At 38.4% G+C, this 1,106,807-nt stretch overlaps 5 protein-coding genes and 4 pseudogenes across 22 annotated transcripts; 5 read left to right on the top strand and 4 right to left on the bottom strand.

Annotated features, from left to right (window-relative positions):
• Positions 1-23,199: 23,199 nt before the first annotated feature.
• Positions 23,200-25,094, bottom strand: LOC140527923 (ATP-dependent RNA helicase DDX18 pseudogene; annotated as a pseudogene).
• Positions 25,095-158,524: 133,430 nt separating this feature from the next.
• On the top strand, positions 158,525-159,282 carry LOC140527917 (ubiquitin-conjugating enzyme E2 C). Its single transcript, XM_072645226.1, has one exon. It carries the CDS (start codon positions 158,638-158,640, stop codon positions 159,058-159,060), a length of 423 nt encoding a protein of 140 aa, XP_072501327.1. The 5' UTR covers positions 158,525-158,637; the 3' UTR covers positions 159,061-159,282.
• A 120,405-nt stretch (positions 159,283-279,687) lies between these two features.
• On the top strand, positions 279,688-521,256 carry KIF13B (kinesin family member 13B). The gene is made up of 40 exons (XM_072634812.1): positions 279,688-279,942; positions 298,068-298,161; positions 346,857-346,869; positions 351,075-351,135; positions 361,966-362,058; positions 368,143-368,323; positions 381,027-381,114; positions 387,982-388,116; positions 390,484-390,596; positions 392,607-392,718; positions 397,095-397,307; positions 402,570-402,680; positions 407,981-408,115; positions 422,209-422,339; positions 428,025-428,111; positions 431,104-431,297; positions 434,004-434,217; positions 437,057-437,219; positions 439,241-439,387; positions 440,656-440,805; positions 441,973-442,101; positions 448,117-448,287; positions 449,540-449,697; positions 451,929-452,061; positions 454,945-455,091; positions 456,364-456,393; positions 459,619-459,718; positions 460,241-460,367; positions 461,111-461,166; positions 463,009-463,133; positions 465,406-465,582; positions 467,761-467,853; positions 471,852-472,004; positions 472,764-472,841; positions 473,744-473,797; positions 493,236-493,347; positions 495,251-495,384; positions 514,706-514,768; positions 517,628-518,636; positions 520,846-521,256. The coding sequence occupies exons 1-40, from the start codon at positions 279,888-279,890 to the stop codon at positions 521,133-521,135; spliced, it is 5,829 nt and encodes a 1,942-aa protein (XP_072490913.1). The 5' UTR covers positions 279,688-279,887; the 3' UTR covers positions 521,136-521,256.
• On the top strand, positions 311,656-312,501 carry LOC140520693 (TIP41-like protein; annotated as a pseudogene).
• A 33,732-nt stretch (positions 521,257-554,988) lies between the features above and the next one.
• Positions 554,989-797,487, bottom strand: HMBOX1 (homeobox containing 1). Of its 14 annotated transcripts, none has more exons than XM_072634822.1 (11): positions 797,171-797,487; positions 735,317-735,408; positions 711,597-711,680; positions 679,442-679,918; positions 672,910-672,995; positions 647,813-647,923; positions 618,460-618,613; positions 560,101-560,183; positions 558,467-558,562; positions 557,472-557,566; positions 554,989-555,363 (listed from the first exon to the last, which is right to left on the bottom strand). In XM_072634822.1, the coding sequence occupies exons 3-11, from the start codon at positions 711,617-711,619 to the stop codon at positions 555,226-555,228; spliced, it is 1,263 nt and encodes a 420-aa protein (XP_072490923.1). In that variant the 5' UTR covers positions 711,620-711,680; positions 735,317-735,408; positions 797,171-797,487; the 3' UTR covers positions 554,989-555,225. The 14 variants fall into 14 exon arrangements, with proteins under 14 accessions (XP_072490923.1, XP_072490927.1, XP_072490931.1 ...); XM_072634826.1 differs by having other exon boundaries at positions 557,472-557,563; XM_072634830.1 differs by lacking the exon at positions 735,317-735,408 and having other exon boundaries at positions 557,472-557,563; positions 711,576-711,680; positions 797,171-797,468.
• Positions 635,009-636,474, top strand: LOC140520689 (chromobox protein homolog 3 pseudogene; annotated as a pseudogene).
• A 188-nt stretch (positions 797,488-797,675) lies between the features above and the next one.
• Positions 797,676-936,365, top strand: INTS9 (integrator complex subunit 9). Of its 5 annotated transcripts, XM_072634816.1 has the most exons (19): positions 797,930-797,995; positions 810,123-810,222; positions 828,939-829,066; positions 841,825-841,885; positions 853,740-853,802; positions 857,958-858,097; positions 859,994-860,080; positions 871,664-871,784; positions 872,543-872,677; positions 880,068-880,179; positions 885,325-885,505; positions 890,875-890,935; positions 907,571-907,742; positions 915,954-916,078; positions 919,900-919,953; positions 920,197-920,364; positions 932,178-932,276; positions 933,609-933,746; positions 935,498-936,365. In XM_072634816.1, the coding sequence occupies exons 3-19, from the start codon at positions 829,002-829,004 to the stop codon at positions 935,672-935,674; spliced, it is 1,959 nt and encodes a 652-aa protein (XP_072490917.1). In that variant the 5' UTR covers positions 797,930-797,995; positions 810,123-810,222; positions 828,939-829,001; the 3' UTR covers positions 935,675-936,365. The 5 variants fall into 5 exon arrangements, with proteins under 5 accessions (XP_072490916.1, XP_072490914.1, XP_072490915.1 ...); XM_072634813.1 differs by lacking the exon at positions 810,123-810,222 and having other exon boundaries at positions 797,694-797,995; XM_072634814.1 differs by lacking the exon at positions 810,123-810,222 and having other exon boundaries at positions 797,814-797,995; positions 919,900-919,950.
• A 23,468-nt stretch (positions 936,366-959,833) lies between these two features.
• Positions 959,834-1,008,957, bottom strand: EXTL3 (exostosin like glycosyltransferase 3). Its single transcript, XM_072634811.1, has 6 exons — positions 1,008,859-1,008,957; positions 998,050-1,000,668; positions 975,242-975,369; positions 972,403-972,547; positions 966,936-967,064; positions 959,834-960,774 (listed from the first exon to the last, which is right to left on the bottom strand). Exons 2-6 carry the CDS (start codon positions 1,000,195-1,000,197, stop codon positions 960,565-960,567), a joined length of 2,760 nt encoding a protein of 919 aa, XP_072490912.1. The 5' UTR covers positions 1,000,198-1,000,668; positions 1,008,859-1,008,957; the 3' UTR covers positions 959,834-960,564.
• Positions 1,008,958-1,079,003: 70,046 nt separating this feature from the next.
• Positions 1,079,004-1,079,405, bottom strand: LOC140527908 (small ribosomal subunit protein eS24-like; annotated as a pseudogene).
• Between the last annotated feature and the right edge of the window lie 27,402 nt (positions 1,079,406-1,106,807).

The raw sequence follows: 1,106,807 nt of genomic DNA, 5'->3' as shown, positions 1-1,106,807 counted from the left end.
CAAGGAAAACAAAAAGATAAACATAAATGAGAAATCAATAAGTTCGAAACAAGATTAAGCTGTTTATGTTCCTATATGGGAAGATGATCCATGTAATTCCTCAGAATAGTATCCTAATCAGAAGTCTGACAGAAATTTAATTAGACAAAAAGCCTATGTATGATTCTGTTATGTTTGGATGATCTCAAAAAAATAATGAAAGGGTAAGGAACAAGAATGCACTGGAAGTGGGGGAAATTATCTCACATAAATGTGGTGTGTAAAGAAGAGGTTTATATAATAGAGGAGAGTGACACTTAAACTTCTCTTTCATTAAAACTGGCTAGAGGAGGGAAGAATAAAAATACAATCAGTTTGGTACTAAAATTCATTTTATTTGACAGAAGTTGGAGGGAAAGGAATTAAGGAAAAGGTGGGGGAAGTTAAAGGAAGGGTTTTAAATTAAGAAAGGCACCTGTCAAAAGCAAAACAGATTCTTCAGGTACAGGAGGGAAAGAAGGAAAAGGAAATAGAATAGAGGGAAATGCATGGCAGTAATAAGTATGAGTATAAACAGGATAAATTCACCCATAAAATGGAAGATAGAATAGATTAGAAATAAGAATCCAATGATACATTGTTTAAAAGAAACATATTTATGTGATTTACATATCTATGTGGATGTTGTTTCCTCCAGAAGAATGAAAGTCTATCAATCAATGTGTGTATATATGTACGTATGGGTGCATGTAAGTATGTACATGTGTTTGTATGTACATAGATATACATACATGGGGGTGGGGTGGATAGGTATATTTGTATATGTATCTGTGTATGCATAATTTATTTATGTGAATATTGTTTTCCTCAGAAGAATATAAATTCTTTGAAGGAAGGACCTGATTCATTTATGTATTTGTGTGCCAAGCACTGAGCGTAGCACTTGTTATGCGCTTTTAATAAGGGCTTCTTAAATAAATAAACTTAAAGAGTAAAAAAAAAGAAAAGAAAAGAAAAGAAACATATTTGAAACAGAAGGATACACGTAGATTTTTTAAAAAGGCTAGAGCAAAATCTATTAAGGTTTTTCTGAAGTAAAAGGACAAGGGTAGCGTAGCACCAATGCAATACTCACAGCACCCACTGTGGCCACGAATATCCCAAATATCCCGGTGCAATTCTGAATCAGGAAATGCCACAGACTTTCCACATGGAAGGAAGAACCAAAACATGTATTCAGACACCAGAAAGCCAAATCCATCATAGTAACAAAAATCTATACACAATAAAAATGCAGAGAACAGACCAGCTCCATTAAACAAATCACAAGCAGGCCTTCTTAAACAAAATCACAAACAAGCACTTTCACTCACACTAGTCAGCAACCTGCTTGCCTGTCCTTCCTAGCTCTGACTAGACTCTGACCAATTTCCTCTCAGCTCTGCTCTAGCTCCGCCTCTTCCTGTTCCACCCTTCCAGTTCCACCTGTTCAGCAAGCTCCTCCCACTACAGGATCCATGTGACTCAGATTTCTGTGTGACCTAGGCAGGTCACATGGGCCTATTAATGAATGGGTAAGATCTCCCTATTTAAATTACCATTACAGGTAGCAGTCATGATCTCAAACAAAGCAAAAGCAAAACTAGATATAATTAAGAAATAAACAGAAAAGTTACATTTTGCTCAAAGGTACCATAGACAATAAAGTAATGTCCATACTGAACAAAGAAACACAAAAGGGCATGGTGTCCAAGTTCTTAAAAGAAAAGCTGTTGTTTGTCCTCCATTCTCAGAGAGGACCATGACATCAGGGAGGTGATATCATGGCTTGCAAGTGAATTGGATTTAAGTGAGGGAATGCTGTCCAAAGTCACCAGCCTCATTCTCTCCTCCAGGGTCATCTGAGTCCAGTGGCATGATACAGATCAGAATGACTCTAAATGGCTCTAGAGTGGGAGACCTTGGCCTAAATCATTGCTGTAGTATGCTGACTCTAAGATCATCTCCTCTCCTTTATCAAGAAAAAAGAAAGAAAACAAGCATTTATTAAGTATCTATTCTGACCCAGGCCCTATGTTAAGTGTTTTACAAATATTATCTTATTTGATCCTCACAACAACTCTGGGAGGCAGGTGCTATTATTAACCCCATTTTATAGTTAAGAAAACTGTAGACAGAGGTCAAATGACTTGCCCAAGTTCACATAGCTAATAAGTGTCTGAGGCCAAATTTGAACTCAGATCTTTCTGATCAGGCCCAGCACTATCCATTGAGCCACCTAGTTGCCTGAGATGGAGTCAGAACTTAATTCACCATCTTCCTGTTCTCTCCAGCACCTATCTTTTTACAAGGAGAGTTTAATGGTCCAGGGACTTCTAATAGTTTCAGAGAACTACTGTAATAGGATATAATTTCTCAAACTTCCTAAACTCTCATTTTTTTCAACTTCCTTAAGTCCCATAACCTACTCTTTCACCTCAGTCACAGATCTCGATGGTCACACAGTTTCATGCCATTACCCACAAGTGTTCCATTACTTTAGTTAGAAATTGGCATTCTCTGACATCTTACCATTACCTCCCATCATTCCATCTCACCATGTACTTTACTCCTTCTATACCTCATCAAGACCATCATTCCTTCTAGCTCTCAATATTCTTTTAGGCCATTACTCTTGCTCTAACTTCACTTTCTTCCCCTTCAATCTCTATCCAGTATCTGTCATGTCTAACTCTTCATGACTCTATTTTGGGGTTTTCTTGGCAAAGTTACTGGAGTGGTTTGCCATTTCCTTCTCCAGTTCATTTTACCCTTGAGGAAACTGAGGGAAACAGGGCTAAGTGACTTGCCCAGGGTCCCATAGCTACGAAGTATCTGAGGCCAGATTTAAACTCAGGAAGATAAGTCTTCTTACTCCAGGTCTAGTGCTCTACCCAATGAGCTACCTCACTGCCCAAATAATCCTTGACTTATAATTAAGGCAGAAAGTACACTGGTGGGAACACAAAAGCTATAATACTAGAAAGACAACCTCCCAACTTGTCAGGCATACTGCTAACTTTGGGGCCTTAATTCATCCCCCAAAAGTTTTGACATGTATGTATGGATATGGATAGATGGATATAGATATCTACAGATAATAGATATGCACAAATTGTCTCCCCTATTCAAATGTAATTTTATTAATCAAGGACTTTCATTTTTTCTTTGTGTCCCCAGCACTGAGCATTGTTCCTGATCCATAATAAATACTTGCTTACTGGATGATTGAATGATGTAATGATATACCTATTTCAAACTTTGACCCATTTGCATTTTGTAAAAATAGACACTTATAATCTGCAAATTTGACCACTTAAGACTTTAAAGGAGAGTATGTTTACAACTTTTTGTCTGTTATGTGCCCCTTATATCTTATGATTTCACCAAGGGGATTGGGGGGGGGGGGGATTCAGTAGGGATCCCCTGGTTAGTGCCCCACATATAACAAACATTCCTTTCACAAGGAAAAGGTCTTTCATTCTGCATTTAGAAATAATGCCAAAGAGGGCTAAAAAACTACACTTAAGTATAAAAAAACTCACATCAAGTTGATATGACTGATATCAGATTTTTTCTGGTTTCTATAGCTTATAGCAGGAGGATATAAGCCCCTAAAAGAAGAGTCATGAGGGCAGGGAAAGGGAGAGGACAAGCATGACTAAAGAAAGATGAACATGGGAATAGCAAAGACAAACTTTTCAGACTCCGCAATTTTGTCCACAGATGGCTCTGTACACAAATAGAAGCTCTACACAAGGGGATTTCTGTCATGCACAGCTGGCCAAGCATATAACCTAGCAACATTCATCATGTAAGAGTTATGGATGTTAACATCTGGTATATACCTTAGAGGTCATCTAGCCCCACCCCATTGTTTTACATGTGAGGAAACTGACACCCAGAGCAGTGACTTTGCATATCAAAAGTTATATTACTGCAAATGGCAGAGCAAAGATCAAACTCAAGGTCTTTTTCCACAACACCAGATTGGCATATTTCAAATAGACATGAGTTGCAAAACACTATGAATGAAAACAAAGAGGCAGCACCGTGTATGATAGGAAGAACGCTGGATTTGGAGTTGGAGGCCCTGAGCTTAAGTCCTTGCACTCCCCTTTACTAACTAGGTGGCCTTGAACAAGTCACTTCTGCACCTCAGTTTCTCCATCTATAAGTTGGGGCTAATATTTGTACTCCTTGTTTCACAGGGATGTTATGAAGATCAAATGAGATAAAGTAAGTTCTATATAAATGCACATTATTATAGCCTCCCTGGTCTAGGAGTAGTTCCTTATAAAGAATGGAAGAAATTGTGCTATCTTACCCATTTTTTTATTTTCCCTCTGCCCCTGCACTTGTCTTCTTGGCTTTCAGAGACCCAGAAAATACTTGAGAGATATCATTCATAATTATGTTCAGTGACTTCACAAGGGCAAGGAGCATTTCCTTTTGTCTTGGGTTCCCTAGCACCTAGCACAGTGGTTTGCATATCCTAAATGCTTAATAAATACTTCTTGAATAAAAATAATTTACATTTCTAAAGTTTTGTAAAGCATTTTCTTCCCAACAACCCTGTGAAGTAGGAATAGGAGAAAATTGTACTGATAAGTTTAGGGCTAGAAGAGACCCTAGAACTACTACCAATCACCCAGTCCAATCCTCAAAGTCCAGAGAAATAGTGCAGAGCTAACAAAGTTTAAGAGCCAAGATTCAGATCCAGGTGTTTTTCTTAGAGGCAGTGTTGCATAATGGATAGGGTTCTAGTCCAGGGAAAGAAAGATCTATATCATACATTTACTAGCTGTGTGACCATGAGCGAGTCATCTAATAAGTTTCAGTTTTCTTACTTGGTAAAAAGAGGTAATGATACTCATAGTACTTACAGAGTTGTTGGGAGAATTAAATAAGATTATATATAAATATATACATATGTGTGTGTTTGTGTGTGTATGTATGTACGTATGTATATTTTTGGAGGGAGGGGGAGAGAGAGAATTTCTCTTTTGTATAGGAGCGATTACTTTATGTGGGCACTAGAGACAGGCAAATATAATTTCTGCCTAAACTAACAGGTAGAGATTTAGTTCATGCAGCTCCAGCTTCTTGGTCACCTACAGAGATTCTCATACATGTGCAATAGGACCCCATTTGGATCTCTGTGTCTTCTAGCCTAAGTATTTATTCCTCTGAGAGAATGGAAACAAGACTGCCTGGATTCCTGCTAGCTCCCATGCCTATTTTGGTGCCTTAGATATTACCTGAGGTTTTAGCTTGCCTTACTTAGACTTGGGTTGGAAATTAGACATTATAATAATTTAGTTCATAACATATCAAAATGGCTCAGCCCCCATCCCACTAAGATTCTTATCTCTTCTTCCAAACTTTGCACGACCCAAAAGATTACATGTTCACACTCAGAGATAGTATATATAAAGTGCTTTGCAAACTTTAAAGCACTCTATAAATGCTATGTAGCTTTTTTTATTGCTATTATCATAGACTAGAGTACATTTACTGAATGGACTTGAATGTAAAAGATACAAACACTAGTATTATTGAGTGTCTGACTATGACTACTCAGAGGAAGTTATGAAATTCTCTCTCCTAAGCAGGTCCTAGCATATCTCCTAGCAAGGTCCAAAATCCCAAGATCAAACTAGTTTGAGCTGTTCCCACTAAGATCTCAGTGTCTCTCACACCAGCGGAAAAGATGCAGCCACAGGCCATTTGAAAAAGAGCCCTAATAGGCAATGCCTCAGTTAAAAAATCATCAATGAAGAAAGGGAACAATTTCTCCATGTGGTAAATAGTGAATCCTATCTAGACTCTTGTGGAGACAACTTTTCCATCCTGGCTGATCACCAGGGGATGGCTAGAGTTCAATGGAGAATACAAGAAGGATTTTCTTAATAACCACAACATCACCCAGGCTTGAGCCTCCACCATATAGGCAACATTTTTTCAGTTGTTTCTAGTCTTGTCCTACTCTTCATGACCCCAGTTGGGGATTTTCTTGGCAAAGATACCGAAGTGGTTTTCCATTTCCTTCTCCAGCTCATTTTATAGATGAGGAAACTGAGGCAAATAGGGCTGTGTCTTACCCAGGGTCACATAGCTAGTAAGTGTCTGAGGTTGGATCTGAACTCAGGAAGAAGAGCCTTCCTGCCTCTAGGCCCAGCACTCTATTCACTGTGCCACCTCACTACCCACCCTGTAGGTACACCGTGCTTCAATCTCACTGGCCATGCTGCTTCTCAGGTGTGCTTCCTATATATATATGTTCCTCAGGGACTCTTCTGGCATGACTTCCCATAAAGCAGTCAACTGCCTTGGTTTTAAATGGCACACCACAGCATGGCATTACATGACCTCTTTGGCAGTTCTATTTATGGTAATCCCTGGAGGCTTCTTCTGCATCCTCAGGATGGGAATAATGAAGAAGAATCTAAAGGAAAGAGAATCCAGAGCAAACCGGCTATCTCAAATATGGATACCATATTTGTAAACCAAAGAGTTCTATATAAATATCAATTATTTTTTTATTAATACTTGTAGTTCCTCCCTCCTGAAAACCACAGAATTGGAGTATGTGCCATTCTGGTCACTGTTGGTGCTCCAGCTTCCGGGTGTCATTCTTCCCTGCGGTCAGACTACGTGTTATATAACATGACTACAGTTATAGCAGGCTGCTGGATGTTACAGTGTATGGGTGTTTGACTAGGAGTCAGAAAGATCTGGCTCTAAATCCTACCTCAAACACTTCCTCAGCTTGTGTGACATCAGCAAGTCACTTAACCACTCTTCGCCTCAGTTTCCTCATCTATGAAATGAGAATAATAATTACATATCTACCTCACAGTGTCGTACAAAGTACTTTGCAATCCTTAAGGCACTATATAAATGCTAGCTATTACTTTGAATAATAATTATTACTCTAGGCAAGCATTTTCCAAACACTTTTATACTAGGCCACATCTCTGAAGTACTTAGCTGTCTGTGACACAGCAAATGAAAATGGAGGATGGAAAATTAGGAGATAAAACTGAGTGGGGTTTTGCACATTTTTCTCCCCATCTTAATTGTACTTTGCATGGATGCCTCATGTGCCCCTAATGATAGCCTGCTCCCTTCACACACAAAAGTCAAACCAAATATAACAGAAAGGACCCCTGTACTGCATCTGTCTCCTAGAATGAGAGTCAGAAACAACTCCTGGCCCCTGCATCACAGGATTGTGCAAAGGATAAATGAAGATAATTCATCCATAATTCTTTAAGCAATTTGGAAGAAATGTGTCTTCTTGTTTTTTTTTCCAAAAAAATATTGTAATTACCATGTTATAGCAATTCACACATTGATTTAGAATTCAACTGAAGGTTGCAAGGAAAAATCTTGAATGATTACCAGGATTCTTTTCCCCACTTATAAAAACACAGTGGCTCAAAGTAAGGTTTTTGTGTGCATATTATGTACTTTACAAGCACACATCTATAATAAAGCTTACTCTACTTCCTTCTTCCCTGTTTATTATACAGAGGAAAATAAGCCTTATATTTTCCTGAACTGTTAATTTGGCACCTTATTGCAAGTGTAAAACTTGCATTAAAAGATCGTGTGAGTACAAGTCAATCAGCCATTTAAAGAACAAATCTCCTTTTACCATACCATTACCCTGGAATGTCAGGGTACAAAATATAAGAGGTATGCCTAGAAAGCAATTGATGTTTTTTAAAAAACAGCCCAAAATTTATACATCCAAATGAGTGTTTCTCTTGAAGGTAGTTAGCTTCTAAGGCTATACATTTTGTTAACACAGTAGGGAAGGCAATGGAATGGAACTATGGAGGTAGAAAGTAAAAGGGTACAGCTGTTTGTTCTATGAGATTGCCCTGGTGGTGTTTCCACTCATGATGAGAGGCATGCAGCCAATATATTTAAGCAAGAAAGGCAATGTAACCATCACTAGTATTGGTCTTTAAATGAGCTCTTTATTCTATCAGAGTGAAAGAATGTAGGGGGAGGGAAAGGAAGTTACATAAAATCTTTACAGCAGGAAAGTAGTATAGTTACACAGGTACAGAGTCACTGTGATGTTTTCCCCCACATGTGAGTTTTGTAAAACCAGAGAGTACAATGACTCCTTTCATTTTACTATCTTCCATGCATATTACAATCCAGGCTCACTGGTCTCTTTGCTATTCCTCATATTCCATCTCCCAATTCCTTTTCTCTGCCCTGACTATTTGCCATGACTGGAGTTGTGCCCTTGCTCCCTTCTCTGGCTTCCTTCATTCAAGACTCAGAACAGATCCACCTTCACAAAAGGACTTTCCTGGTCCTCCCCATTGCTCTTGCCTTCCCCCAGGATGATCTTCCATCTACTCTATAGGAGTAGCTAATCTCCTATGTACATAGTTATTTACATGTTATGGCTCCCATGTGATCTTCTTGAAGGTAGGAACAGTATTTTTACCTTTCTTTGTGTAGAAAATTCTGAAATTACTACCTCCAGTGAGTCAAGCTATAACTCCCCTTCAGTGTTCTAGAGGTATCCCTGAAAGGGATAAATAAATGCTTGTTGATTGACCTCATCCATGTCACACCCACTAACCATGGGTCTCCCTGAGCCTTCCGCCCTGAGTCCTCTTCTCCTTTATACTATTTTGCATGGTGATTGCATCCATTTCCATGGTTTCAATTCTCATTTTTATGCAGATGTCTCTCAGATATGCTTGTCCAGCCCTAACCTTTAGAACCTCCAGTCTCGTGTCTCCAACTGCCTATTAGACATATCAAACTGGATGTCTGGTAGGCGTCTTAAACTCACCATATCCAAGACTGATCTCATTATCTTTCCCCCACAAATTCTCCCCTCTTCCTAACTTCAATATTACTGCCAAGGCTGCTACTATCCTCCCAGTCACTCAAGCTTGCAACCGAGGTATCATTTTCTCTCTTCTTTCTCTCTCAACTTATCCCACCCCCATATCCAAATAATTGTCAAGTCCTATTAATTCTCTGTTCATAACACATTTCATATATGCTACCTTTGCTCCTCAGATGCTGCCAGTATCCTGGTACAGGTCTTATTACCTCATGCCTGGACTGTTGCAATGGTCTTTTGTTGGATCTCCCTACCTCAAGTCTCTCCCCACTTCAAGTCATCCTCCACTCAGCTGTCAAATTGATCTTCCTAAAGCTCAGATCTACTCCTGTCACCCTTCTATTCCATAGTCTCCAGTGGGTTCCCTCTTGCCTCCAAGATCAAATATAAAATTCTAAGTTTCGTTTTTAAAGTCCTTCATAATCTGGCCCCTCCCTACTTTTTCAGTCTTCTTATACTTTATTTTTCTTCTCAGATTCCACAATCAAGCAACATTGACCTCCTTGCTGTTCTTTGCATAGAACACTCCATTCCCTAACTTGGGACAATTCCACTGACTATCCCCCATGCCTTAAATGTTCTGCCTCCTCTTCTCATCCTCCTAGCCTCCCTGGTGTCTTTTGAGTCTCAGGTAAAGTCTCACCTCCTATAGGAAGGCTTTCTCATTCCTTCCTAATCTTAATGCCTTCCCTCTGAGACTGTCCCCAATTATCATATATAACTTCTTTCTTTGTTTATAGTGTTTACTTGTTATCTTTCCCTTTAGACAGCATTTGCTTGAGAGCAGGGACTGGTCTTTGCCTTTTTTTTTTTTTTTTTTTTGCAGCGCTAATACTTAGCACAGTGCTTTGCCCATAGTAGGCATTTAAAAATTCTAGTTGATAACTTTTTCACGGTGATGGCTATGGAAACTTGTGTTTGTCCATCATTCTCAAAGAGGACCATGACATCAAGATGATGACATGACTTGCAGTTGACTTTGATTTGAGTGAGGGAGGGCTGTGCAAGGTCACCAACCTCACTTTCTTCTCCCCTATGGAAACTAGCTAGAAGCAAGATGGGTGGTCTTAGAGTAATGGTCAATCCCAAGGCTTTTGGTTTCAGGGTTCTGATCTAATTCTATATGTCCAAATGATCATCTAGTATTTGCTTGAAAGTGAGTAAGAACTATTGCTTTTTAAGAGAAATGATACCTGTAGCACTAGAGCAGGGGATGGGGCACAGCGGCAGAATACGTAGAACTTGTTAAACGATTGTCTAGGAAAAATAAGAAATAAGAAAAATCAAAGATAGCACCAGGGTTTCAAACATGGGAGAAAGAGTGAATGGTGGTGCCAAAAGCAGAAACAGTGGAATTAGAAGGAGGTAAGATTTAGGAGGAAGGGGTTTTAGACATTTGAGTCTTAGGAATGCAAGTGGAGATGTCCTGTAGGCAGTAGGTCATGGTCCTTTGGACCTGGAGTTCACAGAATAGGTCTTAGCTAAAGGTACAGAACAGGTACAGATTTAAGGCCATCTTCATAGAAGGGATAATTGAAGCTGTTGGAGTGGATGATATTGCCAAGGTGGAGAATATAGACTAAGAAGAGGAGAATGCAAAAGACAGAACCTTACCCACCACTTAATTTATATCAGAAAAATGCAGTGGAATTAAGTAATTACTTTCTTAAAACTAGAATTTTCTAAAAAGCATTTCAAGTGTTCAATTACTAGTACTACATAACAATCTAATTATGTAATTAGTAAGAAATTATAGCTGTGACATTTGAGATTCAGAACAAGATAAAAAAAACTTTTGCTGCTTTTTAAAATAATTCAAGAAGTTTTATTCATGTGCTTTTTGCATAATGGCATGGCCCCATAAGAACTTCTGACATCTTGCAATCTGCCAAAAAATTCTTGGAATACCATTTTTTTTTGTTAGGGATGAAGTTAGTTCAATTCCATTTAATTGAATGGGCATTTACTGATTACCTGTTATGTGCTGCACCTTATTGTTAGATGCTGAGGCTAAAAAAAAAGAAAAATATTAATAACCTGACCTCAGGTCTCTGACCTCGAGGAACTTATAAGAGGAAGATAAGTCATGTTTGCAAAAAAAAACAAACAAACCAAACTTTGAGAGTATAAAGTATAGCATAATGTAATATGGCATAGTCCAGCAGAATAGCATTGCAGAATATAGTATAGTATGGCATGATATAAAAGTATTGTGAGAAGTACAAAAACTGGAAGAGCTTAGAGAGATCAGGGAACACTTCATAGAGAAGCCTTTGAAACATAGGATAGTATTACAAAAGGTGGTGATAAAGGGGAAGAACATCGTAGGTGTAATGAAAAAAATTGCAGTTAGAAGTAGAAGATATGTGCATTCAAATCCAGCTCCTGGTATTTAATTAACTTTATAACCCTAGGACAATCACTTAATCAAACTAAGCTTGTTTTCTCCTCTATAAAATGGGAATAATACTGTTGTTGATGTTCAGTTGTGTCTAACTCTTCATGACCCCATTTGGGATTTTCTTGGCAAGGACACGGAGTGGTTTGCCACTTCCTTCTCCAGCTCATTTGACAGATGAGGAAGCTGAGACAAACAGGGTTAAATGACTTGCCCAAGATCACCCAGCTAGTAAGTATCTGAGGCCAGATCTGAATTCACAAAAATGAGTCTAACTGACTCTAGGTCTGGATTTTTATCCAGCTGGGTTGTTGTAAGGATCAAATGAAATACAATACTTTGAAAACTCCAGTGTGTTACATAAACATAAGCTATTATTTTTACTGATTTTATGGAATGAATAAAGGCAAGAAAATTGAGCACATTTTGAAGATAAGAATTAGGATAAGAAATTCCATGAAAGGGAGTTATGGGAGATAAGACTGGATAAGTTGGAATCAGATAGCTTCGAATGTCTAGCTTAAGAGTTTGGACTTTGCTGTGAAAGAAATATTTTGTGTCACTTTATATAATTTTTCAACAATAAATATGAAAATTAAATGTACCTTAGTAATGAATGCAAGTGACTCCATCTGCAGCCTTTCAGTCTTATTTGTAACTGCTTCTGCTTCCCCGGAGTTATTAGCAAATACCATGGTGCTTGAGGCTGTATTTCAGGTTTTCTGGTCTTGACCAATACTACCCACCTTGTTCATGAGGGCATAGAAGTTGCAGTAATTAAGTCCTCCAAAAATCCTTTCTGGAAGGGAAGGGTATGATAGTCACCAAACCTAATGCCAATCTAATCTAAACAATTTGATCTTCAACAATGGAGAGTTATCATTTACTGACTTGTGTATGTGTTATATCTCCCCACTAGGATATAATCTCCTTGAGGGAAGGAATTATTTACCTTTTTTGTCTTTATATTCCCCAGCACATGGCATATAATCTTGCACATAGAAGGTATTTAGCAAATATTTCTTGAATTTAAGAATAGAGAATGGAAATCTCCCTCTAGGCTGGTGTAACTGTATTGGGGAGGTTATCCTTGATAAGCATAGATCTGAAGTTAACAAAGCCTAATTGTATCTATTCCTTTTAAGTCTCAATCATTCTTCTCTTTTCAGGCTATTCTTCAGAATAAGTTAAATATCTAGCTCCCCAAAATGTACCAGAAATAATGGACCCCTTTTTCCCTTTAAATCAACACATCAGCTTCCAATACCATGTTAGTCTTAGAAAGCAGTAATACATTCAAATAAGCACTATGTGTTTTGGTGAATAATTTATGTATTCCACTGCTATTAGCTACATAATTCTCTTTCTGCCACTTGCTGTGACAGAAGAACCATCCTTAATATAGTCCCACACTAATTGATGAGGTTGAGGGACAACTTCCACAGAGTCAATAAAATGAAAGGAAAGGAGTAAGAGGAAAAAATAAATTGTTCTGTGTAGAGCAATTTTAGAACCACCTTGGAATTCGAGGGGAAAGGTGAAATAAGCAACAAAATGATATATTAAAAAATTAAGTGGTTGTGACTGTGTTTGACATGAGTATTTGATCAATTCTGTTGCCCCTTATAAGATTAAAGATTATATGAGATAAGGAAAAACAAGTTTTATACAATCACTGATGGTAGGTAGGAAAAGGATACCAAGCAGGTGAAGAAGAAAGCCTGCTGAAAGTCTGTGTTCTGTACAAGGTTTTGGGAAGACATATAAGTGCCTTGCAAATTCTAACTCATTAAGAACTTACTAAACCTAAAAATTCCTTTTGTTTGAAATGTAATGTAGTATAATAAAGAAAGTGTTGAATTTGAAACCAGAATGACCTAGTCCATTAGGGAAACTGAGGCCCAGAGAGGTTAAGAAATTTGCCACAATTTATTCAGTGACACATCTAGCATTCTTTTCACTGCACCTTGTGTGCCTCCAATATCCATAACCAGTCATTTCCTGTTTGTTAATATATGTATATAATCAGTTTAATTATGTGATATTATTTTCTTTACCCCATTTCCAAAACCTCCCAACTATCTTCTTGAAAAAGGTATTCCTATAAACAAAATAGGCACAAGGTGTATAGACGCAAGGGTTCTGTGTAACGTAGAAGTAGCTAGATGACTTGGTGTATAGAGCACTGGGCCTAGAGTTAGGAAGACCTGAGTTCAAATTTGGCCTCAGACATTTACTAGCTATGTGACCCCTGGGAAAGTCATTTAACCTCTATCCACCTCAGATTCTTTATCTGTAAAATGATAATAAAAATAGTGCCTACTTCTTTGGGTTGTTGTGAGAATCAAATAAAAATAATATTTGTAAAGCACTGGTACATGGTAGGTACTTAATAAATTGCTTTTTTCTTCAACAAATCTTTGGCATTTTAATTTTTTTATCCTGAGACATATTTTTATCATCGTCCACTACAAATACTTTTATTAACATTACCAAGTATTGAAATACATATATCTATACACTCACACACACACACACACACACACACACGGATTTAATCTGAAGTGTTTCTTCACAGAGGTTCTTTACCTACTCTTCTGTACATTAGCACAGAAGCTGCAGTTATCTTTATGATGGTTTTTGCTTATTTATTCTCATCATGAATATTGAAAAGAGAAATTATGTTTCTTGTTGTCTTTACATCTATAACAAAATCCCCTGACCACCTCCTTTCTTTGTCTCTCCTTGGAGAAACTGCCAGTCTGTAACTTCTTTCTGTTATATAGTTTCCTTAATATCAAGAATGTCAAGGTTAATATGATTTATTTCCCCTAGTAGCATGTCTACTTGTTGGTCACCAGGCAAGGCTCTCACATATAGAGTACCAATAGTCAAGGTAAAATTTATAGTCACCAGACCCGTGTTTGACTCCATGTTCTGTCACTCAATAGTTAAGTGAATTGCGTGGCACATAGTAGGCACTTCATCAACGCCTGTTGATTGACTGACTCTCCTTTATCTGCAAAAGAGAGAAACTGGTACTGGTCTTATGTACTTCATAGGGTTTTTGTGGAAATTAAATATATGTAAAATACCGTATAAATATAAACTATTGCAATTGGGTTGATAAGACATATTCACACCGAAATATAATAGAAAGAAATATATTAAACTGCATGAAATTTACAAAGTATCATGTATGAGACTTCAGTGTTAGGGATGGGTCATTTAAAACAACAGGGATCACAGAATCACAAAATTTGATAGTTGGAAGGGACCTCAGCAGCCATCTAGTCTAATCCATACATAAAATGAATTCCTACTGTAAAATGCCCACCAAGGTATCATCCAGCCACCGCCTGAAGATCTCCAAGGATGGAGAAATGACCCTGTCTCAAGGCAGTCCATTCCACTTTTGGACACTTTTAATTGTTAGGAATTTTTTTTCCTGACATTGAGCCTAAATTTGCTGCTTTGCAATTTCTGCCCTTTGCTCTGGGGCCAGACAGAACAAATCAAATCTCTGTTTCACATGACAGCCCTTCAAATATTTGAAGACAGCTTTTATAATCTCCTTAAGACTTCCCTTCTCTGATCCATGCGTGCCCCAGTCTTTTCAGCCAATCTTCATATGACATGAACTCAAAGTCCCACCATCCTGGTTGCCTTCCTCTGAACACTCTTCATTTTACCAGTGTTCTTAAACTGTGATACCCAGAACTGGACAAAGTACTTCAGATGAGGTTTGATAACGACAGAATACGGTGGCACTCTCACCTCCTTTTACCTGTAAGTTATACCTTTCTTAACACAGTCCAAGATCATATTCACTTTATTTTGGCTGCTGTATCATACTGCTAAGTCATATTATGCTTACAATCCATTAAAACTCCCAGGTCTTTTTCAGAACCACTGCTTTCTGTGCTTCCTTGTAATTGTCCTTGTGAAAATTATTTTTTGCATTTAAGAATAAGACTTTACATCTAATCCTATTGAATTTAATCTTATTAGTTTCAGCTTAATGTTCTCATATATATTTTGGGATCCTGACTCTATCATCCACTGTGTCAACTCTCCATCCCAACTCTGTGTCATCTGTAAGTTTATGAATATTCTATCTATGCCTTTAACCAAGTCACAGATAAAAATGTTAAAAAGCCCAGGACTAAGGAAAAATTCTTGGCGTAATCAAAGAATTCTTGCCATGTTGATATCAAATCATTAGTAACTAATCTGAATCTAGCCATCCACACTTACTCCTTCAATTGTGTTATTTCCTGATCCACACTTCTCCATCTTCTCCACAAGCACTATATGTAATCAGTCAATAAGCACTGATTAAGCATCATTCTGAGCAGGTGCTAGGGGATACAAAGAAAGGCAAAAACCTGGTTCTTGTCCTCTAGGAGCTCACATTTTAATGGAGGAGTCAACAGGCATGTAATTATGCACATCCAAGATATGTGCAGTTTAAATTAGAGGCAATCGTGGAGCAAAGGCACTAGCATTTAGGAGGACGAGGAAATATCTCTTACAAGAGGTAGGAATTAAGCTGAGAAGGAAGCCAGGGATGCCAGGAGGATGACATGAGAAAAAAAAGCATTCTAGGCATGGGGGACAGACAGCAAAAAGGCACTAAGTTAGGAAACGTGGGGTCCCATGCAAGGAACAATGAAAAGAGCAGCATCCAATGGATTGTAGAGTACAGGAGGAAAGTATAAGAAGACTGAGAGGAAGGAAAGAAACCAGTTCAAGATGTCCAAATAGGCAACTGAAGATATGACTAAAGGTGAAGAGAGAAGTTAGAGATGGATAAACAGATATAAGACTCATCTGCATAGAAATGACCATTTATTTCAAGACAGTCGATGATATCACCAAGCAAAACAGTAGAAATAGAAGAAAAGAAGATCCACAACAGAGCTTTGGAGGATCCTCACAGTTGGTGGGCATAACCTGAATGAAGATCCAACAAAGGAAACTTAGAGGTAATAGTCCAATAGTTAGGAGACATTTAAGAGAACATCAGTAACTTTGAATAAAACTAGGTTAAATGATGACATTGGAAGCCATTAAAGAGAGTTAAGAAGATGATTAGAAGAAAGGAAGTAGAAGTACCAATTGTAGAAGGCTTTCTTGAGATATTTAGGCACAAAAGGGAAGAGAAATATAGTTTTATATCAGTGGGGATGGACAGATCAAGTGGGGATTTTTAAAAATAAATTAATTTCTTTATTTTTAGTTTTAAATTTTAAATTTAAATTTAAGTTTTAAGTTTTAAATTTAAGTTATAAATTTTCTCCACCTCCCTCTCCTGCCCCTTCCCCATGCAATCTGATTAGACTTTTCATATACCTTCTTATTAAACATATTTTCACATCAGTCATGTTGTATAGAAGAATTAGAATGAATGGGAGGAATCATGAGAAAGAAAAAACAAAACAAAAAAGAGAGCAAATCTACATTCAGACTCCATAGTTCTTGCTCTGGATATGGATTGCATTTTCCATCATGAGTCTTTTGGAGTTGTTGTAGGTCCTTGCATTGCTGAAAAGAGCTAAGTTTATCAAAGTCAGCCATCAAACAATGTGGCTGTTTCTATGTACAATGTTCTTCTGGTTCTGCTCACTTCATTCTCATCAGTTCATATAAGTCTTTCCAGGTTTTTCTGAATTCCACCTGCTCATAATTTCTTATAGCACAATAGTATTCCATTACATTCATATACCACAACTTATTCAGTCATTCCCCAATTGATGGGCATTCCCTCAGTTTCCAGTTCTTGGCCACCAGAAAAAGAGCTACTATAAATATTTTTATACATGTGAGTTCTTTTCACATTTTATGATCTCTTTGGGATACAGCCCTAGAAATGGTATTGTTGGGTCAGAGGGTCAAGTGAGGATTTTTTCAGGATGGGGGAGAAATGGACACATTTGTAAACAACACAGAAGTATCCAGTGGATGGGGAGAGATTGAGGATTAGTGAGAGCATGGGGGCATGTAGAGAGAGAGGAGGCAATCTGCTGGAGAAGATAGAATAGAATGGGATCATGGGGGCATGTAGAAGGCTACCTTTTCATTTAAGACAGGTGAAAGAAAATGTGGGTAGTGATATAAGATGAGAAAGAGGGGAGATGAGGAAAATCTTATACGAGTCCCATTTTTTTCAGTGAAGTATGAAGAAAGGTGTTCAGATAAGAGGATGGGGCTGAAATGTATGAGGAGGGCTGAATAGGTCTGGAAAAGTCACTGTGGTGAATTGGACAGTGAGTTAATGAGAAAGGCACAAAAGGATGGCTTTGCTACAGTGAGGGCCCAGTTGAGATTATGTAACATAAATTTGTAGTGGACCCAGTCAACACAATTACATTATTTTCTCTAGTTCAATTCAGCAGCATGTGAAAAAGAATGAAGGCAGCACATAATGGTAATAATCCAGAGTCAGAGTTTGGCAAGGCATGATCAGCAAGATAAGGAGATAAGAGATGCAAGTGTAGAGGATAGTGTAGAGTTGAAATGGTTCACCAGAGGCTCAAGATAGAGAAGGGAGGAGTGTGTAGCCAGTGCAGGGGTAATGACCAGAAAGCAAGGAGTATTCCAACTGCACTACAACCAGTGAGTTGAGAACTACAAGTGAAAATTCAACTAGTACTAGAAAAGGTAATTAGGACTGCTGTGTATTTGGAAAGAAGTCAGATCTCAGTGGTTCCAGAGGATGAAGGGAGTGAGAAAGATAAAATAAATTTGTCAACTAAGGGATAGGGATTCTATAGAGGACATTTGAAAGAGTAGGTAGATCTAGAGCGACACGTTCAGGGTCATGTTATGTTATGTTCGTCCTTCATTTTCAAAGAAGATCATGACATCAGAGAAATGATGACATGACTTTCACTTGAGGGTTTTGAGTGAAGGAGGACTGTGCAAATTCACCAGACTTACTTTCTCCTCCTGAGCCATCTGAATCCAGTGACCAGATATTCCCCATTTTTCCAATGTTGATACTAAAATGCAGCACAAAAACTGAATACAACACTCTGGATGTGATCTGACTAAGCAAAGTACCTTGATCATGGACACTATGCTTTTCATAATGCAGCCTGAATTTTCATTTGCTTTTTTCAGATGCTGCATTGTACTGTTGGCTACTGTTGTACTTGCAATCCACTTAAATCCCCCACACAGATGCTTCTACGTTTCCACTGCTTGATACTTATTAAGTGCTTATGGTGTACAAAGCACTACATTAAGGACAATGAAAAATGAAACATTCCCTGGACATAAGAAGCTTACATTCTACTGGGGAGATATAACGTTTGACTAGACAAGAAAATGTATTTATGTATTGCCTGTGTTGCTGTGAGAGATGAGAGACTTAATCAGATACTATCCCACAGTCTACTAATTGGCGATGCTTTTGAATTTGAACTTCTGGGAGTGTTTTGAGGGATCTCTAAGAGAAAGGAGCTGGAAGGAGTTAGTTCATTAGTTGGAGAGTTAGAGTTCTTGAGTGAGTTCATTTTCCACTTTGGAATCCTGAGGTCGGTCTAGGTTGAGCAGTACCATTGCGAGTCTCTGGGTAATTGCTCCCCTCTTCTCTCTCCCCTCCCTTTGCAGACTGTGGCTCCCACTGTGGCTATTGATAATGCTGTTGCTATGCTAGGCAGATGGAAGTGACACCTGAGAGACTTCCAAGAGCCATGCTTGGTGAGCTAATCCAAGTGCACCTTGGAGACAGCATCTTTCCTCCCCCTTCCCATACTCTGTTCCAGGGAAGAAAGCAACTCCCATCACTGCCCAGCTCTTCTGGGTTTTGCCTCTTTACCCCTTCCCATGAGGATGAAGGCACTAAAAGCAAGAGAAGCAGATTCACTTGAGAAAGGAGATAAAAACAGAAGATGAACCCTCAGGGAGCTTGTATGCTAATGGTGAGGAGTACAACACATAAAGAGGAATTAGACATTGAGAGTTGGAAGATAAACTGCTTGCAGCAGTATGATTTGGTGCTGGTGGTTGACAAGTAAAGCAGAGAGTGAAGCTTTTTCTAGGTTTGAGTGGGATGGTAGTAAGGGAGTAGGCTGTAGAGATGGAGGATAGGATTTGCTGAGGGTTCAGAATCACTGAGATTGAGAGAATGTGATAGGTCAGGACTATAGTAACCACTGAGGAATAAGTTCAGGCAAACTCTGGTGATTGAAGAGAAATCCATTGAATAAGGCAGATGATTAGATTTTCCATGGCCCTTCCTGGATATCCAACCTTTTGGCTGGTGGTGATAGGGTCAGGAGGCCTGCATCCCAATATATAAGAATAGGTGAAGAAACAAACTGGGGAGGTCTGATTGAAGGCAGGAGCTGACAAATCAAGGTGGGTCTAATCCAGGAATAGCACTGGAGAAAGGCCTGAGACAAAGACAAAGGACAGACAAGAAACCTGGTTTTGTAGCTAATTCAGAGCACCCTTGGAAGATTTAGGAATGATGATAAGGAAGTTAAGCAAGCTGGATCCAGGATGAAGACAGCTTGACGGACTGATTGGGTTAAGTGAAGACGTTTTGGTTTTTGTTTCTTTGGGAAATTTGGAGAGATTTGGACGTGTTTAAAGGTAGTAGGGACAGAACTGTAGGCAAAGGGAAACTGAAAATTAAGAGATTTTGGAGGGGATAACTGAGAATGCTATCTGATAGAGAAGATAGGAGGTGATGGGATCATATTGACCTTAGCAATGAGAAACTGGAAGCCAAAAGAAAGTAGGAAAGAATGGGAGATGATATCAAGGGCTTTTAAGATAAAGAGAATGAGAGAAAAGGGAGCTCTGATAAAATGACTTTAATTTTCTCAGTAAATTAAAAGGCTAGGTCCTCAGTTGAGAAGAAGCAGGGAGGGGAGGTGTAGAAGACTTGAAGATGGAAGAATTCTTTCCATAGCTGAAGACATAGTTCCTCTGGGGCCAGGTGATTTGAATTCCCCAGGGACAACAAGTTGCTCTCTTATAAGCTTCTCAGTTATCTTCCATAACAACTCTCTCTTAGTCATTTCTGTTTTGTCCTTGCAAGTATAAAGGTCATTTTACTTGGCATCTAAAAGAGCAGCAGCACAAGAATTGAATAGTTCTGTCTATTGACAGTTATCATCATTCCATCCACCCCAAGCAAATATCCAACCCTTTCTTTGGAGCTCCTTTTTCTTGCAATAGAGCTTTTAAAAAAAACACCCTTTTTATTGTGAGCTTTCCTTGGGAGCCTCAGTTTGTTTTGAGCTTTAGCATTTTTGACACCATTTTTACTGAGCCTAGCCACGTTCTTAAATTCATCCTCTGTTACTTGGCCTTGCTTTCCCTGTCTTTCTTTTATAAAGCTGAATAGGTTAGTGCATTCCCTGCTCATCCACATTGGTCTTTTCAGACAAATCTCTTTTTTCCTTCTCATTGGAATTGCTTCCCTTTGTGGATCAGAGTACAATACAGTAATACTAGACCATGTTTCTTTATGCCTGATAGTTACAGACTCAAAATGAAGCATAAAAGGAACTGAGTCAATTCAACACAAAAGCTTCCTCTTTGGGGCCATAGATGGAGGGAAAGAAGAAAGTAAGGGAGACCTACTGTGGAAGTGGAAATAGCACTCTCTCTAGGTCCTAGAGTTATAGTCACCTAGACCTTTGATTCACTCTATTCATTTGACCTCAGGTAGCTTATGACACAATCCAATACATATGACTTTTTCAAATATATTCATAACAGAAGAAACCAAAACAGGCAAACAAGAAAGCCATCCAGGTAACCAAACTCCCTAGATCTACACTATTTTGCCATCTTAAGTTTTAACTTCACTCTCATACTCTCTTTCTTGTCACCTCTATAGTCTCAATATAAGGGCCAATTTTGGAATTACAGCCTGAATGACCCAGGGCAGCTAGGTGGCACAGTGGGCAGAGTGCTGGGCCTGGAGTCAGGAAGGCTCGTCTTCCTAAGTTCAACCCCAACCTCAAATTCTTACTAGCTGTGTGATCCTGGGCAAGTCACTTAACACTGTTTGCCTCAGTTTCCTCATCTGTAAAAATGAGTTGGAGAAGGAAATGGCAAACTACTCCAGTGTCTCTGCCAAGAAAACCCCAAATAGGGTCACAAAGAGTCTAATATGATTGAAACAACTGAACAACAACAATGAAATATACAGCATCCATGTCTGCAGTGGTCATGATGGGGTACAAGCCCAAGCCAAGGACTTTTCCCCTTGGATTGGGAGGGCTTTTGTCATATTTGTCTGAAGGAACCTGAAAAATCTGGTCTTGGTGGGGGAGGGCTCCTTGGATTCCCCTTCCATTTCTCCTAGCCTGGATGCTCCCTATCACCACTTAGCATTCTCTTCCTTTGACCCTAGCATCCTTTTGATATTCCCCACTACTTAGCATTCTCTTGACATCCAAGTTGCCCAGTCTGGATTGTGGATTGTAGATTGTCTGGTCTACTGGCCAGTCCCATCAGGATCCTCCCTGGGTTTGATCTATCAAGACCATCCCTGGGACCTCAGACTACTTGGTGACACCTGGATGCTTTCCTGAGTCTTTTTTTGTATTTAAGTTCCATCTTGCCTCCATGAAGGTGCTCAGATTCAATCCAGCTCAGACTCTGTCTAGCTGAGAATCTATCTGGTCCACTTGTGAATACAAGCATTACAAATGCTTAGGATCCTTACGCGACAACCCAATATGGCAAATTGTTAATAAAATTTGTCTTTTATTGACTTTAAGAAGGTTTGAGTCTAATTCATTTTTGCAGGATCCGGTGTGTCAGTATTTTGGGGTCCCCTGCACACTCCTCAACCTCAACAGTTACCCAATAAATTTATGCTATTACTTATTCTTCATATCACAGTTTTATCATTTCTAATCTCTCTTTTCTAGGAAGCTTCCCTTCTCTCTCTTCTAATTCCTACTTCAAATCAATTTCCTTAGTGCAAATAATCCCTAGGTTACTATACCAATGTGTGGCCTATAGTAGATATATCAAGAACATCATTTTTAAAGGCATTTTAGAGGCCAAGATAAGATTTGTCTATTGTAGCATTTCCTCTCAAAATACAATATGTCTTCACTTAGATATTGAACATCTCATAAAAACTCCATTTACTTTTAGTCTAATACCCTGTTTGCCTATTTTACTCTTTGTTTATTTGGGGCTTCAAAATTAGATTGCTTCCTTTTATTTCTTCAGGTTATTTTATGCTCTTTTCTTCTTACTCTAATTTTGAGTTTGGGCTTCAGTCCCTGCTCATTTCCTTTAGAAAGAATAGTGGTCTGGAATTTTGCATTTAAGTAGAACTGGCTTTTTCCAAAATGCTTTTCTTTTTTTTTTTTTGGCAAATCTATCAACACAATGCCCAGTACCCAAAAATACCCACAAGGTATACATGGAAGTCTCTTACAAAATGCTTGTACCAAACTGGAAGTCCTGAAAAATCAAAGGAGAGATTTACAAAACTGAAAGTAAGAAAACCATTGAACTAATAAATAGAACCAGGACCTGGTTTTATGAAAAAATAATAAAATAGATAAGCCATTGGTTAATTTGAACTGATAAAAAAAACCCCAAGTTTCCAGTATTAAAAATGAAAAGGATGAATTCTTCACCAATGAAGAGAAAAGTAAAGCAATAATTAGGAGTATTTTACCTAATTATATGCCAGTAAATCTGTCAATCTAAACAAAATGGGTGAATATTTTCTTCATGTCACTGTTTTTTACTAAGAAAAAATGGTTGAAATCACTGCACTTAAGTGTGGTAAATCAGATCATAATGCAAATCCTGAAGATGGTCAATATTCCATAGCTAGTGCAATGAAGACAAAGTCTTTATCTGAGAACAAAATTACTGAAGACTAAAAAAAGTTACTGCCTCAGTGAGAGAACTTCTTGCCATCAGATTTCCTCTTGTTAATGTGCTTGAAGATTTTGGACTTGTGAACATCCTTGGGCTTCTAGTAGCCCAAACTACCATCATCACCTCTTTTTTGCATCCTCTTCCCCTAGCTACTGTTCAGATTTAGATCAACAAATGGAAGTACTTTGAAATGGAATGATAAAGTAACTTGAGATAAATTTAAACTGTTTACATTGTAGATTTGCTTCAGAGAACAGGAATCATATGCTCAAATGTAGGATTTATGTGCCTCCTGTGCCAGTTTAGGAAGGAAGTAGTTCTTCTCAATTAGTTTTTCCAACTGAGACTGAATGTCAGAAATTTTTGACCAGGAAAATTCAAATTCATTTAATAATACCATGGCTTACTTCAGGTAATGAAGAAAACCCAACTCTTCTGATCATAAAATAAGTAGAGCATTCCATTTATGTCTCTGACTGTTCTACTTACATAATGAATATGTTCCTTTGGATCATCTGGAGGGTCGTACCGGACAATCCAATCCACTTTGGGTATGTCTAACTTTCTGGCAGTCACATCTGTACACAGCAAAATTCCAGAATCTGCATCTCAGAACTGAAAGAATATAGTTGTCTGCTCATTTTGCTTCTGTTTGCCATGAGTCACCATGAGAGGTAAATCAATGTAGTTCAGAAACTCACAATGATATTTCACTGATGTACATGAAGAAAAAAATACTATCAGCTTCTTCCAATTCTTCTCGAGGAAAATAAATTCTATATAAATTTTTTTTCAGATGGACAAGCAACATATCCTTGTTCAAGACCATCTGCAGTATCTTTATCATCATCAACACTAACATACAACAATTCCTTTTTAAGGGAAATTTTTGCCAGATCTTCCACCTTACAAATTTGTGTTGCAGAAAAGAGCACTGTTATCTGTGTTTTAGCATATGTTTAATGATCTGCTTCATTTGTTCCTCAAACCCAACCTCAAGAATTCACTCAGCCTCATCCAAAACAAGACACTGCCAGTTTTTAAACATAATCTTGGGGAGTTCTGTATATGGTCCAGAAGTTGGCCAGGTGTTGCCCCAATAAGGTTGATCCCATTTGCAAGTTTCTGTGCCTCTGCAGATCTCTTGCTGCCTCCCATGATCAAATCATAGGTATGCACAGGTGAGACATTGGTTCCTTACACACACCAAAGGTCTGCATAGCCAGCTCCCGAGTAGGTAAGAGGATAAGGACCCCATTCCATTCCTAGGCGTGAACTTCAACTTAACAATGAGTTCTAGCAGGGTGAGGAATGCTAGGGTTTTGCCATTGCCTGTTTTTGTAGCTGTTAGAATATCCCTGCCTTCTAGAAGTGGTCTAATATTTGTCTGCTGAATCTCAGTCATTTTAGTAAAACCCATTTCTGCTACTGCCTTCAGAGTTTTCATTGACAATATTACTAAATGAAGTGAATGAAGTGTCTTCAAAGGACTCTTGTTAGTCCATGAGAGAGGATGGGCATTTAGTATTCCCATTCTGATCCCCCACAGTGTTTTATTTTAGGATTTTTCTCACCTTCATCTTCAGTTCCCTATTGGTCTTCAGTTTTTGCTTTTTTGTTTTCAGGTCCTACATCAGCTGTTATTTTCCTCTTTTTTTTAAATTCAGAATTGTGGGAGCTGTTGATTCTTCAGTTGATTCTTCACTGGCTGACTGTTAATACTGTAGATTTCTTGGGAGATTTGTCCACTTTTATTTCTTCTCCTGTTTCTTCTGATATACACTCATCTTGAGTTCCTGGTATATTGGCCCTCAAGGCCTCTTTCTGCCTCAGAAGCTGGTTCCTCTAATGTAACTTCTCACTGAGCTTCTCAATCTTCTTCAGCAGCAACTTCATTGGAAGGTGGAACATTTTGGCATCTGCCCTCATTCTTCTCCTCGGTTGCCACTTCCACAGACTCTTCTTTGTTGGCCCACACATGGGAGCACAATGGAAACTGCAAGTTGTGCATCAGACCATTTTGCATACAGTTCAAAGGCTGAATATTCTTTTAAAAAATATAAATTGCCCAGATTAATAGAAAATAATAGATAATAACCCCATTTTAGAAAAAGAGATTGAACAAAGTATCAGTGGACTTCCTGAGAAAAAAATCCCCTGGATCAGATGGATTCACAAGTGAATTCTACTAAACATCTAAAAAACAATTCATTCCTTCTATATAAATTCTTTGGAAAAATAGATGAGGGAGTCCTATCCAATTCCTTTTACAATACAAATATGGCACTTATTCCTAAACCAGGAAGAGCAAAAACAGGGAAAGAAAACTTTAGACCAATTTCCCTAATGAATATTGATGCAAAAACTTTAAAAAAATGTCAGAAAGGAGATTATAACAACATATCACAAAGATCATATACTATGACTAAGTAGGATTTATACTGTAGGACTCCTTCAATATTAGGAAAACTATCAGCATAATTGCTAATAACATAATAGCAAAACCAACAGAAATCACATGATTATCCCAATAGATGCAGAAAAAAGTTTTTGATGAAATACAATACCTATTCTTATTTTAAAAACACTAGAGAGCATAGGAATAAATGGAGCAGTCCTTAATTATAATTATAAATAAGTCCTTAATCATAAGTAGTTTCTAAAACCATCAGCAAGAATTATTTATAATGGGGATAAGCTAGAAGCATTCCCAGTAAGATCAGGGATGAAGTAAGTTTATCCATTATCACCACTATTATACAATATTGTACTAGAAATGTTAGCTATAGTAATAAGAGAAGAAAAAGACATTGAAGGAATTAGAATAGGCAATGTGCAGATGATATGATGGTATACTTAGAGAATCCTGGAGAATCAACTAAAAAGCTAGTTGTAATAATTAACAACTTTCGCAAAGTCCCAGGATATAAAATAAACTCACATAGATAATCTGTATTTTTATATACTACCAACAAAGTCCAACAGCAAGAGATAGAGAAATTCTGTTTAAAATAACTGTAGGCAATATAAAATATTTGGGAGTGTCTCTGCTAAGACAAACCCCAAAACTATATGGACACAGTTACAAAATACTTTTCACACAAATAAAGACAGATCTAAACAATTGGAGAAATACTAATTGCTCTTTGATATGTCAAGCCTATATAATAAAAATGACAGTTCTACCTAAATTTATTTACTTATTCAATGTTATACCACTCAAACTACCAAAAAATCATTTTATAGAACTAGAAAAAATAATAACAAAATTCATGAATACAAAGAAAGGCGAAGAATATCAAGGAAATTAATGAAAAAATGTGAGAGAATGTGACCTAGCCCTACCAGATCTCAAACTGTATTATAAAGCAATAATCACTGAAATAATCTGGTACTGGCTAAGAAATAGAGTGGTGGATCACTGGAATAGATTAAGTACATAACACACAGTAATGAATGACCATAGTAATCTAGTGTTTGATAAACCCAAAGAACCAAGCTTTTGGGACAAGAACTCACTATTTGACAAAAACTGCTGGGAAAATTGGAAAACAATGCGGTAGAAACCAGGTACATCTCACACTATATACTAAGATAAGGTCAAAATGAATACATGATTTAGACATAAAGGGTGATACCATGAACAAATTAGGGGAGCATGGAATAGTTTACCTATGATAAGGGAAGAATTAAGGACAAAAAATAGAAAGCATGTTAAGGTTATAAAACAGATAGCTTTGATTTATTAAATTAAGTTTAAAAAATTGTTTGCACAAACAAAACCAATGCAATCACTATAGGAAGGAAAGCAGAAATCTAGGGGAAAAAATTTTACAGTAAATGTCTCTGATAAAGACCCAAAAAGTCTCTGATAAAGACTCAAATATATAGAGAACTGAGTCAAATTTATTAGAATACAAGTCATTCTCCAGTTGATCAATAGTCAAAGGATATGAACATGCAGAGAAATCAAAGCTATCAATAGTCATACAAAGTGCTTGTAAAGTTCCGCAAGGCTTAGGAATATTGTTTTGGGAATTATACTATTCTTGTCTGTCATTAGTTCTCTGTTGTAGTTATTGGTGGAAACACTGAACTCTTTATCTTTACCTTCCTCGATCATAGTATGTTAGAGCTGAAAGGAATTTTAGAAATTATTTCTAATCCAACTGATTCATTTTATAGATGTGGAAACTGAGGCCTGGAGAGACTGTGTGATTTGTCCAAGGCCATAGCAATAGGCTTTTAAGGTGTCCAGAGGGATTAATTAATCCAAGCCCCTAACTTCAAACATAAGAGACCCAGAGAGGCAAGGTGACTTGTACAATGTCTACAAACCAGCTAATGGCACAGCACAGACTGGAAGCCAGGCCTCTTGATTCTCAGTCTGATCTTCTTTCCAATTTATGACATTTCTGTCTAATCAGATACAAACATTGTATTTTAATAGACAGTGATCAAGCCAGGATTTGCCACCATCATGAAAGGGATGTTTCCTGGCATCAAGCCTAGAGGCAGCTTTCGGGTCCCTAAGTTGTCCTGCAGGGCAGTTAACAGGCACTTTGAAAGGAAGAAAATATGCCTATGAGGGAAAAGTACATAGTCCAAGCTGTGAATGTTTTACTGAGGAACAAGTCAGCAGTGGGGTAAACAAATTTAGAAGGCTAAACAAGAATCATGAAATTGAGGGCAGAGCTATAGTTCAAAGCCTAGGACTGGTCAGCACAGGTGTTGGCAGACAGTAGTATATTTTACTCGCTATTTCTTCCTGATACACTTTCCTCTTATGGATATAATATAATAGCCATACCCCCTCCTCACTCATCTGTATCCATACTGCAGCAATCCATAAAATTTACCTACTGGGGTAACAACATGAGACAACGGCAGTGGATTCTTTCTAGGTTAGTATAACTCTTAGAATATTAATCTAAATTTATTTATGATCATACATGTATGCACAAATATATGCATCTATGTACATATGTATATGTGTGTATGTAGGCATGTATGTATACATACACACACATACATACATACACACACACACACACACACACACACATATATATATATATAGTGGGCCCTGGCCCCACCCTCTGGGGGTCAGGTCTTCTACATATTACTACCCTACACCAAGGGTTCTCCAGTACCCTGAGATGGTTAAGGGAGCCTCTTTTCTTCTATTACACAAAGCCCCCACCATTTCATTCCCTCACCTTTTTAGGGGCCAGTGGCTGGTACTCCATTGCCATTTAATCACTTAACATAGATTAGCTTTAACAAAGAAATATTTACTTCAAAGGCATAGTGAGAAGAAACATACAAGTGTTTCCCCCAAAGTCTCTTGGCCTAATCCCTCTACACTATCTTCATCTGAAGGGAAAGGGAAGGGAATTGGGCTCACACCTTAACTCAGTTCCTACACATCATCAGTCTCAAGTTCAAGTCCAAAGTCCTGCTGAGCTAGCAGCATGGACTCTGACTTCTCAGGGGTTTGCTTCCGAGCTGGCAGAACATCAAGTCTGGAAGTCTGGGCTCCCAGATCCCTGAAACTTGAACTAAGGACCCAGCTCCCTGCTCCTAGAACTATAAAGGACAAACAGAACAAGAGCAAAACCTGAAGCCCATTTCAGGCCAATGCAGAATGCCTTGGAATGTTCCAATTCTCCTGTTTCCAAGAAAGAGTTTCCTTAGTATCTTTTATTTAGACTATTCCATCTTAGTTGAGCTGAGTATGTGCCAAACCCTCATCACACACACTTATACATATACATAGACACAGATACACATATGTGTACATTTACACATAAACATATACATTCATATATGTATATATATTTTATTGTTGTTGAATCATTCAGTTGTGCCCAACTTTTCATGACCCTATGAAGCATAGCCCACCAGTGCTGTCTGTGGAGTTTTCTTGGCAAAGATACTAGAGTGGTTTGCCATTTCCTTCTCCAATGGATTAAAGCAAACAGAGGTTAAGTGACTTGCCCAGGGTCACACAGCTAGTGTCTGATGCCAAATTTGAACTTAGTTCTTCCTGACTCCAGGTCTAGCACTCTAACTATTGAGTCACCTAGCACTATGTACACACACATGTGTGTATATACACACATGTGTGCACACACATGTTTATATAACACACATGTACGTGTATGTACATGCATATATAAAACACATGGTCACAATATAGAAAGGTAAACTACGCTGCCTAAAATTATTCCATGAGTTAGGTTAAACATAAAAATTGCCAATCAGGAAACTTGTGTTTTGAAAATGGTTGAAGATGTAACATTTACCATGAGTAATTACTGCAAGAGAAATATTGTTCTAAAAGGCTATAGTATCTATAAATTGCTGCTGGGTTATCTAGAATTCCTAATAAAGATTCCAGGAGAACCAATAACTCTTCTACTTACTATCTATATGGCTTTAGTCAAGTTATAAACTCTCTATCCTTATTTCTAAAATAAAGGGCTTGGATTAGATGAACCTTAAGATCCATTCCAGCTCTAAATCTATAATCTTATAATCCTATACTAATTATGAAGAAGCATTCATTCAACACACTGCCTTTTCTAATCAAAAGAAGTTCTTTACTAAAACACTGACTAATAACATAATTGATAGATATGATATAAATGAGCTAGAACCAAGATGATGGTGTGATAAGCAGTATGGAGAGCTTCCCTCCACAAAACTCCTCTAAACAGATCTAGAAAATGCACCAGACCTGAATCCTGATAGGGAAATCCAGAAAAAAAAGTCACAGTGAGTCATTTGTTCAGCCCAGCTTGACAGAGGGAGACACACAGGGAGGTCTGCAGATACTGGGGAGGGTGAATAGCCAGGAGCCCACCTTGAGCAGAGCACTCTAGTGCTCTAGGAGAGACTGTACAGCAGGGTAAGAGATGGTCTACTCACACACAGGGGCTCCACCAGACCCATGACAGAGCACTGTGACAGGGACAGGGGCCAACTGACAACTTTTTCACCCACTCACCAGTTCTGAGTCACAGCTCCAGATTGAACTGGGAAGGGGACCTGAGCATGGGGGTGACTTCCTGGGTTGGAGGCCCTGTGCAGTGTACTGAGAAAATCCAGAAGCCAGGAGCAGCATTAACATAGCTCTGCCCCCATGAGCTGGTTTTATTAATCTTTACCTAGCAGAACACAGTGAGACATAGTGAAAAGAGCCCCAGAGCTGGAGTCAGGGACCTGGGTTCAAATCTCACCTCTGCTACTAGTTTTGTGACCTTGAACAAGTCACTGAACCTCTGTGAACCTCAGTTTACTCCTGTCAGATGGAAAGAATAACAACTATGGCACCTGCCTCACAAGGTTATTGTGAGTCTCAAATGACATAATGTATGGAAAGTGACACACAAATTTTATTATTACAGTTTAAAATTGATTGTTGTTATTATTGAACTGAAACTTTTATAGCAGTTACAGATTGACTTCATTTCCAGTTTTATACAGAACTTAAATTCATCTAACCTTGTTCATATGACAGTGTAACACAATTTCCTCTTATGAAAATGGGCAGAATGATCACTGTAGCACCCACTTCACAAGGCTGAATGTGAAGAGAAGCATGAGCCTTAGGGCTCACAACAGAAACAAACTGTCAGATCAGATTCTCTCGTATTGCTTCATGTTGACCCAGACACAACCAGCAAGCTTTGATCCTAAGGCAGTCAACCATTCTCCTATCCCACTGCCCTCTCATCCTAGCAGATTATCTCTTTAGAATTTCTAAGTACTAAGTACCCTAACCCTAACACTAGCCCTAAAATGCGCTCAAACATTGAATTTTTTTTTAAAAAAAAAACAACTCCATTTCCCCTAATTCTCAAAATAGATTGCAGACTTGAAATGAGTAAGCTGATCATTGAGTTCATTACTGAATATAAGACATCACTTCTCCTCCCAGAGGAGACTGAAAATCAGTCTGGACACAGGTGCAGCATGAGCTAGAAGGTACACAGTCAGACGAAAAAGGGAGGCCCCATTACACTACTCATCTTTTCTCAGAAGTTTAGAAATTAGGCAGAAAATGGTACAACTGGAGACGAAAGTCCCACTCCCCACCGACTTTCCTCTTCCTCTTCTCTCAAGGCACAGGTGCTGTGGGAGGTGGAAGGTCTGGAGTCAGACAGAAGTCCTCCACATCAGAGAAATCAAGCTGGCAGCAAGAGATAGAAGTTGCCTTATGTTGGCACAAATAGAAGTCACTCCGTTGGGTTCTAGCAACCTTCCCTCAGGAACATCTACCACAGGGGACTAGGGCTTTTGTTCAGAAGGCATTCTCATTCCTCTTCTCTGAGGCCAGAGATCAAGCAAACAGAGTAGATTAGCATCTGTGTTCTCATGAATGTGGGTGCTCCCTCAAAAAGTCTGAACTCATCCCCATTTTTCTCTCTGTGCAAGTCTTCTCTGTGTCTTCCTGTAAAGGATATGCAAGGTGGCTTCTAGGCCTTTTAATTTTCCATCAGTACCAGCACCACTCTAGGACCAAGCAGCTGTTATTTTTCACTCTGGATACATTAGCTAAAATAAACAAAGCATGTGATAAGCAGATAAGACTTTTCCCCATCCCATTTCCAGAGAATATAAGGAATGAGAAAAAAAAGAGAGGGTAAGAACAAGGAGAAAGAAGAGGGAGAAGAAGAAGAGGAAGAAGATAGAGCTTACTCCACACACAGCAGCCTACAGATAGATTCTGGAGATAGTTTTGCTTCAAGGCATGAAGGATTGGGACCCAAGCCATCACCCAAGCAGCTCCAGTGAAGTCCCAGTTCATTTCAATAGAGTGACTTCTCTGAAGCAGAAACTATAACCAAATAACACAGGGACAATTTAAACAAGTCTAAAGACTAATTGCTTTAATAAGTTTTAAAGGTTGTACATCTCAAGAGCCAGCTGCAAACCTGCAGCCAGCAGCAGACATCCATGGCTGGCTCACAGCATAAGCTGCTCCCAGTTCATAACATTTCACTATCAACATGAGCAGAGAGGAAATACTAAAATACTTCTATTCTATCTTTTTTTGGAAAAACATGTCAGATGTTTATGAGTTTTTGTTTTTAGCAAAGTGGGCTAAATGGAATTGGGTTGTGGAAATACTGCATTGGTCCTCTGAACTTCTCTTGAGATGAGGTTCATGGAAAATTACAGCTAGTAAGGGTTTTGCAAATGATCTAGCTCAACTCCTTAATTAAAGAGACTCAGGGAAGTAAATTGGGTTGGATAGAAAAAGGACATAAAGAGAAACAGTAAATTGAAGTTGTTTTCATTTCCAAAACCACTGTTTGGTTTTATCTAACTGCTCAGTTTTTCCTGATAATTTCAAAGGATTTTGTGGCTTTGATGGTGACCTATGAAGGTTCCGAATTACTGGGATGTGTAGATATGAGAGCAGATGGTTGTCTAGGGGTGATGAGGAAGTGCTGGATCAATTTGGTTAGTCTCTCAATCCACTTGAGGAGATTAGACTCGGGCCTTTGTCAGAAGAGTACTTCCCATGGAGATACTATCTATAAACATACTCTAACACCTCACTGAGAAGACACTGAGGACCCCTCTAACTTATTCTCAGTAACTGAGGCTGTCTTAGACTCACAAGAAATGGAAATAAAAGGTGACAAGGGAAGAGGGGGACGTGCTCTTGTCAGAAGAGAACCCTTTTCCTGATGGTCAATAAATGCAGGTTGTGAAAGCTCAGCTTTCACCTTTCTTGACTTTGCTTTTCTTCTTTGGACTTTCAGAACAGTGCTACAAGGGTTAAAGATGAGGAGAGGGAGATTTCTCTTAGTGGAAAATAGTGACTGGCAGAAGAAATACATGGGGATATGCTTGGGCTTTTCTGGGTGGCCTGAGTGGAGAGTTCATGGACTTCAATTTCCTAGCTGCCTGTTGCCTTCTGCCCTTCTATTTCCTTTCCAGAGATTAGAGTTTCCAAGAATGAATGTTACTGTGCCCTGTGGGCACTGCCTCATGGTTTTCCCTGAATTTGAGAGATCCAAGTTCAAGAGCTCTTAAGTGATCAATTTTCTTAGGAAGGAAATGACAACCATCAGAATTTTAAACTGCATTAATTTCCAAATTTATGTAGCAATGCCCACTTTGTGCATTAAAAAATTGTCCTGTTCCTCATACCTTCTATTAAACAATGTTGGTGGGTTTTTTCATTAAATAATGTAGCTCATTTTATTCAAATGAAATTAAAAATTGATTGTAATTTTATTACATAAATATTAAATATGCAACAAAATATGTAATAGATTTTTTAATAAAAATAATTTAGTATTTTGACATTTATAAAATAGCCACAGCATTATCAGTGTGATGGATAACACTGGTTTTCAGCACAAAGTTTTCCAAAACATAGTGTCATTAATATTGTTACTATTCTTTTCCAAAAATTGATATTATTATTTTTTCTACCAGCTACAGCATTTTGCACAAATAAGTTATTTTGAACAATAGTAATGTTTACACCAATTTGATAAGCTATAGAACACTTTCTTTCATCACCTATATTCAAAGTATGATATTTTCAGGTTCAAATATTTACTTCAAAGTACTATCATAAGACAAATCTGTTAACCCTTATTGTTCATATGGAGCACAAAAAAATGTTTTTACTCCTTCATGCAAATTAGTTTCTTATTCATATTTAGCAATATCTAGGTCTTCAAAATAAAATAAAAATTGTTTTTGTATACTTGCCAAGTGATTAGTAAATAAGTCTTTACTTTCTTCTATTTCCTGTAAGACAGATATTTTGAACTTAGGAAACATATAAAAATAATATTTCATAAGTATATCATCCATAGCTATTTTGTATAAATGTAATCACTTCATTTTTCTGGATCAGAATATGAATTTGTGAACCTGGCCATAGTTAAAATATTTAGTTTTTTTCCCAAAATATCCAGCAAATACACATTTCAACGGGAAATTTTTGTTTAAAATGCTTTTGCTTTATCTATTATTATCACTGAGGAAGCCATCAGCCTCATCTTTTAGCTTCAATGTCATTAGAAATACTTAGGCACAAGGAAACAAGAATGTCTTTCAATAATATAGAAATTCTCTTTCCTCTGTGTCCATATCGTCACCCAGTTTTACAAGAGTCTTCCTTTTATGGATGGTTTTTTGAAGTTAATTAGTCATTGTAATTACTTGAAAATTTTACACAGAAAGAAATCATATTTCTTGATAAAACTGATAAAACTGTATAACATGTAATATGTCCAAATTCCATGAAGGCACACATTTTTTACTAGTGCTTATTGACCTGTATTTTGTCCTAACATCAGTTGAGTTTTATCTCTATGGAGTCCAGTACAATCCTCCCACATTGTATCATTTTCATTTAAATGCCACCAATTACGTTGAAAGTTTCTTTTGACATGGCATTGCCATGAATAGATTTGCAAAGAAACAAATTTCTAACATTAGTTTCAACAGCATATCATAGGGTACATATGTAATTAAATGATCATCTCTTGTTTCATCTATTTGCAATGAAAAAAATAGAAATTTTAATCTCTCAATTAGCTGATCATAAAGGTCTTCAGATAAATGAGTAATTCTCCTTCCCATGGTATTATCTATAAGTGGAAATAAAATATGCATAGGATTTGCATAGGATTCACCAAGGACCATTTCAATCACATCAATTGTTTCAGGTAACACTAACATTTTTCTTCTTCTTACCCTAAGCAATTCTATGCCATTATCATTTGGAATGTATCCAACCTATATGTAATCAGTTCATAAAAAATTCCAGTTAAACAAACCAATATGGAAAATGTTGGGAAAGTTTAGAATGCATGACTGTATCTAAGCCAGCATTCCATCTGTAGGCTAACTAGATATTCCTCAGGCTACTATAAAGAGTTATTCTTTATACAGATAATCATATCATGACACACATCTGTGTGTCATTATTATGTTTATGGAGTTCTTCTTATATTTTAATTGGATTCATCAATATAGATCAATCAACTCCCTTCTTCCATGTGGATCATAACCCATATATGCTTTTCTAATTCTATGGGTTTCTTGGCCATGTTTTCCCTCCAAACCCTCCCCCCAGATGATCTAGAAGTTTCCTCTAGGTCTCAGGATCCCTTTATACTTTAAAAGTCATTGAAGACTCCTTCATTCTCTTAAATATTATTGAGAAGGAAGGAAGCGAAGGTAATAAACATTTATTAAGTGCCTAATGTGTGACAGGAGTTATGCTAAGTACTTTTCAGATATTCTGTCATTTGATTGAGAACCCCAAAGAGTTTTGGTTTACATTGTTTATATAGACTATATCTATTGATATTTACCACATTAAAAATTAAAACAGATAAATTGTTAAAATATATGTGAATTCATTAAAAATTAACAATAATAAACCCATTGCATCTTAACATGTAATGGGTTACATATAAAACATTTTAATGAAAATAACAGTATTTTCAAAAAAGATAAATATTTAGTGAGAAGAGTGGCATTCTTTTACATATTTTTGCAAATCTCTTTAATATCTAGTTTAATAGAAAAACAACTAAATTCTCACATTTGTTTCTATACTCTATGTTGAGATATAATGTTTTGGTTACAGTATATAAAGAAAATCTGGCCTCACAGATATGTAGTTAGAAAGAGGAGGTATATTTTAAAATACAAGTAACTTCTTAGTGTTATCATGAAAACAGTTTTGACCTCACAGACCTCATGAAAAGGTCTTGAGGAACCCCAGGAAACCACAGACTACACTTTGAAGAACCACTGCTCTAAGTTAATATTTCATAGATACTAGGGCAACTTTCTAACAATTCATCTTTCTATGTCTGTTGTCTTTCTATGTCATTAGAAGACCTTTTTCTGGACTTTATTCCACATTTTGCACACAAATCATCATTGATAATATACTAGAGCCCATTTAAACTCCCCATGAATTTCTTTTGCCCTTTGGGTTCACCCATGACTTAGAATCCTTGGAAATTGTAGTGTCAATGATTTGCAACCTTAAAACAACACTGGAAAACTATTAAGTTTTTTTTTTAAATGGGTATTTATGTGAAAGAACAGTTTGAGATTCTTGAAAATACTGCATAGTTTGCCAAGTGCAAGTCAGCCCACTCCATTCTTCCTATTCAATCCTGGGTCAAACTTGTTGTCCATTTCCAGCATCTGTCCAAGAAATATGTACTTGGGAACTAACAATATATTACCCATCAACCTTCATGTTTACCTAGATTTTAGTAAAACCTTTGACAAAGTTCTTCAGGGTATTTTTGTGAAGATGATGGAGAGATGTGAGTGTAATGTTAATAGGATATAAGATCTTCCCCACGCATTAAGAGGCCTCACATGGAGCCCATTGGGGCAGGGACTTGCCTAAGGAGGATCTTGCTTAGGAGGAGGCTTGCTTGTAGGAAGGCTTCCACCATTTCAGTACTAAGTTGTTTAGGCACTGAGTCATGAGGGTTGTGATGCCTTCTGGCTCTAAGCAGTGTAACTCTGAGTTGGTATTTTGCTTTGGGGGCTCACCTAGGAGTACCTTGTGATTCCCTGGTCGAGACTAAGTAGCTGCATGTTCAGACCCACTGACTGCTCAGATGTAAAGGCTCTCTTGATCCAGTGGTATCTGTAAAGTGTATAGCAATATTGCTTTGATTCAGGCAATCAGAGCCTTGTCTGTTGGTCTTTATTAATTAATTTCTCTGCTTGTACTTTCTCTGCTTGTATTTGTTTTCTCTGATGTTCAGGTGCTAATTTTTCCCCCTGCACTAGTGAATGTAATTAAGGAAGATTGTTGAGCCTTTAAAAGTTGCTTTCCTTTAAGAAAAGTAGATCCAAGAACCTGTGCTAGCAGGTCATCCTGGGTATGGTAGGGTGTTTGCTGTTACAGTGAACTATGAGACAGTATGACTAGGTATGTTTGGAATGAAATGAATGGCTGAAATAGAAGAACAGTCATTAATAGTTGGATGTCAACTTGGAAGGCAGGCTCTAGTAAAATGCTCCATGATCTTTCTCAAGCTCTGTGCTGTTTAATATGTTTTCAAATGATTTAGATGAAGGCATAGATGATAGCATGCTTATTAAATTTGCAGGTGACACAAAGCTCAGAGCAAGAGTTAAGAACTGGAATTCAAAAAGATCCTTGAACCAAAGTTAATAAGATAGCATTTTAAAGAGATAAATTTAAAGTCTTATTTTTAGACTCAGAACAATAAACTTCACAAGTATAAAGTAGGAGAAAGGGTCTAAATAGTAAATCATCTGAAAAAATGAGGGAAGAGGTTTAGTAAAATACAAGCAATATGAATCAACAGTGTGATGTGACAATCAAAAAGACATGATATCCTCAATTGATAAATGGTCAAAGGATATGAACAGACAGTTTTCAGAGGAAGAAATTAAAGCTTTCTATAGCCATATGAAAAAATACTCTAAATCACTACTGATTAGAGAAATGAAAATCAAAACAACTCTTAGGTACCATATCACACCTATCAGAATATGACAAAACAGGAAAAATATGAATGCTGGAGAAGATGTGGGAAAATTGGGACATTAATACATTAAAGGTGGAGTTGTGAGCTGATTCAACCATTCTGGAGAGCAATTTGAAACTATACCCAAAGGGCTATAAAAAATATGTACACCCTTTGACCCAGCAATACCACTTCTAGGGCTGTATCCCAAAGAGATCATAAAAATGGGAAAAGAATACACATGTACAAAAATATTTATAGCCCCTTTTTTTGTGGTGGCCAAGAACTGGAAATTGAGGTGATGGCCATCAAATGAGGAATGACTGAACAAGTTGTGGCATATGAATATAATGGGATACTATTGTCCTATAAGAAATTATGAGCAGGTGGAATTCAGAAAAACCTGGAAAGACTTATATGATGCTGAATCAAGTGAGCAGAACCAGGAGAACAATGTACACAGAAACAATCACATTTTGTGATGGCTGACTTTGATAGACTTAGCTGTTTTTAGCAATGCAAGGACCTAAAACAATTTCAAAGGACTCATAATGGAAAATGCTATCCACATCCAGAGAAAGAACTGTGGAGTCTGAATGCAGATTGAAGCATACTATTTGCTCTCTTTTTTCTCTTGTTTTGTTTTTTCTTTCTCATGGTTCCTCCCATTTGTTCTAATTCTTCTATACAACATGACTAATATGAAAATGTGTTTAATAAGAATGTATATTGGAGCCTATATTGGATTGCATTCTGTCTTGAGGAGGGGAGAGGGGAGAAAATTTAAAGCTTATAGAAATAAATGTTGAAAACTAAAAATAAATAATTTATATATTAAAAAAGACATGATCTCAGGAGGAATTCAGAGAGATATAGTGCCTAAGATTTGGAACGATACTCCTATTGTCCTCTGCTATGGTCAGACCATAGAATTGTATAATTAGGTTAAGTCTGGGCATGGCTCTTGGAGGAGGGCATTGGCCAACTGAAGAAATATCCTAAGAGAGCAGTTGGGATGGTGATATGCTCAAGATTGTGTCATACAAGAATCAGTTGAAAGGAGAAGGGATGTTTAGCTTGAAGAAGAATATTACACTTTGCATAGTGCTAAGTTTTACAAAATACTTTGCATATTCATTCAAGCCTCATAATAACCTGGCAAGGTAGGTACCACAGGCATTATTTATTTCCATTTTGAAGATAAGCTAACTCAGGTTCAAATTAGAGAAATAAGATTTGGCAAGGAATTGGATATGTGGCAGGAGTAAGCAAAAAGAATCAAGGATGACAACAAAGTTGGGAACCTAGGTGACTGGCAAGATGGAAGTACCCCTAACAAAACAGAAAAGTTCAAAAAAGGAGAGGGTTTTGGAGGGGTGGTGGAAGAGAATGATTTGTTTTTGACATGTTGATGCCATGTTTTGTTTTGAGACAAAGTTTAAAATGTCCAACAAGCACTTGGTGATGGGGACTGCTGCTCAAAAGAATGAGAAGGGCTGGATATATAAATATGGAAATCATCTGTTTAGAAGCGATCGTTGAATCCAGAAGTGATGAGATAAATTATAAATAGAAAGAGGAAAGAGAGGCCGGGACAGAGTCTTGGGAGGTACTCATAGTTAGTGGACATGATGTGGATGAGGATCCAAGAAAGAATGGTCAGACAGGCAGGAGTGAAACCAGGTGGGCCCTAACAGCTTACAGTAAGGGATCTTCCATATGGTCTCTAACTCAGAGATTCCAGTTCTAGTTTAATCAATAAACATGAATTATGTGCCTACTACGTGCCAGACACTATGCTAAGGACTAGGGATACAAAGAAAGGCAAAAGCCTGTCCTTGCATAGGGATACAATCTAATTCAGGAGTGCTTCACAGTAACAATACTAATATTACTTTATTAGTGTCCAATAAATGCTTAATTTGTCTTTCATGAAAAGTCTTTTTGATATTAAAAAAATTGTTTGACTGACATCATTATTCTAGGAGAAATTCTATACTATCACATTCCACATTGAGGAGGTAATGTAATAATGAATAGACATCACCTAGAAACCAGGAAGACCTGAGTTCAAATGTCTCCTTGACACATCCTAGATGTATGACCCTAGGAAAGTCACTTAACCTCCCAGTTCTCTAGTCAATACTCCGAGACAATAAGTTGCATTGGCAGAAGGACTTTTTTTCACCTTAGAGTTCCCTAGAAATCATAGGTTCAATCACTACCCCTATCATTTCATATTTACTGAAAGTCAGACATTCAAAACTGGCATTTATTTCATTAGTCAAAGATTATTTTCCCAAATTAAATCTATATTTTTTACCTTGTAGAATGCAAATATATATATATATATATATATATATATATATATATATATATATATATATATATATATATATATATATATATGTTATAGGAGCTTGATACATGAATTAGCAGCTGAGGGCATATCCACCTTGAACAGAGGATACTCCAAAATTGCTACACCAAATTTAAGGTACTCTGTGGACCCTTACTCACTGAAAACTCTAGTTCATGAGTCCCGATTGATGTGTTTACCTCTACTAGTCAGTCAGAAGACACAATTAGTTCTAGTAAAAACATTTAATAAAATTATATAAATAAAATAGAAATATAACATCTCCCCCACAAATGTCTCACAAATATTCATACCATCAACAGAAAAAAAAGTTGAAATGAATTGGGAACATAAATATCTAGGGCATGTATTTTTGGAGGGAACATAGAAAGAACAGAAGTATCCAATGTCAGTAAATGGAATACCATATACTCAGAATACATGTATGGCCAGGGCACCCAAGTGAAGGAGTAATTCATATCTTGGCTGCTGCAGAGCCACCAAGTTTTGTGGGGATTTCATCATGATACTGCTCTGGCTGTGTTTGCCCCCTGCTGCTCCCATGTCATACAGTCCCTCTGAGGGGTATTGACTCAGCCAGTCTTTGCTCCCTGCTGGTGTTGTATGCCTGCTCTGCTCATCCTATTGGTAAGTGCCAAGTATAGTTTTACTGATCCAGAGTTTGCAGACTCTCTCTCTGCACCCAGTATCTAGATTCACTCTATAGTGTTATCTCTTCCTCTGCCATTGATTTTTTTTGTTTAATGCTGAGATGCAGGAGTTTTTTCTGTAATCATCTAGTCATTGTATTGAGTCAGTCCAATGAGATTTTGTCTAGATGAGTAAAATGATACCATTTTACCTGGAAAGATTTATATGAACTGATGCTGAGTGAAGTAAGCAGAACCACAAGAACACTGTACACAGTAACAACTGCAGTCTGCAATGACTGATTTTGATAGACTTAGCCCTTCCCAGCAATGCAAGGACCTAAAACAATTCCAAAAGACTCGTGATGGAAAATACCATCCACATCCAGACAAAGAAGTATGGAGTCTGAATGCAGAGCAAAGCAGACTATTTTCTTTTTCGTTTTGCTTTGTCTTGTCTTTCTTATGGTTCTTCCCATTCGTTATAATTCTTCTATACAACATGACTAATGTGAAAATGTGTTTAATAGGAGTGTATGTGTAAAGCTTATATCAGATTGCAGGCCATCTTGAAGAAGGAGGGGAAAATGTGGGGGGAAATTTAAAACTTATGGAAGTAAATATTGAAAACTAAAAATAAATAAATTAACTTTAAAAAGGTAACATTTTTAGAACCTTGTCATTAGAGGTTTTGTCTGTCCCTGCATGATTAAGATGAGTTTGAAAGCCATGCTCATCAAAATATTCAAAAAGAAATATATAATGCTGTCATAGACCCAAGATGTATCAAATTCTGTTTTCCTCCACATGCTTACTCCCTCTAGAAGTGAACACAGGTTTGGTTCACAGAACCATGAGATTTAGGCATGAGCCCAAAGCAGTCTAAAGCAAGTGGTCCTATTCATTGGCCTTTGGTTCACTGATCCTTCATCAGCCCAACAAAAGTCTGCAAATTCCTCAAGCAGTAGTCATTGTGTATATTGTTTGCCTGGATCTGCTTACTTCACCTAGCACCAGTTCTTATAAGTCTTTAAATGGTTTTCTGTAGTCATTATTTCTTAAAATATATTAATATTCCATCACATTCATATGCTACCCTTTACTCAACTATTTCCTGGCCATTGGGCATTTATCCTTTGTCTTTGTTTCTCCCACAATGCCAAGTACAATTCCCAGCACATATTGAGTCTTCAATAAATACTAGTTGAGGGAATAAATGAACGAATGACAAACCACCTTGCTCCTGTTTATACAGATTCTTTTAAAGATCATACTTACCTATGAAGTATTTTGCTTCTCCCTCCCCTCACCTCCTTCTATTCTTCTCCTTGCACCTTCTATCTGACCTGGACATTGCTTTCTGATAGTTGGTATGGGGTAGGACCTCAGAAGCTTAAATTTCATACAAAAGCCTGGGGACTACCTAACATGAAACCAGCCAACATCATAGGCCACCTGAACTAGGAGACTGACTCATTAAGGAGACACTTCTGGATACTTCAAATCGTACGTAGTGAAGCTAGAACTATATGAGGAGTCTTTCAACATATATATGACACACGAATTCTAGCAAGGAGTATAACAAAGAGACACACATAAGAATCAAAAACTCCAGTTGGATGAAGGGAGGGAGTGGATAGGCTTTACCAGAATCATGCTGATGTTCAGTTATTTTTGTCACATCCAACTCTTCATGACCCCATTTTGGATTTTCTTGGCAAAGATACTGGGATGGTTTGCCATTTCCTTTTCCGGCTCATTTGACAGTTGAGAGAACTGAAGCAAATAGGGTTAAGTGACTTGTCCAAAGTCATGCAGCTAGTACCATGGATTTGAACTCAGGTCTTCCTGACTCCAGATAAAGCAATCTATCCACTGTACCACCTAGCTGGGTCACCACAATCATGGTAAACATTTATTTGCAGCATCAACACTCAGAACCCCTGTACTGAGAAACTTTCTCAGCAGCTTGGGGAAGCAAGTAGTGTAATCAATGATATATATGGTGCTTTTGGGGTCTTTCTAATTAGCTGTGGGAGCTTCCCAGAATAGGGAGGCAGTGTTCATGGCTAATTATATGCAGTTGCCAGGACTATTACATTGCTTTACACCTCTTACCTGGACAGCAGCACCTAGGTCTGATGGATTCAGACCATGAACAGCACTCTCCATAAGAACTGATGTCACTCAGAAAAATCTGATGACTAGTGAACAAACAGTTGGAGATGCTTACCTTATTAGGATTCTTGTTGATTTCTCATCAGGTCCAGCTCAGATCCTCTAGATCGTTACCAATTCGTTACTGTGTTTGGCCTCCCAGGGTTAGACCTAGTTAACATTTGGATATAATAATTTAGAGAATTTTGAGATAAACCCAATTGTAAAGGTCCAGATGGCACCTTCATCTCTGAATTGTCATAGTCTGAGCAGCCTCATCTGAAGGGAGTGAGGGGGGTGGTATTTTAGTTTATACTGTTCTCTTTAATGTTCACAGAGTTGACATAACCAGTATAACTACTCCATTGAATTGTAGCATATGATTTAGAGGATGAAGCTCCTATAAATTTCTGATCAGGACCAGCTGAATTTCTCCAAATTGGTACTAGTTCAGTGGAATATTTTACTTGAAGAAGTTGCACTAAAAGGTCTTTGAGGTTGGCAGGTATGCTTATATCTATTCAATTCACCAAGTTTTTATTTAACAGTCAACTAGCATTTATCAAGCAACTACTATGTGCCTGGCATTGTGCCAAGTACAAGCGATACACAGAAAGGCAAAAAAACCAGCCCCTGCTCTGAAGAAAACAAGTCTAATGTACTGTCATGTGCTTGGCACTGCTCTAAGCACCAGAGATTCAAAGAAAAGAATGAAATAGTCCCTGACTTCAAAAAGCTTACATTCTATTATCGGGATGGTGAACAACATGTACAAAGAAAATTAAATTAAAAATACATATGAAGTTATTTCTGCAGAGAGGGCACAAGCATACTATAATCACTACTCACTATATCTTTTTAGTAAACATTCCTTGGTAGTAGCTAATTGATGTTAATTTGTTAGACTATTTTGATGCAGTTAATTTTGGGAGACAGGGGATTTGAGCTAATAGCTTAGAACACTCACTCTATTGTCCCTCAAGAATATCCTTCAAATCCTGAGGGGAAAAGGAAGTCAAGTTCCAGGGAGCTGATATGTGTGTTTGTGTGTGTGTGTGTGTGTGTGTGTGTGTATGTGTTAGGAGAGTGAACACAGAGCCTTACCACTAACTGGAATAAAAGGGCAGAAGAAAGGAATTCAGTGCTTATTGATTTATGTCCATGCAGACGCCCCCTTATCCATTTCCTATCTCTGGTTTTCTCCTATCTCCCTTAGACTGTCAGTTCTTTACATGATCAACTAGGACATTTATTTGAAATGTTAATGCTTGTTGGTATATACAGGGAAACAAAAACTAGAATGAAGATTTATGGCAGAGCAGATTCCTAGTCTTTCCCTTGTACCAAACCTGAAACTTGAAAGAAGAGGAAACACTGGTGATCTAAAATGTAGGTACTACTTTTCAACTGTTTTACCTTCGTTTGCTATCTTTCTTTACTGTCATTTCTCAGTACATAAAAGCACAGTGACATAAAAATACATTGACAACTTCTCACATAGAGCCTCTCCATTATCATTCCTCAGTTAAGGTCTTTTTGCTCTTAGTCAACAGTAGCCAGGGACTAGGACCCAGATGTTTGCGTAATTCTCCATCATCCCACCATAACTCCTGTTTTATGCAAGTAAATATAAGTAAAAATTTCTTAACTGCGAGGTTGATTAAACATTGCAACAGGCTCCATCCCTAAAGATCTCAAAAAATATGATAGACAACCATCTGTCATACAAAGTGATTACCTAGGGGCAGGGAGCTAGTCCAGATGACCTTTTAATATTCCTTCCACTTCTACAAGTATTTCCCACTTGCTCCTTTTTACCCAATTGATACTTTTATGTAAAATGTAATGCAAAAAAACCCAAATAAGTTATGTTGCAGATTAATAGTTATATTCCCCATTTGTGTACGTGTACATACATGTGGTGAATATAGTATAGGTGCAACCTGAAATAACTAAGAGTCCAAGGCGAGTAATCAGGAGACCTGGGTTCTGGTCCTGACTCATAGTCACTGTGTGATCTTCAGCAATTCACTTCATTTCCACAGGCCTGAGCTTCTTCATGTAGTAATTGGAAGAATTATATAATCTCTTCCACTTCTAACAATTGAGTTCTGTATTTGAAGTCATACAAACCTAAGTTCAAATTTAATCTTATATGTTTATTAGTTGGATGACTCAGAGCAAGAACAGGGGGAATCCAGCCAATAGGCTAAAGATCTTACTCATTTTTCTCAATATATTGAGAGTATGAATGCAATACTCTGCTCCCCTGTCTTCCCTCACCTTTGCCATGTGACCAACCCATTGTCTCTTACTATCATGCAATTTCTTAATGACATCGTTTTTAGTTCTTCTTTGAAGTTGCTTGTTGGTTATGTATTGCAGATTGCTATTACCCACCATGTCCTTTTCCACTAACCACTGTACAATGTTCATTTTTAACTTTTTAGAAGCTATTGTATTCCATGATTTGTTGTGCAGAAACTTCAGAATGTTGGTATTTAAAATGGGGATCTTGGCTTTCTTGGGAAGCTGAATGTCATTAAAGAAACTTTGCAATTTCCCAAAGAAATCCAGTCCACTTTCTTCCTTCCATTCAGTTCTGTGCCCAATTCATTGTCTGTCTCTACAGAATGTCACAGATACAAATCTTAATAGCTAAGCTCTAGAAGTTATTAATCTAGATGCATGTTATAATATGGGCAGGAGACAGTTTTCATCCACTTAGTCTTTCCTGTGTCTATAATCAGATGGTCAAACTTCTTTAGACAATTACAGATCTCTTCCAGGATGCAGGGTTCTAGAGCATGATATAATCAGTCTGCTATCATCTGTAAACAGAAGTATATAGAGGACCTCACCATCCACAGGGAATTAGGTTAGACATTGTGCTGAATCTCCATCACTGTAGTGAATTCTTTTCAGGAATGTACATCTAATCCAATAAGCATTTATTAACCATTAATGCTAAGTACTGGGGATAAAATTTTAAAAAATAGACTTTGCCCTCAAGGAGCTTATATTCTAATGGGGAATAAGGGAGACCACACACAAAAAGAGACAGGAAATGGTGGGGGGCAGGGGAAGAACCCAGCACAGGGTCATTTTTTTCCACATGGAGTTGAAATCAGGCAGAGCAGCAGATGCAGAATGGAGAGAGCCCAAAAATCCTGTTTCTGCCCTGTATAAAGAAAACCATTGGAAAAAACTTGATACTCCCTCTAGTAAGAGGGGGAAGAGATTGAGGGAGACGGTGTCAGTCAAGGCTGACATTAGCAGCATGGTGGTGAGTTTAGAGGTGATGAGCTTCATCTCAGAGGGGCATCTTATTCTATGAAGTTGAAACCAAGCAGAGCAGCAGAAGCAGAGTGGATCTTCCTGTTTTATGGTTATATGTTTTTATAATTTCAACCAGACAATCATCAAGCAGAGCAGTTTTCTGCCATGAAACAGGGTATTCCCACCCCCACCCCAAAAAAAGAAAATCTCAAATAGCACTAAGACTTTTGGGACACCCTGTATACTTCAAAGACTCTTAAATGATTTTAATGTAGAGAGAGAAGATTCTTTGTTGAAAAGGAGCCTATAAACGTGGTGTTTTGCTCTCCTGAACCAAATGTCTTTTCTCATAAATATCTATTATTGTGATGATTATGCTCTGAGTATTTTCCCAAATTATTTTCCACACTTACCTAGGCTATCATGACATTTCTTCCAATGGCATAGAGGGGGCATAGTAACATAAAGCAGTTCAGAATTGGTCATATTTTCCATTCCTATTAAAATTCATTCCTGCCCTAAGTTGATTTTTTTTTTAAGTCCTTAGCCTGTCATGCTGGGTGCTTCCAATGGTCCTCCTAAGGCTGAGTACTGAAACTTGGCAGTTAAGGTGACAGGTTGAAGTTTGAGTTAGTCCGTCAAAATGAGACTGCAAATAGTTGCTTTTTAAGCCGTTCTAAACAACTTAAATAATGAATCTGGAAGCAGCAGGATCTTTAGAAGTGTTGCACCTAGAAACCTGGACCCAACCAAGCAGTGATCATCATCATCATTATTAAAAATCACATTTCTGTGGTGATCCAAAGTTTGGAAAATGTGTGATTGTATTTGAGCCTCACAACAGCTCTTTGAGGTAGGCACTCCAGGCATTATTAGCCCCATTTCACTAATGAGAAAATTGAGACTCACTGAGATGAAGTACCTTGCTCATGGTCATATAGTTATGTAGGCGGAGGAGGTAGGATTTGAGCCCAGGTTTTCCTGAATTCAAGTCTAACACTCTATGAGTTATGTCTCCTTATCAGTAATATAAAATCTTATAAAATAAACATGTGATGTAAAATCCATGAATACGAAAATATAATTAAAATAGAATATATTTGGAATATAAAGAATATATTTTATACATGGGGTGGAGACTAGTCATAGAGAATTCCCAGGTGAGAGAAATCTGTCTACTAATATAGACCAGAATCTACTCTGCTATGTAGACAGTTGCCTCGCTCAGAGAACTATTTAAAAATAAACATCAACAGGGCAAGAAACTACATTCTTTTTTTTAATTTATGGAATAAAACAAGCATTTCTATAATGTTTTATAATGAAAAAGATAGTTGTACATGAAACTGCAAATCTACTATGCATAACTTGTTATTCCTTTGAAATATACAAAAAAGTTTTCATGCAAATTTCTTTTTTTCCCTTCCCTCCCCCCCTGCTCTAGAGGGGAGCCAACATTAGACATATATATTATATATATACATGCATATATATAATATACACACATATATATTACAGACATTTACATAAACACACATATGTATATTACAGACATAGGTGTGTATATATACATATATAAACACACACATAGGTATATGCATATAGGTATATATAGATATATTTATGTAAAATTATTCTATATGTACTTTTATTTATCAGTTCTTTCTCTGAATGCAGAGAGTATCTTTCTTCATATATACTTTATAGTTAATTTAGATATTTATAATAGTCAAAATAGCTTATTCATTCAAAGTTGTTCTTAAAACAATATTGCTACTACTGTATACAATAAGAACCTAAACTCTAGGACCAAATATGAAAGTCAGATTTTTTAGTATATGTCAGAGATGGGATTTGAAACCAAGTCTTCCTGGCTCCAAATTCGGGTCTCTATACACTAAGCTATACTGATTCTATTTTTATACATAAAATATAAACATATAGAACATTATCACTACAATGTGCTTTTATATGAATTATCTTATTTGATCTTCATAACAACACTACAAAGAATGTGTGAGAGGTGTTATTACCACCATCTTAAAAACAAAGAAACTAAGGCTCTAGTTAAGTAACTTGTCCAAGGTTCTGACAGAATCCATCTATTCTGAGTTGATGTACAATGCTCTTTACACTACACTATCCTGCCTTAATAAAGATATTCTCCCTTGGTTTCCCTAAAGAGACATTCATTTGAGATCTGTCATACCCTGCTCAATACAGAGAAAGTTTTACAGTCAGCTTTCCTCAACCAACTTCTCAAGAGAACAATGTTGCCCCAAATATGAACAAAAATAAAAATATGCCCCAGTATCCTAGATTACCCACTCAAATGCCCCCCTTCCTCTTCTTCTATAATTCCTTTCTTCCCAATCTACTGTAAAACTGCTATCATTTATAAGTTTCTTCTTTCCTTCATAGAAAGAAGTGTCACTCATTAGCAGAATGGTTTTGAAGGGATGGGGAACCTGCGAACTTGAGTCCACATGTGGTTTTCTAAATCCTCAAGTGCAGCCTTTTGATTGAGTCTAAGTTTTATAGAATAAATCCTTTTATTAAGGAGATTTGTTCTGTGAAGTGTGGATTCAAAGGGCTGCACGTGAAGACCTAGAGGCCACAGGTTCCCCCACCCCTGGTTTAGATGTAGAGTTACTATGCAAAGATGCAAAAGACTTGAGTTATAGTTTTAGCTCTGCTGCTACTGACAAGCTTTTTTGACTTAGAAAGTCTGTTTATCCCTCCATGTATTTGACTCCTCATCTATAATGGGAAATGACAGAAATTGATCCCACCTCATAGACTTGATAGTATTTTGTAACTTGGAATCGTGAAATGAATATGTACTGTTATTATGGTTAGTGCTGTTTTTCTGGATTCATCTTTCCTAGTTTAAAATTACCAAAAATCCTGCCCCTTCAGTACAGTGTTTCCTATATTTAAGCTGTTTGGAGTGACTTAGAATCCATTTTTGTTCTTTTTTTACTTATTCTCATGCAATGATTGCCTTCCTCTTTGCTAATGAGATGAATTTTTATCCATTTGTAATCCATTAATAACTTCACCTTTCCTCTACTTGTAAACAATCTATTATATTAAATTGTCTTTGTCTAGCCTTGCATCGAACCCATGATAAATTAGGGCTTACAGTTCTTGATTTTTGCTGATGTGTAAACAATTACATGCCTGTCCACTCCACTATTCCTTTTTTTTTTTTTTTTTGCAATAGCTGGGAGTGTGAAAAGCAGTTTTTTGCCACCTTTCCTGTCTCCATCACAGAGGCTGTCAGTTTCACACCATCAGGCACATCAGTCTTTAAGTTTGGAATTGGCAGCATGGGGTGCGGAGAGAGGGAGTGGTTTGAATGTATACCTAATATACACATTTACATTTTCTGGCTTATAATATTCTGTAAATGTCAGAACTTTAATTGTTATCCTTCTTATCGAAATTCACAAAGGTTGCATGGAAAAATACCAACTTCTTTTCTATACAAGGATTTGAAAACAGAGAGAACACAAGGCAGTAAAAATAATTCTCACAAAATATAGAACTTAATCCAGCAACATGGAAATTTAACTTATTTATCTTGTAATGAGCTAGTTTTTATGTTCTCTTGAAAGAGTTCTCTAGGAGCAGAGACCTGCATGGCCTCCTAACAGTGGTGGTCACAGGATCAGGGTCTTCCTGAGAAAGAGAGAATTTCTCCAAAGCCTTGGGTTAAAAATATTTTAATATCCTTTGTTCACTCTTTACTTCCTCAGAGAAAGTAACACTTCCCTACCACTTGCCCATTGAACTAAACTATCCTTCTTATACAGTCAAGTATGATTCACAGTTACATTCAGCTTCCAAATATTTCTTGCTTCATAAACATCTTCTTACTGACTTTTTCCTAAGTTGATTCTTTAATATTTCTTCAATAGACTTGTCATTTTACCAATGTAGACACACTCTTCAATAATACATATCACAATCCATCTAGGTAATGATAAATCTAACCTGAGACTTCAGGTTCAGGATTAGAATGAAATGAGACGCTCATAAAACATTTAAAAGTTAACAAAAGGAAGCTTACTTAGCCACAGCATGGAAACAATATTCATCAAAAATAGAACATTGACATATTTGGGTGTACATTCCTTGCCTCTGTGTTAACCATGCCCATACCAGTCAGAAGCATGTATCAAGTCTGAATGGTGAGCCCCTCACTCTTTGTGAGCTGGCTTTTGTACTTAGGTCACCAGAAAGTAATATCACTAGTTAAAATCTTAGTCTCCTAGGCCAACTAAGTTTGAAGATGGTTTAATTATCTTTATTTTTGGCAAGGCAATCAGGATTAAGTGACTTGCCTAGGATCACACAGCTAAGTGTCAAGTGTCTAAGACCGGATTTGAATTCAGGTCCTCTTGACTCCAGGGCCAGTGCTCTATCCAATACACCACTTAGCTGCCCCTGGTTTAATTATCTTTTAAGGATAAATGAGTCTAGCCCAGGGGTGGGGACCCTGGGGCTTCAAGGTCACATGTGACTCTCTAGGTCCTTAAGTTCAGCCCTTTGACTGAATCCAAACTTCACAGAACAAATCCTTTTATTAAGGACACTCTCACCTATCTGGGATACGTGTTGTTTCTCCAACATACCACCCTTTGGTGGCAAGGTCCCAAATGTCTTATAGAAGGCATTCCACCCCTTAAATAGCCTTCAGGTTGTTATTAAATAACTCTAAAGTAAGAGTTATAAGAAACTTGGCAGAGGCAGCTCTGGAGAAAGAAAATAAAAAGTAACAGAAATAAAGTAAAAAAAAAAAATCTTGATAAGCAATATAACCAACCCCCTCAAGGAGTAACCAAATATGGAGAAGAACAAAGACAAGAAAGCTCAGGTTTTGCCTGGAAGGACTGAGCTGTAAATCTAAACAAAGAATGCCAGTCTTTGCAGTACAGTTAGTCTCTCAATTTAAAGAGGTTATGATAAACAAGAACAATTATGATTATGATCACAAAACAGATCATGATGCTTCAGTGACAGTCATCATACTCTTCATGAGTCAGGACCAACTGTAGCAAACTCATGAAGTCATTGCCCTCTTGTATGCAGCCAATATCAAGACTCACCCTCTACCACCACTCACTCAGCACTCACCAGTCCACACACCAGGACTCCAAAAATATCAAATATTTGTCCCTTTAGAGACCCCCTCTTCCACAGAGCTTAGATAGTTCCACCTCTCCATGTTGCAAAAAAGCAAGACATCTCCCAACAACTTTATCCATTGATTCTATGAACCTTTCCTAAGAAAGAATTGTCTGATGACCACTGGATACTATACTGCCAGTAATATAAGGGGGACTTATTAATTCCAGATTACAGTGAGCAAAGAGTTACACTGGGATTGCCTGAGGGAAAATCCCCTCATTCCTCTTATGCTGGTTTTCATGTTTAGGCCACAAGAAAGCTAAAGTCGTAGTTTGATCTTTAACCCCTCAAGAACAATTGAGTATTGAGGAAAGCTTCAGTATCTCTTAAGGAAAAAATGAAACTAGAATTAATGAAGTAAATATTGCTCTTATGACACTGTCCATGCTTGCCTATCCTATGAGACTCTTGTACTTATCTTCCTATAAATCATTCTCAGAGGGTCCACTTTGGGGGTTCCCTAAGATGTTTTGGTATTTTGTGGATGCCATTAGAGTAAAGGAATTCTCAGTTATCACTCAATCTTAGAGTGTGACTAGTATTCATTTTTTTAACTTTTTAATTTATATTATTTCTATTATTTTCATCACATTTTATAATTGTTTGATTTTATTGTACTTTTTAATTTTAAATATACTTTTATTTATTTTAGCTCCCTACTTCCCCTCTCCCTACTATTTACATTACCCATTTTCCAACTTTTTATTTCAATTGCCTGTTTATTCTTCTGAAGGAACTATCCATTAGTGACTGGTATGTACCTCTTCTTGGTTTTTTTCCTTTTCCTTTTGCACTCTACTTACCCTCCCCATGCTAGTCACATCAACTTCTTTGTTTCAATTGCCTATTCTTCTCAAAAAACTACCACTCAGTCATTTTTAGGTCCTGGTTCACAATTTTCCTGGAAGAAATTTTATCTACCTGTCTCACAGTGTTTTCTGGTATAGAGAGAGGAGAGGGGGTTAATTTTTTTTTAAAAGGTTAAGGTTTTCTCACAGAGACATTGTTTTGGGCATCTGCTAACAATGTATGGGCTAGTAACTTGGGATTACCACTGGAAGCTCATTAATATTTTGAAGACCAATTACAGGCAAAAATCTGGGAAGGAATCTTACTGATATGTCTTACTTTGACAGTGTCAGTAAGCATAGAAAAACTGAATCATGGGGCCATAGGGTTAGGGGATATATTTCATCCAATGGGACTCAGACTTTATTTGCTTTCAGTACAACATTCTTTGCCGTAAGGAATTTTGGCACTCTCAACGTTGAAACTGACAACAAAGAAAAGTTCCCAGAAAGTCGAGCTTCCAGACCCATTCATTGGGCCTTGGGAATCCGTCCTCTTCCCCCTTTCCCTTGTCTTCCTCCTTTCTTTACTCCCCCAGGAGCAGCAATGGCTCTGTACCTCCATAAATAAAACTGGTATCATGATGTTTCCAACACCAAGCCAGAATGGACAATCAGCAAACTGCTGTTGAGGAGAAAGGCTTGGGAATGTGAAAGTCTCAGGCTTCCTAGAGTTCTGAGCTACATCTGGCCTGCCTACAGCAGGGCATATTGTAGTGATCCCTAAAGTAGTTTATCCCCATGAGAATATTTGATCTAAAACTTTTATGGATAGTATGAATTGGAGAATACCTTCTATACCAGTTCCTTCTCCTTAGAGAGCACCAGAGTCAGTGTAGGGTAGGGTGGACAGGGGAAGCTTTCATAGAACACTTTAAAGTTTGTAAAATGCTTTATAGATATTATCTCATTTGATCCTCACAACAAGCCTGATAGAGAGATAGGTGCTATTACTATTCCCATCTTATAGATGAGAAAACTGAGGCACACTGAAGTTAAATGACTTACCCACAGTCACACAGCTAGTAATTATCTGAGGCTACATTTGAACTTAGGTCTTCCCACTTCCAGGTCTAGCACACCATCTACCATGCCACTTCCCTACCTCTAATGACTCTGAAAACTCATTTCTTAGGGCTTCTGGAAAGACATCTGGCTGTATCAACAAAAGAGCACTGAACAAATCATTTTTGTCTGAATCAGCATGATAATTCACATAGAGAACCCACTGGATTTTTTTTCCACTGAGTCATTCAGTTGTTTGATTGAATTGACACATTTTAGCATCATATAGACAGAAGCAGATGCTTATTCCCTTTTGAGCTCTAATGGTTTGAATAGTAAAAAAAAAAAAAAAAGGTTTAAGTTTGTTTTTTTTTTTTTACAGGACCAGCTTCTCTGTCCCAATGAACGTATGAAATAATGTCTGAATTAAATCTTTATTCTAGTAAATTTTGTATATTCTTTGGGGTCTCTGAAAAACATTTGGCCTTGAAAGACAATTAGACTTCTTAAATCATACTGAAAATTCACAACAAAGTCAGAAAAGGAGTACAAAGAATCCAGGCATTTGAACCCACTCTTGATTCCTATGGTAAGGTAGATTTTTTTCTTTCCATTTCCTCATTTTCATTTTGTTTCCCCAGTGCCTTGCACAAAGCAAACATACAATAAAAGTTCATTGAATTGGATTGAATTCAATATAAACGGGAAAGTTCCCACAATTCAGCTTCAGATTTCAAATTATATCTGAATGCAATTACAAACATTTCTTTCTTACTAAATATCTCTTTCCATACAGCCACCCCTTGCTGGTGCTTTTTAGTAACTGTTTAGCCCACATTCTGTAGAGCACAGGCAGAGGACAAAATAAGATCAGGGGGCATTTTTTTCATTGACCCATGCTGAGGCTATTATAGGATCATTGAGTCTGGAGAACTTCATCTGCAATTGGGACTTCTCAGGAGACTGATGAAGAAAAGTCTGAAATGCTACCACCATTCTTTAATCAACTGACTAAACTGAAATGCTACCACCATTCTTTAATCAACTGACTGTCAACCACGTGCAGAGAATTGCCCTAACTAGGTATTGTGAATAATAGTATATAGAATTTATAGAGCACTTTCAGGTTTGCAAAGCCCTTTACTTATGTTTTCTCATTTCATGCTCATGATGACCCGTTGAAGAAGATGCTATTACTATCCTCATATTACAGATGAGGAAACTGAGTCAGAGAGGTTACGTCTTTTTTTTTTAAAGATAGAGTGTTTCTATGTCACCTGGACTGAAAGCACAGTGGCTATTTACAGGCCCAGTTCCACTAAGTAATCTGCTCTATTTCTAAGCTGGATTGGTGACCCTCTCCTTTGGCAGCCTGATGGATCCTAACTCCCAGGAGCTCACCATTTTGGTACCAGACTTTGCAGGCATCTGATCGGCTTTACTCTAGCTCAGAACTACTAAGACCACATGATACACTAACCCCAATCATTGCTGGAATTATAGATGTACCACCATACCCTGAATTCAGACTTTCCCAGCTATTAAATGGCTGAGAAGACAGTTAGGTGGCATAGTGGATAGAATTCCTGGCCTGGAGATAGGAAGACTCATCTTCCTGAGTTCAAATCTGGTTTCAGACACTTACTAGCTATGTGATCCTGGGCACGTCCCTTGACCCTATTGGCCTCATCTGTAAAATGAGCTGCAGAAGGAAATGGTAAACGCCTACAATATGTTTGCCAAAAGAACCCTAAATGGGGTCATGAAGAGTCAGACACTAATCAACAACAAAAGGCTGAGAAACTATTTGAAGTCAGGTCTTCCTAACTTTAGGTTCAGGATTCATTCTCTACTCCATCTAGCTACTGTGAGGAAAAAAATAGGACTCACAATTACTTTGCAACATCTTGATGAACTAATCCCCTAACCACCTGATGACTTAATATAAGAAAGTCCTCCCTCCTATTGAAGGGGAAACTAAATATAACAAACCATGCAAGGATATAGTAAAGCAGATAGTCTCACTTGTAACCACTACTTGTTGTCCTTGAATGAGAGATCCTGAAGTTTTGCCTAAAAGGACTTCTTTCACATTTGTAAAAGTATTTTTTCACCTCCTTTTGTTCCCTGCCCTTGAATAAGAAATGTCTTCTTATTTTCAGTCTTGCCAGTTGCATTCTATATAACTTCCTGTAAGATAGATAAATACAGCACACAGGAGGCCTGCTAGCCTAGGTTCATTCTTGATCTGGTCAGATAAGGGGTCACACTAAGAAGGGGTTAATAATCTTACTTTATTCTACTCTAGTTTTCTCAGAGGATTGCTGATGATGGGAGGACAAACTCCTACAGCATTCCCTAATCACCCTTCTGACAGGGACTGGTGAGAAGAGGAGGCAACTCCCCCTATGTCTGGATGGGGTCAATTGAGACAGGCACAGCTTGTGCTTCCCCTAAATCCCCTCAAGTCTCAGTGGAGACCAGTGGAGGCCAGTTGAGGCAAACATGGATTCCCTCCATGCCTTGATGGGGGGCCTGATCAAGGCACACACAGCATTCCAGCTTGTGCACTCAACCCTAAGGTTCCCTCCAAGGTTCCCCCACCCCAGCCTCAATGGGGGCCAGTTGAGGCACACACAGCATTTGTGCATTCAACCCTAAGGTTCCCCATTGACTGACCCACTGACCACCAGCTTTATAGGGCAGCAGAGAAAGAAGGCATATGGTGAGCAATAGCCTCCCAAGTTTACATCACTTCATCCCTATATCTCACTGAACAGCCACAGTGGATGCTTATATTATTTATCATTATATAATTCTGCTCAGGCATGGTGGAGATGGTTTGAAACATAACTGTGGGAATTCATATGTAATACCTGGGAACAAGAGATTGTTATGGTTATGGATCCTGGGAAACTGAACTCTAAGAAATAACAAAAATTCACTTTATACCCACTAAAATCTACCTTACTTACACTAAAATTCACCTTACATACACTCCCCTTTTTCTTTTGACTCCTTCCCCTCTTTCTCTACTTTTCCATCTCCTGAAGCACTTTACTTACCTATTCTAAGTTGCTGAAGAATGCTGCTGATCAGTTATGTCCTTTAAACAGGCCTGAAAGGTTATAAAACAAAAATGCATAACCCAGGAAGATAATGTGATACTGCAAGAGCGGCATTTCTAAGCACGCTAATAAATTTCTTTGCTTTAAGTTTGGTCTCCTACTTTTGACTCACACTTATCAGACACACACACACACACACACACACACACACACACACACTGATGGCTACACATCTCTGAAGAGGTCCCACTTCTTTTGGTCAAGAGAGTTCCCCAACACTGCCTTTTACACTATAAAAAATATAGGATTTATAATGTAGATCCTAATTAGGAACCTGAAACTTGCTCTTATTATAGTCTTAAATTAAAAGAGCAAGGACCAAGTTTTTCTCTATCTGCCTGCATAATAAAGCTTCTTTTGGGGGGGATGTTTTGTTTCATTTTGAAAATCTTAAATGGAAGAGCTCACTTTTAGCAAGCGTCTGTTTAGTATATTTTATTTGTTGTATTGGGAGGCACTGTTGTATAGTGGATAGAAAGCTACTCCTGGAGTTAGAAAGACCTGTGTTCAAATTCTTCCCCTGACCCATACCAGTAAGGTGAATATGGATAAGTAACTCAGCCTCTCAGTATCCCAGGCAACTCTGTCAATACTAAATTACTAAGGAGTTGTCGATCTGAATTGATGGAGGGAGGTTCTACACTAGCAGCTTCCCACACAGATAATAAAATCACAGATCCAAACACCATCCCACTTTCTTAAAAATTTGTTGAATTAATCATTTCTAATTCTAGGACATGAGAGGCAATAAAAAAAACAAAGGCCTATTGAAGGTCATACAGAAAATCTAGATGAGAGATGAGATTGGAGCTACCTTCTTAATATGTTTCTTTTGGTAAGAAATATGTCAAAGCTAGAAAATAGGGTTGAGTATTAGGAAGAAAAATCTTATCTGCTGCAGAATGTTTTCAAAAACACCTGGAAAGACTTACATGAACGGACGCAAAATTAAGTGAGCAGAACCAGGAAAACAATGTACATGGTAACACCAATATTTTGCAATGATCAACTGTGAATGACTTAGCTATTCTCAGAAATGCAATGCTCCAAGACAGTACTGAAGGATTCATGAAAAATGCTGTCCACCTCCAGAGAAAGAACTGATGGAGTCTAAATACAGATTAAAGTGTACTATTTCTCACTTTAATTTTTTTCATGGCTTTTTAAATGTGTTTTCTTTCACAACATGACTAATATAGAAATATGTTTTGCAGGTTGCACATATATATAAGCTATATCAAACTGCTTGACTTTTCAATGAGGCAGGGGAGGGACAAAATTTGGAACTCAAAATTTTAAAACATGAATGTAAAAAAGTGTTTTTATATGTAATTAGAAAAATACAATATTTTTTAAAAATCAATTCTGCCCAATCATTTTGAACTTCCTCGTGGAGCATGAAGCTTCCTATCACAGGAAACATTCAGTCAAAGACTAGACCTGTCAAGGATGAAAAGGGAGAAGGCAGTACTGCATTTAGAGGAGGCTAAACTAAGTGACCTGTAATGCCTCCAACTACTCAAAGATTCTATAAGCCTTTCCTAAGTCTCCTTCTAGACTCCTAACAACCCTAGAATTCTCATCCTTACAGGAAGGAGGTAACATGAGTATCAGTGAATTGATACCCACAGCTTTACAAATTGATGTGGTACTAACATTTAGGCTGAAAGAGATATTACACTTGAGAAAATGTATGAGAGTTCAATTTACTGTGATAGAGGGTCCTGAGGAACTCCTTGATATATTCTGAGAGCTTTTTGCTTGTGTGTGATTTAGACACTAATGCTGATGTGGATAATATGGGGGCACTTCAATAAACAGGTGAGACCACTTGGCTCCTCGTAAGGGATGGTGGTGAAATGTGTATTTACCCATAAGAAGAAGCTGCTCCTGAGGCTTATAGGTAGATCTTAGAGGGCTGGGGTGAGTCTGAAATTGGAGATGGAGAGGAATTTAAACTAGCCACTAGGGCCAGGACAAAAGCCAACGATTCATGGCTCACTAATCACTGAAAAGGCTGAGTATGCAGTCAAAGCATCACTTCTTAACATGACGGAGGCTTTCTTCCCATTTTACAGGATCAAAGCATCTCAGGTACATAATTGATGGCTGCTACTGCTGCTGCTGCTGCTAATGCCAATAATAATAGTAGCAACGTAATTTATACAGCGCTTGAAAGTTGTAAGTACAAATACTATCTCATTTTATCTCACAACAACCTTGAGAGATAGATGCTATTATTATGCCTATTTTACAGACAAAGAAATTGAGGCCAACAGAAGTTAAGTGACTTGCCCATAATTCCACAGCTAGTAAATATCTAAGGCTGGATTTGAACTCAGATCTTTCTGACTTCAACTCTTTCCACTCTGCTACCTACCTTCCTTAGATGTACTTCTATGGAGCATGATGAGAGAGGTGCCTGGATCTCCCTATCTAAAGGTCTTTAGAAGAAACTAGAAATCCAAATTAGACACAGAACCTTAACTAGGATGGGTGACTAGGGCTATGTCCAGGCCATCCAACATGGAAGGGAGGGGTGCTTTCTTCCACAGTTATTTTTCCATGTTTTGCAGTCCTCTCCCAGACCCATGCCATGGTTTTCAGGATTCATGCCTCAATTGCCTTTATTCCCTTACCTGACTGATATGCCACTCCTAATAATTTCCACTATCATTACATCCCTCGGGAGCCAGTGTTTGCTACATCCCAGGAATGGTCTTACATTCCAGAATTGAGAGAAGTGATTCATTGAGCCTTCCCCCATTACTATGCCCCTGTACATCATCTCCTCTTTTTGCTCCTCCACAAGGTTAGTAAGTAAAGGAGCATGAATCAGATTATTAAGGATTCAGGCTGACCCTTCTCTGGTATGACTGTACCCAAAGAGGAATGACTGATCTATGGGTTTGAACCATAATGAAGGCAAATGCCAATTCCTTAGACCAGTAGAAGTAGGATCCTAAAAGCCTTCCTGGACCTTCCAGGTGACCTCTTCTTTGGTCTGGACCCACCCTCTTCTCTCTCCTGGCAAACACCTTCCCCAAAACAATCTTGGAGCATCCAGGGATCTCTATGTCTTTCTCCAAAGGGAGATATCCCAGAGTCTCTCACCTCCATTAGGTCTTATGTCCCAAAGAGGTCTCTCATGTAGGTGGACTCCCCTGACCTTCACACACGTATCCTGGCCTCTAGAAACCAGAATCAGTAGTTAAGGTTCTGGTTGTCAATGTATGGCATGTCTCCACATAAAATCATGTGGTGCCATAGACAGAATGAATACAATAATTTGTGTTAACTCTTTGCCTTGCTTGGTACTCTGTTACTTATTATACCACACAATTATCATTTGAGTCCCACACCTTCGACCCCTTCCGCATCTGGATGTGATTCCTGCGTTGAATGCCCTTCCCTATTTAGACAGTGTCTAGCTTCTAAATCATTCCACTGTATCCTTCTTATCTTTGCACTTCAATTTAACACAGAAATTTCTTGGCTGCAAAAGAAATGATTATTAATAACCAACAATTTGAGGAAATTCACAGTCCCTCCTCCCCACTTTTTTTCTAAAGTTATGGTTGATTTTAAACGTTTAGTTTCTTAAAGAACATTGCTAATAATAAGATTGGACTAGGATCCCACTCTGGTCAGGCAGCCATTGTGTTCTGCTCAGGCTTGGGTGGGGCATATGTTCTTTGACTAGATGGACCAAGGCTGGGGGTGGTCTAGGAATAAAGATTAATCTCTCTGCCCAAGGGTGACATGATGTCACTCTCAGATCCTCATTTTACTATAGCTCACCTCCTGTTGTGTTAACCAATCAGAGTGATTGTCACCCATCAGAAACACCTACTTTTTGAAGGGTATATGAACTGTGAGCCCACCACCATTAAGGGTCTTTGGTCTAAGAGAAAAGGTCAAATGACTATCCTTAAATTAGTAATGTGCTGGCCTTATTAATAAAATGATTAAATTACACAGAAACTATGTCTCTCAAACTTTTATAATTGCTACAGCTGTGATGTTCCCTCCCTCCTCCCCAATCCAAAGAGGGTCAGTCATCACTATGGACCCCACTCTGTCATAGTCCTTCACAGCCCTACCTAGGGTTAGGAATAGAGGTCATAGCACACATGAATCACATTGGGCGTTGGAGCACTTTGCCCTTCATGTAGATTCCAGGGCCCACGCTGGAAATCCTGTGAACTCATATTATCCTCCCCATCTCTCTCAGCTTCAGTTAGTGACTTTTCTAGGTGTCCCAAAACTATTTCTTGTAGAAATAGTAGAGCAAAATTCCTATATGTGGCACCACAGGGATTCTTTCACCACCATCCCCAAATTTGAATCTATTTTGAGTTTAAACCATTTGACTTTGAACTTCAAAGAGAAGTTTCCATTTTTGCAGGATAGTGAGGTCTTAGTAGGTGACATAAGTTACATTCCTGATTATCTCACTAGCCAGCCTGACCTCATTCCCATGAGGACCAAAGTCCAAGGGACACACAATAGGAAGGAAAAGTGATAAAGGACAACTTAGAACTTATCCACACTGTTTAAACATGCCAATAAGAGCTAAGATTTGCCAAACATAAACAGTCAATAGATCCCTATCAGACAATGAAAATTGATTATTTATAAAAGTTAACCACATGAATTATTGTGCCTTTCTAAACAGTACCTCAAATCCCCCAAATCTACCCTTCCAAACTTTTTTTATTACTGCACCATATCCAATCTGGTGCTGTCTTGTTGTTTCTACCTTCACAACATCTCTCCCATACTTTCCTTTCTCTCCACTTATTTCTCTTTATACAAGCTCTTACCACCTCACACCTGGATTATTTCCATAGCCACTGTGGGGTTTCTTTGCCTCATTTCTCTCCCTATTTCAGTTCATCTTCCATTCAGGCACCAAAATTATGTTCTTATAGCACAAGTTTAAGAATGCCACAGACCCTACCTTATTGAATAAATTCCAATGTCTCCCTATTACCTCCAGAATAAAATGTTAAAATCCTTTGTTTGGCATTGAAAACCCTTTTTAACCTGGCTTCTTTCTACTCTTTCAGTATTCTTACATCATACTCTCCTCCACACAATCTAGGTCAGTAACAACTGGTCTTCTTCCTGTTCCTCGAATATCTGACTTCATGACCCCACTTGAAGTTTTCTTGGCAAAGATGTTGTAATGTTTTGCCTTTTTTCCTTCACCAGCTCATTCTACAGATGAGGAAACTGAGGCAAATAAGATTAAGCGACTTGCCAGGATTACACAGCCAATAAATGTCTGAACTCAGGAATTTGAACTCAGGAAGGAGTTCAGAGCCCAGAGCTCTATACAGTGTACCCACCCAGCTGCTCCACTATTTACCTAGTTGCTTCCAAAGTAAGTCAACACCTTCAAGTATCAAGTCAACACCTTCAAATCTCTAAACCCTGATGAACTATATCCCAGGATATGAAAAGAACTAGAAAGCCAAATCCACAACTATTTGTTAAGTGCTTACTATGTGCCACATACTCTTTTTGAGAGCTAGGTATGCAAAGAAAGGCAAAAACAGTCCCTGCCCTAAAGAAGCTCATGTTCTAATGAAGGAAACAGCAGACAAACAAACAAACTATATATGTACAAGATATATTCAGTGCTAAATGAAGGCAATTTCCTAGAGAAGGCATCAGCATTGAGGGAGATTGGAAAAGGCTTCTTGCCAAAGGTTGGATTTGAGCTGACGCTCAAAGGAAGCCAAGAGGGAGAGATGAAGAGGGAGAGCATTCTAGGCATGGGGGACAGCCAGTGCAAAGATGGAATGTCCTATGTGAGAACAACAAAAAGATGAGTGTTTCTGGGTTATAGAATACTCAGAAAGGAGTAAAGTAGAAGACTGGAAATGTAGAAAGGAGCCAGGTCATGAAGGGGTAAAATATGAAGTAGGACAGTTACAGCCACCGTGTACAATGACTGACTTTAATAAGACTTGGCTCTTCTCAGCAATGCATGATTCTGAGACAACTCCAAAAGACTCCTGACGGAAAAATGCTATCCACATCCAGAAAAAGAACTATGGAGTCTGAATACAGATTGAAGCATACTATGCGCTCTCTCTCTTTTTTGTTTTGTTTTGTTTCTTCTTTCTCATGCTTCATTTCATTGGTTATAATTCTTTTTTACAACATGACTAATGCGAAAATATGTTTAATATGAACATATATGTAAAGCCTATATCAAATTGTATGCTGTCTTGGGGAAGGGAGAGGACAGAGTGGGAGAAAATTCAAGACTCAAATATTTGTGGAACTAAATGTTGTAAATTAAAAATAATTAAATACCCTAAAAAAAATTTTAAATTAAAAAATATAAAGTAGCTGTGTTTTATATAAGCTTAAATATTTGAAGATAATAAAGAACCACTGGAGTTATTGATTGGGGGTTGACATGGTCAGACTGAAGTTTAGGAAGAACACTTTGACATTTGAGTAGGTATTATTGTTAAGACATGCTTGTTTGGGTCATCTTTGAAAATGCCTGAAGAACATAAGTGCTACAAGCCTAGAGATAGGCTAATGTTTTCCCAATTATTCAAAAAAGAAAAAGTGTATAGTCTCCAAACTATAAGGCCAACAAAACTGACTTCAATGATGTCACTAAAGCAGTGATGTCAAATTCAAATAAAAATGAGGGGCACTAAACTTCTCCCCTTGCAGGTCACATGTTGATTTAGAAAACCACATGTTATTAATATTGTCTGTGTTCTATTATATTTTTTTATTTTGTTACATATTTCCCAATTATATTTTAATCTGGTTCAGTGGCACTTGGAGGGCAAGTATCATGTTTGACTCTTTTGATCTAAACTGTATTATTAAAGGGAACTTTGGAAAGGGTTGTGGCGACCACTAAGAACCAGTCTGATTTCATTAAGAACAGGCTATTCCAGTCTAATCTCTCACTTCCCTTTTTGATGGGATTCCTAGCTTGGTAAATCAGACAATATAGAAATAGAATATGTCCATTTCAACAAGGCTTTTGACAAAGTCTTCCTTGCTAAGTCGGTGGACGGGTTGGAGAGATGTACAGTTAAGTGAATTCAAACTTGGTTGAATGACTGAACCCAAAGAGTAGTGATTAATGGATCAATGGCAACTGGAAAGGAGGTTTCTAATGGAGTGCCCCAAGTCAGCATTAACAGTAAGTATCAAAGTAAAAATTTCTTTTTATTGACTTAGCTCGTTGTTTTAGCCTGATGAGATTTAATAGCAATAAATATAAAGTCCTACATTTGTGGTTTAAAAAAAATCAACTGCCCAAGTATAGGAGGGGGGGAGGGCAGTTCTCATTGAAAGAATCTGAGGCTTTTAGTTGATTGCAAGTTTACTATGAGTCAACTGTAACAACAACAAAACTAATGTGACCTTTGCTTGCATGATTCGAAGCATAGTGTTCAGAATGAGGGAAGTGATCACCCAATTGTATTCCACCTCAGTCAGACCACATCAGAAGTATTGGGTGTAGCTCTGGTACCATATTTTAGGAGGGACATTTACAGGCCCTTTATTTATTCTTCATATGACATCTAGCCACCCACCACCAGCATCCTACCATCTGCCCTGGCCCTGTCCCTTTCCACCCACCTTCTCCACACCCTAAACCTCCAGAGATCATTCATCTCTAGCCCTTACCCCTGGATGCAGTTTTGTAAATGGCTGAGTTGTCCTGATTGGCAGATAAATGACTTTAAATTCACCTAACCCATTGTATTGAGCTAGTCCCAATCCATACTTTACATCTCATATAATCATCCATCCTGGGTGTCTTCTTATATACCCAACTGTAGCTGGTAAAGTAGGACCTCCACCACCAACTTGCACCCTTTCTGCTCCCATTTCCCTCAATTAATACTACTGTTGCTTCTGGGGGGGGGGAGGGGAGTTGTGATAATTGAATTGCTGTATGATTCCACTCACCATCCTTGTAACTACCCAGACCAAGACTCCCTTCCTTGGTTACCTACCTTATATTTCACCTCCACTATTAGAAAATAATCTCCTGGAGGGCAGAGACCATCTGCAGTGCCTAGCATGATGGTACAAACTTGGCACTTAATGTTTTTCTCCCCCATTCATTCATTTGTGCTGAAATATCTGAAGGAACCAAAAACTAGGCCATATGAGGAATAAATGAAAAGAACTGGGGATGTTTAGCCTGGAGGCTGTGCAGGACTCTCAAGGAATGGAGGAAATTGATTTGTTCTACCTGGCCCCAGAGGGAAGAACTATTCAACTGAAACAGAATTCTCTGTGATTTACATTAGGAGACAGATTTCGATACAAGGTAAAACAAAAACAAAAAACAACTTTTTGACAATGGGAGCTGATCAAATGTGAAATGAGCTGCCTCAGGAGGAAATAGTATAGACTCCCTATCATTGGAGGTTTATAAAGAGGGGACAGATGGACACTTGTCTGGAAAACCTGGAGAGCAGAAGAGAGTTTATGGAGTTGATCATTGGATCCATTGTTTGCTGATGAGATCACCAAACAAGATACTACAGTGGGAGAAAAGAAGTGGTCGAACCCTTATGGGGCACCCACTAACTAAAGGAAGATCCAGAAGAAGAGATGGACCCTGAAGAAATACTCACTGAATTGAATTTTCCCACTTGAATAGGTTGACACAGGCTTCTTGAGGGGCTGTGACTTATTTTTGTTTTTGTAGTCACAGCACCAAGCACATTATCTTCCACAATTAATATTTCTTGAATTGTTATTAAATATATCATCGTCAATTGGGGAAATTGAAGGTAAAGTCAAATACCAAATTAATGAAAAATCAAACATTTTTAACCTCTAGAACTAGATTGCCTTAGTTAGGTAAAAATGCTTTCTCCTAAGAAAAAGTTAAGCTCAGTATCTTCCTCTCTTCCCCGATGCCTGGCCTCATACTGGTTGGCCAGCATTCATACTGAGGCTCCTTCTCACTTTGTAAGCTCCTAATTCTGCAGCTTCCTTAAATCCCATGAGCTACCACTTCACTCCACCTCAGTCACACATCACGATGTTCACACAGTGGGTCTCACTATTCCCCACCATTACTCACCATTATCTACTTCCTTACTTAGAAACTGACATTCTGCTAACGGACCACACTTTCCTGTAATTACATGTCTCCATAGGCCTCCTAAACCTGTACCTTGCCCTCGTGGGGGCCTGAAATCCCTAACCCCTTAGTACTTTTTCAGGCCTTCACCTCTTACTTCACTTTCACACTTTTCAGGATTAAGTGACTTGTTCAGGGTCACACAGTTAATAAGAGTCAAGCATCTGTGGCCAGACTTGACATCAGGTCCTCCTGACTCCAGGGCCAGTACTCTATCTACTGTGCCACCTACCTGCCCCACCTCTTGCCAGACTTTACTCCTAGTTTACTCCCATCATCTAAGTTCTCTGCCCCTATTCACAGACTGCTAAGTGCAACCTAATGGCAAGTTATCTCTTAATGTTCGAGCCTTTATCCTTTTTTTCCAGGTTTGCTATGGAACCATACACTGGGCCATCCCAGTCATCTTGACTTGTGTCTTGTCACTGGACTCTGATGACTCAGGAAGAGAGAGGGAGGCCGATGACTTTGCACAGCTCTGCCTCACTCTAATCCAGTTCATTCACAAGTCAAGACTTCACCTCAGGATGTCGCTGGTCCTCTTTGAGGACAAAGGACGAACAACAAACAACAAGGACAAATCCAGTTGAGGAGATTCTTTCTATGTAGTTTAGAGATTTTGAATATTTGATAAGGCAACATCTCTTCAAAAAGCTTTTCTTAAGTTTTTATGCATCAACATTAAGTCCAGGTGATTGCTGTAGTCATCTTTTCAAGTATTGTACTACAAGGAAGTAGACAGCATGCCATCTGATGGCAGTTGCATTATTTTTAGGCCAAGAAGGGAAATATCTGCATTAATTACCTTACAGACTCAGACCTGTGAAGTGAGGACACCTGCCTACCATTTGGAAGAATAAGGTGAGATTACATCCTACACCACCAGTAGGGAAACTGTGGCCCTCTAGGTCCTCAACTGTAGCCCTTTCACTGAATCCTACTGTCACAGAAAAAATCCCCTTAATAAAAGGATTTGTTCTGTGAAGTTTGGACTCAGTCCGAAGGCTGCACCCAAGAACCTCGAAGGCCATATATGACCTTAAGGTCATAGGTTCCCCAGCCCTGTCCTTTGCAGTCATAGAGTTCGGGAATCCTAGAGTTAGAAGGTAGCTCAAAGGTAATCTGATAGAACTCCCTAAAGCGGGGTCTGTTAACTTGTTTCTGTAATATTTTGATTGTTGCATTTAGTGTGTTTTATTTTATTCATTTAAAAACATTATTTATAAAAAAGTTCTGTAGGTTTCACCAGCCTGTCAAAGGGTCTGGTCTCACAAATACACACACACACACACACACACACACACACACACACAATTAAAAATTCTTGACCTGAAGGAAGACTATTCAATCAATCAACCACTAAACATTTATTGAAGACTTCTGTGCCAGGCTCTATGATGGGGGTGCTAGTGAAGGTTGGAACATAAATAAAGGCAAAAACCTGGTTCAGGCCCTCAAGGAGTTGGAATGATTCATTCTTGGAAGTGTTCGGGAAGCAGAAACAATCTCCATATCGTAAGAGATCATGTAAAATGATCCACCCCAATATTTCAATTTCCTTTAAATACAGTAGGCCTCTTCCCCTGAAGTAATCTCAGCCTAATTCAGGTACTATGTACTATATGATTAATGTGCAAAACCCCAGAAATTCTCCAGGCTAAAGTTTTTCAGTTGGCCAGTAAGAAAAGTTGCCCCTTCCCTTTCATGGCTACCATGGAGATGAATAAGGTAAAATGGATTACCTTATCTTTAGGTATTTATCCCTAGACATTGGAGGATATTATTATTATTTATTACAGTCTGTGCTCTTTTTCCAATTTGCTTGAAAAATTCATAATAATTTCATATTTGGATAATAGCAGTTTGCAAAGTTAAAAATGAAAAGAGTGAGAGTCTCTCAGCCCTAGGCATTGTAAGAATCTACAAACATATCCTTTTCATGTAATACAAAATAATACATAATAACTGTAATAAGAGAAGTACAGACACAATGCTATGAGCCAAGGTTGCTGCTCAGACTTTGTCTGACTCTTCATGACCCCATTTCGGGTTTTCTTGCAAAGATACTAGAGTAGTTTGCCATTTCCTTCTGCAGTTCATTTTACAGATGAGGAAATTGAGGCAAATAGAGTTAAGTGACTTGCCAGGGTCATACGGTGAGTAAATGTCTGAGAAGACATTTGAATTCCCAAAGACGAATCCTTGGCTCCAGACCCAGCATTCTATCCACTGTGCACGTTAGTGTAAACTTGGGGGATCAAAGAAAGTTTCCTGAAAAGCTGGTATGGTACACCTGAAAATGGGGTTGGATTTGGAATCAGGATTTGCATCCTGCCTTTAACACTATTCGTGAGAGCATGGACAAGCCATATTTGATCTCTCTGAGCCTTGGTTCCCTCAGTTGAAAACTGGAGATAAAAACTTAATACGTGGCCCAGGACCCTAGACCCTGAGGATCAGTTGATTTAATCTCAGGCCTAGTCCTTTTAAAAAATGTAACTCTTTGACTCGGTTTTCCTCAGTTCATAGTTGACTCTGGGAAATCTCTGAATGCACCTTGAGTTTTGCTCATGTCTAGGTTCCTACTGGGGTACTGGAACCAGCTCTAACTAGATCATGAGAACCAATAGGTAAATTTTGAGTGTGAGCATTTATTCCTCAGAAATTGGAACATAATACAAATAATTCATTATTTTGTTGATCATATAGACTTAAAAGAGTGATGGAGAAAATATTAATAATTCATATTAAACTTAAAAGTGTTTTGGGTGTACATTTTTGTTCAAAGACCCCGTTCTTAGATATTTACCAACATACTACCTGAAGGTTTCCCCAGCTTAGATATAAACTCAGGTATAAGATAGCCTTTCCTTCAAACCACAGAAAATGAAGGAAACACATAAAGAATTGCAATAGCAACTAATCAATCAATACATTTGTCTGTCTCTGGGTAACTCCACCTATTCTGGGGACGCTACATATACATATCATCATAGAGTTAAAGCCAGAAGGAAACTTGAAGGTCATCTCCTCTGACCTTCGCATTTTACATGTGAAAACTGAACCTCAAAAAATGTCAAGTGACTCACCTATGGTCACACAAATATTAAATAACAGGTAAGTAGCATTTGTTAAATGTCTACTTACTATTGATGGCCAGGTGGTACAGTGGATAGAGTGCCAGACCACAAGTCCAGAAGACATCTTCCTGAGTTCAAATCTGGTCTCAGGCACTTACTAGCTGTGTGACCCTGAGTAAATCATTTAACCCTATTTGCCTCAGTTTCCTCATCTGTAAAATGAGCTGGAGAAGGAAATGGCAAACCACTCCAGTATCTTTTTCAAGAAAACTCAAATACAGTCATGGAGAGTCAGACATAACTGAAAGAAAAAACAACAAATCTGTAAGACAATCAGTTTTTTATTGGTTCATATTGTTTTCCCAGGAAAATTTCAATATTGCATTCTATGCATCACATAATGGAGTCAGTGGTCATCCTGCACCTGTGGACCATATTGGTCTTTGGACCTTTAAAGTGAGGAAAAAACCAAAGTCTTTTTTCATTATAGGACTGTCTCCCTAATCAAGGAGGCAGAGCATTCATTTATATCAAAGATGTTGGACACATTAATGCAGGCCTCCCTCCCTTCCTGAGAGCCCTACCTAGAGAATTCTTAGTCTGCCAGAAGGCCCATAACAGTGGCTTTTCTAAGATCCTTCTCATTCCCTTACTTCATGCTCTCTTCAGTGAAATGCCTCAGCTTTCTCCCTAGTCCTTGGTATTTCTCAATACAATTTAAGCCACTTCCTCTTCTGCCCATGGGAGGAAAAATAATTTTCAGAAATGAAGGAAATTAGTGGCCAAATAGTCTGGGAATTCCTAGTGGGAAGTCTGTGGGTGCTATAATCAATGCAGACTCCTCCAAGAAGTTAGCAGAGGCTCATTTAGGCTCAACATCAAGGCAGGATCTCTGCCTAAGTCACCCCACCCCCAGTGAAAGTGCATGCATTAAGGAAGTCATTGACCCATGGGAAGTGATCCATCACTGGTGACATTGAAAGTGGACCCGGGAAATGCCAGTTTAGGGGATGGGGAGGGGGGAGAGGGAGAGTGAAAAATGGAGCAATAAAAAGCTTCCTGACCCAGAAGACACCATTCAGAGCATTGTGTCTCAGATGTCACATTTTAGTGAAGCTATGAACCAGCTGGACTTTTCCGGAGAAGGACAACCAGAATGAGAATAAGACCATAGAGCTAAAGCTGTAATGGTCCTTATAGATCATTTAGTCCAACCCTTTCATTTTACAGATGAAGAAACAGAGGCCCAGAGAGGTAAAGTAATTTTCTCAAGATTAAACAGCTTGTCAGTGGCAGAGTCAAGTTGAAGTGTTAATTTTCTTCTTCTCTCTAGTGGTCAAGATTTTAAACTATATATATATACATACATATATATGTATGTATGTATGTATATGTATATATATGTGTGTATATATGTGTATGTATGTGTGTGTGTATATGTGTGTGTGTGTATACATACATACATACATATATATATATAAACAACCTGCCCACCCCAAAAGAGCAGGGACCAGTGGATTCATCATCATCATCTTCATCATCTTCTATGTATAAATTACATTATAGTTTGCTAAATATTTCACATCTGTTTTCTCCTTTGATCCTCACACTGATCTTGCATTCAGCAAGGTTTGTTAATCCGACTTATTTATAACTAAGGAACCTGAGGCTCAGAAAGGTTAATGACGAAGCAGGGCTGGAAGAGTGGAGACTGGAGTCTATATTACCTGATTCTATAAAGCCCAGGGGCTCTTCCCTCCATGTTATCTTTTAGAAACATTTAAGAACTCCACATGTTAAATCCAATTTTGCCACTGAATTTGCTTTGCGGCCCTTAACTTTTCAGGTCATGTATCTACAATAACAACACATCCCATAGGTTCAGAGCAATTAGATTTGCAGAGAGAAAAGATTTGGTTCAAATCCCACCTTTGCCAGTTAGTAAGTGGATAAGTTTGGCAAATGACTTCCCTTCTTAGGACCTGTTTACTCATCTTTAAAATGAGGGAGTAAAACTAGATGATCTTAAAGATTCCTCACAGTCCTGAATCCTATGCCCTGATGATCCCATGACTTAATTTGATTGAATATTTGGTGAATTCCCTGAATTTGTTGTATATTTTGATTTCATAAAAACATCTTTATTCTCTCCTACCTGGCCAATACCAGCAGCAAGACTGATAAGGAAGGAATGCCAGGTATTCTCAAGGTCCTTGAGTCTTAGAGGGGAAAAAAGGAATAAATATGGTCTAAAATGTCATCATTTTCTCATATAGGGAAAAGAAACGGATTTGTATTTAGAGAATCTAGATTCAAGCCCAATTCTACTGTTTGCTACCTTGGTTGTTCAGTCATTTTTAAGTCATGCCTGATTGTTCGTGACCCCATTTTGGGATTTTCTTGGCAAAGATACTAGAGTAGTTTATCATTTCCTTCTCCAGCTCATTTTGCATATGAGGAAACTAAAGCAAACAGGGTTAAGTGACTTGCCCAGGGTCACACAGCAAGTAATATCTGAGACCAGATTTGAGTTTAGGAAAATGAGTCTTCCTGACTCCAGATCTGGTACTCTATCCATTTATGCCACCTAGCTTGACATTGTTAAGAATTACTACATATATACATATACATGTATATACATATATATACATATATATATATGGTGCTGCACGCCAGTAAGTCCTGCTGCTGGGAAAGCCGAGGCTGGTGGAGGGAGCCCAGGAGTTCTGAGCTGTAGCAGGGCTCGATATCCACACTGTCTGGCACCAATATGGGAAGGGTCTGGAAGTACCAAGCTATCTCTGCCAACTCCCAAAGAAGAGTTCATTCTAATAAGGTTTTGATCAGTGACATTAACATTAGAATTAGTGTTTACTTTGAGGAATAGTACCCATTTAGATATTTTTTTTAAATGATGTAATTACGTATAAAAATGTTGCCTTCATTATAGTCATCATGTAAGACAAACATACTTATTTCAGTTACGCTACCATTGTCCAAAATATTTTTTGGCTTACATTTAGTGGAGCTAAATAGATGATGCAGTGGACCTACAGACAGGAAGACCTAGGTTCAAATTCAGCCTCAGATCTACCCAAGAAGACACTATTTTAAGTACTGAGTCCAGTCTTGAGTGCCACATTTTAGTAAAGATAGTTCACACTAACTGTGTAACCCTAGGCAAATCACTTAACCTCTGTCTGCATCAGTTTCCTCCCGTGTGAAATGGCAATAATAAAAGCCTCCCCTTCTCAGGGTTGTTTATGGGGATAAAATGGGATAATGTTTGTAAAGTGTTTTATAAACCACAAAGTTCAACGTAAATAATAACTATTATTATTATCTCAGAGGATCCTTAGAAATAGTAGTATGAGATTTTAAATGGATTCAAAGTCATTATATTCAGAACAAGAATTAGAAATTATATTAGAGATACAGAAGATCTCTATCCACTTGGGGTGGGGCATGATGCGGTGGAGACTGAAGTCACATATTTGCTTATCACACACTGTGCCAAAACAAAAGATTGTTTCTTTAGGCCTGGCCAACTGTTTGCAAATGCCACCGCTGGTCAGAGGGAAGACTCAGAAGGAGGATGTGTATCAGTCAGAATTATTGGAAAGCCCTGAGGACAATGAGTCAGTAGCAACTACCTCTTATTGAAGGTTTCCTTCTCTTAAGAGAAATTAACTGAAAGTGAGGTGAAATTTCAAGGTTATATTGATTTGCTTTTCTCTTATTAGTGATTTGGAGCATTCTTTCATGTGACTGTGAATAGTCTGAAATCTTTGTCTGGGACCTATGTGTTCAAATCTTTTGACCACTTATCTACTTGAGAATGGCTTTTAGTTATGTATGTACTTATGTGACTATATACCTGTGATATATAAACATGAAAAAGACTGATGTGTAGACAATGAACAGATATATATGTGATACACATATTAACTGTCTACACAACAGTCTTTTTTTAGACAACTCCCCTTTCTTCATCTTTATCAGAATTCTTTCTCCCTGTGTCTTCAGAATGTCATTGCTGAGTACTTCTTTTGTGTCTTGGGCAGCTGCTTGGGAGCATCAAGGGGTTAAGTGACTTAGCCTGTGTTAGTCAATATGTGTTAGATGAAGGACTTGCGTCCAGGTCTTCCTGACTTTGGCTTCAGCTCCTTACATCTTACACTACACTGCCTATTATTCATGGAAATGTTCATATAAAAACATCAATAATTATGGATCCATATCCTTCCCATACCCCCATGTCTGTAAATCTTTATAAGAATCATCTAAACACATACTGAAGGTATTTAGTGTAAGCATCAGAAAAGAAAAAGCAGGCTTTTGCAACTGATTTTCTGCAAAATACATCTTTCGTCACACAATTGATTGAAAAGCATAGAGAATACAAGATGGCACTGTGATGTTTGTTTTTTTACTATAAGAAAGCATTTGGGGGCGGAGCCAAGATGGCGGAGTAGAAAGACGCACATACACATAGCTCCGAACCCACAACCCATAGAATGGCTACAGGGAAGTAACTCACGGCGAATTCCGCACCCAGAGGCCACGGAACATAGGAGCGAGGGAGATTTCTGTTCCAGAGAGACCTGCAAACCTCTCGCGGGGGGGTCCTTCGCGCTGCGGACTGGGCGCCGGGACTGGGAGCTGAGTGCAGCCCTGCCGCGGCCGCGCCACCGAGAGGAAAAGATCCGAGCAGGCTTCACAGACAGGATCTCCAGCGGCCACGCGGGTCCCTCCACCCACAGAGGGATCTGCAAACCTCTCGCAAAAGGTCCGTCGCGCTGCAGACACAAAGCCCAGCCCAGATCTGCTGCGGCCACGGCTGCGGCACCGAGAGAAACAGATCCGAGCAGGCTTCAGGGACGGGATCTCCAGTGGCTGCACAAGTCCCTCCACCCACAGGTGACAGGGGTGGGTGAGAGAGTCTCTTTGGCGGGTCGAGAGGGGAGCGGGGTGCCCCCATAATTCAGGCCCCCCCCGGGAGGTAGAAGCTGAGAGGCGGCTGCAGACAGGGGCTCCCCAAGCGGGCGGGAGCCTGAATCCATTGCGGAAGGTCTGTGCATAAACCCCCTGAGGGAACTGAGCCTGAGAGGTGGCCCTGCCCCGACCTCAGCACCAGAACATAATCTCATACTGAATAGCAGCCCTGCCCCCGCCAAAAGCCCTGAGGCTGGAAGCAGCATTTGAATCTCAGACCACAAACATGGGCTGGGAGGATCAGGAGGTGAGGTGGGTGTGAGGAGAATATTCAGAGGTCAAGTCACTGGCTGGGAAAATGCCCAGAAAAGGGAAAAGAAGTAAGACAATAGAAGGCTACTTTCTTGGAGAACAGGCATTTCCTCCCTTCCTTTCTGATGAGGAAGAACAATGCTTACCATCAGGCAAAGACACAGAAATCAAGGCTTCTGTGCCCCAGCCCACCCAATGGGCTCAGGCCATGGAAGAGCTCAAAAAGAATTTTGAAAATCAAGTTAGAGAGGTGGAGGAAAAACTGGGAAGAGAAATGAGAGAGATGAAAGAAAAACATGAAAAGCAGATCAGCTCCCTGCTAAAGGAGACCCAAAAAAATGTTGAAGAAATTAACACCTTGAAAACTAGCCTAACTCAATTGGCAAAAGAGGTTCAAAAAGCCAATGAGGAGAAGAATGCTTTCAAAAGCAGAATTAGCCAAATGGAAAAGGAGATTCAAAAGCTCACTGAAGAAAATAGTTCTTTCAAAATTAGAATGGCACAGATGGAGGCTAATGACTTTTCTCAAAACCAAGAAATCACAGAACAAAGACAGAAGAATGGAAAAATGGAAGATAATGTGAAATATCTCATTGGAAAAACAATTGACCTGGAAAATAGATCCAGGAGAGACAATCTAAAAATTGTGGGACTACCTGAAAGCCATGATCAAAAGAAGAGCCTAGACATCATCTTTCATGAAATTATCAAGGAAAACTGCCCTGAGATTCTAGAACCAGAGGGCAAAATAAATATTCAAGGAATCCACAGAACACCGCATGAAAGAGATCCAAAAAGAGAAACTGCTAGGAACATTGTGGCCAAATTCCAGAGTTCCCAGGTCAAGGAGAAAATACTGCAGGCAGCTAGAAAGAAACAATTCAAGTATTGTGGAAATACAATCAGAATAACACAAGATCTAGCAGCCTCTACATTAAGGGATCGAAGGGCATGGAACAGTATATTCCAGAAGTCAAAGGAACTAGGACTAAAACCAAGAATCACCTACCCAGCAAAACTGACTATAATACTTCAGGGGAAAAAATGGTCTTTCAATGAAATAGAGGATTTTCAAGTATTCTTGATGAAAAGACCAGAGCTGAAAAGAAAATTTGACTTTCAAACACAAGAATGAAGAGAACCATGAAAAGGTGAACAGCAAAGTGAAGTCATAAGGGACTTACTAAAGTTGAACTATTTACATTCCTACATGGAAAGACAATATTTGTAACTCTTGAAACATTTCAGTATCTGGGTACTGGGTGGGATTACACATGCACACACGCTCACATACATAGAGACAGAGTGCACAGAGTGAATTGAATAGGATGGGATCATATCTTTAAAACAAAATTAAATCAAGCAGTGAGAGAGAAATATATTGGGAAGAGAAAGGGAGAAATTGAATGGGGCAAATTATCTCTCATAAAAGAGTCAATCAAAAGACTCATTAGTGGAGGGATAAAGAGGGGAGGTGAGAGAAAAACATGAAGTCTACTCTCACCACATTCCACTAAAGAAAAGAATAAAGTGCACACTCATTTTGGTAGGAAAACCTATCTCACAATACAGGAAAGTGGGGGATAAGGGGACAAGCAGGGTGGGGGGGATGATAGAAGGGAGGGCATGAGGAGGAGAGTGCAATTCGAGGTCGACACTCATGGGGAGGGATAGGATCAAAAGAGAATAGAAGTAATGGGGGACAGGATAGGATGGAGGGAAATATAGTTAGTCCTATACAACACAACTATTATGGAAGTCATTTGCAAAACTACACAGATATGGCCTATATTGAATTGCTTGCCTTCCAAAGGGAAGGGGTGGGGAGGGAGGGAGGAAGAGAAGTTGGAACTCAAAGTGTTAGGATCAACTGTCGAGTAATGTTCTTGCCACTAGGAAATAAGAAAAACAGGTAAAGGGGTATAGAAAGCTATCTGCCCCTACAGGACAAAAGAGAAGATGGAGACAAGGGCAGAGAGGGATGATAGAAGAGAGAGCAGATTGGTCATAGGGGCAATTAGAATGCTTGGTGTTTGGGGGGGGAGGGGATAAAAGGGGAGAAAATTTGTAACCCAAAATTTTGTGAAAATGAATGTTAAAAGTTAAATAAATAAATTTAATAATTAAAAAAAAAAAAAAAGAAAGCATTTAACTCAACAGGACAAATTACAGTTTTAAAGGCATTCTCATTCATAACTTAAGATTATAAGATTCCATGATAGGGGCATCCACAGTGATAACTTCATGTGATGACCTCTGATCTTCAGGGAATGTTTGCCCAAAGTGTTTACCCCTGTCATGTAAACTAGCTTATGCATAATCCAAATGGCCCTGGAATTTTCCATAAGTGATGAGATTCTCTCACATGTACTTCTTTGTGGGTAAAATTTTGCTAACTGTCCCACGCCTTGGAGTATCACAATTGTCCCAGAATCTTTTCCATAACATCCATGACTGTTCCAAATAATTTAGACTAACAATACACATAGGAAGAGTTAAATGAATGAAGATTGCCTATTGTCCAAACTATCTCATACAGTTAGAGGGATATCTTCATTATGTATCATCTGGGGCAAAAACTGCAAATAGATAATGAGCTGGGCCCAGAATTGATTAGAAAGGTGAGAGTGTTCTGGATTGCATTTGGAAAATTATATAGGACTTATGGGGCTGCTAAGTGGTATCATGGATAGAGTAGATTCGTCTTCCTGAGTTCAAAACTGGTCTCAAATGCTGTAAGGGCAAGCAAAGTAGGATCTTTTGCTGTTTTAGTTTTAGTATAGTCAAGTGCCTCTGATTGAATAATGTGATTAAAGAAGATCTTCCCCACCCATTAATGGGCCTGGGAAGATTTATAGGAAGCCCCACACCTTTTGTTAATGAGGCCCTGGTTCTCAAGGGTTGTGATGCCCTCTGACTCAAAAAAATGTATAAATACTCTAAGGGTGAGATTTTACTTTGGGGTTTAGTTTTTGGAAGAAGCTTTGTGTGCCAGATGAGACTCTGGGAAGCCACTAAGCAGCCCCTTGGCTTTGAAAACCCAGATGTTGGTGCTTCTCTGGTAACCATGCATGTATGTAATGATCAGACAGTTAAATGTCTGTTGATCTAGGTTGCATGTTGCTTATGTCAGACAATTGATTGTTGATTTTGATTTCTCTGTATTTTTTCTGAAGTTCAGGGTGCTGACTTTTCCCCCTGAACTAAGCGAATGATATATGTGCTTGATTAAAGTGATTGCTGATCCTTCAAGTTGCCTTCCTTTTAGAAAAGCAGATCAAAGAACCTGTGATAGCAGGCCCTCCTGTGTATGTCAGGGTGCTTGCTTTTATAGAAGCTTACTAGCTGTGTGACCCTGAACAAGTCACCCAACCCTGTTTGCCTCTGTTTCCTCATGTGTAAAATGATCTGGAGAAGGAAATGGCAAACCATTCCAATATCTTTGCTAAGAAAATCCCAAATGGGGTGGTAAAGATTTGGACATGACTGAACAACAAAAAAGCACTTCTAAGAATCTTAAACTGATCCTTGATACACATGCATTGAAACCCCCAACCTCTTTTTAATATCAACACCAGTATTCATCTGGAAATGCCACATGGATGTGAATTATAGAGCACCACAATTTCAATACAATTAAAATTTGGTTGACCCAAAGTGCAATAGAGAAGCATGTGGTGGGCATAACCAAACTGTAGCACATTGCCAATGATGATTAATAGGCAAGATGATAACTTTGCCAATTCCTTTATTTGCCTCTCTGAGGAGAATCTGTGAATAATCCTTCCATGTATCAGAATCCTGTTTATGTGCTTCTGGCTTCATCAATTCACCTCACAGAGGTGATTTATCTCACAGAACTAGCTATAGATCCTAAGAAGCAGAGATGAGGAGGAAGAACCTTCTAGGCATGAAGAACAAACTAGGAAAGGGTACAGAGGTGAGAGATGGAATTTTATGTAGAGGAGACAGCAAATAGACCCATTTGATTCAACATAGAAAATGTGAGAATACTCTGTTATCCTTCTGGAAAGATAATTCGGATCCACATTATGAAATTCTAACTATCAGAAAGAGGAGTTTACATTTTATCCTAGAGGCAATAGGAAGCCACTGAAATTTCTTAAACAGTGAAGTGACATGTTCAGTCCTGTGCTTTAGGAACACTGAAGGGACAGTTGTGTGGAGGATGAACTATAGAAAGGAAAGAATAGAGTAGGGTTTAACCTGGAAATCCGTGGATAGGTTTCCATGAACTTGGATGGGAAAAAAAATACATCTTTATTTTACTAAATTCTAGCTGAAATTTAGCATTTCCTTCAATTATGAATTAAAAAAAAATTCTAAGGAGTCCATATTCTTCACCAGACTGCCAAGGGGTTCTATGAGACACACCCAAAAAAGATCAAGAATTGTAGATTGAAGGCAGGGAGATCAATTAGGAATCTATTTCAATAGTCTAAATGAGAGTTTATACAAAACTGGTGGCTGTTCTTTATACGTTTTGTATGTACTATGCTTATCTGCATACCTACTGTGGCAGAATGCAGTGTCCTTGAAGGCAAGAAGTCCTTTTCCCTTTAGCCAACAAATCAAGTCAACAAACATTTATTAAGTGCTTATTTATGCCAAGAACTAGCATTTGACACATGGTAGGGACTCAACAAATGCTTACTGAATTCAATGGAACTGAATCTATCAAATGAAGAAATTGACCCTGGCAGGTGTAATGTTAAGGAGAGTTAAAAGATCTTCCCCACCAACTGATGGGCCTGCTATTAAGGGAAGCTTGATTAGGAGAGGGACACCTCTTTTCTTAATTTTCTAATGAGGCACTTGTTCTCAAGGGTTGGGATATCCTTTGGCTCTGAAAAGTGTATAAATGCTCTGAAGTGGGGTTTTACTTTGGAGCTTACTCAATGGAAATGTTTTCTTTGGCCAGACCAGATTCTGGGCAGCTGCTAAGGAGCTCCCCCCACCTTTGAAAACCCGGGGGTTGGTGCTTCTCTCTCTCTGGTAATTATGTATGTATGGTCAGATAGTTATTGGTTGATCACTGTTTCTCAGTATTTTCTCTAAATTTCAGGGTACTGGCTTTTTCCCCTGAACTAAGTGAAAGATATATGTACTTGATTAAAGTGATTGTTGACCCCTCAAAAGTAGCTTTCCTTTTAGAAAAGCAGATCTAAGAACCTGTACAGCAGGCCCTCCTGTGTATGCCAGGGTCCTTGTTGATGCAATGCGGGGAAGGGGTTGGAGGGAGAGGTCATTTTCAGCTGTGAACCTGTAATCTCTTTGAGAATCAGTTTTCTCTTCTGTGAAACAGAAATAAGAATACATTTACTACGTACTTCATGTGGTTTGTGGGAAAAGTACTTTTTAACCTTTAAAGTACCACGTAAAGTGACCTATAATTCCTCCACAAAGGGAAGTTCATCATTATTATTATTTAATCACCAAAAATTTATTTATCACCTGCTACATGCCAGGCTCTCTCCTAGGTGCTGGGAGTACAAAAATAAAAAGCCAAATAGTATAGATGTAAAAACAGAGACTAAGGGAAAACCTCCCTCCAAAGTTACGCAGAAAGTCAAAAGGAAAAGCTTCAGGCTCAGATCTCTTGCCTTCCCCTTAGCTAGTTGCTAGTTCCATTCAAACACCCAATAAAGGTTCTGATTAGTATTTCACCCACTTTGTTCCTGAGGTCAGAAATACCCAATGACTTGATCAGTAGACTCATCCCTTTCACCCTAATGTATATAGTGCCAGATAGAATGGTGCTACCCCTGAGAAGGAGAGGGAACCAGAACAGAAGCCCAAAGGGATAAAACTACCATGGGGGAACCAGCACTATGTTAGGACTCCATTTTTCCGCCTTCTTGGACTTGGTCGTTCTACTCAGTTGCCAGCAGCAGACTTGACGCTGACAAGTGATCTTGTGAACTGGAGCAGAGCATGGAAAAAGAGGGGGCAGAGGAGGGGGCAAATCCACTAGGGAACAAGCAAGCAACAGAGGAAGGCAAAGGGGAAGGAGATATAGGGGGAAGGGAAAATGACCCAAAGAAAGGAAAAGAGAAGAAAAATCTGACGAGAAGAAAAATCTAACAGGGCTAGGGGAAAAAAACCCACTGGGCAGAGAAATGGAAGACTTGATGAAGAGTCAAGTAGAAAAAGAGAAACAAACTTATGAAGCAGAAGGGAAATAAAATGTAGAGAATGCTAAAGAGACAGGTTCTTGTTAATGATGAAATTAAAGAGCATTGTTGATTTATTAATAATTTATAATAAAATTTTTGTCTAATAAATAATACCATTAAGAGGTGTTTTATGGATATCAAAATAGATAGTATATTGTAAATAATGTTCTCTGTTCTCATTTTATTCTGCAGACTATTAGACATGGCTGGGAATAGAGCTTCCCTCTACTCATCACTTTCCTCCACACAGAATTCTTTTATTTCAACCAGAACTATATCTTCTACCCACTGCCCTGTTGCCAAAAGATGACAATAGTAAATACATTTAGCTTTCCAAGATGAGCATTCTCAGAAGTGGAGAGGTTAAGAAAGAGAACTACTATTCTGCAGTTCCCAGCAGCATCCTAGGCACCCTCAATCCCTGGGAAGCACCTTTGCTTGGAGGTGAGAGGTGAGCCTCTCCTTCTCTACATAAATAAGTCTTTCTTCACCCTTACACACAATCCTTTACTTGCACGTGGACAACACAACTCTACAAAACAATGGTAAACGTAAGGATGAGGGGTGGGATGAAGAGGGCCAAGATTCAGTTTTCTGTTTTTCCTATCCCCAGATACCATCCTCCCTACCCCCTCTGAAGCACTCCATCCCCTCATCCTGCCCCTATGAATCAATGCTGCTTTTTCTGGGTACACAAGACATTTTCTTCAAAATGAGGAATTGACCAATATTCTACCCATTTCAGTTCTTAAATCTGATAGCACATATCTCTCCAAAGTAGTGATTTTATAGTAAATCAGAATCAGGACTAGAAAAGGAAAAAGAAAGAAAGTAAATAAGATTAATTGAGGATGTTCTTTATAATCAGCCTAGGTCTCAGGAGGATTGGACGTAGGGGGATGTCACAAATTCTCAGATCTGGTCAGATCAACTCACTGGTAAAGAAGCAAGCTTTCCCCCCTTTTTTTTTTTTTGTTTAATGAAAAAGCTCCTATCTCTGACATGTATCAGGGATGTTCGCCAGTTTTCCTCACTTTCCATGAGTTCTAAGGTAGTGATTGATAAAGAAACAAGGCAATTTCTGGGACACCCTAATCCCAGATTTACACTTGGGGCTGTTTTATCATTAAAATTACTTAAAAGAGTAAAGAAAGGAGAGAAAGAGGAAGATAACATGCCCATAGCTGACTTAGTTGGGCCTTTTTTCATCAGGGTCACTCTCATGGTATTGGCTGAACTCTAAGAAACTTTCCCAGAGCTCAGGATTGTTCTACACAAATAGCCATGAGCTCATAAGGGCTACATGACAAACTAAAGAGCAAATGCATCAAAGTTTGTTTATTGCTTACATTTCCAACAATTCTTAAGTTTTCTAAGTTTTTAAAAAATTTATTTTATTTCCAATTAACAAGTAGTTATTTTCACTCCCCTCCCACTTTCCTTTCCCCTACTGAAAAAAAGAAAAGAAAAATAAAATTCTTAGAAGTAAGGGATACAACAGCAGTAGGAGAGGAAAAAGAAAGAAAGCAAATAAGATTAATTGAGGATGTTCTTTATAATCAGCCTAGGTCTCAGGAAGACAGAAGATCAGGGGATGTCACAAATCCCTAAGTCTGTGTCAAAGCAATTCACTGGGATTGGGAAGGAAGTTCCAAAAGATGACTATACATATATACATATATATATATTTATGCACACACAGACATACATATATACACATACATGTATATATACGTGTGTATATATGTATATGTGTATATGTGTATGTATATATATATAATACCAAAAGTATATTAGGTATGGCAAAGAGTAGAGTTGCCCTCTACTCATTCTAGCAAATAAATTCCCATATCAGTGAAAATCTGAAATGTATGTCTGCATCTTAAGTCCATCACCTCTCTGTTAAGAGGTGGTTAGCATGGTCCTTGGGAATTGTGGTAGGTTATTGCATTGCATTGACCAGAGTTCTTCAGTCTTTCAACATTTTTTCTATTTGTAATGTTATTATTGTATAAAGCATTCTAGTTTTGCTCACTTCAGTATGCATCAGTTTGTACAAAGCTTCCCAAGTTTCTCTGAAGTCATCCCTTTTGTCATTTCTTAGGGCATAGTATTCCATTACATCGTTTAGCCATTTCCCTTAGTTTCCAATTCTTTCTACTACAAAAAGGACTTCTATAAATATATTTTCGTACGTGTGGGTCCTTTTCCTCTCCCTGAGCTTTTTTCCAAACGATAAGGCACACTGTAAACACAATAAATAGGTTAATATTAACCTATAATAATATAGGCTATGAAACCTCCAAGGGTTCATTAAAACAGAGATCAATAGAACAGCACTGTAGCTAGCCTGATGTCCACTACTGCTGTCTCAAGTAGTGAGGGAAATCTAAAAATGTTGCTCTTCGACTACAGTAATAAACATCCTTCGTGTCCTGGAAGTATATACTCTGCCTAGTCTCCTCACACTGGAGTTACACTCTGGCCCTGCAGCTCCTTCCTCTGATTGGTTAGTTCCTCCCAGAACCTGCGTTTTAAAGAAAGTGCCACATCACCCTTCGTTACTCTCCAGGCTCGGTTCCTCTGACTCTCCCACTTTAGCCCTCCCCTGAGGTACCTTTTTCCTCTCCTTCTTGCCATTTTCCCTTCTCTTTTAAGTGTGATCTTCTCCTGTTAGGATATAAGCAAATTGAGGGCAAAGATTGTCTTTCTGCTTGTGTTTTTATTTCCAGAACTTTGACCAATACACAAAGTAAGTGCTTAATAAATGCTTGTAGACTTGACTAGATTTAGTTTGGGATTCAAAACTTGATATACTGAAGTGACATATGAGCTGGATGATCAGACAATTTCCAGAGACTAAGATAGGTCCTATCCAAAATAGGATAACCCTTTTCTATGTAAGCCTGGATCTTCAAAATATGTTCATTCTAAGGTGTTACACCCCTCTACTACCACCACTTGAAAGCAAAGGATCACAGATGGTTGTTAGCATTGTTAAAAGCATTTAAATGGAAGTCACATCTTCACCTGAAAGGTATGTAAGATTCTACCATGTCAGTTCCATCAGTAAGCAAGCATTTATCAAACACTATGTGCCAGATCTGTGATAAGTGAGGCTATACAAAGAAAAAACACAAATACGAAGAAAAACTCCCCTTCCCTAAAGGGGATCATGTTCTAATGGGGGAAACAACTTGCAAATAATTATGTAATACAAGATATATACATATATATAATAAATGGAATATGTATGGTATTTATTATTTGGAATTTTAAAAGCATTTTAATTGGTTGAACAAAACACAGCTTTAGGGAGTTCTAGTTAAGATGGTAACATGGAAAGTTCATAGACCCAGATGTCCCACATAAAACTCAAAAAATACCTGAAATGTGACCCCAAAAAGACTAATGACAAATAAAACCAAAAGGAAACAAAAGTTAAATTCCACATTTAGGCCATAACTGCACAAGAAGATAACCCCTTAAAGCAAACAAAGAATGACAGTGACCCCAGGGAAGCCAAAGTTTGCATATAAGCAAAAACTGGTAACATCAGGTCAAAGATCAATACCAAGGAAACATGATCCCTAGTCAATTCAAGCTCTATTCATTGGGAATCTAAAGCCAGATCTTGACCCTGGCTTGTCAGAACAGAAGCAAGGGACAGAACTATCCCACAGAGATCACTGTAGAGGGAGACAGGGCCCCACTGTATGCTCAATAGAGTATGGGGAGACATGATAAGAGACAGTCAATTCATCATCTGGGTACCAGCATGAGGCCTCCTCCATGCAGAAGGCCCAAGAGAGCATACTCTCTAGCAGTTCACTGGGGTCCATCAAGCTGAAAGCAGGAGATGGAATCAGCTCCCAGCTGGGGACCATGCAAAGAGAAAAATTACACACTGGAGAAAGGCTGAACCTGCAGTGGACCACCAACAGAGAGGAGACAGGGTCTAATCAAGATCAAGACAGGGAGCAGGGTCTAATGGTGGTCACTCCATTTGGATTGTCAATGGCAGTCACATCCAATCTGTAAAGTGATCAAGAACTAATAAGGCCTTCCTAAACCATCCAAGAGGACAGAAGGGGACTGGCCCTAAACCAGATATATTTGGAGATGTCTGAGAAAAAGTGAGGCTAATGCTGAAGGAGAACAATCTTCATGTCCAGATTCTACTTCTGACTTCTGTGAGACAGATTTGTAGAAGGAGCAAAAGAGACAAAGGTGATTTTGTATGTTTTTGTATATCCTTCCTACTGAGGAAGGTGAGAGATTAAATTTGGGAAAAGAAAAATATGAAAAGTCGAAGAAAACTTGAATACAAACTAAAGAAGCTGAGATAAAGGAGAAAATCTCAATCTGAAGGAAGGAAAAGAATGAAGGTATACAGGTCAGAAGAGAGAACTCAAAAAAATTAAAAAGAAAGAAAGGAAAGGAAAAGGGAAAAGAAAAAGGAAAGGAAAAGGAAAGAGAAGGGAAAGGAAAGGAAGGGAAGGGAAAAGAGAAAGAAAAAAGAAAGAAGGAAGGAAAGAAGGAGGGAGGGAGGGAAGGAGAGGAAAAGAAGATATTTGTCAAGGGAAGGTAAATAAAACAAGCTGATAAATAAAACAACATGGTAAATTGTTAATCATAGTACTGGTGAAATATGAAGTTTGTGAGAAAAGGAAGAGGAAGCAGGCTATGGCTATAACACTGTTATGATAAAGAGAACTTGACCTTGCTATCAAGTTAAATAAAGATAAAAGGTATTAATGAGTGTTTAGGAGGTTCAGTATAAATAGCCACACATAGCTCAAAAAACAAGATTAAGAATTTCAGTCAGGATGAAAAGCAAGGGGAAATATTGCATGACTTAGATTAAGTTTGACATTTGTATTTCTAATGTAGCTCAGATCTATCTTCCAAATGCAGGTTTGCATTTCTCCTAGAAGGACTTGATAAACAACTTTCTACATTTCAGATGACCAGGGACAATTAAATGTTCATTTAAAAAATGGAAATGGAATTTCAATGGGGAAAGAAAAGATTTGAGATAGTCAAGGGGATTCTTGATCTTAGTCTGTAAGTGGAAAAAATGAAGAATATCTCCAGAGGCTGATGGAAGGTAAAGGTCAACTCTGTACTTAGAGTTAAAAAACAAATTTGGCCTCTTTTAAAAGAGGAAGAACTGATGAGGAATGAATTAAGTAGAACCAGAAGAACAACTGATAACATAACATCAATATTATAAAATCAACAAATTTGAAAGACTTAAGAACTCTCATCAACTAAATAATCAACCATGATTCCAAAGGACTGATAAAGAAGAATGATACCTACCTCATTACAGACAGATGAAAGATTAATAGGTAGAATAAGAAACACATTTTTGATGTAACCAGTATGAGAATATTTTTCTTGACTATGCTTATGTAATACGGAAGTTCTATATTTCTTTTTTCTTTCCTTCCTTTCTTTCTCTTCAATGAATAGCAGGAAGGGAAAAAAAATGAATGCTTGATAATTGAAAAAAGAACTAATAGCAGGGAGCTGTATGCTCTGATGAGCCGCTTGTCTTCCAGAAAATGAAAAGTAGATCCACAGGTCTTGTCAGGTGAAAGACCAACCAGTAAGGGTCAAAGAAAGAAGAGAAGAAAAATGGTGATTGGTGATTCCCTTCCAAGGGGAACTGAAGCAGCTATTTGTTCACCTGATAATATTAGAGGGATCTTTTGTCTTTCTGGTGAACATATCCAAGATGTAACAGACAATCTCCCAAGACCTGTGAAGATAGATGACTACTACCCGCTTCTAGTGATTCACATGGACACAAATGATATTGGCAGGAGCCAAGAAAATCTTGCCAAAGATTACAAAGTCTTACAAAGATACTAAAAACCAGAGGGTTGTGTTTTCCTTACTGCTGCCCCCTGAAGGCAAAGGATGCCGAAAATGTATTTGGAAAGTAAATAGCTATCCAAGAGGGTGGTGTCTGAGAATGAGATCTGGATTTCTGAACTGCATCTTAAAACAAAGGGATGACAGACCCCACACCATTAATGAATGATCCCTAACAAAATCTGCTTAAGAATTGTGTACCCATCCCCAATTGATAAATGGTCAAAGGATATGAACAGGCAATTTTCAGAGGAAGAAATTAAAGCTATCTATAATCATATGAAAAAATGCTCTAAATCACTATTGGTTAGAGAGATGCAAATCAAAACAACTCTGAGGTACCACATCACACCTATAAGATTGGCAAACATGACAGAACAAGAAAATGATAAATGCTGGAGAGGATGTGGGAGAGTTGGAACACTAATTCATTGTTGGTGGAGCTGTGAGCGCATCCAACCATTCTGGAGAGCAATTTGGAACTATGCCCAAAGGGCTACAAAAATGTGCATACCCTTTGACCCAGCAATATCGCTACTAGGACTATATCCCCAAGAGATCATAAAAATGGGAAAGGGTCCCACATGTACAAAAATATTTATAGCAGCACTCTATGTAGTTGCCAAAAACTGGAAGTCAAGGGGATGTCCATCAATTGGGGAATGGCTGAATAAATTATGGTATATGAATGTAACGGAGTACTATTGTGCCATAAGAAATGATGAACAAGAAGACTTCAGAGAGGCCTGGAAGGACTTATATGACCTGATGCTGAGTGAAAGGAGCAGAACCAGGAGAACTTTATGCACAGCAACAACCACAGTGTGTGAGAGTTTTTCTGGTAGACTTAGATTTTTGTAATAACACAAGAACTTCTGAAAAAAAAAAAAATCCCAATGGTGGACCTCAAGGCAAAATGCCTTCCACACTCAGAGAGAGAAATATGGAAGTCACTTACATAACGTAGCAGATCATGTTTGTGTAGGTGTATCTGTTTGTGTATCATGTTCTGATTTGTTATACGGATTCTTTCATTTATCTTAGTCTGACTACATAGCATGACTATAGTGAAAATATACTCAATAGGAAAGTATATGTAGAATCTATACAGAATTGTATGCAGTCGTGGGGAGGGAGGGAGGTAGTGGGGGATGGGTGGGGAGGGATAAAATCGCAATTGTATGGCAGTGATTGTTAAACATTAAAAAAATAAAAAAATTAATAAAAAAAAAAAAGAATTGTGTACCCAATGTTTTATAAATCTAATCAAAAAACCTTTAAGATAAAAAGGACGAGGGAGAAAAAAATGACATATGTATATCCACCATGTTGTATACCATGAGGGAAGAATACAGCATTTAAACCCAGAAGTTCACAGGCAAAAAAATCCAAGAAAGGGTTCAGTAGTAAAACTCATAGCCTCAAATGTCTGTTTTCAGATGCCCAGTGTTTAGGTAACAAGTAAGAGAGTTTGGAAGTTGTAATACAAGAAAGACATAGATATCAAAGAGACTCAATGGGAAGAATTTCATGGCTGGAAATGCTTGTAATATAGTCAAAAGAAACAGGATGGGTAAAAAGAGGGGTGGAATAAAATTGTATATTAAGAAGGCATACCCTTCTTAGCCTATATAGCATGGTGGTACATTCCTGTAATACCAATTAGCAGGTATACTAAGACTGGTGAGTCTCTTGAGCTCAGGAGTACTGAGCTTCCATGGGCTATGTCAATCAGGCATCCACACTAAGGTTAAGATCAATATGGTGAACCCCTTGGAGGGGGAGGCCACCAGGTTATTTAAAGTGGGGCAAATGAGCCCAGGATGGAAATAGAGCAGATCCCCTGCCAAACACTGGTTGAATTGGGCCAGTGAGTACTCCCTACATTTCCATCTTGTGTGATATTATGAAGCACAGTAATTTTTTAAAGTTAATTTATTTATTTTAGTTTTCAACATTCACTTCCCTAAGTTTTAAATTTTCTCCCCCCTCCTTCCCCTCACCCTTCCCCAAGAAGGCATGCAATATGATACAGGTTCTACATGTACATTTCTATTAAACATATTTTCACATTGGTCATGTTGTACAGAAGAATTAGAATGAGTGGGAGGAACCATGAGAAAAAAACCAAAACTAAACAAAAAGGAAAGAAAATAGTCTACTTCACTCTGTATTCAAACTCCATAGTTCTTTTTCTGGATATGGATGGAATTTTCCATCATGAGTTTGGAATTGTTTTAGGTCCGTGCATTGCTGAAAAGGGCTAAGTCTATCAAAGTCAGTCATCACACACTATGGCTGTTACTACATACAATGTTCTCCTGGTTCTGCTCACTTCACTCAGCATCAGTTCATGTAAGTCTTTCCAGGTCATACTGAAGTCTGCCTGTTGATCATTTCTTATAGCACAATAATATTCCATTACATTCAACTTGTTCAGTCATTCCCCAATTAATGGGCATCCCCTCAATTTCCAGTTCTTGGTCACCACAAAAAGAGCTGCTATAAATATTTCTGTACATGTATTTTGTACATTTTTCCCATTTTTTTATCTCTTTGAGATACAGCCCTCAAAGCGGTGTTGCTGGGTCAAAGGGTATGAACATTTTTATAATCCTTTGGGCATAGTTCCAAATTGCTCTCCAGATTGGTTGGATCAGTTCACAACTCCACCAACAATGAAGTAGTGTTACAGTTTTCCCACATCTTCTCCAATATTTATCATTTTCCCATTTTATCATGTTAGCCAATCTGATGGGTATGATGTGGTACCTCAGAGTTGTTTTGATTTGCATCTCTCTAATCAATGGTGATTTAGAGCATTTTATATGACTATATATAGCTTTAATTTCTTTCTCTGAAAACTGCCTGTTCATATCCTCTGACCATTTATCAATTGGGGAAAACCCAGTAAATTTTTTTAAGTATACTTTTATGGGAAAATCCAGGAACCAAAAGAGTGTCACATGGTAAAAATCATTTGGGTGAAAAATTGATGGGGTGAAAAATTGATGGAATGAAAAACAGAAGTGATTTTTATCATCAAATTATACTACAAACCACCTAGAGAGACAGAGGAAATAGATGAGTTTAAGAAACAGGTTACTACCTTAGTGGAGAGACATAATTTTATAATTATCTATGTAAATGAAGTATGTAATTGGAGTTTCTCTCTCTCCTCTCTTCTTTCTCTTATTATCTCTCTCTCTCTCTCTATCTCTCTCTCTCTCTCTCGCTCTCGCTCTCGCTCTCGCTCTCGCTCTCTCTGAAAATCAGAACAACTAATCACAATTCCATCCTTCAAAAGGTGAAACAAACAAAAAAAGCCAATTCTGGTATTTAATTTGATTCTCATTAACTAAGAAGTGATTGGTAGAACTGAAACAATAGAAACCCTAATGAGATAAGACTATCTACTCCTAGAGGTTGTGATAGAAAAACCAAGGAAATTTTGGCATAGTATGACATACACCCTAGATTTGGGCAAAGCATGCTTCAAAGCATTCAATAGAATCAATCAATCTGCCAATAAGCATCTAGACTAAATAAAGCTCCATGGACTAAAGTTCTATGGGGGAAACTGGCCCAATATAGATGAGCAACTTGAAAGAAGGCTCAAGAGGGAAGAATTTTGATGAGGAGGAAAAGTGAGCATCATCTGAAGAGACAGATGCCTTCTCACCTCCACTTCTTGGTTTCCCTGGCTTCCTTTAAGACCCAGTTCAAATTTGACCTTTTGATGTTGTTTCCCAAGCCCCCCAGCTACTAACACCTTCTCCTTTCATATGACCTTCAGCTACTTTGAATACACCTCGTAGGTACCCAGTAATTTTCCTGTTGCCTGATGACTTTAGAATGTACATTCCTGGTTTTGTTTTCCTTCTATTATCCCCTCCACTTCACACTGTAGAAGAGTGATCACCTAATAATTGCTTGTTGATTGACTTAATAGTGTCTTTACATTGGGAATCCATGAACCAACCTCAATTTTTTAAGGATATGTATAAAACAACTGGAAGATGTGATGATGTTTGAAAAATAAAGGAGAGTTCCACAAAACAAGAGGAGGGTGGATATCTTAATCCTCACAAAAGGAAAGAAAATGATCTAAAATCATAGGCCAATGAGCTTGACTTTGATTCCTAGGAAAATTCTAGGACAAATCATGAAAGAGATAGCTAGTAAATATCTAGAAAAGAAAACCATTACAAAGAGCTAAGATAGCTCCACCATGAACAGATCATATCAAAGTAACCTTATTTCCTTTTTTGACAGTTATTAAACCAGAATGTCAAAGACATGCTGTAGATAATATGCAGCAGAGTTTCTGGGGGTTACTTTCCCCACACCTCCATTTACACAGGTAGGCTGAGTCTCCAGGAAGTGACTAACTTCTCCTTAGGGATTTAGGGATAACTCTGAAAGACTGAAAGTGTTTTTCTAAAGCTGTTGCTAATGAGAAGCTAGTAGTGGGCTTCCCCATTGCTGATTAATATTAATTAGCTAATTAATATTAATATTATTAATATCCATCATCCAAACATAATTAGCTTTTAGAAGTTGACATTTACTAAGGTGGTATAATAAAGACAGTTGATACAAAACATCCTCCCAAACTAAGGGCATGCTCTTCCATAAATATGTACAAGGATCAGGAGAAAGTTAGCTAAAGCTTAGAAATTACATGTGGTAAACCAACAGCTCATAGTTACTAGAAGACTCCTTTGTGGGATCCTTGTGTACTTCCCCTTAAGCATGGTGCTGCATTCTGCTGGGATCAGTGCAGACTCTTGAAGCTGTTTTTCTTAGCACATCTAGTTGGCTCCCAGTACAGATACCTCTATCAAATACCACTGTTCTGGGGACACTTCTAGGATACCTATGGGAAATCTAAAATCTTCTGACCTTTTGAAGTTCACAATGTCATCCTCTTATCAAAAGAGGGGGGAAGAGATAGCTTTTCTCCTTCCACCCGAAGTGATTCCTTCTCAGGAGCTTCCCTGAAACTGTTCTTTTTAGGCTGACCTTGGTTCTGCACTATCCTGCCGTTTTTATCTAAGGTCTACAAGATATGATCAGCTCTTCAACCAATTCAATAGACTTCCTTTCTAGCATCATTTTATTTCATGCAATGACTGGAAGCATTTTCTCCTAAGAACTTTTAAAATCTAACTTAATGCCTTTGATACCATAAGATATCAAGATATAGAGCCATCTTGTTATTTCATGTAAGATGAGGTAGCCTTGATTAATGCAATCAACCTCTACTCTTAACATAGTTTACTCAGATTTTAATAATGCATTTGATAAAGTAGCTCATACTAAGGACATTGATGACCTGGAGAATGTCCAGAGGAGGTTGGTCAGAATTGCAAAGAGCCTTGAGTTTATGGCATATAAGAAGTGATTGAGGGGCCACTAGGTAGCACAGTGAGTACAGCATGGGCCCTGGAGTCAGGAGGACCTGAGTTCAAATCAGACACTTGACACACTTTGCAGCTGTGTAACCTTGGGCAAGTCACCTAACCTCAATTGCCTTCCCTTCCCCCCTCCAAAAAAAAAAATCTTTAAAAAATTGATTGTAGAAATTGAAGATATTTTGCCTGAAAAAGAGAAGATTCAAGGAAGATTGTAGTTGTCTTCAAGTATTTGAATATAGTATTGGTAGAGTATCTGGTATAGAAGAGGAATTTGATTTGTTTTTTTCAGTCCTGTAGAGTTACCAAGAGCAATGGGTAGAAATTGCAAAGAAGCAACATTAGGCTTGGTGGGAAGTTTTCAAAACAGTTAAAAAAAATAACTATTCTGAAGAGGAATGGACTGCCTTCATGGCTTCTAACCTCATAAGAAGCCTTCAAACAGAGAAAGAATGAGTCTTTTTCAATATGGATGTGAATTATACAAGATGAGCACTGAAGTCCCTTCTAGTACAAAAATTCTAGGATTCTGTTGAGTTCCCCAATAGAATGTAGGCACTGTGAGGGCAGGGAATTTTTTATTTTATTTTTGTGTGGCAAAAATTGACAAGAGGTTGTCAGATCCACTGAGTCCAGAGTTTCATGGATGAAATTATTAATGTAATATGCAAGTGCCAGATAAGATTTAATGCTCTCTTCAGACCTTTCATATGAAAAAATCAGGAAGTACAATTAGGTTCAGCAAAAGTAATGATCCTGTCTTATTGACTTCTCTCTCCCCACTCAATGACCTGAGCAAACAGGAGAAAATAAGAGTTAAAAGCTGAAGATCTAACCCTGTTTGAGAGATTGAAGACATTCAGATTGTAGGATCATTTCTAGCAGAGTGTAGCTTGGGGATGAAAGGAAATAGAGGACATTCCCTCAAACTTCCATCCAGATCCCTTCAACAATGTTGTCTTGTAGCAGAATCATCTAGCTGAATCTAGCTGTGGGGTCAAGTAATCAGGGAGAGGAGAGAAAGCCCAGAATGTGGGGTTCAGACTGTGCTGCTCAAGAGAAGCAAAGTTCAGAGCTAAGAATCAGCAGAATCAGGAAAGTTCTTGTTAATTCTAGGCTATGGATCCCATTTCTTTCTTTTCTTTTAATTATGAGCTTGATTAACATTAACAAATATAATCATTTTCATATATAAAGAAAAGAGAAAAAGAGAATCACATATGAAAGCATGCATCTCTAATGATGTACTGCATGGTGGGATAGGATATAAATATATACTGAATTTAACATAGTAATTCCAATACCATCCTGCTTGTTTGTACCTCTTTCTGAATTTCCTCTTTTCTCTTCTCTTTATTTTATTGGTGTTTCATTTTTTTCTCCCTTTTTCTTTTTTATTTTACATTTCTTTATTTCCACTCATAACTCTATCCCTTCCCTACACGCGCACACACACACACGCATGCACGCATGGGCACACATACACACAGACACTCAAACAAAGAAAATAAATACTCTGTCTTATAACAAATAAGTATAGTCAAGCTCCAGCTCATCTGTTAAAAGTTAGGAGAAATGATTCATCAGTTTTGAGGAAGTATGGTTGACTGTAACACTAATGAGAATTTTTTTAAGTCTTTCAAAATTATATTTCTTTACAATGTTGTTGTTACTGTATAAGTTGTTCTGATTCTGCTCACTTCATTCTTCATTAGTTCATTCAAATATTCCCAGGTTTCTCTAAAATACCCCCTTCCATCAATAATATTCTATTACGTTTATGTATAGTACCATATTTTGTTTAGTCACTCCCCAAAGGATGGGCATCCCCTTAGTTTTCAGTTCTTTATTATCACACATGCACACACAAAGAGCTGCTATAAACATTTTTGTAAATATGATACTAAACAGTAGTGATACTACTGTGGTAGTGATTGGTAGAGGTACCATTGGATCAAAAGATGTGCAAAGGTTGGTGACTTTGGGAGTATATTTCCAAATTGCTTTAAATAGCTGGAAAAATTCATAGCTCCACCAACAGTACATTAGTGCCCCTCTGCTCTCACAGTCCCTCCAGCAATTGTCATTTTCCTTTGTTTTCACTTTTGACACTCTGATAGGTGTGATATGGAAATTCATTTGCTTTAATTTTCATTTCTATTGGTGGTATGGAGAAATTTTTCACATAATTGTTAATAGCTTGAATTTCTTCCTTTGAAAGCTGCCTATTGATACTTTTTCACCATTTCTCTGCTGGGGAATGACTCTTGTTCTCATAAATTTGAATCAGTTTCTTTTATATTTTTGGATTTGAGCCTAGTATTAGAGAAATTTTGTGCTTTGTTTTTATTCATCTGTTTCCCCATTCCTAAATGGAGTGGAAAGTTTAAAAAAACCGAAATGTGCCTTATTGTGGAATAATCAAATTAATCCTGTTTAATGATGAAAACTGTCACTTTTAAACCACAGAAATAAAACTAAATTTGAGGTGTAGAATATTAATAAAAATAAACTGAACAACCAAGACCAAATAATAACTCAACATATAAAAAACCACAAGCATTGAGATATTAAAACATCTTAAAGACTGGAATCTTAGTGAGATCTTATCTTAATTACATCAGATCTTCTATAACAGCTTTTGCTTAGATATAAAATAGGGGTTAGGGGAAGAGAGAAAGGCAATCCTTGGGTTCCAGACAGCTTCAACTGCTTTCAGAAAGCAAGTGATATTATGAGGAGCTTGAAAGAACAAAGGAAGATTGAAAGTGAGCTGGACATAGATGCTCCTGAGATAGTGGAGTCTCCTCCCCTCCAGTTCTCTCAGAGGTGGGATGGGAAGGGTGGCCCTATTAATGCCATTTAAAGAGGTCTATTGAAGATAAAGCAATAAAAAAAAATTTTTTTCTTCCTTTCACCTCTGGACTTCCTGGAATTCTGAAATTTCTCAACTGTCTCAATCAGAATCTTCACATATAGAAATTTTTGTTAACAGTGTCAAGACCCAAGATTGACTGGGGATGGGGACAGGAGAGAGATGTAAGAATTCAAAAGAATTCCACTCAGCCCTCAATGTTCCCCCAAGTGAAAGGTCACCTTACTTTTTAAAGATCTTTAAGGGAAAAAAAACAGGGCTTTCAGTGATGCTAGGGTTCATCAACCAATGCTGAGAGCAGAAAAAGAGGAAATGACATGATCCCTAGCCAGCAGTGGGTATTGGAATTGAAAGATTCTGTCTCTCCTTTTCCCATGATAAGTGGCTCTTCAAGAACTAGAATACAGCCTTTTATTCACTATTATCTCCTTGGAGGAAATCTCAAGCAAAGATAGTTGACAGCCTTGAATAATTTGATTAATCACTCCTAGTTACTTAAGAAAACAAATAAGAGGGGTGGCAATTGGAGTCATTGTGACTCCTAAATAAGGGGTAAGTGTTTAAACTTAAGAACTCTGATCATAAGACCAAGGATGCTTCCCACCTCCTGGAAGAGTGGTGATGGACTCAAGATAAAGAATGAAGCCTACATTTTTGGACATGGCCAATACTTACCATTCACTTATTTCAGTCATGCCTGACTCTTCATGATCCCATTTAGGTTTTTCTTGGCAGAAATACTAGGGTGATTTGCCATGTCCTTCTCCAACTCATTTAATAGATGAGGAGACTGAGGCAAATAGGATTAAGTGACTTGCCCAGGGTCACAGAGTTAGTGTCTGAGGTCAGATTTAAACTAAAAAGATGAGTCTTCCTGATTCTAGGCCCAGTACTTTACCCAGTTTATCAATTAGCTTTCCCTAAGGACCCGTGCAAGTATTTGTTTTGCTTGATTATGCGTATTTGTTACAGGGATTTTTGTTTCTCTTTTCCATTAAGGAGGAAGGTAGAATGGGGGCGGGGGAGGGAGGGTGCTTGTAAATTGAAAATAAAATAAAATGAAAGCTGCATTTTAAAAAAAAGAAGTGGAGAGTGATTCACTTAGCACATGATGCAATGCTCTCCCTGAGTTGTTAAAAGGGAAAGGATGTCAGGATTTATAATAATCACGTATAAATTTGGTGTTCATGACAAGGTCTCTTCAGATTCTAAAAAATGATGAAGACTGCTCCTGGGCAAGTTTACAGCGCCAGAAGCCATTGGGCAGGTCTTAACCTGGGGTCTGTGAACTTTGATAGGAAAAAAATTGCATTTATATGAATTTATATAAACTCTAATGGATTTTTAGCATTTCATTCAATTGTCTAAAAATACACATTCTAAGCAGGGGTGCAAAGGCTTTGCCAGACTGCCAAAGGGTCCATCATACAAAAAAGGTAAAGACTCTCTGCAAAAGCAATAAGATCCAAAGGAAGAACTCATGAGGTTTTTCCTATTAATAGTGAAGATTATACCCAATGATAGAAAAATGTTAGGTTTTTTCCTTAAGAGATGGTTAGGGTTGGGGGAGGGGAGTTGGGAGAAGAGAAGACCCTTGACTAGCCAAATGAAAAGCATGGCTGAGTGAGAAGAGTAATTAAGTAAAACTTAATAAATCCTTGTTGATTGTTCAAGAACATGTGACAGTGAAACAGAACACACCCTATCTTCCCTTCGGTCACTGCATGTGCAGGTTCAGTTTATTTTCAATGTATGTGAAGCCAGTAATACGGAGGGTGGCTGTTAGGAGCAAGGAGGAGCTGGTCAAGTAAAACAGAAGATGAGAGAACAGAGGACCTGTGTCCTTGGGTATTTGTATATAGCACTGACATCTTGTTGAGGGATGTGTGGATTTGTGTGTTTTATCCTCTGGACCCCCACCTGCTAGACAAACCCTACCTTCTTCCTGAGTTGTGTTTATTTCAGTAATCCTTAGTCACATAACCTCGCTGACTTTCAGAAGAAACAAGCAAACATGCTGTATTCGATTCTTTTGCTCAGTGTAGAGTCAATAAGCAAATAAAACAAATGCATAATAAAAAGACTTCTACCTACCAGCTGCAAGCTTGTGGCTCTCCAGGTACAAGTTACAGACTTAAAAACTACTTCAAACCCAAATGTTCTAGAAAATGCAGGGTTCACTCCTCCTTTGAGTGGACTAAGGAGTACAGTTCAAAGTCAGGCCTCCACCAGGGCAAGTCATCAAGGCACAAACTTTTGACCTGATATTCATGGAATGGGGAATGTCCTTTGGATCTAGGTGAACTTGAGAGAAGTCAGAAGATTTCTTTATTTTACGCTATCATTTTTCTGAGCATGACCTCCGACCTCCTCTAGTTGCACCAAGATCATCATTCATGGAAGAGGGTAGAAATGCCCAGTGATTATCCTGCCTCCTTCACCTTAAATGTGGTACCTCTTTTTTGAAGCTACATCTATTGTCACTTGCTGTAAACATTCTCCACCCCAAACCCTATGCTCTAAATAAGCAGGTTGGGAAGGGACAAATGGAGTGAAAGGGATACTACCATAAAATGATTGGGACTCAAAGAGAATGAATCTTTTAATCAACTAGACTATGTCTACAAAAGCTCTGTGATAATATTCCTGTGACCTATTTTTTACTGATCTATGAATCCCTACCCCTTTCTGGTTTCAGTTTCCTCATCTGCAAAGCTATGGAAGCACAGCATTAAGTTGTACCATCTATACAATCTCTTCTTAATAAAGGCAACAAAGTGACGAAGTGGATAGAACTGTAGGACTCGAAGTCAAGGAGACCTGAGTTCACATACTGCAACAGACACTCATTAGTTGTGTGACCCTGAGTGGGGTAAGTCACTTATCTCTCCCTCAGTTTTGCCTCAGTTTCATCATCTGTAAAAGGGGGGTAATAATAGCATCTACTTACCAGGGTTGTTGTGAGAATCAAGTGGAATAACATCTGGAAAGTGCTTTTCAAACCTTAAAACATTCTACAAGTGTTAGCTATTATTCTCTATAGCTGTACTTCTACGGTTCCACATCTTATCATCCTATGACCAAAAGGTCCCTAAAGTCCATTCCAGTTCTATACTGGATTCTTTATCTGGTTTATGATCCTTTTTCTTTATCTCTCCATGTTATACAAGGTCATCAGTATCCCCTTGTACAGTAGCTGACCCCCACCTTTGTGCCAGATGAGAGAGATCAGGTCACAGAATAAAGGTATGACTATAGAGATTCATGAATTTCTCACATTGTATGAATAGCTATGACCCATTCCCCTTTTTTATGCCATGTGGGAGACTGAAGTAGAGAGAACAAGTCAAGGAATAAGGAGCATGGCTATAGGGACATATGAACTTCTCACATTGTCTGAATAACAGAAAATAATCCCTGTCCCTTCTCTACCTCTTAACACTGTGAAGATCAATGAGATGATGCCTGAAAAGTGATTTGTACTCCTTAGAGCAAGATGCTAAATAAATCCAGGATAGGCAGTGACCATTATCTTTGCAACTTCAATTTCTAACCCTGCTTCAAGGATCAGATCTAGCTTAAAAAACAAAAACAGTTCTATTCTCAAAGAACCATATCCTCTTCTTTTTCATCTGTGGGTTTTTGAATGGCGACAAGGGGCCCAGATACCATGGCAACATGAGCTGTGGAAAAACCTCAAACAAAAAGTGGAATGGAGAAGAACATATGGAGACAATGACCTCAGAATGCTTTGTGAGAGACACCTTGAAGGAGGCAAGGGGACAACAGTCCTTCCACTGCATTCCCCACGATGCTGGCTATAGCTAGCAGGACCTTGATTCTTAATACAGCATTTCTGACTTCATTCTCCAAACACTTTTGATCGCTATGGGAGATGTAGGACTGGAGCTAGCTTTATATCACTATACAATTTTTAAATAAGATTCTCCTTCCCCTTCAGAGTCTCCTCTGTCATTTTTGCTGGTATACAAATAAGCCTAATATTCAGGAGTTCACATCCAGGAATTATGGGCAACACAAGGATGAGACTCCCAAGGACCCAAAGCTACCTGGAATAAACGTATAGCCTCCTTGTAAATGGACATGTTTGTACAGAGGTGAGATGATCATACATTAGGGATTTTGTGGGAAAGATCACCGTACTGGGTAGGAAGTTGCATGACATGATCTGTAAGGTCACTTACAGCTGTGAGTTTCCATTATACTGTCCAGTGCAAAAACAAATTTGAAACATTTCATGACCATCCATCGTTCCAGAGGACTGATAATGAAGAATGCTATGGACCTCCAGGCTGAGAATGAGACATATGCTCTTGGACATGGCTAACGTGGGAATTTAATTTGACAATGAATATTTGCTACAAGGATTTTTTAGTGAAAGGGATGTGGGAAGATGAGAGAGTGAGAAAATAAATGCTCTTTAAAATTTTTTAACTTAATTTTTAAAAAGATTTAAGAACTCTGATTGATGCGATGTCCAAACAAGATGCTAATGGTGTAATGACGAAGCTGCTCATTTACAGTCAATAAACTCAGGGCACAGAGTGAGGCATATTTCTTTGGATATGGCCAATGTGTGAATTTGTTTTGCTTGACTATGAATATTTGTTATGTGGACTTGGTCTTTTTTTTTCCTAGTGTGGTAGTAAGAAATCAATCTTGTTAATTTAAAAAAATGAAAGATTTAAGAACTCTGATCAATGCAAGGCCCAACCATAATTCCAGTGCCTTGAAGATGAAGGGTTTTCTTTTTCTTTCCAATGAAAGATGAATCAAAGAAAGGGAATTAGAGTTAAAGAAGTACAAAAAAAAAAGAAACTAAAGAAAAGGGGGTCATTGAAGCATTTTAACGCACAGACAAATACAGAAGGAAACCCAGAAAGAATTAGAAACAAGCAGAACAGCTTTGAAAGCTACATCTTGAATTTAGTATACATTTTGAAAGAAAAGCAAGCTGTATACCACAGAAATTCAGAGTTTTATATATACACCTCTTCTAAAAATTATACTATGCATATGGAAATGGTCATTTTATTTAGTGATTGTTAAGTTGAAAATTTTAAAAAATAAATAAATTTTTAAAAATGAAAGTGAAGTAGAGTGCCTGCTAACCACATTCTAGCTTAGGAAAATTTTAGGAGTCATATTTGTGCATAATCTTATAAATCTTTACTCTTAGTGCCCAACCTCAAACTTCCAGGTAAGTTCTATTGTGAAATTTGTCAGAGTTGCCAGTTCTGAGTAGCATAGGAATGGTAGGGGCATGGATGGGAGGGAGCTGATCCTGCCAGGAAAGCAGTTCTAGTACCCCTGGGCCCAGCTAGAATATAAATTATTGAGGGACATTTAGTCTGGCATGTCAAAGGGATGGTGAGTGGAGAGCTAGAGCAATTGATTGACAGGTCCTTTCCAGGAATGGCAGGCTTGCTTTGATTACTGCTCCCAGAGCCTGAGTGGGGAGGGGGTGGATAGGGAGGAAAGGGAAAGACAGAGAAAGGTACAGGAGTACAATCATGAAGATGCTTGAAGAGCAACAGCATGGTGGGTCTAGATAAGACTAGTTATGAAGAATTCTCCTCAGTTAGAACTCAGGGCACCCAGACTGGATCTGAAGAGTTGAATCTAAGATAGGTGGCATGGCCATGGAGATGGCCCAGAAAACAGGAGCATGGTGAGTCTGGGTCAATCATAGGACTCAAGTGATTTTTCCAACTTCTAAATACTTACAATATTCATAATGTTATAATAATATATATTTGTAATATTCCTAGTTCTTAGTTTATAATATTCATAGTTTTATAGTATTTATTGTTTATAATCTAATTCAGTAAACACTTACTAAGCACCAAACTATGTGAAAGTACCCAACTATTGAGGTAGGTATATTGGGAATACAAAGGAAAAAATGAAAACATACCCTCCTTAAAGGACTTTATGTGCTACATAGCACTTTCTTCTCCTGTGCCATCTGGATCCAGTGGCCTGATATCCATCAGGATGGCTGGAAATGGACCAGAATGCAATGGGAGCACAGCAACAACATTTCCTCTGCAGCTTATATGTAGTCTTAAGAGTTGCACAGGACAGGTAAATGACGTGCCCAGAATCACATACTTAACATATATCAGAAACAGCATTTGAACCCAGGTCTTTCTGGCTCCAAGGTTGACTCTCTATTCATTATACAACCCTGTCTCTCTGGGGAATACTATGAATGAATAAAAAAGTATTTATGAAAAATCATTTGTTAAGCCCATAATATGTGCCAAGTACTGTGCTAAGTCCTGCAGAAACAAACAACACACCAAAGACGGTTTCCACCCTCAAGAAGCCTATACTCTAATAAAAATTTTCTGGTAGACTTAGTCCTTCATAGCAGTGCAAGGACTTTTGATGCAAAATGCCTTCTACATGCAGAGAAAGAACCATGGAACTGGATCGCAGAATGAAGCAGATCATTTTCTTTTGTATTGTGTTTTGTTTTATTGTTTCTCCCATTCATTTTAATTCTTCTATGCAACATGACTAAGGTGAAAATGTATTTAATAGGAATGTATTGTAGAACCTATATAAGATTGTACACTGTCTCAGGGAGGGAGTGGGGAAGGAGGGGGAAAGAGGAAGGAGGCGAAAAAATCTAGGATATATGAAAGTGATTGTAGAACACTGAAAACAAATGAAATAATTTTTTAAAAAAAGACCAAAACGTAAAAGAGATTCATCAACAGGGTGGAACATTTTGATTTAGAAAGTTATAAAGAAGGTCAGTAGATTAGTACACCCTTTCTAGGAGCAACAACAGAGTTTATTTGATTATTGTTTCAGAACTGGAATGAGGGAATCGTTCTGAGCATAAAAGGATGAAGACCTCTAGGGCTTGTTTTCCAGACCAAGTGAGAAGGAGTTCCACAAGGTAAGTGAATTGTGGTTGGAGCCCAGGCTGAGATGTAGTGGGTGACTGAGGAAATACCAGTCAGGATGTCAGGGCCCCAGGTATGAAGGAGTTAAGTCCTCCAGGACTTGGCTTCCAGTAGAGGAACTTGTATTTTGTCCTAGAGGTAATAGGGAGCTACAGAAGCTTCTTAAACATGGGGGTGACATGACCAGACCTATATTTTGAAAATATCAATTGGTCATCTCTGTGGAAGGATGGATTATTGAAAAAGGGAGGGGGGCGGAGCCAAGATGGCGGAGTAGAAAGACGCACATACACATAGCTCTGAACCCACAACCCATAGAACATTTGTATAAAGTAACTCCTGGCAAATTCTGGAGCAGTGAGGCCACAGAATAGTGGAGCGAAGGAGATTTCTGTTCCAGAGGGACCTGCAAACCTCTCGCAAAAGGTCCATCGCGCTGCAGACGCTGAGCCCAGCCCAGACCTGCTGCGGCCACGGCAGCGACACCGAGAGGAACAGATCCGAGTAGGCTTCAGGGACGGGATCTCCAGAGGCCGCACAAGTCCCTCCACGCACAGGTGACGGGAGTCGGTGAGAGAGTCTCTTTGGTCGAGAGGGGAGTGGGGTGCCCCCATGATTCGGGCCCCCCCCCGGGAGGTAGAAGCTGAGAGGCAGCTGCAGACCAGGGCTCCCCAAGCGGGCAGGAGCCTGAATCCATTGTGGAAGGTCTGTGCATAAACCCCCTGAGGGAACTGAGCCTGAGAGGCGGCCCTGCCCTGACCTGACCACCTGAACTTAATCTCACACTGAATAGCAGCCCTGCCCCCGCCAAAAGCCATAAGGTTGGAAGCAGCATTTGAATCTCAGTCCCCAAATGCTGGCTGGGAGGATCAGGAGGCGAGGTGGGTGTGAGGAGAATATTCAGAGGTCAAGTCACTGGCTGGGAAAATGCCCAGAAAAGGGAAAAGAAATAAGACTATTGAAGGCTACTTTCTTGGAGAACAGGCATTTCCTCTCTTCCTTTCTGATGAGGAAGAACAATGCTTACCATCAGGCAAAGACACAGAAATCAAGGCTTCTGTGTCCCAGCCCACCCAATGGGCTCAGGCCATGGAAGAGCTCAAAAAGAATTTTGAAAATCAAGTTAGAGAGGTGGAGGAAAAACTGGGAAGAGAAATGAGAGAGACGAAAGAAAAGCATGAAAAGCAGATCAGCGCCCTGCTAAAGGAGACCCAAAAAAATGTTGAAGAAATTAACACCTTGAAAACTAGCCTAACTCAATTGGCAAAAGAGGCTCAAAAAGCCAATGAGGAGAAGAATGCTTTCAAAAGCAGAATTAGCCAAATGGAAAAGGAGATTCAAAAGCTCACTGAAGAAAACAGTTCTTTCAAAATTAGAATGGCATAGATGGAGGCTAAGGACTTTGTGAGAAAGCATGATATCACAGAACAAAGAGAAAAGAATGGAAAAATGGAAGATAATGTGAAATATCTCATTGGAAAAACAACTGACCTGGAAAATAGAATCAGGAGAAACAATTTAAAAATTTTGGGACTACCTGAAAGCCATGATCAAAAGAAGAGCCTAGACATCATCTTTCATGAAATTATCAAGGAAAACTGCCCTGAGATTCTAGAACCACAGGGCAAAATAACTCCACCTGAAAGAGATCCAAAAAGAGAAACTCCTAGGAACATTGTGGCCAAATTCCAGAGTTCCCAGGTCAAGGAGAAAATATTGCAAGCAGCTAGAAAGAAACAATTCAAGTATCGTCGAAATACAATCAGGATAACACAAGATCTAGCAGCCTCTACATTAAGGGATCGAAGGGCATGGAATAGGATATTCCAGAAGTCAAAGGAACTAGGACTAAAACCAAGAATCACCTACCCAGCAAAACTGAGTATAATACTTCAGGGGAAAAATTGGTCTTTCAATTAAATAGAGGATTTTCAAACATTCTTGATGAAAAGACCAGAGCTGAAAAGAAAATTTGACTTTCAAACACAAGAATGAAGAGAACCATGAAAAGGTGAACAGCAAAGAGAAGTCATAAGGGACTTACTAAAGTTGAACTATTTACATTCCTACATGGAAAGACAATATTTGTAACTCTTGAAACATTTCAGTATCTGGGTACTGGGTGGGATTACACACACACACATGCACACACGCACACATACATAGAGACAGAGTGCACAGAGTGAATTGAAGAGGATGGGATCATATCTAAAAAAAAAATGAAATCAAGCAGTGAGAGAGAAATATATTGGGAGGAGAAAGGGAGAAATTGAATGGGGCAAATTATCTCTCATAAAAGAGGCAAGCAAAAGACTCATTAGTGGAGGGATAAAGAGGGGAGGTGAGAGAAAAACATGAAGTCTACTCTCATCACATTCCACTAAAGGAAAGAATAAAATGCACACTCATTCTGGTAGGAAAACCTATCTCACAATACAGGAAAGTGGGGGACAAGGGGACAAGCAGGGTGGGGGGGATGATAGAAGGGAGGGCATGGGGAGGAGAATGCAATTCGAGGTCGATACTCATGGGGAGGGATAGGATCAAAAGAGAATAGAAGTAATGGGGGACAGGATAGGATGGAGGGAAATATAGTTAGTCTTATACAACACAACTATTATGGAAGTCATTTGCAAAACTACACAGATTTGGCCTATATTGAATTGCTTGCTTTCCAAAGGGAAGGGGTGGAGAGGGAGGGAGGTAAAGAAGTTGGAACTCAAAGTGTTAGGATCAACTGTAATGTTCTTACCACTAGGAAATAAGAAATACAGGTAAAGGGGTATAGAAAGCTATCTGGCCCTTCAGGACAAAAGAGAAGACGGAGACAAGGGCAGAGAGGGAGGATAGAAGAGAGAGCAGATTGGTCACAGGGGCAATTAGAATGCTTGGGGTTTGGGGTGGGGAGGGGATAAAAGGGGAGAAAATTTGTAACCCAAAATTTTGTGAAAATGAATGTTAAAAGTTAAATAAATAAATTTAATTATTAAAAAAATAAAATAAAAAAATAAAAAAAAAGAAAAAGGGAGAAATGAGAATTGTTAGGAAGCTATTGTGATATTACTGGCAAGAAGTGTGGAGGTCTTGAACTAAAATGGTGGCCATATGAATAGAGAAAAGGAAGACAGATGCTACAGAGGCAGAATCAACAAGACTTGATAAATGGTTAAATGTATAGCATAATTTACCTGGTCATTAACTATGCACAGCCTTGTGTGATATCCCTCTGGGATTCTGTGGTCTTGTGATCTTCTCTTTCATCCTAAATTGCTATTTAAAATTGAGATGTCCAGAGAGTGATGAAACATGTATACTACCTACATTTACTGTAACAGCCTTTAAACTGAATGTGACTTTAGAGGTTATTTCAACTCTTTCATTTTGTAAATGAGGAAACTGAGGCTGACCCCTCCCCACCCCCACCCCGGCCAAAACTGGAAGATTTGGTCAAGATCATATATGTAGCAAATGTTGGAGCTCAGATTCAAATATAGTTACATCTTCTATATCCAAGAAAAAGATTAGATGCTCCCAAAATCTTTTCACTTAAACAGCAAGCAAAAGGGCCTTGTAGATGCCAAATCATTCTTAGGTGGGGATGGGGAAGGGAGGGGAAGAGGAGGAGAACCATTTATTAAGCACCTACTATGTGCCAGGCACTGTGCTAAATACTTTACAAATATTGCTTCATGTGATTCCCCCCAACAACCTGGGAGATAGGTGCTGTTACTATTCTCATTTAACAGTTGAGGAAACTGAGGAAGACAAAGGTTAAGTGATTTGCCTAGGGTCACACAGCTAGTGAGTGTCTGAGGCTAGATCAGAACTTGAGCCTTCCTGACTCTAGACTCAGTGCCCCAGCCACTGGACCAGAGGTGTCAAACACATGGCCCACAATAGTCCTGAATTCAGCCCCAACCAGATTAAAAGGTAATTGGGAAATATTTAACAAACTAAATAAAAATACAATAAAAACAGATATCATATTTTAAAACTAAGTCAACATGCAGCCTACAGGAATCCTTATGCATTAACTAGTGACTCCAATTTCTATTTGAATATGGCACCACTGCATTGTGGTACCTCCGAGAATCATGAAGACGATGATGATGATGACAGCTAACATTTATATAGTACTTGCAATGTGCCAGGCACTATGTTAAGGACTTTACAATTATCTCATTTGATCCTCCAACAACTCTAGGGGAATAGATGTTGCTATTATCCCCATTTTATAGGTAAAGAAACTGAGGCAGAGATTAAGTGACTTGACCAAGTTCATATAGCTAGTAAGTATCTGAGACCACATTTGAACTCAGATCTACCTAATTTCAAGCCTGGCACTCTGTCCACACTTTGCCACCTCACTGCAATTAGTAAAAGCAAAGCAGTTACTCTAAAAGTCACATTCATCAAAACAAGACTAAAAAAGATGCGGGCCTTGGTGGTAAAATATTATACATATTTTCAGATGAAATTGATATATTGGTTAAATTGCTTTATTTTTCTTTTAAAATTTTTTCAACAAGGGGGCTCAATGGGGTATGGTGGGATAGACATTCTGAAATGAATGTGACATAAAAATCAAAGGCAGGAATTTTTTCTAAAGATGGGAAATAATCTAGGAGAATTGGGAGAATAAGCAGCACAAACAGCTCTAGAATGATTAGAAGGAAGCGGATCTTTTCTAAGGAAACCCTATGTATAGGTGGGCAGCCAGAATAATAACTGAGCTGAGACTCTGAAGAGCTGAATTCTAATCCCAGCTCCATCATCTCTATGGCCTTGGGCAAATGACTCTCTGGGCTTCATTTCTTCATCTGTCAAATGATGGAATTGGACAGATGACCTCTAACGTCCCCTCCAGCTCTATTATGCAATAACTATGAATTTATGGGATTAGAGACTTCATAGGGTTGGAAGTCTTCTGGTTGCCTAGGGGACCTGTTGCTGGCTATTGCCAATAGTACTATGACTGCTTAATAAACCATGAATGATTGCCTAAGCCACCTTGATGTGTTTCTAATACAAGAACTCCTACCCCCATATACAACCACCAATAATTAGAAATAATTAAGAAATAATTAGAAAGATAGCTCATATTTATATTTGTACTATGTATTTGCCAAAATTTGATGTTTATATACTTTAAGTGTTATTTGTAGGTTGCTTTTCATATATTATCTCATGGAGTCTTACAACAGCCTTGCAAATTAAGTGAGACAGGTATGATCATCCCCATTTTAGAGATCATTAAACTGAGTTATCAGAGGGTTTATTTGAATAGTGCTCTAGCCTGGAGTCAGGAAGAACTGAGTTCATATCCAGGCTTAGACACTTACTAGTTGCGTGACCCTGAGTAGGTCACCTAACCAACCTCTATCTGTCTCAATTTCCTTAAATGTAAATTGGGGATAATAATAGTTGCCTACCTCTCAGTGTTATAGTAAGGATCAAATGAGATAATAATTGTAAAACACTTAGCATGGTACCTCACACATAGTAGGTGCTTAATAAATGCTTGTCTCCTTTCTTTATGTAGAGTCATCTGCATACAATTCTTCACAGCCCACAATGGGCAGGAATTGGACATTAGTTTCTTGAATCCGCCACTAATGAGCTGAGTGACCTTGAGCAAATGAAATCATGCTTCCCTTCCACAAAAGATTTTACATATGCCATCTAATTGGATTCTCCTGGCTGTCCTATGAGATAGGACAGCCCTTCGTTTTTGTTCTTCAGTGTCCCTTCGTTTTTGTTCTTCAGTGATATGAGTCATGTCTGACTCTTCATGACCCCATTTGGGGTTTTCCTAGCAAAGATACTAGAGTGATTTGCCATTTCCTTCACCAGCTTATTTTATGGATGAGGAAACCAAGGCAAACAAACTTAAGGTGACTTGCCCAGGGTCACACAGCTAGTAAGTGTCTGAGTCCAGATTTGAACTCAGGTCTTCCTGACTCCAGGCCTGTTGCTCTATCTACTGTGCCACCTAAGTGCCCTCATTATTGTCCCTACTTTATAGATAATAAAACTGAATCTCAAAAGAGTTGTCACATTTAAAATCATCTAGCTTAAGAGTGGTTCATTGAAGAAGCAAACCCAAGTCTTTTGACTAAGTCCAAAGCTCTTGCCCCAGTAGTACTTTGCTACCCCAACCAGAGCTGAAAATTTCTTCCTGAAATGGTTTTATGTGTTAGTTTGCACATATCGAGGGACCATTAGTGTTAGATCCTGTCCATTGTAGACTGTGTGGAATTGTGTCTGGGGTGGTCCTATATAGAAGTGGGGCAGGAGATTACCTAAATGGTATAATTTGTGGTACTTGACAAGGATCTGCCTTCCCCAAAACAATTTTCTCATCTGACCTACTAGGGCTCTGAAATTCACACCATGGGAGTTATTCCTTTTGCGTCTCTGGGAGGTCCACACAAAAATGTACAGCTATTACCTGGGGGGGAATTGTGGGGTGGGGGTGGAAATAGCCTTCACCCATGAACACATTACCTAGCAGTCATTTGCAAGACAGAACTGGGCAAAGTGGGAATGAGGAAGGGGGAAGGGTAGAGAACAGGAAGGGGAAAAGCAGGAGAAGAGAAAGAAACCATAGAAGATGAGCAAAGATTAAATCAGTTGGGAGTAAAAAAACAAAAAACCCCCAAAACTTCAGAGGAAATAAAGAAAAAGGGTCAGATAATGAACCCCTGGTAGATACTGTGGGAAAGGTATCCAGGACTTTTTGGGGAAGGAAGAACACCTTTAAAAAAGAAAATCTCTAAACAATGGCAAAACCAGAAATTGAAGTCCACGACGCTGTACTTATTTTGAAGTACCCTCCAGTTCTGTCTTTGCTTCTTGTGTTTGTATCTTCAGTGCTTAGCACCAAGTGCTTCATAAATGATTTTTCGTTCATTATGTCTGTGACTAAATCACGTACGGAGAATTCACCTTATGTAAACAGCTGCATACTGTGGCAGCTACCATGCCCAGTTCTGCCTATGCAGCTCACCCAAGGCGCTGTCTTAGGTGCTGAAGTAGCACAGCCTAGTGGCCCAAGCCCATGGCTAACAGCAAGAAAACTAGAATGATATTCACAGCTCTATCACTAATTTGATTTAAAGGTGAATCCTCATCTTTGGACTTCAGTATCCTTTACTGTGAAATAGGGACAATGTGTCCTAGATATTTCTCTCTACGACACTACCACCACCACCACACTTCTAAAAACCTTGTTCTTTTAAGGCTGGTAATAATGAGTTCAGGAACAACAAAGGGGCCTTGAAATTTCAAATTGTGTGAGTGATGGTCTCAGGTGGAAGCCTAGGGAAAAAAAACTAAGAAGTTGCTAAAGTTTTGTCACCAACTCCTTTCTTTTTCTTCTTTTTCTTCCCTTTCTGGCATTCTCTTCCATTAAAAAATAGTAACTAACATTTCTGTAGCACTTTAAGATTGCAAAGCTCCTTACATGTGTTATTTTATCTTCACAACAACCCTGTGAGTTAGGCACTAGTATTATCCCAATTTTGTAGATGAGACTACAAATTTTGTAGATGAGGCTCTGAAAAGTTAAATTACATTAAATAAATGTCTGGCAGGATTTGAACTCAGATCTTTCTCACTGCAAGGGTGAGGCTCTATCCATTATACCAACTACCATGACCCATATAAAAAACTGCTCTAAAGATTTTATATTAAAACTTTTCATTCTTTTGTGAATTTAAGCCCTAGGGAAATGTGTTTGTATAATAAAATGTTCATCTAATTGTGGAATGCAAAGCCATTTAATCCACGAGATTTTAGACTTCAGAGAGTCAGGAAGAATATTAGAGATCACAAGTTCCAACTCCTTCATTTGACAGATGTGGAAACTGAGGCCATGAAGGGGTGAAGTGACTTTTCGATGTCAAATAGCTCAGAAGTACCAAAGCCAGGATTAGGTCCCAGAATTCCTGATTCCAGTTAAATGTTCTTTCCATTATCTCAAAGTAGAAGTTTAGATATACATTTATTTATTTCAAAGAAGTGAATTGTATTTCAAAAAGAGAAATAACTTTGAAAGCTGTTTCTTTTTTTCATAATGGGGAGAGGGAGATTCCTAATACCTATGTGTGTATGCACACATATATGCATATACATATATATATATAATTTGATAATGCCTAGAAGAGTAACTTGTTCATATAGGAATAATCAAAAAGCACTCTGATTCTAAACAGATCTTATAGAGGAAAATGAGCAAATCTGTCCCTAGTGGAAGGTTCTTTCCAACCAGCCCCTATATTGTTGGGGAAAAGGAGACATACGTGGAAATACAATGAAATCGGGGCTAGAAAAAATTTCTGGTGTGTTAGAAATCCAGTGTTTGGCACATAGAGTTGAAGAGGCATGGAGAATAGATCACAAAAAAATGAAGGGAAACAAAGAGAAGCAGGGACTTACAGATTTTTTTTAAAGGATAATGATCAAGGTATTGTTTTCTACATCTTTGCCCTATTTATAAAGGACCCAGTAATCTTGGGAGATTATGGGATACTTCTTACTGGGTAAAATATTATCTCTTCCCTTAAATTGGTTTCTCACCCATCCCTTCCCCCTGGCCTACATAAGATATGCCTATATTCTACTCTCATCTGATCTGATCTCTCCTGGAGATAAATTTACTCCAACCCAGGCTTGTAGATAGCCATGGTATAGCAGAAAGCTCCTTAGTTAGGAGTTTTGGATTTTGGTCCTGGCTTTATCATTAAAGGCTGCATGATTCTGAGCAAGTGACTTCACATTTATGGACCTCAGTTTCCTACTCTGTAAAGTTAGATGGTTGGGCTGGGTGATCACTAAGGTCCCTGCCAGTTCTGCCATTCTAGAGCTACACACAGTAAAGAATTGGGATGGATGATGATAACCACGAGGGTAATGTACACAGCACATCAAAAACAAACAAAATACTGGGCTGAATAGAAAGAACCAGGTTGTGAGTAAGGCAGAGACACTCCTCAGATCCTCTGAAGGCAGTAAACATAGGGTAGCGGCAGCATAATACAGTGAAAAGAGCACTGATTTTGGAATCAGGAGGACACGGATAAATTCTGTCTCCACTGCTTCCTATCTGCAAGCCATGAACAACTCACCTACCCCCTCCTGGTCTTTTTGCTCATTTATGTAGTTGGATTAAGTGGTTTCTCAGGTCCATTCCTGCTCTGAAACCTCTTGCCCAATGGCCAAAGATTCCCTAAGTGAACCTGAGGAAGATTCCTAAATTCTCTGCGCCACTATTCCTCTCTCAATGACATGAATATCTATATCTCAAAGTGCTATGTAAATGTGAGCTGCCATTATTGTTAATTCTACTGTAAGAACAAATGATACCATTCATGTGATAACACTTGAAGATTTTCTGTACATGGATCCTACCTGTAAAATCAAAGTACTGGTTTTATTATGGCCATGATGTCCTTAAAAATGTCCTTAAACTCCATGAGGGCAGAGGCTGGTCTAGGATCATGATCCTATAGTTAAAACTGAGACTTCAGAGGTTATCCAACCCCCTCATTTTGCAAACAGGGAAGCTGAGGCACAAAGAAGCTATGTGACTTTCCTAAGACCACACTAGTCATAAATGGCAGGGTTATATTTCTGTCTTTCTACTCCCAACAGTATGATATAATGCATAGAAAGCTGGCCTCTCCTCAAGCCAGGAAGGCCTGGGTTCCCGGACTGTCTCTGACATGTATTGGCTATATGACCTCAAACAAATCACTTAATCTCTCAGTGTCCTCAGCAACTCTCTAAGACTATAAATCGCAGAGAAAGCACTGACCTACATTGTTTGAAAGAGTTTCTACACAGAGAAATTCCCCATATCAGTGAAATCACAGGTCTTGTCCCTATCTCTATTTCCATCACCATGCTTTACAGTGTCTGCTTAGTAAATGTTAAATCAAGTCAGATAGCATTAATTAAGCACTTACTGTGTACCAGACATTCTGCTATGTGATGATGATGCAAAAAGCAAGACCAAACAAAAATCAGTCCCTGTTCTCAAGGAACACTTATAGGGAAAAAAACAACACGAAAACAAGTGTGTTTCTTGATATGAACTAAACTGAATTGAGTTGAACTAAACTGAAATAAAGATACCATAGCAAGCACCAACCTTTAAAGTGTATGGAGGGAGGAAGAGAAAGGCAGGCATCAGTGCAAAGACTGGATCTGGAATCATGCTAAACACTGGAGCAACTGTTGTTACCACGTCTTATGGTTCTGCCCTATTTTGCCCAATTGCTCATTCTAACTAATGGAGCACAACTGACCCTGTGATTCTGACACTTCACCTTATTATTGAATATGGAATTACATCTTTCTAGATCCCTTAAACTATCAGAGAGAGAAAAAAAAATTCTCCTTCAAGAAAAAACTCAAAGCATTGCTCCATAAGCGTCTTCAAGACTGAATTGTTGTCATCATTAACAATGCAGATTCGGTCTCACTACTATAGGTCACCCAGTAAGCTCTGCTTCTCTTCCCCAGCTGATATGCCTGACTGCCACACAATCAGGCCCCCCATCTATTGACCAAGCCCCATATTTGTCTTTAAATTCATCTTTTGTCAGATTTTTTCCCTTTTTTTCAAGCAGAACTCCCTCCCATGACATAAATTGTCCTATGTATAGCTATGGATCTCAGAAAGCTGGTAACCCTTCCCACTCCAATCCCCAGCACACAAATCCCCACCATTCCTGAGAGGGATAATCTGCTGGCCTCAGCACTTTTGTGTTAATGCAGCAGCAATGTGGTAGGAGCAGCAAGCGCTGCAGTGGCCACACAGTGGCTGCAGTAGGAGCAGCTGGGGAGGGGAGGGGAGCAATCAGATTGTGCCATTTCTAACTCATTTGTGAGGCATAATTGCACCAGGTCACAAGGAAGAAGGATGGATCCCTAGTCCAGAACAAGCTGGGGTGTGTCTCACTCCAAAAGTGGTGAGTACTTCAGCAGGGTACTAGGGTGCCAGGTTTGGATAACAGCAAAATCCTGATTCTAAGTGTGTATTTGTGTGTGTGTGTGTGTGTGTGTGTGTATGTGTGAGTGAATAGGAGAGAAGCAGTTGTACCTCCAGAGCTGTAGGTAGAATAAATAGATGCAAGGTGTCTCTTCACAAAGTTATTTACTTCCCTACAGCTGCAGCAGAACTATCTATAAGCCACATCTTGATGCTTCCTGTAAACATAAGAATTCATTTCTGACCAGCTGCAGTCTGGAGAACAGCATGCGAATACCTTTACTCATTTTCTCTCAACAGCTCTAGCCCTGATAGCCACCTTTTCACCCAGATTGTTCTTTGGGTTACTGGAAGCCATTGTGTACCAAGAAATTATCGTAGCAGGGTCATAGGGTAGTTAGTAGATGGGGAGGGAGGGGGTCAAGACCAGTTTTTGGTGAGAGAAGGTAATGAATACTTGGAGTACTTTCATGATAAAAAATTTCTAGGGTTTTTTTTTCTGTTGTTGTCTCTAGAAGGAGCTATTCATTTTCTGTGATCTTTGAATTCATCCTTTCTAAAATGAGCTATAGTGGAAAGGGCATTAGACTGGAAATTGGGGTGTCCTGGTTTTTAATCTCAACTCTGTCAACTTACTTGACCCTGTGACTTTTGGTAAGTTATTTAATCTCTATGAGCATCAGTAACTTTATCTGTAAAGAGAAGGGTTTGGACTAGGTAATCTCTAAGGTCCTTTCCAGCTCTGGATCTTATGACCTCAGACCTCAATATTTCATTTAAAAACTAAATAGAAATTCATTTATATTGGCCTCTATTTAGAATTGTCCATTATTATGCTCAGTTCATATGAACTGAAAGTCAACTGTCTCTCATCTGTAAAATTTGCATTGACCCCACAGACATTTATCACTATCAATCTCATCACCTCTAAGAGTTTTGACCACAGCCTCCGGTGTAGCCCATATTAACATGCTTTAAGGCTGTGTCTACACATTCTCCAACCGAACTGCCAAACCACTACTTTTAGCAAACTAATCAGCTACTGCCCACTTACATGATTACCACAATAACAATGACCAGTACTCTGCTGATGATACTACCAGAAATATTGGACTATGGTTACTGAGGCTGCTAAAATTACACTTGGAATATCTCAGCAATGCTTCTAATATTCATACACTTGAGTCCTTAAGTGACTGCTTATAATAGATACCAGCAGCACTCTATCACCTATACAGATTCCTATAAGAGGCATTTGATGTGGGAGACAGTGAAGAGGCATAGAAAGAACACTGGACTAGGAATTAATAGTGCTAGGGCCTGGGATGAGCCAAATTACTTCATCTCTCTGGGCCTCAGTTTCTTTATCCAAAATATACGGTGTCTCATAATCATAGTGTTGTTTTAAGATATTAAAGCTTAAATAAATACTACCACTACGATTAATAATAATAATAGCATTTACATAGTGCTTCAAGATTTTCAAAGCACTGTTCATATTATGTCTCATTTAATAGTACAAGAAGGTTCCACTCTAGATAAATGCTGAAGCTCTGTGAAAACCAAACAAAAGGGAGGAAAAGACAATTAGGAAGCTCAGTGAGCCTACCTGAATTTCTTTTAGGTCTCTCCAACATGGGCCATGTTTCAGTGTCTTGACTACATGAGACAGTCTCATGATTGATTTTTATTTTTTTAAATGAACTCTTCACTACAGAGCTTCAGCCTCCAGTTCTCTCTCCTATTTTTACACGGGCTCTCCCACCTGCACTGAAACCAGGAACTCTCTTGGGTTTCTCTTTTTCCATGCATTTCCAATATCACAACTATTAAACACTTGACCATTTACTTAGCTACAGTAGCTCCACACTGTGGACAAGAGTATTCTTTCATTCTTTTTTCACCTCATTTGTCTTCAGAACAGTGAAAACAAAGACAAGTTTCAGCGAAGAGGTTAGCTCCTCAGCTGAGTTTTTCTTCATGAAACCAGCTCTGACAATGGTATGCTAGAGGTCATTCCTATCTGTTGGGGAGAGCCAACTATTAAATTTCCAGTGCAAGCACTTAAAACTCAGACATCAGCAAATTCTACAAATCAGGGCTTGCTTTATTTTGTTGATTCTTTAGACTTGAGAAAGCAAAAAAGAAATGTTAATAATGTAGATTCAAGTATAAGTATATCAAGCACACATCTCCCCCCGCCCCCAAGAAGCCAGTTGTTAAACATTTACCACCAGGCTTCTAACAACTTAGCCAGAGCAGAACAGGATAAGGCAATATAATCAAAGCTCACAAGCTTTCACTTTCAAGATCCCTTTCTTTGCACTCTTTTCCCTTTTTAACTCCTAGCATTTTCCCACATCCCCTGCTGGAGCAGCCAAATCTATATGTTCAGTGCTCTAGGTGGCCTTTCCCTTGAACCTAGCTAACCAAAATTCACCATTCTCTCAGGGCCTTGCTGGCAGAAAGATCTGATATTCATGTCAATGTCCTATAAAAGCTGAAGTCTGACAATAACTGATTTCCCTTAAGAGTTGTAGTATTTGTCCTTCGTTCTCAAAGAGGACCATGACATCAAGATGATGACATGACTTGCAGCTGACTTGGATTTGAGTGAGGGAGGGCTGTGCAAGGTCACCAACCTCACTTTTTCTCCTGAGTCATCTGGGTCCAGAGGCCTGATATTCATCAGGATGACTGGAGGTGGCCCAGAATGCAATGTGAGACCCAAGTATTTACATTTTAAAAGGGGCTGAACTACAAGAGACATAATGATTTGGTATTTTTATTTTCATCATCATCATTATCATGATATCACCTTCCATTCCATACAAAACTTTCACATTATCTAATTTTTATATTATTATTATTAATAATAATGGAGCAGCTATGTGGCACAGTGGTTAAAGAACAGGGCCTGGAGTCAGGAAGACCTGAGCTCAAATTCAGCCTCTGACACTTACTTGCTTTGTCTTAGACACTTACTAGTGACCCTGGGCAAGTTACTTACCTTTGTTTGCCTCAGTTTCCTCATCTGTTAAATGAGCTGGAGAAGGGAATGGCAAACCACTCCAGTGCCTTTGCCAAGAAAACTCCAAATGCAGTCATGAAGAGTATGACCCCTTACAATTTATGAAGCACTTTTACATACATTTTCTCATCTGATTCTCACAACATCCCTGTGAGATTCTTGTGAGGAATCATTAATCAATCAACAAGCATTTATTATCATCCTCATTTTTTAAGTGAGGAAATTTCAGTTAAGGACATTGTGATAAAATCAGAAGTACATCGTATGGAGTTTAAGTCCGAATTCCGCCATTTACTATGGAACATTGGGCAAATTACTTAACTTCTCTGGCCCTTTTTTCAGATATGTTAAATGGGCATGCTGAGTTCAATTCAGCAAAGATATATTAATGACCTACTTTGTGCCAGGCACTGTGCTGGGGATGCAAAGATAAAAATGAAACAGTCCCTGCCCTCTAGGAGCTTACTCACTTCTACTTTGGACATGTGACCTTCTCTGGGACTCAGTTTCCTCACCTACAAAACAAGGGCACTGGAGTAGATGGTTCTGAAAGGGTCTTTCCAACTTTAGATCTATGTATGATCCTATGACCTAAGCCATCAAGTGTTTCTGAAGTTCCCTAGACAAGGTCCTTAAGTGCTTTGTCATTGACAAGCATTGCTGTAGATGTCAGCTGTATGTAAATCCTCTGAATTTCATTTTACCCTTGTTTCAAATAGGGACAATAAGACCTCTAGTACCTATTGCTGCAGGGTGATTATGAGACTCAAATATGATTAATGTGTGTAAATGTTTTGCAGATTTTGATGCACTATGTCAGTATCTGTTATTATTATGGCATCATCGTCATTTCAGCTTCCATTCAACTAAAAGACTTCCTAATCTAAAATCCTATAGACATAAGTCCATGTGTAGGTGACTAGTTTTTATAAAAATTGGGGTTACCCTTGCTTTTCTGCCACTCCGAAATGTTTCCACAAAATGGCACCTCTGAGAAAGGAGCCAAACAGGAAATGAATCAACAGTGTAAACTCATTCTCCTATCTGGCTCTAGCCCTTTCTCCACCCTGAGTGGAAGGTCCCGAAAACCTCAGGATTATCAAACTTCCAACAGAAGCCACTCCTGATGGAGATCCATTTGGGACAAGGCAGAGCCCAGAGGAGCCTTTTAGACACAGTGAAAGAGGTTCTAGGTTCTTGCCCCAGTTAGAGAAAGGGAGGGTAGGAACAGGGAAAATGGATGGAATTTCAAAGTTCTACTTGGGGTCTTTCCTCATGATTCTGAAGAGGTTTAGGTCACACTGGACTAGCTTTCATAACAAAAATTAAAACTTGGGACTAACACTTCAAGAGGACCAGGGAAAGCCTTTTTTGCTCAAAGAATTCCCTTCTCAAATGATCCCTGAAAATCTTTTCCCAAGGGACAGAATCCTTAGTTCTACAATTAGCAATAAAGCCAAAAGTATGTATCCTCCTGCAAGGTGAAACACGGCCCCAAATTCATACCTAAGTGTGAATAATTGATATCAGATGGTTTTCTGACAGTAGGTTTTTGAGAAGCAGGAGAAAAGAACATGGAGACATTCAGCCACTAAAGGGGGCAGGTGGTAAATAACATGCATTGATAGAAGGCTGGTAACCTTGAAATCTTTCTACCTCAAAATTTTGCCTTAATAAAGGATTAAACACTATTACATGGGAGCTGGTATAGTTTATATAAATAAAAAGTTGAAACATTCAGCCTACCGTCCTTATGTCCTGGGAAATGTTTCCTTTCTACTCAGAATGTTGTCCCAAAATTGATCAGATCCCAGGGAAACAGAAATAGGTAGTCATTCAACTGAAAGGAGAGAAGAAAAGGGGGGAAACTATGGTTTGCTAGAAAGAAAACTTGGGTCATGATTTATGAAAAACAAAAGACAAGACCTTTTCTATGTAACTTTGAGTTACTAATCCCAAAATACCTTCGGCAAGTGACTTCATTTCCCTCCACCTCAGTTTCCTCCTTTGTAATGGGAGGTTTCTACTAAATGGGAATTTTTAATCTCTCTGTGTTGTTGAACCTATTAGAACTCTGATGAAGACTAAAGACCACTTTTCAGAATAATGTTGTAAATGCATAAAATAAAAATAAATGGAATTATAAAGGAAAACCATTATGTTGAAAACATTTTCTTGATTTTTTTTGAAGTTCATGGACCCCAGAATCAGAACTCCAGGACTAGATTCCCCTAAGGCCCCTTGCAGCTCCAGTAGTCTGTGCCTTTGATCACCTAAAGCAAGGAAGCAAGAGTCCAGCATGTCCAAGCGTGTCTCTGTCATGTAGCAGGGATTTGATCCATTGTCATTGTTATCAGTAGGGGTTTTGTGGTCGCTGCTGATTAAGGAATGCTTACTACTATACCCACTAAGTGTGCTAGATACTCTCCAGGCCTAATGCAAAGGATAGCATCTTTCCCTGCTTCCTTGGCTCAACAGTTTAAATATTCAAGATTGGCAAATTCAAATACACAGTGTCAAAACTAGGGGTGGGCAGAGTAAGCAATGGCCTAGGGCATAGGTAGAAGAGCACAGCAACAAAGACTTTTAATACTACTTCTTATAAAACCACGTTTTCATTGCCAGAAAATTCCATTGCACATAAGTCTTTGTTTGGTGATAAGTCCACAGGTTATTGTGTGTGTAATATGGTGAGGTAGATGGGAGGGGTAGAGCGCAGAAAGCTCACAAAAGCTATTTCTGGAAGAAAAAAAAAACAGAGGGAAGGCAACATTTTGCTTCACCTGCTCCTTCTTCCCTCACCCATTTCATTTTAATCTATCTCAGTTTTAGAGAGCTCACAGACCAACTAGAAGTGACCTTAAAGATCAAATGGTTCAGCTCTATTATCTTATAGATGAGTTAACTAAGTCTTAGAAAGATGAAGTAACTGGCTTCAAGGTCATGTAGATGAAACCAAGGTCTTCTGACTCTGAGGTCAATGATCTCTACCCACTGGGCATTTCCTGTGAAGGCAGATATAAAGGGGTGTGGCTCTTGCTAGAAAGGTCCCATCTAAGTTACCTACATCTTGATGTGCTCCATAACTTTTTCTGGGATTTCTTAATATAAAAAAAATTCCAACATAATCCCCTTGGAGGTGGTTCTTACTAAACCCATTCACTGTACTGTTGGGTAGTTTGAATTAAATCTTCCTCTTGTGGGTTTTCTATCCAATGAAGCAGATCATGGACCTGCTCACTTTATGTAACTCTTTCCATGTCCTCCTGTAAATGCTGTATGAGGAATCCACCCAACATTTCTTCCTCTAGACCTCTTGACTTTACAAGAATTCCAATGCAGCATATATGACCCAAAACTTCTGTCACATAATTAGCCCTTCATGGGGCTGGAAGCAACACCGCTTAAGCGGAGAGTAGCAGAGTTCAACTTTCCCTCCCCATCTCTAAGTTTACCTACACTAAAACAAGAGAATAGAGGAAAGAAATAAGCATTTATTAAGTATCTACTCTGTGCCAGGCACTATGCAAAATGCTTTACAAATATTACTGCATTTTGATCATCATAACAACCCTGAAAGAAAGATGCTATTAGTATTCCCATTTTACAATTGAGTAAACTGAGGCAGTCAGAGACTACATGATTTGCCCTGTGTCATACAGCTAGTAAATGTCTAAACTCAGGTCTTCCTGACTCCAGACCCAATCCTCTAAATTATTTTCGGTTGCCAGCCACACCACCCATCTCTGCCCCCTCCCCGTAAAGTTACAAGTACTGTTAAGCTCCTATTTAAATGCATAGTGTAATTATCGTTATAGATCACCTACATCAATGCATTCAGTCTTTCTAGGTCAGAGGGAGATGTCAGAGTGATGCAAACTAACATTTTTATTATTTAAGATACTGTATACTAAGTTTATGTTGATTACTCTGAGTATCATCTCTGAAAGATAACTAGCATTAAAGTGTTGATAATGTCCCACTTTGGCAATCATATTTGCATAGTGTACAACAGAGTTTAGCAGAAAAATTATCTTAAGTGGTGTTTTTCATCAGCTCTGCCAGTCTCACTGTTTGCTTCCACATGGTACATGAAGCCTTGGGTGACAAATGCTTAGGAAAGTTTTTCATCCAGGCTTTACATTATAACATAATTGTCTTATTCTTTATGGAAAATCTGCTAAGAAGTCTCATTTGTTTTATATGTAAAGGTTATATAAATGTGTATAAACTCCATTCTTTAAATTAAAGATGGACGGGAAAAAAACACCCATTTCTGTTGCTAGCAAGTTCACAAGGGTATAGAGGCTTTTTGTTCTGCAATACTTAAATATCACAGGAGATATACATAAAGAAAATTTGCTCAACACGATGGGAACAATGATTACATTTTATGAACAACAGTAATGTTAACAATGGGAAATAAATAATCCAGAAGTCATTCATTCATTTTTTAAGTAGACATATGCCATACTTCCCCTTCCTCCTTTCCTTTGAGTTACCCACTAACTCCTCCTTCCTCCTTCCCCACCAAAGTGCTCTTTTGTCTTTGGTTCATAGATTTCGAACTGCAAGAGATTCAAAGCCCTCATTTCACACTAGGTGATTTGTCCAAAGCTACACAGACAGTAGTAAATGGCATCCATTCAACCCAGGACCTCTGAATCTGAAGCTTGTCTATATTGACTCTATACTATACCCTTCTGCCCTTCTACCTCCTTTGCAAAACTACTCCCAGCTTTCCTTTTCTACCTCTTCTTCCTACCAAACTACTCCTCCCCCTTCTCCTTTTTATTTTTCTCTCTTTATAGATTTATTTTTGCCCCAAATGGCCACGTTTCTCATCTCCAGTTTGGCACCTAAGAATAATCCAAATTCACTTAAACCATCTTCAGAACCAAATCCATAATGTGCCAGGATATGAGACAAATGTGGTTATTCCCAAGTATTTCTGGTTGTCCTCTCTTTGGTGAGTGGTAGGATTTTGATTCACTCTAATTTTGTCTTTGGTTTGTATATTTAAAGAACAGATCAATTGGTACCTCATTATCTGTCAGGATTTTTTTCTTTTAAGAATAATGAGTCCGTAATGACTAATACATGTTCTGCTACCTTTCCGTGGAGTACGGACAAGAGCACCCCAGCTCTAATAGTTTTTGTTGGCTTACTAACATTTTAGCATCTCATTCATTCTCTGAGCAAGGAAAAACATCATGTTCATGTCAGTGTCAGTTCAAGAAAAACTAGCAATCATCTTTATATTTAAAGGCGTGTTCAAATGAGTAGGTCTACATTAAACCTATAAAGGAAAAAATAGAGTTTGTCTACACCTTCCCCATCTCCACTCTCTCATCCAGGCTCCATCACCAACACCCCAAAAAAGTCATAAATCTTGGATATAAACATATGCTAAAAATTGTCTTCAGTTTTGGTGAGATATAGTCATTCTCTCTGGGATAGATAATTCATGAGAAAATCGCCTCCTGCTGAGTGCATAGCAATAGAACCAAAATATTTACTTATAGCAATAGCAGTTGGTAATAGTATATTCTCCAGAATAAGGAGAGGAGAAAAGAAGTTAAAAAAAAAAAAAAAAGACTGAAGGAGCTGTCCATGCAAATGAATCATTAGACTTGGTCCTGCAATCTAGGTCAGGATTTAGGGCTAAGTAGCAGAGCTTTTAAATCTGCTTATGTGAACAAATACTAGCAGACATCTATATTGTGCTGGATGGTACAAAGGGGAATAGGAAAATGCTTTTACCTGACACTGGGATCTTTTTCTGACCCAGAGCATAATCAGAATAAGAAAGGTTATATTTTCAGATGAATGCCATTTAAACACAGGAGCTAGAGTGCATGTAAGCACACACAAAATAAAATGCCTTCCTTCAAGTTTTCAGTCCTCCAGGCTCTATATGGATTTAGCCAGGTAAATTTTTAAATGATGAGAATATTTCCAAGATTCAGAAGCATTCACATTTTTTGTTGTTGTTGTTTTACTTCTTTTGCAGTAAGATTATGAAACCTTAACACCATACAGGAACCTTGGACACCATTTAGTCCTACCCATTTATTTTACAGATGAGAAAACTGAGACCCACAAGGGCAACATGATCTGCCCCAAGTCACAAAGCAAGTTCATGGTAGGGACAAAGAAGGAACAAAAGTAAGAAGACAAGCCAGCTGTCCTGATTGGTAGTCTGATGGTCTTTCCTTTACACAATTCTGCTTCCTACTCTTAATAAAATAAAAATGATTTTGTTACAAAGCCCTAGACACTTGTATCTTGACCCAATAACTATTATATCTATTTAAAAAAAAACAAACAACAACCTAGAGAACTGTGAGCTGGATGAGGAGCAAAGTGGAGAAAATGTTTCCTTCTCCCTTTAAAATAATCTGAGTTGCTTCTATGTGTCATGCAGAAGTTCCCTGCTTCCCTCCCCCAAAACCTCTCCACTTTTAGCTTGTTCACTTACTAAACAAGGTGCTCACAACACTATGATTTTTGTCTCATTCCCCTCATTCTCCAAGTCTCATTAAAAATCATTTCATCTATTAAAAAATGTTCTCTGGGAATGAGAAAACTAGCTAGAGTTCAAGGAAATTGGAAGAATTTTAGAACAAAATTTATAGATATGTGAAACGAATGAATTAGGGACCTTCTGTTTATTAAATAGTCTCACCCCAAATTGCAGGTAACTTGAAAGTTCAGCTAGAAAATCATCATGGTAGACAATGAGATACAGTATTTTGAAAAGAATCCTAGACAGCAAGTTTATAGGCAGTTCTCAAACCTTTGGTGGGCATCAGTTTCCTCAACTGTAAAAGGAAAGAGTTGGGATAAATAACCTTGGAGGTCTCTTCCTTGAAGGTTCTATGACCTATGTCATTCAAGTTCTAGAATTTAAAACATAAGAAGGAAACAGCAGAAAATTGGACTCTAACATTGTAATGAAGATAAGTACAAGATGGATGGATGGAAAGATAGACAGAGAGGAAGAGAGAGAGAGAGAGAGAGAGAGAGAGAGAGAGAGAGAGAGAGAGAGAGAGAGAGAGAGAGAATAGATAGATGATGGATGGATGGAGAGGTATAGCAAAGGTCGAAGCATCTCTACCCATTTCCAAAGATGGGTAAAAAACACTTTTGGCTCTATTAAGTTCATTTGAAATTTAAAAATTAAGTTGAAAAACGGATAAAGCATTTTGTCTAAGCAACTTTTAAAGATGTTATAGTTTAACTCCAATCATTAGGCCAGAAGCTTAGAGTTTATATCTCCCAACAGCTTTTATTATCTAGTTTTATCTATGAAAGTTTTTTCTGTGTAGCATTGGTTGTATCTGTTAAAAATTGAAAAGCTTCTATTTTCAAAAATGTGGGTGTATATATACACATATATATACACATATATGAGATACATCATACATCTGAGATAAACACTATACAGGGAGTCTACATAACAAATGGAAGACCGTATATATATATATATATATATATATATATATATATATATATATATATATATATATATATATATATCCATATATTGAACCTTTCCATTTCTTTGGCTCTAAATATAACCTCATACTCTCCGAAATTTCACTGGAAACAAGAGACATGTGTGTTTGTGTGTGTGTGTGTTGCCTCACTGAGCTTTATAGAAAACAAGATGAGCAAACTTGAACTTAATTTCCTCGGCCACTGCAACTGGAAGGCTATAGAATATTCTATTTGCAGACATCTTTTTAAACTAGGTTATGTTACAATAGCAACCTCACTCAGGCAGGCTTAGCGTTATTCTGATGCCTGCCACAGAGCAAGTGAATCACTCATTCTGAACACAAACACTAGTGAGGAATGCGTTAGAGGATACGCCATCATATTAAAAATTAAATCTGGCTGCAGTTTATAATGGGCTTTCTTTTTTCAAGCAGTGTTTCATCTTTGGGCTAAGGCCATCAAACTGTGAAGCCATACTTTTATAGTTAAGGCTGGGGCATTGACTGAGGTCAGAACCCCAGCTTCCCTGAACACAGAACCACAAATTTCACTGACACATGGTGTTCTTGGCAGATAATATATGTTCCTTACCCCCCTCCACACCCCCCTATCCACTTCCCTGATCTCCTTTGCCTTCAGTCTGTTTAGCTAATGCCTGAGGTAAGCTGATGAGTGGTTATATCTGTAGTTCTCCTTAAGCAAGAAAGCAGACAGTAATGGAAGCAGTACCAATGACTTTAAAACCCCACCTAGTTTGTTGTTAGGGTTTTTTTATGTTTTGTGCTTTTAAAAAAATAGCATTCTAAGATAGGAGATATTTAACTCATTCATACCCCAGGCTAAGTTAATACTTAGGTTATGTTTGAGCTCTCTAGGGAACCCCCCTGGTTGATGCCATCCGAGGGGCAATGGTGTCTTTTCAAGTGGAGTCAGCACAGCTGCTGAGCCATATGGGCCTGGAGCATCCCAGGCAATTGGATTTGGGGCAGTTTCACGATGTCATTTCTTAATGTGTTAATATTTCTGGTGGCATCTGATCAAGGGCAGAGATCATCACTTAAGTGCAGGGTTTTAGGTTTTAAAGAAACCATCAAGAATGACCCAGCATATTATCAGAATGATCATAAATATCTAGGAAAATGTGTGAGTTAGGTGAAGTAGGATAGAATTCCTGCTCCCTCTAGCTAGAGAAGGCCCCAGGGGTACATTTTAACTATTAATTCAGCATCAGCTGCTTTTTTAACCCAGGAATCACCATTTGAAACATTCCAGCCAGACCTGCAGAGCTGCATTGCACTTAAACAACAGATCTTTCCCCTCTCCTTCTTCCCCACCACCAACAGGGGATAGCAAAGACCCTACAACACTCTAAGAGATGAAAGGAAACAGTTGTCATCTGAACAAAGGCAGGCTGTTATGAATTGTTTGATTTTTTTAAAAATGGAGAAGAGTAATATCCTTATAACTTTTGCCATGTCATTCAAGAATCTTATGGTCTATAGATAACAACTGCAAAGGTTCAGGACCTGCAATTTAAGTTGTGAAGCAAACTACCATAGTCTCTTCCCTCTGGACCACTTTTTTGAGCTTGAGTGGGGGAAAAAAACAATAGGAAGAATCAGAAATAATAACTTTCTCTAGTGAAGTACCTGAGATGATGGTTTCTCTGCAGATACAACTGCAGTCTGAATCTTATATTAAGCATTAATTAAACTAACATAGTTTTTTTGTTTGTTTTTTATGCTGCTGCTGCTTTTCAAATTACTAAGTTGTCTTTCTTTTTCACATTTAGACCAAAACTTTCCCCTTACAAACACATTGACATCCTTTGGGAACCTGATCATTTTCTTCCATCAAAGCATCCTCCCTCCCTCCTCAAAATAAAAGAGGGTGGAATGGGGGCAGGGTTAGGGGCTTACTTCTTTTCTGGATATTCTGACTTCTAGGAAGTATATTTCTATTAACCTACCAAAAAAAATGAAATGGATATTTAGAAGGTAGAAAAGCGCCTGCGGTCAACTGTGTCCCTGGAAATAGTACCAATTCCTATAGCTCCGTCTCTGAGCATTCACCCTTATGCATCTGCAGAAATTCCACTGGATTAGTTTTATTTAACCAATTGTGTTGGGTTTTATTTGGGGCTAGCTGTTTTTGGTTAGAGGAAGGAGAGGATAATGTTGTAACTTATGTTCCACAACAGCAATATTTTCAGGTAGATTTTTGAAGTCCTCATCAAAGCAAATGGTGTGAGTTGAAATGTGAAGAGCAAGGAGACAGAAGGGATCAGGGTTTATGAAAAAGGACTTCATAGAACCCAGGCAGGAAGTATGGACACATAAAAACTTCCCTCGCTGGAAAGATGGAAAGATTTTCTTACTCATTCGGAGCCAGGTTGTCTTTTTGTTTGTTTTTTAATTTTTTCTTTACAATGCAGCTTACTCTTGAGTCCTTGTGGTATACAGTTACCACCACGCACAGCGGAAGAATGAAGGGGCATCACCTAAAAGCTTCTAAATTTAAACGGGCAGGATTTACGTGCACGCGCAGTCTGCCTGTCTCCTATGTGCCTCCGGACTTGCGGTGCGGGGCTCGCGCATGTGTGCTTGCACGCGTGTCCGTCTCTCCTTCACATTCACCTTGAATCTTGTAGGGTGGGCAGGCAAACCTCTCGGTCTGTGTATCTATGATCTATCTACCCACCTGTCTGCCCGTTTGGCTCTCTATCCAGCTATCCTTCCCCCGAAGACTGTCAAGAGGAAAAGCTGCAAAATCTCCCTAACCTAACCCTGCAGTAGCCCAAGCAGCTAGCTCATCCTCTCTCTGCAGTGATGTCAGCTGCAAAAGCCAGCCGGTCCCCGCCCCCAAAGCTGAGCATCTCTAGCTGGCAAAATCCCCACAAACCTATCCCAACCTCCGCAGGCTTTGCACGGAAGGGAAGGACTCCGAAGTCCGGATCCCCCATTCGCTACTCCCCTCCTCCCCCCCCTCCAAATACCACCACCTCGCTTTGCAAAGTCGGATAGCTATATAATAAATAAGGAAGTAAATAAATGAATGGATGCCTGGCGAGGAGCGACTCCAACCGGAGGTGGGGGTGGGGGTGGGGGTGGGGAGAGGGAGGTGGGAGGGTGGAGGCGGGGGCTAGCGAGATTGCCTGGGTTTTAGCTTCAGCTGCACCACATGCCGCTGGGAGAAATTTGCAAGGAGTGGATGGAGTCTGTGCAGTGCCCAGGATCTGGGGGAGGGCTGGGGAGGAGGGAGCGCTCATGGGCGCGTCTAAGGGGTTGAAGACTCAAACAGCAGCAGATCCCAAATTGATTTGTGAGGAGGAAACGCCCTGGGGATGGAAACTGATAGACCGAAGTTAGGGAGGGAGAGGAGGACAGGGGAGGGGGAAAGGATGCAGGTCGAACCTCCTCCAGCTTTTCCTTTCCCGCTTTTCCATGATCCTCCTCTTCCCACTTCCCCAAAAATCCTCATTTCCTATGACAGCAGCTATCCTGAGCTGAGCAAAAAGAGGAAGGGAGGTAACCGGGGGCAAGGAATATGACGTGCCAGTGTTTAAAGATGGGGGGAGTGGGGAAGCAGAGAGGGTTCAGACTTGGCCTCGAGCATTCTAATCCTCTTGTTTTCGGGAAACAGTAAGCAGATGTGACTTCTTTGAGATTAATAATCCTTTAAAGATATAACAATAATAATAATAAAGTTCATCCTCACCAAAAGAGGAGAGGGAGCGAGATTCGGGCTTGTTAATGATAAATTGGAAAGCCGCCAGCGTCTGCTCTCTCTCTCTCTCTCTCTCTCTCTCTCTCTCTCTCTCTCTCTCTCTCTCTCTCTCTCTCTCTCTCTCTCTCTTCCCCTCCCTCCCTCCTTTCCTGTTTTCAGCTCTTTCTCTATCCTTTACAAAATTCATTTCATATAAGTTAATTGGCACTACAGGCTTTCCAATGCAAAAGACGTCTTGCTCTCTGCACGTTATCATGATTAATATTATACGGATGCCTTTTGATCCGCTAGCCTTGCCCACCAGAAGCAGCAGCAGTCCTCCTGCTGCACGCATGCTCTGGTTCACCAAAGGGAGATCCTGAATTTTTTATCATTATGATGATGATGATGATGATGATGTTCCTTATCATGGTTATTATTTTCTCCTGCAAGGTGGAGAGACCACCATCGCCTGCCTCCTGGCCGCTTGCTTTCCTCTGGACTCTCTGGGAAAGGATTCGACCTTGGCCACCAGTCTGCTCTTTGATTGGTGTTTATCTGTATTATTCAGCTAACAGCCTTTGGTTACCTTTTCTCCTCCTCCTCTTCCTCCTCCTCCTCCTCCTCCTCCTCCTCCTCTTCCTCCCCTTCTTCCTCCTCCTTCTTTTCTCTTTCTCGTTCTCTCTGTCTCTCTCCCCTCTCTCCCTCTTTTCCTTCCTCCCTTTCTCCCTTCTCTCTTCAACCTCTGTCTCTGCCTATCTGTGGTTTTGTCTCTGTCTCTTTACATTTTCGGTTTTTATTCCCGGTAGATGCTGCCTGGCTTTCATGGGCATGGGTTGGGATGCTGCTGTCAGTGACCAACCCCCTTAAAAAAAAAAAACCGTTGGATTGACACCCAGTCCCAGCACCTTCGACTCGCCTTCTCTGCGGCCGCTGCTGCATCATCCGGTTGGAGGGATGGGACCTGAGAAAGAGAGAAGGGTTTCGGAGGAGCATTCTCTAAATTTCGTACAGCTTTTCTCTGCGACAGAAGGGCGCCAGCCAGGGCGTTTGAGCTGCGGAGAGGGGATTTAGGGTTTGACATCTTTTTTGTCCTTATAAGGTATTTTATTATTACTACTACTACTATTATTTGACTCTTTCTGCTTTCTCTGCCCTCTTATCCCTCCTCTTTTGGAAGGTTGAAGGTGGGGATGATAAAGATGCATTGAATATCTTCTCTAAAAATCTGTGGAAGGAGCAACTTCGCTTTCTAGCTTACTCCTGTTCTCTCCATCCCACCTTCTCATTACGGTCTTCTAGCACAGGATTGGAGTATTATGGGGTTATATTGGGGGTATGGTGGAAGCCCAGTGATCCGTTTAGAAAAAGGCAAGATTGAAGAGAGATATGGCTTGTGCGGTGTTCGGGGATAATGAAATAGGGTGGGGTGAGGGACAAATGTGGTATTTCAAGAATGAGAATCTTAAAATGTACTGGTGATGGATAAGCTGCATTTGGTGGGGAAAGGATGAATGAGGGGAAAGGTATATTTTGATTCCTCTTTACAGATTGAGTATTGATAAGGCTATGTTCATCAATATTCCGTAGAAGTCTTGGAAGGGAAAGTGTGTGTGTGTGTGTGTGTGTGTGTGTGTGTGTGTGTGTATACGTATAAAGGTGAATGGCCTCTGGTTTGTAAACAGGAAGATGAGGAAAGAGGGACTTTAAATGATCTCTTTGATTGCTTGTCATTTATGGTCTGTATAAATTAGGGATCTTTCTCCCCTGTTTCAACACCCTGTACCCCAGATGTATCTTCATTTTACTCGGGTGACCTTTTAAATCAAAGCCCACCGTTTACCTGGTAAGGTACATTGGCTGAATGTGGGGAGGGAGAATATTTGTAGGGGTGTCTCTAAGACAGATTCTTTCCCTCCCTCCCCCTTCTCTCTTTCTCTTTCTCTCTCCCTCTCTTCCTCCCCCCTTTCCCCTTCCTCCCCCCTCCCTTTTTCCCTCCCTCCCTCCCTCCCTCCCTCTCTGCTGCATTTTGCATGAGCTATCTAGGTCATTAGCATTTTAGCGTATGCAAGACTTGACAAAGCTGATGAGAAGCCAGATGGGCCCCGCTCTTATGGGGTTTTTTCTCTTTTTCTTTTCTTCCCCCCCCCCCAACCCCCATCCCCCCATCACCACTTGGGACCTGAGCGAAAGGACTTGACTGCAGCAGGCGAGCCCGGGACGGTTTATTGCTGCGATCCAGGGCCTTTTATTGCAGCAGATCATTTTTGCGGAAAACTGGAAGAGGCTGTGTGTATGCAGTGACTCTGAGACCAGAGGTAGAGGAGGCAGCCGCCCTGTCAGCAGCGGCAAGCCCCTTTCCTCCCTCCTTGTCTTTCTTTCCCCATCCTTCTCCCTCCACCCCACCCCCACCCCACCCCTCCCTTTTCTTCCTGGGCAGAGATGGGGAAAAGAGAGCTGGAGAGGGTAGGTGTTGACTTTGCTTCTCTAGGACGAGGTGGGTTTCGTTGATGTTTTCCCCCCTATTGTCTGGAGCTAAGGGAGGGAGAGGTGCGAGGAGAGAAAGAAGTAAAAGAAGGAGTAATTAAAATAGGGAAGGAATGCTCTCTCCCCACTTCCACCTCCACCCCCACCCCACCCCCTTCGCTTTGCAGGAAGAGCCTGGATGAAAAAAGGATCGGGGTAGAACAAAGAGCCATTGGAAGACATCGCTGTTATCTCATTGTCTGGGGGGGGGGGGGGGGGAGGAGAAAGCTGAGGTAGGGAGGATGCTTCTGTCCTTTTCTCTTGACACCCCCCTTCAAGTCCTTCACCCCATCATCAGCACACACATACACACCCCTCTTTTTCTTTATTTTCCTCTCTCTCTCTCTCTCTCTCTCTCTCTCTCTCTCTCTCTCTCTCTCTCTCTCTCTCTCTCTCTCTCTCTCTCTCCTGTCTTTCTCCCACCCTCCCTCCCTCCCTCAGGAGAAAGGCCTCTCTCTCCGTGTTCACAGCGGACCTTGATTTAAATGTCCATACAATTAAGGCACGCGGTGAATGCCAAGAATGGGGCTGAGCAGCGTCGTCGACTACTCGGAGGCGATCCGAGGTTCCGCATAGCGCAGCACTGCAGAAGCAACTGGGGCAGCGGCAGCATCTCCGAGACAGGGAGGGGACGTGCACCGACTGCGGGCAGGGCTAGCCCCGCGCCGGGGCCTGCCGGGTGAGGAGGGGTGTGTGTGCCTGTGTGCGCGCGCGCGCGGTGGTGTGTGTGTGTGTGTGTGTGTGTGTGTGTGTGTGTGTGTGTGTGTGTGTGTGGTCTTTGCAACATGGATGTGTATGTTTGGAGACTTCCTCATGTATGTTCACGTTGACCTGTGTGTGTGCTTTTGCGTGTACTGCAGATGCCAATATGTACACTTTTCTTCGCTGCATGTGCGTGTGTCTGTCTGTCTGTCGACCCATCAGTTTGCCCTGTCTGCGTTTTTGTTTTAGACGTTGGGTCTGGTTGTGTCCTTGAAAAAACAAATTCCCAATCCCTAGAGGACAGGTGGGGTGCTGTGAGTGTTCTGGGGACATCTGTTTAGAAGACAGGATCACCGTACTGCAGGAATGGATGTAGATGGACAGCAGCGACAGAAGAAAATCGGGGGCTAGGAAGAAGTGAAGGAAAGAGGTTTTCCAAGGTCCTTTAGTGACCGCCAGAGAGAGGAGAGAGCCTGACACCTCCCATACCCCTAGCCCAAAGCCAAAAGGGGCTTCCCAACTTAATTGTTGCTTGTGATTACTATTGTTTCAGAGGACCTCTCAGAAATCTGTTGAGATGGAGGAGGCGGCATGAGTGCAAAATGCAGTAAACTAGGGGGGTCTGAGGAAGATAGGAAGGTGCCTCTTTAAACTTGAACAGAAAAAATGTGACGTATAGGGCAGATGTCTGGGGTTTGATTAGAGAATATTATAAAAGAAGCAGAGAGAGACCTGAAAGGATTAAACCTGCCCTCCAACTGCAGGATCTGGCTCTCTAATCGTGCCTTGCGTCCCCCACCCCCCAGACCCCCAGACCTAGAGCAGCAGCTGCGCCCTGCATTTTCCACTCCTGCTTCACAGCATCCTACTCCAATCTTCAGAAGGGATCTAGAGAACATTACCCCCTCCCCCTCCAGCACCGCATTACGCTAGCACAGTCCTGAGCTGCAGGGCATAGTAAGGACCAGAAGGTGGGTGTCAAGACCTGAACTCATTTTTTTTTTTCTCCGAAGAGATTGGGGGGTGGGGGAGGGAAAGAGTGTAGGGAAGGGAGGAGAGGAGAGAAGGGGAAGAGAAGATAAGGAGGTGGGGAAAAGGAAAGGAAGAACTTGGGAATCTTGGCGCATCAGGGAGCATCAGAACCTATGGATCAGGACTTGAAGCAGGGATCTTTGGGGTTCTTTACCCCTTGCCCACCAGTGATGCCTATCTTTTCAGCAGTCAAAAGCAGAAAGAATGTCCATCAATAGGCAGTGTAAGATTCTGTAGTCTGATGAAAGGAACTCAGAATTTTCCTATTGATCTGCTTGTTTTCTTCTGTATTCTTGGGAAGAGAAGAATAACATCTTCCCAATAATGGCATTGTGAGGATCAAGGGAAAATAATATACAATGCTTCACAAATCTATATAAATGCTAGCTATTATTACTAATACCGTATATTCCAACTAATGTAGCCAAGAACCTTAGAAGGTTACTCATCCTTTTCTGTTTTCAAATATTGTGCTATTTCTAGCAAGTCAATTTTGCTAGAATTGTAATAAAAGTTATCCTGTAACAACACCCCTCTCTTCCCCAGTTTCAGTTCAATTTAATGAGCAGATATTAGGCACCAGCTAAGTTCCTACCCTGTGTTTGAGTACTCCCAGATCATAGATACTGACCATAGCCCAATGTCATTCTCCCAGAAGCCTCTCTGGGTCTGCAGAGATGTGACACAAGCCACCTGCCTTTGCTAAGATATAACTGCAGTGCAAATGAAGCAAGAAAAAAATCATAAGAATTCCATACACCTTATTCTGCAGAAAGTATTTAAGAGGAAGCTAAAGAAGATCTGTCTGCTCTCCGCCATATTTGGAACAAGGGAGGATGTCAACTGCGCAGCTCCTTTGAAATAATCCATCTTTGAACCACATATTTCTACGAGGCTTATTAAGACAAAGAGTAGAAAAACATCATCTTTGGCATTGGAGAAGTTATCAATAGGTCAGATAAAAGACATGATTTGAGCCAATGGCTATCAGGGTCACACCACCCCAGAATTTTCTATATAAGTGAGCCTCTTCCTCATAATTATATGCTTCTGATTATGATTCACCCTCCCACAGAGCCTCCAAGTGGAATAGCAGAATTAATGAATCCCCTGACCCCTATCACACACACATACACACACACACACACACACACACACACACACACACACACACACACACACTTCCTCCTAAGGTCTGGCATCATGGTGCTACAGGGCCTAAGTGCGGTCAGAGAATGTCCTATGCTTATTCATGTGTACGTGAATAAATGTGTGTTTGTGTGCCTGAGTTCATGCTTTCAGTTGTGGCTCAAAAGAGTGTGCACTCATGTGTTGCTTTAATAGCAAAAAAGAAAATGAGGAGAGAGAGGAGGTTAATGGACCACTATTCCTCTTTCACCATTACCAGGTCCTTTTTCAGTTCTTACCAAATAAAGGATCATTACAAAGGTAAATACCTCCATCTGCATGTTCAGGGCATCTGCATGTACACAGAATACCTGAAGATTTTCTGCTTCTTCCTTATCTACAAATACTATTTCCTCTTTTCTCCACTCCACCCCCCCCCCCCCACTTAAATCCCTCAGACTGCATCTTATAACAAAAATGAAGGTCATGTTGGAGGTATACATTATTTTTAGGATGTTATATAACCTCCTCAAAGCATCCATCCATTCACATGTCCCACTATTATCATGGTCATATCATTTTCATAAGCTCCTATTGGGCATGCCGCATTCAATTTCAGCAAGCATTTATTAAGCTCCTACTCTGCGCTTAGTACTTTGAAAGAAAACATTCAGAATGACAGCGTTAGACACAAAGACCTCTAAGGCACCTTTCAATTCTAAATCTTCGACATTGCAAAATTAATCCTAGTAGTCTATTTATTCTCTATTTTTTTCCCTTTTTCTCATTAAAGGCAGGCCAGGTTCCTGTATAAAGGAAAAGGAAATTGATCTTTAACAGAAGCAGAGGAAACAGCCCTGAGGTAACTATTACCTGAACTGATGATGAAGGTCTAGAAGGGAGGGGCTATTGCTGAAATAAGAAGGTCCCTAACAAAGGAATCTTCCCCGTAACAATCACTCTGTGATTTACACTTGCAGGCCTATATATACATGTATCAAAAAACTTTCACACATGTAAGGACGGCTATCCATTACTATAGTCACACACCCAAAGAAAAATCTATTTGTACCTCTCTCCAAAGAAAAATTATCCTATTCCCTCTAGGACATTTATATATGCCCCTTCTCTCTTGAGCCACCAGAATTGTCTTTCTGAAGATGCCTGGCCTTTAGCCCAATTCAAAGGCTCTCTTTTCTTTGCCTATATTTTGTAAGGTTTTGACATGCAGGAACTTTCTGGAAATTATGTAATAGCAAGTTGAGTGTGGCTTGGTAGACTAATGACAAACTATGTTGATGGTGATAAGAAAAGTGATTATACTTAATAAAGATTTTTTCTCCTCTCAAGTACATTGAAGTTTCTTTAGCATGAAATTAATTTATTTGTTCATTATCATTATTACTACTATTTAAAATTGCATTTCAAAAAGTAAATATAGAAGAAAGGAAGGAAGTTTAAACAGAGGTTGTTGTTTTTTAACACCTCAAGATCTGCTTTTGGCAATAGTGGGATATGAATTTGGATAAAATACACAAACCTGGTTGGCAGAGAAAACTCCGGAACAAGTTTGGCTTCTCTTCCCCCACCTCCCCCAAGTCCTGTCTAGGAGTGTAGTGGTAAGAGACGCACAATAAACCAACCTTTTTTTTGTCCATCCCTTCCAATTTTTTAAAAAGCTGTGATGTCACCAAGAAATCAGGAACAGGGGCCAGGCACACTAGAGACACATACATCTCTTACATTTTATATCAGAGGGATTATAAGCTTTGGCTTTTTTTCCCTCTCCTCAAACAAAGAGATGGAATATTTTTATTTTAAATTAAAATGGGGTAACTGTTTACCTGAGTTCACCTGGCTCAATTACGTATATGCATATATATTTGGAGACAAACGTGATAGACTTGTCTTGTTGGGTATTCAGATTATATATAATACGTATCTGTGAATATATGTAATTCATAAATGTATTTTTATTAGTATGAAAGTCAAACAAGAGAGAGAAAGAATACATTGGAGGAAAGCTTCTTATGCCAGGACTGTTTTCTTTTTGTTGGTGATGCTGTGACACATTTAGTGAAGGCGAGAGGCCCCAGGCTGAATATTGTCCCCGCAAAGCCGGTAGTTCTCCGCCTATGACTTTCCCCTAGTCTAGCCTACAAACAGTCCAGGCCTCGGGCTCCATGACTTGCTCGATTGGCCTAGTCCTGAAGCTGGAGCCAGCACAGGTTCAGAGTTGAGACAGCCTGTGAGGCCTCTTGGGCTTTCTCTCTTGCCCGCTGAAGTGAGCCCTACTCTCAATGACTCCTCGAGGTGTGTGGTTTCCAAAATGAAATGCCAGGGGAGTCTTGTTTATTGTTTAATTTTGTTTCGTTTTTTCAAAGCGTTCCTGATTCTTTTTGAATAGAGGTCATTTAGTGGAGAGCAGGTGCGGGACGTGACCTTCTTGCGGTTCATTTTTCAACTTCATCCATCTATTTGTTCGTTCTGTAAACGTTAATTAAGTGCTTTCCGTGTGCAGGGCACGATGCTTGTGGTTTGAGAAGATGGCCTATAGGATCTTTCTTTTCCTTAATCCGAACGAACTGTGGCTGGATAGGAGGAATGGACGGGGGTTAGAGGGGAACTTTGATGCCTTCTCTGATCCTTGGTCTCCTCAGACCGAAGCGGCTGCAATCTCCCAGTCTTGGGTTCGCCCTGAATGGGCAACATGAAGGCCCAAGAATTCTTGGTCTTTTTTTTCTTTTAAAATACTTTTCCCGATCATGTTCGGAAACTCAAGCTCAACCACAAAAGGGAGTTAACTACGTGCCCTTAAAAAAGGTGGGGGAAAAGGGAAGGTAAATGGCTGAAAGGCGAGGTCGGCGGTAGCCAGTGACTGACGAACGGGGTAATAGTTGTGCTTTTTTCGATGCACCTGCTTCGCCCCATTTTCGCCGAGGCGCCAGATGGACACTTGACAGCCAGCGCGGAAAATAAGTCCGGGGGGCGGGCGAGCGTGGGGGAAGGGGGAGAGCAGGAGGGAGGCATCGGTTTGACTTTCCAGATTGGGACATAGAGAAGGAACGAGGCTGGCAGTATAAAAATAGCCCTTTCACCCGCCACGGCCACAAAGTGATCCTCACAGCCATCCCTTCTCTGCCGGGACCCCAGGACCTTCCTGGATGGCTACCGTCCTGCAGCTTCTCCAGTTTGTTCCTTAAAGCCTCGGCCTTTGTCCTGGATCTTTCCTGGGATGCCTCGTTGTTCCCACGTCTCATTAGACTCCCTGCCCTTTTGAGACTCTGAGCCCTTCCTTCTTTATGCCCCATCCCGCACCGAGTTTCCAGAATAAAATAATGCAGAAGAGGATAGAGAAATAAGAAAGTGTCAGAGGAAATCGACTAGAATCATACTTGGCTCTGATGTCCCTTCACCTTCCTATCTGAGTGACCAGGGCATCAAAGTGACCTTCTCCTCCCACCCCCACCCCCGGCTTTCTTTTTTTTACCTCAATCCATCATCCGTGCTTATGCGTGACACCCGCCCACCCCCAACCCCCAATCCCTGGGGATCAGTGACTGTTCCAAAGCCTGGGGTCAACTCTTTCCCAATCCCAGGCAATCTTCAACCCACACTCGGCGCCACCGCCCCGCAATCCTCAACCACCTGCCTTCCTCTCCGCCCCCTCACCAAAAAGAAAAAAATTAAAAACTGAAAAACCCCTAACAACATGTTTCTTCATCAGATGTTTCTTGATCACAGCTTATAACAGATGGTTTTAGAGAGGAAAAGGAAGCTTGTAAATCAGCTTGACTGAGACTGCAGGGCGAAGAATCAATCGGCTCCTTTCGCTTTCTTCCTAAGGATGTTTTACAGTGGAGCCTTTAAGTATTACTCTTCTTCCTTTCTGGCAGTTAAATTTAAGGTTAAATTTGTCCACATCCAGGTTTCTTCCCCTACACTGACTCCATTGCCGGTTCAAAAGACTCTACCACAATGTTACAGCTGGAACGAACCTGACGGGTTATCTAGTTCAGCCCCTTCTAACGCGATGGAGCAGTTAAGTTTAGTGCTATTTTTACTCAAGGTCTACTCTAGGCTACTGCTCAGTGCTCCTCACTTGATCCAATGTTCTCTCCTCTATACTGCCTGGAGTCCGTATCTTCCCTCTCCTCTGCTGCACAAGAGACCGGGATGCGACGTTTGGGATAAACAGGTTATTTCTCTGAAATAACTTTCAGTTCCCAGGACTCCAGGTAAATTGCCAAAGGGAACAAGAACTTTCAGTACTTTTGGAGGGCTCTCCTCAGGGTCCTGTACAGGAAGACTTAAAAGCTTTTGTGACAAATCGACTTTTTTTTTGCCCCCACACCTGGTTCCCACCCAGATTGCCCTTCTCCCCCACCCACACTTGCACAGATTTATGAGGCAATATTTATTCCCATTTAATTGAGACACTGGTTTCATTTCAGATTGCTTCAGCTTAAGCCCCAATGGGGTTTTCTGCAGTCTTTTCCCCCAGTGTCACTGCAGAAACTAATTGCTGTTAATATCCAATTTTGGCTTTATTATTCCTGGGCCAATTATGTATCCCATAGCCCAGGCCCCTGCTGCTCACTGCCTCTGCACTAGAATCAACTAAGAGAACACAATCTTTAAAAAAAAAAATTTTTTCTTGTTCCCCTATTCTGACATTTTTTCCCTCCTAAAATGATTTACTTTATAGTGTCTTATTTTCTCCCATTCAGTCCAGTCAGACTAAGGATGCTTCTGCAGCTGCTTTTTTAAATCATTTTTGAGAAGTTTTATTTTTTTTTGAAGCAAACTATTTCCATTTTAAAAATAAAATTATTCCATCCTCTACTTCTTTACAACCTCTCCCCACACATATACATATATACACATGACCCTTCACACCATCCCCCAGCTCCTACACACTCTTTTCTGACATTAGTGTGTAATTCACCCTACAGGAAAAACTTTACGGTCGAAACAAATCACTTTGATAGGAATCCTATTTTACCAATCAATGAAATCAGTGCTTCCTCTCTCTCCTCTTTCTCTGCCTCCTCAATAAGAGGACCACAATCTATCTTAAATGTACTAAATATAGAAAACCAAGGACTACAAACTGTTTTGTTGAGTTCATGTATTTTTAAAAGGAAACTCTGAAAAGCAAGTGAGAAAAGGCACTGTTTGTACAGTTCATGAAGAAAATCCACAATTCCTCCCCCCAGAACTGTTAGAAGCTATGCCAGCCTGGTTTTCACAACTTGATCCTGGCCTCACTGGTTACCTGTACAGGATTGTCCCAACTGGGGATGAAATTCATTTAAGAAAAGCAGAAATTTTTTACCATCATTGAATATGTTTGTATCATGAACGTTGATAAACATAAACCAGCAAGAACAAATTATTGGAACTCAATAAACTTTAAATGGAAAATAACAATAGTATCCTTTTGAGTGTGTCTGTTTTAAATTTTTGGACAATATCTAATATTAGAATCCATATTGTTCTGTTTGTGTAACATTCATCATCAGCCTCCAATAAATCAGACCCTAGGTGAGAGGTGGGGAACCTGAGGCCTCAAGGTCACATGTGACCCTCTAGGTCCTCAAGTCTGGTCCTTTGACTGAATCCAAACTTCATGGATCAAAACCTCTTAATAAAAGGGTGTAGGTCCAGACATCTTAGGGAGAAAAAGAAAATCCAAAGAAAAGGTCTCCTATTGTTGCCTAACTGGTTTATTTTGCCCTAACTGGTTATTATGCTGAACAACATAGGTTTTCATTAAAACCTAAGGGCCTTCTAAAAATGGTTTTGATAGGAGGAAAATGAAAGGTGGGTACTAAATGGATCTGACAAATTGCCAAGAGAGTGGAAGCAGCCTCTATGCTCTTCCTAAAAAAAAAGTCAATCAATCAATAAGCATTAATTGAGGGCTTATTAGGTACCAAGGACTATTCTATGTATGGGGGAGATACAAAGACAAAAGTTCAACAGTTCCTTATCTTACGGTGCTTACATTCTAATGGGGAAGATAGCTCCTACCTATATCAGTTTATGAAGAATATATACAAAATGAATATAAGAAAGCTTGGGAAGAGAGTAGGGAGAGAGGGGTAGAGGGAAAAAGTGCACCCGAAAAGGTTTCACAAAGAAGGTGGGACTTCAGTTGAGTCTTAATGGAATGTTTTCCAGGCATAGGGCACAGGTATGAGAAATACACATGGGCACATACAAAGTTATAGATAGGGGAGATGGAGCATTTTGTATGAGCAGGCCACAATGTGTGTTCATCCTTCGTTGCCAAAGAAGACCATGCCATCAGAAAAATGATAACGTGACTTGCACTTGACTTTGTTTTGAGTGAGGGAGGGCTGTGCAGGTCACCAGCCTCACTTCTCCTCCAGAGCCATCTGAATCCAGTGACCAGACAGTCATCAGGATGACTGGAGATGACCCAGGATGAGGCAACTGGGGTTAAGTGACTTGCCCAAGGTCACACAGCTAGTGAGTGTCAAGTATCTGAGGTGAGATTTGAACTCAGGTCCTCCTGACTCCGGCACTGGTGCTCTATTCACTGTACCACCTAGCTGCCCAAGGCCAAAATAGCTATAATGCAGAATGTAAAGAGGGGAGTAAAGTATAAGAAGATTAGAAAGGCAAGAAATTCTGTTTTAGACATGCTGGATTTAAGATGCCTCCTAGACATCCAGTTTGAAGTATTAAATATGTTGTTGATGATGTGGGATTGTAGTTCATGAGAGGCTAGGTCTGGATATTGAAATCTGGGAGTCATAAGTGGAAAGATAATAGTTTAATCCAAGGAAGCCAATGAGGTTACCAAAAGAGAGAAAGTAAGAGAGAAAAGAGAAGAGGGCCCAGGATACAACCTTGGGTATAATATGGATGATGAACCATCAAAGCAAACTGAGAAAAAGTCAGACAGGTAATAGGAAAATCAAGAGAGATCATGTCTCAAAAACCCAGGAATAGGTTAGTATCCAGGAAGAGAAGGTGGTCAACAGTGAGTGTCAAATGCAGCAGAGAGATCAGAGTACAAGGAATGAGAAAATGCCACTAGTATGATGGTTAAGAGATCACTGGTAAGAAAAATTACAAATCTACCCAATGATTTCTTGGCCAAAGGTTAGGTTAATTGAAGATATTCATAAGGCAGAAAGAAACCTTGAGAAGTCAGTCCATCCCCCTCCCTCCAAACATGACCCTTCCCAGGCAGGTGAATATTCTATTTTGAAAGATCTCAAGAGGCAAAACTTATGCAATTAGAGCTAGTCCTAGACAAAATTTCAAATTGAGGGAAGCAGTCTTGGTGGCCTCCACAGTCCATATCTTGTACCCCCTCCACCTTGTGTAATACCTCTGCCTTTGTCCAGAAGTTCAGTGTGTCTTTCTGACTACCCAAAGCACTACCCACTGAACCACCCAAACCAAGCTGTTCTCCATAAGCATAGTTCAAAATTGTTTTTCCCTCTTTCTTGCTTCAAAATTCCCATTCCCTCAAGATATGGAATGTATTAGGAAGAAGAGAGGCTGTCTCATTTCATCTTTGTATACACAATGGCTAGCACAGTACTTTGGCACAGTTAGGTGGCAAAGTGGATAGAATAAAGGGCCTGGAGTCAAAATTCATCTGAGTTCAAATCTGGCCTCAGACACTTATTTACTAGCTGTGTGACTCTGGGAAAGTCATTTCACTCTGTTTGCCTCTGTTTTCTCATCTGTAAAATGAGCTGGAGAAGGAAATAGCAAACCACTCCAGTATCCTTATTAAGGAAACAACAAATGGAATTTCAGGAGAGTTGGACGCAACTGAAACAACAACAACTTTGCTCAGTTGAATTAATTTATATTGAAGCAGGAATGGCTGAGTCTCAGCCTCCCTTTCCAACCCCCACTCCCACTTAATCCTCTTAATTCACATTTTTAGAGAGGATGCTTATTAACCCAACTGAATCTCCATCTGTCAAAATTTCAGATGATGAGAGGAAGTGAGGAATGGTAGACAGCGTAGAGGCGATATTTGGAGATGAAGAGACCTTTCTAGAGTCCTCTTAAAATGTTGTCAGTCTACTCCACTAGGTGTAAGCTCAACCCTATCCACAGGATCTTTTAGCATTTGATTCCAGGCCCATCAATGGCTGTTATCCTAAATGCATACAGAGGTAATGAAAAAGAATCACTTGCAGAATTAAAAATTAATCTCTCTTAACCTATCTACTGCCTGCCTCCATAAAACCCCAACGACACAATAATGTTACATTTAGGGAAAGTGGGAACATCCGAGGCCATTAACAGAATTACTTTGTAACTCTCTGTTGGTTTCTGCGTAAATCTACATGAAGCCTACCATGCTTTTTGTAGTAAATCAGAGGAAATGCTCTTCCACGTTATTTTGCATAAATCCTGAAAGTGATTTATATGTTTTTTGTGTTGTGTACAGAAAGATCTTACTGAGAACATGCTAATGAAATTCATCCACAGGCCTTAACGATCCCAATTCATACCCTAGGATGGGATCTGACAACAGATCTAGCGCTAAACAAAACTACAGAGAAGAGAGGGTCTGAGTAAAGAACCTTGTTTCATCTCTTTTATTGACTCCTCACTTCCTTTTAATCTTTATCTCTGTGCCTTCTCTATGCCCAAGCTGTTCAGATAATCTGACTGAGCTCATCCTCCCAAACATCCTCCTCCAACAAAAATTCTTTGTTCTGTGGATCATTGTCTTAGCACACTTATGTTTCAAACAATAGCAAAACGGTGAGCATGTCCCTATGGGTGGGTCAAGAAAGATGTCTTCCCACATCTCTCCTTTTGCTGTTAAGCAAAGAGGTACTCAAACTCTGAAGCCCTAGTCAAAGGTCAATTATTATGGGTGACTAGCAGCTGTTGGTCAGTTGATAAGATCAAGACCCAATTTGCTTCCTTCTGATCACCAGTGAACCCGCATATAGATAAACAAAGACAAGCAAAGGAGTTCAGTGATCCTGGAGGCACAAAAAGTCACTTTCATTTGTGTCATCTTCCTCCATCAATAAGCTCCTTATGGATAGGCACCATGTCTTATCAGTTCTATATCCTCACCCCCACAGACGATGTCCAGCACGTAGTAGTCACTCAATAAGTATTCCTTGATCTGTTCCATCCTCCTTGGACACCAACCCCAAGAGGCTGGCCTAAGAAGAACCATCCAGACTTACAACAGAGAAGGAAAGAGGGCTAGACACCAGATGCTATAGGATAGAGTCCTTGAAAAATAACTCCAAATGTGAGCTCTCCTACTGCTTTCTCTCTCAGAGACATGGCTCTGCAGGGTCAGGTTTTAGAATAAAATATAAAAAAATTTTGGCCCCTCTTCTTATAGTCGCTGTGGCAGCAACTGCCCTCCCAAATGGGAGGAGTCACTGTTAGAAAGTCTAGCTAAATAAAGGGAGGGGGTGGGGAACCCTTGGATGGAGCGTTCTGACATTCCCCTGCTGGTCCCGGGCACATGGACCGCCCCTTCTGCTGTGTGCAGTTCTGTTACCGTGGTGATGGATCCTGCTAGCTGTCTCCTAAGCCATTTCCAGGGGTGGTACAACATCACTTTCCTACGACCTCCAAGTTCACTCCTAGGCTCCTGCATTCTCTTCGATCTGCTTTCTCCACTTTCCAGGTCACTCACCTATGAGTGAAATAGATGAATGAAGGGGCGCTAAGAGCACTATTAAGCCTTCCCCTCTGTCTCACACTTCGAAAGGAGTATTCCCAGCATCCCTCACTCTACAGATAATGGATGCTCCCTTTTCTCTGAACCCTGAATCTGTGGTTTGTCTGATCTTCTGTTGAAAACATCACCACATATGAAGACAGTAGGCTCAAATACTTATGAAACTTCTGTGTGGTTTCTCCAGTATATAATTTCATAATCATTGCTAAAAACTATTTTGTGGTTTCTTCTACCTGCCCCACCCTCCTATGATTCTAGGATTGCTGCATAACTTTTATCTTATTTTATTTTTGTAACATGGTACATTTTGGCCCCATTCCCTTGGGCCCAGCCCTTTTAAAGGTCACTCTGAGGGGTTTGTGGGTTATTTCTTTTATCTGATATTAGTTGCAGTACCCTAAACAATGGGGGTAGGAGGAGTCCAGAGAAACAGGATGGAGGTGATTAGGCTCGCAATTTTGCTCATTGCCAACATGCCACCAAGTTTATGTCCAAAGCTGCATCCCTATCTCTCAAGGCAATGGTGCTGGGCTGGCTGCAACACCCATCCTTTATTCCTGGATTCCTGGATACTAGTGGCTTGGGCTTCCAGCCCAGATCATTGACCCATCTGCCTATATCTACAACAAAAAAGAATGAAACAAAAGGCCACATACCCTAGCCTGTTTCTTGGAGTCCTATGACCTTGGTGGGTGGAGGAGGCCCTAAGGCCCTTTCCTCTTACTATATTGGTCTCTCCTGCCAGAATTGAAAGATTCCCTCACTCCCCAAAATGAGCAGAGACAGCTGGAGCTGGTCCAGATCCTTCTGAAGACATCAACAGTTTCACCTACAGAGTCAATGAAAAACGGCTGCTCCCAACTAGAAATGATTACAGATATCCACATGTGCTCTAATTCTCAAAATCTTCTCTAAGCAGTTTCCTAGCATCTTTACATGGAGGACACTCCCTTAGCAAACACCAATGAGATCTGGTTTTGCACAGGCACCAGAATCCCATTACGTTTTTATTTTTTTAAACAAGGTACTTCAGATACCTGTGGTTTGGTAGGAGTTTTTCCTAGAAATGATCGCTTGATATTCCTCTGCAATCAAAATGACAGAGCTAATAGGTTCACACAAGGGAACAGTGTTCACTCCTCAGCACCAATTAGGTTTTCTACAGGAAAGACAAAACTGGGTGTAGGCTGTGTCAATTTATGTTACTATAAAGTACAACTTTCTAGGGCCTGCCCTACATTTACCCATTCAGGGATCATTTACTTAAGGTCTATTATGTGGCAAGAACTGTTCTAGGTACTCTAGGAAATATGAAGACATCCTCCCTGTTCTCAAAGAGTTTATAGTCTACAGAGGAGGTAAGAGATGCATGCAAATAACTGTAATCCAAAGTCGAATATTATAGGCATTGTGAGAGAATTATAAAAGGATTTGGCAAAAGGAGAGGTCACTCTCAGCTGAGGTCAGGGGTGAGGAGAATCCAGGAAGTCTTCGTAGAAAGAGTGACACTATTGTTCTCCCTATTAGACTTTAAGTTCCTTGAAGGCAGGGCCTGTCTTTTGCCTCATTTTGTACCCCCAGTTAGTGCCTGGAACATCGCTCCTGCTGTTAATCAGTCATTTCAGTAGGGTCCGACTCTTTGTGACCCCATTTGGGATTTTCTTGGCAAAGATACTAAAGTGGTTTGCCATTTCCTTCTCCAAATGCTTAATAAAGGTTTATTGATTGATTGACTGATTAATCCGGGCTTGAAGACCTGATAGGATTCTGACAGTTGAAGACTGGAAAAGGGCTGGGGGAGAGGGTTCTTCCAGGTGGAGGAATAGCATAAGCAAAAGTGCAGAGATGAGAAAGCACAGAACATATTGAAGGAAGGAAAAATAGTCAAATTTGACTGGCACCTCAGTTATTTGTAGAAGGTCAGTAGAAAATAGGGGAGGTAGGATTGGGGGCTGGATCATATATCTAGAACTAGAAGGGATCTCAGAAGCCATCCAATTTAAACACCCTTATTTTACAAATGAGGAAACTGAGGCCTATAGAAGTTAAGGGACTTTCCCAAGGTCTTCCACATAGTAAGCATCAGAGGGTTTAAAGCCTCTGATTCCAGAGGCTTTCTAATGTACCATAAATGGGACCAAGCCAGGCACCAAGTATCTTTCCTGTCATCTTTCTGCTGGGCCTGAAATTTTGAATGACTCCTTTAGGTTAATAATAATTCACATTTACATATCACTTTAAGGTTGACAAAGAACTTCACTCACAGTCTCCATAGGAAATGTGTCTATTGGGTCACTTTCCAGTCAGTCTTGGTGCTTGACTTGTGGATGCAATATGAGATGCAGAAGTGGTATATAATTCAAAGGAAAGAAAGGAGAAAGAAATAGGGGCCCTGGCCACAGCCTAACCATACCATTCCCTCTATATTCAACAATCAGAACCCTACTGGATCTTCAAAGCCCAGTTCAAATGTCACTTCCTCTATGTAGATATAGTACTGGGCTTGAAGTCAGGAAGACTGAGTTCAAATCTAATCTCAGATACTTACTAGCTGTATGATCCTGGGTAAGTCACTGTTTGCCTGTAATGGTAAGGGGATTTGAAGATCTTCCCTATCCTTTAACAGGTCCATGTGACCTGCTTTGAGCTTTGCCCCAGACCTCAGCCTGAGTCACATGGAGTTGATGGTGGTAGAAGCTTGTCAAATAGGTGCAGCAGGAAGAGAAAGTGAGGCAGAGTTGGGAGAGAGCAGGCAAAGTAGAGCAGTGCAGCTAGTGTGAGTGAGAAAGGGAGTGATTTTGCCTAAGGGAGGCAAAATTTTGTTTGTTGGAAGATCTGACAGAAGGAAAGCTTAGGGAGAGCAGTTGGGATTTGGCTTTCTGGTGCTTGAACAAATGTCTTGGTTTCATCTTTAAGGAAGAGAGTTTATATTTTATGAATTTACCCTGGAAATACACATGCACATCCATAGAGGCTCCTGTGGGTATAGCATTGGTGTTATATTGTCTCACTTTCCTCATCTGTAAAATGGAGATAATAATGGCACCCACCTCCCAGGGTTGTTGGGAGGATCACATATGCCTGGCATATATAAATGTTAGTTATTATTATTGCTGTAAAATCACTTCACCTTTACCTCAATTTCCTCATCTGTAAAATGGGAATAATAAAAGTACCTACTTTACAGAGTTGTTGTGAGGATCAGATTAGACAATTGTAAAGCACTTAGCGCAGTACCTGGTGTGAGAAAAGAATTTCATTGTTCTGCTTCCACAACAAATAGTAAAGAAACCACCTCCCTCCCCATGTGGGAGCTGACCCAGCACTATCTCCTCAATGACCAACCACCCAAGGAGGGAGTTGGGACTACATACTTTAGCTATGGACTCTGAACTGCAGTAAGGGGCTTGAGAATTGAGGGGTTAACAAAAGGACATTTAAAGCAAGAGCCACCAGGATCAAGATGTGCTTGCTTAAGGAGCCTTATTAATATTAACTGACACACCCCACATAAAATTATCCCTTCATTTTCTGGATACGTGTCCCATGATCTGGGAGGGAAAATATGCATGTCATAGAAGTGTCAGAAAGGTTGTAAGTACTATATGAATGCTCTTTGTGAACAGCACCCACATCCTAGGACATGTAAAATAAGTCACTTTCCTCTACCCACTCTGATTTTTAGTTTTTTTTAGTGAGAATGGTGTGTTTCTCACACCTGGCACGTAGTGAGCCCCATCTAAATGTTAGTTGTTGTCATCGTGAATTCTCTCCACCCCCAGACTCTCCCCTTCATCAAATTCCCTTCACTGCCTTCTTCTCTATTATTTATTAAGCATTAGATTTATGACAGTCAGACAATGCCCCAAGTGTTAGCCCCTGGGGCACTTGAACTGTTCCCTTTTTCAGCACTGGGGCTACAGGAATAGGTAAGTAAATTAAACCAATGTGCAGTGAAATTTCCTGAGTCCAGGAGGCATGAGCTCATGGAGTCAGGCATGCCTCTTTGTGGTCCACTCATGCATTTTCAACCAAGTTACCAGAAGCCTCTGTCAAAGTCACCAGAAGCCACTGTGAAAATGTACATATCTTACTTGGAAAGAGTAGTATTCCACCCTTTAGTCAAAAGTCATAAATGGTAGCATTTTCATTGCTAAAATGCATCTAAAAAATAATTTATTCTTACCTCTCACATTAACGATAACAAAACAGCCCTTGGAAGGTTAAATGACTTGCCAGAATCAAATAGGTAATTAGACAATGGCCTGGGACAAAAATCCAGGCTTCCTTACTCCTAGTCTAGTGCTCATTCTATTTATATCATACAGACTCCTTGGAGAGTCTGACTGAACAAAGCAAGGTTCTGAGAGGAAACAAAAGATGATCATTTTTTACTACAGCAAAGGGTAGTATCAAGGTTCAGAACACAGGCTCTGTTAGAAAGATCAAGTCTAGAAAGGCACGGCAAATATTGAGTTCCTTGAGAGAAGGGACTGCTTTTGTAGGGTTGTTTGTTTATCCCCAGTGCCTTAGGAGAGTGCTTGGCATATAGAAGGCCAAAGGGAATAAGCATTTATTAAGCACCTACTATGTTCCAGGCAATAGGTCTTTATTGCCTGCTCTGTCTTCTCATCTTGTGTTCTCCACCCCATATGAGAACCTTCCTTGGTCTCATTCTCTTTGCCACAAGATGCCCAGGTCCCTCAAATTGTTCTCTGGCCTTTCAGGTCAAGTTAAGTCAACAAGCATTTATTAAGCTACAGACAGTAAGTTGGCCCAATGGATAAAGTGTTGGCTCTGGAGTCAGGAGGTCTTGAGTTCAAATCTGGCTTCAAACACTTATTAGTTGTGTGACATTGGGTAAGTGACTTAACCCTACTTATCTCAGTTTCCTCATCCGTAAAATGATCTGGAGAAGGAACTCGCAAACTATTTCAGTATCTTTGCCAAGAATTCTCAAACGGGGTCACGGAGAGTCTGACAGGACTGAAACAAATAAATAAACAACAAAATGTTCTAGGAAATATGCTATGTACTTTACAAATATTATCTTATTTGACACTCACAATAACCCTGGGTGGTAGGTGCTCAGGTTTACGGCCAACGACTGAAAAGATAACAAGGGCAGATTTTATGTGAAATCTACCAAACAGCGCTTTCTTGTCTTTGTTTTGACACTGGCTGCATCACCATTTGCTAAAGGCATAGCTGTCCTAAAGGCATTAAGTGGTCATCTGTAGTGCTAATGTCCAGGCTCACATCATAAACAATATCTACATGGCTCATTTCTCCGCGAGAGCGGAGAAGAACAATAATGGCATTTTTATAGCACTTTAAGATCTGCAAAGCACTTACATCTGATCCTCACAACGCCTCTGTGAGACAGATGCCATAGTTATCACCATTTTACAGATGAGGAAAGCGAAACTGAGAGAGGTTAAATGACTTGCCTAGGGTCACACAGCTAAGTAAAAGTCTGAAACTGGATTTGACTTCTGCCTCCAAGTCCAGCACTTTATTCACTGAACCTCCTAGCTTTTCCTTGGACCTCCAGAATTGAAGTTGTCAACTTCAAGAAGAATTTTGGTGATGTATTATTGTTATAATATTGTTCCTATTGTGGCTATACCCAATTGTACATGGTGTGATGCTGGACTTTTTCATATTTACAAGTAATCTCCTTCTACGAAATTATAACCCCTGGGAGTAGAATGGAGAGCAGGTGTGAGTATCTTCATTTAACCAAGGAAGGACTGAAGCACAGAGGGGAGACACAAAATGAGTCACAAAATCCACCCTCAGAGACTGGCCTTAGGCCAAAAGCTATATTATATCCAATTTGGCTCTTGATAGCAAAAGATTATGATTTAGAGTTATGGTTACTGTTCCAATACAAGTGCCAAGAAACTTCCAACTAGACCCCAAGCTCACATTTATTTTACATTCCTGACACCTGACAAAAATCCATTTGTGCCTATTAACCCATCAATCAACAAATATTTGCTAAGTGCCTGCTATAGGAGTCAGGAACTACACAGTCACTGGAGATACAAAAACAAAAATGAAACAGTCCCTGCCTTCCAGGAGCTTACAGCCTGTCAGAGGAGCCAATATATTTGCAGATTATTGAGATGGACAGAAAGAGAGAGAGATGGATGTGTGAAAAGATGGATGGATAGATGGATAGATAGCTACATAGATAGAGATAGATCAATAGATAGATGGAGAGATGGATGGAAGATTGCTGTGAGAATCAAATAGAGACATCAACAGAGACAGAGAGAGAGATGGATGTGTAGATAGACGATGGATAGATAGATAGAGGTAGATCAATAGATAGACATGGATGAAGAGATAGATATATATAGATACATAGATACATAGATCTAATTAAGGATAGAGATAAATAGATGAATAGATAGAGCTAGATGGACAGAGAGATAAATGGATGGATGGATGGATGGATGATAAAGATAGATGAATGGAGAGCTAGAGAAATGGATAGAGATAGACAGATAGATAGATAGATGGATGGATCAAATAAATATCTACAAAGTAAAGAGAAGGTAATTTCATGGAAGAGCACTAGTAGTTGGGGGATAAAGATCACATGGGAATAGAAAGGATCACACAAGGGGATTATGTGAGTATTGGAGTTTAAGCTGAACTTTAAAGGAAGCAAGGGATTCTGAGGTGAGTGGGTACTGCATTCCAGCTGTGAGAGATAACCTGCAATGGCCCACAGATAAGAGATTTATTGCTGTGTCTAAGGAACAGAAAGAGGGCCAATTTATGTAAATTGTAAAGTGAATAAAGGGGAACGCTTTCTTTTCATTAATTCTAACAGTATCTTAGCTTCTCTTCCATAATCTATCTTGACTATAGGGGCAGCTAGGTGGCACAATGGATAGAATGCTGGTCCTGGAATCAGGAGGATCCAAGTTCAAATTCAGCCTCAGACACTTCCTAACTCTGTGATCCCAGGCAAGTCACTCAACCTCTGTTTGCCTCAGTTTCCTTGTGCATAAAATGAGGATAATGATAGTATTCTACTTCCCAGGATTGCTGTGAGAATCAAATGAGAAATAGTCATAAAACTGTTAGCACAATGCCTGGCACATAGTAAGTACTGTATGATGTTAGCTCTTAATGCTGCGTCCAGCCACATCAATGACAGATGGCTTATTAGCCTAGAAAGGTCTTTGATGCCAGAATATGAAAGATTTTAAATGGTGAACAGGGAAGCTTATATTTGATCCCAAAAGCAATAGGGACCCACCCAGTGGAGTTTATTGGGCTGGAGTAGTGACATGGTCAGATTTGTGCTTTAGCTATCACTTTAGCAGCTATGAAGAAGAAAGACAAAGGAAAGAACTAAGGCAGACAAATGAGAAAGCTATTGCACAAGAGAGAGACCCAGTTCAGGCCATAAGAGTGGAAAAAAAGGACTGGATGCATGAGACATTGTGAAATTGAAACTGACAACTGCGTGAATGTGTAGGATAACATAAGATGAGATGGAGAGGATGAATTTGATATCGTAGTGATGTCAGTGATAGGAAGAATGCTCCTCTTGAAGTAAGTATGATATAACCCAGGGGTGGGGAATCTATGCCCTCTAGGTCCTCAAGTGCGGCCCTTTAACTGAATCCAAACTTCACAGAACAAATTCCCTTAATTAAAGGATTTATTCTGTAAAACTTGGACTCAGTCAAAAGGCTACACCCAAGGAATTCTGGATTATCAACTTATTGTCAGGCTTCAGTAAACTGAGCTCTATTCATGTCCAGATTATTCCAGATCTCTGTTTCCTCTATAGCTGATATTCCCTAGAAAATGGTTTCAAAATCCAACACAGACTATGACATGAATTGTGACTCTGTGAATCAGAGTATCATGAAAATAAGAAGAGTAATATCAAGATTTCACAGATGTCCAGAAAAATGTCATAAATTGCAATCATTCATTTCTTCTACACAAATGAATAAATGAATGAAAAGTGTTTTATTAAAGGCTTGGTATGTGTTGAGAACAATGCTAAGCTCCAAGGATACAAATATAAAATGAAAGATGGTGTCTATCCTCAAAGAGCTTATATTCAAATAGGTTAAAACAACATATATAGGGGAGTGATAGTTAAGAGAAGAAACTCCAGTCTAGGGAGATGGTAAATTGACGTATAGTCAACTGACATGCCTTTCCAAGATTTTATTACAATGCCTAGAACAAACATGAAAAGTCGGTTGGGAGGAAAGAGAGTGGCTGCTGGTGCAGGTACATGGCAGGATTATCTAGGAAGTGGATGAATGAATGGAATGGGAAAATCAGCTTGTGTCAGGCATAAGCTAATAGATATACTGGGCTAAGTGAGCTAATTGGAACTCCAATCAGTTACCCATGAATTGGGCTGGGTCCTAAGGTAGAACTTCCAAATATGAGTGGATTAGCTTCCTCTGGATCTGGGCACATGGATTCTAGAGGTTCAGGTCCAGTGAGAAGGGCATTTGCTTTATTTGGCCTCATGTTTCAGGTTAAAACAAAGATTTGGGTTTGGGGATTTAGGCTAAGGAACTGATCCTCAGGAAACTAATGCCAACATGAGATTTATCTTGCAGTGCAGCAAGCAGAAAAATAAAACAAAACAAAAAACCCTATACCACATAAATAGGCAATACAGATAGAAGTTCAAGCTCAAAGATGCAAAGAAACTCACCCAGCTCCAGGGGGTGGGTGTCATGTGTAGTGACAAACATCTCCAGGCAAACACATGCTCCGAGTAAGGGTGTGAACAAGAAAGTTTTGAACCCTAAAAATGGCTTGACTAAGAACAGATCATTGATGCCAGATCTGGGAGGGGCCATTCCTAATCAGAGCCAAATGTGATGGGGAAACTGGAGGGGTGGGGAGCAGTGTATAATATGACACATATAATATGACACTTATCAATACCAGGCTCAGTTAGAGGGAGTTTCTTTAGACCAGAAATTGAGCAAAGATTTGAGTTGACTATATGAAGCAATAAGGAAGGAGTGGCTCATAAACAGTTGCTTTCAGCAAGCTGGGCCCTCTCCAGGCATCCTGATTTATATCTGGCCACTGGACCCAGATGGCTCTGGAGGAGAAAGTGAGGCTGGTGACCTTGCACAGCCCTCCCTCACTCAAATCCAACTGAATGCAAATCATGTCTCATGACTTGATCTCAAAAACCAAGCTGTAAATCCAATTCGCTCTGAATCTCATTGATTGGACAATAGGTTCCTGCCGAACCACCACTTAATGGTTACTTTTGGGGCCCTCCTAGCTCAAAGTGAATGTAAATAGTAAATGTATCTCTTTTGGTCTGGAGGGTCTTTTCCTCCTAGTTTTTGGGTTTTTGTTTTTTTTTTTTAATTAATTCCTTGGTTCACTGCTTCAACAGGGCTATTCACTGAATGAGCATTCCTTCACTCAAACTGAGAAAGACCTTAGCGGCATCCTGGGCCATCTCCAGTTGTGCTGATCTATATCTGGCCACCAGACCCAGATGGCTCTGGAGGAGAAAGTGAGGCTGGTGACCTTGCACAGCCCTCCCTCACTCAAATCCAATTGAATGCAAGTCATGTCATCATCTCCTTCATGTCATGGTCCTTTTGGAGAACAAGGGACAAACCACAAGCTTTCAACAAGGAGTCTTATCCTAATCAGAAGCTGTGATCATTAACAGCTTCACAGGGTTAGAATGAGTCAGGATAGTGGAAAAGTAGAAATTGTCTGTCATGTCCTATATATTAGGATCACTTAGCCTAAGTGATTTTACCACTATGACATCAAATGACATATTTCAAAAATCATGATTATCACCATGCCAGAGCAAGTAAAGACCTGGATGGACGGTTAGATGCTTTAATAGAATGGGAAGGTGAAACAGAAAAGGAGCTGTCCTCATTGTTTCTTTGTTAGTCACAGCTAGGCACCTCCTGCAGTCCTGGTAATGACAGGCAAACTAAATCCCCTCTCAAGGATCCTCTTGCAGTTGTAATTGAAAGCTGATTTTCTAGCATCTCTATTGGGGAAAATCCAGACCTCTGCTAGAGCAAATCTTTCTTTGTCTCGGCCCCTTATCTACTACCTCTGTAGAAGGTAGTTCTACAGTCTGCCAGAAAGCACAATTCTTCCAGACTTGGGACATTTTCTCAGTCAGTCTATCAGCCAGTCAGTAATCATTTATTAATTATTTACTATGTTCCAGGCACTATCCTAAGTGCTGGTTATACAAGGGAAAGCAAAAGCAATCCCTGGCCTTAAGGACTTCACATTCGAATGGATAAGACAGCATGTACACAACTAGGTATATACAACATATATAAGTAATTAATGGGACATAGTGTTAGAGGGGAAGGCTGTAGCAGCTTGGAGGCCTGGAAAAGCTCTTTTGCATCCAGGACAAAGGCATAGAGACAAGGGAAGAGTAAGAAACAGCAATTAACACAGAGTGTAGAGAGTATGCATAGTGTAAGAAGATCATAAAGGCAGGAAGGGACCTGGTTATGGAGAGCTTTAGATGCCTAATAGAACTTTAGATTTTATCCTAGACATAATAGGGAACTACTAGAGTTTACTGACTGGGGAATGACATGGGCAGACCTATGCTTTAGGAAAATCATTTTGGAGGCTAAATGGAGGAGATCTGAGGCAAAGAGATCAACTAGAAGGCAACTGACATGGTCCAGGCTAGAGGTGATGAGGACCTCACCTACGTTGGTAGAGAGAAGAGGATGAATAGGAGAGATGCTGTAAAAGTAGAAATGACAAACTTTGGCAACAGATGTGGAGTGAGAGTGAGGGGTTGAGAATGATGCAAGGTTATAAACCTGGTAGACTGGGAGGATTCCCAGTGGTGCCCTCAATAGGGATAGGAATGTTCAGAAGGGGGAGAGTTTGGTAATGAGCTTTGCCTTGGACATGTTGAGGTTGAAATGCTTAAGGGATAACAGGTTGAAGATGTCCATTAGCCAGTTAGTAGTCAAGAACTGGAGCTCAAGAGAAAGAATAAGAATGAATACAGAGGTCTAAATATAATCTGCATAGAGAGCTGACAAGATCACCAAGTCAGATAGTATAGAAAGAAAAAAGAAAAGGGCCCAGGATAGAACCTTGAGATATGTCCATGGTTAGTGGAACTGACATGATAAAAATCCAACAAAAGAGACAAAGAAGGAGCTGTCAGAAAGGTAGGAGGATATCCAAGAGAGAGTGGTGCCACACACAAAAAGAACAAACCTCATCAGGGGTAGAGCCAAGATAGTGGAGTAAAAGCAGGGATTTCCCTGACCTCTCCCCCAAAGCCCTCCAAATATTTATAAAAAATGACTCTGAACAAATTCTAGAGCTACAGAATCCATAAAATGACAGAGTGAAACAAGTCCCCAGCCCAAGAACAACCTGGAAAGTCAGCCAGAAATGTCTTTCATACTGGGCAGGGAGTGGAGCACAGTCTGGCATGAGCAACACCAGCACAGATGGCCAGAGCAGGCCTCAGGGGAATGAATCATTGCCAGCTGAGGCCAGACTTCTAAACCCACAAACACCAAAAAAGTCAGTAGAAAAACTCTGTGGGACCTGGGTGAAGAAGGAGTGCCTGTTCTGGCCAGGTCTGGCCCCAGTCCCAGGGCAGAGGCAGTGGTGGCAGTGGTGGTAGCAGCAGAAGCAGCAGCAGAGGCTGTTTCTGGAAGTCTGGGCCTATAGACTGTAGGGAATTGAGCAGCTGATACAAAATACCTGAAGCCTGGGACAGTGCACCCACCCCCACTCCCACTGGAAGCAGAGTTCTACCTTGACTAAGAGTTAGAAAATCAAGTATTTGACTGGGAAGATAAGTAAACATTGTAAAAGAATTCAGACTATAGAATCTTATTTTGGTGACAAAGAAGAACTAAACATACAACTAGGAGAAGACAAGAAAGTCAAAGTTCCTACACCAAAAGCCTCAAGAAAAATATGAATTGGTTGCAGCCTATGGAAGAACTCAAAAAGGATTTTGAAAATCAAGTAAGAGAAATAGACAAAAAACTGGGAAGAGAAATGAGAGTGATGCAAGAAAGTCATGAAAATCGAGTCAACAGCTTGCTGAAGGAGACCCAAAAATACTGAAAAAAATAGACTAACCCAAATGGCAAAAGAAGTCCAAAAACCCAATGAAGAAAAGAATGCGTTAAAAAACCAAATTAGTCAAATGGAAAAGGAGGTCCAAAAGCTCACTGAGGAAAATAATTCCTTCAAAATTAGAATGGAGCAAATGGAAGCTAATGACTTTATGAGAAATCAAGAAATCATAAAACAAAATGAAAAGAATGAAAAAATAGAAGACAATGTGAAATATCTCATTGGAAAGACCACTGACCTAGAAAATAGATCCAAGAGAGAGAATTAAAAATTATTGGACTACTTGAAAGCCATGATCAAAAAAAGAGTCTAGACATCATCTTTTAAGATATTATCAAGGAAAACTTCCTTGATATTCTAGAACCAGAGAGTAAAAACAGACACTGAAAGAATTCACCAATCATCTCTTGGAAGAGATACTAAAAGGAAAACTCCTAGGAATATTGCAGTCAAATTCCAGAGTTCCTAGGTCAAGGAGAAAATATGGCAAGCAGCCAGAAAGGAACAATTCTAGTATTGTGGAAATACAATCAGGTTAACATAAAATCTAGCAGCTTCTACATTAAGAGAACAAACGGTTTAGAATATGATATTCTAGAGGTCAGAGGAGCTAGGATTAAAACCAAGAATCACCCACCCAGCAAAACTGAGTATAATCCTTCAAGGAGAAAAAAAATGGATACCCAATGAATTAGAGGACTTTCAAGGATTCTTGCTGAAAAGACCAGAGCTGAATAGAAAATTTGACTTTCAAATACCAGAATTAAGAGAAGCATGAAAAGGTAAACAGGAAAGAGAAATCAAAAGAGAGTTATTAAAGTTTAACTGTTTACATTTCTACATGGAAAGATGATATTTGTAACTCATGAGACCTTTCTCAGTATTAGGGTAGTTGGAGGAAATAGATAAATAGACAGACAGACAGACAGATAGACAGACAGACAGACAGATAGATAGATAGATAGATAGATAGATAGATAGATAGATAGATAGATAGATGGCACAGTGTGAGTTGAATATGAAGAAGTGACATCTAAAAACAAAATTAAGGGGTGAGAGAGGAGTATACTGGGAGAAGGAGAAAGGGAGAGATAGAATGGGGTTAATTAGCTCACATAAAAGAGGTAAGAAAAAGGTTTCACAATGGAGGGGAAAAGGAGGGATGTGAGAAGGAATGAGTGAACCTTACTCTCATCGGATTTGGCTTAAGGATGGAATAACATACACATTGAACTGGATATCTTACCCTACGGAAAAATGAGGGGGAAGGGGATAAGAGGGGGAGGATTCATTGAGATAGTTGAAAGCAAACACTTTAGAAAAGGGACAGGGTCAAAGGATAAAATAGAATAATTGGGAGACAGGATAGGATGGAGGGAAATATAGTCTTTCACAACATGACTATTATAGAAGTGTTTTGCATAACTACACATGCATAACCTATATTGAATTTCTTGCTTTCTCAGTGAGAGTGGGTGGGGAGAGGATTTGGAACTCAAAGTTTTAAGGACAAATGTTAAAAACTGTTTTAACATGCAACTGAGAAATAAGATAGACAGGCAACGGAGTATCTATCTTACCTTTAAAGAAAATAAAGGGGAAGGGGATAAGAGTGGGGGAATGATAAAAGGGAGGACAGACTATGGGAAGGGATAATCAGAATGCATGCTATTTCAGGGTGGGGGAGGGGAGAGATGGGGAGAAAATTTGGAATTCAAAATCTTATGGAAATGAATGTTGAAAACTAAAATTAATTAATTCATTAATTTTAAAAAAGAAAAAACCTCAGGGGCTGGAGCCAAGATGGCAGAGTAGAAAAGCACACATACAGAGGCTCTCCCCACACAGCCCATAAAATACCTGTAGAGAGGAACTCTCAACAAATTTTGGAGCAGCAGAAGTGGAGAACAACAGAGTGGAGAAGATTTCCAGCCCAGCATGACCTGAAAGGCCCACAGGAAAGATCAGTTGCACCAGACACGGAGCTGAGCCCAGCCTAGCCTTGGCCATGCTGTGCAGCTTGAGGAGACTCTGGGAGGAGGACACCTCGGGGGCAGAATCTCTAGTCACAGCAGCGGGTCCTCAGATCCCTCAACCCACAGGTGCCAAAGGTCAGTGACAGGGTTTTTTCAGCTGGCCAGGAAGGGAGAAAGGCCTTCCCATAGCTCCCGCATCAGGCAGGGGCCCATAGAGGCCACACTGGGCAGGCTGCAGCAGTTCTCACACGGCAACCCCTACAGCAACTGGCATACATTGTTGGACTGTAAAACCCCTGGAGGCACTGAGGAGTTGAGTCTTACCTCAGCCCTGTGAAGATGCTCTGAGGGAGCTGGTCTTTGTCTCACACTGAATGGTGGCCCTGCCCATCCAGCTTATCTGAAAATCAGCCCCCAACACTGACTTGATTCTGGACACAAAAGTCTCTCCCTGCTTCCAGATCAGTGTACATGCTGGATTGTGCCACCCTGGAGGAACTGAGATCTTACAGGGCCCCAGAGTATACCCTACTCTTGACAAAGAACCCAAAGGTCAAGTGACTGGTTGGAAAATGCCCAAAGAAGGAAAAAAATAAGATGATAGAAGGTTACTTTCTTGGTGAACAGATATGTTCCCCCTTCCTTTCGGATGAGGAAGAATAATGCTTACCATCAAGGAAATACATAAAAATCAAAGCTTCTGTATCCCAAACATCCAAAATAAATATTCAATGGTCTCAGGCCATGGAAGAGCTCAAAAAGGATTTTGAAAATCAATTTAGAGAGGTGGAAGAAAAATTGGGAAGAGAAATGAGAGAGATGCAAGAAAATCATGAAAAACAGGTCAACACATTGCTGAAGGAGACCCAAAAAAATGCTGAAGAAAATAACACTTTGAAAAATAGGCTAACTCAATTGGCAAAAGAGGTTCAAAAAGCCAATGAGGAGAAGAATGCTTTCAAAAGCAGAATTACTCAAATGGAAAAAGAGGTTCAAAAGCTCACTGAAGAAAATAGTTCTTTAAAAATTAGAATGGAACAGATGGAAGCTAATAACTTTATAAGAAACCAAGAAATCTCAAAAGAATGAAAAAATGGAAGATAATGTGAAATATCTCATTGGAAAAACAACTGAGCTGGAAAATAGATCCAGGAGAGACAATTTAAAAATTATGGGACTACCTGAAAGCCATGATCAAAAAAAGAGCCTAGACATCATCTTTCACGAAATTATCAAGGAAAACTGCCCTGATATTCTAGAACCAGAGGGCAAAATAAATAGTGAAAGAATCCACCGATCACCTCCTGAAAGAGATCCAAAAAGAGAAACTCCTAGGAATATTGTGGCCAAGTTCCAGAGTTCCCTGGTCAAGGAGAAAATATTGCAAGCAGCTAGAAAGAAACAATTCAAGTACTGTGGAAATACAATCAGGATAACACAAGATCTAGCAGCTTCTACATTAAAGGATGGTAGGGCATGGAATATGATATTTCAGAAGTCAAAAGAACTAGGACTAAAACCAAGAATCACCTACCCAGCAAAACTGAGTATAATACTTCAGGGGAAAAAATGGTCTTTCAATGAAATTGGGGACTTTCAAGCATTCTTGATGAAAAGAACAGAGCTGAAAAGAAAATTTGACTTTCAAACACAAGAATCAAGAGAAGCATGAAAAGGTAAACAGGAAAGAGAAATCATAAGGGACTTACTAAAGTTGAACTATTTACATTCTTACGTGGAAAGACAATATTTGTAACTCTTGAAAACTTTTTTCAGTATCTGGATAGTTGGTGGGATTACACACACACACACACACACACACACTCACACACATACACTCACATACAGAGAGAGAGAGAGAGCACAGGGTGAATAGAATAGGATGGGATCATATGTTGAAAAATGAAATTAAGTGGTGAGAGAGAAATATATTGGGAGGAGAAAGGGAGAAATGGAAGGGGGCAAATTATCTCTCATAAAAGAGGCAAGTAAATGACTTTTCAGAGGAGGGACAAAGTGGGGAGGTGAGAGAAAAAAACATGAAGCTTACTCTCATCACATTCCACTAAAGGAAGGAATAAAATGCACACTCGTTTTGGTATGAAAACCTGTCTAACAATACAGGAAAGTGGGGGAGAAGGGGATAAGCAGGGTGGGGGGGATGATGGAAGGGAGGGCAATGGGAGGAGGGAGCAATTAGAAGTCAACACTTTTGAGGAGAGACAGGATCAAAAGAGAAAATAGAATAAATGGGAGGCAGGACAGGATGGAGGGAAATATAGTTAGTCTTATACAACATGACTATTATGGAAGTCATTTGCAAAACTACACAGATATGGCCTGTATTGAATTGCTTGCCTTCCCAAAGGGAATGGGTGGGGAGGGAGGGATTAAGAGAAGCTGGAACTCAAAGTTTTAGGAACAACTGCTGAGTATTGTTCTTGCAACTAGGAAATAAGAAATACAAGTAATGGGGTGTAGAAAGTTATCTTGCCCTACAGGACAAAAGAGAAGATGGGGCTAAGGGAAGGGAGGGATGTTAGAAGAGAGGGCAGATTGGTGATGGGGCAATTAGAATGCTCGGAGTTTTGGGGTGGGGGAGGGGAGAGATGGGGAGAAAATTTGGAACCCAAAAATTTTGTGGAAATGAATGTTGAAAACTTAAATAAATTAATTTTAAAAAAACCAAACCTCATCTCTATATACCAACTTCCCTGGACTCCCTGAATCAGCTTGAATCCAGCTTTCTGTATGAGTCCTTTCCAAGTATTCCCCACTTCATCCCCACTACTGGTACATTCCCTCTGAGATTTCCTCCCATTTACACTGAATCTATCTTATTTGCATGTTGTCTCCTTCATTAGAATGTGAGCTCCTGGGGCCTGGAGCCCCGCAGTTGCCACCCGGGAGTTTTCTCTTTCTTTCTCTCTGGTAGCCCACGGCCTCGCAGAATCGTGACCCAGCCGCCGCCAGCACCACCGCCGCCTGTAAGGGAGCCGAGCCTGGGACGAGCGCAGCCCGCGGGTCCGTAGGCAAGAGGTTACAGCAGGAATTGATGACCCTAATGATGTCTGGAGACAAAGGAACTTCTGCCTTCCCAGAGTCAGACAATCTCTTCAAGTGGGTTGGGACCATCCATGGGGCAGCTGGGACAGTGCATGAAGACCTAAGGTACAAGCTCTCCCTGGAATTCCCCAGCGGCTACCCATACAATGCTCCCACGGTGAAATTTGTCACACCTTGTTACCATCCCAATGTGGACACCCAAGGCAATATCTGTTTGGACATCCTCAAGGACAAGTGGTCAGCTCTGTACGATGTCAGGACCATCCTGCTATCTATCCAGAGCCTGCTGGGAGAACCCAACATTGACAGCCCACTGAACACACATGCTGCTGAACTTTGGACAAACCCCACAGCCTTTAAAAAGTACCTGCTGGAAACCTACATGAAGCAGGTGACTAGTCAAGAGCCCTGACCCTGGCTGCCCAGCCCACCTTTCCTCATCTTGTGTGTATGTGTATGTGTGTGTGTGTGCGTCTATCTTTTTCCCTTCCTCATAACCTGTCTTCTTCCTCTTCTCTCTTCTGTACAGGACTCTATTATAAACTGTTTTCCTTTTTCTTTTTTTCCTTAAGCTCTAGTCCAGCCCTCAACATTAATGTATAAATAAAAGTTTTGGTTGTTTTTTTAAAAAAAGAAAAAAGAATGTGAGCTCCTAGGAGGGCAAACACTGTTTTGCCTTTCTTTATATCACTAGTTTTTAGCAAGATGTTTTAGCAAATAATAAGTTCTTAATAAATACATACTGATTAACTAATTGATACATATGTAACATTATTAATTCCAGTAGTTCTTTCTGCTCATACTAGATGCCTTCAATGCAACACTTACTCTCCAAAGAAACAAAATCAGGGGGCGGAGCCAAGATGGCAAAGTAGAAAGACGCACATACACATAGCTCCGAACCCACAAACCACAGAATGGCAGAGGGGACTAACCCAGGGCGAATTCTGCACCCAGAGACCACGGAATATTGGAGCGAGGGAGATTTCTGTTCCGGAGAGACCTGCAAACCTCTTGCGGGGGGTCCTTCGCGCCGTGGACTGGACGCCGGGGCGGGAAGCAGAGAGCAGCCCTACCGCGGCAGCCACACTGTGAGAAAAAGATCCGAGAGGGCTACGGGGACGGGATCTCCAGTGGCCACGCGGGTCCCCCCACCCACAGAGGGACCTGCAAACCTCTTGCAAAAGGCCCGTCGCGCTGCAGACGCGGTGCCCAGCCCGGATCTGCGGCGGCGGCGGTGGTCGCGGCTCTGCGAGGCACAGATCTGAGAGGGCTCTGGAGGCGGGAGCTTCAGCGGCAGCACGGGCCCCGCCACCAACAGGTGACTGACGGGGGTGGGTGAGAGAGTCTCTTTGGAGGGTTGACAGGGGAGTGGGGTGCCCCCATGGCTCGGGGCCCCCTGGGAGGTGGGGGCTGAGAGGCGGCTGCGGATGGGGGCTCCCCAAGTGGGCGGGAGCCTGGATCCATTGTGGAAGGTCTGTGCATAAACCCCCTGAGGGAATTGAGCCAGAGAGGTGGCCCTGCCCCTGACCTGACCACCTGAACTTAATTTAACACTGAATAACAGCCCTGCCCCCACCAAAAATCCTAAGGCGGGAAGCAGCATTTGAGTCTCAGTCCCCAAACGCTGGCTGGGAGGACCAGGAGGCGAGGTGGGTGTGAGGAGAACATTCAGAGGTCAGGCCACTGGTTGGAAAAAATGCCAAGAAAAGAGAAAAGAAATAAAACTATTGAAAGGTACTTTATCGGAGAAAAGACACTTCCTCCCTTCCTTTCTGATGGGGAGGAACAATGCTTGCCATCAGGCAAAGACACAGAAATCGAGGATTCTGTGTCCCAGCCCACCCAATGGGCTCGGGCCATGGAAGAGCTCAAGAGGAATTTTGAAAATCAAGTTAGAGAGGTGGAGGAAAGACTGGGAAGGGAAATGAGAGGGATGAGGGAGAAGCATGAAAAGCAGATCAGCTCTCTGCTAAAGGAGAACCAAAAAAATCTTGAAGAAATTGGCACCTTGAGAACTAGCCTAACTCAGCTGGCAAGGGAGGTGCAAGGGGCCAACAAGGAGAAGAATGCTTTCAAAAGCAGAATTAACCAAATGGAAAAGGAGATTCAAAAGCTCACTGAAGAAAATAGATCTTTCAAAACTGGAATGATACGGATGGATGCTAAGGACTTTTCGAGAAAGACAGATATCTCAGAACATACCGCGCAGATTCGAAAAATGGAAGATAATGTGAAATATCTTATTGGAAAAACAACTGACCTGGAAAATAGAATCAGGAGAGACAATGTAAAAATTCTGGGACTACCTGAAAACCATGATCAAAAGAAGAGCCTAGACATCATCTTCCATGAAATTATCAAGGAAAACTGCCCTGAGATTCTAGAACCAGAAGGCAAAATAAATATTCAAGGAATCCGCAGAACACTGCATGAAAGAGATCCAAAAAGAGAAACTCCTAGGAGCATTGTGGCCAAATTCCAGAATGCCCAGGTGAAAGAGAAAATATTGCAAGCAGCTAGAAAGAAACAATTCAAGTATTGTGGAAATACAATCAGGATAGCACAAGATCTGGCACCCTCTACATTGAGGGATAGAAGGGAATGGAATAGGATATTCCAGAAGTCAAAGGAACTAGGACTGAAGCCAAGAATCACCTATCCAGCAAAACTGACTATAATACTTCAGGAGAAAAAATGGCTTTCAATGAAATAGAAGACTTCCAAATTTTCCTGATGAAAAGACCAGAGCTGGAAAGAAAATTTGACTTTCTAACACAAGAATGAAGAGAACCATGAAAAGGCAAACAGCAAAGAGAAATCATAAGGGACTTACTAAAGTTGAACTGTTTACATTCCTACATGGAAAGACAATATTTATAACTCTTGAAACATTTCAGTATCTGGGCACTGGGTAGGAGTACACACACACACACATGCACACACGCACACATACATAGAGACAGAGTGCACAGAGTGAATTGAAGAGGATGGGATCATATATTAAAAAAAAAATGAAATCAAGCAGTGAGAGAGAAATATTGGGAGGAGAAAGGGAGAAGTTCTATGGGGCAAATTATCTCTCATAAAAGAGGCAAGCAAAAGACTTATTAGTGGTGGGATAAAGAGGGGAGGCAAGAGAAAAACATGAGGTCTGTCCACATGGAATTGAGCTTCCACCCCCAACAGTCTACTCTCATCACATTCCACTAAAGGAAAGAATATAATGCACACTCATTTTGATAGGAAAACCTATCTCATAATACAGGAGAGTGGGGGACAGGGGCACAAGCAGGGTGGGGGGGAGGATAGAGGGGAGGGCATGGGGAGGAGAATGCAATACGAGGTCGACACTCATGGGGAGGGAAAGGACCATAAGAAAATAGAAGTAATGGGGGACAGGACAGGATGGAGGGAAATATAGTTAGTCCTATACAACACAACTAGTATGGAAAACATTTGCAAAACTAAACAGATATGGCCTATATTGAAATGCCTGTCTTCCAAGGGGAAGGGGTGGAGAGGGAGGGAGCTAAAGAAGTTGGAACTCAAAGTGTTAGGACCAAATGTAATGTTCTTACCACTGGGTAACAAGAAATACAGGTTAAGGGGTCAAGAAAGCTATCCGGCCCTACAGGACAAAAGAGAAGACGGAGACAAGGGCAGGGAGGGAGGATAGAGGAGAGAGCAGATAGGTCACAGGGGCAATTAGAAAGCTTGGGTCTGGGGAGGGGGAGGGGAAAAAAGGGGAGAAAATTTGTAACCCAAAATTGTGTGAAAATAAATGTTAAAAGTTAAATAAAAAAAAAATTTTTAAAAATTAAAAAAAAAGAAACAAAATCAAAATGACCCAAAATAATAATAGAGATTCATGGTGGTTTTAAGTAGGTTAAAGCATATTACCAATAATGGCTTTTATGCAATAAGTAGCATAAAAGAATCCAATATTTCAGTGGATCTATGATCTCATCAACATGGGTTTTTCTTTTAAAGAATACAGATGGTAACCAATCTACCCCAGCTCATTTTGGGTGACTTTTGTTCACTGTAGGTGCAGACAAAATGCCCAGGATCAACCATGAATCCTTTTCACATCCAAAAGATACCATTAAAACACATAGGTTGTCTAGTTTTCTTCTTACTCCTATCACATGGTTAGGTCATTTTTTCTATCGTACATTTCTCTGATGACACCATTTATGCCACTTCTCTCCACAAGGAGGGTCTTTGCATGGGCCAGCCATTCCAATGACCCTCCCTTCACCTTTTCTGGCCCGCAGCACATCCACACCACTTGCCTGGGGATGATGACAATTGGTCTGAATCGATTCCTTAATGATTAATATACCCCATTACACCCTCCCTGTTCCAGTAAATCTGAACTCTGGTTGTCTCTGCACAAATCCATTCCCTGCCCCCCATTGCCTAATTCTTTGTCCCATTCTCTTTAACCAGATTCCTCCGCTGTTCCAGTCAAGATCTACACACCCCATCCACTGCTCTCTTTGAAATGCCTGCTCCATAAGTAACACACTTGCTTTCATCTTAAACCTTTTTTTCTCCTTCCATTTCTTTTTGCGTTCACTGAGATGCGACTGCCTCCTGTTGATACAGCTTCCCCAGCATTGGTCTCTCTTTCTCTCTCTCTCTTTCTCTCTCTCTCTCTCTCTCTCTCTCTCTTTCACACACACACACACACACACACACACACACACACACACCCTCTCCCAAAATCAGAGAAGAATCCTTATTCCCCATTGCCATTTCCAGACTCTCCCTCTCCAGTCATCATCTGGTAATCTCTCCTTCTTTGAGGTTCATTAAAGTTATATTTAGAAATCAATCAAGATTTGGTAGCTGTTATCAACCAACCTCCAGGATACTCTACCTTAGTGAGTTTGGTGTCTAGCTCACAGTCTTTCTTTCCTCCCCCAATTTCTGCTTTCACAGAAGAGGACCTCAACATGAATATTAACACTGCCCTAAGTAAGCCCCTTAACTCCCCAAGTTCTTCAACTAACTCATGACTTCCAGTCTCTCCATCCTTCAGTTTTTTCTCAGGCCATCACCCCATATAGTGGCTACATCTTTCCCTTTCCTCATCTTGACCCCTTGGTGAATCAGTTCAATTCTATACTAGCCTCTTCTCTTGAGTGCTTTGCCTTCTTATCCTATCATGATCTTTTCCTGCCAAGTCTCAACCTTGGATTACTCCTACCAATAGGCATTTGTGCCTATTCAGAGAAAATCATGAAACCTTACTGACTGGAACCCTCAAGGAATTGATCTGGGTTCTCATCTTTTCTCCCTCTATTCTATTTTGTTTGTAATTTCATTAGGTCAAATATCTCTATGCAAAAGATTTTAAGATCTATTTATCCCAATCTCTTTCTTGACATTCAGATATGATCTCTAGTCACCTATTGGACATCTCTAACTTGACATTCCACAAACTTCTTAAACTCAGCATGCCCAAAACTAACCTCACTTTCTTTCCCCAAAACCCTCCTTTCTTCTTAACTTTCCTATTACCACTGAGGGTACTACCATCCTCCTAATCCTTTCCTTTCCCCTGTCCTGTCCTGTCCTCTCTCAAAACCTTAAACCTACTGCACTTTGAAACTGGGACTCCAATGGGCCCCTGCTTAAGGGCTCCTCTGGACCCTCCTAGCTTTAGAATGATTATCAATAGTAATTCTTTCTGTTTCCCACCCAGTCTGATGTCTTTCCTTTTTCTTGACTTCATTAAGTCTGGCATCTTCTTAAACAAGCCTATTCAATGAATGTCCATTGCCTCACCCTAAGTAAGTACCTGCAAAGACCTTGGTCTAAAGGGCCCAAGGTCTCCCAGTGCATCCTGGGCCATCTCCAGTCATCCTGATGAATATCTGGTCACTGGATCCAGATGGCTCTGGAAGAGAAGTGAGGCAGGTGACCTGCACAGCCCTCCCTCACTCAAAACAAAGTCAAGTGCAAGTCACATCATCATTTCTCTGATGGCATGGTCTTCTTCGGCAACGAAGGACAAACACAATCTTCCCGATCATGCAGGTTTATAACCTAGGTGTCATCTTCAACTTCTCCCTCTCCTTCACTCTCCATATGCAATCTATTGCCAAATATTGATCCTCAGGATCAAATATAAAATCATCTTTTTGCCTTTTAAAGCCATTCATAACCCAGTTCTTCCTACCTTTCCAGTCTTCTCTCTCTTATTCCTCTCAATGTACCCAACAATATAGTGATGTTGGTCTTCATGCTGTTTCTCATGTAGGATATTTCTTTCAACTCCTATTTCATGCATTTTCTTTAAAATACATATATGCATATATAGGATAGATATAGATAGATATCTTATTTGTTTTAACCATCAAAGATCTGCCTTCTCAACCTTCCAACCCACTTTGCCTCCCAATTGAGAACACAAGAAAAAGAAAACCCATTATAAATATGCAAAACTTTTATTAGTTTATAAATTTCCACATTGTTCCATTCTGTAGTCTGAGTTTTTCCACCTCTCTATGAGAAGATGGGTAGCATATTTCATAATAGCTCTCTGGAGTCCAGGTTGTTCATTATGCTGATAAGAGTCTATCACAATAGCATTCTATCACATGTATATGCAATAACTTCTTCATCCATGTTCCAGTATATGGGTACTCCTCAGATTCCTATTCTTTGCTACCTCAAAAAGAGTTATAAATAAATATTTTTGTATATCCTTAGAATTTGTTTTGCTTAGGACTAAACCTTTAATCTACCTTTCTAATAATTCCCCTTCCTTCTTTTTTCCCTTTTCCCCCTATTTCCCCACTGAGCAAAGTATTTCTATATCCAGTTGTATATATGTATATTCTTTCCTTCTTTTAATCAGTTCAGATGAGAGGAAGGTTTAAGTTTCAGCCACTTTGCCCACCTTTTACTAGTATACCCTAATTATATAATCATGTAAGATAGTTTTCCCTTACTCTCTTTTCCCTTCCCCCTAGTATATTCCTCTTCCCCTCCCTTTCCACTCTCAAGATTATCAAGATATAACAGAGCCACTCTGAGGTCTTTTCTAATTAGACTTCCTTTGTGACCCCTGAGGATGATAGGGTTCAGAGTTGACACTTGAATCATCTCCCCATATTTGGATGTTTTTTAATATATATCCTGGTTTAGTCCCTTATAATTGTTCATTCATCTTTACATTTTTATGTTTCTCTTCACTCTTATGTTTGAACTTCAAAGTTATTCTACAGCTCTGGTTTCTTCATCAGGAATGCTTGGAAGTCCTCTATTTGATTAAAAATTCACTTTTTTCCCCCTTTATATTCAGTTTTACTAGGTAAGTTATCCTTAGCTGTAAGCCCATATTCTTTCCCTTCTGAAATATCATATTCTAAGTTTTCTGCTCATTTATAGAGGTTTGTAGTCCCTACTATCAATCCTTAGTACTTGAATTCTTTCTTTCTTGTCATTAGCAGTATTTTCTTTGACCTAGAAACCCTGGATTTTGACTATGATATTCCTCGGAGCTTTCATTTGGGGATTTCTTTCAGAAGATAATCAGTGGGTTCTTTCCATTTTAACTTTTTTCTCTGATTTTAAGAAATCTGGGCAGTTTTTTTTAAAGATTCCTTGAAATAGGATATCTAGGCTCATCGTGTTCAGATAGTCCAGGGATTCTTAAATTTTTTCTCCTCGATCTGCTTTCCAAATCAATTGTTTTTGTTATGAGATATTTTACATTTTCTTCTATCTTTTTCAACTTTTTTTTTACTTAGTCTTAATATTTCTTATTGTCTCATGAAGTCATTGACCTATCTGGTCCATTTTAATTTTCAGGGAGTTTGTTACCTGAGCAATATTTTTACCTCTTATGCCAAGTTGTTAATTGCCTTTGCAATTCTTTTTTTCATAGCTCTCATTTTTTATTTTTTTCTTTAGCACTTTCATCCCACTTATAAAAAAAAATTTAACTCTCTTTTAAACTCTTGTTTCATTTATTCCAGGAATACTAATTGAATTTGTGTCCATGCTGTGTTTTTCTCTGAGGCAGTGATTAAAGATGTTTTGTAGTCATTCTCTTCTTCATTTGTGTCTTAGGCGCAAGTAGCTTATTATGGTGTAATTCTTTTTTTTTTTTGCCCATGCTAGCCTAGTCTGGAAGACTGGACTTGATGTTAGGGCTGGGTTCTGCCACAATTCTGGAGGGAAGGTCTGGGCTAGTCATGTTATTACTTTCTTGGGGTATTAAGTGTTGTGCTATTCCAGTATCTTAGGTATGGGCTGGGTACCTGAAGGCTTTCAGGGCTTCCAAAGTGGTCTGATCCAGGGCAAAGTCTGATGCTGCCCCACCCCCCAACTCCCAAGATCTCTGCAAGTTCTTGACCTGGGGTTGGGTCTGTGTTAAGAGTAAACTGCTGCAGGACTCTGTCCCATCAGCTAGCTGGAAAGTTCTGTTCATTCAGAGAGAAACAATTGCAAGCTCCCTTCTGGTCTGGGATTTCTGCCTTGGTTATTCCTTTACAAGTCGGACTCAATGCTGAAAATGAGGTCTATTCTGAGTTTAGTGTCTGATTCGCACTGCCACCCCTGCTGCTGCCACTGCTGCTGCCTTCTGAACTGCTTCCTTTCTAGATATATTGATCATAGTCCCTCTATCCAGGAAGGGGAATGCCACCACCTCTTTCTCACTTTGTCCTGGATCTGGGACCCAGAACTGGATGGTGAGCAACAAAGCTGACAGTTCACACCTATCCCTGTTGCAGTACCCAATATGGGCCTCAGGGTGTCCTGTTTAGGTCTAGGACCTCCTTTTGCAAAGGTGCACAGCTTCTTCTTGGGCATTGGAGTGTTCCACATGCAGTAGTCTTCCAGCTTAACCCTGTCTGCAGTGTCCACAGATCTCTTTGTCTCCCTCTGCTAACCTAGGCTAAACAAAGAACTCACTGTCACTTTTTCTGGATTTCTTTATCAAGACTCAGTCTGGTGAATTTTCTGGACCAGCTTGGAGGAGTTGTGGACAGGAGTTCAACTGCTATACCATATTGACTCCATCTCTCTCTACCCCCACGAATTTTCACTGACTGTTCTTGGTGCCATACCTGGAATTCTCTCTCCTCGTCTCAGCCTTCTGGCTTCCCTAGATTCTTTCAAGTCTTAGCTAAAATCGTGCCTTCTACAAGTAGCCTTTCTTGATCCTTAATGTTAGTGTTGTCCCTCAGATTTTGTCTCCAATTGATCCTGTACATATTTCTTGTTTGGATATAAGCATTTGCTCTTAACACTTATAACTACAGTAAGACTTTTAAGACAGCTTTATTTACAAGATACATGGTTGTATACACTTGTGGATGAGCTAAGTAGACTTTCCTTCCAAATATGTATTATAATTCTTTATTTGTTTTTTCTTGTTTCTATAGTTATGCCAAATTTTTTTAGGTGAATATGGATTTCATATTGGAGGCTCTGCAGTGTTCCTGGCTTTGATATAATCAGCACAATGTCATCTGGAGCCCCTCATCATCTACAAGGGAGTCCCCTATTGACTTTGACCCTGTGCTAGACACTATCCATGACCAAGGGGAACACTTTTAGCAAGAATGCATCTCTCTGTTCTAAGTCTTGCTGCAAAGAAGGGTGTTTTTTTAAAAAGCTGGGGGGTGGGAAAACAGTATCTTTATGGTATCACTTTCAAGGAATTCTGTGTAATTTTGAAATAGGTTTTTTAATTCAACAAACATTAAGTCCAATAGGTCTTGCATTTTCTCTTTCAGTCATCTGTGAGATAGTAGAGATGTGATCTACTCTTGAATATCATTTGTGAAAACTTACCTCTTCCTTTCTAATATCCCCATCATGGAGTACCTCAAAGTGTACATAGATTATTTAAAAGTTTTTTTTTATTAAGAATTTCATCATCAGTGAAACTGAACATTTCCGTGTTCAAGAAAAACAAAAAAGGATTGTATGTGAAACCATACATTTCTGTGACTTTTAAAGTATATTAAATTTAATACAGTAGCATTTATCTAGGTCCTTTTCTGAACTTCACTTTGCTTTATTCTCTATATTTTAATGATTTATTGCTGCTCTTTTTTTGCATTTCTTTATTGCTGCTCTTTTTTTGCATTTCTATCACTACCTACTAACTCATCCTGCCCCCCAAAAAATAGAAACTTCAAAATGTAACAAATTAATCTGTTCAGATGTTTCAGTCTTGTCTTACTCTTCATAACCCCATTTGGGGTTTTCATGGCAATGATACTAGAATGTTTTGCCATTTTCTTCTCTAGCTCATTTGGCAAATGAGGAAACTGAGGTAAACAAGGTCAAGTAACTTGCCCAGAGTCACACAGCTAGTAAGTGTCTGAGGTCAGATTTGAACTCATGAAGATGAGTCTTCCTCACCCCAAGCCTGGTATTCCGTCCACTGTGCTACCTAATCTCCTTAACAAATAAGGACATTGAATAAATTGGAATATTGACTATGTCCAAAAATGCATGTTTTGCTCTAATCCATGATCTGTCTTCCTGGAAGGTGAATGGCATTCTCCATCATCAGTTCTCTGAAGTCAAGACTGGTCCCTGCGTTGGTTAGAGTTCTTCAGTCTTTCAAAGTTGTTTCCCCTCTATTATTATGGTTGTCATGTAAACTATTCTCCTAGATTTGTTCATCTCCCTTCACCTAGTTTTGTTCATTTCTCCTCTGCTTGAAGAGATTCAGGTATCAGCGTGGTGTGTATGGGGAATACCAGAAAATGCTAGAGTCAAGGACTGACTAGATCCAGGCAAGATTAAATCAAAGCTGACATATCTGAGCCCAGGGCCAAGCCCTCTATAAGGGATAGGATCCAAGGTTCTGATGGGGAAAAGGTGGAGATGATGGGCTGAATAAAGACCACAAGATGTATGTGGATACTCCAGATCCCACTCATCCCTTAGGGATGGCTCTGGGGGGCCAGGTAATCAGAGGACAAAATAAAGACCATAGAGTAAGAGGGAAACCAAAAACATCTATCAGATGGTTATTCCATTTTAGAAAAGGAAGACTAGGAGAAGACATGCTTTCATCTGAATAAATTGAAAGGTAGAGCTTTAAAAAGTCAATAAACCACAGAAAGTCAGGGAATTATTCTAAAATACTTTATTAAAAGCTCAAAATCACAGATCAGAGCAATAGAGCTAGAATGGACATTGGAGATTATGCTCCCACCCTCTCATTTTATGGACAAGAAAACTGAGCTCCAGGGAAATTAAATAATTTACCCAAGTTTGGTGGTAAGCAATCAGAGCTGGGAATTGAACCTAGGCTTTATCCAGCATTTTTACCTCCTTTTTTGTTTACCATCTATCTAAGAAAAAGAATGATACAGGGGAAGGCACTGGCTTTGAAATCAGAGGACTCAAGTTCAAATTCTGTCTCTGTCCCTTACTACCTGGGTGACCTTGAACAACTCACTTAACTTCCCTGGCTCTCAGTTTCTTCACCTATTTGAGCGTCCTTCAAGATCCCTTCCAGTCTAATTCTATTCCTCTCTGATCCTCTTCTTTGTCTGACCTTCTCTCACAAGGTTAAGCAGTACTAAGGGCCTCCCTAATTATTTTCTTCATTATTCCATCTGGTCAAGGTCTTTTGACCCAAGGTGAAGTTCTGAATTTAACAGCCTTGTCCACCAGAGTTTCTTTCTCCCCCTAGTTCCTTAGGGACACAAGGATGTGGCTCAGCTCTTTCTCACTCTGGATCAAACCTTCATTGAACATTTAAGAGGTAGGTATTAAGCAACTCCGACACGTCAGGCACTGAGCCAATTAAAGGGGATACAAAGATAAAAAACAAAACAGGACTTGCCCTCCAGATGTTTAGATTCTATTGGAGAGAAATATGCACAGAAAGCTAACTACAAATACATACACAAAAGAGATATCAAATAATTTCCCTTACTGTGGGAACTAGCAGATGGAAAGATGACAATAGACTTCCTGTTAGAGGTGGCTGTGGGCTTTGAAGGATTTCTATGAAGTAAAAAGAGTACGTTCCAGATATAGGGGACACCCTATTCATAGGCACAGAACCAGGAAAATAAAATGCCCTAGAACAGCAAGGAACAAAATGTAAGTAGGCCAGTTGGGCTGGAACATAGATGATATGAAGGGAAGTAACATATAAGCCAGGAAAGCCAGAGCCAGATTGTGGGTTTTTTTTTTTTATTGATATCTTTTGTTTTCACATTGCCTAAATTTCTCCACCATCCTTCTCTCACTCCATTCCTAGAAAGTCAACACGTATAACAAAGACTTCTTTTTAAGAAAAAAGAAAATCAGCAAAATGAAGCAGTACATGAAAATAATCTGACAACATATGCAATGTCCCACCCCTACGGAGCCTCCCATCTCTGCTAAGGAGTAGGGAGAGGTGTCTTGTGAAGGCCTTTAAATGCCAAAGGAATTTGCATTTTGTTCTGACCTAGAGCTAAAGGCTACATGGAGAGTTTGAATTGGAGCTCACGTTATGCTGGTAGATTCATGGAAGGAGACAGACACCCCTCCAAACTGGGGAGGACATTGCTCAGATTATCCACTGAGGAAGGACTAGCATTGCCTGCAGCGGTGCCTACAGGCTGCATATGACCAGCAATGCTCCCTAGTGCAGCCCGAACCAAAGGAAATATTTAACAAAATAAATGATAACGCAATAAAGCATTGCTAACATTACGTTTTAAAAACTAAGTCGATAGGCGGCCTCTAAGGATTCTAGATTAGTGACTCCCATTTTTCTCTGAGTTTGCCACCTGTAGCCTGCGCCCACAGGCTTAGTGCCTCAGACCCCCACAAAAGAAACCAGATGACCTAGGAAAGCTGTTGGCTGTGGAATGAAGGTCTCTGGCTGACCGCTAGTGGCTGTTTCCTCACTCTCAGCCTCTTCACAGCACCTCCCCCCCGCTTTCTCATTCTGAGCCCAGGATCAGGCACACTGGTCTGGGCTTTGTACTGAAAGCATATAGGTATACCCGTACTGATGACTGTAGAAAGCCAGCTTAGGTCAGGGAGCTCTCAGCTGCCTGAACTCAGGACTGAGGCTGCCATCATCAAACCAGCTGAAGTCCTTTGGGTACCATACTCACCCTCTCTTCTGGCATTATAATTCAGCTAAATAAGAAGGTGGTTCAGACCCATTAGGTTGTATGAGGGAAGGGTTTATAAAAACACTTTCCAGTTTTTTCACTTCTCGTAAATCCTTCTTTCTTTATGGCTGATATCCTCCACCAAGTCTTATTAAAGCCAGTGCTTTTATTACCTCTGGACCTTTTTCATGTGTTAGTAAGCCCTCTGGCAAAACCTAAGAACCTCTTCTCAGAATAATGTTTTTAAATGAATAAAATAAAAATCATAGGATTACAAAGAAAGCAGTTATACTTAAGCAATTATCAAAATGTTTTTTAACTATTTCAAAGACTTCAGGTTGAAAGGCAATGTTTTAAGGAAATGAGTAACAGGATAAGCCCAGCAGGAAGGGATAGAAAGAGAAATTCCATTTAAAATCAAAGTAGAATATATAAAATACTTAGGAGTCTACCTACCAAGACACGCATAAGAGCTCTAGGAGTACAACTACAAAACACTCTTTATGGAAATACTGATCTAAATAATGAGAGAAATGTTCATTGCTCATGGGTAGCCTGGGCTAATAATAATAGCTGTGTTACCTAAGTCAACTTACATATTCAGTGCCCTGCTAATCAAACTACTCCAGGATTGTTTTATAGAGCTAGAAAAATATGACAACAAAATTCATCCTGCAGAACAAAAGGTCAATAATCTCAGTGGAAATAATGAAAAAATGTAGCAATAAAGGGGAGCTACTACTACCAAAAAATACTACATAACAGTAATCCTCAAAACTATTTGGTATGAATAGGTTGATCAATGGGCAAATTAGGAATGCAATATACATAAGCAAATACTGAATAGCCTAGTAGTTGATAAACCCAAGTACCCTAGCTACTGGAGTAAGAACTCATTATTTGACAAAAACTTCTAGAAAATTGGAATGTAATCTGGCAGAAATTAAGTATAATCCAAAAATCTCACCTCTGTGCCAAAATCAGTTCCAAATGGGTACATGATTTAGACATAAAAGATGAGAACATAAACAAATTGAAAAACAAAGAAGAAATTACCCTTCAGATCTCTGGAAAGGGAAAGAGTCAATAGTCAAGGAAGGAATAGAGGTCATAGGAGATAAAAATGGACAACTTTGATTACATAAAATTAAAAAGTTTTTGCACAAGCAAAAGTAATGCAGCTAAAATTAAAAGGAAAACAACTGAATGAGAGGAAAAATATTTGCCTTAAATTTCTCTAATAAAGATACAATTTCTAAGACATTTAAGAGACTGATTCAAACTTATAAGATAAGAACCATTCCTCAATTGATACATGATCAAAGGATAAAAATAGGCAATTCTCAAATTCATGTCAACAACAGCTGTGATAGGATCAATATCTACCAGGGTTCTCCCATCTCCTTACAACATGAGGTAAGATAATTTTCCTCAAATAATGACAAAGGTGCTCCCTGAATATGATTTTCCTCACCCTTCCCTTAATGTAGTTTCCTGGTAGCCTCTGGTCATACTGACTTGGCTTCCTGATCACCTAAGTGTTGGGGGTGTAAGTTCAGTTTCATGTGGACAGTCTCGGGCAGATAAAGGTGAGGACTTCTAAAACTTCAGAGTTCTCATGAGGCCCCCCAGGGAACAGCCAGGAACTGAGGCATGAGACCCAGGCTATCTCATGCATTTCCGCCTCTTCCCCATGGGAAACTTGCTGGGGAGAGCATCCCACCCTTGAGATTAACCCATGGTCTGAGCACACCTGTTGTTGACTAGCTAAAGGCTGAGAGCAGGCACGGTATTCAGGCGCAAACTATGCGGTGGGAGAGCTTAAGTAGGGTCAGGAAAGCCTGAAGGGCTCTTCACGCTGAGGGGCCCTTAGAGGGCAGAAGGTCCCTCCCCTCTCCCACTCCCATTCTCTTGCTGTACAATCTTTGCCTCCTTGGGAGGAGGAGGATTCCTCTCTCCTGAGGAAGAATTCACCCTGCACATGTAACCAAGACCCTGAATAAAGCCTAACCCTTGTTCGACTCTGGAAAGTCTCTTCTCTCAACACGTTTATCTGGTTTGGCCGCTGAAGACCTGCGACAGGTAAGGTAAGACTCGGGTAGCCCATCGGCCTCAAGGTCGAACACCTAAGGGCATAAAAGACCCACCCACGTGGAGTCCAGGACCTTCAAACTTGCTGAATTTCCCCAAGCCCTAAAATCACCACACCTTACCCTGATGCCAGATATATTTACATAAAGACCAGTAATGGTAATATATAGAGATATTGATATAGATACACATGCATGACACATCTTTATGCTAATTTTCATTATTAACATTTTTGTTCATCACTTTCTTAAGTCAAGAGAATCAACAAAACAACAAATCTGTAGCATTTTCTGATTTCTAAGGTATACATTCTAATATTGAAATTTTTACAATCAGCCCTCCCCCCCATAGAACTGAATCCAGGACACCTCTGTGTGAACCTAATCTAAGGGCTACCATGTTCTTTTTAAATATCTTTTCTAAACTCTGGCAAAATAAATCATCTTTTTAACTATTCAATGACCCACGAATGCCTTTCATCCTAACCTCAAATGTGATCTAACAGGGTACTCACTTGCACAACAATCACATGAAAAATTTTAAATAAATGCTCCAAATATTTAACAATTCAAGAAATTAAAATTAAAGCAGTTCTGAGATTCCATGTCATTCTCATCAAATGAACAAAGTAAGAAAAAGAAAAGGACAAATTTTGGAGGGATTACAGAAAACCGGGCACAAGAATACATTGTTGGTAGGGCTCCAGACATTCTTGAGAGCAATTTGGAATTATATCCAGAAAATTACACTACTTTTCATTTCTTTTGACTCAGTAATACCATTACTAGGTCAATACCTCCAAGAGATCTAAGAAGGAAGAAAAGGACCTATATGTTCAAAAATATTTCTAGTATTTCATTTTCAGTGGCAAAGAACCAGAAACTAAGGAGATACTCATCAATTGGGTAACAGTTGAAAAAATTATGGTATATGAATGTAATAGAATATTTTTGTGCTATTGGAAATTTTGAAAGATACGGTTTTATAGAAAGCTGGAAAGATTTGTATTCAGAATGAAGTGAATTAGACCAAGAGAATAATCTGTACAATAATGACAATATTGTAACTGAAGAATTTTGAAAGATTTAAGAACTCTGATAGAAAGTAATGATCAACCATGATCCCAAAGGACTGATGATGAAGAATGCCACCAATTTCCTGACAGAGAGGTGATAGACTCAAGATGTAGAATAAGACACCATTTTTTGCACGTAGACAATGGGAATTTATTTTGTTTGACTGGGCATATTTGTTTAAAGAGTTCTGGGTTTTCTCTTTTTTTTTCCAGAGGGGGGAGAGGAAGTGGGAGGGAGTAAAATAACTGCTCAATAACTTAAAAAAATTATTTTTAATGAATAAATAAAATGAGGGTGGAAAAATAATAACATCATAAAGGCAAACAACTTTGAAAAATTAAAGAACTCTGCTCAATGCAATGAACAGTCATGATCCAGAGGACCAACAATGAAGAATGCTACCTTCTGACAGCTGGGGACTGAACTCAGGGTACAGAATTAAAAATATATTTCCCGGATGTGGCCAATGTGGGAATTCCTTTTCTTTAACCATGCATAGTTGTTATCAGGATTTTCTTTTCCTTTTGGGATGGGGAGGGGTAAAGGAGAAGGGTGGAAGGGAAAGAAAGTAGATTTTTGTTCATTGAAAAAAATGAATTTAATTTTAAAAAATTAATGATATTTTAGTGGGCTGAACCCTGCTGAAAAATTTTCCTTGAGAAATGCAGCAGGGGTGTATTTAATGAGGTACATATTCTGTCAGGGAAATTTCTGGCTTAGTAACAAACACATAAAACAAAATTGATTCTATAAATTGAGACTATCATTCTTAACTATAATCCTAAAGATACAAACAGTCCTGAAAATAAAATGGGATTACATTATTCTCCTGGATCCAAGTGGGTCATCTTGACCTATATTGATTTTTGAAGTCTTAGAAGAAAAAAGAGAGAGGCAGAGGATTTGAGACAGAGACAGAGAAAAAGAGAAGACATATCTGAGTTTGGGGTTTTCCTCTGGTCTCCAGCAAACAACTGCTATTAGTCACTGACCAGCCATCCAGGAATGAAGAAAGGAGAGAAGAGAGCAAAGAGAAGTGCTTGAGATCAGTAATACTTCAAAGATTTTCCAATATGGAAGAAGTATCACAAGCAATCAATCAACAAACATTTATTAGGCATCTACTAGGTACCAGGCACTGTGCTAAGTGCTGGGGATATTGAAAAGCAAGAAGTGTTCCCCAATTGATAAATGGTCAAAGGATATGAACAGGCAATTTTCAGAGGAAGAAATTAAAGCTATCTATAATCATATGAAAAAATGCTCTAAATCACTATTGGTTAGAGAGATGCAAATCAAAACAACTCTGAGGTACCACATCACACCTATAAGATTGGCAAACATGACAGAACAAGAAAATGATAAATGCTGGAGAGGATGTGGGAGAGTTGGAACACTAATTCATTGTTGGTGGAGCTGTGAGCGCATCCAACCATTCTGGAGAGCAATTTGGAACTATGCCCAAAGGGCTACAAAAATGTGCATACCCTTTGACCCAGCAATATCGCTACTAGGACTATATCCCCAAGAGATCATAAAAATGGGAAAGGGTCCCACATGTACAAAAATATTTATAGCAGCACTCTATGTAGTTGCCAAAAACTGGAAGTCAAGGGGATGTCCATCAATTGGGGAATGGCTGAATAAATTATGGTATATGAATGTAATGGAGTACTATTGTGCCATAAGAAATGATGAACAAGAAGACTTCAGAGAGGCCTGGAAGGACTTATATGACCTGATGCTGAGTGAAAGGAGCAGAACCAGGAGAACTTTATGCACAGCAACAACCACAGTGTGTGAGAGTTTTTTCTGGTAGACTTAGATTTTTGTAATAACACAAGAACTTCTTACCAAAAAAAAAAAAAAAAATCCCAATGGAGGATCTCAAGGCAAAATGCCTGCCACACTCAGAGAGAGAAATATGGAAGTCACTCACATATTGTAGCAGATCATGTTTGTGTATGTGTATGTGTTTGTGTATCATGTTCTGATTTGTTATAAAATTTCTTTCATTTATCTTAGTCTGACTACATAGCATGACTATAGTGAAAATATACTCAATAGGAAAGTATATGTAGAATCTATACAGAATTGTATGCAGTCGTGGGGAGGGAGGGGGGGAGTGGAGGGTAGGTGGGGGGGATAAAATCACAATTGTATGGCAGTGATTGTTAAACATTACAAAATAAAAAAAAAAAAAAAGAAAAGCAAGAAGTAAAAGACAATGCCTGCCTTTAAAGAGCTTACAATCTGATAGGAGAGATGACATGAAAACAAATATGTACAAAACAAGATATATACAGGATAAACAGGAAATTATTAAGAGAGGAGAGGCACTGGAATTAAGCAGAGTTAAGGAAGGCTTCCTGTAGAAGGTGGGGTTTTATTTGGGACTTAAACTCAAGGAGTTCAGAAGTCAGAGTGGAAGAAGGTGAGTGTTTCATGGGAGAATGCCTAGAGCTGAGAGATGGAGTCTTATTCAGAGCACAGAAAGCAGACCAATGTCATTCGACCAAAAAGATCATGTTGGAGAGTAAGATGTAAGAGGACTGGAAAGATAAGAGGTATGTTATGAGGGCTTTGAATACTTAAGACAGCATTTTGTATTTACTCCTAGAGGTAATAAAAAGCCACCAGAGTTTATTGAGTAAGGGGGTGATATCATGGGACTTGTACTTTCAGAAAATCATTCTACTAGCTGAATGGAGGATGGATTGGAGTGGGGAGAGACTCGAGGCAGGCCAACCCACCAGCAACCTATTGGAATAATCATGAGACTGAAAATGAGTAAATATTGCCTCAGTTTTCAAAAAAAAAAAAAGTGAGAGTGGAGGAAGAAAACAGTCTATTATTATCTTATCGACTTAATTTCAGTTCTTGAAGAAGAAAAAAATAATTATACAACAGATCAGTAAAGAGGTGGTTGGTGAACATCTAGAAAGGAAAGTGGTGATTACAAAAAGCACACATAGTTTCATTAAAGAAGTTCATGCTCTTTGGGGAAGGTACCATCATGGTAGCAGTCCTGACCTCTCCAATCCTGGCCCTCAAGGAGCCTACAATCTGATAGGGGAGACAACACGCTTGTTGATATTTGCTCTCACCAAATAAGTCAATCAGGAAGCTGCTCTGCTGCCATGGCATTCAAAGACACCAGCAAGATAACTGAGGAGCCCAAATCTCTCTCACTAGCCATTATGTGAAATCACTGAGATGGTGTGTGCTGACCTAATTAGAGGAGCCAAAGAAAAGAATTTGAAAGTGAAGGGATCTGTTCAAATGCCCCCTAAGACACTTGAAGTCACAACTAGAAAAACTTCTTACCTTGAAGGTTCAAAGACTTGGGATCAATTCCACATGAGAATCCACAAATGCCTCATTGATTTGCACAGTCCTTCTGAAATTGTTAAACAAATCACTTCTGTCAGCATTGAACCACGTATAGAAGTTGAAGTTACCATCGCAGATGCCTAATCAATCATATCTTTTACTAAATGGTGTGCGACTATTAAAAAAAGAAGAGAAAGTTCATGCCAGAATAACTATTTCATTTTTAATGGAGTTGCTAAACTACTCAATGAGGGAAATGCTGTATATATTAAGATTTACCTGAACTTTAATAAAGCTTTGATAAATTATTTCATACTATTCTTATGGAAGAGATGAAGGCATATAGCAAAGACAATAATACAAAGATCTGCTTAGGTATTCAGGCTCAAAGTTAATGGTTTAGAATCAACATGACAGGTGGCCTTATTCCTTACCAAGGCTAACCCCTCTACCTGCACAAGTGATCTCATTCCATCCCATTTTTTCCAACAGATTGCCCCTTTTATCATCCCTACTCTGTTATTTATCTTCAATCTCTTCTCTCTACCTCCTTCCCTACTACCTACAGACATGCCCAGGTCTCCTTCATCTTCAAAAACTCTTGCTTGATCCTTCCATCCCCATTATCATCTGATATCTCTTCTGTGTTTGTAACAGCAAGCTCCCTGGTACACCTAGGATGACCTGCTAGCACAGATTCTTGCAACTGCTTTTCTTAAAGGAAAGCAATTTTTAAGGGTTCAATAATCTTCTTTAGTTACATTCACTAGTTCAGAGGAAAAGTCAGCACCCTGAACTTCAGAGAAAATACAAAAAGAGAAAATACAAACAGAGAAATTAGCATAAAGACAGGGCTCTGACTGCCTGAATCAAAGCAGTATTGCTACACACTTTACATACTCCAGTGGATTGAGAGAGCCTTTACAACTGAGCAGTTGGGGGTGAGGTGCGGGGGTGATCTGAACATACGGCTACTCAGAGTCTCTCAACCAGATAATCACGAGGTTCTTCTTATAAGCAAACCCCCAGATCAAAATACCAACTCAGAGTATATATAAACTTCTCAGGGCCAGAAGGCATCACAACCCTTCTGACTCAGTGCCTAATCTGTTTAGCACCAAAAGGCGTGGAAGTCTTCCTACAAGCAAGCCTCCTCCTAAGCAAGCTCTTCCTTAGGCAAGTCCCTCTCCCAATGGGCTCCATATGAGGCCTACTAATGGGCGGGGAAGATCTTATTATCCCATTAACATTATAGCCTTTTGTGGCTAAACAAGTCAAAAAAGCTGTCTATGATAGGTACCCCCACTTTCTCTCCATTCACTCTCTTCTTAACCCTTTATAATCTGGTTTCCAATTTTATTATTCTACTAAAATGGCTCTATCTAAAGTTACTGGTGACCTCTTAAAAGCCAAATCCAATGGCCTCTTCTCAATCCTTAAATCAAGTTAACCTCTCTATAACCTTTGATGCTGTTGAACATTCTCTTCTAGATGCTTTCTTCTCCTGGTTTTCTTCCTATCTGTCCAACTGCTCCTTGGTCTCCTTTGCTGATTCCTCATCCAGATCATGCCCTCTAACCAAAAGTGTCCCACAGGATTCTCTCCTGAGCCCTCTTCACAAAACAAATTCCCTTAATAAAAGAATTTGTTCTATAAAACTTGGATTCAGTCAAAAAGCCACATCCAAGGACCCAGAAGGTCACTTGTGTCCTCCAGGCCACAGATTCTCCACCCCTAGAGGTGGTCATTCAGGTTCCTTCCAATTCACCAATTCTGTAATTCTATGATTCTGTGATTTCTAATCCAGTGCTCTCAAAATTATATGATGTCTGTCTACTTAGGGATTCTAGAAATACTTGTTCTAGGGGGCAGTGAAGCACTTACACAGAGGTCAAAAGAATTAATATAAGGCCATTCTCAAAGGTCTCTCTGAAGAACTTTGGAATCTGTTGTAAGACATGGTGGACACTAACACAAGACCATCCAGAATGGCATGCCCACATCAAAGAATGCACTGTCCTTATGAGCAAGGCAGAATTGCAGAAGCTCAAAAGAAATTTAAGATGTACAGATTTAGAGATATCTCCATTCCAAATGCTCATATGGACTATTTGTGTCCATAGCCACATAGGTTGCAAACATGGATGACTGGAAGGATAATGGTGCCTCAACAGAAATAGGGAAGTTAGGCAGATAAGTGGATTTAGGTCCCATATCCCAATGGTCACCTTTCTATATCTCACAGGACCTGTGGGCATTCCTACTAACAATACAAATAGAAACCCATCTACATCCTCTTATCCTGTGAGACTCTCCCATGTCCTCCTCTAAGTCTTTCACAGCTGTTCCTGTGAATATGCTGGGACCCTTCTTCTAGTTCTCTTTGCACTGAATGGATATATGCTTGTGAGCTTAGAATTTCTTCTTTCTATGGTTATATTTCATATCACAGGTCTGAATGCAACTTTGTCAGTACTAGGGCTAATGGATAGCAAGACAGACCAGAAAGGTGATTGTTAGGAGCTAGACTATTAGACTGACCTATCAGGGTGGATCAAAGAGTAGAGAAAATGGGGGCATCTAGGTGGTAAAGTAGATAGAGCCTCTTTGCCTGGAGTCAGGAGGATCTGAGTTCAAATCTGGCCTCAGACACTTCCTAGCTGTGTGACCCTGGGCAAGTTACCTAACCCTGAATTACCTCCCCCCCAAAAAAGAAAAAAAGAGTAGAGAAAGTTGCTAACAAGTGAGCAGTGGGAGAAATCTAGACAGGTGGGTGAAGAATCAGGAGTACTTAGCAGAAAGAGATGGAGGTCTCAGTTTTCAGCATCAAGAAGGTCGAGCACCCCGGCATCAGGGGATGTCCTGGCAGTGAACCACCTTGGCTCAGATGGGTAAACTCTTACCTAATTGTGCCTAGAAAAAGCTTTACTCTCTGCTTCACTTGTCAGCCACCAGCACCAAATCATACTGCTGCAAGCAGTTTATCTTCCAACTCTCAATGTCTAATTCCTCTTTATGTGTTGTAGTCCCCCCCCCCATTAGACTATAAGCTCCCTGAGGGTTCATCTTCTGTTTTTATCTCCTTTCTCAAGTGAATCTGCTTCTCTTGCTTTTAGTGCCTTCATCCTCATGGGAAGGGGTAAAGAGGCAAAACCCAGAAGAGTTGGGCAGTGATGGGAGTTGCTTTCTTCCCTGGAACAGAGTATGGGAAGGGGGAGGAAAGATGCTGTCTCCAAGGTGCACTTGGATTAGCTCACCAAGCATGGCTCTTGGAAGTCTCTCAGGTCTCACTTCCATCTGCCTAGCATAGCAACAGCATTATCAATAGCCACAGTGGGAGCCACAGTCTGCAAAGGGAGGGGAGAGAGAAGAGGGGAGCAATTACCCAGAGACTCGCAATGGTACTGCTCAACCTAGACCGACCTCAGGATTCCAAAGTGGAAAATGAACTCACTCAAGAACTCTAACTCTCCAACTAATGAACTAACTCCTTCCAGCTCCTTTCTCTTAGAGATCCCTCAAAACACTCCCAGAAGTTCAAATTCAAAAGCATCGCCAATTAGTAGACTGTGGGATAGTATCTGATTAAGTCTCTCACCTCTCACAGCAACACAGGCAATACATAAATACATTTTCTTGTCTAGTCAAACGTTATATCTCCCCAGTAGAATGTAAGCTTCTTATGTCCAGGGAATGTTTCATTTTTCATTGTACTTAATGTAGTGCTTTGTACACCATAAGCACTTAATAAGTATCAAGCAGTGGAAACGTAGAAGCATCTGTGTGGGGGATTTAAGTGGATTGCAAGTACAACAGTAGCCAACAGTACAATGCAGCATCTGAAAAAAGCAAATGAAAATTCAGGCTGCATTATGAAAAGCATAGTGTCCATGATCAAGGTACTTTGCTTAGTCAGATCACATCCAGAGTGTTGTATTCAGTTTTTGTGCTGCACTTTAGTAAGAACATTGGAAAAATGGGGAATGTCTAGTCACTGGACCCAGATGGTTCAGGAAGAGCAACTGAGGCTGCTGTTCTTGCACAGCCCTTCCTCACTCAAAACAGTCAAGTGCAAGTCATGTCATCATTCTCTGATGTCCTGGTCTTCTTTGAGCACGAAGGACGAACATAACCTGTGAGTAGATAGAGCTGCCTGAATGTGGACCCAGCTAGCTGGGTAACTCAGTTCATCTTCTCCCTTCTGTCTTCCTCTGCCTTACCTATCCTCTCCAAAGGAAGGTAAATTTGGATGGCCAGAGGCTGCCCAGTTAATTTGGGGAATACTGGCTATCTTTCTTTCTTTCTGTCCTCCTTCCTTCTTTCCATCTTTCTTTCCTTCCTTCCTTCCTTCTTTCCCTCCTTTCTTTCTTTCCTTTCTTTCTTTCCTTCTTTCTTTCTTCCTTTCTTCCTTTCTTTCTCTCTGTCTTTCTTTCTGTCTGTCTTTCTTTCCTAAAGTCTTAAACCCAGTGCACTCTCGAGCCCATATATTAGACAACAATATGTCCCTGCCCAAGTTCCACTTAATGGTTGTTTTCTGGACCCTCCTGGTTTAGAGTAATTATTAATAGTAACTGTTTCTCTTCCTGCTTCCCTCCAGCTTGATTTAGTTATGTTTTCTTTTTCTCATTAAAGGGGCCATTTTTTGACTACTTCTTAAAGCGGCCTATTCATTGAACAAGAGTTACCTCACTCTAAATGAGTACCTGAAAAAGCCTTAGCCTAAAAAGACCAAGGTCTCCCATTGCGTTCTGGACCATCTCCAGTCATCCTGATGAATATCTGGTCACTGGATCTAGATGGTTCAGGAGGAAAAAGTGAGGCTGGTGACCTTGCACAGCTCTCACTCACTCAAAGTCAAGTGCAAGTCGTGTCATCATTTCTCTTATGTCATGGTCTTCTTTGAAAATGAAGAACAAACATAGCCTGGGAAAATGGAGAGCATCCAGAAGAGGGTGATCATGATAGTGACAAATTCTAAAATTGTGCCGTGAAAGAATCAATTGAAGAAACTGGGGAAGATTAGTCTAAAGCAGAGAAGACTTGGTGTAGGGCTGGGGTAGAGGGAAGCAGAGATAAGTTTTTAAGCATTTGAAAGGTTGACATATACAAGAGAAATTAGACTTGCTCTACTTAGTCCTAGACAGAAGAGTTAGGAGTAATATCACAATTGTATACCATAACTTGTTCAACCATTCCCAATTGATGGGCATCCATTCAATTTCCAAACCTTAACCATGTCAGGTATATTTTAAAGAGGCTTCTTGTTCAGGTATGGATTGGTCTATATGCCCGCTGAATTCCTTTCCAGTTCTGAGATTCTATGATTCTATGTGAAATGTTTTTTGAACCGAATTGTTATGGAATGGAAGAAGTTATCTGAAGTTTGTTTAGAATGAGTGAGGTGAAAAGAGGCTGAAAGTTTGCTTTTTACTTAAAAACTAGAAAAAATAGAGAGTATTCAGAAAAAGGTGACCAGGATGGTAAAGGAGCCTGAAAGCAAACTAAAACAGAAGAAAGAAAGAAAGAAAGAAAGAAAGAAAGAAAGAAAGAAAGAAAGAAAGAAAGAAAGAAAGAAAGAAAGAAAGAAAGAAAGAAGGAAGGAAGGAAGGAAGGAAGGAAGGAAGGAAGGAAGGGAGGGAGGGAGGGAGGGAGGGAGGGAGGGAGGGAGGGAGGGAGGGAGGGAGGGAGGGAGGGAGGAAGGAAGGAAGGAAGAAAGGAAGGAAGGAAGGAAATAAACCAGTGAAGAAACTGGTGATCTTTAGCCTGATGAAGTCTTAAAGAAACAGCTAAAAGCAATTTTTGCTTGCCTTTAGGTTCTCTTAGGAAGCTGCTTGTTATTAATTAAAGGAAACTGAGAAAAGGAACATTATTTCTCAAGAAAAGGTGAGAAGATCACACCTATCAGAGTGACTAACATGACAAAACAGGAAGATGATAAATGTTGGAGAAGATGTGGGAGAGTTGGAACATTAATTCATTGTTGGTGGACCTGTGAGCTGATCCAACCATTCTGGAGAGCAATTTGGAACTATGCCCAAAGGGCCACAAAAATGTGTATATCCTTTGACCAGCAATATCACTTCTAGGACTGTCCCAAAGAAATCATAAAAATGGGAAAGGGTCCCACATGTACAAAAATATTTGTAGCAGCTCTCTTTGTGGTGGCCAAAAACTGGAAATCAATGGCTGAACAAGATGTGGCATATGAATGTAATGGAATACTATTGTGCTATAAGAAATGATGAACGGGAAGACTTCAGAGAGGCCTGGAAAGACTTATATGAACTGATGCTGAGTGAAAGGAGCAGAACCAGGAGAACTTTGTACACAGCAACAACCACAATGTGCCAGGAATTTTCTGGTTAGACTTAGTCCTTCATAGCAATACAAGGACCTAAAAATTCCCAGTGGAATCGAGGCAAAACACTTTCCACATCCAGAGAAAGAACTATGGAATTGGATTGCAAAATGAAGCAGACCAGTTTTTTTGTACTATGTCTTGTTTTGTTTGTTTTATGGTTTCTCCCATTCATTTAAAAAAGAAAATTAAAAAAAAAAAGAAAAGGTGGGAAGTCCAATAGAATAAAATCTCACTTAAAAGACTGGAGTATCTGATCCCACCACCCAGGATGGTGATTGATCATGGCCATTAGCCACAATAGCTGATAGAACTCTGAGGATCTCGTTTCCAACAAATATGGAGGCCAAGGGGAATTTTTCAATGACCCAGTGCCAAGAGACAGATAGATAGATAGATAGATAGATAGATAGATAGATAGATAGATAGATAGATAGATAGATATAGATATAGATATATACAAAGCAGAAGCTGGTTTTCTTACTAGAGAAGGTAAAAGAGTTGGAGAACTGTCTCTCATCTCTCTACCTTATCAAAGACAATGAAATGATCCTAGAAAGAATAGGAAGAGATACATAAAAGGGAAAACTGAGAAAAAAGAAGAATTTTAAGAGACAGAAACACTAGACTATATTTGGAGGTTAGAGGACAGAATTGGACAGAGGACAAACATAGTCAACAAGCATTTTTAAGTGCCTACTACACACCAGGAACATTGAGAAAGAAAGAAAAAACAACAACTGAACATTTTATAGAAAGTAATAGGAAGGTATGGGGTTATTCCTGCAGGATAAGAAGCTGGGCCCTCAAAGGAAATAGCAACTTTTGTTACTCCAGTGAAAAATGGTATGGATTCACATGTACCACTGAGAAAAGTCACCAAATCATCACTTCTCCGAGGAAAAGAAGAGAAATAGTGGATGGTCGCTCTGTGGTACCAATGCAACCAGGAGAAGATCTGACATCTTCCTAAGATGTGTTTCTGGAACATGACAGAGAGACTCATGGCATTTGTTTTATCTAGTGACTTTTACAAACTCTTCATAATTCACATGGAATAAATGATATTGCAACAAGGCACCTAGATATCATTGCTGTGGATTATGATAACCTGGTCAACATTCAGGCTGTAGGTAATATTTTTATCATCCATTGCCAATTGGAGGTAGAGGCTTCTTTCAAGAAAGGCAGATTCAGGAAGTGAACAGGCAATTAATGCAGTGGCATCTAAGAATGGAATTTAGATTTCGGAGATTAAAAATATAGGAATGGTGGGATCAAGGCCAGAGCAGAATGCATCTGATGAAACATGGTAAATATACAATTGCCTAGAGTTTTAAGAATCTGATCAATTAGTGAGACATTTAAATTAAAAATGGGCAAAGACATAGAAAATTGCATATATCTGCCAAATCAGATTCCATGAAGAATAAGAAGTGTTAAATAAAATAATAACAATAATAACAGTAGTAGATAAGATCATTAACTCATAGATGACAATATCCAAGCAGAAAGTCAACAACATAGCTCATAACTTCAGTTATTTAAACACAAATTCTCAAAGCAAGCCCAGTTTGGTGTCCACAGCTATGATTCTAGCTACTAGGGAGGCTGAAGCTGGCAAATCTCTTAAGCTCAGGAATGCTAAGCTACAGTGGCTATGCCAATCAGGTCTGAACTAAGGTTGGCTTTAATATGATGAGAACCCAGGAGCAGGGATCCACTAGGTTGCTGAAGCAAACTAAGTTGTTCGCAAACCTGCCCAGGTCAAAAACAGATCAGGTCCAAATACCCGTGCTAAAACTGGTAGTGGGGTCAGCCCCATGAGAAATTTTGGAACTTCTAGCCTGAAAAAAAATGGGGAGACCCATTTTTTTAATATACAAAACAAAGCAAATTCAAACACTTATCATTGAGACTTAATGAGATGAGACTTAAGAGGCTATAATATAGCTATAGAAAAAGGGTATGTTTGCTGAATAAATCTTATAGAACATGTAAAAATGGGACAGAGTAGGACTGTATAGAAATAGAAAAATAAGAATCAAGAAGCAATTATTAAGAACTTATTATATGCCAGGCACTATGCAAAGGGCTGGGGATACAAAGATCAACATAAAATAATCCTTGATTTCAAGGAGCTTACATCCTATCTATTGGAGGAGATAAGGTATATGTGCATGTGTACGTGTGTGTGTGTGTGTGTGCATATATATATATACACACAGATATACATACACATATATACATATATACACACATACACACATATACATATATATATACTTTCCAGTGTTTCTGTCTCTTAAAATTATTCCTTTCTCTCAAATTTCCCTTTGAAACATTTCTTCTGTTCTTTCTTAGGAGTACTTCATTCTTCTCTTTGATAACCTGAAGAGATAAGAATCATTTTTCCAAGTCTTTTATCTTTTTCTATATAGAAACCAACATGTACTTTGTACAAGTGATATAGACATACACACAGACAGAGTAGAGAGAGAGAGACAGAAACAGATACATAGATAGATTGACAGGCACAAATAGATACATAGAGGCATAGACACTAGACAGGCAGACATATAGATAGATAGATGATAGGCACATACAAATAAATAGAGATAACTACCTATACATATATATGTATGTGTGTATATATATATATGATATAAATGTATATATGTGTATTTTATATATATATGTATATACATATATACATATACACAGAAGAGTGTTGAATGAAATCATTCAAAAGGAACAGTATGTACAAAAAGGTAGGACAGAGCAGCCCTATATATGTTATACACAGATATATATAAATACACATGTGCACACACGTACACATTCACACACGGACCAGACTGTGACTGCATTTTTATTCCTTATTCTGATGCAGGTTGGTATCTCATCTGCAACTTATCATTTAATAGAGTTACCTATATCACCATGCCTTAATTTCTAGCTCTAAGGCTGGACTTCCATGCACAATCCCATTCTGTCTCTCAAGGAGATATATACATGTAAGAAGATACAGGAAGCAAAGGGAGGAAACACATTTGGGTGAGGATCATTGGAGAGAGAAACAGAAGTGAGAACAGAAGGAGGAAATAAATGAGGAATTCAGGAAATGGATCACAAACCTGGCACAGAAGCACAATATAGTTGTGATGCAAAACTTCAACCATCTAGACATCTGCTGCACCCGCCCTACCAAAAGCTAAGTAGCTGACAATTCCTAGTTTTTCTCAATAATAACTTCATTCTCTAAAAAGTGAGGGAAGCAGCAGAGTAAACTGCTGTTCTGGGCCTGATTATGACCAATATGAAGGAAGTTGTGAAATAGAAATGGGGACAACTTTGGTTTGAAGTGACCACTTACAGGTGAAGATAGAGGAGAGAAATATATAAATTTTAGAGCTTTAAAGTTTGCAAAGAGATTTACATATGTTATTTCATTTGATTCTTACAATAACTCTGGAAAGCAGTAATCATTATTATCCCCATTTTACAGATGAGGAAACTGAAGTACAGAATTTATTTTTTCTAATTGGCTTGCCCAGGGTCACATTAAAGTATCTGAGGCAAGATTCATGCTCAAGTGTTCCTAACTCTAAGTTCAGCACTCAATGTACCACCTAGCTGCCGAGAAACGCTACTACCATTATATCTCTAAAAGGAAACTATTTTTAGTGATGACATTTACTGCCTATCAGTGATTAGTTTGAAGATATTAAGTCCCAAAGAGATAGTTCAGAGGGCATATTTTGAAGAATTCAGAGAAAGGACAGATAGGAGCCTACGATCTAACATTCTACGGGGAAAGTCAACACAAGAAAATTGGGAAGTTCTCCAGAATAAAATTCTAATTGCAAAAACGCAAACATTTCAGATAAGGAATAGTTGTCTAAAGAGACCTATATGGATACAGCAAAAATTTATGGACCCAGATTTTTAAAAAGACATGGAAAAAAGATGGAAACAATGGCAGGTAATTGATAATGAATTCCAAAGAGTGGCAGGGTCCCATAAGAGCACTCTCAAGGGCCTAAGGCTCAGAATGAGCTGAGATTGGCAATGAATAGAAAAGCCCACAAAAATATCTTCCTTTTTAAAGCTATGTTGGATGCAAGAGGAGCATAAATCTTGCAAGAATAATCTTGCAAAATCTCATCAAGAATAGGTAATACACCCAACTAAATTTATTTCATTTTATGATAGGATTTTTAGACTAGTAGACATGTAGACATGGTATGCTTAAATTTAAGCCAAGGATTTGACAGTCTCTCATGCTATCCTCACTGGGCATGTGAACTAGATGAAAACAGATAAATTAGATGGTATCCAGTTAGGTGGATTCAGAAATCACTGAATGGTCTGGACCCAAAGAGTAGTCAACAGTAGGTAGATATAAACTTGAGAGGTAGTCTCTAGTGGGGAGTCCTAGGAATCTGTCTTGAGTCTTTGGTCAACATGTTTATCAGGAACTTGGATGAAGGGATGTAAGGGTGAAAACAATACAAAGCTTGGAAATATCACCAACCTATTGAGTGATAGAGCCAGGTTCCAAAAACTAGTTATCTTGAGAATCAAATGAGAGAATGAATATAAAGTGTTTTGTTATTGCTTAATCATTCTAATTATATCTGATTCTTTGTGACCCCATTTTGGATTTTCTTGTCAAAGACGCTGGAGTGGTTTGCCATTTCTCATTTTGCAGATGAGATAATTGAGGCAAAGTGAGTTAAGGAATTTGCCCAGGGTCACACAACTAGAAACTGTCTGAGGCCAGATTTGAATTCAGGAAGATGAGTCTTTCTGACTTCAGACCTGGTATTCTATCCACTGCACCACCAACTGCCCAATTCAGTCACATACAAATTATTATATCTGGAAGCCAGTAATTGAAAGCATGGAAGAGTAATAATAGGATAATGAGAGCAAAGAGGGAGAAGGATAATATAGTGGGAAGAGGTGGATTCGGAGTCAGAGGAGCTGGGTTCAAATCATGACTCTACTACGTATCATCTATGTGACTTTGGTCAAGTCAGTCCACTTGTCTAAACCTCAATTTCTTCATCTATAGAAGAAACCATTTGGGCTGAGATTCCTTCTGGCTGTAAATCTGTGGTCCTGTCTTCTGCTCCCGGCATTTGCTGAAGCCTCTATCCTGTCGGGGGAACCCTGTCTATAAATATTCATGCTGTTATCGAAAACTTCATCAAAATGTTCGTGATGATGCTGCTGTTATTAAAGCACAAGGGAGGGGAGAGGGGAGACAAGAGAGGATACAAAGATGAATAAGACACAGACAGTCCCTGTCTTCCAAGGACTTACAGTCCCCATGTACACAGATGACAACAAGAGCTGACGTTGCCAGAGTGCTTTTATACATCTATTATCTCATTTGAGTCTCATGACAATTCTATGAGGCAGGGACTGCAGTTATCATTTTCCCCATTTTACAGATAAGAAAACTGAATCCTTGAAAGGTGAGGTGATTTACGCATGATCTCACAGCAAGTGTCAGATGTGGAAATTGAACTCAGGTCTCCCTGACTCCAAAACCAGCATTCTCTCCACTATGCAGCCCTGCGCTGATTGTACAAGACCCAAGAGAGTAAATGATATAAGAAATTAAAAAAACAACAACAAAAAAAAACAGTGAAGTTTAGAGATTTTTCCTGGACCTGCAAGTCTAGCAAAATAAAGGCATATCCTCATCTAAGTAAGAAGAAGAAGAGCTAGCATGTACATAGTGCTTGAAGGTTTGCAAAACATTTCATGAATATTATCTCATTTTACCCTCACAACTAGGTACTATCATTATCCCCATTTTACAGTTGAGGAAGCTAAGGCAGCCAAAGGTTAAGTGATTTTTCCCAGGGTCACACAGATAGTAAATTTCTGAGGCTGGATTTGAATTCAAGTCTTCCTAATTCTGGGTCAAGGTCTCTATCCAATGTGTCATCTAGATGCCCTTGACTTGGATTCAATGTTTCTCCAGTTGAAGGGGGTCCAATAGGATTTAGACCATGTTTTCTGTAGGAATAACTCTTAATCTGCCTGCTTCTGAGAAGGTTACTCCATTAATTTCTCTTAATAAAGAGTTTAATGCAGAGGCTAGACCTAGAGCTATAGTAGAAATGATACCTACTCAGGTATGGGGTGAACTAGAGGGATTCTGAGGTCCTCTTCAGCTCTGAGATTCTGAGTATAATTCTGTGACTCATTGGACATCTGCTGATTCTTCTATGCATCCATATGGCGAGGGGGCTAAGGAAACTTTAAATATCACAGCCAACACTATTGCACTATCTATGCATCTTATTTTTGTATATGAAACAGTGAATCTCCATTTTAAACTATTTGCTTTTTAAAAAATGTATAATAATTCTGTGAGTTACTTTCAAAGCTGTCCTGTTTATCTGTGCTTACTTCTGAACTCCTATTTCTTTCCATGTATTAGAAAAACAACAGTCGCTTGTAATAAAGAAATATAATCAAGCAAAACAAATCTATGCAGTGGTCATGTCTGAAAATGTATGTCTTTTTCTGCACCTCGAAACCTTCAGGTTTTATGAGGTGAGTAGCATGTTTTATCATAGGTCCTCTGGAAATATGGTTGGTTGTTGCATTGACTGGAGTTCTTCGGGCTTTCAAAGTAGTTTTTCTTTACGATGTTGTTCTTGTATAAAGTATTTTTCCTGGTTCTGCTCATTTCACTCTATATCTATTAATAAAAGTTTTCTCAAGTTTCTCTAAAACAATTCCTTTCATAATTTTTATGGCACAATCGTAGTCCTTCCATTATGTTTGCATACCATGGTTTATTCATTCTACAAGTGATGGACATACAACCATAGAATCTAGTTCTTTGCTTTCCTTTTCCTCCTTTACCCCCATGCCCCCTGCCCCCATTTCATGATCAGGATATTTGTTTTACTTCTGATTATTCTATTAATACTATTTTTCCTTCTTAAACCCTTCCCCTGACCCATCACCACTCATTTCCTTGTTGAATTTGCTGTATTTTCGCACCAAACTATTTGTGTGTATTTAACCCTCCTTTGCCTCAAATTATTTACTTCTTCATTGACTGAGCATTACACAAAAGGGGAGGAAATGAAAACTGAAAAATAAGGGTCTTTCCCCGTTCCCATAGTCCCATGAAAGGACATGCGTTTGGGGCTTCTGGTGAGATATGAGGTCATGAGTAATCAGGGATGCCAAGGTAATGGTTGCAATCAAAAACTTTGGATTTGGTCTGGGAAAGTGTGCAACTGGGGAAGGGATTAGATGGTGAAGGGAGAAGTAACTAAAGGAGGAGAGGATGAGAAAGGAAGGAATGAGCAAAGGAACAAAGGGAAGAAAGAAGGAAGGAGGGAGGCAGAGAAGGAAGGGCAAGGAAATGGCATTTATTAGGTTTTTACTATATGTTAGGTATTATGTAAGTAGTGGAGATGCAAATACAACCAAAAAGAAAATTCCCACACCTCAAGGCACTTACATTCTCAGGGAAAATGGCATGCAAAAATGAGCTGAAAAGTGGGAGAGGGGAGATTGTAAAGTCCAGAAAGTCAGAGACAGGGCTAAGAAAAGAATGAAGTTAGGTCATCCTGGACTCCTTCCACCTGGAGTCTCCAGGTGGATCTCACCAATGGGGGAAGGGTGTTGGGCCTTGCAGATGACAGTTTTCATTTATGATTTCTTGAAATATAGTGTCCATAATTTTGTTTTAACATGGTTTTCAGGAAGTTCAATAACTCTTACATAATCTCTGCCTGACATGTTGTTCAGGTCAGTTTTTGATAGCAAGTATCTTTCGTTTTCTTTTTTTTTAAATCTTTTGATTTTGTTTTAACCATTCTTACTGTCTCTTGGAGTGATTGATTTCTATTTAGTCCATTCTAATTTTCAGGGAGCTTTACCACTTTCTCTTCAAAACTATTTTTTCTTCCAGACCTCTTGTTTCATTTATCTCTTACTGTAGTCCTTGCAGAAAATTCATTTTTTGCTTTCCGTTTTTATGGAGTTACTCTAGATTTCTAGACTCAGTGAATACCAGAAATGTTTTTGTGCTAATGAATGGGAGCAGGTGAGGAAGGTGATCTGATTGATCTTCCCCAATGAAAAATTAACCCTCAGTCATGGAAGTATTTTGAGTCCCAATCCCAGCTCAGCTATTCTCTTGTTGCATAGCGAATAGTCTTAAGCAATTCCCTGTTTAATTCTATACATTATTATGCATTATCTATACATTAACTTCCCTTCTGGAAAAAGAATCCATGTGATATAATGAAGGGGCCCTGGACTTACATTCAGGTGTTGTGAGTTTGATTTCCAGCTCTGAACATGATCTATCCCACAGGGCTTTTGTGAGGAAAGTGTTTTGTATTCTTAAAAGTGCTATATAAATGTGAGTTATGATTATTCAAATGCTTTAGAGGAAGATATTCTCAAACTTTTCTGGTCCCTAGACCACTTCAGTGCATCCAAAGGCCCTACTCCTTTCTACTTGCTACTAAAGCAAAAAAATTTACCAGTTGTTTTTTAAAAGGAAGTTACACTAAGTTGCTAATCTATATTCAGCTTGGTCTCCCAAATCTGGAAATCTAGAATTACCATAGTCAATTTATTCAGGAGTAATCAGACCCTGGGGAAAACTAGGTTTGTACTACCCAAAGTCACACAAAAGGAATTTATAACAAATAAGAAAATCTAAGAACTTGCCTTGAGAGATATAGACAGTCTTAAAAGCCTCTAAATAAATGTGTGGCCTTGAACATCTCACTTACAGAAATCATATGATTTAGATTTGAAATGACCTAAGGGACATCAAGTCTAAGGCCCAGAAAAATGAAGAACCAAAATGAAGGTCAAAGAGGTAGCAAGCGACAGATACAGGATTCAAATCCAGTTCATTAGGCTCCAAATACCTTGCTGTGTTCTCCACAGTATCCTACCTGCTTTACCTCTCTGTATCTCAGTTTCCCCATCTGTCAAAATGAAGGAATTGCACTAAAGAGCCTGTGGAGTTCTTATCAGTTCTGAAATTACATGATTTCTAAGTGGCCTAATATTCATGCTGTCCAGTCAGCTCATCTTCTTCTCAAAAGAGAAACTTACTTGGAAAACCAAAATAGTAACAAAAAGATGTTTAACCAGACCAAGGAAAATGCTTATGCTGAGCCTCCTCGAACCAACCAGGTGCTTCTGTTGGCTCATTTGGGATCCTTCTCCCTAAACAGGGCAAGAAACACACCACCCAGCTTCTTCTCCAAGCCTGCCTTTCAGTTTTCATTTATATCAAAGTTTATAGTGAAAGATCTCTAGTTATTTTAGGGAGAATGTTTCCAGGAGGCACTAATTGGCCTTTTAATGCTTTGTAGCTTCTGATGGTCTGCCATCACAAGACCACAGGATCATTCTTGTTTTTGTTCATATTTAGTTGTGTCTGACTCTCCGTGACCCCATTTGGGGCTTTCTTGGCAAAGATACTGGAGTGGTTTGCCATTTCCTTCTCTGACTCATTTTACAGATGAGGAAACTGAGGCAGACAGGGTTAAGTGACTTGCCCAGGTTCACATAGGTAGTAAACTGCTCTACCTAACTGCCCTCTTAGGATCCTAGATCTAGTCAGTATGGAAGAAGGGGTAAGGAAGCAGCATTTATTAAGCTTTAAGTGCTAGGAATAAAAATGCAAGCAAAAAGAAAGATAATCCCTGTCCTCAAGGAGCTTCCATTCTCACTGGGGAAAATGACACACAAAAGGCAGCTAAAGAGGGAGAGGGTTGATTTGAAGTCCAGAAAGTCAGGAACAGGGCTAAGAAAAGAATGGACTCAGACCAGCCTGGGGCCTTTTACAAAATGGAGACTCCAGGTGGAACTCACCAATAGGGGAAGGGGGCTGGGTTTTGCAGAAGGCAGTTTTTATTTATGATTTACAGAAGCAAAATACTGTTAACAGAACAGTCACAAGCAAAACAAATTTCCTGATCACAAAGGTGGGACATAGGAGTTGTTGGCGTTGTTGGCTTTTTAGAAGAGAATCAGTGATGTCATGGTGTTGGGGTCAGGGTACAATGTGTTCACCTGTGGCTGATCAGTCCAATTTGAAATCAGAAGGCTCTACCTAGATCAGGCACAAGTAGGCCTATAGATCACTTGGGATGATGTCTCTGGATTTGCACCACTCACATTTGCTTTATGCTACTTCAATTCTGCTTTGCTCGTGGAATACAATGCCTTTTTTGACGTAGGCGTGCCATGCTGGGTGGTCCTGCACCAGCATCTCTCATGTCTCACCATATGTACTAAAGTTCTTCAGAAAGACCTTGAGAGTTTCCTTGTATCACTTCTTCTGACCTCTGTGTGAGTTCTCCAAAAAAACCCCAATCTATTAGGTAAACTTGCATTTGGCATTCAGGCTAGGCATCAGTCCATTGGAGTTTCATTCTCTGCAGTAGAGTTCAAATGCTTGGCAGGTCAGTTTGAGAGAGGACCTCAATATTCAGTACCTTATCTCGGCAGGTAATCGTCAGAATCTTCCTAAGACAATTCAAGTAGAAGCAGTTCAATTTTCTGTCATGGCATGAATAGATTATCCAGGTTTCACAGACATACAACGATGAAGACAGCACAACAACTCTGTAGACCTTCAGTTTGGTGGGTAACCTAATAGCTCTTTTCTCCCACACTTTCTTTCAGAGTCTCCCAAAGACTTGGCTAGCTCTGGTAGTGTGTGCATCAACTTCATTACCTAGTGGGAACATCCCTGGAAAATATTCTGCCAAGGTTAGTGAACTTATCCACAGCATCCAATTTACTGTGACAGTAGTTCCAAGTATGGATGATGTGGTGCTGCTGGCTAATGGAAGATCTTTGTTTTCTTGGTGGACTGTAAAGACAAAGTTAACACAAGAGTTAACACAGAAAAGTGATCATTAATCTGTTACTTCTCAGCCTTAGAGGCTGCATTGAGTGCACAAACACTTCCAAACAAAAATTTGAGCACCGACTCTCCCTCTACTTATAGAGGGAGAGTTGTAGCCTTTTGGCTACAACTTGTAGCTTGTAGCTTGGCTTGTAGCCTTTTCAAGTTAAATAGTTTACCATCCAAGTAGCAGCTGACCTTAAGGCTGTTTCCATCCCTGTTGAAGGAGTCTGACAACATCTCTGAAAACATCATGCTAAAAAGCATGGGAGCAAATACACAGCTCTGCTTCACTCCCTCGGTGATGGGTAAAGTGGGGATTAAAAGGGAGGAAAAGCCATATTTCTAAACTTTTTGGATACAAGTACTGACAATCCCTGTCCTCAAGGAGTTTATAATCTAATTAAAGAGAGGCTTGGGGAGCAGTTTTTCTGCTTTCCAACCCCAAGGGGAGAGGCACCAGAGAGTAATGAGGAGGTGTTGAGTAACAAAACTTATCCTGGAGTAAGTTCCTAGAATCAAAACCAAGCTGAGTAGATCTAGAGCTAGAAGGGACTTCTGAGATTGTCTAGTACAATCTTCTCAGTCTACACATAAATAATATGAGTCTCAGAAAGGCTGAGGGACTTACCTAAGATCACATAGGGAATAAACATCAGGAAACCAAGGAGCAGTCCATCCCCAAGAGTGATTTCTGACTTGTCTTAAATTTCATTACAGTGACAGCCTGCTTACTCGGAAGTCAGACTGAAAGTAACCTCGACCCCCTGGACGCAGTCTGAAGTAACCAAAATGGATCCCCAAATTATGGATCAAAGGCTTTGTACTAAAATCACAATTTACTTATTCCAGTTCACTCTCAGGGTTTAACAACTTTGCTTATCTGGTTTCCCAGCCCACTGCAGGTTGGAAGCAGCAACCCAGAACAGGACTTGGCAAGGGAAGGAGGTTATTAGAGGCAGGTACAGTGATAACAACCAGAAGAGACAGCTGGACAGTCATAGTGTAACATCTGGGGCTCCAGAACACACCCATAGAGAAAAATTATCTACACACCCTTAGAGAAAAATTATCTATATATAGACCTTGGGCAAGAAAATTGTTGATCAACAGAGATTCACTGGGTGAATATACACCCAGTTCTGAGTCAGGTACCAAACAATAGATATAAAAAATAAACTATCTTGGAAGGAAAGACAAAGACACGAAGCAGTCACCTCCCTTGTTCCCCAGTGACCTTCCCAGGCAAGACTTCCCAAAATACACTCCCAGTTCAGTTGCACCCTTCCCCAGGCTCTGTAGACCTACTTAGGTGAACTCCAGCCCCAGACACTAGCTGTGTGACACTGGCTAAGTCAATTTACCTCTGTTTGCTTCAGTTTTCTCATCTGTGAAATATAGCCTTACCTCCAGAGGTGTAGTGAGGAGCAAGTGAAATAATAGTTATAAAGTGCCTTGCATCAAATCTGGAGTTAGTGTAGATTTGATGTTAGAGGATCTATATTCAAGGGCTATCTTAACATTAACCAAACTTGTATTTCTGTAACACTTAGGGTGGCTGGATGGTGTAGTGGATAGACTGTTTGACCTGGAGTAAGGAATACTTGAGTTCGAATCCAGCCTCAGACACTTACTAGCTATTTGACCCTGGGCAAGTCACTTAACCTGTTTGCTTCAGTTATTCATCTCTAAAATGAGCTGGAGAAGGAAATAACGAACCACTCTAGTAATTTTGCTAAGAAAATCCTAAATGGGGTCATAAAGAGTTGTACACAACTAAAGCAATGTAACACATTAAAAAAGATTTAAATCCATTCCCTGAAACTCACAACCCATTTATTCTTATTTTACACACAATTCTAACAAGTCAGATTACCTAGTTTACCACAGTATATGACATGCAGCACACATAAGGAAGGGTGTTAACAGGAGATAGGTACTGTTAGCAATAAGAAATGATAGGCAACAACCTGACAGCAAAGAAAGAAACAGGAAAAACTACTGAAAAATCTTAAAGTCTGCACTAGTCTGGGACCCTTTAGCAAAATGCAAGCCCTTTAAAAAAGAACTTTTCAAAATGGGCAAATGGTTAGGATCAATCAGAATAATGAGATTTTCACAATCTTTAGTTGCAAGGCAACTCAGTATTTAGCTTGCCAGAGATTTAAAATCAACTTGTTTCAGCACAACAAATGGCTTCACATATAGTATACCTCCTATATGTTATTTTTTTAAGCCCCCAGAAGCTTCCTGAATGCCTCCAGGCTTGCAGAACAGGGGGAGGGAGGAAAGGAAACACATCAATAGGACCCGCATTCATCATGGGAAACTAATTTTAAATATAAGATCATACTTTAAAATCAAGCAGATCCAGATGGGTGGCTTTCCCTAAGCCAAATCTATACCCAGAACACACAGATTTCTAGAGGAAACTTCAGCCAAGGCCCCAGATACAAAAACAACACAGAGAACAAAAAGTTCTAACCACAATCAAGTCTGTTACTTGGGATTTTGTACCAATGGAATCATTGTAAACTTAATCCAATAATGAGCCAGAATAAGGCAATTTCTCACCTCTAGTCCCTCATCAAGGATAAAGACACTCTTTCAGGACACACAGATTCACCCAACAAATCATTCTATGCAAGGAATGATATGACACCTGAAATTCTAGAAAAAACTACAATTCCACATTTTTGTTCAACCGTAAGTGCTATTTAGCAACTTGCCAAGTTATTCGCAGAAGTTGAAAATGAGGTTGGTTACTCCTAGATACTTTCAGAATTGACTCACCCCTGCTGAAAAGAGATATTCATTTCTGGCTTTCTCAGAAAAAATTCATGTGCCACAAGCTTTGTCCTTCTCCAGGTCAGACAACGTGCTGATGAAGGCACCCTAACAGTAAAGTTCTCATGGGACAGAAATGGCAAATCTAATAATGTTCCTTTTCTTAGTCTTATGTCTTTTATATTTTTAGGTAACCATAAGGGGTGGAGCTAAGAGGTTTACCTTTGACTATGCAAGATGAGAAAAAGATTTAAGACTTTATTTAGGCTAAACATCAAAAGAAATCAGGAAACCTAGATTCCAGGGGGCCATCATGAGATAATGGATAATTCATAACTTATCTGGACCTCAGATTTCATATCTATAAAATGAGATTGAAATTTCTAAGATCCTTTACAGCTCTGAAACATTCTTTATAAGCCAAATATTGTGTCATCCTAATGCACCTTACAAGTAATCATAGCCTTAATTATTTCTGTTCTGGCAGTTCTCATATTGAAAAAAGACTCGATGAATTCCTTGTTCCAGTCCTTACCATATACCTCTTGTAGCAGACATATACTGAGCATCATAGAATTTTAGATCTTGAAGAAATCATGTAGTTTAGTCTCTGAGTTTCATACACAAAAAAAACTGAGAAGCATCATAACATGTAGTGGTAAATGTATAGTATGCTGTAGACCAATGGAACCCATTTAGTGGTCTACAAACTCCTTGGGTGTTCATGACAACAGTCCAAGGGGGTCACATTAAAAATTCTTTAATAATACCTTAAATAGAAAATAATTGTAAAAAAAAAATTATTTGGGTAGTACATTATATTACCCTGAGGTTCACATCAGTTTTTGTTGTTGTTCAAAGGGGTTCTTAGAACAACAACTTTTTTAAAAAGTACAAAGGAAAGAGTTCCCAGGTCAAGGAAAAAATATTGCAAGCAGCTAGAAAGAAACAATTCAAGTATTGTGGAAATACAATCAGGATAACACAAGATCTAGCAGCGTCTACATTAAGGGATTGAAGGGCGTGGAATAGGATATTCCAGAAGTCAAAGGAACTAGGACTAAAGTACAAAGGAAAGACGAAATTTGTAGAACACTGGAACCCACTGCTCTGGATCAATGACTCCCAAGTTTTTCTTATCGAAAGCTTGGGATGAAAAAAGAATGACCCTGTAAACTTACAGACAGTTTTGAGCGGTTAGTTATTATTGTTTAATATAATTTATATGACACACTGGTTTTTTTGAAGGGAAGGGAATGGCATTTATTTTAATAAGCATTTATTAAGTACCTTATAGCTATGCTAAGTATTTTTAAAGTATTTACTGTTGGCTGGAGGGATGGCAGTGTTATAAATCTGAGGATCCTGGAACTGGAGAGATGCAAGTTCAAGTCCCTAGAACAATAAAGATCATAGTGATGGCTTGAGACCTCTGAGGGAGTGGAATGACAAGAAACAGGCTCCAAGATTCTTTAAACCTTTAGTCTAATGATCCAGGCGTGGAGGTCCTTGGGTACAGCCTTGATACTAAGTTCAAACTTCACAGAACAAATCTTTTTACTCTGGGATTTGTTCTGTGAAGTTAGAATTCAGTGAAAGGGCCATACTTGAGGACTTAGAGGGCCACATGTGGCCTTGAGGCTGCAGGTTCCCCACCCCTGCACTCTAATCTCATTTTATGTATAAGAAATCTGAAGTCTAGTTAGGTTATGAACTATCCAATATCTCAAAATGACCCACTCCCTGGAGCTGGGACTAGAACCCAGGCTTCCTGATTTTTTTTTAATGTTTATCCTCAGTAAGGTCTTGGATCTCTTTCTCCCCTTGCATTGTCAAAGGTAGAACTCCTAGCTCCATTCTTATGATTACATAAAAAGATTTTTTTAAAAACATGAAAGCAAGAAAAGGAAAGTTATTAGACTTGGCATCCTATCCAATGAGAGCTCTGCTATTGAGGAGCCTTCATCAGTGCATTATCTGACTGAAGAAGAACAAAGCTTGTAAATTTCTTCTGAGAAAAACAGAAGTGAATATCTCTTTAGGATGATGCCTCCATAAGACATTAGGCTGGGTAGGGTGAACTCTTGGAAACTTAGGCAAGAGTAGAGCCACTTCAAGCCACTGATCAAGTTACTTCTTATCCCTATGATTTCTCATGCCTTAATCTTCTATATGCATTAAAGCTTTAATCTTCCTGTGTCAATAAACTTTCATGAGCTCACTTTGTCTCACTGAGAAAAGAACAGGCGAAGGTCAGGAAAGCAGATGGTGTTAGATTATGCCCTCAAAGTTCTGAGATTACAAGAGTGCTGAACAAGGAAAGTGAAAATGATTCCTAAAGCCCTAAGGACAGGGAGGGTTCTTGTCCATGGATAAATTTCAAAGGGTTTGTGAACTTGGATGGGACAAAATATTACATGCTTATTTTCATTAACCTCTAACTAAAATTTAACATTTCTTTCAATTATTTAAAAACATTATTGTGAGGAAAGGTCCTTAAGCTTCCACTATATTTCTACTATACTCATACCTCAGTATACTTCCATAAGCTTCACTATACTTTCAAAGGCGCTATAACACACACCAAAAAAAAAAGGTTAAGAATCTCTACTGTATCCCAGGTCCAGGAGAAAATATTGCAAGCAGCTAGAAAGAAACAATTCGAGTATTGTGGAAATACAATCAAGATAACACAGGATCTGGCAGCTTCCACATTAAGAGATTGAAGGGCTTGGAATAGGATATTCCAGAAGTCAAAGGAACTGGGATTAAAACCAAGAATCACCTACCCAGCAAAAGTGAGTGCAATACTTCAAGAGAATAAATGGTCACTCAGTGATATAGAGGACTTTCAAGCATTCATGATGAAAAGACCAGAACTGAATAGAAAATTTGACTTTCAAACATAAGAATTAAGACAAGCGTGAAAAGCTAAACAGGAAAGAGAAATCATAAAGGGCTTTCTAAAGCTGAACTGTTTACATTCCTACGTGGAAAGATAATATTTGTAACTCTTGAGACTTTTCTCAGTATGGTAGGTAGAGGGATTATACACACATATACATACATACACACACACACACACACATATATAGACAGAGAGTATGGGTTGAGTTGAATCAGAAGAGATGATATCCATAAAAAAATTAAATTAAATTAAGGGGTGAGAGGAAAATATTGGGAGGAGAAAGGGAGAAATGGAATGGGGCAGGCTATCACTCATAAAAGAGATAAGAAAAATCTTGTTCAATGGAGGAGAAAAGGGAGGAGATAAGAAGGGAAAAGTGAAGCTTACTCTCTTCACATATGGCTTAAGGAGGGAATAACATGCTCACTAAATTTGGTGTGAAAATCTATCTTACATTATAGGAAAGTAGGGGAGAAGGGGGAAAGTGGGGTGAGGGGGATGATACAAAGGAGGGCAAATGGGAGAAGGGAGTAACTAGAAGTAAATACTTTTGGGAAGGGACAGGGTCAAATGAGAGAATAGGAAAAAAAGGGGGAGACAGGGTAGAGTGGAGGGCAATATAGTTAGTCTTGCACAACATGACTATTATGGAAGTCTTTTGCCAAATGACACATATATAGCCTGTGTTGAATTGCTTGCCTTCTCAGTGGGGATGGGTAGGGAGGGACAGAAAGAGAGAAGTTGGAATTCAAAGTATTAGAAACAAATGTTGAGGATTATTATTGCATATAACTGGGAAATAAGAAATACAGGTAATGGGGTATAGAAATTTATCTTGCCCTACAAGAAAAGAGACAAGATGGGGATAAGGGAAAGGTGGGGTGTGATAGAAGGGAGGGTACATTGAGGGAAGGAGTAATCAGATGCAAAGTATTATGGGGGGGGAGGGGAGAGATGGGGAGAAAAACTGGAACTCATCTCCAGAGAAAGAACTGACAGAGTCTGAATGCAGATCATAGCATACTATTTTTCACTTACTTTAGTTTTTTCATGGTTTTTTCCCCCTTTGGGTCTGTGTCTTCTTTCACAACATGACTAATATGGAAATATATTTCGCATGATTGAATACATATAACCTGCATCAAATTGCTTACCATCTCAGGGAGAGGACAGGTAAAAGAGAGAGGGAGAAATTTGGAGCTCAAAATGTCTAAAAAGTGAGTGTTAAAAATTGTTTTTACATGTAATTGGGAAAAATAATAACTAATAGCTAGCATTTATATAGCGCTTTATAAATATCTCACTTCCTACTCACAACAACCCTAGGAAGTAGGTGATATTATTATCCCCATTTTATGGATGAGAAAACTGAGGCACAAGGAAGCTAAGTGACTTGCCCAACTCCATATAACCAGTAAGCATCTAAGCCCAGATTTAAACTTGGAGCTTCCTCATTCCAAGTGCAGCCCTCTATGTATTGCAAGATCTAGTTGCCTAAGAAACACTAAACTAAAATAGGTAATATTATTAGTGATGAAATTTACCATGTAGCAGTGACTTGTTTGAAGATATTAGACCCAAAGGAGGAAACTGTCTTGTAGTAGAAAAAACTATAGATTCAGCATCAGAAGACCTGGATTCATGACCCCAATTCATCATTTAATAGCTGTGGGACCTTGGGACGATCACTCTGAGCATTAGTTTCCCCTCTGTAAAATGGGTCTCAATAATGCTGCCTTCCAGGGCTGTTGCTATGCAAGTAATTTGTGAACTTTAAATATAAAAATGAGTTATTATAATACTTTATTATATTATTTATTATAATACATATTACATTATAAAGATTCCCCCAATTAAACTGGGAGTGATGCTCATTTCATCAAACAAAATATTTATTTTTCTAACTTCAATGGCTTGTTAAATACAGAATGTCCCAAAAGACAGTGTAGCTACTAAATCTTAGAACTGAATTAATACTTTTGGGACAAGCTGTATAAATTATAAGGGCTGTTTTTTAAAATTTCATTTGCATTTGCATATATATAGAAGAGTTGGAAGGCACTACATCTAACAAACATCTAACATCACAAAAAGTGAAACTGACTACATATTAGCAGACAGGAAATGGTAGGTTACCGATGTGGGAGTCATTTCGAAGCCTGCTGTCTGTCTATGTACAGTCAGATCATAAATGGGTTAGAACAAAGGATCAAGATGGGAAGATGATAATGAGGATAATTACAGAATCTCCAATTGAACCTGTTTAAAGAAGTTGTTGACTCTGAAAAATGAGAGCTGGATAAAACTAAAGTCATCTTCACTAAGATTTGGACCCTAGCAAGTATGTTCCCAATAAGTAGTTAGCTCTTCTGCCACCTCACAAATGAAAAACATTAGCAGTCTCTTGGGGCATTAGGAACCATAGGCACTCTCTTATCCCACTTGCACCTTCAAATCTGCGATGCCACTGCAACTTCTCAAGTACTAGAATAGCATGCAAGTCTCTTCATGACCTCAACCTAGAATCACAGAATCAGTCACAGAACTTCAGAATTGGAATTCACCTCAGAGGCTGTCTAGATCAACTATGTCCTGGTCAAGAACATCCCACAACAGTCACTAATATTCTAACTCTTATAGTTGTTGAGTCATTTCAGTCACATTCCACTCTTCATGACTCTATTGGTGTTTTCTTAGCAGAGATACCGGAGGGTTTGCCATTTCCTTCTCCAGCTCATTTTATAGATGAGGAAACTGAGGCAAATGGGGCTAAGTAACTTGCCCAGGGTCACACAGCTAGTAAGTGCCTGAGTCTCAATTGGAACTTGGGTCTTCCTTGACTCCAGACCTGGGATTCTATCTACTTGTACCACGTAGCTGCCTCAACATTTATAGTGCTAATATTTAATACTTATAAACTGTCTAGATTTTTAGAAGTTGGTCAGTTAACATTTATTGAGCACCTACTATGCACCAGGCACTGTGCTAAGGACTGGGGATACAGAGAAAGGTAAAGCACGGTCCCTACCCTCAAAGAACTCTTAATCCACTGGGGGAGATTACATGCAAACAAACAAACAAATAAATAAATTAAGGCTAAATTAGGAAGTGCTAAGATTAAGAAGGACTAGGAAAACCTTCTTATAGAAAATGGAATTTTAGCTGAGACCTGAACAAAGTTAGAGAAGCCAAGAGATGGAGATGAGGAGGAAGAGTGTTTCAGCCAAAGAGGCCAGCAAGTGAAAATGCCCCCAAATGAAGACATGGTGTGTCATGTGCAAGGAGGCCAGTATCACTGTCATTCAGGTACTTCTGTAATGCCTAATGGTATTTGAAAGGCAACTTTGGGATCCTAAAAGTGTTTCCAATGGAGCTCAAGCTCTAGGAAGTTGTATCTTATTTACAAGTTTTCTAGTATGGTCACCAATGAATCACAGTCTGCTGCCCAAGGTCTAGGCTAGGTAAAAATGATGAGACTCCTTAGTCTTATCAATCTGGATGAATGACTGGATGGTAAATATTTTGGCCATGGAACACAAAAGAATACACAAATTTTGTGTAAAATTCAATATTTCAATCTTCTGACATCCTTGATGTTCTTTCACTGCTACTTACTCCATTTCCTACTAAACCTATGAAAGTATAAAGCTAGTCTACGTAAGATTTGAACAGTGCTCGGAGCAATCTGACTCTATTTTCTCATACTTAAACTACTGAAACCTCTACATTTATATGGCTGGGATTTGTTGTCTGGTTTTTAACAGTCACATCATAGAATGTCAGAGTTGGGAGGGACATCAGAGGACTTCAAATCCAGCTTGTACTCTCCATAAAGTCACCAGGAAGTGATTATCCAGACTTCCAGTGAAGGGTACAGTGCTACCTCCTGAGACAATTCATTACCTCTTTGGACAACTCTAATTGTGAGGAAAATTCTCCTCACACTGAACCTTATCTGCTTCCTTAAAATTTCTACCCACTGCCTCTAACTCTTCCTTCTAAAGTCAATGAGAATAAAGCTGATCTTTGTTTCACTTAACAGCCTTTTAAATATCTGAAGATAGAATTCTCTCTCATGGAAACAACCATTGATTATCTATGTCACTGATTCTTTCTGTAGGTCTTTAAGCCACCTACAATTTTGATTCTTTTGAGATCAGGATATCCCATGAGTTATAGTCATATTATGTTACTGAGACCTTATTGGTGTTAAAAGGTTGTCTTTGTGGCAAGCAACAGCCATAACTGAGTAAAATAAATTCTAAGCAAGTAATTTTTTCAAAAAAATGAAATTTGTTCTGAAAGGACAATATTGGTTAATAAAGTACAAGAATACTAGCTATTAAGCCCAGGCAGAAAATAAATATGTAGCATAGTCAGGGTTGTTTTAGTAAATGCTTAACAATAGACTATTCAGAGGTAAAAAATACCCACAACACACTTGTAAGTTTAATCTGCATTATTAACCCATTTTTCATCACTTTAGTAAGTCTAGTCAACTGACAAAACAATAAGTCAAGCCCTCATTTTTAGCATTTGCTGATTTCCCAGGTGTTAATTCTCACACCAAAGATTTATTCATTGTCTCTTGAGCTGGGCAGAGCAGGCTCTGGCACAACCCTGACATGGCCACCTCTGACATGGCGCATGGTGATTAATTGTCATGGTAGAAGACATTCATGCCTCTTTTGTCCTCACAGCTTCAGGGGAAAAGGCTTGATCCTAGAGCTGGCAGTCTCCCTCACCAAAGAATCCTAACATCCCAACCTCAACTCATCTTGAAGAGAGGTAAGAGAGGACATTTTTTTCTAACTTTCTGTAGCCCTGATTTGGGTCGTAACCAGAAATCGAGGCCTGATGGTCTAATTTTTTAAAAGACTAGAGATAAATAAATCATCGAGACCATAGATGGCAGGTACCTGAGAGTTTCAAAGGAATTTAAAGGTAGAAATCACAAAACTACAGGACAAAGTTAACAGTGCTTAATGACTGGAATGTTGCCAACATGATTCCACTCAATAAGAAAAGCTCCAGTACAGACCCTGGGAATTATAGATTAATGAGTATTTAATTAATCGAACAATCAACAATTATTTAATGAATGGCTACTATGTTCAATACACTGTGGGCAAGCATACCCTTCAGGGGAAAAGAAAGGATTTTTCTGTAAAAGGAATACATGCCTGATTAACCTACCAGAGTTTTTGAAGTATGTGGGCAATAAGGGGATCAGTAGTTATTAGGGAGATTTTTAGAAAGTTTTTGGTGAGTTTTTCATCTCAGCCTTTTTAAAAAAAAAAAAACTGAGTCAGGATGGGATTTGGTGGAAATGTATCATGGATAAGGAAATGGTTTAAAGACAAGAAACAATAAGGATAAGCAGTCACTTTTTTGAATAGAGTGGTAACAACCTAGAGCCAGATCCCTAAGGCTAGCTCCTGGGACTAGTCCCATTTCCCATAAATAGATAGAGAGTACATAGTGACCTCTCTAAGTCTGAAGATGACACTACACCAGCAAAAAGTCATGCCTAAAGGGAAAAGCTTCAGAAAGATCATTTAAGAACTTTGTGAATGAGCAGAAAGGGGCACATGAGTTTCAAAATGGGCAAAGATAAGGGATTACAAGGGAGAGGGGAGCCAAAGGAGGAGGAAGAGGATGGTGATGATGATGATGATGATAGCATCCACCATTCCACCTTGCTGAAGTCACTGCCCTCTGCTTCCAGGCAGCACCATAATCCTTCTTACTGTTGCTATCTTAGTTACATTCTGCTGCTTCCAGCTTTTCAGCTCACCTTCCACAGATATTCTACTACTCCATTTCCATCCTTCTCCATTCAAGAAACATGATGGGTCCTTTTCCCTGCTGTTCTGCCCACTGGCAGATGCTCCCTGCTAGATAATACCAGATTCAACCAGCTGAATCATGGGGGGAATTACCCACAAGCCCAGTGGACAGTATTTCAGTTCTTTGATTCCTTCAAAGAAGGATGAAGATGGCTGCAAGCCATGTATTTCTGTTCTTCTGTGGCTAAATCCCACAGCCCCACAGTAACAGTACAAAGGGGATGGAGACAAACAAAGGGGATGAGAGTGAAAAACAGTCTTCTTTTCCCTCTGAGCCATAGAATCTTCATTTGTGACTTTTCTATGAGTTTGATCTGCTCCCTCCCCCAGAGCCCAGGTAATGTGCTTTCCCCTGAAAGGGGTGGAGATCAGCATGGCACTTTGGAGCTCCCTTCCCATCTGCCTTTCCACTTCTCATTTTCCTCCAGGTGGTTGCCCTTTAGCCATGCAAATTATCCAGAATGACTTCTCTGAGCTATTCAGAAGCTCTCCAGATGCCCAGGAAGGAGAAAAGAGGACAGAGAAAAGCTGGCATGTGCTCTTGGCCCTTGCATCTGTGACTCACTCACACCGGGAGGGGCAATCTTGACACATTGGCAAAGATTCATGACCCAGCTACATTTAGTAAATCATAAAACTCTCTACAGATATAAGGTATTATGCTCCAGTTTGCTGCTTCGATTGGAGGATGAGTCAATTCTCATCTGAACCCTCTATTTCTAGCTAGCTAGAGGGACCTCAGACTATGCATCATCCCATCCAACCACCTGGATGCCCTGATTGAGTATATTGCCATCTGCCCTGTTGCTGTGCACTAACTCTTCTCCCCATTCCCCTTACCCACTTGACCAGTTTTCATCCTTGTTAAGGAAATAATGAAATAATCAAATCAACTCCTGAAAAGTACATGACAATCTACTGTCCTATGGTTCCACAAACAAATGAAAACTTCTCTTTCTGGTCATTAGCCCCAATAAGTATGATATTCCCCTAGTGGAAACTAACCTCCTGAGGACAGGGATGGGCTCATTTTAAAATTTGTGTGCTCAGTGTCTGGTATGTTGTAGGTTCTTAATAAATGCTTGTTGATTGATTGACTGATTAGCACCTAGGTAGTAGTGCACAGAGCACTCACAGGATATAGTTAGGCAGATCTGAGCTCAAGTCTGACCTTGGAGACTTACTAGTTGCATGATCCTATACAAATCACTTATCCTCTATCTGCTTCATTTCCTTCAGTTGTCAAATGGGCATGATAATAGCCCCTACCTCACAGGGGTTATTATGAAGATCAAATGAAATAACATTTGTAAGATGCTTAACAGTACGTAGCCCATAGTAGATGAATAATAAATAATAAATGTTTGTTCTCCTTGATTGAAATATGCAGGATTTCATTGGTATAGCTACTCTCTCTGGGCAGCTGGTGGCACAGTGGATAGAACCCTGGGTCGAGACTCAGGAAGCTGTTATTGAGTTGTTTTCATGGTCAACTGTTCCTGACCTCATTTTCAAATCCAACTTCAGACACTTACTAACTGTGTGACCCTGGGCAAGTCACTTACTCCTGTTTGCTTCAGGTTCCTCATCTATAAAATGAACCAGAGAAGGAATAGAAAACTACTCCAGTATGTCTGCCAAGAACACCCCAAGTGAGGTCACAAAGAGTCAGACATAAGTGAATAAAAACAACCACAAAAACTCTCTCTAGTGATATAGTTAACAATTCCTCCACTCTTTTGTAAAATGTTTAATGAGTTGCTTGATTAAAATTCTATTGATCAGTCAACAAGCATCTATTAAGTGCCTACTATATGCCCACACACTAGGTGCTGTGGATACAGATATAATACTTTAAATAATCCTGGTTTGCGAAGAATATACAAAATTCATCTTCTGGTGTTACTCCTCTAAACCTAGTTAGACTGACCCTAAGGAGACAGATGTATAGTTCATCCCTAGGTCTATACTTAGGGCTTCTCCAACTTGATAGGCCTTGACAGACATTCCTGGCAGAACTTCCAATAATTCATGGTCAACTACATACCACAATGATGTAACAAAATAGGACTATAGCACCCATAAAAAAATTTTTAATTAAATAAGATTTTTAAACATAAATTTTAAATGTTTTAATAACAGTGGGCCAATGAGTCATCTCTCCTAAGTAATACGTTCATTTCTTTCTTTCTTTTAAAGCCTTAGTCTCCACATCTCACACAGGACAGAAGTGCAGAGGCAGTACACTCATGTTCTGATTCAGTTCTACTCAGATGGGCAAAAGATCTTTGACCTGCTCCTTTTCTTACCAGGACCAGTGCAACCCTCCTCCCCTTAGGCAATCTGGTTTTCAACCCCTCCTGGGGGCTCAGTATACTAATGCCGAACTTAATGAAGACACCAGAGAGGTTAGCAAACTGCCTCTCAAAATTCAGCACTTGGACAGCACAAGAGATTCACCAACTTCAGCCTCTATGGCATTAGAGATTACAAGCCCAACCTCAACTGTGTGTTTCAATGGACATCTGGAGAAAATTGCTTCAACACAAAAGGAATGACTCTTTTAAGGAGGAAATTTCAGGTTAGCAGGGGAGACATCTTCTTCCAAGGTCTAGCTTGTCAACACTCTCCTCAAATCATACCATTTATTTCACAAACCTGTAGAGTCAGGGATTTCTTCCTCTCCTAGTTAACAGTGGGCACAATCAGCCCTTCCAGAAAACAGTATGGATGCATTAATGAATCAATAATTACTTAGCACTACAAGTGGAAAAAGTAGAGATATTCTTTCTAATTTTAGAAACAGTTCTATATCTTATTCTACATGCTCAGTGCACTAAGCTGTTAGAATAATGGAAATTTTTATTCAAACACTTCATTATAGACATACATACATAAGTAATCTCATTAATATGGTAGTTTCCTATCATGGTACAAATTGATAAACCATTCACACCTCATTCTGTAAGACTCTTGTCCATAACTTCCCATAAATACTCCACAATGTATCTATTCAACTCTCTGGAGACCTTTCTCTACATCTTTTAAGATTAGAGGTACTGGGGTGAGGGGAGAGAGAATTTGGAACTCAAAAAATTTTAAAAACGAATGTGGAAAATTGTTTTTACCTGTCATTGGAGAAAACAAACTATTATTTAAAAATATTATAAGGTACTAACACAGCATGAAAGTTATCTATCTGTTGTCCAGGATCAGCTTACTCTACTGCCTATCATACATCACTTTGATAACATCATTTTCTTGTACACAATTTGTTACTGGTAATATGTGGTATCCCATATATGCCAATCATATATTTCTCCATGTGGTAAGATTACCATTTCCTGTGTATCATGTAGATCCCATTGCCCTGCTTGTTCCAGAATGATCTGTATCTACCCCATGTACAGTAATATGGCTTCTTGTTCAGGAATAGTCTATGATGGTAAATATATCATTTTAAAAAAGTTTTGCAAGTCAGATGTCCAGAGATCCTAGGCTGTGACTTCTGTATACAGAGATCATTTATTCTAGGTATAAAAGGGTAAAGCCATCTTAGCTGAGAAGATCACTCCAAAATACAGGCCCATATCTGAGCTGCCTGGTGTACCTTTGGAAAGGGACTGAGAACTGTATAACTACCAAGAGAGCTTACGTAGACTGTTCATAAGTTATACCTCTATTTCGTTACATGAACAGCCTGTTTCCTTTTCTGATCATATATCTTTTAATGATATTCTTTACAAATTATGGGATAAAATATGATATTCTTTACAAATACAATTTACATCAGTTGGGGAATTGCTGAATAAGTTGGGTATATGGATGTAGTGGAATACTACTGTGCTGTAAGAAATGGTGAGCAGGCAGATTTCAGAAAAACCTGAAAACACTTACATGAACTGATGCTGAATGAAATCAGCAGAACCAGGAGAACATGGCACACAGTAACAGCAACATTGTACAATGATCAACTATGGTTAACTTAACTCTCCTCAGCAATACAATGATTCAAGATAGATCCAAAAAATTCATGATGGAAAATGCTATCCACATTCAGACAAATAACTGATGGAGTTTGAATGCAGATCAGAGCAAACCGTTTTCTCTTTCTTTGATTTTTTTTCCATCTTTATTCCTTTTGTTCTGTTTCTTCTTTCACAACATGACTAATGTGGAAATGTGTTTTACATAATTGCACATGCATAACCTATATCAGATTGCTTGCTATCTTGGGAAGGGGGAAGGGAGGGAGAGAGGGAGAAAAAATTGAAACTCAAAATCTTATAAAAATGAAGTTTGAAAATTGTCATTACGTATAATTGGAAAAAATAAAATGCAAGTGTTTTATTAAACACTTGCTATGTACCAGGTGTGAGAAATACAAGCACAAAGAACAAAGCAAATCCTCCTCTCAAGGAGTTTATATTCTAATAGGGAAACAAATACATATAAGAGTATGTAGATGATAAATATAATTATATACAAGCTACTTTTGTCAGGAAAAGTGCTACCAGTTACAGAGATAAGACTTCATGTAAAAGCTGATACTTAAGCTGTGTTTTGAAGGAACAGAGGAATTCCTTGAGATAGAGATGAAAAGGTAGAGTATTCCAGGCATTGGGGACAGCCAATGCAGAGGTACAGAGATGAGAGATGGAGTATTCAGTCTGAGGAATAGAGAGAAGACCAGTTTAACTGAATTGAATAGTACAGGAGAAAGAATAATATTCTATGAAACTGGAAAAACAGGCAGGGACCAGGTAAAGAAGGGCTATAAAATCTAAAAAGAAGGGCTTAGACTTTATCCTAGAGGAAACCACTCTAATTTATTGAAGGGGGGAGACATATGATTAGGGTGGAAGATGGGGAGAAAACTGAGGCAGGGAGGCTACCAAGGAGACTATTGCAAGATGAATATTTTATTTTATTTTATTTTGCAAGATGAATATTTAATGGGGGGCGGGGTCAGAGGTTGTTTTCTCATTTCACACTGTCTTCTTTCTGACAGAGGTCCCAAAGACACAGGCATCGACTCCTCCTGGAGCTCAAGTAATGTATAACTGAGTACATGACCTAATTTGACGAGAAATAGTAGGCAGGATTTCTGGGATTTGGATCTTTGATCTTGCTTCCTGTGTCTCTCTTGCCAAAGGATGCTGAGGGAGCAGGACTCTGGTGCTTCTGCTCCTAGTACCCTCTCATTTGTCTTTTGATTTTTAATTACAGTGGGAACATCTAGGTACTGCTCCTTCCCTTTCTTCTTTTCCTTCTTGGCTTTGCTCCCACTTACCTTTTGCCACCCCCACCCCCCCATCTTTTCTTTCCAACTCAGGGTGAGAAAAAACAAAGCTACTTGGTCATGCTCTCCATTTCTCCTTTTGTTCTTCCTTTGTCTTTCTCTCTGCTAGGTCTGGAGAAATCTATGCATGAAATAGGATGAATTGTTGTTATTTCTACAATAACAGCAACACTATAAGAACAAACATCTTTGAAAGATTAAAGACCTATGATCAATACAATGACCATTCATGATTTTATAGGGCTAATGATGAAACGTACTAACCATTCCAGAAGAAATGGATTTCGATTGCAGAATGACACATATATGTGACATATATGTTACATTTTGCAACCTAAATCCATTTATATGATAAATTTATATATCATATAAATATATTTTGTATATAATATAATACGTTTATGCATAATATATTTTATATATTAATATGTAATACATATAACAAATGTATATATTATTAATCATATTTCTGTATATAGACATTGAGGAAATTTGTTTTGCTTGACTATGCATATTTGTTATAAAGAATTTGTTTTTCTTTTATATTTTGTTTTTAATGGAATAGAGGATAGGAGGGAGAAAAATAAAAAGGTGGGGGCAGTGGAGTACTGGAGTAACATCAAATTAGCTCTTGAAAGCCAATTGTTAAATTTTCAGTGTAAGCATGTATACCTTGAAAATCACCTTCAGTCATGACTGGACTTGTTGTTTGGTTGATTGTCTAGACTTTAGAATATTAGGGAAGAAAATGTTAGTGACACAGACTAAATTTATTTATTTTTATTTTTTTATATATATTTTTAAATTTATTTATTTAACTTTTAACATTCATTTTCACAAAATTTTGGGTTCCAAATTTTCTCCCCTTTTGTCCCCTCCCCCCACCCCAAAACACCGAGCATTCTAATTGCCCCTATCACCAATCTGCCCTCTCTTCTATTATCCCTCCCTTCTCTTGTCCCCAACTTCTCTTTTGTCCTGTAGGGCCAGATAACTTTCTATACCCCTTTGCCTATATCTCTTATTTCCTAGTAGCAAGAACAGTACTCAACAGTTGTTCCTAAAACTTTGAGTTCCAACTTCTCTTCATCCCTCCCTCCCCACCCATTCCCTTTGGGAAGGGAAGCAATTCAATATAGGCCTTATCTGTGTAATTTTGCAAATGACTTCCATGATAGTCGTGTTGTGTAAGACTAACTATATCTCCCTCCATCCTACCCTGCCCCACATTGCTTCTATTCTCTCTTTTGATCCTGTCCCTCCCCAAGAGTGTTGACTTCAAATTGTTCCCTCCTCCCATTGCCCTCCCTTCCATCATCCCCCCCACCCTGTTTATCCCCTTCTCCCCCACTTTCCTATATTGTAAGATAGGTTTTCATACCAAAATGAGTGTGCATTTTATTCCTTCCTTTAGTGGAATGTGATGAGAGTAAACTTCATGTTTTTCTCTTACCTCCCCTCTTTTTCCATCCACTAAAAAGTCTTTTCCTTGCCTCTTTTATGAGAGATAATTTGCCCCATTCCATTTCTCCCTTTCTCCTCCCAATATATCTCTCTCACTGCTTAATTTCATTTTTTTAAGATATGATCCCATCCTATTCAATTCACTCTGCGCTCTGTGTGTGTGTGTGTGTGTGTGTGTGTGTGTGTGTGTGTGTAATCCCACCCACTACCCAGATACTGACAAGTTTCAAGAGTTACAAATATTGTCTTTCCATGTAGGAATATAAACAGTTCAACTTTAGTAAGTCCCATATGACTTCTCTTTGCTGTTTACCTTTTCATGCTTTTCTTGATTCTTGTGTTTGAAAGTCAAATTTTCTTTTCAGCTCTGGTCTTTTCATCAAGAATGCTTGAAAGTCCTCTATTTCATTGAAAGACTATTTTTTCCCCTGAAGTATTATACTCAGTTTTGCTGGGTAGGTGATTCTTGGTTTTAGTCCTAGTTCCTTTGACTTCTGAAATATCATATTCCATGCCCTACCATCCTTTAATGTAGAAGCTGCTAGATCTTGTGTTATCCTGATTGTATTTCCACAGTACTTGAATTGTTTCTTTCTAGCTGCTTGCAATATTTTCTCCTTGACCAGGGAACTCTGGAACTTGGCCACAATATTCCTAGGAGTTTCTCTTTTTGGATCTCTTTCAGGAGGTGATCGGTGGATTCTTTCACTATTTATTTTGCCCTCTGGTTCTAGAATATCAGGGCAGTTTTCCTTGATAATTTCGTGAAAGATGATGTCTAGGCTCTTTTTTTGATCATGGCTTTCAGGTAGTCCCATAATTTTTAAATTGTCTCTCCTGGATCTATTTTCCAGGTCAGTTGTTTTTCCAATGAGATATTTCACATTATCTTCCATTTTTTCATTCTTTTGGTTTTGTTTTGTGATTTCTTGGTTTCTCATAAAGTCCTTAGCCTCCATCTGTGCCATTCTAATTTTGAAAGAACTGTTTTCTTCAGTGAGCTTTTGAACCTCCTTCTCCATTTGACTAATTCTGCTTTTTAAAGCATTCTTCTCCTCATTGGCTTTTTGAACCTCTTTTGCCAATTGAGTTAGCCTATTTTTCAAGGTGTTATTTTCTTCAGCATGTTTTTGGGTCTCCTTTAGCAAGGTGTTGACCTGCTTTTCATGCCTTTTTTGCATCTCTCTCATTTCTCTTCCCAGTTTTTCCTCTACCTCTCTAAATTGATTTTTGAAATCCTTTTTGAGCTCTTCCATGGCCTGAGCCCATTGAATATTTATTTTGCCTGTTTGGGATACAGAAGCTTTGATTTCTATGTCTTTCCCTGATGGTAAGCATTGTTCTTCCTCATCAGAAAGGAAGGGAGGATACATATGTTCACCCAGAAAGTAGCCTTCTATGGTCTTATTTTTTTTTCCCTTTTCTGGGCATTTTCCCAGTAGCTTACTTGACTTCTGAGTGTCCTCTCCACACCCACCACACCTCCAGATCTTCCCAGCCAGCACTTGGGGTCTGAGATTCAAAAGCTGCTTCCCAGCCTCAGGGCTTTAGGTGGGGGCAGGGCTGCTATTCAGTGTGAGATTAAGTTTAGGGGGCAGGGCCAGCACACGAGGCTCAGTTCCCTCAGGGCATTTATGCAGAGACCTTCAACAATGGATCCAAGCTCCTGCCTGCTCTGGGAGCCCCCTTCTGCTGCCGCCTCCACTGCTGCCTCCCAAGGGGACCTGAGTTATGGGGGCACCCCACTCCCCTCTCCGTGAACTGAAAAGCCCCTCTCACTGACCCCTGGCACCTGTGGGTGGAGGGACCTGCTTGGCCGCTGGTGATTCTGTCCCTGAAGCCTGCTCGGATCTGCTCCTCTTGGTGCCGTGCAGCCAAGACAGGGCTGGGCTCCACTCATGGTCCGGTGTGCGAGGGACCTTTCGAATCAGTTTTTCAGGTCTCTCTGGAACAGAAATCTCCTCTGCTCTGTTTTTGTATGGCTTCTGCTGCTCCCAAATTTGTTGGGAGTTCTATTTTACAGGTATTTTATGGGCTGTGGGTTCAGAGCTAGCATATGTATATCTTTCTACTCCGCCATCTTGGCTCCTCCCCAATGCAGACTAAATTTAAAAGTGTATCGTAACTATGCCCAAAGGGCTATAAAATTGTACATACCCTTGTACATACCAAGCAATATCACTTTTAGAGATCATAAAAATGAGAAAAGGACCCACATGTACAAAAATATTGATAGCAACTCTTTTTGTGGTGGCCAAGAATTGGAAATTGAGGGGATGAGCATCAGTTGGAATGGCTGAACAAGTTGTGTATATGAATGTAATAGAATATCATTGTTCCATAAGAAATGATGAGCATGTGGACTTCAGAAAAACCTGAAAAAACTTACATGAACTGATACTGAGTAAAGCAAGCAGAACCAGGAGAACATTGTACACAGTAACAGCAACATTGTATGATGATCAACTTTGATAGACTTAACTCTTCTCAGCAACACAAGGATCTAAGACAATTCCAAAAAACTCATGATGGAAAATGCTATCCACATCCAGAGAAAGAACTATGGAGTCTGAATGCAGATCGAAGCATACTATTTTCTCTCTTTATTTTTTTTTTGTTCCTTCTTTCTCATGGTTTTCCACTTTGGTTCTAATTCTTCTTTACAAAATGACTAATGTGGAAATATGTTTAATATGATTAAACACGTATAATCTATATCAGATTGCACACCATCTTGGGGAGGAGGAAGCGAAGGGAAGGGGAGAAAATTTAGAACTCAAAATCTTATAGAAGTGAAAGTTGAAAGCTAAAAACAAATAAAATTTTTAAAAGATTATTTAGACCAAGAGAAGACGGAGACAAGGGCAGAGAGGGATGATAGAAGAGAGAGCAGATTGGTTACAGGGGCAATTAGAATGCTTGGTGTTTGGGGGGGGGGAGGAGATAAAAGGGGAGAAAATTTGTAACCCAAAATTTTGTGAAAATGAATGTTAAAAGTTAAATAAATAAATTTAATTATTAAAAAATAAAAATAAAAAATAAATAAATAAATAAATAAAATAAAATAAAAATAAAAAAAAGATTATTTAGACCACAAACACAAAAAAAAGTCTATCATAGATGTGTCTCCTCCCTTCCCCAATGTCAGTTATTAAACAATATTAAATAACAAGCACACCCCTGGTGGGGTACTACAGATGTGGACCATTGTATGTACTTTAAAGGTAACAGAGGTTGCTCTTTTATTATTTACTTAATTGTTTTACTTTTTACAAGAGACCTCTCACATAAAGAGGGTAATCCATAAATGATTTTAGTATAACAACAAAATTCAGGACAAAGAGAGAGAGAGAGAGAGAGATTCACACACTTATGTTCATGCTGAGACTAAGGCAGATATTAGCAATTATCTGTTGGTAATCTTCCTTATGGAGATAATTATGAGTTTTAAAGGTTTAGTATTATGGTTAAGACTTATATTTTTAATTCTATAGGAGTTATTATTGAAAGATCTGTATGTTGTTGGACTAATGAGTCTCCTGATGGTCCATAGGCTTTGTAGGTCAACTTTTACTAGATGTGTATGTGTGTGTGTGTGTGTGTGTGTGTGTGTGTGTGTGTGTGTGTGTGTGTGTGTTCATTACTGAGTTAAGAATGTCCCTGTGGTCTCCTCTCTGATGAGCCTTATTAAAGACCTTATAGGCAGCTAAGTGGCATGATTATATGACTAAACCAAACATCTGGGCCTGGGGGGAAGAAGGAAATCTCAATTTCTTCTGTCTCATTATCTAAAAATACTCGGGATCAGAGATCTCTGGGGCATAAAGGGATCTCAGAGGCCAGCTAATCCAACTCCTTCATTTTATAGATGTTGAAGCTGAAGGCCCAAGAAGGGCCACCTGGGTGGTACACTGGATAGGGTGAATACCCGTGAGTTCAAAACCAGCCTCATACTTATCAGCTATGTGACACTGGGCCATTCACTTAACTCTCAGGTTCCTCAACTGTATTTTATAGTAAATGCTACCTATACAAGGTTGTTGTAAAAATCAAAGGATATGATATCCACAGTTCCTGGAATACCATAGTCAGTCAATAAATACTTATAAATGCTTGCTGCCCTTGACCAACCCCCTATACCTCAAATTCTTCATCTGTAAAATGGGGATAATAATAGCACTTACCTCCCAGGGTGGTTGTAAGAATAAAACATGATAATTTTTGGTTGTGGGGTTTTTTGTTTGTTTTGAAGACAATTGTAGTTAAGTGATTTGCCCAGGGTTACACAGTTAGTAAGTGTCTAAGGCCAGATCTGGATTCAGATCCTCCTTGCTCTAGGATCAGTGCTCTATCCACTGAACCACCTAGATGACCCAAAACACAATAATATTTGCAAGGCATTTTGCAAACCTAAAGTGCTATATAAATGTTCCTTATCATTATTATTATTAAACATCATTTGAAGATAAGGAAACTGAGGCACAGATATATTAAGTTGTCCATATAAGGCGATAAGATGGCTGTATGTGTGTGTGTGTGTGTGTGTGTGTGTGTGTGTATTGGAGTTATTATGAGTATCAAAGGAGATAACATATGTAAAATCTAGCCTCAGATACTTACTAGTTATGTGACCCTGGTCCTCTGCCCATCTCAGTTTCCTCAGCTGAATGGGCATAATAAAAGCATCTACCTTCCATGGCTGTTGTAAAGATCAAATGAGAAAATGTAACTTGTTTTCTTCCTTGCAAACCTTAAAGGTCACACAGGGAATAAGCAATAGTGGAAGGATTTGAACCCACATATCCTCTAACTCCAGGGCCAGTACTCTTTTCCCTGTACCACACACATTATCTTCTTTCTTTATCTTTTCCTTTAAAAAGAAATGCCCTTAAAAAAGAATACTGTCTGTGAGCTTTTGAGATCCTATTTGATATAGGTTTTCCAACCAGAGCTCATAGCAATGAGAATTAATCACGCAGTGTAAATGGAAAGCCAGCTTTTGCATTTCAAATGAGGAGAAATTTCAATCAAAATCCACATTTAAATAATGTGAAATGTTAAGGGTTTCTAACCTGGGGAATCATGACTGAGGCGGCTAATGTGTTCTGGGGCAAAACCTATCCAGTGAGAGCCAATGCCAACTGTCGGGAGATGCAATTTCCTAACGTGATTTCTCAGAGAGGGTTTAATGAGGGAAAAATTCCTAATGAAGACCCTTTTGGACTTCCCTATTTGTTTTGTTGTTGGATCTGGCCCTGCTCTGATTTTAAGAGTCAAGGAGAACCAGCTTCCCATTCTAGGGCCTATATGAGATGAGACCATGATTTAAAATGCATCCTCAGACCAAGGGACCAGTGAAATGAAACCCGGTATCTCCCAACCCTTGGGAAGAATTCCTTTTACATGCAGCCCTATATACTGCCTCTCTTATTCTGCTGGCCTCTGCTTTATGGCAGGATTTCTCGAATTACCTACAAATGTCAAGTGGAAAAATTGGTTAGAGCTTGTCAATAAATGTTCTTTCCTTTTTTTTCTTTCTTTGAGATATTTTAGGAAGTGAAGAATGTCACTGTATACTTTTTGCTTTCTCCTCCCCCACATACATTCATTTTTTTTCTAATTCTCCTCCATCTTTAAGGAGTTCAAAACTCCTTATACTTCCTAAGCAATGGTTTTTAGTACAGTTTCTCCTTACCTTCTTCCTTGTCTTTTGTCCTTTCCCTTTGACATCATTTCCCACCTGGACTTCATTATTGTCTCCAGAAACTCATCTTTCTGCAAGATCAAATGGACTATGAAATTCACACCTCCTCATTATCCCCTGTTTTTTGGGTCCTCCTACCCCTCTGATTGGAGAGAGTTGAGGGCGGGGTGTGGAAATATGACGCCTAATCCTAGGTTCTCTATTTAAGGAAGGGACCCAGGGCAGACACCTTATTTCCCAGCTAACCTCAAGACTTTATCATATCTCTGTGTTGAGTACCCTCCCTCCCTTCCCCTTTCCTCCTTTTCATCTTTTTTTAATGTTTTCTTCTCCTATTAGATTGTAAGTTCCTTGAAGACAAGAACTGTCTTTTTGCCTCTGTTATCCCTCAGTACTTAACATAGTGCATGGCACATGGTAGGTACTTAATAAATGTTTATTGACTTATTATTGACTGACTGGCCTGGAGACTTAGGGAAAAAAAGTCTTTCTGATACTTTCATTTGTTTCTTTTTAAATATCACTACTTCCCAATAACTTCTCTTCCCCAGAACCCAAACAAACCAACACATTACCCACATCAGACAAGACATTCCTCATTCTGTACTTGGTCAGACAACACATTCCTCATTCTGAACCTGAAAAGTAGGTGCATCTCAGCGTTGGTCCTCTAAAAATAAGATTAGTCATTGCATTGTTCTGATTCTGATTGATCGATAGATTCTAAAGTCTCTTAGAGCTATTTTCAGTGATGTGATCATTGTGTATCTTGTTCTCTTGGTCCTGCTTATTTTACTCTGCAGCCATTTAAAAAAGCCTTCTCAAATTGCTCTCAGTTCCTATCTTTTGTTTCTTACCTCACTTTAATATATCATTGCATTACTATACTTCTTAGACATCTCCATCTGTGTCTCAAGTGGTATTTGAGCTGCCATGCCAACTCATTCCCCACTGGAAAATTAGACTCCACTTCCTGGAATTTTCTTGGGCTTTGTTACAAGAACTTTGGTCTGATGTCATTCAGTATCAGGCCTCTAGCCTTTCTCCTTTATGTGTTATCTTCCTTTGAAATATAAATTTCTTAAAACAAAGGAATAACACATTTATTTGTATCCCTAGAGAATAGAATAGTACCTCCTACATAGTAAACACTTAATTTTTTTATCTACCTATCTATAGCACAATTTAGTCAGCCATTCCCCAAATAAATGCTGAGTATGTGTTTTTTTCTACCATAAAAAATTCTGTTATGACTATATCAATATGTCTTTGACCTCTTTGGAGTATATTTTAGCTTCTTTACTAAGTCTTCACTTAAGCTTACAAGTTCTCATTAGACTTAAGGAGATATAAAAGCTAGTACAATCTCTAGTTTAGAATAAAAAATCATTTATCAGATCTTAGAGAGAAAGATTCCAGAAGATTATAAGCAGCATCACTAGTTTGAAGAAGGGCCATCAAGAAAACCAGATAAGTAAAGTCATCCTGAGAGTTTTTAAGGATAAAAACTGAAAGACAATAAAAAGAAGAAAGAGGGGAAAGATCTGCAAATAGTTCCATAATGAATACTTTTCACTGTCAAGAAAAGTGGAGATGCTAAATTTGAATACTGATATTATAGTCCTGGATGAGCTTATAGAGGAAATTAAAATGGCACTAAAGAGGAAAAAATCTGTAAGTGCCCACGGATCTAAAATCATATTAAAGAGAAGATGCCAAAGTTCCTAGTACTGAAAGCGAGAAGGAAACTTACAGATAAAACTTTAGATACCTCAGTAACCATTGAGTTCAATGTATGACATTACCTGCTTAGAAATGACATATCTTCTCTTGTAACTAAAATTAAGTTACTTAATTCAATTTTTTCATAATGCACCATCACTTTATTTTTAAAATGTACATAGAGCTGTGTAATGTTAATGGGATGTAAGATCTTCCCTGCCCATTAATAGGTCTCACGTGGAACCCATTAAGTGAAGCTTACTTAGGGGAAACTTGCTTGTAGGAAAGCTTTCACACCTTTTTCTAATTTTAATTAGGCACTGAGTCAGGAGAGCTGTGATGCCTTCTGGCTCTGAGAAGTGTATATGTACTCTGAGGTGAGGTTTTGTTTTGGGGGCTTGATTATGAAAAGGATCTTGTGATTCCCTGGTTGAGATTCTGAGTAGCCAAATGTTCAGATGCCCTGATTGCTTAGATGTAAAGGCTCTCTCAATCTAGTGGGGTATGTAAAGTGTATAGCAATACTGCTTTGATTCAGGCAGTCAGAGCCCTGTCTGTTGGTCTTTATGCTAATTTCTCTGCTTATACTTTCTCAGAAGTTCAGAGTGCTAACTTTTTACCCTGAACTAGTGAATGTAATTAGAAAAGATTATTGACCCCTTAAATAGCTATCTCTCCTTGTAAAGCAGATCTAAGAACCTATGCTAGCAGCCATCATGGATATGCTAGTGTGCTTGCCTTTACAAGGGGGTGACATTGAAGACATTGAGAGAATTGATTCACAAGGTATTTGAAGGAAGGAAAGATAAAAGTGTGGAAACAGCTTCAGAACTTAAATAATACAAACAATACAAATAGCAGAGAAAACATCAACTACCAACCTACATATACCTTCTTTCCCAAATTTATATATAAAGATATGTATGCATGTATATATAATGTTTATTAGAACAACATGCATATTGAGTTAGATCCAAAATTAAACAGAAGTTGTAATAGGAAAGAAATTTCCTATGGGAAATTGCAAAGCTCCTTTAATAACCCCAAATTTCTCCAAGAAATAAAAGCCTGTTTGTTAATATCAATATTCTACCAGTGTTATGTGACTTCAAGACATGGAACACTAGCAAAAGAATTAAAGATGAGTATCGCTCAGAGAACAATAGAGAAAGATATTGTCAGTGTATAAAAGCTGCAATACACACACAAAAGAATAAGAAATTATAAAGAAAAACAAGAATAAAGGATGTCATCAAAGAAACATATCAAAACAAAAGAAAAATTTTTTTTAAAAAAGGAAAACCAGTTGGTCACATGGATGAATGAAGGATGACCAACAGACAGCCCTGGTGCACTTGCAAGGTCAAAAGAAAGTGAAGATTTTCCCTAACAAATTTGGGAAGGTGGACAAGCATGGATCAAGCAGCATTTACTCAGCACCTTCTATAAGCCAGGGCCCTGTGCTAAATGTTAGGAATACAAGGACAAAGAATAAAACAATTCTTCTTAACAAGAAGTTTACATTCTAATAAATGGGTTTCAGTCTCTATCATTAGAATGAACAGCCATAATGATGAGATCATAAATCCACTTGTATCACAGGATTTAACAGCTAGTGTTAATATAGCACATTTATATAATTTGTATAATAAACATTTGTATAATGTTTGCAAAGTATTTCATTTGATCCTCATAGCAACTCTGGGGGTTAGGTGCTATTATTATTCCCATTTTTATAAGTACCTGAAGACTTTTTTGAGCTCAGGACTTCCTGACTCTAGTTCCAGCACTCTATCCATCATTCCATCACTAAAATTAAAGGGTCCTTAGAAATCATCTGGACCAACCTGCATATTTTTAAAATGAGGAAACTGAGGTCCGCACAATTAAGGTGACTTGCTGAAAGAATGACTTTCAAGCTTGTTAGTTTGGTTCTCACAAGACGTCCCTATTGAGACCTTTTCATCCTTCATCCTGAGGGTATAACAATACAAAGAAAGCATTATCTAAGGAAGTATGCATCAAAAGAAGGACTAAAGTGATAACTTTAAACTGATCTATTTCCATCTGATTAGTCTATTGTTGGAAAAAGGGAGGCATGGTATAGCAACATGCATTATTCACTGACTTAGATAATTTCTGGAAAGAGAATATAGTGTGTTAGGGATGAGTCTAAGGTCAATACCCTGTTCCTTTCAGCTTGATGTTGAGACAAAATGAGGCATTTGTAAGTCATTGAACAGTTAATAATGCTTCCTGATGATTTTTGATAGATACAACTTATCATTTTAAGAAAGGCTTTATTAGAACATTATGAAATGCAAAATGAATAATTTTGATTACATTAAATTAAAAACATTTTGCACAAACAAAGAAAATGCAACCAAGATTAGGAGGGAAGCAGAAAACTAGGAAAGAATGTTTACAACTAGTGTCTGTGATAAAGGTCTCATTTTTAAAATATAGAGAGAACTGAGTCAAATTTACAAGAATACAAGTCATTCCCCAATTGATAAATGGTCAAAGGATATGAACAAGCATTTTTCAGAGGAAGAAATTAAATCTGTCTATAGTCATATGAAAAAATGCTCTAAATCACTATTGATTAGAGAGATGCAATTCAAAACAACTCTGAGGTACCACATCACATCTATCAGATTGGCTAACATGACAAAACAGGAAAATGATAAATGTTGGAGAAGATGTGGGAAATTTGAAATTCTAATTCATTGCTGGTGGACCTGTGAGCTGATCCAACCATTTTGGAGAGCAATTTGGAACTATGCCTAAAGGAGCTACAAAAATGTGCATATCCTTTGACCCAGCAATATCACCTCTAGGGCTATAACCCAAAGAGATCATAAGAATGGGAAAAAGACCCAGAAGTACAAAACTATTTATAGCAGCTCTTTTTTATGGTAGCCAAGAACTGGAAATAGAGGGAATGCCCATCAATTGGGGAATGGCTGAACAAGTTGTGGTATATGAATGTAATGGAATACTATTGTGCTATAAGAAATGATGAGCAGGTGGACTTTGGGAAAACCTGGAAAGACTTACATGAACTGATGCTTAGTGAAGTAAGCAGAACCAGGAGAACTTTATACAAAGTAACAGCCACAGCATACAAAGATTGATTTTGATAGACTTAGCCTTTCTCAGCAATGCAAGGACCTAAAACATTTCTAAAAGGACTCATGATGCAAAACGCCATCCACATCCAGAGAAAAAACTATGGAGTCAGAACACAGAATCAAACAGACTATTTTCTTTTTTGTTATGTTTCATTATGCTTTGTTTTGTTTTTCTCATGGTTTCTCCTATTCATTATAATTCTTAGCAACATGACTAATATGTAAATGTATATAACAGGATATGTAGAGACCACATATGTGTATGTATAGAGACCATATAAGATTGCATGCCATCTTGGGGAAGGAGGGGAGAAAATTTAAAACTCATAGAAGTGAATGTTGAAAAATTAAAACTAATAAATTAATTTATTTAGGGGGAAAAAAGAAAGGCCCTATGTATTCCTATGTATTCTAGCGTTTTAGTGAGAATAGGTGTTGTATTTTGTCAAAAGTTTTTTCTGCATTTATTGAGATAATCATATGATTTCTGTTAGTTTTGTTGTTGATAAAGTCAATTATTCTCATAGTTTTCCTAATATTGAACCAGTTCTGCATTCCTCAGTATAAATCCCATCTAATCATAGTGCATGATCTTTTTAACAAATTGCTAGAATCTTTAAGCTTTTGCATTGCTATTCATTTAGGAAATTGGTCTATAGTTTTCTTTCTCTGTTCTTGCTCTCCTTGGTTTAGGTATCAAAACAATATTTGTGTCATAAAAAGAATTTGGTAGAACTTCTTTACCTATTTTTTTCACATAGTTTATATGCATTGAGATTAATTGTTCCTTAAATGTTTGGTAGAAGTCACTTGTAAATCCGTCTGATTCTGGGTTTTTTTCTTTAGAGAGCTCATTTATGGCTTATTTAATTTCTTTTTTTTCTAAGATAGGACTACTTAAGTATTCTCTTTCCTCTTCTATTAATCTTGGAAATTTATATTTTTGTAAATATTCATCCATTTCACTCAGATGTTAGTTTTATTAGTATATAACTGGGCAAAATAATTCCTAACAATTGCTTTAATTTCCTCTTCACTGGTGGTAAATTTACCTTTTTCTTTCTTGGTGCTGATAATTTAGTTTTCTTCTTTCTTCTTTTTTCATTAAATTAACTAATGGTTTACCTATTTTATTGGGGGTTTTTCCCATAAACCTAGCATCTAGTTTTATTTATTAGTTCAGTTGTTTGTTTTAATTTTCAATTTTATTAATTTCTCCTTTGATTTTCAGGATTTCCATTTTGGTGTTTAATTGGAGATTTGTAATTTGTTCTTCTAGTTTTGTTTTTTTTTTTTTGTATGCCAATTCATGGATCTGTTCTTTCTCTCTTTTATTGGTACGCATGCTTGGAGATATAAATTTTCACCTAAGCACTTCTTTGGTTGCATCTGACTAATTTTGGTATGTGCTCTCATTGTTGTAATTCTCTTTAACGAAATTATTGTTTCTTCTTGTTCTTTAACTCACTCATTCTTTAGGACTAGATTATTTAATTTACAAGGAGTTTTTAATCTATGTTTTCACAGCGCTTTATTGGATGTAATTTTATTTCATTATGATCTGAAGAGGGTACAGTTAATTTGTCTGCTTTTTTACATCTGTTTGAAATGTTTTTCTACTCCAATACATCGTCAATTTTTGTGAAGGTGTCATGCATAGCTTAGGAAAGGTATACTCCTTTCTATTTCCATTCAGCTTTCTCCAGAAATCTATCATATTTAACTTTTCTAAGATTCTATTCATCTCCTTCCTTACCTTCTTTCTTATTTATTTTATGGTTAGATTTAGAAAGTTGAAGTCTCCTACTAGTATGGTTTTATCGTCTGTTTCCTCCTATAATCATTTAATTTTGCTTTTAAGAATTTGGATACTATGCCATTTGTTACATTTGTTTAGAATTGATATTACTTCATTGTTTATGGCACCTTTTAGCAAGATGTAGTTTCCCCTGCAAGTTTTTAAATGGAATTTCTCTTTCCCTCTCTTCCTGCTGGGTTTTATGGGTAATATATAAAAATGCTAATGATTTGAATGGCTTTGTTCCATATCCTGCAACTTTACTAAAGTTGTTAATTACTGAGCAAATGTTTTTCAAAAGTGGTGCCGTGAATGACCTCTTTGAGGAACTTGCAGATCCAGAAAACTGAAAGTTACATAATCTGTTCATCTTTTGGTGCCTGCCAAAGACTCCATTCATCCTCACTTTTATGGACAGAAACCTCTAGAAACATAGGCCCTTTAGGGTTCATAAGGGCCAGAGAGAAGAAACTGCTAGATAGCTTCAGGTCTTCCAGAGCTACAGTCTATATTTAGGGCCCCTCTTCAGAGAGGCAGACTTATGGGTGACTCAAAAGTGAGTAACATTGGGACACCTACATGGAGAATTTGGGTTCTCTAAAACCTGAAGTCTCCAACAAGTCTCTAGGTTTTCTTCTGAGATCACCATGAAATGAATGTTGATAGTTTAGTCTAACTGTACTCCACTAGAAAAACAGCACGCCTCTCCCACATTCTCCCTCTTGTGCCTGGAACCTTCTGGGTTTCCTCCATCCATTGTATTCCCCAAAATTTTACTGAATAGGCAGATTTTGGATTTTCTTAGAACTGATTTCATACTCTTTGTCACTCATATGGACTACCATCTGTTCTAAGGCCTCTGTTTCATCACTACCCTCTGATCTCATCTGGCCTAGTCAGCATTTTGTCATCAGTGTGTTAGGAAGCCCTCTTTTAGATTTTTACCCTCTTTCTTCCAAGTAAGTCCATATTCACCATAGTTACATAGTGACAGTATCACCTTCCCCATGCTATTAGAAATCAAGATACTTCCTAACAATACCAGTCCCTTGATCCACCAAGGTTTATATGACAAAGAGTTCAGGCAGCCCTGGGGGAAGACAATGGAAGTCCCCATACTGGACTCTTTCTCAGGTAAAAGCATACTGCTTCTGAGAAAAGCATTAGTGATGGTAGTAACCCCATACCACTCACCCTGGGCCTGGGCTACCTGGCCTACAACATTGTTGGGGTCAAGGTCAGTTGTAGTAATGGATATGATAACTTTGTTTAGCTACTTGTAGTCCAATATAAACTGTGAGGGACCATCTGCCTTCCTTAAGCATGACACAGACTTGCTGTAAAGGAATCTGGTATGCCTAAATATTTCAAGTTTCATCGTCATCTCTACCGAAGAATATCTTTCACCTCCTTGGGGAATCAATATTGTTTGGTGTCATTTACATGGAATAGTTAGGTAACTCTAAGAGTTTCCATTTTTCCAGATTAACATGCATGGAGGTTGCTAGAAAGGATGGCATAAATAATGACTTTCAGGAACCCAAGATACCTGTTCCTGCTATGGTGTGTTCTCTCATAGCCTCCTAGGACTTATTCAAATGGGGCAGAGTCTTTAGAAGATGCCATATGCCTGAGTTGGGCTGAAGGAGTCCTACTATTTTGAATTTCCCTGTACAGATTTAATAGCATCCCCATAGACTGGCCATCAATTTTTTTTTCTTATCAAATCTGTTTCAAGAGATGCACCAAAAGTTCTCTTTGTCCTCAGCCCACCCATCTGGACAACAGTCTCTGCAACTCCTTTCCTCATTCCCAGAGCACCCATTCACACTGACAGCAGTATTTGCCCAAAGCACAATTATCTCTATGAGGGAGAAGGGGGAAAGAATCCATATCTAATGCAAGGCTCCATCCAGAAGTCAGGATCTAGTTGCCCAAGAGGCAAAGTTGGCATAGTATGTGGCAGTTGCAGGGACTGGGAGAGAAAGGATAATGGTAAGGGAAGAAATGAATCCAATCTATCAAATTCATTTCTTTTAGGAATTTCATCCTCTCCTTTGCAGATCCTCATCAGGGAACAGGCTACAACAGGAATTCATCTTTATGGGACTGATAAAATAACTTCCCATCTCAACCATCTAAAAGGGACAAAGGGAGGTCCCTATCTGAAGACTCTAAAAATTAAAACTGACTCTGTAACAATTAAATCTCAGAACTCAGAAGTGTTCAGCATATCAACATAGGCTCCATTAGACACAGGATGCATTTTCTCTGGCTGTCCCCCATACCTGAAATGTTCTCTTTCCTCGACTCTGCCTACTGACTTTTCTGACTTCTTTAAGTTCCAACTAACATCCTTCCTTCTACAGGAAGTTTTTTCCAACCCCTCTTAATTCTAATGTCTTCCCTCAGTTAATTATTTCCCATTTTCCTATATATCCCTTGTCTGTACGTTCTTCCTTACGTATTGTTTATCCCAGTACACTGTGAGCTCCTTGAGGACAGAGACTCTCTTTTGCCTCTTTTTGTATCTCCAATACTTAGCACAGTGCCTGACACAAAACAGATGCTCAACAAATGCTTATTGATTGATTGAACTAGAACCAGAATCTCTGGTTGAGAGACTATGTGAAAGATCTCCGGCTGTAATTTGTCAGTTCCCATCTGCATCAGGAGAGATTCTTTCACTCATGCTTCACCAGCTCCATCTTTGCATTCTTTGCACAATACCTAAAACTATTAGAACCCAAAAGAACAGGAGATTACTGCAAAACATAGTAACCTTGAGGTTTAATGTGCATGCATGGCACAAGGAGCTACTTCCCACATGCCGTGGTAGGTCTCTATGACTAGAAGGATTTGAGGAGCAGGATGAAGGATTGTAGATGGGAAGAGAGGAAGGAGTGATGTATACCTCTTTCATAGAGAAGGAGAGTATGAGATACCTTATTTGGCATATGGTAATTGACTTATAAGCATAATCCAATGAGTCCTTGCTTCTGTGACAAAGCTGAATCATTTGGAGCCCTCCATTACCCTGAGTGGTTCAACTTTTTTCCAAGTTCTTCCAAATTTCTCCCTCCCAAAATTCAATCTTCAGTCTCCTTCACAATCCCAGAGTCCTCCAAATTACCGGAACAATTTCCTTCTTTTTCAGGCGAAGTGCTTTTCTTTCTCATTCTTTCCTTATACACAACTTCCTTCAGAGGACAGAACTAAAAATACAAGAATTTACAAAGGATGAGAAAGCCTCAATCTAAAGGGATATTTTGAACATATTTAGTACTGACTTCCCTGTATGCATCTTGTTTCCATAAGGTTGAATTTAAGCTTCTCTAGGGCAGGAATTTACTCAAGGCCATGCACATAGTACTTAATGAAAACAATTGTTGTTTATCCTTCATTCTTGAAGAGGGAAGGGATGCCATGATATGCAAGTGATTTGAATTTAAGTCTGGGAGGCCTACACAAAGTCACTAGCCTCACTTTCCCCTCTAGTGTTATCTGGGTCAAATGTCAAGATATAGATCAGGACAACTAGAGATGGCCCTCCGTAAATATAGTGATTATCAAATAAATAAATAAGGAGATGTGCTTTTTTAAAAAAAAGATAAAAGGGCCCCAGGAGGAGGAAAATCAAAAGGTAGTTGGTAAGACAAGGTAAGAGGTTAGCAGAGAAGGGAAAGAAGAATATGACTATCAAAGTTGTTAAAGAAGGGATAATGAAGTCATCAAGGTGTTGAGGAGATGTTAATGAGCTGGGTGATAACTCTCAGACTGAAGTCTGAAAAACAGATTTAAGAAGTACTGAGCTTCCACTGAATCTGTGATTTTTTTCCTGCCACTGCCAAATGATCAAGACTAAGTCAATTTACCTTGAAGGGCCCACATTTCCTTATCTGTAAAATGAGAAGGTTATACTTGATGGCCTGAAAAGCCCCTCCAAAAGCTCAAAAACTATGATTCTAGGAAGACAATTAGATCCCTGGCCCTCAAGATCCCAAATCATCATGACAATTTCCCTACCTTTTGCCTAGCTTAATGATAGAAGCTCACGTTCACATCGGCTTTAAAGTATACAAAAGCACTTTCCTTACAATCCTAGAAGATATGCATTACAAGCATTCTTGTCATCATTTTACTTTGGATTTTGAGGCTCAGAAAGGTTAAGGGATTGTTAAGTATCATATGACAAAAGAAATGGTTTCAGAGAAGGAAGAAAACAAGCATTTATTAAGCTCTTACTATGTACCAAGAACTATGCTGAGTGCTCCACAAATACTATCTAGTTTAATCCTTCCAACAGCTCTAGAAAGTAGATGCTTTTATTATTCCCATTTTACAATTGGAGAAACTGAGGCACAGGGAAGTTAAATGACTTGCCCAAGGTCACACAGCTAGTAAACATCTGAAGCCAGATTTGTACTCAGTTCTTGACTCTGGTAAGTCCAGTGCTCTATCTACTATGAGAAATCTACCCATAGAAATATACAAAGACTCGTACGAACTGATGCAAAGTGAAGGGAGCAAAACCAGGAGAAGAAATTTATACAATAATAACAATATTATAAAGAAAACAACTTTAAAAGACTTAAGAACTATTATCCACATTGACCTGGACTCTTTACTCTCACCGCCCCTCATCCAATCAGTTTCTAAGCACTACGGATTCTACCTCTGCTCCATCTTTCCCATACACCTCTTTCTCTCTGACACTGCAACCACCCTGGTACAGGTCTTCATCATCTCACACAGGGATGGTTGCATTAGCCTGATGAGTCTTCCTGCCTCAAATTTCTCCCCATTGTAATCCAATTTCCACTCGTTCTAAAATCAGATCTGACCATGACCCCCCTTATTGAATAAATGGCAGTGGTTCCCTCTTAACTCTTAGATTAACTATAAAATCCTCTGGTTTTTAGAGTTCTTCATCACCCAGCCCATTCCTACCTTTCCAGTCCTACACCTTACTTTCCTCCATGGCCTCTGAGATCCAATGACGCTGGCCTTCTTGGCAGTTCCTCACATAAATAATCCATTTCCTGACTTTGGGCATATTCCCTGGGCATTCCCCATGCCTGGAATTCTCTCTCATCTCTACCTTCTGGCTTTCCTGCTTCCTTCAAGTCTCCACTGAAGTCCCATCTTCCTGATCCTCCTTAATCTTAGTGCCTTCCCTTTGAGACTCTAATATATATATATATATATAAATGATATAAAATATATATTTATGTAATAACTCTAATTTATCTTGTTTAGTTACATTTACATGGTTGCTTACACATTGTCTTCTCAGTGTTTTTGTTGAAAGCAAGGATTATATTGTGCCTTTCTTTGCATCCAAAGTGCTTAGCACAAAACTTGGTACATAGTAGGTACTTAATAAATGCTGGTTGACTTGATTTGATCAAGCACAAATCCAGAGGACAGACCTGCATACCTCTTGAACAAGAGGTGATGAACCCAGCATCCATTAATTTTGTTGTTGTTCAGTCATTTCAGTTGTGTCCAACTCTTTGTGACTCCTTTGGCAAGGATACTGGAATAGTTTGTCGTTTCCTTCTCCAGTTCATTTTACAGATGAAGAAACTGAGGCAAACAGGGTTAAGTGACTTGCCCAGGGTCACACAGCTAGTAAGTGTCTGAGGTCAGATTTGAATTCAGGTCTTCCTAACTCCAGGTCTAGCACTCTATTCACTGAGTCACCTAGCTGCCATCCATATATATATATATACACACATACATGGGTATATGCACATGTATACATATGTGCACATGTATGTACCTATACATATACTTGAGGGAGTGCCCTGACTAATGCAGGAATTTCTTTTACATGATGACATATATTTTTTTAAATTAGGATTTTGATTTTCATTTTTTCTAATGTAGGGAAAGAAAATACATTTTTCTTAATTTAAATTTTGATATTAACATTTTAATGATGTAAGTATCAGATGCAAGATTCACTCCCAAGTCTCTCCTGATTGCAGTTCTAGAATTATTTTCACTAAACTGCATGACTTCTGTGGGGTTTACATTCACTAGGGAATCTGGAAAAGACTTGGGAGACCAGAATACCAATTAGGTGTTTGATGAGTCCAGCACTAATAAACCCTGGCTATTTGAATGAAATCCGTGAATTCCCTCCCTCCCGCTTTCCCAACTCTGTTCTTTTCCGTAACTAGCCTGTAAGGTGATCTGGCATAATGAAAAGTTTTAAGCAAGTGCTTAGGGAGTTTGAGCTGTTCTAACCCCTTCCACCCTCAGAGGAACAGTCCAGTTCCCCTGGCCATGGCCACTTCTGTTTGGGTTATTCATTTTCTCCTCGGTGACAGAGACTGAGTCACTACTTCAACCCACAGAGGTTATGAGAAAGTGTTATGGTTACTGTAATGAGCAGAAACTTTGCATCTGAGAATGTGCTTTCTAGAAATGTATAACAATAAAGGTTTTTATGAAAAAAAAACAAAGAATTTCATGGTTGGGGAGCACCATGGTGGCCACCCAATCCACTCCATGCCCACAAAAGTAATAGAGAAGTGGTTACATAGCCTTTGCTTAGAGACCTCCAAAAGGCAGAAACTCAAGATGTCCTGACATAGTGGCCAAGGCAAAGGGGAACTGTGCTTCTCCTCGGAGGGTGGAATGAATTAGAACATAAGTTCCCTCAGTCTTCTCAACTGTAGAATGGGGATAATAATACCTGTAATACCTATCTCCTATGGTTTTTGGGTAAAGTGATTTATATACTTTAAGACTAAATAAATATGAAATATTTATTTATGAAATAAATGTGAGCAGGTGCAACTAAGCAGAGCAAAAAGACAGATGTAAAGGATTAAGATTACTGCCTCAACCAAGAAGAGAATGGACAAGACTGAACTTTAGGGAAATACTGAGGTGTTTCATTTCTTCTTTTTCTGTTCAGCTCTAGTTGGCATTTAATAAATGTCATTGTTACTTCTGTCTGCAGGATGCAACATCTGTACTTCAACATGCCAGTTATAAGTCTAAATAGTAAAGGCAAAAGAAACATCAATTGTTCTTTTGTTAATTGCAATTTAGCTCCTCCCTCTTCCAGATGACCTTTTGGAGCTTTTGAAGAACTGGACAGGTGGTGCCCACAGCCCAGTTGTCCTAAGATCCCTGGCACTGACAAGTTTGCCCATCACCAAGTACTGAGAACCAGATCTGAAGCCTAGTATTACATGTCTGTGAGATTGGCAAAAATTCTGGCTAAAGTCCTGTTGTCTTCTGCCTAGTCAGAAACACACCTGGAGGGTTCTGTTTAGTTCTGGGAGGCTCGTTTTAAGAAGATCATTGATTAGCTGGAGAGCATACAGAGGAAGACAACAGGGTTGCTATGAGAGGGTTGGTTAAAGGAACTGGTTATGTTTAAATAGTCTTGAAGAAAGGTTTGAGAGGACATGATTTTTCAAGGATTTTTGTCTTACTCCAGTCTTATGGGACAGAGGTTCAGAACCTAAAAATAGGGACACTTGGGGCTTTGAGAAGTCTTTGCACAGAGCAAGAGGGCACCCCTTGCATGATGGATGCAATAACAACCTTTCTTAGTTGCGTAATATCCTTTTTTTGTCTACAAGTTTGGTTCTGAGTTGCAATTATAAATGAGTGCACGAGAGGGCACCACTTCCCTGCATTTCACTTGGGAGATCACAGTTTCAGTTAAAAGTCAAACTAAGCTTGGAGTAGTCTAAGCATATTTTCTCTATGTCATACCTTTATTATGAAGATCTCTAACGTGTCATAGTCATGGGATTAAAAACTAGAAGATAACTTGGGCACTCTCTAATCCAACCCCCTCATTTTACAGATAAGGGAGCAGAGCCCCAGAGGAATTAAATGATTCACCAAAGGTCAAAGGTATTAGTAGAGATCGCATTCAAACCCAGGTCCTCCGATTTCACACTCAGTGCCCAATCTAGCCTGCAAACACAAGACTTGTTTTGGAAGTGAAGCAACTAATGAGACTTCCTTAGAATGCCAGTGAAGAGTGAGCTCACAGATTCCAATGACATCAGAGGCTCATAGATTTAGAGCTACAAGATTTCAACCCTCTCCTTTTACAGATAAGGAAACTGAGGCCCAGGGAGGTTAAGTGACTTGCCCAAGGTCACACAAGTAAGAAACGTCAAAGGTAGTATTTTCAAGGCTCTCGTGGATATCAGATCATTAACTAGAACACTATGGAATATCATATATGTATATGTTTGCATGCATGTATATGCAGACATATATAAAACCTACAGTTGTATTTATACATTAAGCCGGAGATGTCTAGGTTGCACAGTGGATAGAGTTAGGAAGACATGAGTTCAAATGTGGCTTCAGACACTTACTAGCTGGGTGACCCCTGGGCAAGTCACTTAACCTCTGTCTGTCTCAATTTCCTTATCTCATAGCTCTTACCTCTCAGGGTTGTGAGGATCAAATGAAATAATGTTTGCAAAGTGTTTTATGAACCTTAAAGTGCCGTATAAACGCTAACAGTTATTCCCGTTTTACAGATTCAGAAGCTGAGGCTCAAGGAGGGTAAGTAAGTTACCCAAGGATATGTATATAGTATGTCAAACTTTGAACAGAGGCTTTCTTGACTCCAAGGCCAGCCCCCTGCCCACTGTATCAAGGTTTGTTTGTTTTTTCCTACATAGAGCAGGAACTATACAACTCCCTCCCAGACAAGTATAGTGGAGAACCTCAGTTTGTCATGGGTCTAAGATTGGTCCTGCACATATGAACAATAGCAAATGTTTCAGATCTCTTGGCTTTAGACTTGCAATCTATACTTATTTAAACTTAAGACTCTGGAAGTCATACAAATCTAGAGACAGAAAATGGAGCTGTATATAACTTAAAAGCAGCCCAATATAAAATTTATAGTTCTCTTATAGTTTCACCAAAAAAAAAAAAGTTATCAACCTCACAGGATTGTGATGTGGATCCAATAGGATTGTCTATGCAAAAGCTCTTTGAAAAACTATAAAGTGCTCTACAAATGGGCATTGTTATTGTATTAATACATGGTTCTTCACTTTATGAAAGGATTCACCATAGGATTTCTTTGGCTAACAAGCTCCCCTAGAGGATTTAAAATACGAGTCAATTTTCCAGAATGCAACTGGCACTCAGCTTCTCAGAAACACATCTATTATGTGCTGCAAGCTACATTGGCATTGAAAATTGCTTGCAGTAAGGGACTACGGTCAGCAGGTGTCTCTGTTGTCCTTGAGGTTCATGCTCAGTCTAGTTCATTTACTGGCCTCATCTGAGATTCATTTTGTTTTCATTTGAGGAGAGGTAAGGAAACTGCTCACCAAGATCTGATGTATCCAAATGAAATTAAATGAGAAAAACTTGCTGGGCTTATAGGAAAATTCTGAGGCCCAAACTCTTCTCCGTAAATGTTAAGCTCTCTAAGAACTCAAAGAATGTTCTCACCGCCAAAGGCTTGACGTTTTCAAATATCTCAGTGACTGAAATGAATATGGTTTTATCAGTGAAAAGGACACTAAAGCTCCAGTACCATTTGCTTTATTGCATCACTCTAAGGATCATGGGAGCTTTCCATCTGTCTGGCAGTTGAAATTTTCTATATGTTCTTCTACAGACTATCATATTTTCCCATTTGTAACCCCAGTGCTTAGGAAAATGTTTTGCACATAGTATACACCTAATATTTTTCATTCATTCATTTCTGTTGTTATCACAGATTGTGGGAGAGACTGAGTTCGCAGTACATAAGTAAACAGACTTGGAGTCCAGAAAATCTGAATTTCCATCCTGTTTCAGATACTTAATCACTGTTGGGATTGGAAGCTCAATTCCATGTGGACAGTCTCGGGCGGGTAAAGGTGGGAGCTTCTAAATCTTAGAGCTCTCATGAGACCCCCCCAGGAAACGGCAGGGAATCAAGGTGAACCGAGCTATCTCGAGTAATTCCGCCTCTTCCCGTGAGAAACGTGATGGGAGAGAGCTCTCCCCGCCCTCGAGATTGTCCCGGATCTGGGCACACCTAGTTATCTAACAGCACGGTATTCAGATGCAAACTATGCGGCTGAAGGTTAAGTAGGATTGAGGAAGCCTGAAAGCGCTCTTAGCACGTGAGGAGCCAAGAGGACAGTAGGCTCTGCTTCTCTTCTTTCCTCTCTCCCCTCCCCCTCTCTCCCCGCTTGTACTTCTACTTCCAATCCCTTAAGATCCTAGCCTCCTTAGGAAATCTCCCCCTCTTCCTCCTAAGGAAGACCCCCCTGCACTTGTAACCGAGACCCTGAAATAAAGCTCAACCCTTGTTCGACTCTGGAACGTCCTTTCTCTCATATGAGCATCTGGTTTTGGCCAACCGAAGACCTCGGAGGTGAGGTAAGAAGACTCGGGTAGCCCACACAGGCCTCTAGGCTTGGCAAATAACTGTATCATCAGGTAAATCAATTAACCTCTCTCATGCTCAGTCTCCCATTTGTAAAGTAGGGAAAATAAATAGTACTACCTCACAGGGTTATTGTAAGGATCAAAAGAAATAACATGTAAAGTGTTTTGTAAAGCTTGAAGCACTGTATGTACATTAGCTGTCATCACCACCATTAGGTACAGAAAAAGGTAAGTAGGAGTCAACAGGTAGAGTGAAAAGGAAGAGCTAAATAAAGGTTCGTAAAAGGAAAGCCTGTCCATTAGGCTCTCCAGGATTTCCCAGCAGTTCTCCTTTGGTAACAGAAACCAATAGTCAAGCCCAGTTATGTATGTATCTGATGATTTAACTCAACCATGCTAAATAGGATCTGATCTTACAATTCCCCTCACTGCTCATTCTGGTCTGGTATTCTGGCACCCTGTGGGTGGGGTACCAGGAAATAGGCCACAAACTTTCTATCACAAGGTCATCAGGTAAAAATACCTCTATTGATGGATTCGGTGAATTAAACTAGGTGAAAAAGAAAAACGACACAAAGTCCTTAATCAAGTGAAAATCATTAGTTGAAATGAGACAGTAGTCAGCCATGCCCTAGGGCTTTAAATAAAAATAGCAAGCCAAGTGGAAATTGGGTGTCCAGTGATACAGGCCAGCCTCATCATGGGACCAGTTCCAGGGAAGCTCCTGGAAGGATTCGCTAGGGGAAAGGAGGAACTCTATCTCCTCCCTCCTTCCAGACCAGAGAGGATGACCTGGTGAACTTTTAAAAATCAGAAGGTTTTGGACTTACCAGGAAAATGGTATTGTCTGCATTGGGAGGTTAGGATAAACAAGGCACATTGAAGAAAATTAGTTTCAGACTACAACAGAAACCCAGCAGAAAACTGTACCATGCCGAAGCAGAATTTCATGAGGACTACATGGATTTCTAATAACCAGCAGCTGAGGCTTAACCCTGTGTCACATAAGATCTCCGCACTTGAGCTAACTTTCCCCTCTGTATCCAGGGCCATGTCCAGTTCTCCTGATCTATATCTTGCCACTGGACCCAAATTTGCACATCCTTCCTTCACTTAAATCCAATTCACTTGTGTACCATGGCATCACCTCCCTGATGTCATCATGGTCTTCTTCAAGAACAAAGCACAAACAGCAACTTTTCCCTGGACTCTGTTCGTACTTTTGGGGGAGTCCCTACTAAACAGTGAGGGGATATTTTGTAGCAAGTGTTCTTATCATGCCATTTAGTAAAGTCCCATCTCTAGAACGTATTTAAATTTGGCTGCTAATTTATCAACTAATAATCACTGGGAAACATTTCATTGGGGGTTGTAAGCTCTAATTCTGGAAAACCACTCCCAACCTCTCAAAGTTATCCCTAGGAACCTGGTGAGACAAGTAGCCAAGCATCCTTTGAAGACCTGACCTGCCAAAGAAAATGGGGTTTGGGAAGTAGCTACAGAGTCTGCATTACAGTTTATTGAATTGTTCATGTTTCCTGATGATGGTTAAGGTCACACACAAAAAAACTGAAGTCCCATCCATTTGCAAGGACTCTAACATCTTGTGAAGTATTTTGAGTTTCCACATTTAGGAATTCAAGAAGTAAATAGATGTATAAATAGATTGTTTCCACAATCCAGTCACATGCAAGTAATTTTTAAAAATCTTTTTATAGGGAAAAAAATAAATTCCCCAAAAGATTACAGCTATATGAGGTGATAAAACAATCAATTGTGTGGGAAGGAAATTTTTAAGCCAGAAACCATTAAATCTTCCTAATTGAATAATTGAGATAAATGCCACTGGCATTATTTGTTAGTAAGTTACAAGCCAAATGGATGGATGAAAACAATAGATTAGGAAAAACATTTTCTTTTTTTTGGAAAATAATTTTACTTTCTTTACCTTTATCATTACAATTTATGTGAAAATCCAATTAATCTTTGATTAACAGAACTTTAGAACTTATTGCCAATACATGCTTAAAGCCTGAATTTCCATGATAGATAAATTTTGAAAGCCCATCATATACATATGTATGTAGGTTTTTTTTTTTTAACTTATTTATTTAAGTTTTCAACATTCATTTCCACAAAATTTTGGGTTCCAAATTTTCTCCCCATTTCTCCCCTCCCCCACCCCAAAATGCCAAGTATTCTAATTACCCCATTACCAATCTGTCCTCCCTTCTAACATCTCTCCCTTCCCTTATCCCCATCTTCTCTTTTGTCCTGAAGGGCAAGATAAATTTCTATACCCCATTACCTGTATTTCTTATTTCCTAGTTGCAAGAACAATACTCAACAGTTGTTCCTAAAACTTTGAGTTCCAACTTCTCTTCATCCCTCCCTCCCCACCCATTCCCTTTGGGAAGGCAAGCAATTCAATATAGGCCATATCTGTGTAGTTTTGTAAATGACTTCCATAATAGTCGTGTCGTGTCATATAAGACTAACTATATTTCCCCTCCATCCTATCCTGCCCCGCCCCGTTTCTTCTATTCTCTCTTTTGATCCTATCCCTCCCCAAAAGTGTTGACTTCTAATTGCTCCCTCCTCCCACTGCCCTCCCTTCCATTATCCCCCCCACCCTGCTTATCCCCTTCTCCCCCACTATCCTGTATTGTAAGGTAGGTTTTCATACCAAAATGAGTGTGCATTTTATTCCTTCCTTTAGTCTAATGTGATGACAGTAAGCTTCATGTTTTTTCTCTCACCTCCCTACTTTTTCCCTCTACTGAAGTCTTATACTTGCCTCTTTTATGAGAGATAATTTGCCCCATTCCATTTCTCCCTTTCTCCTCCCAATATATTTCTCTCTCACCCCTTAATTTCATTATTTTAAGATATGATCCCATCCTATTCAATTCACCCTGTGCTCTCTGTCTCTCTCTGTGTGTGTGTGTGTGTGTGTGTGTGTGTGTGTGTGTGTGTGTGTGTGTGTAATCCCATCAACTACCCAGATACTGAAAAAAGTTTAAAGAGTTACAAATATTGTTTTTCCCTGTAGGAATGTAAACAGTTCAACTTTAGTAAGCCCCTTATGATTTCTCTTTGCTGTTTACCTTTTCATGCTTCTCTTGATTCTTGTGTTTGAAAGTCAAATTTTCTTTTCAGCTCTGGTCTTTTCATTAAGAATGCTTGAAAGCATTTCTCTATTTCATTAAAAGACCATTTTTTCCCTTGAAGTATTATACTCAGTTTTGCTGGGTAGGTGATTCTTGGTTTTAGTCCTAGTTCCTTTAACCTCTGGTATATCATATTCCATGCCCTTCTATCCCTTAATGTAGAAGATGCTAGATCTTGTGTTATCCTGATTGTATTTCCACAATACTTGAATTGTTTCTTTCCAGCTGCTTGCAATATTTTCTCCTTGACCAGGGAACTCTGGAATTTGGCCACAAAACTCCTAGGAGTTTCTCTTTTTGGATCTCTTTCAGGAGGTGATCTGTGGATTCTTTCAACATTTATTTTGCCCCCTCGTTCTAGAATATCAGGGCAGTTTTCCTTGATAATTTCATGAAAGATGATGTCTAGGCTCTTTTTTTGATCATAGCTTTCAGGTAGTCCCATAATTTTTAAATTGTCCCTCCTGGATCTATTTTCCAGGTCAGTTGTTTTTCCAATGAGATATTTCACATTATCTTCCATTTTTTCATTTTTTTGGTTTTGTTTTGTGATTTCTTGGTTTCTCATAAAGTCATTTGCTCCATTCTAATTTTGAAGGAATTATTTTCTTCAGTGAGCTTTTGGACCTCCTTTTCCATTTGACCAATTCTTTTTAAGGCATTCTTCTCCTCATTGCCTTTTTGGATGTCTTTTGCCATTTGGGTTAATCTATTTTTAAGGTGACATTTTCTTCAGTATTTTTTTTAGGTCTCCTTTAGCAAGCTGTTGAATCAATTTTCACGGTTTTCTTGTATCGCTCTCATTTCTCTTCCCAATTTTTCCTCTACTTCCTTTACTTGATTTTCAAAATCCTTTTTGAGTTCTTCCATGGCCTGCAACCAATTCATATTTTTATTGGAGGCTTTTGATATAGGAACTTTGACTTTGTTGTCTTCTTCTGGTTGTATATTTTGATCTTCTCTGTCACCAAAGTAAGATTCTATAGTATGAGTTCTTTTATGATATTTACTCATCTTCCCAGCCAAATACTTGACTTTCTAACTCTTTGTCAAGGTAAGCTCTGCTTCCAGTAGGGGTGGAGGTGGGGGTGGATGTACTATTCCAGGCTTCATAGATTTTTGTATTAGTTGCTCAATCCCCCATAGTCTGTGGGCCAAGATCTCTGTAAGCAGCCTCTGCCACTGCTGCTGCAGCAAGCCACCACCACCGTCACCTCTACAGCCCTGAGGCTGGGGCCAGACCTGGCCAGACCAAGCCTTCCTCTTTCACCCAAGTCCCACAGAGTTTTCTCACCCATATATTTGGTGTTTGTGGGTTGAGAAGTTTGGAAACCACCACAGCTGCCCATGATTCAGTCCCCCAAAGCCTGCTCTGGCCTGTCTGTGCTAGTGCTAACCACACTGGACTGAGCTCTGTTCCCTGCCCAGTGTGATATGCCCTTCCTGTTGACTTTCCAGGTTGTCTTGGGCTGAATATTTGTTTCACTCTGTCGTTTTGTGGGTTCTGTAACTCTAGAATTTATTTACAGTCATTTTTTACAGATATTTGGAGGGCTTTGTGGGAGGGCTCAGGGAAGTCCCTACTTTTACCCTGACATCTTGGTTCCACCCACTGTTCTTATCATTCTTATCTGAACACAACTGCAAGCGTTCTGCAACTGGAAGTCTTAGAGAGTTGCCTGCAAAAACCTGTCCAGAGTCACATATCTGGTAGGACTCAGAGCAGAGGTAAGACCTGACCCCAAGTCCTCCTGACTCTCATTTTTTAAGTTATAATTTTTTGTGTTACTGTCCTTTTCTCATTGTGAAATCACTTTTTCATAATGGATGTTGCAATATTTATTGAAGAAATTTTCCTTTTTAAAAAATTCAACTTTATTTTCAGATTTAAATCTTTCCTTCTCCCTTTCCCTCTCTCCAACTATTGAGCAAGCAAGAAAAACAAAACCCATTTCAAATATGCATTGTCATACAAAACAAATTCCCACCTTAGCCATATCCAAAAAAGAAAGAAAAGAAATTATGCTTCAATTTGCATTCCAACTCAATCAACTCTCTACATGGATGTATGTTTTGTCATGAGTCCTTTAGAATTGTAATTAATTGGTCATTGTGTTGGTCAATAATAAGTGTTTCACAGTTGAGTATCTTCACAATATTGCAGTTATTATGCATTATATACATTGTTCTCCTGGTTTTTCTCACTTCCCTTTGCATCTGTTTATACAAGTCTTCCCAGGTTGTTCTGAAACCATTCCCTTCATCATTTCTTATAGCATAATAATTTTTCATCATATTCACCACAACTTTTTCAGCTATTCCCCAATTCATGGAAATCCCCTCATTTTGATTTTTCATCACTAAGGTTATTTTCATCTCTAAGGTTGTTCTCTATCCAGTCTATGTATCTTGTATGCCTTCCTCCACTAGTGTGTGAATTCCTTGATAGCAGGAACTATTTTTGTGTTTTTGCCTTTCTTTGTATCCCCAAGTGCTTAGCACAGTGCCTGGCACATAAATATTAAGTGTCTACTATTCTCATTATGTGGTGAAAATATTTAAGATTCAGTTTTACTATTTGTTGTTTAGTCATTTTTAATCATAACCAACTCTTCCCCATTTGAGGATTTTCTTTGGCAAAGAGTGGTTTGCCATTTCATTCTTGTGTTCATTTTACAGATGAAGAAACTGAAGCAAACAGGGTTAAGTGACTTGCCCAGGGTCACACAGCTAGTAAGTGTCTGTTGCTGGATTTGAAGTCTTGGACTTACTCTAGGCCCAGCACTCTATCCGCTGACCAGCCTGAATTAAGTTCTTTAAGTATGGACTGATCTGATCTCCTTGCTGTCCAAGGGACTCTCAGAAGACTTGTCAAGTATCACAATTCAAAAGCATTGATTCTGCAGCACTCAGTTGTCCAGCTCTCACAGCCATTCATTGCTACTGGGAAAACCTTAGTTTTGACTATATGGACCTTTGTTGGCAAGGTAATGTCTCTTCTTTTTAGTCTGCTACTCAAAGTTGCCATAGCTTTCCTTCCAAGGAACAAGTGTCTTTTAATTTCATGGCTGCAGTCACTGTCTGCAATGATCTTTGAGCCCAAGAATAATAAACTCTGATGCTACTTCCATGCCTTTTCCCTCTGTTATTCCCTCCCAGTTGCCAAGATCTTAGGGTTGGTTTGTTGGATTGTTTTTATGTTAAACTTCAAGCCAGTTTTTATACTCTCCTCTTTCACCTTTATCAAGAGGCTTCTTAATTCTTCTTCGCTTTCTGCCATCAGAGTGGTATTGTCTGCATATCTGAGATTGTTGATAATTCTCCCAGCAACCTTAATCCCAGCTTTTGATTCATCCAGCCTGGCATTTTGCATGCTGTACTCTACATGCAGGTCAAATAAATAAGGTGACAATATACAGCTTTGTTGTACTACTTTTCCAATCCTAAACCAATCAGTTGTTCCATGTTTAGTTCTAACTGTTGCTTCTTGACCCACATACAGGTTCCTCAGGATGTAGTACTCCTATCTCTTTGAAGACTTAGCATGAACAAACAGACAAACAAAAACCTCTGTTGACCAACGTAAATTCCAAGCTATGTTTTTATTCAGGGGTCACTTATCTGAATAAAAAGAAGAGAACGCATCACTTTTTTTAAGAGATAGAGTACAGTATTCAGTCTAGTCATGGAGATGATAGACTAGGGAAGGAGCTGCTGTAGGTAGAAGGGTTGGTATTGGACTATTAAAAGTCTGGCAAAAAATCCAAAAAGAATTCCCAAACCAGACATCCTTAGTTAAAAAGAAAAACATAAACTGATAATAATCCCAGTCTGAGATCACATAAGGGGAGGCACTTTTTTTCTTCCTTTTCCCTGGGGAGAGCTATTGGATGTGCCCCAGGTTTGAAAAGGAAACAATGTCATTGGTGTTTGTCCTTTGTTCTCAAAGAGGACCATGACATCAGGAAGGTGATGACACCATGACAGATAAATGAATTGGATTTAAGTGAGGCAGGGCTGTGCAAAGTCACCAGCCTCACTTTCTCCTCCAGAGTCATCTGGGTCCAGTGGCCAGATACAGGTCAGGATGAGTGGGGATAGCCCAGGATGCAGTGGGGAACCTTGGCCTTTTTAAGCTAAGGTCTTCATGAGTTCTTGCTTTGACTGAGGCCATGTTCTTTCAGTGATTAAAGCTGGTTAAGAAATGAGCCAAGGAAAAGGTTCATGACAGAAAATGCGATCCACGTTCAGAGAAAGAATAAAGCAGTCTGAATGCAGATGGAAGCATACTATCTGCTCTCTCTCCTTTCTGTTGTGTTTTGTTTTGTTTCTTCTTTCTCGTGATTCATTCCATTCATTATAATTCTTCTTTATAACATGACTAATGTGATATGTTTCATATTATATGCACATATAGTAGTACATATACCTATAGTGTATGTAGAGCCTGTATCAGATTGCATGCCATCCGGGGGAGGGGGCAGGGGAGGAAGAGGGGGGAAATTTAAAACTCAAAAGCTTGTGGAACTGAATGTTCTAAATTTAAAATTAATTAATTAATTAATATTTTAAAAAGAAATGAACCAAGGAACGGCTCCTTTTATCTAATAAAAAAAAAAAATCAATCTGGGAGGGGAAGATCTTCAGGGTTTCTGGACAAAACAGAAACAATTACTGTTTACATTCACTCTGAGCCAGGAGGACCAAACAAGAACCACTAATTGGTGCTTGGTCTGGAACCTATTGTTGGCCAGTCAATGAGAGCCAGAGTGAACTGGGTTCAAGGCCTGGTCTTTAAGAAAGAAATCTGGCCAGTAAGCCCCAAGATAGCCTTGTGATGGAAGGGGAACTCCATTGCTCCAAAAATAGAAAACCCTGCCCTCGAAGGAAAGTGAGCTGTCTGGGAGCTTCCACCTACAATAAAGGAGTGGGGAATAGATTAGCTGCCTAGGCAGTTTCAGCTCACTACTCCAGCTTAAAAGATAGATCACCCTTTTCTGGTCATCAGTGCTGGCTGTTCGGTTATGCTAGCAGACTCATCGAAGCAACGGACAGATGATCTCGTCTGTATGTTTCTATTTCATAAAAAGAGTCTTAAAGACAGCTGGGCTTAGAATCAGAAGACCTGAGTTCAAATCCCCACCTTTGACACTAGCTGACTCTGAGCAAGTCATTTATCCTCTACCTGCCTCAGATAAGTCTCTAAGATTTATCTACTAAACACAGTAGGGCTGTGATTTCTACTGGTAGAAAGAATTACCATAACAGGAATCTCCACACTGATGAAATCAGAGAACCTTTATGTATTCATACAGACATAAAATTTCAAAATCAAATAAACAAATAGTAATGCTAATGCACGGCACCCTTGGTAGGTGTTCCAATTGGAAAACGATATACCAATTATGAAAATTAGAAGATACAAAATACAAATATATGCACAACTCCTCAGTACAACATAGTCCATCACTAATTATCATAATGCCACTTGTCCCAGACCAGTCTTTACTCCTTAACAAAGGACATTTTTGCACACTGGAGAGCTGTCATCTTTCAATTCCCATATCCCACTGTCTCCCCTGAGGTGTGGCAGCTGTCCTCACCTGTGCCATGTCTTTCTCTGACTGGTGCCTGAGTCAAAGTGGGCAGGAACAAGGAAAATCCAAGTCAGACTCAGATCCATAGGGTGTCATCTTTCATTCAACATCTCCACATTGTTTGTCTGGGCCCTGGTGTTTCCTTCCCTGGATCTTGAGATGAGTGGCACACACACCTTGCAGAGCTGGATCAGAAGTGATTTCTAGTTTCATTGTCCCTCCCTACTTTTATTCTGGTACTCAGCCTCACCTGCTTCTACATGTCAACAAGAAATAATAAGATCTTAATTGTTTTCAGAAGTGCCTCCCAGAGACTTCTACAGGCAACGTGAAATCAATTGAATTGAAAGTTACATTTTTTACAATAAATATTTTCAAATACATATGCAAACAAGGATGAATAATTCCGATTTAGGAAAGAGAAGGCATTTTGCTTGAGGAAACACCTATTGAATAAAAGGAACTGAGGATATTGGGTCAGAAACACAACAGCCCCTCCCTGAATTGTCTTACATTCCATTGGTTGTAAACAGTATATACACAGAAAAGCAAATACAAAGTAATTTCAAGAGGCAGAGATCCTAACATCCTGGGGGAGGGGGGAGGGAGAAGAGATGTAAAATGGTCTTGAAGAAGTGAAGGCCCCTGCATTGTGTTGTGAAGGAATATAGGAACCCCAGGAGGGACAAGTGAGGAAAAAGAATAAAGGACATGTCAAGAAAGATGCTGTCTGCATCCAGAGAAAGCACTAATAAAAAGAAATATGTATAGAGTAATTTTACATGTATATCTATTTGTGTCTAATGGTAGTCATGAGGGGGAAAGAACAGAAAGAAATTTACATGGTAACTTTAGTATATATTTTTAAAAACAGCAAGTTATACATAATACATTTGCAGTTTCATGTGTATGGAAATGCTTGTTTTATTCCATAAATTAAAAATAAAATAAATTTTTTTCCTTCCCTGTTCTACACTAATACAGATGGTTTAAAAAAAATTCCAGTCCAGTAGGACTTATTCTTATTAAATGTCATCTTATTTGTTCTAGTACTTATTCTAGTTTGCTGGGATTTTGTGGGATCTGGACTACCTTCCAAACTATTAGCTCTCCTGCTTCCCAGCTCTGTGTCCTTTAAGAACTTGACAGTCAGGTCATCTGTACTTTCCTCTAGGTCACTGATAACATTTTCACAAGAAAGAATTTCATGTGCCATATAACCAAGAAACTAGTCTCATATGTTTACTATAATCTCAAGAATCTAAAAAAAAGACTATAAGACTTAGAAATTTAAGTTGATAGAGGAGTATGTTTCCTAAACTTCTCAGGTTAGTATTCAAAGACTTCCAATTCCCCTTTATTCAAACCTAACTTCTACCATTTCAGCTTCTTTATAACTTTGAAAAGCCATTTCTGCTAAAGTAATATCCTTGCTATCCTCCAAATAGCATTTTCTCTTTTTTTTTTTTGAGTTAAGCTTTTTATGTAATGTTACAAAAAATATTTAGCCAAACAGACCAAAGCCCATGTCATCGGACTCCTCAGATTCTTCCTTTTTTGCTTCCTCTTTCTTCTTCTCCCCAGCTGGGGCAGCTGTGCTAGCAGGAGGAACCCCTCCAGCAGGGGCAGCACCACCAGAGGCTGGGGCAGGTCCACCAACTCCCATGTTGCTGAGGAGACTTGCAGTGTTCACATTGCATAGGGCCTTTGCAAATAATCCAGGCCCAAATGGTTCAACATTTACAACTGCTGCATGTATGCAATAAAATACATTTTAAAAAATAAGACTATTCCAGATACTCAGGACATGGAAGCAGAGCTATAACTCTAGTGGGGTGACTAGGTCTTTGACCTAGGGCACTGACATCTAGAGAGGCTGGCTTCTTCTAAGAGATTTTTCAATCCATTACGACTTCCTTCAACTTTATGGTACTCCTCTGCTCTGCTTAAGGCATGATGAGTTCTCTTCCTAATCTCAAGCTACCCCCATGATCCCATCTCCATAGAGTTTTTCTCCCCAAGTCTATGTTCCTCTACTGCCACAGCTCTTTGCCTCCTTCCAGAGTTTGGAGATAATCCGACACACCCTAGAAAAGAGGGAGTTATTAGATTTTCTGAAGAATGGGCCATCCTTATCTTTCAGGATACCTGCATCCAACTCCCAACCCACCCCAAATATACACATTGAATTTGCCCTTCTACTTATGGCCTAAAATGGAGGACAATGCACAGAGATAAGAAATGGAAAGGAATACACAGTGGGAGATGAAGAGGACTTTTGAGCTATGGAAGAGAGGAAAGAAGGCAGCTCCTGATGAATGATTTGTATTTTCTTCGTAAAATAGGAGGCAAGGTCCTTTGCTTAGAGGGAGGAGGTGGTATAGGAGAATTCAGAAAAAAATTTGGAATAGTCACTGTGAAGAGTGTAATATAAAGTCAATCAGGAAAAAAAAAAGACAGTTATTCATCAGGGAAGACCCAGTAAAGATTAGATAACACTAATTTGTTAAGCAGCAGCACAATTGCATGATTTTTCTCCAGCACCATTCAACAGCACATGAGTGGAAATAACCCAGGGATGGGGTTTAGCAAAGTAGAGGATAGTGTACAGCTTAACCTTAAACTGATGGTTAAGACTGAGAAGTGAGGAAAGTAAAGTCAGACTAATGATGATGGACCGAAAAATATCCTCCCTATAAGAACCTTGGACTCCATCCCTGGAACCACCCTGGGCTTAGATTGGTAAACTTCTGCCTTATCTTGTCCCTCACTTCCCGCCATTTCCACACCATGCCTTGAGGGCACCTTTCGGGCTATCTTCTCCTTACAAACAACTTTGGACTTGGGCCTCATCCCCTCTGGCAACCATCCCCTTTTCTAGCTCTCCTTTATGTTTTTCCCACCCCAACCCCATAAGAATGGAAGCTCCTTGAAGTCAGGGATCACCTTGCTTGCTATTTGCACAGTGTTTGGCATACTGTGAGTGCTTAACAAACGCTCTGATTTCTATTACCTGTCTGTATCTACCTATCAATCTATCTGCCTGTCTGTCTCTGTCTCCCTGTCTCTCAGTCCGTCTCTCTTTTTTTCTCTCTCTCTCCTTCCCTCCCTCTTTCTCTCTGTCTCTTTCTCCATCTTGTCTCTCTCTCTGTCTTCTCTCTTTTTCTCTCTCTGTTTCTGTCTCTCTCGGTGTCTCTGTCTCTGTCTCTCTTTCTGTCTCTGTTTCTCTATCTCTTGTATCTCTGTCTCTTTCTGTCTATCTCTCTCTCTGTCTCTGTATGTCTCTCTCTCTCTGCCTCTCTCTGTCTCTGTCTCTCACGCACGCACTCTCTCTTTCGATCTCTCTCTGTCTGTTTCTCTCTCTATATATATATCTCTCTGTCTCTTTCTCTCTGACTCTGTCTTTCTGTCTCTCTCGGTGTCTCTGTCTCTCTGTTTCTCTGTCTCTTTCTGTCTCTGTTTCTCTCTCTCTTTCTTGTGTCTCTGTCTCTCTGCCTCTCTCTGTCTCTGTTTCTCTATATCTCTCTCTCTCTGTCTCTCTCTCTGTCTCTGTCTCTCTCTCTGTTTCTCTCTGTCTCTCTCTCTGTCTCTCTCTCTCTGTTTCTCTCTGTCTCTCTCTCTGTCTCTGTCTCTCTCTCTGTTTCTCTCTGTCTCTCTCTGTCTCTCTCTCTCTGTCTCTCTCTCTGTCTCTCTGTCTCTGTCTCTCTCTGTTTCTCTCTGTCTCTCTCTCTCTGTCTCTCTCTGACTCTGTCTTTCTGTCTCTCTCTCTGTCTCTCTCTCTCTGTCTCTCTGTCTCTCTCTCTGTCTCTCTCTCTCTCTGTTTCTCTCTGTCTCTCTGTCTCTCTCTGTCTCTCTCTCTCTCTGTCTCTCTCTCTGTCTCTCTGTCTCTCTCTGTCTCTCTCTGTTTCTCTCTGTCTCTCTCTCTGTCTCTCTCTCTGTCTCTCTCTGTCTCTCTGTCTCTCTGTCTTTCTCTGTCTCTGTCTCTCTCTCTGTCTCTGTCTCTCTCTCTCTCTCTCTCTCTCTCTCTCTCTCTCTCTCTCTCTCTCTCTCCCCCTCCCTCCCGCCCTCCCTGATTATTATAGAACCTGGAGCACACCCTTGGGCTGTGGGGAGTGGCCAACAGGAGTGGTTATCCGGACTCTCTCCACGATCCCCCCCCCCCCCAGTAGATAATGTATGTAAAGTACTTTACAAACCTGAAAGCACCAAATAAATGTCTATTATTGCTATTGTTGTCATTGTTATCCCTCAGGCAATAGACTCCAGCACAGATAACGTGTACTGAGACTGGGAAAGTCTGAGCACTGAGCCTGTGAATATTTTATGGGAAGCCTTTTGTGCCAGCTAATAGCCAGAGCTGTACAAGCTGCCTTGAATAAAACCAGAAGAATACACTATGTGACCTCTGGGCTTAAATGATTCACGGAAAGGAACTAGAGTTATCAAAGATTCATTATTGATTTTTTTCCTTTGGAGACACACTGACAAATAGACACAATAAATGGGGTTCTATGTGGGATTATAGCTATTCAAGAAGGAATACAATCATGGAAACACAAAACTTAAGAGCTGAAAGAAGCTTTAGTAAAGCTAGATCAACTTTCCCCCTCATTTCATATCTACTCAAATGCCATAGATCTATGTTTTGGAACTTTAATGTTGCAGTGTTTCATCAGTGACCTGGCTGAAGGAACAGATGACATATCTATCAATTTTGTAAGCTGACATGAACCTGGGAGCAATGATCAACATACCGGGGACAAAACTGGGAGTTTGATAGGCTAAAAAATTGACAAATGTAATAATGATAAATGTAAAAGAAAAGTCAATTGTACAAATACAGGATTGGGGAAGTATGCCCAATACAAAGTAGGCACCTCATGAATGCATGTTGATTAATTTTTCACTCAATTCTTATGAAAAACATCTGGGAGTTTTAGTGGATTGAAAACTCAATATAAATAAACAGTGGTGCTTCCTTTGGTAGCATATGTACTAAAATTCACAATGTGACATCTTAGCAGGAGTGTGCTCGTGCTCTCTTCAGCTCCCTAATGAGAGCTGATAGTTAAATTTACATTTCAAAAATCAAGGCTCGATTTACTGTTTCATTGATTGTTTAGACTTAAGAAAGTGATGGAGAAAATGTTAATAATGTAGGTTAAGCTTAATAGTATGTTGTGGATACATTTTCTTTTCCCAGAGAGCTAATTGTTAAACATTTGCCAGAACTCCCTTTTCATGACAGCCAAGAAAGTTAATGGCACCTTAGTCATATTAATGATATTATGAATGAGGCATATGATACTAGCTTTGTACTCTGACCTGGTCAGACTGCATCAGCTCCAAGTTACTTAGGGTAACTTCAAGTATTTGACATCTCTAGTATGAAAAAGGATTTAGACCTGTTTTGTTTGGTCCTAAAAGGCAGACACTGGAACAATGGAGGAAGCTGCACAAGGCAGTTTTCATTCCATCAAGGAAAAAAAACTTCCTAATGATTGGCAACGTCCAAAGTTTGAATGGGTTCTTTCGAAGGTAATGGGGTTCCCCATCATTGAAGGTGTTCGAGCAAAGGTAGGATAGCTGTTTGGTTTAGAGATGTTTAAAGGTTGAATTGAGCTGGATAATCTCTAAGATTCTCTCCAGCTCTGAGGTTCTATGATTCTATAAGACTCAGAGAAAGCAAATGACCTGCCTGACCTGTGACAGAATTGGAATAAGAACCCAAGTCCCCTGACTCTCTGTTCCCAGTTCTTTCTACAACTCTACACTTTGAGCAAACAAATGTAAAAGGTGGATTTTTTCATTACCCTAGCTCAGTGTTGTCCCAAGACATGATCATAGATGATTAGTTAATATACACAAGATGTGTGCAGCCAGTAGTCCTTTATAAACCTAAAGACCTGTCTCTCTGAAGTTGAAGAGAAAGGAGAAATTAGCTATACTCATAGGGGCTTTAAATAACAAAGCCCTGCTACAGACAGGGGAGAAGCCTGAAAGCTCCTGGCATTCAAAGAGAAAGTTGAACAAGAACCTAATTTTTCACCTCTCCCTCCAAAATCCATGATATCTATCTAGAAATGGAGCTAGCTGTTCATCCAGGAGATATTCCAGTCTCTACTGGATATTCAAGTTGAGAGAGTTTGAAGGGCATTTGAGATAGCAGAGACATACTACAGATAGACACATAAATGAAGAAGTAGTTGCCTAAGGCTGAATGCAGCTTCAAGAAACATGACCTCTGGCAACAATGAGGAGAGCCATCCTCGGATTCATGAAAGAGCTAGCCCTGGACATTGAGAAATGAAACACAGAGAGAACTGCTCAAGAAAAGGAAAGACTTAAAGGCTTGGTTGTATTGGAGTTGTCAGATGCCTTGGTGTAATGAGTGTTAAAGATCTTCCCTTCCCATTAATAGGCCTCAGGTGGGGCCTATTAATTAATTAATCAATTAATTATCAATAAGCTTTAATAATTAATAAATTATAAATTATAAAAATTATAATATAATAATATATAAGATTAATAATAAATATAATAATAAAATATAATAAATTATAAATTATAAAAATAAATAATAAAAATAAAAAATTAATAATAAATATTAATATTCCTAAGCTTGATTAGGAAAGGCTTGTTTTGTAGGAAGGTCCACACCTTTTGTTAATTTCTAATGAGGCACTGGGTCAGGAGGGTTGTGATGCCCTCCAGAGCCCCTCTAGCTCTGAAAAGTGTATATATACTCTGAGGTGAGGTTTTGCTTTGGGGTTTACTCTTTGGAAAAAGGTTCGTGTGCCAGAGCAGACTCTGGGTAGCCATTAAGGAGCCTCCCTTCTTTGAAAATCCAGATTGAGCCATCTTTTGTCTCTATTCTCACCCAGCCCTTTGTCATTGAATGGGCTTGGCCTCAGAGAAACAGAGACTTGGGAAAGACTTTAATTTAGAGAAGCCAAGGTCACCTACTGCATCCTGGACCATCACCAGTTGTCTTGACCTTTGTCTTGCCCCTGAACTTCAATGACTGGAGGAGAGAGTGAGGCTGATGACTTTGCACAGCTCTGCCTCACTTGAAGTCAAATCCAATTCAAGTCCAAGTCAAGACATCACATTCAAGATGTCACTGGTCTCCTAGAACAAAGGACAAACAACACCACCAAGTTTCACCCGTTAGAAGAGAAGGTGAAGAGGCTTAAGGAATTCTTTCCACAGTTCAGGTTTTCAGAGACAGGGAAGTGTTCCTTAACCAGCCAGAAGAAAGCCTTCAATGTGAAAACCAAAAAGAAGAGTATCTGCGGAGTCAAGGAATGTACCATGTTGGTGTAAAGGATACAGGACCACTGAGCAATGGAGCTAAGAAAAAAATTCAAAGCCCTTTCTGAAAAAGAGGGAACATGGCTTTGGGAAGAAAACTCCTTGTCCATCAAGGATAATGATTCCCAGGCTTTTTTTAGGTGGGAAATTATCTAGGAAGGGTCAGAAGAGGAAAAGAAGCAGCAGCACATTAGAGGATGGAAAGAGCACTGACTTTGAATTTGGAGTCAGAACAGAGTTAAAATCTTGCCTCTGGCACTTACTACCTGGGTAACTTTGAGGTAAGTAATTTAGCTTTTCTGGCTGTCAGTTTCCTCAGATTAACATAAGAGAACTGGACTAAATGATCTCTAAGGTTACTAGCTTGAAATCTATGATCCAGTGATACCTGCTTAGATGAGTTAAGGTAACTCTTTGTAAGTCTGCTAACATGAAAGAAGTCTGTAGTCTTCCTAGAGCATATATCTGAAACATAACAGAACCTTCCAAGATTTCTTAGAACAGATGACTGCTTCCTACTTTAAGATGATTCACTTGAGTACAAATGACAGTGCCATAAGGAACCTAGAAAGCATTGGTAAAGGGTGTGAAATCTTCCCAATGGAAAGGAAGAGGGGAGAGGTGAGATGGCATGAGTGAACCTTACTCTCCTTGGATTTGGCTTAAGGAGGGAATAACATACACACTCAATTGGGTCTTTTAACCTACAGGAAAGTAAAGGGATAAGAGGGGGCAAATGATAGAAGGGAGGGTAAATTGGGGCAGGGTTAGTCAGAAGTAAACACTTTCAAAAAGGGACAGGGTCAAAGGAGAAAACAGAATAAGTAGGGGTGGGATAGGATGGAGGGAAATATAGATAGTCTTTCACAACATGACTATTATGGAAGTGTTTTGTATAACTACGTATATAAACTATGTTGAATTGCTTGCCTTCTCAATGAGGGTGGATGGGGAGGGAAGAAGGGGAGAATTTGGAACTCGACGTTTTAAAAACAAGTATGAAAAATTGTTTTTACATGCAACTGGGAAATAAGAAACAAGCAATGTAGTATAGAAATTTATCTTGTCCTACAAGAAAGTAAGGGGAAAAGGGATAAGGAATGTGTGTATGATGGAAGAGAGGGCAGACAGGGGGAAAGAAGTAATCAGAAGGCATGCCATCTGGGGTAGGGGTAGGAGAGAGATGGGGAGAAAATATGGAACTCAAAACCTTGTGGAAATGAATGTTGAAAACAAAAAATGAATAAATAATAAAAAACAAAGAAATCCATCAGATGAAAATTAAAAAAAAAGTGTGAAATCTTGAGTAACAAACTGAAGAACACGGACCTCGTTACTGTTGCCCAACTAAGGTGAGGAATACAAATAGAAAACCTGATCTGGGAGGTGAGCAACTGGTTAAGGAGGTGGCATCTGAAAATGGAATTTGAAATTCTTAACCACAGTTTAAAATATAGGACTGATAAGCTCCAGGATAGGAATGAAGTACACCCAGGGTTGAGCTGGAGCACATCCAGTCTGGGCAAAGTACAGAGATCTAATCTCAAATAGAAAAAGTTTAGGTTGGGTTATTTTGTGTTTGGTTTTTTGGTGTTTTGCAAACTTAACCAAAAGAACTTGCAGCTGAAAAAGATAAAGGTGAGAAAGAACTACCTTTGTGTAGCCACCAAACTAGATATCAGAGAGAAGATATGTTATGGAAAGTACAATAGCCATTGAGAAACCTAGGAGTTCACAAGAGACAAAATCCAAGAAAGAAGTCAATAGTAAAATCTGTGGCCTCTTTCTGTTTACGTTGTTGTAATCACTGTGTATATTGTTTTGCTGATTCTGTTCTGTATCAGTTCATGTTTGTCTTCACATGTTTCTCAGAATTCTTCATATTTATAATTAGAGTGCAGTTATGTTACATTATATTCTTTTATCCACATCTGTTTAGCCATTTCCCAACTGAAGGATACCAAATTTGTTTATAATTCTTTGCAACCACAAAAATATTTTGCTATAATGTTTCATCATATATGGAATTTTTATCTCCATTTTTGAAAAACAAAACTGAAATGCTTAGAACAAGATAAAAGGTGAGAAGTATTTGCATAGCACCTACAATGTACTTAGTGCTTTTCACAAATATTGTCTCATTTGGCCCTCAAAATTACCCTGTGAAGTAGGTGCTAGTGCCTGACACATAGTAAATTTTCATAAATGTTTGTTCTTGTTGTTGTTACTGAATGTTCCATAATTATAATAACCAACCCTGGGCCTGAAGAAACAATGGGAAAATGCATATTCTTCCTCTTGTTAAAGAAATGGAGAGCTCTGAATGTGGTTTTGATTAAATGGTTTGGTTTTGTTTTTTTAAATTTTGTCATAAGGAAAGGCTCTGCACATAAAGGATAGGGGAAGTGCATGTCTGAAAATGAATATGATATCAAAGCAAAATATAGCAATAAATTAAATAATAGATAAAATCCACTTTGAAACACTCAGAAATTCAGAAACATCTGTATACAAATACACAAAATTTGGGCAACCAGCAAGAGGAGTTAGAGGTTGTAATGAAAAGAAACAAATTTTAATTCACACTTGGTGGAATAAAATTTCATGACCAAAATACAGTTCTGGATGGATATACCTTTTTTAAATATGCAAAGGGGCAATAGAATCATACTTCATGTTGAGGAGATACCCATGTGAAGAAATGCAGGAACCAGCAACAGGGAGCAGATGGTGAATATTTGGGAAAAGATCAACCTGGAAGGACAAATAAGTCTCTCTGACTATGTGATCCTGATCAAATCACTTAACAATACAGAGCCCCCAGACAAGGCTTTAAGACCATATGATGCAAAGAGTTATTGATATACGTTGGTAGAGGGAGTTTCCCCACTAGGTTATTTCCTATACTAACAAGCCCCCATATCAATTAAATCAAGGAAAAAAGGTAAGTTAATAAACACTTCTAGAGCACCTAATATGTGCCGGGAATCATGCTTAATACTTTACAAATATCTCATTTGATCCTCATAACAACCTTGGGAGGCAGGCACTGTTATCCCTATTTTGCAGTTCAGGAAGCTGAGGCAGACAAAGGTTAAGTGACTTGTTTAGGGTCACAACTACTAAGTATCTGAGGTCAAATTTGAATTCAAGTCATCTTGAATTCAAACAAAACATTTTTTAAATGTTTAAGCAAAACTAGATCCAGAGTCTTTTACCTCTTTGACCAAAGGAGGGAGATGCATTTTCCCATCATTTCTTCAGAGACAAGGTTAGTCATTATAATTATAGAACATTCAACAATAACAACCATTTATGAAAACTTCCTATGTACCAAGTACTGGCACCTACCTCACAGGGTTATTTGGAGGACTCAATAAGATAGTATTTGTAAAAAGCACTAAGTAAGAGTGCCTGGTACATAGCAGGTACTATATAAATGTTTATTACCTTCTGCTCCCTATTGTGCTAAGCACTTCAGCTTTGTTGCATTTTCCAAAGAAAAAGACAAGGATTCCACATATAACAAGGCCCAGGGCTCTATGCTCTGTGCCCCTTAGCTGCCTGATAGATGTCCAAAGGCAGTGACATTGCTTAGGGATCTGTGATTGCTCCGTGCTACTTAACATTTTATGGAAGACTTGAATAAAGGCCTAGGAGGAACATATCAAATTAGCAGAGGACACAAAGCTAGGAAGGATCCCTAATATTGTGGGTAATAGATGCAGGATCCAAAAAACCACTGGGCTAGGTCAAAATTTAATAGGAATCCATGTAAAGTGTAGAACATGTTGGCTCAGGAAATGAACTTCTAAAATCCAAGATGTGGGTAGGCACTAGCTAGACAGCAATTTGTCTACAAAAGCGTAATTTGAGCAGCATGTAAGCTCAATGTGAGTCATCATGGTGGTGTGCCAGCCAAAAATGTGAATGCAATCTCTAGCTGCCTTTATTGCCATATAGCTTCCAGGAAAATGTACATAATAGTCCTTTTGTCTTCTATCCTGGTGAGACCAAATGTGGATTTTATGTTTAGTTCTGGGTACCACATTTAGAGATGGACATTAATAAGATTAAAAAATCTAGAAGAGGGCAATCAAACTAGTGAAGGGGCTCAAGTACATAGCATATGAGAATCAATTGAATAACTATGTTTAGCCTAATACAGAGAAGACTTGGAGGGTATGGAACAGCTATTTTTGTCTACTTATATGAAAGAAAAATTAATTAGACTTGCTCTGTTAAAATCCATAGGTTAGTACTAAGAGCAATGGATGGAAACTGACAAAAAGGCAAATTTAGGATTGATCTCAGGAAAAACTTTCTGAAATCAAAGCTAACCAAAAAATGGGGAGAAATCTTGGGAAAGTGGTGACTTTCCTTTCACTGGAGGTCTTCAAGTCAAGGACTGATAAATGATCATTTAATACTGGGGAGGTGGTAATTGAGATTCTTTTTCAAATATGGGTTGGATTACATGACCACTGAGGTTTCCTCTAACTCTGAAATTCTATGTCAAATCTTTTCCTAGCCCCAGAAGGAAGAGCCATCTCATAGCAGTCAGTGATTCCCAGGTTAGAGTTATGAACGTAGATGGATAGGTACTTTCCTAACATGGCCAAAGGGGATGCTGACTTCCTGGAGGTTCTATAAAGGATGTGACAGAGCCTTCGGTGACTTATCAAACCTACCAACTGATACTCACACATGATGATTCCATGAGGATGAGTGAAAATAAAGGAACCATGAAAAGTATCTCTAGGGACAATGAAATTTTACACAAAAGACCAAAGGACTTGGGAGCACGATTGATCCCCAGTTCTTCTTTAATCTGAAGCTGGAAATACTGAAAGAAAGGCATGCATCAGAAGCAAGCACCTAGCTACACAGATAATATTGAAAAATCTGAGTTACGGCTCTGAGACATGGTTCAAAATGATGAGGTGATGGACTTTTGACTATAGATAGATACAGCACATTGGATGAGGACAAGGAAGAGTGTTTGCCTAGGGATTTGATGATCTGATCAAAAAAGTTTTAAACTGAAATTAGAAAGAGAGAGGAAAAAATATTCAGATATAATTGCTAAACGAGCATATTGTAAAGCCATGTCATAGAGACATACGTAGTGCCTGAGGACACCCTCACATGTAGGCCCAATCATTTTGGGGTTCATCAACACTTAATAGCCATAGCTAATAGACCCCTATAAATGTGGTTTTTTTCATAATAATAGCTAACCTTTATATAGTGTTTATTATGTGCCAGGCATGTGCTAAGTACTTCACAATTATCATTTTGTTTGATCCTCACAACAGCCTTGGGAGGCAGGTGCTGTATTATCCCCATTTTACAGATGAGGAAATTGAGGTAAACAGGGATTAAACAAATTTGCCCAGGGTCCCAAGCTAGTAATGTCTGATGCTGGATTTGGACTCCAGTCTGGGCCCAGAGCTCTATGCAGTGCACCACCTAGCTGCTCATAGGTACTCAACTTAATTAGACCAACTAAAGTGTGGATTTTTCCAAAGCAAATTTATTCAATAAAACAGTATGACAAAATAAATGATAAGGATTCCCTCCATAAACAACACTCTTCTGCAAATTACTGTGTCACCAACTGGAAAAGGGATACACATGCGTAGGAAACATGCCTGGGGTGGTAGTGTACAGTACTGTACTTCATTAACCTAGGTTCAAGTAGGCCCTGTGAAATAAACAGAATTTCAAAGAGGAATACTCCAGCCTGTGAAGTAGACAGGATTATAAGTGATATGAGAGTTAAAGAATGCTGCTAGATATTTCTCCCTGACACACAGGTACTTAGAACATATAGGTTTCTTTGTTTCATGTATAACGGAAGGCTTTGCCCTACTATTTGCCAGGAGAGTATAAAAAGACAGCCTCCCTCCACCTTTCTCAGATGTGGCAGATTCTCCACTTCACAAAGGCAGCATTTACCGCCATCAGAGCAACATTTCTGGGGAGAAAAAGATAAGGAAAAGGTTTGACGTTCAGCAGAACCAAGAATGAGAATAAGAACCATGGATATGTATCTTTACCCTCTATTTGTCAACTCTTTTTTTTTTAAACAAAATAAATCAACCTATTTCTTATAAATAGGTTTTGCTTGTTTTGAGTCAGTCGTTAATATCACGCTGACGTCCAAGGTTAGGATAGCTGCCTATGACATAAGCCGTGAAATAGGGCCATCCGTACCTGCAAGTGAATGATACAGCAACAGTGAGCGTCACTGCCCTTGCTTTCTGTTCTCTCTGATGAATCTCAACCCTGACCTCCTCTTACTCTCTACCCATTATTGGCTGTGATGAGATCTCTCTTCTTTGCTGAGCTGCTTCTCTCCGCTATAAGGTGGCTGGGAATCTAAGGATTTATTAGCTTGATAGCCCCAGAACTATCTTTAATTCTTTTGTGATGGAGACTCCAGACAGTTAGCTATAGATGCCTCCTTGGGAATTTTAAAGTCTGCATTTTGAACTCCTTTTTTCCAATTGCCACTCCATATCTCTCAGCCTAAAACTCATATCTGAGTTATGATTTGAAATTCCTTTGAAATTTAAATTGGAAATTCTTTGGCCATTAGCTAGGATCTTAAAATTAGTCTTGGAATTCTATTTAGCAAAAATAAAATGGAGTTTGGGATAAGGAAGGGATAGTTGAGTTAAGGAAATTCTTTTCAATACCCATATGCCGCCCCCCCCTACTTTTCCTTGCAACTTAACTCCGGAACTAGTAGAATTGGAGGCTTTTTGCTTTACTTCCCTATAAAAACCAAAATCATTATGTTCTCTAAGCACGGAAGGTAGACTGTATCAAGGAATTCATAGGAAAAAGAAATTTAAAAAGATTTCATGAATAATACTAATAAACTTAGATGCATATAGAGTATGAATGAAAATAAGTGAATTTGAGAATTTAGTGGAAGGAGATAACTTATGCATAGGTATTACTTAGACCTAAACTCACAATTGTAATAAAGGAAAGGAGTTCATGTGTGTGTATTTATGTATACACACACATATATAATATACATATATATTATGTCTGTAATATGCATATATGTAAATGTATGTGTGCATGTATACATATGCATACACACAATACATATATGCACATATTTTAAATCTGACAAAGAGTGATAGAATAGTGTAGTATGTCAGTTGTGTAATCTCAAGAACCCAAAGAGAGAAACACAAAGGAGAACAAATACAAACACATTTGGTTGAAAATAAAAGGAAAAACTGAAATGTTGGCACTATAGATATATGCTAGCCAGGAGGAAAAAATGGATGATATAGATCACTAACAGGCAAGAGGCAAGATATAATAAAGATAACAGACTTTAACTACTGGGGCATCAACTAGATAGAGGTCTTGTTCTATTAAAAGCTAGGTATGTGAGAAATTCTTGAAATAGCTTGCTGACAATTTTGTTGCTCCAAAGAACTAGTGAATTAAGTGGAAATGAGGGCAACACTGAGAAAAATTGACATCATCTTAGCATTCGTGATAGTCAAGGAGGATAATACTGGCTCTAGTGAGATTTTCATCCTAGACTTTAGGAAAGCAGACTTCAAAATGTTTAGAGAAAAGATAAATAATCAAATGACCTGGGAATCTAAAATGAACACAGCTCAGGAGAAATGAGAGATTCTCAAAGATGAAATTCTCAAGACAATACATTTGTGAAAGATCCCAAAACGAGGAAGAAAAGAGGGAGGTTTCTCAAAGTAGTCTGATGTCTTCCATCAGCCCTGAAGGACTTCTCCTTACACAGGGAGTTTAACACTTCCTAGTTCTGCCTCTGGCTGATTTCTTCAGGTGAGAAATAGGTCCAAGAGTTTCTGTTATAACACACCTTGTGCCTTCCTTCTCCTGTAGGATGCTGTGCATACCTTGTGGGAAGGAGGCAAGGAAGTGGACTGGGGATCTTCCATCTGCCTCAGAGGACTTCCCCCTGCCAGAAAGCAATGATTTCCACCTATGCTAGTCCTGAGCAACTTCCCTCCTACTACCAGCCCAATTTCCAAATTGGGATGTACAGAACCTCCAGGGCTTCCATCTGCTAGCTCTTACTGAAACCTGGGTCCCCAGAGACCAAGCAGCTCCCCTGGCCATCCTTCCACTACTGACTGCATCTTCACTCATACTGCTTTTCTCACTAGTTGAGTAAGTGTAGCTGCAATACTGATTGATCCCCATTGCTACTTCCAGTTCTGCCCTTACCTCCATCATTCAGTCACTTCTCTTCCTTTACAATTCATGCTATTCATATCTACTACCCAATAAAAATTCTGTTAGCTGTTGTCTGACTTTTCACCTCTCCTTTTGCCTCTCCTTACAAAATCCCTACTCTTCATCCACACTGATACCTCTAATCCCTTGACCCCTCAATTCTTCCCAGGTCATCGCCTCTGCAGTTGCCATTGTCTCATATTTTCCTCATGTTGACCCCTTGGTGAACCTATTCAACTCTACAATTTTCTGCTCCCTTGAATCCCTAGCTCCTTTATATTACTGATTATGCTCTGCCAGGTCTCAGCCTTGGATTACTTCCTCCATTCACCACCATGTGCTGCTGAAAGAGGGTAGAGAAAACCATGCAACCATTCTGATTGAGTCCATCACAGACTTATGTTATATAACTTCTACTGGTTCTTCACTGTTCCTAATTTTCCATAGCAACTCTTTCAAATGTTTTCATGCCTTCTTCAAACCTCCCATGGTTCTCCCTCCCCAATCTTAGAACCTTCCATATTTTACAGAAAAAGAAATAAGATTACTTGCCATGAACTCCTTCTTCTCTCCTTTTCCTCATCCCCTATCATTCAGCTGCCTTCTGCCACCATCTTGTTTTTCAGTCCTGTTTCTCATAATAAAGTAGCCTTACCTCTACCAGGGGTAACTCTTCTACTGGTTCAAGTGATCCCATTCTATCCTGCCACCTCCAAAAGATTACCCTCTCTATCATCCTCACTCTTTCACTTATTTTTAATCTCTCCCTCCTCTTTCCCTACTGCCTACAAACCTACTTAGGTCTCCCTTATCCTGAAAGAGCTGTCCCTTGATCTTTCCATCCTTGCTATTATCCTAAACTTCTTCTGCCCTTTGTAGCTAAACTCCTCAAAAGGACTTTTTATCCTCTCACTCTTCTTAACCCTTCACCATCTGGCTTCCAACCTTATCATTTTGCTGAAACTGCTCTCTCCAGGGTTACTAATGATCTCTTAGTTGCCAAATCCAGTGGCCTTTCTCAGCCTTCATTCTCCTTGACCTCTCTGCAGCTTTTGACACTTGATCACTCTCTCCTCTTTCTTCTCTAGATAACTTTCTTCTCTCTAGTTTTTGGGACACTAGTCTCTTGTTTCTCCTCCTTCCTTCTGATGACTCCAGGTTATTTTTGCTATGAAGTACCTTACCTTTTCTTCTATTTTTTCCAATCTTTTGATTTTGTTTTACTATTTCTTCTTATCTCAGGTTGACTTCTGCTCAGTCAATTCTAAATTTCAGGGAATTTTTATTGCTTGGGTAAGGTTTTCTATCTCTTTTGCCACACCATCAATTCCCTTTCCAATCCTTTCTTCTATACCTCTCATTTATTTTCTAACTTTTTTCTTCTAGCACTGTCATTTCACTGATAAAAACATTTTAAACACTTTTTAAAACAAATCTTGCTTCATCTCTTTCAAGAATTCTAGCTGAATTTGTTCCTAGTCTGTATTTTTCTTAGAGGCTTTGCTTTTAGATGTTTCTGAGTCATTCTCTTTTTCTGGGTTTGTGTCTTGAGTGTTCCTGTAACCATAAAAGCTTTCTATGGTGGGATTCTTTTTTTGTTTGCTCACTCTTCTAACCTATTTCCTGACTTTGGACTTTATGTTAGGGTCAGACTCTGGACACTTTAAGAGTAAAGATCTGAACTGGTCCTGTTGCTGCTTTCTTGATCTATGGAGTGCTGTAGTATTCTTGGATCTCAGGAACAGATCAGGCGGAGGATCTGCAAGGCGTCAGTGCTCCCAAAACTCTTCAGGTTCCTGACCTGGATTTGAGTCTGAGCAACAATAAACTGCTGCTGGACTTAACCCCTATCAGGCAGCTGGGAAAGTCTTCTGGTTGAAAGTGACAGAGCTGAAGTTTCCCTTTGGTCTGAGATTCCTGCCCTGGTTATTCATCTTCAGGCTTCAAATTGGGCTAGAAGTTTGTACTGAGACCCTGCTCTGCTTCTGGAGTTCTGAGCCACACTGGTGCTTCTGGTTTCTGAACTCACTCCTCAGCACACTGCCTGGGGCCTTTTGCCACTACGTACCTAGAGTCTACCTCCATCCACCCTGGATCTGTGACCCAGAACTGAGCAGTGAGGTTGCACTGGTATGTGTCTGGGAGTACCTTAGTATGGATCTGAGCTCTTGCCTTAGATACCAACCCTTTCCTGCATGGTGGAGTTCTCCATAGGAGCATTTCTGGACGGACCAGTATTTACAGACCTCTCAGGATGTTCTGAGCCATCCTGGGCTGGAAAAATGACTGAGTATAACCTTTTATTGGATTTTCCCATTAGGATTCAGTCTGTGTATTTTTCTAGGTAGGTTTGCAATATTTTTGATGGGGGAATTCTCTATACTATTTCTCACTGCTCCATCATCTTAACTCCACCTCATGAGCTCCAAAGCTTATTTGTAAAAGTTACATTCTGCACATGGGTACAACACTTGATTGTTAACTGGAAACGGAAGAAATTTGCTGAAACATAAAGGCCAGAGATGAATGCTAGATTGATCAAGATGACTAACCAAGCACACATAAATCTTTTGTTCAATTCACGATTGGAGGCAGGGGGTGGGGCTGGCTAATGTTTGTTTTAAAAATCTAATGATTCAGTTCAAATTGAATCATGCACCATATTTTGTTAGCTTAGTATTCCATTTGATGATGGTGAAATCAATCAGAAAATGTAGCACAAGAGACTGAAAGTTAAAAGTCAGGGGCAGAGAAGATTACTTTTAAACATAGTTTTCATGAAAACTGTTTCACCCTCCCACCCCCCACCCCCACTATCATCCCTTCTCTCTCACTTTTGACCCAAAAACAAAATGTGAAATTTCTGTTTCCTCTCTGAGGGTAATTTCAGACCAGGAAATCAGCTGACAATTTCTTGGTCTTCTTTTCAATGATAGTAACATGAGACTGATTATTGTCTTTCATGATAATAAAGCCTGAGCTCAAGAATATTTTTATTTTTTTTTACCACATGTGTTTATTACAAGAGAAGGAAGTATGAATTATTTACATCCAACTTTTTAATGGCAGCAAGTTAGCACAGTGGGTAGAGTGCCAGGCCTGGAGTCAGGAAGATCTGAGTTCAAATTTGGCCTCAGAGACTTCCTAGCTGTATGACCTTGAGCAAGTCACTTCACCTCTGTTGACCTCATTTTCCTAATCTGTAAAATGGGAATTATAATAGCACTACCTCCTAAGATTGTGAGGTTCAAATGAGACAATAACTCTGAGGTGCTTAGCACAATGCCCAGCCCGTAGTAAGTGCTATATAAATGTTAGCTGTCATTATTATTATTATTACCCTTAGCTGTGTGACTCTGGGCTCGGTACCTGCCTCATATTCCTCAACTATAAAATGAAGATAATAATGGCACCAGCCTCCCAGGGTTATTGTGAGACTCAGATATGCTATTCGTAAATGTCTACATTTCTTGTTCAGTTCTGCAGTTGCATCCAACTCTTGGTGACTTTGGTTGGGGTTTTCTTGGCAGAGATACTGGAGTAATTTGCCATTACCTTTTCCAGCTCCTTTTACAGATGAGGAAACTGAGGCAAACAGGGTTAAGTGACTTGCCCAGGGTCACACAACTAATAAATTTCTGAGTCTTCCTGACTTCAGGCCCACTGCATCACCTAGGTGCCAAAAGTTTTATGTTAATAAATACTTGTTCCCTTCAATCCCTCCCCTCCAGGTGAATTAGGAGTTTACAAGCAGAGATATGTAAAGAAAAAGCTTCAAGTAGAACATTTACTGATATTCTTACAAATTACTTAGCTTCAGTTAAATGGAATGAGGATATTGATAATAAAAGCTTAACACCCCAGACTCAAAGTCAGAAGAAGCCTTTGAGATCTTCTAGTCCAAACCCTCCATTTTACAGACAAGAAAACTGAGACTTAGAGAGAGAGGAAGTGGTTTACCCAAGGTCACACTCCATGGTAGGAGGAATACTTACCAAAGGAGTTGTAATTGTTGTTGGTTTCTTCTAGGGTGGTACCATAAATTTAGATTCCGGAGACCATCAAATACGGTCCCCTTATCTCATAGATAAGGACAATGAGTCACAGAGAAAGAAATAATTTACCCAGGGCCACTCAGTGAAGAGTCTTCCTTCACTTATGTCTAAGTAAACCTCCTTTTGTTAACTGTTCGATGGCTATGACTATCTCTTGGCATTCTAATCTGAAACCTGAGCTACCAGTCTGATCTGGTCAGCCTTGGTCTATTATATCTGATACAGTCAGCGTGAGATTGGATGGGAATGACTTCACTGAAGAGAGAGATGGTGAATGTAGAGGAAAATAAAAGTCCCTGATGACCTCCATGCTTCTTGTGCTACTTCTGATGTTAGTGACTGATTATCATAGCCTCTGACTGTGAGTAGTCCCCATCACCCTACCAAAATTAGAGAGTAAACTGTCTGGAGCATCCAGCAAATCAAGACAGAAGTAAATATGCTGTGATGCTTCAAGAACTATCCCCTGGAGATGATAACTACTGGAAACCACTGTTTACTGAATTTGTATAATTTTTGGTTTTGTGGGTGATAGCCATCCCCAGAGCCACTGGCACTACTGCCCTTCCCCCTCTCAACCAAAGATGGTAATTTCATGATTATTGTAAAACTGAGCTAAAGGAAAAGCTGGGGAATTTTTAGTTGGCATTTAGGAGAATCATGATAATTGAAACTATGATAATATTTGTAAAGGGCTTAACACAGTGCCTGGAACATATTAGGTACTCAATACCTCTCCCCTCCCTTCCCTCTTTGCCGCAGGGCACTGGGGCAGCATGTAAAAGGACAGTGTTTTCTCCAGAAACCCAGAGATCCTTTCAGAATTAGAGTATGAACAAATGTACCCCAATCATTTTCCCCCATATTTATTTTTTTTAGCTTTCTCAGCTGTTTTAACTTTTTTTAATTAATTCATTTGTAATTTACAACATTCAGTTCCACAAGCTTTTGAGTTTTAAATTTTCTCACTCTCCCCACCCCATTTCCTAAGATAGCATGCAATCTGATATAAGCTCTGCATATATGTTTATATTAAACATATTTTCATATTAGTCATGTTGTAAAGAATTAGAATCAATGAAATGAACCATGAGAAAGAAGAAATAAAACAAAACAAAAGAGAGAACAAATAGCATGCTCTAATCTGCATTCAGACTCCACAGTTCTTTCTCTGAATGTGGATAGCATTTTCCATCATGAGCCTTTTGGAACCTTGAAATGCACCCCAGTTATGAGGGATGGGGTGGATTGCATCAGGTTAAAAGGTTTACAAAGAAAGACAGCTTCTGATCTCATTCTAGGATTGTGAACTGTAACTTTCTCACTCTGGGGTTTCCAGTGAAGGTTCTCTGCAGAACCAAGGTTCCAGGCTTTCCGTTTCAAGTCATGGCATCATCTTCCTGACATCACAGTTCTCTTCAAGAACGAAGGACAAACCACAAGGCCCCAGGTACTCTCCCATGTGCTAGTAGAGATAGTGACTGCTGATACATGGCAGAGAGAGCACATACACTGACTGCTTCTTGTTTTGTGTCTCTTTCCCTGAGCTGTAAGTTTTTGTGAGTTTAAAGAGTCAGAGATGACTAAATCTCCCGGTCAAGGTTGACTGCGGCAGAAATTTCTGGTATCCAAGAGGATGATCACTGACAAGAAGAGGAACCCAAGCTCTGATTGATTGGTCAGAACTCCTTGGAGTTGCCTCATCATACTGTGGGGCCATTCCTGACCTCACCAGTATGGTGAGTTGATTATGAAAAGTGATGCTCTGGCTTTTGGCACTAGTATCTGCTAAGAGAACCCTGGTGCTGAGGGGACAGCACCTAATCCACAGGGTCATTAAGATAAGAAGGCAGATCTCTGGCCCCAGCAGTGGCAATAGAGCCATATGCAGGGAGGTAAGGGGGAAGTAGCAATGCCTATGGCAGGACTCAGGCCCTTTCATGGGGCACAGTACTAAGGTCTCAGCACCGGCAGACCTCAGAGCAGTGCTCTTACCTCATCACAGGGATATGATGGTAGCATTCATAGCAGACTCACATTCTCTCATAGGGAACAACGTGAAGGCCCTAGTACAAGGGGCCATCCTCAGGCCCCAGCAGGGGGAGAGGATGTGCAGGCCCTCATAACTTCACTCAGGCTCCTGCAAAAGGGGTTAGTACTTAGGATCCACCACAGGAGTGCAGAATCAGTCTCCAGTCACAGTAGTGCCTGTAGAAAAATTCTTGCTCCAGTACAGGGAGGCAGTAGTGACCATAGAAATGCTCAGGCCTTGGCATGAAGAAGGCAACACTAACCCCTAAAATAGGAGGGAAGGCAGGCTCCAGCAGTGACAAGTGCCTTTGGCAGAAGGCCCTGGCACAGGGAAACTTAGTGTCTGGCACATAGTGAAGGCTTAGCAAATGCTTGTTGGCTCTACCTAGCCCCTCACAAAAAAGGGGAGTAGCTGACACTCAAAGCTTCTGAAGGGGAAAGGATTTAAAATCCCCCCCCTTCCATGGGGCTTCCAGGGAGGGGGAGATACTGGCTAGTGGGCTCCAAAGTCATACAATAGGTATCTCTACTTCCTCTCCTCTCACTCTCTTCTTAACCCTTTAGAATCTAGCTGCTATTATCTTTCCACCAAAACTGCTCTTTCCAAAGGTACTAATGGTTCCCTAGTTGCCAAATCCAATGGTCTTTTTTTAATCCTCTTCCCCCTTGACCTCTCTGAAAATTTTGACACTGTCCATCACCCACTTCTCCTTGACAATCTCTTCTTTCTAGGTTTTTGGGACATTGCTTTCTCCTGGTTTTCCTCCTACCTATCTCACCTCTCCTTTTCTATCTGCCTTTCAGTACCATCCTCCAGATCATGACCTTTAACCACAAGTGTTCCTTAGGTTATATCCTGGGTTCTTCTCTATTCTCCCTCTGTACTATTTCACTTGGTGATCTTATGAGTTTTCATGGATTTAATTTCCATCTTTGTGCTGATGATTCTCAAATATACTTTTCCTGCGTTAACCTCTCACTGGCCTTCATTCTCACATCTCCAAATGCCTTTCAGATATCTCGAACTGGATGTCCAGTAGACATCTTGAACTCAATATTCCAAAATAGAGCTTGCTATATTTCCCTTAAACCTTCTCCTGCTCCTATCTTCCCTATTACTGTAAGTATCTCATTCCCTATTTATACCATCCTCCCAGTTCCTCTTTGGTCATTGAGAGAGGCCATTGACCCAATTTTTTGGTTACTGTTAACCTAACTAATAATAACTTGATCATGTTCAGAACTAAATCTCTCAGTTTATTTTAGTTTTCAAATATAACAATTGGTGACCCCAGATGGGATTAAGGAATGGAGGCTGGTCCCTAAGAGGAAGCCTTGAGTGCTCCAGGAAAATTTTTCCCTGAAGGATTTCTCTTTGTAGGACAGCACCAGAGACCTGACTTCCCCTCTCAGTCTCAACCCTTCTGAGCCAAGGTGGAGTCTACTCACTTGAATACGTAGAGTCTACTATAGGGTTTAGGCCTAATTTCAATATTGTTGTGTCTCAGGAAATAGGGAGGCTAGAGGAGAGAGAGAGAGACGGGGAAAGGATGGTTGGTGAAGCAGTCAGAACACACACATTTACCAATTAAATTCACCATCTTATGCGGGCACAGTTCATGATGCCCCAAAACAATTAGAATAGTAACATCAAAGATCACCATAGCAGATATAATAATGATGAAAAAGTTTGAAATATTGTGAGAATTACCAAAATGTGACACAGAAACACAATGTGAGCACATGCTGTTGGGAAAATGGTACCAATAGGCTTGCTTGATGCAGCATCCCCACAAATCTTCAATTTGTAAAAAAAAAAAAAAAAAAATGCAGTATCTTCAAAGTGCAACGATGCAAAGTACACTAAAATAAGGTATGCCTGTACCAAACAAGTTATATACAGGATTAATAGGAAATAATTACAAGAGAGAAACCACTAGGAGTTAGAGGGGTTAGGTAAGGCTTGGCACAAAAGGAAGGATTTATTTAGGATTTAAAGGAAGCCAGGGATGTCAATAATCAGAGTGGAGGAGTAAGAGCATTCTAGGCTTGAAGGACAGCAGGAGTGAATACAAGAGAAAGAATATCTTATTTGTGGAACAGCCACGAGGCCAGAGTCACTATCAAAGAGTACGTGTCAGGGAGCAAGGTGTAAGAAAACTGGAAAAGTAGGAGGGGACTAGGTTATGAAGGGCTTCAAATGCCAAATAGATCATTTTGTATTGACCCCTGGAGGGAATAGAGAGCCACTGGAGTTTACTGGTAGGAGGGAGGCGTGGTCAGACCCCTGCTTTCAGAAAATCACCTTAGTGGCTGAATGGATGATGGATTGGATTGGGGAGAGACTTTAGGCAGGAGCAACCACCAGCAGGCTAGTACAATAAACCAGGTGTGAAGAGATGAGGGACTCTACTAGGGTGGTAGTAGTGTCAGAGGAGAGAAAGGAATATATTCAAGAAATGCTGCAAATGAGAAATTGATAGCCCTTAGCAACAGATTGGATATGGGGTGTGAGAGATAGTGAGGAATCCAGAATGACTTCTAGGTTGGTAGCCTGGGAGCCTGAAGGGATATTGGAGTTGCTCTCTGCAGTAATAGGGAAAGTAGACAGACAGAAGGATTTAGGGGGAAAAGATAATGAATACTGTTTAATTTTAAGTTTTGAGTTTATTGATGTTTAAAACTGAGTTTAAGATGTCTACTGGACATCCAATTGAGATGTTTGGAAGGCAGCTGAAGCTGTGAGATTGGAGATCTGCAGAAAGCCTGGGACAGGAAAGGTCCATTTGAGAGTCATCAGCATAGAGATGGTAATTAAATCTATGAAAGCTTTTGAGATCACAAAGTGAAGTAGTAGAGAGGGAAAAGAGGGCCTCAAAAAGACCCTCAGGGTCATCTACAGTTAAAGGGCATGATCTGAAGAAGGTTCTGTTGGGGATGGAAGCTCAATTCCATGTGGACAGTCTCGGGTGGGTAAAGGTGGGAACTTCTAAATCTTAGAGTTCTCATGAGGCCCCCCAGAAAACAGCAGGGAATCGAGGAGTGAGACCGAGCAATCTCGTGTATTTCCGCCTCTTCCCGTGAGAAACGTGATGGGAGAGAGCTCTCCCCGCCCTCGAGATTGGCCCGGGTCTGGGCACACCTATTGTTATCTAACAGGCACGGTATTCAGGTGCAAACTACATGGCCGGAGAGCTTAAGTAGGGTCAGGAAAGCCCAAAGGCGCTCTTAGCGCGGAGGGGCCCTGACAGGACAGAAGGCTCCGTTTTTCCTCTCTTCGCTCTCCCCTCCTCCTCTCTCCCCACTTACACTTCTACTTCCAATCTCTTACCGTAAGATCTTTGCCTCCTTGGGAGATTTCTCTCTCCCTCCTAAGGAAGAGCTTCCCCTGCACATGTAACCGAGACCCTGAATAAAGCCTAATCCTTGTTCGACTCCGGAAAGTCTCTTCTCTCATACGTTTATCCGGTTTGGCCAACCGAAGACCTGCGATAGAGGTAAGGTAAGACTCGGGTAGCCCTCAGGCCTCTAGGCCTGGCAAGGTTCCAACAAGGGAGACAGAGAAGGAGCAGTCAGATAGGCAAGAGGAGAACCAGGAGAGAATAATGAAAACCTAGAGAGAAGATAATATCAAGGAGGAGAGAATGATCAATGTGTCAAAGTCTACAGAGAGGTCAAGAAGGATGAAGGCTGAGAAAAAGCCATTAGATTTGGCAACTAGGAGATCATTAGTAACTTTGGAGAGGGTAGTTTCAGTGGAATGATACAGTCATAAGCCAGAATGTAAGGGTGAGGAAGAGAGTGAGAAGAGAGAAAGTGGAGGCAACTATTGTAGACGACCTTTCAAAGGAGTTTGGCTACAAAGGGCAGAAGAGATATAGTTCAATATTCAGTGGGGAGTGGAAGACTCAAGTGAGACTTTTTCAGAATGGGGAGAAATGGGTATGTCTGTAGGGAGAAGAGAATGAATCAGTAGAGAGGAGAGGAATAAAAATAAATAAAAGCATGGTGATGAAAGAGGGGGTAATCTGTTGGAGGAGACAGGGTGGAATGGGATCCTCTAAATACGTAGAAGGGTTAGCCTTGGTAAGAAGTAAGTCTGTTTCATCATGTGAAATAGGGGTTAAGGAGAAAAAATGGTAGTGATAGAAGATGAGGAAGAGGAGAGAAGAGGGAACTATAGTGAGTGGCTTCAATTTTTTTTTTGTAAAATATGAGGCAGGTTCTCAGCCAAGGGAGTTGCAGAAGGCTTGAGGAAGGATTTAAAGGGAAGTAAAGTAGGACTGCCTAGCAGCAGTGAGTGTCTAGGGCCCATAATGAATGAATACATTACATTATTTGAGGTTGTGGAATATAAATTTGTAGTGAACTCAGTCAGAAAAGTTGCGTGATTTTCTCTATCTTTGTCTGGGAGCATGCATGTAGGAGGAAAGACAACAAATGGGTGGAGTGATCCATCTTCCATTCAGCCACCAAAGTGATTTTCCTAAAGGCAGGTCTGACTTTGCCCACCCCTCCCTCCCCTCAATGAGCTCCCTGTTGCCTTCAGGATCAAATACAAAATGTTCTGTTTGGCACTGAAAGCCCCTCATAACCTTGTCCCCTCCTACCTTTCCATTCTTCTTATACCTTATTCCTGCCTTGTCCTCTTTGATTCAGTGATACTGGCCTCCTGGCTGTTCTATTAACAAGACATTTCATCTCTCTGCTCCAGGAACTTTTAAATTGGTGCTGGGGCGGGGGGGGGGGGGGGGGGAGAAGAAAAGTTTCCCAATGAAATACATAAATCTATGTCACTAAAATCTTTCTCTCTTTTGGCTTCTGTCATGGAAGAGAAGAAAGACCAGTTCTTAGAGAGAGATGCCAAAGTGGTAATCATATCTTTCTCTCCCCACCTGCACCATCTCTCTCACCTAGCTGGAAGAGGGAGGAACCGAGATACAAGTCACAGCTTGCAGCTGTGAGAAGAGCTAAAGATATCACAGTGCCAATAACACCTCAGAGTTGATCTGTAGACTAAGTACAGGAGTTTGAAGTGACTCAAATGGATAGGAGAAGAGAGTCCAGAGCATATATTAGGGAGACAATAACAGTGCTAAGAATTAATGAAAAAAGTACCTCATTGTCCCAAGGTATTTATTTCCTTTAAAAGAATACCTTTACTACCATTCTTAGATTATTTAAGACCTTTCTGAGGATCTAGAGAGGGAAACCACTTTGAAGATCATGTAGTCTAATCCTCTAATTTTGGAATTTGGAATACTTCTGATGTAAAGGAAATAATGATGAATGCCAGTTTATTATGTGCTTAATACGAACTGATCATTGTGTTAAATGCAGGTGATACAAAGCCAAAAGGAAGACATTCTTTACCTTTAAGAGCTTCTATTCTATTAGGGGGACCAAGAAAATGGTGGCCAAGGAAGGGTGTTTTGGTTTGCGAAGTCACAGGTTCTGTGGGTGGAGGCATAGGGGAGTCAATTGGCAAGCCTTTTCCAGAAGCACTGCTGGTGGTGATTTGGGTACCATACCTGGAGCAAAACGTAGAAAAAGGAAGTAGGGAAAGATGATAGCAACAAGACAAAACAGAGAGGGAGGACGGGGTGAGATAAGAAATGTGGTTGGGGTCAGCTAGTTTTAGTGGGCCAGGTGATTTTGTGCTAATTGACTCAACAATCAGGACAACATGGCCCCAGTTTAGTGGTTCCAAGGCAAATGGATTGAGTTTCCAGAGCATAGTTAGGAGAAGTGGAGGTCAGGTGAGTACAATGGCAAGGTAGAGGGCAAGTAGAAAACCAAGACTGATGGATCAGGTGGGAAGCCAAAGAAAGAGTTCTAGATTTTCAATTTGAGGACCCTCATTCAAATCCAAGTTTCACTCACTTGCTGTCTGTATGCCCTTGGATGAAGGCTCAGTTACCTCTTTGAGCCTGACTCTGCATCTGTAGAAGGATGGATTTGGACTATATGATCTCTAACTCCCTTCTAGCTCTAAAGCTTTGATTTTATTAACTGGGATCCTGAGAGTGACTTGCCCAAGATGGCAAGACAACTCAATTCAAATTTTTTAAAATACTTCCTGTGTGCAAGATACTGGGGATGCATGAAAGTAGTTAGGTGGCACAGAATGTAGAGTGCTAGACTTGGGTTTCAAGATTATCTGAATATCAGTCCTGCCTCAGATTCTTACTAGATACATGACCTTTGGCAAATCATTTAACCTTTTTGAACTCAGTTTCCTCATTTGTCAAAAAGATATAATAATAGTACCTGCCTTACCCAGTTGTTGTGAGGGTAGAATAAGGTAAGATATGCAAAATACTTTAGAAATCATAATAAATGAGAACTAGTTATTATGGAGGAGGCTGAGATTTGAATTATATAGTTGGTGATTACGGGATCATAGATTTAGAACTGCATGAAGTCATTTGGTAAAAGTCACAAGAGAAGTTGCAGAGTCAGGTTTATACCCACGTCTTCTCATGCCAGATGTCATGTTCTTTCCACTCTACTATGCTGATACTCACAGGTATAGACAGATGTGTGCTCTCTGGCAGGAAAGTGAACACATCATGGGTGACTGGGACAATTCTCTTAATTTTGATATCTTGTGGTCTAGAAGGTTTAGGATTCCCAAGTGCAACAACAATCTGTTGTGTGTGGCTCCTGCTGAACACTGCTGAGTCAAACCACCTGTGTGCTCCACGCCCCTAACCCAGCCAACTTTCAGGCCTAGATCCTCTGAGACTGCTACTTTGAAGACAGTCTGCCTGGTTTCTTCCTTCTGTGGGTTGTTTTGCATTAGTTTGCCCAGATGTGGGTTTCATGACAGAGAGAAAATAAATACAGGAATTTCAACAAACTCTAAGACCTTTTTTTCACGCTTCACTCTTCCCTTTTGCTGGGAAATAGTACTACTGAGGGAGGCAGTGTGGTGGAAACAGGAATGGATTTGGAGTCAGAGGAAATGGACTGGAATTCTGGTTGTGCTACCTATATTGAACCTCCTTGGCTCTTTTTTTCAGGGTGTGGGAGTAAATGATCTCTGAACTCGCTTCTAGGTTGGAGATTTAGAACAGGAGGGAACCTTAAAGATCACTGAGTCTAAGATTAACCCATTCATTTTAGAGATCAGGAAGCTGAGGTTCACACAATAAGAATCACCCAGGATTTGAACCTATGTACTCTGATGACAGATGGCACACTCTTTCTGTTATATCATGTTGCCTTTCCAATAACAATAATTGGTTTATGATTAAAAGTGAAAGCTTAGTTAAAATAAAAGTTTATGTTCTATACAGTTTGTCTTTGCAGAATTTGAGACTTTTTTTAGGTTTGGGAAATATAATTTTGGGACGTGAAGTTGGCCCTTATCACCTAAGGGTGATATCTGAATGATTGCCATTCACAGTGAGTTACTGCAGCTTTTGAATACTGATTGACAACCGAGAATGCCCAGAAGCTAATTTAGAAATTGGGGAAATACCAGGGAAATTATTTATCATCTTTTAATGAATCATTTCATTAGAGGCAGTGGCTAGGTGGAGTAGTGGATAGTGTTCTGGAGCTAGAATCAGAAAGATCTGAGTTCAAATGTCACATTTACTAGCAATGTGATTCTGGGTAAGTCACGACCTCTGCCTCAATTTTCTCAACTGTAACATGAGCAAAATAATATTACCTACCTCGTAGGGTTATTACAAAGACCAAATAAGACAATATTTGTAAAGTGCTTAGGATGGGGGCTGGTCTACATGAGGCACTTCATAAATGCTGATTCTTTTCTTCCCTTTTCTGTTTTTCTGAAGTCTAGAATTCAGCTAAAGAGGTCAGGATAGAGAGAATGGGTAGAAGGAAAATCTATTATTTTATTATTCTATAACATATAATAAGGGAGAAAAAGAAAGGAAGAAATTGAATCCCAGATGACCAAATCCAAGGGAATGCATGTTACTCTAAGTGCTTTTTATCTGTGCAGTCTTTCAAAGGGAGGAGCCCAAAATTTTTTGCCATAATGAATTTTATTGACGTTGCAGCTTAAATTGGGAACTTTTCCCTTCTGGGAATCAGTTCAAAGAAACATTTAAAAAATCAGGCAGTAGGTCCTGAAACTAACCTGCTCCTCTTGACACATTATCTCTCATTACCTAATTTTAAATTTTGAAATAATTAAATCTATGATCCCATCAATGATGCACCTAAGGAGAAGCAACCAACACTACCAAAGGAGCTTTTTTTTCCAAAAATTGCATCTCCCTAGTAATTTGCCCAGGCTTACTTGGAATTTAGGTTTGCATGAGTAAATGCCTTTGAACCCTCCTCAAAGACTTGGGCACTAGTGATGGAGCCATTTAGATTATTCTGGAATTTCACTTTAGTCACCATGGAAGGAAAGGGTGAAGCTGATGACCTTTACCCCTTTTTCCTTCAGCTACACCTATAAGTCCCTGCCCCTTCACTAACAGAAAGAGGGTCAAATCTCAAAGGTAATTATAAAGAGTTGGCAGTTTGACAGACAAAATTGTGATTTGGTTCATTAATTGATTTTAATAGAAGCAGTTGTAGAAGTTTAATATAGACTTCACTCTTTGGAGATAATGCCAAACAGACATGCAGATAAGAAATATGTAGAGGACAGAAAAGAAATGCCAGAAAAACAAATCAAATAAAAAATCAATCAAACTGAAATCAACATATACAAATGGTTTGAATTCTCCCACTAAAAGAAAAAGAATTACAGAACAAAACAAGAAATGACACCCATCAATAAGCTGCTTATAGGAAACATAATTCATAGAAAGAGATGTTAGAGATAGAGGTAGATCAAAAAGACTTCCTTTTTAAGAGGAACATACAACTAAAAGTTTAAAAAAAATTAAGAGTGGCAGTAATGGTGTCAGAAAAAATTGAATTCAATTGAGAAAATGTCAAGAGAGAAAGATAAAGGCATTATGTGCTAAAAGGACTAACTAATAAATAATTTATTCTTAATTCATACACACCAATCAATTTGATAGTTATATTTATAGAAGAAAGGTAAATAGCATTGCAAGAAGAAATAGACAAAGATGTAAGAATAGTAAGGGATGTCAGTGTTTCATTATCAGGAACCACAAATCTAGTAAATAAATGAACAATAAAGAAAGATTAGGTCTTGATTGCTTTTTTAAATAAGCCAGAAATAACAACAATTTGGAAATAATTAAGTAGGAGAAGCAGGGAATATACTTTTTTTTTCAAGTTCATATGGGACTCAGAAAAATTGATCGTATACTTGGTCAGAGAAAAACCTTTGGCAAACTAAAAAAAGGCAAAAATTGTACATGTATTTTTAGTTTATAATGCAATGAAATTAAAAATAAATAACAATAATATGAGTAAAAGATAAGTTACATGGAAAAAAAACCTGACAAACTATCAAATAATTAGGATAGAGGATAAATAAGAAAAATAACAAATATTTAAAAGATGATGAAGATACAAATGCTATGTACTAAAATCTATGGGATGCAGCCAAGCAATTTGAGAGGCAAATGTATAGTGTTGAATTCCTACATTATTAATGAAAGGAAGAAAGTACATTAATTAAGCCTGTACTTAAAGACACCACAAAAGGAACAATGTAATAGACCAAATGAAAGTTTTTAAAAATAGGGACAAAATTAAACACAGAAATAAATTTATGAGGAAATGGAAGAACAATTGAATTAATAATCTACATCCTAGACCATGTCATAATAAATTCCAGCTCAATAATAGACTTAAACATTTTAAAAATGCTTTTACAAAGGTAGAAGCCAAAAGAATAGTATATGTCATTTGTGGAGGAGAAATACATTTTAAATCTACTAAACAGACGGTATTGTTAGGAACCACCTAGGTATGTTCAGTGAAAGCACATTTTTTACACAAGATACTCCATCTTCTGTCTCTGGGCATTTTCCCTGGTTGTTCCCCAGAACTGGAATTCTCTTCCTTCTCATCTCTGTCTCCTAGCTTCTTTCAAGTTCCTGCCAAAAATCCTTCTATAGGAAATCTTTCCCTATTCCCCTTTATACTACCCCCAATTTATCCTATATATAGCTTGTTTATACATAATTATTTGCAAGTTGTCTCCCCCATCAGACTCTGAGCTCCTTGAGAATGAATAGGGACTGTTTATTGCCTTTCTTTGTACTCCCAGCATAGAAGTTGGTAAATAATAAATGCTTGTGGATTGGTTGACTTACTATAAAATTCTGCACACCCCTCAAAATATCAAGAGAAAAAGAAAACAGATTTAGAAATATGACAAAAAGATAACAATTTGATATTCAACCAATTAAACAAACATTAAGAGCATGCAAAGCACTGTGGACAAAACTAAAGTGGCTTTGACTTTTAGTGACTTTACATTCTACTGGACACTTAAAATTTGTCAGTGACTATGAACATGATTCAAGATTAGTGGTCAATGTATAAATGGTCAAAGAACATGAACAATTTCTGAAAGAAAGTGAATTTTAAAAATAATTTGAAAACATGTTGAGTAATGCCAAGGGAAATGCAAATGAAAGACAAAGCTTAATGGTGATAAACTATGGAAGAACATGTAACTACACTCATATATAGCTAGTAGAATTGTTAATGGAATCTTTTGGGAAAGTAATTTGGCAACATGGAGTGTCCCAACAGTCTTAGTGCTTAAAACTGCTCTAAGACTTTTGGAATATGTTATATGTTGGAAAAATCATTGAACTATTCATACACTTATAATTGATAATTCCATTTTTGGGAACATGGGGCTGAGAGGTAATAGAAAGGAAAAATGAGCTAAGAATTAAAAGATATTTATTCATAGAAACATTTTTAACTCATTTTCATTTTCAGTTCTGAATTTTCTCCCTCCTCCACCTATTGAGAAAGCAGTAAAGCAAAACCTTTACAAATATGTATAGTCACATAAAACAAATTCCAAATTAGTCTTGTCTAAAAAAAAGAAAAGTAAAAAAAAGCTTCAGTCTGTACACTCAGGCTATCACCTCTCTATCTGAAGGATGGCATGTTTCATAATGAGACCTATGGAACCGTAGTTGGTTCCATTATTAAACAGAATTCCTTAGTCTTTCAAAGTTATTTGTCTTTACAGTATTGTGGCATAGTATGTTCAGCTGGCTTTTCTCTCTTCACTTTGCATCTGTTCAGACAAATCTTCCCAGGTTTTTCTACAACTACCTCCTTGACAGTTTCTTACAGCACAATAGTATTCCATCACATAACACATATAACATGTTCAGTCATTTCCCAACTAATGGGCACCCTCCTAGTTTCTAATTCTTTGCCACAATGAAAAGAGTTGCTATAAATATTTTTGTAGAAATGGGTCCTTTGCCTTTTTCTTTGATCTCTTTGAGGAAAGAATATGAATAGTTTAATAGCTTTTTGGGCATAGTTCCAAATTGCTTTCCCAAATGGCTGGAAGAGTTCACACTTTCACCAGTAGTGTATTAATTCACCTGTTTTCCCATGGCTCCTCCAGCATTTGTCATTTTTGGTTTTCTCAGAGTGGTTTTAATTTGCATTTCTCTGATTATTAGTGATTTAGAACTTTTTCTATTTGGGTATCGATAATTTGTATTCCTCTGAAAACTACCTATTCATATCATTTGACCATTTCTCAGTTGGGGAATAAATGCTATTCTTATAAATTTGAATCCTTTCTGTTTATACATTAGAAATGAGATCTTTATCAGTGAGACTTGTTGGAAAGATTCTTCTCCAGTTTCCTGCTTCTTGTGTAATTTTAGCCAGCAGTGGGTTTTTTTGCACTTAATAGTATTTTGTTTTTTTTCCAATTACCTGTAAAGATAGTTACTAACATTCATATCTGTAAGATTTTGAGTTTCCAGTTTTTCTCCCTCACTCCCTTCCCCACCCCTTCCCCAGACAGCAAGCAATCTGATACAGGTTATACATGTACAATCACATTAAACATATTTCCACATTAGTCATATTATAAGAGAAGAATCAGAACAAAAGGGAAAAAACACAAGAAAGAAAAAAACAAGAAAAAAAGTGAAAATAATAGGCTTCTCTCTGCATTCAGACTCCACGGTCCTTTCTCTGGCCGTGCGTGGCATTTTCCAGCGTGAGTCTTTTGGAATTACCTTGGGTCCTTGTATTGTAGGAAGAACTCAGTTTATCAGAGATGGTCACTGCACCATCCTGCTATTGCTGTTGTAAAATGTTCTCCTGGTTTAGCAGCATTATTTGTAATGGGGGAAAACCCACAGCTTAGAGGCAAGTGATGGAATAAATGAGGGTCTATAATATTATTGGAATGGAATAGTAAAGGTCCTCATCTCTAAGGCGGCTCTTGAGAGCTGATGGTCGTATTTTCGGTGACTATTTTCCCCTGTGTAAACCATACAAATCCGAGTTCCATTCATTACTCTTGTTGATTGGTTTACAAGACTTTAAAAAGTGATGGAGAAGATATTAATAATGCAGGTTAAATTTTAAAAGTGTTTCGTGCGTACATTTTTCCCTCTCGGGGAACAGACCATTAAACATTTATTAACACACCACTGTGTTAATACTCTTCAATTTCAGAAGGCAAAAACAGGTTTCTCGCCTCACTTATCTCAGGCTAACTCGCGGAGACTACAATTCCCAGCATGCTATAGGACGGTACTCCAGGGTGCACAGATCAGGTGACGGGCAAAGCCCCGCCCTCCGGCAGGCCTGACCCCGCCCCCTTACCCTCCCTCCTTCCCTCCCTCCCTCGGGCCCCCTCCTCTCCGGTCATCCCCGGCAATTTGCCCTAGTTGCTGGAGACGGAAGCCGAGCGGGAGCGCTGGCGGCGGCGGCGCGGAGAATGGGGGACTCCAAAGTGAAAGTGGCCGTGCGGATCCGGCCCATGAACCGACGGGGTGAGTGGAGGGGCGCGGTGGAGGAGGGGCCGGGGGCTCCCTTCTCCGAGCTCTCTCGCGGGTCTCTGGGCGGGCGGCAGGTGCTCTGGGCGCCCTGGTCCCGCGGCCGGGCCGGACCGCGCCACGTCCCGCCCCGGCGGGGCTGCCCCTTCTCTGAGCTGTCTGGGACTCCACGTAGTCCTGCTGCCCCCTGCTCGGTCCGGCGGGGGTGTCCTCCCCGTTCTCTGTTCTCCCTCCTCCTCCCTCTTCTCCGTCCTCACTTCTCCACCTTCCTCTTCCCCCCCCGTCCCTCCTCCTCCTTCTCTATCCTTACTCCCAACTCCTCCTCCTGTTCTCCTCTTCCTTCTTCCTCGTTTTCCTCCAGAAGCCACCCTGAAGTGCCCCCCTTCGTGCCAGGCACTTGTGCCCTACCTCGTGATACTAAGATACAAAGGGATGCAGCCCCTGCCCTCTGGGAGCGTACCCCAGGGGGTGGGTCCTTGGCTTGATGGAGCCGAAAAGGGGGCAAGGGGGCGGCGGGTGGACAAGTTACTAAGTCAGACAATAAACGTTCATTAAACGTGTACCTGCTGGGCACCAGGCTCATTGCTGGGGTACGCAGAAAGGTAAAAAGAAACAAACCCAAAGCGAACCAGAGCAAGTTGTCACAGCAGCCTGCCCCTCTCCCAGGGAGCAAGATGGGAGAGAAGTATCAAAGTGGGAGTGGAGAAGACACTCCAGGAAAACTTTCTGACGGAGTTGGCCTCGTAACTGAGCCCCAGAGACTGCTCATCAGTCAGTCAGCTAGTATTTATTAAGCTGTGATGTGCCAGGAACTGTGTTAGGCACTGGGGACACAAGGAAAGGCAAAACCGAGTGCCTTCTTCAAAGACTGCAGAGTCTGAGGGGAGAGACAACATGCGGACAGCAGCTTACAGACAATCTGTACAGGATAAGGTGGGAGTATTCTCAGGGGGAAGGGACGAGGAGGCGGCTGCTGTTATCCCCATTTTACTTTTGGGGAAACTGAGCAAAACGGATTAAGTGACTTGCTGAAGATCAGACAGCTGGATTTGATCTCAGGTCTTCCTTCTTCTAAGCCCAGCGTAGTTTTCTCTGCCCCATCTGGCTGCCCTTGCAAGGAATGAATGGGAGCCTTCCTTACTTTACACTTCTTTGTATGATTCCGTCTCTCTGGGAACTCTCCTCCCTTTTCACAATAACATGCCCCTGTAGCAATTTATGCATTTATTAATTTGACTCTCACTGCAACCCTGAGAAGGTGTGTACAGTTAGGGTGGCATTACATACCCATTTTCCAGGTGAGGGTACTGAAGTTCAGAGAAGTAACTTGCCCTTGGATCTGACAGCCAGTGGGTAGCATAGCCAGAATTAGGTAGAACCATTTTCTAACCTTACCTCTTTACCTTTCCTTCCCTTCTCCTCCTTCATCTTGAAACCTCAACTTCCAGCACTGGTTTTCTGTCTGGAATAGAACCAGGGAAAGCACAAATCTTGAATCCAAAGGCATTTTTTTCTGTGTAATTTATACCTGGTGGATCTTTACCCCAAATTTAACCCAGAAGAGTTTGGCTCATGACTGAGTAAATAAAAGAGAATTTGGCTTAAGCACTGTAAGAAAATAGCCAAGTATAAAAACCTTATCTTTGATTCAGCATACCTGATTGCTAAATACCAGACAGTGTTAAACAGTGTTTTAACCACACTGAGTTGGAACTGGGGGAAGGGATGATTTTTTTGTTTGTTTGTTTGTTTACTGTTGAGAAACTTCTGTTTTTACTTGAGGTCATATTTGTCATCTCATCAGCAAAAAGTTCTCATGCCCAGAGACTCTGTTGAAAGTGTGGTTTGGAAACATTTCCCATAATATTGTACAGAGAAAAAGAGAAAGGGGAACTTTCTGTGAGAAACCAGGCATCGTGGATAGTCCCAAGGCATGGTTTGGTAATTGACACATTCTTACGATTCCAAATTAATATATAACTTCTCAGGTGCTACCAACAACTGCTTCTGCAGGCTCCTGTTTCACAGTTAAGTGAAGTAGCTTGTTGAATAGGTATATGTAAAGTCACCTCCATCACTTTGCAGAGCCAAGGGTTTGGGCTACATGGTCCTAGAAAGTCCCTATCTAGCCATAAAAACTTTGTGATTCTGATGGGGAGAGAGGCATGAGTTTATTTACTGCCCTGTGGATAGGAAGTTGATATTACTAATCTGTCATCAATAGGACATGTACTTTGAGTTGTGTTCTCAGTAATGCTCCAGCTTATACTTGTGAAAAGGTCAGGGGTACATTCTGTGGCCAGAAGAGTTTTCCTCAGTGTGAAATTACCTCAAGGTCTCTGACCACAGACTGAACTCACAACCTTGGCCTTTTCAGCACCATGCTCCAAACAGTTGAACTAAATTAGACAGACAATAAAATTTTTTATAAAGCCTTTGTCCTTTTGTTCAAGGACACTTTATTCCAGCTCATTGTACTTTTATGAACCTTAACTGTGACTTTTTGAAAAGCATATCTGGGAAATTGTCAGAGGAGAAGGACTTCAGAACAACCTTTGATTGCCTTTTCACAAATATTTGGAAAAGTCTGAAAGGAGGTAACTAAGCCTGTGTCTCACATGGACACCTGTCAGATAATTAGAGCTTTTCTTTCCTTTCATGGTATCCAACATTATTTTGACATATTTAGAAAGGAAGGTAGGGTTTTTATTTGAGACCCTAGTATTCAGTGATTTGCAGGAATATAGCAGGATTGGGAGAATATTTGTATTTTAAAGATGTTAGCAGGAAGTTGCTTGGAAGTATTGAAAGTATAGCATAATTTCCCAGATGTAATTTGGCACATTCCCCTCCTTTTCAGTTACCTGTAACTCATTATTTACTTTCAATGCTTGTTCAAGTTTAAGATATTTGTGTTGGTGAACTAATAATAACTGTGGGTTGCTGATTCAACTGTGTTTTATAATCTGGGTGTATGCATTCATTGCCTTGGTTCTTACTATACAGATCTCTTTTGAACAACTGAATTCCTATGAGGAAGCCCTATAGTGGTCCAGAACTCAATAATGTCAATACAGTGTCATCTGGAAATTGATCATGTGGAGATTTCATCATCCACAAGGAATGTATTTGAATTTTGTGTGGGACATCTTACAGTTACGTTGGTGAACATTTTTTTTTTTTTGCTCAATGCTTTACCTGATTTGGATGTTCATCTTCCGTTGAAAAGTTATAGCCTGGTATCCTGGAATATCAGAATTTTAGGATAATCAAAATTGTGGGGTAATGAAAAGGCCTATGGTGGATGGTAGGAGATTCCATTAATAATGACTTAAGTTTGACAAGTGGGATAAAGGACATTGCCAAGGACATGTCAGGCATGTAGTGAGAGAGGGGTAGTGTGACTGCTAGTTTCCAGGATATAGGAAAAGAATAAGAGGAAAGCCTCCAGCTTGTGATAGATATTTAATAGAGGTTGCTAAGGTGTGAATGGATTGTAGGCTCTATTGATGGGGGTTGGGGGAAAGGGAAGCAGCTAATGATGTGAGTGAGATCACATTCATCTAAATATATGTTTTATAATTGATTCTTGTTAACCCCCGAATGATTATTAATATAATTAAAATACATTTTGTCAGCATAGTATAGGAGTTTTGATGGGTGTATAGAATCATGGAGATGTGAAACTTGAAGAGACCTTAAAGGTGCTTAGAGTTTGTGTGGATTTTTAATTTAACATTAAATCAATCTTTCATACCCTATTTTTTTAAATAAAGAAAATAATTATAGTGCATTTTGTGAGATGGAAAAGAGTTTCTCTGTTCCCTTCATCTTATAGTGCCTTATAATTCCTGAAGATCATAAAAATGTGTATGTGAAAATAGATCCTTTTTTTGAACTTTATTAGTCAGGAACACAGAAATAAAGACTCAGTCCCAGATCTGTATTAGCCGTATGACTCTGGGCAAGTCACTTACCCTTTGTCTGCCTCAGTTTCATCATTTGTAAAATAGGGACAATCATAATACCATCTACTTCAGTATTGTTGTGAGGATCAAATGAAATGATTGTGAAGCACTATCAAAATGCATCATCATCATGTTACAGAATAGATATTCACATAATTTTGAAGGTCACTCTGGGAAACTGCAGCATGAACGTAAAAGCTAATGATTTATAAACTATTAGAGTTTGTAAAATATTGCTTAAAAATAGAACTAAATTTCTCTTTAGGAGAGAATTTTGAAATTGATTGACTAACTTTGAAAAAAAACTTAAGTGATGGATAAGTAAATACCACACCTTAGTAAAAGTTCAAACCAAGTTTTTTTTTCTATCAGAGCATGTAAAACCCGGAAAGGACCTTGGAAATCATCTAATTCTAACACCTTTTATAGATGAGGAAACTGTATAATGAATTACTGGTTATATTCTATGTAATCTACTCTGCCCTTATTTCAGGGTAAGGTTAAACTTTGGATGCCTCAGTACTGTGAGACGTTTCCAGTTATGACCTGTTCATGTGTCAATCCTATGTATTTATGCATTTTTAGGATTTTTTTTTTACATTTATTAAATGAGCAAAGAATGAGACCTTCAGTTTTATTCAAAATTACACATTAGATAAGTGAATTTAGTTATTTTATATGTTAAACATTAAGCTCTAATTTAGCAGGTGGAAGGTTTGTAATCAGGTCAGATAATTCTTTGATGTACTTTTCTAAGGAATTAGAGGTTTTTCTGAAGTACTAAAGTTAAATAGTGAGGAAGGAAGAGGAAATTTGTCATGACTCTGGGAAATTATCTCTGCATAGATACTAGCCATCACAGTAAATTATCTTTCAGACTTGTGTAGTTGACAGGATGATGCCTCCTGTGTTCTGCATATTGTGAAGTACGCTCATTCCTGCATAATTCCTAGATGAATTAAAAGTGTTACAGGCATAACTTACAACACCTGTTGGGTCATGAAGGGAGACTGTGTGCTTATTCTGAAGTTTGAAGTTAGGTAACTAATGTATGGGGGAAATTTTAAGTACTTATAAAAGTTTAATGGACAAATTTACTAAGTGCCTGTCTAAAGTTGTACGTTACATAGAAGATTAGCTGTTGTTTGAGCTGTTGTGGGAGAAGCCTGGACTTTGAATAGCAGGAGGAATTTAGCTGAGTAGATCAGGTGAGAAAGAATGTTTCAGAGGTTAGGGAGCATGTCAGAGTAATTCTAATACTAATTGTATACTAAAATAACAACATTAATGTTATGTATATACTGCCTTTTTGGGGTGGGGGAACTCCATTGAGGTAGAGTTCTTATCACTGAGGACCTCGTTTATGATGTATTGGAAAAGATAAAATACTAATAGGTTAAACAACAACATAATAACAATATATTAAGTGCCAAATGAATAGTATAGACAGTAAATACTATGGCACTATGGGAGTTTTGGGCCTGGAGTCAGGAAGACCTAAGTTCAAATTTGGCCTCAGACACTTCCTAGCTGTGTGGCCCCGGGAAAGGCATTTCACCTCTATTTGTCTTAATCCATTGGAGAAGAAAATGGCAAGCCACTCCATGGACAACATTGGCATGCTGTGGTCCATGAGGTCGCAGAGTCAGACATGATTGAACAGCAACAATACAACAACAGAGAAGTTTAGTTGTTTGAAAAGGTTTCATGGGGAAGACTGAATTTCAAGGATGGATAGGATTTGGATGGACAGAGAACTGGAAGGAAGGACAAGCCTGCTCATAGCAAGAAGCTTATTGTTAAATTTTCAGTGTGGGCATTTATATTGTGGACATTGGTGGTGCTATAACTGTGCTTGATTTATTATTTCGTTAATTGACTTAAGTGATGGAGAAACAGTTAGTGCAGATTGAATTTAAAATTATGTCTTGTGCACATTTTTTGGGTGAAGGGCTGATTGTTAAACCTTTGCCCGCACATCTTTGGAGATTGTTAGCAAAGGTGAAGAGACAGGAATGAACAAACTGTTTGTGGGGGTGCTCTGAGTATATTAGCTGCCTGATATGTAAAGGTCTTAGTTTGTGCAGCAGGGGAGAAGGCTAGAAAGGTAGATTGGAGTCAGCCTTGAATTCTAGACAAAGAAATTCACAGAATTATTTTCTAGGTGCTCTCAATAAATACCAATTTTTATAGCTTTATGTAGGAATCCAGAAAAAAGCAGGAAGGAAAATTTTTTTGATGATTAAATAAAAAATTGTAATAAAGACATTTCATATTTTATGTCTAAGTATCCAAATGTAAAACAGCATGAGTTAATTTCAGCATAATAAATTGATTAGTTGTTAAATTAAAGGTACTTGTAAACTTTTTTTAATGCTTTGTGTGAATTTTGCCCCCAACCACAGTTTATTTAGCCATCTCTATAGGCACTTGGAGGTTCTTGAGCATGAGAGAATAAGATAAAATTTGGTAGATATAAATCTAAAGCCTTGATTTCAAAAACCCCACTGTACAAGATAGGGTAGGTAGCCCTGGCTAGACAGCAGTTTGTTTAGGGGTTTTAGAGGATTACAAGCTTAATATGAGTAAAAAATGTGACATGGCAGCTAAAAAAGCAAATTTAATCTTAGGCTATGTTAATAAAAAGCAGCATAGGATCCAGCGGGAGGTGATAGTTCTTCTGAGGCATCTAAGCAGTGCCACAGTGGATGAAATGCTGGGCCAGGAGTCAGGAAGGCCCAGACACTTACTATTTGTGCAACCCTGGCAAAGTCACTTAACCTTTAGACAAAGGTTAGTTTCCCCTATTGTAAAATGGACATAATAATGGCACCTACCTCCCAGGGTTGTGGGGATTCAATGAGATAGTATTTGTAAAGTGCATAGCACAGTGCTTGGCCATCCCCATGGCCATAAATATCTGGAGTGTATATCCACCTGGGTGCCATAGCTTAAAAGAGCATTAACTAATTAGTGAAGAGGACTGGAGACGATGCCCTCTAAAGATTACCTGAAGAGTGTCCCCAACTTGGAGAGCAGTATTTAGGGGAATACATAATTGCTATTTTCTAGGTGCTCCCCTAAAACTTGTATTGTTCCGTTGGGCCCCTGAAAGTAGAACTAGCAGCAGTGGGTGGAATTTATACAGAGTAGGTTTTGATTGAGTATGAGGAAAAAAAATTTGTAGCAACTAGCCCTGTCCAAAAGTAGAGAAAAGTAGTGGTTTCCCCATTACTGACTGTATTCAAGGAGGCTGGCAACTTTTTGTATGTTGTATAGGGGATTCTTATTAAGGTGCAAGTTTCACTCACTAACATTTAAGACCTTTTACAACCCAGGTGAAAGCATGAAATAAAAGGGGGGAAGGGTCAGTAGAATAGGTTGGTTTGGAACTTTGAAGCCCAAATTAATTATTTAAAATTAGGGGTAGCACATAATAGAGATGAATATAGGGGGTAGGGAAATTGGAAGAGGGTAAGTATGTGTTTAAGTAGCAGGCATGAAAAAAAAACTTTGAAACATTCAGCATAGACTTGAAGAGGTAAAGAATCCAGAAGAAGGGAATGAGGTAAGCAAGAGAAGACAAGGAAGTAGGAATTCCTTTGAAGGGAGAATTGGTATGTGCTCTCCTCTTCGTATGGAGAGTGTGGCTTCTTGAGGGCAAGAGGGTGATGAAAACATGTGTAGTGCAAGCATTTTTCTTTCTAGAGTACGTATTCAGAGTCTGTTCTTAAATCAGGAATAATGGTCATTTAAAAATAATTATTTTATGCCAGGTGTCAGGGTTATGGATGACAATTGTCAGAAATTTCTGCCTGTGTTTTCTGGAACAGAAGGGAACTGTTTGCTTTCATCTACTTGATATTCTGATGGTGAATGAGACACACATTTACCACAACAATCTTTTGTTCTCACTGTCAGCTCAATAACTTGGGTTTGGATTTATATGAATAGGGTTGAAAGGCCCCTCCCTCCTTTTTTCTTTTATAAATAAAATTCTTTTAGATTGAGATAATATACATTTGAAGCTGTCATTTATATCTTCTGATTTCAGGGGTCAGTGATACATGAATACCACTGATATACTTGTTGCCATCGTTAGGATATATGTTTTTAGTTGTTTTTCCAGGAGTGGTAATGAATTTAGCATTTATCCATCCATATACTTTTATCAGGTTACCCAGTTACCAGAATCATCCAGGAAAAGTACGTTTCTTGAGAAAGAAACTCAAGAAAATGTGTTTCTTGAGAAAGTTTGGTGGCATTTGATAGTGTAACTTGTTGATATGGAACACATCAAAGTTAATTGATCCATATGAAGATCAAAACTATGCTCTTAACTTTATCAATACGTAATGCTACCTATCTGATGTAAGTAACTGAAGATTCCCAGGAAAATATGGCTTCAAATACATTTAGTTTGACAAATAATTTTTAAGTTCCTATGTTGGTTTCTCCATTCCTGTGGTAGGTGCTGTATGAGATTCAAAAGAAGCATAAGTCACGGTACCTGTCCTCAAGGACATATGAGAAGCACAAATGATGAAAGACTAATATATGTATTTGTTAATGAACTCACTGTATAGTACTTACAAAAGCTTCAAGAGCTAAAAGGGACATAATATGGTCCAAGGTCACTTATGGGAGCTTCCCAGAAGAGTCAGGACTTGAGGTGGACCTTAAAGGATGTGTAAGATATGACCAGTCTTGTACAGGTGGAGGTTGTGAGTTGTATATTAAAGAAGGGGGTCTGACTGGAAAGAGGAGTTGGTTGGCAGTTGAGGGAGATAAGGGACCAATCGTAAAGGACCTTGAAGGCTAAATTGGGAAATGTTGATGACAGGATCATAGATTTGTGGCTGGAAAGGATTTTTGAGGTCATTTAGGCCAACCCCCTCATTTTATAAATGGAAACAAACTTAGCTTAAATGATTGCCTAAGGTCACCCAGGTAGTGTGTGACAGAGGCAAGCTCCATGTTGAGAGTTCTTAACACTATGCTATCTGTTACACGTTGGCCAATAATAGGAGGGGAAATGTGGGATGTTTGGGGTATAAAGCTTGGCTGCTCGTAGACTACTTTGAAAGAATTATGTAAGAGAAGAATGAAAAGGTAGTTTGGAACTAATGTCTTCTGTAAAGTAGGCATCTTGTGAGGTTATACAATTTCAGTGGTGCTCCTATTGTCCAGACAGTGGTTATAATTCCCCTTCTAGGTGCCCTAGGATGTCTTCTCCCTCTGTAGTAGATTCTTTTTTAATCCTTTATGGTGGCAAATTTTATTCTTTGAGAGTGAATTTGTTTTTTTGAAAAGAGAAGAGATTCAGAACTAAGTTTACTGAAAAAATTGTATTTTTGAGATTGTTAATGCCAATTTTTGGTAAAGGATGTGTGATTATAAAACATTGGAACTGTGTGTGTGTGTACGTGTGTGTGTGTGTGTGTGTTTTGAAAGTGGAATTCAAAGAATATTTTGAGAAATGAAAGCATTCATGTGTGGCCTCCAGTCTGATAAAATGATTCACTTTTTTGGTTGAGTCAGGGTGTTTTTATAAAATATGATTATTTTATAGTTACATCTTGTTATATGTTTTTATCTAAAGATAGTCCTGAATGAGAAAAATTGGAATTTTTGAGTTATGTCTGCCTAATGTTATTCATTGTAGTGAAGATTTTTTTTAGCATAAGTACATTGCTTTTCATTAGAATTTTCACACAAATTTTCATTTGTTTTTAGAAAATATATAATAAAGAAGAAAGTTTATAGAAATGGCAACCTGATTATTAAATCATCTCTTTGGCATTTTTTTTCCCTATCATCATGCAGAAAAACATAATAGGTTTTAATTGGATTATACTGTTCTCTTTATTGTAGTTAATCCATAAAAGCCTAACAGTCTTAAATCTTCTCATTAGCTGCTGCTAAACTAATATGTAATTACTTTGATTGGAAAATAATATACTTTGATTTATATAGAAACCTCTCCTTAAGAGGGCCGACTGCCTCTTATTTGTCTTTATGATATTTCTTTGAAGAATCTTGAGGTATGCATGCCTGTTTCCCATTTTGCAGTTGGATATAAACAGAATGAAAAGGTAGGCAAAGGGGCTAGGTTAGTAAGGGCACTGAATTCCAAAAAGAGGATTTTATATTCTTGGAGGTAATAGGGAGCCACTGAAGTTTATTGAAGTGTGGGAGGAGGATCACACTTTAGAAAAATCACTTTGGTGGCTGAATGGAAAACAGATTGAAGTGAGGAGAGATTGTGGAGTAGAGGATGGGTTGGAGTGGTTAGGGGGACCAACTAGCAGGCTATTGCAGCAGTCTAGATGTGAGGTGATAAAGGTCTGCACTAGAGTGGTGGCCGTGTCAGAGAGAAGGGGGTGTATTCCAGAAATGTTGCAAAGCTGAAATTGACAGGCTAAGGCAACAGATTGCATATGCAGGGTGAGAGATAGTGAAGAGTTAAGGATGAGACCTGGGGGACTAGGAGGAAGGTGTTGTTCTGGGCAGTAATGGAGAAATATAGCCCACATAAAACAAAAGTTATTTGAAGTTCTCAGTAAGTTTTAAGAGTGTAAAGGGTCTTGAGACCAAAAAGCTTGAGAGCCATTGCTTTAGAGGAAGGGTTCTTATAACTTTTTTTTATGTGTATAACCGTCCCCTTTCTCAATCTCATGAACCCTATAGACCCCCTCTTCGAATAATGTTTTTAATAAAATAAAATACATAGGGTTACAAAGGGACACAATTATAATATCATCAAAATCTTTTTAATAAAACTAAGTTTGTAGATTCCAGGTTAAGGTCATCTGCTCTAGAGGCACCACATTCTCCTTAAACCACTTCTTTCCATCTACTTTTCTGATTCTTTATCCATCTTTTTATCTACCCCTTAAGCTGTGTTCCTTGCTGTTTTACCATTGATCCTTAGCTCTTGGCATTCTTATTCATTCCTCTTAGTTTCCACCTCCCCTTCTGTGGAGATAATTCTCAGATCTCGATGTCTAACCCTACCCTTGCAACATCTCTTGCATTTTCCCCCTCCTCTTTATTTTGGCAGAATAATCTTAAATTGAATTTTTTTGTAGTTTACTAATATAATACTGTATATTATCATTATTTTATATATGTTTATCCTCCTTCTGGAGGAGGTCCATAAAGGTCTAAGCTACCAATGCTCCATAAATGTCTGTGTCCTTCACACATTAGTATATATTTGCTGAGTGGTCATGATGTTCCAACACTAGATCCAGCAATCAGTGATTAGATTGGGCTGCTGAATTTTAATGAAATACATCAGTGAGAGAAATATTAGTAAAGAAATTGCTAGGACTTCTTAAATAGGCTGTGCCCCTCTTATAAGAAAACCCAGTAGAGTAAACTGTTTGGTTGCAATCTTCTGAATAGACTGAGCAAGGAGGCTGTTTACAGAGTTCTGAAAATCTTTTCACCCACCCTGTGAATTAAAAAAAAATCTATTTCTACCACCTTGCCTAAAGTTGCCAACTTTCAATCTGTTATATGTTATCCTTAAGGAAGTGGAACACAAGACTGGTAAATTCTAATTGTTAAAAAGCATTTGGAAGCATTAGTTATGTTTGGGGTTGTTTGAATGCCATGTGTGGGTTCCTGAGCTCATTTTCAAGAGGATATCAAGTATGTAAATTGAGGAAAACTGGTATTCCTGGACTTTAGATATAATTTGAAAGCAATAATTTCCTGGCTTTCTGAAGAAGCAAAGAACGCTGAATGAAAATTTGATAATCTAAAGTAATTCTCCCTGTGATGTATCAGTTGTATAGGGTGTTCCAAAAGTCTAAGCTACCAAAGCTCAAAACTGTACTAAGACTTTTGGAATAGCCTGCATGTAGGGAGTGTCCCCAGGCCCAGCCCAGATTTTATTATGATGTCATTGGGGAGAAAGCAATAACTGATGTGTACATAGCAGAAAATCTTGTTTAAGATGACTATTTGCTGTTAAATGATGACTCACTTGATGGTTGGGTATGCAAGATTATCACAGCTGTTGATGTTTTCATCTTTAACCCAAGGAATTAGCCCTAGAAAAGGACCTCATTTGTTTGGCAAATGCTCTGGGATCTATTATTATTGTTGTTATTATTAACAGAAACTAATTATTAATAATGATAGCACCTGACCAAGATATAGTGCTTTAAGGTTTGTAAATGGGCTTTATGTACATTATATCCTTTGATCCTCACAACTTCCTCTGGTGCCCAAGTAGGCATTAAACGTATTATTATCCCCATTTTATAAGTGAAGAAACTAGGGCTTAAAGAGATTAAATTACTTCCCTATGCATGGTCAGATAGCTAGTAAGTGTTGGAAGTATAATCAAACTGGGTCAAAGGTTTATCTGGATTCAAAGTCCAGCACTCTTTTTTAGAATAAATGTTTGTGGCCAATTCACTGTCATACTTTTAACTAAAAAAAACAATCCAATCAAACAAAAAACATTGCTCTCATTGATTTTTAGATAGCTCCCCCTTTTTTTTTTAGTATTTAATAGATCCCATATGTAACATTTAAGTCAATCTTAACCTATATTTTATATACCTAAATGCTGAGAAACTGCTATTTATGTGCCCACTGTATTTCGATAGGTGTGTAGATACTGTATTATTTTAATAAGGTAAATGCATATTAATTGGAGTCTGGATCTTTTACATTTTAATGATGTCTGGTTTGGGGTTTTGGAGGGGGAGGTATTTTAATTTTAAAATTGAGGCTTATAAAAGAATCACACAGAAATTCATTAGAAGGATTGGATACAATTTTTCACTTCCCATCTTTAACCTTGATAGTTTGTATTTATTCACTACTCGTGTATTCTGGGTATTAAAAAAGTTTTTGTTTTTTGTTTTTATCAGTGGAATCTTTGTCCTATTTGGCATTTTATTAGTAGCTTAATTTCATTCAGACAGTTAATAAAAATATCTTATGGTTCTAGCTCTGAGAACCTTAGAATCTCACTGTTAGAAGGGATCTTAGAAGCCCATCCGGTTTAAAACCTATCTGTAACGTCTCTGACATTTGGACAGGTAGCCTTTGCAGTTTGCCAGATAGCCTTTGCTAGAAGACATTTCGTGAACCTGCTAACTCCTGTGGTGGCCCATCCCACTTTAGGATAGCTTTAATTGGTAGGAAGCTTTTCTTCACATGGAGACCTAATCTGCCTTCCTGCGATTTCCACCTATTGTTCCTACTGCTGCTTTCTGGGAGCTAGCAGAACAAATCTAATCCTTTTTCCATGTGACAATCCTTTATACTTAAAGAAATCCTGTTCTCTCCACCCCCAGCTTTTGTTTTTCTAGGCTCAACTTCCCAATGTGCTCTCCAGTTCCTTTACCATTCCTGTTAGTTACCATTGATCTGCTTCAACTTGTCAATGTCCTTCCCCAATAAGTCACTGAGTATTTTTTAAGTATTTACTGCGTGCCATGTACTGTGTTAGAAATGCAAAGACAGAAATGAAGCAACCTCTTTGCTCAAGGAGCTTATATTCTCTTGGGGGACACATGTATATAAACACATACTGAAAATGCATTGCTGGAACTGAACAGAATATTCCAAATATATTCCTAGAATCATAAATTTAAAGCAGGAAGGACCTTAGATGATATTGACTAATTTCCCTCATTTTACAAATTAGGTGAGTGTAAACTAGCTCACTTAGCTGATAGGGCAGCAGGAAGCAGCAGACACTAGGCTTCAGTATTTTAGACTTTTGGAATACCCTCTATAATTTATGTATTACAAGGAAGAATTCCTTGGGATTACCAAAAGGCCACTCCCAGCGACCTTTTGGAGGCACCGTGATTCCAGGACACATGTCTCTGGAGTGAGAGAGTGCATACTTGAATCCCAGCTCTGCCACTTACCACTGGTTTGACTTGGGCCAAGTAACTTAACCTCTCTTGGCCTCAGTTTCCTTATTTGTAACAGAAGGTGATTGGACTTTACATGTTCTCTAAGGTCCTATCAGGTTCAAAGTCTGTGATCTCATTCTGTTGTTTTTTTGCTTGGGCATGCTTCACTGATGTCATCTCTTCTATCCACACACTCAGAAGTCCTAGATAGGAAACTTTTTGCTTTTTTTCCTTAACATCCCTAAACAGAAAAGGATTAGCAGTTTTGCTTGACTCTCTGACCTGAGATAATGTAGAAGAGGTTACAAACATAATCTAACAATAATAGCTAATCCAAACACCATTTGGCCCTGACAAGCAATCAGCTGTGCCCTCTTCATTCATTTAGTTAGTTCCCAATTTATAATAGGCTGTGTTCCAAAAGTACGTTTGTGAGGTGGTTCTCTGGAACTTCAATCATATATTCCCAAAGAAACAATATTATAAATGGTACTTAGGTTCCCAGATCTGTTCACAGGAGACTATTTAACCCATGATGTAGCTGTTTAGTACTTTTCTTTCTTCTCATTTTTATTGGAAAATGTTCCAAGTTCCAACTGTGACTTTGGAGAAGCTAAGAATACATCTCTCCCAGCCTCTGTAAAAGCATTTCTTTGACTTTTCCCCACCACCCTTGTGGTGACAGGGGATCCTGTTCCTGTCCATAGCACCCTAGCCATAGAGGGTAGTCTTTAATGCCATCTCCATTCCCAGCTGCCCAAACCTTGAGAAATTATTCCCTGCTCTTCTCCATTCTCTTTTAATTTATTTCAAGTAAGTGAAAAATTATTGCCTCTCCTATTAGGCTATTTTCCACTGGCATATTACACAGTAATGCTTTTTGAAAGGAACCCTAGGTTAGCCCTGCCCTCACAGTTCGTAATTTGGATTTAGGATGGGAATCTTTCTCATGATTGAGTAGTGGTAACAAGAGGGGGCTCCTGTAGTGACATTTTGTGTGTAAGGGATGTTTTTAAGTTGGGTATCAGTGTGTCAGAGACTGACTTTATTATATATTAAATTTATGAAATAAGTTATTAGATAATTATTAAAATTATAAAATGATTTTTATGAGTTTCAATTCAGCAAGCATTTATCATGTGCTTACTATGATGGGTACTGTGCTAGGGACAGAGATTCAATGACAAAAATAAGGCTCTGCCTTCAAGAAGATTAAATGGGAAAGGGAGGAGGGGAATACAGTATATACACTGATAAATAAATTCCAAATATATAAAATAAATACCAAGTAGTTTCTTGGTGATCGGTACTAATAATTGGGAGAAATCAAGAAAGACTTGTAGAAGATGGCATTTGAACTGAGAAGCTCCAAGCAGTGAAGGTGAACATTAGGGACAGAATGGTGAATGGACATAGAATGTTGTATACAAAGAGTAAGTAAGTAGAACTTGTAATGTATTAGGGGAGTACTGTGTAATCATCCTGGAAAGACAGATTGGAACTAGATTATGAAAGGCTTTAAGTGCCCAAATTGAGAAGTCACATATTCTAGAGGCAATAATGAGGTTTTCTGAGCAAAGAAATGACATGGTCAAATATGTCCATTAGTGTTGTCAATTTGGCAGCTGTGTGGAAGATGGATTGGGAAAGATAGAGGCTAGATTCAGGGAGACCCATTGGACTATGCAGTTGTCCAAGACAGGGACTGTGAATGTGAGGCAGAACTAGGGTTTCTTTCAAAAAGTACTATTGTATAAATATAGGAATACAGGATTTAGGTTACCCAAATTTGATTTATTCACAATTTCTCAGGAATGGATTTCTTTACATAAATCAGGATATACCATACTTCATTACACACACAAGCTCCTCTGCTTAGATTCATCCTTTTCAAGTAACTGAGTTCCTGGATATTTAGTTTGTGGTTTGAATCCCAATGAGTAATCCACAATCACTAATATAATTATGGTCAGCTCTGATTTTATACAGGTATTATTGGATTTCAGGATTACTTGCTGTGACTCACTTATCTTCCATCTCTCTTTATTGCTGGCTTCTCCCTTACTGCCTGTGAACAAATCTATGGCTCTCCCATCCTCAAAAATCCTCATTTGATCCTTCTTTGCCCAGTGTGATCCTGTATCTTTTCTGCCCTTTGTGGCTAAACTCTTTGGGAAGGTTGCCAGCAACAGATGCCTTCACTTTACCCTCATTCTTCTTAACTCCTTACAGTCCAGCTTCTCAGCTCATTCCACCAAAACTTCCCTTTCCAAAGGTTTTTGTTTAGTCATTTTAGTCATATCTGACTCTTTATTACCCCATTTAGGGTTTTCTTGGCAAAGATATGGGAGTGTTTTGCCATTTCCTTCTCCAGCTCATTTGATAGATGAAGAAACGGTGGCAAACATGGTTAAGTGACTTGCCCAGGTTCACATAGCTTGTTAAGTATCTGAGGCCAGATTTGAACTCAGGAAAGTGAGTCTTCCTGATTTCAGGCGTGGCATTATATCTACTGTGCTGCCCTTCTCCAAAGTTACCACTGATCTTTTAATTGCCAGATCCAGTGGCTTTTTCTCAATCATCATTTTTCTTGCCTCTCTGCAGTCCATGACACTGTTGATCACCTTCTTCTTAATACTCTCATCTCTAAGCTTTTGGGATACCATTCCTCCTGGTTCTCCTCCTACCCAATTGACCACTCTTCCCCAGTCTTCTTTGCTGGATCCTCATCCAGGTTATACCCTCTAACCATGTGCTCCCTAGGTCTTTGTCCTGGTCACTCTTCTCTCTATATGCTAGTACATTGCTTGATGATCTTTTTGGCTCCTGTAGATTTAATTCATCCCAATGCTGTTGATTCTCAACTCTGCTTATTTCTGACCTAAATTCTCTGCTGACATCTAGTCCCATATCTCTGGATGTCTTTCAGACATCTTAAATTGGATGTCCAGCAAACATCTTTAACACGATGAGTGTAAGAGATCACTAAATGAGATAGTATGAGAAAAGAAGAGCCCAGGACAGAGTCTTAGAGATCATCCACAATTACTGGATATGACATGGATGAAACTCCAGCAAAGGAAATTTAAGAGAGGTCAGGCATAAAGGAGATGAACTGAGAGAGTAGAGTAAGGTCACAAAAACCCATGGAATAGAGAGTATTCATTTAGGAAGTGAGAGAAGGTGTTTAGTAGTTTCAAATGCTGTAGAAGGACTGAAAAATCCCTTAGATTTGGCAATTGAGAGATCATTGGTATCTTTTGAGAGCTCATTTTCATTTGGATCATGGGGTTGAATGCCAGATTGCAGAGAGTTTCGAAACGACAGGAGATAAAGTAGAGATACCCAAATGTAGACATCTTTTTCAAGGATCAAGAATTTTAGCTGAGAAGAGGAATAAAGCTATTGATTGAAAGCAGGCATGGTAATATCTAGTGACGGTTTTTGTTTTGTTTTGTTTTAAGAATGAGAAGACTTGGGTGCTTTTGTAGGTGGCAGGAAGGAATTAGCAGATATTGAGAGGCTGAAGTTTGGAGGGAGAAAATGGGCAAAAATGCTGGGGAAGACAGATGCATCTCTGGGGATTACCTTTGGCAGGAGGAAAGGGATGGCTAGACATACATCAAGTGGGTTAGAAAAAATCTATGTTTTCTAGATGGTGGGAATATGTGGGATATGTGGGAAACTAATGTGAAGTAAAAACAAAAGACACTATTTAAAAAAAGACCCTGTTAATAGGACATTGCTAAAAAAAGAAAGATAAAAATTAACTCTCTAAATCTTAATACAATAGGACTAATGTCCATACAAATTAAGGTATAGCTTGTTAGTCATCTTCTGTAGGATGATTTTAAGGTTGGTTTTGTTTTCTTCTATTTAAAAATTTCTTTTCAATTCATGATTTGTTTTTCAACATGAAAGATTTGATGTAAATAACAAATTTTTCAAGAAACATTTGTAGGGATTTAGAATTGTTAAAGCTATTTGTATGAGAGTGCTGGACCTGAAGTTAGGAAAACTTGTTTTCCTGGTTTCAAATCTGGCCTCAGACACTTACAAGTTGTGTGACCTTGGGCAAATCATTTATCCCTGTTTGCCTCAGTTTACTTATCTATAAAATGAATTGGAGAAGGTAATGGCAAATCAGTCCACTATCATAGCCAAGAAAACCCCAAATGGGGTTACAAAGAGTTTGATAAAACTGAAAAATGGCATAACAATTGCTTAAAAAAACATGTTTTTTCTATTTTTTCTCCTACAGAATTTGACCTGCATACCAAATGTGTGGTGGATGTAGATGCAAATAAAGTTATTCTTTACCCTGCAAATACTAATCTTTCCAAAGGAGATGTCAGGTAAGATAAGAAACAAAATCAGAATAGTTCTTTTTTTTTTTTTTTTATGTTTGGTTTGAGTTCTCATATCACCTGTGATAACTTAATTCATCAATTAGGTATTATGGAATGCCCCCTGGATCTGTGATACTATGCTAATACATGATATGATATTATGCTAAACCATGTGTTGGTTGCAAAATTAGTAGATAATAGGTGGTACAGTTGATAGTGTGCTGATCCTTGAGTCAAGAAGATTAATCTTCATGAGTTTAAATCTGACCTCAGACATTTACTAGCTATATGACCCTGGGCAAATCACCTAACTCTGCCTCAGTTTCTTCATCTGTCAAATGAATTGGAGAAGGAAATGGCAAAACACTGCCATATTTTTGTCAAGAAAGTCCCAAATGTGGTCACGAAGAATCAGACATGACTGAAATATGACTGACCAGAACGTCCTTGTCCTAGGGCATGGTAGCCAACGCAAATAAAAACGAGGTCTCCCAATTCTATTTTCATCTGTTTTGGGCTGCACTCAGGCAAACCATGTTTGCTACCACTGCCTTAGAGGAAGCTAATAGTCTTCTTGGAGAGATAAGGCCAACTCATGAAACAGTTTAAAGGTAATATAAAGGGAGTGTGTGTTTGAGTGCCAAAAGGAGTGGTACAGAGAGTAAAGTGCAGTAGGAGCTCAGAGAAAAGGGAGTGAACCATGCAGCTGGAGTAACTGGGAGGGAGGCTTTGTGAAAAAGGCCAGACTGAAAAGAAGTCCGGAAGGTTGGGCAACGTTTGAAGGGGCAGCAGTATTGAAAACATTCATCTTGTTCCTCTTGCTTGGAGTACACCTACCTCTTTGCTTGTCCAGTGTCTACTAATCCTTCAGGGCCCAGCTGGAGGACTTCTGGGCCTGTTCTTTCCCTGTTATAAACTCCAGCAACAGCTCAGTCTGTAGAATACAACTTAGCCCCTGTGTGCGCTTATGTTGTTAGCTGTAATTTGTGTCCTGTGTCTCCAGTAGATTGCAGATTTATCTAGAGTAGGAACCATTCATTACATTTCTTATGTTACATGCCTCCTCTACCCTCATTCCCCAAAAGGGCTGAGAACATAGTTAAATTTGTGTTGATTTGATTATTTGTGGAAAGAACAACTCGAACCAAAGGTAGTGAGTGAGGGGTGGGGTAAATGCCCAGAAAGTGTGCTGTACTCGGAAAATCTTGAGATAGACCCAGCTAGACTGGTTTGTGTTAGAGATAAGCAAATTTGTGTTAGTAATAGCAAGAGATAAGGTTGTGTTGGTAGATTGGGGCCATGTTGTATAGCACCTTGAAATGTCCTTTACAGGAATCTAAGCTGCCTTTTGCAAGGGAGCTATTGAAGATTTTGTAACAAAGGCAAATCCATGATCGAATGAGATTTTATTTATATCTGTCTATCTATCCAATTAGATATACCTACTACGCTCTGAAAGTGGGACGCCAATGGGCCCCTGCCAAGGGCTCCTGGACCCCCCCTAGCTTTAGAGTGATTATCAATAGTAACTGTTGCTGTTTCCTCCCCCCCTCCCCCCCAGCCTGATGTCTTTCTTTTTCTTGACCTCATTAAAGGGGTCATGCCCTGCCAACTTCTTAAGCAGGCCTATTCAGTGAATGGGCGTTGCCTCACCCTAAGTGAGTACCTGCAAAGACCACTGGATTCAGATGGCTCTGGAGGAGAAGTGAGGCTGGTGACCTGCACAGCCCTCCCTCACTCAAAACAAAGTCAAGTGAAAGTCATGTCATCGTTTCTCTGATGGCATGATCTTCTTTGGCAACAAAGGACGAACACGATAGACATGTTAAGCAGACCTCACCACAAAATTATGTAAATGTGAGTTGCTCATAGTGGTGGTAATGATAATTTTTTTTTGTTTTTATTTTTTCCTTTTTATTTTGCATTCCAAATTCTCTCCCTCCTTCTAGTCTCTCCCCTACCCGTTGAGAAGTCTAGCAATATAATACCCACTTACATGTGAAATTATTCGAAACATTTACATATTAGCCATGTTGCAAAAAAAGGGCAAGAAAAATAAAGTGAAAAAGATATGCTGAAATATGCATTCAGATTTGATGATGATAATTTAAGTGCTTAGAGGGGAACACACACTGAATCTTACCTGAACTTTGTATCTCCCCCAATACCTACTGTAATGCTGTGAACAGAGTAGTAGGCTCTTAGCTGGCAAAATTGAACTGAAGATTTTTCTGTTGTAGTTGCAATGTGTAAGACGGATTGATGTGGGCCAGCTGAGGGCTTGGGAGACCAGTTGCTAAGATGTTACTATAGTTTTGACAAGGTGGCTTTTGAGGAGTTGGACTAGAACTGAGGGCACGGAGAGGAAGGGACTGACTGAGTAACTTGTACGTAATGAGTATTCAGTGAATGTTGATTGACTTGATTTGAAAACTTTAAGGAATTAATGGGAAATATTAATAGAACTTTGCTATTAACTGGCTTATCAAAGATGAATATAAGCTTTGGGGCCTGATTTAGCCATGTAGTCTTTAGTTCTAGTTAGAAATAGGTACTTTTTGGTAGCATTAATCATTGTTAGAATAATTTTTATAATTTTCCAGCTGAAAAATTCAGTTACTGCTATATTTGATTTGATAGGTGACCTCATCTAGAGTTAGAGAGTGTTTTTGTCTGGAGATGAGAAGCTTTTATTTAGCCTTTATTTACTCTAAATGGTGATGTTTTTCTCAGAAGATGAACATATTCTCCTTTTCATCTGGAAGCAGCCACTGCTGATTCAGTCACTTCCAAGACCTGCTCCTGGTTTGCTCTGTTTGGGGCTATGCTGGTGTGGCCTATGCTGGACTGGGCTCTACTCTTACCCAGGTGTGACAGACCTTTCCTGCTGATCTTTCAAATTGTCTTTGGCATCTGTACACTGAGAGTTTTGGAAACTGCCACTGCAGTGATTCAGTCTCCCCATGGCCTGTTACAAGTTTGCTGGGACTTGGTCCACTGCAGCCTGTGCCGGACTGTGTTCACTCTCACCCTAGCGCAACAGACCTTTCCTGCCAACTTTCTAAGTTGTCTTGGGCTGGAAATTTGTTTCAATTTGTCTTTTTGTGAGTTCTGCTGCTTCACAATTTGTTTAGAGGCATTTTTTAAAGGGACTTGCTCAGGTGAGTCTCTGCCTTTACTCTTCCATCTTGGCTCCATCCAGGGATCTATTTGTAATTGAGTTTGATGCCACTGGTCTAGTGTGAGGCTGTGGCACATATATAAGTAGTACCAAATAAAAGGATGGGCATGATGGATGAGTGAATGTGCTCTAACCAAGCTCAACTCCATCACTTCAGGTAACAGATCACCCAAAAGGAATAGACAAATAAGCTAAAGCCCTAATAAGGGCAGCTAGGTGGTGCAGTGGATAGTGCAGGAGTCAGGAGGACCTGAGTTCAAATCTCACCTCAGACACTTGACACTCACTAGCTGTGTGACTTTGGGCAAGTCACTTAACCCCAATTGCCTCATCCTGGGTCATCTCCAATCATCCTGAATTCAGATGGCTCTGGAGGAAAAGTGAGGCTGGTGACCTTGTGCAGTCTTCCCTCACTCAAAACAAAGTCAAGTGCAAGTCATGTCATTGTTTCTCTGATGGCATGGTCTTCAGCAATGAAGGAAAAACACGCACACACACACACACACACACACACACACACAGGAAAATTGCCTCACACACACACACACACACACACACACACACACACACACACACACACTAAGGAAAATTGCCTGACTGAAAAAAAAAGATTGAAGAAATGAGTAAGCAAAAAAAAGACTCCAATCCTTGAGTACATATTATAGTGTTAAAGGAAAGAAAGCTTAAAGAGAAGATATTAGGAAGGGGAAAAGTTCCCAAAGACAAAACAGGTCTATTACAAGTCTCTCCAGAGGGACTAATAAGTTCACTAAGAGAAAGGAGGAGAATTTGGCATCTCAGGAAGATGAAATTCAGATTGGTGAAGCAAGAGAAAAGATACAAATAAGAGACAACTATCTGGAAAATGCTTTGGAGGTATTTTTAACAAAACAGTATGGAGAATAGAATGGTCCTGATTAAAGAAAAAATAATAGAGATGGCCAAATAGTTAATAAAACAGAATCACAGAATGATTCAACTAGAAGATATTAGTGATACAAATGAATTTATTGTTAAAACAAACAAAAAGTTCCTCAGAATGCAGTTTTAAAGAAAGATTGAAAATATATTGGCTCTGGAAAGTCTAAATTATTGGAATATCTAGAGATTCTAAAATAAGAAGTTTAATATACTTTTGCTGACCAACCCCCTGGCCCAAAAAAAGCAGGAGCAGTAGCCATTTTTTCAAGACAAAGTAGAAGTAGAATTATTAAACATAGAAAGAAAGAAACGTGGTTAATGGAACAAAGATTTAGAATTAGAAGAGCCATTATTAACAGTCATATATTATAAACTCCTGTTTTTCTGATCAGAAAGTTGAGGCCTAGAGAGGCTAAAATTAGAAGTGGTAAATGCTAGAATCAGGATTCAGTTCCATGTTTTCTGATTTCAGAGCTAGTTTTTTTTTTTTTTTTTTGTACTTTTCATTGTAGTGAGGAAAATGACATCAGTTTCAAGTATATTTCCTGCAAATGGCATGGCAACCAAATATATGAAAGTCAATCAATTAGATTTATTAAGTCAACCATTATTTATTAAATGCTTACTGCCTGCCAGGATACTGTACTATGTACTGGAAAGTTTTTTGGTAATAGTTAATTGAAACATGAATAAATGGAAAGTCATTAGGTATTAATAATAGGAGACTTTAATTTCCCTCTCTCAGAACTGAATGAGATAAGTAGAAAAGAAGTTAACTTGGAACAGAATACTGAAAAAAACTAGAGATAATATTGAGAGATCTGAATGAAAATATCAAAAAGTTTACTTATCAAACAGTTGTGAAACTTATACAAAAATTGATCATGATCAAGGGTATGAAGGCAGAAATTTTAAATGCTTTATATACATATAAATAATGAGCATATTAAATAATATTATAGAGATGCTAAATTATGTTAACGTATAAATGGTGTCAAAACAGTATAACAATGTGTGGTATATTTAGCAACAGCTAAATAGTCAGCAAACATATCCCTAAATGAGTAGATTAACAAAGGAGAAAAGAGAACAGTGAACATAAGGAGAAAAAATAAGTTAATAAACCAAAGAAGCACAAAAAAAAGAACATTTGAAACTTAAAGATGAATAAATAGAATAATAATAACTACTATATAAATAAATGTAAATAAATATGAATTATACATAGACACATAAATATAATGAATGAATATATAATAAATTAAAATAGGTAACACATGTAAATAAAGAATAAACAAAATAATTGCCCTGTATTAAAACAGCTTATTTTTAAAAATAAGACCATCAAACTGAGAAATATCCAGTTTTTATTTTTTTTAGAGGTAAACCAAATTGCAAAAATAATAACAACAAATGAGAAAGGGAAATCACAACAAATGGAATAGAAATAAATTTATAATTGCGTGATAGCAAAACAGAAAATTTTAATGAATTGGATTAATAAGTATTGAAACAAAATACATTTGACAAAACAGGAAATAGATAAATTAACTAATCTTAGAGAAATATAACAAGTTAGGCAATAAACATTTATTTAGGGCCTAATGATTGCTGGGCATTATGCTAAACTCTAGGAATACCGAAAAAGATCAGACCTCTCTCCAAAACAATCGTAGTTCCTGCTCTCAAGGTTCTCAGAGTTGAATGGAGGAGACAATATGCAAACATCTGTACTGACAGGGTTGATGTAAGCCAAATCCAGTGAGAAATACTCATTATGGACTAGAAGAAGGGAAAAGTCTATGTAAATTCAATTATATGTACATACATTTGTGTAATACTATGTGCAAATAAGAGATATACAGGATAAATTGGGGGTAGTCTCAGAAGGGAGGCCCTAAGCACTGTGTACACCGTAGGGAAAAGGAAGATAGTGGTGTCAATCATCTAGCGTTTATTAAGCACCCTTCATGTATCCTTGTGGACACTGGATGCAGCACTGGACTGACACAAAGGTATGAAGAAAGGCAAAACAAACTAACAAAACAAAATGCGTACTCACTGACTTTAACCAATAGCATCAGATAATTAAGAAGCATTTAATAAATGTTGACTATATGTCAGTAACTGTGCTAGGTTTTGGAGATATTAGAACAAAAGTGAGATGGCCCCTGCCCTTAAGAAACATAAATGCAAATCATAGCAAAACTCATGATAAATTTAGGAGACAGCTTTGATGCTGTTTGTTCGAGTTAATTCTCACAGTCTTTTTTTTTTTCCTACAAATCAACTGATAGGTATACAAGGTCGGAGTTGCATGGAAGGTCATTCGCAAGAACTTTTATTTTGCTTAATTGCTTAGTGGGTTTTTTTGCTGTTTATTTATACTTAGTCTGTGATTGGTTTCACTTGGGGAAAATATTTGTGTATATGAAAATAAAAGCAGTAACTGCATTTCATTGTTACAGGGAAAGATGCAGTTTCTGGTGGAGTGGTAGTACTTGGTGAGCTCAGGATCAGTAAGCATCAGTTCATGGGTTTTTGGTTTGTTGTTGTTCACCTTCTTTTGGATTCTGGATGTCCTAGACCAGGTCTGCACAGCCTGCGGCTTGACAAAGTATGGTGGTCTGTGAAAAATGGAGAGGACATTTTTTGCAGGCCGCCCAAAATCCTTTGGTGGCTGGCAAGTGGCCTGTGAGCTGCAGATTGTGCGGGCCTGGTCCTAAACTGTGGAGACTCAGCTGAAGTTGCTTTATCTCTGGTGCATATTTTCTTTTTTGGAAAAGTTTGAGAGGGCATGGGGATCAGTGAAAGTGTCTAGTTCCTAGCTATTTGTCAGAAAAATACATGGAGAGTTTAATACATCACTAGTGCAGTATGAGTCCTGCATTGTGATATGGCAGCCATAAAAGCTGATTTTGTCTTGGCTGCACAAAAAGAAGCATAGCTTACAGAACCAAGGCATTGGTGCTAGAAGCAACATGACACAGTGGGTGGAGTGCTAACTTTGGAGTCAGGAAGAACTGGGTTTACGTAGCCCATCTGACATAGTCTATCTATAGGGACTCTAGGCAAGTTTCTTAACCCCTTGTTTGCCCATGGCAACTCTGTCAAGCTGTACGTTGCTGAACAGACGCCAAATGCCAAATTCCAATTAGGGGTTTCTAATACTTGTGAAAAAGATCCAGGCTTTAAGTAGGAAAAAAAGTTCCTTTGTACTCTTGAGTCCATGTTATATGAGGATAAGTTGAAAGAACTGAGGATGCCTAATTTGGAAAAGAGAACACTGTGTTATAAGAAATGGTAGCTGTATTCAGGTATGTGGAAGGCAGTCATGTGGGTAATGTTAGACTTGGTCTGTGTGACCCCGAAAGGCAGAACCAGGAGTGGTGGGTGTAGAGTTGCAAAGAAGACAATTGAGGCTGGAGAGCAGAAACAACTTAGGAATGCTGAGTCATCACACAGAGCAGTGGGCTTCTTCTGCAGGTGGAGTGACAGAGGCTGGACAATCATGTGGTGTAGCTGGGATTCCTTTTTGGATATGAGTTGGACTCGAAATACGTCCTTTCTAAAATTCTATAATTGGTAGCATACAGCAACAACAAGAGCAGTTGTTGGCCCTCAGCAATCCTTTATATTCTGGGAAACTATCCAGTCTTTTCACTGGAGCTCATTCAGGTGCATACATTCACCCCAGCTTTGGCCATTCCACCATACTACCCTTATAAGGAAGATTTGTCACAAAGACAGTGCTAGGTCTTCTTGAAAACTGCTTCCATGGACCTCCATGTGGAATAAAAGTTCCTGGCCTAGCCTTCCTGGAAGAGCATAGCTTCTGTAAATTATTTATTCAAACTGTATTTGCGTCCCTTGGACATTCAAGATCTTTAGAGTTCTGAGCTAGACTGCAAATTAAAGTTAGAAAGGAATGAGACTTCTGCCTTCTGAGGCCTTCCAGTCTCAGAGGGATGATTAGCATCTGCTGAGTTAAAGGCAGACTGCGATTAGAATACCAGGGAGTCAGCCATCAGACATCTTAACTCCAGGAGGTGTTAGAAATCACAGAATGTTAGTGTTCGAAGCGTTGGAAGTCCACCTGCTTCATTTTACAAGTGAAGAAACCAAGATATGAACTGACTTGCTCAAGATTACTCTTATTCATTATACTCACTGTTGCTTTTTCAGCATACTGTAAGAGAAGGATGGGGTTCCTAGAAGATAAACTCATTTATTTCCCAATGTTTCCTGGGACTAGCCCTGATTAGTAGTAACTCTGAAATTGAGACAGTATTTTGATGCAATTGAGGATGCTTAAAAATAATATTGCTTGCTCATTTTCTTTTGTATTACTTTTTGGTTTGTTTTATGATTTCTTCCATTCATTTTAATTCTTCTATGCAACATGATTAAGGTAAAAATGTATTTAATAGGAATGTATGTGTACAGCCTATATAAAATTGTATGCTGTCTCAGGGAGGGAAGGCAGGAGGTAGGAGAGAAGGAAGGGAAGGGAGGGAAAAATATACATTATTTGGAAGTGATTGTGGAACACTGAAAACAAATAAAATAATAATAAAAAAATTGCTTGAGGATCCTTCCGAATAAAACAAGCCAATGCTATCATGAAAATATTTTTATTTTGTATTTTACTGTATGTTATTGGCCAGTTTTACTTCAGAAACTATAGAAGGAACATCTCATTTTAAATAGTTTTTTATTTATAATACAAATAACGTAAATTAAGTGGAAAAAATAATTGTACAGTTGAATAACTATTTTTTGGTCAGACTTAATGAAAACAAGTGGGGTATTTATTTTTGTAACCCATATCTCCTTCCTACTCCCCTTTCCTGACCCTTTGTTAAATATTTTTATCCCCAAATGGAGAAAAAGGAGAATTATACAGGAGGAATTCAAGTGCCTCCATATAAGTTGAAGGCCCATTTGGGAAGTGACAGTTCTGTAGCTTGTAGAAATTATAGAAGGGAAGAAGCTGGTCAATCAGAAGTTGAGGTAAATGAACAAATAAAAAACCAGCTTCCTTGTACCTTATGAAGAGGCAAATATCTGACTTTTTTTTAATACCCTATGACATTGACAAAGTACATGCTGCCCTGAGATATGTGTGATAGCAGCAGTGGTTGCTGTTTTAATGCAGAAGGCAAGGTATAAGGTGAATTACATGGGTAAAATATTTTAATTTTTCTAATCATAATGTGGGAGGATTCATAAGGGAAATATGCAAGTGTATCTAGTAGTTCAGCAGGTCCTGATGCCTGGGGAAAAGAAGCAGTTAAAAAAAAAGAAGGGATGAAATCAGGAAGTTTACTAACCTGAAAATCCTGCCTGTTCAGGAATATTCCATGCATCATGTTCAACGCAGCTGCCCCCAAAAAGGGAGCACCTGTTAATGAAGTTGCTTAATTTGGGCCACCAGATCATTCCTTTGTTATACTGCTTGTAGTTTGTCGTCATTCTTATTCTCTGTGTAATGTGGAGGAAAGAGGAAGAACTTAGAATCTGAGGGTATAAGCTCAGTTCTGATTCCTCCTACTCCGTTTGCTTTTAGGCAAGGCATTTCACTTTTTTCTGTGCCTCAGTTTTTTCATCTATAAAATGAAACAGTTGGACTATATCAGTAGTATGAGACAAATCCGTGCAGCTGCGTATTGGCTTCAGTAACTACAAATCAACATTATGTTGTATTTTTATTTATTTTGTTAAACATTTCCCAGTTACATTTTAATCTGGTTTGGGCTGTACTCTTGAGTTTGTCCTCAGGACCAGAGGAGAGCAGCTGGCACCTTTGGGCTACATGATCTCTAAGACTCAGCTCTAAATCTGTGATCCTAGGAATATTATTAGATACTAATCCCAATTAAGATCTCCATTATAGCCATTCAGTAACAATTGGTTAAATTTATGAGAACCATGATACTTTAGGTTTTTCTTTCAAATATTTTTCTGTAACTTTAAATCTGTTGTTTCAGATACTGTGTAATTAGAAAGTATAACCCCACATTCACAGTGCTAAGTCATTCTTTTGTTCAGTGCCTCCTTTTTGTAATGCACTTGTAGATAGATGCAAAGATAAATTATCATAGTCCCTTGTTTCATGGAGTTTCTGCTTTAATAGGGAAGACAGAACATGTACATAAGAAGCTCCTTGGGAAGTTCATAGGAGACAGATCATTTTCACCTAGTGCATGAGAAGCCTAAGGGAGAAATCAAAGGTGATATGTGACTTGACTTGGAGCTTGAAGGAACTGGAAAGCATTTCATTAGATGAAGATATGAGGGATCGAGGCTGGGGAGAAGACATTTCAGCCATGAAGGGTAACCTGAGCAAAGTCATAGGATCCACGACTTAGAAGTCAGGTTCATCCAGTTCAGTACAACAGTTGAGAGGCAGCAGACCTGTTCAGGGATCCTTGGTAATCTGTTTTAACTGGAGTATTAAGGGTCTGAAGGGAGAGGAGGATGAGATTGGTATTTTGGAGTTGTTATGTCGGGGGTGTTTTAAGCTCTCACATGGTTGACTAGAGAACTGGGAAGTTTACTAAGGGCTTTTCCTCAACAAGCCTGTGGTGAGGTAGGTAGTGCAAATACTATTATCCCCGCTTTACAAGGGAGGAAACCAGACCTCTCAGGTTGTGACTTCTAAGATTATATAGACAGTAAATGGCAGAGCTACAATGTAAACCCAGGTCTTCTGACCCTAAGTCCAGTGCTTTTTCCACAATATCACATGATTTCCCCGTAACATAAATTAAAATTACCTGTGAGTATTAGCAAGAAGTAGAATTTAATAGAAATATTTCTATCTTAACCTAGCTTTAAAAAAATCTTTTTAAAAAGCTTATTCGTAACTAATACGGACTAGGCATAGCTAGTAAAAATTAAAAGCTGTCTCATCTGATCAAATTAATAATAATCCTCTGTGACCCGAATTCTCTGACATTTTAAAAGTATATTAGAGCCAAGGCCAACCCTTTGTATTCCTACGTAATTTTCTCTGGGGAATAGTTGCCATCAGTCTTTTAGGTGTTGTTTCATTGATCCTGAATGGGTCATTTGACCCCCAAATATATTCTTACCTTCTCATAACTAATTTGAGGTAGGATACTATCTCTGGAAGCCATTATTAATATATAAATGCTATATATATTATATAAATATATCACATAATATATGACAACATACATTATATATAAATTATAGCACCCACTCACATGTTAGCAGAGATTATTAGTTCTTCAGATTAACTGGAGAGCAGTGTCCAGGAGTCCAACACAAGTAGGAGGCAGCAAGGTAGCCCAGTGGATAGACCACTGGACTCTGAATCTGGAAGATCTGAGTGCAAATCCAGCCCCAGACACTTACTAGCTCTGTGACTGGGCAAGTCACTTAGCCTCTGTTTGCCTCAATTTATTCAATTGTAAAATGGGATTTATAATACTTAAACTTACCTCATGGGGTTTTTGTGAAGATTAAATGAAATAATCTTTATTCCTCTTTTATCATCTGCCACAGTCTGTTTTTTAAGATGTTATTTTCTTCAGTATTTTTTTGAGCCTCCTGTACCAAGTTGTTGACTCATTTTTCATAATTTTCTTGCATCATTCTCATTTCTCTTCCCAAGTTTTCCCCTACCTCTCTTAATTGATTTTCAAAATGCTTTTTGAGATCTTCCATGGCCCGAGACCAATTCACATTTTTCTTGGAGGTTTTGGATGTTTTGACTTTGTCTTCTGAGTTTTGTTTTGATCTTTCTTGTCACCATAGTAACTTTCTGTGTTCAAAATGTTTTTCTGTTGTTTGCTCATTTTTCCAATCTATATTTTGACTTTTAACTCTTTGCTAAAGTGGGGCTCTGCTTCCAATGTGGAGGGGGATACTGTCCCAACCAAACTTCAGGGGTTTTGTGCAGCTATTTTCAGAGATACTTCTAGGGACCTCTAAGTTTTCATTTCTTCCAAGGTGGTATAATCTGAGAAGAGGCCTGTTTATTCCTCTCCTGGCCTGTGCTCTGGTCTGTGAGTTGTGAGTGCACAAGCATTCTGTTCTGTCTTGGAACTGTGATGAGGGTCGCTGCTCCTACTGCAGCTGCAAGATATGGTTTGCTAATGCTCCTCCTTGCCCTGAGACTGCCTCCCAGAACTGTGATCCAGATTTGAGTATGGGCAAAGCAAGAGAGTCCTGTCCTTGGTGCCAGCAAAGAGACCTCTGTAATCTTCTTCTGACCAGTTGTTTGACCTCCTTACCGTCTGTGGGCTGAGAGCTCCAGAAGCTGTGGCTGCTACTGTTGATTCAGTGGCTCCCAGGGCCTACTCCTGATTTGTTATGATTCTATCTGCACTGGCAAGGCCTGTACTAGATTGTGCTCCACTCTTGCCCATATCTCACTTCTAAGTCATCTTGGGCTGGAAAATTATTTCACCCTGTCCTTTTGTGGGTTCTATTGCTCTAGACTTTGTTTTAGGGCATTATTTAAAGGTGATTGGGGAGAGAGATCAAGAGAGTCCCTGCCTTTTCTCAGTCATCTTGACTCCACCTCCTTCTATGAAATAATTTTTGTAAAGAGTGCTTAGCACGGTGCTTGGAACATAATAAGCACTAAATAAATGCTAGTTATCTTGAAATTTGGAAAAGATACAGATCATGAACACTATTACTTAGGGTATTTCCAGATGTGGGGGGATGTCACTTAGGGAGGAGGAGACAGAAGGGGAGAGATGAGTCTTAATTTGCATAAAGGTTGCCTCAAAAAGGGAAATAAAGATTCCCAAGAAAATTTTTATCTGCTTCACAGTTTTTGCAGTGTCTGGCCCTGATCAAAAGGTACAGACTAAATCTTCTTATATCGTAATCCCCTAAGATTGGTACATCTAAACATGCTGATATCTCTATGGATACTGAGGTGTGGATTTTGCAGGTCTGAACAAGGAACAAGTAAACTTTCATATATGCTTTAATTTGAAAATGTAATTAAGAAACTCATTTGTATCCTAGGTTCTGAATGTCTTTTCTGATTTGCTAAGAAGTGTGACCTACCTTTGTATTGTAATAAATTATTGTATATTTTTGTTCATAGATCTCTCTTGAAGTTCCTCTTACTAATTTTTTTTTTTCAATTCAGTAAGCATTCCTTATCCTAAGGATATCCTTCTCAATTCTTGTTTTTGAGATATGCAACCTAATGGGTTAATCTTTTTTGATCAACTAAAAAAAACTAAAAATTCTGTCCACTTTGGAACTTGTCTTGCTCTAGAGGTTTCTAATTTACTTCCTAGTTGTTTGCATTTTCTGCTTCTCAGATTATCTTGAATTTACTTGACTCATGTTTATATGCTGTATCCCCAGGTAGAATGTTAGCTCCTTAAAAGCAGGGGCTGGTTTTTATTTTGCATTTGTAATCACAACGTCAGCCCAATATCTTAAAGATAGTAAGTGCTTTTATGTTGGCTTCTCATGCTGGTTCCAGGATGCCACTATCTTCATGATGATCTGTGACTTTCAAAACAACTGCCAGGACTTTTTTTGGACCCTGGAAGCTAGCTTATGGTGGCCAAGATGCATATCATGAAGTTGGCTGATGTGGAGAAATTAGTTGATGAACTAGCTATACATGTTGTCTCTTCATGGAATGATAGTTGTGAACAATATTTAAGAATCCAGCATGGTTCTGGTTTTGGAATGTTCAATGCAACTAATGCTTTAAAACATACAAACACCTACTAAAGAATGTTTAAGAATGGTAGGAGAGCAGGACAGATTGTTGACCCATATGACTGAAGCCATAGAGCAGATTACAAAGGAAGGTGACTTGACTGATTCACTTGAGTTAAAATTGTGCCTCTGAAGATCACATTGACATGGAGGAATTGAAAGTGAGGGAATAGATTAAATTTTGGAACTAGTTTTGTTACCCAAGAATGAACTTCACAATCATGGAGTTTCAGGTTTATTTGTAAAATTTAAAGCAATACCTTCTAGCCTTTTCCTGCTATTAAGATTTTTCTTAATAATTGATTGTGTACTCATCAGGATGGGAGCACAAAGCTTTACTAGGAGGCTGATAAGACTTACATGTTAAGAGAATACACTTTGTGTGAAAGTGACATAGCAAGTTTAATGCATATTTACAGAACCTAACAAATGCTTACCTGTAATGGGGGGAAGTATATGAGAGGCAGGAGTTTGCTTAACCAGTGGTACCTAACCTTGTGGCTGCATATGAAAGTATTATGCATATAATCTAAATGAAGTACATCATAACATGGAGCCCTCACTGCAGATGACTGTTGTGGGCTGGGAAAGAGTTATTTGGAACAAATAATAAATAATTGTGTATCATACATATCACAATAGATAACTCCAAGTCCAAGATAGTAAGTGAGTGGCCCATTTTCTTTAGCCTAAAGCAGGACTTCTTAAACTTTTTCTACTCAGTACTTCTTAAACCATGGATTGCGACCTAAGGGAAAGTAAATGACAGCTTACTGTAGACAGATTCTGCTCACCTGCTGTTCGTATCAACTGGACATATCTCTCTGTACCTAAAATTCATTGGGAGTTGAGCTAAAGTTTTGGATTGACATTCTGTAAGACTTCATAGGTTTTTATATGCCTTAAGAAACAGTTGAAGGCAGTGGGCTTATAATTACCACAAGTAATTATTGTCTAGCATGAAGAGATTAATTAACTGAATCTAGTGGTTCCTTATAACTTTCATAGGTTTCCTGGAAAATAAAAGATTATGTATTTTGGAATTGTTCCAATTTTAGCTTTGCAAACAGAAGTCACTTGTTGAAAAGCTAATCTTCCTTTTTTGTGCTTACAGAGTAAGTTTATATTTTTCCCTGAAAAGTCCTTAAATGGACTTTTAAGACAAATTTGTTCAGAATTAGAGTAAAAAAATTATTTTCTGAATTTCAAGGTATGGCAAACAGTGATATAGTGATTAATAGTGTGAATCTCTATTCTTTTCTGTCATCTGTTCCTGGAAGTCATGGTATCTGAATCGTTTTATGGCTTCGACTCATTTTGTAATGACAGATGCCTTATTTTTGGTTCTGTTGTACTGATTTTTTTGTACTTTTACTCCATTTGAGACCTTAATATTGGTGCTAGTACAGAGAAACTTCTGGCATATAGCTTTCTGTCGGATCTGGTATTGAGGGGAAATATGCTCTGTATTAGGTATTAAAACTAGTTTTGTGTTGTTTTTTTTTTTATTGGAGTTTTAAAGAAGAAAATGAGGGAAAACATTTTCAAAATAAAACTTAGTTTTTGAATTATATTTTCAGGTTTCGTTTATGACAGGAGACCCAGTTAAAAAAAGAATAAACTTGGGACAAACTAAATAACTATTGGATAGCTTTAGTGAAGTGCAAAAAGTAAATGAAAATTTCAATTCATTGAACAGTTATTAAGTGTCTACTAAGCACTAGACACTCTACTTAGCACTGGGGATACAAATAAGAAAGAAGACAGTCCCTGCTGTAGAGAGCTTACAGTCTAATGGGGGAAGACCGCTGAAAAGTGAGGGGGGTGGAATTTGGGAGACCGAAGGCTTGTAGTTATCTATTGTGATGACATATAATTATGTCTTATTGGTTCCAAACATGATCCCCTTTTTTTGTAATTGAATAAGCAAGCAGTTACTAGCCTCAAAAAAGGAAAAAACCTGTTGATGAATTTGTTGAATGTATGTGCAGGGAGCATAACAGGGCCTTGCACAATTTCATATGGTGACTATCCAAGTGCTAAACTGTTATCTTGCCACCAGGGGAGAGTTCCTTATTGTGTTAAGAACCATGAATCACAAAAAGAGGTTAAAGAAACTGGCCAGATCCCAGATTAAAGAGTTGACTGGAGAAGTTAGTTTTAGCTGTGACATTACCTGAGTAACAGCTCAGTTGAACGAGTAGGTCCTGGCTGAGCATTGAGGGAGAGAAAAGGAGGAGATATCAGGAGATATCAGATATCAGGGTACCTGGCATATGGGAATGAATCTTAGGCTGAAGTTGGGGCTAGTGTCTGGCTCTTGAACGAGGAAGAAAAAATGCATTCTGCTTTCTGACAAATGCAATTCATCAAGTATTTATAGAGCCCTAAGTATGTGCAGGGCACTGTTCTGGGGAAGCTTTAGGGATACAAGGACAAAAAAATGAAAAGCAGACTCTGCCCCTGCCTTCATTTTACTACGGGTTTACAGTTAGTAAACAGGTAAATAAATCTGTGATCTGAGGGAAGAAAGTGTTAATTGGGAGAATGAGGAGAGGCATTTTCTTATAAGGTATTAAAGGATTCTAAGAGATCAAGTCCAGAAGGCACAGAGACAGAATGAAGAGTTGGAAATAGCACAAGGGATCATTTGGCCAGAAGGTAGTGTGTGGATGAAAGGAAGCTATGTGAAATGTCTAGATGGAAGGTTAGGTTGAAGTCTCATTGTGAAGATGTTGTGCTGTTTCTTCAAATGGGACTATTATTGTCTTTGTGTATAGGTGAATATGGTCTCTACATGTGTGAAATGGAAATTTATTGCCTTTTCTGTAACTTTTCTTCAAGTTGAGTCTGTTAGTGACACATTTGCTAACAGTAAGCTTTTCTAATCGACTCATTCATTGTGCTTCTGATTTCTTTTGATCTATAGTTTTTGCCACGTTACATAGCATTTTATTTATTACTGTAATTTTTTAAATTAGATTTTAGCCGTGTTAGTTAAAAGGTTTTAAACAATGATAACTGGACTTGGAGGCTGTTAAAAGTTAGGGAACAAAGAACACAAACTGATTATTAAGCTTGTCTACTCTGGTTGGACCTAGGATATTGGTAATACCTTCCCATTGTTCTATTGTGACATCACACAATGCAGCAAAGAAAATCATAAATTTTTTAAAAAAGCGTTTTAACCCAGTAGACAAAGTACTTGATGGTTCTTTTCCTTATCAGTAACCTTCTATTTGATGACCAAAATACTTAGCCACTCCAGTTTTTGTCTAATGATACAATAGCCTCATCCCTAACAGATCACTATGTACATTATTAGCATGTACTTGGTCCAAGGTTGTGAGGCAGTGCAGTGCAGCAGAAGGAACCTTGGGCAGCATTCTAAGAGATCTGGGTTCTGGTCTTGTCTCAGTTACTAACTGGTCTTGTGACCTTGAGCAAATAGCTTTACTTCCCAGAATTTTTGTGAGTATACTACAAACCTTAAAGTGTTGGATAAATGAGAGTTGTTATGATTATGATCTCTCTGGGACTGTTTCTTCCCTTATACAATGAAGGAATTAAATTGAATGCTAACTAAAGACCATTCCAGTCACTGAAGTTTGATGACTATGGGAAATTTTATCTTCAAATCCACATTTGCAAAACAAAGTAAGCCAGGGCTTGACAAAATGATGCCAATAGTAATATTTTCAGTGACTCAAGAAGAGAATGATAGTTCATGTTCTTAAAAAGCCAAGTAAAATAAACTTCATAACTATAGCTTTTCTTCTTATTCTTTGGTGAGAGTGTTTAAAAAGTAGTTATAATGAAATTCTCAGGCAAAGCATTTTTTGTTCTAAGTGGAGTACAGAGAAATTGGGTTTTCTGCCCTCCCAGAACAGATGCCTTTTCTCACAATGCTCCCTTCATCCACTGGAAAGACCTTCCTGCCTCTTTACTCATCTATATATGCCAGCTATTTTGGAAAGCCCAGATCAAGACCCTCTTCCTCCACAAAGCTTTCCGTAGAAGTTCCAGGCCCTACTGATTGTATACTTTCTCTAATTCCTTCTATTGTACTCATTATATGCATCACAATGAGTATTTCACTATACTGCTTTCTTCAAATAGTTCATTTACGCATAGATATTTCTATTTTCTGTACCATTATAGTTCCCAGCACCATCCTAAGCATGGCAAAAGTGCTTGAAAAAGACTTTTTGAATGATTGTTATTTGTTACTAAGGAGGATAGGATTGAGAGAGGGACCACCATAGCAGAATTTGTGAAATAAAGTGGGTTGGCTTGTGCTTCCAATTTTCTTACCTCTCATGGAATGGCTAATGAGAAACATAGAAAATGTTTATAAAGGTTGAGTGTATCTATAGAGAAGAAAAAAAGGATAAAAGAAAGCTAAGTTACAATTCAACTCTGCCAATATGCTGATCAGAGCAGTTGCCTTATTTTGGAGGTGGAGGAACTACGAGTAATTACTAAACCTTACGGGAGAGATTTGTTTCTCCTTTCCTGCTGTGGTTGACAAGAAGGGGCTCCCATGGGGGGAGGGAGAGGAGGGCTCAGGCAGCTGAGTTCTTTCAGTAGCAAAGCCCCCTGTCCCTCCCAAACACTCTTAGAAGGACGGTGAAATGAGAAATGGAAGACACAACATTATAGATGTAAGTGTATCTTTGAACAAAACTAGAATCTTTAAAAAATACTCACTGATGAGCAGTGTTGTACAATTTAAAATAATTGAACTTAATTTTTTTTATTAAAAAAAAAACAACCCCTGTAATATCAATCATTTTTAAATGGCCAGTTAGGTGGCATATGTTCAGGGTACAAGTGAGGGTAAGTCCTTTTGTGGGATGTTTGATAACAGATTTAACATTCTGAATCAGGACTCCCACTGACCATTGCAATATGCCGCCTCTCATAAACACTAACTCAGATTTCAGTTCTAGGCCCTGTGATCCTTTGCGTGAACACATTCCATTTATTTGTGCCTGTGCTTTTCTGCCTGTTGTGAATCACTGGATGCTAATATCAATCTTTTTACTTGGACAAAGCTTCTGCGGGTGCCCCCATTTAGTCTGGATTCCTAGACACTGTCTAGAATTGACCTGTTTAGCCTCTGAACCTTTCCTGTTTTCTGTTTGGCCAGAGATGCCAGACTGACCTTGCACTCTCTCTACTCATTGTGCCTGATAGTGAGTTCTTTTTGTACAAGACTGTCCTCTGTGCTCTGTTGGGTTGTGGTTGCTTTCCTAAGACCTTGCTCTCCTGTCTTTTATTGCGGCTTGTGACTGAGTATGTGTAGTGAAGACTTGAGCTTAAGGATTAGTGAGAATTTAAATCTGTGCTTCATTTACTGGGGCCAAAATTTCCTAATTTGTAGAAAGGCCATGGCATTGGGGATTCTCTGCCTGGTGCTAAAAGGAACAGGATAGCCAGGATGACCAAGCTATCATTTTCAGGTGGTACAAGAGAATGCTGGGAAGATTCCAAGGTTTTGACTTTCAAATAAATTCTTTGCATTCCTGTATAAATTCAGTCCAAATCCTATGACAACTTGTGTGTGAGTAACCAAAGTGCTTCTATAACCTAGTCAATTGCTAATAATTTCTCATAATCTGTATAACAAAAGATCCCTGGAGTCTCTTACAGTGAAGTTGGGCCTGCAGTCACTTTTCATTTATTGAGAACACTTGGGTGTTTGTATAACTTTTAATTGGTAATAACCACAGTGACTCAACCTGGTGTGATGGCTGCCACCCCCTAGACAGAAACCACCCAAGTGTCTGCTTCAGCCTTATGACTTTTTCCTCTGCAGTGTAGCAACTTGCATAATGTTTCTACAGTTCTCTTTAGAATCCAGGGAAGAGGGAGTGAGTTATAAGCTGTTGTTTTTATTGGCGCCCAGTGTTCAAGGTCATCTTCTTACTTTAAAGGAATAAATGATGCCAAGTAGAGGATGGGATTTTTTGAAATGCTATAAATGAAAGCCATCTTCCCTAAAGGTGATTTTGACTTTGAATCTCTCTGTTTACAGAAACTTGTTTGGTTTTGTAAGTATTAGAAAGATTGTGAGGTAACTAGGCTAGGATCAAAATGATGTTTGAAATAAAGGCAAGAAAATGGAAAGTATTCTCATTGGGTTTTATAGGAGCTTAAAAAAAAAAGACTGGCTAGGAATGCTTTCTTCAGTCCCTCAGGTAGCTTGTTTCATCTTTCAAAAAGGAAAACAGCTTATTATCCTTTCAGTGTGAAGTTATTGAAGAGAGTTCTGAACAAAGTATGAAGATGTAGCTTCTAGTCTTGGCTGTATGACCTTGGTCAAGTCACCTTCCCTGTGGGAGCCTCAGATCCTTCCTTATATGTAAAATGAAGTTGTTATACAGAAGTATCAAACTTGTGGGCTGTGCATAGGCCTATAAAACTCCTGAATGGGTCTGAGTCGGGATAAAGTGTAACTGGGAAATGTTTAACAAAATAAACAAAAATACAGTCCAACATAGATAATCTTCATTTGTTTTTCTACATTAATTATGGTCTGCAGAAGTCAGTTTCTATTTGAGTATGACACCATTGGACTAGATAATCTTCAAGGTCTCTTCCAGCTGTAAGATCCTATGATCTTAAGTATGTATTTATTCCATGATCCTGCCAAAGCAGTATTTTTTTCAGCTCTTGTCCTTGTGCTGCATTCTCTAGTTTGTCTCTGCTCATGCTACCCCACCTCCCCCACCACTGCCTTCCATTTTTGAAATATATGATTTCACAGGAGGGCTATTTATGGAATATGGGTTAGATTTTAAAGTACTATAGATGAAAATTGTCTCATATTTTCTCAATCCTTATCTTGTTGCTTCTCTTTCTTCTCTGTCATATTTGGGTCTGTTCTAAGGTATATTTGTTCTGTTATGACCAAAAATCAAATATTGATATTGATATCTCTTTGAATTATAACAAATATTAGAATAAAATCCACGAAGATCATGAGACCATAGATTTAAAGCTGAATGAAACCAAAGAGATCATCTCGTCCAGGAGTGGGGAATCTGTGGCCTCAAGGCCACATATGGCCCTCTAGGTCCTCAGGTGTGGCCTTTTGACTGAGTCCAAGTTTTACAGATCAAATCCTTTTATTAAGGATTTTTAAGGATTTATTTATTATTTTGAGGGTTCATTCATTCATTTATTTACTTACTTATTAAGGATATTTAAAGGGCTGCACTTGAAGACCTAGAGGGCCACACGTGGCCTTGAGGCTGCAGGGTCTCCACCCCTAGTCCATTTCTCTCCTACTTGCAGCTAAGTGGTGCAGTAGATAATGCGCTGTATTTGAACCTCTCTGCAGCCTTTGACACTGTTGATTACCCTCTCCTTCTCGATGCTCTCTCCTAGTGCTCCTATCTGTCTAACCATATCTTAGTCTTCTTTGCTTTATACTCATCCAGATCACACCCTCTAATTTGTCTCCCAGGGCTCTGTGCTGGGCAGTCTTCCCTTCTCCTTCTCTGCTTCACTTGGTAATCCTATCAGATCCCATAGACTTAATTGCTCATGATTCTGAAGTCTAGCCCTGATGGGACCTCCATTCTTACACCTCTTGCTTTTCAGACATCTCGAACAGGATGTCCAGTAGGTGTCTTAACCTCAACATTTCCAAAACAGAATCTTCCCTCCCTTCACCCAAACTTCTGTTTCCATCTGAGGGCTCCACCATCTTTTTTATACCAGTGTCCCAGGCTGTCAACCGAAGAGGCATCCTCAACCCTTCATTATCTCTCATTCTCCATCTCCAGTATGTTACTAAGGCTTGTTGTTTTCATTTTTGCAACATCTCTCAAATATACTCTTTTTTCCCTGCTGCTAATTCTGGTACAGGTCCTTATCATCTCACACTGAAAACTATTGCCATAGCCTGCTGGTGGGTTTCACTGCCTTTTTTTTTTTTTTTTTTTTGGACCATTTCCTTGTCTTTCCTCACTCCAGTCTATCCACCATTCAGCTGCTGAGGTGGTTTTCCTAAAGCATGAGTGTGACCATGTCAGTCCCTCCCCACCTTCATCATTGGCTCCCTATTGTGACATATAAAAAATTTGAGAGCCATAGTTTCTGAGTAATTAATCATTTTATTAATCATGCTAGCATATAATTAATAAAAGAGATCAGTGACAGACATTCTTGAATGCCAAAGACCCCTCATGAAATCACTCAATGCTTATATGCCTTTGGAAGAGTAGATGTTCCTGAGGGTGGCAATCAGTTCTGATTGGTTAACAGGTAATGAGAGAATGAATATTATAATGAGAGGTCGGCTTATTTTAATAAGGGTCTCAGGGATGTGATTCTGATCTCATAGTTTGGTCAAAGAAACTTATCTATACCCACATCAGCTATCTAGGGTAAGCAAGATGAAAAGGAGGATCCACATTTTCTCAGACCTGTCTGAGTAAACCACAATGGGCCAGAATCCATCAGCTCATCTAAACTAAGCTTTTTTTACCTTTTGAACAGATTTCAATTTTCCCCACCCATTATTAGTCCTGTATTTCAAAGGCTGCCTGAATAACCTACAGGCTCATTTCTGAATGAGGAAGTAGAAAAGGGGAAAAACCTTGGTCCCAATTCAATAATTGGCTGTTAATATAGGAGAGAAATTATAATTTCTCTCACCATCACCTTCCTGACTTCAGACCAGATACTCTTATCAACTTCACCACCTAGCTGCCTACCTAAGCTTTGATTAACGTTAATTATGGTGCTTTTTCTCTGTTCTGTCAACTGTGTGGAGGATGGTTTGGATGGGGAAACAACAAAAGTGGGTAGACTAGGAGACTTTCAGTAGTCCCTGGAAGAATTGAGGAAAGTTTGAAGGAAACTGTGAGATCTGAGATTTCATCAATCTGAATAGTTCCTCCACCGGTAGAGATCACTCTTTTTACCCTTTCTCATTCCTGTCCATGCTTTTCTATTAAATTCTTCATAGAGAATCTATCCTACTTAGTTCTGGTGCTCTTTACACCTTTTCTTATCTTTTCTTATTTTATTCTTCAGCCACTTAGGATTTTTACTTTATATTTATGAATTATCTGTATACAATGAGTTTCTCAGGCTAAAGATATAGAAGACACTTGGCAATCCTAGGCGAATTCCCTCTAGAATATGGTGATTTCCGGGATAGATGTCTTGTGCATTTTATCTTGTAGTAAGCACTTGCTTTCCTCTTCCTCCTTTTACCTTCCATATTCAAAACTCCCCTTTATAGATTTAACTTCAGCTGCCTATTTTTCTGCTTAAGGCAATTAGCAGAAATGTTTGAATGATGAGTAAATAAGTTTAAGCCTCCCTAGCACTTAAGATGCTTCTTGGTGGTTTGGAAAGAGCCTTGTATTTGTAGTTAGAAAACTTGTTTTAATCCTGACTGCCATTTATTAACTTTATGGTGTATGGAAGTCACTTATCCCCTCTAAAATTTAGTTTATTTGTAAAATTAGATTGATTAGATGGTGTCTGAGTTTCTGCCCAATATTTAAATTTACTTGAGTATTCTTATCCTGAAATTCTTGTTAGACCCAGTGAACTTTTTTAGCTGGGGGTCCTTCTGATGGTTGTTTAGAAGTTGTCACTCTCCCAATGTCAAACCAGTTCAGCAAGGAGTTTATCGCAAATGAAAATTGTTTAGTAGCCCATAGCTATATAGCATCTACTTTCTATTTACCCACTAAAACTTTGCTAATGACTATGTACCAAGTGTGTTACTCTGTCCTAGGTAAAGTCAGCGTTGCTCTATATTACAACACACCCTGTACCATCCCACCTTTGTACTTTGCTCATGATGGTCCCTTTCTCTACAATATCTTTCCTGTTCTGTAAATTCCTAGCTGTTCTTTCAAGCCCTTCTCAAAGGCCACTTCTGTGACATCTTCCTTGTTCTCCCCCAGCCATCAATGATATGATCGCCTGTCACCAAGTTATAAACTTCACAAGGGCATAGATTTCATTTTAACCAAACTTTGAATTTCCAGTGCTCAGCACAGTACCCATCAATTGGCAGGTATTGATTAAACTCTTACTGTGTGCTTGGCACTGGGAATTCATATTCTTTGCCCTTATGAATCTTACATTCTGGTGGAGGAAACAACATGCACATACAAAAATAAATAATATAAACTTTATATATATATGTACATTATATATGCACACACATATGCATACTTATTGTGAATATAAGGAGGCCTTTGTGGAATCAGAAAAGGCTTTATGGAGGAAGGGGTAGTTCTCAGGTTGAACTCTGAAGGAAGCTCAATCTTCTTAGAGGCGGAGGGGTGGAGGGTGTGCATTGTTACATGTGAGGAACAGCAAGAAGGCCAATTTGACAGACCACAAAGTCCGTGAAGAGAGGTGCTAAGATGTATAACAAGGCTGGAAAGGTGGGGTGGGGCTAGCCATGAAAGGACTGCATGCTTCATGTTTGTTTCTACAGTGGGTTTCGTTGGACTACAAAGTTATGTGTGGAGGATGCGTTGGGGGAGAGGGAGAGACCTGAATTAGGGAGACCAATTAGGAAGATATTGCTGTAGTTCAGAGAAGAAGTGATGGAAGTGATGAAAGGTACTGTAGAGGTAGAATTGGCCAGATTTAGCAGCTGATCAGCTACATGGTGTCAGTGAGAGTAAGGAAGTGATAACACACAGGTCGGAACTTGGGTGACTGACTGGAAGCATGAGGTACACTTGACCATGGCTTCATAGGGGTGTTTACAAGAGGTTGATCTGGGGTGAGAGGAGATGAGTTCTGCTAGGACATGTTGAGTTTGAAATGTAAGTTCAAAATATCTGATAGACAGTTGGTGATACAAGATCGGAGCTCAGGAGAGAGACCAAGGCATAGATCTGGGAGTCTTCTGCATAGGAGGGAGATTGACTGCGTGGAAAACGATGAGAGTGTAGAGAGAGGAAGGGCCAGGGCTGGGCCTTGGAGGACATCTACAGTTGAGGCCCCAGCGATAGATCAAGCAAAAAGAGCCTGAGAAATATTGGTCAGACAGGTAGGAGATCCAAGGGAAAGCAGTGTCACCAAAATCCAAAGAGGCATATCCAACAGAGGGGTGACCAGCAGACTCCAATGCTGCAAAGCAGACAAGAAGAATAAAGCTGGAGAGGATACTATTAGAGCTTGCAATTGAGAAATCATTGGTGGTTTTGGAGTAAGCAGTTTCAGTTGAGTCAGAAGCCAGATGTCAGGAGATTGAGGAGCAAGTGAGAGGAGAGGAAGTGGGAGGAAAGTAGTGTAGACAGCTTTTTCTAGGGTTTTGGATTTGAAAGGAAGGTGAGATATAGAATGACAGTTTGAGGAAACTTGGTAGGTACTTACTTCAGTTTTGAGTTAAACCAAAAAGTCCGCTTTGAGAAAGATTATGGGTAGGTGCAGCTCCTAAACCTTGGTGGAGACTCCGCTAGTCAGTTACCATCTGTTTCACTGATCAGTGTTTCTGCAGTGTAGATGCTGACTCATCATGTGTGGTTTTTATGCCTTTCTTTTCATAAATCTTCTGTAAAGACTCCACTCAAATTTCTGAACCCTTTCCTTTGACTCTGAATATTTCATGTATCCCTGTGCTGCAACTGGGTTACCATCTGTTATCCTTGAGTTTTGCATTATACCCTGGAGATAGGGTCTTAGGCTTTCAACGGAAGGGAGGTGGAGGGGAACCACCCCTTTGCTTGCTAATGATCAATAGCCTTTTAAATTACTGGAATTGTTTTTTGGGGCAGGGATTATTTCACTTTTGTCTTTGTATACCCATAGTTTAGCACAGTGTCTGGAACATACTTGGTAAGGTTTAAGTAATGCTTATTGATTGATGGAGATTGCAGTGTGCTTAGGTGAGAGAAGTGACTTGCCCAAAGTCATAAAACCAGGATGTTTCACAGGTGAGGCTTGAAACCAAGTCTTCTGGACTCTGAAGTCTGCTCTCTATTCGCTATGCCTTGTTCCTTCTTTCTATCTTACTTTTATCTCAATTTTCTTCTTAGCTCCAAGGATAATCTAGTATAGTCAGTGGGAACTCAGTAGATACTGTTGTTTGTATTAGAAAGGATATCGTCTGTAGATCTTTATTTGAGGAATATGAAGTTAATTTATCTGCTGAATTTTTGTCACTGCAGGTTATTGTCAGTTGTAACAAAAACTTCCTCAAACCAAGATTCAGATTCAGAATCATGGATCTGTAAAGCTATAGACTGAAGAAGTTTAAGCTCTTGTTCAAATAAATTTCCTTAATTCATCCTATGTATTCTTTCTGTCGACAGAAAAAATAATCATGATCAGTTTACTTCAGCAGGTGGTTGCCCCGTAGCTTACTAAATTTTTTGCTTCTGTCACTACATAAAATAATCTTGAATTTTTTGTAGAGTTTGGAAAACATATTTAAAATGGTTTACAAATATAAGCAGTTATTTTCTCTTGAATCTTTCTCTTTATACTGACCCAGTAAAGCCACCGATAGACAGTGGTAGCTCATTAATTTGGGGGAAGCAATTCTTTTTTTCAGAGTTGTGGAGAGTTAAAAGCAAAGTTGACCAGCCTGTAAACATCTTGCTTTCATTCATTTGAGGGATTTCTGCATTGTGTATATGTCATTTCTAAAATAATCATCTTTCATTGACTTTCATTTTTTTATCTTTATATGGCATTTTAACATTTACAAGGAACTTTCCTCAACAATCCTGAGGGATGTAATATAAGTATTATCCTTAGTTTGTAGAAAAGGAAGCAGAGGCTCCTACCAGTTTGCTTAGAGTAACAAAAATTGGTAAATGTCAGAGCTGGAACTTGAACCCATGGTTCTGACTCTTTCTACTATATGATTTCACATCTGTGAGTTACTTCCCCTGTCCATACTGAGTTGGTCCTTGGCAGCTCATTGGGAATGGGGGTGGGAGTGGGATGTCTCTTTAAAAAAACAAACAGAAATCAAACATTTTACCATCTGCTGACCTACCTTTCTGATCAAGCCCTAACGTTTTATAAAATCATTCTTAAAATGCTATATACATTTAGAAAAAAGGTTTGATTTTTAATGAGACATCACTAGTCATCAAATATTGCAGTGAAATTCAACACCGTACAGTAATAGAAGCTGTGTTATTGCCAGTAAGATGTGGGAAAGGAGAAGCTTCAGTTCCCTGGATAGGGCTCTCAGGCTTTTAAAACCAAAACTAAAACCTCTGTTCACTGAAGTATTTAAAGATAGCTGCTTTGAATGTCTCTCATTTACTGGTTTTTGGAAATTGTTATAGGCATATAATAGTTTCCTCATCTGTAAAATAAGAGGGTTGACTTCACAATTTTTTGAGTCTCTTACAGCTTTCTCTAAATCTGTGTTCTTTTTAAGAGTTAGGACTTGGCTTCCTTCCCTCCATAGAAGTAGTAGACTATGGGGATTGAATAATTCATATACTGTCAGCCAGAATTTTTGTGTTGATTGGTTTTACCAAATTACTTTTTCTCTCTTTTAAATTTTTGTTTCAAGGGATGGCTGTCCAGATAAGGGAGGGATGCATTAAAAAATAAAGATGATGTGAAAACAATGATGTATATTATAATATTTTTAAAAAGTTAGTGCTTGGCAGAGGAGAGTTCTCCCTAAAGAGCTTATTGTACATTCCCCCCGCCTCTGAATAAGGGGTAGAAAATTTATAAGGCAGAGTTCTTGTACAACAGGAAAGATTTTTTTCTAAAAGCAACTGTTTGCACAAAAATTCACAGCTTTGTGTGCCTGTTGGAAGGCAAATGACACACACAAAAAAATTTTAGAGGCAGTTGCTTACCTCTTCAGCAGGATACTGGAATAAAAAGGAGAAGATGGAAAAGAGGCAGGATGGAAGAAAGGAAAAACAGCACTCAAAATATCAATCAATATCATTCAGTAAACATTTCTCCTACCAAGTGCCAGGCACTGTTCTAAGCACCTGAGATACTAAAAGAGGCCATAGACAGGCCCTGCTCTCCAGGAGCTTAGAGCCTAATGGGGAGACAACAAGCAAACAAAATATATACAAAGCGTTGCATATACAAGATAAATAGGAAATAATTAGCAGGGGGAAAGCACTGGAATAAAAGGGATTGGAGAAAGCATATCTAACATTTATGTAGCACCTTAGAATTCCAGAGTGGAACTTGGATGTATTATCTCATTTGATGTTCATAAGAACTCTTTGAGGTAGTCAGAGCAGGTAAAATAACCTCCATCTTACAGATGATAAAACAGGCTAAAAGTGTTTAAATGACTTGCCCAAGATCATATAGCCCATTCAGTGGCAGAACCAAGACTCAAACCCTGGTCATCTGATCCCCAGTCTTTCTCCATTAGACTAAATTCCTTCTTTAGGAAGGCAAACACACTGAAAAAACAATTTTATAAAATTACAGTAAACTGAAGAAAGTTTATTCCTAGCCTATTACTATTGGAAAGAAAGTAGCTCTAGCCATGGATGATGGAATTCTCTTCATACTTTCAACTGGAATGGCTGCCTGCCTCACACTTCCTCCTCATAGACCCGTATAAAAACTCAGCTCCTCCAGGAAGCCTTCTGTGACTACTGAAGTATACGTGAATTACTCCATTTTATGAATCGTGTTTCTGAATTGTCTGAGATCGTGTTTGAATTCAGGTCTCTCTGACTCCAGACCCAGGGCTCAGTCCTCCAAACAGAAGCTCAGAATAAAGTGATTTATCTAAAGTTACGCCGCGATTTAGTGGCAGAGCCAAAGTGTAACATATTACCTTTTATTCTTTAATTTTTAGGTAAGTCTTATGTCCCCAGTTGCCTTGCATATATGGTGTAGGCACTTAGTAAATACTTGATTAATTGATTAACTAGAAGGTAAAATGACATTAACAAAATTACAGTTCTCACTTTAAGTACTATGCTAAAGCATCTCAGATAATGTGCTAATATGAATTTCTGCGTGTGAAAGATTGCTCAATAAGGTTGTCCTAAACAGGGTGGAAGCTTAATAAGTCTAAAATGCTTATTAAGCATATTAACACATTAATTAAGCATATTAGCATTATTAACTATATAATGCTTAAATAGCTTAAAATGCACTAAGACTAGCTTAAAATGCTCTAGCACTTTTGGGATACCCTGTATATGCAAATGGGTAATTCACAATATGTAAATATTAAATATGTTGACTTTCATTTAAGAGTGGAATTTAGTCCTAGGTAGCTTTTATAAAAAAATTCTTCCTTAAAAATTATTTATTTTTAGTTTACAACATTCAGTTCCACAAACTTTTGAGTTTTAAATTTTCTCTCCCTCCCTATCCTCCCCCCTGCCCCAAGACAGAGTGTAATCTGATATAGGCTCTACATATAAATTCGCATTAAATGCATTTTCACATTAGTCATGTTGTAAAGAAGAATTATAACCAATGGAATGAACTATGAGAAAGAAGAAACAAAACAAAAGAGAGAGAGCAAATAGTATACTTGGATCTGCATTCAGACTTTGTAATTCTTTCCCTGGCTGTGGATAGCATTGTCCATCATGAGCCTTTTGGAGTTGTCTTAGAACCTTGTGTTGCTGGGAAGAGCCATCGCTTCTTTTTTTTTTCTTTTTTTAATAATTTACAGTAGGATTTTTCTTGCCCATGCCAGTCTTCTTACCGTTTTAATGAAAATTCCAAGTTAATTATGTTTGGATAGTGTTAGCCCTTTCTGTGTATCCTTTTGATGTCCAACTAAGTTTATAAAGTAAATTAATCAGCTATGGAGCTGAAAAATACAATTTTGATTGTTTTTATTTATTTAAAATTTTTTCTTTTTTCGTGATGAGCTTGATAAATATTGACAAATATGAGCATTTTCATATACAAAGAACAGAAAGAATTTTGTATATGATAGAGTTAATTGTTATTCTCTTATGTAACAGCTTCAAGTATATATTAAATTTAATAGGAGGACCACTACTGCCTTGCCTACCCAGATCTTCTTTTGAACTTCCTTTTTTTTCTGTGTATTTTTTAAATGTTTGATTTATACTCTTTTCTTTTGCTTTTTTGGCATCATGACTACTACCCTCCTCCCTTTCCCCACACCCATCTATCTTCCCCAGAATTATAGAATTTGAGAGTTGGAAGGGACTTCAGTATTCATTTAATCTAGCCTGTACTTGAAAGGAATTCCCACTGTCACATACCCAAGAATTAGCTCTCTAGTCTCTGCTCAAAAACCTCTTAAGGGAGGAGAACCTCTTGAGGAAGCCCATTCCAGTTTTGGACAGCTCTAATTGTTTCTGAGTTTTTCCTGACATTTGCTGAATTTGCTCCTTTGCAACTTCTACCCGTGGCTCCTTGTTCTGCCCTCTTGGACAAAAGAGGACAATTATAATCCCTCCTCCACATGAAAAACTTTCAAATAATTGAAACTCCCTTGTCCCTCCTGAGCCTTCTTCTTTTACAAGATAACTATATTTAGTTCCTTCAGCCAATATTCATTTGATATCAACTCAAGTGGCCTTTCACCATCATGAGTCCTATCTTTTGTGCACTGTCAATGACCTTCTTGAACTGTAGTAGCCAGAGGTGAGCACAGTATTCTAGATGAGGTCTGATGAGGAGTGTGCAGTGGGACTGACAATAGCCTCCCTTTTCTTTAAAGAGACATCCTCTTGATGTTGCTTAAGAATACATTAGCTTTTGGGTTAGGAAATGAAGAGGGACTGCAGTCCAGGCCTGTGCAAAGGGACTGAGATGGGAGATGGAGCGAAATATGTGAGAAATGGCCAAGAAGGCCAGCTGGAAGTAAACTGCAGCACAGGGAAGGGAGCAGTATATAATAATTCTTGAAAAGTTGACTGCAACCAGGTTATAAAGGTTTTTTTTTAATGTTGAGCTATCATTTATCTATTTTTCTTTAGCATTCACTTTTTCAAATTTGAGTTCTCCCCTCCTTTTCACACAGTTTGTCATCATTACAATATTGCTGGTACTATGTACAGTGTTATCCTGGTTTTGCTCACTTCCTTTTGCATCCGTCATAGAAGTCTTCCCAGGTTTGTCTGAAGCTATCCGACTTATACTTTGTGAAGTCTTGACATGCTCTTTATAGGGAAAGCCAGTTAAGAATTTGCCGTATATTATACAGAGGAAGGGTTAATTAAATAGTCTGAACTCTACTAGTGGTTTCAAGCATTGTAATTCAGTTCCCTTAAGTTAGGGATCTTTAACCCTTTTTTGTGTTCTGGTTCCCTTTACCAATCTCGTAAAGCCTATGGACCTCTTCTCAGAATCATGTGTTTTAATATACAAAATAAAACGCATAAGATTACAAAAGAAACTAATTATATTAAAATATAACTATCACAGTATTTTTTAAAAAACGTTAATTGTTCCCCATTTAAGAATTGTTGCCCTGAGTACTTTATCCCGCTCCCCTTTATGTTGTTATGATGGAATAATAACAATAAGGTACATATTAAAGTTTGGAAAGTCGTTCACAGATATTGTTTCATTTTGTGCTCACAGCAGCCTTGCTAGATTGACAGTGTTGTTATTCTTCTTTTACAGATGAGAAAACTGAGGAAGATAGAGGTTAAGTGCCTTGCCTAGGGTCACACAGTTAGTTAAGTGTCAGAAGCTGGATTTGAACCTCAAGTGTTCCTGACTCCATGTCCAGATTTGATGTCTCACTGTTTTATGTTTGCATTTGAATTTAATTTCCTTGCTCCTTAGTTAAGGGTTAGGGTTTTATTTTAGATATTGTAACAAACAAGCCCCTCTTTTTTTTTTATTTCTGTGAAGACTTGGTTGGGAATAGGGTTGAGTATAAGTAAGGCTTGTAATTTAAATGCCATGCTGTATTTACAGGAAAAATATTTTTCCTAATTCTGTGACAGACAATAAATGGAAGCCTGTGTTTTTTAGATTTTCACAGGGAGTCTCTTCCTCTGGGAACATTTAACTTTTAAACTGCTGAAAGGATAATTAGAGGCAAGTAGTAAGGCTTGGATATCAATATTATTTTTCCTTTTTGCTCAGAAGTAAATGAAAATCTCAGTCTTCCTAAAGAGTAATTGCATTAGAAAGAGACTCACCAAAATTGGGAACTTGACCAGTAGAGAGGGAAAAGACTAAGTAAAAATGGTAATTCATCTTCTTATTGATGTTTCCACAAACACAGATAGTATCAAATTCTAACCATCTCATTTTGTTCAGTTAAAAAGAGAAAAAAAATATCTTTTTTATAAACTTGGGAAAATGACAGATTTCCCCCAAAGCCTACTAAAATTGTGCTCCTTTCACCTGTTGGGGGTGGGGATACAATGTTGTTCCTCCGCCATCGTTCTCCTTGCCACCCTTAGTAATCCATGCTCCTTTCTCGAATGCCCAATTCAGGATGTTGGACAGACAAGCAAAGGGAGAGTTCATTTCTGTTTTTCATAACACTTCAGCTGGGAGTGGAGAAGAAGTTCCAAGTCCTAGTTCAAGGTTTCCTCTTAGCTGTAAAACAACATTTCCCCAATGCAAAGCTCAGTAAGCTATTACCAGTTTATTTTAGATGTTGTATTTTACAGAATAATCCAGAGTTCCTCATAGTTTGTCTCTAGGGAATCTGCCTCTTAACTTGGATGCTTTCTGGGATACTTATTCACCCAGTACATGTTGTCTAAGGAATAGCCCATGTGATGGGAGCTCCCCCCACCCCATTAGGAGGTCTGGTCACCTGACTCTCCTTTATGTCTCTGATTATAGCCTTTTCCTCATGATTATTTTAGGATCCATAGCAATAAAAGGTTTGTTAAATTCATCCAATTTCTAAAGCTAGCCAAACCCAGGAGACGCCCATGCTTCATTCAGAATCATCCTGCAGTAACCACAAATTGATACTTTAATCCAAGGTTAGCATCCCAAGACAGCACTGCAGTTTTAGTCTTTTTGGAGTTGCAATACTCAGGATTGTTCAGGAATCCCTGGTCCCCTACTCAAACCTTGGAGAAAAGCAACGAATAATATGCACACAGTATTATCTCATTTAACCTATTGTGGTTGAGGAATTCTGAGCACATGCATTTTCATGTAAGGAGGCTTATCTTTATCACTCACAAGGAAAGCTTTTGAAATTTTCATTGGTTTTGACAGAAGTCTTTCTGAAATCTGTTACATATTTGCTAGTATAATTTAAGTTTTTATTGATGACTCAGGGTCATTGTTATGAATATAAGTGTTATGTAAAGGCTAGAAGTTAGTTCAAACTAGGTTTGATCCTAGCCCAAATATTCAGTAGTTGTGTAATACTGATCAGTTCATTAACTTCCCTGAATTTGTTTTCTCATCTGCAAAATGGGGATGATATTATTGATTATTTCTGAGGAATTTTTGAACTTGAAGTCACCTATAGTTATTAACTTATGCCAGTAAGAATGTCAGGTTCTTGAAGGCAAGAGCTATTTATTGTCTTCTTGCCCTTGTGTCTTTTGGGCTTAGCTAGCACAGTGCCTTCACACAGGAAGTGCTTAATAAATATCTTTTTAAAAATTGTGCTTAATTATCCCCAAGTTTCTCAGTAACAAGGAACCATTAGGATCGTCACTTCTCGGAAATGAGGGCTAGATACAATTAGAATCTTTCTGTTTCAAGATAAGTAATACAAACTAAGCCACATTATAGTTCCCTGAAGGCCTTTTGGAAGTAATTCTGCCCCCTCCAAAAGCAGAATTAAAGCAGTGTGTACCATTGTGCCCTGTGCATCCTGTGCATATATTATGCTAACTTCAATATGGCCATGCTTGTGCTAGTTGAAGACTAAATCTTCCTCCTCCGTTACAGGCTGGGGCGCTGGGATACCTGGATTTGTATATGTCAGTTTCTCCTTCCTGGAGGGAGAACCAGAGGAGTGCAGTCATTGTAGCTGTTCTATTCCCAGTCCTCTCTTCTTGTCTCTACCTAGGGCTAGTCTTCTGTTTTGCCTAAAGATTTTACATGGGTATTTTCAGCTGATGAGGCATGCCATACAATCAGAATCTTAGATCTAGAAGGGACTTGAATAATGAGAAGCACTATCTGCTAAAGCATCAGTGAGGCCAGGAACAGTGGAGAGGCAACTTAATGTAATGGCATTGGACCTGGAAGACCTGGCCTTCAGGCTTGGCTCTGATCATGTCATCATGTGACCTTGGACAAGTCACTTTTCTTCTCTGTCTCAGTTTCTTCACCTGTAAATGGCAACAATATTTGCTCTAGCTAACTCTTAAAGTCTTTGTGGGGAAAGTGCTTTGTTAACTATAAATATACTATATCAATGCAAACCATTACTTATTTTAAAAATGATATTGACGTATTTTGTTTTTATATCACATAGATTTCTTTCTATATTTCTCTTCTTCTCTCAGAGAGCCATTCCTTATAACAAAGGATTTTTTTGGGGGGAGTGGGGAAGAGAAAAACAAATTAGCAAAACTGATCATTGTTGGATATAACAGCCAGCTGTTGTGTACTATGCCTTCCCTCCAAACTCTGAAAAGGATTGGGTGATGAGTTGTTATTATTATTAATGACATAGGGGAACTTAAAACTGGAAGGGGTCCAGGATGGCTGTGACTTGTTCAGTGTCCCACAGCTAATTAGTGACAGGCAGAGTTGGTGTTAGAATTGGAACCCAGTACTTACTGTAATCTGGTGCTACCACACAACAATCTTTGATCTCAAAGCGCAGTCCAAACTTAGTGATTCTTATGCACTTGAGAAAATAGATAAACACAACAATAAAGTATATTGTTTACACAGTTATGATATGGTGCTAAATGACACCTCAAGATGTGTGCCTGCTTTTATATTTTCTAATTTAAATTTTCATTTTTGTTATATATTTAAGAAACATTGATATTTCAACATCTGTATATGAAACTGTGAACTTGTTACATAGTTTTTTTTTTAAAGTATATTAAATTTACCAAGATAGTAACTAAAGTACCTTGCTGGGCTATGTCCCCTTCTCAACTTACTCCTGTTCTTCTGAGTATTTTTAAATGTTCCTTCAACTGTTTACTTGCTTCACTATTACTGTCCCCAGCTTTCCATCCCATCCTATGCAGCCACACCAAAATCAGATCCCTCTCTTCTAAATAGTTAAATATAGTTTGGAAAAACAAGGTAGTATATTGGCTGTGTCAGAAAATGTGTCTCATTTTGTACTCTTTTGTCCACTTATTCTAGAAACAGCTGAGGAATGCTGTGCCCTTGAGCAACATAGAAACAAGTGGAAGTATTAGCTAATGATGGGATAATTTTAAGTGTTCTGGGTACCATATAGTGTTGTGCAGAAGATTTAGAGAGGGTAGAAGGAGAAAACAGGCATTGAGTACCTGTTATATACCAGGCATTTTTCTAAGTACCCTCCAGATATCTCATTTCTTCTTCACAACAACCCCATGAGGATGGTGCTGTTATTCCCATTCTACAGTTGAGGAAATTGAGGTAGACAGTGGTTAAATGACTTAGCCAGGGTCACACAGCTAGTACGTGTCTGAGGCTGGATTTGAACTCACATTCTTTCTGAGGCCAGGCCCAGCACTCTAACCACCAACCTGCCTCTAGAGAGAGGCCAATGAATAAGCAAGAAGTTTATTAGGACAGGTCAGAGAACAAGAAAAAAATAATGAAGAATTGGCATTCTAGAAGAAAGTGTAATCATATTGTTGTTCCATTCTGAGGCATGATATGACAGTTTAGGAAAGGTTTTGAACTCATTAGGCAGAATGCTGTTAGGCTTCAAGTTAGGAAGCCCTGAGTTCAGACTTTATCTTTTTACGCTGTGTGACCTTGGGCAAGTTATTCAATCTCTTGTGTGCCTAAGGAACCATGGAGATTTATCTAAGATTAATCTGCAGTGGCATGTGGAGTTTCCATGCTGGTACTTGCCTACAAATTTGTACTTGAAGCATTAATTTATGGCTCTCAACTTACAACGTATGTTTTGCTTTTCCAGATCACTAAAATTAAATTGAACGATAATTCTATTTTTTTAAATACGTTTTCCCCTATTTTCTGCTGGTTGCTGTCTCAAATCTCTCCCAACTGGAGCCCATTCTCCAGCTGTCAAATTGATCTTCCTAAAGTGCAGGTCTGACCATGTCATCTCCTAGTCAGTAAATTTCAGTGATGCCCTGTTACCTCCAGACCAGATATAAAGTCCTGTCTTTTGAAGCCCTTCATAACTTGGCCCTTTTCTGTCTTTCCAGTCTTCTTTAATCCTGTCCACATCCTCTGAGAAATAGTTCAAGTTTCCTTGAACAAGATACTCTTCCTCAACTGTAGGCATTTCTACTGGCTGCCTTTTCATGTCCACCTCCTGGTTTCTCTGGCTTCCCTTCAAGTATCAGCTAAAGCTTCTTCTTCAAGAAACTTTTCCCAGACCTTCTTAATCTTAGTGCCTTCTCTGTGAGATTATCTCTCATTTACCCTGTATGTATATTGTTTGTATGGAGTTTGCATGTTGTCTCCCCCTTTTAGACTATAAACTCCTTGAGAACAGGAATGATTTTATTTGTGCCTACAGTGCATGGAACATAATAGGTGCTTATTAAATGCTAGTTGACTTGTTTTGTTTGGGAGAGGATGAGATTGAGCTAGTTACCCTATGGGTGCAAGAGAGAAACTGCATCCTTCTGGTTTTATTTCATATCCAGTATTCTCCTTCTGTCCCTTCCTAGAGGAGAGAGTTCTTTGAAAAGATAATTATTGGGAGGAACATGGCCAAGTGACTTAGATGTTAGAGGACTCACATTTAACCCTAGTTCTGTCACCTAGTTAGCTGCCTAACCTCTCTGGGTCTCAGTTTCCCCATCTGTAAAAGGAGGGAGATGATTGAACTAGATGATCCCTGAAGTCCCTTACTGTTCTTAGTCATTTAATCAGTAACCATTTATTATGTGTAACTGTTTAGAAAGCTGTGATCTTAAGAGTGATAAGCATAGTCTAATCTCTCTCTCCCTCCCCTACTCTCTTTTTCTCTTCCTCTCTCTCCCCCTCCCTCCCTGCCTCCCCCTCCCCCTCTCCCTCTCTCTTTATCAGAGATAGGACAATACTTATGAATCTTTGCCATGTAGTTCTCCTGGGGGTTTGTGGCTTCGGGTCATTTGAGGCACAAAGCCAAAGTATAGCCGTCTAGAAAAAGGATCAGAATTCTGTTGTGAAAAAAGAAAACCAAAGTGGGCCAAGATTGGTAAGGAGAGAAGTAGAAAATAAGGGAGGAATGAACTGGTAGAGAACTTTGGAAATTTACTGTAGTTTTTGTTTGGCAGCATACAAGTCCATGTTCCAAAATTGCTGGAGAAATTAGTCACCCTAATTATATACCACCGATTAACCTCATCCTCCTTCTCTTGTAATTATCTCTGAGCAGTGGGGAGTCATTGTCTTTGCTGGCATCTCTATGTTTTATCTAAGATCTTATTAATATAGGTTGAGGGAAAGTAGGAGCCCAGTTCCACCCAGGGAACTTGAGAATTTAGTCTAACTCATCTGGATTAGTTTAAAAAAAAAAAGGTGGAATTATTTTAGTAAGCAAAGAGATATTATACAGCACCATCTTTCCCCCTCTACCTCAAAGGCATTCCTTCTTTTCTGCTATCCCCTTTCTCCAAATTGTCAGAGATTTAAAAAAAAAAATGCCATGGGTTAACCAGAGAATTACAGTTTTTTTTTAGTTATAAACTTATCATAAAAACCTAAACAAATAGATATAAAAATTGGGCAAGCATTAACCCTACAAGGCAGACCCAGTGAGCAAACAACCAACAATGAATGAAGATGCTTTTGGTTATCTTTAATCCCAGTTTTCCTTATTCTTCTTCCTTTAATGTATGTGTATGTATTATTTGTAATACATATAGTTTGTGCATAAAGCTGCACTTTAAGAGTTATGAGCTACTTCATAAAACTAGTGGATTAGCTTATTGTGATCTACTACTCGACTTCTTCAGTCACTTAATTTTATTAAATTTAATAAGTTTACTCAGTAAGCTTACTTTGTGCAAGGTATTATGATAAGCATCAGTGGATAGAGATACAAAAAAGGGCAAAAATAGCCATGCCTTCAAGGAGTTTATATTTTCGTGGAGAAGACATTTTTAAATGAACTTTTGAGGTCTATCATGGAAACCTCACTACTACTTATAACATTTATATGTAGGAAAATGCATTTTAACTTCTAAACAGATTTACAAAAGAGCTTTTGCAACACAGTTCATTTGTAATTTGGGGATTACCTTTTTTTTTTTTTTTAGAGATAATTGAATTAATTTAAAACACTAATATTGAATGCTAAATTAATAGAATTGACCTCAGTAAATATTACAAAAGCTAAAAAAGTTTATTTGCTTCTTATTTTTAAAATGAGTTGTCAGGAGTAATAGTTTTCTATTGGTAGAAAGTTAAGTAACTTTTGGACTATTTCCTAGAAGTGATGGCATTTTCTGCTTTATTTTATAAATGATTGCTGTTGGTTTTATTATCCTGTAGAGTTTGTATTGTACTGTTTTTCAGGGTTTTCATTGTTTATATATGGTCTTCTTGACTTTTCCCTCAAGTAATTTTAAATGGTTTTATAGGAGAGGATTCTTAGAGACAATTGACTTCTGTTGCAAGCACAAAAGATATGTAATGCTTTTGTTTACTTGGGTGTTATAAAATGTGAACAGTAGGAAAATAGAATATAAATTTGAGTCATCTGCTTAGAGATTTAATTAGATGCAGGTGAGATGATGAAATGAGAAAGTTTAGAGAGATTAGAAGAGAGACTGGGACAGACTCTTGGGATAAATTGCCCTTTAGGGGGCAGAGGATCTGGATTCACATACTACCTGTGATGTTTACTGCCTATGTAACTGAAGACAAACCTTTGCTTTCACTCTCCTCACTTAATAAAATAATGATTTCTGAAATCTCTTTCAGCTCTATCTCTGTGATTCTATGACATGGGTTGATGCAGCAAAAGAGACTGAGAAGCAATGAGCTGACAGGTAGAAACTAAAGAAGAGAGAACATGAAGTCAGAGAAGAGAGTAGCTAGAAGGAGGGTAGTCAACAATGTCTAATGCTGCTTCTACAAGAATGATAATTTAAAATGGCTATTGAATTTGGCTGTTGATTGATGATTGGTAAGTTTGTAGGCATCAGTTTCAGTTGAGTCCTGAGGTTGGAAGCCAGATTGTCATGGTTTGAGATGTGAAGGCAGTAAACATAGCTTTTTCTAGGAGTTTGACTATGAAAGGGAGACACTGAGGACAGTAGCTTAAGGGGATAGCATAGTCAGGTGTTTTTTTGAGGATAAAGGAAATCTGAGCATATTTGTGTACTATAGAGAAGTATCTAGTAGATAGGGAGGGGTTGGGGAATGTATGCTGGGGTATTCTAGGGAGGCAGGAAGGGACTGAATCAAGGGTACAGGTAGAGAAGTTGGCTTTAGAGAAGAAAAGGCCCACTTCTTTAGAAACTAGAATCAAAATGAGAGAATTGGGGACGATAGGTTAGAAGAGGGAGCTCATGATGGCTGATGGCTATTTTTTTTTCACCTACAATATTTTGTATTCCATGTGACAGCCTTTCAGATATTTGAACTCACTTATCATGTCTTCCCAAAGTCTTCTTCAGCAAAAATGCTCCCAGTTCTATCATTTGTATGGTTTCCAAACCTTTGTCCTGGGCACAATTTTCTGTGCCCAGGTGTTTTACTGCCAATGTTTCTCTTAAACTGTAACACTTGTAGTTGAATCACAGAATCCTAGATGTGTGGTGAATAATGACATTAGGAAATTTTAGTGATTGACTTTCTATGAAAATAATTGACTAGGAGATAATAGATTAATAAATTCTTTCTCCAATACAAGCCCAGTTTTCAATTTGGCTAGCTTTATATTATGGGTAAAGAGTTTGTGGGGGGGCAGGTAGGGAGCTAAAATACTAGTAATTATGCAGATCATAGCTCAGTTACTGGTACTGCCTGCTGAGTTGGGAAAAGCAATAGCAATACAGTTTACATATTATGGGTGTATCAGAATAAGCTCTTTGTGATGTAAACATTCATTGTAGCGTGGGTGAGACTAGGCCATCTTTTGGAAACAGACAGCTCTGATTGTGAAAATTCCAGTAGCATTGAAGTGGAAAAGTTTTGAAGAGTTACAAAAATACAAAAATAAGTGATATTATTTTATATTGGTTTGAGAGATGGCAGACATAGTAACATAATGAAAGCATGTTTGTACTGTGAGATTTTCTTTGGCAAAAAAATTGTGCATAACTCTTGTAAGTTGTGTCAGGATTAGTATTCTAGCCCTTTTACCAAAAGAGGTTCACTAACATCAGGGCATTCCACTGGTAACTAATACCCTGATCATATTCTAGAGGACTTTTCCCCTCCCTTTCTAATCTTCTTCAACCTCACTCCTCCTAGCAGATTCTGTGATCCCAGTGACACTGGTCTTCTTGCTATTTCTTACACAAGACACTCCCATCTGAGAATTTTCACTGGCTTTCCCCATATCTGAAATTCTCTGCCTTCTCATTTCTATCTCCTGTGTTCCCTGACATCCTTCAAGTTCCAGCTAAAATCCTGCCTTCAGCAAGAAACTTCCTGATCCCCCTGGGTGCTCCCTGCACTGATAAAGGCCCTCTGCCACAATATATGTCAGTACTGTCTAGCTGTTGTTCATGCCCTCAAACATCCATAGGCCATCCGTGGTCATCATTCATTGCTCATGCCATATGACTAGCACATCTTTTGTGATCATAAATTTTTTTGATGATATTCTTTGTTCTGGTAACTGACCCTTTAAGGTATACTCTCAAACATTCCTCGAAAATTTGGCCACTTTGTAAGCTTCTTGCTACTCTAACATCTTTCACTTGGTCAGTCAAACATTTATTAAGGGCCTGCTATGTGCCAGGCATTGTGCTAAACATGCTGAGCCTACAAAGACAGGGAAAAGATAGTCCCTGCTCTCGAGGAGCTCACTGTTTAATGATAGAGATAGCATGCTAACAATTATATCCAAATAAAGTATTTTCAGAATAACTGAGAGATAATCAACAGAAAGAAGGCACTCAGATTAAAGTGGATAAGGAAAGAATTCCTGTAAGAAGCCAGAATTTTAATTTTGGCTTGCCAGCCTGTATTTCTAGTTCTTTATTATTACAAAACATGCTCCTCCAACTTTTTGTGCATCATTTTGTCATGGATACCTTTGGGTATCCATGGGATGTATGGGATATATGACTAGCAGGAGAATCTGTGTCAAAGGTATAGGCATTTTAGTTACTTCTCATAATTACTTTCCAGTATGTTTGGACTGATTCATAGCCCCACCAACAGCATAGCATACCTGTCTGTCTTCATACAAAACCTCCAGTATTGATGATTCCTGTTTTTGTTTTTTTGTCATTTTTACCAGTTGCCAGGTTGTAAGGTATGCTTAAATATTTTCCTTTATCACAAAGAAGGGCTCAGTTTGACATGGGAGAGGTTTGTTAAGACAAAAAACATCTGTTGAATGTATTGTTTTTTTAAAAATGGGAGTGATGCTATTGGTTATTTCTAGTCACTGTTGCTCCACCACCCTCCAAACCAGACCACCAGAGACCATGTGTGTGGGGAGCTAAGCTAAGCCACTGAGCACTGTTCTCCTTAGGACCATGTGTGCTCATTTTCACATTTCCAGAATCCCTTTCCTCTTTTTCCTCTCTGTGACCTTTCTTTACCTCTTGCTCAGAGAACCACGATCAAATCTACCCTAACATTGCCTCTGGAAAAAGTGTGTCAGTGACTGCCCCATTATTATTCTGTTCAGCATCTTTGTGACCCTCCAGACTAGAGCTCCCTTCCTTGGACCCTCCTTCCCCATCTGGGTTATCTTTCCTGTTAAAATGAAGGCTTCTGGAGGACAAGGGTTGTTTCCCTTTTCTATTTGTATCCTCACTGCTTAGCACTCGGTATGTGACTTGGTAAATAGTAGAGGCTTTTCTTTCATTCATCGATCCATTTCTGGCATTCTTTTGGAATCTTAGTCATTTTGAAATGGAAATGAATTGAAAAAGAACTTGACATTTCAAGCAGATATAGATAATGAATAAATGGCTAAAGGATGTCAAACAGATTTTCATGTGAGGCAATACACTTTGTTAACTATTTGAAATGTTCTTAGGCTCAGCAATAAAGGGAAACATATGAAAATAAATCTTTTAGGTACCCCCTCACACCTATTTAATTGTTAAAATAGTTAAAATAATCGAAAGCTTGGAAATTCAGTACTGGTGTTTTGGAGAAACAGGTGCACTCATTCATCACTTGTGGAATTGCCAGTTTGTAGAACCTCTTAGAATCCCTCAATTTCCTCCAGAACTCAAGGTTAAACACAGCCTTTTACATGAAGCTCTACCAGATCCTCTTAGCTGCTTGGGTCTACCTTGTGTCTGTTTTGCATCTAGCAGGCCAGCATATATTTTTTGTCCCTTGAATAGTTTTCATTTGTAAGCTCCGTAAAGGCAGAAACTGGTTGACTTTTGGTTTTGTTTTTCCATCACCTAGCACTTGGCACAGTGCTTGACTCAACAGAATACTGCTTGTTACAAGATGGATTCTGGTAATGTGTTGTAAAAAGTTTTTTAAAATTATCATACCCTTTGAATGAGTAACTCTCTTGTCATGAATACATCTTGTGTTATCAAAAACAAAGAACTGTATTCAAAGATTTTTGTAGCAGTCTTATTTATGATTACAAAACAAAACTACAATCAAGTGGAAATGCCCAGCAATAGGAGAATGGCCAGATAAATTGCGTTACCTTCATATAATGGAATACTGTAATGGAATTAAAACAGACAAGTGAAAGAGCAGAATTCTGGAAAGATCTTTCTGAACTATTTCAAAGTGAAAAGAGTAGAACCAGCACACACCAATGATAATCATATAAGAAGAAAAATGAAAGAGAATTGATGGATAGTAAATCCTGTTAGAGGCATGAAGGGAGTAGCTGAAAAATGCTAAGTCATGTTAGGGATTTATATTAATTTATTGAAGTATAAGGGTTGCAAAGTAATTAGTAGTTGTATTGTGCTTAACACTGTTTTTAATAATTAAAAGTCAGTTGGAAAATTCTGATTAGTATAGCTTTATAAATTGACTAGATTATAACTTTTTGGTATATAACTTTCATATATAAATACATTTTTGAATTATCTTATATCTTTAAGTAGGATATGTTTATTAACCATATTTGATGGAAATTATACACATTACAAACTAATATAAATGTATAAAGTTCTTTTCTGCCTTCTTAGAGTGTATGGCATACTAACTCATCTCTTCTCTTTTGCCTATCTTTTCTTTTTGATAACTAAATATCCTCATGAACTTGAGTTATTAGGCTTTTTTCTTTGTTTTGACACATCTATTCCTGGGATGTTCCTCTCTTTAAAATTTTTCTGTCACCATGTTTCATGCTAGGGAATCACACAGTTACTTTTTAATGAGTAACTTTTTAGTGAGTAACCATCTCCTCCTTCATTTTTTGGTTTAAATCTATGCTGAGCTGGCCAAACAGATTTCCACACCTGTTAGAATTACATGTAAATCGAGACATTTCAATTCAGAAAATATTAATTAACTGCTATGTGCAATGCACTGACTGGGTACTGGGGAGGCACAGATTAAAAATGTAACATGTGGTTCACATCCTTAAGGAGTTTATAAATCTATTACAGTATAAGTATAATTTGGAATCAGAGGAACTGGATTCAAGTCATATCTCTTATACTTAATAGATGTGTGACTTTTGGGCAAATCTTTGCATTTTTCTGAGTTTTAGTTTCTCTCTTTGTAAAGTTCAGGATTTGTACTAGATGATCTTCAGGGTCTTGGCATTTCATAAGTCCTATGAGATGGTTTTGTATGTATTTAAATCAAATGTGACAAGAGCAAAGGTGAATGGTGCTGTGAAAGCACAGTCAAGATCACTCTGGCTTGGACCAGCCTTGGTGATGTGATGAACACAGCATGTGATGGGACTTGAAGGAAGGGCCAATTTCACCAGATGGAGATGGTGATAGAGAAGTCTATTCCAGGCATGGAGGAGAGCATGAGCAAAGTCATGAAAGAGGAGAGGGCTGGGCATGAATGATGGATAGCAAGTAATGACTGTCAGAAATTTAAAATATGGGAAGGGAGTAGTACGAGATAAAGCTGGCCCAAATAGATTGGAACTAGATTGTTGAGGGCCATGAATTCTGGGGAGATTCTGGGTAGGTAGGTGAAAATGCATAGTTTTTCTCCATGTTTGGGTTGTTTAGACACCTTTTTTGCTTAGGAGCTAAGGATTTAGAGCTGGAAGAAGTGTTAGGCACTATCTTCATTTTATAGGTGAGGAAACTGAAGGCTAAAGAAGGAAAATAATTTGCTAAAGGCCATGCAGGTAGCAAATGCAGATTCAAGACGCAACCAGTTCCTCTGATTTAAAATCCAGTGCTCTTTTCCGTACACTGTACTCTGCTGCTTGAGTCTTTTCCAGGTAAGTGAGGCTATTAGATGCACGACCCCCAAATAAGTGAAGTGTTATTGTATTGGACTATAGCTGTACTCTTGTGTTGAAGGAGGAGTTTGAAAGAGATGTAATTACATCTTATGGTTTCTTGTGGCTATAGAAGTTACTTGAGCTTCACTTGTATAGTCATAAGAATCCCAAACTGGAAAGTTAGCTCTGTAATTAATTTACTGGTCTGTTTTAGTTCTCATTACTATGCTATGAATTCAGGGCAGTGTGTTCATCTAGGTTTGACATTTGATTATGGTTTCTGAGCTTACTATATAACATCCCTCTGAGAAGAATGAATAATTCTTTACTCTGTGGAGGATAGTTTTATTTCAGCTGTCCTCAAAATGTTCTAAGTAGCAAAACCTTTTCTCTCAGGAAAATAAATGAGGAAGAATTTTTGATCATATAAATATTGTGAATAGTAAGTTACATCTGGAGACTGAGAAACACATGATTTTTTTTCTTTAGTGGAAATCAGAATGGAGGAAATTAGTGAATTTGAAGTGTTTTGGGAAATATTACTGGTAGCAGAAACAGTTGCTAATAGTGTGAATCACTGAGTCTTGAGTCTGGAAGAAACAATAATAGGTTACTTTGTCCCATCCTCACTGTTAGGTAGATCCACAGACATAGTCATATGAAATGGATGAGAATATAATTTAAATTATAAAGACCAATGGAAAGGGGGATTATATAACTCTGTTAGTAATTCATTCCATTTCACAACTTTGCCTTAAGGAAATTCTAAAACATTCAACTCAACAATCACTTATCAAATGCATTGTATTTGTAAGGCAGTGGAATACAAAGCTAAAAATGAAACTATTCCTCCATTCAAAGAGACTGTTATATATCTATATATATACATATATATATATGTAGTATGTATATGCCTGTATCCAGAATACGTGCAGATACTCATAATGCAAGGTAATTTGAAGAAGGAGAGAACACTAGTGGTTGGGGGACGTTGGGAAAGAGGTGACCTGAAAGTTTCAGGGAGGAGGTAAACTTTCAAAAAATTTATGGATTTCTATTTTTAGATTTAAGGATTTTAAGTGGAGATGAACTAATGCAAGTTCCTGAGGTGGAAGTGGGGAGTGTGTGTGTAGGGGGTTGGGGGAGGCAGGGTTACTTCAGCCTAGCATACATACTTGCATGGCCACAGAAATTCCACTGAGAGGCTGTGTGAAGAATGATTGGAAAAGTAGAGATCAGAGGCTGGGATACAAATTAGAAGTCAATTAGAATTGTCTGTCTAGCATAGAATGAATGAATTAGTGAAAGAATAATAAAAAAAAAGAAACAAACACATTTAACAGGTGCTTACTATGTGTAAAATATTGTACTAAGCCATGGGGAAAAAATAGAAAAATAAGACATTTCCTGCTTTTGAGTCTTACACCCTAATAATAGTCCTAATAATATGTTAGGGAAGACATAAATGAAAATGTTCAGCTGCAGAGGTTCAGGGATTCTTAGGGTGCTGTGGCAGTTGATGGTAGTAGTAGTGAGAATGATGGGCCCCTTCTCCACAAGATTACATCCTTTTATTAATCAGAAATGCTGTATCCCCTTCCCAGGGTTATTGGGGTCAGGGTCCTGGAGCTGTCTCCACTACAGTCTAAGGCAAGGTGATAGTCAAGTTAGGGGCAGTCGTTTGACACAAGTGACACATGCTGCCTCCTGTCTCTTACTCAGGGTTCACTGTTTTATCTGTTCTAGCTTGCCTATCTGATAAGTGACTGAATTAAGGTAGTAGCCAGGTAAAACTGACAGCTAGTTGAATATGGGGGTGATGAGAGAAAAGAGTCAAAATTATAACATCTGAGGGCAGGCTCAGTCTTACAAATTGTCATTAGAAAAATCTTAGTCATTTGTCGCCTATGTGGGACCTTTTCCTCCAAAAAAAGAGTGTCAACTAAGTTTTCTGTTAAGTTTCTAAGTTAGAACATTTCTCTGGATATTTATTTGTACAACTAAGCCAAGGTCATTTGATATACAGGTTTTTTTGTTTTATTTTAACCTATTTCTCCCTTCCCATGCCCTCTTTTTTGGCTTCCTTTCCCAAAGAGATAGGGAAAAGAGAATTTTTCCACTTCTTGTATTCTGTTGATATTTGCAGTCCTTCATATCTTTTGAAGGTCTCTGTCCCAATTCTCCTTTGCACTGATGAATCGGGTCCTCTAGAGCAAGGTTGCTAGTTGTATCTCCCTTTCACTGTTCTATGGATAGTCCTGAGGGGATCTTTTTTCTCTGATGCTGTCAGTTTGAACTTCTATTCTGGTGTCTTCCCAATATCATTCATTACTGTCTCCCTTATATCTTCTTCTCGCCAGTGAGTTAATGTACCAGTATTGTAACCAATGTCAGCTAGCTTTTAAAAAGGAATTATTTACTGAGAAGTATGTCGGAAAGTCACAGGTCTCTTTCCTTCAACACCTAGAGGCACACTCTTTTCTATACTACCTTGGTCCTTTGGGAGAGTGGATTCAAACTTAAATCAGTTTCTGTAAAGCATGTGTCCCACCTAGACAACTTCTGAATACTGCATACCAATTAAATGAGTCACCGTTCACTTCCTTTTGAGTGTCTTTTATCAACTACTTTGCTGAGTCAAGCAAAGGCTAGATTTTTCATTAAAATCTAGCATGGACTCTAACTACCAGACCTCTGATAGACTGCCCTCTGTGACTTTTTTGGGGGGAGGCGACGGTGGACAACGCAGTTGAAGTTAAGAGACATAGCTAGTAAGTGTCAAATATCTGAGGGTGGATTTGAACTCAGATCCTCCTGACTCCTGGGCTGGTCCTCTATCCATTGTGCCACCTTGCTGCCCCTCTCTGTAACGTTTTGAAAGTCACGAGGTTACTGCCTAGTCTCTTAGCTTTTCACCCAAAGAGGTAAAAAATAATGGACCACTCTTTGGCCTGAGTGGGGAGATAATCTCCCTACCCAGAGATTTACAGTTCACAGTACAGCATGTTTTCCTCAAAGGAATCAGTCAGATGGGGAACTAAGGTGAAAATTGCCCCAGTAGAAGACTTTTATGCATTTTGGTTCTGGCTCAGCAGCCAACCAAAAAGGTTCCTCTTCATGTAGTAAGCAGTCAGGAAACGATTCCTGTGTATGCTCCAAAGTCTGTGCGGGGTTCCCATCAGGCAGAGCACATCATGCATGCCAATAAAAACAAGACTCTTAACTGGCCAATCCTAGACCCTGTTATACTACAAAAACCAAATAAAAATGAGGAAATCAATATAACCAGCTGGTTCTTTCTCTCTTTATCTTTTGAATCTCCTATTCTATCTCTGTTGGAAGTGACCCAGTAGACTATATTTTAGTGACTTAGTATAATATAGCTAAGGATCCACTGTTTTCCCCTGCTCCTATCTATTCTAAAACTCAGAGGCAAGGCTGGTAGAAAAGAATAAGATTGAGATTATTCTTTTGGGTGAGTCTTGGTTTACTATTACCTCAACAACTTTCATAAATCTTTAATATTTTCACTTCGATTTGCTAAAGTAGACAAATACATCCAGAATTAGAATAATCAGCGACAGATTTAATTGAATCTAATCTCTAACCTTTTTTTATTATTTTATTGGGCAGGTGATTTATAAGTAATAGAAAAGACATTTATATTTAGTTTTTCCTTTCCTTAAAATCCTTTAATATATGGGAGGGAGGATCCATCCTGCCTTGGGTCAGATGGCAGCAGATCCTTTACTATGTCTGGCAAGGGGGAGTTAAGAAGGAGAAAGAGAATCTAAATGGGGATAGACCAGTTAGTGATGACTCTAGATCTCCTCCCGCAAACTGCTTTCATTTAGTCCTTTGTCTGAAGGACAGTACTCCTGTGATATTGCAGAGTTGGGGGGAAAAGGTGGCAAGTTAGTTGAAGATGGAAAGTAAGTATTCTTCTTGGTTTTCTTAAAATGTATAGAGAGATGGGTATTCAAGAATGAAAAAAGTAATGCAATTAAACCTTTTATGATTTATATTTTAGATTTTTGGCTTTGCCAGTCTTCGATGTTTATTCACTCAAATACTAGTTTTTAGAAACTAATAAATTCTTTGTCAGTTACTTTCTTTGAAGAAGTTGAAATGTTTTTCTTTAAGTTGACACTTGTCATATTTTCTGCATGGTTGGTAATGCTCATTGATGAATTTATTTTTGTAAATGTTTATAATCTCTTTAACCTTTAGAAACTGTTTTGACTAATTTTTTTTCTCTTTTTTTCTCTTTTGTGCCAATGATCACCCTTTTAATGGAAATTTCAGGGGCCAGTCAAAGGTAAGATGTTTGGATTGATTACATTTGAGAGTTGACAGGCTATTTTCTTTGTATTTTTTAAATACCTGAGAGCTCTTCCAGTAGGAGCCCAGTGATATAAGAGTGATGTGTGTTGTCAGCCTCATGTGTGATCCTTACTTAATTGTCACATAAAGAACTAGACAATTTTGGAAAGTCTGGTATTTGTATTTTGATCACTGCTGGCCTGTTGCCAGTAACTGCAGGCATGAATTCTATTTTGCTGTGCTCTTCTGCTGATGGGCTCAGTGATTGTAGATTCTTACACAGCCCTTTAAAAGTGGCTTCTACATACTCTCTAATTGGCACCCTAAGCCTCAGAAAGGCTGTAGGGACTTTTGAGGATACAGATACAGACCAAAGGTGATTGTCTGTATAGGCAGCTAGGTGGAGCAGTAGATAAAGACCAAGATCAAAATATATTTCCTGGCATCTGTCATGGGATGGAAAAGGAAGAAAGGATACAAACATTTATTAAGCATCTTCTGTGTACCAGGAACTGTGCAAAGTACTTTGAAAATTGGGTCTGAAGACAAGAAGACTTGACTTCAAATCTGGTCTCAGACACTTCCCAACTGTGGGATCTTGGTCAAGTCACTTACTTCCTATCTATCTCAATTTCCTCAACTGCAAAATGTGGAAAAGAAGAGCATCAATCTCCTAGGCTTGTTGAGAGGATCAAATGAGATCATATTTTCAAAGTGCGCAGTCCCTTGTACACAGAAGGTACTTTATAAATATTTGTTTCCTTTCTTCCTGATTCATCCCACAACAGTTACAGGAGATGTATTTTGATCTTGGTCTTCTCCCTAAAGGATAGAAGGAATCCCAGAGATTTCTTGCATTTCTTGGGGGATTCTGAAGTAATATCTGAACGAGATATTCCCCTTGGATTGCCTTTCCAATTCCCTGAGGATTCAGGAAGCTCCCCCCCTATATTTCTCTGTTTTCTTTAAAGTAAATGATGATGAGCCTCTATTTTGTTTCATTTTTATCTTTAAAGTAATGTGTGTAGATATAAAACAATATAGAGATAGAAAAAATGACTACCATATTTATTTGATCTATTCATAAATCTACATTTCCCTTTATTTTTTACCTGAGATGCCAGATATTCTTTTGGGGGTAATATTCAGGAGTTAATGTATCAAAAAATCACTGTGTAGTTGTTAACTTTGTATATTCCATTTTGTTAAATGTTTGAAGGGAAGAAATGTATTCTTTTAAGAACTCTGACAAAAAAGATACCTGTAGCAATTTGCAATAGGAGCTATAGCTGGGACAAGTCCATTCTTTGTTGATATTTGTACCAGATTAGTAACTTAACTTCTGGAGGGAGAAGAGAATTAGAAGTTAGAATCAGGACTGTGTGATGGGGGGAAAAGACTAGGGGGATGAGGGTGTAGAATGTTATTGAATGTCATCTCTCTGATTACTCTAAGTAGATAGTGAAGGGCCTTTAATGCTGGATTTGGAAGTTAATAGGATTTGATTCCTGAGCATAGATCAGTGTGTATTCAGATTAGACTTGTTCTGGAGAACAGGAATTAAATTAAGCAGTGATAGGTGAAGTTTAGAGGGAAAAGTTATTTAGTTGGTATCTGTTTTTTAAAATCTTGTTTCATAGTTTGGCTTTTTGTTTACAGCTAGTGGTCAGGAAGAAGTTAATTCTGTATGGCAATAAACACTTAGGAAAAGCATGAGATGTCTGCTATATTCTATTCCATTGGTACCAAACTCAAATAGAAACACAGTCTTGCAGGCTATATGACTTAAAAAACGCATATTAACGTTAGCTATGTTGTATGTATTTTTCTTCATTTCCCAATTACAATTTCTGTAATAAAATAGAATAGAGCAGAAACTATATTTCTCACTTGAGGAACTTAGGCAATCTAACTCAAGATACTGTTGTTATTTAAGATACCCAAGAGCAGAAGTTTCAGGAATAATGCATCATGGATCCACAAGATCATGGAGCTAAAAGGGACCTCAATAATCACATGGCCCAAATCTCATTGTACATATGGGGAACCTGAGGCATCATAGAACATTCAACTACATTAACACAGTCCTTTCTTGTTCTCAGAGAATTTATATTCTTTTTTGGTGGGGGTAGAAAGAGATAAAATGTACACAGCTAAGTATAATAACAGGTAGAAAGTAATGAGGTCAAAAGAGATATCTAGCCACCCAGTTTTCTAGAAAAATTTGAAGGGGAAGAGAGCATTTGTTTTTTGTTTTGATTGGGTGGGGAGGAGGGGATGATGATCTTTAAGAAAGACTACATGGAAAAGATAGCCTCTGAAAGAAAGATAAGGATTAAAGAAAGATAAGGATTCTAAGAGTTAGAGAAGAGGGAGTACATGCTGGGCAAGAGTCATCTTGTCAAGTTCAGGAAACAAGAACTAGTCCAGTTGGGCTGGAATATGAACCATATAAAGTGAACTAATATGTAATAAGCTTCTAGATTTAGGTTGGAATCAGATTGTGCACAATTTCAAATATTAGACCTTGGAATTTGTATCTTACTGTAATGTAGAATTTCCTAACCATTTTTGTGTCCTTGATCCCTCTGGCAGTTTGGTAAGACTGGACCCCTTCTCAGAACGTTGTCTTTAAATGTATAAAATAAAATACATAGGATTCAAAGGAAACCAATCATATTATGCTACAGTCATTAAAATACATATTAAAAAGCACAAAGCAAGTTTATGGCCCCAAGATTAAGAACTTCTGTTATAGAGTGGAGTCCAAAGAGTTTGAACTGGGGATTAATGCGCTCCAGACAACTTAGTTTGGTAGAAATGAGAAGGATGAACTGGAGAGAGAAAAGCTGGAGGTGGTGAAACAGATAGGCCATTATAATAGGCTAGATGATGAATGGTGAAGGTTTGAAGAAGCATGATACTTAGTTGTTAGTGGGCTGAGTGCAATTGATGTCAGAGATGTTGCAGAGGGAGAATGGGTAGTTAGCAAAAACTTCTCATTATATTAGGTGTTGTGAGGAAACTCCCCCCATCTCACTGAAACAGTGTTTATTAAGCATCTACTATATTTATGTGCCAGGCATAGTGTTAAGAACTGGGGATACAAAAGAAGGTAAAAAGACAGTCCCTGCTCTCAAGGCGTTCACAGCCCAATGGGGAAGATAATGTGCAAACAATTACATAGAATGTGCAAACAATTACATAGAAATGAGATCTGACACCAGTGTTAAGGAGCATTGGAAGGGCTACTCATAGAAAGTGGGGTTTTAATTGGAACTTGAAGGAAGACAGAGAAGCCAGAAGATAGAGAAAAGGTGGGAGAGCATTCCACCCATGAGGGAGAGTCAGAGAAAATACCCAGACTTGGGAAATGGAGGAGGATAAGGCCTAAGAAAGCTGGAAAAGCAGGAAGGGGCCAGGTTAGAAGGGTTTTAAAAACCAAATGGAGGATTTTTCTTTTGGATGTTGGGAGATGATAGGGTAGTTGCCACATGAGAGGAGAGAAGGGATCATATAAGAAGAGAGGTTGAGAAGATAGAAATGACAGGATTTGGAACTGTTTGGATGGGGGAGGGACAGATTGAGGAGTGAAGGATAACACCAAGGGTGGGAGCCTGGGGCACTGGGAGGAGGGTGGTGCTCTTGATAGTAAGTAGTAGGGGAGTTTAATTTGTATACAGGTCATCTAGTTTGAGATATTTAATAGCTGTTAATGCAGAATAGGATTTCATACATGCATTTTCAGGTAGTGTTCTGGGTTTGGATTTGTAGCAACTGCATTGAAGGTTTATCAGTTCTAAATTGATTGGCATGATAACACCAGTGCCAACAATAATAATAATAATAGCTAGCATTTGTATAGTGCTTTAATGTTTACAAATTGCTTTACATGCCAATTACATTTGATACAACAACCCTAGGAAGCTCATATTACCCTGTGGTAACCCATCTATTGAGTGTTTGAGAATGAATTTGAACTCATGTCTTATCCCAGGTCCTACACCCTATCCACTCAGTTACCTAGCTTCCTCTCAAGAAAGTACACATTTTTCATTATTTTTAAAGGTAGCATTCTTATGTATATTAAGTGTTCAAACATGGAGACCCTTTTAGCTTTATGTAGTCAGATTATTTTGATGGTATGGGATCATTTCCTTAAGATTTCATTATTAATGCATACTTTTATTTAATTAACAGGTATTTGCTTATGATCATTGCTTCTGGTCTATGGACGAATCTGTCAAAGAAAAATACGCAGGTAACAGTCTTGAACTGTGACTGTTATACTTAACAGTCTGTAATTTCTTGGATTTGGATTGACCCAATCACAACTCTTCCCTCAGCCTTAGTACATGGCCATGCAGTGTTGGTATTTTCCCCTCCTCCCCTTGATTCATACTCTTTGGCCTTTCTCATGTTAGCAAGATCAGTCATTGAATTATAGCTCAGAGCCTTTCTAGTTTGACAAAATTGCCAGAGATTTCCCCTTGTTGGCATAGCCTTTGAGAACGCATGTTTGGAGGATCCTGTGAGAGGTCGGACTTTGCCATGCCCATTATGAAGGATCAGATGAAAAAGTAGTATTTCCTGGTACTTCCTTGAGAACTATCACAATTCATCCTTCTAATCTTTTCTATGTAAAAGTTTTGACATAGGAAGATGAAGTTACTAATCTCAGTGTGTCTGTAGTTTTTACATAGTTTGCCTCTCTGTACGTAAATGCATAAAGGTGTGAGTAGCAAGTAAGGTGAATGAGCTATTCTAATTCAAGGTAATATAATAGTGATGATAACTAGTATTTATATTGTACTCTAAGGCTTGCAATGCCCTTTACTAATATAATTTTATCCATACAACAACCTTAGGAGGTAGATGTTATACTCATTTTACATTTGGGAAAATTGAGGCAGTTGTAGGTTAAATGATTTGCTCAGGATCACAGCTAGTATCTGAGGCTGGATTTGAACTTCCTTACTCCAGGTCCAGTACTTTATTCCACTATACTACCTACCTGCTTCTTATTTTAGTTCTCATATATATGTTTATTTTCATATAATCACTGTGTTTTGGTACTTATGACCCTTAGTTGGAATGTGGCTCTGGAAGGAACCTTATTTAGAAAGAATAAAATGGGTAAAGGGAGAGGGAGAAAGAGGACTAGTATTGTAGTATTTATTGTACAGTTACACATACACACACACACACACACACACACACACACATACACATACACATCTACACACCCACACATATACTTGTGAGGAAAAGAAGAAACTCAAGGGTCTTCCAGGTAAAGAACATTTGGATGAAGATCAACAGAACAAAAACAGAATTGATTGTCATCAGTATTCTACAGACTGCCTATACAGAAATAGGAAACAGGTAAAGAATTTAGGAAATAGATCATAGCTTGGCACAGTGGTATGATGTCCTAGCAAACAGGGAACTTCAGTTACTTGACAGCTTTTGGAGCTCACTGTCCTTCTGTTGAAAGCAAAACAACTGTCAATTTCCTAATTTGCAATAATGATAATTTCAGCCTTCAAAAAGCAGAGGAACCGATGAGGGAAAATGCTACCTTGAATCTCTTTCTCACCAGTTAGCACTGGTTGTTGGAAAGGAAATGGTGGGAACCTTGGGTGAGTAGGGGAAAGTCATCCCTCTGTCTTAAAATTTGTGATAGACAGAAATCTGTACATAAGTCTGACATGCTCACTTGAATGTAGGACATGGATTTTAATAGATGTACTAATTGTCTGATATAAGTGCTATTCTACTGGCACTAATCTTTGAAAGATTGTGGGAATCAGAACCAAGCGCAGAGCAAGATTTCACATCTAGCCTCTGGCCCAGCCTGAAGAACCAAGGCAAGTAACCCAAATGAAAGGGAGCCTCCAGTTCTGCCACTCTGAACCAATAGAGCTTTCCAGAGGACTGAATCCAGCAGCTGTCCACTCTGGCACAGACCAAATCCTGGTGAAGAAGTAACAGACCCCAAACCTCAGGGGCAGCAATCAGACTTGATGTTGGAGCAGACCACTTTAGGAGTACTAAAAGCTTGTACACCAGCCTGTCCTTGGAATCACAGAACACTCAATATCCCAAGAAACGTGACCTGCCCAGACCTTCTGTCCTGGAGTATGACAGAGCCCAGTCCTAACATCTAGTTCAGAGTCAGAAAATGTGCTGAAAGAATGAGCAAGCAAAGAAAAGACCCACCATAATGAGATGTTATGGTTGCAAGGACACTCAGGACACATGCAGAAGAGAATGACTCTAAAATACCTACAAGCCATGCCTCAGAGATATGCATAGATTAATCTAGAATTCCTGGGATAGGTGAAGTGAGAGTACAGTTTGCCCAGAAACCATAAGGGAGAAAAAATATAGGGAGCCAAGATGGCGGAGTAGCAAGAAGCACATACACTAGCTCTTCCCCCATAGCCCATAAAATACCTGTAAAGAATGACTCTTAACAAATTCTAGAGAAGCAGAAGCCACAGAACAATGGAGTGGAGGAGACTTTCAGCCCAGGGTGACTTAGAAGGCTGATAGGAAAGGTCTGTCACACCGGACGCAGAGTAGAGCGCAGCACAGCCTTGGCTGTGGTGCCGGGAGGAGCAGGGCTGGAGCATGCTTTGGGGGTGGGATCCCCAGCAGCAGCACAGATCCCTCAACCCACAGGCACCAAAGGTCAGTGAGACGGCTTTTTCAGCTGGCCAGGAAGGGAGCAAGGTCCCTCCCATAGTTCTGGCCCCAGGAGGTGGTGGCAGAGGCTTCAGTGGGCAGCAGCGGCTCCCATGGCAGGCAGCAGCAGTCGACATGGGTTGCTGGAGGCCTCCTCATGAAGCCCCTGGGGGAATTGAGCAGCTGAACTGAATCTTAACCCTCCAATGCTGGCTTGGCAGAACTGGGGGCCAGGTGGTTGTGAAGAGGACATTCTACTACTCGCAGATTCTGGGCACAGAAGTTTTCTGGTTGCTCCCAGATGAGTGTGCAGGCTTGATTGTGCCACCTTGGAGGAACTGAGATCTTACAGGGCCCCAGAGTATACCCTACTCTTGACAGAGAACCCAAAGGTCAAGTGACTGGTTGGAAAATGCCCAAAAAAGGAAAAAAAAAAAGATGACAGAAGGTTACTTTCTTGGTGAACAGGTATCTTCTCCCATGCTTTCGGATGAGGAAGAACAATGCTTACCATCAGGGAAATACATAAAAATCAAAGCTTCTATATCCCAAACATCCAAAATAAATATTCAGTGGTCTCAGGCCATGGAAGAGCTCAAAAAGGATTTTGAAAAGCAAGTAAAAGAGGTGGAGGAAAAATTGGGAAGAGAAATGAGAGAGATGCAAGAAAATCATGAAAAACAGGTCAACACCTTGCTGAAGGAGACCGAAAAAAATGCTGAAGAAAATAACACCTTGAAAAATAGGCTAACTCAATTGGCAAAAGAGGTTCAAAAAGCCAATGAGAAGAAGAATGCTTTAAAAAACAGAATTAGCCAAATGGAAAAGGAGGTTCAAAAGCTCACTGAAGAAAATAGTTCTTTAAAAATTAGAATGGAACAGATGGAAGCTAATAACTTTATAAGAAACCAAGAAATCTCAAAACAAAACCAAAAGAATGAAAAAATGGAAGATAATGTGAAATATCTCATTAGAAAAACAACTGAGCTGGAAAACAGATCCAGGAGAGACAATTTATGGGACTACCTGAAAGCCATAAACAAAAAAAGAGCCTAGATATCATCTTTCATGAAATTATCAAGGAAAACTGCCCTGATGTTCTAGAACCAAAGGGCAAAATAAATATTGAAAGAATCCACTGATCTCTTGAAAGAAATCCAAAAAGAGAAACTCCTAGGAACATTGTAGCCAAATTCCATAGTTCCCAGGTCAAGGAGAAAATATTGCAAGCAGCTAGAAAGAAACAATTCAAGTATTGTGGAAATATGATCAGGATAACACAAGATCTAGCATCTTCTACATGAAGGGATCGAAGGGCATGGAATATGATATTCCAGAAGTCAAAGGAACTAGGATTAAAACCAAGAATCACCTACCCAGCAAAACTGAGTATAATACTTCAGGGGGATAAAGGTCATTCAATTGAATAGAGGACTTTCAAGCATTCTTGATGAAAAGGCCAGGGTGGAATAGAAAATCTGATTTTCAGACAGAAGAATCGAGAGAAGCATGAAAAGGTAAACGGGAAAGAGAAATCATAAGGGACTTACTAAAGTTGAACTGTTTATATTCCTACATGTGAAGACAATATTTATAACTCTTGAAACTTTTCTCAGCATCTGGGTAGTTGGAGGGATTACACACACACACACGCGCACACACACACATACACACACACCTGGAGCACAGGGTGAGTTGAATAGGAAGGGATCATGTCTAAAAAATGAAATTAAGGGTGAGAGAGGAATATATTGGGAAGAGAAAGAGAGAAATGGAATGGGGCAAATTAATCTCTCATAAAAGAGGCAAGAAAATGCCTTTTCAATGGAAAAAGGGAGGAGGTGAGAGGGGAAAAAGTGAAGCTTACTCTCATCACATTTGGCTCAAGGAAGGAATAAAATGCGTACTCAATTTGGGTATGAAAACCTATCTCACAATACAGGAAAGTAGGGGAGAAGAAGATAAGCAGGGTGGGGGGAATAATGGGAGGGAGGGCAAATGGGAAGAGGGAGCAATTAGAAGTCAACACTCTTGGGGAGGGACAAGGTCAAAAGAGACAATAGAAGAAATGGGGGGCAGGATAGAATGGAGGGAAATATAGTTAGTCTTACACAACATGACTATTATGGAAGTCATTTGCAAAACTACACATATTTCACTGATATTGAATTGCTTGCCTTCTCACTGGGGATGGATGGGGAGGGAAGAAGGGGGAGAAGTTGGAGCTCAAAGTTTTAGAAACAGATGTTGAGTATTGTTCTTACATACAACTGGGAAATAAGAAATACAGGTAATGGGGTATAGAAATTTATCTTGCCCTACAGGACAAAAGAGAAGAAGGGGATATGCCAGGCCTAGAGGCCTGAGGGCTACCCGAGTCTTCTTACCTCTGTCCCGAGGTCTTCGGTTGGCCAAACCGGATGCTCGTATGAGAGAAAGGACGTTCCAGAGTCGAACAAGGGTTGAGCTTTATTTCAGGGTCTAGTTACAAGTGCAGGGGAATTCTTCCTTAGGAGGGAGCGAAGAATCTCCCAAGGAGGCAAAGATCTTACAATAAGAGATTGGAAGTAGAAGTATAAGTGGGGAGAGAGGGGGAGGGGAGAGAAGAGAGAGGAAAAGCGGAGCCTTGTTGTCCTCACCGCTCCGCGCCCCTCCGCCCAAGAGAACTTTCACGCTTTCCTGATCCTACTTAAACCCTCCAGCAGCATAGTTTGCATCTGAATACCGTGCTGTTAGATAACAATAGTGTGCCCAGATCCGGGACAATCTCGAGGGCGGGGAGAGCTCTCTCCCATCACGTTTCTCACGGGAAGAGGCGGAAATACACGAGATAGCTCGGTTCACCTCGATTCCCAGTCGTTTCCTGGGGGGTCTCGTGAGAACTCTAAGATTTAGAAGTTCCCACCTTTACCCGCCCGAGACTGTCCACCTGGAATTGAGCTTCCATCCCCAACAGGGATAAGGGAAGGGAGGGATATTAGAAGGGAGGGCAGATAGGTAGTAGGGGTAATTAGAAGGCTTGGCACTTTGGGGTGGGAGGAGGGGAGAGATAGGGAGAAATTTTGGAACTCAGGATTCTGTGGAAATGAATCTTGAAAACTTAAATAAATAAAGAAAAAATGTGTCATTGGGATATGTGAACATCATGACCAAAAAAGGAGCTTAGACATCCTGTTTTAAGAAATCCTAAAAGAAAACTGCCCAGACCTCTTAAAACCAGAGGGCAAAGAGGAATTAGCAGGAATCTACTAGTCACCTGCTGAAAGAAACCCCAAAATGAAAACTCCTAGGAATATCATAGCCAAAATCTCAAATTTCTAAGTCAAAGGAAAAGTACTGCAAGCAGCCAGACAGAAAGAATTTAAGGACTGAGGAGTCACAATCAGGATCACAAATGATTTAGAAACTATTCCTGCAAATGAATGGAGAACTTGAAATACAAGAAGGTAAAGGATATGGGCTTACAACCAAGAATAACTTACCCATTAAAACTGATCCTACAGGAGGGAAAATAGACCTTTAATATAATAGAGGACGACTAAGCATTCCTGATGAAAAGACTCCAGCTGCGGAGAAACTTTGAAGTTCAGGTACAGAAGTGAAGAAAAGTATAAAAGGCTCAAGTCCTCCTCTCTTTCCTACTCTTTGCACAGCCTTCTCCCATAGAAATCAGAGGTAGAATCCTAGAAGCTACACACCCAGCTGAGAATCTACCACAAGACCAGCAAAGCTATACCCAGCTGAGTGTACAGGCTCAGTGGTTCAAGAGTCAATCAGGAAGGGCTGCATGATGACATCACCAGGAGACTTTCTTAGTCCTACAGCACAAGAGACAGAAATTTCCCTTCTGTACACTCACACTGATTACATGCTCCTCCTATTTGTGCCCCTCTCTCTCTCTACTTTGGCCATGTGCTCTCATGAGCATTTCAGGCCTGGAATTCTTTCTCTCTGCTTCCTGGCTTCTCTGTCCTCAGATCAAACTCTACCTGCTGCTCCTACAGACCTTTCACAGTCCCTTCCACTGCTAGTGCCTTCCCTCTGAGATTACCTTTCAGTTGCACTGTATGTATCTCGTACAGATGTAGTTATTTGCATGTTTTCTCCACCTGTTAGAATGTGAGCTCCTTGAGGAGAGAGATTATGAGTTTTTCTTCTCTTTATATCCATAGCACTTACCATAGTGCTGGGTACACAGTAACCATTTAATAAATACTTGTTAACTGACTCATGTATGTTCCTTACATGCCTACTCTTTCCATTCATGGTGTATATTTAAAAGAATATACTCTTGGTTTGTAGAGAAGCAGCGTAGGAATAATATTTTATTGCTAATTTAATTTCCATGCTATTTCATTAAATCTTTCCATATAAAACACACACATACACACACACACACACTGGAGAGTTAAATATCACACTTGAATTTTAAAAAATCATTTTCATAATCTAGTCATAATTAATATCTCATGGCCTGAAATTCTAAGAAGAGAAGTTAGCTTTGGAGGTCTGGCATAATATGAGGAATGAAATTCTGAAAAGTGAGAAATAATTTTGATGAAAAGGAAGGGGCGGGGTAGAGGAAGGTGTGGGAGTTGTTTAATGAAACCAGTGAACGTTCAAGGAAGTCATCAAACAACTTTTAAAATACATGTTCAGAAGATTGGAGAAAGAAATAGGCAATAGAGAATAGCAAAGATCTATAATTGTAGTGTTGGACTTGCTGAAGCTAAGAGCAATAAGGAGGGGCAGTTTTTTATTTTCTTAAACTGTTTTTGGAGAAAGTGAAGAGAGGGTAGGCTCTGTGGTCAGGGTAATGGGTTAATAGTAATTGGGGGTGGGGAGGAGACACAGAGACAGAGAGAGAGAGAGAGAGAGATGGATGGATGGATGGAGCTGTTCAAATCTTGCTTTGTTTCTAAGGAAAACAAAATCTTTGAATTTTAAAGGAAAATAATGGCTAATAGGAAGTTGCCATGCCAGAGAACTAAGGAGAAAATAGTATCCTGTTGCCCTTGATAGATTCAGATCACAAGGCTCAGGTGAACTATATCCCAAAGTACGGAAAGAATTATCTGATGTGATTGTTGCCTACTACAGTAATCTTTGAAAGACTTCGGAGAGGTACAGGTTTACAATTATATTTTAGAACTATCAAGTTCTGTGTATGGGGGACAGAGAAGCTAATTTGATTTTAATCTGCATTGAGAACCATAATTTCCAGAACTAGGAAGTTGTAGTCTTCTTTTTTTTTTGTTTTGTTTTGTTTTTTTTTTATTTTGTAATGTTTAACAATCACTGCCATACAATTGTGATTTTATCCCCCCCACATACCCCCCACTCCCCCCCCTCCCTCCCCACGACTGCATACAATTCTGTATAGATTCTACATATACTTTCCTATTGAGTATATTTTCACTATAGTCATGCTATGTAGTCAGACTAAGATAAATGAAAGAAATCGTGTAACAAATCAGAACATGATACACAAACACATACACATACACAAACATGATCTGCTACAATATGTGAGTGAAGTTGTAGTCTTGTTCTTGACTCTGGTCAGACCACATCTGGAGTATTTTATTCAGTTCTGGGGACCAATTTTAGAAAAGACATTGGTAAACTAGATAGCATTCAGATAAGACAACCAGAAGGATGAAGGGGCTCTAGTTCATGCCATATGAAAATGAGAATGTCTATCCTGGAGACAGGAGGCTTAGGGGCTACACCTCAGTTTCTTTTCCTAAATGTCTGACTATACCTTCTCACTCTGTTTTGACAAATTGTCCTTCATGTCAGTCCTTCTAACTGTGGGTGTACCCCAGGCCTCTATACTGGACCTCTTCTCTATCTGTATTTTCTTATGTAGTGAGGGAGAAAGTTTTGATGAGCTGAAGTTTTCTCCTCAGCTTTCATGAGTTCAGTTATTATCTCTTAAGCAGATGTTTTCAGAACTATAAATTCAGCCTTTATTTCTTTCCTGAAGTTAGTCTTGTATTGCCAGCTGCCTACTGGATATTTTGAACTGAAATGCCCTGTAGGCATTTCAGAATCAGCATGTCCAAAACAGAACTCACACAACTCACTCCTTTTTTGAACTTTCTTATACCTGTCAAGGGCAGCATCATCCTTCCACTCATCCAGATTTATAGTGTAGGTGTCATTCTTGACATTTCACTCACTTCACATATTCATTACATTGCCAAATCCTGTGATTTTTACATTGACAATGTTTTTTATATTCTTCTCTTCACTCACACAGCCACCATTGTTATCACTTCTCTCCTGGACTATTGCATAGGCCTCCTAATTGGTCTCCCTGTCTCAAGTTTTTCTCTACTCAGTCCTTTATGTAGCTGCTTAATTGATTTTCCTTAAGCTTGTATCTGGTTGTATCACTCCCATATTAAATGAACTCTAGTTGCTGCATATTGCATCTAGAATGGAACATAAATTCCTGTTTGTCTTTTAAAACCCTTCACCAATTTTGCAGCTTGATTAAGCATTAGTCTCCTTCCTGCACTTTAGGATTCACCCAAATGGGTCTTTTCTCCATGCATCACACAAAGCACTCCATCTCTAGTCTCTGTCTTTTCACTGACCTTTCCCCATACCTGGAATGGACTCCTTTTTTTTCATAGAATTCCTTCACTTTTCTTCAAGAACCACCATCCACACAAAAACTTTGCTGGACTTCATTCCTGCTAGTACCTGTCCTCCCTTCCTTTTACCAACTTGTATTTGTTTTGTACTTAAATTCTTTATAAATAAATATGCACATGTATACTTAACGATTTTAGTTCTAGAACATCATCCAGTCAGTCCCTCTCAATTTACGTAAGAGGATATTGAGGCCTAGAGAGATTGTGACCTCACAAGGATCACAGAGAACCAAGTGGTAGAGCCAGAATTCAAACACAGATCCTCAGAATTCAAATTTTGCACTTTTTCCCATCATTTCTTTGATTGAATATAAGCTCCTTGAGAACATGGACCATTTTGGGGTTTGTTTTTTTTTTTTGAGTCTGTCTCTCCAGGAACTGATACTGTGCTTGACACTTAAGTTCTTGTTGATTCATTAATTAATCCAGGACAGTTGTGTTCAGGCATTTGAATGCCTGTTATGTGCAAGTGCTATTAGGCTTATTCTTTCTTAGAGCAATGAAATTTACAAAGTGGCCAAATATTAGAATTCTCAGAAATGGTATGGGCTTCCTCAGGAAATACTAAGTTCTTCTTTGGAGAGAGGAGACTTAAAGGTATACTTTCATTATCTTCCCCGTCTGACTGCACCTTCTCATTCTTCTTTGATCTTCATCTTTTGCGCTCACTAATTATGCAACGACTAAATTATTACTTATTGTAAAGAGAATTCCTGCTAAGGTATGGCTTCTGAGGTCTTCCTACTCTGAGCTTCTGTAATACTTTTTCCTTGTGATAGAAAGCAGGAGTTGCATGATGTTTTCTTGGCAGTGGTGATGGATTTGTTAATTCAGTTTTATTGGTTCCACTTGTGGAGAGTAGCACGCTGCCTCAAGATAGCTTTTTAGGGAGGTGGTCTTAACCTAAATCTCTCATGCTAAATCTAGTCTTCCAGAATACATGGATTATTTCAAGTACTCCTAATCATAAATTTAGGGCTACAACTTAAATTTCTTAGCATGACCTCTTTTTTTTCCTTCAAAAAATATGAGCACATAATATACATTAAAAATACAAAGGCATGATTAAACACTCCAAGAACATATATTGGTGAGAAAGAACATTACTAGAGTCACTTCTATCAATTAGCTTCACCTGCTTCTGACTTCTCTGGAAACATGGCATTACCATTGAGTTCTGCCAAGGTGGCAAAGTCTTTGAAGAATTTTCTTTAGTATAGCATCTCATCAGTATAATCTGTCTTTATGTAATCCCTTTCTAATTGACTTTAAGATTTCATTTTATTTTATTATGAGAGACCAAAACTGCAACATTCTTAAGCAGTTTGGGCCTACCCAGAATACTCTGAATGAAAGCAAAGAAACATCAGTGACCATCAAGTCCAACTCATAAATAATTGAATCACTTCTATGACATGCCCAACAGGAAGTTGTCTAGTGTATACTTGAGATTTTCAAGTAGGGGAAATTTAAATTCACAGTGGATGCCATTTTTGGACAGTTCTAAATGTCCAAAAAGATTTCCAGGCTTCTGGTCCTAGTGTTATTTTTCTTTCATTTATTTTCTTTCATGGTTTATTAGAAAAAAGCTGGAAGATGTAAACCTTTTAAAAGTATATTTTGAATCTAAAAATTTTGTTTGGGAGTAGAAATTAACTGTGTTTACTTTCTGTGACTCTTTAAGCTTGTTCACATGTAGGTTTTTCTTATAATAGTTTATTTTTTGCTTTTATTAGGTCAAGATGCTGTTTTTCAGTGCCTTGGAGAAAATATCCTTCAGAATGCCTTTGATGGCTACAATGCCTGTATCTTTGCGTATGGACAAACTGGTAAGGCTACATTACATGATAACTCCTTGAGCAAATCGAAGAAGAGAAAATAAAATAAAAACAAGCTTATTTACTGAAACAAAAAATTAGGCAGTGTTATTCTTTAGAGAGATATATAACAAAGGAAAAGTTGTTTTCCTTTTCCAATTCATATTTCATTATAAATATAAGGTGGCAGAACTTATTTTCCACGTGAAAGCATGCCACCCCTGCCTAACTCTACGGTTTAGCACACCTTGACATATCCATAACAGAATACATCTGATGTTGCATGGCCAGTAACTGTGGTCATCACTGATTAAACCAAAAATGCTATGTAGCTTAATAAATTTTTATGGTAAATAGGAAATTATGTTTGGTTTCAAGCAAATTAATGATTGCTATAACATTATATCTTGTAATTCTTTGTCATGATTTTGTGATTATTTACTGTTGTTGAAGTCAGTTGTGTGTGTGGGGCAGGGCAGGGGAGAAGGGGTATGGTTTGTCTAGTGATGAGTGGGAGGAGAATTTCTGCTATTGTACTTTGTAAATAGTATTTTATTTTTTCTAATTACATGTAAAGATAGTTTTCAGTATTCACTTTTATAAGATTTTGAGTTTCAGATATTTTTCTCCTAACCTCCCTCTCATCCCTCTTCCCCAAGGTGGCAAGCAATCTGATATAGGTTATACATGTGCAGCCATATAAACATATTTCCACATTAGTCATATTGTGATAGAAGAAACAGAACAAAAGGAACAAAGCCATGAAAAAAACAAACCAAAAAAAGGGAAAATAGTATGCTTCAATCTGCATTCAGACTCCATAGTTATTTCTCTGGATATGGATAGCATTTTCCGTCACGAGTCCTTTGGAATTGTTTTGGATCATTGTATCGCTGAGAAGGGCTAAGTCAATCATAGTTGAGCATCACACAATGTTGTTGTTATTGTGTTCAGTGTTCTCCTGGTTCAGTTCACTTCAGTCAGCATCAGTTCATGTATGTCTTTCTAGGTTTTTCTGTAACCCACTTTCTTACAGTCCATTAATATTGTATTACATTCACATATTACAGCTTGTTCAGCCATTACACAATTGATGGGCATCCCCTCAATTTCCAACTCTTTGCCACCACAAAAAAGAGCTGCTATCAATATTTTTGTACATGTGGGTCCTTTTCCCCTTTTAATGAACTTTGGATATAGACCTAGAAGTGGTATTGCTGGATCAAAGGATATGCACAGTTGATCGACCTTTGGACATAGTTCTAAATTGTTCTCCATAACCAACAATGCATTATTAATCCAATTTTTCTTCATCTTCTTCAACATTTATCATTTTCCTTTTCTGTTAAATTAGCCAATCTGATAGGTGTGAGGTGACACCTCAGAGGAGATTTAATTTGCACTTCTCTAATCAGTAGTGATTTAGAGCACTTTTTTATACAGCTATAGATAGGTAGCTTTAATTTCTTCATCTGAAAACTGCTTTTTCATATGGTTTGACCATTTATCAGTTGGGGAATGACTTGTATTCTTATAAATTTGACTCAATTCTCTATACATTTGAGAAGTGAGGCCTTTGTCAGAAATGCTTGCTTTCCTTCTAATCTTGGTTGCATTGGTTTTGTTTGTGCAAACACTTTTTAACATAATGTAATCAGAATTACCCATTTTGCACTTTATAATGGCCTCTGTTTCTTGTTTGATCATAAATTCTTCCCTTCTCCATAGATCTGACAGGTAAACTATTCCTTGCTCTACTAATTTGCTTATTGTATCATCCTTTATGTCTAAATCATGTATCCATTTTTACCTTATCCTAGTATACGTGTGAGATGTTGGTTTATGCCTAGTTTCTGCCATGCTGTTTTCCAGTTTTCTCAGCAGTTTTTGTCAAATAGTGAGTTCTTATCCCAAAAGCTAGTCTTTGAGTTTATCAAATAGAATACTACTCGTTGATTATTGTGTTTTGTGTACCTAACGTGTTCCACTGATCCACCACTCTACTTCTTAGGTAGTATCAGATAGTTTTGATGATTGCTGCTTTATAAAATAGTTTAGGGTTTGGATATTTTTATTCGAAGTTTTTACCTCAATATTCATTAGGGAAATTGGTCTGTGATTTTCTTTGTTTTGCCTCTTCCTTGTTTACCTGTCAGCACTATATTTGCATCATAAAAGGAATTTGGTAGGACTCCACCTATTTTTCCAAATAATTTATATAGTACTGGAAATAATTATTATCTAAATATTTAGTAGGATTCACTTGTAAATTCGCCTGACCCTTGAGATTTTTACTTAGAGAATTCCTTGATGGCTTGTTCAATTTCTTTTTCTAAAATAGGGTTCAGTATTTTATTTCCTCTCTGTTAAATCTGGGCAATTTATTGTTTTGTAAATATTTATCCATCTCACTTGGATTGTCAGATTTATTGGCATACAGTTGGGCAAAATAGCTCCTAATTATTACTTTAATTTCCTCTTCATTGCTGGTGAATTTACCCTTTACATTTTTGATACTGGTGGTTTGATGTTCTTTGTTTTTTTAAATCAAATTAACCAAAGGTTTATATATTTTCTTGTTTTTTTTTTCATAAAACCAGCTCTTAGTTTTATTTATTAATTCAATAATTTCTTCCTTTCAATTTTATTAATCTCTCCTTTGATTTTCAGAATTTCTAGTTTGATGTTTTCCTGGGAATTTTTAATTTGTTCTTTTTCTGTCTTTTTAATTGTATGCCCAGTTCATTGATCTCTTCTTTCTCGTTTTATTCATGTAAGCATTTAGAGATACAAAATATCCCCTAAGTACTTCTTTGGCTGCATCCCATAAATTTTGGTATGTTGTCTCATTATTCTCGTCTTCTTTGATGAAATTATTGATTGTTTCTGTGATTTGTTGTTTTACCCACTGACTCTTTAGGATTAGATTAATTTTTGGTTTATCTTTCTATGGCTGTTTATTACATTTAATTTTTATTACATCATGATCTGAAAGGGATGCATTTAAAATTTCTCCCTGTCTGCATTTGATTGAGTTTTTTTTTGCCCTAATACATGGTCAGTTTTTGTGTAGGTGGCATGCACTGCTGAGAATAAGGTATATTCCTTTCTATCCCCATTCACTTTTCTCCAGAGGTCTTCACTCAGATTCTTTTCTAAAATTTAGTTCACCTCCTTAATTTCTTTCTTGTTTATTTTGTGGTTAGATGTATCTAGTTCTGGGGGGGGGGGGGGGGTTTGAGGTCCCCCACTAGTATAGTTTTGTTGTCTGTTTTTTCCTGTAACTCACTTCTCAAAATTTGGTTGCTTATGCCACTTGGTGCATATATGTTTAGTATTGATATCACTTCGTTGTCTCCTTCCTTTTCCCTTTTAATTAAATCTGTTTTTGCTTTTGCTTTGTCTGAGATCAGGATTGCTACCCCTGCTTTTTTTTTACTTCAGCTGAAGCATAATATATTCTGCTCCAGCCTTTTACCCTTATTCTGTGTGTGTCTCTCTGCTTCAAATGTATTTCTTGTAATCAACATATTGTAGGGTCCTGTTTTTTAATCCACCCTGCTATTCACTTCTGTTTTTTTAGTAGAGTTCATCCCATTCATATTCACAGTTATCAGTACAAACTGTGTATTTCCCTCTGTCCTATTTTCCCTACTTATACTTTTCTCTTTTTCTCTCTCCTTTCCCCTTTTCTCCACTTAACAGTATTTTGCTTCTGACCACTGACTCCTTCAATCTACCCACCCTCCTATCAGCTCTCACCCTTTCTTCTTCCCTCCCCTTCCCCTCCTCCTTCCCTATAGGGTAAGATAGGTTTCTTTACCCAACTGAGTGGGTATGTTATTCCCCATTTGAGCCCAGTCCAACGAGACTAAGGTTCAAACAATGCTCACCCCCTCCCTTCTTCCCCTCTACTTTAATAGGTCTTTCATACATCTTCATGTGATATGATTTACTCCATTCTCTCTCCCCCTTTCCTCCTCTTCCATTGCAAACCTTTTTTTAAAATCCCTTAATTTTTTTTTTGTTACTGCATCAAAATCGACATATACTCACAACCTCTTATACTCCTTCAAACTGCAGTTCTTAAAAATTTTAAATATTATCTTCCCGTATAGGGATATAAACAGTTTAACCTTAATGAATAACATGTTCTGTTTTGTTTTTTTCATTTCTGTTTACCTTTTTATGCTTCTCTTGAGTCCTTGAAGATTGAATATTCTGTTTAGCTCTGGTCTTTCCATCAGAAAAATATGAAAGTCACCTATTTCATTGAATATTCATCTTTTACCCTGAAAGATTATATTCAATTTTGCCAGGTAGTTGATTCTTGGTTCTGGTCCAAGCTCCTTTGCTTTCTGGAATATTGTATTCTAAGCCTTCCAATCCTTTAATATATAAGCTGCTAAGTCCTGTGTAATCCTGACTATGGCGCCTTGATAGTTGAAGTGTTTCTTTCTGGCTGCTTGCAGTACTTTGTCCTTGACCTGACAGTTCTGGAATTTGATTACAATATTCCTTGGAGTTTCCATTTTGAGATCCCTTTCAGGTGGTCATCAGTGGATTCTTTCAATGACTGTCACCCTCTGGTTCTAGGAAATTTCTTGAAAGATGCTGTCCAGGCTCTTTTTTTGATTGTGGCTTTCAAGTAGTTCATTAATTCTTAATTATCTCTCCTGGATTTATTTTCTAGGTCAGTTATTTTTCCAATGAGTTATTTTACATTTTCTTCTATTTTTTCATTCTTTTGATTTTGTTTGACTGATTCTTGATTTCTCATAGAGTCTTTAGCTTCTATTTGCCCAATCAGTTAACTTTTTCACCTCCTTTTCCATTTGGCCAGTTCTACTTTTAAAAGAGTTGTTTTCTTCAGTGTTTCTATTTTTCTAATTTGGCCAATTCTGTTTTTAAGGAGTTGTTTTCTTCAGTCAATTTTTGTGCTTCTTTTTCCAAAATGTTGACTCTTTTTTCATAATTTTCTTGAGTAACTCTCATTTCTTTTCCTCATTTTTATTTTACCCATCTTACTTGATTTTTAAAATCCTTTTTGAGCTCTTCCAAGAAGACCTTTTGGATTTGAGATCAATTCCCCTTTGAGGCTGTGCATGTAGGCATTTTGACATTGCTGTCCTCTTCTGAGTTTGTGTTTTGATCTTTCCTATTACCATAGTTGCTTTCTATGGTTAGGGCTCTTTTTTGCTTTTTGCTTATTTAAAAAGTTGAACTCTGCTCCTTGGGTATGCACTGTCCCAAGCTTCTTGCCCTGAGATCCTGGCTCTGGTTGCTGACTTTCTGCACCAAGATCTCTGGGACTGATGGCTTGCCCACTGATCTGGAGTGGCTCAGCATAGTCTTATCTATTGTACCCTGGCTTCTGGAGCTTGCATTTTGCCTGTTGCTATGGGGCTGGAGACCTCACTACTGGCCTACTGAGCCTATACTGTGGCACCTCAGTTGCTGATCTTTGCTGTGGTTAAAAGCCTCCTGCTAGCTTGCCTGGACATTGCCAGGGCTGGACTGAGCTCTCCTTTTACCATGGTGAGACAAACCTTTCCGTATGTCCTTTCAAGTTATCTTGGGCTGGAAAGTTGTTTCCCTCCATCTTTTTGTGGATTCTGTTGCTCCAGAACTCTATTAGAGACTTGATTTAATGTTGTTTCTGAATGAAACTGGGGAAAGTTCTGGCAACTTTTTGGCTCCTACCATCGTGGCTTCTGCCTTTGTCATTCTACTTTGGATAGAAGCAACAATATGTCACACTTAGAAAATCTACTTAGTGTTTTCAATTTGAGGAACATTCTTGGCTTTTTAAAGGGAAGTCCTCCAATTTGGCTTGTTACTTTTCATTTACTTGAAGTGATATATTTGGTTATTTTTATATGTGAATTTTATGAGAGAAAATATGTTTTCTTTATTAAGAATTCTCTTCTTCCAAGCTTAGTAGTGAAGCTTGTGACTTGTTATCATTGTTACTGTTAGCAAGCATAGAGTCTCTACATTGTGTTTTTGGATGTATTGGAAATGTAACACCAAAGAGTTTATGAACTGTACCCCTCTCTAAAGAAACTATTATGACCATGTATTCTCTTTTTTTAGGGTCTGGAAAATCTTACACAATGATGGGCACAACCGACCAACCTGGATTAATCCCAAGACTTTGCAGTGGCCTTTTTGAAAGAACTCAGAAAGAGGAGAATGAAGAACAGAGTTTTAAAGTTGAAGTATCCTACATGGAAATCTATAATGAGAAAGTTAGAGACCTCTTGGACCCCAAAGGGTACAGAAATTTAATTAAATAATGTCATGTGACCTCTTTTTCTTTCCCCCAGACTGTCCTGTTTGTTTAATTGACTTCACAAAAGTGACATTTTCTTAAGGGACATTGTGAATAGATTTTGTATTTTTAAAATATATTTGCACTACAGTATATTTTTATTCAGTATATGTTAGACCTAGAGCTAAGTATCTTGGAATGGATAAAGAAGAATAAGACACAGTCCCTGCTCTTAAATCTACAGTGCAGTAGGAGAGATGAGTATGTACAGAAATAACTAAAAACTTATACATGAAAAAGGTGAGAAAGGCATTAAATATTTTGCAGGTTCAGAAGAGGGAGAGATGACTCAGAGAGTCTCTCAGAAAACTTCATGGAGGAGAAGCAATTTAAATTAAACCTTAAAGGAGGAGCAGGAATTGGGCAAAAGTAGAAGTGTGTTATGAAAATCAGCAGTATAAATAGAGATATAGAGAGGGGATAGTGAGTGCTCTGTGTGGTTAATTGTATAATTTGGAGGATGTGAGGGTGCATATTGGAACAGCCGGTTTTGGGCCAGGTTTTAGAGGTCTTTGAATGCCTTGTAAAAAGAGTCTAAATGTTATCTTGTAGGCAGTGAGCAGCTCATAAATGCTTTTGAACAGGGGTTGCTATAACCAGAGCTGCAGTTTCTGGTGACTTGGGGTTTCTATTCACATTTCAGTCTTGTTGAGTAGATCTCCTGTATAAAGTAAGGCTGCGTGAACCGGGAGGGAAGTTTGGGACCCCTGGGTATTGGGCATGAGTAAAAGCGTGTATATGAGTGTGCATTCATATTTTTATCTCCCACCGTCACTCTCAGCTTTCAGTCTAATACAAAATATGATAATGACTTAGTTAAATTAGTACTTGAGCAACTGATACTTTAAAATAACGACCATCTTTATGAATCTAGTAGCTACAAGTAGAAGTTGGAGAAAGCCAGGATTGCCAGTGAGAGTCAAAGACAAAATTAGCAGAAGTCTGAAAGATAATGATAGTGACCACTGTTGATGTATTACTTAAAAGTTTTTGGAGTGCTTTGCTTGCATATTTTACCTCATTTGGAATTCACAACAAGCCCGTTTTATAAATGAGGACGCTAAGTTTGAGTTGTTAGGTGGCTAGCACATAGTGGTTTATCTTCTGTCTGTCAGAGGCAGAATTTGAGCCCAGGTCTTCTGACTCTCTCCTTAACGTCTTCTTGTGTTTAATTGATTCACAGATCCAGAAGTTCCATCGGGTAGGCAAAGTTCTGATTACTTGGCCAAGTGATTGAAGTTGCTATAAAAATAAGATGTAATGTGACTAGAGAATAGAGAATCGAGTTATTTAGATGCAAATAAATGAAGAAGGAAGACTGTAAAACAGCAGAACAGAATGATGAGGGGAAAGAGAAAAGTTTGTGATAGTATAGGGGAACCATGATGGCGGGGGCTGATATGTTAGTCTCTTGATTGAACATCTGAAGGGATCAGAATGAAACCTGAGAGAAGAGAAAAACTCTCCATTGGGTTGGAGGTGTGTTAGCTTGTAAACTGAAGTGGAGTGTGAGCCTCCATCGGAAGCTAAGCCTGAAAGATGAAATAAGGCCTACTTCAGAGTAGGAAAACTGTGCTGTTTATTCAGTAGGTACTAAGTGGATAGAAACTTGAAAAAAACAAGCAAACTAAAATAAGATTAATATCTTGTTCATGACAATCATGGAAATGTTATACAGCAATTGTTTGCCACATTATTCCATCACGTAAATATCATGCAGAATGTTATTTGTTGTAACAGAATAACGGTGGAGAACCTATGACCCACTACCTGTTGAGTCCAGGGCAAGTCCAAAGAGATGCTGCACTCATTTGTACCTTTATTTACAAAATTGCAATAAGCACCTCAAAATCTTTAGTGTCAGTGCTCTATGTTTAAGTTTTATTGTTGATGTTTGCACTTGTGTATGTCAGTATCTTTCTCTAGGTATTTTCTGTCTGTTTTTTTGTTTCTCTCCTTATTTTCTTTTTTTCATGCCATAATGTAATATTGAAGTATTCACCCTGTTCTGTTAATTTTCTTGACTGGAGTCCCATGTTTCTTGTTGTGAGAGGAAAAAAATGTAGATGAGTGAAATGTTGATTCCTTTTACCCGAACTAGATACCATTTATTTGTGTGACTCACGATCGATATTTTTCTCTTTAATTCATTTACTACCAATGGACTAAGCCTTCACCACTACTGACATAGAGACTGTAAGCTTTATTGCTTCTTGTCCTTAGATGTTGTTAAAAGTAAAAACATCAGAAAGAATTTGGAGAAAATGTGGAATGTTATCATGTTTGCAGAAATATCAATCCTTAATTACAATTGGAATGGAAAATTTTAGCAAATTGATCAAAGCCTAAAAATAAAATATTAGTATCATAATAGTAACAATAATAATCATAGCTAACATTTATATAGTACCAACTATGTGCCAAGCACTGTGGTAAGCATTTTATAATTACTGCCTCATTTGATCTCCTAAGACCTCTGGAGAGTAGCCGCTGTTATTATCTCCATTTTACAGATAAGGAAACTGAGGCAAACAGGTTAAGTGACTTGTCTAGGGTCACATAGCTAGTAAGTATCTGCAGCTGGATTTGAACTCAGGTCTTTCTGATTTCAGGCCCAGTGCTTTTATCTACTGTGCCTCTATGAAAAGGTAAAAAAAATACTCTTTCATGTCTAGTTAACAAAAGAACAACAAAAGAAAGTGAGATTAAAAAATGGGTTGTTGTGAGGAGATTCAAATATTCCTGATGCAAAAATGATTAAAATGCTTGATTATTGAAGCTAAAATCCCCTGAAGAAAATAGAGAAGAAGATTTTTAGCCAAGGGAGGAAACATAAGGAAAGATGGTTGTGTTATGCATTTTTTTCTTGCTTTTCATTAGAAAGCTATTAATGACAAAAAAGAAACCAGTCAGGGTTTAATTATAAATAATTCCTAAAAAATTCCAAACTATAAATAATTACAGAAAATTTGGGGCCAAAAGATTCAGCTCAATGTCATACACCTTTTGTATCGGTTGTTGAAAGTAGCAGCTGATTTTACTAATGGTAGCCATGAGGCACTGCAAGATGTTGAATTATTGGAAAAATATTCAGTTATATTCTGTCAGCAAGCATTTATTAAACCTTTGCCTTGTACTACGCACCAGGGATGCCCGTGAAAAGAATGAAACGATCCTTGCTCTCAAATTGCTTATATTCTGACCAGGGAGATAACATATATACATAAAAACATAAAGAAAAAAGTACAAAATAGATATGAAATAATTTATGGAAGGAGAGTATTTGTAGTGGAGAAGATCAGGAAAGATGTCATGTAAAAGATACAATAGAGTAAATATTTATCAGGCTCCTACTATGTGTCAGGCACTGTGCTAAGCACTGGATATACAAGCAGGAAAAATGAAAACAGTCCCTGCCTTCAAGGAGCTTACATTCTAAGGGGGGAAGACAGTAAACAAAAGGAAGCTATAAAGGAGGGTAAAGAGATGGTGGGGAGGGGGACAAGGTGCCATGATGATGATGAACAGGCATAATGATTACGGTGTTAAACAAAGAAGAGAAGTTGGTGGAAATGATGAGGCTGTTGAACTTCTGGGCCCTCTTTAAAATGAGACTTGGGGAAGAGTATTTTACTCTGCCCTCCTGCCCTCCAGTCAGAGAGACAGAGGGAACTGATAGTACTGATGAAATGTGAGGGTAGTGCTTGAGTCATGTCTTGCAGGAAGTAAGAGACTCTGAGGCATAGCTGAGGGGAAGGTAAGAGAACATGACCATGCAAAGGCATGGAAATAGGAGATGGAGTGCTGTGTGTGAAGAAAAGCAAGAAAACCAGTTTGGCTAGACCATGGAGTGATAGATGCAGAGTAATAATATGTATTGAAGTCAGCAACATAGGTTGAGGTCAGGTTGTGAAGGACTCTAAAAGTTAAAAAAAGATTTGTCCTGGCAATAATGTGAGGAGAGGGGGCACTGTAATTTGTGTAGGAGTGTGCCATCATCATCTCTGCACTTGAGGCAAGGGAACCATTAAGAAGCTGTTACTAGAGTTGGGGAAAGGTTGTGAGAGCCTGTACTATGATTGTTGCTGTGTGAAGAGTGATAAGAGGATGCATGCAAGAGATGTAGAAGTATTCGATATGCTATCTTTACTAAGGCCAGAATAAGTACAATTTATAGTAAAAGTTTTACTTCAGTATTAAGGCTGTTAGGGATTAGAAGCAATTGAAGCTTTTAATTGCACAAAGACTTTTGGGACACGTTATAGAATGATTTTCAGGAGGCTTTGGGTAATAAAGGGTATCACAATTAAACAGGTGAATTTCGTTAAGTGTTTATTAAGAGTCTGCTACATAAAAGACACTTTGCTGGATACTAAGTATATAAAGAGAAAAATAACAGTTCTTACCCCAGGAAAATTTATAATCTATATATTCTATATAAAACATAGGGACAGATGACTTAATATAGGTAGATGTCATAGAGCAAAAGAGGGATATAGATAAAATGTTTTAAGAAACATGAAGAGGGAGAGAACATTTTGGGATAAATGTATTAGGGGCCTCATCTTGGGGGAAGAAATACCTAATCAGATCCTTGAATTCATTTTTTAGTTACACTGCCCTTGCTTTTGTCTTCTAGTCACTCTTTAATTTTAAATAAATTTTTATTGATAGTTTCATTTTCTTATATTACCATAGTATCCCATATATCTCTCTTCTACCCTCTCCGAGCTAACCCATATGATTAATAGAATTTTTTTAAAATTAATTTATTTAACTTTTAACATTCATTTTCACAAAATTTTGGGTTCCAAATTTTCTCCCCTTTTGTCCCCTCCCCCCACCCCAAAACACCGAGCATTCTAATTGCCCCTATCACCAATCTGCCCTCTCTTCTATCATCCCTCCCTTCCCTTCTCCCCATCTTCTCTTTTGTCCTGTTGGGCCAGATAACTTTCTATACCCCTTTCCCTGTATTTCTTTAGAATTTTTTTAAAGAGAAAAAAAGTTAGTACAGTGGATTGCTAAATCCAAAACATGTGCAATGGTAATATCTGTGTACTTCCCCCCTTCACAAAGGATCAGGTAGAGGGTATCTTCTCATATCTCTTTATTTGAGCCCTGTTTGATCTTTATAATTTTGTTATATTTACTTTTGCTCTTTTTGGTCTGTTCATTCCTCATACATTTTTGTAATTATTGTGTATGTTTTTTTCTTAGCTCTACTTACTGTACTCTATATCAGTTCATATAGATCTTTCTGTACTTCTCTGTGATCACACCGTTTCTTACTAATATTCCATTTCATTCATGTTCCATATTTGGTTTAGCCATTAGTCACTTGATGAGCATCTACTTTGTTTCCAGTTCTTAGCTATCACAAAAACCGCTGCTTTAAATATTTTGAAGTATATGGGGAATTTTTTCTTATTGATGGCTTCCTTAGGGTAGAAGTCTACTAACAGAGACTCTGGTTTAAAGGGTATGGACATTTTAGTTACTTTATTGGCCTTTTTGCTGATTTGTAGAGTGTGAGGTGAAACCTCAGACTTGTTTTGATTTGCATATTTTTCATTATTAGTGATTTGGGATCTTTTCTAATGTGTTTATGAATATAGTTTTTCTTTTGTGAATTATTTGTTCTTATCCTTTGACCATTTAGCTATTTGGGATTGGTTATTAGCTATCATCCTGTCACACATACGTTTATGTTTGTATTTATATAGGTGTGTGTTTGTATGATTGTTTATATATCTTGGATGCCAAAGCCTTATCAGAGAAATTTGATAGAGATTTTTTTTCCCATTGACCACTTCTTTTCTTATCTTTAAAAAAAATTAATTTATTAATTAATTTATTTTTAGTTTTCAACATTCATTTCCATAAGATTTTGAGCTCCAAATTTTCTTCCCATCTCTCCCCTCCCCCCACCCCAAGACGCTGTGCATTCTGTTTACCCCTTCCCCCAATGTGCCCTCCCTTCTATCACACCCCTCCCTTCTATCACACCCCTCCCTTCCCTTATCTCCATCTTCTCTCTTTTCTTGTAGGGCAAGATAGATTTCTATACCCCATTACCTATACATTTCCCAGTTGCATGCAAAGACAATTCTCAACATTCGTTCCTATAACTTTGAGTTCCAACTTCTCTCCCTCCCTCCCAACCCATCCCCACTGAGAATGCAAGCAATTCAATATAGGCTATACATGTGTAATTATACAAAAGACTTCCATAATAGTCATATTGTAAAAGACTAACTATATTTCCCTCCATCCTATCCTGCCCCACATTTATTCTGTTCTCTCTTTTGACCTTGTCCCTCCCCAAAAGTGTATACTTCTAATTACTCCCTGCTCCCATTTGCCCTCCTTTCTATCATCCCACCCACACCCCACTTATCCCCTCCTCCCCTACTTTCCTGTAATGGAAGATAGATTTTCATACCAAATTGAATGTGCGTGTTATTTCCTCCTTAAGCCAAATGTGATGAGAGTAAGCTTCACTTTTTTCCTCTCACCTCTCCGCCTTTTCCCTCCATTGAAAGACCACTTCTTTTCTTATCCTAGATGCATTAATGTTGTCTGTGAAGAAGCTTTTCGATTTAAGGAACAGATTGTATGGTTTTGTTTTCTTATCCAATTACTCTTTTTCATTTTATTGGATTGTTTAATCCATTCACATTTAAAGTTATAACAGGTATATATTTTCCTTGCTCTGTCTTTAAATTTTTTTCAAGTTTTGATTTTTTTCCCCCTCTTCTGCTATAAACACAATGTTATATTCCTTCCATTACTTTATTTCAGTTCAATAAGGATTTATTGTGTCTATGTGCCAGGCATTGTGCTAAGTGCTTCAGTCTTTTTAAGGTGACTTTGTTCCTGTTGCTGTGCTTCTCCTAACCCCTGATCTTCTCATTTGTAACCCCTTTCCCTTTAGAGTTTTGTTTATTAATTCCTTTTTCTTGCCTGCTTTTATTTGGTCATATATTTCTCCCCTCCCCCCCCCTTTTTTTCCTCTTACTCAAGTAGATTTCCCCTTCCTATCCTTCAGCTAGTCCTATTTGTTTGCTTTTTTCATTTCATTTTTTTGTACCTCGTTCCAAAAAAGACTTCCCTCTTTTCATTCTCCTTCTGTTTACTCTAGACTCTTAATCTCATTCATGACTCCTGTAATTATCTGGCAGCTCTCTTTTTTCTGTATTCTTCATGCAGTCAAAGCTTCCAAGGTTTCCATTCTAGGCTCTCCCCTCTAGATGCTTCCTGCCACTGAATAATAAGGCTTACCCCATAGATTCTTCTTTTCCTGTGTCTCAGTCCTAGAACAATCCCAATCATTTCAGTGTCAGAAGACATTACCCCATAGGGCCTTCTCCCACCATGTCTTTGTTTATATCTCCCACCATGTCTTTGTTTATATCTCCCATTACTGATCTATAACTTCTCTTATTGACCTTTTTTTCTGCATCTGCCTAGAACTCTCCTCCCTGTGTCAATACTCTCCCATTCTTCCAGGTGCCAGTTTCCTTAGGGGTTCTGACTCCTCCTTTCCAGTTCAAGTAGACTTTTCAGGGTCCAGATTCCTTGGGCCTGATTCAGTATAAGTTCCTCATCTCCTTTCATGCACCCTCTCTCTTCACTCATAGGACCATTCATCAATGGAACCCCTTCTCTCCTCCAAAGTAAGGCCTCCTTCCTTTCCCACTCCTTCAATCTTTTCACCCCCATCCTTGCCCATTCTCCTTTCTGAAACCACAGTGGTTACCTTCCCCTCATTGCTAACCCTTGATTTGAACTCCACACCCCCATCTACCTTCCAGCTCACCCCATGATCCACTCCTCTCTGTTCTCCTGCTTCCTTCCTGTTGCACCTTCTAAGTACCCTCCTATGTTGTAATCTGTTCCTGTGATTCATCTCTTGGCAGGTTTATCCCCATTCTATGGTCTGTCTTTGATGCTCCCATCTGACTCATCACTGTTATCTCTTCCAGAGATAAGAGGTCTCTTCCTAGTGTGTCCGTGGTCTCTTGGCAGTTACTGTCCTTAGGCTGCATTCATTCTTTCCTCTTGCACTTCTTTTGTTTAGAATGTTTGAGAAGCAAATCTCTTCAATTGAAGTCTTCTTTACTGAATGTCCATCTTTTGTCCTGTATGATTAAGCTCAGATTTGTAGGTTTCATCACTTTGGGCTGAACACATTATTCCATTGCTTCCTCCTTTTTTTGGTAGATTCATAGTTTTGCATTATTCAAATGTCCTTTCCTTTGAATTTGAAGGTCTTTCTCCTGTTGGCTTTCAGAACTTCTTGTTTCTGAATTTAATTGTTAAATTTAACCACTCTGGGTTTGTAGCATTGGGTTTTCTTCGGGGGGTGGGGGGTGGGGAAGATCTGTTAACCCTTTACATTGGAATTTCATTTTTTATGTTCAGAAATTCTGGTCAGTTCTCTTTATTATTTTGTTCACTATGGTGTTAAGATTTTTTGTCCTATCCTTTTTCTGGGAGACCTAAGATCCTTAGATTGTCTCCACACATCCTGTCATCAAGATCTGTATGTTTTGCTTGCATATTGAGCAAATTTTCTTTTAATGTTTGTGTTTTTTGCTTTTCTTCTAAATTATCCTTCACTTCTATGTATTACATTTCCCAGGCTATTGTTCTCTCTTTTGTTTTTTTGGTGATGATTGCCAAGTTTTTTCTTGAACTGCTCATTTTTTTTTTTTTCTGTGTAGGACATAAATTTTGCTCTCTAGATTCTCACTTTTTTAAAACCACTCAGCAACAGTGTGTTGTGGTACTGCGTTCTCAAATTCCACAGAGTCCTCTATCTCATGAAGTGTTAGATCATTTGTTTCACAGTATTCATTCATAGATGCCTGAAATCATTTCTGGAGGTTATATCTCTTTGGCGGATGAGTGAAGGGTGCTCTGGAATAGGGAGAGACTTTTGCAGGGAGATCATCCAGTAGTCCATTGCAGTAATCTCCTTTATGAGAAGAAGAGGAAAAGAAGTAGAGGCATCAATTATAGATTGCTTTCTGAAGGACTGTTTAGCTACAAAAGAGAGAAGAGATATGGGATGATAACTAGTGGGGATGGATGGATTTTGTAAGGATAGGAGACACGTTTACATGTCCTAGGGAAGCAGCCAGTAGACAAGGAGTTGAAGATAAGTCAAAATGGAAACTTAGACTCTACTTGGCTGAAGATGTTGTGTAGACATACAGGTTCCAACCACTTTTTACCTTTTTTCTTCCCTGTCTGCTGTTGACTTCATACACTCTCTACTCCTTCCTTACCTATTTTCTGTCTCATCAACTTCTGAACTTTTATGCTGAAATTAATGCTGTCACTTTGGAGCATTATGTTTGAGCTCAATTCTTCAGTCTAATTTTTAATCTTTTAGCACTCTTTTCCCAGATATCACAGTTGAATGAGAAATTTCCACTTTTTAAACAAAAAAACCCCAAACCCTTTAGTTAGCATTAGGACAAAATAATAATAATATTACAGATACTAAGTATATAAGCAAAGTTCATAAATAACAAAGTACACCACTATCCACATATAAAACTCATTCACACTTTGTCACTAGGGCACTGTCAGTGTCTGTGGTAGAGTAGACACGGATGGAAGTCTGGCAGCAAAAAAGCACATGAGCAAAAACTCATGTTCTTGGGATACTTCAGAGTTCTAGACTGAATATTTTGATGTCATTCTGCACCACATAAAACTGCTTCTCTGCTTATTGTTTGTCTTTACCTCTCTTCATCTGGGTAAATCCTACTCCTTTTCTCTCTTATACTGTAACCGTAGCATTTACAAGCTCTTTGAATTTATTACCATCCTTAAAAGGATGTTTAAAAAGTGTTACTTTTTACTATGAATACCAGTCCCCCTTAAGCCAGAGAAATCCAAAGCTTATCACATTATCTGTCACTGGCCTCTATGGCCCAGGTCAGCCAGGTAGATACTCACCTAGGTGCTTTGTTATCCAGTCTGATTAGGGCTCATATATGGCCCAGGTCAGCCAGGTGGATACTCACCTAGGTGCTTTGTTATCCAGTCTGAATAGGGCTCATAGCAGCCCAGCTCAGGTTGATTCCATAAATGAGATAAACCTGACACCTTAACAGACTTTAGAATAGCTGTGATGCTTGTCTCTTCACTCTTGTTTTCTTTTTTAAAATTCTGAACTTAACCCCATCCCCGAAAATATGTTTCTATGACACATCAGAACACAAAACAATATTCTTTATAAAACCACAAATCTCCATTTAATACCATTTGTATGTTTTAAATACATAATAAATTCTATTACTTTTAAAACTGCTGCTTGTCTGTACTCTTTTTGGTACTTCTCCTTTGTTCTCTGGATCTTTAAACAATGTGTTTATGGCTCTCTTCATCATTACTATTGCTAATCACTTCCCTCTCCAGTGTTTCATGGTAGGGTGTCATGAGACATAACTGGTAATTGCATTAATCAGAATTCCTAAGTCTTTCTTTTAAATCTTCAGTTATCTATCTATCATCTATCTACCTATCTGTCTATCTCTGTATTCATTTGTTACATTTTACATTCCAACTGTCTCCCTCTCTCCCTTCCCACCTTGTGTTAGAGAAGGCCACCATTTGATACAGATACATAGGTGTACACACACCCTCGCATGAACACACATACACACAATATATGTATGTAAAATCGTACTATGCATACTTCTGTTTATCAGTTCTTTTCCTCTGGTGGTGGATAGCATCTTTCTTCATAGGTCCTTTGTAGTTGATTTATAGTACTCTTAGTCATTCACAGTTGCAGAATTCCTAAGTCTTTCAAAGTTGTTTTTCTTCATAGCATTGCTGTTCTTGTATAAATCATTGTGGTTTTTGGTATTTTTTTTCTTTTTTTGGTTTTTGGTATTTCTTAGAGCCCAATAATATTCCATGATATTCATGTACCACCACCATTTGTTCAGCTATTCTTGATTTGTGTAATTGCATCACCCTCTATATTACCATATATATCTTATCTTTATAATAGTCTTTAAACTATATTAGGACAGAGTCCATGTATTATCTAAACTCTTATTTCCCTAGTGCCTGATGGAGTCACTCCATAATATTATTCCATTCTGGATATATGTCCAACCTTATCTCCCTTACTTCCAACATGAACCCTTTAGTGTTAGTGGGTTGGTGTAATCGCTGCCCTCTAGAAGTCTGTGTCTCAGTGTGCTTGTACCACTCATTCACAGCTTGGCTGCAGTCTCCTCCCATTCTCTTATGACCTGTTTAAAAGCCTTCCATTATCACCAGGCTTGATGATCTTGTTTGGAGAGAGAAAGATCCTGATCTCAGAACCTTTTACTTTGGGATATAGAAGTTGAAGAGGAGGAGGAAGACTTAAGGAATTCTGTAGCTCTCATCTGTACAACTCTTGACATCTCTGTACTACCATGTATTATAAGTTATTTCGTGCACATGCATGTGTCTGTGTTTGTCTGTGTATCTGTGTATGTGTGAGTCACATAGACACGTACACGCACACATTTAGTTCCTTGAAGTCAAGGCATATATGCTATATTGTGGTATTTTTAATCCTCAGAGTGCTCATAAATGTTTTCTGATTGTTATTAATCCACATAAAATGTTAATGGTCCAGTAATTCACATTTGTATTGTACTTTAGTGTTCGCTGAACGCTTCCCTAAGTAGCCTTGTGAGTTTGGCCAGCTAAAGCGTTATTATCCCCATTTTTAAGTGAGGAAATTTACCCTCTATGAGGAAACTGCTTTTTTTTTCTTTTTTCTTTTTTAAAACAGAAAGCTTCCTAGAATAGAAGTTAAGTCACTTACCTATGGTCATAGAGTTGTAAGAGTTAAAGGCAGGATTCAAACTCATGTCTTCTGTCGACAGATTGGTACTGTTTCCATTTTGCTGCCCAGCCTAACGGATTAAAGGTGTCTTAGGAATTAGACTGAAGTGTAAATACTTTTTACCCCATATTAATTTTTTCTCCTCTAGCTTGTTGTATATGGGTTATACATGAAGTATATGTATTATACATATTTTGTATATAAATATATACATACATGCATATATATATATATAAATAAAATGGATTTTTCTCATCTACAAATCCTTTTGTGGAAAGAATTTTCTATACTTAGAAATAAATTAATTTAAATTAGAATAGTCCAAGAGAAAAGTTGAGCCATAGAGATTGGATATTCTCAAGCTACCTGATCCCTGTGACAGCAATGAAACCTTTTAGATTTTAGATTTATGATGACCATTTATTGAACCTTTGATGTCTGACAGTATATACGTTCCTCATGGACTTTTTGGGCTGATTTTGCATTCTTAGCCTTCCTTTGTGGTGATAAAGTCATCTTGCAGCTTTCCTTTGGAGTGGCATGCTACCTCATCACAAAGGATTGCTGTCAGTCAGAATTTTCCACTTTGGATTTTCTGGCAACCATAAATTCTTCTGGGATCAGACCAACTATTTTTATCGATTTGAATCTTTGTTGAATTAAGAATCCTTTTTAATGGACCTTTTTGCACTTTTCTTTTTAAGATTAGATTACTAGAATTAGTGGTTTGATTTGAAGTGAATTATTATTGTTATTATTATTTTTTGTGAACAGAAGCCGTCAGACATTGAAAGTCAGAGAACACAATGTACTGGGTCCTTATGTTGATGGGCTTTCTAAACTGGCTGTCACAAGTTACAAGGTAAAGACCATTTATGTGAAATTCTGATTTATCATTTGTTGTATTTTGTTGTTTCAGCTTTTCCTGTAACCAATGATAACTTTTATAAGGGTTAGGCCTCATTATGAAACAAAACCTACGTACTGTTATCACATAACTAACAACAGGTTTTCCCCCAACAGAATTCTCTTTTCCTGTACCCTTCCCCCCTATCTCTCATTCCCAACTCTTCCTTTATTTTCTACAGGTAGACTTTGCTGATAGGACATATGATGGAGAGTAATAATTCTGATGAAGGTGTGTCTATATCTGGGCTAATTTACATTAACTGTTAGTTGATTATTTAGGATTCAAAGTCTTGTTTCCAGAGCTGGGAGTGTTCTTACTATCTAACGGTGTTTTATTGTTTGTCTTTTTGAGGATCACATGGAATACAATGTATATGGAAGTATTTCAGAAAATGGTAAAGTGAGGCAGCATGTTGTCAAGTCAGCAAGCATTCATTCATTCATTATTTTCCGGTAACCTTGAGCAAGTTATTTCATCTCTCTGAGACTCATTTCCTATTTTAAAACGGAGGGTATAAAAGGAACTAATCTCAGAGGTTCCAGGGGTTTTTGTTTTAATGGTATTATTTTTGTAGCACAAGCCATTTGAGAATTACTAAAGAGTTTGCGTCTTGCCTCAGACACTTAACTACTTATATATTATCCAGGGAAAGTCACTTAAGCTCTCTCAGCCTCAGTTTTCTCATCTACAAAATGAAGATAATAATAGCACCTACTTCACAGAGTTATTATGAAGATCAGATGAAATAACCATGCTCTGCAAACCTTTTAGTGTTATATAAATGTTAGTTATAATGGAGACAGTAGTAAGAGGGGAAACTTTTTATAGAGACCTCAGAGAAATTACAAAGTTTAAAAATATTTTGATTTTTTAGAAACCAGATACTAGTTCAGATAGTGGTATAGGTAAATGTAAGCTGAGTAAAATAGTACATAACACTTGTCATTATCAGATTTAATTCATCTTAAATCAAGTTTGATAATTTCCAACTGCTCACCTTATTGGTTTTTATTTTGCTGATCTTTCCCCCCCCTCATTTTTCCATTCTCAGATCCTATTTATATGACCTTTTATAGTTAATGTTTATGATTCCAAGAGTGTCTTTCTGTATCATGTTGAGTAGTTTTCCTCAAATATCTTTTTTCTCATTCATCATTGTCTTTATTTGCAAATACTATTCTGTTACAAGAAATGCTGTTACGCTGAATATCTCTGTATAACAAGAGATTATTGGATCCAAACCCTGGACTGGGAAACAAAAGATACTCAGTTTTTTAAAAAAATTCATTCAGATAGAATTTGAACAATTTCTAGAAGTTCTTTGGAGTGGTGTTTTATAATTTTAACTTTAAATGATTTCATATAATTTAACTTCATAAAGCCTCTTGCTTTGTTAGGCTCACCTTTTAGTTTATTTAGCAACGTGTGTGTGTGTGTGTGTGTATGTGTTGGCCTGTTTAAAAACTTTTGTTATAAGTACAGTTATTTTTTACAAAATTTTACACTATTCAACATGTTGAGCCTTCCTTGAATTTCTTCATTTCCATATCAGTGGTAAATGAAATACTTAACATAGCTGGTATAAATTTTATTAAATAAAAATTTGAAACAGGCAGTTTACTCTACAACTTATGTTTTCCTCACTGGACCATTTTTATTATTAACATGAATTTTCTTTGTTAATGTCCATTGTGTCTCCACATTGCAAAATATTTCATTCATTGGGTCTTAACTTCCTCTTCTCCAGAGCTCATACCCCCTCTAAATTGTCTCCTTTTCTCCTTTTTCTTGTTCTGATCTCTGAGGAAGAGGTTGCTCTTCTTGCCGAGGCCACTTCATCGTTTCTGGACCCTTGATCTCCTTTGCCCTTCTTTTCTCCTGGAATCTGTTCTTTTGATGTTTTTTTATGTCTTGTCAATCTTTTCTCATCCACTGACTCCTTAGTTGCTGTGAACATGACTGGGTTTCCATCCTTGAGACACCTTCACTTGGCTCTGCTAGCTGCTCATGTTGTCCATATCTATCTCTTCACCCCCAAACTCCTAAAGTCATCTGTATCTCCCATTTCCTGCTCATTTCTCACCCCTTTCTAATCATGCTTTAGATGCCACCATTTTGAAACTGCTCCAGCATTACCAACAATATCCTAGCTGCCAGTTTCATCAGCTCTTTTTCAGTACTTGTTATCCTTGCCACAGCTTTGGATAGTGTTGCCCATTCCCTCCTTCATACTGCCTTCACTTTTCTTCAGTCCTTGTAACCACTCCTCTTCACTTGCCTTTGCTGGCTCATCAATCAGTAGGCATTTAGAAAGCACCTCCTGTGTTCTGGGCCCTGGGAATAGTCAGCTCCTCACGTGATTATGTTCTAAATGTTTCCTCCAACCTGCGCACTGCAGCCCATCCAAGCTTACCCTCCTTTGTGACTCTCCTCTGCCAGGCCTAGAGGCCTGTGTGGGCTACCCGAGTCTTCTTACCTCACCTCCGAGGTCTTCGGTTGGCCAAAACCGGATGCTCATATGAGAGAAAGGACGTTCCAGAGTCGAACAAGGGTTGAGCTTTATTTCAGGGTCTAGTTACAAGTGCAGGGGGGTCTTCCTTAGGAGGAAGAGGGGGAGATTTCCTAAGGAGGCTAAGATCTTAAGGGATTGGAAGTAGAAGTACAAGCGGGGAGAAAGGGGGAGGGGCGAGAGGAAAGAAGAAAGCGGAGCCTACTGTCCTCTTGGCTCCTCACGTGCTAAGAGAGCTTTCAGGCTTCCTCAATCCTACTTAACCTTCAGCCACACAGTTTGCATCTAAATACCGTGCTGTTAGATAACAATAGTGTGCCCAGATCCGGGACGACCTCGAGGTCAGGGAGACTCCACCCATCACGTATCTCCCGGGGAGAGGCGGAAATACCCGAGCTAGCCGAGCTAGCTCAGTCTGACCTTCTCGAATCCCCGCTGTTCATGGAGGGCCTCGTAAGACTCTAAGATTTAGAAGTCCCACTTTTACCCGCCCGAGACCGTCCACACGGATTTGAACTTCCAATCCCAACACTCCTCAATCCATGTCCTGATGGAAGTTCACCAGAGGGGTTCGACCCAACTTGGTGAAAGCCTTCCTTGCTTTCCCCCGCTCTTCCAAGGACGGAGTGGAGCTCTCAGGTTCTTTGCCTGTAGTCCCAGCCCATCTTTTCTTCCTGTTGTTCATTTCCTTGGTGATATCTTTTACCCCAGTTCTTCAGAGTTTCTTGTGGATTCTGTGTTGCAGCCTCCTTATCCACCCTGTGTACCTCTCCTTTGTCTTCATTATGGGTTCCTTATTCCGATGTGTCTTCAAGCAAAAGTTTGTACACGTGTCAGGGATAGAGTAAAGGCCATGTGCTGTGTTCAGCAGAGTGCTGGATTTTGAGCCAGGAAACCAATGAAGTTTCAGTTTCTTACTCAAATGTTTTTTAGTTATGTGGCCATGGAGATTTCACTTAGCCTTTCTGACTTCCGTTTTCTTCATTGGTAGAAAGAGGTATAATAAGGTTGTGAGAGTCTCCTGAGATGACGATGTATACAAAGTACGTAAAAAACAGTAAAGCAAGATATAAATGTCATGCTTTTTTATTATTAAAGGAGATTGCTCTTCAGTTATGGATTGGACCCCTGAGATCCATGCAGACTCTGTAACCCTGTGATCACGGTGTGACAGGCCTTGAACTGTCACTACCTGTAAGACTTAGTATAAATCACTTAATGACTGGAATTAGTATTTTTCTTTGCAATTGGAATAATAATACGTGTCCTGTTTGTCTCATGAGACTATTTTTAAGTTCAAATGAGATAAGATTTGTGAAAGTGCATTGAAAAATCCTCCCCCCACCTCAGTAATTTAATTTACTTCAAAACTCTGATCTGAAGTTAAGACCTACAGTACTTCAATTTTTTTCTCTTATGGGCTTACCAAACATCAACAGACAAACATTTCACTATGCAAAAGAGAACAGAAACAAAATTATATATGAAGCTATAAACTTCTATTAGAAGTGTATCTTTAATTTGAATTAAATTTTTTCAGTAATCAGACATTTATTTTTTTCTCCCTCACACACTTTGCCCCACTGGATTAAAAAGAAAAATCAAAACCCTTTAAAATAAATATGCATAGTCAAAACTAGTTTCCATATTTGACCATGTCCAAAAATATATTTTTCCCTCTGCATCTTGAGTTCATCACCCTTCTGTCATAAGGTGAAGTAGCATTCTTCATCATCATTCCTCTGGAGTCATGGTTAATCATTGTGTTGGTTTAAGTTCTTAAATCTTTAAAATCATTCATTTTTGCGGTTTTGTTGTTATCACATAAATTGACCTCCTGGTTCTGCTCACATCACTCCATATTAGTTCATACAAATCTTGAGTTTTGGGGGCATTCCCACTGCTCTGTGACATTGCTACTCTGGGCATTATGGAAGTGGAGGGGAGCAGCATCTTTAATCTTATTACAGATATATTTATTTTATTGAATTTTATGATCCATGAACATTTTATTGCATTCCAAATTAGAATCATTGGACTGGCCTAAGGCAGGCCTGACCTGGAACAGCTGAAGTATAAAAAATATTGACCAAGTGTTTTCAGTGTTCAGAGGCATTAGAGGAAGCCTTAGTGGAGGGCTTTGGTATTTTAGTCAGTCTTTAGAGGCATGTTTTTCAGTCGTGTCTGACTCTTCATGACTTCATTGGACGTTTTGTTGGCAGAGATACTGGAGTGATTTGCCATTTCCTTCTCCAGCTCATTTTACAGTGAGGAAACTGAGGCAAACAGGGTTAAGTGACTTGCCCAGAGTCACACATTTAGTAAGTGTCTGAGGCTGAATTCACTGCACTGTCTCCACTGCATCATCCAGCTGCCCCCTTTAGAGGGTAGATAGTACCAGTGTCAAACTTTCATAGCAGTCAACTGACCTAGCCAGCAGCAGAAAAGAGAATAGAAAACTTCTCTTCTACTCCTTCCTTTTAGGGGAACAGTCATAAAAAAAACCCAGGGACAGATAGACATAGGAAGATTATACCATCATATCAGGTTGGCATGCTACTAATGAACTATTTCCAGATTTACACTGATCTATTAGTCATCAGCCTTCAGGTCCATTTGTTCAGCCAGCCATGTATACACCTAACTGCATATCTTCCAAGCCACAATGACATTTATCATTGTTGTCCCCAAGTTTATCTTGGTCGACTTTGTCACATGTTTTGCCAAAAGACTTTCCCGGATTTGGTGTCAGAGGACTTGGATTCTACCCCCAGTTCTGCCTCTGGGATCTTGCACAAGTTGCTCAACTTTTCTGTTTCCTAATGGTAAACTTCTACAGTTTCCTAATCTTTGAAATGAAGGGGTCTTATTAACTGGCTTCTGTATCTATGATTCTAGATATACCATGTCTTCCTCAATTGCCAGCTTTACCACTGTAGCAAGTGATAAAAAGAGGCTATTAGGGTAGTTTGGTATGATTCCTTACCACGAAACTATACTGACTCCTAGTGATCTGGCATCACTTTTGTAAGTGTTTACAAACCATGGTTAATAGTCTGTTCAAGAACCTTCTTTAAAAATAGAAGAAACAAACTTCTTGACAGAAGTATGACAGACTAAGTAATAAGTAAAGTATCCTTGGTGTTACTATGAAATAGATCTAAGATAAGCTTTAACTTCTCTAAGAGATTCAAGATGAGTTAGTTCTTGAACCTGAAAATAAAGCCAGTGTTAAATTAAGCAGTGATTGATAATTGTATAGTAATTGGATGTTTCATTAAGAACATGTTTTAATGTTTATGCTGTTATTTTAATGATGAGGTATTTTTTCCTTCAAAAAATAATTTTGTATAAGAGCATTTTAATCTTTTTCTGTTCTTCAGGCATAGCCTCCTAGTGACATGAAGCCATAGCCAAAGCATCACCACTCACCCGTTTGTGGCAGCTTACTTCAGTGATAGGCAGAGCAGGAATCAGTAACTTTAGTGTAAAAGAGAATTGCTTACATTTCAGTTTCAGTTCATATTTGTAAAGCTGAAGGTCCTGCTTAAATTTGCATGCATCTTATGCATGTGGTGTTTTTTTTTATCATTTAAAAGTTATCATTAAAGAAGAGGACATTTGATTTTCATACTTACTACCCCTCCTCAACCACCTTCAGAAACTCACAAGATTATTATTGCTTACATTTCAGGCTCCTACTTCAGTGAAATATAATCTTTCTGTATTCCAAAGGGTAGCATTCCATTTTTCTAGAACTATACCCAATATTAAGACTCTTTGGAGAGACCTCCAGGTCTCAAATAACTTTTCTGACATACATTAGCAGTATGTTTTTAGATTTAGATTTTAGATTTTACATACTAAAATACAGTATCAACCATCTTAATAGATAACTTTTGAAAAATTTGAAAACAAAGGTAAGAAATATCAAACAGTGAGCTAACTTCAAAGAATGTAGATATTTAGATATTTGTGTCCTGCAGTGGGCATGTACAAAGAGAGCACAATCTTAACTATTCCTTAGGTCAGTACAGCAACATCATTTAAGGAGCCAGTGCTTAAATTCCTGCCAGTTTCAAGTTAAATTTAGAGCACTCAAACTAGATTTTATTTAGTTTTCAACGAAATCATCAGTGGGTACTCTCTTGGCTGGTGCATTTTGAATAGTCAAAACATTTTTATGAGCAAATGAAATTGATTGAACTGGTTTTGCTGTTGTTTTTTTAACATACAGTTCCATAGGATGTTCGGTGTTCCTTGGACAAAGAATGGAATGATTCATCTAATGTTTTAAAATTTCTGTATAGGATATTGAGTCCTTGATGTCAGAAGGCAATAAGTCCCGAACAGTTGCTGCAACCAACATGAACGAGGAAAGCAGTCGATCCCATGCAGTATTCAAAATTATCCTGACTCATACTTTGTATGATGTGCAATCTGGGGTAAGTGCAAAAGAACTGTTATTCATGTACAAGGCTTTATTCTTGTTTGTGGTATAAAATCACCCACTGCTTACCTCACTCATGTAGTAAAGGATTGTAGATTTAGAGCAGTAAAGGACTTTAGAGGCCATCTAATGTAACTTCCACATTTTTTTTGATTGAGGAAGCTGAAACATAAAGTTCACATAGGTGGTAAGTAGCAGTACAGACATTTGAAGTTAGGTCTCCAAACTGCAAAACCATTGTTTTTTGCATTACCTATGACCAGCAGAAGATGTTTTAAAAGATAAAATCTGAACTAGCATGTATCTGAATTTAAATTGCTGTGATGGCTAATTTGAAAAACATTGATATGAAAGTGTGAACAAAATTATGGTATCAGATTTAATGGTAATAATTAAGAACAATTATCCTTCCAAAAATAGTTACATTGAGCTTGCATAAGGCTTGAGAAGACAGGAAGTGAACTAAGGAAAATCAGTTCTAGTCTGCATCTAAGCATATTTAGCCAAGGCACAGTGCAAAGTTTTACAGCAGCTCTCCAAGTTTTAATGGTGATCTACTTTTAGTGGTATTATTTGAAAAGACGACAATATATTATAGTACAATTTTAGATCTATTTGTAAGGTACCTTGGAAGTTGTAGGAAGAGGGGAGGTAATATTTGAATTGTAATATTTGAATATTTGAATATGCCATAAAGTCATATTTTTTAAACTTATTGAGAAATTTATTTGGTTCCAATTCTTGTTTTTCTCTTCTTTGTAGAGTGAATCAAATATTTTCCTTTCCTCCATCGAATGAATTTCAAATGCTGTAAAGTTAAAAATAAATGTCTTGGCCATTCAATTGAGCAAATTCAGCAGAAACTCATTAAGCACCTACCATGGGCAAGGCACTTTAGCAAAAACTACTATATTTTAGGATAAATGTCTTGGTTTCTATTTAATCTAAACGTAAAGCAAACTTATACAAAATCAGTTTGTAGGTGAATTCACTTAATGTATGTCTCTCTATTAGGTCAGATGCGTTATCTCATTTCTGAGAAGGATTTGCTATTTGGCAACAGGCTGTCATGTTCTCTGTGTTGCTTTTGAATGTGTATGTGTGAGTGGTTCATCTTACCTTTTTTGTGTATGAGTGATTCTGTCCTAAAATTTTAGGTTTATTCATAATTCACTTTTGTTTCAGAAACTGTAGCTTTGCTAGTCCTTCTCTGATGACTCATTGTGGTGTGGAGGCAACCCTTATGTCTTGAAAACTGTTTCGAGCAAGCTGTGATTGGTACTAACCAAATGAGAAAGGCTTAGAGTGCGAGTCTTGTGAGAAGCTAAATTGAGAGAGCCTCATTGCCAGAATATTGACCACCATATAATGAATTGTTTTTGATCACAGGAATTCAGGAACGTATATGCTAATAATACTCAGAGGACTGTGACTGATTTCTCTGTATAGTAGGTGGAATATCCATTCTATTGAAATCACAGCTCTTTTGAAGAGTTGAGTTAAGAAAATAGTAGTCAGAAAGTCAGCATTTCAACTAAACTGGTACTTTTCCCTCATTCCACTTTTCTTGTTCCTTTGTTTCTACCTCTGTACCCTTTGGCACTACAGAAGGGGAAGGATGTTCTGTGCAACATTGTGGACCATTTTATATTTTTCTTTGTTTCGTGAGTTGCCATGGCCAAAGAATTCATCACCAAGAGGCCAGTCTCATGGTCTTCAAAAAGCAGTCACAGTCTTTTGCCAGGATTTTATCTGAAGCCTTTTCAGCATGATGGAATCTGCTAGTTATTTAATGCTTTTTTGCCACTAACTAAACAAACTTTATTTTCATTCCTCAGTGAGGCATCAGAGTAGGTCTGGGTGGAAGAGCTGAAGGTTGTTGAAAAACATTCTTGAAGTTATTGAAGATATTTGTGAATATGTAGATGTGATTTTAAAATATAAAAACATTTTATGTTTAAATATCAAAGGTAGTACTCTGTCTCCTTTTATAGGCAAATTTATTTTGGTAGGTTAGTGAGCCTCTGTCTTTAGCAAAGACCCTATCTCTTGCACATCTTTTCTAAGATGTTTCTATTTACTCATTATAGTTTAATGTTTTATATAATAAACTCCTTAAAATTGAGATTTCTTTTAATTAACTAAGGTTTCTAATGGTAACTTGATGTGTTCATGAAACTGTCTATGATAGATACATATTAGTTTTTACTTGTTTTTGATAAAGAGACCAGATATCCACAAAGAGTTCGGTTAGCAAATCTTCCAGGTAGGAAATAATCTACTTCTTTCTGAATAAATGACTGAGTTCTATTTATCAAAATAGGACTAACTTGTTTTTGTTACTATTTATCTTATTCTCCAGACATCAGGAGAGAAGGTGGGCAAACTAAGCCTGGTTGACTTAGCAGGCAGTGAAAGAGCCACAAAAACAGGCGCTGCGGGTGACAGGCTGAAGGAAGGAAGCAACATTAACAAGTAAGGGTTTTAGAAGCTCACTTTCCTGTTTTTTGGGTAAGCAGCTTTGAAAATTTGGTATATTTTAAAAATTTCATCATGGTTTCTATTAAGGCTTAAGGGTCTAATAGATGAATCTAGGAGCTGGGAATCAGTGTTACTTTATACATACAAAAATATATGTATTGACCCCATTTCCAGTGGTAACTGAGCTTTGAGTGTTTTCTAGTGATGGTGGCATATTTATACTGATCCATCCTCACCATCTTCTAATCTCCTTCATAACCAGTGACTTTTTTTTTTCAGTGGCACATGGGTTAGAATTGCAGTTTAGTAATCTTGGAGTGCAGTAAGATAATTGGTCTATATAAAGATCTATACATTAGACTTTACAGCCTTGTGTATTAACTAAGTTAACATTTTCTAATCATAACCATCCCATATTGCCTTTGTACTTTTGGTCTATAAAGAGCAATGAGTACTTTCATAATATTCACATAATATATTCACTAATTCCTTCCTGTGCATAGAGGTTGTCCTGATTCTGCCATACTGTCTTTTCTGGGGAATTTAACAAGCTAGGTTGGGAGCTCATGATCAAGTAGGTGCCCAGTGGGGATGGGGCCTGGCTGGCATAACTAATAGGGCAAATTCATAAGCAGTTTGCTTCTATTCCTTGTTCTGTACTAGTTTTCCATCTCCTGGGTAACCAGAATTGTGAAGGTAACTGATAGCCATTATATCACTCCAGACTGCCCATGTCCTTCTTGTGACTGGTGATCTCACAAGTTAGCTTTCTCCTCCAGCTTCTTCCTGTTTGTCCTGAACCCTACAACATACGTTAATAGTAGACTGATCATGAAGTAGTGATAGGATGGCCCAATTGGGGCTTTCTCCATGCTGTTCATATGCCAACTAATTCCAGCTAGGGAGGAATACAAAAAACTTTTTTTAAATGGCCATACACCATCCTCTAGTCCTTGGAGCCAGTGTCCAAAACAAACATGGATAGGACTGATTATGTCATTGTGTTAATCCACTATAACCTCCTGCCTCCTAGGCAGCAGAGAATTCTCCCCTGGTGTCTATATGTCTCCAAATAAATCTTGGAGGAAACCTTTCTCTTTATGATTGGAGCCCTTGGACCTGGAATGACAGACATCTTCTACCCATTCCTTTAGATCTTCCCATTTCAGTCATAGCACTCAACATAAGGAAGATTTTATGGTTTTGGCATTGTTCCACATTTGGGGACCCCTGTCTCTGAAGAAGAGCAGGCAGTGGTATCTTCTCATATCTCCCCTTTGGGGCCAAGCTTGCTGCTTAAACTCTTGCAACATTACTTTCAATAGTTCCATATTGGTCTTTCCATTTATATTGTAATCATTTTTCTATTAAAATTTTTTATTGATGCTTTTAACAATATATAGTATTTCACTTTCCAGTGATTCCCCCACCCTAATCCGATCCTTTCTTTTTACAAAAAAATTATATTCAAGCAAAACAGATTTGTTAGCCTTATGCCCCATTCTACGACTGTAGTCCAACATCTCCTTACTGACAGATAGAAGGCATGCCTCGGATGGTGTCTAAAATCATCAATCACTGCGCTGATCAGAGGGCTGAAGTCTTTTAGTGTTGATTTACTTTAATAGAAAAATTGTGAAAGATCATTTTTCTCAGGGAAGTTCTCTGACGTAAGCCTCTCATTGTGTTGGTCTTGTTTTCAGTGATTTCTTTCATGTGTTATCTACATTAATGGTAGGTAGTGTTGTAAGTGTGCAGCAGGCTAACGATTTCCACTACAGATTTGAACGGAGACTCTTGAAGAAGCAGTTTGATTTGCTCAGCGATAGTAGAAGTATTAATTTGTAGTTTCCATAGGCTTGCAGTGGAATGCCATTATGCTGACCACAGTGTCACTCAGATGTGGGCCCAGTCTATCTTGATGAATGTGTTAAGACATTTTATCTCTAGATTTTTTTTTTTATTTTTATTTTTTTGCTTACCGGTATTCATGATTCCCTGCAGGTCCCTTACCACCCTTGGTCTGGTTATCTCAGCCCTTGCAGATCAGGGTGCTGGAAGAAACAAGAACAAATTTGTTCCATACCGTGACTCTGTCCTCACCTGGCTCTTAAAAGTAAGTGATTTTTTTCTTCATATTTTTAATGGAAGATATGGAGCAAAAGAATAAGGATAGAATGTTTTGGTGTCTAGATTCATAGTCAGAATCCTTCCTGTGTGTGAGACAAAAACCTCTGGATGAAGTGCCTGTAAACCCTCCTTGATTTTCTCCTGTTTGGAAGGCAGTGAGGTGGCACAGTGGATAGAGCCCTGGACCTCAAGTCAAGAAGACCTGAGTTCAAATCCGGCCTTGGACACTTAATAGCTCTGTGACCCTGAACAAGTCACTCAGCTTCTGCCTGCCTCAGTTTTCTTAACTGTGACGTGGAGATTGTAGTAGCACCTACCTTGAAGGATTGTTAAGAGAATGAAATGAGATAATATTTGAAAAGCACTTAAGCACAATGCCTGGTGACATTTAATAAATGTCTATTCCTTTTTCTTCCCCTTTTTCAGTGGAAGCCAGTGTCATTTGAGCAACCTCTCTCAAAGCTCTCATAGTACTTTTTTCTGTACTCCTCTAATATGCGTATTGTATAACACTGTGTTTTGTAGTTAACTGTTTCTGCCCCCAATGAGGGCAGCAGCCATGTTTTTTAGATTAAAAAAGAAACAAAATATAACTTTGTGGTTCTCTCATTACAGACTTTAGCTACAGGAGGTGCTCAGTGTTTATTGAATTTACTGAGTTGGGTTTTACTGTGCTTTTTGGTTCCAAGTTCACCACCTTTTCTCCCATAACATGCTCCCTCTAGGTGTGCAACAAGTAGTACTTAACAGTTATTTTCAGAAGAAAGAGAGAAACTGAATTAATTTTCTTCATGCTAGAATGTTTTTCTGTGCAAAAATTTTATTCTAATGTGCATTAGTTATGAATACTTAATCATTGACAGGCTTGTTTTATTGTCTTTTAAGGAATACATGCATTCTTATGTATGGGTACCATATCAAATAGCTTTTTTTAGGCCATTTTTCATCCTCTTCCCCCCCCCCCTTTTGCTAGGAGACAGCGTAGAATAGTTGAAAACATGCCAGATTCAGTTGATCAGGAGACCTAAGCTCTGCCCTCAGCGCCTATCGCTCCTATCGTTCCTAAGCAGCTTTTTGACCTCGGATGAGTCACTGAGCTCCTTTGACACTTGGTATTCTTTCTCCTCCATCAAACTTTAAGCTCTAAAAATCTTAAGATTCTAAAAGTTCAGTTCTTTTCATGTTTAACTCCCTTTGAATTTGCTACATCTGAGACAGAATTTGTCTAATTCCACAAACAGAGTAATTGAAGGACTTTGCTTTTTCTTTGAAAAAGTGCCAATTCTTTTGTTGTTATTTCCTTTTTCCGAGCAGTTTCAGCTATTTTCAGTGTAGGCAGAATATTTTGTTACTTTAAAAGTCACAAAGGGCTTTTAAAATATCAAGTATTTGTTGTTGGCCAGGTTTCCTTTCCTCAGCATAAACTGAAGCACAATATGTGCAGTTTTTCACTGTGACAGTTATTGTTGCAAATCTCCTCATAGCCAGTGGCGTTGGTAGCTCATGGGGCTGACAGTATGTGGTGGTGAAGGGCTCCACCCACCCCAGTGCTGCTGGTGCACAGATTGGCAAACTGAGTTGGGATCTTTAGAGGCAGCTCTTGAATCTCATTAATGTGTGTGGGACTCTCGTTAACATTATTAGGATGTTGCCAAATGCAAGTGTGTCAGAAATGTTACATTGGCATCTATAAATGAGGCAGTCATCAAGCTTGGGGACAGAGGGCTTCTCAGAAAACTGTGATCCTTCTAGCCCAAAATAACCAGCTTTACCATTCTTTCATTCCTTCTGGTATATTTTCTTTCAGAATGGAATGCCTTTATTTGTGTTTCTATAGCAAACGGAATTGTTAGTAGTGGATGTGTAAATAGATTTTGAAGTATTAGCTATTGAATCTCTGTGGGAGCAGGAAAGGGTAGGAATCATCTGGTCTAACCCCCTTCTTTTACAGATGAAGATAGTGATGCCTGAAGAAATTACATGATTTACCTAAGGCCAAAGATTTAATTTTCTGGCAGCACCAGGATTAGAACACAGGTCCTTGGACCTACAAATCAACTACGGCTAAAAGGAGTATATTCTTGGAATGAGACAAAAGCATGTATGAATACAGAGAGGTGTGAGAGAGAGAGCAGTTTGAGTTCTGGGTGCAGCTAGAAGTCCTGTTTGGCCAGAATTTAGCGTGGACTATAATGTGAGATAAACTTGGGAAGAAAACTCAGTGGTAGAATATGCAGATCATTAATTATTAGACTAACAAGGTGGTGATGGTGTTTTTTTATAGGTAGTGATGGTAGATTTGGTGGTGGCTGCAGCTGCAGTAGTGGTAATAATAATAGTCATTGTAACAACTAATCTTTAATTTTGCAAAGCACTTGAAATAGATCAGATAGTCACTGGTGAGGCTAGCACCATAAGTGTTATCTCATTTTGTACACATCTAGTCAGAGGCTTGGCCAATGACTTAACCATTCTCATACAGCTCAGAAGACAGGCAAGACTTGAGCCCGTGTATCCCACCGGGCCCACCGTTCTTCTTTGCAATGCAGGTGAGTGACACAGGTAGACCTTAGTGCCAGGTTACTTGCCATCTTACTTATGTGGGTCCCTTTCACTGTAGTGACTAGTTCAGATTTAGCTGGAAAAGCAAAAGGTCAAAAATTTAGAGCTGGTACAAGCCTTTGAGGTGGTACAGACCAACTCCTCATTTGGCTGATGGGAGAGCTGTGTCCTGAGAAGTCTCCAGGGTCTGGTACAAAGTCCTGCAAGTGTCAGACCCATGTCATCTAACTCCATATATCTTGTTCTGTATCGATGTCCAGGTGAAGTCAGTTTATTTAAACTAATGTTTATTAAATGTTTACTGTATGTGAAGGAGGTATGTAAAGATAAAAAAACTAGCCCCTAGTTGTTGGCCCTTTCATGGAGGTCAAGGATGGTGGTAAGGAAAGGTTTGTGTAGGATGTCATTCTTGGAGTAGAAATTTAAAGGAAGCTGTGGAGGGAGTGCATTCCAGGCACAAGGGTCGTGTAGGGCAGAGCCTTGGAAAGATATGAAGATGAGATGCTGAATTAGGGGAACAGTTAGACCAGTTAGTTTGGAACAGAAAGTATGTGAAGAGCATGATATGAAATGACTGTAAAGGTGGTTTGAATCCAGACTGTGGAGACTTTAAATGTGAGACTGAGGAGTTGTTTTTTTTTTTTTTAATCCTAATGGCAATAGGGAGCTAAATTAAATTTTTGAAAAGAGATTTGAAAAGAAGTTCATGTGGTCAAGCCTGTTCCTCAGAGTCATTATTTTTCTGTATGTGTTGGGGATAGACTTCAGAAGTGTAGAATCTTGAACCAAGGAGAACCAGAATATGAATTTATATCAATAAATAGTCCTTTAAAATGTACAGAGTACTTTGTACCTGTTTCTTTTTTTGAGCTGTACTTATTGAGTAAGTGGTATAGGTATTATTTTTCTCATTTCACCAAGTCTCATTTCAAACAGTCTCTGTGAGGTCAAGTGACTTGCCTGTGGTCATACAGCTAGCAAGAGAGACCCAGAGGCAAGCTTTGAGGGCACAGTTTTCCTGACTCCAAGTCTGGTTTTCTTTATCTCACATACAGCAAGCCTTTTCTGGATTTAACTTTTGTAGGAAACAGGTGCTATAGAGCATGAAGTATTTTATACTTTAAGATTTTAAAGTGAAGTGAAATGTCTCGATTTCATCTTTTGGAATCTTGCTGATATTCTTGTATGTTTTGTTGTATAATTTCAGAGATTCAGATAAGGATTGTTGGTGACCAAAAGCTAGCAGTACTTTCTTGTTATACCAATCTAGTACCATAGAACCCACAAGATAAGAAAGGATCCTTTTCACAATTGTGGGAGGAGGATAGTCTTTGACAACATCATTTTGTATGGTAGCCCAATCATAAATGAAATGGTGCTTTGGTTATTTAGTACTTTCTTGAGAGACCTCTAACACAAATCTCAATTTTATAGGAAAACTAGATAGCAGTCACCTGCCAGTGAATATTTGCTGATGTATAATAGTTTTGTTTATTTGTAATGGATAAATTGGCCTTTCTAATGACTAATTATGCCAGTCAAACCAGTTAAATTTTTCTTTCTTTAAGTATAATTAAGTGGAGAATTCCATCTGATGTAGTAGAATGCTCATTGGATTGTGGGTTAAGAAGCCTGAATTTTAGCCTGACTCTGCCCTTAACTGACTGTGGCCTTGGATAAATCATTTCACTTCTCTAGATTTCATTTTTCTTCTCTGTAGGATGAAGCAGTTCAAATAGTTTTTCTTTGAATCTACTGAATTGGAGCATTCTATGATTTTATTATTTTTTTCTCCTTTAGGATAGTCTTGGTGGTAACAGCAAGACAGCCATGGTGGCCACTGTCAGCCCTGCAGCTGATAATTATGATGAGACCCTTTCAACTCTGAGGTATGCTGATAGAGCCAAAAACATTGTGAACCATGCGGTAGTGAATGAAGACCCCAATGCACGAATCATTCGGGACCTCCGAGAAGAAGTAGAAAAGCTCCGAGAACAGCTAACCAAAGCAGAGGTACGGGCTCATTTTAATAACTGGTTTATGATCCCTGTTGTTTCTATGAGAGTCCAGTAAAGCCAGGGTTTGGGGTGTCCATCAAATAATGACCTTTTCTGTTTAGGAATTCTCTATTTGTCAGACTTTGTGTATGAAGTGGGAGTTGATGTGAATTTTGAATAAAAGAAGGAAAATTAATTCTAATACATAACACAGCAGGTTGTTAGTCACCACGCATTTGTTGATTCCTTACTGTGTGCCAGTCCCTGTGCTCCGGAGAGAAAAGACAGAAATGAAGCAGACCTTGCTTTCTAGAAGTCTACATTCACAGGTGTAGGGGCCAGAATAGAACAAAGAGAAATAAATTATCTTTGGGACTAGAACGAAGGCAATGGGCAATTCAGTTTAACCAACATTTATTAAATGTCTAGTGTGGGTTAGGCATTGTGGATACAGGACCAAAACAAAACTGCCCCCTTGCTCACACAGATCAATCTAGCCTTGAAGGATGCACACACAGATACAGATACAGAGTGGATACAAAATCATTTCGGGAGGAAGAAAGTTCTAATCTCTTATGTATGGTAGGCCTGGGGGTCAAAAAAGACTTTGTTCAGTAGTGGTGTTTGAACTGTGCTTTGATGAAGGCTAGGATTTCATGATTGAGGAGGTGATATATTCCAGTAATGAGAGAACATTTGTACAAAGGTAGGTAAAATGGATTTTTTTTTTAAGTAGGGAGGATGTGGCATGAATGGGTATATTTTAGGAATATCACCTTGTAGTTGTGTGGAGGATAGATTAGAGGAGAAAGAGACCTGAGAAGCTCAAATTTAAAGAGATCTCCACTACAAATGTTCAAATGGACTGTTTGTGCCCAATCTATGGTAGAGTCTTCCCAGATAATATTGGTCTGATTAGCCACAATGAGGTACACTGTAACTTGACTGTAATATTGTGATGTCCTTTTGGTCCTCTTTGAGTATGAAGGACAACAATGGACGAGGTGAGAGTTAGTGAGAATTTGAACTAGTATAGTATCTCTGTGAGTGGAGAGAATGGGTAAGATGTCCTCATGCCTAAAATGTTCTCCTTTCTCACCCTGCCTCTTCAAAACTCAGCTCAAACATCTTCAGATACCTCAGATGTGTCTGCAAGAGGCCTTTTAGAGCTCACCCCACCGATAGTCTCTTGCCTCTGAATTAACATTCCATTATTTACTCTACAGCCTGCATGTGTGATTTTTTGCATACCTTCTTTCAGTGGGCTCCTCGAGGGCAGGAATGGTGTTTTTACTTTTCTGTGCCTGGCACTTAATAAACTTCTAATAAATGCTTGTTGACTAACAGCTACGTGAAAAGATTTGGAGGGACAATTGGCAAGTGTTGGCATTTGATTGGCTATTGCGAATGAGTCTGACCCTATGGTTTTACCCCAGGTGACTGAGAGGAAGATGGGTGCCATCAATTTCAACAAGGAAGTTTAGGTTACAGTGCATTTTGGAGGAAATATGAGGTCTATCTTAAATATGTTGCATTTGAAATGTCTTTGAGATACCTAGGTGTGGAGCTGTCTGTCATGCAGTTAGCAATAGAGGATGGGACTTCAGAAAAGAGAGTAGAGCTAGCAGTGTAGATTTGAATGTTACCAGTATACAGATGATAAATGAATCTATGAGAACAGAAGAGATACCAAGGGTTAGACTAGAGAGAGAGAAGAGGACCCAGCCTTTGCTGATGGGCACAGTTAGTGGGTGGGAGTTTCAATATAGGATGCTGAGACTATGTCACCAGGCAGGAGGAGAACTAAGAGAGGAATGCCCCCAAAACCAAAGGGAGAGAGAGCATCCCAACTACAGAGTAAAAACTTTAGAGAAGTCAGGAATGATGAGGACCGAGGAAAATGCCACTGAATTTAGCAGATATGGTTGATATCCTTGGGGAGAGCAGTTTCAAGCCAGTCCTTAGGCACTGCAAATGAAATTGTAAGTGATTTGAAAGGAGTGAGTATAAGGAAATGGAAGCAATGAATGTGGATAACCCTTTTTAGAACTTGGCTGTGAATGATGATGATGATGATGATGATGATGATGATGATGATGGCAGTAACAGCATATAGCATTTTAAGGTTTGCCTAGCACTTTACAAACAGTCTCTCATTTCATCCTCAAAACCACTCTGGGATGTAGGTGCTGTGAGAAGATCTACAATCCCATTTTACAGATGGGAAAATAGAGAGAGACAAACGTTAAAATAAAGTGTCTTAGGCGGGACTTGAACCCAGATTTTCATGACTCCAAGTCCAGTGTTTTATCTACTGCAACACCTTAGAACTCAGCTTAAGGGGATGGCAGGGTTAACTGAAAATGTTTGATAGATTAATGAATGAATAAATTAATGGAAAACATTTATTAAGCACTTACTATTTGTTAAAATACAAGTAAGATGGTTGCTTGCCCTCAACGAGCCTTTTGTCTGATGGATGAAAAAACAACTCCTCATAGGTTTCTCCTTCAATTTACTGTCTAACTAGTTAGCACTTAATTATGTATATCCCCTTTTATTGTGGACTAATTTTTTTCCTGTGTTTAACTTCCCCCAGTGGACTATAAGTCTTTATAGAAAGGCAGCATGTCTCATAATTCTTCTATATCCTCCAAAGTCCTTTGCATAATACTGAACAGGCACACAAATCCTGATGGGTACTTTGTATATCCTGAGGGAATGATTGCTTGACTTAATGTCAGTAAAGTGTACCTCAGATAGCCTACCTCGACCTCTCATTTACCTCAAGGAGCACTGCAATAGACCATGAGATCCTCTCAGGAAAGCATAGACAGTATTTATGTTTGGAATGCTGCAGGTTTCCAGTCTTCTGTCATGTTGTACTAAGAATTTAACCTAGTGCCTTCAAACTTAAATAGCACTGAGCCATGCAGAAGGATCTCTGTGGGTCACACATTGACTTAGAAGATCATATTGACATAATCTGTTTTTTATTGTATTTTTAGTTGTTTTGTTAAATATTTCCCATTACCTTTTAATCTGATTTGGGCTGCTGGTGATACATATTTGACACCTCTCATCTGATCGGTGTAGAGAGTAGAAGAAAGAACAATCTAGTCCTTAAATGATGTGATCTCAGTGTCTTCTGTTACCATGTGCCTTTTTTTCACTATGGCACTATATAGGAGATACAAACCATTTATAATCTGTAGTGACAATAACAATCATAGCTGACATACAGCCATCTAAATTTTATAAAGCACTTCATGTAAATGATCTCGTTTGAGCTTTGAAATCACAACAAATTGAGTATTGTTGCTTCACTCATCTTACAGATGAGGGAGGTGAATCTCAGGGAAGTGGCTTGTCCAGGATCAGGGAGCTAGTTAGTATTGTAAACAGGTCTTTGTAACTCCAGATTTGGAGGTCTGTTCATTACACTGCCTCTTATGACACCTTCTTTAAAGTATTAAAGTGTTTCTTCAGACTGGGTTAAGGCTTGCCAGTCTTACTAGCCTTATATAATTGGTCTCTAAGTTCAGTAAGCAAATTATTGATTCTTTCATTTAGTGTACCATTTGGCATGGAGAGAGACAACGTGTGTTAGAGAGTAGTCTAGACTTGAAGTCATAGCCCAGCTTCCTCTTTCTCTCTCTTTTTTTTTTAATTAAAAAGTTTTTTGGGTTTTTTTGGCATTGACACCAGTTTTCAGTTCATACTGTCCTCTCGATGTGGTTGGAAAACTTAAGAGAGTAACATGAGGTGGATTTGGGGTTGAAGGTCCAGGTCCCAGGTAGAGGCCCGTCCTGATCAGACTGGGGACTCAATCTGCTACCCTCTTTTCCCCTCACTGCACACATAGACCTTGGTCCCATGACATGTGATTCGACCTGGTCCCTACCAACCCAGAGTTCTGGGAACCCCTGTAGGCCCAGGGTAAGAGCACCAGTGGGTGTGGGGGCTGGGATCTCTCTTTCTCTGTCTTCTGAGCAAGGCCCAGGAAAAGACATTTAGTTCTGAGGAGTGTACTCAGGTAGGGGTCCCCCATCTCCCCAGAGGGAATTCCCTGCCTCCTCCTCAGGGAGCCCTGTAGCTTAGAAGGCTTGGTGGTATTGGTGGTTGTGGTAGAGGCGGGTAGAGCTGGTAATGGACACACACACACACACACACACACACACACACACACACACACACACACACACACACACACTACTAATTGTGTAAGCAAGCTTTGAGCCATCTCTGAATTTCTAACCTGTAACATGGAGATTGTAATACTAATCTCCTAGAGTTGTTTTCAGGATCAAATGAGAAAATGATGTGAAGTTTGTTGTGAACCATAGAGTAGTCCTGTTGTTATTAATGGTAATATAATAAGTTATCATTGTGACTCTAAATGAACACCTTCCAGAATAAAATCATTAACACACTAAAATTTTTGTTTACTTATATTAATGTAACCCACTATTCCATATTTTGCCAAATGGCTCTTTAAAAGTGATTAATTGTTTATTTACAAAATGGTAAGAAAAAAATAAAATCTAATTAGTTATTGCTCATATAGATCATAGAATATAGATTTGGAAAAGTCCTTAGAGCCCTAGTGTAACCCCATCATTTAAAAAAATTATTTCATTTTTAAAGTAAGATGTATTAATTTTTTCCTGATTTAAAAAAAAATGGAAAATCCTTGTAACAAGTATATATAGTTAAATAAAACAAAATCCCTCATTTTCCATCTCCATAAAAACAATATGTCTTTATCTGGGTCTTGAATCCATCACCTCTCTGTCAGGAGGTGGGTAAAATCATTCACAGCTAGTACTCTGGAATCATGGTTTGCCATCGCATCGTTCACTCTTTCAGAGTTGTTTTGTCTCTACAGTGCTTCAACCCCATCATTTCACAAACTCACTCTTAAAAATGAGCCAATTGAGGCTCGGAGAGTTTATATGATTTTTCCAAGGCAACACATTTAAATGGAAGCAGAGCTTTATTTTGAATGTTGGGGTTAATTGTATCAAAATCGACTACATTTTCCCTGTTGCCCAACTTAATATGCCTTACTAATTTGTCTTGGATTCATGGCACAGACCGTACAATAGAGATTCTGTGTATCAGTGACAGTCCATTGTGTGTTTTTGCCTAGGTCAAAGACCTCGCTGTACTGTTGAGCTGAGATGAGGCAGATTGTTACTTTTGTCCCATTAGGTTTAGCATCTCATTTTTTTCAAGGCATCTCACATTTTAAGATTAAAATATTTTCTCTTTGTAGGCCATGAAATCACCAGAGCTAAAGGATCGGCTAGAAGAATCAGAGAAATTGATTCAAGAAATGACTGTCACCTGGGAAGAGAAGTTAAGAAAAACAGAGGAGATTGCCCAGGTTAGTATTTCTTCATTTAAGGGGAGATGGAATCTATTACCTTTAAAATATTCTGCAAAAACTCCTTCAAAATACTCTACAACTCTTACTGAATATTTCTGATTAGATTGAAATGAAGTTTCTTATTTTACTGCAGTCCTTCCTTTTTCTTTTGATTTTATGTGTGACCAACTCTGTGCCAGTGATGAGCATTCAAACTCTAAGTCACGGGCTCTGTTTGTGGTTGGTGGCAGTCTTTTTTTTTTTCTTTACAAAACTGCTTTCCCCGAAGAAGCCTGAGGCAATATGGCAGTACTGTTCACAGTGCAAGAGACATATTTTTCCAGCGTATCATCAGGGTAATTGCACTGGAGGGGAACTTACAAGTTTTCAAACTGATTAATTTATAGCTTCTGGTTTTCATCCCTTAAATTTCAGTGAAATATACTCCCTACTGGTGAGCATTTTTATCATTTTCCTAGGTGGGTTTGTAAGGAGCTTAAATAAGACTTGCCCAAGCTACAAAATGTTTAATGGTACTGCTTAGGCTATCACATTTATTGCCTGCCAACTCCTATCATTTCTGCAAATTTGCATAAGCCTTTCAAAAATGCGTTTATAGCATTAGCTGATTTTGGTGGCGTCATTATTAATGTGCTAGAATGAACAGCAAGGTGTTAAGAAAAATTGTCAAGTAGGTGAGATTTGTCTTCATTCTCTCCTCCTGCCCTAGGTAGGTTCATAGGGGCACATCACACCTAATCAGGAACACATGCTGCATCCTCTCTGCTCCTAGCCACACAGGGCTGCTTTTCACTGTTCTCTCCACTTCTTTCCCTTTACTGAAATGTCGATTTTATCTACTCAGGCTACGCATACATTTTCCACTATGCCCAAGGAAACAATTAGTTTGTCGCGTTTTATAGAACTTATCACATTCTATTTTATAATCATTCTTATACATATCTCATTGGATTGTAAACTTCTTGAGTAAGAACTGAATTTTAGTTCTCTCTTACTCTTATTTTCTTAGCACCCACAGAGGAATATATTACACATAGTGCCCCCCCCCATAAATATTTGTGGAATGAGTACATGAATGTTGTTGAATATTGATTTGACTAAATTTATTGAGCAAATTTGTGTCGAAGCACTGCAGTATTCCTGAGGATAGTCCTCTCAGGTCCTTCTTTTTTTCCCCTTCTACCACCTTGTCTTCATGCAGTATACTGTCATAGGAGCATAGTAAAGTGTCTAAGGACAGTGTAAATCTGGTTTTCTTTAAAACAAGTAGGGAATAATAGTGGATGAGTTATAGTGTTTTTCCATCTCCCACCAAATGATTTTAAATTAATATTGAATAGAAACCAGCAAATGATAACATTTTCTGGAGGGATAAATTCCTTTTCAGCAAAAAGTATTGTATGATTACTAAGATTTTATCACATTTACTGATAATGTGAAATATTTTAATTGTATAAAACACAATAATCTGTTCTAGGACTTTTAATTTTATGTAGGTGTATATTAATGAGAACAAAGGATGATTAAAACAGGAAGCTATTTGGTGAATAGTACACCAATCTTGAAATTTAATCAGTTTTGGGTGTTTTTTGGAGTACATTAATTGAATCCCCATTATGTACTGGGCCAAGCCAAGTGTCAAACTCAAATGATCTGTTGGCATATTGACTTAGAAAACCTCAAATTAACATTGTCTATATTGCTTTGTATTTTTATTTATTTTTGTTAAACATTTCCAATTATGTTTTAATCTGATTTGGGCCACAAGTGTGATACCTCTGAGATAGAATATGCAACAAGCCATGTCTCTGTTCTTGATGACTTTACAGTTTCACTGAACTAAGAAAATATGAAGTTATCATCAGTTATATGTGAAATAGATAGTAAGTGCTGTAGGATTTCAAAGGATAGAGTGATTAATGGCTGTAAAAGCAGAGTTTATAGAGAAGGTAGGACCTGACCTGAATCTTGAAAGATAAATAGGATTTGACTTGGTAGAGGGAAGTGGGGAGGACATGAATGAAGTTATGTGTAGAAAAGAGTGATTAAACCAGCCTTGCAGGAGCAGAGGGCTCAGAGGGACGTTATGGTGGAGTGTTAGATTAGAACTAAACGATAGCAGATGTTATATACCAGTTTGTACTGGACCCTGAAGGAAATGAGGGGCTATTTTTGTTCATGTACTTTTTCTTACATGTTTAGCAAATGACACAATTTTTGTAGACATATCCTTGATTTTGTACATGCTATTGAGAATGTTAACCAGGTAGGTTCTTTTTAAATCTTTGTTTAATGTCAGTGGTCACTGTATGGGGGGAACATGATAAAGGACTATATGGAAAGGATACTTCTCATGTTTTTTTTTTTAACTTGATGGAAATACTTTGAGAGATACTTTTATCATTTGAGATTTACTTTTGAGTTTTTAAAATACAACTGTCTGATGCTTAGTGTTTATATTTTCAAAATTATAAGGCACTGAATCGATGTCGACTGTTGGTATTAATGCATATTTAGCATTCTGTGAAAACTAAGGAAACTTTCTTAAGCAGTTATATTTTTTCCTGTTTTTTTGTGTTATTTTTCTCAATGATGACTAGATATTTCTTTTGAGTTGCTCTGACTAGTGCTAGAATTTTCCTGAAAAGGCAAGCTGGATGTATTTTATAAGTTTATTTGTCTTAAGGAGAGCCACAGAGCATGTAAATGTCTTGTTCTTTCTTATGTATTTTTGGTTTTCAAATGAGTATCAAGAGAAAATTAACACGACACAACGCATTTGCTACAGTAATTCATGTTTAGAATCAAAGAATGTTATTAATATGACTAGTATGCCAATTAATCCTGCAAGCTTTTTTGGGGGGGGAGGCAATTGAGGTTAAGTGACTTGACTAGGTTCACACAGCTAATAAGTGGCAGAGGTCAAATTTGAACACAGGTCCTCCTGACTCCAGAGCCAGGGCCCTATCCACTGCGCTTTCTAGCTGCCCCACCTGCAGTTTAAAAGACAAAGAAAAAGAGACTTCTTCCTTCTCTCATGGATCATTAGCCTAATCTGGCTAAGGTGAATCAATTAGGGTCTTTCGCTCTTATCCATGCCTAGAGAGGGATGAGGAATGTACTGTTTCAAACTAGAGAGTGAATAAGTTATTAGGCTTTCTCTTTCACACTAATGAAAACGCCAGATTAGGATTCTATAAAGCCTTCTTCTTAGTAGTTCAGGTTTGGTTGATTCCACTGTAGTGTTAAATCTTCCCACATTTCAGTGGCTATCTAACTGTCAATATCTATTTAGATGCCAAAGTTTAGTAATCTCTATGTAGTAGGAAAGCCATATCGAGTTGCTGAAGGCACACAGTCTAATTAGTAAATTGTCACCAAGCATTTATCCATTCTGACCTTGTGCCAGGTACTATACTAAGTACTGGAGACACAAAGAAAGGTGAAAGACAGTCACTACCCTCACGGAGCTCGCATTCTAATTGAGAGAAACAAAAGCACGTGAACAACTATGCACATACAAGTTATAAACAGGGCAAATTGCAGGCAGTCTCAGAGGGAGAGCCCTGGCAATGAGAGGAATCTGACAAGGCCTCCTGCAGAAAGTAGGGTATGAGCTAAGTCTTGAAGGAAGATAAAGCAGACAGGGAGGAAGGGCCTCAGTTGTAATAAAGCTCTTAAAGCCTGCAGAGAGGTCAAGAAGGATGATAGAGGAAAGCTGATTCGATTTTATAGTTAAGACTTTTTGTTAACTTTGGAGTGAGCATTGTGATTGAATGAAGAATTTGGAAGTCCGACTGTGGAAGAGAATGAGAGAAGTGGAGAAATTCACTGAAAAAGTCTTTCTCAAGGAATTTAGCCATGAGAAAGAGTGGAGAAACCAAAGAGAACAGTGTGCTAATGGGATCAAGGGTACACATAAAGGAGTTCTCCTTGGCAAGGGGAAGGGCCACCTCCTCAGGTGAGACAAGGGTGAAGAAAGAGAAGGTGATGAAAGGAGTGAAGAGGGAAGAGGGCACTCAGTGAAAGGTCTAGTTTTTTCATTGATGAAGCAAGATTCTCAGAAAGGAGGGGAAGGGTTTATTAAGTGCCTTCTCTTAGCCAAGGCACTGTGCTAGATATGCAAAGACCAAAACAAAGTAACTCCAGGTCCTTTAGGATTGACCAAATCCATGTATCAACTCATGGAAATTGTAAACCAACCATACTGATAGATTTTCCACAGTCTGGAATGTATTGAATTTAGAATGACTTTCAGGAGGACTTTATAAGTAAACATCCTGAGCTTTATTCTCTAATATCAATTTATCATGAATAATTTTTGAGATAATTTCTTTTCTCATTCACTTATTAGAATTTTTGGCAGGTGTGTACTGCCCCATTGGGGCAGCTAGGTGACACAGTAGAAAGAGCAATGGGCTTGGAATCAGGAAAACTCATCTTCCTGAGTTCAAATCCAGCCTCAGACACTTACCAGCTATGTGACCCTGAGCAAGTCACTTAACCCTGTTTGCCTCAGTTTCCTCATCTGTAAAATGAGCTAGAGAAGGAAATGGCAAACCACTGTAGTTTGTATTTAGAAAACCCCAAATGGGATCACAAATAGTCGGACATGACTAAGAAAAATAATTGAATAACACTGCCCTGTCAGAGATGTCGGCAATAATTGTTTTAATGGCAGCTTGTGCTCAAACACACCCAGAGGTGCAGGCTGGCAGTTGGAGGCCTATTGACGTGTTGTGGAGAGCAGCACTGATGATAGAAGCACACCATTTACACTTAGCCACTCACTAAGATCTAGCCCTAGCCTTGTTCCACATGACTACTTTTGATAATGACAGTGGCAACTGACTTAACATGTACTATTTTATTTGTCTCAACAACTCTATGAGACGAGTACTGAAGGGATTACTATTCCAGGAATGGAGTTGCGACTCAGACCATTCATATATATTCCTTCTCTTGCATTTTTATATGCATAAAAATAATCTCATCTGGAAAAATGCATGAACATAACACATATACTGCAGTATACAGATTGTCTTCCATATGCAAATGTAATTCTATATATTAGCAAATGCACATATGAGGACACTTGTTCATTAACACAATAAGTCAGAGTAATGGTAACAGGTGCTACTTATTACATGGCAACAGCCGGAGAGTCCAGTGTAGTACTTGGGTTAGTGTTTATAATGTGCTTAAAAAATATAAATGTACATGTAAATCACATCAGTTATCAGTTCAGCGTATCTCCTAAATTTTGTAGCATTAATAGTTCTTAAATATCCTTACAGGAACGACAGAAACAACTAGAGAGTCTTGGAATCTCTCTTCAGTCTTCAGGAATCAAAGTTGGGGATAATAAATGTTTTCTTGTCAATCTGAATGCTGATCCTGCCCTCAATGAACTCCTGGTTTACTATTTAAAGGTAAAATAATTTACTTTTCAGTTTATTTATTGCAGTAAAAAAGAGTCATAACACAGACTGTCTCATCTTCCTGAATTCAAATCTGGCCTCTAACACTTATTAGCTGTGTGATCCTGGCCAAGTCACCTAACCCTGTTTGCCTCAGTTTCCTCATCTGTAAAACAAGCTGGAGAAGGAAGTACCAAACCACTCCAGTATTTTGGCCAAGAAAACCCCAATAGGAGTCATGAAGAGTCAGACATGGCTGAAATGACTGCAGAACAAATAGCTTCCTTGAGAAGTTGTTATCTAGATCACTTAAATTTCTTATGTTTCAATTTTTTTATCTTAAAAATGAAAGCATTTGGTCAAGATCCTGAGTTTTGTTCTTGGGATTTGTATTCTTGTATTTTAAATATTTTGATGACCGTATTTCAATATAATTGGTTTTCTTTGTAATCCCATGTATTTTATTTTATGCATTAAAAAGCATCATTCTGAGAATCAGTCCATAGACTTCAACAGACTGCCCAAAGGCGGAGTCCATAATACAAAGATTAAAAATTCCTAAACTCTATGATCTTTAATGCCACTTCCTGCTCTAAATCTTGCGATCCTAGATCCTAAATTAGGTAGTATATAAAACGCACCACAATTTTGCGTTTAGTTCCCTTCTTTGTCTTTACATTCTGGGAGCAATGGTTTTTGAGATCAGTGGTGATAATTACATATTCAAAAAAGGTTCTTATTAACTTTTTCCAAGCTTGAGTGCTCAGAGAATGCTATGAAAATCATTTAAATGATTTTATCTCTCAGGATGCTTTAGAAAGAAATCAAGTGTTCAATCTTGATTAAAATTTAAGTCATCAACTTATCATTTATGGATTAAAATAGTCAGTAGACTAATTTTAAAAGCTTTTTTGGTTATATGAAGTACATGTTTTTTGCCATGGTGGTGATTTGTTAGCAATAATATAGAAAAGGTACAAAGCAAGGGTAAGGAGTTATAAGGAATTTTCATATGTAGATTATATTTTCTTTTACCTGTAAAAAAAAAGGGTAGGGAGGGAAGGAAGGAATTTGGGTGGTAAACCGACAGATGGGAGGGTATCATAAAATCTAATGTTTAGCTAATGGTGGAAATAAGAAGCCATAAACTGTTAAGTAGCAAGTTGGATCTGTAGCAGAATCCTCTGCATGAACTGGTAAAACCAAGTTCCTGAATCTGCAGAGCTAAGGATCAAGCATTATACACAGTGATCACCATTTTAGGGTTGAATGACCTTAATGTTTTCTGACTTATGAGTTTTAAAAGATTGTGGATACTACAGATGGTGATTATTTTGTTCAGTAGAGGTGGCATGTTATGAATCTTAACTAAGATTATTTATAGAAGAAATGATAAACTTAAATAGCAAGAGCCTTGTGTTCGAAAACAATAACAAATTATAAGACTTAGTCATAGTTTACCACAGTTTCTTTGATGGAAGATGTTTTATTTTAAGAGGTTAAATACAATATCATTTGATGTTGACTATAGAATAGTTAAAAATCAGTAAAAACAGTGATGAATTTGGCATCAGAAGACCTGACTTTGAATCCTGGCTCTTCCACTTACTGGATCTCATCAACTCCTTTGGATTCAATTATCATCTCTATGCAGACAACTGGCAAGTCTGCTTGTCCAATTCTCACCTCTCTACTGTCCTCCATTCTTTGGTTTCCAGTTGCCTTTTAGATGTCTTGAACTGGATTCCCCATTGACATCTTAAACTCAACATTTCCAGAACTGCACTCATTATCTTTTCCTCCAAGTCTTCCCCTCTTCCCTACTTCTTATTATTATTGAAGGTAATCCTCCCAGTCATGTGACTCACAACCTCGGTGTCATCTTTAACTCCTTAATCCCATCATTTCTCCATGGGCTTTCCTTCTGTAATTAGCTCCAATTTATCTTATATACGTCTAGTTTGTACATAGTTGTTTTCAGTTTGTCTACCCCTGTGAGCTTCTTGGAAGCAGGAATTGTTGTTTTGTCTCTTTTTTTGTTATCCTTAACACATAGTATAGAACATGGTACATAGTAGGTACTTAATAAAGGCTTGTTCACTGATCAACTTCCTTTGTGTCTTTGGGTAAGTCCCTTAACCTCCTTAAACTTCTGTTTCCTCATTTTAAAAATGAGATGGGTGGTAGTTCACTTCTAGAGGTCCCTTTATCCTTAAATCTATGATCCTGTTATTAGGTTATGTCCTACCTTCAGTGTCTCTAATGATGTATGGTGCATCTCTCTCACCACAACGAGAACCCTCTAACAAGTGTTATTCTTGTGTCTCTCCTTTTGTGTTACAACATTGTTCTACCCCTTTCAAAGGTAATATGAAGAAAATTTCAGTTTACAATTGCATTCAGTTGCTTTTAGAGCCTTTTTGTATTGGGGCATAAATTACTTAGCTTTTTTTTATTTCTCAGAAGCATGTGTTATTTTTCTTCCTGATGTCACATAATACAAATGAGAGCACAGAATTAGAAAAAATCCTGACTCATTTCTTCTCTAAGTACATTTAAAAGAATCAAACAAAGACACTGTTGATAGACTTTTGGAGAAAAATCCAAATATTTCCTGTCATCTTGTGTGTAGGTGTTTGGATATTGTTTCAGTCTGTGTGTCCAGCCCAGTTCTGGCAGCATTTGAGGTAGTGTTGCTTTCATGGATTTTAAGTTAAACTTGTGAAAAAATATTTTCGTAGACGTAGCAAGTTGATAAAGATGACCTCGGTTCAGTAAAGAGATTATGAAGTGTTGTGCTGCAAGAGTTTTTCATTTCACCCCTCCATTTAGATTCCATCTTTAAGTCACTGAAATAGTTGACTCTGGGTGAGTGACCTATGATCTCTAGGTCTCGTTTTCCTCATCTGTAAAACAGTAGGGTTGGTTCACATGATTGTCTCTTCTGATGTCTCTTTCCAACTCTGACATCTCCCTATTCCCGACTGAAGTCCTTTTCATTTACTTAAGGTTCTATCTAGAAGAGGTTCACTTAGACAGATATGCCCCAGAGTTGAATGCAAAGTCATGTTGCATTCCATCTTACTCTGTGTTCTGAGGGCAGTTCTGAATCTATATGCTACCTATCAGCGGACAAGGAGGCACAGTAATCTGACTCCAGCAGCTGTTTTGAATCACTAACTGCATATTCTTAAACTTGCCTGGCTAGAGTCAAGTACATATACAGTCTCTATATATTCTTTGTAACCAAGTAAGACTTACATTTACTTACTAAGAAGCCAAAGTTGGAGATGTGACTGGTATAAGAACCAGTACTCCTTTTGTATTAGTGGGTTGTCTTTCTTTCCTAGGAACTTGATCATGAGCAACAACTTAGAGAACAAGGGTAGCGCCAGGAGGAACACAGAGAATGATGTGTGTGGGGGATGTTGACTCTGTTTGCATGATTCAGCATCTTCTTCAGACAGCTTGTTTCCTCTTCAGCATACCTCCATCTGAAGGCAAACTTTGATTTGTAGGGGAAAGGGAACTGCCTTTGCATGCTTTGATAATTAATATCCCTGGCTTGCTCACAGCCTCATGGTGTTGTGGGGGATAGTGATGAAATGCAGAGAGTCAGCGCAGTGAGGAGAATGAAGTAAAGCCAGTCTGGGCTAATCCCACAAAATGGGGAGCTGCAAAGGAACTTAAAGTGGAAGAAGGGGGCTGTGTGACTGGGGGTAAACTCCAGGATGAGAAGGTCCAAGAGGCCAAGGGAAGTTCAAGGGCAAGAAGGCAGCTGGGTCATAGTGACAGAGTTTGGAGAGTGGGAAGCACAGCCTAGAAGGAGGGATTGCAGCATGGCTGGCCTTGTCCCTCAAAATCAAAGCCTCTAAAGGAACTCACCAGTAGGAGAAGGGGGCCAGCATGGAAGAGGGATGTTCCAGGGTGAGAAGTGATATGACGGATGCATTTTGAATAATTCATATTAATTATGCTTTGAGTAATTTGTAGATATCAAACATTTTCCTTTAGACTGAGTTCTTAACCAAGGCCCTGTGAGGTTTAAAAAATATATATTTTTTGATATTTATATTTCAGTGTAATTGGTTTCCTTTGTAACCTTATGTATTTCATTTTAAGCATTTAAAAACATTATTCTGAGAAGACATGCATAGGCTTGACAAGATTGTCAAAGGCATCTATGACTCAAAAAAGGTTAAGAATCCTTTCTCTAGACTCTAAGCACCCAGTATCATTTGCGGGAAATACAAATTATCTAAATGTGAAGTAGGGGATGTAGCACACATCCTTTGACCCTGTGATTCTTTTACTGGATATATATTCCTCAGGAAGTCAGAGACAGTAAGAAAGATCCAATATATGCCAAAATTTTCCTAATAACATTTTTTGTGCCAGGAAAAAACTTGAAACAAAGTAAGTATCCATTGGTGAATGTTTGAACTAATTGTTGAATGTAAATACAATAAAATACTACAAGTATTCTATTAGTAAAAGAATAGCTTAAGAAATAAAATATGTAAGGAATTTAGAGACATTCAGGGAAAATGCAGGAAAAAAAGCTCTGACACCAAGTAGGAATCAGGAAAACAATATATACGGTATTTTTTATGGACCAATGAAAACAATGAAAACAACAGGCATGATTAGTGGTATTAACCACTATTAGTCCTAGAGAATAGGTGATAAAACACACTTACTTCTTTTCAGTAGAGGTGATTGATCACAGGTACACAATGTTGCATATCTGCACATCTTTGTACCTGCTGATTTTAATTAACTGTTTTCTTACTAGGGAAGGTGAATAGGGTGGTGGTGTTTGTTGGTAAATAGAGGACATTTCAGGAAATTACTCTGATGTAAAAATAAAGGGATCAATAAAATTCGAGAGGAGCTAAGCCTGTTGGCATAAGCCTGTATAATCTCTGCTGCTGCTGCTGAAGGCTAAGACTGGTTGATTTCTTGAGTTCCAAGTTACAGCAGGAGTGAAACTGATAGTTGCCCATGCTAAGTCTGGTGCCAACAGGGTAATCTCTGAAGAGAGAAGGGCCACCAGGCTGCGTAAGGAAGGACAGACCAGAGCTGGTGAAAACTGTTATGCTGATCCATAATGGCACTTGGCCTGTGAGTGGCTATTGTGCTTTTAGCCAGGGAGAGATAGAGAAACCCAGCCTTTATAAACAAAAACAAGAAGCCATCAACAACGCAGAGATGTGTAGGAACTTTTTCTCTTCTTTCCCTTGCCTTTGGGTTTTGTAGTCCCTGATATCAAGAAAATAAAAACATGTTTCCCAGAAGACTGTTTGTCTGAAGGTGCATGGGAGAGTTCATAGATCACTGGTAATGATTAGGGGAAAGAGGTTTGGGGAAAAGACAGGGAGCAGAAGAATCACAATGGCAGATAAGACAAGAGCTGCCCAGCTTTCCAAGGAGCATACAGAGCTCAAGCTTGGGCATCACTAGCAGAGGTGGTGATAAACAGTGGCAATAAGAGAGATGGATGGCAGCCAGCAGCTGAGGAGCTCTGTTTGCCTGGGCACTAACAACTGCAGTGTGTTCTTGCTTTGAGGACTTTCCTGTGATGCTGTGAGTTTGTTTCTTCCTGCCGGATTCAGGTTTGAGGACCACATATGATAACCTTGTCTATTTTTGTAATATATTTATGTTCAAAATGAGAGGCAGGATCGCATATCAGAGAAAGAACTTGTCTTGGAATTTGGAAAACCTTGGGGCATATGTTGCCTGTGACACACTGGTTGTGTGATCATGGGCAGATCATTTACTCTCACAGTTTTCAAGCCAGCTCTCCAAGACTAAGGGCAGAACAAGTTCTGATAGACTTTGGTTTTGAAAAAATAAAAGGGTTCCTCACCTGCCATTCTCCATACTGATAAAATGATAGATCGTAGTCTAAAAAGAAGCATGTTTTAGATGCTTCTTGGTCACCTCATTTCCTAGCATATGAGCTCACTTGAAGTAAGATAAAGTCTGCTGCATCTAGGAGAAATCCTGGAGATGGATGAAGTAGAACTCAGACATTCCTGCAGAGAAGACTTTTGGGTTAAGGGTATAAGCCAGGGAGTGTTAAGAGAGACTCTTGAGATGAACCCACATATGAGTGCAAAACCTCAGTAATGAGCTATGTATCGGCTTATGTTTCTGGCAGATTCCCCTACAGTGCTACAGGGAGCACTGGGGGCAGGGGTTAGAATAGCTCATAAATAGCTTTGAATGAATAAACAAGATTCTCTTCTGCCTTCGGCATTCTGTGAGTGCTAACTTGTTTGGTTTGATTCTTCAGATTCCAGACAAACCAGATTACTTGCTCTTCCCCATTTAACTGACCTTTCCAACCTTTTTTTGCTTTTACACACAGAATTTCCCTTTCCTAGGGGGATTTCTCCCCACATCTCAATTTCCTTCTTCTGGCCTTAGACTTTAGTTCATCAGTAAAACTTTTTGTGATACTTGTCATCTGTAAGTAAGATTTTTCTCCTTGAATTATTCCTACTGTTCATTGTAATTAATATATTTTTCTCTTGAGCAAGTAGAATGTAACTCTTTTCAGTCAAGGGCTACGTTTTGTTTCTTCTTCCTATATTAAACATCTGGCTGAGTACATTCATGTAGTAGTCATTTAAGAAATATTTATTGCATTTGTTGAATTTACTTGAACCTAGTAACACTTGACTTATAGCTCTATATATCTATATATACATATATCTATATAGGCTATATATCTCTGTAGCTGATAGCTAGCTAGCTGTCTCTGTAACTTCTTTTGTTTAAGGAGTCTTCCTTAAGTAGGAAGATTACCAGCATTATGTGATTCCTTCCAAGATGTTCCATAGCATGTGAGCCCGAATCCCTTCCCACGAGAAACAGACTGTCTAATTGGAGAGTTAAAGATAACATGAAGATAAATGTGTCAATCAACAAATTAAAATTTATTAACCACCTCCCATGTGCCAAGCACTGTGCTAAGCCCTAGGGATACAAAAAGAAGCAAATGACAGCCCCTGCCCTCAAGGAACTTACAATTTAGTAGAGGAGACATTTTGCAGACAGATATATATGAAGCAAGCTATACACAGGATAGATAGAAAATATGTAATAGAGGAAAGGCACTGAAATTAAGAGGAGTTAGGAAAGACTTCCTGTAGAAGGTGGAATTTTATTTGGGACTTAAAGGAAGCCAGAGAAGTCAGTAGTTGGAGTAGATAAGGGTGAGTATTCCAGGCATGGAGAATAGCCAGAAAGAACACCCAGAACTGAGAGATATAGGGTCTTGTTGGTGGAACAGCCAAGAGACCAGCGTCACTGGATTGAAGAGAATGTGGTGGGGAGTGAGGTGTAAGAAGCCTGGAAAGGTAGGAGGGAGCTAGATTATGAAGGAGTTTTGAATACCTAACAAAACATTTTGTATTGTTTCTGGAGGCAATAGGAAACCACTGGAGTTGATTGTCAGGGGAGACAGGGAGTGTTGTGACATGGGGGTATGTGACATAGTGGCTGAATGGAGGATGGATTGGAGTGAGGAGAGACTTGAGACAGCTGGACCAACTGGCAGCCTATTGCAGTAGTCCAAGTGTGATGTGATGAGAGCCTGTACTAAAGTGGTAGCAGTATCAGAGAGAGGATAGAATTAAATGCTAAACAACTGTAGAACTTGTTTTAAATATAATAGGTATGTAAGTGATCCCATTCCATCCCATGTTCTCCAGTAGATTGTCCCCACAATCATCCCTACTCTCTCACTAATTATCAGTCACTTCCTGTTCACTGGCTGTTTCCTCCTGTTTGCCTCCAAACATGTATGTATCTTCCCCATCCTCAAAAACATCCCTCACTTGATCCATCCATCCTCAGTAGCAGGCATCTTGTATCTCTCCTCTGTTTTGTGACTCAGCTCCTGGAGAAATTAGTCTATATTTGGTGCCTCCTTTCTTTTCCTTTTCTTCTTTTCTGCAGTCTGGCTTCCAACTGAAACCGCTCTCTTCAGAGTTACCAGTGGTCTTTTAATTGCCAGATACATTTCAATCCTCATTCTTTTTGACACTCTTTAGCCTTTCATACTGCTGATCAGCCTCTTCTCTAGTTCTTATTACACTCTTTTCTCTAGGTTTCTCTGACACTTCTCTCTCCTCATTATCTTCTTATTTGTCTGATCATTTTTCATCTCCTTTGCTAGCTCTTCATCCAAGTCATGCCGTCTAACCAGGGTTGACCCTCGTGCATCTCCTGGCCCTTTTTCTCCTGCTATACTTTTTGGCTTAGTGATCCCATCAGATTCCAGTTATTATCTCTATGCAGATGATTCTTAGATCTACTTATCTAACTCTGACCTCTGGCCTTTAGTGTTGCATTTCCACCTTCCTGTTTATCAAAACAGATATCTTGCAGCATCTTAAACTCACCATGTCCAAAGCAAATCATTTTATTCGGGGACCATCCCTCTCTTACCACCCCCCGCATCCCCCCAAGCTCTCTTCCCTTTTCCTGATTCTCCTATTACAGTCTAGGGATTTTTGAGCAGAGCTGTCAGTGTTGATTCCCCAATGTGGTCTGAACCAAATTCAAAGGTAATTGAGGAATGTTTAACAAAATAAATAAAAATACAGTAAAACATAATGTAAATTTGTGGCTTTTGAGTCAATAGGTACCCTGTTTTTATTTGAGTTTGATACCATTATTGTAGAGTATTGCCACCATCCCTTCAGTGACCCAGGCTTGTAGCCTAGATGTCACCCTCAAGTACTCATTTCCTATATGCAATCTGTTGCTAAGTCTTTTCTCTTTTACTTACTTTTGTATATGTCCATTTCTCTCCTGTGACATTGCTGCCTCCCTGGTGCAGGCCCCCATCACCTACCTCATGCTTGGGCAATTGCAGTAGTTTGCTAGTTGGTCTTTGTGCCTTAAATCTCACCCAACTCCAGTCCATCCACCATTCTGTTATCAAAATGATCTTCCTGAAGTGGCATGTCTGACCTTGTCACTCCCCGATTTAGTAAGCTTCAGAGGCATTCTGTTACCTCCAAGAATAAATATAAAATCCTGCTTGACTTTTAAAGCCCTTCACAACCTAACCTCTTCTACCTTTCTGGTCTTCTTACATTTGATTTTCTCCCCCATTCCCAACATATACTCTTCAAGCATTCCAGTGGGACTGGTCTCCTTGTTGTTCCCTGAACAAAATATTCCATCTCCCTATTCTCTGCCTTTTTGCTGTCTTCCGGAAATACCTTCCTACTGGTCCCTCTTCTTGGCTTCCCTAGCTTCATTCAAGTCTCAGATAAAGTCTGACATTCTGCAAGAAACCTTTCCTATCCCTATGAAGGAGAGAGTGAGGCTAGTGACTTTTGCTCTTAAATCCAGTTCACTTGCAAGTCATGGCATCATCTTCCTGATGTCTTGGTCCTCTTTGAGATTGAAGGACAAAACCACAATGCTTATGACTTCCCTATGAGATTGCCTGTCTTGGGTGTGTGTAATTTGTGAGTTGTCTTTCCCCATTACATTGTGACTTCTTGAGGGCAAGAACTGTTTTTGCCTTTGTATCTCCAGCACTTGGCACTATCCTGTTAAATAAATACTTGTTGACTTGGGTGTATTTAGAGCAAGGAAATAGGGCAGTAAATGATCATTGATTGAATGACTGTTTAATGACTGGAGACTGGAGAAAGTGTCGAAGAAAATAGGATTTGAAGTGAGTCTTTAAAGATGAATAAACTTTAAATTGAGGGGAAGACAGGTTCTTTCAGGCAGGGGAAGCAGCATGAGTAAGAGCAAAGAATTAGGAAGGCTGAGGGAAGGAGAAAGGGACCAATATTTATTAAGTGCCTGTTATGTGACAGACACTGTGTTAAGCATTTTACAAATATTACTATTTCCTGGGAACAGGGAGGAGAGAGGATTGGTATGGGGAAGTACGAGAAATAAAATTAATTGCAAGGGCAAGGGTAAGATCAGATTATGGAGGATTCCAAAAGGCAGATACAAGACTACTGCTGCTTCACCTTCAAAATGGACCATAGGATCATGGACTTGGAGCTAGAATGGGACTGTAGAGAAGTCATTCAATCCAAATGCCCCATTTTTCAGATGGAGAAACAGAGCTGATAAAGATTAAATGACTTACCCAGGGTCACAATGCTAGTGTCTGGGGTCTTCCTGACTTCAAACCAAATGCACCATCTGCTTGCCTAGGTTCACTCCCTGCAAACATATGTTTTCATCTTCTGCCTCACCATTTTTGGGCCCTCTACCTCCCAACATTGCCATTGCTTCAGGATAGGGTGTGTCTCTTGGCTTCCCCATAGATTCATTATCCCTCCTCTGATGATTGCTTTCCTATTGTATTGTCTCTTCCTATTAGAAAATAAGCTCTTTTAGACTGGAACTGTCTGTCTACTGTATTTATATCCCCAGTCCTTAGCCTGGTACTTGGCACCTTGTGAGTATTTCTATGCTTTTTCATCTATTCATTTAGTGCCTTTAGGAAAAGGAATGAACTGCTTAGTGACTAATGGAGTTTTGGGAATTTGGCAATGGAGAGGGGAGATAACTCCAGGATTTTTAGTTTTGGGGACTAGAAGAATGGTAGCAACATTGGTAGAAATAGAAACGGGTTTAGCAGGTGGGATTAACTTTTATTGGTGGAAGTAGGAGCAGGAATGGTTTTATATTTGAGCTTATTTCATTTGAAGAAGATTAAAGTAGAAACAGCCTGTAGGAAGTTAGAAATATAGAACTGTGCCTTAATAAGACAGTTGGATATAGAGAATTTTAAGAGTTTTGCATGTAGCTATTATGTGAAATAAAGGGATTGTATATGTAGTTCTTCTGATGGGGACGGGATTCATCCTTGACCCATAAAAGGAAAAGACTGTGTCTTTCGGACCTGGACCCCAAAGCCCCTGAACCCAGATCTAGTCAATAATCCTTTCAGCTGCCCTTTCATTGTGGCCCTTGTTATCTGCACCTGGCCCCACCCCAGGCTACTTTCCACTCTTTAATCACATTCAGATCTTCCCACAGTCTTTCTGTATAAAAGTGCCCATCTTGCCCCTGTTAAGTTGCGCAAATTCTTAAAAATCTCACCCACTTCTGTTGGTGACGTAATAAATCTGGTCCCTGACTGAAAGAAGGCTTGAGTGGTCGAATTCTTTCAAGGCTGACCTGCACCTTGCCCTGTCATTTTGAAGTTATTAGCACCACTGCACCACAACACTTCTTGAGATGAATTTATAGAGAAAAGGGTAGAGGACTATAGTCATAGCCTTGCATGATACCACCAGTTAGAGAGTGAGAGGAAAAAGAGAAGCACTGCAAAGAAACAGAGACCAAAGTACCAGAAAAGTAGCATCACAGAACTCAAGAGTTGGCCATATTACAGGGGTAATAGATGGATGGGAGGTAGAATCACAGTTCAAGATCACATAATCAAAGAGTTCGGCCACAAAAGGATGGAGGGAGCTTAAGGGATCCAATCATTTTTGTGTTTGTGTTTCTGAAACAGAAGAGATCAAAGCATATTTGAGCCTGGGAAGAGGAAGCTCACAGTAGGGACAGGATTCTGGAGGCAAAGAAACCACTTGTAGATTTGACACACCAAAAAGTGGGATCAAGTGTATTGTATAGGTAGAAAGATTAGTTGAGAGAAGAGAGAAATTAAACCTGGAAAAATGGATGACAGTCAAGTGTGCAGGTGAAGATAGAAGATGCTGCCACAGTTACAACTTCCGCTTTCTACCTCATGTTTTGAGAACGAGGATCAAGTTTATAAGCAGCAGATTGCTCCGCTGTTTTACTCTCCATCCTGTGACCTCCCAGACTCTACCCTTCCCTGACTACCACTTCTCTGGGTTATCTCTCCTTATTGGAATATGGGGCCGTGGTTTTGTTTTTATATCCCTGTGCTTAGCACAGCATGCTTGGCACATACTAAGCTGTTTTAAAAACAAATTTCTTAATGCTTTTATTTTTATAGCACCTATATTCTCTACTGTATCTCTTTCCTTCCAGAGATCCACTCTTATAATAAAGAATGTTTTTAAAAAACAGGAAGAAAAAAGTTCCATGAAAACTAACAACAGAGCAAAAAAGTTTGATATGATATGCAGTTTTTTTATACCCACAGACCTTCACTTCTGCAAAAGGATGGAGAGGTTGAAGTATTTTCTGATATTTCTTTTTTGGGGCCAAACTTGGTCATTATTTTGCAGGATCCAATTTCAACTGTTTTGTTATTGCTGTTCATGATAAGCTTCTAATAACTGGGCTTATTTGTTGTTCATTTGAAATGAGTTTGTTTGAGGGAGGTCACACAAGTCTGTCTTTTTGGCCAAGTGTGAGGTAGATTTTATGGAACCAGAAAGTCATCATAAAGGAAATGTATGACTACACAAGGAAAGAGGCCCATCGTGTAGCAAGAGCTAGAACTGTGCAGACTGAGTACTTAGAATAGGCTGAACCTCATTCTGTATGACCCTTAAGTAATTGTGGTTTAATCCTGGATATTCATCCAACAACAAAAAAGATTCACTTATTTACATCTTACTTTTACATAGAAAGAATTTTTAACCAGGAAGTAGTATTTAGATGGATAGAAAAGACCCCGTTGGCACAGGTTGTGGTGACTTCCTGGGCCTCTAGGTAGACCTTGATCTCAAGGCTCTTTTATATCCTTAGGTGATCCAGAAGTAATGTTAGTACAGGTAGGTAGAGGCCACCAGGAGTCTTTGCCCCCTGGCTCAGGTCCATAGTGATCCCACCACAGTACTTTATTGGTATGTTATGTGTTGAAAGAGCCGAAGAAATTTCATCTGGATTTGTTGGCTGGTTCTTCCATAAAGGATTTATGGAAGGAAGAATCATAGGATTCTACAGAATCAGAGGACTTGGATGGCTTTCCATGTAGACTGATAGAAAGGAGATTACACATCCTTCCAAGTCTTGAGGTGAGGTTATCTGGAGGAATTGGGGCTTTGAGGAAGGGAAATCATGGGTATGTTTGGAAGTGAGAGATGAGGTCAAGATTTTTGAAGTTGATGATTTGGTAATCATTTTACTACAAGGATGGTTTTTAAAGAAAAAGTTTAATTGATAGCATTTGGTTTTTATACCAGTTATTTCTAATATACCCTCCCCCATCCTTCCCACTCATTTCCCCTTGAGCTTCATAAATAACATGAAAAAGCATTTAGAGCCAGTGTGGCAACCATGTCTTCTAACATATGTAGCATTAATAGGGAATAACAAATGCTACAGGGAGTGAAGGTTATTTATTCCCCTTTTTACTAGATAGTTCATCTTCTGTCTTCTGGAACTAATAGTAGTCACTTCATTTAATGATACAAAGAAGTTTTTTTTAATTTTTGTAGTTGAGTTTTCATGGTTTGGTGGCCATTACATAATATGTAGCTTTGAAGTACAGCTTTTAGTTTAGGAGGTATCTATCCTTCCAGCTAAAGTTTTGTGAAGATGATAATTTTTTAAAGGAAACCCAAACCATAGAATTCATCTTATAGAAAGTCAGAATTTTCTACCACCCCCACCCCACCCCAAATATGTCTCTTTGCTTTTAAGATTTCAGCCAACAAATGGCAGCCTTGATATAGTAGAATTAGATAGAGAGTCAACCTTGGACTAATAGAGAACTGGAAGGGCCCCCAGACCACCTCCCTAGTACAGAGCCCTTATTTTACTGATGTGGAAACAGATTCAGATCAGTTCAGTGACCTGTTGGAGGTCACGGAGGTGATAAGTAACAGAGGCAGTATATGAACCCAGGTCTCTGACTCAGAGCCAGTGAGTGCTCTTTTCATGCTGTTCAAGCCTTGCCTCTCACATATGCTCACGGTGTGACCATGAACTCTTTCCTTAAGCTCTCAGTGCGCCATGGCAGTTGCCCATCTCTACTGGTAAAATGATTTTTGCACATTGGTAGTGCCTTCTGTCAGTGAGATCTTAGGTCTGGTCCAAAAAAAAAAAAAATACAGCCAAAATAATGGATCCATCCAAAATACAGAGTGAAAGGAGATTTGACTATATACATTAAAATTTCTGTTCTGTGCTAATCAACAAATCTCATTCTTCCTCAGGAACATACTTTAATAGGATCAGCTAATTCCCAAGATATCCAGCTCTGTGGAATGGGAATTCTGCCTGAACATTGTATTATAGACATCACACCAGAGGGCCACGTTATTCTAACTCCTCAGAAAAACACCAGGTATCGTGTGCTACAATAATGGCCATTTTTAGTATTACATTTCATATTTATTGAGAGATAGTAGTTGCAAGGTGATGTGACATGCTTTTGCTTTTTATTTTTTAAATCACTGGCTTTATGAAACACAGGTACTTGAAGGATGGAAGTTCAAGATGGTACTGCTATTTTATGTTTATGTTCCTGAATGATAAAATAATAATTATTACTTATACTTTACGGCCCAGTTGTGGTGGCTGAAGGCACTCACTTCTTTTGTTGGACCCTGTTTTTTTCACTTTTTAAGTTGAATCTTTGTAGCATTAGAAGATCTGTAAGTTGTTGTATGTTTTGAAGCAAGTAGGGCATAAATGTTATAGAAAGTATTTATTTTTGTTCTAATTTTAGTGTTTTAGATTGTTTTTTGGTTATACACAGTTGTTATGGGAAGTATCTCCTTAAGTGAACTGCTACAATAGTTCTTCAGTCCTTTTGTTGAAGTTAATTATGGATTTATTCAAAGAGATTTTTAGTTATCTGAACCGAATTCCATCAGTTATCTGAGATGGGTTTACTTTAATTTTTTTTGCTTTTTTATTTTAATTTTTATTGAACCAGTGGAAACAAAGGACTAGGATTAAAATCCCATCTCTGCCACCAACCACCTGCCTCACCTGGGGCAAGTTAACATTAAAGTCTCTTGGTCTCAGCTTCCTGTTTTTTAAAATGAGAGGATTGAACTAGATGGTCTCAAGAATCCTCCTAACTTTAAATCTGTGATCTATAATTGACATGTTTTGTTTTAAATCACTTTCGTTTCCTGTCACACAGAATGTTACACCTTCTAACAAAGAATAGAAAATAAACAGAAAAAAACCCAGTTCAGGAAAACTGAACACACACACATACACGCCCGCGCGCACACACACACAGAGTATACCACCTTTGCAAAAGGAGGAAGGAAGGAGATGCATCCTCATATCTCATTTTCTCTACTGGGCTTGCTTATTATACATATACTTAAATTGTATTTAAATTAACTTGCTAAACCTGTGATTCGTGTTCATCTCATTAAAACATTTATAATGTCTTCTGATTAGCCACAGCTTCTCAGGAGGAGACCACACTTCATTTGATCCTAAACTGTCACACAGAAATGTTATCTCTAACAAAATAATTATGAGGATGAGGAGTTGAAATTTGGTGGTGTGCTGCACCAGATGTAAGACTTTAATTTTTGCCCATCTGAAGTACCTGCTCTTGGCAAGGGATGTGGTTATTAGGTTAGGTTGGGGACCCTCTCCCCTACTCCCTACTCAGTTTTTGTAAAATGCGTTGTATCATGCTTGCCACAAGTTAATATTTTACATGGCTATTTGGTGTATTATAGACTGGAAAATTACTATGTTCACCAGAGTCTGTATATGCTACATCTAGTGTCGAGTCGTTTTTTTAATTTTCATTTTACTTCGACTACCTTCTCCTCAAAGTTTTTGTATTGAAAAATGTCCTAGTTTATTTTCTGCTTGAAAGCAGGAGAAATTCCAGTTAGTGTGTTTCTGCCTTCTGAAGTGTACTGGGTTGGACTAGCTAGGTGTTACGCTCTGTAGAGTTTTTTTTCAAATCTCTAACTTAAAAAAAAAAAAGTTCTAGAATTTCACCATTAGATGGCACTACTTTATTTGAAGGCTAAGACATTATTTAAGTCCCTTTATAAGGCACAGTGATTTAAGAAAGCCATTTTAAAAAACACACCATTAATTAGGGAAATGTATATGACTACAACTTACTTAAGTTCTTTGCGTGAAGTAGGCATTCAGTACATACTTCTTCATTTGAAATATGAGAAAAGGTCTGAAGCAAGACATAAAAGAATAAGAATTGCCTTCTGCCAGTATTGGGTCTCCCCTGGATGAGTTACATGACACTTAGCAAGTTTAAATGACCCATGATCACCAAATATGGAGTCTTCTCACCAAGAGCTCCCTGAACCAATGAAGGTGTATACCTCTCACGACATATTTACTCACTGACTCAGATTCCTAGTCTCAGCTTCTTGCTGCACCTGCAGTCCCCCACACTGGCACTTCTTCCAGGGTGAGAAGCACAGGAAGCAGCTGCCATAACTTGAGACATATATGCTTATTTATCATAGGGTGCATGACAAGTTTCTCTCACCTTATTCCATTCGTCCCCATAATTCAAAGTGATTGTCTGCCGAGGTAAATCCTTTCCTCTGAGAATTTATTTATTCTAACAGTTACCCCTGGCTACCCCAACCATGCTCCTCCTGAGTCCAAATCCTCCTTTGTTCTCTTATTTTATTATGCTCTCTGGAATTCCTGTTCTAATAATAAATTCTACCTTGTCCCAAATAGATCACTTCAGAACCTGGCTGTCTCCAAATGACACTTGGCCACCCTCTTCACTACAAGTTGTTCCTTTTGGATTCCCAAAATCCAAAAAGAGTAAATCTTTTCCTTTCTACCCTCTGCATCTTCCTCATCCTCCCACAGTGACCATTCAGTTCCTTTCCTTTTTTAAGGTTCACTTCATCCATCTAACCAAACCAGATTGTTATTGCAGTAGTTTTCCATGGACCAGCCTCCAAGTCACTCTCCTTGAGGATACTTCATGACATTATAGTAAATTTAGATATCACTTAGAACACAGTGGTGTCTTAGCCTTTCAGTGTCCTCAGTTCCCATTATTCACATCTTCACTAAAGCCTCGCCAGTCATAGAAGTGGTCATACCTTAGCTCTTGTAATCGGAAATTTCTCGGCTTCCATCTACCCTGCTTCCTCACTTCTCCTAATCCTGTCGTTTGTCCTTGCCATAATTTTCAGTCTCGTTAGGTTTTCCTTGACCATTAATCGCGCTTTAGCTTCACTTGGTAAATTACCTTCACTGTCTTGCCCCTGTGGTTACCAGTTTGGCATGACAATGTTTTCTACTCTTGAATCTCATGCCGCTTGTCATTTTGTTAATCTTAACCTCAGGTCACTCCCCAGCATTCCTTTCTCCACTTCTTTCCCCGTATTGCTGAGTGTATCTGGAGGGAGTCATGCAGCAGGGTCTCACCACATCCCTTCTTTGCTCAAGAAGTTTCACTTGCTCTCTGTTTCCTATAAAAAACACGGACTCTCTTGTTTGGCACTTAAGGCCTTAACAATCTGACTCCAACCTATCTTTCTAGATTTATTTGTACCCCTCATTCTCTCTGCCTTCCGTCCAAACCAGCCACTTTATTCATATCACACGGCACTACGTCTCCCTCCTTTTTTCTTCTCCCACTGACTCTTAGACTCTTCAGATTTATTAAAGGTTCAACTCAGATGTCACCTTCTATAGGAGGACTTTGCTGATCTCCCCAATTGTTCCCACTGTACTTTCCCCCTAAAATTACTTTGCATTTGCCTTGTATATAGTTTGTGTTTATTTAGCTGTGTGCATCTGAAATCTCCCAGGATCATGTTACACTTTGTGGTCAGAGACTATTTTATTTTTATCTCCCTTCTCTAGCACTGTACCTTGCATACGTTAGGCACTTAATAAATGTTTGTCCAAGTGACTTGAACCCTCACTAAAAATTTTTATTATCTGTTAACTGGACCCTTACTGTTACATGTGAGTCATTTTATTTTTTACCTGATAATAGATCCTATCATTGTTCTCAGAGTAATTTTTCATAACTTTATTTCCTTAAGCTCCTAACACCTCCGTCCCCACCAGCAGATGATCTGACCTGCTAGTTTATTGAGAGATATGAGGCCATCTGAGATAAACTCCTCTATACTAATCCATACTTTAGAATCTCTCTACATCTTTATCCTCCATGTATAGTCTCAGAGGAAGAGATGTGCCTGGCCCAGGCCCACCCTCTATTTGTGCCTTTGATTTATCCCTTTCCTGAAGTTTGTCCCATTTACTGTTTATTCTTTCCCTCTTTCTCATCTTCCAATCTCCCTTTCTACTGACTCTTTTTCTGTATGGGTTTTTTCTGTCCTTAAAAGCCTTTTCAATTGAGCTATCCTCTATCCTCCCTTTGATCACTAATCTCTGGAAAGAGTTGTCTATCCTTGCTGCTGCTTTTCACTATCTAACCACTCTCAGCTGTTTTTAGTCAAATTCTCAACCTTAGTGCTTTGCTGAAACTTCTATCTCTCTATCACCCATCATTTGACTCCTAAAAGCAGTGACCCTTTCTCAGTCCTCATCTTACTTACCTCTTTTTAGCTTTTGATATTGTGGATGACCCCATTCCATTCTATATTCTCTCCTTCCTTGGCATCTTGCCTAGCTCTCACCTGGTTCTCCTTTTAACCATGTGTCAATTTCTTCTCAGTGTTTTTTGCTGTTTCATCATCCATCACCTGCCCTTAAGTTTTGATATCACTCAAAATTATCTCCTGGGCCATCTTTTAATTTTACATTCTCCTCTATAGACTCAGTTACCGTCTCTTTTCAGATGACTCCCAAATCTGCATGTTAAGCCCTAATCTCTCGTCTGTGCTCCAGTTTCATAACACCAGCTGCCTGCTAGACATCTTCACCTGTGTGTTCCATTGGCATGAGTCATAACCTTGACAATCCAAAAATGGAATTTGGCATCTTTGTTCTTAAATTCAAGTCCCCTGTGTTCACTGCTGGACTCCCCTGTTTCTGTTGAGGGCTCTGCTCCTTGATTCAGCCTTTTCTTTTCCTGTTACCCTCCCTTTGTTGGGGTTGCTATTTCTTTCTTCTGTCTATTCACATGGCTACTACTTCTTGCCTGCACTGTTGTAATGGCCTCCTAATTTGTCCCCCTACTTCCAGTCTTCTTTTTCCTTCCCAAACCATCATCTGTACACACAGGTGCCAGAATCTCTTCTTAAACCTTCAGGTCTTACTGTGTTATTTCCCTGCTTAATAGCCTTCCAGGTCTCCCTTCTCCTGTAGGATAAAATATAAACTCCCCACTTTAACTTACACCTTCCACAACCTGGCTGTATTAGGCTTTTCGAACCCTGTTCCACATTATTCCCTTCTATGTACTCTTTAAGCTCAAGCTATATTTGTATTAGAAGCCAAAAGAGTGAGGGAAAGAGGACAGAAGCCTATAGGGACCATGCTGGTAATGACTGCTTGCCTGCCTAGGTGGCATGGAAGGTAGTGGTCTATCCAGTCCACACTGGGTAGAGGTGAAAGGAAGGACGTCAGCAGAGGCAGCCTGTGGCTGCAAGTGTGCATGGTGATTGGTCAGCAGTTCTGTATGCTCTTTAGTACCTCCATGATTTATCTTGGATACTCCACTTTAGGAACCATTACTCTAGGGCCTCTCTGATTGATCTGATGCTTATATTAAATGTTATCACTGTGCTTAGCACATTGTAAGTGCTTAATAAATGTTTGTTGATTGATTAATTATTTTAATAGTGACTTTTATTGCCCTATTTAATTTTTTTAAACATTCAGCACAATGTATTCGTATATATGGGACTTTTAAATCTGCTAGTAGTGAACTTAATGTTATAAACTTCCAGATTGTTATATAGAGATTGGTAGATTTTATGGTTTCCTATAAATGGTGTGTGTGTGTGTGTGTGTGTGTGTGTGTGTGTGTGAATTTTAAAAAACTACTATAGGCTATTTCTCCAGTAATGTTTTATCATTAAAATATTAATGGAAATTATAATTCATTTGTAAATTTAGTCTCTTCTCCACACAGGACATTTGTAAATGGTTCTTCTGTTGCAAGTCCTATACAGTTACACCATGGAGATCGAATCCTATGGGGAAACAACCACTTTTTCAGGTATGGAAGTTTTGTACATTTTTTGTACATTAGTACATTTTTGTACATTAGGCCTCTGAGAAGGGCCCGTAACTATTGAGCATCTTAATCTGAAGCTAAAAAATATAGATTTAGAATTTGACTCATCTTAGTACAGCCACACTAAGCTTTTATTAAAGGCGTAATATGTGCAGAGCATTATGTCTGATCCATGAGGAGATACCGAATTTAAATTCAATGAATTTAAAAATCACAGATTATATAGCTAGGCAAACATTTTTCTTTGAATATTGTAATAGTTATTTATCTTTTAGCATTATTTTTTTTTTAATTTTGAGTTCCAAATTCTCTTTCCAGTCCCTCCCCCACCTATGAAGAAGGAAAGCAATTATACAATTATACCAATTATACATGTAAAATCATACAGAACATATTTCCAGGCAAATATAAAATGGGTAGTACAGTCAGGAAAGATAGTGAATGTATTCATCTTCCTTCCTTTTTTTCCCCAAATGATTTGTTTGGGTGATTGAAAAGAAGGTAGAGGAGATAAATAAATATATTTTCTGACTACGTAACTGTCATGGTATCTACTAGGCAGGACATTTAAAATGAAATTCTAACTATATTTTATTAAAGAACCATGAATTATCTAAGGTTGTGTCATAGTGAAAAAGGAATCTCTCTGACATGCACAGACAGCTTCTCTGGGCCATAGTTTCATCACCGGTAAGATACAAGGGATTGTTGAAGTTTTTCTTTGAAGTTATTTCCACTTGTAAGATTCTGCGATTCCACAAAATTAGAACTGAACTTTCTCCTCAGAGTCTTCTTTCCTTTATCCTAGCTGGTACTCTTAACCATATTGCCTTTCTTTAGACATCAAATTAAATCATCAAATTTCAAACAGCTGGGGAGCCTCTGCTTGTAGAATGATTCCTTTTCCTAACAGGAAAAAGGAAGAGCCTGGATTTGGAGTGGAAACTGTAGAAAGACATTTTCTCTGTATTTTCTTTTCAAGCTGTTATGACTCTTAACTTTAGCCCTTGTTGTTTCTCTCCCTTGTGACTATATTATATTCACGTAGAGCTTGAGCTATGGACCCCTAACTTGATGACTCCCATATTCCGTGTGAGAGACCTATCCCTGGCATGCTGTTCCATGTCATCTGGCTTTCATCAAGACTCATCTTGCTATGGGTGGGAAAAGCCTTTTCTGGTCTCCCTCATTTTTGGTGCTGTCTCTCTGAAATTAACTTTTACCTACTCTTTGTACTTCTTGTGTGTATATATTAACATGTTAATTCCCCGGTAGAATGTGAGACTCCTGAGGGCAGGGACCATGCTTTCATTTTTCTGTCTCCAACACTTTAGCATCATGCCTATCACATAGTAAGCACTTAATAAATGCTTATTAGCCTATTGACTGAGATGGGATTCTTCATTTGTCCCTCTAAAATTTTATCTGAAGATTTTAATGCTTTGTACAAGCTTTAGAGATCTCTTGGGATCTTGGCTTTTACTCAGCATATTAATATCTGTCTCCGGTCTTAACTTCTCTTTCAAGCTCCAGTCTGCATTTCCAGCTCTCTACTCTATACTCTACCTGTCTTGCTTCATTTTCAAACTCAATATATCAAAAAGCCAAACCTATTATTTTCCTCTCAAATCCAAGTTCTCCTCTTGACTAACATTTCTTTCAGTTATAATACCCTTCTAGCCAATGAGGTTTAAAACTTCAGGATCCTGTTTGCCTCCTCTTTCTCCACTACATTTAATGATTTCCATAGGAATATCTCTTACATTTGTCCCCAGCTGAAGGGCCTTGTCTTGCCTCACGCTTAAACTATTGCAATGGTTCAGGCTCTTTGGGTAAAGATGTTACCCCTTCAAACGGTCTTGTCAAATTAATCTTTCTAAAGTAACAATTTGATAGTATAATTTCCCTGTTCATCAGGCTATATGACTTTCCATTGTCTAATAATAGCATGAGCTGAAATTTATAGAGTACTTTGTTAGGTGATGGTTTTTACATATATTTCATTTTATCCTTATAATAACCTTGTGGCACAAGTGCTGTTATTCCTTCCATGTACAGATGGGAAAATAGTTTTACAGACACAAGAACATAGATTTATGGCTAGAAGGTACCTTAAGAGTCATCTAGTCCAAACCCCTCAATTTACAGATGAAGAACTGAGGTGCAGAGAGGTTAAGAGTCTTGCCTAAGGTCACACAAGTAGCAAGTATGGAGAATAGATTTCAGTTTCTCTTCCCATACTCCAAATCCAACAGTCTCTTCCACAACCACACTCTAGTAACTCGTAAGAGTCACGCTGCTGGAAAGTGTCTAGTGGGATTCTAACCCATTTCTTTCCAACTACAAGCCTGTCTTGGACGACTATCCATTCTAATCAGATGCTAATCTTTTAGGTTGACTTTTAATGAAAAAAGCCCTCCAAAATCTTGACCCAGTCTAATTTTCTAGTCTTACTTTTCATCATTTCTCCCACAATAATCTTGTGTGCCAATCTATTTGGGTTGCTTGCCATTCACCCAAAATACACTCTACTTTTCTACCTCTTTAGCTAAATGTGTTCTCTTTGCCTGTACCTTTCTCTTAGTCTATCTACTTTTATCACTCCTAGCCATCCTTCAATGCCTTCCTTAAATTATACCCATTACATGAAGTATTCCCTGAATATCTTAGCTAGAAATGAATTCATGTGGTGCTTAATTTTGTAACAGTTATGAGGATGTACGTCACATAAGGGACGCATATTTACTTGTGTTGTATGTCTCTTATTTAGCTTATTGGATTGACCCATCCCTAGAGAAAGAACTGTTTTATACGCGTCTGTATTTTTCATGGCAAAAGTGCTTTGTAAATATTAAGTGCTATATAAATGTGAATTGTAGTTGTTACCTGGTCCTTAATAGACACTTTCTTCAATATTTGTTAAATAAATGAATGAGGTTTTATTGAGAAAATCATTCTTTTTCACCTTCTCAAGGCTCAATTTGCCTAAAAAGAAAAAGAAAATAGAGAAAGAAGAAGATGAGGATCAAGAAAATGTTGCGAAGAATAACAGCAGTGTGGAGCAGTTGGACATAGATGGAGACACCTCCAGCGAGGTGTCCAGTGAAATTAACTTCAGTTATGAGTACGCGCAGATGGAAGTGACCATGAAGGCTCTGGGCAACAACGGTGAGCAGTGCTCCATACTTGTGCTCTTTGGAGTCACACTTACCGGAGAGGCCTCCCAAATGGTCCTCAGAATGGGAGTGCTGGTGTTGCTTTTCTCTAAAGTTTTGACTTAGCTTACACCCAGAGCCAGATTTCCCCAAGACTTCTAGTTCAAAGCATTTCTCCACTGCCCCCAGGTTTGGGTCAGTGATATTAGAATAGAACACAAAGCTGTGGAGGACCTTAGCAGTCTTATCTGAAGTAATTTTACAGCTAGAAAACCAGCTCCTGCAATGAAGGACATTCCCAAGGTTACTGAGGGCTTAATACCCTCCTTACCCCTTCAGGTTATTGTAAGGAGTCAATTGAAGGGCCTTTAGAAAGCACTCTTCAACTTTAGCATATTATACAAATTTGGGAAGCACTGTGTAACTGGAGAAGGGCAAATATGTTCCCAATTTTCAGAAAATCTAGACTTTGTTGTTAAAAAGGTAGTGAGGGAACATCTAAAAGGGGTAGGAAACCTGTAGCCTCGAGGCCACATGTGGCCCTCCAATGACTGAATCTAAACTTCACAGAACAGAACTTCATGAAATCTGTTCTGTGAAGTTTGGATTCAGTCAAAAACCTGGAAGGCCACATGTGGCTGTGAAGCCTCAGGTTCCTCACCCCTGAATTATTCTAGAAAAAAGAGCCATCTTTCTATAGAGCTAACGTGACTTCAGCAAAAACAGATTATCCCAGGCCAACATTACGTTCTTTTTTTTTTTTTTACCAGATTTCTAAGCTTGATAGTGTTTGATAAACTGGAGATCTTGTGAAAAGGACTAAGAAATGTGCTTTAGATAACAATATTAGATGGATTTGAAACTGGCTGATTGACTGGAGTAGGAGTAATCCTTTAATTGTTCATCTTATGAGAAGTTCTCCTGTGGAATGCTCCTGGTTTAGTCTTTGACCCTCTGCTGTCCTGTATTTATATTAAAAGTTTGGGGAAAGCCACTATTTTCTGATTTACAGATGAAGCAAAGCTTGGAGGTTTGGATAACCCCGTGGATGGCAGAGTTATAATCAAAATAATTGTGACGCCAGCTTCAATTTAATAAGATGAAGTTTAATATGAATAAATGGTTTATACTTGTTTTTAAGAAATTACCCCACAAGTACAAGATGTCGGAGGACAGATGGTTAGACTGCAGTTTGAAAAAGATGTAGTGGTTTTAAATGGGCTAAATAGCTCAGTGTAAATCAGCAACATGATATAGCAATCAAAAAAGCTCAGGAGTGACTTCTAGGGATAAAGAAGTGAGAATCCTATTTTACTCTTCCCTAGTCAGATCATCTCTGCCATATTGTGTTCACGTCTGGGCACTACATTTTAGGAAGGACTGGAGAGTATTCAGAAGGTAGTCAAGGTGGTGAACAGTGCCTTGTGTCCACAAAGTAAGAAAACATCAGTTAGAGGAACTGAGAATAGTTTGGAGAAGACAGAGAAGATTGGGGGAAGCACAGTAGTTGGTTTTTGGTTTTTCAGGTGTTGAAGTCTATCTTGTGGAAGAGCTGTTAGATTTGTTCTGGTTGGCTTTCCTGGGAAGAACAAGGGGTAGTGAATGGATAGATTTTTTTCAAGAACCAAATTTATTAGGAAAGACTTCTCCATATGAGAACTGTCCCAAAGTGAAATGGGTTGCCTCTGATGTAGTGAGTTCAGCCTCCTCAGGGGTCTTCCAGCAGGTATTGGGTGACCACTTGTTAAGTATGTTGTAGTGAGGAATCTTTTTCACATAAGGTTTAAACTTGGATAGCCACAGCAGTGCCTTCCCACACTGGAATGTCAGGTGTTATCAGTTACTTATTATTAGGTTGCAGAACTAGGGTTCACATCTAGATTTTCTGATTTCAACTATGTCTAAATTGTTTAATGATCATTATCATCTTTAATGTCATCATATAACGTTTCTACCTATATCTCAGAAAATAGTTCCTTCTCTAATATAGTGAGACTGACAGAAACCTAATACTATTTTTTGCTAAGGAGTAGGAGGAAAGTTATAGGTGAAGATGGAAACTGAAAGTATGGATATTAACTTTATTCCACTTGTCTTCGAGGTACCTGTGGTGCTATGTGAAATCCATATGTAGTGGTAAAAAATTGTAGGTAAAATTTATGCCATTCCAATGTAGATTTTATAACGTTTTAGCCAAATTTTTTTTTTACTCTAAATATCCTCCTAATCGTTTTTTTAGGAATTATGGTTATTGAATTTTGTAATATTTTTATTGTTTGGACTTATTTTAAAATTTTGAAAATGGAGAAGTATTTTGAAATAAGATACAGTCAGCATAGAATTTAAACATTATATCTACAGTACTTTTGCCCCAATTTTATGGCTATTTTAGACATTGGTGGTTGTCATTTCTTAAACCTCAATTATTTTTTAATACTACCAACGTTCACATCCTGAATAGAACATTTTTACATTTTCTTCATGAAACATGAAACCAAATTCCTTTGTGAAATTGCTCACGTGACATCACTTGTAGTAGTCTTGTGACACACTGTATGCTGTCTAAAGATGTACCTGATATTTTAGTCAGAGGTTTGGTTAGTCAGTGTAACAGGATTCTAGAACAATAGTTGAAATATGTGTCTTAGGTCACTGGATTTTTAAGCCAAATCTTTATGCTATTTCAGCTACTTACCTGTGGTTTCTTGATCTTGATCAGATCCAATGCAGTCCATCTTGTACAGTTTGGAGCAGCAGCATGAAGAAGAAAAGCGGTCAGCGTTGGAGCGTCAGAGACTCATGTATGAACATGAACTGGAACAGTTAAGAAGACGGCTTTCTCCTGAGAAGCAGTCCTATCGGAGTAGTATGGACAAATTCCCCTTCCATTCTCCTAGTGCACAGCAGCGCTTAAGACAGTGGGCAGAAGAGAGGTAGGTGAAAGTTGTTGTTTGGTTATTTTCAAGCATGTCTGACTTGGGGTGACCCCATTTGGGGTTTTCTTGGCAGAGATACTGGAGTGGTTTGCTGTTTTCTTCTCCAGTTTATTTTACAGATCAGGAAACTGAGGCAGACAGGATTAAGTGACTTGCCCAGGGTCATACAGCTAGTAAGTAGTCATATACTAGCTAGTAGGCCAGGATCTTCCTGACTCCAGGCCCCCAGCTCTATCCTTTGCTCCCTACATTCCCTAGGTGAAAGATACAGAATTAATTTTGTACTAGTCAAAGAAGTGCTGGTAGTAGGCATATAAATGGAATAGACTAGAGTTATCATGTGAGTAAACAAATTTGTACAAAAGAGTAGTATTTGTTAAACCTGCAGAAAACAAGAACTGGATAAAGGATTAATTATTTAACAAATATATTTGGGTAAACTACTTAGCAATGTCTTGAGAAACGGATTTCAGCTGAATGGTAGAATTAATCAAAAAAAGAACTATAAAAATATGTAGGATATGAAAATAATGTATTTTTTTTCTGTCAGAGAAGGGAGATTTACTTTTCAAAAAGTACACAAATATAGGGATAAGACAAATATGCTTAGTTACATAAGATTGACAATATAAGAAATATGGTAAAAATAAAAATAAAAGAATGAGGAAATGTATTAGAAATTGGACAGATAAAAATTGATCCAAAGTGTACAAGGAAATAAAGAACTGTTAAATATATATAAAGACAATACCCATTCCCAGTCAATAAAAATGAAAACTTATGAACATGTTACAAAGTGGAAGCAGAAAAAATTTTTATATTCCCTTATAAAGATGTTTGACCTCCCCAGTAAATACAGATGCATGATAACTTTGAGTTATACTAATCAGATTGGCAAATATAATTAAAAGCCAGAAACTCAGTCCTGGTAGGATTGTAGAGAAACAGGCAGAACTATTTGATGCTGATGAAATTGCAGCCTAGCACAATCTTTTGGGAAAGTAATCTGGCCAGAAAAGTTAAAAAAATAATCATTCCCTTTGACCCGAAAATTACATTGTGGGAATACTGTCGCTGCTGTTCCTGGTCTGTGATTTCATCAGTGTAGGGGACCTCTTGGTGTAGAGTGATGGGAAACTTTGCCCAGCAATTTGGACGGCAGGTCATTTGTAACTTGAAATTTTTATTGGGGCCCTGAGATGTCAGTTAATTTGCCCGTGGTTTTATAACTAGTGTGTGAGCTCACTACTACACATATTATCCCCTCTTGGGAATATACCCCGAAAATATTATTAAAAAGAAAAAAAACAGCTGTTTCTTCAAATATATTTGTTGTTGTTGAGTTGTTTTGGTCATGTCTGACTCTTTGTGACTCCATTTGGGGTTTTCTTGGCAAAGATACTGGAGTGGTTTGCCATTTCCTTCTCCATAGGGTTAAGTGACTTGCCCAGGGTTATATGGCTAGTAAGTGTCTGAGGCCAGATTGGAACTCAGGTCTTCTTTACTCTCAGACCTGTGCACCATCCACTATGCCACCAAACTGCCCCAAATATGTTTATAACAGTATTATTCATGATGGTACAACAGAAAAAAGGTCAATCTATAGTGAGGACTAGTGTCCTTGGTGGGGTAAAGTGGGGAGCAGCAAGGATTGATCCATATGTGATCAGTTAGGATGGTGGAATATATCCAGTCCTTCCTGTCTGTGGTAGCCAAACTTGGGGGTTGTCTCCAACACAGCTATACTACTTGTCACCTTTTTAGCCCAGTACTCCATCTCTGTACAGACTCCCAACTTTTCCCTCTGAGTGCCAGGTTTTAGCCCCTCAAGGTGATTGTAATCTAACCCTGGCTGTGGAACTCATTTCAACCAACTAATGCTATGGAGGTGCCTTCAGGGAAATTTCTACCCCCACCATCCCTGATATGTTCTAAACTTTAAACTTTAGGCATGATCTCTTTACTCTCCTAGAAGCTGTATAAAAATGGAGTGTTATAGCTAAGCACCATTTCACATTCTCAGTTTATCATTTAAAAAATATTCAGTATTATTTATTTTCATTTCCACATTCTCTCCTCCCTTGGTTCAGCCGCTCCCATTGAGAAGGCAAGAAACACAAAGCCCATTACAACAACTATGTGTAGTTGTGCAAAATAGTTATTCCACAGTAGTCAAATCCAGAAAAAGAAACAAGGAAAAGAAAGTATGTTTTTCTTTTTACTCCAGTTGATCAGCTTCTCTTTTTGGAAAGGATAAATGTTACTTTTTTCATACTTATTTGTTGCATGTAGATCATGTTAGCTATGTAAATTGTTATAGCATCTTCTTTATTTCCCCATTTAGTGATCCTTCAAGTTTGACATTAACTTACCACTGTGTAACATATATAGAAGTTTAGCTGTAATTACTCTTTTCTGTTCAAAAGTTTTAGGTACTGAAGCTTAGGTCAGTGTTGTTAAAGGCAAATGAGCAACAATAAATACCATCACAGCCAACATGAAAAAGTCAGCGATTTTGGTTGATCAGTACACTTGTACCCAGAGTGTTGATTAGGCTTAGGATGTAGACTTGATCTACCATCAGTTCAGGAAAGATACCTTGTTCTGTAGCCATGGGTTATACCTCTGACCCAGGGATGGCTGTTACACAAGTGCCATCACAAATACACGAGTATCATGCCATCAGTCACGAAAGGGAGAGTACAACATCACTAGTGTATTCTTCGGCCACACACGCCAGTCTGTTTTCAAGTGTGGTAACAATTTTGAATTTCATATTGTCACTGTTATGTAATATTCTGTTTTTCCATCTTTTGTGCTCTCCCTGTTGAAAAAGAGAAGCAACATTGAACAATAGCCTGATGAAACTGAGAGAACAGATTGTTAAAGCCAATCTGTTAGTGAGAGAAGCTAGTTTCATTGCAGAAGAATTGGAGAAAAGAACAGAATATAAAGTCACCTTACAGATTCCAGCCTCCAGCCTCGATGCGAACAGGAAGGTGAGGTCTTGGATCATGGGATCAAGTATGCCATTGCGCGCAAGTGCTTTACGCTGTGTTCTTTCATGGGTGTCACTCCTAAGGTTTGCCCAGACCTCTGTTCTAGCCAGCCTAACTTCCTGACGCAGCCCTCACACGCAGCTTGCCTCTCCTGGTCTCTGCCTCTGGAGGTGCTCCTTCTTCTGCTTGCAATGCTCTCTTTTCTCCCTTCCTCCAACCTACTATAGAGTCCAAGACGTCTCCCATGATTAACTTCATCTCAGTCTGTTTACGTAGCATCTCTTTGGCCCTTGCACATTGGGCTGATGTTATGTCGTCTTTTATTTGTTGATATTGCAATCTATAAAACTGTGTACACGTGTATTCTAGATTGCAGGGAACTTGAGGTGAGGGGCAGTGTGTCACCATTTGTCCCACAGCACTTGTTCTGGTCATACAGCATTCAAATAACTCCAATTATTATTGTTTGCCTAAGTTGAGTACAAGTTTCCACCAATGTAAGGCTGTGTCTTCTGTTTCATTTTTGTTTTTTTGTGTGTGCGTGTGTATGTGGGGGTGTTCTGATTAACTCTTCGTCAAAGCCTCTGTATTCCTGGCTATTTTAATTGTTTCTTTTCCATATGTGAAAGTCTTTTAAGAAATATATTGTTTCTTTCAACTAGTTATGTGTGTAGAGGGGAAGAATTCAACTACTAGAAACTTGGTGCTTTTGGTTACCATTTACTAAAAGCATACTTAGTGTCATTGAGATCTGTGGTCATGAAAAACCATAGTTGAAATACATTTAGGACTAGTGATGTGGGAAGAACTCTGATGCAAGGATTCCAGCCATAGTCACCTTACCTGTTGTGTACGGGTAGGAAAATTGGAACCTAAAACCCTCAGTCCTCCATAAACTCACCCTATCTATCCCCAGCTGAGTTTATTTTGGCAATCTAACCTTCTCTTAAGAGCTGACCTTGTGCTAGTGCCTGACTCTGGGCTTCACCTTTTGTAGTATGGCTGTCACTATTCCTGACCCAGCTTCCCTGTCCCGTTGAATGTTGCCCTGGCTGCCTCGCCTGCACATCTGTTTCAGCTCAGCAGTAGTCTTCATCTCTGTCTCTCCCCATTCTGCTTTTACGTCCCAGCTGTCTTCCTTCTTAGCCCTCTGTATTTGGACTCAGCTCCCTAATATTCATACTTTCCCTAGAACAGGATTTGGCTTCTTTCCTTCCATCCCCTCTGCTGCCTTATCAGAGGAAAGAGGCAAATGGCAAGCTGACATCAGCTTCTGCCATCTTTTGTTCCTGGTGATCCACATATGGGAACCATCTCCTGGCCAAAAAACCGTCCAGACTAGTGGCAGGACATTCTCTTTAACCTTCGTTTGGCTAAATGGCACATGTCACTTGGTTCAGTAGAAATTACTTAGAGCACAGAATGGACTCTGATTGTTGCTTCTGAGAAGCCCCAAATAATTTTTGCTTTTATATCAAGGAGATAATTTTCTCAAAAATACCCTAGCCTGGCAGTTAGCTTTCAAATACAGTAATGACTGTACACAAGATAGCAGTGTAAGAATGTATTCATTTCACAGTACTCTGAAATTCCCAAGAGGTAGCTCAGAGTAGTCAAAAAACTCCACCTAGTCCAGAGTTAGAGCTGAAAATACTCTCTTCCTTGCCTTGTAGTGTTACTTACTTCCACACACTTGGTCATGGTCTGTGGAAAATTTTTTCTGTATATTTCAAGCTACCTCCAAATAACTTTTCCTAACTCTCTTTAATGGATTTTATTGATCTAGTTATAGAGCCAGAGAAATTTAATCCGTTGAAAGTGTTAGATGTTTTGTGACATTTTTAAGTTGGTGAGTTGATATTAAAAAGTTTTTTTGTTTGTTTGTTTTTGCAAAACCTGAAGTACTATAAAAGTGTGGCTATGTTAGTAACTTGTTATACTTTGTTTGACAAGTGTACAGTCAGAATTACATTGTGAATCACTTCAACACCTCTTCTAGTAACTACCCATGTTTTTTGCAGCGGGGCTCACTTCTCAGTGAACCTGCAATCCAGGTGAGGAGAAAAGGCAAAGGCAAACAGATATGGTCCTTGGAGAAACTGGACAACAGGTTGTTGGACATGAGGGACCTTTATCAAGAGTGGAAGGAATGTGATGAAGACAGCCCAGTAAGTAGTAATTGGTGTATAATAGCTAAATTGGTGTTGCATGTAAGGGACACACATGAATTAGGAAACGGATTTTGTAGTAAAAATCTTTAAACCCACTCCGATTCATAGCATCAGAATTTCTTGCAGATTTCTGCAGTGTTTAGGTAACCAAAAATTCTTTTTTAAAAAAATCCATTTTCTACCATTCCTTAATTCTCCTAGTTCAGAGCATGTTTAATTTCCAAAAAGCATTTTACCTCTCATTTGATTGTTCAGTTAAACCTCTCAGATTGAGATCTCCTTATCACAAAAAAAAATTCCCAGTGAAGTGAAGATGTGTTTATTTTTCATTTCACATCTGTGTCTTTATCTGTTCTGAGGTAATTTTCTAAGGAATCCAGGCATTTTGCTCTGCATTGTTACGCTTCTAAAGGAAAAGTATTGGGATACAGCCCAGGGTTCATTTGCAATTTAGCCTACCATCTCAAAACAAATATTAAGTGATAAATTATTAAACTGATAGAACTTCCATGCATTTTACGAGATTTCAGTTTTTATTGTGAATGTGAGTAGAGATATGTGGTTGTACTTAGTTGAGGTCTCTAGCTCACAGGATTGTAATAGCTTCCGTTTAGATAGTACCTTATACTTTACAGAATGCTCTCTTAATGACACCGTGAGGTTGTAAATACTATTATCTCCATCTTAAGCAGGTTCAAGGGGGTTTAAATACCTTCTTTATGATAGCCACATACTATCAAGTGTCAGAGATAGGAATCCATCCTCATCTTCTGATTCCAGATCTACGTGATGCCACACTACCTGTTGGGACCATTAGAAGCAAATATATTTCCTGATGTATTTCTCTCATTGTAACCACCATGGGTATTATTTTCACTAGTTTTAAGAAGGGAATACCTTATTTTTTCTCTTTCATGTAATTTTCCTTTTACCTCTTGGATGATGAGTTTCTGTTGTGGTGAGTAGCGAATAAGTGTTCCTCTAAAGGCAAAAGCTATTCAAGAGGTATAATGACCCTATTTGCCTCAAGTAAATGAAAGAGTTTGCAGTGATTTCTAAACCAGGTATAGTAATATACCTCCTTGAGGGACCTCTGAGGTTCCTTCCAACTCCAATATTCTGAGGTTACATTAAAAACGAAGGGTTCAGTCCCTTTTGTATATTCATTTATTGGCTTATGTTTGAATAGGTCAAGAGAAAAGCACTAATCTGAATTCGTCTTCTGAATAACTTTCTGAAGCTCTGTGTTCTGAATTTAATTAAAGGTAACAAGGTCTTACTTCAAGCGAGCTGATCCATTCTATGATGAACAAGAGAACCACAGTCTTATTGGTGTGGCCAATGTTTTCCTCAGCTCTCTTTTCTATGATGTTAAGTTGCAATATGCTGTGCCAATCATCAACCAAAAAGGAGAGGTTGGTTGTATTTTTTGTTGTTTTAGTAATGGACTGTACGCTTATTTGTTTTTTTAAGTGAAATTTTTAGTAATACCATTTGTTTTTTCATTGCCTAAATTATCTTCTCTGTTCCTTCTCTTCTCATCTCCAAGAGAGCCCGTCCTCTTCCTCTGTGTGTGTCTGTGTGCCTGGGTGTGTATTTTACACATATTTGTAATCTTTTTTTGAGAAAAAGAGGAAGAAGACAAACAATCAGCAAAACTGATCAATACATCAAAAAAAATCTGAGAATATTTATAAGGGCCCATATCTGTGGCCCTCCCACCGTTACAAAGAATTGGGTTGGAAAGGGTTTCTTCTTGTGTCTTCTTTGAAGCCAAAGTTGTTTTTGTCATTTGGCAACATTCACTTTCAGTTGGCTTGTGGTGATTGTTTTAATTTACGTTGTTGTCATTGTGTATGTTGTTTTCTTTGCTCAGTTTAAAGTGAGCAAATAAAAAACAGCTCAGATAACTGGAGGAGCATCAGTACTTATGGCTCCACCAACATTGCTGATGTGATCAGTCTTAAGTTCTTGTGTCTGGCAAGGAAAATGGAAGAATTAATAGGTAGTTTCATTAGGAAAAATAATGCTGATAGCTCTTGCTAATGTACTGCTCCAGTGCCTCATCATTGGGAGAGGTGACCCTGTGTTCTCAACTTTTCTACTAGTAGAGTGTGTTTTGTATAAGGTCCTTTCAAGGTGGAAGTATTTGGAGTGCAGGCCTGGCAATATACTCGGTGTATGCCAGGCATCAGTGAGCTGAATTAGCCTCATCACCAGATTGGCTACAAGGTGATAAATTTTTACCACAACAACTCATAAAAACCATCTACTCAGCTGTAAACAGGTGCATTGTGATCCATGCTGGTGGAGAGAGTCCCTACGCTTTATATATGACTGAGCCTTGGAGGGTTGATGATGGGCAACTATACTGGTACTTGGCAAACATTGCAAACCTTGGATAATCATGACTACTTTGTAAAGAAAATTGGAGACTTGTTTATTGGCATAATGGAGGTCAGGAGCCATAGCTGCAACCTCATTCTTTTTACTGCCCCAACCAGTGGAATTTAAACCTGATACTCACCTATAAAAGGAAAAAAGGGAAAATATTGCTTTCCTTTTCCTTCTCACCTCATCAGGTGGCAGGTCGGCTTCATGTGGAAGTGGTGCAGATCAGTGGTGCTATCGGAGAACGAATCGCAGGTGGGGATGACAATGTGGATTTTTCATTTGATAAGGATGCCCAGGACCACAAACTAGTGTGCATGGTAAGTCCAAGTTTCATTTTAGAGGAATTTTCTTACCCTAAACATGGGGTAGGTATGATGGGAACTTTTAACCACTGTGGTTCATTGTGGGGATGTTCAGATAGGTGAAGATGAAAATGTTATTTTTTTTCTTACAGTATCATAATTGATGGTAAATTATTTGGTATAGATACCTGTCTCCAAAAAACCATATAGTCATTTTAGGGACATTCTTGTATCACATATTATATTAATCTAGTGTATAAATTGGCCCAAGTTTTTTTTATATAAAATTGGAATAAAATTTAGGTTTTGATATATCTGCTCAGCCCTGCCCCTTGTGTGCACTTGGCCCAGTCTGTGTGCTCTTTATTCTCGGTGTATGCAGCGCTACTTCCTTTTTGCCTCTTGGTGTTTATACTGTTCCCTCATAGATGAGAATGAAAGCAGAATAAATGGCTTCCTATGTTGTTGGATCTAAGGCACACCAGGGAAGATCTCCATGCCCCCATCATATTTCACAGGGACCCTAAATCCCAGCACAAAGGCTTCATTCCTTTGGGACTTGAAAGCTTTTTTTTGTACCATCAGTTAAAATATATATGCCCTTGAAAGGGCATGAGACCCTAAATTGTCATATAAAGCCAACTTTGACAAATAGTTGGGAGCTTGGATAATAGATTATAGGTAGTGATTTACATAGGCACATATCCAGGACTATAGAATTCGGAATCAAAAGGAGTTTAGGTATCATTTAGTCCAGCTTTCTCATCTTACAGATGTACAGACTGAGGACAAGCAGGCTAAGTGACTTTTGCTCAAGGTCACTTAGGAACAGGTGTAGGATTTGAACCGAGCTCTTCTAATTCTAATCTCCATATACCAGACTACTTTGCCCTTATTATTCAGTAATGGTTTGTTGAACTTCATTACATGGCCTTCTGGTCTCCATCAAGTTGGGGGAAGCTAAAGTTGCTGCTAGGTAAGGTCCGGTGCCTTGTGGGGCAATTTATTATTTAGTCATTTCAGTCATATTCACCTTTCTGTGACCCTATTTGGGGTTTTCTTGGCAAAGATACTGGAATGGTTTGCCATTTCCTTCTCCAGATGAGTAACTAAGGCAAGCAGGGTTACGTGTCACATTAGTAAGTGTTTGAAGCTGAATTCGAACTCAGGAAGATATGTCTTTCTGACTCTAGGACCAGTGTTGTATGCACTATGGTGCCACCTAGCTGCTCTCCGGGGCAACCTGAGATTGTGGGTGGGGGGAGGGGGAATTGCTGTAGGTTGGGAAAATGAAAGGGCTGCTGACAGGAGGCTGCATGAGTTCAAGAAAAATGGAAGGGCCAGAGCTTAGAGTCTAGGCAGAGGTGCAGTTCTTGTCAGGCAGAACAGAAAGGGGAGGGAGGGACCTGCTCCAAGAGCAGCTTAATTATCTCTTGAGTGTGACCCAGGACCCTCCTTGTAGGGTCCTGAAGAGCAAGGAGCCTTCCTGGGAACAGGGCATCCTGGGAACCCAAGGTAGATTGGGAGGCTCCTTCATTCTACTTCATGACCAATACTCACATCCTCTTGGGGTGGCTGAAAAGAGAAGCAGGAAAAATGGGGTACACTTTGTGATAGATCCCTGCATCCCCTTCATCAGAAATCTTTCCTGTTCCCTGAAATGTTGTCTTCAAACCTACCTGATGCTAGAAACCTAGAGGTTAGGCAGGAGGACTCAAAATGAAAATCGACAATGAAACAGAAGCATCCAATAAAATAAAGGACTGGCACTCCAAGGGAGTTTTTAAATTCATAGAGGAATACCTCTAGCCCTTCCCTCCCAACCCACTCCCTCCAAAAAAAAAAACCTTTTTAGGTACATTCATAACTAATTGTTCCTAAGGAGTTTGGCTAGTGTAATGAGGTGGCTAAATAGAGAGGAAAGATGGTGCCCAGGAGAGAATGCTGAACTTGGATTCAGAGGATCTCAGTTTAAAATCCTGGTTCTGCTAGTTATTATGTGTATGTTGAAGGGCAGCCTCTACAGAAGTAGCTTTTTGGCGTCCTGTGGGCCATTGTGTTATTTGCCCTTCATGTGGTTCATGGGACTTTTCTAAGTGCAAATATATGGCTCTCCTTCTGTTTATGTATGTCGTAGGCAGTCAATAAGTAATTGTGGAACGAATGGAGAGGAGTTAGTCGATTTAAGGGAACATTTTCCCCCTTCTGTCAGGAGGCTTACACTTGCACCCTGGGGATAAATGCTGAGATATCCCCAGTATGGGTCAGGACTAGGTCTGGGGAAAGACAAAGGAAAGTGGCACAAGTAACAGTGTTTTTTTTAGAGATGGAGAAATAGGTACAAACAAGCCAGTGCAAACAGATTCAGACATTCTGAAGGAAAGAGTATTGGAATGCTTCGACTGGCTGAGGGGTTTCAGCAGTTTGAGTCATGGAAGTGGTACCTCTCGCCATGCTGTCCTCCTTCAGTCCTTGACGTGCCCTCTTTTGACTGCTTCAGTGGGCTCTACTACATGCAGAACACTGGACCAGGGAGGTCACAGTCACAAATGAAATAGCCTTTTCTGTCATTGATCTTTAGAAAGTGTCTCTTAAGTTTGTTCAGTCAATCTAGAAATATCCTTGTAACTAACAATTTGTGGATAGAACATTGTTTAAAAAAATCAGCTTTCACTCCCAGAGTGGAGATAAACAGAAGGGCAACATTGCATTTGGGAAATGCCATCTTTGCCATTGAACAGTGGAATTATAGCCTGTGTAAGTGAATTTCACAGCCTTTTTATATAGAAATGAAAAGGGAAAAAAGAAATATAGTGGATGAGAATTGCAGGTCTGCCATAGAACACTGATTTTATTTTTTAAAATGCAATTTAAAAAAGAAAACCTTACAGAATAGATCTTACTGAATTCTCTCTTGTAAGCAGGGCCTACAGAAAGTTCTGTGCTGTCATGACACCTTTTGGTGACTTTTATAACTGCACCTAAAGATTTAAGGATAAAATATTTTTGACGTATTCCTGATTTTGCAAGTTGGATATTGTCTTAGAAAGTTAAATATAAAGGAAATTTTTCTCACGGATATAATTTTTAAAATTGGAAATGTATTTCCATAGAGAGATTTGTCTACACAACATTACAGAATAATTCACTCTACTAAACGTAGCAAATCTTTGTAAACAAATAATGAGATAATTTTCTTCCCAAAGTTTGCAGTTGTATAAAGAATAAGTAAAAATATCAGTGACATAGATTAGGTACTCAATACAGGTGGGAAATAACCATAGTAATCTTGATTTTGATAAATGCAAAGTTCCAGACTCTTGGTACAAGAACTCATTATTTGAATCTGGGAAGACTGGAAAGCAGTTTGGCAGAAACTAGGTATAGACTGACACCTCACATCATACACTCCTGAAAGGGTTAAAATGGGTACATGAGTTAGACATAAAGCGTGATACTGTAAGCAAATTAGAGGATCATGGAATAGCTTACCTGTCATATCTTTGAATAAAGGAAGAATTTATTAACATAAAATGTAGAGAGCAGTACAGGGTGTAAAATGGATAATTTTTATTACATTAAATTGAAAAGGTTTTGCAAAAACAAAACCAGTGCAACCAATTGCCAGTAAATCACTGTTGATTAGAGAAGTGCAATTTTAAACAGCTCTGAGGTCCCACCTCACAGCTATCAGATTGGTAATATAGAAAAGGAAAACGACAAGTGTTGGAGGTGATCAGGGAATGTTGGGACACAACTGCACTATTGGTGGAGTTGTGAATTGATCCTACCATTCTGAAGAGCAATTTGAAACTATGCCCAAAGGGCTATAAAATTGTGCATACCTAGCAATACCACTACTAGGTTTATATCCCAAAGAGATTTTTTTTTTTAATGAAAAGGACCTATATGTACAAAATTATTTATAGCAGTTCTTTTTTGTGGTAGCCAAGAATTGGAAATTGAGGGGATGCCCGTCAATTGAAGAATGAATAAGCTGTGTTATATGATTATGGTGGAATACTATTGTGCTGTGAGAAATGACAAGTGGGTTACTTTCAGAAGAACTTGGGAAGACATATCTAAACTAATGTAAAGTGAATGGGCAGAACCAGGACATTGTACACAGTAACAGCAGTGTTGAATAATGATGCACTATGAGTGGTTTAGCTATTCCCAACAATACAAAGATTCAAGACAACTCTGAAAAACCTACGATGAAAAATGCTATCCCATTCCAGGGAAGGAACTGATGGAACCTGAATGCAGTTCAGAGCATGCTGGGGTTTTTACTTTTTTAACTTTCTTTTATTGTTCTTTGTTTTGGTTTGGTTTGTGGTTTGTTTTTTCTTTTACGACTAATATCGAAATGTTTGCATGACTTCACATGTATAACTTTTATCAAATTGCTTGCCTTTTCAATGATGGGGAAAAGGGGAGAAGAGAATTTGGAATGCAAAATTATAAAAAATGAAGGTTAAAAATTGCTTTTACATGTAATTGGGAAAGAAATAAAATATTTTTTTAAAAGAATGAAAAATTACTAAAGACTCTGATGACTCCCATTTTAGGTGCTGACACAACTTTCTATGGGAGAGCCATAGATTCAGCCTACATATTTAAACCTTGTTTCTTTAGACTCTGTTAACCATCAGAGAAGCACTGAGAAAATTTCATCCAAAATGAAAACTTTTAAATAACTCTGCTTACATGATGTACTATATTATTATTTATTTCTCATAAAACTTAATATTTATAAATCTCAGAGTTTAGAGGGGACCTCTGGATTCACCTAGATATGAATAGAATAACTTCTTATAGCATTTCCTATGATAGGTCATTCATCTTCTCCCTCAGGAATTCTTAATCAGTTTTGTGACATGGACCTCCTGGGCAGTCTGGTGAAGCCTGTGGAACTTTTCTTAGAAAAAAATTCTTTAAGTAGTTGAAGGAAGTGTTAAGTATCAATTAGAAGTTGGTGAAAATAAGAATGTAATTGTTTTTCTCATCCAGGTCCATTGGGCCCATTGGATGTCCATGGACCCCTCATTTAGAACCTCTGTTTTACCTCAACATGTCTCATAATTACAGAGGTGGGGTAAGGGCAGAGAGGAGGTAGTTTTTCCTGAGACAGCCCATTCTAAACTTTCTGATAGCTCCAGTAGTTAGAAATTTCTTTCCTGCTGCCATTGACCTCTCTGCAACTTCTACCTCCTTCTAATAGGTCTATCCTATGTGTGAAAACAGAACAGTCTTTCACATGCAAGTCCTTCTAATGCTAGAAGAAAGCAATTCTGCTCTTGCTACTTTCTTGTTGACATCGCAAATTCCTTCCATCGATCATCTTACTGGGTAGTTTTCAGGCCTCTTACTAGTTTTCCTTCAGTCATCTTGTACACATTCAATTTTTCCCAATCTCCTTCTTAAAATGTGATTTCTGTGATCAGACCAATACACCTTGCAATCTGACCTCAGACTACACTATAGTGTAGTTTGTCCTTGTGTGTGTATACCTCTGTAGGTTTCTTTATGTGTATACACACATGTACATACATATTTATACATGTACATATATTTCTTTTATATATACACTACATACATGTACATACATACACACATACATATGTGTACATACAGATATATAGACATATATGCAAATACATATACATGTGTGCTAACATTTGTTACCTCCGTTCCACTGAAAGACAAATTTAAAAATTTATATTTTAAAACATTAATATGAATTATCATCATCACAAAAATCCTGGGATATGGTCAGGTTGTGATCTCCTGTTTTTGACCTAGTTGTTCCCAGGTTAAATTATTTACTCCAGGCAGAGTAACAGCTAATCACTAATATGTCATCAACTAAAACCCAGGCTTCCTCACTCCTCCTCCTCTGCTTTTACCTTTATACCATAGTGCTACAACTGGACTAGAGGGAAGCTCTTCTAATGCTCAACTTCCGCATTTTCTTGCTGTGCTTTTTGCCTTGACTTTACTGATTTTGAAAAATTCTTTTTCCTACAGGTTAAAATACTTCAAGCTACAGGTTTGCCACAGCACCTTTCCAATTTTGTATTCTGCAAATACAGCTTCTGGGATCAGCAGGAACCAGTTGTTGTTGCACCTGAAGTAGACACCTCATCTTCTCCCACCAGCAAAGAGCCTCAGTGCATGGTGGTCTTCGATCACTGCAGTGTAAGTTTTGTTTTTCAGACTTGCTTGGTTTTAAGACTCCTAACAGAAATGCAATGTACGTATGTATGTGTGTATACATGGGTGAATGCATCTGTGTGTGTATGTTTACAAACAGGCTTTTTTTAGAAATAATTTGTCACTAGCATATGTGAAAAGGCCTCCCCAAAGAGAAATTGCACTGCTTTCTATTTTCACCCATTTTGCATTTAGCACACTTTATTATTAAGAAATTTTTACTTCTTTAAGTACTTCATGTCTTGCCAACAGTTCTCAGATTGTGGTCTGGGAACCTGTGAGAGTTCCCAAGACCCAGAACTATTTTCATAATAATACTAATATTACTAATATAATAATAATACATATAATACTACTAAGGTATCTTAACTTACAGTACAGCAAGTATCAACAAATATAGCCTACATTTGCAAAACTTTGGGGGAGATTTCTTCCTTAATACTTTCTATGAATGGTAAGAGGTGTTGAGACTAACAAGTTTGAGAAATGATCTCTTACATCTTATCTTAGACACCACAGCACATTCTATAGAGTGTAGGCCCTTGTGCTCAAGTCCTAGCTTTGACAATCATTAGCTCTAGCACATTCCTTAACCTCTCTGATCCCAAGACAGCACTGATGATATCCCCTGCTCCTTGGTATATTAGTGGGACACTTTAGTTAAAACTCGTTTCTCTGTTTTGTGCTTAGAGCACTTTTCTGTGATTTTGGCAGTTCTGCGTGTTTGCTTCCATCATTGGGATGGATTATTCCTGACAACTAGAACAGCACGTTGTCAACTCATATGCAGAGTCTTTTGGCTTATTCTTGCCATATTTGGTCTTTATAATTATACTTGTTTTCTTATGCCATTTTAAAAGAGCAACTTTATGCAGAATAAACATCAGATGTAGTTCAGATCTGTTAAGTGCCCAGGTTTTGTAGTTGAAAAGGAATTGTGTGTGTGTGTGTGTGTGTGTGTGTGTGTGTATGTGTGTGTTGTGTACACATATATATATATATACACACACACACACACACACACACACATTTTTTAATGTCAGGAATTTGAAGCCCCCTGGGAATAGCTCTTGACTGTTTAGTCTCCCTATTATAATAATAAAACACCTGACATCTTTTTCTGTTACTGTACTCCATACTAAAGAATGCATTATGGATCAGGTGTGAGCAATAATAGGGCTTTTAGGGAGAGAATATAGCTGCTTTTTCATTAACCAATCTTTTCTGTTCTGTGTAGGAGTTTTCTGTCAACATCTCTGAAGATTTTATTGAGTATCTTTCTGAAGGGGCTTTGGCAATTGAAGTATATGGCCACAAGATGACTGATCCTCGAAAAAACCCAGCTCTTTGGGATTTGGGGATTATCCAAGCCAAAACGCGGAGTCTCCGGGATAGGTGATTTTCAGATGTCTGATTCAGTTATAAAAAAAACGCAAGACATTATTTTAAGTTCACTATGAAGGGCCAGTACTGCTTTTTCTGATGACCATCATTCAGCAGGGAATCATCATTGTACCCCAGCATTGGAAATAGAACTAGTGCTAAAACAGTGTAATTAAGATGCTATAGAAAGCTGGAATATTCAGAAAAACAGAATCCATTTTAAGTCATGATTAAGATCCTCTCCAGAAGATTAATCTTCCTAGAGGAAATAAAGAACAATTACAAAAAAAAGTTAAATGAGCAGGTGTTTCAGATGGAGTGGTTAATGGTTTAAGGTTGGCTAGGGAACTTATTGGGAATTGTTTTGTAATTAACAACCTCTTAAGAGAGTACTGCAATTTCTGTACTTGGTTTCATGTTAACTAATTGAGCTTTATTTGGAAACCTCTTACTTTCATGTATTCAAGCAACGTGTGTGAAGGGAGTCAGATCTGATTGTTGATCAGAATTCTGTCCTGATTATAAGAAGGTATCCAAAGGAATTTATGTTTCTGTATCTCTCACTATGGTTAAATAAATTCCATTTTGAGCAACAAATTTTGTTTGGGAATTAAAGGAAGTATGTTTTTGAGTATAAACTAGAAGTTACCATATAGATTTGTTTCTGACTCTCTTAATTCAATTTTCAGTTCAGCAAACAATTACTACTAAGTGCCAGTTACTTGTAATATAGTATCCACTGAGGATACAAAGACAAAACCCCCAGATTTCTTTACCTCGAAGGATTTATATTCTTCTAGGAATATGATGTGCCCACAAGCAAACAAACAAAAAGTAATTTGAAAGGGGATAGAGTGCATAATAACTAGCATATATTCAAGAAGGTCATCATGCAGAAGGGTGGCTATCACCTGAGCTGTGCTTTTTAGGAAGCTGGGATTCTGTAAGGCGGAAATGCATTCCAAACTTGGACCACTTTTATAAGGTATAAGCTTACAGAACAGTGATCAGGACAGAGATCTTGTGAAGTGAATAAGATGAAATAAAACTGGAAAGGTAGGTGGGAGAAAGATTGGAAAGAACTTTAAATGGCAGATTGAAAAATGTATATATTCTTCTAGAAGCAGTAGGGAGCTACTAATTTTTTTTGTTCTGTAGGGGGCCCAGTCTGATCTATGTTTTAAGAATATCATTTTGGTAGTAGTGTAGAGATAGATTGGAAACGGTAAAGACTATAGGCAAGAGAGTCCATTAGGAGGCAATTACAATAGTCCAAGAGATCGAGATGTTTTGAACTGAACAGATTATAGACCTTCAGAAAAGGCGATAAAGGGAAGAAATGATGACACTCAATTGCATATAGGGATTGATGTGGAGGGAGAAGCCAAGGATAAGTCCAGGTTTGTTGATTTAATGGCTTTGGTCAAATCATTTAATCAAAGGGCTTTAGTTGATTTGATTTAATATGTTACTTGTCCCTCCTAACTAGTCCCTATCTACTCTAAGGTATTTAAGATTTTTGAGTGACTAGATATAGTTACACTGTCTTCCTGAAAAATAACTGAACAAACAAGTTTAAGCCTTTTAAAAATGGCACTTTTACATCAATTTGTTATCAACTCAGAAATCCTTTTTTGCTGAGATATTAATTCTGATGGAACTGTTTCCAAATACATTTAAAATGAGTTCAGCTGTGAAAATATCTTCCTTGACTTGCTTGAGTGTATGGACTCTACTACTAATTAGTAAATATCATCCATAACTTGTTCTCTGAAAGAATTATTTAAAGTCTTACACTATAAAGTTACCCATCTAGATTTCATGGGAACTTTAGAAGTGTCCAGTTTCAGTTCCTTCAAGCTCTAACTTCATTGTTTTAAAGACTATTATACTGATTCCTTGTGACATTACTGCCATAGGAACACGTAGGTAGGTAGTAAATAGCAGAGGATTCAGGTTCTGTGATGCCACGTTCATTGCTTTTTCCTTACATGAAACTGGCTTCTCTGTAACATTGTACCAAATTGTGTGTCCTGTGGAATATTAGTGATATTGCAGATTTCCTTGCTTAAGTGTAGAGTCTATAGAACTTTGTTTCAGAGACTCATTATTTTCTGATATGGATGTTGTATGGGTGATTATAGATTTTTCTTTTAGACAGTAAGAGTGCTTTATTCATCTGCTTAGATAAAACATTTTGTAAAATGGAAAATCTGATTTTAAAGCTCTTAAATGTTTGCTAGATGGAGTGAAGTCACCAGAAAAGTAGAATTCTGGGTTCAGATTCTGGAACAGAATGAAAATGGGGAATACTGTCCAGTGGAAGTAGTTCCTGCAAAGGATGTACAGACTGGAGGAATTTTCCAGCTACGGCAGGTAAGGTGATTGGAGCCACAACAGAAATGTCAGTGTTGTTTTCTTTGCTGAAACAAAGACTTCTTTCAGATTTTGTCCCCTTGAAATTGAGTTGATTAGTATTATTTAGATGAAAAATTTGAAAAAGAAAGTAAATCAGTAAACATGTATTAAGCACCTGCTATGTGCCAAATGCTATGTTAAGCACTAAGGAAACAGAAAAAATAGGCAGAAGGCATTCTTTGCCCTCAAGGAGCTGCAGTCTGCTGTTTCAGTTTGGCTACGGCCTTTCCCTTTCATGTCCACCCATTCCTCTTTCATTATGTTTTCTATAATAGCTGTAGGAGCTTCGGTTTACCATCATTTGTTGACAAGTTATATACTATTTATGAAAAGGTATGATAAGAAATAAAATATCTTCCTTACCTTCAAGGGAATTACAGCATGATTACCTAGAGTAAATAAGCAGCAAATAGAGTATCAACAGGGGCAAAATGTTATAGTGGGAAAGTAACTGGGAAAAATTAGTCTGTATACATTACCATGTGGGGAGCGGGAGCTGCAAGAGGCTATTAAAAGCATATAATACAATATGCATATAAGGTTAGGAAATAAGCTTTGTGTCACATACACATTAGTGAGATTTTTATTAGAATATTTTATTGTCTTCTGGTAACCACATTGAGAAATTAGAGAGAGTCTGGAGAAGTAGAGATGAAAATGATTCAATAAATAGAAAAGACATCTTAAAAAAAATGGGAAGAAAAGAGCGCCTCGATGAACATAAATGGTTTGTGTGAGGAAAGATGGTGAGGGAGTTATTTTTTTGTGTGCCCTCAGAAACCTAAACAGGAGATAATGGATTTTAATTGAAGCAAAAGTTGTTTGCATTGGACATAAGGTAGAATTTGAGTACTTTAAGAGGCCCTAGAACTCTAGAGCAACTGTCCCTTATTTTATTGATGAAGGAATTTAGACCCAGAAAGGCTGAAGACTTACTTAAAAGGTCTTCAGGAAGAGAGACCTCAGCTCTTTGTCCTGGCACATGAGATGCAGATCCCTAAAGGCAAGCTTAGAATGGATCGTCTCTAGCTCTGAGAGTCACTTCTTGTTGACTTAATGATTTGTTCTTAAATAAGTCGTGAAAGATCATATATTGCAAGTAAGCAGAGAAAGTTAAGGAAAACTTCCAGAAAGAAGTGAGTTTTTAATTGTGTTTTGATATTTCATGTAGGAGAAATAGCATGAATTAAAACATTGAAACTGTGGGTACAGGGACCAAATAGGCAGAATTGACATTAACAGAAGGGGCTGAATTAGAGAAGTGTGTGGATCACTTTGGAGGGTATTGAATGCTATTGCAGCTTTTTTTTTTTTTTTTACTGGTAAGTGGGATAATGAGAACTTTGTTTAAAAGAATTATTCTTGTAACCATATAGAATTGGTTGCATCAGAAGAAGATTGGAGGCAGTAGCTTCAGTTTGGTTTTTAGAATATTAGTTATGAGAAAAACCTAGTCTTTAAATTTAACCTCCTGACTGATAGCTGTGCCCTCCTGTGCTGGTCAAATTGAATGAATGAAAAAGTCCCTGCTTGCAAGGAGCTTACATCCTTATGAAGGAGACAAATACATATGCAAGTCTATACAGAATTAATACAAAGACAATCAGTACAAATATGATCGAGTATTTAACTACAAGATTCTTTGACAGGGAGAGCACTAGCACTTGGGGGAGGTACAGGAAGGTGGAAAGAAAGAGGTGTGGTATGCGTGTGAGGCCCAGGTGAGGAAGGCAGGGCACAGCCAGATCAGAGACACTGAGATCTCAGGCGGAGTATTATTTGTGAATATAAGGAAGACATTTCAGGGTGCAGGTAGGGCAGTAATGTACACTGAGGCCAGAAGGAAGGTGGGGTAAGGTTGGGAAGGGCTTTAAAAAACTAAACAGAAAAGTTTAGATCTAGAAGTTTAGCTAGATGGTTACTTAGTAAAGTTCCCATCACATTCATAGAACTTGGTAGTTAATTTGGGCTTTGCTTAAAATTTTTTTTAGAAGGTTTTCAAATTGAGAATTTTTAGTTTTGGTTAATGCAGTTTTGCCCAGTTTGGGAAATGAATTTTTAGGTTCATCATATAGATTATATATTAGGGTCTGGAGTCTATCATTTTATGTGCGGTGTAGGGAAGAAAACACAGCCTCCCAATTTTTAGCCAAAATGTAGTTTAACCTCTTGTGGGAAGTCAGGTTTTTTGGTTTGGTCAAACTTTGCTTTGTCCCTTGGCCCCTCCCCCAAAATGACAACAATAAACTGCTGTTGCAGCTTTATGAATATGAACTAAACTATGTGAGGACATTATCAAATTTATTTTTAGTTTTTTTGCAGTACATTTGATATAATATGCAAGGATAAATATTAAATCAAGAGTCATCTGTATCCCATCTGTCCAAATCAAGCTTGGTAGAATCAATCAGTGCCCAACTTGATTTTCATGATAAGACAAAGCCCTAGGCAACTAAAGACTGTTGGAAAGGGAGGAGACCAGCTTACTTGAAACTGTAGATTCATATGCTTTCTTCTCTTTTCTATTTTGAGGTTTCTAAAATTATAAGCTAATTTTGAAGAGTATAATTTGGAATGTTTTCTTTTAAGATCCTGTTTCTTGGAAAATATGCGCAAATCTTACAGTATTAGCCTTGCATACTAAGAACTAACTCCTGAAGTGAGCTGCTTTTCCTCATTGATGGCTCTTGCTACATCCTCCTTTTTAAGGATATAGTTTTTGCTTTCTGAAATGTTCAGTGATCCCAAGCCAGCAGTCTTTTGAACTTCTACCTGTAGAGGTCTCTCCATACTAAGTTTTTTGATGATTTAGGATCTTTGATTAAATTGTCTCTGACATAGGGGCAGTCACGACGAATTCAGGTTGAAGTGAAGTCTGTGCAGGATTCTGGAACTTTGCCATTAATGGAGGAATCCATAATGTCTGTTGGTGTGGGATGTGTAAAAATAAGACCTCTGCGATCCCCAAAGACTCAGGAGATTTTCCATGTAAGTGCCATTTTGTTATAATGTTCTCATTGGAAAAACAGTAAAAAAAAAAAAAAATACAGTCAAGGTCATCACTTAGAACATCCTAGAAAACTTTCCTTCTCAGGATGGTTCTGTCAGTGTATCATCCTGTTTTCCTTAAATGTATTTTTAGTTTGTAGCATTTTGATGAAATCAGTTTGCTGACTATAGGGACTCACCAGGAATGATGGCAAGATGAGAGTTAAAACATTTCCGCAGCCAGAAACCCTAGTTTCTAATAATGATTAGTCTTGTCAGATTTCCCCAACCCAGTGCATCTACCTCCTACTGGATTATTCAGACTAATTGCCAGTAGGCACTTAATTTCCTCCAGTGAGTGAGGATATAAACCCAGCAGGGAAAGTACCATACAGGTTCCTGGAGAAGGCCTGATAAGTGTTCCTTACCTTCTCTTCAGAACCTCACACATTTAATTTAGAGCTTCAGGAAACAAAAAAATCCTTAAGGGCCAAAGAGGAATGTAAATTAATCAAATTAGAAAATTCATTAACCTAACTTTAAAAGGAGATAAAATATATGAAAAGATTCACCATCAAATCAGGGAAAGAGAATGTTATGACCTGATGTTAAAGCAGCACTATGTGAATGCTAAAACAAATGACAGAGCCTGGGTCATATTAGACTGAGGCTCTATAGTTCTTGAAAAGGGGCTGCTTCAGTTCCCTTGATAACTATGGGAATATTCTGGGAAAGCAGTGACATGGACACTTAGAACCACAGTGTGCTGTCTACAGAATCAGCATGAGAACTTTCTTGCTATTCCCCTGCTCTCCTTTGGGCATAGGGGAGTTAGCTTCTCACTATTACTATTTAGATGAGTGGGTGGGAGGTATCTGAAATAAGAATGCTTTTAAAGATGGAATGAATTTTAGGACATGAAGACTTTTTAAAACTTAAAAAACTTTTACCTTTATGGTTTGTGCATAAATTCACAATTAATGGTCATAAAACACATGATTTTTTTGCCTCTTTTCAATCATAACTGCTCTCAATTTGACTGAATTTGGTCAGTGCATTTCAGCTAAAAGATAGCCTTGCAAAACCAACTTGACAGCACATGCTTTAAGAGAAGTAAAAACTAGTGTACTCATCTTTTTTATACCTTATTGAATAACTCAGCATTTTAATCCACATGATCCCCTTAGGCCATAAATAATGAGGCCATCCTTTTATAGATAAGGCAGATTTCAGGTGTTGATGGGAATTTTTTTAAATTTCATTTTTCTTTAGGAGGAAGAAGATGACATGGACAGCTACCAGGTAAACTTTTTATTCATCATTTTTATTATCAAAATGTATTATCATTACGTACTCAACTGTACAGAATTAGATGCTGTATAAAGACTATGCACACTTGGACTCATTGGATTGAATAATGAGTTAATTCAAGATGCACTTGTATTTTTGGTGTTTTATTTCTTTTTTGGATTTAGCAGACTTTTATTCTATTAAAGATGTTTAGGCCCCAGCAGATGGCATGGAGGTGGGAAGGGAAGATATATTTGGATTTTTTAATTGTTTCAAATTAATTTTTTCTGATTAAAAAGCATTTATTTTCTCTCCTTCTCCCCTCCAAAAAAAAAAAGAAAAAGAAAAAGAAAAATCTTGTAACAGATACGCATAGTCAAACAAAACATATTGGCCATGGCCAAAAATGTGTGTCCCATTAAAGTGTATTTATTCCACCACCTCTCTACCAGGATGTGGGTAGCATGCTTCACTGGTCCTCTGGAATCATAATTGATCATTGAGTGCAGGTGGTACTTAAAACCATTTTATTCATACTCAAAAAATGGCTCCAAAAGTAAACTCAATTTAATCCTTTTAATGTACTGGGAAAAGAGATCAACAACTGTATTTCTTAAAGCTCCTTGCTGTTTTAGCACAGAAAGGACTAGCCGGGACTTTTACTGCTAACGGCCTAAACCCTTGAACTTCTGGGTGGGAACTTTTGTCTTTTTGCTATCATATTCTTCCATTACTTCATGACTTATTTCCTCTCACTTTCCCAAAATCGTAAGCCTCCTGGCAAATCCCCTCTTGTCAGGAAAGAGTTTTATTTCCCTCTCTTTTCTCTGTTTGAGCATTGGTTGGGCTTTCTACTGTTAGTTTCAAGTAGGACTAGAACCCAAGTCAGTAGATCATCATCTCCTTCTGTCCCTACACTCCAAGGTACCAAGTACATCAGGAAATATAAATCTACATTATTTCTTTACTAACATTATTTTCTTAGAATAATTTCCTCCTAAAAAAATTTCACACCCTAGAATGTATTCCTGTCTTCTTTTGTTGTATCTAACATTGGTCATGAAAATTCTCATCAGGAAGGGTGCTGTTGCTCTGTGGCCTCTTTAATAGCAGAGATACTTCCGAATGACAGAAGCAGCCTGGTGAAGCCAAGTTGGTGCTAGTATCAGGAGGCCCAGGCCTACATCCTGGCCCGCTCTGTTGGGAATCCTAACCATGCCCCATAATATCTCCAAGTCTCTGTTTCTTCATCTTCAAAATATACTTCTGCTGTCTTCTTCACAGATGGCTTGCTTATGAGCAAAGGGCTGTGTACTTTTAAAGTACTCTGTAAATTATTGTGTTTACTCTAGAGATATTATCTCTAGCAGTAATAGGTACAGCCTGAGAATTAGAGTGCTTTACACATAATAGGTATCCTCTGTTTATGGAATAAATGAATAATTAATTTAAAACTTTTGCTAATTTTATAATCAAATTTGTAAATCAGTGACTTTCTGAAATCAAAGCATTAATAAAATGACATGGGTGAAAGAAGAGATTATATTTCTTCTCTAAACACTGTTAAAAATTTATTAAATGCTTAATAGGTGCCAGGCACTGTGCTAAGTACGGGGATGCAAAGAAAAGTAAAAACCATGCCAACCCTCAAGGAGCTTACACTCTAATGGGTGGAGACAATATCTAAACAACTATATACAGACTAAGTAATCCCATAGGGAGGGTACGTGGACAATCATGTATTATATTCAGCATACTGTAATGGTATTCAGCATACTTTTTTATGGTATGATTGAGCCATGAAGTGTTCTAGTTAATCAGATATTAAATTCGCAATAGTTACCATCCTTGGATTACTAGAATTACTATATGATAAAATATACTTTAAATTCAGATTAAGTATATTTTAATATTTGATAATTAAGAAGGTATTTTCAGCACCTTGTTAACTTTTAAGGTGATCATTTTGAATTTACTGTAGTTCTGTCAGCAGATTATAAATATGCTTTATTTGAGAATCTCCATGGCCAAGAGAATGTCATGTAAACCAACATGTATTATATTTATCTTCTCCTTTCTTTCATTCCCATATTTCTGAGACTATTGCTGTGAGTAGGCTTACTAAAAATTTATGTTATCTTTCATAAAAAGTACATTTTAATATGGTAGCTACCATAAGTTCCTCTGACATGAAAATTGTCGTTAGGTTTTATAAATCACTGTTTTATAAATTTGATTGTTTCTAAGATTAGCAAACTTTTTCTACCCGGTTATATGTACCTATGAGGCAAGAAAAATAATTAGATCCTTAGATGAATATAATTCTTTATCCCTCTACAGAGAAAAATGTAATCTCACTTGAAATGGAGCAGTTATTTAGTACTAAAAAAACTGCCTAATTTTCAGATTGGCATCTTTTACCCTCTAAAGATTGGTCAAGACTTGGCTGTTTTTAAGTTGTTTGTTTTGGGTAAGCTATTCTTCTCATTCAGCTTAAATAGCAATTTTTATTTTATTATGGATATAGAACAGAGTGGCTAAAACCAATGAGACATTCCTAGAATGGAAATTCCTAGAATTGTGTGAGTTACTCAGTGTGGCCAAATTTCAGCCTCTTATCCATGACAGTTTTCCTTTCTACAGCATGCCTGAAAAGTGAACCTCTGATTTCTGCTTCAATACTTCTCCAGATTCACAGCCTAACAAGGCACCACATGTGGGGTTTGCAGTAGTTTTTAAGAAAATATCAAAAATAACTAATTGATTTAGTAAAAGGAATTCTGAAATGGCATTAAGGACCAAAGACATTAGATTCTAAAAAGCTTGAAGCCCTGTCTCTTGAGTTGTTAAAAAAAACAACTGACCTTGGTCCTAAGTCTTGGCATCTCTTTTGATGCTGTAACTCTAAGATACTTTGGTATGACCAAGGCTGAAAAAAGATTTAGACTGGGATCATAGCAGGTAGTAAGCTGGAGCAAAATAACTCAGAATCAGGAAATGAGGGTTATAGTCTCTCTGGCCAAAGCTCTCTGTGTTTCTCTCATGTATAAATGAAGCCTAAGGACTAGATTCTGCCTTCCAGCTCTAACATTCTGTGAGTCATTGGTAGGGAGAAAGACTAGAACATTGTACAAGGGATCACACTTTCAGTACATTCTGCCACAGAGGAAAATAAATTAACTTTGGCTAGAAAATTTTACCTGGAGTCATGTCCGCTGATTTACCTTGTGTTTTCAGGATAGGGATTTGGAGAGACTACGCCGAAAATGGCTGAACACTTTAACCAAACGTCAAGAATACTTGGACCAACAACTACAAAAGCTTGTCAGTAAGCCTGGTAAGAAAAGGGCAGTCAGGGATATTTTTCTCAGTGAATGGTATTATTCCCACTTGAAGCTGTTTGAATCAAGATCCAGATAAATGAAATTACTTGGAACAAGTCAGAACTGCCCTTGTTTTATTTGTACCATATCATTTTACAGAGGGACATTCAACCTGTTATTAGTTGCTTGTGTTTCAATATAAGGCCTAAAAAAACTAAAATAAAGCTTTCACCCTTCTGGTTAGGAATATATCAGTTCAAAAGCAGATTTTCCCCTGAAGCACCTCCAGAAAAGTACTATAATTATAGTTCTCTATGTAAGAGAGTCTCTCTCTTGTACAACTTGAAAATGTTCCGTGAACCAGAGAAGTCCTCTTTGAGAGGGCATGTTTGAGTTTCTCATGTTTATCCTGATGGCCAGCATGGTGATAGGGCTGTTTTACTTGTGAAGAAGGAGATGGTTTGTGCCAGTGCCTAGACTGCCGTGAAAATGGCCTGTAAGATTGTCTTTCTTGATGTTCTCTCCTGCTATCACAGATAAAACAGAAGATGATGCTGACAGGGAAGCTCAGCTTCTGGAAATGAGGTTGACTTTAACTGAGGAAAGAAATGCCGTCATGGTCCCATCTGCTGGCAGTGGTATCCCTGGGGCTCCAGCGGAATGGTAAGAACAGATCAGTGGGCCCCTCGAATCCTGAATGTTAACTATTCTGTCATTCTTCATGTGGGTTTTCTGCCACTGCTTTCTCTAGTGGCAGAGTCACAACAAGTGTACAGTGGAAAAGTTGTTTAAATTCCGAGACTATGACTGATTGTCATAGGTTGAATAACTGTAACCTAAAAATGTTTTTATTAAATAATGCTATTATTGACCAGGGTAATTAAGACCTTCTGAGAATGTGAATCAATATTTAGTACCACTCCACTTAGCTTTAAAAAAATTAGTTAATATGTTAATTACTGGGTTCATTCACTTAAAAGCCTGCTTGGTCATAATAAAATTATGTCTCTAGGAGCTTTGGGTTTGGGGAAAGCTTAAGTTGTTGAGTCAGCAGATATTCCGTGTCCTTTTAGAAATGGTAAAAACAGTTAAATTAAACCATATGGAAATCTCTCTGAATTTGTATAAAAGAGTGAGCAAAGGAAAGGGCTCTTATTATAAAAAGACGTATGTTTCTTCTAAGAGCAAGTCCTCTTAGAGGATATGAAAATTACATAGGCTTGAGCTGGTGAAAAGGAAGAAGCAGTTCCCCTGAGGTCCTTGCAGCATGAGTAATGGTAAATTAGAGCAAAAAACCAATACTCAAGGTTACTTCTGACCTGACCTGCAATAGCGCTGGATGTTTTCTAGGTCTGTGTCCTGAAGGACATTCTTCATTAAATTGGCCACCTTCTCTTATGTCCTAGGACTCCAGTGCTTGGTATGGAAACTCATATTCCTGTCATATTTCTTGACTTGAGTGGTAAGTCTGGTGTTTTCAGGGGGTAGGTTTTTCATGGGATAATGAGATGTTCTAGTATGACTACTCACGATAGCTTTAAGATTTACAAAACCCCTTTATTTTTGTTGTCTTGTTTGATCCTCACAACTCCAATTGGATATTATTTCTATGGAATATTATTATTACCATTTTGCAGATGATGAAACTGAGGCCCAGAGAAGTCATAAATGGTCACAGACCTAGCAGTTATCTGTGGCAGTATTCAAACCGAGGACTCTCGTGACTGTTTCCACTACATGTTGTTGCATTTAACAGTTAACTCACAAAACATAAAATTATATAATATAGCAATCATTAAGATAAAAGCAAAGGCACAGCAACTATGTTTATGCTCAAGGAATGAAGATTTTTTTTTAAACAATAATATGGTTGTTAGCATCGAAAAACTCTTCTGCTGCTTCCTCTGTGCCCTCTTCTCATATTTCCATCTGCTACAACTCCCAGTGATGTGTATCCTGCTCCCTTGTCAGCTGATGGTGTGATATGGGTTACGCTCTCAGAATCTTTTCCTGTTTAACACTTTAGAATAGATATTTGAAAAAGAGTTTCTGTGTTTGTCCTCTCACTTCAGAAGGGCTCCTAACCATCTGCATTTTCATAGCACTTTTCCTTTTCACATTGCTCTATGAGCATTAACTAATTAGTCTTCCCATTATTCCTGTGAGTTATACTGTTTATCACAAACTATAATTCTGATTTGAAATAGGCTGTTTTTACCCAAAGTAAAAATGCTTTTTCATAATAATATTTCTGCAAAATAAAAAGTAGGAAAGGAACTTTTGAGAAATTGAAAATATTTATAAGATCAGCCAATAAACTAAAGTAGCACCCATCAGCCCCCCAAAAAGTACATTTTGGAAAGAAGCTGTACTGTGTTCTTAGCTATGTAGATCAGAGCAGTTTGGTTATACATGGCATTTTTTTTTTCTCCAAAGAGCTCAAAAGCACCATGACCAAACAACTTTAGCACTACATACCCCCCCCCCCCCCCTAAAATAGAAGGGGAGAAAAGCATTTAGTAGAATTTTCTTTCAGTGTTTCTTAATTTGAGGAAGATTTGCCTTTCCAGGTTTTACCATAGGAATTCAGTAGCCTCATGGGCTTCTAAGGATGAATTTGTCTTGATTCTTAGATTCCGTGATTCCCCACAAGGGTAGGAAGTGGTAAGTTCCTCCAAAGAGGAGAATAAAGAGGGAGTGACCATGGACCAATAAAACCCAATTTAGTACAGAAAATCTCTGATAGGATCAGAGCTATTTCACTTTGCCCAGGGAACCATAGATTGTTGTACTTCCATAGGCCCAGAAAGACAGTTCAAGGTGAATACAGGCTGTAGAAAATCTTTCCAAGGCTTTCCCCTGGTTCTAGAGATTCAGGCTATGCACTTTATTGGCATTAAGAGAACTGTGATTCCAAACTCATTTGGCCACTTGGCTGCTGTGCAGGACTAAACTATCAGATGAGGTGCCACTCCCCTCCCATCCTAATTCCTTCTATATATTTTCTCAAATTCAGAACTCAAGTGCAACAGTTAAGGGTACTGACGTTAGGTGCCTGACCTTTGTGGGTCTTGGTTGTCCGCTTAATCTTTGAAAAGGGAATAATATTTCACCTGCCTGAAGACAAGAGGCTGGACCAGATGATCTCTTGAGGTCCTTGTCGTCTCTGAGATACAGGATTTTAGTGCAGAGAATGAAGGGAAATTAAAGTAGATGAATATAGATTAATTGCATTGATTTTTAGCTGAAACAAGTGTTATTGTTTTGACTGATTTCTGTACTTAATGGTGACTTTTTGTTTTAGCTGATGATTTCAGCTCACAGGATAATCTTGATGACCCAGAACCTGCAGGATGGGATGCTACTCTCACTGGTGAAGAAGAGGAAGAGTTTTTTGAACTGCAGATTGTAAAACATCATGAAGGAGAGGTAAAAAAAAAAAAAAGACACAGGAAGGTCAAATAAGGAGTAGTTTCATTTCATTAACCTTTCCATAAGGCTCCTAAGGGAACCAGCTAGATGAGCATATGCCAGTGCTCTCAGAATGTATAGTTGAAAGCTCCTCTTTAGAAATTGTAGAAAGAATAGAGCTTGACCATCAAATTAAATTTAGTCAACTCTTGATTTTCTGCACCAGTGAAGGGGGAGTGAGTTTCAGTAATTGAAATCAGCAAATGATCTACTAAACTTGGTCAGGGACATGGCCCTGCTCCCATGGGAATTAGGAGAGTAAACTGTTCACCCATAGAAAACCTTATCTAAGTGGGAGAGTAAACTGTTCACCCATAGAAAACCTTATCTAAGTGGGAAATGAGGTTCCTGACATAGGAAGCATGAAGCTCTTTGCTTCCCAGGCTGTGTTCTCACATCCGATATTAGGGGTAAGGATTCAGGGTATAACTTCTTAAACTGAGTGGAAGGAAATCCTGTCCTAGGAAGCACTCCTCTGTTAGGGTGGGAATTTCTGTTGTCTCTCTCCTGTGCTGGGTTAGAGCTTCAGCCCAGTTGTGGTAATGCCATGGTAGGGGGTGGTATTAGTAAACCATTCAAGGTGGAGCCTGACAGGATATTCAGCTGCTGTCTTGGGCCTAGGTAGGTGGCCCACATGGGTAACCTGATAATACTTGTCATTGAAAAACTTAAAATGTTTTATACAGGGTGCTTTAGGTACAGTCTAAAAATTTGATCCTTGTAAGAAGTCCTGAGGCAAGGTAATACAGGCATTACTATCCCCATTTTGTATATAATAAGGCTGAAGCTCAGAGAGGTTAAGAGATTGGTCCACACACACAGCTAATTGGTGTCAGAGTTGTGATTCATATCAAGTTCTTTCTGAAGCCAAGTCCAGCCCTCTGGACTTTGCCGTGGTGCACTGAGGAAAGCTTGTAGGGCACATGAATGGTTAACTGTGCAGATTATTTAGACAAATAATGTGGAAGAGACTGCATATTTGGATTAATTGGGTTTTTAAATCATTGTAGTTCCAGTAAACCAGGTTTCTATTTTTCTATACAGTATTCCATGAATTTCCGGTACATATTGATGATTATCAGTAATGACTATTAGCAGAGCTTTAAATTTCCCTTCACTAAGTTTCTTGGGATGGCAGGAAATTTCAGTGTGCGTACCAGCAGTGAGATGGATTCCCCATTCCTAAGCTGTTTAGTAAATCACTAAAAGTTAAAGGACTGAGTAGATACACAGAGTAGGTGTGATCAAGGGGCAGCAGATTTAGGCCCAGCACACCAGTGCTCATGGCAGCCACCTCCTCACTCATGCCAAACTAGCTTGCTTTCCTGGCTCCTCCTCCTTGACATTTTTCAACCTTTATTGCGACTGAGTAATCAGTTCCTGAGAGTAAAATGCTCCTTAGCACGCACAAGAACTCAGACTAGGCTAGTGGGCTACTTAAGTTAATTTCCCTCAGGTGACTGAGCACTGTTTTCAGTTGTAATTTTTGCCAGTAGTTCAGGACAACCGGTTTTTTTTTTTTGGTTATAGTCTTCCCTCTCTCCATCCCCCTTCTCTTTTTCTGATATTTATTAGTCTCTGCTACTCAGACTTTATAATGTATGTCTTGGGCCTAAAATAAATGAAAGATATAAGACTGTGGATAAGAGTTTAATAAAAATGAAAATGGTCCTAGTCTTTCACTTTTTCACATTACTGATGTTTCCTGCCATTAAATGAATACTCATTTTGGTGAAGGATAAATTGGGGAAAATGGTGTAATTTTATGCTGGTTTGTTTGATTCTGTTTAAAACTCCAATCCATCACAAAGTAGGTGTTTTCAAGGACTAGTTTAAGTTTCCTGCACGTTTAACAGTTAATCTAGAGTTAATTATTGGAGCTGGAGATCCGTTACTAGCAGCTAGCATCTGCTACATTAGAATCTTTTGTCCAGCCCACAATGTAAATTAATCCATCTTGAATTCTAACTTCTGATTTTTAATCTGAACTTAAAAGAGCAGGCTTATGCCCTTTTCCTAACTTAAATTAAACCCCTCGTGTGTGTGTGTGTGTGTGTGTGTGTGTGTGTGTGTGTGTGTGTGTGTGTGTGATTTAAGAAAAAGGATAAAGTTAGGCAGGGACATATGCTTACGTGTTGTTGTCTCACAAGATGAATGGGGTTCCCTTAGAGATTTCATGTGTATTTTTTCATTCAGAAGACGACATTTTTTTCCTCTTTGTTTTCTCCAGGCAAGAGCAGAAGCCTCATGGGACTCTGCAGTACATAACTGTCTTCAGCTTAGTAAAGGAGCCACAGCTGATGAAAGAGTGTTTCTGATTGTAAGAGTGACAGTCCAGCTCAGCCATCCTGCTGAAATGCAGCTGGTGCTCCGTAAGCGAATTTGTGTCAGTGTTCATGGCCGCCAGGTGAGTCTTTAACTTCAGGTGGAGATGTGACTTGAATCAAAAGAATAGCCATGGGACAGGATGCATGGAATAAATCCCCTTGATTCCTCTCCAGAGGATGATGAGAGGTGATGCAGTGAGCTGCCAGTGGCCATTCTTCTCTCTGGTCCACCACTACATTATCCTCCCTTTTTACTAAATGCTCACTGATTTTACTGGCTCTAGTCTTCTGGCTGACTCACAGGAGAGGTGAATCTCTTTTTTTGTTCAGTAGAACTTCTGTGAGAGGAAAGCCAGAGGCCCTAATTTTGCCCAGAACATCACAAGCTAAAAGACCTACCGAAGGGTTACTCATTTCTACTTGGTTATTATGCTTCCTTCTTTCCCATTACTATGTCTGCTGGGAAAAAAAGAAGAAAAGATTTGTTTAAGCATTTAAAAACTCTTCTTGTACCTGACCTGCCAGAGGGCTGCATTTCCAAGATGGATCTTAGAGCTTTTATACTCCTACTGCATTTTTTAAAAAGGTTTTCAAGGAACAAAAGGAAACTAAACCCTAGACAGATTTTAAAAAAATAATAATTCATTTAAAAGAGCACAGTCATGGCTGACAGACCACCAGATGTAATCTCCACCCCTAAAAATTAATCTTTAGTTCTAAATGTCACACTGATATCAATCTTTGAAATGAAGACTGGCTGTAATGCTATTAAAATCGCCGCTCTTTAGCTTGGCAATCCAGCATCAATAAAATCCAGGTCATAAGGTTAGTTGTAGCTATATGTGTTGTACCACCCATTTGCTTGTCCTGTCTCTCCTTCCTTATGAGCCTGGGAGAGATTTCTTTAAAAAGATCCAGTTTGTGTTTCAGTCCTAGAGGTCTGAGGTTCCAGGGACTGATATGTCTAACCCAGCTGCCCCCTACATCAGGATCATTAGCAGAAACTGGTTGCAAAATAGATTATTGTGGAGGTACCAAGCTGTCACTCATTTTGGGTAGGTGGACTAAATAGGGATTCCTGCATTTACCTCCAGGTCTTTTTACTTGGAGGTGCCTTGGCCATGCTATTTTCCAGTTCTGAAAATGTATTGAATGTAAATTTGGAGCGAGATGAGCACTTCTTTGTGATACTGGTACAGAGAAGTCTCTTCGATTCCTTTTCAGTAGGTAACGGAAGAAACTAACATGCCTGTAGCTTTTTAAGAGAATGGAAAACCCTATAGCTGTTTGTGTGTTTAGTGGTAGTGACTTAACTACTGCTGATCCTGTTCAAGAAAATGAAGTCTTGAAATGGTATCTTTGTACTTAGAGAAGCTGATAAGTTTAAAAAAATGTAATTTACTGAGGAAGGAGAAAAGCTTTGGCCAGTAGGTTTATGTGGTGGTGTATTATTAAGCCTGACAGTTTCATGTCTTAGAAATGTTGCTCTAGTGGGGTCATTTCATGTCTGATTTTTCTCTTCTTTCTCTCCCCTCACCCCCACCAAGTCATCAGTGTTAGTTAAATATGCTTTCATTTTTGTCTTTATTTCTATTTTTGTCTCATTTTCAGAATTATTTATTTTAACTACATTCTGCACTTACATCTGATCTCTTTAACCTCTTTAGGATATATGCTACTAGCAATATTTTCAAATGAGTCATCTATGCATTAATTCAACAGTTCAGTTCTTAACTGTGCAAAGAGCACAGTCAGCATAAACAATGACCATGCACTCATAAATCATTTTTCATACTGATTCTACTTTGGTCAAGAATTTAATGACCGATCTTGTCAATATTCATGGCATAAGATGTCCATCGTGCTGGGGGGAAAACTGGAAAAGAAAGTGTAAGATTACAAGCCTTTGCTTGAATTTGCTTAGGAGGTTGTTTTGCTGTAGCAATATTCTTCATCTTGTAAGCCAATTAGTTACTTCATATGTCAGTGCCTAAGATGGTACCTTTACTTTTATTTCATACAGTCTCTATTAAATATGATCACCCCCAAAATAAAATAGAAGAAATAATAGACTAGATTCGGCTGGGGAAATAAAGTAGTATAATTTATATTTATAAATATGTGATGTAAAATAATATAATAAGTTCCATATAAATGTAATTTGTATTTAACATACATTCCATTCTTTATATTGTGTAAGGAATATACAATTTGATAAGGCAGGGGAATAGTGCATCTCCTGTTTTATTTTCCACCAGGGTTTTGCTCAAAGTCTCCTAAAAAAGATGTCTCATCGAAGTTCCATTCCTGGTTGTGGAGTCACTTTTGAAATTGTCTCCAATATCCCAGAGGTAAGTGATCTTATAGAGTATAAATTTACCAAATACTTAAAGGAAACTATAGTAAATAGTAATAAAATCACAAAATCAGAATTTCAAGAATGTATGGAAAAAACATATTTAGAGGAAAAACATTTTAGGAAACCTAGGAGAAATCAGTCAGCATCCACTAACTGCTTACTGTGTGCACAGCAAATAAGAAGTGCTTACTGTCCTAAGTGCTGAGGGGAAAAAAGCGAGGAAAAGTCTGTCCTCTCCATCATAATGGAGAAGACAGTATGATACAATTAGGGACATACCACACACATACAGTATTGTGGGAAGGTAATGTTAGAGAGGAGAACATAAATAGATTTGAATGGGAAAGGGACCATGAAGAGCATCCTGGAGAAAATGATATTTGACCTGAGTCTAGAAGGAAGCCAGAGATTCCAAGAAGTAAGGAGAAGGAAAAAGCATTTAAAAAGGTAGAACAGCTAATATGGGAACGGAGCAGGATATGTGAGGGCCAGGATGGTTGGATCATATAGTCCCGGAGAAGAAATGAGAGTAAGGAGACAGAAAAGGATCCTGTTGTGATGAAATTCTAAAATGCCAAACAAAGGTGCTTATATTTGTTTCTAGAAGTAATTGGGAATCCTTGGAGTTTATTGGGGGCAGCTAGGTGATCCACTGGATCTCTGTCTAGCACTCTTGCTGGGCTTGGAGCCAGAAAGACTCGTCTTCCTGAGTTCAAATCTGGCCTTAAACATTTATTAGCCATGTGACCTGGGAAAGTCACTTAACCTTCTTTGCCTCAGTTTCCTTATCTGTAAAATGAGTTGGAGAACGAAATAGCAACCACTCCAGTATCTTTGCCAAGAAAACTCTAAATGGGGTCATGAAGAATCAGACACTACTGAAATAAATGAACAGCAACGAAAGGAGATTGGTAGTGGTACCATGGTCAGAGCTGTTCTTTAAGAGTATCACTTTGGCCACTTTATGGTGGATAGGGAGTTGTTGCACTAGTCTGGGTGAGAGGTGATTTGGACCTAGACCAGGATGGTAGCCATGCAAGTGGAAAGAAGTAGAGAGCTTTGAGAAGTGTAATGAAGATAGGAACAAGATTTGTCCATTGATTGACTCTGTTGGTGTTAGTGAGAATGAGTAGTATATGGCACCAAGGTCCTTAACCAGGGTGACTAGCAGGATGGTAGTGCCCTTGAATAGTAATAGGTAAGTTTGGAAGAGGAGGAGATTAGAGGGAAATATAATGAATTATTTTAGACATTCTTAATTTGTAAGGTCTTTGGGATATCTAGTTTAACATGTTCAATAAACAGTTGTTGACAGGTCTTAGACCTCAAGACAAAGACTTGGGCTAGATTTATAGTTTTGAGAATCATCAGCATGATGAATATCATTGATCTCATGAGAGCTGATGGGATGCCCAAGTGAGATAATGTGGATAAAGTAGCAGTTCTCAAACTTTTTGGTCTCAGGGCTTATTTATGTATCCTCAAAAATTATTGAGTACTTTCTCAAAGAAATTTTCTGTATGTGGATTATATCTAATGATATTTACCAAGCTAGAAGTTAAAACTTCCTAATATTATGAAAATTGTTTGACCTCATGGACCCTCTAAATGTATCTCAGGGACATGGGTTCTCAGACCACACTTTGAGAACTACTGATTTAGAGACGCAAGAGCAAGGTGCCCAGAAAAGAGCTCGGGAAGAAAAAAAGACCAAGGGGAAAAAATGTTAAAGTACTGCTTTGTTGGTATTTGATTTGAATTAAATATTCCTTTTGAAAAAAAAACCAAAACAAATTCTCACCATTCCATGGAGAAGAGCACAGATTTAATTAACAGTATTTGTCAGCAAAGAACTGTTATCATTTTTTGTTGTTGTCAAGAGCTATATAACTTGGGATTTTTAAGTCTTTTTTTTTAAATTTTAAGTGTCTTAATGTCACTTGCAGGAAATGTGTTAAATGTTTATTGATTAAAATCATTTTAACATTTGAGCAAATTTTGTTTATTTTCTTAATGATCACCTGTTGGAAACGTAACATTTGTTCTGGTGTGGTACTTAGTTTGTGTAATTAGAAGATAATTCATAGTTCATAATAGCTTTCTAAGTAATATGTTAGAACTGTGGTATTCAGCTCTTTCCTAGAACCCCTATTTCTTTCTAGTTAAAATTAACTATTTAGCCCTACTAACTGATGTATGTAATGAGCCCTCTCAAACCCATGCTCTCCCATTTGCTTTTCCACGTTGGCCCTTTCCGTTGAAGTCTTTACCTTTTCAAAGATATTCTTGGGCTATTGTCAGTCAGTTTGCTTGATTATTTGTGGATTTTTAAACAAGTGACATTATCTTTGTGCCCATCTACTGATTTCTTGAGCCCCAGTCTTTTTGTATCTTCCCAAGACACATTGTAAAGAATGCAGAGTTTTCAGGTATGGCTGAGAAAACTTCACTAATATTTTGCCATGTTTCATTTTTTCTGTACTTGAAGCTTCCCTGTCTTTTCACTTTTATTTAAAATTGTTTTTATTCCTCTTCACGTGAATTGACTTTTAAAGGAAAGAATCATGTGGGAAATTGCTTAAGGATAAATGGCATAGCCCTAACTGGCAAGCTATGAATATTCAGCTTTTAATGAAATATAAGTTGGCAAACAATAGTATTTCCCCATTATAAAATATTTCAGATGAAAAAAGAGAGAAAAATCCAAAGAAGAATTTATATTCTAATTACAGTTTAGATATGATTATTTATTAAATCAGAATGAAAGCCCAACTGAGAAAATAAATTTCATTATACCATAAAAGAGCTATGGAAAACAAGGTCAAAGCTTACATTGCAGAAACTATCATTAAAAAAAAAATTCAGCATAGAAGGGTGGTTTTAAAATTTGAGAAGTGCAGCTCCTTTTAATATAAATAGTAAGCATTTTATACTATTCCAAGTTATAATGCTAAGGATGCGAAGCCAAAAATGCAGCACTCCTTGCCTTCAAGGAGCATTTTATTCTTGTGGGAAAGTTGTTCAGCATTGCTCAACAACTAATGTTGCATTACCATTACTTACCAGATTTGCTCAAAACAAGCTGGTACTTTAATATAAGTACTCCTCAACTTACAATTTCCCCCTGACTGGGAAACATCTCTTCATGGACGTGTGGCTAGCTGATACTTAAAGGAAAGGAATACCTTCATGTGAAAGCTTCATGAGGGATATTTTCCTAAGCAGTTGAGTCCCTATGTTTCCATGAAATGGGAGCCAGTGCTTCTTGAAACTGTGATGAGAGAAGATGCATTTCCAGAGCACACCTTGCTTGGAGCTTCAGGCTCCTGAGGCCTGGGATATGGGTGAACAGTGAACATGGGTCTGCCTCCCTTCAGGACTGTTCCCTATCCAGTCTCCTTCATTACTCCTCCCTTGTCTCCACTGCTTCCTCCATCCCCTGAATTCCTCAGGATCCTCCTTTGTGCCTTCATCCTCTGTGGTGGAGAGACAGGTTCCACAAGATTTTTTCCTGGTTGTGTACTATAGTTCACAGCTACCTTAGAGGAAAGTATTATCACTGAGCTAGCTCGCATAAATCTATGCATACCTTTGTAGAATGTGGTATTATATAATGACAGGCAGAAATTAACAGAATAACGTTATTGAAGATATTTAGCATTTCAGTGAAGTTTTCATATATATGTGTATGCAAATATGTAGAGAGAGATAGTAAAAATATATGTAGCATTTCAGTTATCAGATTATAAATAAATTTTTGAGGCTATCCTGAGAACTTAAACACCAATTATATAATATTTTTCTCTATGAAAATATTTCAAATTACAGATAACTGACTTACAAGTGAGATTCTTGGAAGATAATTCTACTTAATTTGAGAACTTTCTGTATGTGCTTATATTCCTCTTATTGTACAAACTAAAAAGTTTTAAAAATAGTTTCTCCAGTGGAGCTATTAATTTTAATGGAAAAAAATTTTCCATTTTCCAGGATGCTCAAGGAGCAGAGGAACGAGAAGCATTAGCAAGAATGGCAGCTAATGTTGAAAACCCGGCCTCAGCAGACTCAGAGGCCTATATTGAAAAATACTTGCGGAGTGTTCTGGCCGTTGAAAACCTCCTTACTTTGGATCGTCTTCGTCAGGTCTGACAATAGAATGACCTAACTCCATGCTGGTTGGGTTTTGTTTTGTTTTGTTTTTTTAAACTGCTTATGGGTCCTCATTATAATAGCGATTGTTTAGCTGAATTAAATACATTCACTTCAACTTCTCATCCACTAAATCTCTCAGAACATAGGTTACTTCTGGGAAAATTACTGCTGAGAGGATTGGGCAGGAAAGGAGGATTTCGTTTATTCTTGTTATAAAAGTGTTTTCAAATCTCTTTGAAAGGAAGTACTATTGCTGACCATCTCCAAAATTTTTAACAGGGCCCTTATCTTGACTAAGCAGAAATGTCTTTTGCAGAGTTAGGGTCCCTCAAGTAAGTAGATTTTTAGAAATGTTTAATAAGAGTCCAATCAAATAAATAAATTCTCTAGGTAATCTTTAAACCTCATTTTAGCTAGTAGTTTCAAGCCTTTTAACAGAACTACTAATAGAATGCAAAATGTAACTTTCAGATTCTTTTTTCTCCTGACCACTTTCTGGTCAGTGAAATGGCCAAAACCCTGACAGATGGAGAGGGAAGTAGGCACATGCCTTATATAATTCTCAGACTATTTAATTGATTACTAAATAGTCTGAAGTTGACTGTAATTAGGTGCTTTGGGCATATAAAGTAAGAGGCATTACTTGAATGATTTTGTATGCATTTGTATCTGTGGTGGACCAAAGGAAAAATTTGATCTGAGCAATACTTCTGATATGAATTTTTCTCATTATGGATTTATAATTCACAGGAAGTTGCTGTGAAGGAGCAGCTGACAGGAAAAGGAAAGCTGAATAGGAGGAGTATTAGCTCTCCAAATGTGAACCGAGTAAGCTCATTAATGTTCTTTTCCTCTGACTTAGGGAACAATTACAATATGGAGGGGATGGAACGTGGGATGCCTTAGCAAGGGAAGGGAGCTCTTGTTCCTTCTGGATATATAAAGGTTGCTGAATGGGGTGTTGCCACCCTTGGTTCTGATTAATCCCAGCTCTGTTACTAATTAAGCATGTGCCCATGGGAACAATATTTTTTGCTGTAGCAGAAAGAACACTTAATTTGGAGTCAGAAGGTTTGGTCTCAACTTTGCCACTTAGAAGACCTGTGGCATTTAACCTGGCTTATCTGTAAAATGGGCATAATACTACTCGTACTTCCAACCCCAAAGAGTCAGAGGGAAATGCTGTATCAGCCATCAAGCAGTACACAAGTGGGAGCTGTTTCATGTAGCATGTAAAGGCTGTTAAACTCTGCTTTTATTTATGGCTCTTCAACTTCCTGCATATCCAGCCTTTCACATGGTTCAGTATCTGGAACCAGTAAGATTGTAGTCATTGAAAGGTACATTACTATCTGTTTTGCCACTGCAACCCTAAGGACCATGGGGCCTTTTCATCAGACTTGCAGCTAAAATGTCACCTGTGTCTTGTCTCCCTACCTTAGAATGTGACATCCTTGAGTACTGGATTATTTTTCTTTTCTATTTGTTTCCCCAACATTTAGCTCAGTGTTTTGTAAACAGTAAGTGCTTAATTGCTGCTTATTAATTCATTTAAAGTTTGGCATTTCAGTTCTCTTGTCTTTCTTCAGCTATGAAATGATGGTTTAAACTAGATTATCTTTCTTATCTCCTCCAACTCTAATTCTCAATCAGTCCCACATTTTTAATGAATATTAAATTCACGTTCATAGAAAAGTAACCACTCACTGGTGTTATTTTTATCTTTTCAGCTCTCTGGAAGCCGACAAGATCTTATTCCGACATACAGTCTAGGTAGTAACAAGGTAAGCATTTAATAATCCTTTTTTCTGTTAAGAGGATTATTATGGAGATTTTAGAAAAATAAACCCATTTCTTTTTGAACTTTCATCTCAAACATCACATGCTTAATTTTCACGTTAATTTTTTACTTTCCCCCCAACCCCTTTTAATGCTCTTTTACTGTACATGCAGAGATGTAATGTGTATATAATAGAAAGAGGGCTGAATCTATAAATAGAAGACCTTGGTTTTGTTGAATTTTAACTCTGAAATGTAGGAGTATTATGACCTTGGGTCGTTTAACTTCCCTGAAATTTACTTTACTCATCCATAAAATGGGGTGGTCCTTTTTGTACCTCAGGAGATTGTTGTGAGGAAAGTATTTTGTAAGTTGTAAAATGTTTGTGTGTGTGTCTAAATACGCACACACATGCACATTTACTCATTCGTTCAGTTTTTAAAAATATGAGCTTTTATGTCTTTCCTAGGAAAAGATTTATTTCTTTCTAACTTCTAACCACTCTATTATAAGTAGATACTTCCAGATCTTTTGTGATTGAGATTGAGTAATGATTCTTTTTTTTAGTGATCAGTTGAAAATATTATATATAGTTGTGTGTAGACAAGATAGTCAACCCTGGTATGTACAATAAAATAATTATGTCAGTGGAAAACTTATGAGCAAGAATGAAATTACACCTGAAAAATGACACTGGTTTGTTAGTGTATGTATAACTTTGCTTCTTTGGACAAAAATAATTGAAAATAGAGGTAAATGATGTGATACTGTCAACTTGCAATGTATTTGCTGGCATAAGCACACTAGGATAGCTTTCTTATAAAGAATTAATGAGTTATGATGGGATCTGTGAGTTTTAAAATTTTTATTTAATATTTTAAAAACCAATTCAATATAATTGTTTTCCTTCTGTAATCCTAAGTATTACATTTAAAGACATTAATCTGAAATGGAATCCATAGGAGATTGCCACCAAAAATGTTAAGAACCCTTGCATTGAAGGAGAACATCCTCTGAAAGTTGTACAGTGTGTTTGACACATATCACCATGTGGAGTCGGCCATTTTGTGTTTTGTCCAGTTGAGGTCCTTGGTTTTCTCTATGCTTTGTATTATATAGATACACACTGTCAACTCACTATTACTTACCTATGGTTAATATTGTGCCAAACTCAACAAATACTGTTTTATTCTGCGTACAACAACTAAATCTGCTAAAGGGTCACACGTATGTAAGAATGATCAACATTGGTATATTTTATTAATTTGCCGTTCCTTGATGAACATTAGCCACTTGACAGTCATGACACATTCCAGCAGACTACCTTTCACTTAGGAAGAATAGAAAATCCCTGTCCTTGTGTGTATATTCCTACTTTCTCCTTCCATTTAAAGTTATAAATTTAAAGATAGTACCAAGTAAACCTTCATGGAAAGATATCACCAAGACATTCATGTGGGAAAGGCAGAGAATCGTTTTAAAATTATCCAGCTTGCTAGCTTTGCATTTGTTGTTCTTCAGTTGTTTCAGGTCTGTTTGCCTCTTTGTGACCCCATTTGGGGTTTTCTTGGCAAAGGTCCTGGAGTGCTTTGCCATTTCCTTCTCCAGCTCATTTTACAGTTGAGGAAACTGAGACACAGAGGGTTCAATGACTTGCCAAGGGTCACACAGTTAAAAAGTGTCTGAGATCAGATTTTAAGGCGAGAAAATGAGGCTGCCTGACTCTAGGCCCAGCGCTATCCACTGTGTCACCTTGCTGCCCTAAGTTGCTTTAGGGCTTTGTTATTTTTATGATTGGATATGGATGCCAAAGGCCTAGGTTTGAAACTGGATTGCCACTTTCCTGCTGTGTGACTTTCTTATCCCTCAGTTTCTTCATCTTTAAAACAAGGTTAATGAGACCTTTTGGGCCTCATTTGAGAGCTTTTGAGGGGAGACATGAAGTGATGTAAGCTGCTCTGTAAATCTCAATTTATTATTATTAAATGGCGGCTATCATTGTATCTCTCCAGGCCTCCGTTTCTTCGTCTACAAAATAAAAATACTCCTCCCTGCCCTGCCTTTTTCATAGCAGTGTGCTAACAAAATAACAGTGTTTGTGAAAGTACTTTGAAAACTGTAAAGTGCCACCTAACTAGAAAGTATTCTTCATTATATCCTAGAGGGTGAGCCACCCTTCCTCAACGTGCCCACCTCTCCACCCACAAAAGGGGGTTAGATTAGAATATTATCTTTAGAGACTGACTGGCAGGTACCAGTCTAAGATGACTAAGGCTAAGATAAACTGTGATCTTCTCAGTTTTGTCATAACGTCTATGATGGGGATGCTCTCGTAGAAAAGTCATGGAAAACAGAGAACCAAAAAATAAGCGTTCCATGATTGGCTGACATGAGCATCCATTCCTTGGCCATGTATATCCTTAAAATGAAGAAAGGTACATTAAACTATTACAGCTTACAGACTGAATCTCTCCCAAGTTCATCTTACTCTCTTTGAGCTGTTAATCTAAGCAAACCTCAGCTATTCACTTTTCTTTTCTGAGAGGCTTTCTCTATGAACAAGATAATGTGCTGACCAAACAATATGAGAGTTGGATCCACTGAGAAATTATTGTCATCTAAATAAATCAGTGGTAGAGGGGTGTGTGTGTGTGTGTGTGTGTGTGTGTGTGTGTGTGTGTGTGTGTATGTATGTATCAATCACTTAGGAATTTTTTTAATGTGAATCAGTTACCCAGACTAATCATGGAAGGCATTGATAAAATTGAGCACCTAAGCACGCGTATCTATGGATCAGGCCTTTAATGTGAATTCATCCCATCTGGGTGTTGTCAGGCTAGGAGACCCAATCTGAGTAGCCAGTCATTCTCCCTTTTCCCTGCCAAACTCTGCACTTTTTTCCTTTAACTACCAGATACGAAAACTTGAGGGAATAATAGTGTTTGTTTAGTTCATTAAATTAAAATTTAGTGCTTCAGGTGCCTGTAATTTTGACAACATCCTCTATGTCTTAGTAGGCAGTCTTTTCAGAGATACTGAGAGAAGGTTATAAACATTTTTAAGTGCCTTCTCTGTTCCAGGCATTGTCCTAAGGCCTTTACAAATATCTCATTAGATCTTCACAACAACCCTGGGAAGGAGTAACTGTCATTATCCCCGTTTTACAGTTGAGGAAACTGAGGCAAACATAAGGAAAGTGATTTGCCCATGGTCACACTGCTAGTAAGTGTCTGAAGCCAGATTTAAGCTCAGGTTTTCTTGACTCCAAACCCAGCATCTGATACACTATACCACCTAGCTGCTACAGATATTAAGGCCAAGACTTTGAAAAATTTAGCTATGCTTAATGATCAGAAACAGTCCATTACTAGTCCTGAATTCAGAGCCCTTATGGCTTGGTGTAGGACTTGCTAAGAATTTTGTTGTGCTTGAATTGTCTTCAGAAACTAAGAATTATCTCCATTCCACAAAAGGGCATTATAGTAGAACTTTAGTCAAAGAACTCATTAATGAGAGTGAACAAATTTATTTGGGCAGCATAAAGTTATTGTTATGTATGTAAAGAATATTCACAAAGTTCACTCCTATTCCAGCCCTCCCCCCCACCCCCCAAATATAGGTCTGAGGAAAACATTCTATTTTTCCAATTAGTATTACCCCTCCAGGAGCAGAAATCAGGGTGGAAGACAGTCATATAAACTATAAAAGACCTTAGCCATTGAGTTTAATAAACAGCACACCTAGTTTTGTTATTCTCGTGGTTGGAGACATAAAGATGAAAAATTTCAGCCCCAGCATCAGAAAGGTAACACTCAGATCCAACCCACATACCTTATTAATAAATGAAGAATCTGGGGCCTAGAGAGGCAAAGTTACCTTTGAGATCTATGTATGAAGTTGGTGGCAGAGCTAGACTAGATTCTAGGTATCTTAATATAATGGGCAGCTAGATGATGCAACAGATAGAGCACCAGGGCTGGAGTCAGGAGGACCTAAATTCAAATTTGACCTCAGACCCTTACTAGCTATGTGACCTTAGGCAAGTCACTTCACCTCATTTGCAATTTCCTCATCTGGAACATGAGCTGGAGAAGGAAATGGCAAACCACTCCAGTGTCTCTGCCAAGAAAACCCCAAATGGGTTCATGAAGAGTCCAACACTCCTTAAAGAATCAACAACAATAACAACAAATCTTGATATCCACCTAGTGTGACTTTCATATATCACTGCCTTCTCTTTTTGCTTATTTCATTTATTCATTCTCCACACATTTTTGAGGCTTCTTGCGTAACTAGCCCGTGAGAAATAAGAAAATGGAAAACATAATCAAGCCCCAACCTCTTTGACCTTTATGGATTCATTGTTGGCCCAAAGCAGAAGTGTCAGATATGCTCAGGGACCAACTTCAAATGTTGCCTGATCCAAATTAAAGTATAATTGGGAAATATTTAACACAATAAAGACAAATATAGTAGAGCATAGATAATGCTAATTTGTGTTTTTTAAAGTCAGGCAGCCTGCAGATATCCTTATGTATCGTTTAGTGGCCTCCTGTTTCTATTTGAGTTTAACACCACTGGGCTAGAGAAAATGAGTATATCATGGGGCATAAAAAGCATGATAAAGGCTTACTTCTGCCTGGACTAGAGAGCCCAGAGACCAAGCCCTTTTGGACCTGAGTGGAGAAACATTATAAGGCTTGTAGTTGAAAGGTTACCAATTCTCTTCTTTCTAAGAGTGCTAGAGATGGGTTGACCAGTGCTGTACCATTCACCCACTATGTGGTACATTGGGAAGATCATCTTCTGTGCCTATTACTTTGAGACATATTTTCTGAAATAGTTCTATGTTGTATCTAGCCACTGTTTCAGGAAATATTTGAAAAAAATTAAAGAAAGGGTTCATCTAGTCCTCTGATTTTCTTGCTTTGACTGGTATTTTTCATTAGATAGGAAAATGGGTAATTATTATGTTCATGCCATCATCATAGAGTCAGTAATATGTTACCAGTCAGGACTACTACAGCCCACCTTGAAATAGGACTTGATATGGGCCATTTAGCAAGAGTGGTGATATTCACCAAATTTGACCTTTAGGAGGCATGCAAGCTGGCTCAAATGAAATGTAACTGTTAGGAGAAGTTTGTCTTAATAGACCTAGAACAGCCTATTTGAATAATAGGATGTGCAGTACTACCCCAATCTTTAAGAGGTTTTTGAACTCAGTGTTGTAAGACTTTTTGGATCAGAGATGGTTATTTATTTCAAAGATATCCTTATTGAACTTGCTGGATCCCATGACACCAAATTGACCATTTGCCAAGCATGAAAGGCTCTCAGCAAGTCAGGGCCATTCTGTTCTGGAGAACTCTCCATTGTAATAGACCTCCTTGACTGGGTGGGATATTGTCGCTGCTTTATCCTTAGGTTTTCTGCCTCGGTGGTCCCTCTCACCAATCTGTTGAAGCTCTCCAAGGCTTTTGAGTGGATCTAAGAGATAGAGGGTGCATTTGATGTCCTGAATAACCGGTACCCTAGCACCTTAATTTAGCTGGATCCAAAGAAACAGTCCTTTCTATTTCTGATGCTTCCAGCCTTGCTGCCACTTCCTCAATACTTTCCTTACATGTCTCAGCCTTCTGTGTTGTTCTTTCACAAATAAGTGAGTGAGTCAAAAAGGACCCGGGAGAAGGAGCTACTCATAATCAGAGCTATATTTGAGATGGTGAAGCACCATACTGATATCTCATCCTTTTTCACTCTAGTTAAAATCACCAAGAGCTTATGACTGAATAGACAGCCTGCCCCATAAGTTGAGGAATATCTGGCTGTTCAATTAATGTCAGATGCTGGGCATTATTTTTCAGTAGTTTCTTCTTCATTGTTCCCTGTGTGTCTGGGTACTGCAATTTGTGAGCAGACGTTCTTAGCAGGATAGAGCTATTGAAAGAGTGCTAGATCTGAGTTTGAATCTTACCTTGGCCACTTGCAGCCTATGTGATCTTAAGGCATGCCATTTGATCATGAGGTACCATTTTTCCATCTATAAAATGAAGGGGTTGGGCTACAAAACCTCTTGGTTTCCTTTTCACTCTTACTTCGCAATCCTGTTTGTGTCAGAAAACCTAAAATGATACATTTTATGCATTCATCACCTCAAAAGGCCATAGTCCATGGAGCCACTAAATCTCATCTCAGGAGGTTTCTTTTACCAGTCTCCAGGAACGCAAGCCAGAAATCGGGCATGTTGAGGAGCTAGCTACCCTTGTATGTCTGCAGCTTCTTTCCCCATGCATCTTTGACTCACTCGTAGCTGCCTCCCAAATCCTTTATGCAAAGGTAGCATTGCTTCAGTTTTCTCTGTTAGGATCCACGTCTCCTTCGCAGGCAGACACATGCAAAATGCCCCAGACTATTTAACACTCAGTTGAATAGTCAAATAAAAGATAGTATTATGTTTGGTTCAAATTATTTGATGTGTACATCTTATTTCAGCAACAGTATTCAAAAGGAGAGAAAGGTCTGCTTATCACAGGTAATTGTAGGCCCTGTAAAACTGTTGGACTTATCAAGACAGAAGCTCCAGTTTGGGGTTCCAAAAATCTGATTGCTGTTCATAAACATCACCCATTGCATTGCCCTCGATCTCCCAGCAGTCCTGGTCTTCACTTAGCCCTCACTGGAATAGTGAGGAGGAATAGTGGGAAGAGTGTCTCTGGCTTAGGATCTGTTCAGGTAAGAAAAAAAGTCCATCTCCAGGAAACCTTTCTTTATACTAGCAGGTGGATGGGGCTTCTAGAGATGGCTGCTTGGCATGAACTGAAGGAATGTTGAAAATTTTGGCAGTGGGAACTTTTCTTCCTAGGCATGATTTGGGTAGGCTTGTGGCAACAATTTTTATTTAGCTACTTCTAAAAAAGGAAGGACTCCCAGTGGGGCTGAGTAGACTGACAATGAGTTGGGGGCACTGGGATCACATTTTAGAGGTTCTGTCTTTGTCTTAAGGACAGGAGGATGTCAGTGGTCTATGTTCTCCTAAACAAGTTGGTGTTTTTGTTTTTAATAATAACAATGTTAGCTAACCTTTATATAGTTCTTAAAGTTTACAAAACACTTGCCATTTTATTCTATTTGATATTCACAACAACCCTTTGAAGTAGGTGTTGTTATCAACATTATCCATGAGTAAATTGAAAGTAAGAGAAGCTTAGTAACTCATAATATCTGAGCCAGGATTTGAATTCAGGTCTTCTTGACTCCTAAGTTCTTCACCATCAAAATATCTTGTCTCTGATGTACTAATGAGAAGAGAAAGAGAGCTTATTATGTGAGCTTGCTGCCTAGTCTTTGATGGATTAGGGGGAAAGGGTTTATAATCTAAGCTTTGAACTAAGTTGGAACAGACAGTGTCTCCCCATCCCCCGTCCCCTTTACTTACCAATTCCAGACTGATTTGTATTAACAAATTTGTCTTTCTGAAGTGCAACATCTTCCCCTCAGTCACTCAGTTCCCTTGATGTTAGTTCCTTTATTCTTTTAATCAGACCAACATTCAATTGAGGCAAACAGCCCTTTGATATAGGAGTTAGGATTGGTTGAAAGGTTGAGGTATGTATGACAGCAAAAAAATCTGGCTTGGTGTGGCCCCATAGGTTGCCAGTGCCTGAGTAAGAATATTAAGACTAGTTTGCAGGGCCCAGTCTCTCCAGTCCAGCTTAATTTAGTTTCCAGTCTCCATTTGTCTCCCACTAAATGGAGTATGAAAATAGAATAAGTTCAGAACATGTCTGCTGATGGCAGGTCATAAGATTTAGAGCTCACGGGGACCTTAGAGATAACCTAGTCCACCCCTCCTTATTTTCTTGATGATGTAATTTCAAGCTCTCCAAGGGAAAGTGACCTGCCCAAGGTCATCTAAATAGTCAGCTGCAAAACTGTAGTTCAGATCCAAGTCTTCACGCCAAGTCCAATATTGTTTTCACTATATCACATTTCTTCTTCTGAGACTCCTGGTCTCATTCCCTGGGCTCTCATCCTCCCCTCTCCTTCTCCATTTTTATTACGGTTGGATACTGTAGAATTTGGGGATTTTTCTAGTGCTAGAATGTCTGGAATCCACTTTTTCCTCCTTTCCCAATCCCTAGCATTATCTTATTTTTATATCCCATAGTGACATAAAAGGCATTCTGATATTTGCTGAATTAAATTGGAGTAGGCAACTCCTGAATAGCTTGCTAAAACCAGTCCAGCCATGGCAAAACAAGCAGCCTAATTTCTCTTCCTCTCTCATCCCCAGAATGTTTATTGCTCAGGTTTAATATAGTAGAGGAATATGAGATCAGAGCCTAGATTTCAGATTAGGGTAGTAGGCATAAAATGGTGGTCTTTCACTTTGAAAACTGAATGAGATTAGCCAAGCACAGAGAGGCAAAAAAAAGCCGATCCTGTGTGAAGCTGTTCATTTTCCATGTTTGTCAAATAAAGGAATTTTTAACTGAGATTTTTCTTTTTCTTTTTTTTTTTTTTGAAACCTTAGCAATAGAAAAGGAAGGCCACTAAGGGCAAACTTCACAAGAGGCTATTGAAAACCTTTTTCACTATCTAGCCTTTTAAAAAATCTAGCAGATTGCTTTAACTCTTGCTTTACTGATATCAAGGTCATTTGATTTGATATCCTCCAGCTCTGTTCCCTTCCCCCGCAAAAAGCAAAAACAACAGCTTCTCTGTATTTTCAGCCCAATTAGTCCATGTCCTGCGTATGGACTGATCTGAGATCAGAGTTGTCTAGGAGGAGATCAGATTAAATCACATTTAGTAAATTACTCCGTGGTTTCTGTGGCTCCAAGGTACATGTTGCTCAGTCTTTTTAACATCCATATTTTCTCATTGGCTTCAGCTGGCATCAGTATTCTCCTCTTTGATTATGGATCCTGGAACCAGGATTCATATTGTATAAAAACTAAAAATGAAATTGAGCCAAAGGGCGATGGAAGGACTCATGGGTAAGTAGGTTGTGTTTTTTTGTAGTCATGTTGTTAGCAATAATGACTGTATATGATAAATGGCATACATAAAAGACAGCCCCACATAGGTGTGACTGGAAGAAGGAATGGATCAATTATGAAGGGGACAGGTAAGCAGTTTCTTTGTTGCACTGGTCCCCACAAAATAGAAAAATAATTTTACTCCCTTAGGGTTGTTTTTTTCTCTTAAAAGGTTTTCCTCCTATCTCTTATATTTTGACTTCAGTCATCCCTTCCCTCTCATGGTCTTCAGTATCCCTCCTCCCCCTCTTCCCTTCTTCCCTCTCTTGTTCTGAGGTCTCAGCCATCCTTTAGAAACTACGAGCATGCCTTTGCTCAGTCCCACGACTGTTTCAAGACATGGGATTCTCTACTTTGGTCCACATCTAGAATGAATAGTTCTTCATCCCCACTCACTCTCTCTTTAGTTCCTCTCAATCTAGCTTCCACAACCACCACTTTCCTGAAACTGCAGGAAAATGTCACCCAGGAATGCTTCAGTTAGCATTTTTTTCTCATTTTGGGTTAGGCCTGACCCAAGGCTAATCCAGTCATTAAAGCTGAGGGTCAAAATCCAACAAAGCACTCACAAATCATAAAATGCAATAAAATCTGCTTTACTAAGCCTAATGAAAAGAGTACAGCTTCAGAGTTAAAAGGCTTTAAGATTTCCTTCTCTACCTCCATAGTAACCAGTCTGCTAGGTCAACAAGACATTCCTGTAGGACAGCAAATGCTTAGGTAAAACTGTCAGCACTGATTCCCACTTGATGGAGGTTTCTTAAGCTTTAGACCAGGGGTGGGAACCTGCAGCCTTGAGACCACATGTGGTCCTCTAGGTCCTCAAGTATGGCCCTTTGACTGAATCCAAACTTCACAGAACAAATCCCCTTCATAAAAGGATTTGTTCTGTGAAACTTGAACTCAGTCAAAAGGCCACACCCAAGGACCTAGAAGGCCACATGTGTCCTTGAAGCCACAGGTTCCCCACCCCTGTTCTAGCCTCTGGACTCTCTTCAGTTTATTCTTACATTTTCATTCTTGCTAGCACCATCTTAGTCTAGGGCTTTTCATCTCTCACTTAGAATATTTCAGTGGATCTCTAAGCAGTCTTCTAAGTAGTTTGCATTGTACATATTTGTGCAGAGCTATATGTGGCAAAACTGGGAAAGAGGGGGAGGGGCTTGCAAAAAAGCAAAACAAAACAAATTTTAGGTTTGATGTAAGGAAATATTTCCTAACAAGGATTAGGTTGACAGAGAATGGTGCGAGTTCATGTTACTGGAAAAGTTCAGCTTTTGTAGGTATGTTATAAATCAGACTCTGTGAGTTGGAGTAAATGACCTTTGAGCAGGAGTATGCTCAAGCCAGCTCACACTGCCTGGTGATAGTGTTTACACCTTGAGAAACCAGGAAAGGCTATGAATCAAGGCTTAGTTTATTGTCTGATACTGTTGATTGTCTAGACTTAAGAAAGTGAGAGAGAAAATGTTAATCATGCTTATTAAAGCAAGTGTGTCACATGCACATTTTTCCTCTTCTTCGGAGAGGTGATTGCCAAACATTTACCTGCATACTGCTACCTCTGATGTACTTTCCAACCATGAGATTCTGAGTTTAAATAATTCTTTAATTCTAGTGTATGTCTTAGCATTGTAAACTCCTAGAGAGCAGAGATCATGTCTTTGTGTCTCTGTTAGCACTTAGTGCACCACCTTGCCCATAGTAGGCACTTACTGTCTGTGGCATCGAATTGACAGCATAGTATGTGATGTGGTTAAAAAGGGAATCGTGGGGGGCGGAGCCAAGATGGCGTAGTAGAAAGACGCACATACACATAGCTCCGAACCCACAACCCATAGAACAACTACAAAGAAGTAACTCACGGCGAATTCTGCACCCAGAGGCCACAGAACATTGGAGCGAGGGAGATTTCTGTTCCGGAGAGACCTGCAAACCTCTCGTAAAAGGTCCTTCGTGCCGCGGACTGGGCGCCGGGACTGGGAGCTGAGTACAGCCCGGCCGCAGCACAGAGAGGAAAAGATCCGAGCGGGCTTCAGGGACGGGATCTCCAGCGGCCGCACAAGTACCTCCACCCACAGGTGACGGGGGTCTGTGAGAGAGTCCCTTTGGCGGGTCGAGAGGGGAGTGGGGTGCCCCCATGGCTCGGGCCCCCTCGGGAGACAGAAGCTGAGGGGCAGCGGCAGACCAGGGCTCCCCAAGCAGGCAGGAGCCTGGATCCATTGTTGAAGGTCTGTGCATAAACTCCCTGAGGGAACTGAGACTGAGAGGCAGCCCTGCCCTCACCTGAGCATCTGAATTTAATCTCACACTGAATAGCAGCCCTGCCCCCGCCCAAAGCCCTGAGGCTGGAAGCAGTATTTGAATCTCAGACCCCAAACACTGGCTGGGAGGATCAGGAGGTGAGGTGGGTGTGAGGAAAATATTCAGAGGTCAAGTCACTGGCTGGGAAAATGCCCAGAAAAGGGAAAAGAAATAAGACTATAGAAGGTTACTTTCTTGGTGAACAGGCATTTCCTCCCTTCCTTTCTGATGAGGAAGAACAATGCTTACCATCAGGCAAAGACACAGAAATCAAGGCTTCTGTGTCCCAGCCCACTCAATGGGCACAGGCCATGGAAGAGCTCAAAAAGAAATTTGAAAATCAAGTTAGAGAGGTGGAGGAAAAGCTGGGAAGAGAAATGAGAGACATGAAGTCAAAGCATGAACAGCAAATCAGCTCACTGCTAAAGGAGACCCAAAAAAATGTTGAAGAAAATAACACCTTGAAAACTAGCCTAACTCAATTGGCAAAAGAGGTTCAAAAAGCCAATGAGGAGAAGAATGCTTTCAAAAGCAGAATTAGCCAAATGGAAAAGGAGATTCAAAAGCTCACTGAAGAAAATAGTTCTTTCAAAATTAGAATGGAACAGATGGAGGCTAATGACTTTATGAGAAACCAAGAAATCACAAAACAAAACCAAAAGAATGAAAAAATGGAAGATAATGTGAAATATCTCATTGGAAAAACAACTGACCTGGAAAATAGAGCCAGGAGAGACAATTTAAAAATTATGGGCCTACCTGAAAGCCATGATCAGAAAAAGAGCCTAGACATCATCTTTCATGAAATTATCAAGGAAAACTGCCCTGAGACTCTAGAACCAGAGGGCAAAATAAATATTCAAGGAATCCACAGAACACCGCATGAAAGAGATCCAAAAAGAGAAACTCCTAGGAACATTGTGGCCAAATTCCAGAACTCCCAGGTGAAAGAGAAAATATTGCAAGCAGCTAGAAAGAAACAATTCAAGTATTGTGGAAATACAATCAGGATAACACAAGATCTAGCAGCTTCTACATTAAGGGATCGAAGGGCATGGAATAGGATATTCCAGAAGTCAAAGGAACTAGGACTAAAACCAAGAATCACCTACCCAGCAAAACTGAGTATAATACTTCAGGGGAAAAATTGGTCTTTCAATGAAATAGAGGATTTTCAAGCATTCTTGATGAAAAGACCAGAGCTGAAAAGAAAATTTGACTTCCAAACACAAGAATGAAGAGAACCATGAAAAGGTGAACAGCAAAGAGAAGTCATAAGGGACTTACTAAAGTTGAACTGTTTACATTCCTACATGGAAAGACAATATTTGTAACTCTTGAAACATTTCAGTATCTGGGTACTGGGTGGGATTACACACACACACATGCACACACGCACACACACATAGAGACAGAGTGCACAGAGTGAATTGAAGAGGATGGGATCATATCTTAAAAAAAAAATGAAATCAAGCAGTGAGAGAGAAAGATATTGGGAGGAGAAAGGGAGAATTGAATGGGGCAAATTATCTCTCATAAAAGAGGCAAGCAAAAGACTCATTAGTGGAGGGATAAAGAGGGGAGGTGAGAGAAAAACATGAAGTCTACTCTCATCACATTCCACTAAAGGAAAGAATAAAATGCCTACTCATCTTGGTATGAAAACTTATCTTACAATACAGGAAAGTGGAGGATAGGAGGATAAGCAGAGTGGGGGGGGATGATAGAAGGGAGGGCATGGGGAGGAGAGTGCAATTTGAGGTCAACACTCATGGGGAGGGATAGGATCAAAAGAGAATAGAAGTAATGGGGGACAGGATAGGATGGAGGGAAATATTGTTAGTCCTATACAACACAACTATTATAGAAGTCATTTGCAAAACTACACAGATTTGGCCCATATTGAATTGCTTGCCTTCCAAAGGGAAGGGGTGGAGAGGGAGGGAGCTAAAGAAGTTGGAACTCAAAGTGTTAAGATCAACTGTAATGTTCTTACCACTAGGAAATAAGAAATACAGGTAAAGGGGTATAGAAAGCTATCTGGCCCTACAGGACAAAAGAGAAGACAGAGACAAGGGCAGAGAGGGATGATAGAAGAGAGAGCAGATTGGTCATAGGGGCAATTAGAATGCTTGGCGTTTGGGGGGGGAGGGGAGAAAAGGGGAAAAATTTGTAACCCAAAATTTTGTGAAAATGAATGTTAAAAGCTAAATAAAAAGAAAAAAAAAAGACAAAAAAAAAAAAAAGGGAATCGTTTTCTGGGGGTAATGTGAAATGTGTATGACTAGACTCTGAATAGAGGGGCTTCACTTCAAACACTTGGGGTTATGAACAAGGAAGGGTGAGGTGAAAAAAAATTATTAGCTTATTCAGCATAATGTTTCTGGAGACCTGAAACTGTTGTGTAGAGGTAAAGAACCATCTCTTTGATGTCAAGTTAGTGAGTGCTGTTCATCATTCCATTTTTTGTTATCCTTCCCTTTGAAACAAAATTCTGTCCTATTCCAAAGACATTTGAGAGATGAAAGCACCCCCATTCTTGCATGATAACTGCTGTACACTGTTGGCATGTCTACTTCCTCAAGGTTAAGAGGATTGTTAGGGTAGACTGACAGAAATGAAAACATTCTTTCATTTGTCATTATGAGCAGGGTTACAGATATATTTGGATTATCAGAACTCTATATATTTCTTTTTCAATATTCCCTTTTGAAAGGTTTGGAGAGATGAGAAATTAAGAGCTATTGTTCTTATTCAGGGTCTGCTAGTAACATTATTGGGGTATGGGTGGGGGGTGGGTAGGGTGCTGCCAACTGGGAAAAATGAGCTGTGAAGTTAGTGGAGCCTTGAATGTGCCTTGCAGAAAAGGTGATACCTGTACTATTCGTCACTGGATGATTATACACCAAGCAGCCATGGTGTGGACTCTAAATCAGCTATTTAGTTTCCTTCCTAAGGGACACAGTGTCAGCTGCCAGCCAAGAAGGAAAAATCTAGGATATAAAAATAAATCTATTCCAAAATTAAGTGAGATGTCTTAGAAACAACCTTGTATCAGCTTGACACTGCATATATACCAAGTGTGAATCTTTTTTTCCCTTGGGAGGCTCAGACGACCATTGACCTTAGCATTCAATCATTTGTCTGAAGTAACTCAGAAAACACAAAACTGTAGTTTCCCAGACAAATAATTAGATATAAATGTAAAAAAGCCACATTAATATAACATTAAAGTGTGTAAATCAAAGTGTGATTCATAGTAGCATGACCTATGCTACCATGGAGCATTTCAGAGTTAATGGGTTCCCTAAGTATTCAAATTTAGGCACTTATTACCTGTATGTCTTGTATAACTTGTTGACTTAAATTCCATTTCCCTAGCTGTGGTGATAATGTTCTAGGAACTTGTAATTCAACAAATATTCCTTGAGCAACTGGTGAAGTATGCAAGATACTCACTGTGCAGGGGAGGGTGCAGAGTGTTGAGTAGGTGAGGGAGTTTATAAAGAAACTAGACATGGTTCTTGGCTGGGGGGGAGGGGAGGATGGAGCTTTTCAGTGATGATCTCTGTGCTAGATTAACAGATGTGTATGATTCTACTGCTCTCAAAGCACTTTCAGAGCTGTGGAGTATTGAGGATGCTCAGGTTAAAAGTCGAATTCTGGTAAGTTCCTGGGATTTTTAGGCCTGGCATCAGGTATAGGGGCTTTTATTCTATCTTATGGGAAATAGGAGTCCATTGAATTCTTTGGAACAAGTTCATGAAAGACTGATTGGTGACTTGGTGCAGGGGTGTGAAAGACTGAAGGCAGGAGAAAGGGGAAGTTTGGGGATAGTGGAGAAGCTATTGTAATATTCCAAGTTAGAGATAAGAACTTGGAGGCTATGGAGAGGAGGGGAGCCACGTGAGATGTTGTGCAGAGTCGTTGGAAAGACAAACAGATTGGTGGGAAGGTGCTGAAGAACTCCATCTCAGAGGTATTTGGTGTGAGACTGTCATGGAGAATCCTTTTGAAGAAAACCCTTCCATTGCTAGATCTAAGATCCTAATCATTCCTAAGATATTTGGTAGTCAGGTTGGGGGGTGGGTTATATGGCTGCTTATAAAGTGCTACTACGTCCAGACTTCATGTAGTTTATCTCAAGTTGAATTGGTTTATCCAAAACCATCTAATATTAGTTAAAAAATAGAGAGGTCAGTGCAACAGATTAGACAAAGGATAATGACAAACAATGAGCCCAACAACTCAGGGTCTGATAAAGTGGAAAACAAATTACCAGAGTTGGGGGTAGGGGGCAAAATTTCTTCTTAACCAAATAAGAGATAGAGGCAATTACAAAAGGATAACTGATTGTCTGAAAAATGAAAATTTTCTGCACAGGCAAAATTAATGCATTTAGAATAAGAAGGGATATAGTCGAATGGGGGGGAAACCAACTCTGTATGAAATTTCTCTGATGAGGGTTTGGTATTCATGGTATATAAATAGTTGTGGTGTATGTACAAACTCACACACACACACACACACACACACACACACACACACACACACACACACACACACACAATTGCCCATGGAAGGATGAAGAAACCAGATATTTTTGAGCTCCTTTTTGCATAGCTTTCTGTTCCTTGTGACTAATAAACTTTCTTGTAAATCCACACTTGAAATATTTGGATTAACCCACACATTATAATAAGTCCTCAAATAAAAAAGGTCCTAAAGAACAATAATATGGGATTCAAGAAGCATGTGTTCTTATCCAAGCTCTGCTCCTAACCAATCGGATGACCTTGGGCAAGTCACTTAACCCTTCTGGCCCTCAGTCTGTATTGTGGGCATATGATACTTGGCCAGTGTTATCAGACCATTGTGAGGATCAAATTAAATGATGGATATAAAGGATTTTATAAACTATAAAATACTCTTCAGTTCCAACACATTGTTAACATTTTTCAGTTTAGGAAACTGAAGGGGAAGGAAGAAAAAGGAATAAGCATTTATATTGTATTATATATATTATATTAAGTTATGTTATATTATATTTATACCTGCCATGTGCTATGCATTGTGCTGAGCACTTTATGAATACTATCTGGTTTGATCCTCACAACAATCCTGTAAAGTAGGTTTTTATCCCTATTTTATGGTTGAGGAAACTGAGGTTAAATGACTTGCTCATGGTCACAAGGCTAGTAAGTGTCTGAGGCAGGATCCGAGTCCAAGTTTTTCTAGCCACTGTACCACCACCTAAGTACCTCTAGGCCACACAGGTCATGAGTCTCTCAAGACTCGAACTTCCGTTTCCAGACTCTCAGTTTCTTGCTCTTTTCTTTAGACCTTTTTTGTGTCATGGACCCCTGCAGCAGGCTACTGAAGCCTGTAGATTCCTCAGATTCATGTTGTTAAATGCATAAAATATAACACATAAGATGTCAAAGGAAATCAAAGATTAGTGAAAAGAAATCTATCTGCGGACCCTGTGTGGAGGGTATGTGGTTCTGTGTTAAAAACACCCGATCTAGAACATCATACAAAGTAGTAGTAGTTTTATGATCAGCTGTGAATGATGTAGAAATTCTGAGCAATCCAAAGATCCAAGACAATTCTACAGGACTCTCCACCTCCAGAGAAATAATTTGTGGGGTCTGAATGCTGATCGCAGGATACTTTTTTTTACTGTTTTTTTGGTAGGGTTTGGTTTTGGGGGGGGGGGTATTTGTTTTTTGGTCTGTGTTTTCTTTCACAATATGACTAATATGGAAGTAGTGTTTTGCCTGAGTTCACATGTATAATCTGTCTCAAATTGCTTACTGTTCCAGGGGCAGGGAGGGAAGAAGGAGCAAGGGAGAGGATTTGGAACTCAAAATTTAAAAAAATGTCAGAAAAATTATTTTTGCATATAATTGGAAAAAAGTGAAAGATATTTTTTGAAAAGAATGTATGGTCTAAACCATTCCCATGTCATAAAAGAATACAAATATTTTGTGAAAAACAGGAGTTAATTGTTATAGTTGGTAGATTCTTGAGGATGAAGGACCTGAAGTGTGGGGTGAGAAAGAAGAATTGAGGGAGAGGCATGAGTCATGGCCAGGTAAGCGAGAGCACTCACCAGTGGCTCACTTGTTCACGAGGCCTGTCGTGTCAAGCGTTGTCTAGGCTGGGCAGATTATTGTCGGAGAGAATTGATAACATGGCCCTTCGAGGTCCTTTGGCAATCTAGTTCTTTTCCAGGGACTTTTGTGATTCAGATTTCTTGTTTAGGTAGAAAATAAATGTTTAATCTGTATTTCATAGCTATAGCTAAGTTATTTTTGTGTATGTTTTTTTTCCGTTGGTCCACTGGAGTATTATATTTCTTCTCTGTACTTGCTACTTGCATACCTATATTAAGCCCTGAATGCATTCCTTAGAAAGTGCATAGGGAAATGTGGCATTCTCTGAAGTAAACGGAACCCACATCACTTAGAGCATAATGATTTTAAGATCAGCACTTGAGTCACAACTAAGAGCAGATAGGTTTTCAGTCCAGGTGTCAGAGCTTCAAGAAGCTTTTCACTTCTTACCCTTTGGGGGCACTGTGCAGTTGCTTCTGAGTCCATTAGTAGTTCGAGAATTCCACATTTATTGATGTGCTTATGCAGCCATGAAATGCCAATTGAAACAAAAATGTGATGCCATGAAACAGTGAAAAATGAATTTGGAAGAGCTATGTATTCTAGGAGTGACTTTTTGAGATTCTTTTTCCTACAGCTTCGGTATTGACTTGTGAATTTTTTTAGATCATCTTCTGTTTACTTATCAAATACATCTGTTCTTACCTAAGGGTATTGTGAGAATTAGCAGTGCTTTTTCATCAGCAGCATTGTTTAAGACAGTACCATAATCTATTCAGCTTGCCTGGAATCATACTCTATCTTGTAATGATTTCTCATCAATTCTTACCACTGAAGGAGACACTTGAAGTAGACTCCAAGCTAACTGCCCTGAGTCTAATGCTGTTTCTACTGAACCATATCTAAAATAAAGGTATTCTACCGTATGACCTCAGATCCCTTCAGCTCATAAGATCCTTTTAGAAAAATTTCTAAAATGCTACTAACAGTACATTTGATATGACTAATTCATAAATCTGTTAATTCACAATTTGTGATTATTATTTACTTTTTATTGTGGAATAAAAAGAAAGGTTCCTTAATCTATTGCCTCCAGATCTTTTTCATTCTGCAGTACTTTTCCAGCTGTTTAAATTTGTGACAGTAGCCCCCACACTCTTAAAAGTAGTGTGAGTGAAGGCTGTGTAGAGGAACAGGAAGAAGAGTAGATATTTGAAAATATAATTTTATCACTGAAAAGAATTTTTAAAAAAAATCTAGCAATAATGGAGGCTCCACTAGTCCTAGGGTCCGATTTTGGATGTAGAATAAAGAAGAGAGAAGAGGAAGTCCGGTGGCATCTGAGCAAACAAGCAGACGTGGCCTCAGCAAGGTCCATGATGCCAAAGGAATAGGGAAGAGTTTGTCTGGGCGGTGGCAGTTGTAGAGGAGATTGTATTTAGTTTTTCTTTGTTAGATGAGATTCTGATGTCCTCAGTGTAGGATGCTGCCACTGCAGATGACAGCCTGCTCTACCACTTAGTCTTAGAGGGCTGCTGGTGGCACTGAGAAGTTAAGTGACCTGCCCACAGTCCTACAGCCAGTATGAGGCAGAAGACTTAAACTCTTGTGTTCCTTCCTTGGAGGCCAGCTCTGCCTCTCGGCTGTGGTAGATTTCCTCCTTTCACAAAAGAAGGGCATTTCTCTGCACAGCTTGTTAGAAAGTTGTACGGCAAACAACAAAAAAATGAAGAATTTATTGCAAACTGTAGCTGTAAAATAAACATGAAATACTTTCATCATTACATATGTAATGATATTCTCTAAAATAATATAAATTGAGTCAAAGAGTTGGGTTTAAAAAAATGATTATCAGGTTTTTGGGTGGTGTGGGGCCAAGGATTTTTATTTTAGTTCTTTGGTAGTGTTTTACATACTCAGTTTTATCTATGCATATAGAACCTTTGAAAAAAATTATGCTTTTTCTCCTTCTTAGGGTCGGTGGGAAAGTCAACAAGATGTTTCTCAATCAGAACATTCCAGAGGGATGACTCCAGCTCGTCCTTCTCTTTCTCGTTGTCCCCAGGATAACCATTCCCCTGAACCAGGTGAGTGCCATTTTTCTTGATCACTGTGCTCAAGGATGGCTTGGATCATGGACTGCCATCCAGGTAGTTAGATGGTGCTGGTTAGTTTGTCCCTTTCTCACTCTCTCTTCTCCTTCCTGTCTCCCTCCTTCCCTTCCTTCAGGAAGCCTTTATTTTTTTTTAAAAACGCTTACTCTTTACAGAGTCCTGAACTTGATATTGAAAGCAGAAATATTAGCTTATTGTCATTATATACAAATTTAGATTAGGGTTCTTGCCCTCATAGAGTTTGCCGTCTGTCAGGGGAGTTCAAATTTATACTTAAATGTAAGAATAATATTGCATGATTACTTTATTAGGTGCAAAATAAAGTGCCGTGTGAACACCACAAGGAGATCTGCGTTGGCTCCATTCCTACAGTTAGAAAGTCTATGTTGACCCTACTCTTGTTAAAGCCCAAGGACAAGGATTTCCCAAGAAACCAGGATAGTCTTTTTTAGTTTGGTTTTAGTTCAGTTACCTCTGTAGTCTAATTATTTCTACTACTTCATCTAGCTCTTATTCAATTTATGTTCATTTACTTTTGTCTGTCGTTATATAGAGATACAAAACATGGTAAATTTTATCCTTTCGTGAAGATCAGGCCTAGTTGTATATTTTATCTTTTTTAGTTTATAGTTATATTTTAACATTAATTCAGAAATATTGGTAGTCTTCTGTTTAAATTAATTCTGCTAGTGATGTAGGGATATACATACATATTTTTATATAAAAGAAGCACCTTTATGATGTTGATTTACAATGAAGGACATGTTTTATGGCCCTGCCCTGAAATTTCAAGAAAAATGAGAATCATAAAGGCATAGAAAGGGACCACCAGAGGATATGTTTTATGAAAGAAAGTAATTGAAGAAAACTTTTAAAAAGTTGGCTGCATGAAGATCGGAGACTGAATAACTGCCTTCCCATTGATTATTGTCTCCCATCATGAACTAGTTGTGTAGTCTTGAGTGTGTCATCTAGGCCTCAGTTATTTGGCTTACGTGGTAGATGGAACTAGATATAAGTAGCAGCTAGGAGAACTGAGAAATATAGCCTTTCCATAGTCTTGGATGTCCTGATTTGTGTGCTTTTGGGTTAAGAGATACTTAATAAATGAAAGAGAAATAGAGGACAAAGTGGTTTACATGGGTTTGAGGGTTCTTTGAGACTTTCAGTCCCTGTTTTTCCATGAATTGATAAACTGATTTTTCTCTTTCAAATAGCAGTGGGAAAAAATGTCAGATCTTGTGTGTTTGAGTGAGATAGTTACACACATATGTGCATATACCAACCACTTTTTAGTAGCCGTAGAATGTACCCAACTCCCCAAGCATCAGAAATATCATGTGCTAGTATGTGGATGACTCAGAACAATCCTATTCACTCTTGAAAAACCATTGAAGGTGCATGTCATTACTCACAAATGAGGAAAGAACATCTCTTTGTTTAAAGTGTAAATGAACCTGCCACAGAACGTATAGCAGAAGCAAATATACCTTACAAGCACCATAGAAATCCTATTATTTGAAAGGGAACAAAACCCTTCTTTTTGGACTAGAATAACATTTGCTCAGTTTTAGAGACACACATATCAGAGGGGGACCCCTTGGGGTATCTTAGAAACATCAGGAATTAGGGTGTGTTGAGAGTATCTAGACAGTCTCTGCCAAGGAAAAGGGAACACTATGGCATTTGAAAATAAGATTGTGTCATACATATTGTACTGGTTTTTTTCCCCAAAATCATCTTTTAGTGATAACCTTTCTGAGGTTATATTATTAGACCAATCGCAAATGGTATTTGGCAAAATCTTGTGGAGACAAAATGCTTGTGCAATTGGTTTTGTTTTATCATTTTTTTCCCTTTTTAATATTGTTGACAGGACTTGGTGGCTTAGCAGCCTCCTACTTGAATCCAGTAAAATCCTTTGTGCCACAGATGCCAAAGCTGCTTAAGTCCCTCTTTCCTGTCCGAGATGAGAAAAAGGGCAGACAGCCATCTCCTCTTGCACAGCAGGTAAAAAATAAATAAATAAAACAAACCCAGCGTGTAACAATGAGCATTTCTCTAATGTCTTGTTGGCTGGCTTCTGTTTCTGGTGCTTCAGTTAGAGGGATGGGGACGGGGAAGGTTGGGGGAGTTAGAGCTGGGCTTTTAGTCACAGTGAAAGCCTGTGATCATTTTCCATCCACTCTCTTCAGAGATAAGAGAGCTGTTTAAACTTATTGATACTCTCAATCCTTTTTGCTTTTAAAAAATGCCAAGTGTGCTACTAATGTGATTTATGGTAATATCACTTAGAGCAACAATAGTAGAATTTATGAAGTGCACTTAGTGTTGTTTGCGTATTGCCAAGTGGAAAATGTAATTCTATTTTTAATTCTTGATTTCATTCCTCATATCAAACAACCTGATCCCACCACCACTCTTCCCCTCAATCTTTATGTTGTCCTGTGGTCCCGTCCGTCCCATTCCCCTCCACCTCCCAATTACTTGTCCTTTGATTTAAACTATTGCAGATGGGCACCTGTTTCATTTGCTTCTTCTAAAAACCTGGCTATCCTAATTATTCTGACTTCAGTCTAGCCAACCAAGGGATGTCACCATCCTTTGGATGTGTTGGAGAAAAGGAAGATTTGGTTTTTTAGATGAAAAGGCTTTTCTAATCAGTCAGGAAACTTCTTGCGTCCAAAAGAGGTTGATGGGGCCCTGTTGGAAATGCAATTTCTAACCTTACATAGGTGAGAACTCAGCAGAAAATGATAAATGAGGATTTATTTATAGTCATTCAAAAAACACAGACAGTGCAAGTTCAGTTGTTGAAATAGTTCCTTTGACACCACCTTCTTCACATTCTCTAATTATTAGAGTTGCAGAATTGCAGGTGAGCTGCCAGTTTAAAGAAAACTTGTTGGTGATTGTAATTCATTCTCCAAGGCATTGGGCCAGCCGATGGGTTTGGATGTGTTGTTTTAAGCCATCACAATTTTCATTTGTGATTTTTTTTTTCCTGTTCAGCATTTCCTACCAAAGGATGTTCTGGCATATTGGATAGAAAAAGTAGACACTCCCCATATTTTAGAGTAGTTGAAAACACACCCTAAACAGTACTAAGCCCATAATGCTTAAATTGCTTGCTGAATTGAAACCATGTCTTTGGTAATTTAGTGAATACATGGGAGGGGATTTATACACTAGGGGAAAGTGAAAACTCACATTTTCTGTTTTCTCTGTTGGCTCTCTACTTCCTATATTAACCTTTTCTGTACAGATTAGCTGCTATTTTTTTCAAAGTAGAATAATCTGAGTTGAAAGTCATAGACACAATTTTTAAAAATCATCGAATCTGGATAATAGACTTTAAATAGTAAACAATCTACTTGAACTCTGAGGATGGAACAAGTCAAACCATTTACTGTCTAGCATGAATTATCTATATTTTTGCTATTTTGGCATTCTGTGATTAGATATTCCCTAGACTGTATAAAAAAATTTAGGAATTAAGACAGAACTTTGTAATTTGCCCATTCTGCCTGCCCAAGGCACAGTTTAAGGAGAGGCCGTGCTGAAGTGATTTAAAGAAACTCCTTTCACATGAGTAAACATTTATGAGCCTTTGTTGTTGTTCAGTTGTTTTTTAGTTGCAAAAAACTCTTTGTGACCTCATTTGGGGTTTTCTTGGCAAAGATACTGATGTGGTTTGCCATTTCCTTCTCCGGTTCATTTTGAAGATGAGGAAACTGGGGCAAATAAGGTCAAGTGACTTGCCCAGGGTCACAGAGCTAGTAAGTATCTGAGGCCAGATTTAGACTCAGGAAGATGAATCTTCCTGACTCCATGCTTGGAACTCTCTACACTGGGTCACCCAGCTGCCCTTCTAAGCCTTGCTTCTTAGGTTTAAACACAACTAAAGAAATGAAAAGGGAAAAAAGAAAAAAGCTTTTTATTTAACTTCAAAGGTAATCAGGTAATTATGTGGAAAACTCATTTTATTAAAGAATCTTTAGTAATAAGCTAGAAAAAGAGGAAAATAGTTAAATGTATAAATCAGCATAAATGTGGATTCCATGGAGAAGGCCCTCCTTTACCCCTATTATTTAAATACCTTTTGAGTTTTGGTTTCTTTTAAAAATTGATTTATTTTTAGTTTTCAACATTCACTTCTGTAAGATTTTGAGCTTTAAGTCTTCTCCCCCTCTCCCTCCCCAAGATGGGGCACAATCTGACATAGGTTCTACATGTACATACTACCCACATCCAGAGAAAGAACTTTGGAGTCTGAATGCAGAGGGAAGGCAGACTATTTGCTCTGTCTTCTTTTGTTGTTTTGTTTTGTGTCTTCTTTCTTGTGATTCCTGCCATTGGTTCTAATTCTTCTTTGACTAATGTGAAAATATGTTTAATATGAATGTATATGTAGAGCCTATATCAGTTTTGGGTTTTTTTAAAAAATTGTTAGCCTTTTTGTTAATACCAAAAGAATTATAAAAACCAAGCTCACAGTGTATTTGTTCTTAGTTTTCCTTTTGCATTTCTACTTCATCACTGAAAATTCAGTTCTTTATTTAACTTTAATGCAATTTCCAGTAATGGGAATAAAACAACCTGCAGCCTGCCTCTGGTTCTGTGGAACTCGACTGCAGCAAACTTCACTGGGGTAGAATGAGATTCACATGGAAATTACCTTTGTTTTCTTTCTCTCTCTCTCTCTCTCTCCCCCTCCCTCCCTCCATAATCTTGTGCCATAGTACGAGTATATCTCAGACAACTGCACTATGGCAACTCTTAAACTAACAGAATTAGCCCATCCTGTTACAGTCTTGAGATAATTTTTGTTGCCCCCCCCCCCCCCTTAGTAAAAAGCAGGGAGATATTTCCATTAGAATTCTTGTCTTTCAATCTCAGCCTTTCTCCTAGTTTCTCTGCTTTTCTCCTATGCAGTGTAGTCCAACACAAGTACAAGCAGTTCACTTCAGCTTGGCTGAGGAATTACCTGAGAAGAAGTCCTCCAAGAGGAATACTTTCTGCATCATTTTTGATATGGGGTCGTGTATCCTCTATGAAGGAAAATTCATTACTTTTCACAGCAACTCATTCCATTAATAGCTAGCACTGATTGCTAGAAATTCTTAAAATCTCCCTTGTAATTTTTACTCGTTGGTCCTAGTTCTGTCTCTGAGAGCTTTACAGGGTAATTACAACCTTGTGATCATATATTATAGACATTCGTTACATATTCGTTGAATTGGATTAAGTCAGTTCGTACCACAGTGTGTACCAGCCCACATTTTCCTCTTGCACAAATCAAAGCAGCAAGTATGAAGTACCTTTCTGTTTCAAGCACTGCACTAAATATCAACAAGGACTTATGGGAAGCAGTCAGATTTTGATAGCTGTTCTGCTGTTGGGAAGTAGCTTTCTTGTTTCCCCAAGTCTTCTCTTCTCCAAGTTCAAAATCTCTTCTTTCAACTCTTCATCATGTACAGGGCAAGATTTCTTGCCATCCTGAATGATCTCTCACTTATCAATGGCCCTCTTAGAGTATGGAGGTCCTAAAGGGAAACAGAGATCCAAGTGTGGGCCGATCATCCAGGAGTTGAGAGAGTTTGAGAGAGTTAGAGTACCTGAGTTCAAATCCTGTTTGTCCTCAACTCTTCCTACTCATTTTCCTGACTTCCTTGAAGTCTCAACTAAAATCCCATCTTTTACAAAAAGCCTTTCCCAATCCCTCTTAATTTTAGTGCCTTTCCTCTGTTAATTATTTCCTGTTTATCTTGTATATAATTTGCATATATTTATTTGCTTATTGTCTACCCCATTAGACTGTGAGGTTCTTGAGGGCTGTTTTTTGCTTCCTTTTGTATGCCTGGTGCTTAGCACAGTATCTGGTACATAGTAGGTGCTTAATACATTAAAAAAAATTTTTTTTTTATCTCTTATTACCTGTGTGATCTTGAGCAAGTCACTTAGCCTCTGTGGGCCTATTTCTTAATTTGTAAAATAATCTGTTTTGATATGATAATCTCTGGGGGTCTTTCTAGCTCTAAATGTGTGATTTTGTAATTTGAAAACTATATTTACGTTAATCTAGCCCAAGATGAATTAATTTTTATCAAACTATGGAGACCCAAATCCCCATTTTTCAAAAAACATGAACTGCTCTCCAACCAGATTTTCCCAATCTTATGTTCTGAATTTTATTCTTTTAACTTGAGAAGGATTTACATTTATCCCTGTTAAGTTAACCCATTGTTCCATAATATTGACATTTTTGAATGAAGACCTTATCTAGCATGTTAATTATGTGCCCCACCTGACTTGATTAGTGTATGCCGTTTATGATCCAATGCGATAATATTTGTAAAGCGCTTAGCACACAGTGCCTGAAACATAGTGCTTACTAAATGCTCATTCCCTTCCTTTCTCCCTCATATCTTCATACAAGTCATTGTTAAAATGTTAAATGATATAGAGCCAAGACAGAGGATCCTGTGATCCATCAGCTTGACTTGGAGTGATTAACTGTTTTGGTCTGAATGTTTAACCAGCCACAAAGACATCCAGTGGCACCATCACAATAAATACTCTTTTCTCTCACCCATACCCTTAGAATACCTGGTGGCCCCTAAGCACATTTCCAAGGGGCATGTCCAGTTTGCCTCCTTTCTGGAGACACACAGCCCCCTCAGGCCCCATTCATTTCTACTCTCTCCCTCTCGAAATTATATAATTTTGTACATGCTCTTTGTATTTACTTACTTTTTTATATATTTTATCTATTCTTCTAAAATGTAAGTCCCTTGAGAACAGAGGTGATTTCATTTTTTTGCCTTAGTATTCCTGTGCCTCTTTGTACATTATGGACAGTTCTTAAATGTTTGTGGAACTGAATTAATCTCTTTCATAGCACAGTACATACCAGCCTATGTTTTTCCTTCTCATCCAGCAGAGATATCAAGATGCCTCTCTGAAATTTAGATATACTACATCTTCCATGTTCCTCTAATATCTCATTCAAAAAAATTGAATTGTCTTTAAGAGTTACTAGTCTGATTAAAGCATACTTTTCTTTAATCTCTTTATTTTAATTATTTTGTTTGTATTTTCTTTTGCAACATGGCTAAAATGGAAATATACATCACATAACTTCACATCTATGATTGATATCAAATTGCTTGCCTTCTCAAGTGGGGGGAGGAGAGGAAGGGAGAGAAACTGGAACTCAAAATTTTAAGGAATTATGTTAAAATTTATTTTACATGTAATTGAGAAATATTTAATGAAATCAATATGAATTTTCAAAAAGCACTATTAGTCCATAGTGCTCACTAATTTTACCCATATTTTCAAAGCACGCATATATCCTATGAACTATTGTCATAGTTTAATTCAGTTTTAATTTCTCTATTTTCTTTTTAATTCTAATATAGTTTCTTTAAGCCTATAATCACAGTGCCCATATCAATTTGCATGACTAATCAGAGAAGCCCAGAAGTGTGGGAGGCAAGAGTCCTGACCCCTTGCCACAATCTATAAGTTTTTATCAGTATTTTCTGTCTCTTACATCATAATTATGCCAGGTATCCCTCCCACTCCCAGAGAGCCATCCCATATAACAAATAGTATTTTTTTTTAAAGAGGAAAAGAATTAGCAAAACTGATCAATACCTAGAAAAAGTCCAGAAACAAGTGTTTTATGTAACTAACACCTGTGAACCTCCCACCTCCATGAAGGGGTGATTTCATTGGGGATGTCCTTTCATATCCATTCAAGTCCTGCTTGGTTTTTATAGTTTTGTTACATTTACTTTTGATTTTTTGATGTGTTGTTCTTTGTATTGTTGTAGGAACCATGTATATTGTTCTCTTGGCTCTGCTTACTTCACTCTGTACAAATTCATGTAGATCATTCCATACTATTCTGTATTCATCACACACATCATTTCTTAGAACACAGTAGTCTTTCGTTACATTTATGTACCACAATTTGTTTAGCCATTACCCAGCTGATGGACTTTTACTTTGTTTGCAATTCTGAGCTGTCTCAAAAAGTGCAGCTACAGTATTTAGAGCACATGGGAACTTTCTTTTTAGAGTCAGCATTTCTAGAATTATGTCAAGTAGTAATGGGGAGAGCAGAGATTTGTTCTACTCCTATATTTAGTGGAGAAGGTTCCTAGTATAATCATCACATTGCATATGATATTTGCTTTTGGTTTTAAATAGATTTTTTAAATGATTTTTTAAAATGTCCCTCTTTTCCTGTCTGTTGTAGGGTTTTTAGCATTAAAGAGTGTTGTATTTAGTCCAAGGCTTTTCCTGAATCTATTGAGATGATCTTGTGGTTCAGGATATTTTGATTTTTAATATGATTAATTATGTTGATTGTTTCCCTAATGTTGAACCAATTCCATGCAGCAAGTGAATCCGAAAGAGTAGTAGTTGCAATCATGCTATCTGACAAAGCAAAAGCAACATTTAAAAAATATAAAAGAGATAAAAAAGAAAACTGTATTCAGATCAAAGGAGCCTTAAACAGTAGACCAGTATCAGTAATAAACAAGTGCTTTAGTGTCTAACTTCAAAAAGGAAATGTTACGTAAATTATAAGAATACAGAGACAGTAACACAATGACAGAAGACTTCAGTATCCCTCTCTCTGTTCTGGATAAATCTAACATAAAGTTAAACAAAAGGGAAAATAGGTTTCTTAACAAATAGCTAGAGAAACTAGAATCAAGAAGATTTAAGGCATCTTCTAAATGAGACAGCAGAAGAATATGTATTCCTCAGCACCACATGAAACTTACAAAAACTGACCTTGTAACAGGGTACAGAGATACTGCAAACAACTGTAGAAAGACAGAAATAGTTAATGTATCCTTTACAAACCGTAACGCAATAAAAGTAGCAATTGGTTCAAGGACTGCAGATCCAAATGGAGACTTAATGGTGAAATATGTCATGCATGGATCAAAGAACAAAATACAGAAATAGTAACAATGTAAAAGAAAATTGTAACTATGAAATACCATCATCAGAATTTCTGGAAAACAACCAAAGCAGTCTTCAGGGAGATATCATATCCTTATAAACATACATTAGGAAAATAGAAAAAATAAGGAAGATTAATGAACTGAAAGTGCATCTTAAAAATTAGAAGGCCAGCCAACAAGCAAGCCTAAAATGAGAACAAAAGAGAGATAATTAAAAATTAGAGGGGAAACAGATAAAGTGGAAACACCAAAAATAAGTCCCGTAGAAACGATAAGTAAAACTAGGGGCTAGTCTTTTGGAAAGGCTAATAAAATTGATAAACCCTTATCTAATTTGATGAGAAAAAGAGCACAAAATCAGATGAATAAAGTAGAAAGTGAACCTGAAATCATAGCAGAATCAGAATAATTAGAAATATGTCACGCACTTGTTTTTGCCAACAAACTGAGAGCTCAAAAGAAACAGAGGAACGTCTTCAAAAATATGAAATACCCAGAATATCAGAAGACCAAATAGAGATCTTCAATCCAGTCTCAGAAAAGGGATCTCTATGTAAAAGGGAAGAAAGGCTGGTCCTGATGAATCCAAAAGAGTTCTATCAGATATTTAAAGAACAGTTTGTACCCCTGTTTCACAAATTATTCTCAAAAATTAAGAAAGAAAACATATTACCAGAATCCTTCTGTGAGACAGATATAGTCCTAATGCCTAATCTAGGGAAAGATAGGACAAAGAAAGAAAACTGTAGGCCAGTGTCATTCATGAACTTTGACTCAGAAATCTTAAACAAAATTCTGTCAAAGAAACTACAAGAAGTCATCCATTGTGACCACATAGGATTTATACCAGGGATTCAGAGATGGTTGAACCCTCTTCACTTTTTTTATTCGCCCGTTATCTCATCAGTTGTTAAGTCCAGCCTTCTCCGCTTCTCTTTTCTCCGGCTCAGTTGTTCTCTCACTCCAGTCTCTCCCTCTCTAATCCTTTCTCCAGAACTCCCAGATCTATGTCTCTGCAACACAGGTGGGACCTGTCCTTACCTTGTTCAACCAGCTTCAATGATATGTGTGTCTACAGGATAAGCGACAAACTTCTCATCCTCGAGCTGATCAGCGTTTCTTGTCTGCTGTCACTTTCTACATTCCAGGCCATATCACTTACTTGCTGCTGTTTTTTTATACTTACTCTTACTCTCACTTCCATGTCTTTATTACCCATGTCAGAAGTTCCCCCTCTCTTTCCATAGCTTCTTCTTAGTGCCCCTGTCTTCCTTCATTTATTTATCTGTGTGCATCTTGTGTCTTTCTTCTCCCCCCCAATAGTATGTAATCTCTTTGAGGATATGGTTTGTTTCATTTTTGTCTTTAGTACCTAGTGTAGTTATTGAATGACATCCAATAGGTGCCTAACGAATGCTAATTAAATTCATTTGAGAGGTACAGATGAGGACATAATGGATTCTTGGCCTGGGTCTCAGATTTGTGCTGTTGCTGGGAGGTGGGGAATAGAATATTAAGTTTAAGTAATAGGTAGCAATCCAATTTAGTTGGAATTTGTAGTTTGTGACTAGATGTCCTCAAATGCAAAATATATGTCATATGTGTGTATAGATAATAGGGAGCCAGCAATCTTGATGAAGGAATGACAGATCTTTGACATAGGAAGGTTGTTTTGGCAGGAGAAGGATTAGAGATGGGAGAGATTGAAAACAGGAAGATTAGTTAGGAAGTCTTTAGTGGGATGCTGGCCGAAGAAAGGGGGCAGATGTAAGACCTATGGAGGAAGGATTGACAAGACTCAGCAACTGGTTGAACACACTTGGATTGGGGAAGGAAAGAAGAGTCAAGTACAACATGGGTGTTATAAATCTGGGTGACTGGTAGAAGGGATGGTGACTTGGGGGAGGAGCAGGCCCTATTGATTATGGCATAGTTCTGTCCTTTCCTATGGCCACAGTCCCAGTTCAGATGTAGAGAATAGACGGCTTAAGGGGGTCAAGATAATGTCTCCAAATATCTGAATAATTTTCCTGAGAAGGAATTAGGTTCCTGGTCTTTTGGTCCCGTAGAGGGAAGCTATGGAGCCATATGTGAAAGTTGCTAAATGTTAGAAAGAGCTTTCTAATCATTAGTGCTATCCAGCACAGGTAATGCGTGCCTCCTCATTGGTGGCCTTCAGGAGGAGGCTGTGTGGTAGTGCAGATTCCTTTCAGAGTATGGTTTGAAGTAGGTAGACACTGAAGTCCCTTCCAGCTCTGAAATGAGAGAGAGAGAGAGAGAGAGAGAGAGAGAGAGAGAGAGAGAGAGAGAGAGAGAGAGAGAGAGAGAGAGAGAGAGAGAGAGAGAAGATATAAGGAAGATGAAGAAGAGGGTAGAGGGATGATCAATGGGCCAGACTCTTCAAGGGAATAGGAAGGGATGGGGTTAAGGGCACCAGAGAAGCATTATCCTTTTTAAGAAGAAAGGGTCTTCTTCTCATAGACAGAAATAAAGACGAGTGAAGGGGTTTTGAGGTGAGGAGTAGGGGACAAACAGAAAATCTTCACAAATGACCTTCTTTTTTCAGTTAAATAATAGGCAAGGGCATCTGCTGAAAAACAAAGTAGGTTGAGAGAACTATTGGAAAGTTGAGTAGCAAAGGAAGTTTTGGAATAATATTTAAGGGGAGAAGGATAAAATAATTTTGTTGGGGAAGGTTGCTTGAGGCATTGCATTAATGTATAACAACTGTCCCTTTTGCCTTCTTTAGAACCTTTAATTCTCCATCTTTTTTATCCCTTTCTGCCCACCCTTGTGTGATGACACAGTTTAAAATCATTTCCTCATTCTCTTTTGGTAACAATTCATTTTTGATAATCTAAACAAAAATATCTTCCTGAAACAAAGTCAGAGCTTCCAATAAACTGAGACAGAATCATATCTGCACTTAAGATTCTGCATTTCCTATTGGGCATATCAGTACTAGAAATACATTGACAAATTGGAATGATTTCAGCGGAGAAAACATCAAAACATGATTTATGAGAAAGGATTAAAAGAGCTGCTTATAGCTTGGCCAAACAATGACTTAAAGAAACTGACTTTACAAGAGGCATAAACACCAAAGGGACTGATGGGTTGTTTGAGAATGCCCTAGCTAAGAGAGATGGGATGAAAATCAACAAAGAAAAATTTAAACTGGAAATAAGGAAAAGAATTTACAAAGCAGAGGATTCCTCCTAGAAAAAAAATAGTGGCATTCTTCTCACTTCTCTCAGGGCTCTGAGACCTTAACAATGTAGGATTATCTGTATATTCTCTGGAGCTTTTTAAGTGAGAGAATGGGTTCTTCCCTTCCCACCAGTGGTATCTCCTGTTTTCATTGCTCAGTCAGAAGGAAGCCTAAAATTGTGACGAGCAACCCTGACATTTGTAGACAAAATGCATATAATTTCCTCTGCCATACACTTAGACATACTCAAGCCGCAATGAAAAGATTGATGTTTGTTAACTTGGCACTTTGGAATCATCAAGTTCTCAGATTCACAAACTTATTTTCTTGGTGTGATACCACAACTCTACAGATGTAATGGATTTGTAAAGATTAATGGAATTGTTTTTGTATATAGTGGCAGTACAATCTGAAGACCTAAAAAAGGAAAAGAGAGCTTATTTTTGGAAATGCTGAGGTAAAGGCTCATATGTAGTTTTGTTGTCTTAAGAAAATCACCCTTCCTCTGGTGTGTGTGTGTGATTGTTGTTTCAGTTTGTAATCAATTTCTGTCTGAGCTCCAGAAATGCAGAGACACTTTACTGAAGGAGGTGGCAGCTGACAAAATTGCTGTCTTTGACCTTCTGATACAAGTTTAGTAACTAATCTGGAAAATAATGAACTGCAATTAATGAAATCTGCACTCATATTCAAGTATGTTTTTCAGACAGCACATAAAATAATTGAAGGAACTTCCTGCTCTCTAATTAGTTAGATTGAATTAATTTGGCATAATAGCTTTTTTTCATGTATCTAGAAGTTAGTTTTCAGACGAAGCTATTTATGTACTCCAAAGTTAGGGGCTTCAAGTGGGCTATCAGATTAATCTGGTTCCTTAAATAGTTAGTGGGCATATTTGATTTATACCATAAAAAGAAGCATTGTCACATTTTCTTCCAGTTTGATTTTGGCCTTTTTCTTCAGCTTCCTTTTTTGTGAAAAAATAAAATTGCTATACTAGAAACATTGATCATTCCTCCAGCCACCCACCTTTTCTAAGTTTAGCTTGAGGTGATGGCAGCTGAGTGTGATGGCTGTCTCATCTCTATCAATTAAGTATAAGTTTGTATAATTATTTCCTCTCCCATCTCATCACTGTAGCAGTTCTCACTGTAATATGAAAGTGCCCCCTCTGTCTTCCTTACAGACCTGCTCTTTAGATTAAGGGTTGAGAGTTGAAATCCCTCCTTGATCTGAGGCTTCAGGTTCTGCATGAACACAACAGGTGTGGAAATTGAGTGAAACCACACTGACTCCATCTTATGATTCAGTTCTGGATCTAGCTCAGTTCCCTTTCTATTCAGTTATGGGTCTAGTTCAATTTCTGTCCTGTGAGAAAGCTTTATTCACTTGCGGAAATTATGAGGAAACCTTATTTCATCGTTTGAACCTAGCCTTGCATGACTGGAAGTCTGGACCACCTCCACCTGCTTAGACACCTTTAATTTAAGAACCTAGATTATGCTGGCCAGAAACCTGGTCAGATCTGAAGATTGATGGATGCAAGGAGTTTTCTCACAATTGTGCATCTCAGGCAACCATATGTCTTATCTGGTCCTGTACTAGTCAATCAGTTATTGTTCCCATGCTCCTTTGATTGAATACAGATACTTGGTGGGGTGAGGGTAGAATGGGACATCTCTTTTTCTGATTTCAGGGAATTGCACCTGTTCACTCTCCACCTCCCAGTTTTAGAAAGTCCCTCATGTTGCTTCTAGTTAGAAATAATATTACTTAATTTTGTATCCTGATTTATTGTTTTCTTTTAATTAGCTGATCTTATTTTTGGTCAGTTGTCTTTAATGCCTAAAAATTTCCCTCCCTGTATTTGGAGTGCCTTGCTGAGGAGGCCTCGTCCTGATTTGTTATGCAATTGGTATGCATTGCTTAATAATAAATCAACATGCTTGAAAACTCAAACCTTTGTTTCCTCAGTCATTTTATCTTTTACCTGCCACATAGCTTAAGGTATAATGGCCTCTTCCTCAGTCTCTCAAGGAGATTTTATTTTCTGAATCCAAACAGGTGAAGAATCTACTTTCCTGCCTCCAGTTTCTTCTAAATTACTTTAAAAGTGTGTTTCATCGTGGTGTACTGTTGTCTATTTCTTCTTCTTGGGGGAATAAGGGGAGTCTTCTTTAGGAGCACAAATTTCTTTAGATAAATGATTTTTGTTATCATGTTGCTTTGAGATGTATCTATTCTTGGCCCTGCTTACTACCTCTAGAGGTATCTTTTGTCTTTGTTTTAGCATTCCAATATCATAATTCATTGCTGTCTGGTTTTGGTCCAGAATTGTAGAGAGATTACAAAGGCAGAGAAGGCAGCTGACAAGTTGTCTTTGACCTTTTAAGTTTAATAATTAATCCACAAAGTAATGTACTCTAATTAACAAAATCCGCCCAGACAGTTTAGAAAATATGTAAGATACGTAGAATGTAAGAAAGATTTGAGCCTAACAGTCAGATTTCAGTAATTTATATCATATACTTTTACATGTACTTTGAAGCTTTATTTTTCATATTTCAGACTACAAAGCATTGTGTACTTTAAGTAAACCCAATTTAACTCATTCTTCATGGAAACTACAGGAAGGAATGTACATCTGATCCTTTTGTGTGCAGTGGATGTAATTCTGTCTTCCATTATCTTGCCAGATCAGTTTTTTCAAATCATCCTTTAGATACATTTTTAACAAAAATAATTATGTAAAAAGAGGCTTAAGATTCAAGAAATAATCAAAAATTCCTCCTTTCCATTGCAACTATCAGAAATTATCTTTTTAAAGAAAAAAGATAATTCTTCATATTGAACACTAGAATACATTAGACTAGCCTACATGCCATGTGCTGCCCATACATTGATTGAAATCCCAACCCCATCTGATAATAAGTTGTTCAGTCATTTTAGCCTTGTCTTTGTGACCCCATTTGGGGTTTTCTTGGCAAAGATGCTGGAGTAGTTTGCCACCTCCTTCTCCAGCTTTTTTATAGTTCTCATGAGGAATTCAGGTAAATAGGGTGAAGTGACTTGTCCAGGGTCACATAACTAGTAAGTGTCTGAGGTCAGATTTAGGAATTTAGTAAGATGAATATTCCTGGTCCAAGTCCCATGATCTGTCCACTGTACCACCTACCTGCCCCTGGTATATTAAGTTGACCACTAACTACTGAAATTGCTTACTCGTTGACAGAAGAAATAAAAGGTTTCTCGTGTAAAAGATATTCATCCCTGGCAGCAAGAATTTTTTTATGGGATGCCAATGATTGTGCTTTTTTGTCTGGAGAAAAATATAAATGCTGTTAGGTTTTAGGTAGATTCAGGATCAGTAGACTTTAAATACAGCTGGCAATGTTTGGTTAAATTTAGATCAAAAACAGCTGTTGATTTTTTCCAAACAGTATAATTTGCCAAGTGAGCCCAGAAAAATTTACTAATAGTTATTAACCATTCAAAACCAGAGGCAAACTAAAAAAGGCTTTATTTGTGACTTCAAGTAGGCATTATTAACCTTTCAGAGGTTAATTGCTTGAAGTGGAGGACAGATTGTTGAACTGTGTGTATACTCTGTATCTCTCTCTCTGTCTGTATCTGTACCAGTCTCCATTTCTCAAGTGTTCTCAAGCTTACCGTGTACATGGCTTAACAAATATTTCTGGAATGAATGAAAAAATAAGTTCATTTTTGCAGGAGGCTAACAACTTTTATGCATCTGTAAGAGGCACTGGTAAACTAGCAGGCCCAGGCTTCTTTTTGGTTGCAGCTCTAACTCAGTTCAATTCATTTCAGCATTTTGTTAAGTGCCTACTACGTGCAAGACACTGCTAAATTGTGGGGATAGAAATACAAACATGATTGCTGTAGGAGTTAGTACCAGAGCTGGGCCTTGACTCTAATGAGAGCTGTGTATTGTTTTAAAATGAAGATCTTACCCTGAGGCGGAGCTATAAGTAGGGGAGGATGGGGGTGGAGAGGCACCATGCTTTTCCTTAAGGACAGGGCATATTCTTTTCCTCTCTAAGGTTGGGAGGGGGGTGGACACGACAGCGTTACTGTCTAAAGAAGCCCAGAGACCTCCCTCTATATGCCTCACAGACATTGTTGATGTATGCATGAGCGCACATACACACACACACACACACACACACACACACACACACACACACACACACACACAGCCCAGTCCTACTCCATTTCCTGACCTCACCTGCAGAATCCTGTTGCTACAGTGACCTAAGAGCTTATATGTACCTGACATATAATGCTAAGATTATCTTTTAATTAACTTGTTCAGGGGGAATAGAGGACAAATAAATTCCAAATTCTGTCTCTAGATGCCAAGAACTCATTTCATAGAATCACAGCTATAGATCTGGATGGGGTAGTAGACCCCATTTGGTCCAGTCACTTTGTTTTACAGATGACTAAACTGAGGACCAGAGAAGTTGTGGGCCTTGCTCGAGGTTCCACAAATAGTATGTCATGGATCTGGGATCGAAATTCAAGTCTTAGGACTCTTTGGTTCATCATTCTCCAGTACTTCTTAGTGACCTTAATACAGGCACTTTTATGGGGAGTCTAGATAGAGTAAGTGTTCTTTACTACCAGTAAGAGGTTCATTCCTTATCCCTATAATCTGCATAAAAATAGAAGACACATGGGAACCACATTAAGGACGGGGATCTAGGAATAAGGGAAATTTGGGGAAGAGATGTGGTGGTATAAACAGCAGTAAAGGGGAGGAGGAGCAAGAATAACCATTTGTACAGTCCCTACTGTGTGCTGGGCACTCGGCTAAGTACTTATACAAGTATTGTCTCATTTGATCCTCACAACAGTCCTGCAAGGTAGCTGCTACTATCATCTGTCTCCATTTTGTAGTCAAGGAAGTGGAGACAAACAGAGGTGAGGTGATTTGCTCAGGCTCACACACTTCCTGAGAGTTTGAGACTGGATTTGACCTCAGGTCTTCCTGACTTTAGGCCTGTAGTCTGGGGTCCATTTATAAACTCAGGATCTTTACAGGACTCTGTCTGGGGAGTGGTTAGGGCTTAGGAGTAAGTTAAGCTGATCCAGAATGGTGCATTTCATAACAGTTGATTGTAGTACAACTTTTAATAAAGGCTGCATTGTAAGTGATCTGATAGGTAGCTGACCTGTAAGATCAAGCAGATAACTCACTCATCTTATAAGATTTGGTCCAATTTCAAAAAAATCTCAAAGGATCTTTTCATTTTGACCAAAAACACTTGACCCACATAAACATTAGATTCTTTGCTTTTATATCTTACATCTTCTAGTCTCACATCAACTTCAGAGTGAATAGTATTAACCACGGATTTTATTTGTAGTAAATAAATTATAACATATCCCTTCTTTTATTTAGCTAAGAAGACTGATTTGCAAGCCTGGTTTTAAATCATGAAGACAATAGATAAAAAATTTAACCTAGATTTCACTGCAAATATAAGGGGGAAAAGAAATGTTTATCTCTTTGTAAGAGGGAGAGATGATGATAAGAAAAGATTTGTTTTAAACCCCAGGAAGTCTTGAAATTGTTAGTAAAGACAAAAGCTCTGAAAAGTGATCATTTTTTCCTTCCACTCAAATTCTTTTCTAGGCCTTCACACCATCCATGTCTTAGTTTCACTTAGAGATTATTAAGGCAGCCTCTTAGATTGCTAAGGGTAATGCCATGCTACCAGCTGGGACCCTAATTAGTTAGGAAGTTCAGAACAGAGTATCTTTTTCTGGGTATCCTATGTGCCATGTACATAACAGGTGCTTAGCTTTTTTTTTAATCAAATAGAGGGACTGTCTAATAATAGTACTGTCAAAAAAGTGTTTCTTGGTTATTTAAAAATAAGTCATTTCAAAATCATTACTTCCATCTCTTAAAATCTGACAGACTTTTTTGGGTATGTTTTACCCGCAATAAATTCTGAATTTAAAGCTTTCTCTGTTTTCTTCTTTTGTGCCACAGTTAAAACAAGTCTATAAAAGGGTCCTTTTATTGGAGTAAACTGAAAATGTGTGCCCTCAAAAATCAGTGGACCTATCCAAGTTTGGGAACGGAGGGGATTCCTCATTTCCTAAAGCCATCATCTTTTATCTCTAAATTTGGTTTCTTCTTTCGCTGGCCTTCCTTTTAATCATTCAAAGAACCCCCTTTTTCCTCCCCGTGGATCAGTCTTAGCCAAAGTGATGAGGGTTAAAAAAGGAGGTTGGCATTGTCAGGTACTCACTACAATTTAATTGGAAAATTCTTCATCCAGAGTCATCATTAGCAGCTCTTTCTGTCCTAATCTTTATCTCCAGAGAAGGAGTGGTAGAAGCCTGTGCTGGTTTAAATAGCATATCCACTTCACATCATTAGTTATTAAACTGTTAGAGGTTTTATATGATTATCTTCTCGTTTTGTCATCATGTACTGATTCTCTACCCTGCTTTGCTCCCCCATCTCTCCTTGAGGTCAGATGGTCTTAAGCTTTAGTGGAGGTGTGGCACCATCAATTTTAGAGGCGTTGTGATGTAGATAGAAAACATCTATCTGCTCTCTTTGAGTACATTCCAACTTAGTAAGCTTTTTTTTTCCGCAGTGACTGCTCCTTTCTGTCAGTGACCTTTTACTGCCACCCCACTACCAACACATTTTGCTAAGTCTTTTATTAAGCCCATATTGTACTAGGTACCTTTTCTTCCCCCCTCCCCCAGCTCACCTACCCAGCTGTTATTTCCCATCTAGTTTGTCAGTCTGTGATCCTCTCCTTTCCTTTCCTGGGTTACGTTCAGTGCAGCTTAGGAAACAGTATGGTTAGTGGATAGCATGTTCAACCAAATACAGTAGAAATTTAGATTTGCTTCCTATCTGTGCTGCTGACACTTTATATGTGTACTCCAAGCCTCTGTTTCTCTAGTCCAAATGACCTGAAGTTAGGAAGACCAGAATTCAAATTCAGCCTCAGACATTTCCTAACTATTTAACCATGGATAAATTACTTAACCCCTGTTTGCCTCAGTTTCCTCATTTGTAAACGTTGGGATCATACCAGCTCTTACCTCCCAGTGTTATTCTAAGGATAGCATGAGGTGGTGTTTGTGAAGCACTCTGCACACACTTGGCAATAATAATTTTTATAAATAGTTACCAGATGTGTTGTAAAGATTGGCAAACTTAGAACCTGAAATGTACTGAGTTCTTCCATTAAGAAAGAACAAGTCACAAAAACAAGCAAAAAATCCACTACGAGAAAGAAAGAGCACTTGTATCTGACATCAGGGGTCTTGGATTCAAATAGCACGTTCATTTTCTCCTACTTATGTGATCTTGGGTACATAGCTTCACTGCCTGGGCCTCATTTCTTCTTCTGTAAAAGGGGTGAATCTAGATGTTTCTGAGGTCCCTTCCAGCTCTGATATCATAACCCTAAAAAGCAGGTTAGAGTATCTCCTGTGGGATCCTGAGCAAATATCTCTGATCAGAGGAGAGGAGCCACAGTGGGAAATAATTTGTACAGTGCGAGAGAAAAGGGACCATGAAGATGAAAGCAGGACTAAGTGTTTAACAAGAAGAGCTCTTGTTTATGAGAGACAGGTAGCATACCTAAGATTTAATTTAATGTTTTAGGTTTTATTTATTTCCTTCTTAAAGATTGTTGCTAAAGAAATAACTGATTGCCAGTTGTATAAAACAAGCAGCGTTTCTCTTGGCTTGAAAAGCATTTTGATAGGTGATTGGCCATTTGATTTTTGTGTCTACTATCAAAGAAACAGGCATTCGAGGTATCTGGGGAACAATGTGAGGCCCACCTGGAGGCAGCAGGAGTGTGGGCTGTGAACCCTCACAGGGAGTAGTCCACTTCAGCTAATATGGTGGAGGATGCAAAGGGAAAGTGGTAACATCAAGTTGTGGAAGGCTCTTAAGGGATGTGGGGCTTGTTGACTTCTAGATTCTTTCAGACTCTAGATGGAGATATTGTGTAGACATCAGAAGGTGTTGGAGCCCCAAAGAGAAGAAGAGATGTCAGGACTAGAGAGAGATTCTCTTAGTCATCCAGGGGGCCATGGGGTCATCTAGTCCAACCCGCTCCTTTTATAGATGCCATAGCAAAGTCTCAGTGACCTCATTAAGGTCATCCAGATATTTTAAGTAGCAGAGCCAGTAAATGAACCCAGATTCAGCACTATTTCCACTCCACTCTGAAGTGACTGTGCTATGCTGCCTCTCCATACCAAATTCTAATCTCAGAGTTATCTTTGACTTGACCCTTTCCCTTGTGCCACATTATCCAGTCACTCTCCAACTTCTTCCATCCCTTCCTTTCTGGAAACTCTGGCCCCATCCCTAATTTCCTATCCAAGAGAGTCACAGTTGAAGAAATCTTCCTGCCTTTCTTCTGTCTCCTGCCCCCAAAACCTTATTATAAACTTCATCAGCAGACCCATTTTCCTAAAACATCTCCATACCATTACTCTGCTCAGAAACTTCTCTTGCCTTGCAGTCTCCTCAGGCTCAAGTCAACACCCATTCCCCTGGCATTGAAGGCAATCCTATTTTACATCATTCCCCAGCATTAGCTCCTGGCTCCAGTCAGAATAATCCTGCCTCTCTATCTTTGATGGCAAGGCATCCTTTGTCATGTCCTCCCTGATCCTTTCCTTTAGCTCAGATCTCCTGTGATGCTTTCCCTGAGTGCCCTGGGGCCCAGGGATCTCTCTCCTTCTTCCAAACTCCTACTGCTCTTCACATCACTTTTTTGAACCTTGGTGTATGTTGCTTCATCTTCTTAGTTGCGTTTTTGTTTTGTCTTCCCAATTAGATTGTCAGGGCCTTGAGGGCAGGGTCTTCAGACCACTTGGTGTTCTCTGCCACACCTTGAATGGATTCAGAACACTTGGCACTCCATGACTATTTTTTGAGCATGACTTGCTAACAGAAGTCATTAAACCATTAAAATTCACCTGGGGTGTGCTTTTTGACTTGCTCTCAAGTTTGTTTAATTAAAGTATTCTTCTCTGATTATCCCTGTTCTGCTAAATGCCATCTTTTATCGTCAGTAGACCTACATTTTCTTCCCTCTTTTCATTTCAGTCTATTCCCAGAATTATGGTACAGCCTGTCAGCACGGAGATCAGCAGGACCAAGACAAAACAGGTATTTGTGCCACCACTGACAGCTAAGCCAGCGGTGCCTTCCCTGCTGCTAATCATGGCTGCCCCCGCATGCAGTACACAGATGGAATGATTTTTTGGGGCTGCACTTGCGCTGATTTTTTAAAACTTTACTTTTTGATAATTAACTGTAATATAGGTCACTTCCTACCCCCCCCCCCCCAGCCTGTCCCCCACCCTCCCACTTTCCCATGTTCCCTGTTATAGTTTCTATTTTCAACTTGCTAATCATATGATTGTTTAACTTTTAGGTGCTTGACTGCTAATGCAGTCTGCTGCTTTAATAGCCCACTGCTAGGCATTGAAGCTTTCTATAAACAGAACAATCTCCTTATTCCAAGTGTTTAGCTTAATTCTCAGTTTTACATTTCATTCTGATTCATGATATCAGTGTGAAAAGACTAATGCTAAGCTGGGAGAAAATAGTCTCTTATGATCTCCCACAGATCAACAGCTCTTCTAGTCTTATGAATAGCAAATCTATTTTCTCCCACTGTGCTTTCATTCTCTTAGCTAAAGTTATCTACATAGGAAAATTTTATTTATTAAAACAAAACAAAAAAAGGTCCAGCGATTGGAAGGACGATTCAGGCCTCTGCCAACAACTCTCAGCTCTGAAGGACGTTCTGGGAGGAATTGCTATTAATGTGGAAAGAGGGGCAGACCACAAGGCAGAAGACCTGGTGTCTTTTAGCTGAGCCACTGTGCAAATTTGAATCCAACATGAACTAAATCTCTGTGGTTCTGTTTCCCCCTGTGTTGAAATAGGACTGTAATGCCTGCCTTAATATCCCTGACAAGCTTATTATGAGGATTTAATGAGGCAATTTAGGCCAGTCTCAGAGTGGACAGCTCCTCTTGGGCCTGAACAGTTATGGGCCACAGTGTCAGAGAATGCTGACTAGAGTGGGACTCAGGCCCAGGCTGAGCCTGTTATTTACAGGTAGGTGACTTTGGTCTGGTCATTTTGCCCAGCTAGGAATCAGTTTCTTCACTGGAAAATGAGAATTAAGTGATTTCTAAGTGACTTCCGGCCTTGATAATCCAGAATTCTCTTGAGAATCAGATAAGTGGTGTTGTGGCTACTTGCTTCAGGACCAGATTTCTTACTAATGCCCTAGTCTTTCTCATGCCTTGAAATGGTGCCTTCAGTTGTCCCTGCAGGGTCAGTGATCTTAGGAAACAAAATAGAAAATGATAAATAAAATATATACAAGTTGCAAAAAAAAAAAAAAAAGATTGAAAGACCTTAATCTTTTAGAGTAGATGTGTTAGTGAAGGTTATTGATCTGTTGGATTTTGTAAACTTTGCTGCTCAGAAATCCATCACTAAAAGGGGCTGTTAATCTCAAGAGGTGCAGTTAATTTTGCAGCCTGGAAGTGTATGAGGAGGGAAAAGGAATGCCTTTGGAAACTAGGATATAAATGACAGCTTATGTAGAAATGCATGATTTATCAGACTGCCAAGTTAAGCCAAGTAACTGTAAGAGACTTATAGATCACAGACTCTTTCCCATTTCAAATAAATCCTGTATTTCAAATGGAAAATGACCATTCCTGTAATATAAATAATCTTTCAGTAAATATTGGAAAACATATTTCTTTTGCTGAAGCAGCCCTCCTTCCCCCAATCCTCTCTGCTTCCTCTCCTCCCCTATCATTGTTAATGGGTGAACAGACTGATAATCTGCCATCTTCATAAAATACTTATTAACCAAAGAACACCTCACCAGCTCCACTGATATACTGGAATTTGGACAAGCCGTGTCTATCAAAGTTCCAAATGAAATATGTGTTCTGTGTTTGTCCACTGCCAGGGTGACTCACAGGGAAAGTGATCAGAGAGTGAAGGGCCAGAACACTGAATCAGCCGCAGCTTCCCAGGAGTCCCCGCTAGCTTTTTGTGCCTTTGTTTCATGGCAGCCCAGGAACTCCTGATCAAGGCCATGGAACCAGTGTTTCCACTGCAGTCTCAGGAGCACCAGAGTGTGTTAGAGGAGAGAGAGAGGGCCGTGCACCTTGTGGTCAAGAAATGGAGCTACCCCTGTGGCTGCCCCAGCTCCTTCCAGTTAGGAATGTTAAGTCAGAGCCAGTGGGCACAGGGGTCATTATTTTTGTGCTGGTAAAAGCTCTTCTGAAGCATCTTCCAGTCCTCTGGTGAGATCATCATTTAAATTATGCGGGAGAAAAGTGCTTCTCAGCCTTTTTAATAATCCTCACAGTCGCCCTGTGAAGTGGACCTGTGTTTTCAAGGGAGGAAAGTCATTAGCCCAAGTCAGAGAGTCCTTGAGGTATTGAATGGCTGTTTAGTGTGAGACATTGACCCTCCACCTGGGCTCTGCCAGTGGACCCCACAATTCTTCTATAAGAGCTGAAAGAAATAATGCCATTTTTATTTCTGATTTCCTTAGCATGAAAAATTTTAAAATCACTGGCAGATTCCAAATATTCAAGCAGACATTCATTAACTTCCACTGTGCCAGTCCCTGGGTGCAGTGATAAGAATACAGAGGCAAAAATGAAACCTCCTCTGTTCTCAAGGACCTTCCATTTTATTGGAAGCACCAACCTCCCCCCTTCCAGGAGTCTTTGCCTGACCTCCCTAGTTGCTGTTATCTCCTTCATATTTATTTTGTGTATATTTCATATACAGTCATACATGTTTGAGCTGAACATAGGAATTCTGGAAACCAAAGATGAGGGGGGTAATGTATTTGAGGCACACAGAACAGACCTTCAAAAGGCACGGAGATCATAGATTGTGTGCAGGGAATAACATGAAGGTTGTTTTGCCTGGACCCAAGAGGGCATGAGTATTAAATTATTGTGCTTTTTGCTTCAGGTTATTCAGGAAGATGAGCAGAAAGATCGGTCTGAAACTACTCTACCATCTCCTGCCATTGGGAAGAATTCTGATAAAGGCAGCAAAATGCCTTCCCAGCAACTCCATTCTTCAAATGTCCAAACACAGGATACCCCAGAGGGTCCGCCCAGCCCTCTGAGTGAGGCCTCTAGTGGTTACTTCTCCCATAGTGTCTCAACAGCTACTCTGTCTGATGCCCTTGTAACTGGCATGGACACTAATGCTCACACTGGCAGTCAGACCCCAAGCACTCCCTCTAATCCGCTCTGCCAGGTAATACCTGAAGGCGATGGTCTGTTGCCACCAGTTATTTCATCCTCAGAAAGTTCTCGTTTGACTCAGAAAGAGAATTTGACCAACCCAGCAGAAGCCCAGATCCAGCCAATGGAGAAAAGCTACAATGGTAGCAGTCTTACCATAAAGCCTAAGGGATCAACTTCCCCTGTCAATAAGAATAAGGACCTGGAAGATCCCTCTCTTGCCAGTGACACAAAGAATTTTCTTCCTACTTCCATCCAACAGAAGGAATCATCCAGTCAGCAGCTCACAGCAGCAGAGGCTGCACCTGTCAGACAACCTGCCCGACCCAAGGGCCACACAAAGCCAGTCCCCAGCCTGGAAATCACCAAACCACAGCCGCCTTCTGACTTACTATCTCAGACTCCTGCTATGGCCTCTCCATTTAAGATCCAGAAGGTGAGAACTTCAGAGCTAAAGTCATTTACACAAATTCTGGGAGACTCTAACTGTCCCTCCAGTACCAACGAAGACCAGCTGACCTTAGGAGATCACCACAATCCAGGAGGGATAGCCAAGGAAAAGCTGGAGGTGGTATCGGACTCAGAAGACGCTGATGAAGTCCCAGAATGGTTAAAAGAAGGAGAATACGTCACTGTGGGCACTAATAAAACAGGAATTGTCAGATATATTGGACCCACAGATTTTCAGGAGGGTACCTGGATTGGAGTAGAGTTGGATCTCCCTTCAGGTGAGTCCAGCAGGCCAGCTTAGCTCAGTGTGACCCCACTGCCTTGAGTCTCAGACCTGGATTTAGGAGCTCCAGGACCAAAGCTGCCACTTACCTTGGTCAGGTCACTGTACTGCTCCAACTTGAGTTCCACGTCTGGGCCTTATTTGTTCAATGTTTACTGTTGCATTGCTCTGTGTTAGGCTCTTGAAATGTAACCTCTTTTCAAGAAACTTGCAACTTTATGGTGGACAAATATATTCCCAAATAACTACTGTATGGGGAGGACAGTATGATGAATGCAAAGGAGATAAAAGTCCCAGGCAGAGTGCTTTGAACATTCTGATAAAGGAAAGATCCCTTTCAAGCTGAAAGAGTGTAGAAGATTTCTTAGAGAAGCTGGATCCATCCTTGAAGGTGAGGGAAGGAAGGGACTTTAAAGAGGCAGAGGTAGAGGGAATGGGAACATCATGGGTAGGACAAGGTGGGCTGAGAACTGGGAAGGAGAGGTGAGCTTTGTCCAGTTGTAATCTGTAGGAGAATTATGAGGTAAAGCAGGATGGTGGTGTCGAGTCAAATCATGGAGGACCTTGAATGCCAGGATCGGGAATTTATAGTTTATTCAGTAGAGCGATGACGTGATCAGATCTGTCAGTGCATTAGGAAGATCATTTTGGCAACAGGATGAAGGATGCGTTGGAAAGAGGATAACCTTGAGGAAAGAAGAGCCATCAGGAGGCTGAGCTAAGGTATTTGTGATCAGTGGGTCACAGCAGCAAGGAAGGATGGGAAGGGACAAAGAAGTCACCAGAGTTAGGTAACACTTGACAGTTGGATAGAACATGGGGCCATGAGAGAGAGGGAAGAGTCCAAGTGAATGTCAGAGTTACAAGTCTTTGTGGATCAGAAGGAGAGTAGCAGTAAGTATCAAAAGTTAATGGAGGCAGATTTGGAGGGAAGGATTATTTTCATTTGGACATGTTGAATTTGATCAGCCTGTGTGGTAGGACATCTCAGTGGAGATGTCCCATGGTTTTTGGAAATGAAGGCCTAGTCATAGCATGAGATTAGCTGTGGAAATTTGGGATTATGATTGAAGTCAAGAGATGAGAAGATGTCCAGATGATCACCAGGCTCCCTCCACATCTTCTGCTCTTTGGGTCCTCCAGCTCAGTGGTGTTGTTTCCTTTCTTGTGATTTTTTTTTTCCATTCCAGAGAAGGTTAGGTATTGGATGAACAGATTGTCACTTTGTAGGGAAACTGAATTGTGCATAGTGATAGATGCGTCTTCCTTAAGAGATTCTGACATCATTTATAATAATTATTATTTCACATCGGCACATGAAAGGCCTGACTCAAGGTTTGTTATTCATCAAAGGCTCCTAGGCTGGTGGAGAGCTCAAGAGAGCCCTGGGTCTATCTCTTTACCACCGCCAGTAACTGTGCCTAACATGTTCTGAATGTGGAAGATCACAATAATCACCTTAAAACCAATCAATTTGAAATAATTTTTAAAAATTTGCTAAGCAGCAATTAGGAGAAATACCTAAATTCAAGATGAAAGTACAATATGTATTTTTTAGCCAAGTTGTAAAATGAGGAAATAGGTTATGTGACCCTCTAGCCTTCCTTCCAACTTTAACAGTCTTTTATTATGATAGAAATAACTTGACAGGATTATCCAGTCCCAACAGTTAGTTCAGCATGCCACTGTTGCTTTGTAAATAACAGTCATTCAGTACCATTCTAGCTCTGAGAGGGGGTGGTGTTCCTCACACAGGGAGGCTACGCAGTCAGGGGCATGCATCCATTCATGCATTATTTTCAGTGCCTATTTGACCATGCTTTACCTGTTCTGCTTTCCCTTGATAACTGACTAAGCTTCCCTGGTGGTTGCATTCCTCAAAAATAGGTGACTGGGTTTTACGTATCCATTAGACACTTAGTAAGGACCTACTGTGTGCATAACTCTTCTCAGTTATATGGCAAGCACTAAGGTGGTTGCTGGAGGAACTGCAATGATTCGTACTCTATAGGGTTGGCCTAAAAGTAGGTATCTCAAAGGAGGGGAAAACTGTAGTGTAGCCAAGTGCAAGGATTGTTCAAAGATGGCAGGGTTGGGGATGGAGGGAGGGGGTGCTGGTGACTTTGTCTCTGCTTGCAGGTAGAAAGAGATATCATACACAGCGCCTGCTAAATCCTTTTTTTTCTTCTTTGCTCTTATCCAAGGTAAGAATGACGGCTCCATTGGAGGGAAGCAGTATTTCAAATGCAATCCTGGCTACGGTCTCCTGGTGAAGCCAGGCCGGATCAAGAAAGCCACGGGGCCAGCCCGGAGACGCAGCACAGGCCTCAGGCTTCAAGGGGTAACAGCTGAGCACCGCAAGAGTGGGGGCTTGTCAGGTTCAGCCTCTAACTTGGCTTCGTTGACAGCCCTGGCCAAGGCAGAAGGGGGATCCATGCTGCGATCTGAGAGGAGCCAGAAGACCACTGAAAACCGGAAATCCTGGGCCAGCTAAATGGGGCTGACTAGCTATGACCCTGGAATTCCAGCACAGGATCTACCGCTTCCTTTCTAGGCCAACACGAATGAAGATTATGGGAAGGCTTTTCTCTCTACACCTTCAGATCCCTCTCTGATTACTGCCATGCAACTTCATGGTCCTTCCTGGGGACCAAGCTGCCTTATGGTTAACCTCCTGCCTATAAATCTAGAGCATCGCCCAGGCCTGGGGGGATTGGCACTTCCTGGTGGGAGCTCAGACAGAAGCATTGCAAGAAGCATGAACACTTTGACTCATCTGTCCTTCTGGAATGGAAGTGCACGTGACTGATGTCCAGGTTCTTCAGTGATCTTCAGGAGCTGTTCTTGCTGAATCCAGCTGAAAGTCAGGAGAGCAGGGAAGGCCCTCCTTCCACAAGCAGGGTAGCAGGGCTCTGGGAGGTGCTCCTCTGCCACCCAGCTGTGGGCTCATCTCCAGCCCTGCCCATACTGGGGTTTTTGGCTCTATTTTACTTCTAATCTTCTGATGATTCCATTAACCTCTTCTTTTTAAGTACAATTAAAACTGAAGCCTCCTTTCCCGGCCCCAAAGTATGACTTTTTCATACTGGCCTGAGATCTCAGGGCTTCTGTCCTGTCTGTAGGCCTAGGTCATTGAGTCCTTTCTGGAACCATTCCTTCCTTGTCTCCCACCCCCAAAAAAGGCTTTCCAAAACAGACCATCCCAGATAGGAGTCCTTTGTTTTCTTTGAGTAGCCTCACACCGCAGGGCCTAACCCCTCATCCCTTTCTCCCTTACTTTCTTTTACAGGGTATATAGTTTGAAAAGAACATCCTTGCCTTAAACCTGAAAGACTGTTTTGTTTCCCACTGATGCCCTTAACAGAATGTTCAGATAGTATTTATTTGTATTTATTTTTTTTTTTAATCCTAAATAATGTGCGAGCTACAATCTTTCACTGCCTTTTGTAGACCTGGGTGCCTTCACTTCACGTGTGCACAGAGCCTGCTTGGGGCCTCCGAGGAGATGGACAGCCTGTCCAGAAGTGGCTGGTTACTCCTGACAGTCTTGAGGGGGTGGGGGGGGTGGTTGCAGAGGGGCATTCTTTTAACTGCGTACTTCTTTCATTTTCACACACTCAAGTGGCCTTATTCAAATGAAATGGAAGCAAAAATAATTTCACAAAATTCTATATACTGAATAATAGTGATGTTTTTTGTTTTAGTCACCAGGGAAGAGGGGAAGGGGGAGGGCAAGCTTTCTGCTACTGTGCTGTGGTTGTTTGCTTGTTCCTGGGACAGTCCTGAAGCCAGGTGACTGACTCTAAGCACTGGACATTCCTTGAGTCCTGCCCCCACCTAGCCCTGATACTAGGGTTTAGCCTAGCTATTGTGTGTGTGTGTCTTACCTGTCTGTTTGTGTGACTATGTGTTTGAATTAGTTCCCACATGTATATCTTTAGTAGATATACGTTAACTAGGGCTAAATTTTAGTGACTCTGTGGTCTTGGATGGGGAAAAAGGCTTGATTTTTACCCACCTAACTGAAAGTTAGCATTTCTTTCAGACATGAATGTAGGCAGCAAAACATTCTGAGAACAGGTCTGTGGGCTTCCCCTGACCTCGAGAGGACCAGGCCCCAGAGGGTAAGACTGCTCCCTCTTTAGTCTCTTCTGTCCGCTGTAAGACCTTTTGGTCTACTTCCCAGAGGCTGTAGGCCTGGAAGGGATTCTGAGCAGCTACCTGGCCTGGACATAGACTGCCCTTAAACTGTCCTGGACTGCTGAGAATCTCTTTTCCTTAGACTTCATCTCTGATCAGCGTCAGCCCTTAGCTAAGGAACTAGGGGCAGAGCAGCCATCAGAGGGAGCCTAGCAATGGAAGGAAGGAGGGAAGGCCATTCTTTCGAAGAGGAAATCAGGGGCTTGTATGTTTGAACTCCTGCCTATGAATGGGATCCACTGAGCAAATTAAGCAACATGTTTTGGATGTCCCAGAAGCACCATAAGAGTCTAAGACCCCCAAGCTCAACAACTACGTGCTTCTCTGACCTTTGTATCTTCCCCAGAGCCCAGCCCCAAGCTGGTTGTTAAGTTCATATCATTCAGTGTTTGGAAAGTTTAATTAGTAAGTGGTTGATTTCGTACTTATGTTATCTGTCCTCCCCCAAGCCTTTAACATAATGAGTGTGCAAGAAACATGTCTACTTAATTTCATTTGCACATTGGCCCCTTATAATCATTCAATTGGTTCTCATGTTTGTAAGCCCCTGGTAAGCATCTCATTGGGAAATATCTGGGACTCCCAGGGAATTTAAAGTTGCTCCTGAATAGGGATGGTAAAAGTTGTCAGCTTCCCTGCAGGGCTGTTGGGTCCTTACCAGTTGGATTGCGCAGAGGCATCTACAGTGTGGTCAGTGGATTGTAAGCAGAAGAAAACTTGCCTCTAACCTTAGTTCTGTCATTGGTGTGGAGCAGTGGAAAAAGCACTGTCCTTGGTCAGGACCTGCGTTTGAATCCCGGCTCTGGTATTTCTTGCCTGGATGACCTTGGGCAAATTTCCTCAGTTTCCTTTTTTGTGTGGAATGAGAGTGTTGTAGTAGATGATCTCTGCTGTTTCTTTCTGCTCTGAATTTGCGGCCCTGAGTCCATTTCCCTTTCTTTGCCTCCGCTTCGTTGTCCATAAAATAACGAAGTTGGATGACAGGATCTCGAAGGCTCCCTCTGGCTACAAACCCTATGATCATCTTTGCAATGAATGCCTCTTAGGAGCAAAGGAAAAGGGAACCTGGGGGAGCTACCCCCTCGTGGGATTTAGTTTTCAGGGGAGAGGGAAGAAATGATCACTGGCACTCACAATCCAGATACTCGTTAAATAGCTGGGTGATGCCCTGTGAAGAAGCTTAAGCTTAATTAACTTCCATTAATTAAAATCCTAGTAATTGCTTGCAAAGCTGCCTTAAATTAAACTTCTTTAACAATCGGCTATTTTCCAAGTGATTTGCCTTTTTCTTCTCCTAATCTCCCTATGTTAGGTACAGTTGGACCGAAGAGGGTATAAACATTTGTAACCAAATGGTTTTAAACACACAACTCCAGCTCATGAGATCAAATCTCCGACTTTGTTGGCTTTCTCCTACTGGAGGTGTTCCCTGTGGTAGACAAAGTGGTACCCATCTCTTCTTTTTCTCTGACCATCCCTCATCTGCTCAGGGCTCTTGTTCACACCCCAGCAAACTTGGATACCAAGTTGTATCAGCTTTGATCCGGGAAGAAAATTGACCAGCTGCCAGATGTCTCTGAGCTCTGTCTCGGCAGCATCCAGGGATGGGAGCAAAGCATCCTAGGGTATTAAACCTCAAAGGGAGCGCAGAGACCTTCTGACCCAGCCCTCTCATTTTAGAGATGATGAAACTGAGACCCAGAGAAGGTGGGTGAGGTAGCAGAGCCTGGTGTCAGAACCAGGACTAGAAGCCTGGCCTTCAGCAGCCTCTTCTGACCAACACACTGCTTCATCACTAGGATGGTGGCCACTTGTAGGTTCCATAGGAAACACATGCAAAATGTCCATTCTGAGAAGCCACAGAGCTCTTCTCCACCCATTATTCAGAGAAGTAGGACCCTGGTGCTGGTGGAGGGCCTCTGTGTACTCAGGGATACTTTACTGCTCACCTTCCACACAGAGTGGGACTTTCCTTTTCCTAAGCACTTCAGTCCCTGTCTTTGAGACTGTAGCTTCTCTGAAAAAGTAGATTGGTTCTCATGTTTGTAAGCCCCTGGTAAGCATCTCATTGGGCATTGTCTGGGACTCCCAGAGAATTTAAAGTTGCCTCTGAATAGACATGGTAAAAGTTGTCAGCCTCGCTGCCGGGCTCTTGGGTTCTTACTGATGGATTCTCCAGAGGCACCCCCTCTGGACCCCCAGGGGGGAGCCAAGGTTGCCTGCTGACTCATGTCGCAGCTTGGGTATGTGAGCTTGGGAGGGTCGATTCTCAGCATCTCCTGGGATCAAGACGACCCAAGATGGTTCTGGTCATTGGCAGTTTTATAGAGAGGTACTCATTTTTATTCCTTCCCATCCTCAGTTTGCCTTTTGGGCTTGTGGCAGTGGATATCACCTCTCTGTCCTGATTTTCCACTTAACCTCACCACTGAAATCATTTTTGAAATCTTTTTGAGTCAAGATTCTCCTCTTCTTTATTTCCATTGATAAAACTGATGACACTTTACTCCCAGCGTGAGGGCAGGGGGGAGCACTTCCCCCACCCACACCCACCCCCTGACCCTTCCCCTCAGCTTTGTTTGGAAAGTGACTTGAAGGCTGTTTGGGTTACCAAGTCACATACCAAACTCTTCAGAGAAGTGACCCTATGGAAATCAAAGGGTGGCAGTATATATGCCTCTTTTTTTTTTTTTTTACGTTGTTTTTCTCTCATGCCTGTCAGTCAAATGAAGCACCAGAAGCACACTCGTAGGACTAACTGGAGGAAAGGGGTTTCCAAGAGCCAGGACCTCTTTGCTGTGACCTCATTCAATTAAAACCAACCTGACTCTAATAGAATTATTGACCTGAGTGTGTGTATGGAGACATGCTGGACAGCAGCAAATTGGTCCTGAATACCTCTCCCCTCCCCGTCCCCCAGTGTGCCTTTGGGCTTCCAGGGATCGTATCATTGTCCCTTATCCATAGAGAGCCAAGCCAGAGTTTCTTCACCTTTCTGGCAGCTCCAGGCTTCTGTCCTTGCACCCCCCTTCCCCCCCGCGCTGTGCTGACCCCCCATTTTTTCCCTTTAGAACCTGGGAGCAGACTGCTCCCCTGAACCATACGCTTAGACCAGCCAATATCCACTTAAACCCTTGCTTCTTGGGTGGGATTTTCATGTACTTTACATGGGAAAAGACATCGCCTCCCTAGAATTTCTGTAACCAATGCCTTCGGTCTCGGTGTAAGCTGGAGTTTTCTGTCCTTGGTCAGAATCTTCAAGGACAATTGCGCATTGCTTGGGATAACACGTACTTGTGTGATGGGGCTGCTTTATACAGACAGTCTCAGGAGGCGTCTGTGGACGGAATTCTGTGTCCTCCTGATTTGCCTATCATACCGATGAAGGTTAAAAGTGACGTTTCACATGCTACAAGTGAATTGGAATGTGTGAGCCTGAGCTCTGTCCAAGAGAGACTGCTCCAAATCCACAGTAGTAGGTATCTTATGCAGCCTGTGGATTCTCAAAAAGTAGTGCAGCCAAGGCCAGGCTGACTCAGTGGACCCCTATTTGCAACAGTGGTGTGTTGCTTAGCCCTTTGTACAAATGTGATTCCCACAGACACCTCCCAAAAGTGGGATGTGGTTTTTGAGTATAGTAGCACATAGAATCCTTGGGGTGTTTCCTTGACTCCCTTCACCCCAGAGCTCTTGCACTAACAACCACACCTTTCAAAGTGCCTTGTCCCTAGGACAGTGTCCACTGAATCAAAGGAGAGCCCCAAATACCTCTTTCAAGTGATTTTTCCTCAAGCATTAAGACCAACCTCAACCCATTTCATTCGTTCCTGGGAATATCCTGGGGCTCCTGTCCTTTGGGAAGACCTGTAGAGCACTGTTGATGGTAGTGTACTCGGGGGTGTGTGTGTGTGTGTGTGTGTGTGTGTGTGCGTGCGTGTGTGCGTGCGTGTGTGCGTGCGTGTGCGCGTGCATGCACTTAGTCCATGCTGTGTGAAAATTTTTTTTTTGGATGTACGTATTTCATTTCAAGGAAGTGTAAGGTTGAAAATGTTCAAGGCCTTTTCTTGGTTTTTTTCAGTTCTCTTGGACTGAGTTTCCTTTCACAGGCAAGGATGGGGTGGTACAGACCATTTGGGACTTCTTAGACAAAGAAATGGAAATGAATGTCTACAGCTGGTAGGTCTCATGAGGGGAGTTTTCAAGGCAGTAATGGCCATTTAGGCATGTGCAAAGAGAGGTGTGACACCCCCCCCCCCCCCCCCCCCAAGCAGAGGGGCCCTACTCCTTGGCAGAACTTGGATGTGGTGACCTGGATGTCCCCTTCATACAGGGGGTGCTGTACCGATGCTCCTTGCCTTTCTTCCTCCTGTGTGAGTGGGCCACACATTCTCCTCCCCTTATATTCTCATACATTCCTTTGGCTACCCAATCCCAGACCATGTCCATTGCCATGACGAAATGAGTCTGGTTGCTTCTACTCTCCTGTTCCCTAATACCCTGCCTCCAAATAGGCCCCTGAGGTGTTTAGATCAGACCTCATGGGCTTCAAGCGTCAGTATTGGCCTCCACTTGAAATTTAGCTCTGTCTCCTCCATCCGTGCAGTCACCAGGCCTGACGGCCACTGGTGGCATCTTCCCTTGTGTGGTACGTTGAGCCAGGGCAAGTTGGGTTTACTCCGCACAAATATAAATCTACCCAAACAGGAAATGCATGCGCTCAGACATGGGCTAGTTTCTAAAAGTCCTAATATTAAGAGTTAAATTTAGGCCTGGGTGGGGTTGGACCTGGGGAACTGTATCTCAGGTCCCTGGTTTTTATCCTGAAGACACTGATTTGATTGGAATCAAGATTATCTATTTTTACACAGTGGTCCATGATACCTTCCTTTTTTATCACTGACACTAATTGTAATTGACTATGTTGGGAGAGGCATGTGCTTCATTCTTCTCATTGTGGATTTTTGTAAATGTGGTGGGTTTGTATATAGAGGAGGGCTCATCAGATTTGGGGCTTATGTTGATTTTGTATGCATCAACTGAGAATTAACAATCCAAAGACAATGTAATGAATTGTAAAAATTTTAATGATTTATACTGTATAATAAACTAAACTATTGTAATATTGTATCATATACATCATGTGAACAACAGCATCTAAATAAAATCAAAATGATTCCTTGATCATATCTAAGAAGTCTGACTTTTCATTATTATGTTTAATTGTTATCAATCAGTATACTTCTTTTCCCAGTTTGGTTTTCAAATACTATAGTAGCCTGTCAGTTCAGGACAGGTGGTCTCTTCATATGTTGAATGGTCACAGTGGGACTACTTCATCTTTGTGGGTCAAGAGAAGCAGTTTTTAAAATGGAATTTAATTCAAGGGAATGTCTGTTTTCTCTGCTAAGAAAAAGATCTTTGTTCTGAAGAGGACACAACAAACATAGCTAACATAAGGAGTCAAAATCCATCCAAAGTAGATGGTAAAATACAATGTCTGAGTTTGCCACCCTGAACACTGAAGAAATGATGGGACCGATTGCTGAGGGACTGCGTGGGATCTTTGGGATACTGTGGAGAAGACTTGGAAAAGGGCATATCTTCCCATTTCCAAGAATGGAAAGAATAGCTTGCAAAATATAGTTGTGTGAGTTTGACCTTGATTGTGGGCACAATTCTTTTTTTTTTTTTTTTAATTAATTTATTTTTTATTTAACTTTTAACATTCATTTTCACAAAATTTTGGGTTCCAAATTTTCTCCCCTTTTGTCCCCTCCCCCCCCAAACACCAAGCATTCTAATTGCCCCATCACCAATCTGCCCTCTCTTCTATCATCCCTCTCTGCCCTTGTCTCCATTTTCTCTTTTGTCCAGTAGGGCCAAATAACTTTCTATACCCCTTTACCTGTATTTCTTATTTCCTAGTAGCAAGAACAGTACTCAACAGTTGTTCCTAAAACTTTGAGTTCCAGCTTCTCTTCCTCCCTCCCTCCCCACCCATTCCCTTTGGAAGGCAAGTAATTCAATATAGGCCATATCTGTGTAGTTTTGCAAATGACTTCCATAATAGTCGTGTTGTATAAGACTAACTATATTTCCCTTCATCCTATCCTGCCCCCCATTGCTTCTATTCTCTCTTTTGATCCTGTCCCTCCCCATGAGTGTTGACCTCAAATTGCTCCCTCCTCCCCATGCCCTCCCTTCCATCATCCCCCCCACCCTGTTTATCCCCTTCTCTCCCACTTTCCTGTTTTGTAAGATAGGTTTTCATACTGAAATGAGTGTGCATTTTATTCCTTCCTTTAGTGGAATTTGATGAGAGTAAACTTCATGTTTTTCTATCACCTCCCCTCTTTTTCCCTCCACTAAAAAGTCTTTTGCTTGCCTCTTTTATGAGAGATAATTTGCCCCATTCCATTTCTCCCTTTTTCCTCCCAATATATTTCTCTCTCACCGTTTAATTTCACTTTTTAAAGATATGATCCCATCCTATTCAATTCACTCTGTGCTGTCTGTCTGTGTGTGTGTGTGTGTAATCCCACCCACTACCCAGATACTGAAAAGTTTCAAGAGTTACAAATATTGTCTTTCCATATAGGAATGTAAACAGTTCAACTTTAGTAAGTCTCTTATGACTTCTCTTTGCTGTTTACCTTTTCATGCTTCTCTTCATTCTTGTGTCTGAAAGTCAAATTTTCTTTTCAGCTCTGGTCTTTTCATCAAAAATGCTTGAAAGTCCTCTATTTCATTGAAAGACTATTTTTTCCCCTGAAGTATTATACTCAGTTTTGCTGGGTAGGTGATTCTTGGTTTTAGTCCTAGTTTCTTTGACTTCTGGAATATCCTATTCTACGCCCTTCAATCCCTTAATGTAGACGCTGCTGGATCTTGTGTTATCCTGATTGTATTTCCACAATACTTGAATTGTTTCTTTCTAGCTGCTTGTAATATTTTCTCCTTGACCTGGGAACTCTGGAATTTGGCCACAATGTTCCTAAGAGTTTCTCTTTTTGGATCTCTTTCAGGCGGTGATCGGTGGATTCCTTGAATACTTATTTTGCCCTCTGATTCTAAAATCTCAGGGCAGTTTTCCTTGATAATTCCATGAAAGATGATGTCTAGGCTCTTTTTTGGATCATGTCTTTCAGGTAGTCCCATAATTTTTAAATTGTCTCTCCTGGCTCTATTTTCCAGGTCAGTTGTTTTTCCAATGAGATATTTCACATTATCTTCCATTTTTCCATTCTTTTGGTTTTGTTTTGTGATTTCTTGGTTTCTCATAAAGTCATTGCCTCCATCTGTTCCATTCTAATTTTGAAAGAACTATTTTCTTCAGTGAGCTTTTGAACCCCCTTTTCCATTTGGCTAATTCTGCTTTTGAAAGCATTCTTCTCCTCACTGGCTTTTTGAACCTCTTTTGCCAGTTGAGTTAGCCTATTTTTCAAGGTGTTATTTTCTTCAGCATTTTTTGGGGTCTCCTTTAGCAGGGTGTGGACTTGCTTTTTCATGCTTTTCTTTCATCTCTCTCATTTCTCTTCCCAGTTTTTCCTCCACCTCTCTAACTTGATTTTCAAAATCCTTTTTGAGCTCTTCCATGGCCTGAGCCCATTGGGTGGGCTGGGATACAGAAGCCTTGACTTCTGTGTCTTTCCCTGATGGTAAGCATTGTTCTTCCTCATCAGAAAGGAAGGGAGGAAATACCTGTTCACCAAGAAAGTAACCTTCTATAGTCTTATTTTTTTCCCTTTTCTGGGCATTTTCCCAGCCAGTGACTTGACTTCTGAGTATTCTCTTCACACCCACTTTGCCTCCAGATCCGCCCAGCCAGTGCTTGGGGTCTGAGATTCAAATGCTGCTTCCCAGCCTCAGGGCTTTGGGCGGGGGCAGGGCTGCTATTCAGTGTGAGATTAAGTTCAGGTGCTCAGGTGGGGGCAGGGCTGCCTCACTGGGCTCAGTTCCCTCAGGGGGTTTATGCAGAGACCTTCAACAATGTATCCTGAGCTCCTGCCTGCTTGGGGAGCCCAGGTCTGCTGCTGCCTCCACTGCTGCCTCCCGAGGGGGCCTGAGTTATGGGGGGACCCCACTCTCCTCTCGCCAAGCTGAGAAGACCCTCTCACCAACCTTTGGTGCCCGTGGGTGGAGGGACCTGCGTGGCCGCTGGAGATTGCGGCTGCTGGAGATTCTGTCCCTGAAGCCTGCTTGGATCCACTCCTCTTGGTGCTGCGTGGCCAAGGCAGGGCTGGGCTCGGCTCCAGGTCTGGGGTGAGATGGACCTTTTGCAAGAGGTTTTCAGGGCTCTCTGGAACAGAAATCTCGTCTGCTCTGTTGTTCTGTGGCTTCTGCTGCTCCAGAATTTGTTGGGAGTTCTTCTTTACAGATATTTTATGGGCTGTGGGTTCAGAGCTAGCGTATGTATGTCTTTCTACTCCGCCATCTTGGCTCTGCCCCCCACAATTCTTAAATGTGTTTTTAAATGCATGTTTAGAGAATATATTTTTGATTAGTTTATTATTTTTATTTTTCAAAGCAGTATTTTTAATTAATTTCACTCTTTTACTACCCCATTGTGCAAAAAAAAAAAAACCCAAACCCCTCTCCCCCCTGATAAATCCCTTAAGGATCCTTCTACATAGTCCAGCAGAATAAATCTCCATATTAACTATGCATGTGCAAACATGTATGTGTCTTTTCTTCATTTTAAAACCATGTTTCTTGGGAGAGTGACCCATTTCACCTTCTTTCATTTGGATTCTTGATTTATCATTACATTTGTCATCATTCTGAGGTCTTTGAAAGTTGTTTTTCTCTGCAGTGTTATTGTATAAATGGTTCTCTTCCTTCTGCAGTAGTTTATAAAGGTCTTTGCCATTTCCTTTGAACCTCCATTTCTTGATGGCACAATGATAGTGCATTCCTTTCATATTCTAGTTTGTTTATCCATTCTTCAAAAAAAGGAGATATCCATTTAGTTACCAATTTTGGGCAACTATGAGAAGAACTTCTATAGATCCCTTTCCTCTTTCATTTCTTAAGGGTATAGGCCTAGCAGGGCTATAGATGCACCAGTGTTGTATGCACAGTTTGATACTTTCTGGGCATATTTCCAAATCACCATCTAGAATGGCTGGAACAACTCCCACCTCCCCCAGTAGTGCAATAGTTCACCTGTTTCCCACAGCTCCTCCAACATTTGTGAGATGGAGACTAAAAGACAATCTAGTTTGCATGTCTCTAGTTATTAGTGATTTGAAGTATTTTTCCATGGGATTGTTAATAGTTTGGGTTTCTTCCTTTGAAACTGTTGTTTTGTATCCTTTGATCATTTATTGAGGACTGTGTTCAGTGAACATCTAGGGGGGAAAATGGTGGTCATAGCTTCATCAAGAGCTGGCTATTCCAGAGTTGGTTTCATTTAACAATAATTGGTAGCATTTGAGATTAAGAAAGGACTTCACATTCTTCATTAGATCCTTAAAAAAAACCCTGAGAGTTTGGTGCTATTATTCTCTGCACTTAAACTGAGGCTGATAGAGGCTGTGACTTGTCCAAGGCTTAAACAATTGTTAAACAAATGTTGCTTAAACAATTGAACTTATTTCTTCTTAACTTCCAATTCCAACTTAATGGTGTTTAGTTTCGGACAGGTTAATTAGACTGCTAGGTCAGGGGAATAGTGTGAAAGCTGTTTACATAGACTTCAGCAAAACCAAACCCAAAGGGCAGTCACTAACAATTTGGTGTCAACTTAAAATGAAATTCCCAGTATAGTGCTTCTGGGATCTGTCCTTGGTCCTGGGATGTTTAACTTATATTTTATAACAATGATTTGACTGAAGGTAATAGCTCTCCATTTCTCTGACTTTTGAGTGTCTGCACTCCTCTACATTCTTAAAATTTGAACCCACCCCTATGCCCCTCAGCCAAAGAGCTTTCACTTATGTAGCTTATATCTATCGAAATTTACCATATTGGAAATGAAGACATTGTCATATTCTTATGAAAATAGTTTTGACCTTACAGACTCTGAAAGAGTCTTGAGGACTCCAGGGGTCCCCAGACCACCTTTTGAGATCCACTGATACAAATCAATTAATCAGCATTCAAAGATCACAGATTTAGAGCTGAAGGTGATTTCAGACACCATCTAGATCAATGCCCTCATTTTAGAGTGAAGGAAACAAGTCTAAGAGAGGCAGACTCACCCAAAGTCACAGTGTCTATGCCAAGTGCTGTGCTAGGTACTAGAAATAACCAAAAAATGAGATAGTTTCTACCCTTAGGAAGCTTACATTCTATTTGAGGAGACATTTGTGTATGTTTATGCACATGTGTGCAGATATTTATACATACATACACACATTTTATATGCAAAAAAAAAATACAAAGTAGTTTGTGGAGTTTGAGGCAGGGCAGGACTAGTACAAATGTACCCATCAAATTGCCAGATAATACAAATTAAATAGCACCAATGGACATGCTCCAAAAATATCCTTTTAGACTGGAAGTATGGACCAAATCTAATAAAAATGAAACTTAATAGAGCAAAATGCAAATTCCAACACAAATCAATTTATCATGGAAAAGATGGAGGCAGTTTATCTGTTAAAAAAAAAAATCTGGATGCTGTAGCAGACTAAGCTCAGCATAAGGTCAATGTTTTGTCACCTGAGGTGAGCCAGACCTTCCAGTGGTTAGGTCAGAGCTCATTATGACAAAGAACCAACTAAAATAGTTTGGGGTTCTTAGGGTGAAGTTAACCAGGGAGCCTCCAGATTGGAGATGACACTGCTCCCACATCACACACTACACATGCCAACAGTTGCCGTGAGGGGAGAGGGAACTATTTACCCAGCTGTTACCTTCATTGAACCCAATTATCCTTCCCTTTGTTCAACCTCAAATCAGATCATGTTCCACTTGTGTGGGCAAACTTTTGTCTTGGGCAGACTGACAGGGAAGTGGGCCTGATTTTGTGAGTGATATGACATCTAGATGAAGAGTTAGGAGACCTGCATTGCCATTCCAGATCTGCTCCCTGGTGACTGTGGACAAGTCATATTACCTCCTGGGCCCTCACCCGTCCTTTATAAAATATGGGAGTTAGGCGATATGTTACCTAAAAAGCCCTTTTCAAAACTTTGTCTCTGAAGTGGTAAGAGTTTTGAGTGTGATGTTTCTTCTTTGGAATAGTGTGTATGATGTAGCATGTATAGTCCCCAAGAAGTCTTCTAAAGAGTTCTCATGAATGAATGAATGTATTTATAAAGCATTAACTCTGTGCAGAGCACTTTTGCTGAGTCCTGAGAGTACAAAGAGAAAAGCAAGATAGATGTTCTAATAAGAGAAAATGTTCTTTAGGAGGTTTCAGCTGTGAGACAAAAAAATCCCCATGACCCTCAGGTCCTTTGCATCAACAAAGCAGATTGTAAATGCATCTTTTTTAAAAACAACATCCATGTATGATGTTGAACTCCTGTACAGTGCCAAGGACTTTTGTGGGGGGAACCCTTTGCTGTGTTTCCAGTATCTGTGGCTGGAGGTAGGATGGGGCTTGTAGCATCTCTAAAGGGAGTTGCCAGGTAGCATCCCAAATGTTGCTAGCCTGGACAATGGCTCTATGGGCAAGGGCTAGGCTGAGAGCAAGGTTGGTGGTCTGGTGATGACAGTGGCACTGTTCTTGGAGTTCTCGGGTTTTACTTGTCCGGTTGGTCAGGTGATGGTGGATACTTTCTCTGAAAGTGTAGCTCCCCTTGATGATGGCTGCAGGTCCCAAACTGGAAATAGAACCAGTGGAAGATGTATATTAGGGTGTGATGCTGAGTACAGCATCCTATCTCCTGTCAGTATTATGGAAATGGTGTCCCCATCAAGAGGAACAATTACAATGACTGAGCAGAAATATATGTAAAGGTCTGTACAGAATCCAAAGTGTGTGTAACTAGACCTGAACATTAAGTGGAGGCCAAGTCCTAGCTGACGCTCCTCTTGCCCATTCCCACCAAGCATGGTTTCCACTAGGGCGGCAGCTCTAGCCTCCTCAGTCATTGTCTCTGTTGGGTATGGGGCCATCTTGCCTTCTGGTTGCCATGCTTCATCGCCTTTGGGCAGAGTGCCTGACACACAGTAGGTGCTGAATAAATGTTATTGATGATTATTGTTTACTCTGTCCCATACTCCTGGCCTTCCCCACATAACTATCTCTCCTACCCCCACCTCGGTCCAGAATGCCAATTAGCAAATCATATAATTCCCTGCTGAACGAAAGAAAGCAATGGTGCATTGCATAAAGCTCTAGGAATAAGGAAGGTCTGAGCTCAAGTGTGATCTCAGACACTGAGTGACCCTGGACAAGGCACTTAATCTCTTGGTTTCCTCAACTGTAAAATGAGGATAATAACAGCACCTACCTTTCAGGGTTGTGAGACTCCAATCAGGTAGTATCTGTCACATGTTTAGCCCAGTGCCTGGCACATGGTGTGTGAAATATAAATACTTATTCCTTTCCTTTCTCTTTCCCCTTCACAGGATTAATAAACAAGTATTTATTAAGCACCTATGATTTTCTAGGCACCCGGCTCTAGAGTTATAAGTACAAAGAATGAAACAGTCAATCCCTACCAACAAGGAGCGTACATTTTGATGGGAAAGACAAGTACATATAAAATATGGAGAGCATAAATGTATAAAGTGAATAAATACAAATATATGCAAAATATTAAAGATCTAAAAGTCAGAAGGGTCTTGAAAAGCCATATAGTTCAGAACTGACAATGAATGCCTTCTCTACAGTATCACTGACAAATAGGCCATCCAGTCTCTAGTGAAAGATTATGGGCACCCCACTGCTTCTCAAATTTGTCAATTCCTGCCCCCTTTGTTTGGAAGGAGGAAGGCAAGGCCATCGAGGTTAAGTGACTTGCCCAAGGTCACACAGCTAGTAAGTGACAAGTGTCTGAGGCCAGATTTGAGCTCAGGTCCTCCTCACTCCAGGGTCAGTATTCTCTGTGCCACCAAACTGCCCCATCAATTTTCCCTTTGAATAGCTTTAGTTAGAAGTATTGCCTTACAACAAGCCTCCATGCTTCTAGCTTTGTCCTCTGCCACCAAGTAGAAGTTGTCTAATTCCTCTAACACAGGACAGCCTTTCACACACTTCAGGAATGTGGTAATTCCCTCCATCTCCCCAAGACTTCCCTTCCCCGGGCTAAACTCTCCTAGCTCCTTTAACAGATGCTTGTATGACCCACACTCCGAACCGACTCCCCATCTTGGTCTTCTTTGGGAAGCTGTTACTTGTCTTTGTCCATCTAACATGTCACACCCAGAACTGAGCTCCACGCTCCCTATCTGCTCTGAGATACGTAGATGTATCATCAACCTTGTTCCAGATGGTCTGTCTTTCCCAGTGTCACCTAAGGTAGAATTAGCTTTTTGAGTGGCCACAGATCACTATTGTGTTACAATGAGTTTGCAGCCCATCCATCACTTTGGTCCCTATCAAAGGCAGTCTTGCAGCCACCCCGTCCCCTCCTTCATTTACTCATAGTTCTTTTTATTTTTTACTCAAGTATAAAACTTTACATTTGTCTCTATTAAATTAAAATCAAAGTTATAGAATCAGATACTTCAAGATGAAGATGCTAGTGGCTATCTAATCCAATCTCATTTAAAGATTAGGAAGCAGATACCCAGGGAAGGTGACGTATCACATGGCCAGTAAGTGGCCAAGCCATGATTTGAACCAGGCCCCCTTCCCACCACAGCACACTACCCTACTGAGCTCTTTCTCAGTCTTGGCTGTCATCGATTTCATCATCCCTCCCTCCAAGGCATCACCTGCAAATTTACTAAGCAGGCCTTTTATGGTTTTATCCAAGGTACTGACTGAAAAACCTGAGGCATACCATTAAGAGACCTCCCTCTGAGTCAACATCATAAAAGAGGGTCCTCCACTTTCTAGGTCACACAGACATATAATAAGGGCCTCTGAAAATGATAAATGATTATTTGGACTTTTTTTATTGTTGTATTAGCTTACATCAATTAAGGACTTCATGTCAGTATCATAAATAAAAAATAATAAGGGTGCGTAATCTGGTGCAGATGAAGGTGGTATAAATTGATTTGTCATTAATTGTAATAACAGCTCACATATTTTAGAGCGGTTTATGGCTTACAAAGTGCTTTACACGTATACATAAATGTGATGTAATGGTGCTCTTCAAAAAGTCATATTCTGGGGGACTGTGGGGGAATTAGCATTAGTGATGCCAAATTAAAAAAAAAAGGTTAATTAAGCATTTAAAAAAAAATGTGCCCAAGAGAAAAGAAATTCAGAAGGAAGTACAGATGAGCAGGGCAGTTTTGAAAGTATATACTTTTTTAAAAAGCAAAAGGTATGAGATGGGGATTCAGTTTCTCAGCAAATTCTCTATTTGTGTTGGCAAAATCCTCTTTTTTGGTGTTTAACCAGAATAAATTTTTTTAAAAAAAATTATGTTCTAAGAACAGTAAACAAAATGCATCTTCTCCTTTAAAAGGTTGATATATTTTGACATAAGGGGAATAAGGAGAGGAGAACCTTGCAGCATACGGGGATAAGAGACTTGGATTCTAAATGCTGTCCTGGTTAGCAATACTCCCATTTGCCACATTTAAATGGAACCTAAGTGGGAGAAAATTTGTGATATGGTGGAAAACACTGGAAGACTTGGTGTCCAGCTCCCAACTCCACAAATCTCACCTCTGTGACCTTGGACAAGTCATTTTTGATTCTGAGTCTCAGTTTCCTCATCTCTTTAATGGGGTGCTTTGGGCCAGCAGACATCTAAGATCATCCCTAAGACATCTACAGTGTAGATGGGACCAGACACACCCATTCACGAAATAGTTCTAGTTGGTGAGCTTTGTTCCTCACCAGTGGTGAATGCTGACCTTTGACTAATGCAAAATACATTTGTCAATTTAGAGCTGCAGCTGCTCTCAGGTCTGACTAGAGGTGGCCATCAGTCAGAGCACATCTTTACAGGGTCTTGTTTATATTCATAAGTGCATAAGAGCTGTTCTCTGAGATACGCTCTGCCAAGCCATGACAGAAGCTTGGCAGCCAGGAGCTGCCCTGCTCAGAATGGAGAAGGCATCTGAATGTGGAATTGATCCATCTCCCTGGTATAAAACTGCCTTTTCAGACTGCTGCTCCCTTGCAACTCAATGAGTTTTGTCCAGGCAGGCTAAGGGTATAGCTTTTCTCCTGCCTCCTAAACCCAGCAACAGGGTGGTAGCTGCCACCCACTATTCCCTTTTCTCTTCTGAGAATGGAACAAGAAACAAAATTCTGGGTACCTAACCCAGGGTTAAACTCCTGGTCCTTGGTCCAGTCTCTTTAGCCCTGAGTATGGTGGTGGCACTCAGAGCTCTCCAAAGTAGGGGGAAAAAGAGGGAAGACTTTGTACCCCCCCTCCCATTCCCCAGGTTTTCATGGAGACAGGGATGGTGGGCTTATCCTTCAACAAAGAATCACAGCTTTATATGGCTTTCCTGTTTCTGCACTGCCTCATGTGGCATTGAGCAGCAGCACTCAATAGGATGTTAATCATTACCCTAAACTCAAAGTTGTTCATAGAGGTCAAATGGCCAGGGCTCAGCCAATCTGGACTTTGTTATTTCCCTGAGCTGAGCCATGATGTCAGGAGGCTGGTGCTGTGCTGCTAAGGAATTGGTGGTGAGGATGAGTCTGTTCCAAAAATGGGGGAAAGCAGGTACTGGCCAATATCAGCTGCAAGGGGCATGTTTAGGATCTTAAAAAACCATGATTTTACCTGGTTGGTTAACCTCTCATCAATGGAGATTGCATATCCTCTGCAATGTGGTAGGTGGGCTTTGGGAGTTGTGGCTGAAAATTTTATCACCTGGTGCTGAGCTTTTCCTAACCTAGTTGGATTAGTCCTTAAGACAACACAGACTTTGTCATCTGACCCTTAATGAAAAATCTTTCCGAGTAGGGCCTGCAAGAGCTTGGCTTCACCTACCATAGCCTTTGAGAATTCAAGGCTACATGCACATCCCAGTGAGGAGACCAAGCAGACTTTTACTAAAAGATCACATTTACCTGGTGCTTCAGATATGTGAGCTGATTTGATACTCATGACCACCCAAGTAGATGAGTCAGCTCTCTCCCCCACTGAACAAAGAAGTTCAAAACCTTGGCCCTCTGCAACACGGTAGGGCCTGAACTTGCATCTCTTGATTAATTCCACTCTCCTTTTCACCTCACCCCAGATACTTTCTGTATTCATTTCTAAAATAAGGACAGCACAAATGGACTAGAAGTCTGAAGAACTGAGATCTTATATGAGCTGTGACTACACATTTAATTTCTGTGCCTCACTTTTCCCAAATTCTAGGGCTTATTTCAACAGCCAAATTCTAGGTTCACCTAATGTAATATTCCTCCTAATGTCTCAACTCAGCAGCTGGTGGGAACCTCTGATGTATAAACTTTCCTGTCTTACTCAGTTACTTGGTCAGTTTACCTACAGATTTCCCTCGGCACTCAGAAATTCCCTAACTGCCTCCCCTGCCCCCCACCCTGTTCTTTTCCATTGTCTATATGTAACTGTAAGCCAAATTCTTGGTAGCAATGTTCTAGCTGACCCCCAAACAGTCCAAGCTACTTTACTGGCGCACTTTACAATAAGCTGGGCCCTGGTGAGGGGATTTCACACCTTTCTACTAGGTGATCATACACATTTGCTTCCTTGTGCGCTTGGGATATGGTGCTCCTTGGTACCATGACCTTGGAGTGAATGGTGTGCAGGCTGAGCAAATGGTCTTGCTCAGGTGGAGAACAAAGCCTTTAGTACTTACCTAGTAAAGTGAAACATCAGAATTCCTTCTCAGGTTATCCCCAAAATATCAACCAATCCCTCATTTTTGGATCTCTCCCCCCACATTTATATTTGCTTGCTGGGCTGTGAAGTAGGCAGAGACTTTTTTTTTTAGCTGGAGGGTAAAAGTGGCTGCCAGCATAAGGCAAGGCTCACGCCACCTGGAAAAGATGGCGGGTCCATCTCTCCTTTTGTGAATGAAAGGCAATTGAAGATAATCATAACTGATGAGTCCCCCTCAGTTACATAGTATCTTTATAGTACACAAAGTGTTTTCCTCAAAAAAAACCCAACAACGCAGAAAACAATAAACCAGACCCCTGAAGTTGGCAGTGCAAGTATTATTATACTCATTTTATAGATAAGGAAACAGGCTCAGAAAAGGGAAGGTTGATTTGTCCACAATCAGACAGCTAGTAGGTGATAGAGCTGGAACCTGAATTCAAATCTTTGGACTCCCCAGTCCTTATTAACTTGCTTCTCAGGCCCTGAGGTTGAAGTTAAAGGAATAGATTGATTGGGCATGCATGGGAAGGACCCTGACTTAAGCACTCCCTCACCCCTCCAGAGCCCACTTTGGTTTGAGAGCCAGGTAGTGAAAGGGTAGGATATTCTCAGTCAAGCAGGTATAGTCTCTGAATGCACTTGGTCCCCTTTAGCAGAACGATACCTTCACAAGAAAACAAAAATCACAGTGACTGCTACTCAGAGAGGAAGACTGGTTTGCCCTCTTGTCTTCTGTAGATCCACACATCCCAAAGAAATTCTGGCCAGGGTCTTCATTCAGTTATATGTTTTATTCTCTAATAGGTACAATACTAAAATAAACACAAATTAAAAAAAAGTTTTATTAAAACAAAACTGTACAAAAAAGCAGTATATACTACATTTTAATTACAGAACAGTCTACTGTCCAAAAGGCACTAATCCAGAATAGGAGATACAATGATACAGGACTCATTGGAACTATTTTAATCAATACGATAGAGCACTTGTTTCCTTGTCCATTCACATCTAGAAACAAGGGCTTTTGCTACAGTCATTACACATTGTTATAAATATGAGTCCTACAGGTGAAGGTGCAGTATCACTCTCCCTAGAGCAGATTAACACTTACAGGGGTCACTGGGGAGTTTTTTGGTGTAGATGGAATTGAGGAGAGGGGTTAGACTCACCCTCTTCTCTAGGGTAGGGGGTCTCCAGACCTGGTGTGGCAGGATACTCTCATGCTTCCTCAGGAAGGCTGTATTAGGCCTCTGGGGAAATCTGGCTTTGCTCTGAACCTGGATTCTTGGTTTTTTCTGGCAGTCCTTCCCACCCTTTCAACCACTTCATCTCTTTTAGTGTGGGAAACTTTCGGTGCTTTTCTGTACTCCCTGGAATTCAAGAGGTTTGTAGCACATTTCTTTAGGATGACAAACATCACCCACTCAGCCTGAGTAGTCTTTTTGGTATCCAGACAGGAAAAGGAAGTGAAACTTTCAAAAGAAAACTGTGGTTGTTTGGTCACCAAGCTGAGAGCCTGGTTACCTTCTTTTGATGGTTGAACTTCTGTTGCCAAACCATGAGGTGCTGTCCCTCCAGTCTGGTGATAGCCTATCTCCTGGGCTTGGTGGGTCCACAGGACGATGCAGGTTGCAAAGGCTCTTGACAATGACCCTTTTGCTCTCTTGGGGTTTGTATGGTGGATTCCTGCTTCAGAGGCATTTTGTGACAGTGCTAATTCTAGGTCAGGGCTGTCCCTAGCCAATCACCACAAAGCAGCTGGACTAGTAGTTGGGCCCTCAATCCAGTTCTGTAACCAAGAGTTAGACACTGGCAACTTCTGTTCAACAAATGGACCTTCCAGGAACTGAGTTTGGTCAAAGGGTACCACTGACTTCTTGGCTTTTTGTGACCTCAGTAACTCTCTAAACCCCAAGTTTCATTCTGTAAAGGCCTCTGGCCCTAAGGAGGAGAGATACTGCAGCTTTCAAAACAGTGTCATACACATAGAAGACGAAGACAGGCATCTGGATGTTAACAAAAATAAGTAACAAAGAAATATGATTAAACCAAATCTCTTCTCACATCATCCTATACTACATCCTCCTTCTGCTTAGCAGAAAATTGTACGTACACAAAAATACAAATACACAATTTTGTAGAACAGTCTGATTTTAATATATTTATATATATTTATATTTATATGAGTGGCAGGTTAGTTCATTATATAGAGCTTTTTGCACTTTTGGCTCATATGCAACAAGGCTTATAAATTCAGCTTTAGCTTTCATTCAGGTTTTATAGCTTTTGAACAATTGTTTTCACATTTAAAGCAGCATCCAATTTGCAATAGGAGTTTGTGGTGGTTACAGGAAAGATCAGGTCAAGAGGTTATTTAAGGGAAAGGAGGAGTTATCAGGGTAGGGAAGATATACATTCCAGTGTGTGTGGTAATGTAAAAAGGATTGTATGTGTGGACTAGAGCATACCATGTTGACCCCTTGAGGTAGACTGAACACCTTACAGCAGACTCAGACACAGGTGTGATTTGCCCTCAGGGACACATGGTGTACAAGACATGGAGAACAAAGACTAGGAGACTCCCAAATGGAAACACAAAGACATAAAACACACAGATGGCCAAGGCAGGGGGCAGGGGAGAATTCTTTCCCCCCTCAACCCATGTGGCAATGACTCGACACAGGTCATCCTAGTCCAATGACTGGTGAATGCAAAACACTTTCAGGCAATCGATCCTCAGTCATTGGGCCTATGGTGTCTCGTCCAGTTACCATCATCACATTGCTTTCCATTTCCTAACTTGCTGTGCCAGCTAGCTCCCACCCCTACCATGAGACCTTAAAACAAAGCCACGCATCGTTCTGCAACGGAAACGATTCCCCTCCCCTTTGCTCTTTATGGAGTGTCCAAGTCCAGTTAAGTGAATGGAAACTGGGATTCCTTTCCCTGTTCTAATTGCATTTCATTGTCATTTCTCCACCGTTCCCCACGTTCTTACTAACATTCATGTCTTGTCAATTACAACCAAGGTAATTGACAAGCACTCAGTAAAACCAGTAAAAAAAAAGCATCTGCAGACTGGCTGGTTTCTGGGTTCCAGGAAGGCCTTGTTTTTAGTACCACAATGCTATTTCTCCCATTTCATCTTTTCTTTAGTAGTATGCCAGGAGACCTGCCATCCAAAGCAGAAATTCCACCGGCAATGTTGCCTTTGCTTATTACCTGGATGGCACCCTATGTTTGTAGGTGATTGCACTGTGAGCAGACAGGCTAATTAATGAAGATTGGTGCCTGGACAATCATTGTTCCATTTTTTCGAAACTTTAGAGAACAAAGTGTCCAAGAGGTGTTTAGTTATGGGATTTGAATTGAGTGCAGTCACCAAAAAAACCTGTCACATTCACCATGTGAAAAAGGCCCCTTTGCTTAAATCAGATTTGAAACATCTTTTTAAAGACACCTTACACTCACCTTCTGAGGATGTGATTTGGATGTTAAGACCGTGCCAATGGCTGCGTTTTGAGCCACAGCGAACAAATGCCTGTGATCCACAGAATCTCGAAGCTGGAAGGAACCTCAGAGAGCATCCAGTCCAACCAGTACCTGCACAGGAATCCCCTCTGTAATATTCCCACCAAATGGCTATCTAGACTCAGCTCTGAGGACCTCCAGTGATGAGGAACTCACTACCTCCTGAGCTAGCCCACCCTACTTTTGGATAACTCCAGTTGTTAGCAAGTTTTTTCTCACATGGAGCCAAATTCTGACTCCCGTCTTCAAATCTAAGTAGAGAGGATGAGAAAAGGCAGTGAAGATTCTAGTTGCTAACAATCATAAATGAATGATGTCTAATAATCACAGTTATACGAATATTTATCCTCTTAGATCTGAGCTGCTCTGACTGCTGTCAGAGGACAGACTCCACTCTGCTCTGGAGATGGTGTGAACCTACCTGATCTGAGGGCTACTGGGATTTAAATGAGCAATACAAGACTCCTTACAATTCTTAATGACTCAAGACCATGACCACAAGAATGAAAGAAACAGCAAAACAATCAGAAACAAAGCCAGCATCAAGAAAGCAAAGGTTTTTCTCCTGCTGGCTTGACCTTGAAGTGGTTCTGCCTGCAGAACGCCGGTGACGCTGGGGGGAGGGGTGCTTTCCCTCCACCCGCCCCAGAGGGCTGTGCATGGGCCAGGGAAGGAAAAAGGGGAAGGGGGGAGGGAGAGGAGGGAATCAGGCCTGATTCTCTGGTGGGCTCCAGAGTTATGTCACTTGCTTAGGCACTTAAAAAAAAACCCAACAACAAATAAAAATATATCCTTTAAAGGTACTGAACACTGATCTTGGTCATGAACATGGAAGGGATAGAAAGCCCATGGGGAATGAGACAAGGCTATGGGCTCTTCCAGGGGAGACAACTATGATGTCCTTGGCATCTTTCAAGGAAGGCATATTTCCAACTTCAATGGCTTTCTTGTATCCCTAGGAAACCCAGAAGAGACAAATACTATGTTGACTCAGGTGCTAGGTCCAGAACTCTTCATATCTGATGATTCTCTGGGTCTTACATAGGGAGCTTACTTCTAGCCATAGTGGGAACCCCATTAAGAGTAGGATGGCTCAAAAGTGGAATTAGGGACAATCCTATTTGGAACATCAGAATGGGATAACACAGGGCATCACTATGAAAGCTGGCTGCTCAAAAAGAAGAGGTGCAATCCAGTAAAGCAAATATGGTTCTGAAGTAAAGTCATGAGAAAGTCCCCAAATTCTGAAAATACAACTCTCCTGAAAGACAGAAATTTGTTTTTGGTACACGGATGCGCATTATGGTAGCACAAAGAAGTAGTAGATGGGTTCACTGACACCAGCATACTGAAACCCAGCTTTCCTCATCAAATGATGCTACTTATTTGAATTAGTACAAAAAGCAGTATGCTGTCTCTCTGTTTCTCTTTCTTAAAGACACACACACACACACACACACACACACACGCACACAGACACACACACGTGGGCAAAAGTACTCCCCTGCCCCCACTAAATCTGGTACAAGAACAAAAAAGTTCAACATAATGTCAGTCAAACAGCTATTGTTTACATGAACAAAGCACTGGTGTTGTCTTGCTGTCTGGGTTAAACAGCATGAAAGAAAGAATAAGTTGGAAAAATGATCATCCCAAGTTTCTGCTGGGCTCTAGGCCCTCAAAGAAAAGTCGGACGTTTTAGTCATTCACGGAAGTGACAACGCCACTACAATTTATGTTTTGACCTGGATAGTGCTGATTGGGAATTGAAGGAGTTATAAAGTAAAGAATTAAACCTGGGTTAGGGCCGTGGGCCATCATTTCGATTCAATATCTTTTTATGGAATCCATATGTAACTTCTTGGTGAAGTTGTGCAAATGCAAGGAATGAGAGAATTTATTTCTCCTGAAATTCCCTGCCATTCTGTACAGTTCATGGACTGGCTCTATGTAGACAATGAAAGAGGATCTATTTTCATTCTTTGTGGTTTGGGTTTTTTAATGAGAAAACTGTCCAAATACCACCAATGGTAAAAATTATCTGTCAGTGTTGCTGGGCACCTCTGCCCCACCCCGTTCCTCTATTCAGCACTGTTCCAGTCAGGGACTATCCCCATACTGAAAACAATTGGTTGACATTTTCCATCAGTCAACACAAAAGATACTCAAAGGGCATTCAACTTCTTGGAATTCAAGAAAGGATGTAAGACTTAACTGATTTGGAGAGAAACACATTAAATGGATCACAAACTAGCTGTCTAAAAACTAAATGCTCATGTTTCTGAGAAAGGAGGAAATACATAAGGGAAAAGGGAGATGGGAAGAAATATTAATGTACCATCATAAAGTCAGAATTCAGAATTAAGACAGTGGACATTTAAGCACAATCTTTGAACCAGTATATCAAGCCCTCTATGACATCCCTGACAGATAATCCCATCAAGTCACACCTGAACATGTCAAATGACAGGTAGCTCACTGTTATCTGAAGCATCTCAATCTATTACTGAATGACTCTAACTGTTTAATAGTTGTTTTTTTATTATGTCAAACAAAAATTACTTCACTGTAACTGTAAAAGGGTATATGTAATACAAATAAAGGTTAACCAAGTTTAAGGAAATTTTTAGTGAGAAAGAAATAGTTCTACTTCTGTCACTAGCCTTAACTAGGAAGAACCAAGAATTGAAATTTTATGTTTTGGACTAAAAAACATTAGAGCATCAATTATTCTTCATGATCTTAGATTTTAGAAAAAAAGACCTCCTTGGGATGTACTGCCAGTTTCTGCCCTAATTCTGATGTCCTGGGGAGTAGGGAAAGGAGGAGCAACAGGAGTGTATTATAGACTTATATATCACTAACATGGCATGTGGAAAAGCTGAAGAACATTAAGACAGAGGAACAAAGGAACATATCTCCAGCTCAAGTCCTTTCCCATTTACTACGTTCCTTCAAGCACATCTTTAATTTTGATCGGTAGAGTATCAGATGATGTTGAAAGGTTTTTAACTGTAGCGCCAATTCTATTATCAGGGTTATTTCACAAATCATGGAACTATATTATTCCTTGATTCAGACTTCAGAAAACTTAATCTTTAGACATACTCTAAATTCCAATGGCAGTATTTAAATACTTGCTTATCTTTCCACATCTGGGAAAAACTAAAAAATAGAATGGCTTCTCTTAGTGATCATAAAACCATGCTGACCACAATCGCCAGAAAGAGATGAAGAATGATTCTGAGTACAAGTTTCTAGTGTTTCTTTGAAAAAAATAAAACAAAAGCCCCAAAGACTATATGTATGTCTCAAAACAGATGCTATGTAATGTGGAGCTCCATGTAAGAAGCCTCTATGGGAACCTACAGCTTGACCTACCCAAACCTCGTATCTGATTAGTGTTCTAAGAATATGGTTAGGTTGAACAAGCAAATGAGTAAGAGTCCATGGCGGTTTCCATACAATCTTACAGTAAATCTCAGTATATTCCCATAATTAGAATTTCATCCAGAGGTTTTTAGGCTAATTGAGGATTTTTCCTTACTTACAGAATAAGAAAGAAAAATTTAAGGGGAAGCAACACGACTCACCATACTTGAGGATCTTTTACTTTTCCCAGTGGCTCCCATAGTACTACTGGGTCATCAGAGCTAAAGTATACAACAAAGCTGTGTCTACTCAATGAAACCACAGGAATATATGAGAATCAACTAGTCACTTTCTAGGAAAAGATCTAATATAACCATTTAAGAAAATTAAACTGGGCCTTGAAGTACACAGAGGGCCCTTGAATTAGCCCCTCCCAGATACCTTCCTTCTCATCACTCAAACCCTCCCGAGGTAGAAGTTTATTCCTTCCAGCCTTGGAGTAAAGTCCAAAAGCAAAGATCCTTGAGAGGACAAAACTCTAAGGTTATGAGGCAACATTTCCATTTCAAAATGAGGAAAGGATTTAAAAGTAGGTTTTGAAGGAGAAGGTGAAGAAAACCTGAACACACTGGATAACTGAGACTGGCAGAGAAGGGTCTACTTCACTCTTTTGTCCACGGCTGCCTTGGTCTTTTTGGAGATTATTCCCCCCAGAAGGAGGTTTTTGGGTAGCTTCTGGCATCATCAAGGGGTACTAAACCTCTGTCAGATGAAGACAACCAGCAAAGCAACACTGAAAAGCATGGAGAAACCAATTATTTGGGAAAGGATACCTTACCAATAGCTTCAAAAGATACTCCTGTTTCACACTTTAATGAAAATTTGATGTCCTGCTAGGAGAATGGGGAGCTCAGAGTTTAGTCTGTAGCTTTCCTATCACAAGGCCATGGCCTCTGATCCTAATCAAGACCTAGCCAAATGAATAAATAAATAAATAAAAACTCAGCAAAAAGCATGGTAAGCACTGTGACCTTCAAAACTTGTGGTGCATTAATGCCAGATGATACTTTTAAGAAAAGAGAAGACGTATTCTGAAATAGAAAAAGAAAAAAAGACTGAATATTTTTTCTATAGGGAAAGGAGAAAAGAAAAGGGGAAAGAAAGGTAAAGAAATAATAGGGCAGGAAAACAGGGAAGATTCAAATATATAAGTTAAGGGTCTATGATTAGATATTACAAATTTATTCTTATATTAGAAAAGAGAAGCTATGGAAAGTCCATTTACGCTCCTTTTGTATGGTAACTAATAAAACGTGTTTTGATGTAACTTACACATTTATTTAAAATCTGTAGAGTGACTCTACATGACTGTTCTTATGTGTTGCTCATATCAGTTATGTCTCTTAAGTGAGACACATTTTATTTAATGTGTTAGTTCTTAATAAATAATTTCTGATGATGACAGCTATAAAATAGCTGATGATCTAGAAATTCTAAGACTTGGATTTTATCAAGGCAGAAACACTTTATGTCAAAACAAATATAAGGCCCCAGCAAAAAAGTAACTGGTCTGGTCTTATGAGTGGTTGGCTACCAGTGACTTATCCAAGGGGTCTGACTATGGATTCTGCCCAGTCAAAGCTATAATCAGTATTAATCAATTATCAGGTGAATAGAGTTGAAATAAGATGTGAATGACTTGCAAATAATCTAAGAGGTGAACGGGGGACTGTAAAGCAAAGACATTCATTTTGGCTGACAGAAAACTGAACTGAAATCTTTCTCTTTTAATCATGGAGGAAGAGGAATACCATGTCAATTATTTGAGTTGACCGAGTTGCTATTCCAAATGTTCCTGAGAACATTAGTGCTAAAACAGAAGCAGGGAATGAGAGATCTGCTATTCTCACTTCCATAAAGGACAGAAATCCTTTTAATTATGGCCATGCCAATCTACATCTTGCTAAAACAGCTAATTACATGTCAAAAGGACACCCAGTCATTCAGAACAATTATCATTATATTTTCATGTATTCATTCTACCCAACCAATTACCATGGTTACAGTTTAAAAAGATGCAGCCAATCCTTCATCTGATCACATGTCAATATGAATTGAAGAATAAATTATGGTATCATCCATCTACTTTTATTTTGAAAAAGGCAAGAAAATGAAAAATTAAATCAAGGGAGAGTATACCCCAAGATGTAAGAGCTGTGTTGGTGATGTGTACACACACACACACACACACACACACACACACACTCTCTCTCTCTCTGTCTCTGTCTCTCTCTCTCAAAGTAAGTAATTTTGCACTTCTGGTCAGCATGCTTGCACCCATTTCTATCATCTAAATGGCACCATGATCACCAGAAAACAGCTAGTAGGGCACTGGATTGGCCACCAGTTATCATTCAGATGGTTTTAGATAAATCAAAGAGCTTTGGTCATGAAAAAAATAGAGGTTTCCTCTCCCCAAATGCTTCTCAAGTTTTGTTGGAGAAAGAAGGATCCTTAAAAGAATAAATTGTATTTAATTTATCTTTTTAGGTGACAATTGTATGGTGTGGTGCAGAGAACAGAAGAGAAGAGACATACAGGGCTAGGGACACATAGCTCTATCCCAACTCTATTATGCCTAGTGCATATTTGGGTAAGAAACAATTAAAGAGTAAAACACTTGTGTGTGCATGTGTAGCCTCTCTTGAACTTTCCTATATTTGTAGAACAAAGGGAAAGAGTACAACCAGAATTACAGGAAGCTGATTTCTCAGATGATGACCTTCACACTTCACCTTCTTTATTCCTCCAAAAATGAATCAAGAGGTTAACACACTGAAAATGTACTTGCTGATTTCCCTTCAAGTCCTCCTAAGGCCTCTCTACTGTTCTAGTTACAAACTACATTTAAAAAAAACTAAGGAAATCCCTCTTCTGAAATGTTAGACATCCCTTATTGAGGTAAAGGATGAATAATGACAATCATATGCTTATGAAATATATGACATTACAGAAAAAAAAGGAAGGAACCCCTGGATGGACAAGGATGCTCCCTACCTGAAAGCAACTGTCAAATGGAGGGATTCTTGCCATTCATAGATGCCTCCTCTGGAAAACCTTCCATTCTCATTAGTGCACAATACCTTTAAATGGGATAAATCAGGCATTACTAGATACTGTAAATCAGACGATATAAAAACTGAGAGAGGGGTTTCGGATCATGCAGCTCAGTTTGCCAAATTATCTTTGGCTGACAACTGATCCCCAAATCCTGAGTAAACAATCTTGCAATTAAGGAGCACAAAAAGGAATGCTTTCCACGTGCAATTCCCACCCATGCCCCTGCTTTAAATGCAATAAACTACACAGTAGGAGCTGGTCAATGCATCAAACTTTTCATCCGGGAAAACCTGACAAACAAATCCGGCTCAGTAAAGCTATATATGGATTTGGCTGGTCTTACTTCAGCCCCAGTGAAGACAGTAGTCAAACGTTAACAATTACAAACAAAAATAACCCCAAATGACACCAAATCCACCACTGCTCTGGTGTGATATTTGGTTTACACACAGAGCCCAAGACATTTAACCAATGCACAACATACAAGATCAAGACCTGTCCATGACAGCTTTGCTACAGAGAGCAGAGCCAACAAGATAAAGTTATTGCCCAAGAGTTTGTGAGACTTGTTGCAAAAAGGTAAAGAGACAGAGACAGAGAGGAGAGAAAAGAAAGCTGCATGTGTCCTCTGGAGGGAATCTGGGCGTGGCAGTGTGTGAAGTGTGAAAGGCTCTTCTAGCCAAATGTGAGAAGGGAACTTGGAATTTGATGCTCATGTTTGTTCTGGGGAAAAGATCATTTGTGAAGAGAGGCATTTCTCTGCTCGGAGGCGAGGCCAAAAAGAGTTGGACAATACTGGATAATGAAATGTTAGGAGAGAGAATGATCAGACGGGAATGTCCCAGCACAGGCGTCTGTGCGGGAGGACAAAAGTGACAGAGGATAATATGAGTTCAGCTCTCTAATGTCTGCTTTACATGTAGTGCCTGCCAGGGTTCCTGTGATGGACTATGCTGAGGGAGCCGCTAAAACCTGTCAAAGACAAATGTCAAAATTTGGAAGCTGAAAATTTTGCTGAAATCTTTTGTTTTTCCTTCAAGGTGAAAATATATTAAGATACCGTGACACAACACAGGTGGATCGATGTTTGCTGACTGACTGTTTGATAGACTGCCTATCAATATTAATCTCTTGGTGCTGTTGAGATCAGATTTCTATATTTGAGCCTAATGAACACCTCCACTACCCCACACTGAAACACAGACCACTTGAAATTTAAAAAGAATCCTCATTCAAATTCTACAGCATCAGAAATGCCTGCTATTCCTGAGTGACTTATCACCAAGACACAAGGTACTTGAAATGAGGACCAAAAGATATCTCTAGGTTACCATGATTATTTTTTTAAGCCAATACATAAAACAGTTTTCAACCACAAGGAAGATAATGCTAAATTCAAATTCACAACGCTGAGTGAATTAAGCGCTGGACGCAAAGTCCAACACAATGAGTCAACTACTGTGAGACTGCCCTCACACTGAGGATTTCATATTTCACTCTAAGTAATAAACTGTATTGGACTACAGTGAAACAAGTTGAAAGGGAATCCTTTGCTGCTTGCCCTGGGTCCTTCTCCCTTCTTCTTGTCCCAGACACCAGAACATGGGATCACTTTCACTGTCACTATCCAGGGAGTACACTAGAGAGTGGCCTTTCACCTTCTGTAGTGCATCTATTTTGTGACATGAGGTAACTGTAGAAATTGTCCAGATCCTGTGGCTCAAATGGCATGCCTCTCCCCAACATATAACAAAGAAACCAAACAACTATTGAAAGTTTCTAGGATTGGAAGACTAAAACTTTCCTGGGTGGTTCTCCCTGGGATATAAGTAATACTGAAGTGAGCTAGGTTGTAGAAGTGTTTTTGAAATAAAAGCATGGGGTCTCAGATGTGTATATTTAGTATTGCTCCTTTGAGAGGTGGGTAGAAATTTAGTTAGGAAAGGTCTTTACAAGGTTGTCAGGGCATTGCCCAAAACAGGGAAAACTCACTCTTCTGTGGTGAGTCTAGGGTTCTTGTAAGAAGATCAGATAAACAAATGGTGGCAAGGGATTTTTGACTTCTTCCATTAGCAGAAAGGAGCAGAGAACTTGAGAACTTCCTCTAGGGACCTGAAGTACAGCATATGATTTGGAGAGAAAAGGCCAGTAGACCAGAAAATGAAGATAAGGTGGCTTCCCAAAGGGATGAAACAAACAGGCATTCTTAAAGCAATGTGATTGCTTCAACAACCCCCTTAAGAATAAAAAAGTTTGGGGTCTAAGCAAAGTTTCTGATGACTTTCAAAACCCTGGAGGTTGGGGGAGGGCAACCACCAAATCCATAATCCAGAGTATTAGAAGTCAAATCTAACTAAGAACTTCACTGGAGGAGTACAGTAGCTCGGATAAAAGAGCAGAATTCAAACTTATTGAAAACAGAGAATCTGGCTTAAGGATGAACCTAGATACAAAGGAAGTCATTCTTTAATTCAGATGGAATTACTACGAGTAGGTTGGCACTGTTAGTTCTTTTCAGTGTTTCTTTAGTTAACATCCCCTTCCTTTTTTCAATGAGGAGAGGCAGCATGGTGTAGTAACAAGAACATTGGTTTTGGAGTCAGGTGGTCTGGCTTCAGATCCTGGCTCCATTTTATACCTGTATGATCTTGGGCAAGTCACTTCTATCTCTCTGGGCATGCACATCCTCATGTAAAATCGGAGTTGATCTCAATAATTTCTAAGGTCCCCTTCTAGCTCCAAGTGTGTAAGAAGTCTATGACTGGAGTCTTCCTTTCCCTCTTCTGTAGCACTCTTCCTCAGGAGCATTAGAAGACCCTTGTTACTTATCTATCCTAAATGGAAACTTCTCCTCAATTCTAGCACGTTGCCAGAGGCACAGAATTGGTGTTGCACTTATGAGACATCATAAACTCCTCTTTATTCTCTGAAGGATGCTTTTTCCTTCTTTCTTTAAAACAATGCAACCTTTCTGATAAGCTATGGCAACCAGTGTATTTCTTTAGAAACTGCAGCTGTCTAAGCAGTTTGAATCTATTCCATGAAAAGAAAGAGGAAGAACAAACGATGGTACTGCCCCAACATAAAGAAGCTCTCAATTATCATAATCTCCTTACAATAAATCAGAGAGGTTGCTTGTCAGAGAGATAGTGTGTCTTCTCTGTCTTTTTCTCTCTGACTCAACTGGAGAATAAGCATACAAAAATTCTACCCAAAATAAAAAAGCTACAATTTGTTATATTTCTTCAGTGAAAAATAAAAAGAGGAGAAAACAAAAACTCTCCCTGAAAAAAGACTCACAAACTAAGAAAGAAAATTGGTGGTGGGATCAAATGATTTCATTCCTGAGCATAAGTCACGCTATTCAAATTTGCCTATTCAAGTAATATAAATCAAAAGGGGGAAATAGTTTTACTTTAGTTCTGTTGTCCACATCTGTGAAAAGCACATATATTTTCCCCTGAAATAGAGCTCTTCAAAATCATGGATAGATGTGAACTTCATGTCTTCTGAAAGTGCTGACTCCTACTCACACTTAGTTAGCAAGACTGGCAGATGAAGAGATGATTTGATTAGTTGGATCTTAACGGGAATACTGGCTAAAAACTTGATGATGCTCAAGAAATTCCATTCAAAGGAAAAAGAAAAGGAGAACACAAGGAAGTTCAGTCTCTCTAGCAATGGTTTGAAGTTCAAGACATCTGTATGGGAAGGGGGAGGGAGAGCAGAGAAAAGAGGAAGAGAAGAAATGGCACCTTCATTCCCTATTAGAAAGAGTTCATGTGAAGAACAAAAGACATAGAAGCCCTGCTTAATAGCTAAGCTCTCATTCCCAATTAAACAAGGTTTTGTTGTACATGGAGAGAAAAGATGGGACAAGGCAGGAAACATACAGCACTTGTGCCTACTGCAGACACATCCTCTGCTGTTTCCTCTTACCAGCTATGACACGATGTCATTTAATCGGGATGCCAGGAGATCATTTTCAGACAATGCCAGCAGATGTAATTTTCTTCGATGCATGGATAGTTCATCACTTTACTATTAGATGACAAGGTGATTGCAGGGTGACTCTATAATGCAAGTTCACTGTTTGGTATTTGGAATTCTCAAAACGAAAAAAGGATTTATCAAATATAAATATCTTTAAAAAGTAACAAAAGTGCTACATATGTGATCAAGGAAAAAAATTCCATTAGTTACTGCTGCTTAAAGTAGATTAAACTTTACAAATATGACCACATCCATTATCAATATGGCTTCCAATTATTAATGAAATTGCCTGTGGCAGTATAACTTTCTCATACCTTCACAAGGACAGAGTAAAGAAGAACACCAAAGCAGTCACATCCCATTATATCTCCTACAATGTGAGTGGTAAATGATCCCCTGCCTTTTTCCTGCTCATATTTAAGTGCGTATTTGCATTTATGATACCCCATATAATTGTTGTAGTAAAGTCCTCTATCAAATATTCTTACTTTGTAGACTGCGGGCAAGAGTTACAAAGACAAAGTTATAAGCCCATTTACTTGTGACCTTAAACCCATCCTTGAGAGCTTCTGTTTTTAATTTTTTTCTTTTTGGTGGCAAGGGAAAGGTAATGCAAGTTTGATGGTGACTCCTGGATCTTTTCCGGTCAGGCACCAGTAGCTGCGCCCATAATGTATAGTGGTTCTAAGAAGTAAACTTAGCCTCCATCAGACATTCAGCTCATTTTCCCCAATGCTCTCAGGCTGGGCTTTTAACATGGTCCCAAAGGCAGAAGGCAGTATTTTATCCACTAAGTCACACAGCTTGTGATAGGAGAGGATGTCTGTGTTGGGCATGTTAACATCAACCAAAATCTGCGAATATACTTTCCCATTGACATTCTTAGCACAGCACCCAGAGAAGTGTAATCTAGCCACAGTGTGACTATAATGAGGCACGGCTTATTGCAGCTGGAAATCCATTATTCTCACACGAAGGTGGGGATTGGAGTGTTCTTTTTACCCTTTGCGGTGTCTGTCACTCCTGTGCCACACTACCTCAGCTTGCATCCTTTCAGTCTTAGAGAAGGAAAGAAGGGTAGACTAGTGTGACATGATATCTAAGGTTATCCGAGATTTTACATGTAGTCTAGTATTTGAAAATCAAGGCCTATCTAAAATACCTGGAAGCACTTTCTTGGAATGCTAAGACAGAACAGAGCAGCAAGATTTTCGAGCCACAGGGGCTGGGAGAGGGAAGTTTGGTTGGTTGATTGATTGGTTATTATTTACTGGGAATTAATACTGAGAGAGTATATGCAAAGGCTGAGGGCACCATGCCATCTTCACAGAACAAGACCCTAACAGCTAACTGACATACAAGAAACTGCAAAGTTATACTGTAAGAACACATATTAAGGACCGAGGAAAGTCTGCTAAGGTGCTACGTCTAAAACTAAGTTAACTTCTTGTGTTTGACCCTCCCTCTATCAGTCAGTCAGTCATCATCCAGGGCCTCTGTCTTGATCTCACTGGCTCCTTGCCGGGCCAGGGCCAATATGGTATGGTTGACTGCTGCCATTTCCACAGCCAATGAGATGGGGTCTTGGTGGTCACTATGGCTAGTGCTGTCATCCTGTAGAGACAGAACGAAAAGGAAAACAAGGTTAACGTCCTGATGATATTTCAGATCTCTAAAGGCATGCAAGGAAGGGCAAGCAGATGAACATTCAAGGTCAGAAATGAAAGTGTTGGGGGAGAGGGAGGAGGTGTCTCATGATAGGATGAAAATGAACTGTATATAAGTAGACACTGAATGGATAGAGGCACAGTCGCCATCTTGTGCTTTTGACAAAGAATAAGCATCTGTTCTGTTAGTGGAGATTGTATGCAGGCTGCTAGAAGTTTTCTTAGTGGTCATGAATATAAGTTGTAAAGGCTAGCATGAAACCACCAAGGTGTACCTATGTTTTAGGCCACTAGTATCCTAGGAGCTGCAAGGTGTGACTTATAGAGTCTGCATAGGAATGTCAGATACTGTTTGAGAATTCTTCTAGGGTTGCATAGCATTTCCTACTAAAGTGCTTAAGTAATCTTAGCAAGACTGAAGCCTGCAGTGTTACAAGCTAAATATCTACCTGTCCACTGATGAACATATGTTTTTACACACAGACAAAGGGAAAACTTAATCACTGACTGTGACAGGACCAAAGCCCGGGATGGGTGCACATGGAACTTTCCTGTCCCCACTCAGCTGTCTAATAAGAGTGTCCACTATCTCACTTTAAGTGGTGTCTATTTCTCCTGGTTGAGCTCAACATGCACAAAAAATAAAACTCTGAATGGAAATGGGCATTATGGGGCTTAGTGCTACAGATACTGAACAAACATTTCATCCTATATTATATCTTGGAGAAATTCATGCCAAAAGATTTGAATAAAGGGTCAATATCTCAGGAAATAACAAATGGGAAGTGTAAAATAGCCATTGGCAGGTGTGAGTCTAGAAATAATGGTGAATGGGAGACACCAAACTCAGAAAGGGTTTTAGGTTTGCCTTCATCTCTTTAAAGTTAAAAAAAACAAAACAAAAACCCAGAATGTTGTACTCAGTTCTTAACATGGGATTCCATCCTGGACACTCAGAGAAGGGCTACAGAGACGTCTTTGAGTCTACAACTACTTAGTCCCCTTAGGCATCAACACAGCTGTGCATCAAAAAAAAAGTTCCATGAGATAAATTTCTTATGTATCATTTGTACTGCAGTTGTATCCAAGCTGGGAGGTAGAAGCTGTGAAATAAATCACTGTGAATTGATGTAGGAAAAACAGTTTCAAGCACAGAGTAGAACATGGATGGGAAGTCTTTCTTTCCTAGTCCTTTGGTTAGCTATAGTCAAGACGTCTGCAGACATTAATTAAACAAGAATCAGGCCTATGGTTTCTAGGAGAAGCCACAATAAGTAAGGATCATGGTGATATGGGGCCAATTCATAAAACTGGAGAAAAGCTATTTATTCTGTCAAAGTCAGGTATGGTACGCTGCATATGTGACTATGTGGATATAAAGCTGAAACTCTATGCAGATTTCCATGAAATTTAGCAACATGTGTCAGGGTATTCCCCACATTTATAGCTAATGAATTTATCCTATCCAGTGGCTACTATTAATACATTTCCTCTAATGGATGAAGAAAAAAAATAAAGGTGAAATGGAAGACATGCAGGTGTGTGCCCAACATGCCAGAGAGACTCTGGAAGAACCACTCATTTTTGCATGAGGGTTGCCACTGCAACGGTGCCACAGTGGGTGGGCCTTGGACTTGTACTCTATGTTGGTACACGTTAAGGCATGAATTACTGCTGCCCAGTTGCTCCTAATATTTGTCAAACATTGGGTGTGTGTGTGTGGTGAATGGTGCAACTTGCTTGTTTGGCTCAGATCCTCCTCTCTTCTTCTACCTTCTCTGCTTCTCTGCCTCCCTCAGAACTTCGTCCCTCCTCCTCCTCCCCATTGCGTACTTGCCAAGTGTCCTGTTGTATGACAATAAATCCATGTGGGTGAATACTGATTTCTCACAAATTAAACAGGACAACTGAATCTTACCACTTTCCTGTTCAAATCACATGAGAATCTGACTAGACACATGGTGGGAATTGGGGTAAGGGGAGGCAGCAGGAGAATAAACCCCCTCCCTCCCTGCACCAAATGGGCTCATGGGTTGGAGCTGCTCAGATGCTCACCTGCTCCGAGTAGTCGTTTCCATCGACATCGTCACTGTTGGAATGGCCTCCGGGACTCTGTACATCTATCCCATGACTCTCCAGGATTGCTGCTTCTTCGAAAAAAGCAGATGGATCCCTAAATTATCTGATACGTTATTTTAATTGTTTTAAATACAGAATTATTCCCACGGCTGAGAAAAATTATACTGATAATAAAGGAGGTACCTAGAGATAGCTAGATTGTTCATTTTTTAAGTTCAGAATGAAAAAACTACTCAGAAATTCCTGCAAGTTCACGGTGTTACATTGAAAAAGATGAAGGGTGCTTGATAAATGCTTGTTATTTGCAAGTTATTTGCAAGTTTCTGGTTCTATAATGCTTCTGAAAGGGCAAGTTAGCTATTTAATAATGGAATGGATTTTTAGTGTCCCAAAAGTTTAGTCCCCAAACCCATTCACTTCAGATTCCTTTAATGCTCTGTTGGATCTGGCTGTGTACCACGAGATGGAATTTTCACAGGGGCTGAGTCATTCTCCAATGGCACAGTAAATGGTTTCAAGTATGCATCATTAACTCTTTCAAAATAATAGAAATGATATTTGGTGGTAGTAATATTTTATTATAGAATTTAAGTTGTGAAATATTACTATCTATAAAAATAAACACAGTAATGAAAAATATGTCATTGCTTGGCCATTAAGAAATAAGATGAAGGGAAACACAATATAAACAGGTCCAAGGGATTAGAAGTTAGGATCATTTTGAGATATTCATAAAATCATAGGATTTATAGCAGGAAGGAATCGTAGAGTTCACGTAATCCAGCAACTTCATTTTAACAATAAAGAAGCAAACACAGAGCCATAAAACAACCAGCTAGTTAAGTAGCGGAACAGGTTGTTTCCAGCTGGAGTTTTACTTTGAAAACATAACTGTTGCTCCAGCACAAAACATTACTGAGTTTCCAGCTACTGACAAGGAGAGGGAAGCGGCAGCCTCCCTGATACATTACCGATATTAGCTCTTCTCTTGATCTCCTTCCTTCTGTTGGCAAACCAGTTGTACACTTTTAGGGAAGTGACTCGCTCCAGATCAGACAGCTTTTTGCCTGTGAATGCATTCAGTACAGTACAGATGATACAGTTCTGGGCATCTGCCTTAAACTAGGTGGTAATGGGATTTGGGCTAGGTTTTTATCCCTACATCTAGCACAGATTAGGCACTTAAATGACTTTTGAATGACAAAAGGACGTTACCAATAACATGCTTCATCTAATTCAGGAACACAAATATCCAAAATACACATCTCTCCAGTGTATGTCCACAAGTATGTCCACAAAGGGTAAAGTAATTTTTAAACTTTATGATGCAGTGAGGGATACCCTCATTTATCCAGTATCATTAGGAAAGGAATTTTTCAGATACTGAAGCAAGTACTTTCAAGTCCTCAAACTTTTGATATTGTAACCATTTTGATGATAATTTCTTTAAAGTGTATTATGTATTTTATATAATTCCCTGACTTCTCTAGTAGAGAAAATAAAGAGAATGTAAATTTTTCTTGGCAATGCAGGCTCAGCTATGACTCTGAAAATCCATTACTCTATTATACTGAAACAGCACATTATAAGCAAATGTGCTTTTTAGTTTTTTTCTTTTCTCTATTTTCAGATGTCAAACTGCATCTGTTTCTAAAACTCACCCATTTTCTGGCTTGCAACTTCTAATCTGCCATGGGGTAGCCTGTTAGAACTCTAGTCTAAAGAAAAAAAACTCTAAGGAAGTACAGTAAATAGAACTAGTGCTGGGGATTTGGGAACACAGTTTCGGTATTCATAGGTCTTTTTTGCTTACTTTCGTTTTCTGGGATATATTCCAAATGCCTGAAGTTGTCTGAAGTCTGAACTCCAGGTAAGTTGGGTATTACTATTTTTTTTCCAGTTTATCAATATTTTCAGTTTATCATTCTTAAGTCAATAAAAAAGGCTGAGCTGGCTCAGCACAGATCAGTCCCACCCTACCCAAGGCAAGCATGTGCTGAGATTGGTGTTTTACTCTTTAGTGCAATAGTATATAATAGTACACTTAGAGCTCTAAGTGGGGCAAGTAGTTAGAGTATTGGAGCTCACAAAGGGAGGGAGAACAGTTGAACTGCATGGAAATAGCCTGTTTATTTGAGTAGGAATAATGAAGTTGGTACCTACATTGCAATCTCACTAAAGAGGATCCTTCAGTTGAAAAGAAGTTATTACAAGATAGGAATTTGATGAATACTACGCTGGTTTGTTGTAGGCTCTTTACCTTTACCAAAATGGAAAAGCAAAGTTACTGAATTCATTAAATGTCCCTGATTTTAAATGCATATAGAATTCTAGTTTATGCAATCTTCCTAAGAAGGAATTTTATAAAATCTTTAGGAAAAACAATTATTTTCCATTTCCTATATTCCAGTAAAAGTTGTTCCCATGAACCTAACTGGAGTTTTTAGCACTGAAAAACTGTAGATCCAAGTGATGATCCAAATAAAGTGTCTTGAAAGAGCTAAGAGAATGGTTTGGGAGTGCTACCTTAAGAGGAGTTGTGGGGTAAGATTTAGAAGAGGTTATGATAACTCTAGTTGCCCTAACCAAAAGTTCATGGTCTTACCTGGCTTCTGTATGACAGCATTGCAGGCATTGGCAATTTCTTCTCTCTTTGCCTCATCAGGATACTGATTCTCATTGAAGTAACTGCAGAAGCAAACAAGAAATAGGAACAAAAAATTTAAAAAAATTTAAAACACCAAAATATTCTCATCAAAGTACTGAGATACCTTTCAAAAATTCTAATATTCCACTGGTCCTCAATGTGGGCACTTATATCAGGAGAGGTCTAGCAACCTGTCCATTTCTTCTTGGACTTGTGATTCTTGCCCATGTTCTTCCATATGGAGGAAAATATTGTAAGGCAGTTGTTTTTAATTACCCAGTCAGTATTACCCCTTTTCTTAGAAAAGGGTGCTGATAATGAATGGCATTTGTTTCTTTGTGTGTGTTGCTTGACACACACAAATTATAAGTTAATATTACATATTAATATATAATATATGTTATACATTATTATGTAGTGGGTGTTATACATCAAAATAGCACTGAGGTAAGCACTCTGGGGTGCCAATGACAAGAGTACTTTTTAACCTTGAAAAAATCAGGATCACCAAGCCAGTATGGTCTAGACAAGGAAACTGTATGTGTGTTGTGCTGTTCAGTCATTTCATTTGTGTCTGACTCTTCATGACCCCATTTGGGGTTTTTTGGCAAAGATACTGGAGTAGTTTGCCATTTCCTTCTCCAGCTCATTTTAGAGATGAGGAAACTAAGACAAACAGGGTTAAGTGATTTGCCAAGACTCACACAGCTAATAAGTGTCTTCTTCATTTTTACTGTGTCACAGACCTCTTTAGCAGTCAAGAGAAACCTATGGACTCCTTTTCGGAATTATGTTCTTAAATGAATGAAATAAAATGCTTAACATAACAAAGGAAACCAATTATGCTAACAATTGTCAACGTTATGAAAATACACGCTTTCTCAGACTAACCCTAACATAGAGGGAAAGTTAGGGAGGAGATAATGGCTAGAAAGGTAGAATTAGTCAGATTGTGGAAAGTCTTGAAAGGTGTGCTAAAGTAGGCCTTTATCCTACAGGCAATAGGGAAGTGAGGTTTTTAATCACAGGAAGGACACAAACAAGGTGGTAGTTTAGGAAAACTATACTGGCAGAACTGTGTAGGTTAGATTAGAGAAGGAGGAGGCTGAAGAGATATTATGAAACTACACTGTCAAACACTTTACCATTCAAACAGAAACTGTAGCAAACATCTGTGCCATACAGTATAATTTAATATGAAATACTAAGAGGCTAACTTGAAAAGCCATATGCGAAGCCTAATTTTGTTTCTGAATGTACTGAAAACAATTCAAGGCAGTCAAAGGAAAACTAAAGTCCTACTATCTGTTCTACATCCTCAGATCATTCCTTAGAGGTTAAATTGTTTACATTTGACAATTAAAGAAACTGAGGCAAAGCTTTGTTCTTTCCAAGATTTCAGAGGAAATTGGCTTCTGAAATGAAACTCCTGGGATCAGAACATACATCTGTTCAATATAAGGAAGTTTATGACCCTAGACATTTTCTAAGACAGAGGAGAGGGAAAAAACATAAATAGAAATCTACAGGTAGCAATAAAAAAAAGTGATAAAATAAATCCTGGGGGCACTACAGTTTTGTAGACAAAGGGCAGTTGTCAGTTGAATGATCAGTGAACGAGCACCTTAAACTGGGAGAAACCAAATGATCTCTTTACCAGAAAATGACAGCAAGGAATTAAAATGAAAAGTGGCAAAATAATTTACATGAGATGAGAATCGCTAAGCTGGAAATGAATGGATATGTCCTTGAAGCACTTCCATTTCAATAACACTCAAGTCTATAAAAATTGCAGATAGCAAATTCCTCCTTTTGTGCCTTGATTAGTATACAGAGATAGCAGAGGCTGCATTCCTAAGCATGAGATGATACCACATCAATGTATATTTCCAAAGTCTCTCTTTCCCCATATGATTTTCTGTCCTGAAATAATTGCTGGCTCCAGTTGTTAACCACCGTTTTAGTTATCAAAATGAAGCCTTCTGAAATTTCTAGACACTGCCCATAGCCTTGAATTCAATTGTGTATATCTTCACAAAGTGTAAAGTTAACAGACAACAAATACATTTTCAGTAGTCAATTTAAGTTTTCAGAAGAATGGCCCCTTCACAAAAGCATGTTTGACACTAAAGGATGCTAATTTGGTTCCCTAATATCACTTACCACCTTTCTGAACGATGGACTATATGACCATTTTTAGAGAATCAATCACCTAAATTCAGAGAGGTTTATTTCCAGGTTGGTTAAAGACTGATGAGAAATTTGTGTACAGCAAATATTGAGACCAGTTATTAAAGTCTTGTGGCATTTTAACAAAATCACAGGTCCTTAAAATAGTGAAACCAGGTGCTGTGCAAGGTTGGAAAGGGTGAAGAAAATGTCTGGCAGAGCTCTAGTAGCACACAAAAGAAGGATAAGCACTGTTAGACAGCAACATATGACAGTAATATTTAGGAACTTAGTATACTGCACTAAACACTTGTGAAATACGAAATGTAGTTACTACACCACAGGCTCTGGCCTGAAGGAGCTTTCTAACAGAAACAAGACCATAATATAGATAACTATCATATATAAGATTACAGGAAAATTTCATCAGTGCTTTGACAGGATCAAGGGAAAAGATAGCTACTAACCAAGGACAGAGGGTCAAGGAAGGCTTCCTAGGGGAGGTCACATTTTTACTGATATTTAAAAGACAGATGGGAATTCAGGCAAAGATAGAACAAGGAAATTTCAGATGTAGAGAATTATGTCTGAGTAACAGCACAGAAGAGGAAAAGTTCATAGCATGTCCAAGGAACAAAGTCAAGTTGGACTGGAATTAATACTGTAAGGACATGTATAATGTGAGACAAACCTAGGGTAGTAGGATAATGTATAGGGAATACAATTTGAAAGCTATAAAGTGCTATACAAACATAAGGTATTATTAATATTGTTAAATATCAGGATTGAAGATGAAGTTATCTTAAGGGGCTCAGATATGGCTGCCTCAATTTTTCTGTAAAATATAAATTTGGTAGAGAACTTTGTATGACAAGTGAGGAGTCTGAACTTTACTTGCAAAGGAATAGGAAACCATTGTTGATTTTTGAGGTATTGAGAATAGTGTAAAATAAAAATTATTCTAGGTGAAGGTAAAGTTTAAAAAAAAGTTTCTCCCTCCGCTCCATCCCCCAAACAAAGGTTTGGCTTTTCTCCCTCCATTTTCTGCTGAGGAAGCATGCATACATATGTACATGCATGTGCACACATATACATTCTGTTATAAATATTCATGGTTAAGCAAGAAAAGAAAAAAAGTCCTGCCCTGGCCATGTCCAAAATCCAAGATGCCCTCTGAGCTCTTCATGGGCAGGGCAACCTGTTTCATCATAAGTCAAGGTGAAATGTGATAGCATGAATTTTTAGTGGATCAGATGAGCTGTAATTTAAAGAATGCTGCATTTAGAGATAGAGGACAGGGTAAAATCCCCATTCTGTCACTGTGTAGCCTTGGGCAAGTCACTTAGCCTGTCTAAGCCTCTGGTCCTATGATCCCATTTAATGTCAGTTGTCACTGTTAGTTCATTTGTCTCTCTCTCTCTCTCTTTTTTTGATGGATAGAAACTAAGGCCAAGTCTTTAGGTTGTCATTATTCTTTTGTATTTACATGTATTAATATATATATTTTACATTTAATGGTTTGCAGATTAAGAGGTGGATGAAGTGATGTGAACTCGAATGAATACACCTTCAGAACAGCTCCAGCAGCAGGCTGGAGGTCTCTATAGTTTTGAAACCTTTTATTCTGTGTTGTTTAGAGATTAGAAAGTAGCCCAGAGTACTGAGAAGTTAGGTGACTTGCCAAGGGTCACACAACTGGTATAGGTCAGAGGTTAGACCTGAATCCAGATCCTTCTGGCTCCCAGGGATAGCTCTCCACCTACCATACCACAACCTATTCTTATCATTTGACAAGTATAAAATGACATTTATTAAAAACATTATTCTCACACTTTTTATGAATCAACACTGGGTTTGGGTGCTTGTGGAAAACAATTTTGCCTGTAATGATGTATAATTTGCTAAAGTCTCAAGGACATTTGGGGATTGTTATTTGTAGAACAGGGATTTGTCATCTGTAAGTTTATCAAGGAAAACAACCTTCTGACATATAACTCGAACCACCTAATCATGCCTTTTATGTATTTGTTGGATGCTAAATTTTTTCAAGTTACAGCAGTATGTTGCATAGTTTCCATCGCTTTATTGCATAATCTGTATCATCAATAAGTCTGTGCTCCTTAAGTGTAACTTTTCTGTCATTTCCAGTGACAACACCCTGATCCTATGAATAGCTAATATAAACCCCTCCGGTTCTATGAACATCTATCCCTGCCTCGGTCATTTGGCTAATGCTTCTCTGCTGACACACTTGTTCAAGTTCATACGGATGTTGCTCATGGAGCACCTGATTGCAACTGCAGATCTTAGTTATTTTACATACTCCATTGAGAAAGAAATGACTTTTCAGCTAAATTCAACAAATCCAAAAGCAAATACCTGTTGTCAGTCAATGATTGCTTTGTGAAGCAAGGTCTATTTATTCTGTTTATTCCAAAAGCATTCCTGTAAACTTATAACCTGTATTATCACATTCTCTGCAAATATCTAGCAATCCTCTTTCTCCTTTTTTAACAGAAAGTATAGTGCTATGCAAATTATTTGGGGAGAGCAATAATTTTATGTTTTATTATTATTATAATAATAATCATTCATGAATGCTTCTCTTAACACTAAGTTGACCTTGACCAGATGAAACCAGGTTAAGTCAATTTATTTACGTTTAATTAGTTCTTTTTCAGGTGAGTGCTGGATATCATACCATAAATAAATGTTTCATTGCTTTATGTTTTTAATTTAAGAATGGATATTGCTTCAAGGAAACATAGAGAAGTCATAGCTCTTAAAGACCACACTTTAATGACTGTCAAGAGATATGACAGTAACTGTTGGTATGGAGAAGTCAAGTGTTTCAAGGATCATTCAAGACCACAATGAACAAGATTTGTCACATTGAAGGTGGAAAATAAAAAATCAAGCCAAGAACTGTCAAATAGCATCATTAATCCTCAGAAAACTAGCAAAGACTTTCAGAGATGCCTGGTAGAGTTGTTACTGAATTCCTCTACAGTAGAAGGTTCTTGAATAATATGAAAACCAGTAAAAAAAAGGGGGGGGGGCTGCTAACTGTTGTTATGAAGAACAAATCTTTGTCATTGGCAAGATAATACAAAGTCTAGAGTACTGAAAAATGGAAAGAGATTATTTTTACTGCTAAAACTCCTCCCTTCCCCCATTTCTTACTATACCAAAAACCATTGTCAGGAGAATATTAGAATACAAAACATATACCCAGAAAAATGATTGGAGATTTTTTGCTTTCACCAGGCCTGAAAATCTTGTGCCTGCTGAATAAATGATTAACTCTGATAAGTATATTGCTATACTGAAAAATAAACATTTCAAAGAAATTCTCAAAATAGAGATAGAATACTCCAATAGGGCCTTGAATCACGCTACAAATCATGTTTAAGAAATTTATCCAAGAGATATTAAACCCTATGGACTACAATAAAGGCTATACTTGGAAAAAATGACTTGTTGAACAAAAAGTATGCTTATTATCCAGTGATACAAGTGTAGTTTCATGATGAATTAAAGAATATGTGTCAAAAGCTTGTGAACTCAATGACAAATTCTGAAAAACAAGTGAATGTTGCAAAAAGACATTTTTCATATTAGAAGTTTTTTAAAGATATAAAAAATTGCAAGGTTTACTATATAATTTTAAAAAATCTATTTTACTCTGTTCCAAGTAATTCATATCCCATTGTATTAATCTTTCCATAGATGCCTTAGGTGAGAAGCCGTATGTTTCATATGTATAAGTTTTTGTCTGAATACTTTGATACACTGTCACCCATTTTACTTTGACAAAAAATATGTTGTTAACAAAGGTATAAATTGTTCTAAAAGTGTTCTTCCTATAAAGATTTGATTTCAGAATGCAACACTATCATCATCATCATCATCATCATCATCATCATCATCATCATCATCATCATCATCATCATCATCATCTTAGCATCAGAGCCGGGATAAGAACTTAGGTCTTCTCACTCCTATCCTGGCATACCTCTATTTAATCTATGGCATGCTTCCTGATGGGAAGGCTTATAGGTGGGTATAGATTTAGTACAAAGAGACTTCAGTGGTATTAAGGGGTATGGTCAGTGAGTGATTTTAGTCTGATGGGGCCTCCTCTATTACCACTTGTTAAGGAGACAGTAATACTCATGGAGATCCTGGCAGTTAACCTGGCAGTACTATAGGAACACTGACAGAATCTTACTTTTCAATTCTCTCTCTCTCTCTTAGATTTCAGAACAATTCATTACTTTATCATTAACATTTGATCTTATGACCTTACTATTTTTCATTTTTACATACTTCCAGTATCGTTGTTCAGTTGTTTTCATTCATGTCTTAATTCTTTGTGAGCTCATTTGGGGTTTTCTTGGCAAAGGTAATGGATGGTTTACCATTAGGCAAACTTGCTGAAAGGTGACTTGCCCAGGGTCACACAGTTAGTAAGTATCTGAGGCTGGATTACAACTTAGAAAAATGAGTCTTCCTGATTCCAGGCCTGGCACTCTGGACTATTGTGCCACCTAACTGCGCATAGCAATATTTCCATACATACTTCATTGCAGTTTATAATTTCCAAATTTGCAGACTATTATATGGTGATTGCATTTTAAGTTAACTGATTCCTAATAATGTGTTACTTTCTTAAGGTATTTAAAAAAATGAGTTACTAATGCAATGGTTTCCAATAAACAGCTATTCCCTAAAATAGTCATGAATTTTTGTTGAGAATATAAAGAAGGTGCATCACTTCCTGGTTGTAGTTTCTCTATGTGGAATTTGCTTATATTTTAAGATCTTATGCTGAGGTCTCTGGTCTTTTGCCCACTATTTAATTTTCAGAAGTCAGATTGTCTAACTAACATCTTCAAGGCCAGTTGTTGCTTTGGTGTCACCCTAAGTTCCAAGATTTAGAATTCAAAGGAATCTCAGCAGTTGAGTTTCACCCTTTCATCTTACAGAGGAAGAAACTGAGGCTAGAGAAGTCAATACTTGCCCAGGGATAACCAGCTAATAAATGCCTACAGTGGGATTCAGTCTACTAGACCATGCTGCCTCCCACACCTTGCAGAGGTCTCAAATGTTCTTCAAATGTTGATGTCTATTGATTTTGCTCTAATATACTAATCTCTGTATTTTAAGTTCTAAGTTTGCTCATCTATTTTTCAAAAAATTATTGTTTTAGAGAGATTTTTTATTGCTTATTCTAAGTTCTTTCTTTTAAAAAGTATTTAAGAGCTCTAATCTCCATCCTAATTTTTTTCTTTATTTCTTTTACATATCTTCTACGTACCATACATGTCAACCCTCACCCTGCCTACCACCACTGTGATCACCACCTCTCCTTGGACCCTGGCAGATTCAGCAAAGGAACTGGAGGTCAAGAACCCTGGGAAATGCAATGGCTTCTTTCCAGCCCCCATCCCCCCCAGTCACTGACCCTTCTTCTAGCCTGGACAGACAATTATCATGGAGAGGAGTGAACCTTGTAGAGAAGAGGCCTGCTATTCCTGTAACACTTCAGAACAGCAGACAGGGTAAAGACGAGAGCTCGGGGAACAGGAACACCCTTTCCACTCCCTACTCTTCCACCACAACTGGCCTTGCTTCCAGTCCCGCTTCGATAGATATTTTCCAGGACAGCAAACAGTCAATGATCCCTGCAAGGACTATAACCCCTAGATGCCAAAGCACTCATAGTTACTGAAACCCCTGAAGTGAAAATTTTCACCACCAAGTCCTTGGTAATTTCTAATGGTACAACATGAGAAACAGATAAAATTTTATCAACAGAAAATGCATTTCCTTCAGCTTTGCTGCTGCACCCTAAGGACCACTGGACCTTTCCATTTGGCTTGCAGCTGAAATCTCCTTTATGCACTGCCTCTGTCGTTAGAATGTGTGCTTTCTAAGGTCAGGGCCTGTCTTGCATTTCCATTTGTGTAGTCACTACTTAGCACAGTGTTTTGAACAAAGTAAGTGCTAAATGAAGATATGAATTCATTCATTCTAAACCACTCATCATTGCTGAGGGTAGGAGGAATCTCCTGTTTTCACTCTTTGGAGTGTTAGCACTGTTTTCTTTTGTATTACATTTATTCATTATATTAAGGTTTCTTTTTGGATGTTTGTTGATTTATTTCTTTTCTCTGATATTTTCCTTGGGATGGATTTTTTCTACCCCCTCTTAATTTTTGGTTGTTTTCACCTTATTTGGCAAATTTCTTGCTACTCTGAAGTGATTAAGGGGAGCACAGCTCAGTCATGTTTCAAGGAATTCTCTCTATCACGTTACAGACCATGGAATTAATGGATCAACAAATATTTACCGAAGGCCTATAAGACATGTGGGAGGTACAAAGAACTTGTCTTAACAGTAATAAGTGGTCTACGAACCTATATGAGTGGCATAAACAATAAATCAGTAAGAGAGAACAACATGGTTTCGAGTGGTAAGCAAAGACTTTCTTGAAGAGGAGCTGTTGGTTTACAGACTATAGCCTTAAAAGAAAAATAGTTCTCAGGTATGTGAAAAGGATAGGGAATGGCACTCCAATGAAAGGAAAAATACACAGATATGGCCAGGTTGCTTTGGGCTGAAAGATTTGGGTATTATCCAATAGTAAGCCACTGAATAGTTTTGAATGGGAGTGACATGATTAAAGTAGCACTTTTGGAATGTTAATCTAGTATGAAATGACAAACATTTGAACTAGGATGGTGGTAGAGGGAATGGTAAAGAAAGGGTTTGTATGACATACAATGGGGAATAAAGAATCAAAAAAACTTGAACATAGAGGTGAGAGAGAATTAGGTTTCTAAGATAAAACAGCTTTTAAGCTTGGATGACTGGAGGAACCGACAGGTATAAACGAGTCAGTAAGGGAGTCTTTCTAGAGAAGGCAAAGTTTCATTTTAAGTGTGTTAATTTTAGATGAAAGCCTAAAACAGGGTAATTAAATTCTGGAATAAATTCTGGAATTTACACATAAATTAGATAAACTAAATTATTTGATATAGTTCAGAATTAGCTACTAATAAATTATAAACAAGCGGCAGCTAGAGGTGCAATAGATAGAGCATGAAGGCTGTAATCTATAAGACCTGAGTTCAAATTCAGACTCAAGACATTTACAAGATATGTGATCCTGGGTAAGACATATAACCTGGGTTATATATATATATAAATATATGTATATAAAACATATAACTTTTATCTGTGAAACTGGGATAATAATAGCACCTACCTCTCAGGGATGTTGGGAGAATCAAATGAGATATTTGTAAAGCACTTAGTATAGTGCCTACCACATAATAGCTACTGCATATAAATGCTATTATTGTTATTATTATTATTATTAATATAGAAATAAGAAACCTTACAGGATCCAGACTGTGGTTGTGGCTTAGCAGTTTACATGTTTCTTATGTAATGCCAGATGTAATTTTTTGTGAAACAGTAACCTTTTATGAACTAAGCTTCATATTCTTGAAATTCTTTGATATTAAATGTGACAGAATAAATCATGATCTGATTTACATAAACTATTTATTAGAGGCTGAGAAACTAAACATTCCTCTTACACTCAGAAAATAAATGCTTTTTGGTTAACAGCAGGCTGATAATCAGGAGGTAACCATTCTAATAATAACTTCTCAAACTAACCAGACTTAAGACTTATAAAATTTATGTTAGTTCTATTTGTAAAATCATTTAACTTCTGTATTGTGAGATGCCTATAATTGAGGAAATCAGTTTAAAGATTCTTTTAGTTAGCTATCATTTTATTTCCAAACAGGTAAAATAACCTAGAAAGATGAATTAATATCTTTAAGGGAAATCACTAGCTCCCAGATTTCAAGCTAGAAAGCCTTAGAAACCACTGAATCCAACTGCCTCAGCCTAGAGTTCTACAGCGAGCATCTGGACTCAATCCAATCTTCCTGACTCAAAATCCTGTGTAACTCCCCACTACACAACCTGCTCGGTCATCGCTGCTCTTAAAATTTCTTGTGAAGGGTTCTTTAATCCTTGGTCATGCCCTTTTGGCTACAAGTATTTTTCCTTATCCATGAGATCTGATCTACCAATTTAGACATTAAAACTATAGGAAGTAAAAGCCTTTAATTCTTCACTCTGACCTCCACACCCCACACCCTACAATCCCAGTTAAAAGACATCTACGTACTGTGGCCTACACTGATTTATCTGAAACCTGATCACTTACAAAGAAGGAACAAATTATCTTTAAAATGAAATGAAAGGCTTTATAATCATTTTGTCCCTTCATATCATTAAAATCTTTTTTGATTTAGCTTCTTTATAAAACTTAAATCCTTATGACAGAGCTTCTTCCATTCAAACTGTGTTTCTTAAAGCATTCTATGTGTGTACTTTACACAATTCAATTGGCTTAAAAAAATGGGTGACACTTTTGTCTCATTTAAAAAAGTTATACTGTCCCACATCCATCACAAAATTCCTTAAAATGTATTTTTAATTTGTTAAAATTTCATTAGTCCTATGTTGGTTAGTGGAGTTAATATAATCTGCTACTAATTTCTCTGCTGCAGAATTCGTTTTGTGGCATATAGTAGGTTAAAAGTAAAGTTAATTACAATTGTCATAACAGACAATGATTTAGACTTGCAAAGCACTTATCATGTATTATTTCATGTGACTCTTACAACAATCCTCTGATAGAAATAATCAAACATTATTACATTTTATAGATGAATAAATTGAGGCTTAGACAAATTAAGTGACATGTCCATGGTTAAAAAGCTACAAATTGTCTAAGATGGAGTTTGAATCCAGGGCTCTCCTGTCTCCAAACACAGTACTCTTTCTATATAAGGAAGGGATAGAAAAAGATTCTATTCTCTGCATTTGGGGCACAAGCCTGCCAAAGATAGTCTATTAATTAAACTATACTAATTCTAAGCATTTTTGTTTAGAGGTCTCAGCAGTCTCAGCAGGCAGGGTGTTATGCCTTTGGGGATCCCTCTAACGTAAGTCAATCTGTAGTATTTCTAAATAGACAAAGAAGTCAACAGTGAGAGAAAAATACAGTTCCAGAGCTTAGGTGAGGTCAGTTAACATATTTGCTTCACAAAATGATAGTTAAGATGTTGGCACATCTTAAACTATTGAGTCTTGTTACCACTTTTAACCCATCTTCTAAGACCTGTGAGTTTGTTCTTGAACTTTAACCCAGTTTCTCAACATGCTTTTAAAATAAGGGGGAAAATAGTCTAGTGTAGGCTACTGTTTTCCTAGAAATTCGATTAGGTATTGATATAGTTTTCTTCATTTAAGTAAGTCTGAAAAGAAAAAAGACTTTAGATTGGAGAAATATTTATCTCAATATTTTTATTTAGAGAAACAAAAGGGAACCTTTAATGTTTCCCCACACTATATCAGAATTTTATAAAACTGGTTTGTTTCCTAATCTTCGATTACAAAAAAACCAAAACAACCTACTCTTGCATAAAGGTCAGGAATTGAATTTTATGATTTGATTGGGATAGAGAGCTCCCTAGGGAGCAACAATGCAACTGATCATCTTAGAGAGTTGCTTGGACCACTCAGAGGTTAAATGGCCTGTCCAAAGTCACATGGCCAGCATGTCAGAGACAGTATGGGAATCCAGGTCTTTCATCTCCAAGGCTGGTCCTGTAGTCTTTCTGCCATATTGCTTCTCTATGCTAAAAAAGAACAAATGGATATTTTGGATTTCCTGCAGCTAACTATTTACTAAACTCAGATCACTTATACAAACAACATGACACTTAGAGCTTTGGATGCCACGCAAAAACTTCCCCATAAAGAATGTTACATATCTACCATCACCTTAGGAGAGGTAGGACAGGTAGAAGAAAAAGTGGTGGATCTCACTGTCAAGAGGCCCTGACGTAGAATCCTAGTTCTGTCACTTCCTACCTGTATGACTTAGGTAAATCATTTAACCTTTCTGGGTTTCAGTTTTTATGTCTTTAAAATGAAGGGTTTGAACTAGATGACCTCTAAGGTTCCTTCTGGCTCCAAATTTCCCATCCTATGATTCTATAACTCATTTCTCAGGTTCAAATTCTACTCTTTTTTCAGGGGTGGAGGTGGAGGAGGAAGAGGTGACTAGCTCTTCTTTGTAAGTAAGATGGATAGGATGGGAAATGTTACTAAACCAAATTTCAAGGGTAAGAGATTTGGAGAATTTTTTTCTGCACTACAAACCCAACATAAACTAACAAGTGGAATATCAGCCAAAAAAAATTTAGTCGACCTTAGTAAACTGATGTGGCTAAATTCTAGTGATGAGTGCCACCTTTTGGGAAGGATATTATCAAGAAAGAAGAACATTCAAGATGCTGAGGGGATGCAAAGCTGTGTCATTTGAAAATGTGTTAAAGAAGGTTGGTATGTTTACCCTGAAGAAAATCAGACTGATCGAGGATAAGATAGCTGTGATCAAGTGCTGTTACGTGGAAGGCTCTCACATGAAAGAAAACTTATTACACTTGCTTTTCAGGGCTTTAGAAAGCAGAACTAAGAACCATGCGTGAAGGTTGTAGAGAGTTTCTTTCTGCTGTTTAGACTCAAAATAACAAAAAACTTCCTAATAATCAGAATTGTTCAAAAGTAGAATGGACTGCCACAACAGGCAGCAAATTCCATTTCACTGGAGGGCTTCAGACAGAGGTTGGATGACTACTTTTTGGGGATGTTCTGGAGGGAATTTCTGCTCAGTGTATGTTGAATTTGACTTCTGGAGTTCCTTTTAACTCTAAAATTATATGAGTATTTTTTTTTTATAAAGTTTTACAAATGAGAGTTTATTTTGCATTCAAAAACTTAAAGAACCAAACTGCTCTCTCCAAATTAGTTTTTTAAACAGTACGACTATAAAGGTAGGTTAAAATGTTGATAAACTAACCATCTAGGAGCTGTAGGCTTTAAGTCTCTGCAACTTCATAAGGTTTTAGAACTGAAAAGTCTAAGAAAAAATGATAAAAAAAACTAGGCAAAGAGTAAAAACTGTCCTATAAACAAATAAAACACTGACATGACAAGGAATGACTTTATTATTAACAACTTCTCACAGTTATATAAAACTCTACAAAGCACTTTCACATACATTATTTTCTTTGATCCTCACAACTCTATGAGGTAAGTAGTCACATTTTACTGATGAGTAAACTGGCTCAGGAAGAGTAAGTGATTAACTCACGATTATACAGGGAGTAAGCAGAGGATGGACTTGAACCTAGGTCTTCTAGTTCTAAATTTATTACCTTTCAATCATACTACAATGCCATCAGTCCAAATACAGTAAATCTCCATAGCGTGTATATACACCATAGGTCAAAACTTGTCACAGAATATAAGATTTACAGATTTTTGGAGTTGGAAGGGATCATGGGGATCACCTAATCTAACTCATTTCTCAGAAGGTGCTGAGGAGGCCCAAGGATGGATAATGACTTTAAGGTCACAGGACTAGTTAGTGGTGAAACTGAGGCAGGTCTAAGTGTCTTGACTCTCATTTGAATGTTCTTGATCATAGACCACACTACCTAGTTCACAGGGAATTAGAACCCAGGACCTTAAGGGAACCGTCTTTAAATCAGATAATGGTTTATACTTTGGATCTACAATGTCAATTTCTAGACCAGGGAGCCTGCAAACTATCCAATGACACACAAATGTGGCAGCATCAATGGAAGACTAACAACAGACCTAGTAATATATCCCAATATAAACCAGGGATTGAAAATCTTGAAAATTAAATAAAATTTTATGTCTTAGAGATCACCTAGCTACTAACCCTATTTCTTCTGAGAGAAAGAGAGGGGTGGGGGGGAGAGGGGGAGAGAGAAAGAGAGAGAGAAAGAGAGAGAGAGAGAGAAAGAGAGAGAGAGAGAGAGAAGGAGAGGGAGAGGGAGAGAGGGAGAGGGAAGGAGATGGGGGGGAGAGAGAGAGAGGGAGAGGGAGAGAGAAGGGGAGAGAGAAAAGGAGGGAGGGAAGGGGGGAGAGGGACAGAGACAGGGAGAGGCAAGGGGGAGGGGAGAGAGAGAGAGAGATCCTTGATCGATAAGCCCTGGGACTACTCATGCAAAACAGCATCTACATGCAATGAAAGTCTATATACAGAAAAGTTAATCCATAACAACACTGGCATCATAAAGAAGTTTTGATTTAGTTCCTAGGATGGTAAGAAATTTCCCATCGTTTGCATAAAAAAATCCCAAGATATGTCCAAATAATGGTAACACAGTTATTTCAAGCCATGAATTATCTTCTTGATCTTACAGATCCTTCCCATTGTAAATTATTTGATTCTATGTTTAAATGCTTTACTGACTTGTCCGATATTGATTTACATCAGACACTGTTAAGCTATATGCTAAATGTTTCTATTAACGTGAGTTAGTTCTCTGAGGCTATGAGAAGTTTGGATACTTGGCACTTATGGAAGTCTTGCAGAAAAACATGAAACAAGACCTTTCATGAACTTGCCAAATGTGTGAGTTACTAGCCTATCTGATTTGTCTTGGTGGGAGTTTCATCACTGGTATGAGTGAAGGAAGGTCTAGTCAGAGAAAATTACAGTCTCCAACACAAAAACAGGGCAAAGTTCCCTACCAAAATATGTCACCTTCTAGCCCAAAGACTATTTCTACTAAGTTAATAAAAAAAAGAACAGGCAACTGTCTGGGGAAATTCGAGCAAATATTTTAAAAACTTAACGACACACACAACAAAACTGACCATTATTTTTCTAAGGCTTTTTTTTTTGGCTGAATAAATTATCCCAATTAGATCACAACACAGTTTGAGTTCATCCCAAAACTGCTCAAATCTCCAGTTCATTTCATCAGAATGAAGACTAAATATAGGTAAAAGAAAGTTTTGCAATGTCTCTGCTCCACCAAACTCTTGGTTTCCTACTCAGCCTGTCAGATGTAAATTAGTGACAACTACTGTCCCTTGGTAAAGGCGCACTGTGACTACTAGTGTGCTTGAAGAATACACTGGTGATGCTGGTGAGCTTCTTTGATGCATCTGCTTGACTTCCACTCTCCTCCACTTCGACTGGAGAGAAGCTGCATCTTCCTCATCTCTGGTATGTCAGGCTTCACTCAGTGGTGGGAAGTTGGTCAGAAGTGGAGATTTTGTTTGGTGACCTGGAATTGGTAAGTTGCTTATTTTACACTTTGTGTATAAGTTGACACATTTTGGGGGAGGTTAGTTTTAGAGTTAAAAAAAAAATCTGATTTTGAGACTATTATATACAAAGATAATGCTGACCTACAGTTTCTGGGTTTTTTTTCAAGTGGTGATTATCACCACATATCAAACTACTCTTTCTTGCCCAGTTCCCCCCACAGCAACAAAAAACATGCATTAACCTGGCATTAAAGATATAGTCTGTGGCCCCTGAAAAGAAACAGTCCACTTGGGAAATATATCCAATACCCCTGGTCTCACTAGGCAGGTATTTTTACCAAATTGAGTTAACCAGCCATGAAAAATATAATAATATTAATAATAGAACTTACATAATGCTTTAGGCTTTACCAGTGATTTACATATATTGTTTCCAATATAGAACATTTTCTTGAGATTCTTAGTTACATTAGTCTGATATGGTCCTGACACTTATCTGACAGCAAAGAAATGAATCAGATGGCTTGTTAATATTCCTTCCAGCCCCAATATGGTTTTATTTTCAGATGCAATGAAAAACTGAGGTCCTGAACCCTGGGTCACCACTTAATGACATCGACATATCACAATGACTTGGTTTTCAAGTCAACTTTCATAGGATCCCAGGACTTAGAGGTAGATGGGAACTTTGGGATCCTTGAGTCCAACTTTATCAAAAAGACCTAGATAAATAAAGTGACTTTCCTAAGGCTGCCCAATTAAGTAAGGGAGACAGGGCTGGAATCCAGGTCTACTGATATAGACTATTTCCATATATTCAGTACTATTTCTGTTATATCATAATGCTTTCCCCTAATTAATGTTCCATTTTTTTGTTGATATATGATGGTTAAATAAGGCAATGCCAATCAATCTGTTCAAAACTTCCTTGAGAAAGAACATATTTTGGATACTCACATAAATTGTCTGATATTTCCAAATTGTGCAACCTAGGCTTTAAGTAATAACCTATGACCAGCATTTTTAGACTGACTGCAAAATCTCACACTCACCAATGTTGTTTCTTTTATAAAAGGTTTTAGTGAGGTTTTGCCTACCTCAGTAAATTCCGAATATATACTTGCCCCTCCCCACACCCCACTTTCATTAAACTGCCTTGTAACAAAGGAAAAGAGCTAAGCAAAGCTGACCAACAACATAATTGCCAAACAGAGTATGCAACATTATTTTCGGCAATGCAATTTATCTCTTTTGGTATTTTTTCTTTGCATTACTATAGTCAGTCGGTATACTTTTCTCCTTGTTTTGCTTAATGCAATTTACATTACTTCATAGAAGTCTTTATTCTCATCACTGCTGATAACTAATCAATCACTGATTCTATCTCCACAACACAGCTTAGCATCTTTCCTGAACTTTTGGTTCACTGAGCTTCCTCTCACCAGGACTATTAAAAAAACCTACCAACTGATCTTTCTGCTCTATTGATCTCTCCCTTCTCTAATCTATCTTCCATGAAGTTACCAAATTAGTATTTCTAAAATGAAAGTCTGACCATATTACTCTCCTACTCCAGAAGATTCACTGTCTACTTATTGCTTCTAGGACAAAATACAACTTCCGCTATCTGATATTTACATCCAGTTATGATTTGGTTCCAATCTCCTTTTCCAGACTTTTTTTCACATCACTTCCCCTTATGTACTCTCTATTTATGCCAAACTGAGCTAACTGTTATTCCTTATGCAAGATATTCTGTCTCCCACTCTTGGCCTTTACACCAGGCTGTCCCTGATGCATGGAATGCATAACCTAAGAGACTGTGTCACTCAAATCACAACTGAAAGGGATCTCTACCATGACATACTTGGTAGTTATTCATCCAGTCTCTACTTGAAGGCCTCCAGTTAGGTAGAACCCACTATCTCAATTGCAGTACATTCCACTTTTTAATAGCTCTATTGGGAAATTTTTCGTAACATCACATCTAAATTTGCTGCTTTTCAACTTCTACTTGGCTCTGGACTCTGACTTCTGGGACCCAGAGAGAATAAATCTAATCCTTTTTTCCACATGACAATCCTACAAATGGAGAGTTATCATGATTCTACTGAGTCACTCTTCTCCAGGTTAAAAATTTCTAGTTCTTTTAACCAAATTTTATATGACATGGACCCTGAGACTTCCACCATTTTGGCTCTTTTTCTGGATGTTCTACAGCTTATCAAAGTCTTAAATTAAGGGGGCACAGAACTGAACATAGTACTTCAGATGTAGTAAGACCACAGCAGAGTATAGAGGAATCATTAACCACTTATACTTGGAAGGTATATCTTTCTTAATATAACCAAAGATTGCATTAGCTGTTTTTAGTTGCCAAAACACAATGGGGACACATAATATATTTCCAGTACCCTAAAATTCACAACTCTTTTGCAGACAAACTGACATCTAAGCATGCCCCCCCCTCAACTTTATACTACTGAAGCTAATTTGTGAACCCAATGTAAAATTTTAAATTTAACCTTACTGAATTTTATTATATTTAACTCAGTTCTTTTGTTTGTCAAGTTCTTTTCAGATAACGATCCTGTCACTCTATCCCTTTACTTCTGCTCGCAACTCACCAAACACTATGAATTATTCCTGAGCTCCTATTTGGATACTGTTGAATGGTGAAGGGGGAAATCACACAATGGAAATGATTATACAATTATACAATCTCTCCTAGGCCCTTACTCTTCATAGCACTGTTCTAAACCTCTTTTCTCCCTCAACCCCCCCAAACTACCCTGTCCTCTTGAGTTTTTTTGATACTGTTCTCTTTTGGCTATTTTTCTATCAGTTTCCCTGCTTCTTCTGGGTCTCCATTACTGGATCATAATCCATATTCTGCCCCCTAACTGTGGGTATAGTCTGCGACTCTCCCTTGGGTCCTCTTCTGAGGACTCTACACTCCTTTGGATGCAATTGTCACTGCCATACAAATGACACCCAGATCTAGATAACTAGCTTTAGTCTCTCACCTGAATTCAATCACAATGAAACTACAAGTTCCAAAGACCAACAATACATCAATAATCAATACTGATCTTTCCCCCAAAACTCATTCTTCTTCTGAATTTCCCTTCTTCCATGTAGGGTTCCCATCTATCCAGACATCCAGCTGTTTAATCTCAAGAGTTATCTTTGACTCCTTGTTCTTCATCTCACATACTCAATCAGTTCTGTTGTCAAGTTTTGTTTATTCTACCTCTATAATACGTTGCAGCTATCCCCTTTTCTTTATTTACACAACCACCTCTCTAATTCTAGCCCTGATGCATGAATTATTGCAATAGCTTCTTAATTAGTCTTAGTCTCCATCTCTCTCCGTTTCATCAGCCCTCTGTGATCTGACAGACTGACGCTCCTAAAACACGTTTGACTAGGAAATAAGATTATTCTGACATTACCTTTTCTTGATGAAACTATGCTGATTCTTTGTAATCACATTTGCTTTCCCTAACCATTTTTTTGATAGGCTATAGAACTTTGCTAGGAACTGAAGTGAATTTCACTGGCCTAAATTTTGTTTGCAGACTTTATTCTCTTCCCTTTTTGAAAATTGGGATGACACCTCCTCTTCTCCAATCCTAAAGTTCCTTTCCCAATTTCCATAATTTTTCAAACATTTACAGTGTTCAACAATAATATCTGCCAGATGTAATTGTATGAGGAAGTCGTTCACCTCGGGCAGGCCAAGGGCTCACAGATGATAGATGCTTTTTGTATTCACACGTACACTTGCTCAGTCAGATCTAGCCCTCTCTGCACTTGCAGTTTCCTTTGCAAGGGCAGGTAAGTACTTTTTTTTTTTTAAACTATAACCTTACTTATCTATCTTGTGTTAGAATCACTTATGTTCTGTCACTGCCAAGACAAAGATCATTCTTCTTGAGAAAGAAAACAGAAGCAAACTAAGAAATGAACAAGTCAGTTCTCACTCCAATTATTATCACCCCACTCATGCCAAACAGCAGTCCTATTATTTCTTTGTTCTTCCTCTTTCCCCTAAAGGTCATATCCTCATATTAAACTAGAATGGTCTGTTTTACCTTTGTTATCACCATTATCCTTTCATTAAGATTTCTTCCCCGCTCCTACAACCACAGATCTAAAGGCAGGTCCTTCCAATCTTAATCTCAATTTCTCTCTCTCTTTCTCATAATTTAGAATACATAACAATTTAGTGCTCATTGTAGTGTGTGGTATAAGATAATGGCTTAAACATATTTTCTTCCAATTTACCTTACTAGTCAATATTTTGAAGTTGGTATGGAGAAAAATTGATGCCATTCACATTTCAATGATGCATATTTTTATAAAGATGGTTTTGTGGGCAAATCATGTTATTCCAGAAGGGAGTCATCATGTTGGCTCTTTTGTGTTATACACATTTCTACTTTTTAAAATTGTTGTTTTTTCCATTTACATGACTAGTCACGGAGGTTGTTTTTTCTGGTTCTGCCTATCATAACGCACGGCACATTAAGAATTCCTCACTAGATGCTTGCTGCTTGATTGATTCACTCTTCATGAGTTTATCAAAGTCTTCCCAGGTTTCTTGGAATTCTTCATATTTATCGTTTCTTCCAGCACATTAACATGTCATTGTATTCAGATAGCACAATTTGTTAAACCATTCCACAATCACTGAGCATCTACTTTGTTTCCAGGTTTTTGCTACTATACTGAATGCTGCAATGAATACTCTGATGTATAAAGAATATCCTTTCTTTATCTTGATCTCAGGATATGTCCTTACTAACAGGACCTCTGAGTCAAAAAGTATAGTCATTTTAGTGACTTATTTAGCAATATTAAAAACTGCTTCCAGAACAGCTGGATCAACTCCTAGTTGCACAAATAGTATACTGTGTGTGCCTGTGTTTCTGTATAGCCCCTTTAATACTATTTCCACAGTGTTGTCATCTTTATCAATTTTCTGGGTAGTAGAGAATGACTCACATTTGCACAATGCATTAAGATTTGCAACCTTCTGAGTTACGGAGTATAATTATTAGTATTTATATTTTACATCTGGGGAAACAGAGGCTATAGAAGTTAAATGACTTGGCTATGCTAGTAAATGTCAAAGGTGGGATTCAAACACAGGTCTTCTGACTCAGGGTCCTGCACTCTTTCCACTGAACCATACCATATGACAATGGTCAATCAATCTATTAGGTACCTATTAAATGCAAGGAAAGTCAAATGAATATATTTGAGAAAGTCATTAAATTGCCTACTCCAAGCATTCTTATCCTATCAAAAACATAAGCTATTAACTTGACCCTTTTCATTATGAAGTCTCAGTGAAATTTTTGAAGTCCACTGTAGTATAGTATGTAGACTACAAAACTTAGAATACCAGCCAGGCCTGGATTAATGCAAACAGTGAATCCTGATGTAGTTGCATTATTTGAATTTGCACTGCATATTTCCATTGTGCTGGAACTTTTACATAGTTATAACTCAAACAGAGTGATTTCAAATATGTGCATTCACTTCAGGGGATTTATTTTTCACACTTATCAGGAATAGGCTGTGTAGCCATGATCCTAATTGTGTATTATGACCACCAGGCTAGGCACTTGTGTCCAAAACAACAGCAAAACTTCTATTATGGGTTCTCAAAATGATGGGAATCAATGCCAGCTTGTGCTTCTAATAGGACAAGAATGCTTGGAGTAAGCAATGTAATAATTTGGATTTCACTAGTACAACTGTTCTCAAAGACCACTTGGTTTTCCTCAAAGGTACTGCCAATGGTTCATAAGTTGGTCTTTGGTAGTATATTATATTAATAAATCAACACATGAAGGATCTCTGAATTTGTCAGCTGACAGTTACAACAATCATGTAGAATGAAACCTCATACAAACTCATAGTTAAATCTTAAGAGAACTGCCCGGACATTTCCATTTTAGAGAAGAGGAAACAAAGGGTATCAAAAGTTAATGTTTGCCTATGATCAAATAACTAGTAAATGCGAGAGGCAAAATATGAAACCAAGCCTTGCTAACTTCCTCCCTGGAAACCACACTCTATCTGCTCTACCAAATAGTCTTTTAGTATTATCTGATACTTTGTGTAAGAACAAAATTATAGCCATTAATTTATTTATGCTATCTTTTCTTAGTGTCTCATTAAAAGCAGCAAGATTCTTTAATTTGTTCTTTTAGAAAGCAGATTTTGTTTTTCTGGAAAGTTTATTGATTTAAAAAAAATACTTTGTTCACTTCTCTGTATGTTACCTTCCAACACTGAATTCTCTCTTTTAACAAATAAAAATAATTAAATAAAACTGATCACCAAATTGACATTTTTTCCCCTGAAAAAAATCTGTTCCAGTAGACCACTGACTCTCTATCAAGAAGAGGGATGTATATTCCACTATCTGTTCTCCAGGAACTATCATTGCAATTATTCTGAGTTCAGCTGTTTTTTAGATTGATTTTTAGCACTGACTTATTTTACATTATTATAATCATTGTGTATATTAGTCTTCTGATCTAAGCTCATAAGAGTCTTCCATGCTTCTCTGAATTCCTCATCTACTTTGCTTACAATGATATTCCCTTAACATTCTGCATTCATGTCTGTTTATTTGTTTTTGTTGGTTGAAGCAAAAGTAAATGGGGTCCTTTTGTCCTGATCCAAAGATGAGAAAAATTTGAGAATCATTGTTGGCACTGGTGTATATTATGCAGATAGGATAGGGCATGATATCACTGCAAATATGTCCTAATAATTTCTCTTTTGGCTATTTCTACTTCACCAAATAGTAACATCACTAATTTTTCAATTTTAAAATGCATTTATGGAATTTAGCTCCCATAGAGTATATCCTATATTGGATAAGACAGAGATAACTTTACCTGACAATGGCTGAAAAGTTCTTTTTTTCTCCCCAAATGATCTTATGAGGTCATGTCTAGGTTCCTGTTGTCTCCAGCAAATGCAAAGAACTGATTTCTATTTACAGTAATATGAGATGCATAGTTCATAATGTTCTAATTTCGTTTATTAAGAATTTGAAAACTCTTTAAAAATATTCTACTTATAGTTACGCATTTCAGGATTGCTACGTGGCAAAGTGGATAGAATGCTGGGCCTGGAGTCTGGAAGACTCATCTTCCTAAGTTCAAATCTGGCCTTAGGCACTAGCTGTGTGACCCTGGACAAGTCACTAACTTTGTTTGCCTCAGTTTCCTCATCTGTAAAATGAGCTGGAGAAGAAAATGGCAAATAACTCCAGGATCTTTGCTAAGAAAATCCCAAATGAGGTCACAAAAAGCCACATGACTGAAAATGAATGAGCAACAACAAAAGCTATCCATTTTAGAATTTATATGCATAACTCTGTGAACTTCAATCAGCTTGCACATTAAAAAAATAGAAACTATCAGAAGAATGGGAAAATTCACTCAATAAGGATAGTGGCAGTGACAGGACAATATAATTAGAAAGAAGGGCTGACATAATTTAGGTCTCACCTTCTATTATGTACTCAGTATATTAATTCATTTTAGGTCATGAAATCTAGGCTCTCTTTTCTGCAGCACAGAGTAGCTTTTAGTAGAAACAAAAAGGGCACAGGGAAATGGCAACAGCCAGGCACCAACTGCTTCCCACAGTTGAATGTCATTTACTTTCTATTTCTGAGTCATTCTGATTCATTTTGAAGTATCAGGCAAATACTGCTCCTCTTTCCTATCTGACCGATGTTGCAAGTCTTCAGTTAAATCTAAAATAATTATCACCACAAATCTAATTATCACATCAACAAAAATGTACTTGAACTCAGAAACTGCGAATTCAGTAATGAAGCTACAACTTCACTACACAGAATTGCACCACCCAAACTCCCGTATTTCTTTCATCCATCAATAAGTTTTTATTACCTACTGGTCTAACTTAGCCCAATACAATGAGGCTCCTATTCTACAATGGAAGTCAGCAGGCCAGAGGATTCATATATCACAAATTCACTTTAGTCTAAATTCTGCTCATGACAATTACTAGCTATCTTCTCAAGTACTGACAACTGGGAAAGATGATTGGTTTTTATTGCTCAAAAGAACAACTTTTATTCTAAGTAGTCTGAAATTTAAATTTTATTTTGCAAATATTGGGCTACAGATGTAGTATTTACAAAGAGGTAATATGGAGAAAATAAGTTTCTCAGGAGTTTTATTTATTATGGGAAGACTGATAGTCTCGATAGTGGAAAAGGAGAACAACTTTTTACTACTTTTAGGGGAATAGAATTCATTGAGAAAAACTATAAAATATAGATGTGCCTTAGATTTACTCTCTTCTGAGCTACATGCTCAAGAGTTCTAGGACATCATACTTTGGCCCAGATATGTCACATGGATGTAATAAACAGAAAAGCCTGAGATTGAATCAAAATATTCATAGCAGCACATTTTATAGTAACAAAAAAGAAACTGGAAACAACCCATCAAATAGGGAAGAGCTAAATAAATTATGGTACATGAATGTATTGAAATATTAATATACCAAAAGAAATGACAAATAGAAAGAATTTAGAGAAATAAGGGAAGACTTATATGAACCAAAATAGAATGAGGTAAGGAGAACCTGATACACAATAACTAAAAACAATGTAAATAGAACAAAAAATTCAAACTGAATGTTGTATAGTTAATATGATCAAACCTGGACTTGGAAAAGAGCTGAGAAAATGCACCTATCCATTCTTTGCAGAAATGGAGGACTATGGGTACGGAATACTGCATATACTGTTAGGCTTGACTAACATGTTGGTCAATTTTACTTTCTTTTTTCTCTTCATTTTTTAATCCTTGTTATAAGTAATGGCTTGTTGGGTAAGGGAAAGGAATGAGATATATTTGAGAGTGAAAAGTGATATAAATGGGAAAATGTATCAATAATTTTACCATTTTATAAACATGGTTAAACATGTAACAGATGAAAGAGAATCTCCAAATATTTTAAATGTTACTTCAGTATCCAGAGTTATTAAACATATAATAAAAATATTTTTTAAAGGAAATTGACTTATTACTTCAGTGTTTCAAAGAAACCATAATCCTATCAATGTGGGCACTTGGTCCAACTGCACAAATCCCATCCCATTCACACTTTGTGACCTTATCCCTAAAGGATCTGTACAATTAGCAAGAAGCCTTTAGATCTTTAAACATTAGGAGGGTACCAAGGAATCCCTTTGAACTCCCCATCTATTATTTCTTGATTTCTATATGACTAGCCTTGCACAGTGCTAGGCACATTACAGGCACTTTTAAAATGTTTGTTTTTTTAACAATGATTTTTAAAAATTGATTTCTGTTGTTGAATCTAGAAAGGAATTTTTGATCAACGATCTATTAACAAAAATTTATTAATTTCCTATTATATTTGAGGCACTGGTAACACAAAGATAAAAATGAAACTGTCTCTGCCCTTGGGAACCTTACAATTTTGAGAGGGAGACAATATAGACTTAAATAACTATGTATTAAAAAACATATGTTTGAGGAGTTGGGGAGAGATGAGTAGTTAAGGCTGATCAGCAAAGGCTTTTTGTAGAAGGTGGTGCATAAGTTCAGCCTTCAAAGAAACTAGGGAGAACTAGGTTTATGGTGAGAACAGAGTCCATTGTAGGCATGGGAAGCAGTCACAGAAAGGCGGAGTCTGTTGGAGATGGGATGCTAAGTATAAGAAACATGCAAGAATGTAATTTTGGATGAGCTGTAGTGTACATGAGAGAGAGGTAACATATGACAGACATGGACAGATTAAATAGAGGGAGTTTATGAGAGGCTTTAAATGACAGTAGAGTTTGTATTTGATTTTGGAGGAAGTAAGGAGCTGCTGGAGTTTACTGTGTTGGGTGGTGATGAGGCTGAACTAGCAATGTAGGCAAATCACTTTGGGAACTTTATGGAGGACAGACTGAAAAGGGAGAGACTTGAGGAAGGGATAACAATTACAAAGTTATTGCAATGGTTCAAGTGAGAGCTGACAAGTATCCGAAATAAGGTAGTAACTATGTGAGTGGAGAGAAGGGGTTGGATACAAGGAAGGTGTTGAGACAGAAAGGACTAGATTTCACAATTGACTTGATATGTAAAGTAAAAGGGAATAAGGAGGCAAAGTATGAACCTGGTTAACTGGAAGGATAATTGTGTCCCTGATGGAAATAGAGAAGTTTGAAAGAGTTTTGTTTTGTTCTGGGGGCAGGGAGGAGTGGAGTTGGGATGGGAGAAAGAGATAAATAAGCACTATTCTGGATATGTTGAGTTTGAGATGCCTGGGATATCCAGTCTGAAATGTCAACTAGGCAGGTGATAATGTGGAATTAGAGTTCAGGAGAAAGACAAGGGCTGGATATTTAGATTTAGAAATCATTAGCTCAGAGATGATAATGAAGATATTAACACATGCATGGGAAACACAATACCTAAGGGCATTTGGAGTAAAATAATTTTAAACAATCAACAATTTAGTGTTAAGCTTTTATTTTCCGTAGCTATTACTCAACAGTGTCACTGTGAAGATAAAGAATGCTAAAAACAGTACCATTAATGCCCTCCCCTCTTAGATTAGCTTCCCTCTTCCCTGGATATAGCTTGCATAAACTTAGTTATTCACATATTGTCTCCTTCACTAGAATTTAAGCTCCCAAAAGGTTTTTTTTTGTTTGTTTTTTTTTTAAATCCCAAGTGCTCATAGTGTCCAACACAAAGGGCTGGCTAACTGAATATTTGCCTATCTATTCCTTTTTCCTATTTTCCTTGATATTTTCAATTAATATGTGTAGTTTATTTTCATAAAGGTGAGAAAATAGGCATATAGTTATAAAGACCTGTTAGTGATATTTTTAAGATCATTTTTTGGGTTAGTCATAATGTGAATGATTTCCCCCTATTTAACATATTCCTTTCAGATATTTGATACTCAGCTCATTCCTCAATACTTTGAAAATTATCTTCAGCATAGATTTATTTCCCACTTTTTGGAGTCAAGATTATTTTTAATAAGTCTGCGGGAAGTTACTATAATTATATGCTAAATCCTTCTCATCTTTCATTCTTCCTGGTTTTGTGTTATTTTTGACCTTTGCTCTTACCAAGCTGATTGTCCTACTAAAAAACACAGCCAGCTCACTGAGAAATGACTCCTCCGCAACAGTAATCAATCATTTCCTAACTGATAAGACAGAGTCAACTTCACTGTTTCTGGAGATGTTTAGTATTTGCCATGTCCAAAGACTTCTGATTTCCTGAAGAAAATATTCATGGCATAACCGAAACATTCTACATGGCTTTGTTCTTTCACCTCTTAACCATGGATGTTATTTTCCAATATACTTTTTGCCATTCTCCCACATGTCTATGCTTACACTGAAATTAACAAGTATTAAAGTATATGTTGACTTAATTCTGAGGATCTAATTAAATTATTCATACAGCTTCTCTACCTTCTTATTCTCTGCAACATGTTTTAGGAAACAAGCCATGATTTATCTTCATGTTGCCCTATATTCATCAGAAGCACTATAAGGCAAAACGAATGATTACTATTTATTTTCATTGATGTTTTCTGGTGATTTGGGATGTAAAATGAAACCAACTCCACTAAATCCTTTCTTTGTTTCTCCACAGAGAACCTGGGAGCCATCTTCTCATTTATTAGCAACTTGATCATATCTTCTAGTTTTATGCATAATGAGAATGCTAGTATTGATATGCTTCAGTTTTGGTGATGATGGTTGTTAGATAGGTATCTCACAATTAGGGATTATCATGGGTTTGAAAAGCTGGGAATTTCATAAGAATTTCACAGGATCTGCATATGAAAATCATTAGTTTGATTCACCTATGGACCTCTTCTATCACTGTGTGTGTGTGTTCATCCTTCGTTGCTGAAGAAGACCATGCCACCAGAGAAATGATGACATGACTTGCACTTGACTTTGTTGAGTGAGGGAGGGCTGTGCAGGTCACCAGCCTCACTTCTCCCCCAGAGTCATCTGAATCCAGTAACCAGATATTCATCAGGATGAGGCAATTGGGGTTAAGTGACTTGCCCAAGGTCACACAGCTACTGAGTGTCAAGTGTCTGAGGCGAAATTTGAACTCAGGTCCTCCTGACTCCTTGCACTGGTGCTCTATCCACTGCGCCACCTAGCTGCCCTCAACCTCTTCTATCAGTAACTTGGAGGATCATGAAAATCTAAAAGAATATTAAATATACAATATTTTATAAATTTCTGCTTTTTGAGAAGTAAACTGCAGACTAAGTTATTCATACAACCTCACCAATGGAGAAATCACAAATTTTTAGTTTAACTAGATTCATATGGAAAGAAGAAAATCAAATATTTAAATTAATATTTCTGAGTTCCCTTGACCAACTGACTTTTGAATATAGAAAACCTTAAATCAAAACATTTACAAATTATAAACTTAAGCTCAACAGTCATTGAACACAAACCACTAAAACATGATTTCCTTGGCTCTGGGACAAAACATTTACGTATATCTTAATGGCAGCATTACAGGAGAAGTGCTCTTTTGATATAACCTATTTATCATGTAGGTAATTCTACTCTTTGGGGTCAATGTTTTGGTATTGCTATGTTAAATGCTGACTTTTGAAAGGCTTAACCCAAGAATGGGAAACCTTTATCAAGGGTCAATGAATCAAAGGAAAAAAAAATCAAGTACCCTATCAAGCAGAAAACAACTTAGAATCACAGACATACTCTTTAGAGATGATCTTAAACGTTTCTTTTTCAAAAGAAAATGTTGCTTTTAGAAATAATGAATAGCAAATATAAAACTGTAACAGAAATATAAAAATATTTTAAAACATCAAATACTACGTTATGAACAGTTAAGAAATAGTGTAGAGAAGAAAACAAAATAAAAGAGAGTCAGAAGGAATGGAAAGATAGAATCAGACATAAACACAGTAAGTCATGTATACAAGCATGCATGAAGCACTTTCCATGTACAAAGCACAATTCTAAACACTGAGGCTGTAAAAAAAAAAGGCAAAAACAATCCCTGTTCTGGAGAAACATTCTAATGGGAGTGGTAACATCTAATAACTATTTCTTCAAGATTTATACATAGTAGTAATTTGAGAGGGGAAGGCACTAATAGCCAAGGGGGTCAGTAGAGGCCTTTTACAGACGGTGGCATTTGACTTGAATAAAGTCAGAGAGACCAGGCAACCAGGGCCAAAACATGAAGATGGGAACTGCAGTGTTGTGTATAAAGAAGTGTAAGTAGGTTAGTGTAGTGGGACTGTGGAGTGTGAGAAAGAGGGCTGAGAAGATAGCAAGAGGTAGGGTATGATGATCTTTCAATACTAAACAGAGGACTTTATATTTGATTCTAGAAGCATTAGGGAGTCACTGGAGCTCACTGAACAGGGCAGGCAGTGAGGATAACATGATCAGACTGATCACTTTGTTGGTTTGGTAAACAGTAGGGAGGAGTGGGGAGAGATCAATCAAGGAGAGAATTTAGAGGCTTTTGTCATTCAGGTGAGACATGATGAACATCTGAAGGAGGATTATGGTTGTGTGAGTAGAGAGAAGGGGAGATATTATGAAGGAAAATAACAGGATTTGGCAATGAATTAGATAGAGTAAATGAGACTGAGGAGTAGAAAATGTCACTGAGAGTAATAGACAGAGGATGGTGTTGCTCTCAACAGTAAAAGTAAAATTCCAAAGAGAAGAAAATGAAGGGAGGAAATAAGACCTTTGGTTTTTGACACACTGAGTTTGAGATGCTTAAGGAACATGCAGTTTGAGATATCCAAATGGCAGTGGAGTTCAGGGGAGTAACTAGGATATACCAGACATACAGACTGGGAACTGTCTGCATAAAGATGATAACTGAACCTAAGGAAGCTGAGGGTAAGACCAATTAAGACAGTATAAGTGCCATCCAATTCTGTCTTCTCTAGTCACAGGACAAAGGGGCAAAGTTTTGAAGAGCAAAGGATGGGGTACAGGTGAATTAGTTCACCAAGTGATTTAGCCAGGGAAAGAAGGAAAGTTTAGCTGGTGCAGATGGGAAAAAAATAGGGGTGGTAGAAGCATTATAAGAGTTAAAAGCTGGGTGAGAAAGATGAAATGAGATACTACTGTAATCAGAGAAGGACTAAAAAGAAAGGAAGAGAAAATGTGGAGAAGCACAAATGAGAAAAAAATGAAACATGAAAGAAGGGGTAGGAGTAAACATGAAGGAGAAAGAAAAACAGGCTATTCTCGAGTATATCTAGACATGCATACAAAGGAAGAATGAGAGAGGAAAGGATAAAATAAGTAAGGCTCACTATGACAAAAATAGTAGTCTTTGGTCATATCTGGACTATGGGTTTAGAGTAAGCAACAAGTCACTGGGTGGTCATGTGATTTTGGATAAGCACTTCCATGTCTCTCATTTATAAAATGAGAAGGTTCAACTAGGCAACTTCTTAAGGCCCTGCTAGCCTGAAAGTTCTATAAATCTGTGAGTTACCTATAACTGCCCTTCTCAAAGTACTGTTCTACTATTCATAACTGAAAATTTCTTTGCAACTTAGGAGTCTTAGGGAGTTGCTTAGAGCACCGTGAGGATAAGTTACTTGCCCAAAATGACATAACCAGTACGTATAAGAGGCAGGACTGTCTCTATATTTATGAAATGAAGTCAAATAAATTCTTCCATTGTTCACATAAAGAAACTTCTCTTCCAAAGGATCACCAAAGCAGATGTTTAATCTTCCAGAAGGACTTCATTAGGAAGGTAGCTTAAGCTTAATTTTTATACTACATTATTTCTAGGTACAATTTCAAAAAGATTATTTCTCATTCTGAACTTGACAAACACCAACATAAATGTTTTTATGTAGACAACAGAAAAAGAAGATTGTACTATGAAACCATAAGCCTCATTATGTACAGCTAGTTTTTTAAGGATATACAGAGTTCAGAACATTGGTCTCAAAGTTGGCTTACTTTTTTTGGTGTTGTCCTCTGAACCTCTTTAAATGTCTCATTGGTTTGTTCTCCTTTTCTTTTTTTGGAGTATCACTATAACTACCTCCCATCCAAACAAACATTCCCTTCCCCCACCTCTGCCAAAGACTCTTCCTTGTAACAAGGGAGCAGCATAGTCAAACAAAATAAATCCGCATATTGGTAATGTATGAAAATATGATTCATTCTGTACCTCTAGTCAACCAACTCTGCACCAAGAGTGTGGAAGCAAGCTTCATTACTGGTCCTCAGCAGTGATGGTTGGCCAATGCATTGATAAAAGTTCTTAAGCTTTTCAAAGTTATTTTTCTTCCCTTAATAATTATTTTAATTTTTTTATTCTGAATTTAAGCATCAACAAAGAAACAGTTCCATACACTAAGCAGAAGAGAAAAAAGAGGAATATATGTGAAAGAACAAATCTTTACTATATAGTTTGTTTTCTGTTTTAAAGTACATAACACATTTTGTAAATTACTTTCAATACTGTGCTGCTTCTGCTTGACTATTTCCCTCTGAACTTCCTTTTGTGTGTTTAAAAGAATGCTCTGGTGATCCTCTTTGTTAGGACAACATTATTGCTTGGTCTCCCTGCCCTTCCCTTTCCCCACTCAGGTAAAAAAAAAAAAAAAGAAAACCACAGTCCTTATAACAAATAAACAATCAAGTAAAACAATCCCACACATTTGCCATGTTCACAAATGTGTATTTCATTCTGTATCTTGGTTTCATTATCTATCTGTTAGGAAATGGGGAGTAAGCATCATCATCATCATATGTCCTCTTGAGTGCAGGGATTGGTCACCACATTGATCCGAGTTCTTAAACCTTTCAAAGAAAGGTATTTTATTTTATAATGCTGTAGTCATTGCATAAATTGTGCCTCAAGTTCTTGCCTCACTCTTCATCAATACATACAAGGTTTGTCTGATTTCCCTTGCTGCTCCCTTCATTGCTTCTTATGTCACAACAATATTCCATTATATTAATACACTATAATTTGTTCAGCCATACCAAATGAAGGATGTCTCCTGAGTTTCCAGTTCTTTGCTTGACAAAAAAGTACTGCTATGAATATTTTTGTGCATAGGGGTCTTTGCCTTCTTTCTTTTATCTCTTTAGATACACATTCAGTAGTAATAATTCTGGAACAAAGAGTAAAGTGAGATTGGGAGTATGATTCCAAATTACTTTCCAGAATAGCTACAGCAATTCACAGCTCAATCAAAAGCGCGTTAATGTTCCTGTCCTAAATATTGACATTTTCCTTTTTGTCTGTTTTGGCTGCACTGATTTTATCTGTACAATGTATGAAGCAAGATCTGAACTCATGTCTTACTAACTCAAGTCCTCTGTCCAATCTGTCATCTAGATTATCATCTGAAAAAGTGATAACTGTGTTTCTTCTTTGCTTATTTCCTTGATTTTTTTATATGTCAGCATTTCTAAAACTGTCAAATAATGATAACAATAGACTTCCGGCTTTACCTACGACTTTACTGGAAAGGCATCCAAGTACTTCTCCATTATACATAATACTGACTGCTAGTTTTAGATAAATACTCTTTATTAAAATTGAAAAAAGGTCCATTTATTCCTATGTAATTTAGGTTTTTTTAAATATAAAAATAACTTATTTTTCCAAAAGGCTTTAATGCAGCTACTGATATAATCATGTTTTTATTATTAAGACAGTTTACAGTATTTGTAGTTTTCCTAATATTGGAACAACTGTGTATTCTTGGTTAAAATCCAACTTGGGAATAATGAATAATCCTTTTTAATATGTTACTGTTACCTCTTGGCAAATATTTATTAAACATTTTTACACTGATATTCATTAAGGATATTGTTCCATATTTAACTTCTCTGCTTTATCTCTCCCTGGTTTTAATACTGGGATCATATTTGCATTTTAAGAGTTTAGTAGGATCCTTTTTTCTATCATTGCAATTTGTATAATATTAGAATTGTCCTTCAAATGTTTAATAGAGTTCATGAATAAATCTATCTGGTCCTGGAGTATTTTTTCTTTAGGAGTTCATCCATGGTTTGTTCAAATTATTTTTTGAGGTTGAAAAATTAAAATTATCCATTTCTTTTTCTTCCAGTCTCAGTATCTTTAAGAACATTTAAATATTTTACTTATCAACTTTGTTGACATATAATTGGGCATGAGTTTCTAATGATGTCCTTTATTTCCTTTTAATTTCTTATGAATTCTAGTTTTTAATTTTTGATACTGTGTAATTTGGTTTTCTTTTTTCTTTTAAAAATTAGGGTAGCTAACTGTATGTCTATTTTATTAGTTGTTATTTTTAAAATAGCTCCCACTTTGTCAATTCAATGTTTTATAAATTTATTGTTGATTTTTTGGTTTTCAATCTTATCTTTTATTTCATGTTCAGAATTTCTACTTTGGCGAATAGTTGGTTTTTTTTTTTAACTGCATACTCAAATCACTGTGGTTTTTTCCTCCATGTTTTTTATAAATGAAAGTGTTTTGAGAGATATGCCCCCCACCCCTCTCCCTTGTGGCCCGAGTCACTTGTGTCTTCCCATTATTAGAATCTAATAATCTACTGCTCGTTTTTAATTCTCTCTTGTGGCCCAAGATGAGTCACTTGTTTCTTTCTCTTCTTTAGAATCTAATGATTAGATTAGAATTTAATCCTGTTTTAGTCCCATTCAATGGCTCAAAAGTATTCCCTTATAAGTTCCTACTCTATTTTGTCCCCTCCCCCCTCCCTACCTCTACCCCCAATATGGAATGCTTTAAAGTTCTTATATTCAATAAACATGCATTTCCACTCCCCACTATACAATCATTCTCAACATACAAATTAAGTTATTCTTCATTGTAAGCCTTTATGAATATCATATTCTAAAATTTTCTCTTATCTAGGTTAGTTTCTTCCACCTGCTATTTAATTAAAACTGTTTCCTTGAAACAGAAATTCTATCTTTCTAGATAATATGTAGTATTTTTATTCTGACCTGAAAGTTTTGGCTAAGACATTTCTGGGAGTTTTCATTTTGGGATTTCAATCAGGAGGTGATCAGAGGATTCTTCCTATTTTCATTCTGTTGACCCCACACCCCATTCTAATAAATATGAATTTTCATTTATAATTTCTTGAAAAATGGGTTCCTGTTTTCTTCCCTCTCCTGATCATAGTGTTCAGGAATTCCCCAATTCCTAATTGAGTTGTTCTTGATCTATTTTAAAAGTCAGTTGAGTTTGATGGAAGATCCTTTCTATTTTCTTCATATTTTTAAGCTTTCAATTTTCTACTATGATTTCTTGTTTCTTAAACTCAGTATCAATTAAGTCTATTCTAATTTTCAAGGAGTCTAAAATTTGGGTAAAGTTTTCTACTTTCTTCTCTAAGTTACTTATTCTCCTATTTTTTCTCTTTCAGAGTACTTATATCACTTATAATTGGGCAGTTAGGTGGTGCAGTGGATACCAGTGCAGGAGACAGGAGTACCTGAGTTCAAATCTCACCTCAAACACTTGACACTCACTAGCTGGGTGACCTTGGGAAAGTCACTTTACCCCAGCTGCTTCATCTTAGGTCATCTCCAGTCATCCTGATGAATGTCTGGTCATTGGATTCAGATGGCTCTGGAGGAGAAGTGAGGCTGGTGACCTGCACAGCCCTCCCTCTCTCAAAGGAAAGTCAAGCGCAAGTCATGTCATTATTTCTCTGACAGCATGGTCTTCTTCAGCAACGAAGGACAAACACATACATATAACATATCGCTTATAATTAAATTTTAAAATCTCCTACACTTCATTCCTTTGATTCTGATGGCCAAGTAACATTTTTTTCCCTTGAAGGTTCTGTTTATAGTCATTGTGGACTTATTTTCTTCACCAAGATTTACTTCATGAATGTCTCTTGATCTATAATATTTCTATGTAATATTTGGTGTATACCTCTGTTTATTTTTATCTCCAATCTCAGTTTCTGAATTGGGTTTTTATGCTAGCACCAGAGTTCCTATCTTGTTCTCTTAGATAAAGTGGTCAAGTCCATTTGGTTTTGACCCTGATTTCCTGAGCTTCTGGCATTGGCTTCCACCTTCCCTTATGCGCATGTGCTCACAGAACTGTCAGGCTTCAGTGTCCTCAGACAGAATTCTGTGGTGGACCATCTCTAGTTAGGGCACTGCTATAGGATTCCTGATTATTCACCTAAGTTCATGGTGACTTCCTTGGTGGGCTAACTCTTCCAGTTCTCACAGCTTCTAGTTACCTTCTCATGTGTTCCTGGGTTGGGAGAAAGCACTTCCTAATGTTTCTTTTTCTATTTCTTAGTCATTTGATCTAGTATCTTTTTAAAGGAAGTTTTTACTGATGTCTTTTGTCTTTAAAAAAATCATTACTGCAGTGGATGTAGGAGAGCAGAGGTCCTTCACAATTTATTATGCTACCATCTTAACCTGAAGTCCTATCCAGGTGCAATCTTCTGAAAAAGAATAGGGTCCCTTGCTTCAGAAATTTCTGAATAGTCTAAATGGCACTGGAATGTTATGCAACATTCTACAAAGTAAAGCTTTTGCTGTGGAAGACTAATGAGTGTATTTTAAAATAGCAGTAAAGAGAAGTTTTCTAAAAGACATAAAATTCTATTACCAGGTACAATATATAGTAACTGTGAATGTCTCAGCTAATAAACAACATAAGAAAGTTACTAAGAAAATGACATTGGGAGTGGGAAAATATATGTTTAGTTCTTTCCTGATTTATAATATTTAAAGATATTTTGATCCATTTTCTGGATTTCTTCTCCTTTTCTCCCTTGCCAACCACCTTCTCAACCTGAAGAAAACTCTGCCATAAGATACTAATTCTTAATTGGGGAATCTTTCAGTCAGACCACTGTTTCAGGAAGGGCAATAGTCATGTTTCAGCTCACTCATGTTTTGACTCCTTCTCTGGTCTTGTGCCTCTCCAATCCTCCCATCCCCCAATACCCTACATACTCCCTTTTAGGTGTTGCCCTCATATTTACTAGAATCCTTGGGTGTAGGGAATACCTAGTTTGCTTGTACCTGAATGCCCTGAGTTTGTTCTGGCACAGAACAAACATTTCATAAATGCTCTATCTGTTATATCAGTTTCACAAATACTACACATTAACAAATTAAGAAGGGCACAGTAATCATCTTTCAATCTGATAAAACAATGTTAAATGGCCCCTCCTGCACCCATCCATAAGATACAAATCCATATGTAACAAGTACTTCAAAATTTGTTGTTCTGAGTATACATGGGATAAATATTTTCAGTGTATCAAATTACTCTTAACAAGTTATACAAACATTATAGATTTCAAATCTTCCATTTTCTATGGAACTTTATTTTATTTAATTTAATAACTGTGGCAATACCTAAAGTGCAAATCACTCTACTTTTAGAGGTCATATTGTGACTCATTTTAAAATAATAAAAACTAACATTAAAAAGCACTTTCAGGTTTTGCAAAGCACTTTATATTTATCTATTTGATCTTAGATCAACCCTCAGAGATAGGTTTTCTGAATTAAAACATTAAGGTCTCATACCTATGCATCATGAATACTTGATATTGGAAGACAGTCAGAAGACTCTAGATCTGACACACACTCCTGACTGACTATAATTTACTTCACAGGAAATAACAAGTTATCAATGTGATAATCACTTCAGAACTGACTTTCCATGTGTAGTCAAATAAAATTATAAGAACAAAAATCAAAATCAGTCCTAAATAATAATAAGAAAGAAGAGTAGCTGACAATGCCAATGACCGCAGGAGCTCTTTGAGCAAGCTTTTGTTTTTTCTGGGGAAAAAAGGGAAATGGTCAAAAGTAAAGCTATTGATTCTACTACTATTTCTTTGAGAAGTTTAACTTAAAAAAATAAATTTAAATTTTTTAAAATGAAAAATTTCAATAAAAAAAAAGTGACATGAGAACGAGAGCAACTGCAAATGATTTTGGCCTGCAAAACACTTGAACTCCTTAGCAAGAGGATACAGCAAACAAGAACACTAATAAGCTAATTTGAAGAATACTGACAAAGATGACAGTGGTTGATCATAAGAAGGATATTGCCTTATAAATCAGGAAGTGAAGAAAATGAACGTATTTAGTGTTTAGTGTGAGACTTAGCTAAGACAAATGATAATGAGAACATCTATTGATGAAAATAGGACAATGGCAAAGACATGAAGTAGAGACAATGTAATAGTGTTTTAAGGCAAAAGATAGATAAACAGATAAGTAGAATTATCATCTCCGGACTCCATTATCTCAATATTAATGCACTAAAGTGGGAGAGAGTGATCAAATAAACAGATAAAAGGAATTTGTGCTAGATGTAGCACAATGATAAAGCTTTTCAGTGATTAATTTTCAGGGTACCTCAAAGTGGAGAAGATTCCAAAAGGGCTCTATCTCTGGCTTTCTTGTCTGCCCCCTCTATACTATTTCATTTGATGATTTGTCAGTTCCCACAGATTGAATTATAATCTCTATGTTGATGATTCTCAAATCTATTTATACAGTTCTAATTTTCCTAACTTTCAGACTTATACCTCCAAATGTCTATTAAACATCTCAAACTGGATATCCTGTAGGCATCTTAATATATCCAAAACACAACTAACTACCTTTCCTTCTAAATCCACCTTTCTTGCTAACTTCCCTATTGCTGTTAGGGATATCACTAACATTCCAATATCCCAGGCTCACAATCTAGGTGTCATCCTCTACTCCTCACTCTCTTCCCTAATCCCTCATATTACCAAGTCCTGATCATTCTACCTTCACAATACTGTTTGTATATTCATTCTTCCTTTCTTCTCTTACACTATCACCACATTGGCACAGGTCCTCATCATATTACAGCAGGACTGCTGCAAGCTGTTGGTTGGTCTCTGTGCCTCAAATTTCTCTCCACTCTAGTCCATTCTCCACTCAGTTGTCAAAATGATCTGAAAGCACAGGGCTGAATTTATCATTCCTATACCTAATTCTATTAACTCTTGTTGTTGTTCAGTTGTTTCACTCGTGTCCAACTGTTTGTGACCCCATTTGGGGTTTTCTTGACAGAGATACTGGAGTTTGCCATTTCTTTCTCCAACTCATTTTATAAATGAGGAAACTGAGACCAACAGGGTTATGTGACTTGCCTGGACCCACACAGCTAGTAAGTGACTGAAGTTGAATTTGAACTGTTCTATCCACTGTACCATCCAGCTGTCTGTAAACTCTAGTGACTCCCTATCACTTTCACAATCAAATACAAAATACTTTATTTGGCATTCAAAGTTCTTTGTATCCATGCCCCACCCTCACAGTCTTTGTATATTACTTAACATTCTTATGATACTATCCAGTAATATACATCTTACATCTTTCACACATTCTGCAATCCAGTGACACTGCTCTCCTTGCTGTTCCTTGAACAAGACCCTCTATCTCTCAACTGGGCATTCTCACTGGCTGTCTCCTATAACAGGAGTGCTCTCCCTCATCTTTACTTCCTGGCTTCCTTCAAGTCTCAGCGAAAATGCCACTTTCTACAGGAAATCTTTCCCAATCCCTCTTCTTTCCAGTGTTCTCTTTCTGTTGATTATTTCCTATTTATCCTAAATACAGATTGTACATAGTTGTTTGAATGTTGCCACCCCTAGACTATGAGTACTTTGAGAAAAGGAACTATCTTTTGCTTTTCTTTGCATCTCCAGCACTTAGCTCAGTGATTTTCACATAGTAGTCACTTGACATATGGTAAAATATATAAGACACCCTAACAGATGTGATCACGGAGTTAACTGGTTAGCAACTCACTGAGTACTAATATAAAGCAAGATATAAAGCAGAACTCAATTAAGATACATGAAAGAGGAAACAATATGTAAGAGTCCAAATAGAAAGACTCTTGGTCAGTGCCAATGTTTCTATATATACTCATTTGCAGATGATACTGTACTAATTGTATCAAGTCCAAGAATGCAACGTAACTAATTCAATGAGTTCCAAAGTCATTTTAAAGAAGTAGCTAGACTGATGAACATTTATTGTCCATAGTATAACCAGTAATTAGATAGACATCCACTGAACTAGTCCACTCTGAAATATATACATTTTGGACAGCTACTAAATAATGAGTAAGGCCCCAAATTAAGAGGATAAGATTAGGGTTAGATTGCATTTTGGAAAACATACAGTATCTTTCAACGATTCCAAACTGCCTGTTGCTGTTTTCCCAGAGATAATAATACTGCATGGAACATGATCTCAGAAGAATCTAATTTATAGCTGATTCAAAGGGAAATCAAAACATACATAGTAGGTGTAAGCAATTCACAGCTTATTGCTAACAATAATACACATGTAAGCAGTGCCATTATAATTCAATATTTAAAATGTTTATGACAAGAAAAAGGAAATGGTTTAATGATTTGAAAGTAAAGGGATAGAAAAATCATAGAATCAAATATGCACTCCTTCTATAATAAGCAGTTAACAAGAAGGAGAAAAACTATCTGAATATTTTACAAAACACAATAAATGAAACAAAAACCTTTAGGCTACAAGTGGAAATAAATCTTGCTTTTGTGGATAATGTGAAAGATCCTACAGCACTTAGAGATCCCACAAATTTGAAATCCAAGGAAGAATATTAAGAAAAAGGTGGTTTCATAAAGGGGTATATTTTAAATCTCTTGGGGGAATTTTTAGTCTTGTAATGGTAATAAAAGGCAAGAGCTGAAAGGGGGAAAATTGTAGGGCAATATAATAGAAGATTAAAATGAAAATTATATCAGAAACAGATTTTAAGTACAATTTGAGGTTTGAATCTATGTGATGATTTTAATCTGCTTTATTCCCAGAGGAAAAAGCAAACAATATCACATCATCATCATACTCATAATTTAGCATATTTTACAATCAGAAGATGAAGGAATGTTCCCCTGTAGGTCAAGGTTTTGAAGACTAGGAAAAGAAGAACAAGCAGGCCAGCAGTGTCGCTATATGAACCACACTGGCTCAGCAGTTAAATATAGAATTTAGTTTCTGGAACTTGGTCTTATTAACCTTTAAGTAGTCACTGAAAAATTTAAAAGAAAACAAGGATAAAGGGAAGAGACTGAAACCAAAGCCTAACAACTAATAACTGGTCCTTGGAAAAATTCCAAAAAGCAAGTAAAGACCAAGAGAATTGAATTACAGAAAAATCAAACAGCATTCTGGAAATACATTGCACAAACTCATTAGTCCCTTTCACTCTACACTTTTACTGTCTCAACAACACATATGTATAAAAAGCATTTGCGAATGAGGCCTGTGTTTCTAACTAGGATCATATATATGTCAAGTTAACAGCAGTGGCACCAAATTTAGACCTATAATTTAATTCTGGCTTGTTACAGTACTGTGGTTGTGATGCTATTTTTAAGCTGGAAGCAGCACTTTTATCCTAAGCCCCTATTTTCAGATGTATAAAATTTTCTGGGAAAAGGCAGGCTGTTTTCTTGCTGAGAGGAAGAAATATATTGGGAAGATCTAATTCTGATCTAATTCTGTTTAGCTGCCTTGGAGATTTTCTAGGATAGGAAATCACATAGATTTCATTCTATATGAATTTTTTCTCCTGAAATTTGAAGGAAGTAAAATGGGTGCTATGCTTTATTAATCATTTTTGTTTCAAGGGCTTAATTCAGCTCTCCTTTAATAAAAACTATATGCATAAGCAGCGTTCTTAACCTGGGATCCAGGGGTCTATAAACTTGCATAGGAAAATAATACCCTTTTCATTTACCTCTAATTAGTATTTCCTTCAATTATGAATAAAGAAAAAAAGTTGAGAAGAGGCCCACAGGCTTCATTAAAGTGCCAAAGAATCCATGACATACAAAAAGTGAAGAATCCTTGCTTTAAGGAGAAGTTGACATTATCTATTGGATTGGGAAGGGGGTGGTTGATCACCCCTATATCAGATTTAATATTTCAGAAAGGAATACAGGTATATACTATATACTTAAAGTGACTTGACCAAGACAGACAGGAACAGGCACTCACTAATTGCCTTGCCACAAACAAGTCTAATCCATGCCTCCTAAGCCTTTCCTTCTCTTACTCAGGGACTGACAGTCAAAAACAGAGCACCACTGCTACTGTGAAGGAGGTGACAATGACTGCACTCAAAATCTGCGTTATTCAGAGTCACAGGATCCCTTTCCTCTTACCCATTCTATACAAACCCATTTACCCCATGTGCCTGTCTCACAATTAAGCCTTGATTTTGCTCTCTGGGATCCCATTTCTAGGGTTAACAAACTGCCTTTAATATTTTATTAAGGGACCTTTCTGTAATTTCCAGCTTTAAATTTAGATTTCCACCACATTCAGCTAAACCTATCATATGTGTTGTCTCCCCATTAGAATATGACTTCTTTGAGAACAGGACTTTCATCAACTCCCTAACACATTTTCTACATGGCTTCAATGTCTAATTCCTCTATCCCTATACCCCAACTCTCTCTGTAGATATACCAGATTTGAAATTTAAGAAGACAGAAAACCATCTATGGACCTACCCTCATAGACTTTGTTTTTATCTTGATATGTCCGATTTTCTCATCTTTCTCTTCAATTTCAGAAGAAGAGGTTTTTTTTCCTTTTATGAAACTAACAGGTCCAATTGTACTAGAAATTTCATCCATATTCAACAATACTCTTTCAGAAAAATAGGTATAATACATCTCTGTTCTCTGACCTCTTCAAACAACAGAATATAAGCAAAACTATTAACATGAGCTGTTAATATTCTTAGATATGGTTCAGTCCTCTTTCTTTTTATTGCCAATTTCCTTAAATCTATGTCCTACACTTAATGTAAATACTTCCTACCCATTTACTCCAAATTCCCTGAAATCTGGATTTTGCCACCAAAATTCTAGAGACAACACTCTTTTGAAAATTACCTCCTCAGATTTTTCCTCAATATGATAAAGATTAAGCATATGAAGTCAAGAGCTAACATATATTAGGGAAAAAAGCTAAAGGGCATTATCACTAAAAGTAGAAAAGAGAACTATAGTAATAAGATGTGAAAAAGAAATTAAAAGACGTAAACAATGGCAATAAAGATGTTAAAATATCTTATTGGCAGATTTAATGACTAGAAAAATCTTGAAGCATTTAAAATGCCAATTTAGTGAAAATTTATTAAGTGTTATATGCAAAGTTAGGTGCTGAAGATACAAATACACAAATAAATCAACAGAATGTAAGCTTCTTTAGAGCAAGGACTGTTTAATTTTTTTTCTTTTAATTCCAAGGAGTAAGTACAGTGGCACATAGCAGGTGCCTAATAATGTTTGTTGAGTGACTAAAACATCATTTTACTGGGGAGATAAAATGTACATAAATAAATATAGCACAAGGAAAACTGAGGGGGCAGTGAATACTAAACAAACAAATATGTGTGGGATTGGGAGTGATCACAGCCAGTAAAGGTTTCCTGAAGTTGGGGGCACCTGAGGTTAAGTCTTGAAGAAAAACAAAGATCACACTATCACCACCACTTACTTTAGAAATGACTTGTATTAAAAGTCTCGAAGGTTCTATTTAGAAGGCATTATGAGCTGCCATATGACCATAAACTCTTCTGCTTGCCCTTTTTCAAGGACGCTGACTCAACTTACCTATCCCACTCTTATTTCCCAATACTCTTCAACACACCATGCTCATTTCAACTTTCCTTCATGTTGCTTCCCTCCTTTATTTCTTCTACAAATCTAAATGTTATTCATCCTTCAAAGCTCAACTTAAATGCCAATCTTTCCATGAAGTATTCCCTGAATACTTTAGTTCTCAATATTCTCTCATAAATACACAATTTATAGTATGGCCCACACAAAATATTTAAGTAAAATGTGTTGAATTCTTCACTTTTATTTATTGTGTCAGTCATACATTTGAAAACAGAGTATAAAATCCTTGAGGGGAAAGAGGAGATTTCTTTTCTCCACTGAATACAGCACTAGACCTGGGGTCAGGAGGACCTGTGTTCAAATGCAGATTTGGACACCTGACACTAGCTGTGTGACCTTGGGCAAGTCACTTAACCCCAACTGTCTTGCCTTTCCCCCTCCAAAAAAAAAAAAAATGAAGGAAACAAACATTACTAAGATCTATTATGTGCTAAGCCTTTTACAAATATTATCTCATTTGATTTTCACAACAACCTTGGGAGGTTAAGTGCTGTTATTATCCCAATTTTACAGTTAAAGAAACTGAGGCAAGCAGAGGTTAAATGACTTGCCAAGGGTCACACAGTTATTATGTCTCTGAGGTCACTAGTTGAACTCAGGGCTTCCTGACTCCAGACCCAGTGCTCTACCTACCCACTATACCATCTAGCTGTCTCTAGGCAGAAACACTGGAGTCAAATTAAGGAACAGGCTGTGGGGTGGGAATTATGCTGGTTTTGGAATACTATGAGGGGCAAGCGTAACATTCAGGTTGAGATGGCTTATAGAGAGCTGGAGATGTAGGTCAATGGTTTAGACCAGAGGTCATGGATAGGAACAACATCCCACAGCATAAGGTGGCATTTGATAAATATTTTGTTGGCTCAATCCAACACCCTCATGAAGATTTTTAAACTAAGTTCTTTCTTCCATAAACTCCTCTGGAGTTTAAGATCACTATAGCATAGTTTGGCATTTTCTGATTATTTCACACTTGTAAGCTTTCTAAGAACAAGAACAAATACTTCCACATCCTTCAAAATGCTAGGTATATAGTAGCATTTGTTAAAATACTTGTGGCTTTTGACTTCATGTGCAATGGCAATCCATCCCCAATCAGCTTATCTGGAAAAAGATGAGTAGTATGTTCCATCTCATTTGAAAGATAAAAATCTTATTTTCACAGAATATCATTACTATCTCATGGCCTTTAAAAAACTACTCCTAAAAACTTTGAAAGCAATTTTGCAGTTTTTGAACTAGAGGAATAAATAACATAATCCTTGCAATTTGTCCCAATGACTTGGATGAAATTAAACTAACAGTTAAAGATATACAATTCCTGCACTAGAGGAAATATCCCTTCAATTAAAAATATTAGAGCAGGAAGTAAGTAAAAACACTCCTCCAAACATCCAGAATTGAAATCTTCAAATGCATTAGCAGCATTATTAATCATTATTATAGCTTTTATTAACATTTTTATAGCACCAATCCAAAGCATTTTCATTCAGTATTCTTCCTATCAAAGCTGTATGAAAAATTTAATTATCATCACTGTCTTCCATAGGTTTGTATGGCATAATTACAATTTGAACTTCTATAATCTGAATTTAACTTGATACAAAAAGGTGGGGGGAGAGACTGACTGCTTTTGCAAATAACTGAAAACAGAACATGAAGACAGTCAATATATTCCATGAATCCTGCATTACTATGGAGATGAAGGCGTACATTGTAAGAAGTTCTGAAAGAATATTATATATATTATTATAATATAATATATATTATTATGTGTATATATATGTAATACACACACATACACACACACACATAATAGCCTCATTTTTCACTTGGGGAAGATGAGACAGATTTGAAAGTCAATCATAAGAATTTTCAGGTCTCCAAGAAACCAAATATTATTCCTTCAATTTAGCTACTTCAGCACTTAAAACTATTTAATATAGAATTAACCATATATTACCTGTGGAAAGGAGAGATACGTGAACATGAGTATTTTAAATATAAATTCACAGTCCTACTATGTGAAGAGCACTATGGGAGGTATCAGAGAACATACAAAGGCTAGGTCCTTACTCTCAGGGAGATCTATTAGGAAGATAACATAGAAAAGTAAGTAGCTAAATATTCAATGTTACATAACTCAAATAGAGAACAAAACAGAGTATTATATGAAGTCTGAGGGGCAAGGTTATTACCAACTATGCCTCATTTCAGCTGCTAGTTTGAACTAGCTAGTTTTTCCCTTTGCTATTTCCTTCCCTCTAATGGAGGTACCAACAAACAGTGAAATAGTTCCAAGGCAGCATGTAATGGAAAGAACCCTGGATTTGGAGACAGAAGAGACTTAAATTTAAGTACTGTACTTGCTGGGGAAAGTCACTTAACTTCCCTATATCTCAGTTTTCTTGTCTGTAAAATAGGGATAATAATGCTTATCCTAACTCTCAGGATCACTGGAAAGAAATCATTTCATAAATCTTAAAGCACTACAGAAAAATGAACTATTTTTATTAAGGCAGGCAGGGAAAAAATAATAAATGATAAATAAAGGGCATGGATAAATCAGAAAAATCTTGAATTTGTCTGATTTTAACTCGGCCCCTACCACATCAAGGTTATCTTTTTGTTCTGCCCTAATTCCCTTTTCTTCTTTCTTAAAATTAATTTATTTTTATTTTTCAATAGACAGTTCCACAAGATTTTGAGTTCCAAATTTTCTCCCCATCTCTCCCCTCTGCCCATCCCAAGACATTCTGATTACCCCTTCCCCTAATCTAACCTCCCTTCTCTTATCCCCATACCCTCTATTTTCTTGTAAAGCAAGATAGATTTCTATACCCCACTGCCTGTATATCTTATTTTCCAGTTGCAAATAATTTTTAACATTCTTTTTTAAAACACTGAGTTCCAACTACTCTCCCTTCCCCTCTCCCCACCCATCACCACTGAGAAGGCAAGCAATTCAAAATAGGTTATACATGGTAGTTATGCAAAACACATAACAGTCATACTGTGAAAGACTAACCTATATTTCCCTCCATCCTAAACTACCCCCCATTTATTCTATTCTTTCTTTTGACTCTACCCCTCCTCAAAAGTGTTTACTTCTCATTACCCCCTCCTCCCATTTGCCCTCCCTTTCATCTTCTCCCCACCCCTTGCTTATCTTCTTCCCTGCTACTTCCCTGTAGTGTAAGATAGATTTTCATACCAAATTGAGTGTGCATGTCATTCCCTTCTTAAGTCAAATGAGATGAGAGTAAGGTTCACTCTTTTGCTCTCACCTCCCCCCTCTTCCCCTCCACTGTAAAAGCTTTTTCTTGCCTCTTTTATGTAAGATAATTTGGCCCATTCTATTTCTCCTTTTCTCACCCCAATATATTCCTCTCTCACCACTTAAATTTATTTTTTGAGATATCATCCCTACCTATTCAACTCACTATGTGCCCTTTGTCTATATGCATATAATCCTTTCAACCACCTTAATACTGAGAAAAGTCAAATGAGTTACAAATATGATCTTTTCATGTAGAAAGGTAAACAGTTCAACTTTGGTAAGTCCCTTATGATTTCTCTTATCTGTTTAGCTCTTCATGATTCTTTTGAGTCTCATGATTCTCTTGATTTGAAGGTCAAATTTTCTATTCAGCTCTGGTCATTTCAATAAGAATGCTTGAAAGTCCTCTATTTCATTGAATGACCATTTTTTCCCAGTTTTGCCGGGTAGGTGATTCCTGGTTTTAATCCTAGTTCCTTTGACTTCTGAATTATCATATTCCAAGCCCTGCGATCCCTTAATGAAGAAGCTGCTAGATCTTATGTCATCCTGATTGTGTTTCCACAATACTCGAATTATTCCTTTCTGGCTGCTTGCAATATTTTCTCTTTGACCTGGGAGCTCTGGAATTTGGCTACAACATTCCTGGGAGTTTTCCTTTTGGGATCTCTTTCAGAGGCAGTCGGTGGATTCTTTCAATATCTATTTTACCCTGCGGTTCTATATGGCTTTCAGGTAGTGCAATAATTTTAAAACTGTCTCTCCTGGATCTATTTTCTAGGTCAATTGTTTTTCCAATGAGATATTTCATATTATCTGATTTTTTTATTCCTTTAGATTTGTTTTATAATTTCTTGATTTTTTATAAAGTCATTAGCTTCCAACTGCTCCATTCTAATCTTTAAGGAATTATTTTCTTCAATGAGCTTTTGGATAGCCAATTCTGCTTTTTAGGGCATTCTTCTCCTCATTGGCTTTTTGTATCTATTTTGCCATTTGGATTAGTCTATTTTTTAAAGTGCTACTTTCTTCAGCATTTTTTGGGTCTCTTTTAACCAAATAGTTCACTCAATTTTCTTGATTTTCTTGCATCACTCTCATTTCTTTTCCCATTTTTCTTTTCTACTTCTCTTACTTGATTTTCAAAATCCTTTTTGAGCTCTTCCATGGCCTGAGACCAAATCATATTTTCTTGGAGTCTTTGGATGGAGAAGCTTTGACTTTGTTGTCTTCTATCTGTATACTCTAGTCTTCCTTTTTCTGGTTTTTGCTCATTTTCACTGTTATTTATTTGACTTTTGAGCTGAGGGGGGTGTACTGTCAGCTGCTAGATCCCCCCAAAATCTGTGGGCCTAGAGCTCCAGAAACAGCTGCTACTGCCATGGCACCTCTTCCATGGGCTCCTCCACTCCCTCTGCTGCCCTGGGGCTAGGGCCCAACCATTCTCCTTTCTCACACAAGTCCCACAGGTTTTTTTCCACTGACCTAATTTGTCGTTAGCATTTTGGGGTCATGAAGTCTGGAAACCATGACAGATGCCTGAAATTCAGTTATCTCCCCCACCCCAGGATTGCTCAGGTCCCACTTGCACTGGTATGGTCCATACTGGACTGCACTCTGTTCCCAGCCCGGCACGACAGACTTTTCCCACTGACCTTCCAGGCTGTCTTGGTCTGGAGGTTTGCTTCACTCTGTCATTCTCTGGGTTCTGCAGCTCCAGAATTTGTTTAGAGTCATTTTTTACAAGTATTTGGCTGGGCTTGGGGGAGAACACTAGCAAATCCCTGCTGTTACTCAGCCATCTTGGCTCCACCCCTATTCTGCCCTAATTCTCTATCCCACTTTCCAAGGGAACTGTGCCAAACCTTCTCTTTTCTCAAGTCTCTCACACAGCCCCTTCCTCCACACTCTCAGCTAAAGATATTAATACTTTACTGAGAAAATAAGAGGTCATTTGTAGTGATCTCTTTTTCCCCTTCTATAAATCTCAAGACCCCTTACATCAATACCATTCTCTCATCTTATACTCCAGACTAAAGAGATGTTGGCTTTTAAATTCTTTCCAACCTGGTCTCAATCCACCTTTCCAACTTGGAGTTAAATTTCTTTTTTTTTTAAAATGATTTACTATCAATCAACATAAACATTTCTAGACACACAAAAAAACCCCAAGAAAATGATTTGTATAAGAAATCACAAATCTACTACATACAGTTTGTTACTGATGATATATATATATATATATATATATATATATATATATATATATATATACACGCACATATATAAAATTTAACATGGGAGTAAAAATATTCCCTTGCTTCTGTGTTCCCCTTCTGAACCTCCTTATGGTTTCTACTGTGTATTTTAGAGATGTTTTACTGAAACTTTTTTCCTTCATGTTCTCTTTTTTAGCATCACTATTTTTTTTTGTATTTTTTAGTAAATACTAAATAGTAACTGTTTCTCTTTTACCCTGGAAACATGAGGGTCTTCCTATCCCAATTTGATTTTTTTTCTAATTAAAAGGGGCCAGACCTTGAGTAACTACTTAAAAAGGCCTATTCATTAAATGAGTATATCTCACTCAGTGAGAATGTGATGAGACCTTAGCCTAAAATGGCCAGGGTTACACACTGCATCCTGGGCCATCTCCAGTTGCCCTGATGAATATCAGGCCACTGGACCCAGATGGCTCTGGGGGAGAAACTGAGGCTGATGACCTTACACAGCCCTCCCTTACTTAAATCAAAGGCAAGTGCAAGTCATGTCATGTCATGGCATCATCAAGTATGTCATGGTCCTCTTCGAGAAAGAAAGATAAACACAACATTAGCATCATTATTACTTCCCTAACAAACCATCTCTCCCCACCCTAATGAAAGCCTTCACTTGTAACAAAGTAAAGTCAAGAAAAATAAATTTGTGCTGTAAATGGCCAGATTTAGGAATGTATGTCTCATGCTAAATCTACAATCCACCATCTCTCCCCTAGATGGGGGAGGCATGCACTATGATTAATTAGTACTCAGAAATTCAGATTGTCCTTGCAACAATCAGCTTTTTAAGTTTTTCAAAGTTTCTCCCTCCAATGTGGTTATTTTAAAAGTAATTCTCCTAGTTGTATCCACTTCAAATGTTTTATCAGTTTATGGAAGTTTTCCCATGTTTCTCTGAATCCATCCCTTTTGCCATTTCTTACAGCACAACAATATTCTATTACATTCATATACCATAAATTATTCAATCATTCTCAAATTGAGGGGTCTCTACTTTGTTTAAAATTCTTTACTGCAACACAAATTGCTGTTATAAATGTTTGCGGTCATGCTTATAAATGTTTTTGTATACACGTAGCACTCCATTTCCCAAATCTTTATCTTTTCACTGCCTAATCCCACTCCTTCAATTCATCACTTTCTTACCTCCTAAAACCCATCACTGTTTCCTTCCTTTCCTTGACCCTATGTAGCCCCAACGTATGTATGAAGCCTTTCTTGATCCTCCAGTTACCAGTGTCTTCCTCCTCCTCCTCTTCGAAAATTCCTATGTATTTATTGTGTGTATATATATCTACATCTGTAGATATACATATATCTACAGATATACATATATACACCAGACAGAAACTAAACAGCTTGAAGAACTAAACTAGTCCAGTGCCTGACACATAGTAGGCAACTGATAAAAGTTTACTGATTATCTAATTTAACAGATAATAAAACCAAAAACTGGGAAAACAGGCAGGCAACTTGTCTAAGGTTGGAGTCAGTCAGTAGCAGAATTGGAATTAAAACCCAGATTTCCTCAATCTCAGTTAAATATTTATTTTCCAAAATCAGATAACTTCTTGCCAGCAGCCTAAATTCTATATACTATGTTGTATACAAAGGCTTAGAATGTAGTACCTGTTTTCTTGTTATATTTGTAACACTTTGCAACTTTTCCACTTAAAAGTGCCATGGAATTTTAAAACTACACTCTTCCTCCGCCCTTCTAGCCCTCATATTGTATCTTTCTATTAAAAGAGACAGTAAGGTAGAATCAAAAGAGGTCTGGACTTGGAGTTAAGAAGGCATGAATTTGAATTCTACCTAACACATAGTAGCTCTGTGACCCCAGGGAATTCACACAACCTATAAATATGCCACAAGCAACAACGTAGGTCTTGTCTACTAGGTCATAGATGTGATGTGACTGGTTGAGTTTCTGAGACAGGAGTTGTACACATTGTCAGAAACACAGATTTAGCATACATTTAGCATGTTTAAATCTCAGACTTGTATTTAGGGGTAAATATCACCATATTATATTTAAACCTCCAACAAAGTTCTACTCTAATGCCTCATGATGGTTTGGAAACAGATTTTCTTTATAAAATTTTTTTTTAACTTTCTAACTGATACCTTCTGCTTTTCTAACATCTGAATTTCCCAGTGTAGTATACCTTTCCCTTTCCTTCTCAGGCAGCCATGCCTTAAGGTAATGAATTTAAAAAAAGAGAACAAAATCATTTTAGAAAAATGAATCAACATCTACAACATCAAACAAACTGCTGCCCCCAGCTTAAAAAAAGCACAAATTAACACCATCTATGTTGAACTATATTTTAATTAATTTTTTAAAACATTTCCCAATTACATTTCAATCTGCTTCAGGTACCACTGGAGAGTTCTGCAGGATACTTGCAGCCCACGCAAACTTGATAACTCTATTCTACAGCCTTGATCCTTCACCTCTGCAAAGAAGCAGGAGGATGTTTTTTCTTATATAGATTTTCTTTAGACCCAAGCATGGTCTATAAAATTTTGCAACACTCAATTTTAATTATTTTATTATTATTGTTAATTTCCATTTCCACTGTCATAAAGTGATATAGATTAACAACTCAACAATACAGTTGGACAGCCATTCTGATCCTATCAAGAAGAAACCAGGGCTACTTCTTCCAACATTAATCTAATGAAAATGTACACTAATCCCTCTGAAATGATGTGATGAAAAAGTCCAAAATTCTCATCAAGTACACAATCCATGACCCTATTCCAGCTTTTTCTGAGGGGCAGTACCAATTTGTAATCTAGGGGGTATAGATTATTGTGGATTTACCCAATCAGAAATCAACTCAAGTTCCCTACCTCTGGTAAATCTTGCCTTTCTCTCCAACTCATCTTTCCTGAGCCACATGACTTTGCCATCATGGAATTGCCTCTCCAAATAAACAAGCTTAACTACATATGAGGCTTTTATTTTTGATACAGACCAATAAACAACAAACAGCACACAATGACAACAAAATAACACATAATAAAATATTTACTGTGTAACACAAACCTGACACTTTCTTAGAAGCTACTTTGACTGGGAAATAGTTACTCTGTAGTATAGGATCCATGGCTCATTCTCTGTAATGAGACATGGATTTAGAATCTAATAGACTTTAAAGCAAAGAAAATCAGAGCTTTTCTGGATTTCATCTGTTTCATAGAAGATATGGAACTCAACAGTTGGCCTATCCCAGAGAAAAAATGGTGAGCAGGCAGTGGCAGGTCCATGAAAAAAGGTCTTGTCATCTTTTGTCTGGATGGATGCAGGAGTTTCCAAATAGATGCCCCTGCATCCAGCCTTTTCCCCTTTCAATTCATCACTCAAACAACTGCTAAATAGATATTCTGAATATGCAGATCTATCCATGCTCCCCCATCCCACCAAAGTGTCCCAACACACACACTCTGGGCATGGGGCATGAGGTAGTGGAAAGGAATCAAATTGGGAGATGGAATGTCACATGCAAGAACAAGAAAAACAACCTGTGTTGCCAAAATGTGGAGTATACAGAAGGGAAAGAAATCTAAGAAGATTGGAATGGTAGGAGTAAGTCAGGTTTTCAAAGGCTTTTAAAGTGAAACAGGACATTATATTTGATCCTGAATGAAACATGGCAACATTACAGGAGTGGGTGACACGGTCTGACCTGTAGCAATCTAGGTGTGAGGTGATGATGGCCTGTGTCAGGGTACTGGCTGTGTAAATAGAGAGAAAGGGAAGTTTATAAGATTTCTTTTGAAGACAGAAACGATAATATTTGGTAACAAACTGTTTATGTCAGGTGAGTGTCAGTGAGGAGTCGAAGTATGGCACTGAGTAACTAGGAGGATGGTAGCTGGCTTGATAGTGATTTCAAAGTCCAGAAGAGGAGAGGATTTGAGGGAAAAGAAAATGAGTGTTTGAACATGTTGTCTATATCCAGTATGAGGTATCCAATAACCAGGTGATGTGAGACCGAGTCAGAGAGATTAAATTTGGGACTAGATAAATAAATCTGACAATCATTTGCACACAGGTGATAAAATAAACCCCTGGGAACAGATGAGATCACCAATAGGACAGTACAAAGGGAGAGGAAGACCAAAGCGAGACTCTTAAGGGGCACCCATGGCAAGTGGGTGTGACCTGAAGGAAGAACCAGCAAAGGAGACTAGAGCTTAATAAATGATTACTGAATTGACTCATCTGACCTGAATAGAATATTAGCTCTTAGAGGCCTTATTTTTGTATTCCTAGAATCAAGCCCTATCTCTTCTACATAGCAGGGGCTGAATATTTATCGAACTATTATAAAATATACCATCATCAGTTGGGTAAACCTAAAAATAACAAAACCAGTGAAAAAATCAAATCTTTCTGGCTTTGAGAACTAGATTGCTTTAGTTAGGTGAAGCCTTTTTTGATTTAAAGTTGATACTTAATAGTCTATATCACTACAATATTTTTTATGGAGAAAAGAATGTAAATGTAAGGAGCAACAAAAAAGACATAAGAATGGAATACTTTTATTTTTTGAAAAATTTTCATTTTTATTATGAACTTGGCAAACATCAAACAATATGAACATTTACTCATGCAAAGCTGAAAAAAAAGAGGACTGCAGATGATGCCATGAATATCTATTACATACAGCTTAGTTTGTTTTTAAGCATGTATTAAATTTAATACAGAGGTTTCAAAATTGCCCTGCTTGTCCCTCTCTTCTGGTATTTTAAAATGTGTCATTATTACTTTTTTTTTCTTTTCTTTTTGGTATCATTATCGTTATTCTCCATTCCCCCTATAATTCTCCTTTTTCTAAGATCCCTCAAAGTCTTCCTTTGTAACAAATAAATGTTAGTTAAGCAAAACAAGCTGACATATGAATCCTGTCTGATTTAGGTATATATACATGTATATATGCATACATATTATATATGTGGGTGCATATGTACATGTATATGTACACACGTATGTGTAAAAATTCTCCATCTCAGGCCCATCACCTCTTATCAGTCAAGAGAAGGAAAATATAATTTAACAGCAGGTTTCTGGAGTCAGAATTAGTTGCTGCATTGATTAGAGTCTTTCACAATTGTTTTTTTTTTTTTACAACATTGTAGTCATTGTATAAACTGTCCTCCTGATTCAGCTCACTTCACTCTGCATTAGTTCATACAAGTCCTGATATATTTCTCTGAATCTATCCCACTCAGGGTTTACTCTCTTATACCTGGAAGTTTTATATAGGAATTAAGATACTTACTAAATTTACACACAAACTGATTTTAGGAATAGTTTAACAAAATTATTCTTTTCTAAATAAAAGCAGAAATGGAAAGATAATGGGCCCTGAATATTTGATGTGATGAGATTTAAGATAAAAAGCTTGCATAATATTGGAATAACTATATAGCAGAGAATAAACACCTGTGTCATTCTACTGTGAATTTTTTGTTTGTTTGTTTACTCCTATTTCCAATAATGGTTACCAACGGGTATGTGCATTAGTAAAACTTTGGTCCCATGCTCTTGGATGGTATGGGGAGGCCCTACTTGATTCTGAGTTTGGTATTTAAGGCTAGGCATGACTTTCTTCAAGAATTACAGGCCATTGTTTCCTGCTGTGGTTCATGACCAGGCTACACTGAATACTCAGTTGGGCTAAGGGTTCCTGGATGCTAATTTATTGCAGTCTTCTGCCAAAGATGGGGCTTGGGACCTCAAGAACACCCCACACTAGGTGCTTGTTTGGTTCAGTTTCCAGCAAGGGGTGAAATCCCTGGATGACCCAATGCTGGAAGCTTCTTCCTGATCTGGCTGCATCTTCTGCTCTTTCTCACTTCATCTTCCACCTATGCTAACTTGTATTTGCTGTATGCTTAACAAGATTTTGGCAATCTTTTTATGCAGACTTGGAATTGATGGAGGATTTCACGGATAATTCACCTTGGATTTCTTAATTACTGTTCCTTTTGGAACATTTTTAGAACATTACTGGGGTATTTATGAGGGATCAGGCTGAAAATATGAGTAAAGAGAAAAAATAAATGCAGAACATAATGAAGAAATACTTTAGAATGAAAGAAGTCCAAGGGATAAAACCAGAAGAAGAGAGTAACTAAACAAGTCTAAGGAGAGATTCATAGAAAAGAATATCTGGCCATGAGAACTAGAAAAAAGTGAAAAGAAATATAAAAAAATGGAATAGTCAGAAAAGAAAAAAATGAGAAGGAAAATTAATACCTAAGAACACATGGTAGCCAATCTTTCCTAAGATTTTAACTCTCTGAACATTAAAATAGGACAAATAAAATATGATTTGATTTTTTAAAACTCACGTGGGAAACAACAAATCAAGGAAAAGTAATTTAAGAATCTTTAGACTAACTGAAAATATTACCAAAAAAAAAAACAAACCAAAACCCAAACCCCCCCAAAAAACAAGCTTAGCTGCCACATTCCAAAAAATCATAACTGAAAATTGAAGATCTCTTAGGACCAGAGGTCAAAACTGAAAATAGGAACAATTCACCAGTCACCTCCTAAAAAAACTGCCAAATTAAAACTAACAGGAAAATCGGAGCAAAAGCCCAGAGATGCCAGGTGAAGTCAAAGGAAAAATACTATACTAAGTTAAATGAAAACATTCAAATAGCAAGGAGCAACAGTCATAATCACATAAGACTTGGCAGTGAAGAGGATACCTTAGAATAAGATATTCTGAAAAGCAAAAGATAAAGGTTAACAACCAAGAAGAATTTATCTTAGTGAAAAGGAGTGTGATCCTACAAGGACAAAAAATAGACTTTTAATGATATTAAGGATTTCCTGGCATTTCTGAAGAATAGCCATAATTGAATACTATGCTTTGAAATGTAGGAGTCAAGAAAAATTTAGAAAGATACAGACATTTGGTTAATGGGAAGAGACTACATGGGGAAGAATTATTTACACGACAGTAATAATCTCCCATTATTGTGAGTTCTACAAGGGCAGGGACTGTCTTTTGACTCTCTTTATATCTCTAGGACTTAGCGTGGCACCTGGCATATAGCAGGTATCTAATAACTGCTGACTAGTGGGAGTAGAAACAGGTGTCCTCACACACAGTATCTTCAAAGGTGTCAGAAAAGGTTAAATAAAACAAGCAGAGAGCCTGGGAGTGGTTTTGGTCTGTTTGATGGTCTCAGAAGGAGGAAATGGGAGAGATAGAGAAGTCTAGAGCAGAAAAAAGGAGCAGGATAGAGAGAGGAAAAAATCACTCTCATTAAATAGAAGCATACAGCAAATATGGAGGAAGGGATGGGGAGAATGGGAATCTGGTGAACCTCACTTTCATCTAAACTGGACAAAGGGAGGTTGACAAATCTTCACAAACACACATAAGCAGATACAAACACATAGGGAGTGGTGTAAAAATATATTAAACTCAACTGGGAAATAGATGGGGACAGGGAAAGAGGGATTTGAAAGGGAATGCAGAATAGGAGAGGAAGTAGCCCTAATCTCACGAATGCAGAAAAGTAGAAATACTAAACCTGTCATTTACTGACTATAATATATATGAAGAAACTTATATTCCATAAAAGGCCTTTAAGGAAAGAATTAAAAAATGGAGATTAAATAACTTAATCCTAAAGAACTGGTGGGTCAGAGATCAAATTATAGAAAAAATAGAGTATTTCATCAAAGAAAATTACAACACAATAAAACTCATAAAATGCAGCTAGAGTGGTTTTTAGGGATTAGTCATCAAATAATCTATCTAGTCATCTAAAATAAAATAGTCATCTAAACAGTCTAACTCTAAACAGTCATCAAGAAATGAGAAAAAGGAAAAATCAACAAATTGAGCATGTAATCAAAAGAAACCAGAAAAATGACAAAAACACCCCAACTAAATATCAAAGTAGAAATTCTGAAAATCAAATGAGATTAACAAAAATGAAAGAAAAAAAACAATTGAACTGATAACCTAGAACTCCAAAGCTACTAAATTGTCTATGTCTTTTCACCCAGCTATACCACTATTAGCCCTCTAACCCAAAGAGATCAAAGAAATACAAAAGGTCACATATGCACAAAGCTGTTTAAAACAGTTCTTTGTTTTTTTAGTAGTAAAGATGTGGAAACTAAGGAGGCTTCCATCTATTGGGGAATGACTAATCAAATTATGGTACAGAAATGTAAGGGAATTGAACATAAAGAGATTAAGAAATGAATGTATTCAGAGAAACCTGGAAAGATTTACATAAATACAGAATGAGTTGGGCAGAACTAGAACAATTGATTCTATAACAACATTTTAAGGAAAAACAGCTTTCAAAGACTTGAAAACTATGAATGGAACAATCAACTATATTTTCAGAGGACTAATGATGAAGAAGCTACCTACTTCTTGAGAGGGATGTAATGGACTCAAGATGAAAAATGTCAAAATTTTTTGACACACCAATACGAGAATTTGTTTTGTTTTACTACACATGTTTATTAAATGTATTTTGTTTTCCTTTTTTCCAAGGCAAGCAGTGAGGGGATATTGTGACATCAAAGGGAGATAGGCATCAGGGTAACAAAAAAAGGGGGGGGGGGGAATTGTAGACATGAGTAAAGAAAGAAAGGCAGAAATAACATTGACTAGAAGGACAGCTTTGAAAGCTACACGTTGAGTACTACAGATTGAAAAGAAAACAAGTTGTTTATAACAGAGATCTGCAGTTTCATATCCAATCCTTTTTTGTACTCTGTTCTGATTAAATTACATGTAAAATATTGTGTTCAAAATGAAGCATTATAGTTTGAGTGTGAAATTAACAACAGACAATATCTGTAAAAGAAAAACTAGGATCACAAAGGGGCAGGAATCTATGCCATATAAAGATTATTTCAGAGAATTAGGGATGTTTTGTCTAGAAAACAGAAGGCCTGGAGAAAATGCGACAGATGTCTTCAAGTATTTGAAAAGCTGGAATGGAAGAAGAATTAAGCCTTATTCTCTTTGCCCTAGAGGGCAGAACCAGGAGAAATGGGTGAGAGTTGCAGAAAGGTAAACTTAGTCTTGATGTCTGGAAAAACTTTTTCTTAACAATTAGCGCTATCAAAAGTGAAATTATAGTTCCTCCTTACTGGAGGTCTTTAGCTACAACCTAGATGACAAGGAGCATGGTTTAGACTAGGTGGTCAATTAGTCCCTTCCAACACTGAGACTGAGGGATTACAGGATTCTTGTATGCATCTCCTTCTCTCCACTCAGAAGATGCCACTTTAATAAAGTATCTCATCCCCTTACCTCAACACCTAGATGTTTCTGAGGTTTTGAAGAGTTACATTAAAGAGAAATCAGATTTTGGTCCAAGAGGGAAAAACCAGGAGCAACTGAATCCAAACTACCAAGATGCAACAGTGAAAAGAGTTGGTGGCTCACACATTCAATATCTCTGCATCTCAGTAACACTTTCCATTATCCACTTAAAAGTCTGAAATTTGGATACAAACTTGCCATTTTGAAATCCTGTTGCATTTGCAATTAGCGAAAACACAATGTCAATCCCAACCCCAAAGTATATATGATTACATTCCTATCTATAATATCTCCACATTTAAGCCATACATATTTTCATTGAAATGTTTTTAATATATACAATTCTATTTGATACTCACATTTTACTTATTTATACTACATAAATTCCTTTTAATCTGTTTAGGAGGTTTCCAAGTATTTTCAAAAGAAAAGTTTGTTAAAATTAATTCTTTAAAAATTACTGAGGCTACTAGCCAGGAATCCTAAACTTGAAAAGCTGACATATGAACATGTGCAAAACAACAAATCAGTAAAAATGTTATAAAATGATCTGAATACAGAAGCACTGAAGGGACACTGAGCAAAAGACTAATTTTGCAGGATTAATAAGGGAAGTCTTTCTGGAAGAGGCAGAATTGAAGTGAAAGAAGCAAGAGATATGAACTGGAAAAAGATGAGACTTTTCTAGGAGAAGAAACAATCTTTCCAAAAGAGAATTTTCATTCCAAACAATCTCAATGTGTTTTATAAATGATCTCACTGAGAGTCAAATATTAATATATTATTAATCAGAGCTAGGGAATATAAAAATGAAAATAGTATCAGTAAATAATTCTCTCTTAGAGGCCACTTTAAAAGCCTGACATAAACTGGACAAAAACAACCCAGGATAACCTGAACCAAGATGAGGTCATAAAAATAAAAAGTAAATAAACTGTCACCTAAATCCCAAGGATGAAAAAACAATTATTCATCTTTGAAAACATTCAATGTAAGGGCCATGTAAGATTTAGATTCTAATATGACAATGCCTACAATACTAAAATATTTCTTAAATAGGATTTATATAGAAACCAGGAGATAATCTTATGAAAAAAATAAAAGCAGTTGTTGGATTCTAGTCAAGACTTTTTTTTTCCCTTAATTTCTTTTCTAAGTTTAGGAAATATCTCACTCATACAACTGTTAAGAAGAGGACAAATGTACCTTTCCATGACAGCCAGGCACTCTTTTCTCCAAGTAAATCGGCTACCTCGCCGTAGTCTGAAGGTGCCAGATGTTGCAGTGACTGGGGGAGGTGTCTGTCTCCATTCTGGGTCTTCTACTGGAATGGGAGCAGGCCTCATGCTTAGAGTAGCACCTAAAATAAAAACCATATTTCTTAACAGAATGAAGAATTTTTTTAGTCCTTACAAATGCTAAGAAAACTATGCCATGTACTCCATGAACAAATATACCATATGGTTCTGTCCAATTCCTTCCATTTCAATCTCAAGCCATTAACATACTATTTTATTATAATATCTAGCTCATATTTATTTAGACTTTTAAGGTTCCAAAGTACTTTTCACACATTATCTTACTTGATATTCATGGCCACCCTATAACATAAGTGATATTATTATCCCTGTTTTCCATAGGAGGATTCTGATCTCCCCCTTTAATTTTATTTAAATGGGTTAAATTTTAAAAAGTTAAATTTAACTTTAGGATTAAGATATTCATATTTTGGTAGGGAGTTTCCCCCATCCTTCCAGAGAAATCTTAAACTCTCTTGGGCAAAAGCAATCTAGATTCCTCTACAATGTTTAATAGAAGGACTGGAATTTAAGAATATCTTGAAGAACTAAGTAAATTTTTTTGGTGTAAAATGACACACCTGTACTTCCAGTGTTAAATAATGGGCTCAACTTTATTCCTCAGATTGATAATAATAAATTCTGATTTTTTTTACCTAATAATAATTCTATTATTTAACTTTTCCCTTAGTAAACAATTATTAATTTTTATAATTGAGTATATTATTAAGAGGAGGAATAGTAAAAATGGTTTATGGAAACTTCTTAATATACTACAGGATTACTTAAAATTTTTATGTTTGGAACCTTTCGTTTCCCTCCTCAGTTATTTTTCTTATTAAGATTTTAATTAATAAAACCTCCATTAATAAGGAAAGTGTAACAGGAAGGGGCCATTTTTTCTTGGCAAATTCTTTCTTCTAAGACATTGCTAACTAAATGAGCCTCAGCTATTTTTAAATGTCAAGTACGTTAGAAGAAATATAAACATTTGATATACTAATTACAAGTCATCTTTGTTAATTCATTAAATCAGGTTTGATTGGCCCACTAATCAGCACTGGACTGACCAAATTCCTAATACTATATGTACTGAATATATTAAAAATATTTTTAGAAATTATAATTCAAATTTTTCACTGTCAGACTAGTCTTTTTATCAAATGGCCTGAATTAGTTATGTATTCGTACATTTCTCTTGGAATGCAAGCTTGGGGTGAGGTCTTTGTACTTGTATTTCCAGTGTGTAGCACAGTGCCTGATACATAGTAGCCGCTTTAAAAAATCCTCATTGTTTTAAAGCGTATTTTTATAAATTTGAATGTATTTTGTGTTTACATTAGCTACATTTATGGATTACACTCACCTTGTGAGGGCTTTTAAAACAAAGTAAAAGAGTTAAGTAAGACAAATACTATTGTGACATAATTTAAAAGTGTAATAACCCCACACTACACTCCAGCCCCTCCAAAGTTCTCTAATTTTAAAAAAGTTAACACAAATCTATTTTTTTTCCCTCCAATCCTATACCTTACTGGGAAAAAAATAACAAATATCCTATAATAAATATGCATAGTCAAGCAAAACAAATTTCTTTAACAATGGTGTACAAAATTATATGTGTCTCACGCCAAATGCTAATTTCATCACTTCTATATAAAGGATGGCATGCTTCATCATCAGTCCATTGCAATCATGAATAGTTATTGTACTGATCAAGGCTCTTACAGGTTTCAAGGTTGGTTGTTTTCATAGTGCTGTTATTATTTTATAAATTGTTCTGCTAGTTGTATTCGTCTCATTCTTCACCAGTATATACATAAAAGCCTTTGAATTTATTCATCTTTAAAATAATAATAATGTTACACTATAAAGTGTTAAGCTGGTTCTGCTCAATTCACTTTGCATCAGTTCATTAAGTCCTATTCCCTTTTGAAATCATCTACTTCTTCATTTTGTACAGCATAATAGCAGTACCACATTCACATACCACAATTTATTTTATATTTCCTCAACTGTTTGACATCCTCTTAGTATCTAATTTTTCTGCTATCACAAAAAGAGCTGCACTACACTTTTTTTTTTTTTTTTAACATAAAAAGGCCTATTCCTTTTCCTTTCATCTCTTTTGGCCACAGGCCTAGCAGTAGCATTCCTAGGTCAAAGGGCACACATTATACTAGATGCTTAATGTGTTCATTATTTTATTTTATTGTGTAATCTGGCATGATTTTGTATAATTTTGTGTGTGTGTATGTGTATGTTTTCTTCCCAAAACATACACATATGAAAGTCTTATCTAAAATACTAAATGCCTGAATACTACAATAAGCTTCCTTCACTAGATTCAAATGTAAACTAGAGAGCAGGTGTGAATTCTTTATCTGCACCCAATCCCAGACTGCCCTACAATTCTACCAGCAATTTTTAAAGATTACCTAACTTCTGTAACTTAAATCTTTGAATTTATCAAACACAATGCTATGTTCATTTGCTTCTGTACTTAAATTGTATTACATATAAACTTTTCTATTTCTTTTCAATCAGTAACAGTTTTGATGATTATTCCTTTGTACAATAGCTTGTAACGTGGTATTGTAAGGGCCCCTCCCTTACCACTTAAAAAAAAAAAAATCTTTTGAGATCACTGACCTTTTGTTCCTCTAGAAAAATTTTTACTATTTTCCCCCCAATTCCATAATATAATCTTTTGTTAGTCTGGTATAGCAATGAATAAACAAATTAATTATATCATATTATCATTTTTATTTTTACTAGCCTAGCCCAGTTTTAAGAAATTACTATTTCTCCAATTATTTAGGTAGATCTTTATTTGTATAGAGATTATTTTGCAGTTGCATTCGTATAATTCCTTTGTGTTCTGAACATGTAAAAATCCAATTTTTTTTAACATTTGATAGTTATTTAAATGGTATTTCCTTTTCCATTTTTCTCTGTGGAGTTGTGTTGGTAAAATATAGAAAGACTGATTACTTGTGTGGGTTTATTTCATATCCTGCTTTGTTGAAGCTACTGTTTCAGTTAATTTTTTTTGTTAAATTTTAAAGTATTTTTTAAAAGCAGGCCAGCACATTATCTACAAAAAGTGATAATATTGCTTCTTCTTTACCTATGTTTATTCTCTCAATTTCTTTTTCTTATCCTGTTACTATGGTTAGCACTTCAATAACAATATTAAATAGTTACAGTGGCAATAGATATTTTTAATTCCTGATCTTATTTTACGGCAAAGTCCTCTAACATTTCTCCATTAGAGATGATAGTAGCTCTTGGATTTAGATAAATGTCTACCATATCAAGGAAAGGTTTATTTATTCCTATGTTTTTTACTGTTTGTTTTAAACAGAAATGGTTATCATTTTGTCTCAAAGGCTTTCTTTATCTGCTGATATCATTACATCATTTAAATTGGTATGGGTTTTGTGCTACCAATATTGGACCCAAATTTATATCCCTGGTAGAAGTCCAACCAGGTGATAATGTAAAACCTTATAAAATATGTTGCTGTATCCATAGGGAAATATTTTATTCAGTAGTTTTATGCTGAAATTTATTGGGGATAGTAGAGTGCTGTATTCCTTATAAGGTAGATGCTAAAACCTGTATGATCCTGAAAGTGCTGCATGGTACTTGACTTCATTCTTTCAGGTTGTTTACAGTATTTTCTCCTGGACCTGAGAGTCCTGGATTTTGGCTATAATATTTCAGAGAGCTTTCATTTGGAGCTTTCATTCATGGGCTGACCAATAGATTCTTTCGGTTTCTACTTTGCCCTCTAGTTCTAAGATATCTGTGACATTTTCCTTTACAATTTCTTAAAATGTGACGTCTAGACCTTTATTTCTATTCATGGCTTTCAGGTAGTTTGCTAAATCTTAAGTTATCTTTCTATCTATTTTCCAGGTCAATTAGTTTTTTTCCCTATGAAATATTTAATATTTTCTATTTTTTCATTCTTTTGACTTTGTTTCATTATTTCTTGAAATTTAATGGAATCATTAGCTTCTATATAGTCAGTTCTAATTTTTAAGGAATTGTTTTCTTTAGTAATGTTTTGTACCTCTATTACCAATCTACTAATTCTCTTTTCAGAATTTTCTTGCATACCTCTCATTTCTTTCCCCAGTTTTTCCACTATTACTCTTATTCGATTTTTTAAAATCACTAAAAAAAAACAAACCAAACCCAAAACAAAAAAAAAACCTCCTTAATTATTCCAGGAATTCTTGTTGTGCTTGCGTGTGATCTGTGCTTATAGATGTTTTCAACATATTGTCTTCCGTATCTTGAGCTTCAATAACTTTTCATGGTCAGGTTTTTTTTGTTTGTTCGTTTTTCTAGCCTACTTCTTGACTTTGAATTGTATGGGTTCTGTTGTCTTCTTGGGGAGAGGGAAAGAAAGTCTGGCCCGAGTTTTTGTCTTTTCCTGTCCTGTTACTTTCACAGCTCAGTGTGCGGGGACTATAAGCTTTCAGTGTTTCCAAAATGGTGTGATCTAGAGACACATCTGTTCGTTGCCCTTTTGAGGTGAACTCTGCAAGTTCCTGATCTAGGTTTGAGTCTGTTGCCTTGTGTGTGGTTGAGTTTCAATAGAATACTGATGGTTCAGTCACTGTTAACCTTTGAGAGGATCTGCAGTTTAAGAATGACTAAACTGCTGACTTTCTTTTGGTCTTGATCTCTTGCTTGGTTATTCCACTGCAGGCTTATGTGTGGGATTAAAGGTTGGAACTAAGCTGCTACTTTGCTCTTGGGCTCAGAGCCATATAGCTAAGTCTCTGGAACTTGATCCTTGCTTCATATATAGATAGTTAAGACTTGCTCTATTGTGACCATTCCTCTCTGCCCTAACAATGTGACCTAGAATTGGGCAATAGGTGATAGAGCTTTCAAATGGCATGCAATCCAGCTCCCAGTGCTAGTTCAGGGGGTCCCCTTAGAACTCTTTTTGCCATAGTGCTTGCTGCCCTGGTATTCAGTCTGAGCCTCCTTACAATTCCTGGGTTACAATGTTCCCTGCAGCTGGGCTATACTCCTTGCCAGACTCTTCTACCCACCTACCCAAACCTCTACCATTGTTCACAGATCTCTTCATCTTCCTAAGCTGATCTGGGCTGGAAAAACGATTCACTGTGATTTTTTCTTGGCTTCTCTGATCAGAATTTGGATTCATGCATTTTCTAGATTTTTGTGGAGGTAGTAAGCTAGATGATCTGGGTAAAAATGCTTCCTCTCATTTGCCATCTTGACTCTCCCTCAAAACTGATTTTCTATTCTATTTCCCACAGAAGCTATTCTAAACCTTTTCTTATTGCCTTCTCCTAATGTACAACAGCTAAAGACTTTAACTCTTATTTTTCTCAGAAAGTATGAGTCTATTCACTGAAGTTTCCCTTTTCTTCCTTAAAATCCTTAAAACACCTAAAAATTACCACTTGCTTCAGTTTCTGGTAATATAAAGAAGTTCTTCTTCTTACAGAGTCAACTGGTTTATCAACATGGCAGTGATTTCTAAATTGCTAAATTTGGTAGTCTTTTATTTCTCACCACTCTATCTTCTCATTATTCTCTCTGAATCATGTGTCACTGTAGAATGACCTATCCAACTGGATACCTTTCTTTTTGCAGGTTTTCAAGTTCTCCTAATTACCTGTCGGCCTCCTTTGACTCAGTTTCCTTTGTTGGCTCATCATCTATAACATGTCCCCTCATTTCATATATAGTTCCCATGCTTTGACTAGAAGTGTCTGCTCTTCTCTTCTCTGCATTTTATTATTTGCTGATCTCTTCAGCTCCATAAATTTAATCATCATCTTTATGCTAATGATTTCTAAATATGTATATGTAGCTCAGGTCTCTCTCTTGAGCTCAAGGAAATCTCTAACTGCCCATTCTAAACTAAATGCCCTGCAGCTATTTCAGAAGAATATATCCAAAACAGAATTCATTATCTTTACTATAACCGCCCCCTCCCACTCCCCCCGCTTTTATGAACATCTCTATTTCTGTTAAGAACACCAGCATTCATTCTTTCAGTTACCCAGGTTCACAACTTCGGTGGAACTTCTAAATGCCTCTATTATTTCTACCATCCTGTCTTTGGCATCCAGTTCCTTACCATTATGCTACCACTTTAGTGCAGAACCTCCACCTCTTGCCCGAAGTATTGTAATGCCCTCCTAATTGGTTGATCTGCCTCAAATCTCATGACTCTAATCCATTTTCAAAATCTTGTCAAAGTGATTTTCCTTAAGCACACATCTAACCATGTCATTACTGTAGTCAATAAACTTTAGTGGCTTCCTAAGTTCAATTATAAATTCCTCCATTTGACTTTTAAAGCTCTTTTACAACTTAATTACAACCAACCTTTTTAGTCTTACTATATCTCTCCACAGCCTCACCAATCTAGCATTTTTGCTGCTCCTATTTAAGGCAGTTCATCTCCTAGACTTTGTGCTGGCAGTTCCCCATGCCTAAAACAGAATCCTTTTTCATCTAAGACTCTGCTAAAACTATATTACATATCAAGCCTGCTAGTATTTCCCCTTTCCTAAGCTTCTGTGTATTTATTTCATATATATTAATATAAGTATCTATTCTTCTGCCCTCCCATCCCTCATAAACTTATAAGCTTCCTAAGAAGAGTTTCACTTTTGTGTTTATGTCCCTAAGAGCCTCTCATATAGAATTCCTAGCCCTCAGCTGAAAGCTTAGTAAGTGCTTGCTGACTGTGTGATGGATAGAAATGCACTCCTGTTACCAAAAGCCTTTCCAGCATCTAAAGTGTACCCTTTTCTGATGTTCTAAACAACACTATGATTCTTGGTATGTATGTGTTCCTTACACTACTTGATTAGTACAACGTATTTATGTATGGAATTTTACCAAACATCTTGTCTGAAAATGTTTCCATTAAAATGTACTTAAATAAAGAAACATTCAAAAAGTTCCATGAAAATGAAGGGATGATTTTTTTTGCCTTCTGGTTTCTATTAGATAAGAATTAACTACCAAAATGGGCAATGATTAAGAGTGATAATCCTCTGAAGGGCAGGTTCACTTGGTTAGTATGTGTCAAGGTAAGCTATGGCAAGTCCAACCCCCTTTACTTTAGTATACAAAGGCTGATTTCCTACTCCTACTCCAATTGGGAAACCCAATGAACCTGGCCTCAATCCCAATTCTTTCCTTAGCAAAAGAACAGGACTAGATTGTACCCCCACCAAGGATATCCCAGATCTTGTTTTTCAGAATTATGTTCTTCTGTCAATATTCATTCTATAAAAACAAACCCAAACTTTAGGAAAGGGGTTGCAGAGTATCCCAATAGTGATTATGACTTAGCATTTTCATGAAAGTTTCTAGTTAAGTTGCCAATACATCATTTGGAGCAACACATTCAACAAGAATAAAATGCTAGTCAGGAAGACAGGATGAAGACATTACTTTAATATCTATAACATTTCTATGTAACAAATTTAAAGGTGTGTGTGTGTGTGTGTGTGTGTGTGTGTGTGTGTGTGTGTGTGTGTGTGTGTAGAGGCAGCATGGCACAATGGACAAAGCACTGGCCTCAGGAGTCACAAAGACCCGGAATCAAGCCCTACTTTTGATACAAACTGCCTCTGGGACCTTGAGCAAATCACTTAACCGCTTAGTGCTCAAGGACTATAACGTACAAAGAACAAACAAACACACAAAGTTTTTGTATAGCATTTAGAGTTTATTAAGTACTTTATAAACATCATCTATTTTGATCCTGATAATAAGTGCTTAAATGCTATTGAGGCAGAGAGAGGTTAACTGACCTGTCCACAGTCACAGTGCTAGGAAGGTAAGGCAAGAAGATACTAGACAGAATTTGAACTTAGATCTTCCCAAATCCAAGTCAAGAATTCTCTCCACTGAAACACTGGACTGCTTCGCTAAAAAGAAATTTCCTAATTTGAGAGATTACGTAACGGTGAAATCACAGGTCTAGACCCGCTCTCCATCCTATACACTTACTTTACTTTTTGAAGGTCACATTTATCTCCTAGAGATAAAATCTTTTCACATGGCAAAAGACTACATATTATATTAATTACAAAAGAAGGAAATATGGTGCAGAGCCAAGGTGGCGGAGTAACAGCATGGACTTTCTAGAGGGCTCCTGCCAAGTCCAGTCAAATACCTGTAAAAATGATCTAAACAAATTCTGGAGCTGCAGAACCCACAAAATGATGGAGTGAAGCAAATCTCTAGCCCAAGACAGCTTAGAAGGTCACCAGGAAGTGTCATGCTGAGAGCAGAATGCAGTACAGTGTGGGTCACAAGTGCACAGAGGGGACCTGAGCAGGCCTTGGGGAGACTGAATCTCTCGTACCTGTGGTGGTTTCCAGAATTCATGACCCCAAAACGCTGAGGATAAATTGGAAAGGCAGTGGAGAAAAAGCCTGTGGGACCAGTGCTGGAGAGTGAAGTGGTCTGGCCCCAGACCCAGGGTGACAGAGGGTGGAGAAACCCGCAGTAGCCAAAGCAGCAGCACAGGCAGCTGCAGACACCGTTTCTGGAGCTCTATGCTCACAGATTGTGGGGGGATCAAGTGGCTGACATTATACCCCCCACTCCTACTGGAAGCAGAAAACTACCTTGACAAAGAGCTCAAAAGTCAAGTAAATGGCTGGGGAAATGAGCAAAAATCGAAAAAAGAATCAGGCTACAGAATCTTACTTTGGTGACAAGGAAGACCAAAGCATGCAAACAGAAGAAAACAAAGTCAAAGCTCCTCCGTCCAAAGCCTCCAAGAAAAATATGAATTGGTCTCAGGCCATGGAAGAGCTCAAAAAGGACTTTGAAAATTAAGTAAGAGAAGTAGAGCAAAAATTGGGAAGACAAAAGGAGAAAATATTTTAAGTCCTGCCACTATTTGGTTGAAGAATTAAGGAGATAGTAAATAAAAGATAACATATAAAGTTTGACATTTGGCATTAATGGAAACCAATGTATTACTGATAAAGGCTCTTCTAAGAACCTGAAAAGGTGTTTTCCTGCAACCACTGTTTTCTTGCTTCATTTATCATTAAATTAGTTATTATTCATATTGTAATTCTCTTCAGCCAGGTAGATAGAAATGCAGTGATTTGCAGTTCATCTGGGATGAGTACTATTTGGAGCTAGTAGTAGAAATAAGGGTACAGGTTTGGGAGAGATTAAAGAGCTAGAAGAGTCACCAATCTTGAATATCCATTTGGTTACAATTTAAAGCATCAGGCAAACACAAATGTAGTTAACAATATGGAAAAACCTTTAGTACCTGTTTAATTAGGGTCCAGGTCACTGAGAAGCATTAAAATGACGGATACTCTAATTTTGACCTGTTTGGACTTTATTTATTAAATGTTTGTTGAGTAACTGACATAAAAAGAATTTATTAGATATTCCTTCTCTTTTATAACATCTGAACAGACTTTGCCAAGAGGAGGAAAGACATAATTAATTTGGCAATTATATTTCATTAACACTTCTAGAACCTACGACTGCTGTGATACTCAGTAATCTCTCATTCTTTGAGGTTCACATCATATAGGTATATCATCCTATCCAAAGCTCGAAGGTGATTATCTATTGACCTTCAAGTCATTCTTCTTCCATTCAGGGACTTCAGTAACTGTGTTCAAACTTCCCCACCACCTAAGTCCTTCCTCTCCTCTTGAGAATACCCATGCAGATATCACTAAAATTCATTAGCCTTTGCATTCTACCTCAGTCATACAGTGTGTTCTACCTTTAATCTTATCATTCCCCACAAAGCATACAGGCAGACAATAAGCAATTATTAAATGCTTACAATGTACACTTGAGAAAACTGAGGTTCAGAGTGATTCAATGACTTTCCCAGGCTTGGGTACAGTGATGGAAAATGTCAGAGAAAGGATGTGAATTCGAGTCCTCTCATCAAAGATAGCACCCATCTCCTTAACTTTCTAATTTCTGGCCAGGAAAACATCACCTGGTTTACATTCAGGTTTACAACCTCAGAGTCATCCTCAATTTTATACTTCTTTTTCATCTCCCAAATCCAATAAACTGACAAATCTTTTTGATTTGACCTTCACAACAATTTTGGCAATTTACCCTTTGTCTACTGACACAGCCAGGGAGCCCTAGTTCAGAACCTTATCATCTCAGGCAATACTGCGATGGCTTCCTAATTGGTTGCTGAAATCCCAATCTTTTCCTTCTTTTCTCCATATAGCTGCCAGGCTGATATTCCTAAAGTTCTAGTCTGATGAAATCATAACCCTGTTTAAGAAGCTTCAGTGACTCCCTACAGAACCTAGAATAAAATAAAAATCCCTTTTAAAGCCCTTTATAATCTGTATCTAACTTGTCATTCCAAACTAATTTCCCCACCAATGATCAACATCCATATATTAAATGCTTATTATGTGCCAAGGACTGTGGTAAATACTGTGTATGAGAAGAAAGAACAAAAAAAGTTCTTGTCCTAAGAGACTTATACTTGGAATTTTTTTTTAAGTCTAAATTATGTCATTTGCTTTAACAATGTTTTATAGATCTTACTTTTCAATTCTAAGCATACTGGCTACACTTCTCTGTATTTTCTTCAAGTAGCTGGCATCCCCACCATTATCCTTTCCCTCCATTTGAATCTTGAAATTATCATATAAAGATATAATTACATTTTAACCAAAGAAGACAAAACCCTGAAAAGATAACACATGTACATTCTAGGGTTGATGTGAGGATTAAATGAAAGTGTGTATGTAGTATGAAAATATGTGGAGTATTTCACAAACTACAATGTGCTATATGGGCTATTATTTAACACACTAGATAATGTACATTAAATTCTTTGTAAACTTTAAATATATCTATATCTAGTACTTCAATGCTACTGGAACTGACAGTTTCTGTGAATTCTAATGAATTGAGGGCAAAGTAACAGTTTTGGAGATAAAAATATTTTTTGCATGTTCGTTGCAACAGTCAATAATGGGGTAACAAGTTATCAGGAACTCCTCCCTCCCTTCTGCTCTTGGAATTTCTTTGACCTGTCAAATCCCCCATGGCAAAAACATTTAGAACTGGAGAGTCTGAAGGCAATGAGGAGTGAATGGGGTGCTTAAGCAAGTGACATGATGAAATTTGTATTTTTGGGAGAAACTTGCAGGCAGTTTGTGAAATGGATTGAAGGGGAGACACATTAGAAAGAGACAAACCAGTTTAGATTAAATGAATTAATTCTGGCACTACTTTGGTAAAAATGACAAATCTGAAGGGAGAAATATCACACATATTTCAAAGAAAATGCTCACAACGGTTTTGTGGTCAATAAGGGTTATAGAAAGGTAACTGAAAGTTCACTGGGTGGAGAGAGCAGTGCTCTTGAAGCCTGGGTAACAATGGTTGATGGTTAGGAGAGAAGAAAATTGTGGGGGCATAGCCTATGAGGTAGTTGATTATACATGAGAGACAGGGGGAAAAAGTGAAAGATGAATTTCTAAGATTTTAATTCCTGCTGATTGGGAGCTTCAACAAAAATAACAAAGTTTAAAAGTTATTCTAAACGACTGTGTTGAATTCTATCAGATATACTGGGTTCAAATTGACAGTAAGATATCTAAAAGCAAGAGTCTTTTAGATAAATAAATTTAGTATTAGCACTCACAGTAATCACCAATTCAATAAGCTTAATTAAACAGATACCAAGTATGAGTATTGGAGAAACAAAAAAAAGGAAAACAGTTTTTCCCTTCAAGAAACTTGTACTCTATTGGTCAGCGTTAGAAATTCAGGTCTGAATATCATTAGCAGGCAGATAATAGTTCGGTGCTTCTAGTCTTTAGTATATATTTTTGTTACCTACTTACAAACTGGGTCCCTAATTAGAATGTAAGCTCTGTGAACAGGAGTGGAGGCTGTTTTGCTTTTGTCTTTATATTCCCAGTGCTCAGAGTGAACTGGTGCATAGTAAGTAAATAAATACTGACTGACAGGTTGATCCTTTCATCTGAGTATAGAGGGAAGAGATCAGAGGCTTTGTGCTATGCACTTTACAAATATCATTTGATCCTCACAACAACCCTAGGATGTAATGGTGTAATTGTTATCCCCATTTTACAGATGAAGAAACGGAAGTCAAATGGATACGGTGGGTAGATACTTGTGTATAAATCATCTATTCATCCATCCATCTACTGAGTTTTCCAAGATTTTAGCAAATAATTTGATAAAATAATAACTTGATAAAAGTTCCTATTCTCTTCTTATGGAAAAAGTAGATGAATGGTGGGCTGGGGTGAGAGTACATTTAGGTAGATGTGGAACCTGTTGAATAGTTGGATTAAAAAAAGAGCTAACAGGTTCAATGACAACTTAGAAAAAGGTCACGGAACACTACAGGTATTTCCACTTGGCCTTGTGCTGTTTTGTATTTTTTACTATTTTTATCAATAACTTATATGAAATGTTTATCAAATTCACATACAGCACTTATCTGGAAAGGATAACTGACACAGTGGATGCAGAATGAAGATTCAAAAAAGATCCCTAGAGGTTTGAAACTCCCTATTTCTGTCAAAGGCACCAATATCTTCCAGTCTCCATTTTGATACCTTAGTTTTATCTTCCACTGATCACTCTTACACATCTGACAAGAAATTATCAAGAAAAACTGCCCTGGTACCTCCTGAGACTCCAAAAGGAAAACTCCTAGGAATATCGTAGCCAAATTTCAGAGTTCCCAGGTCAAGGAGAAAATGTTACAAGCAGCCAGAAAGAAACAATTTGAGTATTGTGGAAACACAATCAGGACAACACAAGATTTAGCAGCTTCTATACTAAGGGATCAGACTGGCTTGGAATATGATATTCCAGAGGTCAAAGGAGATAGGATTAAGACCAAGAATCATCTACCCAGCAAAACTGAGTATAGTACTTCAGGGGAAAAAAATGGAACTTCAATGAAATAGAGGGCTTCCAAGCATTCTTGCTGAAGAGCTAAATAGAAAATTTGACTTTCAAATATAAGAATCAAGAGAAAAATGAAAAGGTAAATAGGAAAGAGAAACCATAAGAGACTTATGAGAGTTGAACTGTTTACATTCCTACATGGAAAAATGGTATTTGTAACTCATGAGACCTTTCTCAGTATTAGGAGAGGGGAATATATATGTGTGTGTGTATGTATGTGTGCATATGTGTATGTATATGTATGGGGGGCACAAAGTGAGCTCAATACGAAGGGATGATATCTAAAAAATAAAATTAAGTGTTGAGAGGAATGTACTAGGAGAAAGACAAAGGGAGAGGTAGAATGTAGTAAATCACCTCACACAAGAGGCAATAAAGAGATTTTATAATGGAAGGGAAGAAGGGGAAAGTGAGAGGGAATAAGTGAGCTTTCCTTTAATTGGATTTGGATTCAAGAGGGAATAATACACTCTGAATTAGGTATGCAAGTTTATCTTACCCTGCAGGAAAGCAGGGGGGAAGGAGATGAGAGAGGGGGGATAATAGAAGGGATGGCAGATTGGGGGAAGAGGTAATCAGAAGCCAAGACTTTTGTAGAGGGACAGGTCAAAGGAGAGAATAAAATAAATGGAAGGAGGGACAGGATAGAGGGAAAAATAGGTAGTCCTTTACAACATGACTGTTATGGAAGTGTTTTGTGTGACTATACATGTATAACCTATATTGAATTGCTTGCCTTCTCCATGAGGGTGGATGGGGAGGGGTAAGAGAGAGAATATGGAATTCAAAGTTTTAAAAATCAATGTTAAAAATTGCTTTTACATGCAACTAGTAAGTAAGACACATATAGGCAATGTGGTATAGAAATCTATCTTGCCCTACAGGAAGATAGAAGGGAAGAGGATGGAGGTGGGCGCTGATAGAAGGGAAGGCAGTTTGGAGGAAAAGGTAATCAGAATACATGCTGTCCTAGGATGGGGGAAAGAGGGTAGATGGAGAGAAATTTTTAAGTTTAAAATTTTGTGGAAGTGAATGCTGAAAACTGGAAATAAATAAATAAATAAATAAATAAAAACTATGGCAATTCCACAATGTCTCAGAATTTTGTCTTTTGGACTTGGTATATTTTACTTTGGGTGAAGGTTCTTGGTAAGTCTAAATTTCCAAATAGGGGTTCCAAAGATTTATAGAATCTAAGAAGAAATAAACACTTATAAGAATCAACCTTTTACCTCTAGATGAATGGGCAGGAGAATTTTTTTGTGTGTGGGAGAACTGGATCTATGATTTCATTGATTTAGAATCCTTCTAATGAGGAAAACTCCCTTAATCAACGAAGATTTGTACCTACTCTATAATACAGTCTCAGAAAGTTGTCTGGGGCATTGAGACATTAAGTATTGTACCCAGGGCAGTATATGTGTCACAGTAAAGACGTGAACCGAATTCTTGGTGGCTGCAAAACCAGCTCTATCTATGATCTCATGTTAAATCTCCAGTTAGTAGAACATAGCCCTTATATTTAACATATGCCATAAAATATCTCTTTCCCTCTGAAGCCAATAAGAGGTAACTAGTATTCACTGATTCTGATCTTAACTTTGAATGCTAAGTCGCTACTACCTCTCAGTCAACTTTAGTGCACTAAATATCTGATTTAAAAATGTACAGGCAAAAGCCAAGGGAAGTCCTATAAATCCTCTATAATGTAGTAATGTTTTATTTTTTAAAGTTATCCAGACTAAATTTAGGACTTCTATTCCTTTTTAATGAGAAATATCTGCCTACAAATATTTCCAAAAGAAACTAAACAAAGAACATTTGGTCAGTTTCTATCAGCTAACATTTTCACATGTTTTGTCAAGCTTTGCCTCACTCTGGGAAATTCAGATGATTTTACTTATCAGAAAAATTAATTAGACTATAATCAAGGAGTCTTGGTTAAAGTAGCTTTAAATACTATTTCTACTATTCTTGCTAATAAGCCCATATCCATAGAAACTTATCCTACTTTTACCCTCCAAATGCACAGAGGATTAGAAGATACCCAAAAAAGCAAACATGTAAATTCTATAAGAATTTATGTGGGAATTTATTTAAGAATAATTCTTATCTGCCCTGCATATATACACACACATATATATACATATATATACACACATATATACATATACATATATACTTGTTTTGATGGCATTTACCTCTTTTAACAACGCATTTTATTGATGCTTTTGGTGTTTACTTAAGTTACTTCAGGACCACCTCATGACAAAAGAAAAACAATAAAATAAAACAAAAAAACACAATGACTCTTATCTGGAAAGATACACAACAATTAAGACCTTGCAGTCTCTGTGTTTCTCTGACATATATAGGAAATTTCCTGTGGGTAGGGTTGTTCCATTTTTACCTTCATATCTCTAATGTGTAGTACAATGGCAGATAAACTGTAATCACTTGATAAATGCTTATATGCTGAAGGGTTGTGTCCATTCTCTAGGACTTCACAGTTTCTTCAAGTAGTCAGAGTTCAATTTTCTTTTAATGATTTTTTTCCAATTACATTATTATAGTAGTTGAATGTAGTTCTCTTTTTTTGCTCTTTATCAGTTCAGTGTTCTCATATTTCTCTGAATTTATTATTGAACAACAAATTCCATCACATTCTTACACTGTAGTCTTTTTAATCATTCTCCAACTGAAGGATGCTCATTTTATTTCTAGTTTTTTTGCTACCACAAAGAGTGTGCTATGAACATTTCTATATCTTTTACAGATTTTTTTTTCTTTTTCTGATTTCCTTAAGTTACAAGCTCAGTAGTGGGCTTTCTGGGTCAAGAGATTTGGACAATTTAGTCACTTTTCATATGTAATTCCAACCAGATACCCAGAACATGTGGACCACTCCTGGAAGGGAATCCACAGTTTAGACAAGTTCTAAATTAATTTAGATAGTTCTCATTTTACAGGAAAGGAACTTGAAGACCAGAAAGGTAAAGTGCCTTGCCCAATGTTACATAGGTATAATGGAATCTTGCTTTCCATGTGACTATAACTCGCAATTTTTTTTTAATTTTTAAATTCCCTGTTTATATCTTTTGGTCACTTACCTATTGGAGAATGACTTTTGGATTTATATATTTATGTCAATTACCAATATGTCATGGAAATTGTACTTTTTTCAGTGAGAGTTCAAATATTTGTTCCCATAACATTATTTCTTTTAACTTGTTATTTTATTTCTGCAAAAGCTTAACTTCACATGGTCAAAACTGTCTAATTTATTTTTTAATAATCTCTACACGCTAACAAATATTTACATTGTAGCCAGAGTTGTGCAAGATATCTGAACTCATTAGATGGCATATTCATTTTGGAGCTTATTGTGAAATAGAGTGAAAAATGTTGGGCAAAACCCAATATATGCCAAAATGCTTTCTAGTTATCCCATCAGCTGTAAAAAAAAAAAAAGGGTGACCATCCCCCAATGATTTATATTATTATGGTCATCAAACACCCGCTTACTGTTTTGTATTATTTCTGGTTCTTGCCTTTCTAGTCTCTCTCTAATCTTTTTTTTTTTTTAAATGAATACCAAATAATTTTTGAAGACTACTGCTCTATAATACAGTTTCAGATTTGGTAATACTATGCCCTAACATTCATAGTTTGTTTGATTACATCGCTTGAGGTTCTATCTAGACATTTTGTTTTTTTTTCCAAATGAATCTGGTTATTAAAAGCATCCTGTCGATCAACCTCAAACACACAAAAAACTTGGAAAGATTCAATTACTCCTTAAAAAATAAGGAAAATATTAAAGAAAGAAATAAAAACCTAAAGATCTGGAGAAATATTCAGGTTCATAGCCAGGTATAATAAAAATGACAATACTACCAAAATTAAATTACACTTTTAATGCCATACCAAACAAATTACCAAGGAGAAACTTTCCGGAGTTTGACAGAATAATAGTATTCATTTTGAAAAACAAAAGATCTAGAACATGAAGAAAAATGATGAAGAGAAGGATGAAGGGGAAATAGCAATTCCTGACCCCAAACTATATAATAAACTTTTCTTTACATGTCTCTTTCTTTAAGAATTTTCTTCTTTCTTCTTCTCCCTTCCCACATCTTCCCTTCTGTCCTTTTTCTTATCCTTCCATTCTTTTTTTTCTGAGGTCATTCTAACATAAGGGATTTATACCCATGCCCTCTGCTTAAGCAGATTCCTAACTTCCCTAGTAAACGTTCCTAAAGAGTTACATGTATGGGCGCAGTGGAACCCCTGCCCAGCTGGAGCCTGCATGGCCTCCAGGCCCTCCACAGCTGCCCTCTGCTCCCTTTATCCTAACTCCAGGGACTGTCGCCTGCGACATAAAAGCTCTTCAAGTCTGCAATAAAAAATGGTCTCCAATAAAACTACACTGCAAAAGATGGGAAAGAAACAGAAAGGCAAGAGTAAGAAAGTGGAGGAAGCGGAACCTGAGGAGTTTGTGGTGAAGAAGGTATTGGACCAACAAGAGGTGAATGGGAAAGTGGAATATTTCTTAAAATGGAAAGGCTTCACAGATGTCAACAACACATGGGAACATGAGGAAAACTTGGATTGTCCAGAGTTAATTGAAGCATTTCTGAATTCTCAGAAGGCTGGTAAAGAAAAAGATGGAGTCAAGAGAAAGTCTTTGTCAGACAGCGAGTCAGATGATAGCAAGTCCAAGAAGAAGCATGAGGTGGCTGACAAGCCATGGGGCTTTGCTTGGGGCCCTGACCCAGAGAGAATCATTGGTGCTACTGACAGCAGAGGAGAGCTGATGTTTCTCATGAAATGGAAAGATTATGATAAGGCTGACTTGGTGTTGGCTGAAGCAGCAAACGTGAAATGTCCTCAGATAGTCATTGCCTTTTATGAGGTATGACTGACCTGGTACTCCTGTCCTGAAGATGAAGCACAATAATTTAAATTGCTTTAAAAAATACACACACACACACACACACACACACACACACACACTAAAGTCTGGATACCAATTCCATTCTTTAATTTGTTAGCAGTGTGAGCACCATCTAATGAGAACTGAGTTGAGTAGGTTTTAAAGTAGGTTTTGCTTTTTGTTTGGTTTGTTTTTTGTTTGGACTGGTTTTTATTTTGCATCAACAGCACTGGTAACTGAACAAATAAATACAAGCTTTCTGCATTTACTTAACATTTATCACAGAAGAGAACATTTGATATTATGGAATTATTAGCTTCCTCCACAATAGAGAAAAACTTTTATAAACACTGATTAATACCTTCTGCAGTCACTACTCTGAATCCTAAGAAATGTTTAGCCCTCATTTATGTCTAAGGTTAGCTGTCTGAGACAATGTTGTGTCCATGTAGAATTTGGACATTTACATGAAACCCAACTTACTAATAGAAGCTACATTTTACACCTAGAGGCAAATACCTTGAAAGGCTGCTGCCGGCAGCCATTTTCCATTATTGCTCAGCTGTGGGGAGCCAAAGAGCCTGTTTCTCCTGAGTGGCATAAAACGTGCTGTCTTCACTTTTCCAAACACTAACTTCTTTTTGAATAGAAGAGAATGATTTTTTTTGTTATTTTTAATTAATTAATTTATTTATTTAACTTTTAACATTCATTTTAACAAAATTTTGGGTTCCAAATTTTCTCCCCTTTTGTCCCCTCTCCCCCCAAACACCAAGCATTCTAATTGCCCCTATGACCAATCTGCTCTCTCTTCTATCATCCCTCTCTGCCCTTGTCTCCATCTTCTCTTTTGTCCTGTAGGGCCAGATAACTTTCTATACTCCTTCACCTGTATTTCTTATTTCCTAGTGGCAAGAACATTACTCGACAGTTGTTCCTAACACTTTGAGTTCCAACTTCTTTACCTCCCTCCCTCCCCACCCCTTCCCTTTGGAAGGCAAGCAATTCAATATAGGCCAAATCTGTGTAGTTTTGCAAATGACTTCCATAATAGTCGTGTTGTGTAAGACTAACTGTATTTCCCTCCATTCTGTCCTGCCCCCCATTGCTTCTATTCTCTCTTTTGATCCTGTCCCTCCCCAAGAGTGTCAACCTCAAATTGCATTCTCCTCCCCATGCCCTCTCCTCTATCCTCCCCCCCACCCTGCTTATCCCCTTATCCCCCACTTTCCTGTATTGTAAGATAGGTTTTCATACCAAAATGAGTGTGCATTTTATTCCTTCCTTTAGTGGAATGTGATGAGAGTAAACTTCATGTTTTTCTCTCACCTCCCCTCTTTATCCTTCCACTAATAAGTCTTTTGCTTGCCTCTTTTATGAGAGATAATTTGCCCCATTCCATTTCTCCCTTTCTCCTCCCAATATATTTCTCTCTCTCTGCTTGATTTCATTTTTTTAAGATATGATCCCATCCTCTTCAATTCACTCTGTGCATTCTGTCTCTATGTGTGTGTGCATGTACGTGTGCATGTGTGTGTGTGTGTAATCCCACCCAGTACCCAGATACTGAAAAGTTTCAAGAGCTACAAATATTGTCTTTCCATGTAGGAATGTAAACAGTTCAACTTTAGTAAGTCCCTTATGACTTCTCTTTGCTGTTCACCTTTTCATGCTTCTCTTCATTCTTGTGTTTGAAAGTCAAATTTTCTTTTCAGCTCTGGTCTTTTCATCAAGAATGCTTGAAAGTCCTCTATTTCATTGAAAGACCAATTTTTCCCCTGAAGTATTATCCTCAGTTTTGCTGGGTAGGTGATTCTTGGCTTTAGTCCTAGTTCCTTTGACTTCTGGAATATCCTATTCCATGCCCTTCGATCCCTTAATGTAGAAGCTGCTAGATCTTGTGTTATCCTGATTGTATTTCCACAATACTTGAATTGTTTCTTTTTAGCTGCTTGCAATATTTTCTCCTTGACCTGGGAACTTTGGAATTTGGCCACAATATTCCTGGGAGTTTCTCTTCTTGGATCTTTTTCAGGTGGTGATCAGTGGATTCTTTCAATATTTATTTTACCCTCTGGTTCTAGAATATTAGGGCAGTTTTCCTTGATAATTTCATGAAAGATGATGTCTAGGCTCTTTTTTTGATCATGGCTTTCAGGTAGGCCCATAATTTTTAAATTGTCCCTCCTGGATCTATTTTCCAGGTCAGTTGTTTTTCCAATGAGATATTTCACATTATCTTCCATTTTTTCATTCTTTTGGTTTTGTTTTGTGATTTCTTGGTTTCTCATAAAGTCATTAGCCTCCATCTGTTCCATTCTAATTTTGAAAGAACTATTTTCTTCAGTGAGCTTTTGAATCTCCTCTTCCATTTGGCTAATTCTGCTTTTGAAAGCATTCTTCTCCTCATTGGCTTCTTGAGCCTCCTTTGCCAACTGAGTTAGCCTATTTTTCAGGGTGTTATTTTCTTTAGCATTTTTTTGGGTCTCCTTTAGCAGGGTGCTGACCTGCTGTTCATACTTTGCTTGCAAGTCTTTCATTGCTCTTCCCAGTTTTTCCTCCACCTCTCTAACATAATTTTCAAAATTTTCTGAGCTCTTTTTGAGCTTTTCCCAGGTCTGATCCCATTTAGCGGGCTGGGATACAGAAGTCCTGACTTCCATGTCTTTCCCTGATGGTGAGCACATCTCTTCCTCATCAGAAAGGAAGGCAGGAGAAACCTGTTCACCAAGAAAGTAACCCTCTATAGTCTTGGTTTTTTTCCCTTTTCTGGGCATTTTCCCAGCCAGTGACTTGACTTCTGAATATTCTCTTCACACCCACTTTGCCTCCTGATCCTCCCAGCCAGCGCTTAGGGTCTGAGATTCAAATGCTGCTTCCCAGCCTCAGGGTTTGGGGTGGGGCCAGGGCTGCTATTCAGTGTGAGATTAAGTTTAGGTGCTCAGGTGGGGGCAGGGCTGCCTCACTGGGCTCAGTTCCCTCAGGGGGTTTACGCAGAGAGCTTCAACAATGGATCCGAGCTCCTGCCTGCTTGGGGAGCCCCGGTCTGCTCCCGCCTCCGCTGTTGCCTCCTGAGGGGGCCTGAGTTATGGGGGCACCCCACTCCCCTCTCGACCAGCCAAAAAGACCCTCTCACTGACCTCCGTCACCTGTGGGTGGAGGGACCCGCGCGGCCGCTGGAGATTCCGTCCCTGAAGCCCACTCGGATCTGCTCCTCTCGGTGCCGTAGCCGTGGCAGGGCTGTGCTCGGCTCCCAGTCTGTGGCGCCTAGTCCGTGGTGTGAAGGACCTTTTGCGAGAGGTTTGCAGGTCCCTCTGGAACAGAAATCTCTTTCGCTCCACTGTTCTGTGGCCTCTGCTGCTCAGAATTCGCCGTGAGTTCCTTTTTATAGATATTCTATGGGTTGTGGGTTCGGAGCTATGTGTATGTGCGTCTTTCTACTCCGCCATCTTGGCTCCGCCCGAAGAGAATGATTTTGCAGGCACTTTGCAACACTGCTGGAGTGTTCCATGGTAGTGTAGGGCTCAGTGTCAGGGCCCTATTAAAGTGATGGTGAACATCCTCTGGATGCAAAGGATAGCTCTACATTTTTTTTTCCAAAAGGGATACTCTTCTCAAAGCCTGGCTGGATGAGACCACAGCATTCCTGAACTTGTGGAAGGGTAGCTGTGTTGTCGGCAACCCCTCCACGGCTTCAGCACCTCAATTCTTGATGTTGCCCAATCCCAGGTTAGAAACATGCATGGGTAAATGCTGCCGGAAGTTGTTTGAACATTTACCTAAAATGTCAAAATAGAACTATTTTGGCCTTGATTTTTAAAAAGAGAAAAACTTGGACTTCCTTCTTCAGAAAGTAGGGGTATCCTGTCTTATTTTACTAACCAAAGGGTCCTCTCTTAATCTTGTAGTAACATCCCCATCTGCTAGAATGTACATATTCTGCCCAAAGGGCAGCCATGGGGGAGGTGTTTTCCTAACTATTGGCACAAATGGGGAAGCAGATGTACCCATGTTAGGTAATCTTCTACACTCGTGATGGGCATGTTTTTTCTTCTTTATCTCAACCCATCCCTTCAATGTAGGACCAGTTTTTTGAGTATTTGGGTCACTTGGTTCCATGGGAATCAGGCAAAAAAATAATTTTGCAGTCACTGGAATGTTATACAACTGTATATTGTTCAGTTTATTGTAAATACTAGTGAACAGTGATCAATAAATAGTTTCATATTCTTCCTTTAAAAAAAAAGTTACATGTATCATTTCTCCTATAGGAATGCAAACATAACCTAAATTCTTTATGACTTTCCATTCATGTTTACTTTTTGAGTGTTATGTTTGAATATAAAATTTTCTTTTCAGTTCTTATTTTTAATCAGGAATTTAATTTCATTAAATATTCATGTTCCCCCTGAAGTTCAGTTTTACTTCGAAGATTACTCTTCCTTGTAATTCTAACTCCTTTGCTTTCTAGAACATCACATGCCAAGTCTTTTGCTCCTGTATCATGGTAGCTTTTAAATTTTATGTGATTCTAATTGTGGTTGAATGGTATTTGGAATGTTTATTTCTGGTTGCCAGTAGTATTTCCTGTTTGACCTGGGAAATTCTGGCTTTCGGCTATAATATTCCTGAGAGTTTTCATTTTGAGATTTCTTTCAGGAGATGACTGATGGATTCTTTCAATTTTTACTTTGTCCCTTGGCTCTCCTTCATAACTGTTTAAATGTGGCATCTAAGCTATATTTTTTATCATTATTTTCATATAGACTAGTAATTCTTAAATGTCTCTCCTCAATCAATTTTCCAGGTCAGTTGTTTTACCTATGAGATAATTCACATTTTCTTTTATTTTTTTCCCCTCAGGCTTTTGATTTCATTTTATTATTACTGGATGTCCCATGAATCAACTTCCAAATGACTAATCTTAATTTTTAAGGAATTATTTCCTTTCATAGCTTTCATTTCCTTTCCCAATTTTTCCTCTACCACTCATTTGATTTTTAAAATAATTTTTTTGCTCTTTTAAAAAGCTCTTTCTTTAGCACTATCTAGTATTCCTTTTTTGGACTTAGATTGAATCTGCATTTTTCTTTGAGGCGAAAGCCTCAGTCTTCTTCAGAGTTTGTCTTGGTCACCTTGTCACCAGAGAAGCTTTTCATGATCAGATTCTTTTTTTGCTGTTTGCTCATTTTTGCAGCCCATTTCTTGACTTTGAACTTTGCTGACCTCTGGAGTTGGGGTGATATTTGGCCTGAGCTTCTGTCTTTTATATCCTTCTGCTGCTTTCATAACTCTATGAGGGCCTGTAAGTTTTCAAAGTTTCCAAAGTGGTGTGACAGGGAGAGGGCTGGCCACCGTCCTTCTGCTCTATGCCCTGGCCCATGATCAGGGAGGCCCCCTGCTCTCTTGTGACTGGCTCTTTGAACTCCTCAAATTGGAACTGTGACCCAGAACTGGGAAGAGGGACAGAACTCCAAAAGGCACCCATTCTTGCTCTTAGTGTTAGGACTAGGAGTTCTCTTTTGGAACAGGTATTCAGGCCTCTTAGCCCTTTTACCAAGGGCTCGAACTGGTGCTACTACCATAGCCTATAACTAGTGCTGCTTCTACTGCAATCTTCTCCCAGCCAGCCCCTAGTCCAATATCCAGAGATCCCTCTTTCAACCTTCCTTAGCTGCTCTGCACTAAAAAAAAAAAAAAAAAGACTTACTATGACTTTTTCTTGGCACTCAACATTGAGTCTGGGGCATTTTTAAAGTTGCTGTACAGGGAATATACTGGTAGATCTTGGCAAAAATGCTGGCTTCACTTTGCCATTCTGACTTGGTCCTACAAGTCACTTTTTTATTGGCAAGGCCTATGACAAACAGTGAATATCTCCCCAATTATGTAAATCTCCCTTTATTCTGTATGTGTGTGTATACCTGTTTACACACACACACACTCTTGCAAATCTCTTGGTGGGTTAGCCTCCATACATGTGATGTTAATCTGAAGCTTTAAAAGAACTTTCTCTTATTCTCACCACATTCTGTTGGTATTATATCTATTCTAATTTTACGGATTTCACACCTTGTGACATTGCTGTAGCCATTACTAGTCTCAATCTCTTCTTTGTGGATTCTGTAGGTTTTCTAAATAGAACATCAAATCATCTGCAAAGAGTTATATTTTTTTCTTTGTTAATGGTTATACATTTAATGTTGTTTTCTTGTTTAAACAGCAACATAATGGTACGTTGGAAAGTCCTAGATTTAGAAAAAAAGGACTTGGTTACCAATTCTACCTCTTTTTCATACTATTGATGTGACACTGAATAAATCACTTAGCCTCCTTGGCCTCAGTTCACCATTTGTTAAATTAAAAGCTAATCTAGACATACGACAAAGTCCTTTCTAGATCTAATTCTATGATCCTAATTTTGGGGAGAGAAGGGATTCTTGTTTTTCTATGTACTTAGAAAGCTTTAAGTGTTTCTCTACTGCACATAATGCTAGTGCTTCATTTAAAATACATGCTTTTGACCATATTAAATATCCCTTGCATGCCTATGTTATTTAGGACTTTTATGAACTAATGTCGTATTTTGTCAAAAGCTTTTCCTGAATCTATTGAAATAATTAACAAATAACTTTGATGCAGAAAGAGTTGCTTACCAAAGGCACCACCAGTTCAAAATATAGATTCATTTGTAAGATCACACAAAGAAAAATGATGAGCAATGTCAATTCATAAACAAGAGAGAAGCAGAAGAGGGCAAAAACAGTTTAAAGGAAACATGCCATGAGATATAGCCAAGAAAAGTCATTCTGAAGTTAGCTAAAAGGTACCACAGACAATAAAGTAACATCAAAAAATTTTAGAGCAAGTTTCTCTGATAAAGTCCTAATTTTTCAAATATGTAGATAATTGAGTCAAATTTATAAAAGTAAAAGCCATCCCCAACTGATAAATGGCCGAAGGATATAAAGTGCTCTAAATCACTAATGATCAGAGAAAAGCAAATTAAAACAACTATAAAGTACCACCTCATATGTATAAGAAACAACAAATGCTAGAAGAGATGAGGAAATATAAATATATTGTTGGTGGAATAGTGAATTGGGCCAACCATTTTGGAAAACAAACTGAAACTAAGCCCAAAGGGTTATAAAATTGTACTTATCCTTCGATCAATCCAGCAACACCACTACAAGATCTGTTACCCCAAATAGATCAAAGAAAAAGGAAAAGGATCTACACATACATTTTTTTTTGGTAGCAAAGAATGGAAATTGAGGGGATCCTCATCAACTGAGGAATGGGTAAAAAAAGTTGTGGCACATCATTGTGGAATATGATTGTGCTATAAGAAATGATGAGGGGGACAGTTTCAGAAAAAAATATGTCAAGACCTACATGAACTCAAAAGTAGTGTGAGAAGAACTGGGAGATCATTGTGCATAATAACAGAAATGTTGCAATGAAGATCCACAATGAAAGACTTGACTATTCTAATCATTACAGTGATCTAAGACAATTCTAAAGAATTCATGATGAAAAAAACCTGTCATTTACCGTGAGAGAGAACTGATAAACTTCAAGTATAAATGAAGTATAATTTTCTCTATTTTTGCAATATGGCTGAAGTGGAAATGTTTTACATGATTTCATATGCATAACTGAAATCATATTGTTTGCTTTCTCAGTGAGTGGCAGCGAGGTGGAAGGGAGAGAGAATCTGGGACTCAAAATTCAAAAAGAAAAGAATGTTAAAATAATTTAAAAAATTTTAAAGGGGAAAAAAGTCATCCTGAAGGCAGAGTCATCTTGACTTTTTCTCTGAGGCCCTGGACTTTGACAGGTGTGCTTTTACCTTATAATACCTGGAAACAGGCCAAAACACCACTTCCTAGACATTTGCAACCTATGCTTTCCTCCCACCCTCTGATTTCTACCTCTGCCTTCTCTATATGCTTTGTCTACCCTATCATTGTACTAGCTCCTTCAGGTAAAGTGATTTCTAGACTGCCCAATAAATGCTCATTCAATTATTTAAAAAAGAAAATGAGAAGGATAACCTAAAATCATCAGGGGTACCATGGTATGCTCCAATTACCTCCTAACTACCTTAGGTTTCAACTTCCTATAATTCATTCCTAACCAGTTCTTTCCAGTTCAAAGAGTATTTTCTTTGGCAAAGATGCGACAGGTTCTATCTTCTCTCCCATCTTCTATTAACATTATCCCATCCACTCTAAGTAGTCCTTCTTCGATCTTCTTCCCATATAGTTTGTGTTCAAGGCTGATAGGTCTGATTTAGTTATTCTGTTCCATTTACTTCTTTTTCTATTTTTGAAACAGAATTAAATTATAAAAATTAATTTTTATTATAGTTTAAGATCTGTTATTGCCAGGATTACATTACTCCTATTTTTTCATGATTTTTCTCTTGAAATTCTTGACCACTGTGTTTCTTGAAATGCAATATATCGTTATTTTTGTCTAAAATTACAAAAGAACTCTATTATAATATATAGCTAAAGCTACAGATCTGGGGCATATCAACAATGTTATTCTATTGATGCATCCTATCTATTAACAATGAATATCTTTCCAATTATTTAAAATTAACTATTTGTATGTAGATTTCTATATACAACTCCTATTTGTATCTTGGTAGGTTAACTCCAAGATGCTGTATGTATATGTGTGTGTATATATATATATACATATATATATGTATATGTATATGTATATGTATATGTATATGTATATGTATATGTGTGTGTGTGTGTGTGTGTGTGTGTGTGTGTGTGTGTGTGTGTGTAGTGTTAGTCATTTGGGAAGGAAGTAGAGGAATAAGGTAATGAAAGAGATTGATGTCTTATTTGCATAGCCAATTTCAAAAAAAGGGAACCCATTGGTAAGAAGTATACTGTTTTTTTTGCTATGCAAAAACAAGAAAAACAAGAGTATTTCAACAAGTTTTGAAAAACAAGAGTATTAAAATTAATTTTGAAAATGAATGTATTATAATCAGCTTTATGAATAAGTTATTTTACATCAAATTTATCAACAATGGTATGATTAAACTGTTTGTAACATTTTATTTTTAACTACCTATACATTTTGTAATTAGAAAAAGGCCCTGGAACTAAAGATTTAGAATGATAGTAAGGTAGATTTCAGAGAAAACTTTCTATTAATATAGTTGTTCCAAAGCTTAGCATAGTGCCTGGAACACAGTAAGCACTTAATAAATGCTTTTTTGACTGACACTTATCTTTGAATCTTCTACCAGAAAAGTTCCTTAGTCAAAAAACCTGTGGGTTTTTTTTCTTTTTAAGAGAAATCAGAAAATGGGAGGGAAGAGTAGCAAGTTTAATTGAGAAAACAATATAAACAATGACTAATGATCAAGCTTGACCTCAGAGAAGAGATAAGAAAACTGTTTTCCTTTCACTGGAAACTTAGAAGATTACAGTTTCAGAATGCCGCATATATTGATACGCAGTGATGTGGTAGTTGGCTTAAAAAAAATTTTGGTACAATAGAAGATTCCTATCAAAAAGCATCAATAAAGCTGAGTGTTTGGGAGTAAAGCTCCTTGATTTTGTTCATGCATTGCCAGTATGCCTTATACTTATGATGAGGATAGAATAAAAAGATTAATTCAAGAGAAAATTATTTTGTGTCTATCTCCAGTCACAGGAAACACTTTTCATACTTGTTAAAGATGCAATCTACTGTTTCATCACTAGAGCCACTATGACATTTGCCTTGGATATTAGAAAAAAACCTTGTACAGACAGTTCTCACTTTATGTAAGTGGACTGTTCTGCAGACCTCTACATGATTTTTACATAATGTAAATTTGCCCATGAACATAGGGAAGGGAAGGGAGAAGAGGGTCACTGGATTGTAGCGGACAATATAGTTCAAGGACAAATGTGGGCCAGTGACAGAGAAGCAAGAATAGAAGGAACGCAAGGGCTGGGACCAGCCATGTGGTGGCCTGGCCAAAATCAAGAGGAAGACCACACTGGGGCAGACACGTAGGACCAGATACAGAGAGAAGAGGATAGGCAACACATGGGAGCTGGGGATAGACATCCCTGAGTATGGACAGCTAGAACACAGACATGGGACACACAGGTGAGTCTCCTCTCATGACGCTGGTTGCATCAGTGGTAGTGGTCACTCTACACATCTGTTCTTCTGCTTTCATTCGGAGCATGTTTTTTTTTAAGTTTTTTTTGGTGGGGTGGGGAATATTGGGGTAGACTGAAGAGGACCAAGCTGAGGAGCAGAAACAGAAAGAGAAAAAGTGCATGCACAGTACTATATGGTAAAGTTAACATAGGTGTTTCTTTGGAATGTGAATTTCTTTCACAATTCTTTATATAAAGTCAGATTTGTATAATGTGAATTTACATAAAGTGAGAACTGTTTGTATATCAAAGCAAAAATTATACTAAAAGATGAAATTAATCAGCAGAGAATACACACACACACACAAACAGAAAACAATTATATTTCTTATTCAAAACGTATTTTTTTTTAAAAAACTAGTCATGGAATCTGAAGATTTGTGTACCTCTGGATATGGAAGAAAAAGATAACTGTAGTGAAGCAGTATCAAACTCAAATAGAAACAATTCATACAAGTCACACAGAAAAACAACAAATTAACATTATGTTGTACTGCATTTTCATTTTTAAAAAAATACTTCTCAATTATGTTTTAATTTGATCCGGTACTCAGGAGTACAGGCAGCAAGTCTGACACCTCTAGAGTACTAGGTAGAAAGCAGGGATTTAGAGTCAGGAAGAACTGAGTCACCTGACATTTAACTCATGCCCTAAGCAACTCTCTAAAATGAAACATTACAAAATTACAAAAACAATTGCTGATCTGCTTGGGCTGAGAGAGCCCCCTCACTAGAACTTTCCCAAAGCAAGTACAAATTGTTAGGACCTCTTTCCCTTCCCAAATCAATGCAGAAAATAAGAAATCATCTTTTTTTCTAATGCCAAGCAAAATTCAAATCATTCCCTCTCAAAACTGGGGGTAGAAAATACTGAAAAACCACAGATGCAGAGAAAGGAGAACAAACACAGAAATTAGAATAGAAAGTACAAGGACTTGGATGCTGTTCTTATCACACATTTTAGTTCCACTCTCTCAGTGTCTTTCACTGTCTCTGTCTCCCCCATATGTCCCCATACCCCAAAAGAAATAAGTACAAAATATGCAGAAAGTAAATCAGTACAAGATATACCATGAAATAATCACACAAATTAGTTTCAAAAGAAACATACTGAAAGAATAATTATTTACCAGGGTTTGTCTTCTCAAGCTGGTACCATCGATAAAATGCCCTTTTCTTCTGTTCACTCAAGTCTGACCCCTGCTGCAACAGCCAATGGGAAATCCGGCTCTGACTGATACCTATATAGGGAAACAAATAACCTTTTTTTGGATGTTGTAATTAAAAAAATTAAGTTGTTACAACTTGTTGGTTTGGGGTGAGTAAAGAAAAGGTGTTCAGGTTTAAACAAGATGTCATACACTGAGTTCAGAGGCAAAGGGGATTGAAATCTAGATGAGATCTTGGATATCAATTGGCTTGATGCCCTAATTTTACAGACTGGCTCAGAGAGGAAAAGTAATTTGCTTAAATTTATAGAAATAGTAAGGAAGAGACACAGAAATAAAACCCAGATCTTCTGACTCTAAATCCAACTCTCTTTCTACTAGGGCTCACTGGGTAAAAAAATCATTCTGGCTAAGATTCTCTGGCCCTCATGATATTTAAAGGTAGAGTGTAAACCAAAGAATAAAGAGTTACAGTAATATATAGTCATATATTTATTTAGATATTATCTATATTATTGATATATATAGTTATATGGAAACAACTTCCTTACCTCTTATGCACTAAAATCATATACAGTTCAAAGGAAGACAGATCATTAGTTAATGAAGGCTAGATAATGGGTTCTAGCATCAAATCTAACTCACTATACATGTAACCCTTGGTTAAATGGCTTCAGCTCTCTGGGTCTGTTTACTAACTCAGAAAATAAGGAAACTGGACTCCATGAAAATCGATGTTCTTTCCAATTCTAAATCTAATAATACTCATTTCAAGAAATAGTATTCACACTAGGTTCAGGAGCATTTTTAAAGCCTAAACTAGGGATGGAAATAGAGATTCGACCCGTGATTTCACTGATAAAGGAAACTTTTATATGAAGAAACTCTCTATACCACTGCAGGCTGGTACTGTTTCTGCAACGTACTGTCATAGAGATGCCCAAAGCACTGAGAGATCACAAGACTTAGTCAAGGTCAAACAGCCAGTAAGTCAAAGAAAAGATCTGCATCAGGTCTATCAAACTGTAAAGCCAGCTCTCTAATAACTATGCCATGCAACCTCTCCTAATTTTAATGTATTGTTTAGATTACATTACTCAACCTCTAATCCCTAAACCTATTCCATGCTAAAAAGTCCTTATTTCTACTAAAACCATCACTGCTCTTCCAGTCATCTAGGTTCAAAATCATCCTACACTTTTCCCTTTTTCCTTTGCTCCTATATGAAAACAGTTAATGAAATCTAATGAATTCTACCTCTAAAATTCTACCTCTAAATTCTTTCTCCATACTCATATAACCACAGTATGGTATCTCTGGACTATATAATAGCTCCTACCTTTCAGTCCAAACCATTCTTCAAACATCTACTAAAACAATCTTCATAAAGTACAAGTCTAACTATATCACTCTTTTGCACAAAAATCTTACTTATTTTTTAAAGGGAAAATGTGAACTCATCTTGGTATTTAAGCTCATAATCTGGTTCTGACTAGCAGCATAGTACAAAGGAAACAAATAGTGGGTTTTAGAACTAATGCACCTATCTATGTTCAAGTCCTTGCCAGATTGCTGATTACTTGCATGAATTTAGGAAATCACTTAAATTCTCTAATCTCAGTTTACTCATCTGTAAAATGAAGGGGTTAGACAGGGTAATCTCAGTTCCCTCTTAGCTATACAATCTATGGAATTACCTATTTCAATGCATTTCACATTACTCCCCTTCATACACTATATGCTCCAACCAAGAGGGTGCACTTGCTATTCCATTTTCTACCAATGTATTCCCTCTAAACCCTCAACTCTTAGAATTCTTAGTTTCTTCCAAGATTTAGCTAATATATGACTATCATGTAAAACGTTTGCTGATTCCTCTGATCATTAATATACTTTCCCTCTTCAAATTATTTTCTGCTTTATTTGTATACAAATTGCAGTCCCCAGGAGAATGTAACACTTAAACATCCACTATACATCATATTCATTAGCTATTAATAAACTTCACAACGTGATTTGGCAAAGCAAATTGACCCCTTATAAATTCTCTTCTATGGTAAAGTACCCCTCATGAATGTCAAAATTATATGACTTTTTAAAAGAGGGAAGGGATAACTTTTCTTGAAAAACCTTTCAAATTATTATCAAACAAGGTAAAATAGGAAGATATGTTCACCAAAGGTGTTTCCAGCATCAAGTGGGGCATCAAGAGAAGACACTAAATGGAAGAGATTCCCCAAATCTAATCAGTGATTCTGTTTATGGAACACATTATTCTGATCGCAAATAATCATGTGCAGGACTTCATAAATGAGAGCTCTCATCACTGGAAAGACTTCTACTTAATTGGCCACAAAGGAAAAATAAACAGGTAAGTTCCGTGTATGGCTATGTATATGTGCATATATGAGACACATCAGAACAATGACATGGGTGCAGAAATAAACAGAATGAGAACACAGTCGACTGCATTTTCTTTTCAATTTGAGTGTTTTTCAGTAAAAAGATCTGCAGTTTCTCTTGCCTCCGAACTACCTGTCCTACGTTGAAGAAAGATATAAAAACAAAACTGTCATTACAAGAATGTATAATAAAATAAAACAATTCTGCCATTGGCCATGTCCTAAAATAAAATGGTTCAATTTGTACTCTGGGTCCATCATTTTTATCAGGAAGATAAGTTGTTCTAGTTCTGCTAAGTGAACTCTCTAACAGCTTGTACAAGTCTTAGGCTATTGGAGAATGGCTCTTATTCTTATCTCAGAAATGAGATCTGTCAGGGAAAACTGCTTTTTCAATTTAATTTTTTTAAAAAAAAATTATTTATTTTCAGTTTTTAACATTCATTTCCACAAGATTTTGAGTTCCAAATATTCTCCTCACCTCTCCCCTCCACCACCCCAAGACGCTGAGCATTCTGATCACCCCTTTCTCCAATCTATTCTCTCTTCTATCACATCCCTTCCTTCCCTTATCCCCATCTTCTCTGGGCAAGATGGATTACTATACTCCACTATCTATATTTCTTATCTCCCAGTTGCATGCAAAAACAATTCTCAACATTCGTTCCTAAATCTTTGAGTTCCAACTCCTCCCTTCCTCCCTATCCAGACATCCTCACTGTGAAGGCAAGCAATTCAATATAGGCTATACATGTGTAATTATGCAAAAGACTTCCAGAATAGTCATGTTTGTGAAAGACTAACTATATTTCCCTTCATCCTATCCTGTTCCCCTTTTATTCTATTCTCTTTGTCTTTGTCTCTCCCCAAAAGTGTTTACTTCTAACTACTCCCTCCTCCCATTTGCCCTCCCCACAGCCCACTTATCCCCTTCTCCCCTACTTTTCTATAGTGGAAAATAGATCTTCATACCAAATTGAGTGTGCATCTCCCTCCTTATGCCAAATGTGATGACAGTAAGCTTCACTTTTTCCCTCTCATTTCCTCCCTTTCCCCCTATATTGAAAAAGCTTTATCTTGACTCTTTTATGAGATAATTTTCTATTTCTCCCTTTCTCCTCCCAATATACTCCTCCCTCATCCCTTAATTTTATTTTTTTTAGATATCATACCTTCCTATTCAACTTAGCCTCTGCCCTCTGTCTAAATGAATATAATCCCTCCAACTGCCCAAATACTGATAAAAGTCTCAAGAGTTACAAATATTATTTTTCCATGTAGGAATGTAAACAGTTCAACTTTAGTAAGTCCCTTATGATTTCTCCTTCCTGTTTACCTTTTCATGCTTCTCTTGATTCTTGTGTTTGAAAGTCAAATTTTCTATTCAGCTCTGGACTTTTCATCAAGAATGCTTGAAAGTCCTCTATTTCATTGAATGACCATTTTTTCCCCTGAAGTATTCTACTCAATTTTTCTGGGAAGGTGATTTTTGGTTTTAATCCTAGTTCCTCTAAGTTCTGGAATATCATATTCCAACCCATTCCATCCCTTAACGTAGAAACTGCTAGATCTTGTCTTATCCTGAGTGTATTTCCATAATACTATAACTGTTTCATTTTGGCTGCTTGCAATATTTTCTCCTTGACCTAGGAACTCTGGAATCTGGCTACAATAATCCTAGGAGTTTTTCTTTTGGGATGTCTTTCAGGAGGTGATCAGTGGACTCTTTCAATATTTATTTTGCCCTCTGGTTCTAGACTATCAAGCAGTTTTCCTTGATAATTTCATGAAAGATGATGTCTAGGCTCCTTTCTTCATCATGGCTTTCAGGTAGCCTCATAATTTTTGAATTGTCTCTCCTGGATCTATTTTCCAGGTCAGTTGTTTTTCCAATGAGATATTTCACATTGCCTTCTATTTTTTAATTCTTTTAGTTTTGTTTCATAATTTCTTGATTTCTCATAAAGTCATTAGCTTCTATCTGCTCCATTCTAATTTTTCAAGAACTATTTTTTTCAGGGAGCTTTTAAACCTCATTTTCCATTTGGCTAATTCTGCTTTTTAAAGCATCTTTCTCTTCATTGGCTTTCTGGACCTCTTTTGTCATTGGGGTTAGTCTATTTTTAAAGGTGTTATTTTCTTCAGCATTTTTTTGGGTCTCCTTTAGCAAGCTGTTCACTCGCTTTTCATGATTTTCTTGTATCATTCTCATTTCTCTTCCCAAATTTTCCTCCACCTTCTTACTTGATTTTCAAAATTTCTTTTGAGCTCTTCCATAGTCTGAGACATGAAAATTTATTTTGGAGGTTTGGGATGAAGAAGCCTGGACTTTGATGTCTTCCTCTAATGCTATGCGTTGTTCTTCCTCATCTGAAAGGATGGAGGAAAATACCTACTCACCAAGAAAGTAACCTTCTATAGTCTTATTTTTTCCCCTTTTTTGGGCATTTTCCCAGCCAGTTACTTGACTTTTGAGCCCCCTGTCAAGTGGAGGGTATACTCTAAGGACCTATAAGTTCTCAGTTCCTCCAAGGTGGCACAATCAAGGGAGGGGAGTTTATGCCTCTCCTGGACTGCATTCTGGTCTGGGAGAAACCACAAGCTTTTCTGCTCAGGATCTGGGAGTAGGGTTCCCTCTCCACAACCACTTCTAGCTCCACGTCAGTGCTCCTCCTTACCCCAGGGCCACCACTCAGAGTTGAGATTCAAATCAGCTGCTTGATTCCCCCAAGGTCTTTAGACTGAGGGCTCCAAAAATGGACTCTGTAGCCACCTGGGGCTGCTGGTAGGCCAAGATCCTGTTCCCTTCTCACCCAGGTGAAAGAGCTTTCTCACTGACCTTTGAAGCTATCTCTGGTGTTTGTGGGTTAAGGAATACGGGAACCACAGCTGCTACCTGGGATTCCATGCCCTGAAGGCTGCTCCAGTCCTGTCCCTGTTGCACAGCTAAGGCTGGACTGCACCCTGTGGGGTGCACTCCACTCTGATCCCGGTGTGATACACTTTTCCTGTTGGCCTTCCAGGCTGCCTTAGGCTGGAAATCTCTTTCACTCTGTCATTTTGTGGTTTCTGCTGCTTTAGAATTTTTTTAGAGTCATTTTTACAGGTATTTTATGGGCTTTAAGGGGAAAGCTACCACAGGTCCATCTTTCTATTGCACCATCTTGGCTTTGCCCCCTGAAAAATTGCTTTAAATATCATTTCCCAATTTTCTGGTTTTCTTCTAATTTCAGCTGCATTGGTTTTGTTTAAGCAAAAACTGTTTAGCCTTTATCCATAATTCAAAAAGGCAATTTTTTCCTTGCTTCTCTAATTTGTTCATGTTGTCAATCTTTATGTAAAAGTCATGTACCTATTTTGAGTTCATCATGAAATATAGCATTAGGTATCACTTTAGATCTAGGTTCTGCCAGACCACTTTCCAGTTTTCCCAACCATTTTTTATTGAATATTGAGCTCTAACCTCAATATTTCCAGTACTGGGGTTTATAAAATAATAATTTACTATACATATTTGCTACTACATATTATGTAACTAATCTCTTTCACTGATCAAACTATTTATTAAACAGACCAAACATGATAATTAGAGCTTTGTAGTACAGTTTAAGATCTGGTACTCCAAGGCCCCTTTTCATTTTTTATACATTCCCTTCAGATGCTAGATCTTTTGTTCTTCCAGATGAATTTTGTTTTTATTTTTTCTAGTACTATAAATTGTTTGGTAATCTGGAATGGCAGGAAAAAAGTGAACTGATTTAGGCACTTTTATTATATTGGTTTGGCCAACCTATAAACAATATTTCTTCAATTATTTAGATCTAGCTTTATCTGTGTAAAGAATATTATATGTATACATATAATCCTTGAAAGCATCACACCAAAAGGACTCTTTTGAGAAGCTGGGTGGTGCAGCAGATAGAGCGCTGGGCCTGGAGTTAGACTCATCTTCCTAAGTTCAAATCTGGCCTCAGACACCTATTAGTTGTGTGAGCCTTGGCAAGTCACTTAACCCCACTGGCATAAATTTTCTCATTTATAAAATGAGCTGGAGAAGGAAATGACAAACTACTCCAGTATCTTTGCTAAGAAAATCCCAAATAGGATCACAAGGAGTCTGACATTACTTAAAAATGACTAAACAAAAATAATTATTTTAAATGGAATATATCTTTTAATACTAGATTTTGCTGGTAATGCTGAAGGCTAGGAATTTGTGGCTTAGTCCTTAGTCCTATTTCTAATCGCTACAGCTAGTATTTCAAGTATTATATTGAATACCAATATTTATAATGGACATGCTTGCTTTACCCTTGATCTTACTGAAAAGGTCTCCAATCTACCTCCATTACAAATAATTGTAGCTCTTAGTTTTTCAAAGATTCCCAAAGTGAGTGATACTGTCCCTGAGGGCACTGGAATGATCAAGAGAGGACAGTAGTAGCCTTGGGTGCAATTGGGGGGTGTTGAATAAAAATAAAGGGGCAGTAGAAGTATAAAGAAAGGAAAAGAAAAAAACTTTGAAAAATCATTTGTATATGTTTCATCTCTTGTGTAACAGAGTTAAAAGTCATACCAATTACATTACTTTCAAAATAAACACACAAAATGCAACTTGTAATTGATCAGTGGTCAAATCTGAAAGGTCTTAACACACACTTGCTGGCAGGCAAACTTGTGATGCATTCTCATGAAGTCCAGTATTCCAGGCAGGAATGAATGCATTTAATGACTTGTTTACAACATGATACTATAAGGTAACATGACACAATACTGTGTCATCAAAATGTCAATGCAGGAAAACCCCCACAAATTTACAATAAATTATAAAATTTAAAAATACATCATTAAAATATTTTATATTTTTAGAAATGATGCAAATATTTTTTAAAAATTAAAGGGTTAAAAGAAGATTTCCAGTAATTCTCCAGCACTGAGTAATTTTTTTAAAAAAGGGGTGGCACGTCAAATAAATATGGGAACCTCTGACAGATACTAATCATAAAATATCAACATATTCAGGAAAGATCCACTTATTCCTTTGCTTTCCTGATTTGTTTTTTTTAATAAGAGGTTATTATATCTTAGTGAAAAGTTTTTTTATACATCTATTAATATAATATTATTTCTGTTGCTGTTATTACTAATGTAGACAATTATATTTATACTTCTCCTAATATTGAACCAAAATTACCTTACTGGTTTAAAATTCACCTGGTAGTAGTGCACGATGTTTGTGATATGATGCTGTAGTCTCACTGATAAAATCCTATCTCAAAATTTTGCACTGATACTCATATTAGCCTATATAAACATTCACTGGATTATGGAGAAAGCAAGGGAATTCCACAATAACATCTACTTTTGTTTCACTGACTACACTAAAGCCTCTGACTGTGTGGATCACAACAAAATGTGGCAAGTCCTCAAACAGACAGAAATACCAGATCATCTTACTTGTCTACTGAAGAACCTGTATCCATGCCAAGAAGCAAGTTAGAATCGAACATGTAACAACTGATTGGTTTAAGATTGGAAAAGACGTACAAGACTGTATATTGTCACCTTATTTATTTAACTTATATACAGAGTACATCCATGAAATATCAGGCTGGATGAATTAGAAGCCAAAATTGAGGTTGCTGGGAGAAATAGTAACAATCTAGATATGCAGTAGATATCACTTTGACAGCACAAAGTGAAGAAGAATTAAGAAGCCTCTCGATGAAGGTGAAAGAGAAATGTGTAAAAGCTGGCTTGAAGCTTAACAGCAAAAAAAAAAAAAGAAAAAAAAAAAGCTAAAATCTTGGCAACTGGTCCTATCAATTCCTGGCAAATAGAGGCCAAAGAAATGGAAGCAGTGTCAGATTTTATATTTTTTGGGCTCAAAGATCATTGCAGACAGTGACTACAACCATGAAATTAAAAGATGCCTGCTCCTTGGAGGGAAAGATGTGGTAAATTTGGACAGCATACTAAAAAGCAGAGACAACACCTTGTTGAAAAATGTCTATATAGTCAACTATGGTTTTTCCAATAGCAGTATATGGCTTTCAAATTGTGGTGATGTAGACTTTCTGAGAATACCTTGGATAGAAAGGAGATCAAATCAGTCAACACTTAAAAGAAATTAATTCAAGCTATTTACTGGAATGTCAAGTATTGGAGCTGAAGTTTAAATACTTTGGCTACATAATGAGAAGACTGGACTCACTGGAAATGACCCTTATGATGGGAAAGACCAAAGGCAAAAGGAAAAGGGGATGGCAGGGGATGAGATAGATAGATACTGTCATGGAAACAGCAAACAATAACGTCAAAAGATAATGTAGGATGTAAGAGTCATTTCACAACTGATAAATGATCAAAAGATATGATCAGTTTTCAGACGAAGTAATCAAAGCTATCTATAGCTATATGAAAAAATAACTCACTATTGATTGGAGAAATGCAAATTAAAACAATTCTGATGTACTACCTCATATTTATTAGACCGGCTAATAGATAGAGAAGGTAAATGACAAATGCCGGAGGGAATGTGGGAAAAATGAGACTTTAATGCACTGTTGGTGGAGTTGTGAACTAATTTAACCATTCTGTTGAGCAGTTTGGAACTGTGCCCAAAAGGCTATAAAACCATGCATACCTTTGACCAAGAAATATCACTATCAGGTCTGTATCCCCAAAGAGATAAAAAAACAAAAAGGAAAGGAACAATATGTACAAAAATATTTATAGCAGCTCTTTTCTGGGGGTAAACAATCAGAAGTTGAGGGGATGCCTATCAACTGGGGAATGGCTAAACACGTTGTGGTATGTGATTATGATGGAATACTATTGTACTAAAAGAAATGATAAGCAGAATGCTCTCAAAAGAACCCAGAAAGACTTGCACGGGCTAATGCAAAGTGAAATGTACTATGTACAAATTAACAGCAATATTGTAGGATGATCAGCTGTGAATGACTTAGCTATTCTCAGCAATACAAAGACCCAGGGCAACTCTGAAGGGATTGGGATGAAGAATGCTTTCCATCTCCAGAGAAGAACTGATGGAATATGAATACTGATGGAAGCATATCATTTTTAACTTTTTTTTTGAAGTTTTTTCCTGTTTTCTTTCACAACATGACTATTATGAATATATTTTGTATAACTACACATGTATAACCTACATCAAACTGCTTGTCTTTTCAATGCAATTTTTGGAAGTCAAAATTTTTTAAATGAATGTTAAAAATTGTTTTCACATGTAACTAGGGAAAAATAAAATACAAAATAAAAGCTTAAAATTTAAAAAAAAAGAGACAGTGGAGGATGGAAGACCTGGGGTGCTATGATCCATGGGGTCAAGAAGAGTCAGACACAACTGAGTGACTGAATAACAAATGCAAATATTAGTCTTTCCTTTTTTAAATCCTTTCTAAGTTTAGGTGGAAGGATCTCTTCTTTTCCCTACTTTAAAAATAGTTTATATAGTATCGAAATTAATTGTTCTTTAAATATTGGACACATTTTGTAAATTCATCTGACCATGGAAGTATTTTTCTTTGGGAACTCATTTATAGCTGGTTAAATTTTTATTTTGAAACTAAATTATGTCCTCTCTTTTTCAGTGAATGAGTATTTTATATTTTTATAAATATTTAATCCATTTTTAATTTTATCAACATATATTTGGATGAAATATTTCTAATAATTTATTTCTTCATTTTTTTGAATTAACTTTTTTCATTTTTAACAGTGGTAATGATTTTCTTTTTGAAAAAAATCACACTGGTTAATCATTTACCTATTTCAGTGGTTTTTCACAAAATACAAATCTTTATTAGCTCATTTTTTGCTTTCAATTTTATTTCTTTTTTAATTTCAGGATCGCTATTTTTGTGTTTAATTGTTATTTTATAGGGTTTTTTTTTATGCTGCATGACCAATTCATTAATATAGCTCTTTTTTTTTTTTTTTTACTGATAAAAGTGTTTAAAGGTATAAAATCTCTCCCAAAGTTTGCTATATTGTCAAGGATCATATTTAATGGAACTATCGATTGTTTCCATAGTTTAGTCTTTGACTTATTTCTAATTGTTTTTTCAGTAGCCTTTTGCTGAATAATTTTTATTCCACTGTGGTCAGAAAAATGAGTGTATAATATTTCTGCTTTCCTGATTTGTGAGGCTTTTTATGTCTCACAATGAGGTCAATTTTTATGAAAGTACTTGGACACGTACATATTCTCTTTTCTATTTCTGTTCAATAATCTCGGGGTTTGTCAGATCAAACTTTTTTTTAACATTCCATTCACTTTCATAACTTCTTTCTTATTTATTTTTGGTTGAATTTATTTGCATCTGAAAGGGGTAAATAGTAAAACCATTATAATTTTATTATCTATTTCTCCCCTATAATTCGTTTAGCTTTTCCTTAAGTATTTAGATGCAATGCTATTTGGTGCCTATGTTTAATATTGATATTAATTCATTATAGTTTCCATCTTTATTTCTTTTAATTATTTTTATTACTATTGTTACTTCTTCTGAGATCATAACTGCTACCCCTGCTTTTATTTTTCCTACTTCAGATAAGGCATAATAGTTTTATCTCCAGTCCCGTATTTTAACTGTGTGAATTTTTATGTTTGAAGTGTGTTTCTTGTAAACAACCTACTGTTAAGTTCTGCTTTCTAATCCATTTGGGTCTTTTGTTTTGTAGGCAAGTTCATCACATTCTGACACTTGCAGCAATTGTTAACTAGGAGTCCACCTCCATTCTCTTTTCTTAGACTTTTCCTTCTTTCTATTTCTTGTCTCCTCTTTACATATAAAGAGGGTAATGAAAGAAAAGAAATGTACTTAGTACCAGCTATCTAGTTTTGGCATAATCTATTTCTTCTCTCCTACCCCTCCTTTCACTTTTCTTCACCTAGCACCTAATCACAGGTTTTATTTTTTTTCTTCCCTGACATCTACTCTCTTTAGTTGAGCGTTCTGCTTAAAACTTTTGTGGTTCATTCGTTTCAGTCATGTCTGACTTTTCGTGACTTCATTTGGGGTTTCTTTACAAAGATATTAGAGTGATTTTCCATTTCCTTCTCCAGTTCATTTTACAGATGAGGAAACTGAGGCAAACAAGATTAAGAGATCACAGAGCTAATAAGTGTCTGTGGCTAGATTTGAACTCTGAAGACTCCAAGTCTTCCAAGCCTGGTGCACTACCTACTGCACCACCTAGCTGCCCCTAGCTCCTCACAGCTGCTCCCTCCTTTAACCTATCTACCCGCTTATTCCTATCCCTATGCCCCTACAATTTCCTCTTTCTTTCTTGTTCCTTTGTTGAGTAAAATATATTTCTGTACCCAAATCTGTGTGTATTCTTCCCTTGTCAATCAAGCAATCAGAAAGAATTTAGTAAATGCCTACTCTGCTATGGAGATACAAAGCCTGAAGTAAAATAATCTGAGCCCTTAGAGAGTTTACAATATAAAAGAAAATAACATGTGCAGATAAAGTATACAATATAACACTGAGGAGGAAAGCACTAACAACTACAGAGATCTTCAGTAGAAGCATCAGAGAAGGTAGTACTTCATCTACATCTTGAAGGAAACTGTAGATTGATTCTCAGGAGAGGGGAAGAGGGTGTGAGTTCCAGGGAGAGGTGATAATGTAGGTGCAAAGTTACAGAGAGACGATGAAGTGTTCCATATGAGGAAACGTAAGAAGGCCAGTTTGGCGGGACCACAATGTGGGTGAAGGGGAGTAATTTAAGATGATGCAGTGATTTTTAATGATTCCAAGGTTCTCTGAGAAACAAAAGGCCAACTTAAAAACCCCATGTTATAGAATGGTGAATCACAGAACACATTGTCTCCAAATTATTGTGTCCCCCATCACAAGGAGCAATGTGGAAGAACAAAGTGGGCATAAGTAGGGTGCAACATGTTATCAGTTAATAAGTGCAGAGAAGGAGAGAAGCAGAATAGCAGAGAAAGAAAACATAAAGAGAAAGAGTAACAGGGGATTTTATTGTTTAATCAATAATTTTCACTTTCCCCACTGCCACTTCCAAGTTGTCCACCTTCCTCCATTACTCAGTAACCTCTTTTCCTTTGAAGTTCTTGTGATTCATATCTACCCAATCAAAATCCTGGTAGTTGTTATATATACTCTTTCCTCCCCCAATGAGTTCAACACTTGGCTTAGGATTTTTCTCTCAACTGCCCTTATTCTAGGGGACTTCAATATAAATACTGATTTTCCCTCAAATACCCTAAACCACTCAATTCCTCAACCTACTCACTTCCCATAAGTTATTCCTCTACCCAACCTCAGCCACACATAAAGATGGTCATATCCTTGATCTTGCCATCATCCACAAATGAACCACTTTCATGTTCAAGAATTCTGAAATCCACTCATTAAACCATAATCTACTGGCTTTTCAACCATCTCTCTGCCTTCCCTCATAAAATCCCACTCTTTGTACCTTGACCTCCAATCCCTTTACCCTTCAATTCTCTCCCAGGCCATTTCCCAAATACTAGACAATTTCTACCCATCATGACTCCTTGTTGAAGTAATTCAAGTCTACAATGTCTTCCTCTCTTAATTCCCTAGCCCCTTTTCACATCATCAATTATACCCAGCCAAACTTCAGCCTTATATCACTCCTATCGTTCTTTACCTTGTTTCTACACATATGCTGCTGAAAAAGGTGAATTAAATCAGGCAATTGTTCTTACTGGTCCACTACAAATTTATGTTACATAACCTCAGTGGGGCCTCACTGCTCCAAGTAACAATTCTATTATATCCTTCCCCTATCAACTCACTATCCCAATTTCTACTGCACCCTTTCCAAATTTTTTCATTCCTCCTCAAACCTCCCATGTCTTCCCTTCTCCCCATTCTCTTAGCTGAGAACTTGGCCTCACATTTTACAGAAAAAAACTGAAGTCATTCACTGTGAACTCCTTTTCCCTTCTTCATTTCTTGTCAACAGATGCCTTTTTCCATTTATCCTCTTTTGCCACTGTTGGACAGCGGTTATTATGTCCAAAAAACTCAGCACCAGTGGCCAGCTTTCTGGTGATAAGGTTCCTCATGTTTATCTAGGCTCGTGTTTGGCAGTAGATGCAGTCTGCCAATCATAATCAAAGACTATTCAGTTTGCTACAACATGTCAAAACTTCCATTCAACTAGTATGATCTCCGAGAAATCATGGTGGCCTCTATGTCATAAGACATCAAGGCAGAAGTGAAACAAGTATGCACCTCAGAAGTGGCATTAAAAAACAAAATTAAGAAAATGTAAATGCTCAGAGTAAGGATGAAAAACATTGTGGAGAGGTATGTATTGAGAGTGAGGAATAACAGAAAACTCTAGTGCTTCACTAGTGTCCATGGATAGTTTAAAATAAAAATAGGGGAATGTCCCCAGTTTATCCTTTATTCTTTGGTTGAAGATTTATAGGAGGACGCTGAAAAGTTGAATAGACACTGACAAGATTAGAAAGCATGAAGAGACTGAACTGCACCAGAAGAGATAAAATCCATATCTATGACATTATGGATGCTAAGTAATTCTGTATTCGACTATGAATAAAATGTTCCTGTATTTTAAAGCAGCAAGTACTTGGGAATAACAACTGGACATGAGATTTCTCAAATGTAAGGAGCTCCCAGTGAGATATTCTTATGGCGGTATAAAGGTAAGCACCTTCTCTGTAACTTGAGTCCTAGAAAGCTGCCTAGGGCATTGAGAAGTTAAATCACTGACCAAGGGGTATCACTACCAATATGTTGGCAGTTTTCCTGATTACAAGGTCAGTCCTCTATCCTCTATGGCACATAACCTATCCTAAATTCTTATCTTAGAATTAAATTCTTATGATTTATCAAAAGTTTATATGAGTTATCTGAGCTTCCAACAAAGGGAATTTCAACTTAAGAAATCATTTATGTGACTGCTATCAGCCAAAGTATTATATTTTAGTAAGTTTTTATTGATGTCTTTTGTTTTTCTACATCACTTAATGAATAAGTATTTATTAAGCACCTACCATGTGCCAGGCACTGTATTAGGTGCTGGGGAAAACACAGAGGTAAAAAACAGTCCTTGCCATCAAGGAAGTTCCCATCTAAAGGAGGAGATAACATGCAAACCAATACCTACAATGCAGGAAGAAAACAACTGAGAGAGGGATGGCTTCCCATATAAGATTAAATTTTAGATGGGACTTAAAGGAAGCTAGAGACGCTAGTAGTCAGACTACCAAGAGAAAGTGTTCTAGTCAAGGGGGACAGCCAGAGAAAATGCCTGCATTCAAGAAATAGAAGTCTCATTTGTGAAACAGCCAGGAATCTAGTGTTACTGAGTTGAAGAGTGTATGTCAGGAAGTAAGGTTTAAGAAGAATGGAAAAGAAGGAAATGGCTAGGTTACAAAGGGCTAAGAATGCCAAAAAGAGTATTTTATATTTGATCCTGGAGGCAATAGGGAGTCACTGGAGGTTCCATGTTAAACTTGCTAAATATTTTCTAGATTGAATTGAGCTTTGTCTGAAATCATGGCTACATTCTGATTTTCTAGAGTCAGTTGAAAAATAATTTTTCCTCAACTTAGCACTTTAAAAGGCTAGAAAATTAACTGAAATTGATGGAGATAAATGTAAAATCTTACACTATTTACCATCCTACACTGACTTAGTATATACCACATTTTTAAAAGATATTGATTTTAGTGAGAAATGTGCTTTATAAACCTTGTGATACTATTAAATCGTGAGTTTTTGTTGCTAATTTAATTATCACTTAAATATATGCCTAGCAACTTTTATCACTGAAGAACCTGTCTAGCTACGCTGAGAGTAGCTTATCACTGGAACAATGGCATAAGGGTTCTGTGCAAATATTTAAGTAGTAGTAAAAGGATACACGTATATCTACTTATAGCTTTATACCAGAGGTAAAGGATAGAAAATGGTTTATAAATATAATAAATGATCTAAATAAGCCAAAAATGAATTTATGAGGCATGAGATATTTGAGAGCAATAAAGAAAACACTGATTTTTTTCCCTAAGGATACTAATAAGTAGAAGACAATCAGAAGAAGGCTAATGAGGACCACCACATATTAAGATCCATTTAAAGAACTGTGAATATTTATTAAAGAGAAGTGAAGGCTCAGAGGGAAAATGATCATTGTCTTCAAGCTGTCATATGGAAGAAAGACTGTACTTTTTCTGTTAGCCCCTGAAGACAAGAAACAATGGGTGGAAGTTGCGAAAAAGCAAATTTGGACTTGAAGACAGGAAAATTTCCTAACAATAGAAGCCATCCCAAAATGAAACAGGCTGTCATAGGAAGTAGTTTCCTTCTTGATCAAAAACTTTCAGTTTAAGCCAGAAAATCTTGCTTGGGTTTATTACGTTGGGGATTCTTTTTTAGACAGGGGTTGAAATGAGGTATCTTCCAACTCAGAATTTCTATCAAACAGTCATACCTCTTTCTCTACTTCCCTCTTCTGTGAAGTAGTTACTTCCCCCATGCCCATGCTCCAGAACCTAAACACTGCTCTTTGGGTGTTTGATCCAACCTTATACCAAGGCATTAAGATTCTATAATCACAGACTAAGAAGAAGAAATCTCATCAGTGTCCTTTGCCCCTGGGGTCCCTCCCTTTGACTGGAGGGTGGAGAGCTCCTCTCAGAACCTCTGTTTAAAGAGGGTGACCAGGCCAGGCATCTCTTCATTTCCTACCTTGCTGAACTCTTTAGGACTTCTTCATCATGTTCTGACACTGTGTACCATCCTCTTCCTCCTCCCTCCCATGCTTTTTTCAGTTTCTTTTTACTACAGTGCCCAGCACACAGAAGGCACTTAATAAGTGTTTACTGACTGACTCATCTGGGTCTGTTTTTTGCTTTTCAGTGAAGGAAGGTTGACTTTGATGACAGCAACAGGGAAGGCATGCCTTGTATTAAACCAAGTACAGCCTTGACATCCAGCTTTTCTCCCTGTTCCAATTCTGCCTACTAAAGCTGAGGCACTTGCAAGCCAACTAATGTAAAACTCACTGAGCCATCATATAGAAAATAGATGAGGCCCCGGTCCCCTGAGTTCCACTTAGTTACAGATCTAAAGGAGGTCTCAAAAGAACCTCAGAGGTCTTTCTGTCTTTTGACTCTCCCCATTCCTGCTTCTATATTTTCTACTGTCTCAGGTCCAGTGCTATGATTTAGGATAGTTCTAAAAATACTGTCCCAAATCATGTCCAAGTCATGCCACTTGCACTATGATATTTTTTCCCCCAAATGGAAACTCAAACTCCTACCCCCTGGTCCCCTTGGCTCTGATTGATGATCTTTAACCTTATTTTATCCAATCCTAGGCTCATCACACATGATCTGAAGATATCCAGAAGTGGTGTGGTGAGCCTAGGATTGGGCAAAATAAAAAGATTATTCATTCAATAACACGAAGAGAAGAGAAAGAAACTGAAAGCAAAGCCATCTCAAAGACGGGGTAAAATTAGCCCTTAATAGTGACATGACAGTTTAGTTAGGGAATCAACAAAGGATTACTGCTTAGTTCTTCTGGGTAAGTCATTCTTTTTAGCCTTTTGGATATCGTATTCTATGTTCTCCACTTCTTTATAGTGGTAGCTGCTAAATCCTGTGTGATCCTGACTGGTTGCTTGGTACTTAAATTTTATTTTTACAGCCTGAAGTATTTTTTTTCTTTAACTCAGATACTCTGGACTTTGACTGTGACATTTCAAGCAATTTTCATTTGGGGTTTCTTTCAGGAGATGATCAGTGAAATCTCTATATTTTCCTTTTGCCCCCTTGTTCCAACAAGTCTGGTCAATTTTCTTCAAGATTTCTTGAAATACGATATCCAGGTACTTTCGTGGTCACGGCTTTCAGGTACTACAGTGATTCCTAAATCATATCTCCTCATCTGTTTTCCAGGTTAGGTGTTTTTTAATGGAAGATATTTCATATCTCCTATTTTTTTCAGACTTTTGACTTTTCTTGTCATAATCCTTTTGGGGAAAAAAGAACCTTTAAGGAAAGAAAAACTTTCAAACATTCCTTATGAAAAGATTCTGCTGAGTAAAAATGTTTAACACAGGAGTCAAGATAAATGCAAAGAGATAAATAGCAATCAAAGAGACTGTACAGAGATGAAATGTTGATATTCTAATGGGGGAAGGAGACACATGATCCTGTCATCACAGAAGGTACTAAATAACAATAATAATGAATAATAAATAAATACAGTTGATGATAATAATGATAGTTTGCATTTATATAGCAATTTAAGGTTTACAAAGTTATCTCATTTGATCCTCATAAGGACCTTGTGTAGTAGGTGCTATTATTAGGGACATTTTGCAGATGTGGAAGCTGAGGCATAAAGAAGTTAACTGACTTGCCCCAAATCACATAAGTAAATAAGGTCTGAAGCAGAATTCATACTGGTCTTCCTCATTCCAAGCCCACTGGAAGGAACTATACAAAGATGAGGTATTATATATTTTAAAATGAAGGGCTAATATGTCTCCCTGTCATTCAGGGTCATAAAGGGAGTTAAATTACACAGAGGGCCTGGGAGTGGTTTTGATGATCCTGAAAAAAAAAAAAAAGGTGGGGGAGGAGGGAGCATGGGATACTCTAAGGATGAAACAGAAGAAATTACTTCATATAATAAAATAGTATATTAGTGGGACACTAGTAAGGAAGGAGTAAGTAGAGAGTGTCATTTGAACTTCACTATCATCTGGACTGGTCAAAGGAGGGAAGAAGGAACACATACACATACAGTTAGATGTAGAAATAAATTCAATTCAACAGGGAAAAAGAAGGTACAAAAAAAAGGAAGACAAAACAATAGGGAGGATTAGTCACAGACAAATATGATCCTCTGAATCTGGGCAGTACTAACTTGGACATTTACAGATACTACAGGATCTACTCTCTATCACAGGTTTAAAAGATAAAGTATGAAAATAAAAAGAAAGAAGTAAAGCATATGAAATGACAGAAGGCATAAAATTATTATCTACCCTAAATCTAAAAAGTAGAACTGAATTTGCACACTGCTCAAAACCTCTCAGCAAAGATACTAGTTAAAACAATTGCAAAACACGAGAATGAGAAGAATGGTGATGCAATTGTGTTACATACACAATAATATTTAAAAGGAGGAAAAGAATAAAATTTTGGGTGGAGAGCAGAGAGGATTGAGAGCCACAAGGAAACTTAGATAATTTAGTCCAATCCCTTCATTTTAGAGATAAGAAAATGAAGTTCAGAAAGGGGGTCATTTATCCAAGGTTTAGAATGAACTGCAATTAAAACTAAAATCTCAGTCTGGCATTCTTCCTATGACATCATGGTAATTTAAGAAAATAGTTAAAGTGAACTGTAATTTTTAAGAATTCAATTATTAGAAACTTCTCGTTTTTAAAAATGTTAACTTCTGCAAGAAACTGAAATAAAACTAGTTTTACTCAATAGCCAACAAGACATTAAAAGAATGATTATTGGTCTCTTTATTTGGAGGGAAAGGTTATAGCTTAAAGTTAAATGAAGTCTGTACAGTTATCCTATTGACTTTTTCAAAGAATTAAAAAATGTATCTTATTTTAAAAGATATTAATTTACTTTCATAAAACGAAAAAGTTTCCTCTCAAGACAGACGGTTTATAATACTATTATTTACTCTTAAGGCAGGGATAAGTATATATAAACAAGAGCCTATTCAACCTAATTCCCATCATTGTTAATAGCAATTTAGAATTCTCTTGACCTATTGCAGAGGTAAAAACCTGCGCCTGGAGGGAACAGCGGTGACTAGGTAAAAAAAGCTTCAAAAAACAAGCAAAGAAATTCAGTAGGAACTATTATTCTCTCTTGTTTACACTGTCATTTTTCCTATCAGGAGGAGGTTATTTATACGGACCCCACCCATGAACTTCTTGTTTATCTTATTACAGAAATCCTGCATGTCTATAAAAAGAAGCCACCGTGCTTGTTCCTGGAGCTGGCATATGTATTAGAATTTTGCACCTTAACTACATTTAAAAAAATTTTCTCCTACTTAGCATTTCTCTTGCATCGCACCACTAGCTAGGCTTCAGTTTTATTTACAAAGCTGACTTTATTTCATTTTTTATATATTAACATTGGTCATTACTGATTTTAAAGTAAACCATAACAGAGGAAGCACCTCTGACACTTCTAGGGTTAGAGCTAGAAGAATCCACATTATAGATGAGGAAACTGATGATCTGAGAGATTTAATGACTGAATAATGGCCAGTTAAGTAGTAAGTAGCAGAGACTGAACACATCTCCAAATCCAAGGCTTTTTCAACTATACCATTCTGACTCCTTTATTGGCATATTTTTACACGTAGATAGACGCTCCTATTAAAGATGACTGCAGGATATGATGTCCATTTGTTCAGAGAGGGTAAAGTTTATATCTCCACACTGACCAAACATAACTAAAAATAGAAACAGAATTGGTAGTTTCTTCTTTGCTGTCTGTGACTATGTGTTTGTAATTAACTACTTTCAGCTGTAAAATAGTTTTCATAAGAAATCTAAAACCAGATGGAACTAAAATATGGTAATATGATAAAGCTGTTTCAGAATACAATAACAAAATCAAACTGATGACATCAGGAGGAAGATGGCTGCAAAAAGACTAATGCTAATCTATTAAGACAAGAGAAATGGATCGATTCAGTTGGTGGGAAAGAAATAATAATAATGGTTAACATTTATGAAGTACATTAAAGATTGCAAAGCATTTTACATATAATATCTCTGTCACGACACAACAATCTGGAGACTGAGGCAATAAAAAATAGCCTTTATCTCATATCCCTAGCTCTACATAGATTAAAGTAGTTAAAATAGACAAAACAAAAAGCCCTAACAAATCCTTGAGGGGAAGAACTATATCTCATTCACCTCTGTGCTTTGTATAGGCATAAAAGACAGAGTACTGTGTACATAGTAGGTAATGAATAAATGTTTACTGAACCAAGAGATAAATCTCAATATATAGATGCCAAGATTTCCTATACTATTTGATAAAAAAAAAATTGGAAAAATAGAGGTACTTCCTCAAGTAAAGCATTACTTTTCTCCTCAATCACTCCACTTCCTCTTCTCCCTTAGCTTCCATGAAAACCTTACTGCTCTCCTCTCAAGTTCTCCATACACGTGTGTTGATGTTATAAGATTCTCTTTCCCCTCCTGTTCCCTAAATATAGGTAATGCTAAAGGGTAGGTATTTTGTCCTGTTTATTTTCTCTCCCCTCAGTGAGCTCATCGACTTCCATGAAGTATTTCTTGGATATTTTTTCCTTCTTTTTGATCCTCATCACTCTAGCACATTACTTCATATCTGAACTACTGTAAAATAACCTCCTAGTGTTCCTGTATCCAAAGTCTTCTTGCTACAGTCTACTGTTCACACTATTAGCCACATAATCTTAATGTGCTGTTTTCTTCAAGCCACTCCTCTGCTAAAGAAAAAAAAAAATCAAGTGGGCCCCTACTACCTACGCAAGAAAAGTGATTTCAAAGTATTCAAATAGCGGTTATTGTTATTATGGTTGAAACACCTAAATTCAGCATTCAAGAACATATAAATTATCTAACGCTAATCTACATTCCAACCGTATTTAAAATCTTAACTATTATCCTTTTGACCAAACTGAATTACTAACCATTTACTATTCCTTTACTGTCTTCTATTCCTTAAGATAACAGCATAATATGATTTTACCTGAAATGTTAGAAATCATTAGTCTAACCCTTTCATTTTACAGCAGACATCACTGAAGAACAGAAAAGTAATGCAACTTGTCTAAATTTTACCTTACTTGCATAATGCACTAAGGCTGAGATTTGAAATCAAGTCCTTTTTTTTTCTTTTATACTGCTCCTCCTCGTCCTGGGTGCTGATCATACAAGTGCCTCTTCATGTCCCTTTGTTCTCAGAACCCAGTATAAGGATCATCTTTACCATCAAGTCTTTTCAAATCCCTAAATGGTTGGAAATTATCTTCTCTTTCTTCAATTCTTCATGGTCCTTTGTATGGACTACTCTTTCATACACCAATTAGCATTCATTATTTCTATGTATGTCCTACTTCATCCACTAACTGGAAAGATCCTTGAGATCAAGGACTATGTCTAACTTGATTCTGGCATATTCAGCTGCCAAAGCAAAATTTTTAGCTCCTGAGAAAGAGCATATGGGTCCATCTCCATATTTTAAAATATGGATTATAAAATCTATACCAATCGTATAGTTATGAAACTTTGGATATATGATAATGTGAAGGAAGAAATGGTGTGACTTGGTGACAATCTATTCACAGGTATGAAAAGGGACAATACAAAGTTCCAACAGATCTAAGTCTGAGAGATGAGAGTGATCATGGACAGAAATGTGATCTTTGCAAGGAGAGGCTGTTTTATTTTATTTTTTTGAGGGGGTGAGAATATTAAATTCTATTTGGAGTAATGGGAGTTTCAGATAACACTCTGAGTTTAAAGTCTAGTTCTGAAGTACAAGGGAGAGGTCAATCTCTGTCTTGAATATTTTTCTATCCCTTAAATAGTTCATAAACTGTCCAGGAATAGAATTTTAGTTCTAATTAGTAGACATGAAGAAGCTAGAAAAAAATTGAAAAAAAAAAAAAAGAATGGTTAATGACGCGAAAAGAAACTGAAAACAAAAGGAAAACAAATGTTTTAGGAAAATAGGGGAATCAACAGCATCAAAGTTCAGTTCAAAGTACAAGGATAGTGCATCACTAGGTAGAAAAAAAAAATGGCCTTTAGTCAAAAGTAAGTAATACAGAAATAAAAATACAAGAAATAATAAAAAACTCTTCTTAGAGTCTATGATTTTAGAAAGGGACATCATAATCATTATAGAATGCTTCCTCTACGTATGCATTTAATGTGATTCTGAAGGCCAAAAGGCCTGTAAAATGTTTAGTATTTTCAAGAAAGGTAATGGCAACAAAGGGCCAATATCCTGCTGTTGAAGAGAGCCACACCTAAAAAACTCCACACAATTCTGTTCAATATAACTCAAAAGAGAGTGAACATAAAAGAAGACAACAAAATGTTGCAGTGGACTAGGGGATAACCAGGACAACCATGTGCAGAGAGACTAAGAACACGATTAAAAACTATGAAATTATGAAAGGTACTCCAAACTTAAACATGGGTAAATTAAGTTCACCAAATCTAAGAAGACAAGAACTAAAAAAGATACTGAGAGTTTGAAAGGGATAAACTGAGGATAAATAAAATACTACATTACATGGCAGATCATGAAGCATTCCTCAGAAACAAAAAAATGTTTTCTACATCCTTGAAAAATAAAAGATAAGGTAAAATCTATATTAATTATTAAAAAAAGAGAAACATTTAGGAAAATTTAGGAAGAAGGAAAGCATGGGTCAGTCTTGTAGTTAGGACAGCTTAGACTGCAGTCCAACTTCTGACAAATGACTTAATTTCTTACTGTTCCCAGGCAAGTCTCCCAAGTCTTCCAGTCTCCGAAACTACAAATTACAGAACAATTGTAAATACCAATGATTTCACAGTTCAAGTCCCCCTAAATATACCAGGTATCCCCAAAAGTTATGTGTATATATTTATGTATGAATGTATTCTTTTGCACTTTTAAACAACATTTGCATTAATACTGATTGGATCAATTCCAAAAACCACTATGTTAGAAACCCAAGGGAATTTAAGCATTCCTTTGTGAAGGGACAGTGTTTCAATACTGAAAGAAGGGAGAAGTATTTGGAAGAAGGCTTGACCATATGTAGTGTAATACTAGTCCAAGTGGTATACCACAGAACAATGTAGTGCTTTTTCAGATTAAATCAATCTTATAATATTATATTGAGATTTAAAGCTATAATATTGTAATTTTTTTTGACTAATAAACTGGAAGACACTCCAGAATGCCTCCACTTTGAGGACTACAATCCAAATAACAAAGAGCAAAATCCTGTCATCCATCTACTATACATGTCAGTAGGTTTCATGTCAACCCTGCATACTGTGCAGAGGTCATTAGATATTTTACTTCATTCATAAAGATAAAAGCAGTAAAATCCTCTGAAATATTTGACTGAAAAAGACTGGGCACAAGCTAAGAAAAAAGAGGCACTACAATAATAAAGAACAACAATAAGAGAATCATATATGTGGGAAGAGTGCCTAGAAAATTAATGAATTATCCTTCTCTTTACATGTCTATTCCCTGAAGTAACTATAATTAAAGCCTCATGTTCTGATCAGAGGTACTAATCATACAAAAGGAACTTCCTGATATGAAGTTCAATATTTGCCAAATTTAGACAGTTTAATGATTCACAGTAGCAGGTATAAGTAAAGCACAATCTTTAATTTTAGTTAATTTAGACTCAAATACATGAATATTAGTATTCATGTACATATTGTTGAATAGGGAACATGGCATGCTAAAAGGTCCAATTAGTTTGATGCTAATCTATTGCAGTCTTACAGGTAACTGGAAGGCTTTATGGCTCATTCCAATCCCCTTAGCATTGTTAATGCATTTCAAGGATAAGAGCTCTATAAAATAACCAAAATTCAGAAGGGCATAAGGTAGATAAATAAAAAGAATGGGGGTAAAAATCCACCAACAAAAAGACAAGATTGTATCCAAATATTTAAGAACTACATAAAAATATATTTGGAGTCTACACTTAAGAAACTAAAATAAGGGGCCAGGCATGAAGAGAAATGCCTATAATCCCTCCTGCTAAAGACGAGGCTAGGGGAGCACTTGAGTATGGGAGTTCTGCACTTTAGTAGGGCTAACACTGCACTTAGCACTAATATGAAGAACATTCAGGAGCACCTCTACCAAACTGCCTTAATAAGTGGGTCAAAGGTTCTATGTCAATTAGCAGTGGCATGGGGCTAATGGACAGCTGATACACTTCTAGCAAGGGCTGAGATCACGAGACTAAATCTCAAAAAACAAACAGAAAACCAATTAAATAAAAAGGAAGAGGACATAAAAGCACAAAGGGCATTAACGATAATAACAGGCACTGACCTTAACATCTGAACAAGTGTACTAAGAAGAGGCTCATTGACAGGAACATGTTAAAGCAAAAGAACACACCTCCCTGTCTCTCATATTAGATTCACAAATTTAAGGGCAAATAGATAAGCTATTTAAATTATTAAATTATTGAGATTAGTGTAAATGGATATAGACAAATGAAAATATAATGTATGACATGAATGTCTGGTCAAATCACTAACAATATTAAAAAAACTAAAGAAACAAGTTTTGGTTATAGAAAAGAAAATCTGTGATTATTATTATGTTAAAATGACAAAAATAAAAGAACAAAAACACTAGTATAAGCCAAAAGGAAAAAAAATCACTGAGGAAGTTCTAAGATGTCTGAGACAAAGAGTCTTAAATCAAAGGCATACATTATTGTGCCTAAGCTGACAGATTTGCACTGCAATGCAGAAATGCAAGCCAGAATCAAACATTTGCATCAACTCACTGAAACTAGACATGGTTCCAACATTAAGGGCTATTTCAGTTCTTACCTGTTACCTGTGCAACAACTGCTTGGGAAATTCTGCGATTGGCAAGAAAAGCTTTGATCTCCTCTTTTATCACACTACTGTCCCGCCTAAAAAAAAGACCAAAACATGTTTAAGTTAAAAATACTAATCTTAGCTAAGAATGTTAAGGTAGGAAAGTAGAGACTAAAGGGAGGAACAAAACAGAAAGAAAAGTAGGAAGGACAGACCAAGCCCATATGAAAATACAAAATTAAAGCAAGAAATATCACATTTCCAAGATCAAAAACATAATACCATCTTACCTAATTCATAATGTGCCACCTACAAAGTTTCACTGTGGGATGGAAAGGTGAGCAAGGTAGAAAGGAGGTCAGAGACCATCTAGGAAGCCAGGGGTTCTTAACCTTTTTTGGCCATGTTCCCCCTCTGGCAGTATGACTGACACCTAAGGACCACTGCTCAGAATAATAATTTTAAATGTATAATATAAAATATACTTGATTACAAAGGAAATCAGTTATATTGAGTTACATTTGCAAGACATTAAAAAATAAATTCACAGACCATACGTTAAAAACTCTTGGTCTAGTCCAATCTCATCTTGTTAAAAATGAGGAAGCTGAGAAATAGAGAAGGTAAGTGATTAGCCCAAGTCAGAAGCAGGATTTGCCTCCGGTCTTCCTGGCTCTAAAGTCAGCACTCTGCCCACTACACCATGCTGCCTCTCAATCTGTCACTTACATAAAGACAGAAAATCTATAATGCTGAAGAAATTCAGTAAAATTACATCCTAGATCAGAAAAAATATACATCATTTTAGAAATATTGTACCTATGCACTCATGACTACTAAAGAAAGTATTCTCTATTTTAAAAAATCACTTATTTTTTTAATGGCTACTCTTGGTTTTTCTGGTTTAATTCTAATAATTATGGAAATCTGATTTTTTAAAACTGTTCACCTCCAGAACTTATAACATTTGAACAACTTAATACCTAAAACTGTATCATCTCCTGTGCCACTCAGAATTGGAGTTTATGGTTTGGCTTTTTCTTCATTATCATCCTCTTTCTAAAAGAGGTTACTCTTCCCTCTACCCTCCTCCCAACATATTCTCAGTAAAGTTGTGAAAATACATTTACATTCACTTTCCTTCATTTTAATTATTATTATGAATTATGCTCATGGCATGACTTCAGATTCCTCAACAAAACAACTGATTAAAAATAACTTTTTAGGTATTTAAAAAACTTAAAATCTCAAGTTGGATTATTTATGCATAAAGGAAATTAAAAAGAAAATGTACATGTAATATTCACATATAAATGTTACATATATATGTTATAGTGCCTTGGTACAACACATTTGCTGAAAACATTTTGCTGAAGAAATAAAGATTTAAGTAATGCTCAGAGCTCAATGATAAGACAATGGAATAGGGATATTTTAAAAATTATATAATGAGACAGCAATTTGATTTAACTTGTTCAAAAAACTTTAACAAATGGATCATATCCCACAGAAGCATGGACTATCATGGAACCTCAGGACCCATCTCCATGAATTCTAAGAAGGTTAAATAAAACCAATGTACCTAATGAGAATCAGTATTAAGTCAACATAAAACAGGTCCCCAACCATTTCCTAAAAAAAGAGCTATTTGTTTTTCTAAGGGATAAGGTAACTGGGAGGAGGGTAGAACAGAAGGGATGTTTCTGAATAAGGATCCTTAGTGAAAAGAAATACCCTACTTCTGTCTTCCTTTCACAAACATTTACTAAGCTCCTATTATATACTAGCCAATATACTAGGAGTTGCTGGGAATACAACTACTACCACCACTGCTGGAGCTGTTGCTACCGTAACTACCACTACCACAACTACTACTCCACCATCTCCACCACCACCACCACCAATGCAACAGAAAGCTAACATTTATATAATGCCTTAAAGTTTGCAGAGTGCTTTGCAAATATTATCTTATTTTATCCTTATAACAACCCTGGAAGATAGGTGTTATTTTCCAGAGAGAGGTAAAGTGACTTGCTTATGCATTGAGCTAAGCACTGGAAGCCAGATTTGAATTCAGGTGTTCATGTCTCCAGGTCGAGCACATCAACCTAGCTGCATACAAAGAATGAAATAATCTTTCCTAGGAAAGAACTTACATTCTAATGAGAGACATAAGTATTTTACATAATTTTAATTTATTCTATACGAACATTCAGAGAACCAACATACATTCACACACACAAACACCTATATGTAAATACAAAATAAATGTAAGGAGAATAGAGACCAAACTACATGCTACAGAAGAGGCAATAAGTGGTAACGTTTTGGCTTTGAGGTAAGTTTTGAGATACAAAGGGTGGTAAACAACTCACTGGCTGAAAACTACTGATACAGTAAACCACAGGAGAAAAGACTTCAAGATTGAATTCTCTATTAATATTTAAGGTTTATCATGTTGATCTGACTGGTCTATTTAATTTCTGCTTAAAAAAATCAAATGACCTATATTTCACATAAATATCTAAAGTAATTAAAAATTAAAAAGTACATATGACTGTTTTATTAAGTAATAGTATGTTTAAGAACAAATATCCAGAATATATAAAATTATGAAAGCTAAATAAATTATTTGGACGTCTGCTAAATAACTGATAGAATATGGTAAAAGGTTCTTTCAAATATCTATAAATTATAATATCTGCTAAAATAGAGATGAATTCATATGCACCTATTTCTAAGAGTTTTAAGGTAACTGAAAGCAATCAAATTATCTATGTTTTCTAACACAGTTTTAACATAACCCCCATTATTGCTTTACAATATATAACATGTAGGTAGTTCAAATTTTTTGAATATCTATATCTACATAGTTTTGAGTTATGAAAAATACATGGTGGGGTAACATAAAAAATGTGTTTTGCAGGGAGAAAAAGTGAGCAAATTTAATCTTCTTAATTCATTTAATCAATATGCTTTAAACAAAATCCACCCTGACATCAAAACGTAGGGAAAAGGCAACTCTCCATTATTCAGGGGTAGCATAACCAGTCTGTGAATTATTCATTGCCTTGCAGTACGATGATGTTATCAATGCCTGTAGGAGTAGGAGCAGCAACAGCAAGAGCAGGGAAGGAATTCCAGTCATTTGTAAGGCAACAGCAGCTGAAGGAGCCACTAAGACTAAATATCCAGTAAACTGGGGGTAGATGAACTATTCTTTACCTGACTCCTTCTGTTTTCCCTGAAATAATTCATGAAAATAATGATTTCTAGATGAATGTCAAGGGCAGGGTGTTGAGATGAAATGCAGTTTTAATAGTGGTTAAAAATTTCTAAAGATTCTAATCCATTTTTCTGTGGAGTTAACATTTTTAGTTTAACCCTCAAACTAATATCACTCCCACTCCAATCTCATTCTTTCTCTCATCTCAAACCTATCCTCCTCTTATTCTGCTGTGATTTGAATAAAACTTACGTTAGTAATAAAAAAGTTCCTTTAATCCCAAAACTTTTTTCATCCTCAGTTTCCTTAACTGAAACCTGGCTCTTCCCTGCAGAGACTACATTTCCTACTTTCTTCTGTCGAGCTTCCCATTGCTGTCTTCTTCAATTCTTCTCAGTTGTATCCAGATGAGGGAAGACCAGTCAGGGGAAGAGGAATAAACGTTACAATTATTGAACAACATCCCCACAGTCCTTAGCTGTTTGGAACAGCGAGGAGGAGTACACATTTAGAACTAGAGCATCTAGCCCAAGTCTTAGATTTTATAGCTGAGTAAAGTGAAGCTCAAAGAAGTTGGGTGACATAGCCAGAAATTCCAGCATAATCTGGGCAATATCTCACGCAATCTCCCTAAGCACACCTTATACTCTACCTAAATTTTTCTATCTATAATTCCTAGAGAACATCTTAAGCATTCTAGGCCCAGAATGCATTTCTAGTAGAACATAACTTTCTTGAAGGAAGCAACAGCTACATTTCTTTTTTTTTGGTCTTTGTATCCTAGAACAAAGGAGATATATGATGCTTACTGAAATGAATTGAATTCTCATCTTATCCCCTACATATCTAACTATAACCTACTCATTTATCAGTCAGGATTCAGGTAAAAGGCCACTTCCTGGTCTACCCTCATGTCATGCCTTTCACTGTGACTATGACCTCATCTCTTCCCTTGGACCTATTACCTGGCCTCTATGCTTTGATAGTTGAGATTCTGCATTATCCTGTTCAAGTCCTAGCCCTCTACATCCCTTACACCTGGCTCCATTTCCCCAATTCCCCTTTATGTGCTGCCTTCCTCAATTAGCATGTAAGGTTCTTGAAGGTAAGTACTGTCTTGCTTGCATGTATTGTATTTCTAGGCACAGTCCCTGGCATATAATAAGCACTTGTTAAATGCTGTATCTATCATAATGTAAACCTTACCTTTATCACATCTCCTACATACAACTTCTTTGCTCCTCTGACACTGCCACCACTCCAGAGTGGGCCTTTACCACCTCACACCTGGACTACTGCAACAGCCTAATCGTTGGTCTCCCTGCCTCAAGTCTCTCCATTCTAGTCTATTTTCTACTCAGCTGTCAAAGTGATCTTCTTGAAGTCCTGACCATTTCCAGTGGTTCCCTACAATTATAAAATCTTCTCTCAGGCATTCAAAGTCCTTCAAACCTTAAGACACTATATAAATGCTATCTATTACTATAATATTTTAAGTCTGTTTCATCTAAAATTCTCTTAATTTCAGTCTGCTAATATACAATATACTATTGCTAATTAAAAATGAATTGCTGTGACAAATTAAAAGCTACCCTATTTGGGTAATGCCCTGAGCCAGAGGATATACAGAATCAACTCAGCATTTCAACTGACACCTATCTGATCCCTTATAAAACTTCCTGCGCCTTCTGTGGAACAATAATCAGTTCTGATCCCAAATTAATTAAGAACAATAAATCAGGTAAAAAGGCCTGAACTTACAAAGTCAAGCCTGATAAAGCAAAACAAAAAGTAACCCAAGTCTATATGTGATTAAAGAGAAAATGAATGATAGGCTATTTTGGACCTTTACTAATGAGATCTAACATTTCATAATGCTCTAAAGGCTTGCAAAAGGCTTCCAAAATATTCTCTTATTTTATCCTCAACAGTACTGGGAGGTAAATGTTTTTATCATGAATCCCATTTTACTGATGAGAAAAAGGGTCACAAAGCTAGTAAGTTATCTGAAGCTGGATCTGAACTCTGGCCTCATTAACGCCAGTGTTCAATGCTCTATCGACTGGCCAGTTTTGTACATAAGTGTATCAGTCCCTTTTATAGGATGAATCAATGGGTTTCTACCTCTGTATAATCAAAGTGCCATAGGATAACCAATTCCATTTGAGGAAAGCTAATTGTTAGTCAATTATTTGTTATTTAAGTGAAAACTGCCTTCTTCAATTTTTCACTCATTAAGAGGAAAGAGCACAGAAAAATATTATAGAGAGCTACATAAAAATGGACAGCATTACGGAACTAGAAGGGAATTATCGAAGGTCACACAGCTGAATATTCCAGGTCTCTAAATTTAATCCAGTATTCTTCTACTAGACTGCATTGCCTTTCCAAAGTAATTAGTGCTTAACACATAAATAATGTAATTTCCTATACAAAAAGACATTTTTACAATACTACAATGCAAAATACTACAGGACTGCAAGTAATAAAAACCTGAAAGATAATCTTTTAATTTTGTTTAAAAGAATAAAAACTAAGGAAATACCTATGAAGAATATCCTTCATTCTTTTTCACTCTCCAATATGATACAATAGTAGTGTAGACCTAGTCTCTCCAATTCCAAAACACTCTGAAATTTGACTTCTGATCACACTACAGATTTAAAATTAGTCTCTTCAAAGTTAATCTCTTCAACTTACTTATTGTCAAAAACAAAGTTGCATTTTCTTCACATTCACATTCTCTTAGGCACCCAAGCTCACACGGAACTGTTTTTGACTCCTCTTTAACTCCACATGCAATCAAGTCCTGTGGAGTCTATTTCTGAAAAGTATTAAGTCCCAGACTCCTTAACTATTCTCACTGTTATTACCTAGGTTCAGGCCACCATTACCACTTGCTGAGATTACAATAATCATATATTTAAATGTTCTCTTCACCTTCAGTCTCAACATACACATAATCCTTTCTAATCACCCTACAGATTCCTAAAATATTCAATTCAATTAAAATTTTCTTTTTAAATATCTACCATGCATCAGACATTTAATTTTAGTAATACAAAATTCTGGTTATGTCATGTCCTTTTACCCAGAATGCCCTCCCCCAACATCCAAATGTTGGAATATTTTTATTTCAGTTAACTAAAGGATAAATCACAATCTAAAATCTGAAGTTCCATTTATTCATCTTAAAGGATAAATTACACAGTCCTAAAAGTAATGTTATGTTAAGACATAATGTTATTTACAAAGAATTTCATAGGCGTTCTAAGAATAGTATCAATATAAGGTAATTTAACCATCTTGACTAACCTCATTAATTCCTCCACTTTATCATCTACATCTAGGTCCTCTTCTGATGCTTCAAAACTGTATGATCTCTGACCCATGCTGTTTGCATGATAACGAGTAGGAGACATCTTTCCATTCGAAGTGGACAACCTTTCATTACTTTCCCTCCCATTTTGATTAGTAGTACAAGGTTGTGGGGAAGTGTCATAACTGTTGCTAGGTGATGGGGACATCCCCGAATGTTGGGTCTGTGTGGAAGCTGTAGCTGTAGAGGAAGATGCTGGGACATTGTTGGTACTATTTCCATAGGAACCACCTCCATAGCTTGGCCTTCTCCCAAATTTGTCATTATGCTCTTGATCAAGACGATCCAAAGTTTCCAAAGCATGGAGAATTTCATGTTTGGTCATTCCAGTTCGTCGAAGGCGCTGAAGCAGGTCTATTTGCTCTATAGTAAATCTGGGTTCATCTGTGTAGTGAGACATGGTTTCCAGCAAACTAGAAAAAAAGTGATAAATAAAAAAAATTATTTATGTTAAATTACTAGTCCCATAGTATAAAAAAAGATGCTTTAAAATGGATTATATATTCATATAAAATTATATAACCCTTTTAAAATAACATTTAAAATTTTTTCATAGTGAATTAAGAGTATTGAAGATTAAAAGAGTTTCTTGTGGTTCAAAATACATGAAAATTTAACATAAAAGTGTTAAATTTTGTATTTTCCCAAATTTTAAGATATATGAATAAAAAATCAATTATAAAAATAAGACTATAATCATTTCAAATGAAAGCAACTTTAAACTACCCAGAGAATGACTTTATGTTCCAAAGAGGCACCTCTAGTTTGTAGTTCTAGATTAAAGTAATAATAACTCCTAATCAAATTTGAATTTATAATGATTTTTTATATCCCAATTATTAACAGAAACTTGTCCTATCACCTTCATTACAAGGAAAAACAAGACTTTAAGCAAACTATCACTATAATAAGTAAAAACTAATAGCCAATACAGAAACATCAAAGGAAGATATGGTAATGAGACATGAGGCTTATTATGTGTCTTGTCATCTAATCCATTGAGTAAATTCTTAAATATACTCTTCTTTTTTGACTCATTCATTCTTTTTGTAAAGGTAACAAAAAATGGAGCTTCTAAGAGAGAGAAAGAAAAGGAGAGGAAGAAGGAGAGGGAGAGGAGGAAGAGGACACTTCTAGCTCTTTGGAAATTATTTTCCTTTAGCCATCACTGGGTATGACAGCACACTCAAATATCTTAGAAAGTATTCTTTTCTCTGTATATTCAATATATAGCCTAGGCAATATATCCAGCACTATAGAGATTCTAACAGAGCAACAACGGTCTAATTTCTAATTATCACAGAATTCCCCTTATTTCCTACTTGTACAGGGAGTACAGTAGAATTACTGACCTGTAAATTGGCTCCAGTTAAAATTCTGTACTCATTTTATAAATAATTAATATTCACATATATATGTTCTGAGTCTTAGTTTTCTGCTTCAATTTCTTCTTCCTAGAAATCAACTTCTCTCAGCTCCTATGTCAACCATACCTTATGGAAATGTCTTAGGCTAGGCCAAAATGGGAATATACTCCCTTAAGATATTGATAAATGCTCCAGTGAGGGTCCTAAGACTAAGTGGTATTTTTTTCTATCCTGTGGTAGCTTCCCTAGCACACTGGCCTCAGTGGAAAAACCCAAGCAGCATATTTTTTTCTCCTGGCCCAGAGGGGAATAAAGCACCTTTTCCTCAGTGAAAAATAAACTGATTCTGAGTTGGAACAGTGGTCCTCACCACTGCTGTGCATACCCAGTTAAGCAATGGAACCCATATACAACACAGTAGTCAGTAAGGTAGGGCTTGGGGTGATTTTTGTGGCTAGTAAGGCTATAACAAAGATCAGGGTCTATAAAATCACCTAGAGGAGATGTGATCACTGCACATATTTCTTATTATTCAACTTCACATGCTCTCCAGTCTAGTCAATCTGAAAGAGCCTAGCTCTTTCTTAGAGGGTGTTTTATCTTTAGCCTTTATGTCTCTACATAAGGCAGTCCCTCTGTCTCTATACCCTTCTCTCTTCAAATGAATTTGGAAAGGAGACTGTATACAGAGGGAGAGAATATTCAATTAGTCAATTAGTAAATATTTATTAAGCACCTACTTGCCAGGCACTGTGCTAACAGCTACAGGTACAAAGAAAAGCAAAAAAAAAAAAAAAAAAAAAATCCCTCTGTTGAGAGAACCAGGTAAAAGAAATGTCACAAAAACCTAAACAAAAGAGAGTAAACAAGATAGTGTTCAACAGCATCAAAGGTGAGAGATGTTAAGAAAGATCAAGGCTGAGAGGAGTCCAACTAGATTTGGTAATTATGGAATCATTAGTAACTTAGGAGAGTAGTTTCACTTGAACAATATAGTTGGAAGCCAAAGGGTTTAAAAGAGAGTGAAAGAAAATCAACAAGAGTATATAGCTTTTTCAAGTTTAGTTGAAATGGGAGGAGAGAAGAGGAGCACATATAGGCAACCAAGAAAAGATAGGATGATAACAGAAATGGTAGGGCCAAAAGAAGATCTTTTAATGATGAATTCAGGCCAAATTTAGGAATCATTTTTAATGATTAACTTGATGATGGTAGGGTCAAATGAGGGATTTTAAATGATAAACTTAGTGTGAATATGCACTAAAAACAACCCCTCACTTGAACCTAATCATCCTTCACTAGCCATCATCTTCCAACATACTATCTCTTCTCCTCCATATCTTAGCTAAACTTGAAAAAGTCACATCATTAAAAACTGAGATTTGAGAGTGTTTGTAGGTTGGAGGGAGGGAACTGGTAAATAGGGAGATACTGAAGATCACAAAAGGGAGATGACAGAGGTTATAATCTGGAGAAAACAGAATAAGAGGGGATCAAGGCAGTATACATGCACATGTGCATGCATACACAGGCAAGTCTACTATGACATGGGAGAGATATGGTCAAATGGACAGAAGTAAGGCCCTGCTTCAGTACTTCTCTTTCATCTGAAGGGCGGAGATTAGGCAAGAAAAAGGCACAGCAAGAGACAGAAGTTGAACATGCAGAGTAGGAGAAAGAAGTCCCACTCTACATCAACTTTCCTCTTCTTCCCTCAAAAAACAGGTACAGCAAAAGATAAAAGGCCTGAAGTCAAAGAATGGGTTGCTCCTCTTAGCACGACAGGTTTTCCACATTCTGCTTGGGAGAGTAAACTGGAGACAGGTAGTGGAAGTTGTCTTGTGCCAGGACAGATGGAAGTTACTGCTTTGGGACAAGGGGAACTTTTGGGACAGATGGAAGATATCTGGCCCAGCCCCTTGCCACCTTCCCTAAGGGGACACACTGGGCCCAGGAGGAGATGGAGAACATAAGATGTAAGGTCAGAGAAATTTTTGGCTCCTCTGCTTACCTGAAAAGATGCCTACTTTTCCCTCATAAAATGACTACATCCTACTCAAATCTCTCTCTCTCTCTCTCTTTCCCTTTCTCTTTGTGTGTGTGTGTGTGTGTGTGTGTGTGTGTGTGTGTGTGTGTATGTTCTACTCTCCTTTGACCAGTAAAGATAAAAGAGTCCCTGTTGATTAGAGATGCAAATCAAAATAACTCTGAGGTACCACATCACACCTATCAGATTGGCAAACATGACAAAACAGAAGATGATCAATGTTGGAGAAGATGTGGGAGAGTTGGAACACTAATTCATGGTTGGTGGAGCTGTGAGCTGATCCAACCATTCTGGAGAGCAATTTGGAACTATGCCCAAAGTGTTACAAAAATGCGCATAAACTTTGACCCAGCAATATCGCTTCTAGGACTGTATCCCAAAGAGATTATGAAAATGGGAAATGGTCCCCACATGTACAAAAATATTCATAGAAGCTCTCTTTGTGGTGGCCAAGAACTGGAAATCAAGGGGATGCCCATCAATTGGGGAATGGCTGAACAAGTTGTGGTATATGAATGTAGTGGAATACTATTGTGCTATAAGAAATGATGAACAGGAAGACTTCAGAGTGGCCTGGAAGAACGTATATGAACTGATGTTGAGTGAAGGGGCAGAACCAGGAGAACTGTGTACACAGCAACAACCACAGCATGTGAGGAATTTTTCTGGTAGACTTAGCCCTTCACAGCAATGCAAGGACCTAAAAAATTTCCAATGGACTCCAGGAAAAATGTCCTCCACATCCAGAGAAAGAACTATGGAACTGGATCACAGAATGAAGCAGACCATTTTCTTGTTTAATGTTTTGTTTTATGGTTTCTCCCATTCATTTTAATTCTTCAATGCAACATGACTAAGGTAAAAATGTATTTAATAAGAATGTACGTGTAGAATTTATATAAGATTGCCCGTCGTCTCAGGGAGGGAGGGGGAAGGGAGGGAGGAAGGGGGAAAAATCTAAGATATATGGAAGTGATTGTAGAAAACTGAAAACAAAATAATTTTTAAAAAGATACAAGAGGTTCAAGTGATCCACACTCCCACCCATTCCTCTTTATGTGCACCAATTAAGTAAAGTTCTCCCACATTTCTTCTCCTTCCCTCCTATTGTAATCCATTCCCCTCTCTCTTTTCTTCCTCTGTTTAAGATCATCATAACATAACAAAACCAATTCCAAGCCCTCAGTCTTATTTGCTTCACTCTGTGATCCAGGATATTAAATTTCTGAAAGGACATTTGAAACATCCTTCCTGATAGAATGTAAAAAGCTCATCCTTATAAAGTCTCGTCTGACAGCTCATGTGCATTTACCTTCTAATGATTCTACTTAGCTCTGGTCTTTTCATCATGAATTATCTGTTAGTCTTCTATTTCACCAAAGGACTATTTTTTTCCACTGTAGGATTATAAAAAATTTTGTTAGTTACATTATTCTTAATTGTACACATATATATCTTTTGTCTTTTGGGATACTATGTTCTATATAGTCTTCTCCTTTGTTATTTCAATTCTTTCTTCCTAGATGCTAGGAATATTTTTTTCTGTGATTCATAAGTTCTGATTTGGTTGTAACATGCCTGGTAATTTTCATCTGGGGGTTTCTTTCAGATGTTCAATGGATTCTATTTTTAACTCTGCCGATACAGAGTTCTTTCATTCTCTCTTGAAATAGATTGATTTTGGTCATGATTTTCATGTAATCCAATGAATTCCAAATTATCTCTACCTTCTCCTATTTTACAGTTGAGTTTTTTAATTTAAAATGCCTTATATTTTCTGGTATTTTTTAAACTTGGTTTTGTTTTAGTTTACTTATGTAGTCTAATTTCTGTATGATTTATCTTAATTTTCAATGAATCTGTCTGTTACTTGGATAAACTTCTATACCTCTTGAGCTAAGCTATAAATTCTCTTTCCAAATCTCTTCCATAGCTCTCATTTCTTTTCCAGTTCTTTCTGTTAGTGTTTTTTAAATTTATAATGAAAGTTTAACCTTTCCCTTTAAAAAAACAACAACAACAAAAACCACCTCTTAAACTTTTTCTTCTTGGAATTCTAATTGGTTGTGTAGCCAAGATACTGTTTTACTTGGAGACTTTACTTGTAGATCATTTGGAAATATTTTCTTCTTTTCAGCTCATATCTTGGGCATCCCTGGGACATCATCATGGTTCTTTTTCGGATTTTGTTCACTCATTCTTCCACCTTACCTGAAAATTCCACATTGGAACTTTTTCTTAAAGCTTGGCTCTGGCCACTTGCAGCAGGACTTTGGTAACCTTATTTGACACTGGTTGTTCTTATCTGATCAGGAAGGCAGTCCCCTCTTCTGCTCTAAGGGACTAGGTTTCAGGTTTCCTCTCCTAGTCAAGTTGCCTGTGGTTTGAATCTGTGATGTTGTTGGAGAACCTACTGTGTTTTCTCCTTCAATTTCTGATCACTACTAGGTCTGGCACTTCTCTAATCTTCGAGTAGCTGTCAAGGGAGCTAGGATTCCATACTTCCAGTGTACACCTTGATTGGTTCTCTATAATGCTAACTGAACTCTGCATCTTTGTCTAGATGTTCACTGAGTTCTAAGGTTGTTGGTACTGTAAATATACATACAGAAATCCTGGTCATGATTGTACAAACTATCATTTTAACTACTTCGGAATGTGTTTAAAATTTATTTAAAATTTTTGTTTGGCCTTTTCCAGTGTTTTTTTAAGGTAGAGATCAGACAGATACCACTTATTCCATAGGTGTGCCATCTTTTGTCCAACTCTTACCTAGTCCTTAGCCATTGAATGGGCGTGACCTCAGACAAACTGAGACCTGGGAAAGATCTTAACTTAGAAAGGCCAAGGTCACCCACTACAAGATTCTTGGGCAGCCAGTTGTCTTGACCTTTGCCTTGCCACTGGACTTCAATGACTGAAGACGTGAAGCTGACAACTTTGGTGCAGCTCTGCCTCACTCAGATGCAGTTCATGTGCAAGAGGACATCAATTTCTCTGATGCCATTGATCCTCTTTAAGGACGAAGGATAAACAGAAACTGCTATTCCTTAGTAATAGTTCTGCGACACCAATTCAGGCAGAAAGCTCATACAGTTCTTAAAAACTAACTCCTGAATCAAATACAGATTCCATGTTGTATAACAGATATATTCTCTTGAGCTAAAGCTTTCTTAATTATTGATAGCATTTTCCTTTTATAGTTAGTTAATATTTCAAGACGCTTTTTCTGAATCTCCTAGTTCTTAGTGTGTTGCTCACTCAAATTTAATTTACTTTTGTGTCACATGCATCTTATATTTACTTATTTGTGTATTTTTGTAACTGTTTCCCTTCCCTTTCAACTTGATTTAGTTATTTTTCTTTTGCTCATTAAAGGGTCCACTCCCTGACTACTTAAACAGGCCTATTCACTATATGGGCCTAAATGAGTACCTGAATAGGCCCAAGGTCAAAGAGGCCAAGGTCTCCCATTGCATCCTGGGCCATCTCCAGTCATCCTGATGCATATCTGGTCACTGGATCCAGATGGCTCAGGAGAAGAAAGTGAGGTTGGTGACCTTGCACAGCCCTCCCTCACTAAAAACAAAGTCAAGTGCTAGTCATGTCATCATTTCTCTGATTCTTGGTCCTCTTCGAAAACGAAGGACAAACACAACCTGTGTGCTGACTGTGTACCCAAGTAAAATATAAGCTCTGTGAAATCAGATTGTCTCTTTTTTTTGTTCTTGACTCCTTTGTGCCTATTATGCTACCTGTCACATGGCATGCCCTTAATAAATACTTATTGAATTAAATTAATAATATCTTCTAGAATTATGCTAGGAAAAAAAGTCAAGTTCAATGGCATACAGCTTACAAACTCTTATTTTTCTCCTTTATATATAACTTATATCAAATTGCTTACCACCTTACAGGGAGGGGAGAGGAAAGAAGGAGAATATGGAACTCAAATTTTTAAAAAAATGAATGTTCAAAATTCTTTTTATATGTATTAGGAAAAAATGAATTATTATTTTTTTAAAAAAGCAAGAAAACCCCAAAATTATGCCTCCAAATGTTAAGTACTGGTCTGAGGAGCTCCTTCTTCTAAGGGAGCAATGCACGGATATGAAACAAATCTGACAGGGTCATCTTTTCACAGGCCACAACAATAAAGATGAATGCTTCATAAGCAGTTATGAACTGCTTCTGTGGGTACAATTATATCAATATAGGTGCTGTGATTAACTGATTCTTCAGGTCATTAAATGCATCTTCCACATCTTATCAAACTGGAAAGTCTTATAGTCCTTTATGAAACTTGTGAGAGATAAACATGAACAATCATAAAAGACTAAATAAGAATTAAACAGCTTACATTCTAATATGGGGAGATGACACACACATCCCCTCTGAAGTCTATCATGATCAGGTCACAGAGGGAGTCATAATTAGACAGAAGGCCTGGGAGTGGTCCTGTTATTGTCTTGATAATCTTGAGAAGAATGAAAATATAAAGGAAGAATACACTAGAGAGGGAAGAAAAATAAAGGTTAGGTAAAATTATTTCAATAAAAATGAGCAAGCAGAAGTCTAAACTAATGAAAGGAAAGTGGGCAGAGTAGGTGACACTTGAATGTGTTAGTGTCAAAAGTGAACTCATCTTCATCTGAACTGGTCACAGAAGGAAAGAACATGTACAGTTAGGTGTAGAAATACCTTCATTCTGTAAAATAGATTGATGCTGTTTGCCCTTTGTTCTCAAAGAGGACCATGTTCTCAAAGAGGAAGGTGATGCCATGACAAGCAAGTGAATAAGATTTAAGGGAGGGAAGGCTGTGCAAAGTCTTTGGCCTCACTTTTTCCTCCCAGGAAAATAGGAGGGAAAGGGAAGAAGAGAGATTAGAGGGAGAGTAGATTAAGGAAAGGAACAGTCCTAAGAAAAACCAATACAAAAGTTCTGGCTCTTTTTGAAGTGGCAAAAAATTGGAATCTGAGAGGGTACCCATCAATTAAGGAATAGTTCAATAAGTTAAGGTATACAGATGTGACAGGATCCTATTGTGCTATAAGAAATTATGACTGACATAGTTGCAGAGAAATCTGGGAAGAATTGTGTAAAATGATGCAGAGTAAAGTGAGCAAAAAAGGGAGGACAATTTATGTAATAATATTGCAAAGATAAACAATTTTTAAGTATTAGATGAGTTTTGATCAGAATACTGACCAACCATAAAACCAGAGGATTTATGATAAAACATGCTACTTATCTCCTGAAAGAAAGGTAAAATGCTAGGTGGATGAACAGACAGATAGAAAGACATACATAACAGATGAATGGATGGACAGAAAAGCAGATAGATAGATATAACATGAAATATGGAAATTTGTTTTGCTTGTAATGTAATATGTTTGTAATTTTATGTTTCTTTCCTTCTCAATTGGGAGATACGTAGGAAGAGCAAGGAGAAGACAGATTTTTGCTGACTGAATAAATAAAATTTATTTAAAACAATCACTGAGCATCCAAGTATATACATATTAATTTAATGTGGAGTACCTTATCAAATCTTTGCAAAATTTCTCTACCTTTTCATTCTCTGCAAATGATATGACACATAACCTGCGGGTGGCCTTTTGACAAATATTTGTCACTATGCTTCTAACTTTCCAGAGTTTACCACAAGGACTCCTTCACCTTCTCAATCTCAAACAACTTTACATCTTCTTTTCCCATTGGTGAGTTCCTTCTGTGGCTCCCTACATTGGGTATAGGCTGAGGTCAGTCATACTTTATTCCCCTCCTGGCTATATTTCTGACTCTGGACCTGGGCACTGTGCTCAAATGTGGATATCTTCTCCTCTACCACTTTTCAGGTTCTTTCATTGTGTTGTCTTCCTCCATTAGAAAATAAGCTACTTGAATGCTGGGTCTGGTTTTCTCTTTGTTTCTGCTCACAACAGTGCTTAATAAACGTTCACTGCCAACGTAGTACAAGATGACCAAATGTCCCAGGAAAGAATGTTTCTCACTGCCTTTGGATGAATAACACACTCAACTCCACCACCTGCTTTATCTGATTCTCCAAGAACAGCCTGAAGAATTCTTTCATTTAACTTTAATTTCATTTTGATTAATTCTACCACCCAGCAGAGTACATGGCACACAGTAGATACTGAATAAATGTTTTTTTAATTGACAGATTCAGATTTAATATAATAATATTAAGATTGATGCAACTTGGTTCCTTTAATAATAGATCTACTTTCCAGTCATTAGAAAAGAAGATATAAAGTATCAACATTTACATAAATTAATGCTTAAAAACTATCTGAAAACTGTGTGATTTGCAGAACTTTCTGTAAAGTCAACAAGCATTTATTAAGCTCTCAAGAAATTTTAATTCTATTTGAGGAAACAATCTGTAAAGAACTAAGTGCAAACAAGATATTTACAGAATAATTTGGAGATAATTTTAGAGGGAAGGTTCTCTCACTGAGGAGGAATGGAAAGGCTTCTTTTTATTTTTATTTTTTTTGTATTTAACATTTCATTTTTTTCCAATTACATGTAAAGACAGCTTCCAACATTCATCTTTGCAAGACTTTGAGTTTCAAATTTTTCTCCCTCCCTTTCCTTTCTCCCTCCTGCCCAAGACAGTAAGCAATCTGATACAGGTTACACATGTACAATCATGTTAAACACAGTTCCACATTAGCCAGGCCATGAAAGAAGAATTAGAATGGAAAAACCACAAGAAAAAAAAAAGTTGGAATAGTATGTTTCAAGCTATATTGAGATTATATACACCCCTCTCTGGATGTGGACAGAATCCTGCACCAGGAGCCCTTGGGAATTGTCCTGGATCATTGTATTGCTGAGAAGAGCTAAGTCTATCATTATTCATGACTGCATAATATTGCTATTATTGAGTACAATATTCTCCTGGTTTTCTCTTCTCATTCAGCCATCAGTTTATGTAAATCTTTCCAGGTTTTTCTGAGATCTACTTGCTCATCATTTCTTAAAAGAACAACAATATTCCATTATATTCACATACCACAAATTGCTCAGTCAATTGATGGGCATCCCCTTAATGTTCAATTCTTTGAAAGGCTTCTTTTTAAAAGCAAGACTTTAGCTGGGAATTGATACAAGCAAAGGAAACTAGGAGGTGGAGATGAGGAGAGAAAGAGTTCCAGGCATTTGAAGACAGTCATTGAAAACACTCATAACCAGGAAGACTGAGGGTCCTGTGCAAAGAATATTGAGGAGATCAGTTTTAAAAAGTATGTGATGGGGAATAAAGTATAAGAAGACTAAAAAGATAGGTGGGGAACAGGTTATAAAGTATGAAGGGCTTTAAAAGCCAAACTCAGGATTTTATATTTGATTCTGAAGGTAATGGGGAAAGAATGGAGTTTAGTGAATGGGAGGATGGAAGGGTAACATGATTAGATATGCACTTTAGGAAAATCATTTTGACATCTGAGTGGAGAACACACTAGAGGAGGGCAAGGTTTGAGTCAGGGAGACCAACCAACAATCTGCTGTAATAGTCTAGGAATGAGAAGATGAGGGCTGGTACCTGGGGCAATCAAAAAAATGAAAGTGTAAATGACAAGACTAGGCAACAGATTTGATATGGAAGTGAGAGAAGGAGCAAGGAGTCAAAGAAAACACCCATCTTTCAAGCCTGGGTGGTAATAAGTGGGAAAGTGAGGAAGAAAAGAGTTTGGAAAAAAAAAGCAAACAAAAAAAATTCAGTTTTGGACAGGGTGAATTTAAGATTTCTACAGATCATATGTTTCGAGATGTCCAATAGTTCAAGATACAAGCCTGAAGGTCAAGAGAAAGGTTAGAGCTGGGTAAACAGATATAAAAATTATCTGCAAAAAGATAACTGAATCTAAGGGAGTTGATACGCTCACCAAGCAAAATAGAAAGAAGATGCTGCAGGACAAAGCCTTGTGGAATATTCCCTTTTCTGACACTTTGACAATGTTACTCACTAGAGAAAAAAAGGGCATCATAAAAGACTGAGAATAACTTTGTATTTTTATTTGTTTCATTCACTGCCAAATAATTCATCACCAAATAGTCAATCTACTAGTAATGAACCTTTGCATTTCAACAGGCTAATCTTCAGAAAGCAGGTTGGTTTGTTGTTGTCCCTCCTGGTTGAAGAGGACCAAAATGGCATTACTGTGCTAGGGTCAAAGTATAATGTGTCCAACTGTGGTTGATAAGACTAATACAATTTGGGAAAGGTCTACCACAGGTCAGGTACAAATAGTTGTGAACATTTCAGATGAAGACAGCTCTAAATTTGCACAACTCAAGTTTTTTTGAGCTATTGCAATTCTGCTTTGATCACAAAGCTCAGTGCCTTCTTTGATGTGGGCATGCCACACTAAACAGTCCTATGCCAGTGACACCCATGTCTCACAATCAATTCCAAAGTTCTTCAGAGAGACATTGAGAGTATCCTTGTATCAACATTTCTGACCTCCATGTCAGTGCTTGCCTTGTGGGTTCTCTGTAAAATGGTCTTTTAGGCAAAAATACGCTTGGCATTTGAAAAATGTGGTCAGCCCATGAGAGCTGCCTTCTCTGCAGTAGTTTGAATGCTTGACAGTTCACTTTGAGAAAGGATCTCAATGTCCTGTACCTTATCCTGCCAGGTGATGCTCATAATATTCCTAAGACAATTCAAATGGAAGTAATTCATTTTCCTGGCATGATGCTGGTATACTGTCCAGGTTTCACAGGGATGCATTAATGAGATCAGCACAATGGTTCTGTAGATATTCAGTTTGGTAAGCAGTCTAATACCTCTTCTCTCCCACACTTTCTTTTAGAGCCTCCTAAACACTGAGCTAGCTCTGGCATTGCATGTGTCAACCTCATAATCTACGTGGACCCGTGGAAAGTAAACTGCCAAGGTAAGTGAACTTATCATTCAAAATTTCTCCATTTGTTATAACTAACAGTTCCACAAAGAGATAGTATAGTGTTAGCTGGTGAGGAACCTATATATTATTGGTATTAAGTGTCAGGAGGTCAAAATTAGAAAAAGTAGGAGAGAATCGATCCATACTCTATTGCATTTCAGTCTGAGAGGCTGCACTGAGTGCATAACCATCTAAGAACAAAAAGTAGTGCACCAACTTTCCCTCCACTTTAGTCTTGGCTTGTATCCTTTTCAAGTTAAATAATTTACCATCAGTGTTGTAGCTGACCTTGATACCATTTTCATCCTCATTCAAGTCATCTGACAACATGGCTGAAAACATCACACTAATAAAAAGCATGGAAGCAAACACAGGAAAACATGAGAGAATTATCTGTTATCCAGAATCCATGCAAACATGCCATCATGGAACTGATGTACAACACTGATAAATTTCTCCAGGCAATCAAATTCTGCCATAATTTTCAGCAAGCTGTCATGAATGACAGTATCAAAGACCTTGATCAGAATAACAAACACTGCATACAGACCTTTCTTCTGCCCTGGTATTTCTCCTGGAGTTGTTACTGACCGTTCCTCATACTAACCATTCCTCAACCATTTCTGAAAGCCACACTGCCTCTTAGACATATGACTGTCTTCCAGGTGAAGGATAAGACTATTCAGGTGAACTCTGGAAAGAATCTTGCCAGCAATGACTAAGAGAGAGAGACTACCTAGATTGTCACAGGACAACCTATTTCCACTGTCCCTCTCTATAAAGATGGACAATGAAGGCATCCTTGAACTCCTGTGATCCAGGATTTGGAAGACAAGCTCCTCTTGTCATATAATGCAGAATACTTTGGTCAGTATTTATATGTGCAGTGGATGCCCAGCCTTGTAAATCTCAGCTGGAATAGAATCAGCATCACATGCTTTGCCGCATGAGAGAAATCTAATTGGCATTCAAAACCTCTTCTTCAGCTGGAAGTTTGGCTAGGGAGGGGTTGACTTCAATCTGAGGTATATGGTCAATGACTCTAGCCTTGGTTGATAAAAAGTCACTATGATGACAGAGAATACTATGGAAGTGTTCAGCCCATCTCTCCAAGATGTTTTTATCACTAATCAATGTGGCTCCATCAAATGCACCATAGGTCTTTGGCTCACAAAAAGCCTTCTGGGCATCATAAAAGCACTTTGAGTTGTTATTATCAGTGTAAAACTGAATTTCATCTGCCTTCTTACTGCACCAAGAATCCTGCACCTAAGCTTTGTTTGAACTTTACTTCTGATGGAGTTAAACACTACCTTCGTAGAGACAGACTATCCTGCTGGTAAAACCTGTGGAGTTCTTGGTTTTTGTTTAGTAACTTCTAAATTTCCCCATAATTTTCATCAAAGCAATCTTCATGTTTGCAAGTGTTTAGGCCCAGATGAGTAAATGTAGTGCTATACACCAAATTTCTGAAAGCTGCCAATTCTTTCCTGCTCCACTGTTGCCAACCATGTATTGACTCAGCTTTTCCTCCAAGTTAGCAACAAACTGTTCAGGATGGAGAAACACTCTAATCTGTTCACATTAAGTCTTCTGGTAGTCTTGTCTTGGGGACTCTGCTTTAGTTGAATGTAAATGTTTAGCTTGAAGAGGAGGAAATGATGAGTGGTCCAACACAGCACTATACATCATCTTAGTCACTCTTATATCCTGTCTCTTCTCCTTACAATGACACAGTCTATTAAATAGCAATGGTTGCCGGGAGGTTGCATCCATGAAGTTTTATTGTTTTTAGGTGAACATGAGACAGTGTTAGTGAGGGGAAGGTCATGAGATGCGCAAGTTTTCAGCAGTAAGCCATCACTGCTGCTACAGTTGTTGATTCCATTTCTCTGAAGGATTCCCACCATGTCCGATAGTCTAGAATTTAAGTCACCCAGAATTATAAGATTGTCTTCTTTCAGCACACTGAAGATGAATGTCTCTAGTCTTCATAAAATTTACTTTAATCTCATCAGGATTCATTATGGTAAGAGCACAGCCACTGATAATGGTGGCATGGCACTTTCCTGCAAGTAGCAACTGTATTGTCATGAGCCTGTCATTCACTTCTTTTGGGAGGCATACAAGACTACTGACTAGATTAGTTTTGATTATGAAATCTATGCCAGCTTCATGGCACTTCCAATCACTGTGCTCACTCCAGAAAAAAGAGTATTCAGTTCTGACTTCAATAAGCTAGACTTCATTTGCCAGCCTTGTTTCACTCACTGAAGCTATTTGGATACAATACCTGAGGCGTTCTCTCACAAGAGCTATTTCATCTTTCAGATCTACTAGATTAAGTGTTGTCCTTAAGTGTGTATACAATGCATGTACCCGTGGTAAGTAGAATCACCTTCACAAAACTTTTCGTATTTTTTTGTTGTTATTTTGACTGAAGGGTCCCAACTTGCCATGGTAAATAAGCCAGGGTGAGGTTAAGTGAAGTAGACAATTTTTAGGGCATCTTCTCTAGCCCCTTCCTCACTCCAGGAGTTGAGTAAGATAGTCCTTGAAAAAAGGCTGCTCAGGCACCCAGAGGGCTGGCAGTAAGAAGATGACCCTGTGGCCTGAGCTGCCTGTTGAGACTGAAGCTCCTACTTTATCTGCACCTGCTGTTCCATCACTTGACTTTTCACCACAGGATTTTGAGATAGGTAAAAATGGTAAAATAATATGGGTGATGCCTTGACTCACTGAAACTGGATTTAAGTTAGGTAGAGTTGGACAAAGTCATCAGCCTCGCTCTAAAGTCATTGGAGCTTAGCAGCAAGACAAAAGCTGAGATAACTGGCAATGACTCGGGATACAGTGGACTACCTTGGTAACTAGGATGGCTAACCAAACTCTACGCACTCCATAGCTCCTGCTTCTACTACTTTCATGGCTGTTGGAACAAACTGTTGCCATCTGCCCATTCCACCAGGGGAAGTCTTCACATACTTGGGGTAGACACCGCTTAATGACAATGGGCTGTTAGTGACCCTCAACCTGGTTTAGTCCATCTACCAAAATAGTTTACTGGGATGTGGTCACTGTGCATTCTATAGCTTCTTGGAGGTACAGATGAGAGTTAGGTAACCAGGTAGACATGAAAGGCAGAAAGCAGCCCTGAATAGGGCCCAGCAGCCCTCACATCAGAGGTACTAGTCTTCCCTGAACACTCATACACCCTGTACACTCAGAAAGCAGGTAGAGTTGTTACTGAGACTGTGCTTGAAGGTCACTGCTATTTCTATCTCTCTGTAGTTTCCTTAGTGAAATTTGTTAAGTCATTTTGAAGTACAACTCACAATTTTATTAATCAAATTTTATTAATCAAATTTGTCTCAAAACTTATACCTGTACAATAAAAAAACCTGAATTTTCATACAATACCTTTCTTCTTGCTGTCATACCAAAAAGTTCATGTACACTTGAGAGATAAGACATGAAGAATCACTTCACAGAATGAAATTGTTATCAGTTATGTCTTCTACCACATTTTTAGCTGACAAATACGTGAAAACAGATCACTTTATTCTTTAAATCAGGACAGATCTGTAAGCAACATTTTGCAAACAGCTTCTTAAGGATAGCAGTAGTGAACATCCATGCATTCTTACTTACAATAAAAGAGTTAATTACTTCTACTGCATAATATTAAAATATTGTAAAGTTTTAATTAGGAATGAAGAATTTCACTGATGTGACAGCATATGTATGTATATAAACAATTCAGAACTATATTTTTCTCAATTAAAATGTGGGTTTTTTCAAATCACTTATTTATTTTATTTTTTCTTGAATAATTCAACATTTGTATAGGATACTTTTGTTGGCTATGCACAAAATATAAGTAGATCATATTAAGATATTAGAATTTTTATGAGACAAAGAACCATTATTATCTGGGTGTTAAACAAAAAGTGTATTTTTTTATATAAAAAGGTTTTCTATCAAACTTGTCACTAGTCAAATTTTTTTAAAGCTTATAATAAACTACATAAGGCTAAAAAAAAGAATTTCACTGAACTTGTCATAGGATACACACAAAGGTTTTTACTACTGAGGAACTGCATATCTGTACCAAATATTACTGAGGTTATATATCATCATTTAGATTACCAACGTCTACCAAGGACAATGACTAAAGTAAAATGCTTTCCTTAGTACAGAGTATCACATAAAGACCCCAAGAAACAGAATCGAACTATACTTAAGTGAGACTGAAGGAGAATTTTAGAAGAAAAAATGGCATACAAATAAGAATCTACCACATAACAATGATTATATTCCAGGATGCATTAAAAAAGAATAGGTATAAAACAACGATGCTTATTCATTCACTGCTTATATTTCATAAACTATTAACTTCTGACCTTGGGAAATATACTTGACCTTTCTGGCCTTCATCTTTCTTAGCCAGAAAATGGGCAGGTTAGTCCAGACAATTTACAAGGTACTTTCTATACTGATATTCACTGATCCCATAAATTATCTTTAAACAAATTTTCATTCTATAACAACTATAAATGGAGCCAAAATCAAACATGTATAATAAGTTTTAATACTATATGTGTAAACAAATAATGATTGAAGCTTTTGAGGCAAGAATTCACAATCTGACAAAAATTGCTGGGAAAACTGGAAAGTGAGCAGAAATTGGGTATAGACCAATCTTTCACACTGCATACCAAGATAAAGTGAAAACAGGTACATGATTTAGACATAAAAAATAACATCATAAGCAAATTTTGAGAGCATGGGATATTTTACCTGTCAGATCTAGGGATCTGTTTAGTGGTTGTCCTTTGATCTCGAGGAAGACCCAAATGGCATCATGATGTTACAGCAAGTTACAGTGTGTCTGACTGTGGCTTATCAGATCAATACTAGCTCAGAATGCTTTATCACAGGTTGAGCACAAATAGTCCAATGTGAACACCTGCACATTTTGTGTTTTGTTGGAGCTACTTCAAATCTATCTTGCTCATAGAACACAGCCCCTTCTCTGATGTGGGCATGTTATGCTGATCTATTGTCTCCCATGTCACACACTCAATTCCAAAGTTCTTAAGTGAGACCTTGAGAGTGTCCTTATGTCTTTTGTTCGGATCACCATGTGAGTGTGTGAACTCTCCAAAAAATAGTCTTTTTTGGAAAGCATATGGTTTTCATTCAAACAACGTGCTCATTCCATGAGAGTTGTGCTCTCTGCGGCAGAGTCTGAATACTTGGCAGTTTAGTTTGAGAAAGGACCTCAGTGTTGATACCTTATCATGCCAGGTGATCGTCAGAATCTCCCTAAGATAATTCAAATGGAAGTGATTCAGTTTCCTGGCATGGCGCTGTTAACATTGTCTAGGTTTCACAGGCATACAATATTGAGGTCAGCACAGTGGCTCTGAAGATCTTCAGTTGAGTAGTCAGTCTAATACCTCTTTTCTCCTTTATTTCCCTTCAGAGCCTCCCAAAAACTGAGCTAGCTCTGGCAATGCATGTATCAACCTCATTATCAATGTATACATACCTGGGAAGTACATTACCAAGGTAGGTGAACTTATTCACAGCACTCAAAATTTTTCCATTTGCTTTAACCAATGGTTCCACATATACATGGTGTGATGGAGGAAGCATCTGTGTTTTCTTGGTGTTAAGTGTTAGGCCAAAATTAGCATAAGTAGCAGAGAACTGATCCATACTCTGTTATATCTCAACTTCAGAGGTTGCATTGAGCGCACAATCATCTGCAAACATTAAATAATGCACAAACATTCCCTCCACCTTGGTCTTGGCTTTAAGCATTTTAAAGTTGAAGAATTTACCATCAGTATGGTAGCTGTCCTTGATGCCAAGTTAGTTCTTGTTCAAAGCATTTGGCAACATGGTTGAAAACATAATGCTAAAAAGCATGGGAGGAGGGTGGAGCCAAGATACTGGAGTAGAAAGACACACATATGCAGGCTCTCCCCACGCAGCCCATAAAATACCTGTAGAGAGGGCCTCTCAACAAATTTTGGAGCAGTAGCAGTAGAGATTTCCAGCCCAGGGTGACCTGAAAGGCCCACGGGAAACATCTGTTGCACCAGACATGGAACAGAGCCCAGCCCAGCCTTGGACGTACAGTACGCGGCTTGCAAACAGCCCTGTGGGGGGGGGGGGGCAGGGCAGAATGTCCAGTCCCAGTACCAGTGGTTTGCAAATCCCTCAACCCACAGGCGCCAAAGGTCAGTGACAGGGTTTTTTCAGCTGGCTGAGAAGGGAGAAGGGCCAAGGGCTTTCCCATAGCTCTGGCCGCAGGCAGTGGCCACAGAGGCCACATCGGGCAGGCGGCAGCAGTTCCCACCAGTAGCCTGCATCCATTGTAGGACTGTAAAAACCCTGGGGGCAATGAGCAGCCTATTCTTACCTCAGCCCTGTGTAGAGGCCCTGAGGGAGCTAATCTTTATCTCACACCGAATGGAGGCCCTGTCCATGCAGCTCATCTGAATCTAAGCCCCCAGTGCTGGCTTGGTGGAATTGGAGGCCAGATGGCTGTGGAGACTGCTAAGATTCTGGGGACAAAAATCTCTCACTCCTCCCAGACCAGGGTACACGCTTGGCTGTGCCACTTGGGAGGAACTGAGATCTTACAGATCCCCAGAGTATACCCTACTCTTGACAAAGAACCCAAAAGTCAAGTAACTGGTTAGGAAAATGCCCAAAAAAGGGAAAAAAAATAAGACCATAGAAGGCTACTTTTTTGGTGAATATATATCTTCTCTCATCCTTTTGGATGAGGAAGAACAATGCTTATAATCAGAGAAAGACATAAAAGTCAAGGCTTCTGTACCCCAAAGATCCAAAATAAATATTCCATGGGCTCAGGCCATGGAAGAGCTCAAAAAGGATTTTGAAAATCAAGTTAGAGAGGTGGAGGAAAAGCTGGGAAGAGAAATGGGAGCAATGCAAGAAAATCATGAAAAGTAGGTCAACACCTTGTTAAAGGAGACCCAAAAAAATGCTGAAGAAAATAACACCTTGAAAAATAGGCTAACTCAATTGGCAAAGGAGGTTCAAAAAGCCTATGAGGAGAAGAATGCTTTAAAACGCAAAATTAGCCAAATGGAAAAGGAGGTTCAAAAGCTCACTGAAGAAAATAGTTCTTTAAAAATTAGAAAGGAATAGATGGAGGCTAATGACTTTTTGAGAAACCAAGAAATCTCAAAACAAAACCAAAAGAATGAAAAAATGGAAGATAATGTGAAATATCACATTGGAAAAACAACTGACCTGGAAAATAGATCCAGGAGAGACAAGTTAAAAATTATAGGACTACCTGAAAGTCACGATCAAAAAAAGAGCCTAGACATCATCTTTCATGAAATTATCAAGGAAAACTGCCCTGATATTGTAGAAGTAGGGGGCAAAATAAATATGGAAAGAATCTACCTATCACCCCCTGAAAGAGACTAAAAAAAAAAAAAAGAAAGAAAAGAAACTCCTAGGAACATTGTGGACAAATTCCAGAGTTCCCAGGTCAAGGAGAAAATATTGCAAGCAGTAGAAAGAAATAATTCAAGTACTGTGGAAATACAATCAGGATAATACAAGATCTAGCAGCTTCTACATTAAGGGATCAAAGGGTGTGGAATATCATGTTCCAGAAGTCAAAGGAACTAGGACCCAGCAAAACTGAGTATAATACTTCAGGGGGAAAAAATGGTCTTTCAATGAAATAGAGGACTTTCAAGTATTCTTGATGAAAAGACCAGAGCTGAAAAGAAAATTTGACTTTCAAACACAAGAATGAAGAGAAGCATGAAAAGGTAAACAGCAAAGAGAAATCATAAGGGACTTACTAAAGTTGAACTGTTTACATTCCTACATGGAAAGACAGTATTTGTAACTCTTGAAACTCTTTTCAGTATCTGGGTAGTTGGCGGGATTACACACACACACACAAAGTACAGGGTGAATTGAATAGGATGGGATCATATCTTAAAAAAATGAAATTAAGGGGTGAGAGAAATATATTGGGAGGAGAAAGGGAAAAATGGAATGGGGCAAATTGTCTCTCATAAAAGAGGCAAACAGAAGACTTTTCAGTGGAGGGAAAAAGGGGGGAGGTGAGAGAAAAAACATGAAGCTTACTCTTACCACATTTGACTAAAGGAAGAAATAAAATGCACACTCATTTTGGTATGAAAACCTATCTTACAATACAGGATAGTTGGGGAGAAGGGGAAAGCAGGGTGGGGGGGATAATGGAAGGGAGGGCAGTGGGAGGAGGGAGCACTCAGGAAGGGATAGGATCAAAGGAGAGAATAGAAGAAACGGGGGGCAGAATAGCATGGAGGGAAATATAGTTAGTCTTACACAACACGACTATTATGGAAGACATTTGCAAAACTACACAGATATGGCCTATATTGAATTGCTTGCCTTCCCAATGGGGATGGGTGGGGAGGGAGGGAGGAAGAGAAGTTGGAACTCAAAGTTTTAGGAACAACTTTTGAGTATTGTTCTTGCATACAACTAGGAAATAAGAAATACAGGTAATGGGGTATAGAAAGTTAACTTGTGCCCTATAGGACAAAAGAGAAGATGGGGATAAGGGAAGGGAGAGATGTTAGAAGGGAGGACAGATTGGTGATAGGGGTAATTAGAATGCTTGGCTTTTTGGGGTGCGGGGAAGGGAGCAATGGGGAGAATATTTGGAACTCAAAATTTTGTGGAAATGAATGTTGAAAACTTAAATAAATACATTTAAATACCAAAAAAAAAAAAAAAAAAAAGCATGGGAACAAGCACACAGCCTTACTTCACTCCATTGGTGACTGGGAAAGCACAAGTGTATTGTCCATTATCTAAAATCCGGGCAAGCATGATATCATGAAACTGATGTTATAGCATTGATAAACTCTGGGCCACCAAATTCTGAGATAATTTTCTAAAAGCCCTCATGACTGACAGTATCAAAGGCCTTGATCAGATCTACAAACGTTGTGTGCAGGTCTCTGTTCTGCTCTTGGCATTTCTTCTGGAGTTGTCAGGCAGCAAACACCATGTCAACCATTTTTCAGACCTTTCTGAAGCTACACTGGCTCTCAGGGAGATGACCATCTTCCAGGTGAAGGATCAGCCTATTAAGGAAGGCCCTGGCAAGAATCTTGCCAGTAATGAGTAAGAGAGAGGAAACACTCTCCTTCCCCCTGTAATTGTCTCAGAACAACCTATTTCTTTTACCTTTATAGATATGGACAATGAGGGCATCCTTGAACTCCTGCTGGAATAACCAGGAAAATTTCAGTCAGCTTTTATATGAGTAACAGACCACGTACCTTCTAAATCTCAGCTGGAATAGAATGAGCACCAGGTGTTCTGCCACATGAAAGGCCCCTAATGGCATGGAAAACATCTTCAGTTTCAGCTAGGGAGGGACTGACTTAAACCTGAGGTAAATGGTGGTTTCAATATCGAAGTCTGTTAGAACACTATGGAAGTGTTCAACCCATCTCTCTAGGATCATGTCCCTATCACTAATCAATGTGATTTCATCAACACTGAGTATCTGAGGTACACCATAGGTCTTTCACCAATAAATAGCCTTCAGGGCATCATAAAAGTCCTTTGGATTGCTATTATCAGCATAAAACTGAATTTCATTTGCCCTCTTATTACATATAGTTTTTATTGCATTATAATATGAGAAGAATGCTTTGACTATCGCTGCCTTTCTGCACTGGATTGTGCGACTTTATGTCCTAGTACGTGGTCAATTTTTGTATATGTCCCATATACTGCTGAGAAAAAGGTATATTCCTTTCTACCCCCATATAATTTTCTCCAGAGATCTATCATATCTATTTTATGCTGAGTTCTATTCACCTCCTTCTTTCTTTTTATTTTGAGATTAGATTTACCAAGCTCAGAGAGGGGGAGGTTGAGGTCCCCCAGTAGTATAGTTTTTGCTATTTCTTCCTATAACTCCCTTAACTTCTCCTCTAAGAACTGGGATGCTCTAGCACTTGGTGCATATATGTTTAGTAATGATATTGCTTCATTGTCTATGGTGCCTTTTAGCAGGATGTAGTTTCCTTCTTTATCTCTTTTGTTATTTTTTGATATTTTGATATTTCTGCCTTTACTTTGTCTCAGATTAGGATTGCTACCCCTGCTTTTTTTCACATTAGCTGAAGCATAATATATTCTGCTCCAAACTTTTACCTTTACCCTGTGTGTATCCCCATTTCAAATGCATTTCTTGTAAACAACATATTGTTGGGACTATTATTTTTAATCCATTCTGCTATCTGTCTCAGTTTTATGGGAGAGCTCATCTCATTCACATTCACAGTTATGATTACTGTGTCTTTCTTTCCACCCTATTTCCCCCCGTTTATGCTTTTAATTCTCCCTTGCCCTCTACAATACAGCTTTAATTTTTGACCACCGCCTCCCTCAATCTTCTTTCCCTTCTTTCAGCCCCCCTCCCTTTTACTCTCCATATCCCTGACTACTTCTTCCCTCCCTTTTAGCCTCCCCTCCCTTTTCTTTCCCCTTTCTCCTTCTATTGCCTATAGGACAATTTAGATTTCTACACTTAACTGAGTTTGTTGGTCCCTCTTTGAACCAAATCAGATGAGAGTAAATCTCAAACAGTCCTCATCCCCTTCCCTTTCTCCCCTCTACTATGTTTTTGTGCCTCTTCCTGTGATATAATTTACATTTTCTGCCTCCTTTTCACATTTCCCATTTTCCATCTCACTCTTAAATCACATTTTTTATCATCACATCAGTTAATTTATATCCATTCCCTCTATCTACGTATATCCCTTTTAAATATCATAGTAAAAATACAATTCTCAAGATTAACAAGTATCATCTTCCCTTACAGGGATGTAAACAGTTTGCCCATATTGAATAACAAGTTGTTTTGTTTTTTTTCCACCCATTTACCTTTTTATGCCTCTCTTGAGATTTGTATTTGAAGATCAAATTTTCTATTGAGCTCTGGTCTTTTCATCAGGGATGTCTGGAAATCCCTTATTTCACTGAATGGTTCATCATCTTGTCTGAAATATTATGCTCAATTTTGCTGAGTAATTGATTCTTGGTTGTAGTCCAAGCTCCTTTGCTTTATGGAATATCATATTTCAATCCTCCAATCTTTTAATTTAGAAGCTGCAAGGTCCTATATGATCCTGACTATAATTCCATGATATTTAAATTGTTTCCTTCTTGCTGCTTGTGGTATCTTCTCCTTAACTTGATAGTTCTGGAATTTAGCAACAATATTCCTTGGCATTTTCAGTTTGAGATCTCTTTCAGGAGGTGATTAGTGGATTCTTTCAATGACTATTTTGCCCTCAGGTTCTAGGATTTCAGGGCAGTTTTCCTTCATGATTTCTTGGAAGATATTGTCCAGGCTCTTTTTTATTTTCATCATGGCTTTCTAATAGACCAATATTTAGATCTGCTAGATCTATTAAGTCAGTTGTTTTATTAATGAGGTATTTTACATTTTCTTCTACCTTTTCACTCTTTAGATTCTGTTTGACTGATTCTTGATATCTCATAAAGTCACTAGCTTCTACTTGCCCAATTCAAATTTTTAATAGATTGCTTTCTTCAGTTAACTTTTGCATCTCCTTTTCCATTTGTCCAATTGTCCCAATTACATTTTGTGCTTCCTTTTACATTTGCCCAATTTTCTTTTATAAGGAGCTGTTCTGTTCAGTGAATTCTTTTTTCATATTTTTAAAATCATTGGCCATTTTTGCTTCAATCTCTCTAATTTGGCTTTTAATCCTTCTGGAGCTCTTCCAAGAATGCTCTTTAGACTTGACACCAGTTCATACTCCCTTCTGAGGTTTCAAATGGGAGTACAGTCTCAATGTTGACCTCTTCTGTATCTGTGTTTTATCCAGATAGTAAGATTCTATGGTCTATTCTGGTTCACTTGCTTACTCATGGTGATTGCCTTTTTCCTGGCTTTTAAATTAGATCACTGCTTCGGGGACACAGGAGCCTCTGTCCCAAGTTTCTTCTGCTGAGAACCTGAGGCTTTGTGTGTTGTGGCCTCTGGTTCTTTTAGAAGCTAGAATGCTGCAGCTTACCTGGTGCTGAGCTGACTGGTATGCCAAGGCAGATGCAAGGTGAAGTCTTTCTGAGTTTCCCCAGAGTTACCCTGGAGCTTGCTGTATGAGGTGTGGGGGAGGGGTGGTCTGGCCACAGGAGGTCTCCTCTCCTGAGTTACAGTACAGGCAGGCTCAGTGGTGGGAGAACCTCTGTTTGAGCTGGTGTCTTCCTGATTCCCCTGGATGGGATAAAGCACCCCTGGGGTCCTGGTGTTGGCACTTACAGGCTCCACCCCTCTGGTGCTCAGGATTTCCTCCTGGTTCGCTGAAGTGGGGCTGTCTGGTGCAGTTCCTGTCCTGCATTGGTCCCCTTCAGCCACAGCAAGAGGGTCTCTCCTTAACGATTTTCCTGGCCTTTTAGCTGATCCCACTATTCCAGGATTTTTCCTGGGGAAATATTCTCTGGGTTTTTCAAGGTCAACAAGGGAAAGGGGAGAGTACTTACAGATCACTCCACCATTCTGGCTCCCAGAAGTTGATATAGGTGACTTACAGACATTTAATCTGCAGGATGATAGTCTCAGGAGTGGCTGCTGCAGTTACCTGGAGTTCTGAGCTTCTCTCTCACTCAGTTCTGGACTCCCAATCCTGGGCTGATGAGTTTGAAAATCCGCAATGCTGCTTCTGCTTCAGTCTGCCTCAGCAATTCCTGCTTGGCTCCACTATGGTGTCTGTGCTGGTGCAGCCTGTGTCCTCTGTGCTTTCCCAGCCCGTGTAACATATCTTTCCTGTTGACCTTCCAGGCTGTCTTGGGCTGGAAATCTGCCACACGCTGTCTCCTAGTGAATTCTGCAACTCTAAAATTTGTTCAGATGCCCTTTTTAGAAGTATCTGAAAGATTCTGTGGTAAAGCTTAGGTGAGTATGTGCTCTCACTCTGCCATCTTGGCTCCCCCCCCCATTTGCCTTCTTACTGAGCCAAGAATCCTGCATCTCTCTAAGCTTTCCTTCCACTTAGAGATGGATGAACCCTATGGAGTTCTCATTTTTCATTTAGCAGTTTTTGAATTTCCCTTTCATTTTAATCAAATCAGTCTTGATGTTTGCAAGTGTTCTCACCCAGATGAGCCAATGCAGTGTTGTACCCCAAATCTCTGAAAGCTGCCCACTCCTTTTCTGCTCCACCACTGAGAACTGTGTCTTGGCTCAACTTTCCCTCCAAGTTAGCAACAAACTATTCCTGCTCAGAGAACATATCTCATCTGCTGAAATTAATTCTTCTGGTATAGATTTTGCCTTGGGCACATCACTTTTGTTGAATGTGAATATTTAGCTTGGAGAGGATAAGTCTATGATCAGTCTGGCACTCTATGCCATACACTGCCTTCATCACTCTCACATTCTGTCTGTCTCTTCTCGTTATAATCACAAAGTCTATTAAATACCAATGTTTGCTGTGAGAATGCTTTTATGAAGTTTTATTACATTTAGGTAAGTGGAAGATAGTATTGGTGATGAGAAGGTCATGAGATGCACAAGACTTCAGTATTAGGTGACCATTGCTGCTGTTGTTTCTAACTCCATTCCTTCCTAGGACTCCCTGACAAGTCTGGTAGTCTGAGCCTATTCTAGCAGTAAAGTCACCCAAGAATAAGCTCATCCTCTTTTGGCACATTGATAATAAGGGTCTCCATGTCTTCATAACATTTTTCTTTGACCTCATCATGATCTGTCATGGTGGCATGATATTTTCCTGTAAGTGGCAATCACATTATCATGAGATGGTCATTCACTCCTTTTGGTAAGCATGCAAGCTTGTTGACTACATTAGTTTTGATTGCAAAACCTACACCAGCTTCCACAGCACTCTGCTTCACATGTATCCAGGCCTAACTTCAGTAAACTGGTCTTCATCTGCCAACCTTGTTTCACTCAGGGTTGCTATTTGAATGTGATACATGTTGACTTCTCTCACAACAAAAGCTGTTTATCTGTCAGGTCTACTGGATTTTGTGTTGTCTATAAGTGTGCACACATACCATGTACCGATGGTGAGCAGAATAGTCTTTGCTGACATTTCTATTACATTTTTTGTGTTTTGACTGCTGGATGGGATCTTTGCCTGCCACAGGAATCAGGCCAAGGATGGGTAAGAGGACAATTTTTAGGGCACCTTTTCCAGCTCCTTCCTCACACCAGGAGGTGAGCAGTGTGATACTTAACAGACTGCTCAGACAACCAAGGGGGTTGCAGAACCTGAGTGCTGCTTCTAATAAGTAGATGACCCATAGCCTAGGCCATCTTTGTGCAGGATGGTGACTATACCTCCTAATGTATCCACACCTGCTGCTTTGTCACTTGCCTGTTGCCACAGGACTTTGAAATAGGTAAAAATGGTAAAATAGTATGGGAGATGTCTTTTGATTCATGCGAAAATTGGATTTAAGTGAGGAAGAGTTGCATAAAGTTATCAGCCTCACTCTCAGAGTCACCACAGTCCAGTGACAGGACGCAGTCAAGATGATTAATGATGGTTCAAGAAGCAGTATGTGACCTTGGCCTCTCTGATGTCTAACCAAGCTCTAAGTACTCCACAGTACCTCTTTAGTTGCCTTTAAGGCCATTGTAAAAAATTGTTCTTATCCACTCATTTCATCAGGAGAAGTCTTCATATACTTGGGGTAGACACTCCCTAACTCACCAATGGATTTGAGACACCTTGGTTACCCTCAAACTGGTTTGTTCTGTCTGCTGAAAAAGTTTACCATGGTGTGGCCATTGCACAGGCTGCAACTTCTTAGAGACACAGGTAAGAGACAGAACAAGTGGACATCAAAGGTGGAAAGCATGGATAAGGGAATAACTTATGACAAAACAAGAGATAGGGAGCAAGATGGGATGTAAGATAAGACAATTCTGATTACATTAACAAGTTTTTGCAGAAACCTCCCTCCCAACCAAGATTAGGAGAAAAGGGAGGCAAATAGGAAAAAAATTTTTTTATAGCAAGTTTCTCTGATAAAGGACTCATTTCTCAAGTATATAGAAAACTGAGCCAAATTTCAGTAATATAAGTCATTCCTCAGTTGATAAATGGTCATAGAAAATGAACAGGGAGTTTTCAGAAGAAGAAATCAAAGCTATCTGTAGTCATATAAAAGATGCTTTAAATCACTACTGATTAGAGAAATGCCAATTAAAACAACTCTGAGGTACTACCTCACAGTTATCAGAATGGTTAATATGACAGAAAAGGAAAATGGTAAATGCTGGAGGGGATGTGGAAAAATTGGAACACCAAGGCACTATAGGTGAAGTTTTGAACGAATCCAACCATTCTAGAGAGCAATTTGGAATTATGCCCAAAGGACTATTAAACCATGCATACCCTTTGACCCAGCAATTCCACTACAATATTTGTATCCCAAAGAGATTTAAGTAAAAAGGATAAGGACCTGTATGTATAAAACTATTTAGAGCAGTTTTTTTTTATGATAGTAAAGAACTGGAAATTGAGGAAATGCCCATCAATTGAGGAATGACCGAACAACTTCCACTATATGATTGTGATGGAATACTATTGTGCTCTGAAAAATGATGAGTAGGATGCCTTCAGAAAAATTTGGGAAGACTTACATGAACTGATGCAAAGTGAAGTGAGTAGAACTAGGAGAGCATTGTACACAGTAACAGCACTATTACATGATAATCATACAATGTAAAGGACGGCTATTCTCAGCAATACAATGATCCAAGAAAATTTTAAAGAACTTATGATGAAACATGCTATACACCCACAGAGAAAGAACTGAAGGAGTCTGAATGCAGATCAAAACATACTTCTTTAACTTTAATTTTTCTTTTTCTTTTTTTGTCTATTTTCTTTTACAGTAAGGCTAATATGGAAATACGTTTTGCTTGAGTACACCTGTATAACCTATAGTAAATTGCTTGCCTTCTCAAGGAGAGGGGAGGGGAAGAATTTGAAACTCAAAATTTCTAAAAATCATTGTTTAAAATGGTTTTTACATGTTATTGAGAGAAAATTAAAAAGGAAAGCATCTATGTCTCAAAAAACAAAACAAAATTATGTATAAAAAACACCAATAACCAACATGCAATGCATAAGGGTGGTAGAAACTTTAAGTAAGGTTTTATTGAGTAAAACCTTTATCTGATAGTTACTGACACTATTACTAAGGAAAGACAAGTTGCATGCTAGTAATCAAGTCAATAAGTTTGGCTATGAGTATGGTATAAATGAATTCATCATTTAAATAATTGGGAAAACTAAAGGATAAGAACACATTGTGATGGCGGATTATGATACTAAAATAAGCTTAAACATCAGAGTCACTGGACCACAGATCTAAAGCTAAGAAGCACCTCTAAGGATCTCATACTCCAACCCTCTCACTTTATACTTAAATAAACTGAGGCCCAGAAAGATTAAATGATTTTCCCCATGTCACATTATTAGTAAGCATAATATGGGATTTGATTGCAGGGTTTTTGAATCTAGAGCCAGTGCTCTTTCAACTAAAATCAACATTTATGACTTGATTATATAACAATATCTATTTTCTCCATTCATTATTCAGATTACATTAAGTGTATTTATGATCACCATTTTTAGTTTAACTTTTAAAAATTTCTGACAGTACAGAACTAACCTGAAATATATCAAAATTCCATTCTTAAATTTCAATGTCAAAGCAGAAAAAAACTCACAAGTCCCCAAACCTTCCTAATTTCCCCATAAAAGAGGAAAAAGCTTACAAAACTAAATATAGCTCTCAGTAGAAAGAACTGAACAGATAAGGAATTAAAATGAAATAATAAGCAAATGATAAAAGTTTGTAGAAACGGAACATTTATAAACTATTTAAAACCTGGAATCACTCAATGATTTTTCAGAAACTATCAGATGACTCTTAGATTGTGACCAATCATATTCCACTTAATTCTGAGTGAAGTGCCACTTGGCACTGATTGTACATTGGGCAAGGCTAATATTGGCAGAAATTCCTGTGATGGTAACCTGGCTATCAATACAAAATTTCATTATTAATAATCTGCATCTAAGGCCCATTCATCAAAAAAAAAAATCTCACTGATTTTGAGGCTCTGATACCTAATTATGCAGCCACTTAAGTCATTTGGAATGGTGAATTCATGAGAAGCAGTCTGAGTACATATAACAAACATGCCCAATAGTCTCTCACTTCAAGATAGCTGGATTAAATGCCAACTGAATCTGGTGTTGCCATATGTCATGGGAAACAGACCACTACAGTGCCAAAATGTTGGTGCTTGGTGAACTCTAAAGGTGGCTCTTTCAGGCTGGAGTTGAGGTCTATGGATAGAGGGGTGAGGGATGAAATGTGCTCTGTCACTGACTATGCTATCCCTGACCTGATGACCTGCAAGATCTGCCTGGAGAGTTGCAGAATAAAGTGATCATGTTCTTTAAGGGAAATGAGAAGAAAGTCTCCAACATGACATAAAGACTGTTTGATACACTCAATGATGAATTGTGGGATGCCAGCAATAGTGACAGATTGCTCTGTTGAGCTTGGTAGCCACCAGTCAATAAGCATTTATCAAGTGTCTACTCTGTGCCAGGCACTGGGCTAAGCACATATTCCTTGGCTACCTGAAACTGAGTCCCTGTATTCTCTCTTATTTCTTTACTTTTGCATACTTTTTTACCCCCAAAGAATCACTATGGTTAGCAAGGACCACAAGCCTGATAGGTAATGGGAGTATGAGGGAGTTGTATCCACTGGCGGCTGAATCAGTGGTCATAGAACTATTTATGTTCTCTTTCTGTTTGTCAATGATACCAGGAAAAGTTTTAGAGATGGCACTAGTGGGTCCAGTAACAGAGTAATTATGCTCTCAGGACAATTATCTTATGGGATGATGATATACTCTCTTAATGCATCTTTTTTTTTTCACATATTCTTCTTACCTTTCATAATGTTTCCAACTTCCTTTCCTTTCCTAAGTAGCCAAATGGTAACTTTTGATTCACTTTAAATCACATTGATGTCCATGTTGAGTAGTGTTCTGAGAATTTAGACTTTGTAAAGTATTCAAGTCTTTGATCAATGCAGGTATGAGTGGAATGAAGGGGAAAGGTGGGAGCAGGTGGGAAAGGGAAGGACTGGGGTAAAGATGGAATCATAGGAGTGGGTGGAAAGTCAAGGGTACAGTCAAGAGTGGGCAGAAGAGGAAGGGGGAAGAGCAATTCTGACTTGTTGGAGAGGAGGTTTTTGATTTACAGTTCTTGATGGCTTGGACAATTACAATTTTCTAAATACTTAAGATTTTAATGTAGTGTATAAATTTGTGATATATTTTTAAAAAGGAATTAAGTTTGTAAAGAAAGCTACAAAAGAACAGAATCAAGACTTTTATGGCTGGATAGATGGGATCTTACGAGATTATCTACTTGCATTTACTGTTTAAAGGATGAGGAAAGTGAAGCCCAGACAAATGAGGATTTATGATTCGAAGTGATCTGAGAGAGAAATCTTTTCAGTGCAATATCCTCATTTTACAGATAAAGATACTGAAGCTTGGAGCAATAAAGTCCCTTGCTACACAAATAGTTTCAAAGTTTTCAAAGTTCAAAGCTCTGGAACCCAGATCTTCTACTGACAAATCCAGGGCTCTCTGAGTAGTGATTAAAATCCAGATCACCAGATTCCAAACCCAGAGCTTTTTCCTATGTGGAACCCTGCCAAAACCATGAAATTTTAAAAATGAAAGAAAGGAATATATAGATAGATAGATAGATAGATAGATAGATAGATAGATAGATAGATAGATTTAAGATTTATTACATTGTGAAACCATCTCCCCAGTGTAAATAATCGATACTTCATGTTGAAAAAAAAACCAAGCAAATCAAATATTTTTAAACACTTTACATGAAAGAGGTTTGGCATTTGGCCCAACAGCAGCCCTCAAATGAGCTAAAAGATCTTCCTTTTCTATTTTATAAAATTCTCAGAATACTATTTCAGGGACCTACTTAATATTAATTGGGGGTTATAATACAACTAACATAGGTAAAATGTTCATAATATAATGTCATCACCTCAACTAACGCCCTGTTTATCTCCCTTCAAAAAAAGTCCAACAACTACATCAGTGGCTAGGTGTAACCATCTTTTAAACAAGAGAATAAAACCAAATGTCTGAGGTGCTGATATACTGACTACATACTACTTGTTAAAGGCTATTACATCCAACGAATAGAATGATCAAGCAACTATATGTTTTTATGATAATACCTACTCTTTAGAACCAAAACTCAAACTATGATTTTCAAGTGAAATGTGATATTAATATTCAGAACTTTAGTTAAGTTTAAAATATGTGCAAAGAGAGATGGAAAAAGAAGCCAGATAAAATTGAAATTTTACTCCCTGGTATGAGAGAAGCAACTAAAGTAATAGTTTGCTTATTAATTCATGCTCATCAGGTAAGTCATCTGAATGTTTCTCAGACTTCAGACAAGGCAAACTTTGTAAGCTAAATTTAGATTAAACAATGCGCATCTGTAATAGCCATCTTTACCCTTCCTTAAAGAAGGCCAGCAAAATGAAAATAAATGAACTTACAGAAAATTATTGGGTACTTACACCACTGGAAAGGAACTGAGCATACTTTACATGAGGAGGGGAAGTCAAAAAGCTTCTTGAAGTCTGTCAGCGTTATTTACCATTCTGCAGTATAAAAACAGAAAATTGGGAAAGAATTAACATTATAAAACAGGCATTTTATTTTACTTTAAAAAATTAATTATGTAAGGATGATCTCTGTATAAAACACAGTCAACTATGTTTCAAATAAATTGGTTTTTCACTTTACATGGGAACATTTGGTTGAAGGATTTTTTAAAAAATCACCTTCTAAAGACAAATTGGGTATTTAACTTTTTAAATTACTCACCTGGGGAAAAAATGTCTACTATTGCTTCCTTAGAGTTAAAATTTCTACACTCATAATACTCACAACTACAAGGGTAGGAGGAATATTACTTAAACTTGAAATACAACACATGTATTTACACGTTTGCTCAAAACTTTTGAAGATGATGAGAAATTTTCAGAAAGCTGGCATACCATATATTTTTGAATGTTTATTCCCATCTCCCAAGTCTATCACTCCCTCCAAATCTCTCTGACTTCCAAGTCCAATCCTCTACTAGCTTCCAAATCATTCTCACTTCTTTTTCAGAGAAATAAATACTGGACTCACAGTCTTATTCTTTTTTTTTTTTTTTGGTAAATAAAAATTTAATATTTATTGTTTGATATATTTTCATTATCCCACCCCAACTCCAAAAGTGTTATATATAAAACTATTTTTAAAATATTAAAAAGGAAAGTTTCCAGGAGAGATCTCAAGGCAGGATTTTTTGTATATAGTTTGTAATCTCTACCCTGTAAAAAGTATCCCCATGGAAGTTTTTTTTTTTTATTTAACTTTTAACATTTATTTTCACAAAGTTTTGGGTTACAAATTTCCTCCCCTTTTATCCCCTCCCCCCCCCAAACCCAAGCATTCTAATTGCCCCTGTGACCAATCTGCTCTCTCTTCTATCCTCCCTCTCTGCCCTTGTCTCCGTCTTCTCTTTTGTCCTGTAGGGCCAGATAGCTTTCTTTACCCCTTAACCTGTATTTCTTATTTCCTAGTGGTAAGAACATTACAGTTGATCCTAACACTTTGAGTTCCAACTTCTTTAGCTCCCTCCCTCTCCACCCCTTCCCTTTGGAGGACAAGCAATTCAATATAGGCCAAATCTGTGTAGTTTTGCAAATGATTTCCATACTAGTTGTGTTGTATAGGACTAACTATATTTCCTTTCATCCTATCCTGTCCCCCATTACTTCTATTCTCTTATGATCCTTTCCCTCCCCATGAGTGTCGACCTCGGATTGCATTCTCCTCCCCATGCCCTCCCCTCTATCCTCCCCCCCACCCTGCTTGTGCCCTTGTCCCCCACTCTCCTGTATTGTGAGATAGATTTTCCTATCAAAATGAGTGTGCATTTTGTTCTTTCCTTTAGTGGAATGTGATGAGAGTAGACCTCATGATTTTCTCTCGCCTCCCCTCTTTATCCCTCCACTAATAAGTCTTTGCTTGCCTCTTTTATGAGAGATAATTTGCCCCATTCAATTTCTCCCTTTCTCCTCCCAATATTTCTCTCTCACTGCTTGATTTCATTTTTTTTTTAAGATATGATCCCATCCTCTTCAATTCACTCTGTGCACTCTGTCTCTATGTATGTGTGCGTGTGTGCATGTGTGTGTGTGTACTCCCACCCAGTACCCAGATACTGAAATGTTTCAAGAGTTACAAATATTGTCTTTCCATGTAGGAATGTAAAGAGTTCAACTTTAGTAAGTCCCTTATGACTTCTCTTTGCTGTTCACCTTTTCATGGTTCTCTTCATTCTTGTGTTTGAAAGTCAAATTTTCTTTTCAGCTCTGGTCTTTTCATCAAGAAAACCTGAAAATCCTCCATTTCACTGAAAGACCATTTTTTCTCCTGAAGTATTATACTCAGTTTTGCTGGGTAGGTGATTCTTGGTTTTAGTCCTCGGTCCTTTGACTTCTGGAATATCCTATTCCATTCCCTTCGATCCCTTAATGTAGAGGGTGCTAGATCTTGTGTTATCCTGATTGTATTTCCACAATACTTGAATTGTTTCTTTCTAGCTGCTTGCAATATTTTCTCTTTCACCTGGGAATTCTGGAATTTGGCCACAATATTCCTAGGAGTTTCTCTTTTTGGATCTCTTTCATGCGGTGTTCTGTGGATTCCTTGAATATTTATTTTGCCCTCTGGTTCAAGAATCTCAGGGCAGTTTTCCTTGATAATTTCATGGAAGATGATGTCTAGGCTCTTCTTTTGATCATGGTTTTCAGGTAGTCCCAGAATTTTTACATTGTCTCTCCTGAATCTATTTTCCAGGTCAGTTGTTTTTCCAACAAGATATTTCACATTATCTTCCATTTTTCCAATCTTCTCGCTATGTTCTGTGATATCTGTCTTTCTCATAAAGTCCTTAGCGTCCATCTGTGCCATTCTAGTTTTGAAAGAACTATTTTCTTCTTTTGAATCTCCTTTTCCATTTGGCTAATTCTGCTTTTGAAAGCATTCTTCTCCTCATTGGCTTTTTGAACCTCTTTTGCCAACTGAGTTAGGCTAGTTTTCAAGGTGTTAATTTCTTCAACATTTTTTTGGTTCTCCTTTAGCAGGGAGCTGATCTGCTTTTCATGCTTCTCTTTCATCCCTCTCATTTCTCTTCCCAGTTTTTCCTCCACCTCTCTAACTTGATTTTCAAAATTCTTTTTGAGCTCTTCCATGGCCTGAGCCCATTGGGTGGGCTGGGACACAGAAGCCTTGATTTCTGTGTCTTTGTCTGATGGTAAGCATTGTTCTTCCTCATCAGAAAGGAAGGGAGGAAATGTCTGTTCTCCAAGAAAGTAGCCATCAATAGTTTTATTTCTTTTCCCTTTTCTGGGCATTCTCCCCAGCCAGTGACTTGACCTCTGAATATTCTCCTCACACCCACCTCGCCTCCTGGTCCTCCCAGACAGCATTTGGGGACTGGGATTCAAATGCTGCTTTCCGCCTTAGGGCTTTTGGCGGGGGCAGGGCTGCTATTCAGTGTGAGAATTACGTTCAGATGGTCAGGTCGGGGCAGGGCCGCCTCTCAGGCTCAGTTCCCTCAGGGGGTTTATGTACAGACTTTCCACAATGGATCCAGGCTCCCGCCCGCTTGGGGAGCCCCTGTCTGCAACCGCCTCTCAGCTTCTATCTCCCGGGGGGGCCCGAGCCATGGGGGTACCCCACTCCCCTCTCGACCCACCAAAGAGACTCTCTCACCGACCCCCATCACCTGTGGGTGGAGGGGCTTGTGCCGCCGCCGGAGATTCCGTCCCTGAAGCCTGCTCGGATCTGTACCTCTCGGAGCCGCGGCCGCCGCAGGTCTGGGCTGGGCTCCGCGTCTGCAGCGCGACGGACCTTTTTGCGAGAGGTTTGCAGGTCCCTCTGTGGGTGGAGAGACCCGCGTGGCCGCTGGAGATCCCGTCCCCGTAGCCCGCTCGGATCTTTTCCTCATGGTGTCGCGGCCGCTGCAGGGCTGCACTCAGCTCCCAGTCCTGGTGCCCAGTCCGCAGCGCGAAGGACCCCCTGCGAGAGGTTTGCAGGTCTCTCCGGAACAGAAATCTCCCTTGCTCCAATATTCCGTGGCCTCTGGGTGCAGAATTCACCGTGAGCTGATCCCCTCTAGCCGTTCTGTGGGTTGTGGGTTTGGAGCTATGTGTATGTGCGTCTTTCTACTCCGCCATCTTTCACAGTCTTATTCTTCACTTCCAATTCCTCCTAGTCACCTAGTCTTGCAATTTAGGTGTTGTGTCATCCTCAATTCCTCATGCTTTCTCACCCCCCTATATCCAGTTTGTTGCCAAGTCTGTTAATTTTACCTTTATAACTTTTCTCACATATATCCCCTCTCACCACCCTGGGATAGGCCCTCATCGCCTCCTGCATGGACTACTGCAATAGTCTGCTAGCTGCTCTCCCTGAAAGAAGCCCTCTTCCCTACTCCAGTCCATCCTTTACTCAGATGTCAAAGCAACCTTCCTAAAGAACAGGTCTTACTATGTCACTCCCCTGCTCAATAAACTCTAATAGCTCCCTGTTACCTCTAGAATAAAATAAAATCCGATGTTAAGTGTTTAAAATCCTTCACTACATCACCCCTATCTTTGCATTCTTCTCCTTATGTCCCCAATACCTTCTTCAATCCAGTGACACTGGTCTTTTGTTGTTCCTCAAACAAAACACTTCATCTCTTGACTCCAGGCATTTTTACTGTTTCCCACACCTGGAATGCTTTCCCTCCTCATCTGCCTCCAGGTTTCTCTATCTACGTTCCACATCTAGCTAAAATCCTACCTTCTACAAGAAACATTTCTTCTTCTCCCTTAATTCTAGTGCCTTCATTCCTCTGTTGATTATTTCCAAATGATCATGTATAGAACTTATTTCTACACACTTGTTTCAATATTTTTCTCCTTCATTAGATTGTGAACTCCTTGCAATCTTTTGCTTTTTTCTGCATCCCAGGCTCTTGACATGTAGTTGTGTGTGCTTTGTCCTTTGTTCTCGAAGAGGACCATGACATCAGAAAGAAGATGACATGACTTGCAATTGAATTTGAGTGAGGGAGGGATGTATGTGCAAAATCACCAGCCCCACTTTCTCCAAAGTCATCTTAGTCCAGTGGTCAGATATCAATCATGATAATTGGAGATGGCTCAGGATGCAGTGGGAGACCTTGACCTTTTTAAGCTAAGGTCTTTTCTAGTTCTCCTCTATTTTCCTCTTACCTGAGGGTGTTCTGTCCAAAGGAAGGTAAATTCTGATGGCTAAAACCTACCTAGTTAACTTGGGGTTTACTGGCTAGATTTCTTTCTCAAAGACTAAGTCTTAAACTCAATTCACTTTGGATCTCATTGACTGAACTACAATCAGCCCTGCCCTGTGCAAGCATGGTTATTTTTTGGGCTCTTCTGGCTCTGAGTGAATGTAAAAAGTAACTTTCTCCTTTGACCAGCCACCCTGAGGGGCTTCCCATCACAGTTAAATTTTTTTATCCTTATTATTAAGGGGGCCATCCTTTGATTCACTTATTAACACGTAGTAATCACTTTCTGACTTCTCCAATTCTTGTACTACTCATAATTAGGTACTTCGGAGTTAATGTCCTCTTAAACGCCCTAGATTCCCAATTCACTAGGTTCTTCAAGTCATCTGCCTTTACTGGGGCCAGAAGTCCAAAGGGATAGTCACATCTTTGATCACATCATTGGGTGTGACTCTGAAATTCTTCTCTCCTATTATTTTCATGACCTTCTAACTTTTCCTCTTACCCAGTTCTTTCCATGTGTATTATTCATTGTCTTTCTATCCCCTCTTGAGAGCTGCCTCTCACCCTCCAAAATAATAATTTTATGGTCTAGGCCTTGCCACATTTTTCTCTTGCTCAGCAGCCTTTAGTGGCTCTCTACTGGACAAAGGACAAAGCATAAAATGTTCTACCTAGCACACAGGGCCTCTGCTTTACTGCTTTTAGGCTTCATTCATATAACTGACCATTGCATGCTCTATGATTCAGCTAAGCATGGTAACATCACTGCAGATGACACTGTATCTCCCACCATTATTTACATGCACAAGTCATTCCCAATGCCTCAACTATGTGCCTCCCTTTCCTCTACCTCTGAGAATCCAGATCTGTTTTCAGGATTAAGCTCAGATGTAAATACTATTGGGAAAGTTTCCCTATTCTTCCACTCTCCAAGTTAAAATGTTATTTACTTATTTGTGTACCTGTCATATTTCTACAATAGAACATAAACTCCTCTGGGAGGGGGTGTTGATTAGAATTAATATCCAACACTGATCTCTCCCCCACAAGGACATTAAGCATTGTATCTACTTAAGAGATCAATGGAGCAGAATATGAATTACAAATGTTCCCAGAGTGAACTATGGAAATGCAAAGTAGACTAAAATTCACCACATCCATTGCTATAGATGATGTTAGTTCAGACCCAATCCAAGATACTCCAACAAGAAGGCTAATACTGACTTTCCGGAAGATAAAAGTTTTTTGTTTTCCCTTATCAAAGCTTTAATAGAATTTACTTCTTTCTCTCCTCTTTCCCCTCCCTGCTTCTCTCTTTCAACAAACATATTAACAAAGTACGCCTAATTTTTTCATTGGTCAACTGACTGGGTTTAAGTGTATGACCTTCTAAGGTTCCTTCTACTGCTAATAGATTATGATTTTGATTTTATTAAGACACTACAAGCCAAGAAGCGTTAAAGCAAGGTATTAATCACAGACTCTAAGGGCATTACGAATCAAATACTCTTCTCCTAAGGTGTTAATCACCAAATGCTTCAGAATGAAATCCTTTCCCTTCCAAAAAGAATTATCATCACCATCTCAATAAGTGATACTGAAACTGAATTAATGTTTAATATGAATAAAGGTAGTAAGGCATAATGAAAAAATGTTGGATGTGCTACATATAATCAATGATAAAAAGAAAGGACCAATATACACTAAGATACATATAGCATAGCAGCAGTACAGAACATGGCCCACATGAATGAATATGGATCCAAGCAGTCAATAAACATTTATTAAGTGCTTACTATGAGCCAAGCCTTATGCAAAGCCAGGAATCCAAATATGAACAAAATAAAAACAGTTTCTAGCCTAAAGTCAATACATAACTGGGAGATGAAAAGCAGATGGAGAAATATAAGAGAGATAGTGGAAAGGTACAGAGACTCAGGAGTTTCGCCAGAAGAAAACTGGGTGAGTGTGGCTGTCATGGGCATTTCCTCAGAACAGAGATTCCAGGAGGAACTCATCAATCAGAAAAGGGGAGGATCTTAGGGGTCAAGGCAAGAGTTAGAAGGCTTCTGGGAATCTAAAACTGTGGCTTAACTCCTCACAGGTACGACTGCTGGCACTTTGGTTTGAAGGGTAACACAGCAGTCACAGCGTCACTCTTCAAACAGAACAGAAAATCATTTAGCCCACTAATAGGCAATCACTGTGCCAGTCATTAAAGAATCAAGGACCAAAGTAGACAGAAATCCCTAGGTATAAGGAATTTATATTCTAATGGGAGAGAATTTAATAAATACACATATATACCATAAACATAAAGTAAATAAATACAAATATACACAAAGAGTTAAAAACAAGGTAGTTTGGAAGGGACGGCACTAGCAGTTGAAGATCAGGAATGGCTTCATGTAGAAGGTGGTACCTGAATTACATCTTAAAAAGTAAAGAGGAAGTCTATGATGTATAGGTAAGGAAGAAGTATATTCTAGACATGTTGGAAACATGTTGGCTGTTTCTAGGGACAGCAAAAACATAAGTAAAGTCCAGTGAATCTGGTAAGGTAAGAGAGGAGACAGGCTGTATAGTATTTTAAAAATTAAATAATAGAGTCTGCATTTTTGCCTAGTAGCAATAGGAAGATATCAGAGATGAGGACACATGGACCCAGGGAATACAGAACTCAATGGTTTAGCTCCTCTTGAGTAGGCTCTCTCATCATCTGTTTTACAGGGTAGAGGAACATCAGAAGCAAGGTGGACAATCCCCATGATGAAGATGAAGACCAGAGGAAGTACAGAGTCAAGTGGCTAAGGTCCTCCAGGGATATGATAAGAGTAAGTAAGTTAAACTGCCCCCAAAAGCCCCAACAGGTGCCACTTTTATTATGCAATATTTCTACTTAGAATTTACTACTTTTACCTAAAAATATTTTTAAAAGTGCAGTTATCATAATGTAACATGGCCAGTTATTTGGAAGGATCTAATTTTATCTAATTACTATTTATCTTGTTTGGTTTTAAGAATATAAAATCTTCAAGAAAAAAATTCACATCTTACATATGAACCCTGTAAAGCACACACATACTGTTAATAAAGAAATCACTTTCTTTCTGAATGATCAGCAGCAGTTATGAGAAAAATATTAAAGTTTACTCATGTATTCTTCATGTTCGTCAACACCTACCATTCAGCTGAATTTTACCAAAGAAAACAGATTCTAAGAGCTAAATGTCCAATCGTATAAGACATAAATATAACTTAAATCAGTGGTAAACTGAGAAAGGGGTATATATCTCTTGACTTGGATGTACTAATTAATTCACTGCAGAGACACTCAGAATCTTTCAAACAGACTTTATCTGAACCAGTCCAGATAAAGACTTCTTAAAATTAAGCCTGCCAATTGGAATTTGAATGCCAGATGTTGCTGACTCATTTCACTAGCAGTTTTAAATTACTATCTGAAAAGGGAAATAACTCCATTAAGTCAATGTTAAGATTATAAATTAGATACAAGACAGGAAATGTTGAAATCCTAAGCTCTCATATTAATATGTACATATTGCATATGACCATATACATTAAGATGGGCTAAAGTGTCTAATAATGAATAATGCCATGCATAAAGTGTTCATGGTGAAGTTAGGAACCTTTTATATTTGCATTTCCTGACTTCTAGCATTTAAATTTCATTTTTAATGAAATTTACATTTTAGTTAATGTCCTTGCTGCTTTAAGAATACTGAACTTCAAAGAAAAAAACAGTTGTGAAACTCTTCTAAACATGCTGTTTATCCATCTTTTGAGTAAAAGCAACAATATTAAAACCATAGCTACATAAATAATCACTAGCCTCTCTCTTAAAAAGTATCAGGTTAATAAGGTACTGACTCATGTTACCTTGAGCCACTTAAATTCTTTACAGCTTATACCACCTCAGTTATAAAACAAATTTCCAAAAAAAAGCAGTCACACCCCAGTATAACAGTTTAGAGACACTTAATGATTGCTGCAAAAATATGCATTAAGAACATTTGCAGTTCTTGTGCCATGGCCAGAGATATGAAAGGAGGAAGGACTCTGTTGCAAACAAAATCAGGACTTTAAACAGTCAACATTGCAGGCCTGGGCAGCAGTTTTAAGCTACATAAAACAGGTTTTAGAGTTAGATAGGCAGGATGGGTATGTGAGAATTTTATATAAAGTAGAAAAGGAGGTAATGATATACACATCAAAGAACAGATGACGGAAGAAGAATATCTATAACAGGTAAAACTGGAAACCAGTTAGTTAAACACCACAGCTATAGCAGATATTTCAAGCTGTAAATTTACAGAAAGAGTCAGAAATAACCAGTTAGCACTGAGGCTACAGTTGATATTTCACCTTGATTTTGTAGACTTTAGCTACTTAGATAAATATCCATGAGCACTTCTGCTTGATTTGACTTCAGGAGAACATCATGCCCCATCCAAAATAAAGTAATCAACTGAAATCTCATTATCGTACCGACTGACTCAATTTTTGATACTCAACTCTTTTCAAATACCCTCAAAGTCTCTTTTCCCTGATTGGAGGGTTGAAGGGTAGACCACTAACATTCTCCCAAAGTATTGCTTTATAAAGGGATGCGATCTCAACTTTCCAGGTAAATGTCCACATTCAAGTAGCATCTCTGGTTTCAACTCCACTCCACAGAAAAGCTTGCATCCTAGTGCACATTCTTTTCTGTGTTGTCTTCCTTTATTAAACTGTATGCTCCTTGAAGACAGCTCTTTCTTTTTCTCATTTGTATACCCAGTGCTTAGTACAGTGCCTTGCAGTTGTTGCTGAGTCATTTTTCAGTCATGTCCACCTCTTTGTGAGCCCATTTAGGGTTTGCTTACCAAAGACACCAGAGTGATTTGTCAATTCCTTCTCCAGCTCATTTTACAGATGAGGAAACTGAAGCAAATAGGGTTTAATAACTTGCCCACGAAGAAAGGAGAACCAAAAGAATAGCATACATGCTAATTTCAGATGTTTGTCAATTATGCCTAACTCTTTGGGGACTCATTTTTCATTTTCTTGGCAAAGATACTAGAGTGGTTTGTCATTTTCTTTTCTTCAGCTCATTTTACAGGGGAGAAACTGAGGGAAATGGGGTTATTTGCCCCTGGTCATATATCTAGTAAGTGTCTGAGGACAGATCTGAACTCAGAAGAATGAGTCTTGCTGATTACAGGCCCAACACTCTATCCACTGCACTATCTAGCTGTCTCTCTGTTTAATGAATTGAACTGAAATTCCATGACTTCTTTTAATCAAACAATCAATCAAATAACAATTATTAAGCACCTACTATGTCCCAGGCACTGTGCCAACTACTGAGGGTAAAAAAAAGAGGCAAAAAATAGTCCTTGCTCTCAAGAACCTTACACTCTAACAGAGAAACTATGCAAATACACACAAACAAGCTATATATAGGACAAATAGGAAATAATTAACTGAGGGAAGACACTGAAATTAAGGGGTATGGGGAAGGCTTTCTGTACAGGGTGGGATTTTAGTTGGCTGAACAAGTTGTGGCATAAAACTGTAATGGAATATTATTGTGCTATAATAACTGATGAGCATGACAGTTTCAGAAAAACCTGAAAAAACTTAAATGAACTTATACAAAGTGAAGTGAGCAGAATCAGGAGAATATTGTATACAGTAACAGCAATAATGTAATGATCATCAAATGTGAAAGACTTAGCTACTCTCATGAATAAAATCATCCAAGACAGTTCCAAAAGACTCATGATAAAAAATGCTATCCACCTCCAGTGAGATCTGATGAACTGAGTATAGAAAAAAAGCATATTTTTTCATTTTCATTATATTTCTTATTTTTTTTTTAACATGTCTAATATGGAAATGTCTTGCATAACTTAACATGTATAACTGATATCATGTTGCCTTCTCAATGGGTATGGGAGGAGCTGGAAGAAAAGGGAATCTGGAACACAAAATTTTTTAAATGAATGTTAAAAAACAAATTATCTTTTCTAAGAAAGGAAAATATAAGTGAAAGAATGGGGATGACAGAGGGAATCATCTTTTGGAGAAGAGATGGAATGGGATCACTTGAAAAAGAGAGGCCATATTTGTTAAGAAATAAGACCAGTTGGGGAGGAGCCAAGATGGCGGAGTAGAAAGATACACATATGCTAGCTCCAAACCCACAACCCATAAAATACCTGTAAAGAAGAACTCCCAACAAATTCGAGAGCAGCAGAAGCCACACAACAAGGGAGCAGAGGAGATTTCTGTTTCAGAGAGACCTGAAAAACTGACACAAAAAGTCCCTCGAGCACCAGACCCGGAGCAGAGCTCAGCCCTGGCTTGGCCACGCAGCACCGAGAGGAGCAGATCCAAGCAGGCTTCAGGGACAGAATCTTCGGCAGCCGTGCAGGTCCCTCCACCCACAGGCGCCAAAGGTCAGTGAGAGGGGTTTTTCAGTTCGTGGAGAGGGGAGTGGGGTGCCCCCATCTCAGGCCCCCTCAGGAAGCAGCAGCAGAGGCGGCAGCAGACAGGGGCTCCCAGAGCAAGCAGGAGCTCGGATCCATTGTTGAAGGTCTCTGCATAAACCCCCTGAGGGAACTGAGCCCCGTGTGGCAGTCCTGCCCCCACCTGAGCACCTGAACTTAATCCCACGCTGAATAGCAGCCCTGCCCCACCAAAGCCCTAAGGCTGGGAAGCAGCATTTGAATCTCAGACCCCAAGCACTGGCTGGGTGGAGGCTGGGTGGATCTGGAGGTGAGGTGGGTGTGGAGAGAACAAGCAGAAGTCAAATAACCTACTGGGAAAATGCCCAGAAAAGGGAAAAAAAATAAGACCATAGAAAGCTAATTTCTTGGTGAACAGATATCTCCTCCCTTCCTTTCTGATGAGGAAAAACAATGCTTATCATCAGGGAAAGACATAAAAATCAAGGCTTCTGTATCCCAAACAGGCAAAATAAATATTCAATGGTCTCAGGCCATGGAAGAGCTCAAAAAGGATTTTGAAAATCAAGTTAAGAGAGGTGGAGGAAAAATTAGGAAAAGACATGAGAGCAGTGCAAGAAAGTCATGAAAAGCAAGTCAACAGCTTGCTAAAAAAGAACCAAAAAAATGCTGAAGAAAATAACACCTTTAAAAATAAACTAACCCGAATGGCAAAAAAAGTCCCAAAAATCTAACGAAGTGAAGAATGCTTTAAAAAAAAGAATTGACAATGGAAAAGGAGGTTCAAAAGATCACTGAATAAAATAGTTCTTTAAAAATTAGAATCAAGCAGATGGAAGCTAATGACTTTATGAGAAACCAAGAAATTATAAAACCAAAGCAAAAGAATGAAAAAATAGAAGACAAGATGAAATATCTCATTGGCAAAACAACTGACCTGGAAGATAGATCCAGGAGAGATAATTTAAAAATTATTGGTCTACCCAAAAACCATGATCAAAAAAAGAGCCTAGACATCATCTTCCAAGAAATTATCAAGGAAACTGCCCTGGTATTCTAGAACTAGAGGGTAAAATAGAAATGGAAAGAATTCACTAATCACCTCCTGAAAGAGATCCCCAAAGGAAAACTCCTAGGAATATTGTAGCCAAATTTCAGAGTTCCCATGTCAAGGAGAAAATATTGCAAGCAGCCAGAAAGAAACAATTCAAGTATTGTGGAAATACAATCAGGACAACACAGGATTTAGCAGCTTCTACACTAAGGATTGAAGGGTTTGGAATATGATATTCCAGAGGTCAAAGGAGGCAGGATTAAAACCAAGAATAACCTACCCAGCAAAACTGAGTACGGTACCTCAGAGAAAAAATGGAATCTCAGTGAAATAGAGGACTTCCAAACATTCATGTTAAAAAGTTCACAGCTGAATAGAAAATTTGACTTTCAAATACAAGAATCAAGAGAAACATGAAAAGGTAAACAGGAAAGTGAAGCCTTAAGGAACTCATTAAAGATGAACTATTTACATTTCTACATGGAAAGATGTCTCTTAAGAGACCTTTTGCAGTATTAGTGTAGTTAGAGGAAAAAAAAAATATATATATATATATGTAGGTGTGTATGGGCACACAAGTATCTGTATATTACATATGTGTAGGTATGTATATATGTACATGGGTGTATGTGTGTATGAATATATATAAAATAAATAAAATTTACTGTTGAATGCAATGTATTAGGAGTAAGAGAAAGGGAGAGGTAAATGTAGCAAATCTCATGTAAAAGAGGGAAGAAAGAGCTTTTACAAAGAAGGGGAAGAGGGGGACAGATGAAAGGAAATAATTGAGCCTTACTGTCATGGAATTTGGCTTAAGGAGGGAATAACACACACTCAATTGGATATGGAAATCTATTTTACCCTGAAGGAAGGCAAGGGGGAAGGGGATAGGAAAGGGAAGATAATGGAAGGGACAGCAAATTGGGGAAAGAGATAATCAGAAGCAAACACTATTGTGGGTGGACAGGTCAAGGGAGAACATGGAATAAATGAATGAAACAAATGAGGGATAGGACAGAGGGAAAAGTGATTAGTCTTTTACAACATAACTATTATGGAAATGCTTTGTATTGCTACACTTATATGATATACATTGAATTGCTTGTTTTCTCAATGAGGATGGGGAGGGAGGGAGGGAATAAAGAACTCAAAGATTTAAGAATGAATGTGAAAAATTGTTTTAGCACACACCTGGAAATTAAGGTATACAGGCAATGGAGTATAGAAATTTATTTTGCCCTACAAGAAAATATAGGGGAAGGGGGATGGAAGAAGGGTGGGTAATAGAAGGGAGGAAGACTGAAAAAAGGGGTGGATAGGGTGCATACCGTCCAGGGGTGAGGAGGGATGGGGAGAAAATTCTGAATTCAAATTCTTGGGGAAGTGAATGTTGAGAACTGAAAAATAAATAAATTATTTTTAAAAAGAGCAGGGTTTTAGAAAGGAAGGCAGAGAGAAAGTTGAAAAGCCAACAGATTACAGTCAGATAAGGGGATTTCAAAATTTCTTGAACATAAGAGGTACTTTTGTGGGAATTATAATAAATAAAACCAACTGAGAATCTCTTGGAATCCCTAGCTTCCTACAAGTTTCTGTTCAGCTGTCACCTCTAATTGAGACTCTTCCTGATGTCATTCACAGTATGTGATTGGAGGGTAAAGCCATGAATTTCAAAACCTCAGTTAAAGGAGAGAGCTTAATTCAGAATGTCTCATTTCTCACTAGCTGCCCTACTTTGGGACTTGTCTGACTTTTCTACTTTAGGCACTCTCTCCCTCCTCCACTTGCTTTTCAGTTTCTTTTATGTGCTCTTCTCTCATCAAAATTGAAGCTCCTTGAGCGCAGGGTCTGTTTTTCATTTTTGTACTTCTATTCTCAGAGTTTAGCACAGTGCCTAGCACATAGTAGGCCCTTAACAAATGTTTACTGACTAGGACTTTCTAGGCTCTCCACATGGTCCTGTCAAAATTATCTATACTTCATCTGAATTCATCTCTTTATTGTCACATCTGCAAATCAAGAAAGAAAAAGATATCATAGAACTGTAAATGTCATGATTTCAAAAATGGAAAAGGGCTGGTTCCTTCAACCTTCAAACTGCAGGTCTGTCAAGTTGGCAAAATTCTACAATGCACTATTAGAAGAACAGCTTGTAAGCACTTCAGTAAGAAGCAATGAGTAAATTAAACTGATTTATCTTTAGTCTTTCACCATGTGACAACTGATACATATTTCAACTTATCAATAACACTCTTAAAAAGTGATACCCAGAATACAACATTCTGGTGACAAAGTACTATTATCATGTTTGTATTAGATTCTATTTTTCTTTTAATACAGATAAAGGTTACTTTAAACTATAACCCAATGCCTTTCATGATGGCATGGGAGTAAACATGGGTTCTCAAACACTATGGTGAAGCAAAATAAGTGCTACTTCAAATGCTACTCTAGATGGAAGGGCTGAGTCCTGATTTAACAGTCTGTCTTTTGCTTAAGGACCAGCCTAGCAAAGGTTAGAAAGAAACATCATGAGCATGTCAAAGGACAATGAATGTTTTAGCCACAGCAACTCTCAAAAACCATCTGTTAAAATACAATGTTCTTATAGGTTGAGGGAAGGAGTAAAGACAATGACAAAATTATATTCTTGAGGAAAGGCTGTGGTTTAGTTTTTGAGGGGAGGGGGAATAATCATATCACACAGGTGACATATTATCTTGTCATCAATTAAAATGTCCAGGTCTTTTTCACATTAGTTGCCATTAAGTGAAGTTACCATGATCTCGTCTTCCAAGAGCTGATTTTTTAAAACCTAAGTGAAAAAAATATATTTATGCCTATTAAAATTTATCTTGGTACATGTAGCCCATTCTTCTAGTTTGCCAAGATCTTTTAAAATTCTGATTCTGTCATCTATCATATTCATTATACTTCAGTTCTGTCATCTGTAAATTACATAAGCGGGCTTTCAATGACAATAATGTCAAAACATGATAGGACCATTTAAAGGTCTATGGCAAACTACTAGATATATCTCCAAGAGAGTTAAGAATGACTGATGGAGATAGTGGACAAAGAGACCCTGATGAAAAGGTTACACTTTTCCTATTAAGAAATGGAGGTCCCCAATTGATAAATGGTCAAAGGATATGAACAGGCAATTTTCAAAGGAAGAAATTAAAGGTATCTATAATCATATGAAAAAATGCTCTAAATCACTTTTGATAAGAGAGATGCAAATCAAAACAACTCTGAGGTAACACATCACTCCTATCAGATTGGCTAACATGACAAAACATGAAGATGATAAATGTTGGAGAGAATGTGGGAGAGTTGGAACACTAATTCATTGTTGGTGGAGTTGTGAGTTCATCCAACCATTCTGGAGAGCAATTTGGAACTATGCCCAAAGGGCTACAAAAATGTGCATACCCTTTGACCCAGCAATATCGCTACTAGGACTATATCCCCAAGAGATCATAAAAATGGGAAAGAGTCCCACATGCACAAAAATATTTACAGCAGCACTCTTTGTAGTGGCCAAAAACTGGAAATCAAGGGGATGCCCATCAATTGGGGAATGGTTGAATAAATTATGGTATATGAATGTAATGGAATACTATTGTACCATAAGAAATGATGAACAAGAAGACTTCAGAGAGGCCTGGAAGGACTTATATGACCTGATGCTGAGTGAAAGGAGCAGAACCAGGAGAACTTTGTGCACAGCAATGACCACAGTATGCGAGAGTTTTTTCTGGTAGACTTGGAATTTTGTAATAACGCAAAAACTTCTTATAAAAAAAAAAAATCCCAAAGGTGGTTCTCAAGGCAAAATGCCTGCCACACTCAGAGAGAGAAATATGGAAGTCACTCACATATTGTAGCAGATCATGTTTGTGTATGTGTATGTGTTTGTGTATCATGTTCTGATTTGTTATACGATTTCTTTCATTTATCTTAGTCTGACTACATAGCATGACTATAGTGAAAATATACTCAATAGGAAAGTATATGTAGAATCTATACAGAATTGTATGCAGTCGTGGGGAGGGAGGGGGGTAGTGGGGAGTAGATGGGGAGGGATAAAATCGCAATTGTATGGCAGTGATTGTTAAACATTACAAAATAAAAAAAAATAAAATAAAACAAAGGATGACGAACATCAAAAAAAAAAAAAAAAAAAGAAATGATGAACAAGAAGACTTCAGAGAGGCCTAGAAAGACTTATATGATCTGATGCTGAGCGAAAAGAGCAGAACCAGGAGAACTCTGTGCACAGCAATGACCACAGTGTGTGAGAGTTTTTTCTGGTAGACTTGGATCTTCACAGCAATGCAAGGACATAAAAAAAAAAAAAAATCCCAATGGTCTTCTAAGGAAAAATGCCTTCCACATTCAGAGAAAGTACTATGGAATTCAATCACAGAATGTAGCAGATCATTTGCGTGTGTGTGCGTGCGTGCGTGCGTGTGTGTGTATTATGTTTTAGTTTGTTCTATGATTTCTCCCATTTATTTTAGCTCTTCTACACAGCACGACTACAGTGAAAATGTATTCAATAGGTATGTATATGTAGATCCTTTATAGAATTGTATGCCGTCTTGGGGAGGGATGGGGGGGGTGTTGGGAAGTAGGTAGGGGGGGAATATCTAAGTTTTATGGTAGTGATTACAGAACATTAAAAATAAAAAAAAGAAATGGAGGGATGTAGGATAACAACTAGGACTTGCTGTTTACCTCTACACAATTCAAAATTTGGTCTTCTCATTCTATATATCTGCAACCTCAGCTTCTTAGTTGTCCACTTATCCATGGATAACTCTCAAAAAAACTAACTCAGGTTTATTTGCATGAGAACAGTTACTTAATAGCTTATAATGAATTAATTTTCTAGTAAAGGAGTTTAACTTGAAGTGGGAAAAATTACTATCAGAATTGTTGTTGACTACACAGAATTATAAATAGAAGGTGCCTATTAATAGACACCTGTTTGAACAGAGTCTTCCCACTCAAAATTCTAGAGGTACACCCTGGCTAAAATTTCTCTGTAACACTCCTTTTCCATATATTAAAAGGTTTTTTCCAATTTAAAAATATATATCAACATTTATATCAAAATATAAGTCTCACTTATAAAAAAAATCTCTTGACTAGACACCCTGAACTTTGGGGGGAATAAAAGGACTGATCAATAGTTCTTTCTTTCTAATACAAGAACTTCATCATCAGTACTTCTATGCCCAATTTCTTTTTCCTTAAATCATTTCTAGCTTTCTTTTTATTTCCCTAATGCTTTTAGATAATCTATAGCAACAGTTTCCAAAATTTCTCCTTTCAAACTGTTCACAGAGACACTTTCTTTTACTCCATCAATGGCCTCCACTTAAAATAATTTCCTATTTTATTCAAATATAATTAACATTTTAAATTATAATATTAAATATATAACAATGTAAAGAACTGCTGCATTAGTTGTCACAGGATCATATAATCATAGATTCAGAGATGGAAGATACTTTAAGGTAATCTATTCCAATTTCCTCATTTTAAAGTTGAAGAAACTGGGCCCTATAAAGTTATGGCAGAGCAGAATTTGGATTAAGGTCTTGATGACTCCAAATTTAATACTTTCTCCAGTGGACTATGCTGTCTCCCCAAAACAAAGGGGAAAACATTATGGTGCCTGTCTGCCACGTTAATCTTTAAACCTCTGTACCTATGGCATTAGATATACAGTAGGGTTTAGGGAAAGGTGTGGGAATCATCACTGCTGCCCTGGAAGAAGATTTATAGCAGGGCCTCTGGCCAGCAACCTGTCCAGCCCTAGGCCCCAAAAATCCTTTTCACCCCTGAGGCAATGGAAAACTCCTCGCAAAGCTGGCACCAGAGGAACAATACCTTCCTGAAGCACCCAAAGGAAGTAGTATGGCTCCAACAGATACGGGGTGTAGCTGATACAAAGTATCTAATTAGCATGCAATTAGATGATGCCATAAAACCTCTCTCTCCAGGGACAAGGCCCTTTCATCAGGGCCTCTTCTTGAGAGAGAGGAACAGGTTATGTTGGGCAGGAAACAGCTCAGAAAACTCTGAACTTGAAAGGAAAGCAGATGATAAAGTATCAGAGACTATCAGGACAGAAAAAGGAGAAAACTTCTAATACCTGAACACAACACAAAAACTTTTATGACAGTCAAGTTAGGCTTCAGAATTTACTAGTGGATCTTAATTCAGTTGTTGACATCCTTCCAGTGCCCCAACAAGAAAGTAGTGGCAGGGGGTTTAGTTTTGGAAAGAAAGTTTAAGTGCCAGAGGAGGACTCTGGGAAGCTGCTAAGGAGCCCCCTGGCTTTAAGAACCCAGATGTCTGCTTTTCTCTCTGGTAACAATGGTTAGACACCTGTACCTATCTGTAGAATTACGGTCAGACAGAGGAAGCCATGTTTGTTGATTACTTTGGGGTTCAGGGTGTTGACTCCCCTGAACTAGGTGAATGATATATGTGCTTGACTAAAGGACTGATACATGTGCTTGATTAAAGTTACTGTTAACCCCTCAAAAAAAAAAAATGAAACCAGGAGCAGAAGTGGCAAGAGGAAAAATTTGTGAGGCTACCTGCTTCCTACTGGAACCAGTCAGCTAATAAACATTAAGCAAATACTCCCTTACTTACTACCTAGGTGACTGAGGCTGGTCATTTTCACCTCTCTTGGTCTAGTTTTCTTGTTTGTAAAATGAAATTAATAAGAGCACCCTATCTCAAAAGGCTGTTGGGAGCACTTTGCAAACCTTAAGGCATTAGATCAGTACTGGATATTATTTTTGTTATTATTATTATTATTGGTAAAATGAGAATGTTGTGCCTATTAAATTTTCTTCCAGCATTTAGAACATGATCCAATGATAATTCTAAGGTTCTGTGTCTGGAAAGCTTTCCACAGTACACTGAGGAAGAGAATGAATGAGAAAATTACTTTGCAAGGTTGAGGGTTTTAGGTAGCACTGAAATGTCTGAGGGGGCAACTGACAGTTAAAGACATGGAAGGGTACTGTGAGAGGGACCAAGTTTAGAAAAGTAGGGTAAGGGATCATAAATGTAAAATACTTATTGTGGTAACAAATGAGCTTCCTAGTGAAATGGGTATTACATGACTAAGAAGAGGAAATCAGGCTAAAGGCCCAACCCTAAGAGACTTTTCCAGTCAGTTGTAGGGAGAAGATGCAATGGAATAGTCAATCAGTCAAAAAACATTTAAGCGTTGAGGGAACAAAGAAAGACAAAAGACGGTTCTTACTCTGAAGGAGTCCACAGTCTAATGGGGAGACTATTTGCAAACAACTTGGTGCAATTTGGTTATTTGCAGGATAAAAGGGAGAAAAACAACTGAGGGAAGGCACTGTTAGTATGGTCAAGAAACTTAAAGAGAACAGGATACATATTGAAAGTTGAAATCTAAAAGGATAGCGCGACTATGGAAAAATATGGTAGTAGGGGATGCAGATGTGAAAGTTTAGCCGAAGTTTAACTTATTCAACGAACAGGAAATAGAAAAACCATGGAGATGGACGGAAAGAGGTTACTCAAGGCTTTGCTGGGAATCAAGACACTTATTTATGCAGTAGCTGCTTTCCAGAGTGAAATCTTTCAACTGCTCTAAAATATTTCTTTCCTAAGCCACTGAAAGCAATGACATCATGTTCTTGATTAAATGCCAACATTTTTTCTTCAACCTAGACTGTCAGAGTTAAATAGTGCAAAAATAAAAGAGAAAGGTTCAGGATGGGCTTTAGGGGAAGTGAGAAGAGAAAAGAATCAGGCTGAAGGTAAAAGAAAAAGAATATAATATCTTAAGCAAATGCTGGGAAATATGGAAATGACAGAATAGTGGTAATTTCTTTTAAGTTGAGAAATTTAAAAGCTTGATCATTTGTTCTATTACGGAAAAGATTGACGAGTGATTCATTATATTTCTTGCAAACCGCTTTCTAGTTTAGCATAAAGAAACTCAACTAATGCAGGTGTACCATTTAAAAAAAAAAAACAAACCTCTTCTCTAATGTTTAATAGATTTTGGCATAGTCAGCCCATAAAAGGAAAAGAATTCTTGGGTGGGGCCCTCCATGAAGCTAGCTGCTTTAATTCACACATTGTTTTCAGGAGCACAATCTGATATCTTGTACTTACAGAATAGCTAATACACAAACACACACACACACATATGTATACACACACATACACATATCAGCCAACATTTATGTAGCACTTTACAGTTTGCAAAATGATATGCATATATACATATACATACATGTACACACACATATAAAATACTTTATCCTCACAACAACCCTAGGAAGTAAGTGCTATTATTATCATCATCTTACAGGTGAGGAAATTCAGGTGGGCTGAGATCAAGTAATTTTCCCAGGGTCACATAACCAATAAGTAACTGAGGCCAAATTTGAACTCAGGCCTTGATCCACTGCTCTATCCTCTGTACTACCTAGCTGTCAAACAAGTACATGATAAGAAATGAAATTTCTTAGACTCAAATAATAAAGATTCAACAGGAGATAAAAAGAGCCCCACAGACTAAATGCATCATGTCAAAAAGCAGTTTCCAAAACTGAAGCACAAAGTATTAAAGTATAACATAATGCCTTGGCACATAATTAGTATTCAACAAGGATTATGAATTTGAGTTTACATTTCTATAAAACTTCCTTCCTTTCAAAGACCTTTATACTCATTATCTCATTTGGATCTATAAGATCCAAGGTTGTTATAAACAACCTTGTATGTATGGAGGTAACGTATTCTTAGCCCCTTTTATATATATGAAACTTATTTTCCCAAAGATGCTGCAAGTCAATTTTATAGCCAACAACAAAATCAAAGTCTCAAAATCAAAGTCTTTAGAATTCCGAATTCAGAATGTTTTTTTCTTTTCCCCAAATCACACCAAACAGTCTCTTATGGAGCAGTTCAAAAATTAAGAGCCACTACACTCCCTGGAATCCAATCTCGGAAATAACAACGCTTACACTGGAAATTAAGTCTGACCATTTTTTTAAAAAGTTAATCCTTAATCTTCACATATAAGTGGAGGAATGTGGCTATTTATGAGAGCTGACATCTAAACTACAAAAAGCCACAAGTGGATGACATAAAATTCTGGTCTGGAGAAGCAAAAGTTAACTGAGGGGCTGAAATGAACATACTAAAAGAAAGCTACCAGCTCATCACTGAATGAAATTATTTTTTATAAAAACAGAAACAAAAACAAACAACCCCTCCAACATCTCAGTCAGATAAGCTAATTCTGTGGATCCTAACACCTCCCGGATAGCCTTTACAATAAGCTCATCTGAATATATTGTGATTAGTCTTCGAAACAGATCTTCATTTCTCTAGTTCTTTTTTTCTCCTTGTTTACAGTGGATACAACCATAAGGTATTAAATGTTTACTGAACTTAACTGGGATAAAAGATAACCTGAATAATATCAACACAATTAAAAAGCCACTTCCATCTTAAAATCAGACATTTTTTTTTAAACTAAAAAGAACTTTAAGATCATGCAGCCTAACTTAATTTTCAAATTTTGGAGAAGTTAAGTGACTTGGTAAAGGTCACACAGCCAATTAGTAGCAGACTACAGAACCTGGGTCTCCTGACTCTAAGGCTGCTGTATGCTTTACAATGATACAATTCACGGATGCAAAAATCATTTGGCCCTGTTCTCATTATTCATTTGGTCAATGGGTAAAGCAGGTTTATTTGTTTTTTCCCCTTTCCCTCACTTCCAAAAGCTGGGGGTGGAACCAACTCAAAAAGAGAATTCAATATTAAATGGAAGTTGTCGCTATGGAGTACAAGACATAATAACACAATTAACTTGTCTCTGAAGTAAATTACTCTATAGCAGGGGTCATGGGTTACCACCCAAGTTAAAGTTAAACTTGGCTTGATTTTATCTGATATTTGGCAAGTATACTAATGCAAAGATAACTGTTCTGATTAAAGTATTAATATCCTAAGAAGAACTTGCAGTCTGTAGCAGCTATTGCATTTAAAATTAACTAATAATGACTAACTTCTGATAAAATAATCAGAATTTCAAAGGAAACTATTATTACGTAATAACTTACACTGATAATCACAGCCGAAATTCTAGCTTTTTAAAATGCAGTTTAAATTGAGTGTTCAGTTTCAAAGTCATCTATACCAATGTTCTCTTCCCTTTTTCCCATAAAACCAACCCTTGGATGCTGTTGTACCTTTTCCTTTTCCTTAACATAAAACAAAAACTGTTTCAATTCTATATTACATAATTAGAGTTTTATGTTACTTGACATTAATTTTAGCAGATGTTGAAGGCTGAGACTTCTTTTGCTTTAAAAAAAAATAAAAAGAACCTTTAAATTTCTTTCACTTGTGTATGACTCTTGATAGATTATTTTTCTCTTGTGAGTGAGTAGCCCTTGATAGAAAAAAAAGGGCCCCTTAGTTTTGCTATAAAGAAAGCTAGAATGTACAATGGATGAGTCTTAACAACAATCTGTTTTTAAGATACTAAGAATCTCATTTTCTTGGTGCCAAGGACAAGTGGATCTGTAAAGCAATAGAGTTTGCCTCACTTGACATGAAATCATTTTTTTAGTTCAGTTTTTCTAATGTGTTCTTGGGAACCACTTCACTTTCTTTCATTTCTCACTTGTATAATTAGATGGCTGAAGTACTGTTCACTCTAGCCACAACTAGAAAAGTGGAAGGAGGAAGTTTCTTGAAAAAAAAAAAAAAAAACTGCCTGACAGCAAGTCAATTTTACTATGAAAATTCCCTTACCCAACTCCAGAGTGTTCTCAAATTTGCTCTTTTGAAAGACATTACTAATAAATACACTGCCGATAAAGCAACTGGTTTGGCACACACAAAAAAATTCTTTATACAAATGAATGATATGTATAAAAACAAGATCAGCAGTTTTCTCCATAAGGGAAACTAATCAAATGATTACATGAGTTTGGGAAGAATTTGTGATTTTCATTGCCAGAATAACTCAAAAAGTTAACAAGTAAACTAGGAAACTTAAATATCAATCATAATACTGTCAAAATGAAGTCACTAAGTAGGTATTGTTTGCTTTGAACAGTGAAGAGGAAAAACTCACTGGCTAAGGGTCATGAGAGGCTGAACATTTAATTTTCTATCCTTTTGAATGGCATGGTAACTTCTTCAATGTATCCTCTACGTCAGGGGTTCTTAATCCAGGGTCCATGAACTTGGTTTAAAAAAAAAATAATTTAATAATTTTATTCCAATATAATTAGCTTCCCTTGTAATTTTTTGCATTTGGTTTTATTAATTTAAAAATATTACTCTGAGAAGGGGTCCACTGGCTTCACCAGACTGCCAACGGGTCTATGCACAAAAAAGAGTTATGAACTCCTATCTTCATGTATGGTATTGTCCTAGGGAAAAAAAAAAGAAAGTAAAGTCTCTTTAGTCTTAAAGGAGTTTTAAAAGTCTTTTAAAGTCACTCTAGTCTTAAATAAGTCTTAAATGAGTTTCAAGTCTAAAGGAACTAGTTTAAGTGTCAAGCAGTGTCAGGTTAGGACTAACCAAGAAAATAAGTTCCAATCTTTCCTCTTTTTAAGAAAACTCATTTTTACACTTTTGTAATTTATACTTCACAAACACCATATACCATAAGCATTTCCCTATTATATAAAAGAAAAAAAAGACTGCATATAATTCCACAAATCTCTATTACAAATGTCTTATTTTTTTAAAAAAGCACAATGAATTAAATGTTTTAAAATTTTTAAAACTATCTTGCTTATAAACTATTTCTCACTCCATACTTTATCCTATTCTCTTACATATTTTTAAAATGCTTCAATGATCCATCATCAATACCACCACTTACAGAACCTCTCCAAAATACTTCCACTGCCAACCTAAAAAAACAATCTTCCATTGTAATAAATAAGTCACAGAAAACGTAATGGTCGTGTTTCATTCTGCAGTTCAAGTGTGTCAGAAGGTGGGCAGCATGCTTCATCATCAGTTCTCTGGAATTATGTTCCCAGTATTAATCAGCATTGTTTTCAAAGTTCATTTTCTTTACAATGCTATAAACACTGAATAAACTGTTTTTCCGGTTCATGAAATTTGTATGCATCAGTTATGAAATCTTTCCAGGTTTCTTTGAATCTGTTCATCATTTCTTAGACATAATTTTTCATTACATTAACAAATACTTTGTTAAATCATGCCTCAAGGATGGACATTCCCTTATCACACTGTTCTTTTCTACAATAAGTGCTACTTTACATATTTTGTATATATGAATCATTTCTCTTAGGTAAATCTCTTTTGAGTCTAAGCATAGTAGTAGCATCACTGGGTTCAAGGTTATACAGTTTTAGTAACTTCTGACACGCAGTTTCAAACTGCCCTTCAGAACAGCTAGCCCATTTCACAACTCCACCAACAGTGTATTGGTATGCCTGTCCTCTCATGACCCCTCCAAAAACTGTTGTTGTTGTTTTTTTTATCTTTGCCACTCTTTGGTCGATGTGACAAGGGCACCTCAGAATTTCTAAAATTTATGCTTCTTTGATTATTAGTGATTTGGAGTACCCCATTTGATTTCAAAATGAAAAAAAAGCTATAGTGTGGAGTTAGATCACAGACATTATTTTTTAGGCTTGCCTCCAAGTGACATCTATTTAAAAATATAGATTCATTCTTAAAGAATATTTCCTACCACTAACAGTACTTAAAAGAATGTACCAAAGGCAATTTCATAAAAGGAGAAATCCGAACAATATGTTGAACAATAGTAGAATCCCTGGAACAAGTATATATAGCCTTCCAAGGTGTCTATTTTGAAAGTGAGAAATATTGATCTGAATGTATAATTTTTAACATATTTGTTTAAAAACCAAAAATAAAACAAATAACAAGCAGTCTCATTATCTCATAGTTACACATCATCTCTTTCATGCCCCTTCTAATACACCTATAACATTAATAGAGATATAGTAGATGCTCAACCAATAATGCTTAACTGAGTCACTTATTACTCAATTATCAGCTAAAGATTGTTATCAATAAATAAGCATTTATGGAACACCCACTAGGTGTGTATTACTTTGCTATAAATCACTACTTACAGCAAACACTGGAAACATTTCAACATTTACAGAAACAGTCTTAATATTATAAATCTTTGGGACTATATGTCCTAGAACACAAATTTAACTACTCTAAATCTAAGTGGTGACACTTAAAGAAGGCCAACACACCACACAGGATTACTTAAAAGTAAGTGGAGCATTACTATAAGATGGATATTAACAGTGCTTTATTTAAATACAAGTAAAAACATCAAATTTGGCAAACTCAAATTAACTATGAAAGAACAACAGTACAGAATATCTGAAAAAGTATAATTTGATTAGGCAAGGGCTCATAAAAGTAGGGCTATGCCTGATTATTTTGTTGAAGCTCTTCAACATACATCCACAAGTAGAGAGCAGTGGATATAAGTTATCAGAATTTCAGGAAAGCATTTGCTTCAACACTGCCTAACACATTGATTTACACAGTAATAAAGTAGCCTCTCAGAGCAGGGGTTTTGAAATAGCTTTTGAAATATGACTGAGGGATACAAAGCAAGAATTCCTGCTCCAGTAAAAGATAAAATCAGGATTATAGAAATGCATCATTAGCATACTGCTTTAAAAGGGGGAATTATTTTATCAGGCTTTGATTAAAAAATCAGACAGAAAATGGAGTTTTTCTAAAAGTTTTGCTACATGTGTAAACATAATTCAATTCATATGACATCTATAATCAGAAAAGGTTAAAGGAAACTCCATAGATGAAAAGATATAGGAAGAAAAATCAAAGATTTCTCAGGGAACAACAAGCAGAAATTAACCTGTCACATTCAGTCAATCAATCCAATTTTCCATGGGGGAAAATAATCAGGTAAGTATTGTTTAATATCAGAAGTATCATTAACTTTTAACTTGTCATCACTGAGGGCAAGCCCCACAAATCACAGAGAATTAGTAAGGTGTACTAAGTTCCTCATTATAACTTATCAACTATAACTTATAACTTAAAACTCCAACTAAAATCAGAGCTATAAATGACAGTAAAGTTCTCACCCTTGATGGCAAAGCTGCTGAGATTTTTCTTAAAGAAGAGGAAGGACTGCCTATCTATGACAAAGTAGTGTTCAGAAAGTTCAATCGACAACCTAAGACTCAATTTCCATTCCCAAAGCTACTACTTAGTAGGTATACATTCCTGGGTAAGACTCTACATCTTTCAGTCTGTTTGCTCATCTATAAAATGAAACTAGGGGACAAAAGACTTTCTTTCAAACACTGCCACAAATATTTTTTAGTTGTATGACCCTGGTCAAATCATTTAACTTCTCTGAGTCTCAGGAAACTCTAAAAGCTTATAAACTGCACACAGGATCCAGTCTGGTCAGAAAAGGAAGTTCTCACACAAGGAAAATAATAGATTCCTGACATTCCGGACATTCACAACATACAGTAGGAATAATAATACCTAAAGTCTGTCCATAGTCTTTCTCATTAGCTCTCATGTATTTAATTATCATCTCTAAGTTGATAATTCTTATATCTGTTGTTGTTCAATCATCTCAGTCGTACCTGACTCTTTGTAACCCTATGTAGGATTTTCATGGCACAGATACTGGAATAGTTTGCCATTTTCTTCTCCAGCTCGTTTTACAGATGAAAGACAAACAGGGTTAAGTGATTTGCACAGGGTCACATAGCTAGTAAGTGTCTGAGGCTGAATTTGAACTAGGACTTCCTGACTTCAGATCAGGCACTCTATTCACTGCATCACTTAAATTCTAATTTCTCTGCTAACCCATGGTCTCGCATCTCAAAATGCCTACTAGACACCTGAAACTGGATGTTCCATCAACATCTTAAACTCAACATATCCAAAAGTGAACTCATTATCTTTCTCCCTATTACTACAGAGGATATCACCATGCTCCCAGTTACCCAGGCTCACAAGCTAGGCAAAGTGTCTTCCTTGCCTCCCCACTCTCTCTCATCTCCCCTGCCCCCCCAACCCTCATTTCCAATGTGTTGTCACGTCCTATTGTTTCTACTTTAATAATACTTTTCATACATGACCCCTTTTCTCCTGACACGGTACCACCCCTTGCCTTTATCACTTCACATATGGATTACTGTAACAACCTGTTGGTTGGTTTTTCTGTTTCAAGCCCCTACACACTCCAATGGCTGTCAAACTGATCTTAGAGCATGGATTGGAACATGTCATCCCCATAGCCAGTAACTGCCATGACTCTCTATTGCCTCCAGGAAAAAATATAAAACCCTCTGTTTAGCATTCAAAGCCATTCATAACCTGACCCTTTACTATCTTTGTAGTATTCTTAAACCTTACACATTGCCTCAGAGGCAGATGGGTAACGTACTAGATAAAGTATCAGACATAAAGTAAGGAAAATCTGAGGTCAAATCCAGCCTCAGACAACTTAGTAGATATGTGAACCGGGGTAAGTCACTTAATCTCTGTCTGCTTCAGTTTCCTCAACTGTAAAACTGTAATAATAATAGCACCTATTTCCGGTTGTGAGAATAAAATCAGTTTAACATATGTAAAGCATTTAGCACAGTGACTGCACATACAAGATGCTTGATAAATGCTTGTTCCCTCACTCCTCTTCCTCCCATGTGCTCTGTGAACCAGGAAAATGGTGGTCGTACCAGTACTCACACATGATCCTCCATCTCCTGACTCGCAGATATGACGGGTCTCCTTTCTTCAAACCAAAGACACAATGTGTAGTTACTTTGTTACAACAAAAGGTAGTAACTTGTAAACTAAAGGTTTCTAACATATAACTTGTAATTTGTTGCAGAGATAACCGCTAATTCTATAATAAAATTAGTTTCCCTCATTTTTAAATTTCAGTAGTTATAAATAGCTTTTGCTATGTTATGAAAATCTTACCTTAAGAGGATCAACATGAATGTATGTACATCTAAATCCAATCAGAATACATATTCTGTGGGTAGCAAGATAAAATTAATTGTATATGCCAAATTCCATTATAATGATTATAATGTTCATGTAAATCTTAGTGAAAATTCTATATAAATCCCATTCATTTGTGCATGTACTTTAACTAATACAATATTTTCTTTATTTCCTCCTGCATACTGATAAGAAAATTTTAAAAAGTTCTTTCCATATAATTTCTCTTATACAAGTATTGTCTTTTCTGCTTTGAAACCATAACCATAACTTTCAACCAAGAATTTCAGAATACTAGTTTAGTAACTGAAAAGCAAAGCTTTTCTTTACTTTAAATTCTGGTTCTGACACAATGAATTCACTTCAGACAAAGAAAACTTGCTGAGCCTTAGTTTCCTCACTAGCAAAAGAGGAAGAATTATTATAGTGCCCATCTCACAGGTGGTTGAGAAGGCAGACTTTTAAAATTTGTATTACTGATATCTTTTTGTAATATCACCTTTCTTTCTAAATGTACTTCTCTCCCTCCCCTCTTCAGAGAGCCATCCCTTTAACCGTTTAGTCATTTCAATCATGTCCTACCCTTTGAAATCTCATTTTGGGGTTATCTTGGCAAAGAGACTGGAGTGATATGCATTTCCTTTTCCAGCCCATTTTACATATGAGCAAAGTGAGGCAAACAGAGTGAAGTGGCCTGCCCAAGTGTTTTAGGCCAGATTTGAACTCAGGAGTTCTTCCTGATTCCCAACCTAGTGATTCATCTACTTTGTCACCTACCTGCCCTGCCATCCCTTTTAACAAAGTACAAAAAAGAGGGAGAAAAAGCAGTGCAGCAAAATGAAACAAAAGGGACTTTTCTAACACAAAGATGCAACCAAGTCCCTCCTGTACTCGATAAACTCCTGTGGTTCCCTAATTACCTCTAGAGTCAAATATAAAACTCTTATTTGGCTTTTTAAGTCTTTCACAACCTGGCCCCTTCCTACCTTTCCAGTGTTCTTATGCTATGCTCCTCTCCACGAATTCTAAAACCCAATGACACTGGCCTAGCTATTCCTTACCTGTTATAATACCTCTCCTGCCTCCATGCCTTTTCACTGGATGTCCTACCTGCCTGCAATACTCTCTTTACTTACTTCCACCTCCCAGCTTCCCTGGCTTCCCTGAAAACTCAACTCAAATCCTATTTTCTGAAAGATAATTTCCTTTCTTTTTTGAATTTTTTATTTTTCCCAATTACATATAAAAACAATTTTTAACATTCATTTTTAAAAATTTTGAGTTCCAAATTCTCTCCTTCCTTCTCCTTTCCCCTGCCTGAGGTGGTAAGCAATTTGATATAGATTATACTCATGCAATAATGGCAAACATATTTCCATGTTAGTCATGTTGTGAAAGAAAACAAAGATCAAAAACCTCCACAAAAAATAGAATGAAAAATAGTATGCTTTGATCTGCATTCAGACTCCATCAGTTCTTTCTCTGGAGGTAAAGAGCATTTTTCTTCATAAGTCCTTTGGAATTGTGTAGGAGAATTTTCTAAGTGCTTCATCCATTACTAATGTCTTTCCTCTAAGATTGTCTTCCATTCACTGCATATACTATATATGATATATTGTATATAATATATACTGTATATACTATATATGCTGAAGCCATTAACTGTTTACCTCAGGTTGAAGTCAATCCCTCTCTAGCTGAAACTGAAGAGGTTTCGAATGCCATTAGGCTCCTTTCCTTTGGCAAAGCACTTGGTGCTGATTCTATTCTAGCTGAGATTTACAAGATAGGGGGCCCATTGCTCATACAAAAGCTGACTGAAATTTTCCAGGTTATATGGCAAGAGGAGATTATTCCCGCAGGAATTCAAGGATGCCTCCATTGTCCACATCTATAAAGGTAAAAGAAATAGATCGTCCTGAGACAAATACAGGGGGAATCACTAGAGACTTCCTTAATAGGCTAATCCTTCACCTGGAAGATGGTCATCTACCTGAGAGGCAAAGTACTTTCAGAAAGGTCTGAGAGATTTATGGACAAGCACAGTTGTGGAGTTCTGAGCTACAAGTAGAGCTAAAACCCACTAAGTCCAGCACCAATACAGGGAGCCCTGGGGGTGGGAGGGGTCATTTCCCAATAGGCTGCTTCCTGGACTTCATCATGATTTCACAAAACTCATCATCCTGGAATATCACATCAACTTTGAAATTCATATCCTGTCAGTATCCCCTAGTCCTAGGAATCCTAATCCTCCCTCCTTCTGACTAGAGTTCACAAAGCTCTTCCCAGAGCCTCCATTTATAGAGAGTACCCAGGGCAGCCAGGTCATGTTTCCCACCTGCTACAGGACTAAAATCATGTGGCTGCTATACCCCCTTCCCAAATGGATACTTTCCCATCCTCCCATTCTCCGCACCAACCCATTTCAGCTTTTTATACAGTCTTCCACCAAGAGATTGTGAATTTCTGGAAGATAGGAACTGAATGTCTTTTGTCTTTCTTAAAATCTTAAACACTTAGCACAATGCCTCAGGAATAGCAGGTGCTTAACAAAAGTTTACTGACTGATAAGAAGCCTATTGGGGGAGGCTGCCTTAAAAAAAAAAAAAAAGGCAAGGTTAGAAACAAAGCATATCAAAGCTTCTATGCCAAAAATTATTTTGATACATATGAAACCTTTCGATCTTTGACTTCCTTGGGATATATTCCTAACAGTGGGATATCTGGGTCAAAGGGTATGGATGTTTTAGTCATATTTTCTTTGAAAAATTCTAAACTGCTTTCCAGAAGGGTTAAGATCAGTTCTTAGTTCTACCAAGAATGTATGATTTAATAGTGCTTTTCAAACCTTAAGACAACATACAAATATAAGTTCTTTTTATTTTCACATCAAGCAGAATATGCTTTGCTCCTCCTTGGGTGAGTCAAAAAAGTTAAAGAAGCAACTAGTTATGTCACATTGGCTGATTCACTAGTGAGCACTCATTTCTCTTATTTTAGGTAATAATACTATCAGCTAACTGCCTTTATATGCCCTTTAAAAATTTCAACTCAATACTTCAGGAAGGTTCTTAACACCTGATGTATGTCATTTTGGGGTTCCATGAAAAAGCAATCTTTTTTTTTTCTCTCCCCCTGATAAACACTCCTTATATATATACCTTTAATGACTAAATTGAATGAAAAAAAGTTTTTAAATTTCAAAACTGAGACAAAAGAGGTATATAAGAACTCAAATATCTGCATAATACCACTTTCTACCCACATACAACGAAAAGTTTAGGAAGAAAAAGGAAAATTATGACAGTGAATATTTTTCACATAATAAAAATTCAAATATACAATACTCCAATTTGAACAATGATCCAGTTTGTGTAGATCTGTCTTATTTTGAACACCTGGGCAACATTTGAAAATCAAATTTGGAAAAGTCAAAAAATTGGTTTTATTTTAAAATTTTTCAAAATCCTTTTTGAGCTCTTCCATGGCCTGAGCCCATGGAATATTTATTTTGGATGTGTGGGATACAGAAGCCTTGACTTCTGTGTCTTTCCCTGATGGTAAGCATTGTTCTTCCTCATAGGAAAGGAAGGGAGGAGATATCTGTTCACCAAGAAAGTAGCCTTCTATGGTCTTATTTTTTTTTTCCTTTTCTGAGCATTTTCCCAGCCAGTGACTGGACTTCTGAGTGTCCTCTCCACCCCCACCTCACCTCCAGATCCACCCAGCCAGTGCTTGGGGTCTGAGATTCAAATGCTGCTTCCCAGCCTCAGGGCTTTCGGCAGGGGCAGGGCTGCTATTTAGTGTGAGATTAAGTTCAGGTGTTCAGATGCTCAGGTGGGGGCAGGGCCGCCTCACGGGGCTCAGTTCCCTCAAGGGGTTTATGCAGAGACCTTCAACAATGGATTCAAGCTCCTGCCTGCTTTGGGAGCCCCTTTCTGCTGCTGCCTCTGCTGTTGCCTCCCGAGGGGGCCTGAGTTATGGGGACACCCCACTCCCCTCTTGACCAGCCAAAGAGACCTTCTCACTGACCTTCAGCACCTGTGGGTGGAGGGACCTGCGCAGCTGCTGGAGATTCTGTCCCTGAAGCCTGCTCAGATCTGCTCCTCTCGGTGCCACTTGGCCAAGGCAGGGCTGGGCTCTGCTCTGGGTCTGGGGCCCAGCGGACCTTTTGCATGGGTTTTTCAGGGCTCTCTGGAACAGAAATCTCCTCCACTCTGTTGTTCTGTGGCTTCTGCTGCTCCAGAATTTGTTGGAAGTTCTTCTTTACAGGTATTTTATGGGCTGTGGGTTTGGAGCTAGCATATGTGTATCTTTCTACTCCACTATCCTATTTTTAAATTTTTTATCAAGTAAAATGTTGGCAAACTCTTCCTTGGTGCCTCCTACATAACACTCTATCTCCCATATTTGGACTTTTGCACAAGATGTCTCCTGAGCATAGAATATACTCTCTCTTTATGTTTACCTCTTGGATCCCTCACTTCAAAGCTCAGCTCAAGCACCACTTTCTACAAGGTCTTTCCTGTTTTCTCCACCTGCTAGTGCCTTACCAATAAAAGTTATCTTGTATTTTTTCATGTATATATGTTGTCTTGACTGAAAGACTATAAACACATTGAAGACTGGGACCAGTTAATGTTTGTTTCTGTATTGCCAGTGCCATGTATGGATGTGATGGAAGTGGGTGGAGTGATTTACACAGTAGCTGCTTAATAAATGCTTCTTGATTGATTCATGAGCAATTGAACAGTAATGCAAGAACTTCATTTAAAGGGGACATCATTACGTAGAAAAATTACAACATATCTCCTACAACATGGAAGTTCAGGGGTCTAAGATGACAAGATACAAAGTGTAGCTATTCGAAACTTCATTAAGTTGGTGAAAATTCCCAGTGAAATGGGAAACGACTATAGGATGTATTTTAAAAGTATATTTCCTAGAAAATGTGTGCATTAACATCATGGGGATTAATTGTTCATTTAACTAATTTTTCTCTCTGGGAAATTAAGATGATTAAAATATACATGGTCTGACTAATTAGCCCATTAAGTAGATTGTTCAAATTACAGTTCAAATGACAGAATTAGTCTCAGAGAGGACAAACAACATGGCACGGTAGACACAGAGCCGACCTGGGAGTCAAGCAAGACAAAACCAAATCCCACCTCATGTACAGCCTGACTATGGGACCCTGGGCTGGTCCTTAGGCAACTCTACAAGACTACATACTGTAGAGAAGGTACTAACCTGCACTGGAAAAGCATTTCCCCATCTGAGAGAGTCTCCTGTACAATCAAAATCACAGGTCCAGTTCTACTGTTAAATCTATTACTATTTTTTGTTGCAATTTTTTTATTGTCCATTAACCCTATATTATTTTCCAAACAACATAATGAATTTCAACAAAAAATTATTATTCTATATTCTGCTTCACGTAAAACTGTTTAAGAAGATCTAGTACATCAGATGAAGAAACAAAATTCCCTCCATCTCTGAGTGATTATCAGTGTAAAGTAGATGATAGGTTTTAAGATGTAATCTCTAATGTCAGTTGGTTTTGTGTAGCTGCTTTTCTTTGTTAGGATGAAAGTTACAATAATAGTTTAATATATCCCCAGTGCTTATCACAGCTCGCAGCACATTGTAAGTTCTTAATAAATGCTTGTTGACTAACTAGAATGTAAGCTTCTTCAAGGCAGAAACAGTTGTCTTTATATTTATATTTCCTTGCACAAATACTTATTATTTATTGCAGAAACTCTCAATAAAGCCTTGTGGCATTGAATTGTTAAATTGATGTTGGTCATCAGGGAGTTTTTACTTCTGATATTCAACTGCTCATTTTCCTCCTCTGGGGTTCCTTGTTTTTCTTAGACCTCAATGCTGCTTCATCTCCCCTGACAGAAGTAAGCATTCTCTAGGCCTCAGACTACTATTCAGTTAATGGAATTATCCAATGATTCCCCTTCCAATCATTGCCCATACAAAACATCGTTATACTTGAAAATATACTTTGAAAGTACATCACTTTGAGCAAAACTTGCCTCTTGAAGGAGATAAAATAGATAAATGGAGGATGATTCAACATGGTCATAGGATGGTTTTCCTAACACTGGGTTTCTCTAGTAGAAGAGAGTATTGGGTTGGGGACTTTCCAAGGATGCTGACTAACTCTATGTCCTTTTTACCATGGTCTCTGGAAGACCCTTTTTGCAAGTTAATGTGATTATGGACCAACCACAGTCTTAGTTTAGTTGGAGCCAGTTATCATTATGTCATAGAATTATATCACCAGACTATAGAAAAAGCTGCTCTAACTAAGCTATGTCTTTGGTCACTGATGGTCACTGGCCTCGATCACTGGCAACTGCTAGCCTTGTCAATAAACAGATAATGCTTGGACTTTTGTGCTTCAGTTTCCCTTAATCATAAATTTATCATGACATACTCAAAGAGCTCACATTCTAATCAGAGAGAAAACATGTAAAGAAATAGGTATATACAGGATAAAAGAAGGAAGGTTGAAACTTAACTGGAGGATGAGGGGAAAGGCTTCCTAAATAAGATGCCATTTGAGCTGAGTCTTGAAGATAGCCAAGGAATCTAAAGGCTGAGAGGAGATGGAGAGTCTTGTGAGGAACAGTAAGTAGACCAGTGCAGCTACACTGTAGAGTAGAGGAGAGTAAAGTGTAATAAAACTGGAAAGGAAAGAAGGGGCCAGGTTGGAAAGAGCTTTAAATATTAGCTGCAGTTAGGTGACAACAGTACATAGAGCAGAGGATTTGGAATCATGAAGACTTGAGTTTAAATTTTGTCTCAGATCCTTACTATGTGACCCCAGGCAAGTCACTTAATCTGTTTATGCCTCAGTTTCCTCAACTGTAAAATGGAGGTAATTACTATACCTACCTTCCAGGGTTGTTATGAAGATCAAATGAGTTAACACATAAGGCACTACATAAATGCTAGCTACTGTTATTTCTAATAAAGAGAAGACTTTAAAGTTGATCCTGTAGATAATAAGGAATCACAGGAGCTTACTGAGAAAGAGGAGTTGGGGAATGGTGAAAAAAAATTCTACTGGAGTGGAAAACATATATGTTGTCAATAAGGAAATATAAACATAAAGTATATACAAAGAAGGGAGGATGACATAACTTGGGCAGTCAGAAAAGGTTTATGGGAAATAAGCTGAACCTTGAAAGGAGCTAGGGGATCCAAGAGACAACAGTGAGTAAAGAGGCTATTCCAGGCACAGAAGATTGACTGTATAAGAGTGGAAAGAGATGGAATGCTGTGTATTTCAGATAAAGAATGCCTAGATTTTTGCAAAATATATGAAAAAGTAACACGTTATCCTTGTGGAAAAGAGGGCAAGATGTGCACTAAAGAGGAATACAATTGGTGGCATCAGGGCTGGCTGACTAGTCAGATTCAAAGAGTTCATTATTGTTCAATACCAATTTGGAAGATCTCCAGTGAAGTCTCCTACAATCTGTGCTTGGCCTTATAGTGTTTAAAACTAGCAATGATTTGTATAAAGACATAGGATCATAGATCTAAAGCCAGAAAGTATCTTTATAAAGATCATGTAGTCTAGTTCCTTGTTTTATAGATGAGAGCAGTGAGGGCAAAGGTGACTTGCCCAAGGTCACACAGATAGACAGTAAAGGACAGATTTGAGGTCTCTTGATTCCAGATATAGCAAACATTCTACTATGCCAGGTATCAGACACTCTTGAGTGTGGCCTGAACCAGATTTAAATGTAACTGGGAAATGTTTAAGAAAGTAAATAAAAAATATAACATAGAGAATGTTAATTTGTTGTTTTCTAATTCAACATGCAGCCAGCAGGAATCCATTTCTATTTGAATTAGAGATCACTGCACTATACTACATGTGCTCATCAATTTTGCCAATGACATAAAACCTAGCTAATGCAGTGGATTATAGACTCCAAGAAGATCTTGATTTGCTATAAAGTTCGGCCAAATCTAGTAAAATGAAAGCTAATAGGGATCATAATAAAGTCTTCTACTTGTGTTCAAAAAAAGTGGTTTAGTAAGTACAAAATGAAAAAGTATGGTTTAGATGGCAGTTTGAAAAAAAGATTTGGAGGTTTGGGAGGTCTAAAATTACAAAATGAATCAGTAGTATAATGACACACACACACACACACACACACACACACACACACACACACACACACACACACACACACCACATGTGATTGACAGCTAGGTAGTGTAATGGATAGAGCACTGGACATGGAGTCAGTAAATCCCAAGTTCAAATCCAGTTTCAGACACTTACTAGCTGTGTGACTCTTGACCCTTAATTTCTCTTTGGTTCAGTTTCCTCATCTAAAAAATGGAGATAATAACAGCACCTACTTTCCGGAACTGTTGTGATATAAATATGGAATATTTGTAAAGCACTTTGCAACCACTAAAGTGCTATATAAATGATAATTATTATAAATGCTAACTATATGGTAGTCAGACAGGTTATTTTGATTTAGGTCTACTTTGAGAGTGAGTTCCAGGAATTAAGGCCGTGCCAGTCCCATTGTACTCAGTCCTGGCAACCAACATATGGAGAATTAGATTTCATTCTGGATGCCACAGTTTAGGAAGGACAATCAATAAAAGCTAGAGAATGTCCAAAAGCTAAGGCAACGTGGAACTTGAGATGTTTGGACTAGAGAAGGCTTGGGAGAATATCTGATATCTGATAACTCTTCTCCAGTATTTGAAAGGTTGTCATATAAAAGAGAACTCTGGAGTTCCACAAGTTGGATAAAGAAACCTCTCACCTAGGGAAACACGGAAAGAAACAGAAGCGCTGTTATTGGTTTCATCACTGATGGCCCAATCATTTGTGATTCCAAATATTTCTTAATAAATTTAGCTCTCCACATCCAAATTTTTGTGTGGCAGTTCTCTTTTCATTTTTCTGTCATGTTAGCAGACTTACAACATATCCCATCCACTGAGGAAGCACTTGCTAATAACTAAATTGAGGAACCAATAGAAATGATTATTTATCTCACAAGTTTCTGAAAATAAGCTCCTAAACCCACAACACAGAGATAAGTCAAGATTCTTAGATCTGTTTAATCTTTCAAACATATACTTATTAATAAAGTACACTTTGTATTTAAAATATTAGTAAACCATCCTATATAGTAGAATTTCCTAAATTATTACTGTTATCTTTGAAATTCTGCTTAAATATTTTAATAAAAAGTAATATTTTGTAGAAAATTGTGTTTTAGAAATTAGTGGTTATACTCATAGGGTCAAGGAAAGGTAGAATGCTGTCATCTTGAATTCAGGAAAAGTGGTCCTGGGCCTTGAGGGAAAATTGAGGTTTTTAGGTTAGCATGATCGACTTTTTTCATTGGCCATTAAGTCTGATAACAATAATGTGAATAACTACTAATTGCAGTACCTCAGGTATAGAGTCCTTATTGGCTAAAAATGTAAGCACAATCCCAGTATGCATAAATTGAGAGAGTACTTTTGATTCAGAAAATGGCATTTATAACTTTCTGGAAAGCAATCATTAAACTCCACTTTTGAAATAATTGTATTTTGTTTAGAAAATTAAAGATTATATGATAATATATTGCAATGTACATTTAAAGTCCTATTCTAGTGCTTCATGTTGTGAAGGTGACCCAGAAATTTCAAAAGTTATGCTAGCTCTGGCAGGTTTGATCAAGCCAGAGTAGGGCTAGTGAGAGACTATAAGTCTCTATCATCTGAAGATCAGCCTAATTAAGTTTAGAGAGACTCATCACCAGGTCAGCTGCACAGTGATTAATTTTTCAAATCACAGCAACTCTTCAAGACACTATGAAGTCACTGAAGGGTTTTTATGCTTATTAGTATATGTGTGGGGGGATGGGAGAGATGTTATAGATCACAAAAGTACACATTTATATAATTTTTTTTACTGTGAAAGTCTTTTTAAATGATGTCAATTTAGAACCTACCACAATCTTATGGGAAGAAAGAAGTCATGAAACACATATTATTCTGACAGAGGCCTATCTGTGAAATCTATAGGAGAAAGTCCTTAGAATAGATAGGCAAGATCTTAACATAGGAAGAGTACCTTAAACTGGGTGATTTAATAGATATTCTGACTAAAACTGCTGACAAAGATGGCAATCAGAAATGGACCTGTAAGGAAAAGTCCATAATTTCGGAATTCAGGTAATTTGGGGCTGAATGTAGAATTTAGTTAAGCTAAAGAAACAGTAACTAGGTAAAAAGATTTCAGTGTGCTAGTAGGCATATGCAATACTTTAAAATCATGCAAGCAACCTGACAAGAAGCCACAGTGTATTAGTTACTGGAAAATACAGAATTTTATGGAAAATATCTCTTTTAAAGTGAACGAGTTAGAGAATATAGTGAATAGCTATTAGCTATGATATCTGACATCTGATGTTCTTTTCCACCAAGTATGAGTGCCCATATTGCTGAAATAACCTCTTTTCAATTGTTGAAGAATGTTTTTTTAAGTTCTGCAGTTCTGTTATTATATAATTTTTTATTTTATTTTTGAAGCATTTCATATTTCATTTATTTTATCTCTCATCTCATGCATATGAATCTAGTGATGCCAGACTAAATTATATAGCTTTCAAATACCTAACATACCTGATAAGCATCTAACTGAAGCAAACTAAGGATAATAGTAATATTACAAGGTAAGTTTTTAAGCAAGAATATAAGAATTCTCAATAATTCTAAATTCTAAATAAAAATTACCTAGAAACATCCCAACTAATAGCAAGGTGATATACAACATGTGAGCTGAAAATAACTGGCAGGACTTCTTATATCTAATTAGACATTTGGAGTAAAAAAATAAATAAATTTAATTTTCTTATAGCTGTATTACATGACCTATTAGCTTCCTTCAAAACTCAGGTCAAACCTCACCTACAGGAAGCCTTTTCGTATCCCCCTTAATTCCAGTAAGTACCTTCTCTGTTGATTGTCCCCAATTTATCCTGTCTATAGTTTGCATGAAGTTGTTTGCAGGTTGTCTCCCCCATTGGATCACGAACTTCTTGAAAATGGGTACTGTCCTTTGATTTTCTTTGTATTCCCAGACCTTGGGCTCAGTGCCTGGCACAGAGTAGGGTTTAATAAATGTTTATTGAATGACTAACTGGTAGTGAAAATAAACTTCTCTCTCTCTGTGTAATCAGATATATAGAAATATGTATGTGTGTACATATATATGTATGTATACACACATATACATATACATACATACATACATATATGTATACACACACACACACACATATATATATATATATACACACCTGAGCTTAGCAGGATGGCTAATATCTGCAAATATCTTTAAATTTCACAACAATTACACTATATGCATGCTCTACAAAAATCAGAGCTTCTAAAATTCATAAATTTGGGCATAGTAACAATTTATAAATTGATTCATCCCTTTATCAAAGGATTCAAGGAAAACCCTAAGTACTTCAACATTTATTTACAAATCATTTTAACTACTTGGTAGAGGGACTTGGGGCAGAGAAATTAAAAAAAAAATGTTAGAAACTACTGCCAATGAATGTCAATAAGAAATGATGGTTTTAAAGAATATTCAAAATTATTAATTTATATAAGTTGTAAAAGTATTATATACTCTTAGTATCATTTACATGTGATTTTTCAGGAGCACAACTGTTTAAAGGTATTACAATAGTAGTAGTCATTACGTAGCCAGACAGCTAAATATAGTGACAAAAAATGTCCAAGGATCCTTTAATAGATACTGCTGCCAATCACATAACTATAAATACACAGAGAGGTCTAGAAAGAAAACCAGTTTATTATATGCCCAGAGCACAGACCCACAGTATACAAAAAACAGTGGGCTTGAGCAGCACTTTCAACAACCTGATACAGGTCTTAGTTACAAAGAGACAAAACTAGCACAATGGAACTTTACAGAAGGTGAAAGGAGAAGGAAGGTAAAGATTTACAAATCAAAGAACAGATAACAAAAGAGAAAGATTTATATTAGGTTAAATAGTAAACTGGTCAGTAAACACTGAGAATATAGCTGGAATTTACAAACCATTAACACCCAAGCTATAGCTAGTTACATGACATGCTTATCTCAAGTAAACAGAGGTTAATAAAGCTGAGCCAGAAATTCTCTTATCACTAATCAGTTAATCACCAGAGCTATATTTTCATGTCTCAGCTTGATTTTGCAGACCCTAGCTACTTAGGTGACTTGCTACTTTAGGCAAATGATGGTAATGAAGTCAAGCTAGAAAAATTCTCTTATGACAATAAGATGATGCCTGCAATTCTGATCCTCAAAATGGCAGCATGTAATCCATAACAATTATCTCAAAGTGATAAACAAGTTGATCACATTCATTACAAAGACATTCAAAACTACAGATAGGTACTATTATCATGCTGGGGAAGCTGGGGGGGAAGGGAGAATAAAACAACAATTTTTTAAAAAGTCACTCTTTGCAATACCAAAGAAAAATAGAGCAAATAATACTTCAATTACTGAGAAGTGAGGGGACCCGGCCGAAAAGCATTCTTTGTTCCTTTCAAAATTAATTTTGTTAGCTACTTTGGCCATTTGATATCCAGTTAAAGTTTGTTTTTTGCAGATCTACGATTTCATTAGAGTAAATGATACTCTGCCAAAAAAACCTCCTCTACCAATTAAGATCAGCTACTGTTGTATGACTGGAGTACTGAAGGGTTGAGGGATTTGCTGAGAATAAGTAACTCAGTATCAGTGCTTTAACTTGAATGTGCAGTCTTCCTAACTCCAATGCCTTTCTGTATATTATTCTAAGACTTTGTTATCATAAAAAGAGGGAAAGTTTACAGGGAATTCTTACTTAAGCTTAAAAGAGCTTACTTAGGCCACAACAAAGTATCTGAGAACAATAATTATAGAACAATAGAAACTGAATGTTTTGAAAGTATAAAAAAACTGCACAAACACACACACCCCTTCTACTTTTGCAAAAAAGGAATATTGTACACATGTATGGAACACTGCATTTGACATCAGATATTTTCAATAAATTGACAGTTTTTGCTGATTTGTCCCCCTTTTCTCTTAAAAAAAATTGTTATAAGAGAAGGAGGAGGATAGAGAGGGAAATCTACACTATGTAAAAACAGAAGATGATAATCTTAAAAAATTTTAAGAGCTCTCTGACTTTACAGTCTGACATTATTTGGGTTTATATAAACTAGATACACAGAGATAACATAAATCAAAGGTAGAACACTTTAGAAATAAAATCTATATAATGGCTGATGTTCTTTTTATCTAATTAATGTCATACTTAAGCAAATATAATATATGAAAACTCAATTTTACATTAAAAATTAGAGTGATGATTTAATTCATCCACAAAATAATGGGAATGCCTTAAGTTACTATCCTGTTTTTATTTGGGGTTAAAGGGACATAGGTTTGCCCAGAAAGACAGTAAGGTACAACAAAAAGAATACTGACTTTGGAGTCAGAGGACTTGGGCTCAATTCTTGATTCCCCACTCTGCCTCTTACTACCTGTGTGAACCTCAGATAAATCATTCAAGTTCTCTAACCTTTAGGTTCTTTTTCTGTAAAGTGAGGGAGTTGGACCAGATAAGGTAACTTCTATGGTCCATTCTAGCTTTAACTCTATGAACCTCTAATTCCATTAATAAAAAGAACTGTGTGAAAATTCCATCCCTCCATACAGATTGGCAAATAGTCTGTATTTTTAGAAAGGTCTGCTGCACTGATAAGTCAAGAGGAAAAATGGAAACACTGATTTTCCAACTCCAAAGCCATACTTGTAGTTACTGTATCTCTCTTCTAAATTTGAATCTCACATTTCCAATTAGCTTTCAGATATCTAAAACTGGATGTCCAGTAGATATCTTATACTTAATATGTCCAAAGTGGGACTCATTATCTTTCCCCCTAAACCTCTCCCCTTCTCCTAGCTTCCCTACTACTGTAGAAGGCAACATTATCCTCAAGCCCTTGGATTTTTTACTATAACTCACCCATTATCCAAGCTGTTGGCAAGGTCTATGGATTTCACCTTTGCAACATTCCTTCAATGTGCCCCCTTTTCTCCTCTGATACTGCCAACCACTCTAGTGCAAGCCCTCATCACCTCTTCCTTGATTATTGCAATAACCTACTGGTAGATCTGCCTTCCTCAAATCTCTCCCCACTGCAATCCATCCTCCATTCAACTAGTAAAGTGATTTTCCTAAAGTACAGGTCTGATCATGTCACACACAATCTCCTACTCAAAAACTCTAGTGCTTCTTCTCTATTGTCTCCAGGATCAAATATAAAATGTTCTGTTTGGCATTCAAAGTCTTTCATAATCTAACCCTCTCCTACCCTTCCTGTCTTCTTACAGCTTACACCCTCCTTACATGGTGCTCTTAGGTCCAATGACACTGACCTCCTGGCTGTTCCACAAACAAAACTCTCCCTCTCTCAGCTCTGGGCAATTTCTATGGCTAACCACCATGTATGGAATGCTATCTTTTCTCTGCTTCAATTTCTAACCCCCTCCCCACCCAGCTTCCTTTAATATGCAACTAAAATCTAGCTACCTAGCTTTCCCCAAACCCTTAGTTCTGTATTGCCTCTATTAATTAGTTCCTATTTATCCTGTACACAAAATGGCTTGTTTTGTATATATTTATTTGCATGTTGTCTCCCCCATTAGATTGTAAGCTCCTTGTAGGTAGGGACTGACTTTTGCCTCTTCTTGTGTCCCTAGCACTTAGCACAGTGATTAATAATAAATAATAAATGCTAAATAATGTTGACTGATTTAAGCTGTTTCTCAATTGCCTAATTGCCTTTAGTTTTATGCAATCTTAATTTTAAACCAGAAAAAAGTTAAAGAGATCATGTGGGCTAATCCTCATTTACATACCTACCACTTATTGCCCCCAAAGTGCCTATTGCTTAAAGCAAGTTACCTTGATAATGCTCACAGAACTTCATAAATTTTAGACTTGAAATTACAAATAAGTGACAGTATTGATAACACTCAACTTGCCAATATTTGCTAAGAGTCAGGTCTTAATGCCTAAAGACAAGATGGCTATTACATGAGGTATTAAGAAATTCTCTTATTAAGGAATGTATTAAGTTTCTGGGATGTGGGAACCATTCAAAAGCTATGGAAGCTAATAAGATATTTTACATAACTGACAGAAGTCCTAAGCACCTGAATTCATCAAAGATGCCTGAAGTGATGACCCAGTTTTTAACAGAAGATGGTTCTTTGGATAGTATGGAATGTTATTTTAAATATTTCTTTATCTTTCTTATTCTAATTTGAGAGGCTATTCAGAAATTGAAAATAAAACAAAGGAAATTAATTTTTCTTTTTAAGTCTGAATGAGCAAAGAAAAAGATAAGTTAAAAGGTCATATAAGATAACATGAACTGAAGTTCTGTTCTGGCTCTGAGTAGTACCAAGGCACTAATTAAATTAATATATCCTTCCTTGAATGGAAGGAGCATCTCACTTTCGTCTTTGTATTTCAAGTGTCTAGCAGACCTGGCATATACCAGTGATTTAATATGTGCTTATTGAGTGACTCTTGATAGAAAAAGCAATGGCTGGCTTCCACAATAAAATCTTTTAAGTAGTAATGATCAAAAATATTTTGTTTTCTATCAATATGACTAAACCATTATTTCAGTTATATTTCAGGACTGTAAAACTTCTTGGGATAACAAGTTTCATAAACTTAACTGCATTTTGCTTGAGCCACTTATGTACTTTCTCCTAGTGCTTTCTATTTTAGCTATTTGTATGTTTTGTATATATATATGTATATATGTGTGTGTATATACACAAAGATAAATAGAAAGACACACGCATATATACATACACATACATACACACATACATATATATATGGGGCAACTAGGTGCCTCAGTAGACAGAGCACTAGGTTTAGAATCAGGAAGATTATCCTTACTGAGTTCAAATTTGGCTTCAGACACTTACTAGCTATGTGACCTTGGGCAAGTTTAATCCTCTTTACCTCAGTTTCCTCATCTGTAAAATGAGCTGGAGAAGCAAATGGCAAACCACTCTAGTATCTCTGCCAAAAAAACCCCTCAAAATGGGGTCACAGTCAGACATGATTGAAATGATTAAACAACAAAGGTATGTTATCCCTTCCATATTGTGACTTCTCCCATCGCAGTTTCAAAATATCATGGGTCAGCATAAGAAATTAAATGGGAATTTTGGAAGAGTTTTATGGAAGTCGCAGATGACATGTGAAGGTCAGCAGGTAACACAGAAAAGGTTTAGAAAACTTAAAATAAATAAAATATATGTATAATAGTATATAATATCAACATACTTTATCTTTTAATACTATATTAATTCAGACTTCTTCAAGCCTATTTTCCTATGATTTCCTATAATTTCTTTCACTTAGCCCAAACTTACCTATTAAACTTCAGGGGATGTTGCTCAATTCTAGTATGCAGAAAGATGGGGTTAATGCCTACATTGATCACCATTTTGTAAAATTTCCAAAAATTAAGAACTGAAGGACAATGTGATCAATCAACAGAGATCCACCTTTTAAGTCTATACTAACATAGCCAATATTCCATCCCCTTTAATCATTTTAGTTAACAGAATTCTCTAAAGAAAAAAGAATTCTACGTAGTTCCCAAAATATAAATGTAAGTTGGTTTTGTTCAAGGGTCAGCTTTAATAACCTTTACCCATGATAGCACACTCTCAGTTACTTTGGTAAAACCAATGCTATGGGGGTATTAAGGTTTAGTCTGAGCCCAGTCTGCCCAAGGACCTAGAAAACAGAAGGGAGAATATGACCCTAAGGCATTAAGGAGAAATGTTGGTACACTTGTTCTTATTACATCTTTAAAGTGATAGTTAAGTGGTTAAAAAGAACTGGAATGCTTGCTATTCAACAGCAGGTGAGGGAGAAGGGAGGGAATAGACACAACCACTGGGAGAGATTAAGCTGATGTCATTAAAGAAAAAAAATCTCCAAACCCCTTATTAGAGTGCTCTGGAACGCTGAGAGGGAGAGGTAATGGCTGGCTCTTGGACAGTGAGCCCAAGTGTACCTGCTAGACTGACATTTAAAACCCTCCACACTCTGGACCCCAAACTACCTTTCCAGTTTTGTGTCATATGACTTCCATTCACCACATACTCTCTTCTTGTTTAACTGGCTTTCTGGTGCAACCTCTACGTAAACATGCTAAGAGCAGAGTCATGTAAGGTTCCGAGATTAATATAGCTTTTCTTAATGCCTGTGCACCTGGGCTACTTTTCCCTTAAAATATATTCAAACTATCCTTGAGATTTAGTTGGCTCAGAGGACTAGAGACAGGGCCATTGATGGTAACTTCAGCTTCCTGGATCCTTAAACACAAAAGCCAGTAAATCAGGAATTAAGAGCTCTGATCCTGACATACTGGAACTTGTACCATCATGGCAAACACAGAGGCAGGGAAGTTGAATGAAACTGAACAACTGTAGTAACTTTGCTGAATATTCTTTCCATGCTAAGGCTAAGTAAACTGCTTTTGTTAATTGTTACATGGTCTATGAAGTTTCATTTTATTTCACTCCCAAATGTGAACCACTACGCACATAGGTCAAACCTACAAGAATAATATTTGCTCTCTTTCTCTGTGCCTTTGCACAAGTGATCTGGAGTCTAAAGTGAATTCTCTCCTCACCTCCACCCTGTGGAATTCCTAAATTCTTTCAAATTACTTTTTCTCAGCACTCCAATTAGCAACACTCTCTCCCGTTTGTGAAACTTTTTAATATACTTTGTATCTGCTAACTTGTATATACAGTATTACAATGCTTTGTATATAATAGATACATAATAAAAATTTCTTCAACTTGTTACTGGCTTTTTAAAAAACAACTTTTACAGCATTGCTTTATTTTTATTGCTCCCTCTAACTTAATATTATTAAATTTGTCCATGACATAAAAGAGGTAAGATTCAGAGATTTACTAATGCTGACACTAATGTAGCACGATCTAACAAACTTGTGTGTGTGTATGTTTGTATGATTCAATATTAGTGCATCTGGATTTGATCCTTGATTCTTCTATTTATGTATTACATATAAACACATTTTATAGCTATTATACATATACTTACATGCATTACATTATAAATTATGTTATATTATATTAATTATAAATATACTTACATTTATATATCTACACAGAGATTTATGGAAATAGCAAAAAAGTTCAGGAGTAAGTATGTACATAGGACACTTTAAAGGAAGAAGTGGGAAATTAAAATGGAAAGATAAATTGAGACTACAGGGAAGTACCTTGAATGAAAGACAGGTTGAGGAGTATGAACTTAATCTAAGTTTAATCTAAACTTGATCAAAACTGGAAAAGCAATTATATCCATAGATCTGAATATCTGAGACCTTATTTGTTCAACATTACTGTTAAATAAAAATGGGTTCAACAAACAAAAATTCCTGCTTTAAAATACACGTAATATGTTATTTCTTTATAGAAATAAAAAGAAATTAAAATAATGTTAAACATATCTTTGGCTAGTAATGATATACATATTTTCTCCCCTTATAAAAAACAAACCTTTAAAAATTTTATGCTTTCTTCTGACTTGGCCCTTTAAAGTCCAATCAAGCTCTAGCATAGTTTAAACACACTTAGACAATCTTTTATTTGTCTAGAGAATTTTTTTAAATTAATTGTGTTATAAAATGTGTTATAAAAGGCTCAGTCTAAAATCACAGAGGCTAGAGGAGCCAAGATGGTGGAGCAGAAAGATACACGTATGCTAGCTCCTAACCCACAGCCCATAAAATACCTGTAAAGAAGAACTCCCACCAAATTCGGGAGCAGCAGAAGCCACAGAACAACAGAGTGGAGGAGATTTCTGTTCCAGAGAGACCTGAAAAACGGACACGAAAGGTCCATTGTGCACTGGACCCAGGGCAGAGCCCAGCCCTGCCTTGGCCAAGTGGCACCGAGAGGAGCAGATCCCAGCAAGCTTCAGAGACAGAATCTCCAGCAGCTGCGCAGGTCCCTCCACCCACAGGCACCAAAGGTCAGTGAAAGGGTCTTTTCAGCTTCCTGAGAGGGGAGCGGGGTGTTCCCTTAACTCAGGCCCCCTCGGGAGGCAGCAGCAGAGGCAGCAGCAGAAAGGGGCTCCCAAAGCAGGCAGGAGCTTGAATCCATTGTTGAAGGTCTCTGCATAAACCCCTTGAGAGAACTGAGCCCCGTGAGGCGGCCCTGCCCCCACCTGAGCATCTGAACACCTGAACTTAATCTCACCAACTTAATCTCACACTGAATAGCAGCCCTGCCCCTGCCGAAAGCCCTGAGGCTGGGAAGCAGCATTTGAATCTCAGACCCCAAGCACTGGCTGGGTGGATCTGGAGGTGAGGTGGGGGTGGAGAGGACACTCAGAAGTCCAGTCACTGGCTGGGAAAATGCTCAGAAAAGGAAAAAAAAAAATAAGACCATAGAAGGCTACTTTCTTGGTGAACAGATATCTCCTCCTTTCCTTTCCTATGAGGAAGAACAATGCTTACCATCAGGGAAAGACACAGAAGTCAAGGCTTCTGTATCCCACACATCCAAAATAAATATTCCATGGGCTCAGGCCATGGAAGAGCTCAAAAAGGATTTTGAAAATCAAGTTAGAGAGGTGGAGGAAAAACTGGAAAGAGAAATGAGAAAGATGCAAGAAAAGCAGGTCAACACCTTGCTAAAGGGGACCCAATAAAATGCTGAAGAAAATAACACCTTGAAAAATAGGCTAACTCAATTGGCAAAAGAGGTTCAAAAAGCCTATGAGGAGAAGAATGCTTTAAAAAGCAAAATTAGCCAAATGGAAAAGGAGGTTCAAAAGCTCACTGAAGAAAACAGTTCTTTCAAAATTAGAATGGAACAGATGGAGGCTAATGACTTTATGAGAAACCAAGAAATCTCAAAACAAAACCAAAAGAATGAAAAAATGGAAGATAATATGAAATATCTCATTGGAAAAACAACTGACCTGGAAAACAGATCCAGGAGAGACAAGTTAAAAATTATAGGACTACTTGAAAGTCATGATAAAAAAAAGAGCCTAGACATCATCTTTCATGAAATTATCAAGGAAAACTACCCTGATATTCTAGAACCAGGGGGCAAAATAAATATTGAAAGAATCTATCACCTGCTGAAAGAGATAAAAAAAAAAAGAAACTCCTAGGAACATTGTGGCCAAATTCCAGAGTTCCCAGGTCAAGGAGAAAATATTGCAAGCAGTAGAAAGAAACAATTCAAGTACTATGGAAATACAATCAGGATAACACAAGATCTAGCAGCTTCTACATTAAGGGATCGAAGGGCATGGAATAGGATATTCCAGAAGTCAAAGGAATTAGGACTAAAACCAAGAATCACCTACCCAGCAAAACTAAGTATAATACTTCAGGGGAAAAAATGGTCTTTCAATGAAATAGAGGACTTTCAAGCATTCTTGATGAAAAGACCAGAGCTGAAAAGAAAATTTGACTTTCAAACACAAGAATGAAGAGAAGCATGAAAAGGTAAACAGCAAAGACAAATCATAAGGGACTTACTAAAGTTGAACTGTTTACATTCCTACATGGAAAGATAATATTTGTAACTCTTGAAACTTTTCAGTATCTGGGTAGTTGGTGGGATTACACACACACACACACACGCACACACACACAAACAGAGACAGAGAACACAGGGTGAATTGAATAGGATGGGATCATATCTTAAAAAAATGAAATTAAGGGGTGAGAGAGAAATATATTGGGAGGAGAAAGGGAAAAATGGAATGGGGCAAATTATCTCTCATAAAATAGGCAAGCAAAAAACTTTTTAGTGGACAGAAAAAGGGGAGGTGAGAGAAAAACATGAAGTTTACTCATCACATTTGACTAAAGGAAGGAATAAAATGCACACTCATATTAGTATGAAAACCTATCTTACAATACAGCAAAGTGAGGGAGAAGGGAATAAGCAGGGTGGGGGGGATGATGGAAGGGAGGGCAATGGGAGGAGCGAGCAATCTGAAGTCAACACTCTTGGAGAGGGACAGGATCAAAAGAGAGAATAGAAGCAATGGGGGGCAGGACAGGATGGAGGGAAATAGTTAGTCTTACACAACACGACTATTATGGAAGTCATTTGCAAAACTACACAGATATGGCCTATATTGAATTGCTTGCCTTCCCAAAGGGAATAGGTGGGGAGGGAGGGATGAAGAGAAGTTGGAACTCAAAGTTTTAGGAACAACTGTTGAGTACTGTTCTTGCTACTAGGAAAAAACAAATACAGGTAATGGGGTAAAGAAAATTATCTGGCCCTACAGGACAAAAGAGAAGATGGGGACAAGGGAAGAGAGGGATGATAGAGGAGAGGGCAGATTGGTAATAGGGGCAATTAGAATGCTCGGTGTTTTGGGGTGGGGGGAGGGGACAAATGGGGAGAAAATTTGGAACCCAAAATTTTGTGAAAATGAATGTTAAAAGTTAAATAAATAAATTTAAAATCACAGAGGCTTATTTTCTCTCTCTGATTATCTCATAACAATATCAATTCTGGGCAAGACAAATTATTTAAATTTCAATCTCCTACATTGTCCACAGAAAACAAATGTCAGTTATTCATAAATACCACTCAAATTTTCGGTTCACATACAGTCTATTTTACTTATGCTCTGGTGGACATTATTTTTAATTTAATCATTTCATTTTACATGTAACTATATTAAAAACTGAAATTTTAAAAAAATTCCTCAGTGAAACTTGTCACATGACAGCATTTAGCTAGGAAACAAACAAAGGGAAAATCAACAGATCTGAGAAATGTGAAGATGAAGATGACTGTCAGCTGTGGAACACAAAGTATTGTTCACACAAATGGTAGCAGGAAGCACTCCTTTGTTCAAGAAAGCTGACTTGTAGGAAAAAAAAATAAGATTGAGGGATACACAGTATTCATAGGCAATAAGATTATATTAAGGCAAGTCTTGTAGCTTAGTGACAGGCTGCGCTACTTTATCGATTTGAAAAACATATTAATCACCTCTTACACAGAAAACAGATGCTATGCATAGGGACAGTTTACTGGTATTCTTCCTTACAATTCTAAATGTCATACATACATGTCATGAAAAGCTGAACATTTAGCATTTTTTACCTTATCCTAGATAAACTAAAGTATCAGCCGACCAGAGTTTTATAATAATATATAATTTAAATCTTTTCTGTTTTTATTTCACATATTGAAAATGACTCTCAACTGATAACTCTTGAGATTATTTGTTACAGGCAAATCTTTAGAAGAGTTTAACAAGATTTACTTATTGAATATTCAAAATATTCTATAAAAGTTCAATAACTAGAATAAAACTACGTTTCAGTGACAATATTCAAAATTTTAGAAATCAATTCTGACCAAACTCAAAACGGATTTATGACATGAATATTAAAAGTCATACAATTTAAAAAAACAAATAAAATACCTTTAACAGCTACAGTTAAAGAGACAGTTTATAATCAAAGGACAAGAAAAATCTAAAACGTTTATAAAGGATAATTTTGATTATATGAATTGAAAGATTTTTACACTAACAAAATTAATGCAGCTATGATAAGATGGAAACACATCAACTGGGAAAATAAACTGTTTAACAACTATCCCTGATCCTCTTCTTACATCCAAGATATATCTATATTCCCCAACTTGTCAGTGAACATAAACACTTTTTTTCAAAAAAAGAATTGTAAATTGTAAAATGTGAACCACATGATTAATTTCTCTCCATCATTAATAACAAGAGAAATGCAAACCAAAGTATCTCTAAAGTTTTACCTCATACCTTGAAAATTGGCAAAGTTGAAAAAAGATATTAACAGTCAATGGCAAAGGGCTTTCAGAGAGCAAGGACACTAAAGACACTGCTGGTGAAGCTCTGAATTGATACTGAAACACAATTTGGAATTAGATTAAGAAAATGACTAAAATGTCCATATCTTATGACTCAGATATTTCTTTGCTCAGCAAGTATTTCAAGAAGGTCAATAACAAAAGAAAAGGTCCCATAGTTAGGAAATATTAATAGCAGTACTTGCTATGGTAGCAAAGAACCAGAAACAAAGTTCATGCCCATTAATTTGGAAATGCTCAAAGAAATTGTGGTATAGAAACGGAAATGGAACACGACTGCAGTGGAAGACACAAAGGCTATGAAGAACACAGACAAAAGGATCTGATGCAAAGAAATATGGAGAACCAGGAAAACCACACGTGCGCACACACACACATACACACATAGACTATAACAATGTAAATGGAATGAACATCAACATTCAATCAACAAGCATTTATTATTACTTACTATGAAACCTTTGCTATTATCTCTCTCCCTAAATCTTTTCCTCTTCCTAACTTCCTTATTACTGTTAAGGGTATCACCATCCTCCCTGTCACCCAGGCTCACAACCTAGGAGTCATCCTGGATTTCTCCTTTTCTCTCACTTTCTTTCCCCAATATATGATCTATTGCCAAGGCCTGTTGATTTTACCTTTGCTACATCTCCCACATAATAGTCCTCTTCTTTCTTATGCTACAACCACGCTGGTACAGGCCAGCATCACTCCAAGGCTGCAATAGACTGTTGGTAGGTCTGTCTGCCTCAAATCTCCTCAAACCAATCCATTCTCCCTTTTGCCCTAACAGGGATCATCCTAAAGCATACGTCTGACCAATCACCCCTCCTATTAAGTAAACTGTAATGATTTCCCATTACCTCAAGGAACAAAAATAAAATCCTGAATTTGGCTTTATTTAAAGCCTTTCATAACCTGGCCCCATCCTGTCTTCTTCCATTTAACTCCCTTCCACATACTCTACAACCCATGAAACTGGCCTCCCTACAGTCAGTTCCTCCAACAGGACACTCCCATCTTTTGAATCAGTTCCTTTACACTAGATATCCCCCAAGCTGGAAAAGACCTTAATTTAGAAAGGTCAAGGTCAACCACTGTATCCTGGGCTACTGTCACTCAGTCTTGACTAACATATTGACAATTGGCTTCAATGACTGGAAGAGAAAGGCTGTCAACTCTGCACGACACAAGTCAAGACATAATTCTCATGATGTCATTGGTCCTCTCTGAGAATAAAGGACAACAACAATCCCAAATTTGGAACACTCTCTACTTCTCTGCCTCCTGGCTTTCCATTTTGTTCAAGTTGCAACTAAAACCCATCTTTTTTCAAGAAGGTTTTCCTGTTATCCCTTAAGTTACACAGTGGTGCCTTCTTTCGGAGATCACCTCTAACTTATCTTGTGTACATTTTGTTGTACATAGTTGTTTACATGTTACCTCAACCATTAGAGAGTGAACTTTTGCAGGGCATGTTTTTACCTTTCCCTGTATCTCTTGCACATTACACAGAGTGCCTGGCAGATAGTAGGTGTTTAATAAATGCTTATTTACTTACAAAGAAAAGCACTAGATGCTAGGAGGACCAACTATTTGGTAACTACTTCAACATGACTGTTCTTCTTTGTTGTCTTATAATTGGATTATATGCATATAAATACATTCTGAATAGGGGTCCATAAATAATGACCCTTTGGGGCATTTATTCAGTAAGAATTTAGTAAGCCAAAAGGTTGTATTTTATATTTCTACTACATACATGCATGACAATGCAAATTTACAAACAAGCATGTCTCCAAAGAAGACACAACCACACTATCCCTTTGCAGAGAAAGATCCACAGGTGTAGCACACTGCACATATTTTAACACTATTCAATGTATTGGACCAGCTATATTGACTTTTTTCTTCTTGTGTCTTAAAAATACTGTAAAATATTATTTGTTATATAGAATGGATTTCTGGGAGGGGGAAGAAGAAATACAGTGGGAAACTATGGTGCTGTGAAAATTACATCAGTGCAAACTTGTAAAAAAAAGAAGGGAGGGAAGGAGAGAAGGAAGAAAAAAGGAAGGATGGATTAACTATTGATCTTGTAATTTTATATTTGATTTTACTCTGTGATTTTATTCTGAAATCATATTCTGTATTCCATGCAACAAACCTAAGCCTCTTCTTTGTGCCTGAGTATAGAAGCTTAGGAGTTTGAAAGTTCAGCCTCCCTCTCTCAAGTTAGATGCAAAGGTTTAAACTTTCCCACAACCACTGTTAGTTTAAGATAAACTTTGTCATCTGAGCACCACCTGCACAGTTTGTTGTTATCCAGAATAACTACAGCTTCTGAGACATTAATGTGTTATCTTTAAGAACCAGACTAGCTGACTTTGTCCCATGTTTAGCCTCATCCTTGTCAATTAAAAAGGTGGTCTAATCTAATTCCCAGGCACCACTGGGTCCACATTGCTGGTTTCCTATCAATGAACTCGGGATGCAGCTGGGTCCCATAAACTCACAAAGCATTCCTTAGAGACAGAAAGAGGTGATCTTCATCCTACATGTATGCTATGCCCACTTTTTTTAATGTAACCAATCATGATCCCTCAACCTTATGATAACCAATAACTCCATATTCAATAATAAGATTTCTGCTCTGTTCTTTGTTTTCTTCTTACAAAAATGAGTTGCATCTTGATTTCTAGATATCTGGCAGGAAACTGAGACACAGTATTGATCTGTTTTATTGGCTGGTAGCAACGCAACTAGTAAAGCATAATCTTGCTCAGAGAGACGCATGCCTCAGTTTACCCTTCTGTTAAATTTCACTCTTGACAAGAGAGAAACAAAAATGGAATGGCAGTGACCAGACCTCTCCTAGGTCTCCTCCTTGGAAGCACTGAAAACCAGCAGGTACCCAGACCAAAGTACAAAAGCTCAGACCAACTATCCCATCTGCCACCATATCCCCTACCCCTAGAGGTGAACAGAGCTCATTGTTGTTGTTGTTGTTGTTCAGTGGGGTCCAATTCTTCTTGATGCCATTTGGAGTTTTCCTGGCAAAGATCCTGGAGGGCTCTGCCATTTCCTTCTTTAGTTCATTTTTATGGATGAGGACACTGAGGCAAACAAGTTTAATTGACTTGCTCAGGTCACACAGCTAGTGAGAGGCCACATTTGAACTCATTAAGGATGAGTCCTCCTGACTCAAGATCTGGCACTCTACTCACTGTGTCACCTGGCCATCCAAAAGCAGAGCTCAACTCTAACATAAAGTTCAAAGTCAAGAAATAGGTTAGAAAAATGAGCAAACAACACAAAAGGGAAATTGAGGATAAAAAACTTCTATGGTGATAGGGAAGCTCAAGGTACAAACTCAGAAGAAAGGCAGTGACTTGAAAGCATCTAAAAGAAAAGCCTCAAAGAAAAATGCAGATTGAACATAAACCCAACAAAAAACCTAGAAGAGTTAGAGATTTTTTTAAAAGAATAAAAAGACCAATTTTATAAACTGAGTAAGAGTGGTAGAAGAAAAATGGAGAAAAGAAACGAGAGCAATGCAAGAAAATTATGAAAAGAAAATTAACAGCTTGGTAAAAGAGGGACACAATCTCACTGAATAATCCATAAAAATTAGAATTCATCAAGCTGAAACTAATGACTCAATGAGGCATCAAGAAACAATAAAATGGTCAAAAGAATGAAAGAAACAGAAAATGCAAAATATTTCATTGGAAAAACAACTGACTTAAAAAATAGGTCAAGGAGATAATTCAAGGATTATTGGACTACATAAAAGCCATAATAAAAAAAAAATCTATACATCATGTTTCAAGAAAGTGAAAAACTGAAAATCACCCAGTTATCATAAAACTAGAAGGCAAAGCAGAAACTGAAAGGATTCATCAATCACCTTTTTTGAAAGAGATTCCAATATGAAAATTCCGTGGAATACTACGGCGAAATTCCAGAGCTCCCAGGTCAAGGAGAAAACACATTAAAAAAGCAACAAAGAAACCATTCAAATACTGTGGAACAGGAGTCAGGATCACACATGATACCATGTGAAATGATCAGAAGGCTTGGAATATGATATTCCAGATGGAAAAGGTGCTAAGATTACAACCGAAAATAACCTACCTGGAAAACTGAGTATAATCCCACTGAGTATAATAAAGAAAAAGAGGACTTTCAAGCATTCCTCATGAAGAGATGAGATGAATAGAAAATCTGACATTCAAACACATGACAAGAGAAGTACAAGGTAAACATAAATGAGAAATCATAACAGGCATATTAATAAAGTTAAACTGTTTGCATTGTCATATGGGAAGATGATACATGTGACTCATAAGCACTTTATCATTACTAGAACATGTAGGGATCTATTTAGAAAGAAGGCATGAATATGAATGATTTTAAAAAAAGAATGGGAGGGTAAGAAAGTAATGCACTGGAAGAAAGAAGGGGGAATATTATCTCATATAAAAGGTGTGCAAGGAAGAAGTTTTACAGTGCATCTGAAGTGATTCAAAGATGGAACAGTATACACACACACACACACACACACACACACACACACACAGAGTTGCTTATAGAAATTCATCAAATCAAACAGTAAAGTAGGAAGGGAAAGGGGCTAAGAGAAAGTGGGAGTGATGATAAGAGAGATGGTAGATTAAGGGAAGCAATGATCAAAAGCTTAACAGATTTTTGAGGATGGGACAAGTTAAAAGAAAAGAAGGATAAATAGAAAAGGATGAAGGGAAACACAGAGTTAGCAATTATAACTGTGCTTACGAATAGGATGAACTCACTCATAAAACAGAAAAGGATAGAAGAATGGATTAAAAACCAAGATCCAACAGCATATGCTGTTTACAAGAGACAATGCACAGAGAAAGACACACAGAAAGGTAAACATAAGGTACTAGAGCAGAATCTATTACACTTCAGAAGTTAGCAATGATCTCAGAAGAAATAAAACAAAAACAGACCTAATTAAAAGAGTTAGATTTGTTCTATGGAGTTTAGATTCAGTCAAAGAGCCCCATTTGAGGACCTAGAGGGTCATGTGACCTCCAGGCCACAGGTTCCCCAGCCCTACTCTAGAGTTTCTGTATATTTCAAGCATTTGTTTCCCATAATGGACTGCTTTAGTTTTTCTCTTTCCCATCATAATCCTAAAGGGAATTGATATTACGTAGTGGTTCACCCTGGGGCACCTGATGTACCATTCCCGATTTATCATCAAGAGCCAGATCAAGTATATTTTCTTTTCCTCTGAGTTATAAAATTATCTGTTGCAGGAGTGAAGCGTTTGTCCTATCCAACAATTTTACTTTCCTATCTTGCCTTGGTTTTAGTTAAGTCAAAACTTCCCCATTATTAATTACATTAATTTTCTGCTTCCCATAAGCTAGATTAATCTCATTATCTCATTCTGATAATCTTGGTCAATTATCTATTACTCCATATTTATACTGCATTTTTATTATTTAAAATGTCATTTCCATGAGTCTCTACTCTATTGCTTAAAAGTTAAACGTGAAAAAGATTTGTAAAATCAATCCCTCAATTCTATTTATTTAACGGTGCAATTCAAGAAATATTTAGGGGCAGCTAGGTGGTGCAGTGGATAGAGCACCAGTGCAGGAGTCAGGAGGACCTGAGACTTTGACATTCACTAGCTGTGTGACCTTGGGCAAGTCACTTAACCCCAATTGCCTCATCCTGGGTCATCTCCAGTCATCCTGATGAATATCTGGTTACTGGATTCAGATGGCTCTGGAGGAGAAGTGAGGCTGGTGACCTGCACAGCCCTCCCTCACTCAAAACAAAGTCAAGTGCAAGTCATGTTATTGTTTTTCTGATGACATGGTCTTCTTCAGCAATGAAGGACTAACACACACCACTCAAGAAATATTCATTAATCTTCGCCTGGTTTAAAATATATTATATTCTTCATGCCCAATTTTTTGTTGAAATGGTCATTAATGCAATTAGCCAACTTTAAGAGATATCCCTATACACATAAAATCTTTAAAAGTATGTAGAAATCAAATGACCACATCCTGCTTAACATTTATAGCAATGACTTAGCTAAAGGCATAGATAGTATGCTTGTCAAAACTGTGAATGACACAAAGTTAAATGGGGACAGCTAAACATGTTAGAAAACAGGATCTGAAAAGTTCTTGACAGTTTAGAACACTAAGGTGAAACACAGTAGGATGAAATCTAATATGAATAATGTATTTGAGTTCAAAAAGTTAACTTAAAAAATACAAGACAAGGGAAGAATGACTACAAAACAGTCTGTCTGAAAATAATTTGGGAACTGTAAGAACTACAAGCTCGCTATTAGCCACTAATTTGACAGCCAAAAAAGATAACAAATCCAGACTTCATTAAGGGAGAATAATGTCCAGAATAAAAGAGATCTTGGTCCTCCTATATACGCTACCTTTATGAAACATCTGGAATATTGTGTTCAATCCTGGGTAAATGTTAGGAAAGATACTCAAGAACTACAGAACATACCAAGGAAAGCAAAGAGTAAGATGAAGAACCTCAAGATAGTGACTCTAAAATAATCAGTAGAAGAGATTAAGAGAAGTCTTAGTAGTGTGGAGAGAGGTTATAGCAGTCTTCAAGTATTCAGGGGACCTGAATTCAATTTATGTAAACTGAGTTTCAGTGTCTTCATATGTAAAACGATAGAGTTGTCCAAGATGTCCTTTAAGGTGACGTCTAACTCTAAACGTATGATCTTGTTTTTCTCAAGATTAAAACATTTTTAAACAGTAGAATTTCATAGTTGAAAGGACTTCCCATGCCTTTCTGCCCTACTTCCACTCTGGCCTTTTCAAACCCCAGCTTGTGACTACCCCACCACCCGCCTTTTTCTCTCCTACTTATGAGAAGAGAACCACAACTTTGAGAAAATAGATGCCATTCATTATGTGGGTCCCATTTCTTCCCAATTCTCACCTCATATCCCCTCAAGATCATCCCCCATTTTCTCTTCCTCTGCCTCCACTTGCTAAAATCAACCTCTCCACATGTGACTTCATGGTTCCATCGCCTTCCATCTCCTCTGGGAGCCCTTACAATTATGTCTTCTCTGTAATTATAATAATAGCTAACATTTAGTACTTTGAGATTTGCAAAATACTAACATTATCTCATTTTATCCTCACAATAACCCTGGGAGCTGAGTGTTATTATTATATCCATTTTACCGATGAAGAAACTGAGGCAAACAGAGATAATATGACTTGCCCAAGGTCACACAGTCTAAGTGTCCAAGTTTATTTTTAACTCAAGTGTTCTTGATTTCCAGGTCCAATGCTATATCCAATACACTATCTAGACACCTTATTTAATTATAAAACATCATTAGTTTTATCCTATTTTCTTGAGTACTGTCCAAAAATATGCCCAGATATGCCCTACTATTAAAAAACCTTTACTTCACCCTGTTCCCTGCTCACACTGAATGCCTTCACTTTACCTCCCAGTCACTTCTCTAACCCTTATAATTTGGCTTCCCTACTAATCAACCAAGGTTAGCAACTATGTCCTTTCTAGTAAACCCCACTATATTTTCTCTAGCCTCAAGTTTTATTTCTCTGCAGCTCTTGGCTTCATAAACCACTTCTTCCTCCTGGACACTCTTCTGTATTGATTGATTTATTGATTTTAGTCTTCAACATTCATTTCCCTAAGATTTTGAGCTCCAAATTTTCTCCCCATCTCTCCCCTCCCACCCAAGATGGCACGCATTCTGATTATCATTTCCCCAGTCTGCCCTCCCCTCTATCACTCTACTCTCCCTCCTATTCCCCAACCTGTCACTATCTTGCAGGGCAAGATAGATTTCTATACCCCACTGCAAGTACATCTTATTTACCAGGTGCATGTAAAAAATTGTTTTAATATTTATTTTTAAAACTCCGAGTTCAAAATTCTCTCCTATCTTCCCTCCCCACTCACCTTCATTGAGAAGGCAAGCAATTCAATATAAGTTATACATGTACAGTTCTGCAAAAAATTTCCATAACAGTCATGTTGCGAAAGATTTGCTATATTACCCTCCATCCTATCCAACAGCCATTTATTCTATTCTCTCCTTTGACCCTGTCCTTTTTCAAAAATGTTTGCTTCAGACTATCCCCTCCCCCAATCTGCCCTTCCTTCTATCATTCCCCCCGATCCTCTTACTCTATTTCCTACAGGGGAAGATACCCAATAAAGTGTATATGTTATACCCTCTTTAAGTCAAAACCAAAGAGAGTAAAGTTCACTCATTCCCTCTCACCTCCCAGCTCTTCCCTGCCATTGCAAAATCTTTTTCTTGCCTCTTTTATGTAAGATAATTGACCCCATTCTATCTCTCCCTTTCTCCTCCCAATATATTCCTCTCACCCCTAAATTTTATTTTTTAGATATCATTCCTTCATATTCAACTCACCCTACACCCTCTGTCTATATATATTCTCTCTAATTACCCTAATATCTAAAAAACCTTTGACAATAGAAACTTACTGTGGTGACAAAGAAGACCAAAACACAAAGGTCTCATGAGTTACAAATATCATCTTTCCATGTAGGAATGTAAACAGTTCAAATTTAATAAGTCCCTTATGATTTCTCTTTCCTGTTTACCTTTTTCATGCTTCTCTTGATTCCTGTATTTGAAAGTCAAATTTTCTATTCAGCTCTGATCTTTTCATCAAGAGTACTTGAAATTCCTCTATTTCATTAAATGTCCATTTTCTCCCCCAAAATGTTATGCTCAGTTTTTCTGGGCAATTCTTGGTTTTAATACTACCTCCTTTGACCTCTGGAATATCATATTCCAAACCCTTTGATCCCTTACTGTAGAAACTGCTAGATCTTCTGTTATCCTGATTGTGTTTCCACAACACCCAAATTGTTTCTTTCTGGTTGTTTGCAATATTTTCTCCTTGACCTGAGAACTCTGGAATTTAGCTACAATATTCCTAGGAGTTTTCCTTTGGAGATCTCTTTCAAGAGGTGATCAGCAAATTCTTTCAATTTCTATTTTACCCTCTGGTTCCAGAGTATCAGGGCAGTTTTCCTTGATAATTTCTTGAAAGACAATATACTTTTTGATCATGGCTTTCAGGTAGTCCAATAAGTTTTAAATCCTCTCGCCTGGATCTATTTTCCAAGTCAGTGGTTCTTCCAATGAGATATTTCATGTCTTCTATTTTTCATTCTTTTGTTTCTGTTTTATAATTTCGTGAAGTCATTAGCTTCCAATTGCTCCATTCTAATTTTGATGGGATTATTTTCTTCTGTGAGCTTTTGGACTTTCTTTTCCACTTGGTCAATTCTGTCTTTTAAGGTATTTGTCTCATTAGTTTTTTAGACCTTTTTTGCCATTTGGGTTAGTCTATTTTTTAAAGTGTTATTTTCTTCAATATTTTTTGGGTCTCCTTTAGCAAGCTGTTGACTTATTTTTCCTGATTTTTTTGCATCACTCTCATTTCTCTTCCCAGTTTTTCCTCTATTTCTCTTACTTTATTTTCAAAATTCTTTTTGAGCTATTCCATGATCATTTTTCTCGGAGGCTTTTGATGTACGTGCTTTGACTTTGTTGTCTTCTTCTGGTTGTATGTTTTGATCTTCTTTGTCAAAGTAAGTTTCTACAGTCAGAAGTTTTTTTTTTTTATGCTGTTTGTTCATTTTCCCAGCCATATACTTGACCTTCTATCATTGTATTAAGGTAGAACTCTGCTTCCAGTGTGTAGGGTGTCCTGTTCCAAACTTCAGGGTTTTTGTGTCGCTGCTTTTAGAGATACTTCTAGGGACCTGTAAATTTTCAATACTTCCAAGGTGGTATGATCAAAGCAGAGGAGTTTACTCTTTTCCTGGCCTGTGCTCTGGTCTATGAGTGACCACAAGCACTCTTTTCTGCCTTGAAACTGTAAAGAGGATTCTCTCGCCACTGTAGCCACAAACTCTGTCACACCAGTGCTCCTCCTCACCCCAGGAACACCATAAAGTACTAAAACCTAGATCCAAGCATGGGCAAATCAAGAAAATCCTGCCTCAGCACCAGCAAAAAGATCCCTTCAATCCGGCTCAGATCAGCCACTTGACTCCCACACTGCCTGTAGGCTACAAACTATGGAAGTAGCCACTGCTGCTGCTGCAGCCACTGCCACTACCTCTGCCACCTTGGGGGTGCAGCTATATCATGATCCTCTCACCCAGGTCCAATAGAATTTTCTCACTTATTTTCTATGCTGTCTTTGGTATTTGTGGGCTGAAGTCTGAAAACCACCAGAGCTGCCAGTAAGTCAGTCCCCTGAAGCCTGTTCCAGTCTCATCTATGCCAGCAGGGCCCATGATGGACTTTGCTCTGCTCCCAGCCCAGTGCGACAGACCCTTCATATTGACGTTCCAGGATGTCTTGGGCTGGAGATTTGTTTCATTCCATCATTTTGTGGGCTTTACAGGTCTAGAATTTGTTTAGTCATTTTTTACAGTTACTTAGAGGACTTTGGAGGAGAGCTCAAGCTCAAGCAAGGCCCTGTTTTTATTCTGCCATCTGTGCTCCCCCCTCTTCTTCATATTCTTTCTATCTCTCCATACCAGATCTTCATCTTTGACACTGGAGAGTCCTTTACTGGTTCTCTTTCTACATGTCTGGAAATTCATCTTAGCTGGATCATGCTCTGTCCATCTAGCAGCAGTCTACTCCAGGGCTCTGCCCTAGGCCACCTTCTTTCCCTAACCTCTCTTTATTTGTGATCTCATAGGCTCTCATTATCATCTGTATGAGTGAAGACTCCCAAATTCTCTTCTCTCTACTGAGCTCCAGCTATGCAATCAAATGCTTATGGGAATATCTCCAGGTGAATATCCCATATCTCAGTCACTATGTCCAAAGTAAAATTTATTATCTTCTCCAACTAAGCCTACTTCTTTCTGAGACTTTCCTGTTTCTGCCAATGGCATAATTTCAGATTTACAACTTCAGACTTTGTCTTGAGTCTTTGCTCTCTCACACACACCTTGAATCTCAACTGCTAAAACCTATGGATTTCACTGCCACAACATCTCTCCCATCAAACCCCTTCTCTCCATTCATTAAGACACTGCCCTGGCTTAGGATCTTATAATCTCTTGCCTGGACTACTGAAATAGCCTCCTCATTGGTAATAATGCATGTAATCTCTCCCCTCTTCAGTACATGTTGCATACAGCTAACAAAACGATATTCCTAAAGTACAATTCTAACCATGCTATTTCCATGCTCAAAAAGTTTTGGTGGCTCCCTATTGCTTCTAGGAGAAAACACTGTCCTCTGCCTGGTATTTAAAGTCCTTCACAATCTAGTTCTACCCTGTCTTTCTAAGTTCACACACACACACACACACACACACACACACACACACACACACACACACAATATCATTTCACCTCAAGCACTCTATGTTTCATTGTAACTGACTTATTTCTGGTTCCCCATACAGATTTCACCTCTTTTCTTTGCACAGGCTGTTCTCCCACCTCTCCTTGTCTGTTGGAATCCCTAACTTCCTTCATCACTAAGCTCAGGTGTCACCTTCTTCATGAGATTCTTCCAGATCCTCCCAGTACTGGTGCTTATGTTTTATATCTTGATATTTGTTAACGTCTTGTTTCCCTCCAGTAGAATCTAAGGTCCTTGAAGGCAGGGGCTATTTCTATTTTTCTTTGTATTTCCTCTATAATTTGCATAATGGCCAACAAATGGAGGTTAAATAACTACTCATATCCCTCCATATTTTCCACAAGAATAGCACAAGATACTTTATCAAACATGTTGCTAAAAATCTAGGACACATTCCTGTGGCCTACAGGTACAGTAATTCTACTATCCAAAAAATGAGTAAAGCAATCTGGCTCTTTGTGATTAACACTTCCCTCCTTCCAGATGTCAGTAACAATTCATTCTAGAACTCTGCCATAAATTCAAGTCCAGTTCACTGGTCTAAAATTTGAGGGCTTCATCATTTTCCTCTTCTAAAAATTAAATCACTTACCCTTCTTTAGTTGAGATGCACCATACATTTTTTGGCCCACAAAGAGCCTTTAGGTTATCACAAAAACTGCTGTTGTTACTATCAGAAAAACTGAATTTCATCAGCCTTCTCACTGAGCCAAGAATCCTGCATCCCTCTAAGCTTTGCTTCCATTTTATTTTTGATGAAATTAAATGCTGCCTTCTTAGGAACAGATAAACTATCCTGTTGTTGACTTCTTGTTTTTCATGTTACAGCTTCTGATTTTCTCCATCATTTTCACCAAACCAGTTTTCATGTTTGTAAGTGTTCTAGCCTAGATGAGTAAAGGCAACGCTGTACAACAAATCTCTGAAAGCTGCCCACTGTTGCCAATCATGTGCTGACTCAGCTTTTCCTCCAAGTTAGCAGAGAAGTGCTCTAATCTGTTGATATTAACTCTTCTGGTAATTGTCTTATCTTGGGAATGCTGCTTTTGTTGAATGTAAACGTTTATCTTGAAGAAGGTAAGTCTATGATCAGTCCAGCATTCTGCACCACACATTGTCTCTTCTCCTTACAATGACATAGTCTATTACATGCCAATGTTTAATACAAGGGTGTATCTATGAAGTTTTAATGTGTTAGGTAAATGGAAGACAGTGCTAGTGATAAAACGGTCATGAGATGCACAAGTCTTCAGCAATAAGTGACCACTGCTGTTACAGTTTCTGATTCTATCACTCTCTGTCATGTAGGTTTGTCTGTGCCTAATCTTACCTAATGGTTGGTTGGTTGTTATTCTTCATTTTTGAAAAAGACCAAAACGACATCCCCATGATAAAGTGAAATTTCAGCGTGTCCAACTGTGGCTGATCAGACCAATACGAGCTCGAAATGCTCCACCACAGTAAATATTTGGGGTGGATATCCCAAATTTGCACATTCTGCGTTTACTTTGTGCTGTCTCAATTTTGCTTTGCTCAAAGAGCACAGCACCCTTTCTGATGTGGGCACACCATGCTAAGCGATCTTGTGCCAGTGTCTCCCATGTTGCACAGTCAAATCCAAAATTCTTGAGAGAGACCTTGAGAGTGTCCTTATATCACTTCTTCTGGCCACCATGTGATCACCTGTCCCATGTGTGTTCTCTATAAAATAGTCTTTTTGGCAAGTGTACATTTTGCATTTGAACATGGCCAGCCCATCAGAGTTGCGCTCTCTGAAGCATAGTTTGAATACTTGGCAGTTTAGCTCATGCAAGGACTTCAGTGTCTGGTACCTTATCCTTCCAGGTGATCCTCAGAATCTTCCTAAGCCAATTCAAATGGAAGCGATTCCGTTTCCTGGCATGGCACTGGTAAGACTGTCTACCCTGAAGGAATTCTATTTTTTGTTTGTATCTACACTATCATGGTGTCTGGAACACAGTTGGCACTTAATACTTGTTGCCTGATTAATACCAGGACTACAATGTGTGTAGCATGTCTGTTCCTAAGCTTTACAGGTAACAAATTTTTGATCATATAACTATTCTACTAAAAAGTCTTCAATGGCTTTCTCCTACCAAAATGGCATAGATACAAGAGTTGGAATCATGCAGGTCATTTAGTCCTTTTTGGAGATGAGGGAACTGTAGGCCTGATAAGGGCAATGATTTGTGCAAGGTCACATGGATAGTTTTGTGGTCCCTCCAAAAAACTCTTGGTTGGAGAAACTATTCTTTCACCATCTGGCAGGCTCTCTCTGCTCTAGCTATTCCACACCCCCTACTCCCTTTTCAAAACTTCCTTGTATGCCTGTAAAATCCCCATTTGGAGCCTTCCCCTTGTGACATCAGAGGTAGAAAACTAATCATATAGGCTTGAGAAAACCAAGTGTCTTTATAAACACCTGGTCTTGTTCAGCTTTTCTGAATTGAGATACCCCAGGAAGTCTCTTGAAAATGCATTAAGGACCTTTCCCTCTTGACATGACATGAAGTGTGCTCAAGATTCTCTTGCTGCATTCTTTCAATTCACTTTTTCTTCCTGTTTGATGGTGTCTCTCCTAGGTTGGAGGGTGGTTCAATATCCTACCCTAATCTGGAAAATGTACACTGCCCTTGTACCTCCCGTTTCCTTTGCTCTCTTCTATGTTATTTTAGGCAAAGCAAGACCTTTTGACCCTGGGAAGAGGGTATACTGGCAAACTATACCTACTAACGCACAAAGATTTCTCCTTGGAAATAAGAGGTATCCATTTACTGAACACAAAGGATTAAGCTATACATCGATTAGGAAAATTTTAGCTCAAATCAAATAAGATGACCTAATAAATAACTACTTTGCAGAGAAACATAGTCCTAAAAAATCCTAAAAGCACAGTCACAGAGTTAATACGTGCATGCTAAAAGGAGAAAGACAAATTTATACTTTTCTTGTATCATTCTGGAGTTTTGAAAGCCAACACCTAGGGAACTAAAAGTTCCCAAGCCAAAGACAGAGGTATCAAAACAGAAAATTCCACTTCTGTTCTCTTTGGACTTTCCACCAAAAGTGACACCTCAAACTCTAACCTTGTAGCTTTGTGATGCCATCCTGGAGGAAAGAGGTGAGAATTAAAGAGGAATGTTTCACAAGAGTATAGAAGTTAAGATCCCTCCAGAATGGTTCTATTTAGTTTAGTTTAACTAAATTTGTATAGAAGCTAATTGTTTCTCCTTTCCTTACTGTGTACACACACACACACACACACACACACACACACACACACACACACACACACACATATGCACATCCTTATATTTTTCATTCCCTCTGGAAAAGTTTGGGAGAAAGCCAAAATGAGTTGATGACATGTTAAGCCTACACTTTTTTTTTATGCTTCCCTAGCTAGGGACTGGGCTAAAACCTCCAGGCTAAGAAGTATCAGCAGACCAGTCTGGTCTAGATGGAACAATCCATGATGACATTTCCATTAATGAGGGGCTAAGAGCAATAGGTGTATGATCTGGAGCAAAAGGGTTAGTTATCCTAAAAAACCAAGCAAACAGGGGCCAGAAACAAGAAACACTCATAGGGTCCAAACAAACAGTTCTGCAAGATGATAGCAACAAGATCTAGGTAGAAAATAAGGTCAATAGTCAAAGGTTAAACAAGAGACTAAGAGAATGGATATTCAAAAACAGACATGAGCTACTAGAAAGATGTTTACAAAATCAAAATGACACTGATGCTAATCTTGCCTTCCTTGTTCTGAACAAGCTTGAAAAAAAAAAGCTTCATTATGACAGAAAAGGTAAATTATAAATGCTGAAGATGTGGGAAAATTGGGACACTAATGCACTATTGGTGGAGTTATGAACTGATCCAATCATTCTGGAGAGCAATTTAGAACCATGCCCAAAGGGAAATCAAACTGTATACCCTTTGATCCAGCAATACCACTATGAGGTCTGTATCCCAAAGAGATTTTTAAAACTCTAATAAAAATATTTATAGTAGTTCTTTTTTTGTGGTGGCAAAGAATTGGAAATTGGGACGACCATCAACTAGAGAATGGCTAAACAAGTTTAGTACGTGAATGTAATGGAATACTATTGTGCTATAAGAAATGACAAGCAGGATGCTTTCAGAAAAACCTGGAAAGACTTATACGGTCTGATGCAAAGTGAAGTGAGCAGAACAGAAGAACATTGAACATAGTAACAGCACAACTGTACAGTGGTCAACTGTGAATCTCAGCCATTCTCAGCAATACAATGATCCAAGATAATACCAAATGACTTATGATAAAAAATGCTATTCACTTCCAAAGAAAGAACAGAGTCTGAAGGCAGAGTGAAGCATGCCATCCACTGTACCACCTACCTGCTACCCAATATTTACTTGGAACTTTACCAATGGGAGGCCAAGAAAGTAAACAGAATGCATCACAGCAAGATATATGGCAACAATGGGGAAAAATGGAACCATATTTTGGGGGATTTGAGTCTATTCCTTGATAAGGAACAAGATACTCAGGCTCTTTCTTCTGGCCCTTCATAATATTAACAGAAGTGATCAAATCAGTGGCATGTTGCTTAGTGTGAGGTGGGTTTGAAGGATTAACAAGCTAACCAGTAAGAGACACACATGTCTGAAAAAGCAAATGGACAATTTAAATAAAGCATGCCATCTAAACTCCATCCCTGTCACAATAGATTTGTACCTTGGCATATACATGTCTTTCGCCCCAATAAAATCTTCTTTTCGGTTATGGACAGTTGACAAATTTTGGAGGGGCTATGGGAAAATAGGTACATTAATGAACTGTTGGTAGAACTTTGAACTGATCCAACGACTCTGGAAAGCAATTTGGAATTATGCAGAAAAAGCTACTAAACTGTGCATACATATCGATCCACTGACAATGCTACTACATTTATATTCCAAAGAGATCAAAGAAAACAGGAAAAGTACTTGTATGTACAAAAATATTCATAGCAGCTCTTTCTGTGGTGACAAAGAATTGGAAACTGAGGGAGTGCCCCCAAGCAAAGCGAAGTGAGAGGAACCAGAACCAACTTCTATAATAACAATACTACAAACATCAACTTTAAAAGACTTAGAAACTTTGATCAATATAATGTAACTGACCACAATTCCACAGGACTCTTAATGAAACATGTTATCCATCGCATATTAAAGCATATTTTGAGGAGAGGGGAACTAATGTGGGAATTTATTTCACTTGACTATACATATTTATAATGGGTTTTGTTTTTCTTGTTTTCTCAATAGGTGGGTGGGAGGAGGTAAGAGGGAGAGAATTCAAAACTGAGAACTGGATTTAAAAAGAGGTGTGTGTTAGAATGAAAAGAGCACTGACTCCTGAGACAGAGAACCAAGGTTCAAGTCCCACCTCTAATGCTCACTACCTGTATGATCTTAGACAATTCATTTAATCTTCCTGGTCCTCAGTTTTGTCTACTATAAAATGAAGTCATTGGATAACATAGTTTCTGAGGTCCCTTCCAGCTCTAGATTTCTGAATCTATAATATATTTAAATCATCTTGTTCAACTCACACTTGAATAAGAATCTCTTCTACATCCTTCCTCCCACATCCAATAAAGGACTTCCAGCCTCCAATTAAAAATATTCAACAAAGCAACCTGACAAGAATTATATTTAGAGCAATATCCTACACAATATTTCACAATAAATGTTAAATGGATATACGACCTGAAAATTAAAGACTATACCATAAAACAAACTTTTATATCAAGAATCTGATAAGGTTATCCAAGATATATAAACAAATAAGATATACAGATAAATCCAAAAGCTATTCACAAAAAGAGAAATGGTCAAAGGAGTCAAAGAAACTGTTTTCAAATTAATTGGAAACTGTTAACAACCAAAGGAAAGAATGCTCCAAAATAACTAATAAGTAAAATGGAAAGCAAAATGACCATGAGGTTTCACCTCACACTCAATAAACTGGCAAAAAAAAAATTTTTTTTTAAAGTAATACTCAATGTCAGAAGGGTTATGGAAAAACAGGGGTCACCAAATTCTAGAGCAGCAGAAGCCACAGAACAACAGAGTGGAGGAGATTTCCAGCCAAGGGTGACCTGGAAGGCTGATGGGAAAGGTCTGTAGCACTAGACGCAGAGCAAAGCACAGCCCAGCCTTGGCCATTCGGCACCTGGATGAGCAGGGCCCAAGTAGGCCTCAGGGGTGGAATCCCTAGCAGCAGCAGCAGTTCCCAGATCCCTCAACCCACAAACGCCAAAGGCAGCTTCAAAGATCAGTGAGAGGGCTTTGTCAACCTGAGTGAGAAGGGAGCGTGGTCCTCCCCTAACCCCATCTTCAGGTGGCAGAGAGGTAGCGGTGGCAGTGGCAGCGGCAGCAGCAGCAGCAGCAGCAGTGGGTGGCAGCTGATGCAGTGTCTTGGCCACCACAGGCAGCAGCCAACATCCATTGTTGTAGCCCTCCCTCTAAAGCCCCTGGGGGAATTAAGCAGCTGATCAGAATCTCAGCCCTGAGCAAGGTCCTGGGGTAAGGAGGAGAGCTGTTCTGGCTGACGAGGAGGCCCCTGAGGCGTAAACTCCTGCCCCTTGATTATGCCACCTTGGGGGAACTGAGAACTTATAGGTCCCCACAGTATACCCTACCCTTGACAAAGGACCCCAAAGTCAAGTAAGTGGTTGGGAAAATGTACAAAAAAGGAAAAAAATAAGACTATAGAAGGTTACTTTCTTGATGAACAGGTATTTTCTCCCATCCTTTCAGATGAGGAAGAACAATGCTTACCATCAGGGGAAGACATAAAAGTCAAGGCTTCTGCATCCAAAACCTCCAAAATAAGTATGTAATAGTCTCAGGCTATGGAAGTACTCAAAAAGGATTTTGAAAATCAAGTTAGAGAGGTAGAGGAAAAATTGGGAAGAGAAATGAGAGAAATGCAAGAAAATTATGAAAGGAGAGTCAACAGCTTGCTAAAGGAGACCCAAAAAAAAGCTGAAGAAAATAATACCTTTAAAAACAGTCTAACTCAATTGGAAAAAGAGGTCCAAAAAGTTAATGAGGAGAAGATTGTTTTAAAAAGCAGAATTAGCCAAATAGAAAAGGAGGTTAAAAAGCTCACTGAAGAAAATAGTTCTTTAAAAATTAGAATGGAACAGATGGAAGCTAAGGACTTTATGAGAAATCAAGAAATTATAAAACAAAACCAAAAGAATGAAAAAATGGAAGATAATGTGAAATATCTCATTAGAAAAACTGACCTGGACAACAGATCCAGGAGAGACAATTTAAAAATTATGGGACTACCTGAAAGCCATGATCAAAAAAAGAGCCTAGACATCATCTTTCATGAAATTATCAAGGAAAACTGCCTATATATTCTAGAACCAGAGGGCAAAATAAATATTGAAAGAGTCTACCAATTATTTCTTGAAAAAAATCCAAAAAGACAAACTCCAAAGAATATTGTAGCCAAATTCTAGAGTTCCCAGGTCAAGGAGAAAATATTGCAAGCAGCTAGAAAGAAACAATTCAAGTACTGTGGAAATACAATCAGGATAACACAACATCTAGTATCTTCTATATTAAGGGACTGAAGGGCATGGAATATATTCCAGAAGTCAAAGGAACTAGGATTAAAACCAAGAATCACCTACCCAGCAAAAGTGGGGGGAAAAATAGTCATTCAATGAAATAGAAGACTTTCAACCATTCTTGATGAAAAGACCAGAGCTGAAAAGAAAATTTGACTTTCAAACACAAGAATCAAGAGAAGCATGAACAGGTAAATAGGAAAAAGAATTCACAAGGGACTTACTAAAGTTGAACTGTTTACATTCCTACATGGAAAGATAATATTTGTAACTCTTGAAACTTTTCTCAGTATCTGAGTAGTTAGAAGGATTATACACACACACACACACACACACACACACACACATATGTGTATATGTAGAGAGAGAGAGAGAGAAACAGAGAGACAGAGATCACAGGGTGAGTCGAATAGGAAGGGATATCTAAAAAAAAAATTAAGGGGTGAGGGAGGAATACATTGGCAGGAGAAAGGGAAAAATGGAATGGGGCAAAGTATCTCTCATAAAAGATGCAAGGAAAAGCTTTTTCAATGGAGGGAAAAGGGGAGAGATGAGAGGGAAAAAGTGAAGTTTACTGTCATCACATCTGGCTCAAGGAAGGAATAACATGCACACTCAATTTGGTATGAAAACCTATCTTTCACTACAGGAAAGCAGGGGAGAAGGGGATAAGCAGGGTGAGGGAGATGATGGAAGGGAGGGCAAATGGGAGGACAGAGTAATTAGAAGTAAACACTCTTGGGAAGGGACAAGGTCAAAAGAGAGAATAGAAGAAATGTGAGGCAGGATAGGATGGAGGGAACTGTAGTTAGTCTTACACAACATGACTATTATGGAAGTCATTTGCAAAACTACACATATATAGCCTATATTGAATTGCTTGCCTTCTCAGTGGGGATGGATGAGGAGGGAGGAAGGAAGAGAAGTTGAAATTCAAAGTTTTAGGAAGAAATGTTGAGAACTGTTTTGTGTACAACTGGGAAATAAGAAATACAGGTAATGGGGCATAGAAATTTATCTTGCCCCATAGGACAAGAGACAAGATGGGGATAAGAGAATGGAGGGGTGTTAGAAGGGAGGGCAGATTGGTAGAAGGGGTAATCAGAATACAAGGCATTTTGGAGTGGGAGGAAGTGAGGGATGGGGAGAAAATTTAGAACTCAAAATTTTGTGGAAATGAATGTTGAAAACTTAAAATAAATTTTTTTTAAAAAAGAGAAAAACAGGATCACCAATGGCATTGCTGCTGAAGCTGTGAATTAGTACAACCACTACGGTAAGTTATTTAGAATTTTGCAAATAAAGTGAAAAAATAACCACATCTTTTGACTCCGAGATTCCACTGCTAGGCATATATCCCCAAAGAAAAAAAGGGTTCTATATACACCAAAATATTTATAACAGTACTTTTTGAGGTCACGAAGAACTTGAAACAAAGTAGATGTCACCTAATTGCAAAATGGCTAGACAAATCGTGATACATGAATATAATGGAATATTACTGTGCTGTAAGAAATAATGAATGTGATAAATACAGAGAAACATGTAAAGACTTGCATAAGTTGATGCAAAATGAAATTAGAAGAGCCAGGAAAACAATATACTACAACAACGTAAATGGAAAGGACAGCAACTCAGAACAATATGAAATTATAAGGACTAACATTGGGCCCAAATAAGAGAAGTAAGAAGATACCTCCCCAGGTCCTTTTTTAGCTCTGAAACAAAGGTGGTAGAACATTGTAAATACTCCTAGATTTTTTTTTGGTATGTTAATCAATTTTACTGAAATTTTTTCTTCTGATCTTCCTTTTTGAAATATAGTCATCTAATTAAGTCAGATAAGTGATGTAAAGTAAAAAAATGTCAATAAAATCTATTTTTTGAAAGGGCAAACCTCCAATGAGGGGAAGTCTATTACTTCAAAGTTAGTCAATGCAACTTTGGATTGGATCTAGTAATTAGCAGTCTTCAGCCAGAATGTGTCCATCTGCAGCTTCCATCTGCTACTCCTAATTCAGCAACCAGGACAAAGCAGACAAATCTAATCTCTGTTCTCCTTTTAGACTATAAACTCAAGGAGGGCAGGAACTATGTCACTTTTCATTTTTATATCCCTGACAAAATATTTTAAACACAGTACATATTCAATAAATGTTTGTTGCTGATTTCAGAGTTTTCAAAGGTGATGTACATATAAAATTAATTCTAAATGTAATCTTGCTGTTCTAAGTATAATAATGCTGGGGCTACATGCTTTGTATTTTCTTGAGATGATTGATTTCAACTCAACAACTGTCTTGGCCTAAAAGATGGAATAATATTACAAGTACTTTCCCAACCTCTTCCCTACCCACCACCCACATGGACAACCACCTCTGCCTTCTGAACACATACCTCATATACCCAAGGGAAACTGGAATCAGGTAATGTAAATCACATTTACTTCTACTAGTAGAAATATACCATGAACAAAAAAAAAAAGGAAGATCCAAGAAAAATATGCTACTACTTAACATAATTATGCTCACAAAATGAAGGATCATTCATTAGCCTCCTCCAAGAAGCTACTTGTAAAGATTAGTTTTCAACTATAGTGTGCTGGAAGCACTGGCCTGGGTGACAGGATCCCTAACCCACTATATAGCCTTGGCATATCACTTCATCTCTGAGCCTCCTTCTCCTCCTCTGTAAAATGAATTTGAAACACAGAATACCTTTCAAGTCATTTACACAATTAGTATCACATATTCCGATAATTTTGTGACTGTAAACTAATCTGACAACAGTGATATTCCTGCACATCTTGAAAAAGGGCAGGGCATGTCTTTCCTTTAGCAAGAGATATATCATTATCATTATTTTTACATAAAGAGATATGCTTTGTGGTATCTTCAAAGGTACGCATTTGACGGTTTTTTACAAAAGTAACCATTCTAACTTAATTTGTGTTTCTCCCAACTTGAAAAGTAACCATTCTAACTAAATTTTTGTTTTTCCCAACCTGACGTATAGCTAAATGGATCCAATTGAATTGGATGTTAATGAACTAATTTATGTTTAAGTTAAACCAATCTAAATTTTATTTTCATAAACTTAACAGAAATTTTTAAAAGTAAAAAATACCAAGATAAGCCTGAAGTGCTATGTGAAACAAAAAGAATAGAATATTGATTAAAAAATAATAATAATAGGTGCCTCTCTCCCAAGTGAATAGCATGAACAGAATCACAGAAACAGCAAATTTCAGAGGTGAAAGATCACAATGGTCACCAAGGTTCAACTGTCACATTTTATAGCTAGCCCAAAAAAGAAAAATGGTTCACTTGAGGTCACACATCTAGATAAAGGCAGAGCCAAGACTAGAACCAAGTCTCTTATCTCCTAAATTAGCATGTCATTTACTAAGAATCTTCATTCAAGGAACTTATTTTGATGTATTTCAACAGGTCTCTTTTATTATTGATGTGGGTACTCCTTCTATTGGAACAGATCACAACCCATGCAGTTTGAATTTTATACTATTTGTGTCCATATCCTCCCATAAATTCTCCAGAGAAGGTTTACCCAAAATGCTACAAGTCTTTCTTAAAGTCTTTTTAATATTCCATGCAGGCAGCATTTAGGCTGTCCATCATGATCTCTTATTTCTTGCCCCACTGTCCTACCTCCTCTTCCAATTATGCAATTCCAGAATAAATCTCATTCCAGTTTTTACATGCAAATCTAAAGTAATAACATGCGGCAATCTATTCATGCCCATCATGCATTGCTCCATTCATCTGTATATTGTTCAGTTTGGATTCTTTCGAGGTTGTGGTGTCCCATGATTTCCACCTGTAGAGAATCACCAGAATGTAGTGCTATATACCACCAGAATATGGTGTTAAAAAAATAAGTTTTTGCTGGAGAAAAACCTGGGATTATTAGGAGTAAAAAATGCAATCTAATTCACTCTTTTTCTCCTAATCAATTCTGGACTCAACTAATTTTTGACTAACAGTATCAGATCAAAGTAGATGTCCTAAGGAACTAACTCAATATGCATCCAATTTGGTATCAAAGGCTGAGAACAACATTTTGGATTTACTGATCGTGAAGGCAATTTTTTGAGCGGTCATGAATTTTGTGGAGATATTCCTGTAGTGTTTGAGCAATGAATACATTCAACACAATATTATCCCAAACACAAGATTCTGAAGGACTTCACTATTTATAAGCAGAAGTACGAAGCTGATGCCTCACTGTGATGTGATAACAACTTGGGCTCTCAAAGGGACAGAACTCAAGTCCAGGCAGATTCTATCTGGCTGGAAAGTTCCAGTAATAAACCCTGTTTGCTATCCAAGGACAAATTCACATAAGAATGGAGAAGCTCATCACCAACAAGTGGGTGATAAGTTACTGAATTCTTTGGTCATGGGCAATCCACAAAACATACAAAAATCAGTGCAACCAATAATTTACCAGTAAAGGATTCCCATAGTGAAGAAAGGGGAAACATGCTACTTGTGTCTTACCAGATTCTAATTTCAGGACTGATTTTAAAGAATATTGCTTTGTATTAATAGTTAAAAGAATTTCACATTTTACCTGAAGGCTCTCAAAATTCCTGTGATAAACTCGTCTCATCTTACTTGAAGTTTTAACCAGAGAGTATGACCAAAGGGGCTTGCATAGGTACCATGGGGAGGGGGAAAAGGAATGCAAGAGAATGGGACATAAAAACATAAAATATATTACAAACAAGCCATTCTGGTTCCATGTCAATATTCTGACCAAAAACTATGTTTACTACAGCTTTTGCCCCCAAGTGTACTATACTTACTATTGTACATAAAATGACATTGGCTTTCAACCCAGAAATGATGGTATTTTATGGGTGACAAATGATTTTTTGATCAAGCTTATAAAGATGTTTCACAGAACACGTGTATTGTTTCTCATACTTCTCCAAACAGAAATTATGATCTATTATTAGGGGAATATAAGACAGACAGCTGCAATTACTTCTTCCCAGATTCTTGCAGACCACAGTTCTTTTCTTCACGGCAACATTACCCCAGCAGTAGTCTTAAGCAAACAATTTACCTTTATATGCCTCAGTTTGGAAAAACAAGCCTATAACTGTTATGTTACAGGAATATTATGGAGGAGATATAAGAATGTTTTTTAAAATTCTTTGACGTTTTCCAACAAAACCATAAAGACAAGCAAAAGGCATTCTTTTCACTAGTATCTACATTTTATGGAACTTTCTATTCAACTTCAAATATGAATATCAGTGCGAAAATAAGATGAACTAATGTTTGCCTTACTGACTCCAAGAGCCCAATGCAATACCAACTGCTCACAATAGCAGAGTTTCCCAAGAGTACAGGATAACCAATCAATAGTCTGCATGGCATTAGTATTCAAGTAATGTCAAAAGATATAGAGCAGGGGTTCTTAACCTTGGGTCCATGTAATTCTTTTTTAAATGTTTTAATAAATGTATTTCAGTATAATCAGTCCCCTTTCTTATCCTGTACATTTTATTCTATACATTTAAATACATTATTCTGAGAGTCCACAGGCTTAATCAGATCTTCATCAGGATTAGGGATCCATTATGTGTTAAATCTATTTGATTCTAGTCCCCCAGAACACAATCCTCCCCCTTTTAGCTAGTATAATAATAAGTTTACAAGCAGACAGAATAATAATAGCAGGAAATAATATTGCAAAGGAGAACCTAGAAGTAATTTACAGAGTATTCCATAAATTAAAAGAGCAACAATTACTTACAGTTTCATAGACTAAGGAAGCTTGGAACCATTGAAAATTGTCTCAGAAAACAAACTAAGGACACATCCTAAGGCTATGTGCTAAATTAGGGGAAGCCAGTCTTAATATAACAGCTCTTGGTCCTCCTGACTGTCCTTGGTCTATAGGTTTCAGATAAGTTCAGACACAGGCAGTAAGACCAATAAATACCAGTAAGGTACTACGCTAATGAGCTAACCCTAAAGTGTTGCTGATAACTTTGAGATGATGTGGACACGTTAATGAACCAAGGTGGCATAGGTGGTAGTCTGCTCCACACCACCAAAAATCTATAAAAATGAGAACCCAAGTTCCTGTTACCCACCCCCACACACTTCCACCTGGTCCATGCTGACTAAGTGCTCCCAAGGCATCTCCAAGATTATATAAGTGACTGCATCCCTCTTCCTCTCCATTCTCTTTCCCTACTCTGCCTGCCTCCCTTTACCACTCCATCCCATTACTATTTCATGTGCTTCCATACCCATTACCCCTATTCTTTCTGTGCCATTGGACTCTCAGTGTTTTATTAAAACGTGAGTAAAATATTATTCCCTGCTTGCTGCCATCAAGGTCTTTCCCTGAAAGTTTCAAAAAAAATTGGGCATGCTTGCCCCCCCACCCCCACCCCTTTACCTACAGGGTTTTCTCAGTGGTCCCATTCCCATAGTTATAAACTGAAAGCACCAGGACTAAAACTATATGCTATTCAGAGCCACCCCTACCTACCCTTGACCAAGCAAGAGCTAATGAATTCCTGAATAGAAAGCAAGAGTGTATAGCCGAACCTTGTGTCTCCTTTCAGATTTTTTAACTTTAATTGGGCCAAATAAATCAATTAATATTCCCACAAATTAACTGGCAATTCACCTTATCTGTAGGAGGGCCTCAATTACACTGGGTGGATCTCCTATATAAAATTTATGAGAAGACAAAACAATGGTAATGAGGATGAAAGGCCACAAATGTGTTTCAAGGCAACACAATGGAATCAGAGGAACTGCATTCAAATTGCAGTTTTGCCATATACTATGCAGTTGCATGACTTTGGGTAAGTCTCTTACCCATTCCAAACTTCAGCCTCACACAGTGGATGAAACAATGAACCTAGAATAAGTAATATACTAGATTGTGAACTCCTTGGGGTCAAGGATGGTCTTTTATCTCTTTTTGTATCCCCAGCCCTCAGCACAGTGTTTGGCACATTGTAGATACTAAATAAATGCTTGATGACTGATTAAAAACCTGAGTTCAAATTGTGTCTCAGACACTTAAACTGTTTAACCTTGGGCAATTCTGCCTAAGTTTCATTAGCTGTAAATTATGGCTAATAGCACTTACTTCATAACATTGTTTTAAGAATATTTGTAAAGCACTTTCCAAAACTTAAAATGTCATATAAATTCTAGCTGCTATTATTGTTATGGTTACAATCTGAATTTATAAATGCGGGACATTATTATTATTGTTATAATCTGTATTGCTAGAGAAAATACCTCCATTTATGAGATCACAGAACTCAGTGAAGTAAAGTTTCATGTAGAGTAAGACCATTATCTAAAAAGCAACTGTTGAAGAGGTCTATGGTGATTAGCCAAACTGCAAGATAGGAGAAAAAAAGCTACATTGTTGCTAGTACTGAGTAACAATTCCTCAAAGTTGATAATTTAATAAATTATTAAAACCAATGTCTGCATTACACCTTCCTCTAGCTATTCTTCCTTCTCACCATACCTGAACATGTTCCAAGATCATGTTATAATGAAGTAAAAAAAAATGTACTATTTGTAGAGGAAAAAAGTCAGTAGGACAGTATTGAGCATCACTTCTACTTCTACTTCTGCAACTGGCTTTCATTTTTTTAATATAACTTAGCTTTATATCCTTTTTAAACATAGTTTATTCTTGTGTCTTTAACATTACTTTAATGTTTCATTTTTATATAATTTATCCTTTGAAAATATTTATTCAAAGTGTACCACTAATAATTATGCACCATATTTGAATAAGACTGAAAAAACTACCTACACTTTTCCCACACACAAATCATATCTGAAATTTATCCCTTGGACAGTGGTTTCCCTAGCTCTCTGATGAGCCTGTTGTCACCTGCAGTTCATTCAGATTCATCAGTCCAAAGCCTTTGCTCATAAACTTCATTTTTCATAGTTATACACCAGACTGGCTTGTCAGTCACTATTTTCCAAAACTCACTTGCACACACTTATACACTATCTTCAAAGGATCTTAAAGAAGAACTTCACAAAAGTGAACTTCACTTTCATTCTATATCTAATATAGAATATCTAATAATTCATTGGAATGCTAAAAGAAGAACAGATTCTAAAAGAAGGAAAAATCTAACTAAAGGGCTCTGATTTTAATGAGCTACACATGAAATAGTCAGTTTTTTTTTAATTAAACATGGTAGTGGGGGGAAGGGGCAGGGGAGTGGCAGTACTACAAGGACCAAGAAAGAAGACTCCCTGGAGACCCCTCATGAACCACTAGTAGTCCCCAGACAGTGTTTTGTGAACCACTGGCTCAGAATACCAATCTTCGGTTAATGAAACTAAAGGATCCTGAATCACTAACTTCCAATTCCTGGCTACTAGATGATTTTACCACAGTTTAAAACAGAAAAGTTCAGTCTCAGTTCACATTTTTTGCAGTTGCACCTATAGTATTTGGATTTTTCCCCATGAAGAAAGCAATTATATACATTCATGCATATATATATATATATATTAAAAGCTCCTCCTATTTGGAGTACTGTGCTAATTGTTAAAATAACTACAACAGTAAGAGAGCTATCAAAGGATTCCAATAATGAATGTTCAAACATGCTACTCACCTCCTGACAGAGGGTTGATGGATTCAAGGTGCAGAGTGAGTCTTACTTTGGAGCCAAGGAAAATGTATAGATTTACTCTGCATAAGAGCTTATTTTGCCTTCTCTTCCAAGGGCCCTAGGCCTCCACACTTCCTTCCTTCTCCAAATACCATGCTATCCCTCCCACTATTAACATGGACCCCAATTCACAGACCTCTCAGCTCCAATAAGCCAGCTTTAGCTTCATGTTGCTGGGGCAAGCAGCTTGCTACCTACTATCAGTAACTCCTCTATCTCCACCCCTCTTTCCCCACCAACTTTCCTGCTCTCCTTTATAGGTTGCCTTTCCCCATGAGATCATAAGTTTCTTGAAGACTGAGACTCTTCCTTGCTTATACTTGCATCCTCAGTATTTATCACAATGCCTGTGTGCTTACTAAATTACTTTAGTGTTTTTACAAAGATTTTTTTCCCCTCATTTTGAAGAGAGTCAATGAAGGATGGGATCTGAGAAGCAAGCTAGTGACAGTATTGTAAAAAAAAGAAAGAAAAAAGAAAAGAGTACTATTTTTTAAAATGAATAGGATGTTCAGAAGTAAACACAGACAAGTAGAACAGTTTAAAGTAACATGATGGATTTATTACATAATTTTTTCTTAAGAAGCATGAGGAACATAATATTCACAAGTTAATAGATAATTGTCTTGTTCTGTTCCACTTTTTAATATGTAATTTTTTTGGTGCTTAAAGTTCAGCATTTAAAAAAATTAATTCCAATAAAACCAAACATAAACAACAAAAAGAAAATACAATGAATAAGAAAAGCTTATACTCACAAAAAAAAATCCAGTAAAGCAATAATATATTTCTATCAGAGGTTGGACTTGTAACTTAAGAACTACATGCTTCTTTTCACCTAAATTAAAACAGTTAGATGGCAGAATAGATGGAGGGCTGGGCCTGGAGTCAAGAAGATATCCAGCCTTAGACACTTACTAGGTATGTGACCCTTGGCAAGTCACTTAACCTGTTTGCCTCAGTTTCCTTAACTGTAATATGGGAATTTACAACCCTTGAAGGGTTGTAAATGCTTAGCACGGTGCTCGGCTATAAACTTATAAGCTTTATAAAAATTTTTATTCCCTTTCTCTTCCCCTTCCTTTCCATTCCTTTCCCCTGATTTGGTACATCATAATACCATTGATAAGGAAGAGGCTGACTGAACTTGATACGCAATTCAAAAAAAATACTAGACAGCTCCAAATAAAAAGTCTTGGTTTTTATTTTTTAATTTATGTCTTCTGTGAAGGGGGAAAAGCAGTTAAAATGTTTACAGTCTTGGTCCAAGGCATTTCCTTGGACCTACATACTTTAACAAACTTACTCTAACACCAACCTTAGGATTCATGGTGAGAAATTATTTTTAAAAAAGCAGTCTGTAGCCAGGTCCTTCCAGTAACTAAATGCTCTTGGACAGGGTCCAAGGTAGTGCTATAGTGAGTTTGCCATGTGTTTTATTTAAAGTCAAGAAAACAAATTATCTGAAGCAGTGACTTAAGTTTAAATCTTTTATCTCCCACTAAAAATTCTGCAAAAGAATTCCCTTTATTCCATCACTCAAAAAAAAAAAAAATAACGTGCCTGGAAGCTCCTAAATTCTGTCCTACAGAGACTCTCTGGGTAGCAGCTATTATTATGCCTATAAACTTAACTTACAGATATTACAGGTAATTCAAAAAGGAATTTCAGGAGATATTTCCCATTTTCAAAGTGACAATAGATTTGTTATGGTATAATCAATTAAAAATTAAGGTTTAAACTCTTAAAAGACTTCAGAACTCTGGACAATTGTAGTGAACAATCATGACTTTAGAAGACTAATGATGATGCCTGACTCTTGGCAGAGAGGGGATGGACTAAAGGTACATAACATGACTTAATGTTTTTCCAGACATAGCCAATGTGTTTATCTGTTTTGTTTAACTATCTTTATTTGTCAAGGAGAAGAGGGAGTGTCTACTGGGATGGGCATAAATTAATGGGGAGTGCTAAAGGTATTTTGAAAAGAATATCAAGAAAACTCTTTAAAATACAAAAAAAGACAACAGAAGTTCAGAAGCAGCACAAAATGCCAATTCTGTTACTCTCTTGTTAAAATACTTTTTAAAAAACTAGGTAAAAGAAGTTGATGAGTTTACATAAAATCCTTTTTGCTATTTGCATACTGAAATTTATACTGATAACTAAAGTTCATGATAAAAAGGTAATTTCCTAAAATAAAGTTTATAATATTAAACAATTTCTTTCCCAGTTATTTGAGTGTCAGTTAATGTTTGCTCTATGGTTTGTGATAACAATCATTGTTCACATAGTATACTGACTTTTTGTGGTTCTGACTTCTTATGGTATACCAGATTCCTAGAGATCCACTCCATACATCTACAAATATACTGTTATATAGCACTTTTGCACATCTACTATCTGTATTTTTCTACCTCAGAAGAGTGTTTTCTATTTTTATACATTTAAAAAAAAATATCTACCAAATCCAGGAACAAAAAAAACCACAAACACGGGAAAATTTTAAAGAAATGGCAAAGTAACTAACCTATCAAATAATTTTAATTTTTCAAAGGCATAGTAAAACATAGAATCTGGTAAAATATCATGATATACAAATCAGCACAGAATCTTGCTCATCACTTTTACATCATTTACCTATAGGTTTTCCCCATGAGTAGAAGTAATGAAAAGGGTAAGAGTAAAAGGTCTTACTTTGTGCAAACACAGTTTCTAATTCCAAAACACAATAATTAAGTTTAAACAATATTTGTATTAAAAATCTGCAGAGACAGAAAGTATGAAATCAAGTGCATAGAAAAAAGAAACAGACTTATAGGGAATTTAGTTTAAATAATTCTAAAAGTATGACAAAGCAGAATACACAAGGAACTTAAATAGATAAATTAAACTTGAAAATCTGCACTAATTTTGTAGTTACTAAATACAAATAAGCTACAATGATACCTATCATAAAAATGTCCTAAATTGACATTTATGGTCATAAGGCTGCAATAATGATGAAGATTTATTTCAAGACATCTTAAAATAACAAGTAATATGCAGGGAAAATATGAGATTTGGAGAGGCTTGTATTCAAATCAGCTGTGCATCTATGTGACTGGCCATGGGTGAACTATTATAAGTTTTTCTTGAGCAAATTAGTATACATTCATTATACTATTACATCTAATTTAGGAAAAAGTAAGGATGAACAATGAACTATGTACAATACTAAAAACTGAAGATTCACCAAAAAAGAATGGAAAAATACTGGATGGAGAATCAGGAGATGTGAGTTCTAGTCCTAACTCTGTCATAACTCACTCTGTTAGTTGACCTTGGGCAAGTTACTAAACCTTGCTGAGTTTTAGTTTTCTCATCTGAAAAATGAGGGAACTGGATTAGAAGACTTCCAAAAATCATCCTGCAATTCTAATATTACACACAGATGCGCACATGCATGCATGTGTGCACACGCAGGCACACACATGCATACACACACACTCTTTAAAGTTGATCTCTAAAGGTGTCTTAACGTTAGTTTGCAGATAAAAGTTCAGTAAATCTATTGCATTAAATAAGCAACAGATTCAGTTAAAACAGTGCAGATTTTCACATTCACATATTACAGGAAACATTTTTAGATGAGATCACATGAAAATAAATGTGTCTTTCACAGTTACAGGACAAAATTTTAAGTTGGCCAGGCAACCAATGCCCTGATTTTCCACTTCTTTTCGCAGACCATATGACTTCCACATGCTGAGAGTGTTTTAGGCTGTAACCTGCAATGAAGATTTTACAATGTTCCAGCAATTCAATAACCAATGCTTAAAATGCAATAGTTAAAACTTCACTTGAATAAGCATGAATTACAAATCAACATTTCAACTCAAATATTGCACAGGGATAGGAAAGTTGGTGAGTTTTTTCCTAAAATATGTTGTTCTCATTTCAAAAGAAACATCAAAGAAGTAAATCAATAAATGTTAATTGAAAAACAGAGCAATGGGAAGTAGACAGGTTAAGAGATATTCCTTGATATTTATCTTTTCACTTTCATTTTTCTTTTGCTTTCTAAATAATTTAATTTCCACACATAAATTTCTATAGATACTTTCTATTGCACAGTTTTATAAGATCTTTTCCCTAAAGGGCTTTGTTTCATTTTCAAAATTATTCTAATGAACATTAATAAGATGTAAGCAAAAAATTTTAGAAAACTTAACATCTAACAACTGCAATGATGGTCTTGGAGGGGATCAAAATATTCAAGAATATAAAGTTCAGATTTAGAAAAAACATTAACTGTTTCTATATAGGTCAACCTAAATATACACTTGTTATCTCTCACATTTGCAGTTACCAGCCTGTTTATTAGTGTGAATGACCCATTCCAGAAAGTCTGAATTTCGTATCAAAGATCACAGTAGCTATGGGAATTCAGGTTTTCGTTGCTTCCAAGATCCCACGATGACAGCATAACAATGAGTATCAAGAACCAGTACATTTGGGATAAATGCATATGAACACCTTAATTTTCTTAACACCTGAAAAAATTATAGCAACTCCATTCAAGAGTCCCTCTCACAGGAAAACGAGCAAACGTTCCAGAAAAAAACTTCACTTGGGGAATGGAACGAAGTGTTCAACACTCGATTTCCATCACTTAATGCCACCTTAAAAACGGTCAGAAACGCTAATGTGATTGAAGCTACAATTTTTAAAAATGTTATTGTAGTATATATTATAATATATACTAGTAAAATGTATACTATGTTATAATAGTAATCAAACTTTTAAAAAGTAGCTAAAATAATTTTTCCAGAGTTTTGATGCATATACATAATTCAAATGGTTGAAATAACTAGGCTTTAAAAAATAGGAATTAAGAAATTTAATGCAGGAAACCGCAATGCTAAACTGATAATTACCTCTGACAGAGCTGGCAGAAAAAATGATGCAGATTATTCCCCTCTAATGATTCGGGGAATAGCAAAGCCAAACAATATACAACCATATCGGGGGGAAAAAGAACAAATAAAAAGGCACAGAAGGTATTCTCAACACCCAGGAAACGTCAGCAGCCCCATAAGCAGATGGAAGAAGAAAGGAAAGAAGATAAGCTAAAAAGACAGACCCAAGGGAGGGCAACGTTGTGGGCACCTGAAGGACCCCGGCAGAAACTGGCTAGTCACCTCCCTGGCCAGACACTTCTGGACTTTTAACCCCCGGTGTAAACCAACCATACAATCTGTTTCTAAGTCAACTTTATTGGACACAGAATCTCTCCTTGAAAAACCAAAAGCATTCTTCCCTGCTCTCCCACATCCCGATCTCCAGCCACAGCGGAGGAGGAACAGGGTGGGGTAGAGGGAACAGGGAGCAGCATCTGTAACTTGCCCCCAAGCATTACCTCCCGCTGGATGTCCTACTACCAGCCCGAGTCCGACACCACAGGACCGGCAGTCGGGAAGCCGGGATTCTGAACTGTTCACACTAAGCCCCCTCCCACCTTGACAACGACCCCTCCTCGCACATTCTTTAAAAAAACACAATATTTACAAACAATAACACCCAAACCACCCTCAAGTAATTAAAAGCCGTTTTCACCTCGAGAGGAGGCACCCCAACCTACGGTTCGGGGGGGACGGCGGACGCCTTTCGGAGGAGCCCCGACGGTGTCACCGGAACACGGTTCCGGAAGAGAAGACGCGGGGCACTTTTTCGTTTCCCACCTCGGCAGCGCCCTAGTCCCCGGTCGCCCCCCGAGCCCGCGGCCAGCCCCTCGGTGGGGCAGGCGCGGGGAGCGCGGCCGGAACCCGCTCGGCAGCCCAGGCCCCGCTCTGTCCCCCGGTCCCTGTGCGCGCCTCCACCTCGCCGGGCGCCGGCCTCCTCCGCCCCGGGGCACCCCTCGCGCCCCCCCACCCCCAAAGTTAAGGACGCTTGAGAAAACCAAACGCACGCGCGCGCACCGACACCCCTCGAATCACCGCCTCACATTTTCTCAAACTCCAGCAGAGACCCTCACCCCGCGAGCTCCCCCATCTTCCGCCCGCAGGCAAAGGCGGCAGAGTTAGAGGGGACGGGAGTGGAGGCAGCCGGTGCCTTTGAGTTACCCGCCCTCCCCGAAAAAATAACCCTGCCCCACCCCGGACTCCGGTCACCTACCCAGACGCCCCTTTCAGACACCTCGTCGCCGCTGCCACCCCCCCAAACCCCCACCCTCGAGACCTCCAGGAAAGTGCGGAGGGGGAGAGGCTCGGGGTATCCGGCTGGAGAAAATCGCTCCACTCACCTCAGGAGCCCGGCTGAGTTCTCTCTCCGCCTCGCGGGCAACCCCCTCCCCAACGTCCCAAGAAGAAGGGCTGAGGTAGGGGGGGAGGGGTGTCTTCCGCACGGGGTCCCCGGCGGGAGGGGGACTGGGGAAGGGGGTGGAGGCCGACGTGGGAGGAGGGGAAGGGGGAGGGGAGGCCCCTATCTCCCAGTCTCCCCCTGAAAATCTCCCTTGTCTCAATCACATCAGACTGACTGTCTTTGTCTGGCTGACAACCGCCATATTGATATCAACAGCCCCGCTCCCACCTGCTGCCGCCGGGCGGCCCTGGGAGTTGTAGTTCCCTGATCCCTGGGGTAAAAGCACCAGCCGCAGCACCAAGCGGCCCCTGGGAACTACAGCTCCCGGCAAAGCCCGCGCCCTTCCTCTTCCCCATAGGGAGGAGGGAAAGGCAGACTCAGCACCAACCGGGACTACAGGTCCCACAATACCGCGGGCATTGGGTCCGGTGAGGGGACATGATATCATCTTGGGGTGTGGAAAGGTTAAAAGAAGAGGCGATGGGGATAAATCGTAGCCGACAGAGGGAGGAGTTCTGAAAGGAAGGGGAGGAAAAGGAAGAAGAATGACCACAGTTCCCATCATGAAGCCGCGGACATACTACAGTTCCCGTGATGCTCTGGGAGCCAGAGGGAGCAGGCAGAGGGAGTAGGAGTGAGGAAAAAGACTCGCTATTCCGTCATGCTCTAGGACGTTTGGCGGCAGCGGTTTAGCCGGAAGTCTCTTTTAGGGATTGAAGGAGTCCAGCCGTACACATTTAACAGCGAACATTTCAATATGAAGCTGGTGAGTGTTCCCTCGCGGGTCAGAGGGCGAGGGTGATGCTAGAATTTGGAAACTCGACGGCCTCTTATGTGGAAAGGAAACGAGGGGAGGAGGGGGGAATTGGTGGTGCAGAAAAGCATGCTGGGAGGAGGGTAGTTGGTGTGGGAGAGGGTGGCGGTCTGCAGCCTTCGCGTGCCCGTGGGACTTAACTCTTAAGCCCATTTCACGGACCGCTGGGGTTTGGCCCCGGGCCTGTGCCAAGGCCTTCACCACGCCCCGTCTAACAAGCATGTACCTTTTTCATTGTGCTGCCTGTAATGCGTTGAAAAGAGCCCTGATTTGGGGATCATAGCAACCTGAGTTCAAACTCCCCCCACTCATCTTTCTAACTTTGGGACAAGTAATTTGCTGGACTTGGGTTTCTCTTTTATAAAACAAAAGAAATGAACTGGATTGGAAGTACTTACCTTCTTGTGGCATGGACCCTTTGGCACATAGGAGACCCGCCATAAATGCTTATTGACCCCACTTGACTTGGCACTCAGGTGAAGCCTCTTATTTTTTTTCAGAATAATTTTTAAATACATTAAAATCCACAGGATTAAAAAACAGTTATAAAGCTATGGTTATCTAGATATTTTAAAAATCAAATTCATGGAACCTAGGGTAAGAATTGTTGGACTAACTCGTGTCAGGGATCCCTCCTAGATCTTCCATGAGTGTCCTAGCCATCACATTGAGGAGGTACCTGTTACCAGTCAGTCCGTCTGTTGTTTAGGGATTGCTGTGTGTGCAGCACTGAGCTACGTTGTGGAAGGTTAAAAAAAAAGTCCCTGCATTCCAGGAGCTCATAATTTTGTTAAAGAGTCAGGATAAAGATACATAAAACAGGGCATTGGTGCCAGGCAAAGGAAAGATCCACACAACAGAGAAGAAAGAGGGTGGACGTTGAACTAATAGGAGTTAGGCCAAATGTAACAAGCAAGTGGGCTGTGCTTTCCTTACTAGAGGAACAGCATTAGCAATGACCTGACAATTAGAAAGAGCATCCAGCCCCTTCCAACAAGAATTTATTATTAATCATTCACCTTGTACAAGGTCAGAGGCAGAATGACAGTAGATAGAAAGCTAGTTTCGGATCCAGGAAGCCCTGGGTTCAAGTCGTGCCCAGACACATGCAGTAGGTTGTGCCACTCAGAGCAAGTTGCTTAACCCTAGGCAACTCTTGACCAGGCCTGGAGTCGGGAACGCTAGTTGTATGACCTGGGCAAGTCAATTAATCCTGTTTACCTCAGTTTCCTTATCTGTAAAGTGAGCCGGAGAAAGAAATGGCAAACCACTCGAGTATCTTTGTCAAGAAAACTCCAAAAAGGAGTCATGAAAAGTTGGACGTGACTGGAAACAACTAGTCAACAAAAAATGTACAAGTCACCATGTAAGGTGCCAGAGACACAAAAGACAAAATAAAAATGTCCTTGCCCTCAGAGAACTTACACTCTACTGAGAGTTGTAACTGGAACATAACTATTAGAGGAGGAAGAAAATACTGACAACTAATGGAATTAAGCATGGCTTTTAAAGGAATTAGGAGAACAAATCACTGGAATAGAAAGTCCTACATCAGAAGTGAATGTTTTAAAGTCAGAGCAATTTTTATATACACACATATATATTTTGTTGTTTGTTTGTTTCAGTTGGGTCTGACTCTTCGTTTACCTATTTGGGGTTTTCTTGTCAGAGATAACTGGGGTTTTTTCTTTCTGCAGCTCATTTTACAAATGAGGAACTAAGACAAAGAAACAGTGTTGAGTGACTTGCCCAGGGTCACAAAGCTAATATGTGTCCAAGGCCATAGAACTCAGAAAGATGAGTCTTCCTGACTCCTGGCCCAGCACTCTATCCACTGTGCCACCTAGCTCTGTGTGTTTGTTGGGAACATGGGGGAGTTGTACATACACACATAGGTATTTATACATTCACACAGTAGTAATAGTTGACAGTATTAAGGAGATTATTTCTTGCACTGGTGTACCTGGGATTGGTTTGGAATTTTATCCCATAAAGCATGTGCTGAGGTACCCAGGTTGATTCTTGCAGCCCAAATGAGGCTCATGGTTGAAGGATTTGGGCATCTTAGAATGAAGAAACAGTCCCTTTGTTGGTTCCTTGATCCCATGATGGCAGCAGAGAGTGTCTGAATAAAGCATACAGATCATTCATCCAGGAAAGTGGTCCACCCAGGAAAAGAACTTTAAAAAAGTGACTGCCCTCTGGCTCTCTCTTCCCATCTGCCAAATATGAGACTTCTTTGAATTGTTCCCTGGAGGAGTGAGAGAAAGGCAGCTCATCTTCTCCCCCGCCCCAGCAGCATCATGTCTTTGAATATAGGGCAGCTAAAATACATAAATTGACTTAAGCTAGGCCTCTTGCTATCTCTTGTATTTTGTATTCCTTCTGTGAGCATAGGTGACCAAGCATCAAGCCTGAGATGGATGTGTCCAGCCTTGGAGGCAACCTTTTGTGTTAGAGATTTGATGCTCTTAGGTCCCTCAGGTAGAGCTGATTGGCAATAGTAGGATGTTCTTTACCTACATCCTTCTTTGAGAGGACCACAGATGGAGGAAGAATCTCTAAGCGTTGATGATGCAGAACACCATGACTTAAAGAGATTTGATTAGACAATGGAGAGCCAAAGTTAAAGTATAATGCTAGTCCAACAACTCTTTAAAATACTGCATTTTGGATATTTTGAGCCTCAGTTTCCTAGGAGAGTATAACCTAAACTGGGAAAAATCAAACAAAGCCTCCAGCATATTACTTCGGTTCCCTGCTGCCCCCTGGGGAAATTATGAAATGACATGGACAAGAGTTCCACAGAATGAGCAAGCATGGACGGTCTGCATCTTTGGAAGGAACATCAATATGGATGAGGTCACAAATCCATTTAAGTATAACAAAAACCCTGAGTCAACAAGAAAAATTATATTAAATTCATTGCACATATTTAGAAAGATTTCCATCCACAATAATTAAGGAAAATAAAATGTACTTGGAAGTGATAAACCCTCTGAAAAACTCATCTAGAATAACTCGTTTTCAAAGAAATCTAAATGGATTTTTACCATGTTATATATGGCTTTGCACACGTTGGATATATTTAGAAGTAGGAATGTCTAGAGATGAAAAGTAGGTTTCAGGGAAGCTTTTTTTACTGGGGTTTTTGTTGTGTGTGTGTGTCTGTGTGTGTCTGTCTGTGTGTGTGTGTGTGTGTGTGTGTGTGTGTTTTCCCAGTAGGACAAAACTGCTATTGTAGGGGAAATGTTTTCTGAAATTTTCTTCCCTGTTGTTTTGGCCTTCTTATCTCTAAATGGATGCTTATTTGTTTTTTTACACGTACTAATCTAGAAGAATTTATTAAATCCCACTTCTTGAGCACCTCTTTTCTTCAAAGAAAGTAAGTTTACCTTCTGGCCTCAGACTTCCAGTTATCTGCTTAAATACTATGTGTTAGGATGAAGCAAACTGCTCTGATTTATGTAATGAAACAAAGAAGTAGGTCTAGAACCCAGATGTTAAAATGGGTTCTAGAGTAGAGATGTTATATATGCCACTAAAGACCAATGCTATAAAACTCCTGAGACTAACTCAGATTAAAATGTGATTTTTAAGTAAATTTAACAAAACAAATTAAATTGCAATAAAAATAGATAGTATTGATCTGTGATTTTCTAAGGCAATATGCATCCCTCAGTGATCTCCTTCTATTTGAGTTGGGTGCCACTGCTCTAGAGGATTATTGGGACCAAAGGAAAGAAGACTAAGGGATTAAGAAATTAGAGGGAATAATATAAAGGGAAGTTTTTATAAAGGCATTATTATAGTTGAGGACAAAGTGAACTTGCAAATATTGAGAAGCATGATGTGATTGAGTCCTACAGTGGAAGTTATGTTCTAATCCTGTCTCTCAGGTTTACGACCTATATGACCTTGAGCCAGACACTGATCTTCACTGAGCCTTTTCTCATCTCTAAGAGGAGAGATAGTACTTGCACTATCTGAAAAAGAAAGAGACCCCGAGAGAAGGCTGCTGTGGGCTGGCCTAGCTTCTATCTGCCCCGTAACAACTCCCCTATCTCTTAGACTTCCACCTCCTGCTGTACCTGCCTGATTTCCAGTCTTAGGTTAGAGGCAAGGCAGCTAGGGGCTGGCAGAGCAACTTCCATCTCAGGTAGGCAACTGCCACCTTCTGCTTCCTGCCTGATTTCCTGCTGGTGATGTCGAGAGCCTGTGATGCATAGAGAAGCAGTCTTCCCGTTGATCTCATGCCTTTCATTGCCTATTGTGCCTCTCTTGTGAAGGAAGAGGAAAGACAGTCAGCAGAGAGAATAAGTTCAGTCTTCTGCAACTCACCATCTTCTGCCTAATATCCAGCCTTCATAAGGAAAAGGAGTGTTTAAACAAAAGTCCTTTCCTCCCCTCCCCATCTGACCATGAGCCTTCCACCTCATGCTTTACTTATCTTCCTCCTTGTCTCCATCCTCTTCTTTGAAGAAGAGTGGGACCTTCCATTCAGTAATGAAGTTACACTTGGTTCGTACCCTACACATACCAGGGATTCTGAACCCTTGTAGGTCTTGTCATTCAAACCTCATTCCCCATCCCCTTCCTCATAATTCTTTATTCCTGCCCCTTTTACCCCTCTTATCCCAAAGTCCCAACCAGATGCTATTCATCTTTTCCACATCCTCTTTTAATGAGCCTTATGAAGTACCAGTGCTATAGTGGACAAAGTTAACTTCATCCTAAATCTTTTCCTCTTCTCCTTCTATCTTCTAGGAATCACTGAAACCTGCTGATACGGGTTCCCTAACCACTCTTTCTGATACTGGCTGCACCTTCAGTCATTCTCTGCTCACTGTTCGTGATGGAGGAGCTAGAATATTCCTAACTCCCCATTGCCACTTCAAGGTTCTCTCCTTACCTCCATAACTCAGTATCTTCTCCTCTTTTAAGGTCATTGCTATTCTTACCCAATCAAAATCCTGGCAGCTCTTGTCTGTACACATCCAGTTCACATCCTTTCCTTCCTCAATGAGTTTGGTACCTGGCTCACAATTTTTCTCCCCTCCTCAACTCCCGCTCTCATACTAGGAGTCTTCAATATACATATTAATTCTCCCCTCAAATACCCTAACTGCTCAATTCCAACCTACTGACTTTTCATGACCTACTCTTCCACTGTGCCCTAGCCACACACAAAAGATCCTGTGATCTTTGATCTTGCCCTGATTCACAAATGAACCCTCTCCATATTCAAGAATTCTGAAATCTCCTTATGTGATCACAGTCTATTAGCTTTACACTTTTCTCTCTGCCTTCCCTTAGCAAACACTATGACCTCCAATCTCTCAGGCCCTCACTTCTCTCCCAGCCATGTCCCCTGCACTAGTTACTCTTTCTTTCCTCTGTTCCCCATCTTGACTTCTTGGTGAAGCAGTTCAATTCAACCCCACCCTCCTGAGTCCCTGATCCCTTTATGTCTACTTGTGCCCTGCCAAGTCTTAGCCCATCATCTCACCACTGTCCCTCATACTTACACATGCTCCTGAATGTAGGTGATGAAAATCACAATCATTCTGACTGAGTCCACCACATATTTTATATTAAACAACCTCAGCTGAGCCCTCATTGCCTCCTGTCAATCCTTTTTACATTTCCCTTAACTTTCCACTTTCCTCAGCAGTTCTGCCAAACCTTTTATCCCTCAGACCTCCTGTGGCTCCCCACCTCCATCCTTTCAACTAAGAACCTTGCCTAATGTTTTACAGATAAAATTGAGGTGTGAGCTCCCTCTTTTCCTCATCTATTACTCAGATGCCCTCTGCTGCTATCTCCTCCTTCACCACATCTTACATGATAAAGTGGCCACATCACTTCATCTGACCACATTATTCCCCTACTCAGTAAACTCTAGTAAATCTGTATCATCTCCAGGACCAAATACAAAATCTTCTGGCATTCAAACCCCTTCATAATCTAATCCTACATCTCCTGTCTTTCTTATACTAGCAACACCAACTTTCTGGCTATTACTCAAGCAAGACATTCCATCTGTCAGTTCTGGGCACTTTATCTAAGACTGTTCCCCAGTCCTGGCAGTCTCTTCTTCCTAATCTCCTCCTACTGACACCCTGACTTCCTTTGAGTTACCACTAAAATCCCAACTTCTGTAGGAAGCTTTCCCCAGTCCCTCTTCTAGTGTCTTCCCTTTTTTAATTATTTCCTATTTTTCCTCTATATATGATATTTATATGTATTTTTTTTCTTGTTAATTCCCCCATCATATTGCAAGCTCCTTGAGGGCAAGTGGGGTCTTTTGCCTCTTTTTGTATATCTAGCATTTAGCACATAATAGGCACTTATGTTTACCTCAGTTTCCTTGTCTGTAAAAGATCTATATCTAAAGCAGACTGTCAATAGATGCTTATTGACCATCTCCTTCACAGAGTTATCAGAGGAGAGTATTTTTATATCTTAAAAGTGCTATGTTGTTATATTGACTATGGGAGGGAATGAAAATGAGGTATTTTAAAGGCATTTTATTCAGTTTTAAAGCTAGACGGTATTTTTGTGGAATTTGTTCCCCAGTTGGATCTTTGTATTTCATTGGTAAAACAAGTTTTTATCCTGTCCAGGTTTGGCTTCTGTTATTGTCATCTTTTGATTCTCCCAACCATTTTTAAAGCTCTTTCCCAAACACATACAATTTTTTTGTAAGTAGTTCTATTATAATACATTTTCCTTGAAGAGATTATCTACTCTGATGGTATACTTATCTTCTGCTGCAGGGTAAATACAGCTAAATTTTTATTAATCGAACCTAGTGGATTAAGATCTTCAAATAACCAGACCAGATACATATACATATATCTATATCTATATATATGTATATATAGATATATGTAGATATATTTCCGAATTTACTTTCAAAAGAAAGTCAGCTACATAGCACAGTGGATAGAATAATGGACCTGGAGTCAGGAAAACTTTCTGAGTTCAAATCTGGCCTCAGATACTTACTGACTAGGTGACTTTGAACAGGTCACTTAACTTCTGCTTAACTCAGTTTCTTTAGCTGTAAAAGTGAGGATAATAGTACTTCCCAGAATTATTGAGGATCAGATGAGATATTTTCAAAGCTCTTAGCATGGTACCTAGAATAGTAAACACCATATAAATTAGATGTTCGTTGTTGTTATTATCATTATGGAGACTGGTAGGTTCATAGCATGGCACATAGTGGATGGACTCAGGAATTAATAACTGAAGGAATGAAAAAAAAGCACATATTAAGCATTTGCTGTCTGCCAGTCACTATGCCAAGTGCTAGGGATACAAATACAAAGGACAAGACAGTTCTTGCCTTCAAGGAACTTGCATTCTAATAGGAAGTGGCATTTTATGTGGGGTACTGGTGGCTAAGTGGGGTTATTTCAGTTTGTGATATCATAAAGATGATAAGTGTTGTCATAGAGCAATCAACTGATGCATCCTTTCTGGTAATAGTAGCGTTGATTCGCTTGCTCTTCTCAGCATAAGAATTGGAAAGGTATAAATAAGCCTTACTACCATACGTATAGTGAATTGCCATCAGTCAGTAAAGCATGGCCCCCAAATCCAGCTTCTCACATACTAGCTATGTGACCATGATCAAGTCACTTAACCTCAAATTACCCCCAGACAGCTTTCTAAGGCAAATAAATTAAAGAGGAAAGATCCCCTGATCTGGATCACTAACGGAAGTTTCTATGCTTGGAATTCCTCACAAGGATGAAGTTATAACTTTTAGGATTTTTTTTTCAGAATTTTAGTACTTCCTTTGGTGTGCCGAAAAGAAGTAATATAGTTCATTTATTCATTTGTACTTCAATAATAATCAAAATTATATTTATCATAATCTTCAAAAGAACTAGGAGGGTCTGTTAATCTGGAAAAGGTTTCAAATTCAGATATGATGTTGGATTTTAAGTTTTTTGACTGTCGACAAACCAGCTAGGTTGAGTTCATCATCAATAAAAAGCTAGCTTTTCCAAGCTTTTATATTCTACCTGCAAAAATCTCCAGTGTGGCTAAAAGTCTAATGAAATCCTCAGAATTCTTGACTGTTATGCTCCCTATTTGTCCTTGAAGCTCTGCTACAATGCTTTCATTATTATGCTAACAGAATCGGAAAATTATTGGATATAGATAGAGAAGAAACCTAAGAAATCATCTAGTTCAACCTCCTTATTACAGAGAATGAAAAAGTGGAAGAAAATATAATCTGCAAACTCATGTTAGTGTGTTTTGACTTTGACTCTTTCCAATATTCTAGAGCAGATTATTACAGGAATGGTAAGTAAACATCTAGAAAAAGAAGCAGTGCTCACAAAAAACCAGCATGAAGCAAATTAAAGCAGCCCTGAAATATCACTTCATGTTCTTCAAGCTGGCAACATACTTGTAGCAGCTTTGGGGAAGACAGACATGCTTATTTACTACTGAAAAGCCATGAATTGGTAAAGGCATCATTGAAAAGAATTTTGGAATTAATCAAGAAAAATTGCTAAATTAGTCAAACCCAAAGATTCTACTCCAGTTATTAATTGGAAGAAAGGAACTATAGTTTAGAAATTTCATATCAGCATTATTTGTGATAACAAAAAAAAATTGAAAACAAATCTGTGTCCAACAGTTGGAAAATGGCTGAACAAATGATATATGAATAAAATGGACTCTTGTACTATAATAAATGATGAATATGAAGACTTCAAAGTAATATGAGGAAAAAATATAAGAAGTGATGAACTGTAAAGAAAAGGAATGGGATACCATAAGAGCAATATATATTAATGACTGCAGCAAAACTGACCGTGGAAAGGCAAAAAAGCTTATTGGTCAATGTTAGTACCTTCCTGTCAATGTTAAATGATATGCCCCTACTTTATGACAGTCATCAGTAAACTTGCTGTTTGCCTCAAATGTACTTTGTAAGGGCTTTGCATGTTTGTTGTGTCCAAACAAAATATGTCAGTTTTTTCAGTCAAAAAGTTCATGTGAGAAACTTCATTTGTTTTTATGTTACTAGACTAGTAAATTAAGGGAATATCTTAGTGTAAGATTGCTATTTAATAAATATTTGTTGAATTGAATATAGTCCACCTAATTTTAACAGAGCATTTGGTAAAGTGTAAAGCTATTCTGTGAAAAGATGAAGAGTTGTGGGTTACACAGTCATGCGGTTACATGTGTGTGGGATGGCTCAGATCCCTACTTAAATCAATTACTCAGAGGCCTCTCAAAGTGATGACAAAGTTTATTTACTAGATTCTCGAGAAGCAGGACAATCCTATACCAGTTCACCTGGAGAAGGAAAGACAAAGACAAAGAAAAGGCAGTGATTTATATAGACCCTCCTCCCCCACTGACCATTATCCTCATTAGCTGAGAATATGATCTTACATTCTAGACACGAAATCTAACCAGTCCCTTTTGAAATGAAGACATCGAGGAATTATGTAAGTTTTATCCAATCATTGAGACCCTAATATGCTACACAGTTTTATATCCTTATATGGAACTATTCTATTCTAAAAATATTTAACCTTGAGCCTTTTACCTCATCCCTGGGAGAAGAATTACAATCTGAGAAGTCTTCACTAAACCTATCTCACTCACATGGATTCAGAATTAGTTGGATGGCAGAGTGGTCGTTAACAGTTCTTATGTCAGTTTGGAAGGAGGTCTCTGGAGTAAAGCACCAAGGATGTGTCCTTGGCTTTGTGCTGTTCCATTTTTTTGGAAGGGGGGGTGACGTTGTTTATTTGTTTTATTCATGCCTTAGAGAAGGGCATAGATGGCATCCTTATCAGTTTTGCAAATAACACACATCTGAGAGGAATTTCTAACGCATTAGATAACAGCGATGATTCAAAAAGATCTTGACAATCTAGAGGACTCTTTGAGCCCGATCTAATAACAGGAAATGTCATCATCACAGTAACTAAAAAGTAGCATTTATATTATATTTTCAAATTTACAAAGCATACTATGACTATTACCCTCTTTTTCAGATGAGTAAACTGAGAATCAGAGGTTAGGTGACTTGCTGATAGTTATACAGCTTCTGTGTCAGTTTTTGATCCCTGCTCTTCCTGATTCTAAGTCCAGCATTCTCCTTCTACTGTACATTCGTCTGAATGCTAGGAATTAGGAAGGGGCAGCTAGGTGGGGCAGTGGATAGAGCATCAGTGCAGGAGTCAGGAGGACCTGAGTTCAAATCTCACCTCAGACACTTGACACTCACTAGCTGTGTGACCTTGGGCAAGTCACTTAACTCCAATTGCCTCATCCTGGGTCATCTCCAGTCATCCTGATGAATATCTGGTCACTGGATTCAGATGGCTCTGGAGAAGAAGTGAGGCTGGTGACCTGCACAGCCCTCCCTCACTCAAAACAAAGTCAAGTGCAAATCATGTCATTATTTGTATGATGGCATGGTCTTCTTCAGCAAGGAAGGACGAACACACCCAGGAATTAGCATTAAAACAAAGTAGAATGAGATGTCTTGGGACATACTCTATACCCCTTCAAGCAGACAGATGACTGCTTATCAGATACATTGTACAGTAGATTTTTGATAGACTCATATAGTCACATATTTAGAACTGGATAGAAACTGGGGGCCATCAGTGAAACTCCTTCATTTATGTACAAGTAAGAAAACTGAGGCCCCAGAGTTGAAGTGACTTATAGTTAGAGGTTGGATGAGGTAAAGGAAGCACAAAAGGTTCATAGAGGTATTAAAATAGAGCTAAGGTTTAAGCCCTGCCCTTCTACTTTGATATCCATTTTTGTTTCCATTGTCTCTGTTGTATTGTGTACTTTCTATCTCTCATTAGAATGCTTCTGGATTCTGAGGTTAGGCATTCTTTTTTTGCTTTTTCTTTGATGCCCCTCATTTAGCAAAGTACCTGTCACAGAGTAGGCATTTAATAAGTGCTTGTGAATAGCATTGATGAAGAGAACAAATGAACATCAAACAGGAACAAGGACCCGTATGAGAAGAGGTAGAAACTCTGTCCAGCCAATCCTGAGTTACGTTTGAGAGTTATCATTCATGTGAAGTTAGCTCATGTTTCATTTAAAACTGGTCTCCGATGAGGTAGAAAGTGCTTTCTAATTTGTATTTTGTGCACAAAATTATAGGCTTCCTGGAATTTCTATTAGGAGTTCAAGAAATTGCAACAATAATTTCCAAATACCAGTCTTGTTAATGTGTAATTACTCTCTCATAATAGTATCATCTGATTAACAAATATAATCATAAGGGGAAAAAAGTTTTTGTGTTTTAGAGCATCTCTTAAGCCCAGAGATCTTATCTATTGAAGGTTACCCATACTCCAGAGAGGTACTCCCACCTCTTGTCCCTTTCTGCAAACTTCCATGGTTTGACCTAGTGCAGTCAGTGCTTCATTGACAATCCTTAGCATTTCCCTCCTATGCAATTAGAAACCAGTTACATGCACCTAAGCAAGAACCTTTGTCCTGTCTTTAAAACCCATGGCTCTTCCCTTTGTCATCAAACTGCCCTATTATAGAGGTGACAGAGGTGAATCAGAATTATAGATAGAAGAAACCTCAGAGGTTTTCTGGTTCAGTGGTGTCTATCTCAGAAATCCATTCCTGTTGACCACATAAGACTTAGAAAGCCACAAATTAACATTTTCTGTGTTGTGTTATATTTTTATTTCCTTAAGCAATTTCTGATTTTAATATGGTTCAGGCTACCAGGCAGGGCTGAGTCTGACACCTCTGCTCTAGTGTAACACTCTCAATTTATAGTTGAGGAAACTGAATTCCACAGTTAAATGACTTCCCCAAAACCACACTAGTAGTAATAAAGCCAGGTTTCAAGCCTGTGTCTTCTGGCTACAAGTCTAGCATGCTTTCTTCTGCAAAATACTGCTTCTCCATAATCCTACACCTTGATTAGTAGGAGTGACAAGAGCTTGGCAGACCCTGGGTATTCCAAGTTTCAAGAGCCAGTCTTATGACCATTATTAACGCCATTCTCTCTTTTCCCCCTCCTTTCTCACTCTTTTTGAAGAACATTGCACCTGAGATTCTGGCAGTCTCCTGAATTTATATTCTTTGATTACCCAGGACCCACCCCTGATTGATTCGTTTGACCTTGAACTTTGCCTTCTGTGAGTAAAAACACCATGATAACAGCCTGTGAAAATTTTCCTCAGTCCTTAAACCACTTTTAGAGAATGGGCAAAATGTCTATTTTGCTGTCATCTTTGCAAAGTATATTGCAGGTTGGTTAGAGTGCCCTCATGTGCCTACTTTGTAATAGTTTAGATCTTTATAGCATTAATTTTATCACAATATCAATATACTTTGTAAGGGCATTTTTTTTCCTTCACTCTTCAGTCTCTGAAGAACATGTCAAGGACTAGTTTGGTCACCTCTACTTTATATTTTCTATGATACTGTACAATAAGATCTGATAGTTATAGTAATGACCAGGAAGTATAATAAAATGTTAAGTCATTCTCCCTTTAAAAAAAAAAAAAAGTTAAGTTCAGTAATTAATTTGGGTAAGAAAGAATGCTACCCTTGATTTTTCGTTAAGTATTTGATAACAACAAATTTCAAGTTAATTCTTAATCAAAAAATTCATCAAGGTAGGATAAGTAAGATTTTGTCAGATACTCTATCCTTACAATAAAAGTGCTGCCATCAGTCATGCAAGACATGGTTTAAAAGTAGTTTTTCTGGTAGTAGTGATGAGATTGTACCAGGCCATCAACATGTGTGCTTGTGGCTGGCTGGCTGGCGCGCTCTCTCTCTCTCTCTCTCTCTCTCTCTCGCTCTCTTGCTCTCTCTCTCTCTCTCCCTCCCTCCCTCCCTCCCTCTGTCTCTCCCTCTCTCCCTCTCCCTTTCCCTCTCTCTCTCACCTTTGGGATCAACAGTATTTATAAGATAACTTGTCATGGTTTAGGAGTGCAGTGTGATCATAAAACCTCATTTGAAAAGCTTATTCCTTGACCTCACTCTCAAAACTATGTTGAAAACCATTCCCAAATTAACCTTCAAGTCCATCTCTCTCCCCTGACTTTCTCCATAAGTCTCCAGGAGGTTTTCATTACTCCCTGAAATTCCATGTCACAGTTTTTAGGGTGATGGTTCATTCTCTTTATTAGTCAATCTCATGCCACTGCCAAGTCCTAATACTTTTAACTATGTAGTATATGTCTTGAATTTACCCCCTTCCTCTTCCCATTTGCTGCCATCATCTGAGGTCTGAATATGTCTTGCTTGGAATATGGATTGGCATCTCCTCAGTAGGTCTCTGATTCCATCTTCCTCCTTATGGACCATAGTATTTGAACAAGATTATCCATGTTTAAATGTTAATGTGAGATCATAATTATTTTCAAAAAGTAATAGATGTCTATGTGATACTTTGAAATTATAGGTGAATGATGATATGTAGCAATAAAAATATTACCATTGGATCTTTGTTCTTATCAAGATGTCTACCAGCTGTATAGATGATAATTCATCCATACTTTTTCATCTTACTGTGTTTCATATCCATTCCCTCCTGAACACCCTCCCCATGCTGGGGAGAGGGTTTGGGTGTTGTTTATTTAATATGCTAGGAGACTTCCTCTCGATCAGGAGTTCTTAACCATTGAAGGGGAGGGATGAGCCAGTGTCACATACTCCTTTGGCAGTCAGGTGAAGCTGATGGCTCCTTCTCAGAGTGTTTTAGATGCATAAAATACATAGCATTACAAAGGAAACCAATTATATTGAAGTGTAGTTATAAAAATATTTTTTTAAAGTAATGCACATAATGGCTACATGTCATCATTAAGAACCCCTTTTCTGGATCTCTTCTACTCTAATACAAAAAGCATTTAATAGGTACCTACTACATATAAATTACCGTTCTGGGAATATAAAGACAAAATTAAAAACAACTTGTCCATAAAGAGTTTATAGTCTACCACATAAATAAAACACATAAATGGGTTGTATTTGTACATATATGTGTTATATAAGTTTATGTATTATATGGAATGTATATATTCATATACATGGAGATTTGTGTGATAACTCATGTATTCCTTTTGTTATGTGACCAACTCACCTCTTTTTCTCATCCATTTCTTTGTTAATTGCCTTGAATAATTCTTTTGCAATATGCTGTGCCTTACTCATATCCAATATGCTTTAATTCTTCAGAGATTATGGTATTATGTTTTATAGTTATATAGCATCACAGAAGAATACTAATGTTAGAAAGATGATCCTAAAAAATAGATATTCTGTATTCACTTAGTTTTCCCATTGTGAATAGTTAGATTCAAATCTTCTATGTGATTTTGAATCTTATTTAAGAGACAGTGTTTCAAGGCTCAGTCCAATCATCTTTACAAAGAGCAGCCACCATTCATAGGTAGTTCCTCTCCCACTTATCTTTATGCTGAACTTGCTCCATGACTGTGATATCTTTACTACTTTGGTGCCATCATTCCTTCCTCATGCAACATATAGATGGCTGGTGTGATGTTAGAGTCTAGGTATGATAGTTTCACTGTAATTAATAGAGAAAATAATTTGTTATAAGAATCTCAACCAATCACTTCCGCTTTTTTGCCTGTTTGTCATCCTTACGGTTGTTATACTTTTATCCATAAATGTTCTTGGGGATGGCCTAACTCCACTGAGTCATCACCAAGCTTTCTTGTAAACTTGTTTTTTACTAACTGCTGCTTTTAGCTGATATTGTAAAGGAATTAAGGAAGGTGAAAGTACCTGGGGCAAATGTGAATGCTACAGAATTGTTTGTAGAGAGCCCTCAAAAGGAAAATAAGGCCAGAATAGAAAGAAGTACATAGAATTTTAGGAATCACCATATGGGCCAGTTATACCTGTAAACCTGTAAGTGGGTGCTGTAAGCACAAGGTGCTGTATTAATATAAAGAGAAACATGGGAATGGAAATAGGAACGCAGAGAGAAGGGATAACTAAAAAAAAGAGAAGAAGGAGAAAAAAATGCTTTTGACTTAGTTTGACATCTTAACATTAGAATTCATATAGGAAATAATTTGGAGATCTTAACGTCATCTGGAATATTTCTATTTACTGATACCACAGCTGGATAAGCTCTAGATCTCTTCAGTATAAATAATCTAATATTGTTCAGGGAGGAAATTTGTAGGAGAGAAATGAAATGCTATTTACCCTTTGAGGAACAATTTATTCTTAATTATTGATGTTAATTGAATATAGCTGTGAAATAATCAAAAATTCCCAAAAAGCCAAAAATTATTGTTTCACTCTAGAATGTCTTTATGTTTTTAAAATAAATCTAATGTTAATTCATACTGAAATTAAAATAATGAGCCACACTATGAAGAATCAGCTGAAGTAAAGCTAACTTCCTTTTTCTATTCCATGTCACTTCTGCTTTATCTGTTACATTATATATTTTATTTGCTTATTAAGCATATTATCCTTCTGTATTTTCCCTTTTCTCATGGCTAGGAACAAGGCAGGGGGGAGCATAGTTAACTGTTTTTGCTTAGTAGATTTTCCTATTTCAAGATGGCATGGCTTATTGGAAAGAATGTGGGATTTAGAGTCAGACAACCCATGTTCAAACCTCAGCTCCACAACTTACTTAACTTCTCTGCCTCAGTTCCCTCATGTGAAACGAGATGGGATTTGATTGCCTCTGAGGTTCCTTTAGTCTTTGAAACTATAAGTCTATGATCTTGTGATAATCTTGAGAAGCATGTGAAAATGATTAAAAATAGAAATGAGATTTGTATATGAAGATATTTAAAAATTATCAAAATAATTATTTTCATTGGAAATTTCAGCAGTGTCTTAAATAAGTTTTAGATTTCATTGGGAAACCTTTGGTTGGAAAATACAGGTTACATTTTACTGTACAGAAATAAGTACATTTGCCATCAATATCCAATTAAAAGTTATATATTTTTTAAACTTAAATATAAATATCCAATTAAAAGTTATATTTTTAAAATATATTTATATATTTACATCTTCTTCCTTGCTCCAAAAATTTCCAGTGGTAAGGAAGTAAAATTCCTTCATAATGCCAAAATTAAATCACTTCATGAAAGGAAGTATCTATTTGTACTGCATTGTTCGCTCTTAACCAATCAATCATATGCTGCACATTGTTTTTTGAAGTGTAGAAAATTTTCCATAATTCAAAGTGCAATCCTAGAAGCTTACTGAGTGCCAAAATGCTAACAGCAAAGTTCATTTATTACCTAAGAAAAAAAGTTGCAAGATTTCCTTTGAAAATAGAAATAACTTCTTCAGGTACCTCAAGAAGAAACTGATGGAGAGAAAGCTGGACAGCTCATAGTCAATTGCCACAAATATCACAACATAAATCTCTTTATAACAAAAAGATTTCTTAGCTCAAGACAGCATTTCACTTCAAGCAACATCTGTTACAGCAAAAATTAATTTTTAGTGAACCTATTATATTTAACCTTCACAATACAATTAAGTTCAACTTTCCGATTGGAAATACTGTGAGACTATGTGTCATATTACCACAGAGAGAACTTTATTCATTGATCCACTGAGTATTGAAATCAAGTGAGATATTACATGAGGAGATGCACAGTTTCTAAAGGTGAAGACACTCCTGTAGGAGTAAGCATGCACAGTGTTATAGGCAACCTTCATAATGTCCAAATAAAATAATTTCTTGATTATAAGTTTTACAAAGCTCCTATTTGCAAATTACATGGGATCAAAGATCTAGTCCAGGCATCAGACTCAGGAAACTTACAAAGTATTCTCAGTAATAGTCACAAGAAGCATATACAGATTGGTCATTCCACACTGTTGAAACATAGTGGATGAAAAAAAATCACTGCTTACAATAGGTTATGATGTTCAGTTGGATGGATAACGCATTGGATTAGTCCACAGTACATCTATCTTGAATGGTCCTTACAGATGAATGATGAACTAGGTCTGGAATTGAATAGAAAGAAGAGATCAGGATGAATTCCATTTAGGAAGCTGCCCAGTAAACTGTCTATTGCTATGAAAATCCATCTCCTGTAAGACCTGTATTTTCCTGGTGATATTCTGTTGTCTTGGATGAATTAAAATTACAAATAACCTAAGGGAAAGTTGAAAGCCACATAGTGAATTTCAGCATATTGCAGTACATTTCCTCTGATAACTTCCAAACCAGCACTCATTTTTGTCATTTTCTGCATAATACACTCCCTCTTCACTTGCCCCTCTTAAAATCTTTTGTTTTATTTAAAGCTCAGCCCAACCATCACTTCCTCCGTGAGACCTTTCCTGATTCCCACCTAGCTAATATTGCCTTCCCTAAATTAATAATTAATATTTGTTGTGTGTGTATCTATATTATATATACACACACATATATGCAGATGGTCTCTCTTCTGATAGAATGCACGCTTCTTAAAGTCAGGGACTATTTTCCTCATAGGGCCTGACTCATAGCTGATGCTTAATAAATGCTTTTTGGTCCATTGATTTCATATGAGAAGCTATATAAAAGCTATTATCAAGAACATAAATAGCTGGAAAAGTAGGTGACTGCTTATATAGTGAGAATCAGATACAAATAGTTCATCTAGTATACTATTACTTCCAAGGCACAAAAATAAAGGAGAAAGACATAGCACACCAGGTAGGTTGTTTATAGAGGATTCTTAGGAAAGCAGGACGGGCACCTCAGTATTGTAAGGTATTGTGATCTATATCTGTAGAATGAACCTATGCTAGTGAAATCATAGATCTGTTAGAATGTTAAAATTATACTTGTTCCAGTCTCCTCATCTATCACACTCCCCTATTCTAGTTAGTATACGGTAAGTTTTATAAGTAACCAGTAAAAACTAACAATAACAGGGAGTAAGATGCAAAGAGGAAAGAAACCTAGCAGTCACTGACTCTCCTATAAATTAAGGGAGGATAATGGTTATTTACAGATTTTCTCATAAATTTATCTTGAGACTATATGTTAGATCAGGGAAAACCAGCCAGGCCTTTCTTACTCTTCGGTCCTGCCAACTGACAGTGGTTTGTAAGTTTCAGATAAGTTCTGGACATCTGCAGTAAGACCAGAAGAATACCAGAGTTTGATGATAACTTTGAGATGATGTGGGCATGTTAATGAACTAACCCTGAGGTAGCACAGATAAAAATCTCCCACCAAAACCCTGTAAAAATGAGACCCCAAAACTCCTGTCCCCCAAGCATTCTTCTACCTCCTAAGGGTCTGTGCTGCCTGAGTGCTCCTAACTCCAATGCACAATTATAGAAGCTACTCTCCTTCTTATTCTCTTCCCCACACTGCCTGCCTTCCTCCATTTACTGTTGGTCCCCATCCCAATACCATCTGCCTCTGTACCTTATTAAAGTGTATTTGAAGCATTACTCCCTACTTGCTGCCATCATGGTCTTGCCCAGTGAGTATCCAAAGAGCTAGGCAGGGATACCCCCACCTCCTCAACCCAGGGAGACCCCATTGCAATCAAATTTCTTTATTCTGTAAATTAATTGACATTTCACCAAGTATTGGAATTTTGAGCTAACAATATGAAGAAGAAGAATTAAATATTTAAAACTCAGTTTGCAAACTAGATGGGTAGAATAGCCTATTTTCCTGTTTGTAGAGGGGAAAATTTATAGTAATTGAAAAGATTTGAAAATAACATCAAAGATGGATCTGTTCAAATACAAAAGTAAAAAGAAAACTTTCACAAATATAATAAAGTAAATATCAAAAAAGGAGAGCAGCATTACAGAAAGAAATGACAGACATTACTGATGAAAACATTATCCAAAATATTAGATTCTATTTAGATCAGAGGTGATGAGTCATTTCCATACAAGGAAAAAAGCCTAATTCAAATAAGAATTCGTGCAAGCAATTGTTACATGAAAAAATGCATATTATGATAGAAGCAGAAATATGAAAAAACTTTTATGAATGGAGAAACTTTTATGAAGTGAAGCAGAGTGAAATAAATACTACAGGGAGAACGATTAATGTTATGACTACAATAACAGTTGAAGGGGAAACAGCTCTGAAAGACCAAAAGCAGTGACTTCAAAAGACTAATGATAAAATCCTTATTTAAGTATTTGAAACATTATTTTAAGAAAGAGTGCATAAGCTTCCCCAAACTTCTAAGTATACCCATTGCACAAAAAAGGTTTGGATTAAGAATGCTTGGATTAAAGGGACTGAATGAGACAAAGCCAGTGTGTTGCTTTGTTTTGCCTGCCAGTACATATTTGCTATAAGGAAAGACTTCTACTCAGTGTTTCAGAGGAAGATAGATTAGTGGATGGTGACAGATGTGCAAAAAGCATAAATAAAACATTTTTTTAAAATAGAAGAAAAATACAGGAGAGGTTACAAATTTTGTTGCTATCTTGTTAAATTTCATAGATATTTTAATAATGTTTTCCCCAGTTACATATAAAAACAATTTTTAACATTCATTTTTTAAAAACTTTGAGTTCCAAATTTTCTCTCTCTCTCTTCCTCACCCCCCCCCCACTCCCTGAGAGAGTAAGCAATTTAATATAGGTTATTATGCATGTTCTGTCATGGAAAACATTACAGTATTAGTCATGTTATGAAAGAAGATACAGACCCAAAGGGAAAAAAAAACACAAAAAGATACAGAAAATGATAAATGGTATGCTTTGATCTGCATTCAGACTCTATCAGCTCTTTCTCTGGAGGTGGATAGCATTTTTCATCATGAGTCCTTTGGGATTTTCTTGGATCTTTGTGTTGCTGAGAAGAGCTAAGTCATTCACAGTTGATCATCGTATAGTATTGCTGTTACTAGGTCCAGTGTTGTCTTGGCTCTGCTCACTTCCATTTGCCTCAGTTCATATAAGTCCTTCCAGGTTTTTAGAAATCAGACTGCTCATCATTTTTTATTCCATAGTAATATTATATTACAGTCATATACCACAATTTGTTCAGCCATTCCCCAGTTTCAAATTCTTTGCCACCACTACAAAAAAAGAGCTGCTATTAAGTATTTTTGTATTTTTTTAGTCTCTTTAGGATATATACCTCATAATGGTATTGCTGGATCAAAGAAAGTCTATAGATCTTTAGGCATACTTCCAAATTGCTCCCCAGAATGGTTGAATCAGTTCACAACTCCACCAATAGTGCATTAGTGCCCCAGTTCTCCCACATCCCCTCCAACATTTATTATTTTCCTTCTGTCATATTAGCCAATCTGATAGGTGTGAGGTGTATCTCAGAATTATTTTAATTTCAGTAGTGAGAGTATTTTTAAATTTGACCATAGATTGCTTTGATTTCTTTGTCTGAAAAGTGCCTGTTCATATCTTTTGACTATTTTAACAATTGGGGAATGACTTGTATTCTTGACTCATTTCTCTATATATTTGAGATATAAGGCCTTTATCAGAGATATTTGATGTAAAAATTGTTTCCCAGCTTTCTGCTTTCATTCTAATCTTGGTTGCATTGGTTTTGTTTGTGTAAAAACTTTTTAACCTAGTCATGCTTTCTGTCTCTTCTTTGGCCATAAATTTTTCCCTTGTGCATAGATCTGACAGGAAAACTATTACTTGCTTTTCTAATTTGCTTGTGACGTTACCCTTTATGTGTAAATTATGTGTCCATTTTGGTGATAGATATTTTTAAGGTTATATAACAGACAGTTACAATTTCTTTTTTAGAATTTGTTCTTTATGTATTGAAATATTTTTGTTTTTAGATTATATTCTCAATAAAAGAAAAAATTTAAAGGCATGCCCTTACTAGTTTTTAAAGAAATTTGAATTAAGATGATTTAAAGATACTATTACATACTTATTAAACTATTAAGTTACAGTTATTAACTTAGTGTTGGCAGGGCAGACAGTAGAAAAACATGTATACATATATTGTAACACAATAAATTGATTTAATCTTTCTGGAAAACAGTATGGAATTATGACTATCTATGTGTGTGTGTTTCCATGTACCAAGAGCCAAAAATTGCATATACCCTTTGAGCCATTAACTGCACTTAGAGGAATATATCCCTAGCATATATTCCAAAGGAAAGTAAAGTTATATGTAAAGAAGGTTCGTAACAGTATTATTTTTTTTAAAAATCACATTTCAGATTTTAACAATAGAAAAGTAGCCAAGGAAATTATGTTGTGTTAACCTAATGAGTTACATTACAACTATGAAAAATTAGTTATGTAAATTATGATAATACATGGAAATACTTATGTATTTGTGGAGGTTAAAAACAGCATAAGGATAATTATAATTGTGTGTACATACTATGTATTCATTAACAAGATTAGAAGAGAGTTTGGAGTGATGTGAGTTTATAATATAATTATTCTCTTTTTGACTGTAAAGTTGGTTTAAATTTTCAGTTTTTTAAAACATCTACCATATGTGTGTGTTAAATATATATCGTTTAACTTTTTACATATTTATGTCTTTTCTCCGACGAAGTTATAATCTTCCTGAAGACAAGAATCAGATCTTGTACATAATTCCATGCCTTGCATTGTTTAGCACAGTTCATTGCATAAAGTAAATATACAGATTGGATCTTTAATTTCCTCAGTATGGGGAAATTCCAGATGAGGAAATTGCCTCTACTGTGTAGGTCAGGTGGAGCAGCTCGGTGGCACAGTGGCTAAAGTGCCAGACCTGGGAGTTCAAATCTGACCTCAGACATTTGCTAGCCTTGTGACCCTGGGCAAGTCACTTAATCCTGTTTGCCTCAGTCTCCTCATCTGTAAAATGAGCTGAAGAAGGAATTGGCAAACTACTCTAGTATCTTTGCCAAGAAAACCTCAAATGAGTCACAAAGAATTGAACACAACTGAACAATAACAACAATGTAAGGGGGCAGAGCCAAGATGGCGGAATGAGAGCAACAACTCACCTAAGCTCTTGGACAAACTCCTTTGGATACCTCTGAAAGGAGAATCTGATCAAATTTGGGAGGTGCGGGATCCAGTGGGAGACAGACTATGGTGGATTCGGAGCCTAGGACCAACTGGAAAGTCCACGGGAAGGATTTGTTCCACAGGGGTGAGCCCACAGCAGCAAGTCCAGCACAGTGGAGTAGAAGGGCCCCCGGGAAACCTGAGGGCAGCAGGAGGAACAGCTGAGTGGCAACTGAGGGTGGGAGACCAGCCAAGCTGAGCCAGTGAGAGCCGCTGAGGGACAGATATCAGCGCAGCAGCTCCTGAGACTTTCAGCCCATAGATTAAACATGGGTAAGTCACTTACTTGAACTTCCAGGAGCCAGGATGGCTGAGTGATCAGTAAATGCTCTCTCTTCCTCCCTTGATGACCTGAAAAGAAGCATAAAATATTTCCTCAGAAAAATCCTGGATCAGCGGGAACAGCAGAGGGGGCAAATAGTCTCATAACACCTGAGGCTAGGAAAATAGCTAAGGGGGATTCCTCCTACTGTGGTGGAGGCAATCCAGAAGGATCGAGGATCCAGGGCAGAGAACACTCGCACTAGGACCCAGGCAAGCCTCAATGCCAGGAGAGGAGCCCCAGGAGGGGTAGGAACCCACACTAGTATCTAGGTGTGCCTCAGAACTCCAGGGTAAACGGGAAGACAATAGGGCAGCTATGATCACCATCCCCTGAGCTTGCCTTTGCCTCAGTTCAGCTGAGGAGATCTCCCATGACCAGACCACTCCTACCCCACACTTAAAAAGCTAACCCCTGGGCTGATCGGGGAAACACCAAACAAAAACCTGCTCTTAGCTTTTCCACACAAGTCTGCTCAACACCAATTTCTACAGCTTCTAACTGAAAGAACTAGAAGCCACAACACGCAATCAACATCATGAACAAGAAAAAGCAAAAGAGGAACGAAAAAACCATAGAATCTTTCTATGGGGATAAAGACCAAAACACAAACACCAAAGAGGTCAGTACTGAGACTGTACTTCCATCTGAAAATTCAGAAGGGACTATGAACTACTCACATGCACAAACAGCTCTCCTGGAACAGCTGAAGAAGGAAATAGAAGAAAAACTGGCCAATGATTTCAAAATTATGAAAAAAGAATTCACTGATGAGAACATTTCTTTGAAAAGGAAAACTGAACAAATGGAAAAGGAAGTACAAAAATTAACTGGAGAAAATAACTCCTTAAAAGGAACAATTGTACAGATGGAAAAGGAGATGCAAAAGTTAACTGAAGAAAACAGTCTGATAAAGATTAGAATTGGGCAAGTAGAAACTAATGACTCAATGAGACAGCAAGAATCAGTCAAACAAAATCTGAAGAGTGAAAAGATAGAAGAAAACGTAAAATATCTAATTGGAAAAACAACTGACCTGGAAAATAGATCCAGGAGAGAAAATTTAAGAATTATTGGCATGCCAGAAAGCCATGACCAAAAAAAAGAGTCTGGACAATATCTTCTAGGAAATCATCAAGGAAAACTGCCCAGAAGTTCCAGATCCAGAGGGCAAAGTAGTCATCAAAAGAATTCACCATTCACCTCCTGAAAGGGATCCCAAACTCAAAACCCCAAGAAATATCATTGCCAAATTCCAGAACTATCAAGTGAAGGAGAAAATACTACAGGAAGCCAGAAAAAAACAATTCAGGTATCAAGGAGCAACAGTCAGGATCACACAGGACCTTGCAGCTTCTACATTAAAAGAGCGAAGGAATTGGAATCCAATGCTCCAAAAGGCAAAGGAGCTGGGACTACAACCAAGGATCAACTATCTAGCAAAGTTCAGCATAACATTTCAGGCAAGGAGACTGTCAGTCAATGAGGTAAAGGATTTCTAGATCTTCTTGACAGAAACACCAGAACTTAATAGACAATTCAGTCTTCAAGTGCAGGTCTCAAGAGAAGCATAAAAAGGTAAACCAGGGGGGTGGAGGGGGGCACCAGGACTTGTTACTCAATTTGGGCAAACTGTTTACCTCCCTATAAGGGAAAATGATGCCTGTTAATCTTGAGAATTGTGCATCTATTATGAAATATAAAAGGGATATACATAGAGGGAATGGGTATAAAGTAAATGAAGTCATGTTAAAAATATGATTTAAGTATGCTGAAGGGATTGTAACAGGAGGTGTGTAAAGGAGGGAGCAGAAAATGATAAATTACATCACAGGAAGAAGTACAAAATTATAGTAGAGCGAAAGAGGGGAGGATGATGAGCATTGTTTGAGAGATACTCTCATCTGATTTGTTTCAAGGAGGGAACAATAAACTTAACTAGATAATCCTATCTAGCTCTATAGGAGGTGAAGGGGAAAGAAAGGGAAAGGAAGCTAAAAGGGAGGGAAGAAACAGTAAGGGTAAAGGGGAGTAAAAGGAGGGGACTAAAAGAAGGAAGGGAAGGCTGCAGGAGGAGGTGGTGAAAAGTGAAAACTATTGAGGAGAGGAAGGGAGATGGGAGAGCTAAAAGTAAAAATGGTGGGCAAGAGGATGGAGGGAAATACACAAATTGTAATCATAACTGTGAATGTGAATGGAAAAGCCATAATCCAACAATATGTTGTTTACAACAAACACATTTGAAACTGGGGGGATACACACAGGATAAAGGTCAAAGGTTGGAGCAGAATATATTGTGCTTCAGCTGATGTAGGAAAAGCAGGAGTAGCAATCCTAATCTCAGATAAAACAAAAGCAGAAATAGATCTAATCAAAAGAGATAAGGATGGAAATTATATCCTGCTAAAAGGCACCATAGACAATGAAGCAATATCATTACTAAACATGTATGCTCCAAGTGGGATAGCATCCAGATTCTTAGAGGAGAGGTTGGGGGAGTTGAAGGAAGAAATTGACAGCAAAACTATACTAGTGGGAAACTTCAACCTCCCCCTCTCTGAACTTGATAAATCTAACCTCAAAATAAATAAGAAAGAGGTTAAGGAGGTAAATAAAACTCTGGATAAGGTAGATATGATAGATCCCTGGAGAAAATTGAATGGGAGTAGGAAGGAATATACCTTTTTTTCAGCAGTACATGGCACATTTACAAAAATTGATCATGTACTAGGACATAAAAACCTCACAATCCAGTTCAGAAAGGCAGAGATAATCAGTGCATCCTTCTCAGACCATAATGCAATAAAAATTATATATAATAAAAGGCCATGGAAAGATAAACCAAAAGTCAATTGGAAACTAAATAATCTAATCCTAAAGAAAGAGTGAGGTAAAGAAGAAATCATAGAAACAATCAACAACTTCATTCAAGAGAATGACAATAATGAGACAGCCTACCAAATCTTATGGGATACTGCAAAAGCAGTTCTTAGGGCAAGTTTTATATCTTTGAATGCCTACATAAATAAAATAGAAAAAGAGGAGATAAATGACTTGGGCATGCAGCTGAAAAAGCTAGAAAAAGAACAAATTGAAAATCCCCAAGTAAATACCAAATTAGAAATACTGAAAACCAGAGGAGAGATTAATAAAATTGAAATTGAGAAAACTATTGAATTAATAAATAAAACCAATAGTTGGTTTTATGAAAAAACTAATAAAATTGATAAACCTTTGGTCAATTTGATTAAAAAAAAGAAGAAAATCAAATTACTAATATTAAAAATGAAAGGGGTGGACTCACCTCCAATGAGGAGGAAATTAAAACAATAATTAGAAATTACTTTGCCCAACTTTATGCCCAAAAATTCGATAATCTAAATGAGATGGATGAGTATTTTAAAAAATACAAATTGCCCAGAGTAACAGAAGAGGAAGTTGAATACTTAAACAACCCCATCCCAGAAAAAGAAGTTGAACAAGCCATCAATGAACTCCCTAGGAAAAAATCACCAGGGCCAGATGGATTTACAAGTGAATTCTATCAAACATTTAAAGAACAGTTAATTCCAATACTACATACACTATTTTTGAAAATCGGGGAAGAAGGAGTCCTCCCAAATTCTTTCTATGATACAGATATGGTTTTGATACCTAAACCAGGAAGAAACAAAACAGAGAAAGAAAATTATAGACCAATTTCTCTAATGAATATAGATGCAAAAATTTTAAATAAGATTTTAGCAAAATGAATACAGCTTATCACAAGAATAGTACATTACAATCAGGTAGGATTCATACCAGGAATGCAGGGCTGGTTCAATATTTGGAAATCTGTTAGCATTATCGATCATATCAACAACAAAACTAACAAAAACCACATGATTATCTCAATAGATGCAGAAAAAGCTTTCAACAAAATACAACACCCATTCCTATTAAAAACATGGGGAACATAGGAATAAAGGGAACTTTCCATAAAATAATAAGCAGTATCTACCTAAAACCTTCAGCAAGCATTATATGCAATGGGGATAAACTAGATGTATTTCCAGTAGGATCAGGAGTGAAACAAAGTTGTCCATTATCACCACTGTTATTCAATATGGTACTAGAAATGTTAGCTGTAGCAATTAGACAAGATAAAGAAATTGAAGGAATAAGAATAGGCAAAGAAGAAACTAAGTTATCACTCTTTGCAGATGATATGATGATATACTTAGAGAATCCCAGAGATTCAACTAAAAAAGTACTTGAAACAATAAACAACTTTGGCAAAGTTGCAGGTTACATAATAAACCCACACAAATCTTCTGCATTCCTATATGTTAGCAACAAAGCCCAACAGCAAGAGATAGAAAGAGAGATCCCATTTAAAGCTAGGGTAGACACTATAAAATACTTGGGAGTTTACTTGCCAAAACAAACCCAGGGACTATATGAACGCAATTACAAGACACTTTTTGCACAAATAAGGTCAGATTTGAGTAAGTGGGAAAACATCAGTTGCTCATGGGTAGGCCAAGCTAATATAATAAAAATGACAATTCTACCTAAATTAATTTACTTATTTAGTGCCATACCAATTAAACTATCAGATAATTATTTTCTAGAGCTGGATAAAATAATATCAAAATTCATCTGGAAGAACAAAAGGTCCAGAATATCAAAGGGACTAATGAAAAAAAATGCTAGGGAAGGTAGCCTAGCGCTACCAGATCTCAAATTGTACCATAAAGCAGCAATTATCAAAACCACTTGGTACTGACTAAGAAACAGAAGGGTAGACAAGTGGAATAGACTTGGCACTGAAGACACAGTAGATAAGGAATATAGCAACCTCCTGTTTGATAAACCCAAGGACCCCAGCTTCCAAAGTAAGAACTCACTGTTTGACAAAAATTGCTGGTAAAACTGAATAACTGTGTGCCAGAAACTAGGCATAGACCCATGCCTGACACCATACACAAGAATAAAGTCCAAATGGGTACATGATCTAGGTATAAAGATTGATACCATGGACAAACTGGAGGAGCAAGGAATAGTGCATTTATCAGATCTATGGAGAAGGGAAGAATTTTTTACTAAAGAAGTGATAGAATGCATTTTGAAATGCAACATGGATAACTTTGATTACATTAAACTGAAAAGTTTTTGCACAACCAAACCCAATGCAACCAAAATTCAGAGGGATGTAGTAAATTGCGAAAAATTTTTACAGCTAATCTTGGGGATAAAGGCCTCATTTCTGAAATATATAGAGAACTCAGTCAAATGTACAATACAAGTCATTCCCCAATTAATAAATGGTCAAAGGATATGAATAGACAATTTTCAGAGGAAGAAATTAAAGATATCTGTAATCATATTAAAAAATGCTCTAAATCACTTTTGTTTGGAGAGATGCAAATGAAAACAACTCTGAGGTACCACATCACACCTATAAGATTGGCAAACATGACAGAACAGGAAAATGATAAATGTTGTAGAGAATGTGGGAGAGTTGGAACACTAATTCATTGTTGGTGGAGCTGTGAGCTCATCCAACCATTCTGGAGAGCAATTTGGAACTATGCCCAAAGGGCTACAAAAATGTGCATACCCTTTGACCCAGCAATATTGCTTCTAGGACTATATCCCCAAGAGATCGTAAAAATGGGAAAGGGTCCCACATGTACAAAAATATTTGTAGCAGCACTCTTTGTAGTTGCCAAAAACTGGAAATCAAGGGGATGCCCATCAGTTGGGGAATGGCGGAATAAGTTGTGGTTTATGAATGTAATGGAGTACTATTGCACCATAAGAAATGATGAACAAGAAGACTTCAGAGAGGCCTAGAAAGACTTATATGATCTGATGCTGAGCAAAAAGAGCAGAACCAGGAGAACTTTGTGCACAGCAACAACCACAGTGTGAGAGAGTTTTTTCTGGTAGACTTGGAACTTTGTAATAACGCAAGAACTTAAAAAAAAATAATAACAATTCCTAATGGTTTTCTAAGGCAAAATGCCTTCCACACTCAGAGAAAGAACTATGGAATTCATTTGTAGAATGTAGCAGATCTTTTTTGTAAAAAAAAAAAAAAACCAAAACAATGTAAGGCAGGATGTTTTTTTCAGTTTATTAGTCTCAGAGAATTGCCTAGAGCCCTGAAAGATTAATTGACTTGCCCAAAATCACAGAGGCAGAACTTCAACTCAGGTCTTGCTTTGAGACCAGTTTCTTAGCCACTATATCATCTTTCCTCTCTCTACAGAAAGTAAATATTTGATAAGCATTTATTGATCTAGGCTAGATTTCTCATCATGCATTCCTAGATGACTGTTAAAACATGGAAGTAGTGATATAATTAGAAAGAGCACTAGACTTTTTGATCCTAGTTTAATTCTGCCACTTACTAGTTGATTGCATCGTTAGGTTAAGCTTAATCTTAGGGACATTCAGTTTCTTTGATTTACCTTCGTTGAAGATAATAATGCCATAGTCCTCACTAGTTTTTGAAGATCAGGTAAAATAATATGTATAAAAGCATTGTATGGCTGAATGATGATATACAAACGTAAACTATTACACATAGTCTTTTGAACTCACTTCTCAACTCAAAAACTGTACACAGGCAACTCTTGTGAGCAGATCTTGGGATTTTTAGGACTTTATTGGTTCACCAGCAGCCTGTGATACTGTAATTACTGTAATAGTCAGGGATATTAGTCATGAGATCTTAGATTTAGCACCATAAGGGACCTTAGAAGCCATCTAGTCCAACTCCCGTTACAGATAAAAAGGTAAGTGACTTAAGAATTTTTGGCAATAAATGTGACAAATTTTAGACATATACAGTGAAGATTTTCATTAACCCAATACTCATCTGTCTCTTTGGGGTATATATAATGACTTCTCTTCAGTTTAAAGAAGAATATATAAATCAGAGCAACAAGACAAAACTAAAATATAGAGATTAGCAACTTAATAGTATTTATAGAGTTTTTGAAGGTTCACACAAAGCACTTTGCAGGTATTATCTCAGTTTATCCTCACATCAACCCTGATGAGAGATATATGCTATTATTATTCCCATCTTATAGATGAAGAAACTGAGGCAGACAGAAGTAGATCAGTGACTCCCAGTTTCACACAGCTATTATGTGTCAGAGGTACAGGTCTTCATGACTCCAAATCGAGCGCTCTATCCATTGAGCCACCTATGCCATCTCCAAATTCTGATGGTTACTGAAATAATTATCTTGTTTGGGAAATAGGGAGACTGTAAAGCATACTTTCTTTATACCTGCTTAGTTTTTGGATCTTTCATTTTTGCCATACAAAGTTTTTTAACAGTTACTAAAATGATTCAACAAAGAAAAGTGGAGAATTTCTTATTAGTGGCAAAACACAATAACAAATAACTAGGAAACCTTAGCATGGTGTACTGTTGGTATATGAAGTTAGACGTTGATGCACCATTATTTTCACTCATGATATACTTGTGCTTAAATAAAAATGAATTAATGTGCTTCTGAAGGGAACAAGAGGATAAACTCTTTGACATTCTATGCTGAGCCACCCAGGGGCAAGAGAAGTTTTTTTCCCCACTCTTATTTACAAGTGCTTTGCAAACTATAAAGTGTTGTGTACATGTCAGCTATACCAGTCTCCAAAATAAGAATACCTGTAAGTAAAAAAGGGAAGGTATTATTTTAAAAAATAATGATCTTTTTGGACCGTCAGTCACAGTGTACTGAAGAAGTGTTTTAGATTAGTGTGTTGTTTTGTGTCATCATTATCCTTTGTCTATAATTATGGTCTTGGATGTCTCATTTACTTTCGTGCTTTTTCTTCCACAGACAAGGGACTTCTGCTTGCTCTTATCCAAGTGTAGGCAACTCATGCTCCCTTCCCTTTGATATCAGTAGTTCACAAGAAGACAGTTGTCCTTCTGGATCATTTTTATGAAAAATGTTAAGCCATAATCCTTTACTGATGCTTGCTAATTGACCTACCCACCTAGAGGGCAGGTTAATCTCCTCTTAGGAGATCTCATTAAGGAAAATCATTTTCCCCATTATTTTACAAAAGGAAAAATTAAGCCTAATATGGATGTCACAATCCAAAGGCTAGGTTTAGAACCCAAATTGAAAACTCTCAAAGAATCATGGTATAGCACTTTATAACAATGATATTAAGTGCCTGGAAGTTCCAGAGAAGTTATGAGACAGTTAAACAAGACTTTGCTATCTCATCTCAAATGATGTCCCTTTTAAAGCAACTTTTTACTCAACGAAAGATATGTCTTCTCCGAGGAACATTTAGAACAGATGTAAATATATTGCACGTCCTAGTACTTGTGTGTTCTGAGTTGCTGAGTCACAGAGAATTGTCAAAGTTGGGAAGGCTTTCACAGTCATAGGTGACCCTTTGGGCTATACTTTAAGGTACTACTATAAGAGCAAGTAATTTCTAATAAGTTGTTTTATGGTTTGGAATTTTGCAGTGGTTTGTTACTGATTACACTTAATTTTCTTTCAGTACTGTTTATCAGGGCACCCAACTCTACCGTGCAATGTACTTAAATTCAAGTCTACTACCATCATGTTAGATTGTGGGCTGGATATGACTTCGACACTCAATTTTCTTCCCTTACCATTGGTTCAGAGGTATGTTCTGATTGATTCTTAGAAATGGGGGGGGGAGGTCGTTTGCTAAAAAATTGTAGTAGAGTATAAATTTTACCAATTCCACAGGTTTTAGCAATTTTGTTCTACTGAAAGTCCTCTTTATTAAAATAACTTTCTTTTAAGTAATGAGTAAATAATAACATTAATTTATTGACTGAATTATTTATCATAATTTACTCTGAGCTTCTGTAAAGAGTTACTATAACTGCTCACTACAAGTGAGATTATGTATCTTTAATCTTTCCTGCTATTTTTTATGAGAACTGATAAATAAACAAGTAATATTGAGCACAAAAACCCATAATCAACTCCCTTTTCAGATGGAGCTTGACTCTTAGGGCATTAACATCTTTGCAAGGTTTTCATACCAGTTTTCTTTAGAGATCCTAGAAATATGAAGTGAAAGTGATCAACATTTAGGAGTCATCTAGTCTATTCTTGAGCTGCTAGATGGTGCGGTGGATAGAGTACCAGGCCTGTAGTCAGGAAGATCTGTGTTCAAATCTGGCCTCAGGCACTTACTGGCATTGTGATGCTGGGCAAGTCACTTAACCCTTATATGCCTCAGTCTCATCCTTAAAAGGGAGACATGCTGCAGAAGGAAATGGCAACTATTCCAGTATCTCTTTGCCAAGAAAACCCCATGGACTTTGTTACATAAAGTCTGAAATGACTAAACAACAAATTAGTTCCTGACTTCAGAAGAACTATTTTTTAAGCCATCCTTAACAAAAAAAAAGATCTTTGAGACAGAAGCACCGATTCTGATTAATGGGAAAAGGACAAAAGAGTTTAAATAAAAAACCGAGGGAGCATTTTAGTTAAATGCTCCAAAGATTTGCACACGGCCTCAGGCTTATCAGCATTTTTACCAGTGACATATGGAGACACAGAGGTCAAGCTTTCAGATTTACAGTTGACACAAAGATGGGAAGGATACTGTCAGTCATTAAACATGTATTAAGTATCTACTGTGTGCCAGGCACTTTTCTAAACATTGGGGATACAAAAAGAGGCAAAAGACAGTCCCTGCCCTTGAGGAGCTTACAGTCTAATGGGGAAGACAAAAAGCAAAAAAATAACTGTACAAATAAACTGTATACAGGATAAATAGGAAATAATTAAGAACGGGAAGGCACTAGAATTAAGAGGCATTAGGGAAGGCTTTCTGTAAAACATGGGGTTTTAGTTGGGGCTTAAAGGAAACTGGGAAGGCAGTAAGGAGAGATGAAGAGCATTCTAGACATGAGAAACAGCCAGAGAAAACTCAGAGCTGAGAGATGGAATTATGTTGTTTGAGGGACAACCAGGAGGCCAGTGTCACTGGATCAGAGTACATGTCAGGGTGTAAGATGTAAGAAAACTGGAAAGGTAGGAGGGAGTAAGTTATAAAGGACTTTGAATGCCAAACAGAGGATTTTTAATCAGATCTTGGAGATGGTAGGAAGCCACTAGAGTTTGTTGATATGTTCAAAACTGTGCTTTAGGAAAATCACTTTGGTGACTGAGTAGAGGGTAGATTGGAGTGGGGAGAGACTTGAGATAGGCAGATCCACCAGCAGACCATTATAATATTCCAAGGGTGAGGTGAAGAAGTCCTGCAACAGAGTGATAGCAGTGTTAGAGGAGGGAAGGGGACACATTCAAGAAATGTTGTAAAAGTGAGATTTGATATTGGGGATAGGAATCGAAAGGAGTGGGGAATCTGAGGAACTGAGAGGATGGTGTTGTCCTATAAATGATATGGAAGATAGATTAAGGAGAATGATAATGATTTCTGTTTTAGACATGTTGGTTTTAAGATGTCTACTAGATATCTAGTTTGAGATGTTTGAAAGGCAGTTGGAGATACAAAATTGAAAGTCAGCAGAGAGATTAGAGCAGGAAAGAAAATCATCAGTATTTATATGGTAATTAAATTCATGGGAGCTGATGAGATCACCAAGTGAAGTAGTAGAGAGGAATAAGAGAAGGATAGAACCCTGTGGGACTCCTATGGTTATTATGTGTGACTTGGATGTGGATGCTGCAAAGGAGACTGAGGAGTGGTCAGAGTAGATTATTTTGATTTTATACAATTAAAAAGGTTTCGCACCAACAAAACCAATGCAATCGAGATTAGAATTAAATAGAAAACTGGGGGAAAATTTTGCATCAAGTATCTCTGATAAACGTTTCTCAGATATATAAAGAACTGAGTCAAATTTAGTAAGAATACAAGTCATTCCTTGGTTGAGAAATGGTCAAAGGATATGAACAAGCACTTTTCAGACAAAGATATCAAAGCAGTTTAAAGTCATATGAAAAAATGTTCTAAATCACTATTGATTAGAGAAGTGCAGATTGAAACATGTCTAGGGTACCACCTCATACCTATCAGATTGGCTAAAATGACAGAAAAGAAAAATAACATGTTGGAGGGGATGTGGAAAAACTGGGATACTAATGCACCCTTGGTGGAGTTGTGAAGTAATCCAACCATTCTGGAGAGCAATTTAGAACTGTGCCTATGAATCTTTGTAGACCCATTCTTTGATCCAGTAGTACCACTGCTAGGTTTATATCCCAAAAGGTTTTTTAAAAAAAGATGTACTTGTACAAAAATAGTTACAGCAGCCCTTTTTGTGGTGGCTAAGAATTGAAAATCAAGGGGATGCCCATCAATTGGGGAATGGCTGAAAGAGTTGTGGTGCATGATTGTGATGGAATATTATTGTGGTATAAGAAGTAACAAACCAACTGATGGCAGAAAAACCTGGAAGGACTTGCATGAGCTGATGCAAAGTGAAGTGAGTAGAACCAGGAGAACATCGTACACAGTAACGGTAATATTATACGATGAAATTGTGAATAACTTAGCTCTTAGCAATCCAGTGATTCAGGACAGTTCCAAAGAACTCATGATGAAACATGCTATTTGCCTCTAGAAGAATAACTGATATTGTCTGAATACAGACTGAAACATTCTATCTTTCTCTTTCTTTTTTTTTCTTGCTCAAGTCTTGTACAAAATGACTAATGGAAATGTTGTGCCTGATTGCACATGTATAACATATCAAATTGCTTACTTTCTTTTTTTTTTTGAACTCAAAGTTTTATTTTTTTTTAATTTTTTTTTATTATTATTTTTTAATGTTTAACAATCACTGCCATACAATTGAGATTTTATCCCCCCCACACCTACCCCCCACTACCCCCCTCCCTCCCCACGACTGCATACAATTCTGTATAGGTTCTACATATACTTTCCTATTGAGTATATTTTCACTATAGTCATGCTATGTAGTCAGACTAAAATAAATGAAAGAAATCATATAACAAATCAGAACATGATACACAAACACATACACATACACAAACATGATCTGCTACATTTTGTGAATGACTTCCATATTTCTTTCTCTGAGTATGGAAGGCATTTTGCCTTGAGAACCACCTTTGGGATTTTTTTTTTTTATAAGAAGTTTTTGCGTTATTACAAAATTCCAAGTCTACCAGAAAAAACTCTCGCACACTGTGGTCATTGCTGTGCACAAAGTTCTCCTGGTTCTGCTCCTTTCACTCAGCATCAGGTCATATAAGTCCTTCCAGGCCTCTCTGAAGTCTTCTTGTTCATCATTTCTTATGGCACAATAGTACTCCATTACATTCATATACCATAATTTATTCAGCCATTCCCCAATTGATGGACATCCCCTTGACTTCCAGTTTTTGGCAACTACATAGAGTGCTGCTATAAATATTTTTGTACATGTGGGACTCTTTCCCATTTTTATGATCTCTTGGGGATATAGTCCTAGTAGCGATATTGCTGGGTCAAAGGGTATGCACATTTTCGTAGCCCTTTGGGCATAGTTCCAAATTGCTCTCCAGAATGGTTGGATGCGCTCGCAGCTCCACCAACAATGAATTAGTGTTCCAACTCTCCCACATTCTCTACAACATTTATCATTTTCCTGTTCTGTCATGTTTGCCAATCTTATAGGTGTGATGTGGTACCTCAGAGTTGTTTTGATTTGCATCTCTCTAATCAATAGTGATTTAGAGCATTTTTTCATATGATTATAGATATCAAATTGCTTACTTTCTTGTGGAGGAGGCAGGGGAGGAAAAAGGGAGAGAGATAATTTGGAATTCAAAACATTAAAAAAAAAAGGAAAAGAAAAAATTGCTTTAATGTAATTTGGACGGAAATTTAAATTAAGAATTGCTTTAATGTAATTGGACGGAAATTTAAATTTTTTTTTAAAGGAGTGGTCAGAGAAGTAGGAGGAGAACCAAGAGATGAGAATGTTGTCCAGAAAACCCTGAAAGAAAAGTCTCAAAGAAGAGAGGGTGATCAGTAAAGTCAAAGGAGAATAAGGATGGAAAAAAGGCCATTTATGGTGTTTGACAATTAAGAAACCTTTGGTAACTTTGATGGGATCAGTTTTGGTGGAATGATAAGGTCAGAAACTAAACTATAAGGATTTAAGAAGAGGGTGAAAGGAGAGTGGAGGCACTTATTGCAGATGACCTTTTTCAGATTTTGCCATAAAAGTCAGAAGAGATATAGACTGGGGATGGAGGGATCAAGTGAAAGGAGGAGAAAGAGAGATGGATGTATTTGTAGGTGGCAGGTAATGAGCCAGTAGATAGAGATTGAAAATACGTGCCAGAGCGGGCAGCCTATTGAAGGACACAGGATAGAGTGATATACTTGATAACGAATAAGTCTGTGCCTCTTCATATGAGATGGGGTGATGGAAGAGATGCTGGCAGAAGGCATCTGAGTGATAGGAGATAGAAAAGAGGGAGCTCACAGAGAAGGACCTCAATTTTTTTTTCTGTAAAATACAAGGCAAGGTTCTCAGTAGAGAGAAAGGAAGAGGGGTGTGGAGCCATAGGAAGTTTGAGGAGGGATGAAAAGGTTTGGAACAGCCACTGTGGAGTGTGAAAGAGTGAGTTAATGAGGGTATTATAGTAGGATTGCCTAGCCTCATACTGTATATCAGAATCCAGATCCAAAGAAAAGGGTCTTTACAAATTCAAACGATAAAATAAAATTTAAGAAGGATTATTTTTATTTGCTTTTATTTAGAACATAACAAATATCGACTAAATGGGCATTTCCATAAACATGTTGTAATTAAGTCGTTTTCCAGTCTTGTTCAACTTTCCATGACCCCATGGGGTTTTCTTGATAAAGATACTGGAATAATTTGCTCATTTCACAAATTAGGAAATGAGGGTAACAAGGTTTAGTGACTTGCCCAGCATCACGCAGCTAATAAGTGTCTGAGGCCAGATTTGAACTCACGGAGATGAGTCTTGGCTCAGCACTCTAGCCATTGTGGCACTTAGCTATCCACTATACAGAGTAGATCAGGAAAAAAAGGATTGTAGATGGAACTGCTTTTCTTTTAAAGTTCATAGTGTAAATTCATAGTGTAGTTTTCAAAGCTGTCCTGCTTGTCTATGCTTCTTCCAATACCATTTGTACCTCTTTATGAGTCTCATTTATCCACAAGTCAGGGCCTCCTTGCTAAAGGTATTATAAGGAACAGGAAGACTTTCACACACTCTTTTCTATAGTGGGCCACATTGTTACAATTTCAAGGAAACTCAGTTAAAATTCCACCTCCGGTGCCTACTACTTGTGTAACCATAGGCAAATAATTTAATTTTGCTGTGTCTCAATTTCCTCATCTTTACAACAAGGGAATTGGACTAGATGATCTGTGAGGCTCATTGCAGCTGTCAGTATATGATCCCGTGATCTCTGTAGAATGCTGGATGATGAGATACAAATGGCACTAAAGAACGCAAGGACAGTAAGAGCTACTGATCTTATTTCTTTCCAGGTACACTCAGAAGAGGTCTCTGTTGAAGGCAGTGCATTTTTAAGGGTTTGAGGGATTGGTTCTCTGGATATGGGAAAGAGAAGTGTAAATGCTTATGAAAAAATTATGACCATTATTTATTATAATAATAATAGTATTTATATAGTACTTAATGTGTGCCAGGCACTGTGCCAAGCACTTTTACAAATATTATCTCAGTTGATCCACATAAAAATCTGGGAAGTTGGTACTATTATACTGTAATATATACATATATATGTGTATATATATATATATATATGTATGTATACATATATACAAACACACACACACATACACACACACACACACACACTATTATACCTATTTTATAGATGAAGAAACTGAAGCAAATAGAGGTTGTGACTTGCTGAAATTTTCCCCATCTTGTGTCTGAGGCTAGAATTAAACTCAGATCTTCCTGACTCTAGGCTCAGCGCTCTATCCACTGTACCATCTAGGTGTCCTTACCCCCTTTATTATTACTGACCCAGAAGTCTACTTTCCAATCTCAGTGAAGTCTTTAGGAGAATAATCTACATGCATATTGAAAGCATTCCTGGTAAAGGCATGAGAAGGGAACAGAGAAGTTTTCACCAGTTAAGTTTTATACCACATCACATTTCTCTCAGTCTTATATTTAATGGACATAGTATAGAGTAGAAAACAAAATTCCTTTACACATGGTTCTACTCAAACTATACATGGAGCATTGTGTTTCATTCTCTTGCATTCTGGAAAAGGCTTTGAGAAATTTGATCACTGAAAAGACAAAGGTGTATTTCACACAAAAGGTGCCAAAGATTTGGGCATCATAATTGTCTTTCTAGTATTCTAAGGTCATGTGAAAGAGGAATTACACTTGTTCAGTTGATCCCCAGGGAGCAGGCCTGGGAACACTGGAGAGAAGCCACAGGAACACAGAATTAGGCTGGTAGAAGTACCACCAGAGGGAATTTTCATCCCTGATAAGGGAGTTAATTTATTCAAAAAGTGATTTCTTGGGCTCAACATTAGTTATCCTTTTGTCATTTCTTATAAAAATTATGAGGAAAAATTTCTTAACAGTTAGAGCTTCCCCAAAGTAGAATAGACTGCTTTGGTAGAGAGTACAAACTTTATTATTGAACTCTTCAGACAAAGGCTGAATGACTATTTGTCAGGGATGTTGTGGAAGGAATGCCTGTTCAGATCTAAACAACGAGGTACTTCCTGATTGTAGGAGTCTCTTCTACAGTGTTTGGCTACTAGGCTATTTTTCTTATGTAGTCTTGACCCTATTAATCCAGAATCATGAAAATGTGTTCACTGAGTTATGTTTCTTTACCTTAATAGTGGGGAAGTATTTATACTAATCTCTCCACACTGTTAATCCATCCCTTTGTTACCAGTTGCATATACCTGCAAATCTGCTGACTCCTCCAGAAAATCCTTCCTCATAACTAATGTAAATCCTTCACATTGTAGTAAGTAAACTCAAGGGAAGTGATTTTCCCAAACTGTAAAATGAAATTATGGCAGAAATAGGACTAGAAGCTCTGCCTTCCCAACTTTCTCTTAATTTATTGTTGATAATGATGACAGTGGAACGAATACATATGTAGAGGACATGAAAATTTTCAGGAATTGGCACTTAATTTGCTACATAAAAAGATAGCAACCACATTTTTTGGAGAATTGAACAGAACTGAAAAATGACTTATGCTACCCTGAATGGAGGATTCTGAGAATATGTTGGGAAAATTGGAAGAGAGGGCCCTTTATAGCAAATAGTGGTGACTCCATAGAAACAGCAGTGGTAAGATCTTCCCAAACCTCTCTTCCTGGAAGACAAGGGAGGGGTGTTGTGCAGAATGGAAGCAAAGAGTTGTGGAATAGAGAATAAATTAGAGGAGTTAAGGACAAAAGTATTAAAAGCTGTAGAGGCTGATAAATTTATGCTTAACCCAGAATGCTGCCAGCCCTAAGGGCTTAGATAGGTTACCCTTCTATATTTTGGGATTCCAGGAACAGTTATGAGGAATATAGGCATTAGATAATGCCTCAACATGAATCCTTTCCACAACTTCCTTGACATATTTCCATTTGGGAAGCTAGGTATCACAATGGATAGAGTGCTAAGACTTGGACTCAGGAAGAAATGAGTTCAACTGAGTACCTCATTTACTAGCTGTATGACCTTGGACAAGTCACTTAACCTCTCAGTTTCTTGATCTGGAAAATGGGGATTAATAATAGCACCTACCTCACAGAGTTGTGAAGACCAAATGAGATAGCATGTGTAAAGTACTTTGCAAAACTTAAACCACTTGTATAAATGTTAGCTATTGTTATGATTATAATGAGGAGGAGGAGATAGAGAATAGAAATAGTGCAAAGCATATGAGGAATAGAAAGTGCCTAATAAAGTAGTGTAAAGGTTGACACAGTGTATTGGTACATTTTCTTTCAGAAATAGTGTCCAGCTGCCAGGATGTGCCACACTACTCATCCCTATAGTACCACTTTGAGTAGTCACACATATAGATTGGCCTCATTTGATGCATTTAATAGTGTATCTGAAAAGCTTCAAGTACATATATGTTTATCAAATTATTTTCAATATGCTATCTTACTATCTAAAACAGGTTCTTTTTTAATAGTTTTTTTTATTTTTTCCAATTATATATGAAGACAATTTTTAACATTCAGTTTTTATAAAATTTTGAATTCCAAATTCCCTCCTTCTTTCCCTACCTTTTCCCAAGATGGTAAGCAACCTGATATAGGTTATATATGTGCAGTCACATAAAGCCTATTTCCATATTAATCAATGTTATAAAAGAAGAAAGTTTGCAAAAAAATTTTATAGTTTACAAAAAGAAAAAAACCATGAAAAAAGTGAAATATTATGCTTCAGTCTTCATTCAGCTCCATATTTCTCTGGATATAGATAGTATTTTCTATCATGAGTCTTAAAATTGTCTTGGATCATTGTATTGCTGAGAAGAACTAAATCAGTCATAGCTGATCCCCTCACAAGGTGGCTGTTACTAGGTCCTGTGTTCTGATTCAGCTCACTTCATGCAGCATCAGTTCATGTAAGTCCAGGTTTTTCTGAAATCCCCCTGCGTAACATTTCTTATAGCACAAAGGTATTCCATTACGTCCATATACCACAACTTGTTCATCCATTCCCCAGCTGATGGACATCCCCTCAATTTCCAATTCTTTGCCACCACAAAAAGAACTGTAAAGAAGAGGTTCTTAACCTTTTTTTTTGTCATAAACCCCCTTTCCAGTCTGGTTGAACCTGAAGACTCCTCAGAATAATGTTTCTCAGTGCACAAAATAAAATACAGAGGATTGACAAGAAAATCAATTATGTTACAGTTGTCAAAGTATTTTACTTTTTTTCAAAGTATTTTTTAAAACAGGTTTAAAGGAACTGGATGAATTCTCTCATAAGGCAAAAAAAAAAAAAAACTAGGTAAATTATGGATAACCGTTCAGCGTACCAATTTTCTAAATGAGCACAACAGCATCTCACTTATCTGGAGATAACTTATCCAGCAACTTCAGCTCTGAATAACAGCACATGCAAGAACCAAGTAACCAAATAAATGCCACACTGTCCATGCACAAAAGAGCCTTGTTGCTCTTGCTTTACACACAATCCCAACAAGCATGATTGTTTGATTTTTCAAACCACCCTGTTAACATCAGTAGATAATGAAAAGTGGGGAAGACTGTTAGAGGAAGCACAATGACAACAGCCTTACGTGTCTCCACAGCCTCGGAATGCACTGCTCTGTTATTGAGCTGTCCACTAATTGGTATTTATAACGATGAGCCTTGCAATCCTCAAGAAGCATAGAGATCATAATTTAAATCTAGTTGAAAAAGTGGATAAAAGAACTGACATTGGAGGCAGGATATCAGGATTTAAACACTCCATCTGATGCAAACTAGCTATGTGACTGTAGACAAGTCAGTTAACTTCTAAGTCCCCCCTAGCACTCTCTCATACTCTTGAGTGTCACACAAGTTATCCACCTTCCATTTGTCAAAAGAGTATCTATACTGAGAATTCCTTCCACAAAAAATATCACAGAGTGCCAGATATTTTAAAATTCTCTTTTAAAGGGCAGGTTATCTCTGATAAATATTAGGAAGGTTTCCACTCAAAATCATTAAATAAATAAAAATTTTGAGTGTTTAGCAATGCAGGCATCAGTTACTGAAAGCACTCATGTGGACTGTCTCATTTCTTTTGTGATAACCAGGCAAGTGAAAGACATGTTAACTTGATTTTTAGATAGTAGGTTTTCTTAAAATCAGACCACTTGCATACATCTCTATTGATGTTTAATAACTAGTGGAATAGAGCTATAAACCTTTGCTTTCCAAGTATCAAAATAGCCATCACACAGTTTATATTTGACTATCGTTTTAGCAGTATGACCATGGTAGTAAGGAAATTAAGATTGTCACACCTAACAAAGCTATTAAAAGACACTTAAGTGATGAATTATTCATGTGAATAAACACTTTCAGATGAAAATACTGCATATCAGAAATAATAGATGTAGCATACCCCTTCAAGATAGCTTTGCTTACTTACTGAAGTTAATCATATAAAATCTTGTTTCATTACCTCAGTGGATCTGTGATCACATTGGTGTTTTAAAGTATTGGTCCCATCAACCTTATTTAAAAAAACATGTGGACTATGGAGTTAAAATGCATTTGATCTAGACTTTGCCTTCACTAGTTTATCACAGTTCTCTCTGTCAAATGTTTTAAAGTTCCATTTCCTAAATTAAAAAATAAAAACATGAGTAGTTACAAATGTGAAGCAAAATAGTGATGAAAAGACAACTATCAGATTTTTTTCTCAGTGTGGTGAAACTTGGAGCGCCTACATATTCTTTTGGTATCTTTGCAATATTATGTAAACTCAAAGGTGGACTACCATGTGGGAATCTTCAGAAGACAGGGACAACAGTCTCACTGGAGAAGAGGGAGTGGAAAGAGCACTAGCTCTTAAGTTAGAGAACCTGGGTACAAATCATGCTTCTGCCCACAACCTCAGTTTCCTCAACTGTAAGTGAAGAATGAACTTAGCTGTACTCTGAGGACCTTTCCAGCTCTGGAGCTCATAAATAGGTTGTGATTTGAATCATTGGTGGGAATACCCATAACCATGACATCATAGAGCCATTGACATTTTAAAGAGAACAGAAAACTCCCAAAATGATTAAAGAATTCTCCAGCAAACGACATTTACACCAGTTCAATTCATTCATTTCTCCCAAGCAATTTTCCCCAAATAGATATATTCTTACTGTTTTGCTCAGACCTGATATAAGCATGCAAATGAAAAAGAAGGAAGCTCTTAACCTTACCCCATCTATCTAGAAGAGCGATACACTTGCTTACATTATTTATGTGACTGCTCAGACTATTTCATATCAATCAATCACCAGTTACAATGTCAGAACCCACAAAAAAATGTCAGAGGGAATTATACTACTGTTTGGTTTCTAGCTACAAAGTCCTTTTTGTCCTCCATCTGTAATATCACTTTATGTTTTCAAATCTCAGACCTTAATTTTTCTCAGAAGGATTGAAGTCCTATTACTATCAGTCTCTTACACTTGATATGCTCTTTCTTCCCTTGTCTCCTTAATCTTTAAATTTGCCTCTCACTAGTATTTGTCTTCCTTTTTTAAAACCTTCCCACGGGGCCTGCCAGGGGCCACCCAAATGGACATGCAGACAGCAGCCACACAGACTGCAGGTGGGACTGCGGCATGCACCTGTGGCGCAGTGTTTGTCTGAACTAATAAAGTGACTGACGAGGCACAATGGCTTGGGGCTGCCTGTCCTCCCCTCCCCCCAAATGATGCCAGGCACCCCTGCTCCTGGGGGCATAGAGATATATTGTATATAAAGTCATAAGAATTGGTGTGGGGGTAGGGTACCACCGCCTATCTCTGGGGTCCTTTTTTTTATTTTAAGAAAATCGCTTTTGGGACGGGGCCTTCCTCACTGCTGGGAGCAATCCACCCCAGCCCCCTGCACCTCTTCTGCTTCTGCCTGGACAGGGGATGGGGGCGGAGACATGGTGCCTATAATCATTAAACATGATTCCCTTTGGTCTAGAACACAATGATTTCTAGAATGCTAAAGTTACTTTTATGTAACCTATACATGGAACTCAAAGCTTTTTCCCAAAATTTTCTAGTTAGACTTTGTGTTATCTCACTGTGACATTGTGTCTAGGTAGTACTGATAACTCACACTTATGTGACAGTCTTCTATTTCCAAAGCCTTTTCCTCATAAAAACTAGACTTCTAGTTTGGAAATGCCCTCCTGTGATACCGATTGGTTATTCTTCTTTAACTTAGAATAGTTGCCTGGGGCATAGTCAGTATTTGAAGCACAACTTGAGCTTCAGTCTTCCTGACTGCTAGGCCAGCTCTCTATCCACATCATGCTGTCTTTTAGTACAGATATTACTGTACCTATTTTACAAATGAGAAAACTGAGGTGTAGATATTAAGAGACTTAAATCCCCAGCATGTCAGATTGAGTTAAGTTGAAGATTCTGTCTGATAGACTGTGTTCTTTACTTTGTTACTTTTAATGGCATTCTATTCATTCTGTAATCTAGTTCAAAACCCTGTGGCCACTGTTTGATCTTTTGCTTCTCATTACTGCAAAATTGTTGTGATTGTCACTGAACAGTTTCCTTGCACCATTTTAGATGAATAGACTTACCAGTAATTACAAAATGTTTTAAACTTTGTTAAGAAAGTGCAGTTAGAAAGAAATCACTGAGTATTTATACTGTTCTTATGTTAGTTTAATCTTTTATATTTGTTTTTTAGTCCTAGGCTGTCCAATCTTCCTGGCTGGGCTTTAAAGGATGGAAATACTTTCTTGGATAAGGTAATGTTGATTAAGGGAGTGTTGTTAGCCTACAGAAAGCTACCTAATCAGAATGGATATGCACTTATGGTAGCAGCTAGGCAGCTGTCTTGACTCTTGACCCATCAGACTCTGTCTTGACTTGAAAAGCACGAAGATCAGTGCTGAAGGTTTCACTGCTTGGTGGGTCTTGTAAAAATATAAGCAGAATGAGAGCTGGGGATTTGGAGGAGCTGACTTGAATTTGAATCCAACTTTGCTATTTACAAACTGTGTATTGGGCCATTCAGTTCACCTCTCTCATTCTTGATTTCCTTATATGTAAAATGAGAGAATTGGGATGAAAATCAAAGAGTAGATGAAGAAGCGTCCGCCCTCCTCACAGCAGAGTGGGGTGCAGAAATATCAGATGCAGCCATTGTATCAGAGATGTTTGTACTTAAATTTTCCTTGTCACATAGGATCATTCTAGAGAGGAAGAAATGACTGCCAAGGTGAAAACATTGTCAACAAATGTATTTTTAAAGCTAACAAAAATAGTTCTACTCTAGATGATTCTCTCTTCATGAGGAGAATTAACTAGATGACTAGAGGCTCTTCTGCCTCTAAATTCTGTGATCCTAAATCACTTAAAATCTCTGCACATCAGTTACTTCTGTAAAATGGAGGTGATAATAAGCACACTGCCTGCCTTCTAGGGTGATTGTGAGGAAAGCCCTGTGTAAACTTGAAAATGCTTTATAAAATTGATCTGCTGCCATATTCTGGCTAGAGGGCCCTGACCACACGTTAAGCTCCCATACCTCCATCACACAGTACACACTTGGTAAATACTTCTGGACTGCTATCTCTTTTCACAAGTGCGGAGATGAAGAAAGAGTTTAAGTGATTTGATCTTTGTTCACAGAACCAGCAGGTAGTAGAGCCAGAATCCAAATCCATTTCTTCTGACTCCACATTGAATATATTTTTCAGTGCACGGTTCAGAACTACCTTACAGGAGATGTTAGGAAGAAAACGCTTTGGAAATTTTAAAGCAATGGATATATGTGTTACTTTTTAAAAAGCTTATACCGTGGTCAGTACAACTAAAGATACTTTTACTTAAATGTCAGACTTCTTTGTCATAATGTTGTGCTATAAGCTTTACCTGAAAATTGAGCCAATTTTTGCTCTGTACAATGAACAAGTGGAAGTAAAGCTATTTTGTTAAGAAATAAGGTGATAATTTTAAACGTAATGCTAGCAGAAGAATTCAGTGTAGCTCTCCTCAGCAGCTCCACTGACTTTGTAAAACTTAATGAAGTAAAAATGTGTTTTGAAAGATATGACTAATACTAGCAGAGCCATTTTAAAAACTCCCTCAGAACACTAAATCAAAAGTAGCATTAGCTTCAACATGGGAAACAGATGACAGTGACAAAAAAAACATCTTTAAATAGTGGGGGTTTTTTTAATATAGTGTCTATGTAGTGGATTGGCCAGTTTTCAGTAATGGGTCTAAGCTATATGCATAGCAGACCAGAAGATCTTTTAGACTACAGAATGGAGAGTAGTATAGAATGAAGATAAGAAAAAATAGAAAAGAAGAGAATTCCAGAATTCTGAATCTTGGGTCCTTTTCTAGTTTTATCAGTTGTTGGACCCATGAATGAATTTCTTGAACTGACTTTTTAAAATATATTATTTATGCCATTCATTTAAAAAAAAATTTGAGTTCCAAATTTTCTCCCTCTAGCCCTTACAAAGGCACACAGTGTGATAACAGTTATACATGTGAAATCATCCAGAACATTTCCATATTAGCCATGTTGCCAAAAAAAAGCAAGAAAAAGAAAGTGAAAAAATTATATTTCAGTTCACACTCAGAATTCTTCAGCTCTCTCTCTCTCTGAAGGTGTATAAGCATTTTTTAACATGAGTCCTTTGAAATTCTCTTGGGTTTTTGTATTGATCAGCGTAACTAAGTCTTTCACAATTGATCATTGTTACAATATTGTTGTAACTGTTACCAATCTCTTGGTTCTGTCCACTGTGCATCATTTCAAATAGATCCTGCCACGTTTTTTTGAAACTATCCCCTTCATCATTTCTTGTAGCATAATAGTATTCCATCACAGTCATATACCACAACTTTTTCAGACATTTGCCAATTGATGGTCTCATCAAAATTGATTTTCCCCTTAATTTACAGTTCTTTGCCATCTCAAGAAGAGTTGATGAAAATATTTTTCTACATATAAATTCTTTTCTTTTCTCCTTGATCTCTTTGGGACGGAGGCCTAGTAGTGGTATTGCCAGGTCACAGATTATGCACAGTTGTATAGCCCTTTGGGCATAGGTTGAAACTGTTGAATTGGATTTTTTTTAACTATACAATTTTTGTTATTGGTGTATCTCCAGAAATGAGCTCTTCGGGTAGCTCCGTGTTCTGTTTGTTTTACAGATGAGGGACCCAAAGTTCAGGAAAAAGTAAAAGGGTTTTAGGAAAAGCTTTGTAACAAGTAGAGCCTTCTGGAAGTGAAACGGGCTGACTTTACAGTACTGCATTCCCTCTTGCTTCATGTCTTAATAAATTTCATGTTACTTGATTGAAGACTGAATAATCATTTATTGGGGGTGTTAATAGAAAAGATTCTTTGATCATGTTTGGATTATGCTCAGTGACCTCTGAAGTTTCCCCAGCGTTGAGATTCTCCAGTTCTGTGAAATGATTTACTCAAGGATATATAAAAAAAAAATCAGCAGAGGAAAATTTAGTTTTCTCCTATACTATGCTATGGTGGAGTTTTTCAGGTTATCCTTTATCCCAGCGTCTTTTTCTCTTAATATCAGCCAGTTGGAAAATTGAATAAGGATAAGGAGCTTGAATACTTTTTTGATAGGCATTTGGGGTTAGATGACTTGTCCAGGGTCACATAGCTACTGTCTGAGGTCGGATTTGAACTCGCCTCCTGACTTTAGGACCCCCAGCACTCTGTCCACTGTGCCACCTCACTGACCCTTGAATATTCTCAAACTACTATGATTTATCAGAGTATGACTATAGGATCACAGATTTAGAGTTGCTTCATTTTACAAATGAGGAAACTGAAGCCCAGAGAGGTTAAATGCTTTATCCACGATCATATTATTTTACGTGTGTCTATGTGTGTGTGTATGTATGTATGTGAACAGAAATACATGTATGTATGTAATTAGTGTTTTGTTTTTTTTTACATCATGCCCTGTGTTGTTCGGTCATTCTGTTGTGTCTGACTTTGTGACCCAGTGGGCCATAGCACTCTAATGCTGTCCATGAGGTTTTCTTGGCAAAGATATTGGAATGGTTTGCCATTTCCTTCTCCAACATATTCAGGCAAACAGAGGTTAAGTGACTTGCCCAGGATCACACATCTAGTAAGTGTCTAAGGTCAGATTTGAACTCAGGTCTTCCTGACTCTAGGCCCACTGCTCTATTCACTGAGCCACGAAGCTGCCTGTTTTCTAACTATACCCTCTGCCAAAGCACAAACTGAATAATGTTCAAAAAACAAATTGTAGTAAAAACTTTTTTTAAAGTATGTGACGTCTAGAGACTCAATAGACCTGATTTCAGTGTAGCTTTCGTACTAGATAGGAAGGGTTCTTTTTCTACCAGGATATCAGGGTGTTCACAGCACCAGTACATGGTAAGGAGAATGACTTATATGGTATATCTGCAGGTTATTCTTTCAAAGGTAATGTTAAATAATGCTCATTAATATTTTGAATGGTAAATACAGTTATCAGGGCAAAGAAGGCTAAAGGTCAAGGGACAGTACTTTATCATGGAAAGTAGACATGCCTTAATGTAGCATTATTTGGAATGACATTACAAAATTAATTTAAGATCAGACAAGGCACTGAAACATCCATGATCTGGCTTTAATCATTCCTAATATCATTTTGAGGGAGTTCTTGTAGAGACTTCTGCCATTAAGCATAATTGCTCATTTGTTATTACTTGGCAGATACACAGTAATTGATTTCAATATCTTGTTGGCTTAGCTGAGGGTTTGGCTACTTGCACATAGAGAGGGAAGCAGTCTTGACTTTATAAGGTGGTAAGAGTTTGATTTTTTTTTTTAATCAAAGTCTTGCTAGGAGACTTAGAATAATAAATTATATATGCAGAAAATTTTAGTTGACACTCTACAACTTATGGATAAAGATTACAAGCAGAGTAATTTTAAATGACTGAAGTCTTTGGCCTGATGTATAACTTGATGTATTGAGTGAATGTTGGCCCAAAAATAAAAAAGAATACCTCCTAACCTTATATTTCAGCAAAATCATCATTAATGCAAACTCTATATTTTCATTGATCTTCATTATAAAATCAAGAATTGTACTCCCAAGAAGGAACCATTTTAATTAAAAAATAAATGCCTACCTTGTTCAGAATACTGAGCTATGCACTGGAGATGCAAAAGGTGATAAAGGTAGATGAGAAAACAAAGGACTGTAAGAAATTTGAAGGGAGAGAAAGCACCTTCATTTAGAGGAATTAGGGAAAGGTCTCATGGAAGCAGACCATGGAGCAGGTCCAGAATTAATAACAAAAACAAGTATTGAGTTAGTAGGAGGTAAAAATGTTGATGACTTCTACTATGGTCAGAGTAACATAAATACTATATTCAGATATTCCAACAATATTTTCATTAAGACTTATTTCCTTATATGTATTCTCTTATCTTTTTACCATTTTTTGTTTTCCTAATTAAATATTAAGATCCATAATGGCAGAAAATTTGTCTTTGATTTCATTTATATTCTTAACCATTTCTAACTTCTACAAACAACGACCCTTAGTAAATGTTGGTGACTGACAGCCAAGTATTCTCAATTGATCCATTAACAAATTTTCTTGTAAAAATCTAACAGGTTTTACATTTCTTTGAGACATACTGTCTAATTTCTCATTTTTAATGCAATCTTTTAATGTAATACAACATTCTTGTTTTATCTTTCTCTCTCTGCTTTCTGGTTTGAATTTGACCTTGCTATCATCAGTGCCGTTTCCAATTTTTGTTAGCAGACACATGATAAATTTTAGAGCAATGTCAGTTTTCAATTCCAATCTACGTAAATCTTTCTGAACCAAATGTGTTTTTTTAACAGCATATTGTTGGATTCCATTTTTAAATCCATTAGAGATTTCTGTCCATTTACATTTCATATTTCAGTAATTAAATTTTTCTACAAGTCTTTGTTAAATTTTTCAGTTTACCAGAATAGATTAAGATCTTTTATATTTTTGTTACTCTTAATAATAAGTCAAGCTTAACAAAGCCACTGGACACAAATACCTAACATAGCATCATATCATCTTTAAACAAAAATCTTCTTTAAACTCTTAGTTTTACTGTTTAAACCTAATTTATTATTATAGATTCCATTTTATCTTAGTTTACTTTGGAAATGAGTCAGTCTGAAGATCTTCTTACTAGTTAACTGAATTAGAAACAAGAAAGAAAATAAACTTGTAACTCAGTGGAAATGGCTAAGGTACTCAGGAATGAAGGAAAGAAAGGCTATGGAATGGGTATCCAAGGAAATACCTGAGCCAGCTAAAGGGTCTTAATAAATCACATAGCTTTAAAGAACACAGGAAAATACTGATCAGCCATAAATTTCATAACCTGGTTTTGAAGGTCCAAGAAGTTGATCTGGTCCTCATCCTGCTTGACGTCTCTGATATATTTGACAGTTGATTGTTCCCTTCTTCTGGATATTCTCTTTTCCCTGGGTTTTATTATGCTGCTTCTTGTATGGTTTTTTTCCTAACTTTCTAAGTGTCTAATCTGCTGGATGATCATCTGTGTCCTGCCTCATATGCATAATGTGCCTCAGTACCCTCCTTTTTTTTCTCTGCCCTTTCTCTCTTGGTTATCTCATCCTTCTTAGGTTCAGTTATCATACACTTTTATTATCATTTGCTCTTCAAACAGTTGTAGAATTCAGCTTCCTTTTGGTAATCTTTTCATTTCTATTAATTTAGCACATAGGAAAAAAAATTGTTTTTAATTTGAAAGTTATCCCTAAGCCAGCTGTTTGCGTACAATCAGACCAACAGCTCATCAGATCTAAGGTCATAATTTGTTTTTTAAAAAAAGATAAAGAAAGAAAGAATAATAATGAGAAAAAATATAGAACATACAGCTGAAGTAACTTAACCATGAATTACTTACCCAAGTATTTGAAAATAAAAAAGAGAAATAGACAACAGATATTTCATCAACACTATTACCACCTAACTTAACTTGTCAGATGGAGAGAAATGGCTGCAAAAGGCAATAACCAGTTGGATATAAATTCATAAATAAAATATGAGTCTATAAACTCTGCTACCTGTACACAGTTTTCTAGGGCTGATTGTTTCAAGCCCCAAACATCGCAGAGGCTCCAAGAAGAGATCTGTGATTATTCAGAGTTTGGTATAGTGATTAGGGCACTGGCCTTATAGTTATTAGAAAAACCTAAGTCCAAATCCTGCCTCAGATATTTACTAGCTATGTGACCTTGGACAAGCCGCTTAATTTCTTTGTCCCTGAGTTTCCTCGCCTGTTAAATGAAGGGAATGGACTCTAAGGCTTCTTCTGATTCCAAAAATCTATGATCTATGAACTTGAAGAAATTTGGCCTATCCATTCAGGAAAGAATAAATGGATAAAGAATTTCTGTTGTCGAGATTTCAACATGTCTTTGACTGTACACGCTATAAAAATTTAGTCAGCAGTACTTGTATCTGGAATAAATGGCATGAATGGGTAGTGAGTTTGGCCCATAGTTGAACTAGAAGAAGAAAAGCAGGGTAGATTGCTTTTTGACAAACTACATAGTTTTTTTGCTAACCCCAAGTCTCCTGTGAAAGTAAAGGCCCAGTCTTCCAGTACTAGCATTTTACTTATGTGGCTATTTGGCATTGAGATACAGAACACTACTGCCTCCAGGGAACTAAAAATAAGTTTCACATAGAGGTCAGTGGAGAGGTGCATGGTGGATATGAGCAGGCTACAACATATAACCAATCAGGAACTCCAACAAAAGCCATCAGTAAAAGACATTGGTAAGGAATTAGATGATAGGAAAAGAAGATGGTCTGGTTACATGACAAGAGTAGGAGATGACATGGCTGGAATACCCCACTGGTGCCTTCAAGATGTTAGAAGAAATTAAAGAAGACTGCCAGCAATAATGCATGCTTGTTGATTTACTGACATTCGGTGGAACCCATTGGTAATTTAGGGAAGGACATGGGGAAGAGTCACAGAAGATGGGTAGGCATAGATAGGAGGTGATCTGCGTTATTGGAAAGTATTCTTGAATTGAACTCAAATCCGTTTCAGTATTTCATTTGAATACGTATTTATATAAATGTGCTTTTATATAAATATAAAAGCCAGTAGAAGGAAGACAAGTGAGGAAAAGAAAGAAGATCTCTTGGTCAAAGGGTACGAGCAGTTTAGTTATTTTTACTTACATAATTTACATTTGATATCTGGAACAGTTGGACCAGTTTACAGTTCAGCAATGTCTTTACTTTTATTCCCACAGGCGTTCAATTATTGACTGGACTTGTTTTTTGTCATTTTTGCTAGATATAAGCTGATGAGGTAAAGCTTCATGATTTTTATTAATACCTTTATTAATACCTTTCTCTAATTATTATTGATTATATGATCATTTATTATTGATTATATGATCATTTATACTTAGTTGTTTTTCTCTTGAAAACTTCAAATCCTTTGACCCTTTCCTCTACTGAGAAATGGCTCTTGGTCTTAGAAGTTGGTGTTACTTCTGAATATCACTGATGTTTCATGTAAAGATTTCCTGTTTGACTTTGTCTTCTATTCTGTCTTCATTAGTTTGATTCATGCAAAAGCTTTTAACTTTTGTATAATGAAAATTATCTTTTGTTTGGTTGAGAACTTTCCCTCTAGCCATAATTATGTGAGGTACCTACCTACTTCTTTAGTACTCTGATTTTTTAATAATACAATCTTTTATATTCACATCATTCGTATATTTGACACCGTGTAAAGTATAAAAACTTTTTCTTTTATTGCCTCTGGTTCTTACTTGTTTAGCCTATCCTCCTGAATAATTTTGATGACTACTGATTTATCATTTTGCTGTGCCACTTTCCTTCCTGCTTTATTTTTCATCCTTTCTTTTTTGGATTCCAGATAAATAATTTCTTTTAGTAACTAAGGGCATAGCTCTTTAGCAGGTGGCAATTTTACTAAGAAGAATGAGGTATGTTCTCTTGCAATCTCCTTATCTAATGGAGTATCAACTCTGTCTTGGCCATTTTTGTTCTGCTCTTTCCTGTCCAAAGGCTATTTTCTTTGGCAGTGAAAAGAAAAGCAAAAAAAGAATTGAAGAATTCTGATCATCTCTGTCATCAGCACTTGACTCTGTGGCCTAGGGGGGGACAGTCCTTCCCTTTCTTTGCTACTGTTCTGTCCTTCAGCCCATTGGACTCATCATAACCAGCGGACCATTCTGTGCATGGAGTTTTCTTGGCAAAGATACTACAGAGGTTTGCCATTTCCTTCCTCAGTGGATTAACAGAGGTTAAATGACTTGCCTGAGGTCATGTAGCTAGTGTCTAAGTCCTCCTGACTCAGTGCTCCTCTATCCACTGCACCACCTAGTTTCTTTTCCCAAGTGTCCCTTTTTTTTAATCTGCTTTTTAAAATCCTTTTTATATTGCCCTTACCTTTTCTTGCCAGCCTCAGCTCAGTGTTATTAACATTCCAGCAGTATTCTTACAGGCTTCTTCTACAGTCTTCCTCTATTTCCTGCCCTTATTTCCATCTTGTCTTTTTATAATTTACATTAGTTGGCAAGTTCTGTTTTCATCCAAATTCTTCAGACAACTCCCTTTTTCTCTCTTTATTGGAATTTTTTTCTCTTTGTGTTTTCAGAATTTCATTTTTGAGAACTTCCTGTTTCTTCCTTTCTGACTTTTCCTTGGGACTGTTCCCTAGAGAGAGGTGCTCTGTGAAGCCAGTACTAGCACTGAGACCTAGGGCAGTAGACATAAGCCACAGTTTTTTATCTTTAATCACCTCTACCTTATACAGTTGCAGCAGAAGTTACCTTTTAAATAAGTAGGCTTCCATTTTCCTCTCTTCCCCATTAAGAAAACTTTCTAAGATATTGGATAAAAGTAAGACACCTAAGGATCTTACGGAAGCTTGCCTCTCCCATTACACTCACACACACACACACACACACACACACACACACACACACATTCAAGATATCTTGGATAGAGAGAAACACCTTTTTCTATAACCTAAGTTCTGAGTTAAATACATTTTAATAAAAGTTCCCCCAACAAAAGAATGAATTTTGAAAAGGTAAAATTGTTCAGAACATATAGTTATTTTCCCATATTTTATTTATGTTGTTTATTCCTATAGACTTATTTAGTTTTTAGGAGGACTCTAGACAGTGAGTACTAAATCCTGATTTTTTTTTTAATGGAAAGGAACAGAAACTTCGCCTCTATAGCCAAGTTTTTGACTAAGTTATAGTTAGAAATCTCCTTGGCTTTTCCTTGGACATATAAAGGTGTTGATTTTAAGGAATATCTCTTTAATGGACTGTTAGAAAAGTACATATGTCTCTAAAGGCAAGTGTAAAGAATTTATTAGCTTTATGGGAACCTCTGTTCTCTAGAGGTAGTTTTATAACAAATAGTGGAAATATTGACCTTGTGTTTGAGAATTAGTTGGAAACAGGAAATGCAGTGCAAATTTTAAACATTCAGTAGTATATTACTAACTTTTGGACTTAAGAGGGGTAGAACAAACTATAATTGTGGATTTTTTTAAGACTCCTAATTTAAATTATAGGTCCCCTATTTTTGAGCTTTTCTTTTGTCTATTGTTAGAGACTGATTTGTTCTGTTAAAAGTCTATTTTTAAATGCAAAGAATGGTCTTGTTCAGAATTGGCATAATTCCCTTTTTGTTCTACTTCGGTTTTTTCCTACGTATGACCCCCTGCATAAGAATTGCAGTACCAGCTCAGAACAGCTGGTTTCCTTCAGTGTCTTCTTTCCTCCCTGATTGCTACAGAAGAGGTCTTCCACAGCCCAAGGACGTACACTCCTCTCTTTTATCTTGTCTCACAAGTGATATATGGTCCCCTTTGATTGAATGCAACTACCTGTACCAACAAGGACACGTTTTTTTTCTGTTTTCTGTGCAGCTAGTGATGTACATTCTCCTTAACAAGCATACCTTTTTTTCCTTTGTATAACTAGCCATAATATTACAAGCCGCCATGTTTTCCTCTTTGTCTCAAGTAACATACAATATTATCAGTCAAATTGTAAGTCACACATGTCCATCCATTTGCTGGTAGAATGTGTCTCACTCTTGGTAAATAAACTGTACTGATTCTATTTGTTTTGTGCTAGCTCATTGGCTAACAAATAAACTAAAAGAGTTAGTTCCATGCAGCAGTTCCAAATAAATGATTAAGATGTCCCAAACTTGTAAACATTTGTTCTAAAGTGAGTTTGTAAGGCAACTTTTGGGGGCTCAAAATGTATTTTCCCATAACTACAATATTATAAATGGTGACTTGGTATGTAGGTTTTTGTGGAGTAGCTTGTTTTCCCCATAATGTTGATAAAATACTGTATTTTTACAATGAAAATAAAAAAACACAGAAAACCCAGCTGCTCTTAATACTAGTGACCAAACCTCTAGGATTCCTTAAAAGCTCTGAAAGTCTATGCTTCTGATCAATACAGGAAAGTAATAAAATTAAATTTGAAAGTTTCATGTTTTATCTTGCATCCTTTTTTTTTTCCAAAGCAAAGACATGCCTAGCTACTGCAAGTATTTCAGTAGTGGTTAGTTTATAATCACCCTGAAGGCTGACATTTTGAGAGGTTAGTATGGCAGGGGATAGGCAAAGTGGGCTAATGTTGAGCTACAATTTATGAAGGGGGTGCATTGTGGTATTGAAGGTATTGAAGCTGTGACTGGCTCTTTTAAGTAAAGCAAAATGTAACCCATGTTCCCCCTCTGTGGTTGATTGATTGTATACCGTCACTTTGGAGGCCACAGTTCTAAAGGCACTTCCATGGTTGACATCCAGTAATCTATACTGGATCAAATATTTTCTTGTTTTTGCCACCAGAAGCCACCACCAATCCAGGATAATTTGGCTGATGTCAGGTCTGGTCCAGAATAAGAGGCAAAGTACAGCCAGTCATTCTTATGCACGTAGTGTTTGTCAGTTGCTTGTTTCTTACTTGTTGAGTGAATGCCAGTAAGTCTACTTTTCATGCTGTGTTGTGTTGTTTGAGTAATTCAAAATATTGACGATGAACCTGGTCCAAAACAACATGTCAGCTAATCTGCTAAGTAGAAGTAGAAGTAGAAGTACAAATACAAATAGATGCAAGATACAAATGTCCTTATTTCCATTGTGTTTTTTCAGCGTAAGATCATGCTAACTAAATTAAGTAAAAACTAAATCTCCAATCCATTCTTGCTGGGCTTGTAAAATAAACATAATAATGAGTTTTCAAATAGGTTTGTCAGTAAAAACAGAAATAAGGATCACATATTGAAAGGAAAATATTGATAGCTTAAAGCTGTTAAAACTTTCAAAGGCACCAGGATTTTTGGGACATTCTGTATTACCCCCATTTTTATGGAAGCAGAAACTCGTGCGCATAAGAGATAGAAAACAAGAAAATAGTAACTAATTTAAAAGAATTTTTTAAAAAATTTTTAAAAAGTTGTACTTTAGGACTGACTCTCATTGTAAAAATAGATCGTTATGTAGATCTTATATTTTGACTTTTCCTTTTTCAGGAACTAAAGGAATGCTCAGGTCATGTATTTGTAGATTCGGTGCCTGAGTTCTGTTTACCAGAGGTAAGTTTGAAATTAATTTCAGTACAAAATATTGTATCTCCTGTAACCTTCCAGGATGAAATTAGAATCTAGAGAGAATTTTTAATCACTTTTTCCTGTTCCCAGATGGAAATGAACATATATAATAACAGATTAATATAATTACACGTTAATATCATGGAGTTTGTTCAAATCCCTGGTTAGTCTTATTCTCTAACATAACAACTGCATATAGTAAAATCACCATTTTTATATTGGCCCAATTATTGATAACTAATCCTTGGTGTCAGTGTTTTTAAACATTTATATTTATATATTTCAGTACTTTCAGATAGAAAGAAAGAAAGAGAGAGAGAAAAAAAAGAGAGATATTTTGTTTGTTGGGCTACTTTACTAACCTAGATAGCAGCCTTTCTTTAGTTAGATGATTTTTGAGAGTATCCATGGCTGAAAAATTTCTCACCTTTCATTCAACATACTGATGATCGTCTCCAAAAGCTAGTGCTTGAGTATGGATATGCTATACCCTGACAAACATTTTTTCCCCATCCCTTCCTCCATCATTTCTTTCTAAGTTCAAAAGGAATGCAGCAAGAACCTGTATTTGTTTAAGTACTTTAATTTTCTTCTGTATCTCTGGCTAGCAGCTATGGTGAAGTAGAGGCTGGACAGCATAAATTGAATTCCAACCTACCTTAGGAATACAGGACTTTGCAGAATAACACTTTTCTTATCTCTTCCTGTTTTCCTTGGCTTTCAAAGAAATTACTTTTCCCTCTCACTTCCTCAAGTATTAGTTCCTGATGTTCCATCTCTTTTGTTTACTTTTATCATACTTCATGTTGGCGTTCATCCTGCACCTATCTAGTTCAAACTCTCATGGGACAGTTGGTGCTTCTTTGGCACCCTGGTAGGGGGCCTGTGTTATCTGCTGGAATGTCAGTGTCCTGGCTCACCATCTAGCCACCTCCAACCTGCTTTCTGCTAATTTAACATTCCTCTAGGATTCTGTGGAATGGCCACCATCCTTTTGGTATCTAGTCCTCCTGAGTACCTTTTCAAGGCACTCTTCTGTCTCCTCTTGCGTTCCTTGAGATAGGAAGCTTATTTGTGAAATGTAATGAGACTTGTTCTCCAACAGTTTAAGTGGCTAAAGGATATAAATAATCGGCTTGCCATATGAAAACATTTTCCATGTCAGCAAAATAGTCAGCACTCTAGGGGCTGTGGGAAGGCAGACACACTAATATGCTGTTGATACAATTGTGATTGTTTTCAGCCATCCTGAAAACAGTTTGGAATTCTGTAAGAAGAGTCACTAAACTTTTCATTTCCTTTGACCCAGCAGCCCTGCTCTTGGGCAGTTATAGGTCCAAAAGAGAAGGAAAAGTCTAATATATGCCAAAATATTTTTGTAGCACTTTTTGTAGTAAAAAAAACTGTGAACAAAGTGAGTATCCATCATTTGGGTCAACAAATCTTTGGTATGTAACAGAATATTACATCACAAGTAATTATAAATGTGAGGCATTCAGAGCAACATGGAATGATCTAGCACAGGGTAGAAGAATAATATGTAAAATGTCTATGATACTATAAATGAAAACAGCACTAAAATATAACTGAGCTCCAAGTAAATGCAATAACCAATCTTGTCCTGAAGAATACATTTCTCTCCACTTGATAGAAAGTTTGGAGATTTTAAAAGAAAAATGAAACCCTACATTTCAATAGACAAGCCTAACTCTAGGAAAATTATATCCCAGTATTATTGAAGGGACTCTCCTTGGACCTGAGCAGGCTGCTGCCCAGTCAACTTACTCCTCTCCCCGCTTCATCATCCTGTTTTTGCTACTCTGATTTCTCCTGCTCTTCTGATAAGCTTATAACCCCATAGCTACTATAATAAGTTTAGTCTGTCAATAGGTCCTGTGTTTTTAGGCTTCAAGATTGGTAAGACCTTTAAGATGTAGATATTTTTCCAAAAATTATTATTGGTCATTTTTTTTTTTGGTTTTAATTCCCTCAAGTACAGCTATACCCAATATAAAATTTTAACCAAGTAATATCATTTTCCATTAATGTTGAGTTGTTATAACCAGATTTCACTGTAATTCACAATAACCTCTTTCCTTCTGCTATAATAATATTATTAGGTGAGTCATAGGAGACCAACCTAAATGCTCAACTTCTCATCATCTCTTCATATTTCTATCTCCACATAGGCTTAGTACATTTTGTACATTGATGGTGTCACCAGATTAGGCAGACAAGGCAGTTGAGTGGTAAAAGCAGGAAGAAGTAAATATTGTTAAGTACTACTGAAGGCATATACCTCTTTCTCACTCTGTGACTGTCTTCAGGAAGTTTGTAAAAGCAGGAGTAGGTAAAGCCTCTGGGCAGGTGCATCCTGTCTTTTGTACTATTAGCATAAAGCTAAGTATTTTGACAGACAGAAAGCAAGAAAACAGGTGAGACCTCTTTATGGTAAAGCAGCAAAGTTCTGGGCAGTCCAGTTACCTGACTGCTGTTCACTTTGTTTCTGTATTTGTTTCCTAGTGTTGTTTAACTTCCTAAGGAAAGGCTCATGATTTCAGATGCAGCTATTGACCCGGTGGATAGAGTATTAGACTTGAGTCAGGAACACTTGAGTTCAGATTTGGCCTTAACAACTACGTGACACTGGGCAAGTCACTTAACCTTGATCTGCCTTAGTTAATTCAGCTGTAAAATTGGAATCATAACACTGTCTATACCCAGGGTCCTAGAGATCAAGTGAGATAATATTCTTAAGTGCTTAGCATAGTACCTGGCACATAGTAGATATTTAATAAATACTTGTTTTCTTCCTTTCAGATGCAGAAGGTCTTAAGTCCAGAATATACTAAAGGGCTATGTAATAATAATTCTGTTCACAGAATAGTACCTAAATTTAGCTTCACTAGAAAAGACGTATGAACTAGACAATATATGTGAAAGAAGACAGGTGCATTTGTAGAGAGTTTTGAAGTCTGCTATTAGAAGTTTGGTTTAATGAGTTACTAGTCATTCTAGGCATTGGATCAGTTTTCAAATACTTGTATCATCAAAGTTAAAGCCCTCTTACTCAAGACCTATTTGACTATTATTCATTTATAAAAATGAAGAATGGGCCTATTGCTTTAGATAAACTCTTAGCAAATTGACATAATTCCAAAAATCAAAAAGAGTATTAATGCAGATTTTGAGTTGATTTTTGATACCCTCTTGGAAGGCTGGAAGAAGCTTGGTGAAGAGCACTAGGTTTTAGTCTAAGTTCTGCCGTTACTCATCTCTTTGAGCAGAATTAGCTTCTCTCATCTGTGTCCTCATCTATGAAATGAGAGGATTGGACTAAAAATGACCTTTCAGTCAGTAAACGTTAAGTACCTACTATGTGCCAGGCACTGTGCTGAGTGTAAGGATACAAAGAAAGTTGAACAGACAAACCTTCCTCTCTACACAGTACAGAGAGGATAAACTGGGGATAAGTCTTGTGGGGAAGGCATTACGATTAAGGAGGATTGTGGAAAAAGCATATTACATAGGGAAAGACACTAACTGAAGCTTGAATAAAGCCAGGAAATTCATGAGGTGGAAAAGAAGAGGAAAGTATTCCAGTTATGAGCCAGTGAAAATGTCTGGATTTGAGAGATGGGATGTCTTGCCAGGAACAGCCAGAAGGCCAGTGTCATAGGATTGCAAAGTATCTGGAGAGGAGTAAACGGTGTTAAGGCTAGAAACAGTGAAAGGCTTTAAAAGCCATCACAGTATTTTCTATTTGAGCATGGAGGGTAAGAGAGAGCCATTGGAGTTTATTGAATGAAGAATAGGGGTGACATGTTCACATCTGTGCTTTAGGAAGATCTTCTCCTACTCATGGAAACTATATTGTAATTAGAATCATATCTCAACTTGTAGAATAGCCATATTTCATTATTAATGATCTTGTCTTAGCACATGAAGATAACACTGGGAAATGTCTAAAGCCTAAGGAAAAAAGTGGTTCAGGAAGGACTTAGACATAGTTTTATTTTTTGAGGTATAAACTACTTCTCTATGTTCTGACAACATCATTTTTCAGTCACTTCATATGATCTATGCTCCTTCAGTAGATATGCATCGTTCTATTCCTCCCCACCTCCCCTTTATTTGCAGACCGAGCTAATAGATCTGTCTACAGTAGATGTGATCCTCATTTCAAACTATCACTGCATGATGGCGTTACCTTACATCACTGAGCACACCGGTTTTACTGGGACAGTGTATGCTACAGAACCTACTGTGCAAATTGGCAGGTGAGAGCCATATATTTATACTTTTAGCCTGTTAAAAACACCTTATCCTTAATATCAAATATTTCATGTAGGTCTCTCCCAAGAGAGACTTAAATTCAGTGATGAATAGCAGAAAGAAAAGTGTAAGCAGACACTGAAAGTTTCAGTGGAATACTGATTGATGCTAGGAATAGTCTTATGTAACAGTTAGAGGAGGGAGTACACACCTTCCTCAGGGAAATGACATTAAGTTCCTCTGGTTAGTAAAATTCCACGCCGTAAGGAGGAAACTGCAGAGGATTTATCAGTAGACTCACAAGTGGCTGATAAACTTCACTGTAAGGGAATATCAAGAGTTTTATTTAGGTGGGGAAAGGAATCTAAGCTACATAATCTAATTTACTTGCAGAATACTTCTCTTTAGGTCTTACATTTTACCATTAAAACAGGAGGCAGCTTGGGGAGAGCAGATAGTAGAGTAATGATGCAGATAATTTGTTGCTACTGCTGTGACAGTACAGCTTTGGACCCTGGGGTATGAGAAGTGCTTAAAAAGCTTTTTTTACTTGAACATTTTCCTACTTCTCTTCAGATAAGTTGCTTTGAGCTACTAGGGTTATTTGTGATGTTCAACTATATGGACAGCTGTGGTATAGTGGAAAGAGTGGCTAACATGGGGGCAGAGTATCAGTTTGATTCCTGCTTCAGTCAAAACCTTGGAGCAAGTCGCCTGCCATGAACCAGCAAAGCAATCTCACCGTCTCTAGATTTTTCCTGAAAATACAGGCCTTTTGTATCCCTGCGAGCAGGTGACCAACCAAACCATATCACTGCTCCTAGACTTGTGTTAAATCTTATTGCATCTCTTTCTTTTGGTGTGCCTATTCAGATTTGATCACTACAATTTGAGAAAGGAGTGATTCTAGAGAATATGCAGTGAAGAGCAAGTAAAATGAACATGGGATAGGGGACCTTTCTCAGGACCATCCAGTCTGAATGGATAAAGTATTAGGAGGGAGTAGAAATGGAATCTGTCTTTGAAGTTTGAAAGAAACAGTTTTAGGAGGAAAAGGATGTTCTACTTTATTCAACAGGTAGTAACTGCTCCCTTCTCAAGAAGTAGCACAGGTAGATACATAAGTACAATAAAAATTAATAGTTCACTAAGGAAAATTAGGAATGTTTTGGAAATATTAGGGACTTGTGAATATTAAATCTCTTACCTTACAAAGTTGACATCATTGAAGGTAATTATTCCCTACTTAAGTTTTCCCTTTGTGTCCCAGCAAAGACAGCCTCCTGATTTGGATGAACATTTGGGCTAGCATAGTGTAGCATTTCTTGTGTTCTTCTGTTACCCATTGAGGCACCAATAGGCATCACAAAGCAGTTTTGTGTTTTGTAAATCTCGTAACTATTGTTTTGTTTTTAACTTGAAAAATTTCCCCATCTTTGACTTCCTGTATAAATTATCATTTCATAATTCCCTTTTTGTTTTCTAAATAAATCTCTTGAAAGTGAGGACTACAAAATATTGGGAGGATATTAAACCAGATATTACACATTTCAGTAACATAGACAGACAAGGAATCACCCAGCCTAGTTTTAGAGATTAACCAAACATTAATTTTCAGATTTATTTTTGCACCTTTTTCATAGAATTTGAGAGCTGGGAGGGATCTTCGGGATTATTTAGTCCAACTTTCTCATTTTCTTACTAAGAAAAAAATGAATTCCCTCACTAGAAGTGATGAAGTCATTTGCCTAATGTCACAAAAAAAGGACAGTTTTGGTTAACTTGGTATAAAATGTCACCAAGCTTACATACAGCAGAGATAATGATGGATAGCAAAACTCAACTAGAATGAAATATTGAAGTATAGTATTTTATTTATCCTCTCTTTTTTTAACCCATAGGCTTCTTATGGAAGAATTGGTGAATTTCATTGAACGGGTGCCAAAGGCTCAGTCTGCCTCCTTGTGGAAGAATAAGGAAGTGCAGAGGTAAGAAACAGGGTAGGCTTTTCATACAATAATTGATCATTCAATTCAATAGATATTAAGCAAATATGTGTAAAGCACTTTGTTAGACCGTAGGAATATAAAGACAAAATCAATCTCTGCCCTTAAGATTTCATTATCATTATATCAATCACACATTCAGACAATTCTTTTGTTAGGTTATTTTGTGCTTTGTACAATACATTTTTTTCTCATTTACTTTTTGTGGACTTTTGAGATTGTTTTATAACTGAGAAAACTAAGAACCAGAGATATTAAGTGAATTAGCCCAGGCCACACAACTAGTTAATAAGAAGTAAGATCAGAACCAGACAACTGATGATGCTATGATGCTTCTTCCACTTTTGAACCACCTCCATTACCCGCACTTGCCTATCCAGGTACCATTCTCTCCTAATACTCTTTCCACTGGGTACTCTTTTCTCCTGTTCTCTCACCTCCCCCCTCCACCTCCCCATTTGCTATCCTGAGTCTGTCTTACCTTCTCTTAAGAACATATTATTGACTTTGTAGGCGAATCTGCCTGTTTTCAAAAGTAACTGTCTCTGTGGGCCATCTGGGAAGAGGGTCCAGTCATTCCCAAGAGAAAACTGGAAGGAGGGTCAGCAACCTAAGATGTCTGTTATATCAGCAAATAGAAGATAGCAGGCAAATAATGATCAGTTAAGTTTAACAAACCCAAGGATGCTACCAAGGTGCTTACTCCAGCTTTAGCACATAGCAGCTGTTTGAGAAGTCGTCTAACCTCTCTTTGCCTCAGTTTCCTCATCTGTAAATTATTTTGTCTACCTCATAGTTGTTTTGAGGAAAATGTTTTATAAATCTAAATCGCTATTAATATAATATATTAATTGTTATTATTTAATAAATTTATATTTAATAATTTATTAATTAATCTAATTTTGAAGGTTAGAGGAAGCAGGATGTGAAGAGATACGGAATTAGGAGAAGTGTGGGTTCCAACTCTACTTCCAGAACTTAGTTATGAGACTATAGACAATCAGTTCTATGAGCTTCAGTTTCTTAATCTGTAACAAGTAAAATGATCACAGTAATGCTAAAGTCAGATAACATAATAAAAGTGCCTTACCAGCTTTAAAACCCTATATATGTATATGTGTGTGTGCGTGTGTGTGTGTGTGTGTGTGTGTGTGTGTGTACACACACACATACACAAATATCTATTGCTTCTGTTACTAAGAAACAGTGTAGCTTGGGAGGCTGGAAGAACTACATTCGAATCCTAATTTACGCATTCTAAGTGTGTGACTGTAGTCAAGTCACTTAATTTCTTAGTATCCCAGGCAACTCACTAAGACTGTAAATTAGAGATAAGTTGGCTATCTAAATCAAGAGAGGGAGTTTTCACTTTGGGAACTCTCTACCCTGATCAATTCACAGATCCTAACAGAAAGAACCCGACATCATTATTATTGCTTCTAGTAGACCTGTCCTCAATCTCCTTTGCTGGATCTTTATCCAGATCATGCCCTTTCACCATAGGTATCCCACAGATTCTATTCTGGGTCCTCTTCTCTCCCTCTATACTACTTCACTTGATGTCTCATCAGTTCCCATGGATTCAGTTATTATCTCTATGCTAATGATTCTCAGATCTACATTTTCTGTTCTAACCTGTCTACTGACCTCCAGTTTTGTTTCTCCAACTGCCTTTCAGACTTCTTGAATTGGATGTACAGTAGACATCTTAAATTCAACATGTCCAAAATATCAATCATTGTCTTACCCTTTACACCATACCTCCCCCCCATCTTTCCTGTTGCTGTCAAGAGTAACACCATCCTCCTGTGCTTTCAACCTAGGAGTCATCCTGAATTCTTCACCTTCTCTCATTCTCCGTACCCAAGCTATTGCCAAGACCTATTGATTTCACTTTTGCAATGCCTTTCAAACATACCCCCTACTGTTCTCTGACACTGTCACCCTCCTGTGCTGGACTTCATCAGCTTACACCAGTACTATAACAAGAGGCTGCTAGTTATCTGCCTTCCTCAAGTCTGTGCACACTCCAATCTATCCTCCATTCAGCCACCAAAGTGATATTCCTAAAGCCTAGGTCTAGCTCCCTATACAGTAAACTCCAAAGGCTTTCCAATGCCTCCAGGCTCTGCTTGGTATTCATAGCCCTTTATAACCTAGCTCCCTCCTACTTTTCAATCTTCTTGCACCTTACTCCCTGATACATACTTTCTGATTCAATGATACTGACCTGGCTATTCCACAAACAAGATACTCCATCTCTTACCTCTGGGAATTTTTTCTGGCTGTCTCCCATGTCTGGAATGTTCTCCTTTCTCTGTTCTGACTCCTGGCCTCCTTGGCTTCCTTTAAGTCCCAGCTAAAAGCCCACCTTCTACAGAAAGTCTTCCCCAACCCCTCTTAATTCCCGTGCCTTCCCTCTTTTAATAATTTTCTGTTTCTCCTGTATATATCTTGCTTTGGATATATTTATTTGCATTGGTCTCCCCCATTAATAAGTGAGCTCTGCACGGCCAAGGACTGTCTTTCCCCTCTTTTTGTTTCCCCAGGGTTTAACACAGTGCCTGACACATAATAGGTGTTTAATATGTGTTTACTGACTGACGGACAATATGTTAACTCTCCTTCCTATCTTTGTGTTATCCTTAAATCTGAAAATCATGACATCTATGTCTCCATATGTCACTGATAAAAATAAATGCTTATTGACTGATCGATTGTTATGCTTTGTCTTAAGAGAGCTTGTAGGGGCAAATGTGACAGCCAAGTACCCTGTAGAAGTCTCTTATATTCTTACTCCTCTGTGTGTTGCTTCTCTGTACCCCCTTTTCTTTTATGCTTACCCTCTTCTTACTCCCTTTAAATTCACAGCTTTCATGTTATTATACCATGAATAATTTTGGCACCAAAGAAAATTTGTGTTATGAGGTCAGTAATTCCTGACTTCTGAGTCCTATATCTGAAACACTGGACTAAGTCTCAGGAAATGTCAAATTCTAATTCTGTCTTTTTTCCTTTGTGACCTTGGGCATGGCTCCATTCACAAAATATAAAATCACTAACTTAGAAAGGAAATGTATCAAACACTGACTGGGTTGAAGAATAAAATCATCTATTTTTTTAAGTGACTTGAGAAAAATCCTTTTGAAAGAGTTATTGAAAATAGAGGTAATAATTTTAGAATTCCTTTTTTTTGGTGTCCAGAAGCCACAAAGTAGAAAAAGCAAATTTGACTGGGCAGTGAAGGAATGACATATTCAGATTTAGATTTATGATGAAGCCAAAAGTCCCTATGGGCCCATGCAAGGCTTCTTCACAAGAGCCTTACTCTTTGGATTATAAACACAAAGTGATGTGTGACTATCAAACCTACACCTTTGGCACACAAGAGAATTAAGCTTGTGGGAAGTTTTATAATTGGGGAATATAAGGCATCTTTCAGCCACAGGGTAGGTAAAAGCTAAAGGTAAGGCAAGGGAACATGAAGCTATCTAGAAACATGAGTAGAGAAAAAAAAAATAGGCAGTAAATATCCACTCTCCTTCCTATCCTATCTTTACCTCTTTCCAAGAGAATTTGGATCTTGTGATAGTCCAAGCAGGACCATTTCATTTATTTGAAAATAACATCTTTTTAGACAATTCCTTGTTCATTCCCTAAGACTAGAGTCCATGCTTTGTCATCTGGTGTCTCTCATCTCTCTTTAGGGGGAGAAGGGGATAACACAGAACTGCCTAGAGGCAATGTATTCTTACAATGCTTAAATTCATAAGTGCTAACTCACATACCTGTCTTTGTCCACTATAGTTAAAGAATGCAGCTTGAACTTCTTTGGAGAGGCAGTGTTTGCTTAGGGGACCGAGGCCTATCTCCATCCATGTCTGACATAAATAAAAGATGAGCACATCACTAATAGATAGTAAAGCAGGCTTCTCACCCATCCTCCAGAATTCTAAAGTTAACACTTTCCCTTTCCTATCTCTCCTATGTTCCTTGTCTTCCGAGAAGAATCTCAAACTATACATTTATATGTGTGTGTGTAATTGGCACAAGTATAGACATTTATATATTTATTGGTAGACAGAAGTTGTCTGAGAATGAACAGATCAACTTAGACTAGGAAACCTTGGTCAAACTCTCGGCCCTGATATTTCATAACTCTGACATTGGGCAAATCACTTAATTATCTCTGAACCTGTTTCTAGCCTTTCAAGTTTGTTGTAAGGAAAGCATTTTGCAAATGTCACACTGCAGTGCCAACCCTTGACTTCCATTCTCTAGTGGTCTTGCCCCTTGAAAGGCACTTGCTTATACTCTTCACCTTCAAAGAGTCCTGCAGGCTTCCCCCTTTTTTAGTAGCATAAGTTATGAGTGACAAGTTCATCAGCCAAATATAACAATAAATTAAAGTATTTGAATTCGTAGATCTCAGAAACTTGACAAATTTCCTTAAATCACTAGAAATTGGTGTGTATTACCATCTGATTTAGTCTGAGTTTAATATACAAAAAACTATTCCTCTCTTACTTCTTGACAGTTCTATGGCTTCTTACCTCAAGTTGATGCCATTTTTTTGAGATTTATTTAGAAGAAGTTAGCCATTTCTCTTTTCTGTTCTGACATTACAGTTCACTCTTTTCATTCCTACCCTGACAACTAATTTTCAAAAAGAGATAGTTTCAGAGAGAGGTAAAGGTGGGGGAGGGAAGAAGAAACTCTTGTAACGTAAAGCCTCTGACTCACCTACCCTCAGTTCAAAGATTAAATAGAAAATGTTTAAAAATGTAGAAAAATAAAACATGTATCTCAATCTAAAAGAAAACCTAGTTTGGTTCTACAGATAGAGATTGGCATTCTTTATCCTGTCCAGGACCTCCATACTATGGCACTATGATGTTAATTAACCTCTACAAATATTAAATAACTTTGTATTCCCATGTGAGTTGTAGCAGTTTCCAGTTATCTGAAATACAAATGTGACCATACACTCTAAATTTTAGGGAAAAGGCTTTTATAATTGGGGTTTCTCTGCTTTGGTGAAGTGGTGACACAAAACTAGCAATTGTGTAGAACCTTAATGTCTCTAAAATATGCTTCACTGTTTAATTGTCACATCCTGATGAGATAGGTGCTATTATTATGTTGTATTATATCTCCAGTGTAGAGATGAGGAAATGAAAGAAACAGAGAGGTTAAGTGACTTACTCTGTGTTCCAGGCACTGTGCTAAGCACTTCACAAATATTTCATTTGATCCTCACAGCAACCTTGTAAAAGTAGGTGTTATTATCATCCCCATTTTGCAGTTGGGGAAACTGAGGCAGATAGAAGTTCAAACGATTTGCTAAAGACACCCCACTAGTGTCTTTGCCAGGATTTGAATTCAGTTGTTCCAGACTCCAAGTTCTGTGCTTTATCCATATACCACCTGGCTGCCCTAAAACTTTGTGTAGAAACATGCCAGGGCCTTACAGTGAGAACTGCCTGCCACTCTTCCCCCTGATGAAGGCTGAAAAGGTAGAGGAACCCCGAAACTGGAGTTCCTTGCATGGGCCATCTGGAAAAGAATTTGTGGACTCAAGCATTCTTGAAGTCAAGGTGGTAAAGATTTATTACGCTTTTCAGCAGGCAAGAGTTCTTAGGAAACCTGCAACCTTAGAGGGGTACAGTCAAAGTCTGTATAGAATATTTTGTAGTGTAAAACATGTGCCAAACATGCTACCTAGGTGATTCAGGGTGGGAGTAGGGAGTCATTAGTTCTAATTTTTTAGTAAATTGTTTTCTTCAGTTAACTTTCATACCTCCTTTTCTGTTTCTCCACTAGTTCCTTTTAAGGAGTTATTTTCTCCACTTAGGTTTTCTGTCTTCTTATCCATTTGCCCAATTTTCCTTTTTAAGGAGTTGTTCTCTTCAGTGAATTTGTTTTCATATTTTTAAAATCATTGGCCAATTTTTCTTCTACCTCTCTAATTTGGCTTTTAAAATCCTTCTTGAGCTCTTGCAAGAATACTTTTTGGGCTTGAGACCAGTTCATATTTACTTTTGAGGTTTCAATGAGTACAGTGTCAATGCTGTCCTCTCTCAAGTTTGTATTTTGGTCTTTGTCCCCATTATAAGATTCTGTGGTCTTTGCTTTTCTGATTTGCTTCTTGCTCATGATGATTGCCTTTTTCCTGGCTTTTATAGTGGATCTCTCCTTCTGAGGTATAGAGGGCTCTGTCCCACTGTCCCACGTTTCTTGTGCCAAGAACTTGAGGCTTTGTGTGTTGTGGCCTCTGGTTCTTTCAGCTAGAAAGTAGAGTGCTTCAGCTTACCTGTTGCTGATCTGCTGGTGTGTGCCAAGGCCAAGGCCAGGTGAAGTCTTTCTGAGTTTCCCAGGGGTTATACTGAAGCTCACTGCGTGAGGTTGGGGAGGGGGAGAGGTCATCTGGCCACACTAGTTCTCCTTCCCTAGGTCTGCCCTAGAGCACAGGCAAGCTCAGTGGCTGGTGAATTCCCACCTGTGTTGGTGTCTGCCCAATTCCTCTGGCTGTACTAAGGCACGCCTGGGCTCCTGGTGTTGGCACTTACGGGCTCCATCCCCCTGGGGCTCAGGATCTTTTCCTGCTCTGGCTTGCTGGGACTTCCAGTCCTGCCCTGGTCCTTTTCAGCCACAACCAGAGGTGCTCTTCTTGTCCATCTCTCTAGCCTCTCAAGCTGAGACGCTGCAGTGCCCCTTCTGCTGATCCCATTATTACACAATTTTTCCTGGGAAAATATTCTCTGGATTTTTCAAGGTCAACAAAGGGAGGGGAGAGCACTTACAGATCAGTCTGCCATCTTAGCTCCCTGAAGTTCCTGTGATGACTTACGAACATTTAATCTGCGGGCTGGTACTCTCAGGAGCAGCTGCTGCTGTTACCTGGGGCCCTGCATTTCTCTCTCGCTCAGTTCTGCTGGACTCGTTCCTGTGCTGATATGTTTGAGAATCTGCACTGCTGTTTCTGCTTCAGTCTGCCCTGGCAGTTCCTGCTTCATTCCACTATGGTGGAGTCTGTGCTGGTGCAGCCTGGGTTCTCTGTACTCCTTCACCCCTGTGTAACAGATCCTTCCCATAGACCTTCCTGGCTGTCCTGGAATAGAAATCTGCCACACTCTGTCTCCTAATGGATTCTGCCACTCTAAAATTTGTTCAGATTCTCTTTTTATAGGTATCTGAAGGAATTTGTGGTAGGGCTCAGGTGAGTCCATGCTCTTCTGCCATCTTGGATCCACCCCTGATTAGTTCTTAAAGGAATATGCACTTTTAGTATCTAGTACGCAGGTGTTTTCGGAAAATAACCCAAGGCGGGCCTACATGGAGGTGTGGTTTTAGGCCTGAAATGTCACTAAGTCTGCTAAGGGTCAGGACTGACTAACTAATACCCAGGCTGCTCTCATCAATGTCTTGTTAGACAAGATAAATTAAGGGAGTATACATATGTCTAAGTCTAGGATACATATGATTGGTCAATGAGTAGTAAATGTCATTATGACCCAGTACACAACCAGTTTAGCCAGTACACAGCTGGTTCAAACTAATAAATTCTACAGGTGCATCTGGCTCTTGACAAGAGAGATAAAGGTTTTGCTAGAGTAGGCTGTTCTGGAGCTGGAGAGAAACTGCCAGGGACAGTGTTTTGAAGCTATGGAGAAATGTGATTTTGAGAGAGAAATGTCATTTTAGAATTGGGTTCCATGCACAGTCACCCAAGTACCCTATCACCCCCAACACACACACACACACACACACACACACACACACACATACACACACACACACATACACACACGTATACATGCACATGTACACATATCTTGCAAGAACTTCTATAAGGAATTTCTACTGGGGTCATAGTGAATTCTGAGCCAGACTTTAGTATGACACTCTAATTCTGAAACAACCATGAAAGTATATGCTTTTTCTAATAGTGATATTTTTAGATCCTATTCTTCTTGAATGCTGTATTAGATCAGCCTTCCTTAAATGTTACTTTTATTGTGGTATGTGGTAACATGTACTTAAAAGAGCCCTGGATTAGAAGCTAGGCTACCTGAGTTCTAATTCCAAGGCTCCCATCAATGAGACAAGTCACCTATCCTCTCCATACCTTGGGTTTCTTCATCTTCAAAATGAGGGAGTTGGACTAGATAACCTGTAAGGTTCTTTAGAGTTCTAAAATTCTGTAGTCAGTCAATAAGTATTAAGTACCTACTGTGTGCCAAGCTGAGTACTGTAAATACAAAGAAAGGAAAAAGATAGATCCTACTCTTAAATAGCTCACAGACTGATGGAGGAGACAGCATGCAAACAACTACAAAGTTGTATAAAGGATAAATTGGAGCCAATCAACAATGGAAAGACACTAGAATTAAGAGGGAATAATAAAGGCTTCTTGTGAAAGGTGAGATTTTAGCTAGGAATTGAAGGAAGCCAGGAAGCAGAGACGAGGAGGGAGAGAATTAGAGGCAGGAGAGACAACCAGTGAAAATGCCCAGAGTCTGGAGATGGAGTGTCTTGTGTGAGGGACAGCAAGGACGCCAGCGTCACTGGATTACAGTGTACATGGCAGAGTGTAAGGTTAAGTTTGGACATGTTGAGTTTAAGAGGTTTACAAGAACATCTAGTTCAATAGGTTAATAGGCAGTAGGAGATGTGAGACTAGAGATCAGCAGAAAGGTTAGGGCTGGATAATTAGATTTGAGAATTATTAACAAACAGATGATAATTGAATCCATGAGAACTAAGGAAATCACTGAGTGGAATAGCATAGGGGAAGAAGAGTAGACAGCCCAGGACAAAGACACTCTCAGTTAGTGGGCATGACACAGAAGAAGATCCAGCAAAAGAGACTAAGAAGGGCATAGGCAGAGAACCAGGAGAAAACAGTGTCAGGAAAACAGAAAGAGAAGTGAATATTCAGGAAAAAGAGAGTGATCGCCAATGTCAAAGGCTGCAGAGAGCTTATGAAGGGTAAGACTGAGGAAAGATCATTGTGAGGGTAGATAATGGGTCACATAAAGATTTTTAAGGAGGGAGAGACATGGGCATGTGTGTAGGTAACAGAGAGGCAGCCAGGAGACAGGTATAAATTGCAGATAAGTGTAGAACAGAGTAGAGATGATAAATAGGGCAGTTTGTTGGAGAAGACAGGATGGAATGGAGTGGGATCACTTGTACATGTAGAGAGGTTTGCTTGGCAAAGAGAAGGCTCACCTCTTGTGAGACAAGCATGAAAGAAGAGACAGTCATTCCCGGAATTATTCAGTGAACTTTAGTGGATTGAAGTTCTTCCTAATTTGGCCCTCACCCACCTCTCCAATTTTTATGCCCTTCTGTTTTTCCTCCTATAGACCAGCCATGCTGGCCTTCTTGCTTTTTATCACACATGATATTTCTCATTTTGTCATGTTTGACCTGATTATCCTTTGTTCCTGAAATACATGTCCTCTCTATCTCTGCCTGTTGGAATCCCTTTTTTCTTTCAAAACAAGCAACACCTATATGAACTTAAGGGAGTTGAGGAGGTTGGTGAACCAGGAAGCCAAGGATATGAGGGAACATCAGCACATAAATTGAAATCCCCAAATACCAGGGTGGGGATTGTAGAAGAGAGACAATTTCAGGTCAGCTTAATTAACTGCTGAACTCTTGGAGAGTTTATTGGCTTGTTGAGAACCCTAAGATCTCTGCATGGAGTAAAATATCCAAATAAAATGAGCTTCAGAGGAAGAGAGGTTGCTGAATAATGGTGGCTGGCAGAGAGATTCTGAACATAGCAAGAAATATGTCTGCCCTTCTGTGTCCCAGGGCAAGAGTGAGGAAGATAATGTCCAGTGCTAGAGGTGGAAACTCAAAGTCCAGGGATGCTACATGGCTCCTACACACTAAGGCTATGAAAGTGTCATTTCCACTGTACCTGAGGTTATAGCTTCCTTCCCAGAAACCTTCAATAGTACTCCATTCCTTGTAAAACAAAATAACAGACTCCTTAGTTGAGCATTTTTTCCTCTCCTGTTTCATATTACTGCACTCTTTCTAGTCATAGAGTACCTGGATACATCATTCTCTTTTCACTTCTGCCTTTCAGAATCTGTCTCTTCCAAGGCTCAGCTGTGGTACATTTTATTTTCTTCCATTTAACTTTCCATCAAATTTTTTCCTGCTCAAATTTTCCTAAAACATTTTGGAATTCACCTTTGAGAATTTTTTTAAAAAAAACAGCAGATGAGAAATAGCCTTGGGGGAGAGAGCCAGTGAAGTGGCATAGAGCAATGTCTTGTGTTTGAGAAGTAGCAAACAGGCCCTTGTATCTGGATTACAGAGAAGTGAAAAGTTAAGAAGGTACTAGGGAGCCACTGGAGTTCATTGAGCGGGAGCAGTGACATGGTTGGGAAGATCACTTTGGCAACTGAATGAAGGGTGGATTGGAGTGGCAAGAAACTTGAGTCAAGGAGACCAGTTAGAAGGCTATTGCAATAGGCCAGATGAAAGGAAGTATGTGCTTGGAAAGGCAGTGTGAGTGCAAACAAGGGGATGTATATGCAAGATATTGGAAAGTTAGAAATCACAACATATTTAGCCTCAAGAATCAAGTCGATCTGGGTTCAAGCCCTGGGTTCAATTCCTTCATATTGCATGTAGGGGTTTCCAACATCTCCACTAAATTTTGCCGATGAAGATTGGACAAGTCACTTAATCTTTCTGAATCCCAGGAAGTTCTCTAAGATTTTATTTACTAAAAGAGAAGGGGAACAAGCGTTTGTTAAGTACTAAATGTGTGCTGGAACTGTGCTAAGTGCTTTACAATTATGTCATTTTATCCTTACAACATCCTGGGAGGTCAGTAGTGTTATTATCAGCCTTTTACAAATGAGAAAACTGAGGCATACAGAAGTTAAGGGACTTGCCTAGGGACACACAACTAGTAAATGTCTGAGGTTGGATATGAACTTAGATGGTTTTCCTGGTTCCAGGTCCAGTGCTCTATCTGCTGTGCCACCTAGCTGCCTCCTAAGTTACAAATAGTTGCAAATGCATAAGTCATTTATGTAGTTGTTTTTGTGCCCACTCCCAGGTTGGTTTATAAGTTCTTAAATGACAAATTTCTTTGTATCCTTCTGAAGGATGTAGAACTCGGTAGCCATTCGTTACTTATTTATTGATACATGAATGATAATAATGATACTCTTTATGTAAAATATTCTTAACTAATAAATTGGTAAGTCTGCCCAGATATTTATGCAAAGAAAGATAAGGGTTGTTGTCACCATTTTATCAGTTGACAGGCTGAGACAAGGAGAATTGAAATTACTTGGCATATTTATTTCTGTTAAATATTACAAGTAATACTCTTTTTGTGCTCTTTTATCCCAGACTTTCTTTCCAACACAGGTCTCCATTTCAGTCCTGCTTCTTAACTATCCTATGACCAAAGTCTATTTCTGGTTTTTTGGTGGAGATAAGAGATGACTGTATTCTAAAGAGAATTGTTCAAAGATACCAAATGTTGTATGTTGTGTAACACTTTATATTGCATATTCACAGACTGTTGCCTGCTCCCCTCAAGGATGCAGTGGAAGTTTCAACGTGGAGAAGGTGCTACACAATGCAAGAAGTGAACTCTGCTCTCAGTAAAATCCAGCTTGTGGGCTATTCTCAGAAAATTGTGAGTGCTCATTTGACTTCAGTGATTTATGAGCAGCTAAAATCCATAATGTTTTTCTGGAGCTATACAGAACCTTTCGTTTCCCTTCCTTGAAGCCTCTAAATCCCTAGAGACCCCACTCTGGTGCATAAAAAGTGAATAGGTAGAGCACAGTTTGACAGCTAGTGGATCATTTGTCACTTTCTCCTGTCCTCCAAGGGCAGAACTCAAAGTTATTTGGTAGTGGCTTCCCCTTCCTGTAACTGTCCAATTTCTTAGTTGCTGTAAGGGAGGAAATGGGCCTTTCCTGTCCCTTATGTTCTTCCCTAGGACCTGCTCCCATTTGATGATATATAGAAGAGTATCTCTTCCTGTCCCCCTCAGGGCAATGGAGATTTCCTTAGAAATTTTGGAAAAACAAATTGGAAGTGTTGAGCATAACAAAAAGCACTGGAAAAATCTGTCAGAAATTTCTTTGAACCAGTGACTCAAGTGACCACAGCCTTCCCATATCCCTCCCCAATTTTACCAAGAGTCAACCCTGAAGCAACATTTTAAAAGTATTGGTATTTCTTCCATCTTTTAAAGGATCACCATTTTCATTCATTGTATCCTTAGTCTTTATGTGCATAGCAGATGCAAATGGACTAAAGCTGACCCTGTGGCCTTTACTATTTTTCTGGCTAGTTTATTTTGAAATGTTTCATTGTGAGTGAGAGAAAATGTAGGTCCATATAGTATGGTTTTTAGCTTCAAAAATAATTTATGTTGCTTTGCAGGAGCTTTTCGGTGCAGTACAGGTGACTCCCCTTAGCTCTGGCTATGCACTTGGAAGTTCCAACTGGATTATTCAGTCGCATTATGAGAAAGTATCCTATGTTTCCGGTTCTTCCTTGCTTACTACACATCCCCAGGTATTTTCTCTCTTCTTCCTGAAAACTCAAGTTGTAAAAGTTATTTAACTCAATAATTAATGGCTTTGGTTGGTTACAGAGCACCAGCTATACTGTGTGAGCTCTTCCCATCTTCCAGTTTTACAAATGCTTTTTATGCAAAGTAGGCTGTTCAGACTAGAACCAAATTTGGGCAGAGATCTGCGCTAAATAGCCAAGTACATTCAGCAAAAATATGAAAACAAAAATAGTATTTTTTATCATAAGCATTAATTATCTTCACAGTATATTTCTACTGTATATTAAAATATATAATATAGACATGTATGTATATCACATAATTACATGCATTATGTAATACATATATGTATATAATAATTTACATGTATATAAGTATACACAGTATATTTATAAATATTATTTACAAAAGATTTGGTATTTATTATTGTTACTATAGCTATATGAAGCACAAACTGCATTGAGAACTGAGATACTTAAAAGGGAAAAAAGAGATTCTAGTATTTTGGGTGGATATTCCATGAAGGATTTAGGGAAATACATAGACAGAAATCAAATAGGATAAAAAGATATAATCAGGTTACCCAAGATAAGTAGGGAAATAGTAAGAGATTACTTTGTTAACCTTGATGAGTTGAAGTTATCAGGCATGAATGAATTATATCCAAAGGTGCTAAAAGAATTGTCATTAACGGTTCAGTGCCACCTTAGAAGTATCAGTCTAGTGGAATGTCCCAGGAATCTATGCTTGACCCGATACTTCATCTTTCATATTTTTGTTTTATTATTTTTAATATTTCATATTTTTACAAATTACTTGTATAAAAGACATAGATGACTTGCTTATCAACTTTACAGAGGCTGGTAGGCAACAAACATTTCTTAAGTGTCTACTGTGTGTCAGACACTAAGCACTATGGTAGAAATAGTAGCCAAAAGAGAGACAGTACTTGTTCTCTAAGAGCTTACATACTAATGGGGAAAGAAAACACATAAAAAGGAGCTAAAAAGGGAGGAGGTATCCCTGTGAGGGCACAGTGGTGAAGTCTGGAGATTCAGAAGCACAGCCAGAAGGGGAATGAAGCATGGCCCACCTGGGCCCATCCCTAAAATGGAGGCCACTGGAAGGAACTTGTCAAGTGGAGCATGATGGAGTGATGTGATATCTTTATAGATGACATAAAGCTGTGAGGGATAGTTTTTGCACTAATTGAAAGTTGGAATACATAAATACTTTGACAGGTCAGAACCTTGAACTCTAGCTAGTAAGATGAAAATACGGATAAATATGAAGTCTCAGGTTCAAGAAAATCAGTGCCACAGGTACAAAATGGGGAAGGCATGGCAGGAATCAGTTAATCATCAAACATTTATTAAGAATTTACTACGTGCCAAGCACTTGGTCAAACACCAAACATATCAAAACAGCCACTGCCTTCCACTTAACTACTGTTAGCCTCAGTGTCCTCATCCTTAAAATGAAGAATGTAGCTCCTGCTTCACCACGTTGTTGTCAGGATCAACTGAGATAATATATGTAAGTCACTCCGCAGACTTTGAGGTTCTATATAAATGTTAGCAATTCTCATATCTAGTCAGTTATGAAGTCTTGACTATTCCACGTCTTTCATATATCTACCCCATTTTATTCAGGCACATACAGCCATACATTTCTGCTCAGAAAGCTACCATGGGCCTCTAGAATAAAGTACAAAATCTTTTATTTGGCATTTAAAGCCCTTCAGAATTTGGCTACAGTTTATTAGCCTTCCAGGTTGATTATACATTACTCCCATTTACACACACTGTGTGTTCTGGCTAAACTGACCTTCCCGGTGTTTCCCATACACAACATGTCATCTCTCACCCGTGTACCTTTGCACAGATTTGTTTCTGCTCTGTGCCTGCCATGCACCATCTCCTTTCTTGTGCCAGCTGGAATCCCCAGCTTTCTTCAAAGTTCAGTTCAAGTGCCTCCTCCTACTGAAGTCCTTCTTATCCCCTCAGATGCTAGTAGCTCCCTTCAAAATTACTTTGTATACATTGTGTATTTCCTTACATGCAGTCACATCATTTCTTCCCCAGTAAAATGTGAGCACTTTGAGGGCAGAAATGGCTGTTTTTGTTTCTCTGTCTGTGGTACCTAACACAATGCCTGGCATATAGTCAATGCTCAGTAACTGCTTGTTGAGTGTAATAATAATAGCTAGCATTCATATACAGTACAATAAATAACACCAGCTATGTGCCAGACACTGTGCTAAGTACTAGTACTAAGTACAAATAAGAAAAAGAAAGACAGTTCCCTGCCCTCAAGGAGCTCACAATCTTTTTTCTAATTATTTTTCTTTATTTGATTAAGTATTTCCCAACTACTTCTAAAAAAAATTTAACAATCATATTTTAGAATTTTCGGTTCCCAATTCTCTCCCACCCCTCCCGTCCTTGAGAAGGCAAGCAACTTGGTATTGATTATACATATGAAGTTATGTAAAACACATTTCTATATTAAACTTGTTGCGAATAAAAACAATAAAAATACAGTTTTTTAAAAACTATGCTTCAGTCCACATCCCGAATTCACCAGCTCTCAGGGAACTTACAGTCTAATGGATAAAGAAAACATGCCAAATCTAAGCTATACAGCTGGTAGAAAATGAAGCACTGACTGGGGTGCTGAGCCCTCTTTAGTAAGGCGGGGCTGTGAGAGTTTTTTGCTCCTGCCTCTAGCCCCAGTCAGAGGAGCAGAGACAACTGAGGATGCTGAAGAGATGTGAGCATCAGAAATTAGGCATTGTCCTTGATGATTTCCCCAGTGATGAACTTAGATAGTGCTTGAAGGATTGCAGAGTGCTTGATACATTATCTCGTTTGATCTTTGTATATATATTTCCTTTTAGAAAGTTTTCAAACAAAGATAACACCCATACTCATTAGCTCACTTCCTCACTTCATCATGTTTTAGTAAAGATTTCTACAAAGTTTTACAGTTGCTGCTGTTGACATCTGTTTTGAGAACTACCAGACAATCCCTGCCAAAATGAAGTCTACAAAGAAGTGACAAAGTGTGCTGAGAGTTTAACTGCAGTTCTCAAAGGTCACATTTCTAACGCCAGCATTGCAGTCTCTCTGCGGACAAGCAGAGGACTTTGAAAGCCAGACAGAACAGTTTTGATTTCATGTGCTTGAAAATAAGTAGCCTCTTAAGCTTTTAGAGAAGGGGGATTTATATACTGAAATTTGTACTTTTAGGAGGTAATTTGGGAGTGATATGCAATATGGATCGGTGGAGTTAAGTATAGACCAGGTACAGGAGGCTGCTGCAGTAAGCTGGTATAATGTGAAAAGGCTCCAAACTGGGAACTCCAGCTGTAACAATGGAGAGAAAATTATTATTTGTACTTCAGAGGAAAAAGTGTGAGAACTTGTTAAAAGAAAGAGAAAAAAGCGTCAGAGATGAATAGGTATATAGACGAGAAACATTGAGATAGAGATTATTAGGAAAAGATGATGAGTTTGGTTGTTAACTCTATTGTGATTGTGAATAATCCAAATCAAAGTATATCGTTGGCAAGTACAGATAGTAATCTGGAGATTACTATGAAAACAGACCTAAAGAAGTAAATTTTAGAGTTACCAGCATAGAGGAAATAGGTGAAGCCATGGAAAAGCTCTTGAGAAATTTTGTAAATGTAGAAGTGTATAAGCCTTTACATAATGCCTCCAGATTCCAAGGAAGATGAGGGGATATCAACAGAAACAAAAGAATGGCTAGAATTGGAGGATAATCTGAAAAGTGCAGTGTTTATGGGCAGCCAGGTGGGCAGCCAGGTGGCACAATGGATAGAACACATGGCCAGGAGTCAGGAAGAACTGGGTTCAAATTCAGCCTCAGATATTTATTAGCTTTGTGACCCTGGGCAAGTCACTTAACACTGTGTTTGTCTCAGTTTCCTCATCTCTAAAATGAGATGGAAAAGGAAATGACAAACCACTCCGGTATCTTTGCCAAGAAAACCCCAAATGGAGTAATGAAGTCTGACATGAATGAAACAATTGAACAATAAAAACAGTGTTTACGGAAGCCAAGAGAAGAGTGTTTCAAGAAAATATTTATTAATTGCTTTCTAGGTACTCCTAATATACAGAAAAAAATGAAATAGACCCCCACCCTTGAAGACCCTATGTTCCACTGTAACACAAGCATAAAGTAGTGTCACAGGATCATATATTTAAAGCTGAAAGGGACTTTGGAGGTCAGTTAGTACAATCCCCATTTTTTCAATGAGGAAAGTTAAGCCCAGAGATTTCTCTGAGGTCACACAGGTAGTAAGAAGCAGGGTCTGAACCCATGTCCTCTGACTACCAGGTCTAACAAGAATTAAAAAGGAATTTCAGGAGGGAGAAGATGCTTATAATTTGGCAAATTGGGAAAGGCCTCAAAGGAGAAAGCTTGTGAGCTGTTCTTTAAAGGAAGCTAGGGATTCTGTGAGGCAGAGATGAAGAATGGGTGGGTACATTGCACACATAGAGGACCACTTGTACAAGAGGCATATATAGCTGTGAAGAGGGGAGGAGGGGTATGTGAAATAAGACCACAAAGGTAAATGGGAACCAGACTGTAGAGGATTTTAAATGCCAGACTGATATACTTTGACCTTATCCTAGAGGAAATAGGGAGCCACTGAAGATCTTTTAGTATGCAGATGACATGGTCAGATTACTGTTTTAGAAATCTTCATTTGGCAGCTCTGTGGAGAATGGATTAGAGAGGGAAATTACTGTAAGCTGGAAAAAATAGAAAAAGTGGTTTCTGCATAACAACCTATCTGTGGGAAAGTATCCATTTGTATAAATACAGATCAGCCTTGCCGAAGCTAGAAGAAAATGAGAGATGATAGACAGACAGCCAGAATGCTCCACTAATGTCCGTGCAATAGCAGGGACCACGAGGAAGGCTTCCACCATGTTAGAAGGACTTCCCACGACAATTATAAGGGAGAACATAAACAAGTATTGCACTTTCTACAATATCCTTAACATTGCCTCAACATTTGGGAGTTGATCAGTGCTTTGGTTTGTTTGTTTTTTGTTTTTTGTTTTTTTGCTTTATTCATTGACAAGTGGTGAACTATTATAGTTTAATTTTATACACTGGTCCTGTATCTGAAAACAGATTTCCTTTCACTTGAGTATTTGCATAAAATGTCCCTGTGTGAAGCACTTGGTGAGTGTTCATTTGATACCATTAATATATCCATTTGCCTTTTGGTGATAAAGTGGAGAATTTGAGGTAACAGCTTGCTTTGGAAAGTGGCATTAAAAGCCTTTTCTTTTTTCTATAAGCCTCTTTCTTTATATCATCACTGGAAATTAGATGTTTCAATGTTATGGAAGCTGAAATTATGCCTGTCTGGTATAACCTAATCACATACATTATCACTATCCAAGGAAGTGTTATTTTATTGCAGTATTAGCATTTATCTGTTTATTTTTCACTTACAAGCATTTAATTTTCACAGGAAGGTAATACTGCAGGCTAAACCTGGGAAGGTTAATGTTCCTTTCAGATTCAGGTTTATATCTTGTCATCTGTTTACTGTCATAACAAGACATTTAGTGCTGTCATTCTTGTTCCTCCTTTGCCACTCACTCTATCGCCACTAACTGATACACTTTCACATCAGATTTCTCCTTTGCCTTCTTTTCCTTCTCTGTATGATGTGGAAATATGTTTAACGGCCTATATCAGATCAGCCTTGCCCAAACAAAGCACTGTTATGGTCTTTCCAAAGCTCTGTCTAGGAAATTCTGCTTCAAAAGAACCAATCATAAGAGAACCAGTCATACCGTACTGGGAGTAATCCAGGTTCCTGCAATTGGCCTCCATATTGGAGTTTGGCACCTTACCCACCAGGCCTGAGACCAGTCAGTCTCCACCATTCACCTCAAACCACATACACAAGGACCTAGACTCTCATTTTAATGCTCAAGGAATTTATTCCCCTTTTCAACCATCCATTTAATGGCAGAAGATGGGGAGATAATCATTCTTTTGAAGGGACACTTTGTGTCACCCAAGCATTTGACAGTGTGTCATAATAACTTTATAGAAAGATGGTAAACAAAAACTCAGAAGAGTAGAGTATTCACTTTCCAGAGAAAGTGAGAGATTTAAGAAGGGAAGGACATTATCAAGACTGTCAAATGTGATAGAAGGGTCAGGGAGGATGAAGAATGAGAAAAGGCTATTGGATTTGGTTATAAACCTTTGACCTTTGAGAGAATACTCTAAATAGAGTGATGCAGCCAAAAGTCATTTTGTAAGCATTTTAAGAGCTTGGATAGGATACCTTGTGGGATGTGTGTTCATCCTTTGTTGCCAAAGAAGACCATGACATCAGAAAAATCATGACATGACTTGCACCTGACTTCGTTTTAAGTGAGGGAGGGCTGTGCAGGTCACCAGCCTCACTTCTCCTCCAGAGCCATCTGAATCCAGTGACCAGATATTCATCAGGATGACTGGAGATGACCCAGGAGGAGGCAATTGGGGTTAAGTGATTTGCCCAAGATCACACAGCCAGTGAGTGCCAAGTGTCTGAGGTGAGATTTGAACTCAGGTCCTCCTGATTCCTGCACTGGTGCTCTATCCACTGCACCACCTAGCTGCCCAGCTTGTGGGATATTGGAGCAGTGGAGTAAGTGGGTGTCAACTATTCTTGAAAATGTTGATAAATATCCATTAAGTATCTACTATGTTCAGGGCACGATGCTAGGTGCCAGGTATAAAAAGACAGAAATGAAACAGTTACTTCCCTCAGGGAGGTAAAATTCTTTTAGGAGATTCAGCATGTATGTATATAAGGATATACGAAATAAATACACTGTAATGGGGAGTGGGATGAAGAAAGCCTTCCTTCGTGTAGGTGGCACTTGAATTGAACACTGAAAAATATTAGGAATCTTAAGGGACTGATAGGAGGAGAAGAGGGAGTTCCAAGGCCTGGGGGGCAACAAATACAAAGATCCAGAGATAGGAAATATTAAGGAATTTAGCCAGTAGCGAAAAGATTGACTTTTGAAAAAGGAGATGACTGAAGAAGCAATGTTCCTGATGTAGGCACAGAGTCGGAGGTTATCAGTGGAAAGGAAAAAGGCCTCCTCATTCTCTGAGACACAACTGGCATTTTTTATGAAGAAGACTATTTTCTCAGTCATCATTCTGCCTTCCATACCACTAAAGCATCCCTGAGATGATTATAAGCTGTTTCTCTTTCACTGAAATCTCTTATCTCTTAACCTAGCCTTTCTTTCTTTTTCTGCTACTTTTTTGTGTGTAAAAAATTATTTGTTAAAATTCCTGAATTTACTGGTTTTTGTTCTCTTTCAGCCCATGGACCAAGCCTCTCTCAAAAACAGTGATGTCCTCATTCTCACAGGACTCACCCAGATCCCAACAGCAAATCCTGATGGCATGGTAGGAGAGTTTTGCAGCAATTTGGGTATGTAGCCATGAAAAAAATCTCAGAATAGATGTTTTTAAATACTTGAAGGAATGAATGAATGGAGCATTTATTAAAGTCTTACTGTATCAAAAGCATTGTGCTAAGTCCTAGGGGTACAAATAAAAAGGGCTCCTTTCCAAGTCGGATGGAAAAGCCCCATGGTTCTTAAGGTACCAGCTGCAAAACATATGTTAATGCCCCTTCTTTAATATCATTTTCACTGATAAGAGTCATAAGAGATGTTGAACCATTTGGTGCTTCTAAGGACTTTGATGACAACTTTCTGTTCTGGATCTTCAGTAGCTGTGGCTGAAGTAGGAGCAGTTGCTAGGCTGCATTCCATAGAGGCTGCTTCCCAGGGTGAGGTCTGAGGGCAATGGACCAGAAACATTGTTATCCACAAACCTTTTTTTTTCCCCCCAATAACCTGGGCTGTCCCTGTCAAGGAGTAAGGGAACTGGTTGTGGTAGTGGTAGTGATTTGACTTGCCTGACATATACACTGCCTTATATCTCCCAAAGTACCTCACTGCTTCAGCTGGGCTGGTTTTCCTGTCTTGTGGGTGGCATTTGTTTGTCAGTTGGTGAGGAAGACTGACCCCTGCTTACACGAGTTGCTTCTCTGGGTGGTGCTTATGAGGGCTAGACTGGAAGCAGTATAAATATACCTCTATACTTAACCCCTTCCTCTCAGCCCAGTGTTTCCTACATCACATCCATTTGCAGTTTGGAAAAGATATTTATCCACTCTACTTAATTCCATACTTTACCCTTCATCTCCCCTCTAGCCCAAATTCCTAGTCCAAACTCCAAATCTGGAGGTAGAATTTTTAGCATTTTCTATAACAAATTCTGCCATTGTTTGTCCATTTATATAAAGAACAAAAATTATTATTTATTTATGTTGGAGACTTTTTAAAATTGTATTTGGGGGGTATAGGAGATAGGGAATGAGAAATCTACTTTAGCAAACTTGTAGCCTAAGTGGAGTAATACTAGGTCTGAAATCATGACAATGGTATATTTAAAGTGGTTAAGTGATTTTTTTAAAAAGTGTGTGTGTGTGTGTGTGTGTGTGTGTGTGTGCGTGTGTGTGTGTGTGTGTGTGTGTTTTGAGTAACCAGTAGAGCATTACATTGCATTTACTACCCAGAAGGAATTTGATTTATTTTTTTCTGTAACAACAGTTTAAAAATCTGTAAAATTTAGCAATATCTGATACAGATATTAGATTGGTTTCCAGAAAGGTAAGTAGCCTGGATACTGTATCCATAGGAACTTATCAATCTTATCTCTAGGAGGGTAATTGAAATAAAATTCTGTTATATTTGCTTAGCTAATGGCACTTCCCAAAATTACACTTAGCCCTTTTAATCACCACAGACTATGTAGCTCTTAGCCAACACATACCTAACAGAGCTTAGAATCAGAATTAGAACCTAGGACTACCACTTTCAACTTGTGTAACCCTGGGGAAATTAATTAACTTTTCCAGGTCTCAATTTACTCATTGGTAAACTTAGAGACTCCTAAGGTGCCTTCCAGTTCTAAATCTATCATACATTTTCAACTATGAATTAACCTTCTAAACCCCGGGTAGGGAGATTTATTTGACTATTTTATGTTCTATTTTAAAGTAGAATCTTGTGTTTGACATAGTTGAGTGAAAGTTAGTGTAACCAATAAGACTTTCTTGGGTGCCTGTTAACATTCTATAGTACCTAAAAACCGAAGAAGAAGAGAGGAGTGAGAGGAGGAGAGGAAAGAAGTTAGGATGACGTCTAACCACTCTCCAGAAATTTATTGTCCAGTTGAGGATATATGCACTTAGAAGCATAAAGAGTAGCACCAGGCAGAGTACAGGCCAACTTCCCTTTAACCTAGAAGGAGATACCTAGCCTCCCAGGATCTTGCTTTCCTTGGATGATCCTTCCCAATTTGAAATCTATTAGAATTTTAAGCAGGTTCTGTAGCACTTCAGAGAAGGTTGAAATCAATGGGTTGAAATAAACAGACAAAGAATTGAGTCTTCAAGTATGGGGATTATTAATTATTCACATTTATATATCATTTTAAGGTTTGCAGAGCAGGTATTTGAACCTCTATCTCTTGACTCCAAGTTGAGCATTGTTCTCAATACACCTCAGTATTATAGTACACTGCCTTTCCCTGTTATAGGCAAAAGAGAAAAGAAAAGTCATTCCATTTAGGCAGCATGACCAAAGTTGGGAATATGCATAGGGTATATGTGAACCTTGAAGAGATCGGTCTGGCTGCAGCAGGAGCCTGTGTTTGAGAATAGTGGGCGATCAAAGTATATAAACTAGATGGTGCCAGATTATATAAGAGCATTTAAAGGCAGTCAAGTAGTCACCAGGCATTTATTGCGTCCCAGCCACTGTGCTAAGCACTGAGGATACAAAGAAAGGTAAAGGGCAATCCCTGTTTCCATGGAGCTTACAATCCCATTGGGGAAAAAATGTGAACAGCTGTACAAACAAATGATATACAGGATAAAATGGAGATGATCAAACAGAGGTAAGACTGTGACATTAAAAGAGATTAGGAAAAGCTTCTTGTAGAAGGTTGCATTGTAGTGGGACTTGAAAGAAACCAGAAAGTAGAGAAGAGAGTATTGCAAGCATGAGGGCTAGCTGGTTGAAAATGTCTGGAGATTAATTGTCCTATTTGAGCAACAGTGAGGAAGTCAATATCTCTGCATCATGGTGTGCTTGAGGAGAATAAGATATAAGAAAACTGGAAAGGTAGGAGGGGGCCAAGTTAGGAAGGGCTTTAAACCTCCAATAGGCTTTGATATTTCCTCTAGGACTGATAAGGAGCCACTGAAGTTTATTAAAGGCAGGAACATGGGAGGATGATACAGTCAAAACTTTGTTTTAGGAAAATAATTTTGACAGCTGAGTAAAGGGAAAAATGGAGTGGGGAGAAACTTTAAGCAGAGAGACCAATTAGCAAGCTATTGTAGTAGTCCAAGAGTAAGATGAGGAGGACATAGACTGGTGGCAGTGTCAGAGAGGAGTGAACATTCATAGAGACAGGCAGCATAGGCAAAATTGACAAGATTTCAAGGTGTGAGCCTTACTAGTAATAGGGAATTGGGGGTGTGGGTAGTAAGAACAAATTAAGGTCTTTTTGAGAATGGGAGAGATATGGGCATGTTTATAGGCAGCAAGGAAGAAGCCAATAGATGGGGAGAGATTGAACATAAGCAACAAAGTGAGGATAATGGAAGCAACAATCCATTGGAGAAGACAGAATAGAATGGAATCACTTGTGTGGGTAAATGTGTTTGCCTTGGCAAGGAGAAGGGCCACTTCTTCATTTGAGGTGCGAGTAATGGAGAGAGATAGTGTAGAAGGCATCTGAGTGGGGGAGAGAAGAAGGAGCGCTTGGCAAACAGTTTCCGTTCTCAACTGAGAGGATGTAGGGAAGGGGAGCCATGAGAAGTTTGAGAAGGGGTGAAGAGGTTTTGGAAAACTGCTGTGGTATAAGATAGGGAGTTACTTAGGGAGGTGTAAAAGGATTGCTTTCCAGAAGCAAGGTCCTAGCTGAACTTATATAACAAATTTGTAATGGACCAAGTCAGTTTAATTTTATGATTTTCTCCAGCTTTATTCTGCAGCATATTAGTAGGAGTAAAGGGAATGGATGTTGAAAGTAATCCATCTCTGAAATTTGGCAAGGTAAGATCAGCAATAATATTAGGGGGCAAGAAAGAAGAAAACAGTGTAAAGCTGAACTGTTTCACCAGGAGATCAAGATGGAGAGTGGAGGAATGTCTATCCAATGCAAGGGTTTTGACCTGGGAAAGAACTAAAGGGTAGTGGGATTGGAGGTTGTGTTGCAAAGAACAGGTTTTGAAGTTGCAAGGCAGAGGGAAAGATGAAATGACAACAAATTATGATCAGATGAAAGAGTATCAGAGTCCATGAACGTGGAAGCGGAGCATTTGTGTGTGCTGGCAAGTAGAATATTTGTGGGTTACCATCTCTGAAGGTAGCCGAATGGGGAGAGGAGAGAGTCATGGGAGTTGAAAAAATTGAGCAAGTGGAAGGTTAGGATGTTTGAAAGATGATCAGTATGAATGTTGAAGTCCCCTAGTATGAAGGCAGGAGTTTGGGAGGAGAGAAAGACTATGAGCCAGGCACTGAACTCATTAAGGAAATAAACCAGACAGAAGAGTTGAACCTTGCTAAGTTAGGCAATAGGAAACTGTTGTAATTATTGAATTGAGAAGTAATATGGTATTTATTCTCTTTGTATATCCACACCTAAATGGTTATTCCTGAAGGGTGTTGGTAACTTTTTTTCCTTAGACCTTTTTTCTTTTCTTTTTTAACTTTAGCTTCCACAGTCTTAGTTGGCACCCAGCTGCTTAATAAATACTTATTCTCTCCCCTCAAACCTTCTTATTAATAATAACAATTCTAGTCCAATTCTAGTGTCCTTCTTGCCTCCTACCGTATAAATCTAGTCAGTTACCAAATCTTGTCTTTTCTATCTCTGCTTCATGTGTCACCCCTTCTCTCTATCCATATGGCCACTATCCTAGTTCATATTTAGACCCACATCTCCTCTCACATGGGTTATTGTGATAATTTCCCAGTTGCTTTCCCTGCCTCAAGTTTTTCCCTTCTGCAATTCCTCCTATACATAGCTGCCAAAGGGATTTTTCTAAATTTCAGGTCTGCCTACATCATTCTTCTTAAATTCCAGTGATTCCATGTTGCCGCAAGTATCAGGTGATCCTCAAAATGGATTATGTTTATACAAATAGTCAAGAATAGAAAATGTAAATAATTGAGGGGTTATCTCCTGCTTTTGTCTTATTTGTGCTGTTGTTTCCCACCTTTAGCGTGAAAGAAGTCTGAAAGGTGAATAAATTGAAACAGAAATCCACCCTGAGTTTCTTTTGGTCTTTAGACCTAAGTGAGCCTGGCAGAGGATTGAATTGATTATTGTATAAGAAGTGGGAAGTTGTTAAGGGCATATGAATTGATTTATAAAAAATAAGAGTTAAAAAAGATGAGTATTATTTAGAAGGGTTTCACACTGCCCCTTTTCAAAAAATATACCCTTGATTCTTTGTTACACTTTTTCCTCCTGACATCATTCCTTCTAGCTCTGACAGTGCGGAATGGTGGTAATGTACTGGTCCCCTGCTACCCTTCCGGAGTGATCTATGACCTCTTGGAATGCCTCTATCAGTACATCGACTCAGCTGGCCTCTCCAACATCCCCTTCTACTTCATCTCTCCTGTTGCCAACAGCTCGCTTGAGTTTGCCCAGATTTTTGCTGAATGGTATGTCAGTATTCATCTTCTTTATACATTAGTACCTATGTGTTATGGGGAATGGATTTTTAAAAAGGCAAAGTTTCTGTCATGGAAATGTGAGGTATTAACTTAGCTATAGGGCCACTCTCTACAGGGTAACCATGTCTAACAGTACAAACAACCATGTTAACATTTGAGCAGTAGTGACTGAGCCTTTAGCCACCCCCAAACAAAATTGGCAAGTCTCACATTTAAATTCATTTACACATGTAAGGAGCTTAGAGTTACTGATAACCTGAAAAATTATATCAAAGTCACCTGAATAAAAAGCAATATAATTTAGTTTTTTCTGTAAAGATGGCAGGATTATCACTATCAACTATAAATAGGCTTTTTCATGCTGCTTGGAACTTGGAACATCTAGCTTCCAAGGAAAATACATTCTTTGTAGAAACAAGCAAATGGAATTTGGAGGTCCTTTTTTGTTTGTTTAAGAAAGAAAAAGACAGTGTTTGATTCATCTTCCTTTTGAGAATGAGAAAATTAATACTTTTCAGCAAATACTGTTAGTAGTAAAAATATACTTAAATTGTTGCGTTGATTTTTTTTTTATCATGGAGAAAGAAGGAAGGAAAAGAAAAAGAATGGGATACAGTGATGATAGTAAAGGCAGATATATACAGAGATAAACACAGAAAAAGGAAAGTTAGAGGAAGACAGGTAAGTTGCAATGTGGTGACCTAGAAAGAGTAACTGATTTATAGTCAGAAGGCCTCAATTTAAATATTGGCTCTGCGCCTAAGAACCTTGTTTCAGTTTTCCTTCTATAAAATAAGAGGATCAGACTAGACTACTCCAAAGTCCTTTCAGCTCTAAATCTATGATCCTACAATATTAAAGGCAAAGATAACTCTTCTGTTCTTGCTACTTTTATGAGGGTGGAAAACCAGCCATTTTTAAAGGGGTAAATATTATGAAAATTTGTTATTGAAATTATTTTAATTTCTGTATAACAGTTGGTTTTAAAACTATAGCCTAAGCTTCCTGCTTGAAAAAATATAAGGAAGATTTGTTATTATTTTACTGAGAAATTCTAATTTAAAAAATTATTGTATTTGTTAAAGCCCTTTTAAACCATGATATACTTTACTTATAACAGGATCATTTATTGGTATTTACCCAGTGAGTAAAAGGGATTAATCCATGCTCAGGACTAGAGGTCCCCTACTCCTGTCCTTGTAATGTTCTAGTGTGCCAAGTGTGCATCTATGGAATTATCTTTGCATAGTGGAAGAATTTCCCTTATTAAATAACAGAGCATTGGCTGAAGATTAGCTACCATTTTAATGGCTATATGGGTGTAATTGAACTTTGTGTCCTTTTCTGATTATGTTGGCTCTTTCTATCCTTTTGTCACAATTGAGACCTGCTCTCCTTTTTTCTGACCAGAAGAGACAAGAAGACACTAGATGCCATTGTCTTTCTACAATCTGAGATCTTGAAACAGCTGGAAGCTTCACAATCATTTAATCTAACCCTCTTATTTTACTTGTTAGTTTTCCCTCATTTTATCAGGGAATGCAATTTTCTGTGATTCTTCTCAGAAATATATTTTAAGATACTTATTTGCTTATTTTTATATTTATATTTATATGTATTTAAGATATTTACTGTTTCTTCCATCTGTAATAGTTTCATTGCTTTTACAGCCTTACCATTTGTAATCTTGCTGCTACATAGTCATGTTTTTTCTTTATATTCCTCTTTAGTTTTCTGGCCTAATTTCCCCTTTTTCTGCTTTTTCCTTTTCTTTTTTGTTCTGCTCTATAGAGAACTCTGGATTCAGCCAGCTTGGTTTCTTATTATTAATTGTATGGTTTGTTCCTGAATATTCAGAGCTTTCCTTTTAAAGCAGTATCCAAAACTTGAATTGTTTGCCTCTTAGAACTCTTTTCTAGGATGTCCTTCCTTATTATTGCTATGAACCTGATAAAATTTGTCATTTCTTAATGTAATTGCCTTTTCTCTTTGGACTTTGACTCCATTCATTTTACTTCTCTCCCCAAGTTTCCACTTATATTTACATAGCAGTTGCAAATTTAGTTGAATTCAGTACATATCACCACATACTACATAGAAAGTTTACACTGCAGAAAGGAACTGCTTTTTTAAATGTATACATTTGAGGGTGGAAAAAGTCAAGAAAAAAAATCTTTCCATAATCACAGAATGTTAGCACCAGAGAAATGCTAAAGATCATCTGTCTAGCCCAAGGTTCTTAACCTTTTTTGTGTCATCAGTGCTTTGATAGTCTAGGGAAACCTTTGAGCCTCTTTTTAGAATAACATTTTTAAATTTATTAAATAAGATAAATAGGATTACAAAGAAAACTATTGAAATACAATGATCAAAATACTAAATTTTGTAAAAAGTTCCTGGACCTCAGAGTGAGAACCCAAGACCCTGTCCATTCCCACCGATTTTTGTTTCTACTTGGAAACAACATCCATAGCTCCTCTAAGTAGAATGTACTTTGCTCTCATTAGGATATGGAAAAAGTTAAATTGAGTGGATGACTTTCCCTGTGTGGGTTGAAGGAAGGGAAGACCTAGGTAGTCCCCTTCTCCATTGCCTTTTATCTGTCTCCCTCCTTATCTTGATCTCACTCCTTCTCCCTTCCCTGGGAACCTGGTCATAGTAGAGAGACGCTGGCCCCTTCAGTGCTTTGTGTAAATGAAAGTAGTGGGCCTGGATCTTGGCATCTGCCAAGGCATTATCCTTATCCAAAAAGTGTTTTATTTAAGTCACATTCCTGAAACTTGAAAGGAAATAAATTAATCAGTGTAAATAACCCCTTTTCTATTAATAATAGCATTTTAGTATTCTCTCTCCTTACGTTATTCTTCTCTCTTCTCAGTTAGGAAACCATGAAGGGGAACTATTAGTCCAGAAAACTAAAGACAAACATAAAGAAATATTACTGGATTGGGGAGAGATTAGAAATGACAAAGTTGGAAAGGAGAAGTAACTGGTAAAAACATTTTCAGGAGAAAAAAAATCCTCTAGTAAATTTGTCAAAAGAAGAGAATCAGAAAATTCCATTCCCCAACAGCTACTAATGTATAGTTAAAGTCATCGTACCTAAACAGAAAGAAACTGCTTTTGAAACATGGAGAGATGTTAGGTCCAGATTTTATTTAGTTTTTACCACTGTGTAAATTTGGGCAAATCAATAGATTTGATTTAAGATAGGTGAGGTTCTCAGAAGTCTAATAAAGGTATCATGGGTTGGTGAAGAAACTATGTGGTCTATGACTATTTCTTCTGATTAACCTTCCCACCTACCATTCTAGATGCTTGAACAGCCACCTTCTTCCTTCCATCTTCACAAAAATTACCTTACAAATATCAGTAGGGAAGAAATTCTGAATAAATCAGGTAAATATTGCACATGAGCAAGCATCAGATCAAGAGAAGTATAGTCTCCTTATTTTCAGTTCCTTTCAGTTCATCATCTCCTGATACAAGAACTATCTCTTCTAGTGAGTTCGACATACTGTATCATTTCCTGATCTTATATGAGGCAGTTAGATGGCAGTATTTAGATAAGAATATGGGACATGGAACTGAGTCCAAATCCTACTAGCTCTGAATCTGAACACATCATTTGACCATTGTGTGCCTCACTTTCCCCATCTGTAAAAGGAGGATAACAATAGTATCTACCTCCCACAGTTGTTATGAGATTAAAATGCAACATTTGCAAAGTGTTTTATAAACCTTAGGGTTCTGTATAACTGTTACTTAATTAGAATAGTAGCATTAGCCAAACAGTGGCATAGGAATGGAGCACTAGGTACTTCCCAGAATCATTGATTTACAGCTGGAAGAGACTTTATAAGTCACTGATGACTTCCATGCATATGCCCTTTCATAAAGCATTCCTTCTTTCTGTTAACTCTTATGAACTTGTGACATCTTTTGCTCATCCAGTTAATGAATTTTTTATCTATGCTGTTTCAGGGCAGAGGTAGGTCTTTCATATCCTCAGAAGGAACTAACCAAACACTTAGTCACTTCCCTTTAACCTTTTGAGCCCTTGAGGAAAACTGTCCCATATTCCCTGCAGATCCCTGCATGCTTCAGAGCACCAACAGAGGCACTAGATTATCAGCTCCTTGAGAGCAAGAACAATGGCTTATTTACCTTTTTACCTCTCTTATTATCTAACACAGTGCTTTGTATGCTGAGGATACTGAAGAAATGTTTGATGAATACAATATATATTGGAGGGAGCAGGTGAGAAGGGAGGGAAATGTGGTAGGTGGGGAGGCCAATCAGCAGAAATGCTCCTGACTACATAGAGCTTCCTCACCGTTCTGCTTACTTATAAATTTAATGGAACATCTCTCCTGGCGACCCTAATAATAATAGTTCTTATTTACATAGAACATTAAGGTTTGCAAAGCATTTCCCTACCAGTGACACTACAAAATAGGTTATGCATGTCCATTTTTCAAGTAAGAAAACTGAGGTTTTGAGCCCATAGGTGACTTGCACAAAGTCACACAGTTAATGTGTCCCAGGCAGGATTTGATCCCGTGTCTATGATTCCATATACATTGATCCGTCTACTTCACACCATCCGGTATAGATCAGGCTGCTACACAACTGCCTCTTAACTTCTTTCTCTTTTTCTCTTTTCTCTTTTTCTCTTTATATATTTAAAAAGCCCCTTCCCCAAAGATGATATGCAGTAGAATTGTTAAATGTCCTGCTAATAGTGTTTTGCAGTATTTCTTAGAATTATTATCCAGATGAGCACCAGTGATAAGTCTAGTCAAATTTATCTTTTAAAATACAAAGAAAAAAATTCATATAACCTTAGTTCTTCAAAATGTCTTTTGAAATCTGGCTTGAGGGAATCAGTAATTTCAGTTTTATTTTGGTGAAATAGTGCTTTCTGCAGAATAAATGTCATAGAGAATATGTTGATAAAAGAAGAAACAAAAACAGTTGCCCCCTGAGTCAGTACCTTCTATATTGCCTTGGCCATAATCGCCGCTTATTCAAGTCAGTGAACATGTTTTAATAGCATTAACTAGTTATATATATTATAACAACACATTGAGAAACTATTTTTAATCTTTGTGAACAAAAGTCTATTTTTAAGGATCATTTTTGAAGTGTATTACTTTTTTAAAAGACTTATTTCAAGAAACTATATTCTCAGTACCCCCATGCCTTTGTTCACAGTAAAATTGACTGTCAAGAAAAAAATTTTTTAATGGTGGAGAATCTCTTGTCTGAAGTGTCACCAGTAGGTGGCAACCAGTACCACAGAATGTCTTACCTAATATATTGACGTGTAACTCATTTTTTTTCTTCTTTAAAAGGCTTTGTCACAACAAACAGACCAAGGTGTATCTCCCAGAACCCCCTTTTCCTCACGCAGAGGTAAGATAACAAGAGTTGGAGGAAAATAGAGAATAGATAATTACATGTGGGTAGAAATGGCCATCACCCAGATGAAAATTACAGAATTGTATAAAGAGTAAGGACCTCCATGGGTTATCCTGTTGATTTTAGCAGAAGACTATGATGAAACTTTCGTTCATCTGAACATGTGTGAGATGCTCTCCATCCTCATTTTTGCTTCCTAGAATCTGTAACTTCCTTCAAGACTCATCTCAGGTGTTACCATTGTGAAGCTTTCTGTTCTAGTTATTAATACTCACTCCGTCCACAGATTGCCTGCTGTCTAATTTCTGGAGAGTGTTTTGTATTCCCTCAGAATGTAAGCTTCTTGAGGGCAGAATATGTTTCACTTTTATCTTTGTATCTCCAGGCCCCTATAGTGTCTTGTACATAGTCAAAACTTTATAAATGTTGGTTGAATTGAACTGAAATGTTGTAATTCTATAAGAATTCCTTTTTTTTGTCCCAGTCTCAGTGATTCACTATTCTTCCCCATTCATCCATTCCATTTTCAGACCATTGATAATTACAATTAAGGCTATTTAGTTCTATTCATAGAACCTAGGAGTTCTAATCCAACTTGGGGGTTTTTTGTAAGTTTTTGGTTTTGGGGGGAGTTTTTTTGTTTTTTGTTTTAGCTGTGAGACAGTCAGGATTAAGTGACTTGCCCAGAGTCACACAGCTAGTAAGTGTCAAGTGTCTGAGGTCAGATTTGAACTCAAGTCCTCCTGACTCCAGGGCCATTGCTCTAACTTCTGAGCTACCTAGCTGTTGCTTCTAATCCTACTTTTACTCTTAACTTCTGAGTATCCTTTCTCAAGTTGTTAGATTGACTCTTGTCTGCTCTTTATCCTCTACTTTATAATTCTTTGTCCTACACCTCTTCCCATTTCCCTTTTTTACTTTGCTTAAGTTGTGCTACATCATTAGTGTTTACTCAGGGCACCCACCAAATTTCTGTTCTCATTATACTGAGAGTATTTCCATTATAGCACCTGATATTGCCTGTGGTAAATGATGTATCTTAAGCACTTTTCTCTTATGAAATGCTGTCCAGGAAAGATAGAGTATTAAAAATTGTAGAGCAATTTTCAGTACCTTAAATGTGAAAGTGCCTAACAGATTAAGATGTAAAATATAATTTACAGGTGTGAATCATTGTATCTTAGTGTGGTTCATGATTTCCTCTACCTCCATATTGTTGCAAATACATTCAAAGCTAACCCTTATTTATTTTTCTTTTTATATAATTTTCTGTTTTTACAGTTTATAAATAGAAAAGTGGAGTAGCTGCTATCAAAGCATAGTGACTAAGTTAAAAGGCTTTAAAGTTCCATCACTCCTCTTGATGCACTGGTAACTTTTGTTATCACACTTTTCAGAAGAATATTGGCAAATTAATACAGCAAGGATAAAGAAGTGTGTAGGAATCATGTCATTTTCATTTATTCATTCAACAAACATTTAAGTGACCAGTGTGTTCAAGCCACTCTGCTAGGTACACTGTAGGAGACAATGATACAAAAGACATAATCCCCTCCCTCAAGGAGTGTATCATCCAGTAGCTGAAGTAAGATCCATATATAAAAAAACTGAAATACAAATTGGAATGGAAGTCCATTAGACAGTACAGAGGAAGGAAGTGCTCACTTCTCAGTAGGACAGAATATACAGAATAGTTAGGGGGATAAGGCTATTTAGCCTGAGGAAGGAGTCTTAGGAGAGACATGAAATCTGTATTCACATAGTTCAGAGGTGGTCAGCTGGAAAATCTTGGGCAAATATTATAATCATTTTGTTTGAAAAGAAAATGGACTTTGAATTGAATAGGAGGAAGAGAGCAGACTAGACTGAATTTAGGACATTATTCTGTACTTTTAGTGACCCCAGGCTTTTCTCTTAACAAAGCCACAAAAAAATCTAATAGTAATATTTTTCCAATAATGATAGAATAGCTGTGAATCATGAAATACCACATTCTCTAAAGAATCAATATTGCAGGTTATCCAGTGGCAATAGATAATCTTCCTTTAGGAGATCCAGTTTGAAATGTCCAGCTCAGGAGAGAAAATAGGGGTAGTTTGATTGATTAATTGATTGATTTGAGAGTTATTTGCACAGAGATGATAATTAAAACCATGGAAACTGATAAAGTCATCAACTGAAAGAGTATAGAAGGAAAAGAGAAGGCCAGGATCAGAGCTCAGAGATGCACACAATTAGTTGGCTTGACATGGATGATGATCCATCTCTGGAAACTGAGGAGGCACAGTTGAACAAGTGGAAAGAGAATGAGGAACTAAACAATGCCACAGAAACCTGGAGAGAAAGAATATTCAGGAGGAGAGGGTGATCACCAATATCAGATGCTGTCAAGAGGTCAAAAAGGACAAAGATTGAGGGCGAAAAGGCAAATTTGGTCATTGGTAGGACCTATGGAGAGACCAGTTACAATTTAATGGTGATATCAGAAACCAGATTACAGAGCATTTAGAACACTGAAAGGTGAGAAAATGGAGGGAACCAGTATAAATGACTTTTTTAGGAATTTGGCTAAGAAAGGGAGGAGAGATAAAGAACAGCAGTTAGCAAAGATGGTAGGATCTAATAAATTTGGGTTTTTTTTTAAAGAATGGAGAGAGTTGAGTGTGTTAGCATGCAACAGGGAAGGAACCAGTAAGTAGGGAGAAGTTGAAAAACTATAGAGAAAAGGGAGGGTTGATTGTGTGCACAGTCTACAGAAAAGATGGTAAGGAATGATTTCAGGGAGTTGTTATTGATAACAGTAATAGTTAGCATTTATCCAGTGCTTTAAGGTTTGTAAAGGGCTTTGCAAATGTTATTCATTGTAGCCTCATAACAACCCTGATTGGTAGGGCCATTATTATTACCTCTCTTTTACACATGAAAAAACTAAGATGCACAGAGGTTAAGTGACTTGCTCAGGATCACCTAGCTAGGAAGTATCTGAGGCAGAGTTTGAACTCAGATTTTCCTTATTCTAGGTCCAGCATTTTATCCGTATCACCTCTCTGTCTCTAAGTGTAAGCTTAAGGCCCTAACACATTTCATATTGCTAGGACCTATGGAAAGATATGAACAAAAGTCATACAGAATGAGAAGGTATAAATGTGTACTGGTCTTCACCCACTGGAAGGAGTACTTCCTACTGTGAGATCACAGGTTCATAGGAGTATACATATGTCTAAGTCACTTGGAAGAGAATAGACTTGAATATTTACTCCAAAGTTTAAAATTGAAAGGTGGAACTTATAGGAAAGTGGATTTCAAATCTGTATAAGAAAGAGTTTTGTAATGATCAAAACTGTGCAGAAATGGAGTCAGCTGATCTCATAATATGGAGAGCTAGCTGTCACTGAAAGCATTCATTCAGGCTGTCCATTTGTAAAGGATATTATTAAAGGAATTTGTGTCTTTGACAGGAGCTACATGACTACCTGAGCTCCTACCCAACTTTCAGAATGCATTCATGATTTAATGAAACTTAGAAAGCAGGGATTGTCCCTTATAATAATAAAAGGTGTTTTAACAGTCATTTAACAGCATCATTCATTAAATAAGTAATTATTGAGGACCTACTATACCAAAGTATTGCACTAGGGGAGATACAAAATTTAGATAAGATACAGATCCTCCCCCTATGAAACTTGCTGTCTTAGTAGGATAAGAAACAAAATGTATATTTCTATAATACAGTTTTATATGATGAGTGCGTTAAGGATTTTTAAAACACAAAGTGTTATGTGAGACCCAAAAAAGATCTCATTATGCCTTAAAAGAAGAAAACGATGCTGTTGTCCTTGATAACTAAAAATTACTCTATTGTTGTTACTCTCCATAACATATATTAATCTAATTGAGATTAATGTGTAACTGTAATCCTCTCACATCAAGACTAGGTGAAGTGTACCTTTAGTGACTGTGACAGTCTGTGATAGAGTTTCATTTGATAACTGTTTCTGTCAGTCAGCCTTGTGGTCATGTACAGTTTTGGCTTGATAATGAGATTTATGTAGTTTGCTTTTGAGCCAGTAGAATGTTATATGTCAAGTGTACATCAAAGAGGTCTTTTCCAATAGCCAGTCATGTTTCCAGACATCTTGTCCATCTAGGAAAATGGGAACAGGCCTCTATTTAACCTAAAATGTGAACCAGTGTCTCAGCTGCCAAACGCTAGATTTTTCAAAAGATCCAATTCAAAAACAAAGGCCTATTTGTGCAGTATGGAGTTCTAGACCCCTTAAGATATTTATATTCACCTGATTATTCATATTTAAGCTACATTCTTTCACATTGTCAAATGTCAAAAATTGCTCATTTATTTACAATGAAGACTGAGTTCACATTTGGTGGAAATTATACATCATTGTAATTGATCATTAAAGTTAATAAACGCTAAGGTGAGGTTCTAAAACCACCAGTTACTATACAGAGGGCAACCAAGATCCTGAAGGCTTCAGGAACGGTCTTTAGCCAAGTCAGCTATAGCTAGTTACAACAGTTGCAGACAGAATAACTACAGTTTATATCAGTAGACCAAAAGCTTGCCTAGGTGACCAAACTGAAGATCATCCTATTCTGTTTTTTAAGAATGTTTTTCCATGAGAGTTTAAACCCCTGCCTCAAAATGAGGAGTAAATGTCTGCTACTTTCCATGGAGATAGTATGTAGGCCTTCCCCTGAGATGGTGAGAAAAGGATGACAAACCCTCTGCTTGTATAGTATCTCTTAGGAGAATATTGTAGAAACCCAGATGAGAAGTGATGAGGGCCTGAACTAGGATGGTGGCTGTGTGAGTGGAAAGGAGGGAACAAATGTTAGGAGATATTGTGAGTATAGACTGAAACAGGATTTGGGAACTGATTGGCTATGGTGGATAAGGAAGAAGGAAGAATGACAAATGACTCCACTTGGGAACCTCTTTGACCAAAGGACTTAGTACCTCCACAGAAAGTTGAGTAGTTTGATTAGTACTTTCAGCAAAAAGAAGGAAGTTTAATGGAAGCATAGGTGGAGGAATAAGATAATAAATTTTGTTTTAGACATTCTGACTTTGAGGTGTTGGTAGAACATCCAAATTCATTTGTCTAGTAGGCAGATAGCAGTGGAAGAGTGAATTTCAGGATACAGATTAGAACTGGATATATAAATTTAGGAGTCATTTTTTACAGGTAATAATTGACCCAACCAAATCTGATGAGATCAACAAAAGACTGGATATAGAAATCAGAAGAAAAAGTAGACTAGGACAGAACATTTGGGAATATTCAGTTTTGTTGGGACATATCATTGAAGATTGTGCAAAGGAGACTGAGGAGTGGTCATATAGGAAAAGAACTAAGAGAAATCAATGTTATAAAACCCAAGGTGGGAGAGAGTATCCAATAAATAGAATTGGTGGTTGTTGTCCTTCGTCTTCAAAGAGGACCAAAATGACATCAGCATTGTAAAGTGAAATTTCAATGTGTCTGACTGTGGCTGATCAGACCAATATGAGCTCGGAATGCTCTACCACAGGTTGGGCACAGGTAGTCCATATAAATATTTGGGGTGGATATCCCAAATTTGCGCATCCTGCATTTACTTTGTGCTGTCTCAATTCTGCTTTGCTCAAAGAACACAGCACCTTTTCTTATGTGGGCATGCCATGTTGAGAGTGGCCCTGTGCCAGTGTCTCCCATGTTGCACAGTCAAATCCAGAGTTCTTGAAGGAGACCTTGAGAGTGTCCTTGTATCGCTTCCTCTGGCCACCATGTGACCGCCTGCCCCATGCAAGTTCTCCATAAAATAGCCTTTTTGGCAAACGTACATTTGCATTCCAACAACATGGCCAGCCCATCAGAGTTGCGCTCTTTATCAAAAACTGCAGAAAGTTCTTGAAGGTAAGAACTGAGAAGACATCACTGGATTTAGCAGTTAAGAGATCAGTAGCAATCTTGGAGAGAACAGTTTTGATTCAGTCGATGGAGAGAAAGTCAAGTGCCAGGGATTGAAAAGTGAGTAATTGAAGAAATGGAGGTTGTGAAGGTAGACAACACATTCGAGGAGTATGTGAAAGGGAAAAGAATGGATAATGGCTTGAATAAATAGCAGGATCAGTATTTGTTTTTTAAGGATGATGAAGACCTGGACATATCTGTAGGCATCAGGAAAAGAGTCAGGAAATAAGGAGAGATTTAAGATGAACAGAAGGAGGAAGAGTTAAGGGGGTAAGTTCCCTAAAGAGAAAAGGGAGAGTGGGATTAAGAGGAGAAACAGATAATGTTGTCTTTGGCAAAAAAAAGGACGACTTCTTTGTCTCACACTGGAGCAAAGAGAGCGTCTGGTGTTGGAAAAGAACAGGGTAGAGGAATTACAGAGATTTTGAGATCTAGAATAAGAGAAATGGGGAAGTTCATGATGACAGCTTCAGTTTTCTTAATCAAAACTAGAAGAAATTGGGCAGTATAGATTGTTTAAGGAGAGCAGAGAAATTCAGAACAACTGCTGTGGAGAGGCGAACAATGAATCAGTTAGGAAAGAAGAATTTCAGTCATTCCATAAGCTTATTATGTGCCTGACATTGTATCAAGTTCTTGCAATACAGAAATCAAAAATAGTCCTTTCCCTCCTAAAGTTTATAATCATTTGGGAGAGACAACCCATATAAATCAGAACATCGAAGATAAATACAAAGAAGGTGAAACGTAACTTTACACCTGGGGGGACCAGGAAAGGCCTACTAGGCAAAGGGGCACTAGAGCTGAATCTTAAAGGAAGTCAGAAAAGCTAGGAGGTAGAGATTGGAATTGACAGCATTCCAAGCATGGGGACTAACCCACCTCAAAAGAACAGAGATGGAAGATAGAGTGTTGAGTTTGAGGAACAGCAAATAAGTTAATATGGCTGAATCACAGAATACGTGAAGGGGAGAATAAAGTATAAGAAAATAAGGTAAGAAGGGACCAGGGTGCCAACTTGCAAAGACCTTTAAAAGTCAGGTAAAGGACTTTGTATTTGATATTGAAGTAATATGGAGCCACTGGAGTTTATTGATCAGGGTGGGAGGGAGAATTTTAGAAAAAATCACTTTGGCAACTGAGTGGAAGATAGATTATAGTGGAGAAAACCTGAAACAGGAAGGTCAGTTAGAAGGCTATTGCAGTAATCCATTTAAGAGATAAAAAGGGCCTAAATTTGGGACCTAATGGTATGTGAAAGGGTAGAAGGAGATCAAAGAAAGAAATCACAGGATTTGGCAATTGATTATTTACATGGGGTAATCTGTAGAAAGGAGTTGAGGATGGTGCCACAGTTATAGATCTGGGTGACTAGAAGAATGGTAGTTATCCCCTCCACAGTTATAAGAATATTCAGAAAAGGTGGAAAAGATAATAAGTTAGTTCTCTTTTGGACCATTTGATTTTACAATACTAACTCCTAAGTCATGTGACCAACAAGATGGAGGACTAAGCATTTTCTCTAATCCTCTCAAACCTCTTCAAAATAAAAATTATGTGTCAAAGATGAAGCAATTTCAGCTTTTTCCACAGTCTAAGACACCAAGAACCCAAACAGGCTAAAAAGCCAATGAACTTATTTATCTTCCTCTCCCTTACAACCTACCAAACTCCTAGCAACAGAGCTGCACAAATGTCCCAAGTAACTCACAAGAGAAATCAACTTTGCCCTCCGTCTCCACATCTCCCCTCCCCTCAAGGGCCACTGAGATCCAAAAAGCAAAAATATGCTCAGACTGCCATGCCACCGTGGAGGTATTCTCTGCTACCACAGAGCCCAGCCAGAAATGAGGAACAGGGGGGAAAGGGGATAGGACCAACGTAGATGGCATTCCCCTAAGCTGACAGAAAGAAACCAATAGACAGCTGGGACCAGTTCTGTCTCCGCAAAAGTCATTTGGAGCAGAGGCCAAGCATGTTGAACTGTGAATTGGCCAGCATGAAAGAAGGCCAAGATGTTCTGTGATCCAGCCCCCAAGGAAACCACCGTCAACGTGAAAATAGTCAGAAAGGAGAAAATAAGGAAAAAAGACTGAAAGTTGTTAACAGAGAAGGAAGAAAAATCAGAGTCCCTGAGCATAAACAGATAAGCCAGAAGGGAATGTGGTCTCCAAATCAGGTAAGAGTTCAGGCAGATGTAAATAAATATTGCAGGAAAAGGAAAATAAATTGGTACCTGATAAAGCAGATAACTATGAATTCCCCAGAAAACATAGAACCACAGATAGATTTTCCTAAATGGCTTAAAAGAGAAATAAGAATTATGAAAGCACAGTAGAAATATTTGGCAAAATAGAAAAAGTGGAATCCACTCTGACAAGTGTCACCAAAGAAACAAAAGAGCATAACTGCTAGGGAGCATAAACATGGAAGAAAAAGACACTCTGAGAGAAGAGCAAAAAGCAATAATATTTAAAGGAAGTATGATCTCCAGCAGAACATAGTACTCTCTAAGACAAGATGCATAGAAACGACTTTAAAAGATTAAATTGCTCCCAGAAGAACACAAGTCAGAAAACTTGAATACCATAATGCAAGGAAAAATACAGGAAAATTGCCTAGAACTTCTGAATACAGAAGACAGAATCCATAGAGCACCCATAGGTAAAAACCCTGTGCTGCAAACATCAAGACACACAGTGGTTAAATTTAACAATTCCACTGGAAAACAACAGATTCTTCAAGTGATCAAGAGAAAGATATAAAAAAAAAGGAAATTCAAATAACATGGGACTATTTTATACCCACCAGAAACCATAAGAAGAAATGGAATAATGTGTTCCAGAGAATAATGGAGCTCAAGATGCATGCTAGCGTGAAAATCTGCCCTGAACATCTGAGCCTAACTATAAATGAGAGAAGATGAATGTTCAGTAAAAAAAGGCATTCAAAGAATGCATAGAAAGAAAACTTGATATGTCTGAAGAAATTATTTGTTTCTCAGACACACCAGACAACAGAAATAAGGGAAGGGTAAACAAATACAGTAACTAAGGGCAACAACAAAATAAAACAAAAATCATTAAGAGATTTCTTTCCAAATATACATAGACAAAAATAAAAGCAGAAAGCAAACAGTAGTGATTGTAGAGAAACAGGCCTGAAACATCATAGACTAAACATCATAACACCCTACCTATGGGTGAATCACTTTATTTTTGTGGTACTAAATTAAAAAATGAGACTGTAAAAAAAAGGGTAGAAAGAAGATAGAGTACGTGATGTACCTTGAATCACATCAAAGGTTAACAGTGAAGAGATAACCCTTGAATTCTCTCAGTAAGAAGAGAGCCTGTGGGAGAGTGAGTAAGCAATACATAGGGAGGAATCCAAAAAAGGGGAAAGGAAAAGGAAAATCTTGTTTCATTAATGGGAAGGGGTAGTACTGATAAATGCTCCTGTGGGAGAAGAGAGATGTTTCATAAAGGAAATGAAGGTCTTGTATACAGGTCTGCAGGAAGTTAGTGCTTAGACCAGTCATCCTGCCTCAGGAAGAGGACAACCAGAGCTCCTGAGGGCAAATGACACCCAAAAGAATAGGAAGGCGTAGACCCAAGGAAGAGATTTTAAGGCAGCTAGGGAAAAAAAGACCAAGGGTGGGGCAAAGGTCAACAAGGAACTACATAATCAGGGACATAGGAAAATTCCTACCACGAGGCAATATCCTTTCTACAAAATAAGTAAAAGGGATATGAATCAAAGAATAAAAGTCTAGAGTAAACAGAACACAAAGCTAAATAATGAAGAGAATGAGGAAAAATTCTTTTTTAGAAAAAGGCACAGAAGATAAAATTTTAAAAATTAATAAGCAAAACAAAGTAAAGGAGATGAGGAAGGGAATCTTACTTGACTAAAGGGGGGAAAGGGAAAGATTAGATAAAAGCAAGCAATAAAAGAGGAACTCATAATCAAATCAATACATAGCAGATTGGGGAGAGATTGCGTTTTGAGAGTGAGAACCAGTGGGATTAGGGTTGCCTTAAAATAAATTAAGCTAAAATAACTGAAGATATATGATGGGGCATTGGAAGTTTGAGATGTCCAAAGGATATGCATTTTAAAATGACCAACAGGTTGTTGGCGATACAAGACTGGAGCTCAAGAGAGAATGGAGCTAGATAAAAGATCTAGGAATTATCTGAATGGAGATATTAATTAAGCCTTTGGGAGCTGATGAAATTACCATATGCAAGAATATAGAAAATAGAAGAAGCCCCAGGAAAAAACCTTAAGGGACAATCATAATTAATGGACATGTCATGGGTAAAGATCCAGCAAAAGATACTAAGGATTAGTCAGATAGAAGAATGAAGAGAAAGCAGTATCACCAAACAGCTAGAGAGGAGACAGTATCTAGTAGATAGTCAGTTGTCTCTAATGCTACCAGAGAGATAAAGGAGTAGGATCAAAAAGAGACAGATTAACTTAAGACGTGATAGATAACACTGTAGAGTTTCAGTTGAATGATGAAGTGCAGAGGGTTTAGAAGAGAGTAGAAATGGTCAAAGGATATGACCTGGCACTTTTTAAATGAACTCAAAACTATAGTCATATGAAAAATGCTCTAAATCACTATTGATTAAGAGAAATGCAAATTAAAACAATTCTTAAGTATCACCCCACACCTATCAGATGAGCTAATGTGACAGAAAAGGAAAATAATAAATATTGGACAGTATGTGGGAAAATTGGGACAGTAAAGCACTCTTGGTGGAGTTGTGAACTGATTTATCTGTTTTGGAGAGCAATTTGGAACTAGTCCAAAGGACCATAAAATTGTTCATACCTTTTGATCCAGCAATGCCACTATGAGGTCTATATCCCAAAGAGATTTTTTTTTGAAAAGGGAAAAGGATGGCGGAGCCAAGATGGTGGAGTAGAAAGACTCATATACCCTAGCACTTCCCCTGCAGCCCACAAAATACCTGTAAAAAATGACTCTCAAGAAATTCTAGAGCAGCAGAAGCCACAGAACGACAGAGTGAAAGAGATTTCCAGCCAAAGGTAACCTGGAATGCTGAAAGGAAAGGTCTGTCCCACGGGATGCTGAGTGGAAGCAGAGCCCAGCCCTGGCCATGCCACACAGTGAGGAACAGGACCAGAACAGGCCTCCAGGGCAGAATCCCCAGCAGGGAGCATCCCAGATCCCTCAACCCACAAGCAACAAAGAAAGCCTCAAAAGTCATTGTGGGAGGGCTTCCCCAGCTGGATGAGAGGAGAGCAGGATCCCCCCAGCATTAGCTCTAGGTGGCAGCAGCAGCAGCAGCAGCAGCAGCAGGAAGCAGCTACTGTGGCCCGGAATCAGCCTGGGTCCCTTGTCCAGGCTACTCAACTTAAAGCCTCTAGGGAAATTGAGCAGGGGATCTGAACCTCACCCCTCAGTGGCTGCCCCACCCCCACCCAGAGCCCCTGGGGCAATTGAGCAGCTGATCTGAATCTCAGCCCTGAGCACGGTTCTGGGGGGGAGGAGGAGCACTAGGAACCTCCTCTTGAGAAAGGATTCAGAAGTCAAGTAACTGACTGGGAAAATGCTCAAAAAAAGGGAAAAAGAATAAGACCATAAAGGGTTACTTTCTTGGTGAACAGGTATCTCCTTCCATCCTTTTGGATGAGGAAGAACAATACATACTGTCAGAGGAAGTCAAGGCTTCTGCCTCCAGTATCTCCAAAATGAAATGAGAGTGGAGTTCAGGAAAGCTAATGACTATGACGTAAACCAGGCAGTTACAAAACAAAACCAAAAGATTGAAAAAATAGAAGATGATGTGAAAAACATTGGAAAAACAGCTGACCTGGAAAATAGATCCAGGAGAGACAATTTAAAAATTATGGGACTGTCTGAAAGCCATGACCTAAAAAAGAGCCTGGACATTATCTTCCATGAAATTATCAAGGAAAACTGCCCTGATATTCTAGAACCAGAAGGTAAAATAAATATTGAAAGAATCCCCTGATCACCTCCTGAAAGAGACCTGAAAAGAGAAACTCCTAGGAATATTGTGGCCAAATTTCAGAGTTCCCAGGTCAAGGAGAAAATACTGCAAATAGCTAGGAAGAAACAATTTGAGTATTGTGGAAATACAATCAGGATAACACAGTCTCTGGCAGCTTCTTCATTAAAGGATTGAAGGGCTTGGAATAGGATATTCCAGAAGTCAGAGAAACTGGGATTAAAACCAAGAATCACCTACCCAGCAAAACTGAGTGCAGTACTTCAAGGGAAAAAAAGGTCATTCAGTGATATAGAGGACTTTCAAGTATTCATGATGAAAACACCAGAACTGAATAGAAAATTTGACTGTCAAACTCAAAAATCAAGAGAAGCATGGAAAGGTAAACAGGAAAGAGCAGTCATAAAGGACTTTCTAAAGCTGAACTGTTTACATTCCTACATGGAAAGGTAATATTTGTAACTCTTGAGACTTTTCTCAGTATTTGTGTAGGTAGAGGAATTACACACACACACACACACACACACACACACACACACACACATAGACAGAGAGTATAAGTTGAGCTGAATCAGAAGAGATGATATCCATATAAAATTAAATTAAGGGGTGAGAGAGGAAAATATTGGGAGGAGAAAAGGAGAAATGGAATGGGGCAGACTATCACTCATAAAAGAGATAAGAAAAATCTTTTTCAAAGGAGGAGAAAAGGGAGGAGGTAAGAGGGGAAAAGTGAAGCTTACTCCCTTCACAAATGGCTTAAGGAGGGAATAACATGTTCACTCAATTTGGTATGAAATCTATCTTACACTATAGGAAAGTAGGGGAGAAGGGGACAAGTGGGGTGAGGGGGATGATAGAAAGGAGAGCAAATGGGAGAAGGGAGTAACTAGAAGTAAACACTTTTGGGAAGGGACAAGGTCAAATGAGAGAATGGAAAAAAAGTGGGGGGCAGGGCAATATAGTTAGTCTTACACAGCATGACTTATGGAAGTCTTTTGCAAAACGACACATATATAGCCTGTGTTGAATTGCTTGCCTTCTCAATGGGTATGGGTGGGGAGGGAGGGAGAGAAGTTGGAATTCAAAGTATTAGAAACAAATGCTGAGAATTGTTATTGCATACAACTGAGAAATAAGAAATATAGGTAATGGGGTATAGAAATCTATTTTCCCCTACGAGAAAAGAGAGAAGATGGGGATAAGGGAAGGAGTGTGGAAGGGAGTGTGATAGAAGGGAGGGCAAATTGAGGGAAAGGGTAATCAGAATGCAAGGTATTATGGAGTGAGGGAGGGGAGAGATGGTGAGAAAAATTGGAACTCAAAATTTTGTGCAAATGAATGTCAAAATCTAAAAATAAATAAAACTATAAAAAAAAGAAAAGGGAAAAGGACTATTTGTACAAAATATTTACAACAGCTCTTTTTGTAGTGGCATAGAACTGGAAATTGAGGGGATGCCCCTCAATTGGAAAATGGCTGAGTTGTAGTACATGATAGTAATGGAATATTACTATGCTATAAGAAATGATGAGCAGGCTGATAGCAGAAAAACCTGGAAAGGCTTATACGAACTGATGCAAAGGAAAGTGAGCAAATCCAGAACACTGGGCATAGAAACAGCAGTACTGTACAGTGGATCAACTGTGAATGACTTAGCTATTCTCAACAATACAGTGATCCAGGACAGTCCCAAAGAACTCATGATGAAAAATGCTACCCATTGTCAGAGAAAGAACTGATGGAGTTTGCAGATCAGAGCATACTGTTTTTCATTTTCTATGGGGCTTTTTTCCCTTTTGGTCTGTGTTTTCTTCTACATTGTGACTAATATGGTAATATATTTTGCATGATTGAACATGTATAACATATCAAATTGCTTAACATGTCAGGGAGGGGGGAGTTGAGGAAGGAAGAAAATTTGGAACTCAAAATTTTTTTCAAAAACTGAGTGTTAAAAATTGTCTTTACATGTAATTGGGAGAAAAAATATATATATTTTTTAAAAGAGCAGGGGATATGTGAAAGCCCTCAGTGTAGAAGACTTATTTCAAAGAGTATAGTTGAGAAGAGAGAGAAATATAACAAAAGCCAGTGAGCATGATAAGTTAGGCAGGTAGGATCACACAGTGAAGAATATTGGACCTAGACTCAGACCTGATTTTAAATCTTGCCCTAGATAGTTACTTCTGATGTAATCCTGGGCAAGTCACTTAACCCCTACCTACTTCTATTTCCTCATCTATAAAATGGAATAATAATAGCACCTGCCTCACAGGATTGTAGTGAAGCTCAAATGAGGCAATATATGTAAATCTTAAAGCACTACATCAATGCCAGCTATTAGGATTTAGCTAGGACTTTTTAAGGATCATGGAGACTTGGGAAGGATGGGGGTGATGGAGCAGTGTGCTTGAGATGGGTTCAGGAGTGCTTAGGAGTACATGTAGAAAGTTGACTTGGTAAACAACAGCATTCTAATCTCTCGCTATGAGAGATTAGAATGAAGGCAGAGAGAGATAGTTGGAGAAAGGGGGGAATAATGTCAGAAGTATGTGAAATGAGTAGGGGAGAGGAGGGAATACCCATCAGATGGCCTCAGTTCTAGGGATTAAATGTGAGGCAGGGTCCTCCATCAGAAAAAGTGGGAGGGAGAGGTGGCATAGGAGGCTTAAAGAAACAAGAAAAGTTTGGAACAACTCTGATGAATGAGATAGGGAATCAATTAGGGATTAGTGGTAATCAATTAGTAATAGGATTGCCATTCTACAATGAGAACCCATTGGAGAGTAGTTTGTATATAGTGGACTCAATCAGCAGAGTTTTATTTCTTCCAGTTCTATTCAGCAGCATGTGATTAGGAGGAAGTAGGCAGGTGGTAGGAATAATCCAGGTTTGGGTTTAGCAAAGCATAATCCATCATAGGACAAGGGAAGAAAGAATTCAAGAACAGAACAGTGTACAGTGGAAATGGTTCACCAAGGGCTGATGATTGGGAAAGGAAGAGAATGTAGCCAGAGCAGATGAGATGGTCTGGGATGGTGTGAAAAGACAGAGGGATTGGAGACCAGAGTGAGAACAGAAATCAGAATCAGGGAGAGATGGAGAGATTAAAGTTTATAAGCAAATAAAGGAAATTCAGAGTTCTTTAACATGCAAGTGGGACATTTGTTGGCAATGGAAAATCAAAAGCATGACAACCCTGTGTGTTGCTGAGGTGGATTGGAGGCCTAGGTAAGAGGCATTGACTAGATTAAAGAACTGAGAAGTTATGGTATTATGAGGACATCATCATGTATATTAGAGTTTCCTAGAACTAAGGAAGACGTAAGATAGACTAAGAAATAACATAATTATGTAACTAAGACAGAGCTTAAAACCAAAAGCCAAGCACTGAACTCATTGTGAAGGGAAGGAGAATGTGCTGGGAGTCAGCTGATAACAGAATCTGAATTGGGTCATAAAATGAGCCTCTGCTGATGAAGGCAAAAGATTAGAAGTTTAAAAATTAATGGTTTGTGTTGACACAGCCCTCAACCACCTGACCTGCCATGTTCCTGTGAATTGGAGCAAACCTAGCAGTGTGATGGCATTGTTGGATTAGAAAACCTATGGAGAGGAAGAGGCAGGAGGTAGTTTGTTCCAGTCCAGAAGCCATGTAGCAGTGAGGAAGCAGTTGAGATTAAGATAAATTTGTAATGGACATAATTGGGACACTTAGTGACTTTATTCAGTGGCATTTAGCAACATGGGCATAGAAATAGGAAAGAGAGATGGTTGAGGTAACCTGAGGCCTGAGCAGTGGAAGGAAAAGGCAGCCAGGGAAACTGGTTTTCCATACGGTCAAGACTGCAAAAGGAGGAATCTAAGGCCAGAGCAGTGATGATATCCTGGGAGAACAGAGGGAAGTATAGCATTATGATGTGCACATCCAAACACTGAGGATCTGATTGATGTGAGTCCTCAATTCACTCTACTGTCTCCCTGAGTCTTGGAATCTCCTATTGTTCTGAGAGCTAGGCAGTAGCAGGTGATAACTATAGTGTCTGGATCCCCAAGGACTTGTCAGAACTCATGTTAGAGACCAGTTCCTTAGCTGAATAACAAAATGGGAGAGGAGTCATACCCAGAAGATGCCCCACAAGGGGAGCAAATACTAGATACCCAATTCAAAATTTCCAGATACATAGGCCTTGTAATATTTCTGTCAGTATCTTTGTTTGAGCCTTATGTGTGTACTGCTGCCAAAATTGAATGAAGAGCATAACATTATGAAACACAAATTGGTATAAAACAGTTTGCATAGCATACAGTCAGTAAGTGACATTGTAGGCTCTTTGGAAGAGAGCTCTTTAGTATTTCGTATGAGACACCTAAGTAAATTAGTGACAAATGACATCGTATATGGAAGCAAACTTTCTTTTAAGTGAATTGATATTAACAAAAGGACTTACTTGCTTTTTGCCCTGAAAGTCATACTGCATAACTTTGGTGGTACTTGGCCAATTTAGATAAAGTCACTTTTTTTCATAAGTATATTCCACCCACACTCCCTCCCATTCTGTAGCAGTAAGTAGCAAGACTTTGCACTTGTTTTCATCATAGATAATCTGATATATCTTCATTTTCACATTTTTTTCCAGCTCATTCAGACCAACAAACTGAAGCACTACCCCAGCATCCATGGAGACTTCAGCAATGATTTTAAACAGCCTTGTGTAGTTTTCACTGGTCATCCCTCCCTCCGATTTGGAGATGTTGTACATTTCATGGAACTTTGGGGAAAATCTAGTCTCAACACTGTTATATTCACAGGTAAATAGGAGAATTACTCTTATCTGTCCCATTATAATTCACAACTGCCAAGGGAAAAGGCCCAAGATAGAGTCACTTAAATTACATACTAGCAGAGAATCATAGCAGTGGGATCTGACAGATTATTTAGTCCAGCTGCCTTATGAAAAAAATAAGTTCCAAAGAGGCTCGAAGTTACCAAAGGTCATATGGCTAGTTGGTAAGAAACAAAAGAAAAATTTTCAGATACACACACACACACACACACACACACGCACACGCGCGCGCACACACACACACACACACACCCTTAATAGTTGTATTTTCTTCCTAATTCTCTGGTACTTTCTAGAGTGAAGCTATGAACTGGCTATATAATATAGACTAATTCCAGTATCCAGTCTTGTTTTCCCATGTCTGTCCCTCTAGGAATATCTGATAGGAATCATCTTTGAACTGTAGCAAGCTGCTTTTATTCTGGAAACTTGAACCACTCAAGAAAAAAACAAATCCCTGACAAGGCCAGATAGTGTGACCAATGGCAGTTGGCTACTCTGAGCCATGTTCCAGCATTCTTTTTAAGAAATCAGGTATCTTAAAAGCTCAATATTTGACCTTTCAGTCGTTTTAAGACACTGGTTCCCCAAGGTTCCCCGAAGGACAGTTCTAGGGGATTGCCAGATGTTGTTTTACCTTGGTCAAAGTAAAATCTGGGGAGCTAAGAACCAGTCATGGGAAGAATGGATTTCATTAACTCCTCAAATGACTACCTCCCCAAACTAGAAGTAGTTTGTGCAGGTGAAGCCCAGTTCTGATCTTTTCGGAGTACCTGACCCATAAGTCTGCAGGTTTGCCAGCAGTATGCTACACTAGACTTACCACCAATATTTCATGGAGCTAGAAAAGATCTCAAAGGCTATCTTGTTTGACCCTTACTTGACCAGCCTTTACTTGCAGACCTCAAATTTAGGGGGAACCTCCTCTGAAGATCACCAGCTATTACTGTAGAAGCCTTTTCTTCTTTGTTCTACTGTTTGCAACTACTATTCAGTTTCTCCGCTCCTCATCTCAGGCTGCCACAGCATTGCTGGAGAGAGCTGCAAATCTGAAGTAACTTCATTTACTACAAATTTACAATAAGCTATAGCCAGCCAGGTAGTCCCTGCAGTCATACTGACTCTATATCTCATTGTCCACAGCCAATCTACAGGACTCCTTAAGCCCTAAGCTGTGCCTTTCTTCCCAATGTTGATCACACATAATTTAGCCCCTAAGAAAACTGAGCTCATCCTCAGTTCCTTTCCCCAAACTACTCAGCATTATCATCTAGTTGCTTTCCCTTTAATCATAAAAAGCCTCACTTAAATCTTGTCCCTCCTACCTGAACCCTCCATTCCATCTATGTGAGCTCTTGGTTCCATTTTTTCCCACTTCAGGATCTTAATCCTTCAGTCATTCCCTTCCTATCTCTTTAATCTCTCCATCCCTTTTCACTACTTTGCATCTGCCTAAAATCATTTTCATTTCTCCCCAAACCCTTACTTTCTTGCTTCTGTCCCATTTAGCTACCATTCCATCTCTCATTCCATTCATTGCTAAACTTGTCATAAAAGTGATGCCTTTATATCTACGTCACCAGCTTTCCTTGTGCTCTGGCCTCTACCCTCATCACTCTACTATGTGACCTAATAATCACATATAATGGCCTTTTTCTCAGCCATCATTCTCCTTGACCATTTTTGTTTCATTGAACATTTTTGACCACTCCCATCTTATTGGATACCTTCTGCTCCTTTAGCTTTAGAGATCCCAACTTTCCTGATTCTCTGAATTCTTTCACCCCTCCTTTGCTATATTTTTCTAATGATCCTAGTTCTCTTCTTAAATTCTCTTAACTTCTTAAGGTGAGTCTTCCCTAGGGTTCTTTTCTGGGCTGTGTTGACTCTTGTTTTTGACAGTTTTATTTAATCCTGTGACTTCCAGTTAGGACCTCTGTCTAGATGAATCTAAAATGTATCTCTGCAACCTTGACTTTTTTTCTGAGCTCTAGACTAGCATCTCCAACTGTCTACCTAGTTGTTCTACTCTCATCTTAAATTTGCCAAAATCATTATCTTTCCATCCAAACTTCCTTCTCCTTCTGACTTCACTATTTCCATTAGTGATGTGTGCCACTATTCTCCAGTCTGCCATGTTTAAAACACTGGGGCTGGATTTGGCTCTTCCCTTTCCTTCAGCAGTCATGTCTGAGCTTTCACTGATCCCTATTGACTTCACCATCCTTAGCATCTCTCACACCCACCCACTCCACTGCCACTACTCTAGACAAAGGTCCACATGACAATACACTTGAACTATCACAAAAAAAACTACTGCTCCCCACCTGCAGTCTTCTCCTGTGCCAATCTATCCTTCATTTTCTACTCAGACTAATCTTTGGTGGAAAAAACAAAGGACTGAGTCAGTGATTTAGATTTACAGGGGACCCAGGACACACTTTCTCAAATTATACCCTTATTTTGGTAAACTGTGACTTAATTATCTAATTATGGGGGCCCCTAGAACTTAGGCTTCCACATTTCCTAATGTTTAGATGTGATGATGTTGCTTCTCTTAATTTAAAATCCTTCATTGGCTCCCTAGTGCCTGCTGAGTAGAGGTTAAGAACCAATAACAAAATCTCCATCTGGAATTCAAGGCTGTCCACAGTCTGACTCCACTCTGTCTTTCCAGTCTTAACTTCAAGTTACTTCCTTCATGCGTTCTATATTCCAGCCAAACTGGACTGCACCTCTCGAATGCCCTGTACTTTCCTGCCTCTGTGCCTTTGTTCATATTCTTTCCTATTCCTGTATCCCCTTCCATCCCCTCTGTTTTTTTTAATTCCTTCCCATTCTTTAAAACAATTTAAATTCCACTTGTTCTGAAACCTTCCCTCCTTCCCCTGTCAGTAACAACCTTTCTCCATGCGCCTCCTATGTGACTTTATTTTAGAAATCTTATAGTGTTTTTGTTAGACATGTGAAGTCAGGAATATCTTTGCTCAAGGCCTACTTCTGAAATTCACTTGCCGTGTGACCTTGGGGAAATCATTTAAGTTCTCTTAATCTCAGTTGCCTCATCTATAAAATGACAATAATAAATCACAATGGAAATGCTAGCTATTTTTATTATACCATGTGTTATGGTAACCTATGGTAACTTATGCCTGTTCTGGACTGTGAGCTCCTTGAAGGCAATAACCATGTCTCATCTAAACTTTGTCTTTGGTATGTTTGATGAATTAATCAGTGAACAAATGAATGAATGAATGAATGAATGATCGACTACTATTTCTAATAATAGAACTGGTGTGTAGATGAGTAGACTAAAGCAAAAAGAGAATTTTTTATTTAAGAATTATTCATGAATTGATTATATATTCGATTTTGAATATATTGAATATGAAGTGACATTGGAACATTTATGTGGAAATGTCCAGCAGACAAATGGAGGATCACAACTAGAGTTAATAAGAAGTCAGGGCTTGATTGAGATTTCAGAATCATATTTATGAAGGTAAATATTGATGCCATAAAATGAATAAGTTCTCTCAGGAAGACAGTTATGGTACAGAAAGTAAAAGGACTGGCCACTGAAGAAATCCACAGTTAAGAAGAAGAAGAGGGTTCAGAGTGTGGGGCATAAATTATATACCCTCATGGAAGCCCAGACCTGATAAAGTTTCAAAAAGAACAAAATTATCAGGTTTTAAATGCACTGGTATGTAGATGAGTAGACTAAAGCAAAAAGAGAATTTTTTATTTAAGAATTATTCATGAATTGATTATATATTCAATTTTGAATATATTGAATATGAAGTGACATTGGAACATTTATGTGGAAAAAAGTTGTGGAGAAGAAAATTGAGGAAATCTTTTTTGAATTTGTTAGGAAAAAAGTTTTGGTCACCTTTGAGAGAGTAATTTTCTATACATTGTAAGGATGGAAGCTTGAGCTTGAGATTGGTAAGAAAATGGATGCAGTCCATGTCAGCCCTTCATTTAAGACTGTTGGCTCTCAGAGAAAAGAGAAATGGGACCAATGTTAGAAAAGGTATCAGGGACAAGAGAAAATCTCTTTACAATTGAAAAGGCCTATCCATGTTTGAAGTCACAGGGGAAAGCCAACAGAGAGGAAAAAAATTGAATAGGCTAGTGAGGAATGGTCATGAGAGTTAGATCTTTTGGGCATTAAGGCATAAGTGGAATTTAAGCAATTCCCCTTAAAAAGAGAACAAGTATCTCTTACTCTAGTACTGGAGGGGAAAATGGGAGAATGTTGAATTTCAATTGTTTTATTTATCTAAAATCATTTATATATTCTGGCTACTCAACCACAACAATTATTATTTTCATGACAAAAAATTTTCAAATTTCTAACTAGTCATAAACGTGAAATGTAAGGTTTTTAGAACATTATTTTGTCTTTCATATAGGTAAACATGAGAGCACAGTAAACTGTATTTAATGCAGTCTTTACTTTCTCTCTATTTTTTTCATATACTGGGAAACTAAGGTAACTTAGTTTGTCATTTCCATACTCAATTTTGAATTAGTGAAGCCGAAAGGAAAAAGGACATTCTGACATCCACAGAAGCTTCTGCTATTTTTTAAATTTTATTTTCACTTGAGTAGTTTCTGATGGTGCTTAAGTCACTTTCTTACTATATAGTATTTTTTAAAATCACATCAACAGTTGTATCCTTCTTAAATGACTCACCCCAATATATTATAGTGGGATAGCTTCTGTGTTTCCATATATGCTTATCTTTAGCAGTTGAAGGTGGACTCTACTACTAAGTATTAAGAATATTGATGAGAAAATAAGTAAGAGATGGTGCATGTCCTACCCATACTTAACAGACTCAGCTAAAACAACTACAATATAATTAGAAGTTAAAATTAATAATAAATTATTATGTCTTTGAGCATTAATTTTTCTATAGGTAGTGGCTCTGTGAACTATATATATCATATAATGTAATCATTTTTATAGACTGTTTCAATAAAGTCTTAAAAATTACAAACCAGTAGGCCCATTTAAAAACTTTTCATTTGTCATTTTATTTCAAGCTGATACACTGACCCACAAATAAAACTTAAGCCATATCATAATGTCAGTGTACCTAGGTTTTGTTAAAATTCATCAACTCCTTCATAATTTAAGGGGGAATAACTTTGGAAACACAAAATGTGGAAACTGTGCAAAGTTTGACAGAGACCACACTTCACTTAGTCCAGTAAAAGTTGCTTTATGAGAGGTTTCCTCTAGCCTTATCACTAACATCAAAAAAATTAATCACATTTTTTTTACCTATTGATTTTTTTTTTCTTATATCTACCCTATTTTCAGAGTATTTGGGGAAAAATTCCTTGACTCAGCCACTCCACCAAATGAAAAGACACTGGAATTGTTCTTCATGGTTGACATGTCTCAGTCATTTAGAAGACCAGTCCTTCCTATGGAAACAGGTTAAGATGAAGTACAGCAAACTAGAGCAGAGGAAAAACTAGTGTTTCCATCTTATTTTTCACATTGTTTCTATTGTTCACATGCAGAAAATTCACTTCACTACAAGCTTTCAGCTGTCCCGTGTGTACCTTATTGATATTTAAGCTCTGTCTGTGCCACTACCTCTTTTACTATGCTTCAGTTCACTTCATCTGTCAGATAGAAATAATACCTGCCCCTAATTCAGGTATTGGAATGATAAAATGAGATTATAGGTGTGAAAGCTCTTTGGAAAGTTGAAAATTCTTTACAAACAGGAGAGATAAATGCCCCTATAGAGCTCTATAGGGCTCTATAACTTGGTGGTGTGATTATCTTGACCCAGAACCTGAATGAAACTTCTCTCTGGCTTAGGAAAGGGTTTTTGAGAGTTGCTTTCACTCCCAGCCTCAGTGGCCAACCTAATGAGCCTCTCCAAATCTAGTAAGGCTGATCCACAGATGATAGGCAGATATGTTCAGTCATTTCAGTCATGTCTGATTCTTCATGACCCTACTTGGCGTTTTCTTGGAAAAGATACTAGAGTAGTTTGCCATTTCCTTCTCCAGCTCATTTTACAGTTGAAGAACTAAGGCAGCCAGATTTGAACTCAGAAAGATGCATCTTCCTGACTTCAGGCCCATCACTCTATCCACTGCACCACCTACCCACTATAGCCAAGTTCATCCTCAAACCTCTTGCAGCTGGGATAAGATCAGTCAGAACTTAAACTTCACTGGCACACATTCATGTCAGGGATCACTTGCATGATCAAGTTGCAGAGCAAAACTTAAGCAGAAAATTCTATGATTAACAATGATGAAATGTTATCAAATGTTTTGTAACTTTCTTTACAAAATGTTCAAACCAGTGTCTGATTGCCAACACAGGTATGACCTTGCCCAGTAGGTTTGTAGAGTATTCCCTTCCAGGCCCTGGTATTTTCTTACTCTCCCCACACATTCATATATTCAGAAATGTTCTCCCAGCTACCTAGTTCAAAGCTAAATGTGAGCAGGATCATGTTTCCAGAACAGAAGGGAGAAAGAGTTGAGGGGCAGTCTCAGCACTGTCACCTCCCCTGTCTGAGCCTCAGCTTTCTCATCCATAAAACTGAGAATAATTGTAGTTGTGTTACATACATCTGAGGTTTATTGTGAGAACCATGTCTTCTGTAAAGTACTTCCCATATAACTATAAGTTTGAATAGTTAAAAAAATTTGGAGGTGATAGATTAAGGATAGAAACTGAACCAGCGAGTTCACTGACAGAGTAAACTCCCAAATGAAGCACCAGTTGAGGTCGGCACTTTCTCTGTAACTTGAGGGTCTTACAGAATTACCTAGGAATACTGAAAAGCGATTTACTCAGGGTCCCATAGATAGTGCGTGTCAATGAGAGGACATAAACCCAGGTCTTCCTGACTTGGAAGCTGTCACACTGCCTCCAAAGAGGATCACTCAAGTCTTAACCAGACAGGCACTTCCAGGTGAAGTTCTTACTACAGCATCTTGATAGGCAGATACTCTATTGCTCTTTTTATTAATGATACCCATTTATTCAGTGCTTTAAGGTTTATATAGTGCTTTAATTCTCACAGCTGCCTTGGGAGGTAAATGGTATAAGTGTTGTTATCCCCATTTTACAGAGGAGGAAACAACAATAGCTGTCATGTGTATATACAGTGCCTCAAAGTTTGCAAAGAAAAAAAACTTTACCAAAAAAAAGTTATTGGAGATTTACAACTCACACTCAAGTAGAGAGTTACATTAGAATTGTAGAAACCTGCTTAAAATAAAAGGCATTTAAGCACCAGTAGTAACAGTCGTTCATATTTGTGGAAATATAGCCTCGTAAAGTAAATGGTACGTATGTTCTTATCCTCATTTGCTTCTGTGGAAGCTGAGACTCACACAACTTAAATGACTTGTCCAAATTCATACAAATGTTAAGTGGAAATTCTGGGACTCAAGCCTAAGTTTCCTTTGGCCAGGTGTACTCTGTGACAACCCAGACTGGTTGGTAGGTCATTGGGAGGATCTCAGATAAATGTGATGGTTCAAATGGGTCTGTCTGCATTGCACTGGCATTGTTTTTGTCACATTTCTCCAGCTTTTTGAGCCCCTAATCATTCATTGCTTTTGAGATTTGAAAATTAACTCAGTTATCGTCTATGTCAGAAAACTAAATAAGAGTTAACAGAAAGTTAACTTTCTGATGTGATAATGCTTGTAGCCTTCCCCCATCCTCAACAATCTCTTGAAAACATGAACTAAGCTGATTTCATGTAGTTGACTACAGTCCGCTAGAAGTACTTAGTTACTGTGTTCAGGATTAATAGAGGCGATAGGTCCACATCAGTGAAATCACTGATCTTTTGGAATACTGAAGTACATTTTTGGACTTTCAGGAGTTAAAATAAAGCATCAGTGTAACTATTAAGAATAAAAGGCAATACAGTTGAAGTTGACGTTTTCAAATGGAGAAAAGAGGAGATGGGATCTTTTGGATTTACAGCCAGAAGAAACCTTGGAGCCCACAATTCCCTACTGGAAATAGAGAAGCAGTGTAGGAAATAGAGGAGTAGAAATAAAAAATTGAAGAAGTAGAGGCAGCAGCCAGCTATTCCATCAGTAGAGACCAACAAAATGCTTTGTTGCCTCCTTTTCTTTTAAAAATCTTTTTTTGTTCTTTCCCCAGAACCTGACTTCTCATATCTAGATGCACTGGCTCCTTACCAACCTTTGGCCATGAAATGTATCTACTGTCCAATCGATACAAGGCTCAATTTCATTCAGGTGTCAAAGCTGCTCAAGGAAGTACAGGTGATGATATGAACGGGATGTCCTCTGTGCTGTCAGAGGTTCTACCTCGTATGGGCCAAACTTCTTGGATTCAGGGTTGAAGGTTCTATGTCTTCTTATTTAGAAACATCTGTGAAGGTCTCAACTACTCCTAAAATTTAGAGAAGGAGGCCATGATGTCTGCTTTTTGAAAGAAGCTTTCATTTGAAAAAAAGGCATGATGGATAGTAGAGTGAACTAATATTTATTTTTACCTATACATTATTTTAAAAGTAGACTAAGCACCCCTTCTACAACGTAGACTGAAGGAAATAGTCAGTTGATAAATATTTATTACATGCCTACTAAGTGAATTGGGAAAAACACTTCCTCCTTCCACCTCCTTTTTTCAACCAGAGAGCATCCTGATTCTAAGTGAAAAGAATGTCAGTGGCTTTGCACAGCCATCATCGTTACTGTAATTGTCAGTGACGTGCTCTTTGACAAAGCCTGCATGGTATGCTCAGAATGATTGTTCTGTCTCTGTCTTTCTGTCTGTGTGATACATACACACACACATACTCTCTCTCTCTCTCTCTCTCTCTCTCTCTCTCTCTCTCTCTCTCTCTCTCTCTCTCTCTCTCCCCCCCCCCGAAATATAGCCAAAAGACAATGATAACGTATAGGACAGATTTGTGATTAAAACAGCACTGAATTAAAAGGTAAAATTAATGTTATTTTGAGACTTCTTTCATAATTGTTGAAGGGATTCTTCAGTAGCTTATGCCTTTCTTGCACAACTCTATCCTTACTACCAGGCCGATTGCCAAGCTAATTTCTTCTTTGTATTACTCCCTCTTTTCCCCCTCCCTTCTTTTCCTTTGAATTGCTTCTTAAAATATTTGTTGGAATGGTTCTTCTTTCCCCTTAGAGTTTTTGGTGCTGTTGTCCATCCTTAACTAATAAGTTCAAATAAGATTCTTCTGTTATTATCTTTAAAATTATATTTAAATAAATATAAAATTAAGTATAAACTATTTCTAAATGTAGATGATAGACGATTATATTTAAATTATCTTATTAATTAAGGGAAGGTTATTTGGTAGATAATGGCACAGAAAGCTATAATCTGAATTATTAGTATTGACATGGGACCATATATTTAGAGTTAGAAGGGGCCTTACAAACATCGAGTCCTACCTCCCTTATTTCACATGTTAGAAAGCTGAGCCTGAGATAAGTTAAGCAACTTACCCAAAGTCACATAGGCAATAAGTATCTGAGGTAGAATTTGAACTTGGATCATCCTCATTCTCAGCACATGCTCTGTCCACTCTATTACCATGCTTCTTGAAAATAAACAGCATTACTGGAAAATCCACTGTAGAAAAAAGTATTGTATTCTAGCACTAAAGAGAATCGCAGCCAAAGTAGGAAACATGATCTCTACCATAGGAGCAAAACCACAAGAAAGCTAAGTTTCAATTATCTACCGTGTACTAATCCCTAGCAAGTGTTTCCTCCCAGATTCACTGTCTCCTTTCTCTTATCCTTCAGTTTGTCTCTCCTTACCACCTCACCTGTTTGTATTCAGGAAATGTAATCTAATTTTAATGGTAATTTTAGTAAAACATAGGAAGAAAACTATTGCCAAAACATTCTCATTTAAACACATGCCTGAAACAGTTGTACAAAAATATACTTGTAGATATTTGCAGGAGTAATTTGAGCACTTACGGCCATTGATTTATATAAGAAAATTATTAGAAAGCCTTTTCCATTCTTTTGTCTTCTTACTAACTTTTAGTCATTTAATCCATGCTTTGTAAGTATTTAGGCTTCTGTATTATGTATTAATGTTTGATTCAGGAGGGAGTCCAGTGTGACACTTCTAAAGAGCAAGAAAGAAGCACTTTGGGCTGAAATTGCAGTCAGATAGGAAAGTAAAAAAGGGTTCTGGGTGCTGTTAGTGACCATCACAGAGATAAAAAGAAGGAAATTCAAGGAAGAAGGAAGCAGGCAGGTCTAAAGGACAATACCATGTTCACTTGCGGTGATTTAGAAGGGAAAGCCTAGAGTTTAGATTGTCGGAAGTTAAGTCTAATGTGATTTGGTATTAAAGGGGATTATAGGTTACCGAACTTAATGTCTGTAGGGAGATTTGTGTTTTCATTTTCCATTGCTCTGAAGGGATATAATTCTTTAGTTTTTCATTAGTTTTAAAATATTTATGTTCTAGTAAGTTAATTTTTTAAAGTATTTTTTACTAAAGAACTGAAATTTGCTATTTGTATATCCAAGAGATATATCCCTGCCTGTTATGTGACTCTAGCACCACCTGGTGGTGGAGAACATATCACAAGGCTGCCACCAACAGCAAGGGACCCGGATGCTGAGCTTTCAGCGGAATCACAGTTCAGGCTAATCATCTAACAACTAAAGCAGGGTGATAATGAGAGGATTAGAAATGGCTTATTTCCTCAAGGACCGTACAGGGTCTAATTGAGGATGAGAGGGAGTGCCAGGAGCATGAAGGTGACTTAATGCAAATATTACAGCGCCTCAGTTTACTGACGTTAGAGAATGAGATGTAGGTTAAAGGCGATTTGGAACAGCATTGCACCCTCTTTGGTTTCTTCTTGATTTCTTACCATTTCCTTCTCTGCCATGAAACCCTTGCCCCACTTTCCCATTGAGCTGTTTTTCTTTCTTCCTCTCAGTAGTGTTCTGTTTCTCATTGCCTCCATTAGTGTGTTCTTCCTTGTTTGACTGTGTACTTGGTGTCTTTATCTCTTCCCAGCAAAGCTGCAGATCTCCCTGGGGGTTGTCGGGACCTACAAGGTTTGTTTCAGTGCCAGCTACTTAAGAGTGTCAGATGATAAGTGTTACTGTATCACCCAACCCAGGGTGTACATGAGTAATAATAAGGAGTGATTGGTTAGGTAGGGTTTATTTATCAGAAAAAACTTAATGGAGGGGATTTACTAAGGGCAGGAATTCTTAATCTTTTTTGTGCTGTAGACTTCTTGGGCAGCCTGATCAGGCATCTGTACCCTTTCTCAGAACTATGTTTTTAAAGGCAGAAAATACCAAAGATCACAAAGAAAACTATATTGAAATGAAGATACATAATTTTTTTCCCCATCCAAGTTCATGGATTTCCCCTGAAATCTCACTCCTGATTTAGATTCTAATATATCAGGGTATGGAATGATAGGATGGAGGGAAATAAGTGAAGTTTTCATGTGGGGGGATGGCATGTGTAACGGTGTAGAAATAAGTGAGTAGTAAGGACTCAGATTTGCTTAGATGGAACAAAAACTCCACTGTAAAGAGTAACAAAAATTGGATTTGATATTAGAAAGAGTATAGTTGATAGAAACCCATGAAGGTCAAGCAGAGAAGTTTAAATGTGATATGTTCAGTAAAAGAAAGACAGCATAGATTGTTGAGCAGGGAAATTACACATTGAAAATTAAAATTATTCTGGCTGCCAAGTGGAACTAGATTTGAGAAAGGGAGAAGAGATAGGAGGCCTATCACAGTAGTTTGTGTGTAAGAGAAGGTGAGGGGCTGAGCTTAAAGCATTTGCTGTAGGTGTGAAATGAATGGGCAGTTTTAGAGACTGGTAAAGGATTCAGTAAGACTTAAGATCAGTCCAATCAGTGAACATCTATTAAGTGCCTACTATGTGCAAGGAACTATGCCAGGTGCTACAGATTCAAAGTCAGTACAGAAACCTGTCCCTGCCTTCAAGGGGCCTATATTTTACTGGAGGGGGTTCAGCCTGAATATCATAGATTCTTCAGTTATAGCTGGGAATAATATTAGAGATCATTTCATCCAACCCCCTCATTTTACAGATGAGGAAACTGAGGCCAGAGAGGAGAAGGGACTCGCCCAAGTTCACACAGGTAGTAAGTAGCAGAGCCAGTATCCAAATCCAGGTCTTCTGACTCTACATCTATTGTCATTAGATGAGATGTTGCAGGGGGGGGGTGGGGGGGGGTGGAGGAGGAAGAGAAACCAGCCTGAGTGCCTGAAAGAATGGAATTGGGAGAAGTGGGCCAAGTCACTCACATTGTAGAGAGGTAGCTTTGATTCAGAGACATACTGCTTTCCTTTTGTGTTCCCTAACGCCATCTTCTCTGCCCCTCCAGCCACTCCATGTGGTGTGTCCTGAGCAATATACCCAACCTCCCCCTGCCCAGTCACATCGCATGGACCTAATGATTGATTGCCAGCCCCCTGCAATGTCTTATCGCCGTGCGGAGGTACTCGCCTTGCCCTTTAAACGCCGCTATGAGAAGATTGAAATCATGCCTGAGGTAAGCTACTTTACTTGTAATCACAGAAATCATATCTTTCCTGCTCAGTTGAGTCTATTGAAACAAAATGCCCAGAGCCAGCTTTCTTTTTGGCCAGGCCCAAAGAACACTATTAAGCAAGTAGAGAAGAAGAAAGAGAGGATTTTTTCAAACCATAAAGTGCTGATCATTTAAATGGGATCGTTGTTCATAGGAATACTCCATCATTGTGATTCATTGAACCAGGGCACAGCCTTGGAAAATACACATCCTCATCTCTCCCCTGCCATTTAACTTCTGGAAGAGCTAAGATGTTGTTGATGGTATTTTTTTTATTGTTTTATGGAAAGGTTCTGTAATTAGTGATAAAAGTGATCACAAAACATTATGTAAGTAGATGTCATATAGATTTGCATGTTCTTCATGTTTGTTATTATTAATAATGCCTTACTTTTGTATTGCACTTAAGACTTTGTACTTTCGTGTTTGATGTTTCATCTTCTGTGTAATCCAGTGTCATAGGTAGGGCAGAGATTTACAGACCTGCCCATAGTTTTACCTCTGATGCAGTAGTAGAATGAAGACCTGAGCACAATGCTTGACTCTGACCAGCCCCAGTGTGCTTCCCAGTTCAATTTCATTCATTTAAAAATATTCAAGTGTCTATTTTGTACAAGGTATTGGGAATACAGAGACAAAAAAAGAAAAAGTCCCTAACCTCAAGGAATTTACAATCTACTGGGAGGATGCAGCCTATGCACAGATACATAAATACATCAGAAAAAACTTCATTCACCTAGGACAAGGGATCTGAACTGAGCCTTAAAGGACGCTAAGGTTCTTAAAGGCAGAGGTGAAAAAGTTCATTCCGCACTTGGGACACATCTTGTACAAAGGCAAAGGATAGGTGTAGCAGACAGAATGTGTAGGAAACAGCTGGTAGGACAGTTTGGCTGGATTATAGAACATGGTAAAAAGAGTTATATGCAATAACTCTACTTCTACTCCAACATTGCCTATAATTTCTATTAGCCTAACCTACAGTCTTTGACTCCTCAGTGTCCTAATGTTTCCCATATGTATGAAATTTTAGAACTTTCTGTCTAGGTATAAAGAAATAGAGGAACATATTAAGTTCTCTGGAGGGCGTGACATGCTGCAGTAAAAAAAAAAGAGAGAGAATCCAAGTGAGTCATTCTCCAGCTTTACTGGGCTGAAGCCTTCCAGGAAGCCAACTCTGTCTACAGCATGGAGTGAGATGGAGCAGAATAGCTTTAGTATAAGAAAAAAATGCCTAGTTCCCTCTCCTCTTTTTTGTATTAAACCAGTATAGGGAGGTCCTTGTAAAGAACAGCGCCTTTTGTGCCACATTATAGGCTTAGCAGACTGCCTGGGGCACTGAGAGGTAAAATAACTAACACAGGTCCTACAGCCAGTGTGTATCTGATGTAGGCCTGGAACCTTGGCCTCCTGGTCTCTAAAGCCAGCTCATTTTCTACTAGGCCAGGCTACCTTCCTCTTCACACTACACTTAGAAATTTACGTAGAGTATGAGGCTCAGATTTGGGAACTCAGACCTAAGAATTAAGTTTTAAAGATGGTGAATGTTATTCCTCTCATACGTCAAGATGGTGTTGTAGGACCAGATAGCTCACTGGCCGTGGGAGAGCTAGTAATATGAAACTGAGACACATAAATTTGGAAAATGAATGAAGATCATCTCTAAATAAAGTGAGCCTTTCTTAATGATTTAGTATTACTAAAACAAAAGCCAGAGAGACATAAACTTGTCATGGAAAACATCACTGTGTATTTTTTAAACTTATCACTCAGTATTATGATACCAGCATCACTGATCCAAACTACTTTTTTCTGCTAGTGCAGGGATCAAGGTCACTGCTGTGGTCTTTTTGGCACCCTGTTGATAAAGAATCAGTGTGTACATTGTTACTCAGATGACATCATGGAGCTCATCCACCCTGGGACTCTTCAAATGTGCTACTTCTCTTTTGGATCTGTTTTTCAACCGTATACCTCCTACTCTGAAGGGTTTTGTTTTCCCATCCTAAAGGCTGAAAAAGAACACTAAGAATTCTATTACACTAAATTAAAGTATTGCACTAAAACTCCTACCATATAGATGGTATGTCTCCAGTATCTACCAAAAGCCTAAATCCTCCTACTCTGGTTTCATCTTGTTATCCCTCCTTTCTTTGGTGAAGATAAGAAAGGTCCCATCACTCTGATCCATGTAACTCATCATACATGTGAGAACCATGCCCACCTTTCATCATTGCAGCTTAAGAGGGGTCCTTAGTGTCCTGATCACTGAGATACCCTTCCTAGAAGCTGGGTGCTAAATCATCCATCCTGGATGCCCCTAATTTATTAGAAACTTCACCTATTCCTCTGTCTCTGGTCTAAGAACTATTTCCAAAGTAGTTTACTTTTCCAAATACTTTAAAAGATTTGTCATTTTGTGAGTACTCCTTCCACTCCTGTAGATTACAGCCCCACTGCATCTTAGTAGAGGTTTTCATAAGTTGCTGCGGCCAAAAAGGTTATTGTCTGGGGACCCCTCCTTCCAGTGGTTTCTTGTGGCAAAAGGTAACTACACATATGCATCTGGAGCACAAGCTCTGCCCTGTACTATCCAACTGGAAAGGCCTTGAGCCAAAGGATTTTTAAAACACCGAGTTGAGATGTGGTGGCCCCATATCTTCTTGGTCTGTCTTTGGAATGCATTTGGATGATTTTCTCAGTTAGAATAAATAGTCTTTCCCAAGGGGTATTTGGTCAGTTCCAGGAAATAACATATGGTGCATCTGTGAGTAGTTTCAGCATCACCATCCTGTTTTGCTTGCTCAGTGAGTAAACCTATTTGCTTCCATTAAGTACAGTTATTTGCCTATCTTCCCACCTCTCTGACATATGCTGGAGCTGGATGATCCCCTGATGCTAATCTTGGCTGTCCTGCCCCTCTCTGCATCATTTCTACTCGCCAGATTATTCATTACTGCTATGGTCTCTTGGCACCACAGGGCAAGAGACCAGAATGTTTTTTATCCTTTCAGAGTATAATGTATGTTGCCACTTGAAAGTATTACTGATTGCTTTGGGAAGCACCTGTCTGAAATGAATGGGATGAAAGCCTGCAGCTTCTTTTGTTTTGTTTTGCTACTAAGGCAAAATAATGGTGTTAGTATTCAAAGGGAAACAACTCTTTCCTCAGCTTCCTTGTACAATGACAACCACTTCTGCCCCAAAAAGTCCTTTTCTATTCTTAATCATATGAATCTCAGGAGTTTTGTTAGCGCCAATAAAAATTCTGGCATTTTCATTGTGTTTTTATTTGGTAATCAGTCCATATGGGGCTTAACACATGAGGACATCCTGTTTAATTGGATGGTTAAAGAAAGCCCTTGAATTCCACACCGTTGCTAGGATAAAAGCTATAATACGTTTGTTTATAGCATCTTTCCAGCCCTCCATTCCAGAAGTGGTGTCAAGTCATAAACCTAATCTATTCAAGTGTTCTGAAGAGTCCCAGTTTTGAAGATCCCTATTGGAAATCAAGGAAATTGAGAAATCATAAGTATGAGTAGGAAAGGGATCTTACCTGTCCAATTCCTAAAGGCTCTGTCCCTAACCAGATCTATTCCCACATTATGTATAGCCATTGTGTCATCTTCCCCACACCCTGCTAATATACTTTCAGTCCAGAGGGCCATACCATATTTCCTTTTCCTTACACTCTTGGGACCCCCAGGCATTGCCATTTGTGCTAGTACCCCTGGACTTTGCTGTCTGTCATACTCCAAGGACCCCAGTCCAGTGTGTCAAACTCAGATAAAAATGGAGGGCACTAAACCATACATAAATAAGCATCTCTGTGGGGTACATAATAAAACCATATGTTAGTATCTCTCTGTGTTTTATTGTACCCTTATTTTGTTAAATATTTCCCAGTTGTATTGTAATCTGCTTTGGGCTCATAGCCATGTGTTTGCCACTTCTTTTCTAATCAGTCTTAATACTACAGTGGCAGGAATTGGGAAGGGCCTTCTATAAAATATGAGATTAGGTCTGAATCTTGAAGCAAGCCAGGGAAGTCAGGAGGCATTCCAAGCATGGGAGACAGCAGTCAGGAGATGCAGTGTCACTGAATAGAAGAGTACAAGTAGAGGAGGAATGTGTAACAAGACTGGAAAGGTAGGAGCAAGAGGTCGGCTTGTGAAGGACTTCAAAGCCAAGCAGAAGAATGTACGTTTGATCCTAGAGCTGCCGGAGCTCGCTGATCAAGGGGAACGATATGGTCAGGCCTGTGCTATAGGAACATCACTTTGGTGCCTATGTGAAGGACAGATGGGACGTTGGAGAGACTTGAGACAAGGAGACCAAACCACAGGCTGTACGAATAGTCTAGGTGTGAGGTGATGAGGGCCTTCAGTTGAGTGGGGGTTGCATGAGTAGAGAGAAGGGGAATCTACATGAGAGATATTGTAAAATTGGAAATTATAAGACAGACAGGCTGAGGGCAAGGATGATGCTGAGATTGCATGCCTGGATGTCTGGAAGGATGATGATGATGATGCCCTCCACATCAATAAGGAGTTTTGGAAGAGGGGAAGGTTTTAGAGAAAAGATAATGAGTTTTGTTTTAGATATATTGAATTTGAGATGTCTACCAGATATCCATTTAGAATAGTAAATGCTGAGCACAGTGCTTGGCACATAGTAAAGCACTTAATGGATGTTCTTTCATTCATTCTGTCTTTAACTAAAGGGGTTCCATCAACATGATACAAATTAAAAAAAGAGAAAATGCATCAGACCAGTCATTCAAAAAGTAGCAATGTAGATAAAGAGTAAGAGACTAGGATTAAAAGGGGAGTAAAGTGTTGGCCTTTTCTAATTAGGATTCATACATATGACACACAAGTCATCTCATTCAGCATGCGTTTATTAGGCATTATGCTAGCTGGGGATACAAAAACAAAACTAAAAAACACCCCCTGCCTTAAAGGAACTTTCATTCTTCCAGCAGATACAATATGCAAAGGATGTTAAGGTCACATGAGAAATGGGGAAGCACTAGCAGCCAAAGGAATCAGGAAGAGCCTTACAGAGCAGGTGAAACCTGAACTGAGTCTGGAATGAGTTTAACAGATCAAAGCATGGAGGAAGTAGATCCATACATGGGAACAGAGGCACAGTGCCAGGTTTGGAGAAGTTTGGTGGAAACACAACGTGGAGGAAGAGGAATGATGTAGAATAAAGCACAGGCTGGAAAATTGAATGAAAGCCAGGTTACAGAGAGCTTTAATGGGCAAGTTGAAGAGCTTGTATTTGATCCCAGAAGAAAACAGGAACCACTGAAGAATCACTGAATTTTTGAGTTAAGAGGGCCATTAATGACCATCCAACCCAACCTATATCCAAAAAGAAACCTCACTGCAGCCTACTGACAAGTGGTCATCCATCCTCTGCTTTAAAGCCCTTCAAGAGGGAGAGATGTCTCCTTGCCAACACAGCCTTTTCCATTTTCATTCTCATTCTAAATGTTAGGAAGTTTTCGCTGACATCAAAACTAAATTTAACTCCTTGCACCTCCCCTCCCCCTTACTTCTAGTTCTGCCCTCTGGGACCAAAGAGAACTCCATAAATCCCCTTGCCAAGTGAAACCCTTCACCTATGAAGTATGGCCGGCATGTTCCCTACAAGTCTTCTTTTCTGCAGATTAAACATCTCCAAGTTTCTGCCACCGGTCCTTACATGATGTGAACTAATGGCCCTTCCTCATTCTAAACACCGTCCACCTGATCGGCGTCCTCTCCTGCAGCCCCCAGAATTTGAGCACAAGACTCCAGGTGTGGTGTGACCAGAAAAAAGTACAAAGGCGGTCATTACCTCCTACCTCCTGGAAGCTGCGGCTCTCTAAATACTGTGCCAAATAACCTTAGCTTCTTTGGCTATCACATCCCACTGCTGACTTGTATCAAGCTTGTAGGCCACTAAAATCAACAGATCTTCTTCAGAAAAACTCACCTAACTATGCCTCCGTATCCTTTTATTTATGAAGTCGACTTTTTTTAACCTAATTTACATTTGTCTCTGTGCTCTACATTTTATCCAGTGCTCTAGTTACCCAGTGTGTTAGCCGTCCCTCCTAGCCCCATGCCATCTGCAAATTTAATGAGTATACTATTTATATATTTATTATATGTACATATTTATATACTATATATTAATGAGTATAGCGATTGACAAAAACGTTCAGCAGCACAAAGCCAAGTGAGATCCCTAGAGCAGACCTCACTGCAGACCTCCTGCCAGCAGATAGTGGTCCCAGAATTTTAGATGTGGAAGAAACTTGAGCAGCCATCTAGTCCATGCCAGACATAGAGTGAGTTATAATGAGTCATCCAGGCTGTGTTTAAAGACCTCTAAGATCATTCTGTTTTTGGATAGTTATAATTGTTGGAGACGTGTTTCTTGAGGGCAAGCTTCACTGGGTCTCTTTGCACCTTTCCCTTCTTACTCCTGGTTCTGACCTCTGCAGCCAAACATAACAAATCTAATCCCTCCTCCACAAGATAGCCCTTTATGTACTTGAGGACAGCAGTCATGTCCCATCCCTCTCCTCCAAGGCTTCTTTTCTTCAAGGCTAAACATGTTGAGTTCCTTTAAGCTTTCCTTAGGGATTTCAACCCCTTCTCCGTTCTGGTGACCCTCTTCATTATGCTTCCCAACTTACCAATATCCTTCATCCCAGAACTTAACAGAACACTCTAGGTGGGGTCTGAAAGGTCACTCAGTCAGCAAGCATTAAGCACTTACCATCTCTGTGCCAGGCATTGAGCAAGGAGGAGGACATGTTCTTGAAAGCCATGCCTCTCTTCACACACCCAAGGTCTCAGGAACTTTTCTGGCTGTGATATCACACTGCTTCCTCATCGAGCTTTTGGTCCACTAAATCCTTTAGAGGGTTTGCAGAACATTTGCTATGTAATCATGCCTCCTTTAACTTGTAAAGGTGCTTTTTTTTGTACCCACATATAAATTGGTCCGTGTTGAATTTTATTTATTTTACTTACATTTATCCTTTTTGAATTTCATCTTATTAACATCTTAATTTCTCACCACCACCCTCACTCCCACTGGACTTCCACTCTGGGCCCTGATAAGTGACCTTTCACCTTACCTCGACTTTCTGTTCTCCTCAGGAAGCTCAGCTCATTTTTAGCTTTAGCACTCCTGTCACTGTTTGTACAGGACTATGCTGTCCTGTTACCTGCCTTTGCTTCCATATTCTGCACATTTCTTCATAAAATCTGAGCTGATTGGTGCATCCACTTGGTTTCTTCATGTGTGTGTGTGTATGTACCATTTTTCCTACTCAATGAAATTGTTTTCCTTTGTGTCTTTATAATTTCATCCATAACCATTTTTTATCCTTTCTGGGCTTTTTTGATAGCATCTTTCCTATCTTTGTTTTATTTTATTTAGTCCAATCTACTTGTCTTTCCTCTTAATTCTTGGAAATCTACTTTTCCTAAAATCTAGGATGCAGGTCAGACTGTACTCAGATTTCCTTTCCTCTGTCATAAATTCTAGAGAAAAGTTGTCACCTACTCCCATGGTTTCCATTGTTTCCAGCCCAATGATCAGTTCCTATTGGTGAGAATTAGATCCAAAACAGAATTTCCCCTTGTGCTTCCTCCAGCTTTAGAAGGATAAAATTCTCACTGCTTTGTTTTTGGCAGAAAGAAAGCTCCAGCAGACAACTCTAACTACTATAACATGTATATCATACCTTTGTGCCAGGCTCATGATCTGTTTCCCAAACTCTTCATCTTTTTCTTCTTTGTGTCTGAGTGTTGTATGATTTACCCCAAAATCACCGCTTCTCCTGCTGATATTAACCCAAATACTGTCTTCAGTGTTTCTCCTCTGGTTCCTGGTTCCCTTATATGAGGGTATCTTCTTAATACCTTTATTCTGTTTCTTTTGAAAAAACTATACCTATTCACAACCAGGCTGCAGTTATGAGTTTCATCCGAACAAATCTCAGTAAGCCTAGGAGATCAAATTTGCTTCCTTGCATTGGGATCTCTAGTTCTTGTTCATTGCCTGTTTGTTTGTTGGGCACCAATGTGTAGATAATTTTAGACCACAGGTTTAGATTTTGTCATCTGTGAATTTCTGGGTATCTCAACTGCTATTCATTGTCCACTATAGGTACTTTCTATTGTGTATCTTGAAAGACATGCATATGTCTTTCTCTCTCCTCCATGCTTTTTAGTTCAAAGCCTTTGTGATTAGATTTACAAGGTACAAGGCATCTAGGCAATAAATCTTTCACAGCCTTTATTAGATACACCTCATCATTGGCTAGGTATATTTCTTTCCTTCTATTTTAGGTAATGGCCCAGGAGTCCCAAATCTTTTCTGAATCCCTCTCTTCAAAGGTAACAGTGAGGAAAATATAACCAGTATCCCTGTGGCCTTCATTTTCTTTCCCAAGAATTCATAATCATTGGTAATGCTTTTTAGGTTATTTCCGGCAGTACCATGTATGTCCACATGACGCACTAGAAGCGAATAGTTGTCATCCTTTTCAAAAGTCTTAAGGAGGTTCTCTGATATGTCTTGAATAAATGGCCCAGGAAGACGACCGTCCTCTCTTTTGTTATTATTGAATCAACAGATAGCTGCCTTGATACGTGTGAGCAAGGAATCACCAACTATTGCTACTCATTGCTTCTTCCTCTGACCCTTACAGGATCTCTCTCACCTTATAGCTTCTTTACTAAATCATGCTTTGGAAGACAAGCATCTTCCTCTTCAGATAATCCAGCTGCCCCTCTTCAGGTTTTTAAGCTCCAGTCTTTTCAGCTGTACCTTTCTTCACTTTCTCTTCTGTGTTACATTATTCTGTTCACTGTTATGCTGTAAAGGGACTATCTCCCTTAACTTCCCCTTTTTCCCATTGAATCTTTTGCTCTGTTTTCTTTAGGAACCCTTCATTATCCCAAACAGTCTGGCATGTGGAAAGGTGTTGTTCAGTTCCTTCTACCTCCTTCTTAAGGAGGTAGATCCGCCTATATTTGTAATACAGTCAACCATGTCACATGGCAACCAATCAAGATTATACGGTTTTGATCTACCTTAATAAAAGTATATTGTCCAGAATGGAAGTACAGCTCCCTAGCCTGGTTGAAGCAGGAGAATCACTGATAAAATGGAGCATGTGTAAAGAAAGTAACCAAAACAGTGAGAGAATAGGAAACTGCCATGTAAGGATCATTTGAAGGATCTAGGGATGTTTAGATGGGAAAAAATGATTTGAAATAAGGAAAAACTATTGATTAGATATATACAAAAGCTGTGTGGGCTTCCTCAGGAGTTCTCTGTTCTCCATCAGTAGAGACTGCATGACCAGTCTCCCAGGGGTATTATAGACAAGGTTCCTGTTTCTTCGCAGTTGCCCTAGATAACCCTTCAGGGTCTTTCATAAAACATTCTGTGAACATCATGTTTAATCATTACCAAAACCAGGTGAGATATAGATAGCATCAGTATTCTTACTTCTGTTTTACGTTTAGGAAAGCCTGGACAGATAAGAAACTTTCCAGAGTCACACAACTGGAGTCTTGAAGATGTTTCTGACATCATACCGGGCGTTTTTTGTGTTTCCCTTTACTGCCCCTCACTGCACAAACTGCCTGTGATTACATATGAAGGGAGTAAGCGGTTGTTAACAGTGAGACTGATTGAGTTTTTCAGGCAGAGATGGATGTTGTCAGTGTTGTTCTAGGGAAATTCTCCATTGGGTACAAGTTGGACTAAATGAGCTCTGTGGGCTCTTCCAAGTCTGAGATTCTTTGATCAGAGATTCAGGAAGTGAAAAAGTCAGGAGTTAGAACAGCTAATGGAGAATTGAAGTTTCTCTCATTACCTCACAATTACCATTCAAGAAGTAAAGGGTTTTACAAAACTAATTTTATAAGAAAAAAAGCAAAGCACTAGCCTTCAAAAACAAGTCACAGCTATGAAACCAGATGTCCATGAGTCCCCAGTCCTCAAACCCCCATCATATTTGTGAGAAGCCAGGTAGTCTTGGGGAGGGGGGATGGAGGGAGAAATTTTGCATCTCAAAATTGTACAAAAATTATTGTTGAAAACTATCTTTACATGTAAATTAGAAAATAATAATATAATATTAAAGAGGAACAAAAGATAGGATCAACTTAGAGAGGGCCTTAAATGCTACAGAAAGCTATACTTGAGCAGTGTAAAACCAAAGTGAATTCTTGATTAATTTTAAGAAGACTCATTTGTTGTTAGTGTATGTGATGAATTTAAAGGAGGCAGAGAGACTAGTTCATATTTCTTTACCAAAGCCCAGGTTTGAGGTAATGATGATGATGACAATGATGGTGGTGGTGATTGGTGGTGGTGATGTTTGACATTAATAAAGTGCTTTAAGGTTTCCTGTATGATCTCATTTGAACTTTGCAACAGCCTTAAGTACCACAGGTGATACTATCCTCACTTTCACAAATGAGCAAACTAAGGCTCAGAGGGATTGAGTGACTTGCCATGTTTACATAGCCAGGAAGTATGGAAGATAGTATGCAGACCCAGAACTCCTAACTCCCAAATCCTGACTGCAGTGTCATTATTTATTAGTGTTATTATTAATAATTATATAGTGCTTTGCAAATATCTCATTTGACTCAGCATCTCTGAAGTGGTGCTGTTCTTAATGCGCATTTTTTATAATGAGAAAACTGAGACAAAGAGAGGTAAAATGGTCACACACCTAGTAAGTACCTGAGGTCAGATTTGAACTCAAGTCTTCCTGACTCCATCCAGTGCTCCACCGAAGTGCCACATCTGTTGCTGCCTTATTTGTTGATTTACTGATGGAAAGACTGAACCTGGACTCTTAGAAAAAAGAATTTATTACCCATAAATAGTCTAAAAAGTCCAGAACAGAGTAGATCAGTGAACTTGGATCTCTGTCCACGATGAAATTTGTCTCTCCAATTGCACAGGAGCAGAGGATGGAACTAAATAACTAAAACTTAGACTTCAAAGAAACTCTGCTAGGGTACTGAGAATTGTATTCAGGTAACTAGCTGTGTAAAGTATACTGGATCAAGGAAAACTGCCTCACCAAGATACCTCGTAGAGTCCTCTCTGAAATGCACCAGCTTAGGAAATGTTGCAGGAGGAGTCAGGCTAAAGCAAGATGTTCTTTTCTCATTCTCTCTTCAGATATCACCCTTTTTCTCCTCCCCCCTTCTCTTCCTCCTCTCAGCCTTGTCATTATTAGTAAATTTTTGCTAAGAATCGTTCACCTTTCATCTCTTAGAGTTGTTGTGAGGATAAAATGAGATATTTATTAAGAACTTTGCAAGCCTTAAAGCACTACGTAAATGCCAGATGTTACAATTATTATTCTTAGTCCTTTAGGGAACTGAATGATGGTGAAGCACATGGAAGAGTCACTGGGGGAAAGTCCGTATTCACGAGGCCACCCTTCATATCTGTGGTAGCAAAATGAGCATAATCATAGGAAAAAAAACCCATGTCCTGTCCTTAGATAGCTGGGGGCTCCCAAGCAGGCCTGTCAACAGGGCTGCTAGAGGAGGAAGGGAAAGATGGTACTGGGAATCTTGTAGACTTTAGTGTGCACAGGCCCTGCCCAGGAAGCCAAGTTTTAAATCCCATGTTGCATTGTAGTTCCTGATGTGGATGGGGTAGCTCTGTATCTTCCCACATTTCAGAATGATTCCTGACTGAAAACTACCCTATGCTCTTAGCTTGCAGATTCATTGGTGCCCCTGGAGATTAAGCCTGGCATTTCCTTAGCAACTGTTTCCGCTGTGCTGCATACTAAAGATAACAAGCACGTTCTTCAGGTACAGTATGGAGGTCTGGCCTCAGCTGCATCACACCAACCCCTTGATCCACACTGGTTGAACTGAGGCTAGAGATGATAAGGAATTCCTCTGTTTGGTGTACACATGACCTTTCCACTTCCCTCATGTTTAACTAGCACCATAGTCTACCAAGCTTAAAATGCAGAAAGCTCCCAGAGCAGTGGTATTTCTCTAGCCAGCGTAATTGTGATCCTGGGCCACTTGATAAATTATATCTGAAACAAAGAGTGAGCTGCATTTAAATTTCTTTCCACTTATATCTTTGGCTCCACGCCTGCATAAGATAAAAGGGAAAGGACATTATTCATAGAGAAGACTACAAATTATTTAAGTGTCTGTTCACAGCACAATAAAGAACTCAAAACTTTCTCAGACTTCATTCAAACAGTCAACACATCAATAACGCTATGCACACACTCTTTTAGGAAAATATTTCACAGATCTCTAATTTCATCCATGTGGGTATTACCTTCACTAGTGCATATCAGAACTCCTCTGCAAACAGAGAGGTCTTCAATATCTCTTATAAAGTTGTTGAGACAAAAAAAAAAATGGACTTCCCTCCAACCAACCTGGTGAGAGCCCTCGATTGGAAATATCACAAAACAACTGAAGTTTTTACAGGATAGCAGGGGAGATAAGAGTTGTACAAATGAAATCATCACAAAATCTTTTAGGAAACAGAATGGGTAGTAAGTCTGAGGCAAATAATCTGTGTACCCTAAGATCCTTCAGAGACGGAGTGACTAAAGGTCAAGGCAGCAACGCTGGGCCCACGATACACTAGGGAAGACCCTCCCTTCAGCAACTGACTCATTGTGGTGTAACTCCAAGGCTCATGGCTCATGTTGTCAGCCAGCTTTGGGAGTTTGGGGCCAGTTCTATATCATTATTATTACTACTGCGGCTGCTGCTACCACCACCACTACTGCTACTAGCATTTACATACCTCTTTGAGGTTTGCTTTATATCTTTTATCTCAACTGATCCTCACAGTAACCCTGAGAGGTATATGCTTTTACCATCCGCATTTTACAGATGAGGAAACAGAGACTGCAAAGTTAATGGACTGGCCCAGAGTCACATAGCTAGTAAATATGTGAAAGAGGATTTAAAATCAAATCTTTCTGACTCCACACACAGCAGTTCACCTCATATGCCACCTAGCTGCTATAAGTTGTAGAGGCCAATTGCTTTTCTTAATCACGTTAAGATCAGGGTACCTCACCAAAGGTAAATCCATTAGCATGTACTGTTAGTATGGGAAGCTATTATTATGCTCCTGGGAACTGAATTATTTTGATGGTCTAGGCTCCTCCTAGGCCCAGCCAGCCCCCAGCCAGCAAGAAGAGAAAGCGAGTGAGTGATGACATCCCAGACTGTAAACTTCTGAAGCCTCTCCTCAGTGGCTCCATCCCTGTGGATCAGTTTGTTCAGACTCTGGAGAAGGTAAGAGTCCAGCTCACATTTACCTAGAATAAACAAAGGACCATTGCTGCTCTTCCTTGGGTTCTCTCTCTTCATTGTTTTAAAAACTTTATGTTGGCAACTTTCAGTTCTCTCCCAGTGATTGTTCATTAACTTCTACTTAGGACTCTGATTTTTAAAAGCTCTCTAGACCCATCTACAACCTCTAGCTCTTTAAAACTATTAACTTACAGAAACAGTGAGGGAAGGGAAGAGAAGGAGAAGTTGAAAGAGAGAAAGAATATAAATGAATGCATTTATCAAGCACTTAACGCTTGGGGAGACACCAACTAGAGGTGGCAAAAGAAGGGCATTCTAGTCCAGAAAGTTACAAAGATGCTGAACGAGGCCACAGGGGAGTAGATTAGATTGACACACTCCTTCCAGGAGTAATGGCAGAATTGATGTGATCATGGTTCCAGAGCTAGAGAGTAACGAATGATATGCCCATGTTGACAAGGTGAGTAACGAACGATATGCCCATGTTGACAAGGCAGCTGTCCAGAAGATGGCCAGGGAGTGGTAGGAAGTGAAGTAGGATTGGAGCCTGCTCCAGGCTCACCCAGACTCTTCCATCAGAGGTGAGGTACTCATCCATCAGAACAACAGAATGATATTCCAGAGATCCTCTTCTTTATCACTGTAAGGAACCCAGAGAGCTGAAGTGATTTGCCCAGAGTCACACAAGATGCAAGTTGCAGAACCAGGATTCACACCCAGGCCCTTTGATTCCACATCCAGCTCTTTATATTGTATTAGCGTGGATTAGTCATTGAATCCTGTCACGCAAATGTGGTTCCTTTCTCTTTTCTTCTGTTTATCATATATTATTTGATATATATTATATTTGACATATTATTTGATACATATTGTATATTCTTATCTGTAGGTTTCTACTGAAACCCACGAGTGTTAAAACTCATCTAGAGCAGTAGAGAATGCTGAGAGCCCCTGCTTTCTCTGCTGGAACTCCCCTTAAGACAGACTCACTGAATTCAGGGTCATTATCTCGCATTTGCTGGGGACAGCAATGCTTTCCTGAAGTCTGGTGAAGGACCAGTCCCTCAAAATGGGTCCTCAGCAGGGATTGGGACACACCTGTAGCTGGAGGGACAACAGGAACAGTTGGCCTGAGTCCCAGACCCCGAGTCCAGACACAGCTGCCTGCTTTGTTTACTTTGAACACATAGAGTCGGAAGCTTTCCTCTGCTTGGGCCAGGTCGTTGCAGGTTTTTCATGGAATTTCACCAGTTTTTGAAGCCTCTTTCAAATTGTCTTGATTCTAAATAGCAGTCAGATGAAGGAACAATTTTGTGAAAAATACAGGATTTGGGAGTTAGGGGACCTGGGTTCAAATCCTAACTGACATTTCCTGCCTCTCTGGCTATAGATAAGGCTTTGGTCTCATCTGTAAAAAAGAAGGAATTGGCCTAGATGATATCCCTTCACTTCTATAAAACGTAATGAGACTTGCCCTGGCACTCAGGACTATTCTGAAGCAAGACAACCTTAAAGCATTATCTAAATGAGCTGTTGTTTCTGCCAGGCAGCAAGATGGGCTTACCTCCTGGATTGAAAATTTGTATTAAGAAATACTAGAAATGCCAGTTTTTATGTCTTTCTCCTCATAATAAGCAAAATGGAAATAGTGCCATTTTTATGACACAGAGTGGATGACTATTTTCCCAGTCAAGAAGATTCACCAGTCTCTTGTGTGTTTTGATCCTTGGCAGCATGGCTTCAGTGATGTGAAAGTGGAGGACACAGCTAAAGGACATATCGTCCTCCTGCAGGAGGCTGAGACCCTTATCCAGATTGAAGATGATTCAACCCATATCATCTGTGACAACGATGAGGTGCTCAGGGTCCGGCTTCGAGACCTCGTGCTCAAATTCCTACAGAAGTTCTGAATCAGAGGGTTGCACTAGATTACCTCGAAGGTCACTCCCAGCTCACTCAGGTCCTTTCTGCCTTGATGAGTCAGCAGTAGGCAGAGCTGAGAAAGCTAGTGGGGGCCACTTCTGGGGAATCCTTGTTCCCATGCTGCTCTCTTGTTGATGTCACATGGGTCAGAAATCACTGCAAGGTGTTCATGTTGTCTTTCTCCTTGGTTTTTAAGAAGGTCCTCTTTTATTCTCAGATCTGGACTTGACTTGAGCTCAAGATGGATGTCTTTGAGAGAAATAGTCTGGGTTTAATGCACAGAAATAGATCTCCCTGAATTTCCACCTCTGCCTCAGGGAGATTTGGTTAAATTCTAGACTTTTCTTTCCCGTTTTGATCTCCATTTAATCCAGCTATAAAGCAACAGCTTGTTCATTGGTTGTAGTAAGGAGTGCAAAGGCAGTTCTTAAAGACTTTGCTGGTTTAGTGGGAAGGTGAGCTGTCTAGACCAACATTTATTTATTTTCAAGGTTTTGCTTGGCCAGGAAAGGGGAACTAGTCTGTTTGCCATTATCTGTTTGCTTCCTTTATTGCCTCCCCTGGAGAACTGCGAGTCAAAAGATGGCTCTTCAAGGAAAGAGCAAAATAAACCACATCAATGTTTATCTTATTTTTAAGAAACCTCCTTTTAAATAAAAGGTAATTATTTTAACCAAAGTGTACTGTGCTCTGTTGTACTTATGGCTGCTGTTCTGTCATTTCAGTCATGTCCAGCTCTCCAGGACCCTATCTGAGGTTTTCTTGGCAAAGGTATAGGAATGGTTTGCCATTTCATTCTCCAGCTTGTTTTACAGATGAGGGTTAAGTGACTTGCACGGGGTCACACAGCTACTAAGTGTCTGAGGCAGGACTTGAACTTAGCTCTTACTGACTCCAGGCCTGGCACTCTATCCACTAGATATCCATCTATCCATCTAGCTGCCCATGTTGTACGTATACATTTTGTATTCATTTGATGTCAATACACTACAGCTTTGGAATAGAAATGAGGCTTTCACAAAAGAATTAAATCTGACCAGCAATGCTTAAAAATAAACCTTTATTATATAGATGTTTTGATTCACACAAAAAAAGCCTAACATAGATACCCTGGTTCAGGAAAAGGGGGGAAGGATTCAACCAGGGCTGGGATGATTTTAAGGCCATAGGCCTTAGGGGACTGGGGAGAAAAGGCAAAGAAAGGAGGAGACAATGGTCTCGTGGAGATACCACCCCTAGGCTTGGTACAGTCAACTTTGCAAGCTGGTCCGTGTTTGAGACAGCTGGAATTGCGGCTCCATACAAGGGCAGCTTGCTGACACAGGTGAGGATCCATACACATTGTTTAGCATGTTGTAAACATTTTAAAAAAGCCATTTTATAGGTCTATACGGGAAGATGTACTCATGTACATCTGATTAGTTTTCCATCTCTGATATCAGAGGAATACACCAAGATACATGGTAAGCCCCTAGCTGGGCCATGAACCATGTACCATGTTCCACAGGTGCATAGAGCATGAACTCTTTTCATTATTCAGTATGGAAATTTCCAGAAAAGGGGAGAAGGCAGTTCCAGAGCAGGGCAATTCCCACAAGAGAAGCTGAGTCCAAAAAAAAAAAAAGTTTGGGGACTATCCCAGCATCTAATAGAAAATGCGAAGTTTGTGATTTAAAATACAGAGAGAAAGGAGAAAACAACATGAAGAGTAATATTTTGGTTTCTGTGTGTTAAAATAAGAACTCAGCTACATAAGAACTCAACATACAGATTTAGTTCTACGTATAATCACACTTCTCTATGGCCTTAGAAATTCACTCATTTCTATTTCCTTTTATAGCCCACTGGAAATTAAAACTGAGCCAGGAACAGCCCTGTAGTAAAAGTATTCATGTCTCTGCAGCTACCAGATTATAATTTCCTCTTTTTTTTCAGTTTAGTTCAGTTCAGCTAGCATTTATTAAATACCTATGTGCCAGGCATTTTACTAGGTTCTGGAACTAAATTAAAACAGTTCCTACCCTCAAAGAGCTTATATTCTACTGGGGGAGAATAACAACGTATTTAATAAGTAAATACAAAAAAATACGAAGTCCAGGCAGTTCTGCTGCATCAGGACACATGCATTCCCACAAAGCACAGCCTTGTGCAAGATGGTACAATAAAAACCACAGAATTTATAGGGAAAATGGAATGCACAATGCTGAAAAACTTTGTCAGCAACACAGTTTTATACGTGTTGGATGGTTAAGAAAGAAAGAAATATTACAACAGTGGTAGCTCTGTCTGTGGCATTAGACTGTATAGCAAATTGAGAAAGCTGTAACTCCAGGCCTTGGGGGCAGGAGGCTGTAGTGGGGAGGACCAGCCCTTCTCTGCTCATACTTTCTACTGCACCAGAAGATGGACAACGATTATGGCACCTTATCTTGACAAAGACCTGAAGTTTGCTTGTAGAAGTGGGTGTTAGAAGAGTTGGAGCTTGTGAGTTGTTATGAAGTGATGCAATTTTCAACAGTCTCTTGGGAAAAAAATCACTCCGAAGCTAGCTAGAGATTTGTGTCATGCTAAAAATGTTCCCTAATACATCAATCACACTGGAACAAATTTGTGTTTCTGAAATACAGTTTTGCAGAATTGACTATAACCACAATGTTATTTGGAAGGTAGGAGGGCACAAAATGGTAACAGAGGGAATGAGCTGAAGCTCGAACAGAGCTGAGGATTCCCAGAGGTGGAAGTGAGAAAAAAAAGCATTCTGGGATTTGAGGACAGTCTATGCAAAGGTACAAAGGTGGGTGTCACAGTGTCATATGCACAGGGCAGCAGGTGGTCCAGTTTGACTGAAAGGTAGACTCCTCTTTGAGCTCTTTGATGAGAGAGCAAATACTAGTAGGGCACAGGAGAAAAAGGGGCTCAAATCAGAGGCATCAAGGAACAGTGTCTTTCTGCAGACAGGACTAGAAGGAAGACCAGGAATTTTCCATCCCACTGCCACTTCCACTTGGCTATTATCACTCAGCAACTTTTTCTTCTTTGTAGTTCACTCCATCCAGAAATGCTATTCCTGGTGGCACTTATCTACCAGCCTCCAGATCACTCTCCCTCCTTTCTCAGGGAGTTCAGGACCTGGTTCAGCCTTCCTCTCCACCACAACCCTTTATAGCCATAATCCATTCAAGCACATCCATTGTGCTTGAAGAGGACCAATGACATTATGATGTTGGGGTCAAGGTACAGTTGTTCAACTGGCTCATCCAACCCATATGAGCTTGGAAGGATTTACCACAGGTCAGGCCCAAATAGTCCATTTGAACATTTGGGATGGACGTGTCTAGATTTGCACATCCCAGAATTTCTTTGCGCTACTGCAATTTTGCTTGCTTAGAGAGCACAGTACATTCTGGGCAGTCCTGAGCCAGTATCTCACATCTAATACTAAAGTTTTTCAGACAGACCTTGAGAATGTCCTTGTACTGCTTCTCCTGACCTCTGTAACCACTTGCTTTTTGTGAGTTCTCCATAAAATAGTCTTAAGTAGACATACATTTGGCATTCGGGCTATGTGGCCAGCCCATCAGAGTTGGGGTCTCTGCAGTAGAGTCTGAATGCTTAACAGTTGTCTGGTATTTTATCTTGCCACGTGATCCTCAGAATCTTCCTAAGACAGTTCAGAATCCCTTATATGAGGTATTTTGATAGGCATGTTGAAGTTCCCTGAAATATTCTGGTCTCCCAGTTCATCAATCTCCTTAACTCATATGACTTACACCATCACCTCAACCCTCTACCTTTGATCTCACCACAAGTGTTCCACTTCCATGGTCAAGAAGATGAAAATTCCTCTATCCTCTTATAATCCCATTTCTCTGTGTACCTCACTGGCCATTCTTCATCGTAACTGTAACTTCCAATCCCTCTGTTTCTTAGTGCTCCCCCAGTCCTCATTTCTACTCTGGTTCCAATTCCTTCCTTTCCTCTTCTTAAACCTATAATCAAATTTGCACTGTCCCCTACTCCTGAGTCCTTTTCTGGACCTAGCACAATTCATGCCTTGCCAAATGCTAACCCTGGGTTCCCCCCACCCTCCACCATCCATCATCTACCACCTCCATTGCTACTGACATGCTACTAAACATTCCTAGAGGAAATCACATAAACCTTCCAACTGGATCCCCTACAAAATGGGTCTCTATTGCCGCAAGGCAGCCCTCTTAACACTTTCCTACTTTAGTCTCTAGCATTTATCATAGTCTGTTCAAACCTCTCTTCAAGTCTTCCCACATCACTCTCTCAAACACCATCTCAGCAAAGGACCCCTTCTCCTACTGAACCATGATCCCATTCACTCCTGCTATGCATCTGAAAACCTCTTGACAACATCCTCCATTCTGTCCTTTACTCCAATTTCTGAAGAGACACCTTTTTTTTTAATGTTACCAATTATCAAGTAAGGGAGAAAGAAGGGTGCCTGCAATCACATGAACACAGTCATGCAAAACAAATTGCCCAAAGAGTCATGTCTTGTTCTGCATAATAGTCTGTCATGAGGTGGGCAGCATTCTTTAATAGGCCTTTGGAATTATGGTTGACCAAATTCTGAACTTTTTCAAAATTATTCCTTTTCATAATGTCATGGTATAAAGTGTTCCTCCAGTTCTGCTCATTCCGTCATGCATCAGTTCATACAAGTCTTTCAGTGTCTCTGAAAACATTTTCCTCATTTCTTAAAACGTAATAGTATTCCCATACTTTTCTTTGCCACAATTTGTTCAACCATTCCCTAATTGATGAGCACCCCTATGACAGCTAACAGTTTTTTGCCAGCACAAAAATTGCTGCTATAAATGTTTTTATCTATATGAGACCTTTTCCTCCTTCTCTGATCTCTTTGGAATATAAGCCGAGCACTAGTATAGCTGGGTCAAAGGGCATGCACTGTTTGGTAACTTTGAGGATCTAATTCTAAACTGCTTTCCAGAATGGTTGGACCCATTCAGACTCCAATGGTGCATTAATGTGTCTGTTTTCCCACATGTCCCTCAACATTCATTATTTTTTTTATGATCTTTGCCAAATTGATGGATATGAAATGAAAGCCCAAAATTACCTTAATTTGCATTTCTGTAATTATTAGAGATTTGGGACATTTTTTCATATATCTATAAATGACCTGACTTTCTTTGCTTAAAAACTGCCTATTTATATCCTTAATCCATTAATCAATTGGGGAATGTCTCTTAGTCTTATAAATTTGAATCAGGTCCTTACATATCTTGGAAATGAGACCTTTAACAGAGAAACTTGATGCAAAGATTTTTCCCAGTTAATTGTTTCTCTTCTAATATTAGCTATGCTGGTTTTGGTTTTTGCAAAACCTTTTAAATTTTAGTTAATCAAAATTACCTACCTTCTGTGATCCTTTCTGTCCCTTATTTGATTATGAACTTTTCTGCTATCCATGGATCTGATAATTTCTTCCTTTTTCTTTACTGCGTTTATGATGTGACCTTTTATACCTATGTCATATCCATTTGTTGTGAGGTTTGGTCTAAAATGCTTTCCTCCTGCTCTCCAGTTTTTCCAACAATCTTTTACCAAATAGTCCTTGCTCCAGTATTTGGGGAGCCCTTCTTGCCAACACCTCTATTTGCACTCTTGATCCCATCCCCTCCTTACCCCCTCGAGCAGATTGCCCCCAAATCATCTACTCTCTCTTTTTATCTTCACTCTTTCCCTGTGTGCTGGCTCCTTACCAGATACCTGCAAACTCTAGATTCCCCTATGCTTTAAAAAACAAAAACCTTCATTTTATCTGGCCATCCCCTCAAGCTACCATTATTCTATACTTATTGTTCCTCCCTTTCGTAGCCAAACTAAGAAACACTGTGTGTACTTGTTCAAACTTTTCTCAACTCCCTGCAATTTGACTTCATGCCTCATCACTCAATTGAAACTTCTCTCTCCAGAGTTACCAGTTGCCAAACACAATGACCCATTCTCATGTCCCATCTTCCTTACCCCCTCTGCAGCATTTGACACTTAGTTGATCTCCCTCTCCTCCTAGATATATGTCTCTGAGTTTCCATAGCAACTTTCTCAGTTTTCCTACCTATCTGCCTCCCCTCATTCTCTTTCACGATCATCATCCCTGTCCCAACCCTAACTGGACGTCCTCCAAAGCTCTATTCTAAACCATCTCCCCTGTACATATTTTGTAATTTCATATTCTCCCATGAATTCGACCATCTTCTCTAAGTAGATCACTCTTAGATCTATATAGTCAGGCCTAGGGTCTCCTGTGCTCTAGACTTGCCTCACCAATGACCTATTAGAGAACTGCCCAATCTGCTACTTCCTAGCCTTATAGTAATGGACAAGTCATTTAACTTCTTTGGACCTATTTCCTTCTCTGTAAATGTACTATCTATTTCACAATTATAAGCTGTACAGCTTTATGTATATATGAGCTGGGACTGAAGAGGAGGTGGGGAGGAAGGGATACCATCGTTTAGTAGCCTAATTTCCCATTAGACAGACCGTTTGGTTGTTGTTCAGTCATTTTTCAGGCGTGTCCAACTCTTAGTGACACCATTTGGGGTTTTCTTGGCAAAGATGCTGGAGTAGTTTGCCATTTCCTTCTCTAGCTCATTTGACAGATGAGGAAACTGAGGCAAACAAGGTTAAATGGCTTGCCCACAATCACACAGCTACTAAGTGTCTGAGGCCAAATTTGAATTTCGAAAGAGGAGTCTTCCTGCATCCGGGCCCAGTACTCCATCTACTATGCCATCTAGCTTCCCTACAGAGGTGATTCAGTATATCTAAAACAAAGCACATTACCTTTTCCTCAAAACCTCAAAACCCACCTTTCTTCCTAACTTCCCTGTTTCTACCAATGTCCTCATTCAGTCACTTAGGTTCAAAAGCTCAGCTTCATCCTTGATTTCACTGACCTTCAACTTCTATCTCCAATCAGCTACCAAGTCGCTTCTTTCACACAGCCCCCACCCTAGTTCAAGCTTTCCTCAATCTCACTTAGAATATTGAAATAGTCTCGCAATTTTGCTTCCTCTAATTTCTCACCTCTTCAACCCAGCCTCTACATAGCTGCCAAATGCTTCCCTTTTCACACTCTATAATCCCACCAAAATAACTTACTTGCTATTCCCTATACAAGGCATTCCACCTAGTATCTTGGTGCCCTTCCCCAAACTGTCCCCCAAGCCTGAGATATATGCCCTCCTTACTTCCAAGGATCCCTAGCTTCCTTCAAAGCTCTGCTCAAGTGGCACCTCCTATAGGAGTCATATCCAGATCCCTACCCCCTCCCATCCCAGGTACCAGTTCCCTCCTCCTCTTTCTATATTTTGTGTCTACTTTTCTATAAACGTGTTGTCTCCCCACCTCCAGCCCCTAATGGAATGGAAATTCCTTGAAAGCAATAACTTTTGCTTTTGCCGTGGTTTCCCCAGCGCCTGGCACAGTGTCTGGAACATAGTAGGCACTTAATAAACGCTTGTTGATTGTTTGAAAAGTTCCTATACCTGAACTGTGTCTGCATGAGAACTTAGGTCTTAAGAATAAAATTTTGCAAAAATATTCATCCTTAAGACTGTAACAGAAGCCTCCCTCTCCCCAACGTAATATCTCATAAAGCTTTATGGATTACAAAATCCAAATTAAATAGTGTAAGTATTAGAGTGTGTGTGTGTGTATAGGGAAAAAAAATTTTTTTTAATTTATTTTTAACATTCTTTTTAAATTTTAAGTTGCAGATTCTCTCCCTCCCCCCCCCTTCCCCACCCACTGGGAGGGCCAACAATAAGATATCAATTATACATGTGAAATCATGCAAAACGTTTCATATTAGCATATTGCAATGAAAAAATAATATGATGAAAATCTATTTCAGTTTGCACTCAGAGTTCATCAGCTCTTCCTGGAGGTTGGACTGTCCTATATCATGAGTCCTTTGGAATTCTCTTGATCAGAATTGATCAGAGTAGCCAAGTCTTTCACAGCTGATCGCTGTTCCTGCGCATAATGATCTCCCAATTCTCCTCACTTTACTTTGCTTCAGTTTATACAAGGCTTGCTGTGTTTTTTTCTGAAACCACCTCCCTCATTTCTCACAGCACAGCAATGCTCCATCACCGTCACATGCTGTCACAACTTGTTCAGCCATTCCCCAGTTGATGAGTATCCCTTCAATTTCCAATTCTTTGCCACCACAAAAAGCAGCTGTATTTTTGTACACACAGGTACTTCTCCTTTTTCTTTGATCTTTCACGCACAAACCTAGTAGTAGTATTGCAGGATCAAAATGTATGCACAGTGTCATAGCCCTTTGGGCCTACTTCCAGATTGTTCTCCAGATTGGTTGCATCAGTTCACTACTCCACCAGCAGTTCATTAATGTGCCTATTTTCTCTCATTCCTTCTGGCATTTGTCATTTCTCAAAAGTGTGAGGTGGTACCTTACAGTTCTTTTAATTTGTCTTTAATCAGTAGTGATTTGGAACACTTTTTCATATAAATACAGATAACTTTGATTTCTTCTTCTGAAAATTGCATATTCATATCCTTTGACCATTTATAATTTGAAATGGCTCATTTTTATAAATTCGATTCAGTCCCCTATATATTTGAGAAATGAGGCTTTTATCAGAGAAACTTGGTTTAAAATTTTTTTATACTATATCATTTGGGTATGGTACCTTTTAGCAAAATGTAGTTCCCCGATGATCTCTTTCAGTTAGAACTAATTTTGCTTTGTCTGTCATCATGATTTTTACCCTCTTCACTTCCACTGAAACGTAACAGACTGTGCTCCAGCCCTTCATTTCAACTCTGTGTGTCTTTCCCACGTGTGTCTCTTGTACACAATGTATTGTTGAATTCTGGTTTCTAACCCATTCTGCTATTTGCTTCTGTTCTATGGGTTAGCTCATCCCATTCACATTTACCATTATGATATCTAACTGCATTTCCTTCCATCCCATTTTCTTCTGTTTTTCCTTCTCTCTCTCTTTTTATCCTGTCTGTCCTCAAAAATGTGTCTTCCAACCACTGCCTCTCTCAATACACCCTTATAATCTCCCCCTTCCCAGTGTCTCTTATCTGTTTCCACTATTATCTCCCTATTGGGTGTGAGAGATTTCTATACCCAACTCTGTGTGTGTATATGTATATGTGAATACACACAATATATACACATGTAGGTGTATATATGTGTGTGTATGTATGTATGTTAGTATATCCTTTCCTCTTTGGACCAGTTCCATTGAGAATGAAGTTCAAGCATTTGCCGCCCCCCATTTACCCCCACACTATAAAAGTTCTTTCTTACATGTCTCCTTTATGTGAGAAAATTTGCCCTACTTTACCTCTCTCCCTTTCACCTTTTCCTAGTACATCCCTCTTTCTCAGCCCTTTTTGGAGATCATCCCAATATAATAGACTCACATTCATGCCCTCTGCCCATGCAGACTCCTAAATGCCCTCATAATGATCCTCTTCCCATATAGGAATGTAAACAGTTTAACTCCATTGAGTCCTTTATGATTACTCTTTCGTGTTTACTCTTACACCTTCTTAAGCGTCTCTTGAATCTTGTGCTGGAATGTCAAATGTTCTATTTACCTCTGATCTTTTCATCAGGAATGCTTGGAAGTTCTCTATTTCATTAAATATCTGTTTTTTCTCTGAAAGATTATATTCAGGTTTTCTGGGGTAGGTTATTCTTGGTTGTAATCCTAGCGCCTTTGCCTTTCAAAATATCATATTCTATGCCCTCTACTCCAGTAACATGGAAGCTGCTAAATCTTGTGTGATCCTAACTATTGCTCCATGACATTTGAATTGTTTCTTTCTGTCTGCTTGCAATATTTTCTCCTTAACCTGGGAGCTCTGGAATTTGGCTACAATATTCTTGGGAGTCTTCATTTTGGAATTTTTTTCAAGAGGTGATTAGTGGATTCTTTCCATTTCTATTTGACCCTCTGGACCTAAGATATTGGGGCACTTTTCCTTGATAATTTCTTGAAATTTAATGTCTAGGCTTTTTTTTTTTATCATAGCATTCAGGTAGTCCAATATTTTTATGTTATCTCTCCTGGATCCGTTTTCTAGATCAGTTGTTTTTTTCCACTGAGGTATTTCACATTTTCTTCTACTTTTTTAAGTTCTATTGACTTTGTTGTATTGTTTTTGAAGCCTCATGGAGTCATTAGCTTTCATTTACCCAATTCTGCTTTCTAAGGAGTTCTTTTTTTCAGTGAATTTTTGTGCCTTTTTTACTATTAGGCCAATTCTGTTTTTTAAGGTGATATTTTCTTCAGTGTTTTCTGTGCCTCTTTTAACCAAGCTATTAATTCTCTTTTCATAATTTTCTTACATTACTCTCATTTTTTTCTCAGTTTTTCCTCTACTACTCTTATCTCATTCTTTAACTCTTCCAGTAATTCTCATTGGACTTGGGTCTAGTTAACCTTTTTCTTTGAGGCTTTACTTATAGCTGCTTTCACATTGTTGTCTTCTTCCAAGTTTACTCTTGGTCTTCCCTGCCACCATAGTAGCTTTTTATGGTCAAGTTCTTTTTGTGGTTGTTGTTGTTGTTATTTATTCATTTTTCCAGTCTATTTCTTCACTCTGAACTTTATTCTAAAGTTGGGCTTTGTTCTCCTGGAATGGGGAGGTACTGTGCCAACCTTCAGGCTTTTATATACTAGTTCTGGGGGTATGTAAGTTTTTAGTGCTTCCAAGGTGATGTTTTCCTGGGAGAGGAGTGTTCACTCCTCTCCTGGTCTGTGCTCTGGTCTTTACCCAGGAAAGGTGTCTGCTCCCCTGCAGCCACAAGTGGTAGTGCTCCTCTTGGCCCTGGAATTGTGACTGGGGCCCCTCTTCCCTCATGACTGATCACAACACTCCTCTGTGTCCTGGAACCACAACCCAGAACTGCTAATGGGCAATAGAGTCCCCAATAAGCACCAGCTGCACCTAGTGCCAGCAAAAGGTCTCCTATAATCTCTTTCTGACCAGTTGTCTGATCCCCTTATCATCTCTGGGCTGAGAGCTTCCGAAATTGCTGCTGCCGCCACTGAGGCCACCTCTAATGCCCACCATTGGTGCTCTTACCATGTTCTGGTGCCCAATCCAGTGTTGCAGACCTCTCTTGTGGACCTCCTATGTGTCTTAGTCCAGGAAAATGTCTGCCCCTGACCTTTTTATTGACTCTGCCACTCCAAAATTTGATTTCAGGTATTATTTCTTTTTTAAAAAATTTATTTATTTAACTTTTAACATTCATTTTCACAAAATTTTGGGTTCCAAATTTTCTTCCCACTTCTCCCCTCCCCCCACCCCAAAACACTGAGCATTCTAATTGCCCCTATCACCAATCTGCCCTCTCTTCTATCATCCCTCCCTTCCCTTGTCCCCATCCTCTCTTTTGTCCTGTAGGGCCAGATAACTTTCTATACCCCTTTGCCTGTATTTCTTATTTCCTAGTAGCAAGAACAGAACTCAACAGTTGTTCCTAAAACTTTGAGTTCCAACTTCTCTTCTTCCCTCCCTCCCCACCCATTCCCTTTGGAAGGCAAGCAATTCAATATAGGCCATATCTGTGTAGTTTTGCAAATGACTTCCATAATAGTCATGTTGTGTAAGACTAACTATATTACCCTTCATCCTATCCTGCCTCCCATTGCTTCTATTCTCTCTTTTGATCCTGTCCCTCCCTAAGAGTGTTGACTTCAAATTGCTCCCTCCTCCCATTGCCCTCCCTTACATCATCCCCCCCACCCTGCTTATCCCCTTCTCCCCCACTTTCCTGTATTGTAAGATAGGTTTTCATACCAAAATGAGTGTGCATTTTATTCCTTCCTTTAGTGGAATGTGATGAGAGTAAACTTCATGTTTTTCTCTCACCTCCCCTCTTTTTCCCTCCACTAATAAGTCTTTTGCTTGCCTCTTTTATGAGAGATAATTTGCCCCATTCCATTTCTCCCTTTCTCCTCCCAATATATTTCTCTCTCACCACTTAATTTCATTTTTTAAAGATATGATCCCATCCTGTTCAACTCACACTCTGCTGTGTATGCGTGCGTGCGTGCGTGCGTGCGTGTGTGTGTGTGTGTGTGTGTGTAATCCCACCCACTACCCAGATACTGAAAAGTTTCAAGAGTTACAAATATTGTCTTTCCATGTAGGAATGTAAACAGTTCAACTTTAGTAAGTCCCTTATGACTTCTCTTTGCTGTTTACCTTTTCATGCTTCTCTTCATTCTTGTGTTTGAAAGTCAAATTTTCTTTTCAGCTCTGGTCTTTTCATCAAGAATGCTTGAAAGTCCCCAATTTCATTGAAAGACCATTTTTTCCCCTGAAGTATTATACTCAGTTTTGCTGGGTAGGTGATTTTTGGTTTTAATCCTAGTCCCTTTGACTTTTGGAATATCATATTCCAAGCCCTTTGATATCTTAATGTAGAAGCTGCTAGATCTTGTGTTATCCTGACTGTATTTCCACAATACTCAAATTGTTTCTTTTTGGCTGCTTGCAATATTTTCTCCTTGACCTGGGAACTCTGGAATTTGGCTACACTATCCTGAGGAGTTTCTCTTTTCAGATCTCTTTCAGGAGGTGATCAGTGGATTCTTTCAATATTTATTTTACCCTCTGGTTCTAGAATATCAGGGCAGTTTTCCTTGATAATTTCATGAAAGATGATGTCTAGGCTCTTTTTTTTTGATCATGGCTTTCAGGTAGTCCCATAATTTTTAAACTGTCTCTCCTGGATCTGTTTTCCAGGTCAGTTGTTTTTCCAATGAGATATTTCACATTATCTTCCATTTTTTCATTCCTTTGGTTTTGTTTTGAGATTTCTTGGTTTCTCATAAAGTCATTAGCCTCCATCTGTTCCATTCTAATTTTGAAAGAACTATTTTCTTCAGTGAGCTTTTGAACCTCTTTTTCCATTTTGCTAATTCTGCTTTTGAAAGCATTCTTCTCCTCATTGGCTTTTTGAACCTCTTTTGCCAATTGAGTTAGCCTATTTTTCAAGGTGTTATTTTCTTCAGCATTTTTTTGGGTCTCCTTTAGCAAGGTGTTGACCTGCTTTTCATGATTTTCTTGCATCTCTCTCATTGCTCTTCCCAGTTTTTCTTCCACCTCTCTAACTTGATTTTCAAAATCCTTTTTGAGCTCTTCCATGGCCTGAGCCCACTGAATATTTATTTTGGATGTTTGGGATACAGAAGCCTTGATTTCTATGTCTTTCCCTGATGGTAAGCATTATTCTTCCTCATCTGAAAGGAAGGGGGGACATATCTGTTCACCAAGAAAGTAACCTTCTATGGTCTTATTTTTTCCCCCCTTTTCTGGGCATTTTCCCAGCCAGTTACTTGACTTCTGAGTGTGTTGAGGTATTATTTCAAAGTTGTTCAGAGGGGAATGTTGAGAGATGGCCCTCAGAGGATACCTACTGAAATCTTTAACCCAAATCATGAATTCTATTTGGACCTGAAAGATTTCCAGTATTGTGGAAGTCACTATCTGCAGGAGGCAATCCATTCCATTTTTGGTCCAGTATGTTAGGAATTGTTTTTGTCATTGTTAGCCAAAACCTGCTTCCCTACAATCAAATCGTAGCTCCCAATTTCTGTTTTCATTGCCTCTCCATCCCCCTAACTAATCTCTCTCAAGGTCTCAGAAAAATCAAAAGGTATCCCTTGCAAAAAGATTAGTAGCCAGTGGAGTATTGTATTTGTAATAGCTCAGTTTGCAGATGATTTAAAATAGATAAAAGAAATAAGTATTGCTCAGCTTGGTAATTGTCTCCCTCCTCTTCACTCAGAAAAAAAAAATAGGATTATTTTTAGCTTGAGTGTTATTGTGATTCAAAAATCTTTCAAGGTGGAGAAGGGATGAATAAAACCTGGATTTGGGATTTATTTAAATAGAAAAAAACACTTGACTCATTTTTCAATAAATGTTTTTTTAAATCACTACTGTATGGGGGAGTTATCAAGATAATTAATATAGGCCCCTGCCTTCATCTTTATAGAGATAAAATATAAATTTAAATACAGTCAATGCATAAGAGGCAAAAAGGGATGAGAGACCCTTCCAAACTTGGGGTAGATTTCAAGGACGTAAAGTGGCATTTGAACTGAAAGCTGGATGTGAATTGATTTGATGTCCCCAGGAGAAGGGTGTCCCAGGCTCTTGGAGCAAATGTTTTCAGATGGAAGCAATCAGGGCTGTTGACTGGTGAATTGAATTCTTGTTCAGCCCAAGCCCAGGAAAAGCACTTTGATTTTGTAAATATACAAATAATTCACTCAGCATCCTACTGGTTACACTCCCTCCATCAGTATCCCATAGTCAGCTCTATGGGTCTAAGTTAGCTATTTGTCCTTAAGAATCATCCCATCTGGCTCTCTTAATCATTGTCGCAGAATCTCAAGTCAGAAGGCACTAGAGACCATGCATTCCAACCCAAGCCTAGACAAGACTGTCTTCTACAACATATTCAAGCATATAGTTAGCTTTTGCCTAAAATACTTCCAGTTATGGGGAACCCACTACCTTCATAACCAATTTATTCAGCTTTGGAGTAGCTGTAATTATTAGTTACCACCCCTGTCCCCCAATATCATGCTGAAATGTCCCTCTTTTCAACATCTACTCTGTTGCTACTGCTACCTTCTCTGTTCAAGCAGAACAGATGTTTCCTTTCTCCAGTATTTAATGACAATGCTCTTGTCCCCCTTAAGTCTTCTTCAGGCTTAACATTATTTTGAGAATCAGATAACACACAGACAATGCTTATAATACCATTGCTATTATGATTTCTGCTACATTGAGCAGAGTGGGAGAGAAGGGATAGTCTGCAGCATCTTACTGAATATAACTAGTATTTCTGGAGGCTGCCTGAGGATCTATTTTCTTCACAAGGTCAGAAGGAAGGAACAGGGAGACAGATTCCCTTAGATTTTAAAGGGACTGGAGCAGGGGAGAGTTGGGTGTAATTAAAAAACAAGAAATAATCTTCTAAAATGGTGGGAAAGGTTGCCAGCCCAAGTGGGGTTTGGGAAGGAGAGGAAAGTACTGCCTCCTCCTTTCTGAACTCTGGTTTAGCTGCTTATCTAAACTTTCTTGGTTTGGATGGGGAAGAACCCCCCAGGAGGTGGTGTCTGATACTCAGTGCAAAAGCACTGAATTCATTCCTCTGAAGACTGGCACTAGGGGGCATCAGAGAGCAGAACCCTGTGTGTGGGCCCAGAGCAACCCAGTTTCCTTTGTTTTCCAAGAACATTCCCCTTTGCTGCTCTAGAGCCCAAAAGTCATCAAAGAAATGTCAGACTTTGCAGCAGGAACCGAGGGAGGAACTCCAAATTTAGCTCTGCCTTAAGGCGTGTGACTATCTAAGCTAGAAGTGGGAGATATAGTTAAAGTAGAACTACTGCCCAGGTTCATCCCCTGCACAGGGAGATGGGACCAAACTGGCCTAGTTGGCCATGACCTCCTCTGGCAAACTGTGTCATCTCTCATTTCCTTGATTTCGCATGGACTGTTGCTCTGTCTCTCCCCAACTCCACCTCTTAGAACCTAAAGGCCACCTTCCCATGAGGCCTTTTCTGATCCCCCCAATCATTAGTGTTTCTTCCCAAAAGCCAATTACTTTGTGTATTTCATTTCCTGGTTTACTGAAAAGCCTTATTTCCTGAAGAGAATGTAAGTAAGCTCCTTACGGGCAGTCAGTCAGTTTTGTTAATCTCTTTGAATCCCCAGTGTAAAGAGTGCCGGGCACATAGTAGGTTTTTTCATAAAATTGCTCACTTAATTGAAATTAAGGGCATACAATGTTATCTTTGCTCTGGTGTCTAAAGTTGGCATATATGTGGGCCTTTACTAAATGTTTCATTGAATTGACTGCTACTTTCCAAGGCCCCAAAATAATTTTATCTGAACCTTTCATAAGTCTGAGACTTACCCAGGATATAGCCACTATGTCCAAGCAGAGCCTTAAGGGTCATCTGGCCCAAACCTTCATTTATTAGATTAGTAAATCCTTCTCACTAAGCTCCGACCCCAATTTTCTTAACCCAACCAATGTCCCAAGTATCAAAATTTTCTTTGCATTTGGCAAGAGCCAAGTGCAGAGGTCAAACCAAATCTCCCCCTGACACAAGGACTTCTTCACCAGACTTGTGATAATTTCTGCTTCACTTAGAGTTTTCTAGCCCACTACATATATGAATATCATGGGTTTGAATCTCTCCTAATTCTCAGTTCTTAATGCATTACTCCCTTCTCCCCAAACCTTTAAGGGCTCCCACTGACTACCAAATACAGATGAGTTTAATGAGCTTGGTGTTTGATTCTTTCTAAAGTCTGGCCTAATTTACCTTTCCAACCTCATCTCATATTCCCTTTCACATTCCCTGTGTCCCAGCCAGACTACTCGCTATTCCTCCAACATCTCCTTCCATTTTTCAGCCTTCTCTTATCGCATTCTCTGGGCTTGGAATCCAGAGTGAAACTCACTACCCACTAAGGCAGCCTGTGGCATTACAAACACTTTTTATATTTTAAGCTGCCTCACTCTTCCACCCTTCGGTATTAGTTCTGACTGGGGCAGCTAGGTGGTGCAGTGGATAGAGCACCAGTGCAGGAGTCAGGAGGACCTGAGTTCAAATCTCACCTCAGACACTTAACACTCACTAGCTGTGTGACCTTGGGCAAATCACTTAACCCCAGTTGCCTCATCCTGGGTCATCTCCAGCTATCCTGATGAATATCTGGTCACTGGATTCAGATGGCTCTGGAAGAGAAGTGAGGCTGGTGACCTGCACAGCCCTCCCTCACTCAAAACAAAGTCAAGTGCAAGTCATGTTGTTATTTCTCTGATGGCATGGTCTTCGGCAACAAAGGATACACACACACACACACACACACACACACGCGCACACACACACACACTAGTTCTGACCTCTGAGATCAAGGAGAACCATCCTGTCATATGACTATCCTTGAAATATTTGAAGATGGTTACTACAAGACTTCACGAAATCATAATTTAGAGCTGAAAGGGACCTTTCAAAGGCAGCACTGCCTGGTATGTAGAATGTTTTCCTGGGAGTCAGGAAGACATTGAAATCCTGCCTCCAATGCTTACTGTGAATTTAGTCTGAGTCAGTTTCCTCATCTGTCAAATGGGGACAGTACCACCTCTGGTACCTGCTTCACAGCTCTGTTGTAAGATTCAACTGAAATAATAAATGTTGTAAAGCAGTTTGTGAACCTTAAAGACATGAATGTCAGGTGGTATCCCCGACCTTATCTGTTCTCAGAAAGCTTGTTTTCTATCCCATTTACTTCCTTGTTCATTCCTTCATTGACTCTTAGAAAACTAAAACATGGAAATAGAGAGATTACTTTCTCATCCATGCTAGAAATATCCCAAATATATCTCATCTACCCTGAAAGATGGAAAGCAGCATGTACCAGGCAAGTATGGCCCCCATCTCCATTCAGACCCTGACAGAGACAACCCAGGACCCTGAACTCAAGAACCTTGGAAATAGCAGAGTCCCCCAATCCAGCCCCTACAGCTATCACTGAAGGGAGATATTGCTGTAGAGATGAGGCCTATCTTATCACCACCAGCAGCAACTATATGCACTAGAACCATGGTATTGAGTCTCCCCACCCCTGCCCCAGACTACTGATCTTACTCCCAGTCCAGTTTTCATAGCTATCAGAGGAAGCAACTCCTATGGAAAAGGGGCTAGTCCACCCCCCAAAAAAACCAACTAACTGCCAGTCATAAGACAGGAAAGGCACCCTGGGCCAGGCCACACTACCAACCCTCCTTGTCTACCATCTCCCCTCATCTCAATGGAGACATCCAAGGATCCTGAAGCCAGATCTTGGGAATAGCAATGCTTCCAGCACACAGCCTCTAGCCATCATCCCATGAAGCAGCCCCTGTGGAGATGCAGCCCAACTGCTGACCCTGCAGGTGCTACAACTAAGCTAATGAAGATCTAGGAAGGAAAAAAGTTATTGCCCCCAAAGTCCTTAGCACTCTTAATTCAACATCAAAAACTGATATGATTTTATCAGTGGAAAGGACATTAGAGGACATCACCACCTGCTTTGTGGGCGTGCCCTAAGGAGTATGGGACATTGCAATCTGAGTCACTGCTGAAACTTCCCACATGTTGTCTCCTTCATTACAACATGAGAGCTGGGACTATCTTATGTTTCTGTTTGGATCCTCAGTGTTTTTTTCTCATTCATTCATTTATAAAAGTTTTCCCCTTTCGGATACAGTGTTATTGATAGAGACAGAAATAGGGTCAGTTGTGAAATACTAAAGAAGAAAGCAACCTCACAGAGACTTAATCAGGGTAAAGTTGGCTTCTGTGTCCTGTTTCCCTACATCTAATTTGCCTGACATGAGAATTTAAAGGTAATTTTGGGAATCCATAATCCCTAGAACTAGTTGGGTAACTAGGGGACAAATGTATATTAACTAGTTAATATAGACAGCAGGACAGTGAATTCTGGTTTATCACTATAAGAAAGAAGTATCATTTCACCGTAGAGACTCTGCTTTGAACCAGCAGAGAAGCACTCAATAGATCTCAGAAGAAAATGAGTTGTAATGTGGGAACTCCCTGACCTAGAGCAAATATCCCAATCTAGAGGATTACCTGTCCTGCACACAAATGGCATTTTCTTGATAGCCTATTTCTCTTATGGTCATCTATGACTCCTTGCCTTCTATATACTTCTGTGTAATCAGGCTTTCCCACATCCTGTCAACTATTTTCCAGAAACCTACAATTTTTATCATTTTGCAACTGACCCTACTGAAATTCATCCTGTTTTTTTAGATGAACCTGACCCAGTAAATAGGTAATAATCAAGACCATAATATGTGAAGGTGAATTCCCTTCTTTAACAAAAGTAGGAATGGGGTGTTTGTCATCCCCAGCACAGACACACAAACTGTACTATACCATTTGGACCCCAAAGGATCCTGGTCTGTCAATGGTCTTATATGGAATCAATAAGGAATAAAATCAGTAGGATCCGCAGCATTACAGCATGTCACACAAAGATGAAGTAAGCATGTAATAAGACTGTGGGCACAATATCACATGGTTGTTCCAATGATAGTCAATACTGTTGAAATTCTTCTGAGTGAAGGCAGAGATTGGATGATCCCTGTCTTAGCCATATAATACATAAAGCATGGGTAATCCAGAGTGAATTAGAGATCCTAATCCAAAGAATCAAATTTGCCCTTCTGTGGGTCCTCAAAGTCCTGTTCCATGCATCATCTTGGCTTGTGCTGATCCTGGCATCTTGTGGCTATGATGAGAAGAGCTTATGCTCTGTCACACAAGGCAAGCCTCATTTCTTTTTTTTTTTTTTTTTTGACAGGACTATCGGACTGTTCAGTCAGTCAGTCATTTCCAGCTCTTTGTGATCCTATGGACCATGCATACCACACCAATGCTGTCCATGGGGTTTTCTTGTCAAAGATATTGGAGTGGTTTTCCATTTTCTTCTCAAGTGAATTAAAGCAAACGTTGAGTGATTTGCCCAGGGTCACACAGCTAGTAAGGGTCTGAGGCCCAATTTGAACTCAGGTCTTCGTAACTCCAGGCCCAGCACTCTATCCCCTGAGGCTGGTAGATCAGTGCAGTGGTGTAGACATATACTTAGATTTCAGTAAAGCATTTGTCAATCTCATGCAGCTAGCTGGAGCAGTGCATAGAGTGTTGGGTCTAGAGTCAGGAAGACAAGTTCAAATCCAGCCTCAAAAACTAGCTGTGTGACCCTGAGCACATCACTTAACCTATCTGCCTCAGTTTCCTTATTTGTAAATAATAGCCAAGTTACTGTGAGAATCAAATACTTGTAAAGTGCTTACATAAGGCCTGGCACATAGCAGGTATAATAAATAACTTATTCCCTTCATCTTCCCTGTCACATAATAACACTTAGTAAATGTTTGTTCCCAATACCAACAATATGACAAACAGTGGCCTCGGTGGTATCTATATCAAACTGGGGGTGTATGGGGTGTTTAAGGACTAGCACCTCTGGTATGGGCAGACTGCTCATCTACCTTTGGTGTCCACCTGCCACTCAACTCTCATCTGTGGCTGCAAGAAGTTGTAGCATGTGCAGAGGCCACACCCCAGTAAAAGCCAGCAGGCCATTTCTAAACACCATTGTGTCTCCACATACCTACTAACCTCTTTAAATGTGCCCCCAAACTCTTATTTCTATACGTAAAATTGAGACCTCTATGAATAAAACTGAGGCAGATAAGCTAATCCAGTTTGAGGGTAACTGACAGGCTCCTTCAGTGAGTCAGAGAGACGTCTACCCCAAACACATAAAAACTAACGCTGGTGGAAGGGGTGGATGAGAACAATTTGTTCCAATGGCCACGAAGGTGACTAAAACAGGTGCTAGGAGCACTTAGAACTTGGCCAGACATGAAAGACACCAAGGTCATCATTCACTGCATCCCAAGCTATCACCAGTCATCTTAACTTCTGTCTTGCTCCTGGACCTCAATGACTCAGGAAGAGAGTGAGGCTGACAACTTTATGTAACTTTCACTTCAACCCAACTCACACATGTTATCACCCCATGATGTCACTGATCACCTTCAAAAATGAAGACCAAACATGTCAAATTGGAATCTTTGCAACAGACTCTCTGTCACCATGTTTATTATTCACTTTATACACTTGTGAGGTCTCTGTCAACTTGGAAATTTTCTAGCAGAGAACCCCAGGGATCTGCTCTTGGCCCTAAGTTGTTCGACATTTTTATCTGATTTAAATTGACTTAGTCAAAGCCATGGGAGGCGCTGACTTTGACCAAGAAGTGAGCAAGATTTGCCACTAGGATTTATGCTTTCTGGATGAAAGGTGGTGGGAAACGCGAAAAGTTTGCTTCTAAAAGCCCTGTCCAGAGAATTACAAGATCATATATTCAGAGCTGGATGGTCATCTTAGTTCAACCCTTAATTTTTCAATGAGGAAACTGAGTCCAAGAGAAGTAAAAGGAAGGTCATAGATATTAAGGAGCAGAGATATGATCTGAACCCAAGGCCTCTGACTCCAAATCCATTCCACTCTCCATTGTATCACGCCCATTATTCACTCTCAACTTTTTCCCCCCAATCCCGTTCACAAATAACATCATTAATGTCTTTAGCTCAGCTTCTTTTGCCTTGATGCCTGGCCTCCAGTGTCCCACAGGAATTCTGGGATCTGTAGGTATTACCAGGAAAGACACAATGGAGCTCAACGTAAATAAGTGCATTTATGCAGCCATGGTCATAATGGCCACATCAATAAGACGAAAATCCACTGGGCTGTTGGTAAACACCATTATGTCTCCATACACACACCAACCTCTTTAAAGGGGCCCCCAAACTCTTATTTGAGTAAAACAGGGACCCCAGGAACAGAAGGGCTTTTCTGGGATCACTCAGTCCACAAGGGATAACCCTGGCCTCACAAGTGCTTATGAGCCCAGCTGCTTTGCCCACTTTGCCCACCTCCCTAATGGCTGCCTGCTGCCAGACCTACAAGTTTTTAGAACTGAACCATAATAGGATGAGTTGTAAGTTGAAAACAGTTTGTCACCTTGTCCCCAGCTCTGTTCTCACTGGTGACCTAGAATCAGTCATTCATTGACCTTCTCAGGACTTGCATCTTGTGGCAGACCCCAAAAGGGAGACAAGCTTTTTTCTCTTCTGAGGCAAATCACTCACAACTGCCAGGCTACTTGAATTAAATTCTCCATTTATTTTGTCCTCTTACAAAATCCAACATAGGATCATTGTGCTCATGATTGTGGAAGGGTGTGTGTGGAAAGGGGGTCTCCCCTCTCCCTTTAAAAGAGTCATTTTAAACCAGTAGCAGCTCCTTGAGCAGTGGTACCATGAGTGTCATGTGGAGTCAGATCAGAAAAAGGACCATACCACCCTCCTTAATTGTTCCTCTGTGTGAGGCTCAGCGAGTAGTCCACGGGATAAAATCCTGCCCAGATAGAATGGAGAATCACTACAAGGAGAAACAAAAGCTCAGAATGGCACCATGAGCACTTGGGGAGGAGGGGTTGGGAAGGATGACCACAGCCCAGGTTGGGTTACTCACATAGGGTGAGAAGCAGACTTGCCAACGAAATACTGAAGGTGTTTCTAGGACCTTGTAGCACAGGTCAGGTGTTAAGACACATCTGTGCCCTTTCTTGAGGAAATTCATACCAGGAAAGGTCCAGATGCTTGTTTTGTTTAGGCAAGATGGATACATGACTAGATGCAAATGACACTGGGATTTCCCCAGGAGAAAATGAAACCTGGGCCACTGAGTTTCTAATCCTAATTAACACTTCTTTGACCCCTCTCCCTTTCCAAAAGGATACATCATTCTTTGGGGTCTGAAACAATCCAAGATGCCAGTTGATCTGTCAGTTTAGGCAGAAGGTCTCTCCTCTTGGCACATGGGACCGTGTTAACAGAATGGACGTCGACCCTTTTGGATCTGCATGTCTGTCCTTGACTTTCCTCTGATTTGTCTTACCCCATCCCTTCTATTCCATCCTCCCTTCCCCCTCCACAGCAAAAAGGGCAACAACAAAAATTCTCATGGCAGCTTATGCCCTGGGCTTATTAGGGATGCCCATGAATTCTGGGTAGGGTATTTTGTGACCTGTCAAAATGGATGTCTCTCTTAAATGTAAACCCAATGGACTAGGTGATTCCTCCCGTGTTATAAACCAGTGCACAAGCCCCTCACATGTAAAAGAAAGAAGTAGCAGTTACATATCACAGAACTCAAAATGCCATACTCTCCAGCTTTCCCAAGGAAGGAAGGCCTTTGCTACAAGGATTAAAGTAAGAAACCAGGCAAAGAGGAACTGGGGAGTTTGGGACAGAATGATTATGCAGCTGACATCACTCCTGGCTGGGCTGCTGAGACAAGACTCCCCAAGTCGGTATGTGATTTTGTCGAGATGGCAAAAGCAAGACAAGAAGAGGAGCTGGGGCAGACTTGGGAGGGAAGCGCTGAAATCCTAGGAGCATCCCTGTCGGGGTGACAGGCACTAGTCCTCAGCTGCCTCTGAAAAGAGCTGCCTGAAATTAAGGCAGCAAAGCCTGGGTGGGGGAGGCCGCAGCTGGAGGGAAGAGAGAAAATGGGAGACAGAGAGTGAGAGAACACCTCAGTTTCAGGAAGACACTTCAGGAGGTCACAGCAAGTACAGATGGACAGGGGTGAAGGGACTCAGTAGAAACAAGGGACAAGGGCTGAGGGACTAGTTTAAGGCATGTGCATGACTGGAGGGTTGAGCCAAATTTAAGCTTCCTGTTTAGCTGCTGTGGGCCACGTGGCTTAAGTCCGGATATCGTGTTAGAGAGTAAGCTGACTCCCTAAGGAATTGTGCCCAGCTCCCAACCCACTCAGACTGGTATATTTCAGGCTTAGCCCAGATCTGGACTCGAGGGCTGGTGGTAGCAATGTGGGTCTACATCACTACTTTGGAAAACCTGAGGAAGAGGAGGGGAGATCAGGTCAGTTATAAGGCAGCCCTTGGGATCTCAAACTGATCCAGAATGTTTCTTCCCATTCTTTCTTAAGTTCCTTCCAAGTTACATGGACCCTGGAATCAGCTTGGTCTCCTTCAGAGTCTACATAATGCAAATTATTTAAATGCCCTAAGGCCAGATAATAAGAATCCATTCAAGGAAAGGAAGACCAATTTTACCAGGGTATTAGTCCCACTTCTCAATGTGGGACACCCCGGCCAGCCGGGGTATAGAAAGGAGGACTGCTACTCAGGTTAGTCAAGCCATCCTTAAAAACCCCTCCAAATGCACCTTGCAGCTGAAATGACCAGTTTTCCCTTTCTCTCATCCAAAAATGCAAGACTGCAGGTGATTCTGAAGGCCACAGACAACAGTCAAATGATAAGAGGTTCTGGATGCTGAGGCAGGAAGGAGAAAGATGTTTGGGAAGGCCAGCTCAAATGAGCTGCAGGCTACTGCTCCTCCCTGGGTCCAGTCTTGGCTTCGAAAGCGGAAGGGAGGAGAAGCGGAGGCTGGGGATGGGCCCAGGCATGGGCTATGAGGAGGAAAATCCCCTTCCCTAACTTGTTTCAACACAGACATCCCTAGGAAATGAGGGAAGATGCCTGAGGTGGGGAGAGACAATGCGAGGTTAGGAACCAACTCCATCCAAGTTAAGAAGAGGAGGTCTATGAAGCCTGCAACTTCTCACGCAGTGAGACAGGCAAAAAATTCAGTCCCCAAAGATGTATCTATATATGTGTGTGTGTGTGTGTGTGTGTATGTGTGTGTGTGTGCAAACATACATATATATATGTATGTGTATATATATATATATATATATATATGTATATAAAAGCCTTAGGAGGCAAACCTGAAACACTTTCATTTTAAATAATAATAACAGTTATTATTATTATAACAACCACAAACCAGTTGTCCTGGGCTAATGTACTCAGTGAGTGACTATCCCAAATCCCCATGGTCCTTAGTGTAAGCTACTGAAAATCTTGTTGGTGGAACCCTGGAATCTCTTGACCAAAGCTCTAGCAGGGAGCAGCCCAGTATTCATGTGTGCCTGGGCAGAGCTGGCATCAAGACAGAAGGCAGATATTCCCTTCCACTCTTGCTGGCCCCCGGCTCCTGCAGTGACCAGCCTGGACCACCCAGCTGGTGGATGTCCTCAAGGCTTCCTAACCCTCCGGCCCACAGGTGCCATATCCCTTTCTCCACACGATCTGATTGCCAAACCCCAACGTGACCCTAAATGAACTTGAAACACTTGGTCTTGTCATGGGGTAGGCGGGTCTTGAAGAGCACCGAGTCCACCCTAAACTGTGTGTACAGCAGGGGCATGTAGCCATACACCTTGACAAAGAAGTTGATACACTTGTGCCGCTCGTGGAAATGAGAGTCATCATGGGACAACGCCTGGGGGCAGCCTGGGCATCGGAATGTCCATCGGGATGTCACCTAGTGACAGAAAGAAAAGATCACAGACATCAGTTTAAAACCACCTATCCCTTAACTGAGGATTTTCTTAAAATGCCCTTAATCCACCCTGCATGTGTCTGGGTTACTAAACAGGAGCTACCTGATACAGTCCATCATGTAATCATATAATGCACAGTGGGCAGGCACTGCCTACAGATAACACAGAGAACCCTGGGCTCCAAATCTGATATCCTGACTTGGAGTCCTGGGTCAGTCACTTACTAAGACAGCTTAACACAGTGCCTGGCACACAGTAGGCGCTGATCCAAGGGAGATAGTTCCCCAACCTACCCATATGCAGTAGAGAGGACTCCAAGGAGTTCAAGGTCTGCCTCTGACACATCCTGGCAGGGTAGCCCTGCACAAGTCAATGTGCTAGGAATATAAACTGCAGAGAAGGAGCCTGCCTACAGATAAAGCTCCTTCCGCAAGGTTTCCTTCAAAGCTCCTTCCCCACCAAACACCTCATGAGGGAGGTGCTGCAATTATCATTCCCCTATTCCACAGAGAGAGTAACTTTGGAGAGCCCAAGTGACTTGTCCCAGGTCATACAGCTAAGAAAAATCAGAGTCAGGATTAGAAGCTGAGTCTCTCTTGCCTCGCTGTTCACCGTTCTTTTCGCTGCCTCTAGCCTCAGTTTCTTTCTTCATCCATAAGATAACATTCTCCTTAACTCATCTAGCATTAGCATCTGCAGAAGCCACCTCTGTGGGTGAAAATGGCTTACATTTTTAGGACACTTTTCAGTTACAAAGCACCACCAGAGTTGATCCTCACATAGCTAAAATGTCCTACAAATGTAAGCCATCATCATCATCATCGTTTTCAAGGTCACCTTCTTGAGGACCGGCTCCAAGGGGCCAAATCCAGTTGCTCACTTCTGATTCAGAAATCGACTGTGCTCATCATGTGGGCCTTTTGAGAAGACCCCCTTCCAGGAGTTCGGCTCCAGCCTCATTAGCAGCTTACATAAGAACGCTCCAGTTCAAGCTAACAAAGAGCTGTGGGTGTTTTCACTGGCTTCCCTGCAGTTCCTTCCTCAATTAGAAAAGGAACTCAAGCATTGAGATAAGAGCAGCACCAAGCACACAATGCAGCCATCCTGCATTTCTCTCTCTGCCTCTCTCTTAGTCTTACGTCCTCTTCCTGGAGAGCCAACATCTGACCACAGGCAAGAAGCCATCCAATGCATATGACCCCACTAGACACAAAAAGCTCTTTAGATGAGTAGTTTTCCCTGGAGGTTCTGGGATCATTGATGAACACAGTTTCCGGGAAATGTCAGGCTATTTAGTTTAACAATGGCTTGTAAAATTCTTAGTTTATGTAAGAAACCCAAAGAATGACAAGTAAGATATTATCAGTCCATCATGCTTTTCTTCCCTAGTCTACCAGCCTAATTCCTTGCTCAAGTCAATCCTATATTTTTTAGGCTTACTGCCTGAGGTCATCTGATCCTCTATCCTGAATGGGGGGAGGGAGCTATTAGGCTAATGAAGGTAGCCATTGTAACAGCAATGCAATTGGGTACCACTGGCAGCATAGCCATGGTGGGAGCTAAAATGGAAAATGGACAAAGAAGCAGGAGAAGAAAGAAAGCCTGGCTGTAAAACATGTGATTTTAGGAATATAGTTGTATCACTTTGAGGCAAGGTGAATTGTGAAAAGAGGAACTAAGCCAAGCACTAGCTGATCCCTGGTCCTAAAGTCAGAGGAGAAAGGACCGTCTTCCAGCTCCAGGGCCATCGTTGACTAGGAGCACGATGTGAAGCAACTCACTAAAACTCCCTGCAGCAGGGCCAGCACGTCGGGGGAGGGAAGTCATCATCTGGTTAAAAACAAGCACATCCCTTAGGTAAGCTACTCAATCTCCTCATATTTAAAATGGATCTAAGAATATCTGCCCCCTGCCGACAAGGAAGCAGTCACATGAGCACCAAGTGCACGTGAACTCACAAAGTTGTCCTGAAGAAAAAAATGAGATAATATATGTAAAAGCACTTTATAAACTGCAAGGAAAGCATTATTATACCTTCTCAATAGCAACAACCATTCACACTTACGTATTTGCGTTTTAAGGCTTACAAAGTACATTCTTCAACACCATCCCCATTATAGAGAAAGAGAGATCTGATGACTTACTTGTGGTCGCAGATTGACTAAATGTCCAAACTGGCACTCAAGGCTATGTCTCCTGACACAGTTTCCTGACAAGTCCTGTGCTTGCTTTCCAAGACAATTCTATAATAGGTTTTGATTGTAAGATATGGTATACATATTTTAAAAGGAGTTAATGGAAATTAATATCCTACAACTTGAAAGAATTAATCTGGGGGCCTATAAATTGAAAGAATATTATACTTTGTTATAATGGAAAGATTGTCTAAAAATGTTTAAAGACGTTAAATGTTCTTGTCAAGGTTCCAACACTAACCAGATGTGTGACCATGGGCAAAATTAGTTCACCTCCCTGAGTCTCTATTTCTTTATCCGTAAAAAGAAAGAGTTGGAACTGATGGCCTCTAAGGTCCTTTCCAGCTCTAAATCTATGAGCCTATGAAAGTGGGGAGTAGAAATAGACTAAATGGATTCTAAGGTTATTCTAAGTTCTAAAGATTAAGTGATTTGGGGGGGCTCTTGGTTTGAAAAAGGTACTGATTTTAGATGCCCCCCCCGCAATTTACCTGGAAGAACTGAAAAAGGTTTAGAAATAAATTCAGTTTTTTCATAAGAAGCATCTCCTGTGCTCCAGTTCTCCTTCAATGGCGCCCTCGGTTCTCAGAGGCTATGACAGCTGAGTACAATCTCGACCAAGTGGGAAGGCTTCAAGCATGCACTCAGCAACTGATGGTGTCATTACAGGACCAGCCTCCCAAAATCCAGGGGGCCTCTTCGCCATGATGGCTACAGAAGGATGCACTTTTTCAGCCACAACTCAAAAGGGTATCAACTAGCACAGGCTGTGATGTACAGCAGCGAGGAGTGCACCCATCCCAGAGAAGTGAGGGATCCTTGGAAGGACTCAAGAACCCCCCTCTTCTGGATTAACTAGATTTCTCAACAGAGAGATAGATAGGCTAACGTATGAAGCTAAGGAAAGGAGGAAGGAATAAACATTTATCTAGGGCTATGTGGCAGGCACCGTGCTTTACAAACATTATCTCATATGATCCTTATGACAACCCTGGGACGTAAATGCTGTTATGATCCCCATCTTATAGGTGGGGTTAAATGTCTGGAGCTGGATCTGAACTCAGGTCTTCCTAACTCCAGGTCCAGTGCTCTTGTCTGCTGCACCATCTAGCTATGTTTATATAACAAACTGCTATGAACATCTGTGCCCTATTTGAAGGGAAAATCTGCCCAAGCAAATACAAAACAGCAGAAAAGTTAAAGATGTAGCACATCTACGATCATGTGTCCTCCAAGAGGGCTGTGAATCACCCCAGAGGGTGGTAGGGGGATAGGAGTAGATGAAGTCCTGGATTTGGAATCAGGTAAGACCTAGAACCAAATCCCAGCTTGGCCTGTTTTCACCTGTTTCTCCATGTCTGCAATGGGATAAACCTACACCTGCAGGGGCTCTTGGGAGGCAAACTTGAGCACACTTTACACACACCAGTTAACGTTCCCCCACAGCTGCCACAGCCATGCAGTGGATGTGGATGACAAACAGGCATGGATGGAGCATGACAAATCTTGGGATTCAATGGTTATGCTGATTTCTAGCCCATTACTCAGCAGTGGCAGCAGCTGGATGAAAGCTCCTTCACTAGACTATGTTTATTGTCATAGTGATGCTTCAATAGCCTTTCTTCTTTTTCCCCTTCTGATTTCCCAACTGTCGTGCAATCATAAAAAGAAGAATTCTTATCTTATTTAACTAAGCTGTTTTCATTTGAAATACTTAAAATTTCTTTGGATATCTTAGTTTTCATATGGACTAATACTAATGATGAAAGTTAACCTAATTTGTTTGATTCTTATATTCAAATGATTGGCTGAAATACAAATTATTCTTTTTTTAGAAAAAAAAAAAGCAAGAAAAAAATCCATATGATGTCTGTCAATACTTTGGGCCAAGCCCTGAGCCAAGGTATTATGTTACTGAAAAGCATGGTGAGCCATTATCTTTTAACCTATCAGCAAAATGTCCCTACAGCATGTGTACATCATGGCCAAAGCCCAGGAATTAGCGATGTAAGGAAAAAACAAAGGGCAGCATTATTGAACCAGCCATTTTGTTATCTTCCCAATAAAGATCTTGGGCTCTAAACAAAGTAAATGCTACTATTCCCTCAGGTCTACCAATGCACTTTGAAATGATGACTTTTCAAGGTAAAGATTCTGGTAACACAGTAGGAAACTAAATGTCAGTCACAAGTGTGGGGCCATGAGACAAGATGCAGTTGATGGATTTGGTCATGATACACATATGTATATACATTTACATTACAGCTAAGTACAGAATAGTTCTAATTGTCAAGGTGTATAGATATCAACCTGAGTCTATGTACCAATACAGAGCTGCAAAAACAGAAACCAAAGTCTAAATTTGACCAGAGGAAAAAAAAAGCAAGAAGGAAGGTTAGGGGTGCAAGCCATGGTGAGAACAATGAAGTCCACAGAAGGGGGAGGTGTCAGAGCACTCACGTGTGATGGTAGGGGAATATGAAGATCTTCTCTGCCCCTTAATAGACCCATGCGACCTGCTTTGAGCTGTGGCCCAGACTACAGTTTGAGTCACATGGAGTCAATGGTGGGAGAAGCTTGCCCAAGGGATGGAGCAGGAAGAGAGAGGGAGGCAGAACTGAGAGAGTAGGCAGAGTAGAGTAGCTAGCATGAGTTCGAGAGGGAGTGATTTTGCCTAAGGAAGCTTGTTTGTGGGGAGGCCTGTTAGAGGGAAGGCTTGGGGATGGCCATGCTCTCTTTATTGGTAATATGTACAAACTCTGTTGTTACTATGGTGGAACTGGCATTTTAAAAAGTATCTTGGTTTCGTCTTTGAGGAAGAGAGTTTATATTTTGCAAATTTACCCTGGAGATACGCATGCATATCCATAGAGGTAGGTATCATATTGGTGTTATACCATGTTAAGGGGCTTCTCAGGCTTAGAGAAGGATGTAGTTTTAAGTAACCAACTGCACTTAGCCCAGTCTCTTCTCACTGAGTCTCACCCATGCAGAGAACTTAACTTCTGCTTGTCTAGAAATTCTGTTCTACCACTGAAGTAACAGCAGTGCTAATGAACACAACAGGGAGAGAATAATTTAAAAAATTACAAATCAGTGCTCTTTATAGTTAAATGAAAAATAATTTGTTAGCTTAGCATCAGCCTTAAGATTCAATTATATGTGTGTGTTTTTATTTGTTTGTATTAGAAAACATTGGCTTAGCTTGGCCCTCCTATCTTGGAAATGCAAACTTCATGAGATTCCCATATCTTCTCATTTACTACGGGGCACTAATAAACTGAACTAGGACAGAACTTATAATACTTGATGAATGAGAAAGCCTGGAGCTACCAAAAGTATCACCTGAATTTCAGTGTCCACTGGCAAATTACAAAGTTAACCAGCTAACACATGGGGAAGTAGATGCAAAAGCTAATAGAAGGAATTGTGTCCCATTAAAAAAAAAGAGCAGCAACTGATACTAGAAACAGATTGCTTTAGAAGAAACTGCCCTATTCTCCTAATTTCTTAAAAGCAAAGTCAGTCACCCCATTCTGGGAAACACATAACAGCTCAAGCTCAAGCTCAATAACTCCACTCACTGCTCTCCATCTAGTCTTTCAATGGAGTGCATATAGTTATCTCTGTGAAGTCAAGAAGAAGCAGATACTCCCACTTTAGGAAAGTGAAAGATCAATGAAAACAATTTACCCACCCATTCACACATCACCCTGGTTTATTCTCCCTTCATTCAATATAGAATTAAAAGCCAATATTCTTCATAACGGGTCAAACAGAAATGGCAACCAACTGGCAGTGAGCAGTTTTTGCAAGACTGGACTAAATGATAAGGCCAAACTCTTTCAGCAACAAAACAAGTTTCCTGACTTCCAAGACTGTGCTAAGTGCAGTTTATGAGGACTATCCATACATCTGTCTTCTTATCCTTCTTCAGAATTCCTCACCTTGATGGGGGGTTTCCGGGTGATGTGAGAGACGAGGAAGTTCATGGCAATATCCTCACAGTTGATGTACTCATCCACCATGTCCCGGATGGCCTGAGGCATCACATAGGAGTACAGGTAGGCATAATACTATTGGGAAACAAAAGAAAGACCCTATAAGAGGCTACCCAACATTTTAGGTTAGCACATTATTTTTATTTACAGCAAATATATACAAGGTTCTTTGCCTTCAAAAAGCTTATTATCTATGTAGGGAAAGTGTGTACAAGAAAAGATAAAAGAATATTAAATAATAGTTCAAAAATTAGCCATACAGTTCCTTCAACTTGGTTCACAGACCCTTCACCAACCTTATCACCCTCTTCTAGATATATTTCATTTCTGTTGATGTCACTAATAAAATATGGCAGTTGGAATCCAGCATGATATGCTAAGCCTAGGATTTTTCGGGGGTGGTGTGTGTGTGTGTGTGTGTGTGTGTGTGTGTGTGTGTGTGTGTGTGTGTGTGTGTGTGTGTGTGTGTGTGTCTGTGTGTGTGTGTGTGTGATGGGCCTCCCCTCCCCCTTCACAGTCTAGTAAAGCCTAAGGACTCTTTCTCAAAATGTTTTTTACATGCATAAAATATAGCACTATCAAGAAAAATACTTTGTTGAAAACCAGTTATCTATCTAAGATAAGTTTATAGACCCCAGGTTATAATCCCCTGCTCTTACATCTAATCAAAACAAAAGTTCAGAGACAGTACTGACTCCCTTTGATTTTCATATTATGCTTTGATGCAACTTAATTCAACAAACATTTAATAAGTACCTACTGTTGGCAATGCATCACATAGGATGAAGGAGGTGGGAATTGTGATAAAAAACTTAGAAGGAGATTACTGAGACTGCAATATAGGACATGAAGACTGCATTAATTTTCTTTCACAATCCTATCCTTTTTGTAATCAGTGAGCACTCCTAGGAAACAAGTGTAGTAAACCAAATCTTCCTAAGTGCAAGATCTCTAAACAAGTCAATGGTGTAGCTAAGGAAAGAATATAAGAACTTGGTTTTCCTGTGTCTTCTACCTAACAGGAACTTACTTAGGTAATTTTCTCTACAGCTACAACAGGTATTTCAGATTTTCAGAATTAACAACCTGGGTCAGCTCTATCATCCATTTAGGCCATCTGACTCTAGCAGTAACCAGGATATGGTATAAGGAAGTATGGTCACCTTTCCCAAGTCCAAGTTCAAAACAGTGGGGATGCATCCCAAAACATGACATAACACCAAGGAGCTAATTACAAACCTGGCATCTGTGAAGTTATCAAAATTTTTTGAAATCAGTTTTCAATCTATACTGTATCACCTTTAAATAACAAATTCTGAAAGCAATGACTTGTTGCCAGAAGGCAGTAAACTTCACTAGCTTTTAAATAATGGAATTAGATGGACAACTCTGTGATCACCTTTTCTGGACTGTATAAAATAAGACCAAATCTCCTTCTGGCCTTCATCTTTCTGAATTTTAAAAGTCCTCAACATTAAATTTTTTTTAATTTTCCCTCATAAGGTGTGCTTCATCATTTGCTTAGTCTTTCCTGGCTCATCTCAAGATTCAGTGAATCCTGCTTGAGCTATGGTAACTTAAGAAACTGTGTGCAGTTTTTGTAGCAATGTAGGATAGCAGCAGATGTTTGGTTTCTTACACTCTTTCTGAGGAAGATTTTACTGGCCTTTTTGGCCTCAGCAGCATACATTAGGCAAATTTCATCAGAGAACAGTCAATAATGACTTCAAGGCCTTTTTCTGAGTCATCACTGTTAGCTTGGAGTGCCTCATCCTATAAATATAACTCATGGTTTTTACGTGCATATCACTTGTCCGAAATAAAATTTATACATCAATTCTCCACCCACTCCAAAAGCCTCATGAGATCTTCCTACGCTTGCTCCTCCATCAACTTGGTGTTTTCCAGTGCCCCAGAAGAGCTTCGTGTAGAGGTTGCAAAAACATGGAGAGTCCGTTTTTCTCTTTCATGTCATTTATACAATACTGAACAAAATTGGATCCAACAATATGGAATTATACTTAGAAAATGATTAAAATGTTCATATCCTTTGGCCTAGAGATCCTATAGCTACACATATATTTCAAGGAGGTCATATATAGAAAGAAAAACCCCACATAAACCAAAATAGTAGTAGTAAAGAACTAGAAACAAAGTATATGTCTATTGATTGTGAAATGAGTAAATAAATGACTGCACATGCATGTAATAGAATATTAACGGGCTATAAGAAACAACAAACATTTAATTTGCTTACTCAGCACCACACCAATCAAAGTACCAAAGAATTACTGTATAGAGCCAGAAAAAATAACAACAAAATTCATCTGGAAGAATAAAAAGTCTAGAATATCCAGAGAATCAGTGAAAAAAATGTGAAAAGGGCCCAACAGAATCAGATCTCAAACTATACTACAAAGCAAAAATCATTAAAACAGTCAATGAAATAGATTAGGTACGTAATATACAGAAACAAATGAGCACAATAATCTAGTATTTGATAAATCCAAAGGTCCCAGGTTTTGGGGGCAAGAACTCACCATCAAAAGCGGCTGGGAAAAGTGGAAAGTAGTATGGCAGAAACTAGGCACAGACTATCATTTCATACTGTATAACAAGATAAACTTAAAATGGGTACATAAATTAGACATAAAAAGGGATATCATGAGCAAATTAGGGGAACATGGGAAAAATTACCTGTCTAATCTATGGATAACATAATATGACCAAACGAGACAGAGAGGATCACAGGGGATAAAACAGATCATTTGTATTACATTAAAAGGTTCTAAAGCATCAGATTGGCTAATCTGACAGAAAACGAAAATAACAAATGCTGGAAGGGATGTGGGAAAATAGGTACACTAATGCACTGCTGCTGCAGATATGACCTGGCCTACCATTCTGGAGAAAAATGTGGAACTATGCTCAAATGGCTATAAAACTGTATACCCTCTGACCTAGCAATACCATTATTAAGTTTGTACCCCAAAGAGATCAAAGAAGAAGGAAAAAGACCTATATGTGAAAAAAAATATTTATAGCAGCTCTTTTTATAATAGCAAAGAATTGGAAATGAAGGGGATGCCCATCATGTGGGAAATGGCTAAATAAATTGTGGTATATGAATATGATAAAATACTGTTGTGCTATAAGAAATGACAAAGGAAACAGTATCAGAAAAATCTAGGAAGACTTATAGAAAATAATGAAAAGTGAAATGAGTTGAACTAGGAGAACATTATATAATACAATTATATAGTACAATATAATAGAACAATGATAATCAACTGTCAAAGACTTAGCTACTCTAATCAATACAATAATCCACAATTCCAAAGGACACATGATGAAAAATGCTATCCACCACTAGAGAAAGTGGACCCTGAATACAGACTGAAGAAAGTTTTTCACTTTATTTTTCTTACTTCCCTGTCCCTCCCTAGATATGATAGGGCTAATGTGGAAATATATTTTGCATGACTTCACATGTATATGGGCATCATATTTCTTGCCTTCTCAATGGGTGAGGGAGGAGGCAAAGGGAGGGAAAAAAAATTGGAACAGAAAATAAATTTATTTCCATGAAAAAAACCCCCCCAAACATTTTACATGAAGATTACAGAGAAGCATGGAAAGACTTTGTGAACTGATGCATGGTAAAGTAAGCAGAACCAAGAGCACAATATGCACAATGGCAACAATGTATATAGAAAGAACAATATCCACAAAAAATGAAAACTAGAAACTGTGTAATTATCCTGACCAAGTTTAACTCTGAAGAGGGGACATAAGAACATACCATTCCTTCTTTGCAGATTTCTAAATTATCATGGACTTGGAATACTGTATAGTAGAACTTCAAAGATATGTTGATTTAGTTTTGCTAATATGCTTTTCTTTTCTATATTTTTATTCTTTTTATAAGAAAAGGCTTTTGGGGAGGGAGAGGAAGAGATATATATTTGGAAATAAGGTGATAGTAAAAATGGAAATAATGAATTCATTTTAGAAAAAAAATGAACATTGTGTAATCACAATGATCAAGTTTGCCCTCAAAGAAAAGAGAAGAAAATAAAACTCCCTCCCTTTTTTTTTTTTAACCCCCCACAAAAGTGGAAGACTGAGGTAGCAATGTTTACACTGTGAGACCTAGTTAATGTGCTGGTTAGTTTTACATGATTATTGTTTTCTTTCTTTCCCTTTTATTCTTTGTTTTAAAAGATGTCTCTTTAGGGAGGGAAGAGATATATTTAGCGATAAAAGCAATGTAAAAACAAAATATATTGATAAAAATATTTTAAGTGGATTTCAATTAACAGTGCCTACTAGACACTTCTCCATCTATGTAAGTGCCTATTTATCCTACCCTTTACTTTTTACCTGTATTCTGACAAAGTAATTCCATGATATCTTTTAAAAAATAACCTCTGGTGTGCAAATTTGTCAAAGATTTTTAAAAATCTAATTAAATCGTATTTGCTGGCTCCTCCTTAATCACATTTATTTGTACACCACAAAAACTACTTTAATTTTAGACATGATTTCTCCTAAGGCTTTGTGTTCAAGTATCCTTATCATTTATTATGGATTCCACTAGCTTGTCTTATACAGAAACAAATCTCCCTGGCTCCAAGTTTCTCAGGAATCCCTCTGGAACCCTCCTTGTATATGGGATTCCACTAGTAATCATCTGTAGAATAAAGAGATAGCTTAAACTCCTGGGTATGTGCTACTTGATTCCTAACAATTTACCTACTTTTAACCCCAATGATAAGGTTTAGAATTAAGTCTAAATCAACTTTCTCTTCATTTCGTACTTCCAATCTATCTGCTTAAAAAAAAAATGACTTGGGAATTTTCATATTGCTCCCTTTTGTAAAGTTTAAGCAACAAATTTCATTTTATTTCTCAGTCAGACAAAACAGCTTGTCTTTTAGCACCTTCCCTTTTCTTTTTTCAGTGTCTTTGCCCTTCTAGGCACTGCTAGAGCTCAGCAATGTATCAACTAATCTTGTGCTAAAATGTCATTACATAATGGCTTACAGTGTTAAAACTTCCTGTGTTTGTTCATTTTAACAAGAGAAAGAAAAAAGTCTTCAGGATCCAAAGGAGTTGATTTCTAAGATGGAATAACTATATCATGCAATAGCAAAGACATTTTTGAATAGGGAGCCTTTCTAAGAGTCCCTTAAATCATATCATATAGGCAACTACAACTTTATAATGTAATTCCTGTTTTCTGCTCTCAATTCTTTTGATTTCTAGATGGAACTTTTACATATGATCACTGATTAAAATAAAGTTCAGTGCTAAGATGGGGGCATGAGGAGAATTAGTTCAATAAAAATGTTCAACCCTGCATAAACTGCTCACAGTTATTTCCCTCCTCCTCAGTATAACTTTTCCTTACCTTGTGAAAGAAGGCAGCACCTGTCAGCACCATGGATAGCTCACAGGAGTAGTTGGAATTATAGAGCCAGGACTGATGCGGGATGTCCCAAGCATGGTATCGCCCAGGAAAACCCACAATACGATCTCGAGCTTCTCGCCAAACCCTATAAAAAAGGTCCATACACATCAAAGTTGTTTGAAAGGTCCACAAAATATTTTAACCTTATTGCTTGTCTAACAGGCACACATTATGTATTTCACTCCATCTGTGTTCTGAGTTTGGTATTCCTACCATCTTCCTTCTTACTTTGCTGCATTTATCCTAGTCTCTGACATCTGCATCAAATTCAGAATGTGATCTTAGGGGAACAGAATGAAATCTAACTGGGTTAGACAAGCTGCATAATCCAGGAGAGAAAGACCACTGACTCTGAAGTCCTTCTGATACTTCATGTGTGACCCTGGACCTCAGTTTCCTCATCTGTAAAATGAGGAAATTGGACGGGTTGACCTCTGGGGTTCTTTCCATCTGTAGAGCTATGAGTATTCATAAGCATATTCACTGAGGATGTTCATAAAATGCAATAGAAAAAATTAAGAGCTTTTTTTTAGGGTCTCTTGAGAAGCTGCTATGCCAATATGAGTCCGAGGCTGGACCAGACCTACTTTGGGGGATGTGAGCAGAAGCATGACTACTACTTTTCAGGGATGTGTTTGCTGTGGCATCAGGGCAAAGAGCTGTGTAAAATCACGGGAGAATACTTGCCCAGGCTCTAAGTCACATAGGAAGGCTATCTGAACATGAGAGTCACAGTGCTATGGGAAGAGCCATTTTTTTTGCCCTCAGCAGATTGAGAAACTGTACCCTATGTGAAAATTCATTAGGGAAAGAGTCATTATTATACAAATGGTAAATCAGAGAATTAACTATTACTAGCTTTAGGGACATTTTAAAACATTATACTAGTTTTGAGGCAAGGTAGATCAAGAGAAGTTTGTTTTTTGCTATCAATTTAATTCTGTATAGAGTTTCCTAAGACCTGAATGACCCCTCTTCTCCAATGAAAAATGTTAATTAATTGATCAGACTGGCCTTGTTGACCAGAACCATAAAAGTCATTTTTTTCCTGTCAAGATTTTGCCAGTTAGGTTCGGGGCTACATGAATTATGTACAGACCCTAAAACAGTTAAGGTTTCAACAATAACTTTATTAAAGAGGCACACCCCATGCTTCCTAGGTTGAATTCCAGCAGATTTGGGGAGACATCCAGTAGTATAACTGAAAATACAACATATTCAATGAGGCTTTTCAAACCTCTTTAAAACAATAAGGAACCTATAACTGGAATCCTTAGAGGGAGCATCCCTAGAGCATATTCACTGCCTGCTTTTGGAGAGGAAGAATGATGAATCAAGGAGGTACATCAGTGTGAGTCAAGGGCAAGGGGAATGGGCTCTTCCATTCCAGTGTGAGTTCCAGACCCATAGGATTGTAAATAGAACTGGAACCTGGAAAAGAACTCTTGAGACCACAAGCCCACATTATCCCTCAAGTTCACCCTATCCATAGACTTCCATATCTGCATCTTTTACAAAAGGTAATTCTCGTGGGCTCAGCTACACATGCTGAATTGTTATGAGGCTGAGTTCAAGGGCAGCCCAAAGGGATCTCTTGCCAGGAGAAAGCTGTTGATGCATGCCAGCCATGAAGTTAAATGTGCCAACTGCTCCTTTCTTCCATTGGTTGCTTCAGATAGGAGCATTACAGGAGACAGGTTTTTCAGGACAGAACATAGTTTGAATTGGAAAGCCAACTGGAATTTTAAAGAGAAAGGGGTGGCAAAGGTCAGGAAAAAATTAATACGGCCACAGCCAAGTTCAACTCCAAGGCTGATCCATAACCGTAACCAGGCATAATTATGTGGTATCTAGTCAGCACTTCACAACCTGGAGCTGCTCCTAAACATCTCAATTCCTACATTTGGCTACAAGGTCAAAGGTCACATATGGAAACTGTCTCCAATGTCATGTCAGAAGACTTTTTTAAAAAGCGCAATTAATCTTTCTAAAGATGGAAAAGACAAATCATTTATTATGCCTAAATCATTTATTCTTTTTGGTTGAAGAAAGGGATAGAAACTCTCTAGGACACCATGCTCCTCTTCCTGTAGGATTCTGTTTTGCTGTCAGGTCTATACTGCATCATAGGGTTATCATTCAAAGACACTATCTCCAAAGACAGAGGACCACTATACTGAAAAAAAAACAAACAAACATGCCTTCATTTCTCCACACTGCATAAACATGGAGGACACCACCCAAGCAAAGCTGGTTGGTGTCTATCTTGGTACAGGATGGACATTTCATAGTATGAGAAGATTTACAAAATGGCTGGTGAAAGAAGGAACACCTGCTTCAATAAGATACTAAGAGGCAGCTAAGGGAAAACTAGAAGGCCAATCTCTACATGGAAAGAAATCTGATTTATCAATGAAGTTCCTGGGTCACCTTTCCCCTTTAAGGATATCTACAGGTCAACATTTTATTCTATTTCCCCACAGTCTTAAAGAGAAGGTTAAATAAATATTTGTTAAATGAACAAATGAATAAATGATATAAACTCAAAAGGATTTGGAAAGTAGGAAGCCTAGGAGCTAGAAGATCCCTCCAAGAGAGCTGATTCTCTGAAGTCTGTCTGTAAGTGGAAATATGCTTTGCAGTTGAGTGTCCAGGCTCTGGGACCTCATTTTAATCTTGAATATCTACTCCACACTCTGGTATGCCCCAAGTCTTTCAGGGAGGGACCTGGAATTTTGTCATATGCTCCTTACTGCTCAAATGCCAACCAGCCTCTCACCGAAAGCCAAACATGATCTCATCATGGCGGAGGTGAGCATCGTCATCAATAGACAGGATGGCCTCAGTCTCAATTTCATTCCAGGGTAAGAAGCGATTGTTCAAGCTGTTCTTCTCAGTGCGGACCACCTAAAAGGAGGAAGAAGCAGAAAGCACTGTGATAAATGTTGTCTGTGTAGCATATGGGACCAAGAAACAAACCAAAAACATAATCGTAGAAGAACTAAATTTATAGCCATCTACACAAACCAATACAACAAGTCTTAGGAAGAAAATTGCTTTTATAATTCAACAGTTTTGTAGAGTTTGATTTTTATGGCTATAATCTCATTTTTATTTGCTAATCTATTTTGTAAAGCAAGCCAGGGCATGGATTATTTTTATATAGCAGAGAAACAAAATCCAAAATCATTTAAGATGCAAGTAACAGAGTTCAGATTAAGAATTCTAGTTCTTGAGTAACCAGTCATAATGCTATCTAACTTAATCTGACAGACAATCCGTAAGATTATTTTATCCTAGGACTAATCCCTAGGATATTATTAAATAATTTCTATCCACAAATGAACTCTACATAGCTAGTGTCAAATTTGATATTCAGATTTTTCCTAACTCAGGACATCTTATATCTCAATCTTGAAAGGTATTTTAGCATTGTTCACAGGGACAGAATCCTCTTAGTTACAAAAACTGACACAGACCACTTAGTTACCTAGGATGATACACTCACTGCATGTATTAGGAACCTAACAGGGAGTAAATAAATAGCTTTAATCAACTTTCCAAGAATTTCTAGAGCAATGGTATAGTACTGCTATAGCTGTATGGTACTAGGATAGTAAGTAGTATAAGGTTTAATTCTACAGATGAAAAAAATGTCACCACTTTGATGGAGCTTGCAGTGAGGCTTACAGTCCTGAAAGCAGCTTCTAACCCACAATAAATAGCTCAAGTTAATATAACATTTTATGGTTTATAAAGTGTTTTCTTTGGAATACCCTTTGAAGTATGCAGCACGAATACAACCCTCATGTTTCAGACAAGCAGGCTCAGAGACTTATCCACAGCACACCAGGCCTAGCAAGTATTGGAGCTGGGACACCGACCCAGACCTTCTTTGTTCAGGATACACTTATCACTACCGTATGTTAAATCAAGCAGCACAGCCTATCTATCCCCTTCACCATTTCAGTCACCTAGATTGCACCATTTGGTTTTTATCTCTAACTTCCTAAGGGGCCTTGATGACTACATGCCTATTCTGCTTTTCCAAATGAGGTATTGCCCTCTATCCTTGTTAGGATAAACTGGCTCTGAATCTCATCTGGGCTCATTACAACCCAACAAATCACAATCAAGAGCCCTCTCAGGTACTTCATCAGCTTCTTCCCACTGGGTTTATTCCACTGCCATCCCAAGTACACACAAGGAACTTTGTTTCAAGGGCTGCTGTTCCTCAGCAAAACTTCTTAGATATTCAGAAAATCCCACTCCAAGGACTAGGGCCCAAATAGCCCCCAAATGTCTTAATTTCTCCCCATAAAACATGCACATCTCAGTTTGATAGACAAGATAAACCCATCATAAGACAGTTTAATGGTTACATGGATTCAGTTGTATTCTAGGCCTTATTAGTTCCTCTATTACATTTATTGCAAACCCAAAAAGTCTATTAAAATACAATCAATATGTTAGGTAGTAATCCCCTCCTGTATGTTCTGATAGTATTCTGCTGCAGTTCAATTCTGAGATAATTCTGAGCATTTTGTAGTTCATTTTATCTTCACAGAACTTCATAATGAATCAATTAATCCAACAAGTTAGAAATTGCTTTACTCTGAAAACCTATAAACAGGAAGTTTTTCAAGTTCAATTCTCAAGGCCTTGAGGTGTCATTTTATATTCACCACAATACCTTAATTGAAAATGACTAAATAACCAACTGGTTTTGCTGGATTGCTCAAGTTTACTAGGTATTTAAAACATTAAGCTCCTTCTTCATAGCTGTCTAATCCTCCCTTCCTCCACCCTCCCAAAATGAGGTGTCATCATAAAGCTTTTCCTAAAATTGCTAACATCTGATTCTATACATATTCCTGAATTAGACAAAAATGGAACTGAAGAAAATTAAAAGATGGTTTAATTATTAATTATTCACATGTAGATCATCCATTACATATGGTCTAACCTCATGAAATATTTAATTTAATAGCCTAGACTGGCTTCTCTCTGTCACCTGCACACCTTTTGGGCTACCTATCCTGCTCATCATTAGTTAGTGTCTGCTAAAAGAGGAATAGAAAGGATTAGCCCACAGAAGGCTAGGACACAAAAGAAAGGGTCTATTCTTGCTCAGGAAGTGTGCCAAGAACTAACCTGGCACGAGTAGAAAATCCTTCCCATCTAACAAATTACCCAAACACATATAGATAAGGTCAAGATCCAAAAGTGACCTTCTCTGATCACATCTTTTTCAACAATGGAATCTGAAGGACAGCTGGATTACTGCTGAAAGGTGCAATGCTGAGTGCTTAGACTGTTCACTGTCTGATGTGTTCCAAATTCCTGATAGCATTAAAACCGAAGTACTTCAAAGTGGCACCCAGTCAATTCAAGTGGTTGACCAATTGCCTAAGGAATGAGGATACTTTCAAGAAACTGAGATCATCTCAACAGCCCCATAACAGCCAAATATCTCATTAATGTAAAAAGCAAACAGAAAAGTCTCCATGACATGGTTCAATAAAAGGTATGAAATGATACCAGATTTAGTTCTATAGCGCTTCTCAGAATAGGACAGGCAAAATGTTGCCAGCACCCTACACCTCTTTGTGTCTCAAAAAAAAAAGGGGGGACACCAGAAACATCTAGTTGAAGACCAAAGTGGAAATGTACAATTAATAATGCCAGAATACAAAGGCTGAGGAGATTCAGGATTACTCAGGGCAATACCAAATCAGAGATTTCTTTGGAGCCTTCAAAGTCATATGTGGGCATCTTCACAACATCTCTAAGGAATGCTTATGACAGATACCACCCTCACACCATTCACAGGTAAACAGAATAGAATTCAGTGGAGATGGAAGAACATCAATGAAACTGTTCTTAACATAGTTTTAACTCTTCAGCACTAAGACTTGAAAAGAACTGTTATCTGAAGCCCAATTCCTAGACAAAATATTTATAATGTGAGACTTGGTGCCTAAGGCTCAGGTGTAGGCTAAGGTACTATCAGAAAGAACACCTGGGTACACCATAATTATGAAGGGCTGAAGCACTGTTGGCTTGTTTTAGTTTAGGGGTTGGAGGTTAGTACAGTGGATAGAAAACTAGGCATGGAGTCAGGAAGTTCAAAATGAGCCTAGATAACTTACTAGCTGGGTGACCCTGGGCAAGTCACAACTTCCAACTGCCTCAGTTTCCTCAGTGTAAATAATAATAGGGATAACAATAACTCTTACCTCTCTGGGTTGTTGTGAGGATCAAACGAGATAGTATCTGTAGAATGCTTAGCAGAGCACCTGGCACACAGCAAGTACTACGTATTACTTGTTCTCCCCCAGACAAATCAGTGAATCAAAGAAAACTATATAGTACCTACATATATAGTCATATGTTCTGGAACAAGAAGGCTTCCAAATACGGATCTCAGTCACCTGGTGGAAATAAAGGGTTGTGATTCTGTTCTGGCAACATAGGGCAGAAGTCCACATAGTTCTGGAGGCAGCATGCTTCAAAACTCCATCCCTGAGATGAGCTAGGATCAGAGCTCCACTATCCCAGGACCAATGTTAAATAAAGTGTTAAGTGCTGGGGCAGTGGGCTTGCCTCTCAGCATGTGTGGTGGCAGTGGAGACCTGTGACATTTTTGTATTGATGCGGAGGATTGGATCAGCCTCTGAACCTGATTTTGACCACATATTTGAAAATACATTTCAAAAAACTCATAGGATTACAAAACTATACTGAAAAAGCAAAATATTAAAAACTAGTTCACATAACCCAGGTTAAGAATTCTTGTCTCAGAAGTCAAATACCAGAAGAAATACTGGTAAACTGGGAATTCTGGATAGTTGGGCTCTAGTTTTAAATGATAAAACATTATCTGTCTTTGTATTGTTGCTTAAATGTCTATGTGTTCTTGTCTCATCATACTACCTAGATTGTTAGCTCCCTGAGGACAGAGACCATACCTTATACTTACTTCCCTGCATCCCCCACAGTACCTTGCACAAAGAAACATTCTATCTTTAAAACAGGAAAAAAACCTCAGTATCATCTCATAATTATATAGCACTTATAAGTTTTGTAAAGTGCTTTCTTCATAACCATCCTATGAGATAGGTAGTACAAGTATAATTATCCCAATTTTACCAAATAGGAAAATCAATCAAGCATTTCTTAAGCATCTATTGCATGTAAGAAACAGTGCCAGGCTCTGGTATTTTGAAGCATCCTTGTTGCAGACCTATGAGGTCTGTACTGCCAGAATAAAACTGCAGCCCTTTACCACCATCACCAGGTGACCAGGATCTGAATGAGGAAGCCCTCTCACTCATAAGCACAGATAAAATATATACAAAATAAGGGAAAAGGGGAAGGAGAGGGTCACTTAAAATTGGGAGAATGAGGAAAGGCATCATGAAGGAGGTGGCAGCCGAGCTGAGCTTTCAGGGCAGCCAGGGGATCCAAGAAAGATGAGGAAGGAGAATACCTGTGACTGTGCAGGGGAAGCAGGATAAGGAACACCGTGTATAGGGAACAACAAGGAGGCCAGATTGGCTGAAGTGGGGAGTATATGAAGTGGAACAATGTATAATCAATCTATTAATGGAAGCTGGAGCCATGTTGGAAAGGGCTTTAAATAGAGAAATTTATATTTTTTCATAGGCAATAGGGAGCCTTTGAAACGTTCTGAGCAGGGGAACAACATGGGCAGACTTATGCTTTAAGAATACTAATTTGTGAACAACAGATTGTGGGTGGAAGCTGGGTGCAGGAACATTATGGCTGTAGACCAGGGGAGAAATGTTCAGAGCTTGGACTAGTGTGGTTGCAGTGTGACTGGAGAGAAATGAAGGGAAGGATTTAAAATCTCATCCACATGAGTATTTCCCTGCAACAATGAAGATCACAAGCCATCTATGCCTTCAATGTGCCAGAGGCCTTGCTGAAGGTCTCTAAACATTCTATAAATGTTAAATGCCCTGCCATGACCAGCCTCTCCTGCTTTTCACATCACACATTCCTGGGATATCTTGTACATGATTTCTATCATATAATCACTCTTGGTAATATATACCAGACTACTTGATCCCACCATGTGGCTCTCCCTTGTTCAGAGGTCACTAATAGCTGTGATTCTTTGGAGAGGATGGTGCTTCAAAATCCATAGCAAAACAGTATCATTGAGAACATATTGATGGTAAAAATATGAAGGGGGGGAGTAGATAAGAATGTCTGACAATCCTACCAAGATTCAGTTCAGGCTGGTTTCTTCCTTTTATTCTATTCCTGACCCAGCTGATTGTCCATGGGAGTCACAGTCAAGACAATAAGACAATAATAAGCACTCTTCATCTGTGTGTGTGTGTGTGTGTGTGTGGTATGTGTATGTGTGTGTGGTGTGTATGTATGTGTGTGTATGGTATGTGTATGTGTGTGTGGTGTGTGTGTGTGGTATGTGTATGTTTGTGTGGTGTGTCTGTGTGGTATGTGTATGTGTGTGTGGTGTGTGTGTCTGTGTGTGTGGTATGTGTATGTGTGTGTGGTGTGTATGTGTGTGTGTGGTGTATGTGTGTATGTGGTGTGTGTGCATGTGCGTGTGTGTGTAGAAACTGTTAGGGTGATCTTTTCTGAGTGGTTATGAATCTCACTGAGGGGAATGTCTAGTATTTTGAGACTTTTGCAGTCAGCACAAAGTCACCTGCAAACTAGAGTATCTGGGAGGCCCCCAGTCTAGAGAATGCCTGGGCCACTTCAGTTCTGTACAGGACATAAATCTTTGGTGAACATCGCTACCTTTTATGCCTCCCTGGATATCAATAGGCAAAGGATTGCTGAATGAAGTAATTTCTGTAGATGCAATTATCAAGGCATCTTCTGTGTGCCCAAGGCTCTGAGCTAGATGCCTTGGCCCCAGTCATACTACTAGCAAGTGACAAGATATGAATGAATGGAGGCATCTCCCAGCTCCAAGCCCAGTGCTCTTTCCACCACATCATGCAGCTACTATCTGAGTAATTACTATAAATAAGAATACATAGAACAAGCTGCTACAGAAAATCAGATAATCATTTCAAAGCCAATGTAAATAATGCTTTAATTATCTGTTGTATGGAGGCTTCTAAGTACGAAGTGGCTGCCAGAACTACATGCTTATTTCTTTAAAATAGTCAGTTGTAGGCCTGGATGTGGGAGGGTAAAATTGGCCAAGGCTGGGGTGGTGAAAGGTCAGGCTGCAGCTGTCCATACAGCTGCTCCCTTCAGGGGAGAAAGAGGAGAAAAACAGCTACATTTCTTAGTATCACAGTATGAAAACAAGTCTGTTAAAAGCAATTTGGTGGGACCGCTTTGTGAGCCATTAAGAAATGGAAATTAGGCTGGATTTCATCCATGGACTATAGATTGCTTAATTCTGCATTAAAGGATGGAATAGCCACAAGATATTGGAATTCAGCATTATCTTCAGGGAAGGGAATAAGCAATTCAACCACAAAAGCAAAAGCAAAGCACAGAACATCTAAAGTGAAGTGCAATGGTTGGGCTACTGATTCAATTAGGGTTCCTAAAGAGAAAAAAAAAAGTTCACCAAAGCTTCTTTCAGCTCTATAAATTTATAAAAGACAAATAAGACAGTCCCTGCGATGGAGGAGCTTATCATTTCAGAAGGCTAATAGGATGCACTCTAAGCCATAATTCTTGGGTTCTTTTTGCCTGCTTTAGGGCATGACTAGAAAATACTGAGCAGGGGCAATTAAAATTACAACAACCTATCACTAAACTGGCCTGAAAGAGTTAATTTGGCATCCTAAAATAAGACTGAGTTAGGAAAGTAGATATGAGTTAAGTATATACATACGTATGTATGTGTACATATCCATGTATGTGTATATACACCCATACACACGTATATGCCATGCCAGGAAACTAAACCGCTTCCATTTGAACTGTCTTAGGAAGAGTCTGAGGATCATCTGGCAGGATAAGGTACCAGACACTGAAGTCCTTCCTCAAGCTGAACTGCCAAGCATTCAAACTATGCTTCAGAGAGTGCAATTCTGATGGGCTGGCCACATTGTTCAAATGCAAAATGTACGCTTGCCAAAAAAGACTATTTTATGGAGAACTCGCATGGGGCAGGTGATCCCATGGTGGTCAGAAGAAGCGATACAAGGACACTCACAAGGTCTCTCTCTCAAAAACTTTGGAATTAATAGTGTGACATGGGAGATACTGGCACAGGATGGCCCAGCATGGTGTGCTCATATCAGAGAAGGTATTGTGCTCTTTGAGCAAAGCAGAATTGAGACAGCACAAAGGAAATGTAGGATGCGCAAATTTGGAGTATCCACCCCAAATATTCACATGGACTATCTGTGCCCAAGCTGTGGTACAGCATTCCAAGCTCATATTGGTCTGATCAGCCAGTCAGACACACTGAAACTTCATTTTTTCATGGTGATGTCATTTTGGTCCTCTTCAAGAACAAAGGACAACAACCTATATATATATATGTATATAATATAACATACACACACATACACATGTGTATATATATGCATATAAATTTCCCCCAATTACATGTTAAAACAATTTTAAACTTTTTTCCTGTTTCGAGTTCCACATTCTATCCCTCCCTCCCTGAGACAGTAAGCAGGTAAGCAATCAGATATAATATAGATTACACAGCCCGGCTGTGTAATGGATAGAGCACTTTGGACTTTGAGTCAGAAGATGTGAGTCTGAACTCTTCCTCAGACAAGTAGGTACATAACCCTGGCCAGAGTACTTAACCTCTCTTTGCCACAGTCTCCTCACCAATAAAGTAGGGATGACTTCACCTACCTCACAGGGTTGTTGGGAGAGTCAAATGAGATACTCTATGTAAAGCACTTTGGAAACAATAAAGTGCTATAGAAATGTTATCTTATTATTATTATCCTAAGAATAAGGAGATGAAAACAAAAAGTGCAAACATGGAAAACATTTTTCTGAAAATGTGCCCTAAAATTATGGTTCAGAAGTCCTCAGTGGGTTAGATACAAACCCTGCTCACTAATCACTTGCTCATGGAGATAACTGATCCAGAAGGACAACATTGCTCAATGATTCCTTTTTTTAAGGATATGCAAATTAATAAATAAGAGAGAAAAAGAATAATAGGTTTTAAATTTTTTAAATTACCACACAACCATCATTATTTGTTGTTCTTCAGTCACGTCTGACTCCGTATGACCCCTTTTGGGGTTTTCTTGGCAAAGTTCCTGGAGTGGATTATCATTTCAGTCTCCAGCTCAATTTACACATGAGGAAACTGAGGCAGAGTTAAGTAACTTGTCCAAGGTCATACAGCTGTCTGAGGCCAGATTTGAATTCAGGAGGAGGAGTTTTCCTGACGCTACGTCTAGCACTGAGCCACCTACATTACTAATATCTAACACTATTGGATACATCATCATTCTCACAATGTGGAATAAAGTCTGTTGTCTATATTTAGTAAACTCTGGAAATAAATGTAGCAATTTAGAATACCCTCGGCCCCAGCTCTATACACCCTCCCTAAAGTCACAGTAATAATGTATCAGCACCAAGCACATAGTAGACACTTAAGAAATATTCACTAAATGAATGGACAACATTCGATAGTAGCTAAAAAAAAAAAAAACTCCATTGTCCAGATTGAATAGTTGTTGATCATATTTTTCTATTTAAAATAAATGCTATTCACTTTATTTTACCAAAATTTCTATTTATCTGTGACCAGATTTCCAAAACAAGTAGCATTTCTTCCATGACTACGTATTACAGCAAACTACAAAAGCATGAATATCTTTTCCTGGTGGCTAATTCCCCAGCGTGTAACCCTATCCTTCACAATCAGACACAAGCCAGGCCTCTAGGCTCATTTATCCTTCTCCACTGGCAAATAAGTCAAGACAACAAGGAAGATTCTGCTACTAATCCAAGTTTCTATAACATAACCCCCTCCCCCCCCAAAATGGGGAAAGATTCTCTGCAGGTCAGGGATTGATTGCATTGGTGGCTCAAAGTGACTTATGACTCCAGGCTTAAAAAAAAAAACATTTCTATGAAAGGAAGCCTAATGATGCACATGGTTGGATCAGAAACAGAACCAGGGGCTAGGAAGACACATCTCAGAGGAAATGAGGCATTGTGTAATTAATATAGATAATCTAATAGAACTCATCACAACAATGACTTTCAAGAAGCATCAGCATAAACTCACTTCTGGTACTCTTCAAGTATGAGATATTTTACAAGTCTCGATCTTTGAAAACTCCTATTGTCCATATACAACACACCCACTAGCAATCACTAAATAATTCCCAGATCAATAAATTAATTTTGTTTGCCTGCTTACAAGTTAAATGCCCCTCACTCAAATCTCTTTACAGATTGAAAACTGAAGTCTACAGGCCCCAATTCTATAAAGGCCATAAAACTCAGCAAAAACCCCCCATAGGGGTGGCCTCAACCCTGTGAGTCCTCAAGTGAGGCCCTTTGACTGAATCCAGACTTCACAGAACAAATCCCCCTAATGAAAAGATTTGTTCTGTACAACTTGGACTCAGTCAAAAGGCCGAACCCAAGGACCTAAAGGATACATGTGGCCTCAAGGCAGCAGGTTCCCCACCCTGCCCCAGTATCATACCTCTTTCACTAAATTATAGCCTGCTACTTGGAAACAAAGAATTATAGGAAAAGAATGAACATCAAAAATAGATCAAAAGAAGCCTCTTTTCTTTTGATCCAGGTTTAGCCTCATAGTAAGGCTCATGGTCTCTCAATTCTAAATTAGTTACTCTCACTTCTTCTTGAACTATTTTGGTGACAGAAAAGGGAAATCACCTGCCTTGGATAAACAGAGGTATTATAATGACCAGTTCTGAGTTGTCTTAACTATTAATTTAAATTCAGTGAAAAGGACTGACGGAAAGCCATGAAGCCCTTACCATTTTATGAGGTAAAAGCAATTCAGGCCTGGATATTGCTGATGACGATGGAGTTTGATTTGAGTAACTGCTTGATCAGCTCTCAATTCTTTCCGCTCTTCTCTATTTCCACCACTAACACCCCAGTATATTAAATCACAACTGCCCCAGCCTATTGCGATTGTCCTCCCACCTTGACTCTCTCCTCCTTCCAATCTGACCTTCATGCTATTGTCAGAATAACCTTCTGGGGCAGAGATCTACTTTACATATTGTTTCTCTATTCAAAAATCTTTATTCAATAAAGTTAAAACTCTTTTGTCTTACACTGTTCTATGATCAACTATGAGAGCCTTGGCTCTTCTCAGCAATACAATAATCCAAGACAATTCCAAAAGACTCATGATGGAAAACGTCATCCACATCCAGAGAAGTCTAAACACAAGCATACTATTTTCACTTTTTTCTTTTTAGTGGTTTTTCCCTTTTGTTCTGAGTCTTCTTTCGCAACATGACTAATGTAGAAATGTAATTAATAGGATTGTGCATGTAGAACCTGTATCAAATTGCTTGTTCTCTTGGGGAAGAGGGAAGGGAAGATGGGAGAAAGAAAAATTTGGAACTCAAAATCTTATAAAAAAAATGAATGTTAAAAAAAATTAAATAAGACCTCAAATAAAAAAAAAGAAACTCTTTTGTCATGAATTCAAGGCCTTCTAGAATTTGGCACTGCCCTCCCTTTCCAGCTTTATCTCAAATTATTCTCCTCCATTCACTCTAATGCTCAAGCCTAAATGGTCTCTCTGTTCTCTGACTTCAATTTATTATGTACTACTCCCCTTCCCACACTCAACAGTTAAGTCAAGCTGGCTTTCTCTCTATTGCTCACACATAAAGTATACCCTAGCTCCTATTTGCACACCTCTTCACTCACCATCTCCCATGGTTCAAATGCAGTCTTTCTTCACCACTTTCTCATAGAATTTTTCACTTCCTTTAACACTGCTCAAGTACAATCCTCAAAGCCTTTCCTGATTCTCACCACCTGGTAGCTCCTGCTCTGCCCAAAAACCTTGTATTTATTCTCTATAAATTTATACAGTACATGTCATCTTCCTTAGCAGAATTCAAGTTGCCTGAGGCCAAGGTCTGTTTCACATTTACCATTGTATCCCTAACACCTGACATATAGGAGACAGCTAATAAATATTTGACCAATTTGCTATTAGTATCCCTACCTAAGCTCACATTGTTCCCCATGCCAAGAACACCCAATCTCCTTTTTCAACCTGCTGATTTCCTACTCCCCTTTGGAGCCTTCCCTGATTTTCCCTGGTCAATAACAACCTTCCTCCTTGACTTCCTTCATAAAGCACTGTTTTGCATCCCTAATGCACTAAAGTAACATTAAAAATTAAAGTTAGTTGTATTTGCTATTGTTTTATCCTCCATTATATTATAAACTCCATGAAGGTAAGGACCACATCTCATCTAGACTGCATCTTCCTTACTGCCTAGAACTGTGCTTTGAACAAACCTTAATAAATGGTTCTCGAATTAAATAAATCTATTTACATTCTAGACCAAAAGTCATATAGACATGAGATTGTGCCCCTTTTATGTACAGCCTTTTGCTAATGGTTAAGTTTATAATAAAAGGAAAAAGATGAAGAAAATGTCTCTAAGATACTTTTTACTTCTTGGAAAGGGGCTCTAAAGCCCGGGACAAATCACATAGCAGGAAGATAGAATGATCTTGCCAGAATCACTGTAAAAAACCATAAAAAGTCCAAAGCAATGGAATCTCTGGGAGTAAAAAGAATTGTTCCTTTTCAGATATGTGCACATATATAAACACATATGCAAGCCCCCTCTCCAACCACACACATTATATTATAAACAAAGTGAGACAATATAGTTCCCTATTAGGTGTTGTCTTCCACCACTAGAATATACACCTATTGAGGGGAAAGATGATCTTTCTTTTTGCTTATATAGGATATTCCCAGCCCTTGAAAGAGTACCTGGCAACACAGTAAATGCTTTACCCATCTGTGTACATGTGTATAGTTTCAAACACTCCCTTTTAAGAAAGATACATGTTAATCTTTCTCAAATACCACTTTTGTCACACTAAACTAAGAACCTACAAGTTTCTCACAGCCCCCAGAAACAGGTGCTACTTGGCTCAGCCTGCCTAGCTCTAAATTACCCTCTGCTTTAACCAGACTGGAATGCTGACTACGAGTGCACTACCACCCCTACACCCACACCTTTCCTCACAGTGTTCGTGACAGGCAGTGTGGTACAGTGGGAAAAGACTAATGGGTTAGAAGTCAGAGGACTTGGATTAGAATCCTCATAACTTTTCCTCTCTAGGCCTCAGTATCTCAGCTGTAACTCTGTGTTCCTATGGAGCATGACAATCCCTTCAGCTTCCTTGAGGTTTCATCTCCACCAGGCCATTGCTTAGAATTCCAGGGATCTCAGCTCTTCCAGAGTGTTCACAGCACACAAAAATCAAAGAATCACAGAAAGACCTTAGAATCTTTCTAGTTCAATTCTTTTACTTTACAATGAAGAAGCCAAGGCCTAGGGAAGTTCACATTTATATTATTTTCCCTGCACTTGATGTGTTAAATGTACTGCTTTATTACCTGCAATGTTCTGTATGTAAGTTCTAGTTCCTCAATAAACCTAAGTCCCTTGGGGGCAGGATCATCTCCTGTCCTGAGCACAATGAAGTGGTCATGAGGAGAGTAATCAATAAAGGCTTCCTGGACTAAAGCTGGAGAAAGTAGCCAAATGGCTCACTACCAGATGTGTGCATTCTCCCAATGTCCTCAGTCAGAAAAAGGGCAGGTGCCAAAGGTGGCAACTCGCCAGCCAAGTCCTTGCCGTCTGAAGGCTAAGAAGATCAATTCCTGGCAAGAGGGAGTGGTTTTGGCATGGATCATAAATCATCACCCTTGCTGTTCATGCTTATGCTCTTTTCTTCCTGGATGAAAACCTTAAAGTAGTAGCCTGTCAGTCAACAAGCATTTGATACAAAGTTTCCAAGCATAGTGGGCAGGTCAGAAATCAAGATTGTTAGGACAGAGTCTTCTGTGAAGTTCACTAAATCCAGGAAGCCCATCCCACATCTCCTTAAACTTACCACCTTTCCTCTAGGAGTACCTCCAATTTATCCTCAGTATATCTGAGTTTCTTTAGAGCAGGGATTATTGTTTGCCTTTCTTTGTATCCCCCATGCTTAGTATAATGCTTGGCATATAACAGGTGAAAAATAAATTCTAGCTGAATTAATAATCTTTCATCATTTACCCCTAGAAAGGCATAACCAATCAGGTTTGGTAAGTGGGCCTGCAAGGAGAGTGGATAACACCAGCAGAATGAAGCAGAGGAAGGGTTATGCAGACAGTGAATAAAGGAGGAATGTGGAACTACAAAGAAGCATTCATCGAAGAGCTAAATGTTATAGATGGAAAAAGCATCAGAGTTTTAAGACTAAAAGAGACTAATGGGCGATAACAGTCCACATGCAGATAAGGAAACTGAGGTGAGACAGATGAAATGAACTGCCCACGACCACATAAGGAGGAAGAGAGTCTGAACTGGATTACAAGTCATCTGCTTCAAATCCAGTTCCTGCCTCCACCCACTTATCCTCATTCTGCTTGGGTTCTCATCTTCTCTTTCTCTTTCTATCTCTCTCTGTCTCTCTCTGTCTCTGTCTCTCTCTGTCTCTCTCTCTCTCTCTCTCTCATATGTAGGAGTGACAGCAGAAAAGAGATTACAGGTCAAAGATGAGCACCTAGAGTTGCACCATTATATTTCACAGTGTTTATCTCAAATTTAGCTAGAGCCAAAGAAGAATATAAAACTCAGCAGACGAATATAAATTGGAGGGCGGCAGGAAAGATAAGCATGGAACCAGGCCTGACCAGCGAAATGAGTCATGTGAATCCTACGGCCTGGCCAGCATAGGTTACTATAAAATGAAGGGTGGACAGTTGCACATATATGCTTGAACACCTTTAAGCAAACTGTATATTAAATACTAAGAATGAATTTTAATCTAGTTCATATTTGCAGATTTATGAAGGAGAGAATACTAAAAAGAAAATAAATTGAAAACAGCTCACACTTACACAGTGCATCAAGTTTTACATATTCCTCAAAACAACTTTATCAGATAGAGGTATGATATTTCTAGTCTTTAGAGAGGAAGAAAACGAGCTTCTGGGACATTAAATGACTTTCCCAAGAGCACACAGATAGCAAATACTAGATTCATGACACAAACACAGGCCCTCTGAGTCTAACATTCACCACAGCATGATTTGGTGTCAAGGTATCTCTGTGAAGTCACATCAATACTTTATACACATTATCTCATTTGACCCTGTGGTCTAGATCTTGCATTGGCTATCTCAAGTTTCTTCACATTAGCAATGGTACAAAATTCAGTAGAGGTGATTTTAAATTAGAAGGGACAAAAATGACACCGTCATGAAGAAATGTCAGATATCCTTGGATGTCTGGTAAAGAAAATTGCTAATATATTTAGGGAAGAGTGTCAACGGACCAGAAGTTTTCATCTCTTTGTTTAAATTCTGGTCCTATGTTAAGTTTAACTGTGTAGCAAAGTCTCCAGCTTGGAAATAGTCACATTATTTCTCTCTTTTTTTAAGAGTTAGGAAAAAAAGTCACACATTAATCTGAACAGAATAAGCTTTTCAGAATGGTCACCTCTCTGGCAAGAGCCAGCATTTCTCTGAAGCACTGTGCTTATTGGAATGAGTTCAATAGGGATCAAAGAGTACCACTTACTTCCCAACAGAGTTAAAGGAAAGGATTAGCTCTGATGAGTTATTTGGTGGCTTCTATTCTTTGTTGACCTTCATTCATCAGCTCTTCCACCTGGACGGACTCATAGCACAATTAAAAAACCAAGGAAAACTGTACACTGCTTAGTTGCCCTTCCATTTGTGAAACATTTACTCTTCAGAGACAAAACTCTCCCTAAGTTTCAATCACACTCATGAAATTCCAATCGATAACAGATGATACTTACTTAGAAATAAGGCTGTGGAAGAAGCAAGCTGTTTGTAAAAAACAAACAAACAAACAAAAAAACACCCTGCTGCATATGATAAATTATAGAGCCAAAAATTTCTCGAACAGCACAGTGGACTCTAGAACAGATTGGGGAATTAAATAATAAAAGAGGAAGAAGCTGGAAGCAACAGTGACAAAACTGAAAGGAATGAGGACAGATGGCTATTGTAGAAAGAAGGTGACTAAAAGACTTAAGAAGTACTTGCTGTGAGATTTAGGGAAATTGGGTAGAGAATGAAAGGACACTTGTAAATCTTGGTGAGCTATTAAAGCTTTCCCTGACAGAAAAACACTCTGATTGAGACTGCTGCTTCCCTCTTCTTTCATTATCTACCCCACAACTCCTTCTACCACTTAGTAAATGTGGTATTATTATTTTTCTTTACACTATATTTGTCTCTTTTCATTTCAGAAAAGTGTGATGGAATTAGTATCAGAAGACTCAAGTGCAAGTGCCATTACCTTCTACCTGTAACTGGAACAACCTATACAAAAAAGTTCATCATTCTGAGTCGCAGTTTCCTCATCTCCAAAATGGAAATAATAACATCTGCACTACTTACCTCATAGGGCTGCTGTGACAGTCAAATTAGATAATGTGTGCAAAGCATTTCGCAACCATAAAACACTATCAGCGTAAGCTCCTGTGCTCACCTCCTCCTATATATATATATGTATGTATATTTACACATATAAAATAATTTTACCTACAACTGATTGAGCTACCATTGTAATCTATTGCTCTTCTCAAAAAATAAAATAAAATAAATTACATTCTCATTCCAAATTTTCTCAAAATCTACCCATCTTGAAGATGATTCTGGCAAACTCCATTAATATATCACCAATTCCCTTAACTTCCCTAGGAATATAATCTACAATTTAGGAAAAGATGTTATTTGCCCATCTTGTCTTCGTTAAAAGGTAAGCTCCTACAACAGAGATCTTTTGGGCTAGATATTCTATATAATATCTAACACAAACTAGCTACTCAATAAATGTAACTAGGTACTTAATATAGTACCTATATAGAATAGTACCTATAATCACTGCTAACAGGATTATAAGACAAAGAAAACCTGGAATCTGGACAAAAAGGTGTCTGTCTATTGTTTTCTAACAGTGGTGAGCGACAAGTATTTCACAGTCAACAACAGAAATATTCAGCCACGTCATTGTCAGACTCTGTTAAAGAATCAATTCTATGACCAGGTCCTCTCCTCCTGGATGCTTATCTGTATTAGGAAAAGCTACAAAAATACAGTTTGGTGTATTAAAAAAAAGAGTGCCAGACAGTGATCAGAAGACTTAGATTCAAATCCCAATTTCAACACTTACGATTTGGAATTGTTGTTCAGTCATTTCAGTCATGTCGGACTCTTCATGACCCCATTTGGGGTTTTCTTGGCAGTTACTGAAGCAATCTGCCATTTCCTTTTCCAGCTCATTTTACAGGTGAGGAAACTGAGGCAAAAAGGGCTAAGTGATTTGTCTGGGGTCAGATAGCTAGTAAGCGTCTGAAGCTGGATTTGAACTCAGGAAAATGAGTCTTCTGGACTCCAAGCTTGGGGCTAGCTCTGTGCACTATGGTGCCACCTAGCTGCCCCTATATAATTCCATAAGGAAAATCACTCCACTGCTCTAAATCTTACTTTCTTCATCTAAAAAACAGAGATAACAATATTACTTATACTTCCTAGCAAACAAATTAGATGGGAGAGCATTTTGTAAACCTTAAAGCACTATCCATAATAAACATATAGGCATGTATACATCACACACACACACACACACACACACACACACACACACACACGGTTTTTGTTGTTATTACAGTGTCTAATATTATTTTCGGTGGCTAGAAAAAAAACTATACTTCTTTGCGATTCTCACATAAAAACTGGGAGACATCAATTGCTAAGCATGATAAGGTCATTCAATAACATTAATACATACAAGTGAGGTTGTTATGAGAAGCACTGTTAGATTAAATTCAGTTTCTCGGATGCTGGTTTAACTGGACTACGGGGAAAATTTCCTCTAATTTGAGGACATATGGTAATAGAACTGGAAGGGACTTTGTATGTCATCTAGTTCTATCTGCAAATCAGGAAACCAAGGTCCAGACAATTTAGGTATTAAGTAGCAGGGCAAAAGCCAAAACCAGGTGCTCTAACTCTAATCCACTATACCATATACCTTGTATTCTGGGGGACAGATACAGAAGACCCTCCCTCCCATATATCTGTAGCCAAATTAAAGAAGCAATATCTACAGGTAGAAAAAACAGACCTCATGTCTGAATATCTTCCTGGAAGGCAGGAGTGCATACACCCTAAATGACACCGTTCCGTAATGGATTGATGAAGATTTTATAGTTTTCTATTGAATAATTTTCTAAACTACCTTGAATTCATCATCTCTGTTATAATAATTTTAAAAAATAAATAACTGACTATTACTGGTGTAAGACCTCCTAATTTAAGAATGAAATTTGTTTTTAGGAAGTTTGGAAGACAATAGAGACTGTTAGAAGTCTTTGCTGTGGGGAGTGAACCAAGATGGTGGAGTGGAAAGAAGCACCTACTCTAGCTCCCTCCCCATTGCCCATAAAATACCTGTAAAAAATGACCCTAAGCAAATTCTAGAGCAGCAGAAGCCACAAAATGACAGAGTGAAAGATTTCCAGCCCAAGACAGCCTGGAAGGCTGACAGGAATGGTACCAGGCTTGGAGCGGCACGCAATCCTCTGTGCACAGTCCAGCCTTGGCCCCATAACATGAGCAGTCATCAGGGGCTGAATCCCCAGCTGTAGCTGAGGTTCCCAGATTCCTCAACCCACAAACGCCAAAGATAATTCCAAAGGTCAGTGAGAAAGCAATTTCATCCAGGGGAGAAGGGAACCCTGTCTGGCCCCAGCAGCCTGAGGGCGGTAGCAGCAGCCGCTGCACAGAATCCATTTTAGGAGCCCTCCACCTAAAGCCCCTGAGGGAATCAAGCAGCTGATCTAGATCTCTGCCTTGAGTGATGGCCCTGGGGTGAGGAGGAGCACCCTGGTGTGGTAGGCCTGGAGTTGATAGTAGAGAGGGAACCCCACTCACAGATTCTGGGCAGAAAAGCTCTATCTATCGCACCAGTCTCAGAACAGAGCCCAGCCCAGCCTTGGTCGTGTTGTGCAAGCAGAGCTCAGGGCGGAATTCTCTGCAGCTGCAGCAGACGTGGTTCCCAGATTGCTCAATCCACAAACACCAAAGACAGCTTCAAAGATCCTGGGCAGAAAAGTTTGTGGAAGCTCCCAGACCAGAGGGCAGGCCAGGAGAGGAGTAAACTCCTCTCCCTTGATTGTGCCATCTTGAAAGAACTGAGAAATTACAGGTCCCCAGAATATACCCTCCTCTTGACAAAGGACTCAAAAGTCAAGTAATTGGCTGGGGAAATGCCCAAAAGAGGGGGAAAAAATAAGATTATAAAAGGCTACTTTCTTGGTTAACAGGTATTTTCTTTCATCCTTTTGGATGAGGAAGAACAAAGCATACCATCAGAGGAAGACCTAAAAGTCAAGGCTTCTGCATCCAAAACCTCCAAAATAAATACGCAATGGTCTCAGGTCGTGGAAGAGCTCAAAAAGGATTTTGAAAATCAAGTAAGAGAGGTGGAGGAAAAATTAGGAAGAGAAATGAGAGACATGCAAGAAAATCTAAGCAAGTCAACAACTTGCTAAAGGAGACCCAAAAAAATGCTGAAGAAAATAACACCTTTAAAAATAGGCTAACTCAATTGAAAAAAAAGGTCCAAAAAGCCAATGAGGAGAAGAATGCTTTAAAAAGCAGAATTAGTCAAGTGGAAAAGGAGATTCAAAAGCTCACTGAACAAAATAGTTCTTTGGCTAAGAAACAGAAGGGTAGACAAGTGGAACAGACTAGGCACTCAAGACACAGTAGGCAAGGATTATAGCAACCTCCTGTTTGATAAACCCAAGGACCCCAGCTTCTGGGATAAGAACTCACTGTTCAATAACAATTTCTGGGAAAACTGGATAACAGTGTAGCATAAACTGAGCATAAACCCATGCCTGACACCATACACAAGAATAAAGTCCAAATGGGTACACAATCTAGGTATAAAGATTGATACCATGGACAAACTGGAGGACCAAGGAATATTGTGTTTATCAGATTTATGCAGAAGAGAAGAATTCTTGACTAAAGAAGAGATAGAAAGAATTATGAAATGCAAGATAGATAATTTTGATTACATTAAAGTGAAAAGTTTTTGCACAACCAAACCCAATGCAACCAAAATTCAGAGGGATGTAGTAAATTGCGAAAAATTTTTACAGCTAATCTCGGGGATAAAGGCCTCATTTCTGAAATTTATAGAGAACTCAGTCAAATGTACAATACAAGTCATTCCCCAATTAATAAATGGTCAAAGGATATGAACAGGCAATTTTCAGAGAAAGAAATTAAATATATCTATAATCATATGAAAAAATGCTCTAAATCACTTTTGATTAGAGATGCAAATGAAAACAACTCTGAGGTACCACATCACACCTATAAGATTGGCAAACATGACAGAACAGGAAAATGATAAATGTTGGAGAGAATGTGGGAGAGTTGGAACACTAATTCATTGTTGGTGGAGCTGTGAGCTCATCCAACCATTCTGGAGAGCAATTTGGAACTATGCCCAAAGGGCTACAGAAATGTGCATACCCTTTGACCCAGTAATATCACTTCTAGGACTGTATCCCCAAGAGATCATAAAAATGGGAAAGGGTCCCACATGTACAAAAATATTTATAGCAGCCCTCTTTGTGGTGGCCAAAAACTGGAAATCAAGGGGATGCCCATCAATTGGGGAATGGCTGAATAAATTATGGTATATGAATGTAATGGAGTACTATTGCGCCATAAGAAATGATGAACAAGACCTCAGAGAGGCCTGGAAGGACTTATATGATCTGATGCTGAGCAAAAGGAGCAGAACCAGGAGAACTCTATACACAGTAATGACCACAGTGTGCGACTTTTTTCTGGTAGACTTGGAGCTTTGTAACAACGCAAGAACTTAAAAAAAAAATTCCCTATGGTCTTCTAAGGCAAAATGCCTTCCACACTCAGAGAAAGAACTAGGGAATTCATTTGCTGAATGTAGCAGATCATTTGTATTTGTGTGTGTGTGTGTGTGTGTGTGTGTGTGTGTGTGTGTGTGTATTATGTTTTGATTTGTTATAAGATTTCTTCCATTTATTTTACTTCATCTACACAGCTTGACTGATAGTGAAAATGTATTCAATAGGAAAGTATGTGTAGATCCTATACAGAATTGTATGCCATCTTGGGGAGGGAGGGGGGTTGTGGGAGGGAGGGAGGGGGGAAAAAAATCTAAGTTTTATGGTAGTGATTGTAGAAGATTAAAAATAAAAACAAAACGAAAATAGTTCTTTAAAAATTAGAATGGAACAGAGAGAAGCTAATGACTTTATGAGAAACCAAGAAATTACAAAACAAAATGAAAAGAATGAAAAAAACAGAAGATAATGTCAAATATGTTATTGGAAAAACAACTGACCTGGAAAATAGATCCAGGAGAGGCAATTTAAAAATTGTGGGACTGCCTAAAAACCATGATCAAGAAAAGAGCCTAGACATCATCTTTCATGAAATTATCAAGGAAAACTGCCCTGATATTCTAGAACCAGAGGGTAAAATAAATATTGAAAGAATCCACTGATCACCTCCTGAAAGAGATCTGAAAAGAGAAACTCCTCGGGATAGTGTAGCCAAATTCCAGAGTTCCCAGGTCAAGGAGAAAATATTGCAAGCAGCCAAAAAGAAACAATTTGAGTATTGTGGAAATACAGTCAGGATAACACAAGATCTAGCAGCTTCTACATTAAGAGATCAAAGGGCTTGGAATATGATATTCCAAAAGTCAAAGGGACTAGGATTAAAACCAAAAATCACCTACCCAGCAAAACTGAGTATAATACTTCAGGGGAAAAAATGGTCATTCAGTGAAATAGAGGACTTTTAAGCATTCCTGATGAAAAGACCAGAACTGAAGAGAAAATCTGACTTTCAAACACAAGAATCAAAAGAAGTATGAAAAGGTAAACAGGAAAGAAAAATCATAAGGGACTTTCTAAAGTTGAACTGCATTCCTGCATGGAAAGATAATATTTATAATTCTTGAGACTTTTCTCAATATTTAGGTAGTTGGAGGGATTATACACACACACACATATATATATAGACAGAAAGCACAGAGTGAGTTGAATAGGAAGGGATGATATCTAAGAAAATTAAATTAAGGGGTGAGAGAATATATTGGCAGGAGAAAGGGAGAAATGGAATGGGGCAAATTATCTCTCATAAAAGAGGTAAGAATAAGCTTTTTTCAATGGAGGGGAAAAGGGGGGAGGTTAGAGTGAAAAAGTGAAGCTTACTCTCATCACATTTGGCTTAAGGAGGGAATAACATACCCACTCAATTTGGTATGAAAATCTATCCTACACTACAGGAAAGTAGGGGGAAAGGGGATAAGTGAGGTGGAAGGGATGATAGAAGGGATAGCAAATGGGAGGAGGGAGTAATTAGAAGTAAACACTTTTGGGGAGGGACAAGGACAAAAGAGAGAATAGAATAAATGGGGGCCAGGATAGGATGGAGGGAAATGTAGTTAGTCTTATATAACATGTCTATTATGGAAGTCTTTTGCAAAACTATACCTATATAGCCTATATTGAATTGCCTGCCTTCTCAGTGGGGATGAGTGGGGAGGGAGGTAGAGAAGTTGGAACTCAAAGATTTAGGAATGAATGCTGAGAATTGTTTTTGTAAGCAACTTGGAAATAAGAAATACTGGTAATGGGGTACAGAAACCTATCTTGCCCTACAAGAAAAGAGAGAAGATGGGGATAAGGGAAGGGATGGGTATGATAGAAGGGAGGGCAGACTGGGGGAAGGGGTAATCAGAATGTACAGTGTTTTGGGGTGGGGTGAGGGGAGAGATGGGAGAAAATTTGGAACTCAACATTTTGTGGAAATGAATGTTGAAAACTAAAAATAAACATTAAAAAATAATAAAATTAAAAAATGAAATTAAAAAAAATCTTTATTGTAACAAATCTATAGAGCCCTACTAATCTTATCCTGGACAAGCCCTTAAAAATCAAAATTTGGACTCTTCAAACCCCAAATTCTCCTTTTTCATGAAAAAGTTATTCCTTCAAACAGAATTTCTACAAATAACCTAGATAAAAATTCATTAACAGATGAACATAGGAAAATGGAAGGTCTGTCAATATCAGGTCTACAGATCATTGGAAAAACTGCAAGAGTAAGAAATAAGCAGTGTGAAATATGAAAGATTAATAGAAATGAAACTATAAGATATCAAGGAGGGAAGTAACATGAACAAGGGAAAACTGAAGAATGGGGATAGGGAATTCTCAAAGATCCAAAAAAATCTGATGAATGTTGTAAAATGCCTATTTCTCTGTTACCATAATGGGGACGCCAATATCCGGCCACAGGAGGTCCTCTGATGGAAGCTTTGGGGAGTTCCATACCACCACCACCTTATTCAGGTAAGGAAGGCCATTCAATCTCTCCAAGGAGTTCATGAGCACCTCCTCTCGTTCATAAGTTAACATCACCACTGTGAACTGCTCTCTTGGAACATTGCCTCCAAGTGCTGCCTGGAATTCCTTGCCAGAACCTCCTGCTCCTCCACCAATGGGCCTGAATCCAGTGCCAGAGCCAAGAAATTTGGCCTCTGAAGGCAGAACAGGGTCAAAAGGTGTGTGTGGGAAAAGGTGGAAAGGCCCTGGGGCTGAATTCCAGTTGCGATAAAGATCAGTGGCAGTCAAGGTAAAGTTGCGGAGGTATTTAGGAGAGGCATAAGGTGGTTCTGTTTCCACTGGCCCAAGGTCCAGATCCCCATTATCTGCCATGTTGGGGTCAGTACCTGCTGCTTTGCCTGAGCGATGGGGAATCTCAACTGCTGCCTCTTCCCGGATGGGAGCAGCTGGGATCTGGATGCGAGTCCTAACCACAGCCAGAACCGTGTTGAAGATACTGTCAGCTGTGGAGAAGTAAGTTTCCCAAAGGAAGCGGCCTTGGCGCCTCATGGCCAGCAGGTCACTGTCTGAGAGGCTCCGCAGCAGGAAGTGAACCTCTGTGACCCGTGGCTTGGGCACCACCAGGGCCGCCTCATTCCACCGTAGCACATCCTGGTAGGGAAGCTGCACCTGCTCCCCCAGCACCACTGGAATCGCTCCGACTTCTAGTGCCTCAAAGAGCCTTGTGGCACATCCAGCAGAGATCACCAAGTGGGGATCACCTGGTGTGATAATCAGAGCAAAGGTGGAAAGTTTCAGTAATTCTAGGCGGTCCTCCCTCTCCCCGCACAGGGCCCACTCAGTGGGCAGGCTAGGTTTAGGCTGGTTCTTACAGGTAAATTCCACCAGCACCTGATCAAGCTTGCTGTCCTGTACTGCTTTCAGGGTGGCAATGATTCGGTCATCGTAGTCAGCGGGAGGATCACCTTCCATCTCCTCTTCAAAGGAACGAGCCTCCTGGAGGCTGGACCGCAGTGACTCAATTTTCTCCCCTTGGAAGCTGAAGAGATACTTCCGCTTGACCGGCACCTGTGGAGGGATCTCCAGAAAGTTAGGCTCTGACATGGCATGGACTAGTGGTGATATGACTATATCAAAGCCAGGTCGGTATTGAGTAGCATAAAAGGTGGACTGGGCCACCATCGCTCGAGCTGTACTGACATTATACAGTAAATTCTGTGTATTTGACTTCCAGGACAGGTTTATGAGGAGGTGGTTGTGTCCATCTGTCCGCCAATGGGGCAGAGAGTACAACTGTTGTTCCAGTTCAGCAGGCCGTAGACCCAATGGCTCCTGCATTTCTCCCACCAGAATCACATAAAGGCAGGCAATATCAGCATTCTCTGTGACATAGACATTGGTTCGCACTGTGGCTTGAAAAGCCTGCTTGACCAGGGGGTCCAGATAGCTGCCAAAAGCTAACTGGTCACTATCATAGACATAGACTGGGAAGCCAGAAGTGAGTGGACAGCGAGAGTAGTCAAAACAATTGTGTAGCCTGCAACTACGGAGAAGTTTAGGGGGAGGCAGGCCAACATCATCTTTTTCTGGTAACAGTCGGATAGGCAGGGAAAGTTTGGGCTGATTTTGGGCCATCAGCTCTTTGTAAGAATGTTCTGTCTGGCTGATGACATTCTTGAGCTGGAGCAGGTCTTGTTTGGCATTCTCAATACTCTTTTTACAGGCCTCGATCTTCAGGTTGAGCTTGGCAATTTCACTGTTCAGCTCCTGCCGTTTGGCTTCAAGCTGCAGGAGTTCTTCACTGACTGACTCACGGATGCGGCAAAGGTCTAACACATGCTTCACCTCGCACAATTCATTGCCAGCTCGTGGCCCAAAGATGCGTTTTCCTGCCTCATCTGCCTCATCCAAGGTGGTAAGGTAGTAGTGGGCAATGAGGGGAAAGAAAACCAAAATGATGAAGAGTGTAAAGCTGAGCCAGGTAAGCCGGATGCGATTGGACCATCGCAACATCCAGGTTTGGCCTCCATTCCCCACACCCCCATTCCGCAACATGGTATAGCCGGTCATAAGTCTCTGCGTGACACTTGCCCCTCTGATCACGTTGGGTCAGTAGCCATAACCACATAAGTTTCCACTAAACAATTTAACCTCTTCCTCACTCCTCTTCCTAAAAGTTAGTGCATTGTCTCTACAAGGCACCAAATAAAATGGAAATTTCATTTTCCTCAGCTGTAATGGTAATGGTCTCTGACCCTCCTCCTGCAGGCTTTAAGCAGTGGCTGTGGATCAAGGAACATGCCCTCAATCTCTGTCAAACAGGCAGAGATGTCATGTTGCTGCTGTGGGGAAAGTGAGGTCTCTGCTGATGACACCCAGGAAAAGCACCCTGGAATCAGGCAGCCTTGCTCAGCGGCCATAGCTCCTGCCTCTTGATGCTGCTGACTGACGAATATGCATAGTTAGCATCCACAGCTGGATGGACCGTGAACAAAGCCCCGCTGCTGCCTTGTCCCTGCTGCTGTTGGTAGGTGGTCAGGCCTGAAAGGGAGAAGAAGAATCATGGTCAGCCTTGCAGAAATGACATTAAAATAACATTTTCTAGGCCTGTCTTGCACATTTCCATAAGGAATAGAATGCGAAATCTGTGTACAGCTTGGAAGCACTACAAGGCCAGTGTTTTGTGGTGGTGTTGTTTAAATTTACAATATGCAACTACAACAATGAGAGCTCCTTCTCCCCTAAAGAAAGCCAAAAAACAAAAACTCTTCCATTTCCACTATGCTTTCCTTTTATCAAAAACAATAAAAACTCCACTCTTAATTTTGGTTGACTCTAGAGCATTAATACAGAAGTAAAAGATCAATCAGTTTCTTTTAAAATGCAAAGAAGCTTCACACACTCTGTTACCTCAGACTTGGGTTTTGTTTCTTGGCAAACATAATGTCCTTTCTCCATAACCAAAGTGCCTTCAAATCTTCCCTTACCAAAGAACGGTGGAAAAAGCACAGCATTTGGGAGAAAAGGACATGGGATCAATTCCAGCCAGCTCTGTTACTTGTTGCCACATGAGCTCAGACAAAATCCCTCAACTTCTTTGGGCCACAATTTTCCCTTCTGTAAAACGAAGGGGTTAGAATATACCATCCCTTAATGTCCCTTTCAGTCACAAATGGAATGATCCTAAAAACAATGTCCTGAGAAGACTATTTAGCACCATGATAACTATTTATTAAGTTAAGAGTTTATCAGACCTCTTCACATAGGAGCAGACACAGAACCCTAATACGTAAGAAGGAGGCTTCGCTCTGGAAAGGCCTTGGCAAAGATAGGCTAGGAGCCTATTCTGCCCCAGAGCATCTTAAGTCAGAGGCTCGATTACAAGGGCATAGGAAACGACATCAGAACTAATCCAGTTTCCTGTGGGAATCCTGACTGAGAATAATCCAGGGCCACATTAGCTCTTCTGGGGGTACAAATTATGTATGCTCCAGGGATAGGCTATAACTGAGCTGGCCTTTGGGGTAATAGCTTGCTTTCCCTAATTATGTTTCTTCTGCCCACTCCTCCCACCTCAGATCCTTCATTTATCCCCTTAGCATTCAAGGAATCCATCTAAACTCATACATGTTTGATATATTGACTTTTAAAGTGTTTCAAGTGACTTGCATTACTCTCAATATTAATGATGATGAAAAAGATAAGGAAACTAAGGTGGAGAAGTTCTGTGATTTTTCCAAAGTCACACAGCTAGTAAATGGAAAGCTGAAACTCAAATCCTTGCATTTTGACCACAAGTCCAATGTCACTTACATGGCTGAAATACAAAGTGTCTGGGGAAAAAGATCATACTTTCCATTTCTTTTGTATTCTTCAAAAATAATTAAATTCAATAGACACTTAGTGGCTTCCTTGATATTACCTCTACGTTAGCCTACAACATGTAACTGGAAGAACAGTAGACAGACTCAAAGCCATCTTCATATTTTGCCTTTGTTAGCAGAAAAACTTTAGAACTCAAAGAGATTTTACCTTACATGTCATCAAGTTTAACCCCTCTCCTTTCATAAATAAGGAAAATAAAGTTAATGGTTTATCTAATTTCACCTAAGACACAGCCAACTGGCTCAGGCAGGAGAGCACTGGGCCTGGAGTCAGGAAGATCTAAGTTCAAATTTAGCCTCAGACACCAGACTGCGTCTGTCCTGGGCAAGTCACTTAACTTCTGTTTGCCTTAATCCACTGAAGAAGGAAATGGCAAACCACTCCAGTATATTTGCCAAGAAAACCCCATGGACAGTATCGGTGAACTATGATCCACAGAGTCATAAAGAGTTGGATATGACTGAATGATTGAATAGTAACAATTTCACATAACTTGCAGGAAGCATAGCTGAGAGAAGAAGCTGGAAAAATTCAAGTCGTCTGACTGCCAAACTAGTGTCTTTCCAGTAGACCATACTACTTCAGCCAATTTGCCAAAAGAACTTGGACATCTCATATTCTTTCTCAGTTTTCTTTTCTGTACCTCAGTTTTCATCACTGCCAAATAGGATTAATGTACCTGAAGAACCTACCTGTTGTAATGAGGATAAAATAAGGCCACAGAATGTGAAAGTGGTTTCAAGTTGAAAAATGTCACCTGAACTCCATTCTCACAATGCCAAATGCAGTACAACATCTCCACTCTGATTTCCTATCACCTCAAACCCAATATGACCCAACTGAGCACATCTTCTATCTCTCCCAACTTTATTTATGCATTCAAATGCTTACTAATAAACTGTCATATGCCAGAAACTGTGTAGGATAAAAACATATTGAAGGTATACTCCTTAACCTGAAAGAGCTCAGAATCTAATAGGGATGATAAAATGTGCATATAAATCACTATCATAGTAAGATAAGAGGCAACAGGGAATCACGGTTTCAAGCAAGGAAGTGATATGATCAAAACAGGGGTTTAGGAAAACTAAATGGCTCTGTTCCTGTCAGTCATAACATCTTTCTTTGAGGCACCCAGGCTCAAAACTTCTTCTCCTTCACCCCTATTATCTAAGTCACTACCCAAACTTATTGATCTTCCTTTAATCTTTCTTGTGTCTATCTCTTCTACTCTCAATGACATTACACTTAACACAAAGGTAACATGCTCATCCCTAGTCGTCCACTTCTTTTTGTCATACCATTTCCATCCACAGCAGCCCTGTGTCTGGTTTCTCTAAACCCTGTCTTTGCTTGAGCTCATTCATCCCGGATGACAGTTTTCTATTCAAAAATTTTCATTGGCTAGGACTACAGTTATCCCTTCCACATCACAACTTTACCCATCACAATTTCAATGTGTCACGGACCAACATAAGAAATTAAATGGGAATTTGGAAGGAGAAGACACAGAAAAAGTTTAGAAACTCACAAATGCATAAAATCATGTATTGAATTATATAATACCAACCCAAATTTTACAATAAGGTACTGTAAACACTCCATAAAAGAAAAATAAAAAATTCAGACTTCTTCTCTGGTACAAAGAGGAGGGTCAAAAAATTTTACATGGATTTTCCAGACAATGGTGATACTGTACCTCTAATCCACACAATGTGGAAGGGATAACTATTTCCTATAAGATTGAGTGTAAACTTTTCTGCATCTCTTAAGCCATATGACCTTCTTACTAATCTAACTTTATCTTCCATATTCTCTGAAATCACTCTCAGCCCCTTAACTTTCCCAGTTGTAGTCAGTAGATGGGTGTAAGGCTGTAGTGAGATCTAGGAAGGGCTATGAATCTGAACCAAAAAAGGTTCTGTCCTAAAGAATAAGGAATCGAAATTGTTTTTTCTACTACATAAGCTTTAACAATTTCTAATGCAAAACAATACATATAACAACAACAATGCAAATGTAAAGAACCACAAAAACCAAAAGGAATGTTGTAGAAATTACAAAAAACAAGCATAACCTCAAAGAATAGATAGGAAAAGATACCCTGATCCCACTCTTTTATAGAAGCTAGAAGTCCACAATTGTGGAACACTGCACATATTTTTATATATCTTCAATGTATTGATCAGTTTTTGCTGATTTCTTTTTTCTCTTCTTCCCCCCTTTAAAAATTATGTCATATGAGATGGCCCTGTGGGAGGAAGGAGGGGGAAGGATACTGGGAGAAATTCTGGAGAGGGGAAAAAAGCCAGGAATAAAATCTAAGGAAAAAATATCCGATGTTTATTCAAAAGAGAGTCGATCAGGAAGACAATCTAGAGACAATGGAATAGAATGAGATCACTTATACATGTAGAGGGTTTGATCTTGACAAGGAAATCCTTGACGCTGCGATGGGAAGCAAGTACTATTCCAACTCCCCAACTACAAAGATTAAATCAATGGGCTGGGCCACAATGGAAGAGTAAAGTAACAAAAGGCTGAGGGAAACAGTTTTCCACTGCAAAGCAATTAGAAGGTTGGCAGGAAAGATCTGTCTTACTGGGATGAGAGTAGAATGCAGTTTAGTAGAGGTCACAACCTAGCAAGCCAATAGGAGACCTCAGGAGCAAATGAATTAGCAACAGTAACTTCCAGAGACCTCAGCCCACAGATGGTAAGGGGGTCAGACAACTGGTCAGAAGGAGAGTAAAGGAGACCCTTTAGCCAGTACTGGTTGCAAAATTCCATTACATCACCCAGGCAAGGATGATCACTAGTACTCTAGAGCATATAACAGCAGGGAGCAGTTCCAAGGGTGGAGAAGGGTGATTTTGGTCACTAACAGGCAAGAGTACAGGCAAGGAGAGCAGTGACCACACCTCTCCTTAGATCACATCACCTTGGAAAACAGAAAGACTTAGAGACCCCCAGAACTAGCTCTGAAAACAGCCACATGAAAAATCTGAAGCTTAGGATGGTGCCCTCTCCCACTGAGAGTAGAGCCCAACTTTAATATAAAGTTAAAAGTCAAGATGTAGACTGGAAAAAAGAACAAACAACAGCAGCAAAAACCAACTCTGACCATAGAAGTTACTATGGTGACAAGGAAGATCAAAATGAACTCAGAAGAAAATAACAAAGTCAAAACAGCTACATACAAAGCCTCAAAGAAAAATGTGGATTAGCCTCAGACACTCTCTCAAAAAAAAATTCATGAAAGAGCTCAAAAAGGATTTTAAAAATCAAGTAAGAGAGCTAGAAGAAAAACTGGGAAAAGAAGTGACAATGATGAAAGAAAATCATGAAAAAAAGTCAGTTTGGTAAAAGGCGGCACAAAGAATACTGAAGAAAACAACACCTTAGAAAATAAAATAGGCCAAATAGTTAAAAAAAAAAAAGGCATAAAAATCCAATGAAGAAAAGAACTCCTTAAAAAAGAAAATTGACCAAAAGGAAAAAAAGAGGTACAAAAGCTCACTGAAGATAATTTCTTAAAAATTAAGTGGACAAGTGGAAACTAATGACTTCATGATACATCAAGAAAGAATAAAATAAAAATCAAAAGAGTGAAAAAAATAGAATATATGTAAAATCTCAAAAGAACAACAACAACTGACCTGGAAAATAGATTCCAGGAGAGATAATGTAAGAATTATTGGACTACCTGAATGCAATAATCAAAAAAAGAGCCTAGACATCAGCTTTCAAGAAATTATCAAATAAGAATGTACATGTAGAACCTATATAAGATTGCATGCCATCTCGGGGAGGGAGGGGGAAGAAAGGGGGAGAAAATCTAAGACTTATGGAAGTGATTGTAAAAAACTGAAAACAAATAAATTAATTAAAAAAAAAAAAGAATTATCAAGCAAAACCTAGAATCAAAGAGTCAAATACAAATGGAAAGAATCCCCCAATCACCTCCTTGAAAGACTGTAATGTTAATTAGAGTTAAAGATCTTCCCTGCACATTAATAGGTCTCACCTGGAGCCCATTAAGGGAAGCTTGATTAGGGGAGGCTTGTTTTGTAGGAAGGCCCATACCTTTTGTTAATTGTTAAGGAGGTACTGAGTCATGGGGATCATGATGCCTTCCAGCTCTGAAAAGTGTATATATTCTGTGGGGTGAGGTTTTGCTTTGGGGGCTTACTCTTTGGAAGAAGGTTTGTGTGCCAGATGAGACTCTGGGTAGCCACTGAGGAACATTCATCCCTTTGGAAAACCCAGATGTTGGTGCTTCTCTCTCTGGTAATTATGTATGTATGTAATGGTCAGACACTTGGTCTGTCTGTTGATTTGTGATGTGTGTATTTCTTATGGTCAGACAGTCAGAAGTCCTGTCTGTTGATCTTTATTTCTCTGCTTGTGTTTTCTCTTTTGGTATATGCGATTAAAGAAGATTGCTGACCCCGCAAAAGTTGTTTTTCTTTTAGAAAATAGATCTAAGAACCTGTGCCAACAGGTCATCCTGGATGCTTGTCAGGGCTTGCTGCTACAAAAACTTTCCTAAATGAAAACTCCCAGGAATATTACAGCTAAATTCCAGAGCTTCCAGATCAAGGAGAAAATATTGCAAGTAGCCAGAAAGAAATAATTCAAACATCGTGGAGCCACAGACATTATAACAAAAGATTTAGCAGCTTCTACATTAAAGGATTAGAGAGGTTAGAATATGATATTCCAGAGGACAAAAGAGCTAGGATTACAAACAAGAACAGCCTACCCAGCACAATTGAGTATAATCCTTCAGGGGGAAAAATGGCATCTAATGAAACAGAGGATATTCAAGAATGCCTAATGAAAAGACCAAAGCTGAATAGAAAATACAACTTTCAAATACAAGACTCAAGAGAAACATAAAAAGGTAAATAGGAAAGAGAAATTATAAGGAATTCAATAAGGTTAAACAGTTTACATCCCTAAGTGGGCAAATGACACTTGTAACTCCTAAGAACCATATCATTACTGGGGCAGTGAGAAGGAGTATACTCAGACAGAGGACACTGGGAGTTGACCATGGTGGGATAATATCTAGAAAAATAAAATTTAAGGGATGAGAGTGAGAGATGCACCGGGAGAAGGGGAAAGGGAGGGGTAGAATGGGGTAAAATCTCACAAAAAAAGAGTTTTTGCAGTAGAGAAGAAGATGGGGTGGGGGGGTGAGTGTAGCAGACAAAGCTTGAACCTTACTCTGACTGGAACTGGCTCAAAGAGAGAATATCAAACACACTCAGTTGGATATAGAAATCTACTTACCCTACAGGAAGTAAGAGGGGAAGGGAACAAAAGAAGTAGGGTGGTGGGGAGAGACATGCACTAATAGACTGAAGGAAGGATTTGGGGAGGCAGTAGTCAGAAGAAAAACACTTTCGAGGAGTGACAAGGTAAAATTTGAGAGAGAAAAGGATAAACAAGGGAAAAACAGGATGGAAGGAAATACATAGTCAGTGTAAATGTGAAAAAAATGTGAAAAAAATTTTACAGCAAATTTCTCTGATAAAAGTATTATTTCTCAAATATATAGAGAACTGAGTCAAACTTGTAAGAATACAAGTCATTCCCCAATTGATACATAGTCAAAAGATGAGAACAGGTAGTTTTCAGATGAATAAATCAACAATATCTACAGTCATATGAAAAAATATTCTAAATCACTACTGATGAGAGAAATGCAGATTCTGAAGTACCGTTACACATCTATCATATTGGCTGATATGACAGAAAAGGAAAATGATAAATAGTGGGGATATGGGAAAATTGGGACACTAAAGCACTGTTGGTGTAGCTGTGAACTGATCCATCCATTTTGGAGAGAAATTTGGGAACAATGCTCAAAGGGCTACAAAACCATGCATTTGATCCAGCAATACCACTGCTCAGTCTGTATCCCAAAGAGATTTTTAAAAAAAGGAAAAGAATCTGTATGTACAAAGATATTTATAGGAGCTCTTTCTGTGGCTGTAAAGAATTGGAAATTGAGAGGATGCCCATCAACTGGAAAATGGCTGAACATGTTTTGGTATATGATTGTGATGGAATACTACTGTGTTATAAGAAATGAAGAGCAGGATGCTTTCAGAAGAACCTCTTAAGACTTATACAATCTGATGCAAAGTGAAGTGAGAAGAATCAGGACAACAACAGCAACATGAAGATCAACTGTGAATGACTAAGTTATTCTCAGCAATGCAATGATCCAAGACAATCCCAAAGATCTTATGGTAAAAAAAAAAATGTTATCTATTTCCAGAGAAAGAACTGATGAAATCTGAATGCAGCTTAAAGCAAACTTTTTTTAACTTAATTTTTCCTGGTCTGTGTTTTCTTTCACCACATGACTAATACAGAAATGTTTTGTACAACTGCACATATATAACCTATACCAAATTGCTTGCCTTCTCAATAAGGGGGGAGAAGAGGGAAGAAGGGAAAGAATTTAGAACTCCCAGGACTCTCAAAAATCCTGGCCTCCTGGATGATCAATTTCAGTTCCTATAACCTATATCATTAATGCACCTCACCCTCCCATAAAAATGGTCACACCTCAGATCTCAACATCACCTATAACTGTGCTACCTTGCTGAAAATAAGTTGAAAAGTGGATAATCTACTTGTGAATTATTATCAGTGAAGATGACTTTACACTACTAGAATCACTGTACTCCCTTCTAATTTATGTGTTTAAATTTTCCCCTTTGTTTTTGAACAAGTACTGGATCCTTTTACTAGCCATAAGTCATGAAGGGAAGACAGAAGACATGATAGGAATGCAGGATGTAACAGTAAAGCTCATTTCTACTTTACCATCAATTTCTGGATCTTTTCCTCCTCAGACTTAGGTAGAATCACACTTGGCACTGCAATGTCTTGGAGCAGTAAGCTCTAGAACATGGTCACCGGGTTCTAAAGAAAAAAGAGAAATGGACACTGTTAGAAAAATGCATGGCCAATATCTGGATATGCCTGTAGTTCAATAACACTGTGCTAGAAAGTACATTGAGTTTAGTGCCAGGATATCTGAGTTTGGGGCGTGGATTCTCATACTTCCTAATGGTGACAGTGTTCAGAGTTGCAATTTTCTCATTTGTAAAATGGAGATAATAGTGTTTTTTCAAACTCAGTTTGTACTACCTTGCTCAGTCATTGCTTTGCAATCCATCTGCTCATCAATGTGAACTATTATTTGAAAGGAATCCCATCGCTGTATGTTATATAAAGGCTTCCCTTATGTACACTGCAAGCATGAGGAAAACTTTATTACATTGCAGAGTAGTCACACAGAAATACAGTCCAAATCTAACACAAGAGTCACCTGGTAACAGTAATTTGCCTTAGCTTCAAACAGTTATTGCTGCCACTTTGTAACTGGGCAGACTTGGATTGAGAGAAAAAAAAGAAAGCCCTATTGGGTAACCATTCTTCAGCATTGTTTTGTAGAAGCTTATCTAAACTTCCTGCTCAGGAGGTGCCTTCTTTTTGATTAACCACCACCACTGTTGCTGCCATCACCATCACCTCTACCAGCACCAGCACCACTATCACCAGAGCATTTGTCTAGCACTTTCAGCTTGTTTGTGCTTTACAAATATCATCTCCTTTGATCCTCATTAATAACCCTGGGGAGGAGGGGCAGCCAGGTAGAGCAGTGGATAGAGTTAGGAAGACTCATTTTCCTGAGTTCAAATTGGAGTTCAGACACTTCCTAGTTGTGTGACCATGGGCTAATCACTTCACTATTTGCTTCAGTTTCCTCATCTATAAAATGAGCTGCTGAAGGAAATGGCAAACCACTCTGATATCTCTGCCAGGAAAACCCCACATGGGGTCACAAGGAGCTGGACATGACTGAAACAAGTAAATAACAACAAAAATCCCACAGTTCTCCAGAGGTTGTCTGATGAGGGAAGCGTAGAGTGGGACCATCATCTCAGCCACACTAGATGCCACGCTACATGCTTGATGAAGCCCGAGATCATCATTCATTTCTTTGGCTGCTGCCTCGTCATACTACTGGCTCATAGTAAGAGTGTAGTGCACTAAAAAGCTTAGATCTTTTTCAAAACATCTGCTTAACTCCACCATCCTAAACTTGTAGAGTTAAGTTTTCTCTCTCAGGTATAAGACTTCACGTTTATATTTACAAATTTAATCTTTTTGGATTCAGTCCAATGTTCTAGCCTATCAAGATGCTTTTGCTTCCTGACTTCATCATTAGTCTAGTGTGTGAGCGATTCCTCCTGGCTCTGGGTCAGCCTCAAATGCTGCTCACCAAACCTGGTGAGTGAAAGTTTGCTTGTTTCTCTAGCAAGATCAAGATTTTAAGTTTTCAAAGGGAAATATGTCCAACAGAGACAAAAGATGAGTAGCATAAAATCATGAGATGAGAAGATAAGTTTATAGCCAGGCTTAATCTTAAGGTTATGCAAAAATGTATCACATGATCAATCAACCACTTATGGTGGCACTGTGCGAGGCACCAGGGATATAAGTAAAACAAATAATAATGATCCTTACTCACAAGGAGTTTACATTCTAAATGGGGTAGAAACCATATAAAATTTATACAGCAGATTTATATACATACATACACATATGTAGAGTATATACATGTACATTATATGCATATATATTAAATATATATTACAAATATATACAAAATAGTTAAAACAAGGTTGCTTGGGAGAGAAGGAAAGGCTTCATGGAAAAAGTGGTGTTTGAGCTGCATCTTAAAGAATGGCAGTCTGAAGCACCAGTAAGGACAGAGTACATTCCAGGCATGTACAAAGGCATGCTGACAGGAAATGAGTTGAGGAAAAGAGAAAAAGCCACTCTGACTGGATCATGGAACATGGCAAGAGCTATCAGGTACCTAATTCAAGCTTTGATCCACTCCAGAAGGATCCCAAGTTTTCCTATCTATGGGTATGTGGGACCCTATGCTGCAGAGAAGAGTTGCTGCCTTCAGTATCAGGAAGTTTGGCAGGATTTCCATCTTCGATAACTCGATCCCAGCTTGCTGATGTCAGCAAGTGGGTGGGGCTCCCAGGGGAACCAGCAGTAGCAGGCTGAGGTCTGAGTTGCAGAGGTGGTACTTTTACATAGTTAACATCACGTTTCACGTGCATGGCCTCAGGGTGGTTGGGGCTTCCAGACTCTGAGGTTGGGGGTATAGGAGGTAGTGTTCTGGGTTCCATTTAAGAGGAGGGTGGGGCTGCAAAGCTGCTTTGAAGGCATCCATGGTTCTCTCACCAAACAATAGATCTAGCTATACCATTACTAGGCCTGTACCCAACAGGGATCAAAGAAAGACACAAAAGTCCACTACATACAGAATTAGTTATTACAGCTCTTTTTGTGGTAGCAAAAACAAAACAACCTATAAATTAAAGGGATGCTGATCGATTGAAGAATGGCTGAAGGTGTTGTGGTATATGAATATGATTGAATACTATAGTGTTGTAAGAAATGAGGAAACAACAGTTTCAAAGAGACAGTAAGATTCATATGAACTGACACTGATAGAGAGTGAAGAACAATTTATAACATCAATATTATAAAAACAATCAATTTTAAAAATTTATAAAGCGAAGAATGAAATAAGCAGATCCAGGAGAATAATTTACACAATAACAACAACAACGTAATGACTCTAAAAGCTATGAGAGCTATAATCAATATAATAATCATCCATGATTCCTGATGATGAAACATACTAGCTATCTCCTGATAGGAAGGTGATGGATCTAAGGTGCAAAATAACACACACACTTTCATACAGCCAAGAAGGGAAATGATTTTGCTTAGCTATCCATATTTGTCAATAGGAATTAGTTTTTCTTTTCTCTTTTTTTTTCTCAATAAGGTGGGAGGTAGGGGAGAAAATAGATTTCATTAAAAAAAATTAAAAATAAGGAGGTGCTACAGACATGGAATGCTGTATGTACTTTCAGATGAAGTCAGTATATTACTTTATTTAATCATTTTACTTTATTGCACAAGACCTCTCATGGAGTGGGGGTAATCTATACAAGTAAGTATGTGATGCAAAAATAAAACTTTAAAAAAGGAAAAGTATATCTGATGACAGCAGGAAAGGAATCAGCAGATGAGAGGCTAAAGGTAAGAGACATGAGGATGCGATACACTGGACATGATAGGAAGAGATGAGATAAAGGGGACGCAGAGAGGGACTGCCCTTGGCAAAGAGCAGGGCCCCCTCATTCTCAGACTGGGAGCAGGTAATGACAAGAGGCTTTGAGATGAAGACAAAAGAAAAAGAGGGAGCTCACCTAAGGTGGCTTCAGTTTTCACAGGAAAGTAAGAAGCAAAGACTTACCTTAGCAGAAAAGAAACGAGGGGGAAGACAGGAGGCTTGAAAAGAAAAGGTTTGAAATTGTTTCTGATGGAGTGAGACAGGGAATCAATTAGGAAGGAACAAAAGGACTGTTGGGCCCAGCTGTGGTTGGATAAAATGAATTTCTAATATATCTATTCAACATAGTTTTAAAACATCCTACAGTAATTGGTGTGAGCTGGAAGGCAGGTGGGGGGGGGGGAGAAATTCTGGGCTATGGTCTGACAAAAAAAGAGCAATATATATACCTTACAAGCTAGAAACCCTCCTTCTATAGACCGTAAGGGAGCTGGATTGACCAGATACTAAATGGGAAAGAGGGAACAAGATAATTAATATAAGTTTCTGGATCTCCCATTACTCAGAATTTTTACAACCAAAATGTATGTTAGTGGTTAATGTCAACTGAGGGCATAAGTGTAAAAAGAATACGCTTGAGAATGGTGGCTAAATGCTATCTAGATCTCTGCAGAGCCATAACTAAGGCAAGGCACCTAGCAATCAGATTTCTAGTGGGCAAAGAAACTAACTACAGGACTCCAGAAAAACAAAGTACAAAGGAAGAAAGCATCTAATTAGCAATATTATTTACAACAGGAAGCTACCAAATGAAATACAGGAGTGAGTTCCCCTCCGGATTTGACCCATGCAGTAGTCAGTACCGTCTCCAGGATCTCCTCACTCTCAACTAAGGGTTAATTCCAAAGCTGTTTTCCTCTGTTATGGCTTTCGGTCTCTGCAAGGCTAAACAAAATTTAGTTGTGGTGGGAGTGTTGGCCAGGCAATATCTGTACATCAAATGGGGAATAAAGCTGAACCAAATATTTGCTTCATAAAGTGGTGAAGTGACCATGTCTCCAGGAGCCACAACTGTGGAATGAACAGAAAAGCTCACATTTAGTGTTTTTTTTAAATTGAGGTTGAGGTTAGACCACAAATATCTTTCACCTACAGTGATAGTAAGGAATCATTTTTCTAATGAAGGTCAATAAACCTCGGTAATAAATCAATCAATGGCCACATATCAAAGGTCCTTAACCAGAGACCTGTGAACTTGTTTATTTTTTCACATGATAATAACTATATTTCAGTATGATTCACTTTCTAATTGTATATTCTTTATATATTTAAAACCATTCTGAGAGTAGAACCATCGATGGGTTTCATTGGATAGGTAAGGTCAGGGAGGGAATAATCACAAGGAAAACAAACTTCAATTTCAGGGGGAACTATAAAAGGAGGATGAAAAAGAAAGTCCAAGAATCAATCATCAGGATCTGAGAAAGGTGAAGAGACAAGAGGCAATGGATAGAAGCAAATCGTTAGTGATGATCCTATTCTTTCATTTTCACCACCTATTCTGTTTGCCTCAGTTTTGTAAAACGGGGATGATAATAGCCTCCTACCTCACAGGGTTGTTGTGAGGAATCAAATGAGCTAATAATTGTAAAGTGCTTAGCACAGTTTTTCACACACAGTAAGCACTATATAAATGTTAGTTATTATTATTAATATTTTCAAAAGGGGTCAGAAGACTGAGAGGAAAATATAAAAGAATATGTTGAAGAAAAATTTACAATTAATAATCATAAAAGCAAATATGAATAGGACAAATCCATCCATAAAATGGAAGAAGATAGTAGACTAGGTTAGAAAGGAAAATTTAATAATATACTATTAAGAGAAATACAATTGAAACATAAAGATTCACCTATAGTTAAAATGAGGGGCTAGAGAGTAGTTTTTTATGCTTCACAAGCAGGGTAACATACATAATCTCAAAGAAAGTATAGTAAAAACAGAGTTTAAAAAGATAATAAGGGAGAAACTGTGTTACTCAGCTAGTGGATAGTGAGCTGGACCTGGAATAAGACTTAAATTCAAATACAGACTTAGGCACTTACTAGATGGGCTCCCTAGAAGCATTACTTAAACTCTGCTTGCCTCAGGCTCCTCATCTAAAAAAATAAGCAGAATAATAGCACCAAACTACCAAGGTTATTATAAGGATAAAGTAAGATAACCTTTGTAAAGTGTAGTGCAAACATTAAAACATTATAGAAATGCTAGCCATTCTATAAATGCTAGCTATTACACTATAATAATGAATATTAATAATTAATCATAAACAATGAAATAATTTTCCATACTTAGATTCTGATTCAATATCCAGATTCTATTCTATCAATATTTTAGTTCATTTAGTGAATACATATTAAGTACATAGAGGAAAAGTTAAATTAGAAGGAGAAATAAATCAAAACTAAGTAGAGACATCAATGGACCTTTCTCAGACTTAGACAAACCTAACAATGAGAAAAAAACAACAATAAAATGAAGAACCTGAATAGGGCTTTAGAAAAGTTAGCAATGGTGGTTTTTTGGCAATTACTAAATCACAATCGAAGAAAGTATGTGTTTCTCAGCTGTATATGCCATATTTACAAAAGTTGACCACGTGCTTGCTAGAATATGAGAATGTCATAAATAAATATTAAGCACATCCTTCATTGACAATAACACCTTAAAAATAGCAATCAATTAAATGCCTTTGAAGAAATGGCTCAAATTTAAATGGACACAAAAATTTAATACTGAAGAGTTAGAGGGTCAAAGAACATCTCACAGAAATGCTACATAAATGCCACAGGAATGACAACATACTGAGACAATATCAGTCAAGCTCATAGGATTATAGATTTAGAGCTGGAAAATACTTTGAAAATCATCAAGTCAAACCTTCTTATTTGACAAGTAAGGAAACCAAGGCCCTAAGATGTTAAGTGACATACTCAGGGTTCCATAGCTACTAAGTATCGAATAAAGATTTTAATCAGAAGCTTCCTGACACTGAATCCAACACTCTATCCATTATATCATCATGCCTTCTTAGGGGAAATTTTACATCTCTGAACACTTCAACTCAACAAAAGAGAAAAAAATAGTTCAATGAACTGAGCATACAACTAAAATAACTAGGAAAGCAACAAAAATCCCTACTAGACCCCTACACAGAAATCATGAAAATCAAAGGAGAGAGTAATAAACTAAAACAAGAAAATCTGAACTGATAAGCAGAATCAGAAGCCAAGTTTTAGGGGAAAAAATTTTTTTAAAAGTTAATCCTATATAGAAAAGAATAAAATCAAATTGCTAATGTCAAAAATGAAAAGGAATCCAAAACAAATCAAGAGGAAATAAAGGAAATTATTAGAAACTATTTTGCCTAATTATATGCCAATAACTAACAAATGAAATGGATTAATATGTATCCAAGCAAATAGCCAAATTAACAGAAGAGCGAGCATTTAAATAACCCTATTTCAGAAAAAAAAAGTGAACAAGCCTTAAATGAATTCCCAAAGGAAATAAACCTCAGGACTGGAAGAATATATGAATGAATTAAATCAAACATTTGAAGAGCAATTAAATCCAATATTACATAACCCGTCTGCAAAAACAGTAAGAGGGCCTATCAAATTTTTTTTAATGATACAAATAGTCTTGTTACTTAACTAAAAAAGGCAAAGCAAAGCAAGAAAAGACTAATACCCCTAGTGCACATCCAAAGAAAAATAATAAATAAAATTTTAGCAAAGAGGCTATAACAATATAGCACAAAGATTATACACTATGACCAATTTAAATTTGTTAGGTTGGTTCAATATTAAGAAAATTATAAAAATGATAAATCATATTAATAAAAATCAAAATCGCATGAGTATATCAATGACTGCAGAAAAACTGCTTTGAGAGACTACACAATTTTAATTAAGAGTACACTAGGATTTACATGACTTACTGAAAGAAAATTTATCATATTTTTCATCTTTAAAGAGAAAACTTTTTATTTCTTTCTTTATATTATCTAAGCAGTAGTATCAGAATAATCTGCCCACAATTAAAGACTGCTTTTACATGATGTGATAAGTAATCTATGATACAAGACAAACTGTCGTCACAGATAAAAACATACTTGTAACCCTAAGTACAAAAGTGACTTACTAGAACTTTGAATGCCCTTTTCAAATTTCATTGAAAAGAAACAGAAGAAACTACAACTATTTTTAAAGTAAACACATAGATTATGAACACCTGAAAGAAGGATTTAATTGATACACAAAGAGGGAGAGGGAATGGAGGAGGAGAGTTGGACAAGAAGAGGGGAAGGAAAGGGAAGAGACTATCATCTTGAACTATGACTTCATAATATCCTAAAGTTAAAACAGTTTGAAGCTAATGAGTATTTGGACAGAGAAAAGCAGAAACTATGGTTAATTAAGAAGGCCCTGATTTTCTGTTTGTCAGCCATAAATTTCAGCACAGAAATTTAGAGGAATGTCATTTATTAAACACTTGCTATGTGACAGCTGGGGAAGCTAGGTGGTGCAGTGGAAAGAGTGATGGACCTGGAGTCAGGAAGATTTATCTTCTTGATTTCAAATCTGGTCTCAGATATTTCCTAGCTGTGTGACCCTGGGCAAGTCACTTAATCCTCTTGGTCTCAACTCCCTCATCTGTAAAATGAGCTGGAGAAGGAAATGGCAAACCACTCCAATATTTCTGCCAAAAAACCCCAAGTAGGGTAACAAAGAGTCAGCCACGACTAAAACAACTGAACAACAATGTGCCAGGCACTGAGCAAAGGGGAGACGATACAAAGAAAGGCAAAAAAACTGTACCTGCTCTCAAGGATCTCAACTAGAAAATAAAAAAGGTATATCCTCATTTTTTTTTTAAGGAAAACTATTGTTTTGTTTATTGAAAACATTTTTTAGACACCCAGGAGGCCTTTGCTATAACTGGCATACGTTAAAGCCAACTGAAAAACAGTAATCAGTAGACTCATTGACCAAAAACGTCAATAGGCATCAATACTGTTCAGTCGAAACTGTCTCCCAGGATTGGGAAAGCCTTTCCTGCTGAAGTGAAAACCTTTCCTCTGATAGTGAAAATCACAATCTTTCCTGATCCCCTGCTGTCTCAGGCCCCTAGAATTGGAGCTCTTCTGGCCCTGTATCTTCTGGAATCAAATGAGATATTTGTAAAGCACTTAGCACACAGCAGGTACTGTATAAATGCATATTTCCTTCTCCCCACCCACCCCTAGCTTCTTGAAGCAGAATCATATGCCCAGTGAGTTCTCATACTCCTTGGAGGGTCTTTTCCCAACTGTACATCCTCATTATGAAGAAAAGTCTGCCTGTTCACATGGTGGAGGTCTTCCCTATTGTTTTACTCATTTAAATTCCCTGATGGCCATGATTTGGGAATGAGACAAGAGGTAGATAAAGGAAGTCACCTGGTCATTGTTGTGCCATGTGAGTTCTCTATTACTTTTCCGGCAGTTTTCCAAAACTAGAAAGAGTGTTTAAAGGATGTCCATTTCAACTGCTTATCCTAAAAAGGTATATTCTCTTTAAAAAAATTAATTTTGCAATATATAACAATGTGACAATCATTTAAATAAGATACTGCTCTAACTAGTTTTGTTCACAGGCTTACTTAAATATTTCAATGGATCTACCACCTGATATAGTGAGTACTAAAAGCTGGTATAGAGCATAGCACTGGATCTGGGGTCAGGAAAACCCTCATGTGAGTTCCAATCCTGCCTCAGACAAGGCAAGTCATTTAACTTCAGTCTCTCACAGTTTCCTCATTTCAAAAACAGGAATAATAATAGCACTTGCCTGTTTAGGGTCACTGTGAGGATAGCATATATAAAAGTGCTTTGCAAATCTTAAAACACTATGTAAATATTAGCTATTATATTATTATTACTCCTTCTAATTGTGCAAGTGACAATACAGCCTTATTATCTCAGCCTTTGCAACTAGTCCATATTCTTCCAAAAACTCATCCCTGTTCCACCCAATGTGCAGAGATTCTCTCTCCAGGATTTTTAAGGGGTATCGTGCAGGCACCAAAGTAGCCCACAGGCTGTCCCACATTATCTCTAGTCCTTGCTCCATGATCAGCCTGCTTATTTTTCCAGTCTTACATCTCTTGGCTTATATCTTTTATTATCATTTGTATGATATTACCTATATTTGCCATATTTCTCATATATATACACACATATATACACACATACAAATATATACACACATATATACATACACACATGTGCATATATTTCTGCCCCATCCCCCCACTGCCTTTTGGGTAGCTGGCAATTTTTTTACCTTCTTTTTTTATGTTTATTTAATTATTTTTAGTTTTCAACATTCATTTCCACAAAATTTGAGTTCCAAATTTTCTCCCCATCTCTCCCCTACCCCCACCCCAAAATGCCAAGCATTCTGATTACCCCTTTCCCCAATCTATCACACCCCTCCCTTCCCTTATCCCCATCTTCTCTATTTTCCTGTAGGTCAAGATAGATTTCTATACCCCATTACTTTCCCAGTTGCATACAAAAACAATTCTCAACACTCATTCCTAAAACTTTGAGTTCCTACTTCTCTCCCTTCCTCCCTCCCCACCCAGCCTCACTGAAAAGACAAGCAATTCAATATAGGCTACATAGGTTTAGTTTTGCAAAAGACTTCTATAACAGTCATGTTATGTAAGGCTAACTATATTTCCCTCCATCCTATCCTGGCCCCCATTTATTCCATTCTCTCTTTTGTCCTTGTCCCTCCTCCCTTTTGCCCTCCCTTTTATCATCCCTTCCACCCCACTTATCCCCTTTCCCCCTACTTTCCTGTAGTGTAGGATAGATTTTCATACCAAATTGAGTGGGTATGTTATTCCCTCCTTAAGCCAAATGTGATGAGAGTAAGCTTCACTTTTTCCCTCTAACCTCCCACCTTTTCCCCTCCATTGAAAAAGCTTTTTCTTGCCTCTTTTATGAGATAATTTGCCCCACTCCATTTCTCCCTTTCTCCTGCCAATATATTCTTCTCTCACCCTTTAATTTAATTTTCTTAGACATCATCCCTTCCTATTCAACTCACCCTGTGCTCTGTCTATATATGTGTGTGTATGTGTGTGTGTGTGTGTGTGTGTGTGTGTGTGTCCCTCCAATTACCCAAATACTGAGAAAAGTTTCAAGAGTTACAAATATTATCTTTCCATGTAGGAATGTAAACAGTTCAACGTTAGTAAGTCCCTTATGATTTCTCTTTCCTGTTTACCTTTTCATGTTTCTCTTGATTCTTGTGTTTGAAAGTCAAATTTTCTATTCAGCTCTGGTCTTTTCATCAAGAATGCTTGAAAAGTCCTCTATTTCATTGAAAGACCATCTTTCCCCTGAAGTATTATACTCAGCTTTGCTAGGTGGGTAATTTTTAGTTTTAATCCTAGTTTCTTCGACTTCTGGAATATCATATTCCAAGCCCTTTGATCTCTTAATGTAGAAGCTGCTAGATCTTGTGTTATCCTGACTGTATTTCCACAATACTCAAATTGTTTCTTTTTGGCTGCTTGCAATATTTTCTCCTTGACCTGGGAACTCTGGAATTTGGCTACACTATCCCGAGGAGTTTCTCTTTTCAGATCTCTTTCAGGAGGTGATCAGTGGATTCTTTCAATATTTATTTTACCCTCTGGTTCTAGAATATCAGGGCAGTTTTCCTTGATAATTTCATGAAAGATGATGTCTAGGCTCTTTTCTTGATCATGGCTTTTAGGCAGTCCCACAATTTTTAAATTGCCTCTCCTGGATCTATTTTCCAGGTCAGTTGTTTTTCCAATGAGATATTTCACATTATCTTCCATTTTTTCATTCTTTTGGTTTTGTTTTGTGATTTCTTGGTTTCTCATAAAGTCATTAGCTTCCATCTGCTCTATTCTAATTTTTAAAGAACTATTTTCTTCAGTGAGCTTTTGAACCTCCTTTTCCATTTGGCTAATTCTGCTTTTAAAGCATTCTTCTCCTCATTGGCTTTTTGAACCTCTTTTTCCAATTGAGTTAGCCTATTTTTAAAGGTGCTATTTTCTTCAGCATTTTTTTGGGTCTCCTTTAGCAAGTCGTCGACTCGCTTATATTTTCTTACATCTCTCTCATTTCTCTTCCCAATTTTTCCTCCACCTCTCTTACTTGATTTTCAAAATCCTTTTTGAGCTCTTCCATGACCTGAGACCACTGCATATTTATTTTGGAAGTTTTGGATGCAGAAGCTTTGACTTTTAGGTCTTCCTCTGATGGTAAGCTTTGTTCTTCCTCATCCAAAAGGATGGAAGAAAATACCTGTTCACCAAGAAAGTAGCCTTCTATAGTCTTAATTTTTTTCCCCTCTTTTGGGCATTTCCCCATTCAGTTACTTGACTTCTGAGTCCTTTGTCAAGAGGAGGATATTTTCTGGGGACCTGTAATTTCTCAGTTCCTCCAAGGTGGCACAATCAAGGGAGAGGAGTTTACTCTTCTCCTGGCCTGCCCTCTGGTCTGGGAGCTTCCACAAGCTTTTCTGCCCAGGATCTGTGAGTGGAATTCCCTCTTCAGAGCCTCCACCAGCTCCACCAGACAGTGCTCCTCCTCACCCCAGGGCCCCCACTCAGGGCTGAGATTCAGATCAGCACTTTGATTCCCCCAGGGTCTTTAGGTCAAGGGCTCAAAAAATGGACACTGCTGCTGCAGTGGCTTCTGCAGTGGCTGCTGCTGGCGGGGCCAGACCACGTTCCCTTCTCACCCATGTGAAAAAGTTTTCTCACTGACCTTTGAAGCTATCTTTGATGGTTGTGGGTTGAGCAATCTGGGAACCGCAGGTGCTGCCAGGAATTCTGTCCCCGAGGCCTGCACCTGTCCTGTTCCTGACAGTGCAGAGCAACCAAGGCTGGGTTGCACTCAGTTCCAAGACTGATGCAACAGACTTTTCCTGTCAGCCTTCCAGGCTACCTTGGACTGGAAATCTCTTTCACTCTGTCGTTTTGTGGCTTCTGCGGCTCTAGAATTTGTTTAGAGTTTTTTTACAGGTATTTTATGGGATATGGAGGGAAGCTTCTACAAGTCTGTCCTTCTACCCCACCATCTTGGCTCTGCCCCACTAGCCTGCAATTATGATTCCTCAGAAATAGTGTTATTCCATGTTTCACCACAATATGGCAGCACTGGAAAGATTGTTGTCATTGTTGATGAATCGTTTTCAGTCACATTCACATTTTCAGTTCATGTCTCCATGTGGAGTTTTTTTGTCATAGATACTGGATTAGTTTACCATTCCCTTCTCCAGCTCATTTTACAGATGAGGAATGTGAGGTAAATGGGATGAAATGACCTGCCCAGTATCACACAGCTAGTAAGTGAATGAGGCCAGATTTGAACTCAGGAAGAGGAGTCTTCCTGTCCGCAGGCCCAGCACTCTATGCCACCTAGCTGCCCAAACTGAAAGAATACTAGTGTTTAAAAAAAGGAGGGATTTCAGAGAAAAGTTTGGGGTTACTCGAAAGCATTACATACATATATTGTTCAAATGTACCAGGGCACTCTCTTCAGCATTTTTTATTTCTAGGCACAGTTCATTGCCCATCTGAAGTGCCTAAGATACATATGTTGATGGATCAGTTCTATGGGTTATCCATCCAACAGCATATAATAGTTTAGGAATTAGTTATACTTTATCTACTTGGTTTTCCCTGTATGGACAAAAGTTCTGTTGATTCCTTCTTCATCATGGTGAACAAGGAGCCCTGGTTTTTTGAGGGTTATGCCAAGAAAGTCCAATCTCTGAAAGGTTCTAATATGCAGGGAAGACTTCAAGTTCATCTATAAAGAATAGTGAACCTTTTGATTTTCTAAATGTAAAAGCCAGGAATCAAAAATACCATACAAAGAGCAATGGCAAGGTACATGATGTGAGCAAACTACAATCTATAACAAATGAGGCACTCTGAAGAAGAGCTGAGGTAAAATATAGCATCACAAAAATGTGGAAGGGAAAAAAGATGGACTGATCACATGGTAAGAACAAGGGATAAGAGGTGGATACCCTGATTGCTCCACTGGTTAGAGTCCAGGACCAAAATCAAGAAGACTTGAGTTTAAATCTGGCCTCAGAAACTGGGCAAGTCACATAAATCAATACTGAATACCAAGCCACCTGCACTGATATCTTATTCTCTTACCAAACTGTAAGCTCCCACCAGGCAAAGACTGGATTCTTTTAAAATTTTGTGTCTACTCCCAGGCCAAAGGCAATGCACAGATGTGGCAGCCAAAGACAACACCAGTTTTGAATATAAACTCATTTGCAAGTTTTTATGGAGGAAAACGAGAGAAGATGATGACCTCTCAGGTCCCCTTCTGCTCTAAATCTACAATCCTCTACTTTATAGTCATCTAAGAAGCAACTGAGGGAAAATTGAATTTGTAGAATGTTGGCAAGAGATGCAATTAAGCCAGTTCATCCCCAGAGTATTTAATGACAAAAATGGAAGGACAATAAATAGGAGAAAAGTGGAAATGTTTTTTCAAAAGTTCTCTAACAAACACGTTTTCTCCATCAATGACAGTACAGTCAACATAGCTGGACTCTAAGAAGAAATGGCACTAAGGAGAACACAGCCCCATGAGCCTCGGTCAATTGATTGGAACTCAGGGAAGACGGTGTGTCAGCTTCATGACTCCTGTAGCATCATCTAGTTAAAGAACAGCTGGCCTAGAAAAAGTAAATACTAGGGTAGGTATGTGCTAGAAATAAATGTAACCTTCAAAGTATTAGAGAACAGATTTTCAAGATACCTGAAAGAGAAAATGCTGAATGTGACAAACCACAAACACTGCTGAGTGCAACACAGAGCAGTGGAAACAAGGATGAATTTGGAATCAGAGAACCTGGGTTTCAACTCTTGCTCTCATATGTTCCTTCCAGCCTAACCTAAGATAGATACTACAACCCAAGAAAAAGGGAATCAAGAGAACATTACTAGCTAATGACCCATATGCCCACTTTATTATCTCTGTAAAATCATCTCTATGAGAGTAATCTTAACATATCTCAAGGGAATGCTGGGTAAAAAATAAGACAAGAAGAGATGAGCTTTCCAAAATATTATCTATAGCAGACCATATCTCTACTGTCACTCAACTGAAAGATGTACAGACTACAAGTTTCCACTACAGTTATTGTTTACTGACTATTTGTGGCAGGGTCAGTAGCAACCCAACTGAAAAACAACTCATTAACAACAAAACAGCAATACTTTCCAAAATGTCTGTTCTCCATAGCTCTATACCTCCATTTATTATAGGATGAAGACATACTTTTTCTCCATAGAATTCTGTAACTACAAGTGATACTCTTCCACACTCTAAAGATTGTAAATGAATCAATATGGCTTCCAAGTATAGATACATGCCAACACAAATTTATATATAACTGTATTAATAAAGCCTTTATGCTCTTGTAAGGATCTTGATGTACTAGAACTTTATTGCCTCCTCCCCTATAGAACTGGAGGTAGCATCTCATATATAAGATTTTTTCCAAGGGAGGGGGGAACCTCTTAAGACCTTAAAATCCTATAAGGCCTTTGTTTCCTCACTTGAATGAATAACCTAAAGCTACTACCTGGTACTCTAACTGAACCCCCTGGAAATTCCACCCATATCAATTGGTAGGAATCCAAAGAGTGTTGATTCTCTTCCTTTTTGCATCTACCTTAAAAACAGTGGAAGTTTCTCCCCTTCTTTCCCAATAATAATGTAACCACATAGCTAAAAGATCCATAGCACCTATACTCAAAGGTAGGAACTTCCATATTCTCCTTGTCATAAACCTCCCTAGGTTGCTATAAGGAAAGAGCTCCACAAACCTTAAGTGCTACGTAAATATAATTACTGTTATCCATCCTTTAAGACTCAATTCAAGAACCATTTCCTCCATAATGCTTTTCTTAACTGTATTTTGGATCACAGGTTTCTTCCTTCTCTGGATTCCTACAGAATTCTGTTTCAGCATAACATATTTCAGAGCTAGAAGGAATCTCAGGTAACAGCTATAAGAGGTTAAACTGTCTTGTCTAAGGTTGCAGAACTAGGTTATCATATACAAAAGATAAAGACTCTGTGGGTAGTGGATACAGTCCTAGAGTTATTAAGACCTAGGTTTGAATCCCAACTCATACAGTTACTTGCTATATGACTCTGCGCAAGATTTAACCTCTCTGCCATGGCTTTCTCACACCCAAAGTAGGGATAATAACACCACCAACCTTACCTGGGAGTTGTGAGGATCAAATGAAACAATACATGGAAAGCAGTATTATTATTGGTTGTCCTGTATTAATCATTTTATGGCTTTGTATATGTACATTCCCTGATTGTAAGGATCCTGTCTTAGACTTCCTTTTTTAAGTTCTTCTGGTGACCTAGCAGGTAACTCAAGTAATTTTTACTGGTCACATCAATTGTGAGCAAGAATCCTACTTCAAGACGGTGAAAGAAATGCTATTCTAGATCAAAATAGATGGAAGACTACAACAACTGTAGAAGTCAATTACCATGAGAAGACCTGGAAATTGTAGCTGATAAACTAATTTTGCTTCCCAAATTTCATCTAAAAAAATGTAATAAATTTTAATCTGAATTCACAGACATCATAAGAAGATCTTTTTTTGAACTCAGAAGTTATCCTGAAAAAAGTAGAATTGGATCAATAACAAATTTTTCTGCTTCAGCCATCCCAGGCACAGGATACTCTGGCCAGCTGACAGTTCACATGCATTCCTTCTGCCTTGGGAGATATATTCTTGTAAATACTTACAGTGGAGAAAGTTATTTATAGACTGATGATAATACCTCTTAAGACCATCCAACTCCCTTTACTCTGATTCGTTACTCATCAAGGAACCCTTTTATCTTAATTTGATTCCATAATTAGATGTTTCTATTAGAAAAGGAATGTGCTGACCAGCTGACAACAATTTCAGGTCCACTTGGGTGTTTTTTCCTAAAGTCAAGTTAATAAGCTGGAATTCTGGTTTATAAATCACTGTCTTTTGAGTGTGGCAAAACAAACTCAGCAAAATACCAGTTCCTTGTAGGACAGGGACTATTTTTAATTTGCATACCCAAATTTAGCACAATTCCTTGAACACAATATGGGTTTAATAAATGTTACGTTTGTTAAACTGAATGTATTCCTTCAAGCCTATTCATCTCTGGATAAACTAATAGAACAGAAATCTTAGACACACAAAAATTCCAACTAAGTCCTGGGCCCACGATGACTCTGCCAAGGTGTAGATAGATAACTTGTGAAAATGTTAACAACCAGATGTTTTTGTCTCAACATCTTCAATACAAGAGTTCTTATCAATGACTACCACATACACACTTCTTACCTTCCTAGCTAGAGTCCATTCAGGGAACATCCTGGAACACAGAGATGAATCTTTTATTACTTTCTCTCTTAAGAAAGGTAGAATTGTCTGGCACAGAGTAGGAGCTCAGGAAATATTTGCTGGCTAAATGCATTAGGTAAAGCAATGAGCATTTAAGTGCCTACTGCATACCAGGCCCTGTGCTAATCATCATCATCAGTATGATCATCACCATAGCTAACATTTATATACTGCCTGCCATGTGCCAGGCACTGTGTGCTAAGTGCTTTACAGTTATTATCTCATTTGATCCTCAAAACAACCCTAGAAAGTAGATGCTATTATTACCCCATTTTATAGATGAGGAAAGTGAGAACAACAGAGAAAGGATTAAGTGTCACAGCTAGAGTCTGAGGATGAATTTGAACTAAGGGGTTCCAGACTCCAGGCCTAGCACTCTATATATACACTATGCCACCAGCTACTAAGCAATAGGGATACAAATACAAGCAAAGAGAAAGATACAAAGAGCTTACATTTTAATGGGGGAAGACAACACAAAAGGAGCTGAAAAGGAGGGAGAGGAGGTGCAAGACCTGGTGCTGAAATTTAGAAAGTCAAAAAAAACAGTGGAAATGAAGACTGGCCGGCTTAAGTCTCTCCCCAAAATGGAGGCCACCTCGAGTAACTCAACAAGGGAGTAGCCTACATATCAAAATGATGTTCCAGCCCTAGAAAATCCCAGGCACTGAGGGAGGATCCAGAGTGGAATTGAAGACATGGTGTAGAAGCTCAGAAAGTCAGAAGCACTGCAGGGAGGGTAATGCAGGTGTGATTAGCCTGGGTCACTCCCCAAAGTGAAAGTGTTGGGTGATCTCTCTAAGAAACTCATTTACATTATCCTTTAGCACTTAGGAATTTTTATACTACCATATTTATTTTCACAGATATTTTGCTCCCAAGGAGGAAAGCAATATCCCCTCAACCACTCACGAATTTTGGCAGCAGATAAAGCTGAAAACAATTTTCCCCACAACTGAATGCATGGCTATCAATCCCCAACAGGCTCCTAGCTAATCACCCTTTCAAGGGAAATTGACAACCATTTAAAGGCAATAAGATTTCACCTGAACCTGAGGAGTAGGGTCCCAATTTTTTATCTTTGGTGTGTCAAAGACAGCTAACATTTTTCATTATCATTTTCATTTCTACAATAGAGAGAAAATTTAATTCTCCTCAGATAATATCAAAAGTATAAAGAAATATCCCACCAGTCCCTTGCATCAATCTGGCCACAGAGAAAACACAGGAAAACAACTTCAAATGTAATGTTATTATGAACTCAAAACTTTATCAGATGGATTAAACAGAGGACAAATAGGAAGCGAAGAGAAAGGAGAACATTGTAATAGTTGAAGCAAGAAGTAATTTATGCTATATAAACTCAACTAGGCTCTCATTCCTAAAGGTCAATTAATCCCTTTTTTCTAATCTATTATAACAAAAGACATAGTCTTCTGTTTCCCTGAGAAGTGTGAGGTCATCCAACACAAGCTCCCATACTCATAGGATCACAGAGGTGGAAGGGACCTGGAACGGCTTTAAGCCCAACCCTCTCATTATACAAATGAGGAAACTGAGGCCCAGACAAAGTAAGTGACTTGTCAAAAGTCACATGGCTCCTGTCTGAGACAGGGTTCAAACTCAAGTTTTCCTGTCTCTACACAGCACCACTGTACCGCCTGGCTGTCACTCAGTTCCCCTCCAGTGTTCCTCATGTCTTGGAATAATAACTTCCTCCATTCCTCAAATTACCAAAATACTATCTTTAACCTCTCACTATAACCCCTTTGTCTATGCCCTGGGTCCATTCTCCCAGGCATCCATCTAGGATTTTGATCCGGCAATTATCTCTTCTCATGTACCTTCTACTCTATGACACTCCATCTCTTGACTTCAGGGCTGTCCCCAGTGCCTGAAACACTTTGAGTAGTTCTACATCCTGGCTTCCTTTAAGTCCCAGCTAAAATCTCACCTTCTGTAGGAAACCTTCCCTGATACCTCTCAATTCTAGCGCCTTCTAGTTTCTTCCTTCTGTTGATTATTTCACTCTTATCCTGTATATAACTTGTTTGGGCACAGCTGTTTGCACATCTTTTGTCCCATTAGTTATGAACTTCTTGAGAGAGAAACTCTCTTTTACCTTTCTTTGCATCCCTAAATCAAATGAGATAACATTTGTAAAAAAGCAATTAGCACAGTATGTGGGGCATAGTATGCACTATATGAATGCTTATTTCCCCTCTACCCCTGGCATTTAACAAGGTATGTGGCACATAGTAGGCACTTAAATGCTTACTGAATGACTGAACAAAAGATATTAATATTTTCTTAAAAGAAAAAAAGGAAGTCATTCCTCCCATGGCTCTGTTGACACTAGACTAACCTAGTTCTCCTATTTCTAGACTGTTTCTTATTTATATCACTGAAACTTCTTCCTCTGCCCTAATAACGGTATTCATCAAAGTCCTATCCTTAGAACACTTTTCTTCCCAAAAGCTTTAAATATTACCTTTATGAGGATTTACCATTCTCTCTGCTTCTGGCCCCACACTGTCAACTGCCTGCCAGTCATCATCCTCTAGCTTTCACATCAACATTCAACTTTAACATGCCCGAAATCAAATTCAATTTCCCCCTCTCAAACCTGGCTCCTCTTCTTGACTGGTCATTCTGTTTGTACCATATTCCTCAGTAATTTGATTCATAACCTCATGATGACTCCGACTCCCTCTGCCTTATCCCATGTCCCTTCAGTTACCAAGTGCTAACAACCTGATCTCCAAAGTATGGCACACATTCTCTTCTCCTTTCCAAACACACTGTTGTTCAGTTGTTTCAGTTGTGTCTGCAGTCTTCCATGACCCCATTTGGGGTTTCCTTGACAAATATACTGGAGTGGTTTGCCATTTCCTTCTCCAGTTTATTTTATAGAGGAGGAAACTAAGGCAAATGGGGTTAAGTGACTTGTCCAGGGTCACACAACTAGTAAGCCAAATTTGAACTCAGGAAGATGAGTCTTCCTGACAAGCCCAGCCTGCTATTCACTGTGCCACTTAGCTGCCCTATTACTTCTACCCAAACCCAAGCCCTCATCAGCTCTAACCTCTATGACAACAGCTAGTACCCCTGCTATACAGTTTCCTAAAACACAGCTCCCCATTCAAAACCCTTCAATGGCTCTCGTAAAATACCAATATTTATCTTAGCTTTCGAGACCTTCCAAACTCTCGCCCTACCTTTATTGACTTCTCTCCCACATCTCTCCTTCACATGTTCCACTCTCCTGTCAAACTAGACATTCTCCAAATGTGTTCTTTGTTTTTCCACCTCAATGTCTTCACTCATACTATTCCCTCCATCTACAAGATAAGGAATCACATTGTTAAGCATTTTGTCATGCAAAAAGACTAGATCTAGTCTAGTCCTAGTTATTAGAACTCTGTGCAAAATTATGACCAACAAAAATACATCCCTGACTGTGCTTTGCAGATCTTTTAGTATTTCACAGGCTGTAGGCAGCTTTTTCCTATATAAATAGAGGTACTAGAGAGTGCAGGCTGTCTTAGTTTTCTCCACTGTAAAATGAGGAAAATAATAGCTTCCACTACTTCCCAGGGTTATTGTGATGATAAAATGAGATATTTGTAAAGTTCTATAAATGTTAATTATTACTATAAATAGCTTCAAATATTACTATTACAATAAATTATAAATTACAATGAGAATTACAGACTGACAATGACAGTGTTAAATTCCAGGAAATGTAAACATGAAGGAAAAAAATGAAGCTTTAAATCAGAGTGGAGTAAGATTTTATATTCTTTTACATTTACATTACATTCATGTGAAAGCAGACTAAGGCCCCCATCACCTTCATCTTTCAGAAATATTTAGAAAGCATTTTTCTCAACATCCTAGTCTGAAGCCTTTGATCTAATCTGAAGGATAAACTTTACCGGTCTTTCTTTAGCTATCAGTTCTCAAAATCTGCACTAACATCTTTTAACACTATCTTATCAAAGGTTCAACTAATTTCTAAACTACCCTTCTAGAAGCAACTACTCCCCTAAGTTATTAAAGCAACAGAAGAGAAAGAAATTTCTGAATAATTAGTGAAAGTATCTCAAGTTCACCTTTGACCCTCTAAAAAGAATCCTTGAAGGGAGTTGTAAGAGTAGAATTGAAGAGTTTTAGGAAAATGATTCTCCAAGGGTGCACAAAAGTTAAGTAACTATTGTTCTGTGAGAGGAAACAAACAGGCTACCTGAACCACTACCTAAACTTTGTACCCAAAACCAAAGAACCTTTTTCCACACAGGGCAAGGTGGCCAAAACTTTTTACCTCAATACTCTTTCAGACCAGAAATAAGAAGAAACGATAACCATGAGAGAACAGAGTACTTTTAGCACAAAGTACAGTAGTCACCTAACAAATATTCGTAGAAATGACAGTTTCTTTAAAAGCTCTGAAAAAAAAGCTTCTTCATGAGGGTTTTCCTCATCTCTCCCAGCTGCTCTCTGAAGTAATATAAGTTCCTGGAGACAATTTCATTTTTGTCTTTGCCACACAGATGCTTAGCACAGTATCTGACACTGAATAGGTATTTAATAAATGCTTAATGATTGATTGATGGACTAAGCTGGGAGAGTTTCACCAGCAGCATTTGGCCAACAGATAATAAACAGTTTTAGCCACAGCAACTCATGAAATTATTTAATTAAAAGTGGCAGTGAAAAAAGTACCCACATTGATAAAATCACCTATCATAACTATTGAAACAAAGGCAGTGAATCAAACAAAAAGTTTGGCCACCGTGCCTAAACCTTTATAAGTGTTAAGATAAGTTATCTCGATCCTTAAACTGCATATTTAAGAAATGTCCATATTATTTTTCACAGATGGCTGCACCAGGCAAATCGCAAAATGCATAAAAGAAATTCTGTCAACAATGATCTCTTTATCCCATTTATTATCCTTGTGAATGAGTAGACAATTGGTAATAACACTTCCACCTAGAAGATGAACAAACACACTACAGATTAAACAAGGGTTAATTAGTCCAGGCAGTGCCAGGAATTTAAACCCAGCTGGGCCATTTCTGATCTACTTCTCCACTTGCACTAGAACATCTGGTTTCAAATAAAAACAAGCGCACATCACATATAGTGGGGTTTGGGGGGGGGAGGGGAGTGGAACAGCATTGATGTAGCATTAAAACTAAATCTTCAATAAGTGACATCCAACTCATGTTGGGACAGAAGGCATACTAATAGGTCAAAGAAAAAGTGGACATGTCATTTTTTCAGTCATGTCCAACTCTTGCTGACCCCATTTGGGGTTTTCTTGGCAAAGATACTGGCGTGGTTTTCCCTTTCCTTCTCCAGCTCATTTTCCAGGAGGAAACTGAGGCAAACAGGGTTAAATGACTTCCCCAGGGTCACACAGTTGATGTCTAAGGCTAGATTTGAACTCAGGAAGATGAGTCTTCCTGTCTCCAGGTAGGGTACTTTATCCACTGTACCACCCTACCACCTCCCTCCAATTTCCAACTCTGGAACCATAAACAAATCAATATAACCCTTAACCCTAGAAAAGATGTGCCAATCTATTTCCTTAAGGCTCCACTCACCCAATTTAACTTCCCAAATCAAAATACCTGACACTCCTAGCCCTCTTTATGTGGAGCCTTCCCAGAAGGGAAGCTTCTGGAGGGAAGGGACTATCTTCTTTTTTGTTTTGTTTGACACAAGTAAGAACTTAATACTTTTTCATACATTCATCCTGGCTACTCCCATCCTCAAATCCCTGAAACCCTTTTCCCACTTACTTTAAGCAAATGACTTCCTCTGCATCCTTTACTTAATGAAAAGATCTCAAGCTACCTAGCACAACTTTCCTTATTCACCCAGTGGATCTCTCCGCAATACCCTTCTCAAAGGTCAACAAACGCTAATCTTTTTTTCTCATTCCTCCTTGTCTTTGATCTCTTAGAAGCATAGGACATTCTTTTTTAAAAACTCTTCTTGGGGGCAGAGCCAAGATGGCGGAGAAGAAAGACACACATATGCTGGGTCTCCCCACACAGCCCATAAAATATCTGTAGAGAGGGACTTTCAACAAATTCTGGAGCAGCAGAAGTGGAGAACAACAGAAGGCGATTTCCAGCCTAGGGTGACCTGAAAGGCCAGTGGGAAACATCTGTTGCACGGGACGCAGAGCGGATCCCAGCCCAGTCTTGGCCGCCCAGCCCATGTGGCTCACCAACAGCCTTCAAGGGCGGAATCTCCAGTCCCAGAAGCAGTGGTTCGCAGATCCCTCAACCCACAGTCGCCAAAGGTCAGTGACAGCGTTTTCTGGGAAGGGAGAAGGGCCTTCCCAGCTCCTGCCTAAGGCAGCAGCTGCAGAGGCTACATCGGGCAAGTGGCTGCAGTTCCCACAGCAGCCCCTACAGCATCCTGCATCCGTTGTTGGATCGTAAAAACCCTGGGGGCACTGAGCAGCCCATTCTTACCTCAGCCCTAAGTAGAGGCCCTGCAGCAGCTGATCTTTATCTCACATTGAATGGCGACCCTGCCCATGCAGCTCATCTGAATCTCAGCCCCCAGTGCTGCCTTGGTGGAACTGGTGGCCAGGTGTCTGTGGAGAGGAAACTGCTAAGATTCTGGGCACAAAAATCTCTCACTCCTCCCAGACCAGTGTGCCACCTTGGAGGAACCGAGATCTTACAGATTCCCAGAGTATACCCTACTCTTGACAAAGGACCCAAAAGTCAAGTAACTGGTTGGGAAAATGCCCAAAAAAGGGAAAAAAAATAAGACTACAAAAGGTTACTTTCTTAGTGAACAGATATCTTCTCCCAACCATTCAGATGAGGAAGAACAATGCTTACCATCAGAGAAAGACATAAAAGTCAAGGCTTCTGTATCCCAAATATCCAAAATAAATATTCAATGGTATCAGGCCATGGAAGAGATCAAAAAGAATTTTGAAAATCAAGTTAGAGAGGTGGAAGAAAAATTGGGAAGAGAAATGAGAGATGCAAGAAAAGTATGAAAAGCAGGTCAACACCTTGCTAAAGGAGACCCAAAAAAATGCTGAAGAAAATAACACCTTTAAAAATAGGCTAACTCAATTGGAAAAAGAGGTTCAAAAAGCCAATGAGGAGAAGAATGCTTTAAAAAGCAGAATCAGCCAAATGGAAAAGGAGGCTCAAAAGCTCCCTGAAGAAAATAGTTCTTTAAAAATTAGATTGGAACAGATGGAGGCTAATGACTTTATGAGAAACCAAGAAATCACAAAACAAAACCAAAAGAATGAAAAAATGGAAGATGATGTGAAATATCTCATTGGAAAAACAACTGACATGGAGAATAGATCCAGGAGAGACAATTTAAAAATTATGGGACTACCTGAAAAACATGAGCAAAAAAAGAGCCTAGACATCATCTTTCATGAAATTATCAAGGAAAACTGCCCTGATATTCTAGAACCAGGGGGCAAAATAAATATTGGAAGAATCCACTGATCAACTCCTGAAAGAGATCCAAAAAGAGAAACTCCTAGGAACATTGTGGCCAAATTCCAGAGTTCCCAGGTCAAGGAGAAAATATTGCAAGCAGCTAGAAAGAAACAATTCAAGTATTGTGGAAATACAATCAGGATAACACAAGATCTAGCAGCTTCTACATTAAGGGATCAAAAGGTGTGGAATATGATATTCCAGAAGTCAAAGGAATTAGAACTAAAACCAGGAATCACCTACCTAGCAAAACTGAGTATAATTCTTCAGGGGAAAAAATGGTCTTTCAATGAAATAGAGGACTTTCAAGTATTCTTGATGAAAAGACCAGAGCTGAAAAGAAAATTTGACTTTCAAACAAAAGAATCAAGAGAAGCATGAAAAGGTAAACAATAAAGAGAAATCATAAGGGACTTACTAAAGTTGAACTATTTACATTCCTACAGCGAAAGACAATATTTATAACTCTTGAAACTCTTTTCAGTATCTGGGTAGTTGGTAGGATTACATACACACACACATACACACAGCACAGTGTGAGTTGAACAGGATGGGATCATATCTTTAAAAAATGAAATTAAGGGGTGAGAGAAATATATTGGGAGGAGAAAGGAAGAAATGGAATGGGGCAAATTATCTCTCATAAAAGAGGCAAGTAAAAGACTTTTTAGTGGAGGGAAAAAGAGGGGAGGTAAGAGAAAAAACATGAAGCTTACTCTCATCACATTTGACTAAAGGAAGGAATAAAATGCACACTCATATTGGTATGAAAACCTATCTTACAATACAGGAAAGTGGGGGAGAAGGGGATAAGCAGGGTGGGGGGGATGATGGAAGGGAGGGCAATGTGAGGAGAGAGCAATTAGAAGTCAACACTCTTGGGGAGGGACAGGGTCAAAACAGAGAATAGAAAAAATGGGGCGCAGGATAGGATGAAGGGAAATATAGTTAGTCTTACACAACATGACTATTATGGAAGTCATTTGCAAAACTACACAGATATGGCCTATATTGAATAGCTTGCCTTCCCAATGGCATGGGTGGGGAGGGAGGGAGGAAGAGAAGTTGGAACTCAAAGTTTTAGGAACAACTGTCGAGTATTGTTCTTGCATACAACTAGGAAATAAGAAATACAGGTAATGGGAGAAGATGGGGATAAGGGAAGGGAGGGATGTTAGAAGGGAGGGCAGATTGGTGATAGGGGTAATTAGAATGCTCAGCGTTTTGGGGTGGGGGAGGGGAGAGATGCGAAGAAAATTTGAAACTCAAAATTTTGTGGAAATGAATGTTGAAAACAAATAAATAAATTAAAAAAACAAAAAACAAAAAAACTCTTCTTCCCTTTAGCTTCAGTAACACTGAACTGTGCTGGTTTTCCTTGTAATTTCAACTATTCATCTTTCTCCTCTTGTACTCCAACTACCAACACTCAACAAAGTCAGTCTTGGGCCCTCTTACTAGTCCCTGCAAATTCACTTCTTTCTACATACTTCATTTCCTCAAGAAACTAATCCTCTTTAGGTTTGCCAATCCACATGCATTTATTAAATAAAAAGGCAGACAAAAACTGGGTCCCTGCCCTTACATTTTAATGAGGGAGACAAAATGCAAAAACAAACGAACAAAAAAAACCCCACAAGAACATACAAGAGAAATATCAAATAAGTGGAAGGCCAGGGAGGGGGCATACTAAGGGAGAGGTCTCATATCTCCTCTATGTTGATGATCATTTTGTTTCCTTAGGACACCCAACTACCAAGACAAGGATGCCATAAGCAGAAAAGCAGCTTCAGCTCTCCAGAAAGGAATAACTATCACTGTAAATTAAGTAATTGACATATAGGTTTCTAAATCAGCCTTCTATAAATTAGCTTAGGTCCTAATACTCAACAAATCTATGAAGTGTTCTTCCCATAAATATTCTCATTCTATCCTTAAAATTTCTTTAAATCACATTTTTCAAAAAGTGCTCTTAGCAGGTCTCTCATTACCACTTATTACATTAGAAAGGTAAGTATTGTGAAAGTAATTTTCTAATCTACAAGAAGCAATCATTTTTCCTAAAAGTTTAAAAGCACATACCAAAAGTCCTTTTTTTATTTTGCTATATATGATGGTTTACCATCCATTTACCTCTGATTTCCCACAGGAATATCAACTGGTCTTGGTAGTTTTATGAAATTTTAATTTTTCCAAGCTGCTTTTTAAATATTTTTTCTGAAAGTCTCTATTCCTACTACAAAAATCTACCTATCTTCCTGCCTTGTAGCAGTAATCAAGACCTGATCAAAGTTTGACAAAGAAATTAGGGCACAAAGCAATTGGTAGCAGAGTATAAGTCCACAATGCCAGGTCATTCAGAATTTTCTTGTCATCATTAATTACAAAACACTCATCATTCTGAATAGGGAGGAGAGTTGGGGGGTGGGGATGAAAGAGTTTGACAACTCTTTCATTGAATCATACCCATAAGAAACCTTACAGATCATCCAGTCACCTGCTCACACTTCACAGAACACCCAGATGACTGCTGGCAAAAACACAGCACCTGTCAGAAGGGTCTCCACTCACTCTGAAATTTTCCCCATTATACCAATGTTTCTTGGCCCCAAAAAAGCATAAAATGCTTAGATTAGCTTACAGAGGATGGATCCATCTACCCTCCAGGGAGTCAAATCCTGACTGCAGTCTGTTAATTCTGAAGTTAAGATGCATCTTTCAAAATGCATCTGTTAGTCTAATGAATTTATTTTCTTCTTCTAAACCTTGGGAGCCCTCTGAACTTTATATTTCATTTTCCAATTTGCAATTCCTCTGGATTACCGACTATTTCCTATTAGTACCTACAGTCTCTGAGAGGCTCTTAACTGAGCTTAACCAGATTTGTAAATAGATGCAGGAGCACCTAACATCTATTCTCCACCAACAGTCAATATGAAAGGAAGACTATGAGCTCTAACTAGGATTTGGTGTGAAAGCTACACAGATCAGTAATGGCCTCCCTGGCTCCCTGTCCAGCACTGGGCTCTCTTCTTCCTATTCAGCTCAGCACACATGTTTTAAACACCTTCCTATACAGAAGGCACTGGGCTAAGTTCTACACCACTAAGTAGCATCAACAGTCTCTGTAGTTTATTACCTGGTCATTCAGCGATGCTTTTAAAAATCACTATCTAAAAAAAGCACAGTTTAACAACTTCTTTTCTTGAGTCAAACTTAAAGTTAGCTAGAAGACCCAGTGTTGGACCTGGAGTCAGAAAGATCTGAGTTCAAATCCAGCCTCAGTCCCTTATTAGCTGTGAGACCTCGGTCAAGTCTGTCTGCCTCTTTTTTTCAAGTGCAAAATGGGGACAGAAATAGCACATATCCCACAGGGTTACGGTGAGACTAAAACAATAACTGTGAAGCACCCTACACAAATGCTAGCTATTACTATTATTATCCCATTGTTGAGACTCAGCCTGGCATAGTAAATAGTGAACTGATCTGAGTCAGAAAGGCCTGGGTTCAATTAATGCCTCAGATTCAAGATGGCTGTGTGACCCGAGGTAAGTCACTTAACTTCTAAGAATCCTTAGCAGCTCTCTATGACAAGGCTTGGTTTTTAAGCTGGTTTATGAACTTTCAAAAAAATTTGATATTTGTGTTTCAATATAATTGATTTCCTTTATAAGCCTATGTTAGTTTATTTTGTGCATTTTGAATATATTATTCTGAGAAAGGGTCCATGACCCACAACACAAAACAAAAGTGTTAAGAACCTCTGCTCTGAGAGTACAAGTTACAGATGAGTTGCCCAACAAGCATCTATACTAGGAATTCTCTACATGAATTAAAATCATAATAGGGTCTGACCCACACACACACAAAAAATGGACACAGACATTCATCCCCACAATTAATGCTTGCTTAACATTTCAAAGAGGATGGACATCTGTTCAAAGTATGGTCACTCAAGTCTGTAGTCAACCAGAGAAAAATCTAACTTTTCAAAGCTCATTATATTACTCAAAACGTTCCACACAATCAGATTTTTATTGATAAAAGGAATAAGTACCTGATTATACGCCATTTGAAGAATATATAATGCCTGCTAGTTTTCTGGAAGTGCTAGACAGCTCAGGAAGAGATCAGCTAAGTTCTTCAGATATCCTTTGTTCAACCAGAAAACACTGGGAGAGGAAGGGGAAGGGTGCTGGGAAAAGGGGGGAAGGGTTTCAGGGAAATCTTCCCAGAAGAGGTAGCAGCCTTTAAACTGAACCTGGACTGTGAGAGGTTGACTTGAAGGTGTCCATTCTAAACATGTGGAAGCTTCTTTGAATGGACAGGTTGGAGAGGGAATATTGGCTAAAACATCAAGTATGTGAAGGAAAGTAACAAGAAATAATGTGGGAAAGGTAAAATGGAGTCAGATTTGGTAGTTAACATCAGTGGTCATAGGTCTGTGAACAGAGAAGTCGTATGGTTAGATGTAAGTACTGGGTAGATTACTTTGACAGCAGGGAGGTGGGCTGGGTTGGAGAAGGGAATGTCCAGAAGCAATATTATTTTCCTCTACTTCTAGACATTAACCATCTGCTTCTGCCAGGGGAACCTCACCAGCCTCCACACATACTATGCTCACTCCTACCCAATGAGTTCTTCCACCTTCAGTGAGCTCTCTCCTCTCTCCCCTTTCCCCAAATATCTTTGAAGGCCTAAATCCTGCTCTCTACAAATATTGTCCAACTACTCCAGCTCATCCTGAGCTCTCCCATCTCTCTCAACTCCTACTGTATTTATCACAGATACTGTATTATATCACACTATTTGACATTTAGCTGTTGTCTATTTCATTAAGCATTCAATAAATATCGCTAGCATTTATACGGCCCTTTAAGATTCGTAAAGCCCTTAAAATTTAAAAATAATGTGACAAAGTATATTCTACAAACTATAAGAATACAAAAATAAAAGGACTAACTCAAAGAGCTTAAAAATAATGCTACCCTGACCAACAATGCCTTACAATGACAGTGTTAACTCATTTAAATAAAATCCCACCATAATGTTGTGGAACCTCCACTATAATAACCTTACATTTGCCCCCTCAATGTTGTTTCTCCAAATAAATTAACAATGCTAGGGAGGGTATGTCCATGCTTGCTCTATTTTGTTCCTGGTCCCAATACACCAGGAACATGATTTCTAACAATGTCTTCATCATAAAAAAAAAAAAAAATGCCCTAGGGATAAAAACTGGGATTCAGTACTCTGGAACAGGATTTAACTTGCATAATAAATTAGTGTCATCACCCTTCCTAAGACTTGAAAACTTGGCAGGATTTAGATAGACTGAGAAGAGGTCTTGAAGGCGTTCCTTTCAGGAGGAACAACACACAGGGGAGGAAATGAAAAAGGCATGTTTGGAAACAGTAAATCAGTATGGCCTAAACAGAGGATTAAAGTGGGGAACAAAATGGTATAAAGTTAGAAAAAGGAATGGGAATGAAAGTGTGAACAGCCTTGAATGCCAGGCCAAGGAAACTGTACTGCAGCCTTAATTAAAATACAGATACTTCAGTTTCACTTAGTAAAGTCTTGTGGTCCCCTTTCTTAGTACTTAGTACTAAACTGTATTGAGCTTAATATTTTACATTTTACATTACATTATAACAATCCAAACATAAGTGTAAGTAGGTTTGAGGTGCTCTTTACTTCTACATGGCTATCAGTTGACAATACTTCTGTGGGTCCCAAACTGAAGGGAAAAAATGCTTCCCCACTGCAATACATGCCAAAACATAAATGTACACATGATCCTTCTAGAAATACAGAGAAATAAATACAAATGCAACTAACTTTGATTGTCAAGTGTCCAGCCTCAGTTATTTAGCACCTCAGTAAACCATGGGGAGAAAAAAACCTGAAAACACTGGTGTATAAGAAGAGCCAAAGATGCCGGATCCCATTTATGCACACAGTCGTGAAGATGATACTCTAGTGGTCTTTGACCAGCAGTATCATAAAAGTAAATGACAATGTTTCACAGACAATGAGAGTTGATAATTATTTTTATAGACTGTCCAGAAGGTCATACAACCTCAAATTCTATACTTTTATGAGAAAGCAAGAAAACCAACTATCATCAAAGAAGGATCCTACATGACCATTCTCTGGTATTCTCTTCTTGTTTCCTCACTCTGTCAGGGAGGTGACCCTGGGTTCTCAATGCTAGATCAACATAGTATGAGCTGTGACAGGTTCTATCACGTACAAAAGGCTGCCATACCGTGAGACTGGCAACAGATGGTTTGTCTCTCATCCAAGAGACAGACAGCTTCAGTTTAAAAAATCAACTTCACAATTACGACTTGGAGGAGGCATGTTTAAACAGCAGTTCTGAAAAAGATCTGACGGTTTTGGTGAACTACAAGCTCAACATGAAGCAGCAGTGTGATGTGGTAGCTCATGTGTTCTGGGGCCACATAAGGAGCCATGACTTCCAGGAATGAGGAGCTGATGCTCCTTCTGTATGTGTCCTGATCAGACAGCATAGGGAGTACTGTGTTCCATTCTACAATTTTGAAATGAGATCAGTAAGCCAGAAAATGTGCAGGAAGGCACGCAGGATGGCCGAAGGGACCAGTTGAATGTACTGGGGGTTTACAGCCTAGAGAAGATCTATCTAAGTCCATAGATTGAGATAGAGTTAGAAGGAACTAAAGAAGGCTTCATGGCCAACCCTTATCATTTTACAGTTGGGAAACTAAAGCACAGGGAGTGAGCGGGCCACCCAGAGGGTCGCAGCTGGCATCTGAAGGCAGGTCTTCTTGATTCAAGTCCACTGTTCTATTGCTATGCCATTGGATAAAGAGCTCTGTTCAGTATTTCAGGAGCTGTCAAATTTGCTATTTTGCTCCACAGGATACAATCAGGCCCAATGGGTTTACCTGAAAAGAGGTAAATTTATACCTGAAGCAGCAATTAGAAATACTCATAGGTAGAAAACTTTGCCTCAGGAGGGAGAGGGTTTCCCCTCCTTGGAGGACTTCATGCAGAGAGGATCAATGACCACTTAGAAAGAATGAAATCATAAAAGTTCCTTTTAGGTAAGGGCTGGACTATCTGTCTACTCTGGCCCATACCAGCTCTACAATTCTGTGATTCTATGACCAGACTCATCAGTAGGCTGGCTTCAGCAATGAATTTCTAGCCACAGGAACTCACAAAGATCATCTAGGGCTGCCAAAGTAATTACTCTTCAAACACAAGTCTCATCATGTCACTCCTCCGCTGCAGTGAGCGGGCTCCCCATTGCCCTTAGGGTCTCATCCACAAACTCTTCTGTTTGGCATTTAAAGTTATTCAAAATTTAGTTCCAGTTCACTTTTCTTTTTCTAATTAGTTTAACAATCAATAAAGACAAATGAAGAATATAGTATAAAAGAATAAAAAAGAAGACTATAGAAAAACACTGGCTTCTGCTATAGTTAGTTTTTTTAAAAGTATATTCTAAATTTATCAAAGTAGTAACCCCTTTTGACCTCTTTTTGTTTTATTCTACATATTCTATTTGCAACTTACTATTATCATTGTCTTTTCTCTTTTTTTTCCTTCGCATTCTCTAAGATGCAGCTCAGGAACCATCAGGCATGAAGCCCTGCCCTCTCCCTCCCTCCCTAAATACTCTATATCTAACTCCTTTATGTGTGCATATATTTATCAATTGTATATTTATGCTCTATTTTTTCATGTATTTGTTGAATTCCTTTTTAAAATGTAAGCTGAGTATAGGGATCATTTGATTCTTTGTACTTCTACTCCCAGCACTTAGTACACTTCCTGGAACATACAAGCACCTGTTCAATGATTAGCTGAGCCTTTCCACTGTCTCAACCCTCATCCACACAAGAGACAAAGTCACACTTGTAACAAATAAGTAGTCAGGAAAAAATATCACTATATAGCCACCTCTGAAAATGTACTTCTCATTTTGTACCTCTATCTAGTTTATAACCTCTTTTCTAAGAGTCAGGACACAAGCTTCATCAGTCTCATGAAGTCATTCTGGTCACTGCCTTAACCAGAGTATTGAAATCTTGCACAGTTGCTTTCTGGTCATCATGAAAATTTTTCTCTTAGTTTCATTTATTTCACTCCGTATCAGTTCACACAAGTCTTCCCAAGTTTTTCTGTGTTCTTGACAGGCATCATTTCTTATAGAGCAATAACATTCCATTACATTCACAGCTCAACATGCTCAGCTAGTCCCCAGTTGATGGGCACCCTCTGTTCCCAATTCTTTGCTAATATAAAAAATGCTGCCATAAATATCTTTTGTATGTACGAGTCCTTTTCTTCATCTCCGAACTCTTTGGCATATATTCAGTTTGCCTTTCCAGGTTTACCATACCTTTCTTCCCTAAACCCCAACTCCATGGTCTAGTTGAATTGGCCTTCCTGTGGCTGCTCACACATGACCTTCCATCTCTCACATCTTGAATGCACATTTTACCTTGCCTTTTAGAATCCCTTTCTTCATAGGTTATCTCCTACATAAGACCTGATCAGAACAGCGATCTTGAGTTAAGTGTATTGTGCTTAAGACATGAAGTACTAGAACTATTTCTATTAAAAGGATCAAAACAATGTTTCACTGCTTCAGTTGTTATATGCTATGGGCTCAGTATAACAGTGATACGCAAAGTTTGAGTTCTAAGTAGTCAATCTAAGAGAAAGGTGAGACAGGGAAGGGTGGGGAGGGAAGGGCTAACCCAGCGTTACCCATTAATAGTGATTAAAGAAGAATGAGTAACAGGTATAGACAAGCATAGAAGTGATAAGGGAATATGATAGATTTCAAGGCCTTGCAGATCTGAGAATGCCACAAGGTAAAGGAAAATTCAAAGACATTATAATAATCAGCTCAGTGGATAGATGAGAGGAAAAATAAAAGGAGCTTCTGATGATGGTCACTGTCACCTTCTCCCTATAAAAAAAGAGTATTTTATACACAAGCTAAAATGAGAACCTATTAATAATAGATAACGGCTATGTCTCATCTAGAGATAGCTAACCAAAAGATAAGCCAAAAAGCACTTCTGGCACAAGAGAAGATGAAATGCACCTCTTTCCTTAGAGAGGTGGAAGACTACAGTTGTGGAATGCTGAATATACTGTCAAGACAGTCATTCTGGCTGGTGTTTCCCTTTGTTACATAAGAAGGTGCTGGATATTGGTGGTATACAAAGAAATGACAGTGCGGTAAAAGTAGCATCTAATAATAATAGCTAGCTTTAAGGTTTTCAAGTATTTTACAAATATTATCTCATTTTATCCTGACAACCACCCAAGAGGTAAGTGCTATTATTGACTCCATTTTACAGTTGAGGAAACTGAAGCAGACAGGTTAATCAATCTGCCTGGGTCACTGAGGCTAGATTTGAATTCAGGTCTCCAGGTCCAATGTTTCATCCACTAAGTCACCTAAACTGCATCAATAATATTTTTAGGAATTAGAGTTTAGGGAAGCTAAGTTAGAACAATAAACTTTCACTTTCTACCACAGTATGTACTCCAAAGGACTCGTGTGCTACACTAAATAGCAAGAGCAACTTAGAAGGAAAAATATTTCTTGAAGGTAAAGGAATAAACCACTGCAACCCCAGGGCTACAAATTTACCAAAAGACCATGGAATTCTTACAGAGGAATATTTGCTAATATTAAGACTATGACTTCCTAAGAGGGCCTAGTTCTACAGAACTATGTGCCTATAAGTAGTCAAAGTCTCCTAGGGAATCTCTGTCCTTAGAAGTGGTGGTAACTCTTAACATCAAGGCAACAACTTACAAGAAGGCTCAGCCTTGGAAAAAACCATGTTCCTAGTAGCAGACAAGGCCTCTTAGGGTACATCTATTTTTAGTGGGAAGGAGGGGCAGGAATAACTGCCATCAAGGCTATATAACCAAGTGTCTCAGTCCTGAGGGAACTATGTGCTTAGTAGCAGACAGGGACTCCCAGGAAATACGTATATGCCAGCTCACATTAAGAAAGCATATTCTCGTACTCTCAGGCAAGAATGGTGGATTAGAGGATCAATTTTGTTTTGTTTTGTTTGCTTGTAGACCTTCTCAACAAAACTGAATATAATCCTTCTGAGGGGAAATGGATATTTAGTGAAATAGAAGACTTTCAAGCATTCCTGATGAAAAGACTAGAGCTGAATAAAAAATATGACATTCAAACATAAGATTCAAGAGAAGCATAAAAAGGTAAACATGAAAGAGTAATAATACAAGACTCAATAAAATTAAATTTCATATTCCTATATGGACAGATGATACATATAACTCCTAAGAATTTTATCACTATTAGAGCAGCTAATTGGGTAAATCACTTATGTTGGGATGATCTCCAAAAAATATGCAGTGAGAAAGAGGGATGCATTGGGAGAAGGAGGAAGGGAGAGGTAGAATGGGAAAAACATGCTTATATAAAAGGGGCACACAAGGAAATGCTTTTACAGGAAGAAGAAGTAGAGGGGATAGCAGGCAATGCTTGAACTTCACACTCTCATCAAAATTGGTTCAAAAAGGGAAGAATATATATATATATACATACATACACACACACACACACACACACACACACACACACACACACATACATACACACACACTCAGTTGGGTACAGATACCAATCTTACCCAATAGGGAGATAGGAGGGGAAGGAGGAGATTATAATGGAAAAGTAGATTGGAGGACTTCAGAAGCATGACAGACTTTTGAGGAGGAGGAGGAGAGAGAGAGAGAGAGCGCACAGAGGAAAATTGGGAGAGAGGGAAATACACAGTGAATGATCATAATTGTGAATGTTAATAGAATGGAAGTGGATAGCAGAATAGATTGAAAACCAGGATCCAGCAACATGCTGTGTACAAGAAACACATTTGGGACAGAGAGTCACACATAGAGTTGAAATGAAGGACTTGAGCAGAGTCTATTATTCTTTGCTGAAGTGAAGAAGGCAGGGATGGCAATAATGATCTCAGACAAAACAAAAGAAAAAATAGACCTAATTGAAAGAGATAATCAGGAAAACTACATTTTGCTAAAAGGTATCACAGAAAATGAAGTAATATCAAAAAATTTTATAGTAAATTTCTCTGATAAAGGCCTCATTTCTCAAATATATAGGGAACTGAATTATATGTATAAACACAAGAGCCATTCCCCAACTGATAAATTTTAGGTTAAAGGACATGAAAAGGCAGTTTTCAGAAGAAGAAATCAAAGCTATCTTTAAGCATTTTAAAAAATCATCTAAATTACTACTGATTCAAGAAAGGAAAATTAAAACAACTCACCTATTACCTCACACTTATCAGAAATGACAAATGCTAGAGGGGATGAGAGAAAATAGGTACATTAATGAACTGTTGGCAGAGTAGTAAACTGGGTCAACCATTCTGGACAACAATCTGGAACTATGCTCAAAGGGCCCTAAAAATTTGCCTGCCCACTAGGTCTGTACCCAAAGAGATCAAAGATGGAAAAGGATCTATATTTATATTTATAGCAACTCTTTTTGTAATGGCAAAGAATTAAAAATTGAGAGGATGCATATCTGTTGGGGAGTGGCTGAATACGTTGTGGCATATGATTGAGATGGAGTATTATTGTGCTGTGGAAAATGATGAGGGGAGTGGTTTCAGAAAAACATGGCAAGACCAATAAGAACTAACGCAAAGTGAAGTGAGAAGAACCAGAAGATCATTGTGTTCAGTAACCACAATGTTGTAATGAAGATCAACTGTGAAAGACTTGGCTACTCCAATCAATAAAATGATTCAAAATAATTCTAGAGGTCTCATGATGAAAAATATTATCCACCTCCAGAGAGAGAATTGATGGACTCTGAGTGCAAATTTCAGTAAAATTTTCTTAGTCTCTTTATTTTTCTTGCTTTTTTTGTAAAATAAATAATATGGAAATGTTTTTTACATTATTTCACACGTCTAACAGATATATTGTTTGCCTTCTCAATGGGTGGGAAGATGTAGGAGGGAGGGAGAGAATTTGGAACTCGAAATTTAAGAAGAAAAAGAATGCTAAAAATAAGCAGTATTTTTTTTAAAAAAAAAGAGAAAATGTACTCTCTCATCATCCAGTAGGGTTATCCTACAACTATCCAGCTAATCCCACTAATTAGTATACATGATTTCCTTTTAAATGTTAAATAACTAAGGTGTTACCAGGTATACAAAGCTACTCATACACATGCATGTACTTACCCATATGTCCCAGTATCTAATCCCTAACCAAAATAAGCATATAGATGGTATTCAATAAATATTCAAATTTAAATTCACAAATTGTTCCAAACTGAACATCTCTCTGAAAATAATCACCATTAAATTTGCTATAGTCCCCTCTCTGTAATACACCCTTAGTGGCCACAATATTACTATGCTATCAGATTTCTAGCCTATTATAGGGGTAAATCTGGAAAGTTCTGGTAATATTACAGAAGTCTAAATGGGAACATCAGGAACCACCAACATCCTATCTTGAGTATAACCTGTCCTCAAAGACAGTTCAGGATTGAGTACCATGAATACTATCTGGGCAGTATGGCCACAATGAGTCTTTCCAGTGACGACTAATCTATATACAGGATACTGGGCACCAGATGTTACCCCTGAACTTACACAGGCACACATTCAAAGAAGAAAACAAATAAATTTGTTCCTTGATGAACTATAATGGATACATGCCTGAGTGTATTAGTAAAGGGAAAGTAAGTAAATGAATAAATTTTTAAAAAATCATATATTAAGCTATAAATGCCAAGCATAGTATGATGATAAAGAAAATAAAAAAATAAGAAATTAAAAAATAATCAGTAAAGCAGCAACTAGATGTTAATAATTAATAGATATTATTGACCTGTTTACAAAGTGTCAATCACAGTAAAGGAAAAAAACATACAAAAAATACAGCATTTGAGCTTGAACTGATCGTTCCAAGGTCACACACCATAGAAGCTGGTAAAGAGCTTGCTTGGCTGACAGAAAAGGGAGACACAGTCCACAGCCCTAACATTACATCCCCAGAATATTCTTCAGCTATATTTTTAACAAGGTATCTTGCTACATCAGAAATATGCTCCATTTTACACTATAATATAATTCACAGGAAGAGAGAACAATGTAGAATAGAGCTGTCCCCTAACTATCCTCTTTTGTTGTTGTTGGCTTGGTTTTTTTTAAAGACTAAAATAGGAAGGTGGATGTTGGAGGAAATTCTTCTCCTCCTCAATCTACTACTATCACCAAAGATATCTGGGGATGACAGAGAGAAAAGGTGTGAAGAAATGGCCCATTTGGAAAAGGGCAAAGGTCCAAAGAAGACATAATTTCTATCTTTCCTGAATTCCCATGCTCTTCTGTGTCCAGCTAGTTCTATCCACTGTCCATAAAGCCAATCCTATTTCGCTACGAACAAATATCACTTCCATCCACTGACACATCTGCGTATACTGACTAAGGGCTGGGAAAATCAGAGATAAGGTTGTAGATTTTCAAAGGAACTTTTGCTAGCAAACTAAAAAGAAACATAAAGAAACACACACAAAAAACCCTGGCAGTCCCGAACTTCTGTCATCTTTCAAATATTCATTTATAAGAGAAAAAGCACCTGCTCATATACTTGGTCATAAAGTTCCCAGGTCGGTTCATAAAAGCTTATTTAACACCAACAATTACAGAATCTCAGTTTGAAAGGAGTTTAAAAGATCGTCCAGTTGATGCAGAAATCCCTTCTATGTTACTGAACAAGTGGTCATCTTACTCTCCCTTGAGTCCCTTTAAAGACTGGGAAGTTGCTCCTGGCCTGAAGATTTTTTGGAACAGTTGAAATTGCTACTCTGGCTGATATTTTTTCCCCACACACAAAATCAAAATCTTCCTCTCTGAACTGGTACCTATCAGTCTCAACTCTGTTCTCTACAACAAACAAATCAATCCTTTTATCTCTTCCACAGGATAGCCTCTCAAAGACTTGAAGACAGCTTCTGCAGACTAGTCAACCCCTTCAAGTAATCCTAGTAGGTTATGGTTTCACTTCCCTTTACCACCCTGGCTGATCATCCTCTACCATGGTTCTAGATCAAGACCTCCAAAAAAGCATGATACCTATCTCCAGAGAGAGAGGTGATAGGTAGAAGGAACAGAAAAACATACACATTTCTGGACATGCCAGCTTTATAGATTTCATTTTGATGGACTATGCTTATTTGTTACAAGGGTTTTTCTTTCTTTTTATCCCATTTTTAGGTGAGGCAGTGGAGGGAGGTAGCAACAGTGATGCTTTAAAAACAAAAAAAAAGGACTACAGGAACATTTTTAAAATGCACAGAACAGAGGGAGTTCAGAAGAAAACACCGACAAGCAAGGCAGTTTTGAAATTGTGTGTGCTTGTGTGTGTATATACACAGACACTTTAAAAAGCAAGCAGTAAGAAATAGAGATGCAGAGTTTCATACAGAATCTTTTTGTGTTCTGCTGCATGTATATAAATGTTCTTTTCTTGGAGCTTAAGTTCAGAATAAAAAGTGCTTCAAGCCTTCCCTTTTCCCTTTCTTACCCCACAAAAACCCATTGCTACTGGAAGGGTTTTTAGTTTGGTGCAGTAAAGTGATGGAACTGGAGCCAAAGCGCCTAGGTTTAAATCACAGCTCTGCTTCTGTGTGTGACTTTGGGCAGGTCAGTCACTTCTCTCTGGGCTTTAGTTCTCTCCTCTATAAAACATGATGTCCTCCAAGGTTCCTTACAGCTCCAAATCCACAACCCAATGATCCTCTGGACTTGTTCAAGCTGGTTAATATCCTGCCTAAATTGTGGCACTCAAACCTAATAGAATATATTGAGACTTTTGACTGACCTTATTCTACATACAGTGCTTCTATGAATGCAGCCTTTTCTGGATGCTACGTCACACAGTTGTCTGAGCCTTCTCATATAAATTGTTGTTTACTAGCTCTTTCTCATCCTGTTAACTGTGTAGTTGATTATATCCCTATTAATTTCATCTGGTTAGATTCTGTCTACTGTTCCAGCCTGCAGAGATCTTTTTGGCTATTTACAAACAGAAGGAGAATAGAGAAAGGACAAAAAACCATAGTCAAAAACACAAATCAACTTCAAATTTCATGTTACTTGCTTTTCTTTAAAAACACTTGCATGAAAGATAATTTTCAGACATGGGCAATGTATAGATTTGTTTTGCTTAACTCATTTGTTACAATGAAACACTCAATTCGGGGGAATGAACAATGATTTTTTTTTTAAAAGGAAAGTATCAATAAATATTGAGAAAGAAAAAATCCTCTAATTGAATCATGGTACTAAAAGTTATTATAATATGACAAAGGCAACATAAGAGGGTGTAGCAAGTAGAAATAGCACTAGGCTTGCCAGGACAAGACCTTGATTCTACTTCTGGCTATTCAACTTACTAGGTAAAGGTGGGCAAGAGATTTAACCCCCTCTGAGCCAATTTCTTTATCTATAAAACAGACATAACAGCTTACATTTCTATAGCACTTTAAGATTTTCAACATATTTTATATACATTATCTCACTGAGACTTAAAATGATAACAATACTTGCTCTATCCACCTAGTGAAGGTTAAATGAGAAAATCACTTAAAACTGTTAAGTATTTATAAAGGTGAACTGTTACTATGAAGAATCTAGCCACCACATAGAACAATGCTTCTATGGGAAAACAGAATTCTAACCAGGAAGTCCAGGAATATATGGCTCCAACCTCTTCGGTACAGCCTGTCACAAGGAAGGGCTAGGTATAGGATAGGCTCAGGGAGGGGTGATAACCAAGCATGTCTACCAACTTGAGAAGGTAGGGAAGCCAATTCACCTCTCTGCCTCTTCTCCTTCCCCTCCCCCACCCTTCCACAAGAGGGCTGGCCTAGGTAATTTCTAAGATCATTTCCAGCATTAACATCATATCAATCTCTACTTGAAAAAAGATTATACTCCAGTTCTCTCTATGAAGAATCCTAGATTTTTTTTTTAATGTCTGTCTGATTCAGAATTCTTACTAATGAGATAGTGGTCACCTGCGTGTCTTGGCTGTAACAGAAAGTGCCCTGACCAAAGCAGAGGGTGCTGATACCTGAAGATTCGGCTGTTCCGTTGAAGTACCAACCACTGCTGCATCCAGTGAGGCGGTACAACATAGCAGAAAGAACTAGAGTCAATATATGGGATCTAGTCTTAAGAGCTTCTAGATCTCTAACTCTGGGCAAGTCAGTTCCCCTCAGTAAGCCTTTGCTTTCTTATTTATGAAACAGAAAGGTAAAACCTTCAATCTCTTTTAGTTCTAAAGATCTATTACTGAAAGGAGCAGTAACTAAGTCAATCATTCACCTCAATCTCTAGTGCCTCCATTCACCTCTGACTACAAAACAAGAGGTATTAAGCTTATGCAAAACCTAACTGCCGGAGAGAAAACGTAGAAAGAATCAGCATGGACTCTACATACACAAATAAACTGACCTGGGGAGTCAAGCCTTTGAAATTACATTGGAAGGAAAGAAGAGAAAAAACAAGACAAAAGGAAAAAGAAATCAAGTAAATCACTGATTAATTAATCAATAATTTAATCACGGATTTAAAAAGGACTCAGGCTTTTGGGGGTTTCTGCTTTCTCTTGCAGAAAAAGGTAAGCATCTCTATCAAGCACCACCCAAAATGGGCTTACTATCTCTTGGAATGTTAAAAAAAACAAACCACAGAAACCAGGTGAGAGAAGAAACACAACAATCCTAGTTTTCCAATAGCTAAACTCGAACTGGTCCACCAGTTAAAGGGGAACATGAACTGGGAAAGAAAAATATCCCGCATCCATCTGCAGCCCAATATCCCCGACTGACCTCCAACGGGCCATGGATTTCCAATGTTGGCTGCAGTCCTCAGCGGAACAAGAGAGCCTGGCTAAGATCTAACAGTGACCACCAGCTTGCTGCAGCCCCTTCCCAACCACGGGGAGAGGCAATCTCCCCTCCTCGCTCCACCTTCCTTCAGGTCCCCCATCTACTAGAGGAAGCCTTTCCGATCCCTCTGAATTCTCCAGCTTCCCCTCTGCTATTAGTTTCAATTGATCCTGTATACAGCTTGTTTGCCTGCGGTCAGCCCCACCAGACTGAACTCCTGGAGAGCAGGGGCTGCCTGTTTCTAACCCTTCTTTGTATCCCCAGCGCGTGCCCGGTGCCTAGTAGGCGCTTTGCTGAACCAATGTTTACGGAGTGCCTACTACTCCTGCCCCCACCCCGCCCGCCCGCCCCTTTCCCAGGCACCAGCCCGTGGCTAGAAACCCCGGAGCTCTCCGGAGCTCAGCCCGAGCTACGGGGCGCAGCCCCGGGACCCTAGGACAGGAAGTGGTGCTAGCAACGATGCCCACAGTTCAGCTCAGGGACAAGGTCAGGCTTCCAATCCCGCCCCCCCCGCCAAGAGGAGAAAGAAAGGTGCGAAAGGAGCAGCAGAAACGCAGCTGCGGGGCTGAGAGGGCACTGCGGGCACCGGCAGGAGGCACAGGGCGGCCAGCGCTGTTGCCAGCGCTGTCCCTTCCCAGCGCCGAGGATGCTGAGAAGGCGGCGAGATCCGCACGGAGGTGGGGGGCGCTCTCCCGGGCTGCAGCGGCAGCAGCAACTGGACCGGGCGAGGGCTGCGGGGAGGGGGGGGATCTTCCGAACGCCCCAGCTCGGGCTCGGAGGGGTGGGCGGGGGCTGGGAGGCACGGCGGGCCCGCGCAGCTCGGGAGCAGGCCCGGTCGGAGGAGGCTGCCGGCCCCGGGCTGGGCGGCAGCAGCCACCACCTCCCCGCTGGAGCTCCGCGGCTCTCCCGCGCCGCTCTCCGCCGCCCCCCCACCCCAGCACAATACATGGTCCCGTCCGCCCCCTACCTTCGGCGCCCCAAAGTTCGTCACCGCGGACCGGGGGAGGATTCGGGGCCTTCAACCGGGGCCATTGGCCCGCAGCCCCCTGCTCCGGGCAACTCCCGCTCCCGCCGCTGCCCGGAGCTCGGAGCTTCGCCGGTTCCCCAGCCAGGCAAGAGCCGCTGCCGCCTGCGCACGGCTCAGGCTCCCAAAAGCCGGCTCTCGCCGCCTCCCGCTTACCTACGTCCCAGGCCGCGCCGGATCCCTCGCTCCCCCTGCCGGCCGCCCGGACGTCGGCCATTTCCGACGGGGGGCGGCGGGATTTGCCGAAGTGCTTCGGCCCGGAAACGGCCGAGCGAGGGGGAGGGAGGCGGTGTTCGGCACTTTCCGGAAGGAGCCGGTGAGGGGGCCGAGCCCTCCGCGCTCGGTCAGGAGTGAGCCAGAGCATCCTGCCCGGAAAGCGTGGGAGAAACCGCGTGTGCAGGCCTTCAGCCCGAAGTCCCGAAGAGCGAATCACCTGACCCTTTAGATGGCCATCTCCCCGAGGGCAGCGCCTGCCTTTGGCCTCTTTTTGTACCCTGGGATCTTGATAAACGTGTATTGAACCGAATTGAGACCAACCGAGTGGTGGAACGAGCCTCAGTTTCCTAATTTGTAAAAGACTGAACTCAATGGTTTCCTGCGGCTTCTAAATCTGTCTAAAAAAGACCTGGGTTCAAATGTGCCTTCGCAGACTTATTTTTGTGTGACTCTGACCCAGTCACTTAATCCTATGCCTCAGTTTCCTGATTTGTAAAAGGAGACTGAGCTCAGTGACTGCAGAGGACCCTTCCAGTTCCAACTCTGAATTCCTGTGTCCTAGGACTTGGACTCAAAAAAGATCTGAGTTTAAATTTGACTTCCTTAGCTGATGAGCTAGGTGAGACTGGACGTGTCGTTGAATTTCTTTGTGTCTTTATTTCTTCATCTGTAAAATGGGAATAATGATATCCACCTCCCAGGATTATTAGGATAATAAAAGGAGATAATATTTGTAAAGTCCTTTGTAAAATATCATGGCGTTATATAAATACTAGCCATTATTATTATTCCCAGAGGGAGAGAGGGCTCAGCTTGGAAACTGAGGCAGAGCGGAACAGAAGACAACAAGATTTATAATAGACAGAGTGTCATCCTAGGATTCCAGACGACTTTTATTCAAATCCCACACTTGACACTAACTGAGTGACTCTGGGGCAAGCCTCTTAACCTTTCTTAGTTTAATCATTTGTGAAAAGCTCAGGGTTGAACACAATGGTCTGCAAGGACCCTCTCCAGTTCTAAGTCTATACTCTTATATTGGTATGACTTGCGGTCAAGAAAACCTGGGTTCAACTTACTGGACAAGGCACAAACAGTGCTTTATGGAGAGGTCAGTTCTCCCAAAGAGCTGAGGGAAGAAGGAGCCAGAGATATTTACTTACTTGTGCACACCACCTTCAAAAATACCCCAGGAATGACAGTGAGAGGCTAAGGATGGGAACTTCTAAGAAGAGGTTCTCCACAAAGACATAGCTGTCCTCTGCTAAAAATAAACCCAATCTTGCCTGGCTAAAATGTCCTTCTAAGTAGGGGGGGTCAGAATCACTGTGATGACTTGAGTTTTCAGACATTTAAAATCAGATTGTCCTCTGTAAATGAATAGCTGTGATGTTTCTGACTGTTTCCAAATGTCAGAAAAATATGGATGAATCCAATCAAAGTGAAACAGCTGCAGACAATGTAGCCCAACAAAAGAAAAAGAATACAGTTTTTTGACACTGCGATAATTCGGCACACCTCCAATCCCAGAAGTGGTGCTTATATGTTTCATTCCTGTCTCTACAGTTGGAAAAAGGGAGACAAGCCTGGGGGGTGAGGGAGAAGGGAAGAGGAAGGGGGCAAATCTTAATGATCTGGTTACCCTACCTCAAGAAGTCAGAGCTTTGTTTAGGATATCTTTAATCTCTGCACCAAACAAATAACTTAAGATTTAAATTAGAACAAATGTGAAACTAATAGACACAAAACACAGACACAAAAGAAAACAAAGTACTCATTGGGTAAGACTTAATGTTTCCTAAGTACTATAATGTTTTAACATCAAAACACCAGTGTATCAGATCTTTACTAGATCCTAGGGACCTTAGAGACCATCAAATTCATTATACTTCATTTTACAGATGAGGAAACAGGATCAGAGAGATTAAGTGACTTGTTCAGAGGGTCATCCAACTAAGTGTCCAAGAGGCTAAATTTATACCCAGGTCTCCCTTACTCCAAGGAGAGTGCCCTAGCAACTATGCCATGCTAGGATGCTTCTTTAGAGGGGATACCATTTCTAAATTGAAAAATAAGAGAAATTATTATTTCTCAATTGTATTAACTTACTATTAAATTAGAACAAAGGTTTCCCCACTTTGGACTTCCTCATTCAGAAATCAACCAGTGTGGGAAATCCTGGGGAAAGATTTACCCAGGCTAAGATCTAATCAAAGACAGTAAAAGAAATTCTAAGTTTAGGCCAGGAATAGGGAACTTGTGGCCCTCTAGGTCCTCAACAGAGGTCCTTTGACTAAATCCAAACTTCATAAAACTAATCCCCTTAATAAAAGGATTTGTTCTATAAAACTTGAACTCAGTCAAAAGGCTGCACCCAAGGACCCAGAAGGACACATGTGGCTTCTAGATCACAGGTTCCCCATCCTTGGTTTAGATAAATGTATGGATTTCTTCTCATGGTGTTTACTCAGACAGGTCAGGGAAACTGTGGATTCTCAGGATTGTCAGATGAGTGATATGGAAATTTTGACCAAGACTTGGGTGATCCAAGTCATGTACCCCCAAGAGCCTCATGAGCATGAACTCACATCTCATTATAATATTCATTTTCTCATTAATTGTTAACAATCATAATTGATTGCCAACCTCGGGAACATTCTTCTAAGAGCATATAAACTGTCAGCCTACCACCATGAGGAGTTTGGGGCATTTGAGCATTTGAAAGTGCCCAAACATTTATTAATCAAGTGCTAGCATTATTAATAAAATGATTGATTACCCAGAAACTGTCTCTCAAGTTTTTTTAAACATCACAATAAGAGACCCTGTTTGAGTAAAGCCAACATTGCTGTTACATTTATATGCATGTACACTTCAAGATCATTTGAGCATCCTAGGATGCCTCTAATGGGTTAAGAGGCAGAGAAAACATTGGGATGGGATGATTCCCTTTCCAAGGGATACTCAGCTGAATTTAGATTTCAGGGTAGTTATTGTTCATCATTCATTTTCAAAGAGGACCAATGACATCATGGGTGATGACTTGCGTATGAATTGGATTTAAGGGAGGCAGAGTTACATCAAGTCATCAGCCTCACTCGCTCTTTCAGAGTCATCAGTGTCCAGTGGCAAAACAAAAGTCAACTCCCTTCTCAGTCTCAGGGTGGTAGCCTACTGAGAATGACCAGATTTCAAGAGTTTGAGCTACATCTAGCTTCAACTTGAAGATCGATGTCTAGTGAGTGGGAACCCACAGCTTCCTGAGGAAGCCTACTCTACTTTTGGACAACTTTAATTGTTAGGAAGTTTTTCCATTCATCAAGCCTAAATTTACCTCTCCACAGAACTTTCCATTATTGTACCTAGTTCAACTTCGTGGGGTTAAGCAAACATCAAGTCCTTCCCCATGTGACAGTCCTTCAAATATTTGAAAGTAGATATGCTCCTTCTAAAATCCTATCTTCTAGTCTAGAGGATATATATCCCCAATTCCTCAATAGTATGTGAAGTCAGTCCTTCATCCTTTTTGCCCTCTTCCTGTGGACAATTTCCAGCTTGTAAATGCCTTTCCTAGAATGTGACACTCAGCTCTGAATACAAAAGTCCAGGCATAGTATGATCTATTGAATTAAAAGTCTCCTGCATTCAAGAAACTATGCTGGATGCTGGGGATACTAAGTCAGAAATGAAACCTTTGTGGAATTTATCTTCTAATATGACAATATAATAGGCACACAAATAAGTTAAAACAACACAATTTGAGGAGATTAATAGCCCTGGAAATCAGAGAGAAGTCTTCACTGAGAGCAGCACCTAAGCTGAGCCTTGCAGGATAAAGATTCAGAGAAGTGTTGAAGGAGTGTGTTCCAGGCATACCAGGTTGCCTGTAAAGTATTCTGTAATCACTTCACAAAAATCTTAGAGTGGAGAACAGTAGTATACATGGAATTACTGAATTTCAGAGTTGGAAGGGACTTTTCTTATCTCTCTAAAAGAAAACAAAACTCATTCAAAGTAAAAAAGAAACAGATTTGGTAAAATATTAATACATATTTTTAAAAATCTATCCTCTAAAACTCATAAAGAACCTAAGTTTTAGACCTAGAAAGGAACTTAGAAATTATCTGGTCCACTCCCTCATTTTACAGATGAGGAAACAGGTCTCTAAGGAGTAAAGTGATTTACCCAAAGACAAGTCACTAGGTTCAAAACTCATGTCTGATGCTTACAACCAGTGTAATCAGGCAAGTCATGTCCTCTCTGGGCCTTAGTCTCCTCATATGTAAAATAATGATCCTAGATCCTACAAAATTATAAATAGGAAGGAAAGAAACTAGCATTTATTAAATGCCTACTATGTTCCAGGCACTGTCCTAGGCATGATATAGTTATTTCATTGGATCCTCAAAACACCTCTGGAAATTAGGTGCTGTTGTTATTTTATAGTCCAGGAAATTGAGGCAAACAGATATTAAATGACTTGCCCAGGGTCAAACAGTTAGTAAGTGTCTGAAAACAGGCTTGAACTCAGGTCTTCCCTGACTCAAGACCCAGAGCTTTTTATCTACTGGGCCACCTACCAGTCTCAGATTTGAGTCTAAAGGCAGAATTTGAACTCAAATCTTTTGATACATATCACCATATTTTGTCCTTTTCTGACTTCATCTGGAGTACTGTGTTCAGTTCTAGGCACTACTCTTTAAGAACGATGGTAAGCCAGACAACGTTCTAGTCAATCAATTCTGCTATGAGCCAGTACTATGGTGAGCTCTGGGGATAGAAATACAAGAAATGAAATAAGCCCTGCTTCATGGGAGCTGACATGGTACCTGGGGGTATAGCAATTACATATATAAGTATATACAGAAAAATATAAAGAGAATAAGCCCATAATGGCTGAATACAAGGTAACCTGAGAGGGAAAACAAGAATGTTGAAGGGTCCGGTCATCTCATGATAGGTTGAAGGAACTGGAGAAGGGGAAGACCCTGGGCACATGATAACTTCTCCAATTATTTGAAGCATTTTCACCTGGCTAGTCAAAGTCAACAAGCATTTATTAAGCATCTGCTGTCTGCCAAGTATTGAGAATACAACAACAGGTAGAAACAGTCTCTATCCTCAAGGAGTTCACAATGTGATGAGGGGAAGGTAAGGTTTACAAACAACTTTGAACAAACAAGACATCTATAGGATAAACTGGAAGGAGATGAGTTCAGAGGGAAGGCACTAAAATTAAGGAGGACAAAGAAAGATTTCTTACAGAAGGTCAGATTTTAGTTGGGACTTGAAGGAAGCCAGGAGGTGTAGAAGTGAGGAAGGAGAGAATTCAAGGCATGGGGGATGGCCATTGAAAATGCACACGGCTGGGAGATGGAGTGTCTTGCATAAGCTCTTTAATGATAGCGTCTCACTTTTGTATTTGTATCCCAGGCACCTAGGATAGTGTCTGGTACATAGAAGGTACCTAATAAACATTTCTCAATTAATTGACCTTATCAACTTGAGCATTCCCTCCAAAGATAAAAACTGTAACCCCCACATGCCTGCCCATTACATATTGCACAACTCTTGGCCGTGTGCTACAGTATTTTTATATTGGCAAAGCCAATCAAAAACAACAAAATTTAATGTTGTTCAAACTGTTTAGATATAGACATAGTAACATACTGTTAGCAGAACTCCAGATTTATGCAATCTTTTTTCAAAGCAATGAGTTACAAAATTTTTCATATTATCTAGCCCAGTTTTCCTATTAGGACCAGAGGCTAAAGATGTATTTAAAAGTTTTTCATCTGTCCAAATATTTATTGATCATCCCCTCTTTTATATTCAATCTATATTCACTGTCTCCTTCTCTGCTGTCCCATCCTAGAAAACTTCAGCTGACCTCTCTATTTACTTAAGCTATCATTCTATACATCTGCTCCCTTTCAAACTTTTCAAGCTCCCTTCAAATTAGAAGATTATGTATAGTCTTTTTCCTTAACTTCCTTGCTTCCCATTTGCTTCTCAAAAACTCCCAATCTGGCTTAGGACTCTACCACTAAATTGAAATTGATCCCTTAACTGCTAAATCTAAAGACTTTCCTTCAGTCCTAACTCTTCCTGACCTTTTTGGCACCATTTGATACCTGTGAACATCTACTCCCTGCATTTTTGTGATACTGTTCTCTCCCAATATACTTCCTATTAGCCCCCTCCTCAGTCTCCCTTGCTGGATCATCATCCATATTCTGATCTCTTTTCATGGATACTCCCCCAAGTTGTGTCCTGAACCTTCTTTTTTCTCTTTATCAGTGATCTCATCAAATCTCATGAATTCAGTTATTTCTAAGTTTACATTTTAGCCCTCATATCTCTACCAAACCTTAGTCTCACCATTCTCAAATGCCTGGAGTACAGCCGCACCTCTATGTTCCATAAGCATCTCAACTCAAAATGTCCAAAACAACTCATTTTCCCTACAATCAGAACTCTTCTATATTCCTTATCCTTTTAGTCACAAAGGTTCAAAACTCAGTTTCCTTTGATTCCTTACTCTTTCTCACACCACATATTCAATCAGTTGTCAATTGTACTTCCATAATACCACTTCTATCCTTTCCCCCTTTTCTTCACTCACATGGCCACCAAACTAGTTCAAGTCCTTCATCACCTGTTACTTGGACTATTACAGTGGCTTCTTAAGTGGTCTTCATATTTCAAGTTTTCCCCTTCTCCAACTGTTCTCCCTATAGCTGCCACACACAGGTCTTGTCACTCCCCTGCTCAAGAAGGTCCATTGGCTTCTTATCACTTCTAAGATCAAAAACAAACCTCTGGCATTTAACACCCTTCAAAGTCTGGCATTCTAGGCTGATTTTATGTTACTTCCACTCATGGACTCTATAGTCTAGCAAAACTAGCTTAGTTTGTGCTCTCCATATACAACATTCCATATTTTGTCTCCATGCCATGCCTGAAATGGTCTTCTTCTTCAGTTCCATCTCTTGGAGCCACTACCTGTCTTCAAGACTCAGCTCAAGGGTCACTGTCCTACATCAAGTCCTTTCTGTTACTCCTTTTTCCCATCCCTCCCTCCTCACGAAAAAATCACTTTGAATCTGCGTATATGTATGTATGTATCCATGTATATTATACGTAGATATAGATTTATGTACATTTCCCCTCCCAACAAAATTAAGCTCTTTAAGAGCAAGCAGTGTTCTGTTTTTGTCAGTTTTCTCAGGGACTAGCACAGTCCTGGGCATATAGTAGGCACAGAGCAAATGTTTGCTGAATTGAATCGTTGAAGAACAGCTTTATTTATTTTATCTATTAGTCAAATGAGTGGAAATAACCCATATGTCCAGCAAGTAAGAGATGGCTGAACAAATTGCAATATATGAACGTAATGGAGTATTCCCTAAGAGATGACAGATATGAAAAATACAAAGATGGGAAAATATGTGAAGTGATTTGATGTGAAGAAAGCAGAATCAGAATATAGTGATTACACTATATTAAAAATTCACATTTAAAAAAAATCAACAATAGCAAAAGTGACCAAGAAGAGAAAATCCAAATGGACATTCTTTTTCTTATTCTGTCAGGGTTAAAGTATATATCTTCAAAACAAACTGTAAATAATTTCTAACTTCTGGCTTTACATACACTAATTTTTAAGATTTTGAGTTTTGTTCAATTACTAAGTTCAGAACTTTAATTCTTTTATTTTTAAGTGAATGGCACTGAAGGGTAAAAATTTATTAATATACAGTTAACCTTCTCATTATAGGAAGTGCAGTCAGGGATTGCTTTGATGAAAATGATAAATGCACAGAGTACATGGCAGAATATAAATGACAACATGCACAGTAAACCCACAGAGCCTCCTGCATCAATGATAAACTGTTAGAAAAATTTGTTACACAATAAAACTGAAGATTTTATTCAAGTAAAATATTGAGGCATGAAGGATCAATGCTGAATGGAGCAAACACTAAGTTATAAAAATTTGTAAATTGATGAGTGACATATGGTCGACAAGAGGTGAAGAAAAGACCGACTTTGAAATAAGATTCAAGTCTTGGTTCTAACTCAAAGGTTCTCAACCTGAGGTCTATGACCTTTTTTTTTTTTTAATTTTGATAACTATTTCAATATAACTTGTTTCCTTTACAAGCCTATATATCTTATTTAAAAGCATTATTGTATGATCCAAGACAATTCTGAAGGTCTTATGATGAAAGGTGCTAATCATCTCCAGAGAAAGAACTGGTGGAGCCTGATTGTGGAGTGAAGATACTTTTTCTTTTTCTTGGGGTTTTTTGTTTGTTTGTTTTTTCACAGAATAACTTACATAGAAATGTGTTTTGCATCACTACACATGTATAACTTATGTCAAGTTGCTTGCATTCTCAATGTTGGGATAGGGAAAGGAAAGAGGGAGGGAGAGAATTTGGAACCCAACATTTGAAAAAAGAATGTTAAAATTGTTTTTACATGTAATTGGGGGAAAACAAAATATTAAATTAAAAAATAAAACATTATTGTAATAAAATATTATTGTGCTATAAGAAATGACAAGCAGGATGATTTCAGAAAAACTTAGAAAGACTTACATGAACTGATACAAAGGGAAGTGAGCAGAACCCAGAGTAACAGTAACAGTGACAACAATATTGTACAATGCACAGTTGTAATTTTTAGCTGTTCTCAGCAATACAATGATCCAGACACTCCCAAAGGACCTATGATGAAAAATGCTCTTTGCTTCCAGAGAAAGAACTGAGGTCTGAATACAGACTGTAGCATGCTATTTTTTGCCAGGCCTAGAGGCCTGTGTGGGCTACCCGAGTCTTCTTACCTCACCTCCGAGGTCTTAGGTTGGCCAAAACCGGATGCTCATATGAGAGAAAGGACGTTCCAGAGTCGAACAAGGGTTGAGCTTTATTTCAGGGTCTCGGTTACAAGTGCAGAGGGGTCTTCCTTAGGAGGAAGAGGGGGAGATTTCCTAAGGAGGCTAAGATCTTAAGGGATTGGAAGTAGAAGTACAAGCGGGGAGAGAGGGGGAGGGGAGAGAGGAAAGAAGAAAAGCGGAGCCTACTGTCCTCTTGGCTCCTCACGTGCTAAGAGAGCTTTCAGGCTTCCTCAATCCTACTTAACCTTCAACCGCATAGTTTGCATCTGAATACCGTGCTGTTAGGTAACTAGGTGTGCCCAGATCCGGGACAATCTCGAGGGCGGGGAGATCTCTCTCCCATCACGTTTCTCACGGGAAGAGGCGGAATTACTCGAGATAGCTCGGTTCACCTCTATTCCCTGCCGTTTCCTGGGGGGGGGTCTCATGAGAGCTCTAAGATTTAGAAGCTCCCACCTTTACCCGCCCGAGACTGTCCACACGGAATTGAGCTTCCAATCCCAACAATTTTTAACTTTTTTCTTTATTTTTTTTTTGTTCAAATTCTCTTGCATAATATAACTAATATGGAAATCTTTTATGCAATTGCACATGTATAACCTATATTGGATTGCTTACCATATCAAAGAGGGAGAAGGGAAGGGAAGAAAGGATAGAATTTGGAACTCAAAACTTAAAAAAACCAAAATGTTAAAAATTGTTTTTACGTATAATTGGGGAAAAATTATATATATATATGTGTGTGTGTATATATATATATATATATAATCATGAATTAAAGCATTCTGGGTCCTTGATTCTATGGGGAAAAAAATCATTCTGCGAAGGGATCCATGATCAAGACACAACATCTCAGTGCCTCAGGTAACCCTTTAAGACTCTTAAATTATAGGGAATTTCCAACGCGGGAGTTCTCTAGGCCAATAAAATCAAAATCCAGATAAATATAAACATATGGGTAGGTGTATACATGCTCTGTAGTTTAGGGCTGATGCAACTTGTTTAGATGGTAGAATACTGGTCACTAAATATTTAACAGTAATGAAACAATAGTGAAAATATTTTGATACAATCCTTAGTCAGGCAACAAGCATATATTAAGCACTTAGTATGTGCTAGGCACTGTAGTAAACAATGGGAATACAAAGAAAGATGAAAAAAAAAACAAAACCAACCCAACCCAAAAACAAAAACCAAGGTTTTTGCTTTCACGGAGGTTGAATTCTAATAAAGAAAGCAACACAGAGACAAAAATGTACATGCAAAATATATGCTGCATAATCAGATCAATCCAGTTATAACCTTTCTATTCTCGTTCAGCTGTGCAAGGTGAACATGGAATGTGAATTGTCCCTACAACTCTGAAATACTTTGTGTCATCCCACAAGTCATCTGATAAAGTGCCAGTTATTATTAGAATACCTATCAAAATCGAGTATCTGGATAACAACTGACATTATACTTACTGCTTAATAAATAGCATGAAATCTGGTAATGCCAAAACTTTTTCCTTCCCTCCTTCCTTCCTTCCATCCTTCCTTCATTCTCTCTTTCTCTCCTTTCCTCCTTCCTTCTTCCCTTCCTTCCTTTCTTTTTTCTGTCTCTGTCTCTAACTAGGACTCTCTATCTCATCCAGGCTGGAAACTGCTGGAGCCACTTACAAGCCTGATTCCGCTACTAACTGGCATGCAATCTTTGACCTACTCTGTTTTCAGTCTAGATTGGTTCTCTCCTCCTTAAGCAGCTTAGTAGCTACAGACTCCCAGAGGATCACCATATTTGTGTCAAACTTAGTTCAGACACCCAGTCTCAAGCAATCTATCACCCTTGGCTTCCTTAGTGACAGAGATTACAAGTTTGTGCAAATATGCTTGGTACTTTTAAAAATTACTTACTCATTCAATCATTTATTGCTTAAAGTGACATAATTTATGAAACCAAGTAATGGTGTTCAGTGGGTTCTTCAGTAATAGCTAGCATTTATATAGCACTTTAGGATTTGCAAAGCGCTTTATATCTATTCTTTCATTTTATCCTCACAGATCTTGGAGGTAGGTGCTATTATAATCTTCCTTTTACTCTACCTAGCTGTCTCTTCAATACTTTATTGAATCCTCAGTCTCCAATAAGACAGATCACGACCCATTCATGCCTTCTCATCCTCCATGATGATTGTGGTCCATGTCCTTTTATAAATTCTCCACAGGAGGTTGATTTAACTGGCTGGGGAGCTTTTGTTGCACCCTCAAATTATCTTGGGATAGAGAGATACATGATAGAGGGGAAGGGAGAAGTCCATGGTGGTTCAGGTCAGGACTGTGCTAGTTTGGACATTTCACTCTCTTAACTTAAATTAATAACTTAAACCAATGAAACCAATGAAAATTATTTCTGGAAGACTTGTACCTAAAATATGTAGTATAGTATTAAATTTTTTTCCTCCAATACTATTCATATCCCTTGACTATTTGTTTGTTCAGAGTCCATAATCTAGTCCTCTATCTTAACCTTCCTTATACCTTATACCCTACTACAAACTCTTAGACTTAAAACAATATACTTTTAAAGCCATAGAACATCCCACTGATGTTACACCTGAAAGGTCCAGTTTTACATTGTGTTTTTTTCTTAAAGGCTCTAAGTCTTCCAAATTAATCATGCACTAAACCTCTATTCTTCCTGTTAAGATTTTTTTTTTAAAAGAAATAATGGCAATTTCCCAAATGATCATGCTAAATGAAATCAATATAACTTGCCAATATTTTCTGATTTCATTGTAGAAATTCCATATATATGGAAAAATAGAACTATGCATAATATTAAAATGTGTGTTTTTTTAAAACAGAAGATATATGTCTAGTGGTCCATGACAAAAATTTTCATTTTTAGACAAAATATCCCTCTGTATTCTTTAATGTTGTTCAAAATACAGTCTCAGAAATGTACTGGCTTATATGATGAAAACATGATGCCAAGTTATGTAATTCTAGATAAGTAACTTAAAATCTCTGAGTTTCAGTTTATTATCTATAAAATGGAGTTAATACTTATACTACCTTTGCCTCATAGGGCTATTATTAGGTTCAAATGAGATAATTTATATGAATGAAAACACATAGAAAACTGTGTAAAAGGGCTATATAATTCAAGTGTATTATTATTTATATGAAGTATATTATTCATTATTATAATTATAATCATTACTATTAGCCAATTGCAATGTCAAAAGCACTGCAAATGAAAATGGTATAAATATCTATGATAATAATGGAATCTGTTCATTTGCCAAATAAGTCAGACAGTTTTAGTCTGTCCCATGACCACAGACCATACCTTCTCACTATCATAGCCAACACTGTTTGTTCTTTGTTTTTGAAGAGGATGAGTGACATGATGAGTGATATCTTGACTCGTGTATGAATTGGATTTAAGTGAAGCAGAGTTGCACAAAGTCATTAGCTTCACTCTCTGTTCCAGAGTCATTGAAATCCAGTGGCAAGATAAAAGTCAAGATGACTGGTGATTGCTGAAAATAGAATGAAGATTGCTGAAGATACCTTTAATACCCCACAACACCTGCTTCAGCTATCTACGAGGCTGTTGGAACAAATTGTTCTCATCCATCCATTCTACCAGGGAAAGTTTTTCATGCTTGAGGCAGACATCCCCCTAACTCACTGATAGGTGTGAGGCCTGTCAGTTACCCTCAGTCTGCTATGACCCTTCTGCCAGGATGGTTTAACAAGGTATGGCCCCTGTACATGCTATGGCTTCTTAGAGTCACTGGTGAGAGTTGGGGGGAAGATGGGCACCAAAGGTAGATAAGCAGCTCTGAAAAGGGTTGATGTATAGCTAACAATATTGTAAATTAAAGCCACAGGTTAAAAGTACCTAGAGCACAGTGCCTCCCACATGGTAGAATTTCAATAATTTTTTCTTAAGTCACGTCGTATATTTCTCCATGAAAGGCAACCTTTTCATCTATAAAACAAAAAATCACACTCTTTACTTGTCAGAGCAACATAGTAAGCCTTTTTTTTTCTATTGTAAATGAACGGAGAAGAAAATGGTGAAAAGAAAATTCCCAACTGTCTATGATTACAAGATCTAGGAGTCAGGAACCTGGGGTCTTGAGGCTACATGTAGCCGTGTAGGTCCTCAAGTTTGGCCTTTTGACTGAATCTAAACTTCACAGAACAAATCCCCTTAATAAAAACATTTATTCTGTAAAACTTGGACTCAGTCAAAAGGCCGCACCCAAGGACCAAGAAGGCTACATGTGGTCTTGAGGTCACAGGTTCCCCATTCCTGAAAAATTAAAACACTTCTAAAAACAAGTTCTGGCAATGTTTATCTAATTATTTTTATCTGGACAGCAATTTTTTGGTTTTGTAGGGACATAGCACAAAATTTTATTATATTTGGTTTTTACATTTAATTTTTATTTTTTCTCAATTGAATGTAAGCGAAAATTTTAAACATTTTTAAAATTTTTAGTTCCATATTCTCTACCTCCTTCCCTTTCCTCCCCCTCCCTGAGAAGACAAGCAATTTGATGTAGATTATAGATGTGCAGTCATGCAAAATATTTCCATATTAGCTATTGTGAGGATTTTTAAAAATGTAGTATTATTAATGAATGAATCAGATTGTTCTCTCACACTTTTGTCAAACGCTATGACTGCATCTTTGTGAGGATGGGCAGAAATTATGCACCAATTCCAGACTATTTGCTTAAATCTCTAAGGTACTTTCTTTAAAGAGATTTTCTTTGGTTCTGGGAGAGAACTATCTTCTGTTAGGTTGCTTCCATTTTGTTTCATGCACTTCTTTTTCAAAGATCTCAGGAAAACTCCAGTCACAGCTATGATTAAAATTTCCCAACCCTTCCAAATTGATTGTAAAGAGCTTTCTGATTTTATTTAAGGGCTCCAAAGGCTACAGAAAAGCGTTTGGACTGTACAAGGTGAGAGTCCCTCTTTCTGCCTCATGAGAGTCAAAATACCCAGGAATAACATCCCAAGAGTGCTGTCAAATAACTGGAGGGCAAGTACTGGTGAGCTCTACCCATAGTGTGGAAATCACAACTTGAATGATGATGACCAAAATCACTTCCTGGAAATTTTCCTGCTACCTTGCAATGTGCTGCTTAGTCAAGCCACTTTGGTTAGCCCATATATGACTTGTCATTTTTTATGTCTCTATGCCCAAAGACTACTATGATAAATGGATCTGGCAAAAAAAACCCAAAAACAAACAAGTAGTCACAGCACAACTGAAAAACAAGCAAAGAAGATTTGGAGGCAATGACAAATTACAAGAAAAGAAAGGACTATTTTAAATTTTTTATTTTTTTCAATTAATAAAAATTTATTTTCATTCCTCCTACTTTCCTTCCTCTCTCCTATTGAAGAAAACAAAAACAAAAACAAGACCCTTGCAGCAAATATGCACAGTCAAGCAAAACAAATTCCTACATTAATCATGCCCAAAAGTTATGTCTCAATCTTCAACCTGAGTCAATTAACTCTTTGTCAGGAGGTGACTAACATGCTTCATCATTAGTCTTCTGAAATAGTAGTTGGAAATTGCATTGAACAGAGTTCTGAAGCCTTTCAAAGTTGTTTGTCTGTTGTTATTATATAAATTGTCCTCCTGGTTCTGCTCACTTCACTATGCATCAGTTCATACAAATTTTCCCAAATGTTTTGAAACCATTCTTTCCATCATTTCTTAAGACACAATAATATTCCATTACATCTATGTATCATAATTTCTTCAGCCATTACCCAGTTGATAGTACCTCCTCAGCTTCCTATTCACAAAAATAGCTACTATACTTATTTTTGTAAATAACTCTTTTAAAAGAAATCAACTTGCCTCTGACAAAGATGTGTTAAGGAGTCCCCACAAGATTCAGCAGTACTAGACTTTAAGGTAAGAGCATTGTTGAAGTATAAAATGGATAATATTGATTCTTTTAAATTAAAAATTTCTTGTATAAATAAAATCAATATAGCTAAGAATAGAAGGAAAAAAGAAAATGGGGGAAAAACTTTCATAAACAATCTCTCAGATAGGATATAATTGTGTTGGAATATTGATATGATATCAAAAATAATGAGCTGGTTGATTTAGAAAAACATGGAAAGACCTGGACTTATGTAGGAAAATGTTATCCACCTCCAGAGAAAGAAATGACAAATAAAAATATGCATAGTATGGTCTTATATATATTTATATATGTGTGTGTATGTATATATGTATGTATACATGTGCTTATGTTTATAGATATCTATGTATATGTGCATATATATGCATATATATTCATGTTTAATAGTAGCCTTTTCTAGGGCATGTAGGAGGGGGAAGAAAAGAGAAAAAAATAAAGAAATGCACATCAGAAAACAAAAGCAAAGAAAAGCTAGGCAGGTAGCTTTTAAAACAATGTGGAGTATTTATGACAAAGATTTTCTTGAAATGGAAATTTATTGTTCTATATTGAATCCTCTCATATTCTGCTGTGCACAGGGAAATGTTTTTTTTTTTCGTTTTGTAATTAAGCTTAAAATGGATAAAAAATTTACACACACACACACAAAGAGGTCTCATGGTTTGTCAACAGGGTCACCTTGATTACCTGCAGTACCTAAGTGGGTTTTATAGAAATTCTGTACTTAATGCTGTGCCTTGAGAAATATGTGCAAAATGCTACAGTCTATAAGGAATTCAGTGAGTATAAAACTACAATATTACCATATTTGCTGGCAAATTTCTCCCCTTGAGTATTTCTTCCTCCAGTTGAAAGGAAGGAGGAGGGAGGTTTCTTTGTCTAATTTCCCTTCTGGCAACACGTGGTGCTTGTCAGCAGGAACCTCAGCGGAAGGTTTGGGAAGAACCCTGGAACAGGCATGAAGTAGCCTGTAAGAGCAGTGATTCATTGTTCACACTTCTTTGTTGTGATGAGGATTCTTATTCAGATATCAGTGTTAGACTAAATGGACCCTGAGGTCCTTACCAACTCTTAATATTTTGTGATGTTTAAGAAAACATTAGTGTACCTAGAAGATGATTTATCAACTTTCCAATTTCCAGCTCAGATTCATGACATTTTTCACCCTAGCATGATTATAAATGTTGTCTTGGCCTTTACAATCTCTTCCAATAAAGGCATAATGAAGAGATGAAAGGTTGTGCTACCCTGCTCCATATGAAGGCATTTTTTTTATGAGCCAAACAGAAGTCCCAGAAGGTGACACTAAACTAGACATAATTGAAGTAGATGGTCCATCTGCCTTGATGTTTAAATCATAACCAAAGTAAGCAATCATTTAAAACATATCTACCCATGCCTGTAGCTTTTCAATGGTAAATAAAAAAGCTGGAAGCCTTAGTTACACCACCCCAGGATATCTGATGATAGGAATGAAATATACCCACATCTTCCAGCCTTCCCTAAAAAGAAGCTACAGAGGACAACTAGGTGGCATGGTGGACTGTGCACCAGCCCTGGAGTCAGGACCTGAGTTCAAATCTGACCTTAGACACTTACTAGCTGTGTGACCATGTCACTTAAGCCTGATTGCTTCCCAATCCCCACTCCCCCCAAAAAAAGTAACTGCAAAGAACCAGAGACAAACTTTACCACCGTACCTCAGCTACTTTCTACTGCCTCTAGGGTCCCATTCCCCTATTGGTGAGTTCCTCTCAGAACCTCCATTTTGAGGAAGGGCGGGTTATCAACCAGCTACCATCGTACCTCAGGATGGATGCTTCCCCTCCCCCCTTTTTAGTTCCCTTAAGTGTTTTATTCCTTATTAGAAACTAAGCTACTTGATATTTGGGACCGTCCTTTTGTTTGTATTTGTATCCTTAATACTTAGCACAGTGCTAGGCACAAAATAAGCATTTAATAAATGCTTGTTGACTAACTTGAAAGAAGGAAAGGAAATTTTTAGTAACTCCTCCTTCTTTCCTGTTTCACCAGATGAATTTCCTAGGAGTGAGAATTTAAATACCTGACAATCCTACCAACTCTGACTTGGGCACATCTGAGGGAAGGGCTCCAAGGTGTTGTTAGGTTTATGACACAGGTTCATCAGCGCCAGACCTTTTGGTGTTCTCTGCCCAAGGCAACTTGCAGCATAATCCAACACATTAAACTTCCCAAGAGACATGCACCAACCAAGAATACAGAAACAGGCGAAAAGAAAATTGACTAGGGTAAACTCCTGCAGCCATACTGTTCTACCAAAATGGGTCTTACTTGGACCCAGCTACCAAGGGGATGGATTGTGGTGGTGTACACTGCCCTCTTATCCCCATGACTCAACTTCCTTGCCTCCCCATTTGGGATGACATGGGGTGATCTAGAGTTAAAAAGAACATAGTCTATGCATAAAGTAGGAGAAGAAAAGAAGGCTAGGGCAAAGGGTACACTTCCAAAATAACTCATTTTTAAAAATTAACATCTAAGTTGGAAGGGATCTTAATGTTGTGAAATCCAATACATACCTGAATAAGAATCCTTTCCACAACATACACCAAAAGTCATCTTGTTTTTCATTCAAAACTTCCAATGAGAGGAGACCCAGTATTTTCTGAGGCAGCAGCCCATCCTACTTTGGGATAACTCATATTGTTAGGAAGCTTAGTTCAGCCTTCTGAGGACAAGCAGAATGGGTCCAGTCCTTCTTCCATTTTACAGACCTTCAAATACTTGAAGACAAATAGCATGTGCACCTCCCCATGACCCCGGTCCCCCTTTCCAGACTAAAATCCCAAGTTCCTTCAGCTCATTTTTATAGGTCATAATCTAGAGCAGGAATTCTTAATCTTTTCGGTGCCATGGACCCATTTGGCAGTGTGGTAAACCTATGGGCCCCTTCTCAGAATGTTTTTAAATGCATAAAATAAAATACATGGCTTCAGAAAAGAAACCAAGTATATTGAAAAACCAAGTTATCAAAACATGATGACCCAAAAGTCTTAGTATAGTTTTAAGCTATAATAGTTTAACTTTAATAGCTTAAAATTGCACTAAGAATTTTAGGCCAACCCATATTAAAAACATGTTCATGAACCCAGGGTTAAGAACCGCTGGCTCCTCACCACCCTCATCCTGCTCCCATTTATCAGTATTCTCCCTAAAATGTGGCACCCAGAACTGAACACAATATTGCAAACCATGATTCATATTGCCCCAGGGATTCATATTGAGCTTAAAGCTTAATAACCTGCCAGATCTTTTTCAGACAAACTTGTCTAGCCACACCTCAGGAACTAACTCCAAAGTCATAATTCTAGAGCTGGAGGGGACTTCTGAAGCAGTCTAGTTCAATATCCTCACTTTACAGATAAGGAAACTGAGGCCCCAAAGGTTAAGGTACTTGCCCAAGGTCACACAGGCAGGCAAGAATCAGAGGCAGGATTTGAGATCAGGTCTTTTGACTCCAGAACCCATTGTTCTTCCTATTTAATATTTGCCTCCTCCATCTGCTGAGGAACCTAAGTCCCACAGAGGTAAAGAGACTTGCTCAAGGTCATTCTACTGGTTCATGGACAGAATTCAACACCCGCCTGAATTTCATCTGATTCATCAGACAAGAGATGATTGTTGGAGGGAACAACTATGAATGGATTGTAATCTAGCACTCACCAAAAGATCATTTAAGACACTTGTATTTTCAGAGGCACAATGCACTGAGCAAGTCTTAAGAGTCCCAAACTCTAGGCTCAAGTCCCGCTGTGACATTTACTAGTTTTGTATTTATGGGAAAGTCAGTTTCCTTACAAGTTAAATGGGGATAATAACACATGTACTACTGTAACAGTCTAGGCAAACCTGTTTTTCTCTGGTTTAGTCTTTCTCATTCAAACTATCTATGCCTTAGACATAGACCCTTGCTTTACACCTTAGACCCTCTCTCCTTTTTTTGGAAGCTGGTAATACAGTAGATAAAACACACTGGACCTGGAATCAGGAAGACCTGAATTAAAATTCAACCTCAGACCCTTGCTAGGTGATCCTGGGCAAGTCACTTAAATGCTATTTGCTTCAGTTTCCTCAGCTGTAGATAATAGCACCTACCTTGAAGGTTTGTTGTGAAGATCAAAGGACATAATATTTGTAAAAAATGCTTAGCACAATGCCTGCCACATAGTAGGTGTTATGTAAATACCTTTTCTCTTCCCTCCCTTCCCTTCAGGTACCTCCTCCCTTCTGCCTTGCTCCTTTTCTGGGATTTCCATCCCTCCCCCAGAAAGATTCTTCTACTCTAGGCTAGAAACTTCCAGTTTCTCAGATGATTGTCTCCTCTTCTCCCAGACTGTGAACTCAGAGAGAAAGCCAGGAGACCAGCTGCAGCAGGCCTCCTCACTTCCAGTAAAGTGTCTGAGCTAGCCCTAATAGGCTTGACTTAGGAGATTCTCTAAAGCATAAATCCAAGAGTCACAGTGAAAGCATGGTGAAGAAGCAAAGTCATGCCAAGTCTTGGGAACAGCCTCTTATGTGATCATGAAGGCTCTTCCCTTCTTACTATAGCCTCAACATCCCTCCTTCAGGGCTCCCTTGAATGGCTCTAGTTAAATAAATCACAGTCTTCTTGTGAATTCACCAAATTAAAGAGTTCACTATTTTCTGCATTGACTGGCCTATATGATTCTTCTACAAAGCCTCTGAACTGTAGCAATGGGCCTCTATAATTATATCCTTTATAGTATTATGCTGTAATAAACCGTTAATCCCAACATAATTGTGAACCATTATCATTGTTAATAGTGGGAATGAGGTTATCATATTACCTTAGATAACCAGGAAAAAAATCAAAACAAAGTACCTCAGTCAAATTATCTCAGAGCACCACCCCCACCCCTCACCCAAAGCCTTCCTTGAGTGACATTTTAATTGAATGCCTGTGGCCATTAAAGAGAAGACTCAATGAATCATCCATGTTTCTGTACCTTTTCTTTTTAAAATTATAATTATTATTCAGTGTTCTTTATACAGCGAATCTTATGACAAATTCCTACCTGACTTTAATTTCAGGAAAAATCTGTTCTCCTCAGATTGATGTCTTAGCAGCAACAAGCCAGGGTGTGGGGTGATTCTACCTTGGATGCTGGAGAAAAAAAGAGAGTAGCCTGCAGACCCAAGGAAATATTAATCCCTGACAAGATCACCTGCAGAGAATTACACCCCAGGAAGGTTAGGTGGTACAGTGAATAGAGCACTGGCCCTGTAGTCAGGAGGACCTGAGTTTAAATTCGGCCTCACACACTTGACACTTAGTAATTGCGTAACATTAGGTGAGTCACTTAACCCTGATTGCCTCAACTTCCCTTCCCCAAAAAAAACCCCATACCATGAAATTAGCCTCAATTTAGATAGCCTATTAACAGGATGATGGTGATTATTCAGGGTACTAAGGTTCTCCAGAGTCAGAGCATGGCATCCATTGTCATATCATGCTGTATGATGTGACAGAAAGCAGCCAAGAAGTGGTGGGCTCTCTCCTCAATCAGTTAGTCAAGGTACCAAGGGATCCCAGGTCCTAATTCTATGAGATTTTTTGTTGCTTCCTGGGGGCTTCTCAGACTCAAAATGTCCAAAGCAGAACTCATTCTCCTTTCCCTCCAAACCCTCCCCGTTTCGCAACTTTCCCCAACACTGTCAAAGGCACAGCTGTTCTGGGTCACCCCAGGCCTATAACCTCAGTGCCATTCTCTGACTCCTCATAGTCACTCACCCCACACATCTAATCTAGAGCCAAATACTGAGGATCTTGCCTGTATGTACTTCCTTCTCTTTACTCAGTCAGCTACCACCCTAATTCAGGCCTTGTCATTTCTTACTTGAGCAAGTACCTTACCTTTCTAATTGGTCTCCCTGCCTCAAGTCTCTTCCCTCTCCACACTACTCTCCATGAAGCTGCCAAAGTGATATTTTAAAGTGTTTGCTGCCCATATTATTTCCCGTTCAACAAACTCCAGTGGTACCACATCACCTCCAGTGATACATAGAAAGTTCCATTTGTTTATTTACAGCTCTTCACGACCCAGGTCCTACTTACCTTTCCAGTCTCCCTCCACAACCCTATGATAGAACTACACAGGTCAACTTGTTACCCTTTGTTTATGATATTCCATTTTTCCTTTATTTGCCTTTGCATTGGCTGTCCCTCATCCCTAAAATGATATCCCACTGCTTCCTCTTAGTTTTCTGGCTTTCTTCAAGACTCAGCTCAAATCTCACCTTCTACTGCCAACTTCTCCCAGTCTCACCAGCTACTATGTAGAGTTACGTACAAACACGTTGTCTCTCCTATTTGAACATGAACTCTTTAAGGGCAGGAGCTGTACTTTGCCTTTCCTTATACCTCCAGTAATCAGCACACTCCCTAGTACACATAAGCACACAACAGGCAGCAACTAGGTGGTGCAGACTGCACTGGATCTGGAGTCAGAAAGGCATGCGTTCAAATGCTGCTTCAGACGATAGCTGAGTAAGACACTTAACTTCTGTTTGTCTCAGTTTCTGCAACGTAAAATGAGCATAATAATAGCACCTACTTTGCAGAGTTATTGTAAAAATCAGATGAGATGTTACCCATCATAAACCCCATTGTTACGAACCCTTGATGAAACATTTGTAATAATATCGGTTAGTGATTCATTGAGGAGACATCTCTTAATCAGAATCACATGGAGGAATGTGAGACATAACTATTTCTCTCTTATAGTTAATAATAATTATAATAAGTCCAAGGTTTTTCCCCTTTTCTACTTCCTCATCCAGAAATCAACTAGTGTGAAAAACCTCCTTTAGGAATTTAGCCAGACCAAGATCTAATCACACCGTAAAAGAAATTCTAAGTTTGGGCTAATGGGTATATTCCTGCTCAATGTGCTTGCTGGGACAGGTCCTGGGGAAAATGTTGATTCTCTTTATTATCAAGACAAGTCATATGGAAATTCGTGTCTTTCTGACCAAGATTTGAGTGACCCAAGTCAGTACCCCAAGATAGGCCACCTATGGGATTTGATTAATCAGAGTTGAGTAGGCACCTCCCTTGGGAACACCTCCTCTTTGGAAGGGCATATAAACTGTAACCCTCCACTGCCATTAGGAGGTCTTTGGTCTGAGGGAGAGGGCCAAATGACCATTCTTTTATTAATAACCTGTTGGTCTTATTAATAAAATGATTAAATTACCTAGAGGAGAAAAAAAAACAAATGAGATAATATTTGTAAAACCCTTTAACACAATTCCTAATACATAGTAGGCACTATGTAATTCTTACTCCTTTTCCTTCCTAATAGATTCTTGTGAAATGACTGTTGGTTATTCAGAAGCCAAGAGTCTCATCTGTCCAGAAGCCACTGGGATAGCTGAATAGAGCAGCAACATCATCCCCAGGAAAATTCTCATTATAATCAAGAGCTGGCTCTAGGCTGACATAATGTTATTATCATCATTAACATTATTATTATCAGCTTCCTATTTGAAATAAGTGGAAACATTTCCCGTTCTTCTGGGGGGGAAATGAAAATAAGGTCTCTGTCAGAAGGCATATGCTTTCCTTCATCAGAAAATAAAAACAATGGAATCTAATGCATTTCCTTTTCTGCCTTAGCTTCTAGAAGATTTAGAACAAAATTTAGTGGTCAATTGTAATACTGTCTGGTCATCTACTCCCCTGTCCTTGTTTTATCCTTAAAATATTTTTGCATTATTTTGAATTTATAAAATCCCTCAATATCCTCTTGGAATTGGGAAGAGTATACATCTTAAATAAATCAAATTGAATATACCAAGAAGTGATATTAATATCTAGAAATTAAGAAGGTTTTTTTAAAATAAAGCTTTCAAAGACTTCTGTAGATTTTTCAAAGACTTTTTTTATAATTTTGAAAAAATTGTAAAAGACCACAGGATGGGGATATCATTTCATGAAAATCTATCTCTTAGTCTTTCTCCAAATCTCTATTTCCTTTTGTTTTAATCTCAGAGAGAATGTTTCCCCATCATTCTTCATACAAGAAACATTTATTGAGCAAGTATTTATTATATGAAATGCACTGTTACTATGTAACTATAATGACCAAGACAGTTGGCCCCAGAGAAGAAAAAAGGTACCTCCCTCCCTTTTTAGAGGTAGAGGACAATCTGGTAGTTAATACTGAATTACTCGATCGCTGATTGGTTATTTTGAACTATTTCCCACATTCCACCTCTCACTCCCAACCCTATTCCTTTTTAAAACCTCTTTCTTACCAGGTGTTCTAGGTTATGACAGACTCTTGTATTTCCTAGTATATTGTGGTGGACACTAGAATGAAATGAGACACCCATAGGTCAATCAATAGTTTACATAAAATTGAATAGCTTTTGCACAAGCAAAAACACTGAAGTTAGAATTAGAAGTAAATGTGTTTATCAGTGTGGAAGCATATTTAAAACTTCATTTTTGGTTCAACTGAAAATTATTAAGAAATAAGTATTTCTCTACTCTAGAACCCTGTTGAGACTTTTCCCTTTAGGAAAAGGTATGAAAAATCAAGACAGAAAGGATTAAAGGAAGAAACCAACTGATCTAGTTAACATCATAGACTTCCCTACCCCCGAAGTGATTTAGTGACCTTAGATTAGTTCTTTGATGACCCACCAAAGCGTAGGTTCCTCTTTTCCATTCAAGGATCAAAATACTGATCTCTGAGGAGTCCTTTCAGTCTTTGAGAAGAGAAGTCAAGGAAGGAATCTAAAAGTTTAAGTAGTTTGTAGATTAAGTGATAATTACTATGAGGGAGGGGAAAGAATGTTAACCCCAAACTACATTTTAATATATTATGACTGCTTCCTAGTTCAAGATTTCTGTTTTTTCTCAAACTGCCTAGGTACAGAGAGAATTATCTGAAGACATGGAGGAACTATACCAGTTTGGATATTTCTCTAAGCTAGAAGTCCTTGAATATAGAATAATGTTGAATTAATTTTAAAATAATATTTTGGCAGACATGCTTAAAACACAGAACATGGTATCTTCAACAACAGAAAAAAAGCCTTGTAGCAAATTTCTCTGATGAAGGTTGGATAGCCAAGATATGGAAGGAATTTACAAAAAAATATCAAACTGAAAGGCCCCTCACCCCTAACAGATTGTCAAAGAATGTCAAGAGGCCCTTTTATAGCATAATGATGTCACACAAGTAAACAGTATTTAACAAAACTCCAAATCATTTCACTAATCCAGTTAGGAGCAGATTCTCCTCTCCCTCTATCCCCAAGCTTTGACTGGATTAGGGTAATGATCAGAAGGAAGAAGTAACTATAATTAGTGGAAATATTCTCCTGAGTTCACCTTTGACCAGGGGAAAAAGAATTTTTTTTTTATTTAACTTTTAACATTTATTTTCACAAAATTTTGGGTTACAAATTTTCTCCCCTTTTATCCCCTCCCCCCCCAAACCCAAGCATTCTAATTGCCCCTGTGACCAATCTGCTCTCTCTTCTATCCTCCCTCTCTGCCCTTGTCTCCGTCTTCTCTTTTGTCCTGTAGGGCCAGATAGCTTTCTTGACCCCTTAACCTGTATTTCTTATTTCCTAGTGGTAAGAACATTACAGTTGATCCTAACACTTTGAGTTCCAACTTCTTTAGCTCCCTCCCTCTCCACCCCTTCCCTTTGGAGGACAAGCAATTCAATATAGGCCAAATCTGTGTAGTTTTGCAAATGATTTCCATACTAGTTGTGTTGTATAGGACTAACTATATTTCCCTCCATCCTATTCTGTCCCCCATTACTTCTATTCTCTTCTGATCCTTTCCCTCCCCATGAGTGTCGACCTCGGATTGCAATCTCCTCCCCATGCCCTCCCCTCTATCCTCCCCCCCACCCTGCTTGTGCCCTTGTCCCCCACTCTCCTGTATTGTGAGATAGGTTTTCCTATCAAAATGAGTGTGCATTTTGTTCTTTCCTTTAGTGGAATGTGATGAGAGTAGACCTCATGTTTTTCTCTCGCCTCCCCTCTTTATCCCTCCACTAATAAGTCTTTTGCTTGCCTCTTTTATGAGAGATAATTTGCCCCATTCAATTTCTCCCTTTCTCCTCCCAATATTTCTCTCTCACTGCTTGATTTCATTTTTTTTTTTAAGATATGATCCCATCCTCTTCAATTCACTCTGTGCACTCTGTCTCTATGTATGTGTGCGTGTGTGCATGTGTGTGTGTGTAATCCCACCCAGTACCCAGATACTGAAATGTTTCAAGAGTTACAAATATTGTCTTTCCATGTAGGAATGTAAAGAGTTCAACTTTAGTAAGTCCCTTATGACTTCTCTTTGCTGTTCACCTTTTCATGGTTCTCTTCATTCTTGTGTTTGAAAGTCAAATTTTCTTTTCAGCTCTGGTCTTTTCATCAAGAAAAGCTGAAAATCTTCCATTTCATTGAAAGACCATTTTTTCTCCTGAAGTATTATACTCAGTTTTGCTGGGTAGGTGATTCTTGGTTTTAGTCCTTGGTCCTTTGACTTCTGGAATATCCTATTCCATTCCCTTCGATCCCTTAATGTAGAAGCTTCTAGATCTTGTGTTATCCTGATTGTATTTCCACAATACTTGAATTGTTTCTTTCTAGCTGCTTGCAATATTTTCTCTTTCACCTGGGAATTCTGGAATTTGGCCACAATGTTCCTAGGAGTTTCTCTTTTTAGATCTCTTTCATGCGGTGTTCTGTGGATTCCTTGAATATTTATTTTGTCCTCTGGTTCTAGAATCTCAGGGCAGTTTTCCTTGATAATTTCATGGAAGATGATGTCTAGGCTCTTCTTTTGATCATGGTTTTCAGGTAGTCCCAGAATTTTTACATTGTCTCTCCTGAATCTATTTTCCAGGTCAGTTGTTTTTCCAACAAGATATTTCACATTATCTTCCATTTTTCCAATCTTCTCGCTATGTTCTGTGATATCTGTCTTTCTCATAAAGTCCTTAGCTTCCATCTGTGCCATTCTAGTTTTGAAAGAACTATTTTCTTCAGTGAGCTTTTGAATCTCCTTTTCCATTTGGCTAATTCTGCTTTTGAAAGCATTCTTCTCCTCATTGGCTTTTTGAACCTCTTTTGCCAATTGAGTTAGGCTAGTTTTCAAGGTGTTAATTTCTTCAACATTTTTTTGGTTCTCCTTTAGCAGGGAGCTGATCTGCTTTTCATGCTTCTCTTTCATCCCTCTCATTTCTCTTCCCAGTTTTTCCTCCACCTCTCTAACTTGATTTTCAAAATTCTTTTTGAGCTCTTCCATGGCCTGAGCCCATTGGGTGGGCTGGGACACAGAAGCCTTGATTTCTGTGTCTTTGCCTGATGGTAAGCATTGTTCTTCCTCATCAGAAAGGAAGGGAGGAAATGTCTGTTCTCCAAGAAAGTAGCCATCAATAGTTTTATTTCTTTTCCCTTTTCTGGGCATTCTCCCCAGCCAGTGACTTGACCTCTGAATATTCTCCTCACACCCACCTCGCCTCCTGGTCCTCCCAGCCAGCGTTTGGGGACTGGGATTCAAATGCTGCTTCCTGCCTTAGGGCTTTTGGCGGGGTCAGGGCTGCTATTCAGTGTGAGAATTAAGTTCAGGTGGTCAGGTCAGGTGCAGGGCCGCCTCTCAGGCTCAGTTCCCTCAGGGGGTTTATGTACAGACCTTCCACAATGGATCCAGGCTCCCGCCCGCTTGGGGAGCCCCTGTCTGCAACCGCCTCTCAGCTTCTATCTCCCGGGGGGGCCCGAGCCATGGGGGTACCCCACTCCCCTCTCGACCCACCAAAGAGACTCTCTCACCGACCCCCATCACCTGTGGGTGGAGGGGCTTGTGCTGCCGCTGGAGATCCAGTCCCTGAAGCCTGCTTGGATTTGTACCTCTCGGAGCCGCGGCTGCCGCAGGTCTGGGCTGGGCTCCGCGTCTGCAGCACGACAGACCTTTTGCAAGAGGTTTGCAGGTCCCTCTGTGGGTGGAGGGACCCGTGTGGCCGCTGGAGATCCCGTCCCCGTAGCCCACTCAGATCTTTTTCTCACGGTGTCGCGGCCGCTGCAGGGCTGCACTCAGCTCCCAGTCCCGGCGCCCAGTCCACAGTGTGAAGGACCCCCCGCGAGAGGTTTGCAGGTCTCTCCGGAACAGAAATCTCCCTTGCTCCAATATTCCGTGGCCTCTGGGTGCAGAATTCACCGTGAGTTGGTCCCCTCTAGCCGTTCTGTGTGTTGTGGGTTCGGAGCTATGTGTATGTGCGTCTTTCTACTCCGCCATCTTGGCTCCACCCCCTCGGAAAAAAGAATTCTTAAAGAGAGTGGTCAAAGAGGGATTGAATTATTTAAGAAACGAGTGTGTGTTTATATAGCTTGTCTGTACATAATTTGCACATTGCCTCTTACTTTAGACTATGAATTCCTTGAGAGCAGGGACTATTTTTTTTCTCCTTTTGTACCTTTAAACCTTAGCACAATGTCTGAAACAGTGTTGTTCAGTTGTTTCAGTCCTGTCTAATTCTTCTTTTTTTTGAAGTTTTTACATAATTTATTTATGCTCTGATGAAAAATCATCTTCACGGACAAACAACATCCATAGGACCTTTTATTCCTTTTTTTTTTTGCCAGCATCAATATTTGTCTTTGCAGTACCCCTGACTTTCTTCATTCTGTTCTTGTGCTCCTTTCGCTGCTTTTTTGATGCCTTTTTCTTCTTATACAGGTCACGCTTTGCAAGTCTGTGCTTTGGTTCATTTTTATTTGTATAATCAAGGGAATCATAAATCTTGCCAAAACCTGTTGTTTTGCCACCACTAAAATGGATTCTGAATCCTCAGACAAAAATGACATCTGGAGTTGTCTTGTACATCTTGGCCAATTTTTCTCGAATTTCAATCTTGGGTACTGTGGCCTTTCCAAGATGAAGGACATCCATAACCATCTGTTTACGATGAAGAAGTCTCTTTGTCATGAACTTTCTGGTTTTAATGGTTACAGTATCATTCATGGTGTTGGTGGCAGGCTCCTCGAGCAACAGGAGAGGGAAAGGCCTGTCTAATTCTTCTTGACTCCATCTGAGGTTTTCTTGTCAGAGACACTGGAATGGTTTGCCATTTCCTTCTCCAGCCCATTTTACATATGAGGAACTGGGACAAACAGGGTTAAATGACTTGGCCAGGGTCACACAATTAGTAAGTGTCCGATGCTGGATTTGAACTCAGAGAAATGAGTCATCCTGACTCCAGGCCTGGCATTCTCTCCACTGGCCTACCTAGATAACTCATTGTCAGGTAAATGATTCTTTAGAGTGTGCTAAAAGTTCAGTTTTTATTATTCTGTTTAATGAAGCAAACTGTTAACTGAACTATCACCTAGGCCCTGCAACTATGTTCTATCTTATTGGAGAATTATGTATATTTTCTGAGAATGCTAGAAACTATAACACCAAAAGGGCTTGTGTTAGAGATTTGCAAATGCAAGATGAATTTCTGCATTTTGGAATTCTTTCTTTCTCTAAATAGATGATGATTAGAATTAGTTTTAATTTAATTAATAAAATTGTTTCTGACAGGCTTAAGTGTAAAATGGATTTTTTCATCCATAATAATATACATAATAATATAAGTAATAATAATATGTGTATCAATTTGGCTGTTATATATTATGTTATAATATACATATGTTATAAATATGTGCTTAACTTTTTTTTTTACTGACAGTAGTGTACTATTTGTGTTTGAGGCAATTGGGATCAAGTGACTTGCCCATGGTCATATAGCTAGTAAGTATCTAAGGCTGAATTTGAATGCAGAACCTCCTAATTCTAGGACCAGTGCTTTACTACTATACCACCTAGTTGTCCCTAAGCAGTATACTTTTAAAAATGCTTGTATACTACTAATCTAAACAACAGGCAGTTTTCATCCATTTAGTTTATCCTATATGAATTGTGAGATCAGTCTCTTGAATAATAATGATTTCATTGAATTCCTGTACTGTACTGGGCCTTGATACGACTAGCAATACATAAATAAATGAAATAAATCTGAAAATAGGAAGATACAGAAGACTTTACCATCAAGAGGTAATTATTCTTCCCGTGCAAAGACATCTCCCATATCAAAGCTTCCAGATCAGTTACAAATATCTTTGGAAAGCACACATCTCTTTGCCTTATCCTTCATTTGGCATTAATCAAAGGGTAGTTAAAAAAAGTCACAGTGGTGATTTCAAGTCCACAATGGACAAATGGTGAAAAAATATGAACACTTTTCAAAAGAGAAATTAATTACCAATAATCACATGAAAAAATGTCCAACCTCATTAACAATAAGAGAGATGCAATAAAAGAACTTTAAGGTTGAATCTTAGTCTCAACAAATGGGCAAAAATCACTAAAGGCAAGGAAACTCAATGCTAAGGTTGAAAATAGGACTGTAAACCTGCAGAAACTTTTTGTTTTAGTTATTTTAAATTCTGAACTTAAGACAACAACAAAAAAGAGCATTTCCATATGCATGTATGTTGTTGACCTGAAAACTTGATTAAAGAAAAGGCAACAGGCTAAATGCATACATTTTATGATTTAATTAATTAATTAAACAATTCTCTATTAAAGAAAATGGTAACATAAGGCATTATGGAACCAGAAAGATGTTCTGGCTACCCAGTACAGAAATCTTCTGGTTTATATACATTTGCTGTAAGAAAGGAGTTCTCTTAGATAAACGCATTGTAAACAAAGTAGCGTCAGTTGGGTTTTATGATCCCAAGCTATAGGCATCTTCTTTCCATAGCATGTCTCTGTGGTTTAAGATAAGGAAAAAGTCCCATCACCCAGATGACAGATATCCTGTCCTAAACAGGCCTTTGAAGTTGTGGTATCTTAACAGAGTTGACAAAGCTGAAGTTACAACTCAAGGTATCTGTGTTTTTCCTTATCATTAAGATGCCAGAAGAAGGGTCTGGTAAGGAGGTCCCATTTGTTTGCCTGACATCAAAAGGTGTCCTCTAAATTAAACAAAGGGGACTATTAGGTCCAGGTTCTTCTTAATTCAAACTTTTGCCCTTATTAAAGCCTAAAATTTATATTAAATATTATCAGTGTATACACACACATATATCTCAGAACATAAAAGAGGATTCTATATGAAACCATGAATCTCCACTTCATATTGTTTGCTTCTTTAAAAAGTTATCTAGTAATTCCACACATTACTTTCAAAACAGTCCTGATTGTCTGTGCTTCCTTCTAAACTTCCTTCTGTTCACTTCTGTGCATTTTAAAAAATGTTTCAATGGTTCTTCCTTTCCTTCACTTAATGAATGCCCTATTTCTCTTTCCAAGTAGGTGAGGTCACAAAAAGAGGACATTTTTTTGTCTGCATCCTTTTCTCTCCCCTCATCTCTCTTTGCTATTGCTAACCTCTCCTCTCCATAATTAAAAATTAAAAGAAATAAAGATAAAAAACCCTTAAACAAATTGTTGTTGTTTGGGCATGTCAGCTGTGTTCAACTCTTTGTGATCTCATTTGGGGTTGCTTGACAAAGATACTGGAGTAGTTTGCCATTTCATTCTCCAGTTCATTTTACAGAAGAGGAAACTGAGGCAAAGAAGGTTAAGTCACTCACCTGGCTAGTAAATGTCTGTTATAGCAAATAAGCATGGTCAAACATAATGAATCCATGAAGGAGCCATACTCCCAAATGCATGTCTTTTTTTGTACCTCAAATCTATCACCTCTTTGTCAGAAGGTGGGTAACCTGCTTCATCATAGATCCTCTAGAAGGCAAATGGGCAGCACAAAGTAAAAGTTACTAAAATGATCATGATCAGCCCAAAAAAACCCATTATTGTGACTATAGGTGGAACACATTATCAACAACACAAAAAGAGTTATCTGTGCAAAAGTTTTTGTAGAGGCATTATATACAATTTCTGAAAGCTAGGAGAAAAACCTAAATACAAAAACAAAAGGGGAATGGTTAAATGGTTAAATAAATTGTTGGATATTGTTGTCTTCCTGCCAGTTCCACCCATGAATGATCTTAGAATGAAGTGGCTTATTTTCATAGGCTTATTTTTCACTTCCAAGGCTCTTCAGTTTTTAAAAAAGTGATATCATTCTCTGCCATCCTTTCCCAAAGTATTTTAAAATGAGTTTTCATTATGACCCTGTAGTGCCCTTGATTGTCATCTTAGGTCTTTGCCAGCTAAGGTTATTTCTGATCCTCTTTGGCCTTTTTCTTCAGTTCAGATCAATGAGAATAATTTATTAAGCACCTACTGTTTATCAGGCAATGTGCTGGTCGTTGGGAATACAAAGACAAAAAAAAAAGAAGCAGGGGAGGAGGAGCAAGAGGAGGAGAAGGAGAAGGAGGAGGGGAAGAAGGGGAAAGAAGAAGAAGAGGAAGAGGAGGAGAAGAAGAAGGAGGAGGAGGAGGAGGAGAGGAAAAAGAAGGCAGAGGAAGAGAAAAGGGAGAAAAGGAGGCAGAGAAGGAGAAGAAAAAGAGAACTTCCTATCTTTTTACTATGCACCTATGGAACATTCATTAAACAAATATTTATTAAGTGCATCGCATGACCTTCTCCTCACCAACACTGTTTTCTGTTTACCTAAATACAATATAAAACTTCATGGATGAACCCTTGCAGCAAACATTGGCATCAAAATGTATGTAAACACCTGCAAAGACTATTCCACTCACCATTGGCACATGGAACATGCACACACTAATAAATAACACAAAATCCAATAGACCTGAAAGAACTGCTCTTGTTGCAAGAGAAGTCAACAGGTATCACAGACTTGAGCGAAACAAGGTTGGCAAATGAAGGCCAGCTTATTGAAGTTGGAGCTGGATACACATTTCTCTGGAGTGGGCATGGTGAAAGGAAGCACTGTGTAGATGGAGTGGGTTTTGCAATCAAAACTAATCTAATCAGCAAGCTGGTATGCCTGCCAAAAGGAGTGAATGACAGGTTCAGGACAATGCAATTGCCACTCGCAGGAAAATACCATGCCACCATCATCAGTGCCTATGCTTCCACAATGACAAACATTGAAGAAGTCAAAGAAAAATTTTATGAAGACCGAGATACCCTTATCATCAATGTGCCAGAAGAGGACAAGATTATAATTCTGGGTGACTTTAATGCTAAAGTGGGCTCAGACTACCAGACTTGGCAGGGAGTCCTAGGGAGGAATGGAATTGGAAACAGCAACAGCAATGGTGATTTACTGCCAAAGACTTGTGCATCACATGACCTTCTCATCCCCAACACTGTCTCCCATTTACCTAAACGCAATAAAGCTTCATAGATGCACCCTCGCAGTAAACACTGGCATCTAATAGATTATGTGACTGTAAGGAGAAGAGACAGACAAGATGTGAGAGTGACAAAGGCAATGCGTGGTGCAGAGTGCTGGACTGACTAAACTTATCCTTCTCAAGCTAAATATTCATATTCATCAAAAGCACCACCCCCAAGGCAAAATGACTACCAAAAGAATTAATGTCAACAAATTGGAACTCTTCTCTGAGCGTGAACAGTTTGTTGCTAAATTGGAGGGAAAGTTGAGCCAACACACAATTGGCAACAGTGGAGCAGAAAAGGAATGGACAGCTCTCAGAGATTTGGTGTACTGCACTGCATTTACTTATCTGGGTCAGAACACTCACAAACACAAAGACTGGTTTGATGAAAATGATGGGGAAATTCATAAGCTGATAAATGAAAAACGAGAACTCCACAGGATTTGCCAGCAGGATAGTTCATCCACCTCTAAGAAGGCAGCATTTAATTCCTTCAAAAGCAAAGTACAAGCAAAGCTTAGAGAGATGCAGGATTCCTGGCTCAGTAAGAAGGCAGATGAAATTCAATTTTATGCTGATAGTAACAATCCAAAGTGTTTTTATGATTCCCTGAAAGCTATTTACAAATCAAAAACTTGTGGTACATCACAACTACTCAATGATGATGGAGTCTGCTGCCTGTGCTAATTTTGGCCTAACAATTAACACCAAGAAAACAGGTACTCCATCAGCTACCACCACATCATCCATACATGCAATCATAGGTTACAGCAAATGGAGAAGTTCTGAATGCTGTGAATAAGTTCACTTACTTTGGTAGTATACTTTCCAGGGATGTACACATTGATAATGAGGTTGACACATGTGTTGCCAGAGCTAGCTCAGTGTTTGAGAGGCTCTGAAGAAAAGTTTGGAAGAGAAGAGGTATTAGACTGACTACCAAACTGAAGGTCTACAGAGCCATTGTGCTGACCTCATTGCTATATCCTTGTGAAACATGGACAGTCTACCAGAGCCATGCCAGGAAACTGCATTACTTCCATTTGAACTGTCTGAGGAAGATTCTGAGGATCACCTGGCAGGATAAAGTACCAGACACTGAAGTCCTTCCTCAAGTTGAACTGCTAAACATTCAAACTATGCTTCAGAGAGCACAACTGTGATGGGCTGGGCACGTTGTTCAAATGCAAAATATATGCTTGCCAAAAAGACTATTTTATGGAGAACTCACATGGGGCAGGCAATCACATGGTGGTCAGAAGAAGCAATACAAGGACGCTGTCAAGGTCTCTCTCAAGAACTTCGAATTTGACTGCGCAACATGGGAGACACCAACACGGGACTGCTCAGCATTTCGTGCCCATATCAGAAAGGGTGCTGTGCTCTTTGAACAAAGCAGAATTGAAACAGCACAAAATAAACATAGGATACACAAATTTGGGGTGTCAACCCCAAATATTTGCAAGGACTCTCTGTGCCCAACCTGTAGTAGAGCATTCCAAGGTCATATTGGTTTGATCAGCCTGATCAGTTGGACACACTGAAATTTCCCTTTATCATAGTGATGTCATTTTGGTCTTCTTTGAAGATGAAGGACAACAACCAACCATTTATTAAGTACCTACTGTGTGCCAGGCACTGTGCTATGTACTGGAGCTACCCTCCTCTTCCAGCTTTTGGTACCCTTTATAGGTTATCTTTCCTGGTCAGGATATAAATTCCTTGAAGGCAGAAACTGCCTTATTTATGTATATTTGCATTCCTTGTGCTTAGCAGAGTAAGTACATAGCAAACAACAAATGCTCTATTTCTATTAACAACTAGGTGAAGTCACCAAGAGAGGACCTTTTTTGGCTGCTACCACATTGATGACTCGTAGTGAATCTGCAGTCCACTCAAAGCCCTTGGTCTGTTTCAGGTGAATTGCTTTCCACTCATATCACTGGATAATAAATCTAGATCTAGATGGGAACTTAGAGGCCATCTGGTCCAATCCTCTCATTTTACAGATGAACAAACTGAGTCAGAGAGAGATTAAGGGATTTGCCCAATGTTATACAGGTATAGAGTGCCTCAGGTTTATACCTAATTCCTTTGATTCCAGAGTGAAAACTCTATACTAAGATACCTCTTCCTCATCACATACTAGGCTATATAAAGAGAAATAATGCAATATAAACTTGATATGTATATATATGTATGTATGTATATAGACACACACACATTATATACATAGTTTAGGTTTATGTAGCAGTGCTCCTTCTGAAAAGATTCTATACTTGTTATCTCATTTGAGCCTCATAACAAACTTGTGAGGCTCATAGAACTTCATTTAAAAAATAAGGAAACTGAGGCTCAGGGTGATTAAATATTCATTAAGCTATAATAGTAGGCTCTCATAGCTTGTAATTGGTCAAACCAGGGCTTAAATCTAGCTCTGATTCCAGATCAAGTGTTTTTTATGCTATGCCACAGCTTGTGTTTGTCCTTCATTCTCAAAGAGGACCATGACGTCAAGATAATGACATGACTTGCAGTTGACTTTGATTTGAGTGAGGGAGGGTTGTGCAAGGTCACCAACCTCACTTTATTCTCCTGAGCCATCTGGATCCAGTGACCTGATGTTCACCAGGACAGTTGGAGATGGCCCAGGATACAATGGGAGACCTTGGCCCTTTCAGGCTAAGATCCTATAGCATTCTCACTTTGAGTGAGATACCTCTCCACAGCTTACTATGCAAATGTACGTCTATCTGCAATTTTACGGGTATATCTGTCTCTCTTCCCCACACATATACACACTCTTTAAGCTACATCATCCTATTAATCAGTCCAGGGGTGGAGAACCTGCGACCTCCTCTTTATATCCTCAAGCGCAACATTTTGACTGAATCCAAACTTCACAATGGACTCAAGGCCACTGAATCCTTCAGTCAAAGGACCATGCTTGAGGACCTAGAGGGTCATATGTGGCCCAGAGGCCACAGGTTCTTCACGCCTGAATTATTTCCTTATGCTCTTTCTCTATATAGATGTTAACTAGCTCTGTGAACTAGTTTAGGAACCCAAATCCAAACATACTATTTCCCAGGATAAACTTGCCTACTTGGACTCCAATGCCTCTTCCATCCAATAAAGCAGTTATTCTGGGCCATGCCAGTTTGTGTGATCAAAAGAAAGAAAAGACTCAATTCATCATTATACATAACAGGGATACTCAATGGTTTTGTTACATGAATAGTATTCAGATTGACTTTGTTCTCCCAGAAGAGCATCATACAGAAATTATACAGACAATTTTCTTCATATCCTGTGGAGCATATTGTATCAAGAAATTCCCTTCTTCCTCGATGGCAGAGGTGTTCAACATGCTGTCCTGGTCACAACATGCATTGGTTCCAGATTAAAATATAATTGAGAAATATTTAATAGAATGAATAAAAATGAAATAGAACTTAGGTAATATTAATATATGGTTGACTAAGTCAATATGAGATTGCAAGATCTTTATGTACTGTTCAGAGCTCCCATTGCTATTTGAGTTTGACTGCTTCAGTAGGCGTCCAATCCCTTAACTCTTAAACTTGGGCACTCTCAAATTGTCAATTACCTAAGAAGTACTGAGTACTTGCTCCTTTCCAACTAGAAGGCTCTTGTCTTTGACTAGAGAGATTCCACCTCATGCTACGTATAAAATGTAGAATTTCCTGCTCCCCCATGCAGGATCTGAGGTTCATGAACATGAACAATGACCATGGGTCAAGAACACACAGATGTCTACCTCCATCCTGTATTTCTGCAGGAAAGCGTTCAAAGCCCCAGCTACAACCGTCTATTGAACTCCAAAAGTCCAGTTTTGGGATATGTCCTCTCAGGAGTCACCACTTTGTGATCCCTACTTGACCCTATTTAAACTTCTGCAGAAACTGGTGATAATAAAGTTTAATATCACCTCCTTTCTCCATTTCCCAATATTTGGCATCAATAGCTTATTCAAACAAGTCAGACTGAAGTTTGAGCAAGTGTTCAGTGTCAGCCTTTAATCATGAGCCTTCTTTGAGTGCAATGCTTATTTTGACTCCTACTTTTAACTACATGCAAACCAATGGTCTGAAATTCCTCCCATATGAGTTGCCAGTCATTTACTCTTTGTTAAGATATAATCACTTTAGGTGTGCGTGTGTGTGTGTGTGTGTGTGTGTGTGTGTGTGTGTGTGATATTTAATGATGCCCATCTTGGACTGCTAACTCTCTTCTGGAGTAAAGCACTCAGGAAAGATAGATATGAGGTTTTTGAGGGGCTAGGTCTACTCTTCTGAGTAGAGAAGTCTTTGGCATCTTGTTTCTCAAATCCAACTCAGTTTTTCCTTTATATTTTTCAGCATACTCTCTTATGTTAATCTTCAAATTGAAGTCACAGTGCATCACAGTATATGTTAGCTGTGAGCCAAGGCACATCTACCTGCAACTTCTTTCTGCCTTCTGGCTTCATTTATCATAAGAAAATTGATGTTCAAGGCAAGTCAACGAACATACATTGATCACCTATGTGTCAAGTATTGTGCTAGATACACTGAGCTTACAAAGACAGAAATGAAGCAATCTCTATTCTTAAGGAGATTATATTCTATGTGAGGGAGAAGAACATGTGCTCAGACAAGTATATGCAAATATATTCAAACTAAATATGAAGTAATTTCTTTGAAAGAGGAAAGGGAGTTAAATACTATCAACTAAGGATTCCTGCAGGGGATAACACTAAGAAGAAAGGAAATAAGCATTTATTGAGTACCTACAAATATTATCTCATTTGGTCCTTACAACAAACCCTTTGATATAGAGGCTTTTATTATCCTTATTTTACAGATGAGGAAACTGAGGCAGACAGAAGTTAAATGACTTGCCCAAGGTCACATAGCTAGTGTTCAGTCATTTTTTTTCAGTTGTGTCTGACTCTTCATGATCCCAGTTGGGGTTTTCTTGGCAAAGATATTGGAATGCTTTGTCATACATTTCCTTCTCCAGCTTATTTTACAGATGAAGAAACTGAGGCAAACAGGGTTCAGTGACTTGGCCAGAGTCACACAGCTAGTAAGTATCTGAAAATGAATTTGAACTCAGCTCTTCCTGACTCCAGGTCCAAAGTTATATTCACAGCACCACCCACCTGCCTCACTGGAGGTATGCCTTGAAAAACCCTTGGAATTCTAAGAAGCAAAAGTGAAGGAGAACATTTCAGTAATGGGGGTTGGAGAGAGGAGAACTTATACAAAGACATGGAGTCAGGAGATGGAGTGTTACGTACAGAAACATTAAGCAGGCTAGTCAGTCTGTTTGAAACGCAACAGTATATGGAGAGAATACCCTATTAGTTTGGAAATACAGGCTGATTCAGAATGTGAAGGACTTTAAATGCTAGTTTGAGGAGTTTGTATTTTATCTCACATGCAATAGAGAGACCCCAAAGCCTCTTTGCAGGGAAGTGACTTTGTCAGACTTATACTCTAAGAATATCCATTGGGAAGTTAAGTGGAGGATGACTTGGAGGGGTTAGAGACTGGAGAAAGTAGAACTTGGAGGCAGGAAGAACAGCTGGGAGTCTATTGCAATAGTTCAAGTGAAAGGTGATGAGGCCTTGAATGAGGGTAGTGGTTATATGAGTGGAGGAAAGGGGAAAGCACCAGCAAAGATTTCAGCCAAGCCAAGTTCCTCTAAAGGTCAGGCCAGCAAAAATGAATGAGTGACAGATGAAACAAAGAGTCAACAATATACCAAGAAAAAAACATGAATAAGCTACTCCTTCCAGTCCAGGATTGCATAAGAAGACATCCAGAAGCCTGAAAGCATTCTGGTTAGCAGCCATTCACGGAAACTTGATGACAGCAAAATCTTCACTGAACAGGACCTGAAGCCAATGGGATCTTGAGTCCAGGACAGGGGGAGTAGCTATGAGTGAGAAGTCCAGGAAATCCTTCGAGAAGCCTGAAGCCAGCAATATCTGCATTGGCCTCTTCTGTTTCTGACAGAACTTGACCAGGGGACAAGTATGTACCTGTATAAGGAGATGAAGACTAGACAGTGAATGCATTGGACTATCAAGAGACAGAGGCAGAAAGCAAGAATGAAGACAGAGTCCCAGAAGAGAGTTGCAGAAGAATATAAGGAAGGCCCTGTCCATTCCATCTAGATGCATACCTGTTACAAGACAAGAGGGCAGCATCCATTTGGCAGCAGGAACAACACCTTGGATTAGATACCCCATTCCAAAGTGAGAGAGGAGGCAGAGACTGACCCTGATTTGTTGTTTTTTTTTAAATCCCAACCTGAAAAATGAAGCTGAAGACATGAGTCAAAAGAAGAAATCTCCCAACTGAATTTTCAGAAATTATGAATTAAGATAAACCCATGAACTAAATCTAAAAGATGAAAAGGAATGGCACAATAAATACTGTTAGATCAGCAGCTTAGAGGGCAGATAAGGGGTGCAATGGTTAGAGTACAGGATTTGGAGTTAGGAAGACCTGAGTTCAAATCCTATTTCAGACACTTAGTAACTATATGACCATTGGCAAGTCTCTTAACCACTCTTAGCGTCAGTTTCTTCATCTGTAAAATAGAGGTAATGCTAGCATATGCCTATCAGGATTATTCTGAGGACTAAATGAATTAACATATGTAAAGTGCTTTGCAAATTTTGAAGTGCTTAGAAAAGAAAAGAATTGATTGGCACAAGAACTCAAAGAATGGATGGAAGATATGAAGCAAGAGATTAAAATATTAAATCAGAGCTCTTGAGGAAAAAATTGAAAGGAGAATAAACAATTTAGAACATTAAGCAGAAAACCTTATCCAAGTAGTGGACAACAGAATGATACAAAATATTCAGTGATTCAGTGATGCAACAAGAAATAATTAGGACAAAGTCAAAAGGCTGAAAAAGTAGAGCACTCAAGGTATCTATTATCCAAAGCAACTAACCTGGGAAACAGCACAATGAGTGATAATTTAAACACCATGTGTCATTTTTTTCAGTCCTGTCCAACTCTTCATAGTCCCTTTCAAGATTTTCTTGGCAAAGATACTTGAGGGATTTTCCATTTTCTTCTCTAGCTCATTTTACAGATTAGGAAACTGAGGCAAACAGAATTAAGTGACTTGCCCAGGGTCACATAGCTAATAAGTATCTGAGTCCAGATTTGAACTAGGTCTTTGTGATTCCAGGCCCAGTGCTCTACTCATTCCACCACCTAGCTGCCCTAGTGAGTAGCATACTTTTGATTATAGAATGCCTATAATATTCTTGGTTTTTTATATACCTATACTCCATTGGAAATACACCACAAATACACCATTCCTGGAAAAAAGTAGGATTCTCTTTGCAGGCCTCATCTGAGTGTAGGCAATAAAGCTAAGAAAGTTTTCTAAAAAAGCTAATACAGCTCCTTGTTTGAGCATTAGTGAATTGGAAAAGTGGTTCTTACAATGAATGAATAATTTATGGTTGAGAAGCTAATGAGGGGCAGAGGATGTAAGGTCAGGGAGAGGAATACTTTCAGTTTCCCATTGACAATATGATGGTCACAAGCTCAGTGACAGTGTGGAGACTAGACTATTCTCCTGAAGTAGTGTTGTTGATAAATGATATTCAAACATGATGTTATTCTTTTTTTAAATTAAATTATTTTATTTGTTTTCAGTGTTCTACAATCACTTTCATACATCTTAGATTTTTCCCCTCCCTCCCCCTCCTTCTGCCCACCTTCCGCATTCCCTCCCTGAGATGGCATACAATTTTATATAGGTTCTACACATACATTCCTATTAAATACATTTTTACCTTAGTCATGTTGCATAGAAGAATTAAAATGAATGGGAGAAATTATAAAACAAAGCAAAATAAAACATAATACAAAAGAAAATGGTCTGCTGCATTCTGCGATCCAGTTCTATACTTCTTTCTCTGGATGTGGAAGATATTTTGCCTCAAGAATCCATTGGGAATTTTTAAAGTCCTTGCATTGCAATGAAGAACTAAGTCTACCAGAAAAATTCCTCACACACTGTGGTTGTTGCTGTGTACAAAGTTCTCCTGGTTCTGCTCTTTTCACTCAGCGTAAGTTCATATAAGTCTTTCCAGGCCTCTCTTCATCATTTCTTATAGCACAACAGTATTCCATTACATTCATATACCACAGTTTGTTCAGCCATTCAAACTTTGGCCTACTCAGTAACATTAGAAAGAGAAGGACCACAATTATTGAAAATAGAATGGGTAAAAATTTGCCTCCATACTTTTTTTACTCCTTTTTTTTTTTTTACTAACTGTCTTACAGACAGTATTATTTTTCTAATTTAATTTAATTTTTCGATGAACAAAAATCTATGTTCTCTCACCCTTATATCAAAAAAAGAAAAACAAAACACTTATTAAAAAAATCACCTTGTAATATAGTCAATGCAGGCAATATTATTATCAATACTTAAGTATTGAAGTATTACTGCTAACAAGCTTAGAAAAATACCATTATGATTTTTTAAAGTATTATTTTTTTAAATGAAGAAAGGGTTAAAACCTGCGTCTTGCATTAGGAAAATATCTATTTTATTTTCAAATGGTGAAAAACATGCTGTCTGTACTGCCTCCAAGCTATTTTTACTTCCAAATTAATCAAGTATAGAAATGTTATGCAGTGAGCTGTTACAGAACTGAAATTGCGTAACAACAAATATTGCACAACTGAAATGAAAACTAATAAACCAAAGAGGATGAACAGCTTAGCTAAGGGATGGTTTGTAAATGTGTTGCTGACCATATTTCTGTTTCTAAAGCAATTTAAGACATAATTAAGACAAGATAAGGGCAGTTAGGTGGTTTAGTGGACAGAGTAACAGGTCGGGAGTCAGGAAGACTCATCTTCCCAAGTTCAAATCCAGCCTCAAATAATTACTAGCTGTGTGACCTTGGGCAAGTCACTTCACTCTTTTTGCCTTACTCTCCTTATCTGTCAAATGAACTGGACAAGGTAATGGCAAACCACTCCAGTATCTTTGGCAGGAAAACTCCAAATGGGGTCACAAGAGTCAGACGTAACTGAAAACAGCACAACAAAAAGCAATAAGATGAAATAAACTATAATCTTAGTAACCTCAATATTGTTAATAGATAGAAATATTGTAGGGAAGTAGTGTTTACATAGATGTAAAAAACCACCAAGTCCCCATCCTCAAAGAGCTTGCAAACAAGAAAGATCCCACTCCCTTTAATCTGATTCCCTGCTCACCAGGCCATGTTCTGACTAATAATTCAGTTTCCCAGCTACCCTAACACCAGAAAAGTATATGATTACCTGCAATATGCTCCATTGTAAATTGATTAACTAGCATTCCAGTTTTTAAGTTAGTCTCTTGGAGTTTGCTTGACATAAATCAGTTCCACAGAACTTCTGGAGAGAGGGATAAATTAAACTGAGTTTCTGACTCAATGGAACTGAAGGACCAGGCAAGACTTCACCTAAAGTAACCTCATGAGGATACAATACAAGCCTAGCCCAAGCAGGCAGTGAGACCCTTTCTGTCTATAATACCACATTTTACCTTGTATTGTTGTTAAGTCATTTTTCTTTTTTTTAAATTTTATCTTTAATTTATGGAATGACACAAGCATTTCCATAATATAGTACAATAAAAAAAGATGATTGTACATGAAACTGCAAATCTACTATGCACAACTTGTTATTCCTTTCAAATATACAACAAAATCATGTAAATTTCTTTTTTCCTCTCCCCCCAGATGTCTACCATTAGACACAAATAGGTATATCAATGTAAAATTATTCTGTACATACTTCTATTTATCAGTTCTTTCTCTAGATGCAGATAGCATCCTTCTTCATATGTTCTTTATAGTTGATTTGGGTATTTATAATAGACAATATAATTTATTTGATCAAAGTCATTCTTAAGAAAATATTGCTGTTATCATAAACAGTGTTCTCCTGCTTCTTCTCATTTTACTCTTCATTATTTCATGCAAGTCTTCCCATGTTTTTTCTAAATTTATTGAGCTCATCATTACTCATAGCACAGTAGTATTCCATTACAATCATATACCACAACTTGTTCAACCATTCTCCAATTGCTAGGCATCCCTGCAATTTCCAATTCTTTGCCACCACAAAGAGTGCTACTGTAAGCATGTTAGAACATAGAGGTTCTTTCCCTTTTCCCTTAATCATCTTTGGAAATAGACCAAGTAGTAGCATTGTTGGATCAAAAGGTATAAATAGTTAATAACTCTTTGGACATAGTTCCATATTGCTTTACAAAATGGTTACATCTGTTCACAATTCCACAAACAGTGATTTAGTGTCCCAATTTTTCCACATCCTCTTCAACATTTGTAATTTTCCCCTTCTGTCATTTTAGTCCACCTGGTAGGTTTAAAATGATATCTCACGATTGTTTTAATCTGGTAACAGCATGCACTTTTTAGAGCACTGTCCCCAAGCCCAGTCAAATATCTGTAAAAAATGGTTCTAAACAAATTCTGGAGCTGCAGAAACCACAGAATGATGGAGTGAAGCAAAGCTCCAGCCCAAGACAGCCTGGAAGCTTGCTGGGAAGTGTGTATCACACCATGTAGGGGGCAGGTCGCAGTCCAGCATGGGCTGTGCCAGCATAGATAGGACCTGAGCAGGCCTTGGGGAGACTGAATCTCTCATGCCTGTGGTAGTTTCCAGAAGGCAGAACCCCAAAGGGACAAACTGGAAGATCAGTGGAAAAAGCCTGTGGGACCAATGTGGGAGAGTGGAATGGTCCAGCCCCAGTCCCAGTACGGCAGAGGGGGAAGGAGGTGGAGGAACCCACAACAGCCACAGCAGCAGCAGGGGCAGAGGCAGTGAGTGTTTCTGGAGCTCTAGGCTCACAGATTGGGGGAAATCCAGCAGCTGACAGTACACTCCATCCCATCCCTCCACTGAAAGCAGAGAACTACCTTGACAAAGAGCTCACAGGTCAAGTAAATGTCTGGGGAAATAAGCAAAAACCGGGAAAAGAATCAGACTATAGAATCTTACTTTGGTGACAAGGAAGACCAAAGCATGCAAACAGAAGAAAACAAAGTCAAAGTTCCTCCATCCAAAGCCTCTGAGAAAAATATGAATTGGTCTCAGGTCATGGAAGAGCTCAAAAAGAATTTTGAAAATCAAGTAAGAGAAGTAGAGCAAAAACTAGGAAGAGAAATGAGAATGATGAAAGAAAATTATGAAAAACAAGTCAACTGCTTGCTAAAGGAAACCCCCCAAAATGCTGAAGAAAATAACACTATAAAAAATAGGCCAACTCAAATGACAAAAGAGATCCAAAAAGTCAATGAAGAGAAGAATACCCTAAAAAGCAGAATTGGCCAGATGGAAAAGAAGATCCAAAAGGTCACTGAAGAAAATAATTCCTTAAAGATTAGAATGGAGCAGATGGAAGCTAATGACTTTATGAAAAATCAAGAAATTATAAATACAAAACCAAAGGAATGAAAAAATAGCAGACAATGTGAAATATCTCATTGGAAAAACAACTGACCTGGAAAATAGATCCAGGAGAGACAATTTAAAAATTATAGGACTACCTGAAAACCATGATCAAAAAAAGAACCTAGAAGTCATCTTTCATGAAATTATCAAGGAAAACTGCCCTGATATTCTAGAACCAGAGGGCAAAATAAATATTGAAAGAATCCACTGATCACCTCCTGAAAGACATCCCAGAAGGAAAACTTCTAGGAATATTGTAGCCAAATTTCAGAGCTCCCAGGTCAAGGAGAAAATATTGCAAGCAGCTAGAAAGAAACAATTTGAGTAAATACAATTTGAGGAAATACAATCAGGATAACACAAGATCTAGCAGCTCCTACATGAAGAGATCAAAGGGCTTGGAATATGATATTCCAGAAGTCAAAGGAACTAGGATTAAAACCAAGAATCACCTACCCAGCAAAATTGAGGAAAAAATTTATTTCAGGGAAAAAATGGTCATTCAATGGAACAGAGGACTTTTCAAGTATTCTTGATGAAAAGACCAGAGCTGAATAAAAAATTTTATTTTCAAACACAAGAATCAAGAAAAGTATGAAAAGGTAAACAGGAAAGAGAAATCATAACGGACTTACTGAAGTTGAACTGTTTACATTCCTACATGGAAAGATAATATTTGTAACTCTTGAGACTTTTTTCAGTACTAGGGTAGTTGGAGGGATTATGGACAGAGGGAACAGGGTGAGTTGAATAAAAAGGGATGATATCTAAAAAAATAAAATTAAGGGGTGAGAGGAATATATTGGGAGAGAAAGGGAAAAATAGAATGGGACAAATTATCTCTCCCATAAAAGAGGCAAGAAAAAGCTTTTTCAATGGAAGGGAAGAGAGGGAAGGAAAAAGTGAACCTTACTCTTATCACATTTGACTTAAGGAGGGAATAGCATGCATACTAAATTTGCTATGAAACTCTATCTTACACTATAGGAAAGTAGGGGAGAAACAGATAAGCAGGAGGTGGGGGATGTTAGAAAGGAGGACAAGTGGGAGGAGTGCATAATTAGAAGTAACTACTTTTGAGGAGAGATAGGGTCAAAAGAGAGAATAGAATAAATGGGAGGCAGGATAGGATGGAGGAAAATATAGTTAGTCTTTTACAACATGACTTTTATGGAAGTCTTTTGCATAACTAAACACGTATAATATATATTGAATTGCTTGCCTTCTCAGTGGGGATGGGTGGGGAGGGAGGAAGGCAGAGAAGTTGGAACTCAAAGTTTTAAAAGTGAACGTTAAAAATTGTTTTTACATGCAACTGGACATAAGACATATGGGCAATGGGGAACAGAAATCTATCTTGCCCTCCAAGAAAATAGAGGGGATGGGTGTAAGAGAAGGGAGGGGTGTGATAGAAGGGAGGGCAGATTAGGGATAAGGGGTAATCAGAATGCATGCTGTCTTGGGAGGGGAGGGGAGAGATGGAGAGAAAATTTGGAAACCAAAATCTTGTGGAAATGAATGTTGAAAACTAAGATAAATAAATAAGGAAAAAGGTGGGAAAAGAAAAAAAAAGGATTGTTTTAATCTGCATTTCTCAAATCAAGATTTAGAACATTTACAAATTTTTTATTATTAATTTATTTATTTTTAGTTTTCAACATTCACTTCTACAGGATTTTGAGTTCCAAATTTTCTCTCCCTCTCTCCCTTTCACTCACCCCAAGACAGCATTCATTCTGATTACCCCTTTACCCAATCTGCCCTCCCTTCAATTTAGAGCATTTTCATGACTACAAATTATTTTGATTTCTTCATTGGAAAACTGCTTGTTTGTATTCTTTTGACCATTTATCAATTGTGGAATGACTCATTCTTATAGATTTGACAAAGTTCTTCATATATTTTAGAGATGAGACCTTTGTCTGATAAACTCTCTACACCTTCTCTCCCATTTTCTGTTTTCCTTCTAATCTTGGCTATATTTATTTTCTTTGAACAAAACTTTTTGATTTAATGTAATTGAAATTATCCATTTTACACCTATTTAGTAATTTTCCAGTGATGTCCAACTCTGTATGACCACATTTTGGGGTTTTCTTGGCAAAGATGCTAGAATGGTTGGCTATTTCCTCTTCCAGCTCACTGTACAGATGAGGAAATTGAGGCATACAGAGTGAAATGACTTGCCCAGGGTCACACAGCTAATAAGCTTCTGAGGTCAGATTTAAACTCAGAAGATGAGTCATCCTGACTCCAGGTCTATCATTCTATCCACCATGTACCACATATCTGCCCTTTATACCAGATTTAAAATGTAGGAATTCATTGATTATACCATCTGGTAAAAATTTGAGATTTAGATAATTAGAACAGTGCATAATGCCAATTATTGACTTCAGCAGGGTTCTTGAGAGGGTAAAATATGATATGTCACACTTAGCACCGTGCCTGGCACATAGTAGGGAGCTATATAAATGCTTATTCTATTCCCTTCCACCAATGATTAGAAGAGGTATATTCACTCAATGGGTGTTACCTCCCTCTGAGTGAGTACATGAATAGGCCTTGGCCTAAAATGACCAAGGTCTCTCATTGTTTCCTGGGTCATATCCTGATGAATATCTGGTCACTGGATCCAGATGGCTCAGGAGGAGAAAGTGAGATTGATGACCTTGCACAGCCCTCCCCCCTTCAAAACAAAGTCAAGTGCAAGTCATGTCATTATTTCTCTGATGTCATGGTCTTCTTCGAAAATGAAGGATAAACACAACCTGTGAGTAGATTGAGCTGCCTGAATGGGGAGACAGCTAGCTGGGTGAACCAGCTCATCCTCTCCCTTCTGTCTCCCTCTCCCCTTCCTTTGGGGTTAACTGGCTTGATGTCCTCCTTTCCTTCCTTCCTTCTTTCTTTCCTTCTTTCCTTCCTTCCTTCCTTTCTTCCTTCCTTCCTTCCTTCCTTCCTTCCTTCCTTCCTTCCTTCCTTCCTTCCTTCCTTCCTTCCTTTCTTCCTTCCTTGTTCCCAAAACCTTAAACCCAGTGTACTCTTATGCTGATAATAACTGTATAATATATAATGATTAAGGCTGTCTGATACAGTCGATAGAAGATTAACCCTGTAGTCAGGAAAATGAGTTTCAAATCCTTCCTTTGATACAGACTATATGACTATGGAAAAATGAGTTCAACTCTCAGCACCTCAGATGTCTCTTTAAGATTGTATTACAAAGAAACTTACTATTTGCACTGATGGAAAGAGTTTTCATTTTGGGAAGACCCCAAAATACTGAAATCATAGATCTTGACATGCCTCCTTTGCCATAAAAATATAGAGTTTAAAAATTTAGTGCAAGGCATATTACCTCATTAGATCCTGACAACTTTGTGAGGTAGTACTATAAATTTTATCTCAATTTTACAGCTTAGGAAGCTGAGTCTGAGAAAGGTTAAGTCATTTGTTCAGGCTATTTGAGGTGGTCAGATCTTGGTCTGACTCCCTATCTACTGCTCTGATATGCTAGCCTGCTTCAAAAAATCCCAACTGCTCCAAAATAGAAGCCAGAAGGGAGTTTAGTGGCTTAGGCTATGCCCCTAGTAGGTATTTATCAAATCCTAAACAGAATTGAATAGATGACTCAGTGAATAGAGTGCCAGACCTGGAGATAGGAAAATTTATTTTCATGAGTTCAAATCTGGTCTCAGACATTTATTAGCTGTGCAACTGGGCAAGTCACTTATCTCTGTTTTCCTCAGTTAATTCATCTGTAAAATGAGCCAGAGAATGAAATGACCAGCCACTCCAGTATCTTTGCCAAGAAAGTGGGGTCATGAAAAGTAGGATACAAATGAACAACAACAAAGATGAATTGAAAGGAATTCAAGAACCCAAAAGTGAGATCTTGTAGAACATAAGACCAACCTAAGGAAGATGTAAAAGAAAGGTTCAAGCCTCTGAACTCTTTCTGGTTTTGTTTCTCCAAAGGAGAAAGGGAGAGCTCTACTGGATAACAAACACTTTCTTCAGAAGGGCACTTAGACCTGTCCCAAAAGAACAGGTCACTGGTACTAGAAAACCAAAGGATTCTCTACCCTCTCCAAACTATGGTGGGAAAAAATTCCAAACTAAATTTCTCATTTTTATTGGCCTTATTTTCCAACAAACTATTATTTGCAATTTAAGGGTTTAGAATTTAGAGAATACTTAATTCCCAAAGCTCTAGCACATTCACAATTCACACACATATCCTAAATAAAACCTTCTAATTTTCTCTCCAGTGCCAACTGTTTCCCTCCAAATGTGCTGCCAAACCATCTCTGGAATAGCACACTTCCCAAGGGCCTTAGTTAAGTTGTAATAACTCATTTACAAAGTGCTTTGACAGACAATAATAACTCCTATTTACATCGGGTTTACAAAGCACTTTCCTATACACCATGAGATAGGTACATTATCCACATTTTACAAGATGAGGAGATCGAGTCTCTGTAGGATTGTGACCTACCCACTTAACCAAAGAGACTATGACTAGACACAGGCATTTGAGCTCATTCAATTTTGATTCCAAGGCTTTTTGATTGGACTATATACAGCACCTTCAGCTGCAATGATGGCCAGTGAACTCAGCAGAGGATTTTGGGAAGAGAAGAAAAGAGGCAAACCTTATAAACACCTGCTTCCCAAGTGGAAAAATTCCAGTTAAAAAAATAAGAAGCAAGAAGATTTGACTAGTGACAAATAAGAGAAAATTGGACAGAGCTCAAGAAGACAGGAAAGATAAGGGTGGTTAAGGAACAAGAACCAATTCAATCCCTTGTATTTGTTAAGGCAGTCAAGTGGCAGAGGGCATCAAGTGCTGTATTTATACCATCAGTTCCTTTATGTGTAAAATAATGCTAATAATAACACCTACCTCACACAGTGTGGTTTCAAGGATCAACTAGAATTATTTCCCAAAGGAGATCTCCTTATATGTCATATAGGAAGCACTTTGTAAAACTTACAAGTGCTAGTCATCATTATTATTATTAAGTTAATAAGCTACACTTGATGTATGAATTGTAAAGAAATATCCCTTTGTGGGGAGGGCAGAAAGGAGGTAAATTAGCAAAATTTTGAAGATGAATTTTTGAATAGCCTGCATAATTAATTTTTCATCTACCTACTCTACAGGGTGGAAGGAGTGATGTGTACAATCTAAACCTTATTTCTATTTGTCTTTGGAATGGATTTTGTTGCCTGTCCTTAAATATTTACATGACTGATTTCAAATTTCAAATTAGGATCATAATGATTTAGAGATGGAATTAATCTAAGATATCATAACACCTGACTGGAAACTTATCTGGCGCAGTGGATAGAATATCAGGGCTGGAGTCAGAAAGACCTGAGTTCAAATTTGACTTTAGGCACTTACTAGATTTGTGATCATGGGTAAGTCATTTAACTCTGTTTATCTCAGTTTCCTCATCTGTAAAATGAACTGGAGAAGGAAATGACAAACCATTCCAGTACCTTTGCCAAGAAAACCCCAAATGGCATCATGAAGATTTGGACAGGACTGAAACTGACTCAACAACAAGAAATTTGTCTAGTTCTTCATTTCAGCTTCTAGTCAGAACCCTTCCTTATTTCCCTATTTCATGTCATGACAGGTAGCACAGTATCACCTCTCAGGCATAGGTACCATAATGAGTTTTCTCTTTTTTTGTGTGTGGCAATTTCTTCCCTAGATTTGGGAAAGTAATTAAGTATTTGGGTTTAAAGACCTCTTAGATATAAGTAAGTTCTTGGGGGAATAAAATTAAGAAGGAAAGAAGGAACTTTCAACTGACCTCTTTTCATTATATCCATTAAAAGTTAAAAGCAAGACTATTATCTAAGTTGGAAATAACTCTAAGTTGGATAATACCAATATGAGCCTCAAATAAAATCTCAAATAAAATAAAATCTTCAGTCTACAAGGTAACGGTAATTGCATCAATTATTTTAAAATGCACTTTCCATTAAGCTTCACTCATTAAACCTATTCATATCATTAAATTTTAGAATAGCCTCATAATTTGCATTAAATGATACCTCCTATTTTGGTAAGACTCACTGTGATGGTTCATATATAATATTAGGATAGCATAATGGATAAAGTGCTGGAAATGGAATCAGGAAGATCTGGGTTCCAATTCTGCCTTAACCACTCACTAGCTATATGAGCTTGGGCAAGAACCTTACAGTCTCAGTTTTTGTTGTTATTCAGTCATTTAGTCCTGTCTGACTCTTCATGACTCTGTGGGCCATACTGTCCATGGAGTTTTCTTGTCAAAAATACTGGAGTCATTTGCCATTTCCTTCTCCAGTGGATTAAGGTAAACAGAAGCTAAGTGACTTGCCTAAGGTCGCACAGCAAGTAGATTTGAACTCATGTCTTCCTGACTCCAGACCCAGTGCTCTATGCACTGAGCCACCTAGCTGCCTCAGTTTCTTCAACTTTAAAATGGAGATAATAGTACCTAGCTCACAGTGAAAAGCACTTTCTAAACCTTAAAGAAATAATATATATCCTAATGAGATGCATATATAAATGCTAGCTAATAATATGATCTTCAATGGCTTTCTTTCCCTCCTTCAGATAATTGCCATCCATCTCTGATTAACTCCAGGGTAACATTCTTATTGTGGGACACATTTCTAATGCTCACCGAATGAAAGTCAGCAACTAATCCTAGGGAGGATAGATAAGTAGCAGCAGTAGTTGACAGCTATTAGCTGAGAAATTACATGAATTTTGCCTACATCGTGTCACCTTTAGCACCATCATACAGGTCATCTAAGTATTATGATGCTCATTTTAGTAAAGGAAGTAATTGAGCCTCAGAGAAGTTAAGGGATTCACCTGATGAGTATCAGTAGCCTAGTCATTGCTCTCAGGTTTTCTGATTCCAAGTTCCAATCTCTTTTCCTTATACCGCACGGCCTCTCCCTGACTTCCCTTCTGCCAAACTTTACTTTTTAGAAAATATTGTGCCTAGGGATCCCAGATCAAGAATACTGTGAAGTATATGGGAACAGAGTGTCAAGTACTTTCCAGGCATATTGTTGTTGGGAGGCTACCAAAGTGGCATTCTTAGCCAAATGGAATATTCTCATATATTTCCTTAGGATCTGGGCAAACACATCAGCTTAGAAGAAATCATGCCTGGTCCAGATTTTGGGGGATTTTTTTGTCTTCTTGGGTTGCATGAGGGGTGGAAAGTACTGAGGTGAGAAAGAACGGATCCTGTGCAAGTGTGAGACAGAAAACTTTGTGCCAGGATGGTTACTATGGAAAATTTCTCAACAGACAGCTATTTTTCAAAATTTCTCTCACACTTAATCATTTTGAAGGCCATCTCCCTCTTTGTGTACCCCATCCCCTCTGATCTCCCCTGCCCCAAGTTAAACAAATCACTGGAACAACCACATGGGGAGAGGAGCAAAGAACCAGAAATGATCCTGCTTCTTCTAGACTGAGGATGGACTGGAAAGGAAAGAGAAGGAAATAAAGAGAAAGAAGGGACACCCAGAGATCCAGGAGAAAAGCAAGAACCCCAGAGAAAGAAAAAGCAAGTAGTTCTGGATTATACTCTCCAGAGCCAAATCAGGAGCTTCTTGGAGAGGGAAGAAGCCATGTCTGAATGCCTAAAAATTAGGGACCACACAAGAACAAAAAGACCTCTCTGCCTAGGGAGGGAGAGCCCTGCAAAATCCTCTTACCTTGTCAGAGGACCAGGTGGGGAAGGTATCCACTGGTAGTAAGGAAGGGGTCCAGGGCCCTGAGAAGGCTGCAAGTCCAGGTCGCATAGGTAGCAACTGCAGCGTCTTCGATGGCTTCTCCACGGCCACGCCCCCATAAACTAACCCTCAGTTCTTATATCTAGAAGGAGCAGCAGCAGCAGCGCAGCAGAGGCAGCATCACTAAATCCAGAGGTGCGGAGGTTCAGAACCAGGGCCAGGGTGCATGATGGGAAACTCGAACCCCCAAACTAAGCCAAAGTGAAGAAACCCTGACCCCTGGTGGGCAGGGGAAGCAAGTAGGGACCAGTAAGTTTGGAAAGAGGTTTGGAGAAAATTGCAGAGGTGCCAGGGAAGAGGAAGAATCAGACGAATTACGGCTACTGGGGGCTGGGTTGGGCATAATCAGCTCACCTCTTCAGAGCTACCAGGAGGAAAATAAACCCAAAGCTTTGACAATTGCTGTTTGGTTAGGAAATAGAAATAAATTCAATTTAACAATCATTTATTAATCATTTACTTTGTGGCAAGCACTGTGCTATAGATACTAAGGATACAAATACAATCTCAAGTGAAATAATTCCAACTCACAAGGCTCTCCCATGCTATGGAGGGAAGCAACATTTATACAGACAAGTAAATTCAGGGTAGGAAAGGTAGAGAATTAAAAATTGGGAAGACCCTCATCAATCAATAAATCAAATGGTCTGTGTCTTTGCTCCTCAAAGACTACAGATACTCCCTTTCCCATCTCTGCACCTTTGCACTGACAGGCACTCATGCCTGGATGAACTCCTGTTATACAGAACCATGGCTTACTTCAAGAAACAGCTCAAGTACCTATTTTTTTAAAAACTCAATTTTAAAAATTACTTTCCAGTCTGTATTCTCTCATTTCCATCTTCCCCCCTTTAAAAATATAAGAAAAAGAAATGCATTGACCATGTCAGAAATATGTGTATGTGTGTGTATACCACATTCTATATGAAACCTTTCCTGATCCCCCAACTGATAAGAGCCCTTCCTCTCAAACTACCTTATATTTAACTATTTTAATATTTATTTGTATTTATTCTCTTTCTCAGGGCATCTAGGTGACACAGTAGATAGAGTGCAAACATAAAGTCAGGATGACTTCTTCCTGAGTTCATATCTGGCTTCAGACACTTATTAGCTGTATGACCTTGGGCAAGTCATTTAACTCTGTTTACCTCAGTTCCTTCCCTGTAAAATGGACTGGAGAAGGAAATGGCAGAGCACTCCAGTGTCTCTGCTAACAAAACCCCAAATGGGGTCATGGAGAGTCAGGCAAGACTGAACAACAAATTCTCTTTATTTTTTATATATTTACATATGTCTTTGTTGTCTCCCACCATTAGAATGCAAGTACTTTGTAAGAAAGGATTATTTCATTTATTGTACTTGTGTTCCTGGTTCATAGAACACTGTCTAGTATGTAGCAGGCATTTAATAAATGCTTGTTGCTGAATTGATTGACTGATTGTCAAGATTTGTGTTAAGCACCTGGGATAGGAATAGGGTGGTAATGTTTTTATTATTGTTTTCTCTCAGATTTCCAAGATGTAGGGAGCTCTCAGATCAAGAAATTTCTTCTACTACTTCAGGTCAGCACTTTTCACTGTACTTTAAAGTCTTAAAGAGTTACTTAGAGCAGTGGTCTCCAAACTGAGAGACCATGGGTTGTGGGGAGTGAGTGGGCTATTGATCCAAGCAATCCATGATCTGACCTCCAGAGGTGAGTGATTAAACCTCTCAGATGACGGGAACATGATTCATATTCCACCTTCCCTAGGAGGGCCAATTGACTCACCTCCAACACAACCCATACCTACCTTTATCTCTTCATACTTCCCCACTCAATAGTCCCCACCTTTAACCTCTCTCTCTGCTCTGAAATGTTCCCAACTCCATCCTCAGGGCAGTTATGATCTAACTACTACCCCGCCCCCCTCACCACAGGACCATACTTTTGTAAATGTTGATGAGAAATCCCACATTCTCTGTTCCCCTCATGCCTTAGTCAGCCTCTATCCTCAGATTACTTTATGGCTTCATAGAAACCCCTTACAGAGCAAGCTCCCTGCTCCTTTCAGGAGTCTGCCAACTCAAAACTATTTCCATAATCCACATGTTTTCCTTTCTGATGTGGTAAATAATGATTGACACAACCAAAAATAAACAAAAATTCTTTGGAGGGGAGTCCTCAGTAATTTTTAACAGTATGAAAGGGCCTTAAGACCAAAAATTTTGAGAAGCCCTGCTCTAGGCCAGTGACCAGTAAATAAGATCTCTTTCTCCCCTCTTTTCCTTTGGGGTAGGACAGAATGAGCTCCACAGGATAAGCACATATTGATGGGTTGTGATTTCTATTGCCCAACTCATTTATGTTGTCTCTCCCTTCCTCTCTTTCCTCCCTTCCCCCCAACCCTTTCCCAAACTTCCTGATTACTATCGAGGCTACCATTGTACTTCTGGCCACCTAGGTTCACAACTTGGATGTCATTTTTGTTACCTCATTCTCCCTCATCCCACTTACTCTTATCAGTTGCCAAATCTTATTTCTACTTCCATGAAATTGCATCACTGACATCTGTCTCCTCTCCACTTATGTAGCCACCAGCCTAGCTCTGGTCCACATCACTTTTCACTTGGACTACTGCCCTAGTTTTCTAATTGTCTTTCTTGCCTGACACTTCTTCCCTCTCCAATCTACCCTTCACATCCACAACAACCCTTCACATAGCTATCAATGTGATATTCTGTGTGTCTACTCTACTCAATAAAATCTAATGACTTCCTATTGGCTTTGAAATCATTTATGACTTCATCTCTGTCTCAAACCATTTTAATTCTTACTCTGTGAAAATTTTATAATTACACCATTATCAGTACAGCAATAGGTTTGCATAACTTAAAATGAGTACATATACACATGAGGGTACATTCGCAAAGCTTTTATATTTCTGGGGGTTCCAAATGAAAATGTTTGGAAACTTGGCTCAACACAAATGAAATCATTCCTCTCCTCTAAGAGCTTATGTTCTTATCATTCATGAAGGAAGTAGCTCCCAAACTGAGCCTGTAAGGAAGTTAAAGATTCCAGGAGATAAGGAGGAAAATCATTCCTGACATGGGAGACAGCTTGTTCAAAGACTGTTGTGTATGGGAACAATTTTTTTTAATTTGCAAATTTTTAAAAATAGTTTATTTTCAATGCTGAATTTTCTCTTTTACTCCTTTCCTGTCCCACTCATTGGAAAGGCAAGAAAAAACAAGATCTGCTTCAAATATGTATAGTCATCCAAAACAAATTCTTATATTAGCCTATCAAAAAAAAAAGGAAAGATATACTTCATTCTACATTCTGAGGTCACTCTCTATCTTAAGGTGCATGGCATGCTTCATCATAAGTCTTTTAGAATTGTGTAACTATGTTACTATGCAACTTGGTAATTGTGTCAATCAGGGTTCCCAAGTCTTTCAAAGTTAATTATCTTTATGATATTGTTATTGTATAAATTGTTATTGGTTAGTGGTTATTGTATACGTTGTTCTTCCGGTTCTGCTCCCTTCACTTTGTATCAAGTTGCCAAGTTCATAAAGACTTCCCAGGTTTTTCTGAAATCATCACCTTCACCACTTTTGCAACATAATAGCAATGTCATTACTTTCATCATTACCATCACTTTCCATCATTGTATATAACATAACTTGTTTAGTCATTTCCCACTTGATGGGCATCCCTTCACTTTCAAATTCTTTGCCACTATGAAATGAGCTGT

This window comes from Notamacropus eugenii, chromosome 1 (assembly GCF_028372415.1).
Source record: "Notamacropus eugenii isolate mMacEug1 chromosome 1, mMacEug1.pri_v2, whole genome shotgun sequence".
NCBI classification, from domain to species: domain Eukaryota; kingdom Metazoa; phylum Chordata; class Mammalia; order Diprotodontia; family Macropodidae; genus Notamacropus; species Notamacropus eugenii.
The sequence above is the reverse complement of the archived record's forward strand: the minus strand, read 5'-3'. Positions and strand labels throughout refer to the sequence as shown.

Bases quoted from the DNA above. Each gene is read 5' to 3' on its own strand.
- INTS9 (XM_072634813.1), top strand. The intron at 858,098-859,993 runs GTGAGAGCCATA...TTTAACCCATAG, and splicing joins CCTACTGTGCAAATTGGCAG to GCTTCTTATGGAAGAATTGG. The intron at 920,365-932,177 runs GTAAGCTACTTT...CTATGCTCTTAG, and splicing joins AGATTGAAATCATGCCTGAG to CTTGCAGATTCATTGGTGCC.
- LOC140527917 (XM_072645226.1), top strand. From the start codon at position 158,638: ATGACCCTAATGATGTCTGGAGACAAAGGAACTTCTGCCTTCCCAGAG.
- EXTL3 (XM_072634811.1), bottom strand. From the start codon at position 1,000,197: ATGACCGGCTATACCATGTTGCGGAATGGGGGTGTGGGGAATGGAGGC. The intron at 975,370-998,049 runs GTAACAGAGAAA...TCCTCCTTTTAG, and splicing joins ATATTGGCGTCCCCATTATG to GTGGTCCGCACTGAGAAGAA. The intron at 972,548-975,241 runs GTGAGAGGCTGG...CCTTTTTTATAG, and splicing joins GAGATCATGTTTGGCTTTCG to GGTTTGGCGAGAAGCTCGAG.
- HMBOX1 (XM_072634833.1), bottom strand. From the start codon at position 687,308: ATGTGTGTGTCATCTCCCCATATTAGAAT. The intron at 672,996-679,441 runs GTTAGTCAAGAT...TCTTTTTTTTAG, and splicing joins AAAGTGGAGGAATTAATGAG to GCGGGACAGTAGTGTGATAA. The intron at 558,563-560,100 runs GTAAGACCATGA...ATGCATTCACAG, and splicing joins TGCTGTCATACAGAAGCCAG to GCAAAAAGCTGTCTGATCTG.
- KIF13B (XM_072634812.1), top strand. From the start codon at position 279,888: ATGGGGGACTCCAAAGTGAAAGTGGCCGTGCGGATCCGGCCCATGAAC. The intron at 448,288-449,539 runs GTAAGTTTTGTT...TGTTCTGTGTAG, and splicing joins TGGTCTTCGATCACTGCAGT to GAGTTTTCTGTCAACATCTC. The intron at 465,583-467,760 runs GTGAGTCTTTAA...ATTTTCCACCAG, and splicing joins TCAGTGTTCATGGCCGCCAG to GGTTTTGCTCAAAGTCTCCT.